Here is a 942323-nt window from a genome sequence, read left to right as displayed (position 1 = left end):
CCATTGTTCTCCTGCCATTAAATGATAGCAACAATGTTTCACAGGGTGCTTTCCATCTGACGCCTGCAATCCTTCCCTGGGGCACTTCTGAAAAAAGTCTTCATTTTATTGAACAGCGCAGCACTTTCTTTTTGATAGTGCTGCCAGTGGGACTAGCGCCTCTTGCACAAAATCCTTGATGATGGTGTTTTTGTTCTTTGGTTCTTTGGCCAGTGATATAGCTCCAGTCATCCTCTTTGAAGCCAGTCCCATGTGGCACCTAGAGTGAAATCTGAAACTCCAAATGTAACCCGGCGAGATGTGGCCCTGGGACTCTTAACCTCCAGGTTCTGGATCTCCTACTGCCTGAACAGGGCTGAGGTGGCATTCCTTTTCAGCAGCTGAGTCCCACCCATTCTCCCACATTGACCTGCAACCAGCTAAGACTGCTTATCATTGTGGTGAGAATTTCCTTTCTGACAGCTTCCCTCCTGCTGCTAGGCATGACCTTGTGTCTTTGTTAGGGTCCTCTAGCTGCATTCCAGACAGCCACCATCTTTCTGAATCCAGATCCTGACATTCACTGGTCCTTCCATGTTTGATCACCTGGTCTTCTGTCTTTCTCTCAGTCTTTGATACAGTTGTTGGGAAGAATGGAATCAGGAAGCAGACCCCATGGCTCAACTCCAGAGCCCCTTCTTTAGAGCAGGGATTCCCAAAGATCTCATCTGTAAACTATACTTTATTATGAAAACGTTTACATATACAAAAAAGTAGAAAAATAGCACAAAACTCCTGTGTATCCTCCCACCAGAGTCAAACTTCTCAATACATCACCCTGGTTCCTCCACCTGTATTGCTTTGCTAAATATTTTTTTTTTAAATAAAAGCATTCTGACATCTTATACTAAATAGTTAAATATATAGCTCCAAAAATACTTTAATAGATAATGCCATTATCTTCCCTAATAATAATAACAATTGTTTGTTATCACCATTCAGATTCCCCAACATGACTCTCATGACCAGCTTGTTCAAAGCCAAATCAAGTTAAAGTTGACACAGTGTATTTTTGCCTCCTTTATTCTAAAATTGTACCTCAACTTTCTTTGGCATTGACCAAGATAACTTCTGCAGAATGCCAAAGACCTCCTCACTTCGTGTTGTTAATTTTAAATATTGCTATCAAATAAGGGTCATTTGTCAAATAATTAATTTTCCTCTTGAATTATAAAGTCGTATGTAACTATTAATTAGAGCTTCTGATAAACAAGAGATTACACTATTACCACATTAGTTGACTCAATCACAGGGATAAAACCAAAATCACGATGCTTTACAACTGTAGCTTTGTTCCTGTTACTTAACCTTGAAGGGTCCTCATTTCCTGTACTCTCTAGTCCAACACTGTTAATCAATTCACACGCTGTCCTTATAATAACCCTACAAAATAGGTATCATCATTCCTATAATATGAGCCAGGACAGCAGATCTCCAAAAGGTTAAATACCTTTCCCAGGTTCACCCTGAGTTGGGAAGTGAACTTAGGTGCTTCTGAATATGTAGCTGGAGCTCCAACCACTACCTTACTCTGCCTCTCTGATTGCGAATAACCACTTCTTGGGAACAATACAATATCTAAGATTTTATATTGACCAATCACTTCATCCTTGTTGAAGTCCAAAGTAGCAGTTCCCACTTGGGGATCCTCTACTGTCTGAGGGATAAAGCTGGTCACAAACCAAAACTGAGATTCCTTGTGTTGGGTTTTCCCAGGCTGGGAAATACCACATGCTTGCTGCAGGCAAAGCCTCTGTTCTCTCAGCCTGTTAGCTACTCCTATTGGAATGTGTCATGTCTTTGCAATGAGAATTCAGGGAGGGGTTGGAGGAAGTGGAGAGTTGGCTTAATACTCACCATGAGGATAGACAAGGCTTGGGAGATGGGGTGGCAGGTTGGAAGGCAAGGCCAGTGATCATGTCTCATACCTCTCAGTTCTGGAGCTCTGGTAAGTACCTGAAGCCCAAACAATGTGGAGGAGCATAGGTGGAACAGGGGTACTTGGAAGCATCAAGGGCAGAAGTTCATCTTGGACATCTGGTAGACCATTAGACTAGAGTCAACAGGGCAACTTTATTAAGGACTAACAAGTTAGAAATAAGTTTGAAATCATTTTTAGAATCAGAAACAATTTAAAAATTCTATTTTTAGAAGAAGTTCATGATTAGCAAGAAGCTTTCAGCCAGACTGAACATTTGCTCTCATTCATTCATGCATTTGTGTATTTATTCATTCAATCAATATTTGAGCTTCTCATATATACCAGCTACTATGCTTTATGGTGAGATTACAAAGCTGAGTTCTACATAAAACTTTTTCACAGTCTAATGACAGAGACAAATAGTGCATTATACCACTATGCTATGATAAGTGTCATAGCAGAAGTATGTGCAAAATGTTTTGGGAACCCTCCCAAGTATGACAGAAACTGACTGTACAACAAGCGACTACCTCATGAAAGAGTTCACCTTCTAGCGTCCCAGGTAGGCACCAGTGGGATGCGGACTTCCCGGAAGAGGAGACAGATCACATAAGGTCCTCTTTTTATGTCAAGATCCAAGCACTGATCTAAAATGATGTATTCAGGGCAGAGGGCCTAGAAACTGACTCCATTTCTATGAGTTGCTTTCCAGTTAGGAAGTTCTGTAAAATATTTTTGTGGTATAAGAATCCCTTTGATAGCATTTTAAAAATGCATCTGTTCACGTGACCTGAAACCTCTCTGCTCACTTCACACTGGCTCTTTCCCTGCCTTCAGCAGGGCCACACCAGAGGCTGCAGTGACCCAGGAGGACTGAAGCGAAGGTTGCTTCCTGGCCCAGGGTGTTCCTCCAGGTTCCTTTCCTCTGCCTGACCAGTCCTCCTGACACATCAGCTCCCTCATTCCTGACCCACTTGGCTTCACCACTGAGATGGCTCTTACTTCTAGTGGCTCTGGAGCCTCAGACTGTTTTTTCTGGGCTTCATAATAGGATCACCTCAGCACTGCAAACTCAGGCCAGAGGCACACCTTCATGGCTGAGGCACTTCCCTGGGACCTGCTGCTTAGCATTCTCTGCTTTAAGTCAGGTATAGTTATAGGCACTGGAAGACATTGTGAAGGAGCCCAAAGTCCCTTTATGGAATTTACACATAGTAAGGGAGACAAAAAAAAAAAAAAAAAAAAAAAAAAGTGATGGGCAAGGACCCCAGATGCCCTCCTGTCCAGGGAAAGAGCAGGAAGCCACATCACTGAAGCTCAGTTGCATTTTATAAACTCCCAGAACCACCCACCTGGCAGTGTTTGGGGTTTTGATGTGTTACCCTAAGGTACAGGTCTTGCTAGTAATACCCCATCTTGTCTCCATTCAGACCCTAAATCTCCCTGCAACCTATAATAATTGGGATGTTTATCACTCAACTCAGGTCCTTATTCTTTTTTGACTGACTTGGATTTCACCTCTTTGTTTGCTTCCTGATCCCTTTTCAGTGGCTTTTCTCCCCTGCTGAGGCACCTGTTCCATCACCCCTAGCACTCCATGCCCGAGGCACCATGCTCTCCATTTGATCACCATGTATCCCTAATCTAACATGTCACCAAAAACATGTGCCATTATAGTATGAAGTAATGAAGAAAAGTGCCCAAGATGAGGAACTAGCAGGATGTCCTCACACAAAGCTAAGGCACCAGAGAGCTGCAGCCTTGCTGCAAAAGCAAACAAGAAATAAACCCACCACACAGAGAGGGACAGGAAAACAAAACAAAACAAAGTGCCTTGCAGGGCTCCTTGTGGCACCCGTGACGAGAGAAGGGAAAATGTTCCTTGGAGCTGGCATTCACAGGCTGAAGGTGTAGCTCAGTACTAGAGGTCATACCTAGCATGAGCAAGACCCTGAGTTCAATCCCTGGCACTGCAAAAAAGAAGAAATGCAGAAAATAAAAAAGGAAGCTGTCACTCACACAGACGGTCTAAGCTCATGCCATCAGTGTGGTGCAAATCTCTGCAACCTGAGAAGTTCATTTGAAATGATCTCAGGGTGACCAGCAGAAGCTAACATAAATCCTCAGAACAAAGGTCCACACTGCCCAAGCAATGTCCCCATACCCCAGCAATAATCAAACTCAGGCATTCCTAATAAAATCAGGAGACACTAGTTGTCTGCAGACTCCAGTGTGGAGGGAGGCTGACAATAGGCTCTTTTCTGTGGTTTTAAACTATCAGGGCAATATTGTGCATTGTGATTACTCCAAAGCTTCAGGTGGAGAAAGTAGGCTTATACTCAAGCAAACTCACCATAGACAGCCCTGGGATGCTCACCGAGTGCTCCCAGCAGCCGTTTCTTGTCCCTGGAAAGATCAGAACCTCTCTGTTTAGCATCTCATCTCAGGCTCATCCTTCCTGGACCGCAGCTTCATTGAGTGCCATGATGGTACTCCTAGATGCAGGTGTCGACTGCTACAGCCATCAGTCCTGAGTAATGACCTGACCTCCCTAGAGCTCCTAGACTGATTCTGAGTCCCCTAACTGGAAATTGCAGAAGCCGGTAAAGATCTCAAGAGGGACATAGGAGCTATAGTAAAATAGGAACTAGGTGGTGGGGAGGGTAGAATTCTAGGCTTTTCTATCTAGCAGTCTCAGTGGCTGTCATTGTTTAAAACAGCTCGAAACTATTAGTTAATTGTTAACTAGCTTTTCTCTGTCTTCACCCACAAGAAAACAGGGACTTTAACTCTGTAAACCCAGAACAGAGCAGGGCCTGACCCAAAACAGAAACTCAAAAATATTTGTTGAACAAGTAAACAGAGAATGAATCAATGAAAAAATAAGGCTGAGAGGCTCATTTCAATTTCAGACAAATGAAATCTCACAGTGAGTTTAGACTGGGCCTTCCCTGTGTGAGCCATCACCTCTGAGGCGTCAGCAGTGACGCTTCCGAGGCACGGCTCTGAGCACCAACCACAAGGCTCCGTTCACGACGCTCTCAGTGAATGCTGCTGGATAAGAGAAGGTACCTCCTCTATACACCCTTTCACAGTGAGCCTCTCCAGCACTCCAGAAAGTGATCAGGCTTACCTTGAGGGGACAATGACATACGCAATATTAAGAAAAAAACCCCAAAGCTTGAGAAATAGAAATAGATTTTAGATGATGTGAAATATAGAAAGAGATGGGAGGTAAAGATTTAAAACTTTTTTTACATGAAAAATGGAAAATCATCAAAACTAGGAAGAGCAAGCAGCAGGACTTCTAAGGAAGGAGAGATTCAAGATGTTATAATTTCCATATTTTTCTCCTCTTCTTTGGTAAGTAACCAAAGGAGGTTAGAAAATCTTGCAGAGGGCGTTAAGGACAAGAGCACTTTCTCCTTGGCTGCTGGAACTCTCTGGAATGAGGGGGTAAATCACATGGCCTTTCCAACGTCTGTTAGTCTCTGAAAAAACCACTCATTCATTGTTCTGTGAACATTTACTGGGAATAGTCAGAAATCCTTTGGGCGCCTACGACAGGAACACGATTCATACCTTAAGAAAACAACGAGCATGAGCTGGAAGGATGCACAAGAAGTGCGGGAGGCAGCAGGGCCCAGGAACCACTGGAGCCAGAAGGAGTCTGTCTCCATCTTTCCCGTCACTGCCTTTTACTTCTGTTTATTTATTTATTTGTTTTTCAGTATTTAGCTGGGCATTGAGCTCAGGGCCTTGAACGTGCTCACGGCAGGTACTCTACCACCAAGAAATGGCTCCAGCCCTTTTCTTACTTTACTTTGAGACATGGTCTTGGTGAATTGCCCAGGCTGGCCTGTGACTTGCGTTCCTTCTGCCCCAGCCCTGCCTCCTGAGTAGCTGGGATTACAGGCGTCCCCATGTGGTGCCCAGCATGGGTGTGTCTTTCATCTGTTGGTGATGCCCATTTCACATGGTAAAAAACCTGACACAGGCACCTTCCAAGCTTTAAGCCCTATGGTCTTTGGCCACTTTTGATTCCAGATCGAAAATCCAGGAGAAGGCATCTGACACGCTCTATCAATAAGCAACCAGTTATGACCATTCAGACAGTATAAATAAGGCCTTCATAATGGCGGGGCAGTGGCAGGGAGAGACACAGTTGTCAAAGTGGGCAGGCTGAGCAGGCAATGCCATCTATAGGCATTGAGACAGGGCCCCTGTTGGGCCTGGTGAGACGCCGATGACTAAACTTTCATCCTACAGAATCAAGGTGTCCGCATTCTGCCCTACATAAAAATGCCGTAAACATCAGTCTTGGAAAGTCTGGATGAGTTGTATGGAGGAGCAACTGAGAGTGGCAGCTCTCTTCGAAAAGGCTGCCCTTGTTTTCTTTGTAAAAGCCACAGGCACATCCTGTCTTTCCAGTCCAAGAGGCTGACTTGTCACTTGGGTTAGTAATGACTGTGGAGGTGAAGGTGACGTGCAACAACCGGTTTGTCAGCTCCTGGGAGCATGGAAAAGAGGTCAGTGTAACAGCACTGGAGGTGAGCAGGATGAGGTTAAGAAACGAGGAGCAGGTGGAGGAAGGGAGAGAAGAGAGGAGAGAGAGCAGAGCAGAGTTAGAGAAGTTCATGTAAACTTGAACTCCACCTAGAAATGAGAAACAGGGGTGCCCCTGACAAACACCAGAGGGACAAGGCTCTTGGCCCAGGTCTTTCTGGTCACAGTTGGATCCTTTCTTCAGTGGCCGTGTCTGCTCACCTCCCCCGCAACAGCAATGTCGAGTTGGAAGGGCGTCTTGCTCTGTCTCCAGGACAGCTGGTCCTCAAGCATTATTTGGGTTTCTACAACCTACACCATCCTAAGGCAGAACTAGGAGACTTGGAGAAGGGCTTGAGTTGGCTCATGGCCAAATAGATGGGCTTTTAAGAACTTCTCGAAAAAACTCACATTTCTTTTACATATATTTCTGTTTTCCATCCTTAGTGTAATAATGATTTTTTCCTGGTGTGAAATAAAAATTCCTCACTTTTTCACTTAGAAAATGGTCAGTTCAATAACTCCCCAATGAGCTTATTACAACACAGGCCAGAGGATGGCTCCTCGTTTGTTAGTCAAATGGGAAAGCAGGAGGAAGTGAGTCGAACTGGCTTGACCAAGCAGCCAGGTCAGAAGTCACCTCCTTTCCCTGAATCAGAGTGACTTTCCCAGACCTGAGAATTTCAGGGGGAAATAGAATTACCTATAAGCAGAGAGTCAGGGGGAAATAGAGACATCTAAAGAGATGACAATAAACACTTGTATTGAAAGAATATCAGTGGTGTTGAGCTCCTCCACTAGGCTTGAAGGGAGAAACTAAAACTTAATTCGTCTCTGTCACTAACTAGTATGGCATCTGGCACATAGCAGGTGTTCAGTTAATTTTAGTTGATTGAATAAAAGTGATAATTGATATTTGTGAGCATATCTCAGGAGCTATATACAATCTAGAGCTTCCTGAAGACGTAAGATTTGCTGTCTAAGGATGAAAGAAACCTTTAATTTTTTTAAAAGATCCTTCATTTAACTCAGATTTGATTTTTCTGAATTGTGTTTCCTGTTAACTGGGAATTTGATTCAAAACAACTATCTGTAAGTGAGGTAAAGTTATTTTACTGTCTCATAGTCCTTTGAAGGAGAAATAGCTCATTCCAGCATCTAAAAATTAGGGATTGCTGTAGACTACAAACAGAGGTCAGAACTGAAACAAAGGAAAATCCCTGGCAGTCATCTTCATTGAGGGACCACACAGCTGTCACATAAAGGCAAAAGCCAAATGCATATTCCAATGCATATGGAATTTTTTTTTTGCATTTTTATAGTTTATAAACCCCTAGGCCTTATTTAATCCTTATTTAATTGAAATCCAGAGTTTTCCACTAAGCCAGAGATCATCTGTGAGAACTGCCAGAGCACACTGATTTGAAATCGAAAATCAATAAAGAGCAGGGTGCAGTGGTGCACACCTGCACTCCCAGCAGCTAAGGAGGCTGAGGTAGGAGGATCACAAGCTCAAGGCCAGTCTCAGCAAATTAGTGAGACCCTGCCTCAAAATAAAAAAATAAAAAGGGCTAGGGATGTAGTTCAGTGGTAAAGCTCCCTGGGTTAATTTCTAATACCCCTTCTCCCCCCCCAAAAAAAGAAAGAAACTAATAAGGAAAAGATAAGCAACAAGAGTTAGTATTTACTACTGAGAAAGAACAATGTAAGATATGTTTATAGCTTAGTGACTGAGCACAAGTTCCCTAGTGGCAGCCTAATGGGGTTTTTACCCTGGCCCTATGACTTCCTATACCACATGGCTTTGGGGTGAGGCTATTGGGAGACCAAAACATGTTATATCAAGGAAAGTGCTAAAAACATGCCTGGTTTATAATAAGTGCTCAACAAATATTAACTCGTTTTACTATTTGTTTGTTTTGGGTACTGGGGATTGATTGGGTACAGGGTCACTGGACCACTGAGCGACATCCCCAGCTTCATCTTACTGCCTGTTGTGGTGTAGATATGAGTTGTCCCCCAGGAGCTCCGTGTTAAAGCGGGAATATTCCGAGGTGAAACGATTGGACGGAGAGCTGTAACCTAATCGGCCTGTCCTAGTTTGAATGGACTGTCTGGGTGGTAACTGCAAGCAGGTGGGGTGTGGCTGGAGGAAGTGGGTCACTGGAGGCTGTCCTGGAAGGCACGTCTCCCCTGATGCCTCACCCTCCCCGCCCCCTGTCCCCTGCATCTGGTCCCCATGAATGGAGCAGGCTCTTCGGTGTGCCCTTCTGCCATAATGTACTACCTCACTCTGGGCCCAGAACAATGGAGTTGGCCCACCATGGACTAAATCTCTGAAATCTTGAGCCAAAATAAACTTTTCTTCCTCTCAGCTCTTCTTGTCAGACATTTTGGTCATAGTGACAAAAAGCTGACTAACACACTATTACTATTATCTTAAATGTTATTGAAATCACAATTCTTTTTAAATTTTTTTAAAAATTTTTAGTTGTAGATGGACACAATACCTTCATTTAATTACTTATGTGGTGCTGAGGATCGAGCCCAGTGCCTCACATGCGAGGCAAGCGCTCTGCCACTGAGCTACAGCCCCAGCCCCAAATCACAGTTCTAATAAGTCCATCGCCTCCTCAAAATTCCTCCCTGGCTCCTGTTTCCCCAGTCCACTGGGCTACCTAGCCTGGCCCATAGGTCCATCCAGAGCTGGCCTCTTACTCCTCTCCTGTCAGTCCTCTCTGATGCGGCTCTACGTAGAGCTCTTGGAAGGGCCCCTTCTCTTCCATCTGTGCACGCTCACTTCCCTCTGCCGGAAATAACCCTTCCCCACTCAGCCACCTGGCTGTACCCATCTGTCCCTCAACCAGCCGCCATGCCCCCTCTCCCTGGAAGCTCCCGCTGATGGGTCGGCTTGGCTCTCACCTGTGGCCCACGTGCTGGGTTGGCTGTGACACATACTGATGTGCTTTCCTTCTCTGATCCCTCCTGGACAGCCACGCTTTTAGGGAGGAAGTCATTTTTTTCTCCAACATTTCCCCAGTGTTATCACAGAGCACATGTTTCAAAAATGCTTGGGACCTTTAAAAAGCTTTAAAAGACTTAGGAGGCTTAAGAATGAGGTGTCCTGTAAGGAGCAGCAGAGGTAGCCCACCGAAGCCCCAGGTGCAGAGGAACAGAGGATGCAGGGCGCCCCTGTCCCCTTCGCTCACGTTGAAGGACCAGAGTCCACTTCCTTTCCATTTTCCGATTCCAGGTTCCCTATAAGAGAACGTCAGGAGTCACACCCTCTGGTGGCCCAGGTCTTTGAGGCTGTTACCTGACCCTGCTTTCTTTCCTGTGAGCAACCACAGCACGCCCTGATCCTCAGCAGGAAACTGAGCAGGCACAGGCTCAGGCCCTCTAGAGCTGATTAGGATTCTTAAAGGTAAACGATCCAAGGCTTTCCATCCCCGAGACAATGCCGGGCCTGTTGGAGCAGCCCAGCCTGGGATTAATAATAACCGATTGTCCTGTCTTTTCTAAGTATCCTAGTGGGCCCCAGTTAATCCTCTGAGTGCCCTGTGGGTGGAAACAGCATCCTGCTACCCATTGATTAGGAAAGTGATAGCTCAAGGTCATTGAGCAGATCAGTGGCAGAGCAGGAGTTGACTCCGGCTCCCCGCAGCAGGGGCAGTGGGGCCATGTAACTTAGGCCCACCTCTCTGGCCTTTCTGTAGTTTCCATTCTGGGCACAGACAATGGACTCATGATACCCTGTGGGCAGACACAGACCTGACCCACAGGGTTCGGGTTGAGGGTTGCAGGACTGTGCCTGGGGCCTGGTTCCACACCAAGCATGTGGACCTCCTCAGCTGTGCCCTGTCCAGGGAGGGAGCCTTGCTGGGGGAGGGAAGTGGCCAGGCCGCCAGGGTTCTAGGGCGCACCCCTGCTCTGCCACAGAAGAGGCCTCAGGCGAGAGCAGGTCTCGGTGTTTCTCCAGTTGTAGGGTTAGTTCTATTCACTCCCCTCAACTGACTTTTGATGTCACTTGAGCTTCCGTTTAATTTCCCTGCCATTGACTTTGCCAGTTGTTCCCTGTCTTCTTTTCTAAACTCATTCTTTGGAATCACCCTACTGCGTTTCCCTGTCTTCCTCTAGATTGACTTCTTATAGTTCAGCAAGAGTTAACAGCAGCATCAGGGAAGTTGGTGGTCTGGGTCTGTGCCTTGAACCCTGACCGCCCTCCCCCACCGCCACTCGCTGGCTGCATGGCCTTAAGAAAGTGGTCAACCTCTCCAAACCTCAGCTTCCTCATCTGCAAAACGAGCTTGCTGAGCTCCTATTTTATGAATGCTGAGGTGAAAATAGAAGCACACGTGCCTTGTTCCTAGCAAATGTCTCTGTGGCAGGCACGTGCCATGTTAACTCTTCACAGCATCAGGTTGTCCTTGATACCCTTGTGGGCGTTGGCAGCAGAGGTACACCCTGGTGTACTCTTGTGTCAGGTACTTTGAGCGATGCCCATGATGCCAGTTCCAGCTGGCTTCACCTCCAGAGATACCCATGGCCAAGGTTCCTAAACTGAGCATTGAGAAGTGTTCCACATGTGACAAGATGCTTGAGAAACTGATGCTGAGCCTGCCCCAGCCTAGCACTGCATGGTCATCTGCCCCTTGAGATGTCCAGCAAGTCAGCCTTGGGTAAGAAAATCCTTAAGGCCTTTGTGATTCTGCTTGCTGTAGGCTTTGCTGTTACTGCTGATATGAAAATGTAGATCATTTCTTCAATTTATGTTTGATAACTATTGACTTCTTGGCCTTTAAAATGAACAAGGGCCATTGAAATGGTGATGGTAATGAAGTGGTTTTATTGTTTATTTTCCCTCTAAACAGCTGAACCAGAGATGGGCCTCTTGTACCTCTCATAACTAGATCAGCCTGGGCTCCTTCTTGAAAGCCCTGTGTTTTCACTCCCCTCCGTTTGTGCTGGGGAAGAATCATGCTCCTGAAATAGGGTGGACGCCACCAGGATTTGTCGGGTCTGGGTGCCCTTGAAGGCTGTGACCAAACTCATCTGGCAGGATAAGAGGCTTGAGCTTACCTTCAAGGTCAAAAGTACCCTTGAACGTTCCAGCATGGCATGGAAGGAGGCCCTGTCACACCGTCCGGTGTCACCCTGCACAGCAGGGGATGAACCATGCTTTTGGGCTCTTTGACAACAGACATTAGAAGCAATTGAGAAGCCTGAAGAAGGCGGAAGCAGCTGGGGATAAAGACCAGGAGGGGAGCTAGGGGTTCCCAGTGGGCGAGAAAGGCCAGAAGTGTCCAGAGCGACCACTGTCAGCACCTCCCTGCAGCCCCCAATTCGCCGTTGCATTCCACTTCATCCCTAGCCAGCCTCCCCCTGTCTCCCACCTCCTTCCCCAACTCTGGTCCCAGTCACTCTGCTTCTCTTCCCGTCTTTAGCTTCAGATGGGGAGGAGGACCCCTGTGGCAAAAGGTTCCCATGCACTTCCCATGGGGTCTGTTCTCCAGCTCCCTCCGGTATTCAGCCTGGGACTGTGGCAACCTGCCTGTGGCCACCAGGGCTGCTCAGAGCAACCTGAGATTTCCAGTCATGTTATCAGTCCTCAGCCCAATCCTTGAGCAGAAAATGTGCATTTTGTGATCAAAGTGGAAAGAAAAAATCCAGAGAATTATGACCTGCAAATTTAGAGGAGGAGAGAGAAGAGGGGGAGGGTCCTCATCAAGGACCTCTACTGTATTCCTCAGAGATGTTTGGTCTTTGATCAAATACCAGAAAACAAGGTCGTCTCTTCAGAAGAAAAAACAGTGTCAGGAACAAAAGGAAGGAGTGGGAAGGAGAGAAACTTTTCATAATATATCTTTGTGTTCTTTTTAAATATCATCCCTGAGCTGGGATTGTGGCTCAGTGGTAGAGGGCTCGCCTAGCACAGGTGAGGCACTGGGTTCGATCCTCAGCACCAGATAAAAATATTATAAAGGTATCAAAGGTATCATGTCCACCTAAACTAATATATATCATCCCCATGCATGTTATGATCTGTTTAAAAAGTAAGTTATAGCCGGGCATGGTGGTGCATGCCTGTAATCCCAGCAATTCCGGAGGCCAAGGCAGGAGGATTACAAGTTCAAAGTCAACCTCAGCAATTTAGTGAGGATATGTCTCAAAATTAAAAAAAAAAAAAAAAAAAAAAATTTTAAGGGTTGGGGATATGGCTCAGTGGTTGAGCACTCCTGGATTCACAGTACAAAAAAATAAATACATAAATACATATAGAGAAAAGAAAAATAAGTTACATATTCTGAAAATGCCTGCAGTGTGAGGAACTCACTAACCCCAAAAGCAGATCATTGGCTAGAACTGGTGGAAAGGTGCTTCCAACGTGGACGTGAAACCAGCCTCCATGGCCTCTGCTCTGCTGCCCCTCCCCAGGAGGAACAGGCAGCACCAGCCATCCTGTCCAATGTAAAAGTTTGTCATTTGTTCTTCGGTGACAACAATGTGATCTGCTTCGCGATGTCAGATCTCTAGCTAGAAAGTTAAAGGTAAACAAAGCTGATTTTAGTGTTTGCATTTAAAAAAGGAACTGGGCCTTGGAGTGAGATTCCCTTGTGCTGTCTTGCTCACTGAGGAGTAATGCTTGGAAGACCAAATTTAACTCCAAAATAATGAGGGAGCTCTGACCTTGCTTAACTCTGCAGTCTTTGGGAAGAGGAAGGAGAGAATTCCCAGCAGTCTTGGAAAGATTTTATGTGTTTCTACAGCAGATTGAACTCACTGCTGTTGTTCTAGCCATTTCTATATTACAGAGGTTTTGCACACATAGTCATTTAAAAGTTTAGTACATAAAATAAAAAGAGCAGGAGACTAAATTTAAAGGCACTGCTCCTAAATTTGGGTACAATGAATGGGCATGAATCTTTGTGCCCAGTTTCTTTCTTGAAGTTTGTATCATTTCAGCCAGCGTTTCTTCCCCTCTCCTTCACCCCAAGCCTCCAATTGTGCTAAAACAAAGCATGCTCCAGAGAACAGAGCCTACCCTGAAGGAGCACATCTCCACTGTAAGAAGACTATATCCGCACAGCAGCAGCCGTGAAGGGGGAACATGAAGCGACTGGATCAGACAGCACTGGTGGTCACCGGGAGTTCTGAGGTGACTGAGTCCTCTACCATAGGCACAGTAAGCACCCTCACCTCGGGGCAAATGACTCTGCTTTCCCGACCTAGAACATTATCTTCGTGGCCTGTCTGTTACAGAAAAAGGCCCCACTGACCTGTTGGAATAGGTCCTTTGAGGTGTTCGTCCATTTGCAAGGAAACATGCCCCTGTCCACCCAGAGAGTTCTTGATCCTCTTTCCCTTATGAATGTTATACATTTGGGGACCAATAAATGGGAGTACAAGAGAAAGACTGCAATTATGAGGACTGAGAAAAAGGTACAGAGAGGTTTTCTGCGGGAGGGTTCTAACCCAGATCTCTGAGGATCAGATTTGGACCAGAATGGCTCTCCCCTCTGGGCAGTGGCAAGTCCCTGGATGCACAGCCTAGCCAGCCCCGACGCTCCTAAAGGCGAAGCTCTCTGGAAAGCGGGTCTTCCAGAGCACCTGCTTATCTCATGGGAGTTGTTACTCTGGGAGGGATGAGGTGTCCTGTGTGGGGGATCAGGAAATGATACCCAAAGCGTGGCACTCTGGCATGCCAAGTACTTCAAACTGAAGGACGCTGGAAGGACCTCAGAAGCAAAGGCTCTTTCTGCCCTTTTCCTGCGCTTCTTCCTGCTGCTCCCCATTCTCCCCCAAGGCAGGGCATAGAAATAAGAATTCCCTTTTTCCCAAAGCAGACCATAGAAACTAGAAATCCTCTCCCCCAAAGCCATCCATAAAATGTGTAAATATTACTTGGATTTTTCCCTACATTTCTGTATGAGTTGACCATTAAAAAAATAAAACTCTTATTGACCAGATCTGATAGATTTAAGGTCCTTATTCCAGAAAAGTGGAATATGCCTGGAAGAAAGGAGGGTCACACTAAAAGACCAGGAAGACTCAGAGCAGACAGACTGTGCAGAGTTTCTCCCTAGTCTATGACCGTCCAATGACCACTTTTGTCTGATCCCTTGTCCACACAGCCATCCATTGTCCATCAAATCTAAGCATAAAAACAGGCGATTTTCTTGGGCTTTGGGTCTTTATTTCTGCAAGCTCTCATTTCACTTACGACTTTTGCTAGACAAATTTGTCAAGCCTTTCTCTTGTTAACCTGCCTTTATTATGGGAGATCAGCCGAGATCCTTGGGGTGGGTGAAGAAAGACCCCGCCCTTTCCTGCCTTGACTCTAGAAGGGCAGCTGGCCCTCTGGGTAAGCTGTGCTCTTCAGCTCTGGTCAGGCCCACCTCATTCATCTGCCCACTCTGGACCAGTTCGCGCTGCGTACACATCTCTTGTTTGCTCACTCAACTCACCCCTGCCTTAAGTTGGACCATGTCTAATATGCTTTCATCCCAGGGTTTACCACAGCTAAGCTGAAGGATGTGGTGAGTGTCTCCTGCCTTCCTCTGTTCCCTTTGGGTGTAGAAATCAGGTCTTGCGTGTGTGGAGGCCCAGAGCAGTCAACAGAAGGGAGAAGGTGGTGTGAGCATGCACAACATATCGATCAGGGACGAGGTAGTGATGGCCTGTGGGCAGCCTGCCACCATGCTTGCATTGAAAATCAAAGATGAGTAAGATGCTTATAACTTCTTGCTGGAGGGAGGAGGCAGACAGCTAAACAAGACATCCTGAAACAGTGTGGGAACTGGGCCATGAGGCTGGTTCTAGGACACCTAATCCAGCCTTGGTGAGGGGTGGAGTTGGGAGGGTAATCAAGGAACCATCAGCAAGGGAGGTTGCATAGCAGGGCTTGGACAGTGTTTGCCGATTCAAAGCTAGGGCAGGGTGTGGGACCACAGAGGCTCAGAGCCAGCGTGAGTGACGGAAAGCCTGGGTTGGAACTGGATGAAGATTCCTGCATCTCAAAATACTTTACTTATAGCCAGAAAGTTCTGAAGGTTTAATCATCAGCTTTTCACTCAGTTTAATGATGGTGATTAAATACTAATTAGTATCCACATTCAACCTACGTTTACCAACGCTCTGCTCTCATCTGTGAAAAGAAAGCTTAAAATATGTCAAGGTCAGAAAAAGCTGTGGCCTAGTCCCTATCCCTTACTTGCCAGCTCTGGTAGAAAAACAAAGGCTGTTGGCAAATGTCAATCATGCTGGAATGTGCTGGCACAGCTTGGGGGTTGGGGGCACTCTCTCAGCTCTCTCCTCTCCTCTTTTGGTCTGGTGAGCTTGCAAACTGCCTGCATTCTCTTGAGCTGCCCGTCAGGTCTCATACAGAATGCCTTGCTTAACCAAGCGCACGCATACCACAGCTATTGTACAATCTTCCCATGCTGCCCCCATCCTCACCTCTAGAACTTGTAGCAACTCTTTGGAGACAGAAAGTTTGCAAGAGAGGAGCCCATCTCTTGTAGGAGGGCTTTTCTTTTCTTTAAATACTGGGAATTGAACTCTACCTCTGAGTTATAGTCCCATTGATTTTATTTTCTATTTTGAGACAAGGTTTCACTAAGGTGCTAAGGCTGATCTTGAACTTGTGATCCTCCTGCCTCAGCCTACGCAATACCTGGGATCCTCCCATAGAACTCAGAAGAAAGCATGGCTCATCCTTTTAGGAACATCCTTCAAAGTCTCAACAGAAGGAAGAGGGCCTTCTTCAGGTCCTTGTTTTCACAAAAAAGCAAATGACAGATGCTTAAACTAATGTGTAGTGTGGATCATTTCATTTAATCCTCACAATAAGCTTATGAAGTATTTCCCATTATTATCTCCCTCTCTGCCTCACTTTCCTCATCTGTAAATTGGAGATAATAATACCTACCTCATAACCTTATGGGGACCAATGAGTAAGTAGTAAATACTTTGGAACCATGCCTACTACAGAGTAAGCTCTCAGAAATGTTAGTATTTGTCATGGTGGAAACTCTGAGCAGAGAGTTTAAGTAATTTGGCCAAGACCACATAGCTGTAAAATGAGGCCAAGAGTCAAATCCAGGCACTAACTCCAGATACCCCAGCAGCGCCTTCTCTGCCCAGCTGCTCTACTCCACAAAAGAATTGAGGAGGAACAAGGAACAGGGACTCTGGGGTTGCTTGAGAGAAGTTAGGGAACCCTCTGGCTTGGGTAAGCCGGCGGTTCTCTTAACGTGCTTCCTACCACAATACCCTCGGCATTTCTTAGGAACTTGTTAGTTGTACACATAGCTGGACACCATTGTGGACCTCCGAATTGGCAACTCTGGGGTGAGACCAGGTGACCCTGAGGCACACCTGTTGCCAGAAGCCCTGGTGTGGACTTTCAGCTCTCCTCTCCTGCAGTCCACCGAGGCCTCACATGAACCTGGCGCCCACGTGCTTCCACATGACATTCTTCACCCATCCCTCACTCACATTGGTGACAGAAGTTTGCCAAGGGCTTAGCACAAGGCTGGCTGCAGAAGCAGCCAGTAGAAACCTTGGCTGCTCTCGGTCTTGCTTTGGAAGACAGCACTGACTCTGAGGAGCCCTGGGTTTTTATGAGTTTTCCTATCCCTCACCAAGACTGGCAGTCCTGGTAAAAGGGACCATTGATTCCAGAGTCCTCTTCTGGGTGAGGAGAGTTTCCTCAGACCTTGGTCCAGGTAACAAGGGCCCCTTGTATCCTTACCAGTTTGTTTTTTTGTTGTTGTTGTTGGTTTTTTTTTTTTTTTTTTTTTTTTTTTTTTTTTTTTTTTACTAACAGGAAAAAGCATGATTTTGCTCTACACATTTATGTTTAAAATTGGCTTCAAACTGGAAGACAAAGCACGTGCTGCTGAGAGACATTGAAGTCTGAGCATTGCCTGGTGATGGAGTTGATCCATGGTTGGGTTCCCATTGTTCAGAAGCATCCACAGTACTCAAGGGTTGAGGGTCATGGGTCCTGTGCTCACCGCAAGCTCCCAGGTCCCTCCGACACTGGCAGAGTCATCTCAAGGAGTCAACTCCCCTGAAAGGGATGATCCAATTTTCCTACTCTGTAAAATAGGTGTGAGAGTCCATGCTTGCTCCCCATAGCCCACACCTGCAGAAGGAAGGAGACCTGACCTCACCTCAGAACACCTTGTGTTCCTTAAAACGAGGTCATTTGGTGCTTTCAGTCAGCACCACCCCTATCTTGATGATCTGTTGGTCACTTGTTAGAAGAGGTGAGCTGGCAGCTTCCTGGCAACTTTGGCACACGCCTGCAGTCTGTGAAGTCTGGGGGAAGCCTGTGGGCTTTTAATTTCCTTCTCCCATAGAGCCAGAAAGGTCCTCCCTCCCTTTGTGAAATGACCCGAAGGAGAGTTGGTGGCATCCTCCTGTAGTGTGCTAGAAAAGGGAGGAACAGGTGGGGACAACCAGTTACACCTGCCGACCTAGGCTCCTCAGTTGAAAAGGCAGTCAGGAAGCAAAACGTCCCTGCCTCAAGCCAGGGTGTCATGTGTTTGCCCATGTTCTCTTGGGAGGAGAGGCGTCCAGGGCCTGAGCCAAACTCCTCATGGCCAGGGACGCTCTTCAGGAACGGAGGGCCCCCTTGAGCTCTGATCTCCATCAGGGTTGGTGTGACACAGTGCTGGAAGCCTGGACTTTGGTACCTGTGTCAGGATGCTGACTGGCAAAGGCCTGAATGTATCATTGTCACCTGATGGGTGAGCAAGCAGGAGGTGCCAAACTCCAGTCCAGAAGACTGATGTGGCACTGCTTGGCTGAGGCAGAGCTGGGGAGTCACTCTGGCCCTGGAGTCATCTGAAGCCCTTGTGTTTTGATCATTTCTTCCTGCCACTCTCTCCTTTCCTGGGACACAAACTCTGCCAAAGGGGCAGAAATGCACTGTGCAGACTGCTTTAAAAAAAAACAATGTCTGGGTACTAACCGACTCCACCACTTGGTAGTTCTTTGTCCTTTAGCAAATTACTTACTTCTTTGCTTCAATTCCCTTCAATCGTCTATAATAGGAGGATGAAAATAAAGATTCCTGAGATCTATGAGAATTGAAAGAATTAATACGGGCAACTGAGTGGTGCCTCCACAGGTAATACTGGATAAATGGCAGCATTAGTAACAAAAATGCCCCTTACAGCTCTCTGGAAAGTTGCAGGCTGAGCCAGGGGGAAACATCATGGAATATTAAGTTGCTAAAGAAAGTCGTTAGCCAGTTTGGTTACACCATGGCGACCACGGCTTCCCCTTCCCTTTTCTTGAGGAAATTCTGTTACTTTTTAACTATCTTCATGAAACCACAGGATTGTTTGCTGACTTCGTTGCTATTTCCCCTCACCCTGTTCCTAAAGCTACAGTGGCCTTGGCCTACCTCAGCCTAACCCCACCCCAAACCCCCAAATGGGGCAGTCCACTTGGCCACTTTCTCCTTAGGTCTCTGTGTTCCTTAAACTATACTTTCAGCAGATGGAGGGAAAGGAGGGGAGTCAGTAACCATCCCCCAAAATCCAGGTACCAAATCTATGCTCTCCTCTGTGACACTGTCACAGAAAACCAAGGCCTCTGTAGAATGTGGTCATAAGGCCCAAACTTAGTTCACATGTCTTGATGCCTGTCTTTTCAGAGGACTGCTTCGTAAGTTACTGGAGGGAATGTCGGTGAGGATGGACCCCAGAAGGCCCCCTGACATCTTGGTGCTCCCCAACGCAAGAGCACTTGCATCTGTCCTTGATACAAAGTGGGCTGAGGGGACCCTTTCTTAGCATTTCTGGGTAATGGCTGCAGATTTCCTCTGAATGTGACAGGTGTGAGGCACCTTTCAGGAGGTGAACACAGATGCACAAGCTCCTTCTTTTGAAGGTGACTGAAACACGACCCACACAGCCCACCCCCAAACAGAGTCTAAGATCACCTCACCAGCCACGTTGAGCCCCAAAGGTTGGGGAGGAAGGGCAGGTGCAGATGATGAGACGCAGAAGCTTCACGGACATGTGGGCAAAGCCAAAGAGAGTTCCCACATCCTGGAGCCTGAACCAAATCACAAATCCCCAGAGGAATGGTGTGAGACAGGTCAGGAGGGCCTGGGCCCTGGAGGGTGCTGCTGGGGAAGCCACTCGCCATGGTGCAGCCTGTGTAGAGAGAAGGCTAGAAAATCTCCTAGAAATCGGGGGATTTTTTTCTTATAGGAAGTCAATGACTATTAACTGGAAAGCTAACTATAAGAAGAGAACAATAGAATAGAGCCTTTCATCCCGCTAATGTTAAATTCCTTTATTTCCCATAAATCCGAGTTGATATTTAATCATATTGAACTAAAACAGGTCCTTGCAGACTGCTTGAGATACTGTGAACCAGGGTATTGGCCAACTTCAGGAAAAAGGTGTTCCAGGCAACCTCTCCACTCTGAAGCAACTTTGACCCATATCCAAAAGATCAACCCTTCTTCTGAAGTCTGATGTTCCCAAAGTCACCCATCATGATTAAAATGATGCACTTGTTATGTGCAGTTTCAGTTCTGACTGTTACACAGAGATAGCAAGACAGGAAGTCATCCTCTATCAAAAGCAAGTTGAAGAGTGTATGGGTTATATTTCAGTTTGATCATCTTGGAAATGACCTGAAGCAAAGTCTAGCAGTTGCCAGTCAGATGAAGCCTGAATGGGATGCACTTGGAGGCCCTACCTCTCTTTTCTCAGGTGCTACATGAAACTAGCAATAAGTCACCATTTGATTGAGCTATTTAATCTTCATTTGCAAGCATCATCGTTCTCCAAACTAGCAAAATATACATATCAACTCTTTTCAAGGACTGTAGTGAGAGTCACTGGTATCGTGCTTGTTCAGGGCTCAGAGTTTCCGCTAAGTAGAGTAGGGAGCATGGAGAGTCTTCGTTATGTAAGCTGACCAACCCAACAGTCACATGTGAGGAGCCACGTCATGAGAACGAGGCTGAGCTGGAAGAGCTGTGAGCCATCGAGTCACAACGGGCAAAGGTGCTCCTCTGGCCCACAAGAGCAGTCACAGATGTAGATCCTGCCAGTCTGCTCTGACCATCCTGAATCAGCTATGTCATGTGCCCTCTTGCCATTTTTATTGGTGCACATTAATTATACGGAAGAGTGGGTTTCACTGTGGCATATCCACACATGCGTAAGACATAATTGGATCACTCTCACTTTCCAACACTTCCCCTTGCCTTCCCGTGCTCCCCTCCACTGGCCTCCTTCCTTTACTCTAGTGGCCTCCCTTTGACGTTTATGACACCCAGCCTTTTTTTTTTTTTTTTTTTTCTCTAGCTTCCATATATGAGGGAAAACATACAATGCTTCCCTTTGTGAGTCTGACTTTCAGCTTCACATGATGCTCAGTCCCATCCATTTTCCTGCAAATGACAAAATTGCATTATGACTGAAGAAGACTCCACTGTGGATAGGCCACATTTTCTTGATCCATTCACCTGTTGACAGACACCAACATAACTTGGTGACATAACTTGGCTATTGTGAATTATGCTGTGATAAACATCTTTCTCTAAAGTATGCTGGCTTTAATTATTTGGATACATCTGAGGAGGAGTATATAAACTATGCCATATTTAAGTTCAGATCATTAAGAGGTCTTATCACTAGCAGGCTTGGTCTTCAGTAGATATAAAAGAGGGGAAGAGGAGAAGGAAGGAAATTGAATCACTAGTAGAGAATAATTCATTTTAAGTCTCTGACTGTGGAGCTAACTTCTTTGTGTTAGTCAGCTCTCTATTACTACAACAAATACCTATGACAATCAACTTAAAAAGAGAAAAGGTTCATTTGAGTTCACAGTTTCAGAGGTTCCAGTTCATGATTGATTGGTCCCACAGCACATCATGGTGGGAGCACATGCCAAAACCAAAGTGTTCATCTAACTGCCAGGAAGCAAAAGATAGAGAGTGGGGGTGGGAAGCTGGGGTCCCACTCCCCTTCAAAAGCACAGCCTCCAGTAACTTAAAGACCTCTCCCTAGGCCCCGCCTCTTAAAGTTCCCAACACCTCCCAATGCCTCCAACTTTCGGTGGTTGTCACACGATAGCACTCTTTGTGTAGGACTCGCTGGTATTAGTTTTTCTCAAGCGTTGTTCTTTACCTACTTTCTTGAGCACAAACCCCTTGCCCTGGAATAATGATGTCAAAGGAGCTCCTGAAGCTTCTCCCCTGGCAGGACAGCTAGATATGGAATGATGTCTGCTGGAGAGGACCTGATCCTTCCCACCTACCAGGGTCACCAGGGAAGAACCACCACGGTAAAACAGGAAAATGACATATGCACATCTAGGATTTTATTACTGTTATTATATTTTAACACGGGCTTCTGGTTGAAAGGAAAACCTAGCCTATAACAGCACTGTTATCGTTTGGGTGATGGCCTTGAATGTGAGCCACCAGACCTCTGCAGGGAGCTGTTTTAATGGACAGCCCAGCTGCTGCCCTTGGGAGTCCCCATTGCACTTCCTACAGGCTGCTCCCGGGCGGAACCATGGAGGGGATATTAAGGCAGGGCGTTCCTGTAAGACGGGGCGTTTCCAACAGGCGACTTTGGTCTTGAGGACATCCTTCCAGTTCGTCAGCAGTGCTGCAGGCCGAGGCCCTTTCGACCCCTTTCTCCTTCCCCTCCTGGCCCTTCACAGCCATCCAGCCGCATCGTGGTCTGCGAGCTCTCCCTACCTCCCCCTCTTCCGGCCCCATTGTCCTTTGCAGACATCAACCCCATACATCTCTCACGTATCTGATCCTTTCCCATATCTGCTCCTCGGAGGACCTGAACTGGCACAATTATTGAGAGTTACATGTTTTTAATCATCAACAATAATATATTTATTTCATTCTCTGTGGCGGGCCCTGTATCAGAGTCAGAGAAAGGGTACGAAGTGATACAGGTCAGGGAGCCTTCACTGGCGAGGTAACCTGAGCCCCACAGATGCAGTGGTGGACAATGAAAGGAAGAACCGTATATGCTTCCAGCACAAAGGTGCGATGACTTATTTACAGGACTGTTCCCTGTCCATCTCAGCAAGACCAGTATTTTAAATTGTAAGGCAAGACTCAGTATGGATTGTGAAATCATAGCAGTGAGTCACACCAGCATTATTTACAATGAAGTGGAAAATATCATGAAACTTTTATGCACATGTAATTTTAAACAGGCACACACAAATGTATGTGTGTAATGGATGGTGACATAGAGTGTATTTCTTACTTTTTCACCTCCAAGAAATTATGAAAGCTACCGAACTAGGCCATGTTCTTCTCAAAACGGGGACAGTGTCCTTTTCCAGGACTGTATCCACAGTGCCTATCTCTATGTAGGATCTCAACAGATACTGTAGATGTGGTGTGTGCTTGGTAAGAAAGAGAGGCAGTCACTTCACAGGGCAGGGGAAGCCTGAGTTAGCCTTTACCAAAGGGTCAGATTTGGAGAAATGGGGAGGAAGGGAAAGAGCCAGATCAGAAAGGGGCATAACACGAGCAGAATCAAATGTCAGGGTGCTCAAGCTACGCTAGGGACAGAGAGTGACGCTAGGGACAGAGAGTGGATGGCGAGGTTGACTAACCTCTCCACATGGAAAGAGCTTGACCAGAAGTTAATATCAAAATGACCAGAAAACTTCTCTAAGCACAATTTTCCTGTAATGATTAGGTAGTAAGCCATCAATGATAATGATAAAATCGTGCTCAGCACTTACAGGCATCTTTCAAAGGTCTTTAAAAAAAAAAAAAAAACTTCTAGTTGTAGATGGACACAATACCTTTATTTTGTTTATTGAGTTTTTTTATGAGGAGCTGGGGGATGAAACACAGGGCCTCACACATGCTAGGCAAGTGGTCCACCACTGAGCCACAGCCCCAGCCCTCAAAGGTCTTGAAGCATGTTAAAATGTAGTTGTCATCTTCTCAGAAATTCTGTGAGGGGGTACATGAAGCAGCAGCATCTCCATTACAGAGCAGGCGTGGTTGGTCCCACATACCTGAAGTGAGGAGTGGGGCACTTGGTCTGAAGGGCGGCCGATCCACTGCGGCTTCCTCTCCTGGGCTAATCTCCTTGTTAATGTATACAGAGCGTCCAGTTCTCGGTCTGCAGAACTCTTAGATGCCTATTTCTTCCAGGCAACCAGCAATGACTGGGTTTAAAACCACTTTTCCACCTTATCTCTTGGTAAGGTGGACTATTCTTGTATATTCTTTCAGTGTTCAGAATATTGAATATTCTTTCAATATTCTTGTATATTCTTTCAGTGTTATAGATTTTTCTCACTGATGTCTAAAATGAAATCTTTGTGTGTAAAGGTAACAGAGTCAAATGAGACACGGATCTTAAAGTGAATTTTTCGGTTTGTTCTAGCCATCTATTGAAATCTTCTGATTTGCAATCTTACTAATTTTTCTCTGTGTCGTGTTCATCCCGTCCCCAACATCAGTATGACATGACACCTCATCTCAGGCACTGATTGGCTAATCTTGTGAAAGAAAAAACCAGATGGCCTGCAAACCCCTCAACTCCCAACTATCGCCTTTGACCCTTCTCGGCTGACTGCCTCGCCTTCCCAAGAGCTCCGGGAAGACCATCTCGCTTACCCTGAGGGCAGGTCGGGGGTTTTCCTGATATGCCCAGAGCGCAACCTTTGACCCCCTGGCATCGGCTGAGCTTGCCAAGCAACTCCTGGTCCTGTTTCCACGCTTTCAAGGACAGTCAGGATTCCTCCGCTGATAAGGTGAGGAGCTCTGTGTGAATTAAGTTCACAAGTGGAGTGACGTCATGCCCACCCGCGGCTTGTAGTCTTCTGAGTCAGACTGGCCAGGCGTGACACCAAAGGGCATGAATCAGAAAGAGCACGCACTCTGGAGTCCTTGGTTTTCAGTTGTTAATGCAAAATACGTGTTCAAAAAGTACCTACCAACTTAAATTTCTTTTTTTTTTAAACTGGGGATTCAATCTAGGGACTCTCTACCATTCTACCACTACTCCCAGTCCCCAGCCCTCCACCTTTTTTTTTTTTTTTTTTTTTTTGAGATAGGTTCTTGCTAACTTGCTGAGGCTGGCCTCAAACTTGTGATCCTCCTGCCTCAGCCTCCAAAGTCACTGGAATTACAGGTGTGTGCCACTGCATCTGTGCCACAGGGATGGATCCTGTAGTAGTTGAACACTAAAGGCTGCTTCCTTCCTCTTCTAACTCTTCTCCAAACCTCCTATGGACCACCTGTAGGAACACTCTGGAGTCGAATGAACTCACACACCGGCCTACTGGTGGAGGAGGGTCACATTTCCTGTGAGACTCCTGAGGGTGACCTCAGAGGCACGCGCCTCTCTTCACACATCTGCAGTGGCTGGCATGAGAAGAAACAGAGAACTGAAAGAAACGGCCGACTTCTCTAAAACCTAAGGTTGATCTTGGAGGTGGCCCCAAAGGGCCATGGGACCATCGTCTACTTAGACAGGGAAGACAGCAGGCAAGTGCAGCAGGACAGGGCCTCCGGCTCTCTCACGGCTTCCCCACAAGTGTCCCACGACCCAGACGTACTGAGCTACCTACAACTTTTCGGTGCTGTTGCTTCTCACCCCTGACTTTCGCACATGCGATTTCTCTCTTTATACAAGGCCTGCCCCAGCTCTGACTTCTGGCTGATTTCTTGGGCCAGTTTTGTATCCATCCCTCCTCCTGTAAGTCCTCCTTCTCCTCAGCACCCCAGACTGTGCTCTCATAATACCTTCTCCACCCTCACACGTCACATCTAACACTGTCACACCTGCTCACTCGGCTGTCCCTAGGATGATGACGACAACGGCAACAGATGCCCTCTGTCGAGCACTCACCCTGTCCCAGGCACCATGCCTCAGTCATTCCCACACCACAGTTGGGAAGTAGGACTATCATTTCCCTTTCGTAGGTGTGAGACATGAGGCTTAGCATTTGCACGTGTTTCGGGGGTGCAGGGGCAGGGTTGAAGTGTGTAGTCTGTGGGTCTCAGCACTGCAGACTCATCCTGCAGATTCCCATGAGCTGTACAGCTCCAAGGCAGGGCCACACCTTCAACTCTGCATCTTATGTCTACCATGGTGCCTAGCATGTGGGAGCTGCTGGTAGGTGCTCGACAATGTATTTGATAAATCAATAAATGCATGGCCATGAAGCCATCCCAACCAGCTTGAAACCAGACACAATAATCTCAGTATCTCTTTCTCAGGTCAAAATAGTCATCTGAGAAGATTAGTTCAGCCTGAAGTATAAAGACAATTCAAGGGCAACTGCAAGAGAATGTTTCATAACTTGGTTGTAAAAATATTAGGCATGATTAGACGAGGCTGAATTACTGGATGAAATAACTATATAAAGCAGGTCAAGCAAATATTGAAGAAATGGATGTAGATAAATTATATTTTCTCCCAGTAACAACCCCCCTGCCCTCCACCACCCAAGGGCTTAACAGAGTTGGCCATTCCACTAGGCTTGTTTGGACAAATAGCTTGGCCCTGTTTGCACCAGAAACAAGTGGTCCCAGTCTGAGCTAAGCCTCCCAGACAGGCAGGGATTGCAGGAAAGCAGGTCTGGACTCAGGACAAGTTGGAAGCAGTTTTTCTGCTGAGGTAAGAGGAAAGAACAGGATGCTTTTGATGAAAAGTTAAATCTGAGAAGAGGTTATTAACCCATCCCTGGCCCCAAGCTTATAGGGGCAGAATCTGAACTAGAGCTGCCAATTCAGAGTTCTCCTTGCCTCTCAAGCAGTGGTTCTCACATTAGAAGACAGTCTCCAAGGAACCAAAATCTTCTCTAAGCTTTCCACCTAATTATTTTCTGGAAGAAAAATACATAGCAATCTCAGAGGCTGCCAGTTGCTGTAGACCTGTCTTTTCTTTCATTTTTCCCTATCAATGGGCACATCCCTAGATTATTTTTGACTTTAGATGTATTTCATGGTATCTAGTCAAAGTTGGGCCTAAGGTATCTGTGGCCATGAGCTTTTGTTAGAGATTGAAATTTTCCTAGTGTTCTACTCTAGTACCCCCAAATTTGCCACTGATTCTCTCTTGGGCTTTTCTGTGGTAAATTATGATTATCTTATCTTTGGACTCCTGAATTATAGGCAGCAATAAAACTCCAAGCTTGGAGTTGATTAGGTAGATAGCAGGTGGATATATGGAGAACAGATCTCTGTAAAAGACTGAAATCATTCATTCTCTCATTCATTCATTCAACACATATTTAATATGCAACTTGTGCTGGGCAGAGTGCAAGGGAGCTAAGGATGTAGACACATAAGACATTTCTGTACCCACAAGGAATTGGGTATAGCCTACCAGCAAGGTCTATGTTGTTCAAGTGGGAATTCCAAACCAGAATACATTCAACCATGAGGTTACCTACTTGGGGAATCAAATTGCTACTGTGCAGTTTGGATGCAAATACATTATTAAAACAGGTTAACCTAAAATTTTAGGAAAACCATGAAGCAATTGTTGTGATGTGGAATAAATGCACCAGGTAAGCATTTCTACTTACCAGAAAGCTTGCTTCTTAGCAGTAGAGTTGGTGGTCTGGAATTTATTCCTGTTTTGAAAGTAGATAATATACACAAAAGTACCTTTACATTTGTGAAAGGAAAACACAGCTGTTGTTATTGTTACATCTAACATAGAGTAATACCCTAAAAATCTATGACAGTGGCAATTTCACATGATTTGATATGAATCTGGAGACTAACTGCCAACCAGTTTTCAACTACAGCCAAAAAAAATCTTTTTTTGGACTTTTGCTGAACTGTTTACATTTTCAATTTTGTTTTGTTATGGGGTTATATCTACTTTAACTGTCTTCCTGGGTGGTATAAGTGTTCAAATGAGATGAGAATTGAGAATGTACAGTGTCTTTATCTCATACCCCAACATTGCAAGTTCACTTTCCAAATCCCAGTGCACAGAGTGCACAGGCAGGGAGAGGAAGTGAGGAGAAGGAGGTGCTTTGCTCAGGTGAACTGCTGAACTGAAGAGGAAGAAGAGATTATTCAGGGTTTTTTTGGCTCACAATCCCCCTACACCTGACTCCCAGTGGACCATTAGCCTTTGTTACAATAGAAGCATTCTTTTGTCTTTTTGCTTCTACCTCTTCCAGAATCCCATAGAATGTTTTCCCTACTTCTGCCTAGAACATCAAACCTTTATTAAGAATCTACCTCATGAAAGACCTTGGGCTTCAAAAATGAAAACAGCATAGTTCTTGCTCTCAAGGAAGATTACAGAAGGCAGATGACTGACCCCTTAGGAGATTTTTCAGAAAGAAAGAGTTCACACAAAGGACCGTGGAGGATAGGCGATCTTTATCAGTTAACTGTATCAGGATCAAGATTAATTCAGAAACATCACAAGGCAAGTTTGAACAAAAGCTGAATAATTCATCACCCAGCAAGATGCTTCAGGCCTCATTCCTCCAGAGTCAAACTACAGACCACCCAGAAGAGTGGAGATCCTTGCCTGCTTTGGGTATACTCTCAGATGTGAGATTTTTTCATGTTCTGATTTCAAAGGATTTTAGGGAGATAATAATCAAGGTTGTGATAAAATATACATGAAAATAAAATTACAGAGAGAACTCTGGAAAATAACAGAAACAATGGGCAACAGAAGGGCAATTTGTAATGCAAGAAAGATGGCAGGTCATGGCACGGACTCAAGAAATAAGCTGTGTATCCAGTTTACAGCAATTATGTTACTAATTACTATAGCGTTAAAGTATAAAAGATTGTAAGAATCTAACACTTACGTGCATCTCAAGTCTTAATCAATGCATTATCAAATTGAAATCTTTATAGCATCTAATTGTAATTTGGCCCAAGAGTAATTCTGATAATATTGAATATTGAATGGGTGAAGACTTCTCCTTTTCTTCTTCTCCAACTCCATTTATCCCTTTACTCTGTGACATTGAGCACCAAGCAGAAGCTGGCTTCTTTGGTGAGGAGCTGTGACCCAGACCTTCCCCTGCCCAATACACACCGTCCACACTTGGGTTCTGATTCCTTTGCTTCATGCCCCTACTCTCCACCAAGGAAGAGAATTGAGTCAACTGCACTAAAGCCCCCCATGAAAGAAGAAAAAAGAAATAGTCAGTAGACAAGGAAGGATGCAGAGAGTTAGGAAGGGTGCCAGGAAAGTCAAAGGAAGAGGGAGATTCAAAATGAAGGTGGTGAACTACTAAGCCAAATGCTGAAGACAGCATCAGAGAACTGAGAAGAATCCGGTTAACTGGTTAGAACTGGTGAGTTGCAGAGTGAGATGAGAAGAGACGGAGTACAGTATGTTGAGGAAAGAGGTAGCCAGCAAGAAATGGAGATGGGGTTGTAATAACAATGATGAAAGATAGTAGATAATGCTCCTGAGGAAGTCAGCTGTGTATCTAATATTCTGCTAAACACGGGCATATATAATCGCCTCACTGGGACCATATTAAATAAGTGTATTGTTATTTCCATTTTACAGAGGAGCAAATTATAGCACAAACTGGATAGCAGATTACATACGTTAATTCACTGCATTGCATCACTGGAACGGATAAGTGCAGATCTGCTCTGTTCTTGGTGGCTATGTTATTGTGCCTCTCGTTCTTTTGAAAGGTTTATTTCAGAGGATGGAAATAGTTTTATCTTTGTTTCATGAGAACAATGAGGTTTGAGGGAGCTTTCCATTTGTGTGAGCAGAGGGAAGACAGCAGAGGAGATGGAGGTGGAAGACACAAAAAGATGAGTTATAATTGATGGGAACTTGCAGTTGATGGGATAAAATCTCCCGAGGAACAGAAAGGGCTCTCATTACAAACAAGGCAGGGGAAATTCACTTGCAACCTAAGAAAGGGAAGAAAATGGTCACTGGATTTGATGACTAGGAAATAATTGTGTTTGAAATAGCTTTAAAACTTAGATTTCGCATAGGAAGTCAGTTGCTAACAGAGTCAGTCATTCCTTTCATGAGATTATGCAGCCTGTCAAGTTGAGTCAACAACAGCATTGCTTGTCATTTCTAATTATTTTCTAGAAACTGATTAGATAATGGAAACAATTTATCCATCTCGATTATGTAAAATATCCATGGTGCTCCTTTCACGGAGGGATTCGTCATCTGTTGTAAATTGGAATTCTTTAATTTCAAGGGTCAGAATCTCAACTTGAACACATGTAGGTAAAAACTAAAAGCACAGACACACTTCAGGAAGGATGTGGGGTCACCCATCCTGGGAAAACTGGTGATAGACAGAAACAAATATTGAAAACCTACTTCAAACGCATCATCACTTGTACAAATGGGGAAGGGAAGTACAGAGCATTAGAAAACTGACTCGTATGTCTGGAATCAGAGCTGATGATAGACACGGATCCTTTGCCCAGTTTCAGTGCTAAATGATTCTAACTTTTGTGTTAAAAATTGGATTTGGGACTGGGGAGATAGCTCAGTTGGTAGAATGATTGCCTTGCAAGCACAAGGCCCTGGGTTCGATCCCCAGCACCACAAAAAAAAAAAAAAAAAAAAAAAATTGGATTTGACTTTCAGTGTGATTATTGCTGTTCTCCAGTTCCCTTCTTTGCAGACAAACAGAAGTGTGTGACGAGAAGCTCATGCTTCTGAGTGTATCTTCAAGAGAACTTCTGGGTGTATCTTCAAGATTCAGCTTCCACCTTCTTCACATGTGGAGAATACTCAGATGTGTCTTGGGCCAGCAAGACTCTGCTCGCCGCAGGCCTGTCTTCATCTGGGTGATTCATAGTGACCTCAGTGAGAACCCCACCTGCAGAGTCATAGCGAGTGGGCTGAGCAGGAGGGAACCTCAGCTTCACCTAGGCCCCGACCTGCCTCGCACTATCATCTCATCTCTCATGGTTGACATGAAGTGAGGGCTTGCTTCCTCTAGTGCCCCAGGGGAGAAGTTAGACACTTAAACATTCTAAAATACAGGTATCATAGGTTCAATTGGTATCTCTCATCGTTAAGTATTTTAAAGGTATGGCCAGAGTTGGCACAACTTAAGTACATTTTTCTCATCATTAATGGAATTCGGAAAGGTAATTACTGAATGCTTAGGAGTAAATCAGAATGTATATTATAGGGAGAGGTCTTAGACATGTGTACATGGAAGGAGGGAAATCTGGACTCAAAGCATAATATTTATGTCTAATGTTGTGTGTGGATCTCAGGAATATCCAAAACACTGATTGCTGAGAAAAACCTACAAGGGAACTTAACTACTAATCTCCAGACTAATAGGCACAAACACCAAACACGGTCTTCAATGAGCAGAACTGCTTTTAGGACTAAAAATAGTCCTCATGGATATTTTTCAAGTGTCCTCCTGTTCTCTTGCCCAGTGTTTTAGCTCCGGCTCGCTAGAGGCCTGCTTTGCATTCGGGCCTCTGCTCAGTACTGCTCTTCCCTCATTTGGGCCTCAGTTCATCTCCGGAGCGCTGGCAGACTCATTTTGCAGACTTGAGGGATTAAGAACCTTCCCCAGATCACACCAGAGGAGAGTGGAAGCTGGCTTTCTGGGATTCCAGTCCAGGTCTTTCTGACACCATGGTCTGTGTTCCTTCCACTGCATCCATTAATGAGCAGTGACATTTAGAGGTGGGGTTGAGGGTGGGAAGAAAAATATTCTTTGTTAATTCTAATTTTATAAACAAAAATTAAGTAACTTGCCTAGAAGTAATAGAGAATGAAGCAATCCTTAGTGTGAGTAGTCACGAAACCTGACACGAGTCTCCTGCTCCTTCCCACGTTGGTGTGTCCGTTCCCACGTGAAAGTTTGGGTTTTGCAGTATAAGCAAGATCACTGCATTACTGAAAGGTAAAAGGCAACAGGTTTGAATTGCAGGGTCTGTAGCTGTGGACTGGCTCCCTGCCCCAGGAATTTTATTTGCTCACTGAAAGCCCTAAATAGCATGTTTGAAGGCAGCTGTGTTTGGGAGAAGCTCTGTGTGCTGGTGATACCAGAGGTCCTGTAGCCAAGTGCAACCTAAAGATAAAGGTCTCTTCTGCAGAGCCTGTCCCTATCAGTAGGCTACTTGCCAGCTGCCTACAAAATATCCTTTCAACCAATGGAGAGGTTCTTTCAAGGATTGTCAAAGTAGGATGAAAACCTATTGGTATTTTTAAGCGAAAATGAAAACAGAAGTATCAAGTGATTAAAGAGCAAAAATTTTTAAAAATCAATGATCTCTAAACACATTGTCCAAATAATAAAGCTAAGTTCCCTTTTGTGTGTTCCCTTCCTGGGGACAGCAGCATCTTTAGAGTCCGTCCCTTAGATCAGTGCAGTCTGTAGGAGTTTTAGTGAGGACCTGGCCCTTTCTTTTGCAGACCGTAGCCTCCTGCAGCATAATTGCATGGTATGTTTGTCCTTTTACGCTCTCCAGGATGGTGCTGGGATGGTGAAACAAACACACAAAGAACGAGGCACTGTGCTAAGGAAGAAGTGTTTCTCTCTAGCTGTAGCTCTCCCCAGCCATTTCTGGTGCAAAAGGAAGAACCCAGGGTCGGCTTCCTGATGTGCATTTTCAGTTTCTGAAGCCACCTCAACGGGAAGGCCTGGGATTGGTCTTGTTTCCTATGATGCATTGTTTTTATCAGCCCTCTGCTTCCATTACAGTTCAGTTTCTAGCTTTTACATTTTAAATGAATCCTTTTCTTTAAAAAAAAAAAAAAAAAAAAAAAAGAATAAAAGGTTATACCAAAAACTACAACCATTTCTCCTCTAAAAGCAATGAAAATGGATAAAGATCTGCTCTCTCTTCCACTGTTCAGGCTTCCTTCCACTACTGGTGGGCCCTTCAGAGGTTGTTTTCCTTAGGACTGACCCGAAGACCAAGTGGCTTCAGGAGATACCAGGACACAGAGCTAGAATCTGGCCTCCGTCCTCGTTCAGTCCCCATGTTCCCCGCTCCCGGCCACCTCTCCTCCTTTTTTCTCTCTCCCCACCCCTGTTCACATTCTCCCTCCCTCCCTCTCAGCCCAGATCCTTTTATCTGGACAGGATTCTAATATTACAAGAATATTAAGATTAAAGAAATGACATCCAAGCGTTCTGACAACCTTAGAGGAAGCCTCCTTTAGTTTTCTGGCTCTCTGATGACTAATTTCTTCTCCAAGAGTGAACTGTTCAACCATCAGGCAAACCAGCTCTTCTCCAGTGCAGTCATCACCCATTAGGCTTCAGGAGGTGAGAAGTTAATTAGGTGTTTTTCTCAAGACTCAAGCTGAGAATCTGGACTGGTTCCTACTGGAGAAGGGGTGTCGTCCCAGCATAGGGAGGAGAGGGGTCCTAGTGTGGGTGGGGACGGGGACAGAGCCAGGGATCCTAACAGGACTTTGAAGGCCTTCTGTAAACCTGCCCCAGTTATTTTTTTCAGCCCCGCCCCTACAACCCCCGGATACTTGTGTAACCTCCTCTCCAGGCCAATGGATTTGCCGTCTATTCCCACCGTCAATGGGGCCTGCTTCACAGTGGTTTGGGAGCCCCACGGCCTTCAACTCAACAAGCACCGGGTGCTCCCTCTGGAGGGAAAACACCCTGTCCTTTAGGATCCAGTCCCTGGCCCACCTTGACTCTCCTGAAGCAGCTCAGCTTCTTCCACTCCTCCCTGTGTCTTCTGAACACCTGTAGCACTTGCCTTGTGTCAGACAAGAGTTCGTCTCCACCATGAAGACACACCAGCACTGAAATCAGGTGTGATGCTCTTGGTGAAGTTTAGCAGACTTTGAGGAAGTCTCATGTGTGCGTGCATGTCTTGGTAAAGAAGCCAAAGACAGCGTGGCTGAGAGGGGCTCAGAGGGGCTGAGTGGGGGGACAGATAGAGAGAGCACTGGAGAGAAGGGATGAAAATGAAGTGTCACCTTCCAGTCATGAGCATGTATCTTAGAGAGGCCCATTTTCATCGGTTTTCTTTTCTTTATACCTTTATTTTATTTATTCATTAGTATGTGGTGCTGAGGATCAAATCCAGTGCCTCACACGGCAAGGCAAGCGCTCCACCACTGAGCCACAACCCCAGCTGATTATCTCTCATCTGTTTGGTTTTTATCCTGCAGCCGTTAGTCTTGCTGAAACTTGCCAAGACCTCTCAAGCTCTAATTCACGATTGTAAGAACATTTCTTTCAATTTAGAGAAACCTCTACATACACACGCACACACACACACACATATACACCCTATGCTCAAAATGCTAAAATGTCCACTGTTGTCAGTCAACTTTCCATTACTATAACAAACCACCTCAGATAATCAACTTAAAAATTGAAAGGGTTTGTTTCGGCTCATGGTTCCCATCCACGGTTGGGAGGCCTTGTTTCTTTGGGCCTGTGGAAAGGCACAGAGTGTGTGATGGAGGCAAGCTGCTCACCTCCTGACAACTGGGAAGCAAAGAGAAAGGAAGAGGGGTTCCCAGGGTTCCAATATCCCCTTGGAGGGCCTCTGTGACTTAAGGTCTCCCAGGAGACTCTACTTCTTAAAGGTTTCCACTGCCTTCCAATAGTGCTAAGCTGAGGACCCAGCCTTTGATACACAGGCCTGGGGGACACATTTCAGATCCAAATGAGAGCACATGCTAAATTAATTTTGACCCCTTATGTGCTGCATATTGTACCCTCCTGACCAAAACAAAAGTGGAGTATCTCACACTCTTCTCCCATCCCACTTCACCTTTTACTAAAAGTTCAAAGTTCTTGATGTTAGATCTCCATGATGGAGCCCCGTCTCCTGCATTCTGCAAAACACCAAAGCCTTCAAAGAGCCAACACAACCCGAATAATAACAACACATTTCTTTTTCAACCTTGATTCTAATCATGTATATACATGTGCCTACAGTGTAGCCATAATATACTACAAATAAAATGTGAAAGAAAAATGAAAGAGCAAAGAAAAATGAAATTTTTCTTCTTTGTGACCATAGAAAATCTATAGGCCTTGCAATAAAAATTCTAAAGATATTAATATATTTATGCTTATATAGATTTATAACCCAAAACTATCAGTTTTGCGATAACCGTTAACTTGTGGTTTGGAGATTAAAGAACTTTCACGTAAACACTGTAAATATTAGAAATTAAAACTTCCTCTTCCTCCCTCCCTTCTCTCCTTCCTTTCTTCCCTTCTTTGTCTCCCAGTTTTCCTTTCTTTGAACAAATACTGGAATTGGCTACATATGTATTAGATGCTGTAGGGCCTGACGAGCGATAGGCTTTTAGGCCCAGAGCTACCTTGGATGGTAGAGAATGGTCCCTTGATGAGTAATCCCAAGTATCTGCAGCAGGTTGCTTCCCCACGAGAGAAAGAAAGGCCCCCCTTTACTATTGAAATGGTCCAGTTTAGAGCCTGCAAGCTGCTGTTCATTTCATGAATGTTCTGACCAAGACCAGAAAGTTCTGCTGAGAGAGTCTCTGCCTCGCTGAAGTTTACATTCTAGATTACCTATTATGAATATGGAAAAAAGCCATTAGTTGGGTGTGGAGGGGAAAAAACAGAGCCAACAGAGGGAACTTGGAAAAAGAACAAAGAAGAAATGTGAGTACAGAGGGAGAGAGGGTTGGTGGAAAGAGCTTTTGTAACTTCTTCCATTCATCTTTGCAAATGAGAAATACTGAGCGACAATAGCTGGGTCTTGGTAGACTAAAGATGGAACGACTGCCAAACAATAACAGAATGAAGGACTGTGCGCACGTAATTCTCATTAACCTTCGGCTTTGTCAGTAATTCAGTTTGATTTATTTCGATCAAATTATGTTTCATAATATATATTTTATACACATGATGCACCTGTTAAAGGTCTATGAGAAGCAGAGGCAAAATAAAAAGTGTGAATCTGACCTCAGAGAATGTACTTGACGAGGGATGGAGTCATAGCAGAATAACTGGATATTATCATCATTAAGAAACAATAAGTATACCAGTCGTGGTGACTCATGCCTGTTATTCCCAGAGGCTTGGGAGGCTGAGACAGGAGGATCACAAGTTCAAAGTCAGCCTCAGCAACTTAACGAGGCCCTAAGCAACTTAGTGAGACTTTGTCTCAAAATAAAAAATAAAAAGGACTGGGGATGTGGCTCAGTAGTTAGCACCCCTGCGTTCAAGTCCTGGTACCCCAAAAACAACAAACAAACAAACAAACAAAAAAAACCACAGTAGGTACAATAACATCTGATATGTCATTTTATGGCATCTATAATAGATATTCTAGTTGTTATAATATATCAGATGTTATAATTCCCAGAATGAAATCCATGATGTTTTACTTTTTCACTCTAAAATAGGAATATGAATTGTCAGTCAACCAAATTGGTGATAGAACTTAGAAATTAGAATAGAAATGCTATTTACCAAGTTTCTCTGCAGTCACACTTTTAATGCAGTACAACGGAAATGTTTTATTTCCTCTCGTAATATGAATGGGTTTAGGAGCTAGGAAAGAGTGTTGCAGAATAGTTTCTAAACTTATCCAATAAGAAAATCCACTGTTAATTAAGTACAGATTCCGGAGTCATTCTCCTGGAGATGCTGATTCTGTGGTTCTATAGGGAAGACTTAGAAAACTATGTTTTACAGGGAATTCTATTTTAAGGCAAATTTGGGAAAATGTAGGAGAATTTTCTATTGGCAAAGGAGGAATGAAAATACACAAATTACTTGTACAAGTAAAAGAAAAAAACAGTAAGCACAGCAAATTAGATGCATCATGTACCTCTCACACATTAAATCTACTTTGGCAACATTGTAGATAAATATGATAAAAAGTAAACTCATTCAAAATATTCTACCCATTTATCAAGATACTTCCAGCAAATGTGAACCTATGACTGAAAAGTGGATATATTAATTGCAATTATACAGACAAATGAATTGTATTACATTTTTCAGCCTATAATTAGGCTTTTTGTAAAGTTAAAATCAAAAACATGCAATGTTTACAATTAACCAAAATTATTTTAAAGATAATCTAGGATTCAAAGTTTAAATTCTGCTGAGATATTAAAAGTTGCTTTCTTCCCCTTCCCTATTCTTCAAAAGTAAGTATTTCATTTTTCTTCCAAACTAGAGTGCAATTTTTCTTTTCAATTTTAACTTGGAAAATGGAACTATAACTACTGACAGTCCTAATGAAGGCCAAAATGTTTCAAAAGTCAGATTTTAATGCTAGTATCTCACAAATAACATTATGAAGATTATATTGCTCATCTGTAGTATTTTTTAAACTTTGAACTGAAAGAATGCACGTAAAACCCGAACTCCATATACAGAAGAAGCTCAAGAAATTGAAACACGCTACTTCATAAATCATCACCATCACCAATACCCTCCTCACGGGTGGGCTTGATGCCCCTTTCATGCCAGGGACAATGCCAAGTGCTGTGTGGGATGAGGAAATGTTACAGACGTTCACAGAGTGGAGGGCTTGTGGGGAGCCTGTGCTGGAAGAAAAGACCCAGTGGAGAAAGTGGCTTTTGAGCTGACCTGCAAAACTTTCTATAAAATTGCTTTATTTTTAACAGTTAACAACCCACCTCCCAGGAGCACCATTGTTTCTCTTTTTAATTATTTGGTGATGTCAGATAATTAATGCTTAATGTTTTCCTGTGGAACAGACTTTCCCGAAGAGTTCAATTCTATTGTTTGAGTCATTTAGTATGCCTAAATGAAAGCTGTATAATGGAAGGCAACTGTAATGGCCTGTCATACCAGTTGACCTTGAATATCTACTCGCACAGATTCTTTAAAAATTTATAGAGTGACACCCTTGAATATCACATTATCTCCTGGGCAAAATGAAGAGAAGAAATTACTTGATCCATATAATGATCTTCACACCTCGGGCCTCAGGACAGGATAATGACTGATACACTAAGGTAAAGTACATTTTCCTCAATTATCCAGGTAAATGCTTAACTTTATAGAACCATTAGACAGTTCTGACGTAGACATATAAATAACAGAGGGAAGGAGGAATTTTTAGGCAATTTAACATTTTCAATGTTAAATAAATGGTTCTGAGTATAAGTACTGCAGGGAGCATCCTAATAACACTTTGATATTCTAAAATAGAAAATAATCTTCAGCAAAATGCTCTCCATTTGATTCACATCTCTACTTCTTTTTCAAAAGGCTGGATATTATTTTCTTACATTCTCTTCAGATTTCGAAGTCAAGGGACTGAATGGAAGAATTGCAAAATCTATACATCATAGCAGATAGTTTCCTTGCTCCACGTATTCACTATCAAGGTACAGAATGAAGCAGGGAAAACCATGAAAAGTATGAATCTATTATGCCGCGGATCAAAAGCATCTTGATAGGTATAACATTTTAAATGAAAAGTTAAAGTTTAAAGTTATAAGCACATATAAAAATCAAATGATTCTAACAAGTTTATGAAAAAGCTTTCTACCATTGTCCTTCCATTTCTCCCTGTTTAAAAAATGGCTGCTTCCACCTCTTACAGTCAGTTATTTTGATATTTACTTCTGTTCTAAAAGCAGGCATTATTGTTCCTGGTTTCACTTTTTCACATTTTAGGCATTGTTGACTTTCTGCAATGGAAACTAAGGAATTGCTCTTTTTCCTTTCCCCTGACCAATAACCTCCAATAGACACCTAGAATCCTTTCTATATCATATGAGGATTTATAAGAGTATATAAATGCTATTCACAGATGAACTTTTTCTGAATAGCTGTTTCCAAATTTTTTTTTTTTTCTAAGTGGTTTCTGCTATGGTCTGACTGCTTGTGTCTCCCCCAAATTTAAATTGAAATTTAATATACATTATATATTTTACTCCTACTTTTCAAGGAGGATGACATTTGGAGTTGGGTCACTGGGAGGTAATTAGACTGGGATTAGTGCCCTTATAAGAGGTCCAAGAGAGATAATTTCTTCCACCATGTGAAGACACAGCAAGAAGATGCTATTATATTCATAAGCCACCCAGCTTATGGTATTCTTGTGATGGGCTGACAGATCTGACTCCATGAGAATGTTCTAGGCCAGACTCTGAGGGAAATGACTAAACAGACTCCATTTTGCTCTGAGACTCCATGTTATGTAGGAAATAAGCTTCTCCCATGGGAACACCCCGCCTCTGTGCCCATCATCAGTTACTTGGTGTGACATGTTTAATAATGTACAATGGCAACTCCTATGTAGTAAAGAATTGCTCTCTTTTGATTCCTATTGCTCCTAAACAATGTACCATGTAAACAGTAATTGTGTGGATGTTAGCAACCATTCTTTAGTTTGTACCTAGGTAAGGGTCATTTTGACCCACTTCCCCCTCTGTCGATGATCTCATGATGTTAATGTGTAATTTCGAATCATAGCAACAGACACTTATGATTAATGTGACTTTTGGTATAAGAACCCCTACAACCCTGTGGTCGGGGCTGTTCTCTCAATAGCCATTTTTTGGGGCATTGTGTGAGACAGCAGCCGGCTTAATAAAGACTCTCAAATTTGGTCTTCTCAGTGGTGATCGGTCTGTTCTTAAGTTGCTCCCCATAACAATTCTGTTATAGCGGCCCAAACTAAGACAGTGCTTTTCAGTAGTTCTAACTTTTCACAATTCTCTAAATTACTCCTCAAGCTGGCTGGGACACAGCTGACCATGAGGTGTTCTCTTTACCTCTTTCCTGTGCTGGACTACCTGTTTCCTGTGTCACACAGCTTCCTCTTTTTTTGGTTTTCTCCCTTGCTTTGGTAGAGTAAAATATCCTTTCATGGGGAATGGTCCTCAGCAGGTAAAATTCTTGAGGTCTCGCCTGTCTGACAATGTCCTTCTTCTCCCTGACATTTGACTGATAGTTTGGTTGACCACAGAGTTCTTGGTTAGAAATCATCTTTCTTTAGGGTTTGTGAGATGTTGCTCTACTGTCCTTCAATTTCCTGGGTAAGTGTTGAGAAATCTGAAACCATTCGGATTCCTGATATTTGTGCATGTTCTAGTATTTCTCCTACCTCAAAAATGTGTGTGATCTTGTCTTTGCTTCCAGGGTTCTCAAATTTCATAGTGATGTACCTTAGTGTTGGTCATTTTTTTATCCACTGTGCTGGCATTTTAGGTGAGGACACTTTTAATTTAGGAACTTATATCCCTCACCTCTAGGAAGATGTCCTAAAAGATGTCCATTCCCTCACCTGTTTTCTCCCCTCTCTTTCTAGTGTAAGTACAGCAGGGTTCCTGGATTGGTCCTTTGACTTTTTATCTACTTTCTGGATAATTTCTTCCACTTTATATCCTAATTCTTCTATTGAGATTTTAAATTTCTGCTTCCATAGCTTTATAAGAGATCTTTTTTGTCATTGTTATTGTTCTTGACAGATTCATTTCTTATATCCTGCTTCAATTTTATGGTGACAGTATTGAGAAATCTCAGATTTAAAAAAAAAAAAAAGTGTTGTTGTTTTCTTCTTACTGTACAGCCTTTCCTTTCCCCACCACACCAAGGGTTTTTGGTTATTTTTTGTTGTTGTTTTTCATTTTCTCTCTCTCTCTCTTTTTTTTTTTTTTTTTTTTTTTTCGTCTTTTTAATGTAAGAACATTTTCTTCTGCCTGGTCTTCATTAGTTATCTGCTCCTTTTTAAGACTGGGGCATGAAAATGCTAAGTGGACGCTCTGAGTACATGGCGGGACTGAGTATGACCTTCCCTGTAGGATGAACTGGTTGGAAAAAGTTAAAACTCAGCATCTTTCATTTCTTTCTCTTGGAATGATCACATTTTCCAGAGGACACTTCCAAATCTCCTACCTAGACGCTGATGTAGGAAGATGGCTGAGCTCTCAGCATCACACACGTGTTCATTCATTTCCTCCCTTCAACCTACTATCAAAAAATTTCACACATACAGAAAAGTAGAAACATGAGTGCGATGGCTGCCTGTGTCCCTTCCATCTAGATTCAACAATAGTTAAACAGCAGTTTGCATGTTTGTTCTCTTTCTCTCTGAACCTTGGGGGTAAGGTAACGTTGAATCTTTCAGCATATAACTCCTCAAACTAAGGACATTTCCTACAGAGCCACGTGGGCTATTATTAAATATAAGAAAAATGACAATAATTTTCTCATTTGATACTCAGTCCTCATTCAAGTTTCCCTAAGTGTCATAAAAATGACGTTATTTTTGGTGGTACTCCTGCCTTAAACTTGTCAGGCGTCCTGTCCAGGCCTTATCTTCACCTTAATAATAAAGTTAGACTTCCACTGGGGTGGGAAAGGGGCAGTCACCTAACCATGCAGAGTGAGGGAGGGTACCTGGCTATTTCTCAATTTGCAATTACCTCCCACTACCATTAGCACCAAATACCCTTTAATCTGTACTGTGCTACATCCTGAATGAGCTTGGTGGGAATGCTGTTCCACGTTGGGTCAATGTTTGCCATTTCCTATTGCCAAACTAGTGTTCGGTTTTCTCACATCTGCTATGTTGAGCATGACATATCATTTATTGTGAAAACCAAGAGTCAAAGTTGGCACTATTATTGATTGTGTCAGGATTAATAATAGGGGTAAATCAGGATTGTCATTTTAGGGAGTCATTTCCTAGCTGCTTTCAGTTTCAAGGTTTTGTTCTTATAGTTCCACATCTGATCTTCCATCCTTTAAAAGAAAAAAAATGAGACTCTCCTGTTGATTTATGGGTTTTGTGAGTAAAAGTAATTGCACGTGTGAAACCAATGTATTATCATCATCCAAATTTAATTATTTTTAACTCACCGGGATTGCTTTGTGCTTGTGCATTTGTTATTTTGACGTCCTTGAGTGCCTTGCTTCACAGAGGATGGTATCTCTAAGACTTTCCAATCTTCTCATGACCTGAGGTGAAGTATTTTATGTGAGTACTCAAAAATACCTGCCTATTTGATTAGAGTACACCATCATTGCTTATTTCAAACACAGAATACTAGGGAGGTAACAGGCAAACCAAAATCAGAAGGTGTGTGGTGTGGATTGTTAAAATAGGTCTGAATTAGATCCTAGGGTGTACAGTTCCCTGTACCTAAGAAAGATTTTCCTCTTATCTCTGAAAATCCTGTTCATCTTTGAAAGACCACCTCAGATATATTTCCACCTTTAAATCTTTCCTGATAATTTTCTCAAAAAAAGTAATTTCCTTTTCCTCTAAAATTTTGTAACATCCACTATTTATATCATTGGTGACATTTATTCCATATGTCTGATGTATCTCATTTCTCCTAGTGTACTGCAACTCACATTGTGACAGATATTTTAAACTGCAACCCAGCTGCTTGTACATATATAATAGAGTACACACACACACACACACACACACACACTAAAAAAAAGAAAAGTACTTCTCCTTACTGACACATACTGAGGTTTATAATGATGGTCTTTACTTTTGATTAAGTTTTGGTACTGCAGATTTAACCCACGGGTGCCTTGCCACTTAGCTACACCCCTAGCGCTTTTTATTTTTTATTTTTTAGGGCCTTACTAAGTTGTTGGGGTTGCCCTGGAACTTGGGATTCTCCTGCCCCAGGCTCCTGAGTGGCTGGATCATGGGCATGTGAAACCGTGTCCGGAGCCTCTTACATTTTAAAAGTGCTGCTGGACTCCCTGAAAACTGATCTCTAGTGAATTGTGACCCACAGATTAAAAACCATTGCTCCAGTATGGAACTTCTTAATCTGGGATCTTGGAGATGATTTACTGGCCCATGAACTTGAGTGAAAAAATAGTTACATCTTTATTTTCATTAACTTCTTAATGGAATTTAGAGTTTCATTTTATTATGAATGTAGCTAACAAACTGGTAGTACTGGTAGTATCTATAACTTTCTTGCCAATAGAAATCGCAGATATTTTCATATAGCTTTAAACATATTGTCGATATCCTGAAATATACTTTATAAGCATCACTACTTTGGAATATTTGGAGCTATCAGACTTGATGCTAGATTCTGTTATTTATGCATTCATATAAAGCCCAATTACTATATCACAAATTTGCTTTGAAATGTTTTACTAAGTGTATTTCAGTATAATTCATTTCCTACTTTTAGAAACATTCTGGGAAGGAATCCTCAGGCTTCACTAGACTATCAAAAGGGTGCAGTCTGGGAGATCAAAACATTGAAAATTTCCTGAAGGGAAATATCTGACTCAGCACCTCACATACAAGAAAGGCTCAATAAATATTTGTTGAACAGTTTTATTTCTCCAAGTTACACAAGGGTAACGTGTAAAATCTGGTCAGACACAAATCACAAGAGTGTTGTGCTAAAAAGTGAAATTGGCAATTTGTAGACAAAGTGGTAGTTGGCTAGGGCTTGAAATTAATCAATGGCATGTACTTGCTGCATCTTGAGGGCTTGCTATTCCTAGAAATTTAAGTTACAAAGCAGATTCTAGTCCAAGACAAGTCAAATGAATAGTTGAGTAAAAAATCATTTCTTGGGTTCCTGAAATGAAAAGAAAGCACTGTTACATATAAAACACATGCCCTTTCTCATAAGGAATTTATACTCCACTTGGGGAATCAGAACATAAACCAATGAACATTAAGTGAAAATATCATCAGAAGGGCATAGCTATTTCAGGGCATGGCAAGTGATGTGTCATGCTGAGAAGGTTGAGTCATGAAAGGAAAAAACAGTGGCGAATGCTTGAGCCATCAGCTGGGTTGGAAGATGAAAGGCTATAAGTGCCAGCCCAAGGAGGCAGGACTTTTATTCAATAAATCCTTAAGGCCCCTAGGAGATTTCTGCATTGAAGCAAGGACAAGATACAGGTAACGTGTGAGGAAGCTTTGCCTGAGGTCACTATACAGAGGGTACTGAAGGATAAAAGGACATAACAGTTAGAAAATCCAATATATCGTCTTCAATCGCTACTTTTCTCTCTCCCTATTTGAAGTCTTATATTTGTCAATTCTTGCTAGGGACATCCACCAGAAACTTAATACTGTGTTTCTAAAATCAAACTAGTATTCTTCCCTGCAAACCCAGTGCTATATGGTTTAAGGTTCATGTGTTGGAAACATAATCCAGGGTGAAATGGTATTGAGGTTGAGGGATGGGACCTTTAAAAGGTGGTTGCAAAAGTGGGTTTCTGATGAGAGGATGAGTTTTCCCCCCACTTCATTCCTCCCTCCCTTCATGTAATTTCTTCTACCATGTTATGACATAGCAAAGGATTGTACCCCTCAGCCTCAGACTTCCGAACCCCTAGAACTGTAAAAAAGAAATCTCTTTAGTTTATAAAACACCCAGATTTGGTATTCTGCTATGGTATCACAAAGTGAACTAAAACACCTGCAACTCCTGCCTTTGCTATTCATGTAATGATACACGTCTGGAAATTGGACCATCTTTGATTTTTCCTTCTCCATCACCCTCAGGCAATCATTCCTTTCCTCTAGTTGGTTCCATTACAGGCTTACTAAATCCAGATATCTTCAAAATACTTGTATTCTAACCCCATGAGAGAAGATTAGATTTTGGATTACAAAATACATTGTTAAGCAGAAATCCTACCTCTTGTTATTTACAATATAAACAGAATTGTATAAGCCAGCATGGTGCTCTGTGAAGCCTCTGTCCCTAAGGGACTATGCTCATAGCCTGGCGAGGCAATTTAAGCTGCTTTAAGGAAGAGAGTGTCTATTCTATACACATATGTGTAAACTATTCTATGTTCATATTTACCTATCAATAGAGAAAAAATGAGGTGGGAAAAATAGAAAGTTCTGTTTATACTATATTTTTATGTAGTCAAAATTCTCAGTGCTGACTGCCACATTCCCTCTCTTCATCTGTTAGTCTCTTCTGTTTCATGATATCCCCACCCCCCACACACACTGATTTCCAGGGAATTTCTGTTCTAACTGGCTTTTGCTTTGGAAAAACTTCATGACACTGGGCAACAGCTATGTCTAAAATCCTTCTTAGATTTGTACTATCTCAGTATTTTGTAATTTTGAAAGGAGCAGATAATTTTTCAACTAAATCAAAATTTACCAAACCTTGCTTAATAAATGCCAACTTACCTAAGACAAAGAGTTTTTTTTATTGTTTTTTTTTTAAACTATAATTTGTATGTGAGATAAAGGATAAAGGAGATGGCCAGCAGGTGTTGGCTCCTTTTCTGAGATCTGTTTATTCTTTTTCACCGTCTGCAAAACTAGTTTCTGATCTTTATCAGGGAAGGGACTTGAGCTGCCCAGAGTTTCTGTACAGTTAACCTTTTAGGAATGGGAGGACTCACGTTCATTATAATTGAGTTCTTTGTGACTTCCAGAATAGCCCAAGGAAGGAACATGAATTATCATGTGTGTGGTCAGTGGTTGTAGATTTTATTGAATTGAGAGATTCCATTGTGGCAGAGTGTCTTGACCTTGACACTTTTGGCTTGTGGGGCCAAATGGTTTTTTGTCCTTGTGCATAACTGCCTTGTGCACCATACAATGTAGAATGACATCACTGATCTCTACCCACTAGATGCCAGAGACACTGCCCAGGTGAGACAACCAAACTGTCCAGATGTCCAGACATAGTAGTTACAGCCTGGAGGGACACACTGCCCTACATTGAGAATCACTATAGAACATTTAAGAGGTGGTAGATGGTGGTTATTTAGCCTCAGTCTTGAAGATTATGCACGTTTTGAGTTTTTTACATTCTTTCTTGCCATTCCTTGGTATATGTTTTACTTTTAAGTATGGTGGTATTTATCTATACTAAATTTGTACAATTCTTACAATATTTATCTATTGAATTATACCACAATTTTCCTTCTTAATTTTTCCCGTATTTTATCAGCCATGTGGAGAAAACAGATATTTTTCTACCAGTTTTGAAGGTCAGCTCAGTGGAACTTGTCTTATTCTCACTATGTGAAGTCTTAGAACAAGGAAGAATGAAGACAATAGAAAGCCAGGTGATGAAACTAATTTACAAGGGAGTTAAGTTTTATTTTATGCAGGTAAAGTTGCAAGTGTTAGTAGAATAAGTAAGAGATGTATTCAGGAACTACTTGAAAAGAGGTGGAATAGAGACCTGGGAACCAGCTGTAGAGTTGAGAACTGAAATTTTAAAGTACCCAAGAGAAAAATGAAAAAGTTTAGAGGACTGAAGGATTAAACCTTAACATGGAACCATAAATGTGAAACTAGCAAAAATAAAAAATAAATGATATTTACTGATTGAAACAGAGAAAGCTAAAATTGAATGGCAACTGTACCAGGGGGTGCTAATAAAGTTCCATCTATAAACAGCAACAAAACCCTCCAAATACAGAAAAAAAATCTAAGAAAGAAGGAAAATAAATAAATAAAATTTTATCTACTAGTTATATGATCCAAAAGACCATTTCAGGGACTTGGTTGAAGAGAATGGAGTAGGATATCAAAATGGGTCAAAGACCTGAAAGTACAGGAAAAAAATATAGGAGAAATGCTTCAGGTCATTGGTCTGAGCAAAGATTTCTTTTTAAAAAAGATATGACCTAGGGCTAGGGATATGGCACCGCAAAAAAAAAAAAAAAAAAAAAAAAAAAAAAAAAAAGATATGACCCTAAAGCACTGGCAACAAAAGCAAAAACTGACAAATAGAATTACATCAAACTAAATAGCTTCTATACAGCAAAGGAACCATCAACAGAGCTGACTGAGCCAAACTTCAGAATGGGAAAAAATATTTGCAAACTATTTATCTGACAAGGGATTAATTTCCAGAACCTACAAAGAGCTCAAACAGTGTAACAGTAAAAACAACAAAATCCCCAAATAACCCAATTAAAAATTGGCAAAAGACCTGAATAGACATTTCTCAAAAGAGAATATACAAATGTAAAACAAGTATACCAAAAATGCTCAACATCATTAATCATCAGGGAAATGCAAACCAAAACTACAATAATACACACTCTCACTCCAGGTAAAATGGCTGTTATCAAAACGATCAAGAAATAGGGGCTGGGGTTGTAGCTCACTTGTAGAGTACTTGCCTAGCCCGCATGAGGCACTGGGTTTGATCCTCAGCACCACATAAAAATAAATAAAACAAAGTATTGTGTCCATCTACAACTAAGAAAAAAAATTTAAAAAGGATCAAAGAACAAAAAATAAAAAATACTGGTGAGGATCTGGAGAAAGGGAACCTCATACACTGTTGGTGGGAATGTAGTTAATAGTTATTAAGGAAAACAGTGTATAGCTTCCTCAAAATAATAGAAATAAAACTACTATATGATCCAGCAATTCCCTACTGAGCATACATCCAAAGGAATTGAAATCGATACGTTGAAGAGAATCTGAATTTGTATGTTTATTGCAGCTGTATTCATGAGAGTCAAGATACAAAATCAATGTAGGTGTCCATCAGCAGATAAGTGGATAAAGAAAACATGGTATAGACACATAATGGAGCACCATTCAGTCACAAAAAAGAATGAAATTCTGTCATCTGCAGCAACATCAATGGAACTGGAAGAAATTATGTTAAGTGAAATAAATCAGGCACAAATACCACATGTTCTTCTCACTTACATGCGAAAGTTAAAAAGATCTCAAAGTTTTGAATAGTGGTTACCAGAGCCTGGGAAGGGTGTGATGGAAGGAGGGATAGAGGAGAAGAATGTGGCTGGATATGAGGAATCACTTGTGTTTCCATAGCACAGTAGGATAATCATGGTCAACGACAATTAATTGAACATTAAGAAAGAACTTTGAATGTTCCTAACACAAAGAAACAATGACAGATATGTTAGTTACCCCAATCTGATCATTACATGTTGTATGCTTGTATTGACATGCATACTGTATCCTGTAAATACGTAGAATTACTGTGTCGATCAAAAATAAAAATATATTTTTTAAAAAATTTGATGGGCTTGTGAGTTTGGGATGAGGTTAGGAGATGGGAGAGGAAACTTGACAACTTTTCAGGCTTGAGATGCACATGAATTCTAACAGAACTTCTTTGGCAGTGAACTGCTGAGGATTAGCTGGGACTCACCTGTTCCCTATCCTGAATAGCACAGTTCCTGGAAGACAAAGAAGAGGATACCCAACGTGATAGCAAATGTCTAGTAATTCTCATCCTTTCCTTACTCCTACCTGCTTTTTAACTTGCATATTAATCATTTGATACCGCTCTTGAGGTAAATACTTGCCTCCTACAGTGGGGAACAGAGATGGAAGTTTTTTGCTGTCACATGTTAAGAGTGGCATCAACAGATAATTGGAACTGTTATCTAATCATTGACAGAAAAAGTAGGTTAGGGTGAACTCCTCTCAAACCAAAATTACCATCCTTTGTAGAATTTCTCTAGCATCCAGTTGACTTACTTCCAAGAATTACAGAGTAGGTCAAACCCTTCAGTTCCCTGGAAATAAAAGTAAAAGGAAGTTCATGAAGAAATTCCGTGGCTCAAAATTGTGTTATGGCATTTCAATGAAGGGTTTTCCACCCCCCAACGAACAAGGACACCCTCGTTAGACATGTTTCACACTAAACATTATGGCACGTTCCAAGGCACAATAGCCGTGGCCTCTTCCTCCCAGCTTGTCTGGAGAAGTTCTAGCGCGGGTAGTTCTGAGTCTCCCAACAACAGAAACAAAAAGGGAAGCATCACAGAGCTATGCTTGTGAACTAGCTAATAAAAGGAACATATCGCAGGAACGACCGACTTTCCTCTTCTTGTCGGGGTCTGCGCCGAATGCCATCGCTTCTGCAGAAGCAGCACCCTAGCCGGAGGCCAAGCGGCGTCTCCCGAGTGGAAGGCAGAGCCCGGGGCTCTCCGGCAGCGACCTTCCGAGAGCAGGAAGGTACGTGGGAGGCGCCTGGGCAGAGCAGCGGTCCCACCGGAGTTTCGGACTCCAGGTCTAGCTTCGAGAGGCTCTGCAGGGACCCCCGCCGTACAGGACTGCGGTGGGCACGCAGCAGCCTACCAAGTACTGAGCAGCGCTCCCTCTTTGGGTGCACCCGACCGCTTTGGGTGAACCCCAGAACTGGAGCGTGTGAGGGCGCCTCGCTCCCTGGCAGGGACCGCCGCTGCCCTTGGCCCCACGGTAGCGAGCCCGGAGCTCGAAACCTGCAAAACGACGACCACCCCAGCAGCCCAATCGGCCTCAACCCGGGGGAGGCGAATTTTCACAGAGGCTCGGAGGAAAAGCCGGCCTCTCCGCCCCGGCCAATCAGATAAGAGGCGATCCCGCCACGCCCCCTTACATCTACCAATCAGCACTTGACTTGGGGGCCGACCCCTTGACACCGGGAAACCGCCTTTTAAATTTCATTAGTGCCGCGTTCTTCTGCCCCTCCCCGAGTCGTTCCAGTCCGATCCACGAAATGTGCCCAAAAAAGGAAAACCGAGTAGAGCGCTTCCAAAGCTGTGAGAAGCGAAACTGTAGATTCCCGTATCGAAGTCGTGGATTCCAGGAGGGACGGGGACCGGAGGGTTCTGGAAGGCAGACTACAACTCCCAGGAGGCCTTGCGCGGACAGGAGCGCGAGTGTGAGGGGGCGGGCGCCGCGAGGCAGCAGGCCGAGCGTCACGGGACTTCCTGAACGCGGGCCAGCGAGTGGGCGAGACCCGACGCGGGGAGGGGGGAGGAGGGGCGGGGGGCGGCGACTCAGCTTTGTGTCCTCGCCTTCGGGCGGCGCGGCCCGCCGGCGAGGGGGCGTGGCCCGCGCGGACGCTGGTGGGGGTGCGGGCTCCGCGGGACGTGGGTGACGCGTCTCCTTCCAGCTCAGCGGAGTGTGAGGTGTCGCGGCCCCGCCAGCGATTGGCTGTTGAGCGGCGACTACGCGGCGGCCGTTGGTCGCCGGCAGCACGGAGCGCCGGCCGGGGCGGGCGGGGGGGCTATGGGGCGGCGGTGGCGGCGGCGGCGGCTGGAGAGGGCGGGCGCGGGCGAGCCGACGGCCGCAGCAGCGGCAGCAGCGGCAGTCGCCGGAGTCCGCCTGTGAAGCACGCCACTTGGCGCCGCCGCGGGCCCCTCGGAGGGGACGCGAGCCGCCGCGCAGACGCTCCCCCGGCGCCGCGGCCCTTCGCGCTCTCTCGCCCGTGCTCGCGCTGCTGCTCCGGCTCCTCCATCTTGGCCTCGGCAGTGGCGGCTGCCGGGAGGATGTGCCGCCTTCTGGCCGGGGGAAGAAGGAGGAGAAGATGAAGAAGTACCAGCGGGCCCTGGCCCTGGCCTCCTGCCTCTCCCTGTGCTCCCTGGTCTGGTGAGGAGCCGCGGCCGCGCCGAGCTTCGTGGGAGGGGGCGGCCCGGTCACACCCCCGGGCCCCGGGGTGCGGGTCTCCGGAGCCCGCGGCCGGGGACAGGCCGAGCCCCGCGCCTGCCCCGCGCGGCGGGCAGCGCCGGGTGCCGAGCCTCGGTGGAGCCGGAGCGGGGAGGCCCGGTGGGCGGCGCGCGGCCGCGGAGGGCGTGAGCGCGTCAGGTGTGCGGGTGCGACGTGCGGTCCCCAGGCCCTAGGCGGACCCGGCCTCCCGCCTCGGCCGCCTCGCACGTGGGGCCGCGGCTCGGAAACTTTGGGGCGCTTCCTCAGTTGGCTCGGCGGCGCGGCTGCCTCGGCGGTAAGGGAAGGGAGCGCGCTTTGTCCCCGAGCTTTGCGGAGCTTCGGTGCCGCCCGGCAACACCTGGCATCCGGGGGAGTGCCGGGCTCCCAAGTCCGAGGGTGTTGCCCTCCGGGTGCTGGAGGAGACTCTCCCAGGGGGTTTTCATTTTCGAGGGAAGTGTGGCTTTTCGTGGCTGAAAAGGTGTTGTCTCAGTCTGGGAATCTGCTCTCTTACCGAAGTCCGCTTGGACTGGCGTGCTGTTCACTTCCTCTGCAGAGCGGCAGTGTTCTCATTGTGTCGGTGCCCGACGGAGCCCAGAGCACTGAGGCGGAGAGTTGTTGCTCTCCTGAGAACCCTGGTCTGCCCGAGTTTTGATTGGAAAGACGGTGCAAGTTTTAGAGAACAGTAAGGTTGGCCTCGTCTTTCGTATTACCCTTTAGTGAAACCAGTGCCATTCCCCTGGTTTTTCTCCTTTTTATGTTGGATACCAAGCGGTGTCTCTAAGAGATGAATCCCCTTTACAAATTTTAGATCTGTGGGTGAGATACTGAAACCTTGTGTTTATTTCCACCTCTTTCTGGGGATTGCTTGCTTGTTTCAGCAAACAACTTTGTCCTTGATCATGCCCGTGTTTAGACCATGTTTTACTTCACCAGCATTTCCTGAAATGACTGATAAAGTTAGAGGGTACACTTTTCTTTTGAAGTGTCCCTGATTTTTTAACAATTAGATGGTGGAAATGAAATCAGACATTAGAATGTAGTTCTTGAAATCATTTGTAAATTGAAATTAACTGTGCTTATTTTGTTGGGGACTTCCTTGATATCTTAATTTAATCTCATGCATTTCATCTTTATTCATTAGCAGTAGTGAGGAGGTCATGACCTACCTGTCAGGGGAAAAGATCAGTTAGCCTAGTATTCAGAGAGATCTGTAAAGTTTGTCAACTCCCAAAATGAAAAATGGATTTTGAGGGTTTAAGTAAAGAGTGTGAAAAGTTTAACAAACTTTAGCTGAAGAAACAGTTGGGTTAATATATTTTGGGATTTGTTTGGACTGCCAATAGAAAGACATTCTAATTTTTCCTTAGCAAAGCTGTTTAAAGGCATTGAAGTAGGATATTTAGGCTTGAGTTTTTTGTAAGGGTGATGATGAGATTGAGTAAGAGGGGTGTTGTATGGTGATGATTGGTAAGGGTCCATTTCATTCTTTTTAAACCCTTTTTCCTTGAAAAACTGAAATTATGCCACTGACTTAACCAGAGGTCTAACTTTTGCTACAGTCTTGGTCTGGTTTGTCATTTCCCAACATCCATATCCTTCCTAATGGAAATAGGTACCTTTGTAAGGTTAGAGAAAAGTTGATGAGCTCTTCTTCTTTTCTTTTAATTTTTTTTTTTTTTTTTTAGTTGTTCATGAACCTTTTTTTACTTATTTTTATGTGGTGCTGAGGATTGAACACAGTGCCTCACATATGCTAGGCAAGCTCTCTACCACTGAGCCAGTCCCCAGCCCTGATGAACTCTTCTTTGTAGCCATTTTTGTCATTCAGAAATTGTCCTGAAATCTTGTGTTTATACTACAATATTCTAGTTTCTAAGGTTTCTCCCTTATCTACCACTTTTACTGTATTTTGTTATTTTATGTCATAAGTATCTAGATTGTTTATGTCTCCCTTCTGCTTTTGTCTATCCATTTTAGATTGCCTTCACAGAAAAATCAGACTCCTCATTATTCATTCCAGTTGCTATTTTTTCTTTTGTATACTTGGTGTGATTCTTAATTTGTAATAGAGTATTCTAGATAAAAATGCACTACAGCTGCAGCATAGAGGAATGATAGCTGTCTCGGTCAGGCATGTGATGTGTTCTTTCACACATTTTAGCATCTTTAATCTTCACAACAACCCTATAAGGTAGGTTTTATTAACTTCATTTTGCATTTTGCAGATGAGCAAGTAGAGAAGTAACTTGGTTAGGGTTAAGTAGCCATTACATTTTGTAGCTTAGATTTGAATCTAAGCAACCTGACTCATTGTACAGGCTCCTGACTGCTGTGATCTTTTGACCATAGATCAGAAGGCCTGTGTTACAGATATGATGCCATTACTTACTATTAAGTGCTCTTGGACATGTTACATAACTCCTTCAAACTGTCGTTCTTAAATCCTCAGAATGCCATTGATGCTATACAGGGAAGGAAATGAGGTAACACATATAACAGATCTTTGTAAAACAGTGAAAATATGTTTATTTCAGTCATTCAACAAAGTTTTTTTCATGCTTACTGTGTATCAAATGTTAAGAGCATTGAAAACCTAAAGACAGAGTGACCAGATGATCTTGATTTAAATACAGAAAGTCCCATATTCCAGTAATCCTCCATTAGTTTTCTATTACTGCTGTAACAAATTACTTTAAATTTAGAGACTCAAAACAACACATATTATTTTATAGTTCTGGGATCAGAAGTCCAACTATTTTACCAGGCTAAAGTTAAGTTGTTGACAGAGCTGGCTCATTCTGGAAACTCTGAGGAGAGAATTATTCTGACTTTTTCAGCTTCTTGTCTCTTTCCTTACACAGCTTCATCCTCTTGCTTCAGTTCTCATGTCTACTGACTGATGATTTGCCTCTCCCTCTTATAAGGACTCTTGGGATTACATTGGCTCTCCCCATCTCAGAATCCTTATTTTAATGACATCTGCAAAGTCTCTTTTACTGTGTTATGTACTATATTTAGGGATTGGGATGCAGACATCTTTGGGGGCCATTATTCTGTATACTCCCATTCTTGGGCAGACTAGAAAGGTTGGTCATGACCATGAAGAGGAAAGACATGATCCATGCTTTAGTCAGCTGATATTCTGAGTGTGTCCTCTAGTTAGTAAAACCTATGTGTAACTTTAGTGTGCTTAATTGTTTATCTGTTACATACTTGTGCTAATATGACCATCCATTAGCATAATAAACTACACAGGTTAGATGTTTAAGAAAGATGAGAGAAAATAATACCTTCTGTTAAAGTCCTTTTGTTTTTGTTAAAGTCGTGACTTGTGTCTACGTGACTGGGGATTAAACAGGTGTCAGGTCAATGCTGTACCAGGGAGCTACACCCCTAAACCCAAAGTAGAAATAATTTTTAGTGAGTTCTTTGCGATTGACCTACAGTCATAAGGTAGATGAGGAATAACTTGTACAGGCTAGGTAGGCATCAAGCCTTGTTTTCTCCTTGGCTTATGCTTGTATTATTATATCTTTGCAACCATTGCAGGAAATTTATGAGGATCAGTTTGGTTAAAACTAAATAATCCCTAAATCCACTTGCATGGGCACACACAAACCATGATGAATCTGGCATGCTAGAAGTAAACCCATAGCTTGTGGAGCTTCTACTCTGCCTGGGGTTTCTTATTATAGTTCCTGCTGTTCCTGATGTGTGTGCAGCTGACCTTCAGACCAAGTATGAATCTTTATACTAATCTCAGTAAAGCTTAATTAATTTTTTTAGACTAAATGAATCTTGCACCCCAAAGGATCATCTTGGAGAAATTTATACTTACACTAATGCGAAGAGCTTGACTTTAAAACAGTTCACACTTGAAAATATAATAGAAGTACTTTTACAAGGACTTTAGGGACATCAAAGGAAGAATTTGTACTCTAACTATGGTTTTATCACTGTTTGTATGCCTTTGTACAAGGAATTTCTGTGAGCCTCAGTTCTCATCCATAAATGGTTTTCAGAGTGGACAGTTCAAAATGGTAGAATTTTGTTTCATGCAGAGGGAGTATTCCTGTTGTGATGTTATCTAGAGTATAGCAGCACTGTAGAGAGATGGAAGGGAGGCTAGAATTAGGTTTCAAAGGGATTTGTATCTCTTATAGATGAACTCTGATTTTAACCTGAGGAAGATGAACTCTGATTTTAACCTGATTTTAACAGAGGAAGAGAATGGGGGTCACAGTGATCATTTAATTAGATTACTGTGGAGGGTAGATTGGATTGGAAGGGACAGATTTTGAGGGCAGGGAACTCTAGGAGGCGGTCATACCAGGGTTGACAGATATTTCAAGGTGTTGACCTTTTTGACTTTAAAAGTATGTTTTCTTCTGACTGCTGACTAAAAGGTTTATTTCTTGGTTTGTGATTATAGTTCTGTACCCCTTTGTTTTGCTTTATCCTCTGATAATTTTGCTGGTCTCTTGTTTTGTTAATATGTATAAATGAGCAGAAAAATCAGAAATATATGTGAGTTTTCTTGATGAATAGAAAATTTTAAAATTCTTCTGTCATAAATCTGGAGAAATATTTTGCTTTTAAAAGACAAACCTATTTTCTGAATAAAATAATAACTATTCAAAAGAATAAAATAACCTTAAAATCATCTGATGACCTTTTTAATGTAAATGGTTCGTGGGCCTCTCTCTTTCTTTCTTTTTGGTGGAACTTAATGTTGAAAGACCTTGGGAAAAAGTTTACCAAGATATACATTCTAAAGAAAGCATTTGGTACTTGCAGGAGGTGGTGGGTCACAGAGAAGCATGTCAGATCCCTTCAGATAAGTTAGATGAAGTCAGCCTGCTTCATAGGAAACAGTCTGTGAAAGGCAGGGCATCTTCCTGTAAAACTTTTGCACTTGTGTCCAAAAAAGGGTGACAGTTTTTTATAATAACTTTTGAATTATTTTTAAAAGTGCTGGATGCAGTCCATATTACTCCTTTAGATTATTAAACATTTGAAGATATATTGGAATGAAAGCAGGTATAGGGTTGGCAGATAATGAAAAAGAAAAAAGATTCAGTTCATAACTTATTTTTGAGAATTGTTTTTTTCATTTTTGGGGGGTTCATGATATGTAAATTGTTCTTTCACTTTTCTCAATTTGGGTAGAGAAATGAGTTGATATTGTAACTAATATTCTTATCCTTAATGAAAAGAGGAGAAACTTGTCTTCTGGTAGAAACATTTATGTGTATCCTAAACTCTCTTTAGTGGTTTATATGTAACTGGGAAGAAACAAAATGCTATGTATTTGATATTTAATTGTTTACATCTGTTAGATTGTTCTTTAGTGCTGGTTGTGTGTTGCTTGTTTTGCTTTTCAAGATAATATTTTAAAGAATTTCAAAAAGTAAAATTACAATTGTCACAAGGGAATTGGAAGTTGTTTTGAGTGTTTGTAGTGTAAGAATGTTAATCCTATGGGATGTGCTTCTTAAAGACTTTTTTTTTTGAAAGGAGGTTTTGTTTTCTTTTAGGACTTGCCTTCCTTCTTTTCTCCTTCCTTCCTCCCTTCCCTTCCATTTACTGACAATTGAACCCAGGGCCTCCCACATTCTAGGCAAGTACTCTACCACTGAACTACATATACCTCCAGTCCCAGGACTTTATTTTTATAATGACTTGATAATTAAAATGATTTCCTATTTTATATAAAAGTGACACCCAGCTTTGTTAGAAAATGTTTTAAAGCATTAACATGGCTCATTGGTCCAAAGCTAACTTTTGTATTGTTATACAGTATTTGAAATTTATTGGGAGAAAATATATAAAGTGCTTAGAATGAAGCCTTGCTTAAGCAAAATGCTGTTTTATAAGGTCTTATTCATTCACTTTGGGTATTTTGGTAGTTTGTTGTAGAAGTAGGATGGCCTAGGTGTCAGAATTTAGAAATATGAATCCATAAATGTGTATATTATTAAATGAACTCAGACCTTTTTTATACAACATTCTGAAAGATTTAATTAGGATGTTAGGGAATGATACAAACAGCTGAATTGTATGGTAGGTATTTAAAGAAAGGAAAAATTAGGGCTGGACTTGTTTTTTAAGAGAAATGATATGGTTCATAAACTCTGCTTCTGTGAGAGCAAGTGCTTTGTAAGCTAAAATACGATGTACTGGTGCTGCTATTATGAATAACGGGTATTTGTGTGTGCACACATGCCTGCATGGGCAGATGGCCCTTAATGTCAATGAGAAAGAAAGGTCTGAATGAGAGATAAGTACTTGATCTGCATGGGAGTGGTAGTAAACAGACAAGCCTAAGGAGAAAGTAAGAGATGTATTTTGGACATTATGATGGATTCTGTAAGGTAATTCATAGAGCTGGGTGATCAAGATCCAGCAAGAGAAGTAGTGTTTTGACCTCATTGTGCAGGTGTATTTCAGAGGAGACTTCATAGGAATGATGTTTAAAAGCAGTTGGCATAATTTAAATTTGTTGTAACATGGACTTAACAGTAGGAATGAGGAAGGTGCATCAAGCAGAGATTTTAAGGAAGTAAATGATCTTGAATGTGGTGTACTTGATAGTAGCATTGGGCTAGAATTCAAAAGAACTGGGTTTTAGTTTGTCTCTAACCGGCTCTTATTCAGCATGTGCTGACATTCAGTTCAGTGTCAAGGGATTTTTACTGAAACTTCTGTGTGTCGCATCCTGTGCAGGATTCTGGTTGACAAAAGAAAGTGAAGCTGCTTTTTTGGAGTATACTGTAGTTGAGATACTAAATCCTAGGATCTAAAATCAGGAATTTGTGAAATAAGTTTAAAGAAGGAAGAAAAGCCTGTGTGTTTCTGACTTGTGTAACTAGAAGAATTTAGGTTGAGTTAAAAAAGAATTGGAAGAGTTGGCACAAAGGATTTGATACGGGAAGGTCTGTTAATTGGAGGTGAGGCATCATATAGACATTTACAAATCCTGGCCTGTGTCAGATAGGATTTGGGTTGGAGTTGTGTTAATAGAGGATGTCATTTTGAAATAGAATGTTTGACTTCCGAGACAGAACATTGAACTTCTGCAGATAATTGAAATAAAGTGCCAAGCGAAATAAAGCCCTGAAGGGAAGGCGGAAACTGAAAACTCAGATGGAAGGATTTTTTAGGAGGTCATTTAAATGTCATCAGTATAGAAATATCAATATAGAAACGTTAACTAAAGCCGAAGAGCTTGAAAACTGAGTAAAATAATCTTGTGTTCCGAAAAGGGAAGTTACTGATTGAGAGTGAAAATAAAAGATATTTGGAGAGCTGGTAGGCATGAGTTCTCACATATTTGTGTGGCAGTCAGGAGAGAGAAAGGATACTGGAATTTAAAAAAGGTGACTACAGTAGCCTCGTAGTTGTGTACTTCTTTATAGGATCACAAGATTTGTCTTAATAACACCCAACTTTAATTATGTCATTCCTTTGAGAAACATGTTTCAAAGACTCCCTTTTTCCTAAAGAATGAGAATGTAAACCCTGATGTTAAAGGCCTGCAGTCTGTATTTTCCACTTTTCCTTTTACAGATTTCCTGTGTTAGCCTGGTTAACCTATTAACCTGGTACTAATTTATTGGGGACTGTCTTTGTAGTTTTGAATTGAAAATTAACATAGCAAAAAAGTGTTTTGACTTGAGTTTTATGGAATAAATACACCTTGCATAATTTATTAAAATATAACATTTCAAGAAAATTTAGTCTGTGATTATTTCTAGCAGCTTTGGGGACAAATTGTATTGGCCAAAATTTTAATGATAGGGTAAGTTATAAAAACTGAGCATACTACATTGTTCAGTAAGTGCTTCTGCATCTTATGTTATTGAAATTATAGGCCAATTTAGTGATCAGTTCTCTCATTGAATTTGATACATAGAATATTTATTTATTTATTTTAAAATATTTTTAGTTGTGAATGGACACGATACCTTTATTTTATTCACTTATTTTTATGTGGTGGTGAGGATCAAACCCAGTGCCTCACACATGCTAGGCAAGCGCTCTACCATTGAGCTACAACCCCAGCCCAACATAGAATATTTAAACTAAGAGAATCCAAGACCAAGCCAAGTATGTCTTTGGAGGCTGAGGCAGAAGGATCCTAAGTTCAAAGCCAGCCTCAGCAACTCAGTGAGACCCTGTCTCAGAATAGAATATGAAAGAGAACTGAGGATGTGGCTCAGTGGTTGAGTGCCCCTGTGTTCAGTCCCTGGTACCAAAAAAATAAATAAAAATAAAAATCCAAGACCAGTCCCACATCAGAGTGAATATTAAGGAGTGAAATTCAAAGGTTTGATTAGAAGCAAGTATTAGAAGAGCTGTTTTTTAAGCTAAGCTGTACGTTCCATGTGATTTAACTCTATAGATTGCTGAGGCAGTGTAATAGAATAAAAGATAAAAGGAGAAAGAGACCCATAGTACTCTTACCTAGCTAGTGGCAGGTAGATAAGCAGAAGAGAAATAACTTTAAAAGAGTCCCTAAACTGCCAGGCATGGTGGCCCATGCTGGTAATCCCAGTGACTTGGGCGGCTGAGGCAAGAGAATCATAAGTTCAAGGCAGTCTTGGCCACTTAGCAAGACCCGGTCTCAAAATAAAAATTAAAAAGGGCTGGAAATACAGCTCAGTGGCAGAGCACCACCCCTAGGTTCAATCCTCGGTGCCAGGAGGGTGAGGCAGGAAAGTCATAGACTGTTACTGGGTTAAGAATATCTTCTTTTAAAAAAATCACGATTGAAAGAAAAAGCATGTTTATTAAGCAAAGGTACCAGAGGCCCAGTCATCTCTTGGTCTTGCTTTATTATCGATTTTTGACCAAAGTGGCTTCCATATTTTTCACCTGTTTCTCATAGGTCTCTCCGTATCTGTAGAATTACTGTGATTTTTTCAAGTTTGTAAGCAGTAATGTTCAAAAAACTGTAATTTTCTTTACACACACTTCCCTAATTGAATGGCTGACACTATGTTTCTGTACAGGGATTAGATCTGGATTTATGCTTAAGCAATTCTTCATTGCCCAGTTTAGTTCCTTTCCCATGAAGTCTTCTCTGATTACTGGGCTTTTCCTTTTCTAAGCTGTTAACAGAAGTTGTTCGAATCCATAGTCCAAAAACAGTGGATTACTGCTGAGAACAGGGCAGAAAATTCACTGCCTTAAAGATGCTCAGTCTTGTGTGAGAGACAAAAAGTTAATTTCGGTTCACAGTATGTAGTAAGTACTCAGATAAAGTTGAATAGCTGTGAAAATTTGAAGGGGGTGGGGTACCAAACCCCAACTTGTTGAAATCAGAAATGTCTCCTCATCCTTCACCAGTACCTGCCTTCAAAGAAAAGAAAAACGATAAGGATTTAATCAAGTTTTGAAGGGTGGAGACTGGAACAGGGGCAGAACATTCTTAGAAGAGGGAACAGCATGAACCAGAGATTTGGAAGCATAAGACGGTGGGGTTTGTGTTCAAGATGCAGCTACCAGTGGTTCTGCATCATTGATTCATTCAGTAAGGACACAGAGGGACAGGAAATACAAAGCCCCTAACATGGTTGCAGAAGTTTAGAGAGTTTTAAATATCACATGGAGAGAAGCTTCAATTTTGTCATGTAGATCATGGAGTGTATAAAAGTTCTGAAGCAGGGGAATGACAGTCTGGTTATTCAGTTAGACTTTTGGCAGTGGTGTGAAGAATTGATTTGAAGAGGTACAAGATAGGAATTAGAGAAGAAGTGAGGATTTGAGTTTAGGTGGTCATAATGAAGTTTGAGAAATTGATTAAATTTGAAATGAGTTGAAGGAAAAGGAGTAGTCAGAGATGTTTTTCAGGTTTCTAATTTGAAAACTGAATGAATAGCATGTGTTGGAGAGATTTGGAAAAAACGAGATTATTTGTTCAATTTTGGATTTGGTTGTCTTTGAGATTTTTGACGTGTCTTGAAACATGAAGAAAGAAATCCAACCTTTAAATGAAATTTATTCATTCTCTACATGAATATAGGCTTTCATCAAAGGGTTTGAAGAAATGGATTGTTCTAGAGAAGATAATAAGGGCTAAAGACAAAAGTTTTGATAGCCATCAGCTAAGAACTGTGAGAGCTGGATCCCTCGTATAGATTATAAAGACAAGACTTGGAACAGAACTCAGGAACCTTAGAATTTAAATAGTGAACAGAAGCAGCAGATCAAGAGAGAGCTATGAGAAGTAAAGGTATATTATTTGACATGCCAAAGAAAGACGTGATTTCAAGTGGAAGCAGTAGTCAGAGGTGCCACATGCAGCTGGGAAATAAAAAAAGGTAAATTTTTGCCTTACCATATACATTTCTTTATTATGATGAGGGCAGAAATCAGATTTCAGCAGGTTAAGCACTAAGTAGAAAATGAAGAAGTTGAGACTACAAGTATATACTGCTCTGAAATTTGGTAAATGATAGAAGGGGTCATGGCTGAAAACAACAAACACTGGAGTGCATATTCTGTGCCAGGCTAAGCAGAGCACTTGCATTTATTTAATTTCCTCACAGTAACTCCATTTTACATCATCTATATTGCAGCATATTGACATTATAACTTCTTAAAGATCATATAACTAGATCAAGACCATATAAATAATAAGAGGGGGACTCAAAAATGAAACTTGAGTCTTTTGACTCTGAAGTCCATACCCCTAGCCACAATACTATGCAGCCTTCATATTTATCCCTTCCACTGTCAAAGTCATAAAGCACTACTTCATGATTTTTGTACATCACCACTCTTCCTTTGTGAGATAGTTCTTGTAATTTTGTATTACACTGTAACTGGCCTTTACTAATATCATCAATTCTTGAGTGAATGGATTAGTGTTGTTTTCCTCGCTTTTATCTGTTGAAAAATTATTAAACTTGGATTAGAGCAATACGGAAAGATAGAGATCTAAGTGTGCAGTCAAAGATTGGGTGATTTTGGGCAAGTTACTTCTGAGCTTTAGTTTCTTTATTTGTAAAAGTGGACCATGGTGCCTTCTGTGTGGGTTCCCTTTTTTGCTGTTTTCTGTTAACCACTCTTATCTTCCTATCTTAAATCTTACTCTTCTATTCTCATCTTAGCCTTTTAGACTTGGTTATATATGGTGAGTGTTCTTCTAGTCACCTTCCATGCATTTATTCAGATGTATGTTTTCTTTGAAAATATGTTTTATGTTTTCAGTTTTACACAAATTTATAGTAGTCATCCCTTGTCTGTGGCAGTAAGTTCCAAGACTTCAGTAGAAGCCTAAAACTTCTGATACTGCTGAACCCTATAATTTAATGCTTTTTTCATCTTAACTAAGAACTTTTACTACATTATGGCTGTAATATTTGCAGTTTGACATGCAACAGCATAAGTAGCAAAAATTTCTTTCTGCTTCACAGTTTCATGGTTAGAAGATTTGTTCTTAACTATAGATGTTAGCAAATGCAAGTTAGTTTTTTTCTTTCCATTGGAGAACTTTCACTTCTTCACTTAAAGGCAGCACTTCACAGCTTCTCTTTGGCACTTGGGGCCATTGTTAAGTAAAACGAGTTATTTGAACAGGAGCCCTGAGCTCCTACCACATTGAAACCAATGACTCTTAGGGCGGTAGGGCTGAAGGAGTATATATTGTGCATACTCTGGACATGGAGTGATTCTTATCTGTCCAGAACAGAGAAGAGACAGTATTTGATTTCATCATGCTACCCAGAATGATGAACAACTTAAAATTTATGAATTGTTTATTTCTGGAATTTTTCATTTAATATTTTCAGACAATGGTTGACCTTGGGTAACTGAAGTTGTGGAAAGCAGAATGGTGCTTAAGGAGAGACTACTGCTGTTACTGTTAATTTCATCTTTTTTCCTTTCTTCCACTTACATTTTTTTTCTTTTAGTTTCTGAAATAATTATGTGATTATCAAAGTTAATTCTAAGCAGTCAGTGAACTGTCATATGCCTTCAGAAAGGCCTGATATCATTCATCCGTCCATTCATTTAGAAGGTATTTGCCGAGGCAGGTAGGCTGCCTCAAAGGAAAGTCTTTTTGCCAATTTTCAGTTGGAAATACTATGTTCCAGCTGTCTGTCTTGCTATCCTGTTATGATTGTCTAATTAGAATGGTTGTAATCTTAATTATCTGGCAAGGGTTGTATCACATGCCTTTGTTGTTGCTGTTGTTGTTGTTGTTCTCTTGTTCTGGAACCATTTTTTTTTTTTCATATAATATTTAGACCAGTAGGATGCTGCATATATTTTGATAGTTATATTTGATATCAACTTTGGTTTCCTATATCTTTAAATTAAGATAATGTGCATACAGTATAATGCTCTTTTCTTCACCAGAAGGTTGATCCATTTTGAAAATGCAGAGGAGTATAACCTACACTCCAAGATGTAGAACATCTTATCACCAAAGTATGTTCTCTTATGTCCCTTTTCTAACAAATTTGAAGGCAGCCAGTGATCTGATTTCTGTCACCATCGATTAATTTTGCCAGTTCTGGAACTACATCTAAATGAAATATGGTCTTTCCTCATGTGTTTGACAACTTCTGTTTATTGTAATGTTTCTGAGAATTTATTCTCATTTCCTTTGTCATTAGTTTCTTTTTATTACCAAACAGTGGTACATTCTAGAAATATACTGCAGTTTGTTTATATACTGCCTGCTCTCGTTTTTGGCTATTAGACTACAAATGTTTTGTGGACAGTTTTCATTTCTCTTGAGAAGTACCTTAAAGTGGAATTGCAGCTGCTGAGATGGATATCATATGGTTTTGGATATAATGACCTGAGAAAGACACATTACTTATGGAAGGACTCTGGCCCAAAGTAGATAACCTTAATCTAGTCATGGTGAAACATCCATCTGCATATTAGAACCATACTATTTAAGAAGAAAAGGGACTGTATCTTTGAAAAATGTGAGGATCACATAAAATAAGCACAAACTGTTCCAACTTAAAGGATGTTGAAGAGACACAAAAATCCAGGGTATGATCCTAAACTCAGTTCTGCACTGGAGGAAAGAGGATTCTGTAAAGAACATGATTGGGTTAATTGACAAAATCACAATAGAAAAGGTATAGTAAAATATTGTGACATTCTGACATTTACTAAAGTTGATAACAAATTGTAAGTGGTGTGTTTGATTTGTTAAGCTTTTTGTCACTGTGGCCAAAATACCTGACAAGAACAGCTTAGAGGAAGTTTATTTAGGTCTCATGGTTTTAAAAATTCAGTCCATGGTTGACCGGTCTCATTTCTCAGGGTCTAAGATGAAGCAGAAAATCATGGTGGAGGAGCAAGGGGAAGGAAAACATGCTTAGCTCCTAGTGGCCCGGAAGGAAGGAGAGGGGAGCGGGAGGGAGAAGAGAAAGAGCCAATTCCGTGTACAGGGTACTATTCTAACTACCCAGCTGAATTAAATTCTTTAGTGTATTTCTGTTCATGCCAAGACCAAAACCCAATATTCAGCAAAGATAATCAATTGATCTAGTAATAAAGTACAAATAGATAAAAATCATCCAAAAGGAAATTTTAAATGAACTGTTTGTTCAATGTTGTAGAAGTTTTAGGAAGGTAAAATCTGAGTATCAGAGACTTTTTACAATAATTTTATGTGGGTGAGAGGATGAGTGAATACTTCAAGGATAGTTTTGAAGTTAAACTTAATTTCAAAGTATATCAAACAATGGAATATTATTCAGTGCTAAATAGAAATGAGCTGTGTAGCCATGAAAAGACATGGAGGAAATGTAAACGCCTATTGCTAAGTGAAAGAATACAATTTGAGAATACTACACATATATGATTGTAACTCTTTAACAGTCTGGAAAAGGTAAAACTATGGAGACAGTAAAAAGATCAAGGTTGGAGCACAGAGGACTTTTAGGGCAGGTAAACTATTATGTGTGATATGGTAAATATATATCATTATCCATTCTTCAAAGTCATAGGAATGTACGCTAAGAGAGAACCCTGATCTAAACTATAGACACCTGGTGATGATGATGTATCCATGTATGTTCATCACTTGTAGCAGATAGACTACTCTGGTAGGGAATACTGATCATGGGGAAGGGATGATGATGTATCCATGTATGTTCATCACTTGTAGCAGATAGACTACTCTGGTAGGGAATACTGATCATGGGGAAGGCCGCATCTGAAAAGTGTCTTTACCTTGTGTACAGTTTTGCTGTGAACCTAAAAGTGCTGCAGAAAATAGTCTATTTTAACTCAAAGTAGTCTACTTAAGTTGATAATTCTCACTGTACTGTGTTCTCAGGAAAAAGTATCACCTGAGTTTTCTCTTCTCTTAACATCCAAAATGTTTTTCTTCTCAATAACCATTACAATGGCTAATGTTTTGTGTTTACTATGTGCTGTCCACAGTTCTAAGCAATTTTAAGCTGTCTCAGCAAATCCTCAGAACAGTTCCATGAAGTAGATAATATTATTGCTAGGAAATAGACACATAGAAACGTTTGTTTAATGAAGTTCACTAAGAATATACAGATTGTTTAACTCTAGTCCTCATTCTTTTAATTGTCTTGCTAGGCCACCTAGTAAATTGTCATGATTGAATGTATTGTAACGTCAGAACTCTTGAGGTCTTTGCCTTATCTCTGTAATCATGATCCTGATGGAAAGCGACTTGTTTCAACCAAAAAGTGTGAAAGTTTGGTATCCTAAATGGTATTCAGATGTAATTTTTAAAATAAGACATTTTGTTACAGATATTCTATAAGTTAACACCTTTCTGTATGAATGGTGAATCCGTGCCACATTTATGAGGAAGAGTTGATAAAAAGTATAAATATCCTCTTAGCTCCCAGATTCTTTTTCTTTTTAAATTTATTTGCATGTGGGAGGGTATGGTGGGGAGCCGGGGGAGTAGTAGTGGTAGTGGTGGTGATAATGATGGGAGAGGGAAAAGGATGGTTGAATTTCCTTCCTGGTGTGTGCTACAGGACAGTTCCCCACAGAAAACTGTTATTTATTTTATATTCCGCGTGGTATCATTGCAGGTTTCGATTTGTTTAGGGAGTGATACATTGGTTACAAATTGGTTCTCAAGGAATTTACTTTTTAAGTACAAGAAAGAATTTATATGCACAAATCAATTTAAGAATAGTAAGTCACATTGGAGTTGCCACTTATTTTGAATCAGAGGAAGATGTCAGGGGCTCACAGATTGTCATTATTTTGATATAATTTCTGGTGCTGAGTTGCTCACAGATCTGGAAAGGAACTCATTTCATTAGGCTTAGGATTTTCATACTGCTATTTTAGAAAGTTGATTAAATATCATGGAATCTGGCCTGTTTATTGTGGACTTGATGCAACAAAGTGCCATTAAGTCATTATACTGTAATCTTCTGGTTCTTAACCAGGAAGTGCATATCTGATTCCCTCAGGTGGACTTTTTAAAAGTAAGGAGCCCATTGATAGAGATTCATTCTTGATTGGGAGTGTTGGAGTGTGTTAGAGATATTTCATTTTACTTTTTTGAAGTTCTTTATTGTTATTAGTTGGTGAAAGATTTTTTTCTCTTTTGGGCTTTTTCTTAGGTGGAATGTTAGGATTCTCTTATAGATACCACTCAGGAGCCTAATCGATACCCTTGAGGACAATCTTATATAGCTTTAAATCTTCTGTGGAGATTTTTTTTTTAAACCTACTAAACAAATGAACAAAAACAAGCCACCCCCCCAAAAACAAACAAACAAACAAACCCACAGTGGTACTTGCTTTGATTAACATCTATCCTTAAATAGAAATTGGACAAAAATTTGATAAATATCAAGTTATTTTTCTCAGGGAAAATTGCTAAGTAGCCCTTTCCAGTGGGGATACCTCTTAAATACCTGGAGTAATGGCAATAATTAAATGTTTATTTCTAAAAACTCAGATTTTGCTTTTGAACTACATGTATAGTACTCCCTTCTTATACATAGGGGATATGGTCCAAAACTCTCCAGTGGATGCCTGAAACTGGATAGTTTTGAATAGAATAATTGTAACAGCATACTATGATAAAAGTTATGTAAATGTGATTTCTTTCAAAATATCTTACTGTACTTTCACCTGTTTGCTTAAAGGAAGCTTACAGCTTTTCTTGGGCATGTCCAGATTGTTGGCATCATTACTCTTGCATTTTGGGGCCATTATTAAATAAGATAAGCGTTCTTTGAACACAAGCACTGAATTCCCGTCACAGTGGATCTGATTGACTCAGAAGACTACTAAGTGACTGATGGGCAGGTAGAGTATATAGATGAGTACTATAGATGGAGGGATAATTCACATTCTGGGTGGACACACTGATATCAACTTATGCTACTCAGAATGTTGTGTAATTTAAAACTCATGAACTATTTCTGGAATTTTCCATTTGATATTTCTGGACTGCAGTTGACTGTGGGTAACATACTGCCAAAAGTGAAACAACAGATGAGGACTACTGTATTTTAAAATGATACTATGTGTACAAATCTTGTGTCCTATTAATATTGTAAATATTATAGTATAAAAATTTCAGTAAAAATTTAAAATTTTATTTCCCTTACCACACATTCACCAAGTTTTTTCCCTGGATGTAGGCAAGGTGGTACTTTAAAAAAAAAGATTCTTCCAGAGAAACTTATGTACATAACAAATGTACACATGGTAGCATTTCACTATATTCATGTGTGGCTTACTCTTTCCCTTTGTTATTTTTAGTTTTAATTTGTTCATAGTTTAAAAAGTTGTAGTTCTAAAAGTAAAAGGTCTGGTTCCGAGCCCTCTACATTTCTCTCTCATCTCAGTACCACATGCTGTAATTATTATTGTTTCTTGTAGGTTCTAGTTCCCTCATATTAGAATCTTCTTGACTATATCTGGTTTGCTTTTTATAACATTTCCCTTTTTATATCTTCAGTCTATGGTTTTTCATATTTTCCTTATATATTACCATTTTGAATTGTGTGACATTGACATTTTTTCTGAGTAAAACAACTTTCAAGTATTGGCAATTTCAAACAGTTTTTTGTAGTAGAAGATTTCTTGCTGTTTGTATCTTGATATTTTATTGTTCCTGTTGTAAATGGAGACTTATTACACTTTATAATTGATGGTAATGTTTGTACTGAGAGTTTGTTAGTGTATTAATTCTGTACATTTAGAACTTCCTTAAGTATGAGATTGTTTTGAATTTTCCACTTCTATAAACTCATTATCTGCAACTAATGCAGATAAACTCATTATTCGTAATTTATAATAATTTTACCCTATACCTTTCCATTTTACATCCTTTTTATTCTTGTACTATGTAATACTAGTGATGATGAATATTCTTGTCTTGTTTCAGAGCTGTATAGGTGTATTTTTAGGTTTCTTCACTAAATATTATATTGACTTTTAGGATTATGTATTATGCATATTTCCCATCTTAAATATATATTTATTATTGATTTAAAGACTTGATGGATATACAAGAGTGGATTTATCACAAGACATTTTTTATCACAAGACATTTTCCTTGATATACATGGCAAACTAAATAAACAGATTTTATTATATCAAACCAGTTTTGAATATCAGAGCTAAACTACTTGATCCAGCAGTGGTATACTCCTTCTTTGGTATATTCCCAGAGACTTTTTAATTGTTTTCTTTAGAAGTTTTGCATTTTATTTCATAGGTACTGTTAACGTGTAGTATTCTGTGTGCACTATTAAATTTCGATACACTGTTCTCTATGTAAAAATAATTTATAAGCCTTCCTTCTATGATTTGAAACAGTTTAGATAACTTTTAGAGTTATGCGTTCTTAAATATCTGGCAGAATTTAGAATATTATTGGCATCTGGTACTTTCTGAGTAGGTTAATTCTTTGATAACTCTCTGTTCCTTCCTTGATAGGATGATAATTTTCAGATATTGCTTCTGTAAAGTCTTCTTTTGTACCTTCATAGGATTCGTGGCATGTTACTTGGGATGTTGATAATACTATTCGTATTTTTCCTAGGGCATTAAATATCATTTCATCTTTAAATTGTTGAGTTCTTAAGGGTGTTGGGATAGGAACCTGTTTATTGCCTTAAATTTTACCCTACATAGGGACTATTGTTGACTTTATGTGGACTTTAATTTTTCCTTTTCTCTCTCTCTCTCTCTCTTTTTTTTTTGTTGTTGTTGTTGTTGATGTTGCTTTTGTTGAATGTTTTTCCAGGCTTCCCAGCTGGCATGTATGTTGTAAAGAGAGTTCTTCAGCTTCAGCGTCGTCATATTACTCTCAGGATGACAATTGTGCACTAGAAAATGAAGATGTACAATTCCAGAAAAAGGTACCTTAAGTAAAGTTGACATTATAATTTGTGTGTTCAGCTAAGACTGCCTCCAAACATTTTAAATTACGGTAGCTCAGAAATATTTATGTATACTTGTTGCTTGTATTTGGAATTTCATAAACATCCTTGGTCCTGTAGTAAGGAGAAAAAATAGTGCATGTTCAGAGAACTGAAAACTAGTGTTCTCTCTTTACTGCCCTAAATACTACTAAAAGGTTTTCTAAAGACACCCCAATCTTATAAATGAAAAACTGTCAGAAATAAATATAACAAGACAATTTGAAGTTGGTAACTTTGTAGTTTCTTTTCTGTAGTTAGGGGTACAGTGAATAGATAGAATAAAAAAAAATCCTTATGGTCTTATTGTTTCATTAAATGATAAAAGATGAATATTGACTATTTGACTTTTGCCTCCAACTTCAGTGTATTTATTTTAAACTTATACTGACTACAGAATATTCATGTTTACATATCATTCTTTTTCCCGAAGGAACTACAGTTGACTATTTCAGGTTTTTTTCTGTTATACAGATACATCTTTATATGTGCACAAAGCTAGTATTTTTATTTTCATTAAAGTGTCATGTAAATGTTCTGCAAATTGACTTGCATCCTCTTTCACATGTCACCTTTTCATGTTAACATGTTCTTCTGAATGACTGCATTTTCATTCTGTCACACAGGTAGACCATACTCTATTAATCATTTCCTTACTGATGGGTTTCTGCATTGTTGCCCAGCTATGTGTGCATGTGTGCACTCATGCACAGTGCTTGTGTCTTTCAACACACAGATTTGCAGTTACATTTACATGCCTAGGGCCTTTTTTGGCATGATATTTGAAACAATTAAGTTTTTGAATTATGTAGAATGTATTTCTGGATGAACATTTAAAATTTTGAAGACTTTCTAAGTACTTCTCAAAAGAAACTATAATTTTACTCTTTTTCCCACAGTCTTATCAGACTTAAGACTGATTTCTTCTATGATGGGATATTTATAGACAAAATATCATAAAAATGAATTTAATCACAGCACTGAGAGGGGGGGAAACATACTCTTACAGCAAACATTTGGATATTTGTGCCAAATTGACTCAGATAATCAGAGGTGAGTATGAGCTTTACCTTTATGAAATTTATACTGCAGAGAATACATTTAAAGACATAAAGGTATTGGAAGTCCTAACTTGAATGTGAGTAAAAAGAGAGACAAAAAGCTATAGGTGCATACATTTGTCAGGTATTTATTGAAGTGTTACTATGTGCCTAACCGCACTGGGTGGTAGGACTAAAGTGCTTATCAAGCAATCAAGTGAGGGTCTTCAACTCATGTATTGTACATTTTAAGTGTATTGGGGAGAAGGGGGATACAGGAATGTACACAGCAGTGTCAAATGCATACAAGGCAGTTCTTTTGGTTTTAGCATATAGAAAGGGATGGTCTTTGATATGCATTAGGGACTGTTGAATGAAGCAATCTTATCAGTCTGTTTTTCTTTGTTGTGTGATAGGATGAAAGAGAGGGACCTACAAATGCAGAATTATTGGGAAAATTGGGTTCAAATTTACCCATTCCTCCAGAAGAAAATAAATTCAAAGATGACTATATTGTGGATGTACAAGTAAGCCATGTTGCTTTGATTTTTAATAATATGCCTATTCAGAAGATAATGTACCTCTGGTCACCATATTTATAGTGTTATTTTTTTTAATTTCGAAGTACTGTGTAATGAAACTTAATGTTACTTAACTGCTAATAATACTGCTTTTGAGAAAATGAAGTTTACAGATTTAGTAAATGTGACTAGTCTTTTTGAAGTAGAAGTTTGAGTATAATTCCTCATTTCTTCTTAGGTTCCATATTTGTTCATTATAATATGTCTATAATGTCTTTTCAGATTTTCATATCAGATTTTTTTTTCCTAAACTGCTTCATTTACTACAAAAGAAAGTAATTGTGTATAGAACATAGTATTTTGACACCCACGTTTTCATTTATGTGGAATATGAACAAAATGTTTTAGATTGTGTTTTTCTCATTTTATCTCATGAGTAATCCATTCTAGTCCATTCAAACTTTATGAAAGATATTAAAAGCTGGAGTGAACACACTGTAGGCCTATCAGAATTTTGAGGCAGCTGGAAATTACTTAGTATCAGTAATGGTTGTAGGAACCAGGGCTGTTTCATCTGAAGGCGGAAGGACTGAGGAAAAACTCTCGTATTTAAAAAAGAAATACTTTCAGCTCAGAATGTGGGAAAATTCCTTTTTGTTAATATAACCAGGGCTCTTAAAATTTACTGGGTTATATAAAGGAGATAAGTGAGTTTCAATTTATTGGATTTTGGAAGACATTGACAAAGGTTTGTGAAAAGGAGTAAGAGAAGAAGTGTTACTTGTAGCCCTTCTAATTGTATGACTGTCCTCAACAGTCTTGCCATTATTGGTTTTCTGGAGTCTTTATCATGATGTGCTCTTGCCCAAGTACTTTGAAATCTTCTGTACCTGTTCTATTTAGGTACAATAGTTGTTACCCACATGTGACTTTTGTGCACTTGAAATGTAACTAGTTCATATTGAGATTTACTGAAGCTTAAAAAATACACATTGAATTTTGAAGGCTTAGGTTGGAAAAAAAGAATGTGAAATATCTCATTTTTTAAAATACTGAATGCATGTTGAAATGATAATGTTTGATATTAATGTAATAGTCCTTTTCTCAACTGTAAATAGCAAAACCATTTGTATTCTTTTGAATTTTTCCTTGTAATTACCCAAATGATTATACTTTATATTCTCCTGACTCTGTGTCTTGTGTTTTCCTCCTGTACTTTCCTTTTCTTAAAGACCAATATCTTCTAATCCTTTTTAGTTCATAGTTTTCTTTTCCTTGAATTGAGTATGCATTCCTCATTTGTTAATCACTTATCGACATTTGAAGCAAACTGTGCTAGATACTTTAATGCTAGATGCTGGGAATGTGAATATCAAGAGAGTATAGTCCTTACACAGGCATTTACGGTGTAGTTGAAGAAGAGGGAGAATAAATAATGGCACTTGAGATCTTGCAGATACTGTGGTAAAGACTCTACAGGAAACAGTGGTGATATGGAGCAAAGGAAAGGCTAATTCTTTTTAGGGTGGGGGTAGGAGAAGAAGTGCGTAGAGTTGGTTCAAATATGATCAGGTGGTGGGTATATTTCAGATTTTGTTTTGGACTGGTGGTTGACCTAAGGCATTTAGGACTGTGAAGGAACAGCAAGAATCATTTGTTGCTTTGTAGTGTTATTTGTATAGTCACATTGTTGTTTATTGATAAGACACTAGTTATTAAACTGCTTGGAGACAAGAACTTTTGTTTTAATGTTTTGGTATGTTTAAAATGATTTTTAGTTGTTGCTAGCATTCATTAATTACAGTTAAGAGGAAATATTTGTAGGTCCTAATGGAAATTGGAAGTAGGAACAGAGAAAGAGATAAGCTCTTTATACTCGTTTATGAAATGCCATGAAAATGTGTGGTGTTGAACCGTATTTTTAATATAAACTCTATTCCATAGTGTCGTAATAGTGGTAAGAATTATTTCTATAAAAGTACTTTTTTTAGTGAACACCTTCATGGTTATTTTTTTGCTTTTTGTTTCTGTACACTCTTAGTCCAGCCAAAAGAGATAATTTATTAATCTCACATTTAATGAACTGGCTTTTTAAATAGCATACAGAGTCAGGAAAGTTAAACCCACCTGTGGTTGAGACACTCCCTGCAGTTGATTTACATGAAGATACTTCCAGTTCAGTTGGGAACAGTGAAGACGCTGAAAATATTTCCAGCTCATCTACCTCAGAAATCACTCCAGTCTCAAAGCTTGAGTAAGTCATTGTAAAGAAGAAAAGAAAAATCTCCTTAGTTAATTTGGAAAGGTCATTTAATAGGATATGGCAACTTGATACTCCAGTTTGAAGTTTAGACTGTTTAGCAGAATGAATTTTTAATACCTGTGTTTTGTGTTTGACTATAACTATTTATAATGAATTTGTTTATTTGGTTGCTTAATGCAGTGAAGTAGATTAGATTCCAGCCATGAAACCTCCATGTAGTGTAGGCAAAGTGAGGTTATACTTAGGAAACACAGTGCTTATTAAATACTCAGAATATTTAAGCATAAGTGATCCTTAATTTAAACATCAGTTATATATTATATTCCTTCTAACTCCTTCCAGCAGTACTCCAAAGAACAATACACAATGCCCTTCTTTTTATACTACATTAAGCATTTTCTTTATCAAATCAATTGGTATTGAGGAATGTCTGAAACATAGTAAGAATAAACTTTTCAGATAATATTATGATCATCATCATCACTACTATTTTTTGTTGCAGGCACTTTAAAAATACCTGTCTTCTGACTGGGTGCAGTGGTGCTTGGGAGGCTGAGGCAGGAGGATCAAGAGTTTAAAGCCAGTAACTTAGTGAGGCACTTAGCAACTCAGCAAGACTCTGCCTCCACATTAAATACAAAAAGGGCTGGGGATGTGGCTCAGTGGTTGAGTGCCCCTGGGTTCAGTCCCTAGTACAAAAAAAAAAACCACCTGTCTTCCTCAGGAATGCAAGGGACAGGCCCAGGGAGTTGTACACAGAGAGATGTTACAGTTATTGTTTAGTGACTTTCCCCAGTAAGGCACAAGGGAACAGAAAACATGTTGAGAAATAGAACATTTACATATATTCTCAAATTAAGAAATTTAAATTCTTAATTCAGAAACAACTTTAGGCTAGATAGCGTGTGCCTGAATAGTGCATCCTCTTTTTCTGATGTATTGGGCATGACTCTAGTGAAATGGAGGTGGAGCAGGAGAAATATTAGGGTATATATTTTTAAAGTGAAATTCTAAAAATGCCTTAGAACTCTAGTGAACTATCTTGAGATAATAGATGATTTTGATAGTGTAGGCTAATGTTAGTAGAATTAATACAGGAAATATTAGTAGAAAATACATACTGAACAGGCAAATTTAACTTGAAAGAGAAAACATTTAGAGTAAATAATTTTAAAAATATTTTTGTTTGATGGCTGGAACTGGGAATTGAACTCAGGGGCACTTGACCACTAAGCCACATCCCCAGCCCATTTTGTGTTTTATTTAGAAGCAGGGTCTCACTGAGTTGCTTAATGCCTCACTTTTGCTGAGGCTGGGCTTTGAACTCACCATCCTCTGCTTTAACCTCCAAGCCCTGCTGGCATTACAGGTGTGAAAGTCTTATTTTTTATAACACCAAATACTAACCTGTAATGTTTTGCTTTAAAATTTGGTAACTAGTTTTTTAAGTTGGGAACATTTATTAGTAGTTGATGTTACATGACTTAAATCAATTCTTGGAAACATTCTGCAGAACTGTAAAGTTCTTTTTTCACATTAGATTATGTTTTGGGGTTCACTTGTAGCTTTTTTAACTTACTTTAGTTAGGTTCATTAAATTACTAAATTGTCCTGGTTGGTTGTTCTTATAGTGAAATAGACAAAGCTGGTACTAACCCTATAGCCAAGGCAAGTGAAACTGAACAGTCTGAAACCGACTGTGAAGTTGGTGAGGCCCTGGATGCAGATGCAACAGCGGAACAGCCTTCCTTTGTCAGCCCACCTGAAAGGTAGGCATGAACATTTGTTTCCCTTTGTGTGACTGTAATGATGACAGTGCTATGTCTGAAGGACTTTCGGTGCGTTTGTTTTTACTTTATTTTATGACTGAAAAGAGGTGATATCTTGTGTCTTTCTGGGTTGAATGCAGTAATTATAGCAATTTTGATTGTTTAAAATTGGTTATCCAGATATATATATATTTTTTTGTTTGTTTGTTTCAAATAGCCTTGTTGGCCAACACATAGAAAATGTGTCATCTTCACATGGCAAAGGAAAAATAACAAAATCGGAATTTGAATCAAAAGTTTCACCAAAAGAACAGGGTAGCGATGATCCAAAATCTCCATTAAGTGCTTCAGATAATTTAAAAAATGAGGTTGGTATATAACTTTCACTATCTCTTACTTTATTACAAAGTGTATTCTTGTTATTAGCCACTCTTGTAGTAATTTGCTAACCATAATTTGTTTCAAAATTAGGGAGATCAAGTAGTTAATGACAGTTGTGGAGCGGAACAGGAACTGTGCTCCCCTGAGAGCAAGTGGTTCATTCATGTTGTACTTCCAGTATAGTTGTTGTTTGTTTTGTTTTGTTTTGTTTTGTTTTTGCAGTTCTGGGAATTGAACCTAGGGGCACTAAACTACCAAACTACCAAACTATATCCCCAACCCTTCTTTTTTTTTTTTTTTTTTTTTTAAAGAAAGAGTTTTGCTAAGTTGCTCAGGCTGGCCTCAAACTTGGAATCCTCCTGTCCCAGCCTCCTGCATAGCTAAGATTGTAGGCTTGTGCCACCATGCCTGGCTCCAGTACAGTATTTATACATTAAGTTATTCTGTGTGTGGACTCTGGTTATGTATAATTAAATGATTTTTCTGCCACCATCAACTCTTTGTTGCCATGTACATAAAGACCTTATTTAACCAGTTTCTCAGAGAGCTATTATAAGTTATAACTATTGAATTTAAGAATCTTCAGCCAGGCGTGGTGGCATATACCTGTAATCCCAACCACTCAGGAGGCTGAGGCAGGAGGATTGCAAGATCCAGATCAGTTTCAACAACTTAGCAACTTGCCCTAAGAAATTTATCGAGATCCTGTCTCACAAATAAGAAAGGTTAGGGATGTGGCTCAGTGATAAAGCACCCCCAGGGTTCAATCCCTGGAACCAAAAAAAATTGAGAATCTTCAGAATGGTCAGTTAACACAATAACAAAAGGTTAAACAAACTATATTCTTCAACTAGAATTATTTTCAAGAGACATATTACTTTTTGTTATTTATATGCAAAATACAGTTAGACCAACTACGTTTCAGAATACTCTTCTTAGAATAAGAGGGTTTATAACAGTGGAGCCAGTTTTCTTTTTCCTTCTGAGATCTCCATGACTTCATGTACAGGCCAGTATAACATTTCTTGAAGAAGTGTAAAGATGAAGATCTCTTCATAAAAGAGAAGATTTCTTCATAAACTTAAAACAAATGCAGTTAAAGAGCAATTCAAACTGTTGCACACCCCATGTTTTTAATTTCAGGCATTCTTTTTTCCACCTTTTCATAAATTTTCAGTGAATTTGCATTTACAACTTACTATACTTCACCTGAAGACTTCCAGGTGTAAGACTGCTAATAAACACATTAAGCATAATCTTAGGAATATAAAAAGGATTGAATAACAAACAGCTATAATATCCATTGTTCAGTTTAAAAAAAAAAAAAAAAAGTCACAAATCATATGCCCTTTCCAGTTAAAATCCTTCTAGTCTGATGGAACCACTATCTTGAATTTGTTGGATTTTTGAAATTTTATTTTAGAGCTTTCTAATCAGCCATAAACGTACATATTATTTTTTGGCATATTTTGAAATAATATAGAACATCATTCTTGCCCTAAGTAGCATTTTATTTAACTCGATTTTTGAGATTCAATCTTTTATTGATTTGTGCACATTCTTAGGAGTTGGCAGTGACCCTTTATTGGCCGAATGTGTTGCACATACTTCTCTCAGTCTGTGGCTTATTGTTTTCATGTAATTTATGGTCTTAAGATGTTTTAAATTCTTAAATTTTTGATCGAGTCAAATGTGTCAGCTTTTAAAAAATGCATTCTGCATCATGTGAAATATTTTTACCAACCTGAATCAAAAGGATGTTTTTCTCTACTTTTAAATTGTGAAATCTTTTTTTTTTAATTTAGATTTTTGTCTTAAAATTTTTGAATAGAAGGTGCTTGTTACAAATTTTGTAGAAACTATATACTACATCTGAACGTAGCTTCCTTTAATGAGTGTTTTAGCTTGGATTTTAAGATATATGCACACAGGTATAAATTTATTTCTACAGTTTGTGTGTAATTGCTCAGGATATATTACAGTTTTTATAAAAGAAAAAACCTATGCTTATATCACTAACATGTGAAGGAATACATCTTATGGTACTTAGAAATAATTACAGTTCTCTCAAGAGAAATTCAGCTTTTAAATAAACGCAAACTTTTCTATTGGGGTATTCAATATAAAGTTAGGCCTGTGACAGAAACATTTGTTTTTTCTTTGTATTTATTAATCTAGTCTTTGAAGGTTGAAGTCTGTTTATTTTGTGGTATTTCTTATAGAGTTCTGATTATACAAAACCAGGAGAAACTGACCCTACATCTGTAGCAAATCCCAAAGATCCAGAAGATATACCAACATTTGATGAATGGAAGAAGAAAGTTATGGAAGTAGAAAAAGAAAAAAGTAAGGAATAACTGAAATTCTTTTGTTTAAATATGCTTTTTTCTTTTTAATTGGCAAAATAAAACATTTTTGAAAACATTTTAAAGGAGAAATTTACAAAATTGCTGCTACCATGTCATTTCCCTGCATACAACTATGAACAGTTTTAATCTTAATTAAAATCCATTCTTGTAAATTATTAACTGAGGATCAGATAAGGAACAGTGATTTTCATCTCAATTTTCAAGAGAAAAATCGAGACATAGGAAGTTCAGAGTGAGAAAACTTTAAACCATGTATGCAAAGTATTACTTTTACCTTTTTTCCCCTTGCTTTTGTAGATTAAATCTCAGTTAAAAATTGTTACATCCTCAGTAGAATAAAATATATATGCCAGAAGCTTTATTCTGATGGACATACTTCATTTTCTTTTTCTTTTTTTAAAATATTTTTATTAGTCATTGATGAACCTATAACGTATTTATTTGTATGTGGTTCTGAGAATTCAACCCAGTGCCTCATACATGCTAGGCAAGTGCTGTGTCACTGATGCACAATCCCAGCACATTTTCTGAGTTACATTATTTAGAGATAAATCAAGTAACACTCAGATTTTTGTAGTTAATTTGTTTACTGATGTTATTTTATAGCTATTGGGGTATTTTAAAGCTATTTTGAATTTCTTAAGGATTTTAAAAATATTCTTTTAAGCATTAAAACCTGTCCTCTAGAAGACAGTCTATTTCTTTTGAGATCATTGTATTGGCTGGGGGTGTTTTCATTCATAATCATCATATATATGTTTCTAATAAGGTTTGTCCATAGGTCAGTCATTGCATCCATCTTCCAATGGAGGGCCACATGCCACCAAAAAAGTCCAGAAAAATCGAAATAATTATGCCTCAGTAGAATGTGGTGCCAAAATTTTGGCAGCTAATCCAGAAGCCAAGGTACTTAAGTATAAATTTTCTTTTTTATAAATATAAAAGACTACTCACTTTATTAATAAAATAATAGGCATTAGTATTAGTATGCTGGGGACTACATTTTAGTGAGAGCTCTTTCCCTGATTCACTCATAAATGCAGGATTATGCCTTCTCTGAATTATTAGTTGTATTTTAACTTTATGAAATTTTAACTATGAAATTTTAAAAGAAAATAACTAATTTATTTTTCCTTTGTAGTAATAGACATTGAATTTTAAATGGTTTGTTATAAAGATAATGCTATGGCCTTAACTAGTAAATTTTAGTCACTTTTATGCTTTTCCTTCCCAAATGTGTGTTTCAGTCTTAGGTATATTGTGAGATCTAAAACTGTACAAACACCAGAACACTTTAGAGTTGAAATATTTTTTTGAAATGATTTTTCCTTCAGTAATATATTCCCTTTCCCTATTTTGAAATAGAGCACATCTGCTATTCTCATAGAAAATATGGACCTTTATATGTTGAATCCTTGCAGCACTAAAATTTGGTAAGGAATACAAAATTTTTGAAAGTACCTTCTATATATGTTAATCTTTTTTATCAAGGTTAAATCGACTTATAATCTTACTTTAATAAATATTTATGATTAGTGTTGATACTGTCAAAATTGAGGACAAAATGCCTTTCCTTTTAAGGAGGTGGGAAAAAAAGCAAACAGTGACAGATTTGGTTAAACAGTTATGAACTGGTATAAAATGTATTGCTGAAAGGGTATTAGAAGATGTGTAGCTGCAAGGGGGCTAGCTTCTTGGAAGAGGAAGGATTCATAGAAAATGGCAGATGAAAGAGTCACAGTGCTTTAAAAGAAGCATATTTCTTCTGAGTGACTACATAGAAGCAAAATATTATCTTCAGGATTTGAGAAGTGTCTCCTAAAATTAAATATATATATATACACACACATCATTCATTCATTCATCTTAGTAGATCAGAATTATGGTGGTTATTTTCCTCAAGTAGGAAAAGGAGCCAAAATCAGAAAGTCAAGGGTTGTAGTTTGTCTCACATGGAAGGTAGAGAGAAAAAAGCCAGGAAAAAACAAGTGGGGAGCTTGGTGGGGCTGACATTAAAATAGAAGGAAGATTAGTAGAAGAAGGGACGGGGGAGAGGAGAGAAAGGAGAGGGGGGAAGTACTGGGAAACAAAATTGACCAAATTAAATTTTTTGTGTGTGTGCTACAGATACGTCACAGGGAATCACACTATTATATAAAATTATAATGCATCAATTAAATCTTTTTTATGGTTTTACTGAGATTTAACTAGGCCCCATTTGTTGGATATTTGGGTTATGATCTTTTGCAAGCAGTATTAGTAAGCTTATGCATACACTGTCTTAATACTTGTTTGAAAATAATTGGGAAGATTTTTAAACTGATTTAAAAGAAATAAAGACTATTTGTTTTTTTCTTCTTGCTTTTTTTTTTTTTTTTTTTTTTTTTTTGGGTACCAGGGATTGAACTCAGGGGCACTCAACTACTGGGCTACATCCCCAGCCCTATTTTGTATTTTTATTTAGAGATAGTAGCTTGCTTTTGTTGAGGCTGACTTTGAACTTGGGATCCTCCTACCTCAGCCTCCCATGAGCCACTGGGATACAGGGATGGTCCACCGAGCCCTGCCTTAATTGTATCTTAAATTTTGATTCATGGTGTTTTATCAAGTTCTTGGTATAGTCAAATCTGTAAATTTAATGATCTTTTAAAATTCCTGATTCATAAATAGTTAAGTATATTGAAATTGTTTAACATTAATTTCATACAAAGTTCTACTGATTTCATACTGTGTTCTGTTTCTAAGAAAACATGTGAGATGAGGCAGAAAGATGTATTGAAAGGCATTTTAAAATCAGTTTTAAGGCAGAGTAATTTCTTTTATATTACCGTCTACATACTTTGAGGCTATTTATTGGTTGCATACAGATTTTAGAATTCTTTTGTGTTTCAAGTGAATCAAAATTGTACTTGGTCATGTGTTTATCTGAATGCTTATTTTTTATGTGTCTTCCTAAAAATGAGGAACATTGTATGTAAAAAATAAATAAGGAGCAGAAGACAATTCTTTTTGTTTTCTTCTCAGTATAGATTTATTTTACCCATTGTAAATAATAAAAGTCTGAATCTGATTTCCATTTGCTCTTCCTTCATCATATGATATTATGGTGCTGTGGAAAATGTTCCAGTTCTAGAGCCAAATACATGGTTTATTAAAGGAAAATAGAATACTAAATGTCACAAGTATTTCTCTTCCCCAAGTACCATGCTATGTGCAGTTTTATTTTATGCATATGGAGTCATATTTGTACTCTTTTCATTAGCAGCAATATTTATGGCATCTTTCCATGTCAGTCAGTCTCTAGCATCATTCAGTACTGGGAATTGAACCCTAGGGCTTTGCACATGCTAAGTACATGCTCTGTGACTAAGCTATACTAGCATCATTTTTAAAAACAGCATAATTGAGATTTAGTTGACATATAGTGCAACATCTCAAAGTGTGTATTTTGATGAATTTTTACATTTATACATCTGTGAAAGTATCACCACAGTAAAAATAATGAACACATTCATCACTCTCAAAAGTTTTCTCACATTTCTTATAATTTCTCCTTCTCAAACCATCTTTTCTCACAATTATAGGCCAGGCCTCTGTTACTATAAATTAGTTTACATTTTGTAGAAATGCATAATTTCTAACTGGTCTTAACGGATACTGGCTATTTCTTTGTCTGGGTAGACCATCATTTATGTTAATTTGTGTTAATCAATGAAACCATTCTGTGATATTGTGCTATGGAAAATGTTCAGGTTTGGGAGCCAGATACATTGACTTATCCCACCTGCCTCTGCTCTTACAAACCTAACTTTGATCAGTAAAATATATATACAAGGACAGACATCTGGAGCCTTGTGATCTTAACCTATTAGGTTCATCTTCCCAGATCTGGAACACACAAAAAACTCAAGTTGAGTATGAAATATACCACTTACGATAACTTTTTAAAGAATATTGGGTTTTTTTTTTTAATTCTATTCTTTTGATGTAATAGATAGAGCACCAGAAAATATATGTATTGTATTACATATATATATATATATATACAGAAAAATATGTAAAATGTATATAAGCTCTAGGTTATGATTTCCAACCTATTTTATTATACCTGTGTTGATTTTGTTGACATATTCACAGAATTGAAAACTCATTGAGTTAGGATTTTAAGAGGGTATTGCTAAATCAAAGGCTTTGATACCTTTCAGGCAGTGTATGTCAAATTATCCTCTAGACTAGTCAGTTTATGCAATCACTGACAGTTCTTAGAAGTCATTCCTTCTCCAAGAATGTGTTTTGTCATTAAAAAATTTCTTAAAAATATGATGGGGTAAAATCACTATCTTGTTTTTATGTTTTTTTTCCCTCTACTACTGCTTGATAAAAGAGGCATTCCCTTAAAGATAACTTGAATTATAAAACATCCTCCTTCATTATGTTATACTAACTTTTAATGGATATCTAGTTTATAAAAAATGTTATGCCATGTTTAATATGAACTAATATTTTAACTGTTTAAATAATTGTCTTGTGTTCTTTTTGAAGGTTTGTTATTGAACTTTGTGAGCCAATTCAAGTAAAACAGCTTGATATTGCAAATTATGAATTATTTTCTTCTACTCCTAAAGACTTTCTGGTTTCTATCAGTGACAGGTAAATTCTAGAGCTGGTTTCTATAGGGTCTGTGTTGGATCTCTGGAGTAAAAATTTTAAAATGGGTCACTTTTGACTCTAGTCATTTTGTTTTTAATGTCAGTTTGTAATAATAGTTGTAGCTCTTCTTAATCACATTCCTTTTATTAGCTCATACAATACTTACATCACAGCCAGATTATTCCCTTATAAGGTGAGGAAAAAGACTAGGGGAGTTTTAAGTAGCTCGCGCAGGCTGCATGGCTTGTTAATTGGAGAACCAAGACTCAAACCTAGGACTCTGTGACTTTAAAGTCTTTACTTTGAATCATTATGCTCCATTGCTTTCAAGAATTTCTTTAAATGTTTTTAGAGAGTATGTTTCTTTTATGTTTTTAAACCTTTTGTATATGGGGTTGGGGGTGAATACTGGGATTGAACCCAGGACCTTTTACATTCTAGGCAGGTGCTTTACACTCAACTATTTCTGCAATTCCTTTAAAAAAGGAAAGGAAAAAAATAATTGAGACATAGTCTCACTGTGTTTCCCAGGCTAGCCTTGGACTTTTGATCCTCTTGCCTCAACTTCTCAAGTAGCTGGAATTACAGGCATGTTACATTGCACCCAGCTAAAACCTTTTTTATGTTTGTGTGATTAAAAGATGTAACTTTATAAAAAATTTGGAAAATAGCAGCATTCTCTCACAAGCAAAGATAACTATTGTTAGCATTTTAACATATTCTTTTCAGTCTTTTCTATGCATTTATTTATTCTAAAAATATATTTACTTTTTACTTCTTACATCCCGAGAATCTTTTCTTTTAAACATACTATTTTTAATGAGTACTAGTATTTTCCCCTCAGTGAAGGTAGTAATTCCGTAAATACATTTGAGTGCCCATGATATGTAAGGTGCTATCATTTATTATTTATTCTTCTCTCATTGATCATTAAAGATTTTGCATGGCATTTCTTCCCTTACCTCACCCTCAGCATTGCATGTACACACTTTTTGAAATCAATCCTCAAAACCTTTTGGGAATTCTGTCTGTTGTTCTGCTCTTAAACTTGTTCACATCACTTCTTTTTCTCTAAACTGCAGTTTTATTGTATGTCAGATGGACATGTACAGCTCTTACAAAGTATGTTCTTTTTAAAGGGGAAAAGAGAGAAATTGAGCTGGGGATTCAGTTCAGTTGGTAGAGTGCTTGCTTTGCCTTGCACAAGGCCCTGGATTCAATCCCCAGTACCACACACACAAAAAATAAATAGAGAGAGAGAGAGAGAGAGAGAGAGAAATCATTATTTTGAGGATTCTAAATGCTGCAAACAAAAAATACTTTTATACTTTTTATATTAGATTTCCTTTTAAAAGGCTCACCTACTTAGGATGTCAGATTCAAATATTATACTAAGGGCTGGGTTGTAGTTCAATGGTAGAGTGCTTGCCTAGCATGTGTGAGGCACTGGGTTTGATTCTCAGCACCACATATAAATAAATGAATAAAATAAAATAAAGGTCTGCTAACATCTATGAAAAAAAATTTTTAAACATATATATATATTTTTTCTTTCCTGATTTGCTTTCTCTCATCAGTACTTCACATCATTACACAGTATGTGAAGAGTCATGCCTCCTTCTTCTAAGACAAACTCTTTGCTACTTTCTGTTTTAAAACCTCAGACAGCCCTCCCAAGCCCTAATAAGTGGTCATTGTCTGCTTTTTTCTTTCCTTGTCTTCCTTTCTATTTGTCAGTAGGGTGATTGATTTATGTATGTATGTATGTATGTTACTCTTTTCTACTAAAAAGGAACCCATTAATTGTGTTGGGGGGAAAGAGTATTTAAACTATATTATGTTTGTATATTCAGCTAGAGAGGAAGAAAAAGTACAGGATATATTTGTGTTTTCTAGATATCCCACAAATAAATGGATTAAGCTGGGTACTTTTCATGGTAGAGATGAGCGGAATGTCCAGAGTTTCCCTTTAGATGAACAGATGTATGCAAAATATGTGAAGGTAATGTTTATGCATATAAGGTTGTGTTCTATAATGAAAATATTTGTGCTAGTCATATTTTATTTACTGCTGTATACCATTTAATAAAATAGTTTTTACTTGGAAAATAGTATTGTTTTATGAGACAAATGCTACTACATTCCTTTTGTATTACTGGAAACCCAGACCAACTTTCTATCTGTGGTCCTTAAAATATTCTAAGTCATGACTCTTAATTTCTTTTGACTCTATATAAAATGTCATCTTCAGAGTATTCTATTTAGAAGTTCAAATCAATTGCTGTCACTAAAGTCTTTAAAGCAAATTTGATTTCTTTTTGGAATATGATTCTTAGATTATTTCAGTTTTAATAACCAATCATTTGACATCATTATGGCTTTTGCATTTTTGGTATATTCAAGTGAAACATTCTACGTGCAGACACCAGTTTCAAATAAAACTTGCTAACACAGTGTTCCCACTGCTTCTTCCAACAACTGATCAAGTAGAATCATCACTCTTAAACTGGATTGGGACAAAATAGGGGATATTTCTTTTCTTTTCCTTTCCTTCCTGCCCCCTTTTCCTTTAAAATGGCCATACCTTAAAATACCATTGTGTTAATAACATGACCTTTGAATGGCAGCAGTTCTAATTCCTATCCTTTCTTCTTTAAATATGAGAACTTACACCTACTTAATTTTGTCTTCTGGGATTTTACTGTCTCTTTTTAAAACCTGTATCAAGTTGATGTCTATAAAATGGGTAAACTTGTAGTATTCCTAGTTTCAGTATAAAAGTTGCTAAATTCTATTTTGAAAATACAGTTGATATTTTCAGTTAATAATTTAAGAGTTCAGAAAAATGAACACTTTCAATTCCTTTTAAAATGAGTACTGAAATGTTTAATGACCTTCTTATATAACACATTTTATGCTGTAAAAAAAAATGTGAAAAATCATTTGCCAGGTGATAGAATTATATTTAATTTTGGAAGTAAAGATGTTAAAAATGTTATCAGATTGTCTGAGAATCATTTATAACATCTATTTTGTTAATAATAGAAGAATAATTTATTGGTGGCATTAAAAGTACCACGTATAACTCCCTGCTTCATTCCCTGTATGACAGGAGACTACAGAGCATTTTGATGATTCATGTTATAAAAAACCTTTCATAGATATGTTTCAGGCAATCAAAATTTACTCTGATTCTCATTATATAGTTATACATGTTTATCTAATTTTCCTCTTATCCTAGAAAAACTAAACCCAATTCCACAAATTACTTTTTTAATAACTTATATTTTAAAAGTGAATTGATCTACATTGTGTACAACCATGGAAATGAAATGATGTACCCCATCTGTGTACAATGAATCAAAATGTAGTCTGTAAAAAAATTAAAAAATAAATAATAAAAGAAAAAAAGTGAATTGATACATATGTTCTACTTCTATAAGTTATACTTGAAATAACAGAATATCTAATGCTTTTTCCCTAAAATGTATTATATATGGTATTATATAAGTAAAAAATAACATTTCATGATGTACTAATCTATGTATCAATATGTAAATTCACCCATAGATATATACATGATACATAGCTTTAATATTTGAAGTGACATAAGACAATATTTGTAGTAATATAAGACTTTTAGAGTATTAATCGTTTTATAATACTTTTAACAAAATAGCAGCAATGGTTATTTAATTTGATCAGCTTAAAGTTAATTTTATTACTATGTTTCTAGTTGTGATGGTAAAAATTTAAATCATTGCTTTGATTTCTGCAAAGAATTAAGAGTACTACAATGTTATCCATCACAGTACATTGCTTTCTATACTTTAATTATACAGTATGATTTACGAATACTTGCAGTTGCTTATAGCATGTTATCTAGACTTTGGAACTGATTTCTTTTTCTTTTCCTTTCTCTTGCTTCAGATGTTCATCAAGTACATAAAGGTTAGCAACCTTCTCTTTTGCAATATTGAATAACAAGGCATGACATATTAATGCATTATAAAAAAATCAAAACTTTAAAAGTATTGATTTTGGGGAAATGAGGACTTTATATTTAGAAATGTTATAATGAAAAAACTGAGTGTATTGTTACTCTTAAAGGCACTCTGCTGGCTACCCATTTTATGTGCTTTTATATTTTAGGTCGAGTTGGTATCACATTTTGGGTCAGAGCACTTTTGTCCATTAAGCCTTATACGGTAAGGCAGAACAAAATACATTTACTAAGTGTTGTTTCTTTTTAAGTGATATATAAAAATCTTATTATATTTAAAGCGAAGAAATAATTTTCTCATGAAAGTTAACATAGAAATAAAAAGTTAACCTTTATCTTGAATGTGTTTTGGAAAAATGTCAAATTTGTTAAAAAATAAGCTTCATTTACATGCTTAATTTAGCTTGCTTGTTATTTTACCATGATGAAAAGCTTGAACACTGTGTTTCTAAGTACCTAAAATAGATCAGTTTTCATTTTAATGGAAGTAATTGATGACTGAAATGTAAGAAATAGCCATTATTTTGGAACCCAAAAGTGGACTGTAAAACATTACCTGAGTTGCTGTTTATCATAGATTGTGAAGAGATGAGTCTTATTAACTTGTTTTAATGAAAAATTTTAATGAAATTGTTATTAGGGTATTTGGCACTAGCATGGTGGAAGAATATGAAGAAATTGCTGATTCTCAGTATCAGTCAGAACGTCAAGAACTGTTTGATGAGGACTATGGTAGGTGGTTTTAAGTAGGTGACTATTAGGAATATCTTTTTACTTTTTATAATCTAACAGTAATGGGTGATGTTACTTAAATCAGTGACAGGTGTCACTAGTTTTTGTTTTAGCCCTAATAATTTTATCGTAAACCTGTCTTCTGTTATGATTGCTTTATAAATCATGTTCTTTTCCAAGTTTATCAGTCAGTTGTTCCCTTTCAGAACATCAGTGCTATAAATTATGATTATATCTTTTTGCCAGGCCCATAACATGTTAAAATCACCAGGTAATTTAAACAGTTCAAATGATCATTAAGTCCTTTGATTTGCCCTGATCCTAAAGACTGAGCCTTTAAGAAACACCTGAAGGTGTGAGAGTAGAGTGCTTTGACCCCTCCAGTTCTGCTTTATCAATTCCTTATTTTAAGGTGTCTTAAACCATAACTTGAATAATGCAAATCTTCTCTTCTATCATTTCCCCATAAAAGAAATTAGGGCATTGACTAAGGGTTGGTAAAATATATTGAAAACTCAAATGAAAGTCTTATAAAGAATGAAAATTTGGTAAGCATTACTACTATTTTCCTTGGCTTACATTGTTAATTGGCTTCTGAATCTCATTTTTGTTTTCTGAATGTTTAAGATATATAATCAGTATATTATGGAATGTTTTAAATGTCCATTTATTTTAACAGAACATAATACGAGTTTTTAAACATGTAGTAACTCGTTCTCAGCATAATTACTTTCATTTTCTCTTTAACAGATTACCCATTGGATTATAATACTGTGGAGGATAAATCTTCAAAAAATCTTCTTGGTTCTGCTACAAGTGAGTATTTTGGGGTTTCTTATTTATTCTGTTAAAGTATTTCTTAATTTTTTTTTTCATTCTGACATAGATCATTCTGTTCTGGTATAGTTTACGTTTTTTTCTACTCTGAATTCTGAACTTTTAAGTTGAAATCAAAGACTCTAGCTTTTGAAAAGTAGTTTAAAATAGGAGGAATGGACGAAAAGAAAGGAGATTTAAAAATGCAAGCATAGTAAAGGTATTTCTTCTACTCAAGCACTTATTTTTAGGAAGATTCCTTGCTGTGGAGAAAGGGCTGTGAATTTTTGGGGGGGGGGGGGAGAGTCATTAGAGGTAGTGCGTCAGTGAGGTTCTAGTGAATGAGGAGGATTTGTTGATCTATGGGTATGATTAGTTTCCTATTTAATTACAAAATATAATGGCTGTTCATATTCATTTTAATAATGAGTAACAATAATTATTATTTTTTGTAAATCAGAGAAATGACTAAGATAACTAGTGGTTTAGACTGTTTCATTCCAAAATAATATGTGGACCTAGTGATAGGCTGCCTAAGGAGATTACTGAAAGGCCTTTACCCAGATGGCATTTTATGTTATTGTTAGAATGTGGGTAGGTATAGTCTAATGTTAGTTTTGGTTATTCTTGAAGAGTATAAAACTAACTAGAAGGAGTTTTCTATTGGAGATTAATAATTGAATTTAATAAAAATAACTTTTAGTAAAATAGAGGACTAGCTCCTTTTTTACTCTTCAGCGAACTGAGTGGCTTAAATACTTAACTTGGTGTCAACACTGACTTTAAAACTCTTTAGATACTCAATCACCAGTGCATATGTGTGGGTAGATATTTTACACAGCCGTGTGTATGTAGTTAGGGTCATTTTTCTTTCTTTTCATCTTTTTTCCTTTTCTTCCCATCTCTTCCTTCTCTTCCATGGAGTATTGTGGATGTCATTGGAATTTGTTGAGGCATGGGGAAAGCCATGTTAAATACACTTAGAGGAGAAGGTTAAATATTACATATTAGGTTAACTTTGTTTCAGATCTCTTTAGTATACTTTATTGCTAGTGTTCTGACTTTATAGATCTTAGCAACTACTTTTAAATAGGATCCCTAGCTATCTGTTTGATGATATAAAAATAAGTATCTCTTTTATTGCTATGTAATGTTTTTAGGAATGAAAAATGCTATATTATCTATCTGTCTGGACATTAATATTGTTTTTTTGCATTCTTAAGTTTGTCATTATCATAACTGTCATTTTTCTGTTATGAGTAAATTAATGATGCTAAAGTCACTGAATAATTATCACTGTTTTAATGAGTTAGAAAATAGCACTAATCTAAAAGATCTTTAGCTTCTGGTGGTTACCAGAAAGGAGAAGAGTATCTTAGAATTATTTACCTCCCTAAGGTAGACTTGAGTCCCATCCCAAAAATATGTTGACATTCTGAGTTTTAATTTTCTTTCTTCCTATGAGATTAAATCCTGGATGTCATTAATACCTATCTATATGTCATTGGAAGACATTGCCCTATTTGTAATTACTTCTCTGACCAATGTATTATTTCAATTAATTAAACAGACTCTTATTTAGATCCTACTTTTCAAATCTTTCTCTTTGTTGGTGTGTTTCTTAGTAACACTTTTTTTTTTAAAATGGATCTCTGTAAAGTCAGTCCATTGATCTTCCTGTGCCCTATGGTTGAAAGCATTTGTGTAGTGAGACAGATGAGCAGTAGGTTGTTAGCTGAGCATAAGCATGAAAAATGGGATTTAAAAATGATCTCCATCTCTTGAAGGTTCAGAGCAAGAAGGAATGGGAACTTGAGTGTTAAGACTTTGTTTTTATGAAACTGTCACACTCTGACTTGCACTTCTGCCTTCTACACTTGTGTCTTTATAATCTCTGAAGAACTTGGGACTGTTCCAAGACTAAATTAACTACAGCCTTCTAGGTGGTATCACTTAATGGATAAATAATAAGCATGGACTCAGGCCAAAGAGCTGATCTCTGGCACTAAAATGTCCAAGTTCTGTATTGCTGTAGTAGCTTGAAATGGACCTGGTAGGTTTTTTGTTTTGCTTTGTTTTTTTGTTGTTTGGTGCCAGGGATTGAACCCAGAGATGCTTAACCATTGAGCCACATCCCCAGACCTTTTTATATTTTATTTAGAGGTAGGATCTCACTGAGTTTCTTAGGGCCTTGCTAAGTTGCTGAGGCTGGCTTTGAACTTGAGATCCTCCTGCCTCAGCCTCCCGAGTTGCTAGGATTACAGGTGTGCACCACCATGCCTGGTGAAATGGGCCCGTTTTGAAACTAATGTATTTCTCCTTGTTTTTAACATGTGTATGATTTCTACAAGTTAGAACTCTATAACTTTAATCTTAATAGAAACTCCTTTTTTAAAAAAATTCTTTTAAAGTTTACATGACAATAGAATGTATTTTTACATATTATACATACATGGAGTATAACTTCCCATTCTTGTGGTTGATGTGAAGTTATACTGGTCATGTATTCATATATGAACATAGAAAAGTTATGTCCAATTCATTGTCTTTCCTTTTCCCACCCATGCTCCCCTTCATTCCCTTTGTCTAATCCAGTGAACCTTTATCCCCTCCCTCCTTTGTGTTAGCATCCACCTGTCAGAGAGAACATTCAACCTTTGGTTTTTTGGATTGACTTATTTCACTTAGCATGATAGTCTCCAGTTCCATCTGTTTACTGGCAAATGCCATAATTTTATTCTTCCTTGTGGCTAATATTCCAGGTATATCTGTACCACATTTAGAAACTCCTTTTTTATTCTGTTGTGAGTTCAGGAGGTTGAGTATCCCTTTGTGGGGCTTAAAGTGTTTCAGAATATAGATTTGGAATATTTGCATGTGGATAATGAGATATCTTGGGGATGGGTTCCAAATTAAAGCCAAAATACATTTGTTTCCTATGTACCTTATACACATATTCTGAAGGTAATTATATTTAATATTTGTAGGGGACCCATATTTTGATTAAGACCCATCACATGAAGTTATGTGTGAAATTTGCTGTTTGTGGCATCCTGTCAGTACTCAAAAATTTTGTATTATTTTGGATTTCAGATTTTTGAGTTAGGAATGCTCAATCTGTAGTTAGTACTTTTAGGAAATATATGTCATTAGATATATATTTGCTTCTGATGAGATGTTATCAAAGAGCCTATCTACTGTATATTTAGATATTCTGGATATTATGTTATTAACTGCTAAAAATGGAGTAACTACTATCTTAGAGCAAGGATTCTTGCTTGTGTATATGCCAATTTTGTCACCTCCTCTGTCTGATTCTTTTGTTTACATTCTTGAACTAAAACTTTAAATCTTTTACATCAATAAGAATTCTCCATAATACTCTGCTTTCCTTGGTGCTTTGTCATGTGGTTTTGCCAGCTGACTTTTACTTTGATGAAAGTCTGCCTTTTCTCTTAGATATGTGGTCTGCATTTTGTTAAAATTGCCCTTTCTGCTAAAGATAGAAATTTCTAGGTATGCGGTTAAGACAAAATGTAGTTTTTGCTTTAAGTCAGAGAATTTTTTAATATATTTTTATGAATATATATATATATGGGGTTTTTTTCTAGGAATTCATACATATATATTCTAGAACTACATGTAGAGAATTCTATAAGGAAAAGAAAAAATGGAAGTAGGCTTTAGAGGGAGATGAGTACAAATAATAGCTACATGTATTAGTAGATTTTTTTGTTGGTTTGGCTTGTGTTGTAGCATAGATATAAACTCTTTAGCCTCAGCATCTTGGACAAGAGATTGTTTTCTTTATCAGAAAGAGTTTTTCTTTATATGCTGGAGACTGAGTAATAGTTAAGATACACACATCCCTACGAGAGTTTTATTCCTAGAGGAAAGAGAGAATTAATAAGTTGCCCAACAAAGTGGAGTTGACTATTCCAAGAGAAATTGGGGCTAGTTATGAAGTTTAACAGTCTGAAGTTTCTACTGTAGTCTACTCTAAAGACTTTGATGACAAGCTGTTGTGCATTTGGCTCCAAGTTGATAATAGAATAGAATATTCTCCAAGTCAGAATAGAATATTCCTAATGCTGCTTTCTGTCAAAAAAGACCAAAACAAAACAAACCAAAAAAAAAAGAATGTTAGGTAGTATTCTGTGAACATAGGTAAATTATTTGTTTAGGTTAAATATACTGAGAAAGTAAAAATTTCCCAAATTTTTCTTTTGTTTTGTGATCCCCTGAAATAATGATGATAGATAATATTCTGAAGGGTGGATAGTGTAAATATTCTTTATTATAGGACTGGTTTTAAAATTTAGATTAAAAAGAATACCCCAAAGCTAATTTCTTTACACAGATTAGACTAAAACCTATATTCTTTTATTACATTTTTAAATATGGGCCCCCAATTTGAAATCTTTGGGTAAGGTCTTACTTTGAAGCACAGGAGAGTGAGGATAGACTTATTCCAATATTTGGTTTTATGAAGCAGTTAGCTTTGACAGAACTTCAAGCAGCAGTGTGAGTAAGGGATCATATCTGGTAGTTTGATAGGCATTAAAAGTGAGTTTATACCAAAAGCTGAATGTTCTCTCTGATAGGCAGATGCTAACATAACAATAAGGGGTGAGGGGGCGTGGAGAGTAGAAGTTCTTTGGATTAGACAAAAGGGAATGAAGGGAAGGGAGGCGAGATGGGAATAGGAAAGAGACAGTAGAATGAATTGGGCATAATTTTCCTATATTCATATATTAATACACAATCAGTGTAACTGTAACTCCACATCAGGTACAACCATAAGAATAGGAAGTTATGTATATCTAAAGGGAGCAAATTTTTTTTAAAAAATGGGGGAAAAAAGTGGGTTTATAAGGGAAGGGAATAAGTTCTCATTTCTTACTCTCTTACTTTGTGAGGAGATATGGAGTTTTCATTCCCAGCATTATGTCATGCTGAGGCATTTCCTCAGCCCAAGTAAGAACTGGGACTATTTTCTGTTTACCATTTTGCCAGGTTGAAAGGCAAGACATTTAAAAATGGCAAATGTCAAACTTTTGTGTTATACTAATAATTGGAAATACATATCACTACTTTGTGGTCTTTTATATTATAGAATCACAGTCATTGTTAAGATCAAAATTATAATTGTCTACTAGTAATCATCTTCTAAAAAATTTTTTAGTTGCAGATGGACACAATACCTTTATTTCATTTATTTACTTTTATGTGGTGTTGAGGATCGAACCCAGGGCCTCACATGTGCTAGGCAAGCGCTCTGCCACTGAACTACAACCCCAGCTCTAGTAGTTATCTTTTATTAAATCTAAGATCTCTTACTACTTTTCTTTCACCCTATAGCTTATATTTAACAGAATCATCAGGTCCATGAGACAGTGTGTAGATTGCTCCCAGCCTTCTTCATGGGCTAGATTTTCTTCCCTTACATCTTTTCCTACTTTTCACATCTTTGGGTTATTTTAATTATTGTGGATGGTACTGGGGTTTGAACACAGGTGTGCTTTACTACTGAGCCACATCCCCAACCCTTTTTATTTTCTATTTTGAGACTGGGTCTTCTGAGTCACTGAGATGATTACAGGCGAGTGACATCTCTGGTTTCCTTTGAAAGTGTGATGAAAACCCTATGAATTTCTTTTAGGAAAGAAGACCAAATAAGATGGAAATAATTTAGAAGGCTTGATGTATAGACCCTGTCAGATTTTAGTATTTTAATATGAAAGAAATACCTGATACTGAAGAATTGACTTCTAATAGAATTTCAAAGATTAGATTGGGGTAGAAGTTAATTTTCCTTGAAATTAGGTCACATTACTTGAAGGAAGCCTCCCTGTTTACAGTACCACCTTGTTTTGGAGTTCTGCCATTTTGTGGTCCTCATGTTTAAATATGTCTAAATATATTGAGATGGAGGTTTGTGCCACTTTCTTTCATTATCTGAATGTCTGCCCTGGAAAAAAGCAGAATTACTGAATATATAACTTGGTTCACCTGCAACAGTCTTATGACTTTGACTTCTAATTAACTTGCCCCATTCTAATCACAAAATTTTTTTTTAAAAAGTGCTTTATTATACATAAATCATTGTTATTCTGGCCATTGGGTTTTTAAGTCATCAGAGAAATTTGATTCTATAAAGTGTCAATTTGGAATTTAACCATATTACCAATAGCCATTATATGCATAGCTAAAAATAATAAAAATGTCCCACTTTTCTTTGGATAATAATCTCCCCATTTCATTTTTACCTATGATAACCACCCATTCAGGAAAAGCCTTTGATTAAGTTTTTGTTTGTTTTTGTTCTTAAAGTATAGAACCCATTTAAAGAAAACAAATTTTGAATTTTGAAATATGAACTTTGATCGTTGCATTTCCTACCTGTCTCAGTGTAGACTTTATATTGAATCATACTCAAATTTTGTAATGTGCCAAAGAAGTGTTTTAAGTGTTTGGTAAAGGGTTTGAGGAGGCTCTATAATGATTTAAATTTTAAATTCTTCCTGAATATCAAAATTCAGATTTGTGCATATGCTTACGGCTGAAATTTATTTGGGTCCTACATTGGACCTAAACAGGTAAATAAAAGGTAACTAGTCAAGGAAAAAATAAAAAGCAAAAGACCATTTTAATGGTTCCTTAATTATCTGATACTGACTTACATGAGAATACATAGGTATATTGGTATTTTTTTCTGATTGAATTTTGTTTTAGATGCCATTCTAAATATGGTGAATATTGCCGCTAATATTCTGGGAGCAAAAACTGAAGACATGACAGAAGGTACCTAATCATTTTATGGATCTTTGAAATAGCTGGCACTTTGGGTTCCTTCTAGTTAGGAAAATCAAGTAATAAGCCAAGAAATTTTGAATTTTCCTATAGAAATACAGAAATGATCCTAAGAAACTTAAAAATCTTGTGTTATTATTCATTGTTTATTTGAATTTCACAAGGTCTTTTTTACAAAAGAATCTTGTCTGTACAGAATTCATTAATTGGTGGTGTTTTGATTTTGTTTTTTGACGTCCCAGCTGTGGTTTTATCCCATCTCTTCACTGAGATTTCGATGCCCTCTTAGCAGTTCAGGTTTGCTTCTCTTTTATGTATCATATGTAGAAAGTCATTTTTTCCTTATGGAATAGCAAGTAAGAATATTATTAACAAGCAGAAGATATCGTGCATTCCTGTTTTTTAAAACTGCTTAGCTCCAAATGCTAAAAATGGCCCATTTCTTTCTTTTCAGACACTTTAATAACTCTTTCAGATTAGATAAGGCATATTAATCAAGATCATATAAAATTCACAATTATCTGATTTGCTTTAATTACCTAAGTAAAGTTAAACAATATGCTTTTACTTACAGTTGTGATCTTACATGATCATTTCTAAAAGAAATTTTTATCAAAAAAAAAAAAAAAGTCTGCAATAGCAAACGTATTTGACTTTTTTCCCTTCTCTGAGAAACTCAAGTTCTTTATTTGTTAAAGTAAAATATTTTCTTGGTACAGCTTTTAAAAGTTGAACTCAACATGGGCATCTTTCTTAAAATAGGAAATAAAAGTATATCTGAGAATGCCACTGCCACAGCTGCACCTAAAATGCCTGGCTCAGCTCCTGTCTCAGCTCCTGTTCCGTCACCTGAGTAAGTCCTCCCGCGACATGGGTAGCGTCTGTTAAAATGGAGAGCTAAGTGAACTGTTATGGAGAACGCGGCTTGTGATTTGTGTGTGAAAGGGGCCGTAGAACAGATGTTCTGCAGCCACTTAGAACATGGCATGTTACATTCCTTCTTGTCATGTTGTTTGCGTGTACTAGGAATACACTTCATTCCAGACCATACACTTGTTGATTTGACATATTACTTTTGTTATTCACGTTGAGTCTTTTCTTTATTGAGAAAATGATACTTCCTTAGTGCAAATAACTATGCAAGTGTAGGCTTGAGGATACATTTTGAAGGCCTGTTTTTGTTAAAAGAATGATTATGTATATGTGGTGTCACTAGAAAGCTACAAAATACCTAGAGCAATGGTTCTTGAATTATGTATTTGTTGCACAAATTGAATTATACAGGTCTTTCCCCAGGTTGTGGTGGGACACTTTGGGCAGGGATGTATACGGAGGTAACAAAATATATTCAATTTTTAGTTTTTCTACTAGAGATTACATTTTTTGATACTTCTACTTATCCATAATAGGTAGTGAGATTTTATTGATTTGGATAATTTGGTGTGGTTATTGTAGATTTAATTTATGTGTATTTTTTAAAATAATACTCCCTATAAAACTTTGAAAATCCTTTTACTCTTTGCCTCTCTACTTAAGACAAGATTTGAACTTGAAATAGTTTAGGTAGTAGGTAATGAGAACTGCACTGAGTGTGCTTTGAAGTCTTAAGTACCACACTGATTCAGAAGTAAGATGATTGCACTTTAAAGAGCATAGTGAGAAATTTACTTTCTTCTGAGTTAATCCTGAAAGCAATTGAAGATGCTTATTGGGTGTTAGAAAGAAAATATAGCATATGTATTACTGATTCCTAGAAGGACCTAAGGCATCTTGATAAATTTCTTGTTTATTTCTAATTATGTCAAGCTGTGATTGCTGTTCTTGATTTTGTAACTAGCCTTCTTCAGTTAATAACATATGTATGTCCTATTTTTCAAAAGTAAATCATATTCCATTTATATATACACACAGAGAATATTTATTGAAAATGTAATTACATTGGGCTAGTATAGTGGTTGTTGTACTTTGTTACAGAGTTTTCTAGTAGATATCTTTGCCTAATATTTTTTAATATTTCCTCATGTATGTTTCTCTTAAATTATTTTTAATGATTATATAGCAATCCTTTGATGAAAATGAAAGATTCCATGATAAGATGTTACTATAAAGTCATTTTGAAAAACTGACTCATTTTCTGAGTTTAAGTTTTTTTTTTTTTTTTTAAGTATAACTCTAATAAGAGTATACAGTAGTATATAACAATACATTTTTACCAGATTTGCTCTGGTTTTCTTTCCCTTCAGAAATTCCTCTTTCTGTCACAATTTATTTTGGAGATAATAGGCAGTATGTCACGTGAATATGTAAGAAATCTTATTTATTAGTGACTTCGTGCGTGTGTGTTTGGCCATAAATATCTTTGTATTTAGAGAAGCCTAGCCTAATGATGTTTTAGTTTGCTCCATTTACTGTTTCACTGTCAGCAAAGTGGAAATTCACTCTTTAGCTATTTTAATGCCTATTTTAGTACCTTATTCTACCTTTGCTATTATGGCATTAGTCTTTATTTGGAGTTTGGTATGGTAATAATTTTTTAAAGTAGGAAAATTTGTGTGTGAAAGTAATTGTTTTTTTCTTTTTTTTTTTTTTTGGGGGGGGGGTTGTTCATATTACCTTATTCTTTTCAGAATGTGCCATTTGTACTGTGCTGCACCCAGAAAATGATTGTTTTTGTCTTGGAAGGAACCATAGGCATTATAGCTTATAACCCTGTTTTCACCAACTTTGTTTCCCTGCCCCCTACACCACAGACATACTCCAGAGCCCAATGATGAACATAAGTTAACAGTACTCTAGTGTTTATATTAGTTTATGATAAGCCAGTACTTTTATTAAGTGATTATTTGCCTTTGGCTTTTAATAATAGAAAATTTGTCCAGATGATATTATTTTGCCTGGGAGTATCTATTTCTTTTCCCTAAAACAGTAATCTTATATGTGAGTGGATTTCTTATATCATCTACAGAAAAAATATCTGTGAGAAATTTGACATCTTTTGAAGATAAACCTAAAGTGCATTTGTAAATATTAAGAATTCTGGATTATAGTTTTGGGTAGCTTAATTTCTCATCTGTAAAGAGTAGCGAGGTTTGTAAAGATTTTGTGAACTTTTATGGGAAGAAAGGTACACTGTACATTCAGGTAATGGAAGTGTTCACAGATAGTTGTTAAACAGATTTAAAAAGTCAAGTGTAATATGATGACTTGAGTCACCTGGCTGGTCACTTGATAAGTAGGCTATAACCATTTCTGAGTAATATTTTTTATAATGAAATTATTTAAAGGAAAAAGTTTAATCCAAATGTTTGAATTTTTTCCCTTTATATTACGTCTGTTACGTCTGTGTTCCTTAAATGTACTTTAGCTTTAGATTTCTAATTAAAGTGATTTGTAATCATTCTCTATTTCTAGGTATGTAATTACTGAAGTACATGTATATGACACGGAGACATCAACACCTGAAACTCCAAAAGAGAGTCCCATTGTACAACTAGTTCAAGAGGAAGAAGAGGAGACAAGTCCATCCACAGTGACCCTTCTGGGCAGTGGTGAACAAGAGGATGAATCATCACCCTGGTTTGAGTCAGAGACACAAATATTTTGTAGTGAACTTACCACAATTTGTTGTATTTCTAGTTTTTCGGAATATGTATATAAATGGTGTTCAGTTGGAATTGCGCTTTATCGGCAGCGCAGCAGAACTGCAGTCAGCAGAGGAAAAGATTATCTTGTGTCAGCCCCACCATCATTCCTGCTTCCTGAAGAATCAGTAGATGTTTCAGTATTGCAGCCCCCACCTGGAGACTTGGACACCAAGAGTGTGGAAAGGGAAGTTGAAGCTGCTGTTCTTGATGACTTAAGTAGTATACAGCAAGGGGATCTGGTGAATCACACTGTGGGTGTGATTGAACTTGAACCAAGCCATCCTCAAACTCTTTCTCAGTCTCTTCTCTTAGATATTACTCCAGAAATCAATCCATTATCTAAAATGGAAATATCTGAGTCTGTTAAACATGAGGCAGGGCACACACCATCACAAGTGATTCCACAAGAGAGTTCTGTTGAGGTTGATAATGAAACAGAAAAGAAGTCTGAGAGCTTTAGTAACATAGAAAAATCATCTATTAGCTATGAAGCAAACAAAGTTAATGAGGTAATGGATAATATTGTAAAAGAAGACATGGCTTCCTTGCAAATTATCACAAAGCTATCTGAAACAATAGTACCACCTATAAACACAGCCATTGTGCCTGACAGTGAAGATGGGGAAAACAAAGTGAACATAGCTGACACACCAAAGCAAACTTTGACTCCTGTTATAGATTCTTCTTCGTTGCCTGAAGTAAAAGAGGAAGAACAGTCTCCAGAAGATGCCCTTTTGAGAGGGTTACAGAGGACAGCTACAGATTTCTATGCTGAACTGCAAAATTCTACAGATCTAGGATATGCTAATGGAAATCTTGTACATGGGTCAAACCAAAAGGAATCAGTATTTATGAGACTTAATAATCGTATTAAAGCCTTAGAAGTTAACATGTCTCTCAGTGGTCGCTATCTGGAAGAGCTTAGCCAAAGGTAAGCTTTATTGTGAATTAGCGTGACCCATTTCACATGTTAAATTTAGTAGTAGAGTCTGCTCTGTGGTAACATGAGGGTCTTTAATTATCTCATGATTTAATAGTAGTAAACACAATTTTCGTTGGAGAGAGAAATCTGCTTGGATACTGATGAGTGACCTAATTGATTTTCTTAAGTTTTATAAGTAATAGTCAATGACAACAACACCTTTATTATTAGGCTGGTAACAAGTTTCTGTTGTCTGTATTCACTTTCTCCTTTATATATGTGTACTCTTCTTTTTTCTTTTTTATGAGAACAGAGTCTTACTATTTTGCCATGCTAATCTGGAACTCCTGAACTCAAATGATTCTTCAGCCTTAACCTCCTGAGTGGCTGGGACTACAGACACACATCACTACACCTAAGTTCACTTTCTCCTTTCTTTCACTGCTTAACTTCATCAACTTTTGATTTCCAAAGAGTACATGGAAAAAAATATGTAGGCCTTAAACCCCTTAGTGGAACTTGACCAGGTATAATTTAAGAGCTTACATAACACAAAAGTGGACTGAACTGGATGATTAGGCAACATTTGCAATTGGTACTCTTTTATACAGGTCATAGAATACCAGTTCTAATTATAATAATTTATGCCCCTGTACTTGTAAGGGTCAGAGGCAGTACCAATATACTTGTACAGTGATTAAGACTCAGGCACAGTTCTCCATGTTTTCAGACTGTTTCTCTTTTCTATCCCTTAAGTGTTTAATGTCCTCAGGGCTTCTCCTCTAACATTATACACTCACCTTGGCACCAAGGGTCCAGAGTTCTTGAAATACCACATTTTCTTGTTCCTATTAAATTGAAATGCTACTGATGAGAGTTGGTGAAGTGGTCCTTATATCCTAAAGGAGGATTCTCCCTAATTTATATATATATATAATCGATGACAAATTGTGTGTGTGTGTGTCGAGTTACTTCATGAGTGCTGCACCCCAAGGGAACCACAGAAATCATTAAATGTTACTTAGCAATGAGATTCATATGGATTATTTGATGTTTAGGGAGTCCGTCAGTACCTCGGAGAACCTCTTTATTATACCTTTGTAAGTTTTCCTGTACTGGACAGGAAAGAGTTGTTTTAAGAAAAATGGATTTATCTCATTTATCAAAATTAGAAGTGTCTTTCCAGTATTAAATAAAGAAGAAATTAAATTTAAACCAATTCTTACTCTGTAGATACCGAAAACAGATGGAAGAAATGCAGAAGGCTTTCAATAAAACCATAGTAAAACTTCAGAATACTTCAAGAATAGCAGAGGAACAGGTTGGTTTCTTCTTCATCTTATATTTACTTTTTATATAAACACCCTTTGAATTGTGTAGCCTATAACTGGTAAAAAGCATAAGTAGTGTTGGTTCACTTTCCCTATTAAGCCTGGATGTGATGTCGCATTTGGGGAGGTATCTGGGCGTTAGAATCATTATCTTCTGTGGAGAAAGTATCCTTGAGCATAGCATATTACATTTTGTGTTTCCAGTGAGCTGTTCTGCAACTTTGTTAAACTCTGTAAAATCGTTCATGGTTTTCCATGTAGATAATCTTATTGACTACAGAGAAAAACAGCTTTATTTCTTCTTTTAGTTCACGTACTGTTTTATGTTTTTCTTCTCTCGGCTGGAGCCAAGAGAGAGTAGAGTAGGACTCTACTACTAGAGTAGGACTGGTGATAGTGGTCACTTCCCTATAATGTTGATTTTTAAGGGGATACAGTGTCGTGCCTTCAAGTATGATGTGTGTGTTACCACAGTAAAGAAGTGTGATACTTAGAAAACTTCACTTCCAAGGGTATTGGGACTGAGGGATGGTGAGGCGAGGAGATTGCAGGCTGCAGTTTAGTCACTTGCTTTTTGCCCTCTCTTCACAGCATAGTGTAATTGTGGTCTTCCCTTATTGGTTTGTTTTCCCCTTATTGAGGTTTGAGCATTTTTACATCTGAATACAAGTTCTTTGTCAGAGATGTGCTTTGCAAATATCTTTCCAAGCCTGTTATTAGTTTTCTCATTCTCTTTACAGTGTGGTTTGAGGAGCAGAAGTTTTGATTTGTTGAAGCCTAATTTATCAGTTTTCAGGTTTCTCTATGAAATCTTTGCCTAAGGCAAAGTCACGATTTCTTTCCCATCTAGAAGTTTGATACTTTTAGTTTTACATTGTGTTTATGATTCATTTTGAGTTAATTTTTATGTGTTGCAAGTTCTTTTGGGAAAGGGGATGGAATAGAAAAACATGAATATCCATTTATTCCAGCAGCATTTGCTGAAATGCCTGTCCTTTCTACACTGAATTTTCTTTGTACTTTTGATAGAAATCAATTTACCATATATATGCAGGTTACTTTCTGGTTTTTGTTTCTGTTCCGTTGATCCGTTGTCCGTCTTTATGTTTATACCAATTTTTTTTTTTTCTCTTCTGAGATTGTGTTAACTGTTTCATTATTTTTTTATATTTCCATGTGGATAAAATCAAAACAAACTGGATTTTGACTGGAATTGTGTTGAATATATAGATTAACTTGGAGAATTACTTTTTTTTTTTTTTTCATTTACCACTAAGCTGTATCCCCAACCTTATTTATTTTTTGAGACATTCTCACTAAGTCTCACTAAAGGCCTTAGTGGGCCTCACTAAGTTGCTAAGGCTGACCTTGAACTTGCAATCCTCCTTTCTCATCACTGGGATTAGACATGTGCCACTGCACCCAGCTGGAGAATTGACATCATAACCTTAGGTCTCTGACCCATGAACACAGTATTTCCTTAGGTATTCATTAATTTTAATACGATGATTTCTCCTCCTCTGCCATTTTCTCTTTGCTTAATATGTAACATCTATATCTTGTAAGTACTTCTTAGTGATTTTAGTGTTATTGACACTGTTGGAATTAAGTCTTGCTTTGAACTGTTAATTACCTTATAAATTTGAAGTTTGACCTTTAAATATTTATAACTGTCTTGAACTTATGAGTGTCATATATGAGTCAGAATTCAAAAGAAATTATTTAAATGAATCAGTTTAGTATTTAAAAAAGAAAAAAGTAGGATAGAAAGTATCCCAGTGGATCACAGCAAAGAAACCAAAACCTGTAGTTTGATGTTCCTCTCCCCCACATATACAGCTAAGACTTAAAACCAATTTGAAAAACTTAGGTCTAGAATAATGTATGGTTATATAGATATATTAGGCATTAAATTAGAGTTTTAGATTTCCTTGATTTCTTCCTGCCTTCTTTTCCTCCTCTCCAAATTCTTAATAGCTTCAAATTTTGTATGTAGTCTACCTAGCAAAGGTTCATAACTATATGATACATAATTCCCTAAAATTTGCTTGCAGATAATGTTTTATTAAGGACATGCTTGTTAATAATAAAAGTTTTTTTAAATTTGGAACTGCCTGAAAAATGGAAAGTAGGTAATTTTGAGAATTTCTTTTCATTGGTGTGATTTAAGGAAATTTAAAAATCCTTTTGGTATTGAGTTTACTCTGTATCCAGAAACATTCTTCAGCCAGATGTGGTGGAGCACACCTGTAATCCCAGTGGCTCTGGAGGCTGAGGCAAGAGATTTTGAGTTCAAAGACAGCCTCAGCAAAAGGAAGGCACTAAGCAACTCAGCGAAACCCTTTCTCTACATAAAATACAAAAAAAGGCTGAGGATGTGGCTCAGTGGTTGAGTGCCCCTGAGTTCAATCCCTGGTACCACCCCCCCCCCAAAAAAAAAAAAAACATTCTTCAGAAAAATTTCAACATGTCTTTCTGCTACCTTTTTGCTAAAAAATACACTTGGCAGTGACAGTTTGTATTATGTGCTGCTTTTAAGGAACCCACATGGGTTGAAAAGTGATTGTTAATGTCTGTTACACAGTAGGCTACATTGCAGCAGTTAGTGACAAAAGGGGTTTTGAGGGGGATGGTCCAACAGTTTCAGATTCTTGAAGTGTTCTTTTTTAAATTTGTGGTTAAAGTTTATAATATTTATTAAGATATTCTTATTAATATGTTTTTTAAGAAACTTGGTGTTTTTTCCAGATTACAAGTTTTATTTGAATTTTTAATTAGTTAATTACAAACTAGGAAAAATAATACTTAATATTTTATCATAGGATCAGCGGCAAACTGAAGCCATCCAGTTGCTACAGGCACAGCTGACCAACATGACACAACTTGTTTCCAATTTATCAACAACAGTAGCAGAATTAAAACGGGAGGTAATTATTGTTGTTGGTCTTATAAGACACAGTGCACCATGTGAATGTTATAATAAAGACAGGCTTATAAACATGAACGTGATAACTAAAAACATGAAAACAAACTGTCATAGAGAGCTTTTTCAGAACATCAAAGTATAGCATTTAAAAGTTTTAGGAATACATAGTTATCATAATCTTGTAAAAACATCGCTTTGTGATTTAGATCTTACCAGTAACATAGGTGTAGTACTGTTCTAGCAGGCGGTTTGTAAAAAATGAGAGTCACAACACATACTTCAAAAGGTTTATGAAGTTGCTTAATATAAAGCAAAATCTTCATTGATTTAACAGGTATTTATTGAGTGATCAGTATACGTAAACAGCATGTGCTGCACAGTGTTGGGTTGGTGTAGTAGTTCCTGGCCTCACGGGGTTTGCTCTCTAGGAAAGGAATAGAATGAGTGTAGTCAGTATGTAAACAAGTGATGGATCTCTGTGACAAGTGCTGTGAAGCCAGTGAAATTTAGTAGGAGTGTGGGCTGGTGGTAGTCGGTAGTCACAGGGCGCTGCTTTAGCTGGGGTGTTCTTGGAAGTCTTATTCCAAGGAAGTGGCCTTTAGAACTGAGAGCTCAAGAGACTTAACAGTGTGTACTAGTAGAAGTAGGGTAAAGAACCCACCAATTAGAAACAGTGCGATGTATTCAAAGGCATAAAGAAAGCTGGTGTGGCTGGAGCAGAGTGACGGAGGAAAGCGAGGCTAAGAAATGGATTCAGGATGTTGGCAGGGAACCTGGTCATGCAAACTTTTTAGGTAAGTAGAGTTTAAATTTATTGTAATCATTACAGTTCATTGGAAGGTAGTGAGTAAAGAAATAGCAATGATCGTTACTTGACATGTCAAAGAGACTCTCCACTTGTTGCAGTGTGGGACAGTTGTCTGTGAAGGACAGCAGGGGCAGAACAGGGAGGAAACCAGTTAAAGAGCCAGTCTCAATAAGGGGAGAGGTGATGTTGGCTTGATGTAGAGAAGAATGTGTTGTTATTGAATTCAGGATATATTAGATGTATAAAAGTAATTAACCTGCTGAAATACTGGTATGTGGGGAAGAAGAATTCAGGATGATTTCTAGATTTTGAACTTAAATACCTGATTCCGTTTTATATGATGGAAAGACTGGATTAAACGTCTTTTTTCCTTCCTGAGAAAGAGATAATGCAGATGGATAAACCAAATGTAATAAAATGCTAATGATAATTGAACATAGATGGAAAGCGTACATACTTTTTTAAAAACTACACCACAGGTTTACATTTTCAGACAAAGAAGTGGGTGGGGAGAAAGCAGACAACGAACTGCCATTGTTGTAATAGTTCATTTTCAGATAACGTCCATCGTTTTGAAGCACATTGAAAAGAATGATTTCTTCTTTGAATTTTACACCATATTTTTCATAATATAGTTTATTATTGCAATTATTATTCTTTAACCCTCTTCTCATCTCAGGTTTCAGATCGACAAAGCTATCTTGTCATATCTTTGGTTCTCTGTGTTGTCTTGGGACTGATGCTTTGTATGCAACGCTGTCGAAATACTTCTCAATTTGATGGAGATTATATTTCAAAACTTCCTAAAAGTAATCAATATCCAAGCCCTAAAAGGTAACATCAGCATTATATTTCACAATTTTCTTTGCATTTTTTATTTTTTTGAGAAATTTTGAGCAAATGAAGGACCCCTGGTGTAATTCCTTTCCCCATATGATCATCTTGAAACCAAAATGTTGAAAATCTCATTGAGGGTATTGAGGTGGTCCTGTGCCTGAATATAATGGAGAAAAACACTAATAGTAAATGCATAAAACCCTTGAAATATTTTGGTTAAGAAGAATGTTCAGATGTGGAATTCAAATATTCAGATGTGGAATTCAGATATTTCAATATAACTTCTTTTTAAAACTTGTCTTTATTTCTTTTTAATATAATAACTTTTAAAAGACAAGAATTTTTAACCTGAATTAGCAATACTTGATATATTAATTTAGACTTAGTCCCATGTAGTATGTGTAGTTCTCAGTAACTTCCATTTAACCTCAACTACAGAGTAAATTATATGTATATAGTATACTCATTGAGCCCAATATTAATTTTTCTTAATGTATTAGGTGTTTTTCTTCCTATGATGATATGAATTTGAAAAGAAGAACTTCATTTCCACTCATCAGATCCAAGTCTCTACAGTTAACTGGCAAAGAAGGTAGATTTTTGTGGATCTGTACTATGTATATATAAACATGAGACTAGCTACTTCTGGCATAAATATAATGTCAGTGTGTCCATGACCACCTGCAACCAAAAATGAATATGAGTAACCTTTGTGTTTGTGCTGTGTCAAAACTACTTGATCACTTTCATGTGTCTTTTCGTTCCTTTAAAAGCCCAAAGGGTGGGGAGCGGGGGCTTAGTTTATTTAATTAGCGATTGGTAGTTTTGTTTGCACATGCTCCTGTTTAGAAGTATTTCTTTTTAGAAAGGGATGTTTGAGAAAGTTCAACAGATATGGAAACCAGAATGTGCTCCCATAGCATCCTGTGCTTATCTGCCTCTCTTCCTGTACAGGTAGGACCCCTTTTGTCACTAGTTTAGGACTGTGAGGCACTTTCTAAAAGAAAAGCTGATCTCTCTCTCTCTGTATAGCCTGAGTTTGTAATTGGTTCTAACATTCAGTACTTATATTTAAGAGAATGGATGTATACTCAGTGGCTGTTTTCCTATTTCATTAGCTTTATAATTAGTGCTTATTAAGAAACTTGTCTTCATACCAATATTAAATAACCAGTTAATTGTATATTTCAGTTAGGAGTGCTTTCTTAATCATTGGCTGTTATGACTTTCTTTAAGATTTTAGTGATTGAGCAGCATGTTTCAGTTGTTTGACTCATTCAAGTACTCCTTCATGAGCTTTACTAGTTTATTGTTTTGATAAAGCTTTCCAGGCTTAACCATTGTGTGTATTTTTATTTAGGGCTAGTAAATCTCTTCCTTCTTCATGCTTGCTCCCCCCACCCCCACCTTTTTTTTTTCTTTTTGTGGTTGATATGTCTTTTTTAAGTAAAAATTTTAGTTGAAATATTACATATAAGAAAGTATAATTATGTGTAAAGCTTAATGTATTTTCATAAATTCAACACACCTGTGTAAACCTTATGAGATTAAGAGGCAGAGCATTATCCAGCACCTCAAAGCCTTCTTTATGTTCTTCTGCCCCAGGTTGCCCGCATTTGACTTCTGACTATTATGAGCTTGACTGTGCCATTGAGTACAGTTGTTTATTCTCATTCCTGTGAGGTATTCCATTTTACAAATGGACCACACATTTTCATTTACATTTTGAGGCTGTTATATATCTTTTGGTGAACACATGTATGCATTTCTGCTGTGTATATACCTGGAAATGGGAGTGGTGGGTCGTGTAGTATGTGTGCCTTCAGCTTTAGTAAATACTTCCACACAGTCTTCCAGAGTGTTTTGTTAATTTTCCCTACCATCTCCCTTTCCCTACCATTTCCCTTTTCCCTTTGTTCATATTCTAGTAAATGTTTATTAATTTGTGTCTTGTAGCCATTCTGGTGGGAATTCATGCAAATTTGAGGTGTATTCATGCATTTAGGGAATACATTGTGCTATTTTCCTTTTTTGTCTTTTTAATAAACTCTTATTTTAAATTAAGTGAAAGTATGGCCATGTTTTTTCTCTATATCTAATTCTTTAAAGCCAAATAGAGGAGCCTTTGCTTCTGATACTAAAATTACTTCTGTTTTTAACAGTGATGTCATCTTGGCTTAAAAAAAGTCTAATTGAGTAGGTGGGAGACTGACTTTAATCCTGAATCTGCTATTGATTAATTACGTATTACTTGACCTGTTTGAATAAAACCTCTTAGGGTCCTTTTTTTTTTTGTTTTCCACAAATTTACGCTTTGATTTTTAACTGGTTCTTTTGTTGACCCCGCCTTAACAACTAAAGTTATTATTTCAAACCACATTTTTATTGGGAAATATGAGAAATACATAAAAGTTCATAAAAAACTAACATGCACAACTCATTGAGTAATTATAAAGTGAACATTATAAAGTGTAACTAATACTGATCAAGAAATAGCACATGGCTATCCTTGGTATTCCTTCTTCCAGAGGTAACAAGTATCTTGACTTTTGAAATACCTGTATTTTTTATTTTCTTAATAGCTTACCATCAGCATTTGGATTTCCTCAACAATTTGCTCTTTGCTGGCGTGAGGGTTTTTTTCTTTTTTTTTGTTTCGTCGTTCGTTTGTTTGTTTTTTTTTTTTTTTTTAAATATCTATCACCCATGGGATACAGTCAAGGCCTCCCATGGTCTAGGAAGCACCCTGACACAGAGCTATGTTTTGATAAATAGAGTTATATCAGTGTACTCTTTTATATTTTTTTGTCTCCTTCATTCTGCATTGTATTTCTCTACTGCATATGTTACAGTGCATTCCTTTTCTGGTATTATTTAGTGTTTCAGAACTGATTAAATCACAGGGTATCCATTGTGTGTGTGTTTGGACTGCTACAGATAATGCTGCTGTAAACCTTTCTTTGTTTGCGTACTGGAATGCAGTTGCTCGGGTTTCTCTAGGGAATACTACTTAGATGTAAATTGCTCGGTTGTAGTGTGTGTTTCTTGGTAAGTTAAGAGATAATGGCAGATTTTTCTAAAGTGATTCTGTTAGTTTATGCTTTTACAAGTACAGAGAGTTTTTGTTGTTTTACATTCTTGCTAACACTTGAAATTGTCAAGTTTTAAAGTGATTGTTAACTTCATTGCAGTTGTAATTTGCTTTTACCTGATCACTGAAGAAGTTGAGCCTTTTGAGCATTTGGTTTTCTTGGGCCTTTTAAAATTTTTACCTATTCTTTTACTGGATTATTATTTTTTTTTCCCCACAGGCTTTTATTTGTTTTTAGGATTTGGATCCTCTGTATTGGTCAGTCAGATAAGTAGTGTAGGTATCTTATTTTATTCTGAGACTTATCTTGTTCCTGCCCCAGTTTGTTTTGGATTTTGAGACAGAGTCTAAGTTGCCCAGCCTGGCCTCAAACTTTTGATCCTTTTGCCTCATCCTTCTAAGTAGCTGGATTACAGGTGTGTGCCACTTTTTTTTTTACTCTTGTTTATATGATATCTTTAAATATAGAGACAGGAAGCTCTTAAATTTTATTATAATCAAATCTCGTTTTTTTTTACCCTGTGGTAGTAACTTCTTTATCTCTTATTTGAACATTTTTTGACTTCATGTTTAGGATCATAGTCTAAGGTTCTAAATGTTTGTCTTTGATTTTTAGATCTTTAATTCACCTGAAAATAGTATTTTGTGTTTGGTGTAGTGGTACCAATTTAAAATTTTATGTGGATATTCATTTAGCTCTACAGATCACTTTGGGAACCAACAGTGCATCTCTGTTGATATCTGTGTGTGCATTGTAGGTAGATAGAAATAAAAGGTTTTGGTGCAGTTGAGTTCCATTATGTCCTTACAAAACTTATGTATGCCAAATCTGTTTCTGATAATGGTGTGTTAAAGTCTCTTACTATAATAGTGGATTTTTAAATTTCTCTTTGCATTTCTATCAGTTTGTCTCACATCTTTTGATACTTTGTCATTGAGTGTATTTGCACAAAGGATCTTTCTGTATGGACCTGTTTGTCATTATGTAATGTTCTTTATTCCTGGGAAAGGAAGGCATTACCTTTGTCTAAAGTCTGCTCTGTAAAATTCATACTCTTGCTTTCTTTTGATTTGTATTTAAAGTGAGCTTTTTGTAAGTGACATGTAGTTCATCTTGTTTTCTTATGCACTTTATTTTTTTAACAAGTGTATTTAAACTGTTGATTTTTAACATTATTATTGTTAAAATGAACTAATAAGTTACATTATTTGTTACTGCTTTCTAATTGTTACCCTTTCCATTCTTCCTATTTTGTCTTTTACACTGTTTCTGTCCTTTGTGGTTTTAATTGAGTATTTTATGATTCCACTTCTCTCCTCCTTGGTCTGGCTCTCTTAAAACAGATTAGGCTCCGGAAAACAAAACAACTTTCTCCTGGGCAGGCCTTGTAAGAAATACTGAATGTTCTGGTATATTTTAAATGGTGAGGACCTGGTAGTGTTTCTGGAGGTAAAATTCATAAACGTGTAAGAGCCCCTCCATAACTGGGACTTCCTAGACTTCTCAGCTCAGTTTTATCTGCAGCAGACCCTCAGCAGTTCATCAGTTACAGTTGAAGTTTTCATGCATAGCCCTGCAGTGATTCTCAGAGCTTTCTGCTCCCAGGCTCTTTTCTGGCTAGTTGTCTGTCTCTCCAGTTTGGAGGTACTGTTTGTTCCCTGACCTCAGACCACTGACAGATCTAAGAAGACTTGTTGGTTTTTCAATTTGTTCAACTTTTTACTTGTTAGGACAGAGTGGTGGCATCTGAGCTTCTTATATGCTAGACCAGAAACCAAAGTTCCCTAGATTTTTATATTGATTTTTTTTTCTCTCTCTCTCTCTTTTTGGTAACAGGGATTGAACTCAGGGCACTCAACCCACTGAGCCACATCCCCAACCCTATTTTGTATTTTATTTAGAGGCAGAGTCTCACTGAGTTGCTTAGCACCTCAAATTTGCTGAGACTGGCTTTGAACTCGCGATCTTCCTGCCTCAGCCTCCTGAGAAACTGGAATTACGGAGGTGTACCACCACACCTGGCTTTATATGTTGATTTTTGTATATGGCATTGTTGTTTTGCTAGAATAGTTCATCTGTAGGTTATTATAGGTTTTCTGGGAATATAGGTGCATCTTCTGGGAATAAGGACCATTATGTTTCCTCACACTGTCCTCCTGGCTTCACTTCCTTTGCTTCCCTGGCTAAGGAGCTGGCATTTGCAGCAGTGTTAAGTGAAAGTGGTTGGCAGGCATCTTTACCTGTTCCCAAGGAAAGCTTTCAGCATTTACTACTAAATATTACATTTATCATAGATGCTTTGTAGGTGCCCTTTATCTGAGGAAGTTCTTCTCTACTCCTGGTTGGCTAGTAGTTCCCCTCTCTATGAATTTCGGCTTACTTTTGCCAAGTATCTTTTTCTACCACCCTTTAAGATGATCCTTTTTTGATGGTTATGAAAATGACATTGCATTGATTATATTAATTGATTTTTCTAATGTTGAACTTACTTTTCTTTCTTAAACAACTTTGACCATGAATATAGGTATATGACTTTTGTAATGTTAATTTAGCATCATTTCATTTGAAACTTGGGATTTTGCACCGATTACTCATGAATAAGATGAACATGTAATTTCTTATTTTTCATGCTGGATTTTGGTATGTAAGGCTTATAAACATTAGATGGGTAAGGCTCTGTTCTCAGGATTTTAGGATTAAAAGTATTTCTTTTTGAATCAGTAAAGTTATGTGGTTCTAGAATTTTCTTTGTTAAGAATAGTTTGGGGCTTCAGCTCAGATTATAGGAATTAGGGTTTTATTGTCACTCTGAATTACAGATTTGGAGAATCTGTCCCATTTATTCTAAATATGAAAATGCATGAGCGTGGAGGTGTTCCCTCTTTTGCCTGTTACCTGTTCTTTTCGCTGCCCTTCTTCATTATGGCATCATGTTGAGGAGGAAGCAGACTGTGTCCCTTTTACTGCCATTAGAAATTGGAAATTGTACAGTTTTATTCTTTATTGGTTGCCCTAGTATTTACAAATACCATAGTCTGTAATTAACATCTTTAACTCATTCTGAACAGTACTAAGATTGTGAAACTTATTTATCTCCAACTTGATTTATGTTTATTTTTGAATATTTTAATTCCATTTTCCATTGCATTTTACATTTAATATTCATTTAAATTTACATACATATTTTCTAAGTTTTTTAAATTTCACTCCTTTTTGCCTAAGATCTTTCATTTATCATTATTTTCCCTTAAACCTCTGAAATATTATTCTCCATTTTTTTCCCTTTAATCCTGTTTGAGATTCAGTGGGCTCTTTGTTTCTCTGAACTGGTGTCCTTTATCAGTGTTGGAAAGTTCTCAGTCATTATTTTAATCCCCCCCTCAAATATTACCTCTACCCCATTCTTTTATTCTCAGATTTAATTAAATGTGTTAGGACTTCTCCCTGTACCTTCTGTCATGTAAATTTTCCATCTTTTTGCCTTTTTAGCTGTATTTTGATTGGGTTTTTTTCCTGAAGTGTCTTGCAGGCCACACAGTCTTAAGTTATATCTAATGTTATTAAATTCATCTATTGGGTTTTTAATTTCTGTGACTACATTTGCATTTTTCTAGTTCTTCTAGTGCTTTTGTTAAAAAAATGTCTTATTTTCTTGTTTTATATTTCCTGTGGATGTTTTCAAGCCCTTTTATTTAAATATAGTAAGCATAATCTTTATCATCTGTGTGTGCTAATTCTAATATTAACACTTTAGTAATCTGTTCATTAAGTTGTCTTTGTTGTAGGCTCTTGATCACGTATTTGGTTATTTTTGTGTGCTACTACTCCATTTTGAAAACTGATTTGTCAGGCTAATTTAAGGGGTAGCAGGTGTTTATGTTTGCTTTACATTCATGGCTTGAGGTTTGTTGGGCTACCAGGTATTGAGAACTTGCCATCCAAACTGCAAGTTCATTCTTTAACTGAAGATATGGTACTTTTTATTCCCAGCCTACTACTCAATGGAAGAGGGTACCTCATGACTACTACTTCCATTTGGTCCAGGAATCTTGATTTCATTTGTTTGTGATACCATGGGAACCAAAGTTTATGTATTTTTACATTGGCAAATGCCTCAGGACAAAAATGACTTGTATTCCACTTGGCTGTGGGCTCTTACTTTTCCTTGGATCAGTTTAGTGATCTGATAGCAATGGCTATTGCAAGGAATGTTTGGATATTTTTACATTTTCAATGACTGTCTCAAATCTCTAGGAAATAATATAGTAATTTGACCTGTGTTATTACTGCATGTTGTTAATATATTTCTGTTATGTGAAGATTTATAGTTATAAGTTTGCTACTTACAAACAGTTCTGCCTCTGTCAGATCCTAACATGGTTTAACAGGTTGAATAGGACTAACTTCTTATAATCCCTTTTCTAGATATGCTTATCACCATAGAGGTGGATTAGGAGTGTTTTGAATGTGCTTTGAGTAATTAAATTTTACAAACTTAAGTCTAAAACTTGGATCTAATTTTCTCACTATGCTAGAAGTGTTTATTCATTGCTTGGTGTTATATATTTTGCAAGCTGTTTTTAGAGTTTGGAGTTAGTAGTTGTGATCATAGTGATAATTAGAACAGTATTTCTTGACTCTTTTTGTGTATCAATTCTTCTGCATGTGGTCACAATTGCTTGTTGCACATTTTTAGCCCACCTGTGTAACACAGTAGTTTAGTCTTTTGAGGAAAGTTTAAAATGCCCTGTAGTCTTGGTGTTAGCTTACCCCTTAAGTTATATTTTTTATCAGGTAAGAGGGGCTGGCCCCAGAGAAGTATCCTTTCATTGCTGGTTGATAACAAATTATTAATTAAAAACTTAATATGAAGTCTGGTACCTTCAAATAACTTTGACCACATCCACAATAAGAATGGTACCTTCTCCTACCTTGCTTCTTGTGACTTACTGATTTTTAAATGCAGTGTAAATATAAATCCACTCGTTCTACTAGTAAAATAATCACTAAGGAATGATATACTTTTAGGGTTTAATCATGGGATAATCTACTTTTTAATTTTATAACTGCTTTTTTTTCTTACTTGTAGTGGACCCAAATGATTTGTACATTGTAGAGCCCCTCAAGTTCTCTCCAGAAAAAAAGGTAATATTGTTTCTTTTGAAGTTTATTGTTGATCTTTGTGATAGGAAATAAAGAAATAGAATGTAAGGTTTAACAGAACCTTTAGGTGATCCTTAACTTACTGTTTATTTTCATTTATGGTAATGGTGTAAATAAATGTTTACAGAGGACAGGCAAACTCTCTGTTTCCTTGAATGTACTTCAGACCATTGTGGCCTCTTTTGTGTAAGTGGGGAGCCAAGAAGCATTTTCTCATTTTTAAAGAACTATAAAATAAAACAAAGAAGAATATGCAAGAGAGGTGATGTGAGTCTTGCAAAGCTTAAAACTTTAAAGGAAAGGTTTTCCACTCCCTGTATGGTAGACATTGTTTCCTGAGCATTGAATGCGTGTCAGGCACAGTTGGTCCTCCATCCCCACAACACCGTGAAGATGGTAATATCACTGGGTTGTTTTGTTTTGTGTCGTTGGTGCTAGGGATGGAACCCAGGGCCTTGAGCATGCTAGGTAAGTACTACCAGTGAGCCGTATTCCCAGACCATTACCCCCATCTTCTAAGTGAGAAAGCAAATTGAAGAGGTTTTGTCTTTCTCAGATGCAAAACTCAGAATGCACTTAGAATTTTTTGGTTAGAAAGTCTTCTTTTCCGTTCTGTGTCTCAAATTAGGTTATACGCATTTTAATTGGCAGTATTGGCCCTGGGTAAAAGAACTTGGACTTTGGAATCAAATAGCTTAAGATTCAGTCTAACTTGGGCATTTACCACTGTGTAACTTGGGCAGGCGCCAAATCTCTGAGCAGGTTTTCTCTTTTAGGAACCCAAGGATAAACAAATAAATTAGGTATACATAAAATATCTGGCACATAGTATGTATTCAGATCTTAGTTGTCTACTCCCTAAATCTGTATTCACAGGTGACAGATAAGCAATTAAAAGTTTGAGTAGTATATATAGAATGGGAAGGTAATGATAGTATCTGTACACAACGTGTGTGTGTGCGTGTGTGTGTAAAATACTGTTTTACTTTTCACCAGGTGGTGGCACTTTCCCCCAGTAACTCAGCTCTTCTAGTGTTAATACAGTAACTGTTGGAGGTCTAATTCCTGTCCTTTCATTTGTGTTATAGAAGAAACGCTGCAAGTACAAAACTGAAAAAATTGAGACCATAAAGCCTGCAGATCCATTGCATCCTATAGCCAATGGAGACATAAAAGGAAGAAGGCCCTTTACGAACCAGAGAGATTTTTCTAATATGGGAGAAGTTTATCACTCTTCTTATAAGGGCCCTCCTTCTGAGGGAAGCTCAGAAACTTCATCACAGTCAGAAGAGTCCTATTTTTGTGGCATTTCAGCTTGTACAAGTCTGTGCAATGGACAGTCTCAAAAGACAAAAACTGAGAAGAGGGCTTTAAAACGAAGGCGGTCTAAAGTCCAAGACCAAGGGAAATTGATAAAAACTCTCATACAGACTAAGTCGGGATCATTGCCAAGCCTTCACGACATAATCAAAGGAAACAAGGAGCTCGCCGTGGGAACATTTGGGGTTACAGCAGTTTCGGGACATATCTAAATTAATCAAACTTTTCATACTGAAGACTTTTTTGTTGTTCTTTCAGGAACAGTCTGTGGTATTTGAAGGGTTGGGGGGAGGAAATATTCTTGGGAAAAGTATTCAGAAATTATGGTTTCTGCCTTTTTAAAAACTAGATGGGATTGTGTCAATCTTCGTTAGTGAGCTACAGTTTTACAAGGCTGATCACTTCCTACAAGGACAATGGTAGACATTTTATAAAGATGTTTTTCACAGACTAATTACTGGGACAAAATCAGTTTGGAGGCCCAGTTGGTTGGGTGGGATAGGAATGAAACCTAAGCCTCTTCCTCTAGCTTCGTTCCTATTTCTTGCACCTTCCCCATATTTATGTGCCTTTTGTCTATTTATGATGCCACTGGAAGAGGAGGGAGAACTTTTTCTGTCATTTGATTTCTTTTATAACTTTTTAGGTTTTTGAAGCTGCAAACACTACAAGGTTTTAAGGTGGTCTGTGCCTGAAGCTCAGCAGTGTGGGTCAGACAGTGTGAAGAGCCTAAAGACTTGCCAGCTAGGTCTGTTTAGCAAACTCACTGGAAATAAACACTTGCTGGAACTTTTAAGTCTGTTCTTTTAGGTAAATAGTGATGCTCTTGACGTTATTTTCATTTAACTTATTTGGACTGGATTATTTTTTCCTTAGTTACTAACTCAATGAGGGAAAAAAACAAGAAGTTCTTTTCATGCAAATGACTGGCATTTGCAAGTGTTTTTATAAATTTGCCTTTAAACACAACTACTTGTGAAGATTTCATTAGCTATATTACAGTAACACTAATCCTCCAAATTTTCACATCACTGTTTTCTACTTGTACAAACATATGAGAAATTACAGATTGGGCAGCTGAATTCAAGTGCATTAGGGCATGAAGTCACTGTGCGCACACCTATGCACACATGCAGAGCTGCCAGTGGGTTTGTCCCGCTGGGGCTGGCTGGTCAAGTCTGGGGGATTGTCATTCTTTGATGTTTGCTTTGTGTTGGCCACAGGTGCAGAGATACGTTTATGTTATGTCAAAATGTTTGTCTTCATTTGTGTTTTTTTCCTTTAAAAAATAATTGGCAGTGACTGTATTTGAATAAAGTGATTTCATAGTGTGTGATTGTATAGTAATGAGTGAAAGTGGAACACATTTCTTTTTGAAAGGGAGAGAATTGACCATTTGTGTTTTGAGATTTAAGTTATAACTTATTGAGCACTTTTAGTAACTGTTTTTAAACTCGTCTGATACCTTTCTTGGGGTATTGTTTGTAATGTGACTTATTTAAAGCCTTTTTTGTTTGTTTAAGTTGCTGCTTTATGTTATCAGTATGTTTTAGGAGATTATATTGTTTTTGTCCAGTCTGCACAAGTAGCCATTCAGAGCAAGAGGGCCAGATTGTGTAGAAGCCCTTGAAAAAAGGTCCAGATGAGAACAGAGGCAGAGTGGGAAGTCATACCGTCTGTGTTGTGGAAAGAGGACTTTTCAGTTTGTAACTACAGAGCTGTAGTGCCATTAGAAACTGTGAATTTCCAAATAAATCTGAACACTTGTCTTTATTAATTACTGGCTCTTCCATCCTTCAAAAGAAAATGCTCAAATTTATTACTAAGTTCTGAACATAGTTGTAGGTTTTTGACACTTTTAAAGTGAATTATAACAACATCCTTTAACTGTTGCTCACATGGCAGCCACTGCAGATCATTCTTCTCATGAGCATCTGTTCCCAGGCAACCCCAGTCTTACCTTTCAAACACTGAAATGACAGTTTTGAATCTTCAGTAGAATATATGTGTGTGCTTTTATTAGGTGCAGACTACTAGTTTTAACTTTCCTCTGTTGCAGAACGTTTTGCAATTTGGGGTTTATTTTTTTCCTCTCAGAATATAACTACATGAGGGGGGAATAAAACAACTTGAGAGAAAATTTATACCAATAGTAGATTTGTTTCTGGCAAGAAGCAAAACTATACAGGTTGAGTGTCTCTAAACCAAAATCTAGAATTTTGGAGCACAGCGCAGTTTTTGGAGCCTTTGGTTTTTGGGATTTTCAGGTTAGGGATGTCCGCTCAGTAAGCATGTAAATATTACAGAATCTGAAAATCTCTAAAATCTGAATAATTTCTGGTTGTGAGTTTTTTGGTAAGGGGTACTCAACCTGTGTGTGTGTGTGTGTGTGTGTAATGGGTTTTCAGTGTCCCCTGATGGCCAACCTCGTGTTTTTATTTCTTCAATGTTAGGTAAAGCTTTAAAACAACATTAAATTTCCCAAACTGAAGGATTAGAAAGGACAGGATGCAAAGTGAAACGGTTCTTTTAATTGGGGTTTTAGAGGATCTGCATGCATCCCAAAGAGGTTGTACAAGTCTTGTTCTGCAAAACAGCCCTTCTTCACTCTGTGCCCTTGCACATTACCCACGTCCCCCCACTGCCAGCCCCACCAAGGGTTCCTTGCTCCCTAGCAGCAGCCACTTTCAATTCTGCATCTCTTAATTCTGTGTTTACCTTTAATGCTGCTTACCAATTTTCCAGTTTTAGATGTGGGCCTAATTCCAATATATAGGCACAAACTTGAAATAGATACAAACTTGTATTTGCTAACCTACTTAAATAAATCTGCTTAAAATGAGTATATTCAGTAATAGGGCTTTTTAAACTATATTTCATAATGATAGTTATTAAAAACTTCACATACTTTTCTCCAATTTAAGAAATTTCAAATCCATAGACCATTTGAACTCATGTACCTTAACCCAGATTCACCAGTTAACTTTGTTTTCCATGTATGTATATGTATGTCTAAATGTGTGCCTGTGTCTGTATTTTACATAAATATGTATTTGTGTGTGTGTAGTGCACATTTTGGAGTGAACCAGTTGAAAGAAAACTGGGAGACAATCATGACCTAGCACCCTAAATACTTCAGTGTGTGTTTTCATATAGGAAAAGGATTTTCATCTACATGATGAAAATACCATAATACCAGTATCACACCTAAGAAAATTAATAATTACATAATATCTGATATGCAGTCTGTAATCAAATTTCCCCAGTTGCCCTTACATATAGTTTTTTTTTTTTGGTCCAGAGTCCAGTTAGAAAGCAGACTGCTTCATGACTACATTGTCTTCCCGTGAACCATTTGTCTTATCTGAACCATTTCAGTTTCACTGTGTGAGCTGCCAAAGTAAACTTTTCTAAGTGAGCTGTGATATCACTATAGATTTTATCCCAAACCACAAGTACTCATGTATACATTAAGACATTTAAAAATATCCTGTTGAGGCATATGTTCTTGGCCTGCATTATATTCTACTTAAAGCATTACTTTCAAAGTTAGTCTTCAGAATATTTGCAAGACGGTATCACTTGTGGTTTGAAGTCATATACTCTGGACTACCAAATCTTTCATTTTTCTTTTTTTGACAAGTAGATTAAATAGTAAAATTCAAACGTGCCATCTATGAAACCTTTTTGAGCAAACTTTTGTGATTTTTTAAAAATAAATAGGGGATAAAAAGAAAATTTTAGCCCCTGAATGGTTCAAAATAGCCATTACCTAGGAAGTGGTTGATGATGCCACTTAAGAGCATGTACTTAAAGTCAGACTGCCTACTTTCATTTTTGCTTTCTGCCTTTTGCTGGGTGTGGCATTGGACAAATCGAAATCCCATTGAGCTTCAGGTTTCTCACCTTCAGAGGGCTCTGAGGATGCAGTGTGCTAATAACTCATCCCTAGTATGCAGTGCCAGCTCATGTTCGGCATTACGTCTGGGTGCTCAGGATTCTCATCCCTGGCTTCCACAGGTCTGCCAGCTGCAGTCCTGACAGGAACTCGTTATGTGTGGTGGAAGACCTTGTCTCCAGTCTTAGTGGACACCCCCTGTGAAAGGTCAGCATGGAGCTATGAGCCCAATGTGCTCTGAGAAAGATCACCCTTTAATGTTTCCATCTCAAGAATAGGGCTTCTTAGAACTCTGTGGGGCTTCAGAAAGACCTTGCACACCTTTATTATGCTTCAAAATCCTGAAGGTGCATTTCATATGTATTCGATTCCTGTTTTATGTATTTAGCAGTGCTGGGGTTCAAACCCAGGGCCTTGTACATGCTAGGCAAGAGCTCTGCCTCTGAGCCAATTTTAAAGCTCTTAGGCTTGTAACATCTTCCTTTCTGGATTCATGTATCTTCTTCCCAACATTTCTCAAACATTTCCACTGTGCCCTCTGGAATTCAAAATTAATTTTAATCGGTAAAGTTCCTTGAAATCTTTAACTTCCCTTTCACCTTGTAATTGGAACTGCTTCCCTGACCGGCTTCCAGGAGGTCCCAATACGCTATTGCTGCCTCCCATCACCAACCCTTCTGACCCCACCTCTCTAGCTACCTATGTATGTGTCCACTTTAGAGCAAAACTCTGAAAGAGATGTCCACCCCGTCCATCTCCATTTTCTCGCCATGCTTTCTTGAACTCACTCCAGTCAGGCAATACTGAATATACGGAAACTTCCTGGGAAGGCCATCAAAACCGGTGAACAGTTCTCCATTCTCCCCTCACTTGACCCATCAGGAGTGCTGAAGTCAGCTGACTGTTTGCCTGGTGCAGCATAATTGACCTCTGAGCAACACTGGCTGGGGCACTGAACCTGCTCACAGTGGAAAGCCCACCTCTAGCTTTTGATTCCCCCAAAACTTAACTACTGATAGCCTACTGTTGACCAAAAGCCTTACTGATAACATAAACATTTTATACGTAATTGTAGTGAAATATATGTGAGGACTGTGAGAGATCACTATTTTATTGGTGCATAATAGTGACACAGTAGCAGGTTTCGTTGTGGCACATTCACATATGCACATAACATGATGTGACCAATTTCATTCCCCCACCTCCCTGCTCACACAGAGATCATTTTAGCATCTCGGCATTTTAATATAACCAGAGGTGGCTACAAAATTATTGCAGTAGCACAACAGGTCCTACAGTTCGTTTTATACCGTTAGGATTTAACGCTGCCTCTGTACACCTGTTTACATTTCACTTAGCTGCTGTTGGCAGCATGTACAGTTTGTAAGTGTCCGTGCATGTGTATGTTTTGATAAATTTTAACTTTTTATGATACTTGTATATTTTATGGCAATAAATGATAAAATAGACTACTGTCTGTATACATGTTTTGTACTTGTCACATACCTAAGTTTTGGGTTTTTTTTTTTTTTTTTTTTTTCAATATTTCCAGACTATGCAGTTCATCTGGGAGTTTTTTCAAAATTATGGCAAATGTCAAAAACAAATCCTCATGTAAGGGGGCCCACTTCAAACTCAGGTTGTTTAAGGGTCACCTGCACTGTCTGTACTTGGCTTCTGGGACACTGCAGTTACCTCGTTCAGTGGTGATTCCTTTTAGCTTTTAGTTTTGTTCTTATCTCCTCTTAATGTAGGAGTGCCCCAGGGCTCAATTGTAGGAACTCTGTTTCATGCTGATTGCTCCCATTTTTATAGCTCAGTTTCCAGGTTTTCTCTTCTATTCCATCTTTTTCTGAGCCAATGCTCACTCTTTAACGTCTACATTTGATTATCTCCTCAAAAATGGTGTTACTGAAGTTTTATGCCAGAGGCCTAATGACTCTTGGGGTCCCAACAGACTAGATTTGGCCACTTGCCCCATAAGAAAAGAGGACAGAAAAATTGATGGTAGGAAAGGAATTTATTCTCACTCTGGTACACCCTGATGTAAACAACTGATATTATTAATAGACCAAACAAATTTGTGTCTTTCCACAACGTCAGAGTTTATTGAATTCACAAGCTATACCACTTTCACTGCTCACTATTCACCAATTATTGATGGGTTAGCTGATAGTTGTAAACTGGAAAATCCCAAGTTCTTTTGTTCCATTGCAATCTTAAATTCTAACTTCTATAACACTCAAACCACACATCATACTTAACACAATGGCATATGTAGGCTGCAGAAAGTCTTAGAAAAGGGTTAAGGTGGCCTCAAGTTCACAAGATGCTGTGCCAAGGACAAAAGGCAGATAGATAAGGGTTTACACCCACCAGCTCTGCAGAGTTGCCATGGTGAAGGTCCAGACACGCAGCAGTGTCAGAGTGCCAACTTGACATGTCAGTTTGGAGTGGGCTATGCATGTCATCATGGATAGGAGGAACTGCCCAGAGCCGAAGCCAGGAGACAGGTCATCGGAGGCTCTTCCTTGTGATTTTCTTGGGCAAGGCTTGTGATGAGTGGCCAGACGATGGGATTAGGTGCTACTATGTCCATTCTTGGGGGTCTCATTTGTACGAATCTTAAGTGAGGGGTTTATTTCTGGGAGGTTGATAGACTCCTGTGTCTAGTGTTTCTGATATGGGATGGCCATGTGTCCAGGTGTTCCTAATTTAGTTTGATAAGTTGGCACAAGAAGTTATTTATCAATTTGTGTCTTATGGTTACGCTGGAAATACGGTGGCTGCTTACTTGAATGAACAAGGTATAGAGTCACTGTACTGTGTGGCATTTGTACTAAAAATGGAGTAACTCTTGCCAAACTAGTGCTTTACAAAATGCAGTAACTTGGGGATTGGCACAGCCTGAAACTCTTCTCAAAGCAGGGCCCAGCTTCCCAGTTCACAACTGGGAAGACAGAGCTAAGAACTGTCTTGGGTGGGCTCTGCAGTTTCCTTGATGTTACTCTTGGAAGGACAAGTTGAGAGTTGAAGGGGCTTGCATAGTCAGAGATCCCGGTCAGGTGATAATCAGGTTGGTCATTGTCCTGGTCACACAGTCTCAGAGACACAAGGAAATTTCTGCTGCTGGGGCATGGGTTTACAGAATGTTTATCTTTCAGACCTGTGATCCTCAAGTTAAAGATAAACTGAGGGAAAGATCAACTCAGAAAGGAACAGGTCAGAGAGAGACAAGATGGAATCAGGTATGTTAATAATTGGATCCTTCTTCAATGTAGTCTCTGTCAGTATGAATATATTGGGAATTATCTTGTCTAATTCCCCAGGCTTGCCTTTGGACTTTGCTTTTACCTTATACAAATCAGTATGTGGAGAAGTGTTTGTTACAATTTTGAATCTTTTTATCCAGGACTATGGTATGTCTCCACTTACCAAAGTCTTTTTTTTTTTTTCTTTTTTCTTTTTTCTTTTTTTTTTTTTTTTTTTTTGAGCACTCAGGGTTGAACCCAGGGGTGCCTCTCCCACTGAGTTACATCTTCAGGACCCCCCCTTTTTTTTTTTAATTTTGAGACAGGGTCTCACTCAGTTGCTGAGGCTGGCCTTGAACCTTGCTATCCTCCTGTCTGGGATTGCAGGTGTGTGCCACTGTCTGGCACTTTTTGAAGTTTTAAAAGCCTCTTCTCTGAGGGGCTGTCACTTGTGTTGTTTATCTCTCATGTTTATTGTTATTGTTATCCTCATTTCTGTACTCACACCCCTGGTTCCGTTCACTTTTCTTTTTATGTCTACTAGGGCTTCCGTCACAATGTCGAGTTTTAGTGGTATTAGCAAGCATCCTTTTCTTGTTGTGACTGTAAATATAGGAAATGTTACAATGGTTCATTATTGAGAGTAATAGCTATTTGTTTAAGATAGATATTTTAATTATTTTACTAAAATTTTTTTCCTTAGTCTGGAATCTGTTGGATTTTATCAAATACCTTTTGAGCATCTACCAAGTTAGCAATTTTCCTGTTATCTGTCTTGTGTAATGAATTACGTAAGAGTTATTGTTGCACAAGATAGATTGTCTAATATTCAGCCATCATCGATTGCATTCTTTGAATAAATCAATCGTTTTTCAAATCAGCTATTGTGTTTTGGTTTTGTATTAGTCAGCCTAGATCGGCTATGTTTCGATGAGGAATCAAATCTGAAGGCTTGGTAGAGTAACACGATGAAATCTATTTCTCACTTGCATGAAGTCTGATGTCAGCTGCTGGCCCTTCTCAGTAGTCTTAGGATGTATGCCATCTGGAAACCTGGGCTCACGACCCTCACGAAAAGGGAAGAGAGAGAAGGAAAGGCTCCCTTGTTTTAACTACCTCAAATATGGAAGGACACATGATTGATACTCACATTTCAATGCTAAAGTTAGTGACATTGTCCCAACAAAATGTAAGAGAATCTGGAAAACAGTCTCCCATCATGCCAGGGAGCATGATAAGCACGTCGTTGTCTCTACAGGTTCCTTGGGTCCTCCCTCGTCTTGGCCTGTCTTTCTATGTCAGCGGGGTGTTTCAATATGGAAACCAGGGTGTATTGTGCAATTTCCTGAGTCATTGTTTCCAGCCTGATTTCCACAGATGTATTTTATGTATCTTCATGATACTCTTTCCTTACCTTCCTCTGCAGAGCATTAGAAGCTCCGCTTAACTCTCGTTAAGTGAGAAGATAGACTCAGAATCAGTTATTTTAACATTTCGAGTGTCAATATTGTGTTAGGCCTTTCTTTTTGTCTATTAGTGTTGAATTCTTTTTTTACAATTACAGCTTGGCTTACCTCCCAGGCCTGTGCCTTTTCCCAGTACTCTTTCATCTGGTGCTTTCCTCTGAACAGGATCTTTCCTTATTCTGTTACCTAAGTCAACTGATTATTCTGAACCAATGGAGTATGAGAAAAATATCATTTCCACTACACGCTGTTTGCTGAGTTTTCCCGTCCCTGCTCTCTCCCTGTCTCTACCTCCCAGAATGGACTGTATCATGGGCTTCACGTCTAGTTGTTTTCTGTGCTCTAACCGATATGTAAAAGTCGTTGGCAATCTCAAAAAGCAGCCTGCATGACAAAGGTGCCTGTCCTATTGCCCAGAGAGTGTTGACTCTACCTGAGCCGGGCACACAAAATGAGTGAGTTATATTACAACCACTTCCTTTCCTCCATGTATCTGGGTTTCAATGATTCCTATCCATGCGGATGCTGGTAAGGGGACTCTGTGTATAGATAACGTACATTTGTTACTGAGATAGCAGATAAGCTGATGCCGGACTCCAGGGAGAGATACATGTGTGTACATATATATACACACGTGCACACACACACACATTTTCCTCTAACTTTATAGGTATTTTAGTAAAAGTTGGGAAATGCTACCTCTGGGACTATCCTCTGGAGGCCACTTACCTTCATAACTGTCAAGGAATTAAGTCCCAACTGTCACAAAGGGACCCCTTTTCTGGAAGTAGCAATGAACTGGCTTAAATTTAAGTGACTGAAGGAAGTTTTGAAAAGTTCTTAGCTGTCATCTCTTATGAAAATTGTGAATTCTTATGTTTAGATAGTATACTTAACAAGCAGAACTAAACGTGCAATCAGAACAGCAAATTTGTTTACTAGTCCCTCAGTGGGACTAGTTCTGCCCTTCTAGACTAAAAAAAAAAAACTTAGGCAGGCTTCTTATTGCTCTGCCTGCGGTAAGTTACAGACAGTCCCAAGCTACCATTTAGAATGCTCTGTCCCAGATAATAAGCAGAACCTCCCATTTCCTTTAAGTGCTGAGCTACTCTATTCCCAAGGGAGGCCTGAGGCAAGTTAGGAGCCTCGTGACTGGCAGTGGGCTGGCACCTCTCCTTCTCCAGTCCTGCTCCCTCACTTGCTAATTAAGCTTCAGACACCTCTGGAGCAGGACTAGGGGGAAAGAGACAAAGGACACAAAATTCTTCCTTGCCTGGTGCTGTCTTAAGAGGGCTTCAGGCTGAGTCTGGCAGACAGTTCAAGATGATTTGCGTTCCTTTTTCTCTAATGGATACTGTTGAGGGTCTTTGTAGGAAGCTCCTGCTGGGTGTTTCTCACCTGTCTTCCCTAAACAAAGTCCTGGCTAATCCCTTGTTCTTTCCCAGCTCCCTGGATCCAGCAAGGCCTCCAGCTTCTTGTGCAAGAGTCCTGACTGCTCCTGGAGAGTGCTGGAGCCAACCCCTGCAGAAGGTTCGCCTGTGTGGTCTGTTTCCAGAGAACATGTGTCTTTGGCCCACAAACCCTGGGAATGCGGCTCAGTCCTGACACGGTAACAACTCTGCTCGTGCCCTCAGAGTGATTAGCAGCCTTTCTCTCAACTTTCAAGTGTTCTGGGTAGTATTCAGAGTCCAGTCACCGCTTTCCTGAATTCCTCAGGGGGACCGTTTGCAGCACCTTTCTGGCATTAGGTCTAGAGGAACTTGTCCCATAAAGTCCTTAGTTTGTAGTCAAAATAAGAGCCCGGTGAGAGCTAGCACTCAGAAATGCACTAAACGTATATGCCATGCTTTCTTGTTATACTGAGCATTATTTTTTAAAAAATTAATTACCAGAAAAGTTCAAAAAGTATATTTCCTAGTCATGCGTTGGAGTGGGGGATGCTCTTTGAACAGATTATGAGAACCAAATTTCTTTTTTCTTTTTTTTTTTTTTTCCACATTTTTCATGGGTGTATTGTAGTTGTACATAACAATGGCCACACAATAAAGAACCAAATTTCTTCATGGAAAATTTTAAAAGAAGAAAAAGGTCTAGTGTGGGAAATTGGGAGTCTGAAGAAAGTTCTTAAGGAAAAGACATCCAATTTAGAAAAAAGTGCCAAGAGCATGTGGAGTGGGGAGTCCTTGGGTGAGGGTGGGCCCTCTTTTCAAACAGGAGTTTTGTCCAGTGAGGTAAACAGGTATTTCATGGACAGGATGGTGGGTCGGGGGCTGCCACCTCTCCTAACCTCAAGGGGCAGGAAGTCTGTACCAGCAGATTCTAGGAACCAGGCAGTAGCCAGAAGTGAGCAGTTTTTATATTAGCAGTGAAGTTGGCTCTCCCCAGAAGCAGGCAATCAGAATTCGTATTTATTGGGGTTTATGGAACTTTAAAAGAGGAAGTACAAAAATGACTCAGAATCCCCACATGAAAAAGAATATTGATTTGAGGGAGCATGAAATGCTAATATGCACCAGATCAAAGAGGCTGTACCCTAAAAAAACAACTAGCAGCACCGGCAGAAAACGGAAGCTGTGGCTCTTCTCCTCCTCTCTGATCTCCCCCCAAAGCCCCAAAGCACCATTCACAAGAGTCCCAGGAGCCCACTCAGGGTTCATTAAATCCGGCCTGCCTGTCTCAGTGCTCAGAGCGACTCAGCTTATCAAGTTACTAAGAAATAACTGAAAAATTGACCACACCCCCATATTCCCTACCCCAGGCTGGGCCTAGCACATTGTTGTCTCCCTGAGTACAGTCGTATCAAATAAAACTGGGCATTTTACAGTATTTATTTTCTTTAATTTGTGCAGATTCCTTTAGAGCCACTTCCGCTGGCTATTTGTGAACATTTAGTCTTTTCATGTTTCCAGAAGTAAGCCTGGTGCTAACTCAGCTACCTTTAGTGGATCTTATGGTGACTCTGTACAGTGATTCACAGATGGTTATTTCTGACAAAGAAATCACCCATTCTTTCATGTTTGAAAAGTGGCTCTGCATTTTTATTTCCATTTCTGCAATATTTATGGAAGAAGGCAAGTATAACTAAAAAAGTGTCCATCAAATGGAGCTTAACAAAATGATTTATTGTCTCCAGTATTTTCACCAAGGAACATCAATGGCTCACAACATTTCAAAACTCTCTAAGGAATTTCAGGTGCACAAACTTCCACTGCCAATTAGGTGAGTTAATTCTCCCCACATCTGTAATCTGGTGACTTTCACTATGTGTCATATAGGTCCCAGGGCTCTTTCTCTGTGGAATCAAATAATAATTGTCAACTGTTGGCAGCTGACTCATTGCCCCAAGTTCAAAAAAGGGCTCAAGAGAAAACCTTTTTTCGCCTGACCCATTGCAAAACTTTTCCACAGTCACTCAACCCCCCAGTCCTTTAAAATCTTCATAGGCCAATAGGACAGAGTCCTAATTGCCCTTGGGGTAAAGAGCGCTTGGGGGCCATGCTGGGTGTGTCAGGTCTCATCCATTTCCCTCAGGATGCAGCCTGAGATGAGCCACTCAAGCCCGCCTGCCACCCAGCCTTGGTCAGGCGGTTTCCACCCCCACACGCACTGCTCCCCAGTCCTTGCAGACACACGCCTATGCATGTGGGTGTGACTTGCAAGAAGGTAGCCCATGACTTTCAAAGACTGTCTAAATCACATTTAAGAAAAACGTTCCAATCCTCTGCACCACCCAAATGTGCCTCTATGGTCACATTTAATTGTACTGTTTTAATGACAACAGCTTGCTCAAAGGTCTGTCTCTTCCCCTCCCCACTAGTCCTGGGAGGGTCCTGAGAGAGTGAAGGCCGAGAGTTATGCCAAAAGATGTGCAGAGTTCAGCTAAAACTCCTGACCCATGAGTCCTGGTTAAGGTCTCTGTGGAAACCTCAGCATTTCCCCCAGACAGAGGCAGATGCTGCAGACAGAGCTGGTGAGTGTTAGGTTACAAGATTAAAGAGTCCCTAATCTTAGGACTCTCATAGCCTAGTGAGGGGGACTAAGACACGCAAATAAACAGCCACTAATATAGTATTGATTTACCGGTGCCGAGTTCTGCTCCTTCTAATGTTGAAGATTGAACACTAGAGAAGCAGCCAAGGCAAGCATATTAAGCAGGTTTTATTTAAAGGTAATAATACAGACTTCTCCCGGCAGGAAGAAGGGGGCCATGGCTGATGTTCTGAAGTCCCCAGAAGTGAGTGCACCCTACATCTTTTATAGGTTAAAGTCTCTTTTGTTCTCCAGTTTTCTCCCCCCTTATCTTTCCTTCCTGCCTAATTGACTAGGCCTGATTTTGCATTAAGTGAGAAACCATGGGCAGGGGGAGGGCCAGGGTGATTCAGGCAGATAAGGGCCCAGGGGCATTAATTAGCAGCCCCTTGTTTGCAGTCCTTGATAAAGGCAGGTAAATTTGGTAATCAATGGCCTCCAGAGATCCTTGACATTCCATTCTTCCAGGGGCAGTCTCCAACTTCCAGAGGCAGATGACTTTATGGCCTCCATTTCCTCGATTTGACCCGATCCCCTATTTCTACACTAACTACCTGTTCCCAATTCTGGCTTCAGTATCATGCTTAAGTGTTCTAGTGGTGGCCAGATTCAAGTCTAAGAAACAAGGAGGGTTTAATTCTCCTGGGAAGGGCAGATTCACAGAGGAATTGCCTTTTGAGCTGAGTCTTGAAGGATGAGTGAGTAGGAGTTCACCAGGCAGTCCATTACCTGTGGTGATGGATATTGTCAGGGAAGGGTAGGAGTTGGGAGGACATTTTATCTAGAAGGAGCCCAATGAAGGCCCGAGGTACCAAGTTCAGGGTGACAGCTGGCTGTTGACCAGATGGATTTCAGTTTCTTACCCAGGCAGAGGTCATCAGACTTTTCCTGTCCTCTTGGTTTCCCGTCATCATATGCTGCCCCTGCTGCTGAGCTGTCATCGTGAGCTCTTCTGCTCATAGAGGTTAGTAGGTGTGGGGTCTGCTATCTAGCTCCTTCCTCACAGGTGTAGGTGTGGGATGGCTCTTGGGCCACTGTTGTGGATTCTCTCCTGGGCTAATCTGCTGAATTCACTTCTGTTCCTAAAGTCTAAAGGCACCCAAGAAATTTCAGTCCCCTGTGGGCAAGGAATGCAGGAAAGTGGATCTCCACCTGACTGTCTGCACTGCTTTTCTCCATAGAGCATACAGAAAAAGATCCAAAGTTAATACAAGAACTCAGCTTTCAGTAAGACAGACATGGAGAAAACTAAAGACAGAAATGGCCAGAGTGTTTGGGTTCAGAAATCTGGATCACAAGATCAGTCTTGATAGGTATTCATCTTAAGAAAAGCCCCTCTTTTTTAATGACTCTCTCCTACAGAAAAAGAGGTTTCAGACCAAAGAGGTGCCACGCAGGGAAGTGAGCACACTTGGAACCCACTTCTTCCAGTCAGAAGTCTTCTCGGACGATGGTGCCTGGTGCTCACGTGGGAGGAGAACACCCAAGGATCTGCTGGGCCTCCCAGGGCCCCTTTGAGAATCACGAGTCCGGGATAGCAGGAAATACTGAGAAACTTGAAATAATATGCACAATTTTGAATTTATTCTTATTTTTCTTAGAGGCTTTTCTAAAAATCTTATGGTGGTCAGTCTTCCATCAATTTTGCCAAGCGCTTTGTCACTCCCAAACAGGTTTCAGACCTTCAGTTTAATGCACTGTGCTGTGAATCCTGGCTTCCTTCCGATGTGCTTCAAGAGGGATCTGCAGGGCAGGAAGAGAGCAGCCAAAGCCCTCTCATCTGACTGTTTTCAAAACTCTGGCAGTAAATCACAAATGGTCCAAAGGAGGAGGAAATGGGGAGACACCTCTAGAGGCCCACATTTCTACACTGACTCAGGTGCAAACAGAACCGCCCAGAGGCAGGAGCTTTCATCCCCAAAGGGAGTGCGTTAGAGGCCAGGGGCAGAGGAGCGAACAGGAGGCCAAGCTTGCCAGGATGTAGCTCTCACCTCAAGGGCCTCTTTCTCTCTAGAGCAACATGAACGAGTAAAGACAAGGACATTGAGGAAAGTCAAGACCCCATCTCAGGCTGGGAGGGAAGGAGGATGTCATTATCAGGGGAGGGGTGGCTCTCCAGCCCTCAGTGTCTGAATAATTTTATCAGCAGGAAAGATGATAAAAATCTAGGTCATGATGTCTGATTCAAACCTCCAGAGCCAAATGTGTTTCAGAATTTTAAAACATTTAGATCGTTTTCATTTCAGATAGGTTGTGAAAACGAAAGGAAAAATCATCATAAAAGCAGCATTAAAGAGCTTCTGAAAGTGGGGGTCACCAGGAAGCAGTCATCAGCTGCTGCCTGAAGGGGCGCTTTTACCACGGCCATCTGGAAAGACCAAAATGACCCAATTGCCTTGTGCCCAGAGGCCCTGGGGACGTGTCAGGAGGCTCTCGGACTCTCGTTTGGTTCCTGGATATTTCCATTTTGTTTATACATTCTTTTTCTTCTGTTAGTCACTAGAGATTGTTTTGTTTTGTTTTTGGTACCAGGGATTAAACCCAGAGGCACTTAACCACTGAGCCACGTCCCCAGCTTCCCCTTTTTTAACATTATTTATTTAGAGACAGGATCTCGCTGAGTTGCTTAGGGCCTTGCTAAATTGCTGAGGCTGGCTTTGAACTCACGATCCTCCTGCCTCCACCTCTCGAGGCACTGGAATTATAGGTGTGCCCCACAGCACCCAGTTAGACATGTTCTTCCTCAACATTGCAATAGAAGTTTCTTACAAAGGGATTTTTACCATAAATCACTTTCCTACCTAAGCTCCCACTTTCTCTGACTTCCTTGGAAAACCAATTCAGAATTCACTGAACCAGTGGCTTTCAAATTGCAATGCCCAAGACCCTGAATAAAGTCCTTTTTCTTTCTGCATTTGCTGGGTTTCAATTGATACACAAAGTGATGTCTTAGCCAAGACTTCTGTAACAAAATACCACAAAGTGGAGGGCTTACACAACAAATACCTACTTCCCAAGGTTCTGCCAGTCAGTTGACTAGCAGGGTTCGGTTCCCGGTTGTTGAAACGGATTCATTGCTGTGTTCTCACGTGGCAAGCAGGTGAACTAGCAGGTCTTTGATCCCTTTGTGAGGGCTCTGCTCTCATGATCTAAGAATGGCCTTCAAAATATGAATTTGGGTGGAAACACAAACATTCATTTTATTTTATCTGTCTTGCATATGGTATGATACCCCCCATCTGGATAAGCTATAATCAAACTGATATTCTATCAAAATTCCCATTTTTGACTGTTGTGTAAATATTTATGCTATTGGGAAAAAATACTCTAAATACCCCCATTTAAATACTGTACATAAATTTAGGTTTTGCTGTCAAATGAGTTATGAAAAACTCAGTTCTCAGATCTTTTTGAAAGAGAGATTGCAGGTCTGTAACATATATACATAATCTGAGTATGTACATATATAGATCTGTGTATTTATGTATAATGCAGATCTGCACAACTCACAAAAGTAAAACCATGCACACACCACCTGTTAAAAAAATCATTCAGGGCTTGGGTTATAAATCAGTAGTGTTTACCCAGCATGCATAATGCCCTGGGTTTAAGTCCCAGCTCTGTGAAACAAAAAAGCAAAAATTTAAAAAGTCATTCAGATGTTGATGTCCAGTTTGAATATCCAAAATCGATTCAATTGAACAACATTCAAAATTTTGAGGACATGTGTTTTTTTTTCAGATGTAACATATTCCCTTTAGTCTCTAGTTCTTGAAATTTAATCGTCGTCTCCACATTGAGCTGAAAGTTTTGGATACTCTAGAATGAAGGTAGCCTGAGAAAGGTAAGCGTGAGGTAATGAAATAAACATTTGATCTTTTCCTGCTCCGCGGCACACAACTCCTGAAGCCCTTTGGCATCTCCAGAGTGAGGAGTGTCTCTTGGGTGCTGATAAGATGACTGGTATCTGGGCCCAGGATGACTTCGGGGTGGGGTCTGTTTGCCAGGAGCACCAAGGCCCGACAGCAGGTGGATGCTTTCAGTCCCGCCCCTGACCTCTGGGGAGGGAGAGGAGCTGGAGGTGGTGGAGTTCATGGCCAATGGTGTAGTCAATGAGGCCTAAGTAGTGCAACACCCATCAGACCCCTAACGGACAAGGTGCCGACAGCATCCTCATGCCCCAGGGTGATGCGCTTCTACCGCATGGGACAGGAGCTTCTGCCCTGGGAACACTTTCAGTCCTCAGCTTTGGACCACTTCTGGCTGCTCACCAGTAATGTTACGATGCATCCTTTAGGATGTTATAATACATTAACTGGTAAATAAAAGTGCAATCGTTCCCCAGATCTGCATATGTTTCATTTTAGAACCCCCAAATCCTCAGATGCTCACACAATTTTTGTTTTCAAATACTTTTGACATATGGTTGTTTAAATGGAAAATTATATACTATGTCTAAGCCTCAGCTCATCTACTGATCTACCACCTACCGATTATCTGTCTTTCTGCAGCCAGTTTTCTATCATCTACTATTATCTATCATTTCTATTTATCCACCTGCCTCCTCATGGTGGACATCTACTTCCTTTTTCTTCCAGGGATGTGGGAGGATCACACACACCTGTTCAACCGATGAAATATGAGGAGAGATGGTGACTTGTGTCCCTTCCAGAAACATTTAAGAGCTGGTACCAACTTTCCCTCTTCCTCTTCCCTGCTTCAGTGACTGGCCGTGGGGGTGGGGAGGCCTCAGTCAGCCAGAGCCCCTGAGTCCTCGATGCTGCAGAGACCGGCCACCATGGACCCCAGGTCAACAACAGGTACAACCTCTCTAGGTTAAACAGGAGATGCTGGCACTGTTACTTCACATAGTTTAATTAATGTGTTGTCTTGCCTTGTTCTCGAAATAATTTAAAGTAGCTTTTAGAGAAATAGAGCACAGTAGGATAAAAAGGGGACTGAGCAAGTCACAGATACTGCACGACAGCATTTGCCTTAGAGAATCCCTGGAAGAAACATCCATCCCTCAGGGTGCTCTGGAGCCAGTACGTGCGCCTCACGATATACCCCCTTCCTTCCTGTTTGGGGTCTCCCCTGCACATTCTCAGTGATCCTTCCCCATGCAGGTGCCTCTTCCATTCTGCCAGGTCAGACAGAAATTCCTAGACCTACTTATAAATTGCAAACCAGTTTCCTCCACCCCACACTCGCCATCAGTCTTGCTTATTTTTTCTACCATTCTTATCACCATCCACCAGACTATATATTTTAATTATTTGTTTTCTCTTCCCCAGCACTAGAATGAAGCCACCTTGAGGGCAGGGGTCTTTATTTGCTGCTTCGTCTCTGGCACCTAGAACAATGTCTGCCATATGCAGTCTGTGTTCCATACCTATTTTGAGTGATTTATGAAATAAGAAATTGTGTCTTGGTAGGAACTTCCAGAATCCTTAGTGCAGAGCACTAAGATGGAGTAAACAGCCAGTGCCTGGCACCCCAAGTTGGGCTATTAAGACATTCACACCACACTGAGAACCTAATTCTCCATGTACACTTCCATTAAACCTGATCTGCTCCTCAGTACCTCTCCTGAATTTCTCTCCTCTTCTCCCTTTTCTGCATCTTAATTTTGAGACATGCACACATTGGACCAGCTTCAACCACAATCATGAGAACCAAAGCTAAATGATGATTAGCAATTATTGAGCACTTAGGATTTATCTGTAGTACTTGTTCCAGTTTCAAGATTATGTATATTCCATTCGGGATCCAATATTAATTTCAGTACTTTCTATGGTCAGTTCTATTGTTATCCTTATTTGAAAGGTGAGGAAATTGAGGCTTAAAGGTGCTACATAATGCGTCTTAAGTTTGTAGGTGTTTTGGTTATCTGCTGTTATTTAACAAGCCACCCAAAACTCTGTGTTTTAAAACAATTTATTACTATTTATCATAGTTCCGTGGGTTGAATTGCTCAGCTGAATAGGCCTCTCTTGGAATCTCTCCTACCATAACTGCATATGGCAGTAGTTAGATAGAAGCTGGCCTGTGTGTCCAAGATGGCCTCACATGCAGGACAACGATGAAATGGCCAGACACTTGGGAACTAGCGGGCATTGTTTTTTCTGTATGTGGCTGTCCACATGAGTAGCCTGGGCCTCACTACAGCATGGGCATCCCAGTCAGACTTCTTATGTGATAGTTGGCTTCTTGTGAGCTATCCTTGTCCCTTCCCTTGCAAGTGGGTGACCACAAAGAGCTCGGCTTCACACGGGAGGATATAAACATATGCTGAAGGCCTGGCTCATTGGGAGGGTGTTTTGGAGGCCACTCTCTTGGTGAGTTTTCAAGCCAGACATCCTGAATGCAGGTTTCAGGTTGCAAACTCATGTACATACCTGGAACAGGCAGGTGATATGAGTAAGAAAATCTAAGGCAGGACACCCCTGTGTTTGACCCGCGTGCTGCCGGTGTGTGAGCACCGTTCTAGATCTCTAAGGTGATGCCTTCTCTCCTTGGCACAGGACACAGGGCCCTCATGGCCAGCAGGGGCTCTCCTGCCTGACCACCCAGATTCGTTTCTCAGGCCTATCCACCATGCATACATTTGGCAAGTATTTGTTGATTTCTCCTATGTGCCATGAATGTTCTAGGTACCGGAGATATAGTAGAATGAAACAAAGTCTCCGATCTCAGGGGGCTTATATTCTAATTGAGAGACAACCCAAAAGCTGTAGAAAACGTCGAAGCAGGCTGAGCTCCAGAGTGGCAGGTGGCAGGCAATCCTTGCTGCCATGCTCTTCAGCCTACCTTGAGTGAATCTCTCCTTTCAGGGTTGCCATCTCCAACCGACCACTTAGGATTTGACTTTAGTGTCACAACCTCTGAAATATTGTCTTGCCCCGCCTCATCCTGCCAGTGTGGGATCTGTGACCCTCCTCTTGCTTTCCTGGTGTTTGTGCCTGCTGGTCTCACGTGGACATAACTGTTCTCCAAGTTCCTGTCACTAGACAGCGAGTGATTTAAGGGCCTCTGTTTTTCCTTGTTTTCTGTGAATCCTTGTTGATCAAAGGAAAATCCTCCTTGTGAAGATGTTCCGGGAGAGACCTGCTTGTGGGAGACAGTTTTCTGCTTTCTTTTCTGCAGTCAGAAAGGTTCTTTCCCTTTCTGTCAAAATTCAGAATTCTGCATGAGGTTATTTGGAAAACCAGGTTGAGGGCCATTGTGAGTGTCCTCCGCTTTGGGGGCATGTTCTTAACGAGTGTAAAATATTGTCATGTTGCCAAAGGAGCCCAGACCACATTTGCCTGGTGGTGAGACAGTGACATAGTCTCTCTAGACTATGCAGACACCTTGTGCACATGCTCACTGTGTCCCCTGTGACTATAGGTGGCAGGCAGGGTACAGGTTTATAACCGACAGGCAGCAGACGGGAAAGCTGCTCCCGGGGCGGCCCTATCTCTGCCCAGCATCTGACTTTCGTGTGCTGTGGTTCTTTCTGCATTTCCACTGGCTAAAACCTCCCCGTCTGATGTGCTGAGGACCCTGGTGGGTATGCCAAGAGCCTGGCAGGGTTTTCTAGAAGCCCTGGGGCTGGGCTTCATGGCCCGCGTGCCGCCACCCTGTGGAACAAGCTGAGGCCAACTTTCTGTTGCCTGCGGAGTGCACACATTTCCACTGCGCATGGAACGCCTGAGCGCTCAAGCCAGACCGCAGGGTGCTGTGGGCAGATCAGCCTCTGATCTGTCTCATCTCTGGAAACCCTGACTTTCAGGCTGTGTCAGAGCCTCCCTGAAAGAAAGTGACCAGGGTTTGAGGAGAGGAGCCGCTTCAGGCAAGAGTGAGTGCCTGGGAGGTGCCCTGGAAGGTGGCCCAGGAGAAATGGCGGCCAAGGGGCATGACCGTGTGGGCCTTACCTCCTGAGAGGGGGCCCGTCCAGCCAGCGGGCTAACCCAGACTGTCAGGAGTGTCCAGAGGTTCCGAGCAAATTTAGCAAGGAGAATCCAGGTCACTTTTCAGATTTACAACTTCTCTTGACTCGATTATTTGCTTCATATGACTTTTTTTTCTCAATGGAATGGGCCAAAGTCTTTCTCTTTATTTATTTAGACATGAAATTAAAATAAATGAAGATCATGATTCTTTAAGCCCCATCTCAAATTCCACCTATTCCATGAAATACTTCCCCAGCTCTCAATTCTGTCCATTCCTCATGCCTCAGTCCAAATATGTTTTCTCTTCAACCCAAGACTAATTTGGAGGCTTCTGAAGTATTTTTCACAGTTGGTCTCGTGGTGTAGTTGCTGTTACATTAGAACTTAGCTTCAGTGTCGTCAAAGAGAAGGAAGGACTCTGAGCCCCGGATGTCCATTACAGATGGAGGAAACTCAGATTTTAACAATAGAGAAATGTGGCTGAAGAACTCCCATTTGAGGCATTTTGGAGTGCCTCTAAATTAAGTTTTATTCTGGGGACCTGGAAAGCACTGTGGGAGTCAGAGAGACAAAACCTCATCAAAAGCAGTTTCATATTTTCCCACCGAAACTCAGTGGAATGTTGGGTGGGTGGGGACTGCACTTCAGCCCAGGTCAAGCTCTTCCTCCAGGGAGCTCTGCCTGCCTCTAGAGCACCCTGCCTAGGCCAGGACCCCCTTCGGGTGGGGTTGACTTTCCTCTTCTCTGGAGCCAGCAGAACTCATGACAGCTGCCCAAAATATTGTCACCGCTCTTTCACGGAAACCCTTGTTCTCTTTTGGCATCCGCTCAGTATCCCTGTGGTGGGTCTCTTGATTGCAGACAATGAAAACCCAACTTGAATGGGCTTACGCTGAAAAACTGAAAGAAAATAGTATGACTTGCACAATTTATAAAATTCAGGGGTGTATTTCCTAGATTAAAGCCCAGTCGGAATCAGATGCCCAGATGAGATCCACAGAGCCAGTCTTCGCCTGCCTCTCAGCTCTGCTACCTGCAGACACTCCCACATAGGTGAATGGACAGCAGTTCGGGGCTCCCCTCTGCTTTTATCAAGCCCAGCGGAACAAGAACACTTGTTTCCCAGTAGCTGCAGCAGAGGCCCCAGAGCTACTCGGTAATGGTCGCGCTTGGGGCGCTTGCCATCTGTAACTCTGTCACTGGGGCTAGTAAGGTTCATAGCATTAATGAATCACGTGGGCCTTTGCCCATGCCTGAGTAGGAGGGAGTCCATGTGGGGTTAGTTGTAACCCCACCTGGGCAGAGAGGGAGGACAAGTGGCTCTTCAAAGACAACTGAGCCATCATGACCCAAAACAATGAGCAGGCACAGAAACTCCGTGAGGCGTCTGAGAGTCCTCCGGCCGCACTCTTCTCTGCCTCAGTTTAAGGCTGGGTTCCTGAAACTGACTTTCCACCTCTCCATCCTGCATAGAAACAGTTCTGGTTTTGTTTTTTTGTTTTTTTTTTTAAACATTTTTTAGTTGGCAATGGACCTTTATTATTATTATTATTATTGTTAATTTATTTCCTTGTGGTGCTGAGAGTCGGACCCAGGGCCTTGTGCATGCGAGGCAAGCACTCTACCAACTAAGCTATATCCCCAGGCCCCAGTTCTGTTTTTAAAATAGAATATTCTCTTGTGGAGCCCTAGATGTCCATTACAGACGGAGGAAACTCAAAGTTTAGCAGTAGAGAAATGTGGCTGGTGAAGAAACCCAATTCAGGCACTTTGGGGTGCCTCTGACTTAAGTTTTTTCTGGGGACCTGGAAAGCATTGTGGGAGTCAGAGAGGTTAAACCTCATGAAAAACAGTTTCATAGTCTCACACTGAAGAGTCATCAGTGGAAATCATCAAGAGGACAAATGCCATTTAATTTTCCCCCCAGTCCAGAAAAATCAAGAAGCACAATCTCTGTTCCTCAGTTGAGGACAGAGGTAAAGTTTCCACAGCCAGTCAGCTGGGGACAAGACAAGGTACAGTCACTCGAAGGGAAGCCAACTTCCAGGTGGCTTGGGCCCCACCTCCGGATCATCAGGGTCCTCGGAGCTGCTGCTGGGCCCTGGGCCGAGCCAGTGCTGGGCACGGAGGTTTCACTGTGCCCCGCAGCACCACCTGCATCGCCTGCAGTGGTGATGGGGTGGGTGCTGAGGTGGCAGCACACAGGCAGGCAGGTGAGTCTCAGAAATCTACTTCTTCCCTCTGGGTCTCAGCTTCCCATCTTCAGTATTATGTTTTGGTCTCAATACTCTCTCCTCCGTGTAGTCCACGGTCTCTCTAAACAGCTTGATCTTTATCAGACACCCAAAACCCATACTCATCTGGGTTGCGTCTCAGCTCCACCGCATTCATAGGTGGGGGAGGCTTGGGTGACAAAGGATTAAGTAAAATGTAAAAAGAAAAAAAAAAAAACTTTCCACTTGACTCAGGGAGGAGATTATGAGACAATAACATTTAACCCTTTCTTCAGGACAAGAGATGTCACTGGGGGCTGGGGATATAACTCAGTTCTTAGAGTGCTTGCCTGTCAAGCACAAAGCCCTAGGTTCAATCTCCAGCACCGCAAAAAAAAAAAAAAAAGAGAGAGACATGTCACTGGGATGTTGTGATGTCTTCAGATCCAGTGTGGACCACACTCAGTTTCTGAGGCATTGTCCACCAGTTGTGAGTATCTGCTGACCTTGTGACATGAAGCTGCCCACCAGCCACCTGAATCCCGTCCCCCTGAATTCCGGGAGCACAGAGAACATGAGGTGGGTAGGAGACCTACCTGTGCACAGAAGCTCTACACCCGGCAGGTTTAACATTTCATCTTTTCCAGTTTGCTCCAGGAGAGCGTTGGAAGTGCCGGGCCGCCCGCCCGCCGTGGTGCTCAGTATGGTTTGGGAAGGCCATTGCCGCTCAGATTCCCTGGCAGGGAGAAAGTTAGAGCGGGTGACCAGGCTGCGCTGAGCAGCATCCATGGCCTGCCCAGGGGTGCCTGATGCCTGCAGAGAGAGGAAGCGAATGGAGGGCGGACACCTGCCTGAGTCCTGGGAGGACTTCCAGTTCTGAACACAGAAGGAACGCCGTCGCAGGGATAGAAAGGCAAGGAAAAGACAAGAGCACAGAAAAGGGGTGTCCATGAACCAGGAAAGGGGCATGTGCAGGAGAAGGGACTTTTCTACCAAGAGGCCATGACACTTGGCTTCTGCCCTCACAGGCTTCCGTGAAAGGCAGTGCCCCCTGCCCCCTCTGACCACTTCCTCAGACCCTCAGTACGGCCTGCTCATGGAGCTGGAGCAGACCCACCCGGAGGAGGCTCAGGGAAACTGGGTCCGCGGCGGGTCTTCCTTCTCCGCCTGCTGATCCTCTCCAACCCTCCACGGCCCGGCACACAGTGCGGGTCCACTGAGCCCAGGGAGACGGAGCAGGAGGACCACACAGGCACACGCGACACAGGTGTGAGAGAAGTGCTTGCCGTGCAGGAAAGAGTAAATGGCAGAGCCACCAGGAGGGCTGTTCAGGGACAGAGGGAGCCCTGCACTTCTGCTCCTTCTGGAGCTCCCTTCTTTGTGGTCCTGTGGCCTCATCGAGTGTGCCAGGAGAGGGATAGAGAGGGTGGACCAGACGCGAACAGTCGAGGCAAAGGCTCACTGCTGGGGGTGGGTTTCCAAGGGTGGCAATACCCAAGCGGGCTGCCTCTACCGGCAGGGCAGGTGACAGGACAGCCAGGAAGGTGTCTGGGAGGGGGACAGGGCATTCATCAGGGGGCTGCCTCAGGGAACTCGGGCAGCACGAGAAGGAGATTCTGGGGCGGAGGAGGACTCGGGAGGATTGCAGGGGAAGGCAGGTCCTGGCTCCGAGGGAAGGCAGGTGGAGCCAACCCAGCTGGACAGGGAACACGAGTCTACCCAGGGTGGCAGTGTGTTTGGGGCCCTGAGGCTGGACAGCCTGGGTTCAGATCTGGGCTGTCACTTGAAAGTTGTCTGTAATTTTGAACAAATTACTTCACCTCTCCGAACCAATCTTCTCTTCTGCTAAGAAGGTCACTTCCAGCACATGCCCCACTGGATTATTTTGAGCACTACCGTGATGATCCATATGAAGGCTACGATTCTGCATCTAGACATAGTGGCTGCACTGGAAACACCAGCACTCCCATGACCTTGTGAACATTCCCGGGGCACCAGGTGGTTGCCATTGATGAGGTTGGACCAGGACTGACAGCGAAGGTGGTCTCACCTCGGGGCTCCTGCTTCCCCTTCCTGGAGTTACACAGGTCCCAGTGCTGGGGTGCCCCCTGTAGTGTGTGGTGGGTTTGGGGGAAGGAGAGTTGGCTTTGTGGAGCTGGGTCACCGCAGAGGGGTGGGCTCCCCTTGAAGGTTTTGCTATTTGAAGCCTGAGGCTCTGGGGTGTTGACTCAGAACTGAGGAGGCTGCAGCACACGGAGAGGACCCAGGTGGGCAGGCCAGGGAGGGCTTGTCCTGGTTTTCCTGTGAGGAGTTGTTTTGTCATTTGGCTTTGATCCCAGCTTGGGTGGGATGGCATTAGGTCTCTTTCTGAATCAGGGGTGCTGAACATTTACTCTTGGGTTCTAGTTCTATGGAAGGTCTGCAAGGCCCAGAATGCTCAGCAAACTCCTACTGAGCACTTGCTGTGTGCAGGCCTTTGGGCTGGACATTGCAGTTTCCAGAATTAGTGAGAAATTGTCTGTGTTAAGGTGGTTGAGTTTAGGAAGCAGGAGAGATTTCCAGTGACTTGGAGTCTCTGAGCCCCAGACTCCTCCAGGAGCCGTGCCTGACGGGTTTGCATCCTCACATCCTCAGGGTGCCTTGTACACACCAGGTGCCAAAGACGCGTGTGGATGGACTTGAACAGAGCCAGAACCCATGGGTTTCTATTCCAGGTGCGTGGTAAGCAGGCGCTCTGAGGAGACAGGGAGCCTCCTTCAAGGGGAGGTAGCATCAGAGCTGAGTTAGAAAGAGAGAGTTTGCCTGGAAGAGGAAGAGACTTTTTGGTTTGAGGAGTCGTGGGGTCCAAACCAGGAAGGTAGAATAAAATAAAACAGGGGTCACTCTGAGCAGAGGGGATGAACCAAGGACTGGACTTGAACTGTGTTGGGACCCCGAGGAAATGGAAAGGACAAGGACAGGAAGGAAGCACTCAGTGTGGTGCAGTGAGGTCAGGGAGCGAGATTCCCAGGGTGGCCCTGTGGTCTCCTCTTGGGGTTCCTGCTGGGGGGCAGAGACTCCTGAGGAATCAGCTGTGCCGGGCTGTCTTGTTGCTGGGGAGGGGAGCTCAGTGCTTGGAATACAGTCAATGTGGAGCAGTAGATGTGGCTAGTGGTTGAGAGTGTGGCTCTGGGTTTTCTTTATCAAAATAAGCAGCAGACATGGAAGAGTGGGTAGGAACGGGGCGCCGAAGGTGGGAAAGAAACTTCAATTTGGAATTCACGTTCTCTGGAAGGGTAAGTAGGGATTCTGATGTTATGTGTTGGGGGAATCTTATTTGTCAAAAGCATCCCAAGGACACGTGAGAATCAGCAGGGAGGAGAGAGCAGCTGTGAGCAGAGGGGAAAATGTGAAGAGTGGCAGTGTGGCCTGGTGGAGAGACCCCATTCACATCCAGGCTTATCCAGCTCAGCCTCTTCACGGATTCCTCAACTTCTCTGGACCGCTTGTGAAGAGGGAATGATAATGAACAGCACTTAACCTTAGAAGGCTGCCTGGGAGCCAGATAAGATAACGGACGTAACATCTGTGCACAGTGCCTGGCACCCAGCAGGCGCTCAACAGATGCATCTTTCTGTCCCCCTTTCCTTCCCACCCATCCCAAAGGACAACTGAACTGGGTTTGATTATGAGGGACAGACAGTGTGAGTGGACTTGAGGGACTGTGAAGGCAACACGGACGGGACCCAGACTCCTGGCGTCGTGACTGACAGGTTCGCATCCTCGCATCCTCCAGGTGCCTGTGCACATTGGGTGCCAAAGACACGTGTGGATGGACTTGAACAGAGACAGAACCCATGGGTTTCAATTCCAGACACTTAGGACGCGGTGGGCAGCACTGGGAGCCAGGCCAGGCCTTCCTCCTAGCTCTTCCATTGGTGGTGCCGAAGGACCTGCTCACCTCTCGGAAGCTCAGTGCCTACAACCATGAAGTCGGGAGAGGGTTGGATGTGTCGGTACTGTGATCCCCCGTTATCTAAGGTCAGGATTCGAGAGCCATGTCAGCTTCCAGGTAGAGAGGGTGGCTGTGGACAGAACCGTCCCCTCCCAGGTTCGCATGTGGAAGCCTAAGTTTCAAGATGGTGATTAAATTAAGCAGTGAGGTCCTAAGGGTGGGGTCTGAGTCTGACGGGCCTGCTCCCCTCCAGCACGGGAGCACCCAGAGAGAGGACGGCAACTGCGAGATAGGAGGCGGGTCCTCAGCCGAACCCCGCCATGCTGACACCTGACCTCAGACCCCCAGCCTCCATGATTGCTTGAATAGCAGCAGAGCAGACGAAGATGGTGTGTTGTAGCTGGTTTGCAAATGAGGCTCTGGGGGGAGAGCTTCCTCACGAAATAACAAAGAAGCAAAGAGCTGTGGCTCTTCTCAGTCACTGACTGAGGTCATACTTTTCCTGTTGTCCCAAGACCTGTGACAAACCGCAAGCCACACCTCAGACTCAGACTGTGCCTAAAAGTACCTTCTCATGGAACCCTGGGATAGAAGTCTCCCGAGGCATCCAGCTGCATGCCCCTGACCAGCGCCTGCTAGGCACCAAAGGAACCAAAGGAAACAGTGGGTGACAAAAAGCAACGACTTTGACATTTAAGGCACCCGGGTGGATCTGCTTTCCCACACTCATCATGACATGTGTTTTTGCAGTGAAGCAGTTCAAGCATCAGAAAGGGCTGCCCACAAGAGCCAGGCACTCCAGCCCTGCTGATGGTGTCTGGGCTGTGCCTGACGTCCCACTGCCCTGCAGGCTGTGGGCCCTTCCTGTCTTTCCCCGGGGCTTCTGCTCACAGGCCAGTCTTGAGCATCCTGGTTTTATGATCATGCTCACATTTTGCACAGAGGTGTGCCCAACAGTGAATCTCAAGACAGGTAAATGATGGAATGCTAAATACAGGGAGCAATAACTGCACTTGGAAGCGTGAACACACTCATCCTAGAAACCGATGCCAAGCCACTCACAGCACGGAGGCCTGCTTCCCCTGGCGGGGACTGTGGAAGAGAGGGAGGCCATGACTACCTGGATCTCAACCTCAGGAGCATGCCCCATCACTTCTGCTGTTTCTTTTGGTTAGAAGCTGGTCAGTAGGTCCAGCCCCATGCAAGGAGACTGGGGGTGGATTGTGGGAGTTGTCTTGGAGAGGCCTGGCACAGAAAATAAGACACCACTTATAATCACGACAAAATTACAGGACATCAAGCATTGACTCTAGGAATGTATGAGATCACTCTGAAGAAAAAAATTAAAGATCACAAAACAGATATGAAGTAGATAGGGCCAAACATTGTAAGGACACTGCCCTCTAACAATTAAACGTTCAGCAGAATGTTTTAGGAATAGGTTAGCTTTTTGTTCTAATATATATTGGAGATTAAATATACCCACATAGCTAAGTGAATTTAAAAAGGAGAAGAGCAAAGATGGGAAGATTTTTGTCAAGCCAACTCAAGACGTTCTTTCAATCCATAACTACAAGGACTATGCTACCCTGGTACCAGAATAGAGAAAACAGGCATGAAACAGAAACAAGTGGAGCCGAAAAGTGGCTCAGCTCTAAGTGGAATCTGGGGAGAGGTGATAAATATGCCACTGGAATTCAGTGGAGGAGAGATGGGCTGTGTTGGAAAAACTGGTTCATACATGGGAAATAATAAAGCACTCCTGCTCATCACATGTGCTAGAGCTAACTCCAGAGGGACTAAGACCTAAACAGGGACTGTGCAGTGGTGCGGGAGAAGATATTTTCAATATCCAAAGTTGGCTATGGATTTATATCTAAAATACAAAGTATGAGGAGATTCCCCAAATCAGCACAAAGGAGAAATTTAAAAAGGGGTATGAGGTATGAACTGGAAATAGACAGGGAAGGAAAGCTCGAATGCCCAACTAGGATATGGCCAGATTTCCAAACTCACGACAACCACAGGAAAGATGTTTAGGAGACCTAGAGGTAGGGCTTTGCAGCCATGATGCTCAGCAAAATCTGGAAAGTTGGACAGTGGGAAGCCGATGAAGACCGGGCAGGAGAGGCCTCACGCGGCTGCTGGTGTCAAGGGGTCGACTACACAGATGAGCATCTCGGAAAGACTTGGTGAAATTGAATCTGCAGGTTCACATTTGCAAACAAACAGCAGCTCAGAGCGCACTGGGGCCTCTGCTCACTTCTGAGGCAACTGCAGGGCCTGGCCTTTCTGCTGACCTGGCAGCTGCCCTTGGGAGTCTTCTCAGGTCCACAGGGTTTGCAGCAGCTCTTTGGGGATGTACCACTCTGCTCCAGCCCAGCCACCCTGGGGCCTGGCCTACTGTCTGCTGAGTCAGCTTCCCTGCCAGGGCTGACAGACAGACAGAGCAGAGCAATCGCTTCTCTTCACTACTCTGACCTTCCGGCCTTCCTGTGACTCACGCACAAAACCATGGGAGCATGCTTCAACCCTGTTTCTAGAGGGTTAGGACAATTTCCGAAGGAAAAATTACAATGTTAGAGACCACAGTGAAAAATAATCTGAATTTTCCTCTAGCAAAAAGATACTTAAGAAGTCGTACCAACCTGTATCAGGAGGGCTCTCTGGTTTGGTCCTGCGCTAAAATTTGCTCCCTGAGACTCTCTGCAACTGGTAAGCCCTTGCTTTCCTTCCCCTGAAACAGATGGGCAGCTCTGAATCCTTTTCCTACCTTCCTCGGGAACTCTGATTCTGGAATCAGAGAAATAGAGAAAACAGGCATGAAACAGAAACAAGGGTCCGCAAAGTGCAGATAAGAGGGGAGAGGGGCTGGGAGAAGAACTCGATTTGAGCTTCCCAGGTGTGGGATGTGGTGGGGCAGTGCCAGCCTCTTGGTGCCTCGATTGATTGATTACTTGGCTTATCTATTAAGTGTCTCTTGAGGACAAATCTCTTAAACTCAGCAATCACAGAGCTGAGATGTATTTTGAACCATTATGTCTCCTAATAAGGTTTTGGTATCCCCAAAAGGGGATGGGCCCCTGTTAGTGTTCTTCGGGGTGTTCATTCCATGACTTTGCCAACATGATGTTTGTTGGCATTACCAAGCTCGAGGACAGTGTTTCAAGTTGCCCAGGTTGTCTCTATTTCAGTTCCGCTCCTCCATGGGAGGTAGGGGCTTCTGCTTCCTCGCTCACAGAATGAATCAGGAGGAAGCACAGGGCAGAGGAAGATGAGGAAATACAGCATCGTTCTCATTGGAGAGTACTAGAAGTTTCTGTGGAAGTTGCACATAGAAAACCAGGGAGGTATCAGCCTGAAGTAGAGGCAACAGCAGTTGGAAAAATGGGAGTGCGAGGTGCACGAAACGTGAAATCAGCAGACCTGGGAAGCCAGCCCCATGCTGAGGCAGAGGAAGAGAGAGGAGCTGGAGTTGTGCCCAGAGGGAGTGATCTCGGGAGAAGTGGGTTGTGGGGAGCGCAGGTGGGATGGGCAGAATGTGGCAGGGAAATAATATGCCCTGTGTTGGTTTGCTGCAGGTGAGAAAGCCAGAATGAACACCAGAGAAATCCTCAATCATATAAAAACTAATGAAATTTCAAAAGAAGAACTCTCCAATAAAGTAGAAAGTAAGAATTGATGGGAGCTTCATAGTTTCTATGGGAGACTGATTGGAACTGAGGTTGAATACTTGGGAGTTACTGGCATATAAGGTTATGTGAGGCCAGAGGAAAGGGCGAGGTTTACCCCAGTAGGATTGCCAGCTTTAGTCAAAAGCAAGAACTAGGACACGCAGTGAAGTTTGAATTTGTGATACACAATGAATAATTTTTAGTATATTCCATGCAATGCTTAGGACATTCTTGTCCTAAAAATTATTTATTGTTTATCTGAAATTCAGTTAACTGGGCACCATGAATTTCATCTGGCAGCTGTAACAGGGCTGTGAACAGAAATGCCTACAGGGACCTGGAAGGCCACTGCGTGAGGACGGTGGGGTGGTGGTATGGCTGAGGGCGACCCCGAGGACCTGTATCTCATTCCTGGGGCAGCTTCCTGGATTTGCAGGGATGGTCTTGAGATTGTCCAATATTCTCATACTTCAAAACAGGATAGAAAAATATATTTTAATGTGTACAGTGTCAGTTTTAAAAGTGGGTGACTCATGAAAGAAAAAAACTGTAGTGTAAGCAAAGCATTTCTGGAACTTCTCAAAGCCTGTGGGCAGCTGACCACCTGACCCTCTGACCACCTCTGACCTGGCCTCTGGAGTGGGCAGGACAGGTTTTAGCCTGTCAATTATGGTGACGTGCAGTGCCATGTGTGGGAAAGCAAAGATGGGGGGCGATGTCCTCGTGCTAAAGGTGCAGATGTGCAGGTAGCTTCTCCGGCTGTGACTCCATGGTCCCACCCCCCAGGGTCTGTTGGACCGAGCCCTGGAGCGAGGGAGCGAGCGAGCGAGCGTTGCCTCCCAGCCTCCTCAGGTGGTGATAGCAGCCGAGCTTTGATGGCTTTCATCAGAAACTTGTGGGCGGAAACTTCCAGGGGTTTACTCTGAGCTTCTTGAGGCTTTTCAGCTTCAGATGCAAAGCGAGTGGGTGTCTCTCAGAGAAGCAGAAAGAGAGAGAGAGAGAGAGAGAGAGAGAGAGAGAGAGAGAGAGAGAGGGGTGTTTCCCTCAGTTATGGAAACGCTATAAAGAGAGCTGGCTTCCCTTCTCCTGAGCAGTCAGCAACGAGAGTCCCGGCCTCAACACTTCAGCCTCCGCAGGATCGAGAGAAGCAAAACCCTTCCCTGGGGCTGGCTGCCATGCAGCAGCCCTTGAACTACCCATATCCCCAGATCTACTGGGTGGACAGCAGTGCCAGCTCTCCCTGGGCCCCTCCAGAGTCTGTGTTTGCCTGTCCATCCTCTGTGCCCAGAAGACCTGGTCAGCGGAGGCCCCCACCCCCACCTCCACTGCCACCTCCACCATTGCCACCGCTGCCCCCACTGCCGCCACCACCCCTCAAGAAGAGCAGGGACCACAACACAGGCTTGTGGCTCCTTGTGATATTTTTCATGGTGCTGGTGGCCCTGGTTGGACTGGGCCTAGGAATGTATCAGCTCTTCCACCTGCAGAAGGAGCTGGCGGAACTCCGCGAGGTAAGCCTGGATGTGGGCTGCCGTGTCCAGGAGTCACTGGGCGAGATGGCTCTGCTGCGGTGCGGGTGGCTGGCAGCTGTGCTCCACAGGGATGGGGCCCTGCGCCACCTGGGAGGTGCTTTTCAACCTTCCTCTCCTGTCTGCAAAAGGGATGCCATAGTCACTGTTCCATTGGCGAGGGGACGTTGGCTTCTACAAGTGAAGGGAATGTTTTCTTGTGGAGTCAGAGGCAGACAGTTCTTCCTTTCTCAGTTGTCAAGAGTTTGTTGAGCCATTTACTACCTCATACCTAGTGATCCAAGGAATTAAAGTCATTTTGAGTCTTACTTAGAAGTGAATTTACTCATAGACTAAACTAAATTTCCTTGAAAGATTTTTTACAATCTTGGTACCATTCCAAATCACAAAACTGAGGGACACAGAGGCACAATTGCTTGGCTGAAGTCTAAGTTAGGCAAGAATTTGAGTATCTGAATTCTCTTTCCAGGACCTGATTTATTTGACAACTCTGCCTCATTTGCTTCAATAACTTATTATACAACTTTTCTCTTTCTCTTTTGGTAGTCCACCAGTCAAAGAAATACCAAATCATCTTTGGAGAAGCAAATAGGTGAGTCCTTTTATAGAAGTACCTTGAGTTCCCAAAGATGATCCTCAAAACTGAATGAAGTTGGTGGCCTGTCTTGAATCTTGCCCCATTCTTAGGTTCATGAATACTGAGAGAGGAATTCTGGCTAATTTTGAAGCTCTGGTCAATATGGTTTCTTGAACTATTTTAAAATACTAAGTGAATTTAGTTGTTCAAAATCAGTGTAGCTGAGCACTGCACAGAATTCAAACTAACTTCCACTTTGCTTAGAAAAGAGAAATGGACCTGGACCTTTGCACCCAGCTCCAGACCACTGGCCCCAGGCCTGGCCCTTCCTCAGGTGTTCTGGTTCTGGCACAGGTGACAGCGGGTGTGACTCCTTGAGAGAGAAAGGGAGATGGGGGAGGTGCAGGGGTTTCTGGGAATGCCCTCCCCTCTTTTCAACCCTCTAGATGTGATTAGAGCTAGGCTTCGTTTAAAGTATTTTATAGGACATAACGAATATTTTAAAAAGAGGACAATCAGTTGCCAACACTAGTGGTTCTTTTGAAGTCACCGGGGGACCAAGGGTAGACTTCAGAGGACAGTTCAGCTTCACCCACAGAAGACTCATGAGCCACCTTTGACAATAAAGGAAAATTCTCTGCATGACCTTGAGGACAGGAAGAAGATGACACACTGACCTCATGAGATTTTAGGGCAGAGTTTAGGAAGCTGTGGATGGATGAAGTTTAGGATGTGCTTCATTTGTCATAAACACAGATTCACTGAAGTTTTAGATTTGGTTTGAGTTAGAAGAGAGCTTTTCCGTTCTAGATATCTTATTTTTCAGAGGAGAAGCAACAAATGAATTAGATAATGTGCCCAAGACTATTGACATGGAACTGGGCCTAGATGAAAATCTCCTGATGGCTTGTTACTCCCAGGATGTGATCTGGCTCCTCCTGAAATAGAGAAATTCCCTTGGAGTGGGGAAAAGATGCCAAGCAGGATTCCTCTGCAAAGATGATAGGTAGATCGTACCCTTAGAAACTTAGCAGGAAGAAGGCGACAGGGAACCTGGCCATCTTCGGTGCAGCTGGTGGAGACTCAGAATGTGCCCTCCGCACGTGACCCAGGTCAGCTCCCCATCATTGGGATGCTCTGGTCCCTAGTTTGGGTCCAAGTCCCTAAATGTCAGAGAGCCCAGATGCATACAGGGTGGAACCATCTGCTAGGAAAACGATGACTTTGGGAGATTTCTAAAGTACAGCCACTTTGAAAATCAGTGGAATGTGGCTTGTGAAATGAGTATCTAGTTATTCATCTCTCACCCACTTTATGGCGTTATTTTGGTGTTTCAAAGTCAAATGAAAAAATGAGTCAGGTCTGCCTACCCCAGTAAACAGTTATCTTCCCTAGATCAACCCAGATGGACCAGAAATCGGTGAATTATCACATGGAAATCAAATTAGTAACTACTAATAAGAGATGTAAAATATGCAAAGACAAGAGAGATTGAGAGCAGCTTAAATACTAGTTTCAGCCAGCATGCATGGAAGTTACTAGAACTTTGCTGAAGAACAGTTTGGAATATATAGATCACAGACCTGAAGCTATTAGTTTACCTTGTGATCCCATAACTGAAAATTTATCTTAGGAATAATCAAACTTAGACCCAAAAATTTGTTTCCAAGGTTATTCATCACCTTTTCTTAAGGCTCTTTATAAGAAACATTCAGAAGAAGCCTAAATGCCTCATAGGAGGTTAGTTAAAAACCTTGTGGTGTATTCAGATGAGAACATAGTCCACAGCAACGGATGACCGTGGGTCAGGGGGACACTTGATGTCCTGGGGATCGCAGATAGAGGAGGAGGGCATCTCTCTGTATTGTTAGGTGAAAAGACAAGATACGGAGGGTGTGTTTAGTTTAATACTGACTATTTAAGCTTCTGTGCATATTTTTACATTCTCAGAAAAGAACTAAACAGTTTTACACCCCCGTGTATTAACAGCGACTTTCTCTGGGGCTTCTGTAATGGATTATTTACGCTCCATTTACTTTTTCCATTTTTCCATTTTTCCCTCTGCTAGCTCACCCACAGAGGGTCTTGCTGTGCCTCCTGGGTGTCAGGCGGGGCACTGGGGTGGTGATCAAGGATAGGAGAGGAGAGCACGTCTGTCCCCCTGGCGCTTTTAGCATAGTGGGGGAGTAGACAAAAGCAAGCAAAAAACAGGCTTCCTTACTGAGCTAAGGATGACCCAAGGTGGAGGGCTCCGGAGAGACCCTGTGAGGGTGTTTTTTGCCAATGCCTGAGGGATGGGGAGCCCATCAAGTGCAGAGTTGTGCCTGTGTGTGGAATGAGGTGGGGGAGGGCCTTCCACCCTGGCAATGGCGTGTGCAAAGCCCTGGGCAGGGAGGAGTCACCACCAAGGTCGGGGGGCATTACTAAAATTTATCCAGCAGATATTTAGCGTGAGTACTTTTTATGAGAACAGTGTCATACCAGGCTCTGTGCGGATATAACGATGCGAACATGTGGTTTTCGGTTCCATTTCCTGTTAGTGCGTGGCCACGTGCCCGCAGAGCTGCACGGAGGCTGAGGTAAGGGGATGCAGAGGAGACTCGGTTTTGCCTTTCCTGCTCACTTGCGCCTCCTTCAGGTGGTTTGTCTTGGGGGCTAAGAGATCACAATTGCTCAGGTAATGTTTTCAGGGGACAGGGCTGTTTTCACACCTGGAGGGACCTTCATTGGTTAATCACAAGCCCGAGATGGAAAAGCATCTCTCCTGTGAGTTGTTCCTGAATGGCTTCCTTAGCTGAACCCGTTAGCTAAGCAGCAACTTTCTACCTGGGCTGAAGTACTTGAGGTCAGAGAAGTAGTGTCTAGTTGGGAAAATATAAATATTGTCCTTTGTTTTAATATGGTCAGCATTCCCAAAGGCATGCCTTCTGCTATAGACTGGGGGGCCTACTCTGGTGAGTTTAGCAGACAGTAAGGAACTTGCCATTTATCTGAGGGAGGGAGAAATAAGACAATCTTTACAGTTAAGCAAGGATCCCTAAGGTCTATTCAACTTTAGAATTCCTTGGATTTGGCTTTTCCTTTCAAGGAGGGACCACAGAGCTTAGCAGTGTTGCTTCTAGTTCTAAAGATCATAAAATCTTTGTTTCAGAGAGCTAAATTGTCTCAAAATTTTTCACTGCGATTGATCGGGGGTATCCCCTCAGAAAAGGGGATTCAGAACTGACAGGATAGGTAAAAATGGAGGGGTCTTGGGTTTCCAAAGAGAGAAAGATCATATCTGACTTTAAGTCTTGGAAGGTTTCCCAAAGAAGGAGGCGTTTTCGATAGAGCTTGGAGAATGGATTGGAGTTTGGCACAGAAATCTCCCCGGGATAGTGTCCAGGCAGATGGCATGAGCGAAGGCCCAGGCAGAGGATGAGGCTTAGTGTCCAGTGTGAGCGAGCAAAGGAGGTGAGGCCGAGACCACCTGAGGGGGAGCCACAGAGGTGTCTGTGGTCTTGGTGACCTGGGGTGACTGTTTGAGGACTTAGAATAATTAATGTGGGGGCAGATTGTAAAGCCATTAGGAAAATCTGGCAGCCAGGAGACACTTTAGCAGTCTTCTTCAGTTCCTGTTCTTGGGGCAGCACAACCAGAGTGGGCAGAGCCGTGGATTTAGGGCAGGAGACTGGAACATCTGTCCCACCTGTGACTCTGTGTGGCTAAGTCTTTTTGGACTAGCCACCCATTTTCCAAGCTCACTTTGTCAATGACAAATCAGGACAATGATCCCTACCTCAAACAGTTGTGGAAAGTTCTAAATGAAGGAACTGATACACCAGCTTTATGCAACAATTTAACATTATAATGAATATGTATGTCTGTCCCCATTTGGCTTGGTCTGAAATGCATACTGCTGCTGAGTCTTGCAGTTTGGACTGGCATGGTGACAACGCACCAGAATATCGCCACCTATGCTTTTGAAATCTGTTATTCAGAGGTGGGACTGCGTCCCACTGTAGTGGTAGCTGGCACCTCATTTTGACGTGTTTTTCTCTCTGTGATACAGGCCACCCCAGTTCACCCTCTGAGAAAAAGGCACCGAGGAGAGTGGCCCATTTAACAGGTCTGTACCTAGAAGCCACAGGCGGGGGCTGGGAAGGCCTTTGGCAAAACACAGACTGGTTTCCATGACCAGCTCTCAGGGACAAGCATTTTCCAGTGACGGTATTTGGAACCGAAGAACAACTTTCCCATCAGCTCCATCCCATCCCCTGCTCTGGGCGAGTCCTAAACTGGAGCTGGGGAGCAAAGGAGCCTGAAAGGAGCTCGCTCTCCAACCGTTTCAAACCCTGGAGGGATTCCTCCCCAGAGGAGAGTGAGGAGTGAGTGATGGATTCCTGCAGTGCTTCCCTGGTTTTTTCCTATTCGACTCTAGAAATTTAGAATTCCCTGAATTTGGCTTTTCTTTTCAGGGCAGGACCACAAAGCTTAGCAATGTCGCGTCTAGTTCTGAAGATCATACAATCTTTGTTTTAGAGAGATGAAATTATCTCAATAATTTCACTGCAGTTGATTGGGGACATTTGTTACTGTCCCTTTTGTGAGGATGATAAAATTGAGGCAGGCAATTTGACAAAGAGAATTCAGATGTGCTGAGTTCTGACCCCTCAGCCAATTCTGTGTGAGCTACACCACTCTGGATAGAACATTTGTTGAAGGAAAGGCCCATAGTTTTGCCTTGGAGTGAGCTTTTTGGATGCATGAGCTTTCCTTGCTGACAGCTGCTCTCTGATTGACTTCAGGTAAACCCAACTCAAGGTCCGGCCCGCTGGAATGGGAAGACACCTATGGAATTACCCTGATCTCTGGAGTGAAGTATCAGAAGGGTGGCCTTGTGATCAATGACACTGGAGTGTACTTTGTGTATTCCAAAATATACTTCCGGGGTCAATCCTGCAACAACCAGCCGCTGAGCCACAAGGTCTACATGAAGAACTCTAAGTATCCCCAGGACCTGGTGCTGATGGAGGGGAAGATGATGAACTACTGCACTACTGGCCAGATGTGGGCCCGCAGCAGCTACCTGGGGGCTGTGTTCAATTTCACCAGTAATGACCATTTATATGTCAACGTATCTGAGCTCTCCCTGGTCAATTTTGAAGAATCTAAGACATTTTTTGGCTTATATAAACTCTAAGAAATGCACTTCAGGATTCTTTCCATATAGCTCCTTGTTATAGGCACTGAGGACATTGTCTCGAATGAAGGTCTTCTTAAGCCTACTTGAGGTCAAGTGAGAAGACATGAACCACAATGACCTTGAGACCACAGGGTCCAGCAGGTCTGCAGTTCCTCATCTCACCCAAGGCCCATGAGCCGGAGAGGAAGAGGAACATGGCTGAAGAACACAGTGCTCTGGGCTGCCACACAAAGGTGCAGAGACATACAGAAGCTACCCTCTGGTGTTCCAGACCTATGTTAAGAGGTCAAGAGCAAGTTAACATATTGAGAAGGACACCTTTAACCACCTCCCAGTGTGGGTCTACTTGCTACCTCAGGGAGAGCTATCATCAGATACATGGATATAACATGGATGTACAAGGGATGGAGAAGAACGAGGCATGCATGATAAGCTACAGGGACCCACAGAGGCCAACACCCTGATGGTGGCATCTTTACTGCATATCCTGAGCTACCAAGTGATGCTGAGAAGCAAAAGGGGTGTTGGGGACTTAGTCCACTCCAACACACCAGGTGCATTTCCAGCGCAATTGTAAGGGTGTGTGTGTGTGTGTGTGTGTGTGTGTGAGAGAGAGAGAGAGAGAGAGTGTCTAAAGACTCCCATAAATAGAGCAAATGTGAGATCATGAAAAACATACTTAGGAAAAACTGAATTTTGAATGCTTCTTGGTGACCAAGTCTTTAAATTTTTTTGTCACCTACTGATATTCAGCTATTGATGCTCCTTTATTATAACAAATATTTATTTTTTGCATTTTTAATGAATGGAAGATATGTAATAAAAGCTCTACTTAAGCACACAGAGAAGTATTGTGAATGTAAATTTTTGAAATCACCATGATTGGGATTTTTTTGCTTGTTACTTTTGCTTTTTTATCTATGGTTTCTTCATTGTGACTTCAGATCACATTAAGAATTTCTTAAGGTGAGAAGAACTGTGTTGCAAATTCTTTTATCTGTACCAGGCTCTTCTCTCTTTTGCTAGTCTCTGTCCTCTACTGCTCCCATGAGCCAGAGTTTCCATTAACACAGTATTGCTGGTGCTCAGCTCGCCGGGTTTTCTATGTACTTGATGACAAGATGTCTTCCTGGGGGCAGAGCTATGGCATGGTGGAAAGGGCACAGACTTTGGACTAAAAACCCAGAATTTGAATCTTTGTTCTTCCACTTTCTGACTTCACAGGCTCTAGACAGATCACTAGAACTTTCTTGGGCCAAAAGAACTGATAAGTGCATGAAGTATCTGACATGCAGTAGGACATCAAGAAATGTCCCACGATTGCTCGGAAACCACTCTTTCTGAGGCACTTCCTTCTTGGGAAGAAGCCTCTGGTCAGGGCGGTGCCTCCAGACACCTGGTGGCTTGTGTTCTCGCACTTGTCACTCACGAGGACCTTTTCCCATCTTCTTCAGCTACTCACCATCGTGGCCTTTCCCTCAACTTTGCTATCATTGAAAGCTCCTCCACTGGAGTTTGACTTTAGATGTCTTGGGTTCACAACATCATCACCTATTGTTCTAGTTCAATTACTCCAACATTTTCTTTTCTAAAATATTCTTAAAATACTGAGACTGCTAATTAATAAACTCAGTCTTTTTTCTAAGGTGTTTATGAGGTCCTTCCCCAGCTTCACTTGCCTCTCTGCCCAGTTCCATCATCCTGTTGTTAAAATCAGTGCCTTGGAAAGACTATTAATTCCAAATGATCCCTTCTTCCAGTTCTGCTCACAAAGATCCATGTTCTTTCCTCAGATGCCAAAGGTTGCTGGAGAAAAATCACCCCAACAGGATGACTGATTGTTGTAAAATTTCTTATTTATCATGTATTTAAATCAGCCCATCCCCATCCATTATTGATTTGTTACTGACTTATTTCTTCTATCGTTTGATCGACTTGAAGAGGCAACATGTGTACCTGGTGCAAACTTTAAAGGAGAGGCGAGGATAGAGGATGAAAGTCCTCCTCCCACCCTGTCCTGCAGCCCGTTTCCGCTTTCATGGAGGATCACGGCTCCTTGTGTCGCCTTCCGGAGAGGGTCTGTACGTGAACCCGAGCTCGCTTTGTGTCAGGGTTCTCGGCCTCGGCCGTGCTGCGTTCCGGCGGGTAGCTCTTCCTGCCGAGGGCTGTCCTGGGAGCTGTGCAGGGCTCAGCAGCATGGCTGCCCACTGCCCACCACTTGCTAGAAACCAGTAGCATTGCCCACCCCCCTACCCAACATGTGACAACCAAAACTACCTCCAGACACTGTCCACGTCCCTGGGGGTGAGAGGAGGACCGTTACCTCAGTTGAAAGCGGCTGATTCGCACTCATGGTCACCAGTTGCAAATGGCCTGCAACGCGGCCGGACTTCTTCTTCGGTCCTTGGCGGCATGGGCTTTCATTCCTTGAGTCGTTTTCTGGTATCTTCCCTCTCATGTCGTCAGCGCCCACCACATAACCTTGCCTCCACACAGAACCTGTTCCATCTGCGTCTGCACCCTCTCTTCCTTTGACCAGTGGAGGAAGGGAACGATCCTTCTGTCCTCTAACTCTCATTTCCGCTTCCCTTCTTTGCCACTTAAAATACCTTCTTCTCTCCCCTAACTCCTCAAACTAGACCCCTCTAGGAAGTCATTTCCAACAGCAGGTGTGTGGGTTCAAGAAGCCCTTTCATGAAAAGCCAACCTGACCCAAACCAAACAAAATGAACCTGCACCCGCGCCTTCCTTTACCCTTGGTCTTCCTCCAGTTCTGCCTGCGTTTTCCATTTCCCAGGTAGACACAGACATCTGACAGGTAAGACCCCCACGGGGGCTCTGCTTCCTTCTCCAGGATGCTCTGCTCAGGATTTCCACATGGAGTTCAAATGTCACCTCCTCAGATCATCCTAACTAGAGTCCAATCTCTCTCCAATATTTCCTTGTTGGAATAAAAATTCCCAAAGCAGGACGTTTTCGTCCTTGTTTATCCCTCTATCTGCATCACTGCCTGGTATATTAAGCATTCAATAAATATTAGTTGAGTAATAACTTTAATTATAAGGCAAGTATCTCTTAGCCTTGGGTGGGTATGATTTTAGGAGTGGTGAATCTTTGTTTATGCAAACTCCTGAATGTGTGTTTGATGCAGCTTTGAGTAGATTCTCCAAAGGGAGTTTGAGGTCACAGATACTAATTCACAGCATTGGAAAATATGAAAGAAATAGCTGGTCCCTGGCAGTGCCAGGAGTGTAGTTAGAAGAGGGTTGGAGGAAATTACTATTACTTGAGTAAAGCTATCATTTAGAAGATAGTCACTAAATATTTGTTGAATAGATTAAAGAATAAAACCAAAGTTGCAGGTTAGAATGTGTCATCTGATCTTCCTAAACTCTTCATTCATCTGCTTTGGAGGTTCCTGATTGGGTACCTCATGGAGACAAAGAGGTCTTGCCCTTATGGTGGCTGCTGATCCAATATTTCCAGCCACTATGATGAAATCCTCCTCATCTTTTCCCTCCCGTTTTGACTTCAGCCATCAAGTGTGCCAGTTCCAAAGGTCATGGGAAGTTTTTCTGTATCTATGTATGTTTTTGGTCAGTGGTACTTTCTAGATAATCGTGCCTCCCTGGTACCACAGCAAGAGGAAGTGGGGCTGGAGCTGGGCCTCCTGAAATGACTAGGATGGACACCACTGGCCCATGATCTCTCCAAGCCTCATCTGCGCTAGGCTCCCTGGGGTCTCTGGAGATAGGATCGTAGCGTACCATGCTCTCAGCACCGGTTCTAGGGAGACACTAACTATTCACTTGAAACACTGAGCTGCTTTCCTTTAGCATAGAACCTACGGAATGCCCAAACCCAAGACCGTCGGGCGTCTTCCTTGAAGATGGGACCTGCCGTTGCCGCTGTGTGAAAAGCTAACCCCAAAGTAGAACACAGGTTTCACACAAAAAAGGCGGCTGCTCATTCAGTAGTTCGAGGTTTTTTTTCTTTCTTTTTTTTTTTGTGTGAAAACACACAAAACCCGTGTCTTTCCTTGGCCCCTCAGAGTGGTGACTGAGTGTTCTCTGAAGTAGGTTTTGACTTACCACAGCCGAACAGGAAAGCGCTCTGCTGTGGGCATCATGGCGAGAGTGACTCATCTGAAGCCATAGGGAGAAGCCAGGCCCTCAAGGCCAGAGTATGCGCTCTCCCTGGTGGGCTGAGTCCCAGACGTTCTCTGGTCCCTTTTGAAAGAAGCACGGGGGCCCTACGTTAAAGTCCATTCTTCATGGGGGTCTGAGTGAAATCTGGTGTTGGCAGAGATGGACTTTACTTTTTTTTTTTTTTTTTGTCCTTCCAATTTTCCAATTTTTTGTCCTTCCAATTTTCTGGATCTGATTCTGATCCAGAATCAGATTAAGGAGATTCTAGAAACGAGTCCTATTAGGACTAATAGGATCAATAGGACTTAGAAATGAGTCCTGTTCAGAAATAATACACCCACTGACAGCGTGGGGGACCTCTGGGACTCACTTGGAAAGCTGCCAGGCGGAGGCCCCGGTGGGTGCTGGGCCCCTGCAATCCACCAGGAGTGGGGGAGCACCTCCTCCATGGAGCAGTGCCCCCCTGTGCCCAGTCCTCCCCTCCTGCGAGACCTCACTCTGCGTTCCTGGAGAAGGGCAGTGTAGACGTCTGTCCTTGCCCCTTGGAGGCTCTCTGAGCCTTGGGGCACCCTTCCTTCTAATTCTCAGTGGGATGACCTGACCTTCGCCCCACCTTCTGTGGAAAGTGTACTCCTCTCTCCAGGTCTCTGGGACCTTCAGGGGAGACCTCCTTCTCTTGGGCGATCCACACGACAGCAGCTTTCCTGGCTCTGCTCTGGGTTCCGGTGTGGCTGCTCGCTCAGGGCTCCTGTCATGGGAGACATCTCTTGTCCCCAAGGCATTCCTGCCACAAGCTACTGTGTGTGGACAAACTTCAGTGAAGGTCTGGGGTGATGGAGCAAGGCTACCTCGGGTCACACGCATGTTAGCTGTCCGCCCCACACCGTTCCCCACAAGCATCTCCTTAAACACGCCACCCAAAATTCTAGTGCTTGAAGTAAGCACGGGCCCCGTATCCATTTGTTCATTCCTTCAACAAGTGCTTTCCAATGTCTGTCGGGCCCCAGAAACTGTCCTTGATACTGTGGAACAAGGAAAAACAAAATCCCTTGTAGAGAGAGGTTTTAAAGGAGAGGAGGTGAAGAGACAAGAAAAAAAGAAAGCAAATCAATATTCATGTGACGTGGTGGTAAGTGCAATGAAGAAAATTAAGCAAGGAAGGGCGGCAGAGTGCCAGGGAGGAAGGGTCCCTGGCTGATAGGAGGCAGCTGGGCCCTCGGCAGCCAGGGCAGGCACGCCAGGCAGAGAAGGCGCAGGGCCCAGCCTTGAGGCCCAAAGCTGTTTGGGGCATCTGAGGCCACAGTGGCTGGATAAGGTGAACTAGAGGGAAACGGGTAGGAAATAAAAGTGGAGAGGTAGCAGGAACGAGATGACTGGGGCCTGGAAAGCTGTGGAAAGGCCTGTGGACTCTGTTCTAATTATGACGGGAAGCCATCAGACAGCGGAGAGGGGACACCGTGTGTGATGTGACAGGAACTCTCCAGTTGTTCATGGAGAGCAGGCTGTGGCCGGTCCAGGCTCTGAGCTGGGAGACAGTAAGGGCGGCCCAGTGAGAGATGGTGGCGTGAGCAGGGTGTTGCTGACTGCCGTCGCGAGCTCTGGATGACACTAGAGTTGACCCATTTGTTCGCCGAGGTGGGAGTGAGACAAGGGGTCCTTCTCTGACAGCTGACCTCATCGCCTGGGGGAGGTGGGTGCTGTTTCTCTCATGGAGTGTCGCCGTCCTCAGTGGGAGGCTCGGTCTGGAACGGAGGCAGGAAACTGTTTCCTCCTACGTGTTGCCGAGCTGGTGCCCACGGGGCTGGCTCAGCACCGGCTGGTGGAAAGCAGAGGCCAGCCAGGCTTTGGGTTCTGGTACTGCGTGAGGTCTGCTCATGGACCTAACTTTGTAACAGCCTCCAGAAGGAAGGAAAGCGTCGTGTGTTGAGATTGCCGCAGGAAAACTGAAAACTGTCCCAGCTGCCAAATGCCACTCGTCACAGACCTTGGGTTCGAATGTGATCTCAGAAATGAGAATGGCCCCTCCCTTTTAAGCCGGGAGTGCGCTCTGCCAGGTTTCCAACCGGTGGCCACACATCCTTCACTCGAAGCTTCCTGCCAGGGGCCTCGCTGAGTGGAGGAGGCCCAGGTCTGCACTGGATGATATTGCATTTTAAAAAGTTCTTTCTTAGGTTTCTGAATCCTTTGTATCCTAAGTCCCACACCCTGGCCATAGTGTTCTACGGCTTCGTACCCCATGTACTGCCTGGCCCACGAAGCTCTCCCAGATACCTTATCTTGTTCAGATTCACTACAGCCCTGTGATGCAGTTTGTTACCCTTGTATCACACGTGAAAGCAACTGAAACAAAATATGGGTCTTGCTCAAGGTGACAGGAATTTATAGATGATGAAGCTGGGACTTGATCCTAGCCATCTCACTGTAAATTTTACCTTTAGGGTTTCCATATGCAAAGAGATTTCTAGAACCTTCATGACAGCACTCTCCATGAGCCTCATGCCATTAATTTCCAGTGACACTTCTTCTGAGAGGTGTATTTTATAATTGCATTGTGATTTTCAGTCTCACTTTGCCCAATATCCATACTCTGTATTATATACAAAAACATGAATATATATCATTATAAATAAATAAAGATATACATGGTCTCATGACTGCTATGGTTTGAGTGTGTCCCCCAAATTCTCCGGTTGGAGACCTGATCCTCCATGTGCTGCTTTTGGGAAGTGGGGCCTAACCAGAGATGGTTTTAGTCATGAGGACAGAGCCCTCGTGAACGATTAGTGTCACTGTCCCAGGATTGGGTGAATCACCACCAGAGCAGCTTGTTACGAAAGAAGATTCTTTGTGTGCTTTCTTTTCTCCATGTCACTTGCCCTTTCACCATCTGCCAAGTTACGACACAGCGCGATGGTCAGACACCACCACTGTGCCCCGGGACTCCCCAGCGCCAAAACTGCAAGCTACACAAGTTTTTTTTCCTTATTACCACCTCCTCCACCCTGGTCTGGTGCACTGTTGTTGCAGTAGAGAATGGACTCAGACAGTGACCCGTAGGGAGAGATCTGGTGTTTTGGCGTTGAGAGCGGCTCTTAGAGTCTCTTCTTTGATTTCTTCTGGAGAGGAACTGGTCTCTCTGTCTCTGTCTCTCTTGCTCGCTGTCCCTCTGAATCTCCTTGTTGCCCCTTGGCCACGATGGCCCCCTGCTTCTAGTAAGGTGAGAGGGAAGAGAATGAGCCTGGGGTCAGAAGGCCTGGGCCTGGGTCCGCCTCTGCAACTCATCTAGCTACGCAGTGGCCTCAGCAGCGCATGCGCATCTTGAGATTCAGTGTTCTCTGCTGTGAAGTGAGGAGGCGACTCCTGTTCTTATGACCTGGCAGGCACAACGTCAATGCCAAGCACGAGGAGAGCACTCTGGTGTGGAGGTCGTGCCTGCAGACAGGCCAGCAGGCCTGGGGATTCCTCATGACGCTCCTGGGAGGCACTGTCAGAAAAAATGCTGACGTTTAATTTTCCACGAAATTGATTATCCATAATCCTGCCATATATAAAGTCCCACCAGCCATTAAAATAGTAGGAATAACAGATAAATTTCATCCTCTGTGGTATAAAAATAAAACAATACTATTTTATATTAACATAGCCCTTTAACATTTCTCTCATCCTCTTGCCCTTATTGTTTTTCTAAATAGGAAACAATACACATAAAATCAGCTGACTTGTGTCCGATTCTCTATAAATGTGAGTTGAATGTATTGAATATGTTCTGTCCTGTTCACAGCCTAGTGTGGTTCACCATTTTGAGGACTATTTTAATTTTTGAAATACTATTAAGGGTGATGATATTAAAGCATTCGACTAGGGAAACAGCATTTGAACTAATGCTGTCCTTATTACAGGGAACCCAGGGTCACCCCAGAGGACAAGAAGTGCCGAGGGACCCCCTCCTCCAGCTCAGCTTGCTGCAGAGGGGACAGGACCTCTTGGTTCTCATGCGGCAACCCAGCTTTCTGCACATGAACCACTTCAAAGACATTGTGAGTTTAAGCAAGAGACGCACCAGAAGTGTCAGCTTTTTAAATGTTCACACATGTGACACCCTGTGTGCAAGACCAGAACCATTGCTAGTGAGCCCAGAGAGTTGGACGGCATCGGCGGCACCTTGGTGGCACCTCTGGACACGCTCTGTTAGGCTCCTTTGTTTCAGAGCTCACACGGCCTCCGGACACCTTCCCTTACCACTCCAGTCTGCGGAAGGGAACTCGGTACGTTTTCTGGAAGGAAGCGTTTTAGAGGTGGTTCTTGACTGGAGGAAGGGCTTCCTCTTTGGAGGATGATTCTGGAAGCTGCAGGCTTCCAGAGGAGGCTTGTCTCCGGCCTTCAGTAAAGGACCTAAGATTTCAGACCCTCCCAACAGAAACTAGGCTACGGACGGAAGAGACAGGGTTCCAGGACTGTGAACCGTGCGCTCTCCTCGCCCCAGCTTTCTGGAGGGACACCGCCCTGATGAGGTGGTGAGAGAGCAAGGTGTCAAACAGAACTCCGAGGTGTGAGTGCAGGGGACCCACCTCAACCTCAGCATCCTCTGCATCACTTGGGGGCTGTGTCCCAGCTTCTAAGAAACTGGAGGCCTCGCAGGGCTGAGGAAGTGGGCTGAGGGGCTCCTGCTTCCTTTATCCTCTGTGCTGGGGCTGATGGGCCACCAACTAGCTCTTCCTGCCTTTCCAAAGAGCATGAAGAGATTGCTTCCATTCTGAAGGCAGAGTGGTCGCTGGAGGAGGTGGCCAGGCGGCAAATGCCCTGTACCACCAAGTCACATTCCCAGACCTTTTTATTTTGAGACAGGGTCTCATTAAGTTGCTGAGGCTGGCCTTGAACTTGCGGTCCTCCTGTCTCAGCCTCTGGAGCCGCTGGGATGAGAAACGTGGCACCGTGCCTGGCTGGACTCATTTGTGAGTAGGGGGCTGCCTTTTCTGCCTTACAGCCACGTTTACGTTGGCACGTAGACGGACGTTGTTTTATATAACAACAATGCAACACTTCTTACCAGACTTAGTGTTGCCCTGAGTCTACACATGAAGTGTCTGAGTAGCAGCGATGGTCATCACTTGTCAACTTCCTACTTGTAAGGGTGATGCCAGGCACCCAGCATTTGTGCTTGCTAATCCTCCTAACACCCCCTAAGTCAGCTAGTACTCACTCCATTGTGTAAGTGAGAAAAACTGATGGAGGTTCAGAGAGTGAACATCCCAAGTGACTTTCCCAAGGTCACAGGAATAGAGCTAGGATTCAAGACCAGGTTCATCTAATCATATTGCCTCGTTCTGAAAAATCGCCATTCTTCGTTTATTCAACAAGTGTTTCCTAAGTGCCTATGAGGAATCAGTTACTTAGAATGAAGAAGAAAACAGATAATAAGTCACTACTCCCCTTACATTTCTATCCTAGTTGGGGCGAGGAGATGAGTGGAAAAGAATAGACAAACAAGCACATATGTACGTAAATTAGGAAATCACCAGATAATGATAAAGGCTATATAGATAATAAGATGGAAGGTAGATGGAGAGACGAGAGAACGACCTCAGAGGAAGGCCTCTGGGGAAGGGTCATTTAAAACGACAGTGCAGGCTGCAGCGCAGCTCAGCGGTAGAGCGCTTGCCGGCATGCCTGAGGTCCTGGGTCTGATCCCCAGCACCACAGTAATAAACAGATAAACAGGTCAAGCCACACTGTCATTCCAGGAAAGAGCGGTCTGGACAGAGGGAGCAGTTCTGTGGCCTGCTCTGGGTGTCTTGGATGGAACAATGCTCCACGGTGGGGACAGTCATGCCCTGGAAGGGCTTGGCCCTCCTAGGATCCAGATGACAGCGCGTCTCCCAGCACTGTGACAGCGGACACATCCCCTGCTCATTTCCAGACTCCCTCTGGGGCCGGATGATGGTTCTAAAACTGGGATGAGCTGGGCTGGAGCAGGAACAGGCTGAGTGTGATAGGGGCGGGGGCGACAGAGGTGGAGAAGCGGCCATGGGGCTTGGTCAGCTGGCTGAGGACTTCAGGTGTCATCGTTAATGCCAAGGGCGCTACTGAAGAGCATCACAGCGGGGACCTGAGGGGAAGTGGACACTTTTGATATGTATTTTGACAGTAGAGTTTTCAGGTCTGCCGGCCGGGAGTTGGGAAAGAGATGAATCGGGGATCCCGCCTCCTGTACTTCTGTTTCCTCCACAGAACCCGCTGCAGTTTCCTGGGCTGCTCTTTCCTATGTCTATTTATTTCTTCAGTGAGATCCACGTCTCCATTTATTCTGGGGTGAAATCGTGGGCTGAGTGCTGTGGCCTGGGACCACTGGGGACCCTCACTCACGCCCAGCGGCCGTGTCCTCATGGGCGTGTGCAGAGAGCATCGCGTGTTCTGCCTCCTTCCTACCAGGAGATATTTAGGTTGTTCTCCATTTTTATCTTCAGATAAGCACTGTGATCAGCATGCCGGTGTGCGTGGCTGTACCTTCCTGCTGCCACTTCTTAGGACAGAAGGTCGCATGGGAAGGACGAGGCACAGACCATGCACTATGACTTCTGAAGCACATCATCGAATTGCTCTCTAAAAACTGCACAAACTGACCCTCTCACCCGCACCATGTGAGGCTGTGGTTTCCTTGTGGTGGAGGTACTCTTTCATATCGTCACCTATAAAAAGTTTTGTCACACCAGAAGGTAAAAAGGATCTCTTATCTAAACTTGAATTTTAAAAAATACTTGGGAAGTTGAAATGTTCTTTTGTGTTTGTTGCCGGTCGTAATTCTTCTTCCGTGAATTACCTAATAGAATCTGTTTTTCAAAACTCAACGGTTGTCCTTCGAGTGGCTCCTGGCGGTTCTCTCCATGACATTAATCCGACTGTGACGTGCGTCTCACACGTTTCTTCCCAGGTGTCCTCTGTCAACGTTTTCCGTGGGAAGTGCTGTTTTCTAAAACAAGTTTATTGTTTCCTGTAGAGCCTCTTGTTCCTCGCAGACTCGCCTCACCACGATGATAAATATTTTCTTCTAATATGAAGTTTTTGCTGTGCTCCATGATGTCCTCGCAAACCCGTTTTTATGGCGAGCGAGGTAAGGAGTCAGCTTGAATTTTTGAAAATAGGTAACTGGTAACAGCAGCACCAGTTTTTAGTTTTTCATTCATTTGAAGTGACAGCACTGTAGACTAAACTTCCCTTTATGCTTGGGTTTGGTTCTTCTGTTCTTTTCATCTTTTTCTCTATTATTGGACTAATGACTCTATTTTAAATAGCTGTCTTTATGGACTTCTTTCTTCCAAGTGTTGTTGGCCATCTTTGCATAGTCGCTCTTCCTGTAGGCTTTATAACAAACCTGCCAAACGCCCCTCTCTCCTTTTGTTTCTCTGCTAAATCCTATTGAACTGTGCAGTAGGGATTTATTATTACTTAATTTGAAGAAATCTGACTGCTTCACGACCCTGGTGTCCACCTTTCAGGGAAAACATGGTGTGACTCAGTTTATTGAGGTCGCCTTTCACTCCAATTTCAGTCAGCTTTTGTGTTGCTGTGGCCAAAAGAGCTACCAAGCACAACTTCAAGGAGGAAAAGTTCATTGTGGCTCACGGTTCCAGAGGTCTCACTCCATGACGATTGGTCCACTCCATTGCTCCCGGCCCAAGACGAGGCAGCACATCATGGCGCAAGGGCCGGGAACAGCGAGGAGAACTGCTCAGAACATGGCGATCAGGAAGTGGAGAGAGAACTTGCTCACCAAGGACAAAAAAAACCCTTCAGAGTTAGGCCCCCCATGACCACCTCCTCCAGCTACCCCCACCTGCCTACCGTTGCCACCCAGTTAATCTGTATCAGTGGATTAAGCCACGGCTGAGGTTACGACTCTCATAATCTAATCATTTCGCCTCTGAATGTTGTTGTGTTGTGTTGTCTCACCCATGAGCTCTTGGGGGACCCCACATATCCAAACCATAATAATTCCTTTAGAAAACTAATAGTTTTCTTTACATTGGTTTTGTGTATTTCTTAATATTTCCCCTATATTCACTTTACTGAAACCTCTTATAAACATGCCGCATTTAAAATGCCTGGATTTTTTCCCCTCTCCCACACGCTGGTGCTTCCCATCTCTTTGACCTTCAACCTTCCAACCCCGCTTCCTTGGAGGGCCGTGCTTTCAGGTTTTCTGCACATGTGTGCCATAAAATATTAGCTGTGAGATCAGGTGTCGGCTGACCCCTGGCAGATTAGTTAACAACAATGCATTGCTTACTCCACCTGCCCTCAGCTCTGCCCTCAGCCCATAAGCTGCGCTTCCCAGGTTTCTAGAGGCAGCGAGAGTGTTGGGCGGGCAGAGGTGAGGGGTCCAGGTACGGTCTCCTTTGCTCCCTGGCTCACCCCCAGTGCCCAAGGCAGCTGCATCTTCTCCATGACCCACTACTGCCTGACAGGCAGCCAGGGTTTCTGCTTCTGCCAGAGGCCACTGGGCCTCAGGAACAGACCTTCCTTTGTCAACCCTGCAAATGGGGCTGTGCCCAACCATCTCCATTGCCTTCTCTGCTTGGGTAGCTTGGGTCAACCTTTGCATTTTAAGCGCTTGGAATGATGTCCTTTCTCCTGGTTAGACCTGATTGATACACATCTCTTCAAAAGTTTGTTGAATTCAGAAATTAGATGAATTTTAGAAAATTCTTCAAAGCATATGGCACAGTTAGGTCTACTGGGAGACTTCCGAGATGGCCCTTTAAGCTGCTTGGAACTTGGTCTGCTGGTGATCTGCAAAACAGGCATAGCAGACTTGACAGGGCATAGAATTTAGGTGCAAAATTTAAATTTCTCTGGAGTCCACTGACTTGTAATTGGGACCTGGGGCTGATTCACAGGTTATTTTGTTTGCCCTCCAGCTTTAGGAGGTGAAGCTCTGTCTCTGATACTGTCGAGGTGGGGGTGGGGTGTTCTACTTTCTCATCATCAGCACGATGGACTTTTGGGCTGAATAGTGTGGTGTGTGGGGTGTTTGTTTGACTGTGGGATGTTCAGCAGCTTCGCTAACTTCTGTGCACCAGCCAGCAGCACCCCACCCCTCAGTTGTATCAACCCCAAATGCCCCCAGACACTACCAGTCTTCCCAGAGGCAGAATCGTCCACCGTAGAGAACTGCTGAGTTTTGCAGCAGTTTGTCCTATCAATCAAAAGGTTGATATGACAGAGCAAGCAGACACCATGTGCCTTCACAACCCTGATGCAAGATGACCCTCCCTCAAAAAGATTGCCGAAGCCAGGCACAGTGGCACGTGCCTGCAATCCCAGCCACTCCGGAGGCTGAGGCAGGAGGATTGAGAATTCAAAGCCAGCCTCAGCAATTTAGTGAGGCCCTGTCTCAAAATTACAAAAATAAAAATGGGTTGGGGATGGAACTCAGTGGTTAAGCGCCCTGGGTTCAATCCCTGGAACCAGGAAAAAAAAAAAAAAAAAAAAAAAAAAAAAGGCATGAAGACGCTGAAGCTGGCTGTGTTCAAACAGCAGAGCACACAGACAGCTTCTGTGCAGAGGAGGACGGGGTGCGTTGCCGCCTCTCCCTGCAGGGCGAGGTGCTGGCTTCCTGGCTGCCGAGTGGTGGTCACTGAGGCTTCACAGCCCAGCTGCCTTGTGCAAGGTCACCGCCTGCCCTTAGGTTCTTGCATGCACTGCTGATGCCAAGAGAAGGTGCTGGCAGGTGCCCAGCATCCGGTATTTGAGACGTCCAAGGGACATGAACTCATAAGGGTAGTGGGTTTAGAGGGCGAGTGCTGTCAGTGCGTTGAAGAAAGGCAAGGCCGGTCTGAGGGTGGGGAGGCTGGCATCTTTGATCTCATGATTTTGGCCCCTGGCCATCTTTGCTTGACTCAGCTATTCATTAGGGTTTGTAACTTGCGTCGGTTCTTCCACATCTATTATTTAAAAGTCAGTGAAAACAAGTGCTTTTTCTCATCATCAGGGCTTACTTGATTAAGATTTTCATTTAGTGTCAGAAAAACTAGTTACCAAATGGATGGTAGGAAGGAGAGTCAGAAAACAATCACGATTTTTTCTGCGGGTCTAAAGCACAAATAATTGAAATGTAGAAATGAAAACCAATGGCGTTTGGTAGTAAAGGGTTGTTGAGGACAGACAGATGTTAGGATGGCTGTCTAAGTAGGTGAGTGATTTTTCCAGTCATCTAATTAAAATAAGATGGGGAGGATAAGGGGAAGGGAGACTGAGTTTAAGAACTGTGGTAGATTAAATTCTCCCTTAGCTGACATTCTCTTCCCCTTCCCAAGCCTCTGCGGGCTAACGTCCCTGAGCCTCTGTGCTCGACCATTGGGATGTGACTGAAATGACAGTATGCCTTTCCAAGTCCAGTCATCACGGGAGGCATCCAGCATTTCTGCTCAGGGGAGGAACATCCGCCTCCGCCACAGGTCCCAGGAGGTCGCGCCAGGCAGGTCTGCATCTCACCCGCAGCCAGGCTGGGTCAGTTGAGCTGCCGTCAGCCTGCAGACTCAGGAGCCTAGGAATCCATGTTTTCCACCGGTGGTTTGGGTAAGTTTGTTACATGTTAGGACGGAAATTTTTAAACCTGAGGGACACGTTCATGAAAATACACAGTAGGGAGTCGGATGTGCAGTTCTCAAAATTAGATAAGGACCACACAGTGAAATGAATCAACAAAAGAAGGCTCTAAGACGGAACCACCCGGAGCGTGGACATACAGACCTTTCCTCTTCAAACACACCCAATTCTGAATATTGAAGGTCTTCTTCGCTGACGGGACTAATAGTTTGAAAACACAAATTAGAACATGCATCACTGAAAGAATTCTCTCTATGGGCTTTCAAATCCTCGAGAGCTGCAGTATGCACACAAACTGTGGAATTACCAGGACGTGATTAAACAACGACCTGCAGTTTTTCCCAGTGAAAACGCTTTCTCTTCCAGGGGAGGATTTGATACTGTGACTGAAGGAAACCGGACCTTGCTTCTCTTGACTCTCCATTTCAGCTTCTTGCTGGGCTGGGTTCTGTCTCCACAACAAAACCTTTCCAGTCTTCTATGTCTATTTTTGTTAGAAACCATCCTTGTCAATTTCTGTCTATCGTTCCTCAATATTCAGTTGACAAAATTCAACTTTTTTTCCATTAAGGCACTGAAAAGTTATTTTATTCGGCAAAGGTTGGAGGTTCCTGTTTTGTGTTATATTGATGTTCTCTCTTTTCCTCTAGACCACCCTCCTTAGTCCTTCTTTTCTCCTTCTCTTCTTGACATCTTCTCTCCACGTTTCCATCTGTAAAGGTTTTCTTCTCTTTTTGCTAGTAATAAAATGATCACCTTCCTTTAAATGCCACATTTCCTGGAAGCTGTCAGATCATTGACCATGAAAATGCTTTAGTCCCGATGAGCTCTGGAGCCTCTGCTTCAAGTCTAGATGGAGACAGACGCAGAACTGACTTTACACCAAACCACAGCCGGGGCTTTCAGATGTTCTCCTTCCCGGTCCAGACTTCAGAGCGATTTCCTGTTCTCAAGAGGAACCAACTGAAATGAATTGCTTTATGCAGACCAGACAGACAGAAGAAAGGTAGTGTCATTTCCTATGCTGAGATGATGACTTGATTCTCAAACCTTTAGCAAGAAGGGGGAAGTCCTGGGAGACAGCTAATTATGCGGGAAGGTGATATGCTTAATTTGAGAAGTACCGAGTTTCAGTAACTAGTGAGGCCAATCACCGTCTGGGTGCCTGTGTAGCTAGTTTGGCTTCGTGCACACGGAGTTTGAGGTCCAGGCCGAGGCGTCCTCCAGGCAGGACTGACACAGCAGAGATGGCAGGGCTGGTACAGGTTCAGAGCCACCTGAGCCTTTGAAGCTTTGAGAGGTGACGGGGACGCACAGGGATGGACAAGAGCAGGAGGCTGCGGTTGGAGCCTTGGATCATGTGTGATTTGGCAGGTGGAAGAGGAAGTGAAGCTAATGAAAGAGAAAGATGAGCAAGGCGGAGGGGCCGACAGTAGGCCTCTTGCTCGCCAAGGCGGTGGGATTCTGAGAAGGAAGTGTGGTTGTGAGTGTCTGTGGCTAGAGATGAGGAGCGTGAGCACTGAGCGAAGGCCATCTGGCTGGGTGGCAGGGCCGCTGGGGACGTCTGAGGAGACGGTTTCTGTGCAGTGGTGTGGCTGGGGACTGCGTGCTGCAATTAGGAAGTGATCCTGTGGTGAGGACAGGCTTTCAAGAAATGTAGGCAGGAAGTGAAGGAAGCAAAGAACTCTAGAGTCAGCTATTGTATGCTGCCGAGAGGAGCTTCAGGGCTCCCCACTGCTCGTGGCCTTGGGGTTCCTTCTTTTTGTGATATTTGTGGTATGCACCGGCCTTTTAAAATGTCCAGTTGGTTATCATGTCTGGATTCATTCTGAAGAAATGTTTGCTTTTTTATCTAGTTTCACGTTTGTAACTTCATATTCTTTTTTCTGAAGTATGTCCCTGAAATCGTTTAAGCTTTAGGTGCCCAAGAGCAGGCACTTCCCAGAGAGACCATGCAGAAGCGATGAGTTCCAGCTCCTCCAGGGAGCAGGCCAGCAGCTGGTGGTGACCAAGCAGAGCCAGGGGTGAAGTCACCCCAACGTGGAACGGGTTCTTGCTTTTGACCCCTACTGGCGGCGGCCTTCCTTCCTCTCTCCATTATGCTCCCCTTAGCAGGTGGGTGGAACAGATTGCCATTGTCACTATTACCTTAATGGGTGAGACTGGAAGACAGGTTTTGTCAACTCGGATTCTGCACTTTTTACCAAGAGCGGGACTTTGGGGGCATCTGTGATTGGATGGGGCCAGGGGTGCTGGAGAGAGGGTGGCAACAGGGAGCAGGGGCCTCGTGGCTCCAAGGGAGACTCTGTAGATGAGGGGCTGGGCTGGGGTGCCTGGGTTTCCTGGGATTGATGTAGGACACAGGCTCAGCTGGAAGGAGGAGGACGAGGGCAACTGTACCTGAGAAGAGAGGGAAGCGTGGGGGGTGTCGGGGTGAAGATGCCCCCGTGCCCTGCTCACAGGAAGCCCTACGATCACTGACTCATCGTGCGGCCAGCTCTTCCTGTGCTGAAGTTTCCTTCTCTAAGATGAGAAGCACCACCCAGGGCTCTGGGCAGGAAAGACCAAGAGGAGTAGGCCCCACGCACTGGTGCTGTAGAAATTCTTCTGTGGTTTCCAAGGCAATGATTCTGGACTGGAATGAAAAAACAAAACCAGACACACAAAAACAATGTAAAGTGAGTGAAAACCCGTCTCCTTTGCTAGGAGAATGCGTCCTAAATAGAGGTCTTTCTCTTCTAGGGAATGATCACTAAAAGAAACAATTTCCAGAAGCTCCAAGTCTAGTGTCCCTAGTTTGCCCTTGACATGCAGAAGCTGAATCAGTCACAAACTGTTGGCAGTAGGGAAAGGAATGCCAGAGAAATAAGAGCTCTTCCATTCCAAATGACATTTACTGAGTACCGACCACATGTCCGCTGTGTAAGAGGGGCTGAGACCACAAAGCTGAGGGTCCATCTAGCTGTAAACCAATGCGCAGAGGAGACAGGAGTGCAGCTCAGTGCACCGCACGGGGCGGAGGCTCTCTCCCCATGAGGGCTATGCCAGCTGCCCTGAGAGCTCAGACCGCCAGGAACGCAGGGGACAGAAGCCAGCCCCAGCTGCACAAAGAAGCCCACATGTGACCAGGCTCTGGATGAGGACAGCCCCGTGGCACAGCAGAGGGAGGGAGGACATGGGAGGCCATACGCCTCCAGTTGCAGAGGCCAGGGTGGTTCCTCTCCACATACCCCAGGGACTTTCCCCAGACGTCTCCCTGGCGGAATCCCAACCAACACTTCTGTTTAATTCACTCCCTTAGCTAAAAGGATGCCATGGCTTCCGACGGATATGAATCTAAAGACATGTAGTCCAGCCCTACAAAGCCCAGGCCCTTCGTGGCTGTGCTCACCTTGAGCTGCCCTTCCTCTCACCTGCTTAACTTGCACTTGGTACGGGGCTGCTGCACTCCAGGTTTCTGGGTGCAAGTCCTCTGGTCTGGACCGACCAAGGTTATCTAAGTGGACTCTTTGTACTCCAACCTGGTTCTGTTATCGTATCTTATTACTACTTATTTGTCAGGTGAAGGAAGTGTTGATGGGATAGCCGAGGCATCACGGTATGCTCATTCCTTATAAACGTTTCCTCAGTCCTGGGAACAAAGCAAGTTCGATTACGGTTCCTATGGTCCAGAAGAGGAAACCGAAACTGAAGAGAAACCAAGTGAATTGGCACAGGAAACACAACTAGCAACAGTGACAAACTTAGAAATCAGAAGGTCTGATTATAGACTCTATCCTTAAGCATATCTGGCTGATTTAAAATGCTTCCTTTTGAATGTGTCTGACTGTACAAAAAGTTGGCAAATGATCATCTGGTATTTCTTTCAGATCAGTCTTGTGTTTTGTGAATTTTTAAATGATCAGGAACATTAATCTAGAATCTTTTACTGCATTTCCTATGTCATCTATGATATCAAATTATGCCCCTTGCTATTGACAAAAGGAAAGCATAAAATTCATTCTCTCCTTTCTACCCATCAATGTTTCCTTCTCCACAATTTATATGATACCAACGAGCTTGCATTTGGTGGCAAGTTCCAGGGAGGGCATCGTGGACATTTCTGTTCCTAAGAGTCACCTGGGGATCTTACTGAAATGCAGCTTCTGACTCAGGGGGGCACAGGATGAGACTCAGGGTCTGCATTTCTAGTGTTCTCCTGGGTGGGGCGGCTGCTGCTGGTTGGGGAGCACACTCCGAGTCACAAGTTCCTAAGGGACAGGTAATTTAGAACCTGAATTTTCCTTCTCCTCTCAACAAGAGAAATAAGACACTAGCAACTGGCCACTGGGGACAGGTCTTGACAAGGATGGGCATGAGCATCTGAAATGACACCAGACTTTCATCTCCAGGAGAGCAGGGTCTCTTTCTACCTGTTCACAGCATGTTTCCCATTTTTGACACAGAGTTGAACCTCAGAAATTATTGAAGAACGATGCCCGAAGAGCATTGCTTACAGAGTAGACAGTAGCTTGTAGCCTTACAGTTCCATGGTCAGATGGGTCCACACGGGCAGGTAAAATCCATTCTTGTAGAGTTGTTTGCATGAAGGTGACAGTCAAGGCCCAGACAGGAACACGAGAGAGAAAAGGAGATCCTAAGACTTGGAATTCTACTTTGATTAACAGTCAAGTCCTTCTTGGAACTGTTTTTTCTGGTTTGGGGCCATAATGGATGATCCCCTACTTTGAATTGAGTGTGTTTCTGAACACATTTATTCCTTCATCCAGCAGGTATGTGAAAGAACCATCCTAGGAGTTTGAGAAACACTGGTCATTCAGAAAAGACTTCTATCCTCACAGAGTCTGTTTTGCAGCCGATGGAGACAGAAATAATAACAAGTATGCTGTGCTGTGAGCAGTAGGGGCTAAGAAAACAGACGTGGAGCTGGGCGAGGAAGTGCGGGTGCGGGAGGGGAGGCAGGTGGAGCCAAAGAGCCAGAGCGGGTTTTCTTAAGAAGGTGACTCCGGCAAGGACCGGAGTTGGGGCTGTGTGAAGGAAGGAGTGTGCCTGACAGAGGCGACAGCTGGCGTCAGAACCCCAGGCAGGAGAGCCCTGGAAGGTCCCAGAGACAGCGAGGAGGTCCGTGTGTCTGAAGTGGGACACCGAATGAGGAGAGTGATGGGGAGTGAGGTCAGAGAAGCAAGGGCGTGGGAAGCATCGGTCAGGTGGGTCCTTGCTGGGCACCGTAAGGACTTTGGCTTTTACTCTGAGTAAAGTGTGTGATCTGACATGTCTTCAAGCTCCTGTGTTCTGAACACAGGATGAGCAAGAGCAAAGGCAAGGAGACTGAAGGAGTAGAGAGCAGAGAGCGATCTATCATGTCAGGGGACAAGTTTGGTGAGAGTTGGGAATTTCTGAGAACTGATCTCAGGAGCCCGCAAAATGGCGGTCATTGGTGACCTTGACAAGAGCAGGTTTAGTAGGGTCATGAGGACAAATGTCTGAAATGAGTCGAAGAAAGAGCAAGAGTTGAAAATTCGAAGATAGCAAACACATTTAATTGAGGACTTGAGTATTAAAATATAGTATGTTATCAACCTTGTGAAGAAATTTGAAAGAGAAATGGAAAAGAAATCCATGCAATGAAGTAAGATGAAGAGTAAAGGGGAGAATGGAAATGAAACATTTGTTTATTAGCAGAAAACTAATAGGTTGCCTGGGTGATAGTTGTATCTTTTTATTCTGCTTTCAGTGTGTAGTTCCAAACACCCAAATAAAAATTCCCTACCCACCCTTCTCCACATTTCTGCATACCTCTATGAAATTAAATGGGTCACTTGATCAAGAATGATGAAAAGCCATTCCTTTCTTGTAGATGAAAGAACGGTAGAAAGGACGCAGCCGACCAAGATGGCTGCTTCCAAGTGGTGGGAAGACCCTACATCTCGGCCCCTTTCCTAGAATGGGTTGGTTTTTCAGGATATGGTGCCTGTTCTTTCTCAAGTTCATTCAGAACTGATGGTCAGCTAGTGTGGTCGTTTACAGATCTGGAATTCTAAGTGCACTGAATCATGGCTTGCTTTATCCCTGCATCTGCGTTTGTCTTCTTTGCAGAGAAGTACAGAAACAGAAAAAGAGTCAATTCATCTCAGGTCAGAGACATGGATGGGGAGCGGGCCAGGTCTTCAGGTTAAGTTCTAGTGGACACCCTGGCCTGAGGTCAGTCACTTCACTTGCAGAACCAAGGTGGGCCTGGCCATGCTCAGTGCTGGTCTGAATTAAAGAAGGGGGACTCACTGGACAAGGTGGCAAATGCCATTGCTAGGGACTGTGTGGACCCACATCCCTGGAGAAAGGGATAAGTGCAGACCCCACAGAAGGATGTGGATGATGGCAGATGCTCTGGGTGTGCAAAGGTCAGTATGCTGATTCTCCTGTCAGTAAAGTTGAGTAGATACTTCACAGCTAGGTGAAGGTCAGGGTTACAAGAGAGGGCTGCAAATCCTTTGAAGATCTCATTTTAACCGATAGTGGTGACTCCTCACCTCAACGAAGCTTTAATTTGGAGTTGTTAAGAAGAAACTAAACTAAGAAATTGTTTTTCTATTTGAAGCTGGTCACCTCTTTGATGCCGTGGCGGGTACTTATGCAGAGGCGGCACCCAGAGACGGGCAGAAGACAGGTCAGCGAGAGGGTGGTCATTAGTTAAATAAAGGGTCACAGGGTCAACAGGAGGCATGGCCCTGGTCCTGGGCCATCTTGTTGGCTTCAACTGTGGGCAGAGGAAAAGAATGTTTGTAGGTGAGTCAAAAACATCAATGCTTCTACAAATGAAGATATCGACGCTCTATGTAACAGGTGCACCTTTGTTTTTCAATTTCTGTAACTTTTCTACCTTGGAAGGAGCAGGAGCGGGAGAGGAGCTTGCTGGATTTCTGAGCTCAGACCTAGCAGGCCATTCACAGGCACAATGAAGGCGATTTCAGGAACGAACCTGTGGCACTCTGAGGAAAAAGCAGGAGGAAGAATGCCAAGAGGGAGTCCTGAGCTCGCCTCACCTCTGCTGCCTCCCCAGCCTCCGCGGCACTTTGCCCCCTGTGGCGCCTTCCAAGCTGCTCTGTCACCCTCCAAGCTGCTCTGTCACCCTCCAGGACTCCCCTTCAGGAAAGCAGCCTCTGCTCGCCCAACGTTAGGATGAACCTGTAGTCAAAAGTCACCGCCGGGTTCTCATCCTAGGCTACCTTCAGAGCTCCAGGCTGCACAGCCAAATGCCCCTCTGCTGCCGGGACCAAAGCAGAGGAAAGGGCCACCACCTGAGCGCCTGTCATGGAGAGGGATTTCCTGGCAGCCTGCTGTGGGCTCTTCCGAAGGCAGGCTTCGCTGAGGTCAAAGACTTTACATGATGAACCCAGCGATCAGTAGGTGAGACTCAGGCCGGAAAGACTTCTGGGGAACAGACACCTGGGGCGACGGACGTTCATGGGAACATGTTCTGTGGCTGCTTTACAATGGTTTCAGGAGTTTGTACAAAAAGGAAAGGCAGCAAGGATTCTTGGAGAAATCAAATAGACAAATTTGCCCCTCTTCTAAGACCACAATTACAGCCATTGGACAGAAAGAGTGTTTTTTAAAAAATACTTTTAGTGATAGATGAACACAATACCTTTATTTTATTTATCGTTATGCCGTGCTGGGGATCAAACCCAGTGCCTCACACATGCTGGGCAAGTGGCCCACCACTGAGCCCCAGCCCCAACCCAAAGAGTGGTTTTTATTCAGCCATTCCACAATGTGTCCAGATTCAAAACTCATGGTGTGCCTGATCACTATACACCATTTGTGTTTGTCAGTTTAAAAACAATTTTGCTTGCTTTTAGTTTGATACATTTTTTCCCTGTGAAGTAAACTATTCACTGTCCCTCATCCAGTCCTAAAGGGAAAGATACAAACTGACCAATAACCCCTCCCCATTCCCAGAATCCAGCCCTCTCCCATCCCCACAACATTAAAATCCAACTGGATTCCAACCAAGGACGCTCCCTGGAACTTTGTACTATTTTAATGTGGTCCTTTTTTGTTGTTGTTTTGTTTTTTTGGTGCTGTTGATTGAACCCGGGGCCTCATGCCTGCTAGGCAAATGCTCTAGCCCTGAGCTACGCCCCCAGCCATGATGCTTGATGGTTGTTTTGAATCATTTCCTTCTCAAGGAAAATATAATTCAAATCATTTGCTTATTCTTTCATAGTTATTATATACATATGTATGTATCTATGTATCCCTGTGATATACGCATGACACACACACACACCTACGTAGTGGTGAACATAAGTGAACTGGGTCTCCCTGCCTGCAGTGTGAACATGTGATTTCACAGGCAGCGAGTCTGCCGGGGCCCAGTGGGAAGTGTCCACGTTACCGTCTGCAGCTGAGAACTGGTGAACTGCACACCAGGCGCGTGAACGGCCTTGGGCCTGAGGTGTCCCTGTGGAATTCAGAGAACCTGTCCGACACGGGAGGGCCCAGGCAGTGGACTGGACACTCTTACGTTCCGTTTTATTTTTTAACCCCACTGAAGATGATCTCTGGTTCAGAGATGGATCAGGCAGAATCTCCATATCGTGGTCATTTTTAGGATCCTGGTGAAAGAGGAGTTAAGTGCAGCATTTGAGCCTCCGTTCCAAGTGGGGTCTCAGGCGGCCGGGGCAGCTAGAGAGCGGCAGGGCTGGGAGGGGTGCGGCCATTCCAGAACCCAAGTCAGGGTCCTAAATAAGCTCCCCAGGTCTCTGAGCCTGCTTCAGACTAGGGTCAACCAGCGGGGAGGGGCCTTTGCTACTCCTAAGCATCTCAAAATAAAAATCCCTCAAACTGAATTTCCATCCCTCCTCCCTGTCCCTTCCACCTTGGTGGCCTTCCCTGCTCTGACTCTCAGGAAAAGGAACTGCCCTCTGCCCCTGGCCTGAGCCCCGGGGGTCGTTTCTGAAGTCCACCTCTCCTCCCCTGCTCCCATCCCATCCAGTCTGCTTCCGCTCACGTGCTGCCGCCCGCGCCTTCCCACCCTGGACTCCCGCTCCCGACGGCCACAGGCCACGCTCCATCCTGCTCCTGGACTCTCCTTTCATCTCCCACCCCAGTTTGCCGTTCAGTCCTTTGCTGAAAACTTTCCTTGGCTTCTCAGTGACTTGAGTTCAGCCCCAAATTGGCAACGTGGCTTACCCCCTGGTGGCTACCCTGCCTCCATTACCCCTCCAGAGTCACTCCGAGCCTCCCTCTCTGCCCAGCAGTACCCAAGGACTGTCGGTTTCTCGGCTGTGATGGTCTCTGCTGTCCTATGACCAGAAGGACCGTCCAGTCTCCAGCCCCCAGCCCTCTGCCCTGCAGTCACCCGTGCCTGTACCCTGTGCTTAAATACCCGCCCTTCACTATCAGGACTCAGTGTAAACATCACACCTTCAAGAAGACCTGCTCTGGATGGCGACGCTCTCACTATCCTGGGACAGTCCAGCACTCGGCGGGGAGGGGAGGGTGAGTGCCTCTCCCAGGAAGGCTCCAGGTTGGCCTGTGGCACCTTCCAGACTTAGGTCTGAAGGCACCCTGAGTGTCGAGTTGCTTCAGTGACTTAAAATACCTCCTCTTCTTTATTTTGGAGTAGCATGGAGATGTTTAGGTCGAATGTAAACACGCGGTACTTAGCATTCACTTCCACCTTCAGGTAACAGGCTGATTTCAACACTGAATTTAAACTGCCTGCTTCCATTAAGAGGACTCAGGATTCCCCTTTTCCATCTCCTCATTGCCGTGGGAACCATGGTAAACCTGCAGATTCTCTAAGGAAACCTTCCGATGGGGAGGGGCGGAGAGAGACAAGCAACCCCCACCAGGGGCTTCGGCGGTGGGAGCGGCCTGGGCTTCATTCAGGCTGCACGAACAATCGTGGGGCAGGACAGATTCACGGAAATGAAGGCCCTGGCTTGGTGACTTCGGAGGAAAAGGTTTCCTGGCCAGGGATGTGGGCATGAGGTTGCTGCTTGTAACCTGAGATCACCACCCAGATCAAGCCGTGGACCTTCTGCTCATGACAGGTCACGCCACGTCCCTTCCTTTCTTTATGTTATTGTTCAAACAATTCGTGCTACAAAGATGGGGGCACCGCCTCTGCTGAGGCCGCAGAGGGCACCGGCTCTGCTGGCCCCATCTGAGCGGAGGACACCTGCTTCAGCAGACGGTGAAAACATGCGTCAGCTGGTGGCCTTCTTTTGACCCCTCCCGCCGGGTATTCCCCCGCTCACGTTTGCTGAGCTTGGATTTCCACTCAGAGAAGACTCCGCGTGTGTCACGGTTTCCCCGCTTTGTCAACTTTTACTTTTTGTTTACTCAGGCAACCCCGCGGGGGTGGAATCTTACCTGTTCCAAGGAGCGCATCACAGACACTTGGGGATGTTTGCAGACCTGGGTGCAAACAAGCCCGGTCGGTCGGGACTCCTCTGCGCAGAAACCATGGGCCTCTTTCAAGTTCGCCTTGCAGGCTGAGCCACCTCCTCAGTGTGAGGCTGGGGAGGCAGAGGAGAAACGGGTCTGTCTTTCCTGCTGAGCTCAGCATTGCTTCTGCAAGCTGCTTGCGGAGCACCTGAGTGCTGGGCTTGGTCCTCTCCCACTGAGCCGCAAGGACGCAGCCCTTGAGGTAGGCTGGCCTGGACAACTGCCTATCTTTGCTCTGTGCCCCTCCAGAAGGTTCGGTTTCAACAGGAGAGGCTGCGTTCTGTTAATAAACAAGCTCCCTCCTGTAGTCAAGAGTGTTTGAGGCATTTTCTGTCCAGGTTGAAGAATAAAATAAAATGATGAGAAAAAGCCCACCCTACTTCAATGAGTCGAGAACGCCCTTCTTGCTCCTCTCACCCAAGACTTTAGGGTCCAAATGACAAAGTTGCTCATTGAAAAACTGAATTCAACTGAAAGCTTTTAAAGAGGAACTGGTTATAAAGCATATGGGCCCTCCAGTTCATTTCACAGAGGCCCAAGTGATCTCCCACTTTTTAGAAGAATGAAATTCAAACTCTTCACCGTGGTCTAGCTGGCCTTTCAGTCTGGCCCTGCCTACTTCCCCGGCCTCATCTTGTGCCAGATTCCCCCTTACTCACTGTACACCAGCCACACTGGCACCTTAGTTCCTAGAACCATCACACTACCTCAGGGCCTTTGCATGTGCCATTTCTTCTATTTGGAATGCTTCTTTATATTAATGGACTCTTTATATGACTTTATTCTCACCCTTTGGCCCTCAGATCATCTTCTCAGAAAGACCTTCCACAACCTCATTAATAAGAACTCCCCATTATTTTCTATAACTATACCTGTTCTATTACTTAATAATTTGATTATTAATTTGCTTATTTACCTGTGTATTATCAATCTCTCCCTATTGGCCCACAAAGACTATACTTAATGTTTTTTCTTCGTTTCTCTGTTCTCTTTTTCTTGAGGCGAGCAGATGATCTGAAAAAATACTTCTTTATAGGTTATTTAAAAAGTTATGGTATAATTTACATTCTCTAAAGAATGAAGATTGTTAATGCTGAGTAACCATCATTTATATGAATTTTGCATCATCTGAGACAGTTTCCTTGTGCTTCTCTCCTGCTAATTCTTCACTAGGGGTGAGTATTTTCTGACTTAAACATCACACATTAGTTTTACCTACTCTTGACTTCTCTCTTTCAATACAGCATCTGGGAGAATCACTCATTGCTGTATCAAAAGTTCATTCCCTTTTATTCCTGTATGAATATATCAGAATTGTATCTCCATTCTCTGTTGATGTCATGGGGTTGTTTCCAGTTTTTCACTATTATGGGTAAGGTATTTGTACAAATACTTTGATCGATATATGTGATTTTTCTCTCGAGCAAATATCTAGAAATGGAATGTCTGAGTTACGGGGTCATAAAAAATGACTCCAAAGTTGTCCATGTTCGTTCTATTCACTAAAATATGCTTGATTTCCATTTCGAGGCCTGATGGATAGTAGTCACTTACTGTCTACTGAAAGACTTAATGCTGTTTTAGTGTTCTGACTTCTGACTGGCATCAGTCAGTCGATTATTCAAGGATTGAATTATTTTTGAGAAATTATGACTCTAAGGCAAGATGCATTACCTTAGGTCATTATGATAAACAGACTTTGTGAGAAAAATGCGCCAGGTCGATTTGAACTCAGCCCACAACCTTAGCATTTGTTTTGCTTCGTTTTGCCTTTGCGTCCTTCCGTTTTTGCTCTTCAGTGACCATTGCTGCTCTCTGAGCGGATCGCCTTTCCTGCCATTTGGTAGCCCAAACTGAGCCCTGCGGGGGTTGTGCTTGGTTTTCCTGCCCAAGAGTACTTAGTGCTCGCCAGCAGCACGGGCTGGGCACTGAGTCTTCCAGGAGGTCAGGGATGGCTGCAGCTATGCTCCTGGGCCCTCCTTGTCTTCAGTAGGAACTATGAAAGCTCATGACTTCCTCTCCCAGCCTGTGAGTCACTCCGCACCCTCGGTGGGTGGAGACAGCGGGTGTCCACTCAGGCTGAAATCTCAAGGAGTCTCCTTCCTGATGAGAAGTGATCCACATGGGTTCACGGGCTCTTGGGTCCTTTTGATCCCTTCGATTCTCTCCGGGAATCTTCAGGGAGCTCAGGAGCCTCTGGGGGCTCCATTAGGTGAGTGAACCCCGACTTCAGGGAGATGGGAGTGAGGAGAGGAAGAGGCTAATGAGTGAGTGGCAACTGGATTTAAAAAATCAAGTCCTGCTATTGCAAGTAACTCCTTAAAAGGCAGAGTCCTCCTGGGGTTCATGCCTATTTGCATAACTGCTAATTAATACCTGGGAGGACTGAGTCATCGCATGCCCGGGGGGCTGGTTATTTCTATCCCTTGGTGGAGTCAGTTCTGTGGTGGGCCTGGTTTGCCGGGGCCCCTTCGTTTCTAGCCGTGTAGTGCCCACGCAAACACTCAGAAAGCTTCTAGAAGTTAGCTGGGGAAGGACTTCTAACAGTCAGATGGAGAAGGAAAGCCCCTTTGATTTTCATCTCCCAGGACGGGAGAGAACTTGGGCAGTTTCCAATTGGAAAGACTTATAGTATTGTTTAAAGCCATTAAAAGAATTATTTTCATAATTCTTGCCCTTCCTATTTCAAAAAATGTTTTCTGTCAAGCTATAATTTTAAAGAAAGTATAATATGAAGCAAGTAAAATAATATATCAGAAACTGCCTGCAGGGAGGGAAGACACTACACCCAAACTGGGATGATGTTGTCAATATAAGCAGATTCCACATTTAGTGCTGGTCTTTGTGGCAACGTCCGCAAAACAACAATAATCACTAACATATATACAAAAAGAGACATAATTCCTGTTATTTGGTTATAAAGGGAATCATAAAAATCCATCTGAAGTATATCTTGTTGGTATTGAATTTCTAAGAGAAATTACCTCACTGGGTTTCCTTGTAGGGGTAGAATAAAGAAATGAGCCACCTCTGAAGAGAAGGCCAGTGTGCAGGGTCCTTACACTCAGAACCATTTGAAATCCAAGGGCACAACGTTGCTTTGTTCTCACGGGATGCACTCAGCTTGGGAGCGAAGTTTAACAGGTTTTTGCTTAAAAATGATCTACTTTGATACAGTATTTGAGTTTTGTGAACTTACTGCGAGAGTCCTTCACTTTCTTAAGCTATGGGCCTCTTAAATACTCCGCATACATGAAAGAAAATACTTAGGATGACGTGGAAGGCAATCACACTGACATACAGTTGTCCTGTTTGAAAAAATGGTGATACATGAACATAATCGACACACTAAGTAGCAAGACCTATCAACTGATGTGTAAACCCGGCATTTAAAATAGAGATGACGTGAACACTGTTTAACACAGCTTCAGTGTGACAAGAGAAAGGTATCTGTGGTTTCCATCAACAGTCACAGATACTGCTAATACTACTAAATTCATTTCCCACATTGGTAAAAGAAGAAAATGTAAAAATATTAGGGTTAGTTAGCATGAAGATGGTCTTTCCCCATTTAAGTTTGTGGCCCCGCCGTGGTCTAGTTGCGGGCTCCGTGGAATCCAGGGACACCAGCAGTGGCTTAGAGAAAGTGACCCTTCTTCCTGTGTTCTTGTCAGAGTCCGTCCACTGTAGATGATCCTCAGCGTGTGACCGGGTTACCTCCTGAAAAACCCATAACGAGTTGAAAGTCAAACATCCGTGTGCTTCACCTAACCACTGAGCACCGTGGCTTAGCTACCTGCACTAGAGTACCTGTTATTGGCTCCTGTGACCGCAGGGCAGACGGGTAGCCGCAGCTCACTGCTGCCTCCCGCACTGCCAGAGGGTCTTGAACCACGTATTGCCAGCATGGGAGACTGAACTTCAGGGCTGGGATGTGGCTCTGTGGTGGAGAGCTTGCCTAATGGGGGGCAGGGGGGTGCTCTGGTTTCTATTACCAGCGCTTGAAGAAGAAAAAGTTCAGACTTCAAAATTTGAAGAATGGTTTCTACTGCCTGCATATTGCTTTCACACCATCAAGTAGAAAAATGGTTAAGTTGAGCCATTCGATGGTGGTGACTGACCATCTGTATCGACTGACTTATGTTAAGACTTTCTCATAAATGAATTGAGGTCTATCAGCTTTAGACAAAGCTGACATTTTCTTATGAAAACTTTTTTTTTCATTCTTTTGCTTTCCTTTGTTTTCTTGATTTTAAATTATTCCTTGAATAATACTTTAATAATAGCAATGAAATCTGTTTTAGTTCTTTTTATCTCATGCTTGGACAAAAAGATACAGTGTCAATGTTTGAATAAGTGAAAGGAGCGAATGAATTTGCTCCTGATATTCTTGTTCTCTAGCTTCAGTTCTTCCAAGAAACCTTTCTCAGATCTGCTAAGAAGCAAGAAATAAAATGGATTGATTTTCCTTTCCTTTTATCTCTCCAATCTATTGCACTGTGGAGATTTCAACACTTTTAGCAAAGGAAAAAGAAAGAAGACATGATTTTGCTTGATAAGGTTCTTCTGTCAGCACCAGGCTCACGCATGGACAGTTCTTTTATTTATTTTATTTATTTTTTGGAATTGCAGATTGAATCCAGGGGCGTTTAACCACTGAGCCACATCCTAACCCTTTTTATGTATTCATTTTTTATTCTGAAACAGTCTCACTAAATTGCTTAGGGCCTCACTAAGTTGCTGAGGCCGGCCTTGAACTTACCATCCTCCTGCCTCAGCCTCCGGAGCCGCTGAGATTACAGGTGTGTGTTAGCACTCCCAGCTCACGGGAGATTTTTGAATGAGAGAACGTGAACGATGACCATCTGCTGCTCAGAAAGTCAGGACCAGTGAGGCCTTTTCTCCAGCTGTCATTTTCCTTTTCCATGATTCACAGCTGCAAATGCAAAGACAGAGGCGGGGAGCAGCGGAAAGGCGGGAGGAGGGGAAGGGGAGGAGGAGGGGGAGGGTCGTGTGGGCGAGAAACCGTGAGAAGGGGAGGAGACTGCTACTGATGCTGCAGACTCACCGCCACTCCGTCCTCCGCAGGGGTCATCTGGAGCTGTTCCCTGTTCCGCAGGAGGTGGAACGGGGTACCTTAATGTGTGCACTGAGCCCACAGGTGGGGCTTGCTTCCCGGCCTCTCTCCCAACCTCCTGAGTCCACATCCCGGGACACAGGGCTGTGCATTCGAACCAGCTTTCCAAGTGTTCCAGGGCAGTCACTAAGTCCCACGTCTCCTCTCTACGCTGGTATTAGGCGAGGAAGAAGATGAGCCCTTTCACCCGCCGGTGCCAGCACGGCGCTGGGCTTCAGGGACTCTGGCATCTTGCCAAGCACCGGGTTAAGTGTCTGCTTGATTTTTAGCCAATTATCAGCAAGGGAAAATGATAGACAGCAGCCTCGACCTACTCACAGGCTTCGCATGATCCTCCTTGGCTGGTAAGAAAGACTGGGGTGGACAGCAGCTGTCCTGTCCGTCCCCAAATGTGACTGAGCAGAGCGCACGATTTTCACCCACAAGGATCTGCCATTCTTGGACAATAGGCTTAGAGGCAGAAATCTGTGTATTGAAATACACTTATATCATTCTTCAGAGAAAATGAACTATAAAACTAACCCCTGAATAAAATTGACTTTGAAAGGCATAGTCTATTATATACAGATATGTGCATATGTAATTTATATATATAAAATTTTATGTATAATATATGTAATTAAGATATTATATCACTTATATACATGCATATAATTTGTGTGCATATATATTTATTTAAGCATCAAGATTTGACTTAAGCCCCCTTGTTGTGAGGACCCCGCTAAGACGTCGAGCTAAGACATCTGAAATGATCTCACTATAGAAATGATTCCCAGCACTTTTCCATGCTATTTTGAGCCTACATTTCTATTAATTCCTAGGGGATACACCGAAAGGCTCTCTCCAGTCTTCTCTCCAGTCACATCCTGTACCCCAAGATCAGAAACAAATCTTCCTTGAATTTAAATATAAAAGTAAAATAAGATTAGAGGAAAATGACAACACGTGAACCTGCAAAGTCTCAGAGCAGAGTAAAGCACCACTCTCCTTCTAAGACCAGGATAGAATGTAAAAGATGACACTTGTTTCCAAGATGGCTGCTGTCTGTTTGGAAGCCAAAATAATGGGTGGCTGTGGAGTTTCTCTTTGGCTTTCCTTTCACCTAGAAGAGAACATCTGAAGCTACACGGGACTGGGCTTTTCCACCACCAGGCAATTTTTCATATTATTAGACAATTTGCTGTGGGTCTGTCACCTGAAAACCATATTCGCTGGCCTAAGTTCAAAACTAGCTACGCAGCACTAAACTCAGGCACTTGGCTTTCTTAGGACCACTGTGATTTAAAGGGAAGAGGCTTAATTCTTGGGGAAATAATTGATTCCAGAATGATGATAATACTGATTTCTATTTCTGAATGATCTACTTTTGTGTGTTTTTAGGGCACTCTTTATATTAAGAATTTGTTAACCTAAGTGTTCCTGCTAAACTTTTGTTGTTATGAAGGTTTCATGACAGAGCATCACTTCAAAGTCAGAACAACTTGAAGGCTGGCTTGCAGACTTAATGGTGAGCAGGCTGGAGGAGACTGCGAGAAGCCAACCCACCTCGTATCCACCACCTAACTGGCACTGCAAGATGGTACCTGTTCATATCTTAATAATCCCTACAAGTGGCTCACATCGCTCCTGATTTGCTTCTTTTTCTTGGTACATTCAAAGTTTGTTTGAATAATTACTTCATCTATCAACTGCTTAAGAGGATCCAGTTTTAACCAGTGTTTTAGGATTGAAGAGCATCTGTCTTTAACTGGCTCTTGACTGACTTCTACTTCTTTCTTATGGTCTCTGTATGCGCTGGACTGCCAGGTCTATTTGGTCATCTGGATTTGGTTGGTCTAGAATATTGCCTGGGATATTTGTCCAGTGAACTTAATGTTTATGAAATTTTACTTTTTTTTTTTTTTTCTGAGATGGGGAGAAGCCCATGGAATAAAGGTAGAAAGAGAAGTCGTAATTCCTGATCCAAATGAGCTCCATGGGGACTTGGTGGACTGGAGCAAGGGAATTGGTTCTCCCTCTCTTGTACTTGGAGTGCCTCGCTCAGTGAAGCCCTCACCGGAGCGTCCGGGACAAATTGCGGCATGTGCGATGGGAATGACCAGAACAGAGGGCAGTGGAGCCGGCGTGGGGTGCTTAAAGAGCGAGGCTGTGGACCCGGGAGACGAGAGTGAGGGGAGGTAGGGCAGACTCCTTCAAGTGGCTAGTGGGCTGCGGTAGGAGAAGAGTTTTCCTCCATGGGATCCCGAAGCAAAACTAGGGCCAAGGTATAAGTTAAAGAAAGTCAGGTCTCCCTTAAACACAGGGATTAGACCAAATGAGAATGCTCTGGGTACAGGATATTTTGCTTTGGGAAGTGACACATTCCCCGTCACTGAGAGTATTTTTTGAGTCCGAGCGCAGTGGCGCACACCTGTAATCCCAGCAACCTTGGAGGTTGAGGCAGGAGGATGTCAAGTTCAAGCCAAGCCTCGGCAATTGAGCGAGGGCCTAAGTAATTTGGCAAGACCCTGTCTCAAAGTATGGCTCAGTGGTTAAGCACCCCTGGATATTCAAGCCCCAGTACCATAGATAAAGAGGGGGAGAGAGAGAGAGAGAGTTGATTAGTTAACGTCTAAGTTCCTGTTCCGAACTTTGAGATTCTGTTTAAGGAATCCAACCTTGAACTGATTTCTGGAGTCTGCCCAAATGGGTTAAAGGAACAAGACGCGGTGGGGGGAAGTCGGTGAGGATTCTGTTCCTTGGTCTTTAATGGGGTTTTGGTCTGAGGCAGGTCTCTCCACCAGCGGGCTTCGCCTCCCTGGAAGGAAGGGAAGGGTTCTGCACCGCGCGACTCCCAAGGCTGCCAGGGCTCCAGCACGGCGCCCCCAAGAAGGCATCGCCCAGCCTCTCGCCCGCGGGCTTCTCTGTAGGCCCAGCCCCTGGCGGCCCAGCTGCAGTGGCCTCTCTGGGGGACAGCTGAGCAGCAGGTCTAAACTGCAGGTCCGTGGCGACTTCACAGGCCGGGGCTCGGGAGAGAGGGAGGTCAGGACTATCCAGAAGGTCTTCTGCCAGACGGCCCTGCCCGGGGTTGGCCACCCCTGTCATTCCACAGCCAGCCCCATGGCACGGCTTCTCCCTCTTATTAGCCATGGTGGCGTCATTTGGAGCTTTATCTGTCATCTTCCTCCACTTGGCCTCGGGGTTTCCTATCCTGCCTCCTCTCTGATCGGTCACGTGATGGAAAAGTGCAGGGGAGACGCACCTTGTTTTGCTGCCTCTCTGGGGAGACTGATGCCAATACAAACAGAAAACCAGACACAGTGACTGAAAAACATGACTGGAGATCATTCTGAAGAGTCAGTGAGAAAGCCTTGTCGCAAGACCCACATCAAAAGCCCAGCTGCTGGGGGGACACCTTTCCAGTTCCATCAACTAGGAGGCCACACGCAGGAGGTGGGGTGGTGGAGGCGCGTTTGAAGAAAGAAAAGGTCAGGGTGGTAATGAAAACAAAAACGTGGCCTCAGGGAGGGAGAGAGAACTTTGCTGTCACAGAGACTACGGAGTTGAGTTCCCAAGAAGCAGGAGCAATTTCTTATTTGTCATCTTGCTTTGTGAGAAGCTATTTTTGGCAAGTCTTTCTGGTGGATTTCACTGGAAAATATTTTGATGAGATTTTCTCCCCTATGAGTATTTTAAGCGTGACTTAAATCCTGCAGCTCTGTCTCGGAAGAGAGATTTTTAAGTCTGGAAAGGTGAAAGTGAGTGGGAGCAAGCTGGCCATAGTGGGGAGGGGGAACCGGGATCGGGTGGAATCTGGGAGTGGGGCTGGCGCAGATCCAAAATGGCACCCTGCCCCGTTTTGGACGGGACCCTGTTTGCTTTGTGACCCGCCTCTCACTCTCCAGGTGGGTGCACCCTAAGCCCTGTGTTTATGAGGCTTCTGCCACAGGGTTGCTTGGGCTCTGCTTGGCCCCGCAGTGTCAGTGACTAGATACATTTTCTGTGATGTCACCACAGATCGAAAAGCACAGGAAATAAATGCTGAAGACACCTGATCAGCTCCTAGGCTGGGGATCATTCTAATGTCTCACAGTTGAAACCAAATAGCCCATGTGCTCCCATGAACTCAAATGACTGGTCTAGTAATATTTTAGTCCTGTGGATCTGGGAGTGGGTGAAGTCATTTAAGGGAGCTCCCTTAGAAAACATGAGGATTAGGGGCAGGAGTTCCTCAAAAAAGCCAGAGGGAAAGAGGCATTGCCCTCCTTTTGGGATGTTTGAATATGAAGACAACAATTGGTGGTTGATAGTTATGGTTTTGGGGCCAGACGTCCCTGGATCAAATCTTGCCCTTTCAAATGGTATACCTTGGGAATTTCTAAGTCTGATTTTCTTATCAAAAATACATGGGAAAATGCTAGTGCTTATATGTAGTGGTTAAGATGCTTTTGATTCTGAGTAATAGAAAACCTAACTCAAGCTAATGTTGTGGAAATGGTTTAGCTTCAGGTCTGGCTTGATCTAGATGCTCACACTATTCTAAGGCCTCTAGCTTCATTTCTCTGCAATTCTCTTGGCTGTGCCTATCTTGTTTTAGCTATCCCCTCAGGCTGCCTTGCCTCAGGGCAGCAACTCTAGACCTCATACCCTCACACGCCTGAGGCAGTTCCTGCCTAGGTCTGATTCCTCACCTGTCCTTCAACATTGCCCTGTGGTGCTACCTCTCCTCTTTACCAAGGCAGGAGAGAACTGGGTTCCAGCCTTAGCTCTGTGCCCGAGCTGCTGGGTTGTCTGGGTCAAGGCACTGGCTTCCTGCTTTCTGCTTTAGTTTAGTGACAAAATCCTTTGAAATCGGGCAGATCTGGGTTTGAGTCCCGGGTCTGCTGGTGCTGTGACCGTGCAGAACCGGAACTCTCTGTGCCCCAGCGGGACACAACGGGAAGGTGGGAGATAATATCTGATGTCCCAGGCCGGCATAAATCAATGTGGAGTTGGGGAGGCTCAAGGTGAAGTTTATATGGTGGCAGACCCAATGGCGCAGTGGCTTGTGTTCAGGAGTGCATGTTGGTGGTTTGACCTGCTTTCATTTTAAGTGTCTTGTCATTTGTCCGATGACCACGTATTATTCCTCCTCAGGGATATTGAGACATTGGAAAGTTAAATTGGCAGGGTACGTTTGGATGTTATCCTGGGGTGAAACCCTGGGGAATGCACCCCCACTGGACCCCAGGCAGGCATACATCTTTCATTCACTGGCACCACCTAGTGGCAATTGTAGGTACTACTCAGGCTCAGTAGTGGCATCAGTCTTTGAAGGGGGAGTCGATCCCTGACGCTGGAACACAGTCTTGGAAATCGAGATTCTGCCTTATCCGGAATCAGGAGCATCTGGAGTGAGGCTCCCAGCTGGGGGAATCTCACAAGAAACCTGTACTGACAGTGAGCGCTTGAGTTCTGTCTCGTGGATGCTTCATGAGCAAAACCAGATTCCAGGGCTGGTACCGTGGGCAGTAATTTAGTCGTCCTTATCTAACGAGCTAAGATAAGCCGACCAAGATGAGGCTGAACGCGTAGGGAGTAGAGGTGGAGAGCAGGCCCGACGAGCCCGCGGAGAGATGGACACACTCATGAAGCTGTCCAGTCCAAGGCTGCACCAGAAGCAACCTTGTGTCCAAAGACACATCTCAGGACCCTGTGTTAATGTGAAAACTTGATAACGTGTCCATCTCCAAAGACTGAAATGCTGTTTATGACATTCTCACTGTTACAGGCTCCGTGGGTTCTTGTGCCGTCGTCTATCAGAAGAGTGGCAGCTCTCAGGACAAGGAGAGGGCGGGCTTGCTCATGGGAGGTGGTGGGGCTGGAGTCCAGGAAGGTCCATAGGCTTTAGGTGCCTGTGGAAGCTGCTACCCTTCCCCCACAAGTCAGGGGAGTCAGCCTGTCATCCTGGTGCCAGATGTTCCATTTCTCTTACCCCTACCACATCCTGCGCCCACATCTCTGCCTCCAACGGGAACGAGCTGTGGCCACAGCTAGGACGCATGGGTGGGGGTGGAGGAGGACACAGATCATGGAAGGAACGACTTGGGGGCCTGGGAACTTGCTGTCGCAGTGACTCCTGCTGTTCACCCTTGGAGAGCCCAGCGAGGGGGTCCTGGCTCTAGTGATGCACCTGGTTTCTGAGGCTGATGGGACTGAGCGAGTGGGGAAAGGCGCATTCGCCTGCGCTTATAGCTAACAGGCTAAGTGTTGAGCCCAGGAAGGCACTCGCCCTTTTCCCAGGGTGGGTTGGCGCTGTCTCAAAATCGCCCCTCCCCAAAGCTCTGGCTCCAAAACCCCAAAACAAACAAACAAACAAACAACAACAAAAAGTAGGACTGGGGGTGAAGCATATTCCTTCTCCAGCGCAGCCTGGATGTGGTCAGCTCCTGGCTTTTGTTCTTCTGTGGGGCAGAAGGCAGGTTAGCTGCTGTTCTAGTTTTGGCCCAAACTGCAATTTGATTTATTTTTCTATTGTTTTCCCTTATTTCTGATGTGGGCAATTTACTGAATTCAGTCAGTCAGGACCTCAGCCTCATCTGGTCTGGATAATAGAATGATTTCTTATTCTTATTAAAAGTACTGTAAGCAGTAGTCTTGGTAATAATAGCAATACTTATAAGTGATTTTAAAATAATTTTCCAGTGTAAAGATACCCCTGGAATTGGAATGCAAATTCAGGAAAATTTGCCTTTTGAAAAAGAAAATAATGAAAACCAACTGATAACTGTGCACTTTGCTACACCATCTATAAATATAGCCTATTCTCAGGAATAATTTCTAACTATGTTGCTGTTGAGAATTTAAGAAATATCCAAATACAAATAAGAAAAAAATCAATGTAACTGGTTTTTACTGATTAAAATGTGTATTTTAGTGACAGACAAAAAGAACATTTGGACAGGGAACACTTTTCTCTTTAGCTATCACTATTGCAGTCTGTCAATAGTAGTTAGATATAGCAGGTTAGAGCTTGAAGGAGACGTAAGGGACATTAGACCATGCCACTCGTTTAAAGATGTTTTAAAGATGAGGAACTGAGATCCCCAAATGAGACTTCTCCCAGATCAGATGCAAGTTATTCACAGAGTGCAGTGGAAGGCCCAGATGACTCCCCATCCCGTGCTCCCTCAGACAGATGGCATGGTGAGCGCTGCTCAGATTCCCTGGCAGTCCAGGGTGAAGAGCAGGGAAGGACTTTGTCAACAAGAACTTTACAGGCTAGTGGAGGAAACCAGGAACCAGCAGCTAGAGAGAACATATAAAGAATGTTTGAGGGCTGCAATAAAGATATAAGCAACACACACACACCTTGGGAAAAACATTTGAAAAGATAGTTCACTCTTCCTGAAGAGAGTTTAAAAGGTTATTAGAGAAAACCTTCTTATATATATAGTAATTGTTAGCACAAAAGGACTGGGCAGGAAGCAGACCTCACGAATCATCTCAACTGTTTATTCAGGAACAAAGTTCCACACAGGAACAGGGGATGCAGGGATGAGATGGCCACAGTGGACCCACTTCCCGAGTGGAAAATGAACCTCTGAACAAAGAAAGGAACTGGGCTTATGTGTCGTTGTGAGGAGATCAGTTTTTCTCAGGCACTCAGGATTTTGGGGTCTATTTTATCAATCAGTCAAAGTACCAGTTTGAGGGCTTAGGAATTCGACCTTCTGGGTTAGGGTCTGTAGACAGTGTCTGGAGAGGACCTATTTTTGAAGGGGACTAATGCCTCCTAGGGACTGTCACTTTAGGGGTGATAAGACACCTCCTCCCTGTCTGCAGTTGGCATTGTTGTGGGGCATGATTTAAGAACAGACCATCACCACTGAGAAGTCCAAATATGAGAGTCTTTATTAGCTGGTCGGCTGACTGTCTCACAGAACCCCCAAAATGGCTATTGGAAGAAGAGCCTGAGCATCGGGTGCAGGGGTTACCAAGGCAAAACCACAGGAACAACTGAGGCACACGTAGGTCAGAAAAGACCTTTTTGAGACAGATCTTTTGATTACATGAGAGAATAGTTTTGATTGTGCATTTCTGAGTCATTTTTATTATACATCAGGGCGTGGAAAGGTCCCACTGTACTGTCAACATAGATACAGCTTCAGGAGGCTGAAAGGAACAGATTACAAGCAAGCACACAATGGAGTCAGGTCAGAACAAAATGGCGTTACTCTGGTTGTTTTCTATTTCATCATCTGGAGAATCTTTGTCTTGGGAGATGAAGGCTTTCTTTTTCACTCCCTTCTCCCAGGCCACATTATCTTGGGGATTTTTCATTCTTTGTATCTAGTAGTAATAATCATTTTCATTAGTTTGAAATAAGGGGGGAAGCTCCCAGGAGTCTTCTAGAATGGTGACCCCAGGCCCCATGGGTAACAGAAGAGAATTAGCTCCTGGGGCTTTGGGACCGAAGTCTTCTGGAAGGTTGAACCTAAGCCTATCTATCTCTGTTGGGTTGTCGGGGTTTCCCTTGGCAACAAGAGAATCACCCAGGCTCCTTGAGAAGAAATATCTATTGTCTTGCAACACTTGTTACCTATTGGTGAGAAGAAGGGGCACGTGACTTGCCTTCAGCTCCAAAACCAAGAATTAAAAATCTTCCACATACTGAGTTATAAGAGCTGGAGACCAAAAAGAAGAAACTAGGAAAGAAACGGACACTTATTGAACTTCTAATTTGGCTAAACATTGTGCTGGAAACTTTATATATGTTACTTATTGCTCACAACTATGTTCGAGGTAGAATTAGCTCAGATTTTGTTAGAGTTTTTATTTTTTTAAAAATGTCTTAAATTTTCGCCTGCTAAAGTCGGTTAAATTTGGCCTAAACTTGTCTCCTTACTCGGGTGATGAAGTTTGGCCTAGGGCTGCCTCCGTACATCGTGAACCGTAACCTAACTTGATGCCTAAACGAGCTGTAGTCAAATATTAGAGCGCGCCCTTGTAACCGGGCAACGGCCTCCGCCAATCAGCGCAGCTGAGCCCTGGGCGGTCCGCGTGGAAGGCTGCGGAGGTCGCAGAGGGCGGGCTCAGCGCCTCAGGTGAGCTCGTCACTTCTCTGTCGCTTTTCCCCTTTCTTGTCATGTTTATGGCTCGGCGCCTCGTAGGTGCGCGTAGTCAGGACCACCTGAGTGGGGCCTGCTGCCTGGCTCTAGACCCTCTTCCTGCTCGGTTGGACTCGGCTAATCTGCTCCCTTTCCGGTGTCCCCACCTGGCCCGGCAGGCGGCGACCCGGGCGCTCCACCCCTGAGCTGCACCCCAGCGCTTGTCATCTTGTATTTTGTGACAGGGCCTCCCTAGGTTGCCGAGGCTGGCCTCAGACGTGGTATCCTCCTGCCTCAGCCTCCCGAGTCGCCGGGATTGCAGACCTGCCCCACCGTGCCCCGCACATTTTTTTTCCCCCTCTTGTTTGAAACTCACAGTTCGCGAGTGTCCTTTCAGGACAGAGCGTCTCTCTTCCGCCCGAGCTGGAACCTCATTAGTCGAAAGGAGCCTTTAGCTTCTCCTCCTTACTTGGAACTTCTAATTAGCACATTGAAAGTGAGTTATGTGTCTATTCACAGAGGAATGACTGAGGAAATTGTGAAGTTGTAGGGGCTGTTAAAAATAAATACGAGCTGAGCCCCAGTACATGCTTCTGTAATCCTAGAGACCCAGGAGGCTGAGGCAGGAGGAATTGGAGGCCAGCTTCAGCAATCTAGTAAGACCCTGCCTTAAAATTAAAAGGGCTGGGGATGTAGCTCAGTGGTAGAGTACCCTGTGTTCAATCCCTAGTTTCTCTATAAGCAAATACATAAATAAAACTAAGGAAGAAGAAAAGTAAATAAATACAGTATGGACTGGGGTGTGGCTCAGTGGTAGAAAGGTAGCCTAGCATTTATAAGACCCCGGTCCCATCCCTAGTTTCCAGCACTGTAAACAAACCAAATATAAAAGTAAATACTGCCGGCTGGTGGCCAAGCCGGTAATCGCAGCGGCTGGGGAGGCTGAGGCAGAAGGATCGCTACTTCAAAGGCAGCCTCAACAACTTATCCAACTCAGCGAGACCCTGTCTCTACATAAAATATTAAAAAAGGCCTGAGGATGTGGCTAGTGGTTAAGTTCCCCTGGGTTCAATCCCTGGTACCAATAAATAATAAAATACCTAAAAACATGACTATGTTTTTATCAATTTCAGTTCAATATGCATGGAAGGACCCATTTAAAAACTGTAAATGTGTGTGTAAGTACAGAAGTCCCTAAAGTGATAGGTGGACGTGCCATGGTTTCTTAGGAAGATGAGCTTGGGATGAATAGCGAGATAGGTAGGCAAAAGGGTGCTGGAAATGGGCAGGAAACTTCTAGATATTCGTATGATTTTTATGTGAGGAAATTATGAGTGGCTTTTATGGTGTATTTTTCATTTAACCCATTTTGTCCCATCATCCTAGAGGTGAAACACCTATAAAAACTTAAATATAGCATATACCATGTGAATGTGTAATCTATAATATTGTGATAATAAGAATATAATTATATTATCAATGTTAATTAGTATAATATATATGGTCTAGATTATGGTATTTCCAACCTACTTTAACGCACCTGTGTCAGTTTTGTTGAAATATTTGCAGAATTGAAAATTTGGGATTTAAGGAGTTAGGAAAAGGTCTAAAACAACTCTTCACCCCTGCTTTGTTCTTTAGGATACTTTGTACTCTTAATGCAATGGTACAGGGTGGAATGATTGATTTTCAACCCCACCTTCCTTGGAGTCCTCCTCCAAGGACTCTGGTATGACACATGGGACTTTTCACCCAACAGAGAGACAGCACCGTCTCTCCAGTCCCGTCCATGGACCGGGGTTAGGCATGTGCACTCTGAGTAACTCACTTCCTTTGAATAACTTCCTTCCTTTGTATTTGGGGTCACTTGGCGGATTCTCTAGATGTCTTCAGAGAGGATTAATTTTGGGGATGAATACAACTGAGGCTTAATCTGTGACCTCCGTGGACAGAAATGATCATTCTGTCATGTGGATGAGGCAGCCCAGAGAAACTGAAGAGCGTGCCCATCACGCAGAAATCAAAGCCGCTGGGAGCCAGGTCCGCCCGCCCAGGCCTTGCTCTCCTCTCCGGCTGCCTGGCTAATGTGATGTCTTGTGCTTTGAGCTGGGGTGTTGTCGTCTTCAGGTAGCAAAACTCGCCAGCAAGCAGGCCCAGGAGAGAAGCAGAGAAGACCTACTCTTCTTGAAGCCCAGGAAGACATGGTGGGGCTGCTGAGGTGCCTGGACCCTCAGGCCTGCCTGAGAGCTGGAGTGCCCTCAAGGAGGAGAGGCCTGGAGACTGCTCTCTTGACCGATTCCCTGTCCACCACTGATTTCTAAATCACATCGCCAAGAGTTCCCATTGTAGGTTTCTCCTGGATTCTATAAAAATTTGATTCAAATTTGTTTTTCAAATATATTTGATTATCTAGAAAATTATAAAAGATTCCTTTGTATAAAATATAGAATAAAATTTCTTTTGCCATCGCTGTGTATGTATGTGAATACCTTATGATAATTTTAAGGAAACTCTACACTAGCCTTGTTTTGAATTTAGACCTGACTATGTCTGCTGATATACCGAGTACAAATGAGCGCGCATGGTGGCCCATGCCTGTAAGCCAGTGACCTAGGAGGCAGAGGCAGGAAGGTCACAGCCTCCAGGCCAGCCTCAGCCACTTAGCGAGTCCCTCAGAGAAAACAGGGGTGGGCTTGGACTATAGCTCGGTGGCAAAGCATCCCTGGGTTCAATCCCCAGTACCCTTCCCCCAGAAATGTGCAAAGGGATACTTATACAGCCCCCAAATAAGTGTCAATCACTGAACACTTCTTCCCTGTAGTTCATGTAATACTAGGTATTTGTGCAATAACAAGCTGAAGTGAAAGAAGATGTGTAATATAATATTTCACTTGTGATTAATTTAGTGTTTAAGTTCTGGGTGGTTTTGTCTGATTATGATAAGAAATGGAATCAGTTAAAATATTATTTAGTGGATGGACTTTAAAAGCAAAAATTAAGGCTAATCATCTTTTTAAATGACTTGATCCACTTAATGAAGCTGTCCTAAGGTTTCAGTGTGAGCCATTAACCTTTGAAACTGCTTCTGTTTGAGGTGACTTCTGAAGGGCTGGCTCTCCTGTATGAGTCATGTGAACTTGACAAACCAGTTCATCTGCCTTCTCGGGATTTCAGTTTTCTGATCTATACACAAAAGCATCCGAACCCAAAGAGCATCTTGGACTACCTCCGCTGGGTGATTTCTCTGAGAGTTCTAAGTTCACAGTTCATCGCAAGGCTAGTGCAGTTTACTTTGGAAGCTCCTCTGCATGTCCTCTGAACACTAGCCTCAGAATTCATAAATACATTAAGTAATAAAGTAACAACTGCAAGTAGCTGAAATGCTTCCTTACATTTTATACTGGGTTCTTATCGAAGTTATAGTTTGGCAGGAATTATGTAAGAGAAAGCATGTGTTTGATATATTTTACTCTATATCCATTTTAAAAAAATATTAGCAGTAGTCTTGAATTTATAGAATGCGTCCTCAGAGAAATTGATACCTTTCTAAATTTTAGTTGTTCATATAAAAGAAGGAAACCCACTTAATAACTCTTGGGAAAATTCTGCAGAAATAACAAAACATGTGGAGGTGTATTTGCTATTTGTAATATTTGGCATGTAATTTCATAGGTTCTAATTCATAAACATAATGATGCTCCGAACAATGAAAATTTAATTCTATTAAGAAATGTTTCACATTTATTTTACCCAAACAGGGAACATGTCTTTTTATATTTTTATCATTATCAGTAATGAAAGAACGAACGGAGACTTGCTGCCAGGAGAGGGGATTTTTTATTAGAAAAGTTTGTTGCCTTATATACAGTCTCAGAAGGGAGCTAACTATGCTATCTGCATATTGCTGGGAGGCATTTGGTTGGATAGGGTCCAGGGTGGGGGGTGCTGATACCTAACTGGGTGGCTAAACGCCCTGCGGGAAGCAGACTTTCAGGAAGAGAAGCCTGTTGGACACCATTTTAAGAAATGGGGGAGGGGTAGGGGAAAAATAGAAAGGGAAATAATGAGGTAACTGGAGTCAATAAGTAAAGATAAAATTGTTGGTCTCTTTGATATGTCCTCTCACATGGGGCGTCTCTATGCCACATAAAATCAAAGAGTAATTGCATTTCAGAGATGGAACGGACTTTAGAGACCAGGTATGCACGCCATCTCATTGTGTTTCATAAAGGTGCCCAAATCCCCAAAATGGCTTTTAACCCTTGAAAAAACTCAATGATATAATTGTAGTCATTCACTTCTTCCCTATTTTATTTATCTTTACATAAATTAGAATTCACTCTAGTATGTGTAGTTTATGAATTTTGACACACGCATGGAGTCATATAATTACCACCACAATCAAGATACAGAATGGTCCCACTGACCCCCAAATTCCTTGAACTAATTTGCTGTCAACTCTTGCCTGCATCACCCACCAAATCTCTTTGTTGCCATAGGGTTGCCATTTCCAGGAAGTCACAGAAATAGAATCGACATTAGATGAACTTTCAGTCTGACTTCTTTCCCTTAGCATCATGTACGACTCTGAGATTGACCCATGTTGTCTACCTCAGTGATTTGCTCCTTTCTGTTGCGGTGGCATTCTCTTGTATAGATGCATCACAATCTGTCTATCCATTCACCAGTGAAGGATGTTTGTTTTTTCCCCCTGGTGTTTAGTGATTGTAAATAAAGCTGCGATAAACATTTGCAATCAGGTTTTAGTATGATTAGTTTATTCTTGAGCAAATGCGCAGTAGTGAGATTGCTGAGTCATGATACGTGTGTGTTTACTCACTTTAAGAAACAGTGTTTTCCCGAGTAGCTGTGCCATTTCGCTTCTCTACCAACAGTGTGTGGGAGTTCCAGCACTTGAGATTGTTACAGTTTTTTTAAGATGTAGAATTTTGCTGGGTGAGGGTGTAATAGGTGAGGCTGGGGAGGATATACCTTGCCACCTCTCATTGCAGCTGGGGTCTGTTTTACAGGGACTTGGGTTTGCAGGTGCTCGGGGTGACTAAAAGCAGGAGAAAGCTTGGCACCCCGCCTTCATTTCACACCTGTCTCCTTTATCACTTTAAGCTTTTTGACACTGATCCACTCTGCATGTCGGCTTGCTAACCATTTATGAGGTGTTCATCTAAAAACTAGTAATGTGTGGTTTTCGAGCCTAACCTATCTCATCTCCCTCCATGACAGACAAGACTTTAAGGGACGTTCCACTGTCAGCAGTTCAGGTCCCTCAGTGACACCCCAGAGGCCTCAGTCCCGGTAACAGCAGGAGGCAGGCACCTCACTCCAGCGTGAGTGGTAGTCCAGTCCTGTCCCTTAGGGGCAGTCATCTCATGGGAACTGAATTGCCCCTTCCAGGATCCCGGGTCTGAGAAAATCCTGAACACAAGTGGAAATTGCCCCCTCAGGTGATAAAGACTTTTCTGGGGCCATCTTGCCGAAGTGGAAATAATGATCAACCCGTCGCAGTGTGATCAAGACTGCTGCTTCCTTCCACACTTCCCACCCTGTCCTGCTTCCTCTGTTTGCTTAAGGTCAGGGCGAGGCGCAGGGTCTCCCTTTGCCATCTCAGGACACCACGTTGATTCAAGTTCCTGTCCTGCTTCTCTCCAGTACCTTTTCGGTTTGTTTTTTGGGGTGAGCAGTGGGATCTGGTTCGTTGGGACCCCTGGGGTCAGGCTTCTGGCCTAGAACTCTAACAATAGTGGTGTCTCATTTCTCTGGTGACTATGATATGGAATGTCTTTTCATGTTCTTTTTAAGTGTACTTGGGTTTGTTAGTATTTCATTGAGAATTTTGTGCCCATTTTCATAAGGATATTGTTTTTTGTTTCATTCTTTTACACCGTCTTGGTCTGGTTCTGGTGTCTGTGTAATGCTGACCTCATCAAATGCACGAGAAAGCATTCCTTCCTATCCTGTTCCTTCCTAAGCAAAACTGACATCACTTCTTCTTTAAATGCTTGGTTGGCTTTCGTAGTGAAGCGCTGTAGACTTGTGCTTTTCTCTGTTGGGAGGTTTCTTAAATAAATTGCTTTCTCCAATAGAAGTGAACAGAAGAATAGAAGTTTAAAATATTTTCTAAGTTTTCTTGAAATTTCCTTTTTGATCAATGAATTATTTCCAAATGTTACAAAGTTTAAGGAATTGTGAATTTTCAAATATTCTTGTTAATTTCTAATTCCTTTATGACTAGAGAACATGCCTTAGGTGCTTTTAAAAATTTTAAGAAATTGATTGGTTTGTTTTTCTATACAGGGTCAGATAATAGAACATTTTTGCTGGTTGGGCACATGGACTCTTGCAACTATTCATCTCTGCCTTTTTGGCACAGAAATCACCTGAAACAACATGCAGTCACGTGGACAGAGCTGTGTAAATGAGTAAACTTCATTTATAAGAACAGCTGGCTGAAGTTGGTCCTGTAGGGTATAGACTGCTGACCTCTAGTCTGCCTTGGTCAATGGTCCCTATGCACTTGGAGAGAATATGTGTTTCCCTGTTGGACAGAAGACTTTGTGAATATGAATTAGGTCAAGTAAGCTGGTAGTGGTGTTCTGTCTTCTCAGTTCTTATTGATATTCTACTTCTGTTCATGACCACGAGGTGCTATAATAATAAACACCTATTGTGGATTTATCTGTTTTTCCTTTTAGTTGTGTCAGTTTTTGCCCTATATATTTTGAAGCTCTGTTATCTCACACATACATATTTGATTATCATTTGTTCTTGGTGTATGGGTTTCCCTCCCTGATACCATTCATTGTTCTAAGGTCACTTTCATAGCAGTGACTCCTCCTCCTCCCACTTCCCCTCCTCTTCCTTCTCCTCCCCCTCCCTTTCTTCCTCTTTATAGTTTATCATTTTCCATCTTTTAAAAACTTATTTATATCATTATATCTAAAGTGAGTTGCTTGTAGACAATAAATAATGTTCCCAATCTGACAATTTCTATCCTTTAACTGGCATGTAGAGACTATTTCTATTTAATGGACTTACTGACGTGATTGGATTTATGTCTAAGCTTTTATTATTTTGGAATTTTCTCCTTCTGGTTTTTGTTCCTCTATCATTCTTGGTCATGTTTTGGATTATTTGAATATTTTTAACACTATATTTTAATTTATCTCTTGGCATTATGTCTTTGTGTAATATGAAACTTAAATTGTGAAACTGCTAGAAGAACACATGGGGAAAAGCTTCATGACATTGGTCTTGGCAATGACTTTTTTGGATATGGTGCTGATATTCAGGCAACAAAAGCAAGCAGGAGTCCAGTGGTGTGAAAATAGAAGTCAATGTCAGGAGAAAAACTGGAAAATTCACAAATATGTGGAAATTAAACAACACACTCTTGAGCAACCAGTGGTCAAAGAAGAAATCAAAAGGGAAATTTAAAGATATCTTGAGGGATGACAATGAAAACAACCTACCAAAACCTGTGGAAAGCAGCATTTCCGATTGGATGATCTCTTCATTGTTGAAAGTGGGGTATTGAAGGCCCCCATTACTACATTGCTGTCTCTCTCTCTCTCCCTGCAGATCTATTAATATTTTATCCATTTAGGTGCTCTGATGTTAGGTACAAGTATTTAAAACTGTTATATCCTCTTGTTGTGTTGGTCCTTCTATCATTATAAAATGGCCTTCTTGATCTCTTTTTACAATTTTGAATTACTGTCTTTTTTGTTTTACATAAGTGTAGCTACCCCTGCTTTCTTTTGGCTAATATTTGCATGCAGGGTCTTTTTCCATCCTTTTACTTTCAGTCTCTGTGTGTCCTTAAAGCTGAAGTGAGTGTCTTGAGGATAGCATATAGGTGGTTCTTGTTTTGTTTAGTTTCTTAAAATTCATTCAGCCACTCTGTCTTTTGGTTGGAAAATTTAATCCATTTACATTCAAGGTAATTATTAATAGGTAAGGACTTACTATTGCCATTTGTTAATTGTTTCTCAGCTATTTTAAACCTTCCTTTGTCATGTGATGATTCTCTGTATGATTTGATTTCTTTTTGTTTCTTTTGTGTATCTACTAAAGGTTTTTGTCTTGTGGCTTTCATAAGTATTACAGTCTGTTATAAACTGTTAACAAGTTGGCTTCAATTTCAAACAAAAATTCTATGCTTCTACTCCTGCTTCCCTCCATTTTGTTTTTGATGTCATAATTTACATCTTTGAAGTCATTCTATTTTCAAATAATTTTTCTGTGGCAATTCTTTCTCACCTTTTTCTGGGATTACAAAGACATGGATGTTAGTCCTTTTGATATTTCCCTCCAAGCCCAGGGGCCTCCACTTATTTATTTTTGCCTGATATTTTCCTCTGTGTTCTTCAGAATGAATAATTTATTATTGATCTACACTCATTTGCTGACTATTCTCTGTCATTGCTCTTCAGTCCGTCCATTGAGTTTTGCATTTCTGACATCTTTCAGTTCTAATGTTTTCATGTGATTGTTTTCATAGTTCCTATTTGTCTGCTGAGGACCTCTGTCTTTGTCTCTGTTCAAGTGTTGACTCTAGAAGCCTGGTTATAAGAGCTGCTCAGTTTTCATCTCATACCCATGTGCGGGCCACCTCTGGATGGACACCTATCTGTCGATCATGCTTTCCCTCAGGAGTGGTGAGATGTTCCTGGTTCTTTGCCAAATAAACTCCTTTTGTAGCTAGACATGATAAATACTGTATTGGGAGACTCAGAGTCACACTACAATCCTCCAACGAATGTTGATCACTATCGTTGTCATTTTATTTTTATATGTAATCAACCCTGTTAGGTTTGAATGCAAGTTTTATCTCTCCTTCTGACGGGTAGTTCTAATGTCAAGTTCTTGAGGACTTTGCTGTTCTGCTTGGGGTCTGTCCTATGCAAGTGCCATTCTGAGATGTGCCCAGTGCCTCTATCCCCAGAATTAGGAGATCTCCCTGTTTTTTTTCCTTCTTAGTATTTCCCCCAACACTGTGCTTCCAGACCTCCTTTCCTAGTAATGTGACTAGAAAGATAAGGTTTAATTTGAAGTTCTAGAGACCAAAGGACCCATAATTATCCATGACTGGGGTAGCTTCAGGGCAAAGTGACAGAGAAAAGAGGGAGAAAAGCAAGTGACCCCTTTACATTTCATGTACCACAAGCTTCCCTGTTTGGTTTCTCTGGTCAGAAATTTGGATTTTCTCTCAGATTTTAGGTGTTGGAAGCCCTGTGGCCACCACTTTGCAGGATCTCAACTGGAGGTGCTCTTAGTGCAGACCTGGAGAAGAAAGGGGTCAAAAAAGTCAGTGGGATCCCCACTCCCTCCCTTTTTTTTCAGTCTTCTTTTTTATGGAACCTCCTTTCCCAGTCCTTTGACCAGAAAGGTGATATTAGTCTCAGTGCTTCTGCGGCCTCTGCCTGCCACTTAATGCCCCACCCTTGGGTCAAAGTGGGAAGCAAAGGAACAAGAATCAAGGAGATTCACCTGTGTCTGATGAATGGATTTTGGTTCTGCTCCCTAATCTGCTTACGTTCTGTTCAGAGTTCTTGGGTGGTTGCTTTTTCTGATTTGCCCTCAATCTCTGGTTGTGAATAGTGGGAAATAAAGGCTGAAGTGGCTCATTCCACCCTACCAGCAATGGGGCTTCTCTGTGTCTTTTCACGTTTGTCTTAATTCTTAACTACTCAGTGTCTGTCACTTAGGAAATGATAAAAATATGAGTTGAGTGCAAGAATGAATAAACAAAGGAAAAGGATAACATGAAAAAAATCAAAGGAGAAAAATGAAGAAAGTAAAAATGAATGGTGAATTATTTCTTAGATTCAAACGGCTGTCTTTAGGCATAATTCTACTTTTTGGTCAGTAGATGGCAGTAGAAGCCAATGCAGACTCTGATCCTTCAAAATTATATCCAATGTGCTGGGTACAGTGGTACAAGTGACTCAGGAGGCTGAGGCAGGAGGAGTCCAAGTTTGAGGCCAGCCTCAACAATTTAGCAAAGCCCTAAGCAACTTAGCAAGACTGGGTCTCAAAAAATATAGGGCTGGGGGTGTAACTCAGTGGTTAGGGGTCCCTGGGTTCAATGGTTCAATACCCGGTTCAAACAAACAAACAAACAAACAAACAAACAAACAAAAGTGAGATCGAAGTAATCCTGTCATAGGTATATAAACTAATGCTGCAGGAAGACAGGAGGGAGGGATTAATTCCAACCACAGGATTGGATTGAGGAAGCTTTTGTAGAAGCAGAGTTTGAGTAAGGCCAGGAAAGGTGGAATAGGTTGAAGCATAGAGATGAGGAGCTGGAGGTAGAGAGGGGAGGCCTTCCACACCAGGGTGTAAATTTGAGGAGAATACTTAGAGAATAGTAAATATTCTCGCAACATGGTTGCAATGTAGAGTATGTGGAGGAAATGATGGGGAATTTGTGTCTAGATACGGAGTTCTCTACTGCTGTGAGGGGCCAGAGTCCTGTGCTTGCTGGTGGGTAGCCCTCTGCTGCTGGGGCAGCCACTGCTGGATCAGAAGCCAAACATGCAGGCGGTTCCCAGAGGGGAACTGAGTGATCGCCCTAGGTTGGTTGGCCATCGTCTGCAGCCTTGAAGCCTGTTGAGCTCTATTGTTACCACGTGGGGATGCAGGCCCAGCATTACCACACCTTCCCATTTTTCAAGAAATATCAGAAACACAAATATGAAATTCCCTGAGTTTTAAATGCTGGTGCTGATGCATAATTTATAAAGCAGAAAGTGAGCCTGTCAAAACACGTGCTCCTGACTCGCATCTCCTCTCCCGACTCGCTGGCTGGCCCGTCAGGGCAGGTGCCTGCTGCAGGCACTCTTCCCTAGCATCGGCCCTGGGCTGCAGGTGCAGGAGTGTGGCCTTCCCATGGCCCTGAGGCTTCAGTGGAGCACAGAAAACATCATTTAGGAGGTAGTTAGTATTAAAGGTCAATTTTCTTTTTACATTCATTTAAAAACTTCTTTAAGCTTTGGGTTATATTTAAAATATTTTTCTACATACTTACATGCAGATATTCATAATTGCTTATTTTTTAGTGGCTAGAAGTGCAAGACAATTTTGACTTTGCCTTTCTGTTGCTGATTCCTTCTTACAGTCACCCAGATTCAAGGAAAGGTGTGATTGGTATTCTGTTTTCCCAGAGACCCTAGGACAGGGAATCTGGTCTGAGGTTCTCTGGTGTCTGGAAACAGACAGAGGCACAGGCTGCAGGCTCAGGACAGACACTGGAGTTGTTCTCCCTTCTCCAGTGACCAGTGCTCTTGGTAGCAGAGGAAGAGTTGGAAAAATGCGGTAGTTAAGAGCACTGTTCCTCTCAGATCCGCCTCAGCCTTCCCCCGGTCTGCGAGGCACCTTTGGGCACATCGCTTAGCCTCCCTGTGCCTTCATTCCTCGTCCGTATTACCTTGTGAGGGACGGGGAGAGGGAAGATGTTGATCAGGGGCCACCAAGTTTCAGGTAGACGGCAGGAATAAGTTTTAGTGGCCTATTGCACTGCAGAGTGGCCATAGGAACAATGTATTGTGTTTCAAAATTGCTAAAAGAGTAGATTTTTAATGTTTTCACCACAAAAAATGACGTTAGTGAGGTGATGGATGTTAATTAACTTGAATGGATCTTTCTACAGTGTGTGCACAGAGCAATAGGGCGCTCTTGTGATCCAGGTGCACAGAGCCAGAACGGTAGGAAGCACAACTTCCAGAGACACTTTGGGGAATCTTTGTGCAGAGATGAGGGAGTTAGGAAAGGAGGCCACCTCAGAAGACCACTTAGGTCTCAGTCTCCACTACACCTTCTAAATATGCACAATATTTATATATATATGTGTGTGCACACACATAATCTTAGAGCTATTGTGAAGATAAAATGTGTGGAATAAAGGAAGCAGAAAAAAAGAGATGGATATTTTTGTTGACATTACATTCATTTAAGGCTAACTATAGATAAAATTATGATGACATAAAGATTTCCTCGGACTCTCAGCTTCACTTACCCTACAGGGCTGACTGGGGACCCTTCCAGCTCTAAACCCTTTTTATTCTGATTTCCTTTCCATTCTCAGTGGGGACTGAGGGAGACCATGGGCTTGGGAGAAGCAGAGATCAGGTGAGGGCTCATCTTGGAGATCCCAGCCACCAGCCCTTTCCTGCAAGTGCTGAACACTGTTGGGGCGTTTCTGAGCTGACGTCTGGGGTCTCTGGTGGATTCCTCACTTCACGTCCTGAAGTGAGGACGTGTAGAACTTTGAAGTCTGTGGCAACTCTAGTGTCCCGTTTGGCTGTGAATCATCACCCGGTGGCAGCAGAGCATCATGAAGAAAAGGGTGGCTTATTCAGAACAGTCACTATTCTGAAAATGACTCATTAGGGTTGGCACGTCAAGTGATTCCAATATGAATTCAGTATCAGCATCTCCACTTACAAAGAGCTAAGCATTCAGCCAGCTGAGAGGAGACTCCAGAGCTGTGGACAGCAGACCAGTCCCCAGCCTGGAGAAGTCCACAGTGGGGGAACATGTGAGCTGTGCTTGGGGGCCCACCCGGATGTCAGCTGTAAGTCCGCTGTGCAGGGCAGCTCCCTGGCCAGCACGGCTGAGCTGGGGAAAGCGGGCATGTGTGCTCTTCCACAGTGTACCTCAGCCTTGCCATGCTGGCCTCCCAGGTCACACTTGTTTCTAAAAGGATGCTTGCAATCCAGGTACAGGACAGCCCTCCAACTTAGGAACAGAATATTAACTTTGTCAGTGGAGATTAATATTCTTCAGATTAGTTTACTACTTGGGGTAAACTGGCCAGGAGGGAATGGAGAACAGGAACCTTTAAGTCCGAGGTGGGGGGAAGGTGAGAGTCTTTGCTGTGGGACTGGGATTTAAAATGAGGTGGCCCTGCTGGACAGGCATTGTTCTGGCTCTGTCACCGAGACCTTGGTGTTGCCAGGACCAGCCCTGATCTCATGGCTGGGCTTGGTGTTCTGTGAATAGAAACAGTTTCATAGGCCAACATCTGACAAGGCCTTTGGGTGACCATGATGGAGCAAGAAAACAATGCACTCTGTAGTCATGTCTGACCCAGGCAAAACCAGGAGTACGGCCTTGGTGACAAATGACCAAACATGTCCTTATTCTTGTTGGCGTGAGGGATTGCTACTGCTTTGCCAGTAAGAGCTTTAGCTTTATTTCATTCTTCACACTTTCTAGATAAAAATTATTAAGATACCAGACAATGTCCTATCCAGTTAAAGTCCCACTTTCTTAACCCCTTCCTCAAATCCCTGAACACAGAGTTAGCAAGAGAGCAGCAGGTGTTCACAGATAGGATCGAAACCAAGGAAGAAAGGGAAGGGGCAACGAAGTCAAAACCCACTGCTTCACAACCTGGCCTTGGAAGGACCCTCATTTCAATGTTTTCTGTACCCAGAAGCCAAGGACCCTGTCCACACTTGCTGCTGACATTTGTTCTTTGTTCCAAGTCTTTGTTCAGCAAGAGGCCTCTGGTCATCTGGAGCTGGGGATGAGTTTGTTGAGTCTACTCCCTCTTCTCCTCTGAGGAGCTGACTTATTCTAATGTGGTTTTGTGGTTACACAGTAAGAAGCACTGCCTGTGTGGACATGGTGCACTTTCAGTTTCTAAAGTGAGTCATGTTGACTTTCCTCTTAGGAGTAAAACTGACCCTTGTTCCAAGGGACTATATGACTAGAAAGAAGAAGCAGTGGAGGCCACCAGTACCAGAATGTTCACACTGTAGGCCAGCACTAGTTTCTGGGAGTGTGCGTGTCATTTCTTCAAACAAGGTAAATGAGGAAGAGTCTTGAATGTCTGCAAGTGTTGGAAGTATTTCTTTATTCTCACTCAATGCTTGGAAAGGTGATTTTGGCTAAAGCGCTTAGGATCTACACATGGACTCAAATTTTCATTGGATCAGCTGGTACATGATGGTGAAATTAATAAGAGGATTATTTGCTGTTATGTCTTTAATTCTCTTATCTATTAAAGGGCTCATATTTTGAACTATCCACCTGTGCCCTAAGAAATTTGACAGACCTATTGAGAATCAAAGATTCTCAGCTAAGAATTATAAAGCTTATAAAGAAACAGCCAATAGAAGAAGGGCTTTCCTGTAATCTTTAACTTCCTTTGTGGTTCCATTTAATTAATTTTTCATGAAACATGTAGAGCCAAGATGGACTCGTGTTACCACCTCTGTGCCCTTGACAAGCACTGTTAATTACTTATATTTTTTTCATGCTGAGCTGGAATGTCACCTTAAGGTACTTCTTATCACTGTGCTCTAGGCAATTACTCCCCCTGGGTCACAATCAGCATGTGAGATAAAGCCTGTTTGACATGAGTTTTCAAGGCAAGACAAATCTCCTTTCAACTTATTTTAGGTCCTACCTCAATGTTTAGGATCACTTACTTGCTATAAAGTAAGCAGTGGTATCTATTTGGACAGAATAGATTCAGTAAGGGGGCCTAACTCAACTGTTAACAGTTATGAAACTATCTTATGAAAGATAGTTATTAAAATCAGAATATCTCAAACATGCTATAGTAATAGATGTGCTTTATTAAAGCATTAAGTAATATGAATTCATGGGTCTGATTACTTATGTAATTTCAGTGGTAATAAACATAAGAGTCCGGTATCCACTTGCTCAGTAGCTTATAATATCTTCAATAACTACAAAAATGTGAAACTATAATTTCAATTGGTGACAAGGTCATAATTACTGCTAATAATATTGAAGTTAATTTATCGTCTATATCCGTAATTGAAGGAAATACTAAATATCAGTTTGCGTTTAGGAAAATAATGGTATATATTTTTTCCATGTGATTTCATAGATTCCCTCGAGTTCTACTTTTTATACTCCAGGTTAAGAACCCCCGTTTTAGACTGGCTTTCTTAAAGGTGGGATCTGTACCTTACTCAGCTTTGAGCTCATGTTGTCTCTTTCATGCATGTTCTGCAGGTTTTCTTCTAGAGGGTTAGCTTCTTTGACTATTAAGTGGCATACTCCTTTTTCTGAGAACTGTGGATAGAGCCCCAGCGTTTTGCAGATCACCACTTGGTATGATGATTTGGGGGTTTTCTTTGTATGGAGAAACCCACCCTCCTCATTCTGCCGTCATCGCACTGCACTCCCTTCCCTAGTAGCACTTGTGGGACTCTGAGCAAGAGTCGTGCTGGACTTCTCCACAGGACCCAGCTGCTCTCCTGTGCTATGTGGATGGGCTTCTTCCAGAAAGACATGGGCAGTCTGGATTGTGTGCCCAGCCCTCTTCCAGGAAAGCTGTGCAACTCCTTTCCAGGCAATGCGATTATTTTCTCATCTATTAGTTTCCTTGCTTAGTCAGAGTTTCTTCTTATTCACCATTGGCCTTCCAGTTGCTGATTATTTCTTGTTTTAAAATGCTTTTAAATTTGAATTGAGCAACTTGTTGTTAGCGTTAAGGAAAAGTTTATGGTGATAATATGTTGAAGAATTTTTTTTTTTATTTTGAAAAAGCTATTTACTTTTTTTTCAAATATGTGTCTTACAGACAAGTGGTAATATGAATCAAAATATTCTATGGATGAAAAAATTTTATAGATGTAGGGAATAATTTTAATAGAAGTAAAAGCTCACATTTATCTAGATGTGGCTATGTTCCATGGGAAAATTTCAGTATCCAAAGTGCAAAAGAAAAATGACTGTGGTTTTTCTGGTCACATGGAATATTGACGGTCTTCCCTACAGCTTCTTCTTAATTATTAGCTGGGATGACAAACAGCATACTAACCTTTAGAAATAGGAATCTACTGGAGAAGAGGTGGGAGGGTCAGGCATCAGAATGAATTCAACTTTAAAAGGACACACTGGTTATGACCCCAGTCAAACCCAAAGTCCAGCAAGTAGCCCATCAGAGATAAATAGAAGCACCACATTTACAAGGTTGTGTCATTTCACACTATTAAGACCTAATCAATCCAAATTAAAGTTATGCATATTCCCACAACTAGTTCTGTCCTTGACCTATCTTTTTTATAAAGGTACCATGCTATAGTTTAATTCATAATGAGAAAAGGGAAATCCCAGGTTCTGAGAAGGAACCATCCTAAATTCTTTGACTAATCTTTTCTTTATCCTGTCCCCCCAATTCCTACCCTTACCAAGGAGGTAAGGTTTCTATCATTGTCTCATGGAAATTAGTCAAATAACACTAGAGAAAAGTCACTCCATGAGCACCGTTTGGCTTTAGGTTAAAGTGATGCCCCCTGCCCCTGAAAGAATCATGACAATTCCATATTCCCTTTAGCAACGTAAGGATCCACTGTCTGAAAACTCCCAACAACCAGCACCAGGTCTGATAGTGTTACTGGAGGAGGAGAACAGGGAGATGTATATAGTTTTAATAAAACCCTCATGCACAATTAAACTTGATGAAAAGCCTGGAGAATGCTAAAAGTAGTAATGAGTATGGGAGGCTGCAGTGCAGAGAATACAGGTGTGCCCTTACCTGCAGTTGGTAAATACTGGGGAATAACAGGCAGATGTGACTTCACCTGAGCATTGGAGAAGCAAAAAAAGTTGCCTTGTCATCCTAGATTGGTGGCAGACTTGCTTTTGCTCCCAAACCTGGGAGTGTTCTTGGTGAGGGTGGAGCGGACTCTCTGGGGTAGGGAGCTGGATGAAGCAGTCTTGAGAAGCTGGTGCTCAGGCCCCAGTAAGCTCACTTTAATATCTGGTGTCTGTGGTGTTGAAAAGGCATTTGAGTTTTCAATCACACGCAGGGATCAGTGTTCTCGTGCTCCACCATCATGAACTGACTCCAGTATTCCAGGGGCAGTGAAAGCAGGCGCTCTACCACCTTGGGTTGACGCTTGATGTCCTGTAGCATTGTCACTGGGTCAGGATTGGGCACAGCATGGGCAGCAATTGTACGACCAAAGACTTTAGCCACATTGGCAACATCCATTTTAGTGTTTGGACTCTGAGCCACTCTCTGCAAATGAATCATGAGGAGGGCTAATGTGTCCCTGTTGGCCTGGGGTAGTTCACCAACAGCCTGGAACATGGCAGCTGTGTTGTTGTCTTCATCTGTGATTTCTACTGCTTCCATAAAGGCTTTGTTTAGCCTAAAGGTTAGAAGGGGTTCTTTGAGGTTTCGAAGGAAGTCTTTTAGAAGGCTACAGATGGCATGGATATCATCCACTTTTCTGCGAAGGGGTACAGTTTTCACTCTGAGGAATTTCTCTTTCAGCTCTTTTACTGTCCAATCACAGCCTGAGATCCTATACAAGCCTGTCTCAGACCTCTCTGCTCAATTTCATTTACACAGTGGACAATAATGGAGGGGATCATTGGAGAAGTTTGGGACACAAAATTAGCCAGCATTCCTTCTCCAAGCTTGACAGGTGTTCCTATCAGAGTAGGAATGCAGGGAAGGGGATAGCGGCCCCGACATTGTGGATGAGAAATCACACGACAGTCTCGACACTTTAGAGACAGCTTGCCAAATTTTATCCATTTCCCACACAGAACACAGGATTCAGGTTTACTAACTGTCTTAGAGACAAACTCACGCAGGCGCATCCCTCCATTACTCTGTGGTGTGCCTGAACTATCATTCTCAGTTCTTGGCTCCAGCGGTCTACTGTTCAGGGTGGAGTCACTGATCCAAGGTTGTAAAGTACCCGTTTTCCTTCACTCCTCGTCACATGTGGCACAGTTTCAATAGTGGACACAGCTTCAATGGGCCCACTGTCACTGGGAACAGTTACTGTAGTCTTTGCAACTATGGATTCATCCCCCTGGTCTACTGTGGGGCCAATGGAACGAGTTTTCTTTATAGGACTGGGGGTCCATCAACAAACTGTTAGCTATGGGGGCGCCTTTTCCCCTCTTCTTCAGTTTGAAATTCTTCACCATAGAAGAATCCCAATCCAGTGATTCATCAATCTTGTCAAAGCTGATATCTGATAACATGGAACCAGCTTCATCAATGGTTGACAGTCTTTTGTTCCCAGCATTGCCACTGGATGGTTGGCCTTTGAGAAAACCAAAGCTGATTTTGCTCCTCGCTTAGTTGAATGCTGCCAGATGTGTCACACATGAGCATCTCTCAAATCAGCTGAATCTGTCATTCCAGTTTTTCACAGTCAGCCTTAGCTCGCTGTCTCCGTTAATCTCTACATCCACTTGATTTCATGCATGCTTTAGCTTAACATCCAGAGCACTATGCTCAGTCTCTGCTTTTATCAAAAGATCCTTGTATTTCCCCAGCTCATGGTCTGTTCTCTGCCATTTTTTCTGGAAATCCTCAAAGTCCTTTGCCAGTTGGATGAATTGGAGTTCATTTCCTTCACTGAGACTATCCACCTGGTGCATAAGCTGCTCAAACAGATTCCACAAATTCAGCATTGTAGTATCCATCTCCGCTCCTCACCCAACGGCAGAGGGGCACCGCGCCACCAGCTTGGGTTTGAAATCGATTGAAGAATTTTTTGATGACAGTGTTAACTGTCTCTTTAATAACCCAACTCTGTTCCTTCCTGGGATCCTTATATCTGCAGCAGTGATACCTTTACCCCAGTACCCTATGGCAGCTTAGTGGCTTCTTTTCAGAGTCTGGAAGTGATTCATCTGTTGAAGCATTTCTTTTTTACCTCCTTTCTACCATCCTTATCTCACTGGGAAGTATAGAAAGTAAAGAAATACAATGTCGGATATCAAAATGCGTCATAGGAGAAACCTCCATAAAATACATTAAAAATAGTGTAAAATACCTAAAATACCTAAAATACATTAAAACACATTAAAAATAGTGAAACAACAAAAAGCTCTCACATTCGCCTGAACTTTGAAAAGTTATTGGGTATCACTGAATGAATACTATTAATCCCATTGATCAGAACATCTTCCTGAAAGAATAAGTTGTTTTTCTTTCCAAAAATTAAGCCAGGAAATTTATTCTGTCTCATTTTACTCCATTTATTCTACAAACATTCTTTTTCTATTGTCTAGGCATCAAGAACTGATGTTAGACAACTCTGAGAGTTGAAATCATTGAAATCACACATCTGTCTAAAATTGCAACCCTGAGGTAAATCAGGGATTAGTAGGGTAGGCCTCTTAAAGAGATAAGGACATGGAAGTCCAGAAAACCGGTCCAACTTGGTTAAAGTCAAGCATCAATTGATTGTCCACAGCAGCCTGACTTCTAAGTTTTTGAAATTATATCCAGTCGTCTCTCCAAAGAGCTGGCACAAGTCCATTTTCATGGTAAAGTAACTTTCACAGATCATTCCTTTTTGGTCTTCTTCTCAAAAGAGTTTTATTCAGTATTCAATAATTCTAAAACCAACTGTTTATTCTCCATGGATTTATTTCTTCCTAGAAAGAGCAGAGTCATCAGTTCTGTCTTGGCAAGCTGAGTTTGAGTGTTCTCTTTAGTCATTCTGGAGCAGTTGACACAGACTTTATTTCCCTCAAGAGGAAATATAGTTCACTTCAGCCTAAGTGTCTCTTTCCGCAAACATTTCTGTGTAGTTTTGCTAAGTATTTATTAAGCAGATGCCATCTGTAGAGCCTTGTACTTCTGTTCATTCAGAGGACTGGGACACATATCATTGGCTATTCCTAAGGACTTTTACAGTGGACAGATAGCCTGGTCTTTTTTCTGTGGAGGAACTGTAGAATTCCCAGACATTTCCAATACATTAACTACTTCTGAGATATGCCCTTACTGGTAGAAAAGTTGGCCTATTGTTTCCTCTGAGTCACATAAAAGTGTATTTTGGTTCATTACAGTAACTCTGTGTGCACAGGATGAACTGAATTCTTGTCCTTTAGAAGTAACTGAATATGAAATAAGTAATTTCCTTTTTCTTCCCTTTTTCTTCTTTTTTTTTTTTTTTTTTTTCTTTTCTCTTTTTGGCACTAGGGATAGAATCCAGAAGCACTTTACCCCTGAGCTATATCCTTATTCCATTTTCTTTTTTATTTTGAGATGGGGTCTTACTAAGTTGTTGAAGCTGGCCTCAAACTTGTGGACCTCCTACCTCAGCCTCCTGAGTCTCTGATGTGACAGATGCACGCCACCCTCTCAACCCTTTCTCTATTTCATTATTTTATTTTTTCCAAGGATGTTTATTGAGTCAGAACCAACCAAGGAAAATCGATATTATGTGAATTAAATATGGGTTTTGGTTGAAGGAGGAAGACATGACATAAATTACAGTGTAACATGTTTTCCTGAAACAAAGATATCTGTAAAATTCATTGGCAGCACAATGCACGAGTGCCTAACTACTACAGGTGGTTAAGTGTAGTTTTAGACTATGGTGAAATCTGAACAGGGTCTTGGAAAATGAGTAAAACTTTGACAGGTAGATTATTTCTACTTGTAAATTAAAAATTCTGTGTTCTCCAGTAGATAAATGACAGATGTCAAATAGATTAATCTGTTTTTCTGATTACCTTAGATATGGGGAAAAGAAAACCTAGGTTGAGAATTAGAAAATGTTAGAGGAAACCCAGCTCCAACTCTGTGGCCTTTAAGATACTGTCCAGAGATTTCGAGGTGCCAATCATTGTACCAGTGCACTTCCTGCTTTTGGGTCATCTGAGGATTCTCGGTGGGAGGTCTGCAAAGCTAGTGCCTTGCTTCTCTACCAAATGCCACTTTGTTAGTTCTTGGGTTGGGGGGGTTAGCCAACAACTCAAAACTGAAATTGTTAGTTAAACCACAGCTCTGACTACTCAGTCTCCCAAGTCTGTTGTCACACTTGTTAATTATCTCCACTCCCACACAAAATCTGCCCCCCTTTCACTGGGTGATGCCAGTAAACTCACCTCTGACTAGGATCAGGCTGTAAGGGAGGCTCAGAGCCCTCTGGGATTTTCAGAGTTTAATACAGTGTAAAAACATCTATGGAGGGGCAGATGGCTCATGTGCCAATGTGACCTATATCCATCCTCTTCTCATACGTGGTGGCTTTCTTTTAAAGTTCACTTGCAGTAAACGTGTATTTGTAAGTGCACGACTAACAAAATCTATTGCTTAATTTTTGGAGACACCTTGCCTTTAGAAGGAAGAGCCAGATGAGAAAACTTCCAGGGGCTCAATGCAGATTCAGCTGAATCTCTTCAGCTTTTAATTCCTGCATCTATGTTTCATATACGTGATTATGGGAGATCAGACTAAGGAAAATGTTTGTTGGTTGTTTTTCACTTTTGTAGGCCAGAAATATTAAAGCAATAAAAATTAAAACAAAAAGGAGGTACTTGTAAGTTAACCACACAATTACCTTGAAAATTCTTGTGTCTATGTGTTTGGGTTAAGGGTTTCTTATTATAAAATATGTATTTTCAAATTTTTATTTATCTAACTAAAAAAGAAGTTTTAAAGCACTGCTACATGTCAGAAAAGAAAGATTATTCAAGAAAAAGTGAACAGGAATCATTTTAATTTTAATTCATTGGCATTATTGATTGAATAACACTTATTTCATTATATATGAGTATTGCATGCCCATTATTACAAAATGAACACAAGAAAAGTCACAAATTTAAATGCTCCAGCTTAGTTACAGATTCTGTGTACATTTAACCAGTGACTTTAGACAGGATTGGGGTCCAAATCACTAAATGTTTTCAAAATTATAGACTTCCTTCCATGCCCTGCCAGTTTTATTCACTGGATCTGGGTCTTTTTGGATAAATGTATTTGGAGATACTTCCTAAGTGATTTTCTATTTTGAGAACTTCCTGTTTAGATTTTTCTCTCTTTTTCATTCTTCTTTTTGCCTCATCCCAATTTGCTGTTTAATATTTATTGAGCAATTTGTATTTCTTGGTATGTATCACTTCCTACCAACATACTACAAAAGGAACACAAGAATTCATAGGCCATGCCTAGCAATAGCTCGTCATCCAGTAGATGCCAGTCAGTTGTCTCTACTGCAGTGTAGAGAACCCTGTGGAAGCAGGGCCCTGAAATGGGAGGACAAGTGGAGAAGCCTTGGGTACTGAGACCTGGGAAAGAGCGAGGCAGAGCTGGGTCCCTCATGGGGACGGAAGGGCTTGTCAAGAGCATTGATGAAAGTCTAAGAAGGGCCAGTCGCTTTCCAGTCGTCCTCATTCTCAGAAACAAGGTAGAGAATTATGGTTTTTGTGGGTGGGGCTCTGGATGTCTTGCCTAGTTGGCTTCTAAGTTCCAAAGGAACTGGCCCTCCTGGAATGGATTTTAACTGTAGAAGGGATTGAGAGTCCCATTTCCAATGACGGCACAAAGCTTTACCTCTCCTTGGTATGTTGAGTTGTAATCTCTCTGTTCTTACCACTCTGCATACAACTAAGCCCTCCACTGTGATTCAGCAAGTATCACTGTCATTAGTGAGGAACTGTCCTAAGGAGTGAGTCAGTCAAAAAGAGAATGTTTGAACCCAAATATTTCATTCCTATACCAGCACTCTTTTCTGTTTCTAACTTAAACTTAGTTTGAATGTACTATAAGCCATGGATTTGAAATCTAATGTCATGTCAGCTATTTTTGCTTTCCAGGCCAGGAGGAATTTCCCCAATGTCCCAATGCCGGGCTGGGTTCACTCTGCTCTTGCTGTGTAGCTTTCCAGGAGTTCTGTTGCTTCCTCTTCTCTCTTCCCCATTTTTACAAACACTGTGACACAGTGACTGTCCCTCTCCTTTTATTAAACCACATAAAGTCATAACAAGGAAATAGTAATACTCTAGCATAGACAGTGCAGATATTTTCTTTCTTTGTGTCTTGGGGAAGGATGATGAAGAATTTGACTCAAATTTTCTACATTTCTGGTTGGAACCATGCAACCACTAAATCACGAGTCATTTTCTCATTTTCCTTTGGGTATTGGTACTACAAAGACAATCAGTTTCTGACCCTTAATAAGAGATTTTATGGAGAAGGATAAAAGGAGATGAAGATTTTAAAAAAAAGGGATTTCTCAAAAATTTTTTTCATTCTCTTTTAACATCTTTAGAAAAAGTCCTTTTTTCTCATGACTGTAAAACAATGTGATTTTGTTCTTAAAATGTTTGAAATACTGGAGTTAAATTTCCACTAACTTGGAGTTAGCAAAAAGGTTATTAGTAGATTTACTATATATGAAAAAGATACATTCATCATAAGTATCACTTTCAAATGACAAATAGCTTTAGGGTTTATTTCAAATGTAAAATGTGACCTCAAAGGACAAAGGAAAAATAAACTTTGCTAAAGCTTAGCAAAATGTCCATCAAGTACGTGCTAACCGTCTCAATTCTTGTATTATTAGCTATTGACCTTAGAGACAGACATATTTTAATACAGTACTTTTTTTTTAATTAGTAGACTTCATTTTTAGAGCCATTATAAGTTTACAGAAAAAAAAAACAGAAGTATATACATACTGCCCCCACATCCACAATTCCTGTTCTTAATATTTTGCATTAATGTAGTATATTTGTTGCATACTATTATTAATCTGACCTTGACTTTTTTTATTTATTTTTATTGTAAACAAATTGGATACATGTTGTTTCTGTTTGTACATGGAGTAACAGCATACCATTTGCATATTCATAAAATTACAGAGTAATGATGTTTGATTCATTCCATCATTTTTTTCCATCCCCCCCACCCCTCTCACCTCTCTTTTCCCTCTATACAGTCCCTCCTTCCTCCATTCTTGTCCCACTCCCAGCCCCCATTAAGTGTCATCATCCGCTTATCAGTGAGATCATTCCTCTTTTGGATTTTTGAGATTGGCTTATCTCACTTAGCATGATCTTCTCCAATTTCATCCATTTGCCTGCAAATGCCATAATTTTATTATTCTTTATAGCTGAGTAATATTCCATTGTATATATATACCACAGTTTCTTTATCCATTCATCAATTGAAGGGCATCTAGGTTGGTTCTATAGTCTGGCTATTGTGAATTGAGCCGCTATAAACATTGATGTGGCTGTATCTCTGTAGTGTGCTGATTTTAAGTCCTTTGGGTATAGGCCAAGGAGTGGGATAGCTGGATCAAATGGTAGGTCCATTCCAAGTTTTCTAAGGAATCTCCACACTGCTTTCCAGAGTGGCTGCACTAATTTGCAGCCCCACCAGCAATGTATGAGTGTACCTTTCTCCCCACATCCTCGCCAACACCTATTGTTGCTTGTGTTCTTGATAATTGCCATTCAAATTGGGGTGAGATGAAATCTTAGGGTAGTTTTGATTTGCATTTCTCTTATTACTAAAGATGTTGAACATTTTTTCATATATCTGTTGATTGCTTGTACATATTCTTCTGTGAAGTGTCTGTTCATTTCCTTAGCCCATTTGTTGATTGGGTTATTTGTATTCTTGGTGTAGAGTTTTTTGAGTTCTTTATAGATTCTGGAAATTAGCGCTCTATCTGAAGTATGAGAGGCAAAGATATTCTCCCACTCTGTAGGCTCTCTCTTCGCATTGCTGATAGTTTCCTTTACTGAGAGAAAGCTATGTAGTTTGAATCTATCCCAGTTATTGATTCTTGCTTTTATTTCTTGTGCTATGGGACTTCCTGTTAGGAAGTCTGATCCTAAGCCAACAAGGTGAAGGTTTGGACCTACTTTTTCTTCTATAAGATGCAGGGTCTCTGGTCTGATTTCAAGGTGCTTGATCCATTGTGAGTTGAGTTTTGTGCAGGGTGAGAGATAGGGGTTTAGTTTCATTCTGTTGCATATGGATTTCCAGTTTTCCCAGCACCATTTGTTGAAGAGGCTATCTTTTCTCCATTGCATATTTTTGGCACCTTTGTCTAGAATGAGAAAATTGTATTTATTTGGATTTGTGTCCATGTCCTCTATTCTGTACCATTGATCTACCTGTCTATTTTGGTGCCAATACCATGCTGTTTTTGTTACTATTGCTTTGTAGTATAGTTGAAGTTCTGGTGTTGCGATACCCCCTGTTTCATTCTTCCTGCTAAGGATTGCTTTAGCTATTCTGGGTTTCTTATTCTTCCAGATGAATTTCATGATTGCTTGCTCTATTTCTGTGAGGTACGTCATTGGGATTTTAATTGGAATTGCATTGAATCTGTATAGCACTTTAGGTAGTATGGCCATTTTGACAATATTAATTCTGCCTATCCAAGAACATGGGAGATCTTTCCATCTTCTAAGGTCTTCCTTAATTTCTTTCTTCAGTGTTTTGTAGTTTTCATTGTAGAGATCTTTTACTTCTTTGGTTAGATTGATACCCAAGTATTTTATTTTTTTTGAGGCTATTGCAAATGGAGTTGTTTTCCTCATTTCCCTTTCAGCTGTTTCATTGCTTGCGTATAAAAATGCTTGAGATTTATGCGTGTTGATTTTATAGCCTGCTATTTTGCTGAATTCATTGATGAGGTCTAGAAGTTTTCTGGAGGAGGTTTTTGGATCCTCTAAATATAGAATCATGTCATCAGCAAATAATGACAGCTTAAGTTCCTCTTTTCCTATTTGTATCCCTTTAATTTCTTTAGTCTGCCTAATTGCTCTGGCTAGAGTTTCGAGGACAATGTTGAATAGAAGTGGTGAAAGAGGACATCCCTGTCTTGTTCCCGTTTTTAAAGGGAATGGTTTCAGTTTTTCTACATTAAGAATGATGTTGGCCATGGGCTTAGCATAAATAGCCTTTACAATGTTCAGGTATGTTCCTACTATTCCTATTTTTTCTAGTGTTTTCAGCATGAAGGGTGTTGTATATTGTCAAATGCTTTTTCTGTGTCAATTGAAATAACCATATGATTCTTATCCTTAAGTCTATTGACATGTTGGATTACATTTATTGATTTACGGATGTTAAACCATCTTTGCATTCCAGGAATGAACCCCACTTGATCGTGGTGCACAATTTTCTTAATATGTTTTTGGATACGGTTTGCCAATATTTTGTTAAGGATCTTTGCATCTATATTCATCAAGGATATTGGTCTAAAATTTTCTTTCCTTAATGTGTCTTTTCCTGGTTTGGGTATGAGTGTGATATTAGCTTCATAGAATGAGTTTGGTAGGGTACCCTCGTTTTCTATTTCCTGGAATACTTTGAGAAGTATTGGAATGAGTTCTTCTTTGAAAGTCTTGTAGAACTCGGCCGAGAATCTGTCTGGTCCTGGGCTTTTCTTGGATGGTAGATTTTTAATGGCTTCTTCTATTTCATTGCTTGATATTGATCTGTTTAAATCGTGTATGTCCTCCTGATTCAGGGTGGGAGGAGCATATGTCTCTAGAAATTTGTCAATGTCTTCGGTACTTTCTATTTTGTTGGAATACAGATTTTCAAAGTAGCTTCTCATTATGTTCTGTATCTCAGTGGTGTCTGTTGTGATATTTCCTTTTGCATCACGTATTTTAGTAATTTGAGTCTTCTCTCTCCTTCTCTTTGTTAGTGTGGCTAAGGGTTTATCTATTTTGTTTACCTTCTCAAAGAACCAACTTTTTGTTATGTCAATTTTTTGAATAGTTTCTTTGTTTCAATTTCATTGATTTCAGCTCTCCCGTCTTCTACTACTTTTGCTGTTATTCTGTTCTTTTTCTAGGGCTTTGAGCTGTAATGTTAGGTCATTTAATTTTGACTTTTCATTCTTTTCTGGAATGCGCTCCATGCAATGAATTTTCCTCTTAGTACCGCTTTCATAGTGTCCCAGAGATTTTGATATGTTGTATCATCATTCTCATTGACCTCTAAGAATTTTTTAATCTCCTCCCTGATGTTTTTTGTTATCCATGTTTCATTCAATAGCATATTATTTAGTCTCCAAGTGTTGGAGTAATTTCCTTTTTTAACTTTGTCATTGATTTCTACTCTCAGTCCATTATAATCTGATAGAATACAAGGCGGTATCTCTATTTTTTTGCATTTCCTAAGGGCTGCTTTGTGGCATAACATATGGTCTATTTTCGAGAAGGTTCCATGTGCTGCTGAGAAGAAAGTGTATCCGCTCGTTGATGGATGGAATATTCTATATATGTCTATTAAGTCTAGGTTATTGATAGTGTTATTGAGTTCCATGGTTTCTTTGGTTGGATTTTGTTTGGAAGATCTATCTAGTGAGGTGACAGTGATGCGTTAAAGTCGCCCAGAATCATTGTGTTGTGGTCTATGTGATTCTTGAAATTGAGAAGGATTTGTTTGATGTACGGGAATCCACCATTGTTTGGGGCATAAATATTTACTATCGTTATGTCTTCCTGATTTATGGTTCCCTTAAGCAATATGAAATGTCCTTCTTTATCCCTTCTGACTAACTTTGGCTTGAAGTCCACTTAATCTGATATAAGGATGGAAACCCCCGCTTTTTTACTGGGTCCATGTGTGTGGTAGGTTTTTTCCCATCCTTTCACCTTTAGTCTGTGGATGTGTTTTTCTATGAGATGAGTCTCTTGCAGGCAGCATATTGTTGGGTCTTTCTTTTTAATCCATTCTGCCAGTCTATGTCTTTTGATTGAGGAGTTTAGGCCATTAACGTGCAGGGTTATTATTGAGAAATGATTTGTATTCCCAGTCATTTGACTTATTTTTGGTTTTTAAGTTGACTTGGTTTCTCCTTTGAGTGCTTTTTCTCTAAGGTAGTTCCTCCCTTTGCTGACCTCCATTGTTGTTTTTCATTTCCTCCTCATGGAATATTTTGTTGAGAACATTCTGTAGTGCAGGATTTCTATTTGTAAATTCTTTTAACTTTTGTTTATCATGGAAGGATTTTATTTCATCTTCAAATCTGAAGGTTAGTTTTGCTGGGTATAGGATTCTTGGTTGGAAACCATGTTCTTTCAGAGCTTGAAATATGTTGGTCCAGTTCCTTTTAGCTTTTAGAGTCTGGGTTGAGAAGTCTGCTGCTATCCGTATTGGTCTCCCCCTATATGTAATCTGATGCTTTTCTCTCGTGGCCTTCAAAATCCTATCTTTATTTTGAATGTTAGGCATTTTCATTACAATGTGCCTTGGTGTGGATCTGTTGTGATTCTGTGCATTTGGTGTTCTGTAAGCCTCTTGTATTTGATTTTCTATTTCATTCTTCAGGTTTGGGAAATTTTTTGACATTATTTCATTGAATAGGTTGTTCATTCCTTTGGTTTGTATCTCTGTGCCTTCCTCAACCCCAATAATTCTTAAATTTGGTCTTTTCATGATGTCCCATAGTTCTTGGAGATTCTGTTCATGATTTCTTACCATCTTCTCTGTTTGGGCGACTTTATTTTCAAGATTAAATATTTTGTCTTCATTGTCTGAGGTTCTGTCTTCCAAGTGGTCTAGTCTGTTGGTGATGATTTCCATTGAGTTTTTTATTTGGTTTATTGTTTCCTTCATTTCAAGGATTTCCATTTGTTTTTTTTTTTTTTTTTTGAGAATCTCTAGCTCTTTGTTGAAATGATCTTTTGCTTCCTGCAGGTGCTCTTTCAGCTTATTGGTATTATCATTCATTGCCTGCATTTGCTCTCTTATCTCATCCTTTGCTTCACGAATCATCTTAATCATGTATAATCTGAAGTCCTTTTCTGACATTTCTTCTAACATACTGTCATTGGATTCTATTACTATAGAATCTAGATTTGTTTGGATCATTTTCTTTCCTTGTTTTTTCATGTTGTTCATGTATCTTCCCCTCTAGTGCTGCAGATCTGGGGTATTGTAGATTTCCCCCTATAGGCTTATAGTGGCCCTATAGGTTTCCAAAACCCTTTCTTTAAGGGGAGATCAATATTAGCAGTGCCCAAATCAGACACTGTGAATCCTAGACCAAATAGCCCCTATGGGGACATAACAAAATTGTCATAGTAAACAGAATGAGTTCAAATATTATCTTCAGTAAAACAAACAGGTTTGCAATAAGGTCTGCAGTTTCTAATGGAGGACAAAGAGGATGCAGAGGGATGTAGAATGTGGCTGTTAATGGGATAAAGAAAAGAATATACAGAAGTTCTAGAAAATAGAAAGGCTGAAAGTGTAATAAAAAGAAATTGGATATTAGCATGCAAAAAAGGGAGAAAGAGACTCTAAGGGAATAGGTAAACAAAAGGAAAAGAGAGCAAGAAAAGTAAAGAAGTAAAAACTTAAATTTTTAAAAAGGAGAAAAAATAAAATCTACAGTATAACAGTCATATACTAATGAAACCTCCCAGTGTTCCGTAGCCTGATGCATGAGAGGTACCTGACCATGAGCTTCAAGTCTCCAGCAGGCATCTCAGGATGGGATTTGCCCCACCCAAAGATTGGAGGTATGGCTTCCAGGATTATCCAAGATGGCCACTCTGGCTTCGAAATGTGTTGGCAAATGGGGAGCTGCAGCTCAGGGGTGGACGTGGTCAGCTGGAGGTTCTAGAGACAGGATGCAGTTGGTCCGGCAGTGGTCCTGGAGGTCGGGTGTGTTTGGTGTGGTTGTGGGATCCAGGAGGCCAGGTGCAATCAGTTGGTGTGGGTTCCCAGTGATAGGGCACAGTCAGTTGGTCTGGGGGTCCTGGCAGCAGGGAGCAGTCAGTTGATGTGAGGGCCCCAGAGACAGGGAGTGATCGGTTGGGCTGAGGGTTCCTGGAGACGGGACTCAGTCAGTCCAGCCAGGGGTCCTACAGGGCCTGGCTGTTGTCTCAAAATGGCGGCAGCCACGTGTAATCAAACCTGCAGGTACTGTGACAGTGAACTTCCAGGCAACAGTAGACAGCTGGTGCTCCACTGGCGGTCTGCGGTCAATCGTGACCTTGACTTTTATAAGACCTTAATTGTAAGGAGGAAGGAGAACATTCACTGGTCAGAAACTAGTGTTCTCAATTTCCTTACATCAATATAATAAGATTTGTTTTCCTACTTGAATATACCCAAGATACATTAACCCTGTTAATGGCTAACAGGTTATATGGCTAATGGCTAATCTTGGGTATATGGCTAACAGGGTTAAGGAAGGGATCTAATGATATTAAGAAAGGGAATTTGAGATATTTTGATACTCAAGTTCAAAAATTTTTACTTACTCTTCTTAATCTTTTGTTATGGGCTATATTGTTCCCTCTCAAAATTCATGTGTTGAAGCTCTTACCCCAGTACCTCAGAATGAGACTGCACTTAGAGAGTGCTGTTAAAGAGGTTTTTAAGTTAAAATGAGCCGGCTAGGGTGGGCCCTAAATTAGGAAGGAAATGAAGGCACGAAGAGAGGCCCCAGGGAGAAGCACGTGAACATACAGCAACAAGAGGAACTGAGTGTGAGCCAAGGGCAGACATCAGGAGAAACCTACCCTGGTGCCATCTTAATCCTGGACTGGCAGACTTCAGAACTGTGAAAAAACCCTCTATTGTTGAAGCCACCTGGTCTGTGGTGTTTTGTTTGCTGATCCAACCAAACTAATACCCCTCAACTGGTCTTGCACACCACTGCAACGTCCCCCTTACTGGAGTTTCCTTTGATCATGTCAGTACTACCTTTACATTTCTTGTTCAAAAACCTGTCCTCTCTTTGCCTTTCCCCACATAAGTTTCTCTACACAAAACTCTAGCAAAATTGCTCAGTGCCTCACCTTTGTACTTTATATGTTCAACATGTCTTTGTTTATTCTAGCTGCAGTGTTTGCAGTTCCCATCCCATGAGACCTTCCACGTCCTTCAGTGTCCATCTCAAGCACACACTCATCTATGGTCTTGGATTTTCTTAACTAGCATATCTTCCTCTTCTGAAGCGTTCTAACATCTTGTCATTCATTTGCCTCTTATCCCTCCTGCTGAAGGTAAGATCCTAGAGTGCACGTCATATTTTTATACCCAGGTACAAGGCTTCTAGCACAATAGCTTCCAAAGAAAAGGTGATTGCTTCATTCATAAATTATCCCATATGCTGCTATTAGCCATATATTGTATTAACTTGTGGGAATACAACCCAGAACAAAAAGGATGTGGTGTCTGCTTTGTGAAGCCTCCATTCCAGTGAAGGTACAGATAAATGAATGAGCACGTTATTTGCATCTTAATGCTCAGTTAGGCCTTCTGAGGAGGTTCTGTTGAAGCCAAGACATGTTAAATAAGAAGAAACCAGCCCCATGAAGAGGGATAAATAAGTGCTAAGCTCTGAGTAGGGTTTAGTTTCATGTGCTGCAGTGCATCGAGCCTGTGAGCAAGAGAGGGTGACAGAGAAGTGAATTAGCCTGTGTGAAAAAGCAACAGAACTGACTAGAGGGGCAGCTTGGGAGGCAATTAGAAAATGAGACACGTGAAGGAGCGTCCAGAGAGCCAGCGGGGCCTGTGGCGAAGGTGGTCAGTGACTGCTGCCAGGTTCTCAGCCTTGTCATTGTCCTTCCAAAACTCCCGTCGGAATTCTGCCGCACAGCTATTTTAAGCTACTCGTGCTTGAAGGAGTGAAAGAAGAGTTGTACTCAGTGTGGGAAAGGCAGTGTAGGAAGGGATGTCAGGTCAAGGGCAGAAGGCCGGCTAGTTGTGGAGAATGGGCAAGGGAGGGAAGCAGACACCGCCCCTTTCCGTTCTGTGGGTCAGGCATTCCCTCAGTTTGGAGCTTGTGGTCTGGGTACTTGTATCACTTTAACCACTTGGAATTTAAAGTGTTTACTCCAGAAAGTTGGGTGTTTAAGGACATCCAGGCACTGAAATCTCTCTCTGTGTGCAGGCACACTATATATGAGCACGCACACGTATTTTTTAAAATTATTTGAGGGACTTCTCATGTATGTCCAGCCTACCTCAAACAGTAAAAGACTATATCTGTAGCTAAACACATTTCCAGAACATACCTTATTAGGTTTCTAGGCTTAGCATAAAATTCCTATGAGAAATCTCTAGGCCATGAGTCAGAGTTCTCTCATCATTTTAAACAATTCAGTATTCCTGGTAAGGTATGGCAATACTGGGAGGGGATAGGGAATTTCAAAACTTTCTGTTTGAGATGCCTATAAATAAGAATTGGCAAAATTATTACGTAGCTTTTAAATTTAGATTTTTCAACTATTGCAACTTCTGCATTTAATCTATATTTGAAAGGTCACTAGAAACCAAGAGTTTAGAAAAAATAGTGTTGAAACTGAGAAAAAAAAGTTTAATCAACTTCTATTCAAACCAAGATCCTTTCTTGCATTTTTTCTCTTTGAGGACGTTATGGGGTAGAATGAGGTTGTGGGGAACAAGGTGGTGGTTATTGTTTTTGTGAAACTATTTGGGTTTGACTTGACCTTTACCTTTTAGTGGAAGATAAAATGTTCTGTATTAAATGGAAGAAACTTGTGGTGAAGGAGTAGAGAAATTTTAATTGTGGAAGTTGTGATATGGCCTAAAAGATGGGTCAGGGAGAATCACTTAGCAGCAACATATAAGCTCTAAGTGGGCAACACAGTGACAAAGTTGTATTCCAAAGATCAATGTTCCAGGGGCATCTCATTAGCTTCAGAAATCTGATTTGTCTTTCCAGCCTTGATCAGTACCACCTCTTTTCCTCCTAGCTACTAACTCCTTTTGCATGACATTCTACTAGTTCAAGAAAACGTTGGTGTCTTCAGATGACTACAAAAACGAGGCAGGTTTCCTCAAGTGCATCCACTGCCACATTCTCCCAGACTTGCCTTTCCTATGAGCTCTACATCCTAAGAAGTTGGGAGGAATAATGGAAGATGCCTGAATGGTTTTAAGATCAAGTTCACCCTTTTTTATTCCCCAGGCTTATAATGTGTATAAATAACACCAATGGGGTTCTCTTCTTAGTTCTGTAGTTGACCTTGGTGTATTTCTGAAGAACTCAAGTTTCTTGTGTAATAACATACCCTCTAGCGTTGAGAGAACTAAATTACTTTGAAGCTTTTCTATAGTATTAAATTTATCCTTGTTGTTTTCAACCTTAGACATACTGTTCTGGGTGCTTTACTTGCATGCTGACACAATGCAATTATTTCAACTCATGTTTTGATTTTCATGGAAATTCTTGAGTTGTGGTTAGATTTGTCACTTGTTAGGGAGCTACACAGAAAGCACAGTTGCCTTAGGACAGCAAATTATTCATGACAATAATAATTCTGACATCATGTTGGAAAGGAAAACCAAATAACCAAATGAAAAATCTGTTTTTCCCTTTCCTTCAACCTCACTTTGTCTTTGTCCCACTGAATCAGAAAGAGCTGCCTCTGATCCCAGTTGGGGATTCTTGGTTCTTTCTATCAGTCATGGTTTACTAAGAATCGTTCTTACTTGTGCAATCTAGACCTTTCTAACACCATGCTTGCTTAAGAAGCTGGCTCATCTGCCTGCCAGATACAAAGCTACTTGGAGACTGGGATAGTGTCTTTCTTATTCATCTGTTCATCCCCAGCCTGTGTCAGTGTGAAGGAAGACTACATCATCACAATGTCTAGGAGTTTAATTTTCAGGCCTACCTTAGAAAATCTGCCATCCTAGGGCAGACCAGGCATGCTGTTTGCATTAGGATCTCCTGGGCTAACTGGAGAGAGACATATTGGAATAAATATTCCTGAATAGTTTAGATAAAAGGAATCACAACTTGTGGGAAGTAGGAAGAGAGATGTCCTGGGGGATGGACTGGTAGTGCCACTCACATTATGATGACTGGGTTGCTAGTTCCTAATCAGGAGGATCACATTTGGATTGATGGGGTGGTGTCACTCTAATGTATTATGGCCTAGAGTTTAGGAATGTCTCTGATTCCTTAATTTAAAAAACACTGTGAATTAAAATACAAAGCCTCCTTTGGAGATTAATTCAAAGCTGGGCAGAAAATTTGTAATGGCAGGAGTGGAGAAGTAGCCCTTATAATGGTGAGGCTTGCAGCTATTGTGGAGTGTCCCTTAGCTTTGATGTGAGCAGGAGCTCACAGCTTAGTGTCAAAATGGTGTTCAACAGAGCAAAACTCCAAGGATAGTGCTCACATGAAAGAGATCAGCATCCATTCCCAGGAACAGGAGACACTGGGATTCCAAGGAAGAGGTGAGACCTGGGGGAGTTGATCTGATGAACAGACGCAGAAGCAGATTTCTTAAGAAGTCCATGCTTCCTCCCTTTTAGTGAGAGAAAATAATTTAGTAGTTCCCAAGGGAAGACCATGCTCTTGGTCGAAGATGACACTTTCCCATGAAGGAGATGTGTTTGAGCCAGTTTGTTATCTGTGTAAGAGGCCTTTCCGTATAACATCAGATGTGTGCTTGGGGTTTGCGTAGGGGAACCCACAAGTGAGAAGCACCTCACTTGGGTTTGTGTTTGAGTGGGCAGCAAATGGGGAAGGTTGCAAGGAGCTCAGTAGGCTTTAGAACATCAGTTTCAGTCCCACTTGACTGATTGGCTGGCTCCCACCTGCTGCTCTGTCTCTAGAAAAGTTTCACATTCAACCTTTGAAAGTGTTCTCACATGTAGATTCTGTTTATGTAAGAAATTTAATGAGACGCCCACATGCACAGGAGTACTTTAATTACATACAGGAAGGGTATCCTCTGACCCCCACCCATGTCTTTTACTCAGAATAGAAATGTTGCTCTGTTGCCTACACCTTGAATTTCTAAGGTGGAATCACCTCACACAAAACTGTCCACCTCTCAGTGGGTGCTGCTATGGTCAGCTAAATTCTCTTGTTTGTATTACTACAGGACTGTGGGTTAATGATTGGAAATAAAATGAGGAAATATGAATTGTTGACTTTTCCAGTAGATTTCTTCCATTATGAGGCTTTCTTTCTCCTCTGTCCTCTGCCCCCATATAGTGTTCTTCTTCAGTTAACCAGATACATGATAAGACACAAGAAAAAGATCAGGATTGGGGGAAAATCTTTGGATTTATTGAGTGAGAGATATTTGGAATATATTAAGCAGAAAGTTTAAGAAGCTCTTTTAAAGATATTGCCTATAATGTAGTAGAAATATCATGGTCAAACATACAGATTTATGGATCATTAATTTATAGCAAGTAGTAAAATATGGATGATAGATGAGGTCATTCAAAAAGAACATGTATAGATTGATGCCTAAAAGAGAAGCAAGGAAAATGTTTGAGTGAAGAAAGGTTAGTTTCAGAAGTGGTAGGAGATAAGAGGAGAGGAAGAAGTACGGTCTCTCAGAATCAAAGGGGGAAAATACTGAAAGACATGATTCTGTGTCAAAGGACATGGAAAAGTGCTTCTCAAAGTCTGTTCCAACGAATAACCCTCCTGTGAATTGCTCTATGGGAAGGATGCAAATACGAAAATACTGAATCTATACATTTTTCTTGCAGAATCTCTCTTTCTCTCTCTGTCTCTCTCTCTCTCACACACACACACACACACACACACACACACACACACACTCACACATACATATTGACATACTAATGCCTCTGAGAAGCCTTTCTGTAAAGAAACCCATACATTTTAATTTTCAAATTACTTCCCAAAGATTACTTGGCTCTATTACTTCCCTTTCTTCCTACATGACTACTATTTTTTTAATTATTATTATTTTTTTTATTGTAAACAAATGGGATACATGTTGCTTCTCTGTTTGTATATGGCATAAAGGTATACCATTTGTGTAATCATAAATTTATATAGAGTAATGTTGTTTGATTCACTCTGTTATTTTTTCCCTTCCCCCCTCCCCTCCCACCCCTCTTTTCCCTCTATACAGTGCTTCCTTCCTCCATACTTGCCCCCCTCCATAACCCTAACTCTAACCCTAACACTAACCCTTCCCTCCCCCCATTATGTGTCATCATCCACTTATTAGCGATATCATTCGTCCTTTGGCTTTTTGAGATTGGCTTCTCTCACTTAGCATAATATTCTCCAATTTCATCCATTTCCCTGCAAATGCCATAATTTTATCATTCTTTATGGCTGAGTAATATTCCATTGTATATATATACCACAGTTTCTTTATCCACTCATCAATTGAAGGGCATCTAGGTTGGTTCCACAGTCTGGCTATTGTGAATTGAGCAGCTATGAACATTGATGTGGCTGTATCTCTGTAGTATGCTGATTTTAAGTCCTTTGGGTGTAGGCCAAGGAGTGGGATAGCTGGGTCAAATGGAGGGTCCATTCCAAGTTTTCTAAGGAATCTCCACACTGCTTTCCAGAGTGGCTGCACTAATTTGCAGCCCCACCAGCAATGTATGAGTGTACCTTTCTCCCCACATCCTCGCCAACACCTGTTGTTGCTCGTATTCTTGATAATCGCCATTCTAATTGGGGTGAGATGGAATCTTAGGGTGGTTTTGATTTGCATTTCTCTTCTTACTAGAGATGTTGAACATTTTCATGACTACTATTAATAGTAATAGAAAGGAATCCCAGTGAGCATTATTTGGGAAACACTGCTCTAGCATAGTCATTTAGATAAGCATCGAAAAGACTCCTTTGCATTTGAGAATTAGGAGTATTGTTGTCCTTGTCTGAGTGGTTTTTGCTGTTGTGGAACGTGACAGATGAATAGGGTGGGATGGAATTAAAGTAACAGGAATAATGAACTCCTCCTCTAAGCTTGATATAAAAGAAGAGGGAAAAGGTAGGGCTATGTTTCTTGAAGGATGTTGTATAAGGTCAATAATTATTTTTTAGATGAAGAAGATATGACTAAGTTTACAGACAACAGACTGAGGAATAGCAGCTATAGGAGTTGAACATAGCATTCCGTATCTGTAGGTTCCACATCTGGAGATCCAACTATTGATCAAAAATATTTAGAACAATATTTTATCCTAAAGAACATGTGCAGACATTTTTTCCTTGCCACTATTCTCTAAATGAAACAGCTGTTTACATGACATTTACATTACATTAGATATTATACATAATCCAGAAATTTTACATATATATATGTAATGGCTGTTATAATTCTATCTATATGGCTGCACATAGGTTATATACAAGTGCTATGACTTTTTGTAAGGGTCTTGAACATATGCAGATTTTTGGTATCTACAGGGGATCCTGGAACCAATCCCCAGTGGCTATCAAAGGGAAAACCAATCAGTAATTAGTAATGGAGCAAGGTCTACCAGGAGACAGAGAAACTAAGGTCAAGGGAGAGTTCTCCTCTCTTCTAGCGACTGGAGGAAAGGAAAGAAGAGAACGCAGTTGTAGAAGTAGGATAAGAGTTCGAACAATCCCATGACAACTTTCTCAGACAAGAAATGAGGCCAGAATTTATCTTTGGTACTGAAACAAAAGGTTCTCTCCCATTCTAAGAAACAAACAAACAAAAAGCAACTCATGTATGAACTTGCTCATGTAAAAATCCTTTTCAGATGGTACCACTGTTACTGCTGTGGTTAGAGCATCACCTCTATTTTAGACTCCGGTATAAACAACCTTGCCTATACCTTTAATCACCTAGTTTGATGCGTTTCTGTGTCTGCATTACCTTTCAGAGTGTGGTGCTATAAACATCATGGAATGATTAGTAAGTCACAGAAGCATCACAATCTGCCCATTGATGAGAATTCAGTGCGTCACATCACTATAGCCTGAGGAAGTCTAGCCCTAGGGAATAGTTACTCAAATCAGTTCTGTATGTTCTCAGTGTAAATTGTGCATCCAGATTTGTCCTGATCTGGATTCTCTGCATTCATTATGCTCCACTCACTTGATTTCATCCCAGGTTTGCTCTACGTGGTTGTCTCAAAAAGTATGTTGCCTTTGTATTTCTCCGAATAAAGCCTCTATCAGAGTGCATGACATAATAGCTCAATAAGTCAAAGTTATTATCTTTACAATAAATTAAATCCATATCATAAGAGCCACATTACCAAAGTTACAAAGTGTTATATCTCTCAGTTATCTAGGTACTGTTTTCATTCGCTCCTTTCTCTCCACATTTTTCTTTTCTTTTTTTTAGATTGTAATTACTTGATTTTATTTTACACTAGGTGGTGGGCACAAAGCAATCCTTCCTTAATAAAGTTGACAATTAGCTTCACTCAGAACATTTTTAATAATGCACATTAAAAAAAAGTATTCATCTTACAAATTGTTCTGCAATCCAAATATACAATAGCTTGGAAAACAACGTTTAGAAAACAAAAGCCAATGTAAAAAGACAGGATTAAAACAACCAGAACAGTACAGGTTTTATATGGCTCAGATTTTACAGTTTTCTTACTGCATCATCAGTGTCAGAAATCTGTTCCTTCAGCTGGCTCCATTGCTCAGGATTTAAAGAAATACCTTTTCCTGGTTTCATTTCACCTTCTGGATCCATCCAATATTCTCTCATATCAATTAGAACTTTCCCTTTAAAATCCCGAACACTGACGTACCTCATTTTCCCGATCTGAAACCTGTTACCATCTCTGCTGCTGCTGCTCTGCTTGGAAGATGGCAGAGCTCTTGAAGTTTCACCAGTCTTTTGCTTCTTTACAGGTTTTTCTGGAGCAACTTGCTTTTTCCTCTTTAACTTTTTCTCAACTTCACTGTCAGAATCACTGCCCGATGAGCTTGAGGAAACAAGTTCCTTTGATTTAGGCATTTCTCCGCTTCTGCAGTCGACAGCCTTCTGCTCTCGGCTCGCGACTGACAGAGAACCGGAAGTCACGTTTTTCTTCATTATTTCTCCCCCCCTTATAAACTAGTTAGTCCTTTGATGTACCTACCTTCTTAATTATTTTACCACCAATTTTTACATTTATATTTATTTAACATGCTTATTTACTTAATATTTTTGTTTAAACTTTGGCTTTTTTCCTTCTCCAGTGTTTCTCTTACCTTTTATTTTTCTCAATTCCAAGCACTCAAAAATATCATTCTTTTATTTCTTTTCCCTCCAATCATCAATTTCCAGCAAGAAGTCTGAAGATCATCATTTTTTTTTTCTCATGTACTCAACAACCATTTGTTTGTTGGGCACTTACTGTGTTCTAACTACTGTTCTTGCCACCAATCATATAAACATGGTAAATAAGCCATGAGGTTTATATTCTAGTGAAGGAGATAGATACTGAACAAGTAAATACTAGGTAATGAATACTTAGGTGGGTCATTGGACAGTAGGAAAATAACTTACAAGGAATCTGCGGCTTGGGCAGAGAGTAATCCAGGAGCAGAGACAACAGGCAAGCCACATCTGTCATCAGGTCACGTACAGAGCTAGTCTAGCAGGAGTCACAGGGAAGGACCCCAAAGTGGCTAACTAGGCAAGGTGTGGATAATAGGGGGTAGTTTTAAAGTTTTCAACCATATTAGTTAATTCCACACTACTGTCTGAAAGCAGTCCTACTTAAGAGTTGTTGCTGGTAACCTTTTCTAACTTTTTCTAGGGATCTGAGCCTATGCTTTGTTGGGGTATCCTCTGTAGTAAAAGTCAATTATGAAGCACTCTATTATTTGGATTTTTAAGCAGTCATTCTCATTATATAGATGAAAGCTGCTCACTCCTTAATGGATGCCAGAACCTCACTCTTTAAGAGAACAAATCTATTGAGAAAATAATTAGACTATGGAGCTTTTAAACTGTTGGTGTTTACAGAATCTTCAATAAGAAATAGCCAGTTAGCATTGTAATACACAGACCAAGAGTTTTAGAGGGGAATCTAGACCAGAGACAGAGTATTTGGTGTCATCTTAGTGGGAATGAATAAGATTATCTAGAAAGTGAACAGAATTTCTTAGTATTTAGAGCAGAGTGCCAGGTAGGGAAAGAAGTGACAGTGAGAGCAGAGAAAGTTCAGGGAGTCGTTGAACTGGCAGATCTGATTAAGATAAAGAGCAGGCCTAAGGAAAGTAGCTGAGTGAGAGAGGTGGTGGAGTAAGAGCCTGTGTTCAGCTAAAGAAAGAAATTGAGGAAGACCTTTAGAAGATGGAAAGATCTCCTATGTTCTTGGATAGGCAGAATTGATACTGTCAAAATGGCCATAGTACCAAAAGTGCTATACAGATTCAGTGCAATTCCAATTAAAATCCCAATGACATACCTCATAGAAATAGAGAAAGCAATCATGAAATTTATTTGGAAGAATATGAGATCCAGAATAGCTAAAGCCTGAGCAGGAAGAGTGAAGCAGGAGGTATCACAATATCAGAACTTCAACTATACTACAGAGCAATAGTAACCAAAACAGCATGGTATTGGCACCAAAATAGACATGTAGACCAGTTGTACAGAATAGAGGACACAGAGACAAACTCACATAAATACAGTTATTTCATACTAGACAAAGGTGCCCAAAACATAAAATGGAGAAAAGATAGCTTGTTTAACAAATGGTGCTGGGAAAAATGGAAATCCATATGCAGCAAAATGAAATTAAATCTGTATCTCTCACACTGCATAAAACTCAACTCAAAATGGATCAAGGACCTAGGAATTAGACCAGAGACCCTGCACCAAATCTTCATCATGTCAACTTAGGACCAGACTTCCTTAACAAGACTCCCAAAGCACAAGAAATAAAAGCAGGAATCAATAAATGGAATGGATTCAAACTAAAAAGCTTTTTCTCAGCAAAGGAAATAATAAACAATGTGAAGAGAGAGCCTACAGAGCAGGAGAAAATCTTTACTACATGTACTTCAGATAGAGCACTACTCTCCAGAATTTATAAAGAACTCAAAACACTTTACACCAAGAATGCAAATAATCCAATAAATGGGCTAAGGAACTGAGCAGACACTTCACAAAAGATTTACAAGCAATCAACAGATATATGAAAAAAATGTTCAACATCTCTAGTAAGAAGAGAAATGCATATCAAAACTACCCTAAGATTTCATCTCACCCCAATTAGAATGGTGATTATCAAGAATACAAGCAACAATAGGTGTTGGTGAGGATGTGGGGAAAAAGGTACACTCATACATTGCTGGTGGAATTGCAAATTGGTGCAGCCACTCTGGAAAGCAGTGTGGAGATTCCTCAGAAAACTTGGAATGGAACCACCATTTGACCCAGCTATCCCACTCCTCGGCCTATACCCAAAGGGCTTAAAATCAGCATACTACAGTGATACAGCCACATCAATGTTCATAGCTGCTCAATTCACAATAGCCAGATTGTGGAACCAACCTAGATGCCCTTCAATAGATGGATAGATAAAGAAACTGTGGTGTATATACACAATGGAATATTATTCAGCCATAAGGAAGAATAAAATTATGGCATTTGCAGGTAAATGGATGGAGTTGGAGAATATACTGCTAAGTGAGATAAACCAATTTCAAAAAACTAAAGGCTGAATGTTTTCTCTGATAAGTGGATGCTGACATATAATGTTGGGGGAGGGAATAAGGGAAGAATGGGGGAAGAATGAATTGTGTAGAGGGAAATGAGGGGTGGGGAGAGAGTGGGGGGAAGGAAAGATAATGGAATGAGACAAACATATTACCCTATGTGCATATATGATTACACAAACAGTATGACTTTACTTCATGTACAACCACAGAAACGAAAGTTGTAGCCCATTTGTGTACAGTGAATCAAAAAATGATAATTAAAAAAAGGAAAAAAAAGTCCGAGTTCAGAGATGACTTAATCTTTTAAATCTGGAACAATTCTGAGCAGCATAGTTATGAACATGCCTAGGAGGTGATCAAAGGGAAGGAAAGGTCCTGTGAAAAGATTGTTAGGAAAGACGCAAAGGAGAGGCGGCACAGAGCCGTGGTGGTGGTGAGTGCAGAGGAGACAAACTCTTCCAGGGCTTAGGTGTCAGGAGGTGAGTGAGCATGCCAGACATGTAATGCATGGTGGGCTGCCATGTGGAGAAGACTCCTGGCCTCCACTGGCCCCTGCAGAGGTGGCTAGTCAAGCCACCCGGGCTCTTCCAGGCCAAGTGATAGCCGAGATAGGTTGCATTTTTGTGGAAGTGCTAATTGTCAAGGATGTGGCAACTCCATCTCTGCAGGCCTCTGTTGCATTGGTTCTGGGTTGAAGTTGTTGGTGTTCTGGATGTGAAATCGTCGGCTTCAACTTTGTGTTAGGTGGAGGTTCTTGTTCTGTGGGATGTGGACTCCAGACATTGTAAATAGTACCACTTCTAGGAGTCTATATTAGCTGTCGGCCTTACCCCTTTCAGATGTGTTATCCTGTGGGCGTTTCTGCAGCCCATACCAGGGCAGAGGGAGTGGGTACCCTGTAGAACAAATGGATGGAGCATTTCAAACATCCTGTGTTGAGCTAAAGGATTTAGTGAGCATGAATGAATACCAGGGACAAGGTCAGAGCCAGAAGGGGATTTGAATCACTTCAGAAGTCATTAGACCAAGGAGGTAAAGTGAGAGGCTTAGCCGGGCAAATGTTTTGAAGATACAAGAGTGTGGGAAGCCATCCATGACTGATATGAGAACCGGGTAAAATTCAGAGCCATTAGCCAGGAATGCCTGGCCTCAGAACCCATAGCTGGATGTCCACTGTGTGAGATCGCCCGAGTCATGTGGTATCCTGCGTTAGCTCACTGCTTAGGTTTGGGTTCCAGTGTGAGCACTGGAGATGGAGTGACCCATGAGAGCCACGTGGCCTGCTCACCCTCACCCCTATCTTGTTTTTCTCAAAGAAGCTTCTACTGGTCCCTTTGGATCTGTGCTGATTTTGTTAGAGCCACACCCTTCTGAACAGCTCAACTGGCACACCCTGCTCTTAAGATATTCTTGGCTTTTGTCTTTATTTCTGATTTATAAATTTCATAGCTTTTGTTTTGCAGCCAGCCCATCCCTCTGACAGGAACCATTTCCTTACCCACGTGGGACATCAGCGAGACAAGAGAAGTGCTAGATATGAAGTATCTCCTTCTCTTCCTTCTACTAAGCTGCATTTGTTATGAGGTCAAAGTAAAGTGGAGTCTGGTTATATGGCATATGGGTGGTTGTTATTAATAGTATGCCTCCTTTATTGCAGAAGCTATACAATCAAAAAACAAAACACACACACACACCAAAAACAGCCCAGCCAAAACCTGGCTATATTGAACAGTTAACTCTTGGCAACTTCTGAACAGTAAAGTGATCTTGACCAATCTCTGCAAGTCCATGGTGTTCTGTCTCCTCATCTGCAAAAATTAAGCAGCTGGGTCAGGTGATCTCTGAAGTTTCTGATAGCTCTGTGATTCTGCACCATTTATTCTTCCCTCATTCTGATCCCCAGCATGTTCCCTATTCCCAAGAATTATGCTAGGGCTCAGAGCACACCTAAGAGTTCACTATATTGGGTAAGTCCAGTCCTGTATGCTTGTTTTCATTGTAGTGTTTTGATTTGGAGTAACTGAAGACATTTGGGGGAGAAATAACTCATATCCTGCTGGAAATCAGTGAACGATGTAATTTCTCTAGAATAGAGTATGATTTCCTTGTTTATATTTTGTTTCTTTGTTACCAGGCAATCAACATGAACCCTGTTGGAATGTTGTGTGTCAGTTGGGTGTTAGGCCCCACTGCATCTGCAGAAAAAAGAATGTAAAAGCTGCTTTGGGAAGTAGAGAAGACTGAGAGAAGTCGAGGAGTAAATGCAGAGAAAAAAGATGGCACTGGTGGAGAGAAAAAGGGAGGGGAGAGGGTCACAGTGGTGCTGAGAAGAAACAGAGACTTTTCTGCTTGTGAAGGGCGGAAGATGGCAGCTGATGTTCAGTTGATAGTGTCCAGGAACATCTGACTCCAGAAATACCAGATCATATGGCATCCCACTTCTTCAAAATGGTGAGCTTTATGAGCACTCTCAATATCTGGATTATTATATGAATGTGGTCTAGCTGGAAGATGTATTGCATAAGCAAGTCTTGGCAGGCATAGACCTAACCAAAGATCTAGTGGTCTCTGAGATGAGGACGTCGCTTACATGATGGCTATATACTGTTATTTGAGAAATGACGATGAGGGGATTTGAATGAGCTGTGAAAAGATAGATTTTTTGTTTCCCATTTAAAATGTGAGAGTTGACTTGGACTGTGCAAACGATTTTCATTTCCTTTTTACCACACATTTAACTTGTATAACAAGCGGCCTCTTTTTATTGAGTAGCTCAAGTACAGAAATAATATCCTGGAGAAAGGGGACACAAGACCAGAGCAGACTGAGACATCACTGATGCCATGCTGTTCCTCAGCGGCTGTCTTACGACAGTCGTTTCACTACACCACCCACTGCTCACACTCGGGCACGCGCACTCAGTACTTCAGAGAACTCACCACATGTAGGGAATGGTGGGTTTGCTACCTTCTCTTCCCTTTAGCTCCTTCACTTCCTTCTAATAAGCTGAATTTGGATAATCAGAGGGATGCCAGGTTGACCCCAATTTGCCATTCTTCTTAATTTAATTTTTTGGTATTGGGGACTATATTTCAAGTGTGCTTTACCACTATATCCCGGCCCTTTTTATTTTTATTTTGAGATAGGGTCTCACTAAGTTTCTTAGGGCCTTGCTAAACTGCTGAGTCTGGCCTCAAACTTGCAATCCTCCTGCCCCAGCGTCCCAAGTCATGGGATTACAGATGTGTGCCACTGTGCCTGGCTAATTCGTCATTCTTGAAGGATATCTGCAAATGCCAGCTTTCAAAATGTAGTAAAAAATAGATTTCACTGTAACTTTTATGACTCAGGGAGGCTATGTAATTTTCTCAGAGGCCTTTCTGTTTCTAAAATTCTTAGGTCTGATTCTTTTGTGATTTTTAAAGGAAACATTTTAGAGGTGAAGTGACTGAGAAGTGACATTAATCTACAAAAGTAGAGAAATCAGAAAAGATATGAGGTTAGCATAATAGTCTTTGGAAGATGAAAGATAATTAAATGAAGAGAATTGAGTTTAGAGTTTTAGAATTACAAGTTGGACTTTTCAGAATCTGGTGTGTCTTACTCTAAATTTATTATCCATTCATCATTAAATTTAATAAATTGTTAATATTTAGTGATGTTCTCTATTATTTAAAATAGTCCAATTTTTTTCATGTGCAAATAATTAAAGGAATGGAAGACCTTAGGGACAATCATATAAGAAATTAATTTTAGAGCTACTTTACAGCTATCAAAGAAGGCAATTCTTTGCATCATTGGAAAGGATTAATTAATTCCAGTTAAAATCAGAATAGTTCTACAACTGTGGTGTACAATTTTATGCTGAATAAATACTTTGTCATTTGAGAATTTGTTCCAGTTTCTTCATGCTTGCTACACTGGATTAAGAGTTAAAAGCTCTGAAACTTTTTTTTTTCCTAATTCAAAAGTTAATTTATGGAATGAAAAACACAGTAAACATTTTATTTTAGACACTCATAATGTCAGATTCTAAGTAATTGGTGAGAAAGGGAAGACTGAAGTGGTTTTCTGAAACTTGAGTACATAAGATGAAACTTGAGTACATAAGTGTCTGCAACTACCATGAAGAAACTAAAAACAATTGCTTATTACTTTTATTTCAACTATTATTGTAAAGAGGAATGATCTCTATGGGATTCTTCATGGATGGCAGGGAATCTCGGAAGGGTGGATGGGAGTTAAAGATATGGTGGGGACACAAGGATATGGCGACAGCTAGGGCCAGATCTGCCATTCATCAGGCACTGGAGTGGGTCCTGTGAAACGGCACTGGGGCATTTTCATGTCAGAATGTGACTTTCTTCAGTCAGTTAGCATTTCCTAAATTTCCTTCTTGACAGATCTTTTTTAAAAGAATCTGATAAGTTTTTCATAGTTCTTTATTCAGAAGAGATCTTGGGTAATTTACAGGTGAATTATGAGGTAATTTCTCCAACACTGAGGTGGAATAAGGCAAGGGTTAAATTTGAAGTCCTGAGCAGCAACACTTACTAGCTGTGTGACTTTAGGAAATGTTCCTCGTCTATACAATGGAGGTAATAAAAGTGTCCATCTCATAGAATATCGCAAGGGTTAAGTGAGTTGAAAGACAAAGTGCTTGGCAAGTAGCACTCAGTAGTTGTTTCCCATGGAAATAACGTGCAGACTGACCCCAGTCTGGGCTGCAGGGCCTAGTGAAGCAGCACATAGACTTTGGAGTTACACTAAGTTTGGGACCTGCCTTGTTATGTCTCCTGCTTCAAGTTATGAACATTTCTAAGAACCATTTTCTCCATCTGTAAGCTGAGTTAAAAGTAGTATTTACCTCCAAATTTGTTCTGAGGAATAAGTGATATGTAATACACAAAGTTCTCCATGTGTGTTTGGCACAGATTAAGTGTTACTTCTTACATGCCTGCTGATGTGCACATACACATACGCTTAATTCTTGCATCTTATGTGATTGACCCTTTTTCCCTTAAAAAGAAAAGCTGAAAAACTCTCATCTTTCCTTGGGAAGAACATAACCAAGGCTCTGAACTGATTACTAATGTACTTAGGAACTTCCCACTCTCCCTCACACTTTCCCTTCCTATCCTCTCTGTCATGAGCAGGAGAAGACCAGGGAAATCTGTTGCAAAATGTGGGAGGGACAGGAGAAGAGACCAAAGCTGCCTTAGCACACGCTCCCTCTTCTCACAGGTGACTCACACACTCCTCTCTCTCTTAGGTGGGTCCACCAGGACCCACTGCATGATTTTCTGAACTCAGAGCTGGATGAAAACGCAGGGCACCTAGCTCAAGATGGTGACAGCAGAGCATTAAACCAAGCATAGTGTTATTCCAGGCCCGCAGCCTCTGTGCCTGCCCAGGCCTCAGGGCCATAATGCTGGTCCTGCTACCAGCCCCAGGGCTGCAGAGGAGGGTGACAAACTGAAGCTTTTTCTGCTGTTGCTGTGCAGCCACCTTGCCCATTCCTTCCATGCCAGGGCGCAGTCCAGCCTGGCAGCTTCACTGCTGGGCCATAAGCAGCACTCTGCCCCTGGGAGCCTGGAACCTGGGAGTAGGAGGTGTCGGACAGCACCCACCCACTTCTGAGGGGACTGGAAAGGACCTGGTTTAGCGCTGTTCTGAACCAATCAGTTCTTAGGAAACCCCCCTCATTGTAGGAGGGAAGGTCAACCACTGGCAAGACATTTATAGTACAGGTGACCTGAGTACACAGGTGCAGGTGTGAGGTGTGATGATGCAGCGCTCAGCTCCACCATTTCTTCTGCTTAATGAAGATTGTTAGATGCTGTTTGCATATCTAACTTGTACTCGTGGGTGTGGGAAGAGGACACATGTGCAGGAAGCACCAGCACTGCAAGTGACCTGCACTTTTACCCATTATACATACTGCAGGAGGATTGGCGACGGGCTTCCAGCCTATCGTGTGGTCCAAGTTCCTAAAACTTCTCATTCTATGGCCAGAGTTGGAAAGGCGGCTCCCTGATGCATATGAGAGGTGCCTGGAGGGACTGTAAGGACAAGTCAGGGAGGGAAGAGGTTTTGGAAGGAAGCTGCTAGAGTCAGAGAAGGAGCTGGGACAGTAAAGGAGCAGAAGTAGAAGTTTGGGAAGGAAAGGAGACAGTAATGGGGAGGAGGGGGGCTGTGGAGAGAGGAAGAGAAGCCCAGGAAATAAGAGGTCTAAGAAGTAAAGTCAAGAATCAATAAATGGGATGGAATCAAACTAAAAAGCTTCCTCAGGGCAAAGGAGGCAATCAATTACATGAAGAGACAGCCTACAGAGTGGGTGAAAATCTTTACCACACGCACCGCAGACAGACCACTAATCTCCAAGATATATAAAGAACTCAAAAAACATAACACCAAAAAAAAAAAAAAAGTCACCCAGTCAATAAATGGGCTAAGGAACTGAACAGACACTTCACAGAAGAAGATACTCAGTCCATCAACAAATATATGAAAAAAATATTCAACATCTCTAGCAATTAGACAAATGCAAATCAAAACTACACTGAGATTCCATGTCCAGTCAGAATGGCAATTTTCAAGAATACAATTCACAGAAAATATTGGCAAGGATGTGGAGAAAAAGTTTCACTCATACATTGCTGGTGGGACTGCAAATTGGTGCAACCATTATGGAAAGCAGTATGGAGATTCCTCAGAAAACTTGGAATGAAACTACCATTTGACCCAGTTATCCCACTCCTCCATCTATACCCAAAAGACTTAAAATCAGCATTCTACAGTGATGCAGCCACATTGATGTTTACAGCAGTTCAATTAACAACGGCTAAACTATGAAACCAACTAGGTGCCCTTCAACAGATGAATGGATAAAGAAAATGTGGTATATATACACAATGGAATATTACTCAACCATAAAGAAGAATGAAATTATGGCATTTGCCAGTAAATGGCTGGAGAATATTCTGCTAAGTGAAATAAGTCAAACCCAAAACCCAAAGGCTGAATGTTGATAAGTAGATGCAAATCCATAATGGGGTTGGGGTGGGGAAGAATGAAGGAACTTTGGATTGTGCAGAGGAGAGTGAGGGGAGGGGAGGGAGTGTGGGGATAGAAAGGACAGTGGAATGAGAGGGACATTATTACCCTGTATACATGTATGATTACATTGCCAGTGTGACTGCACCATGTTCAGCCAGAGGAAGGAGAAGTTATGCTCCGTTTGTGTACAATGTTTCAAAATGCATTCTACTGTCCTGTATAATTAATTAGAACAAATTTTTAAAAAGTCTAGGTTGAAAGATCTAGAACTCAATCTGTGGGTAGGAAGAGTCAAGAAAAGAGGGTAGTTCCAGGAGTTTCCCAGATTCCACAGCAGGCCCTTTCCGTTCTCAGGCAAATAGGAAGCACTGAGGAGCCACAGAGAGAACATGGCTCATCACATGTCCCTGTCTCTATGGCTCCATAACTCAGTGGCCGTGGCTGGGTCGCCTCTCTGTGGATCGAGAGCCCTCACATGTAAAGGAAGCAGGTGCAGCAGTGGCCTTCATTATCCCCTTCTGAACCAGGCTGCAGATTTCAGAGCGTCTGCTTGAGTGTTGGAGGGGAAGGGTCAGAGAGCTGGAAGGAGGGCACATCCTGACCCCCGACTGAGGAAGGTGGGAGGAAGGGGCTCAAGGACAGAGAGGACTTGTAGGGGCAAACCGTGGTCATTTTTCTCCTGCTGTACTTTTCCTGATCTTATTTTCAGTAATAGCTTTAATGAGATGTTTACATACCATGAAATCCATTTTCTGAAAATGTACAATTCAGTGGGTTTTAGTATATTTATAGAGTTGTGCTCCATTATCACTAATTCCAGCACATTTTTATCATCTCAAAAAGAAATACCTCAAAGTATTCCATGAAACAGAAGAGGAGGGAACCCTCCCAAACTCATTCTATGAAGCCAATATCACCCTGATACCTAAACCACACAGAGACACTTCGAGGAAAGAAAATTTCAGACCAATATCCTTAATGAACATCGATGCAAAAATTCTCAACAAAATTTTAGCAAATCGCATACAAAAACATATTAAAAAGATAGTGCACCACGATCAAGTGGGTTTCATCCCAGGGATGCAAGGTTGGTTCAACATCAGGAAATCAATAAATGTAATTCACCATATCAATAGACTTAAAGTCAAGAATCACATGATTATTTCAATAGATGCAGAAAAAGCATTTGATAAAATACAGCACCCCTTCATGCTCAAAACACTAGAAAAAATCGGGGTAGTGTGAACATTCCTTAACATTGTAAAGGCCATCTACGCTAAGCCCATGGCCAATATCATTCTAAATGGTGAAAAACTGAAAGCATTCCCCCTAAAAACTGGAACAAGGCAGGGATGCCCTCTTTCACCACTTCTATTCAACATCATTCTTGAGACTCTAGCCAGAGCAATTAGACAGACCAAAGAAATTAAAGGGATATGAATTGGAAAAGAAGAACTCAAACTATCCCTGTTTGCTGATGACATGATTATATATTTAGAGGAACCTGGAAATTCCACCAGAAAACTTTTAGAACTCATAAGTGAATTCAGTAAAGTAGCAGGTTACAAGATCAATGCTCATAAATCCAGTGCATTTTTATACATAAGTGATGAATCTTCAGAAAGACAAATTAGGAAAACTACCCCATTCACAATAGCCTTGAAAAAAATAAAATACTTGGGAATCAATCTCACAAAAGAGGTGAAAGACCTTTACAATGAGAACTACAGAACACTAAAGAAAGAAATAAAAGAAAACCTTAGAAGATGGAAAGATCTCCCATGTCCTTGGATAGGCAGAATTAATATTGTCAAAATGGCCATACTACCAAAAGTGCTATACAGATTCAATGCAATTCCAATTAAAATCCCAATGACGTACCTTACAGAAATAGAGCAAGCAATCATGAAATTCATCTGGAAGAATAAGAAACCCAGAATAGCTAAAGCAATCCTTAGCAGGAAGAATGAAACATGGGGTATCGCAATACCAGAACTTCAACTATACTACAAAGCAATAGTAGCAAAAACAGCATGGTATTGGCACCAAAATAGACAGGTAGATCAATGGTACAGAATAGAGGATATGGACACAAACCCAAATAAATACAATTTTCTCATTCTAGACAAAGGTGCCAAAAATATGCAATGGAGAAAAGATAGCCTCTTCAACAAATGGTGCTGGGAAAACTGGAAAACCATATGCAACAGAATGAAATTAAATCCCTATCTCTCACCCTGCACAAAACCCAACTCACAATGGATCAAGCACCTTGAAATCAGACCAGAGACCCTGCATCTTATAGAAGAAAAAGTAGGTCCAAACCTTCAACTTGTTGGCTTAGGATCAGACTTCCTTAACAGGACTCCCATAGCACAAGAAATAAAAGCAAGAATCAACAACTGGGATAGATTCAAACTAAAAAGCTTTCTCTCAGCAAAGGAAACTATCAGTAATGTGAAGAGAGAGCCTACAGAGTGGGAGAATATCTTTGCCAATCACACTTCAGATAGAGCACTAATTTCCAGAATCTATAAAGAACTCAAAAAACTCTACACCAAGAATACAAATAACCCAATCAACAAATGGGCTAAGGAAATGAACAGACACTTCACAGAAGAATATGTACAAGCAATCAACAGATATATGAAAAAATGTTCAACATCTTTAGTAATAAGAGAAATGCAAATCAAAACTACCCTAAGATTTCATCTCACCCCAGTTAGAATGGCGATTATCAAGAACACAAGCAACAATAGGTGTTGGCGAGGATGTGGGGAAAAAGGTACACTCATACATTGCTGGTGGGGCTGCAAATTAGTGCAGCCACTCTGGAAAGCAGTATGGAGATTCCTCAGAAAACTTGGAATGGAACCACCATTTGACCCAGCTATCCCACTCCTTGGCCTATACCCAAAGGACTTAAAATCAGCATACTACAGAGAAACAGCCACATCAATGTTCATAGCTGCTCAATTCACAATAGCCAGACTGTGGAACCAACTTAGATGCCCTTCAGTTGATGAATGGATAAAGAAACTGTGGCATAGATATATACAATGGAATATTACTCTGCCATGAAGAATGATAAAATTATGGCATTTGCAGGCAAATGGATGAAATTGGAGAATATCATGCTAAGTGAGATAAGCTAATCTCAAAAAACTAAAGGATGAATGATCCCGCTGATAAGCGGATGAGGACATATAATGGGGGGTAGGAGGGGTTAGCATTAGGGTTAGGGTTAGGTTTAGGGTTAGGGATAAGGAGGGTGGTAAGAATGGAGGAAGGAAGGACTGTATAGAGGGAAAAGAGGGGTGGGAGGGGTGGGGGGGAAGGGAAAAAAATAACAGAATGAATCAAACAACATTGCCCTATGTAAATTTATGATTTTTAATTAAAAAAAAAAAAAGAATAAAGTGGTTGAAGCTAAAAAAGAAAAAAAAAAAAAAGAAATACCATGTCCATTAGCAGTCATTCCCCATTCCTGCCTCCCACCAGTTCCAAAAACCACACATTTGCTTTCTATCCCATGGATTTTCCTGTTCTGGACACTTCATGTAAGTAGAGACAATGTGTGCAGTGTGTGTGCTTTTGTGACTGGCTTCATTTAGCATTACATTTTCAGGATCATCCATGTTGTAGTATGTTCTAGGACATCACTTCTTTTTAAATGTTGAAGAATAGTCCATCGTGTAAATATACAAAAAAAGTTTATTCAGGCAGTGGTCATTTGGGTTATTTCCACTTTTTTTTTTTTTTTTTTTTTTTTGCTATAATGAATAATGATGCTGTGGACATTCTTTTAAAAGTTTTTGTCTGACATGTCCTTTCATTTCTCTTGGGTATGTACCTAGGGGTAGAATTGATGGGTTGTATCATACTTCTACGTTTAATATTTTGAGGAACTTTCAGGTTTCCAAAATGGCTGAACTATTTTACAACCTCCCTAGCAAAGTATAAGAGTTTCAATTTCTCTAGTCCCTGCCAACACTTGATATTTTCTGTCTTTTTGCTTTTAGTTGTCCTAGTGGGAATGAAATGGTATCTGGCTGTGGTTTTGATCTGCATTTTCTTGATGACTAATGTCATTGGGCAGTGTTTTATGTACTTATTGGCTATTTAGTATATCGTCTTTGGAGAAATAGCCACATCATTTTGATTGGGATATTTGCCTTTTTACTGTTGAGTTGTAAGAATTTTTTCTATATTTTAGATACATGTTCCTTTTCAGATAATGACTTGCAAATGTTTTCTCTCACTTTGTGTTGTCTTTTCACTTGCTTAGTGCCTTTTAAAGCACATACATTTTAAATTTTGATGAAGCCTTATTTATCTTTTTTTTTTTCTTTTATTGCTTAGGCTTTTAGAGTCATACCTAGGAATCCATTGCCAAATCCAAGATCATGGAGACTTATCCCTTTGTTTTTCTTCTGATAGTTGTATACTTTTAACTGGGTTAGAAGTATAGGTTAGGTTTAATTAAAGTCTGTGATCTATTTTCAATTAATTTTGTGAGGTAAGGATCCAACATAATTCTTTTGCAAGTAGAAAGTCAGTTGTCTCAGAACCTTTGTTTTAAAACACAGTTCTTTCTTGAATTGTCATGACTCTTGTCAAAAATCAACTGTCCATACATTTACAGCTGATTTATTTCTGGATCTTAATTCCATTGATCTACAATGTGTATGCTTATGCCACTAGCACATTGTCTTAATTATTACAGCTTTGTAGTAAATTTTGAAAGAGCAAAACATGAGTCCTACAAGTTTGTTCTTGTCCTGATGATTATTTTAGCTATTTTACTTCCCTCTCATAGCCACACAAATTTTTTAATCAGTTTGCCAATTTCTGCAAAAATAAAGCTGTTAATTGTTAGACATTGTGTTGAATCTGTAAATCAATCTGGAGAATATTCACTTTAAAACCATATCAAGTCTTTTGATTCATAAATGTCTTTTTGTTTATTCATACCTTTATAATATCTCTCCACAATGTTGAATCTATGGATTTCTTCTGTTAAATATATTCCTAACATTGTGTTGTTTTTCATAGAATTACAAATGAAATTTGTTTTCTTAATTTCTTTTTCAGAGTGTTTATTTCTGGCGTATAAAATGCAATTGATTTTTGTACATTTATCTTGAATTCTAAAATTTGATGAATTATTTATAAATTGAACCTCTTTTCAGAGATTCCTAATGATTTCTTATATATAAAATCATGTCATCTGCAAATAGAAATCAGTTCTTCCTTTCTGATCTGGATTCCTGTCATATTTGTTTTTCTTTTCTAATTGCCTTGACCGAGTTTCTAGTATGTTATGGAAGTAATGAGAACTCTTACCTGTTTTTTTCTTGATCCTGGAGGTAAAGTATTTAGCCTTCCACCATTATGCACTATCTCTGGTTTTTCATAGATACCTTTTTTTTTTAGGTTAAGAAAGTTTTCTTCTATTCATAGTTTGCTGAATGCTACAAATACTTTTTATGATCAGTTGAGATAATCTTATGGTTTTTGTCTTTCATTTCATTAAATGGTTTTTGTAGGTTAAATCAACCTTTTGTTTCTGGGGTAAATCCCGTTTTGTCCAATGTAACTCTTTACATGTTTCTAGATTTAGTTTTATTTTGGTTCTATATTATGGAAGGATATTGGTCTGTAGTTTTCTTGTGATATTTGTTTGTTTTTTGGTTAGGGTTAACACTGACTTCATAGAATGAATTGGAAAGTATTCCCTCTATTTTTCTATCTTTTGGAACAGTTTTCCAAATATATATTTATTTGGGAAAAATTGCATGTGTATTAACGTGTACAATTTGCTTATCATTATTCCTTAAGTAACACAGTATAGTAAATACTGTAAAAACTTTTTACATGGCGTTTACATTGTATTAGGCATTATAAGTAATTAAGAGATGATTTTAAATTTATGGGGGATGTTCATAGGTTATATGTGACTTCTACATCATTTCGTATGAGAGATTTGAAGATACTTGAATTTTTGTGTCTGCAGGGGGTCCTGGAATCAATCTTCCACAGATACTGAGGGACAATTGTATTCTCCTATTACACTTTTATTTTAGTAAAGTTGGTAATAAAGTTCTCTTACTCACAATTTTAGGAATTTAACTCTCTTTTGTCTTGGTCAGTCTAATTAAACGTCAATTTTGTTGATTTTTTTTATACAACTAATCTTTGTTTTTTTGATCTCTTTTCTTTTCTCTCTTCTTTCCAGTGCTGGGTTGAACTCAGAGGCTAGCATATACTAGGTAAGTGCTTTACCACTGAGCTTACCCCTCCCAATCCTTCTTATTTTATTTTGAGATAAGGTTTCATTAAGTTGCCCAGGCTGGCCTTGAACTGTAGCAAACCTCCTGCCTCTGCTTCTGGAGTAGCTGGGATAGGTGTGCACTGCACCTGACTTCAAGTTTTTACATGTTGTATTTCATTTTTATTCAATTTTGATGTGTTTTCTAATTACCTTTATGATTTTTTAACATATTTATTATTTAGGAAAATATTGTTTAATATCCACATATTTGTCATGTTATCAGATTTCCTTTGTCTTTGATTTCTAATTTCATTTCATATGTTCATTGTTATAATCGTCATATAGTGAAATATATAGTTGCTCTTTGTCCTTGGTTCATAGCACAGAGCTCCTAAAACCCTTACAATGTTCTGACTGGTAGGAGCGAGAGGCATGTCTTTTGTTATAATAAAGCCCTTTCAGCCTTATCTGAGTTATTGCTAATGAAGTGACTCTTGGAAACTGGAGACTGGTTGTGACAGGAACCGATTTTGTGATTAGAAGATCAGAACTTCCAGCCCACCCAGACCTTTGGGGAGGGGAGGGAGGCTAGATGATGAGTTTATGACGAACAGCCAAAGACCTAATCAGCCATTTAGACATAATTGAGCCTCCGTAAAACCCAGGAGGATGGGTTCAGAGAGCTTACAAGTTGGCAGACACGTGGCGGTGGGGAGGGCCTGTGTCTGCAGAGGGTGTGAAAGCATCACGTCCCTTCCCCCGTGTCTTTCTGGATGTGTCTTTTCTACTGTCTGTTCCTAAGTTGTATTCTTTTGTAATAAACAGGTACCCTGGTAAGTAAATTGTTTTCTGGAGAGTAAATTGTTTTCTTGAGTTCTGTGAGCCATTCCAGGAAATGATCAATCCCAAGGGAAGATTTTGGGAACCTCCAATTATAGCTAGTAGGTGGGAAGAACGGGAGTCCTAGATTTGTGATTGGTTGTGGGGAGATGCAGTCTCGTGGGACTGACCCCTTTAAATAGTGGGATCCAATGCTAGCGCCATGTAGGTAGTGTCAGAACTTAGTAATACTGTAGATCACCTAGTTTGTGTCCATAGAGCATTAGAGAATTGTTTACTGTGAAAAATCCATATTTTGGTGTCAGAAGTTTTGAGAATGTAGAAAAACAGCTTTTCCCTTTAGTCAGAAATTATATTTTGGATAATTTCAGCACTTAAAATTTACTGATTTGAGTTATAGACTGTCTTATGGCCTATCCTAGGGAATGTTCCATATGCATTTGAGAAGAAAATATATCTTGTTATTAATATTTGGAGATCCAGGAAAGAGGGAAGGCATGTTCTGTACATATCTGACAGGTCTAATTGGTTTACAGTGTTATCCAGGTCTTCCAATGGTTTGTTGTTCTTTTATTTAACTACTATATTTATTACTGAAAAGGTGGTATTTTGATCTTCAATTACTAGTACTGAGTTCTCTATTTCTCCTCTCAGTTGAGTTTCTACACAATGTATTTTGTTTAATGTACTATTGTTAGTTGCATCTATGTTTATAATTATTCTTTCTTCGGGGATGACATTCTTATTTTCATAAAAGTTACATCTTTGTCTCTAGTAATTTTTTTGCTTACTCTATTTTATCTGATTTATTATTTGATCATTCCAGCTCTCCCTTGGATTCCATTTACATGGTGTATTTATTCCATTCCTTTATTTTTTTCCATAGCTTTATTGAGGTAAAATTGAAGTACAATAAAATACACATATTTGAAGTATGCAATTTGATGAGTTTTGACATGTAAATAACTAGTACAATCAATATATAAAGCATTTACATTATTTTTTAAAAATTTGAAGTCATGCAGACTGTTTGCTACGTGATTTATTACATTAGAAATCAATCATCTTAAGATATATAGAACCCCACCCCCACATGTCAACTATTTAAAAATTAAATGGTGCACTTATAAATACCTCAGAGGTCAAGGAAGAAAGCATAAGAAAAGTAAATTAAAAGTGTTTTGAACTAAGTGATAATAAAAACTTCAAATAGCAGGATCTCTGGAATGCATCAGTACTGAGATGAACACTTATAACTTAAAGTACTTGTATCAGTGGCTGGGGATACTGCTCAGTGGCAGAGCACTTGCCTGGCACATGTGAGGCACTGGGTCTGATCCTTACTACCACATAAAAATAAATAAAATAAAGACATGCTGTGCATACAACTACATTTTTTTAATTAATAAAAAGTACTTGTATCAGAAAGAAGCTAGAATAACAATCAAATTATTTTCAAATTATGTAGTAGGAGGGAAAAAATAAGAGTAGGAGCAGAAATATGTACTAGAGAAGAAATAATACAGCTAAAATTTGACAAAAATCAAGTCTAATCAAGAAAAAAGCAAGAACATAAAAATTAATATCAATGGAAAGGGAGCTATCAAAATAACCCTACAGGTGCTAAAAATATATTCAGGTAGTATTACAATTGTATGCTAATACATGTGTTAGCTTACATAACATGGTCTGTATTAGAGAAGGATCCATGTGCTGCTGAGAAGAAAGTTCATTTAGTCATTGAAGGATGAAACATTCTATATATGTCTGGTAAGTCTAAATTATAAATCTTGTTTTTACTTCTATAGCTTCTTTATTTAGGTTTTGTTTGGAGGATCTATCCAGTGGTGACTGAAGGATGTTAAAGTTACCCAGTATTATTGTGTTGTAGTTTATTCAATTTTTGAAATCGAGAAGGGTTTGTTTGATGTGTATAGATGCTCCATTGTTTGGGGCATAAGTATTTACAATTATTATGTCTCATTGATGTATAATTACCTTAAGCAGTATGAAATGGTCTTCTTTGTCCCTTCTGATTAACTTTGGCTTAAAGTCCAATTTAATTGATAAGAGGTTAGAAGCCCCTGCTTATTTACGTGATCCATGTGAGTGATACATTTTTTCCCATCCTTTCACCCTCAGTCTGTGGATGTCTTTGCCTATGAGGTGAGTCTCTTGGAGACAGCATATTGTTGGGTCTTGTTTTTTAATCCAGTCTGCCAGTCTGTGTCCTTTGATTGATGAAGTTAGGCCATTAATGTATAAGGTAATTATTGAGATATGATTTGTATTCCTGGTCATGTGGGTTTATTTCTAGTTTTTAATTTGAATTAGTTTCTCCTTTGATTGACTAGTCCTTTAGTGTAGTTTCTCCCTTTGCTGGTTTCCACTTTTTTTTTTTTTTTTTCATTTCATCTTCTTGGAATATTTTGCTGAAACTGTTCTATAGTGCAGGCTCTCAAGTTGTGAATTTTTTAACTTTTGTTTATCATGGGGGATTTTTATTTCATCTTTATACCGTAAGCTTAATTTTGCTGGATATAGGATTCTTGGTTGGCATTCATTTTCCTTCAGAGCTTGGTATATGTTATTTGGGACCTCCTAGCTTTGAGGGTCTGGGCTGAGAAATCAGCTGATGTCCAAATTGGATTCCCCCTGTATGTAATCTGATATTTTTCTCTTGTAGCCTTTGAAATTCTATCCTTATTCTGTATGTTAGGCATTTTAATTATAATATGCCTTGGTGTGGATCTGTAGTAATTTTGTACATTCGGGATACTGTAAGTTTCTTGTATTTGATTTTCCACTTCATTCTTTAGGTTTGGGAAATTTTCTGATATTATTTCATTGAAAAGATTATGCATTCTTTGGTTTGTATCTTCATGCCTTTGGTTAGCCCAATAAATCTTAAATTTGGTCTTTTCATGTTATCCCATGATTCTTGGAATTTCTGTTCATGGTTTCTTAACATCTTCTCACTGTGGTCAATTCTATTTTCAAGATTATATATTTTGTCGTCATTGCCTGAGGTTCTGTGTTCCGAGTTGTCTAGTCTGTTGTTGATGCTCTCAGTTGAATTTTTAATTTGGTTTATTGATTTTTTCATTTTGAGGATTTCTCCTTGGTTTTTTTTTTTCTTTCTTTTTTCCCAGAACCTCTATCTCTTTATTGAAGTGAACTTTCACTTCCTTTATTTTCTCTCTGATTTCACTACTTCTACCATCCTTACTTTGCAGGTCAGTTTATGTGCATTCTAAACTCATTCTCTGACATTTCCTCCACTGTGGTGTTGATGGATTCTGTTATTGGAGTATCTTGGTTTTTGTGGGGTGATTTGTTCCCTTGCTTTCTCATGTTGTTTATGTGTTTTCCCATCTAAAAGTATGGATCTGGGGCAGTAGAGTTTCTACCCTGTCCATGAAGGTTTCTAGTACCTCTCTCTTTAGGGGGAGACAAATCATAACAGCAAACAATATACAATATACAGCATTAAACCAAATAGTTCCTACTATGATGTCTGTAATGTTAATATCACAATAAACAGAAATGATATGATTGGTCATTGCCTACAATAAAAACCACAAGTTTGCAAAAGGGTTTACAATTTCAGACAGTGGATAGGGAGAGAACAGAATTGATATAAGGTGTGATGATTATGAGGGAGGAGGAGAGAAGCTAGAAGCGAAAACTGAAAGCAAAAGAGAGAACAAGAGATTGACTGTTAGTAGGAGGGAAATAAGTGGGAAAAAATATATATAAAGTAAAAGATTTAGAAATTAAAAATAAAAACAGCAATAAAAAACAAAACTAAAATATATGAATCAAAAAAGTAATTCATGAAAAATATCTGGCTTCAAAAATACTAGAAATGAGAAAAAACAAATATGAATATGTATAAATGTCCATGTATCATTAAGGTCACAATTAAACAGAGAAAAAGAATAAAAAACAAAAGGTCTTGATGAAAAGTTAAGGAATTCTTTCCCTCGGAGTTCAAAATAGTCTGGGATTCTCTTCTCAGCAGTTTCAGGGGGTTCATCTGAGTGGGGTGCTCCACCTCTGGATTGCTGGAGTGAGAGAGGTGATCCCATGGTAGAATTCCTGGAGGCGGGTTTAGGCTTAGGTGGGCTCCAGGCTCGTGGCTGAATGCCAGTTGGTCTGGAGGTTTTGAATTCGGGCACCTTCAGTGCCCAGTACTTGCTTGTCCATGCTGGAAGACGGGACCCCAGGGATATCTCCTGGGTTCCACTTATGTGGTGGCGGAGCCCATTCTTAGTCCCATACATCACCATGAGACCTCACTTTTCCTGGTCTCAGGTTCAATCTCCAAACAATCTCTCCTGCCCCTGCTCGTCCAAGTTCCTGGCCAGATCCTGTAGATGTTCGGAGACGGGGGTCTGCTGAGGGTGAGGATGAATGAGGTCTGTCACCCCAGTGCACTCATTCAGACATGGGAGATCGAGCTCTGAAGGCACGGATCTAATTTTACTTAGGATTGTACAGGACATATATAGGCACATCATCCGATCAGGTTAACACGCTTGTTAAAGCATAACAGAGTCAGCCTATAGGTGAAGTATACGTCGAGGTAGTGTGAACAAACCAAGCATGCCTAAGTAATTCTGCCCAGCAACAGGCCTGAGACAAAGGACTTGGTGGACAGTAAGCTCCTGCACATAGCATGAGGCAAGGCAGCGCAGGTGAGCTCACATCACAGCTTGCTGGGATGCTTGAAAAGCGAGGCCTCCCCTCAGCTCCTAACTCAGCCTCAACAGCTGCAGAGACCTTCATTCCATGGCGAGTCTTTACCATCACCTCAGTTTCTCTGTCCAGACTCTTTGGCTTACTTAGACCAGGGTGTCAGCGACTGCTGTCAGATAAGCCTGAGGAATGCTCCTACATTTCCCCCTTCTTTACTAAATGAAGCAAGTAGGGTCTTGGCAAACACTTGTTGTGATTTGACATGGTAATCTAGTCACTTAGAAAGATGATTGAATATACAATGAAACCCACATATGCATAAGAGTACAACAAATATAATATGAGTGCAGTTACAAAAAGTTGCTTTAACCAAGACATGTCTGGTAACCAAGAAGTCAGCCAATCTAGCAGGCCTGTATCTCCAGGTTCTTGATGAATGTCATTAACGATATCTTTTAAATGACTTAACTCTTTGGAAATAGAATTACCATTATCAGTTAAGTTGAAACAACATGTATTTCTAAGCTCCCTACAGCCATTATGGTGTAACAGCAACAGATAATCAATGGCAGCTCTATTATCAAGAACAGCTTAACGATGCTGCTTTTGTTCCTCATTGAGCGTTGCAATAGCCCTAGAGGTATAATTAATGTTTTTTACCATGGCACAGGCTAATTTTATGACCCCTTTATATGCCCTTACAGACAAGTTTCAGAGGAATTAACAATTTCTGCCAAACAAACCCAAATATTATAATGAATACAATCGGTTAAAGTAGAAGATGATAGCACAGAGGCATGAGCGTTGGAATTACCAGTGATTGTAGCACACATTAATAAGAATAATGTCCCAGGTCCTGCATTGGCCTCCGGCGACATCTGCTCTGCTTGATGCATCAGATTCTTCATATCTCCTCATGTTATGGCATGATGTCCTCTGGAGCATGGGTGTCTTATCTTCGTATCAGTCCTGGTGTGGATCGAGCATTTTCACCCTCAATCTTCAATTGCTCCATCTGTCTTGTCAGCGGTGTCGTCTGCTTTTGTTGTTGTGTCTGGTCTGACATTTCTTGCCAGTACCCAGATGGGCGATGTTGCCGATTCTGGAAAGATACAAGCAAAACCTCGACCTTGGGTTAGAAGAGGATGAAGACCGTTCCATTCATTTGTCAAGGGATCTTTCCATCTAAGCAATGGTAATGGTGATGGAGATGATAGAAGTGATCCCCAGTGTTTATAGGCAGGAGATATTCCATGTGAATCGAAAGTTTAAAAACTTAAGGTAAATAGGGAAGATATTTTTATTTCTCCAGGGGAGGATGAATTCCCCCTTCCCTTTTGTATTTGAGTTTTTAAAGAACGATTTGCATGTTCTATGATTGCCTGTCCTTGCAGGTTATGAGGAATACCAGTAAGATGACGAATGTTCCATGATGTACAAAATTGTTTGAATTGAGAACTAACAAAACGTGGCCATCACCTGTCTTTAAGGAACAAGGTATTCCCATTATCAAGAATGCTTGCTTTAATGCCTGAATGGCATGTTTTGTTTTTTCACCGCTAAAGCAGTAGCCTAAGTGTAACTTGAATATGTATCTATAATTACATGAACAAATTTTAATTTTCCAAAAGAAGGTATATGAGTGACATCCATTTGCCATAACTTATTTGGTTGTAGACCTAAAGGCAATAAGGGTACATATTTAGTACATGTTCAGACCAAATGTTTGCATGAGGAAATAGTTAGATCTGGATACAAACGATGTAGAAACTGAGCAGACATGTGAAATCTAGCATGTAGCTCTTTTGCTTGTTAAATTGGAGAAGAATCTATGTACATTGTCAATTTATCAACAATCTCACTGCCTTTAGTTAGAGGTCCTGGTAAGTTAGTATGAGATCTTATATGCTGAATAAACCAAGGATTAGTTCGATTCTCTATTAGAAGCTTTAATGTGTCCATTGTTTGATCTAGCGGGCACAAAGAGGTCTAAAAGTAGAGTATGGGAGATTTTTTGCTACTTGAGTTGCATAAGTGCTGTCAGAAAAGAGATTAAAAGATTCTGGGCAAACCTCAAAAGCCTTAATTAGCTAATAACTCTCCTAATTGTGGCGATCCATTAAAGTTTTCCTTTATTATTCATTTTTTTGTAAGTGATATGATTAATATCCCCCAACAAGTTCTATTTGCATCTATAAAAATTACTGTGGCTTCTGGCAAAGGTTTAGACTGAGGAAAACCTTGTTGAGTATCAATCGGTAAAGTGTTCAAAGTTTGAAGAAGCTTGTCTTTAGGCAAATGATTATGTATTTCTCCGGTAAATCCTTCCATCAATATTTGACAATTTAAATTGTTATAGAGCCTCCTCATGTAAGGCACCGCCACAGCACCAGGTGTGCCACAGCCATGAGGTCATCAGAGACCCCCAATATTGTTCTCCACACTCTTTTTAAAATATTATAAAGTGTGTATACATCGCCTTTAGAGTCTATACAAATATTAGTTAATATAACATTATATCTAAAATACAAATTAAAGAAAGGCCAGGAGAAGAGCTTTTAACTTTCTTTTGTGTAGAAAAGTGGTAAAACGTTTTTGTTTTACCATATTAGCCTTTAAATAGATCAGGCTCTCAGCTTCCTTTAAAAATACTTTTTAAATTTTTTACCTCAGTGTAAAAAGTAATATAAAATTTTATATATATATATCTTATTGATAACAGGTCCTGTTATAACACATTAAATGATATAAATAAATCTCCAATAAAATATACTATTTTATAAGTTTAAAATTATCATTACAGTTTACTTTGGAGAACAGCATCTTGATAAAAACATTTTTTTTTCAAATTTTCTGCTTAAAAGACTTGTATACTTGGAAAATATGAACAACATTTAATATACAAATAATGACCATTCCAATGACCTTAAACCCTTATATTAACCAAATTTAGTTTTTAAAGAAAACTTCAGACTCTGTAACGTAGTACAGTACTCTTAACAGTTATTGTTTAACCATAATTGTATAAACTCCAAATTTTAAGACTAATTGCTCTAAAGAATAAAACTTAATAGACACAATGTTAAGACTAAATTAGTATTTTTAAAGAAATTCTTGCCATTTTAACATATAGATTAAATTCTGGTTTCTATCAGCCCTTTAACATTTGACCTTAGGGAAAAACCTTAAATGGCTTTAATCGACTGTCTCACATACATATAACCAACTTAGTTACACACAAACTTGTTGAAATTTGTCCTTTACTTACACATAGACTGTCTTAGCACTTGCTTAAACCCTCATGTATTTCATCACAGAAGCGCTTTTTTACCCAGAAACATTTTCTTTTCCCTTCTACTGAATATATTTCCATACCTAGAACTTTTTCTCTTTCCTATCTGTTGACCCCTTTTTTTCACATTTTGAAACAACTCTGATACAAACTTTTTTGAATTTAGATATATTATTTCATTTTAATAATATGAAATACTTTATGTTATGTGCAATATTCTAATTGAAACACAGTTGAAATTTTTAGAATCCTTTGTATATGGAATTGTACCTGTTAGGACTTAAGTCTTAGTTATCTTTGTGATGACACAAAGCAGTTTTTTAAGGAGTTAGCATTTTAACTTTTTAAATTAATCAGATGCCTCTAACAAACACATTTGAGTAATCTCATACATGTCAAATTTAATTTACTTATTCTTCTGTAAAAAAAAAAACAAGATATTAGACAAGTGTACTGAACAATATTTGCTGTCCCTTTCCTGTTGAAGAAATGAAGAAAAGTCCTAGAAACAATTGATATTAGACATTTATAAACATCAACCTTTTATTAGTTTGACCACCTAGAGACTTGTGAGTTAATTTTGAAGACATTTACTTTTTTTTTTTTGTTTACCCAATTTAAATTGAACCTTTTAAATCATATGAATTAAAGGTATTTGGATCCATTTTTTAAATTCTAATTTTATGCACAGTTATTATTCATGTCAATTTTGTTATTAGGTACACACAGAGACAATACGAAATACACATAGCACAAAAGCAAAGGCCTTGTAACATTTATCTCTATTGTAACAGATGTTCAAAAATAACTCGAGTTGAATAAAAATAGAACTAATCCAAAAATCATTAACCTAGGTATTTAGGATCAAAATTGTGAGCTCAAAAAATATAGCATTTAAGAAAAACAAAACCAAACAAGAACCCTTGAAGAAAAAATGACAATGATCATTAATTATAGCTTAAGAGTGAGGAAGAGGAAGGCAGAGAGAAGGGTGAGAGAGGCAGTGAGTTAGTTCTGTGTCTCAGCCCAGGAGAAGTTTAAAAGGGACACTTTTTTTTTTCTTCAGTCTCAGGTTGGTCCCCTGCTGAGACCAATGTAGGCTTCAGAAGGGCCAGGAGGGGGAAATTGCCGAGGGCTTTTTAACCCTTTTTCTTGTTTGGTAATTAGGTCAGAAAATCATGAAACATTATCTCCCACTACTTTTGAGGAATGAGGTTGCTATATCATACTCCTTTCTGCCACGGGCTGTCCGCCTGGTTAGGGTTATTTAGTGTGGGGGGAGCCATGAGGAATGTGACCAGACAGGTTTTCTCTGTGGAGATTAATTACTGAGGAGTGTCCTCTTCTCCAGTTACTTGCGGAGAACAAACAGTAGTAGCTGGAGAGGGCTATCTTTTGCTATCTCTGCTTGGTTCCCGCCTTTTTCCCCAGGTTGAACTAAGAGTTTTTTTTTTTTTTTTTTTTTTTTCTTCTTTTTTAACTTTATTCTATAGTCCAAGAGAGTAAACTTTCTGGATCTACATTCTCTGTCAGAACTCCCTTTAAACAGGCATAAATCGCTTTTATTATAGGATAAAATGTTGCTGGTGGGACTAAACCTTCTCTCACTTCTGCCTTCCAAGCAATATATAAAACTTTTCTCCAAATTTCAGTCTCCCAGTTCTGACCTGCAGAAACCCAAGGAGCTATTTTTTTAGAAATATTTTTTATTTTTACAGACACATTTTGATTTATTATACACAAATGGGGTACAACTTTTAATTTCTATGGTTGTACACAATGTAGGTTCACACCATTCATGTAATCATACATATACAGAGGATAATACTGTTTCATTCTACTGTTTTTCCATCCTGACCCCCTCTCACCCCCTTTTCCTCTACACTCTCTAAAGTTCCTTCATTCTTCTCTTGCCCCTGCTATCCACCATCGTTGTATATTGTCATGCACTTTTCAGAGAAAACATTCGGCCTTTGGTTTTTTGGGCTTGGCTTATTTCACTAAGCATGATATTTTCCAACTTCATCCATTTACCAGCGAATGCCATCATTTTATTCTTCTTTATGGCTGAGTAATATTCCATGTGTGTGTGTGTATATATATATATATAATATTCCATGTGTGTGTGTGTATATATATATATATATATATATATATATATATATATATCTCACAGTTTCTTTATCCATTCATCAATTGAAGGGCATCTAGGTTGGTTCTACAATCTATCTATTGTGGATTGAGCTGCTATGAACATTGTTGTGGCTGCATCAGTAGTATGCTGATTTTAAGTCCTTTGGGTATAAACCAAGGAGTGAGATAGCTGGGTCAAATGGTGGTTTCATGCCAAGCTTTCTGAGGAATCTCCACACTGCTTTCTAGAGTGGCTGTACCAATTTGCAACTCCACCAGCAATGTATGAGTGGGCCTTTTTCCCCATATCCATGCCAACACTTATTATTGCTTGTGTTCTTGATAATAGCCATTCTAATTGGAGTTAGATGAAATCTTAGGGTGGTTTTAATTTGCATTTCTCTAATTACCAGGGATGCTGAGCACTTTTCATTTGTTGATCACCTGTATATCTTCTTCTGTGAAGTGTCTGCCCATTTCCTTAGCCCATTTATTGATTGGGTTCTTTGTATTTTGGGTGTGAAGTTTTTGAAGTTCTTTATAAACTTTGGAGATGAGTGCTCTGTCTGAAGCATGTGTGGAAAAGATTTTCTCTCATCACTCCATTAAGAATGATGTTGACCATGGGCTTAGTATAAATAGCCTTTACAATGTTCAGGTATGTTCCTGCTATCCCCATTTTTTCTGTAGGCTCTCTTTTCACATTGTTGATTGTTTTCTGTGCTGAGAAAAAACTTCTTAGTTTGAATCTATCCATTTTAAAAGTTTTAAAAACTTTTAGTTTGAATCTATCTAAACTAATAGATTTTAGTTTGAATCTATTTATTGATTCTTGCTTTCATTTCTTGTGCTATGGGGGTCTTATTAAGGAAGTCTGATCCTAAGCCAACATGATGAAGATTTGGACCTACTGTTTCTTCTATTTGGTGAAGGGTCTCAGGTCTAATTCCTAGATCCTTGATCCTTTTTTAGTTGAGTTTTGTGCAGGGTGAGAGATAGGGGTTTAGTTTCATTTTACTGCATATGGATTTCCAGTTTTCCCAGCACTATTTGTTGAAGAGGCTATCTTTTCTCCATTATAAGTTTTTGGCACCCTTGTCTAGTATGAGGTTACTGTACTTATGTGGGTATGTCTCTGTGTCTTCTATCCTGTACCATTGGTCTACCTGTCTATTTTGGTGCCAATACCATGACATTTTTGTTACTATTGCCCTGTAGTAGAGTTTAAGATCTGGTATAGTGATACCTCCTGTATCACTCTTCCTGCCCAGGATTGCTTTGGCTATTCTGGGTCTTTTGTTCTTCCAGATGAATTTCATGATTGCTTTTTCTGTATCCATGAGAAATGTCATAGGGATTTTAATTGGAATTGCATTAAATCTGTATAGTGCCTTTGGAAGTATGGCCATTTCGATAATATTAATTCTGACTATCCAAGAACTTGGGAGATCTTTCCATCTTCTGAGGTCTTCCTCAATTTCTTTTTTCAATGTTTTGTAGTTTTCATTGTAGAGATCTTTTACCTCTTTGGTTAGATTGATTCCCAAGCATTTTATTTTATTTTTTGAGTCTATTGCAAATGGAGCTGTTTTCCTCATTTCCCTTTCAGATGTTTCATCGCTTGGGTATAAAAATGCTTTAGATTTATGAGTGCTGATTTTATAACCTGCTGTTTTGCTGAATTTATTGATGAGGTCTAGAAGTTTTCTGGAGGAGTTTTTTGGATCCTCTAAATGTAGAATCATGTCATCAGCAAATAGTGACAGCTTAAGTTCCTATTTTCCTATTCGTATCCCTTTAATTTCTTTAGTCTGTCCAATTTCTCTGGCTAGCATTTCAAGGACGATGTTGAATAGAAGTGGTGAAAGAGGACATCCCTGTCTTGTTTCCATTTTTAAAGGGAATGCTTTCAGTTTTTCTCCATTAAGAATGATGTTGGCTGTGGGCTTAGCATAAATAGCCTTTACAATGTTCAGGTATGTTCCTACTATCCCTATTTTTTCTAGTGTTTTCAGCATGAAGGGTGTTGTATATTGTCAAATGCTTTTTCTGTGTCAATTGAAATAACCATATGATTCTTATCCTTAAGTCTATTGACATGATGGATTACATTTATTGATTTACGGATGTTAAACCATCCTTGCATTCCAGGAATGAACCCCACTTGATCATGGTGCACAATTTTCTTAATATGTTTTTGGATACGGTTTGCCAATATTTTGTTAAGGATCTTTGCATCTATATTCATCAAGGATATTGGTCTAAAATTTTCTTTCCTTGATGTGTCTTTGCCTGGTTTGGGTATGAGGGTATAGGTAGGATTCTCTCCTTTTCTATTTCCTGGAATACTTTGAGAAGTATTGGAATGTGTTCTTCTTTGAAGGTCTCGTGGAACTTGGCTGAGAATCCATCTGGTCCTGGGCTTTTCTTGGATGGTAGGCTTTTGATGGTTTCTTCTATTTCATTGCTTGATATTAATCTGTTTAAATCGTGTATGTCCTCCTGGTTCAGTTTGTGAGGAGCACATGCCTCTAGAAATTTGTCAATGTCTTCGGTATTTTCTATTTTGTAGGAATATAGGTTTTCAAAGTAGCTTCTCATTATGTTATGTATCTCAGTGGTGTCTGTTGTGATATTTCCTTTTTCATTATGAATTTTAGTAATTCGAGTTTTCTCTTGCCTTCTCTTTGTTAGTGTGGCTAAGGGTTTGTCTATTTTGTTTACTTTTTCAAAGAACCAATTTTTTGGTCAATTTTTTGAATTATTTTGTTTCAAATTCATTGATTTTATCTCTGATTTTAATTATTTCCTGTCTTCTAGTACGTTTGCTGTTATTCTGTTCTTCTTTATCTAGGGCTTTGAGCTGTAATGTTAGGTCATTAAGTTGTTCTTTTCATTCTTTTTTTGACTGTGCTCCATGCAATGAATTTTCCTCTTAGTACTGCTTTCATAGTGTCCCAGAGATTTTGATATGTTGTATCATCGTTCTCATTGACCTCTAAGAATATTTTTTTATCTCCTCCCTATGTTTTCTGTTATCCATCCTTCATTTAATAGCATATTATTTAGTCTCCAGGTGTTGGAGTAATTTCTGTTTTTTATTTTGTCATTAATTTCTACTTTCATTTCATTATGATCTGACAGAACATAAGGCAGTATTTCTATTTTTTTGCATTTCCTAAGGGCTGCTTTATGGCATAACATATTTTTGAGAAGGTTCCATGTGCTGCTGAGAAAAAAGTAAATTCACTTGTTGATGGATGGAATATTCTATATATGTCTATTAAGTCTAAGATATTGATTGTGTTATTGAATTCTATGGTTTCTTTGTTTGGTTTTTTTTTTTTTGGAAGATCTATCCAGTGGTGACAGCGGTGCATTAAAGTCACCCAGAATTATTGTTTTGTGGTCCATTTGATTCCTGGAATCGAGAAGGATTTGTTTGATGTGCATGGATGCACTGTTGATTGGGGCATAAATATTTACGATCGTTATGACTTCCTGATTTATGGTTCCCTTAAGCAGTATGAAATGTCCTTCTTTATCCCTCTGACTAACTTTGACTTGATTTCCACTTTCTCTGAAATAAGGATGGAAACCCCAGCTTTTTTTACTGAGTCCGTGTGCATGGTAGGTTTTTCCCCATCCGTTCACCTTTAGTCTGTGGATGCCTTTTTCTATAAGATGAGTCTCTTGCAGGCAGCATATTGTTGGGTCTTTCTTTTTAATCCATCCTGCCAGTCTCTGTCTTTTGATTGATGAGTTTAGGCCATTAATGTTCAGGATTATTATTGAGATATGATTTGTATTCCCAGTCATTTGGGCTTATTATTATTATTTTTTTTTCTTTCTTTTTTTGGTGGTGCTGGGGATTGAACCCAGGGCCTTGTGCTTGGGAGGCAAGCACTCTACCAACTGAGCTATCTCCCCAGCCCTTATTTTTGGTTTTTAACTTGGCTGGGTTTCTCCTTTGAATGGATTTTTCTTTAAGGTAGTCCCTCCCTTTGCTGACCTACATTGTTGTTTTTCATTTCCTCCTCATGGAATATTTTGTTGAGAACATTCTGTAGTGCAGGCTTTCTATTTGTAAATTCTTTTAACTTTCGTTGATCATGGAAGGATTTTATTTCATCTTCAAATCTGAAGGTTAGTTTTGCTGGGTATAGGATTCTTGGTTGGAAACCATGTTCTTTCAGAGCTTGAAATGTGTTGTTCCAGGCCCTTCTAGATTTTAGAGTCTGGGTTGAGAAATCTGCTGATATCTGATTGATTTCCCCCTATATGTAATCTGATGCTTTTCTCTTGTGGCCTTCAAAATCCTATCTTTATTTTGAATGTTAGGCATTTTCATTATAATATGCCTTGGTGTGGATCTGTTGTGATATTGTGCATTTGGTGTTCTGTAAGCCTCTTGTAATTGATTTTCCATTTCATTCTTCAGGCTTGGGAAATTTTCTGATATTATTTCATTGAATAGGTTGTTCATTCCTTTGGTTTATATCTCTGTGCCTTCCTCAATCCCAATAATTCTTAAATTTGGTCTTTTCATGATGTCCCATAGTTCTTGGAGATTCTGTTCATGATTTCTTACCATCTTCTCTGTTTGGGCAACTTTATTTTCAAGATTAAATATTTTGTCTTCATTGTCTGAGGTTCTGTCTTCCAAGTGGTCTAGTCTTTTGGTGATGCTTTCCATTGAGGTTTTTATTTGGTTTATTGTTTCCTTCATTTCAAGGATTTCTGTGTTTTTTTTTTTTTTTTTTTTTTTTGGAGAATCTTTATCTCTTTGTTGAAATACTCTTTTGCTTCCTGCAGTTGCTCTTTCAACTGCTTATTGGTATTATCATTCATTGCCTGCATTTGCTCTCTTATCTCTTCCTTTGCTTCACTGATCATCTTAATCATGTATAATCTGAAGTCCTTTTCTGACATTTCTTCTACCATACTGTCATTGGATTCTACTAATATAGAATCTAGTTTTGTTTGGATCATTTTCTTCCCTTGTTTTTTCATGTTGTTCATGTATCTTCCCTCTAGCAGTGCAGATCTAGGGTATTGCATATTCCCCCTATAGGCTTATAGTGATCCTATAGGTTTCCAAAACCTTTTCTTTGAGGGGTAAATCAATATTAGCATAAATAAACAATTTATGCAGTTGTTTTAAATCAAATGGGAGAAAAAGAGAGTTGAAAAAAATGCATTTATACTATGCCGTGTATTGGAAAAACAGACTATTTTCTCTATATTTTTACTCATAGCTTTCAATATTTTCATACCTACATCATATGTTTGGTCCTCTTTTCCATAACAATGAACTCACTTCTGTTCTCCAGTGGACACTAACTGGGTATCCTGTAACCTAATTCAATTCTGACACTAGCTACCTAAAGTTAGCATCAGTTCCCACTAGTTAAAGATTCAGTCCCACAAAACTATACCCCCTTTCAGATGGCAATCATAAGTCCAGGTTGTCACCTGTGCTTCTGACCTGTCAGCTACAAATTGAAGGTTCCCCATTAAACCCTCTCTTAGGGAGTGGTGATTTGCTAAAGTGTCCATAGAATTCAAGAACACAATTTACTTACCAGATTACCATTACATAATAGGTTCTCCTGCATTTTAGTCAGCTTTTTCCTTGCTGTGACTGAAAGACCTGACAAAAACAATTGTAGGCGAGGAAAAGTTTGTGTGGGGGCTCATGGTTTCAGAGGTCTCAGTCCATAGACAGCTGGTTCCATTCTTTGGGGATCGAGGTGAGGCAGAACATCATGGTGGAATAATGTGGCAGAAGGAAACAGCTCACATGATTATCAGGCAGCAGAGAGAGACTCCACACACCAGGTACAATATATATATATATATATATATATATATATATATATATATATATATATATATATCTATCAATGGCACACCTCCCGTGACCCACCTCCTCCAGCCAGCCACACCCTACCTGCCTTCAGTTACTATGCAGTGAGGGTATTAACTCACAGGTTGGACTAAGGCTCTCATATGCCTTCTTATATTGTCTCACACATGAGCTTTTGGGGGACACCTCATATACAAACCATCACATCCTGGCAGCAACCTCCTGTTCTAAGGTTATTCAGGACCCCAGTCATTAGTGATCTTATCAAAATACAAAAAGATGTTTTTCACACTAAAGAATCCTGGGATTTTCAAGGGTTGTGTGCCAGGAAGCGGAGACAAAGACCAAATGTATGTTTATTAAAAAAATCACAGTGTCACTTTTTAAAAATTTTCCTATGTACTTTACTAATGCTCTTTCTTTCTTTCTGTGTTTTCAAGTTACTATCTAGTGTGCTTTAATTCAGCCTGAAGAATCCTTTTACTATTTATTGTAGGATAGGTCTGATAGCAATTAATCCTCTCAGGTTTATTTAAGAATGTATTAATTTCTCCTTATTTTTAAACGAATGTTTTGCTGGGTAGAATTTTTGTGTTGAGTCCTTTTCATTGAGCATTTTGAATATGTCATCCCTCTACTTTTTGGCCTCAATAGTTTTTGATCATAAGTCAGCTGTTCATTTCATTTAAGATTCCTTATATGTAATAAGTCATTTATTTTCTTGCTGCTTTTGAGACTCTCTTTTTATCTTTCAGCAGTTTGACTATTATGCATATAGGTGTCTACCTCTTTTAGTTTATTCCACTTGGAATTCTTGTATCCTTTTGATATATAAATTAATGTTAAATATATTCTTAACATATTTGGACATTTTCTGCCATTATTTCTTCAATAATCTTTATATCCTTTCTTCTTCAGGAACTCACATTATGTGTGTTGAGGTATGTTTGATGATGTCCCAAAAAACTCTTTAACTTTGTTTAATTTTATTCATGCTTTTTTTTTTTTCTTGCTGATCCTTAATCTGGACAATATCAGTCTCAATTAACCCACCCTAAATTCCAGATTCTTTCTTTTGTCAGATCAAATCTGCAACTGAGCCTCTCTAGTGAACTTTTCTCCCTCTTTTTTTAAAATTGATTTTTTATTTGTTCTAATCTGTGACACATGACAGTAGAATCCATTTATACATTTTGATAGATCATACATCTCTCGCTTTTCTGATTATATATATTATAGGATCACATAGGTCATGCAGTCATACATGTACATGATGTAATAATGTCTGTTTCACTCTACTATCATTTCTACCCCATACCCCCCCTCCCTCCCATCACTCCCCTCTATGTAATATAAAGCACCTCTATTCTTCCCTATAACCCATTTATTATGAATTAGCATCCGCATACCAGAGAAAACATTTGGTCTTTGGATTTTTGGGTTTGGCTTATTTCACTTAGCATGATATTCTTTAACTCCATCCATTTACAAAGCAAGTGTGGTGTATATATAGGATGGAATAGTGCTCAGCTTTAAAGAAGAATGAAATTATGGCATTTGTTGGTAAATGAATTTTTTATTTTATTGCTAAGTGCTTTTCAACTCTTGAATTCTTATGCTCTTTTGCATTTCTACCACTTAATAATTTCTAATTCTTTGTGATATTTTCATTTAGTTGAAAATCACTATCATAATCTCCTTTAATTCTTCAGATTTTTTTTCTACCAGTTCTTTGAACATATTTATAAAAGCTGATTTAAAAGCTTTATCTACTAAGTCCAATATCTGGATTTTTTTAGGTACATTGTGTGTGTGTGTGTGTGTGTGTGTGTGTGTGCGCGCGCGCGCGCGCGCGCACGCGCATTGCTAGTGGTCAAACCTAGGGTCTTGCACCTGCTGGGCAAGCACACTACCACTGAGATATATCCCCAACCCTTTAGGTACATTTTTTGTTGACTGCTTCCATGTGTATATAAGGAGGCATACCTTCCTGTTTTTTGTGTTTTGGGGTATGTGTGTTTTTGATTTTCAGTAAATAATGGAAATTTAAAATAATGTAATACAGCAATTCTGGAAATCCAACTCCCTTCTTCTGTATTTTATTTCTGTCTGTCCGTTATCATTGCTGCTGTTATTTACTAACATTCCTAGATTAATTCTGTGAAATCTGTATTATTCATGAAGTAAAGTCCCTGAAGTCTCTCCTTGTTTTGCTTAATTATCAACTAAGATTAGACAGAAATTGTCTTAAATGTCTTTTATCAACAAATTTCACACTCTGTACCTGGAGGTTCTGTGTATCTGTTGGGACAGGCTTTCCATACCCTGGAAGTTCACAACCCTGCCTCAGCTATTTCTTCCTGTGTGTGCAAATCTTTTAGTTGAACCAGAGTTGAGAGAATATAGCTTTTACAAATATCTTTCTTGGGGATGCTCATGGGCCCTAAATGCTAATATTCTTTTAATTCCCAGGAATATGTTGAAACTTTTCAAAGTCTACTATAGATACCTTATTCCCCAGATTTTCCCATTAGTTTCCTGACTAGCTTCTTATTTGCTCCAACTGGAATCCATGCCAAAGGCACTGTAGTGTTAAATAATCATCAGATCATTTCAACAGATGTCCTGAAGATATGGCCTTGCTCACTGTGTGAACTCTAAGTCAGGGCAAATAATGAATCGTACGAATAGGGCTTTTAAAGGGATCTGCCAGACAGATCAAATGGTGAGATTCTCTAGGGATGGGGCTTTTGGGGAAGGCCCTCCAGTGGCTGCTGTTTTGCTGGTTTCATAGCTCCTTGATTTCAAGATTTCAGAATTTCAAGATCACTGTGGTAAGGACCTTCTTGGCTGCCTCACAACAAGGCAAAGGAGTGGAAAGGGAAATGACCGTATACAGAAGAGGGCAGGTGCATGGAGTGGCCATGCTTTGTAATAACTTGCTCTTTTGGGAAGTAACTGGAGCCTTCTAATCCTTTCTGGGATAAATGCCCAGTAAGCTAATCACCTCCCCTTAGGCCCCACCTCTTAAGGGTTCTACCACCTCCCCAAAACACCATACTGGACACCAAACTCCCAACACAGGAACCTTTGGGGGACACACTCAAGCCATTTCCAAACTATAGAGAGGATACTTTGGCAGACTGCTTAGTATTTTCCCTGGATTCCCAAGAGAACATTTTACTTTCTTAGTTTTAGCTTCCTCCAGAGTCAATACCATGTTATCAGTGTTTTAAGATTTTTCCAAAATACTGGGACCAACAATTACATGAGTATATGTATGATTACATTATATGTGAAATAGAAATACAGGTAGTCATTAAGGAATATAGCCTTAATGACTGGGACAGGAGGTGGGAAGAAGTTGGAAAGAAGAAAGTAAGAAAAATATGGTCAATCTCATGAGGAAAGAAAATACAAAGGTCAAATTGAGTCAATAGGAATGAGTGTATGAAACAGAGATGAACAGACAGGGAATGGGGAATGTATAGGGTAGAGCAAAAGATGGAGACCTGAAAAAAGGACAAAGAAAGGAGAAAAGGGTAAGAATATTGGGTCTTAAAAGAATGGTTTAGAAAATAATAGAGGGTCAAATGATAAAAATGGATGAAGATTGGGGGAAAAAGAGTCGCTGGGTTATGGTGACCAGAAAGAGAAAAGATGAGGCTATACCCTTGACTCTGGGGCTGTGTTAAGGGAAGCTGTAAGTATGGATTTGTTCGGTTTTGAAGCGACTAAAGGCCTGTCCAGGGAAGGAGATGAGGGGTACCTGGTATTGATTTCTAGTGCAGTTCTTTTGAGATTCCTGTTTTTTTCAAGGATTCACTTTCTTGCTGCCTTGTTTTGTAATAGAGCATAATAAAGTGGCAGGGTATTCGTGGGAGAGAGTACCCCGTATGAGGAACATATAGAACCTATAGATCCCCGAGTCACAGCACCCAAGGAGAACTGAAGCACAAAAGCACAAGACAAACACCCTTCTTAACATGCTTTCTTGTGTTCTATCTCTTCACTCTTCACCTCACCCATGCACGTAAACGGGAAAAACCTGACCACGTTCTCAAGTGATCTGTCACCCATATTACCTACTAGAGGGAGACTACTGTATTTTCCTTCAACAACAATTTAACAACAATTTAAGTATTTCTTAAATACTTAAGAAAGTTACTTAATTGGATTGGGGTTGTGGCCCAGTGGTAGAGCACTTGCCTAGCACGTGTGAGGTACTGGGTGCAATCCTCAGCACCACATAAAAATAAAATAAATAAAATACAGTTGTTTTAAAAAGTCACTTAATTTACTATGTGTTAAATATGTACTCCAGGCCCTTGAATGCTGTGAGAAAATAATTCACCTCTTCTAACTGCTGCCTCTTTGTGTGCACTCATTTTGGGGTCAAGGAAGGGATCTTGGTGGTGCTGCCCCAGGGACAGCCTAATTATTCCCACATTATAATAAGGTGTGAGTTAAAAGACCTCTGAGCTGGCAAAATTCTACAAGGCAGCTACACCTTTGCTGTCAATGGGACCTGTGTGTGGTGGGGTGCCCAGTTCAGTGACGTGGAGCAGTAGCAGAAGGGGAATCACAGAAGGGGACGTGGGAATGACCCTCGAGGAGCCCAAATTGCTCATCTGTCCTCAGCACATTAACTCCCCTCTTCCACCTGTGCTCAGATCAGGCAGGTTTGCTTCAACTGACGACCTGCTCTAATGCTCCTCTGTATTTATAAAATAGTAGATTATGGACAGAGGGCATGTGTACATCCCCCTTTTCTCCCCTTTGACTTCCAATGCTTGCATATTAACTAGGCTGATTGTGGCTGTCCTTGATGTTCACTTAAATAAGATCAAATCTTTTAAAAAGAAACTTAGCACTTGGCACCAAGGATACTTAATTTGGTGCCTGTGTATACAGTACTAAAGGGCATATATGGTGTGACTTTTCATGACTTTTACGTTCTCAGCAGGCCTCCCCCCTCCCAAGCCTCAGCTGAGGCCCAAGGGTAAGATATTTGCTTTCTGTGACATTTGCTATTTGTTGCTGGCTCACTGTTTTGGTGGAGGAGGTGTCATGCTAGTCTGTAGGGCCAGTAGACCATGCACTTTTTGACACTATGACTCATCTCTCATGGAGAATGTCACCTAGTGTTACTTCCCCCATTTTATGGTGCTTTGGAACTGAACAAGTCCTTGTTGTCACTCATGCTGAAAGCAGTAGACTTCACAGCCTCAGAGACAGTGGGGAGAAGAGTCCTGCCTTCTCTCCTTTTAGTGCTTCTGTGTTGATGTGAGCCTTTCAGCTTCTGTGTCCCTTGAGGAGACTGACAGTTTGCCCCAAGTTTTATGATGGGAAACCTTTGCTTCTTTGAAATATTTGAGAATCTTGCAGGGTTAGAGGGGTCTAGAAGGGAAACTCATCACAGAAGTGTCTGTTGGTTTCAGTTTCTGCCCATCACCCTGTGAAACCAAGGCACAGGGTAAACTTTCTCAGTTTTGCTTTCTCGTGTTCCAAGGCCTTCATATCTTTCCCTCAACATTTTAATGCACAAGAGGACCTTCTAGCTGAACTTTGAGTTTAAATTTAAGCCAAATATTTTTGTTAGATTGAGAAGGACCTTGGATAAACCCTTGTGCTGGGGTGTGCCTCCTCATTGCAGACCCAATTTTCCTATAGGCTGGTTGACAAAAGGCACCTATGGTCAGTGTATCTGTGGAGCTCTGGGGAAACCACATTGCAGTTTCCTGTGGGAGTCACTGTATTGCAGAGTCTCTCTCCACATGCCAGGCGCTGTATGGGGACTACAGTTGTAAGTCCTGGCACATCTCCAAGAACACTGACCTCCTTTTATTGTGTAACATCCATTAGACTTGGGGTGCTGAGGAACACACTTTGGGAAAGGCTGTGTAGTGTGAAGAAGATCTAATCTATTAAAAAAAATCCCAGGAGGATTTTTCCCCACATTTCATGCACAGAAGCTTGTTTTCTAGAAGACTTCAGAGTCTTGCTACATAATGTGCAGGATGGGCTTGCTCAGCTATTGTCAAGTACAGATGTGAATACTTGGTTCTGACCCTGCCACTCCCTGCCTTTTTCTTCCATGTGATCCAGGTTTGCACTGGCCTCACTGAGAGGCAGAGCAACATGTTGGCCAAGAGTGCCAACCTCAGACATGCCCATTCAAAATTCTTGCTACCCTAATATACAGGCAGCTGTATGTCCCTGGAACAAATTACTTATCTCTCTCAGCCTCAGAGTTATTTGCAAGAATGAGAAGAAATAAAAATATTTTAAAAATTAACAGTATTCTTAACACATGGACAATGCTCAATAAATGGTAGTACTATTATGAAAGGGCATATGTTCATAAGAATAATCCAGATTTTATAGCCCATCACCCCATTCATCTGCTCATTGGGGACCTTGATCTCCTGCAAACTCTCTTCCTCCTTCCTCCTCCTCTTCCTCAACAAATGATAATTATTAAGCACTTACATCATGAGCAGTGGTTAGAGTATTTATTTACATTGTTCTGTAACCCTTCAGTCCTTTAAGTCTCTGTTCAATTGTTTTATTTGCAATGAAGCCTAATTTAATTGTATTATTTAAAATTGCAAATTGTTCCTCCTAAACTCCTAATCCCCCTTACCAAGCTCCTCCCACATGGGACTTACTTTCTAACATACAATATATTTACTGATTATGTTTATGTATTATCTAATTTTTGTTTACACTCCCCTTTTAGAGGATAAGTTCTACAAAAGCAAGTAATTAAAAAAAACAAAACATTTTTTTAAATGATGAAGCCCAAGTGTCAATACAGCATATAGCCAGAATTAGATGCTCATTATGTATCTGTTCAGCAAATGGGTGATTGTCATTTATTCATCAAAAATATGTGTGACTATAACAATGCTTATTTTACAATTAAGGAACATGAATTCTAATGTATAATAAAATTGCAAAGGGGATAGCTAGCAGGTATTGGAGTCTGAGCTTCACTTACCTGATTTGATTTACGTTCATCATTCTGTCACCTAATTCTGCTTGGGGTTTTTCAAGGGTTGTTTCCTATGTACTAACAAAAAATCCCACTTGTCAGGCAGCACAACTGATGCCCTGTGCACCCATGGATGGCAGAGCTGGGTGGTCAGGGTAGTGTGGAGGAGACAACCTCCTGTTGTCTTTGTGAACTCTTTTAGAAGAGCCTCAGAAAGGTGTTATGTCTTTATGTTTCTCAGAGTGTTACCTAAGTCTTCAGGGTTATGTTGAGCCCTGAGCACATAGACCAGGTGTGACTGGAGCATCGTTGCTTTTTATCTTCTACAACTGAGCTTTGTAGTTCAATGCTTTCGTGTGAATCCTTAAACAGTACATTGTGTTGCTTTTGGAAATCTCAGCAGTAAGCATAGATCTCACTGTGAATAGAATGTGCAATATTGTCCCTGTTATCTGACTGTTCCCAGGAGATGATAAGCTGAACAGTCTCTGGGCTGGAGTCTGGTTTTAATTTTTTTGAGAGTTGATAAGAGTCTCTTGTGGAAAGTCACTGGGCAAGATGGGGAGCAAGAAATGGGAGTCAGCACCATTGGCATATGTGAGAGGGCTCTGCTCGGGGAACAGACTGGTGTTTCATGTACATGCGATCAAAATTCCTGCTGCTTATCTCAACAGCACCTACCTGTAGCCCTTAGGTGTAGGGTTTTTGGTATGACAAAATGTCTTCAGCTGTCCTATGCTGAAAGGTATGGAGGAGATCCTAGAAACTTCTGTCAACCAGGAGCAGGACAAGCCAAGGACAGTTAAGAATCTGTACCTGGAGCATTAGCATATTCTGGACTCAAGTTAAAAAGATGCCTCAACAGAGGTGAGGGCCTTAGTAAGGGGAGCCACTGTCATCTGTCTTGAATCACATGCTTCAGTTCAACCGATGTCTAGACTCTAACTTCCTGTCTGGAGGGTAGGTGCCTGTCTGCCAACGTTGGAAGCAGAAACAGATGGCAAGGGTTGGATGCACTTAGCACTTCCTTATGTACAGTCCCTTCCTCTCAACGTTGGGTCAGGTACCTGTGCCCACAGTGTCCCTGCTGTTCCCCCAGATCCAGAAATCATCTGTGTTGCCCTTTTCTGAGAAAAATCTTTAGACTTTTGCCAAGATGGAGAAGGGAAATGTGGAGAAGATGAAGGAATCTAGTATTCACTCAATCCACCTTATTTCAGATAGCCTTTTTACTTCTAGTTCTAGCTGCTACTAGCTTCCAAGATGTGTTGCTGTGGTATCTTCTCCTAGTCTAACCATTTTTTGTGGGTTTGTGTCTTTTGAAAGCTCCCTTTACTGTAGTTTTGGTTTTTAGGAAAGAGTGAAAAGAGAAGCATGAATTAAATCTGTCACCTTAACTGAAACCTCTGAGGAAATATCTTTTTTGTCCAGTCAACTGGAACTTCTTCAGGAGGACTCATTTGTTGACTACCAGGGGGAATGAAAATCATAGTGTTCATCATGTTTTAAATTAGCTCAATCTGATAATTGATCAGTCACTTTAATAATGCTCAGTTTCTCTAGGGGAAAAAACTAGATTCTCTCTAATTGCTTTTTGTTCTTCCCATGTTTCTCCCAGAAAGGATAATTGGACCTCTGGGTAAAGAGGTGTGAGCAGAGGACTTTGGATGCATATTCTCTGGAACTCAGGTGATGTTTATATTTTCCTGGATGCTCTTGGTCTTGCTAGCATTTTATGTGAAGTTGACAGCTGATATTTTGTTCTGACTTGCTCAGAACCTGAGCCTGGCTGGCCTGGCTCTCACTGGCTGCAATCCCTGGGGTCTTCCCCTTGCCCTTCAGCTAATTATCTGGTCCACAGGTCCACCTCAGCCTCTGCAATAAGGCTACTGCCACTCTGGAACCAATGGTTGATCAGTGGGATCCAACAGGATTGCTGGTGGAAGCTAGACTTAAGAATCTCCTCCACACCGGGCTTCATAACTGATATGGTCATACCTAGTACCGATGTGATCATTCTGCACGTGCCTTGTAGGAAGCAGGCACTGGGAACCCCTCCTGCCCTCAATGTCACACTAATGTGCCTTAGCCGTATGGGCAGGGCCTGGAATGCAGACAGTTGGAACACACATGGCTAATAGTCTTTTCGCCTGTCTCCCAACTTTCTCTCTTATTAAAAGATGGAGAGGAATGGTCTTTGCTTTCACAGCCAGAGTCATGTCTGCCCTTATCTTTGAGCAGACAGTCTCACTGGGGTTTGCCCTAGGGCCCAGGGCTCTGTGTCTCCACACTGAAGGCCTTCTCTTGGAGTGGGCTGCTGGATGTGGGGTACAACAGCAAAGATCCTATTTCAGGACAATAGAATATTGTCTTCTGAATATTTCTATCTTGTATTTCAGAGGCCGAATGTTAGCTTATCTTCTCTCTTTGCATTCTTTTTGTAAAATATTCTAGTTTTTCCCTAAATGAAGTCCTTATGTTGACCTATTCAAAAAAGACAAAAGAGAGAAGCAGGTATAATTTTTCAAAATATTTTCCACTGCTGTTAGGATAAGTGCACAGGGATGCAGTTTGGAAAGACTAAGAAAGCCTGGGGCAAACTAAGCATTGAGCACCTGAAAAGTGTTTTGGACTATAGGATTCTGGTTACTGAGCTGACATAGTTCTAAGGTTTGGGCAGTTGTTCACTATCTACATATTAGCTGTATGAAGTAGGGTCATTATTTAACTACTGTTCATTTGTAAAGTAGAGTTGTTAAGATTAAATGAGAGTGATGTAAAACATGTAAGAGCTTCATAAATTTTAACCATCATATTATTATATTGTTACTTTTAATACAGCATTCAGGAGTCCATTGCCTCAATTGGAAACATGTAGAAGGCCTAGGTGCTCTGGTTTTCTGATTTAGAGTGCTCCCATTCAAATTATACAGAATTCAGTGGAAACATCCTTGGACTAGCAGATAAAAAGACGCAGGGAGAAGCCAGTGCACTAAGGAATTTAAGAAGTGATTAAAGACAAGTAATTGATAAACAAGTGAGTGGCCTGGCTGAAGATACCACCGTGGACAAAGGTTGCCCAAACCTTGTCAACTTTGCTCTGTTTTAACCATTGGACATTTATTTAAAGTTCCAGAGTTGGTGACTATTTTTGGCTAAGTAGGATTAAAATGTAGAGTAAAGTGATTTTTATAAATATGAGAAATATTCAGTACAATTAGTAAAATGACTAGTTAGTAATCTTTAACTTAAAGCTTTTAGTTTTGGAAACTAAATGTTTTGAAAGTGCAAAAATATTAAGAAAGATTACTCTTGATGTATTGGATTTGAGTGATGTTTTTGCCTATTATCCCCCATGAAACCTCTACTTTTTAAAAACTGACATGTTACTTTTATAATCAGAAAAAAGAAAATGTGATAAAGAGGAAAGCAAAAGGACAGAAAGATATTATAGAACTAATATTTATATCTTAAAACAATAAACATTCTAATTATTACCTTAGGTTTGACTCTTAGTTTCCTATTTCACCATTGCATTTGAACTTGCATACAAAATTTTTTTAAAAAGATTCATATGAAAATAAAACTTTATGTTAATCTCATGGTAGGATGGTGGCTGCTAAATATTAATTTGGGGACAATGATGTCTGTATATTGCTGCATTTCATCCATGTGATGGACTTATACCATTGTCTGACAGGGATGCTGCCTTTGGTTTTGAGTAAAAATGCGAAGTTTCTTTGCATTTGGTGTTGTTTCCTTTTTAGATATGTAACTACTCACACATGCCTAAGATATCCATGGTCAAGTTAAAATAAGAAGAGTTGAGTAGGCCACCTCTGTCTGTGACGCACGGAGAGCGTTTCTGAGGGCTCTAGCAGCAGACATCTTCTGTGGTCCATCATGGTAGCCAGCGAGGGCAAGCTGAGGAAAGTGCTGGTTTCCAGAGTGGCCACCTGGTGGTGCAGTGACTCCTCACAAGGGTGGTGCTCAGCCTCTCTCAAGCAATTGCATTATTCCAGGACTCCCGAGACAGCTGAGCCAAAGGAAGCAGCTCCCTGTGCTTTTGGCTCCCGGGAGAACAGAAACTTCCTATTTTTTCTCGATAAAAAAGTGTGGTTAGAACTCTACCAAAGGCAGTGCTTGAGACTTTCTCTTCTGCTCTTTTGTCTGAAAGAGATATTTGAATATTAACCTGTATACCTGTAGGCTTTCTCTTGTTCTCTTTAAATCAGTGTATTTAAATAAAGGCCACCAGGTCACAGTGTGACCACCACTCTGCTGGCCCGGAGGCCAAGTTGTACCTCATGACCATATTCTCTTCTCTTTAGCTCATCACATTTTGAGCCCACACTCGTTGGTGAGCGTTATAATGCCAAGTCCAGGATGCTTTCTCAGTCTTATCTCGTGCCCCATCTTAAAAGCTCCGGTTCCCTTGGTTGATTCTGATCTGCCCTGGCATTTCTTCCACTTCTTCAGTCACGCTTCCTGGTCTTCCTGGGTTCTTCCTTTTCTGTGTATCCATCAACCACCTGTGAACCTCAGGGTGTATCCCTGCCTTCACTTCTTTAACACACTTTACTTGGGGGTTCTTGTCACTAACATTTTCAAGGGGACAGAAAGTAGTGAGCAGGAAATAACAATGAAAACAGTTTTAGAAATGTTAAGTTTGAGATTTGTATGGAATATATGAAACTAAAAATCATATATGAGGTCAAGTTCAAAGATAAGTTTGACAATGATTGTCATCACTGGCATCACCGTCTAGTTGCCCAAACAAGACAGAGGAGTCATGTGAAACGTGTTTTTCTGAAACTCCCATGTCTACAAAATCAGCAAGATCTGATGGTCCTACTTCTAATGTATATTTCCAAATCTGCCTTCAGACCCATCTGTGATGGTGCTCCTGTGTAGGCCTGCACCCTCTCTTGCGTGGAGCATTGCAATATGCAGTCTCCTTTACCCTGCCTGGGTTCCCTTGTATATGGTCTCTACAATGTAAGAGACCCAATTATTTAACCTCCTCACTTCAACATTTTTTATAGTTCTTCATCATTACAGACCAGAGTACAAAGTTTTAAAATACGGTTTATAAAACCTTGCATGCTTGGCTTATTCCTTCTGGTCACGTCTCATCTCTCACCAGTTCTTGTTTTACAACATTAATTATCTAATGATACTCAGCTGCTTCTAGTCCCTCAGCTCCCCCACATCCATACTGTTTATGTTTCCAGTTTTACTTATTTCTTTTGTCTTAAATCCCTTTCCTCCTTTGTCTTGATAACTCTTACCTTTTAACATTCTCATAACATGATATCTCTTCTAAGAAGATTTCCTTGAACCCCTAATTGAACTTGGTGCCCTCTGAAATCACTTTCACAGCACTGTATTTAATTCCATCTTGGAACTTCCCATATTTAAATAAAATGATATGGTTATGTGTCATATTACATAGATGATTTTGTATGTATTATTCCAGAGTCCCTTGAAAGGAGAGATTGCATCCATTCATTTTCTGTGTCCCTAGTTTCTAGCACAGGGCTTAATGCATAATGAGTGTTCATAGCTTTTTGTGAACAGCATTTTAAATTTTTGAGGCTCAGAGTCCTTAAGGGTGCTCAGTGAGATCTACTGCACATCTGAGAAAAATAACCAAGATTTTAACTATGGTCAATTTCCTGGAAAAGAAGAGACTGGGGTTAACAGGGTTTGGACTAATAGAAAGAAGTGAGAGGTATAATCAAACAGAATTGCATCAGTGAAGGTAAGAAGTCTTGTGTGGAGGACCATGCAGAAGTGATGTAGTGATGTTGAGCATGAAATTTCTAAAGCAGAGTAGTGGATAAAAGTTGGATAGGTAAAATCCAGAGTATTAAAAACTTCTGATGAGGGACTGGTGGATTGGGGGCTCATTTCTATAGGCAGAAGGAACCATTTAGGGATTCTCAAACACAGGAATGATATGGAGACAGGAAATGGATGGGAATCAGTGAGGCTAATAGGAAGTGATGGCAGCTGAGACGTCAGATGATAAGTCCTGAGACCAAAATGGCAGCGGGGTGTGAAAAAGGAAAGTGTCGTTTTTCTAGTTGAGCCACTAGAAGGAAAATTAACAGAGCCTGATGGCATTTGGTCATAACAGAGAGAAGAGTCTTGAAATTTTAAGACAAACATCAGAAAGTTAAGGATTTTTTTTAAAAAGGGGAAATTAGAAATGGAGAAATGGCTTGTGGGGTAGCAGGTGACTTTGGTTTGAAACCTTTAAATTTGAGATGAAGCTTTACAAGACTTCATTTTTACCAGGTATGCTTAAGAGGCACCCTGCATTTGATGAATGAATGAAATCTGTCAGGCAAACAAAAGTGAGTTAGGGACAGTGACAAAAATGCAGATTGTAAGCTCAGAGGTGTGAAGACTGCAGGTGCATGAACTTCTGAAGAAAGGAGTGTAGGGTGCAAGCCTTAGTTATTGAAAGCTGGTCAGTGCTTAAGGCGAGGGGTACAGATCTGTTGCTCTGAAGCTAAGTAGACATAAATCAGTTGTTTGCCTCTCAAATAGATATGAGATGTTTAAACCAATTAGAAAGCAAATTTCCAATCACAAAAATATTTTAGCATATATGTTGTATAAATAGCCAGTATATATGAAAACTTTCTGTCTCAAAGAGAAAAATGGATATTCTAGTAGAAAATTGGCAGAGGGCATAAGTAGGAGTTTCTAAAACAAATGCTTAACCAATAAATATGCAAAAAGGTATTAAACTTCACTGGGAAAAAAAAACACAAAGTAATACAATTTTGTTGCTTAGCAAATTGGAAAATTTTAAACTGAAAAACAGTACTCACAGTTATGGTGTGGAAAACAGGTGTTTGGTACAAAAATAAACTCATACAAACCCTCTGGATAAAAATTTGGTGATATTTATCTTTGAATCAGGGCTTTGTGGTTTAGTAAGTTCTGGAAAAGTATCTTAAATAATTGCTTAGCACCAATATTTAAACATAAAGGTGTTTATTTCAGCTTTATTTATTAGTTATGTAAAGTATAACAAACTTTAACTGATCTTAATAGCTATTACAAAATGGTTTTGTGTAGGGATTGTGTTTACTTTGTTTCCTAAATATCTTGCATCACAGTTATCATAATTGTAATTCATTTCTTCTCTTGTACTCTTAGACATTGAATACTGTCATCTGGTATTTCTCTTGATTAATCTATGGCTTTCTTCATTTACAATTACTTTCCCTCTTCTGACATCTTGTCCAGAAGAGTCTCATTATGATGTGGTAGACTATCTGGTCTCCCCTCTGTTTTACCAACTTATTTTTCACAGAGAGTGAAACATTTTCCTCAGAGTGTCTTTCTATTGATTATACATATATCAGTCATCGTTATACTTCTTTAAACTCTAAACCTTTGAAAACATTAAACAGTGGTTCAAAAAACTGCATGGAATTCTTGAAGTAAATATACTGTCAGATATATACTCAATTTTTGTAAATGTTTTATGCTGCATATTGTTAAAATAGGCAACTTTTATTTTTAAAATTTTATTTGTTCTTTTTACATGTACATGGCAGTAGAATATATTTTGACATATCCTTATTCTAATTAGGATCCCATTCTTAACTATACAAGGTATAGAATTCTAAATCTAGCTTTTTATTTATTAAGTAAATGCATGCTCAGAGGCTTATACTACATCTGTATATAGAATATGAATTTATCAACTACCACAATTTGTAATCATAGATAGACTAGTTAACACTAGTCATATGACTCCAGCATTTTCACTTCTTGGGGGACCACATGCAAACTTCCTTCTGACCTTTGGGAAGTGGTCATAAATGTCTTCTAGATAATGATAGGTAGGTAGATAGGTAGATAGATGATAAATAGCAAATATTTGAAAACAATGGAAGATTGGTTAAATGTAGGATACAATATATTACTTTACTTTCCTGACAAGCATTGAATGGCAGCAGGGCGGCACTGGCCATAGCCTGTTTCATCATGCTTTCTTTGATATTGCCAAGAACAAGGAGGGAAATCAGTGTCGTCGTCAGTCATTAGACATGTTTGAGCTGGTTACGTGTTGAGGTTCAGTTTAAGTTTATATGAAGTGCTTCTTGTTTTCACTAAACCTGTTTTCTCTCCCTAGGGCAATGGCCTGGGTTTAGCGTATTACTAAATGTGTCTTAAAACAACTGAACAGCACAGCTTCATTATTTTGTACTTGGAAGGAGGGGAACATGTAGTTGTTCACCAGTCTTTTTGAACTATTCCCTTACAACTTATGGAAACATGTTGTATCTCACAAGTGTGCTGAGGCAGAGAAAAGATTGACAACAGTCATCTGATGTCACAAGGACAGTGCATTGGACAGTCCTAGTCATGTGTGGTAGAGGACTATAAGTGTTGTAGGAAACACCTTAAAGAACTTATCCCCGGGACTGTCCTGTCTCTCATAGAAATGGGGTAAAGATCTTCACCCCACAGTCAGTCACTTTCTTATCTGTAAATGACACATTAGGTCTGTTGTGTTTGTCAGGTAGATAATTCTGATATTTTGGCCAGAGATCAGAGTTAAAAATCCTTGAATTCTGGGATCCTTGAATTCTTTTGGGACCATCCCCACTTCCTGGGATGGTCCTAAAACAAATACACCTGTAGAGGTATGGGTAATACAAACCATATCCTATGTTCTACACAAATCTTGGTCCAAAGCCCTACAGAGTTATTTTTTGAGTCCATCAGACTTCTCTCGGCCTAAGTCCCAAAGCCAAAGTGAACTCTGATCTCCTGCATCTTTTCTGCCCTATCTAGCATTGGTTTCTGTCTCTTTTCATTATCAAGATCAGAGGAAGGAAGTCTAAGGAGGTACAAACTAGAGAATATCTTTTTAGAATCTAGCATGTCTGTGGTTTAATCTGAAAAACCCAGGAAAGGATCCTAAGCCACTTAGGGAAAAGTGTCTTACAGAGGATTGGAGCTTTAATCTCTTTATTATATCAAAAATTCTAGTTTCTGGTACTTTAGATCTATTAATGATTTTGAACTTAACCCCCAAAAGCTGAGTGGGGGAAATAGAAGGGAGGAGTCAATGCTTTGCAATCACTGAGTGACAAGATGGAGGCAATATGGTGTAGCAGTCAAGAGAACAGGCACTGGTGCCACACTGCCGGGGTCGGTGTTTTGTTTCTGTCACATCACACCTCAGTCAAGCTGCTGACTGTCTTTGTGCCTGTTTTCCATCTGTGCCACGAGGATAATACGACTCTCTAAGAAGTGCTTAATAGAGGTGAACTGCTGTCAGGACACACTGAGTGCTTAGAAAATGCTATTGTCCAGAGAGGCCGTGTGGCAGCTTTGTCAGAACCTCACAGAACAGTGCTTCTAGGAAGTGGCCAAGAATGTTTAAAAGGTTAATAAATAGTTTGTTGTTGTGTTCATAGTTTACTCAAGTAGATTTCTTCATCCTAACCACACTCGCCATCAACTGATTATGAGAATAACCAATATATTAAGTTATGACGGAAGGTACAATAGCCTTGTGAACTAGAATGTTTTGTTCTCATTGATTGATGAGTTCTCGCCATGTAGAAAAACATGAGATATGAAGTCGAGTTATCAGAAAATTAAGTGGAAACATAAAGTTCAGTTATGAGAAGATTATGTACACACTCCGTTTTCTTGATCAAATGTACCCTTTATGTTTAAGAGTAAATATGCAGATTGGTAGATCAAAGGGCATCTCGACTGAAATGAAGACATAAGGAAACAATGCTTTCTGGGTGTCTCTTTCCTAGACTCCAAGAAGTCTGTTTCTCTTTCTACTAATATATTTTACTTTCAAGGAGAGTCAGCTAAAGGGGTTAGGTTTTCAGATACGTAAGTTGCAATCATATCTAGTCTTATTTTCAGGAAATCTATATGTCAATATGGAAGTTCCCAAATCTCAGACACACAATTAGAGATAATCTTGTAGGGAAGTATTTCCCAAATGTTAATGTGTATTGGAAGCACCTGTATATCTTGTTGAACTATAGACTCTGACTCAGTGGGTCTGGGATGTGGCCTGACAGTTCACATTTCTAAGTTGGAATGATGTCAATCCTACCAGAGCATGCCTGCACTGAGTAGCAAATTTGTCAGTTACTGGTATGAATCCTAATGCCAGCCATTGCCTGCATTTTTTCTATGGTTTTACTTTTGGAGAAATATGTAGTCTCAGCTCTGCGAGAAGCATCTAGGAAGTAGGAATGGAAAGAGAAGTGGGAAGAGAGAGTAATTTGCTGTTGCATACAGGGAATTTACTTTTCTGTGTAATAAGGCAAATCACTGAGAGAGCTTTAGGTAGGATATTTATGAGGCCATATAAACTGTGAATAATTACCCCATCTAGGTGACCTGCTATGCACAAACTGCTTTATTTTATTTTTATGAAATAAAACATATCAAAACTGCTGGACATATCTTTTATATTTGATGAAAAACTGCTTTGCTATTTTCACCTGATGGAACAGTAAATAGTATTTGCTTAATTCACATATGTTAATTATATACCTTTACATATACTAATTTTTATTTATTTGTGGTCCTGGGGATTGAACCTAGGGGTGCTCTACCAAGCAGCTATCTCCAGCCCTTTTTATTTTTAGTCAGGAGGAACTAGGGATCCTCTTGCCTCTGTCTCCCAAGTAGCTGAATTTAAAGGCATGCACCACCATGCCCGATGCATTAATTGCTTCTTAATGAATAAATTCTCCTAGTTCCTTGCTACTTAGATCATGCATGTGCAAAGAAACTGGATAGCAAAGTGATGCTTTTAACTTAGGGCATCTGTGTTTGTCTTTTGATATGAACTTTTTTTCAACATCATATATAGTGGAGTATAATTTCTCATTCTTCTGATTATACATGATGTAGAATACCACCGGTCATATAGTTATATATGTACATGGGGTAACAATGTCTGATTCATTCTATTGTCCTTCCTGTCCCCATCCCCCCTCTCCTTCCTTCACTTCCGGAACTCACCAAATCTGAAGGAACTCTATTCTTCCCTAGCCACCCCCCACATTGTGAACTAGCATCCGAATATCAGAGGAACATTTGACTTTTGGCTTTTTGGGATTGGCTTATTTTGCTTAGCATGATATTCTCCAGCTCCATCCATTTACTGGCAAATGCCATAATTTCATTCTTCTTTAAGAATGAAATTACTTCTGCCATTCTATAATGATCTCCAAGTTATAAGAGTAAACTGTGGTTCCAGTTGGTTGTGATTTATCCCAAGTATTCATCTTGTAAATGACTGAGCAGGACTTGAAACCACATATTCCAAAGCCATCATCTTTCCATGTGTCACATGACATCTAAATGTAAGTTAATAATTCTGACCATGATAGATAAATGGGCTGACAGATCTTATTTTGCAGGTTTATAATTGAGAAGGAACTCTGGATTATCTTTAGTGTGAAGGCCAATAAGAACTAAGGAATCATCTGGGTTCCGGTTAGGTACAGACTAAGTTTGGACATTTGGAACATTGAGAATAAAGGAAAGTGCCTGACTTTTCAGTTGTGTTGTCAAATTTTAAAGGTAAAAAGTCAGGGAAATAAAATAAGATTGGAAAATAACAGTTAATAGAGGTTTTGAATTTTTGTCTAAAAAGAGGTATAAAAAGCACAATCTTACACACTAGTAGGTACTTTTTGGTGAAGTAGATTGGAAGGAGCCTGCTCTGCCACCCCAGGGTCACCACGCACAGTGCTGCCTTGATAACGTGTCTGGGGGAGTCATCGAGATAGCCGATGGTGAGACCAGGGAAGGTACACAGTGGTGTAGAAAGTCCCCAGTTGTCACCACAGCAGGTTCCTGGAAATTGTGTCATAAACAGACCATAATGAGGTGGCTAATATTTTGTCAAATAAACAAGGATACATGTTGAGTGCAGGTTGTGCTGCTAACTAAATACCAAGTCAGACATATGACAGTGATTTTTGATAATAAGGATATATAAACTATGAACTCCTATTATAATTTAAAAACAGTAGTACCAAATTCTCTATTTATATAATATTCATAAACATACAATTTGAATCTGGAGGGGATTTTAAAAAAGTATAACACGTAAATTACATCTCTATTGTTTCATAAACCTGACCCAAAACATAATCTGCTGCTTATAATGATTAATAATTTTACTTGCAACTTTAATGTAAAGTTTTATTAAGATTATCCAGTTGGTTCAAGTCTCTTTAGGAACTTGTCTGAGTAAGTCTAAGGTGTGTGTGTGTGTGTGTGTGTGTGTGTATGCACACATACATGTTTACCTTCTATGAAGTTCCCATGTTAAATATGCATTTTCAGAATCATCTCATGGATTTATTATTTATTGAGTTAAGGATAGAGACAGAGGTGTTCCAGGAAACTGTTCACCTCTCTACAATAGGGGAAATGTGCTCATCTACAGTATAGGCTTCTGTTTATAATAGGGGCTGTCCACAGTCGGGAAATGCAAGAATCGACCTTGGACTTAAAGGCAGTTCAACAAAATTGGTGAATTCTTGCCTTCATCCTGGCAGCGACATGTTTGAGACAGATCTTGTTTGAATCAGTATGTCCCATTTCCCTCATAATTGATAATAAATGTTCTACTGATTCAGATGTTTTCATGTGAAACTGCACTTGCTAATGATCCAGCATTTCTACTCCTAGATATATAACCAAGAGAAACGCAATGTTATATCCTCAAAACAGCATGTTTGTGAATATTCCTATTAGCATTCCTCATAATAGCCCAAAGTGAAGGCTACCTAAATGTTTATTAAGCTATAGCCATATAATGGAATGTTATTTTGCCGTCAAAAGGAATGAAGTATCGATTCATGTTATAACATGAATGAACCTTGAAAGCATCGTACTCAGTAAGGATAGCACAACAAGATCAGACACAAGGCCTGAGTATTGCAATGATCCCACTATGTGAAAAGTTCAGAATAGGCGAATCTGCAGGGACAGAAAGCAGGTAATGGTCGCCACAGGCTGGGGAGTGGGATGGATGGAGCTGGAGATAACCGTGAAGAGATGCGGGTTTTTTTTTTTTTTTTAAGTAATGAAAATATTCTGAAAATGTATTGAGGATGCCGGTTGCACAAATGGGTGAGCCACTGGCTTGTAAACTTTGAATTGTAGCGTGTATGAATAAAATCTAGATAAAGTTGTTAAAATAAGAGCAACAATTCCACCTGCCGGACGACTCACCACTCTAAGGAGCTGTACAAAAATCCTCTTTATATTATACATCCTGATTCAGGCACAAAAAGACGGCCTTCGTAACAGCATTCCTGACTCTGGTGTAGGGGAAGGAACACGGATCAATGAGATGGTCTCAGCGCAGAGCTGCTTGTTGAGGAGGCAAGACTTAAATCAAGGACTCTTTTTTGACTGTTGTTAGGTCAGAGAGTCAGTTTTATCTCTTTTATCCAAGGCAAAGCATTTTATGATGTATCCATTTCATAGATATTTATAAGAGTATGCTACATTCAAAATATTATAAAGGAGAACTCATTTTTCAACTTCAATTTTGCCCCAAAATATCATGATCCATGGGAGTAAGGGTTAAGAAGTTGAGACCATCACTTTCACTTGGAGATCCTGGCTGGTTTGGGTTTGGTATTCACTGACTTCGTTATCTTGGACCAATCATGTATCTTTGAACCATAGTTTGCTCTTCTGTAAAAAGAGGGGACTAAATTCTCTCTTGTCCCTTCCATACCTGCATCCTAGTTATGTTGCATAGAATGTTGATTTGGGTCAACATTTTAGGAAGCTTTTTTAGAAAGCTTTTTCTTTTTCATGCTACTTTTAAGGAAAGAAAATGAATGCATCTTGAAAGGGAAACTTACTTTATAACTTCTTACATGCATGGTATACATTTTCATGGGGATCTGAAATCCCAAGTTCTTATGGTGAACCTCTCCTCTCACTTTCATATGTGCAGCTGAGAAGTGAAGTTGGAAAGGCAGCTTCTCCCTATTCCCAGGAAGCATCCTTTGTCAACTGTTCTACATTTATTTACAATTTTAGGAAGAAAATCAATAATGAAACTTAAATAATCACCCAGAATGTTACTAGTTTCTGTACACCCCAAGACTCATTTATCTCTTGCCATCTGTTGGCATTTGATCAAAACCCAAAAAATGCAAAAATGAGTCATGGCTTGGTGAGTCTCACTCTCTCTCCATACCCTCTGTCTTCACAGCTGTGGGGAGAGAGAAGGTGTGGCATACCCAAGCCTGCTCATGTCACAGAGGGAAGCCAGGGAACTCTTAAAAGCCTGAGGCAGGAATGTGTGTATGTTATGGTCACCAGCTTGGAAAAGGAAAGCCTGAAGTTGCTTTTCTGTGATAAATATTTTGATTCTCCAATGTTATACTCCTAAGAGAGAAGGAAAAGCAATAAACAGAGGTGGTTTGTACCAGGCACTCCCTGAGAGAGGGAGAAGGCTGCGAGTTCCCCGTGTTCTTGTGAACACGGGCTTGTGGAGCCACTGGGCAGCGACCTGCTGTGAGAGGGAGTTCAGGGAACTTTTTCTCTCACATGAGTGACTCAGGACCTCTGCTAGGACTGGGACAAAATTGCTATTTTAAGTTAGACCCATTTCACAAAGTAGTGACACAAAACAGTTTCAAAAATTTTGAATCATAGATACCCAAATTTGGGATATAATCTTTGTATATATGAGAAGGCTGTCCAAAAGGTGAAGTGACATTTCTCCAGGGTCCCCAACCATTAACAGCAACATGTTCTGCATCTTGATCTCTTGAAGCTCAAGTTCATCTTGATTTTAGGGCATTACTTAGAAGAGATCAGATAATGGGTTCTTATATAAATATATATATATATATATTTTTTTTTTTAGATTTCCAGATACTTTTCGCATATGGAGCAAAAATTTTATTTTATTTTTTTGGATCAGGGATTGACCCTAGGGTCACGTAACCATTGAGCCACATCCCCAGAATCTTGCCAAGTTGCTCAGGGCCTCTCTAAGTTGCTGAGGCTGGCTTTGAACTTGTGATGCTCCTGCCTCAGCCTCCGAAACTGCTGGGATTACAGGTGTGCGCCACCACACCCAGCGACAAAAAACTTTTCTTAACCTTGCCTTTCCTCTTTTCATTGCTGAGCAGTGTATTATACATGACAGTTACGCAATAACGTTTGCTGTCTTACTTTGTAAAACAGAGTTAGAAAAAGAACAATCTCTGCTTGATTCATGTAGAAATTAAAACAGACTCGTCTGATTCTACTAACTCTGTTCTCAACTGAATCTGGAGATGGTAATACATTATCTCATAGGGTTATTAAGGCAGATTAAACGTGGCCACAAATTGGCACTTTTTCATCAAAAGGTGTTGTTTGTGTCTCCTCTCTGTGAATCTGTGCCGGGATGTGACTGCTTTGACCAACAGAGTCAAAGGGAAGTGATGGTGTTTCGCTCTGGATCTTGCTGTAAGAGGACCAGAAGTTTCTTCCTTGGTCTCAGACACTGGACTTTCCTGGGAGAAGTCCAGTTTCTCTCTGGTGACACCACCTGGAGATGAAGAGGAGGAAAAATCAGACTTGCAGTCATTGCTGCCAAAGCACATGGCATGGAGTGAGGACATCTGGGACATCCCAAGGGGCTAGACTCCCAGCTGGAGACCACCATGTTTGTCATACAGAAGAGATGAGTGGTCCAGCCCAGCTCTGCCCAGACTCTTAAACTATATAATTGTTAGATATGATAAAATGCCACCAAGACATTTAATTATTCTGCAGTAGACACCTTGAGGAGTTGCTACCGTGAGTCACACACAAGGCTTGGGAACAGAGCACTCATCAGTAGCAGCCTTCCCTTGCTCCCCCTCCCCCTTTCCTTCTCCTGCCTCTCCTCCCTCTTTCTCTTGTTCTTACTCTTTTCCACACCTTCTAAGGTAAGTCAGCCACTGAGAAGACCCTGAAGTTCCAGGTCTCCAACAGTGATGTTACCTTCCGTCCCATGATGCTATGCAGAACATTCTAGAAAGCACAACTCCCGACTTTTTAGTCATGGTAAGCCTGACACTTTGATACACATGAGGTCGCATTCCTAATTAGAATAAGACATACTCCACATTTATATAAATGTGTCAAAATAGACTCTACTGTCATGTATAACTAAAATGAACAAATTAAAAAGACTTCAAATTGGCATATTATTTGTGAAACAAACTTTTCACTTGTGTTTTCTCGATTTTTTTTTAGATTAGCTTGATCCTTGAACCCTTTGAGAAACAAAGAACACCTATTAGCATTTCCCAGAAGTATTGTTCACAAAGCAACCTCAGGAACATAGGACTGACACCCCTTGCCTAGCCACTTGTGCCGGTGACTCACACGTACAGCTGGACGAGGGGCCCCTGAGTGTTCGTGATTCTATCAATCACTTAAATGGAATTTCATTTTTATTTGTTTACTTATTTATTTATTGCGGTGCTGGGGATTGAATCCAGGGCCTTGTGCTCGACAGGCAAGCACTCTATGAACTGAGCTCTAACCGCAGCCCCTTATTTTTATTTTTAGTTTTTTCATTTGTTCTCATTAATTATACATGACAGTAGAATGCATTTTGACACATCATACATAAATGGAGTAAAGCTTCTTGTTCTTCTGGTTGTACGTGATGTAGAGTTACACTGGTCATGTAATCATATATGCATGTAGGGTAATAATGTCTGTTTCATTCTACTATCCCTCCTTCCCTCATACCCGCTTCCCTCCCCTCACTCTCCTCTGAACAATCTAAAGTTCCTTCATTCTTCCCCACCCCACCCCCACTATAGATTTGCATCTACTTATCAGAGAAAATATTCAGCCTTTGCTTTTTGGGTTTGACTTATTTCACTTAGCAGAATATTCTCCAGCTCCATTCATTTACTGGCAAATGCCATGATTTCATTCTTCTTTATGGTTGAGTAATATTCCATTGTGTGTATATACAACATTTTCTTTATCCATTCATCTGTTGAAGGGCACCGAGTTGGTTCCATAGTTTAGGTATTGTGAATTGAACTGCTATAAACATCAATGTGGCTGCATCACTGTAGAATGCTGATTTTAAATCTTTTGGATATAAACCGAGGAGTGGGATAACTGGGTCAAATGGTAGTTCCATTCCAAGTTTTCTGAGGAATCTCCATACTGCTTCCCATAATGGTTGCACCAATTTGCAGTCCCACCAGCAATGTATGAGTGAAACTTTTTCTCCACATCCTTGCCAACACTTACTGTGACTTGTATTCTTGAAAACTGCCATTCTGACTGGAGTGAGATGGAATCTCAGTGTAGTTTTGATTTGCATTTGTCTAGTTGCTAGAGATGTTGAACATTTTTTCATATATTTGTTGATCGATTGCATTTCTTCTTCTGTGAAGTGTCTGTTCAGTTCCTTAGCCTATTTATTGACTGGGTTATTTGTTTTTTTGGTGTTAAGTTTTTTGAGTTCTTTATATATCCTGGAGATTAGTGCTCTATTTGAGGTGGGTGTGGTAAAGATTTCTCCCATTCTGTAGGCTTGCTCTTCAAGTTATTGTTTCCTTTGCCTTGAAGAAGCTTTTTAGCTTTTTTCCATCCCATTTATTGATTCTTGATTTTACTTTTTGTGCTTTAGGAGTCTTGTTAAGGAAGTCAGTTCCTAAGCAGACATGGTGGACATTTGGGCCTACTTTTTCTTCTATTAGGTACAGGGTCTCTGTTCTAGTACCTAAGCCTTTGATCCACTTTGAGTTGATTTTTGTACAGGGTGAGAGATAGGGGTTTAATTTCACTTCGCTACAGTTTTCCCAGCACTATTTGTTGAAGAGGCTATCTTTTCTCCAATGTATATTTTTGGCACCTTTGTGTAGTATGAGATAACCGTATTTATGTGTCTTCTATTTGTATCAATGTCTCTGTGTCTTCTATTGTGTACCATTGGTCTACATATCTGTTTTGGTGCCAATACCATGTCACTTTTGTTATTATGGCTCTGTAGTATATTTAAGGTCTGGTATTGTGATGTTTCACTTTTCTTGCTAAGGATTGCTTTGGCTATTCTGGGCCTCTTACATTTCCAAATGAATTTCATGATTGCTTTTTCTAGTTCTATGAAGAATGTCATTGGAATTTCAATAGAAAGTGCATTAAATCTATATAATGCTTTTGGTAATATGGTGATCTTGACAATGTTAATTCTGCCTATCTAAGAGCATGGGAGATCTTTCCATCTTCTAAGTTCTCTTTCAATTTCTTTCTTAAGTTTACTCTAGTCTTCATTGTAGAGGTCTTTCATCTCTTTTGTTAGATTGATTGCCCAATTTTTTTGAGGATATTGTGAATGTAGTTTCCCTCATTTCTCTTTCAGTGGGTTCATCATTGATGCATAGAAATGTCTTTGATTTATGGGTGTTAATTTTATATCCTGCTAGTTTGCTGAATTCATTTATTAGTTCTAGAAGTTTTTTGGTGGAATTTTTTTGATCTTCCAAATTTAGAATCATGTCATTGGCGAATAGTGATAATTTGAGTTCTTTTCCTGTTCATATCCATTTAATTTCTTTCTTCTAATTGCTCTGGCTAGAGTTTCAAGAACAATGCTGAATAAAAGTGGTGAAAGAGGACATCCTATATTGTTATAGTTTTTAGGTGGAATAGTTTCAATTTTTCTCCACTTAAAATGACATTGGCCTTAGGTTAGCATAAATAACTTTTACAATGGTGAGGTATGATTCTTGTCTTTAAGTCTATTGATGTGATGAATTACATTTGCTGATTTCTGTATGTTGAACCAACTTTGCATTCCAGGGATAAACCCCACATAATCATGGTACACTATCTTTTAAATAAATTTTTGTATTCAGGTTGCCAGAATTTTATTGAGAGTTTTTGCATCTGTGTTCATCAGGGATATTGGTCCGAAGTTTTCTTTTCTTGATGTGTCTTTGTCTGGTTTTGGTATCAGAGTGATAATAGCTTCATTGAATGAGTTTGGAAGAGTTCCCTCTTTTTCTATTTCATGGAATAATTTGAGGCGTATTGGTGTTAATTCTTTTTTGAAGGTCTTGTAGAACTTGGCTGAGAATCTGTGTGGTCCTGGACTTTTCTTAATTGGTAGGCTTTTGATGGTATCTTCTATTTTATTGCTTAAAATTGATCTGTTTTTAATCATGCATTTCCTCCTGATTCCATTTGGGTAGGTCATATGTCTGTACAAATTTGTCAATGTCTTCAAGATTTTCTATTTCATTTTATTTTTAAAATTTTTGTAGTTATAGATGGATAGCATGCCTTTACTTTATTTGTTTATTTTTATGTGGTGCTAAGGATTGAACTCAGTGCCTCACACGGCCAGGCAAGGGATCTTCCACTGAGCTATAGCCCCAGACCCAAGATTTTCTATTTTATTGAGTATAAATTTTCAAAATAATGTCTGATTATCTTCTATATTTCAGTAGTATCCATTGTGATATTTCCTTTTTTCATCACAAATTTTAGTAATTTTATTTTCCTTTCTCTTTGTTATTAGCATAGCTAAGGGCTTATCAATGTTATTTATTTCTTCAAAGAATCAACTTTTTGTTTTGTCAATTATTGAATTATTTCTTCTGTTTCAATTTCATTGATTCCAACTCTGATTTTCATTATTTCCTGTCTCCTACTGCTTTTGGTGTTGATTTGTTTTCTTTTTCTAGGACTGTGAGATGTGAAGGTAGGTCTTTTATTGGTTGACTTTCTATTCCCTTAATGAATGAGCTAAATGGAATGAATTTGCCTCTAAGCATTGCCTTCATAGTGGCCCAGAGATTTTGATATGTTGTATCACTATTCTCGTTACCTCTAAGTATTTTTTAAAATTTCATTTCTGTATTCGTCTGCTATCCATTCATCATTCAATAGCATATTATTTAGTATTCAGATGTTAGAGTAGCTTCTATTTTTAATTCTATCATTGATTTCTAATTTCATTCCATTCTGATCTAAAGAATGCAGGGTATTATCTCTATTTTTTTATATTTGCTGAGAGTTGCCTAACGTACGGTTTATTTTAGAGAAAAATTCATGTGCTGCCAAGAAGAAAGTTTATTTAGTCATTGATGAATGAAATATTCTATATATGTCCGTTAAGTCTAAATTTTTTATTGTATTGTTTAGTTATATAGTTTCTTTGTTTAGTTTTTGTTTGAAGGATCTATCAGTAGTGAGAGAAGTATGTTAAAGTCATCCAATATTATTGTGTTGAGAAGGGTTTGTTTGATGTACATAGATGCTCCATTGTTTAGGGCATAAGTATTTACAATTGTTATGTCTCATTGATGTATAATTCCCTTAAGCAGTATGAAATGGCCTTCTTTGTCCCTTCTGATTGACTTTGGCTTGAAGTCCACTTTATATGATATGAGGAGAGAAGCCCCTGCTTATTTACGTGATCCATGTGAGTGATACATTTTTTCCCATCCTTTCACCCTCAGTCTGTGGATGTCTTTGCCTATGAGGTGAGTCTCTTGGAGACAGCATATTGTTGGGTGTTGTTTTTTAATCTAGTCTGCCAGTCTGTGTCTTTTGATTGATGAGGTTAGCCCATTAATGTAAGGTAATTATTGAGATATGATTTGCATTCCTGATCATTTGTGTTTATTTCTAGTCTTTAATTTGAATTATTTCTCCTTTGATTGCTATTCCTTTAGTGTAGTTCCTCCCTTTGCTGGTTTCCACTTATTTTGTTTTTCATTTCCTCTTTATGGAATGTTTTGTTGAGAATGTTCTGTAGTGCAGGCTCTCAAGATGTGAATTATTTAACTTTTGTTTATCATGGAAGGTTTTTATTTCATCTTCAAATCTGAAGCTTAATTTTGTTGGATATAGGAATCTTGGTTGGCATCCATTTTCCTTCAGAGCTTGGTATGTTATTCAAGGACCTCCTAGCTTTGCAGGTCTAGGCTGAGAAATCAGCTGATGTCCAAATTGGATTCCCCCTTATGTAATCTGATATTTTTCTCTTGCAGCCTTTAAAATTCTATCCTTATTCTATATGTTAAGCATTTTAATTATAATATGCCTTTTTGTGGGTCTGTTGTAATTTTGTACATTTGGGGTCCTGTAAGCCTCTTATATTTGATTTTCCATTTCTGATATTATTTCATTGAAAAGATTGTGCATTCCTTTGGTTTGTATTTCATGCCTTTGGTTAGCCCAATAAATCTTAAATTTGGTCTTTTCATGTTATCCCATGATTCTTGGAATTTCTGTTCATGGTTTATTTACATCTCTCTGTGGTCAACTCTATTTTCAAGATTATATATTTTGTCTTCGTTGCCTGAGGTTTTGTCTTCTGAGTAGTCTAGTCTGTTGTTGATACTCTCAATTGAATTTTTAATTTGGTTTATTGATTTCTTCATTTTGAGGATTTCTTCTTGGGTTTTTTTTTTTTTTTTTTTTTCTTTTTTCCCAGAACCTCTACCTCTTCATTGAAGTGAACTTTCACTTCCTTTATTTTCTCTCTGATTTCACTACTTCTACCATCCTTACTTTGCAGGTCAGTTTATGTACATTCTAAACTCATTCTCTGACATTTCCTCCACTGTGGTGTTGATGGATTCTGTTATTGGAGTATCTTGGTTTTTGTGGGGTGATTTGTTCCCTTGCTTTCTCATGTTGTTTATGTGTTTTCCCATCTAAAAGTATGGATCTGGGGCAGTAGAGTTTCTACCCTGTCCATGAAGGTTTCTAGTACCTCTCTCTTTAGGGGGAGACAAATCATAACAGCAAACAATATACAATATACAGCATTAAACCAAATAGTTCCTACTATGATGTCTATAATGTTAATATCACAATAAACAGAAATGATATGATTGGTCATTGCCTACAATAAAAACCACAAGTTTGCAAAAGGGTTTACAATTTCAGACAGTGGATAGGGAGAGAACAGAATTGATATAAGGTGTGATGATTATGAGGGAGGAGGAGAGAAGCTAGAAGCGAAAACTGAAAGCAAAAGAGAGAACAAGAGATTGACTGTTAGTAGGAGGGAAATAAGTGGGAAAAAATATATATAAAGTAAAAGATTTAGAAATTAAAAATAAAAACAGCAATAAAAAACAAAACTAAAATATATGAATCAAAAAAGTAATTCATGAAAAATATCTGGCTTCAAAAATGCTAGAAATGAGAAAAAACAAATATGAATATGTATAAATGTCCATGTATCATTAAGGTCACAATTAAACAGAGAAAAAGAATAAAAAACAAAAGGTCTTGATGAAAAGTTAAGGAATTCTTTCCCTCGGAGTTCAAAATAGTCTGGGATTCTCTTCTCAGCAGTTTCAGGGGGTTCATCTGAGTGGGGTGTTCCACCTCAGATTGGATTGCTGGAGTGAGAGAGGTGATCCCATGGCAGAATTCCTGGAGGTGGGTTTAGGCTTAGGTGGGCTCCAGGCTCGTGGCTGAATGCCAGTTGGTCTGGAGGTTTTGAATCCGGGCACCTTCAGTGCCCAGTACTTGCTTGTCCATGCTGGAAGACCGGACCCCAGGGATATCTCCTGGGTTCCACTTGTGTGGTGGCGGAGCCAATTCTTTCCTGGTTTTGGGTTCAATCTCTCTTCCCCCTGCCCTTCTGAATTCCTGGCCATATGTGTGTCTCCCAGCCAGTCCTGCAAGTAGCTGGACTGGGGTGGGTGGGGTAGAATGGGTGGGTTTCCATGACCAGTTGCCCCAGTGTAAACTTCTCTCCATGTGTGATTTTCTCCTGGTCACTTAAGCACACTCTGTGTCATGCAGTATGCGTTTCCTTTGGGCTAAACTTGGGTTTACCAGGAATTAGCCCCTCAGTGTGGCTACAGAATGGTTCCTTCCTTTGTCTTCCACACACCTCCTGCACAAGGGCATTGTGCAGCCTGCCTTTCAGGTTTGTGGGGTAATGTCCTTGATCTCTGGAGGCTCTGTGCCCAGACCTGCATTGGGCTTCCCAGCGGCTTCCTTTAATTCCCTTATGCTGCACTGTGCTCGTGGAAGGACCCTGTGCTGTGGCTTCTGGCCCAGCCAAGGCAGTGGCTGTGCAGCTGCCAGGGAATTTTCCTTATTTTGTTGTTTCCAGCCTCCTGTGCCCCCAGTCTGCTTTGAATGTCCAGTGTTAAATTCCAGTGATGCCCCCGACCCCGCTTGTTTGGCTCACACTTCTTTCAGAGAAGCTGCCTGTGCTTTCTTGGCTTCACACCATGGAGCAGCCAGGAAAGGGACCGGCTGTATTGTGCCATCTTGAAAACCCTATGAGTTTGATTTTTATATCTGATGATAATTCAGTGGGTGGTTCTGCAGACCCATTTCTGTTCCCAGACTCTCTATCAAATAATTGTTTTAAAATCCAGATTGCTAAGTGCTGGCGGAGATTTTGCATTTATGTGAATCAATGGGTCATTTATAAAGAGAGAATATTTTTGGCATGAAGACTGTCATCCCCTATTTTTACAGAATTTAAAAATAATTCTTTAACTGAATATATTTACTTTTATTGGATATTCTAATGGGAAAATTTGTCCTTGTCCAGAAGGCAAATTAGGAATGAAGAAAGTGAAGACTAGGTATTGCAAGGAGTCCTAGTCAATGCAGAAGGAGCTGTGGAAGTTGCTGCTCCTCTATGCTCTGCAGGTTTTGAAACTACTGCAAGCAGTGCTATTTCTAATTTTTCTCCTTTATTAAAAACCCCATTTGTGTATGATGAATCAAAATGCAGTCTGTAAAAATTTTAAAAAAATATATAAAAAAACTAAGATATATGGGCAAAAAGAGAGGACTAGATCATAGGGTGTGACAAATTCTATAGCTCTTCTACTGCCAGAGGGCTGTCCAAAGTGGCTGAAGTAATTCAATATTTTATGTACAATTATGTCAAGTAAATATTTTTAACTAATTCAATAAATATTGTGATAATGCTTCACACCTGTTTTAAATTGTATTTTATGTTTTAAATTTTTAATGGGTACATTGATTCTACAAAATTTTACAAAATACAATAACTCTACAAAATTTCTCATGTCATATTTGTACATATGTAGAAACATGCATTTTATTTCTTTAATTAGTACAGTCTGAATCTTTCCCACAGTTTTGTCACTACATTTGCTAGCTAATCTGTAAACTATTTGCATTATCTTAATGCTTGTTAAACTTAGCTGTGTTTATGGGAAATTATCTAATAAACTGAAAGGATAGAGATGAAAGCTGACAACAAATTGCTGAGCTTCTTGATTGAAAATAAATTATCTGGCTAGCCGAACCTGACCAAGGCAGCCTGGTTCTCCCCCGGACCCCACTCCGGCCTCCTACCTTTCACCATGGAGATAAGAATCATGCCAGTTATGTTCATGTACCGTGTGCTTGCCATACAGTTGATATTTAGTAAGTAAGCAGTGGAAAGAAGAAAGAAGGGAGGGAGGAAAGGAAGGGGGGGCCTTGTACTTCTTAGAAATGTTCTAATAATAAACAGCATCTTCAAAGTTTAGCATTTAACAACAGAGAATGTGTTGTGGTTCTTATTTTCAAGTCACATAAATTCACTTGTCCTATTTTATGAAGAACTGGAGGTTCTTTAAGATTCTCTCATCTTAAAACAATACTGTGATGTGGGAGATCGTCTCCGTGTAAAATATCAGACCAAAGAAGGCTAGAGAAAAAGAGTCTGTCTCCATCCTTGTCTCCTCTTTTTCCCCCATAGAGACAGGATCCTTATAGATCCTCCCTCCCCCTCACACGTGCTCACTTACCCAGTAGTTCCTGCCTTAGACCCTTCAGGGTGTTTCCCCTCCTAAAATGCCCTCATTTCCCCTCTCCTCTCATCTGCCTCATTCCAATCTTCAAGGCTTAAGTCAAATTTGAAGCCATAGAATCAGGAAGTTGCCTGCTGGGCAATCTTCTTTGCTTCCTAGATTTCCTATTCCTTCAACCTTTCAGGGAGCACCTCCAGATCCCCAAAGTTAAGACTGTGCTCTAGCCTCCTCCCGCCTGGGGATTCTGTCCCTGGCCACCTCAGATGAAACTGTGAAACCCTGGACAGGTCCCTGGCTGTCCCCTGGGGCAGTCCCCCTGGCCTGGAGCTGACGTGGTTTGAAACTCCCACGCAGAGTGATCTTCTGCCCTACTTCTGGATTTTACTGTAACTGAGCAGCTGGAGGTGCTGAAATTGCAGAAAGGCACTGTGGGTTTGCTTTTGATAATGTTCGAGCATTTCCTGCCCTTCCAGCTCCTTTCTGGCTATTGTCTCTCCCTTTCTCCATTCTCTTCTACCTTATTATCCTTTTGACAGAACCCTTTTCATTTCTTTGTCTCCCTTACCCCATGTACTCTTCCCCCCAAATCCGAATCTCCCCTGCCTTTCTTTCTTTTTTTCTTCACTGTCTTCCTTTGGCATCCAGCCATAGGTCTTGACACTTATTTCTATTACTTAATAGCTTCTTAGGGGAAAAAAGTTCTAAGGCATTTAGTGGAATTTTGAAATTTTGGACCAATAAATAATATTCTTCTTCCATTTCTATTTCCTACCTTCTCATGAATAATCCACTCCATTTCTGTGTTGTGAACTTTATACTCATTTATATGCTCAGTAAATATTTGAGCACTTGTGTGGCAGGCAATGAGGTAACTGGGGATACAGTGGTAAAATGCGCCAGATCGTGTCCCTGCTCTCACAGTCTACAGGCTAGTGGGAGTCTGTAGTCAGCGGAGATCGGCATCTCTGATAGGTTCCCAGGGGATGCACGTGCTGAAGCTGTAGGAGTTGAGAGGAGAGTGAAGTCAGAGTGCCCAAGTGGTCAAGAAACCAGAGTGGTAGGTCACTTTAGCTGCTCTTTTGAAAGTAGACTAAAGAAAGTCCAGAGAGGAAGAAGGAGGTTGTTACCATAAGCTGGATAAGATACCAAGGCACAGCTGGACTAGAGTAGTGGCTGTGGCGATGACAGGAAGTGGTCAGATCTTGATGCGTGCAGCCATTTGGATTAGATGGGACTTGATGGTTCATTGAATGTGGGGTATGACAGAGGTAGAAAGGGTAAGGATGACTGCAAGGAACCAGAAAAATTAAATTGCTATATTCTGAGATAGGGAAGACTTTTAAAAGAGGAGTAGGTTAGGCACAGGTGGGGGTAGCAGATGTTCAGATTCGGTCATGCTAGTTTGAAATAGCTCATGGATATCCAAATCCAAATAACAGCTAAGGAGCTGTATAGATAAGTGTAGAGTTTGGCAATCTATGGAAGGTGTAAATTTGTGTTTATGACTCATTAGTATAGGGTTGGTATTTAAAAGCGTATCACTGAATGAGGTCACCTAAGGCAGTGCTTATTGAACTTTTTGGACCACAAGCCACAGTAGGAAATTCATGTCACATTATGACATCGTAAACACATACATACACACATGCAAGCGCACATGTGTGTGCATACAAGTGATTAAAACATTTCAAGAACCAAAACTGATACCACATATTGTACTCACATTTTTCAATTTTATTTTATTTCACTAAAAATACTGGTCATATTCTTCTAAATTGACTTTACATTTCATCAGTGGGTTGCAGCCCACAGTTTGAAAAGCTCTGGTCCAGGAAATGACTATAAGTAGAGAAGAAAAGAGGTTTGAGGACTGAATTGTGGTACCAACCAATGTTGAGTTTAGAAACTGAGTTGGGTCCAGTACAGATGAGACCAAGAAGGTGTTGCCAGTGAAGTTGGAGAGAAGCAATTCTCTCTGACACCACCTGATCTGTGTTCTGGCCCCCGATCCCTGCTTTTGTCCCCTCTCATCTTGTTTCTCCTATTGTTCTCTCTCTCCCTACCACTCATTCCATGGATGGAAGTGGGTACATTCCCTTCACTGTTCAGAGGCCATTATGTTTGATTGATCTACATTGTAAGCGTGGGAACATCGTGGTGAGATTACAACACTCTGCAGAAACAACATACAATTCAACATTACGTGTATTCTTTCCTTAACATTCCTTACCAATCACAGCATAGCCAATTTCTCACTGGTCCCTCTTCTTGTTTAGGCCTCAGGTGATGTCAGATCACCTTTCTCAGACTGCCTGTACCCTTTGCTCAAGATCTTGTTTTCATCTTTTGTTCCTCATTCTCCTACTAGGAGACCCTGACAAAGTGTGTTTATTTATTGAACAGGAAAGTTTAGCTCATCCTTAAGCTCTCTTACTCTTTCAGATTAAACATGGGGTCTACTCTGACACAAGTAAGGACTTGGTGAAGTGTTCTCTCCTCCCGAATAACTCTGTGCTCCTCAGGAGGAAATCAGCCAGACTTAGAGCTTTCAAAAACACCACTTTTCCTGGTTTCCTACATGTCTGTTGAACTGTACCACATCATTGTTTCCAGTCACTGCACCCCAAGAATTAAGCTAAAAAAAGAAATTAAGAGTGCTGGTAATTGCAAAAGTTGGATAGATTGCCACAATTGGTGTTGATAATGCTACTTCTGTGGTACTTGGCAATTTTAATTTTGAAATTACTAATTATGCCATTTAGTTTATTATCAAAATGAGTGTAAAAAGAAAGTGTACTTATAACCAAGTATTGACATATATTCTAAAAAGCAAACCCACTTAGAACTTTAAAAATAGGCATATTTAAACAGGAAACCTGGCCTCCTGTCAATGTTACGTTAAGGAGACACCACTTGCTTTCAGAGCTCCTGCTCCCAGTAGTATAATAAAGAAGCTTCCTATACAAGAGTCTTGCTACAGGATCAGTACTTGCACATTAAATTATGAAATAAAGTCATGCCTTAGGTCTTCAGTTTGGACGTTAAACTGAATTTCATTTGGTTTGAATTTAAAGTTGTATCTACATTTTAAAAAAATGAAGTGATTATAGAAAATGCTCTTGTTTCAAACAGGGATTCATCTGACTTCTGCCTGTTTTGAAATAAAGGTTTATTGGAACATAGCCACACCTGTTTAATATTGTTTATGACATTTTAATACTATGACAGCTGAGTTGGGCAGTTGTGTCTGATGCCTGCTCACAGCTGGCTAAGGCTAAAATACCTAGTACCTGCCCCTTTCTAGGGGAGCTTGCTGACCTCTCTTCAGTGGGTCAAAAGTTGTTGCTATAAAGTTTTCTGAATTGCCATTATGATGTTTTCACCCAGGTTCAAACATGAAGCATAATTGCAATCTTAAGATATTTTGAAGTGGCCTACTTGATAAGTTACTTTGGCAATCCACAGAGGCACAAAATGTATGAATTCTATTAAACTTTTTTGTAAATTACTAGAAAACTAGCAGTAATTGCTAGCCCTGATTGAATGAGATATGCTACATTTTATTTTACATATTTTGGTAGTCTGTGTGACATGTAAATTATAACATATTAGTATTTATATTGTATGAGAGGAAACATAAAAATTATATAATGATTTGCCCAAGAGTAGATAAATAAATTTGTTCTATTCCAATATAAAATAATGAGGTTGATACCAGTTCTCAGAAGAATACTAATAAACTTAATGCATCACTATTTTCATAAGGTATCTTAGAAGCTCTTTTTGTTGTTTGGTGCTGGAGTCTAACCAGAGCCTAGCGCATGCAAACAGGTAGTCTACCACTGAGCTACACTCTAGGCCTGTGTTTTAGAAACTCTTAACTCAGAAATTGAATCTTTTTTTCCCCATATGATTTTGCCACTATTTTCTATGTTGCCCTTTCCATGGCTCATAAAAATATGTATGAGAACAAATATGATATTTACTTAGCATATACCATGAATCTATATTCTGGGAGATTTAGAGAAAAAGTCAGGACTCCTTCAACTTACTTTTCTTTCCCTTCAGACTTATACACAGGGACTTTTCCTCCTGCTTCAGGTAAAGTACCTTCTCTGAGGCTCACCATCCACTTGTGACTGTTCTCCTTCCCTCTTGCTTCTGCATAATTCTTGCTCATTCAAGTCCCTTTACCTTTGTCTTTTTGATCTGGGCATCTTTACTACTTTTTCCCTCTCAGGTACCAGTTTCTTAATTTCTGCCCTTCCCTGAAACAAATTTGTTCCTCAAAACTATCTGCCTTCCAATATAACTACATCTCCATTCTTTTACCCTTTGCCACCGGGACTTCTTGAACCAGTAGTTTCCACCAGCTGTTTACGTTATGGAAACCTATGGGTTGCACTCAGTCATCCTGCAGAAATTGCTTTTCCTTCAGTTACTAATATCCTGCTGATTGCCAGATCCAGAGCTCCATCTTTATCTTCAAACTGTCGGCCATTTTCTTCTTCATTTTCTTCTCTCATCTCTCTCTCACTCTCTCTCTGTGGGGTTCTGTGTCTGGCCAATCCTTGAATCTTAATGAGCCCCAGGAATTTCCATTTGTTCTTCACCATTTTGATTTTTCCTTCGTGACCCCCAACTTAAATTTTCATGTGTGTCTCTCCCTTCGTGCCTCTAACTTTAGTGTTCCCAGCATCTGGGCTGGAAGCCAACCCTCTTACCTAGTTCTACCTCCTTATCTATCTGCCAGGGTTCCACCAGCATGTTGGTTGTGCTCCTGGCAGAAACCTCATCCTCCTCCTTGCCTGCCCTTTTGCTACCTTTTCTTAGAATTTCGTGACATTGAAACTACCCAATGCACTGGGCTTTTTTGTTTGTTTGTTTGTTTGTTTTCTTGTTTTTTGCTTTGTCCATACTCTGGGATGTTGCCCAGCTGGAGAAAAGTTACAACTGTATAATCCTCAAACTCAGCTGAGCATTGCTTGGCAATCTTTTTCTGTGGACTTGATCTCCTCATTCTTATGTTGCTCTCAGCGATCATTTCATGACTTTTCCTTTTAAGCTTCTTCACACTTAGCTCATTACTCTTACAGCCAGTAGGAAACTTGCCTTCCTGTAGGAAGCTCATAATCTGATGTTTATTCGGTTTTCTTAATCTTGAGACTTCAATTTACCTATATACATCTTCAACTCCATTTCTGCTACTCTTGAATAGGGGGGAGTCTGCCTTAAGGATTTGCATAAGGATAATTTTGCTACCTATATTCCAAATTTTCTTTCTGTCTTCTCCAGGACTAGAATATTTTCTAACATCATTATTTCTTCCTTATTTAGTATTTTCAAGATATCCTCCTCTATTAGTTAAACCTTCAAAGCCTGCAAGTATGTTTAAATTCCCCTAATATTTAAGCAACAACTACAACTACACTCAATTCTTCTACATTGAAACATCCTCTTATAAATGGCTCTGACTGTTACCTTCCTGGAAGTCTATTTGACAATCTGTAAATATTCTTAAAATAGTTATTTTTTTAGGCCTACAACTTTTCTCTACTCATAAAAATAACTTAAAGAGAGAAAATCAGAAATTTCTACAGTTAAATAAAATTGCATGTCATCCTGAAGCCTAAATGTCAATGGGTGATTGTTTAGTGAATGATTATGACCTTGTTTGAAAAGATCCTTGGTCAGTGGGAAAAAGTAATACAGAGGGAAGCAACTTATCCAAGTCTCCCTAAGTCATTGATGTTAGGCTTTATTTTATTGTTTGAAGCAGAGAATCCAACTCAAACCTGCTTCCAATATTTAAAAGAATTTATTTATTCACGTAGCTAAAAATATCAAAACCATGGTTGTTTCAGCTGAGGCCTGACACCGGGGCTCGGATGCTGAGACTGTAGACCTTGCTTCTCTGTTTTCCTGCTGTACTTCCATGGCATCATTTTTATTCTCAGACCTCCCAGCAGCTTCCCGCCTCTCTTCCACATTGCATCCCTGTTTATTTTGGTGGAAATCTCTTCAGAGAGCTCTCTGATAAGGAGTACATAAAAGAAAAGTTATTGGAGACCTCACATGTCTAAAAAAGTTTTTATTCTTTCACATTCACCCAGTTGACATTTAGGTTGATGTGGCAGAAATGGCTGGCTGCCACAAGCAATTTATGCTTTTCCTGTCATTGAGAAGAGTTGTTGATAGAAACCTAATGGCCACGTGGGATCTATGATCTATCGTTTCCTGATTCTTTGCTTGTTGGAGATGGTACCAGTGGCATTGAAGGGAGGCAATGTCTGTTACTTTCAGGTCAATGAACTTAATAAGTCTACATTTCTCCTCCATTCTCTTTTTCCCATCTGCAAACCTGAAGGTCAAGGACCCCAAATTCTTAGAGAAGGGCAAAATCATAACATTTTAGGAGTCTGTCTCTGAATCAACAAGTGCAAGTCCACCCACCCAACAACAAGAACTGTCCTGTTGCATGAACAGGAAATAAACTTCTATTGTATTAAGCACCTACAGTTAATTGTTCTATTTGTTGTAATAACTAGTATTACCCTTATAATTTTATTTGTATTAGATATAAAATTCCAGGTTATAAATAATTTTTCTTTAAAAATTTGAAACATTGTTCTATTTCTATGTATTGTCCTCTAGATCTAGTTTTGCTTTTGAAAGATGTGGTGCTATTTTAATGGCTAATCACTGCTTGTAACCTATTTTTCCTCCTCTTTTAGAAGCTTTTTGAATGTTCTTCATATAGAGTTTGAAATTTTATAATGATGATTCTTAATTTGGAATGATTTCTCTGTAATATTTGCTGAGAACATCACAAGCCTGTTCAAATAAAAAACATGTCTCATTTTGTGTGGACTTCCCAAAATTCTATGGGCAGGAAACAGGTTGCTGAAACTCCTCAACAGCAAACACATGCTAGTTCATGATAAAGGACGGTGACTCCAGTGGCAGCGTTCGAAACCAAGGGCAGAGCCTCAAACTCAGAAATCAGAGCCACGAACCAAGACACTTTTCCCCAGCTAGATGAATCAGCCCAAGCCCACTCTAACTTGAAATAGAACACACAGGAAAGTCATGACAGCACTAAAAGGAAACTGCAAACCTACACGACTAGCACATGAAATATAGGAATTTTTTTCCATGTCACAAAATATTTATAAGGAGACACAACAAAATAAATGAACAAAAGACAGCAGAACAATTTCAACTTATTAAGCCAGTTGCCAATATTGTTTTCCTAAGTTCTAACATTAATTACTAAATACACAAGCTTGGTAAGCTCATTATCACAACATCAATTATTTTATATATATATATATATTTGTAAAAGATAATTTTTTTCTTCAAAAAGGACTTTTAAATAGTCAAAGAAAAATAACCCAGTGTAAAAGGTATTTTAAATATAGAAGCCTCTGTAGGGTTTATCAAAATTCAAAATGGCCATTAAAAAGAGATTTTGTGCCCGGATTCAAGATGGTGGACTAGAGGGTGGCTGCGTTTCGTGTTGCTCCAGGACACAGGACTCAAGAAGAGGAGATATAGAGAGACTTGGGACCAACTAAAAGCAGCCGGGGGAGCGTCTCCCACTGGGCAGGCGTCCTGGACGGGGCAGGAGTCCCGGACGGGGCGGTAGCCCCGAAAGCAGGGATCTTTGCGAAGTAGAGCTGCCAGCGAGGCGCCCCTCCCCCCGCCGGAGCAGTGATCGCAACAACTGTGAGCATTGGAGAGGTGGCTGTTCACCACAGCGCTTGGAGTCGGCACAACCCACCCGGGCTCTGGGAGGCTGCCCAAAGGAGAAGGTGCTCGGTGAGCTGTTTGGACTGAAAGCGACCATCCCTGAACACAGGGGGCTGCCCAGAGGAGAAGGAGAAATACGGGCTCGGCAGGTCGCTTGGAATTGGAGCAGCTGCGCCAGGGCTCTGGGCGGCTATCCGGTGGAACAGCGTGGTGAGTGGTTTGGTCCCAGAGCATCCGCTCCTGAACACAGGGGGGTTGTCTGGAGAAGGAGGAGGAGCGCGGCGGGGTGCTTGGGCTCGAAGTGACTGCACCAGGGCTATGGGTGGCAGTCGGGACAAGAAGGTGCACAGTGAGTTCTTGGGACTTGTGACGCACCAGATTTCTGGGTGACTGCCTGGTGGAGAAAGGGGTGCATGGTGGGTCACTTGGATTTAGAGCGACCGCACGGAACAACAGGTGGCTGCCGGAGGAAAAGGCGTGTGGCGGGTCACTGGGACTCGGAGCGATTGTAAGGGGCTCCAGGTGGCTGCTCAGAGGAGGGGCCGCATAGCCAGGCGAAAAGTGCAGAGCAGGGTCCTAGACGGCTTCTTGGTGGAAGAGCCCCACAGACAAACTGAGGGGCAGAGCGAAGGCTCCAGGACTGCAGGCAGCTTCTCTGAGGAGAGGCAGCCTAAGGAGATTCGTTTGCGAAGGGTGAGGCTTCCAGGCCCAGGAGGTAGGTCCGGGTCCCTGGGAACATTGCAGAAGAAGGCTGCCCAGCCCAGGCGGTAGTTGTGAATTGAACGGAACCTCTGGGAGGAAAACCGACCAGCGAGACCTCCCCACCAGGTGACTCCTCCCTGTCGGGTGAGGTCCTCCCAAAAGGACTGTAAAATCAGAGACACAGGCCCAAACTGGTCTTGCATCAGCCCACATCCTACTTCCCTTTTGGATGACCATTCATCAGCAAGTGAAGGTACCTCTGCCCACTAGCAGGGAATATACCCCACCGGAAGGCCACCACCCCTAGGGAGTCAGCTCCCTTGTGGAGCACTGCATTATTAACTTCCTCCAAGACTTCAGGCTACTGAAGACTAAGAGGGGATATAATAGAAATCTTCAGGGATATTATAAGACAATAGAGGAAATTTGCAATATCACAGCGGTCAACTGATACCTGAACAATATGAGAAAACAAGGAAAGAAAATGCAAACAAATCTAGATGTTACATCAATGAAACCCAATGACAGCATGGCAGAAGAAATGACAGAAAGGGAGTTCAGAATGTACATAATTAAAATGCTCAGGGAAGCAAATGACGAGATACAAGAACAAATGCAGGCACTGAATGATCGCACCAATCGACAGTTAAAAGAGCAAATACAGGAAGCAAAAGATCATTTCAATAAAGAGTTAGAGATATTGAAAAAAAACCAAACAGAAATCCTTGAAATGAAGGAAACAATAAACCAAATTAAGAACTCCATAGAAAGCATAACCAATAGAATAGAACACCTGGAAGACAGAACATCAGACATTGAAGATAAAATATTTAACCTTGAAAACAAAGTTGAACAAACAGAGAAGATGGTAAGAAATCATGAACAGAATCTCCAAGAACTATGGGATATCATGAAGAGGCCAAATTTAAGAATTATTGGAATTGAGGAAGGCTTAGAGAAACAGACCAAAGGAATGAATAATCTATTCAATGAAATACTATCAGAAAATTTCCCAAATCTGAAGAATGAAACGGAAGACCAAGTACAAGAGGCTTATAGGACTCCAAATATACAAAATTACAACAGACCCACACCAAGGCACATTATAATGAAAATGCCCAACATACAAAATAAAGACAATTTTAAAGGCTGCAAGAGAGAGGAATCAAATTACATTCAGGGGGAAACCAATACGGATATCAGCAGATTTTTCAATCCAGACCCTAAAAGCTAGAAGGGCCTGGAACAACATTTTTCAAGCCCTGAAAAAAAATGGATGCCAACCAAGAATCTTATACCCAGCAAAACTTACCTTCAAATTTGATGATGAAATAAAATCCTTCCATGATAAACAAAAGCTAAAAGAATTTACAAAAAGAAAACCAGCATTACAGAACATTCTCAGCAAAATATTCCATGAGGAAGAGATGAAAAACAAAGAAACAAATTAGCAATGGGAGGAACTATCCTAAAGGAATTGTCAAATAAAGGAAGAACCAAGTCGTCTCAAAATAAATAAATAAATAAATAAATAAATAAGTAAATAAAATGAACCAAATGACCGGGAATACTAATCATATCTCAATAATAACCCTGAATATTAATGGCCTGAACTCATCAATCAAAAGACATAGACTGGCAGATTGGATCAAAAAGAAAGATCCAACAATATGTTGCCTGCAAGAGACTCACCTCGTAGAAAGAGATACCCATAGACTAAAGGTGAAAGGATGGGGGAAAACATACCATGCACATGGACTCAGCAAAAAAGCTGGGGTATCCATCCTCATTTCAGATAATGTGGACTTCAAGTCAAAACTAGTCAGAAGGGATAAAGAAGGACATTACATACTGCTTAAGGGAACCATAAATCAGAAAGACATAACAATCATAAACATCTATGCCCCAAACAGTGGCTCATCCATGTATGTCAAACAAATCCTTCTCAATTTCAGAAACCAAATAGACCATAACACAATAATACTAGGTGATTTTAACACGCCTCTCTCACCACTGGACAGATCTTCCAAACAAAAATTGAACAAAGAAACCATAGATCTCAATAACACAATCAATAATTTAGACTTAACGGACATTTATAGAATATACCATCCAACCAAGAGCGAATACACTTTCTTCTCAGCAGCACATGGATCCTTCTCTAAAATAGACCATATATTATGCCACAAAGCTAATGTTAGCAAATACAAGAAGATAGAGACACTACCTTGTATTCTATCAGATCAAAATGGATTGAAGTTAGAAATAAATGAAAGAGTAAAAAACAGAAGCTACTCCAACACCTGGAGATTAAACAATATGCTATTACATGATGAATGGATAACAGAAGATATTAGGAAGGAAATTAAAAAATTCTTAGAGGTAAATGAGAACAAAGAAACATCATATCAAAAGCTTTGGGACACTATGAAAGCAGTACTTAGAGGAAAATTTATTTCATGGAGCGCATTCAATAAAAGAAGTAAAATTCAACAAATAAACAACCTAACACTACAGCTCAAAGCCCTAGAAAAAGAAGAACAGACCAACACCAAAAGTAGGAGAGGACAGGAAATAGTTAAACTCAGAGCTGAAATCAACGAAATTGAAACAAAAGAAACTATACAAAAAATTGACAAAATAAGTAGTTGGTTCTTTGAAAAAATAAACAAAATTGATAAACCCTTAGCCACTCTAACAAAGAGAAGACGAGAGAAAACCCAAATCACCAAAATTCAGAATGAACAAGGAAATATCACAACAGACACGATTGAAATACAAAACATAATTAGAAGCTATTTTGAAAATCTATATTCTAACCAAATAGAAAATTTCGAAGACATCAACAGGTTTCTAGAGACATATGAATTGCCTAAATTGAATGAGGAGGACATACACAATTTAAATAGAACAATTTCAAGTAATGAAGTAGAAGAGGTCATCAAAAGCCTACCAACAAAGAAAAGTCCAGGACCAGATGGGTTCTCAGCCGAGTTCTACAAAATCTTTAAAGAAGAGCTCATTCCAATACTTCTCAAAGTATTCCATGAAATAGAAGAGGAGGGTACCCTCCCAAACTCATTCTATGAAACCAATATTACCCTGATACCCAAGCCAGATAGAGATAAATCGAGGAAAGAAAATTTCAGACCGATATCATTAATGAACATTGACGCAAAAATTCTCAATAAAATTTTAGCAAATCGCATACAAAAATATATTAAAAAGATAGTGCACCACGATCAAGTGGGTTTTATCCCAGGGATGCAAGGTTGGTTCAACATCCGGAAATCAATAAATGTAATTCACCATATCAATAGACTTAAAGTCAAGAATCACATGATTATTTCAATAGATGCAGAAAAAGCATTTGATAAAATACAGCACCCCTTCATGCTCAAAACACTAGAAAAAATAGGGATAGTGGGAACATTCCTTAACATTGTAAAGGCCATCTATGCTAAGCCCATGGCTAATATCATTCTAAACGGTGAAAAACTGAAAGCATTCCCCCTAAAAACTGGAACAAGACAGGGATGCCCTCTTTCACCACTCCTATTCAATATTGTTCTTGAGACTCTAGCCAGAGCAATTAGACAGACCAAGGAAATTAAAGGAATACGAATAGGAAAAGAAGAACTCAAACTATCCCTATTTGCGGATGATATGATTATATACTTAGAGGAACCAGGAAGTTCCACCAGAAAACTGTTAGAACTCATAAGTGAATTCAGTAAAGTGGCAGGTTACAAGATCAATGCTCATAAATCCAATGCATTTTTATACATAAGTGATGAATCCTCAGAAAGAGAAATTATGAAAACTACCCCATTCACCATAGCATCGAAAAAAATAAAATACTTGGGAATCAATCTCACAAAAGAGGTGAAAGACCTCTACAATGAGAACTACAGAACACTAAAGAAAGATATTAAAGAAAATCTTAGAAGATGGAAAGATCTCCCATGTTCTTGGATAGGCCGAATTAATATTGTCAAAATGGCCATACTACCAAAAGTGCTATACAGATTCAATGCAATTCCAATTAAAATCCCAATGACGTACCTTACAGAAATAGAGCAAGCAATCATGCAATTCATCTGGAAGAATAAGAAACCCAGAATAGCTAAAGCAATCCTTCGCAGGAAAAATGAAGGAGGGGGTATCGCAATACCCGAACTTCAACTTTATTACAAAGCAATAGTAACAAAGACGGCATGGTACTGGTACCAAAATAGACAGGTAGATCAATGGTACAGAATAGAGGACACGGACACAAACCCAAATAAATACAACTTTCTAATACTAGACAAAGGCGCCAAAAATATGCAATGGAGAAAAGATAGCCTCTTCAACAAATGGTGCTGGGAGAATTGGAAATCCATATGCAACAGAATGAAACTAAACCCATATCTCTCACCCTGCACAAAACTCAACTCAAAATGGATTAAGGACCTTGGAATCAGACCAGATACTCTGCAGATTGTAGAAGAAAAAGTAGGTCCCGATCTTCAACATGTCGGGCTAGGACCAGACTTCCTCAACAGGACTCCCATAGCACAAGAAATAAAAGCAAGAATCAATAACTGGGATAGATTCAAACTAAAAAGTTTTCTCTCAGCAAAGGAAACTATCAGCAATGTGAAGAAAGAGCCTACAGAGTGGGAGAATATCTTTGCCAATCATACTTCAGATAGAGCACTAATCTCCAGAATCTATAAAGAACTCAAAAAACTCTACACCAAGAATACAAATAATCCAATCGACAAATGGGCTAAGAAAATGAACAGACACTTCACAGAAGAAGATGTACAAGCAATCAATAAACATATGAAAAAATGTTCAACATCTCTAGTAATAAGAGAAATGCAAATCAAAACCACCCTAAGATTCCATCTCACCCCAATTAGAATGGCGATTATCAAAAATACAAGCAACAGGTGTTGGCGAGGATGTGGGGAGAAAGGTACACTCATACATTGCTGGTGGGGCTGCAAATTAGTGCAGCCACTCTGGAAAGCAGTGTGGAGATTCCTTAGAAAACTTGGAATGGACCCTCCCTTTGACCCAGCTATCCCACTCCTTGGCCTATACCCAAAGGACTTAAAATCAGCATACTACAGAGATACAGCCACATCAATGTTCATAGCTGCTGAATTCACAATAGCCAGACTATGGAACCAACCTAGATGCCCTTCAATTGATGAGTGGATAAAGAAACTGTGGTATATATACACAATGGAATATTACTCAGCCATAAAGAATGATAAAATTATGGCATTTGCAGGCAAATGGATGAAATTGGAGAATATCATGCTAAGTGAGATAAGCCAATCTCAAAAAGCCAAAGGACGAATGATATCGCTAATAAGTGGAGGATGACACATAATGGGGGGAGGGAAGGGTTAGCGTTAGGGTTAGAGTTAGGATTAGGATAGGGGGGCAAGAATGGAGGAAGGAAGGACTGTATAGAGAGAAAAGAGGGGTGGGAGGGGTGGGGGAAGGGAAAAAATAACAGAATGAAACAACACAAATGGTATGCCTTTACGCCATGTACAAACAGAGAGGCAACATGTAATGTATCCCATTTGTTTACAATAAAAAAAAAAAAAGAGATTTTGTAATCAAAATATTGTCTTTTGTATATACATGATTATTTTTTTCTGTTACTATCACTGGAAAGCTGTCAAAATTAGACAATTTTGTTCATTTTTAAAGAACATACCTTTTGCTAGGTCAACTCACATCAAAGTTCTGGGTATTCTCAAAACAAACTAGTCATCTATAGACATCAGCCCAAACCTTAGTATTACACATGGGACTGTGTCACAAAAGGCCAACACCTTTGAATCTTGTTGCTTCAAGAGAAAATAGCTGGAGTTTCCATCTTCCATTTTCCCACTGTTCACGTAAAGGGATTGTGAGCTTACCAGTGCATAGGTGTAAAACTTAGGGACACCCCATATCTCAGAGGGTATCTGGATGTGCTACGGGAAGAAGAGTTGTGGCCCACTAGCTGTTTCAAAAGCAACGGACCCATTGGTGGCTGAGCCAGCTCACCCGGCATCTGCACTATCTCTGTCTTGGCTAACAAAACTGGTCTTCCTAAACTGGTTTTCCTCAGCTACTCCCTTAAATTGGAGTCCTGCCGGGTACTGGTCCCTAGGAGCCTCATAAAATCCACTGTTGCTAATTTTTCTGTTCCCAAATTTGCCACATCACCAGGAATCTCAAAGTCATGTAAATATGGCCCCTCCATCCTCACTCACCTTGATGAACTTCCTATCTTTCTTCTTTTAGTTTCTTTCTCACATTCTCATTGCAAATAGTTTCATAACTGTCCTTCTTAAGTCCTGTTTAACCTGTCTTTACTCCTAACTTTCCTAGTTCTGTCATTCAGCCACTATCCAGTTAGACAAACCCCAGGGAGGAGCTATGTCCAAGAGACCACGATGGAGCTGGGTGGAGTGTTACAAGAGCTTTGCCAAAATTGCACTGTATCATACTAATTGGTAAATGTTGATATTATGTCTAGAAGAGTAAAAGGCCTAAAATTTCAATGATGCAAGAGCAGAGATAAATAGTGTGACTCAGAACATGAAACATGGAATCAAATGAAGCAAAGGGTCACCATCTGGTGGAGGAGTTTTGAAGTATGTTGTAGGCATGGAAGGAGGAGTGAGTTGCAAGGTGGAGCATGTGTGCCCTGTGTGTGTGGTTTCCACAGGTAGGAAGGATCAGCTGGACGCCTTTAGAAGGCCAAATGGGCAGAGTTGCTAGGTGGGAATTCTATAAGGCAAATCAGATTGTGTTGATTTCCCACCTAAACTACCCCATTTTCTAAATGATGAAGTCCAAAATTCTTAGGGTGGTTCCTACGACTTACTGTGATTTGACCCTGACTCAACTGCCTGGCCTTCTCCTTTCCACTCCCTTATCATGTGAGCTGCTTAGTGAATGCATAGCCATTTGGTCCTTTAATGTGGGCTGTTTTCCTACCTGGACTGTCTATTTCCTGCCCACCCAGTCAATCTCCTTTTCTCTGGTTTATTCTTCGAGACCCAACTTAACTCCTCTTTGACTCTAAAAGCAGAGCCAGTCACCCCAATTTTGAGCCATCAATGTTCTTTGATTCCATTTCTACTTGAGAATTATAATTTTTTAATCCGCAAATTCTGAGCGAAGGGTGTTAATTGTCTGTGTAAACCCAATGACTTCCATATGGTAGATACTACATATATGTTTATTAAATGAATTAGTAAATGTAGAAAGAGAAGTTTTAAAAATGTCTGTAATCCTGGCTTGGGAGGCTGAGGCAGGAGGATTGCAAGTTCAAAATCAGCCTCAGCAACCCTGAGCAACTTAGTGAGATCCTGTCTCTAAATTTAAAAAATAAAATAAAAAGGGCTGGCAATGAGGCTCAGTGGTTAAGCACCTTCTGGTTCAATCCCTGGTGCTAGAAAACATAAATAAGAATAAATAAGCAGCTGGGTGTGGTGGCACATGCCTGTAATTCCAGCAACTCAGGAGACCGAGGCAGGAGGATTACAAGTTCAAGGTCAGTCTCAGTAATAGTGAGGCCCTAAGCAACTTAATGAGACACTGTCTCAAAATAAAAAAATAAAAATAAAAGGGTTGGGGATGTAATTCTGTGGTAAAGTGCCCCTGGGTTCAATCGCCATTACCAAAATTAAAAAAGAAAAAGAAAACAAAACAAAAGAATAAATAAATAAACCTAGTGTTAAGCAAGCAAAACTTTATAGGTGAAATGAGTACAAATCAGTTGTTTCCTCAGACAGGGACTTAATACATCATTGCTTCACTCTGAACTCTATCACAGGAACTTCTTGCCAGTCAAGGTGCCTCAGAGACTAGTCAGCAAATGAGAATCAAAAGATACAAGCCTGATTTGCTTCTTGTGCTTTTTCCCTTATGGCCAAGTTAGATATTTTTCATTCTCTCCTCTTAGTGATGGAGACCCACTACATGTTTTTAAGAAGGTCAGTGACATAGAAAGATAAATCTGTTACTGAAAAGAAAAGACAGGAAGGCAGAGAGACTGGTTATTCTTGGAACAAGCATGCAGTGAAGTAATGAGGCGGCGGCATGGGGACACATCTGCAAAACATAAACTGTAACAAAGGCCGTGATTTATGATTATGATTGCATCAGAGCAGTTGTTTTAAAATATCTGTCTGGTGTGTTTGTGTATTTATCCCCAACTCAGTAGCTAGTGACAAAGCCATTTTAAGATCTGTGACCGATCCTGGTATTCCTGCTTTTGGAGGTCCCACCTCCTGTCATGCCAAACACATTAAACTGCTATGGCATCCGACATTCAATATCACATAATGCTATAAAAATTGAATTTAGTTGTTGACTGTTGAAAAAGTCACATTTTGTTGATATTGACATTAAATAGTAAGTTACCTATGGAATAGTTTTTCTTTTTTCTCTGGGTGAAATGAAATGAGAAGTGAATAGACCAAAATCATCATGGCAAAACAAATAAAAAAACAAAAATCAAACCCACAAAAGCCTTAATGAAATATTAATTTTCGGCCACCAGGGAGTAGAATACTGTTAAAAAAAAAAAAAAAAACCAATGACTTCCAGGATTCCGGATAATGTTTTACAATAATAAAAACAGAAAATTTATGAATGCTAAATAGTAGTTCTCATTCTCCACTGGTTCAGGTTTTATTTACTTCCTTCCATTCATTTTCACCTTTCTCTAGTCCGCCATCTTGAATCCCCTTCACCTTTCTCAATGATGACATATACCAACACAGACTTTGAAAAAATGAAACAATATTTGGACTAATAGGAATTTTTAATAATAAATTGTCATTAATTTTTTTCCCTATATACCCTGATAGATCTGAGCCTATAGAACTTAATATAGGCTCTGGGGGCCCTGCCTATTTTTTTCAGCCTTGATGGTGGGAATAGTTTAAATGAATAATGAAGCTCTTAATATCCTACTGGAGCAATTTGACATAGACTTCTTAAAAAGCATGACTCATGAAGCAATTATGTAAAATGACTGCAGTTCCTTTTTTTCTTTAACTTCTGTTTTTTTTATGTTGATTGAGTCTTCAACTATGAGCACTATAAGGTCAAAGAAGATTTCCCTAGTGTTGTAAGAAAGAGAAAAATAAATATAACAACTTACTTTTATCTTTATGGAACCAAAGTATACGAGATAACCAGGGTTTCCTTTTTGTTTTTTTAAAGCCGAGAGAAAAGAATTTGCATTTCTTGTGGGAAGTTCTTAGAGACACCAGCACACTGTGGGCCACTTTCTGAAGTTGCAAACAACATCAAACAATATCCTGCAAAACACTGGTATAGTGAAAAAAAAAAAAGAAACCTCTTACTATCTCTCCAGGGAGATCCCCAGTCAGAAGGAGAAATCTGGCCGCCTATCTTACCTTTAAACCTATGAAGGGTGTCATTTGTAGAGGTACTTCAGTCTTTTAGCACCATTGGGAACCAAGTATCCTTTTGAAGTGAATTTTCCATCTAATTGAAACTTGCTCTTCTAAGTATCATAGTTTCTTTTATTTTTCCTACTATTAATGAAAAGATTTAAAAGCACATGCTTTTTTGCCTTATTTATTTTAAACAATTCACTGGATAGCAATTAATATTCTCTGAGTGACTGAGTCATCTAGGAATGACTAAACTACACTTACCTGAGAGGATTTTGAAATATGTGTGTAGTATATGGCTCACTGTGTGCTAAACCATCTTAGATACTCTAATTGCTCTTAAAATTCTGGCTTTTTTCTGTGTGGACCTTAACTGTCACTTATTGCTATTGTATCTTTAAGAAATACCTTATTTTCAGAGAAATTAAAGAAATCTAAGTAAGTGGAGAGATATATCCTGTTCATGAATCAGAAGACTCGATATTTTTAAGACATCAATTATCTAAAGATTGATCTGTCAATTCAGTGCTATATCAATCCAAATCTTAGCAAGTTTTTTTTTTACAGAAATTGACAAGCTAATTCTAAAATTTACATGTAAATACAAAAAAGCTAGAATAGCCAAGGCAATTTTTAAAAAGAAGAACAAAACTAGAGGACTCCTAATACCTGATTTTAAGAATTATATAGTTATAAAGCTACAGTAATGAAGATAGAAAAGAATTAATCTAAAGGGAGATATATATATTAATGGAACAAACATGAGAACGTAGAAAAATATAACTATTTGTATATAGCAAGTTGAATTTCAACAAAAGACACTAAGGCAATCAAAAAAGGAAAAGCTCATCTTTTAAAATATATAGTCTAAGAGCAATTGGTTATTCTTATGTAAAAAGTGAAGCTACCTCACACCAAACAGAAAAACTAACCTGAAATGGATCATAGACCTAAATGAAAGGGTTAAAATTTTTAAAATCTAAAGAAAATACTAGAGAAAACCTGCATGACCCTACATTTTGCAATAGCTTGTAGATGATACCAAAAGCACAATCCATAAATGAAAGAGTTAATGAATTAACTCTTGTTAATTTTGTTTTGTGAAAAATACTGGTAAACAAATGAAAAGACAAGCCATAGACCAGGAGAAATTATTCACAAATTAAGTATCTGATAAGTAACTAGACTACATAAAGAACTCCGAATTTGAATAATAAGAGAATAATCTAAAAAAGAAAATGGTCAAAATATTTGAACATGTACTTCACCAAAGAAGATGGTTACTAAACATAGAAAAAAGGTTCAATATCATTAGTTATTAGAGAATTGCAAATAAAAACAATAATGTGCTGCTACATACCTATTAAAATGTCTTTTAAAAAATTCATAATACGAGATGCTAACAAAGATGCAGAGCTGTAGGAACTCTCATTCATCACTGGTGGGAATACAAAACTATACAGTCACTTTGGAAATGTTTGGAGTTCCTTATAAAGTTAAACATATACTTGCTTTTTGAACTAGCAATTCTAATCTTAATTATTTGTCCACATAAATTGAAAAGGATATGCTTACACAAAAGCCTACATGTGAAATGTTTGTATTTTTGCTTTATTAATAATCTTTAAAATGGAAAATAATCAAGATGTCTTTTATCAGGTGAATGGGTAAACTGTGGTACATCCACAGAAGGGACTATTATTCAATTAAAATAAATGAACTGTTGATTCATGCAATAATCTGAGAAAATCTTAAATGAATTTTTCTAAGTGAAAGAAACCAGAGTCCAAAGACTGTATATTAGATGATTCCACTGAAATTTCATTTTTGAAAGTATAGAATCATAAACACAGAAAACAAATTGCTGTCACAGTTTTGAGGAAGTGGGAAGGTTGACCAGAGATGGGCTGTACAGGGGAAGAATAGGGGTGATCTGCATGGTACTGTGGTGGTAGATACTACACTGTGCTTTTACTAAAACCATACATCACAGAGTGAACTTCACTATGTGCAAATCAATCAAAAAACCGAGAGTATCCTGGGATGAATGTCATCCTGACTGGCTTATGGAAGAATAGGAGACATTAATAGGAAAAATATGTGGACTGAAAACCAAAATCCGAATAGTCTGAAATTTAGTCATAGTGATATGTCATTATTAAGTTCTTAGTTTTGGCAAATACACCATGGTAATGTAAGATGATAGCATTAAGAGAAACTGAAATTCTACAACTTTACTGCAAATTTAAAATTGTTTCTAGACAAAAAGTTTAATGTTAATAAATATCTATAAGTATATAGCATCTAGTTTTATATGTACTGATTTAATATATGCTGATATAAATGAATAAACAAAAGAGAGAGAATGGACAAATGGACACAGAAGATTTTTCAAATAATAAATATGGAAACAATGTGGGAAATACAAAATCATCACCAGAAAGCCAGAGTAATAATTGCTGCAGGCAGGTCCACTGAATACTAGCATTTATATGCAAGACTTTAAAGAGAAACCAAATATTTCAAACAGCTTCAGACTCCTCTAATTATGAATTGGTGGGGTAGATTTAACTTCTGTCCACACATTCTTTGATACTTCCTCCTCCAGGAGGTGTGGAGGTCAACTCCCAGACTTTGAGTGTGGAGTGGACTTAGGGACTTGCTAATAGAGTGTGGACAGGTGGGAATAGTAGCTTTACAATGGAGAAGGCTGGCAGTTATCATCTTAACCAGATGATCGAGTGAATGTCCCAGTACTAAATCATGCTGCTACCATGTACTGATATGATGTAATGTAAAGGGCATGTCCCCTCTGTCTGATTTTTCCCCCAAAATTCATAACTTTGGTATAATCATGACAATGCCCAACAAATTCAAATTAAGGGACTCTTAAATGTCTTCCTGTGAAGGAAGCCAGACCCTAAAGTCCACATGTTGTATGTTTTCACTTATATAATGTGTCAGGAAAAGGCAAAATTCTACAAAAAACCTGAGCAAGACTCTTCAAAACTGTCAAGGTCATGAAAAACAAAGGAAGTATGAGATTGTTGCAGACTGGACTGGATCTAGGAATCAGAAAAAGATATCAGTGGGAAAAAAGAGAAAACTGAATAAAGACTGTAGTTGATGGTGCTGAATTAATGTTAATTTCTAGTTTTGATAAAAAAAAATGTGGTTATGTAACATATGACATTAAGGGAAGTTGGTGGAATGCATGAGAACTCTTTGTCCTACCTGCAAAATAATCAACTTTTTACAAAATCAAGTTAAAAAAAAATCACAGTAATATTTTAAAAGCTATTGCTTTGGAGTACTATTGCACATTCTAATATCACATTATTAAAATTCACTTAATAAAATGGTGGCTTATGTATGATATGCCAAAATACACTCTATCATCACATATAACTAAAAAGAACAAAAAAAGTAAATAAAATAAAATGGTGGTTTAGAGTTCTAAATTTTGACCCTCTGAAAGAAAATTCCAGTTCTGTCTTTTACTAGCTATGCAACTTGGACAAGTTACTTAACTTTTCAAGACTCACTTTTCTTATCTGTAAAATTAGAATAATATTGTGTAGTCTGTAGGTTTTGTGAGGATTAGAGAATATAACACATAGCATCTAGAACATAATAAGTGCTCAATAGATTTAGCTATTATTAAAATTTGTGATTATCATTGTTTAGACTGAAGTAGTTACATTTTCATAGAAGTAGCTAAATAGTAATAAATGCCATTTTATGTACTGAGATTATTATCCACAGCCTACAACTCTAGGGAGAATGCATTTTGAGTTGCCAGTGCTCTTGGCAAAGGAGCCTGCCTCACGAGTGGCTTCACTTGGAGGAGGGCTGGTTTTTGTGGGGGACTGGGACAGCAAGCAAAGCACTGGTGGACCGTGCCTCAGAGGCTGAAGTGTCCTGCCAAATGTTTAGAGCGAGAGGGGCACGGGATACACTGGGGCTCCCAACCACGCTGTTTTTTATACACCGACTTCCCAGACCCGGCTGCCTGTTTCCGTCAGGAAGGAAAAACAACCAAGGAAACTGATGATCAGCTCCTTTCAGTTGTGCCCATCTTTCTCACCCAGGTGGAGACTCCCATGATTCTAAATAGACATGGTAACACGTAGGGGTAGCAAAACCAAACAGCCATAGTAGCAATTCTGAGAATGTTGATAAGCCAAGTTGACATCAGGATATGGTGCATGCAGTCCTATATTCTCCTGTCCCTTTCTCAGTCCTTGCTGGACAGTTCTGTGGGCATCTGTGCCCAAATGAGTAATTTCTAGTGCCCACATAATTAAAACCAGCAAAACCAGTGTTATTGCCCCAGTGTTAGCCCAAACCTCATTTTCCTGTTCCTTCAGTAAATACACTTAGATCCATACATCTTGCATGTGAATAGGTTTTGCCACGAGCAAAGCAATATATTTCACAGAGCATCAGGTTTTAAATTTGAGATCCTGTGGGCAGCAGAACACTTGGTATTTCCCCTTTTCCTCTTTCTCTAATGCATTCTCCTTTCCCTTGTCTTCTGTTTCTTCTCAGAGCAGGGTCATTTGCTCCCTAGCACTGCCTCATTTCCACAGCTTTGCAATTGTAGGACCTCACGTATCACTTACCAAGTACGAGGCACAGTTCTACGCAGCAACTCTTGATCCTCCAACAACTCCATGAGGCAGGGGTCATGAGGAAGCTGGGTGGTAGAGCTAGGAAGATTTGGTTTGAAAAGACACCCTTCTTACAGCATTTATCTTCCAGGTTCCCTTCCCAGCCTTGTACCATACTCCACCAAATGACCCCCATCTGTCACATAACTTAATAGCTCAAGTAGACATTTGTGCCTTGACACCAAAATATTGTCTCTGCACATATCCTCACTTAGAATGAAAATATTCACCCGGAGTATTAACAATTCAATTCTCATGCAAGCTTTTTGAAGGCAGTGAGTTTATCTCAGGTATCCTTTGAATTGCTCCTACAGACTTAGTGTGTGGTAAATGTGATGAAGCACACACTGTTCTCTGCTGATTGAGCAGTTAGAATTTAAAATACCCCTGCTGTGGGCTCCTGAGACACTGGACCAGAAGTAGGTTCAGAAGGCTACAGGAAGCAGGGAAAAGCGATCCATGTGTCATGAGGATGGACACTCTGACACCAGAGTTTACACAGCACCCACGTGGAGTTTTCTCACATCTCATTCGATGCTCATGGCGACCAGTGAGGTGAGAAGAAAGGATTCTCAAAGAGGTCAAGACCAAACCAGTTGCTACCTTTTCAAATCCAGGCTTGTTCCCCACTAGTAGAGCCTAACTCACATGAGAATGGGTTCAAGAAGGAAGAGCCGAAACAAAACTATTTATATTGAAACAATTAGACTCATTACTTTACCTGATGAATCAGAACCAGAAGGCGTTGCTCTGTACACACAAGACATCTCTGCTGTGAAGACACACAGACAGTCCATCTCCTCGTCTCTGGGTGGAGTGGTGTGTGCCAGGACATGGAGAGTGAGGACAACGGCTTCCATCTCATTCACACCAACATCTGGTGTCCTTTCCTACTGAGTCACCAGGCAGCCTCCACGTGAGACCTGTGTAATGAGACCCTTATCAATTCAGCACATGTGGTGAATGATCAACTTACCATTGATCATTATCTTTTACATTTTGAAATGATCTCAGACTTTACAGAAAAGTTGTAAGACTTATGTTTTTCTGAAACATCTGAAAGATGTTGACAGGACACCCCACTAATCTGAAAACTTTAGTGTGTATTCTTAACAAATAAGGACATTCTCCTACGTAACAACAAAACAATCATCAAAATCAAGAACTTAACGATGGCACATTGCTACATTCTGTCCTAATCCCCACTGAAGGTTTAGCAGTTGTCCCGGCGATGTCCTTTACAGGAAAAACGTTCAACTTGACTCGCAGATTGCATTTAGTCGTACCTATTTTCCATCTTCAGTCTTCTCTTCTTGGCCCTCATGACCTTGGCATGTTTGAAGATTGCTGGCTTGTTATTTTGCAGAGTCCCATCACATTGGTTTTCTCCAATGGTTCAGCTATTCTTTGGCAGGCACAGAGCAGGCACGGAAGTAATGCTGTGTTCATGTGGCATACAATTTTGATTTGTTGCATTACTGATTATGTTAATTTTATCATTTAATTAAGGTGGTATTGTCCAGGCTTGTTCACTATAATGTTTCTATTTTTCCCTTTGTAATTTACATGTAGTTAGGTGGAAAATGCTTTGAGACTATGTAAGTATCCCATTCCTTATCAAACTTCTTATTTTCACATATATTTATATCAACACGGACTCATGGATCTCCATTTAATTCTATAGAGTATAGTATATTACTATCATTTTTCTAGATGTTCAAATTATAAGTAATTTGGCTATCGGGAGCACTTCAGTCTTGCTTCTGTCCTTTTGACACATTTTCATATTTTTTTAGCATTTTCTTGCTTTTTGGTGTAACGGGATGTTCTAAATTTCTTTTATATTTGCCTACCCCATCTATGAAAGCTGCTATTTTTTCAAGGAATCCTGCCTCCTTTCAGTGAAGAATGATACTTAGAAACTACGGCCTGGGAGCTGGATGTGCTCATTGTTCGCAGGAGGTCATGGTGTCCAGGGACGGAGCTAGTGAGGAATATATGTATTTGCATACATAGGCTTGTTTTCACCACATTTATTTCTTCGTCTGTCTCTCTATATCTGATTTATATTTGCATGTCAATACCTCTAACTGCTACCCAACATCCCATACTTCATTCTGATTTTCTTTCTTTCCTATTTGCAACTCTTCTCTTTTCCAACAGCCAGAAGCCAGTCTCCTATTATCCTGACTATGATTCTTACTCCATCAGCCTCCCTGCTTGTAACCAGTCTCCTGGCGACACATCTCGGGGCCTGACACCGTCTGCGCCCTGATGGCCTGTGCTTGACTGCATCCTCAAGCTGAGGCCTCTGTGCCTGTCAGCTTTGAGTACTCGATGCTGGGATGCCCTGATCCATCCTGCTTGGGCACAGACTCACTTGGTAGGACTCGCACCTGTGGGTGAGCTTGCATCGACTGCTTAGACTCTAACAAGCACCACCTGGCTGTCCTCCCGTACAGACCCTCTCCTCATCCATCACATGGGCTCCCACCCACACTACACTACCTGATGGCCTCTGCACCTGCCACCATGCAGATGGGCCCTGGCACGTCGTGACCTCCCTCCCAGCTTCCTGAAAAGACTTCTAGTTTACAAACTCATGAGGGCAGCCTTCTCTTCTGGGCCACCTCAAGCCACCCTCCATTGCAGAAGCTCTGCGAACACTATTCAGGCCAGCACCTGCACCAGCTCACCCTTCTGAGATGTCCTCTCATCTTCTTGGGCTGTGACTCCTAGGTGAACAACGTCTTGCCCTCCTGGGCTCCAGTGCCCTGCGTCAAGACATTCCCTCTGTCCCGACCTGCCGATGCCCGACTCAGACCTACCTGATGACTTTTGGCCCACACTTCTCAGGAAGGAAGGAGAATTAGGAAGAGGACTATTTTCATTTGGGAATTTTAGTTTTACTATTTCTTATGTTAAGGATCCATTGCTCCAGAAAAATATCTAGACTCCATACTGAGAGGCAACAGAGCATAAAATCAAAGCAACTATATCATTACAGTTTTTAAATAATGGGAAAGGAAAGTAGAATTGAGTTAAAGGTTAAAGTAAATTGACCTTTTAAAAAATTCTTCAAAGATACCAGCTTTCCAGTATTTGTAAGAAGAACAAGATTCAATTTATTTAAAGTTCCTCTGATATGTTAACTCTGCTTGTTAAAATAGTTTACCTTTCCAAAACAAGTTTAGGTGTCATGTTCTCCAGAAAAACCTTCTTTATGTTTTCTGGCTCCTGAATCCTTTCATGTGACTACTCAAATCATGAGTTCTAAATTATTCAATTATAACTGAGCTTTGGTGATAAAATTTCCTGTTGTTTCCTAATTGTTTTCCATGTGTAATAACAGACTGCTGTCGCTGGCTCTTTGCGGTTCCAAAATCCATGGATATTTGTCACCGCTTGCAGCAACAACTTGCACGGGTCTTATGGGTGGTGGAGTGGAAGCTGAGGCACTTCTATCTTTCTCTTTAGTGCACTGCTTTCTTGCTTGTTTGTTTATAGAGGATAGAGGAAATGAGGTTTACTTGCTTTGAGAGGAGAGAGAGAGAGACTTTGCTTAAGAGGGACTTTGAGAGAAGGACAGACTTTGCTTAGAGCTTAGAGGAAGAGAGACTTGCTACGCCTTAAAGTCTACTGCTTCTTACTGGTGCGCCCTGCGTCCTGTGACCTAAGGGTGCGTCTGCCTAAGGTGGTTTAGTGATGCATCTCAGTTCTCCGTTCTGCGATCTGCCTTCCGCCACTGCCCCTACTCGCTGCTGCCGCGCGTGTTTTTCCTTTCTTCTGGCTGCTGTCGCGCATGCGTTTTTCCCTCTAGCTGCTGCCTGCGCATGTCCTACAAGCTGCTACTGCTGCCACGCGTGTGTCTTGCTGCTTCCATTCTGTCTCGTTCTGCTTACGCTTATATCACCTCCAGGACGCGGAGAGCAGGGCCACGCCTCTTACGCAAAGATTAGCAAGACGCTCCGAGCAGGCACAATTAGGAGTGCTTGAGAACACATGTGCATACATTGTGTGCGTGGACGATAAAGTCACCTGAGTGTGCTTATGTCAATTAACCTCCTCGCTGCCATGTGATCAACATGGCACAGCCCCCAACAGACTGCTCCACAGGTTTATGGAATTTTGTTTGAATCTCTTTAAGGGTCTAACAAAGGCTTAGTTTCACAAATAGTGCCCACTAAGCTGGACTCTATGCAAACTGATACCTCAAAGAAAAAAGCTGTCCCCAAAGTCAGGAAGGGGCTGTCATTCTTTCTCTTTCCCCACTTTACCCTCATGACCTTGCCAATACCCTCAGCCTCCACCTTCACCTACCTTTTTTCATATTGTTATTGTCAGAAGCATAAGCGAGGCGGTTACCCTTTCTTTACTGAGGTGTTGCATACTGAGTAATAGTTGGAGAGATGCAGGGTTCTGACACAGTCAACATGTTTGTCTTTGGTCAGTGACACAGGAGAATGTTGGAATTTCCCCATCCTTCTGACAGAAATGGAGAAAATTTAGGACCGGCTGAAAGGAAAGGAGTACATTTTAATGAATGTGTATTCAGGCTATTTTAAAATAACCAGAAATGTCAGCTTCATTTTTCCTGTTATATACTGTGGTATTTCATTGGCCTTGAATATATCAAAAAGATATTAATCTTTTCCTATATCACTGCCTGCTTTGGCCTCCATGACAATGTCTTGAAGCTTTGGTAGACATAACCTTAAATAGGCCTTATATGTTGACTGTTCCACAAAGCATGTGTTAAAGTCTTGGTCCCCAAATTTACACAATTGGGAGATGGTGGAACCTTTGGATGGGGGACTCATGGGAGATCCTTAGGGTACTTTGGGGAGGGGGTGTGCTCTTGAAGGGAATTTGAGATCCTTGTTTCTTCCTATTCCTGTCTTTTACTCCCTGGCTCAGGTAAGCAAACACTGTGCCATGCACTTCTGCCATGATATGCTATCCTTACCAGAGGCTTAAAAATAATGGAGTCATTCAGTCTTGAACTGCAACCTCCAGAACCATGAGAAAAACTAACTTTTTTTTCTCTTTATAAATTAATTATCCCAGGTATTTTGTTACAGTAATGTGAAGCTGACTAATATAAGCTTGACTCCTTTTTTGATCTCATATTTTCTAAAATCAATAAAGGAAATGCATAATCCACTGGAGTAGATGCTAACTTCACATAATACATGCTTTTCTTAACAGAAGGATAATAACAGTAATATTCTCATATATCCATTTTTATAAATTACATTGCACCTAGGTTTTGGCTAGTAATATTGTTATTAAGATAGTCAATGAAATTTTTGTGATTAAAATTTGCATTTGTATTTTCTAGAGTTTATTATATTTTAAACTATTTAGGTATGATTGCTATACAAAAAGCTGTGCATATTTAATATTACAATTTGGTGAGCTTGTAGATAGATATATACCTATGAAACAATTATCTCAGTCAATGCCATAAATATCCACCACTTCCAAGAGTTTCCCCAATCCTCTTTAACTATTATTTTGTTGTTATTTTGTGATAGGAATACTTAACAAAAATTTTAAATATACAATGACTATAGTTAACTATTGTCAGATCAGTGGATCCATACAGAAGATCTCCAGTACACGCTTATCTTGCTTCACTTTATACAAATATCTCCCTATCTTTCCTTTCTTCTAGCCCCCAGGAATCCCCATTCTACCCTCTGCTTCTATGAGTTTGGCTATTTTAGATTTCTAAAAAAAGTAGAATCATGTACTATTGCCCTTCTGTATCTGGCTTGTTTTGCTTAGCATAATGTTCTTTAATTTTATCCATTTTGTCCCAAATGGAAAATAATTCCTTTCTTCTTTAAGGTTGAATAATATTCCCTGGCATGTATATCACATTTTCTTTATCCACTAGTCTGTCAACAGATGTTTAGGTTACCTCAATGTCTGGGCTTCTGGGAGTGCGGATTTCTCTTTAGAGTGCTGAGGGTGTAGCTCAGTGCAATGCCTGCCTAGCATGTGCGAGGCCCTGACTTTGATCCCCAATACTGAAAAAAATAGTAATTCAGATGTCTCTTTAGGATCCCGATTTTTTCAATTCCTGTAAATATCTAAAACCAGAAGTGGGATTGCTGGATCATGTGGTGATCTTACTTTTATTCTTCGAGACACATCTACACTGTCTTCCTCGATAGTTGGATCAACTTACATTCATTCCTACCAGCAGTGTTGTGCCTTTTCTCCACATCTTCATTTACATTTGCTATTTTTTTTTTATAATAGCACTTCTCAATGTTGTGAGGTGATTGTCATGGCTTTGATTTTGCATTTTCCTGATGATTAGTGATATTAAGCACCTTTTCTTATATCTTTTGGCAAATTTTTTGTCTTCTTTGGAGAAGTGTTTGTTCAGTGCTTTTGACCACTCTTTAATCACACTCCTTTTTTTTTTTTTCTTTTTTGGCTACCGAGTTGTAGGAAAACTTACATATTTTGAGTATCAACTCTTTATCAGATATACAGTTTGCAAATTTTTCCCTGTATTTTCTTTTTCTTTTTCTTGATGTTTCAGTGCCTGAAGTAAAACACAAGGGAATAAAACATGGAACTTAACAATTTTGCTCTATGGAAAGCTCAAAATTTAAACTTATTTAAGAAATAAGGTGAAATTTCTGGTTAAGTAATTTAATTCAACAAATATTTACTGATTATCTGCTATGTTGCAAAGGACTACCTTGGGGTTGGGAAGAGAAAAAGGTGATTAGAGAGAAATGAGACAAACTCTTTTTCCCCAGGGACCTTGTAATTCATGGAGGAGGGAGCAATTAAATACAAAATATACTTGGCAATTAAATACAAATACACTTAGCACTAAGGAGAGGTAGGTTGTGTTGAAAGTAAATAGGAGAGAGAAATTATTTCTTCCTCAGTGGAACAAAGTTTCCCAAATGAAACTGACTCATGAGTTCTTTATTTTATTTTATTTTTTTTAGATGGGGCCTCATTACATTTCCCAGGTTGGTCTCAAACTCATGTGCTCAAGTGATCCTTCTGCCTCAGCCTCCCACATAGCTGGGAGTACAGGCATGTATCACCATGCCCAGCTACAAGTCCTTCTCCAGTAGACCAAAGTCAGAAAGATGGGAGTCTAAGAACTCAGGGAAGGATGAGGAGTATGGTTGCCCTATAGCACAGGGCTTGCAGCGGGGCATGTAGGAGATTCTGGAAGGGGAGTTTAGAACTAGATCATGGTGTCTTGGGCTCCTGATTAAAGGGTGTAGCCCTGAATAAGAGCATGAAAAAGACTTGTGAGGAAGTGAGTGACATGAACTGATTAGCAGTTTGGTGACTGAGTATTGGAATGGGTGTGGGTTTGTGTCAGAAAGTCAGTTTCACTATAGTCACAACCATGTGTCTATTTCTTGAGCATCCAGTAGGCACTGGTGGTATTCAGTCTAATGGAATGGCTTCTGCCATTGAGAAGCCTTCGCCTAGCTGAGGAGATAGTGCCATTTTGGTGGAAGCACAGGGTATACTTAGGCTGGTGGTGAGGGGTAAGGAAAAGAGAGCAGCGTGGGTAGGTGGTACTCTGAGTTTTGAAGGACAGGCGCATGTTAGCTAGATTTATGTCTGGTGTGTGATGATGGTGGTGAGCTATGAAACTGGGTACTTCGAGCAGAGACTCTCACGTATAAATGCATGGACATGAGACATGTTCAGAAGGAACAAACAACAAAATGTTTCACGTGGCTGAACTGAGCTGTATGCAGTAGGAATGACAGGAAGTAAGTCTAGAAAAGCAGGCAGGAACTAAACCATGAAGGGCCTTGGTTGGTGGATGAAGGTCTTTTACTTTCGTATTGAAAGCAATGGGAATATATGGTAGCAATTTAGCTAGGACGTGGCCTGATCACATTTGGGTCCCAGAAAGATCACTTAGGCACTTATAGAGGCTAGCCAAACTAGAGGCAAGAGTTAAGGGAGTGTTGTAATTGCCCATATGAGAGATGGTGAGGCCCTGAATTAAAATAATGAATGAACTGGATGGAACTGAAGGGATTTTAGGAGGTCAAAGCTATAGAATCCAAAGACAGGTTGTGTGTGTGGGATAGAGGAAGGAGAGTTCTAGCAGGATGCTTAGGACAAATATAAAATCAGGGTCTCTCACTGGGATATGAGATGGAGAAAAAAGAAAGGGATTTGGAGAGAAAAAGGTTGAATTTAGGATGATGAGTTTGGGGTGTGTGGGGCCATTGATTTGTAAGCATAAAGAAAGTTATGGGAACCTTGACATTTAAGAGAAGATGAAAGGCATGAAGGAGAAGAAGGAAGAAAATCACTAGCATGACATCACAGAAGTGAAGGACAGAGCTAAATGTCAGTGAGCAACAATCAGATATCATGAGGACAAAGAAGGAAAGCGCATCAAGTATACATGGAACTTGGAGACTAAAGAGAAGCATGGTAGGGTCAGAGCTCGATTTCTGTGAATTGAGAGATGATTGCATGTGTAAATGGAAGAAAGAGGAGGTGGCAATTATCAATTCTTTTAAGAAGCATATATTCATAGAACAGATCAGCATTGTTAATTTGGCATTGAAGGTTATGTTTAATGACAGTTTCTGTGCTCCTCAGTGCCTCCCCGCACTGAAGTTTGCTCTCTTCTCTGATCTTCAAATATAATGCAGCCAGGTGAGGAGGGCTTGAAGGGCATTTGAAGCTATGAGGCCAAATCCCAGGCACAAATTGAGCTTGGGAAGTTTCACATAGAAGAAAGAACATGAAATGGATAACTAGACATTGTTTGAGGAGTTTGTTTTCATCAAGGATCACAGGTAGATAGTGGGACACAGGAACAGGAAATATTTGCCGACTGAGACCGAGTAGGCAAAAAATGCTTAAAAGATTTTGAGATTAAATTCTAGCTCTTGTCTGAGTAAAGCAAAACCAACAGGCCATGACTTGGGAACCACAGGTATGGTTCTTATGTCAGAATTCTGGGGGAAATCCCAGAGGTCATCTCTCTGAGACTTCCTGCAGACATGCAAGTAACAATCGAGATGTTTGGTCATCTGCACAGCCACTGCCATTGAGCCTTCGGGAGGCCAGGGAACTCGGGAGAGCCATTTCCTCCCCCAAAGTAGCCACTGTCATTTTTTAAATAGTAGAAGACTTACTGGGGGAAAGAGTTTACCAGAATGTGTAGAAAGTGGCAGTTTCCCTTAATCGAGCACCCCCATAACCATTGTTAACCATTAAATATAAACAACTGTATTTTTCTAAAAATGAGATAGTGCTGTGTATGCTCTATAACTTTGTGTATTTGATGTCAGTACATAGAGATGATTTTTAGCCTTCATGGTTTTTTGTTGATGAAAGAACAAAAATCCACTTGTAAATTTTCATAATGTACAGATTCATAAAATTATTTCTTAATTTCTATTGATGGGTGTTTGGATTGTTTTGAACTTTTGCAGCTGTAGACAGTACAGTAATACACATTCTTCGTGTGAGGGGGCATGGGTATTTCTATTGGATAGGATTCACATCACTTCCATTTCTAAAAATATGTACATATGCTTCATAAATATATATATATATATATATATATATTTTTTTTTTTTTTTTTTCCCCAAACCACCCTGGGATAGCTATCAGAAGAACTGACAACAGCAGCTATAGCCAGGGTTCTTAACTTGGGTCCTGTGTACTGTGGATGTGATCAGAGCGCCTGTGAACTGCAACAAGAAAAATAAGTCCATTTTCACTTTCTCTAACTTCTAACTGAAACTGAGCTTTTCTTTCAATTACTGACAATACCAAAGTGATTTTGTCACTAATAGAGACCACAGATATTTTCATTGTCATTGCCAGTAACCTGAAATATTGTTTATGCTTGTCACTACCTTAAAATTATGGTATTGAAGTCCTATCAGTATTTCTTGTTATTGAATGTGTTATCAAGAAGACATATTACCATATCAAAGATTTAAAAGTATTTTGATATATTTCTGTATAATTTGTTTTCTTTGTCATCTTATGTAGTTTATTTTTAAACATATTGTTATGAGAAATGGCTATTAGTTTTCACCAGATTGTCGAAAATTTTGTAGCACAAAAATTCAAATTCCTGTGAATTACAGACTTAATATAAGAAATGAGGATTATAGTAGTAATAACAGAAAACATGTAAGCCGTGTTGGTCACTGTTCTTGTGAAGCATGTAACTTACATAATTCATTCAGTTCTCACACAGCCCAATTAGAGAGTAACCTGATATTTTTACTGTCACAGAAATGGAAGCACAGAGAGACTCATTTGCCCAGGGACACACCACTAAGCCAGTTTTGTAGGAAGGCTGTGAACTCAGCAGTGTACTTGAGTCTGTGTGCTCACCTACTAGGCTATGTGGTGTGCTGAAGTCGGTTGCTTCAGCTGGTCTTCCTGGCCTTACACCTGAGAAATATGACTTCACATATGTATTTCTACCTACAGTGTTTATGCAAAGTTGTGGGCAGGATACATAAAGCAGCAACCAAGAGACCAGGACCAGATTCTCCCTTGACCTGTCCTCGTTTATATCTCTACAATGACTCTCATTTACTCATCACTTCATTCATTCCATAAATATTTTGAGCCCCTACTGTATCAGGCACTTTGCCAGGTCCTGGGGACATACCAATGAATTAGAAGGATGCAATTCCTGCCTTTTCTGGACCTTACACTTTAGTGGGGAAAGAGAAACAAAACAAATGAAGACTCTCCCACAGAGAGGTGAGTAGGTGAGGGAGGACAGGGTCTTGGGGAAGTGTGGTTGGAAGGAGGGGCCTGCCTTCTGGGCAAGAGGTCTTTACTGTCCTACTAGCAAAGTCATGTGCTTCAAGTGTCCCTCCCTCACTCTCAGCAGCAATCTCAGCCCCAGGGCCAGTGCCTGAGAATCATTAGGAGTGCCTTGCTGCTCAAGTCACATGTCTTATCGTTGGCTCTCCGGTTTAACCACTTGACCCTTCTCCCCAGAACAAATATGCCTGTATATTTTTCAAGTTGTTTTTCTCTCCCCTGTGGACCCAGGAAGAAAATACTGGGAAGGAAGCAGGTTCTGCCCAGTACTAAGTACAGTGTTGACAACACACTGCAACTCTGAGCCGGCAGACTCAACTCCAGAAAAGTGAGTCTGTCCACAGCGTCAAGTTTCAGTTCTGTTGTTGTCTCACCACTGCCCAATTTTATTCCCATAGAGAATGCATTGAATTTAGTGAGACTTCTACTTGAAATGTGAGAAAAACAGAATAAAAAGTAAAGAAAAGAAGAGGTTCCGGTGCAGCACAGAGGAGGTAAATAAGGCTAGGGCGGGGTGTGAGCGTGAACTTGTGAACTGGCAGCTCACTTCCACCTCTGCAGAAGTGTGTAGGTGCTAAGGGAAGACCTGTGAGCAGGTCAAGGAGTGCGTCTTCCTGAGCAGGTTCTCACCATTTCTGGGAGTGCTGAAGTGAGCTGACGGGAGAGGCAGACTGTGGTTCTTAGAAGACCAAGCAGTTTCTGAAAGGGAAGGGAGTCCCTCTTGCATCTTCAACTAACCATCAGCACATAGTCTGCCTTCCTGACAAGTCAGACTCCCTTCTTCTTTTGCACAGACTTTCAAATAGTCATCTTTAGTGTCTTTGTGACTGTGCATGACCCCAGCCTGTTTTACAGTTGGCAGTGTTGTCCTCTTGGGGCGGAACACTGCTGGCTGTCTCCTCCAGCTCCAGAATTCCTGAAGATGCAGGAGGGACCTCACTGGAAACTCCTTTCCCATTCCCTGCCCCATCCACCTCAGATCACCTCTTTGCTGCTGCCTGGAGTTCTTTGGTGCTTAGGTTGAGAAGTGGAGAGAAGCTATCCTTCACAATTAGAAGTGAGGTGTAATGTACTAATAACTAATACTGCTGGAGTAGGAACCCTAACTTCAAGGATGTCAGTCCTAGCTTCAGAGATGTCAATGAACTATATTCCCCCCCCCCCTTTTTTTTTAATGGTGGATTGGCTTTGAGGGAAGAGGAAGAAGAGAGGGCAGAAGGACTCAAATAGTTCAATAGGCCCTACGAAGCAGAAGAGGGGTCAAGGAATCCTTGAGAAACTGAAGATCCAGTATATACTAACTCCCCATTTCAGAACTTCATCTGTTTTAAAGCCCCTGTATCTAGGAAGAAAGATCCTACTTAATCTACTTCACCTTCATTTTGTGCAGTCAAATCCCCCTCTCAAGAATTTAAGCCAGGATTGATGTCCTTGGAAAGCTTTTCATATGTAAGAGCACATCCCAAGTCATTGGATCAGATACTGAGCTTGCTTCTCATGCATAAGGACACCTAATAAGTTCTTGCTTACTAATGACTACCAAGGAAAAGATTTCATGTAGGCTAGTAAAAACTCTTCTAGGGTTTTGAGTTTGGTACTTAGCAGCCATTCTGCTGGTAATATGCCTATGCCCAACAGATATTTTGTTTGTATTTTGCATCATATTAGTTTGTTCTAGTAATAAACTTACACATACCACAACACTGATGAAAAGTAAAAGATATTCAACCTTTTTGAGCTTTAAATCAAATTAATGAGCATATGGTTAAGTAAAGTCAAGATGCTAGAAATTCTCAGATGCAATTCTTTCACAGTATCCGCTCTCAGCATGTTGTCTGATTTCTTCTCCCAGGAACATTTCTTCTCCATCAGTGGTGGTGCCAGCCCAACCTCCTTGGTCCTACCTTCTTAGGCCTCAGAAATTAACAAGATAGCTTATTAGCCTTCTTTGTCTTTCATTCCTGCTGACAAAAAGTAGTCATTGTTCTAAGTCCCTCTGGTTCTTCCTACTATATTTCAGGAAATAAAAACACAGCAGGATCAGAGGCATGGAAACCTTTCTATTGACCTAGAGAGTAACTACTGCCAAAGAGTGTTGTCAAATGTGAATTTTCTAGGATAGGTTAAGATCCCACACCTATAAAAACTATTACTTGGCACATAATCATTCATAATAGTACAAGTAGACATTTCATCTGGTATGAAGCCCATAGCCCACTCTTAAATTGACTAAAATACGAACATCTTTTGACAAAGTCTACGAAAAAAATAAAAGTTCAGGTGGTCACTTGAACTTCAAATAAAACTAGAGTGGAAAGTTTTATTCATTGATTTCTACAAGTAGCAAGTAGAATATTCAAATACATATGTAAGTGCCATTTAAAAAATAAGTATGGGTTAGAAATGAAACAAGGCAATAAAAAGTATTGGTTAGAAATGAAACAGTAACATGCTGAATCTATATTAAAATGGAGTGATTTTTAAAATTTACTCTTTTTATTTACCCATGATGGTAGAGTCTATTTTGACTTGTGCATAATTAGGATTCCAGTCTGGGCAGACGTACAGGATGTTCTGTCTTATCTGTGGATGCTATTGCAGGACAAGGCGGGTAGGAAAGAACAGAAGTTCAGTGGATTAGACAAAGGAGAATGAAGGGAAGGAAGGGGGACAGGAGCAGGAAACCCAGTGGGAAGAATCTGACATAACTTTCCTGTGTACATATATGGAGAAAGTGATGTACAGTAGAAATTATAATGGAGTAAGAATGGCCTAGAACTCTTGAGCTTATCAATTTAATTTTGTTTTACCATGTCCAGTTAGTAAAACATTTATGGTGTTAATTTTTTGAAAAGTGAAAATAATATATAGCAAAATAAAATTTCTATACATAGGTGATCATCACAAATAATTCATAAGTGATGCTATTTAGCAGACGAGAAGGCTGACTGTGCTCTTCTAAGAACATTTTAACTATAATTGTGATTTGAAGTTCAAGTCATAAAATAAATTACAGTCATTTAAGAACAGATGCTCTGATAAATGTGTTATCAATCCAGGTTTTTAAGCACTCCTTTATGTGTTTATCCACTACTGTATCTATCAGAATATCTAGTACATTCCATGTTCCCAGTGTATATTTTGTGAATTTATTTAAATTAAATTCTCTCAAAAGACTCTATCAGTAGCTAATAAGCTTAGGTTCTTGGAAAGTCACTTCAGTCCTTTGAACTTGGAGGTGGTGATGGTGAAAATATGTAGTTCTAAATTCTGAAAGTATGTTTTAAATGCATTGAATGCCTATTAGTTTTCAGTAAATAACACTTAAGATCAAACTAATGATTTGCATTTTGTTGTCTTTGACTCATTTATAAAGATATGATTTATACACTAAAAATTCACTCATTAAGGTTTACATTTTAATAGTTGTTAGCCTATTCACAGAATTATGCAATCATCATAATAGTTCAGGTTTAGAACATGTTTTCACTCCAAAAAGAAGCCCCATATCCATCAAGATTCACTGTCCTTTATCCTGACCTGGTGGTAGGCAACCACTGAATGGCTAGAGATTTGTTGTATTACATTGATTTTCTTACATTTAATCTATCTTGCATTCCTTGGATAATTCTTACCTGGTTATAGGATATAATTATTTTTAAATATTGCTGGATTAGCTTTGCTAGTATTTTTTTTGAGAATTTTTTTCATCCATATTATAGAAGGATACTGACCTACAGTTTTCTTTTTTTTAAAAAATGTTTTTTATTAGTACACTAGAATTATACATGATATTGGGAGTCATTTTGACATGATCATACATACGTGGAGTACGCAGTACTTCCTCTTTTCCTTGAATCTTCCTCCCTCCCCCTCTATCCTCTTCTGCACTGATCTTCCTTCTATTTTCATGGGATCTTTCTCCCCCCCTTATTTTGCTCTAGCTTCTACATATGAGAGAAAACATTTGACTCTTGACTTTCTGAGTCTGGTTTATTTCATTTAGCATAATGTTATCTGATTCCATCCATTTACCAGTAAATGCCATAATTTCATTCTTTATGGCTAAGTAAAACTCCATCGTGTATATATACCACATGTTCTTTATCCATTTTCATTTGTTGGCAGGTATCTGGTCTTGTTCTGCAACTTGGCTATTGTGAGTTGTGCTACTATAAACATTGATGTGCCTATATCACTATAATATGCTGATTCGGGTTCTTTTGGAAAAATACAAAGGAGTGGGATAACTGGGTCATATGGTGGTTCCATTCCTAGTCTTTTGAGGAATCTTCATACTGCTTTCCAAAGTGACTGTACTAATCTGTAGTCCCCAAAACAATGTTTGAGTGTACCTTTTCCCCCACATCTTCACCAGCATTATTGTTTGTATTTTTGATGATTTTCATTCCCACTGGAGTGAGATGCAGTCTCATTGTAGTTTTGATTTGCATTTTCTTGACTGCTAGGGATGTTGAATATTTTTTCTTGTATTTGTTGACCACTTGTTTTCCTTCTTTTTGAACAATGTCTGTTTAGTTCTTTTGCCTATTTATTGATTGGGGTATTTGGTTTTTTGATGTTAAGGTTTTTGAGTTTTTTTATACACTCTGGATATTGATCCCCTGTCAGAGGAGTAGCTGGCAAAGATCTTCTCCCATTCTGTAGGCTCTCTCTTCACATTCTTAATTGTTTCCTTTGCTGTGCAGAACATTTTTAAATTGATGTCATCCCAGTAATTGATTCTTGGTTTTATTTCTTGAGTTTTAGGGGTCTTGTTAAGGAGGTCAGTGCCTGTGCCAATATGTTTAGTGTTGAGCCTGTGGTTTCCTCTAGGATTTGAAGTATCTAGTCTAATTCCCAGGTCTTTGATCCACTTAGAGTTGACTTTTGTACAGAGTGAAAGATAGGGATCGAATTTCATTTGTCTACATATGGATAGTCAGTTTTCCCAGCACTGTTTGTTAAAAAAGATTTCATTTCTCCAACATGTTTTTGGCACCTTTGTTGAGTATCGTATAACTGTACCTATTTGGGTTTGTCTCTGTGTTTTCTATTACATTGGTCTTCATGTCTGTTTTGGTACCAACACCATCTGTTTTATTTTTTTGGATGTTGATAGACCTTTATTTTATTCATTTATTTATATGTGGTACTGAGAATCGAACCCCGCACCTCACACATGGGAGGCAAGTGCTCTACTCTGAGCCACAACCCCAGCCTGCCATCTGTTTTTGTTACTACAGCTCTGGATATAATTTGATACAATAGCTCAAATTATGCAATTTGAGAACAGGTGTTATGATGTTTTCAGCATCACTCTTTTTGCTCAGGATTGCTTTGGCCGTTCTGGGTCTCCTAATCTTCACAAGAGTTTTAGAATTGTTTTTTCTAGTTCTGTGAAGGGTATCTTTTATAGTTTCATGGGATTGCATTGAATTTATATAACACTGTTGGTAGTATGGTCATTTTGACGATATTAATTCTGTCTACCCAAGAACTCGGGAGATATTTCCATCCATCTTCTAAGGTTTTTTTCAATTTATTTATTCAATGTTATATAGTGTTCATTGTAGAAGTGTTTTACTGTTTCACCCTCTTAACTAGATGTACTCCCACGGTTTTTCTTATTCATTTCCTTCCTTTCTTCCTTCCTTCCTTCCTTCCTTCCCTCTTTACTTTTTTTTCTTTCTTTCCCTCCCAACCTCCCTTCCTTCTTTCTTCCCTCTTCACCCATCCCCCATCCCCCTCCTCTCCTCCTCCTTGTCCGCCTTCTCCACATCCTCCTCCTCTTCTCCTCCTTTTTTTTTTTTTTTAAGTTATTGCGAATGCAGTAGTTTTCCTGATTTCTTTCTCAGCAGATTCGTTTTTGGCGTATAGGGAATCAATTGATGCATGTATGTTGATCTTGTATCCTGCTACTTGGCTGAATTTATCTAGCTCTAAAAGTCTTCCGGTGGAGTTTTTTAGGTCTTCTAAATATAGGATCATGTCATCAGATGAGATAATTGTACTTCTTCATTTCCTATTTGTGTCCCTTTTATTTCCTTTCTTGCCTGATTGCTCTGGCTAGAGTTTCAAGAACTATGTTGAATAGGAGTGAGAGTGGACATCTTGTCTTGCTCCTGAATTTCAAGATTTTCTCCATTCAGTATGTTAGTCTTGAGTTTGTTGTATATAGCCTTCACAGTGTTGATGTAAGTTCCTTCTATCCCTAGTTTCTCTAATTTTTAACATGAATGGGTGCTGGATTTTGTCAAAGGTTGTTTCTGCATCGGTTGAGATAATTATGTGATTATTGTCACATTGTTGTGGCTGTATCTCTGTAGTAAGCTGATTTTACGTCCTTTGGGTATAGACCAAGGAGTGGGATAGCTGGGTCAAATGGTGGGTCCATTCCAAGTTTTCTGAGGAATCTCCACACTGCTTTCCAGAGTGGCTGCACTAATTTGCAGACCCACCAGCAATGTATGAGTGTACCTTTTTTCCCACATCCTCGCCAACACCTATTGTTGCTTGTATTCTTGATAATCGCCTTTCTAATTGGGGTGAGATGGAATCTTAGGGTAGTTTTGATTTGTATTTCTCTTATTACTAAATATGTTGAATATTTTTCATATGTTTGTTGATTGCTTGTAGATCTTCTCCTGTGAAGTGTCTGTTCATATCCTTAGCCCATTTGTTGATTAGGTTATTTGTATTCTTGGTGTAGAGTTTTTTGAGTTCTTTATATATTCTGGAAATTAGTGCTCTATCTGAAGTATGCGTGGCAAAGATTTTCTCCCACTCTGTAGGCAAGCTATCTTTGCATTGCTGATAGTTTCCTTTGCTGAGAGAAAGCTTTTTAGTTTGAATCTGCCCCAGTTATTGATTCTTTCTTTTATTTCTTGAGCTGTGGGAGTCCTGTTAAGGAAGTCTGATCCTAAGCCAACAAGTTGAACATTTGGACCTACTTTTTATTCTATAAGATGCAGGGTCTCTGGTCTGATTTCAAGGTCCTTGATCCATTGTGAGTTGATTTTTGTGCAGGGTGAGAGATAGGGGTTTAGTTTCATTCTGTTGCATATGGATTTCCAGTTTTCCCAGCACCATTTGTTGAAGAGGCTATCTTTTCTCCATTGTATATTTTTGGCACCTTTGTCTAGTATGAGAAAATTGTATTTATTTGGGTTTGTGTCCATGTCCTCTATTCTGTACCATTGATCTACCTGTCTGTTTTGGTACCAATACCATGCCGTTTTGTTACTATTGCTTTGTAATAGAGTTGAAGATCTGGTATTGCAATACCCCCTGCTTCACTCTTCCTACTAAGGATTGCTTTAGCTATTCTGGGTTTCTTATTCTTCCTGATGAATTTCATGATTGCTTGCTCTATTTCTGTAAGGTACGTCATTGGGATTTTAATTGGAATTGCATTGAATCTGTATAGCACTTTTGGTAGTATGGCCATTTTGACAATATTAATTCGGCCTATCCAAGAACATGGGAGATCTTTCCATCTTGTAAGGTTTTCTTTAATTTCTTTCTTTAGTGTTCTGTAGTTCTCATTGTAGAGGTCTTTCACCTCTTTTGTGAGATTGATTTCCAAGTATTTTATTTTTTTCAAGGCTATTGTGAATGGGGTAGTTTTCCTAACTTCTCTTTCTGAAGATTCATCACTTATGTATAAAAATGCATTGGACTTATGAGCATTGATCTTGTAACCTGCTACTTTACTGAATTCACTTATGAGTTCTAAAAGTTTTCTGATGGAATTTTCTGGTTCCTCTAAATATATAATCATGTCATCAGCAAATAGGGATAGTTTGAGTTCTGCTTTTCCTATTTGTATCCCTTTAATTTCCTTGGTCTGTCTAATTGCTCTGGCTAGAGTTTCGAGGACAATGTTGAATAGAAGTGGTGAAAGAGGGCATCCCTGCCTTGTTCCAGTTTTTAGGGGGAATGCTTTCAGTTTTCACCATTTAGAATGATATTAGCCATGGGCTTAGCATAAATGGCCTTTACAATGTTAAGGAATGTTCCCACTATCCCTATTTTTTCTAGTGTTTTGAGCATGAAGGGGTGCTGTATTTTATCAAATGCTTTTACTGCATCTATCGCAATAATCATGTGATTCTTGACTTTAAGTCTATTGATATGGTGAATTACATTTATTGATTTCTGGATGTTGAGCCAACCTTGCATTCCTGGGATAAAACCCACTTGATCGTGGTGCACTATCTTTTTAATATATTTTTGTATGCGATTTGCTAAGATTTTGTTGAGAATTTTTGCATCAATGTTCATTAAGGATATTGGTCTGAAATTTTCTTTCCTTGATGTGTCTCTGTCTGGTTTAGGTATCAGGGTGATATTGGCTTCATAAAATGAGTTTGGGAGGGTTCCCTCCTCTTCTATTTCATGAAATACTTTGAGAAGTATTGGAATGAGCTCCTCTTTAAAGGTTTTGTAGAACTCAGCTGAGAATCCATCTGGTCCCAGACTTTTCTTTGTTGGTAGGCTTTTGATGACTTCTTCTATTTCATTACTTGAAATTGATCTACTTAAATTGTGTATGTCCTCCTCATTCAGTTTAGGTAATTCATATGTCTCTAGAAACCTGTTGATGTCTTCGAGGTTTTCTGTTTTGTCGGAGTATAGATTTTCAAAATAGCTTCTAATCATGTTTTGTATTTCAATTGTGTCTGTTGTGATATTTCCTTGTTCATTCCGAATTTTAGTAATTTGGGTTTACTCTCTTCTTCTCTTTGTTAGTGTGGCTAAGGGTTTATCAATTTTGTTTATTTTTTCAAAGAACCAACTATTTATTTTGTCAACTTTTTCAATTGTTTCTTTTGTTTCAATTTCATTGCTTTCAGCTCTGATTTTAACTATTTCCTGTCCTCTCCTACTTTTGGTGTTGGTCTGTTCTTCTTTTTCTAGGGCTTTGAGCCGTAGTGTCAGGTCGTTTATTTGGTGATTTTTTCTTCTTTATTGAATGCACTCCATGTAATAAATTTTCCTCCAAGAACTGCTTTCATAGTGTCCCAGAGATTTTGTTATGTTGTTTCTTTGTTCTCATTTACCTCTAAGAATTTTTAAATTTCCTTTCTGATATCTTCTGTTATCCATTCATCATACAATAGCATATTATTTAATCTCCAGGTGTTGGAGTAGTTTCTTTTTTTTATTTTGTCATTTATTTCTAGTTTCAATCCATTATGATCTGACAGAATACAAGGTACTATCTCTATCTTCTTATATTTGCTAACAGTAGCTTTGTGGCATAATATATGGTCTATTTTAGAGAAGGATCCATGTGCTGCTGAGAAGAAAGTGTATTTGCTCTTTGTTGGAGGGTACATTCTATAAATGTCCACTAAGTCTAAATTATTGATTGTGTTTTTGAGATCTATGGTTTCTTTGTTCAATTTGTGTTTGGAGGATCTGTCCATTGTTGAGAGAGGTGTGTTAAAATCACCTAGTATTATTGTGTTGTGGTCTATTTGATTTCTGGCATTGAGAAGGATTTGTTTGACATATATGGATGAGCCACTGTTTGGGGCATAGATATTTATGATTGTTATGTCTTGCTGATTGATGCTTCCCTTAAGCAGTATGAAATATCCTTCTTTATCCCTCTTGACTAACTTTGGCTTGAAGTACACATTATCTGAAATGAGGATGGATACTCCAGCTTTTTTGCTGAGTCCATGTGCATGGTATGTTTTTCCCCATCCTTTCACCTTTAGTCTATGGGTATCTCTTTCTATGAGATGAGTCTCTTGCAGGCAGCAAATTGTTGGATCTTTCTTTTTAATCTAATCTGACAGTCTATGTCTTTTGATTGATGAGTTCAGGCCATTAATATTCAGGGTTATTATTGAGATATGATTTGTATTCCCGGTCATTTGGCTCATTTTTTTTTCTTTTGACACGACTTGATTTCTCCTTTATTTGGTTGTTCCTTTAGGGTAGTTCCTCCCTTTGCTGATTTACATCATTGTTTTTCATCTCTTCCTCATGGAATATTTTGCTGAGAATGTTCTGTAATGCCAGCTTTCTTTTTGTAAATTCTTTTAGCTTTTGTTTATCATGGAAGGATTTTATTTCATTGTCAAATCTGAAGGTAAGTTTTGCTGGGTATAAGATTCTTGGTTGGCACCCATTTTCTTTCAGAGCTTGAAAAATGTTGTTCCAGGTCCTTCTCACTTTTAGGGTCTGGATTGAAAAATCTGCTGATATCCATATTGGTTTCCCTGTGAATGTAATTTGATTCTTTACTCTCGCAGCCTTTAAAATTCTGTCTTTATTTTGTATGTTAGGTATTTTCATTATAATGTGCCTTGGTGTGGGTCTATTGTAATTTTGTGTATTTGGAGTCCTATAAGCCTCTTGTACTTGATTCTCCATTTCATTCTTCAGATTTGGGAAATTTTCTGATATTATTTCATTGAATAGATTGTTCATTCCTTTGGTTTGTTTCTCTAAGCCTTCCTCAATCCCGATAAGTCTTAAATTTGACCTTTTCATGCTATCCCATAGTTCTTGTAGATTCTGTTCATGATTTCTTACCATCTTCTCTGTTTGGTCAACTTTGTTTTCAAAATTAAATACTTTGTCTTCAATATCTGAGGTTCTGTCTTCCAGGTATTCTATCCTATTGGTTATGCTTTCTATGTAGTTTTTAATTTGGTTTATTGTTTCCTTCATTTCAAGGATTTCTGTTTTTTTTTTAATATCTCTCTTTTTTGAAATGATCTTTTCTTCCTGTATTTGCTCTTTTAACTGTTGATTGGTGTGATCATTCAATGCCAGCATTTCCTCTTTCATATCCTTGTTTGCTTCCCTGATCGTTTTGATTATGTACATTCTGAACTCCCTTTCTGACATTTCTTCTGCCATGCTGTCATTGGATTTTATTGCAATACCATCTAGGTTTGTTTGGGACATTTTCTTCCCTTGTTTTCTCATATTGTTCAGGTATTTACCCCTCTAATAGTGAAACTCTGGGATATTGCAGATTTCCTCTATTGACTAATATTGTCTTGTAGATTTCCAATAACTCACCTCTTAGCCTTCAGTAGCCTGAAGTCTTGGAGGAACTTGATAATGTGGTGCTCCACTAGGAAGCTGGCCTTCTAGGGGTGGTGGCCTTCAGCTGGGGTATGTTCCCCAGTGGCTCTGAGTTGGTCCTGAGTCTCTCAGTACCTCCTCTTCTTGGCTCCTGGGTCTTGTCAGAGGTCCTCTGGCCTCCTGTAGGTGTCTCAGGAAGGGAGTTGCCCTTCCGATGATGATGGCCACGCCCTCAGGAGTAATTCAAAATGCCTGCATCAACCTATAAAGAAGCCTCTGGTAACTCCGTGATGGCGACAAACATCGGAGTGGTGGTCGGGCTGGGTTGTTCAGTGGTGGCGTCTGTATTTGGCCTGGTGGTTGGGCGGGTTGGCTACCCGCCACCCAGCTCCGCAAGGCAGGTGGGTTGGGTGCCCGCCTACCTCTGCAATGCAAGCAGCCTGAGTTGCCCGCCAGCTCACTCCGAGACTGTGACCAACCAGGGATGGCACCACCTAGGTGCTGGGGTCAGGCGGGGTCGCTCAGTTATGAAGTCTGTCCTTGGCCTGTTGCCCGCTGCCTACCTCTGCTATGTAGGCGGCCTGGCTCAGCTGCCAGCTCACTCCTTGACTGCGACCAACCAGTGATGGCACCAACCTAGTCTATTTTTTGGTTGTTGATGAACCTTTATTTTATTTATTTTTTTATGTGGTGCTGAGAATCGAATCCAGTACCTCACACGTGCTAAGCAAGCGCTCTACCACTGGCTACAACCCCAGCCCCTCTTTTTGTTTTTCATATCCTTTGTTCTCCCCTCTTAGTTCCTCATTTGCTATCTTTTTATATTAGGAGGATATTTTCTAGTGTAACATTTAAAACCATCAATGAGTTTTAATAATATTTTAAAATATTTTAAAAATTATCTTCTTAGTGGTGGGAACACGAGGTTAGGGAATAATTTTATAAAATAGGCCCATTGTGCTGACTACCACAGGCTTTCTTTTCCATGAAGCAAGTTTCCTGCAGCCCCCACTTTACATTTTAGTAGTTACCTCTGTGAAACTTTCAGTTGCTCTGTCATTTGGCTTGTTGCTGTTAGTACAGTGGATATGTAGTGTCTGTTCAATTGATCCATCCAGTTGTTCTCTGACTTCGACAATGGCCTTAGAATAAAATCCTCTTCCAAACATTGTCAGTCCCCTCAGGTGGAGATAAGGGCTCTTTCCTGATGGCTCTCTTCTGTACGTGTGAACCAGAGCTGGGCTCCCCACCCTCCTCCCTGAGAGCAGGTACTGGCAGGACGCATTTGTACCCCTGGTCTTTCACCTTTCCCCTGCTAGTGACGCACCTCCATCCTGACGGTGAGCTACAGGAGTGATGGCCACTGTGTCTTTGACCCACCACGCTCAGAGCGGAGCTTGTGTCACGGGAGTAGGGGTGAGTGGGCAGGCAGCCCTACTCCTTTCAGATCTGCAGACAGGGGCTGCAACGCGGGCGGTGCGGGCTGGAAAACACAGGCAGCCTGCAGCTCCCAGAGCGAAACCAGAGCCCCAGACTGGGAGCTGTGGGAGCAGAGCGAGCCTTCTCACGTGCACCAGCCGAGATAGAACCGGAGTGAGGGGTGGGTGGTAAGAGGGGACGTGGCTCACATGCCATTCACTTATGCAGCTCTTACCAAGAGTTAGCAGATTTGAAAAAAAAAAAAAAGAATGTCTCTCCATTTTCTAGCTTCCCTGAAGACAGTTTCCAGAGATTTTTAATTATTGCCGGTTTTTGTGTACTTTTCTTTAGTTATATGCTTTTGTTTCCCCCTGGTATTTTCTGTATTTCACTATTCTGGATGTCAGTCGTTATAATTTTTTTTAATGGAATAAATATGATTTTAACCATTTGTTATTCAAAATAGTTCATGGTGAAGTGACTTCTCTGGTGAATTTAATTACACGTACAAAGTACCTGTATCACATAGGGAAAAAAACAAATGTGTCCTGATTCAAAATTAAGGGAGTAGCAACAAAGAAATGCTAAATTTTATAGAACTCAGAATTGTTATAGACTCAGACATTTGAATCAATGATCTCCTTTGTGTTCCTTGTCAAACCAGCAGCCTATTTGGTGTTCATTCAAGAGGGGATGATAACCCTCAGGTGCTCGAAATGTAGTTACATAGATAGACTAGTCATGGACTTCGTAAGGGTGGTTGGAAGATGGTGGGGTCCAATCAAAGTGACTTAGCTTAAAACCTGTGCTGTCACCAACTGTGAACATTTGCAAGTTTTTTGTCCTGTTTAGGACTCAGGAGTCAGTTTCCTTATATATAAAACGGGAGTAGGAATATCAGCTCGATCAATATTTGTGTTAAATAATTTATACAAGTATGTAGTACATTACTTCCTACAGAATAAAGATTTTAAAGTATTACTGTTTATTATTATTATTAGATAGTACTAAAGCTAGTATTAAGAAAAACAAGAAATCACAATGTCTATGGACTGAAAAGAAAATGTCTCTGGCTTTGGTTCCTTTTTAAGAACAAAAATAGCTCTCCCAAAATTCCCTGGGAGACTTCCTTTCAGTGCTCATTGACCACAGTTGTTTTGTGCGCCCTCTCTTAGTCTATCATTAATGAGGGGGCTGGGTGGGCTTAATGAGATTAGGAAAGACTTCCATCCCTGGCTGGGAAAAGGGCCAGCCTCCCTAAGCAGCTGGTGTTGGAGGTCTTGAACACACTCTGAAAGTCCCCTGGGCAAGAAAAGGGCAGGAGGGAGCTCGCTAGGGACTGGGGATCTCTGTGGTATTATGATTTCTTTTCAAGGAAATTATAGTTCATTAATAATATCATGATTAAAATTACCCATAATAGACAGTGAATTACCCTATCAATATCTTAAAAGTCATGGGTTTAAAAGAAAATGAGACATTAGCCAACCTCGTTAACTCTCACAGAAACCCCTCTCACTTCCTACACTGTGACTAGACATTGTTTAACCAGTTCTGCTGATCTAATCAGACACTAAACAACAAAAAGGGAAATTTGAAAAACATCCCTCATAGGGGAGGGTGTCACCCAATACCTAGAAAAGTTATGTTTATCTTATCTGTAAAGAAAATAATTCATGTTGACTTGAAGCATCATCAATTGATATTCTAGACCATTTTGAAGACACACTCCAGGATCTTCCTAATGGTTCCGACCTTCCAAGTTTCTACCCACAGAAGAACACACTCTGTCAGGTAGGCATTTAAAAGTTTTCAGAAAGGAATGATGTACCTCATTCTATTTTGCCTATTCTAAGGCCGTGTCAGACAAGAAGTATCAGAATATCCAAAGACTTCCCAGAATAGCCGTAAACAATGGCTGGGGCAATTTGGTGCATAAACCCTTCGCAGTTCCATTTCCATGTAGGAAGAGTCCTCTGAGGCCTGTTTCCCAGGCCATGTTTCAGGGTTTTCTCACAGGGGTGATCTTCGGCCTCTTCCTTGATAGCACATCCTTAATTGGCTGCTTCCCCTCCCATGACTCACTTCTTTATTCCCCAGTGACCTCCCCAATGAGCTACTGGCATGTGAATGCTTGTGTGAGTATCTGCTTTTAGAGAGATCCACACCAAGATGGAAAAGGATCGAACCAGGTACTAGAAAATCAGGGAGGAACGGGAATAAAAACATATCTCAAGAGACTCTAGCTGAAAAAATAGGATATCATACAGTTAGAACTAGCAGTAACTAACAAGCTAGCTCTTTCACCTATGCCATCCTGCCTGCTCTTAGGTTTTTGACTTCCAAGCCTGTGCAACATGATTGCAGAAGTTGCATTATCAGGTCTGCTGGGAAAATCTTGTATGGCAAATCTGCTGTGCTGACCTTTCCTTCCCAAGACTGATAACTTCTCTGCCTTCTTGATGGTTAATCAAGGAGGAGGTAGCCACCAGTGCTAACATGCGCTGTGATTCTGGGAACGAGGGTATTCCCAAGATATAGAGACATTGGTAACTGTCATTTTCAGAATTACTGTGGTGGTGCTGGTGATGAATGTGCCCCAGAATGGTTGCCTGTGTATATGGAGGATGGTGAGGTTTCTGGACCTACAGAGGTAGGCTCGAGCCAGGAAGGCTTTGCCCTGAGGCTGCTTGAGCTTTGTCAACAAAACCATGGAATTCTTGCAGCTATACCTGACCTTTATGTGAAAAGAGCAAGGCTGACTTTTGGCTCCTTACTTACTGTCTTGTGTTTCATGCTTCCATATCCTAACTGTCCTTCTTTGTGTTACAAGGCAGAAACTTAGTGGGGAAGCTATGCAGGAAGCAGACAGGAAGAAAGGGTGACTTTGGCAGATTCCCATGAAAAGATACTTTCTAAGTCTAGAGAACTGGAAGAATGAAACTGACTGATGTTCCAAAGGACCTCCAAGCATTGCAGGGAAACAGACATCCAAGATTCAGTGATGGTTTACAGTAGATTTCTCATGAGAGTTTCGCTAACATTGGCTTCATTGCCAAGTGACATAAAAAGCCTTTGTCATGCAGTAAATAACAAGACTACAGAAAGAATGTGAGAGATCATTTCCAAATGTTTTGAGGCTTGCAATGTGACTGTGTTTCGAAACTTGAATGACAAACTAATTGAAGGTAGATGATTTTCTATAAGTAAATTGGTTGAAAACAACTGTTGAAATCAGGGCGAATGATATGATGTTTATGATTATTGGAAAGCAAAATTAATAAAAATGATATAAAAAGTATTTATATCTCTTTTCATTTTAATGTTAAAACAAAGTTCTAAACTATGCTACTCTTTTCATAAATATTTGACAAGAAGAAAAAACAATCAGGCATTCATTTGTTTCTTTTGGAGGTTTCGCTCTCTTCTTTATAAAGAATGGTTTGTTGTAATTCCTTAAGTTACACAAAAAAAGTCAAGAAATATAGTTGTATATCATAGAAAGTGAACAAAATAGCTTCTAAATGTGTTTTTAAAAGTTTAAAAGTATGAGAAATTAGTAGTATGTGAGTATGTTAGTCAGCTTTCTATAGCTATGACAAAATACCTGAGATAGAAACTTAAAAGGAGGAAAGTTTCATATTGTTTCACAGTCTCAGAAGTTTCTTCCATGGTTGGATGATTCAATTGCTTTAGGTCTGAGGTGAGGCAGACCCTCATGCTGACCAGGAAGCACAGAGAAAGAGAGGAAGGGCCTATAGGGCCTCCATAGGTATACCCCAGAGACCTACATCCTTCAACTGGGCCCTCCCTCCTAATAGTCCATGTGGCTGTGAACTCATTCATTGAGGAAATTAGTGCCGTTGTTCCTATCTATCAACTTTCCTCAAGCTGACATCTGAACATGGTTGCACCAGGGACCAAGCCTACAACATGTGCGCTTTGGGAACATTCCACATCCAAACTGCCAAACACTCTGTGTACATTTGTACCTATTTACTTTGGATAATTTATACAAGGAATCAATTTTTTAAATTCCTGAAAATATTACTAATGAATTTTAAATGATCTTATAAGATTTGAAAAATGTCAAAGCTAAATTAACATTTGGAAAGAAATGTAATAAAACCATCCCTGAACCAAATAACTTCTGAAGAAGATTTAAAAGGAACTGTAATATAAGAAAAGTAAAATATATTCACAGTGCACAGAAATTACTTATACATTTAAAAAATACTATGACTGGAAAGATTTTTATTTTCGGTCAGCTAGTAGTTTTAGCAAATTTTCTTTTGAGAGTTCACTTGGATGGAGACATTTTGGTCATGGCAATCTTCCATTTTCCCAGATGTTGCTATAAGATCAAATGACTTTTATGTGCATGATTTCCAAAATGACTCAGTGAGGTCAGAAATAAAGACCTTGGGGTTGATGACTGGTAGATGGAAATCTTACTCTCTTCTCAGGTGCAGCATACCTTTGAATGTTCCTTTTTTAGGGCAGTATGTACAGCATGTTATTATGGCCATTGAGCAGGGAGAGCAACTGTGTGCTGCTTCTCAAAGGCCAGCTCTTGAGAATGAATTCCTGTAGAAAGTTCTGTTAGGCCTGAGTGTTCAGTGCAAGATGAGATCCTCTTAATGCTTCAGTACCAAATATTTTGGTACAGTAACATGTGCTGTGTTCACTGAAGGAGTAGTAAAGGAAGTCATAATAAAGCATCCAGTGAAAAAGTAGTGTCCACAGAGCAGGCTGCAGAACAAATCTTGGGTGTGTCATAAGCACTGTTACATAATATGTATTCCAAAGTCCTTTGGTTGAGATAGAGGTGAAAAGATAATGGGGTGGGGGGGAAGAATGGGCAAACTGAGACCATTATGATATCAGATTTATATAGATAATCATGATATTAGTTTCTCCAGGCTCAATAACACCCAAAGTAGGAAAGGATACCTGATCCAATTCTTTGCAAATTTTGGGTACTAGTCAAATTTTGATTAGTACTGTACATTTTATATTACTAAATTAGATCTCATAGGAGGATTTAAACAACTGGTTCTTGGTGAAAAGATCAGAGGATGTCCTTTCGTCTGTAAGTGCTAACTGTAAAAGCTATTGATCTGATACAAGCAAAGGCCAACAGGCTGAGAAGCGTATTTCCTGAAGGGTGGCTTTTGACATTTGAAAGTGAAACTCAGCATTAGAAGCCTAGATGTATCCGGTGAAAAACAATCTGTGAGCTGTGAAACTGCAAAACAATTTTGTGAATCATTCAGTGAAGTCACTTCTTGATCTGGTTTCCTTCTCTACTAGTGCTATGATACTGACAAAATTGCTCTATTGGTATGTTTTCTATTTTCTACTATTCTGAATGCTAATTAAGGGGTCTATAACAATTTTTGATGACAAAAATACATCATCATAGCTCTCAAGTTCACTAAATGCATGCTTGGTGTACATCAAATAGATAAAAGTGAATGAAATATTGTCTCCCTTGCTGGCCCTCTCCCTGAAGTGGACATTACCAGTTTTCTGTGTCTTCTTCCATACCTTATGTCTATAAGGTGCACACGTGTTGATTGGCAAATGTGGCAAAGCATTCTTCTCACGCCTGTGGGCACTCTTCCATTCAGGGTGACTTCACTGCTGCTCACATCAAGGAATGAAGTCTATTTCTCCATATGTGAAATTGACTCGACAGGGACAAATTCCTTTGGGTCATTGGTTATTATGGTTTAGACCTGGGATGTCCTACAAAGGCTCCTATGTTGGAAGGATTGGTCCTCAATATGGCAATGTTCAGAGGTGGTGCTTTTGGAATATGGGTAATGAAGGTTTCAATTTCATCAGTGGATTAATCCACTGATAGATTAATAACTGAATGGACTATCGGGAGGTGGTGAAACCATAGGAGATAAGGATTGTTGGAAGAAGTAGGCCACTGGGAATATGCTCTTAAAGAGCACGTATTGTCACTGGCTCCTTCCTGTCCCTCGTGTTCTCTTTCTCTTCACTTCCTGCCTGCCATGAGTTGAGCAACTTTGCTCAGCCACACCCTTCTGCCATGATATTCTGCCTCAACACAGACCCAGAAACAAAGAAGCTAGACAACCATGAATTGAACCTCTGAAACTGTGAGCCAAAATAAATCTTTCTTCCTTTAAGTTGTTTTCTCATGTATTTTGTCACAGTAACAGAAAGCTGACTAACACACTGTGACATGACAAATATAATAGATGTGACATTGGGACTGAAAACAATGAAAAGAATTTGCCTTTGGGACTTGTTCTAATTATCATGTAGGTTCCATCGTGTCATAGTTAGCCATAGTGCCCCTAAATTATGAAATAAATGTAGTGCGTAAAAAGGATTTCTGGTCTTTAGTTTAAAGGGCTAAGCCTTTTATAAAGTGTTGTGGGACCTTAGGATTTTATATGAAATAAAAGCTCCAAAATCTCTAGCAATGCATGCATGTGTAAAATATATGCTTTATTTTAAGAGGACAAACATTGTGATATGGACCATGTGAGAAGGCATGACCTCTTTTTTTAAACAAAAGCTTTTGAATATAGCTGAAAGATAAAAGTAGTATAGCTGTCACCTCTCACCCTTCTTACTCTACTTTCCATTCAGCCGGTGCTCTACTCCCGCAATGTTCCCATGTTTTCTTAGTCTTCCAATTCTTTAGGGACTATGTAGGAGAATGATCTGATAAATATATTCCAGAAATTTTAGCCCTCGAATATCTGATCTTGGAAGTTTATACACAACTCCTAACAGCTCAGCCAGCCATCCACAATAGCTTCTCAGGAAAACTCTACTTAGGTCAGCCAGAGTTTCATCACCATAACAGATGCCTGAGGTAAATTCTTATAACATGGAAAAGTTCATTCTGGCTCGGTTTTGGAGGCTGCGTCCACGCCTGGTGGGCTGCTGCTTTCAGGCCTGTGGTGTGGCGGCACGGTGGCAGCGTGTGCAGGGACGGAGTGCTCGTCTCATGGCCGGGACACAGAGAAGCAGAGGGGAGGGGACCCACGTCTGCCTCAAGGCTGTCCCCAGGGACCAGAAGACGTCCCAGCAGACCCCACCCCTGAGGTTCCACACCTCCTGGCCACACCACACTGGGGACTGACCCTCTAACACACAGGCCCTTGGGGGACGTTTTGGATCTACACTGTGGCATAGGACTGAAGTGTGTGTGGTCAGAGGTAGGACATTTCCCGTTTTACTAGAAGAGGCAATGAAAAGATAGAAAGATTTTTAGTAATATATTTATGATTAGAATTGGGTGTTGATCACTAATGTAGTCAAGAGGTTTTAGTTTTCATACCTGGCAGGGAAGGGAAAACAAAACGTGACTCAACTAAAATACTATACACAAATATTTTAGTATATGGAAACATTAGAACCAATCAGATCACTTTTCAAGATGTATGCAAAATTCCAATAGCATCAACTCATCAGTAGTGATATCCACAGGCTAGTTACTTCATACAAATCACATTAGTGTGACCATTATACACATATAAACACTTAGGGACCAATGTGGTATAGCTAGCTAGATAGAGAAGAGATGCATACATACATAGACACTGATAGAGATAGGTAGAAAGAGATATAAATTTGTTTTTGTAAGAAATATTGTTGTATAATTCAATTTAGTTTGGAATTGTTTGCTGTCTTTATTATTGCCTTCTTCTTATACCTGGCTCATAGTCTTCTTCTGTATAACTACCTTGCTCTCATCCTTGGTGAATTTGAAGTGTACAGATTTTAAATTCAAACTTCCTGCTCTCTGATCACAGACCCTGATGCTATACTTCTCCACTCTGTTACTATACTCTACCTCATGTCTCATCAAGACCTCCAGTCTCTTGATACCTCCTTGTCTCCAGGTATTCAGTCTTTTTCTATCTTTCTCTCCCTTTTCTCTTTAGCCTCAACTGCATGATCCCTCACTTCAAATATTCTCTTGCTAATATTGACCAACACTCTTGCCTTTTGACTTTCTATCTGCTAGCCTGGTAAGTCTCAAATATTTTCTAACATATATTGTTTCAATCCAACTTTTTTCTCTCTGTTTTTATGGCCAAGTTGCTGAGCATTAATTTAGCACCATGATAAAAACATGGTTTCCAACCTTAACTGGGACTCACTGCTGCTCAACAAATATTTCATCAGTTGTAGTTCTCATTGCTCATAAGGATTATTTCAGATCATTCACCTTCCTCAGGCCTCTTATCTGAAAACATTCTTCCAAAATCATAATGAATTGCCCCTCTCATCTACTTTTCTAACAAACAAAAATCAGTTCTCCTAGTTGACCTTGATGTTGTAGGATTTATATGGCTCTTTTTGAAATTGACTGCTTTGAAGAAAGAAGAAAAAAAAAAAAAAAAAAAACCAGAATGAATCAAAAACTATTACCCTAGGTAAATGTATGATTACAAAAATGGTATGCCTCTACTTCATGTACAGAGAAACAAGATGTATCCCATTTGTTTACAATAAATATGAATTTAAAAAAAAAAAAAACAATTCCAAGTCTCTTCTGAAATTCTCAGTAAGCAGAATAATCCTGAAGTTGTGACTGATAACCATAGTTCCTGGAGCCCTGTGGGTCTGTTTCTGTGCCTGTTGTTTTTGTTAGTTCTCGCCTATGTGACCTTATCTCCCCGTGTGTCTGATTAATTCCTACTGTGTGCTAGACTTTGTATTTGAAAAATTGTTCATGAACTGTATTTGAGGCCTAGGATAATTTTTCCATTTTCCAAAAAGGACTGATTCTTGTAAACCCCTGGAAAATTTGCAACCTGGCACCACTAAAATGCAATTTCAGGCATACATCTGAATGTGGGCTATAAGTTCTGTAAGGAAAGTTTTATATTACCCTTTCTTTTAGATCTTCCTGAGGAAAAGAAAGAAAAAGTAAATCTTATTGTAAAACCTCAGTTATTAAATGGATAATTGAAACTAGAAGGCAGGGCTTAGTACAGGGACTCATACCTCCTCAGCCTTTTCCTGGTTTCTATGATTGTTCCCAAAATACCTCTAAGGAATTCAGTTTTTTCTAGATCATCTTTTAAGACACATGGAATTTTAGAAATGAACATTTGGATCTATTTTTACAAAATTACGTTCGTTCAAGAACAGGCCTTTGCCATACCTATAAATCCCTTATATCTCATCAGATTTATTTACAGTTATACTCCTAAGTTGTATCCTTACACTCAGGCTCTCATATAAAATTTTGAGCCAAAGTGATAGAACCAGAGGATACAGTTAGCTTAATATAAACCAGGAGTAGTCAAGTGACCCAAAACCTTATTATTTTTGGAGATGAACAGAATATTTTGATTATTTATTTATTCACAAAACACCTTTGTGTGTTACCTATAATGCTATAGACTTTAAAGATACCATTATTTAAAAGGGCAAACAATGTGTTTTTTTGTCTTCTCGTCCTCTGCTTATGTAGAAAGGCTCCTTTTGCAATATGCTTTACTCTTATGTTTGAGCACTAAATTTTCAGTAAGTCTATATTCGTATCTCTTTAGTAACACCTTAACTTAAATTTCTATCCTTTCTGTTTCTCATATGTATTCTTATTCGCCTCTTTAATCAGTGACACCTCTTCTTTGAAACCCCCTTAATTCCAAGCACTTGTCCTGTGATGGCTCCCATAGCTTGGGAGGTTGGGCCTGAGTCCTTTGCCCAATCACAGCCTCTTCCTGACTGGAATCTGAGCTCTGCAGCCTCTATCCTCCTGACAGTCTGCAGACTGGCCATATAAACTACTAGTCTTTTCTCATCAACTTCCTGCAGCAGCAGTTTCATGCTTTGAGATGTAAGTAATATTTGCTTTTCAGCAACAGAATGTTCCCTGATTTCTCACTCTTTTTGTTGTTGTGTTCCCGAAGGCTACTCCTCAGCTGGTGCAGGCGCTGATGACCCTCCACAGGTGGTTCTCAACATCCCATCCTCATCCTTATCCTGAGGTTGCTTTGTCTTTCTTATACAATTATCCCTGCCTGTGCACTTCAGCAACACACTCACTTACATGCGTAGGTCTTGGCCTTGGTCAGTAGCTGGAAAAGTGTGACCTTTAAAGTCTTCAACTCCAGAATTTCCCTTTTGACCACAACCTATTATTCTTCTATATTTTTCTCTCCCTCACACCCACTACACCTCATTGTTGAAATCATTCTGAATTCTATCTCCTTTGATCTAGCTGATTAGGTTGGTTTCCCAGGACCCTCCCTGTCTTCACTTTCCTTCACTTTCAGATACACCACTTCCTTATCTCCTAAGTTTTCTCATCTTCTCATCACTTTGCCAAGTGAAAACTTCCAACTTATGATATGATATTCTGATTATTTTATTTCTGATTTAGGTTTCAAGCTGGAGAAAAAGTACATGTTGCTATTGATTAAATGAATTTCAGTTGTGCTACCCCATCTCCGTCAGCCTTCCTCAGCCCTCCTGCATCTGTTCCTGTCCCCCACAAAGAGTACCCCAAATTATTCTCCTCTGCTCCAAGTTCAACAGATGACTCAGTTCCTATTTCATAGAGAAAGAAACACTGTCAAGTAAAAACATTCTATCTTCAACTACTTTTATATCCTACTGAAGTGGAAGAACCAGTTCTTCTGAATTGGGAGGTTACTTCATCTGTGTGTTGTGGGTCTCATTTTCTCCTGAACCCTCAGGGATTTTGCTCTGTTAGTCAGCATTATTCTTTGTTTCTCCATTTCTTTTCCCTTTGCATGAGTTCCAAACACGCAGGCATAGTTGTGTTTATTATTTATTATTTTCCCTTTCTGAAAAGCCCTTTATCATTCAATTCTCTTTCTTTCCTTCATCACCAATTTATTTCCTTTTCCACTTAATTTATTAAGGGATGACTTGCCACCACTGCTTCTTTACCTTTCATATGATATCATCCATTAGATTTGACTTCTGCCTCTTTTGTTCTGACTGTCTCAAAGGTCACTAGTGAAAGAGTTCCATTTCCCAAATCCAATGGCTTCTTTGCTGTCTTCATTCTTTGAATCTCTCTATGGTATTTAATAAAACCGACCACTTCTTTCCTGAAACTCCCTCCTCTTCCAACTTCAAGATGGATCTCTTCCTTTCTTATTCTCTTTTGGTCTCCTTTACCCACTCTTCAGATCACTCTTCATCTTCCTCTAATTGTTCATCAGAATCCCAACTTCTGCTCTCTTCTTGCTTTGCACTCTTTTCCCGAATGTTTTCACCAGTTCTCTCTTCAGTTCTCATCTGGAGGGCCTAAAATCTTTTACCTTTGCCTGAACTTCCCTTGAGCTTCAGACCCATATTTATAACTGCATCTTAGGTACCTCTCCCTATTGTCCTGCCCCTTCAGATACACCCCAGTTCAAATTTAGAAAAAGTTATTTTTTCTTTTCTGCTTCCTCCCACAACTTAACTCCCAACAAAACCTGAAAAGTCCAGTTCTTCTTGAATTCTTTCTCTATTATTAATCTCCCAATTTCTTTTATCATCCAAGTTGGAAATTCTGGAATCCTGCTGAATCCTCCTCCTCCACCCCCAGTAAACCAGTTGGTCAAATTCTCTTGTTCTGTCTCCAAGAACCTTTTCATGTGACATAGCTTTCTACTTCCCCTCCCTCAAGGCATGGTGATGTTGTCCCCAGATATACCCTGCTCTCTCAGCCTCCTCGGTGGCCTTTGTGAGTCCTGACTCTCACCATACTAGAGTCCCCGCCCTGCTATCCTCAAGGTGTGCGTTTCCACGATGTGACCCAAATGATGCTTAGTTACCGTATGCTGGAAGAAGTTTTCAATCAAAGGAGGAGAGTTATTCCCTTCTGTTAATTAAATAAGTTCCTAAAGTTACTAATTTACTTTTATTGGAATTATCATCTTTCTGAATTGTTTTTAGATCTCTGGAATTAGTAGAGGGTTCACTAAGGACATTTTGATGTCTACGAGTTGTAGAATAAGGATGCTTTAATATGAGTAAAAGCAACTTTGAAATCATTTTCAATTCTAATTTATCAGTCTTCTCTTCCATCAGAATTTTCCCAGTCATTTAAAAATGAAGGAAAAACAAGACCATGCCAATAAAGCCAACTCTTCTCAATTGTCTCTGTTGGAAAGCTTTCGGATATCCCAGGCTTCTTTATTCTTTTCTTCCTGGCTTGGGATTTTTGGAATATGTCCTTAGTCATGAAAATCTTAGAGTGAAGTATAAAATGAATTCAAAAACATAAAACTTAGTCAACTTTGGTACTTTCAAAAAATTCTAATTAAAATGAAGTGTTGAGCACATGGCAAAATAAATAAATCAAAGGACTTAGGATTTTAAGTATATGCTAATTATACAAGATTCATTCATTATTGGTGTCAATGATTGAGAGTTGCCAGGTATGATTCTAATTGTTGGTTGTGATATATAGTCTGAGTAGATAAAATTGCATTAGAGTTGTAATGGTGGTGAATTTTCTACAAGCATATTTCATATGTCAAAAATCCCCTGAATGTTTAGCAATGCATGAATTAATTTTGGACTCAAAGAAAATTCAATTTTTTATACTTTGGATTCTTTGTTGAGTCATAGAACAGTGAACATTCTACATTACATGTCACCTTAGATCACAAAAGAATTAAGGCAAAGAACATAGTGAAAAGAAGGTTTTCTTTTAAATGAGGAAATCCAACATCTCATCCTGGAGTTGATTGTGACAGCTTGGTCACGTTTGTGTGGGGGGAGGGGAAACAACAAAGATGACACAAATTAATATGATTTTAAAATGATTTTAAAATGCAATTAGTGTTTTCATGATACTTTGAGGTTTTGAACTGGTTCTGTAAGATTATAATGTAGAAAGCTAATATCTTCTCTAAATTATATGTTTGATATTCTTCAAGCTAGAATTAGAGTAATTTTTGGACATTCCACTAATAGCAATACGTTGAGCTCAAAATCATGTCATTTAGTTCCTCTTTTAAAATTAAATGTCATGATGCAACATTGACCTTATAGACCACTTGAAAATATTGTCCCTGTGGTAAACTTAGTCCTCGATTGTTTCAGACAGCTTTCAAAATGTATCTAGTTTTACGATGCGGTGACTGTTATTAATACATGTCTACCAGTGACATTGTTAGTCACTGAGTCTTTGGATGTATAATGAAGAAATACATAAAGCAGCCGTAGGATTTTTATGAAACCAAGTGTGGTAATACCAGTATATGTAGCAAAAATCTTTTTTTACAGTTTAACATTTTGCCTGATTCTCCAAATTATTCAGCAGACTGAATGTTCCTAAGAAGTGAGAGTAGTTAAGGACAGGCAGGTCAGAGTGCACAACCCTCTTATTACAGAAGGCACCCTCTCTTCACCATCATTAAGCAAAAACATCATTTCCCCACCTGGAGTGCTATCATTTCTCTTTTGCATTTTTCATTTAAAAACAAATCAAGGATCATTATCTTCTTTCCCTAAGTTTGAATGCTTTAATCCTCAGGGAAAATTTATTTACTAATACTGAAATGGGGAGTAAGAAATCTAGTCACAACAAATGGGTCTAGGTAGAGAAAGATCTGGAGGAAAATTCACCATTAATTTTTAGTCAAGTCATAACTCCTGTGACCCAGGGAATTCCATTATTGCTCTTGAGATGTCTTTATCCAACCCAGTAATATCTGCATCCAAATTTGGTGGTGTAGTCCTTTGTGTTATCTCAAAGCATATTTGACCAGTTTTGTGTCCAACATGTATTCTCTGCCTTTGGATCCATTCATGTCACCTATTCACAAAATGCCTACAAATTGACTTGTCTATCCCTGAACACTAATGATTCCAAATGTTCTTCAAATAGAAGCAGGGGATGCCTAACCCATAATCACTGATAATGAGAAATGTGGAATAAAAAAAGAAAAATCAGGAACTGTGGAATGAAATTGACCAAACTAGTATCCTATGTGCATATATGAATATATCACAGTGAACTCCATTTTTATGTATAACTGTACACAGATTAAAAGACAACAAATAAATAGAAGGAAGACCAGAGGAGGAGAGAAAGGGGAAGTACTGGGGACTGATATGTGGCAGATTATGTTGTATGCATTTATGAATATAGCGTAATGAACCCCACTATTATATGTAAGTATAGTGTACTAATAAAAACATTTTAAAAATGAGATTTGAGGGTAATAGCCACATCATCAGTTCATTAGAAAAGAAAAAGTCAGAAGAAGATCCAGCTTCAAAACCAATGATCTAAGTGAAAGGGCCCAGCTGGGCCCCTGGGCCTCTTGCCTTCTGGTGATTGCCTCATGCTATGTTTACGGATGTGTCAAGCAGTTTGATTGGCATTTGAGGAAAGGCTTATTCTTTGTGTGTTTAAGTGGGTCTTGAGAGAGATAGGCTGAGAAATTTAGGAGTAATTAATGGCATGTGCTTAGTTGAATGGATAAGCCCTTTTGAATGTTATATTTGGCAGGGAAGAAAGCACACTGACAAAATTATGGGATCAAACCAGCCAAGCACATTAGCCTCCAAGCCCAGGAAATAGAGACCTTGGGGAATCTTGCAGGAAAGTGTCAAGTGTCAGGGTGCAGGTAGAAAGGTTGTTTCTAGAAAGGAAACTAATTAGAAAAATTGTTGGAAGTAGATGGGACAAATACAAAGAAATCTAAAGTTTTGATAGCATTTACCTTGGCTCAGCTAATCTTAATTACCATTGACAAAATTTCATTTTATAAATGTACATAAATTAGAAATGAAGGAAGTTCTAAAAATATGTGGAGGACTCTGCTTTCGTGACATTTTTATGAGGGATTGTTTTTGATCAGTGTGAAAGCAGATGGGGTGGCCTATTGCCTCCAGGCAATGGTAACGAGGTAATGAGGGCAGCTGATTCAGCAATGAGAAGACACTGGGGTGTTCTGTGGGATGGCATCTCCATTTGCACGCGCTGCCATGGTGGCACCAATCTCTTTCACACAGTTGTGCACTTCTGGCTCCTCAAGGCTCTGGTGAGCAGCTAATTTCTCCCCATTGGCAATATGACTCCAATGAAAGAGGTGAACGCTGTGCCCTTACGTGTTCAGAGCTCCTTTGCCTTTGCTTTCCTATCACTGCTGGCTCCACACCCCACTGTGCATGCAGTGGGAGGGCAGACATCGACTTTATGATGGTCCAGGTCCTGCCAAGGTTAAGGTCCACTTATTTATCATCAGAATGCAGAAGTGTCATTTCCCTTCACTACCTCCAGGGTCTAGCAATCACTTTGGAAGCCATTGCTTCCTTCATGTGCTCCCTAAACATCTTGCTCTGAGATGTGAAGGTGAAAGCTTGCTGAAAGCCTGCCTACAATTTTGCTGCTTTGACTTTCATTTTGGTAAATCCCTGAAAGAACTTGGCTGCACCCCTTGGTGGATAGACAAGGAACTAGGCACATGACTTACCTTTAATAAATCTTCAGACTTTCAGCTGTAATTTCATCCTTGAGAGAGAAAAATGCTCTCATAAATTTAACAAAGCTTCTTATGTCACTGAAGTTTTTTATATTTGCTGTAATCACTTTTCTTTAGATATCTACAAAAAGATCTCTGTTGTGGCTCAGCTGATCTCCAGAGTTTTCTTATGCAGTTTCTCATTTGGCTTTCAACTGGTAGGAATTGATTGCTACAGATGTACTTAGAGTTGGGAAATGGTGTTGGCACCATGCCAGAAGCAGAGGTTGGGAAGGGTGGAAAAGAGAGGGATTGCTACTCTTGGCTCATCACCTTAGTTGAAATGGATTCAGTGGGTTTAATTCCTCATGGTGTTAAATGTATTTTCTCTGATGGCAAAACACAACTGTATCTCCTGGAGGATTAGCAGAACTGTTCATTCAAGACTGGAGTGGTTCCTCATACAAATTTTGTGATTTGTTTTTGACTTGATTTAGTAAGTATTGGAAGGACCAACACTTGTTCAGATAATTATTTTGTGACAGAATAGGTTCAAACCCCTCATGTTTCAAGAGAGAGGGCAAGTGTGAAATAGAAGTGTTCATGAGCCCCTCTGGCCCTGTGGGGATAAAGGAAATAACTCACTCTGGCCCCTGCCCCAGGAGTCAAGAGAGATTCAAAGTGCAGGATGGTCCGCATCTGTCAGAGCTGCAAGCAAGGTTACCATAGTTTATGTCAAAACTTCAGTCACAGCATCTTCCTTCCTAAACTTCGTGGGAACTCCTTCCATTGCCCTCCGTCTTTGTTTTACTTACATGCTTATGTTGACAAATGCCTGAAGCGTGTGGAGGACAGAATCACTTCCTCACTCTTCATACTTTTGCTGGATGACTATGCTCTCCTTCAACGCCAGACAGAATGTTCATTCCAAAGCTGCCTGTGGTGTGGGATTGGATCCAGGACTGTCCCACCCACATCTGTGCAGAGTGCTCAGCTGGCCAACCTGCCAGGACCAGCCATTGCTTTCACAGGGAGACACAAAGTCACAGAGGTGCTTCAGGCAGCCAACCGTGAGCCCTGCTGCCTCCTGCCCCAGGCTGTCATCAGCCTGGACTGCATGCGAGCTGTGCTTGGAGCAGCAGCTGCCAGTGCGAATGCTCTCAGATTACATCCCTGTTGCTGTTCGGATTACTTAGCATGAAGTCTGTGGCTGCCTGACGGAGGTCACATGTTGTCTGCTCCCATCTCGGAATGAGCCTCCTCTGTTGTATCACAGTTAACTTCATCTGAAGCACAGGGTCACCAGACTGCTATGGGGAGCAGATGTGGTTTCTCAGCTGAAACAAAAATGAAGCAGCTAATGTCTGATATTGTCCACTTGCTTTCTGAGGCACAGCTTTGTGTTTTCTCACTCTTGCTTTCATGTCTTACACTTGATCATTTTATTAATCTCTTGATATTATTTATGTTGGCACAGCTTCTTTCCCGGACTGTCTTTCTCCCTCAGTTTCTGTTACAAATTAAACCAAATCCAGTTTATCTTCTAAGGCAGTCCTGTCTCTTAGTTTATGGTATGTTTGTTTGTTTATTTGTCTATTTTTGTTGACTTTTTAAAAGTCTTGAGTTTTAAGGTCAAACTTTCTGACCTCTCTTTTAGGTTTCTGGAGTTGGTAGCTTGTTAGAAAGTTCTATCCCTATGACAAAGTTTACGTTTATTTCCTTCTTCCTCTGCAATTTATTTTAATATAAGGGGTGAGGTAGCAACCTAGTGTCAGTGACTTTTTAAAAATTTGTTCAAAGAGCTAGGTAGTTATCCCAACATCACTTATTAAATAATTTATCTTTCTCTACTGAGTCAAATGTCAGATTAATCTTTTTAAAGTTTACCATGCACATTTGTGTTTGTCTCTAGATTCTCTCTGTTATTACATAGATCTATCTCTAATACCACCAACTAGTTTTCATTATTTATTGAATCTTAAATTCATTCTTTTATGCCTTTATCCAACGTATTTGTTGAGTGTCTACTGTGTAAGGGCATGCTTATGTGTTTTGGGAATGCAGTAATGAGCACAACACATTTTAATAACTAGTAATACTACTCATTTTTCTGTGGATAAGAATTTGTTGATCACTTTTTTGGTTTATTTTCATATGAATTTTAGTCTCAGTTTGTGATGTTAAAGAAAATTCTTTTAGCTTGTTTATTGGGCCAGCTGTAAAATGCTTCCTTAATTTAAAAAGAATTGGTATCATTTAAATATTATAAATTTCTATCCCCAAGGAATTATTTTCCATAGATTCAAGACTTCTTATATGTTCCTGTGCTCCTGTGGAGAATTTAAAACTTCCTTATGTAGGTCCTGGATAGTTTTTTTTTTATTAATTTGTTTCTATGTATTTCTCTTGTTTTTATCATAGATGGTATCTTTTTCCCATTATGTGAGTGTATATGTGTGTGTGTGTGTTTATATATATATATATAGAGAGAGAGAGAGAGAGAGAGACAGAGACAGAGAATATAAATACATATATTATTGAAAACTACTGATGGTTGTGAATTATTTAATCAGTCACTGCTGATTTATCTTGTTTTTACAATCAATTATAAGGTTTTTATGTGCTGATCTATATTATCAGTAAATAATTATAATTTTTCCTTTTTTCCTTACTATTTTTATATCTTTCTTTCTCTTATCTAATCACATAAGCTTGTAATTCCTGAATAGGCTTAAATATGATGCTGAGAATGGTTACCTTTATCTGGTTTCTAATTTTAATTAGCACTTCACCATGATGATGGCTCTACATTTGAGCTGTCAAACTTTTATCATGCAAGAAACTAACCCTTTCTATTCTGGATTTATTACTGTGAAGTTGATTCAATTATTTTTCTCCTTCGACTATGAATGTGGTGAATTGTATTCATATGTCTGTTATAGAAAACATTCTGCATTTCTGGAAACAAATCTTACTTTGCTGTAGTATGTTATTTTCCAATATGCAGCTGAATTTTACTTGTGTATATCTTAATTCAAATTTTGCATTAATATTCATGTATCAGCGCATCACAATGAATCAGAAGGGTTTCCTTTTTGTAAAGTTTGGTATCAGTGTTATCACGGTTTTCCAAAAAGGAAAGTTTCCCTTCTATTTTAAAGTTCCCGAATAGCATTAGAATTTCTCCTCCTGTTCCCATCATTTAATCATACACAGTCTTATACTTAAAAAAGAAGTAAAAAATTTGAGGCAACTCATATTTTAAGCCGTATTCTTAAATAAAATAATATTATTTATGGCTACTACAATGTATTGCAATAAAATATGATCTAAAATAGTCTTAAGTACTAAGGAATTGAATGGAGTTTATTAAATGTAAAGGAATTTAAGAATCCTCCTCTGTAGTGTAATAAGAGAGAGAGAGAGATGAATCTTATGTTCTTACTCTGACTGTTTGATTCTGGGACTTGGGAAAGGCACTTAATCTCCCTGGGTCTCCATATTTTCATCTGCGGCACAAATATTAGAACATCTCTAAATCTGTACACACCTGCAACATAGGTCTGATAGTGGCCCCCTTCCAGTCACAATGGTATTGAGGTTAGACCATCAGGACTGTTAGGGATGTTGTTGCCCTGAATCCTATTTAGGTTTTTAATAATCTGAGTCTGGGATGTTGGTCAGGTGGTCTAACTTCGCCTCATGTCCTTGGTTTCTCAGTTCCCAGGGTGGGAGGAAGAGAAGTGTGGAGAACAAGAAGCAGGTCTAAATGGGGACAGCCTGTACCTGTCTACCTAACAGTGAAGTCAAAGCCACAGTGAAGGATGTGCCATTACATAAACGTGGCCCTGAAACGTGCCACCGGAGAGGATTCCACAAACCATCTAGCTCAGCTATGACTCCTTGCTGACTAAGACTCAACAGCTGAGCATAGGAGTTTCAGATTTGCTTATCCTTCTTGAACTTTATTGAAAATAAGCCCTGCTTGAATAATTATTTAATCAGTGTAAAGTCAGACTGTCTGTCTTTCTGCCTTGTTTTCGAGTAACTGCAAGTATTACTCTCAAAGAATCATCATCCAGTTCCTAAAACCTTGAAAATCTCATGAAACCTCTCTGATGTCTAGAAGGCAGAAACAGAGGCTGTCTACACAGGACACCACACAGCAGCTCCCTGAAATCTTCTTTGGACCTCTCTTTGTATCCCCAGTTCACTCATGGGTGCAGCTGAAATCAGTCCTTCTCTCCAAATCCCTTCCCTTGGGTGTCTGCGGAGCCATCTGCTGCGGGACCCACAGGAACCACCCATCAGCCCCTCATTGACTTTCCCAACAGTCTGTGCCCCAGGGGAAGAGACTGCCCACCACCCTTGGAAAAGCCTGTCTCTCCCAAGAGGAGGAGGGCCAACCATAATTCTAGCAAATAAAGCCTTTTGTTGCTTTAAACTCATACTCCCATTATCACAGCTGAATTTCTCAGGGCTTATTGACGAACTAGAGAAGAATTTCCCTCTTATGGGAGGGAATTATCAAAGAGAAATACCCTAGCCCTTCTGATGAAGGGGGTTGCATTCGGATCTCACTGAGGGAAAGTCTGCGGAGGAGATGTGGCCATGGTTTTTTGTGTAGAACTTCCTGTGATCCCATAAGCATTGCTTTTAGAGGCTGCCAGGTAAAGTCTTAGACTGTAGCATTCTACCCTTTAATTTCTTTAATTCATTGATGAATCTCTTGCAAATCATTGCTACTTTAATTCGGGTCAGTATAAGATTGTCTTCACACATGCCCAGCCTATTTGGAAATTCTTAGTGGAGACCTCTGAATTCTAAATGATGTCGTTTGTGAGACCATATGGGAAATGGCGCTTAATTAACTGACTTATTTTCCTATCAGGCACTCACGACTGAAAATAGGAGAAACTACAGAAGAGAGCCAATTGGTGTTTTGGGGGGTCCTGTCACATCCCAGTGGGAACAGGGGAGAAAGTATTTTTCCCCAAACATCCTCAGATGGGGGTTTTCTACTGCAGAGTAGAAAGGATAACCCAGCTGGAAAGAATACAAGCTAATGGGGAGCAGGGCCGGAGGAGGTGATGTTGGAGCCCAGCTCTGAACTGCCTACTTTGGAGAAGCTGTTTCCCTTTTCTCTGGAGTTTGGTTTCAAAGAAAGGCTTTCTGAACAAGCAGCTCACTCACTGCGCGTGCGAGTGGAGTGACTAGTGGCAAGAGACGATTTCCATTTTCTCATGCCGAGGTTACCAGTTAAAGCAACAAGAAATCTTTTATTACTGCCAAATAACAGCAGAGGTATGCAGAGGCAGAGCAGGGGACTTCTGTCCCCATGAGGCTGTCCTCTCAGACCTTAGTTTACTCCCCAGAAGCGGGGCGTCTATTTCTGAAGCCCATAAAGGAAATGAGAGTCAAGGTTTATTCTAAATATTGTGTTCTTGCGTTGGCCATGTTTAAAAATAGTCACAGGAATTGAGAGAATTTCCAGGGCTTTTGTTTTGTTTTGGACATTCCCCTCTTTCACAGGTGGCCCTTCCTAAACCCATCCTCAAGTGCATCCTGTTTGCCAAGATCCTCAGGGACAGACACACGGCAATCTGCTTCAGAATCCAAAGTCAGGAAATTGCGCCACGCCAACCCCAGTACCTTGGGTCCAAGTCTGTGGTTTTCCACCTCCGTGGACAATACGAGTTAATAAGTTAATCTTTGATCACAAAATCTTAGTGTAGGATGAGGGCTTCAAGTGCCATCTAGGCCATTTACTCCCATCCAGAATCATACTGTGGACTGACAGAATAACAGATTCTTCTAGCATGGACCCTAGCATGTAGGAGAAGAAACTTTCTGTAGGAGAGGACAAGGTATGATAAGAAAAAAAAAATTTACCCAGTGGTCAGAAAACACACTTCTTCAGACCAGTGGTTCACGTGTACCAGACTGAGCCCCGGCCTGGCTGGCGTCCAGAGGATCAGAGCAGTTTGTTAAACGTCTGGATTACAGGGCTCCCTCCTCGTACCTCCCCTCAGTCCCCACCCGTCCCATTCAGGAGGTCTCTCTCACTAAGATGTTTAGGGTTCCAGACCTTTGCCACACGAGCGCTCTCCCCCTGGCCTGGAGGAAGACTTCCTGCACGTCTGCCCAGCCTCTTTTCAGTGCCTCCGCCGACCTGAGGGCAGGAGCAGGGAGGTCGCACACCTCACGAAGCATCACTGTCTTTTCTGGACCATTTCCATTATCACAGAATTCTTCTGTGTATCACGCTGAAATCCATCCCCTCTGATCTTATCCACTCCCTTAGTTCTCTGTTGTAGGACGGTGGAGGGCAAAGGTGTTATGTCACTCTCAGGGTACCTCATGTTTGACCATCAGACACATTTCCCCTCTAAAGAAACAACAAAACAAGAGTCGTGATTCTCTGAAATCCAGGAAAACTGCCTGAAAGCACTCGGCCAGGACTTTCCAGCCCCACACATTCACCCCTGCCCCGCTTTAGTAGTTCATGTTGAATTAATACTACCTTGCTCAAAATGACATTGAAAATGTTTTCTTTGTCCCCCGCCTTTCTGTGTGATGAAGATCTGTCAGGATGTCTCGGACAGTCTGTTTGACCCTATTCTATGTTGTGGTTTTCCACTTGTCAAATCTCTCTTTTAAAATCAAGGGGGAACTTCCCCTGCCTGTTAATGATGCAAAATCCACTTAGAAAATCAGGGCCATCCGAGACATCATAAGGAAACTCTGCTTAGGGTGAGAGCCTGCGGTGGTCAAGGACCAACCAACCCCCTTACATCCCTTAAAAGACTCTCATGCCATAGCTCCAAAACCTGGAGTGTGCTTTCCAGTGAAATTTGCGTTTTCACAATTATCTAATTCATGGTCAGAGAATGTTCTCAGGAGATTAGACATTGCTGAGCCAGAACTTTAAAATTTCATAAACTTGACTGAAATCACATGCGTCTAAGAGAGTACTGTCGCGTTAAAGAAGTCACCTTCGGTGGCCATGCGGTTAATTTAAGAAGATGTCATTCCTACGAGTATGTTAAAGACCCTGGTTTCTGTTCTGTTTCTGTTTCTTGGATGACCTTCATAGCCAGTTTATGAGGGGAATGTCGATCTTGCCATTTCATGAACCTTGTTTAGACTTGACATTCTTTCTGTCTATTTGATAGCTAGTTTATCAGTGTGGCTCCTAATGACTTTCAGCTACTTTGAACAGTCACTCTTGTAGACCAAGGCTTTGCCACTGTCAGAGATGCTCCGGATCCTTTCTCACATGTGTGCACCAGCCTGCTAGGTCTCGCTTCTCTCTCTGCCTGCTCCCCTCCACACCTTGCTGGGTCCTCCCCTGGGGTCTGAGCTGCCGCTCCCTCTGCCCTCGCACCTGGCATGTGCCCCCTCAGAATTCTCACCTCCATCCTCACACGCATCTAGCTTTATGACTCATTTAGTTCTAGCATAAATGCCACTCTTCAGAAGAAGAGACTTTATGGTAAACTTCACAACTTGGTTTTTATTCCATGTTATCTTCTGATGACACTCATGTCCCCACAGAATCCCTCAGGTCACCAGCCTCACTGCTTTGGGTCTGAGTAGACATTACACACTCAAGAGACCTCTGGCTCTTGCAGAGCTCACTGGTACCCAAGCTGACTTACAAGACCATGAGTTGTAGATTTTAAGAATGAACAGCACATACTCATTTTCTATTAATATTCTTCCTCTTCTCTCTCCTTTGCTCAATTCCTACTCTCTTCATATCACTTCCTTAAAGACACTCACCCTGACTCCCACCCTGGATGAAGTTCTCCCCCCGTCATGTATCCCTTTAGCCCCTTGCTAACTCTAGCAAAGCACAGCTTGATATCGCATTATACATTAGATCCTTGAGGGTAGAAGCTGTGTCTTATGGACTTGTGAACCTTACCAGATGCCTAGTAACTGCTTAGTTAACTGTTGCTTAAGAGTTAAATGGACAGACGAATGAATGGGTGGGTCTAAAGAGAAGCTTAAGAATTCGATGAACAGGATGCCTTGCCCTTATGGATTGTTTCTTACCCTTTTTCAAAATGGCTACAGTATCGGTCTCTAGTATTGTTCTGAGGTGGTGTTAATTGCCCTGGCTATATGCTGAATTGCATAAAAAATTTTAAATCAACAATAAAATTGTATTTATCATGTACATGTACACTTAACATGACATTTTGAGATAAATATACATTGTAGAATGGTCAAATTTAGCTAATTAACAAATATATATCCTCACATAATTATCATTTTTATGGTAAGACCTCTTAAGATCACTTTCTTTGCATTTTCCAGAGTATAATGCCTTGTCATTAACTACAGTCCCCATTCTATCTGATGGATTTTTGCACTTATTCTTCTCAGCTGTAATTATGAGTCTTGTGATCAAACCACTTTTGTTTTATCTTTGTATTTCCTCCTGACTGGGAGACTCCCAGGGATACTGACAAAAAGTTCCCACTCTGAGCTGGGAAGGAATCCCTTTGACATCTTACCCTTGAAACTGAAAACCATTTTCCTTTTGGTCAATAGCTTGGGAGTTTCTAAAGCTACCCAAACCTCGATGCAGGCACTTCTGGTCTTAAGGAAATGTTTCACAGCAGCTGTCTTGGGGAAAGGGAGTTCCTGGAAGCAAAGTCCCGATCCTGTAGTGGAGGTGGGCGCACAGTGTGCCCTCCATGCCTGCGTTGCTTTCTCCCAGGCTGCCCTGGATGATCTGGTAGTTTCTCCTTGGCCAGCACCACCCATTAGCTGTGCTCTCCCCACGGAGCTGCATTTCTCTCTTATGAGTTCACCATTCTTTCCCTCATGTTCTCTCAGTGAGTCACAGGGACCCACCACAGTAAAAGGGAGAGGTACAAAACTGAAGTTGAACGTGTTCTAGATACCTGCATTTACATTTGTGCTGTGACTAAACAGGTTCAGGGAGCATTCAGTAGAAGGTGCTTCTGCATTTTATTATTATGGGCAACTTTCCACTACCTCCACCCAGAAAAACGACATGGAGCTTGGGCTTTTCCCGCGTATTCACACCCGATATCTCTCTTTTAAAGCACTATTTGTGACATTTTCTCACACTTAAATGATGGTGCACAGTTGATTTTGTTTTAAAGTTGACTCAAGAGGTGGACTTCATGTTGACATGCATGGAGAGTGTGCTTATGAGGTCATGAGTAATTTCTTGGATGGCTTTTAGGAAATCGGTCTCATGATCATCTTACCTCCATCAGTCTTAGTAGTTAATTGAAAATAATCAAAATTTAACTTCCCTCTCCAGTTTTACTTCTTAGCCTTTTGGGACTAAGCAGCATAGTATACTCAAAAGCGTACAGGAGAACGAAATTCCATAAAGTACCTTGTAATATGACCTTAGTCCACCCTGTTGCTTGTCTCTATAGAGACACAGTTTGGCACAGGTACATGTTGTTTGTTTACTTTAAATATCTGACTCCCAAGAAACTGTGAAGTCTAGGTGAGCAGAGGCCCCGTTTGTTCACCAGGGTTCAAACAGTGCCCTCTCCATAAGTAATTGACTGGGCCCTCCCCAGGCTGCCAAGTTCTTGCTCTGTTCTCCTCTCCCACTCCCTGCACACTGCCTAGGGGCGAAATGTAAGAAGCACTGCAGGCAGAATGTGGTCCACCATCACCCAGGAGCCTTCAGGGCACTCCCGGCTGCCGCCTGCCCCTCTTCTCTCCACATTTCCTGCTCTGACTCTCCCATCTCTTCTCATTCAGATCCCCCAAACCCTCTCTCTGGTTTGTGTTCCCAGGCAGAAGCCTCAGCACAATGTCCTGTATAGGCAACTTCTTCCCATGACTGTCTTCAGTAGCTTGTCCTGACTGAAACCCACACCTCCTTCAAAGACACTGACCTCCCTCTGCTTTCAGATGAGGATGAGTTGACTTCTTTTTCTTGTTATAACCTTTTTACTTAGTACAGGAGGTAAGATATATGTCCTTGATTCTCGATTTTTCTCCTCCCAGATGTTGTTAAATCTCCCTTTAAAAAGTTAGTACAGTTCTCTCATGTTAGACAAGGGTGCCAAAAACTTACAATGGAGAAAAGATAGCCTGTTTAACAAATGATGCTGGCAAAACTGGAAATCCATATGCAGTGAAATGAAATTAAACCCCTACCTCTCACCCTGTACTAAACTTAACTCAAAATGGATCAAGGATCTAGGAATTAGATCTGAGACCCTGCACCAAATAGGAGAAAAAGTAGGCCTGAATCTCTATCACGTTGGCTTAGGACCAGACTTCCTTAACAATACCCCCAGAGTGCAAGAAATAAAAGTATGAATCAATAAAATGGTATAGATTCAAACTAAAAAGCTTTTTCTCAGCAAAAGAAACAATCAATAATGTGAGAGTGGGAGAAAATCTTTTCCACACACACACTTCAGAGAGAGCACTCATCTCCAAAGTTTATAAAGAACTTAGGAAACTTTACCCCCAAAATACAAAGAACTCATTCAATAAATAGGCTAAGGAACTGGGCAGATACTTCACAGAAGAAGATATACAGGTGATCAACAAATATATGAAAAAGTGCTGTCATCCCTAGTAATTAGAGAAATGCAAATTAAAACCACCCTAAGATTTCATCTAACTCCAATTAGAATGACTATTATCAAGAACGCAAGCAATAATAAGTGTTGGTGTGGATGTGGGGGAAAAGGCCCACTCCTTTTTGCTGGTGGAGTTGCAAATTGGTGCAGTCACTCTGGAAAGCAGTGTGGAGATTCCTCAGAAAACTTGGAATGGACCCACCATTTGACCCAGCTATCCCACTCCTTGATCTGCACCTAAAGGACTTAAAATCAGCATACTACAGTGATGCAGCCACAACAGTGTTCATAGCAGCTCAATTCACAGTAGCTAGATTGTGGAACCAGGCTAGGTGCCCTTCAATAGATGAATGGATAAAGAAACGGTGATATATATATACACAATGGAATATTACTCAGCCATAAAGAAGAATAAAATGATGGCATTTGCTGGTAAATGGATGAAGTTGGAAAATATGCTAAGTTAAATAGGTCAAGCCCAAAAAACCAAAGGACGAATGTTTTTTTCTGATAAGTGGATGATGATATATAACAAAAGCAGGGTGGCGGGGGGAAGAGAAGAATGAAGGAACTTTGGGTGGTGTAGAGGAAAATGGGGTCGGGGGGGGAAGGAAAGGTAGTAGAATGAAACAGACATTTTTACCCTGTGTATATGTATGATTACATGAATGGTGTGAGTCCACATTGTGTACAACCATAGAAATGAAAAGTTGTACCCCACTTGTGTACAATGAATCAAAATGCAGTCTGCAAAAATAAAAAAAATCTGAAGTTCTCTAAAAAACATCTGCCATTAATTTTATACTTTTTTAAAGTGAGAGATTAAATTGTATGTATTTATTTTGTACAACATGATGTACATTGTGGAATGACGATATTCATTTACTTGGTTCAGAAGCCCTAAATCTCCATTCTCTCTCTTTGCTTTTTGGGGGCTGATTTGGAATCCAGGGCCTCATCCATGGTAACCACTCATCATTGCCACAAAGCTGCACTTCAGGACAATGATGTGCCTTCCAGCATATCAGTGGCAGGAACCGGACCTCCCTCTAAGCTCTGATCCCCACTCAGGTCTCCAACTCGGCTCCTCTGGTAACTCTCCTCCACTTGCCATGGAATCTCCTCTCCCCTTTCCTCTTTGCTGCCCTTTGTTTTCTCTACAGCCTGTCTTCCTTTCTTATCCAGTGTAGCTCTTGGGTTCAGCCTCATCGTATTCCTTCAGATACACTTCAACTCCCTCGCCCATTTGGATGTTCATTACGTGTACCTTATTAAGTCTAATTCTTCATCCATTTTTGTTCGCACCTGAGCCGGTGAACAGGACTAGAGAACAAAAAAACATGGCGGCCTGGCCTGTGTGAAATCCATGTGTAGTGACTTCAGTGCCGTTAATGGCCCCGCACTTATTAGCAAGTCCTTCTCCCACTTAACTGGAGCTTTGATTCCCCTCTTTTCCTCTCCCTTCAAACCTGAAACCAGTTCTTCCTTCCTCTTAGCTGATTACTTTGCCTGGCATTTTGCTGAGTAAATACCAACAATCAGGAAAGAACCGTCTCATTCTTCCCTACCGACCTCCGGCCTACCTGCACCTGTGCCCACAGTCCCTCTCCTCCTGTTGAATTTCCTGTGTCCTATGTGAGGTCAACCCTGGATGACTCTGCTCTGCTCTGGATTCTGTTTTTTCCATTCACATTCTGTCAAACTGACTGATGCTTTGCTATCTTTAGAGGGAACAGCTTTCGTCATGACACCAGGACACTGGATCCTGAAGGTCTTAGCAGAGAAGAATTCTAGGAAGAGAAACGCCATAGAGTTTAAAGGGCGATCATTTAAGCAGAGCCGACTCTGACAGCCCAGGTTTCATCTTCTTGGGATTTTATGTTTATTCTTGCGTCCCCTGCTGTATTCTGTACTCAGAGACACAGCTCTCCTAAAACATTGATCCAAGTACTGCCACAATCAAAATCAACTTTGGTCTTTTCCTTGGCATAACTGAGGCACACTAGAATTTCCCAAAGGCATTTTACTAGAAACTAAAGAAAAACACTTTGTCATGTTGGGACTCATGTTTATTTATTATTCTACCATCATTGAGTGTCTCCTATTTTTATTATACTCAGTAAAAAGGGTAAAGTCAGGGGCCATAGGACACAGTCTAGGTTATCAGATGGTTCAGAAGTCAGAAGAGAATATAAAGAAATCCAATACTTGCATAGAACGCAACAGTATTCAGGTTAAGTGCAGGGTAGGACACACAGAAAAGTGGCTTTCCCTACTTGGGGAGGTTGGGAAAGCACACAGAGAAGAGGTTCTCTGAGTTTGGGGAAATGAAAGCAGCCCAGCATAGCTGGAGCGTTGATATGAGGGAGGAGGCAGGCAAGGAAGCCAAGCAGAAGGCAGAGAAGGGCCTTGGAAGATGTTAAATGTTGTGCTAAAGAATTCAGACTTTGTCTTGCATATGATAAGGAGATTTTGAAGTTCTTTTATGTATTAAAGTTCACATTTAGGCAGTGTTCTCTGGTAGGGACGTCTGAGAAAGGCAAGGTGAGAATGGAATGCAGAGGATACGGGGCTCTGTCTCTTCAAGCAGGTATAAGGAGAACGGATGCATCAGTAGGTCTTAAAGGCCTTGGTGGAGTTAGGGGATGGAGTCAAGAATGACTTGCTTCTACTTTGGCTGACTAGATGGATGGGGGAAAGCAGTGTGAAAGGAATAAATAATTTATAGTGAGAAGTGTTTTTACTGCATCCTTTTGGGGATTAACTTTAGAAATTAATTTTTGCCTGCAAAATAAAATTATCCTTTTGTGATCTTTTCCTTAAAAGTGTTAGTGATTAATTTGACCTAAGATTTGTTGTTATTGTGTGTCTTTATTATGATTTTTAAAAGTTAACAATAACTATTTGCAGAATGCCAAATCTATTTTCACTTCACCCCAGTGCTTAGTGGAGATGTTCTAAAAAATTTGTACAGTTCACACCCAGACAAATATGCTTTGAAAAGATTCCATTCAAATTCTTTCCTTCCACTGTTAGTTTAATAATATCATCTGTTTAACTCATTATTCCAGTAAAGACACCATAGCCAGATTTATGCAAAAGTGGTTGAAGAAGACATGTCCACAATTAGCCAGTTCTATGATCTCAGGATGACTGTTTCCAAGGGGGAAAATCAGATTATCCAGAGGACTTTAACTGTGTCTACCATAAGTGTGTGGACTGGGTTCAGGACATATGACTGGTCCTGTGACTACTGATCTTGAATCACATAATTTGAATCTGATACACAAGTATATGATATATATATATATATATAATACACAAGTATCTATATATATACACAAGTATGTATATATATATATGCACAGAAAGATATTTATGCCATTACTCTTCATTAGTAAGGTAGAAGGTAACATACAAAGGATATGAACTTGTTAGAGGCATGAATGAAATAATAAAATGAAGCAGTAACATAGAGGTCTGTCATTAGCAAGCTGCACGGCATACACACAGAAAAATAACATGATGGAGTTTCTTCTAGGAAATTTGGCACTTGTAAATCCTGCCCACTGGTTGTCCTAGAGTGATCACAGTAAACAAAAAGCCAGGATGCTTAAGTGTGATTGCCACCCACTCGGCTCACATAATCCCTGGAAGGACTTCTGTAAAATGATCTAAAGCTGTGCAGTGCCACTCACATTTTTAAGTTTTCACAGATAAAATTTTTTGTTACAATTTTATATAGTTACAAAATAAATAATTTCCAGCATACTGTAAATACTATTATCGAACTGTTAAATTGTTCTTTTAAATATATCTGATGGAATATAAATACTACATAGATTTGATACTGTCATCCATATTAAAATAGATGAACATGTTCTACAATATTTGAAAATTTTTACTACTCTTATCTTTGAATTAAAATTCCCTTCCATGCAGAACTTCATTCTAATATATCTAGTTTAGCCCTGGAAGTCTTATGTTGATTACCTCATAATTTTCTTTGTAGCAAACATATAGTAAGGAGATATGTTTGAAATTGAAATGTCAATATTTAAAAAAATTCCCAGAATGCATTACTATATAATTTATTAGTAAAAAAATGGGTTCAATAAAATATGTAGAATGTAATGTAAATGAGTAAAATTCTATGTTTGGAAAAATAATAGACTATTTTTCTTTATTCTAACATTTCAGGTATCTCTGAGGCAAGGTGCATCATCAATTTTATTCCCACTTTTAATTTTTATACATACAGGCACAGAGAAATTTTGTCCACATGATTCAGTAGCTGGGAGTGGGAATGTAATGATATAGACATGTTGCTTCATTAATCCTTCTCCTTCTGTGTTGAATGCCAACACTCATATCAGGAGATTGAGCAACAAAAAGTTTACTTAATGATTTGTCAACAGACAAATCAATTAGGTCCTCCTTCAGTTTTTTCAAAATCGAAGAGCTGGAAATCACCTGACTTGTAACGAATCTCCAGTTATTAGTCCTTCCCAACACCAACATCAGTAATTGAAACATTCCCTTTTCACCCGTTAGGTTTTTATATTCTGAGGGCAACTTTAGGATGGAGAGAAAGGCCCATTTACACAGTGAGAGAAAAGTCAATCCATGGCCCGTTGCATACCTCAGACGTTGCAGAGAAGCGGACAATCTGAAAATTTAGTCTCTTGTACTATCTATGTCTCCATTTCTCTCAGGACGTCGTCCCATTCCAATGGGCTATAGAGATCGTGAACGCCGCTGATTCAGTGTTCGTGCTGCTGTATGCGGGAATTACAGCATGTGGGTCATCTGGCATGTCTGTGTATTCCTGACTAATAGCTAAGTACCTGATCACTGTGATCTAAAGAGTCTCAGAATATCTTCCTGGATTCTGTATTTCTTCCAAAGCAGTGTTCTGAAAATTTTACTGTTATTCTGAAAGAGGCCTTTGAAGGGTTTTATTGGTAGGATTGCCTGGAAGAAATAATATCTGGTGTTTATTGAACATGGATTATGTGCCAGATCCTTTTAAAATACTTTACTTGAATTTAGTACCATCAACAACACTACAAAGTGGCTATTATCCCTACGTTACAGACAACAAAGGCACAGACATGTTAAGTAATTTACCTGTGGTTTCCCTTGTTGGTGGCAGAATTGGGCTTGGAACCCAGGTGGTTTGGCTCCAAAGGCTGGTGCTTAACGTCTAGGTTAACAAGCTATCTTAACACACCTGGATTTCTTAACAGCAGTTTTCCAGGAGCATCAGGCAAACGGTGTTTTGTGGAGGGTGGGAGGTGACGCTGTAGGATGCCAGCCTGAGGGGGGCGCCACAGCAGGACTGTGGACCCTGAGAGCGCAGCACCAGATGGGGAGACTCAGGAACATGCACCGCACACTTCAAAGAAGCTCTCTGCCTGGCCCCCTTAGGAATCTGGTGGGTAAGGCAGGGAATTTGTCCATTTTGGTCAGTGGCAGATGCTAGGTATCCTATGCATCCACGCATGTGGGGGAGACCTAGAGGGAGGCCTATGACAGCCACTTCTTTCACTGATCACATATTAGTTGACTGCATTCTCTGTGGGTGAACAGTGCCTTGCTGCAGATATGCAGAAGTGATCAGGTTATAAATGCCTTAGATAAGAGAGTGTGATAATCACAGTACATTCCTGAATCAGGAATGTTTCAGTCTTAGTTTCATATTATTTTCCATTCTACTTGCCAATGGCAAATCTAAAGTAAGTAAGGAAGGATTGTGATTAGATCATCTAATAGTTTGGGATGAATATTGATGAACACAAACTTTAGTGCATGCCTTGAAGGTCAGAAAGTCAGTGCCTGTTAAAACAAGAGAAGAAGGGAAGTCCCAAGGTCTTGGCAGAAGATACCCGTGGCCACCTGGAACTGCAATTCTGGGATTGGAGCCCACAGTGGGTTTATGTTTCATCGTGCATTAGAGCATGGATGTTGTTCAGAAGGAAAGAAAAAAGCAGATAAGCAGAATGGTTAGCATCCAGACCAGTGAGAGGTGTGAGTTCCTGTCTGGAACTGTATCTGGAGAGAAGCAGGAATCTTTGGAACTGCTCTTGGGGTTGCTTATGTTCGCTCCTGGATGCCTCTTCTGGGAGTCAGAACATTGTCAAGAGGATTTACTGATAAAGGACAGACAATGAAAATCAGAGACAGAGTGAGGCTTAAATAAGTAAGTCCTCCAGCCCACCTGCTTTGTTAACCATTCTGCAAACCTTAAAAATCTAGGAAATCCTAAATGGAACAGGTGCTACTTCATCCCTGTCATGATATACCCTCATGTAATATCTGGCAGAGGATTTGAGGCATCACTAAAGTGAGAGAATCTTGTTACCTATCTTCTAAATATGAGTCAGCTGTGACGGAGCTATCAAAATATTCAATCTGAGTCTGGGCACAGAACCAAAATAAAGGGAATCTTGGACATCCTGCACCATGAACAGTTGAGTGGCTTATTTATTGATGTGCTTGCCTCTGGGGTTTACATGGTAAGAGCTAAATTGAAGAAAATAAGCAGAATGATCATAGATTTGGAGACAATCATAAGAGACTAAACACAATTAGAAAGCTTGGCCTCAAAAGAGAAAAAGGAAAAAAGATAAGATTTTTGCATTTGAAGGACTGTCCTATGGGCAAAGGGAAAGACATATTGGTTCACAGGGCAGGCGAAGGGTGGCAGTTTTAGAGAGGCAGCGTTAAACCCATTACTGGAAAGAATTATCTTATAATTCAAAACTTTGGAAATGTGGAATGGGCTGTCCTATGAAGTAATGGACTGGAAATGATCAAGGAAATGTGATTATGTCGGGGGGTGGGTTTCTGCAGTGGTGGAAGTCTGGGCTAAGTAGCTTATGCAGTTCTATCTCTTAAATTATAGCATCTTTTTCATTAAGCCACTTAACTTTGGCACAGATTTTTTAAAATGAAAATTGTATTTGGAGACTCCCTTTGTTTTCCTCCCACACTTTGAAGATATGCCCAAGAAAATTCAATTACTTTTTGGGTCACATTTATTTATTAGAAAACATGAATGTGGTTTGTAAAATAACCTCCTGTGATGATCTTTCTGGAGCGTGTGGTGTGACTACAAATTGTGAACTACGCTGCAGGTCCAAACACTTCACCAGGAGCAAGAAGGAAGGGGCTGATGATTTCCCAATGTTTGATGGTTGCAGGGCATTCTTGCCCTGAGGAAAGAATGTGACCTGATCAATTTTTCATATCTCTTTGTATTCTAATACTCTACACTGAAAATATTTCTAGACATCATGCCTACTTCTCCCTAAGTAATTCCAATTTTGTTAGGCATTATATAATTATTCAAGTGTCTCTTTTTAGGATCTTACAAATGATTTAGAAAGGATTTTATGTGTGATTGATTATTCTTCAAAATGTTCTGTACTGCATATACATTAGTGAACTTATTTACTCAGAAAATATTTATTATCCTACGATATCTGGAATGCAGGAGTGAACAAAGTTCCTACTTCAATGGTACTTAGATTCTAGCTGAGAAAAGGCAGTCAAAAAACAAAGGACATAGAAAACACATCTAAAACAACACATAGAAGAGTGAATGACTAGATAAATTCATTTAGCCATTTATAGGAGAAAACGAGATATTCACCATGTAGGAACTGGCTGATCAAAGGGGGAGCAGACAGTGAATACAAGGGAGGATTCTTCCAGGTGAAGAGAACATCAAGTGTAGCACCACCGTAGTAAGAAGGAGACTTGCTGAGGAGCAGGAAGACCATGACGAGCAGAACCCAGAGACCACGAATGACAGGGGAAAGTGGTGGTCAAGGAGTAGGGCCAGATCACGAAGACTCTGAGACACTAGACACTGGAGAAATAAAGCGAGATTCTTGCAATTTGAAATCATTGGAGATTTTTAGAGAAGGAAATTGTGGAAAGGGATTTCTTTCTTAAAAGAAACTTTGGCTTTGGTGTAGCAAGTAGATTGTAAGGAGGGAGGTGCAAGCCAGGATACGGGTTACTATACTACAGCTGGACACCGACATATAAAAATAAACGAAAAGACTTGGATAAACATGTTAGGCCAGTTGTTAACAAGATCTGCCACAATATTTATTGAGCTCACAGAATAAATAAGTGTCTGAGACTGAAACCAAGCTCCTTGTTCTTTTCGTGAACTGTGTTCTTTATATTTGGCTCCTAGATGATGAAATTATAGATACCACGTACACATTCACATTTTAAAAGACTCGAGTTGCTATGGGAGGAGTAATGTTCAAATAGGGATGTGTACATCCCCAACAGGTGCCATCCACCTGAAAGAAAATCTGGGCACAGGGGAAGCAGCAGAGATTAGTGGGAAACACAGGAGAGGGAGACGAAAGAGTGAAGCCCTCCTTGTGCTGCCCAGGTCGCTGCAATTGTTTGATCTACAGGTGACCCCGTTCTGTGCCAGCATCAGCGTCAGATCCTTTGCTCTCTTTATAAGACTCTTGTACTCTTCAGTTGACTTTGAGCTTCACAAAGAGAGGCATAAACAGCTGGCTACTCATGGACACCCAGGTTGGGCTCTTCAGTTTTAGTGTGCATTAGAATCACTTGTTAACACACAGTGCTGGTCCTCATCCCCAAGTCTCTGACTCATCAGGTGGGACCCAAAAGTCTGCATTTCCTGGGATAATGATGCTGCAGGCCTGAGAACCATGCTTTGTGTATCGCTCAGTGATGGGAATGGTGATGGGAGGGATGGAAGAGGAGCGGTGGGGCTTGACGTGCCCCCTGCTTGCTACATGTGTTCGACCATCATGTACAGATGAAATCAAGTCTTGGGTGGGGAAACGTCAAAGGGTGACTTGCAGCTGGAAAACATGGAAGGAAGGGGCAGGCTGGAAGTCTGCTTGAAGATGAGGCAGGGGTAGGATCTTGGGAGTTCAGGGATAATTCCTGATACCAAATCTCATGTGACTGTGACTTCCAGGTGCTAGAGCATTTTCTCTTAACACGGGTCCACTATTTCTCAAACCTGGATGTTCCGTAGAACTAACTGAGGAGTTTTTTAAAAAATATTGATTCTTGTGTCCCATGCGCAGAGATTCTGATTTGTTGATTAGGGATGAGGCCTGGGCATCAGGATGCTTCTCAGGTCATGTGCAGCCAGTGCTGTGGCCTCTGCTTCATTTTTACTACAATCACTAGCTTTCTTTACCCCAAGGCCAGATCTTCAGTGCTGACTGTAGAGCACAGTGGGCTAGGGGAGGGGACAAAGGTGAGCTTCAACGACACTGGACAGCTGGACCACAAGTGGCTCCCACATAGCATTCTAGGAAGATAAATTTTTATATATTTGGAGGGTTTCTATATTCTAAGAAATTAGAGTCATTAATTAGATCTTGGTCCCGATGTAGGTTTATTTAAAACAAAACAAAGCCTTCTGTGCATTTAGAGGCCTGGTTTTGGGATTGGTTCTTCTCTTATTAAAACAGGGACAGCAGGCTTGTGACATCACTTTTCCCAGCCACTCATCTGGAACATTTACATTTCGTTAAGCTATACCTGCCAGATCTTAGGCTACCCAGGGGATGGAGGGTAGGGACAGAAGAGGAATTGTAAGGACTTTGCAACCCTCCTGGGCTTAGGCTATGGCGCATGCTAGAAGTACACCCGCTGTAGAGGGTGAGTCATCGCCCTGCTGAAACATGTTAGCCAGATAATCATCCAAAGGATTTCCTGTTTGTCTCTGAAGGACATAGACAAGAACTGTTTTCTCCTTTTATTTGACCAATTTGTGTTGCAAATGATTCGTAGTGGGTTATTCCTCTGGTCCTTCGTCAGAACTCACTTGGTCTGTTCTTCCATATATAGCAGAAAGATGAACCACAGGGTTCTTGAACAAGTTTTTGTCTGAATGGATGAGTTTGACACAGTAAGCTTCACCCCAAAGTGGACAGAATTATCAGGCCTCCCACATGGAGTTCACGTGATCTCATGATCATGGATCAGAATGAGGTGATTCTTGGAGGATGGAGGTTGGTTGCCAGAGGGACCAGTCATGTGACTAGAAGGTTGGAACTTCCAGCCCTACCACTCTCAACTCCAGGGATGGGAGGAGGGCTGGAGATTGATTGTCATCACCAACAGCTACTAATTTGATCAATCATACCTATGTAATACAATCTCCCTAAAAACCCTAAAAGTGGGGTTTGGAGAACTTCCAGGTTGGTGAACTTATTGAAATGCTAGGAGGAGTGACATGCCCAGAGAGGGCTTGGAATCGCCTTGCACCCTTCTCCCGTACCTTGCCCTATGCATCTCCTACATTTGACTGAGTTGTATCCTTTACAACAAAGTGCTATAGTAAGTAAATGCTTTTCTAAGTTGTATGAGCTATACTAGCAAACCAGTGAACATGACGAGAGGGTCATGGAAACCCTCTATAGCTGCTTGGAAGGAAGTATAGGAACCTGGCCCCATGATTGGCATCTGAACTGGAGGCAGTCTTGTGGGAATGAGTTCTTAACCTGTGGGATCTGTGTTAACTCTGGATCAGAATTAAAATAAACCATTGGACATCTAGTAGGCATCCAGATTATTGGATAATTGTTCATTGTGAAAAAACCCACACATTTGGTATCAGAAGTGTTGAGAGTCATTTTCCCTCTTTGAACATAAAAAGTTATGATCTAAAAACAATTCAGTGAGGTTAATGGGAGTGCAGTGTGTATAGGATCACTGATGGGAGGCAAGAGAACTCAGGAGAAGAATTCAGAAACAGAACAGGGAGAAGTAAGTGATGATGGGGAGGAAGGGAACAGAAGCAAGAGATAAAGACCAGCATATTTTTGGAGGTAGGATTTAAGTGGAAAAGCATTGCATTATCTTTGGTTGCCTGGTGAGAGCCAGGGAATGGGAAATAGAGTCACCCATTGTTTGGTCACCCATTTAGCAAGGTTGTCCTGGACCTGTTCATTGGCCAGGTTTCTCTTTCTTTTTGATCAAATCTTTCTCAGTACAATTACACGTTCTCTTACACAGGGCAGTCCTTATCTGTAGCCATCATATCTAGTATATGACTGACAATTAGAACATTCAAAAAGTCTCTTTGCTGAAGCATTTGTACTTTGAGTTGTTCTCAGCAGAATGGGTCTCGCTTCCGCCACTAGAGGAACATGTCAACATTATTTTCTTCCTAAGGAAAAATCCCTGCCCCCACCCCACTGCAGCCTGCTTCTCTGGCCAAGTCAGCCGGAATCACATTTTCACACTTCTTCTAGTGAGGCTTTCGAAGACATGAAGCAGCATCTTCATAGAGTATGAAATACCAAACAACTGACCACTCTGCGGTTGGTAGTCCTCATCTTCTTTCTTTAGTTCTTAGAAAGTAAATCATTACAGCTGTTCCCCCATGTGCGCACACCCACACACATACACCTGGCAAGAAAGCACCCTTCCTGTGAGTTTTCTTTTCCAAAAGCCAGGCTAGGAACTCTGAGGAAAAGTATGGACATATTCTTTCCCATCTGTTCTTACTAGAAGTGAATGAATTTTAAAATAGATTTTAAAATACATTAAATTTTGATAGCATGTTAGGGTTCTTCAGAAAAATACAACCAGTAGTAGTTTGGGGAACAGGGAGAAGAGAGAGAGAAAGGGGGAGGGGAGGGAAGGGAAGGGAAGGGAAAGGAATAAGAGAGAATGGGAATGAGCATTATGGAAGGTTTCAAGATCTGCAGCTGCAAGCTGGACCCCAAGTTCCAGTCTGAGTTTGAGTGCAAGGCCCTAACAGACTAACACCTTAGCTCAAAGCAGTCACACCGGGAGGGTCAGCCTTTGGTTCACATCAGGAAGGTGACGTTCTTTACCTAGCTTACCAATTCCAGTGTCAATCTCATCCAAAAGCATCCTTGCAGACACACCCATACTACTATGGACTAACTCTGCGCACTCCTTTGACCTGGTCAGGTTGCTGCATGAAATTAACCGTCATAGAGTTCAGTTCATCTGGACCCTGTCCAGATCTCTGGCATCATCAAGCCTCCCAGAGACAACAGTAGGCGGTCTCCATTCATTGTAATGGATCGTGCCCCAGGCAGAATTGTTGGGCAGTCAGATGCTTTGGGGCAAGGGACATTTGGAGTACTGATCTGCCAAGGAGCCCCAAGTAATGATTGTCTTGATGGCAATCTGCAAAGGACATCTCCCCACTTTGTGAAGTCTGTTTTATATTGAGGAACATTGAATGTTTACTGTTTGCTGTGTTCTGGTGTAAGTTATATGCATTATTTTAACTTTAGCAGCCACCCTATGAAAGATATTCCACAGTTATCCCTTGGGAACTGATGCACAAATATATTAAAGCAACTTAGGTAATATTTCACTTCTAAAAAATTGGAGGCCTCTACTCAATTTCCCTAACTCCAATAGCTACGTTCCTATTGCCATGGTACATGACCTTCTATTTACAAAGAAAACTTCTGGACCGAATGAAAAGGATCTCTGGCTGCACCACCCAAGTGCTCCCAGCTGAACCCCTTTGGAGAAGCATTCTCTTTATTTCAGTGGGTAGAATTGGAGCACAGGGAGGTCAGACTAGCATATTCGGTGTTGTTCTGCTCTGCAATTTTCCTGTCAAGCATTTGCTTATGATGGTGTCTAAGCAATCTGGTACTTCTCTGTCTGTTTCCCAATCCATAGAATAGGCTTAATGCCTACCAGAAATTGGATTGCTGCTAGGTGCAAATGAGAGTTTATGTAAAATTCCAGTGCAGTTCCTTTCTCTATTGACCTATATGACTCTCAGTACATCCTCAGTTAAATTCCATGAGGCAGCCTCCCACCAGGTTGTATGGAATTCCCATGGTGCTCAGTCCAGACCTCTGTTTCTGAGAACCCACTGAAGCTCAGGCTTTCTGGTTAGATACAGTTCTTCCCAGGCAAGGTCCACTTCAGTGAACAGTGTGCTTTCTGAAATTACAAGCTAGGGCAGAAACTCACTATCCCTTAAAGCTCTATTTTGTCCTTTCCTTCCTATCTTGCTTATTGTTGGATCTATTATCACAGCTATTAAGTTCCTCCACTTTGTTTTCTTTGGTGATTTTTAAAGACTATAGCTCACAAAAAAGAAATTCTCTATTTTTATGATGTCATTATATCCCATTATTGCTCATTTCATTTTGAAGTACTCTAAATCTTCACATGCAAATATTACTTTTAAAGATTTATATTTTTGAAATAAAAAGTTAAAATGTATGTTGTTTAAAAATGGAATCTTATAAAACCTTATGCCAACCTGCTCCAATTTCTGATCATTGAAAATACCCTAATATATTTTAATAGCACTTTGATCTTAGTCTAAGAATGTCTCTCACCATGTAATATTATAAAGTGATGGTTAACTTTTAATCAGCAAGGAAAATAGATGGAAACAAAGAATTATTAATTAGACTCAGATGCTGTAAATTGGATTGCTGATGTTCCAGATGAAGTACAAATTTATGGAGTAGGCTTTTCTTTAATAAATGATTATACAGTCTTCCAATTACTTTGGCCTTATTTTCATGGAAGTTTGTTCTGTCTCACTCTCTGTTTTTCTTATGCAATCCAAAGGTAAGACTTGGACTTTTAACCAGATTATTGCCTCCAAACTTATAAGAAAGTCTACATTTAATGGAGGTGGTAGTAGCAATATTTATTTATTTGACCTGAATGAGGTTGTTGTATCTTGCAGTTTTAGTCAGCTTTTTTTGCCACTGTGACCAAAAGACCTGACAAGAACAACACAGAGGAGGAAAAGTTTATTTGTGCCTCTTGGTTTGGGTCTCAGTCAACTGATGGTCGACTCTATTACTCTGGGTCCAAGATGAGGCAGATCATCATGGCAGAAGGGTGTCAGGAAGGAAGGCAGTTCAGGACCTATCAGTCCAGAAGCAGAGAGAGAGTTCCACTTCCAGCAACAAAATGTATACCCCACAGGCACATCCCTGGTAACCCACCTCTTTCAGCCATACCCTACCAGCCTACAGTTACCACCCAGTAAATCCATTCGAGGGATTAATGCACCGATAGGTTAAAGCTCTCATATCCCAATTATTTCACCTCTAAACTTTCTTATCATATTTCACACATGAGCTTTTGGGGTCTTTCTCACATCTGAACCATAACACTTGTTCTGAGGGTGCAGCTGTCAAGTCCACAGCAGAATAAATTTCTGATGGGAAGAGGGTACAAGTTAGGGGATGTCCTTAAACAGGGCCCAGAAATGGGGGTGTCAGAACAGCTGCCTTTTTCAAGTCGCAGTTGATTACAGTCACATGTTGCTTAGTGATGGAACTACGTTCTGAGAAAAGTATTGCTGGGCAATTTCACTGTTGTAGGAACCTGCAGAGTGTGTTTACACAAACCCAGATGTATAGCTGACTACAGTCCCTGCGGAGTAGCCTGTTGCTCCTAGGCTTCAAACATGTAGAGCATGTTACTATACTGAACATTGCAGGCGACTGAAACAACAGGAAATGCTTATTATGTAAACACGTCTAAACATGGAAAGGTACAGTAAAAACATAGTACACAAGTGAACCAACAAGTCCCCAAAGCTGCATCTGATTAGGTCACTCAGTGGGAATGGGGCTTGCAGGAGGGAAGGTGCCCCGGATGAGTCCTAGGTAAGTGGGCGTGAACGCGAAGGTGTAGGACAGCACCGCACGCTGCCAGGGACTTTGTAAGCTCTGTGCACTCAGGTTTATTTTAAAAGCATCATTCTTTAAAAATAAATCAATCTTAGATTATTATGCCCCAGGACACTGGTTTTCCTTTGGAGGTCTGAATGCTTGCTTGTAAGCTACTGAACTTGAAATTCCTGGAATACAAAGGACATCTCTCATTTATCTTTTTATCATACACAGAAGGGAGCCTTGTACTTAACAGATACTCAGCTAACATTTATTAAAATTATCTGTTGAAAACTTTTGGAGGTTATTAGCATTTGTCTTTGACCATACTTAAGATGTATAAGATGTATAAGATGTGGGGATTTATCTCGATTTATCTCTAGAGATCCAGAGATAAAAGAGCTTCCTCAACCTCAAGGAATTCACAGTGACTAGATAAACAGGCATGTGGAAGACTGATAGTTTATAGGGTTGGAAATCAAATGAAAAGTGAACAAGTTGAAGATCTGTGGAGAGGCAAGCCCACAAGAGTGCACCTGTTGATAGGGTAGATGGCCTGGCGTAGGTAACACGGGAACTGAGTTTCAAGGCTGTCAATAGGCATGGCGGGAGGAAGGGGGAGCTTTAAAAGCAAAGGAAGCCGTGTGCAAAGGCACGGGATTCCTAGAACAGTGAGGATGAAGGGATGCACACTGCCTGGCACCCAGGGCGAAGGATGAGTAGGAAGAGATGAGACCCTGTGTGGCAGGGCCCACGGCAGCAACACACGCCGCCTTTGCGTCACCGACACTTCAAGTCATCCCGGGTCCTTCCTGGGGCACTGGGTGTAACGGGTGTCATCCGTGAAGCCAGAGCATCCCTGGAGCTTGGCCCCTGAGTGAGCTGCACCTGCGCTTTTGGAGCAGGGAGGGAAAGGAACACCAGGAGGCTCTTTCAGCAGCCGGCTCTGGCAACCGGGCCTGCCCGGGGATGGCAGAGACCGTGACAGTGACCAGACTACTGGGGAGCGAAGCCAGCAGAAAAGCGCTCCTCTCGTAGAGCAGAGGTCTCTGGCCACTTCAGCAGCAAGCTGGTGGCTCAAGGGCAGATTGAATTGCCCACTGGAAAGCAATGTGTGAATGGAGTCAAGCAGAGGCAGTGCTGCTCATATTCTGAAGATGCAGCAGAGAATGTACAGGACAAATGTTGTGAAAAAGTAGAATTATTTGGGGTATCTTCTATTGCAGCTGGTGAGACTTTAATAATACCATCCCATTTTAGTGGGGTTGATCAATATTCTTCCATTACTATATTAACATTTTGAGGAGACATAGGAGACCCCAGAGTGATACAATCTTAGGAAATTGCTTCACTGTCAAGCTTAGAATGTTCTTTGGTCATTTATACACAAAAACTGCCTTAGGTTCTTTTAGGAAAAATGTGGAGGATAGATAGGTGGATGGATGGGGATAGGAAGGAGATGGATGGATAGCAGGAATGAATCTCAACCCACACTTAGATGTGCAGGATGTAACCATTGTTTATATTTTTATATCTCTACTTAATTCATATTTTGAGCTCACAACTCCACCCTAGAAGGGGAAACTTAAACTCAGTAAATTTAAGATTTTCTCCCCTTCCCTACAGGGCTCTGGCTCAGGTCTGAAGAGCTCACACAGAACCAGGCATTGGGTTGCAGGGGAATATCTGGTTCTCAAGTCACTTAGACCTTCAAGTCACTCAGACTCTAAGGTTCAGCCTGGGCTTCGGGCATTGGTTCGTTCAAGTCACAGCTGGACTGCCCAAGACTCTTCTGTCTGGTTGGTGGATCTCTTCAATGTTGGGCCTCATTTGAGTCATGGGGATCATTCTTTGCTGTCAATCATCCTCAGACATATTAAGCCTGTAGTTTGGTCATGGCTCTCCAGTCTTGTACCACTACCCAGCCAGTCCTTCTCCTGTGGGGTGGAGAGCCTCTCCTCCCCTGAGTCTCTCAGGAGTCTTATCACTCCTCTGGGACTCCTGCCAGAGAGCAGAGGATCAGGCCTCTTTTTTGGGAGTCCACTCACTGATCTGTAGTCATTTATGTCTGTTCTTTCTCTCCATCTTCCCCAGCCTGGAGAAACTTTCTCTAGTGTAGAAGGAATGCTCTCCATATACTCTCACACACCGTGCTTCATATACTTTGAATGAACCCAGACTGACTCTGTTCCACACAAACTGGGGATTTGAGAACTAAAGCAAATGCGTGGCTCTCAGGGCATTTCAGTTTTCCACCATGTCACGTTCTTCCCCTGAGGCAGTAAACACAGGGACAGTCATTGCTGAAAGAGAGTGCAGATGTGAGGAGATTAAAACAATAGCGTGTGGGGTGGCCGGGGGTGGAGGTAGGAAGAGACAGAGATTTATAGAGCAGAAGAAAGTTGAGGTTTACTGCTCCAGCACATGAAGCAGTAATATGGAGCAACTCAAAGGAAGGACTTGCCAAATGTCTAGAATGTTCCTGCTCCCTAGCCTTTTCTGGGATATCTGTACACCTAGCACTCAGCTTCCCCTATAGCGTTGTCACAGTTGAAAGTAAAAGGATGCAAACACCTCCTTGAAAACAAATTTCTCTGTAAGCTGGTAAGTGCTTTTCAATAGATTAGTAATTTAATTGCCAAGACACATTTCTCAACCTACCTGAAACGCCTCATAGAAATGAGCTCTTGACAGTGTTGATTTCCTTGTACTACCAGATTAACTTCCACTGCCAGGTTTGAGTTGCTTAACCATGGGGAGTTTGTGACTTCTCTTCATCCATTACCCGCCTACTCAACATTTGATGGGCATCCACTATGCTGGAAAAAGTAGAAATTCCAATAAGGACACAGGTGTGTCACTGCTTCCAAGCATTTAGTCTATTGAGGATGGGAGCTCTTTGCCTAGAAAGTTGCAATTCAACCTGATAAGGGCTTTGATAGAAATTGGAGCTTCGGGGAATCTTTGCAAAGTTATCCCTAACTTTGTCTTCCCCAGCTCAAAGATATCAGAAGAGTCACATAGTCAATAACTTCATCTCTAGCATCATTAGGGTGCCTATACACCATCTCCCAGGCAATCACAGCTATCCTAAAGATATTCCCTGTCAACTACCACCTATCTGTGTATCTATCCGTCTATCATCCATCTATCCATCTATTCATTTATCCATTCATCTATGTATCCACTTATCATCTATCATCTATCTATCCATCCATCTATCATCCATCCAATTTTGAACTTCAGATGCAGGAGATTGAGTTAATCATGCTCCTTTATTCATGCAGTTCATGCGATCAACTTCCTAGTCACTGGTGAGGCCAGGCCCAGCAAGCTAGCAGGGACCAGGGGAATACAGAAGTGGAAAAATCACTGTAAACGATTAATCGTTTCTATAGCATATTGATGGCTTACCTGCTCGATTGACTTACCACTTCATTCTAGAAAGGACTAGACAGGTACCTGAGACTAAGTTAGATGCTGCACTGACCAGAGTCAATAGCAATCCTGCCTGGACTGTCCATTCTCCTTGATTGGAAATATCTGGAAAAGCACATAACACACAAAGACCAAGGATAATAAACTTCTTTTGACAGAAGTTTGAAAATCTGAAGTGTTTCTTAGGACAAGCTTACTAGCTTAATTCAAACAATTTTGGAGCTAAGCAGCTCTGTTGTCTTTCCTCACTCTCTAGATCTCTATTCTCCCTATCATTTTTCTGTTGCTGGCATCTCTTCACCATCAGCTTGCTGCCAGCTCATGTTCTGGGTCATCTTCTGCTACCACGATTCCTTCTTTTGGGGAATAACCCTCCCATGTGAGTACATTTGGTGACACTAGTTTGAGAAATCAGTGTTTCCTCTAGAAAGCAAATTTGTTTCCTTATTTGACTTGTCATAGGTAGTATAATGAATGAAAACGAAAAGTAATGGAACAGTTTTAAATTCTCAGACATTTATTTCATCAGTTGTTTACATTTCTGTCTTCCTTGTGAACTTGTAAGACAGAGGGCCGCAGGGAAGGAATGTGGCTTTGATATCAAGTAGCTTTACTTTAATTCCAGTGTGGTAATTTGCTTAAACAAATTACTTAATTTATCTGAGCCTTGGGCTTCTCCTCTGCTAAAACCAGAGTACATGGAGTTTCCCTTTACCCAGCAAGCTCTTCCTCTCTCACACCTTACAATTTGATCTGAATTCCTTCCCATCCTGAAGATCAAATTCCAGGCACTATTTCTTCAATTGCCCCAACCCTTTTGAATTTGCTGCCCCTTTTGAATTCTTTATTGAGATTAGATATTCTTATACTGAATTATCACTTATCACTCACTACCTTTTGAAAACATTCTTGATAAGGAGAAGGAAAGAATGCCAAAGAGGCAGGTTGAGAACAAACTGTTGTTTTGCTGAATTTCTGGCTAGGTTTCCTTCAGATGCATCCATTCTTCATCCTTCAGCAGTGCCAAAGACTGTTCTGGCATTTCTTGGATAGGAATTTGTAAATTCTATATCCATTTACCTAATTCCAGTTTTAAAAAAAGCTGAACATGAGAGGGAAGGGGGTATGGAAAGATGATGGAATGATACAGACATCAGTACTGTATGCACATCTATGATTACATGAATGGTATGAATCTACATTGTGCACAACCATAGAAAGGAAATGATGTACCCAGTTTGTGTACAATGACTCAAAATGCAGTCTGTAAAAAATTAAAAGATAAATTTAAAAATTTTTTAAAAAGCTGAACACTGCTATTGAACTACAGCCACGAGCCTTCTGCCCCTTCCTGACCCTTTCTTCACTTCCTACTTGGTCAGCCATGAGCTTTTCCCCTGACAACCGGGACACTTTAGAACTTCTCACCAGCAGTTCGGACCACTTCACTAACACGAGCACAAGCTGGAACCTGCATCTTTTTATTTTCTCTCCTGCTCCCCTCCAGCTATGACCGTCTCTAAAATACTTCTAACACCGTGGACAAAGCTGCTTCTTGCTTCCAGCACTTTGACCAGTCCTGCAGTGATTCCAAATGGTCTTCCAGAAACTCAGCCTCCTTTCAAAGCCCTTATCAGACCATGAACGGCTCCATTGCTCTGGCTCCCTGCCCGGCTCTACTCCACTTCCACCCTGGAACTGTGCTGCACCATCAGCTGGGAAGACGGCATTCTCCGAATCAGGTGCCCCAGGACCTGCACACAGACAGTGCTCAACAAGTCGTATGTGCAGCTAGCTTCTGTTCTGCTCATCCTCAGCGAGCTCATCGTTTATTTATTTTTATTCTTGGCCATCATAGGGTGTCTCTTAAGTCATTTATATTTTTTTCATGGCACCTTCATAGCTTGGTGCTAACTTTTTCCCCCAGAAGTCTGCTGAGAACATAGCATTCTGCTATGTATATTTATCAATTGCTACAAATGCTGGATCATCCAGCATTTGGATGATATTCTGATATTTTGTCTAAGCTTTCTATACATAGTCTTACCTCTGGGTCCCGTTTTGAGGCTTGAAAAATATGGTTCTCAAAATCTGATTCCAGATGTCAAACAATCTTCCATTGTCTTGCAGAGGCAAAACCGCAAATCAGAATTTAGAGACCTGTAAATTTACAGTGCCAGGATAATGATACAGATAAGAGCACTGTGTCATTTTAGAATAATTTAGGATTGGGAAGACACAGAAGCCTTTCCATGCAGTGAAAGCACATGGCTTTATCAGAATATTCTACCTATTCCCACTTCTAAAGTAGTACACCTGTCAATGTCCTAAGGGATACGTTGTTTGGAGTTGGGGAGAATTGAAAGACTAGTAAACATAAGGTGCTCAATTTTTAAATTTTTATTTATTTTTACAGACTGCATTTTGATTCATTGTACACAAATGGGGTACAACTTTTTGTTTCTATGGTTGTGCATGATGTAGATTCAGACCATTTATGTATCATACATGTACATAGGGTAATGATGTCTGTCCCATTCCACCAAGTTTCATACGCTTGCCCCCTCCTCCCTCTCATTTCCCTCAATATAATCTAAAGTTCCTCCATTCTTCTCTTAGTTCCCACCCACAACCCCCATTATGTATCATCATCCACTTATCAGGGAAAACATTCGCACTTCAACAGATGAATGGATAAAGAAACTGTGGTATAAATATATACAATGGGATACTATTCAGCCATAAAGAAAAATAATATTATGGCATTTGCAGATAAATGAATGGACTTGGAGAATATCATGTTAAGTGAAATAAGCCAATCCCAAAAAACCAGAGATGCTCAATTTTATCAGAAATCAGAAAGAAACAATTAAAACAACAACCTGCTATAATCTGAGAGAAGATATTATCAAATATTTTTGGTGAAATTCTTCATTATCATCATCATCTAAAAGCCTGAGAGTATCAAGTGTTGGTAAAACCAAGAAGTAAATAATAATTGTCATATATTGCTGGTACCAGGAAGTATAAATTGAAAGGATTTATTTAGCAATATATTCCTTGACTAAGTATTTTCAATTCAAATTACCCTAGAGAAGCTCTTTCACTTATGCAAAAGCATATTGTCTCTGTCCATTTTGTGCTACTGTGGTAGGATACCTAAGACTGGGTAACTTGTAACAAATGGAAATTATTTGACTAATGGTTCTGGAGGCTGGGAAGTCCAAGACTGAAAGTCATCATCTGGGAGTGACATAAGGTAGAAGGGCAAGTGAGCATACATAGAGCAAGCAATCAACCCACGGCCGCCAGCCCTTTTATAATCTGCACCAAGTGCAGCGATCCATTCATGAAGGCGGAGTGCTCACGACCTAGACACCTCCCATAAGGCTCCATCTCCCTACACTGTTGCACTAGGGAATAAGTTTCTAACATATGCTTTTGGAGGAGCACATTCAAACCACAGCGTGCATGCGTGCGTTCACACAAATCTTCCTTGACAACATTTTTGGGATAGCGAAAAATTATAAACAATCCATAGGACCATGAAGAAGAAACTAAATAAATATAATAGTAGAGGAATAATATGATGTGATATTGTATAACAACTCAAATGAATGTCTGAGTTATACATATTAGTATGAATAAATCTCAAAAACATAAGTTAAGAAGCAAATTATGAAGGATGCATTCAGCATGATACTGTTAATATTACTTTGAAAACATATAAAAGTCTCTATATTTTGATGATTCTGGCTCTTCTACTTATGTGATCTTGGGCAAATTAGTAAACTTCTCTGTGCTTCAGTTGCCTCGGCACTGAAATAGAAATGACAATAATACCTACCTTGTAGAGGGATGAGATCAGAGTGAATGCTAGGAAATGCTTAGAATAGTGCAGGCACATTATAAGCTCTACATATGTTGTTACTGTTACTATTATTATTATCACTGATATAAAAAAAGTACACAGAAATGATAAAAGCTTATCAACCTGCCTCACCATTGTGATTACCATTGTGGATAAATCCATAATAGAGATTTCATCTCTATCTATACCATTTTATTTATTTAAAATTGACTCTACCAGGGTGAATCTCGGAGGACATGCATGGATGTTGTGGATGTGGGTACTCGTAGCTGTCCTTTTTAACACTTGTGACACTGTCCAGTGTCATGAAAGAGAACCAACCCCAGGACTTACTCCGTTCCCCTAAGAAACACCTGGAGAAAACTACATGTTTCCCTTTTTACTTTCTAGCAATTAGAGGAGCAATTATATAACATGTTTGACTGATCTGCATAAAAAAACAGAAATCATTTTGAATGAGTCTTCCAACTTAGTGGAAAGTGTAAAATTTATCTAAATCAAATAAAATATAAGCTTCCATATTAATAATAGAGACCCTGGTGACAGTTCTCCCTATTATTAAAGGGACATCTTCTAAGCCCCTTTTCTGGCCCTCGTCTTCAGGGACAGATGTTGAACCTCTTGGTGGTCAGCATACCATGTTCAGAGGATATTAGGAAATACCAAATTGAGACAGAGATGCTACCCCTAGCTGGAACATCTGCCAGAACATCTGTGGTACTCCTGTTATAATGAGAATTCTTTTAATTAAGAGTACTGAATCTCCTCTTAATCGTAATTGAAACATTTAAGAATGCACTTTCATGATTCGATGGGTCGGATTTGGCCAAATGCTGAGATTCAAACTCAGTTCCTCAGCTGCTGAGCCATTAACAGATGTCCTGTACTCCTCAGGGCCTTACAGGACCTGCCACAGTTGTAGAGCCAAGTCCTAGAATGAGGAGATGTATGCTTGGTCGTCAGGTGGGCCAGGGTGGTGACATTCCTAAGTCCTTTCCAAAAGGCCTTTAGCTGTCTCATTGTTGTCATGATCCTAGGGTAGGTCTTGAACCAAGAGAGAGAAGCAGAGAAAGTCATGGCGCAACCTGGAGAGCTTCCAACACCCTTGCCTTCCCAAGCCAGCCCCGCTCCTTGGGGGGCATGAGTCATTTCCACTGCCTCCCACCCAAGGGAGGGGAAGAGGCTCTCCTGTGCAGGTGTTGCCGCCTGAAGACATTCCTGCTTCATCTCAGCAAAAGCCAACCATCAGCTTCCCTGCAAGCCAAGGTGTGCTCTCCAGTCCTGGAGTTGGTTTTCTCCTGACCTGCATTTCACCCCTCCTGTTCTTACCATCCCCAAGGAATAGGGTAGAGTTGACCTGTTCTGGGTGCTTAAATGTGTGCTTTAAGTCACTTAAATCCTCACAATAAGCCTATGTGGTAGGTATTAGTATTATTTCCACCTAGAAATGGAGAATTAAGTCTTACAGAGAAAAAGCTTCTAAGTAACAATATATGGCAGAGTGAGTACTGGATTTGGAGTTGTGTTGATCTAATCCTGAAGCTTGCACTTTCAATGACTATATGACACAATTTGGATCCCTCCATCCTAGGAAGCTTTTCCTAATTTTGTGGAGGAGTGAACATTACAAAAAGAAGAATTGCTTGTGGCATTTCTCACAAGCGCATAATTAGGCACACTCCTTTTGATATCATGTGGAGAATCCATGAGAAAAGTTCCTATCAGAAATCTCTGTCTTGTCAGGGAGAAGTAAACAAGATCAGGGAAGAGAGAGTGGAACGTCCAGCTTCTGAGCGGAGCCCTTCTTTGTGCAAGCGACCAAAGAACGAAGAATTAAAAATGGGTGATGTTTAGAAAACAAGAAGACTTCAGTTCAGAAGTGTGCCCAGTGCCACACCCTGGCAAAGGGAGGCAGAACCAAGACTGGGCCGAATCTCCATGGACCATGTGGGCAGAAGACAGGTCTGGCTGCTCCAAGGCCAGCAAGAACAAAGGCATCACCCGGGGAGAGGACACACAGAGGGAGAATTTGCAGAACCCCAACTGGTACATCCCTGGGACAAAAGTGATCGTCGCTGGCATTGAGGAGAAGGGAGGAAGGCAGAGTTAAGAGCTTACCTCAGAAAAGCTACTGAAGAGTGATGGCTATTGCCTTATTTATTACCAAACAAATGTCTCATGGCTTTCTTATGTGCACCACAATTTAATTGATATGATACACCAGAATTCAGATTATGAATGACTGACAAAAGTATTTTTGTTGGACACTGCTGATTTAAGTAAAATTGACTTGTAGTTAAATTAACATTTTGGTTACACTCCCAATTCTATTTTTAAAGTTTTGTTGGACTTAATTAGTAATGTTCATTATTTCACAAAAATGGTGAATATCTTAAAACTGGTTTTATATTTAGGTTTATATAACTAATTATGTGAATATGTTTAAATGCGGCAGAAATCCCTTCACTCTCTCAGAACCAAGCATGATTCACATGTGTTTCAATTTGTGTTTGTTAGGCTATTAACAAACAATGGCAATGGTTGAAGATAAGGAAGCAGTGTCTATATTTTTGTTGACCATGCTAACTTAAATAGAATCTCCTTATGGAAAAGCATTTTAGTGTGGTTTATGTATAATATTACATAAGAATATTTATCATTTAAAAAAAAGATTACAGAAAAAATAAAGCTGCCTTACCTCCCCAGCATTTCTAAAATGCTTTTGTAATTGCTATTTTCAAATCATCCCCAAAATGTGCCCCCCTTGTGCTGCACTGTCTGTGATACCCGCAGGATGGGGCTTTCAAGCCATGACAGACACTGAGAATTCCTGAAAAGCACTGAGCTTCCTGTCTTCTACCTGCATTCAGAGCTATTGGCCTGAATTTTGATGTGAGAAACATTAGTAAATCCATTTCAGACCACAGATAAGCCCATAGGGTCCATTTTATGGTGTCCTTGGCCTTAAACACAAGGGTCCTTCTTTCCAGATATTCTTGTATGAAAACAAAATGAAGCAAGCAAAAAAGGTGATGAAAGTTATCTTAAGTTCACACTTGCTACCGAATTTCATAAAGCAAATCTGAAGCTCTAGGATTGCAAGCCCACCTGCTTTTGGCATATAGCTCTTGGTAGTCATTTCTAGGTCAAAATCAACTTGTAGCCAGCGGTGCTTGCCTTTAATCCTGGAGGCTGAGGCAAGTTCAAGGCCAGCTTCAGCAATGCCCTAAGCAATTTAGTGAAACCCTGTCTCAAAATAAAAAACACAAAAAAGGGCTGGGATGTAGCTCAGTAGTAAAGCACCCCTGGGTTCAATCAATCAAAACCAAAACAGCAACAACAAAACACATAATAGAGGAGTTGGCAGCTTCTAGGAACTGGTCCACCTGATTTTTGACACTGCTCTTCCAGAGTACTACAAGGGACCCAAGGTCAGGAAGGAAAGGGGAATGTAAAGACGGCCTGGTGAGCTGTCTAGGTACCCACTGTTTCAAACCTGTGTGGGGGGCACTTACCTTAATGGCCTGGTGGAGAACAAGAAGGGGTTGTACAAAGGAAGAGATGCCCGATGTCAGACAGTAAGGTATTTGGGACGTGTCCAACTGGCATCACTTTCTGTCCCTCATTTCAAACACAGACACACATCTGCCGAGTTTGGGCCAAGTGTTATCTTGTCTGGCAACAGAGCTCAACTGGTCTTCGCAACTCTGAGAGTCATTCCATGATTCTCTGCCAGGAAACCACAGTGTGCACATCCAGATCATTCTCTAGGCATTTGTGTGTGATAAGGCACTTACTTGAAGACAGGAATGATCAGTGGAATGGGATTTGAAGGTTGGTGTGCAACTGAAATATGAAGAGTTTCCCAGGAAAACTGCCTCGGCTCCCTAAGAGAAGAAAATCATTTGAAGAGTTTGCATTTTGAAATGCCTAAGGGGTGCACCCTGAAGCAGCAGGTTCGGGGTAATCAGGTTGAGTGGAACTCAGATCAGGTCAGGCTTCTCTAAATGAAGTAGAAAATGATGGGAACAGGGTTAGGAGTTAGTCTCCTGTCTTCCGAGGGTGAGCATGTCTCTGTTCCTCTCCTGCGGTGCACCTCGGCAGATCTGAGAGACACAATGATGGTGAGCCACTGGGGCCAAGAGAGCACATGGAAACCTGCTCTAACCTCCCAGCCCTGACTGACGGCCCTCGAAGCAGCAGCTCCACCAGAACCCATTTCCACACTGTTGACTGCCCCCTCCCCCTCCCTCCCTGTTCTCTCCAGCTTTCCTTACTGCAGCACATATTCAAACTATTCCTCTCAGGCCCACTTCCCTTTGAGTGTTTGGGATGTGACCTTTCATGGAACGGTGAGGAACATTTCCTTGCCAAGGAAATACCCCTTAACAAATGTTTATAGAAATGTCCGTTCAGGTTTTTTAAATTTTCAATTTAAAAAATTCAAACATGAAATAATATCACAGTAAATAAATTTTTCTCAATCAAGATAAGTAGCGTGAGTTTTCCTTTCTTCTATGCTAGGTTAAGGGTGTAAATCATTAGCAAGTCATATAAAGCTAGCAATGTTTGCAATTGTTTTATTGCATCAGTGGTTGCAGGTTTCCCTTGCCAACTCACCAGAGAGCTTGTGAGAAACAATAGCTGGCTGTTGACTTGCAGTGTATATAATTCTCAAGGCAGATTGGGAAAACTGTTGTGGTAAAAATCAATTGAAAGTAATTATGTAATTTCCTTCCAGGTAGGTGTGAATCCAAATGTTCCTGGGAATAAAGCCAGTAAGAAGCTACTGGAAGCATCTCCCAGTATCATTCTCACTTGGATATACAGGAGCCTCTTGACTCCGGATACATCATTCTCTCATCCTTGTACCCACTGACTCACTAAAGCTGGTAGAAGAAGACACAGTCTGATAAAGGTAAGTCTGTCTACACACTGGTTTCACCCTTACAGATATGATTATGAGATGGTTAAGATGGAAAATTTACCTTATGTGTATTTTAGAATAAACAGTTGATGTGATCATGAGGATACACAGATTAACTAGGGTTAACATGCAGATATGCAGACAAGCAATACAAATTAAATGGCCTCTGGAAAGCTTTGGTGTTTTGTTCCTGGAAGGAAAAGTATTCTCCATTTCTCTAAAATAAGTTCCAATTTTGGTTTTCCTTTGCTCTCTAAAGGTTTTACTTCTCAACACTTTTCTTTTTAATTTAAAAGACTGAAGAAAATAAGACAGCAAACACTTTTAACCAGGCCTTTCACTCATCAGGACTGAAGACCTCTGTGGTGTATGGAAGCAAGACCCAGTGAAATGTAGGTCACGTTAACACTGTCACCATCAGCACAGAGAACATGTCCTATCAGTGCCCACAACTCTGGTGACTGGCACTTAACAAATGCTTGTCAAAAGCAGTTTGAATGAGGGAAACCATACCAGTGGGTGAGGAGATGAGTGTTTTTGTGGTGGTGACCCACGGGTTCCCAGAAGCAGGCCTGCTGCTCTTGACAGCTGCATTTGTCCTCTCTCCCTTCCATATTTAAAGTGGGTTCATTAAAGACTATGTGTTAAATTTGTTTAGATATGAGTTTATTATGGGAAAAGGAAGTTGCTGGATGGAAAAGTACTATTAGATGCTTTGTCAGTTATAGGAAGCATGTTTTAAGATACTTCAACTCAGGTACTTGTAATATCATAAAAAAGGCAGAATTAAAACTTGGCTTATCAGGGGCCAGCTGAGAGCACAGAAGTGACTCCTGAGCACCATGCGGGCTCCAGAGTGAAGCCCTGGGTTCAAGTCCTGGCTCTAAATGTGCTGACCCCGTAACCACAGACGAGTTCTGTAACCTCTTTAAACCTTGATGTTCCCATCTTGAGAACTGAGCAATAGCAGTTCCCACCTCTTATGGTTGTTGTGAGTTTCACTACATATGTGAGCACTCAGAATGGGGCCTGGCAGAGTCCATGCTCACACTAACGACTCACACCCTTTCCTCAATTTCTGAAGAAATTCAAACAAGAGCCAGAGAGTTCCCTGAATTCTTTAGATGATTATGGCTACGCAGACACAGATGCCAAATATAGAAGAAAGGGAATTCACACAAAGAAGTAAGAAACTGGAGGGAACCCTATTTTTGGATCTCTCTTTTAGATTCTCCTTAACAGGAGATGAAGAGATTTAGAAACAACTCTTATAAGTCAAGGTAAAGGGCTTGCTTTGGGCTAGCTCTTCTTTTGGACCAGCTGTCCATCTTTTTAGTGAGAAGAGTTTCTGTAGTCAGAGCATTCCCTCGAGACCTGGAGAGGCTGAGAAGGGCGCTGACGGCAGAACCTCCAGAGCAGAGGAAAGGGAGACTTCTGTGAGGAAGCCACTCCTCTGCGGCCAGCAGACGCCACCTTCACAGCGCCTCTCAGACCACCGTTCTTTGAATTGCACTTCTCACCTACTTCTTTCTTCTGCTCCTTGCACGCTCAGCCCCTCCTTCTTTGCTGCATTTTCTTTTCTCCGTGGGACTTAGTGTCTTCTGAGATATTCTATGATTTCTTACCTGTGTGTTTACTATTTAAGGCAGTCTCTCTTTGCTTGAATTCATGTTGTATAAGAAGAGAGAAATGTTGTCTGCTGGTGAGTCTACCGCCTAGAACAGTGCCTAGCACATATTTGGTACTCTCCCAGTGTCTTGAAGTGATGGAAGACTACTAACTACCGTGAATGAGTTAGCGATTCACTCAATGAGTGGGACTGGGGGTGTGGAATGGTTCAACAGGACTTCACTACTGTAAGCACTTGAATTGCTTGTGCTTCCAGCTAAGAAACAGGAGTTACAGTCAGCTTTAAGTCTCATGTGAAAGCTATATATGACTTGGATTCCTTGGATTTAGGCATCCAAGTGATACCACTGTTTAACGGTGACGAGTTCTGCTCCTTCTAATGTTGAAGATTGAACACTAGAGAAGCAGCCAAGGCAAGCATATTAAGCAGGTTTTATTTAAAGGTAATAATACAGACTTCTCCCGGCAGGAAGAAGGGGGCCATGGCTGACGTTCTGAAGTCCCAAGAAGTGAGCGCACCCTACATCTTTCATAGGTTAAAGTCTCTTTTGGTCTCCAGTTCTCTCCCCCTTATCTCTCCTTCCTGCCTAGGAGACTAGGTCTGGTTTTGCATTAAGTGAGAAGCCATGGACAGGGGGAGGGCCAAGGTGATTCAGGCAGGTAAGGGCCCAAGGGGCATTAATTAGCAGCTCCTTGCCTGCAGTCCTTGATAAGGGCAGGTAAATTTGGTAATCAATGGGCTCCGGAGATCCTTGACATTCCATTCTTCCAGGGGCAGTCTCCAACTCAGAGGCAGATGGCTTCTTGGCTTCATTTCCTCGATTTGAGCCGATTCCCTATTTCTACACTAACTACCTGTCCTTAATTCTGGCTTCACAAGGAATTCCTGCATCCCTCCTTCTCCCTCCTCAGTTCCTGTACCAGGTGATGTGAAAAGGAGGTGACTGACCTCTGGTGACTGCCCTACTCCAGCACTGGGAGGTTGTGTGAGGGTCTGTAGGAAGCAGGCCTGAGGGCAAATTCCTCTCCAGCACACCTACGCCTCTGCTCTGGGTGTGGATTGGTGTGCCTGGTGCAAAGCTTCACACCTCATTGAACAGAGATGTGTAGAGTACAGGGCACTGTCTGGAGCTTCTCAGTCCTGTCTTAGCATGCTTTACACTTCGACTCTTCCATCCATCTGCCAGTGGGTGGTAAGAGGTAATGAGAAATCCTAGGATAATACAGCTTTTGTTTCCAGAAGATGAGGCCTACCCCCTCTGGCCAATGGAAAACGCCTAGCCAGGAAACAGTCCTGTGTAAGGTACGTGGCTTTAAAGCAGCCAACTGCTGACAGCCATCATTGGCCTAACTAGATAAAAACCAAGTAAACCACTTACAATAGCCAGAAACGACTCTTACTTATAACCTTAACTCAGGGCCGTATAGTCCCTGATTGTCTCTGCAACACTCCTTCCACAGCCCCTAGACCACAGCCAACACACACAGCAATTGCCTTTGCCTTCTACTGCTTTCGCATGCGCTTGGACGGCCGCCTTTGCCTTTCAGCCTATTTAATAACTCTTGGATCTTTGTGTGACTCAGCTAAATTCCTTCCTCATCTGCATGGTTTTGTTTTGGTAACTGGTTTCCCTCATCTCACCCTCTGCTGGACTGTGCTTAACCCCACATCCCATAATCATTAACTCAGGAGTCTTGCCCCACCCACATTTGTAGTTTGGATGTGGCTGCCCAGCACTGTGGCATTGTCAAGCCACTGGATCTTTCTCAATCGTTTTCTTCTTTGTTTCTCCTCCTTAATATTAGTTTCCTCCATCCCAGTCTGATACTAGAATAATCGTGTTAAAAGAATAAAAGTGATCGTATTATTTCTTTAAAAGCTTCTATTTCCCCCTCATCACCTATGGGATGGAATCCAAATGCTTTTAGCTTCATGGTCAAGACCCTTCAAAGTCTGATCCAACCTACATTCTCCCTGTGATAATTTGTCCCTTATATTTTGCCCATTTGATAGGTGACCGTGTTCTCTGAAACCTAGAGACCTTGTTACGTGCAGTTTCTCTCCTTTTGATGGCCTTTTCCCAGCTCCACCTATTCATCCTTTAAAACTCCAGCTCAAAAGTCACCTACTCAATTTTTCTACACCACCAGGCTCATATTTCCCTAATAAAAGTCAACATCTACAACTTCATTCATTTATCTGTCATTTATTGAACTTCTCTTATGTTTTAAGGATAAGTGTTGGGTGTTAAAGACACAAAGATGAAAATCCTCAAAGAACTCAAGGAACTCTCAAACTTATAAGGAAAAAAGTGCCAAGAATGAATCGTGACAGTGCCGGAGGACAAGCACGAAGCGGAGCTGCAGAGTACTACGGGGACCGAAGGAAGGCAGCACAGTCATTTTGACTGAAAAGGAGGAAGCGGGAAAGTTCTCGTGAAAGAAGTGATAGTAACCAATGCGTTTGTTTCCCAGTGCAACTCTGGACTCATCAAGGACAGAGACTGTATCTTAATTATTTTTCTATCTCTTGTAACTAGCAGTGTACCTGGAACACAGATTTATTGAACAAAATAATTAATTAATATGCAAGTCAAGGAGACTGGACTAAAGGAACTTTAAGTAACTTCCAAACCATATTCTTATTTTAGAAGATACAGCAGAATTAGGTAAGATGAAGTGTTGTGAGGAACTTACTTTCAGATGGGCTCTGGAGAAGAAGAGAATAGATAAGGAAACTTTCTAAAATATGAACAATATTGATAACTTGGTTGTATATCTAATACTATATCCTGAACTAGTCTTTCACCTTTTTGGTATACTTGGAAAAATTTAATAATTAAGAGATGACATTAAAGAAAAAGAATTAACGAAAAAAAATTTCTCAATGTGACAAACAGGTAGCCACATTGATCTGTGTGGAGTTTCAGGGCCCAGCCAAAGTTGGAGCACCAGGAAATCCTCCTGGCATAAATAGAAATGATAGTTTCACAGTGAGACTAGCTGAGCAAGTGCTGTAGAGTTTCACAGAACTAAACCATGAGTCCCAAATTACAAAAAAGCACCGGTCTCTGGTTTTGACCCACAAGAAGGTGAGGAGGTCTCGCAGGTATAGTTGCCCAGGAATGTATGAATATAGGATGTGCAGCTTTACACAAACTGTATGTTGAATATATGTGTTAAGAGTTTTTAAAATTAATTAATTAATTAATTAATTAAACTTTTAAATATAACTTTGGGAAGCAATGCTCATTCTAAAATTTAGGCATTCTTCGGAAAGAATAGGCCAGATATATAGGTCAGCAATATTCCCTGAAAATGGTTACCTTGTAAAAGAAATATGTTTGAATGCAACTAATTCTATACCTCTAGAACCTAAAATAAATTAAGCCCACTTGGTAGGAGCTTGGTACCTCAGAATTCCTTTTTTATACCCTTTAATTTAAATTTTTTAAATTATTATTTTATTATTTGATTTTCCTTAGGAGGGATGAATATTTGTGCTGTCAAAGACATTAGCAATTCCTTATCCTGGAAATTAAGAGTTATGAATATGGACTTTGTGTTACTTCCTGTTGGATGCTAGAATATGTTCTACTCAGGAACACCCCTCCATCTTATTATGGGACTAACTTTGCTGAAATGGGTATTGGAACAAATAATTCCACAGAAGTCATCCAGAATCACTACTAAGGGGTCTAGTCCTTTCTTGTTGGGTCAGCTCATTCAAGGCTCCATCAAGCCAGGGAATATGCACTCCATTTGGAAAGAAGAACCAGGGGAAGTTGAATGGAGGCTTGTCTTACACCAGAAATACCAAAACTGTCCCACAAAACCATTCTCTTGAGAAATTGGAAGATCAACATATCCCTTTGGGACTGGAATGTTCAGGGAAATGGCTTGATACTGAAGGACCTCCAAAAAGGAGACCCCGTCTCTATCCCTCGGACCGACGGCAACCCCAATCAACCACAGGAGGCGTCACTTGATGCAAACCGCAAGAGGTGTTTATTCCAGCGCGCTGGGACCCGACTCGTGACTCACGCAGGAGTGCAAGGGTCGAGTCCCTAGCAGAAAATCTTACAAGCTTATAAAGGCAGAAAACCACACATCGGGAGGGGTCGCACATGAAAGGGAGAAAAGGGAAAAGAAAAGAAAAATGGGGGAACAAAGCTGCCGGGAAATTCCAAAGGGGGTCTGAGTTGTCTGATAACATACAACATGTTTTACAATGTTTTACAACAGGGCGTAAGATTCTGGTCAATAGTTTCTGGTAATCCTACTGTTTGAGCACTATTTAGTTATCTAGCCCAATTTACTCTTTTACCCTCTGTTTGGGGCTATTTCCTGGAACAGCTTTTAGGGGCTTTTGCTCCCATCACTGGGAGGGTGACCTCAGGGAGTTAAGATAACCGGGAGGGTGACCTCAGGGAGTTAAGACAATGGGCAGGAGACATTAGGGAGTTGAGATAAAAAAATGTTCATTCTTTAGAACAGCTTACAGCTTAAAAATGTTCACTCTTTAAAACAGCTTAAAAAAATGTTCATTCTTTCAATACCTACACAAGCTTATCCTTCCCACATAAGCAACCCTCCTTTGATTTTTAATTTATTACCAAGGTTAAGTGTTTTGGGTTCTGCATATACTGAAGTGTCAAAAACATAGCTTTTTGTGCTCAAGAATTGTTTGTATCTTAGGGATTTTTGACCCAGCATTCTGTAATTAATTAACAATTATGACTGCTGCACATTGCAAATAATTTGTTTATACTCGTTGGGTAGAATAGGAAACAGATCCCATGGAGCGATGGTAGGTCGAGCACAGTTATGCCAGGGTTGGGAGGGTTCTTAGCCTGGCCTGCCATTTTTTTCTGACATCCAGTTTCCTAACTTGAAATTTGAATGTTGAACAGTGTTGCAAGCAGTGAGTAAGAGAGGAATCAAGTTTCATTCCAACAGGTGGATTTTACTCATGCAGTGCACACTCAACTTAACAGTGCACACTCAACTTAACATTCCTAGTAATAGCAAGTCACAAATACATTGAAGATTCACTCCCTTGTTCACCTACAGTCCAGTCCCCATGGACTTACTCAATGCAACGTCTCTTAGCCAAGAAGCCGGTCAACAAGACCCAGGGGATTCTTCTCAGCTGTAGCTTCTCTCAGCTCCTCAGATGTCTTTGGATGTCCTCGGGTGTCTGATAAGCCAGAGGCTGGATGGCAGTCGTTGCTGTGGGAGAGGTGGTCAGTCCTCTGGCCTTGGTGACAATGGTCGGTCAGCAATCAGTGAAGGAGTGGACAGCAGCCGGGGCAGTCAAGAGACAGAGCGATGTGGAGTCCTCTGGACACGGTGCTGCTGACGGTTCGTTCCAAAAGTCCAGGGATTTAAGTAGCGATTTTCAGCCCAGTCATTGATAAAGACCAGAACACGACTAGATAGGAGCCACAACTGAAATCATAGATAAAGGTTCATGATTGTTCAGGAGTGTTATCCTGCCACACAGCAAGTTTGTCACCAGGCGCCTTTTATGATTTTAGTTTTACAAGTCCAGGCAAATACCAAATACAGCTTATTATTACTACAAAACACACAACTATAGCAATTCCTATTATTTCCTTGTCTCATTGCAAACAGACTTCCAAGAACTTGCGTGGGGCCCAGGGCAGAGAAACAAAGCCCCTGCTTTCCAATAGCTTCCTTTGATCACCCAGTGGTTAAGGGAAAACAATAGCCCTGGTGGAGGCTTCTCAGTCTTGCCGATCAGAAAAGAGACTGAATAGCTGGGGTAAGGTCACTGGGGGTTTGTCCTCTAAAGCACAATGTCTTTAATTTGGCTCTTCCCCAGCTTCTGCCAGATCCCTATCTACCTGCCTTCAGCAACCCAAGTTAGTCTTCATTCACTTTTCATAGCTTCCTCTAATTCTCTTATTCTCCTTTCCTACTTTTCAAAGGATAGATTGAACGTTCTACTATTTTAAAAGCTTAATATTTGTTTTTTTCATAAGATCCATACCCAGGTTCATATGTACCTATTGGTAACTTCATGTGTCAATACTTTTATCTTCATTAAAAATTATTTAATATGTTTTATCTTTAAATTCATGTATTCATGCTAAACATTAGTTCTGAATTAAAAATTTCCCTTTTACTTTTCTTTGTTTCTAGATTTTTTTGAAAAGAGAATAATAAACTTAACCATGATACTTGATCACCCTTGTTCCTCATCTCTTATAGCAGCTCCTGGATATGTTTCTCTTATTTAGAAATTTCCCCATAGGACATTCATACGCAGTATGTTTATGAGGCAAACCTAAGGCTATGTATGCCTAGAATCTTTTAAAGTCTTATTTTTAAATGAAAATGTATTCAGAGTTATCTTCCTTCAATACTTTAAAAATGTAATTCATTTTCTTTTTGCAACCACTATTGTTGACAAAGCTAACCACTCCCTGAGTGGTCCTCTTCCCTTGAGCATGGTACATCTGGAGGCCCCTGTCCTCTCAACCAGATTGGGCTGATAGTGCAGCTGATGTTATTAGGTACTTTGGCCAAAGCTTTGCTTTCATATGAATGCCTCTGGACTGTTCAAGGGCCTATTGGATTTCAGCTAGGGACTGTCTGAGGATCTTGGTATGTGAAAGTTCTAAGCTTGTCAGAATAAGCTCAGGTGGAAGAAGCTGATGGGCAGGGACTACCAACATGGTGCCAGAAAGTAGCATAAGGTTTGTAAGGGATCCCACGGAAACCACGCCGGACATGGGAAATCACATAAGGGAGTTTATTAAGCAAACAGAGTGTCTCCCTGCAGGGTAAGAGAGAAAATGAGAGGAAAAGAAAGAGACGTGCTAGAGAGAGTGGAAAGCCAGGAGGATAGAGAAAAGTGAGGAGGAGAGACAGAAGAATAAGAAAAGATGGCAGGGTAGCTACAGTAAAATAATTGAATTCCGCCGGGCTAACAGGGGACCAATATCGGAGAAGGATACTTGCAAGCTGACTGATGAACCAATAGCTAGCTAGGATGTTCACAGATTGACAAGTGGTTGGGAGGCGGGGAAAATGGCTGCAACGGAAAGGGCGGGGGAGCAGCTTTATACATTACAAGGTGCACAACCAAGCCTCTGTGGCAAGACTAGTGTGCACATGCTATCAGAGACAATCATAGCCAAGACAAGCATCTGCTTTCTAGTTCAGTTTTCTCCCACAAACCAATCTCAGTACTCAGGCTGGGGTGATACACAAGAGACACAAGTATTTTTCAGAGTGTCTTAGTTCCTTTCCTATGAGACTATTTGGACCTTAAAGAAGGGAGCGTGGATGGAGTGATGAAAGTCAATGACTACTGTCAAAACGTAGTAGTAGGAAGTCCTATTAGTATAGCCAAACTGCCACCCTCATCCATTCATCGTGCATTAGAGTCATTCTTCAGCCCTTGTTACACGTCACGTCCTGCACTGAGTGTGCCCCAGGGATGTGAAGGAGAGCTCGCCCAGGAGGAGCTGACTGAGTGGTGGGGAAGTTGTTACCAGAGCCTCATGCCCAGGGCGAGTGCTCAGAGGAGAGTGTTCTGAGGCTTCATGGCTGATCACTTCTCTGCAGACCTAGGAAAGGGGTGTGATCTGTTTGGGGGTGGAGGAAGGGTTCCGGGAAGGATACCTTGTTGGCGGAACGAGTGAACTGAGATTTAAGGATGAGCAGGAACCAAATAGAGAAGACAAAGAAGGGAAGTGTTCTGGGCCAAGAGTGGAGCATAGGAAGAGCCTGTGGCAGGAGAGATGGCTGGGAGCTTATGGGATGGAAAGAAACCCAATGTGGCCAGAGCACAGAGCTCACCAGGGAGCATCATGTGAGCCAGGGATGGAGAAGTAGGATGGGCAGAAGCATGGGGCCTTCTGGGCCATGTTGGGGATTTTGATCTTCAGCCTGTAGGCATGGAAGTTCTTGAGGGTTTTTAAGTCCATGTGTAGAGATGGTGTGATGCTGCTGATTGTGGAGAATTTCCCTTGGCTGTGGCATCTGTGGCATGAGGGGTATCGCTATGGGCAGGCCTGCCCGTGGAAGCAGCTGTGTGACTTTTCCAGGAACTAGAAACAGGTTAGCCGTGTGTTTGAGCGGAAGCTAAGCTTTCTAACACACGCCAGCGCAGCCTGCTCTGAGATGTCGGCTGTCTGCCCGTGCACACCAGCAGCATAAAGAACATTTCCTTCCTTACTCAAGTCTCTGAATGTCACGACTATGCTGACATCTAGAATGACCACCCAACCTAGTTGCAGGTACAGTTCTGAGGCTTCTGTGGCTGATCACCTGCAGGCTCTGTCCCTGACGATCCCTTATGCGGTGCCGCTCCCTGTGAGCTCGCTGGCAGTGCCTCTTGACTCTGTACCACTCTAAGTGCTGGAACACAGGCGGCCAGGCCCCACTCCCAGAGTGATTCATTGGTCTAGCGAGCGGCACAGCACTCTGACCCCCACAGGTCATGGTGGTGCTGCCCTTGAGGGAGGCAGGCTTTGAGAACCACTGCCCCGGAGGCATTGATTCTAATTGTGGCTGCACATTAAAACCATCCTGAAAGCTTTAGTAAGACCAGAACTGGGGTCTCCAAACTGTAGAAATCAGATCATCCCAGGAGGCCCTGACATCTGTGTACATGGACAGTATAAATGTCTTTGGCATTTACATTAAGCCTCTTTTCCCATTTATTTCCAGTTGCCTCATCAAGCCCTAGCCATAAGTAAATTTGTAGCTCTTCAACAGAAGTAGTTTTGATTTTCATATTGCTTTCTAAAACACCTGCGTTCACCTTTAAAAGGCCTGCTGGCCAATGTGCACTCACTTCCCAGCCATGTGGGTAATGGAAGCCTGTGGGGGTGCTGCACATGCTCTCCTCAAGCTCCAGCAGTGCCAGCTTTGTGCACATGCTGTGGAGAGGTCACGTTCTTGTTGCTACCGTCCTTCCTCCTGCTCCTTCTCCTCCTTTTTCTGTGCCGTGGCTCCATCCCTGGGCCTCATACATGCTAGGCAAGTGCTCTTCTACTGGACTACATCTTTAGCCCATCCCTCCATCTTTTAATATCAGAACGAATGTCTTGAAACTCATGTTCTAAGAATGTATCATCATCTACGATTTGTTTTTCAAGTTAAGACTCGTGTCCTAGGAGGTCAATAAGCAGGGTGCTGATGAAACCTGTGCTACATTATTTTCTGTAGCACAGAATGCAGTCAGCAGGGAAGGGTTTCCCTGCTCTCCATTCCACTCCCTGCCCCACCCTTTTCTTTTTTTTTTTTTTTTTTTTTTTTTTCTTTTTTTTTTTTTATTGTAAACAAATGGGATACATGTTGTTTCTCTGTTTGTACATGGCGTAAAGGCATACCATTTGTGTAATCATAAATTTACATAGAGAAATGTTGTTTGATTCATTCTGTTATTTTTTTCCCTTCCCCCCACCCCTCCCACCCCTCTTTACCCTCTATACAGTAGTTCCTTCCTCCATACTTGCCCCCCTCCCTAACCCTAACTCTAACCCTTCCCTCCCCCCCATTATGTGTCAACCTCCACTTATTAGCGATATCATTCGTCCTTTGGCTTTTTGAGATTGGCTTATCTCACTTAGCATGATATTCTCCAATTTCATCCATTTGCCTGCAAATGTCATAATTTTATCATTCTTTATGGCTGAGTAATATTCCATAGTATATATATACCACAGTTTCTTTATCCACTCATCAATTGAAGGGCATCTAGGTTGGTTCCACAGTCTGGCTATTGTGAATTGAGCAGCTATGAACATTGATGTGGCTGTATTTCTGTAGTATGCAGATTTTAAGTCCTTTGGGTATAGGCCAAGGAGTGGGATAGCTGGGTCAAATGGTGGTTCCATTCCAAGTTTTCTAAGGAATCTCCACACTGCTTTCCATAGCGGCTGCACTAATTTGCAGCCCCACCAGCAGTGTATGAGTGTACCTTTCTCCCCACATCCTCGCCAACACCTGTTGTTGCTCGTATTCTTGATAATCGCCATTCTAATTGGGGTGAGATGGAACCTTAGGGTGGTTTGGATTTGCATTTCTCTTATTACTAGAGATGTTGAACATTTTTCCATATGTTTGTTGATTGCTTGTAGATCTTCTTCTGTGAAGTGTCTATTCATTTCCTTAGCCCATTTGTTGACTGGACTGTTTGAATTCTTGGAGTAGAGTTTTTTGAGTTCTTTATAGATTCTGGAGATTAGTGCTCTATCTGAAGTATGATTGGCAAAGATATTCTCCCACTCTGTAGGCTCTTTCTTCGCATTGCTGATAGTTTCCTTTGCTGAGAGAAAGCTTTTTAGTTTGAATCTATCCCAGTGGTTGATTCTAGCTTTTATTTCTTGTGCTATGGGAGTCCTGTTAAGGAAGTCTGGTCCTAGACCAACAAGATGAAGATTTGGACCTACTTTTTCTTCTATAATCTGCAGGGTCTCTGGTCTGATTCCAAGGTCCTTAATCCATTTTGAGTTTAGTTTCGTGCATGGTGAGAGATATGGGTTTAGTTTCATTCTGTTGCATATGGATTTCCAATTCTCCCAGCACCATTTGTTGAAGAGGCTATCTTTTCTCCATTGCATATTTTTGGCCCCTTTGTCTAGTATGAGAAAATTGTATTTATTTGGGTTTGTGTCCGTGTCCTCTATTTTGTACCATTGATCTACCTTTCTATTTTGGTACCAATACCATGCCGTTTTTGTTACTATTGCTTTGTAGTAGAGTTGAAGATCTGGTATTGCAATACCCCCTGTTTCACTCTTCCTGCTAAGGATTGCTTTAGCTATTCTGGGTTTCTTATTCTTCCAGATGAATTTCATAATTGCCTGCTCTATTTCTGTAAGGTACGTCATTGGGATTTTAATTGGAATTGCATTGAATTTGTATAGCACTTTAGGTAGTATGGCCATTTTGACAATATTAATTCTTCCTATCCAAGAACATGGAAGATCTTTCTATCTTCTAAGGTGTTCTTTAATTTCTTTCTTTAGTGTTGTATAGTTCTCATTGTAGAGGTCTTTCACCTCTTTTGTGAGATTGATTCCCAAGTATTTTATTTTTTTCGAGGCTATTGTGAATGGGGTAGTTTTCCTAATTTCTCTTTCTGAAGATTCATCACTTATGTATAAAAATGCGTTGGATTTATGGGCATTGATCTTGTAACCTGCTACTTTACTGAAATCACTTATGAGTTCTAAGAGTTTTCTGGTGGAATTTCCAGGTTCCTCTAAATATATAATCATGTCATCAGCGAACAGGGATAGTTTGAGTTCTTCTTTTCCAATTCGTATCCCTTTAATTTCTTTGGTTTGTCTAATTGCTCTGGCCAGAGTCTCAAGAACGATGTTGAATAGAAGTGGTGAAAGAGGGCATCCCTGCCTTGTTCCAGTTTTTAGGGGGAATGCTTTCAGTTTTTCACCATTTAGAATGATATTAGCCATGGGCTTAGCATAAATGGCCTTTACAATATTAAGGAATGTTCCCACTATCCCTATTTTTTCTAGTGTTTTGAGCATGAAGGGGTGCTGTATTTTATCAAATGCTTTTTCTGCATCTATTGAAATAATCATGTGATTCTTGACTTTAAGTCTATTAATATGGTGAATTACGTTTATTGATTTCCTGATGTTGAACCAACCTTGCATCCCTGGGATGAAACCCACTTGATCATGGTGCACTATCTTTTTAATATGTTTTTGTATGCGATTTGCTAAAATTTTGTTGAGAATTTTTGCGTCGATGTTCATTAAGGATATTGGTCTGAAATTTTCTTTCCTTGATGAGTCTCTGTCTGGTTTAGGTATCAGTGTGATATTGGCTTCATAGAATGAGTTTGGGAGGGTTCCCTCCTCTTCTATTTTATGGAATACTTTGAGAAGTATTGGAATGAGCTGTTCCTTAAAGGTTTTGTAGAACTCGGCTGAGAACCCATCTGGTCCCGGACTTTTCTTTGTTGGTAGGCTTTTGATGACTTCTTCTATTTCAGTACTTGAAATTGGTCTATTTAAATTGTTTATGTCCTCCTCATTCAGTTTAGGCAATTCATATGTCTCTAGAAACCTGTTGATGTCTTCGAAATTTTCTATTTTGTTGGAGTATAGATTTTCAAAATAGCTTCTAATTATGTTTTGTATTTCCATCCTGTCTTGTGATATTTCCTTGTTCATTCCGAATTTTAGTGATTTGGGTTTTCTCTCGTCTTCTCTTTGTTAGTGTGGCTAAAGGTTTATCAATTTTGTTTATTTTTTCGAAGAACCAACTATTTATTTTGTCAATTTTTTGTATTGTTTCTTTTGTTTCAATTTCATTGATTTCAGCTCTGAGTTTAACAATTTCCTGTCTTCTACTACTTTTGGTGCTGTTCTGTTCTTCTTTTTCTAAGGCTTTGAGCTGTAGTGTTAGGTTGTTTATTTGTTGAGTTTTACTTCTTTTATTAAATGCGCTCCATGAAATAAATTTCCCTCTAAGTACTGCTTTCATAGTGTCCCAGAGGTTTTGATATGATGTTTCTTTGTTCTCATTTACCTCTAAGAATTTTTTAATTTCCTTCCTAATATCTTCTGTTATCCATTCATCATATAATAGCATATTGTTTAATCTCCAGATGTTGGAATAGTTTCTGTGTTTTACTCTTTCATTTATTTCTAACTTCAATCCATTATGATCTGATAGAATACATGCTAGTGTCTCTATCTTCTTGTATTTGCTAACATTAGCTTTGTGGCATAATATATGGTCTATTTTAGAGAAGGATCCATGTGCTGCTGAGAAGAAAGTGTATTCACTCTTGGTTGGATGGAATATTCTATAAATGTCCGTTAAGTCTAAATTATTGATTGTGTTGTTGAGATCTATGGTTTCTTTGCTCAATTTTTGTCTGGAAGATCTGTCCAGTGGTGAGAGCGGCGTGTTAAAATCACCTAGTATTATTGTGTTGTGGTCTATTTGGTTTCTGAAATTGAGAAGGATTTGTTTGACATACATAGATGAGCCACTGTTTGGGGCATAGATGTTTATGATTGTTATATCTTGCTGATTTATGCTTCCCTTAAGCAGTATGAAATGACCTTCTTTATCCCTTCTGACTAACTTTGGCTTGAAGTCCACATTATCGGAAATGAGGATGGATACTCCAGCTTTTTTGCTGAGTCCATGTGCATGGTATGTTTTTCCTCATCCTTTCACCTTTAATCTATGGGTATCTTTTTCTATGAGGTGAGTCTCTTGCAGGCAACATATTGTTGGATCTTTCTTTTTAATCCAGTCTGCCAGTCTATGTCTTTTGATTGATGAATTCAGGCCATTAACGTTCAGGGTTATTATAGAGAAATGATTTGGTTTCCCGGTCATTTGGTTCATTTTTAAAATTTTGTTTATTTATTTGTTTGACACAACTTGTTTCCTCCTTTATTTGACAATTCCTTTAGGATAATTCCTCCCTTTGCTGATTTGCTTCTTTGTTTTTCATCTCTTCCTCATGGAATATTTTGTTGAGAATGTTCTGTAATGCTGGTTTTCTTTTTGTAAATTCTTTTAGCTTTTGTTTATCATGGAAGGATTTTATTTCATCGTCAAATTTGAAGGTAAGTTTTGCTGGGTATAAGATTCTTGGTTGGCATCCATTTTCTTTCAGGGCTTGAAAAATGTTGTTCCAGGACCTTCTAGCTTTTAGGGTCTGGATTGAAAAATCTGCTGATATGCGTATTGGTTTCCCCCTGAATGTAATTTGGTTCTTTTCTCTCACAGCCTTTAAAATTCTGTCTTTATTTTGTATGTTAGGTATTTTCATTATAATGTGCCTTGGTGTGGGTCTGTTGTAATTTTGTGTATTTGGAGTCCTGTAAGCCTCTTGAACTTGATTTTCCATTTCATTCTTCAGATTTGGGAAATTTTCTGATATTATTTCATTGAATAGGTTGTTCATTCCTTTGGCTTGTTTCTCTAGGCCTTCCTCAATCCCAATAATTCTTAAATTTGGCCTTTTCATGATATCCCATAGTTCTTGTAGATTCTGTTCATGATTTCTTACCATCTTCTCTGTTTGTTCAGCTTTGTTTTCAAGGTTAAATATTTTGTCTTCAATGTCTGAGGTTCTGTCTTCCAGGTGTTCTATCCTATTGGATATGCTTTCTATGGAGTTCTTAATTTGGTTTATTGTTTCCTTCATGTCAAGGATTTCTGTTTGGTTTTTTTTCAATATCTCTAACTCTTTATTGAAATGATCTTTTGCTTCCTGTATTTGCTCTTTTAACTGTCGATTGGTGCAATCAATCAATGCTTGCATTTGCTCTTTCATCTCATCATTCAATGCTTGCATTTGCTCTTTCATCTCCTCGTTTGCTTCTCTGATCATTTTAATTATGTACATTCTGAACTCCTTTTCTGTCATTTCTTCTGCCATGCTGTCATTGGGTTTTATTGATGTAACATCTAGATTTGTTTGCAGCATTTTCTTTCCTTGTTTTCTCATGTTGTTCAGATATCAGTGTACCGCTGAGATATTGCAGATTTCCTCTGTTGATTTACAATGACCCTGAAGATTTCTATATATATCCCCTCTTAGCCTTCAGTAGGCTGAAGTCTTGGAGGAGGTTGATAATGCGGTGCTCCACAAGGAAGCTGCCTCTCTAGGAGTGGTGGCCTTCAGGTGGGGTATATTCCCTGCTAGTGGGCAGAGGTGCCTCCACTTGTTGACCAATGGTCATCCAAAGGGGACCTAGGCTGTGGGCTGAGGCAAGGCCTGTTTGGGCCTGAGCCTCTGGTTTTACCGTCCTTGTGGGAAACCTCACCCAGCAGGGAAGACTCACCCGGTGGGGAGGTCTCGCTGGTCAGTTTCCTCCTAGAGGTTCCCCTCAATTTACAGCTACTGCCTGGGCTGGGCTGCCTTCCTCTGCAAAGTTTCCAGGGGCCCGGCCCTACCTCCTGGGCCTGGGAGCCTCACCCTTCGCAGATGAATCTCCTTAGGCTGCCCCTCCTCAGAGAATTTGCCCATAGGCCTGGAACCTTCGCTCCGCCCTAAGCCTGTCTCTGTGCGGCTCTTCCACCCAGAAGCCTCCTAGATCCTGGGACCCTGTTCTGCACCTAATCGCCTGGCTGCGTGGCCCCTCCTCTGAGCAGCCACCTGTGGCCCCGAACAATCGCTCTGAGTCCCAGAGACCCGCCACAGGCCTCTTCCTCCAGACAGCCGCCCAGTATGCCGGTGCGGTCACTAGGAGTCCAAGAAACTCACTTCGTGCCTCCTCCTCCCACCAACCACCCGTAGCCCGGGGCAATCAATCACTCCGAGTCGAAGTGACCCTGCCCGTTCCTCCTCCTTCTCCAGATAACCCCCCGGGTGTTCAGGAGCCGTCCCTCTGAGTGGCTCTGAATCCACGTGACCCGCTGCACGGGTCCTCTGGGCAACTGCCCGGAGCTCTGGTGTGGTCCCTCAAGACCAAGCGTCCCACCACGCTTCTCCTCCAGGCAGCCCCCCTGTGTTCAGGAGCTGTCACTTTAAGACCAAACAACTCACCACTTGCCTTCTCCTCTGAGCAGCCGCCTGGAGCGCTAATGCAGTCACTGCGAGTCCAAAGGACCCGCCGCGCTCCTTCTCCTCCTTCTCCTACTCCTCCGGGCAGGCCCCGGGGTTCAGAAGTGGTCAGGGTCCAAACAGCTCACCACGCAGCCCCTTCTCTGGCAACCGCCTGTAGTTCCCGTATAGTCACCCGAATCCAAGCGGCCGCTCCTCTTCCTCCTTGTCCTCAGGGCAGGCCCCGGGGTTCAGAAGCGTCGTTCTGATTCCAAACAGCTCGCCGCGCGGCTTCTCCTCTGGCAACCGTCTGCAGCTCTGGCGCAGTCTCTCCGAATCCAAGTGGCCACGCTCCTCTCCTCCTCCTCAGGGCAGGCCCCGGTGTCCTGAGTCCACACAGTTCTCCCCGCCACTCCTCCCCCGGGCAGCCGCAGGAGCCCCAGTGGCTGCTCCGAGTCCCAGCGCTGTGCCGAGCGGCCTCCTCTATGGCGCTCCAGCGGGGGGAGGGGCGTCTCGCCGGCAGTTCTACTTCACAAAGTTTCCTGCGTTCCGGGACCCCCGTCCCATCCGGGATGCCCCCCCAGGGGGTGAGAGTCACCCGGCTACTTTGAGTTGGTCCCAAGCGTCTCAATATCTCCTCTCTTGAATCCTGAGTTCTGGAGCAACACGTAATGCAGCCACCCTCTAGGCCGCCATCTTGAAAACCCCCCCAACCTCTTTCAAAGTAAACAGCTTGTTCCCTGTCGTGCCAGCAGCTCCCACAACCAGTTTCTGCCCTCTCTCAATTTGTACTTGCTTCAGGGCAGAGGCTTCCCTTCCTACATGGCCTTGACCTGCCCAAGACAAAAAGAGGAGGAAGATTATCTTCGACCCCGCAAACTTCTCCTCCTAGTTCATGAGCCCTGCTGATACTTTTTGTAGCCACATCATGCTCTTAAACTGGGAGAAAGATCCATGTGGCTCAGGTGTGTTCTTCAGTAAGGAAAAGTGCACCCCTCCAGGGAGGGGTGGCCCTGATTATGCTGTGTCATTAGCTACTTCCAAGCCAACATCCAGGGAAAGGACTTCAGTAGGACCAGCCGACGTGAGCCTCAGCACAAGTTGAGTGGAGGCATCTCGTGTGTGTTGTCTTTATGGCGGCTTGCCTAAAAAGGGTTAAAATAAGATCTTCAAGCCTAATGGCTTTTATATTTCTTTTCTGTGGAAAAACCCAAGTTGGAATAATCTAGGTTTTGCAGTGGCACACCCTGTCCTGCTACTGAAAACATGATTTTTCAGATCATTTTTTAAAACACCAAGGAGAAGTTGGTCACATTTGCCAAGCTCTGCATGGAATACGAGTTTCATGGTCTTTAATCCTTGAGGACTTCTGCCTTAAATTTACCCTAAATCTCTTTTGCTGTTCTTTATCTCTTGACTTCCATACCACTCTCAATGAAAGTCAGTCAAGATAATGCATAGACATTAAGAAAAATGATCAACACACTCAAAATGCCACATACTCAGACTCTGCACACAGGAAGGCAGCTTGACACTTAGACTATTGTGTAGAGGGTTTGGATGGCTGGCCTTTCAGTCCTTTCCCACTCTAAGATTCTGTGTGCTTAGAGCTTCATTTGAGCATTGGAGGAAGAAGTGAAGGAGTTTTTCCATGTCCCTGACTCTACTTGTACCATCTTTCCACAGAGGCATGACTTAGTGCAATGGAGCATAAGGGTCTTTAGGATACAGCACTTATACACCACCCTGATCAAGACTGCAACAGTACTCCTGAATCAAGATGGTAGAGCAGAGGGAGGCTGCAGATCTCAGGGCCTCTGCAATTTGGAACCAAAGCAGTGAGAAGAGCTGATAGGCGAGGTGTGACAGAAGGAAGACACTGAGATGCAATACTAGACTGTCAGAGACTTGAAGTTCTGGTTAGTGGAACAGAAATCGGGGAAGAACCTTTAGCCCTGAATCTGCATTTGCAGCATCCAGATAAGTCTGGGGAAGAAAGGGAGCAAGACAGAAAGGCACAGCTGACAAGCTTACTTCAGAAACAGGAGAAGAGAAGTGACTGAGGTCATTTGGGTCAGGAGTTGCAAAGCTGGTGCCTGGGAAGTGACCTACTTCTCTCAATTGGTGGGTGGAGAACTGTGTTAGGCAGTCATTTTGCAAAGACCAGGCTTAAAGTAGCAGCTCTGGAAAAGGTTAAGTTATCACACTTCATCCCACCTGGAGACACCAGCAGATATCACTATAGGGAATGCCTTTGAACTGGCCATCTCAGTGGGGTTGCTGTGAGCAGAAACCTGCAGAGTCCTGGTGTGGATCCTAGCTCATCCCCATACCCCAACAGCAAGTGGGGGGTGTCCCAGACTGGGAGCATCGTCCCACCTCCCGTTGCACTGCCTCTGCCTACTATGAACAGAACCCTAAACTCCTGGGCCATCCCACAGGCAGGGGTGTCATGGCCTGGGTGGCTGTGGAGCATCACAGTCACTTTAGCCTCACAGAACACATACCATAGGCAGGCGCCACCTGGGACAGATCCATGTCAGGTGCCGTTTCCTCTGAGCTCCAGAGCTGTGAGGTGCCCTGCCAGGCCAAGGAGCTTCAGGAACCACCTCCACTCACCAGAGGTGGGTGGCATGAGGCCCATGTGGAAAGATGCCAGGGCCCAGGTTCTGCCCAGTTTTTGAAGCAGAAAGTTGAGCAAGATGAGAAAATCTAAAAGAAAACAAACAAAAAACTGCTCCCAACACAGCGGAGATGTCCGGTGGAGTCATTGCCACTGCACCCAGAGACTCAGAGGATATGCTGCTGCTGGTGCTCGGGCATCCTCATGCCTCCCAGTGCCTGGAAGAATCCTAGTCTGTCTGGAAGACCCAGGAAATGCTCTACCCCAAATAGCTCAGCAACAAGAAGTTTCAGACTCTTTGATATTAGTTTTAGATCTCATTGGTATTGTCTTCTGTGAATTTTATAGCTTGTCCCTCACTGGTTTATATTACATACTTTGGTCCAATATTATGTATTTAAAAAATGTTTTAGTGTGTTAATTGCATTTCTTCTTTATCTTTCTCATCTTTATACTCTCCTTTTTCTTCTCTTTCTCTGATTGCATTTTCTGATTCTGTTTTCCATCCCAGCCATTTTTCTTTTCATGCCCTATATAGTTTAATAGTAACTTCATTTTCTTTAATGCCCAATTTTTCAGTATATTCTAGAATATTACTCCCTATTTATGCTTTTGGACTTGTGGAGGAATGAAGAACATTTTCACTAAGTTTTTATGGTTTATTATTATATATTAGTATATATATTTTTTGCTCTCAGTTACTTATGATTATTATCTCCTCCCAAAGGAGTATAAGGTTTGATCATAGCACTGTGATCACACTGAGTGGGGGCTTTGATACTGAGATGTAACCTCCCAACCTGGGACACAGTATAAAGCGGAAACATCTACCCACAAAGACCCTCACACAATTGAAGAGACATCTATCCCAGAAGATGCATAAATCTCAACACAGAGATACAGAAAACATGGGAAAACAAGGTAATAAGATGCCTACAAAATTCATAGCACTTCAATAACTGAACATAAAGATATTGAAGTAGAAGAAATGCAAGATAAAGAATTTTTAAAGTTGAAATTTAAAATGAACAATGAATTAAGATATGAAGAATTAACCAACGGTGAACATACAGGATGTGAAATAGCATTTCAATAAAGAGGTAGTGATTCTGGAAAGGAATCAAACATAAATCTTGGAAATGAAAAACTCAGTGGAGAGTCTGAGCAACAGATTAGATCAAGAAAAAAAAGACTCGATCCCCAGCACCCAAAAAAAAAAAAAAAAAACAAAAGAAAGAAAGAAAATACAAGGTGGAGGAATTAGAACACTCAATAATAGACAAAAACAATAAGAGAAAAAAATCAATAAATTATGAACAGAATATACAAGCGCTCTGAAACAACACTAGAAGACCAAATTTAAGACCAACTGGTCTTTAGGAAGAAGAGGAAATACAGACTAATTGGTATCGAAAACTTACTCAGTGAAATAATGGCAGAAGATTTCCCTAATCAATTGGATGGACTTGCACAACATTTAGAACTCCAAATAGGACCAGAAAGACCATATGCATGACACATTATAGTTAAAATAGTTAAAATGCTAAAAATAATAAAAAAGAATTTTTTTAAAGAAAGAATTTTTTTTTCTTTTTTTTTTATTGTAAACAAATGGGATACATGTTGTTTCTGTTTGTACATGGCGTAAAGGCATACCATTTGTGTAATCATAAATTTACATACAGTAATGTTGTTTGATTCATTCTGTTATTTTTTCCCTTCCCCCCACCCCTCCCACCCCTCTTTTCCCTCTATACAGTACTTTCTTCCTCCATACTTGCCCCCCTCCCTAACCCTAACTCTAACCCTAACATTAACCCTTCCCTCCCCCCCTTTATGTGTCATCCTCCACTTATTAGTGATATCATTCGTCCTTTGGCTTTTTGAGATTGGCTTATCTCACTTAGCATGATATTCTCCAATTTCATCCATTTGCCTGCAAATGCCATAATTTGGTCATTCTTTATGGCTGAGTAATATTCCATTGTGTATATATGCCACAGTTTCTTTTATCCACTCATCAATTGAAGGGCATCTAGGTTGGTTCCATAGTCTGGCTATTGTGAATTGAGCAGCTATGAACATTGATGTGGCTGTATCTCTGTAGTATGCTGATTTTAAGTCCTTTGGGTATAGGCCAAGGAGTGGGATAGCTGGGTCAAATGGTAAAGAAAGAATTTTAAAAACTACAGTAGAGAAGCGCTGAGTCAGTTATAAAGGCAAACTCATTAAAATAATAGCAGATTTCTTAGAAGAAACTCTAAAAGCCAGGAGGAAATGAAATAATGTATATCAAGCCCTGAAAGTAAACAGATACTAGCCTAGATTACTATCAATACAATTATCCTTCAGAATGGAACAAGAAATAAAAACCTTCCAAGATAAGCATAAACTAAAGGAATTCATGACACTAAACCAACACTGTAGAAGATACTTAAAGGAATCCTATAACAAAAGCAGCAGAAAAACAAATAATCAAGAGAGCATAGACAATAATAATTAGCCTTAAAAAATGAGAATTAGGAATGATTCAAACATTAGAAATAAAGCAAAATGACAGTAACACATACCTCTATAATGACACAATGTAAATTGTTGTAATTTTTCAATTAAAAGACATAGGTTAGAAGATTGGACTTAAAAATAGAACCCTGCATGTCTCTCCAAGAAATATACTTCACCAGCAAAGACATACACAAAGTGAAGGGATAGAAAATTAAATTCCATGCAAATGGAATCCATAAGCAAGCAGCAGTAGATACTCTCATAACAGACAAAGTTTCCAGTCAAAGTTAGAAGAGACAATGAGGGTCATAAAACAAACATTATTTGAACTAAAAGAACTACTAAATCCTAATACTATAATGGGGGGAAGAGTTCTAGACAAAATCAATGAAGAAACATCAAATTGAAACTATACAATGGATCATATGGACTTGACAGACATCTACAGAATATTTTTATCTGACAACAGCTGAGAATACTTTCTTTCAGCTACTCATGGCCTTTCTCCAAAATTGATCATATGTTAAACCATATAGCAAAAGAACTGACTCTCTTGCATCTTTTCAAATCATAATGGAATGAAATTAAAAATAAGCAGCAAGAAAAACTCAAACTATACAAATACATAGAAATTGAATGGTACATTTTTTTAATGATAATAGGCTATTGAGTAAATCAGAAAATTTTAAATGAAAATGGAAACACTACACACCAGAATGTGACACAATGAAGGCAATTCTAAGAGAGAAGTTTATAGCTATGAGTGTCCATTTAAGTTGGGGGAGGATCTCAAAGTCTTAGAATAATAGGAATTAACTAATCCTGAAACTAGTAGGAGGAAAGAACTAATGAAATCAGATCTAAAATGAATGAAATAGAGTCTTAAAAAATACAAAGGATTAATAAAACAGAGTTGGTTCTTTGAAAAGAGAAACAAGATTTATAACCCTTAGATAAAGTAACTGAGAAAGCAAAGACATAAATTAATAAAATTAGAAATTAAAATGTAAATATTACACCATAAATGACAGATATTTAAAGGATCATCAGTGACTGTTTTGAAAACTTATATTCCAATAAATTGGAAACTTAAGAAGAAATAGGTAAGTTTCTAGACACGTATCACCTACCAGAAAGGACTAACAGGATATAGAAAACCTAAACAGATCAATACAAATCAATGAAATTAAAGCAGTAATAAAAATCTTCCAACAGAGAAAGCCAGGACAAATGAGTTCTATCAGAAATTTAAAGAACTAAAATTTGCTCCTCAAATTATTCCATGAACTAGAAAGGGAGGAAACTCTTCCAGCATTCTATAAAGCCAGTATCACACTTATATGGAAACAAGATAAAGACTCTTTAAGGGAAGAAAAATACAGACCAATATCCTCGATGAACATAACTGAAAAAATCCTTAATATATAATGAAATGGGTCTGGGGTTGTGGCTTAGTGGTAGAGCACTTGCCTAGCACGTGTGAGGCACTAGGTTAATTTCTCAACACCACATATAAATAAATGAATAAAATAATGGTCCATCAACAACTAATAATATTTTTTAAAATATGATGAAATAATATTTAAAATACATTAAGAAGATTTTACATCATGATCATGGTTTTATTTCAGGGATGGAAGGATGGTTTAATGTGCAAATCGATAAATGTAATTCATCACATAAGTAGAATTAAGAACAAAAAACATGATCATCTCAATATATGCAGAAAAAAACTCCAACAAGATTTAGCATTCATTCATAACAACAGGAGAGAAACTAGGCATAGAGGATTTTTATTAGTGTATTATAATTATACATAATATTGGGGTTCATTTTGACATAATCATACAAGCATGGAAGATAATTTGCTCCAATTCAGTTTTCAGTACTTCCCTTCCCCTACTCCTCTCTCTCCCCCTATTTCCCTGTCTTTACCCTATTGACCTTCCTTCTGTTCCTTTTTAGTTTTAAAAATTATCAATATAACAAAGGTGAAACTGTGGTATATTTATATGTGTATATAGCATAGTTGCGTCAATTTTATTCCAATTTTTTTCCTTCCTCTCTTCCCTCACCCTGAATCCTTTTCCTCTGCTGCACTATTCTCCCTTCCATTTTCATTGGCTTCCTCCCCACCACCTATTTTTCCCCCTTACTTTGGTCTAGTTTCCACATATGAGAAAACATTCAATTCTTTTTTTCTTTCTTTCTTTTTTTTCTTTTCTTTTCTTTTCTTTTTTTTTTTTCTCCTGGGGATTGAACCCAGGGCCTTGTGCTTGTGAGACAAGCACTCCACCAACTGAGCTATATCCTCAGCTCCTCCATTCTTGACTTTCTGAGTCTGGCTCATTTCTTAGTCTTAGCCTGATATTCTCAAGTTCCATATATTTACCAGCAAATTTCATTTTTCTTTATGGCTGAGTAAAACTCCAGTGTGTATATATGCCACATTTTATTTATCCATTCATCTGTTGATGGGCACCTGGCCTTGTTCCATAACTTGGCTAAAGTAAATTACACTGCTATAAACATCAATGTGGCTGTATAACTATAACATGCTGATGTTAGTTCTTCTGGATAAATACTAAGATGGAATAGCTAGGTCATATGGTGGGGCTATCTTTATTTTTGAGGAATCTCCATATTGCTTTCCAGAGTGATTGTACTAATTTTCAGTCCCACCAACAATATTTGAGTATACCTCTTTCTCCACATCCTCACCAGCATATATTATTATTTGCATTCTTGATAACTGCCATTCTGACTTTAATGAGATGAAATCCCAATGTAGTTTTGATTTGTATTTTCCTGCTTCTTAGGGATGTTGAACATTTTTTTTCTTATTTGTTGGCCATTTATATTTCTTCTTTGAGAAGTGTCTGTTTAGTTCTTTTGCCCATTTATTAATGGATTATTTGTAGGTTTTGGTGCTAAGATTTTTGAATTCTTTATATATTCTGAATATTATTCCCTTGTCAAGGGAACAGCTGGCAAAAATCTCTATTCACACTGAGAAGATGTTTCATTTGATGCCATCCCACTAAATGCTATCTTTTCTCCAATATATGTTTTTGGAACTTTTGTTAAGTATCAGATGACTGTATCTATGTGGTTTTGCTTCTGTGACTTCTATTCTCTTCCACTGGTCTTCATGTCTGTTCTGGTGCCAAATCCATCTATTTTTGTTACTGTAACCTGTAGTATAATTTGAGATCAGGTATTGTGATGCCTTCAGAATCACTCTCCTTGTCTAGAATTACCTTAGCTATACTGGATATTTCATTCTTTCAAATGAGTTTTAGGACTGTTTTTTCTAGTTCTGCAAAGAATGTCATTTTTATTTATTTTGATGGGGGTTGCATTGAATCTATATATTATTTTTGGGGTATGACCATTTTAACAATATTAATTCAGCCTATGCATGAACATAGGAGGTCTTTTTATCTTCTTGTATCTTCTTCAATTTTTATCTTCACTCTCCTATAGATTTCATTGTAGATATATTTCACCTCCTTGGTTAGATTTATTCCTAGGATTTTTTTTTTAAGGCTATTAAATTAAATACCCCATTGTGAATGGGGTATTTTTTTCTGATTCCTTTCTTTCTCAGCAGATTCATTATTGGATTATAGGAAAGTGACTTACGTTTGTTGACCTCATATCCTGCTACTTTGCTGAATTTGTTTATTGACCCTAAAGTCTTTTGGTGGAGGTTTCTTGGTCTTCTAAATGTAGAATCATGTCATCAGCAAACAGATAACTTGATTTCTTCTTTTCCTAGTAATATCCTTTTAATATTCTTTTCTTTTCTGCCTGATTGCTATGGCTAGAGTTTTAAGAACTATGTTGAATAGGAGTGGTGAGAGTACACATCTTGTCTTGTTCCTGATTTTAGAGAAAATACTTTCAATTTTCTCATTTGGTATGATGTTGGCCTTGCCTTACAATGTTGAGGTAAGTTAACATGAATGGGTGCTAGATTTTTTTCATATGTTCTTATCTGCATTAATTAATATAATCATGTGATTCTTGTCCTTAACTCTATGCATGTGGTGAATTACATTTATTGATTTGCATATGTTGAACCAATCTTGCATCTCTGGGATTAAATGCACTTGATCATGGTGTACTATCTTCTTAATGTACTTTTAAATGTGGTTTGCCAATATTTTATTCAGGATTTTTTTCTATGTTCATCAGGGATATTGGTTTGAAGCTTTCTTTACATGATGTGTCTTTGGTTTTTGTACCAGGGTAATACTGGCTTCATGGAATTAATTTGGTAGTGACACCTACCTTTCTATTTCATGGAATAATTTGGGAAGGACTGTCATTAGTTATTCTTCAAAGGTCTGATATAATTCAGCTGAGAATCCATGTGATACTAGGTTTTCCTTGTTGGAAAGCTTTTAATTACTACTTTAATATCATTACATGATATTGGTCCAAGTTTTCTATATTCTTTTGGTTTGATTTGGGTAGGTCATGTGTGTCTAAAATTTGTCAATATCTTCTAGATGTTCAAGTTTAATGGAGTAAAAATTTTCAAAATAGTTTCTCATGATCCTTTGGATTTCAGAAGTGTCTCTGGTGATGTCTCCTTTTTCATCTCTAATTTTGTTGATATGGGACGTCTCTTGTTTTGTTTGGTTAAGGATTTATTGACTTTATTGTTTCAAAGAACTAAATCTTTGTTGCATTGATCCTTTGTATTTTTTTTTTGTTCTCAGTTTCTTATATTTCAACTTTAATCTTAATTATTTCCTGTCTTCACTGATTTTTATAAATTTGCTTTTTTCCCCCTAGGGCATGAAGGGTAATGTTAGATTATTTTTTGGTATCCTTCATTTTCTTAATGTAGGAACCTATTGCTATAAACTTTCCTCTTAGAACTTTCTTCATAGTTCCCAGAGATTTTGGTATGTTGTGTTTCTATTGTTATTTGTTTCTAAGATCTTTAAAAAATTTCTCCCCTGATTTCTTCTATGATATATTCTTTATCCAAAAGTGTGTTATTTAATCTACAGGTATTAAAATGACTTCTGATTTTTATCTTATGGTTTATTTCTTATTTTAATTCTATTATGATCTGTTGGGATGCAAGGAATTATCTCTATTCTTTTAATATTTGTAAGATTTGCTTTGTGCCCTAAAACATTATCTATTTTAAAGAAAGGTCCACTGAGAAGAAAATGTATTCGAGTTGTCAATAGATGAAATAATCTGTATATATCTATTAGGTACATTTAATAGAATTTTTTAGTTCTGAATAGTCTTTACTTAGTGTATGTCTGCATGACATATCTAATGGTGACAAAGCTGTATTGAAATCACTCAATGTTATTCTGTTTTATTCTTTACATTGTGAAGAGTTTGATTTATGTGTGTGGGTGCACCTGCATTTGGGTCATAAATATTTATATTTATAGTTATAGTTATTATATATTATAATATATAATATGCATTTATAGTTATTATAAATATTTAGTTATTATGTATTATTGTTGGATGAATCCCTTACTCACTATGAAGTGGGCTTCTTTGTCTCTTCTGATTAATTTTTACTTGAAGTCTGCTTTGTCTGATATGAGAATAGCAGCCCTTGCTTGCTTTTGGTTTCCATTTGCATTGTATATATATTTTTCTCTTCTTTTACCTTCAGTCTATGGATGTTTTTGCCTGTAATGTGAGTCTCTTGTAAACAACTGGTTGTGTATTGTTTTTAAATCTAATCTGCCAATCTGTGCCTTGTCATTGGAAAGTTAAGACCATTTACAGTGCTATTTTAGAGAGATGATTTATATTTTCTGTCATTTTATTTGTTTCTAATGCTTAATTCAGACTTGATTATTCTTGAATTGACTATTCTAATGAGATTCATTCCTCTGCTTGTTCTCATTTTTATTCTTCATTTCTTCTGCATGAAATATTGCATTAAGTATGTTTTATAGTGTCACCTTAGTGGTTATGAATTCTTATAATTTCTTCTTATTGTGAAAGGTTTTTATTTTATATTTAATTCTGAAGTATAGTTTTGCTGGATAATAATTTTGTTTGGCATTATTTTCTTTCATGGCTTTGTGTATATTATTCTAAGCCCTCTGGTCTTAGTCTGGGTTGAGAAATTATTTGAAATCCTAATTGGCTTACCTCTAAATATGACCTCTTGTTTTTCTCTGATGACCTTTAAAATGCTACCCTTATTCTGTATATTAGGCATTTTAGTTTTGAGCTGTGTTGTAGCAAGTCTTTTTGTTCTTGCCTTTTGGGTGTTCTGAATGTGTCTTGTGTTTGAATTTCCATCTCATTTCTAAGGTTTGGAAATTTTTCTGATATTAGTTCATTGAAAATGTTGTACATTCCTTTAGTTTGTATTTTGGTGCCTCATCTATACCAACAATTTGTATATTTGATCTCTTAATGTTATTTCAGATTCCTTGAATATTCTGGCAATGGTCTCTTAACATCTTTTCTTTATTATTGACTTTATTTTTAATGTTACATACTTTGTCTTCAAGGCCTGAGAATCTGTCTTCAAAGTGGTCCAATCTATTGGTGATGCATTCCACTGAACTTTTAATTTGATTTATTGAGGATTTCATTTCCAGAATGTTTGTTTCTTTTTCCAAATCTCTACCTCTTTATTGAAATGCTCTTTCACCTCCCATATTTTCTAATTTTATCCTTACATATTCTTTTAGTTCATTGAACATTTTAACTATGAACTTTCTAAATTATTTCTCCACAATTTCTTCCACTGTGGTGTCAATAAAAAAGATGGTTGAAGTGTTGTGGGTTGTTCAAGAGTGGTTTGTTCTTTTGCTTTTTCATGCTGCTCATTTGTCTATTCATCTTTTGGAATGATTATCACTTCTACTTTTATGCAAGAGACTATTTACTGAGCTTCCTTTTCTTAAGTGCCCTGGCTGGGTGAATATCCAGGTATTAATACTTTCACTCAACATGTGTCTCTCTGCACCTAGTACAGGCACTACTTTGATAGAAGACACTAAACCCTATTTACTAAAATCACTTTAGAGAAAAGTCAGGTACTAATTAAACTTAGGAAAAATAAAAAAGTTATTGAAAATGTTCTCTGCAGTCCTCTAATCCAGGTATAAAATTGTCGTAATTTTCTGATGGCATGTGTTGAGAAATTAATTATTAAAGATTACTAATTACTATTACATTACATAAGAGCCAAAAAGAAGAGGAGAGGGAAAATGGGCAAAGACAAAAAAAAAAGAAAGAAAGAAAATATAGAAAAGATTAATACAAACCAAGGAAAAAAGAAGAAAAAGATGCATGGGGGCAGATTTGAGGCAGTAGCCCTAACGCAAGAGGGAACAGAGGGGCTAAGAGCAGGTGTAAACCTGAGCTAGAAAACTATAAAGACAGAATGATTTCAGTTAATGCTTTAAAAAATTAGAAGAAATACAATCAAATGAAAGCACAATATCAAATACTAGGGGAACAATTATTGATTCAAAATGAAGAGTAATATGGATAAGATCAAAATTAGTATTAGAGATATTTATAATAGTCCATGTCAAGGTGGAGAAATTTCTTATTAAGTCTTCCTGGTTTGGATTTCATGAGGTTTGGGGGTCTTTAGAAGATGTCTATAACTTCAGCTTTAGATATCCCTACAGGACCTACTGTAGGTACACAGGAGCTACTTCTCTGATTGATATGAATCTCTCACTAGTTGGTTCTTGTTTGTCAACCCAGAAGCCTCAGCCTGCATATTTGAAGGATATTTTGCTGCATCTGCTGGCTGCAGAATGCAGTTCTCAGAGCTGTGTGCTGCCCGCTGCAGTATGCTGTGTACCTGCTCTCTTCCACAAGGAGAGCCTGGCGACTGTCTTCTAGTGTGAGTCTTGTGATTGGGGGTGCCCTGGGGGTGGTCCATGGTGCAGAAGCCTCTGCTCAGGCTGATGTAGATCACTGGGGTACCATCCCTGTGATTGGAATAAAGAGTCACTTGGCCTGCCTGTTTCTGAGCTCTTACTGCGTATGGTTGTGAATCACAGCACTCATTTCTTTCTGTGGGGATTTCTTTGAGGTGGTGCTAAGCACTTGGCGGCCACCTGCAAATGTGGGGCCTGGTAATGGAAGCTCTTTGTGAGTCATCTGCGACAGAGAAGCTTCCATCCTGGCTGGTGCAGCCCACCATGATTTTAGCAGTCATCGTGTTGTGGGTAGGGTATCAGTTGGCCCATCTTTGCCTTAGCTCCTGTGGAGGCTGTGTGGAGTGCTGGGTCAGGGCAAGCATTCCTGGGAGTGATTAGCTCTCAGGCCTGCTCACACCACTCCTCTTATGAGGGAGACGGGGGGTTTCAGTAACTTTCAGCTAGCAGAAATCCTCCTACAAGTTTCTTCTAGATGAATTACCAAGATGACCCATTGCAGAGGTATTCCCTCTGGTTTTATTTGTTGCTATCTGAAGGTGGGGAGAATCTGTGCTGATTTATTTTCTTCTATGAAGGCTGGCTAGTTGTGGACTCCACAAAATAGCTGTCAAGCCCAGCATAGCTTTTAGTTCATAATTCAGGCTTAGCTGCTTGATATCCTTCACTGTCATTGCTTTCCTGTTGTATTTTAACTTGGTCTACTTTTCTTTCCAGCTGTTGTTAAAGAAGTAAACTTATGTGCTTTTCCTCTCCCTTTTTCTCTCTTTGTTACCCCTCTCCTCTAACCTCACCCTGCTCCAGTGTTCAGGGTCAAGGAATTCTGTCCTTATTTTCTACTCTAGTAATCAAATTCCAAATCTCAAACTGCCCAATATTGAATTTTAGAGTATTTACTCTGTCACCCACCTTCTGGTCAGCAGTACTTTAACTGCTTCTTTCTGAGCTATCAAGGGGTTGAGGGTTACTGCCTAGATTACTCCACCATCTTCAGTCTTTCTAATTTTCTTCAAGTCCTAAAATATGTCATTTCCTGGCTTTCAAGTTTTCCAGTGTTCTAATAGATCTTCCAGCACCTGCATGGTAGAACAAACTGGGCCTCCTGGGTATAGGAGAAGGAAACAGATCTCAAGAACCTAAAAGGAGCCTACTGAACATAATAAAGGCTACATATGAAAAGCCCATAGCCAACATCAGACTAAATGGGGAAAAACTGAAATAATTTCCCCTAAGATCAGAAACAAGGCCCTGGGTTTGACCGTTAGCACCACATATAAGTAAATAAATTAAATAAAGGTATTGTGTCTATGTACAATTAACAAATATTAAAAAAAAGAAATTATATGATTCTATAGTTAGAAAACCCTAAATATTCCACCAGAATTCTTCTATAGGTAATAAATTGTGCAAGGTGGCAGGATACAAAATAAACATATGAAAGTTAATAGCTTTTCTTTAACCAATAATCATTGAAAAAGAAATCAGAAAATCAGTCCCATTCACAGTAGGAATAAACCTAGAATAAACCTAACCTAGGAGGTGAAGGACCTCTACATAGAAAAATCACAGAACGATGAAAAGAGAGATTGAGAATTGAAGAAGACACCAGAAGATGGAAAGACCTCCAATGCTCATGGACCAACAGAACTATATTAAAATGACCATATTACCAAAAGTGATCTATAGATTCAGTGTAATCCCCATCAGAAATGATTTATAGATTCAATGGCATTCTTTGCAGAAGTAGAAAAAACAGTCCTAAAATTCATGTGGTAGAACGAAGGACCTAGAATAGCCAGAGCAATCCTGAGAAAAAAGGGCAATGGTGGCAATACCACAATATCCAACTTCAAATGACAAAATCAGGATTGTACTGGCATAAAAACAAGCAAATGGAAATGAACAGAATACATGACAGACTCGCACAGCTGTAGTCATCTGATTCTTGGCAAAAGTGCCAAAAATGTAGAGTGGACAAAAAACTACCTCTTTAACAAATGATGCTGTGAAAACCAGATGCCATACGCAGAAGGTGGGACTAGATCCTGTCTCCTGCCCTGTTCAGAAGTCCATCCAAAAAGGACCAAAGATCTGGTTTAATACCAGAAACTTCATAATTGGTAGGAAACAACAAAGGGGAACCCTTTAACCTGTTGGCAGAGGCAGCAACTTCCCAAATAGGACTCCAGGAGCCTAGGAAATAGCAGCAAGAATCACAAATGGCATTGCATAAAATCAAAATGCTCCTATACAGCAAATGAAACAATTAAAAAAGTGAAGAGAGCCTACAGAACAGAAGAAAATCTTTGCCAACTACTAGTCTGACAGAGGATTAATATAAAAAATATATAAAGAGCTCAAAAACCTTAATACCAAAAGTCCCAAATAACTCATTCAATAAATGGGCAAATAAACTGAACAGACACTTCTCAAAAGACAAAATACAAATGGTCAATAATTATATGAAAACAATTTCAACATCTTTAGCCATCAGGTAAATCCAAATCAAAACTACACTGAGATTCCATCTCACTCTAATCAGAATGGCAATCATCAGGAAGACAAGTCAAGAATGCTGGCAAGGTTCTTGTGGGGAAAGGAGCTCATATACACTGTTGGTAGGAATATAAATTAGTACAGTCCCTGTGGAAATCAGTATGTAGGTTCCTCATAAAACGAAAAATAGAATTACCAAAGAGCTATACCAAAAAAATTAAAGTCAGGGGCTGGGGCTATAGCCCAGTGGTAGAGCATTTGCCTGGCACATGTGAGGCACTGGGTTCAATCCTCAGCACCACATAAGAATAAATAAACAAAGGTGTTGTGTCCATCTGCAACTAAAAATTAAAAAAAAAAAAAAGGAAAAGTCAGCAAACTTCAGATACACATGCCTACCCGTGTTTATCACAGTATAATTCACAGTAACCAGATTATGGAATCAACCTAGGTGCCTGTCAACAGATAAATAAAGAATATGTGCCATCTATACACAGTGGAGTTTTATTCAACATAAGAAAGAATCAAATTATGTCATTTTTCAGGAAAACGTGGAGCTGGAGAACATCATGTTATGCAAAATGAGCCAGACTCAGAAAGAGAAGTGCCATGTTCTCTGAGGCAGCTGGAGGGGGAAAAGGACTCACACAGCAGAAGGAAGATCAACGGGAGAGCAGAAAGGGAGCGGGTGAGGGAGGAGGGGAGGCACGGGGGCGAGCGGTTGATCCCATTGTGTTCTGAGCATGCGCAACAGGCCAGGATGGAGCCGCCACTCTGTATGATTAATACGCACCAATAAAAAAAGCAACCTTGGATCTCGCTGCGTCCTGCACAGCGAGGGAGCAGGTAACCGCATGGAGGTTGGGCCGGCTGAGAAGATAAAGGTCTGAAATAATCATACGAAATAAAGACAAAAGACATGAAAGCTTAACAGTGGGGGCCCTGTGGGTGGATGAGACCCGATGGGCCTGATCCCGACCAAAGAGAAAGCCTGCCAACCTTTCTTACATACCCAAACACACCAAGGGATGTAGTGTACGAAAAGGTTCTCCCAGAGAAAGCAGAAGCAAGCGGCCCTGGGAAATGGGCCTGATCGCAGCCTCACTGCGCCCTCGTTCTTCTTCCTCCAGGCAGCTGGAGCCTCGGGGCACTGGGCCACTGGTCTCTCTCTCCACCTCCGGGCTGCGTGTGAACCCAGGGCTGGTGAACCGAGGGTCGTCTGCACCAATAAATTCCGTGGCATCAGAGAATTCTCCTTGACAGGGTTGCCAAGGCAGCTGAGCAGTCTCAGCCTCTCACAAGGGCACCACCTCTGCCTAGAGATGGCTCAGACAAGCCCACAGTTCATTCGCTGCCCAACACCTCCATTTGAACTGCTTCTTTTTTTATTTATCTTTTAATTTTTTACAGACTGCATTTTGATTCATTGTACACAAATCGGGTACATCATTTTGTTTCTATGGTTGTACACCATGTAGATTCATAGCTTTCTTTACCAACACAATGAGAGCTGTTAATCATGTTCTACTAAGAAGATATGTATTAGTTTAGACAAAACACAGTGTTAAGCCCTTCTTTTACTGAAGCCGCCTTTTGATAATGTATTATCTGAATTCTTAAGTTTTTGTTGTTTTGGGTGGGGGCTACTGGGAATTGAACTCAGGGGCACAAGACCACTGAGTCACATCCTCGGCCTATTTTTGTATTTTATTTAGAGACAGGGTCTCACTGAGTTGCTTAATGCCTCACTTTTGCTGAGGCGGGCTTTGAACTTGCCATCCTCCTACCTCAGCCTCCCCAGCTGCTGGGATGACAGGCGTGCAGCACTCCACCCCAAGTTGTTTTTAGTGTCTACTTTGAGCATATGAGAAAGCAATTCCAAAATTCCTGTGTGTCATCTTGTTTTCCTTTGACTGAAAGGAATGATGAAAATGGTCCATTATCTTTCTATTTACAGATGGTAACTCTTTTACATTATGCTGTGATGTTAATGAACAGCACATATAAGAGTTCATTTCTGTTAGTTACAGAGACGGAAGTGGCAGTTATTGGACCAGAGTCATGTGTAACCTGACGGTTTTCCAAAGTGCAATTCATGCACTTATATGGCCACCGGCATGCAAATCTCCATATCCTTACCAATACCTCGTTTGATGTTGTTTTAACTACTCTGGTCTGGTGGAATGTACTGGTATCTCATTATGAGGTTAATTCGTATTTTCAACTAATGATGTTGAGCTTCTTCCTATTCTTCTCATATTTCTTTAATAACTCCAATCCAGCTTTCATGTCTGTGCCTCTAGTGAAACCATGTTTGTCCAGAAAATGTTGTTAGATCAGTTCTCAGTTCTCATTCTCTTGACCTCCAAAACCACACACCTCTTGTTTTCCTCCTACCTCACCGGCTCTTCTTTCTCGATCTTCTTCTTACCAGTCCTTCCTAATTCCAAGCATTTTTGACATTGATTTGCCCTATTGCACTTCCCCTCTTTCCAGCCCCAACCTCTTAATCCCCTTTACCTGCCTTTTTCCTTTGTATAGCAATGTGACTATTTTTAATAATATAAAATCTGTTTTTCACCACGCTGCTATTACAAGAAGTAGAAGCCCCATGAAGGCAGAACATTCTGTCTCTTTTATTCCTTGATATATTATCTGTACTAGAACAGTCTCTGGCACACAGCAAGTACTTGATAAATAGTTAATGAATCGGTGTTTGAATGAGTGAATGCAACAGTGGGGGGGTCATGGTGTTTTAGTCAGCTTTTCTGCTGCTGTGACTAAAGGACCCAACCAGAACAATTGTAGAAAAAAAGTTTATTTGAGGGCTCACAGTTTCAGAGGTCTTAATTCATAAAAGGCCGGCTCCATTCCTCGGAGCTCAAGGTGAGGCAGGACATCATGGTGGAAGAGTGTGGCAGAGGGAAGCAGCTCACATAGTGATCAGGAAACAGAGAGAAACTCCCCTTGCCAGATACAAGTATATACCTCATGGTATATATGCCCCCAATGACCCACCTCCTCCAGCCACACCCCACCTGCCTCCAGTTACTACTCAGTTAATCCCAACAGGGATTAATGTACTGATTAGGTCAAGGCTATAACCCAATCACTTCTCCTCTGAACCTTCTTGAATTGTCTCACATGTGAGCTTTTGGGGGACACCTCACATCCAAACCATAACACGTGGTAAGAGGCACTGGAAAGCTATATATTCCAAGAAATCTTGTATTTCCCCAGTACAGACATAGCCATCTTTGGACTGGAACACTGGTTTTTATATGACTTGCATCATGAAAGTTCAAGTTTCAGAGGCAGATTTAGCCTTTGGACAGAGGTGAATGAAGAGGAATAAAATCCTGACAAACATCTGTTTTGGGTTTATGTGGAAAGTGTCCAGGGTCCCTCAAAAAAGAAGCACACAAAATGACTTTATAATCCGTTCACACTGAGACGTAAACTGAGAAAGTGGGCAGTGTGGCAACACTGACGCTGCATAGCTTCTGTTGCTACCAGAGGATTCCAGGGAACACAGCAGCTGTTGAATGAGTAGCTAGAGAACAGCTGGAGCCAGCTCCCAAACTGGCCTGAACCCTGGGTGATATCATAAAAGTCGTTAGTAACCCAGATCCAAATGTCTGTGACCAGAGCAGTCAAACAGAACTGTTGGAAAAAACTGAAGTTCGGTTTGAACCGTAAAACTGAAAACCAGCACAAGGAAAGGCCAAAGTCAGCACAAGCTTGGGAGTGTCTGTTAAACAAACAAATAAATAAAAATAAAACCCACACAGAAACCTGCACAGAGCGCCTGGCTTTGGCCTCATGCAGGCCAAGGGAGTGGATAGGCAGGAGGCGCAGGTCTACGTCAGATCCAGAGCAAGCTGGATGGCACACAGGGTGTTTGGCGACATTTTCCAATTTTGGGGGGCTCTGAGTTCCTGCAGGGCAGGGCTGCAGTTGGATCTCTGAAAGACATGTGCAGTGTCAGGTGCCATGCCAGCCAGATGCCACCCACAGAGGCAGGTTTCTAGGGTCTTACTGGAGCCCTAACTCTCTAAGACAAAGAACAGAATAAAGTGGCACGGTGCTTTGCTCTCAGAGCTGGAGACTGTTTCCAAAGCCAGATGAGTTAGTTTCCAAGATTTTGGGCCACTGGAAAAATTTTTCAAAGGTGATAGATGCTGGCTCCTCAGCCCTCTTCCTCTGGAAGTATTAAGAGACATTTTGGTCAATAAACTATAACACGACTGTCTCTACTCTTGAGTTATTGAATATATTTTGTCTTGTGTGATGTACTGCTTTTATTCTTCCTTCTATAACTACATGGAGTTATGGAGACCATGGTTTACCCATCTCCAAATGTTCCCATACGTCCTCCGCCACCACCACTACCTCCACATAGTCAAGTGCCTTGAATGTGATAGGAACACCGTAAGCACTTTTGGAACTAAGTGGAACTTCCTCAAATGTTTGAGGAATCTTACTATCCTCAGGGCTTGTCTAAGCTGTGCCTAGGTGGGGTTTCCTCTGCCACACCAGTACAGCTGCACCAGGCTGGTTTGCTCACACTTCCTGCCTGGGCAACTAGAGCGACCCTTTTGCTGACCTTCACATGTGTGTCACACTCTCTTAAAATAAGATCCTTGCATTTCCCATGGGACAAATAAATTGGGCTTATTGATCACTGGGCTTGGAAATATTTGTGTAGTAAACACAGCCGGAACATGTTCCATGAGCCTCAAGCACCCCTCTGCAATCATTAAAAAATTACTCTGTGCGAAAGTAAGCGAACGTGAGCCTCACTCTGGTGTTCAGCAATAAATCATTTATTACATTGGTTTAGATCACTTATTGCTTCAAGTGATCATAAACTATAAGCTGCTGCCAAGGGCTGAGCGGGAACCCTCCGTCCCCGCCCTTCGTCAGCCATGAGTCAGGTTCATGGCCTGTTTGAGGAGAAGCACTGGGCTGAGCGTGGACAGGGTTTTAGCTGCTCTCCCCTCCGGGGTGACCGCCCACACGTGAGGGCAGGCTGGTCTACTGGAACGTGAGCTCCTTCCTGCCTATCGTGTTCTCTTGAAGACGCTCGCCTTTTTAAACACTTACACTGTATCTCACGGGGGAATTTGATAAGACAGCAGTGGAGGAGAAAGGAGAGGAGGCAGGAAGAAAGCCTGGAATATTAACAAAACTCCTTAAGATCACAGAACGTCTCCTCAGCAGGAAATATCAGACATTGAAGATGAGGAAATGATTGAAGACATGATATGAAACTCACTTGTCCTATTTTGGAATTTTAAAAATTGAGGCTTTCTTTCACATGGATTGCTGGGGCCTTTCCTTTTTTTCCCTGTTGTGTATAATAAAAAGTGCCATCTATGTTGAACTCCAAGGATGAACATTTTGATGGTTAATTTTCTGTGTCAACTTGACCGTGCTGCATCATCATATATCTGGTTAATCGTTTAACATTTAAGTCAGTGGATTTTGATTAAAGCAGATTAGCCTCCATATGTGTTGGCCTCATCCATTCAGTTGAAGGCCTTAAGAGAAATGTCTGAGGTCCCCTTAAAGAAGAACTGCACCCAGATTTCCTTTGGACTTGAGCAGCAACCTCAACTTTTGCCTCCAGTCTGCCTGCCTTCCCTGCAGATTTTGGACTTGTCAGCCTTACATTCGCATGAGTCAATTACTCAAAATCTCTGTCTCTCTGTCTCTCTCACACACACATACACACCCACAAATCTCTTTCTTTCTCTCTCTACCCATACACACACGCACACACACATACTGCACTAACATACCATATACCCCCAGATATACTCATACACATGCCACACCATACACAGTACATACCACAACACCTAAGTGCATTTTCCTGTGCACACACATTTTATTGCTTCTCTTCTCTGAAGAACTCCAATACAATATATTTTTTAGGGTTAGTATTGGACTTCTTGGGGCCAATAACACAGGTGTTAAAGATGAGTTGGCAGATTGCTTAGAGCCATTTGTCTTGACTCTGAAAGGAAATGCTAGCTAGCCTATTGAGTATTATTTTCTGAAATGTCATTTTGATTGAGGAAGTTTTGTTTGGAGCACTTTCATTTCAGAGAAATAATTATTTATATTGTCTTATAGTTAGATTCACACTGACCAGAATTCAATCTATAATCATAATTAGTACACATCGATACCTGTTATGCATCGGGTATTTCCCCTACATTTATTTTAATTCTTAAAACAATCCTGTAAGAGAATATTGATATACTCATTTCATAATGAAGAAAATGCTCTAGTAAGCACTTTGCCTAAAGATTAGAGAATATCAGTATGATATGATGAACTACTAATCAATCAGTGAGCACGCATCAAAGACTTATATGTCCACTGACTACGTACTACATTTGATTATGAAGGTCTAAGACAGGTTGCAAGAAATATATTTTACAAAAGATGTCTGGTCAACTCTTGAGTCTTCAGAAAAATCAATACAGCAGAGCACCTCACTCTCCCGGCATTCCAGGTAAGAGATTGATATTTTTCCAGCTCATGCATCATCAGAGGCCTCCAGTCTCTTACCTCCAGCTATCTGCTTGACTTCTACACTTGACAGTATGACACACTAAATCTCAGATTTGTACACTACCTCCCACCCATCAGCCAGCCCTCCTCCAAAAGTGCCTCAATTAAACCACAACTCACAGTTTCTATTGATCGGATTTCAACACACACCACCATTACCATTCTCAAGGACGGCCATAAAAACAAAAGCTTCCTCACTTTCTTCTTGCTTCTGCTCTTCTTCCTCACCCCCAGAAGCCAGAATGTCTTTGAAAGTGTGAATTGGGTCATGTTTCCACCCTCCTGGTCCACAGCCTTCCTCTCCCTTGAACGCTTTGCCCATCTCAGCCCATCCCTTCATCATCTGGCTGCACCTACAAGGCCCAGTCTGCACATGGGCCTCTGTAATCACTGTCAAGAGCAGCACCTCTGTCAAAACATGGGCTCCCTTTCCTTCCTCTCCCTCCAATTATTACTTCTATTTTTAAATGCTGCGTAATGTTATGTGATGTTCATTATGTTAATAATCTGCTTGTTTACCCATTCTTGTCTATATGATCCCATTTGAATATAAGGGGCTTTGCTGGTCTTTGTTTATGGTTCTGAGAACGGGCCTGGAGAATGAGTCACTCCTTGATATATTTTGAATGAATGAATGAAAGCCCTAGAATGTTCTCTAATCACTAATTGCTTCACTTGCATTGGGAAGTCACTTGACTCCAGTCCCCTTTTTGGTAAATGGGCCCTAATTTTTCATCAAATGCTTGTAATATATTTTTTCTTAGATTTGGGCATACTGTTTCATGTGATCACAGTTTGGATCAAGATATTAAACAAATGTCAAAGGAAAAAATTTTAAAAATTCGTGTGGGAAGGGTGCTTGTATTTTATTGCTGATAGCATTTCCCAAAAGAAACCAATCCATCTGCTTGAGAATCAGTGTCTGTTCTCCAATATCAGTCATTACTTTCTCGTAAGATTCATTGGGGAACAATTTATCTTCCCTTCCTAGGATTTTAAACTATCAAAAAGCCAGCTTTACTTGGGTACCAAAAATGGGGAAACCAGTGCAATTTGCATTCAGCAGAGCTAAGATTACATTCTACTACTTCTCAAACTTTCTCCAAATGCTGTATGAACCAGGAGAACACCACAGCACCACAGATTGTTCCTGACTGACAACAAAGCATTATGTGAATTCAGTTAAATTTTGTCTGTCTGGCTAGGTTTAGCATCTATGATGATTAACAAGGAGTATTACTGGGACCAAAATAACTGATTTTCCTAGAAGTTTTGTTATTTGTGGATGTGGAAAATATTTTTCTTAAATCCGCACTTTACTTTTCCTTTCACAACTAAGGTATTCTTACTTGATTTTAATTCCATCAATAATACTTAAATAATGATTCTTTGAGCCCCCTTGTCTGTATTCCTTCCTTTCTTCTTTTTTCTTTTCTTTTTGGTTTGACATGTACTCTCTGTTAAGTAACCAGAGTTTGAGGGAAACTCTCCTTAGAAGGTGAGAATATATAACAGAATATGTAAAACTGAACCTTGAGCAACACCTCCCAGCAAGGATATTCTTTGATTCCATTCTGTGCTCTTATTTTGAGGCAGAAATTTCCCTTTCTTTCTTCCAATCTCTCTGTCTCGCTCACAATATATTGTTAAATATATGTTCACACAGTATATAACTATACCATACTATAACATGCTTCATGTCATATAATTACATATTTATGTATTACTATATATTTTCACTCTTTTTGGTCCCATATACAAAACAGTGTAGCATGTGCATATAACCTACACACGTCCCCTCCTGTTCTAAGTCATCTCTACATTACGTATAACACCAGCACAAATAAACGCTATGTAAATAGTTGTTACGCTGTGTTGTTTAGGGTATAATGACAAAGTCTGTAAGTGTTCCACATAGATGCAGTTGAAATTTTTAAAAAACATTTTTCACCTACGGTTGATTGAGTCTGTGGATGCAGCATGGAGAGCTGGCTGAACTGATTTTTAAAACATTCTTTATAACTGATAGGGAAAATCTTCCATTTATAATATTTTTTTCTGAGTTGTTAGAATAACTTTTTAAAGGTTCTTCAAAGATCAAAATTAAAGTTTTATTTGATTTGCATTGAATTTGTAGATATATATGAAGTGAACCGGTGTCTTTGTGATAGTAAGTTATCAAATCCAACACTTAAAATACCTCTCCAGTTGCCCAGGTCATCTTCTAGACATCCTGCATATGCTTGAATAAGTTAACTTTGATAACATTTTTTGTTGTTAAAGAGGTAGTTTTAAAATTAGTTTTATTTGATCACTACTGATGAAGACACAAGCTCTTTATTTTTTCAAAATAATCTTGAATCCAGCAAGCACACTGAGCTATTTTTAGTTTTTTGAGTTGGTATGTACTTCCATTGGTTTTTTTCCTAGGTTAATAATTGAATCATTTGCAAATCATTACTTTCATCCCCTTTCTTCTAATTCTTGAATTTTTTTGATTTTTTCTTTCCTGTTAACATTCACCAGTATGACTAGGACTGTATAAAATAAGAATGTTGGAAGTCAACATTTTCTTATTCCCAGTCTTTAATGGAATGCATCTAAGTTTTACTCATTATTCACAAATGTTTGCTCTAAATTTTTGGTATATAACTTTTATCAAGCTAAGGAATTTTTATCAAGCTAAGGAATTTCCTGGATATTTCTAGTTTCCTAAGTGTTTTTTAAAAAATTACAAATCCTTTAGGTTCATAAAACGAGTTCAGCAATACTACTCCTTTCTTATAATATGGAACAACAGATACACAACTTAAATGGAAACTGGGATCCTTTTCAATATAAGGAGTTTGGGCTCTCAGGGGAGACACAGAATGTTTTACTATTCCAATCTTAAGACTTGTTTAAGTTCGCTACTCTCTGGTACTGTCTGGAGTCTTCTCCTTTGGGAGGATGGTGCTTGGTCTTTTCAGCCTCCCCCCCCCCCCCCCATAAACCAAGAGGATGCATACTTAAAGAAGAACCCACTACTATTGTTGCACAAGACAAGGTTGAATTTTCAAGGAGTAGACAGGAATTCTAAAGCCATGTCTTGCTAAGTTCATTTTTTTGTTGTTGTTTTTGTTTTGTTGTTACATGTAATTAATTACTGGAGGGTCAATAGTAAGAAGTAGAGGTGAGCATATAAGAAGGAGGAATGTGGTATAAGTTTTAACAGTCAAAATACTGTCAGGGAAATGACAAAGATGACTTTAATGCTTCTCCCACTTGACTAAACTCATGACAGGCCTACTTCCGACTCTAGCTACCGTCTCCCTTTTCTTAGAACAAGTACTTTAGAAAGCTTGTCATTTCTTTCTCTAACCCTGTGAGACACAAATGTTTGTAAAAGCCTCTTGCCAGTTTAAAAGCCCAAATATGTCTTTCTCAAGACCTTGGAAGCTGCCCTTCTGATATATGACCATCAAGGAAGATAGCAGCACTGTTCCCAGCTTCTGTTGGGGTTTAGGGGCCTAACTTCAGGGCTACCATGCTCTAGCTTGCAAAACTACCTCCTGTCATGAAGATACGATAATTTTTTTTCCTTTGGATAAAACCAATTAGCAAACACAGCCTATGACTTCCCTCAGATTTCTCAATGTTTTTCTACTAGCTCACTCACCACTTAGAAGTCCTCCCGCCTTTCATTTCAGCAGAACTGAGCTTATATTGAATTCTAGTCTCTTTCCTGTATCGTAAGAGTCTTCAATAAAGTCTTCTTCGCCTGTTTAATTTGGTTGCAATTTTTGCTCTGACAGAAACAAAGATGGTTAAATAAAAATGTTTAGATGGAAAGTGTGTTAGTCGAACATTCTGAATTTCCCAGGAGGTCACAGTGGTGTCTCATGAAGAGCAAAAGATATTTAAATGGCCTTGATGAAATGAAAGAGAGGGAGAGAGAGGGAGAGAGAGAGAGAGAGAGAGAGGAAGGGAGGGAGGGAGGGAGGAAGGAAAGGAGGAAGGAAGGAAGGAAGGAAGGAAGGGAGGAAGGAAGGAAGGAAGGAAGGAAGGAAGGAAGGGAGGGAGGGAGGGAGGGAGGGAGGGAGGGAAGGAAGGAAGGAAGGAAGGAAATGGCAAACTCCTTTCCTCTGCCATCCCAAGTTGGTCTGGGACAGAAGTACGAAGAACTTTGAGAGAGGACTGAGGTTGCAGCTCACAGGTAGAGCATGCTCACTTGTCTAGCATGCACAAGGCTTCAGGTTTAAACCCTGCACTATGAAAACTAAACAAAGCAAACCTTCAAGAATTGCAAATGTGCTAGGATAATAAAATAGCAGCCCTCGACTTTTCTCTGACAAATGTATTGGCTCTGAAAAGATGTTTATGGTTTATTTTCTTTGCCCTCGTTTTCCTGGCAACAAGCAAGATATTCTGTAAAAGAGGATGCATATGGAAGAGCATGGGAAATGAAAATGGAGGTGTCCCTAACCTTCCCTAGACCTAGAATATTCTCACCCATCCCCATTTGCCCCACCGCATGATCACCAGGCGAATCCCTACTTACCTTTCCAAAATCAGCTCAAGTATTTTCCCTTCTGTAAAGTTTTTCTAGAAACCTTACACCTGACTATAAGCTGCCCTTTATCTCCATCACTGTAGAGGTATTGCCCATGACAATTAGCACCTTGTATGTCTGTCTCCATGAAGTCCGGGACTACGGTATTTATATCTGCAGCCTGACACACAACAGATTCTCGGAAAGTGTTTTTGAGTGATAGGTTGATTTATCATCCTTGTCTTCAACCTAAAGAGCAAGGTTTGGGGCATGCTCTCAGGATTTCATAGTTGAACTTATGTTATAATGTTATTTCCTATTAATGTTGCTTTGTCCAGGAAAAGGTACATCACACAATTTAACATTCTGTGGAGAACTCTACCTCTACCTCACCTTAAGATCCTGTATGGCACCATCCAGAACTTCTGTGCAGCACTTATTGGAAGCTGAGATGATGAGTTCTTCAGAGCTCTCAAGATACTGAAAGATAAAAGGATATGATCAACCTTTTTCACTAAAGTAACATGTTTTGAGTTGTTTCACCATTGCTGAGATGAGTTTAACATAATTGAAAAAATTTATGGAGTAATGGTCTGGAAGAAGGCAGAAGTTAAAAGGCAAAGATATTTTACTTGTTAGGTGATATTCTCTTTCCCCCATTGTTTCTCACAGATAAAACCAAGAACTAGCTGGCTTACATGCATTTTAGCATGATGCATTAATAAGGTCAAAATTAAGATTTAGGACATCCTTAAAATGTTTTTTCTTCCCTGTTTCTTGTTTGCTGCCAGTCAATTGCCAGTCAATACATCAGGAATTTTCATCAACAAGCATTTACTAAGTCAGCATCTAAATAACCCAGGCATTGGTAACACAGAGTATTTGACCCTGTCAAAGCTGAGAAATTTATTTGAAAAAAAAAAAAAAAAGACCAAGGAATGAATATACTCCATTGCTGTCTAATTCTGAAAATATAGATCTTCCAGATTTATTCTTTTAATAATATTCAATATCCAATTTTCAATAATCTCTGTAAGAAATCCCACAAAAATCACACCGGACATGGAAATCACATAAGGGAGTTTATTAAGCAAACAGAGTATCTTCCTGCGGGGTAAGAGAGAAAATGAGAGGAAAAGAGAGAGAGGGTGCACTAGAGAGAGTGGGAAAATGAGGAGAAAGAAAGTGAGTTGGGGGAGAGAAAGCATGAGAAAAGATGACGGGATAGCTATCCTTAAGCAGTTGAATTCCTCCAGGCTAACAGGGGACCAATAATGGAGAAGGATACTTGCAAGCTGACTGATGCACCAATAGCTGGCTAGGATGTTCACAGACTGACAAGTAGTTGGGAGGTGGGGAAAATGGCTGCAGCAGAAAGGGTGGGGAGAGCAGCTTTCAGACTGACAAGCTAGGTTGTGATGCAAAGGGCGGGGGAGCAGCTTTGTATTACATTCTCCCGTTTGTTTTTATAAGAAAATTTCTTGTTCTCCAGTTCTTTCCCGCCTTATCTCTCCTTCCTGCCTAAGTGACTGGGTCTGGTTTTGCAGGTGAGATGTAAAAAGTCCATTCTCCAGGGCAGTCTTCAACCTCCAGACTTCCAGAGGCAGATGGCTTTCATGGACTTCATTTCCTCGATTTGACTGATCCCCTATTTCTACACTAACTGCCTGTCCCCAATTCTGGCTTCATTCACCCCTCTAATTTTAGGAACTCCTTCACTGCTGTAGGGAAAGGGGGTGATTGACCGATCTGGCTTATTCGAGCTGGAAGGGGGCAGCGTGGGGCAAGCAGTTTGGAGTTCCCTTTTTAGAAATCAGATTAATCAAGGGGTCCATGGTAGAAGTCTGGTTGGGGAAGAGCAGGTTATAAAGGCATCTGGGGGTGGGTGATTCTATGAGAGAAGAACAAAAAGACATGAGTACTGAAATGAGATTAATACAATATAAATGTTGCAGAATCTGGAACATGCCAATGAATATCATGAAGGTGACAGAAGTCAATAATCCCTCACCAGGGGGTAGATGAACTGAGAAGTTGTTCCCATAACAAGGCCTAGCAAAGGCTGGAGAGGACAAGGCCTTTATTTGGGAACTTTAACATTGTCCAGGTTATCAGGAATGTAAACACAACATTTAAATCTTAAAGTCATTGATGTCCCCAGAAAATATAGTTAAGCTACTTAATGTCATCTGTGTGTTCCCACAGGGGTCACTTGTAGAGAACTTGAGAGCCTTAGTTTTAGTGCCATCCATTAGGCAGGGTCTCCTCAATGAGGTGACTTCCCTTGAAAGCACCAGGGATGTCTCCCTTTTTCCTTTACCCTCCTCTGCAGCAGGTGCACTGTTTGGCTTTTCATCCTCTAGTGGCCTCATCAATCTCCCTGATCGGGAGGTTGTGTGACCCAGAGATTCAAAGCTCCTTAGAGAAGTCCTCTTGTTCCCTGGACTCAGGCTGACTGAGGGCAAGACCCAAATACTGGCTTTTCGTGGCCTCTGTATTTAATCTCAATCTCTAAGTCTGATCTTAACCATCAAGCAAGTCAGTCTCACCAGTCATAAAGTAAGAGTACTGGGCTTTAATGTCTATAACTTTACAGTTATTTACCCCCTTTTATCTAATTGGGGTCTACATTATCTGTCCTATAGGTGATGGCTTACTATTTATTTCAAGTTAATCTACGGTGTACTTCTGCAAAATATTAATCAGGCAACAGAGTTTACAAGGAAAATACAAAATGGAATCATCAATAGTAAAACATTCAGTTTGTGCAAGAGCTATCTTGAATTTTGGCTGAGTTATTCATTATATTCCCTGTTTGAGATCACAGTAATCTTTACAACAAACATCAAACTTTTGAACACAACTTTAAATGAGTTAAAGTCTGGCTTACTTTGGAGTCATTCTAACATGCACCAGGGTGAGGCAGAGCCTTCAGGTAAGGCAGGGCTCTTTACAAATCTTAGGTAAAATGTTCTAATCCTGAAGCTAATTTTTTCCTCTTTTGCCATGACCAGCATGACCAAATTCTCAAGTTCAGTGAGGGGCAAAGGAGTATTAGAAAATAACTCTGTTCTCTGATGGAAATGCAGATCTAAAGAGTTATGTCAGCAATCTTTATATATGTATGTATTCTTTGTTTTCAGGAAAGTTAGAGACGAGAACATCCATGTAACTTTTTCACAGCTGCAAAGTGCAATGTCAGGAGCTCTGCGTAGCTCTCAAGGAAGTCCACTGTCCAGAGTTACTGTAAGGTGGGCAGGAACCAGAGAAGGAAGCTGATGAAACACTGGTTATCTAGCAAAAGAATTCCTTCCTGCCCAAGAGCTGTGTGCCTGAGATCAATATCAGAGCTGACAGGACTCCTGTACAGAGCCTCCCCAGGGAGGGTACTGCCAGAGCAGTTAGGCATCTTGTGCCCCTGCACAGAAACACTCCCAGGCACCAGGCATGCCACAGCCATGAGGTCAGAGACCCCAATCTCAGTCACTGTTGTCCTATTTTTGCTACTGCGCATTACACTCTTTCTTAAATGTCATTTTAAGAAGTTTACATATATTGACTCCTGAGTCTATATGAACATTAGTTAACACAATTTAACATTATATCTAAAACATGAATTAAAGAAAGGCTGAGAGAGCTTTTAACTTTCCTTTTGTGTGGCCAAATGGCAAAATGCTTTCACAATATTAACCTTTAAACAAATCAGGCTCTCGCTAACATTTAGAAATACATTTACACTTAATTTTTTTATATCAGTGTAAAAAGTAACAAATTTTACATATATCGTATTGATGACAGGTCCTATAATAGAACATTAAATGATAAGTTTAAAATCACCATTACAGACCAGTTTAATTTGGAGAATAGCAGCTTGATAAATTTTCTGCTTTAAAGGCTTGTATACCTGGAAAATATGAACACATTTAATATACAAAGAATAATGTTTAAGTATGTTACTCCATGAATAACTTTGTAAATTAGTCAGATGTCTCTAACAAACAAATTTGAGTAATCCCATACATGTCAACTTTAATTCACTTATCTTATTATAAAAAATCCAAGATATCAGACAAGCGTAAAAAAAACAAGATATCAGACAAGTGTACCAACAGTATTTGCCGTCTCTTTCCTGTTGAAGAAAAGTCCTAGAAAAATTGATGTTAGACATTTTATAAACATCAACATTGTATTAATTTGACCACCTAGAGACTTGTGAGTTAATTTTAAAGACATGTTACTCCTATTTCCATTTTTTTAAATTTTAATTTTTATGCACGCTTATATTTAACACAAAATCAAAGGCCTTGTAATATTTGTCTCAATTGCAATGTAATAGATATTCAAAAATAACTCTAGAGTTGGATAAAAAGAACTCATCAAAAATCATTAACCTAGGTATGTAGGATCAAAATTGTGAACTCAAAAATATAGCATTTAATAAAAACAAAAGTCCTAGAAGAAAAATGATAATGGCCATTAATTATAGCATGAGAAAATGAGAAAGAAAAGGGCAGAGAGAAGAGGTAAAAGGGAGAGATAAAGTGTTTTGTGTAGCAGCCCAGGAGAAATTTGAAATGGACACTTTTTTCCCTTGGGTTTGAGACTGGTCTCCCACTGAGCATTCTGGCTTCCTCCATTTACATTTCAATGTAAGCCTTGACTGAGATCTGAAAGGGGCTAACAGGTTCTAGCAGAAACTTGATGCCTAAGGCATTTTAACCATTTTTCCTGGTTAGTAATCAATTCAGGTTTCGATGCAGAAAATTGTGAAACAATATCCCACTACTTGTGGAGAATGGGGCTGCTATGTCATACTCCTTACTGGGACGTGCCACTGATGGTTGGGCTGGTTACTCCCTCCACACCAGCATATGTGGGACCTCGTGGCAGGAGGACTAGGTGGGCTGGGCAGCAGAAGGGAAGCAGGAACAGAATGGGGTAAAGGAGATGGAGAAGCAGGGGAAGACGGAGAAGCAGGGGCTAGAGGCACCTGAGCCTGCAGAAAGAGCCAAGAAGCAAGAAAGAAGAGACTTGAAGATAAGGAATCCCTTTCCATCTGCCGGCTCGCTACACAAACGAATTTTGATGGCTTTAAGCCAGGGGTCAGGTGAAGGGTTCCCAGGGTTGAATCTGCTGGAATGGAGGACCCAGGTCCCATGGTGGAGACTGATACAGCCGTCTCGGCCAGGGCGTCCCAAGGCCAGAGTAGTCGGCTGGAGATAAGGAGGCAGCACATTGATTGTGTTGTCACATAAGCACCAATGTGTGCCAGGCAAAAGCCGAGGAGGGTTTAGGACCTGAGGTCAGGGTTTTCGAGTGTGAGTGCAAGTGCGAGCGTGAGATGAGCCTCAACCCTGAGAGAATCTCCACCATAAAATCAGGAATCTACCAGGCAGATAAGACCGACTATAGGGGCCAGCCGTAACTATAAAAGTTGTGGCTGGGGTACCCCCACCCCTCAGCCGCCTCGAGGGTCCTGGATAAACTGGCCTAGGGGAACCAGCCTAGGGTACTCACCAATCTAAAGTCTGGTGATAGATGCAGAGCAGAGCAGAAACTCCGGACAAAATGGAAGGTGAGGCTGTGTCCGGGGGTCACTGGGGCGTCAGATGGGTTTCCACTCGCTTAAGAGACAGTGGAAGAGCCCACCCAAGTCACAGCACCAATGTAAGAAAACCCATGAAAACCACACAGGACATGGGAAATCACATAAGGGAGTTTATTAAGGAAACAGAGTGTCTCCCTGCAGGGTAAGAGAGAAAATGAGAGGAAAAGAGAAAGGAAAGAGAAAGGGCGTGCTAGAGAGAGTGGAAAGCGAGGAGGAGATAGAAAGTGAGGAGGACAGACAGAAGGATGGGAAAAGATGGCGGGATGGCTACCCTAAGCGGTTGAATTCCACCAGGCTAACAGGGGACCAATAACGGAGAAGGATACTTGCAGGCTGACTGATGAACCAGGAGCTAGCTAGGATATTCACAGACTGACAAGTAGTTGGGAGGCGGGGGAAATGGCTGCAACAGAAAAGGCGGGGCAGCAGATTTCAGACTGACAAGCTAGGTTGTGATGCAACGTAAAGGGTGGAGGAGCAGCTTTGTATTACAGTCTCCATATTCCTCTTTATGATACTGAGGTTGCAGAAATAATACCAATGATAGATAGCATTCCACTGGCTCTGAAGGTAAACCTCAACATCTAGGTTCTAGTTCCTAAAGATCAGGGTAAGCCATGTTAAATTCCTGACCTCACCTGAATCTGAACCCCCTATACATGAAGAAATGAAGTAAAATCTTCTTTCCCAAGAGTGTTTGTGAATTAAGTCTCACTCTCAATCTGAAGCTAAATGAGAGATGTATATTGATTGACAGTGGTGTTGAGGTGATACTTTCTCTGCTTACATTTATCTCCACTCCCTCCCTTTATTCTTACTCTATAAATAATGCCATTTACAACACACCGGAAGTGTAAAAGGGAGGGGCAAGACTGAAGAAAGAGTTTCTTTAGGTCATTGCCAGACCTGCTGACTCAGTAAGTCTAGGGTAGGTTTCTCAATCCCCAAAGAACCTGATCATGCCAGTCGCCCACACTTGTCTCAGGTGGCTAAACTTGCAGATGGAACTGCACATCATTCCTTTACATTTCACCATTGATGAGATGGGTTTAACCAAATGGAAAGAATGGTACTCCCTGAGCATGAGAGATACAGGGGTAGGGTAGAGGACATCAACGTTATCGACTTGAGGGTGAACGACCAAGTGTATTTGTTTCAACATTGTGCCTATGAATTTCTCTTAGCCCTTATTTCAATGAGTTCTAATAAGAGGGTGTACAGAAGTACTTCAGGCCACACTGAGCATACCTACGGAAGGTCAGCGTCCATGTTCATTGCTGCTGCCCTAACAAAGCTCCTAACCCTGGAAGGTCTACTCCGGTGAGGTTTATTCTCTGCTTCCAGAATGGGGCCAGACTGCTGCACCCTCACACGGAAAAAAAAAAAAAAAAAAAATAGAAGGGCAAGAGGGTCTAATACCCAGTGAAACCTCTTTTACAAAGACTTTGTTCCATTTGCTAAGGCTCCACCCTCAGGACTTTATTAGCACTTAATGGTCTCAATTCTTAAAACTATCCCCTTGTAATGAAGTTTCAACACATAAATTTAAGAGGGGGCATAAACTTTCAGAGCATAGCAGTAAGGTTATTTTTATCTTGCAGTCCTCCTTTGTCATTAATTCTCAGTATCAAACACAGCTCCACACCACAGGTGGGAAAACAGAAAAGCTAAGCTTGGCAACAGGTTAAGGTCCCGTGTCTGATGATTCCTCCACTTTGCCTATCTCTGTCTCCCACGCTCATTTGCAACTTACTCCACAAACACTTAGCAATCCCCAATTCTGTACAAACCGCTGATACCTTGTCAATAGTATGATATTTATCCACTGACTCTGATCATGTCACCGCATGGTATTATTTTTGCTTTGCTTTTCCCACTGCTGATCCTCTGGGGTACTGCCACATGGAAGGCTGAGGAGTGTTTTCCCATAGTCACAAGAGTCAGAAACAGACTTGGAGTTTGATCACCACCCCCACCTCTGCTCTCTACAGCTGCTGGTCATGCTGCTGCTAATTGTGATGTAGATCATCAAAACTCTTCAGTTCTGACAAGTGCAGGCACATTAACTAATCTGACTACAGTTTTGCTGTTTCCTTTTATTTCTTCTTCCATCTCTTTGTTGTTAAGTAAAAAAGATTTGTATATTGTCTGTCAAATTATGATAAAACCTCATAAAAAGCAGTCAGTCCAATTCACAAGTTCACTGGAATGTAGTTCATATCCCTATTACTATACCTCAAAAACCCAATTGCTGAAAATTAATGTAAAGCAAAACATTATAATAGAACTTCAAAAGGTGACTATGTGCATTTACCTTATATCATTCTATGGAATAGATGTGACTATCCTCTAACATCAATGACTCACCATTGTATACATCGTACTTAACGCATTACCAAGTACTTTCATACACATCTCCCTTGAGAACCTTACACAGCCTTATGTGGATGAAAGTCAGAACCCGATTAATATTCTCTCTCTCTTTTTTTTTTTTGACAAGAGATTAAAATAGATGTAGAGAGCTTATTAACTCAAGAACTAAGATAACACAAGTTCCATTTGACAAATCCTGGTCTTATGCTACTAATTCATCTTTCAAGAATAGCCTTCTTTAACAGGAATTTGGTTCTATGAGGAAGAACGAGATTAGCTTATATATCCCACAAAGAAGAGCATGTGTTACAAGCACAACTCATAGAGGAATCTGATGCAACATTTTCTCATTATTAAAGCAACCACAAGTAAAAGTGAAATGCCAAGGTTCATCCTTGGGGATCCTCTTGTTCTCCTTCATCCTTCCTGTCTGGACTTCTTGTCTCCCTTTGAGATGCCCTTTGGCCTTCTGCTTATTGCACACTATTATAATTATCAAAAAAGAACAAAAAAAATTCAAAGACCAACTTATTATCTTCTGACTGTGTAAAAAGCATAAAGGAATTGCCATGAAGGACAACCCATGACGACCACCTCTGAGGCACATGGGGCTTTTTCCCTTTCAAGGAGTTTTACACGTACGTATCTGTGTGTGCATGTGCTGAAGGGTGAGCTGAGGGACGATCCTCACCTCCAGGCAAAGTTAAATCTTTAGATATTATTTCTATCCCGGAAAACTTGAGTAGTTCATTTATTCAACAATTATTAATGCAATAATTTGTTGAATACCCACTCTGCACCTGTCCTATGATTTAGGAATCCAGTAATACTCCCCAAGCCATAGAGCTTAACAGACATATAAATGAATAATCGCAACACAGAGTGATGGAAGCACAATAACGCAGGTAAATGCCGTGTCTCATAGTGGCCCAGAGGAGGAGGCAGTAGAAGTGAGATGGAGATCGGCAAAAGTTCCTCGGAGATATTCTAGCTGAACTTTTAAGAAAGAATAAAACCTAAACAACCAGACATTTCAGGCAGAGAGAACAGCACTAACAAAGGCACAAAGACCTGAAACAAACTGGCACATCGACTATGATCAGTCCAGTGGGTAGAGTGGAGCACTGATGGGAAGACAGAGTAGTAGACCTCGTGGTGAGATGTGTAAGCCAAGGGGAGTGAAATTCATGTTGCTTTGTCTGCCCTACATCTTCCCCCTTCAGGTGATAATTTTCTTTGGATAACCCTATTTGCCTGCTCTTTATGGTCTCAGTTGGACTGTATTTCATGGCAACCTCCTAGGGGTAGACAGTGCCCAAGCTGCCCAGCCTGGGGCTATATCCCCATTCCCACAGTGATTAGTTCAAGGCACACGGGCCAAACTAGGCCAGTCAGAGTCTTTCTTAAGATTCGATGTGTGGGGCACCGCATGATGGTGCACGCCTGTAATGCCAGCAGTTCAGGAGGCTGAGGCAGGATGATCAGGAGTTCAAAGCCAGCCTCAGCAACAGTGAGGCACTAAGCAACTCAGCGAGACCCTGTTTCTAAATAAAACACAAAATAGGGCTGGGGATGTGGCTCAGTGGTCGAGGGCCCCTGAGTTCAATCCCTGGTACCCACCTCCAAACAATAAATAAATAAATAAAGATTTAATATATGAAAACTGGGATGAATGAATGATTTTAGTTCCTTTGAATCTTGAACTTCATGAGTCATGAAGTTGTAGTTACCTTCTCTGGCTGTGAGGCAAACACACAGAAGAAAGTGTAATCCAGAGCTCTGCTGATATTACTTGAGACCTGCATTCAAAAGTTTCTGGGCAATCCATCCCTGGGCACTCAAGTTTTTCTACTTCAGTCACTTGGAATTGAATTCCTATTACTGCAACCAAAAACATCACATGAATGTTAAACGGTGTTGAGTATTTTGGACTCTGTTATTGGGACAATGAATGAGTATTTGACAAGTTTAAAGCAATGAATCAATTCACGTTTTAGGAAGCACATCCAGGAAACAGTATGAAGAATGCACAGGAGAAAGGCAGGGTCTTTTAGTGAGCCCAGTTATAAAGCCAGTATAATAACCCAGAAGAGATTAGGCCCGAACTAGGGCAATGGTATTGGGCATGAATAAAAAATTTTAAGAGACAACTGGTAAGAAGTATGAAGGGCAGAAGGATTGAGGGAGAATTCTTCCATAGATTTTTTTAGATTAAGTGTTTGTTTTTTTTTTTAATTTTTAAATTTTATTTGTTTGAATTAGTTGTACATGACAGTAGACTGCATTTATATATTTTGACAGATCATACATAAATGGAGTGTAATCTCTCATTTTTCTGATTATACATATTGCAGGATCACATCAGTCATGCAGTCACACATGCACATGAGGTAATAATGTCTGTTTCACTCTACCATCACTCCTTCCCCCCTTCACTCCCCTCTACCTGATATAAAGTAACTCTATTCTTCCCTATCCCCCGCCTCTTTATTGCAAATGCCAGAAGTGTGAGTGTGTGTGTGTGTTTTGAATTAGCCAAAAGAGGGAATCAAAGAGAGAAATATTGGGGTGGGAAGTAAGTTCCTTCAGGGAACTTAAAGATCTTTGTGCTGAGAAATCCAGGTAGCTGTTAGATTTTTAGTTTCAATGCTTAGGCTGAGATCTGAGAGGTCCAGATTTGGAAATCAGCACTCGAGAGGATGACACCAGAAGCTTTCGGCATGGAAAAGATCACACAGGGAGTGAGAAGAACAGAGCCGAATCTGGGGAACGACAGCCTTTGAGGGGTGGCCTGTGATGGGAACTGGAAAGGGAACGTGGGAGAGGAGTGAGAGGGATACTGAAAGACGGTGTCCCAGAAGCCGAAGTGCTCAGTGACAGAGCTACCACAGGAGGTCGAGCAGTGTGAAGACTATGAATGCACTTTGTCTGACTATGTGAAAGACTTGGGGACCTGGAACCTGAGCACATTTAAGAGAGTCCTGGAGCCAAGAGGGAAATTTTTAAAACAGTGTAAATCAGAGGAAGTGTGTCCATCCAACCGTACCTTTTAGAACTTTCAGGTACGATGTTGAGACCTGAACACTGCAGGTTATATTGCATGGAGGCCATAACAGCATTTCACAATGTTCTGTTCTTTTATTATGAGCTCTGTATTCTAACATGGGAAATACCTTGTATATGTAGATCTAAGCCATGGGTAATCTCAGAAACTCAGAAGACACATCCTCCAGAATTTTCCAGTTGTCTTATTTGTGTATAACTAGATTGCTCTTCCTGCCTTTCATTCAGGGTCAGTGCTTGAATTCTGGTCAGATAACAATTTACAAGCCAGAGAGGTTTGTAAATGCCGATTTTCTAGGCGTGGCTCCGCCTGAGTTCATTGGGGCTAGGAGTTAGGATGGGATTTGTTGGTATGTGACTTGACTTCCCCCTGGAGATCTTGTGTGTGTGGATCACACAGCCCCTGAATTAGACTGCTGGCTAAAAAGATGTCATCATGAAAACATTTTCAGTACACTCTAAATAACTCTGGCTATTACAAAATGCATGGAAAGTGAAGAGAAGAGAAAGGATAAGAGAAAAGAATAGAAGAAGTAGAAAAGGAGAGAAGGAAAGGACAAAAAAGTAAAACTCAAAAATGTGTCCTCGGAGATCCAAGATGGCAGAATAGAGGGAGGCTGCATTCCTTGTCGCTCCATAACTCCGGTTTCAAGCAGAGGATGTCTGTTTCTCAGTGAGGCAGTTTTTGCTGCTTATCGATCCCCTGCTCTTTACCCCATTTGTCTGCTGTGATGACCTACAGTCTGCCAGCATATTGACGCCTTTTTTGAGTGCAGATTGCTCACTGTCAGGTGTCTATCATCCACCATTTGCCTGCCTCTCGCCTGTCCATCGCCTGCCTTACACCTATCCATCACCCAACGCAAAAGGTTCACCTACTGATCGTCCGACAACAGTCAGCAAACTGATCGCCGACCGCCAGAGGAGCACCAGCTGCCTGCTGCTGCCTGGAAGTTCACTGTTACAGTACCTGCAGGTTTGATTACACGTGGCTGCCGCCATTTTGAGACAACAGCCAGGCCCTGTAGGACCCCTGGCCAGACTGACTGAGTCCCATCTCTAGGACACTTCAGCCCGACCGATCACTCCCTACCTCTGGGACCCTCACATCGACTGACTGCTCCCTGCTACCAGGACCCCCAGACCAACTGACTGTGCCCTATCACCGGGACCCCAGACCGAATGATTGCACCCGGCATCCAGGATCCCACAACCACACCAAACACATCAGACCTCTAGGACCCCTGCCTGACCAACCGCATCCTGACTCCAGGACCTGCAACTGACCACATCCACCCATGAGCTGCAGCTCCCCATTTGCCAACACATTTTGAAGCCAGAGCGGCCATCTTGGATAATCCTGGAAGCCATAGCTCCAATCTTTGGGTGGGGCAAATCCCATCCTGAGACGCCTGCTGGAGGCTTGAAGCTCATGGTCAGGTACCTCTCATGCATCAGGCTACTGAACACTGGGAGGTTTCATTAGTATATGACTGTTATACTGCAGATTTTCTTTTTTCTCCTTAAAAAATTTAAGTTTTTATTTCTTTACTTTTCTTGCTCTCTTTTCCTTTTGTTTACCTATTCCCTTAGAGTCTATTTCTCCCTTTTTTGCATGCTAATATCCAATTTCTTTTGATTACACTCTCACCCTTTCTATTTTCTAGAACTTCTGTATATTCTTTTCTTATCCCATTAACAGCCACATTCTACATCCCTCTGCATCCTCTTAGTCCTCCATTAGAAACTGCAGACCTTATTGCAAACCTGTTTGTTTTACCGAAGATAATATTTGAACTCATTCTGTTTACTGTGACAATTTTGTTATGTCCCCATAGGGGCTATTTGGTCTAGGATTGCATAGTGTCTGATTTGGGCACTGCTAATATTGATCTCCCCTTAAAGAAAGGGTTTTGGAAACCTATAGGGCCACTATAAGCCTATAGGGGGAAATTTGCAATACCCGAGATCTGTACTGCTAGAGGGGAAGATACATGAACAACATGAAAAAACAAGGAAAGAAAATGATCCAAACAAATCTAGATTCTATAGTAATAGAATCCAATGACAGTATGTTAGAAGAAATGTCAGAAAAGGACTTCAGATTATACATGATTAAGATGATTCATGAGGCAAAGTATGAGATAAGAGAGCAAATGCAGGCAATGAATGATAATACCAATAAGCTGAAAGAGCACCTGCAGGAAGCAAAAGATCATTTCAACAAAGAAACAAAGAGATAGAGATTCTCAAAACAAACAAACAAAAAACGGAAATCCTTGAAATGAAGGAAACAAAAAACCAAATAAAAAACTCAATGGAAAGCATCACCAACAGACTAGACCACTTGGAAGACAGAACCTCAGACAATGAAGACAAAATATTTAATTTTGAAAATAAAGTGTCCCAAACAGAGAAGATGGTAAGAAATCATGAACAGAATCTCCAAGAAATGTGGGACATCACGAAAAGACCAAATTGAAGAATTATTGGGATTGAGGAAGGCACAGAGATACAAACCAAAGGAATGAACAACCTATTCAACGAAATAATATCAGAAAAATTTTCAAACCTGAAGAATGAAATGGAAAATCAAATACAAGAGGCTTACAGAACACCAAATGCACAAAATCACAACAGATCCACACCAAGGCACATTATAATGAAAATGCCTAACATTCAAAATAAAGATAGGATTTTGAAGGTCGCAAGAGAAAATCATCAGGTTACATATAGGGGAAGAAGAATACAGATAGCAGCTGACTTCTCAACCCAGACTCTAAAAGCTAGAACGGCCTAAAACAGAATATTTCAAGCTCTGAAAGAACATGGTTACTAACCAAAAATGCTATTCCCAGCAAAACTAACCTTCAGATTTGAAGATGAAATAAAATCCTTCCATGATAAACAAAAGGTAAAAGAATTTACAAATAGAAAACCTGCACTACAGAATGTTCTCAACAAAATATTCCATGAGGAGGAAATGAAAAACAACAATGTAGGTCAGCAAAGGGAGGAACTACCTTAGAGAAAAACCACTCAAAGGAGAAACCAAGCCAACTTAAAAACCAAAAATAAGCCAAATGACTGGGAATACAAATCATATCTCAATAATAACCCTGAACGTTAATGGCCTAAACTCATCAATCAAAAGACATAGACTGCTGAAGAAATAGCTCCATTTGGAGAGAGCTCACCTAGCATGCGCAAGGACCCTGGTTCAAATCCCTGGTCTCTCAAATAGGAAAAAAAAAAAAATACAAAAAAAAAAAGACATGGACTGGCAGAATGGATTAAAAGCAAAGACCCAACAATATACTGCCTGCAAGAGACTCATCTCATAGAAAAAGACATCCACAGACTAAAGGGGAAAGGATGGGAAAAAACCTACCACATACATGGACTCAGTAAAAAAGCGGGGGTTTTCAACTTTATATCAGATAAAGTGGACTTCAAGCCAAAGTTAGTCAGAAGGGATAAAGAAGGACATTTCATACTGCTTAAGGGAACCATAAATCAGGAAGACATAATGATAGTAAATATTTATGCCCCAAACAATGGTCCATCCCTGTACATCAAACAAATCCTTCTCAATTTCAAGAATCACATAGACCACAACACAATAATTCTGGGTGACTTTAACGCACCGCTATCACCATTAGATAGATCTTCCAAACAAAATCCAACCAAAGAAACCATAGAACTCAATAACACAATCAATAACCTAGACTTAATAGACATATATAGAATATTCCATCCATCAATGAGCGGATTCACTTTCTTCTCAGCAGCACATGGAACCTTCTTGAAAATAGACCATATGTTATGCCACAAAACAGCCCTTAGGAAATACAAAAAAATAGAGATACTGCCTTGTGTTCCATCAGATCATAATGGACTGAGAGTAGAAATCAATGACAAAATAAAAAAGAGAAATTACTCCAACACCTGGAGACTAAACAATACGCTATTGAATGAAACATGAATAACAAAAAACATCAGGAGGAGATTAAAAAATTCTTAGAGGTCAATGAGAATGACGATACAACATATCAAAATCTCTGGAACACTATGAAAGTGGTACTAAGAGGAAAATTCATTGCATGGAGCGCATTCCAGAAAAGAATGAAAAATCAACAACTAAATGACCTAACATTACAGCTCAAAGCCCTAGAAAAAGAACAGAATAATAGCAAAAGTAGTAGAAGACAGGAAATAATTAAAATCGGAGCTGAAATCAATGAAATTGAAACAAAAGAAACTATTCAAAAAATTGACATAACAAAAAGTTAGTTCTTTGAGAAAGTAAACAAAATAGACAACCTTTAGCCACACTAACAAAGAGAAGGAGAGAGAAGACTCAAATTACTAAAATACGTGATGCAAAAGGAAATATCACAACAGACACCACTGAGATACAGAACATAATGAGAAGCTACTTTGAAAATCTGTATTCCAACAAAATAGAAACTACCAAAGACATTGACAAATTTCTAGAGATATATGCTCCTCCCACCCTGAACCAGGAGGACATACACAATTTAAACAGATCAATATCAAGCAATGAAATAGAAGAAGCCATTAAAAATCTACCATCCAAGAAAAGCCCAGACGGATTGTCAGCCGAGTTCTTTAAGACCTTCAAAGAAGAACTCATTCCAATACTTCTCAAAGTATTCCAGGAAACAGAAAAGAAGGTTACCCTACCAAACTCATTCTATGAAGCTAATTTCACCCTCATAACCAAACCAGGCAAAGACACATCAAAGAAAGAAAATTTTAGACCAATATCCTTGATGAATATAGATGCAAAGATCCTTAACAAAATATTGTCAAACCGTATCCAAAAACATATTAAGAAAATTGTGCACCACGATCAAGTAGGGTTCATCCCTGGAATGCAAGGATGGTTCAACATTCGTAAATCAATAAACGTAATCCATCATGTCAATAGACTTAAGAATAAGAATCATATGGTTATTTCAATTCATGCAGAAAAAGCATTCAACAAAATACAACACCCCTTCATGCTGAAAACACTAGAAAAAATAGGGATAGTAGGAACATACCTGAACATTGTAAAGGGTATTTATGCTAAGCCCATGGCCAACATCATTCTTAATGGAGAAAAACTGAAACCATTCCCTGTAAAAACAGGAACAAGACAGGGTTGTCCTCTTTCACCACTTCTATTCAACATTGTCCTCGAAACTCTAACCAGAGCAATTAGGCAGACCAAAGAAATTAAAGGGATACGAATAGGGAAAGAGGAACTTAAGCTGTCACTATTTGTGGATGACATGATTCTATATTTAGAGGATCCAAAAACCTCCTCCAGAAAACTTCTAGACCTCATCAATGAATTCAGCAAAATAGCAGGCTATAAAATCAACATGCATAAATCTCAAGCATTTTTATATGCAAGCAACAAAACAGCTGAAAGGGAAATGAGGAAAACAACCCCATTTGCAATAGCCTCAAAAAACATAAAATACTTGGGAATCAATCTAACCAAAGAGGTAAAAGATCTCTACAATGAAAACTACAAAACATTGAAGAAAGAAATTGAGGAAGACCTTAGAAGATGGAAAGATCTCCCATGTTCTTGGATAGGCAGAATTAATATTGTCAAAATGGCCATACTACCAAAAGTGCTATACAGATTCAATGCAATTCCAATTAAAATCCCAATGACATACCTCACAGAAATAGAGCAAGCAATCATGAAATTCATCTGGAAGAATAAGAAACCCAGAATAACTAAAGCAATCCTTAGCAGAAAGAATGAAACAGGGGGTATTGCAATAGCAGAACTTCAACTATACTACAAAACAATAGTAACAAAAACAACATGGTATTGGCACCAAAATAAACAGGTAGATCAATTGTACAGAACCAGAGGACACGGACACAAACCCAAATAAATACAACTTTCTAATACTAGACAAAGGGGCCAAAAATATGCAATGGAGAAAAGATAGCCTCTTCAACAAATGGTGCTGGGAAAACTGGAAATCCATATGCAACAGAATGAAACTAAACCCCTATCTCTCACCCTGCACAAAAATCAACTCACAATGGATCAAGGACCTTGAAATCAGACCAGAGACCCTGCATCTTATAGAAGAAAAAGTAGACCCAAATCTTCACCTTGTTGGCTTAGGATCAGACTTCCTTAACAGGACTCCCATAGCTCAAGAAATAAAAGCAAGAATCAATAACTGGGATAGATTTAAACTAAATAGCTTTCTCTCAGCGAAGGAAACTATCAGTAACGCGAAGAGAGAGCCTACAGAATGGGAGAATATCTTTGCCACTCATACTTCAGATAGAGCACTAATTTCCAGACTATATAAAGAACTCAAAAAAAAACTCTACACGAAGACTACAAATAACCCAATCAACAAATGGGCTAAGGATATGAACAGACACTTCACAGAAGAAGATCTACAAGCAATCAACAAACATATGAAAAAATGTTTACCATCTTTAATAATAAGAGAAATGCAGATCAAAACTACACTAAGATTCCATCTCACCCCAATTAGAATGGAGATTATCAAGAATACAAGCAACAATAGGTGTTAAGCTACACTCATACATTGCTGGTGGGGTTGCAAATTAGTGCAGCCCCTCTGGAAAGCAGTATGGAAATTCCTCAGAAAGCTTGGAATGGACCCACCATTTGACCCAGCTATCCCACTCCTTGGCCTGTACCCAAAGGACTTAAAATCAGCATACTACAGAGATATAGCCACATCAATGTTCATAGCTACTCGATTCAGAATAGCCAGACTGTGGAACCAACCTAGATGCCCTTCAATTGATGAATGGATAAAGAAACTGTGGTATATATATACAATGGAATATTACTCAGCTATAAAGAATAATAAAATTATGGCATTTGCAGGCAAATGGATGAAATTGGAGAATATCATGCTAAATGAGATAAGCTAATCTTCAAAAATCCAAAAGACAAATGATCTCACTGATAAGCGGATGATGACACATAATGGGGGGTTAGAGGAGGGCAAGAATGGAGGAAGGAGGGACTCTGTAGAGGGAAAAGAGAGGTGGGAGGGGTGGGGGGGAGGAAAAAATAACAGAATGAATCAAACATCATTACCCTATGTAAATGTATGATTACACAAATGGAATGCTGTTACTCCATGTACAAACAGAAACAACATGTATCCCATTTGTTTACAATAAAAATAAATCTTAAAAAAAATTCTGAAAAAAAAAAGTGTCCTCACTTCAGAGTGCCTTCTTGGGATCACATATGGAAAAGCCTCTGAAACGAAGGCCTTTACAAGAGAAAACTTGCTTTAATTTGGCCTGATTACATAGTTCCCTGCCCCTCTCGACTTAGCAAAGGAGATGCAGAGAAGGAAGTAAAGGCCTTGCTGCCCTTTGAAGTCACCTAGTGGCCTCATGTCATGGGATCCTAAACTTCCGACCATCCTAAGTATACTGACCACTGTACCATTTGCTTACTGGTTCAACCAACCAGCCATGAGACTTGTATTTATTAAACTGCTTTAGGCCAAGTACTGTACAATACTGTATGGATAAAGGCTTCGATTTCATCCTATAGAAGTTCAGGACCTTTCTTTACATTTTACTTACTCGAGCAGACTTTGGAGGTTATAGCTTCCCTGTTTTGCTGAGCAAGCTAAGTGGCCTTAGACAAGTTCCTTACCCGCTCTGTGCTTCCATTTACTTGTCTGTAGAATGGGGGTGATACTGCTGGCTTTCTTGAAGAGCCGTTGTGAAGACTAAATGAACAAGAGGTGTGAAACACAAAAGCCAGCACCTAGCACATACTAACCTCTTAACTGCTTGCTATCATTTTCACCATTCTAAGGGACTTTTTCTTGGAATTTTTGCCTGAGACTAGGATTTTATTTAGTCTGACTGAATGAAACTGCTTTCAGCTGCTGTAACAGAAAGCCCCACACCAGGTCACAGGTTCTCGAGAAATCCTCATCCTGACCATGCCTGGGCAAGCATCACCTCTTGTATCTCGACCTTTGCACTCCCTGTGGCTGGTTAGGAAATAAGAACTTTGTAGAGTGTCCCTCCTGTCGTTGCCAGTGATGAGTTTCTTTCTTGTTTCAACAATGTTTTCCCACATGTCACATCCTCAACTTTGATGTGCTTCTCAAGATAGATCACAACAGCAGCTCATGTTCTCCAGATGTGAGCTCCTGTTTGGGTGGCATGTTTCTGATCATTGAGGCAAAAGAGTCTCATGATCAAAAACAATATTGTGGGACACTAATGACCCTAAAACCCTCATTTCCTGCCTCAGACGGGTCCAGGGAATTCCAGTAAATTCACAAGTATATGATAAACTTTTAAGCTAGAAAAATGCTCCATTCCTTTGTGAAGGTTACCAGTCTCCATGCAGGTGAAGCGCACTGACCTTTCTCATGCTTTCACACAGACTATGATAGACACTAGAACTGGTAAAGGAAAGGATGGAACAGGCCAGCCGAGAACTGGGCGGGGTGGTCCCAGCAGCGTGCTTTGATGTCCAGCCGGCCTCTTATTAGGAACCTTGAAGATCATCCTTGTTCATTCATCTGACTCTCCGAGCAGGACTTCTTTCCCTTAGCGATCTCATAAAAATGAGAATTTCAACAAGACACATGTGAGCAAGCTGTGACACGCACTCGTAGTTAGCAAGTGACTCTCTGGGCTTGTACCCCTCATCCTCCCGACCCGGGATAGCTCTGCATCTTTCCGCAGACATGTGGCTCTACCTCTCCACCGATTCTAGGTGTCTGATGGTGCAGCCGCTACAGAGTCAATCAAGGAAGCAGTTGCAGCCCTAGTATTATGCAACTTATATAATGGACATAAAGGAATTCTGGGACTTAGTCCTTTCTGTGCAGTTTGAAAAAACAAAGTAAATATACCCAAAGCAATTTAAGAACTGAGGATTCTAAAAAAAAAAAGGTAATGCAAACTTTCCTGGTGGGAGTCTGAAGTAAAGGAGTTCAAGGTGAACCTCGGTGACGTGGTGGAGAGGATACAGAGAAGAACTGCAGCTGAGCTTTGGAAGAGGAAGGGTTTTAGAGGGAGGGAGGGAGAAGAGGGTGTTCCAAATAGTGGAACTCAAAAGTCAAAGTGCAGAGTGGCCTGTGGGGCTGGGGGAGGGGGAAAAGAAAGGAGGGAGGCCTCGTGCTGAGAGTGGAAAGTTATAGGAAATTAGATTGCCTTCCCTCAGATTCTAGCCATCCTTCACTGTGCGTTGGAATCTGTGAATTCCAAGGACCTCTTTTGGAAGAGGCAACTGAGAGTCCTGTTCAGCGGGGTGCGTAAGGCCAGACACTATGTCTTCCTCCTTTTTGGGGGTTAGGGGACGCCTCACCTTCTTACGCTCTTTCTCTCACTGCCCCCACCCACCCCCACTACTCATTATCATGAGAAGTTGCCCACACCAAGGAGGACGAGGGCAGACGAGCGTGTGTGGAGCCAGGAACCAGGACCGCGGCTCTCAACCCTCGTGTGTCAGGGCAAGGTCTCTGTCACACATCCTGCGGGATGAGGTCATTCTGCCAGAGAGAATGGAGGTTGCATGACGTTCTAGAGAGAGCCCTCACCCTGCAGGATGTTTCTTAGGAATGTGGACGTGAGAGGCTCTATGTGCCGGTGGGACAGGGACGAACTCAGATTGGGGGCACCGGGCCGAGGAAGGAGATGAAAGAATTCAAAAGGCTAGAGTTCACCACCTGCAGAATTTTGCCACATTCAAGGAAGAGATGCTGTTTTTATCTTAAGAAAAGCTGTCCTGCTGGGCATGGTGGCGCACACCTGTAATCCCAGCAGCTCGGGAGGCTGAGGCAGGAGGATCGCGAGTTCAAAGCCAGCCTCAGCAACAGTGAGGTACTAAGCAACTCAGTGAGACCCTGTCTTTAAATAAAATACAAAATAGGGCTGGGGATGTGGCTCAGTGATTGAGTGCCCCTGAGTTCAATCCCCACCTCCCCCTCAAAAAGAAAAGCACTCCCTCCGTCTGAATATAGAATGTGATGATTTTCCCAGGAGATGAACACAGTTGGGTAAATTCTCTCCCCTGTCCAACAAAACACTTGCTGTGGAGAAGAGAGGAGTGAGCATTCTCAAACCAGATGGGGAACGAGAGGGAAAAAACCGGAGATACTACACAGGTTCATTAAGAAAATATGTGTCCTCAAACAAGTTGTCAAGAAATTGTATAGTCTTAAAGGAAAATTCCAGAACAAATTTGACAAGCCAGTGGCCTTCCTTCAAGGCTCTGGTAAAAACATCAAGAAAATACCCCAAGGAAATTGGACACCTCTCTCCAACAGGGCCGTAACCGTATTTTTCTTTCTTTTTTACTTTGAACTTTAGTACTTGTATAACCAACTCAGGAGCTTACTCATATGAATCTACCTTATCCAAACTGTTCCAGTGTTTAAGGAGGACACACCCCCCTGCAACAATATACTTGGACCAATTGACAATTCTGTCAAGGAAAGAAGAGAGGTGGACTGGTGTAGCCCTGCCACTGGTAAAGGAGATTCCCGAAGCCGAAGTCCACAGAGGTCTGCCTTGACACCACAGGAGAACCCTGAGCCCATTTGCTTCCTAGTGCCCACTCTCCCACCATTCACCCCCAACACACACACACACACAGAGCACACGCACCCTCTTCTTTGCCCCCTCCCAGAGCTTGTTCTGGCTACTAGCTCTCCCTCTCCTCTCCTCTCTGTAAACATCTGTCGATGGAAAAGCCCACTTTGCCTTTTATAATCAGAGGGCTCTAGATGTTTCATACAAGTACTTTCTGTCCCTTTAACCAAACTTCAAGTTCTGGACCCTTCTCTTGGAACAGTCACATGGAGGTTGTGTTGTGTTGAGCTTGTCCTAAGCACTTAGCAAGTAATGGTTGAGAAATTGTTCTAGATGGAGACCCTCATCCTGCAGTTCTATTTTGCATTTCTGTCTTGAGATCTTTTCTAACACAATGTCTTCTGAAATTCCTAAAACAAAAGAGAGAGTAGATTTTACCATCAATTTCCCTAATTCAGCCAAGGAAAAAGTGGCAAAACAAATTATTTTCCCTAGTTGTCATCTGGTTTTATTTTCCTTGACGAGAATACATCTCCTGTGTCCTGGAAAGAGCGTGTCATTAAGACTCAAAAGGCCAACAAGACATCCAGAGACGTCAGAAAGAAAACAGATATTTCTCACATATTCTAGTGTTAACCCTGGGGGGAGGTCTTGATGTCTGCACTGAATGGGAATTTCATTACTTGGTGGTCACAGACCCTGGCACTGGCAGACTCCCTGAGAATATTCCTGCCTCCTCGCTATCCCTCCTAGGGCCTTTGATTACCAGCTGCTTCAGGCCAAATCCCAATTCCCATCCCCTCAATCTCGTGGGTTTTTTGTTTGTTTGTTTGTTTTGTTTTTGCTTTTGGTTATAAGGTCAATTTTATCAATGAAAAAATAATTAAATGGATTTAAAAATTGCAAGACCCTTTCATTTTTCCTGTCATTCAACACATATTTATTGACACTATAAAACACTGATTATTTTTCTGTGTGCTTGGGATATACCTTAAGGACAGAGTCCCCATGACTCAATCACTTTCATTTGACATCAGAAAAATTTGCAAACAATATGTATTCCCTATATGCTTTTTAAAATATCACATAGTTATCATTTGTTTATGGTGAGAACATTTAAAATCTGTTTTATCCATTTTTGAGTATATATTAAGTGGTAACTAGTTGTCACATTGTACAGTGGATGTCTTGGACTTACTCCTCATAGCTGGTGTTCTGTATCCTCTGACCCACGTCTTCCTAACCCTGCCCCATAAGCCCCTCGTAGCCGTCATTTAGTCACTACTTCTAGAAGTTCAGCCTTTTGGATTCCACATATAAGTGAGAGCATGCAGTATTTGTTCACACACACGTTTTCTTCTTCCATTCATCTGTTGAAGGACATTTAGGTTAATTCCATATTTTCTCTACTGTGAATAGTGCTGCAATGAATGTGAAGTTCAGATATCTCATAAACATACTGATTTCATTTTCTTTGGCTACAAACCCATCATTAGGATTGCTTCACTGTATGGTAGTCAGATTTTCAGTATTTTGACTAACCTCCATACTGCTTTCCATAATGGCTGTACAAACATATCCCCACCCAGCGTGCAAGAGTTGCCTTTCCTCCACATCCTTGCCAATACTGTTATCACCAATCTTTTAAATAATACCCTTTCTAACAGGAGGCACAATCAGATGTATGGTTTGCAGATATTTTCTCCAATGTCAGAGATTCTCTCTTTGTTCTTTGTTTCATTTGCTGTCAGAAATGTCTTAGTTTGATACAGTCCCATTTGCCTCTTTTTGCTGTCGTTGCTCATACTTTTGTTGCCAGGATGGTGGTAATAATAATAGTAATAATAATAATTTTTCCTCCCATATTTTCTTGTAGTGGTTTTAGAGCTTCAAGCATTATACTTAAGTCTAATACATTTTGCATTCATTTTCTAATACATTGTAAAATAAGGGTCTACATTCATTCTTCTGAACATAGATGTTCAGTTTCTCCAATGTCATTTATTAAAGAGTCTGATATTTTCCTAATGTGTGTTCTTGGCAACTTTGTTGAAAATCACACAACCACGGTTGCATGGATTTATTTCTGGGATGTCTATATTTGTTACCCTGGTCTATGTGTCTACAGCATGATTATTAGAGCTTTGTAGTATAATTTGAGATCAGGTAGTTTGGTGCCTCCTTCTTTGTTCTTTTTGCTCAGGATTACTTTGACTATGCTGGGTCTTTTATGCTTACATATAAAATTTAGGATTGTTTTTGCTATTTCTGTGAAAAATGTTATTGGGATTTTCATGGGGAGTGCACTGAATTTATTGAATTTTTTATTGGGTAGAATGGACATTTTAACAATATTTATTCTTCCAATCCAAGAATATAGTATGTCTTTCTATTTAATTGTGTCTCTTTAAATTTCTTTCATCAGTGTTTTATAGTGTACAGTGTGCGATTTTCATCTCCTTGCTTAAATTTATTACTAAGCATTTTTTTCTCTTATAAATAGGATTGTTTTCTTGATTTCTGTTTTAGATAGTTCATTGTTCATGTACAGAAAAGTTATTGATTGTTATATCTGGAAATTTTACTGAATTCACCTATTAGTTCTAATAATTTTAAGTTAGTCTTTAAGGTTTTATACATATACAATCATGTTATGGAAAACAGAGTCAATTTAAGTTTTCCCTTTCTTATTTGAATGTCTTGTGCTGTTTTCTCTTACCAAAGTACTCTGGCTACAATTTCTAATACTATGTTGAATAGAAGTGGCAAGAGGGCAAATGTGGGTATTCTTTTCTTATTTATGATCTTAGAGAAAAAGTTTCAACTTTTCACCATTGAGTATGGTGTTAGCCATGGGTTTGCCATACATAGTATTTTTTTTATGTTGGGATGCATTTCTTCTTTAATCTGCTAGGAATATAGTTGATCACATTAATTCTGCAAAGAAATAAAAAAAAAATAAGAGAACTGAGAATAGCCCACATGAGCTGTCATAGATAAACTTGACATTTTCAGTTTAGTGGTAGAGGTTCAACATGAGCTCCACGTGAGATTAAAAGGTAACTGGAAACAAAGGGTATGTAGAACATGATCGAAAAAGTCCAGCATGCCTATTGTTAGAGTTGGTAGCAGGATTAAATAAAGATTTTTCAAGACAGAAAAATCTAAACATGTTTGAAGGCCCAGGGAAAAGGTTGAATATAGAGGGAAGTTAAAATGTCACAAAGGTGGAAGGAGAGTAGAGTGAAACCGACATGATGACCTCATGTACATGTATGACTGCATGACTGATGTGATCCTGCAATATGTACATTAGAATAATGAGAAATTACACTCCGTTTATGCATGATCTATCAAATGTATAAATGCATTCTACTGTCATGTACAGTTAATTAGAACAAATTTTTTTTTAATTAAAAAAAAGATGTCACAAAATCATTGAAGATTAAGGAAATGAGACATCTGGGAAGAGTCAGCATGAATGCTCAGGTAAGCAAGAAGAAGCAGTCCTACTCAGTGTCACACCCCCACCCCCACCAACTATTTAGTCTACAAAAACTCTAGGGAAGCTTTGTATTTATATTATGTGGTCTGTCTCTAGTAAGACAGTTTCATGATGGATCAATATTTAGACTTTTAGTCCCTAAGTTTATAAATCAAAGGGCAATATCTAGAGCTATATTTGTTTCCATAACATAACACCTTTTAGGGAAAAACTAATCTAGGCAATTTATCAACCTATCAAACTTCCAAGCATTGAAACCCTCTGTTTTGGGATGAAGAAAATGAAATCCTGAAGTGATAGTCTCTTCTTGCCATTGAAATGTTTAGTCTACACACAGTTAGATATCAGTCTCCAAGTTGGAGAGATGTGGTTAGTCACTGTTTCAGAAGGCAGGATGGGAATAAGTTAAGTGCTGTCTTCTATTATTGGATGTGGAAAGATAACTACTTCAGTCTGGAAGTATCCTCCAGTGCAAGTGTTGGGAGGTGGGCCTTTTGGGGATGTTCAGGTCATGAAAACTCTGTCCAAAGAGACCTGTTAGGGTGGGTTCATTCCCATGCCCTTCCGCCTTCTGCCATGGGGATCCAGCAAGGCCCACCACAGGTACCAGCACTTTAATCGTAGTCTTCCCAAACCCAAGACCATGAGAAAATTCTGTTTTTTTTTTTTTTTTAATTACCCACTCTGTGGTATTTAATTATGGCAGTGCAAACAGACCAAGGCAACAGTCTAGGAAATAAATTCTGGCAAGTGTAAATGCTCTTCATTCCTGTGAAAAGAGGAAGTACTCACATGCAATAATGGGTATGGAAAGGTCTTCAGATTCTGAATTTAAATCAGCTTTTTCCTTTCATCATTTGCAACAAACAAAATGGAAAGTTCTCAGGCCATCATCTTCCACTAAGTCATTATCAATTTTCCTTCAGGATCTCTCATAAGCATTGTCAAGGAAAGTAAGCCACTTAGTTCTTCTTCCTTGTACTACCTACTGAACATCAACAAAGCCTGCAACAGGACTTTTTCTTTTTAGACCCTTAAAGAGATTATCGAGAACTAAATACCCTGGAAGATCCCATTCCAAACTTTTTCAGGACCTCCTGTAAGTACAGATTCTTCCAATCCTGCAATGGAAAAGTAGAGAACAAACCTATGCCCTATGTAGGTCTTGTGGGTCATAGGCAAAGGAAATTGGAAAGGAAACATATTTGGAGATGCTGGAAAGTAAAACTCACCTTGAAGATCCACTCAATATCCTCAACAAACTCACACATTGAAGTAAGACCAACAGTGTGAAATTTAGCATAAAGATACATCCCTTTATCTACAGTAAATATCATGGTTACATATGAATAAAATAGGGATGGCCTGAGAAAAAGAACTGAATGTTTTAGTTGACCACAAGTTTAAGATGAACTATCACAGCTACTAACAACATCAACCGTCACTTTAGGCATACTGAGGAAGAATAGTGTTTTCATCAAAGAATAATTTATCTCCCTGAATGCGTTATAGATCAACCCCATTCTGAAATGTTTTATCCCAGTTTGAGTATAACCAGACTGTGAACAGGAGCAGGGCAGCCATGATTGCATTTACATACCAGATTTATAGTATGTAATCTCTTACATTTGATATTGATTCTGATCCCTATAATCATCTATGATATAAATATCTTATGCTCTTTTTTATGAATGACAATGTGAAATTGAGAGGCATAAAGTACTTGGAGCAAGTGGCATGGTTAATAAGTGCAAAACCAGATCATTGACCCTCCACCTCTGCTCTTTCATTGGTACTGTATTGTAATACCTGTTGTATTCCAGCTGTGAAGAGAACACTTAGTGATTCATGCTACCACTCTTCAAACACGGAAGGATTGTTACATGAGAAAGGACTTAGACTTACTCTGATTGTGTAGATCACTGTTAAGAGAAGCAAATATCTCAAAGACTGAATGACTATCATTGAATTAGTAGGAAGGTAAAGGAAAGTAAGAAAAAATCAAAAGCTTAGAAGTCTCAGTAGACCAAAATGTATTTCCTAATAAATCTTGGATTCTTCTTAAAGCTCCAGAAAAAATTCTTTTTTAAAATTTATTTTTTTAAATTTTGATTCATTGTACATAAATGGGGTACAACTTTCATTTCTCTGGTTGTACAAGAAGTAGTCACACCATTTGCATAATTATACATGTACATAGGGCAATGATGTCTGTCTCATTCTATTATTTTTCCCTCCCCCTCACCCCCTCCCCACCCATCATTTTTCTCTATACTATCCACCCGTCCTCCACTCTTACTTCCCCTCACCCCCCATTATATATTATCATCCACTTATCAGAGAAATCATTTGGCCTTTGGTTTTTTGGGATTGGCTTATTTCACTTAGCATGATATTCTCCAACTCCATCCATTTACCTGCAAATGTCATAATTTTATTCTTCTTTATGGCTGAATAATATTCCATTGTGTATATATACCAGAGTTTCTTTATCCATTCATCTCTTGAAGGGCATCTAGTTTGGTTCCACAATCTAACTATTGTGAATTGAGCTACTATGAACATTGATGTGACTGCATCACTGTAGTATGCTAATTTTAAGTCCTTTAGGTGTAGACCAAGGAGTGGGATAGCTGGGTCAAATGATGTGTCCACTTCAAGTTTTCTGAGGAATCTCCATACTGCTTTCCAGAGTGGCTGCACCAATTTGTAATCCCACCAGCAATGTATGAATGTACCTTTTTCCCCACATCCTCACCAACACCTATTATTGCTTGTATTCTTGATAATAGACATTCTAATGGGGTGAGATGAAATCTTAGGGTAGTTTTGATTTGCATTTCACTTATTACGAGAAATGTTGAACATTTTTTCATCTATCTGTTGATTGCTTGTAGATCTTCTGTGAAATGTCTGCTCATTTCCTTAGCCCATTTATTGATTGGGTTCTTTGTATTTTGGTGTAAAGTTTTTTTGAGTTCTTTATAGGTTCTGAAGATTAGTGCTCTATCTGAAGTGTATGTGGCAAAGATTTTCTCCCACTCTGTAGGTTCTCTTTACATTATTGATTGTTTCCTTTGCTGAGAAAATGCTTTTTACTTTGAATCTATCCCAATTATTGATCCCTGCTTTTATTTCTTGTGCTTTGGGAGTCATGTTAAGTACGTCTGGTCTTAAGCCGACATGATGAAGATTTGAACTTACTTTTTATTCTATTAGGTGCAGGGTCTCTTGTCTAATTCCAAGGTCCTTGATCCATTTTGAGCTGAGTTTTGTGCAGGTTGAGAGATAGGGATCAGTTTCATGTTGCTGCATATGGATTTCCAGTTTTCCTAGCACTATCTGTTGAAGAGGCTATCTTTTCTCCATTGTATGTTTTTGGCAACTTTGTCTAGTATGAGAAAACTGTATTTATGTGGGTTTGTCTCTGTGTCCTCTATTGTGTACTATTGGTCTACTTGTCTATTTTGGTGCAAACACCATGCCATTTTTGTTACTATTGCTCCTTGAAACTCTAGCCAGAGCAACTAGACAGACCAAAGAAATTAAAGGGATATGAATAGGAAAAGAAGAACTCAAACTATCATTATTTGCTGATGACATTATTTTATATTTAGAAGATCCAAAATATTCCACCAGAAAACTTCTAAAACTCATAAACTCATCAACACTCGTAAATCTAATGCATTTTTATTAATAAGTGATAGTCCTCTGAAAGAGAAAGTAGGGAAACTACCCCATTCACAATAGCCTCAAAAAAAAAAAAAATACTTGGGAATCAATCTAACAAAAGAGGTGAAAGATCTCTACAATGAAAACTACAGAACACTAAATAAAGAAATTAAAGAAACCCTTAGAAGATGGAAAGATCTCCCATGTTCTTGGATAGGCAGAATCAATATTGTCCAATGGCCATACTACCAAAAGTGCAATACAAATTCAATGCAATTCCAATTAAAATCCTAATGACATACCTCATAGAAATGGAGAAATCAATCATGAAATTCATTTGGAAGAATAAGAGACCCAGAATAGTTAAAGCAATCCTGTTCAGGAAGAGTGAAGCAGGTAGTATCACAAGATCAGAACTTCAACTGTACTACAGAGAAAATTCTTAATAATAATTTGCACAAAGATTTTCCTTTACTCAGTTTTTCTGTAACCCTCTCTATTTTCATTGTGAAAGCAGAAGTGGAAAAATGAGAGGGAGGATGCATTAACTACTGTGGAAAGGGAACCGCTGATAATGCCATCTGTCCAAAAACTTTAGGACTGCCTCATCAAAACCTTTCACAGAACTTATCAATTGTTCTCACTCCATGCGAAGGAAGGCAGGAAATAAAGGATGAGAGACCAATGTTTTTCTAAGACAATGTTTGGATATGGTGATGCCATATCCCTCCACACTTCTAAAGCTCATTCTGATCCTTCAAAATGTCATATAAAATATGGGGCCAAAGTTTGCTTTCTCAACCTTATCCCAATAGTGGAGAATGTCAAGACACAGAGAAATCACTGAACTAGCAGTCAGAAACTTTTCTTCTAATTTCAGCTCTACTAAGTACCATGTTGGGTAAACTGGTACTAAGGTTTACCTTGGTCACTGGGGCTCTGGAAGCCTGCTACACCATACATAGAAGTTATAGGCCGGCATTGTGTAACCCACACTAAATACACGAGTTTTAGCACCAGAGAGAGATGGTTTTGAGCAATTCCCTGCCACTTGGAAGATCTCTTACCTCGAGTACTTTTTAAATTCCTCTAACTTCAGTTTCTTCATGTGCTAGCTAAAGTTGTGGATTTGAAGATGCACATAAGATTATTACATAAATTACTAATAAAACAAGTCACTGTTCACAATATCTGTATTTTGGAGAAGGCAGATTTCAGAAACTTCGGAGTCAGATGGAGTTCAATATATTACAATTGGAAGAGTGAGAGGGAGTGGGCCAGAGGTGAGCAACTATCAAGAAGAAATCCTGACACTGCAAGTGGCCAGGTCGGTGAACACAGCAGGCATGAGAAGGATGCCTGTGGCTGGACAAGTAGCTTTCCTAATGGGCCCAGACTCAGAGCACATAAAGAGAGAAACTGGGCACATAACCACGCCAACCTTAAAACAGGGCACAAACCTCCTAAAACAGAGCCAGAAAAGCTGGAGGCCAGAGTGAATCAAAGTTTCTAAGAGAAGAAACTATCTGAAGCAAAAGAAGGGACTGCTTATTTGTGTTTGTGTCTTTTGTTACTGGTTCTCTTTAGTTATACATGATAGTACAATCTGTTTTGATATGTATATAAGCATGCAATATATCTTGCTCTAATTTAGACCTCCATTCTTATGGATACACACGATGGTGGGATTCGCTGTGGTGTCCATATATATATATATATACATATATATGTATATATATATATATATATATATATATGTGTGTGTGTGTGTGTGTAGGAAGTTACATCAGATTCATTCCACTGTCTTTCCTTTCCCTATCCTTCCCTCCATTCCCCTTTGTCTGATCTACTGAACTTCTGTTCTTGCCCCCACAACCCCTTATTGTGGGATATCTTCCACATATCATTGAAAACATTTGAACTTTGGTATTCTTGGGATTGTTCTATTTCACTTAGCATAATAGTCTCCAGATTCATTCATTTACTGGCAAAAGTCATAATGTCGTTCATCTTAATGGCCGAGCACCTAGGTTGCCTCTGTAGATTAGCTACTGTGAATTGAGCTGCTATAAACATTGATGTAGCTGCATCTCTGTAGTATGCTGATTTAAAATTCTTTGGATATAGTAGTGGGATAGCTGGGTCAAATGGTGGTTCCATTCCTAGTTTTTTGAGGAATCTCCATACTGCTTTCCAGAATGGTTACACAAATTTGCAGTCCCACCAACAATATATGAATGTACCATTTTCCCCACATCCTCACCAAAAATTTATTACTACTTGTCTTCTTTTTAATAAAAATAACTTTATTTTATTTATTTATTTTTTAATGTGGTGCTGAGGATCAAACCCAGTGCCTCACATGTGCTAGGCAAGTGCTCTACCACTGAGCCATAATCCCAACTAGTTACTTGTATTCTTCATACTGTTTATAGCAACTTTATTTGAAATAACTTCAAATTAGAACACCAGATTTCTCAAAAGCTAAGTGTTTTTGTTTTTTGCTGATTTATTTAAAGAAGACTAAGTTGGAAAGAACAAGAATCTGATTTCTTGGGGATAATAAATCAAGTCAACTTTTATAATAGAGAAAACCTAAATTCCTCGGTACATTATTGCTATCCTACAATTTATATCAATAATATTTATTCGGCTCCTGTTCTGTCTCAAATGTCATACAAATACAGATACTAATAATGAGAAGGAATCATCTCTTCTACTGAGAAATTTATAGTCAAATAAGAATATAGACATGCAAATAAACAGAGTATATAATAAAACATAAAAATAATTACAGTAATAGAAGTTAAGTACAAAACCCAGGGGAAACATAACTACCTAGAGATCTGGAGAAGAATTCATAGAAAGAAAGGTATTTGAATTCAGACATCTGAGTTCATGAAATGCTAGAGACTGGAAAGCGTAGCTTAGATAAGAGATAAGTGTCTACTAGGCTCCCTGTGATGTGTATGGACGTTGCTCTTTTCACCTGGCTGAATTCTTTTTCAGTTTGCTGAAAATTTCACCAAGATTTCATAATGCCTAGCGAATGTTAGAGACAAAAGAGAGTCAGACAAATTCCAGAAGATTAAGAGTTGATAAATACCATTTATATTTTCAATTTTAAGGGAAAGAATTCAATGAAATAAAATTTTCTGCACCAATCATAATTTAACTTTGCTATTTGTATTCCTTTCTTTCTTTCTCTTACCTAATTGTCTGGTTAAATTTCAAGTATTATATTAAATAGGAGTGGGGAGAGTGGATATTCCTGATTTTAGATGCAATGCTTTCAGTTTTTAACTATGATGTTGGCTATGGCTGGTCATATATAGTCTTTATAGTCTTTGGGATGTTGAGATAAGATCCTTGAATACCTAGTTTCCTCATTGTTTTTTTTTATCATGAATGGAGCTGAATTTTGTTAGTTTTTCTGCATCTATTGGGATGTTTATAATTTTTGTCTTGATTCTATTTATTGATTTGCATGTATTAAATCACCCTTGCATACCTGTAATGAAACTAACTTTATCATAGTATATTATCTTTGTAGTATGTTGTAGAATTTTGTTTTCAATAATTTTATTAAGGATTTTTGCATCTATTGCAAAAGGATATTGGTCTTTTATTTTCTCTTTTTTGTTTGTGTAACCTTATCTGGTTTTGGTCTCAGAATGATACTGGCTTCAGAGAATGAATTTGAAGGTATTACATTCCTTTATACTTCATGGATTACTTTGAGAAGCATTGGTATTGCTTCTTTTAAAGTCTGGTAAATTTAGCAGTGAATCCACGTGGTCCTGGGCTTTTCTTTGTGGAGATTAAAGCCATAATAAATGGCTTTAATCTCAATGCTTATTATTGATCTGTTTAGGTTTCTTATTCTCTTGGTTCAATTTTGGTAGGTCATCTGTGTCTAGAAGTTAATTCATTTCTTCTAGATTTTCCAACTATTTGGAATATAAATTTTCAAAATAGTTGCTAATGATCCTTTGGAATTCAGGGGTATCTGTTGTAATATCCCCTTTTCATGTTAAATTTTATTATTTGGATCTTCTCCTTCTTTTGGTGAGTTTATCTAAGGGATTTTCAATCTTGTTTATCTTTTCAAAGAATCAAATCTTTGTTTCATTAATTCTTTCTATTTTTATATATTCTATTTCATTAATTTCAGTTCTGATTATTATTATTTCTTCCTTTCTACTAGTTTTAGTATTTGTTCTGTTTCTCGAAGACTTTGAGATGCATCATTTGATTATTTGAGATCTATCTCTTTCTTTTTTAATGTTATCACTTATAACTATTGACTTCCCCCTTAGAACTTCCTTCATTGTATCCTACAGATTCTGATGTGTTGTGTTTACATTTTAATTTTTTATTGTCTGTTCTATTTAGTTATATATGACAGCAGAATGCATTTTGCTTCATTGCACACAAATGGGGTACGACATCTCATTTCTATGGTTGTACGCGATGTAGAGACACACCGTTCGTGTAATCATACATGTACATAGGGTAGTGATGTGTGTCTCATTCCACTCTCTTTCCTTCTCCCCACCCCCTCCCCTCACTTCCCTCTACACAATCCAGTGTTCCTCCGTTCTTGCCTTACTCCCTCCCCTTCCCCCGGTTATGTATCATCATCTACTTATCAGAGAAATCATTTGGCCTTTGGTTTTTTTGGGATTGGCTTATTTCACTTAGCATGATATTCTCCAACTCCATTCATTTACCTGCAAATGCTATAATTTTATTTTTTTCTTTATGGCTGAGTAATATTCCATTGCATATATTTATCAGAGTTTCTTTATCCATTCATCTATTGAAGGGCATCTAGGTTGGTTCCACAATTTAGCTATTGTGGATTGAGCTGCTATGAACATTGATGTGGCTGCTTTACTGTAATATGCTGATTTTAGGCCAAGGAGTAGGATAACTGGGTCAAATGGTGGGTCCATTCCAAGTTCTCTGAGGAATCTCCATACTGCTTTCCAGAGTGGTTGCACCAATTTGCAACTCCACCAGCAATGTATGCAGGCACCTTTTCCCCACATCCATGTCAACATTTATTGTTGCTTATATTCTTGATTATAGCCATTCTAATTGGAGTGAGATGAAATCTTAGTTTTGATTTGCATTTCTCTAATTGCTAGAGTTGTTAAACATTTTTTAAACATGTCTATTGATCACTTATAGATTTTGTTGTATGATAGCTCCTACCAACATGCTGGCAGTATGTTGATATTTACAGGATGCCATGAAACACCCACCACCCCTACTTTGACATCCACTGTTACAGTGGACAAGCTGGTGGTTCTTCCATGACCATACTGGTTCCTCTTCCTCCCAGGCCCTTGCCAACTCTTCCTGACATTGCCATGTTGAACTGTCCTGGGCCTATAGACTTGGTTGCTCCAGTGCTCTCAGCTGCCCCTGCTACTGCCCCTTTAGCAGGCCCTGTATATTCTGTGACTACATTAAAAATATGCTTGAGTTGGATTCAGTGAACCATTCACAAAGAGTATGTGTGACAGGTACATTGGATTCTCTCTCCTATAGCATATTCAGAGGAGTTGGCTCAGATAGCTCAGAGAATGCTGAGTTGTCAACTCACCTGAATGCTGACCATATCCTGACGTTCTCCAGAGAGCTCCTATGCTGAGAGAGAGAGAAGTGAGAGATAGAAACTGAGAACAAAAGGATCTGCTCCTTTCTCTTGCTACAAATGAGCAAACCAGGGGTTATCAATAGACAAACTTTTGGAGGTCATCAGGTTCCCGTTTGATGCAGAAATTCCTTCTGCAGAGGCCCCTCCAGATGGTCTGATCAGTTTTGTTTGAACCATTTCAGAGCTAGGGAGAGCACTATTGCAATGGCCCAGTGCACATCTTCCCATATCTTTTTTTTATTAAAATTTTTTAAAAATTTTTACAGACTGCATTTTGATTCATTGTACACACATGAGGCACAACTTCTCATTTCTATGGTTGTACACAGTGTAGAGTCACACCTTTCATGTAATCATAAATATACATGAGGTAATACTATTTCTTTTTTTTATTTTTTTATACTGTATTTTTTTATTGTAAACAAATGGGATACATGTTGTTTCTCTGTTTGTACATGGCATACAGGCATACAATTTGTGTAATCATAAATTTACATAGAGTAATGTTTGATTCATTCTGTTATTTTTTCCCTTCCCCCCACCCCTCTTTTCCCTCTATACAGTCCTTCCTTCCTCCATACTTGCCCCCCTCCCTAACCCTAACTCTAACCCTAACACTAACCCTTCCCTCCCCCCATTATGTGTCATCATCCACTTATTAGCAATATCATTCGTCCTTTGGCTTTTTGAGATTGGCTTATCTCACTTAGCATGATATTCTCCAATTTCATCCATTTGCCTGCAAATGCCATAATTTTATCATTCTTTATGGCTGAGTAATATTCCATTGTGTATATATACCACAGTTTTTTTATCCATTCATCAATTGAAGGACATCTAGGTTGGTTCCACAGTCTGGCTATTGTGAATTGAGCAGCTATGAACATTGATGTGGCTGTATCTCTGTAGTATGCTGATTTTAAGTCCTTTGGGTATAGGCCAAGGAGTGGGATAGCTGGGTCAAATGGAGGGTCCATTCCAAGTTTTCTAACAAATCTCCACACTGCTTTCCAGAGTGGCTGCACTAATTTGCAGCCCCACCAGCAATGTATGAGTGTACCTTTCTCCCCACATCCTCGCCAACACCTGTTGTTGCTCGTATTCTTGATAATCGCCATTCTAATTGGGGTGAGATGGAATCTTAGGGTGGTTTTGATTTGCATTTCTCTTATTACTAGAGATGTTGAACATTTTTCCATATGTTTGTTGATTGCTTGTAGATCTTCTTCTGTGAAGTGTCTATTCATTTCCTTAGCCCATTTGTCGACTGGATTATTTGAATTCTTGGTGTAGAGTTTTTTGAGTTCTTTATAGATTCTGGAGATTAGCGCTCTATCTGAAGTATGATTGGCAAAGATATTCTCCCACTCTGTAGGCTCTTTCTTCGCATTGCTGATAGTTTCCGTTGCTGAGAGAAAGCTTTTTAGTTTGAATCTATCCCAGTGGTTGATTCTTGCTTTTATTTCTTGTGCTATGGGAGTCCTGTTAAGGAAGTCTGGTCCTAAGCCAACATGTTGAAGATTTGGACCTACTTTTTCTTCTATAATCTGCAGGGTCTCTGGTCTGATTCCAAGGTCCTTAATCCATTTTGAGTTTAGTTTCGTGCATGGTGAGAGATATGGGTTTAGTTTCATTCTGTTGCATATGGATTTCCAATTCTCCCAGCACCATTTGTTGAAGAGGCTATCTTTTCTCCATTGCATATTTTTGGCCCCTTTGTCTAGTATGAGAAAATTGTATTTATTTGGGTTTGTGTCCGTGTCCTCTATTCTGTACCATTGATCTACCTTTCTATTTTGGTACCAATACCATGCCGTTTTTGTTACTATTGCTTTGTAGCAGAGTTGAAGATCCGGTATTGCAATACCCCCTGTTTCACTCTTCCTGCTAAGGATTGCTTTAGCTATTCTTGGTTTCTTATTCTTCCAGATGAATTTCATAATTGCTTGCTCTATTTCTGTAAGGTACGTCATTGGGATTTTAATTGGAATTGCATTGAATTTGTATAGCACTTTTGGTAGTATGGCCATTTTGACAATATTAATTCTGCCTATCCAAGAACATGGAAGATCTTTCCATCTTTTAAGGTGTTCTTTAATTTCTTTCTTTAGTGTTCTGTAGTTCTCATTGTAGAGGTCTTTCACCTCTTTTGTGAGATTGATTCCCAAGTATTTTATTTTTTTCGATGCTATTGTGAATGGGGTAGTTTTCCTAATTTCTCTTTCTGAAGATTCATCACTTATGTATAAAAATGCATTGGATTTATGGCCATTGATCTTGTAACCTGCTACTTTACTGAATTCACTTATGAGTTCTAAGAGTTTTCTGGTGGAATTTCCAGGTTCCTCTAATATATAATCATGTCATCAGCGAACAGGGATAGTTTGAGTTCTTCTTTTCCAATTCGTATCCCTTTAATTTCTTTGGTTTGTCTAATTGCTCTGGCTAGAGTCTCAAGAACGATGTTGAATAGAAGTGGTGAAAGAGTGGTGGCCTCCAGGTGGGGTATATTCCCTGCTAGTGGGCAGAGGTGCCTCCACTTGTTGACCAATGGTCATCCAAAGGGGACCTAGGCTGTGGGCTGAGGCAAGGCCTGTTTGGGCCTGTGTCTCTAGTTTTACCATCCTTTTGGGGAAACCTCACCCGGCAGGGAAGACTCACGCGGTGGGGAGGTCTCGCTGCTCAGTTCCCCTCCTAGAGGTTCCCCTCAATTTACAGCTACCACCAGGGCTGGGCTGCCTTCCTCTGCAAAGTTCCCAGGGGCCCGGCCCTACCTCCTGGGCCTGGGAGCCTCACCCTTCGCAGATGAATCTCCTTAGGCTGCCCCTCCACAGAGAATCTGCCCCCAGTCCTGGAACCTTCACTCCGCCCCTAAGCGTGTCTCTGTGCGGCTCTTCCACCAAGAAGCCTCCTAGATCCTGGGACCCTGCTCTGCACCTAATCGCCTGGCTATGTGGCCCCTCCTGTGAGCAGCCACCTGGAGCCCCGTACAATCGCTCTGAGTCCCAGAGACCCGCCGCATGCCTCTTCCTCCAGACAGCTACCTGGTGTTCCAATGCGGTCACTAGGAGTCCAAGCAACTCACTGCGTGCCTCCTCCTCCCACCAACCGCTCGTAGCCCTGGGCAATCACTCCGAGTCGAAGTGACCCGCCCCGTTCCTCCTCCTCCTCCAGGTAACCCCCCCGGGTGTTCAGGAGCGGTCGCTTTGAGTGGCTCTGAATCCAGGTGACCCACTGCACGCCACCCCTGGGCAGCCACCCTGGTGCGGCCACTCAAGACCAAGCGACCCACCACGCTCCTCCTCCAGGCAGCCCCCCTGTGTTCAGGAGCGATCGCTTTAATTCCAAACAACTCACCAATCGCCTCCTCCTCTGAGCAGCCGCCTGGAGCTCTGATGCAGTCACTGCGAGTCCAAACGACCCGCCGCGCTCCTCCTCCTCCTCCTCAGGGCAGGCCCAGTGTTCAGAAGTGGTCTGAGTCCAAACAGCTCGCTGCGCAGCTCCTCCTCTGGCAACCGCCTGTAGCTCTGGTATAGCCACTCCGAATCCAAGCGGCCACGCTCCTCTTCCTCCTCCTCAGGGCAGACCCGTTGTTCTGAGTCCACTCAGCTCTCCTCGCCGCTCCTGCCCTGGGCAGCCACCAGAGCCCCAGTGGTTGCTCCGAGTCCCAGCGCTGTGCTGAGCAGCCTCCTCTACGACGCTCCCAGTTGTCCGAGTTCACTGCTCCAGAGGGGGGAGGGGTGTCTCACCGGCAGCTCTACTTCACAAAGTTCCCTGCCTTCCAGGACTTCTGCCCCATCCGGGACGCCTCCCCTACAGGAGAGACTCACCCGGCTGCTTTGAGTTGGTCTCAAGTCTCTCAATATCTCCTCTTTTGAATCCTGAGTCCTGGAGCAACATGAAATGCAGCCACCCTCTAGGCCACCATCTTGAAACGCCCCGGTAATACTATTTCATTCTACTATCTTTCCGTCCTCCACCCCCTCCCACCCCTATTGAGTTTTTAATTTGGTTTATTGTTTCTTTCATTTCAAGTATTTCTATTTGTTTTTTTTTTCAGAATCTATTTTTTTTTTTCAGAATATCTCTTTATTGAAATGTTCTTTTGCTTCCTGCATTTGCTCTTTTAACTGTTTATTGGAGTGATCATGCATTGCCTGCATTTGCTCTCTTATCTCATCTTTTGCTTCATGGATCATTTTAATTATGCAGATTCTAAACTCTTTTTCTGTCATTTCTACTGCCATGTTGTCATTGGATTCTATCACAATAGCATCTTGGTTTGTTAGGGACACTTTCTTCCCCTGTTTTTTTATATTGTTTCTATATATCCCCCTTTAGCAGTGAAGATCAGAGATACTGAAGTTCCCCCCTTGCAGGCTTATTATGACCCTGCAGTTTTCCACTACCTCTCCTTTGAAGGGCAGATCAATACCAGTAGCACCCAATACAGAGAAAATGCATCCTTGAACCAGATAGCCCCTATAAAGACTATAACATTTTAAAAATAAACAGGATCAGTTCAATTACTATTTACAGTATTTCTAGTTGTGAACAAGAGGATGGGGATGGGTGTAGGATGTAAGTAAGTAAGTAGAGGTACCTGTCAAAGGGCCTCCAGTCTCCTGTAGTGTCTCAGGAAGGGAGCTACCCTTCCAATGATGGTGGCCACGCCCTCAGGAATAATTCAAAATGTCTGCACCAGCCTCCAAAGAAGCTGGGGAACCCCAGTGGGGGTGCACCAATTTAGCCCAGGGTAGGGGCAAGCAGGTGTGGTGTCCTTAGTCCATCTGCAGTGGGGAGGCAGGTGGGCTCAGTGTTTGGCGTCTGTCTGTGGTGGGGCAGGCGGGTTCAGAATCTGGCTTCCATCTCCCTTTAATTTCTTTGGTCTGTCTAATTGCTCTGGCTAGCGTTTCAAGGATGAAGTTGAATAGAAGTGGTGAGAGAGGGTAACCCTGTCTTGTTCCAGTTTTTAGACGGCATGCTTTTGGTTTTTTCTCTATTTAGAATGATATTGTCCCAGGGCTTAGCATAGATAGCTTACTATTCCTAGTTTTTCCAGTGTTTTGAACATGAAGAGGTGCTGTTTTTTAACAAATGTTTTCTCTGCATCCATTGAGATAATCATATGATCAATATTAGCAGCCCACAATACAAACAAACCTTAAACCTTTGGTTTAAGGTTTGGGCCTTAAACCAAATAACCCCTATTAACAGTATTGTCATAATCAACAGAGATGATGAGTTCCATTATTATCTACAGCATAAACAACAGGTTTGCAATAAGGTCTACAAGAGAACAGGGAAGGGTGTAGAATGTAATGTTAACGAGAAAAGATGGCAGCATTGGCGTTGGGGATAATCCATGATGGTGGCAGAGGCATCCAAATGCGTTGGTAGATGAGGAGCCACAGGTGGCTCATGGCCCAGCACTGAGTTCCCATGGGGCGGGCAGTACTAGAGATCCGCAGAGGGCTGGGCCTGGGCAGGCCAGCCTCGTTTTAATTTGATTCTAGGACTTTTTAATTTCCCCTGACTTATTCAGTGACCCACTCATCATTCAGAAGCATATTGTCTGATCTCCATGTGCTCATGCAGTTTCTTTTGCTGTTGATTTCTAGTTTTATTCCATTTTGATCTGATAAGGTGCAGTATGTACTTGGTTGCTGGAAGTACTCACTGAAGCTAAAAGTGGAGATAGAAATTTCAAATAAATAGAGAAGAAAACTACCTGACATGCCTAGTTATAAACTGATATAATACAAATAAATAATTGGCACCTATTGAGTTCTATGTGCTAGACATGGAGATGAGCATTTTTAATGCCTCTTTTTACTTTAATCTTTATTATATGTGATAGAAATAATCATCCTCACTTTGTAGGTGGAACCACCTAGCCCCAGAGAATATGCAGAAGTTACTCAAAGTCACATAAAGCATAAATAGCAGAGTCAAGATTCAAATTCAGACCTACCTAGCTCTAAATCCATCCTCCTAACCACAACAGTTAATTGCCTCCTCAGAGGTGGTATTGCCTGGAAAATGAATTTTAAACATCTGAAAAGACATCTTAGAGAATCAAAAATAGTTGTTTTAGTGAAACAATTTAGTAGAAAATATATGGATCCCAATACTAAGTCAAGAAAAAGCATAGTGTGGTAAAAGAATTTACAAGGCCTGGAACAGAAACTGAAATTGTGTCAGAAACTGAAACAACTCTGGATGCTGATGTCTTCATTCTTTTTTTCTTTCAAACAAGCTCGATGGACTCTCCCTTCCTCCTGCTCACGGCAGCCCTTGCTTTCTCCCCTTGCATAGACTCTCTTTCCCACCTACCAACAACTCCGGAATGTCATCAAACTTTTTATCTAAGGGCGAATGGTATTCTCCAGTCCTAGGGAAGATGAGAGTGCTGACATCAACCCACAGGTGAAGGATTTCAATGAGGAAGCCGTTTGGAGCTTGGAAGAAGCCCCAGTGATATCTACTTTGGTCATTTAGCTCTGATGATTCTTTGTCATGAATTTCCCTCTCAAATGTCCCTTCCCTCCATCACCAATCACACTATCTTTGTTCAGCTTCTCCATCTTTTCCTGGACTAATTCGTTTCTATTAGAATAGTATATTAACAGTCCTCTTTTCATTTGTTTACATGCAACAGGTATCTCTGCTAACCTCTAAAATTCTTCGTGACAACTTCATATCTTTACATTTTTGTATCTCCTCTGGTACCTACCATATCTAGAATATAATTGGTCCCAGAAAATATTTTAATTAATAAAAGAAGCTTTTGGTATCTTAGGTCTTTTTCAGGTCCTCTACCTAACCACCCTGACTTGGACTTTCTGCCTGCCCAATAACCTTTGGTTATAATTTGAGTTCTCATATAACGCTCCTTCAGGAAGAATATGCACTAACCTATGAACTGCCACTTAGTTTATATCTCACTATTCAGTTCATAGTTATTTATAAACTCTGTGGCTGGCAAAATTCAGTTTCTGGACCTATAAAACTGAAGACTGCCTCTCAGACATAGTAATTTGGCCATTCTGAAATAAGGATCCTAAAAAGCCTTACTAAGGAAAAAATCCATCACCTAAGGCAGCATTTCAGCATCAGTGCTCAAAACCACAGTGTGCTTCCAAAAGGCTCGCTGGGAGTGAGTTTGCCAAGACTTACAATGCCTTTGCAGAGGGGAAAATGCAACCAAATCCCACGTCTTATTGACCTCATGAGTACAGTGTACAACTGTGTGACAAAAAATTCCCAAAGAGATATGGTTTCAAGTTCACGAGACACCAGGTTTTCCGAATGTGTTTTCCTTAAAGAATGAAAAGTAACATTGAAAATCATGCTCTAAGAACCATTTTCCCAAAGATACACATGACTTTTCCTCATGTAAGTATTCAAGAAAAGTCAAAGGCAAAGTTTAACTTAAAATCTGGTGAAAGCATTTCTGTGATAGAGCAAGGCGACGTGTGCCAGGACACCACCTCCTGGGGAAGCAGAGATAATGACACGCTGACCGCGGTGACAATGAGGGGGCGTCCATGCACCTTTGAGAGCAGCCAGCGGTTAGAGGACCCTGTGATGCCTGAGCTTAGGATTTTCAGTGCAGTGTCTTCCTTAGGGTTTAAAATCCCCGTGGGAAGGGCAGTAAGCGCACCATTTTGAGAAGCTGTCTGCGACCCGGATGTCTTATGGCTTACTCTTCATTCTAACCAACAACAAGGCACCATCATTTTCTTCCTTCGTTCCAATATTTTTTGAACTCCTCCAATATTCCAGGCACTGTTCTAGGTGTTGGTGATACAGCATTGAATAAAAAAAAAATGCTTTTATTTTGAGATTTATTTTTTCCTGGGAAAGGCAGGGAATGAGAGGTAGATGTTACATAAATATTTCTTAACTTAAAATGACAAAGCTCAAAAACTTGAAAATGAACCCAGGTCTTTAGTAAACTTAAAAAGAATGGCAGCCATCTACTTAGTGTCTACCATATATCAGGAACTTTATACATATTAGCCAGTATTTTTAGCACATTTTAAACATATTCCTCAATTTGATGTACATTTATTTAACCCCAACTTATCCAGTGTCAGACACTGGGTAAACAACAGTCAACAAAACAAACCTGAGAATGAATCTCAGAAAGGGAAAAACGTTTGTCCAAGATCCAACACCCAACGTCCACGATCCATTGCAAAACTGGGATTCAAAGTAAGTTTGCTGAGCTACAAAGGTAGAGGCAGAATAACCAGTTATGATGCTATTGAAATAATTTTTGGGAAAAGAGCTGTAGCAGAAAGGAGGTCAGATTCTCTTTAAAGGTCAAAACAGTATGATTTCCTAACAGATTAGATAGACATAAGGCGAAACCCAAGAATGAATCCATGATCCAGAGATCCCGGGTGCAAGCAATACAACGGAAATGAGGAGAGCTTCATTTGAGCCACATTAAGAGATCCATTTTGGACATATTAAGCTTGAGGTTAAGTAGCCAGTTGGATTTACCACTCTGAAGCAAAAACAAGCAACTTGGGTTAGAGATCCATATTGGGGAGTTAACAGCATATAGGCAGCTAATGTGGTGCTGATTGTGGTGAGGCTCACATGCTGTAGATTGTCAGTGTTCAAGTGGCCAATTTGCCATTAGGTTATGAAAATCGAAGCACCTGATTTTTACTCAGACACACAGAGAAGCTAGAAGTCTATTTGCTTCTGTGATAGAAATGGGTAATTGAAGTGTTAGGGCCAGTACCAGCTGGGCTTTTTGTTATGCTTTGCTTACTTCTTTAGAAGCTCTGACTCTTTAAATACTCGGGAAAATGTTTAGCTAGGGTTCAGTTGAATCCATAAAGCTGTGTCTCTTAAATTGTGGTGTTCATAAAAATAATCTATGGGTCAGAGTTGTTAAAAATTTGGTGTCTATGCTTCCCTACTAGAAATATTTATTAAGTAGACTGTAGACTGTGGATGAATCCTAGGAATTGTCTCTTTTTTTTTTTTTATCAGAATCCATGGACTTCACTTTGAAAAACTCTGCCATTGATCATTGAATAAATTGTTTGCCTTAGGATATCATAAAGACAGTTGCTTCTTTGTACACCTGTCCAACAAGCTTAAAAACAGATAGGATTTGTCATGTTTTAGTAAGGTAAGACAGGGTAGCCTCTTTCCATTAGTGCAAGGAGCTTGCAAGTTTTCTTTCATTAATTACATTAAAAATGTCCTTGGGAACAGGTTTTTGGTGAAGAAAGAGGAGATCAATTGAGAATTGTAAGTGATGGGATAGGAAATAGTGAGGAAAATTGTAGCTCAGGGCTTTGCCCATTGGATTCTGTTAACCCAAGTGCACAAGATAACACCATTTTAGCACCAACACTCAAATTTATGATTCTTTATTTTTTCACTCAACAAATCATAGGACTCTGGGCCAGGCACTGCTAGACCCTGGATTCTACAATACCAGATTCCTTTTATGATATCTTCATACCAAAGTGAGATTAAGACAATACCCCAGAATATGCAGAATTATAAGTAATCTCCCTCCAATTGTCTACTTGTAGACACTCCTTCTGCCAGCGTGGAGAAGCAGAGCTTGATGACACATTTGTAGATAACTGTGGTCATGCTGTGAATCATCACAGGAAGGACGGGAGCAAGGAAACTTCCTAAGTTTACACTTCCTAAGGACACCAGGGAGCCTCTAGAGAGCTTTGAAATGTTTCTTGATTAGGATATCCGAAAAACTGGTGCCAGACTCCTACCCTGAGAAAGCAGAACCTGACGGTGGGCTAGAATCGGACCTTTCCCCAGAAATCTGTTTCTCTGGAGGAGAAAGGCCAGCTGTCAGTAGTGGAGACTGGAGGCTCTTTCTACATGGAGTTGGGCTTCTGCTCTTTGAGCTTGTGTGGCCAGAGCATGTTTGCCAGTCTCCCGTGAGGAGACATGTGACGCACAGGAGACTCCCAGAGTTATAGAACGTGCATCCTTTCAGAGCAGGGAACGGTATGTGCCAGCCATCATTTACAGCTTCTGCATGAAAAGGAATTCTCAAACTGCTGGCCTATCAGTCATGTTTGCTTCTTTTCTCTAATAAAAACAGAATGTGCTCCCATTGATTTCCCAAAGGAAATTGCCTTAGTGGGACAGAGCAAGGCAGCAATTTCATTTCCAAGATACAGATAGACTTCCTTTATTAGTTTGCTATAACAAATGCACAAGATTACCACGTTTAGTCCACCGCCATTCTCAGAAGCAGAGGCTTAGTCCACAGTAACTATAACACACCCTGGGCCAGCTTTGATGAGGCAAGGTAGAAAGTAAAAAAGCAGTTAGTGTGAGATGGGTCAGCACTGGCTCCCGTGGTAAGGAGGGTGGAGTGGCTGAGGTGGGAGGAAGTCAGAGGATGGAGATACCTGACTAACTCATCAGCAATGGGAGCAAGCTATAACCAAAATCTAATTACACCCAGCTTTCACTTTTGCCTGTCACTTGCCAAGAAGTCTTACATAGGCAAGGATTTCCCTGATGTAACCTTGTGTTCTTTAGATCACTAACTCTAATTATCCAAGTATCAATCAGCTACAGTACAGCTACTATTATGTATTTCATTATAGTTTTAAAGTGCAGATGAGGAAACAGAGGATATTGAAAACCAAGGCTGAAATTATAACACCAAGAAAATCAAGAAATCATCTGTTAGTAGTCATTCCTCTGCCTGCAGTGAGAAATCACTTTTGTGTTGGGTTTTTGCTGAAGGTGCAACAATTTCACTCTCTCCTTGCCTTCCTGGATAGCTCCAGGGATGAGGCATAGGCAGAGAAGAGTTTTAGGGAAGGGAAATGTTATGAACAGTGGGGTGCTGGTGAACCAGCTGTCCAAATGGAAAGCTCTGATTTTCAATGGTTGCCAATTCCTGCATTGTAAATACTCCCACCGTAACCAATTTCAGTAATGGTCATGCTTAGTAACCAGAGTGCAGAATTCCTGAAAATTTAAAAATCAACTCTGATGAGCTGGTGTCAGCCCACTCCAGTACATTACTGGTTATAACACAACAAAAATTGATAATTGATACCAAGTTTATACAAATATATGTGATAAAACTTTAATTTCCTGAGAAAACATGCAAAAACAAAGGTCTTTATATCCAAGTCTTTGGTCTCACAGCAACTCAGCAGATATTAATTTAAAATAAGAAGAAATAGCTTAGCCTGCCCCAAGCAAATTTTGTGGCACACAATAACAAATATACTTAAATTAGCTTTACATGTAATAACATTAATTAACATAATTTAGCATTTCACAAATATCCATAAATATTTAAATTGTTTTAAAATGCAATGTTACATATCTTTCAACAAGAAACTATAAGCAGCAAACTTATAATAGAGTCTAAAATTTTAAATCAAGTGCTATTTATTATTTTTAGAAGTTAGCACATTTGACCAACACGGGCTCTTTGACGGAAGGAAGAACCCTGAGCAGTACCATGAAATTCCCTGCTCCAGGCTAGGAAAGAGGAATCAGTTTGCTGGTAAAGGAGAGATCTGTTGCAAACTTCACTATATCCTGTGCTGAAGGGGGAAACATCTTTCAAAAATTGAATTTACTAATTTTTATAGATATATAATGTGATAGCAGAATTTAGCTTTTCACAAATATCCATAAGTATCTAAATTGTTTTAAAATAGTGTTACATATCTTTCAACAAGCACCTATAAGCAGCAAACTTTAATAGAATCTAAAAAAATTTTTTAGAAAGTTTTTTTTTTCAGCTTTATAAGTGAAACAGTATGATATGGTAGAAATCCCAAATAATTCATAACTAGTTGAGTTGAGGCAAGATACCTATACTGCATCTGCTTCCATATTCTCACTGTTAAAAATTTCCCCAAAATATCTGCTGTATTAACTTCATAGAGTTACCATATGATACATGAAAGCTTTTTGCAGGCTGAGGAAAACCAGCTCAAAATATGAAATCATCAGAGGAAGGAGAAGTTATGCTCCATTTGTGTACAATGTATCAAAATGCATTCTACTGTCAGGTGTGACCAATTAGAACAAATTTAAAAACCGAAAAAAAAATGTGAAATCACTACATAACATAATACAGCAACAGTAATACCAATTTCTGGTATTAAGTCTACTGATTACTAGTGGCGAGTCTTAATTTACAATTGACATTGTTTAGACACACACACAAACAATGAAGCTTTAGCTGAAGGTTCATAAAGACTCCCTTGACCAGTGGCTTTTGTAAAACACCCTGTATTCTGAGTATGATGAAACCAAGGGACATGCCCACACACAGTACTTTCCATTTTATGCCCTACCTGGAGTCCCAGGAGTCTCAGTGAGTTCTCTCTTCTTGAACACTGTACCTAAAGTAGGCTGTTTTTGGCATCACTGTTGCCATCCCACCAGCCTGCCTACTTTTTATTGAGAGACTCTCAGAGATAGAATTAGGGAAAGAATGATAAAGCAGCTCAAGAAAATGAGAACAGGCCATGGCCCCAAGCCCTTTCAGCAAGCCAGGTAAGACTCCCTTGGAAACAGGACCTCATTTTTCTACCCAGGGATTCATGGATTGAAAAAAAAGTCTCTTTCAGGGTTTCTGTCCTATGCCACCTACATTCATTGTGTCATGGATTATTGAAGTATCTTTGAAGACCCAAACATCAGGCATAACCAAAAACCTATGGCCCTGTCTTTGAATCACTTTCAGATGAGCATGAGAGAGAAAATCTCACATGCAGAAGAATTCATATTGATTTGTATACCCTGACAAACCACAGGCACTGAAGATCTGTCCCCTCTACCCACTCAGCATCTCTGCATATGGTGGACAGGATGAGGAAACCAAATCAGATTTCTAGGAGGTGAACTGAAGATTGGCCACTAAAACTATCCCCCAATAGGTGTTATTTTTTAGAATCTGGTCTTCACTGTTAAATATCAAACCCATTGTGTCTCCAGCGTGCAGTTCATAAGTCCCTCCTATAGTCTGGATTTTAAAGTTGTTTTTTAGAGTCTGTATGGCATCCTTGTTTTTACGTAGCTGCACCTCCAAAGGAGCAACTCCGTTGTAAGTTGTATCAAAAACCACTTGGCCATAAATTAAATACAAGCCATTCTGAAGAACTGTCAGCTTCCAGTCAGATGTCTTATTCATGCAAGAAGGTTCAGGAGGTACCGTTTGCCATTTTGAGGGTAATGGTCCTGTAAGAAGGGAGAAAAAAATGGAAGTATATTTATTTTATTATGTTTTCCTTGTCTTCATAAATTATTTAACACCCACAGGTTTTTTTCTTTATCCTCTATCTTCCAACACTATTTTAATATTTTAAATTTCCAACTACTCCTTGTTTTAAATAAGTTGCAATCTCTCGCTCAGAGAGCTCTAAGGAAATGTATTTGGCATAGGAAAAAAGTTAAGAAACTCTGCCTTTTTGGTCAATTAATATTCATGGAAAGAAAGGTGGAAGGAGGGAGGAAGAGAGAACTACACACCAGGATCGGGGCAACTTGAGTTAGCAATTCATGCTTTCCCATTCTTTTTCCATATAAATACTGTTTACTGTGCATCTCTCTACCAGTGACACCTTCCTTAAGTAATCCATATAAAATAATGCTCTTCTGCCACTCTCTCCCTTTACCCTACTTTGTTTTCTTCATAGAAGCTGTTGGCATGTTGCATATTGAAAATTAAGTTAATTGGTGTATTTTCTGTCTCATATACTTGAATATAACATCTTTGAGAACAAGTACCTCTCTATTTTTCTCATTGCTGTATTCTTAACACCCAATTTTTTTTTTTTTTTTTTTTTTTTTTTTTTTTCTGAGTCAGGGTCTTACCATCTTGCCTAGGTTGGGCTCAGACTTCTGAACTCGAGTGATTAATATTATGGCTTTTCTCATCAGTGTGTAGGGATATGGCATTCAAGACCTACTTGGGCTATCACTGTCTAAGCTCCCACACCCCCAGCTACTGGTAAATCCATGAGTTTGTAGAAATTACTTAACTGTTTACATAAAGGTATTCCTTGTTTGATACTATCACCAAGGGACAAAAAAGGGATCCAGACCCTGTCATTCATTTTCATAGGTACATATGAAATTTAAACTTTTCCCTGTATTAATTGGTTTTGAACAGTCATGTGATTTCAGGGTCCTAAGAGGCTCCTTTTCAACCCCAAATGCTTACCTGACCTGTCCTCTCAGTCTCTATGATTTTGGCTGTAGAGGACAGAGCCCTGGAGGAGGTAACATTCTACTTACACTCTCACACATAAATGACTAACAAGACATGAAGACAGGCTCTGGAGGAGAGGAAGGAGAGGTGATTAGAGCAAGGGCAGCCTCCCTGAGGCTCCAACAAGCTCTTGCTCCTTGACCCCTAAAGGCGGAAGTGGTGTCGCTGTTTCTCCTGTTCATTCAGGACGCAGTCACTGAAGAACATCCTTAGCCTCGCTGGAGTTCTCTACCTTTACCACACGGAGGAGGAATTCCATACCTTTAAGTGGCAAAACAAAACAAGGCAGGCAGGGACAAAGAAGAAGACGTTTCCTAATCCCTGCAAGCCAAAGAAACCTGGAGATTTGAGGGGTTTGGGAATAAGGGGGTTACAGAGTTAGTAGTTAATTCTCACGTTCTGCTTGCAAAGGAAATGGTGTTTGTTTGATCTGAAACCTGTAAACAACCAAAAATGTATTTACTTGAAGTTTTGTATGTATTCTAAGAAATATTCTAATGCTCTATGTAATTGTTAACTTTAGTGTGTTTTCTAACAAATATCAGGTGACGGTAAGGGAGAGTGACTGAGAAACTAAATGAAGAAGGGAAAAGATCAGAGAAAGTGGCCACTGCCTTAACTCGTTCCTCTTCTACACACTGGACATGGGCGACAGCAACATGTGAAACGTGAGCAGTGCTTTGGGGAACGGTTGTAAAAATCCGGAACATATTGTCCTTAGTAAACAATTAAAAGTTGAGCCCCATATCTGAGAGAACACAGGCCTTCTTGAGAGCATCTGTCTTCTTGTATCAAAAACTAAGGCCAGTCCAAGGGAGGATGCAAGGAAGGCTACTCACCAAACTTGGCCTGACAGGAATCTGCAGCAGCCTGCTGTGGAAGGAAAAGAAGAATCAGTCAGGATGACAACATATCACTGTTTTCTTGACTGGCTGATTTAAAGCTTCAGAATTCTTAAGCAAATCACTTTACTATAGCCATTAAAAAATAAATAAATAAATAAATAAGAATGCCTCCCTCCTCCACTGCGTCCCAGCTCTCGCAGGTGACTGCTCCATCCTTGACCTCTCATTACCTAGCTCTCCTCTGGGTCCTGCACACAAGGCCAAGGTCCCTTTCCACCCACACGATGTCTACCCACAGGACCGCTACTGGATCTCAGCCCTTTCCCTCTGGCTCTAAGAGTTTCTTACAAACACAATCTGGACACCCCAGAGACTACACATGGAGGAAAATAATGGAGTTTCTATTTATATTCATCTTGATTTAAAATAATAGAAAGTTAAGCTCTAGAAATATTTAAAACTGACTGATAAAGCCATGCAGCTCGCTATTCAGATAACCACACCTCATACCAGCAACTGCCATAACCTCAGAAAGGGCCCCACAGTGTCCAACTGCTGCCATGTGCTGAAGTTTACATTCTAGAAGAAGTCAGTGGTGTGACATTACGAATACAAATATTTAAATTCTAAATGCTCTAAAACACTTTGTTCTAAGATGATGTTACCACAGCTAAACCAGGCACCTCCCTGTTCAGACTTGGCCACTCACTGACAGAAGAAATAAGCAAAAAATGTAAAAAGTTAAAATGATTTTTGTGCAGTTTGATCAAACTGGGGAGAAACAACTAAATTGTTTCTTCACTGGTCCCACAGAAGCAGCTCCCACTTATAGAAACAAAAACTAGTGAATACATGTGCTTAGCCAGAGAATATGTCATCTTAGCTCCCTTGGCCTGGTCCTCAGCGTGAGGAGTTTTTATTCTTAGCATGAGGAAGTTTGGGAACTCTCTGTTTCAATTAGGCATAAACACAATTTTTTTTTTTTTTTAATACTCAAAGTTCTTTGGTTTCCTTATGATAAAAAAAAAAAAAAAAACTTGTGACTTGTTTGAGCTTAAAGATCCATACATGTTCCCTCTTTAGGATTTCTCTGGCTACTGTGCTAGGAATGAATTAAAGGGAGGCAGGGTCAAGAGTAGCAAGAGCAGACAGGAAATGGTTGCATTCATCTCAGCAAGGAGCAAGGTGCCCCTGACTAAGGAACCAGGGGAAGAGAGGAGAGTGAGCAGAGGCAAGTGGGATGCCAAGGTGACGCCAAGGTTCTGGGCAGAAGTGGCTGGAAAGCTAGTCGCTGAAATGGGCAAGGTGTAAGAGGTACAGCTTTAGAAGAGGCAAAGGCAAGGGCTGGTTGGGGGCTGGGGTTGTGGCTCAGTGGTAGAGTGTTTACCTGGCATGTTTGAGGCACTGGGTTCCATCCTCAGCACCATATTAAATAAATAAATAAAAAATTTAAAAAAATGGAGGTATTGTGTCCATCTACAATTGAAAAAGTATATTTTAAAAAAAGTTGGTTTGGGAGATAGTGCATTTGTGATGATTAGTAGGTATCCAGGTAAAGGTATTGAGTAGTCAGCAGGACATATGAGGCTGGAATTTAAGGAGTTCTGGTGATATAAACTTAGGTATCTTCAGCTTACTGCTTTGAGACGTGAAGCTGTAGAGACCATCAAGCCAGGGAGTGGAGATGGAGATGAATAACAGGGCACTGCGATGTGTAAAGGTCAGCTGAGGAACTAGCAAAGCAAGCTTTGAAGGGAGGCCAGTGGGCCTGGAGAGAAGCCAGCAGAGCATAAGGGCTGGAAAACAACCCAAGGGAGTGTTTTAGGGAGAGGAATGATCAACTCCTACCACATTCTGCTGATGGATAAGAAAGGAAAAGGCAGAGAATTAATTGGTGGCTTTAGTAACCTGGCAGCCATTAGAGTTCTTGACAAAAGTGGTTTCTGTGATGTGATTAGGGAAGAAGCTTAATTCAAATGGATTAAATGAGAAAAGAGAAACTAGAAAAGTATTGCTATACAGGAAAGTAGAAAAATTGAGTGGAACCTGGCTGGGGTCAGAAGTCAGAGGTAGGTTTCTGTTTGTTTTTGTTTGGGGTTTGGTTTTGTTTGCTTTAATAGGAGAGAAATGAGAGCATGTTTGCCTGTGGCCATCTGAAGGGAAGATTCCAGGAAAGCAAAGAAGGGGTAATACACAAGAGCTGGAAGAGAACTGTAGATGGGTGTCTCCGAGGAGGTGCGAGAGGACGGCACCTGCTCCACAAGTGTCCTCAGTAGGTGCATGGCAGTTCATGCATAGCGGCAACACAGAAGCAGAATACAGGGACACAAAGTTGTACATGTGGTGGCTTTGAACCTTCTTTCCTCCATATTCCTATTTTCTCCTGAAACCTCAAGGCAAAGTTATCAGCTCAGTGTGAGAATGGGGAAGAGATATTCGAGGTTTGAAGAGAACCAAGGGTATGGAATAGTCCAGCAGGGGACAGTGGATGGACTGAGAAATGTAGGCTGCTCCCAGAGCAAGACTGAAGTCCCCGTTAGCATACGTATGTTGGAAATTATAGTGAAGACATTTTATTGATAAGGAAGTGTAATCAAAAAGTCCGGAAGCCACAGTTCTAAGAAATAAATCACAGGATTCCCTGCAACTGGTTTTTTTTTTTTTTTTTTTTTTTTGGGGGGGGGGGGGGGAGGGTGGTGCTGGGGATCGAACCCAGGACCTTGTGCTTACAAGGCAAGCACTCTACTGACTGAGCTATCTCCCCAGCCCCCCTGCATCTGGTTTTGTTCTTGCAATTTTTTTCTCCTCCTTTTGGAGGGCCTTAGGAGAGAAGATGAAATTCAGTTTAGTTCAACCCCTAATAGGCATGTAACACAGCTTCCCTGAACCCCAATTTCCTCATCTTTAAAATGAGGGAAATGATAGCACAAAGCTTGTTGAAGTCATCATTAGTCACACTAAATGAGGTAATTCTTATGAAGGGCTCCCATACATCCCACCTGAACCATTTTGGTAATGATGCTAATTATAAGAATTGACAAAAATTTAAGTACTAGATTCCCAACATCATCATAGCTTACAATAATATTGTAAGCTAAAGTGACAAATTTATTGTTCTTAAGAAGTTTATAGTCTTTTCAGCTGGGCATGGTGGCACATGCCCATAATCCTAGTGTCTCAGGAGGCTGAGGCAGGAGGATCACAAGTTCAAAGCTAACCTCAGTAACTTAGAGAGGCCCTGAGCAACTCAGTGAGACCCTGTCTCTAAATAAAATATTAAAAAGGACTAGGGATGTGGCTCAGTGGTTAAGTGCTCCTGGGTTCAATTCCTAGTACCAAAAAAAAAAAAAAAAAAAAAAAGTTTATAGTCTTTCTAGAAAGACATGATTATACATACAAAGCAATTAGGTAACAATGTAAGTATGAATTAATGCCAAGATACACTCCATAGATCTCATGCCAGGTACCACAGTATATAAAACGTATACAGAGAAATATAAGACCATAGACAGATGAATTGCCAGAGCCAGAAACTACACATTCTGTATTGCAACTGCTTTAATATCTATTTACAGTTATAGAAATTGCTACTGTTGTTTTATGTAATTATTGCCATAAGTGAAAGCCTAATTGAAAAATGATCAATTTGACTGAAAGGTGTGGCCTTTGAAGAAGGAATAAATTGGGAAAGAATATCCGTATTGTTAAACAGACTTTGTGAGGTTTACATTCATGTCACTAATCGTGGTGGTGCCCACACCAACCGTCTCCATCTGTTGAGAGCCTAGCACTTGTCAAGCTTGTCAGGCACTCTCCCACCTCATTAATCCTCACTCTGTAAGGATTACATGATCCTTTACAAATGAGGTAATGAGGAGAAGCCTAATTAAGTAACTAGCCCAAGGTCAGGTGACTGTTAAGAGGCAAGGCTGAGATCCAAACCCAGCTTGTCTTGCTCCAAACTCACCCCTACTACCAGTGGGGCAGTTTCTATTTATCATTTTGATGATGTTTGAAAGCAGTAAGTACCCACTTATAAAGAAGTGAATGGGACTTCCAGTTTCATTTATTTCTGCTTAGAAGGATCAGTTGCTTTCATATCCTTACTTTAGTTTAAGCCTAGACTTAAATAGTGGAGCTCAAAATGGCAAAAACCTAACAACTCTTTTTTTGAAGCAATCCTAAGTAGATCATCACTTGGAAATACAATCTACTGTGCTTTTGAGTGCAAGTACAGCTACCCCTTCTGGAAGTGTCCTTTATGTCACTGGAGCAGGGGATTTTACTGAACATTTAGGTTCTTAGAGACAACTTACTTATGTGAGGTCATTTTCACTGAAGATTGACCAAATTCCTTGAGCCCACAGCCTGTCCTGTTAGTTAACCATTTAGTTCACTATGAATTTGCAATAGGGGGAAGGATTTTTTTCTCCCGAGGAAAAATCTGTGGGTGTAAAAGGAGCCACGCTTCCCATCTAACACTTGTCACATTATTGGTTAAAGAATTTGGAAGAGTGGGGCTTTGTATGTAAAAACGGAGTGGAGAACAAAATGAAATGAAACTTCCGGGTCCATGAGAAGGGCAGTGGCTGTCTCATGATGACTCACCATCTGCCAGCCACTCAGATCTCCTCTCCAAAGATACTTATCAGTGGCCAGAGGGAAAGGGAAGTGCAGGCCAGTGGAAGTGGAGGGCCTGAGCTAGCATCATTGCACTGCCACCTGGGTCATTGGCTCCCCAGAAGCTAGCCTTCTAAGCATCCTGTCATATGCCCCTAAATTTGGAACAAACTCTGGACTGTCTTTTCATTGAGAAGTTCCATGTTCTTCAGGAGAGAGACTCCAGAATCACAGCTCAAAAACATGGATTAGCCAAGTTCGATTCTGGCAAGAGGTGTCCTTTGAGAAAGGTATTTCTTCCCCTTCGAGTCATGCTGACACCTACAGTCAATGTTCTTCAGAGCCATCTGCCTAATGAACCTGGAAGTTTCAGAAGGAAAAAGTACTTTCAAATGGAAATCATTGCTATTCTCATCATTCCTCTTCTGCAGAAACCTAAATGCTCAAAAATTCTGGCAATTCTTTTCTTTCTGCTCAAACCTCACTGCTCTAGAATGTTCACGCTTCTGTTTGATAAATTCCTTGAGAGAGTAGGTCTGTGATTAGAAGTGTCTCTGATGCAGTAGAACCACATCTTTGAAATCTTCTTGGTCGGTACCCTTAGAAAAATGATTCTGCAGTCACACCCCCACTCTTCCTTAAGAGGGGCATATACCACCCTAGTCTCCCCAAGGTGCAGTCTTCAAATGTACCCCAAAAGGGGCTCACTCCTGAATGATGTAATATGTTTCCTATTTTATTTTTGGTAGCAGTCAACAGAGAAAATCTTCGAGTTAGGTTCTAAGAACCTAACTTATCTCCATTCCCACAAACAATCCCATTCTCTGGTCCCACATCCTGCACTGCAGCTCAGTGGGAAATTCCTGATAGGCATCAGGGGCTTCCCAAATAGACACTTCCTTCCTTCTTCTTCCATGAAGCCTTCCTGGACCTACCCCAGCCCAAAGTCAGCACCCATTTTTAAATTCCTAAAGCATTGTGTTCATACAAATCTTAAATTATTGATCATTCTATTTTATAGCAAGCAGAAACATCATGATAAACAAACCCATTCCCATACCACCATTTCTCAGATGAAAAAGCAGAGAACCAGAGAGATTAAATCACTTTCTCAAATTTGAACAGCTGGTAATTGAGAGACCTGGAACCAGAATCCAGATTTTCTTACTCCTGGTTCAGTGCCATTTCCTCTCTGAAAGACACGCTAACCACCTGTCGTCTATTTTCTTCTGGACTCTGTTCCCTCCACAAGACTGTAACTCACCTGCAATTCCCTGAGGACAAGCACCATGTTTATGCCATTGTTTGTCCTATCAAGAAGGTATAGCAGAGTTCCAGAAAGTCAAAATATATTCCACAGGCATTTGCCAATCAGTTGATTTAATCAAGTATCTTTTCCATCTAGCTCAGTTCTGAAGCTAACATTTAGCATTCCCTGGTATTTTTTGTCTCAAAACATTCAGATAAGATTCAAAAGCCATGCCATTATAAGATTGAGATAATATTTACTCTATTTGTAAAAAAAAAAAAGTACAGGATCTTACTAAAAGTCATGTCAGGTTCTGTGCCCTCCTTACCTTGAGAGGGAGAGAAGAAAGGACTAGTGCACTGACGGAGCAGACCACCAGGACTACTGCTGTGATGAGCCACCGCTTATAGGACCCCCTCTGTGCTCCCTGGGAACCTGGGTGGCTTAGAGGCATGTTCTCCACGTGGCTCAAAACCCTTTTCTGGAGAAATGAGAGCTGTGGAAAGCAGACATTCACAGTGAAGGGCGAAGGATGGTTTTGTAGCATTATGATAATCAGCAGTGGGTGTGGGAGGCGGAGTTTTTCTCTGGCAGCCTTGGAAAATGATACTTCCAGGCTAAGTGCTGACTCTCATTGGGCACCAGGCCAGACGCACGCAGGGAAGAGAGGCCTGCAGCCAACACAAACAACTGAGGCAACACGAGAAAGGGAACAAGCAGGGAGTGCAGAGGGGAAACGACTTTCCCCAAGCACGAGGAAGTGGCGCTAGCTCCGGCCAGCTGGGGAGAACAGGAAGGCTGTGCCCATCTGGGGAAGCCTCCCAAATCACTTCCACAGAAGAAAATCACTTTTATAAGAAGAAATAAAGCTGGGAATAAAGGCTTATAATATGACAGACACCACGGACATTGAGGCAGGGCGTTGGGGGACTGGAGAGGTGGAGATGCACCATTTAGAAAAACAATCTTAATGACGTCACCACGTTGCATACCTTTTATATGTACAATTTTTATTGTCAGTTGGACCTCAATAAAGTTGGAAAAACACCAAATGTATTACTAGAATTTAATTTAAAAAATCTATGAATACAACAAACTCAGTTTTCTCGTATTTCATAAAATCTCTGAAGTGCCAATGCTGGAATCCAATAGAAATAAAATTATCATATAAAAGGCTGTTTTCCTGCACCTTGCCCCCAGCCTGAACTTACACTCTATTCTATAAACAAGTGGGACTTTCCGGTCATCAAAAATGCTGATTTACTACAAAATTGAGGAAGTTTCCTGTCCTCGGTACCTCAGTCTCTCCATCTGTTGAAGTGGGGTACCTGCCTTCTGCACCTCAGAAGGTACACCTGGCATGGGCCCCAGAGAGAACCTGAGCTCTTCATTCAGGTGGGCCTCAGAGCCATGCCTGGTACCACCCAGCCCCTACCTGCTCTGTGGCTTTTCGCTTATTACTAGACTTCTCTAAGCCACAACTTCCTTAACTATAAGGTGGAGAACATTTCTACTTCCTAAGACTTTACAAGAATGAAATAAATGTGAAAAGTTTAGCTTCTAAGGAATGTTTCTTTCATAAATATTAGTTTATCTTTTCTCCACCCTCTTTAGAAATGTGTTGAAGGTTAATTCCATTATGAAATCTCAGAGAAGAATGAGAATTCGTTATATTTCCCATGGGAAATAATTCAACTGACATTCACTTAGATGAAAGGAGATAAGATGATTTTAAAGAAAAAAGAGGGAAACAAATATTTTTAAAATTAGAAAAAAGAGATTCAACATCCTCATTTCTGAGAGAGGAGGGTGAGGGTAATGGAGGCGTGGGGTGGTGCCTCAAACCACTATCCTGGTTACCGACGGGGCACAGGTCCAAGCCCAGGATACTATGTGGTAACTTAACCATCCTGCTTTAACTCGGCCCTATTTTAGCTTGATCAGTAAACCACCCCTGAAGAGGATGATCACACAAGAGGAGTTTCCAGAGCAGCAGATGTTCTGAGGCTCTGTGCTGGATGCAGAGCGGGGCTGAGTAAGAGGCTGGCTTCCAGTGAGGGTGGTGCCTGACCCTGGCTCCTGTGCCACGCCTGCAGTTGGAGTGCAGATTCTTAGCCTTGAACTTAGAACTGATCCCTGGAAAGGAGAGCCATTTCCTCCTGCTTTTCTGCTCTGTCTCTTCTTTTGTCCCTTCTCCAAGTTTAGGTGGACTGTCCTGCTTACTCACTTCAGTAAACATTTATTCACATGAGGAACCGACCCAGACAAAATCTAACTTCTGTCCTTGGTCAAGGTCAGGCTTGGTATAGCCTGATGAATTATTTTAACTGTATGACAGCTTCCTAGGAAAAATGACACCCATATCTCATGAAGACCATTCCAGACCTCTCTCCACGGATCAGTGTTCAGAAGTGAAGACTCTTCAAGTTAGGACAGGTGACAGTAGGGAAGACTTTGAAATTCTACAGTAATGAGTCAGAGTTGGTACCTTTTTTTATAACCTATGAGGTTTGTATGTGACCAACAGACTCAAACTTTTGTATCAATGGCCTGTCCTGGCTCAGCTCTCCAAGGATGAGATTTTTAAAAGTTAAGTCCAACTAGCAAATTAGTTTGAACATTTACTATCTGCCCATTATTGCGCTAAAAGCTTTGGGGGATATGAATTTAAAAATCACAACTGCTGAGGAATTTGCCAAACAACTATGTTAAAACCTTACAAACAGAGAGACAAATGCTCAAATTAATACTACAAATAGGAAGGACAGTGCCTCAGAAAATAGAAAGATCTAAAAAATCTAAAATCATTGAGAAAAGAGGATACTCTTTCTTGAAAGAGTGATAAAACTTGAGAAATAAATATTCAGAGGTATAAGCTTCTGCAAATGTTAGAGTTTAAAATTAGAATTTATAAAGTAACTAATCTCACAATCTGTGTGTGTGTGTGTGCAAATATAATGCCTGCCAAATACTCTATCACTGAGCTATACCCCTGAACCTAGTAATTTTCACTCAAAAGCTGCAAAATGAGGAATTTCAGAACAAAACGGTAAAAGAAATTCTTTCTATATTTTTCAGAGTGAAAAAAAAAAAAAAAAGAATCCCAAACTGTGCTTAAGAAATTTGGGGCTGAATATATAGCTCCATTGATAGAGTGCTTGCCTTGCAAGCACAAAGCTCTGGGTTCAACCCCCAGCAAAAAAAAAAAAGGCAAGAAATGACTGCTTCGAAATCTGAATGAATCAATTATATAGTAACTTGACTGTAGTTCAGGTATTGACTAAATCACACTAAAGTGCATTGGGCACTACTACTACTATATGGCAGCCCTGTACTGAACTCTCCTTCTATAAAAATGATGGAACTGATACGCAGGAGGACGAGGAGGATGAATCGTTTGCCCATGGAGGTAGAAGAGGGACGGAGTCCTCATCTGTTGGCCTCACTTAACATTTCTTCTGCCTCTTCTGCTGAAGGGTGTCCAGTAGATCCCGTCTGGGGTACATGGAGTGCGGAGTGTAATAGGGTCTGTGGAAAACTGATAGACGCACTTTCCTCCCAGATCCTGCCTTGCTCTCCTCTCTCCCCTTGCCACATTTTCCTTATGCAACTGTTAATCATGATTTTGTTCTTGTGTTTGGTATCGCATGTTCAGTCATATCCAGTACGTCAGAATTCTGTAAAAAACAGTACCTGTGTGACTTTGTCTGTTCTGAGTATTGAAGTATTCATGGCAAATAGGCTCATCTGGCTTGAGGAGACATGGATGGATATAGATAAACAGATAAGAGAGGGATGGAGAAAATAGACACAATAGCGTAAAGAGGGTTTAAACTTGGAACTTTATGAAGGCAACCGCAGGGTCTATTAAAATTAGTAAATGCCTATTCTGTAAGAAGTGTATGCACAGCTCGGTATGCATAAGTAAATATGAGCGCATCTGCATATAGACATGCATGTGCAAATGTGCATATGACATGTATGATGAATACATATCTACAGAGAGGTTCTCATAGCAATCTCCAGGTCATTCATCTCTAGTAATGACCCTGATCAAGATGGCCTAGGGAATATTTTTAAGTTTATGTTTTGATCTCACATCCTGGGGACTCACTTTTCTGCCCCACATTGTTTTGCTTTGTGCTGTTTTTGCAAGTCTACATTGTGGAACTCTTACCAAATTCTTCATTGTCTGTTTTACTAGTTCAAGTATAGTGGAAAACTCACAAGTCTACTGGCCAGTTTACACTTGTGACTTTCTTTGTCAGCCATCTGCCTTCCTGCCAGTCTTTGGCTGCGGGTATTGCAGGTCCCTATCTCTCCACCCTGAGTCCTCTATGTCAGTGGCAAGATATTTTGGAGGTGCGTAGGTGTACATCCTCTTTAGACTAATCAGCACTGTGTCAGTATCCTGGCCGTAGGAGGAGCATCTTAAACACCTTTTAATGGGAAATGTGGCTTCCTTCTTGGAATCTGTACTGAAAATAGATTTTCCATTATGTAATGTGAAATGACGCTCCCTATTTGAAATCATCAAACATCACCTGGGAAGCTGTAATGAATGGACATTGTTGTTAAATCACACCTTGTCCAATATCACCTAGACAGAGAATTATATATTTTACCTATCAACTCTTTGAATAAGAAGGTCTTAGGAGTCCTGAGACAAAGTATTCTCCCCAGATCTGCTGGTTTCCTTAGGCAGGCCTGCAAAAGGGGGTTGGGAAGTATTTTCCCTTGACGCTTCTCTTTGGCTTCCCCATTTGGCAAGTCTTAAAATAACTCCTCCAACCTACTACACAATTGCTCCACTGGAGAACACTCAGCACATTGACTAATTTCAACACCCAACTATGACATTTGTTCATATGGAAATCCATGAGACACTTTCTCATCTGCTTTCAATTTTTAGCATTGATTCTGCACCATTCAAATTTAGGCACTGATGTTCAATGCTAGATTTTTTTATTTGGGCAATGAACAAAAAAATTAGACTTTTCTATACAAAAATAACCATAAATACAGAGAAAATGTTATCCCCTTTCGTTAGGGAACATTATTGAATACCTTCTCTGTAGTAAGTATAGTTTTAGGAACTTAAATACGATAGACAAGGACCAGTCTCTATCCTCACATTTGTTGTTGTTTGATTTTTTTCTTACCAGTAGCTAGGGAAAGGGAAAAAATGTACAAGACATATACAGGAAGAAGTGTAGTAATGGGGTGAGCACTAAATCCCTGACCTTGCTAAAAGGCAGGGGAAATTTTATAAAAGAAGTATGTCCAGGCTGAGGTGTAATTCTGAAGAGAGGTTAGGGCCAGTGAAAAAGTCTCATAGTATTATGTTCTCCTAGGCCAATCTATTATGACATATATTAATGAATTTGCTGAATAGTATGACATATAAATATATGGTAAATAGCATAACATATAGGTATATATTTAATATCAATGCAAATGTGCACATGTGTGCATGTGTAGTACTACAGTGTTTCAGGCCATTACACTTGGAAATGTAGAAGTGAAGAGGAATAAGTGAATGTCTCTGATCTTAAGGAATCCATCACCTAGTCACAGTTGGTTCTTATACAGGTGAGCCTTCCAAAATGACATTGAAAATATAAGGTTGCTCTCACAGATCTTTGTATGATCTTATGTAACTTCCTCAGAGTTACAGGGTAATTCTATTCAGCTGAGAATCCACCAAGCATCTAGTGATTCAGGCTAAGCTATCTGTCTATCCAGTTTGGTGGCTCAAGCCATGCGTACAGTAGCATGTTCCTCTGTAAAGAAGAAGAAATTTCAGGCTGCGATGCCAGTGGAAAAACACTGAGTCACAATCAACAGTGTGGAATGCTGCTTTGTTGAAATGGGGCCAAGTGAAAGCAGCAGGCTCTTTCCATTTGCTAAATACAGAACAAACGCCCCTGAAATGTTACAGTTAAAGATTAGGCACAAATAAGGCACAAATTATTTCCATCCTTTCTTTGCCCAACAAGCCTAAGGGAAGTCTGTGGCTGACAGTAAGGACGTTCCCCCTCCTCACACGTACACAGCTTCCTACCCGTAGGTCTCTTGCCCCGCTGAATTCCTAGCATATGTCAGGTGCCAGCCTCTCTGGTTGCAACACCACCAAGTAATGATTTCAAATGTCAACCACAAAAAAAGGGAAGAGAGAAAATGAAAGACTAACAACAGGGCATACATATGTGCTGAGGCCTCGTTCTCTTCTAGGCACCCTGTTTAAATTCATGGACTTATTCATTTAATATTCACAACATTATAAAGCAGACCTGATTAACCCCATTTTACAGATCACAAAATTAAGAGATGTTTATAACAATTTACCAAAATTATGCAAACTAGTAAAGTTCAAATCCAGACAAATTTAACTCCAAAATTTATTCTTTCCATTGTGCCTTGATACATAAATGGGTATCTGAACTTGACTTCAGTAGAGGAAGGATTTTAAAATGATAAATAATTAGTATATTAAGGATCCCCATTTGCCCCACTTCTTAATATGGCGCACCAATAATCTCCTTTGAAAGAAAATGCATTAGTAAATAAATGCATTTTTAAGCAGGAATGATTTTTTGCTCTGGGATCAATTTCATATTATTTCTCTCTTTCCTCCTTAATCACAAAATGACTCAGGTTTCCAGATGGAGCCATATTTTAAATAAAGATTTAAATTAGAATAAAGATATTAAATGCATGGTAACCACAAAAGTATTCTCAGCTGTGGAAATTTTCCCATGGTACTCAATTTTTCTTAAAAGAAAATGATGCTACCTGAGGAAATACTCCAATACTATTTATATAGCCACCATTTATTTTAGCTCTTATCCTTCCTGTTTAAGGACAACAGTAACAATAGTCAAATTTGTGGGAAAACACTGAGTCTAAGGAAGTGTTAATTAAAAAGGAAATCTAGACCCAAGTGGGTTGTGGAAATCAGGTGGAGGGGTTGTGTCAGTTTCAATTGTAGAAGAAAATTGGGCTTAAAGGGAGGGGAGCTAGGACAGTAATTTGGTAGGGGACACAGATGATTTCAACAACCAATGAAGTCACTTATAAAATTGTTAAAAAGCAATTTTAAAAGACTGCTGTGAATAGTCTATAGGTAATAACAATATCAGCAGCAATTACAGCAGCAGAAACATAATATTGACTGAGCCTCCTCCTCAGAACAAGCAGGAAACATCAACCCAAAATAAAGACTTGACTGTGATGATCTAAGTCAACCAATGTGCAAGACCCTTTTATGGTCAAAGTGGGAAATTTACATTTACTGTGAGTGGGCGGCATGTGGTGTTCAGGGAATGGAGGGTCAAGAAGATTAAATGGCTCAGGCTTCTAAAAGGAGTGAGCTAAGGAAAGGGAAAAATGGGCCCTAATCCAGCCTGCCTTTGTCTACCTCAGTCTCACTAGTGACTCAGAGCTAGTGGATGTGGAGAGGCCAGGCCTTCTCTGCTTCTGGAGTTCCTCAGCATTGGAGAGAACCTCAGGGCAACAAGTTATTGAGGTGGAAAGAGCCCAGACAAGGGGCCAAAATTTCATATAACAAGGTGTTGTTGTTCTGGAAAATTGTGTATGTGGAGGGGTGATGGTAGAGGATATAAACTATAATCTCAAAAATGTGCAAACCATTAAAGGGAAACAAAAATTGAATTCTTTCATTAAATATACATCTTTAAAATAAGTTTGAGTGTATAACTGCAGAAATTTGGGGGAAACATGGAAAAAAGCACAGTGAATAATTAAAATCCATGCATAATTATGCAATCCAGGTATAACCACTGTCAGCATGCAGATTTTATTTTGTACTTATTTATTACAGGGATTGAACCCAGGGACCCTTAATCACTCAGCCACATCTCCCACCCCTTGTTATATTTTTTTAGAGACTGGGTCTCACTGAGTTGGATAGGGCCTTACTAAGTTGTTGAGGCTGGTTTTGAACTCACCTTCCTCCTGCCTCAGCCTCCTGAGTTGCTGGGATTACAGGCGTGCAAAAATGTGATGTAAAGTACCAAACTCAGAAATTTGTTTTTCCACTAACTGATGCCAGACATTGCCCTTTTTGAATCACCCTGACCCCACCGTATACCTATGAGCTTGTAATAGTTGAGGAGGAGGTAATATGGATATGACCCACTTTCTCTCCCTCTCATATTACCTATACCTTGGGTGACTTGTTCAACATAAGCAGCCGGTAAGGTATATGTGCATTTGGAGGTAGAAAAGGGAGACTGCTCAGGCCAGTGAAGACCATTAGTTGAGTTTTGAATTTATTTTACTGAGCCATGATCCCTTTGGATGGCCCATTAAGTGGCCCTAGGATGTGCTCCAATTGGTCAGGGGTGTGTATTCATTTCTTATTGCTGCCATAACAAATCACCACACATTCAGTTGTTTGTAGGACAGAAGTCTGGCGAGTTCAACTGAGTACTCTGTTTAGGGTCTCATGAGGCTGAAATCAACATGATGACAGCTCGCCTCTTATCTGAAGGCTCTTGAGAAGAATCTGCTTCTAGACCCCTTCCAACAGTTGATGGGATTTAGTTCCCCACCTCCAAGCCAGCAGTAGTAGATCAAGTCCTTCTTATGCTTTGAATCTCTCTGACTCCAGTCAGAAAGTTCTCTGCTTTTGAGGAGCCTTGTGATTACATCAGACCCACTAGATAATTCCTGATTATCTCTTACTTTAAGGTGCATAATCTCATTAAATCTGCAAAGTCCCTTTGGCTATATAAGGTAATACAGTCATAGGTTCACAAAGTTAGGGTATGGGCATCTTTGGGTGGTCTTTCTGCCTACCGCAGGAAGCTGGCTGTCCCATTGCCGCCTTCTGACAGGGAGTTCTCAGAACACTGCTGCATTTTCTCTCCATTCCCAGGGGTTATTTCCAGAGCTCCAGTGCAGGTTCGCCTTTCCTCCAGGGGGTCTTGTGGGGTAGGCAGCTCCCTGCACACTACTCCCCCAACGATGGGCCCACACTCACATTAGATCCATGTCACACCTGCCTTGTTCTGGAGATGGGAAGCAGGGGTGGGATGTGGAGAGGAGCTGTCCCCTGGCTCACACACCGCAGGCAGCTCATGAGAAGGTTTTTTCTCACAGATGTTCTTCTAGTACTTTCTCTTGTTGCCATGACCCCTTCTTCATACATAGGAAAAGGAAAGTTTCCAGAATATTTGTTAGAATGCCCTTCTTTCTAAAATATGGAACAGGATGTTTTCTGACTTGTACGTTGAGCCTTAAAACATAACATCCCTTTGTGCACTCTTGCCTATGAGGTCTCTTTGTACTAATCTCTCTACTGTCCACCAAGGTGTAAGGTATTAAAGAGGAAGAGAATGAATACAAATTTTTATATAAAAAACTGTATTTTTCATACAGTTCGATAGCCTGGTTTCAGTTAGTGTAGCATAACTGTTGTTCTGTTTAAATAATTCACAAATTGATAAATTAATAAATGCATAGATCCGTATTAAGTGTATACAGTGACATACAATTGTTAGAATTTCTTTAAAGAATTTTAAAAAATATTAAGGAACATAAAGAATAACATATCATCAAGGGGTTTCATATGTATATGTCTCTCTCTTATTTGATGCTAACAATATTTTTAAATCCATAGGCTGTAACCCCTAGAAAAGTTATTGAAATTGTTGTCTATGTCCTCAACCTTATAATCTGAGCTCAAAAATGGACACAACAGTGATCAAAGTGTAAGATGAGGGTTTGGATAGAGTAGAGGCCTAAGTTCTACCTAGAATTCCATAAATCCCTTCAGTTAAAGGTTCGAGATTGCCTACATTCATGGTGAGGAGACACAGTATTGTTTTAATCTGAAGGAGTCTAACCATTACAAATTGAAGTTTTTGTTTGTATTTGAAGAGGATTCTCAGTATGCTTCTTTCCTGACTTCCTGCTCAAGGAAAATGCTTATTCCAAATTAGGATAATAAGGGTCCTGCCTCATGGCTAGAATCTACTTTCTAGAAATACCAATGTCAGAGAGACTAGTATTAAACAAAACAACCTTCAGTCTTTCCCTTTCTTAACCTTATGCTGGCTATCTGTTGGCACACTCTAAAATTCAGTCAGGCACTGCCTCCTAGAGAAACCGCCTCCTGATCTAGGTGCTTCTTCCACTCTACCCATAGCATATAGCACTTAGCACAACACAATATAATCATACGCTCACTTATCTATCTTCTCTATTGCAAATAAATACAAACGTATAAATCCCTTAACACTCAGAACGCTTGGCTCACAGAGGATATTCATGAATGGACAGGTGGTTTTACTAACATTGAGCCCTCACAGAGCAGCGACCAGACCAGATGCAGCGTCCAAGGCTTGCATCTCTAAGTACTGTGCTCACTGGCATGAGCACTACCTGCACTGATTGGCTATGATCAAGGCTAAGTCTGTGTTGAGTCTTTTGCTTCATGTTCGTTGAACACCAGGGTTGTTTATCCCATGGACATCGTGACATAGATAACAACATTTTATATTGTGCAGCCAAGGTCTGGTAGTCTTCTCTGACTGTAACCCTCCACTTTTTCTCTCCTGTGATATTCTGGCTGCTGAGGTTATACTGAGGAAAGGAGGTGAAGTCATGTGTGTACTCATCGTGTTGCCTAAGCCTGCTTATAAACAGCATGACTCACACTGGTCTTGTCCATACTAGAAGCCCAGTAGCACCCTGCTCGTGGTTTATAGTTAGCAGGATCTTACGAGACACCCTGTAGGCTTTGAGTTACTCAAGATTGCTCTGTATATCTGTTTCCTGATGTATATCAAACCATGCTGTAATGTAAACCTTGCCACAAAACCACATCCTTGTCAAGAAGTAAATATAGTCATGCATTCTTACTAAGAGGATGACAGGGACCAGCCCGTCTCAGATGGACTGAACAGCTGACATGCCTTTGAGCTGCTCTGGAGTCCGTCAGCAGGGAGTTGCTGCGTTGCTCACTCCTTTCACCTACAAGTGCATTGCACGTGTCCTCCAACAGTATCTCTGTCTCTGTGTTGACCTGCAAACCTCTGAGGGTGGAACTGTGCCTTAACTCTATACACCCAGTATCACAATGCCGGCACCACGTGGGAGCCCAGCAAATGTTTGTGGGAGGAGTGAGTGAAAGACTGAGTAAAGGAATACCTTGACTGTCTAGGTCCATTTTCTGCTGCTAGAACAGAATAAATACCACAGACTGGGTAATTTATAAATAGTAGAAGTTTATTTGGCTCATAGTTCTTAAGTCTAGAAGTCCAAGACTGAAGGGTCACATCTGGAGAACGTCTTTCTGCATCATAACATAACCAAAGTGCAAGCAAACACATACGAAACAAGAGATAAAAGTGGGTGGGCCAAACTCCCACTGTCTGCCATAATGACATTAATCCACCCATGGGGGCAGAGTCCCAATGGCCTATCACCTCCTAAAGGTGCTGCCTCTCCATCCTGTTACAATGGCAATTAAATTTCACCATGAATTTTGGAGGGGACATTTAATCCATAGCATCAATCTTCTTTAAGTCAAATATTACATATAATTTGAATTATTTTTCCCAGTAGAAATGGGCTTGTTCAAGACCTTCTACACATTGTGTTTTATATTCCTTTATGACATACACTGATAGGGCTACATCTAGGTTATTCATTCTGATTTGCATCAAAACAAAATTGCCTGATTCCTACTAAAATCAGACCTAAAATGTTGGCTTCTTGAGGCCACTTCTTTGTTTCTCTTAACTCTGAAAGATTAGATGTGTAAAGATAAAGTTAATTCACTTGAATTTAGAGAATATGAAAATATGATACTAACAAGGGAGAAATCTCTATCAGCCCTGGGGGGCAGGATGAGATGCAAAAGAGAGTTTATTCAAGAAAGGTAGTTAAGTGGGATTCATAAGGAGAAAGGGGAACCCTGGCCTTCAGTTTCTTAGTCACAAAAACATCATTTGAAATAGCAGCAAAGGAGAGGTAACACGATCGGAAGACACATGTGTCCCAGATGGGGAAGATCAAACAGGAAGACGACATTTGGGGGAATTGTTCGGGTTAGCCATTTCTGATCAGTTGTGCAAACCTGGGTTCACCAGACCCAGGCATCTGGTCACTTTGCTGAACACCCTTCGGTGATGTAGATTTCAAGTTACAGTGTTTTAAGAACCTTGGTGTTTATGCTGTGCAGCTTCAAATTCAGGTGGCTGCCCTCCACAGCCATGCACAATACTGCTTCCGCCCCCGCTTCTGAGGACCCATGTCCCATTGCCTTAGTCCTCACCTCATTTGACATCTTTGTAGGTTTTAGCACTATTAACCAAACATTTTTGAGAATGCTTTTCATCTTGGTTTCTCATCCTTAAGCATCCTTGTTAATTTCTTCCTTAGTTCCCTTTAATTCTAGGATTCATCAGCTTCTGTCCCTTACTATCTTTTCGGATTACTAAATGTCTCTGGAGAGGATGAGGTCAGCAGATGACAGACTTGAAAGCATCAGACCCTTGTTTCACTACAGAAAAGAAAAAAAGAAACCCACAAAATAACTGGAAAAGTTTTAGAAACCAGTCAAGAATCTTCTGCAGTTAAAAAAAAAAAAGCCCGTTCAAGAAAAAGCCACACTCAAAGCAGCAGGAAATTTCATGGAATTTTTTTAACGTCTATGGTTTGGATATGGTTTGAGCGTGTCCCCCTGGGGTTCATGCATTGGAGATTTGGGCCCCAGAGCAGTGATGGAAGAAGTGAAAGGACCTTTAAGAAGTGGGACCTAGGTAGGGGTCCTGATGTCATCGGGGGAGCTGCGCTCAGAGGAAGTAAGGCATGCTAGGGAATTCCTAGTTATTTCAGATGGCAGCATCACTATAAGAGAGCAGGCCGGGCCCACCCAGCTCTCTGGCTTCTAGCTTGTGAAGTGACTGATCGCTTGCCTCCCACGCCCGCTCCTACCGTGACACCACCACCTGCAGACCCCACCAGAGGGTGAACCCATAGGGCTGCATAATCTTAGTCTCCAAAATTGTAGCCCAACAAACCTCTCCTCTTCACTTTACCTAGAAGCCGGCTTCCTCTTCTGTGTACTGGACCTGGGAGGTGGGGCAAGCTACTTGCTCACACACACTCCAGCACCATTGTTCCTTGGGAAGCCGCTCAGACGAGCAGTAAGCAAGCTAATGATGTTGCTGTTTCTGCAACCTGACATATAAAACCCCTCAGCACTTAGGGCACTATGGAGTAGATACACGTCACTGGTCCAGCTGGCTGCCACTGAGGGGCAAGGGAGTCACCGATCTCTTGTAAGCTCTTCCCAGTAGATAATCTGTCTTTCATGCCACCTCCAAACACTTTCTTTGGTCTTTCAACAACCTACCTCACTGTCCTGACACAAATGGGTTTAGACATGATATCCTGTCTACAATAAAATAAGAGGACGCAGCTCAGTGGTAGACCACTTGCCCAGCATACATGAGGTCCTGGGTTCAATCCCCAGTACTGAAAAAAAAAGTCTGTTTTAAAGGAACAGTCCACACTTCTCCTTATGGTAATAGACCTTAAGATCTATTGCCAGGAAAATCTCGCTGCCTCATCCACATCCCTCCTGCTGTGCATGTGATTCTTCTACCTTTTTATTTTTTAAGGACAGTGCTGTACACTTACATTTCTAATACATTCTCCTGCCATGTTCTAGTCACTGTATGGGGTCATTTAAGTGAGTTAGCACTGTCCCTCACAATTCCATGAAGCATTGAATTTATTCTTCAGACAGCCAAAATTGACCGATTCAAACCTCCACAACCAGCAAGTGATAGTCAAAATTCAGCCTCTCTGCCAACACTCTTGCCTGGACACTCCTCACCATAAACTGACCTATGTTTTTATTTAGTTCACAAATACTTAGAAGAACCCATTTGCTGGGCGTGGTGGTGCATGCCTGTAATCTCAGGAATCACAAGTTCAAAGCCAGCCTTAGCAATTTATCAAGGCCCTAAGCAATTGAGCGAGACCCTGTATCTAAATAAAATATAAAAAAGGGCTGGGGATGTGGCTCAGAGATTAAGAGCCCCTGGGTTCAATCCCTGGTACCAAAACCAAAAAAACACATTGCACATGAGGCCCTGTTCAAAGTGCTTTGCAAGTATTAAATTATTATATGCTTACAACAATCTTATATCATTGCTGTGCACTTCTTATAGATGAAGAAAGTGAGGCATAGAGAACCTAAGTCCTCACTTCACAGGTAAGTAAACTGAGGCCCAGAGAAATTAAGTAGTGGTCCTAAGTGAGACCACTAATTAGCAACGAAGCAGAATTCAGAGCCCAAAAGTCTGAATTCAGGGTCTGTGATTTTAACCTCTACACCAAACCACCTCTATTTGTAATTTTATCTATTTAAAAAACAGTTGAGTTCACTGGTGAACTAGACTATACTTTGTACTTATGCACCAAGAGATTGATAACAAAATTTGTCCCATGGCCACAGACCATTTTGATTTCTCCAGCAGCCACTTTGAAAATGACTTTTATTATAGTGTAAGTCAGGTGAAAGAGTGTAGAAGAAATCATATGAACTTCTGACTTGGTCTAGAAGGGAAATTCATAAAGACACGACAAAATTTTAAATGGCAACACAAGAATGCCAAATGAATTAGCTTTCTCACGTCAGCGTCAATCAGTTGGCAGTGACTCCCTGGAGCTCTGCATGAAGCAGGTTACTGAAGCCATGTTATAATTCTAATGATGCAGGAAACTATAAACACCTTTCGGGCTTCTCACAGACTTTTTTCTTCCTCTGAAAGGATTTTCATACTGCTAGAGAGATGTACGGTATTTGCTCTTTCTAGTCAGTTCCATCGTTGACAGATTTAAACTCAATAAGGCATTAAAGAATAAAACTCAAGGTGGTTCATCTTAAAGTAATTTACCTTTCTGTAATTAAATAAGCTAAACCTGAGCACCTACTGGGGGCCATAGAACTGGTTTGCATTTAATGCTCACGTATACCCTTATGAGACAAGTTTATCCATGTTACCCCTTAGGACGCGTGGCAGTCAGTGGGTGGCCAAACTCACATGAGTGGCTGGAGGCAGAGCTGGGATCTGAACCCTGGCTGACTGTGGACACATGCCATGCTGTTGCGAGTACGAGAACACAGTGATAACATGCAGAAAGCCGGCGTGGCCAGACAAGGGGCCAACTAGCATAGGGTGTTTGACTGAGTCCTTCGGTGGCCTGGCAGAGGGGAGCACATAGTCTAAGTGACGAAGGTATCATAAAAAGGAAGCATTCCTACAACTATGAACTTCTGTGAGTGACAGGTAGAGAATGCCCAATAACATCTAACTTCTACTATGACTGTTCTTAAGACTCACAATGCCGTCCACAGACTGGGCACCGTGCTGCACGCCTCTAATCTCAGTGGCTTGGGAGGCTGAGGCAGGAGAATCAAGTTCAAAGCAAGTCTCAGCAACTTAGTGAGACCCTAAGCAACTTAGCTAGACCCTGACTCAAAATAAAAAATGGAAAGTGTGTGCCTCAATGGTTAAGTGCCTCTGGGTCCAATCCCCGGTACCAAAAAAAAAAAAAAAAAAAAAAAAAAAAATGCTGTCCACATTTACCAAATAGTTATGTAAGAAGAAGAAGAATGTATAAAATGTCAAATGAAAACCATTTCTGTAAAAGCTGATGATTACGGGCCCAGACACTTTAATTCTTGGGAAGAAATGAAGACAGAAAATTAGAAGACATCCTCTATGTTAAAAAATTATTTCAGGTGTTTTTGTAGTCAATGCTGTGGTTGGATAAATGTCCCCCAAAGGCTCAAGGGCTAATGGCTTAGTTCCCAGAGTGGTACTACTTGTAGATAGTGGAGCATTTGAGAGGTGGAGCCTAGCAGGAGGTCTTCATCTTTGAGGCATGCCCTTGAAGAGGATATTGGAAACCCAGCCCTTTCCTTTCCCTCTCTCCCTCCCTCCTCCCTTCCTCTTCCCCTCTCTTTTTGCAATCAGATCATGAGTTTAATTTTTTTTTTTTGCCATAGCCTCCCATAGTGCCTTGCCTCAGGCCCGAAAGCAAAGGGACCAACTGGCCATGGACTGAAACCTCCAAAACTGTGAGCCAAAATAAACCTCTCTTTTTAAATTGATTATCTCAAGTATTTTGTTATAGTAACATAAAACTGACACAATAGATATAACCTTATGGTGAGTGAGAAATATGGTGAGGAAGAATTAGTTAGGCTTTATCCATTTTCTAGACATGGAAAACAATGAATTGAGAAAAAAAATTTGTAATATAATCTAGTAATCATTTCTAACTCTTATTCAAGGTTGAATTTCTCAGCACATCTTGAAAGTGAACGCACTGTATCCTTTGGAGGCTAGCCTTGCACTAATTCAATTCTGTGTAACAGCTGTCACCCTCTGGAGAACCCAACTAGCTGGGCTCTCTTTCCTCTTTGGTGAGGTGTAAGTATGGCTGCCAAAGCTGCAGACTGTCTAATGGGCTTCTAATTTTCTGTGATCAAAATCAGTTCAAATGGGAAAAAAAGAAGCAGACAATTTCCAGGCACTCACAATCCTGAGAATGTAAAATTCATACTGATTAAAGGAAGTGAAATCTTGTTTATTCCTCTTTGTAACTCTAAGAAATATTTTTTCCAAACTTGTTTTTCTTTTCTCTCGGTGGTTGATGTGATACCTAGTTTCCAGAACTGTGACCAGTTTTGTTTAAGTCAGCTGATTTGAAGTCTATGGAGTCCAAGTGGAGACTGCTCCAAAAGCCATAAAATCAAGCTGTCAAGAGCCTTAGTACCAGGCCAGCACTAGTACACTAGCCACTCTGTAATGTATAATCTAAGACGTCTGCATCTTACAATCTAAGTCATCAACATCTTACACACACAGAGTCCCATTTCCTATACTTATTAACAAAAAATAAATTATTCAAATGTTTAGTTGCCTTAGGGAATAAAATGTTCACCTAGAAAACCTCTGTAGGGAGTAGCCAGCAAAACAGAAAGTTAGGGGAAAAGTCCTCTTTCTAAAACACATGGTGTTTGCCATGTAATGCCAAGAGGCTAATTGCTGCCATATTTATCTGTACAGAGAACACTCAGCCTTAGACGTTCTGATGCTTTTATTAAGAGAGTGCCGAGTTTCTCCTCATAAAGGAAACAATGTCTGGGCTCCCAGAAGAGCATGACCCAGATATCTGAGAGTGGGAAAGGATGTGTGCTGTCCATCAAGACACCACCAACTCATACTCAACAAAGCCACAAGAAGTCCTTCAAACCGGGAAACATAACTCACAGGAGTACCATTTCCAGAATGTATTTCTGAGCTTTGATATGAATGACTACTCTTTCCTTCTTGAAGTGCTCTTGAGCTTGGTTTCTCAGTACTTTCTGCCTCTCTGTTTCACCATTTTTAGTCTTTATGATGGGACCCTCTTTCCTTGTTCATCCCTAAAATGTTGATATTAATGGACATTTGGTCCATGATCTCCTTCTCTTCACATGTGGCTACTCAGGGTAGGTAATGTTATCCCCTCCAATGTCATCAATTACCCCATTTGATGAAAAATGTGAATTCTGTATCTCAAGACAGAAATCATTTGGGCTCCAGATGCTCATATCTACCTTCCCACCAATGACCTCCACTTGGAAATCCCATTACTCAGCATGTTCAAACTGAATTCATTAGATGCTCCTTCAACTAATTCCTTCCTCTGGATTCCCTATGCAAGTGAATCCATTGCTGTACCCCCAGACCATCCAGTAGCCCATTCTTTATGCCTACTTCCTTCTCACTATCTCTCCCTTTCTCCATCAAAACCTTGAGTAACTCTTGAATCCATCTACTTTTCTCTGCTCAACTGACAATACCCAAATTGCTACAGCAAAAACTTCCACTTTTGCTTTCTCCAACTTATTTTCCATATTCTGTAGCCACCATGATCTTTTTGAGAGAGAGAGAGGAGGAAAAAAGAGGGCAATAGATAGAAGAAGAGAGGAATGAAAGGAGGAAAGGAAGAAGGAAGGAAGGAAACTTGGATTAAAATAGTCCCTCCATAACCATTTCATATGAATTTTCACTGTTCTCAGATAAACTCTGATTCCTTAGTCTGTCTACCAATATTCTGCCCACTTTTCCTCCTCCCTTGCCACTCACTTTATTAGTCTTTCATTTCTAACACAGTGAGCACGGTTCCGTCCCTGGGCTGTGGATCAGATCGTGGACTTGAACTCTTCCAGCATTCCCTCCATCCCTTCACTGCTCCTTGCCTGTACTTCTGTGTGGAGCCATCACCTCTGCAGGCCTCCCCTCCACTATCCCTGCAGTCTAGGTTGGAGGCCATCCTGTGAGCTCCCACTTCACTTCACAGTGTAGAGAGAAACACTGCCCATTACAAGGGGCACCGACTGTGTCCCCCTCAATGCACTAGGATGATGGCAGGATGCACATGTGAGAGGCCTCTGTCCAGGAAATGTCTTGAAGTCTCTTGTACATGGCACCTGTCCTCTTCTCATGTCTACTACCCCAGATCACTAGGATAAACAGGGGAGAAGAGAGTTAACTCAGGGAACCAAGTTGCTCTTTGTAGGAAATCCAACAGGAATTCAGGGTTTGGAGACATGCCACTGTGCAGAAAGAATATTTGGAAAGAGCAGAAGACCACAACACACAACATCTGGCAGCAAGCTGGAACTCACTCTTCGTGGGGACTTTTAAAGCAACAATGTCAAACATTCAGTTTAGTTTGTACCTATACTGGGCTGCTCTGCAGACTTCTCCTCCCATGAACTCCCCATACCTTTGTAAAGGTTGAGAGGGGAGTGAAGGAGATGACAGGAACAAAAGAGGTGATATTTCACGCAAACATTGATATGAACACAGAGAAGAGAAACAAACACATGACCAGGGCTGGGTTCAGAGAAGGCACACTGGCAGCACTTGACCAGGAGAATGCAGATTTGTGTACTCCCCTCACCCCTAAGACTTACTAGTCATGGGAAGTATGTCAGATTCCCTACAGTTTTGGGGACTGGAGATTGAACCAGTCCATTGAGGGTGAATGGCCAGAGCTGGAGAACTTAAGAGATTTGAACTAGAGGATTACTCATCTGTATGCTACGGTTACAAATGTGGGCAAGTGTGCTCCAGAGTGACACTGCTGGTATCCAAGTCCTGCCTCTGCCACCAGTGCTTGTGTGTCCTGTGCCTTAACTTCTATGTTATTGACTCTGTCATTATCTAAGATGGGGATGGTATTACCACCTGTCTCTTTCTCAGGGTTGAGGGCCATAGTACACATGTCCTGTGCTTGCCTGACAGGTTCAAAGTTGACATCTGCCTTGTTTATTGTCATGCCTTAATGACTGAGCACTGTGCTGGACACATAGTAGATGATCTGTGGATATAAGCTGAGTTGATTCATAAGTGAATAAATATGTGGGTCATTCCTTTGTGTTTTCTCCCCTCTTAAGAAAGGGTTTCTCATCTTTTGTCATGTTTTAGGTCACAGGTTATCATCATTGATCCCAGAAAACTCTCTTTCTCTCTTTTTATTTGACCTCTATTTCCCATTCTTATCTCCCTTATCCCCACAAAGACTCACTGTAATATGTCCAATATTTCTGTGTTTATGTTTCAAAGACATATATCTAAATTTTATGTTTATATTATATATAAATAAAATATATACATATATGAAAAATATAGTATTGCTTTCAGTATTTGTGTGTTTTTAATGTACTTACATAAATCTCCATCTGAGTTTGTCAATACCCAGAGAAAAATACACAGCACCTCCCCAGATGGACAAATTTGTAAGACTATGACACAACATCAAATTTTCAAATAGGAAGGCAAGAAGAAGTGTGTAAGTTGTTTGGAGGACATAGATGGTGTGGCCACTGTCCTATCCTGGTGGGAGCACAAGGCATGGAGGGATGCTAATTAATGGGCCTGAAGTGCTAGTTAAAATGTGTGCTGGGGCAGGGGCTGGGAAGCTGGAGATAAAGCTCAGTGGAGAATGCTTGCCCTGTTGTGCATGGCCATGGGTTAGATCCATAGCACTACAGGAAAACAAGTATATGGATTTATACTTTGACCCTGTTCAATGAAACTATCCAACATTGCCCTCAGATATTTGGTGCTTTCAAAGGGGGAACAGACATGAGGGGCAGGGTTGCTGAGAAAACAAATGTCATGACCCTGAACATTGCACTGAGACTCAGCAAGCCTCAAACTAAGACCTGAGCAGGACTACCACTCCACGTAAATGGTATGTTCTTGGCAGAATAATAACTGTGAAGTCCCCATTATTATTGCCTGGGGTTCTGTGTTCTTATAACCCAGAATTACTTCAATTATATAGAATCTTCTTGGAGTAGGATCAGCCCAGGAACATTGCTTCCATATTCTCCTACTCCCACAAAAGACTTTCAGACCCCACTCCACTGCTTGCTATTTTATTTATCAAGAACTCATAAGTCATGGTGCCATTCATTCCTAAAGTTGAACTTGCCTCTTTGGAATGTTCACTCCAGCTCATAAAGGTGCCATATTTATTCAGAGCCCAAGAGTGAGCCCCGCACCATGCAGAGAGACAAGTGTCACATGTGTAGCACCTTTCCCCACCTTCTCTTCCTGCCTGAACATCAAAACTTCTGCCAATTCTTTCCATCCAAATGGATTTTGAAGTTTTAAGCTAGTGGTTTTGCTTCCATCCAAGCAGATGATGGCAGGCTCTAAGCCCAGAAGGATCATTTGAAAGCCCCAATGTCTAGGGTTGGAATATCATCACCTCCAAATCTGGCTTTATTAATTTTACTAGTCCCTCTTTAGAGAAGTATCAACCACTAGTTCGGGATTTAAAATGTATTGCCTTTGGATTCCTTATTTAACATTTGGGTGAAAATGAATTAATGATATTGTGGGGCTCTATCCTTTCATAAAAGAAAACCAACTTCCCAAGAGATTCATTGAAGGAAATCCCAGACAAGGGATAGACCCTTGTGTATCAAAATTGAAATGAGTTATTTGTCTTTTTGGTGTTAAGGTTTTTGAGTTCTTTCTATATCCTGGAGATTAGTGTTCTGTCTCAGGTGCATGTGGTAAGGATTTTCTCCCATTCTGTAGGCTCTCTCTTCGCATTATTGATTGTTTTCTTTGCTGAGCAGAAGCTCTTCAGTTTGAAACCATCCTGTTTATTTATTCTTGCCTTTACTTCTTGCACTTTAGGAGTCTGGTTAAGGAAGTCAGGTCTTAAGCCAACATGATGAACATTTGGGCCTACTTTTTCTTCTATTAGGCACAGGTTCTCTGTTCTAGTGCCTGAGTCTTTGATCCACTTTGACTTGAGTTTTGTGCAGGGTGAGAGAGAGAGGTTTAATTCCATTTTGTTACATATGGATTTCCAGTTTTCCCAGAACCATTTGTTGAAGAGGCTATCTTTTCTCCTATGTATGTTTTTGGCACCTTTGTCTAGTATGAGATGACCATATTTATGTGGGTTTGTTTCTGTGTCTTCTATTCTGTACCATTGACCTGCATGTCTATTTTGGTGCCAATACTATGCTGGTTTTGTTACTATTGCTCTGATATTGTGATGCCTCTTGCTTCACTGTTCCTGCTAAGAATATCTTTGGCTATTCTGCGTCTCTTATTTTTCCAAATGAATTTCATGATTGCTTTTTCTAGTTCTATGAAGAATGTCATTGGAATTTTAATAGAAATTGCATTAAATCTGCATAACACTTTTGGATGTATGGCCATTTTGACAATATTAATTCTGCCTATTCAAAAGCGTGGGAGGTCTTTTCTTCAGTTTGTTTCTTTAGTGTTCTGTAATTTTCATTGTAGTGGTCTTTCACCTCTTTTTTTTTTTTTTTTTTTTTTTTAATTGATTCCCAAGTTTTTTTTTTTGTTTTGTTTTTTTTTTTTTTTAGTATATTGTGAATGGGGTAGTTTTCCTAATTTCTCTTTCAGTAGATTCATCACTAATGTGTATGAAAAAGTGCTCAGCATCTCTAGTAATTAGAGAAATGCAAAACAAAACACTCTAAGATTTCATCTTACTCCAGTCAGAATGGCAATTATCAAGAACACAAGCAATAATAAGTGTTGGCAAGGATGTGAGGGAAAAGGTACACTCATACATTGCTGGTGGGATTACAAATTGGTGCAACCACTGTGGAAAACAGTATGGAGATTCCTCAGAAAACTTGGAATGGAACCACCATTTGACCCAGCTATGCCACTCCTTGGTTTATACCCAAAGGACTGAAAATCGGCATTCTACAGTGAGGCAGCCCCGTCAATGTTTATAGCAGCTCCATCCAGAAAAGCAAAACTATGGAACCAACCTAGATGCCCTTCAACAGATGAGTGGATAAAGAAACTGTGGTACATATACACAATGGAATATTACTCAGCTTTAAAGAAGATAGAAATTATGACATTTGCCAGTAAATGGATGGAATTGGAGAATATCATGCTAAGTGAAATAAGCCAATCCCAAAAAAACCAAATGCCAAATGTTTTCTCTGATAAGCGGATGCTGATCCATAATGGGGTGGGGGAAATAGGGAAGAATGGAGGAAATCTGGATTGGGCAATGGGGAGTGAGGGGAGGGAGTGTAGGGGTGGGCAGGATGGTGGAATGAGATGGACATTATTACCCTATATATATGTATGATTACATGGCCAGTGTGACTCAGCACCACGTACAGCCAGAGGGATGAGAAGTTCTGCTCCATTTCTATACAATGTGTCAAAATGCATTCTGTCATGTATAACTAATTAGAACATATTTTTTTAAATTTTTAAAAACCAAAATGGGGAATAGTTAGTATTATAAAATAAGTTAATATAACTGTGAATCTCTGAAATGAAATATGACTAACAGATGAACCAGGCAAGAACAGCTCCGGGGCAGTGCTGTGCCTAGGTGAGGGGCGTTTCAGAACTAGGCTTCGTGCTGAAGGGAAGCATGATAGAGGAACAGGAGCTAACTGAGAGCAGAGAGGCGGAGGGAAGAGGCTGCTAGCAGGTCCAGGACACTCAGGGAAGGAGGGAAAACACGAGGTCCCAATGACAGGGCCGAGTCAGCTGAGTCCTATGAGCCTGGGCTGAGACTTGGCATCTTGGGCCACAACTTGGCCTGTAGATCCTGTTATGCGGCTGAGAATCTGCAGACTGTGTTTCTTAGAAGGTGGAGGGAGGAGAATGAGGTTGTTGAGGAAGAATGGGAAATAGTCATGTCCCTTTTTACTTTCAGCTCAGGTGGTACCTGTGAACAGTGATCAAAAGCTGAGGCAAGGAAAGAGGTCCAGTCAAAGGAACTGTCATGCCTCTAGAGCAGGAGGCTGTGTGGGGCGAGGCCACATGCCCTTGTCTGAGAGAAGGAAAGAAGGCAGCAGAAGAAAAGAAAGCCTCCTGCTCAGTCTTTCCTTCCCAAGACATTCTCCAGAAGATGAAGGAACGGGGAGAGGAAGAGAAATTCTCCTATTGATTATCAAGTAGTTTTGCTGTGATCCAGAATTTTACTTTCCGTTTGGTGCCCTCTTAGGCAGGGCTCCTTCTCTGAAAGACGCTTCCACAGGACCTGTGTGCATTGTCACCCTTCTGCTGGCTAGGTACCGAGTGCAGGGCAGAGACTGCTGGGGCCACGTCCGCTCTAAGTCTGCAGTCTAGGGAGGAGCTACTTGAAGAAGGTCAGCGAGGAGAACAATCTGGTTTTGTCTTCTTGGGTGCTGACACTGTGGGAGCTCCCTGCATAGCCCTCTCCAGGAACCCTGATCTGACTGATGGACCCAGGGTTACCCATAATAGAGTGTCAGTCACAGGTATTTTTATTTTTGGCAGTGCTACAGGTCATTGCAATGTTGTTAGCTAATATTCCCAAGATCTGGGGCCTAGAAGCAAGTTATAAATCCACTCAAACAGGCTTTTGATATGACTGTGAAAATAATCCTCCCTCTACCCCTGGGCTTTTGGCCACTTTGATGTTATGATTATTATTGTTACAATTTTTTAATGAGTGGAAAGGAGTCACCTCACACAGCAGTTGTGGCTTTGTCTTATTAAGGGGCCAACTAAAGAGAGATGTAAACTCACACAAAGATTTTCTTAAAAAAAGGATTTTCAAGATTACAAAGAAACTCGTGGGCATAAAAGTGAGTCTGATAAGTTCACACTCCCTGTGGTTTCCTTGGTTGTTTGCACTGGAGTTCCCAAAGGTCAAACGCAGGCAAGGAGCACTGTCGCCAACTTTAGGACTTGAATGAGTTTGTGCTTCTGTCCCCAGAGAATGTAACAAAAGTTTAATTTTGTGTGTGTGAGATGAATGGATGAATGGCAGCATTTTACTTAGGAACAATATTTGCATCTTTATTTACATAACAGACATCTGGGTGGTATTTTTATTTCTAGTTATACATGACAGTAGAATGTATTTTAGCAGGATATACATACACCGGGTCTAACTTATTCTATTTAGGTTCCACTCTGTCACACATGATGTGGCGTCACCCTGGTGGTGTATGCGAATACAAGGCAGGACAGTTATGACCAATGAATTCTGTCTTTCCTAGTCCCCTCCCCACTCCCTTCCCTTCAGTCCCCTTTGTCTAATCCAGTGGATTTCTATCACTCCCCTCTAGGAACGGGGGAATTCCTCCCTTGTTGTGGGTTAGCATCCACAAATCAGAGGACATTCAGCCCTGGGTGTTTGGGATTGGTATTTCACTTAGCGTGATATTCTCCAGGTCCGGGGCGGTAATGCAAGAGGCTTGCTTTCCAGAGTCCACCTTCTTTCAGTTCTCATCATGTATAAGGGAGGGCAGGTGCTACCGCCACCCCTGTTTTCAGATGAAAGTTCTGGAAGCAGATGGTGGTGACAGAGTGGCTGCACAGCACTGTGAGCGACTCCGTGCCATGCCACCCGACGTCAGCTTCATGTCGTACCTGTCTCACATGGTGGAAAAGACACAGAAAGCCCGTCCTCGTCTTTAAGGAGTGGCATGTGATGGGCCTGATGATACATGAGGAGGGAAAGGGGACAGCAAGAGAAAGCGGTCTCGAGGCAGGGTGCTGACCGGGCTCCTCAGACAGGAGACGTCCATTCACCTGTGGCAGAGGGCGGGGGTGAAGGGAGCCATCGTCCAGTTCACTGGACGTTATTAGAGAAGCAAGTGGGTATAAACAGGAGTTCTTTGTTTGAGTTTAATGGAAAACTCATGACCTTTGATACTGCCTTTGAGAATTCCTTGGTTTATTTTAGCATTGCTCTGGCCATATTTGATGCAGCCCAACCCACCTGTGTGCCTGAATTCCAGTAGTTTACTATCACTTAAAACATTTTTTTAAAGCAAGAACTTATAATTCTATATTTTACTATGTTAAAAGAGGAATTTACAATTCCTTACACTTAGATTTCCCAAAAGGCATCTTACTTTGAGAAACGTGTCCTCGCTCCTCTAAAGGACCCTAATTAATTGCATTTGGCTTTTGTCACCCTACTTTTGATTGCAAAGATCAAGAAGACTGAGGCACCTCCCTGGGGCCTCACCTGTGTTGACTGCTCATCCCTGTGTTTCCTCCCCATCCTCTCTTTCCAGCAGGGCCGTTGCTGCTCCTTAAAGACAAAAGGTTCAATTTCCATTGCTCTGTGATCAACACTAATGAATAAAAGTGCAGTGTGGGGGGGATTCAGGGCAGCCACACGCTGCTTTGTTGCCTGGTGTATCTTTTAGCATTTGCATTAGAAGGTTGGTATAATACATGCAGACGTATTCCACAAGCATATTCTGCAGAATGGTAGTGGTGTCCTCTTGAAAAAACGTTGTTCTGGGATCAAATAAGGTTTTTTCTGAAAGGTCTTCTAAGTGAATTATTTGAACCTCTTGCTATAAACTCTTTTGTAAAATACTATGAGGAAGAAGAAATTTAAAATATACTGGGCCATTAATAAAATTTGTCTTTCTGGTCAAATGCCCAGTGGTAAAAGTATTTTGGCATGTATGAATATTACTAATAGCTTGTGTGATTTTAGCTTAAAACTTAAAGTAGTGCTTAGAAATATAAAGGTCTTTTGAAATCTGTATTTTAAATTAGATGTTAGAGGGAAACACAGTTTTGTAGTCATATTAAAACACTAGTTAACAGAACCATGCTCTCTGAGATGAGGGGCACTGTTTAGGAAAATTATAGATCTCATGCCTTCCACCTCCAAACTTCTCTTTTTATCAACTTCATTTGATATATAAGTCCATGTACCATAAAATTCATTCATTTAAGTATACAGTTACAGTTTTTACCTTTTATTCACAGAATTGTACAACCATTTACAATTTCAGAACACTTTTATTCCACTAAGCAGAAACTCCACAGCCACTGGCCCTCATGCCCCCACCCACAGTCCCTGACAACCACTAATGGACTTCTGTCACTGTGGATTTGCCCATTCTGGATATTTCACATAAGTGCTATATATAATATTGGCATTCTGTGATTGGGCTTCTTATCACTTATGTATCCAAAGTTCATCCACCTTGTAACCTGTATTCATATTTTCATTCCTTTTAATGACTGAATAATATTACATTGTATGAATACACGACATGTTTATCCCTTCATCAGTTGATGGATATTGGGTTGTTTCTGCTCTTGGGCTATTAAGAACAATGCCACTATGAACATTCCTACACAAGTTTTGCATGGACAGGTGGTTTTGATTCTCTTGGGTATGTAAGGTGAGCTGATGATTACCATACGTTGTGAGGAACCCCCTAGCTGTTTTCCAAAGTGCCTGCACTTTTCACTTTCCCATTAGTGATGCACGTGTCCTGATATCTCTTCACCCTTGCCAATACTTGCCATTATCTGTTTTTTTTTAATTATATGATCCCAGTGGGTGTGAAGGGATTATTGATTTGATTTATACTTCCCTAATGACTAATTATGTTGATCACATTTCTTCCGTGCTTACTGGTTTATTTGTGTATCTTTATTGAAGAAACGTTTATCCAAATCCTTTGCCTGTATTCAACTGGCCTATTTAAACTTTTATTGTTGAATTTTAAGAGCTTTTATATATACTCTGGATACAGGTCTTTCATCAAGTACATGATTACCAAATATTTTCTTCCAGTCTGTGAATTGTCTTCATTTTATTGATAGTGTCCTTCAAAATACAAACGTATTTTAATTTTGATAACATTCAGATTGTTTCTTAATTAAAAAAAAAATGTCACATTCCAGCAGTAGTCAATCCATTTTGGCTGAGGCTGCCACTGTGAGGGGAGGAGACACCGAGATCAGTTGGAACCACAGACACTGCCTTCTTAGAGAAATTAAGTAGCTCCTCTTCTATGGGAAACTTTCCATTTGTTTTGCAGTTTTACTTTCCATACTTCTTAAAATGGTCAATTTTAGTTGTTTCACCAGTAATTTGTCTTTTTAAGAAATGGGTTTGCTAAAGGCCTTGCTTACCATTCCAGAATACTTCTCTCTTCTAAATGTTGCTTTACCATGGCTGTACTCTGCAATTGAATGTGTGTGGAATATTAAACTAGTTTATCATTGTCCTTTATTGAGAGCAGAGCTGGGCAACTCTTCCCTTAAGCATTCTTCTCAGATCACAGTTTATCCCATAATAGTGAAACAGTAGTCCTTCCCATAAGTAAGAGAGGATGTGAATGTGAAAAGAGGAAGGTGTGGTGCCAGGAGGGATGAAGTGGAACAGCTGCCCCTTTTGTCCTAATTGACTTGGGAAAGAAAGGGAGCTAAGTCCTTTAGAGAGACCTTTCATGTCTTTGTTTCCCCTAGCACAAGATGAACCCCAAAGAGGGGTGAACCAGTGTAAACATCCAGACACATATGCCTGTTATCCTGGTGGAGGATGCTAAGAACGAGGGACTACAGTTATCTTGCCCTCTTCCCCAAGTCTGTACCATGTGACCAGAACTGAGGTATTGACAAGTGCATCAGACCTTGCTGAGACCCTGAGTATGAATGAATTGGTGGCCACTAGGCCATATGCTTGCACTAGACATTCCAGCACATGTCTTCAAAAAGACCAAGAGAAACCACCTAGAAGGCCACCTGTCCAGTTAGCACATCTAACTGGTTGCCCCATGGAAAGCCCAGAGGGAAACCAGTAAAGTTTCAGAGAAACACTACAGAGTCCTGTCATTTGTCTTCCATTTCCATGAAGCTACCCTTAGAAGAAAGCAATGGTAGGGCACAAGAGGAAGGGTGAGGAGAAGAAATCTGAAACTCAGAACACTTTCCCAACAGAAACTGAGTCACTCAGGAGTACAATACTCAAACCTGAAAGAGCCTGTGATGTAAGAAATGGGAAAGTAGAAAGTCTCCAACTCCTCTCTCAAAGAGGGCCGTGGGGGCATGTAAGGAAGATCAGACATATAATAGAGAATAAGGAAAAGGATTCTCTTTGTGCATTTAAGTGCAATGTGAGTCAATTAAGTGAATCCAACTGCTTTCTCTTCTTTTCTTCCTAGTCAGATGGAAATGTGCTAATCTCCTTTCGATTGATGCGTGAATTTATGCCCTCTCCAGCTATTGTTCTCTTGTCTTCCTCCTTTCTCTTTTTCTATCTGGCACAATCTGTAAAAGTGATCAGGCCACTGCTCTCTTTGTACTTGTTCTTACCACCAGATCTCTGCATCAGCCTTTATGACCATACTCATCAAGACAGACCCTCTGTGTGGACGTCAAGCTTCTTTTCCCTATCTGGTTTGAATACCCTCACCTCCTTTCCCTTCTTCTCCACCTGGCCAACTCTTCCTTGTCCTTAAGGAATCCTTTGACACTGTCCCATATCCACAGCCTAGGGAGAGACCATCCCTCGGGGCTCCCAAGGCCTACCACCCAGGTCCTTTCCCCCTTCTAAGCAATATCTCCTATGTTACCCACTTCCTTGTCTCCCTGCTGGACTGTGAGCTCCTACATGCTCTGTTTTGTGTTTCATTTGACTTTTTCTCAGCAGTCTAATCTAATGCCTGGTAAGCAGAAGAAGATCACTGTGGCACATGGAGTTTATAATATTTCACTACTTTATATTTTCATTCTTTTTTGTAATATATATATATAATACCTACCATGGGTCCTGGTACTAAAGTAAACTCTGGTTTTAAAGTTGAGGAGCTATAAATTCTGTGGGGCAGATACAACTAGCTGAGGCACAGTGGGTTGAGTAAGGAAAACTGTTGTGGGAGCACAACCAACCACACCCCAGCTTTCCTGATGGATCAGCATCCGTTTTATGTGAATCTCAAAGAGTGAGTCCAATTCTGCAACGAAGCAAGGGTTGAGGTGGTGAGATCATCGTGCAGTATATGAAAAGCAAGGAAAGATAATTAAAGTGGACATGGTCAACACGTATTATTCCATCTGAGTTGAGAGGATGGACCATAGGTTGATTAAAAGTTCTACGGTACTTCCTAGCTAAAATCCATAGGATGCTTGAGTTACAACTCCATGTTGTAGACCTGTAGTAAACTTGATTTCTAAGTAGAACCACAAAATCATTTTTAGATTTCCTAGTAGCTTTCACTTACCAGTGTCAACATAGAGTCAGAAAGGATTTTCAGTGTCATCTCTTCCAATTTTCCTGGCAATGTCAAATCCTTCCTAGAGCATACATGTCAGGAGATCATTCCACAGTCTGTCCCATATTCCTGACTATGGTTGTTTTCAATATGAATGCTTGAGAGAAGAACAATCTACTAGCTTGTTTCCCAACTGCTTTCTTCCATCCTAACCAGTGTATTGAACCATAAGAAGGTTATGTCAGAAAACCTAATCTAGGTTTCCTAATAGCCTCTCTGGTTTGAGGAGTGAATACTAGGGGAGAGGGAAGAATAGTGATTGTCAAGTGTGAAACTCTTGAATGTTTCATGTGCATTACATGCAGAACATATCTGCTTGCTCTCTGTCTCTCTCTTGACCTCTGTGTGTGTAGACCTATCTTGTGTTTATTCTTCCTGATTGAGTGGATTCCTGCATCTTTTATGCTTTAATATAACTACCATTCATTCATATCATTCATTCATTCATCCAATAAGTATTCATTGAGTGATCTCTAATGAGATCTTAAAATATAAAAGCAAAACATAGACTATAACAATATAGAGAAATAAACATTTAAAAACCTACTGAAATGGGATGTTCTACAGATAAAGGCAAAAGATATAAGCAATATGAAGAATATCATAAATGTAAATTTATAATTTAATTTTTTGAGATGTTAACTGATGCAAAGGGAAATAAGTGCTTTAAAGATAAAGACAGAGAGACTCTTCTGAGGCTCTTGGGGGTCCTGGAAAATCTCAGAGGTGAGGAAGGGGGGCTGAGAACAGACTAGTAGTTGGGGAGACTGGTGACATTGAACAGAAGGGAAGGGGCATCTGAATAGGAAGAAGCACAGAGGGCTTCTGGGGACCAACAGTGTCCCCAATTTTTCAGTTAGGAGGTCAATTACATGAAAATATTCTTTTTATGGAATCTCGTTAACTGTTCCTTGTCTTATTAAATTTTTATATGAGTAAAATTTCACAATAAAATCTTTTTGAGAAAAAACTGGTGGGGTGGAAAAAGTTCTATTCATTAAAATGTAATGAGCTTTATGCCCCACTATGATACTGAAAATCAAAGATGAGTAAGACAGTCATGGCTGTCAGGAAGCTCCTCCTCTCACACAGAAGGACGGGACCCCATGGCTGGAGTCCACCAGAGACACGGAGCAGGACTCAGTCAAAAGAAGACCACAGTGCCAAGGTGCTTCAGCTTTCCCCAGTCAATAACAGAGGGCAGCAGAGGATCTAAAGCAAATCTGTGTGATGAGCTTCTCAGCTTAGAAAGATGACTCTGGTCAGAACATAAATATGTATTAAGGAAATGAAGTCAGAAAACCTGAAGTACAACACCTGATAAATCTAGTGTTCTAACTTTCTCATAACATAATTTCCTTCCCAATGGGTTTTGATAGTCTGAATAACTGTTACAACCAAGTAGTATACAAAATCCTTATCATATAAAATAAACCCAATATTAAATTTAGTTTGCTTTAGTACTTACAGTAAGAAGAGCAAAACAGAAGTATCCACTGAATGGATAAAAGGACTAATGTGCTATCTTAATGTCTTTTGAGCCTTCTAAAAATTGGGTGAGTTGAGCCCAGCTTTATCAACATCATAAAGTCAGCTCCTAAATTTGATTTTATTCTGATTGCACTTGTCTCAATCCCTTTCACCATACAAGAAATTTAAAGTGCTATTTATGGCAATTAACCCCCCCAACTCTATAGATCACTATAAAATAAAACTGCAAGTTTACAAGCTGTCGTAGCTCTAGGATTCTCTTGTAGGTGTCTGTTCCCTTTCTGCAAGGTCACATTCAGGAGTCACTGCTCAGAACCTGGTTTTGAGAAAACACTGATGGGAAAGAGGAGGAAGAGCACAGGACCAGAAGTTATGCTGTGGGTGTCAGCAGTTCCTGAACTTGACAGTGCTGTTACTGCGTCTGAAGGAGATGTGAAGAGACCAACTATTTTTAGAACGTTGTTTTCCATGTTCTGACAAGAACCCTTCCCTTTTTTTATTTTTTTAAGGATTTTTTTTTTTTTTCCTTTTAAGTCATTGATTTTGAGCAGAAAATGCCCCATAGCAACAGACAGGGAAAATAACTCCAGAAAACCTTAGTGGTGAGAAGATGGGTTCCAGGTTTTATAGGAATCTTGTAAAATCTGTGTTCTATGTGTGCATGTGTTTTGAGGCTAGAGCATAGAAAGGGGGAGGGAATACAGAGAACTTTAGCTTTTCTAATTTTGAATAAATCCAGGACAGAGGAGGACTCCGGGAGCACCTAGGGGAACCTGAGAGGGTCAGGTACAAATTAAGGTCAAATTTGTGCTTGTGGCCTCCAGCCAAGAAGAAAACAAGAGGCATCCACCAGTGGCCGCTCTTCTTCTATCTCAGATGGCTGAGTTCATGCTGGGAACCTCAGTAAGAAGGAATCCTCCAGGCAGTTCTACCCCCCCAGTCCTCTCATGTCTAGATGTGAAAAATAATAAGTGGAGACACCATATTCTAATATTTTAAAGTTATAAATGATCTAAGAGGCTGTTAAATCAAATAGGTTTTATTCTCTTATATTGATCATAATTGTTTGGAAGACCTGGTTCCAAATTTGCAGACCCCACTCCAGAGTTCTGTGCTTGCATGTGTTAGCATGAGAGAGCTAGTCCTCAGATCCACGGTCCACAGCCTGGGCACCCCTTTCCACCTCTGGCTATCTTCAGAAATGTGACAGGCCATGAACACCTCTGTGGGCCCTCCATCCTGCCATCAAAGCTCCATCTTTATCCATGCAAACAGCAGCCCTGCAATTTACCCTTTAGGCCTGCAGGCAAGTCTTCCCTTCAGGAAGATAAACAGTGGAAAGAAGACCCCTGCCGGCGCTAGAAGAGGACCTAGGTACCAATTTGGGCAAGGAATCCCTGTATTATTCGATGGGGAGTGGGGAGCCCAGGCTCTGGAGGAGCATGAGTTACATTGCCTCTTGTACTCTCACCTCATGAGTATCTATCTGTCTGCCTACTTTTCTACCTATCTGTCTACTTAGCTATCCATTTCTTTCGAAGAACTTAAGTAAATCCTGTTCTGAGTTTGGCCTAGATTCACCTAGTGTTTGTGATGATGTAATGTTTTCAGTTCCTAAATGTGCGGGAGCTTATCCAGGAGCTGCATACCAATTTGAAAGGCCCTGTTACGGTGGTGGATCTGGAGTGTCCCCCAAAGCTCATGTGTGAAAGCATGGTCCCCAGTGCAGCAAGGTTCAGAGGTGGGGCTTTAAGGCAATAGTCAGATAAATCCAATGGATTAATTCTGGGAGTGAAACCTAGTTGGAGGAAGTAGGTCACTTAGGGTGTGCCACGAAAGGTTTAGGGTTTATCTTCTCTCCCTCCCTCCCTCCCTCTCCTTCCTGGCTGCCATAAAGTGAGCAGTTTTCCTCTGCCACACCTTTTCATCATGATGTGCTGCCTCACCTTAGACCTAGAGCAATGGAGCTGGCCAACCATGGACTGAGTTCCCCAAAGCCATGAACCAAAATAAGTCTTTACCTCTCTAAGTAGTTCTCGTAAGGTATTTTGGTCACAGCAATAAAAATCTGACTAACATAGGCACTTACCTTCATTTGAATCTCCAAAGCTTCTTTGAGACCTAGATTGGTGAATAGTGTATGATCCATTGGATTTTCCTACTCTCACCCTTTGCGAAGAGTAGTATATTAGTCAGGATATAATACCTTATGCCTCACTAACAAACAAAATCCCAATAACTTAACATTAGAGAAACTTAGTGCTCACTCATGCCAACTCCACTGCAAGTGTAAACAACTCCATTCTGCCATTCGATAATCCAGGTCACATCCTTCTCATTCTGCCATCTCAGTAGGAAGCCTCTATCTTTGTCATGGCAAAGGAAGACCAGGAGGAGGAATCAGACTGGTAACTAAATGTTTTAGCCTGGATCCTATCTGTCATTTCTGTTGCTGCTCTAACAGATTTTCACAAATTTGGTGGCTCAGAAATAAGAATTTATTCTCTCACAGTTTGGGAGATTAAAAGTAATAAACCAAGGTGTCAGCAGGACCGTGCTTTTTCTGTAGGCTCTTGGAAAGGTTTTTTCTTGCCGCTTCCTACTTTATGGTGGCTTCTGCAATCCTTGGCCTTCCTTGGTCCAAATGTCCCTCTCTAGTCTGCCCCATCTTCACGTTGCCCTTTCCTGTGTCCTCCACTCCTCCTACAAGGACACTAGTCATTGGATGTAGGGTGCATCTCAATCTTAAGACCTCATCCTGACTAATGGCATCTGCAAAGACCTTATTTCCAAGTATTGTCACAAATTTCTGGGTGGCATGAATTTTAGGGCGATGATATTCAACTCGCTGCAAACACCAATGACCAGAGCAAATCATATAGCCCTTTCTAATGTACGGTGACTTGGAAATAAAGAGAAGCACATTATACTGAGTGTTGTGGAGTATTTGTGTCCCCCCAAGTTTTATGTATTAAAGTCCTACCCCTTAATGTGATGGTATTTTGAGGTAGGGCCCTTGGGAGGTAATTAAGTTTATATGAGGCCATGAGAGTAGGGGTCCCTTGAAGGGATTAGTGTTCTTATAAGAAGAGGGAGAGAAAAAGTTCTGTCTTGTTCAAGTGAGAGGGTAAGGAAGAAAGTCCTCACTAGAAACCAAATCTAATGGCACATTGATCTTCTCAGCCTTCCTAACTGTGAGAAATAAATGTACCATGTGTAAGTCAACACAGTCTATGGTTTTCTGTGGTAGCAGCCCAAGCAAAGGTAGGGAGTGATGCTATTTCTTCCATAAATACATATTTCAGTATTTACCGAAAAAGGGGGGAAAACATCTTAATCTTTACCTCCTTTTATTTATTTATTTATTTGTTTATTTATTTATTTTCTGTAATCTGAGCTGTAAATAATTTACCTGATTTTCTAACTCTGAAGTGAGCATGAACTTCTCATCATTCCTGAACATGCAGCCCCTGGATGAATGTCTCTCCAGGGAAGCCATCAACTCCACTCAGGATACCATCCCACTTTTAACAGCCTTGGAGAATGTTCCTGATGGTAAGTGAAGTCTGCCTTCCTAGGATTTCCACATATTGATGCTGCCTTTCAGAGCCAAATAAGGCCCTCCCTCTGCCACAGGATATCCCTACCATGCTCAAGTGTGGTACTGTAGCCTTTCCCCAAAACTTGTCTCTTCTCTGGGTAAGCATTCCTAATTCCCCAAGCGTATCTCTGTGGCTGGGTGTCATCTCCTCACTTTTACAGTCATCTTCTAGAAGAACCACGACCTGCTGATGTCCTTCTCAAGTCTTCTCAGGAATGAAAACATACCACGGAGAGTATGGGCAGCATTGAGCAGAGTGATTTTCTCCCTTTATTAGGACATTATACTGAGCTCAATTATTGATATCAACTCAGTTATTAATATTGTTTCTATGTGCCCCTACTAAGCCACAGTGTCTCCATTCAGTGAATTAATTTTATTTTTGTTTTCTGTCTAAATCTTTCAATGTGCATTGATCACTGTCATCCAACTTGCTTGTCCTGTCTGTGACTTTAGCAATTAGAGACCTTTTCAGGTCTTGATTCAGTCATCCAGTTTACCCTGAACTTTGAGTCAGGTTCATGTTTGATCAGCTTCCATTCCTGCCCTCCTCCAAGTTCTTGGTGCTTGTGATTAAACTGGAACCTAAGTCAAAGTTTCTGCCACTTGTATATTTAGTACTTTACTTTCTTCTTGGTTGCAAACTCTTTCAAACGCTTTAATAGAACCCTTTTCCAAATGAACTATATATGAAAGCATGACGTGCAAAGCAGATAAAAGGGAAATTAGGAGTTCACCCACTCATCTTCCTCCTCCTTCTGGGAATTGCTTCTAACATCTCTGCAAAATCCTAAAATCCCTTTGAAACAGTTTTAAATTTACTCCTATTAAACTAAGTGTTCCACAGACTGATGTGGTAAAGCACTTTGTGCAGAAGCTAGGTTCATATGTCATAGAAGCGAGCACTAGGTAAGTTGTCCCTCCTGTGAGAAGCAGTATACATCAAGGTAAAGCAAAACGCCTCTAGAACAGATTATCTGGGTGCCAGTCCTTGTCCCCCACTAGTAAGATGTGTGATCTTATGCAAGCTGCATAACTTCCCTGTGCCCTGGTCTCCTAAAAGGATAAAAAAGAAGAAATGCCTTTTCTTTCCATCTTTGGTTCATAGATGAGACCCCTATGGCAAAAGGTAGAGTATCAAGAAAAGGCAGAGGGATTAGTTTGTTTTCTATTGTTATAACAAAAGACATAAAGCTGAGTAACTTACAAAGTGGTTTATTTGGTCTATGGGATGTTTATAATTTTGTCTGATTCTATTTTGATTTGCATGTATTAAATCACCCTTGCATACCTGTAATGAAACTAACTTTATCATAGTATATTATCTTTGTAGTATGTTGTAGAATTTTGTTTTCAATAATTTTATTAAGGATTTTTGCATCTATTGCAAAAGGATATTGGTCTTTTATTTTCTCTTTTTTGTTTGTGTAACCTTATCTGGTTTTGGTCTCAGAATGATACTGGCTTCAGGAATGAATTTGAAGGTATTACATTCCTTTATACTTCATGGATTACTTGAGAAGCATTGGTATTGCTTCTTTTAAAGTCTGGTAAATTTAGCAGTGAATCCACGTGGTCCTGGGCTTTTCTTTGTGGAGATTAAAGCCATAATAAATGGCTTTAATCTCAATGCTTATTATTGATCTGTTTAGGTTTCTTATTCTCTTGGTTCAATTTTGGTAGGTCATCTGTGTCTAGAAGTTAATTCATTTCTTCTAGATTTCCAACTATTTGGAATATAAATTTTCAAAATAGTTGCTAATGATCCTTTGGAATTCAGGGGTATCTGTTGTAATATCCCCTTTTCATGTTAAATTTTATTATTTGGATTCTCCTTCTTTTGGTGAGTTTATCTAAGGGATTTTCAATCTTGTTTATCTTTCAAAGAATCAAATCTTTGTTTCATTAATTCTTTCTATTTTTATATATTCTTTCATTAATTTCAGTTCTGATTATTATTATTTCTTCCTTTCTACTAGTTTTAGTATTTGTTCTGTTTCTCGAAGACTTTGAGATGCATCATTTGATTATTGAGATCTATCTCTTTCTTTTTTAATGTTATCACTTATAACTATTGACTTCCCCTTAGAACTTCCTTCATTGTATCCTACAGATTCTGATGTGTTGTGTTTACATTTTAATTTTTATTGTCTGTTCTATTTAGTTATATGACAGCAGAATGCATTTTGCTTCATTGCACACAAATGGGGTACGACATCTCATTTCTATGGTTGTACGCGATGTAGAGACACACCGTTCGTGTAATCATACATGTACATAGGGTAGTGATGTGTGTCTCATTCCACTCTCTTTCCTTCTCCCCACCCCCTCCCCTCACTTCCCTCTACACAATCCAGTGTTCCTCCGTTTGCCTTACTCCCTCCCCTTCCCCGGTTATGTATCATCATCTATATCAGAGAATCATTTGGCCTTTGGTTTTTTTGGGATTGGCTTATTTCACTTAGCATGATATTCTCCAACTCCATTCATTTACCTGCAAATGCTATAATTTTATTTTTTTCTTTATGGCTGAGTAATATTCCATTGCATATATTTATCAGAGTTTCTTTATCCATTCATCTATTGAAGGGCATCTAGGTTGGTTCCACAATTTAGCTATTGTGGATTGAGCTGCTATGAACATTGATGTGGCTGCTTTACTGTAATATGCTGATTTTAGGCCAAGGAGTAGGATAACTGGGTCAAATGGTGGGTCCATTCCAAGTTCTCTGAGGAATCTCCATACTGCTTTCCAGAGTGGTTGCACCAATTTGCAACTCCACCAGCAATGTATGCAGGCACCTTTTCCCCACATCCATGTCAACATTTATCGTTGCTTATATTCTTGATTATAGCCATTCTAATTGGAGTGAGATGAAATCTTAGTTTTGATTTGCATTTCTCTAATTGCTAGAGTTGTTAAACATTTTTTAAACATGTCTATTGATCACTTATAGATTTTGTTGTATGATAGCTCCTACCAACATGCTGGCAGTATGTTGATATTTACAGGATGCCATGAAACACCCACCACCCCTACTTTGACATCCACTGTTACAGTGGACAAGCTGGTGGTTCTTCCATGACCATACTGGTTCCTCTTCCTCCCAGGCCCTTGCCAACTCTTCCTGACATTGCCATGTTGAACTGTCCTGGGCCTATAGACTTGGTTGCTCCAGTGCTCTCAGCTGCCCCTGCTACTGCCCCTTAGCAGGCCCTGTATATTCTGTGACTACATTAAAAATATGCTTGAGTTGGATTCAGTGAACCATTCACAAAGAGTATGTGTGACAGGTACATTGGATTCTCTCTCCTATAGCATATTCAGAGGAGTTGGCTCAGATAGCTCAGAGAATGCTGAGTTGTCAACTCACCTGAATGCTGACCATATCCTGACGTTCTCCAGAGAGCTCCTATGCTGAGAGAGAGAGAAGTGAGAGATAGAAACTGAGAACAAAAGGATCTGCTCCTTTCTCTTGCTACAAATGAGCAAACCAGGGGTTATCAATAGACAAACTTTGGAGGTCATCAGGTTCCCGTTTGATGCAGAAATTCCTTCTGCAGAGGCCCCTCCAGATGGTCTGATCAGTTTTGTTTGAACCATTTCAGAGCTAGGGAGAGCACTATTGCAATGGCCCAGTGCACATCTTCCCATATCTTTTTTTTTATTAAAATTTTTTAAAAATTTTTACAGACTGCATTTTGATTCATTGTACACACATGAGGCACAACTTCTCATTTCTATGGTTGTACACAGTGTAGAGTCACACCTTTCATGTAATCATAAATATACATCAGGTAATACTTTTTTTTTTATTTTTTTATACTGTATTTTTTTATTGTAAACAAATGGGATACATGTTGTTTCTCTGTTTGTACATGGCATACAGGCATACAATTTGTGTAATCATAAATTTACATAGAGTAATGTTTGATTCATTCTGTTATTTTTCCCTTCCCCCCACCCCTCTTTTCCCTCTATACAGTCCTTCCTTCCTCCATACTTGCCCCCCTCCCTAACCCTAACTCTAACCCTAACACTAACCCTTCCCTCCCCCCATTATGTGTCATCATCCACTTATTAGCAATATCATTCGTCCTTTGGCTTTTTGAGATGGCTTATCTCACTTAGCATGATATTCTCCAATTTCATCCATTTGCCTGCAAATGCCATAATTTTATCATTCTTTATGGCTGAGTAATATTCCATTGTGTATATATACCACTTTTTTTATCCATTCATCAATTGAAGGACATCTAGGTTGGTTCCACAGTCTGGCTATTGTGAATTGAGCAGCTATGAACATTGATGTGGCTGTATCTCTGTAGTATGCTGATTTTAAGTCCTTTGGGTATAGGCCAAGGAGTGGGATAGCTGGGTCAAATGGAGGGTCCATTCCAAGTTTTCTAAAAATCTCCACAATGCTTTCCAGAGTGGCTGCACTAATTTGCAGCCCCACCAGCAATGTATGAGTGTACCTTTCTCCCCACATCCTCGCCAACACCTGTTGTTGCTCGTATTCTTGATAATCGCCATTCTAATTGGGGTGAGATGGAACCTTAGGGTGTTTTGATTTGCATTTCTCTTATTACTAGAGATGTTGAACATTTTTCCATATGTTTGTTGATTGCTTGTAGATCTTCTTCTGTGAAGTGTCTATTCATTTCCTTAGCCCATTTGTCGACTGGATTATTTGAATTCTTGGTGTAGAGTTTTTTGAGTTCTTTATAGATTCTGGAGATTAGCGCTCTATCTGAAGTATGATTGGCAAAGATATTCTCCCACTCTGTAGGCTCTTTCTTCGCATTGCTGATAGTTTCCGTTGCTGAGAGAAAGCTTTTAGTTTGAATCTATCCCAGTGGTTGATTCTTGCTTTTATTTCTTGTGCTATGGGAGTCCTGTTAAGGAAGTCTGGTCCTAAGCCAACATGTTGAAGATTTGGACCTACTTTTTCTTCTATAATCTGCAGGGTCTCTGGTCTGATTCCAAGGTCCTTAATCCATTTTGAGTTTAGTTTCGTGCATGGTGAGAGATATGGGTTTAGTTTCATTCTGTTGCATATGGATTTCCAATTCTCCCAGCACCATTTGTTGAAGAGGCTATCTTTTCTCCATTGCATTTTTGGCCCCTTTGTCTAGTATGAGAAAATTGTATTTATTTGGGTTTGTGTCCGTGTCCTCTATTCTGTACCATTGATCTACCTTTCTATTTTGGTACCAATACCATGCCGTTTTTGTTACTATTGCTTTGTAGCAGAGTTGAAGATCCGGTATTGCAATACCCCCTGTTTCACTCTTCCTGCTAAGGATTGCTTTAGCTATTCTTGGTTTCTTATTCTTCCAGATGAATTTCATAATTGCTTGCTCTATTTCTGTAAGGTACGTCATTGGGATTTTAATTGGAATTGCATTGAATTTGTATAGCACTTTTGGTAGTATGGCCATTTTGACAATATTAATTCTGCCTATCCAAGAACATGGAAGATCTTTCCATCTTTTAAGGTGTTCTTTAATTTCTTTCTTTAGTGTTCTGTAGTTCTCATTGTAGAGGTCTTTCACCTCTTTTGTGAGATTGATTCCCAAGTATTTTATTTTTTTCGATGCTATTGTGAATGGGGTAGTTTTCCTAATTTCTCTTTCTGAAGTTCATCACTTATGTATAAAAATGCATTGGATTTATGGCCATTGATCTTGTAACCTGCTACTTTACTGAATTCACTTATGAGTTCTAAGAGTTTTCTGGTGGAATTTCCAGGTTCCTCTAATATATAATCATGTCATCAGCGAACAGGGATAGTTTGAGTTCTTCTTTTCCAATTCGTATCCCTTTAATTTCTTTGGTTTGTCTAATTGCTCTGGCTAGAGTCTCAAGAACGATGTTGAATAGAAGTGGTGAAAGAGTGGTGGCCTCCAGGTGGGGTATATTCCCTGCTAGTGGGCAGAGGTGCCTCCACTTGTTGACCAATGGTCATCCAAAGGGGACCTAGGCTGTGGGCTGAGGCAAGGCCTGTTTGGGCCTGTGTCTCTAGTTTACCATCCTTTTGGGGAAACCTCACCCGGCAGGGAAGACTCACGCGGTGGGGAGGTCTCGCTGCTCAGTTCCCCTCCTAGAGGTTCCCCTCAATTTACAGCTACCACCTGGGCTGGGCTGCCTTCCTCTGCAAAGTTCCCAGGGGCCCGGCCCTACCTCCTGGGCCTGGGAGCCTCACCCTTCGCAGATGAATCTCCTTAGGCTGCCCCTCCACAGAGAATCTGCCCCCAGTCCTGGAACCTTCACTCCGCCCCTAAGCGTGTCTCTGTGCGGCTCTTCCACCAAGAAGCCTCCTAGATCCTGGGACCCTGCTCTGCACCTAATCGCCTGGCTATGCCCCTCCTGTGAGCAGCCACCTGGAGCCCCGTACAATCGCTCTGAGTCCCAGAGACCCGCCGCATGCCTCTTCCTCCAGACAGCTACCTGGTGTTCCAATGCGGTCACTAGGAGTCCAAGCAACTCACTGCGTGCCTCCTCCTCCCACCAACCACTCGTAGCCCTGGGCAATCACTCCGAGTCGAAGTGACCCGCCCCGTTCCTCCTCCTCCTCCAGGTAACCCCCCCGGGTGTTCAGGAGCGGTCGCTTTGAGTGGCTCTGAATCCAGGTGACCCACTGCACGCCACCCCTGGGCAGCCGCCCTGGTGCGGCCACTCAAGACCAAGCGACCCACCACGCTCCTCCTCCAGGCAGCCCCCCTGTGTTCAGGAGCGATCGCTTTAATTCCAAACAACTCACCAATCGCCTCCTCCTCTGAGCAGCCGCCTGGAGCTCTGATGCAGTCACTGCGAGTCCAAACGACCCGCCGCGCTCCTCCTCCTCCTCCTCAGGGCAGGCCCAGTGTTCAGAAGTGGTCTGAGTCCAAACAGCTCGCTGCGCAGCTCCTCCTCTGGCAACCGCCTGTAGCTCTGGTATAGCCACTCCGAATCCAAGCGGCCACGCTCCTCTTCCTCCTCCTCAGGGCAGGCCCGTTGTTCTGAGTCCACTCAGCTCTCCTCGCCGCTCCTGCCCTGGGCAGCCACCAGAGCCCCAGTGGTTGCTCCGAGTCCCAGCGCTGTGCTGAGAGCAGCCTCCTCTACGACGCTCCCAGTTGTCCGAGTTCACTGCTCCAGAGGGGGGAGGGGTGTCTCACCGGCAGCTCTACTTCACAAAGTTCCCTGCCTTCCAGGACTTCTGCCCCATCCGGGACGCCTCCCCTACAGGAGAGACTCACCCGGCTGCTTTGAGTTGGTCTCAAGTCTCTCAATATCTCCTCTTTTGAATCCTGAGTCCTGGAGCAACATGAAATGCAGCCACCCTCTAGGCCACCATCTTGAAACGCCCCGGTAATACTATTTCATTCTACTATCTTTCCGTCCTCCACCCCCTCCCACCCCTATTGAGTTTTTAATTTGGTTTATTGTTTCTTTCATTTCAAGTATTTCTATTTGTTTTTTTTTTCAGAATCTATTTTTTTTTTCAGAATATCTCTTTATTGAAATGTTCTTTTGCTTCCTGCATTTGCTCTTTTAACTGTTTATTGGAGTGATCATGCATTGCCTGCATTTGCTCTCTTATCTCATCTTTTGCTTCATGGATTATTTTAATTCCAAACTTTTTTCTGTCATTTCTGCTACCATGCTGTCATTGGATTTATCAAAATAGCATCTTGGTTTGTTAGGGACATTTTCTTCTCCTGTTTTTTAATATTGTTTCTATATATCCCCCTTTAGCAGTGAAGATCAGAGATACTGAAGTTCCCCCCTTGCAGGCTTATTATGACCCTGCAGTTTTCCACTACCTCTCCTTTGAAGGGCAGATCAATACCAGTAGCACCCAATACAGAGAAAATGCATCCTTGAACCAGATAGCCCCTATAAAGACTATAACATTTTAAAAATAAACAGGATCAGTTCAATTACTATTTACAGTATTTCTAGTTGTGAACAAGAGGATGGGGATGGGTGTAGGATGTAAGTAAGTAAGTAGAGGTACCTGTCAAAGGGCCTCCAGTCTCCTGTAGTGTCTCAGGAAGGGAGCTACCCTTCCAATGATGGTGGCCACGCCCTCAGGAATAATTCAAAATGTCTGCACCAGCCTCCAAAGAAGCTGGGGAACCCCAGTGGGGGTGCACCAATTTAGCCCAGGGTAGGGGCAAGCAGGTGTGGTGTCCTTAGTCCATCTGCAGTGGGGAGGCAGGTGGGCTCAGTGTTTGGCGTCTGTCTGTGGTGGGGCAGGCGGGTTCAGAATCTGGCTTCCATCTCCCTTTAATTTCTTTGGTCTGTCTAATTGCTCTGGCTAGCGTTTCAAGGATGAAGTTGAATAGAAGTGGTGAGAGAGGGTAACCCTGTCTTGTTCCAGTTTTTAGACGGCATGCTTTTGGTTTTTTCTCTATTTAGAATGATATTGTCCCAGGGCTTAGCATAGATAGCTTACTATTCCTAGTTTTTCCAGTGTTTTGAACATGAAGAGGCTGTTTTTTAACAAATGTTTTCTCTGCATCCATTGAGATAATCATATGATCAATATTAGCAGCCCACAATACAAACAAACCTTAAACCTTTGGTTTAAGGTTTGGGCCTTAAACCAAATAACCCCTATTAACAGTATTGTCATAATCAACAGAGATGATGAGTTCCATTATTATCTACAGCATAAAAACAGGTTTGCAATAAGGTCTACAAGAGAACAGGGAAGGGTGTAGTGTAGAATGTAATGTTAACGAGAAAAGATGGCAGCATTGGCTTTGGGGATAATCCATGATGGTGGCAGAGGCATCCAAATGCGTTGGTAGATGAGGAGCCACAGGTGGCTCATGGCCCAGCACTGAGTTCCCATGGGGCGGGCAGTACTAGAGATCCGCAGAGGGCTGGGCCTGGGCAGGCCAGCCTCGTTTTAATTTGATTCTAGGACTTTTTAATTTCCCCTGACTTATTCAGTGACCCACTCATCATTCAGAAGCATATTGTCTGATCTCCATGTGCTCATGCAGTTTCTTTTGCTGTTGATTTCTAGTTTTATTCCATTTTGATCTGATAAGGTGCAGTATGTACTTGGTTGCTGGAAGTACTCACTGAAGCTAAAAGTGGAGATAGAAATTTCAATAAATAGAGAAGAAAACTACCTGACATGCCTAGTTATAAACTGATATAATACAAATAAATAATTGGCACCTATTGAGTTCTATGTGCTAGACATGGAGATGAGCATTTTTAATGCCTCTTTTTACTTTAATCTTTATTATATGTGATAGAAATAATCATCCTCACTTTGTAGGTGGAACCACCTAGCCCCAGAGAATATGCAGAAGTTACTCAAAGTCACATAAAGCATAAATAGCAGAGTCAAGATTCAAATTCAGACCTACCTAGCTCTAAATCCATCCTCCTAACCACAACAGTTAATTGCCTCCTCAGAGGTGGTATTGCCTGGAAAATGAATTTTAAACATCTGAAAAGACATCTTAGAGAATCAAAAATAGTTGTTTTAGTGAAACAATTTAGTAGAAAATATATGGATCCCAATACTAAGTCAAGAAAAAGCATAGTGTGGTAAAAGAATTTACAAGGCCTGGAACAGAAACTGAAATTGTGTCAGAAACTGAAACAACTCTGGATGCTGATGTCTTCATTCTTTTTTCTTTCAAACAAGCTCGATGGACTCTCCCTTCCTCCTGCTCACGGCAGCCCTTGCTTTCTCCCCTTGCATAGACTCTCTTTCCCACCTACCAACAACTCCGGAATGTCATCAAACTTTTTATCTAAGGGCGAATGGTATTCTCCAGTCCTAGGGAAGATGAGAGTGCTGACATCAACCCACAGGTGAAGGATTTCAATGAGGAAGCCGTTTGGAGCTTGGAAGAAGCCCCAGTGATATCTACTTTGGTCATTTAGCTCTGATGATTCTTTGTCATGAATTTTCCTCTCAAATGTCCCTTCCCTCCATCACCAATCACACTATCTTTGTTCAGCTTCTCCATCTTTTCCTGGACTAATTCGTTTCTATTAGAATAGTATATTAACAGTCCTCTTTTCATTTGTTTACATGCAACAGGTATCTCTGCTAACCTCTAAAATTCTTCGTGACAACTTCATATCTTTACATTTTTGTATCTCCTCTGGTACCTACCATATCTAGAATATAATTGGTCCCAGAAATATTTTAATTAATAAAAGAAGCTTTTGGTATCTTAGGTCTTTTTCAGGTCCTCTACCTAACCACCCTGACTTGGACTTTCTGCCTGCCCAATAACCTTTGGTTATAATTTGAGTTCTCATATAACGCTCCTTCAGGAAGAATATGCACTAACCTATGAACTGCCACTTAGTTTATATCTCACTATTCAGTTCATAGTTATTTATAAACTCTGTGGCTGGCAAAATTCAGTTTCTGGACCTATAAAACTGAAGACTGCCTCTCAGACATAGTAATTTGGCCATTCTGAAATAAGGATCCTAAAAAGCCTTACTAAGGAAAAAATCCATCACCTAAGGCAGCATTTCAGCATCAGTGCTCAAAACCACAGTGTGCTTCCAAAAGGCTCGCTGGGAGTGAGTTTGTCAAGACTTACAATGCCTTTGCAGAGGGGAAAATGCAACCAAATCCCACGTCTTATTGACCTCATGAGTACAGTGTACAACTGTGTGACAAAAAATTCCCAAAGAGATATGGTTTCAAGTTCACGAGACACCAGGTTTTCCGAATGTGTTTTCCTTAAAGAATGAAAAGTAACATTGAAAATCATGCTCTAAGAACCATTTTCCCAAAGATACACATGACTTTTCCTCATGTAAGTATTCAAGAAAAGTCAAAGGCAAAGTTTAACTTAAAATCTGGTGAAAGCATTTCTGTGATAGAGCAAGGCGACGTGTGCCAGGACACCACCTCCTGGGGAAGCAGAGATAATGACACGCTGACCGCGGTGACAATGAGGGGGCGTCCATGCACCTTTGAGAGCAGCCAGCGGTTAGAGGACCCTGTGATGCCTGAGCTTAGGATTTTCAGTGCAGTGTCTTCCTTAGGGTTTAAAATCCCCGTGGGAAGGGCAGTAAGCGCACCATTTTGAGAAGCTGTCTGCGACCCGGATGTCTTATGGCTTACTCTTCATTCTAACCAACAACAAGGCACCATCATTTCTCTTCGTTCCAATATTTTTTGAACTCCTCCAATATTCCAGGCACTGTTCTAGGTGTTGGTGATACAGCATTGAATAAAAAAAAAATGCTTTTATTTTGAGATTTATTTTTTCCTGGGAAAGGCAGGGAATGAGAGGTAGATGTTACATAAATATTTCTTAACTTAAAATGACAAAGCTCAAAAACTTGAAAATGAACCCAGGTCTTTAGTAAACTTAAAAAGAATGGCAGCCATCTACTTAGTGTCTACCATATATCAGGAACTTTATACATATTAGCCAGTATTTTTAGCACATTTTAAACATATTCCTCAATTTGATGTACATTTATTTAACCCCAACTTATCCAGTGTCAGACACTGGGTAAACAACAGTCAACAAAACAAACCTGAGAATGAATCTCAGAAAGGGAAAAACGTTTGTCCAAGATCCAACACCCAACGTCCACGATCCATTGCAAAACTGGGATTCAAAAGTAAGTTTGCTGAGCTACAAAGGTAGAGGCAGAATAACCAGTTATGATGCTATTGAAATAATTTTTGGGAAAAGAGCTGTAGCAGAAAGGAGGTCAGATTCTCTTTAAAGGTCAAAACAGTATGATTTCCTAACAGATTAGATAGACATAAGGCGAAACCCAAGAATGAATCCATGATCCAGAGATCCCGGGTGCAAGCAATACAACGGAAATGAGGAGAGCTTCATTTGAGCCACATTAAGAGATCCATTTTGGACATATTAAGCTTGAGGTTAAGTAGCCAGTTGGATTTACCACTCTGAAGCAAAAACAAGCAACTTGGGTTAGAGATCCATATTGGGGAGTTAATAGCATATAGGCAGCTAATGTGGTGCTGATTGTGGTGAGGCTCACATGCTGTAGATTGTCAGTGTTCAAGTGGCCAATTTGCCATTAGGTTATGAAAATCGAAGCACCTGATTTTTACTCAGACACACAGAGAAGCTAGAAGTCTATTTGCTTCTGTGATAGAAATGGGTAATTGAAGTGTTAGGGCCAGTACCAGCTGGGCTTTTTGTTATGCTTTGCTTACTTCTTTAGAAGCTCTGACTCTTTAAATACTCGGGAAAATGTTTAGCTAGGGTTCAGTTGAATCCATAAAGCTGTGTCTCTTAAATTGTGGTGTTCATAAAAATAATCTATGGGTCAGAGTTGTTAAAAATTTGGTGTCTATGCTTCCCTACTAGAAATATTATTAAGTAGACTGTAGACTGTGGATGAATCCTAGGAATTGTCTCTTTTTTTTTTTTTTATCAGAATCCATGGACTTCACTTTGAAAAACTCTGCCATTGATCATTGAATAAATTGTTTGCCTTAGGATATCATAAAGACAGTTGCTTCTTTGTACACCTGTCCAACAAGCTTAAAACAGATAGGATTTGTCATGTTTTAGTAAGGTAAGACAGGGTAGCCTCTTTCCATTAGTGCAAGGAGCTTGCAAGTTTTCTTTCATTAATTACATTAAAAATGTCCTTGGGAACAGGTTTTTGGTGAAGAAAGAGGAGATCAATTGAGAATTGTAAGTGATGGGATAGGAAATAGTGAGGAAAATTGTAGCTCAGGGCTTTGCCCATTGGATTCTGTTAACCCAAGTGCACAAGATAACACCATTTTAGCACCAACACTCAAATTTATGATTCTTTATTTTTTCACTCAACAAATCATAGGACTCTGGGCCAGGCACTGCTAGACCCTGGATTCTACAATACCAGATTCCTTTTATGATATCTTCATACCAAAGTGAGATTAAGACAATACCCCAGAATATGCAGAATTTATAAGTAATCTCCCTCCAATTGTCTACTTGTAGACACTCCTTCTGCCAGCGTGGAGAAGCAGAGCTTGATGACACATTTGTAGATAACTGTGGTCATGCTGTGAATCATCACAGGAAGGACGGGAGCAAGGAAACTTCCTAAGTTTACACTTCCTAAGGACACCAGGGAGCCTCTAGAGAGCTTTGAAATGTTTCTTGATTAGGATATCCGAAAAACTGGTGCCAGACTCCTACCTGAGAAAGCAGAACCTGACGGTGGGCTAGAATCGGACCTTTCCCCAGAAATCTGTTTCTCTGGAGGAGAAAGGCCAGCTGTCAGTAGTGGAGACTGGAGGCTCTTTCTACATGGAGTTGGGCTTCTGCTCTTTGAGCTTGTGTGGCCAGAGCATGTTTGCCAGTCTCCCGTGAGGAGACATGTGACGCACAGGAGACTCCCAGAGTTATAGAACGTGCATCCTTTCAGAGCAGGGAACGGTATGTGCCAGCCATCATTTACAGCTTCTGCATGAAAAGGAATTCTCAAACTGCTGGCCTATCAGTCATGTTTGCTTCTTTTCTCTAATAAAAACAGAATGTGCTCCCATTGATTTCCCAAAGGAAATTGCCTTAGTGGGACAGAGCAAGGCAGCAATTTCATTTCCAAGATACAGATAGACTTCCTTTATTAGTTTGCTATAACAAATGCACAAGATTACCACGTTTTAGTCCACCGCCATTCTCAGAAGCAGAGGCTTAGTCCACAGTACTATAACACACCCTGGGCCAGCTTTGATGAGGCAAGGTAGAAAGTAAAAAAGCAGTTAGTGTGAGATGGGTCAGCACTGGCTCCCGTGGTAAGGAGGGTGGAGTGGCTGAGGTGGGAGGAAGTCAGAGGATGGAGATACCTGACTAACTCATCAGCAATGGGAGCAAGCTATAACCAAAATCTAATTACACCCAGCTTTCACTTTTGCCTGTCACTTGCCAAGAAGTCTTACATAGGCAAGGATTTCCCTGATGTAACCTTGTGTTCTTTAGATCACTAACTCTAATTATCCAAGTATCAATCAGCTACAGTACAGCTACTATTATGTATTTCATTATAGTTTTAAAGTGCAGATGAGGAAACAGAGGATATTGAAAACCAAGGCTGAAATTATAACACCAAGAAAATCAGAAATCATCTGTTAGTAGTCATTCCTCTGCCTGCAGTGAGAAATCACTTTTGTGTTGGGTTTTTGCTGAAGGTGCAACAATTTCACTCTCTCCTTGCCTTCCTGGATTGCTCCAGGGATGAGGCATAGGCAGAGAAGAGTTTTAGGGAAGGGAAATGTTATGAACAGTGGGGTGCTGGTGAACCAGCTGTCCAAATGGAAAGCTCTGATTTTCAATGGTTGCCAATTCCTGCATTGTAAATACTCCCACCGTAACCAATTTCAGTAATGGTCATGCTTAGTAACCAGAGTGCAGAATTCCTGAAAATTTAAAAATCAACTCTGATGAGCTGGTGTCAGCCCACTCCAGTACATTACTGGTTATAACACAACAAAAATTGATAATTGATACCAAGTTTATACAAATATATGTGATAAAACTTTAATTTCCTGAGAAAACATGCAAAACAAAGGTCTTTATATCCAAGTCTTTGGTCTCACAGCAACTCAGCAGATATTAATTTAAAATAAGAAGAAATAGCTTAGCCTGCCCCAAGCAAATTTTGTGGCACACAATAACAAATATACTTAAATTAGCTTTACATGTAATAACATTAATTAACATAATTTAGCATTTCACAAATATCCATAAATATTTAAATTGTTTTAAAATGCAATGTTACATATCTTTCAACAAGAAACTATAAGCAGCAAACTTATAATAGAGTCTAAAATTTTAAATCAAGTGCTATTTATTATTTTAGAAGTTAGCACATTTGACCAACACGGGCTCTTTGACGGAAGGAAGAACCCTGAGCAGTACCATGAAATTCCCTGCTCCAGGCTAGGAAAGAGGAATCAGTTTGCTGGTAAAGGAGAGATCTGTTGCAAACTTCACTATATCCTGTGCTGAAGGGGGAAACATCTTTCAAAAATTGAATTTACTAATTTTTATAGATATATAATGTGATAGCAGAATTTAGCTTTTCACAAATATCCATAAGTATCTAAATTGTTTTAAAATAGTGTTACATATCTTTCAACAAGCACCTATAAGCAGCAAACTTTAATAGAATCTAAAAAAATTTTTTAGAAAGTTTTTTTTTTCAGCTTTATAAGTGAAACAGTATGATACTGTAGAAATCCCAAATAATTCATAACTAGTTGAGTTGAGGCAAGATACCTATACTGCATCTGCTTCCATATTCTCACTGTTAAAAATTTCCCCAAAATAGCTGCTGTATTAACTTCATAGAGTTACCATATGATACATGAAAGCTTTTTGCAGGCTGAGGAAAACCAGCTCAAAATATGAAATCATCAGAGGAAGGAGAAGTTATGCTCCATTTGTGTACAATGTATCAAAATGCATTCTACTGTCAGGTGTGACCAATTAGAACAAATTTAAAAACCGAAAAAAAAATGTGAAATCACTACATAACATAATACAGCAACAGTAATACCAATTTCTGGTATTAAGTCTACTGATTACTAGTGGCGAGTCTTAATTTACAATTGACATTGTTTAGACACACACACAAACAATGAAGCTTTAGCTGAAGGTTCATAAAGACTCCCTTGACCAGTGGCTTTTGTAAAACACCCTGTATTCTGAGTATGATGAAACCAAGGGACATGCCCACACACAGTACTTTCCATTTTATGCCCTACCTGGAGTCCCAGGAGTCTCAGTGAGTTCTCTCTTCTTGAACACTGTACCTAAAGTAGGCTGTTTTTGGCATCACTGTTGCCATCCCACCAGCCTGCCTACTTTTTATTGAGAGACTCTCAGAGATAGAATTAGGGAAAGAATGATAAAGCAGCTCAAGAAAATGAGAACAGGCCATGGCCCTAAGCCCTTTCAGCAAGCCAGGTAAGACTCCCTTGGAAACAGGACCTCATTTTTCTACCCAGGGATTCATGGATTGAAAAAAAAGTCTCTTTCAGGGTTTCTGTCCTATGCCACCTACATTCATTGTGTCATGGATTATTGAAGTATCTTTGAAGACCCAAACATCAGGCATAACCAAAAACCTATGGCCCTGTCTTTGAATCACTTTCAGATGAGCATGAGAGAGAAAATCTCACATGCAGAAGAATTCATATTGATTTGTATACCCTGACAAACCACAGGCACTGAAGATCTGTCCCCTCTACCCACTCAGCATCTCTGCATATGGCGGACAGGATGAGGAAACCAAATCAGATTTCTAGGAGGTGAACTGAAGATTGGCCACTAAAACTATCCCCCAATAGGTGTTATTTTTTAGAATCTGGTCTTCACTGTTAAATATCAAACCCATTGTGTCTCCAGCGTGCAGTTCATAAGTCCCTCCTATAGTCTGGATTTTAAAGTTGTTGTTTAGAGTCTGTATGGCATCCTTGTTTTTACGTAGCTGCACCTCCAAAGGAGCAACTCCGTTGTAAGTTGTATCAAAAACCACTTGGCCATAAATTAAATACAAGCCATTCTGAAGAACTGTCAGCTTCCAGTCAGATGTCTTATTCATGCAAGAAGGTTCAGGAGGTACCGTTTGCCATTTTGAGGGTAATGGTCCTGTAAGAAGGGAGAAAAAAATGGAAGTATATTTATTTTATTATGTTTTCCTTGTCTTCATAAATTATTTAACACCCACAGGTTTTTTTCTTTATCCTCTATCTTCCAACACTATTTTAATATTTTAAATTTCCAACTACTCCTTGTTTTAAATAAGTTGCAATCTCTCGCTCAGAGAGCTCTAAGGAAATGTATTTGGCATAGGAAAAAAGTTAAGAAACTCTGCCTTTTTGGTCAATTAATATTCATGGAAAGAAAGGTGGAAGGAGGGAGGAAGAGAGAACTACACACCAGGATCGGGGCAACTTGAGTTAGCAATTCATGCTTTCCCATTTTTTTCCATATAAATACTGTTTACTGTGCATCTCTCTACCAGTGACACCTTCCTTAAGTAATCCATATAAAATAATGCTCTTCTGCCACTCTCTCCCTTTACCCTACTTTGTTTTCTTCATAGAAGCTGTTGGCATGTTGCATATTGAAAATTAAGTTAATTGGTGTATTTCTGTCTCATATACTTGAATATAACATCTTTGAGAACAAGTACCTCTCTATTTTTCTCATTGCTGTATTCTTAACACCCAATTTTTTTTTTTTTTTTCTGAGTCAGGGTCTTACCATCTTGCCTAGGTTGGGCTCAGACTTCTGAACTCGAGTGATTAATATTATGGCTTTTCTCATCAGTGTGTAGGGATATGGCATTCAAGACCTACTTGGGCTATCACTGTCTAAGCTCCCACACCCCCAGCTACTGGTAAATCCATGAGTTTGTAGAAATTACTTAACTGTTTACATAAAGGTATTCCTTGTTTGATACTATCACCAAGGGACAAAAAAGGGATCCAGACCCTGTCATTCATTTTCATAGGTACATATGAAATTTAAACTTTTCCCTGTATTAATTGGTTTTGAACAGTCATGTGATTTCAGGGTCCTAAGAGGCTCCTTTTCAACCCCAAATGCTTACCTGACCTGTCCTCTCAGTCTCTATGATTTTGGCTGTAGAGGACAGAGCCCTGGAGGAGGTAACATTCTACTTACACTCTCACACATAAATGACTAACAAGACATGAAGACAGGCTCTGGAGGAGAGGAAGGAGAGGTGATTAGAGCAAGGGCAGCCTCCCTGAGGCTCCAACAAGCTCTTGCTCCTTGACCCCTAAAGGCGGAAGTGGTGTCGCTGTTTCTCCTGTTCATTCAGGACGCAGTCACTGAAGAACATCCTTAGCCTCGCTGGAGTTCTCTACCTTTACCACACGGAGGAGGAATTCCATACCTTTAAGTGGCAAAACAAAACAAGGCAGGCAGGGACAAAGAAGAAGAAGTTTCCTAATCCCTGCAAGCCAAAGAAACCTGGAGATTTGAGGGGTTTGGGAATAAGGGGGTTACAGAGTTAGTAGTTAATTCTCACGTTCTGCTTGCAAAGGAAATGGTGTTTGTTTGATCCGAAACCTGTAAACAACCAAAAATGTGTTTACTTGAAGTTTTGTATGTATTCTAAGAAATCTTCTAATGCTCTATGTAATTGTTAACTTTAGTGTGTTTTCTAACAAATATCAGGTGACGGTAAGGGAGAGTGACTGAGAAACTAAATGAAGAAGGGAAAAGATCAGAGAAAGTGGCCACTGCCTTAACTTGTTCCTCTTCTACACACTGGACATGGGCGACAGCAACATGTGAAACGTGAGCAGTGCTTTGGGGAACGGTTGTAAAAATCCAGAACTTATTGTCCTTAGTAAACAATTAAAAGTTGAGCCCCATATCTGAGAGAACACAGGCCTTCTTGAGAGCATCTGTCTTCTTGTATCAAAAACTAAGGCCAGTCCAAGGGAGGATGCAAGGAAGGCTACTCACCGAACTTGGCCTGACAGGAATCTGCAGCAGCCTGCTGTGGAAGGAAAAGAAGAATCAGTCAGGATGACAACATATCACTGTTTTCTTGACTGGCTGATTTAAAGCTTCAGAATTCTTAAGCAAATCACTTTACTATAGCCATTAAAAAATAAATAAATAAATAAATAAATAAATAAGGATGCCTCCCTCCTCCACTGCGTCCTGACTCTCGCAGGTGACTGCTCCGTCCTTGACCTCTCATTACCTAGCTCTCCTCTGGGTCCTGCACACAAGGCCAAGGTCCCTTTCCACCCACACGATGTCTACCCACAGGACCGCTACTGGATCTCAGCCCTTTCCCTCTGGCTCTAAGAGTTTCTTACAAACACAATCTGGACACCCCAGAGACTACACATGGAGGAAAATAATGGAGTTTCTATTTATATTCATCTTGATTTAAAATAATAGAAAGTTAAGCTCCAGAAATATTTAAAACTGACTGATAAAGCCATGCAGCTCGCTATTCAGATAACCACACCTCATACCAGCAACTGCCATAACCTCAGAAAGGGCCCCACAGTGTCCAACTGCTGCCATGTGCTGAAGTTTACATTCTAGAAGAAGTCAGTGGTGTGACATTACGAATACAAATATTTAAATTCTAAATGCTCTAAAACACTTTGTTCTAAGATGATGTTACCACAGCTAAACCAGGCACCTCCCTGTTCAGACTTGGCCACTCACTGACAGAAGAAATAAGCAAAAAATGTAAAAAGTTAAAATGATTTTTGTGCAGTTTGATCAAACTGGGGAGAAACAACTAAATTGTTTCTTCACTGGTCCCACAGAAGCAGCTCCCACTTATAGAAACAAAAACTAGTGAATACATGTGCTTAGCCAGAGAATATGTCATCTTAGCTCCCTTGGCCTGGTCCTCAGCGTGAGGAGTTTTTATTCTCAGCATGAGGAAGTTTGGGAACTCTCTGTTTCAATTAGGCATAAACACAATTTTTTTTTTTTTTAATACTCAAAGTTCTTTGGTTTCCTTATGATAAAAAAAAAAAACAAAAAAAAAACTTGTGACTTGTTTGAGCTTAAAGATCCATACATGTTCCCTCTTTAGGATTTCTCTGGCTACTGTGCTAGGAATGAATTAAAGGGAGGCAGGGTCAAGAGTAGCAAGAGCAGACAGGAAATGGTTGCATTCATCTCAGCAAGGAGCAAGGTGCCCCTGACTAAGGAACCAGGGGAAGAGAGGAGAGTGAGCAGAGGCAAGTGGGATGCCAAGGTGACGCCAAGGTTCTGGGCAGAAGTGGCTGGAAAGCTAGTCGCTGAAATGGGCAAGGTGTAAGAGGTACAGCTTTAGAAGAGGCAAAGGCAAGGGCTGGTTGGGGGCTGGGGTTGTGGCTCAGTGGTAGAGTGTTTACCTGGCATGTTTGAGGCACTGGGTTCCATCCTCAGCACCATATTAAATAAATAAATAAAAAATTTAAAAAATGGAGGTATTGTGTCCATCTACAATTGAAAAAGTATATTTTAAAAAAGTTGGTTTGGGAGATAGTGCATTTGTGATGATTAGTAGGTATCCAGGTAAAGGTATTGAGTAGTCAGCAGGACATATGAGGCTGGAATTTAAGGAGTTCTGGTGATATAAACTTAGGTATCTTCAGCTTACTGCTTTGAGACGTGAAGCTGTAGAGACCATCAAGCCAGGGAGTGGAGATGGAGATGAATAACAGGGCACTGCGATGTGTAAAGGTCAGCTGAGGAACTAGCAAAGCAAGCTTTGAAGGGAGGCCAGTGGGCCTGGAGAGAAGCCAGCAGAGCATAAGGGCTGGAAAACAACCCAAGGGAGTGTTTTAGGGAGAGGAATGATCAACTCCTACCACATTCTGCTGATGGATAAGAAAGGAAAAGGCAGAGAATTAATTGGTGGCTTTAGTAACCTGGCAGCCATTAGAGTTCTTGACAAAAGTGGTTTCTGTGATGTGATTAGGGAAGAAGCTTAATTCAAATGGATTAAATGAGAAAAGAGAAACTAGAAAAGTATTGCTATACAGGAAAGTACAAAAATTGAGTGGAACCTGGCTGGGGTCAGAAGTCAGAGGTAGGTTTCTGTTTGTTTTTGTTTGGGGTTTGGTTTTGTTTGCTTTAATAGGAGAGAAATGAGAGCATGTTTGCCTGTGGCCATCTGAAGGGAAGATTCCAGGAAAGCAAAGAAGGGGTAATACACAAGAGCTGGAAGAGAACTGTAGATGGGTGTCTCCGAGGAGGTGAGAGGACGGCACCTGCTCCACAAGTGTCCTCAGTAGGTGCATGGCAGTTCATGCATAGCGGCAACACAGAAGCAGAATACAGGGACACAAAGTTGTACATGTGGTGGCTTTGAACCTTCTTTCCTCCATATTCCTATTTTCTCCTGAAACCTCAAGGCAAAGTTATCAGCTCAGTGTGAGAATGGGGAAGAGATATTCGAGGTTTGAAGAGAACCAAGGGTATGGAATAGTCCAGCAGGGGACAGTGGATGGACTGAGAAATGTAGGCTGCTCCCAGAGCAAGACTGAAGTCCCCGTTAGCATACGTATGTTGGAAATTATAGTGAAGACATTTTATTGATAAGGAAGTGTAATCAAAAAGTCCGGAAGCCACAGTTCTAAGAAATAAATCACAGGATTCCCTGCAACTGGTTTTTTTTTTTTTTTTTTGGGGGGGGGGAGGGTGGTGCTGGGGATCGAACCCAGGACCTTGTGCTTACAAGGCAAGCACTCTACTGACTGAGCTATCTCCCCAGCCCCTCTGTATCTGGTTTTGTTCTTGCAATTTTTTTCTCCTCCTTTTGGAGGGCTTTAGGAGAGAAGATGAAATTCAGTTTAGTTCAACCCCTAATAGGCATGTAACACAGCTTCCCTGAACCCCAATTTCCTCATCTTTAAAATGAGGGAAATGATAGCACAAAGCTTGTTGAAGTCATCATTAGTCATACTAAATGAGGTAATTCTTATGAAGGGCTCCCATACATCCCACCTGAACCATTTTGGTAATGATGCTAATTATAAGAATTGACAAAAATTTAAGTACTAGATTCCCAACATCATCATAGCTTACAATAATATTGTAAGCTAAAGTGACAAATTTATTGTTCTTAAGAAATTTATAGTCTTTTCAGCTGGGCATGGTGGCACATGCCCATAATCCTAGTGGCTCAGGAGGCTGAGGCAGGAGGATCACAAGTTCAAAGCTAACCTCAGTAACTTAGAGAGGCCCTGAGCAACTCAGTGAGACCCTGTCTCTAAATAAAATATTAAAAAGGACTAGGGATGTGGCTCAGTGGTTAAGTGCTCCTGGGTTCAATTCCTAGTACCAAAAAAAAAAAAAAAAGTTTATAGTCTTTCTAGAAAGACATGATTATACATACAAAGCAATTAGGTAACAATGTAAGTATGAATTAATGCCAAGATACACTCCATAGATCTCATGCCAGGTACCACAGTATATAAAACGTATACAGAGAAATATAAGACCATAGACAGATGAATTGCCAGAGCCAGAAACTACACATTCTGTATTGCAACTGCTTTAATATCTATTTACAGTTATAGAAATTGCTACTGTTGTTTCCTATAATTATTGCCATAAGTGAAAGCCTAATTGAAAAATGATCAATTTGACTGAAAGGTGTGGCCTTTGAAGAAGGAATAAATTGGGAAAGAATATCCGTATTGTTAAACAGACTTTGTGAGGTTTACATTCATGTCACTAATCGTGGTGGTGCCCACACCAACCGTCTCCATCTGTTGAGAGCCTAGCACTTGTCAAGCTTGTCAGGCACTCTCCCACCTCATTAATCCTCACTCTGTAAGGATTACATGATCCTTTACAAATGAGGTAATGAGGAGAAGCCTAATTAAGTAACTAGCGCAAGGTCAGGTGACTGGTAAGAGGCAAGGCTGAGATCCAAACCCAGCTTGTCTTGCTCCAAACTCACCCCTACTACCAGTGGGGCAGTTTCTATTTATCATTTTGATGATGTTTGAAAGCAGTAAGTACCCACTTATAAAGAAGTGAATGGGACTTCCAGTTTCATTTATTTCTGCTTAGAAGGATCAGTTGCTTTCATAACCTTACTTTAGTTTAAGCCTAGACTTAAATAGTGGAGCTCAAAATGACAAAAACCTAACAACTCTTTTTTTGAAGCAATCCTAAGTAGATCATCACTTGGAAATACAATCTACTGTGCTTTTGAGTGCAAGTACAGCTACCCCTTCTGAAAGTGTCCTTTATGTCACTGGAGCAGGGGACTTTACTGAACATTTAGGTTCTTAGAGACATCTTACTTATGTGAGGTCATTTTCACTGAAGATTGACCAAATTCCTTGAGCCCACAGCCTGTCCTGTTAGTTAACCATTTAGTTCACTATGAATTTGCAATAGGGGGAAGGATTTTTTTCTCCCAAGGAAAAATCTGTGGGTGTAAAAGGAGCCACGCTTCCCATCTAACACTTGTCACATTATTGGTTAAAGAATTTGGAAGAGTGGGGCTTTGTATGTAAAAACAGAGTGGAGAACAAAATGAAATGAAACTTCCGGGTCCATGAGAAGGGCAGTGGCTGTCTCATGATGACTCACCATCTGCCAGCCACTCAGATCTCCTCTCCAAAGATACTTATCAGTGGCCAGAGGGAAAGGGAAGTGCAGGCCAGTGGAAGTGGAGGGCCTGAGCTAGCATCATTGCACTGCCACCTGGGTCATTGGCTCCCCAGAAGCTAGCCTTCTAAGCATCCTGTCATATGCCCCTAAATTTGGAACAAACTCTGGACTGTCTTTTCATTGAGAAGCTCCATGTTCTTCAGGAGAGAGACTCCAGAATCACAGCTCAAAAACATGGATTAGCCAAGTTCGATTCTGGCAAGAGGTGTCCTTTGAGAAAGGTATTTCTTCCCCTTCGAGTCATGCTGACACCTACGGTCAATGTTCTTCAGAGCCATCTGCCTAATGAAACTGGAAGTTTCAGAAGGAAAAAGTACTTTCAAATGGAAATCATTGCTATTCTCATCATTCCTCTTCTGCAGAAACCTAAATGCTCAAAAATTCTGGCAATTCTTTTCTTTCTGCTCAAACCTCACTGCTCTAGAATGTTCACGCTTCTGTTTGATAAATTCCTTGAGAGAGTAGGTCTGTGATTAGAAGTGTCTCTGATGCAGTAGAACCACATCTTTGAAATCTTCTTGGTCGGTACCCTTAGAAAAATGATTCTGCAGTCACACTCCCACTCTTCCTTAAGAGGGGCATATACTACCCTAGTCTCCCCAAGGTGCAGTCTTCAAATGTACCCCAAAAGGGGCTCACTCCTGAATTATGTAATATGTTTCCTATTTTATTTTTGGTAGCAGTCAACAGAGAAAATCTTCGAGTTAGGTTCTAAGAACCTAACTTATCTCCATTCCCACAAACAATCCCATTCTCTGGTCCCACATCCTGCACTGCAGCTCAGGGAAATTCCTGATAGGCATCAGGGGCTTCCCAAATAGACACTTCCTTCTTCTTCCATGAAGCCTTCCTGGACCTACCCCAGCCCAAAGTCAGCACCCATTTTTAAATTCCTAAAGCATTGTGTTCATACAAATCTTAAATTATTGATCATTCTATTTTATAGCAAGCAGAAACATCATGATAAACAAACCCATTCCCATACCACCATTTCTCAGATGAAAAAGCAGAGAACCAGAGAGATTAAATCACTTTCTCAAATTTGAACAGCTGATAATTGAGAGACCTGGAACCAGAATCCAGATTTTCTTACTCCTGGTTCAGTGCCATTTCCTCTCTGAAAGACACGCTAACCACCTGTCGTCTATTTTCTTCTGGACTCTGTTCCCTCCACAAGACTGTAACTCACCTGCAATTCCCTGAGGACAAGCACCATGTTTTATGCCATTGTTTGTCCTATCAAGAAGGTATAGCAGAGTTCCAGAAAGTCAAAATATATTCCACAGGCATTTGCCAATCAGTTGATTTAATCAAGTATCTTTTCCATCTAGCTCAGTTCTGAAGCTAACATTTAGCATTCCCTGGTATTTTTTGTCTCAAAACATTCAGATAAGATTCAAAAGCCATGCCATTATAAGATTGAGATAATATTTACTCTATTTGTAAAAAAAAAAAAGTACAGGATCTTACTAAAAGTCATGTCAGGTTCTGTGCCCTCCTTACCTTGAGAGGGAGAGAAGAAAGGACTAGTGCACTGACGGAGCAGACCACCAGGACTACTGCTGTGATGAGCCACCGCTTATAGGACCCCCTCTGTGCTCCCTGGGAACCTGGGTGGCTTAGAGGCATGTTCTCCACGTGGCTCAAAACCCTTTTCTGGAGAAATGAGAGCTGTGGAAAGCAGACATTCACAGTGAAGGGCGAAGGATGGTTTTGTAGCATTATGATAATCAGCAGTGGGTGTGGGAGGCGGAGTTTTTCTCTGGCAGCCTTGGAAAATGATACTTCCAGGCTAAGTGCTGACTCTCATTGGGCACCAGGCCAGACGCACGCAGGGAAGAGAGGCCTGCAGCCAACACAAACAACTGAGGCAACACGAGAAAGGGAACAAGCAGGGAGTGCAGAGGGGAAACGACTTTCCCCAAGCACGAGGAAGTGGCGCTAGCTCCGGCCAGCTGGGGAGAACAGGAAGGCTGTGCCCATCTGGGGAAGCCTCCCAAATCACTTCCACAGAAGAAAATCACTTTTATAAGAAGAAATAAAGCTGGGAATAAAGGCTTATAATATGACAGACACCACGGACATTGAGGCAGGGCGTTGGGGGACTGGAGAGGTGGAGATGCACCATTTAGAAAAACAATCTTAATGACGTCACCACGTTGCATACCTTTTATATGTACAATTTTTATTGTCAGTTGGACCTCAATAAAGTTGGAAAAACACCAAATGTATTACTAGAATTTAATTTAAAAAATCTATGAATACAACAAACTCAGTTTTCTCGTATTTCATAAAATCTCTGAAGTGCCAATGCTGGAATCCAATAGAAATAAAATTATCATATAAAAGGCTGTTTTCCTGCACCTTGCCCCCAGCCTGAACTTACACTCTATTCTATAAACAAGTGGGACTTTCCGGTCATCAAAAATGCTGATTTACTACAAAATTGAGGAAGTTTCCTGTCCTCGGTACCTCAGTCTCTCCATCTGTTGAAGTGGGGTACCTGCCTTCTGCACCTCAGAAGGTACACCTGGCATGGGCCCCAGAGAGAACCTGAGCTCTTCATTCAGGTGGGCCTCAGAGCCATGCCTGGTACCACCCAGCCCTACCTGCTCTGTGGCTTTTCGCTTATTACTAGACTTCTCTAAGCCACAACTTCCTTAACTATAAGGTGGAGAACATTTCTACTTCCTAAGACTTTACAAGAATGAAATAAATGTGAAAAGTTTAGCTTCTAAGGAATGTTTCTTTCATAAATATTAGTTATCTTTTCTCCACCCTCTTTAGAAATGTGTTGAAGGTTAATTCCATTATGAAATCTCAGAGAAGAATGAGAATTCGTTATATTTCCCATGGGAAATAATTCAACTGACATTCACTTAGATGAAAGGAGATAAGATGATTTTAAAGAAAAAAGAGGGAAACAAATATTTTTAAAATTAGAAAAAAGAGATTCAACATCCTCATTTCTGAGAGAGGAGGGTGAGGGTAATGGAGGCGTGGGGTGGTGCCTCAAACCACTAATCCTGGTTACCGACGGGGCACAGGTCCAAGCCCAGGATACTATGTGGTAACTTAACCATCCTGCTTTAACTCGGCCCTATTTTAGCTTGATCAGTAAACCACCCCTGAAGAGGATGATCACACAAGAGGAGTTTCCAGAGCAGCAGATGTTCTGAGGCTCTGTGCTGGATGCAGAGCGGGGCTGAGTAAGAGGCTGGCTTCCAGTGAGGGTGGTGCCTGACCCTGGCTCCTGTGCCACGCCTGCAGTTGGAGTGCAGATTCTTAGCCTTGAACTTAGAACTGATCCCTGGAAAGGAGAGCCATTTCCTCCTGCTTTTCTGCTCTGTCTCTTCTTTTGTCCCTTCTCCAAGTTTTAGGTGGACTGTCCTGCTTACTCACTTCAGTAAACATTTATTCACATGAGGAACCGACCCAGACAAAATCTAACTTCTGTCCTTGGTCAAGGTCAGGCTTGGTATAGCCTGATGAATTATTTAACTGTATGACAGCTTCCTAGGAAAAATGACACCCATATCTCATGAAGACCATTCCAGACCTCTCTCCACGGATCAGTGTTCAGAAGTGAAGACTCTTCAAGTTAGGACAGGTGACAGTAGGGAAGACTTTGAAATTCTACAGTAATGAGTCAGAGTTGGTACCTTTTTTTATAACCTATGAGGTTTGTATGTGACCAACAGACTCAAACTTTTGTATCAATGGCCTGTCCTGGCTCAGCTCTCCAAGGATGAGATTTTTAAAAGTTAAGTCAACTAGCAAATTAGTTTGAACATTTACTATCTGCCCATTATTGCGCTAAAAGCTTTGGGGGATATGAATTTAAAAATCACAACTGCTGAGGAATTTGCCAAACAACTATGTTAAAACCTTACAAACAGAGAGACAAATGCTCAAATTAATACTACAAATAGGAAGGACAGTGCCTCAGAAAATAGAAAGATCTAAAAAAATCTAAAATCATTGAGAAAAGAGGATACTCTTTCTTGAAAGAGTGATAAAACTTGAGAAATAAATATTCAGAGGTATAAGCTTCTGCAAATGTTAGAGTTTAAAATTAGAATTTATAAAGTAACTAATCTCACAATCTGTGTGTGTGTGTGTGCAAATATAATGCCTGCCAAATACTCTATCACTGAGCTATACCCCTGAACCTAGTAATTTTCACTCAAAAGCTGCAAAATGAGGAATTTCAGAACAAAACGGTAAAAGAAATTCTTTCTATATTTTTCAGAGTGAAAAAAAAAAAAAAAAGAATCCCAAACTGTGCTTAAGAAATTTGGGGCTGAATATATAGCTCCATTGATAGAGTGCTTGCCTTGCAAGCACAAAGCTCTGGGTTCAACCCCCAGCAAAAAAAAAAAAGGCAAGAAATGACTGCTTCGAAATCTGAATGAATCAATTATATAGTAACTTGACTGTAGTTCAGGTATTGACTAAATCACACTAAAGTGCATTGGGCACTACTACTACTATATGGCAGCCCTGTACTGAACTCTCCTTCTATAAAAATGATGGAACTGATACGCAGGAGGACGAGGAGGATGAATCGTTTGCCCATGGAGGTAGAAGAGGGACGGAGTCCTCATCTGTTGGCCTCACTTAACATTTCTTCTGCCTCTTCTGCTGAAGGGTGTCCAGTAGATCCCGTCTGGGGTACATGGAGTGCGGAGTGTAATAGGGTCTGTGGAAAACTGATAGACGCACTTTCCTCCCAGATCCTGCCTTGCTCTCCTCTCTCCCCTTGCCACATTTTCCTTATGCAACTGTTAATCATGATTTGTTCTTGTGTTTGGTATCGCATGTTCAGTCATATCCAGTACGTCAGAATTCTGTAAAAAACAGTACCTGTGTGACTTTGTCTGTTCTGAGTATTGAAGTATTCATGGCAAATAGGCTCATCTGGCTTGAGGAGACATGGATGGATATAGATAAACAGATAAGAGAGGGATGGAGAAAATAGACACAATAGCGTAAAGAGGGTTTAAACTTGGAACTTTATGAAGGCAACCGCAGGGTCTATTAAAATTAGTAAATGCCTATTCTGTAAGAAGTGTATGCACAGCTCGGTATGCATAAGTAAATATGAGCGCATCTGCATATAGACATGCATGTGCAAATGTGCATATGACATGTATGATGAATACATATCTACAGAGAGGTTCTCATAGCAATCTCCAGGTCATTCATCTCTAGTAATGACCCTGATCAAGATGGCCTAGGGAATATTTTTAAGTTTATGTTTTGATCTCACATCCTGGGGACTCACTTTTCTGCCCCACATTGTTTTGCTTTGTGCTGTTTTTGCAAGTCTACATTGTGGAACTCTTACCAAATTCTTCATTGTCTGTTTACTAGTTCAAGTATAGTGGAAAACTCACAAGTCTACTGGCCAGTTTACACTTGTGACTTTCTTTGTCAGCCATCTGCCTTCCTGCCAGTCTTTGGCTGCGGGTATTGCAGGTCCCTATCTCTCCACCCTGAGTCCTCTATGTCAGTGGCAAGATATTTTGGAGGTGCGTAGGTGTACATCCTCTTTAGACTAATCAGCACTGTGTCAGTATCCTGGCCGTAGGAGGAGCATCTTAAACACCTTTTAATGGGAAATGTGGCTTCCTTCTTGGAATCTGTACTGAAAATAGATTTTCCATTATGTAATGTGAAATGACGCTCCCTATTTGAAATCATCAAACATCACCTGGGAAGCTGTAATGAATGGACATTGTTGTTAAATCACACCTTGTCCAATATCACCTAGACAGAGAATTATATATTTTACCTATCAACTCTTTGAATAAGAAGGTCTTAGGAGTCCTGAGACAAAGTATTCTCCCCAGATCTGCTGGTTTCCTTAGGCAGGCCTGCAAAAGGGGGTTGGGAAGTATTTTCCCTTGACGCTTCTCTTTGGCTTCCCCATTTGGCAAGTCTTAAAATAACTCCTCCAACCTACTACACAATTGCTCCACTGGAGAACACTCAGCACATTGACTAATTTCAACACCCAACTATGACATTTGTTCATATGGAAATCCATGAGACACTTTCTCATCTGCTTTTCAATTTTTAGCATTGATTCTGCACCATTCAAATTTAGGCACTGATGTTCAATGCTAGATTTTTTTATTTGGGCAATGAACAAAAAAATTAGACTTTTCTATACAAAAATAACCATAAATACAGAGAAAATGTTATCCCCTTTCGTTTAGGGAACATTATTGAATACCTTCTCTGTAGTAAGTATAGTTTTAGGAACTTAAATACGATAGACAAGGACCAGTCTCTATCCTCACATTTGTTGTTGTTTTGATTTTTTTCTTACCAGTAGCTAGGGAAAGGGAAAAAATGTACAAGACATATACAGGAAGAAGTGTAGTAATGGGGTGAGCACTAAATCCCTGACCTTGCTAAAAGGCAGGGGAAATTTTATAAAAGAAGTAATGTCCAGGCTGAGGTGTAATTCTGAAGAGAGGTTAGGCCAGTGAAAAAGTCTCATAGTATTATGTTCTCCTAGGCCAATCTATTATGACATATATTAATGAATTTGCTGAATAGTATGACATATAAATATATGGTAAATAGCATAACATATAGGTATATATTTAATATCAATGCAAATGTGCACATGTGTGCATGTGTAGTACTACAGTGTTTCAGGCATTACACTTGGAAATGTAGAAGTGAAGAGGAATAAGTGAATGTCTCTGATCTTAAGGAATCCATCACCTAGTCACAGTTGGTTCTTATACAGGTGAGCCTTCCAAAATGACATTGAAAATATAAGGTTGCTCTCACAGATCTTTGTATGATCTTATGTAACTTCCTCAGAGTTACAGGGTAATTCTATTCAGCTGAGAATCCACCAAGCATCTAGTGATTCAGGCTAAGCTATCTGTCTATCCAGTTTGGTGGCTCAAGCCATGCGTACAGTAGCATGTTCCTCTGTAAAGAAGAAGAAATTTCAGGCTGCGATGCCAGTGGAAAAAACACTGAGTCACAATCAACAGTGTGGAATGCTGCTTTGTTGAAATGGGGCCAAGTGAAAGCAGCAGGCTCTTTCCATTTGCTAAATAAAGAACAAACGCCCCTGAAATGTTACAGTTAAAGATTAGGCACAAATAAGGCACAAATTATTTCCATCCTTTCTTTGCCCAACAAGCCTAAGGGAAGTCTGTGGCTGACAGTAAGGACGTTCCCCCTCCTCACACGTACACAGCTCCTACCCGTAGGTCTCTTGCCCGCTGAATTCCTAGCATATGTCAGGTGCCAGCCTCTCTGGTTGCAACACCACCAAGTAATGATTTCAAATGTCAACCACAAAAAAAGGGAAGAGAGAAAATGAAAGACTAACAACAGGGCATACATATGTGCTGAGGCCTCGTTCTCTTCTAGGCACCCTGTTTAAATTCATGGACTTATTCATTTAATATTCACAACATTATAAAGCAGACCTGATTAACCCCATTTTACAGATCACAAAATTAAGAGATGTTTTAACAATTTACCAAAATTATGCAACTAGTAAAGTTCAAATCCAGACAAATTTAACTCCAAAATTTATTCTTTCCATTGTGCCTTGATACATAAATGGGTATCTGAACTTGACTTCAGTAGAGGAAGGATTTTAAAATGATAAATAATTAGTATATTAAGGATCCCCATTTGCCCCACTTCTTAATATGGCGCACCAATAATCTCCTTTGAAAGAAAAATGCATTAGTAAATAAATGCATTTTTTAAGCAGGAATGATTTTTTGCTCTGGGATCAATTTCATATTATTTCTCTCTTTCCTCCTTAATCACAAAATGACTCAGGTTTCCAGATGGAGCCATATTTTAAATAAAGATTTAAATTAGAATAAAGATATTAAATGCATGGTAACCACAAAAGTATTCTCAGCTGTGGAAATTTTCCCATGGTACTCAATTTTTCTTAAAAGAAAATGATGCTACCTGAGGAAATACTCCAATACTATTTATATAGCACCATTTATTTTAGCTCTTATCCTTCCTGTTTAAGGACAACAGTAACAATAGTCAAATTTGTGGGAAAACACTGAGTCTAAGGAAGTGTTAATTAAAAAGGAAATCTAGACCCAAGTGGGTTGTGGAAATCAGGTGGAGGGGTTGTGTCAGTTTCATTGTAGAAGAAAATTGGGCTTAAAGGGAGGGGAGCTAGGACAGTAATTTGGTAGGGGACACAGATGATTTCAACAACCAATGAAGTCACTTATAAAATTGTTAAAAAGCAATTTTAAAAGACTGCTGTGAATAGTCTATAGGTAATAACAATATCAGCAGCAATTACAGCAGCAGAAACATAATATTGACTGAGCTCCTCCTCAGAACAAGCAGGAAACATCAACCCAAAATAAAGACTTGACTGTGATGATCTAAGTCAACCAATGTGCAAGACCCTTTTATGGTCAAAGTGGGAAATTTACATTTACTGTGAGTGGGCGGCATGTGGTGTTCAGGGAATGGAGGGTCAAGAAGATTAAATGGCTCAGGCTTCTAAAGGAGTGAGCTAAGGAAAGGGAAAATGGGCCCTAATCCAGCCTGCCTTTGTCTACCTCAGTCTCACTAGTGACTCAGAGCTAGTGGATGTGGAGAGGCCAGGCCTTCTCTGCTTCTGGAGTTCCTCAGCATTGGAGAGAACCTCAGGGCAACAAGTTATTGAGGTGGAAAGAGCCCAGACAAGGGGCCAAAATTTCATATAACAAGGTGTTGTTGTTCTGGAAAATTGTGTATGTGGAGGGGTGATGGTAGAGGATATAAACTATAATCTCAAAAATGTGCAAACCATTAAAGGGAAACAAAAATTGAATTCTTTCATTAAATATACATCTTTAAAATAAGTTTGAGTGTATAACTGCAGAATTTGGGGGAAACATGAAAAAAGCACAGTGAATAATTAAAATCCATGCATAATTATGCAATCCAGGTATAACCACTGTCAGCATGCAGATTTTATTTTGTACTTATTTATTACAGGGATTGAACCCAGGGACCCTTAATCACTCAGCCACATCTCCCACCCCTTGTTATATTTTTTTAGAGACTGGGTCTCACTGAGTTGGATAGGGCCTTACTAAGTTGTTGAGGCTGGTTTTGAACTCACCTTCCTCCTGCCTCAGCCTCCTGAGTTGCTGGGATTACAGGCGTGCAAAAATGTGATGTAAAGTACCAAACTCAGAAATTTGTTTTTCCACTAACTGATGCCAGACATTGCCCTTTTTGAATCACCCTGACCCCACCGTATACCTATGAGCTTGTAATAGTTGAGGAGGAGGTAATATGGATATGACCCACTTTCTCTCCCTCTCATATTACCTATACCTTGGGTGACTTGTTCAACATAAGCAGCCGGTAAGGTATATGTGCATTGGAGGTAGAAAAGGGAGACTGCTCAGGCCAGTGAAGACCATTAGTTGAGTTTTGAATTTATTTTACTGAGCCATGATCCCTTTGGATGGCCCATTAAGTGGCCCTAGGATGTGCTCCAATTGGTCAGGGGTGTGTATTCATTTCTTATTGCTGCCATAACAAATCACCACACATTCAGTTGTTTGTAGGACAGAAGTCTGGCGAGTTCAACTGAGTACTCTGTTTAGGGTCTCATGAGGCTGAAATCAACATGATGACAGCTCGCCTCTTATCTGAAGGCTCTTGAGAAGAATCTGCTTCTAGACCCCTTCCAACAGTTGATGGGATTTAGTTCCCCACCTCCAAGCCAGCAGTAGTAGATCAAGTCCTTCTTATGCTTTGAATCTCTCTGACTCCAGTCAGAAAGTTCTCTGCTTTTGAGGAGCCTTGTGATTACATCAGACCCACTAGATAATTCCTGATTATCTCTTACTTTAAGGTGCATAATCTCATTAAATCTGCAAAGTCCCTTTGGCTATATAAGGTAATACAGTCATAGGTTCACAAAGTTAGGGTATGGGCATCTTTGGGTGGTCTTTCTGCCTACCGCAGGAAGCTGGCTGTCCCATTGCCGCCTTCTGACAGGGAGTTCTCAGAACACTGCTGCATTTTCTCTCCATTCCCAGGGGTTATTTCCAGAGCTCCAGTGCAGGTTCGCCTTTCCTCCAGGGGGTCTTGTGGGGTAGGCAGCTCCCTGCACACTACTCCCCCAACGATGGGCCCACACTCACATTAGATCCATGTCACACCTGCCTTGTTCTGGAGATGGGAAGCAGGGGTGGGATGTGGAGAGGAGCTGTCCCCTGGCTCACACACCGCAGGCAGCTCATGAGAAGGTTTTTTCTCACAGATGTTCTTCTAGTACTTTCTCTTGTTGCCATGACCCCTTCTTCATACATAGGAAAAGGAAAGTTTCCAGAATATTTGTTAGAATGCCCTTCTTTCTAAAATATGGAACAGGATGTTTTCTGACTTGTACGTTGAGCCTTAAAACATAACATCCCTTTGTGCACTCTTGCCTATGAGGTCTCTTTGTACTAATCTCTCTACTGTCCACCAAGGTGTAAGGTATTAAAGAGGAAGAGAATGAATACAAATTTTTATATAAAAAACTGTATTTTTCATACAGTTCGATAGCCTGGTTTCAGTTAGTGTAGCATAACTGTTGTTCTGTTTAAATAATTCACAAATTGATAAATTAATAAATGCATAGATCCGTATTAAGTGTATACAGTGACATACAATTGTTAGAATTTCTTTAAAGAATTTTAAAAAATATTAAGGAACATAAAGAATAACATATCATCAAGGGGTTTCATATGTATATGTCTCTCTCTTATTTGATGCTAACAATATTTTTAAAATCCATAGGCTGTAACCCCTAGAAAAGTTATTGAAATTGTTGTCTATGTCCTCAACCTTATAATCTGAGCTCAAAAATGGACACAACAGTGATCAAAGTGTAAGATGAGGGTTTGGATAGAGTAGAGGCCTAAGTTCTACCTAGAATTCCATAAATCCCTTCAGTTAAAGGTTCGAGATTGCCTACATTCATGGTGAGGAGACACAGTATTGTTTTAATCTGAAGGAGTCTAACCATTACAAATTGAAGTTTTTGTTTGTATTTGAAGAGGATTCTCAGTATGCTTCTTTCCTGACTTCCTGCTCAAGGAAAATGCTTATTCCAAATTAGGATAATAAGGGTCCTGCCTCATGGCTAGAATCTACTTTCTAGAAATACCAATGTCAGAGAGACTAGTATTAAACAAAACAACCTTCAGTCTTTCCCTTTCTTAACCTTATGCTGGCTATCTGTTGGCACACTCTAAAATTCAGTCAGGCACTGCCTCCTAGAGAAACCGCCTCCTGATCTAGGTGCTTCTTCCACTCTACCCCATAGCATATAGCACTTAGCACAACACAATATAATCATACGCTCACTTATCTATCTTCTCTATTGCAAATAAATACAAACGTATAAATCCCTTAACACTCAGAACGCTTGGCTCACAGAGGATATTCATGAATGGACAGGTGGTTTTACTAACATTGAGCCCTCACAGAGCAGCGACCAGACCAGATGCAGCGTCCAAGGCTTGCATCTCTAAGTACTGTGCTCACTGGCATGAGCACTACCTGCACTGATTGGCTATGATCAAGGCTAAGTCTGTGTTGAGTCTTTTGCTTCATGTTCGTTGAACACCAGGGTTGTTTATCCCATGGACATCGTGACATAGATAACAACATTTTATATTGTGCAGCCAAGGTCTGGTAGTCTTCTCTGACTGTAACCCTCCACTTTTTCTCTCCTGTGATATTCTGGCTGCTGAGGTTATACTGAGGAAAGGAGGTGAAGTCATGTGTGTACTCATCGTGTTGCCTAAGCCTGCCTTATAAACAGCATGACTCACACTGGTCTTGTCCATACTAGAAGCCCAGTAGCACCCTGCTCGTGGTTTATAGTTAGCAGGATCTTACGAGACACCCTGTAGGCTTTGAGTTACTCAAGATTGCTCTGTATATCTGTTTCCTGATGTATATCAAACCATGCTGTAATGTAAACCTTGCCACAAAACCACATCCTTGTCAAAGAAGTAAATATAGTCATGCATTCTTACTAAGAGGATGACAGGGACCAGCCCGTCTCAGATGGACTGAACAGCTGACATGCCTTTGAGCTGCTCTGGAGTCCGTCAGCAGGGAGTTGCTGCGTTGCTCACTCCTTTCACCTACAAGTGCATTGCACGTGTCCTCCAACAGTATCTCTGTCTCTGTGTTGACCTGCAAACCTCTGAGGGTGGAACTGTGCCTTAACTCTATACACCCAGTATCACAATGCCGGCACCACGTGGGAGCCCAGCAAATGTTTGTGGGAGGAGTGAGTGAAAGACTGAGTAAAGGAATACCTTGACTGTCTAGGTCCATTTTCTGCTGCTAGAACAGAATAAATACCACAGACTGGGTAATTTATAAATAGTAGAAGTTTATTTGGCTCATAGTTCTTAAGTCTAGAAGTCCAAGACTGAAGGGTCACATCTGGAGAACGTCTTTCTGCATCATAACATAACCAAAGTGCAAGCAAACACATACGAAACAAGAGATAAAAGTGGGTGGGCCAAACTCCCACTGTCTGCCATAATGACATTAATCCACCCATGGGGGCAGAGTCCCAATGGCCTATCACCTCCTAAAGGTGCTGCCTCTCCATCCTGTTACAATGGCAATTAAATTTCACCATGAATTTGGAGGGGACATTTAATCCATAGCATCAATCTTCTTTAAGTCAAATATTACATATAATTTGAATTATTTTTCCCAGTAGAAATGGGCTTGTTCAAGACCTTCTACACATTGTGTTTTATATTCCTTTATGACATACACTGATAGGGCTACATCTAGGTTATTCATTCTGATTTGCATCAAAACAAAATTGCCTGATTCCTACTAAAATCAGACCTAAAATGTTGGCTTCTTGAGGCCACTTCTTTGTTTCTCTTAACTCTGAAAGATTAGATGTGTAAAGATAAAGTTAATTCACTTGAATTTAGAGAATATGAAAATATGATACTAACAAGGGAGAAATCTCTATCAGCCCTGGGGGGCAGGATGAGATGCAAAAGAGAGTTTATTCAAGAAAGGTAGTTAAGTGGGATTCATAAGGAGAAAGGGGAACCCTGGCCTTCAGTTTCTTAGTCACAAAAACATCATTTGAAATAGCAGCAAAGGAGAGGTAACACGATCGGAAGACACATGTGTCCCAGATGGGGAAGATCAAACAGGAAGACGACATTTGGGGGAATTGTTCGGGTTAGCCATTTCTGATCAGTTGTGCAAACCTGGGTTCACCAGACCCAGGCATCTGGTCACTTTGCTGAACACCCTTCGGTGATGTAGATTTCAAGTTACAGTGTTTTAAGAACCTTGGTGTTTATGCTGTGCAGCTTCAAATTCAGGTGCTGCCCTCCACAGCCATGCACAATACTGCTTCCGCCCCGCTTCTGAGGACCCATGTCCCATTGCCTTAGTCCTCACCTCATTTGACATCTTTGTAGGTTTTAGCACTATTAACCAAACATTTTTGAGAATGCTTTTCATCTTGGTTTCTCATCCTTAAGCATCCTTGTTAATTTCTTCCCTTAGTTCCCTTTAATTCTAGGATTCATCAGCTTCTGTCCCTTACTATCTTTTCGGATTACTAAATGTCTCTGGAGAGGATGAGGTCAGCAGATGACAGACTTGAAAGCATCAGACCCTTGTTTCACTACAGAAAAAAAAAAAAGAAACCCACAAAATAACTGGAAAAGTTTTAGAAACCAGTCAAGAATCTTCTGCAGTTAAAAAAAAAAAAGCCCGTTCAAGAAAAAGCCACACTCAAAGCAGCAGGAAATTTCATGGAATTTTTTTAACGTCTATGGTTTGGATATGGTTTGAGCGTGTCCCCCCTGGGGTTCATGCATTGGAGATTTGGCCCCAGAGCAGTGATGGAAGAAGTGAAAGGACCTTTAAGAAGTGGGACCTAGGTAGGGGTCCTGATGTCATCGGGGGAGCTGCGCTCAGAGGAACGTAAGGCATGCTAGGGAATTCCTAGTTATTTCAGATGGCAGCATCACTATAAGAGAGCAGGCCGGGCCCACCCAGCTCTCTGGCTTCTAGCTTGTGAAGTGACTGATCGCTTGCCTCCCACGCCCGCTCCTACCGTGACACCACCACCTGCAGACCCCACCAGAGGGTGAACCCATAGGGCTGCATAATCTTAGTCTCCAAAATTGTAGCCCAACAAACCTCTCCTCTTCACTTTACCTAGAAGCCGGCTTCCTCTTCTGTGTACTGGACCTGGGAGGTGGGGCAAGCTACTTGCTCACACACACTCCAGCACCATTGTTCCTTGGGAAGCCGCTCAGACGAGCAGTAAGCAAGCTAATGATGTTGCTGTTTCTGCAACCTGACATATAAAACCCCTCAGCACTTAGGGCACTATGGAGTAGATACACGTCACTGGTCCAGCTGGCTGCCACTGAGGGGCAAGGGAGTCACCGATCTCTTGTAAGCTCTTCCCAGTAGATAATCTGTCTTTCATGCCACCTCCAAACACTTTCTTGGTCTTTCAACAACCTACCTCACTGTCCTGACACAAATGGGTTTAGACATGATATCCTGTCTACAATAAAATAAGAGGACGCAGCTCAGTGGTAGACCACTTGCCCAGCATACATGAGGTCCTGGGTTCAATCCCCAGTACTGAAAAAAAAGTCTGTTTTAAAGGAACAGTCCACACTTCTCCTTATGGTAATAGACCTTAAGATCTATTGCCAGGAAAATCTCGCTGCCTCATCCACATCCCTCCTGCTGTGCATGTGATTCTTCTACCTTTTTATTTTTTAAGGACAGTGCTGTACACTTACATTTCTAATACATTCTCCTGCCATGTTCTAGTCACTGTATGGGGTCATTTAAGTGAGTTAGCACTGTCCCTCACAATTCCATGAAGCATTGAATTTATTCTTCAGACAGCCAAAATTGACCGATTCAAACCTCCACAACCAGCAAGTGATAGTCAAAATTCAGCCTCTCTGCCAACACTCTTGCCTGGACACTCCTCACCATAAACTGACCTATGTTTTATTTAGTTCACAAATACTTAGAAGAACCCATTTGCTGGGCGTGGTGGTGCATGCCTGTAATCTCAGGAATCACAAGTTCAAAGCCAGCCTTAGCAATTTATCAAGGCCCTAAGCAATTGAGCGAGACCCTGTATCTAAATAAAATATAAAAAAGGGCTGGGGATGTGGCTCAGAGATTAAGAGCCCCTGGGTCAATCCCTGGTACCAAACCAAAAAACACATTGCACATGAGGCCCTGTTCAAAGTGCTTTGCAAGTATTAAATTATTATATGCTTACAACAATCTTATATCATTGCTGTGCACTTCTTATAGATGAAGAAAGTGAGGCATAGAGAACCTAAGTCCTCACTTCACAGGTAAGTAAACTGAGGCCCAGAGAAATTAAGTAGTGGTCCTAAGTGAGACCACTAATTAGCAACGAAGCAGAATTCAGAGCCCAAAGTCTGAATTCAGGGTCTGTGATTTTAACTCTACCACCAAACCACCTCTATTTGTAATTTTATCTATTTAAAAAACAGTTGAGTTCACTGGTGAACTAGACTATACTTTGTACTTATGCACCAAGAGATGATAACAAAATTTTGTCCCATGGCACAGACCATTTTGATTTCTCCAGCAGCCACTTTGAAAATGACTTTTATTATAGTGTAAGTCAGGTGAAAGAGTGTAGAAGAAATCATATGAACTTCTGACTTGGTCTAGAAGGGAAATTCATAAAGGACACGACAAAATTTTAAATGGCAACACAAGAATGCCCAAATGAATTAGCTTTCTCACGTCAGCGTCAATCAGTTGGCAGTGACTCCCGGAGCTCTGCATGAAGCAGGTTACTGAAGCCATGTTATAATTCTAATTGATGCAGGAAACTATAAACACCTTTCGGGCTTCTCACAGACTTTTTTTCTTCCTCTGAAAGGATTTTCATACTGCTAGAGAGATGTACGGTATTTGCTCTTTCTAGTCAGTTCCATCGTGACAGATTTAAACTCAATAAGGCATTAAAGAATAAAACTCAAGGTGGTTCATCTTAAAGTAATTTACCTTTCTGTAATTAAATAAGCTAAACCTGAGCACCTACTGGGGGCCATAGAACTGGTTTGCATTTAATGCTCACGTATACCCTTATGAGACAAGTTTATCCATGTTTACCCCTTAGGACGCGTGGCAGTCAGTGGGTGGCCAAACTCACTGAGTGGCTGGAGGCAGAGCTGGGATCTGAACCCTGGCTGACTGTGGACACATGCCATGCTGTTGCGAGTACGAGAACACAGTGATAACATGCAGAAAGCCGGCGTGGCCAGACAGGGGCCAACTAGCATAGGGTGTTTGACTGAGTCCTTCGGTGGCCTGGCAGAGGGGAGCACTAGTCTAAGTGACGAAGGTATCATAAAAAGGAAGCATTCCTACAACTATGGAACTTCTTGAGTGACAGGTAGAGAATGCCCAATAAACATCTAACTTATACTATGACTGTTCTTAAGACTCACAATGCCGTCCACAGACTGGGCACCGTGCTGCACGCCTCTAATCTCAGTGGCTTGGGAGGCTGAGGCAGGAGAATCAAGTCAAAGCAAGTCTCAGCAACTTAGTGAGACCCTAAGCAACTTAGCTAGACCCTGACTCAAAATAAAAAATGGAAAGTGTGTGCCTCAATGGTTAAGTGCCTCTGGTCCAATCCCCGGTACCAAAAAAAAAAAAAAAAAAAAAAAAAAAAAAATGCTGTCCACATTTACCAAATAGTTAGGTAAGAAGAAGAAGAATGTATAAATGTCAAATGAAAAACCATTTCTGTAAAAGCTGATGATTACGGGCCCAGACACTTTAATTCTGGGAATAAATGAAGACAGAAAATTAGAAGACATCCTCTATGTTAAAAAATTATTTCAGGTGTTTTTGTAGTCAATGCTGTGGTTGGATAAATGTCCCCAAAGGCTCAAGGGCTAATGGCTTAGTTCCCAGAGTGGTACTACTTGTAGATAGTGGAGCATTTGAGAGGTGGAGCCTAGCAGGAGGTCTTCATCTTTGAGGCATGCCCTTGAAGAGGATATTGGAAACCCCAGCCCTTTCCTTTTCCCTCTCTCCCTCCCTCCTCCCTTCCTCTTCCCCTCTCTTTTTGCAATCAGATCATGAGTTTAATTTTTTTTTTTTTTGCCATAGCCTCCCATAGTGCCCTTGCCTCAGGCCCGAAAGCCAAAGGGACCAACTGGCCATGGACTGAAACCTCCAAAACTGTGAGCCAAAATAAACCTCTCTTTTTAAATTGATTATCTCAAGTATTTTGTTATAGTAACATAAAACTGACACAATAGATATAACCTCTATGGTGAGTGAGAAATATGGTGAGGAAGAATTAGTTAGGCTTTATCCATTTTCTAGACATGGAAAACAATGAATTGAGAAAAAAATTGTAATATAATCTAGTAATCATTTCTAACTCTTATTCAAGGTGAATTTCTCAGCACATCTGAAAGTGAACGCACTGTATCCTTTGGAGGCTAGCCTTGCACTAATTCAATTCTGTGTAACAGCTGTCACCCTCTGGAGAACCCAACTAGCTGGGCTTCTCTTTCCTCTTTGGTGAGGTGTAAGTATGGCTGCCAAAGCTGCAGACTGTCTAATGGGCTTCTAATTTTTCTGTGATCAAAATCAGTTCAAATGGGGAAAAAAGAAGCAGACAATTTCCAGGCATCACAATCCTGAGAATGTAAAATTCATACTGATAAAGAAGTGAAATCTTGTTATCCTCTTTGTAACTCTAAGAAATATTTTTTCCAAACTTGTTTTTCTTTTCTCTACGGTGGTTGATGTGATACCTAGTTTCCAGAACTGTGACAGTTTTGTTTAAGTCAGCTGATTTGAAGTCTATGGAGTCCAAGTGGAGACTGCTCCAAAGCCATAAATCAAGCTGTCAAGAGCCTTAGTACCAGGCCAGCACTAGTACACTAGCCACTCTGTAATGTATAATCTAAGACGTCTGCATCTTTACAATCTAAGTCATCAACATCTTACACACCACAGAGTCCCATTTTCCTATACTTATTAACAAAAATAAATTATTCAAATGTTTAGTTGCCCTTAGGGAATAAAATGTGTCACCCTAGAAAACCTCTGTAGGGAGTAGCCAGCAAAACAGAAAGTTAGGGGAAAAGTCCTCTTCTAAAACACATGGTGTTTGCCATGTAATGCCAAGAGGCTAATTGCTGCCATATTTATCTGTACAGAGAACACTCAGCCTTAGACGTTCTGATGCTTTTATTAAGAGTAGTGCCGAGTTTCTCCTCATAAAGGAAACAATGTCTGGGCTCCCAGAAGAGCATGACCCAGATATCTGAGAGTGGGAAAGGATGTGTGCTGATCCATCAAGACACCACCAACTCATACTCAACAAAGCCACAAGAAGTCTTCAAACCGGGAAACATAACTCACAGGAGTACCATTTCCAGAATGTATTTCTGAGCTTTGATATGAATGACTACTCTTTCCTTCTTGAAGTGCTCTTGAGCTTGGTTTCTCAGTACTTTCTGCCTCTCTGTTTCATTACCATTTTTAGTCTTATGATGGGCCCTCTTTCCTTGTATCATCCCTAAAAGTTGATATTAATGGACATTTGGTCCATGATCTCCCTTCTCTTCACATGTGGCTACTCAGGGTAGGTAATGTTATCCCCTCCAATGTCATCAATTACCCCATTTGATGAAAAATGTGAATTCTGTATCTCAAGACAGAAATCATTTGGGCTCCAGATGCTCATATCTACCTTCCCACCAATGACCCTCCACTTGGAAATCCCATTACTCAGCATGTTCAAACTGAATCATTAGATGCTCCTTCAACTAATTCCTTCCTCTGGGATTCCCTATGCAAGTGAATCCATTGCCTGTACCCCAGACCATCCAGTAGCCCCATTCTTTATGCCTACTTCCTTCTCACTATCTCTCCCTTTCTCCATCAAACCTTGAGTAACTCTTGAATCCATCTACTTTTTCTCTGCTCAACTGACAATACCCAAATTGCTACAGCAAAAACTTCCACTTTTGCTTTCTCCAACTTATTTTCCATATTCTGTAGCCACCATGATCTTTTTGAGAGAGAGGAGAGGAGGAAAAAAGAGGGCAATAGATAGAAGAAGAGAGGAATGAAAGGAGGAAAGGAAGAAGGAAGGAAGGAAACTTGGATTAAATAGTCCCTCATAACCATTTCATATGAATTTTCACTGTTCTCAGATAACACTCTGATTCCTTAGTCTGTCTACCCAATATTCTGCCCACTTTTCCTCCTCCCTTGCCACTCACTTTATTAGTCTTTCATTTCTAACACAGTGAGCACGGTTCCGTCCCTGGGCTGTGGATCAGATCGTGGACTGAACTCTTCCCAGCATTCCCTCACATCCTTCACTGCTACCTTGCCTGTACTTCTGTGTGGAGCCATCACCTCTGCAGGCCTCCCATCCACTATCCCTGCAGTCTAGGTTGAGGCCATCCTGTGAGCTCCCACTTCACTTCACAGTGTAGAGAGAAACACTGCCCATTACAAGGGGCACCGACTGTGTCCCCCTCCATGCACTAGGATGATGGCAGGATGCACATGTGAGAGGCCTCTGTCCAGAAATGTCTTGAAGTCTCTGTACATGGCACCTGTCCTCTTCTCATGTCTACTACCCCCAGATCACTAGGATAAACAGGGGAGAAGAGAGTTAACTCAGGGAACCAAGTTGCTCTTTGTAGGAAATCCAACAGGAATTCAGGGTTTGAGAGACATGCCACTGTGCAGAAAGAATATTTGGAAAGAGCAGAAGACCAACAACACACAACATCTGGCAGCAAGCTGGAACTCACTCTTCGTGGGGACTTTTAAAGCAACAATGTCAAACATTCAGTTTAGTTTGTACCTATCTGGGCTGCTCTGCAGACTTCTCCCCATGAACATCCCCCATACCTTGTAAGTTGAGAGGGTAGTGAAGGAGATGACAGGAACAAAAGAGGTGATATTTCACGCAAACATGATAATGAACACAGAGAAGAGAAACAAACCACTAGCCAGGGCTGGGTTTCAGAGAAGGCACACTGGCAGCACTTGACCAGGAGAATGCAGATTTGTGTACTCCCCTCACCCCTAAGACTTACTAGTCATGGGAAGTATGTCAGATTCCCTACAGTTTTGGGGACTGGAGATTGAACCAGTCCATTGATGGTGAATGGCCAGAGCCTGGAGAACTTAAGAGATTTGAACTAGAGGATTACTCATCTGTATGCTACGGTTAACAATTGTGGGCAAGTGTGCTCCAGAGTGACACTGCTGGTATCCAATCCTGCCTCTGCCACCAGTGCTTGTGGTCCCTGTGCCTTAACTTCTATGTTATTGACTCTGTCATTATCTAAGATGGGGATGGTATTACCACCTGTCTCTTTCTCAGGGTTGAGGGCCATAGTACACATGTCTTATGCTTGCCTGACAGGTTCAAAGTTGACATCTGCCTTGTTTATTGTCATGCCTTAATGACTGAGCACTGTGCTGGACACATAGTAGATGATCTGTGGATATAAGCTGAGTTGATTCATAAGTGAATAATATATGGGTCATTCCTTTGTGTTTTCTCCCCTCTTAAGAAAGGGTTTCTCATCTTTTGTCATGTTTTAGGTCACAGGTTATCATCATTGATCCCAGAAAACTCTCTTTCTCTCTTTTATTTGACCTCTATTTCCCATTCTTATCTCCTTATCCCCACAAAGACTCACTGTAATATGTCCAATATTTCTGTGTTTATGTTTCAAAGACATATATCCTAAATTTTATGTTTATATTATATATAAATAAAATATAACATATATGAAAAATATAGTATTGCTTTCAGTATTTGTGTGTTTAATGTACTTACATAAATCTCCATCTGAGTTTGTCAATACCCAGAGAAAATACACAGCACCCTCCCCAGATGGACAAATTTGTAAGACTATGACACAACATCAAATTTTCAAATAGGAAGGCAAGAGAAGTGTGTAAGTTGTTTGGAGGACATAGATGGTGTGGCACTGTCCTATCCTGGTGGGAGCACCAGGCATGGAGGGATGTCTAATTAATGGGCCTGAAGTGCTAGTTAAAATGTGTGCTGGGGCAGGGGCTGGGAAGCTGGAGATAAGCTCAGTGGAGAATGCTTGCCTGTTGTGCATGGCCATGGGGTAGATCCATAGCACTACAGGAAAACAAGTATCATGGATTTATACTTTGACCCTGTTCACATGAAACTATCCAACATTGCCCTCAGATATTTGGTGCTTTCCAAAGGGGGAACAGACATGAGGGCAGGGTTGCTGAGAAACAAATGTCATGACCATGAACATTGCACTGAGACTCAGCAAGCCTCAAACTAAGACCTGAGCAGGACTACCACTCCACGTAAATGGTATGTTCTTGGCAGAATAATAACTGTGAAGTCCCCATTATTATTGCCTGGGGTTCTGTGTTCTTATACCCAGAATTACTTCAATTATATAGAATCTTCTTGGAGTAGGATCAGCCCAGGAACATTGCTTCCATATTCTCCTACTCCCACAAAAGACTTTCAGACCCCACTCCGCTGCTTGCTATTTTATTTATCAAGAACTCATAAGTCATGGCGCCATTCATTCCTAAAGTTGAACTTGCCTCTTTGGAATGTTCACTCCAGCTCATAAAGGTGCCATATTTATTCAGAGCCCAAGAGTGAGCCCCGCACCATGCAGAGAGACAAGTGTCAATGTGTAGCACCTTTCCCCACCTTCTCTTCCTGCCTGAACATCAAAACTTCTGCCAATTCTTTCCATCCAAATGGATTTTGAGTTTTAAGCTAGTGGTTTTGCTTCCATCCAAGCAGATGATGGCAGGCTCTAAGCCCAGAAGGATCATTTGAAAGCCCCAATGTCTAGGGTTGGAATATCATCACCTCCAAATCTGGCTTTATTAATTTTACTAGTCCCTCTTTAGAGAAGTATCAACCACTAGTTCGGGATTTAAAATGTATTGCCTTTGGATTCCTTATTTAACATTTGGGTGAAAATGAATTAATGATATTGTGGGGCTCTATCCTTTCATAAAGAAAACCAACTTCCCAAGAGATTCATTGAAGGAAATCCCAGACAAGGGATAGACCCTTGTGTATCAAAATTTGAATGAGTTATTTGTCTTTTTGGTGTTAAGGTTTTTGAGTTCTTTCTATATCCTGGAGATTAGTGTTCTGTCTCAGGTGCATGTGGTAAGGATTTTCTCCCATTCTGTAGGCTCTCTCTTCGCATTATTGATTGTTTTCTTTGCTGAGCAGAAGCTCTTCAGTTTGAAACATCCTGTTTATTTATTCTTGCCTTTACTTCTTGCACTTTAGGAGTCTGGTTAAGGAAGTCAGGTCTTAAGCCAACATGATGAACATTTGGGCTACTTTTTCTTCTATTAGGCACAGGTTCTCTGTTCTAGTGCCTGAGTCTTTGATCCACTTTGACTTGAGTTTTGTGCAGGGTGAGAGAGAGAGGTTTAATTCCATTTTGTACATATGGATTCCAGTTTTCCCAGAACCATTTGTTGAAGAGGCTATCTTTTCTCCTATGTATGTTTTTGGCACCTTTGTCTAGTATGAGATGACCATATTTATGTGGGTTTGTTTCTGTGTCTTCTATTCTGTACCATTGACCTGCATGTCCTATTTTGGTGCCAATTACTATGCTGGTTTTGTTACTATTGCTCTGATATTGTGATGCCTCTTGCTTCACTGTTCCTGCTAAGAATATCTTTGGCTATTCTGCGTCTCTTATTTTTCCAAATGAATTTCATGATTGCTTTTTCTAGTTCTATGAAGAATGTCATTGGAATTTTAATAGAAATTGCATTAAATCTGCATAACACTTTGGATGTATGGCCCTTTTGACAATATTAATTCTGCCTATTCAAAGCGTGGGAGGTCTTTTCTTCAGTTTGTTTCTTTAGTGTTCTGTAATTTTCATTGTAGTGGTCTTTCACCTCTTTTTTTTTTTTTTTTTTTTTTTTTATTTGTTTCCCTGTTTTTTTTTTTTTTTTTTTTTTTTTTTTTTTTTAGTATATTGTGAATGGGGTAGTTTTCCTAATTTCTCTTCAGTAGATTCATCACTAATGTGTATGAAAAAGTGCTCAGCATCTCTAGTAATTAGAGAAATGCAAACACAAACACTCTAAGATTTCATCTTACTCCAGTCAGAATGGCAATTATCAAGAACACAAGCAATAATAAGTGTTGGCAAGGATGTGAGGGAAAAGGTACACTCATACATTGCTGGTGGGATTACAAATTGGTGCAACCACTGTGGAAAACAGTATGGAGATTCCTCAGAAAACTTGGAATGGAACCACCATTTGACCCAGCTATGCCACTCCTTGGTTATACCCAAAGGACTGAAAATCGGCATTCTACAGTGAGGCAGCCCCGTCAATGTTTATAGCAGCTCCATCCAGAAAAGCAAAACTATGGAACCAACCTAGATGCCCTTCAACAGATGAGTGGATAAAGAAACTGTGGTACATATACACAATGGAATATTACTCAGCTTTAAAGAAGATAGAAATTATGACATTTGCCAGTAAATGGATGGAATTGGAGAATATCATGCTAAGTGAAATAAGCCAATCCCAAAAAACCAAATGCCAAATGTTTTCTCTGATAAGCGGATGCTGATCCATAATGGGGTGGGGGAAATAGGGAAGAATGGAGGAAATCTGGATTGGGCAATGGGGAGTGAGGGGAGGGAGTGTAGGGGTGGGCAGGATGGTGGAATGAGATGGACATTATTACCCTATATATATGTATGATTACATGGCCAGTGTGGACTCAGCACCACGTACAGCCAGAGGGATGAGAAGTTCTGCTCCATTTCTATACAATGTGTCAAAATGCCATTCTGTCATGTATAACTAATTAGAACATATTTTTTTAAATTTTTAAAAACCAAAATGGGGAATAGTTAGTATTATAAAATAAGTTAATATAACTGTGAATCTCTGAAATGAAATATGACTAACAGATGAACAGGCAAGAAACAGCTCCGGGGCAGTGCTGTGCCTAGGTGAGGGGCGTTTTCAGAACTAGGCTTCGTGCTGAAGGGAAGCATGATAGAGGAACAGGAGCTAACTGAGAGCAGAGAGGCGGAGGGAAGAGGCTGCTAGCAGGTCCAGGACACTCAGGGAAGGAGGAAACACGAGGTCCCAATGACAGGGCCGAGTCAGCTGAGTCCTATGAGCCTGGGCTGAGACTTGGCATCTTGGGCCACAACTTGGCCTGTAGATCCTGTTATGCGGCTGAGAATCTGCAGACTGTGTTTCTTAGAAGGTGGAGGGAGGAGAATGAGGTTGTTGAGGAAGAATGGGAAATAGTCATGTCCCTTTTTACTTTCAGCTCAGGTGGTACCTGTGAACAGTGATCAAAAGCTGAGGCAAGGAAAGAGGTCCAGTCAAAGGAACTGTCATGCCTCTAGAGCAGGAGGCTGTGTGGGGCGAGGCCACATGCCCTTGTCTGAGAGAAGGAAAGAAGGCAGCAGAAGAAAAGAAAGCCTCCTGCTCAGTCTTTCCTTCCCAAGACATTCTCCAGAAGATGAAGGAACGGGGAGAGGAAGAGAAATTCTCCTATTGATTATCAAGTAGTTTTGCTGTGATCCAGAATTTTACTTTCCGTTTGGTGCCCTCTTAGGCAGGGCTCCTTCTCTGAAAGACGCTTCCACAGGACCTGTGTGCATTGTCACCCTTCTGCTGGCTAGGTACCGAGTGCAGGGCAGAGACTGCTGGGGCCACGTCCGCTCTAAGTCTGCAGTCTAGGGAGGAGCTACTTGAAGAAGGTCAGCGAGGAGAACAATCTGGTTTTGTCTTCTTGGGTGCTGACACTGTGGGAGCTCCCTGCATAGCCCTCTCCAGGAACCCTGATCTGACTGATGGACCCAGGGTTACCCATAATAGAGTGTCAGTCACAGGTATTTTTATTTTTGGCAGTGCTACAGGTCATTGCAATGTTGTTAGCTAATATTCCCAAGATCTGGGGCCTAGAAGCAAGTTATAAATCCACTCAAACAGGCTTTTGATATGACTGTGAAAATAATCCTCCCTCTACCCCTGGGCTTTTGGCCACTTTGATGTTATGATTATTATTGTTACAATTTTTTAATGAGTGGAAAGGAGTCACCTCACACAGCAGTTGTGGCTTTGTCTTATTAAGGGGCCAACTAAAGAGAGATGTAAACTCACACAAAGATTTTCTTAAAAAAGGATTTTCAAGATTACAAAGAAACTCGTGGGCATAAAAGTGAGTCTGATAAGTTCACACTCCCTGTGGTTTCCTTGGTTGTTTGCACTGGAGTTCCCAAAGGTCAAACGCAGGCAAGGAGCACTGTCGCCAACTTTAGGACTTGAATGAGTTTGTGCTTCTGTCCCCAGAGAATGTAACAAAAGTTTAATTTTGTGTGTGTGAGATGAATGGATGAATGGCAGCATTTTACTTAGGAACAATATTTTGCATCTTTATTTACAATAACAGACATCTGGGTGGTATTTTTATTTCTAGTTATACATGACAGTAGAATGTATTTTAGCAGGATATACATACACCGGGTCTAACTTATTCTATTTAGGTTCCACTCTTGTCACACATGATGTGGCGTCACCCTGGTGGTGTATGCGAATACAAGGCAGGACAGTTATGACCAATGAATTCTGTCTTTCCTAGTCCCCTCCCCACTCCCTTCCCTTCAGTCCCCTTTGTCTAATCCAGTGGATTTCTATCACTCCCCTCTAGGAACGGGGGAATTCCTCCCTTGTTGTGGGTTAGCATCCACAAATCAGAGGACATTCAGCCCTGGGTGTTTGGGATTGGTATTTCACTTAGCGTGATATTCTCCAGGTCCGGGGCGGTAATGCAAGAGGCTGCTTTCCAGAGTCCACCTTCTTTCAGTTCTCATCATGTATAAGGGAGGGCAGGTGCTACCGCCACCCCTGTTTTCAGATGAAAGTTCTGGAAGCAGATGGTGGTGACAGAGTGGCTGCACAGCACTGTGAGCGACTCCGTGCCATGCCACCCGACGTCAGCTTCATGTCGTACCTGTCTCACATGGTGGAAAAGACACAGAAAGCCCGTCCTCGTCTTTAAGGAGTGGCATGTGATGGCCTGATGATACATGAGGAGGGAAAGGGGACAGCAAGAGAAAGCGGTCTCGAGGCAGGGTGCTGACCGGGCTCCTCAGACAGGAGACGTCCATTCACCTGTGGCAGAGGGCGGGGGTGAAGGGAGCCATCGTCCAGTTCACTGGACGTTATTAGAGAAGCAAGTGGGTATAAACAGGAGTTCTTTGTTTGAGTTTAATGGAAAACTCATGACCTTTGATACTGCCTTTGAGAATTCTTGGTTTATTTTAGCATTTGCTCTGGCCATTATTTGATGCAGCCCAACCCACCTGTGTGCCTGAATTCCAGTAGTTTACTATCACTTAAAACATTTTTTTAAAGCAAGAACTTATAATTCTATATTTTACTATGTTAAAAGAGGAATTTACAATTCCTTACACTTAGATTTCCCAAAAGGCATCTTACTTTGAGAAACGTGTCCTCGCTCCTCTAAAGGACCCTAATTAATTGCATTTGGCTTTTGTCACCTACTTTTTGATTGCAAAGATCAAGAAGACTGAGGCACCTCCCTGGGGCTCACCTGTGTTGACTGCTCATCCCTGTGTTTCCTCCCCATCCTCTCTTTCCAGCAGGCCGTTGCTGCTCCTTAAAGACAAAGGTTCAATTTCCATTGCTCTGTGATCAACACGAATGAATAAAAGTGCAGTGTGGGGGGGATTCAGGGCAGCCACACGCTGCTTTGTTGCCTGGTGTATCTTTTAGCATTTGCATTAGAAGGTTGGTATAAATACATGCAGACGTATTCCACAAAGCATATTCTGCAGAATGGTAGTGGTGTCTCTTGAAAACGTTGTTCTGGGATCAAATAAGGTTTTTTTCTGAAAGGTCTTCTAAGTGAATTATTTGAACCTCTTGCTATAACTCTTTTGTAAAATACTATGAGGAAGAAGAAATTTAAAATATACTGGGCCATTAATAAAATTTGTCTTTCTGGTCAAATGCCCAGTGTAAAAGTATTTTGGCATGTATGAAATATTACTAATAGCTTGTGTGATTTAGCTTAAAACTTAAAAGTAGTGCTTAGAAATATAAAGGTCTTTTGAAATCTGTATTTTAAATTAGATGTTAGAGGGAAACACAGTTTTGTAGCATATTAAAACACTAGTTAACAGAACCATGCTCTCTGAGATGAGGGGCACTGTTTAGGAAATTATAGATCTCATGCCTTCCACCTCCAAACTTCTCTTTTTATCAACTTCATTTGATATATAAGTCATGTACCATAAAATTCATTCATTTAAGTATACAGTTTAACAGTTTTTACCTTTTATTCACAGAATTGTACAACCATTTACAATTTCAGAACACTTTTATTCCACTAAGCAGAAACTCCACAGCCACTGGCCCTCATGCCCCCACCCACAGTCCCTGACAACCACTAATGGACTTCTGTCACTGTGGATTTGCCCATTCTGGATATTTCACATAATTGCTATAATATAATATGTGGCATTCTGTGATTGGCTTCTTTCACTTATGTATCCAAAGTTCATCCACCTTGTAACATGTATTCATATTTTCATTCCTTTTAATGACTGAATAATATTACATTGTATGAATACACGACATGTTTATCCCTTCATCAGTTGATGGATATTGGGTTGTTTCTGCTCTTTGGCTATTAAGAACAATGCCACTATGAACATTCCTACACAAGTTTTGCATGGACAGGTGGTTTTGATTCTCTTGGGTATGTAAGGTGAGCTGATGATTACCATACGTGTGAGGAACCCCCTAGCTGTTTTCCAAAGTGCCTGCACTTTTCACTTTCCCATTAGTGATGCACGTGTCCTGATATCTCTTCACCCTTGCCAATACTTGCCATTATCTGTTTTTTTTTTAATTATATGATCCCAGTGGGTGTGAAGGGATTATTGATTTGATTTATACTTCCCTAATGACTAATTATGTTGATCACATTTCTTCCGTGCTTACTGGTTATTTGTGTATCTTTATTGAAGAAACGTTTATCCAAATCCTTTGCCTGTATTCAACTGGCCTATTTAAACTTTTATTGTTGAATTTTAAGAGCTTTTATATATACTCTGGATACAGGTCTTTCATCAAGTACATGATTACCAAATATTTTCTTCCAGTCTGTGAATTGTCTTCATTTTATTGATAGTGTCCTTCAAAATACAAACGTATTTAATTTTGATAACATTCAGATTGTTTCTTAATTAAAAAAAAAATGTCACATTCCAGCAGTAGTCAATCCATTTTGGCTGAGGCTGCCACTGTGAGGGAGGAGACACCGAGATCAGTTGGAACCACAGACACTGCCTTCTTAGAGAAATTAAGTAGCTCCTCTTCTATGGGAAACTTTCCATTTGTTTTGCAGTTTTACTTTCCATACTTCTAAAATGGTCAATTTTAGTTGTTTCACCAGTAATTTGTCTTTTTAAGAAAATGGGTTTGCTAAAGGCCTTGCTTTACCATTCCAGAATACTTCTCTCTTCTAAATGTTGCTTTACCATGGCTGTACTCTTGCAATTGAATGTGTGTGGAATATTAAACTAGTTTATCCTTGTCCTTTATTGAGAGCAGAGCTGGGCAACTCTTCCCTTAGCATTTCTTCTCAGATCACAGTTTATCCCATAATAGTGAAACAGTAGTCCTTCCCATAAGTAAGAGAGGATGTGAATGTGAAAAGAGGAAGGTGTGTGCCAGGAGGGATGAAGTGGAACAGCTGCCCCTTTTGTCCTAATTGACTTTGGGAAAGAAAAGGGAGCTAAGTCCTTTAGAGAGACCTTTCATGTCTTTGTTTCCCCTACACAAGATGAACCCCAAAAGGAGGTGAACCAGTGTAAACATCCAGACACATATGCCTGTGTATCCTGGGGGAGGATGCTAAGAACGAGGGACCTACAGTATCTTGCCCTCTTCCCCAAGTCTGTACCATGTGACCAGAAACTGAGGTATTGACAAGTGCATCAGACCTGCTGAGACCCTGAGTATGAATGAATTGGTGGCCACTAGGCCATATGCTTGCACTAGACATTCCAGCACATGTCTTCAAAAAGACCAAGAGAAACCACCTAGAAGGCCACCTGTCCAGTTAGCACATCTAACTGGTTGCCCCATGGAAGAGCCCAGAGGAAACCAGTAAAGTTTCAGAGAACACTACAGAGTCCTGTCATTTGTCTTCCATTTCCATGAAGCTACCCTTAGAAGAAAGCAATGGTAGGGCACAAGAGGAAGGGTGAGGAGAAGAAATCTGAAACTCAGAACACTTTCCCAACAGAAACTGAGTCACTCAGAGTACAATACTCAACCTGAAAGAGCCTGTGATGTAAGAAATGGGAAGTAGAAAGTCTCCAACTCCTCTCTCAAAGAGGCGTGGGGGCATGGTAAGGAAGATCAGACATATAATAGAGAATAAGGAAAAGGATTCTCTTTGTGCATTTAAGTGCAATGTGAGTCAATTAGTGATCCAACTGCTTTCTCTTCTTTTCTTCCTAGTCAGATGGAAATGTGCTAATCTCCTTTCTGATTGAGCGTGAATTTATGCCCTCTCCAGCTATTGTCTCTTGTTCTCTCCTTTCTCTTTTTCTATCTGGCACAATCTGTAAAAGTGATCAGGCCACTGCTCTCTTTGTACTTGTTCTTACCACAGATCTCTGCATCAGCCTTTATGACCATACTCATCAAGACAGACCCTCTGTGTGGACGTCAAAGCTTCTTTTCCCTCTGGTTTGAATACCCTCCACCTCCTTCCCTTCTCCACCTGGCCAACTCTTCCTTGTCCTTAAGGAATCCCTTTGAACACATGTCCCATATCCACAGCCTAGGGAGAGACCATCCCTCGGGGCTCCCAAGGCCCTCCACCCAGGTCCTTTCCCCCTTCTAACAATATCTCCTATGTTTACCCACTTCCTTGTCTCCCCTGCTGGACTGTGAGCTCCTACATGCCTGTTTTGTGTTTCATTTGACTTTTTCTCAGCATCTAATCTAATGCCTGGTAAGCAGAAGAAGATCACTGTGGCACATGGAGTTTATAATTTCACTACTTTATATTTTTCATTCATTTTTTGTAAATATATATATATAATACCTACCATGGGTCTGGTACTAAAGTAAACCTGGTTTTAAAGTTGAGGAGCTTAGAATTCTGTGGGGCAGATACAACTAGCTGAGGCACAGTGGGTTGAGTAAGGAAAACTGTTGTGGGAGCACAACCAACCACACCCCAGCTTTCCTGATGGATCAGCATCCGTTTTATGTGAATCTCAAAGAGTGAGTCCAATTCTGCAACGAAGCAAGGGTGAGGTGGGAGATCATCGTGCAGTATATGAAAAGCAAGGAAAGATAATTAAAGTGGACATGGTCAACACGTATTATTCCATCTGAGTTGAGAGGATGGACATAGGTTGATTAAAAGTTCTACGGTACTTCCTAGCTAAAATCCATAGGATGCTTGAGTTACAACTCCATGTTGTAGACCTGAGTAAACTTGATTTCTAAGTAGAACCACAAAATCATTTTTAGATTTCCAGTAGCTTTCACTTACCAGTGTCAACATAGAGTCAGAAAGGATTTTCAGTGTCATCTCTTCCAATTTTCCTGGCAATGTCAAATCCTTCCTAGAGCATACATGTCAGGAGATCATTCCACAGTCTGTCCCATATTCTGACTATGGTTGTTTTCAAATGAATGCTGAGGAAGAACATCTACTGCTTGTTCCCAACTGCTTTCTTCCATCCTAACCAGTGATATTGAACCATAAGAAGGTTATGTCAGAAACCTATCTAGGTTTCCTAATACCTCTCTGGTTTGAGGAAGTGAATACTAGGGGAGAGGGAAATAGTGATTGTCAGAGTGTGAAACTCTTGAATGTTCATGTGCATTACATCAGAACAATATCTTGCTTCTCTCTGTCTCTCTCTTGACCTCTGTGTGTGTAGACCTATCTCTGTTGTTTATTCTTCCTGATTGAGTGGATTCCTGCATCTTTTATGCTTTAATATAACTACCATTCATTCATTCATTCATTCATTCATCCAATAAGTATTCATTGAGTATCTCTAATGAGATCTTAAATATAAAAGCAAAACATAGACTATAACAATATAGAGAATAAACATTTAAAAACCTACTGAAATGGGATGTCTACAGTAAAGGCAAAAGATATAAGCAATATGAAAAGAATATCATAAATGTAAATTTATAAATTTAATTTTTTGAGATGTTAAATGAATGCAAAGGGACATAAGTGCTTTAAAGATCAAAGACAGAGAGACTTCTGAGGCCTCTTTGGGGTCCTGGGAAAAATCTCAGAGGTGAGGAGAGGGGGGCTGAGAACAGACTAGTAGTTGGGGAGACTGGTGACATTGAACAGAAGGGAAGGGCATCTGAATAGGAAGAAGCACAGAGGGCTTCTGGGGACCAACAGTGTCCCCAATTTTTCAGTTAGGAGGTAATTACATGAAAATTCTTTTTATGGAATCTCGTTAAACTGTTCCTTGTCTTATTAAATTTTTATATGAGTAAAATTTCACAATAAAATCTTTTTGAGAAAAAACTGGTGGGTGGAAAAAGTTCTATTCATTAAAAATGTAATGATCTTTATGCCTCCACTATGATACTGAAAATCAAAGATGAGTAAGACAGTCATGGCTGTCAGGAAGCTCCTCCTCTCACACAGAAGGACGGGCCCTGGCTGGAGTCACCCAGAGACACGGAGCAGGACTCAGTCAAAAGAAGACCACAGTGCCAAGGTGCTTCAGCTTTCCCCAGTCAATAACAGAGGGCAGCAGAGGATCTAAAGCAAATCTGTGTGATGAGCTTCTCAGCTTAGAAAGATGACTCTGGTCAGAACATAAATATGTATTAAGGAAATGAAGTCAGAAAACCTGAAGTACAACACCTGATAAATCTAGTGTTCTAACTTTCTCATAACATAATTTCCTTCCCCAATGGGTTTTGATAGTCTGAATAACTGTTACAACCAAGTAGTATACAAAATCCTTATCATATAAAATAAACCCAATATTAAATTTAGTTGCTTTAGTACTTTACAGTAAGAAGAGCAAAACAGAAGTATCCACTGAATGGATAAAAGGACTAATGTGCTATCTTAATGTCTTTTGAGCCTTCTAAAATTGGGTGAGTTGAGCCCAGCTTTATCAACATCATAAAGTCAGCTCCTAAATTTTGATTTTATTCTGATTGCACTTGTCTCAATCCCTTTCACCATACCAAGAAAATTTAAAGTGCTATTTATGGCAATTAACCCCCCAACTCTATAGATCACTATAAAAATAAAACTGCAAGTTTACAAGCTGTCGTAGCTCTAGGATTCTCTTGTAGGTGTCTGTTCCCTTTCTGCAAGGTCACATTCAGGAGTCACTGCTCAGAACCTGGGTTTGAGAAAACACTGATGGGAAAGAGGAGGAAGAGCACAGGACCAGAAGTTATGCTGTGGGTGTCAGCAGTTCCTGAACTTGACAGTGCTGTACTGCGTCTGAAGGAGATGTGAAGAGACCAACTATTTTTAGAACGTTGTTTTCCATGTTCTGACAAGAACCCTTCCCTTTTTTTATTTTTTTAAGGATTTTTTTTTTTTTTTCCTTTTAAGTCATTGATTTTGAGCAGAAAATGCCCCATAGCAACAGACAGGGAAAATAACTCCAGAAAACCTTAGTGGTGAGAAGATGGGTTCCAGGTTTTATAGGAATCTTGTAAAATCTGTGTTCATATGTGTGCATGTGTTTTTGAGGCTAGAGCATAGAAAGGGGGAGGGAATACAGAGAACTTTAGCTTTTCTAATTTTGAATAAATCCAGGACAGAGGAGGACTCCGGGGAGCACCTAGGGGAACCTGAGAGGGTCAGGTACAAATTAAGGTCAAATTTGTGCTTGTGCCTCCAGCCAAGAAGAAAACAAGAGGCATCCACCAGTGGCCGCTCTTCTTCTATCTCAGATGGCTGAGTTCATGCTGGGAACCTCAGTAAGAAGGAATTCCTTCCAGGCAGTTCTACCCCCAGTCCTCTCATGTCTAGATGTGAAAATAATAAGTGGAGACCCATATTCTAAATATTTTAAAGTTATAAATGATCTAAGAGGCTGTTAAATCAAATAGGTTTTATTCTCTTATATTGATCATAATTGTTTGGAAGACCTGGTTCCAAATTTGCAGACCCCACTCAGAGTTCTGTGCTTGCATGTGTTAGCATGAGAGAGCTAGTCCTCAGATCCACGGTCCACAGCCTGGCACCCCTTTCCACCTCTGGCTATCTTCAGAAATGTGACAGGCCATGAACACCTCTGTGGGCCCTCCATCCTGCCCATCAAAGCTCCATCTGTATCCATGCAAACAGCAGCCCTGCAGTTACCCTTTAGGCCTGCAGGCAAGTCTTCCTTCAGGAAGATAAACATGGAAAGAAGACCCTGCCGGCTCTAGAAGAGGACTAGGTACCATTTGGGCAAGGAATCCTGTATATTCATGGGGAGTGGGGAGCCCAGGCTCTGGAGAGCATGAGTACATTGCCTCTTGTACTCTCACCTCATGAGTATCTATCTGTCTGCCTACTTTTCTACCTATCTGTCTACTTAGCTATCCATTTCTTTCGAAGAACTTAAGTAAATCATGTTCTGAGTCTGGACCTAGATTCACCTAGTGTTTGTGATGATGTAATGTTTTCAGTTCCTAAATGGCAGCGTATCCAGGAGCTGCCCTACCAATTTGAAAGGCCCTGTTACGGTGTGGATCTGGAGTGTCCCCCAAAGCTCATGTGTGAAAGCATGGTCCCCAGTGCAGCAAGGTTCAGAGGTGGGGCTTTAAGGCAATAGTCAGATAAATCCAATGGATTAATTCTGGGAGTGAAACCTAGTTGGAGGAAGTAGGTCACTTAGGGTGTGCCACGAAAGGTTTAGGGTTTATCTTCTCTCCCTCCCTCCCTCCCTCTCCTTCCTGGCTGCCATAAAGTGAGCAGTTTTCCTCTGCCACACCTTTTCATCATGATGTGCTGCCTCACCTTAGACCTAGAGCAATGGAGCTGGCCAACCATGGACTGAGTTCCCCAAAGCCATGAACCAAAATAAGTCTTTACCTCTCTAAGTAGTTCTCGTAAGGTATTTTGGTCACAGCAATAAAAATCTGACTAACATAGGCACTTACCTTCATTTGAATCTCCAAAGCTTCTTTGAGACCTAGATTGGTGAATAGTGTATGATCCATTGGATTTTCCTACTCTCACCCTTTGCGAAGAGTAGTATATTAGTCAGGATATAATACCTTATGCCTCACTAACAAACAAAATCCCAATAACTTAACATTAGAGAAACTTAGTGCTCACTCATGCCAACTCCACTGCAAGTGTAAACAACTCCATTCTGCCATTCGATAATCCAGGTCACATCCTTCTCATTCTGCCATCTCAGTAGGAAGCCTCTATCTTTGTCATGGCAAAGGAAGACCAGGAGGAGGAATCAGACTGGTAACTAAATGTTTTAGCCTGGATGTCCTATCTGTCATTTCTGTTGCTGCTCTAACAGATTTTCACAAATTTGGTGGCTCAGAAATAAGAATTTATTCTCTCACAGTTTGGGAGATTAAAAGTAATAAACCAAGGTGTCAGCAGGACCGTGCTTTTTCTGTAGGCTCTTGGAAAGGTTTTTTCTTTGCCGCTTCCTACTTTATGGTGGCTTCTGCAATCCTTGGCCTTCCTTGGTCCAAATGTCCCTCTCTAGTCTGCCCCATCTTCACGTTGCCCTTTCCTGTGTCCTCCACTCCTCCTACAAGGACACTAGTCATTGGATGTAGGGTGCATCTCAATCTTAAGACCTCATCCTGACTAATGGCATCTGCAAAGACCTTATTTCCAAGTATTGTCACAAATTTCTGGGTGGCATGAATTTTAGGGCGATGATATTCAACTCGCTGCAAACACCAATGACCAGAGCAAATCATATAGCCCTTTCTAATGTACGGTGACTTGGAAATAAAGAGAAGCACATTATACTGAGTGTTGTGGAGTATTTGTGTCCCCCCAAGTTTTATGTATTAAAGTCCTACCCCTTAATGTGATGGTATTTTGAGGTAGGGCCCTTGGGAGGTAATTAAGTTTATATGAGGCCATGAGAGTAGGGGTCCCTTGAAGGGATTAGTGTTCTTATAAGAAGAGGGAGAGAAAAAGTTCTGTCTTGTTCAAGTGAGAGGGTAAGGAAGAAAGTCCTCACTAGAAACCAAATCTAATGGCACATTGATCTTCTCAGCCTTCCTAACTGTGAGAAATAAATGTACCATGTGTAAGTCAACACAGTCTATGGTTTTCTGTGGTAGCAGCCCAAGCAAAGGTAGGGAGTGATGCTATTTCTTCCATAAATACATATTTCAGTATTTACCGAAAAAGGGGGGAAAACATCTTAATCTTTACCTCCTTTTATTTATTTATTTATTTGTTTATTTATTTATTTTCTGTAATCTGAGCTGTAAATAATTTACCTGATTTTCTAACTCTGAAGTGAGCATGAACTTCTCATCATTCCTGAACATGCAGCCCCTGGATGAATGTCTCTCCAGGGAAGCCATCAACTCCACTCAGGATACCATCCCACTTTTAACAGCCTTGGAGAATGTTCCTGATGGTAAGTGAAGTCTGCCTTCCTAGGATTTCCACATATTGATGCTGCCTTTCAGAGCCAAATAAGGCCCTCCCTCTGCCACAGGATATCCCTACCCATGCTCAAGTGTGGTACTGTAGCCTTTCCCCAAAACTTGTCTCTTCTCTGGGTAAGCATTCCTAATTCCCCAAGCGTATCTCTGTGGCTGGGTGTCATCTCCTCACTTTTACAGTCATCTTCTAGAAGAACCACGACCTGCTGATGTCCTTCTCAAGTCTTCTCAGGAATGAAAACAATACCACGGAGAGTATGGGCAGCATTGAGCAGAGTGATTTTCTCCCTTTATTAGGACATTATACTGAGCTCAATTATTGATATCAACTCAGTTATTAATATTGTTTCTATGTGCCCCTACTAAGCCACAGTGTCTCCATTCAGTGAATTAATTTTATTTTTGTTTTCTGTCTAAATCTTTCAATGTGCATTGATCACTGTCATCCAACTTGCTTGTCCTGTCTGTGACTTTAGCAATTAGAGACCTTTTCAGGTCTTGATTCAGTCATCCAGTTTACCCTGAACTTTGAGTCAGGTTCATGTTTGATCAGCTTCCATTCCTGCCCTCCTCCAAGTTCTTGGTGCTTGTGATTAAACTGGAACCTAAGTCAAAGTTTCTGCCACTTGTATATTTAGTACTTTACTTTCTTCTTGGTTGCAAACTCTTTCAAACGCTTAATAATAGAACCCTTTTCCAAATGAACTATATATGAAAGCATGACGTGCAAAGCAGATAAAAGGGAAATTAGGAGTTCACCCACTCATCTTCCTCCTCCTTCTGGGAATTGCTTCTAACATCTCTGCAAAATCCTAAAATCCCTTTGAAACAGTTTTAAATTTACTCCTATTAAACTAAGTGTTCCACAGACTGATGTGGTAAAGCACTTTGTGCAGAAGCTAGGTTCATATGTCATAGAAGCGAGCACTAGGTAAGTTGTCCCTCCTGTGAGAAGCAGTATACATCAAGGTAAAGCAAAACGCCTCTAGAACAGATTATCTGGGTGCCAGTCCTTGTCCCCCACTAGTAAGATGTGTGATCTTATGCAAGCTGCATAACTTCCCTGTGCCCTGGTCTCCTAAAAGGATAAAAAAGAAGAAATGCCTTTTCTTTCCATCTTTGGTTCATAGATGAGACCCCTATGGCAAAAGGTAGAGTATCAAGAAAAGGCAGAGGGATTAGTTTGTTTTCTATTGTTATAACAAAAGACATAAAGCTGAGTAACTTACAAAGTGGTTTATTTGGCTCATGATTCTGGTGACAGAAGGGTCCGAACAGCATGGTACTAACATCCTGGTGATGACCCCCTGGCTGCATCACAACATCATTGAGAAGCAGAAGGGAAAAAGCAGTAGGATACAGAAGAGGCCAAGCACTTGAGATGGCAGCCAGCTTCACAAGAGCTCACTGGGTCCTGGGAGAGCTACGTCAGTCCCTTACAAGGGCAGTTCCTGCAGTGCCCCCATCACCTGCCACTACACCCCACCTCTTAGAGGTTCTTCCACTTCCCTACACTACCACACTGAGGACCAAGCTATCAACCCATGAATTTTTGGGAAACACACTGAAGACCTGTGCAAACCATAGCAGCATACAAACCTACTTGAGATAATTTTTACATGACATGGAGCCTCATCAATGAAGACCCAGGGAATCAAGGAGAGCTATGTATTTATATGTTGTATAATGGAGTAAAGAAGTATGATTGGACAAAGGGAGGATGATCTAATATTAATAACTTGGGGAGACCTTAACAGAGATAAGGGAGGTCTGTTCAGATCTCCTCTGTATCTTCAGAGATAAGGATATTCATTTGATCCAGATATAGTGAAGGCATCTCTGGAATGAAGGTCTTATGACCTACTAAAGGGAAGGGTAGCGGGAAGGCAGAGGCACCTTCCTACTTCTGCTGTTTTCTCAGATGGCAAGGTGCCATGTTTGGTGATAACATATCCTGAGCTCCATCAGAGGACAACCAGCAATACCAACTTAAGGTGGCTAATAATAATGGCAACTTTGTAGAGTTGCTTTGAGGACTGTATAGAATACTTAGATTAGTGCTGGCAAATAGTAAGAGCTACTGAAGTACTGGTTATTCTTATTAGAGATCTGTTGCTCTGATTCATGGAGTGGGATATGATCCCTCAAAACCCCAATACCTGCTCAGGCTAATGTCCTATATAAAGAAAAAGGTTATAGATATAAATATCCCTGAAAGTGATTATTGTTGAGATAAACTCACTACTAAGGTAACAGGTATCATGAATAGACGGGGTGAGGGGTAAGAGAGAAAGAATAAGAGAGCAAGCTCTTGGACCCTGGCACAAGTTACAGGTATCTGGGATTGGAAAGGTCAGATAAGCCTGAGTGCCTACAAGAAACCGTATTTTAAACCTTAGCTTAGAGTGAGCGTACTTTCTCTAACTCAGCCTCAAATTCCATACCTACCAGCAGAGTAAAACCAGAAAAGATATGAGAGAAACAGTTGTTTTTTAATAAAGGTGAGTCAGGTTTATCACAAGAGTGGAAAGAACTTTGGGACAGGAGCTCAGAATACATTCTGAATCATAGGCTCAGATCTGTCACTCACCAACAAGCCCACTCCCAAAATTTATGGAGCCAATGGTAAGAGTACAAAGTGAGGATCTCATGCCATACATCTAAATAGGAACATGTTAAAATAAGCACCCAACTGTTAAGTAACATATAGTTCCACCACCTCTGCCTCATACTTTGACAAATATGCCTTCATAATGATTAGAACCCACTTAGTTCTTGGCCTCCTTGAAGTTGGCATGGAAATGCTATTGCTGAGCACCTGCCTTTGTCATCTTCCCCCATCCACTCTCAATCCTTGGCTTCTCCCTGAACACTGAGGGATGTCCATGCATGTGTTGATGTTAACCCAACCTACACATCTAAGCTCTGCCCACAGCCCTTCCCACCCAATGCCATCCCCTCCCCGATGGAAATGGCTGCTGCTTGGCTACTTCAAGTCCTGTGGGTGCATATGACACAACTGTGGTTTACCCTTTAAAGGATAGACCAGGAGAGAGGCCTTGGAAACCCTGGTCCAGGGCTCCACAAGCTCTAGATAGGTATGCCAACTTGGCTCTGTGAGTCCTCAGCAGGAAAAAATGCATCCAAGGAAGGGGTCACATGGGAGCTTAGCTGGCCATATTGGTCCTGGTGCCTTAGGTGGGGCCCATGAATTGCCAGCACCACCTACACATGTACTTTGTCCCCAGGAGCAAAATGCTCTTGGTGGACCTCATCAGGCTTCAGAACCTTAGTTTTTACCCCAGGAAAAGAATCTAATGAGATATTGCTTTGAGGGTCACTATGACTCAGTTTTTATGGACTCCTCACACCCTACAGATGAGCCCAGTGGGGATAGGAAACTGGGAGCTGAAAGCCTACCCAATTAGGACCAATTGCTGAGGCAGTCACTATCAGCTATTGAGGGACCATGTCCTAGATCTCAAGACTGGAGTTCTCTGAAGCTCTATCCTCAGGCAACAAGTTATAGCTGTGACATTTTATAATATATGCTAAAGATGAAATAAATTTATCCAGTTGTCATTAATAAAGAACAAATTTTGATCAGTTATACTAGATGGATGATTGGATCATCTTTCAATTCTCCCTATCGAGGGCATTTAAATGCATTTCCATAGTAAAAACTGATCAAAAAATTTGCAGCCAGACATGTACTTTATTATGTAATTATGTAAGGAAGTACAGTACACTATTTAAATCTATATTTAAGAACTATCTGGGAAGAAAAAATATAAAACCACAAATGGGTGCCCCATCCATTCCTAGTTTTTGTAAAATAATTATGAATAGTTTTAAGCATGTACCATATTCCAGATACTATTCTAGTTGCCTTATATAGATTATCTTATGTAATCTTCTTTATTCTCCTTTGAGAGATGGAGCATGGAGTGGTGCTAGAGTGTTCCAGAAGGCACACAGCTAGTACTTGATGGAGCCAGGACTTGAACCCAGGCATCCGATTCTCCAGAATTCACATCCTATTCACAGGGATCATCTGGATCCTCACCATGCATAGAAAGAAAAAGCTACATCCCAGTCTTAGTTACTAGTCCTGTAAGCTTGGGTTGATGTGCTTACTCTCTGTCCTCACTTATAAAATAGGGACAATAATACCTCCTTCATAGGGCTGCTCTAAGACTAGAGGAAAGAGGCTGTGTGAAATGACTGGCATATGATAATATAACACCAGGAATTCAGTACACGTCAGTCCCTCCCTTTCCTCTTTCCTTCCTTCTTTCTTCCTCTGGCTACTTGGCTACTTGGCTGCTTTCTTTTAGATGCTTGTTCATGTTGATTTTCCTTTTGGCATATTTACCAACCAAACACTTGCCTTTCCTAAGAGCTTTCATTTCTACTGTGATCACTAGCTGCTCATTCTGTTTGTTTTTCTAAGCCGTCACACATGCTTCTCTCAGCAGTAGGCAGAGTGTAACTTATACATTATGTAAATGAAAGTACGATGCTTTGTGGGTCACCATGACTCTGTCATCACTCCTGGAAATGACTTTGTAAAGCACATGTCCTTTGCCCAAGTCAGCAGTTCTGTTTGGATGCAGAGGGAGTCCTTTCTGAAGTCTATTCTTCAATTCCTGCCCTTGCAGTTGAAGCCGGCTTTTACTTGGTCTAAGCCGCCTTCTCGTTTCTGCAACTACAAGCCTCCTAATTTTGTAGACGGGTCAGAAATACACTGTGAGAAGTAAAGGTGCTAGGCCAGATCTGGAGGATCAGTTCCTTTCCTTGAGAACGAGACATTTCTTCTTTGCTAACAAGATGGCCAAGACCAAGACCCTTCCACAGCATGGGGGGCAATGCACGGTACTTCTTATAATCCCACCAGCAGAGTGAACGGAAGCATGAATTTCACCCCTGAAGCTGTGTCTCCAATCATCTGCAAAACTCTTGAGCTGCTTACCATTCCCTCTAGGCACGGATGCCAGTTTTTTCTCATAACTGAAAAAAATCCCCTCTGACTCTTCCACCCACCAGAGATTCCTCCTGGGCTGGCCCAAGATATCTGCATCACAGCTGCTGGTTCCCAGCCCCAGTTGCATCACAGAGAAGAGGAAGCCCTGCAGCAATCTTATCTAGGCCAGATTCTCTACCAACACTAGTTATGACTTTCAAAAGTGAAACCAACCATCTGTTTCCCTCACATAGCAAATTCCTGAGGAGTTGCAGCTACTTGTTGGATTAACCAAGCAAAGAAGGGAGCTTTGGGTTCAGAACTGAGACAACATCCTCCTTTGGGGATTCAGCTTCAAACCTTTGTTAACACATCTTTGAGTCCCCCAATTTCATGAATCTTTAGTGGTCAGATGAGGTCCCACCTCTCTAGTTACCCAAAGAAAGAGATCAAGTCTGTTTCCTCCTTCTGGAGAGACTAAAGGGCCTGGAGCAGACGACCTGAGTGAGGTTAAGTGTCCACATAACCCTGACAACTGCAGATTGAGAACTGACATGGCCCAGCTGGAGGATGATGGCCAAGCCCTGAAAGACTGCGATCACTCTGAACCTATAAACTGAGCATCTGTGGCTGTGAGCAACATTTAAAACCATCGGAGACGGGCTTTTGGTCTCGCTTCTCCTCACCTTCTCAGAGCTCAGAGCCCCCCTAGAAAACTTGCTGCTCCTGTGTATAGAGGATTCCCACTCCCTCCTCTTCCCTGCCTCTCTGGGTGCCATTCCTAGGAATAATCCTGATTTCTTTCATTGTGCTGTTGCTTCTAGGAGAAAGTGTCTCCTATTGATGGCTGCAGTTCCCTGTGCCTCCCCACTGTGAATTGGCTGGAATCTAAATTCCTCTTGGCTTCCTGGGCTTCCCACTCCTTCCCAATGTTCTACATTTCTTCTTCTACACTATGCGGCCTCAATGTGGATGCCCTCCTTGGGAGGAAAGCAGACATTTTTTACTACGTGCTGCATTGCCAACTGACTCACAACAACCAGGCTCGTTTCCTCACTGTGCCCCCCGCGTGGAGTCACTCTTAACTCTGGCCTTAGCTTCTCCCCACTTCTTTCTACTGAGTTAACTAAAGTTCAGCCTGTCCTTCACAGTGGCTCCTGTGTTTATGTGAAATAACATCATCCTCTTCTATTCTGAAGTAGAATGATTTTGTTTCTTGCTGATGGGTAACCCATACCACTAGATTTTTTTTTTTAACAAAATAGTGTGCCAAACCACCCCCAGAGACTTGACTTCTGCCCAGACTCCAACGCTAAGTAACCACATGAGATAGAGCAAATCTTACCTTCCTCGTTATAAAATGAGAGGATTTAAATGAAGCCGAGATAGAAATTTAGGAATACCGAGAAAATACCGAGTCTAGAGGGAAAATATGCCACTAAAACAGAGAACAAACAACTCATAAACATCTCATGAACCAGGCAAAGGCGCCTAAGGGACAGAAAAGGGTCAGGATGTAAGGACATACTAAACATCCCATAAATTATTTTGTCACTTTCCAGTTCCCTGAAAGTTTTCTGGAATGTACTGAAACAGGAACAGGACCTTAACAGAAAGACACTGTTAACCTCATGAGGCTAGGGGCTGACATTTAATTGGATGATGACCCTCTGGCCCCACCACCCATTCAACGAACCAACTGCCAGAGACATTACAGTTAGCTAAAATCTGTACTCTAGACCAGACTCTAATAAGGAGAATCTTGTTTGATATTTTCCAGTCCCAAGGGAAGTCCAGCCCCTTTGGATCATACATATTCCAGTAATTATGCACCCCAATACAATTTGACCCCAATCTCTTCAGGGTCTCACTCGAGATTGCCTGCACTCTGCTCTGAGAGTGTGTGCTTTCCCTTTGTAATAAATCTGTCCCTCTGATGCTCATACCTGATGTATCCTTAAATTCTTCTCTGAGGTAAGGTGAACAACCTGAAAGTTTCTAGTAGAATTCTCCTCTGCCTCTCTAGAGACCACCTTCAATGCCCATACCATAACAAAAGCTTTACAAGTCAAGCATTCCTGTGACCAACCCAGACTAACTCTTCAGTCCCCTTCTGCTCCAAAACCCTGAGTGCTTTTTGTTATTCACTGTTTGCCTTGTCTGTACAATAAGATTTACACTTTGAAAGGGTTCCTGGTTTTTACTGTACCCTGTACCATAATGCACAGCACAAGTGCAAGCACTGGATAAAGCTCTTCAAGAAATGTCCATCATCAAGGTTGTCTATCAAGTTTGCTTTCCCCGTTGAACAGTGGTCTTCAAACATTTTACTTGATTGCCCTTTAAAAAAATTGGAGAAAGCCTGTACAAGAAATAGCTAGCCGTGGGAGTATTAATGCTGTTATCTTCCAAGCGCTTCTAGATTAGATGTGTAGTCCAGCCAGAGGAACTTAGTAAAGGCAAATTATGGACAGCAATGGGAAAAGCGGTTGTGACAAAGGGAATCCCAGAGGAAATGATGCTGGCAAAAGAGCTCCACATGGAAAGAACTCTTGGAGATGATTCACAGTGTTGAAGGCACAACAGTACCAACGCTGGCCGTGGACCCAGGTGCCTGCAGGAGCGTGACAGTCTGTCTACCCAGAGAGACAGCGCTGTTTGCCCGTGTCTTAAGTTACACCACTAGAAGGCGAGAACTGTCCAGGCCGCTCTTGCTGAATCTCTATTGCTCCGTGTTTTAAATTATTAATGCTCCCAGTGTTTTAAGTCACAGTGTTCTTAGTATTAATTTGTGTTTTTTTAATTTCTCTGTACATTTATAACTAACAGTAAAATAGTGTTTACTATTTTGAGAAAAATCTCCAAAGATTACCTAATGCCATGACTCCTTCCTTTCAGACTGCATGGTTTCGGCTTGGGATTTAGTGTTGGTACCACGCTGCCAAGCAAGAAAGGCCTGCCTGCAGGGCTTTGCATGTTCACAATCTAACGTTTTCATCATGAATTTAAATAGTTGCAGGGGATATAACTTCCAGCATACTTCTCCTTGAAGTGGTACAAAATGTGCAAGTAAAACATTAACCAGTGTTGTAAGAGAAAGAAAAATTTTCTACCTTCTGAAGTTTTGGTAATTGAGTCTATGAATTAAGGAAGCATATTGGTAGGAGAAAAGTCATTTCGATCATGTACATAAGCATTGGAGTCCCACAAAGTACCCCATGCGGCTCCAAGAAGGGGCAGCACTTTGAAGTTTTTAAGCATCTCGACTATAGAAAAGAATAGTCATTGGGGCTTTTAGGGGGAGGTGGAAAGAAGTGATGAAAGAGGAACCGGAGGAAATCGATGGTGAATAAAGACTGCCTTGTTAGGCAGGTAAAGTGTGTCACAGGCAACAAGAGTCTTCTTGGAGGAGTCCCTCAGGAGAATGGGTGACAGACTGTGACAAAGTCTGTCTGGGCATGGCGTCTCCTCCCCTGTGAACTTCTCTCCCCTGGTGGGTGAGATTCCCAGGGAAGGGCTTTGAACAATCGACTTCCTTTTTGGAGCGCTTCTCTGTAGGCAGGTAGTGGAGGTGCAGAGAAATCCTCTCCCCATACTGCGTGGAGAAGGGAAAGCACAGCACAGGAGAGCAGAAGGCTCAGGAGACCTCCTTCCAAGCGCCCAGCACACCAGAGCGCCACACTTAGTGGTATTTTCTGAGTCCCCAGAGTATCTAGTTGAAGGAGGCTGTGCCAGTGCCAGCATTTCGATCACTCCTCACCCTCTCCACCTTCTTCTCTTTGTAGTGACTTCTCAAGTGTACTGGGAGGATTTTTTTTTTTTTTTTTTTTTAAAGCAAAGGTTGGAAAGGACAACCCAATGTGTTCTTTGGGAGGGTTTTATGGAAATATGGATCTGGAATTTGATTTCCCTAAAACTACCCTGGGCCACATATGCCTTAATCCTTGGTATACCTTCAGGTAAGAGGCACCCCAGTTAGAAGATGTTGGCTGCTAAGATCCTATTGGTACTGTCATTTGTGGGCAACGAGTTCTGCTTCCTCAGGTTGAAGTGTAACATCAGAGAAGGACGCCAAGGTGAGCGTATGAAGCAGGTTTTGTTTAAAGGTGATGATACAGACTTCTCCCAGGAGGGAGAAGGGGGCCATGGCTGATGTTCTAGAGTCCCAGGAAGTGAGCATCCCCCCACATCTTTTATAGGTTAGGGTCTCTTTTGTTCTGTTCTCTCCCCCCTTATCTCTCCTTCCTGCCTACGTGACTAGACCCAGGAATTGCCGGTGACAGCAAAAAAGGTGAGTAGCTGATGGTAGGGGGAGGGTCAAAGTGATTCAGGCAGGTCAGGGCCCAGGGGTATTAATTAGCAGCTCCCTGCCTGCAGTCTTGACAAGGGCAGGTAAATTTGGTAATCAGTGGGCTCCTGAGCTCCTTGCCCTTCCATCCTCCCAGGGGCAGTCTCCAACTTCCAGAGGCAGATGGCTTTCATGGCCTCCATTTCCTGGATTTGACGGGATCCCCTATTTCTACACTGACTGTCTCCAATTCTGGCTTCAGCAGGAAGGGTTCACTGAAGAATTTTAAGCAGGTGAATTGCAGGATCAGATGCATTTTAACAGGCACATTGTCAATGAAAGCAACAACTTGGAGGGGGCTTGCATCAGCCGGGAAACTAGAATGTTCCCTTGGGCACATCTGTGCCTCACAGAAGATTAAGGCCCAGAGTAGCAAGGACGAGGGCCCCAGCCTTGTCTTGGGCCACATCAAGAGTCATGAATCCAGCTGCTTTTCATCACATGGGCAGAATCTAGTGGGACACGCTTGTGAAGTCAGAATTGGGGACAGGCACTTAGTGTAGAGATAGGGGAGCCCGTCAAAGCCAGGAAATGGAGGCCATGAAAGCCATCTGCCTCTGGAAGTTGGAGACTGCCCCTGGGAGGATGGAAGGGCAAGGATCTTGGAGCCCACTGATACCAAATTTACCTGCCCTTGTCAAGACTGCAGGCAGGGAGCTGCTAATTAATACCCCTGGGCCCTGACCTGCCTGAATCACTTTGACCCTCCCCCTACCATTAGCTACTCACCTTTTTTGCTATGTCACCAGCAACTCCTGGGCCTAGTCACGTAGGCAGGAAGGAGAGATAAGGGGGGAGAGAACAGAACAAAAGAGACCCTAACCTGTAAAAGATGTGGGGGGGTGCTCACTTCCTGGGACTCTAGAACATCAGTCATGGCCCCCTTCTCCCTCCTGGGAGAAGTCTGTATCATCACCTTTAAACAAAACCTGCTTCATATGCTTGCCTCGGTGTGCTTCTCTGATGTCACACTTCAACCTGAGGAAGCAGAACTCGTCGCCTGTAAATGGCGACATCAGTGCCACATGAGAGCATTGGGGATTGTGAATACTGGCTACTCCTGGTCATGGCCTGGGTCTCGCATCGGATCAATGACTCCTCTGTCCAAGGACTTCTGAGTGTGAGGAGACATGCACACACCAGTCAGTCAGTCCCATCTCTGAGCGAAGAAGTTGTAAGAGGTCAAACTCAAGAACTGCTGGGGCCCATGGTTTATTCAAATACAGAAAGAACTTCTTAGCAATGAGAGAGGATGACTGCTCATAGGTACAGAAACAAAACAGACTGAAAGTCCTGGCAGCATCGAGCCTCCATTTGAGCTGGGTTTCATTATACTGTTGACCTGGCTATCTCTGCATCCTTAAGAGATGAATGTGAGACATTACACAGAAATAAGAAAATGAGCGCCTGGTCTCGTGCCACAGAGACCACTGTATGGGCCCCCCCTTCTGGGTGGTCTGTCCTCACAAGTGACCAGAGGCTGATGATTTCCATTTACTTCCAGCTTTGTGCCTGACTCATGAAAATTCTAAAACAGTCTTTAAATTCTTTTTTTTTTTTTAACTTTTTCTGCTTTTTGCAGCTAAATCTTTCCAGCAATATGAGATGATCCTGACCTTTTTGAAAATACCTGATGATTTGATTTTGAAAGATGTAATACATTTGGAACATTCAGTGGAAACACATACAGGTTGTTACATATTCATTCTCCTTCTGAAAACTGTCTTTAGGTGCTAATGTAGGTTAGCCACGTTTGGAATGCAGGAAAGAATCTCAGGAATTAAGTTAGAACACAGATTATCTGTAAAGCATCCCATTTAGGCTTCAAGATTGAGCAAGCTTGTGCTGTTTGAAGTTGGTGTGTGGAAACTCACGCTAAGAAATTTCCCTTTCATTGTTAGCACAAGTCAATACCTGGGAAGATGCTTGGGGAAAGACACAGTGGGGTGTGTCTCCGATAGTCCTTCCTTCTCATTCATGAGAACCTGGTGCAGCTCACAGCAGTGCTCTGCAGTGGCCGAGGAATCCAAGCAGAGCCAGAAAGCCTGGGGCTAGGGTGTTATCTGCCGTACAACTGCACAGGAGCAAGGCTTTCCCTCTTATGCTCCAGCACGAGGGAGGCAGAAGGCCGGGGCAGAGTTCCAGGCTGGCTCAAACAAGAAGCGAGAAGCACAAAGTTTTTTTTATTTTTTTTATTTTTTGCTTCTAAGGTGAGGAGGGTCCCATCTCTTGATGTCATCTCATGTAGAGGGTGCTTTCCATTATGTGACCACAGGCAAAGCTTATCTCATTAGCATCTTAGGTCTTCTCCTTGGGTATGGTTTTTACTATGCTAAGAAGGCAAAGGTCATTGTAAGTTACTTTAGTGTCTAATATGAGCTTGTGTTTGTCCCCAACTCCCAACTCAGAAAAGCCCCGAAGGTCAGTCTTAAGTCAACAAATACCTGGGGAAGTCAAGCTAGCATGGGTCCTTGTTCTTCAGATTAAGAATCAACTTGATAACTGTTGTTTTTAATTCCTTATTTTGTGGTGTATTTGCTGACCCTATTAACCCTGTAAGATTGTTCTGGTTGCTCAGTTCCATGGAATGCAGATGAGAAAGATGCCACTAGTTAGTGGCAAAAGAGAGAAGGGTATAGAAGTAGAGGAGAGGAGCTGGGCTCTGGAGAGGTGTCATAGTGAAGCCAGAATCGGGGACAGGCAGTTAGTGTAGAAATAGGGGATCCCGTCAAAGCCAGGAAATGGAGGCCATGAAAGCCATCTGCCTCTGGAAGTTGGAGACTGCCCCTGGGAGGATGGAAGGGCAAGGAGCTCAGGAGCCCACTGATTACCAAATTTACCTGCCCTTGTCAAGACTGCAGGCAGGGAGCTGCTACTTAATACCCCTGGGCCCTGACCTGCCTGAATCACTTTGACCCTCCCCTGCCATCTGCCGCTCACCTTTTTTGCTATGTCACCAGCAACTCCTGGGCCTAGTCACGTAGGCAGGAAGGAGAGATAAGGGGGGAGAGAACAGAACAAAAGAGACCCTAACCTATAAAAGATGTGGGGGGGGTGCTCACTTCCTGGGACTCTAGAACATCAGCCATGGCCCTCTTCTCCCTCCTGGGAGAAGTCTGTATCATCACCTTTAAATAAAACCTGCTTCATATGCTTGCCTCGGCATGCTTCTCTGATTTTATACTTTGACACCAGAGGAAGCAGAACTCATCACTGGTAAACGCCAATGACGACCCCCAGGGGAAAGAGATCCGCTGTGAGTTCTGCTCCCAAGAAGACCCTTCACTGCCATCTCTACTCCTGGCTGTATGTGAGAAGCTGTGTGAGGGTTTCGGGTCAGACGAGCTTCCTTCTGAGAGTGAGCAAAGCAGGATTTTCACTTGCACATGGGAATTGCTGCAGGGGTGTCTGGACTTAAAAGACTTCTGTTGGAAACCGCTTGTGCACCGCTTTCCAAATTGGCTGCTTGAGAACTAAAACCTTTTGTGTGGCTTTGTGTAAATGCTGCGTGCACTTTTCTCGCTACTTCCTTCTCAGATGTTGCTGGTTGTTTCTTACCAATGGCTCATGCCTTGCACCCCTAAGGAAGAGGACTCTGAATCATCTGTGTGCTTGCCAACCCAGGCAGGCCTCTTTGCTCCCTGTCACTGAGAACTGACATTCCATCATGGGCTGCGACTTTCCTCCTTAATGAACAATCAACTTGGCAACTTTTAACCTCTTAGTTAGCTACATGCTGTGAAGCATGGATCTGATGTAGACCTCTACAAAAACCACAGACAGCTGCCATGTAAGCTCATGGTGCCTAGGCTTCTGGCTTTTGTCCTTTAACAAACTCCCATTTCTGAAGGGAGGAAAAACACTAAGAATACAATAAAATTACAACACTTTATCTCAGGACCATTTTTATTACTTATATCACTTGGTAGAGTCCCACTGAAAAGTTAAAAAATAACATTTGAATGACATGCCCCCCAAAATCTCTTTTAGTGAGTCAACGGAGAAAAATAGAATGATGAATTTTCAGAGACCAAAAGCCAAGAGAAAGGGAGAACTCAGGGAACATTTGAGTGGACAATGGCTGAGATCCAGAATTGATAAAAGACATCTACTCTCAGATTCAAGAAGCCCAAGTAAATAAAAGGAAATCTCTATGTCTAGCACACTATATTGAATATGGCCATCGCACTTGGCAGTTATTTCCAGCCCCTTCTATGTTTTTGATTTTTTGTTTGTTTGTTCTTCCCGTTGTTGATCTGGAATGCTATAGACTTCACTTCCCAGACTGTTTCTCAGCCCCGGTACTGGATGCAACATAGGTCCTTCCGGGGCTCTCTCTTGACACTCGGAGGTCATCTTCCTGTTGCAGTTTCATTTGAGCAGTAAGGTCCTGAGATGTGATGTTTCAAGGTAGTGGTGGCAACTGGACTCAGTGACCCAAGGCCTGGCCAGCACCAGCATGTGAAACGACTGGCCTGGGGGGTTTTGCCTGCTGGACTTAGCAATCCTGTCAAGTTGCCCACCTCGTGGAGCTTCCTAACTTAGGAAGCACGACAGCAGCGAGTCCTGCACCGAGCAGCGATGACGGCCGCTGACCGCCGCTGGGCGACGTCTCTCCCGTGCCCCTGCTCAGCGCCTCTCCTCTCTCCCCGAGAAGGGGGATGTGGATGTCCCGGATCCAGATTCAGAGCTGCCAGAGACGACGGGGACAAGCTGCAGGCCCAGCCCGGAATGCCCGGCTCCCTCCGGGGAGCGGCAGCCCACCGCTTCTCCGCCTCTGTCCCACGGGGGCGCTGCACTCTGGGCACCTTCCTGGGAAGGCAGCCGCGCTGGGCAAGAAGTCCAGCTCTGCGATGCGGAGCTCGGAATGCTGTCTCCTGCCTCCGGACCCGGGAGGTTTCCTTCATCTTTGTTCCAGGAACCTTGCTAACAATCAGCCCCTTAGACCTTGTTTTCCCTGCTTTTAATTTCAACTTTTTTCTTCATGAGACTCCCAGAATCTTGTAAGTGCAACTGTGGTTCTTGGGTTTGTTTTTCGCTTAACCATTTTTCTGGGGGGGCTTTTGCTTTACTTCATTTCTGATAGTACTCTTAAGACTTTTAACAGGTTTGTTTTTCATCTTAAAAGAAGTTAAATGTTTCATCTTATTATTATTTTTAATAGTAAAAGCATTGAAAACTATGAATTGACCTCTGAGAATCTCTGACTTCGTCCCCAAAGCTTTCTCTATTATGAGTTCTAATTTTTGGGTTTTTTTTCACCAAAATCTGTTATTAACTAATAGACTTATGTGTTATTTTAATGGTTGCATTGTAGTCTTTAACATTTTCCATAAAATTTTGTTGTTACTTATTTGTTTTTGTTATTACTTTTCAACAATAGTAAGAAAAATAAAATAGTTCCAATAACAAATGTATTGCACTAACCTGGGGAATTTATTCTTTGGTTTATTCGTATTTTCTTTTGCATATAATTTTTGTATATATTTTACAGTTCTCTGAAAGAAAATGAATTATATGCTTTTAAGGTAGCTACTTCTATGTGCTACTACAATTTCTACCTTTTTAAAGCTACTACTATGTGTTGAGCATAAACTCATAACAGCTATTGTCTTTGGCTCCTTACCTGTGCTTCCTCACACTTGAAAGTAACTCTATCAATCCTAATATATTTGATAGCAAATATCAAGCCCATTTTACAGATAAGAAAACCAAGGCTCAGAAGTTTTTAATGACTTCTATGTCGTAGATTGCTTGTGATGTCAGTTTCTTTCTGTCTATAAACTGCCAGCATAGTCTGAATTTCTGATAAAATTTCTCTTACATATTTTGTTCATATATTAATTTTGTTCATACTTTAAACCATATATTTGTCTTCAATGCTAGTTTTGCCTTTTAGCAATATAAAATTACCCTCTTCATTCTACTTGGCACTGAAACAATGACTACAGGAGAGGAGGAGGTTTGCATATATCGTCTAGTTCACATGGTATTTATTTTAAGGTCTCTTGCAGATGTTCTGGACTTCGGAGGCAAGAACTTTAAAAACTTTACTGTTGACTCATAAGTAAATTTTTTTTTTTAAAGTAATCCTGTTCTTTACCTATCTTTCAGGCATGTTGTATGGAGAAGATGAAATAAAAAGTGTCTTTTAATTAGTTTAAAGAGCTATGTAAATTGAACTTAGCATTATTTCTTCACAGGACTTCTTACTGTCCTTACTTCTGGAGTCTCCCTGCAAGTCCACTCTCCCACAGAGGTTAATAATGAAGACTGTGATCTAACTAGGGTTAATACAACTTTTAAATCTCCTGCTCTCCAGTCTCAGGATTCTGAGACTCTGATCCAAGGACAATAACTTTATCCATTAAAGAATTCCTAGTATTTAGCTTTTGTGTCCCCTGAGATAATTTAGAGGAGCAAAAGCCTTGTCAGTCTTCACTGATGTTCACCATCTCTGTAGACACCAGAAACCAAACAGAACATGCAGCGTTTGAAGCCAGCCAAAAGACTTCCGGAAGTCACTGAAGGTTCACCCTCAGGCAGGACCTCCCAATCAGAAACAGATACAAAGGAAACCACCTCCTCAGGAAGCCAAATTCCTGGCATAGTCTTTTCTCTCGATTTCAAAATTTCCCATATTTTCCTGTCAGTATCATACATCCAGACATTTTCCATTGAACTAATGTGATTTACTTTCTCTTAATAATATCATAGCACATTCTTTAAGAAGCTACTCTTCTGACAAGATCATTTCCAGCAGTGATTTGTCACCAGTTCTCCCTGGCACATGCTCCTACCTGCTGCATATAGGTGTGCTGGTTTTAGTTTGTTGAATTTTCAAAACATCTTATTTTAAAACATACACCTGTCCTTTATTTCCATATCGACATTTTAGTCAAGTGTCTTGTCTTCTCGTAGGAGAGGTGTTGACTTCCGGGTGCTAACCTATAAGGGCTTAATAAGAACCACTGTAGTTGAAGGACAGGAGTTCAAATTCTGATAAGAATCTTGATTCAAAATATAGGCTCACTGCTCTGGTGGCAGGAACAGGGCAAGGCCAGTGTATTGAGAGGACAACACTACTGGAGTTGGGTTAGGGGAAGGGACGGGAATGGAAATGTGTGGGAAAGACCAGAGTAGGGTCACCTGGGGTGCTTGTCTGATATGACTGCCAAAGAGGCAGCCAGACATCAGCAGCAAAATCTAGAGATGAATGCTGGATTCCCATAAAGGTTATGCGACCGTCTAGATTAGAGAAGTATCTGCTCAGGATGAGGAAACTGAATGAAGTCCAAGAGGCCAGATCATGGCCCCCAAAGAGCCATAAAAGTACTTCATGAAAGTTTCTGCTTTGAAACATCTACTGTGTTTAAACAGATTTTATTTGGTCAGTTCAATTAGCTTTTTAAATCCATTTTCTACTCCTTGTCCAACAAATCCTGGAGAGAAGAAGAGAAGACAGGGAGACAGAGAAGTAGACAATTTCATCCCCTTCCCCATCAGAGTTTCCAGGGGGAACAGGCTGATCCAGGGGTGGGAGAAGGAGTGCTCTTATGTCACTAAGTCACATTTTGAAATCTGTAATAATAATTAACAGACTGCTCAATACTTAAAGTGACCATCACTCCATAAGAGAAAAGTCTTGGAATCCACCAGTGTTCATCTGGGAGTGGGGAAGGATATCACCTCTGAACGAACAGTGAAGGAGGAGAACGTGGCAGTGGGCCTACCTGGCTTTTAATGTGAGTTATGCACAATCTCTCTACGGCTTAGACTTCACGTGATCCCTCTTGAGAACTAGTGAGGGATGAAGAGCAGTGTAAAGCCAAGACCTACGAAGGTTACCCAGAGCCACAGAAGGTCAGCTAGGCCTCTTAGCTGCAAACAGAGAAGTCACTCTGGCTAGTTGAAGCAGACAGGAATCATTACTGAATATTAGGTGGCTCAGAGGGCAAGAGAAATAAGCTTATGGCCGAGTTTGCCAAAACTACTCCTAGAATCTCACCACATAACTGCGGTTCTTCCACTGACCTCAGACCTGAACTCAGATCTGAACTCAGACTGTTTCCTCACATACTTCAAAGTTGTGTCTGGGACTGATTAGTGATATCTACATTACATACCAGCAACATCTACCCAGGAAAGGCGGGTTTTAGTCTGTTACTAAACAAATACTTGGAAAAGGTCTACTTTGGCGCACAGTCCTGGAGACTTCTGTTGACAGTCAGCGGCCCCACTGTACATCATGGGGGCAGCGCAAGGAGCAGCAAAGCAGCTCACCCCAAGCTCAGCAGCAGGTAGGAGTCCTAACAGAGGAACCGTCAAAATGCAGAGTCTATGTGAAGCTGTTTGATAGCCACAGAGGGCAGACGTCCTTGATTCGAGCTGTGTAAGCTCTTAGCATGGCGCTGGCTGGGCTTCCTCCCCTGTCCTCTGTACTGTGGGCTGTTTCTTGATGTGTTCCCAAAGTCTGAGAAGGAGATCTGGAGTCAGCGGCTCTTCTTAACCACTGGAGCCATACTCCTGTTCAGAGTCCAGACAGCCTGTAAGTCGCAGGCCTGGCCACCATGTTTTCCTTTTTCTGCTACTCAGTCAGAACTCTTAAAGGTCACCTGCGGTTCACCACATCCAGGAAGATTTCCCAGGAAAAAATTTCAGTGCACAATGACTCCTCCTTCTCCTAATGCCGTCGCAGCCCTGTCGAGCCATTCTTCAGCATCGTCCTACCGTTCACTGTGGCTATTTAACCGTTATGCGATTTGTGAAGGACGCTGAAGTACTGGAGCAAAAGTGCACCTGCGACGATTTCCCACAGACTCTCACGCGTGCACCTCCGTGCTCCACGCCTGTGAAGCGTCCAGGTAAGGTGTGCACGTGGCACACTTAGGAGTTAGCCTCTAAAACACTACCCAAACTCACGTGGCCCAAGTCTGCCACCTTCTCAGCATGCACCCACCCTACCTAGTGCTTTCTCAGGAGATGCCCCCAGAATGCACAAGCTCAGTGCGTACCTGCCACCCCCACTCGGCAGCAGTGTCTGTCCCAGAAGCACCACCGAAAGCCAAGCTCTTTCACAACTCTCGCTTGAAAGATTCCATAACACCAAAGTGGAAGTGCTGGGGACACATTAGGAGTAAGGTGTGCAGATACGGGGCAGTAGTAGCTCCGTAGCTCTGCAAGCACCTCGGGGGCTTCGGCAAACCTCACCTGAGCCTAGATTAGCATCAAATGCCGTCCTTCTCCGAGATTCGTCCTTTCCTCCACAAACAAGTTTCTTCTAACTACTGTTTTCTAACCAGGGGAAAGAGTTCTGCTCCTGGGCTGTGGGGCCTCTTTGTCATGGTGAGTTTCCCTTGAGTGTTTGCTCATCTCTGTATTCGGGGATTGATTTGGGCCTGTCTCTGGTTTCCCTCACCTGCCTCTGATCTTTGAGGGAGATGAGCAAGGCAGGCGCAGGACATCGGACGTGCCTCTGCTTCCACTGCCCCTCACACCACCCCTGCTGCCCCCTGCTCAGCACCCTGCTGAAGGCTCCAGGGTCCCCTTGGGATTCTCTAGGCTTCGAGGTCCCCCAACCACTCCTGCCTGCATTGTTATTTTCTCCTACTTGTGATTAGGTCTATAATTTTGGAGGGCTGATTATGCTGAAAACTGACTTTAGTATGCTTTTTATCCTTCCAGTATATCTCAAAATTTCATATCCACTTTTGAAGTAACTTTCTCAGTGTTTGTTACAAATCAATTGTCTCTTGATCTTAAGTTTCCATAACAATTTATAATTTGCAAAACTCTTTTGATTATCCTATTTAACTCCCACACAACTTTGTCAGGATTTTTACAAATAAGGATAAAGAAATTCAGATAACTATAGTGACTTGTGTGAAGTCACAGAGCCCTACATGACAGATGTGAGATCTGTGAGCTTCATTCCATACAGAGAAGGATGGGATGCTCAGTGTTCCAGCATAGGGTCCAAGCCCCCTCCAGACCCGCCCTGAAACGATCCTCCCCCTAGAGGATCCACCTTCCAACTCAGTCCACAATCCTGTTGTTTGGAGCTGGTAGCTTACACCCATTTCCATGATTAGATTTTTCACTGATTTTTAAATATTACCAACACTTCCATATTTAAGACTGAAGTAACCAAGAAGTCTTTGTCTTATTAATGCCAGTTAAATTGAACATCTACCTGAAGCACTGTGTCAACAAGATCTCTGAAGCAACATCAGGCAAAACAAAACAGATTTCCTTTCAGACAGGAAAGGCGATGGTCTCTGCCACGCTGAGACCTACCCTTCCCTGCTGGCCCTGCCTCCCCTGCTCATCACCATCTTTCCTGCTGGCTAAAGTTCCATAGGTGGGTGTAGGTCTAAAGTATGCTAGCTAGTTCTTTTTTTATTTTTTTTTTTAATTTTTTACAGACTGCATTTTGACTCACTGTACACAAATGGGGTACATCATCTCGTTTCTGTGGTTGTACACGATGTAGGTTCACACCATTCATGCAATCATACATGTACATCAATCGGGTCATGACGTCTGATTTTGAAAAAAGTAAAGCATCTTGCATTTCTAGAGTCTCTACTTATTCGTTTCACACCAGCTTTTTAAAAATTTGGCAGACTTTGACAAAATTTGCTACAGCTCTAAAAGAAACCAAGATACACCATGAATTTTACTTGTACTTTCATTTATTATGACATTGACTAGGGAGGTAGAAGTAATGACTATTGGGAAATTTTTTTAATATGACTATCTTCTGAATTTTTAAACAAGCACAACACAAGTAAAGGTCAGTACATAAATCTCAGAAATGCAGCTTCTCTGATCCATAGTCTCAAAATTTCTTTTTAGAATTTGATCTGAATACCTTAAAAGAAGAAAATTTAGGAAGTATTTCATTATATAGTGACAAAATATAAAGTAAGGAAAATAACTGATTCTTCAAACTCTTCAATTCTTCAAACTTATTTACTTTATTTGGTCAACCTGTGAGGGTGGGCATTTCATTCCCTGGCCGAATCACAAGGATTAATGCAAGAAAACTGTGTGAGGTGATGGATATGTTAATTATTATGATTGTGATAATCATTTCACAATCAAAACATGTTGTACAGCTTAAATGTACACAATTTTTGTCAGTTATAGATTTTTTAAAAAGCTGGAAGGAGATGCCGATTAAAGAAATATTTCCTGAATATTCTTCTTTTAAGATATTCAGAGGGAATTATGAAATTCTGAAAAGGAATTTTGAGACTATGGACCAGAGAAGCTGCACTTCTGAGGTTTGTGTACCAACATTTACAAGGTTGGTACAAATTCACACCGTACACATATTAAAAATTTTTCCCAAATCATCTACTTCTACCTCCTTCAGCCATGTCACAGTTTATCCTTATAAAATCAAGCCAACGGTCACCTAGAAAAATAAAATTGAATACATTTGTGTGCACATGTGGATATACACACACAATATGTGTGTGTACATGCATGGAATGTGCACAGCACCCCTCCCCCATCCATGGGGAATACATTCCCCCAGTGGGTGCCTAAGACCTTAGACACCATCAGACCCTAAACACACAAGGTTTTTTCCTATACACGCATACCTATGATACGGTTTAGTTTATAAATTCAGCACAGTGAGCAATAACATCCAGAGCTGATAATAAAATAGAACAATTACGACGATACACTTCAATAAAAGTCATGTAAATGTGAACTCTGTCTCTCAAACTGTCTCTTGTTCTCATGGATGATCTGACTCGATGCCTTGCCTACAGGATGAGACAAAGGGAGGTGAATGGCAGCCATCGTGACCCCTGTCAGGCGACCACCTGAGGGTTCCTTCAGCACAAGCACTGAGGTGGCCACGGTCAACCTGAGAAGCCAGGCAGCTTAAGCGAGTAGCAGAGGAGTGATGGATGGGCGCAGGCAGCATGGCCAGAGGGATGGTTCTTGGCCCAAGTGGGACCGAGGGGGTCGGTGTGCGAGTTCATCATGTGACTGAGAATGGCGTATGATTTAAAACTTATAAGTTGTTTACTTCTCTAATTCTCTATTTAATACTTTCAGACCACAGTTGACCATGGGTAATTGAAATGATGGAAACTGAAACAGTGGATGAAGGGGGACTCTTATATAATTGTGTGTGCATGTTTGTGTTGTGTATTAGGTCAAAACATCTATTTTTAAAATGGTAACTGAGCTCTTACAATGAGAGGCTTGAAACCGGAGAGGCATTAGAATTTTGAAATTATTTTGAATTTTCCTAAATTATGCTTTAAGGTTTGAATATTATATTTTACAAAATATAAGAACATCCTTATAAGTTGTACAACTTTTTCATATGTACCTAATTTTAAAATGCTGCCAATTTTTTTACAAAAAGAACTACTGAAAATCTCACGTAGGTTCTCTACTTAACAATTTTTTGTTGGTTTACTTAAAGTCACAGAATTATCCAAGTAAATCGGAAGTACTACACTTCACTCTGAACCACAAGTATTTCCACCCAGGTTTCAGCCTGTGCTAGAACCAGACCCCAGGCAAGATCACTTTAGGCAAATTATTATTTCTTCAGAAGGTAAAAAGGATCATGAAAGGTGTGAGCAACCACACAAGCTGGGGGCGAGTCAGGCACACGCAGAGCTGCTGGCATCGGCGCGGCGTCTGGCCCACGGCTGCACCTCTTCTAACCATTACTCAACCTCGGACAGCCAGTCGGACTCCTTGACATTGGTTGGATTTAAATTAGAGGTGATGTGTTCCTGGAGAAGTGCTCATCTGTGAACGGATCTTCCTCTCAGCCGGGTGTGTGGGACGGGGTAGGAGGAGGAAGGTTGAGAACTGCCCTTTGGCAAAGGTAAGTCATAGACGAAAGTGGAAACCCGCCACCCTCCCTCACTTCTGCGGAACAGGAGGCCTGCGTGACATCAGGAGACTTGGAAGCTCTTCCACTGGAGCCATGCCCTGACCTCCTCTTATTGGAAAATAATCCAGTTACGGATAAATCCGTCACTTGCCCTCTGGTGTGAATGTATCCATCCATTCACTTATTCCATTTTCTAGTCACCATATACATACAGATTAACTCTAAGGTGCCAGGATTCCTGCCGAACATTAGGGATAAAACTTTAGACATGACACGGTCCTTGCCCTCTTTGGACCTATGACCTAATGAAGGAAGCAGACCCGTGATTTAGTAATTACAGTCAACACCAGACAATATGGAAGGCGCAACATGTTTTAGGGGAGGGAATACATAGAAAAGAACTGCCCAGACCTGGAGTGAAAAGGACACCTTCCCGGAATAAATGGCACGTAGAAAGAGAGGACGTGTTTCAAGCAGAGAGAACACAGCAAGAAGTTTGGGGAACTGAAAATAATTCTGCTTAAGATGTGGGTCTTTGAGGGTTAAGGCAAAGTGTGTAGAAGTTGTGGGCAAAGAGACAGGCAGAACCCAGGCCATAAAACCACAGGTGTAGTGTGGAAATCAGCACAACTGTGAGAAATCACCACAATAATGATTTAGGGAAGATAAAGTTTTTATCTGTGTAAAACAGTTTTAGGAGGAGGCAGTCAAAACCGCCCACATGATTTATGATTTACAACTTAAAGAATTAGGATGAAAAATCATAGATCTAAGGCAAGGAACCCAAAGGTCTTAAGTACATGGCTCATCCTAGTACACCAGACTAGTTAGGTCTCAAAAAACACCTTAACTTCTGACTTCCAAATAAAGCAAATGCAACAAATTTTACCAGACAAGTCAGTGGCAAATTTTTCATTTCTTTTCTGGATCACTACTACATGGAGATCTAGAGAACTGGGTATTTGTAAAAGCTCCAGCAAGTCATGTTAAATCTATCGGTAGAGATGTGGAGTCCCAGATCCCTGGAGTAGTTGCTAGATAAGGCACCTAACACAGTGCCTAGCATCCTAAAAGGCTCTTGAAACTTAGTCACTGTCGTCATAACCTCATGCTATAATTTCAGAGTAGATAAAGGCCCTGGGGAAATAATTGATTTGAAGCTTCTACTGCTGTTTCAATGCAAAACCTTATTTCAATTGTTTCTTGGACTATTTAGAGTCCTGAGGAGCACTGTTTTTAGTGCTGCTGTATTGCTTGACTTAATGTACGATGGCATCAGATGACAGATCACAGCCTTGAGGTGATGCTTATTCATGACCCGTCATATTTTTACTACCGATGTGAGTACTGGTAGGTATCAATATTGTACAAATGGGAACCAGACCAAAAGTCACATCTAAAGATGCAGCAGGTATAGAAAAGGAAAGGAGGGGTCTGTGGTCTGATTCCCTGATGCCCTGAAATTATAAACTTCGCTCCATGAATGACTCCATAGGTTACTGTCCGGGGTGCTGTGTTTGTTGTCTCCATTCAGCAAATAATTGAAGTACAGGACACAAGGAGAGCAAACTTGCAGCAGGTTTATTGCAAAACCGACAGAGATGGAGACCCCTCCAAAGAGAAGGGGCCCAGAGCTGGGAATCTGGTGGGGGAGTTTGGGCCTGCTCTTTTTAGGGTCTCTGAAAGTTCCTCCTTATCTCCTCCCCGTCCACACGCTCCTCACTATTGCTGAGTGGTGCCCCTCTGTCCACGCGTCTGTTTTAGTTTTTCTATTGGATCCCCTGCTTAGGAGCACTAGTACGGAAGCATCTGCCCGATTGGGTCCCCACTGTGTCCGCGAGCGCTTGCACCAAGCAGGAAGTCACCCTCATCAGAGGACTCTCTCCGTGCTCTGTTGCTCTGGCCCTGCCCCACTCCTCCCGGGCTGCCTCTGCCCTTCTACGTCTCCCTCTTTCGTAAGGCCAATCTCATGTTCTCACAAAGTATGAGTTAAGCAATAAAAAAAGAAAACCCACAGGATTTCAGAGACTTAAAATATTGAAAATTTCCTGCTTATGTAGACCAAACAGGTATTTCTGATTGGTGACAAGTTGGGGAAAGGTCTATTCCATGCCATCCATTAAGGAAACAGGCTGATGAAGATGTCCAAGTTGCCCTGCATGTCAGATCCAGCCAGCAGAGACGAGAGGAGCTTATAGGAGTGCGAAGGAGATGAGCCACGAATCACCAGTGGTTCACGGGTGAGAAGCCAGTCGCTCGACCACCCTCGACTGCAAGAAACGCCAGGGCTTCCAGAAAAAAAAGAAAGTTAGTAGCTCGTAGCCTTTACTCTTGCAAACGTTATTCCTCCCATTATGAAGCAGTTAATTCTGCCTTTTTTTTTTTTTAAATTAAACTTGCTCGTCTCTAGACATTTCTTTTTCTTTTTTTCAGCATTATTGAGGTATAATTGACAAAAGTTAAACATCTTCAAGATCTATAGCATGGTATTTTGACATACAATGTGAAATGATTACAAAAATCAAGTTAATCAACTTATCCATCACCTCATGGTTTACTTTGTGTGCTTGTAGTGAGAATGCTTCACATCTACTCTCATAGTGAATTTCAAATATGTAGCATATTATTGCTGACTCTACTCATTATGTTGCACATTTGGTCTCCAGATCTGATTCATCTTATCACTGAAAGTTCATGTCTTTAACCAAAATCTTTTCATTTCCCCTACTATTCCCCATCCCTACCTCTGGTAACCCTTCTATTCTCTATTCCTATAGGTTTGATGTTTTTAAAGTCCATACGTAAGTGAGATCATAGAGTATTTACTTTCTATGTCTGGCTTATTTTGTTTAACATAATTTCTTCCAGGTGCAACCATATTGTCACAACGTGAGATGATTTTCTCCTGTTTTTAAGGCTAAATAATATTCTATTATTCATATATGCCAAATTTCTTTCTCCAGTCTGCCAAGAGACACTGAGCTTGCTTCCATATTTTGGCAATTTTGAAAAGTGTTGCAAAAAACACAGAGAATAAGGCTAAATTATCTCCTTGAGATGATGATTTTATTCACATGGATATACAGTTGGCCCTTTTTATTCCTAGATTCCATATGTGTGTAGTCAATGCAAATAGGCTTTTTTCCTCACCATTATTCTTTATACAATAACAGTACACGTGACAATGATTTACATAGCATTTGCTTTGTATTAGGTATTATTTTAAGTAATCTAGAGATAAAGGGATACAGGGATACAAAGAGCCAACTATATTCATGTAAATAATATATAAACCCATATAAATAAAATAACTATCTCAAAGAGATATCTGTCTTCCATGTTTATTGCAGCATTTTTCACAATAACCAAAATGCAGAAGCAAGCTCAGTGTCTGTTGGCAGATGAATGGAGAATGTGCAAGAGACTGACTTCAGCTTTAAGGAGATAAAGGGAGAATTCAACTAATTTACCCTCAAAATAATTAATCATGGACAGGATTAGGTCCAATTTAACTATTGCCACTTTGTTCACTGTTTCCTGGCTATTTTGTAGACCTTTGTTTCTTCCTCTTTTGTCTTCCTCAATGATTTGATGATTTCCTGTACTGATATGCTTGGATTTCTTTCTTTCCATCTTTGTGTACCTCCTCTAGTTTTTTACTTTGTGGTTACTGTAAATCTTGCTTATAACATAGTTGTAATAGTTAATTTTAAGCTGATAACAGTTTAATTGCATAAAAACTACACTTTTACTCTACCACACACACATTTTTTAAGTTGCAATTCACACCTTTTTTATTATGTATCCATTAGCAAATTATTACAGCTATAGTTATCTTTAATAGGCTTTTCAAGTTTATACAAGATAAGTAATTTATACACAACTCTAGTAATACTAGATTCTGAATTTAACTATATATTACTTTTGCCAGTTATACTTTATACTTTCAGATGTTTTCATGTTGCTAATTTGTGTAGTTCTTTTGCAGCTCAAAGAACTCCCTATAGCATTTACAATAAGGCATATGTAACATTGATGAACTACCATAGCTTTTGTGTATATGGAAGCCATTCTCTCTCCTTCATTTCTGAAGACTAGATTTCTATGTAAAGCATTCATGAGTGACAGGGTTTTTTTGTTTTGTTTTGTTTTGTTGCTGTTGTTGTTGTTGTTTTCACTTCAAAAATATCCCATTCTTTTCTTTGACTGCAAAATTTCTCCTGAAAACTACTTACAGCCTTTAGGGGGGGTTCCTTGTATATGAGGCAACTCTTTCTGCTTTCAAGATCTTTTCTTTGTCTTTGGTTTTTGATGGTTCAATTATAATATGTCTTAGTTTAGTCTTCTTTGAACTGAACCTGATTGAAGATCTTTCAGCTTCATGTACCTGGACATTTACATCTTTCCCCAGATTTGGGAAGTGTTCAGCTATTATTTCTTTAAATAAGTTTACTTTCTATCTGCATTCACTGTCTATAATTTCTATAATGTGAAAGTTAGCTCTCTTGATGATGTCTCATAAATTCCATAGGCATTTTTCCTTCTTTTCTCCATGAACTGTATATTTTCAAGTGCTCTGTCTTCCATTATACAGATTGTTACTTCTACTTAGTAAATCTACTCTTGGTGCTTCCTATTATATTTCTCATTTCATTCATTGTAGTTTTCACCTCCAGAATTTCTGTTCAATTCTTTTATTCATTATTTCTATCTCTCTATTGAGCTTCTAATTTTGTTCATTGCTTTCCTGCTTTTGCTAACTATGTTCTTTTGGAGTTCCCTGAGCTTCCTTGAAACGCCTATTTTGAATTCTTTGTCAGGTAATTTATAGATCTCCATTTCTTTGGCATTGGTTACTAGAAATGTATGAAGTCACAGGTTCTGACATTTTCTTGATTCTTTGTGTTCCTTGTTGCTTTTCACATATGTCTGTACATTTGATGGAGCAGTCCAGTCACCTCTTCTAGAACTCACAAACTAGTATGTGTGGGGAAAAACCTTCACCTATGGATGGATGTGAGGTCCCTGGCTGGGTGGGATGTGGCTCTTTTGAGGGCACAATTATATAGTCCCTATGCAGTTCTGTTGGTGGGATGACATCACCAAAGGGTCCTCAACAGCCAACGCAGTGGGTGTCTGTAATGGCATCAAACACTTCTGGGGCTCTCCCAATTTATTTTACTCCAACAAGGGTAGTCATGACTAAGTCTCTTTGGACTGGGTCCCACTTGTGGGACTGCTAGCCACGGTTGTGGAACTCTGGTTGATGTATGGCCGTCATGGAGCAGTCATGGAGCCGGAGTCTGGAGCACAGCCATTCGCACACAGGCTGTGGGTCTGAGGTGTTAGTGGTACCAGCACCCAGGTTGCAGGTTTCTCCTCTGCCACATTCATAGCACTGCGTAAGGTCTAGGCGATTCTCAGAGTGGCCACCAGAGTCCGTGTGCAAGCATATGCAGGGCTACCACTGATCTAGGGACCAGGGACCACTGAAGTTGTAGTTTCGATGGTAGAGCGTCCATAGAGCCAAGGTCTGAAACATGGTCATGGACAGAGTGACAGTAGCTTCGGGGTCTGGAGTGTGGGCTAGCTTGCGGTGGCTCTGGTGTCTCAGATGCAGTCATACATGATGTGGCTGCAGTGCCAGGGCCTGGAGCTCATGAAGGATCATGAAGAGGGAGGTGGTGGCAGCACCTCAGTGGCTACTTGGAATGGAATGGCACAGCACCACCTCCCTCTCCGGGGTCACAGAGGTGGTGGCCGTTGATTACCTCAGGGACAAAATCTGCCAGTGTCCTCTGCGAGCAGGCCACTGGGCAATAATAGTGGCGTGGCTGTGTGGTTGATACTGGTACCCTCACCCTTGTTCTTTGCTCCTGGCCATTTCCACATCAGCATGCTGTTCTCCTCGACAGTCCTCATTGTGTAGTCATCCTCCATTTCTCCTCTACTGCATTGTTGCAGACTCTTCATTGGACCCTTACGCCCTCCCAAGACTTTTTCTTTGTGGATAGGTGTCTAATTGTTGTATTTTGGGGAGGGGTGGAGGATGAAAGTAATATCTCCTACCCTTCCATCTGGATAACACCACTCCCCTAGAATTTTTAATAGTAAAACAAAATCTACAGGTCTACCTCTTCATACAGGTAAAAACACTTTGTACTATTTGGTAATAGTGCAATATATACCATCTATTTTATTCATTTTTCTTGAAAACCCATAAATTTTTAACTTTCTGTGCTTGTTTTTCATAGATGTCTTTGGCATCTGTGATAAAATCCTACAAGAGAAGAGACTGTGGTTTCTACAATTAGTAAATAAAAATTATTAAACACCTTGCAAATGTCATGAACCAGAAACTGTGCTTGATGTTTCATTTAATCATCACAATAATCCTATGAGGTAAGTTTTATTATTACCATTTACATGATGGCAAGAGCACGGGAGCAATTAAAAACTACAATTAAGTAATTGTAGAAAACCTACAATTAAATAGTTAACCAAAGAAAAAAGTTTATAAGAGCTAATAAAGTACCATCTTGAACACAAGCTTCCATCAATTCCAAGTCTTGGGTACTTTATACCCACAATATTATTCTGACTGCCTTTCTACCTAACTCAGATTCCCCAGAACATCTAGCAGTAGTATCAGGCACCTAGTGAAAGAAACGGAACAAATGTTTGTTCAAATAAACTTAGTTGAACATCACAGACTGCATTAGTCCCCTTTCCTCACTATAACACATACTTTAGATATAAAGGTATAAAGAGAAGAGGCTCATTTTGGCTCGGAGTTTTGAAGGCTTCGGTTCATGATGGGCTGTACTGCCTGGGGCCTGGCAAGGCAGCATGGCATAGCAGAAACACACCACAGTGCAGGGCGAAGGCATCCACCCCATGATTGGGAAGAAAAGAGGAGAGGAAAAGGGGGCTGAGGTCGTCAGTGACTGAAGACCTCCCACTGACATCAACTCAAAGTTCCACCACCTCCCAACCAGGGGAATGAGCACTTAATCCTTGGACCTTTGGGGACATTTCAGATCCAGACTGTGCCATATGCCCTTAAGTTTAATAAGTCCCTAGTCCGAATCCTCCTTATTTAAGGTCAACTATATTATCCCTTCCTTTATTCCTTTTCTTCTCCAAGTCTGCTTAATTTCTGCTTCTCCTCCATTTGCTTCCCCGCTTCCCTTCCTAAAGATCCCAAGGGCCTTCTCAGACCCCCAGAAAAGGAACACTTTATTTAGTAAGTTTTAGTGCACATTGGGCTGCCACTTCACCACTTGAGAACTTCTGGCAAAAGTTTTAAAAGAGCACAACTTATTGTAATTTGAGAGAGGGTTCTGTCTTAATTATTTTTATGGGAACAACAATTGGTTCACCCCAGAACTTCTTGTGAAACATGGGTCTGGACCCTACTATCTCCACGTCTTGACTTAGTTGGGAATACTGTCTTTTCTCCAGCCCCTCAGCCTTCTCTTCCAGAAAGACTCCTGGTGAGTAGTATGTGACTTTACTTCCCCACACTGACAGGGAAGTTCGCCAAGTCAGCAGGAATTCATGCTTTTCCTGGTCCGAGACCAGCTGGCTGGAACCTCCTCTCACAACTGTCCTACTGTAATTACATGACTTGTGTGCTGACTCAGAATGAACATGCCAGGTCCCTTGAGTTCTCTATAAACTGTTTTATTCTGTGTACAAGGAATTTGCAGCAGGTAATTAGTTCAGAAGGTTTTCCTTATCTTATAAATCCAATACCCCAAGTAAGGAAATGCATAAATGAAATTATTTTGGACTTTCAAAAAGTACTATGTGTTTGGCTACTAATAAAATGAGAGCTGATTATGAATAAAATGAGAATTGTGTATTACTCATCTAGAAGTATGATCATGACTTAAGGGGATAAAAATAATACTATTTCTGTTCATAAAAAATATGAAAATAATTCAGTGGAGTATTATTAAAGTGCATCTGCACAATGCAAGTGTGTTGAGCATGATGGGCAACAGCAGCAAGTCCCTGGCTGTGAGATAAACGAATTTCAAGAACAACAGCTAAATTTCATTTCCCTCGGAAAATACAGTATCCCTGAGTGCTTGGCGCAAGGCCCAGCACGCGGAGTAGAACAAACTTACGTCCACTGCCTAGGGTCTGATAGATGTGAAATGGTAAATGAGATTTTCATGAATTGAAAAGTTTAAGGAATAGTTACAGATTATAGAATGTTATGTAAGTGTAGCCTATAGATTGTTATGTCATAAAAAGCTACTAACATGATAATTAAGGTGGTCACTTATTAATAAATAGTTCATCCCAAAAAAGTTGTGTACTGAACTGAAAGGAACTTTAGATAATATTTCTTGCCAACATTTCTATAATTTTTGTTGATTACTGTTAAATTTTATTATTATTATTCTAACTTCAGTAACCCAAGAAGGAAAAGATTGTCTGAATCAGGAGGAAAATGAAAGGTATGGTCTATCCATCAATAAAAATACTGTTTATGAAATAAAAGAACTTTCTCAGTCTTGACAGGACTCTAGGAAAACCTGCAGGCTAAGAGTCGGTCAGTGTTCTGGCTTCTAACATCTCTCTGTCCCCTTCTGCAGACAGGTACAGAAGATGAACAAAGTCCATCAGTTCCATTAACCAAAACATCAATGCAGACCCAGGTTTAACCATACCCCATGGGACGGTGGCTCCAGATTTTTCCAGGGCTGTGACATCAGTGATAGAATACCCAGCCTCTTCTTCCTCAGGCAACTCTCCTAAATCAAATGATACCTGAGCTGTCACCAGACCTGTCAGTCAGAACTCAAGGGCCTTACATCCCATACCTCATGATCAGAATGGAGCATCTGACAGGGAGACACTGAGGGGATCTGGGGACACTAAGCATGAATAGGCTTCCTACGCTGGCTCTCCATAGTAGCATTTACACTTTGTTCCATGGAGCCAATAAGTGGCTTTAATAGCTACCCTGACTCGTTCCTTGGGATGCTCTTGAGGAAGGCTCAGTCTCCCGCAGACTGTGTGGGAGGCTACTGTAAGAAGAGGTTCCAAAGCGCTGCCCAGAGCTTAATTTTAGGAACACACATATTAAGTAATAAGTAATGCTTGTATGGAGTTGTTGAAATCCTCAGGGATTGTTTTTAATACTCATAACTGACTGTTTGACAAATTGCTACTGAAAACCACCTGGTATGGTCTTTATTAAACATTCACTCTGAATTTAATAAGAAGCTTTATGTATATCTTTTGCCAAAATATTGTATTTCTTATTCTCTTCCAGTAAAATAATTCAAACCTTTTGTTCAATTGACATAAAATAAATTATTTATTTGAATTGGATCAAAATGAAAAATAACAGTAGCAAGAATTTACACTTTTTCCCCCAATCATAATAAATTAACTCTATTAAAATTTTCAGTGTCCTCCTTTGCAAGATATGGTCCCACTTTCTTAGTTAGATTTTTAATGCCTCCAATATTTCATGCTCAAATTACCCACTGATTCTACCTCTGACTGTGACTAAACACAAATATCCATCTAAGAAAACAGTCTGTTCAAATAAAGAACTGAGTGAATAAATGCACTACCCACAGCGGAAGTCCTTTGTCTCCAGAATACACCGTGAAAATTTCTACCTCTGGACATTTGCACACACCGTTCTTCCCCTGTTATGGTCTCTGTCCTTCTTCTCCAGTGTAGATCCTGAAGGGCTCCCTTTAACTTTAGTGATCTCTCCATCCTTAAATCCCCAAAAATGTTTTGTGCATTTAACATTTTTTTCTGCCTTGTAGAATAGATGGCTTTTGTTAATTATTATCTACTGAGACCATTTCCAGGCAATATACTGGGTATTCTACAGGAATGATCTCTTGTGTTCACAATAACCCCAAAGATATATATTAATATTTCTACGTAACAGATAAGGAACATAAGATTTGAATGGTTCTTTTTTTTTTTTTTTTTTTCTTTTGCTAATGTCTCTAGGCTAATGAACAGCTGCATCAGGATTTAAAACTAGTCTCCCAGCACCAGGTTCTTTCCACCATGGTACCCTGTCTCATTTTTATTTTTTCTTATAGATGTACATAGTGGCAGGATTTGTTACATATCCATAAATGCACATAATATCATTCCCCAGTATTTTCCCTTTACCCTACTTTCTCCCAATGGTCCCTTTCTCTACTGATTTTGATTTTCATGAGAGCCCCCCCAACACACACACACCCCTTTGTTTTCCACATGAGAGAAAAACACATAACCCTTGACCTTCTGTGTTTGGCTTATTTCTTTCAACACGGTGGTTCCATCCATTTTCCAGCAAATGACATAATTTCACTTTTCTTTATGGCTGAATAAAACTCTATCATCACTATAGTAAGCTCACTTTAATTCTTTAAGATAAATACCAAGGAGTGATATAGCTGGGTCATGGTGATTCCATTCCTAGTCTTTTAAGGAACCTCCATATTGATTTCCATAGTAATTGTACTAATTTACAATTCCACCAACAGGGTTAAAGTGCTTTTTCTCAACATTCTCTCCAGCATTTATAATTGTTTGTTTCTTTCTTTTGTATTCTCTCTCTCTCTCTCTCTCTCTCTCTCTCTCTCTCTCTCTCTCTCTCTCTCTCTCTCTCTCATACTGGGAATTTAACCCAGGTGTGTTTTACCACTGAGCTACATCCCCAGCCTTTTTAAAATTTTGACACAGGGCCTCACTAAGTGGCTGAGGCTGACCTCAAACTTGGGATCCTCCTGTCTCAGCCTGCCAAGTCACTGGGATTACAGGCATTTGCCACTGTGCCTGGCTCTTGTTTGTATTCTTGATGACTACTCTTATGACTGGTGTCTGATGAAATCTCAGTGTAGTTTTGATTGACATTTCCCTAATTGCTGATGATGTTGAACATGTTTTCATATATTTGTTGGTCATTTGTATTTCTTCTTTTGAAAAGCATCTGTTTTATTCATTTGCCCATTTATTAATTGGTTTTTTGAGGGGGGTTTTTGGTGGTAAGTTTTTCGAGTTTTTTATATAGTCTGGATATTAATCCTCTGACAGAAGAGTAGCTAGCAAAGATTTTCTCCCATTTTGTAGGTTCTCTCTTCACATTCTTAACCATTTCTTTTGCTGTGCAGCTTTTTAACTTAGTGCCATCCCATTTGTTACCTCTGGGCATTATTTCCTGAGCTTTAGGGGTTCATTGAGAAAATCATTGCATACACTTATATGTTGGAGTGTTGACACTCCGCTTTCTTCTAGGAGTTCCATAGTTTCTGGTCTAATTCCTAGATCTTGGATCCATTTTGAGTTTATTTTTTGAAGAGTGAAAGAGAAGGGTCTAGTCTCATTCTTCTACATAGGGATAATCATTTTTTCCAGAATTATTTGTTTAAAAGGACTTATTTGGTCCAGTGTAAATTTTTAGCACCTTTGTCAAAGATCAGATGATTGTATTTGAGTTGGTTTTTCTCTGTATTTTTTATTATGTACTTTTGGTCTATGTACCTATTTTTCTTCCATTACCATGAAGTTTTTGTTACTATAGCTCTGTAGTGTTTAAAGTCTGGTTTTGTGGTGCCTCCAGCATTGCTTTTTCGGCTTAAAATTGCTTTGACTATTTTGGGCCTTTTATTTTCCAATTGAATTTTAGGACTGTTTTTCTCATTCTGTAAAGAATGTCACTACTTTTGGTATCTTGATGGGGATCACATTGAACCTGTATATTACTTTTACTAGCATGGTCATTTTAACAATATGATTCTGTGCATCCATGAACGTGGAAGGTCTTTCCATATTCTTGTGTCTTCTTCAACTATTTTCTTCAATATTCTTTAGTTTTCATTACGGAGGTCTTTCATCTCCTTGGTCATGTTTATTCCTAGGTTTATTGGGTTTTTGTTTTGTTTTACTTTGAGACTATTGTGAAAGGGATTGTTTTCCTGATTTCTTTATCAGTAGATTCACTATTGGTGTATAGGAAAGCTATTGATTTTTGTACGTTGACTTTGCTGATTTTGTGTATTACACCTAGCAGTTTTTTGGTGAGGCATTTTGCATCTTCTGAACATAAGATCATATCATCTGCAAACAGTGATAATTTGACTTCTTTCCTATTCCTATCCCTGTTATTTCCTTCTCCTTTCTAATTGTTCTAGCTAGACTTTCTAGTACTCTATTAAATAGGAGTGGTCAGAGTAGACATCCTTGTCTTGTTCCAGATTTTAAAGAAAATGCTATGAGTTTTTTCCCACTATGATTTTGGCTTTATGATTTTACATTTAATGTTTATGATGTTGACGTGTATTTCTTCTATACCTAGTTTCTTTGGTGTTGCTATCATGAATGGGTGCTGAATTTTGGCTTTCTCTGAATCTATCAAGATTACTAAGTGATTTGGTCCTTAATTCTATTTATGCGATGAATTACATTTATTCATATGCATCTGTTAAACAATCTTTGCATCCCAGGGATAAGTCAACTTTGTCATGATGTACAAGCTTCTTGATAAGCTATTGAATATTTAATATGATTTGCTAATATTTTATGAAGTATTTTTGCATCTAAGTTCATCAGGGATATTGGTCCGTAGTTTTCTTTTCTTGACATGTCCTTATCTGGTTTTGGTATGAGAGGGATATTAACATCATAGAATGGATTTGGAAGTGTCCTATCCCTTTCTGTTTTGTGGAATAATTTACAAAGCATTGGCATTAGTTCTTTAAAGGTCTGATAGATTTAAGTTGAGAATCCATCTGGTGCTGGGCTTTTCTTTTTTGGAAAACTTTTACCTCATTGCTAGTTATTGGTCTGTTTAGGTGTTCTGTTTCCTCTTAATTCAATTTTTGCAGGTTCTATGTGTCTAGAAATGTATTCATTTCTTCTAGTCATTCCTATTTATTGGAGTGTAAGTTTTCAACACAGTCCCTAATGATCCTCTGGAATTCTGTGATGTCTGTGGTGATTCCTCCTTTTTCATCTCTAATTCTATTAATATGAGTCCCCCCACACTTTTTTTTTTTTTATTTTTTATTTTTGGCTAGTTTGGCTAAGAGCTTATCAATCTGTTTTTCTTTTCAAAGAACCAAATTTTTGTTCAATTGATCCTTTGTATTTTTTTCTCAATTCCATTGATTTTGGCTCTGACCTTAATTATTTCCTTCTTTCTACTGATTTTGGAATTGTTTTATTCTTCTTCAATAATCTTGAAATCCATCATTAGGTGTTTATTTGGGATCTTTCTGATTTTCTTATGTAGGCTCTCATAGCTATAATGTTCCTCTTAGAACTACCTTCGTACTGTCCCAGAGATTTTGGTATATTGCATCACTATTCTTGTTTGATTTTAAGAATTACTTCTATTCCCCATTCATCATTAAAAAGTTGTATTGTTGAACTTCCATGTTTTCATTTATTTTCTGTAGGGTTTTGGGTGTTGGTTTCTAATTTCATTCCATTACAATCTGATAAGATGCAAGGAATTGTATAAATGCTATTGTATTTGCTATGAATTGCTTTTTGTGGCCTAAAATGTGGTACGTTTTGGAGAAAGTTACATGAACCACTGAGGAAAAAAAAGTGTATTCAGCTGTTTTTGGATTAAATATTCTATAGATGTCTGTTAAGTTCATTCTATTCATAATATTTTTCAGGTCCAAAGAGTCTTTACTGAATTCATATCTGGATGTCCTATCTATTGGCGATAAAAGTGTGATGGAATCATCCAGTATTATTGCACGAGGGTGTATCTGAACCTTTAATTCAAGTAGTATCTGTTTTATGTAATTAGGTGCACCAACATTTGAGTCATTAATATTTACTAAATTATATCTTATTGTTGGATTTTTCCCTTTACCAGTATGAAGTGACCTTCTTTGTCTCTTCTCATTTATTTTGTCTTGAAATCTGGTCAGGTATGAGAGTCCCTATTCCTGCTTGTTTTCAGGTTCCATGTATATGGTATATAAATTTCCACCCTTTCACTCTCCGTCTGTGTCTCTCTTTGTCTGTAAGGTAAGTCTCTTGCAAACAACATATAGTTGGGTCTTATTTTTAAATCCTATGTCTTTTTAAAGCCTGTGTGTTTTAATTTAAAGAGTTGAGGCCATTTACATTTGATGTTGTTATAGGGAGATGTTTATTAACTCCTGTCATTTTGATTTATTTCTAATATTTAATTTGGTGCTATTTCTCATTCACTTAGCTACTCAAATGAGAGTAGTGAGGAATTCTTTTAGTTTCTGCTTATCTTGGAAGGTTTTATTTCTTCTTAGATTTTGAAGGATAGCTTTTCTGGATATAGAAATATTGATTGACAGTTATTCTCTTTCAGGATTTGGAACACATCCTTCCAAGCTCTCCTGGATTTTAAAGTGTCTTAAGAAATTGGAATTTATTTTCACTGGCTAGCCTCTAAAATTTTTTCCCTTGAGGCATTTAAAATTATATCCTTAATCTCTGTATTAGGCATTTTAATTATATTGTGTTGCAGAGAAGTTCTTTTTTGATCTTGTCTCCTGTATCTGAATGTCCATCTCATTAGCAAGGTTTAGGATTTTTTCTGTTATTATTTTTCCTGAAAAGATAATCCATTCTATTAGCCTACATCTCACAATCCTCTTCAATTCTAGTGATTTTTAAATTTGGTTTTTTAACATTGTTCTAGTTCTTGTATAGTCTGGTCATAGTTACTTATTTTCTTTTCTTTAACAGTCTCTGAATGTTCAAGGCCAGCCACTGTGTCTTCCAATCCTGAGTTTCTGCCTTCAGCAAGGTCTACTCTACTAAAGAAACTTTCAACTGAACATTTCATTTGATTTATTGTGTTTTTCATTTCCAAGATTTCTGTCTAGGTCTTTTCAACATCTCCATCTCCTTACTGAATTTCTCACTCATATACTGTACTGACTTTCTTAATTCATTCATTTATTTTTCTGTGTTCTCTTGGAATTTATTGATCATTTTTACTATCATTCTTTTGAATTCTTTATCTGGTATTTCATCCACATCAATATCTTTGGGGTCTATTGCTGGTGAATTATGAACTTTAGGAGTCATTGCATTATCTTGTTTTTTCACATTTCTTATATTCCTGTGTTGGGTTTTATATATATGTTGAGATGGATTTCTCTTCTACTCTTATGTGTGGACATTTTTTATGGAACAGCCTTCTCTTGCCAAAGTGTCCTAGAGTTATATAGGTTAAGATCCCCTCATAGGTGTGATATTTATAGCCTTTGCACTAATTCTGTTTTGTTGTAGGAATGAATGTCTGTGAGTGGGAACTGAGTGTCAAACTCTAGCCACTCCTACTTGTGACCTGGTTATTAATTTGGGTTTTGGTGTCTTCTATACTTTGTATTAAAGTATAGGTGAAGTTTGAGTGTTGTTAATTTGTGTGTGTAGCAAATCGTGCTTTCTTTTAGCTGTGTTTAGTTCAGCAGCAGAATCTCTACCCTGTAGAGAACCTGTAGTGTCCCTGTAGTTCCCAGCATCTTACAGAAAAGAGGGAAGCAAACAGTAGCAACAACCAATGTAAACAACATACAGCACTGAAATAAATCCCAGTGCCTACTCTGACATCAACGACACTGATTCTCACAAAAACGGGAATGGTGGGATCAGTGATTGCCAAAACCAATAAACAACCATGAACTAGATCAGGCATTAAAGTAAACAGCAGGTGTCAACTATGTAATCCAGAGCAGTAATAATTGCAGCAACATGAAACATGGTGGCAGGAGTTATATAAACCAAATAATTCTAAAAGATGGTAAAAATACAGTACATGAAGAGAAAAGAAATGTGATAGGAAGGTAGAAGGGAGTTCAGAATGTTCAAAATGTAAACAGAGAATATAGAAGAGATGTAGCAAGTGATGGTTTTAAAGAGGAGAAAAAAAATAGGAAAAGCAAAGTAATAGAAGAGAGAACAAGAGAGTTTGGCTAGTAGTGGGAAAGAAAGGTGAGAAATAGAAACAAATAAAAGCAAAACAAAAACAAAGTAAACAAACCAAAAACCCTAAAAAGAAAGATTCTTAACAGAAAATGAAAGAGTCATCTCCACCGAGGTGTTCAAAACAGTCCACAAGAGTAGACAGTCACTTCCTATGCCCAGCTGCCCTTTCTGTTTCTTCTTGGGCTATGTACTGAGAGGAAGGGAGTGGAGGCAGGGAGGGAAAGAGAAAAAGAAAGAGAAAGGAATTCAGCAAGGACTTGGGGTTGTTAACTCTTTCCTCTTTTTGTTTTGGTCATTGAGCTGCAAATTGGAGTGACCTAAAACAGAGGCTGGTTGAAATAGCTCTCAGCTTCCTTTCTCACCAGTATAAGGAGGAATGGAATTGAAAGTACTATTGATTGGAGTTTTGCCTGGATAGACCAAAATGATGCACTCCCAGGGTGGGGCTGCTGCAGAGTTCTACAAGGGAAGTTCCAGTGGTTGTGGCTTGGGTCTAATTAAGCCTTAGGGACTTTGTTGGGTGATATCTGCTCTACAAAAATCAGATCAACACACTCCTAGGGCCCAGAAAATGAGACTCCTAAGAATTCTACTTATGGGACAGAGGAGCCAATCCTCCACACACTTTGCTGCCCGGGAACACAGTCTTTCCAAACTAAGTGCCTGAGTGTTTTCACACCTATCTGTTCAAATTCCTGACCTTCTTCAGCTGATCACATGAGCTGCCAGACTCAAAGGGAAAGCAATTTGAACTCCCCTTCATTTTTCTGACTTGAGTCCTCTTGGGTACAATCTCTGTGCCTGTTACACTCACATTCTGCTAGCTACACCCTAGGTCACATGTTGGGCACTTGCCAGGACAGTATGGCAATGTGTCCTGTGACCTCCCATATCCTACAGCAGCCGCTGCAGCATGGCCTCCTCAAGATGGCGCCCACCTCAGCTCTCTGCCAGCCAGTTGAGAAGTGCAGAGTACTAGTTTGCTGTGCAGCCTATGGATCAACTAAGTTCAGGCTACTTTTCTGATCTACAGATTTTTCCATGCCAAATCTTTCCATTTTGTTTCTCTCTCTGTATTATCCCTCCCCTCTGTGGTGAACCAGCTGAGTTCTAATATAATATACTCTTTCTGGTTGTTTGTTCAATGCACGCAAATTCCTGAGCATCAAATTATTGAATTTTAGTGAAATCCCTCTTTCACCCACCTTGCTGAGGAGTATTCATACTACTTAATCCTGAGCCACAGAATTTCAGCCTTCCTCTATTCCACCATCTTGAATCTCCACCCTGCCTTATTATGTTTGTTCATTTCATTTATCCATTCAGCTAATGTGTATCCTCTTCAGCAGACAGAACTAACTGAGGCAAGTAAGCCAGGTGGGAGTTCCTTACAGGAGGATGAGGGAGAGTAAATGAAGAAAGTCAGGGAAACCGTAAGCCATAAGCCACAGGCCTGTGGGTAAAGACTGGATGGAGGAATGTAGGCAGATACTGGGGCTTCTGGATTCAGGAGTAATTGCAATGCCTTTAACCAAAATCACGACTCAGGAGCAGAGGCTGGGCAAGGCAGACAGCATGCTTACTGTCAACATGCTGAGTACAGGTACCTATTACATTCATATGGAGCTGCCCAGAGACAGGGTAGCAGTGGTTAAGATCCTGGTCTCCAGTGCCAAGGGTCTTTGGTCTTGAATTTGAATCCCAGTATTTAGGTCACAACTCAGATGCCTCAAGCCAGGCAACAAGTGAGTGGAGTGAGTAGATATTAGCACATTTGTAAATTGTGTGTATGGTGGGGACCCTGGAAATTGAAAATGCAGAATATCCCTGAAGATGAAGCTTAAGATGCATGGTTACCATTGTGCCAAAATTGGGGTCTGTTTTGTTTGGGGTTTTGTTCTCCAAAGAAGCCAGAAATTTCTCAATGTTTAAATTCAGCTTAACAAACAAATAAAACACTTACATGACCAGACTGTGGCTTATTGGTTGCTCCATCAATGTAGTCAGTCACAAGTCAGTAGAGAAGAAGACTGAGAGTGGGGTTCTGAAGAACTCCAGCACAGAAGGGGTGGACAGAGAAGAAGGAAGGGCCGTGAAGACCAGGAAAGGCAGAGAACAGAAAGGAAGAAGATCTGAAGAAGTGAGGTCGAAGAAGTCACGGAAGAGGAGCCCTGGAGGGAGGAGCCATCAACACTATTCAGGGCAGCACAGAGGTCAGTGTGGCCAGACTGTGCCACACAAGCCCATTATAATTGTGACCTCTTCCTGAGACAGTAGATGTGACTGCTGTTAGGGAGAGGGGACAAAATGCCCAAAGAAATCCCAAGTTTATAAATGGGGTGGGAGGTCCCAAGGGGAGGAGGAACCATGTAGAACTCTCTGATCACTCTCGTGGACTCTGACTCTGGGGACATCCAGAGATCATCTTTTCAAAAACAAAAATGAACTTCAGCTCAACCATCCATGGACTTACTTCTGATGGCTTAAAATTAGAGGCAGGTAGGAAACCAGAACACTCATCCCATCTTCCCCTCACCAGGAGGCTAGTTAACCAGGACATGGAGAGAGAAGGGAAAATAATAACTCCAACACTCTAACCAGTACTGAATTCTGAGATCTTTTATTTGTTTGCATGTAAATATCAATACTTTTATTATCTATATTATTAATATCAATATTTATATCCTTTGAGAACCAGGAATGCACAAATACAAAAATATGGCTTAATATGGGACCTGCCCAGTATACTTAAGAACAAAGTATGGTCTTACATAGGATTAGAATCTCGTAAGCATTCTCTAGATAGAAAGTCACTAGGCAACAATTGGTAACTGCTCTTGAAGGAATTACCTAGAAGGCAAAAGGAAGATGTTTAGTTTGTCCAGGGCGAGCCAGAGAGGGGGCAAAAATATATTCCATACAGTAAAAGAGAAAGCTACCCCTCTTGACTTGAGCAACTAGTACAGCCAGCACATTTAACATATGTCTTCTCAGCTAACAAGAGCATAAGATTCTAAACTGTTAGACATTTGCCTTTCCTGTCATTTAACAAGGGGAAAGCAGGACGCAGAAATGAGGAATTATTTATCCAAGGTCACTTAGCTAGTTAGTAACTAAGTCAAATTTAGAAGTCCTACCTCCTGACTTCTCAGTTCTCTTTCCACAGATCTCTTCAACATAGTGAGTACAGGGTTACTTATCTCTTTGACTTGGAGGGACTGGCACACAGAACAGATTTCAATGGGTGCTAGGTTGGGGGTGAAGCTGGTGCACAGCAGTAGTATCCCTCCTCCTTATCCCTGAAGGAGACCAGCATGGAAAGATCAGCATGTGTGCCAGGGGTCCCCACAGGGAGAGGCCCTGGCATCCAAGACAACCAGCCACAGGACAACAATGCTCAGGCCTGTACACTGCATGTTTATGAGAAGTATGGACAGAATTTCCAAACTTAAAAAAGTAAATGTGCATTTTCTTAAATATTACTTGTAGCCATAAACATTACTTTTTAAAATATCACTTAATTTTGCATAACATAGTTAATGACAAAAAGTAAACTATACACAAAAGACACATACATAAATCTTCTGAGTAGGCAAAGACAGCACAGAATATCTTGCTCAGCTTTATTCATGTAGCAATTGGCCCAGTTCCCGGGCTACAGTGGGCCCTCCGTAAGTGTTTAGCTATGACTGACTCCATGCGTACCCTGGCAACCACTCAGAACCTGATTGTTCTTACCTTTTGCACAGTTGTGTAGAATTTTTATTTAGCTTCTTTCCATACTAGCTTGAAATAGTGGGGAATATAGTTGGAGACAGACATTTAAGAGAAAAAAGAAAAGTATCAGACAGGAAGAAGCCCAAATGGAACTGAGACCACTTAGTGTAGGGACAACAGCCTTCTGTCTTCCTGGAGGTCCTAGAAGTAACCACTGTACTTCACACAGTACAGTTCCTGCAATGACACAGAATCATCCAGAAAGACATCAGGGTACATTGTATCCCCTATTTAAAACAGCAGAGAAACATTCACCACAATTTTTAAAATTTCCAAAATTTACATCAACAAAAATTTTGGCACAGAAGACTTGCAAATAATCTGGATATTTGACATAAAAATCACAATGCCATATGCAGTTTCATTATTCCAAGTTCAATGGGGATATGAAGATTTGGTATTGGCTGATGATAGATCCTTCTGGTTTCAATGTGAGATCATATGTGGCATTTGGTAATTCTGGACAGAGATCATTGTTTTTCATAAGGTATAATTGCTTCTTAGTGCCATTTGACATAAAAACTGTATTTGACTGTAGCATTGCTTCATTTTTTTTGGAAACCTAGCAATGTAGTTTCTGGGTACACAGAGGAGTGCTGAGGAGGGATCTCAGCATGTGCTGCTTTGCTTGTCTGTGGCAAAGAGTGGGGTTTCCTCCTCAGGCCATCCGAATCCTTACTGACTTTTACCCTGAGGTCCCGTTCATTGCTCTCCTATGAGATGAAAGTAATTCTCACATTATCACATACTCCCTGTAGAGAAAAATCTCTCTTGGTTTTTCTTAATCCTTGATTAAATTTTTCACAGCATCATATTCTCAGGATGGATCTTTGAAGGGAGATTTCTATTACATATGTTTGGAAGCTGGAAAAGCCAAGAGGTAATGAAAAAAGTCCCAGAGCACATGGTATTTCTTAGACAGTTGACTTCAAGTCCTGATTTTCACAAGACAATTTCCTTCTTGAACTCCTCCAAGAAAAAGAGGAATGTTGGTAATATGCAAATGACCATCAATTTGGATAGTTCATTTGGACTCCCGGGGGTTAGTGGAAACCACTTTTTGCAGACTCATAACCCTGCTCTTGGCTCCTCTTCATTTTGACAATGCCACATGCATGTCAAATTTCCAGCAAATGGTAGCCAAGTGCCTTTTTCAATGACTAAAGTTGATTAAAACAATTGCCTGACCAATGTGTCTTTAAGAGACATTTGGTTTTTCACTCTCACGAAGGTTCCTAGTGGGCTAAAGGCAGTCGTGGGGGATGAGTTGGGTGATTTGAAGATGTAGGATAAATACAGTTAATAAGGAATGCAAGATGCATTTTAAATATCCCTGAGTGAGGGGATGGGGCAGGATCTCATTCCAAGTGGCTGAGCATAAAGGACTCTGCTCACAAGGAAGAATCCGTGTCCTGTCCACCCACAGCTTGGTGTTCACACTGGTGCCTGGTTTGGGGGATGGCCATCGACTCCTCAGTGGGCACAGAATCCACCAGGATTTTGATGAACGAGAATCAGTTCCCCACCATTCACTGGCAAGCAGGAGGTGTCGTGAGCACTCATATTCAGATACACTTTGTCTTTGAAAGCCAAAGAGACCACCGTGATGAAGTTGACCACCTTGTTGGTGCTCTGGATGGAGATTGGATTGTAACCCTTCCGGAAGTAGAGGCTGACGTTGACCTCCTGGGAGAAGTAGCCCTTCAGGGAGATGAGATAAAACCCATCACAGCTGATGATGATTGAGTCGTTTTCCACCTTCATGGTCTCAGCCTTGTCTGGAGATGCAATGCGGAAAAATTTCTTCTCGCACCCTGAAAAGGGTAGGGCTAGAATAAAAAATAAAGATCTCTGAGCACTACGTTAGGCAACGACCTGCCAACACAACTAAAATCAAGTGAAGAGGGAGTGATAGGGAGGGTGGAAGCAAGCACTGTGTTTCTACCCAGGGGTTGGACTCTCCCTTTCCTGAGGGATGGGAGACGGGCAGAGCTAATCCCAGTTGCCAAGAGAGTCTCCGATCCGGCTGGGATTCCTGAGTTGAGGGATTATATAAATTGTCACTGCTGACCTACTGCAGAAAAGGTAGCTTCGAGGTTTCCCAAATTTTTCAAAACTGCGTGGAGTTGGCAGCTTCAGTCCCTCCTAGCTCGCTCAGTGGACAGAGTACAGCACAGGGGGCAGTGATGCCCCCTGCCTCGGTCCTCTCACTACTTCACTCAAACAATTGCGTTTACGTTTCCCAGCCTGTCCCTGCTGACTGTGGGCCTCAGACCTACTGACGGCCTTCACCAGCAGTCAGTGAGTTTCTGCAGCTAAGCCCAGGATGCCAGTGCCATCCAGATGGACTCGTCAGATGCAGGTTGGACTCTGACTTGCTTCTCCCTTCCACATCCTATGGCTAATTTTTCCTGGAAGGGGACTTGGGAAGAGTTGCTGTCACAGGAGAAAGAAAAGGAGGAGGAGGGGAAGGAAGAGGAGCAGGAGAAGCTTCGGTTGCTTGTGTATGGGGCAATTCTAAGTGCAAACCAAAAAGCCTAAACTTCTTTAATTTCCATATTAGCCCCAATAACATGATGAATGACCAAGCAACCACATCTTGGACACCTATTCTGGACCACGTCCCTTGGTGATGGGAAAAAACATGTCTCCACTGCAGGCCACAGTTGGGTGGTTCTTGCCTTGTATCAGGCTCAAGGGGCATACTTTGAATTAAAAATAACACCACTTATGGACAGCAAAAGGTATTTCCCTTCAGTCTCAGAGAACTTAACAAACAAATGAATATTCATATAGAAACAACTGGGGGTTGGCTGTAATCATGGACCCAAACGATGTTCTCATGGTAGTCAAAATATCACTTTTTCTTCATATCAGGGCCTTCCCCAACTCTCATTAAGGCAAAATCGTGTCCCAGAATAGAACGAGCAGATGATGTGTCCTAAAGTCAGACGGACTTGAGAAAGGTACAGCCTTTGCCTCCTTAGTGAACATGAGGATCGTTCCTACTCAAGGGTCCCTGGAGGATAAAGTGAGGCATGTGAAGGACAGAGACAAGTATGGATTTGGTAACCAGCCACCCCCCTCTGCTTCTTATGCACATTCTTTGTCCCCAATGAAAATAATATTCAGGTTCCAATAATCCTGAGATGTCATAGTTTGCCAAGGAAAAGGACAGATCTTGTGAGGAAATTAAGAGGCTAAAGGGAAGATCCTTTAAAAAATATGAATCAATTAAACTTTTGACAATACTTACCAGTAAATTGTATTCTAATACTTTGAATTGAAGGATACTGCACCTAAGGGCAGAAAAAGGATATATTTTTAGGGGGCAAAACAAATGGAATTGTCAAATCAGAGCCAATGAAACAGAAACCCAAAGACGCAGCTTCTTCTGTGAGGGTCAGTTGGCCTTCCCGCTGCCCTCTTGCTTTTCTGTGGCATCTCGCGGTTACTCTGCTCTTCCATGCAGGCATTTGAGGTCTGTTCTCATTTCTGCCAAGCTCCTCTTGGATGCACTGTTTAAGCTTGCCCCAATTTCCCCTTTTAGATAATGGTACACTTACTAGTTCTCTTGTTAAGAAACCCATTCATAGAGAGTCCCTCATGGAGTAGTCTGTGACCAACCAATCCATCTTGACCACAGAACCCACTGGGAGCAAGTTCTGGAAGCTTCTTGTATGCTTGTTCTTTCACCATAACACAAGAATCAGCACATCATATTTTTGGGATGCAGGCAATAACATCTATTCTAATCCTTTAGAGTTCAATCGAACTGAAGATAGCTTTCATTTTTTAAACACTGGATCTTCCTTTTCTTCAACCGAGTGAAAAAACTAACCTGAATCATATCCACACACAGTAGCAGGAAAAGAAGTGAAACCGTGAAGAGAGGAAGCTTGGTAGATGAAATAAGTGTCCGTAGTAATCTGGTGGTTAACAAACCAAAAGCTCCATGCAGAGCAAACTCAAAGCTCTGTGAAGTGAACATATCTAAGGACAGGCTCAAACATGAAGCATGCTGCCACGTGTGACGGGAGAGTCATAACACTCCTATGGGCATCAAATGTACCTGGAAAAGTGCCCCAGACACTGGTGGCCAGTGTTCCCTCTGTTGAAGGACCTGGAAGCCTGAGGCCAGGGGCAGCAGGGACCCTTGCTCTTCCGGGTCTACTTTTTTCCTTCCTGAATTTTGTACCATATGGATGTGTTCCCTACTGAGAAAGGAAGAGGAAGGCCCCTTGTGCCTGCCGGGACAGCAGCTCTTCCCACAGGTTCTTTCTGGCAGGATGTCCGACGGAAGGTTTGGGAGACGTTTGTTTTCATTCCCTGGGCAGTGGAATCCCTGCTTCCCACTCTCCTGGCAAACTACGGCCCAGTCGAGAGGATTCCGCCGGGGACTCCCCACACAGCTGAGGAACTTCCCTAAGTGCAATCACATGCCTGACCCCGCTGAAACCAGCAGGCAGCACAGCAAGAAGGGAGAGCTGTCTTGAGCCCCCAGTGGCTGGGCCTCAGTACCTTATGAGTTCAGCATGTGGAGCTGCGGAGCCAGGCTGATGTGGTGCAAGTGGGAGTCTGGGGCTCCCTCCCGTCATGTGCTCTTTGTGGCTGCTGCCTTGGGGTGCGTTGTGGTGCAGTGCTCTGGAAGATGACTGCTCCCCCAGTAAATAAATGCCCCTGCTGCTCCCTGGCTAGTGTGCGACAGCTGAATTGCCACCTGCTAGGGTCAGAAGTGGCCTGTGGAGTGGTACAGGGAACATGAGGCTCAGCACGGCATGCAGCACCTGGGCCCAGGGCAGGTGCTGGGTCACTCTGGGCTGGTTAGGTAGTGCTTGGAGGTGTCAGTTTGTCATCTTTAAAGATCACTAGAAGATTGTGGGCCCGTCTTTCAGCACTGAACTTACAGGATGTCAATTTTAAAAGTTGCAATTCTAAGTCAATTTTAATTTCAAAAAAGAACCATGAAACTTCCTCATTCACAAATTTGCTTCGAGCTCTCTGATCTCAAAGCCCTTGTGATTTTTTTTTATTTAATTGACATTGCAAAAGTCTCCCAAAGGTTCCTGAAAATCAAAGACATTTCCCAGTTTTTTGAAGTGCCCTAATGTTACAGGGGTGCCAGTGACTAAGAGGACATCCTCTGGGTCTGAGATGCTGAAGAGGGAGCAAGGAAAGCCCATGTGACTTCCCCCCGTGGGCTGATCTACGAGAACTCCAGACTCACATCCTGTTCCCTCTCTGGAGAGAAGGCACCAAGGGGTAGCCATTTGCAAATTCTCAGAAGTCTCTAAGGAGCATCAAAAACAACAGTTCAGACAAGTTGTGAAGTAGAAAAAGGAGGCCCCTCCTCTTGCTCCCTGCACATCCTCCTTCTCTCTCTGTGACCTGCACACACTGAGGGTCCCACTACCCATAGTCACCACACGCTGCCCAAGTCAGGGCCCCCACGGCCTGGCTCCAGTCTCCTCATCAGCTTTCTGTGTCTTGTGATCAAGCCACTTATTCACTCTGATCTCCTTGCCCTTGGACAGAGAGCCCGGTTGAATAGGACGGAGTGAGGGCAGAGGAGGCAAATTCACTTCAACTGTGACTTCTCCAGCTTTGTGAATTTGGAAAAGATATAAACCATTTATTAGCATTAGCTTTCACATGGGAAAATAAGTCAAAATGCCATTACTGGAATGTTCTGAGATCACTGTGAGGTTTAATAGGATGACTTAAACCCAGCAGCTTGGCTGGCTCATGATAAACATTAAAACACACTCGCTTTCTGTGATCTCTCTTCCAAGACAATCCTTTCACCTATTTCTGTAACACCTGCAGGCCTACATGAAATCCTTGATTTTTGGTATCCATTTTCCTATACCAGGTATTTAAAATCACCTTATTCATACAGGTGTTCATAGAAGCTTTGTTCATAATTGTCAAAACTTGGATATAACCAAGATGTCCTTCAATAAGTGAATGGGTAAATTGGTATGGTCAAACAAAGGAATGATATTTTCAGTCCTAGAAAGAAGTGAGCTTTCAGGTCATGAAAGACATGGAGGACTCTTGAATTTGTATCACTGTGTGAAAGAAGCCCATCTGAGAAGGCTGTATACTGGATGATCCCAGGGTATGCCATTCTGGAAAACAGAACCATGGCATCTAAAAGATCAGCAGTTGCCCAGGGTTAGAAGCTAGGGAGGGATGAATGGGTCGAGCATAGGGGATTTTCAGGGCAGTGAAACCATTCTGTACGATACTGTACCGAAGGGCACATGTCACGTGCATTTGTCTAAACTCACAAAATACAGAAAGCACAACCCCAAGAGTGGACCCTAATGTTAATGAAAATAATCACTCCATTGACTTAAAGTATCACCACCAGATAAAAATTTCATCTCTTCTTAGCATATTTAGCTCTGTGACTTGGAGAGAACTGTATTTACCTTACTGATTTTTAGTTTCTTCATCTGTAAAATGGAAACAGTAAAGATCCATTATCTCAGAAGGTTGTCGGGAAGATTAAATGAGATTAAAACAGGTGAATGCCCAGCACCTGGCATGGAATATTGTGAGGAGTTGAGAAACATCACCTGTTATTTCAGAATACCCAGAAGTTTTCCTCAAGCAATCCCAAAGTTTTCTGTATAGTGGAAGTTAGCAAAATCATGACTTGGGCTCTGAGTAGGTACTACTGTCCAGGCAAGGGACAGCAGGCCCATGGAAAGTACAAAAAGACTGAAAGCAGGTGAGAGAAGACTCACAATGAGATATTTCCTTGCCTTCCAGTGCTGTGTGCTGGGCTGACCAGGAAGCTGGATGGAAGAGTCTGGCAATCTGGCAGCCTCTACTGCATTCACAAGAAAGTGACAATTGCTTCAAGAACTCATCTCTGAGAGTGTGAGCCTCTGCGTCTGACTCACTAGGATGTGGCATGGGGCTGTCCATCTTATTTGTCATTTGTCTGGTAGAAGGGTGCCATCAAATATGAAACCAGGAAGTGGGCTCCGCTTCACCCTGTGGGCCTTGCTGTTCTTCCCTTGCTACCAAGCCTCCATGTCAAGACCCTGGGGGAGAGGCTGAGAAGTGAGTCAGCTGAGGACAGTGGGGACACAGTGGCCCCTCCGCCCACCTGACACCTCCACTGGGAGGGACCAGCTCTGCCCCCTCCTTGGGCTTTGTGCTCAACCAGAGGAGATGCGAGCGATCATAAAAGCACAACCCACAAGCTTGCAGATGTGTCCTAAGGACGCTCGAAAGAGGAAAGTGGAACTCTCCACTCTCGCCAAGACGAGAGGGTGGACTTCCATCCTGGTGGACTTAGTGTGCATTCCATGAAAACAGCCTGGAACAACGGGATGGGCCCCTTCTGAGGGAGGAAGTTCAGAACCCCACCCAGAGAAAGGAATGGAAGACGGTCAAAAACGTTCTCTGGTCAAGGAGTCCTCCTTGTTCAAGAAAAACCATCCCCAAACTTACATTCTTAGAGACACAGACGCATGGCTTTGAAAACCTTGCTGAACAAAGTGTGTATTGGACCAGGTGTAATGGACCAGGGAAGCCATTGTAATTGCCTTCCAGAGCCTTCTCTGTCTTCACACCTACCCTGACCATCACTGTCGGCGCCGTCTCCCTGCAGCTTCTCCTTTAACCTCCACCATTGCCCCCGCCCCCCACATAGCCTGGGTGACACTGATAACCTGCTCCCACCATTTCCCTCTTTCTGCCAAGTCTTCTTAGTAATGGCTGCATGCTTCTCCCCTCAGAGAGACATTCCTCCTCTCAGAGAACATGAACCACGATTTCACTGTCCCTGATACTGAGCAACTGATAGTTCCTAAGAGTGAGCTCAGATATTCAAATAAACAACAAAGTCAACCAGAAATATCCTGTGACACAAACATACCCGCAAAGTTATGTGGTGGACCCAACGCACCAACTCTTTATGTCCTCCAAGGGAAGATTTTCTTAAACCTGAGATTCCCATGCCACATTAACTGGGGGATTCCCTGAAGTTCACTGACAGAGAGACGGACCAAAACATTTCTGAGCCTCCCTTCCTCACCTTATCGATCAAGGCTCACACCCACCTAGTGTCTAAGCAAATGAAGGGCAGGTTTCCCACAGGCCCACTGCATTACCAACCTCCTACCGCATGGCAAACACGATGGCACTCCGTAAATCAACGTTTGCTGAACACAGCGGAATTTAGCCAGTGGCCACATGATCATGTAATATCTGACGAGGTTTTTGAAATCATCCTATTTATCTTCAAGTACAAGGGGAGTAGCAGAGTTATCACAGCCAATATCTTTCTATTTGAAACCACTCACTTCCTGTCCCATTTGCATGGTGAAAAGGAGAAATTATCTCCTTAAGGAGTCAAGCCGTGAGGGCATCCAAGGCACGGGGCTGACAGGAGGGGGTCCCGGGTTGTGGGTGACCTAGAACAAGTCCTTTCCCTTGCAGCCTTCCAACATCCCCAATGTTCACTCTCAAATAAAGTATCTAAGGACATTTCCAACTCAGAAATTAGACAAATCCCATATTCAAAAGATAAGTCTCAAGGAAGTGGGTGGTAAGACGCCCTTCTGAACAGAGCTCTTCATGACAAGAACCGCAGGGCAGGCCCCTCCTCCCCAGGTGACTCCTGGGACAGCTGCAGAACAGTCGAGGTCATGCCTAGCGTGTGCAGTGAAGCGCGGGGCCCCGCATGTGCTCTGGGATAGATCAAGACCTTGGCAGGCAGATTTATCACAGTCCAGCCGTGGGATGAGAGGGGGGTGGTGACAAGGACAGCCTGACATCTCAAGCTAAAGTTTTCCTGTTAGTTAATGGAAGAGAAGCCAAATGCAAGGCCAGAGGAAGTGTGCTCACAGACCCACAGTCGAGAAACCAGGCGTTGAAGCTGGATGGAGCTTTCTATGAAGCTTGTCACCGAAGACTGGTACCCTCCTGCCTTCCTACTTATCCCACTCTTCCCGCTGCTTGTTTAACCCCATTCTTTTCCCACAAGGGTACAAACTCTGGCAGGACGAGAGGACCTTGTCTAGCTTGCTACCCTCTCATCCTCAGGGCCCACTGGTAACTGGTGACCCATAACTTTGCTGAAGAAGTACATGAATGAATGACTTTCAGAGGGCCAGTGGCCCAGAGTTCATGCTGAGCTAGAGCTCGGAACGTGACCTTACTTGAACATAGAATCTTTATGGATATAATTAGTCAAAGTCATGGTTTAGGAATTAGGTATACCCCAAAAGCTCATGGGTGAGACAAGGCAAGAAGGTTTGGAGGGGAAATGACTGGGTTTTGAGAGCCTAACCTGATCTGTGCATTAGTCCCCTGATGGGGATTAACTGAGTGCACAGGTAGGGAAATGGCTAGAGCAGGTCTGGGAGCATGGCTTTGGGGTATATATTTGGTCCCTGGTGAATGGAACTCATTACCACATCCCGAGCTGCTTTCCTTCACCACACTCTTCTGCAGTGATGTTCTGCCTCACCTCAGGCCAAGAGCAATGGAGTTTGCCACTTACCGACTGAGGCCTTTAAAACCCTAAGTCCCAAAATAAACTCTTCCTCTGCTAACTGTTCTTGTCATGTCTTTTGGTCACAGCAGTGAAAAAACTGATTAAAACATGAAATCAATGGGAGTAGGGTGGATCCTAAGTCCAACCTGACTAGTATCCCTAAGAGAGGAGGAGAGGCCACACAGAAGTCCTCACAGGGGCGAAATCTGTGGAAGATGGAGGTAGAACCTGGGGTGATGCAGCTCCAAGCCAAAGAACGGCGTCTAGAAATAAGCAGCCCAGATTCTTCCCCAGGGCCCTCTGAGGGAGTTCGGCCCTGCCAACACCTTGATTTTGAATTTCTAGCCTCCTGTGCTGTGAGAGCTATTGTTTTAAGTCATACAGACGGTGATAATTCTTAGAGAAGCCATTGGAAATTACTGCATGGTTGAGGAAGGTATTTGAATACAGCGTAATAATCATACTACCCCATTGAAGTAAGTCTTTAATCAGAGTCAGAAGAAAGCTTAGGAGACTGTGTAGTGCAATCTCCTTACTGTTCAAAAAAGAAAGAAAGAAAGAAAAAGATGAATATCCCGCTCTGTGACTATATTACAAGTCACACTTCAATCATTTTATAAAAATGCATTACAAAGTATATATAATTGTTAAAGTTTCATTAATCATGTTACTGACATTTGTGTAAGTAGATTTAAATCCCTATTTTAAAAGTCCTTCTTCCCTCTGAGATATTGCATAAATCCTCTAATTTTTCTTCAAAAGTAACTGATGTCAGAAAAAAAATGGATTTTTACTCATTTTAAGAAAATGAATTTTTAAAACAGCCATCCTTAAAGCTCAGAGTGTGGAGTCATGACAAAGGGTAACAGAAAAAGACGAGAGTTTAGACCTGGCCTTGTTTTCTAACCCTGACCAGCCTGTGCAAACCTAGTCAAGTCTCTATGCCTCGAACTTTCCCCGCATAAAACAGCACACAAATATCTGTCCTGTCTTCCTCCGGGGTCAAAATAAGGACGAGAGGACAGAAGTGGGAAAAGCTCTGCCAACTTGAGGAACCGTCACTGTGAGGAGAGCCTGTTGTAATGCTGCCCGCCCACCGGTCCCCACTAGGCCAGAACAAGGGCCGTTAATGCCAATAGGGGCCTTGGAAGCTAAAATCATTAAGCACTCAACACACATAATTCAAAGTACATTTTATATTACTAAACAGAAAAAGACACTTTTATAATTTATCTTACAACTCAACAAGGAGTTTTAAATTTATTTAGTGACTGTTTCGATGTCTCTTCACAATTTTTTGTAACATAATTGTCATTTCCATCCTGATCTTTATCTGCTTCATTGACTTTCAAGGCTCTGATTCTGGCTGCCTGAGCATACGTCACTTAAGCTCCCTGTAGTATAATCTGCACCTACATGTCACAGTATTTAAGGACTGAAGAAGGTTTCCTATCCTCAAGTTATTAAGTAAGCATGGGAAGAATTAAAGATGGAGTCTGGCTTCCCGACAGCCAGCCTGTTTTCTGAAACTATGCTTGTATGTCATCAAAGCTAGATAAATCTATACAAATCAACACCAACACACCTACTGTGCATTGCAGGGTGAAAGTTCTACTGAAAAAAAAAAGTTTTAGTTATGCCAGCCATGTCCCCAGTGTTTCTAGTACTGTGAGCCAGATCACATGTCTCTTGTGAATACAATTTCCTGCTGTATTTGTCAGCCAAGTCCTTGGAGGATGGCAGGAAATAATAAAATGAAGGGAAACAGAATCTGCCAGGTCCACGGGCTCCAAGTGTGTAATTTTAGATCTCTGGACCCCTTTCAACCAGTCACTGACCTCAGGACACTTCACAACCTCATAAATTCACTCTTCCTCCTCCTTTTGTTCTCTAATAAGCTCTTAATTAGAAATCTTTATTCACAAATAATATAACTATTCCAAAGTGGATTTTTTAAAAAATCCTAAACATTGCAGTAGAGAAATCCAGTCCATGAGGCTGTCTCAACGGCGACAAGCTCTCTGAGATGTGAGTGCCCACACACCACTAGGCAGACGTTCCAGGGCAGAACCCGTGGAGCACCCCCACGGGGGCAGTGACACGCCGTGGCATTCACAAAGCTGGCAGAACCACCTTCCGGGTCTGGACATCGTCACACAGGCTGGTGTTCAGGGACTTTACCCAGGGACTCACGCGAAGAGCCCGGAATGAACCAGAGCCTTCTGGTTCCTGGTCCTGGGTACCCAGTTACACCTCAGTGATTCTCCCTAAAATCTGAGAAGATGTTTTGTATTTTTCCATGAGTGCTTTATTCCCTTTGTGTGAAAAGACGCTGCCAGGCCATCGAAAGCCTGGGGACTACGGAGCAGGAGCCTGTGTGCTGGCAAGGCGGCAGCCTCAGGCCAGCGCTGCCTCTCCCCAGCTCAGGTTCTTGTCCTCCTTGTTTCCTGTCTCTCATGAAAGAGTAGTAACAACACGGTAACCGCGGGACACCAGGGGAGTGGCCATTCCCCATGAATGAAGAATCCCCCGCTGCAGGCCTGCAGGCCTGCTGGGAGGGAAGGGCAGAGGGCAGTCGCTGCCAACAGAAACAGAACTGGAAGGACAGGGGCCAGCCCCGGGCAGGGCGGGTCTGCTGGGCACCCGCAGCCAGGGGCCCGGGCCGAAGCGGAGAAGAGGAAGATGACATTCCGAGCTCAAAACCAAGAGCCCCGCTGCCCACTTCCCAGTTCTCCTCTGTGCTGTGTGTCTGTGCGTGTGTCCCCGGGTGACACTTTCCGGCATGATTCCTAGCCAAGTGATTCCATCCTGTTTTGAGTACTTGGGTCAGAATATACCCGTAGTCAAATTTTAGAAAATATCGTCTCGGTGCAGACAGTGAGCACTGTTGGTCCCCTGGCGTTCACCCTCCTCCGCACAGATGAGCCCTTGACTTCCTAAGAAACCTCTTCGCCTCCTCTCCAAGAGAGGGCTTAACATGCGGATGGTTCATTTTACTGGTGTGCCCCCTAGTGCCCGAAGACTTCACACTCACCTTCTGTATTTGCCAATAAGTGGACCACACGAAAGAAGCAAGATTCCGAGAGGCAAGGATTTTAGTAATTGTCCCTGTATTTTCTTCAGCATAGAAGAGAATGAAGTGTGTTCACTTAGCGTGACTCACAAGATTCAGGATGGGTGGGCCATTCTGAGCAGCTTGCTGTTCCTGCCTGGAAAGCCTGCTGCCTCCCGCCTGCCCACCCCTGTCCCTCTCCCCTGTGGACTTCCGCCACTCCTTCTAACATCAGCTGAAGCGTCCTCTTCCCCCAGTGTTCCTGGCTGGGTCCCTCCTCCCTCCTCTGTTCTTCCCACTGTCCTTTGGGCATGTCTTCACATGCCTGACACCATTGGCCCCACCTTCAATCTTGACCGTTGAGCCAAAGAGTTCAAAAACCTTCTCTAATGAGTTTGTCTCCAAGCCTCAAACAGTACCTGATGCAAGTGCACACTTGGTGGAAGGAGTCTGAAAAAGGATGCCTTAAATAAAAATAGGAGAAACCCTAGAAAAGGAGTGGGGAGTTGGGGTTAATTGACTAGTTTGGTTATGGCAAGCAATTCACCCACCCTCTCTGGTTTTCTGTTTTCTTATCCGTAAACAGACTACATCTAAGACCTGCTCAAGGATCTAATGATTCTGTGCCTTTTCATTAATACCTCCCTCAGGAATCTCAAAATACTTTATGGTGAATCAGCTTGCCACTTGTTTCTTTTTAATTCTCAAAGAGCTGCTTATGAAGGGCAAATTCAATTTACATTCAAAGTTATTTCATTTGCATGTCTGTCCTAAAAATAGAATTTCTAAAAAAAAAAAGTTAGATTACATGCAGCTATTTAAACTGAACTAATCTGAGACAAGGTTTTTAAGGGAAATTCTTCTTTCTCTTCTTAAATGATACACAGAAAGGTGGAAGTTATAGCCTGAAACTTCATTCAGAAACTGTGAATTTTAATTCTGACTCTGACTGACACAGAACTGTCTGACTTACTTTTCAAGAACCTCTACTTCTGTTTCTCCCAGCAGAAACAAATGATAAGAGTGTCAACCTTTGACAGAGGGCTCGGCTGAGAAATTGTAACTGAATGCCTGCACCTGCCATGGGCTATGATAAAAGTGTCAGATCTTGGAAGAGTCAGGCTACCATCAGACCTGGAAGGCAAGGGCGAAGTTCACCAAAGCTTCTCACAGGCCAGCTTTTCGTCTGCCACCGATACCCAGCTGAAGCTCCAGGAAGACGGGAAGCCTGGCCTTTAAGTGACAGCCCCAGTAGGTTCTCCAATGCATGATCATTTTGGTGACAGAAGCATTCAATTTTATAACTTGTGGGTCTTATTCTAGGGCCTTCACTTCTTTCCTCTTTCTAAACAAGGTGTTTTGCTAACTCAGAGTAGGCTATGTAGATAAGTACAGGGAATATAAATCAAGTGTAGAAAAGTGTATTCATGCTAATTTTGTTTTCCCCAGTCCCTTTCTAAGAGCCAGGAAATCTCTAAACTCAGACACAGAAATCTGCTAACTCAAGCTTTGTATTTTTTCAAATTCTCACACCCATTCTAAGGATACCATCAGCATACTCAGGATATTGAGCCGTCGCAGGTCCTACTGATCTTCGAGCCCAACTTCCTCTGTTACAGGTGAGATCAAGGCCCAAAAGGGAAGTGAGCTGTGTGAGGAGTGGGTACGGCAAGAGGGAGCTTTGTTGCTGGTGTCTCAAAAACATCTTCTGCTTTTCATGTGTGTCAATAAAAGTTAGCCAGTAGGTGAGAAACGGATGGCTGAATGACTCCATCGAAGGGAAAGTGACTGCCAAGTGGAGCTGGAAGCTCTGTCTGCATTTCTACAGAGCCCCCACGTAGGTGATGATTTTCTGAGGCTAAAAGTTGAACCTGAGAAGTAAGGGGGAAAGCACGATCGTTTTCCACAGACCTTTCTCCTTCGATTGAAGGATGGGGGAACGATGAGCATCTCCGCCTGGCTTTGCCTCCAATGCACATGGCGCATGGCTGGAGCAGCCTATCTCAGGAAGGAGAGGGGTGTCTGCATCCCACCACCACCCATGCCGCCCCCAGCCAGAGTGCCCGGCGTTCTTGTGGAGTTTAAAAGATACAGTCTGTGACACTTTTCTAAGGGCTACTCTACAACCTTCTATCTGTCTCTCTCTCTCTCTCTCTCTCTCTCTCTCTCTCTCTCTCTCTCTCACACACACACACACACACACACACACACACAGCCACTGCTGCTGCCACCAACACTATTCCAGCAGGTCCCAGGTGACACCCACACCACCTGTCCTGGCTGTCCTTCCCATGCTCAAGTGTAGAGAGCAAATGTGAAAGCCACTGTGCTGCTCCAGCTCCTCGAACAGTACTAAAAGATCATAAAATAAAACAAAAATAGATCACATTAGCAAAAACAGTCTAGCTGGAAAACTGAAAAAAAAATTAAAGTCCATGTTAAGTGAACAATTCCAAATATCTGAGCAAAGAAAGAAAAAAATCTATATCCAGAATACATGGGCTCCTGTTTCTTGAACAAATGACACAAATACGCCACCTATGTTCTTGCTTCCGTTTCTACACCAGAACCACAGAAAGCTAATTCTCTCTCAGGAACTGCTCACCACAAGTCCTGGGGCCCTGGAAGTCAGCTCTGGGCCCCGCGTCCCAGTCCCGCCACAGAGCCGCTAAGTGGCTTGTAGAACGGGCCTCTCTTTTTCTGGGGTTCCCAGGGCACTGAAAGCGCCAGGCGGCCCCAGACCCAGCAGGCCGGAGAGTGTGCTTCTGCTCCTGTGTCTCCTGCCCCGAGCCCTGATGCAATCAGCCAGCGTGCCTGGGCCACAGACCACAGGTCCCGGCGTCTTCGGCATGTCACAGAGCAGGGAGCGCAGTTCTGCGGCCGTTTGAAGAGCACTCCGGCTCCCAGACCCGGCAAGGCACGCAGCTGTGCTATTTTTGGTTACTCTGTTTGCTTTCTTCCCAGAAGAGCCTAATTCCGGTGTGTCTCGGGTACCCTGCCATGGACACACTCTGCCCCACACTCTCCCCAAGTCACCTACTTTAATTTCACTCAAAGGACTGTGCACGGACAAGTGACAGTGTGGGGCGGCAAGGGGAGAGCAGGTGTGTGGCGCTAACCGGTCTGCTGGCTGTGTGTCACCCCGGCCACGATTCTCAAACTCAAAGTCACGAGCCCTTTCCGTGGTTGGGCAGTCACAAGCTCCCGCTCCCCCTGACCACCCTGCACCAAAAACCCCCATTTCCTGTAGGCAGAGACAAGCCCCGGCATTTACCAGGACTGCTCATCCTGGTTTGCTCTGGCCAGCTGGTCTGATGTGGCCATCAAAATTAAGGCTCCTCAACCCAAAGCAAACGTCCAGGGAAATAAGAATTATCAGACTAGCCCCCAAAAAGGAAGCTGGGGAGACAGGCTTCACACCTGTGATGAATAAATAAATAAATAAATAAATAAATAAATAAGAAAAACGACGTGATCTAAGGGGAGCGTGGAATGAGAGGAAAGAGCTGGGGAAATGGGGGATGTGTGAGGTGGGGCGTGCCAGACCACCCCACTCCACGATGTGTTGGACCAAGTGGGAAAGACGAAGCCATGTCTCTGTACAACATAAAGGAGTTGTGATGGCAGAGAGAGACTGGGAGAAAGAACCCGGGATCCAATCGGGGGGAAATGTGCGCACACAGGCAACACACGCGTGCATGCTCTGCTGCCCTTAAAATGCAAGGTCAGCTCTTTAGAAGAGCTCAGCGTCGACGCCTTCAGCATTGTTACAAAAGCAAAGCTCCTCGAGTGCCTGTGGAATTTATGAATGTCATAGAAAAGCAGAACTGGCCTCTGTCTTCTTTCCTTTTTGTACAAATTCCCTCATCAGACACATTTTTACAGAATGGGTAGACCAGGTGTGGATATCAGTGACTTGAAGCTTCAGAGTGGCAGCTCGTGCAGGAAAAGAAAAATCTAGAAGTAGTGCCTCTGCTCTACCTCCGATATGCCCTGCACTGCCACCGCTAAAAGGAAGGAAGGAAAGGAGAGACATAGGGTGTTTGACCACACTCTACAACCATTTGGTAGTGAGGGGACATGGCAATTTTGGCATCCGATTATTTCCAGGTAACGTTTACAGCTACTGCAGCTGCCACCAGCAGAGCCGAAGGGGAGAAGGTGCCAGTGGTGCATCTTACCTGAGGAGCAGAGCGGTACAGGCAGAAGAAGGTGAGGCACAGGAACAGCCCCAGTCCCTGAGCCACAGAAGCCACCAGCAATAGCTTGTTCCTCTGGCATCTTGACCGTGGTGTGTTTCCCACATTCTCATCCAGGGGTTGAGCCCCTTCCATCTCCACAATCTGGAAGCAGGGAAGATGCAGATGTGGCAAAGAGGAACTGGGGGAAGACGGAGCCTTCCCCACAGAGAAGGAGAGGAGCCCAAATAAAGCTCTCAATCAGAAGATAGACCAGGTCCCAGTGCCAGAGAGAAGAGGCGATTGAAAGAGCAGAGCGGACTCACTCAGCTTTAGCTTTGCAACTTTTGCAAGCAGGCGGGGGAACTCTTTGTGACTAATCTGAATTTCCCCTTTACTTTCTTTCTTTTTTTTTTTTCCTCAGGGCTAACAGGGAGTTGTTTTTGTGGCATTCCAGTTCTGATTTGAGTGACTGTGAAATGACAGTCATAGGAGTGTGCTATTTTCTTAATTTCTCATTGCATCAGTTACCACTTTGTGGGTCACTTGATAAAGATCATCATCCGTTGATGCGGGAGCTCACAGATCCCTTCCTCAAGGTATCTTCAACCACAGGAGACACTTAAGGAAAACGTTGGGCTGAGAGCCTTCTCTCTTGATGTCACTGAACACTGAGCCCATTTTAGGGATTCAGAACAAAAGCACATTTTTGAAATGAAAAACACACACACAAAAAAATAGGAAAGTGGATCATGTGGAAATAAGGAGTAAGAGCCTCCAGTTCGATGGACCATTACATTAAACTAGTATTTATTGAGCTTCCACGTGGTGCAGACACAGTGTTGGATGACCCTGCTGTTTTGTTGTTGTTGTTTTTTTTTTTTTTTTTTTTTTTTTTTTTTCTACTAAATCCTTTCAGGCAAATGCAGGAGACACATAGTTAATTTTTTGCATACCAGAAAAGAAGCAGAAATATATCCTGGGTTTTCTCCCTTCCCTCCACTTATATCTCCCTATGTGTAATTTTTGCCCAAGTGGACAAAAGCATAGATTCAGGTTATTCCTTTATTTGGGCTGTGGCTGGACTCAGAACTTGGAAAGTAAAAATATCCTAGCAATAGACTCACTTAGCCTTTATCACTGAAATAAACAGTGAAATGAAATAAGTGATGAAATCTGAACATCAAGTTCATATTGGTAAATATTTGTTGAGTATGTAATATGGGTCCAGAACTGTACTGGAAAACTCAGGGGTGTTGGGCAGGGCTTGTTTACGACAGACTTTTGTCTTTCTTCTGTAGGGAAATATTTCCCTCTGAGCTCCCTACAGAGCATTCAGCAGATATTTAAAGGAAGAAAGGGAGAGAGGAATATTTTGGATATTGGCAATATGTTATATGTAACTTTGCTTCACCAAAAATGGATATGAGGCAAATTCAAAAGAGAAACAGTTTGCAAGAAATGCAAAGTAATTTAGCGTGGTATGAATCAATTAAAATAACTAAATACCTTCACTACAATAATTATGCCTTGCAATTGGAGAACATATCAGTCTTCAGAAGCTCAAGGTTTCATCCAAAAGATAAGGTAACTAAGTCACTGTATCAAGACTCCAAGCCAAAACTAGAAACTAACTTCCATCTAAGCTGCCTTGTAACAGTTATTCCCATGAACAAAGTACGTGCAAAATACAGGTGACAAAGACCAGAGTCAAAAGGAAAACCAGTGTGCAAAGCCCACTTCTTGTGTTGTAGCTAACACTTACATACAAGCATTAGAATCAGTAACCATTTACTCATTTATTTTCAAAAAACGATTAAAAGACGCAATAGCAAAATAGCCTGAAATACCAATAGAAACTAGAGAGCAAAAGAAGTAGTAAAAGCTACTGAGCTGAAAATCAGAGAGCATGTTTTCCACTGACTGCCAAAATGCTGAGCAAACATTTACAGGACCCAGTCTGTGCCGCACACAGGGTCCCTCACTGTCAGCATCACAGTTTCTAGAAGAAAAACAGACAAATGCTGTTAGTCTTTGCAAACAGTAATGACTGTGCAGCAAAATGAATTTCCTCATCCCAAGAAAGCAGTCAACTGAAGCAACAGGTGGACGTGGTCTCTCCCTTGCCTTGGCCTCCGCCTGCTGGGTTCCTCCCAGTGTAGGCTTTGCCAAGTTTCTGATACTCTACATTTAACTGTGTCTTTCTTTTCCTCTCTCGCTCTCTTTTTTAATCCCACTCTCTCCACTTTTTTACATTCTTGTGAGAAAGGAAAAAGAAAATGCAAACACTTCAAAAACTTAGAAACAGGGCTGGAAATTCCAGGAACAACCTCTGCACAAACTATGTGAGCGTTCCAGAATTCACCAGGGAGCTGTCCTAGCATTTGAACACAGTCATGAAACCCCCACCAGAGACATTATTGACAGGTTCTCAGCCTGGGGTGGATGGGCAGAGTCTTCCTCCTTGAAAATGGTATTTTCTTTCTTTTTTTTTTTTTAAAGCAAAGTTGAAATGTTTTTAAAGGGGTAAAGTATGTTACTGAATCTCTGGGTAAATATTTTAAAGCATCTCAAAAAGATCAAATGCATACACCAGAACAAACTAGCCCTGGGACTGAAGCCTCAGGAGGTCAAATAAGCCAAAGTGATCATTTGTTCGTTGACTGTCTAAGGAAAAAGTGATTTCAAGCCTATAGAAAAGTATGGACAATTTAAAAAAAGAAAAAGAAAAGAAAAAACTTTGACAACTGACAAAATACCACACGTTCAAAAGACAGCAAAAACTTTTGGGGTTGCTTTGGGGGACTTTGTTTTGCTTTTTTTTGTTGTTGTTTTATTTTGCTGCCTTTGGTATTTGGGGGTTTTTTGTCGGTTGGTAAAATCTGCACCACATCGTCATTTGTCCATTAAACAAGACTGAGCCTGGTGCCCACATCCCAATGTTGGGAAAAAGGCATGAAGACAACACATCTCCATCCTCGAGGTCACAGACAGGATCCACAGCCCGGAGAGCAGAGCACAGGCGCAGGTGCTGATCTAGACTGGAATTAAGGCCAGGCAGCTCCCTTGAGGTGAGTCAGGTAAATTTTGGGAACACCAGGCCCAGTCTGGTCCCACAGGGGCTGGGAGGGCAGCGGGAAGTCTGGGCAGGCCTTGCCGTGTGCGGAGCTGCCGGGAACTGCTGCTGGAGAGGAGGGTGGCACCGGAGTTGGCTGCCCCGAGGAGCCGTCCTGAAGGGACTTCGTTATCAGTGAAGCACTTTGGACTTCCTCTGAAGGAGCTGGGGAAGCGCAGAAGGCGTGAAGTAGCATATGGTAGGCTTGCATTTTCGGGGGGCGGTCCTCTACGTGCAACGGAAATGGCAGGGTTGGATGGAGGCAGCCAGCAGGGAGATTGCCAGGGCTCACTGTGCCAGCTGAGGGAATGACCAGACCTAAAATCCCACCATGAGCCCCACCAACCCCTCATCCTGCAGGAGAGGCTTCCTCCTGCCAGAAGCCGCACCTTTCTCTTCCCACAAAGGTGTGCTCTGCCTCCAAGCCTGAAGCAAAGGGTCACATCCTTGTCGATAATGCCTGCTTTTCTAATTCACAGGCCCGGGGGGCACTTTGCTCCAATTCACACAAAATCCAAGTATGAGCTGGGGCTGTCCCTGGGCTTGGCAGTAAGTGAGAATCAATGAGGTTCTAAATAGCAGGGAGGATGATGAGCGACGACATTTACAGTGGCTTTCCACTCAGCCAACATTTCTCTGGTCTTCGGGCCACCTCTGAGCACATCCAGGGAGTTAGATGTTAGCTTTGCCCCGGGACAGGGGACGGGCTGATGTGGGAAGTTACAGAAACAAACACTTCAAATGTCAAAAGCCTCATTTGCCCTCGGCCTCCTCAATCTGCTCTTGATCTTCATGTCACTGTCCTGGTTAATGGTTTTGCCACTCAGGGGCCTCAGAACCCCAGAATCAACTCTGGCTCTTCTTTGTCCCTGGTCAGTCACTTTGCAGAGCCAGCCCGGGGAAGCCCTCCGCACTCCTTCTCTTTGCCGTTCCTCTCATCTGAGTTCTTATTCCTCTCACTTGAGCTCCTGAATGAAGCTGCTTAGGAAGCCTTTCTTCCCACTCTGCCTCTCAATGGTCTCCAAGCTATTCTGCTCTGGCAGGCTTCTTACACTCAGCGAGGTCATGCTCCTATCAAGGGCTTCCACCACATAAGGGACAGCATGGAAACTATTCCTTCTATTCCAGGTTCCTTTGCTATTAATGAGCCTCAGATACCCTTCCCCTCTATTTCTGCCCGTCAAAGCCCTACAATCCACACACTTCTTCGTGAAGGGCTGCTTGTGAGCTAGTGAGTTTGCACAAGAACACTGTCAGGGGACTCTGCTCTTGGGTGCAGAGTTGATGGCATCCATGGATCCCAAAGTCTAGTTCAGCTTCAGATGCACCTGAAGGATCTGGAAAGATTCACACATTCCTAATCCCTCCTCTCTACACAATCTAATTCCTTAGGTTTGAAGTGAGGTCTTGGAAGCTGTATTACTAAAAGATTCCATAAGAACCAAATCTGTGGTCCCAAATGACCACTGAAGGTCTCCCTCATTGTTACACTTCTATGGTGGGAAGCCTCCCAGGGTTCCCCCAAGAACTCAGCTTTTTTCACCCTTGTGTTGAAAACATTTGTTAAGCTAAGTTATGTCTTCTGTAACTGTTAGAATCTCTGACAGTCTCCCACAGGATGCTGTAGGCTCCCGGGGCGAGGAGTGCTACACTGTATCCTCACAGGGACAGAAGCAGCTTTCTCCATTTGCCAGAGCAGGTTGAAGGGCACAATCGACGGGAGGAAAGAATGAGAGACTGAATGATACCGAGAGTGGCATTATTAAACCCAGAGCTTTCTGAGTTGCTGGACTTTGATCTTAGATTTGAAAGATTAGTGAATCTGAAATGTGTGCTCTTCATTGAAACCAGACATACACAATTAGTTCGAATGCAAATGTGAACGCTATAACAACATTCCACTGGGGTTTCAGAATCATCAGCCCCTTACTTGTCAACTCCTTTTCTCCCAGTGCTGATTTTCCCTTTCATTCTTCATGCCGCTTGGTACTTTTTTTTAATAGCTTGCATTGACCACAAGCAGTTATTTTAGGGCATGATGATAGATTCTAAAACCCAGTGGGACAAAACAACCACAGATAATTTTCTCTGTGCCCATGAAGTACCCTACCATCAGGGAAAGCAAGCGTTATGGTCAGGATATGAGGATATGGGGTGCCACTAGTTTCTGGTGGGTAGAGGCTGGGGGTGCTAAACACCCCACTCCTGTGCTCATGCGGAGGGTGAAATGATTAGATTCCAAGGGCTGCAACCTAATCGGTGGATTAATCCACCTGACAGATTCATTAATTTTAATTACTGGGTGGTAACGGTAGGCAGGTGGGGGAGGCTGGAGGAGGTGCATCGCTGGGGGAGGGGTGCAGTCTTGGAAAACTATATATGTCGCCCCTGCTCTTGCAGCTCTCTCTCTGCTTCCTGGCTGCCGTACACTGAGCAGCTCTTCACCGCCTGCCCTTCCGCTGTGAGGTTCTGCCTCACCTCAGGCCCATGGCAGTGGAGCCAGCTGACCATGAACTGACCCTCTGAGACTGGGAGCCAAAACAAACTTTCCCTCCTCTAAGTTGCTCTCATCAGGACTTTTGATCACAGCGACAAAAAGCTGACTGACAGAGCAAGTATTTACAAAGGCCCTCATGAGTTTTAAATTGTGTACTTAAAATATGTATGCAAGGCCAAGAACACATAAAAATATGCCAGTACATTTTTTCAACTCAAACTAGAATATAGACTATTTTCTTTTGTAAAAAATCAATTTCATCATAATGAAATATAATTACATCCAACAAACTGCATCTATTGAAAGTGCACAATAGACGAGTTTTAACATTTGTATAGCTCGTGAGACACTAATACAGTGAATCTTTACGCATCTTCAAAAGGCGATTACTTGAAATATTAGTGATCGTAACAGCAGATCTACACTGAGTACACAAGACATGCATCTTCCCTTGTTTCCAAACTATATTAAATTGAGTACAAGTTGGACTTAGTACACACTGGTAGTTGTCATCCAAGGGTAGATTTGTCCCCCAGGGGTCATCTGACAATATCTAGGGACATTTTTGGCTGTCTGGACTGAGGGTGGGGTGTTACTAGTTTCTGGTGGGTAGAGGCTGGGGTGCTACACGCCCCACACAGGACAACCCCACCCCCACACACAAAGGACAACCAGCCTCAAACGGCATTAGTGCTGAGGTTGAGAACCCTGTGGTGGATGTACCCACGTCCAGAAACAAGGTGAACCAATAATGTCCACTCTCTGCTGATTGGCCTGTCTGAAACTTCTCTCCAGTGCCCCACAGCCACTCAGAGGCTTTCCTCGTTTTGCAGTTGAGAGAATTTGAGGCTTAGAGAGATGAACTAATACAGCCAAGGTCACAGGACCAGTACACGGCCAAGCCGAGATCCGAATCCAGGTCCCTTCACTCTGGAGCCTGTTTTAAACGTGTGACATTACTGGTCTTTTAAAATGAAAATAAAAGCTCTGTGTCTGACCTGGGCACCCAGCAAGCAGTCAATACATCTAAGAAGGTCTTAGCAGGCCAAATACACACAGTCACTAATCCAGTAAGACATAACAATGTTTTCCTATCTTCTAGATCCTTTCTCCCACTCAAATTTTCAGTGAGTGAAAATGTTTATCTCGTGCAGTGTCTTTCACTCAGTTCTCCAGGGACTGCTGCAGGTTTGTTAAAACCACTTCAATAACACTGGGAACTAGAGTCATGAGCAACTTAATCACGACAGTGCTCGGATTCACACCAACAGCCTCTGGGTTTGTCTGTACTAAACCCCTCACCCACTAGTGCTACGCAGTGGACATTTGAGCCCCCAAAGTTTATGTTGAAACCCTAACCTTTAATGGAGTCTTTTGAAGTAATTAGGTCATGAGGGTAAGGCTCTAATCTTGTGGGATTTGGTGTCTTTCTAAGAAGAGACACCCCAAGAACTCATTCTGTCTGTCTGTCTATCTATCTATCTGTCTGTCTGTCTGTCTATCTATCTATCTATCTATCTATCCATCTGTCTATCTATCTATCTATCTGTCTGTCTGTCTGTCTATCTATCTACCTATCTATCTGTCTGTCTGTCTGTCTGTCTATCTATCTATCTATCTATCTATCTATCTATCTATCCATCTGTCTATCTATCATCTATCTATCTATCTATCTATCTATCTATCTATCTATCTATCTATCCATCTCTGCCAAGTGAGGACACAGTAAGAAAAGGGTTGTCTGTGTGCCAAGAAGACAGCCTCACAGAATCCCATCACCCTCGGTCCCTGACCTCAGTCACAGTTTTGAGACTGTGAGAAAATAAATTGCATCCCCCTGACACTGTGCAAGCAGGCCAAGACATCTGGAAATCGTAAAGTTGTACCAAAAGAGCATCGTTTCTTGATCTCTCTCTGTTCCTACATTCAGATAGATCCGCTCTGTGATAAGAAGACTTTTTACCTTGTTATCTTCAACGCCCTCGTAAGGAACCATTTTCTTATATGCCCTTCCTCCGTGACAGCTAGAATGAAATAACCTGTATAACACGCTCTGCAACATGCCTAGACAGGATGGCTACGAAGCAAATGTCATTGTATATCTATGATTTTTTTAAAGCCTGTAAAGATGTTTCCATGTGAATTCCTGTACCAATCATCTCTTGAAGATGTCTTCAGGTCCATCTAGCAACATCCGGTCTGCCCAACAGCCACTCTGAGAGTGTGGCTTCCCTCATTTTGCAGTTGAGAGAATTTGATGTGTAAAGGTGTAAACTTTTACCCAAATCACTGAATAGACCTGGAGCCTTGATCAACTTCAGTTTCCTTAATTTCAAAATGGGACAATGGGACTCACCTCGTGGGGCGCTGCAGGGCTCACACGAGAGCTTCCGCAGGGCGAGGTCTTGCTCGTGAAAGGCACACGGTATTTCTGAGGACAGCAGCACCAGCTCACCCGGGCTCCTTAGAAATGCAAAACCCCCACCTCACTCCAGGCCTACCAAATCTGAATCTGTACTTTAAAGAGATTTGCATCTACACGAAATTTAAAAAGCACTGAGCTAAAGCATTGGCAGAAGGGTCAAGTGGTTGGTGGAGACTGAGGGTGGGTCCCTGACACACTAGAAACTTCCTTCCCTACCTGGAGTATGGCTGAACCCCCCACCCCAGGCTTCGGCAGGGACCGGGCTCCGGTTGCACAGACCCACCTGCCTCTATGCACCCAGCTCACTCCTTTGTCCCCTTTTCCCCAGGCCAGGGGATCTTTGGGTTATCTGAGTGGCACGAAAGCCTCCACTTACTCATCACGTTTCCTGCTTCCCTCTGGGCCTCAGATTTTGAAACTCGAAGGTCGGGAGAATACTTTTATCTGTTTAGTGTTCACCCTTTCCTTCTCCCAAGTTAATGAGCATAGTCAAGTTGGGAGTGACGGGAAATAGCCAGAGGGGAACATATTACCAATTCTGAAATACTCTCCTACCACTGAAAGAGCCACAGAAATTTGTTCCTGATGATCAGAGATTGAGTGGGATGAAGAGAAAAAGAGCAATGGGTCTTGACTCTCTCTCTCTCTCTTTCTCTCTCTCTCTCTCTCTCTCTCTCTCTCTCTCTCTCTCTCTCTCTCTCTCTCTCTCTCTCTCCTAGTTCCTATCTTCCCACTCAGTACCACTATACACTGTTGGTTCTCACATTCCCACCACCCTAAACTGTGCTTGGAAGTCTTTGGGGGCATGTCTTTTCTGCAAAAATCACACACACACACACACACACACACACACACACACTGGCAAACACCCTGCCACTATATGCAAATTGGCTCTCAGAGTTGCTCTGGGCCTTCTCTCCGTACTCTCTGCCTGCTTCCTGCAGTTCCTCAGAGTTCCCAACTCATCCTGAAACAGATCTACACTCCCTGCCTCATTAGTGACCCAGAAGCTCAACGGGCGCCCTGCTGGGAATAGCCAAGACTCCAGGTCCCCATCCCTTTTCCCGGGGATCAAGCCTATTCTTCTCAACTTCACTTCCTGCTGCTCTGGGCTCAGTCCGGAGAAGGTAGATCAGTGTGACCTGTTCGGGAGTGATGTCGCAGGGACGACTTCTTGGTGGAGAGGCTCCAGCCTGGCCATCTCCACATCCTCTGCACACGCCCAGCACCGACCCCAGGCTGAGCTCAGTGGGTGCGCAGAATTAGAGCAGACAGTGGGCTCTGCCTGTCTCCCGCCCTTCCCGCCTCCCTTCCAGCTCCTTGGCTCCTGCCTTCCTCCAGTCCCACCTTGCTTTCATTCTTGGCACTTGGTAAAGTCTGAAGATCTATATGGAAATTGAAGTTTTGCTAATTCTCACTTAACCTTCCAGCCTTCATTTAGTCGTCTACTATAGGAGTAAGGTAGATAGAAACGTGCTTGTAAATACAAATATTAACATACGAGGGGTTGAGAGTCTGATACAAGTCAGCAGTGATTGTGAGTCGTCATTATTATTGCTTGAAATAGAACATTGAAAGAGCATTTTACCCCACAGACACTGTGAAACTCTGCAAAAAAGAGAATTTTTTTTTTCATAGAGCTGTTTCACAGCACATGAGTAGGTTAGTCCCACACATTGAGATGTTAATAGTTTGGGCCCATTAAGGTAAAAAATACTAAAATTATTTTCACTTGTTTCTTTTTGCTGTTTCTTCATATGACTGAATTTTTTTTGAATTGCACTGTGATATTTGTACTGGCGAGAGCTGGCTGGGCCGCGCTGGCCCGCCCGCCGCAGGGATGCTCCCTCACTCCCAGGGTGGTCCTCAGGGACCTGGCACATACGCGGGCTCAGGCTGATGCTGCCACTGCTGCCCATCCTCCCCAGGCCACCACTCCTCCTGAGTCTCCAGGCCCCTGGCCTGCTGCGGTCACTTTGGCATTCCTGACTGGCTACTTCCCTCTTCCTGTGTGCTGTGGGGCAGGTCCCCTTCTCAACTACTAGAAATGCTACTCGCAGCTCCCAAGCGCCCAGCACCCCATTTCAAAAGCCGTCGTGGGCTTTCCCACCATCTCCAGGTGCCAGTGGAAGGGCCGACGCAGGCCCACAGTGTGGGGCAGGGAGCCCGGCTCCTTTCACTCAGAATCCCCTCTTGTTTTGCATTCTCTCGACGCTGGTGAGGACCCAGTCTTCTATCTCTGTCCCAGACATGAGGGACAAAATCCCAACATACAAAATAGTGACCCCTATGATGTCTCCCAGCTGCCCGTACCTCCAGCCTTGCACGATGTTAAAGCTCATCCATTACACAGAAAATGGGGGTTCTGTCATTACAAGGTACAAAAAGAAAATATTTTTTTTTTATTTCCAACAATACTTTACTCTTTTACTTCCTGCTTAGAAAAAGAAAAGGTAAAAGCATTTTCTTTATTTGTATAGGGGATAGATTAATACTAAAAATTCACATCAGAAATAAGAATCATGCCACAGACCTAACAGAACACAGATGTGACAGGCCACAGACTGAAGAGCAAAGTACCAAGTAACCACAAAGTGGACACTGTCTTCCTCCCCTAGTCCCCACTCCCTTCCTGTTGGGAGGACCAGCTAGGCAGAGGATGGGAGCCAATGTCAAGTACAGTGGATTCAAATCCTCTTCACTTCCCAAAGGTGATAGGGTTTTTACTGATGTAAAGAGAATCCTCAAGAGCCCAGTAAGAAGTATTTGCTTTTAGACCATCTCACAACACCTGAATTTCCCCCAAGGAAATGGGTGCTTATTTACCTTTAAAGGTCATATGGCCAAACTTTTCTAAACAAAGGGGTTTGGTTCAAACAGACTCTGCTAGAGAAATCTCCAATGACTTTTACATATCTCTTGGGGATTAAAAAGTTAAAATAACAAATGAATTTCCTTCTAGTACACTCCCCACCCAGATAAAATTCTTTTGCCCAGACCCCAGACCTTAGAATATTTCTTCAAAAACTTGATAGGCCTGTTTTAGATATAAGATAGGTGCTACCTATAAGCTTTGAATTTTGTTTGCTTTGTTCTTTTATTTATTCATTCTTAAAAGCAATTTTATTTAGTTCCTACTAAAGAGTAGATATGGTTTCTGGTCTCTTAGAGTTTATATTACTGTTGGAGAAAACAGACAATAGACTTGTGCACAAATAATCTTAGTGCTAAATGTTTGGACTAAATGTTTGTGTCCCTCCAAAATTCTCGTTTGTTGAATCCCTAATCCCCAATGTGATGGAACTTTGAGATGGGACCTTTGGAAGGTGATCAGATCACCAGGGTGGACTCACAGTGAGATTAGTGTCCCATAGAGAAATAAGAAAGAGAATCTCTCAGCTATGGAAGAATATAGCAAGAAGGTGTCCATCCGTAAACCAGGAAGAGGGCCTTCACCAGACAACAAGTCTGCTGACAACTTGATCTTGTGCTTCCCAGTCTCCAGAACTGTGGCCCATAAATGTTAGTTGTTTAAGCCACTGTCTACATAATTCTGCTATAGCAGTCCAAGCCAAGATTTTTTAGGTAGTGATTCTCCCTCTCTCTCTCTCTCTCTCTCTCTCTCTCACACACACACACACACACACACACACACACACACACACACACACCTCACACACACACACACACACACCTACAGGGTAACTCTGGACAGGGACAGGAAGCATCATCCTTTGGTGATTTTGTCACCTAAGGCCTTGCTGAGGTGGTGATAGGGGAGCAAAGCGTCAATGGGTCAGCCATGGAAAGTGCTGGAAGAACTACATTCTAGGTTGCAGTACCAGTGAGCCGAAGAGCCCTAAGGTAAAAATAAGTTTGGCATCTTGAAGAAAAGAAAGTGCCTCTGGCACGATTGGATGGGAAAGGGGCAAGCGAGTGGACAGGCACAGCATTGGCAGGTAGCCAGGGCTCACGGAGTGCAGCCTGGTATGGTGGGCTTTAAGGAAAGTCATTGGAAGGTTTCAAATAGGGAGAGATTTTAAAAAGAGAAGTTATACCTGATTTGCTTTTGAAAAGCCAGCAGACTCTGTGTGGCAAAGAGACTTCCATGGGACAGGAGTAAGGCAGAGAGGCGACCTGCGAGTCTACTTCAGCTGTCCAGGGAGAGTGCCGTGCCCTGACTTGCGGGGTGTGGGGGCAGAGACGGAGACGAATCCTCAGATTCAAGAAGTACAGTGGAGGTAGAGCAATGAGACTCACTGGATCAGACACAGTAAGCAGAGGACTCCAGGGACAGCTTCTGGTCATCCGGCCGAGGTGGTGCCATTCACCAAGCACCTGGGAGCAGAGAAGTAGTTTGCAAATCAAGAGCTCTGTGTTGCTTCGCTCCTTGTTTAAACACCAAAATTATTTTCCAGGCAGACAGTGTGTGTAACTTAGCTGAGGTCCCCTGGGTAACTCATTCTACGTGTGTTTTCCTTTACGCAACAGATCAGAGGCTAGGACTGCTGAATTCTAATCCCAGGGCCACCATCGATTAGCTGCATGACCCTTTGTCAAGGCACTTAACCTCTCTAAGCCCTGATTCCTGGCCTCTTGTTCGGAGTTTATGTAAGGGTTAAGTAGATAGGTGGGCAATGTGTATGACATAGTTTTTATGAACGTCCAATAAAGGTGATCAGGTCATCTCCAAAGCCAGGACTATAAGAGCTGTAGGTCTCAGACTCACTTCAGTTGAAAGAACCCACCAGGAGGCATATTCTCTCTGTGCCCCTGGACTTCTTCCTCACTGTTGTGACTGCCACCAGTGAGAACCCACAGGTCTGTGGTGGTACTCTCCACAGTGGGTGGACAGGAGCTACTGACTGAAACCTGAAAGGAGCAAGGGAAGGAAATACAGGCAAGATCTGCAAACTCCACCAGGGGGTTCTGAAAGGACCAAAGCAGAAAAGCCCAACCTTAATCAGGAAGAGTGAGTCCCATCAGTAAAAATAATAAATACGTAAATAAATAGCCATGCACGCCACAACCAGGCGGCAGAAACCTTAACACTGAACAGCCAAAGGTGAGGCCTGCTCAGGAGCATTTCCCCCAGACCAAACTCGTAGGAAGGACTGGTCCGCAGCAGTGAGGCTGAGAGGTTTCAGCTGAGCGCCTGGACAGCTTCCTCCGAGCCCACGTGGGTCAGCGGTCTTCCCCACCACACCACGGTCCAGCCCTCGTAAGAATGCTGTGGTAACCTCTGGCTCTGCGAGAATGGACAACAGTGAAAAATCAACGCCAAGCAAGGTTGCAGGGAGGATGAGCCTCCTCACCAGCCATCAGAGTGATTTTTAAAGGTAAAATGAGAATATGATCATCAAAATTAGTATGGAAAGCTAGTACGAAGCCACATAAAGGCAAGACCATAGTAAGACAACTAGAAGTGACAAATCAAATTGCCATGCTTCCTTTTAGAAAGGGAGCCCACTGTACCCAAATTCAGTGCCATCCCTAGCACGCTTTCTCCTGGTTCCACCCCCAGATTCCCCTGGGTTAAGACCCCAGTCTCTGCTCTCTGGGGAGACAGACTCTGTGGGTTTGGCTTGAAGCTGGTCTTAAGTTTCTGAACCATAACTGAAGAATCACTGAAGTAAGGAGTAAAGTACTTAATTGATGAATGTGGAAGAGAGTACAACAGCTCTCTCTCTCTCTCTCTCTCTCTCTCTCTCTCTCTCTCTCTCACTCACTCTTTCTCTCTTTCTCTCTCTGCACATGCAGAGGAGAAGCTATGTGAAGTCACAGCAGGAAGGCACTCACAAGGCAGGCAGAGAGGCCCCACCAGAAACTGGCCATGCCGGCACCTTGCTCTGGGGCCCCATCCACAGCGCTGTGGGATAATGAAGTTCTGTTGGTTAAGCTGAGAGACAGTGAGTCTAATGACTACCTAGTACCTAACCTCACTGTTGCTAGTAGATGACAAGGAGATAATGCATGTAAAGTACCTGGCATGCAGCTCTTGAAAAGTATTACAGCCGTTATATTATTATCTAGAGTTTCATTCTGGCTGGACCAGGGTTTCTTTCTTAGTGAGAATGAACCTAAAAAAAAAATTTTTTTTTTAAACCCTCCTCTTAGAACTCTGAACTCTGGTCCCCCTTCAACCATCCCAATCCATTTCTGCTGCTTACTGCCAATCTAGAAAAGAATATTTCTTGAATATTGAGCATTCAACTTAAAAAGAAAAACTAAAGAAAATGATGAAGAAAGCCATTGCATAAAGCAAGAATAGAGAGGAAGATTAGACAAAAGTGGATTTCAGAGATTCACTGGAAAAAATGATTAATAAAGAGGCGAAAACAGACCAACGACCAACCCTAATTCTGTTGGAATTCCTCAGAACGTTAGGATCACTTCTAACATGTCTAACAAGTCTGACTTCCCTTGTGCGTGATTATGTCCCCCGTTCTTCCTTTTCCAAGATGTATTCTCAAATCTTGGACAATCAGAAAAACAGTACTCTGGCTGAAAGCAAGGAGGAGAGGAGAGGGCCTGGGAGGGGATGGGGGGGAGGGGAGGGAAAGGGAGGAGAGGGAGGAAAGCTCTAGACAAGGAGAAGCCCCCAGGGGGACAGGTGTGGCCAAGGCAGAGAGCAGGCCATGAATCCTGGGGCCCCCAGCCAGGCCAGAAGACCCACAGAAGGAGCTGCGTGCAGGGTGCCCTCAGCTGGGCAAGGACTCTGCAATGATCTGCCCCAGCCCAAGCCCCCAGGGGATTTCCTCCTCAGAACAGGGGACCCAGGACCACTCAATGCTGCCAGATGGCCAGGCGTCCCGAGTGAGAGAGCATAAAAATGCCGGATCAACAGGGGAACCGTCCAACGCCCTGCTCAGCGTCCTTGCCCTTCTGGGCACACAGACACAAGACCAGAAGACGTGACACAGGCTGGGGCCAGTAACAAGGCCAGGGGTGGGCGAGCGGAAGGCACCAAGGTGTCTTGACTACCACGCCGCGGCTGCGGCGGAGCAGGGGTGCTGGCTCGCATTAACCCCTGCGGAGTGGGAGTCAGAGGGAAGTGGCGCGGGGACGTGGCACCGCCGGGGGCGAGAGCCCTGTCCTTGTTGGTCCGCGGCCGCCACCCTGTTCCCGGCCATCCGCCAGGGTCGGCCATGAGGACAGGGCTGCGCTGAGTGAAGACGCCGTAGAAATCGGAACCTGCAAGGCAATCAGGAAACAGGGTCCGAGTCGCTAAGTGACTTAAAGTGACTTCAGAGGCCACGCGCTGGGGCGCACGGGGGGTGTCCAGCTGCAGAGCTGGGGTCTCCGCCCCAGGCCGCGGTGGGAAGCGACGCGGGCTGCCACGGGGAGCAGCAGGAGCCGGAGAGCCTGGCCAGGGCTCCCACCCAGCCCTCGGGCCAGCCGGGCTGCCCGGGTCCCTGGCCACACCTGCGCTTAGCGAGCACCTACTCCCGCCCCTCGAGAACCGGCTTCCTCCAGGGCTGCAGCGCTCGATCAGCAGGTGCCCTTCCCGTGGGCACCCTGGGCAGCTTCCTGAAGGGCAACGGGCAGTGAAGGCCCGGTGCTGAGAGGCTGGAGGCCACTGCCAGCTGTGTTGGAAGGCCACAGTGACCCTCCACCCCGCCTGCGCATGGAGAAAGGAGCTCACAGGAGAAACAGACCCCACCCTCTCTCACACACACCTAGCTCCTTCTCAACGTCTCCTCTGACTTCTACATACACCAACTCTCAATTTTCATAGGTTTTGGTGGAATGGAAACTTCATCGAAAATAGAAAATCATAAAGTATCCCCAAATTTCCATAAACTGTTTCCACGTGGCAAAGGAAACTGCTTGTCAAGGGAGAAAATGTTGTGAACTCTACATCTGACAAGCAGTGAATATCCAGAGCATAGAAGGAACTCAAACAACTCAGTAGCAAGAAAACAAACAACCCAGCTTTAAAATGGGCAAAGGACCTGAATGGACATTTCCTCCAACGAAGACAGAAATGGCCAACAGGTGTATATTTAAAAGATGTGAACTCAAAGAGTCAAAGTATCATCAAATTGGTTTTTGATACTTCATGAAGACATTCTTAAGACTATTTTTTTTTTTTTTACTGTGGATGTGTGGTGCTTGAAGAATATAGTGCAGATGACAGTGTGGCCCCCCCACCTTGACTCAGGCCAAAGTGACAGCAACCTCTGGTATCGCAGTCATCGCGTAGTGCTATAACTAGATACCAAAGACTAGGTAATCTGTAAACTATAGAAACTTAGGTCTCAGGTGATAAGAGTTGAGAATCCTAAGTGCCAACAGGTTGGTTTGGTGTCTGCTTCTAAGATGGCGCCTACAGCATCATCCTGTGGTGCGGGTGGGCAGAAACACTGTGTTCTCACACGGTGAAGGCGATGGGAGGGCAAAAGGGGGACCGCAAAGGGATCACAGGTTCCTTTATTACGCATCAGAGTCCATCAGTCAGGCACTGAGGAGGCTCATTTTCTGGGTAGTTACGGGAGGAGGCTGAGTTTTATAGTTTACAAGGAGGGTGACTTGATCATTGGAATCTGAGGCAGAATGTTGGGTTTGGGCAGTCAGGAAAAAAGTCGTAGGAAGCTCGAAGCTCATTGCCCCTGGGAAGAGCTCAGAACTCGGCGTTTGGTGCTCATCTTCTCCCTCTGGGGCCGTTGTTACCTAGAGCTTCACTCTTTGCTTTTCTCCTTCCAGGACTCATCAGCAATGAAAAAGGTCAAAGTCCAGGGCCCAGCGGTGCAGAATGGGTCTCTTCCCTTTAGGACCCATTGTGGTTGGAAAGGAATGAAGGTTTGCTTTGGTGGAGAGGCTGGGGATGAACCCCGGAAGGGGTGAAAGTTTGTTTTCTTCCCTCGGGGGCCCACTGTGCCTGGAAAGGATTGACTGGGAGAGGGTTAACGATTGCCCTCCTCCTCCTCTTCCTCCAGGTCAGACAGTTTTGAGGGTTGTCATTCCCCTGCCCTGGAGGATTGGCATTTTCCATATCCTTCCCAGTGGCCTGCGGCTTGCCTTGGCTGCCTGCTTCTGCTTCCTGTGTTTCTCTGAGACCAGCAGAAGAGCTTCCTTCTCCTGGCAAAGACAGAGGTGCAGGAGGGCAAAGGCTACTGAAGCACCTGAGAGGGTAACGCACAAACAGCATAAAGCCATCCCTCACAGTTCTGGGGACTGGGACACTCTGATCAAGGCGCCGCCCAACACCGTGTCCAGTAAAGGCCAAGTCCCTCTTCCAGGAGGGTTCCTCGAACCCTGCTTCCTCCAGAGTGGATGTGCGCTGTCCTCCCAAGGCAGAAGGGAGGGAACGGCCAGCTGGTTCATCCAAGCCTCTTACAACCACCCAGGAGGGCTCCTTCATGATTTACTCACCTCTTAAAAGCCCCACCTCTTCATGCTCTCAGACCACCTACAAATGTGCTGGGTCCACTTGCAGGCCAAGCAAGCCCCTAGGTCCCCAAGCTTACAACTGGCATCTGATCGCCCCATTCTCTTGGCCAAAACAAAGTCAAAGAGTGAGGGAATATGTCGCACCTTTTCAGGGAGGAGAACTTCACAGTCACGTGGCAAAGAATGGGGGTTGCAGGGCCAGCACAGGACTGTGAACACCATATGTAAACAGCCCCTGAACTTACAATAGTTCAGTTTAAAATTGTTCAACTTTATGATGGCATGAATGCTGTACATATTCAGTAGAAACTCTTCTTCAAATTTTGGATTCTGACCTTTTCTTGGACTACTGATATGTGGTACAATATTCTGGAGATGCTGAGCAGTGTCACTGAGCTCAGCTCCCACTCAGCCACAAACCCAAGGGTAAACAGCCAACACTCTGCCAAGCTGTGGTGTTCAGCAGGTAATGCGTGTTGACTGATTTTTCTTACTTTATATTTTCTCTTTATGATTGGCTTATCGGGATATAACCCTGTCCTAAGTTTAGGGGCATCTGTGTGACAAACTATATCTAAGATCACTTCCATTTCTAATCAAAACGATAGCATATTTTAAATTAAAAAGATTACTATATGGCTTTCTAAGACATTAACAGCCTTATTTATTTATATGACTTTTTTTCAAATTCACTTGGGCCAACAAAAAGGAAGAGAGAGGGACGGGGAGAGGCGGTGGGAGAAACATAGGACTGGAAGGCAGAGTGGCTGGGTGGAGGAGGGGCTGGAGGGCGGATGGAGAGATAGGAGAAGGGCAGACGCTGAGAGAGAAGGGAAGAGCAGGGACACGCGGAAAGGAGGGAAAGGAGGGAAGGAGTGGCTTCGCTTTTCCTTTGAGAATACCTGAACCAGCAAAGTTAGTAGAAGCCATTTGACAAAACTTTAGCTCATTCTTAGGAACTAGTTTTTAAAAAATGTCTATTATGATTCCACCTAGAATGAGATGGATGGGAACTGTAGCTTAATAAACACATTATTTTTAATTTTTCTATAAAACTGACAGCAAAAAATATTCTAATTTTAAACCTTATAAAACCTTTATTATAGAAAGAACCAAATTTCTTAGATTACCTGTGTCTAAGAATGGAAAGTGAGACTTTAAATCACATTTTTTAAATGGCTGGACTTGTTTTCTACCACACTTTCAAGTCCCGTTTATCGCTGCACCTCACCTTTCACACGTACTGATTGGTGGAGACTTTCAGACTATCAGTCTCTGATTTGATGCTGCATTTGATAAGTGTCCCACAGAGTTTCCAGTATTTTGTTCTGTTATTTTCATTTGCATATTTTCCCCTTATTATGCCTTCTTTTTAAATTGTTTTCTACAACATAAGTTTGGGCCTAGAAACAAAAAATGTTTGAAGAGATCATATAATTGAGTAAGGAAGAAAAAAATGTCTTCAAGCGTCTCTGTCTTTGATGAAGTGCTAATACGACCAAAGTCAAGGTGTTTATACCGGAGTGTTAGAAAACGACCTCACCTCCAGAGCACAGCCAGGAACCTGAAACCAGAGCGAGTCATGTTTCCACCCCGTGAGCCTCTAGATTCTGAAACTGGTTAGAACCAACTGTGTTTGGAGGCAAGTGCTGTGTGGGAGGTCGGAGCGCAAGCGGGGACACGCACATCTGGGGTCCGGCCGGGCTCTGCGGCCAGTTACCTGGAAAGTGACATCTCCCGGTGTCGGTAACCGGAGGCCATGTGAACGCCAGGGACCTCGGAGCTTCTCCCATCCACCCTGCCTTACCAAACGTCTCCGACTTGACACTAAGATTGACAAGGACCCTAACGTGTCTCCAGCATGTGTGTCTATTATTTTATTTTGCATGTTTTTCTTGTTTTTTATGCCTCCTTTTTAAACTTTTTCCTGCAATATAATTTTAGTCCTAAAGACAATTTTTCATCAAGTCTTTTTATTCCTATTGCCACATAAAAGTAAGTATTGAGATTTTATTTGATTTATTTGTTAGATGAACAGTGTAAAGAAATCCTTTCTCAGCAGGAAAAGAAAAACAAGAAGTCCAGGCACTGGGCTAGGATGTGCAGATAGTGTGTCATCTAATCTTCACTGAAACGCTTCAAGGGAGATTTAATCATCTTTTTTAATAAAAAAATAAAAAATAAACAACCTTGGTAAAACTGACTAAGTTGCCCAAAGTTGCCATTTCATTCATTTACTCACCAGTTTACTAAATATTTATTAAGTGCCTGGCCTACGCCGGGTATCATGCTAATGGGGAACACACAGGAAGAGAGTTCTCAAAAGCCAACCAGATGCTGTAACAGGTGGTTACTATGAAGAACACTAAGAGGGATAGAAGCAATAGGAAGGGAAGATTCTGGAAAAGACTTGGACAGGAGAAACAGCAAGCATGACAATCCTAAGCAGAAACAGGCAGCATGCTGCGGAGTGAGGATTTGAAATCAGGTCTATGGTGCGCAAGCTTGGGTCATACCAAACCAGGTGCCGTCACCTGAGTGGGTGACGGGAGAAAGCACTCATTAACTGACGACCTCCGTTTTCTCATCTGAAATGCAGGGGTGAGTGCTGGAGGAGGAGAGGGCCACGAGGTGACCTCCTCGATCCCTGGAGGCGTAGGACAGAATGACAGGTGCTGGCGTCCATCAGATTCAAACCGCAGCTCTGCCACTTTGTGTGTAGGACACTGATGGTCACCAAGAACACTTTCAGTCTCCCCGAGCCTGTCACCTCATCTCTGAGGTAGGGACAGTGGTCACGGCTGAGCTGGACTATTGCTTAATGACACGAGGTCGCCTATCCATTCCTGGCACCCAAGAATGTAACTTCCCCTTCCCTCCCTTCAGTGGTGCCTGCCTTCATCCCAGAACGGAAGAGAAACCGCTCGGCCGAGGACCTGTTGACAACATGAAGAGCAAGTCTTGAACGTCAGAGGGAAACAGATGGGCGGGGATGGGAGGGCCGTCAAGAGGGACTCCATGGATTTTGGTTTTGTTCTCTGTCTTTCGGGGAACAGGACCAGATCGGTTCAGGGGCCTAGGAAACTTGGTCTGCCTCCTCTCTACCAGAATCCAGACGCCCTCGGTGTCACCCTGTCATCCTCATCTGACTTTTACAAAAAGCTTTCAACTTTTTCCATCACATGTTCTTCTTCTCAGAAGCCCTGCAGGGCGGGCAGAGCAGATGCCATTATCCCTGTCTAAGAGAGGACATGTCCTGCACGCTAACAAAGATCATCCAGCCTGCTTGCAGCACAACTGTCGCGGGGCGCGTGTCTCTCCCACTCCAAGCCCTTCTGCTAGGCCAGGAGGCCTTCGGGGCCTGAGGCTCTGTCCTCACTAGGAGAGGAGCCCAAAGAGGCTGCGAGAGAATCGACTCAGAGTTTGGAAACCACCCTCTGTCAGTCAGACTTCTGTAACCTGGCCCCACTTGCCACTCCTCCCCGCTCCTCCTTCCTCCCTCCCTCTCCTCCTCACCTCCTCCTCCCCTCCTTCTTCGCCCCTTTGGAATCAGGCACGCAGAACCAAGTTCTCCGTAACCCCCATGTTGGAGCACACTGTCACTATCGGTCAAGGTTGGACCCCTCGTTTGTTACACCTTCCTTTATTAATTTTTTATCTTCACCTCCACCCACAGCCTTTTCCCATTAGTAGGCAAATATTCTCTTTCCACTTCACCTTTCATACATTTCCCTAGAGATATGTGCATTTTAAATATGACATGTTTCATGTTTGAATTTTCACCTAAATAAAAGGGATTATCTCCAAGTGTCACCTTGTCTCCTAACTTAGTTTTTATTCCATATCATGTAAGATTCAGCCATATTGTTAAATATGTATCTAGATTATATTTTGACTAAGTGGATAATCCAATCGTCTCATTGCATTTTGTCTGTTGCCTGGGCGATCAGTCATCATGTAGTTTGCTTCCCATTCCTCATGACATAAATACCACTGAGCTGGGGTGTCGCTCAGCATTAGAGCACTTGCCCGGCATGCACAAGGCCCTGGGTCCAACCTCAGCACCACACAAAAAACAGAAACAAAAATACACTTGGCTGAACGCCCTCCTAAACACCTCTGTGAGGACTTCCCAGGAACCACAGCATGAGTCACAGAGCACAGGCAGGCTGCCATCACTCATTAGGTGGGACTGTACCCCAGGTGACCGCAGCCATCCAGACCGTCCCCACAGCACACAGTGTCCCCGTTTCCACACATCTCACCAGTATTACGTGATATTCTGATTTTCTCATGTTTGCCAAATAATGAGTAAGGCACATGGTTACGTTGATCTGCATTGCCTTGACTACTGGTGCATTTCTTCAAACATTTATTAGCCATCATTGAATTTCTGCCAATTGCCTAGTCATACCCTTTGTCTGCGTCCTGCTATTAAATTTCCTGTCTTTTCCTAGTGGATTCATATGAATTCCTTTTATATTCTAGACATCAATCCCTTCTCATTTCTTTAAAAGTCAAGACAAAGACACCATCGCAAAGTGAAATGGAATGGGGCTTCGTCTCGCCAAGTTCCTCTCCCTCCCCACACATTCCGTGTCTATTAACTTAGTGTCAGAAGGTCACACTATACCCAGGAAGCTAACGGATTTCCTGTAAAACCCGTGTCCTTATGGTGTGTCCCCCGCCACATTTCAGCAGTGTTCCTGGAACCCTCTACTAAAATCCTCAGAGCCCCTGATCTAATCACGCATCCCTCTTTTCCTTTTGCCTGGGGAAGGCTGTGCCCACCACTGGCGGGGAGGACTAGGAGAGGAGTGTCTCTCTTTCCAAAGGACGTGCTAGATACTTGGCAACAAGACACTTGGCACGTGGGAGCTGGTGGGCCGGGCAGCCTGCAGACGCCAGGACAGGACAAAGAAGCAGTCTCCAGAAGGGACGTGCCCTGTGGCACCCCGGTTTTAGCTCAGCGAGGAGACTTAGGTCCAAGTTCCCTCCAGAAGGACTTTAATAAATGTGTATCGTCGGAAGCCACTGGGTGTGTGGCAATTTGTTTCCACAGCCATAGAAAACAAAGACACAGCCCTAATTTGGGCAGTTCTGAAAATAAATGGGCAACTAGCCTGCCCAGAGCAAAACGTGGAAGAGCCAGTCCCAGCGTCCTCCTGACGATGTCCTTCCGTCCCCGCAGGGTCCCCTCTCACCACCCCTGCCTCTGCCGCCTCACCCCCAGCTCACGGCAGGGGCCCTGTCTCTTCTCTCCCGGCTCCCGGGGCTGGGGCTCCAGGACCTACGGCCTCCCCAGTCACTGCGGCCTCCCCAGTCACTGCGGCCTCCCCAGTCACTGCGCAGTCTCGCCCTGGTGGCTCTGCTCTTGGTTTTGCGCCCTCTGCTCCACAGCCATTCTGACCATGTCACTGTGTCCCAGAGTAGCTCAGCCAAGGGAGTCTCCACGTGCCATTTCCACAGGACACCAGTGTGCCAGCGTGATTGGGGGCAGGGTGGCTGGAGAGCACGATTGCTCTTAGCAGACCTGGGCAAGTGGCTCTCTCTCCCGGATCTCCTAGATGTCTTCATGTTGGAGGGCGAAGATGAGACATTTGAATCACAGAGCTCAGGTAGGCCACGAAAACAGTGCATTTGGCGGAACAAACTTTCTGTCAATTCAGCACCAAGCCAAACCCATCCATTCCAAAAAAAAATGGATTATTTATTATGACTTAGGGCCTGGTCCCACATCCAGCGCGACAGGGTCAGAAGGAGGGAGAGTGCTAGCTAGGCTGCAGCTGTTCACAGGTACAGCTGATTCTGTGAAGCACCAGCTTTGAGCCAGAAACGACCAAGGGCACTTAAGGTCTGGAGTTAGTAAAATGATTGGGGAGCACCTAGAGATTTCCAGAGGGTCAAGGTGACCCCGCTGCCCAAAGGATGTTTGGATATGTGGACACAACAACACCTCGGTTCTTTGTACTGTGTAACAGCACAAGCTGAATACCTTTGCACAGGGTATTTCTCTCCCTCCCTCCCTCCCTCCTGCGCTCTCTCTCTCTCTCTCTCTCTCTCTCTCTCTCTCTCTCTCTCTCTCTCTGTGGGGGGGGGGCAGTAACACACACTTGCAGAACATGTTTCTTCGAGGTTCTGTAATCGGTCCTGTCCTTGCCTGTTGCTTGAGATGGGCATCAACATACAACAGGTATGATTTCGGTTTCAAATGACTAGCATGGGCTCTATTACATTCATTGTGTTCAAACTAAGTTTTGATCTGAAATATTTTGATCCACTTATGGACACACATATTGAAGTAAAAGATCCAAAAATCTTTTTTCTCTCAGGCCATTTAAGATAAAGTATGTGGAAAAACGAGAGACTCCTCAGCAACCCCTGTTCCTCCTGCCTTCCCCGCACATACAGCCACCATCGACCACGGCCGGTGCTGCTCTCTCTGGGTCTCCTATTCTCCGAGCTTCCTCTCTCTCTCTTGTCAAGCATTCCCAAGTCTGGAACAAGAGCTTGGCAGCCTGGGATGGCTCTGCCTTGCCTGCCGGGGCCAGATCTCCATTTCTATACCCTTCCCCATCTCTCCCGTGCCTTCTGACCTCTTCCCAGGGAAACTAATGCCCTAAATGTTATCTCCCCTCGTTTCTCACCAAGCCTGGTCTCAGAAAAAGATGCATAAACTCCCCCAGAATTGGCATTGGCAATAGGGCCAAATGCATCCTCCCTTGCAGAGATGAGTGTCCTTTTAATCAACTAGAACCTTCTGCGTGGGTGTCTCTGGAAGTAGGGAACTCCCTTTCACGGAGAATCTTGGCATCTGGTGCTGGATAACCCTTAATATGAAAACGAAAGGAAGAAGTGAAAGTCTAGGGCAGTAAGTTAGACCCGGCGTAAGGCGTCTTCCAAACCTGTGACCCAGTGGTCCATACGATGCAGAACACAGGTATGTTCTGGAGAAATGGGGGATACAGCTGGGATGGGCTTCACTGAGATGTTGTTAAAGACTAATAGGAAAGGTTGCAAATTCTAGGAGGAACTGGGCCTACCCAGATTCTCAGCTGGGAGCACTAGACAGAGGGACAGAAAACTGAACCCTAGCCACTCGGCAACAGCGGCCACTGAACTAAACAGAGGGACCGAAAACTGAACCCCAGACATCCGACAACAGTGACCACGGAATTTTTTTTTTTCCATTTCAGTTTTATCTGGAGCTAACCCAAGGTTTCAGACACGCCAGCCCAGCTCGTTTGATTGTTTTTCCTCATAAAAGCAAGAATGGGATGTAGAGGTGAAGTGCCACCTGTGTGTTCCAGGAGTAGTAAGGGCTGGACAAGATGCGACGCTGCTTGGGGTTGTTCACCAGAGTACCTAATAAGCAGCTATTTATTCTCCCCCTTCCCTGTGGTACGTTCAAAGCGCCTGGTTATGGCCTCTACCACCTCAGCTTACAGGTTATCAGGGAAGACAGTGGATGGGTATTACATCAGAGAAATTCAATAGCCTAGTTAATTCAGAAAAGTTCCCTGGAGACAGGAATATTTAGGCCGAGGAGGGGGAATTGAGGAAAGGGTGTGCCCATAAACAGAAGAGCATCTGAAAAGGTTCAGACAGGAAAGAGCAGGAGGCCCTTTTAAGAAGCAAAACCCAGGGCTGGGGAGATAGCTCAGTTGGTAGAGTGCATGCCTCGCAAGCACAAGGCCCTGGGTTCAATCCCAGCACTGCAAAAAAAAAAAAGAAGAAGAAGCAAAACCCAGGTCATGGTGGGGGAGTGGGAGAGGTCAGAGATGGGACAGGAGAGGCAGCGTGGGCCAGTCGTGGAGTGTCCTGTTGCCGTGTTACAAAACAGGAGCTTGGGCCGAGGGGGTGGAAAGCTGTTAGAAGGTTACAGCAAGAACGTGACATGACAACCCAGTGTTAGAGGGATCACTTTGACATCATGAAATCCAGACGAGAGAGTAGCAAATGAGGAGGAAACCAGGCAGAAAGGAGGAGACAGCCATTGGGCGAAGAGTGATGATCCTCGAGGAAGCAGAGTTAACAAAATGATTCATTAGACGGTTGAAGGAGAGGGAGGAAAATAGAGTCAAGGACGAGCGTCTGGCTTGGACGTCTGCGGGCATGACAGGGACCTTCTTCAGGGTTGAGAACGCTGAGGGTGATCATGTTTGCAGGGGCAGGAGAACAGCAGGCTCGGTTTGGGGCGTATTAATTAATAACTGAGATGCACTTCAAAGCAACAAGGGCACTGGAGCTTGTGGAATGCTGCCAAGCTGATCTAGATGTCAAGAAAAAGGTCTTTGCTAATCTCCAAGGACGTCTCTCACCTGACCCAAGATAAGGTTGAGGGAAATAGCCAAAGCTAAAATTGTCCATCGAACATTTCGGAAATACCCTAGCAAGGGAGGCGTACTCTGGTGTCTTTGATGGACTACACACTGTTCCTTGTGATGTCGCTCTTGTGGTGTGCCACATCCCGCACACCATCAGTGGGAGGATACAAGGAAGGGGCAAAGTTCAGTGGGGCTTTGAAGTCAGTGGGAGGATGCAGGCAGAGCAGTAACTGCTAGGATGCAGCAGCCTGAGTCCACCTACTCGTTTTAGGGTGCACCGCTTCCCCAAAGCAGAAGCTGGACACGGAAGCCTCCGGCCCTGAGCAACAGCACCAGTACTGACTGCCAGCGCACAGTGTTCGAGCCTTCTAAAGCCTCAGTGAAACGGAGACAAGACTTTGAGAGGACTAAGACGCATGCTTAGCACTGGCCTTGGTGCCTGCCCGAGGTACGCGCTCAGCACACAGTGGGTGTGGGTGTCAGCAAAGTTTGCGCTGATAGCTTGTGATCCAAGAGCTGAGACCCTCGAGTCGTCACACACTCCTGTATCTTTCAAGAAACTTGAGTACCAAGCGCACTGCATCACGTTTGAACACTGAAAATTTGATCATCCGTTTATCCACATATGGCCACTCCCAGTTCATCGGTGCAGCTGATAAGCTATGCAACATGCTGTATGTTTGGCATCCAGGGCAAAACTGAGATTTTATTTTGGTTTGCACAGCTGCTTTTTTATTTCTTTGCTCGGTGACGACTTCTAAAGGATTTAACTATGTTTATTTTGGCACATTAATAAAATGAGACGAATTTTCAGTTTAATTTATAATTGAGCGCATCATCTTGAAACAAACTTGTAGCATTAGACAGAATATGCCCATTTAAGAATCCCAACACCAAGTATATCCACAAGACATTATTTTAAACAAAACTATAAATAAATTGCAGAAAGATGAATGGAATAGAGGGAGGGGCGGGGAAGGAGCAGGGAAGGAAGTGCTGGGGACTGAATCAGAGCATATTATATTCCACGTCTTTGTGATTATGCCAAAGTGTATCCTAATGTTATCTATAGCTAGGAACGAACCAGCGAAAACAAAATAACAATGCTACTATAGTTAATGTGAAATGGAGATTAAGAGACAGAGGTTCGTATTTTATATACACACAACTCCCAGGCACGAGTCTTACCCACTTGAGTACCCAGTTTCTAAACACAGATCCCAATCCACATTCTGTCCAAAAAACAGGAGGGAAAGAAGTAGAGTGAAATCTGAGCCTCTAAGATGGAATATCTGTACCGAGACCAAACTCATGAGGGATCGCACCAGGAGGAGTCACTTCGTGTATCACCCGGAAGGCAGCCAAGACACACAGAGGCCTGGAAGGGCAGAAGAGTGGTCCCACCAGCACGGTCACCACCTGGAAACTCGTTGGCTGTAAGACAGGCTGAGCTGGAAGCTCCGGCCGGGGCTGGCTCTGTCTCAGGCTCCACGGTGACTGATGCGCGCTCAGGTTTGAAAGCCTTATAAGAGGAAACCGCCAAGTGGGTGTCCGAGCTGCAGAGAGGCGAGGGACTAGAATTTGGTTCCAAACAAGCTGGCTTTACTTGATACACTCGGGATAACACAAACCTTAATATTCCTAATATCACACTTCAATCAAATCGAATGGCAAATAAACACACCTCAATCAAATAGTCCGAAGTCCTCTCTGCCTTGTCGGTTCCCACGACCCCGAATGCGACGTACCTTAGTCGGAGAGAAGACGACAGCTGGTCTCAGAACTCCCTCTGGCCGATGGTCCAAGGATCGAGGACGGGCAGGCCCACTGGCCGTGAAGCCGTCAGAGCAGCGGAGTCTTGGCGGTCTAGACGGATGATCGGTGGGGCTCGCCGACCTGGCTGACGAGGATTCCTCAGGAGATCTGGGCTGAGCCGAGGAGCTGTCTGAGGGGTGCGTTTATACACCCTTCTTCTTGGCTTGTTTCCAATTCTGGTCCAGATGGCGTCTCAGCTCCCTGGTGAAGCGCTCTCTGACACTTCTGTCTTTTTGGCTTGCCGTCCACTAGGGGCTTGCCATTCATTCGTCAGACATCCAAGTCTGCTCCTTTCAGTCCACCTCCAGGTCTCCAGGGTGCCCCTGCGTAATGCTTGGAGTTCCATGGAGGCCTAAAATTAAATCTATGCATAATCTACACACAAATGTAAAGGCACACGCACACATAAAATATCACAGCAATCAATATAATTACATCAGCGAATCTTCATAGCATAATTGTTTCAAAATCACACTTAGTCAACATAGGATGGGAATAAATAGAGTAATGGGAGAAATTCCAATGTATTAGGCGTAAAGTTGGTGAGTCCAAAAAGTCTATTGTACCATTTAGATATTACAATTCTGTAGAGGGTATTTTGAGGAATTACAGACTGTAATGTGTATTGTTCCGGTTGTCCAATTGGAAGTATACACGAAGTTTTGTAAATATTGCTAAAAAGAGAGAGAGAAGTTATATGTTAGTAAACCAATGTTCAATTTCTGGCAGGGTCTCATCATCATAAGATCCTGCCGTACAAATGTCAATCTCTGGAGAGGCACATCAGTAAGTCCAGGGGTAGTAAAATGGATACACTTAAGCTTCCATGATTATGTAACATAAGGCCATATTAGGTTTCTGGTAGCACATTCAATGATGGGCTATTTTTTAACGCAGTGTTTTCATTTGTTTCCCAAGGTAATCGAAAATCGTTGCGTGATTGTAACTTCCATAATATTGGTCTTAGATCATAAAACTTATCCATTCTTGGCCATTGTTCTCCCATGCATCTATCAGCATATTCAAACCAAATCAAGGCACCTGAAGCCACGAATGTACTACTAAGTGTACCTAAATAAAAAGGGATAGTAAAGTTAATTTTATGTCTTCCCAACATGATAATATCATCAGCAGATATCATGTTGGCAGAATGGTTCCATATATGGTTAATAATAATGTGTGTTGGTAACAGTGCTTGGATTGATAATGGTGAGTATCCTTGATCACATAGTGGGCAACCAGTCTCCCAGGGTGAAGTGATGGAAATCAGTTTCCTAATCAGGGGGAAATTGTGTGAGTAGTATTTCTGGGCTGCTATCACAAAAAATTAACTAACATGGAATTCATAGCAGAGAGCGCAATGGTTGTGAGGTCTTAACTGGTTCCTGTTGATGGTCCTAATAATACGATGCGATGGAACTCGGCGCATGAAAGATGATCTCCTTTTCCTGCTTCATTCATTGCTTATAAATCGTCTGCAACAAAAGAGTGTTGATTTTGAAGGTTAACAGTACAATGATCAAGAAGGCAAGGACGTATATTGCTTCCTTGATCCAGTGCCAAGGTTCCATCGTGTGATACATGCCATGTCTCCTGTAAAGGTTCTCCTAAAGAAGTCGAGGAAAGAGTAGTTCCTATGAATGTTCCATTGTATGTGATCTCTGGTGAGTATATTCTGTTGGACGATCATTTTCACATTGTCAGCTGTGTGTTGAAGTGTTTTTATCTCATGCACTATGTCCTTGTATATCTGTTGTAAGGGCTTTTCATTTTGTTGGAATATCCAATTCAGTTTATTGATGTATTTTCGTACTGTATTGTATGTTTCTGATTCAGTGGTGGGTGTTTTGAAATAATGGTTAATTCCAAACGTGAGGTTAGATATGTATGTTAATTGAGTTACTACTCCTTTCTGGAGACTATGGTGGAATACTTTCATGGCGTTCTGCGTGATGTGGCAGCCTTCTGATAATGAGTAGTTGAACGTGCCTGCCTTTGTGACATTTTGCCATACTGTGATGACATATGGTTTGTAGTGGCAAGTAAGTATTCTGTAATTCCCAAGGTCCTCTATTTTCATAGAAATTCTATTAACATAGAAATTCTGGAATATAATGGTATGGAATTCAAGATATTAAAGGCGATGTAGGTATTCTTTCCTATAGGATATAAATCCGAAGTAGGTATAAACCAAATTTTCTTGTTTAACTCTGCCCAAATGAAGGTATCATAAGGGATAATCCATTGTCCTTCAATGTATTGTGGAGTGTTGTGAGTAAAGCACCCTACTATGGCTGTTGAAGTAGACATGTCCTGTAGGTGTATTTCGTAGTGTCCATTTTCACAAAAGGATTCCTTAGATGGGTCTAAAATAGATACAGAGTATGGTGTTTCAAGTCCTTTTCCTGTCAGAAATAGGAAATTGGTAATTTCCTGGTTTGCTTGTTGGAAGAGTGCCTGTATATGTTGGCATTCTTGAGTTGTTTGTAAGTTTTTAACAACTTCATTGAGTGCGTTCAAAGCATCTCTTGTTGTGTTGTGATATGCCATTAATTCTTTCCTGAGTATCTCCTTTCCAGATGTAATCTTTGTATTAAGGCAGAAGCTGAATATAGTCCCTTGGAGACAGAGGCTAATGCTCTAGTTTGTTGTTCCGACAGTGTCTTCAATGTAGTAATCTGTACTCGAAAATCCGCGACCATGGCACCTGCAATTGCAGCTCCAATGGCTGCTCCAGCAACGAAGGCGCCTACTACTGCAAATTGCAATGGTCTTCTGAGGTTTCTTGCTCCATGTAGGTTGTAATATAGGTTGGGTGCCAGTGTCGGAGTATGAGCACACAATTGAGAATCTTGCTGTGGCATATGTCCTAGATCCAGTTTCAGGAAAATGGGTGTTATCATGGGTTTAACCAGCAATCTAACTGGTTTATATAAAGTGGGTTGAAATGCAGGGGCACGGGTTACCTCAGGAGTTTGTCATGGGGGATTCAAGACAGCTCTTTTATAGTGTGTGGTGATCCATGAGTGTGTTTCATTAAAGCCACCACAGTGTATCAGGCAAGGTTTTACCCGTCTGGTTTCCGATAGCAGTCTTCGTGTGTCATCTTGTATGTATATACTGCATCCTGAGTTGGTCTCAAATGGTATTTAGAATCAGTTTGATTATGTAAGATAGAGTGTGACAGCATATCACAGACATACCACCGATTATTCAGTCCTGGTGAAGCATGTAAAAGTAGTAAGGGAGTTTTCCAATCGGAGTTTTATATGACCATCCACTGAAGTCCATGCCTGTGGTCATCCACCATTTTAGGGTCCTGTTATCAGCTTCTTTTTTTTTTTTTTTTTTTTTTTTTTTATTTTATTGTAAACAAATGGGATACATGTTGCCTCTCTGTACATGGCTCAAAGGCATACCATTTGTGTAATCATAAATCCACATACAGTAATGTTGTTTGATTCATTCTGTTATTTTTTCCCCTTCCCCCCACCCCTCCCACCCCTCTTTACCCTCTATACAGTACTTTCTTCCCCCATACTTGCCCCCCTCCCTAACCCTAACTCTAACCCTAACACTAACCCTTCCCTCCCCCCCATTATGTGTCATCCTCCACTTATTAGCGATATCATTCGTCCCTTGTCTTTTTGAGATTGGCTTATCTCACTTAGCATGATATTCTTCAATTTCATCCATTTGCCTGCAAATGCCATAATTTTGTCATTCTTTATGGCTGAGTAATATTCCATTGTGTATATATACCACAGTTTCTTTATCCACTCGTCAATTGAAGGGCATCTAGGTTGGTTCCACAGTCTGGCTATTGTGAATTGAGCAGCTATGAACATTGATGTGGCTGTATCTCTGTAGTATGCTGATTTTAGATCCTTTGGGTATAGGCCAAGGAGTGGGATAGCTGGGTCAAATGGAGGGTCCATTCCAAGTTTTCTAAGGAATCTCCACACTGCTTTCCAGAGTGGCTGCACTAATTTGCAGCCCCACCAGCAATGTATGAGTGTACCTTTCTCCCCACATCCTCGCCAACACCTGTTGCTTGTATTTTTGATAATCGCCATTCGAATTGGGGTGAGATGGAATCTTAGGGTGGTTTTGATTTGCATTTCTCTTATTACTAGAGATGTTGAACATTTTTTCATATGTTTATTGATTGCTTGTACATCTTCTTCTGTGAAGTGTCTGTTCATATCCTTAGCCCATTTGTCGATTGGATTATTTGTATTCTTGGTGTAGAGTTTTTTGAGTTCTTTATAGATTCTGGAGATTAGTGCTCTATCTGAAGTATGATTGGCAAAGATATTCTCCCACTCTGTAGGCTCTTTCTTCACATTACTGATAGTTTCCTTTGCTGAGAGAAAGCTTTTTAGTTTGAATCTATCCCAGTTATTGATTCTTGCTTTTATTTCTTGTGCTATGGGAGTCCTGTTGAGGAAGTCTGGTCCTAGGCCGACATGTTGAAGATCGGGACCTACTTTTTCTTCTATAATCTGCAGAGTCTCTGGTCTGATTCCAAGGTCCTTAATCCATTTTGAGTTGAGTTTTGTGCAGGGTGAGAGATATGGGTTTAGTTTCATTCTGTTGCATATGGATTTCCAATTCTCCCAGCACCATTTGTTGAAGAGGCTATCTTTTCTCCATTGCGTATTTTTGGCGCCTTTGTCTAGTATTAGAAAGTTGTATTTATTTGGGTTTGTGTCCGTGTCCTCTATTCTGTACCATTGATCTACCTGTCTATTTTGGTACCAGTACCATGCCGTCTTTGTTACTATTGCTTTGTAATAAAGTTGAAGTTCGGGTATTGCGATACCCCCTGCTTCATTTTTCCTGGAAGGATTGCTTTAGCTATTCTGGGTTTCTTATTCTTCCAGATGAATTTCATGATTGCTTGCTCTATTTCTGTAAGGTACGTCATTGGGATTTTAATTGGGATTGCATTGAATCTGTATAGCACTTTTGGTAGTATGGCCATTTTGACAATATTAATTCGGCCTATCCAGGAACATGGGAGATCTTTCCATCTTCTAAGGTTTTCTTCGATTTCTTTCTTTAGTGTTCTGTAGTTCTCATTGTAGAGGTCTTTTACCTCTTTTGTGAGATTGATTCCCAAGTATTTTATTTTTTTCGATGCTATGGTGAATGGGGTAGTTTTCATAATTTCTCTTTCTGAGGATTCCTCACTTATGTATAAAAATGCATTGGATTTATGAGCATTGATCTTGTAACCTGCCACTTTACTGAATTCACTTATGAGTTCTAACAGTTTTCTGGTGGAATTTCCTGGTTCCTCTAAGTATATAATCATATCATCCGCAAATAGGGATAGTTTGAGTTCTTCTTTTCCTATTCGTATTCCTTTAATTTCCTTGGTCTGTCTAATTGCTCTGGCTAGAGTCTCAAGAACGATATTGAATAGGAGTGGTGAAAGAGGGCATCCCTGTCTTGTTCCAGTTTTTAGGGGGAATGCTTTCAGTTTTTCACCGTTTAGAATGATATTAGCCATGGGCTTAGCATAGATGGCCTTTACAATGTTAAGGAATGTTCCCACTATCCCTATTTTTTCTAGTGTTTTGAGCATGAAGGGGTGCTGTATTTTATCAAATGCTTTTTCTGCATCTATTGAAATAATCATGTGGTTCTTGACTTTAAGTCTATTGATATGGTGAATTACATTTATTGATTTCCGGATGTTGAACCAACCTTGCATCCCTGGGATAAAACCCACTTGATCGTGGTGCACTATCTTTTTAATATATTTTTGTATGCGATTTGCTAAAATTTATTGAGAATTTTTGCATCAATGTTCATTAATGATATCGGTCTGAAATTTTCTTTCCTCGATTTATCTCTGTCTGGCTTGGGTATCAGGGTAATATTGGTTTCATAGAATGAGTTTGGGAGGGTACCTTCCTCTTCTATTTCATGGAATACTTTGAGAAGTATTGGAATGAGCTCTTCTTTAAAGATTTTGTAGAACTTGGCTGAGAACCCATCTGGTCCTGGACTTTTCTTTGTTGGTAGGCTTTTGATGACCTCTTCTACTTCATTACTTGAAATTGATCTATTTAAATTTTGTATGTCCTCCTCGTTCAATTTAGGCAATTCATATGTCTCTAGAAACCTGTTGATGTCTTCGAAATTTTCTATTTGGTTAGAATATAGATTTTCAAAATAGCTTCTAATTATGTTTTGTATTTCAATCGTGTCTGTTGTGATATTTCCTTGTTCATTCCGAATTTTGGTGATTTGGGTTTTCTCTCGTCTTCTCTTTGTTAGAGTGGCTAAGGGTTTATCAATTTTGTTTATTTTTTCAAAGAACCAACTATTTATTTTGTCAATTTTTTGTATAGTTTCTTTTGTTTCAATTTCGTTGATTTCAGCTCTGAGTTTAACTATTTCCTGTCTTCTACTACTTTTGGTGTTGGTCTGTTCTTCTTTTTCTAGGGCTTTGAGCTGAAGTGTTAGGTTGTTTATTTGTTGATTTTTACTTCTTTTATTGAATGCGCTCCATGAAATAAATTTTCCTCTAAGTACTGCTTTCATAGTGTCCCAAAGATTTTGATATGATGTTTCTTTGTTCTCATTTACCTCTAGGAATTTTTTAATTTCCTTCCTAATATCTTCTGTTATCCATTCATCATGTAATAGCATATTGTTTAATCTCCAGGTTTGGAGTAGCTTCTGTTTTTTACTCTTTCATTTATTTCTAACTTCAATCCATTATGATCTGATAGAATACAAGGTAGTGTCTCTATCTTCTTGTATTTGCTTACATTAGCTTTGTGGCATGATATATGGTCTATTTTAGAGAAGGATCCATGTGCTGCTGAGAAGAAAGTGTATTCGCTCTTGGTTGGATGGTATATTCTATAAATGTCCGTTAAGTCTAAATTATTGATTGTGTTATTGAGATCTATGGTTTCTTTGTTCAATTTTTGTTTGGAAGATCTGTCCAGTGGTGAGAGAGGCGTGTTAAAATCACCTAGTATTATTGTGTTATGGTCTATTTGGTTTCTGAAATTGAGAAGGATTTGTTTGACATACATGGATGAGCCACTGTTTGGGGCATAGATGTTTATGATTGTTATGTCTTGCTGATTTATGGTTCCCTTAAGCAGTATGTAATGTCCTTCTTTATCCCTTTTGACTAGTTTTGACTTGACGTCCACCTTATCTGAAATGAGGATGGATACCCCAGCTTTTTTGCTGAGTCCATGTGCATGGTATGTTTTCCTCCATCCTTTCACCTTTAGTCTATGGGTATCTCTTTCTACGAGGTGAGTCTTTTGCAGGCAACATATTGTTGGATCTTTCTTTTTGATCCAATCTGCCAGTCTATATCTTTTGATTGATGAGTTCAGGCCATGAATATTCAGGGTTATTATTGAGATATGATTAGTATTCCCGGTCATTTGGTTCATTTTATTTATTTATTTATTTATTTATTTATTTATTTATTTATTTTGAGACGACTTGGTTCTTCCTTTATTTGACAATTCCTTTAGGATGGTTCCTCCCATTGCTGATTTGTTTCTTTGCTTTTCATCTCTTCCTCATGGAATATTTTGCTGAGAATGTTCTGTAATGCTGGCTTTCTTTTTGTAAATTCTTTAAGCTTTTGTTTATCATGGAAGGATTTTATTTCATCATCAAATTTGAAGGTAAGTTTTGCTGGGTATAAGATTCTTGGTTGGCATCCATTTTCTTTCAGGGCTTGAAAAATGTTGTTCCAGGCCCTTCTAGCTTTTAGGGTCTGGATTGAAAAATCTGCTGATATCCGTATTGGTTTCCCCCTGAATGTAATTTGATTCCTCTCTCTTGCGGCCTTTAAAATTCTGTCTTTATTTTGTATGTTGGGCATTTTCATTATAATGTGCCTTGGTGTGGGTCTGTTGTAATTTTGTATATTTGGAGTCCTATAAGCCTCTTGTACTTGATCTTCCATTTCATTCTTCAGATTTGGGAAATTTTCTGATAGTATTTCATTGAATAGATTGTTCATTCCTTTGGTCTGTTTCTCTAAGCCTTCCTCAATTCCAATAATTCTCAAATTTGGCCTCTTCATGATATCCCATAGTTCTTGGAGATTCTGTTCATGATTTCTTACCATCTTCTCTGTTTGTTCAACTTTGTTTTCAAGGTTAAATATTTTATCTTCAATGTCTGATGTTCTGTCTTCCAGGTGTTCTATTCTATTGGTTATGCTTTCTATGGAGCTCTTAATTTGGTTTATTGTTTCCTTCATTTCAAGGATTTCTGTTTGGTTTTTTTTCAATATCTCTAACTCTTTATTGAAGTGATCTTTTGCTTCCTGTATTTGCTCTTTTAACTGTCGATTGGTGCGATCATTCAGTGCCTGCATTTGCTCTTGCATCTCGTCATTTGCTTCCCTGAGCATTTTAATTATGTACATTCTGAACTCCCTTTCTGTCATTTCTTCTGCCATGCTGTCGTTGGGTTTCATTGATGTAACATCTAGATTTGTTTGCAGCATTTTCTTTCCTTGTTTTCTCATATTGTTCAGGTATCAGTTGACCGCTGTGATATTGCAGATTTCCTCTATTGTCTTATAATATCCCTGAAGATTTCTATTATATCCCCTCTTAGTCTTCAGTAGCCTGAAATCTTGGAGGAAGTTGATAATGCAGTGCTCCACAAGGGAGCTGACTCCCTAGGGGTGGTGGCCTTCCGGTGGGGTATATTCCCTGCTAGTGGGCAGAGGTACCTTCACTTGCTGATGAATGGTCATCCAGAAGGGAAGTAGGTTGTGGGCTGATGCAAGACCAGTTTGGGCCTGTGTCTCTGATTTTACGGTCCTTTTGGGAGAACCTCACCCAACAGGGAGGAGTCACCCGGTGGGGAGGTTTCACTGGTCGGTTTTCCTCCCAGAGGTTCCGTTCAATTCACAACTACCGCCTGGGCTGGGCAGCCTTCTTCTGCAATGATCCCAGCGACCCGGACCTACCTCCTGGGCCTGGAAGCCTCACCCTTCGCAAACGAATCTCCTTAGGCTGCCTCTCCTCAGAGAAGCTGCCTGCAGTCCTGGAGCCTTCGCTCTGCCCCTCAGTTTGTCTGTGGGGCCCTTCCACCAAGAAGCCGTCTAGGACCCTGCTCTGCACTTTTCGCCTGGCTATGCGGCCCCTCCTCTGAGCAGCCACCTGGAGCCCCTTACAATCGCTCCGAGTCCCAGTGACCTGCCACACGCCTTTTCCTCCGGCAGCCACCTGTTGTTCCGTGCGGTCGCTCTAAGACCAAGTGACCCACCACACACCACTTTCTCCACCAGGCAGTCACCCAGAGATCTGGTGCGTCACGAGTCCCAAGAACTCACTGTGCACCTTCTTGTCCCGACTGCCTCCCGTAGCCCTGGTGCAGTCACTTCGAGCCCAAGCACCCCGCCGCGCTCCTCCTCCTTCTCCAGACAACCCCCCTATGTTCAGGAGCGGATGCTCTGGGACCAAACCACTCACCACACTGTTGCACCGGATAGCCGCCCAGAGCCCTGGCGCAGCTGCTCCAACTCCAAGCGACGTGCCGAGCCCGTATTTCTCCTTCTCCTCTGGGCAGCCCCCTCTTCAATGCTCCCAGCTGTCTGCGATCACTGCTCCGGCGGGGGGAGGGGCGCCTCGCCGGCCGTTCTACTTTGCAAAGATCCCTGCTTTTGGGGCTACCGCCCCGTCCAGGACTCCTGGGACGCCTGCCCAGTGGGAGACTCTCGCCCGGCTGCTTTGAGTTGGTCCCAAGACTCTCTATATCTCCTCTTCTTGAGTCCTGAGTCCTGGAGCAACACGAAACGCAGCCACCCTCTAGTCCGCCATCTTGAATCCCCTATTATCAGCTTCTTGTATGGCGTAATGAGGTATTATGGTGTGTAATAAATCACAATCCATATCCGTCCTTAATATTGTTTCCTCTAATCTAGGTGGTTGATATCCAAGAAGAGTGACGGGAGGTGTAAGTGGTCTTCGTGTTCCATCAATTCTGAAAGTGTGGTTAATGAGAGATGAATTATAAATGTCCAGTGGAATGTCAGATAGTAGCAATTCTGGGTGTTGCAATTCTCGATGCATAAATTTCAAGCGTATATGATCTGGAATTGGTTTCATGCATGTCAGAGTAGGGCAAGATATATTATGCAATTTCTTCTGTAGGTTTAAGGCATAAGTGTTAGAAAGATTAAAAATTGCTGTGTAGTCATAGAGGAAGTCTGGTTGTAGATTGTGTCTGACTAATCGTGAATAAAGTTTTGGTCCGCTGGCAAATCCAATCAAGATTAAGAATGGGAATTTGGGTGTTAATCCATTGGTAAGATTCAAAGGCCAAAAATGAAGGTTAATATTGGAAGGGTTGGAGGCATTGGATCTGTTGTGAAAAACAAAATAGTTTATATTCCAAGAGAAGTTACCTTTCAAATGTTCTGATGTATTGGCAAATGTTGACCAATACCACCAGGAGATATATGTATTTTTAAATGAAGTTCTGTTTGTGTCCAGCATCTCTTCTTCCCTAAAAGTAAGGTCTTCAAGGTCAGTGTCCGTCATTAATAATGACATAGTTGACAGCTCCAAAGAAGACTTTTGCATGTAATCCTTATCTGAAAAGTTGGAGAAGGCTGCATGGAAGGTAACATTGAAATAACTAGGAAATGCGCCAGTTATGATGTTCCAAAATAGTCTTCATTGGTTAATCTACATCTTGCATGCCTTGCTGTGTCAGAACATTTAAAGGGCTGGATCTGTGGTATGCGTATTAATCCTTGGGTTGCAAAGGTTGCTGTCGCATTTTCCGAATGATGATTGGTGATATCTGCAAAAATGGATCTTAGACAAACATATGGTTGAAGATCAATGGGTGTATATTGAAAGTGACTGCCTCTCAAGAGTGTCGGATATGGTTGCAGAATAGGGTAAGTACAATCAGACATTTCCATGTTTGTGTGCCCAAAGTCATTATGTTCCACCAGTCTGGGATTGGTAAGAAGGATTCATTTTTGATTGTTAGGTCTGGTCGATAGGCATTTAACAATTCAAATCTTCCAAATATTGATAAGTTAGAAAAATCTGCAATACAAGTTACTTTGGCCAATTTTCCCTTTAAGGCATCCACAACGTTGGATGGATTAAAGTTTAGATTTAACTTTTCAAATAACACAGTTATGTTTTCTGGGCAAAAATGTGAGCCAAATGGTTCACTGATCCATGGTGGCCATCTGAAGATTGGTTCTAAGAAGTTAATCCTTGTTCCAGCATGTGTCCAATTATACGGTTTGATGGTCGGTGAGTTGGGGCTGGTAGTTGTTGAGCTAGTAGAACTAGATGATGTGGAACTAAGTGTAGTGTCCTCCTCATCTTCCTCATCATAGCCAGCTTCAAAATCATAATCCTTATAATCATCATAGAAATAGTTGAAACCTTGTGGGCCTTCATTTTCCCATAACTGGAACATCTGATTTGGAAGAGCAGACCTCATAGCCTCTTGGCATGTGAAGTCTGTGTCATTCTCTTCCCGTACCAGCACCATTGTCATATTTGTATAATTTTTTAAATATGATATTGACTGGACCCAATACTGAGGTGTAAACTGTCTGTAGTGGAAGACATGTATCAGATGAGACCCCCAATTTTCTTGTACTATTTCCATATTATGACATCGTAGTGGGTTACTTTCCAGAAGATTGGTGTTAATAGGGTCATCATCTATGGAATGGAATACTGGTGAGTATTGTCCAGTGACGTTTGCTTGATGGTATGGTAAACATTTCATGGAGTATATAAAACTACGCTTCTGCACACAAAATTGATATCTATTCCAAAATGCTTGGGTATATGCTGTATGGTTAGAAAGCCATGGATTACTTCTCCAGAAGTGTGGTATGTGTCCTCTGGGAACAATGTGTTTAACAAATGTATGGAGGTATGATGTGTGATTAAATGAGGGATTTTTAGGGTTTTGTTGCAGTATATTTGTAGTAGGGTTAGGTGTTATAGGAGGTGTTGTAGTAGTTGTAGAAGTAGAATCAGCATTAACGTGGCTGAGAAAAGGCAGAAGTAAGTATACTAATAAAAAATGCTTTCTAGGGGGCATACGGTATAGTTTGTAAATTGGCCGCACACATGTTTTGTGTCATTGTGGCAATTTCTGACTGTTCAGCACCATGTGTAATGCATTGTAAGTAAAAATGCTGCATACATCAGAGCTATGGGTATGATGGTGTCTATAAGTGCTCGTATGCATGTCTGAAGTTGAAAACAGCTTGGCATTATTGAGGGGTGCAATCTTTAAGTTTAGTGAGTTGTAGTTCTCCTTTTGCATTGGTAGTCCATATGGTATTACCTGGACCGTTGGCAAGGATATCAGCCAGTGAGATTGTTTTATCATCTCTTCTTGATCATCGGATGCACTTATCTGGTAAAATTCTTGGAGACTCTTTGACTTCAGGTATTTCTGGGCACCTAGGAGGGAATGCTTCGTCAAACAGTGAGTGTCTATGCAGGCGTTGTCTGTTATTCAACTCATATACAGATATAAGGATTGCTTTGTCTAATAGTGTGTCCTTAAGATTAGTAAGTTTGTTTTTTAATAATCCATTGAAACATTCCACGTAACCTGCTGCAGTAGGCTTGTAAGATAGGTGAAAATCCCACTGTATATCCATGTCTTTAGCAAGCTTTTGTACAGAGCTTCCGGTAAAGTGTGATCCTTGATCTGAACTTATTATTCTTGGTGTACCATATGCCGATATCCATGACCATAGTGTGAATATAGTGGCTATCTGGTTTGGTTTAGTTGAAGATCTAGCCAGGCCTAGGCCTGTATTGGTGTCTACCATAGTGCAGACATATTTCTTGTTGGGTAGAGGTCCAATGAAGTCTATTTGGACATGAAAGTTGAACGCTCTTGGGGAAGTCATAACTGCTGGTGGTGTAGTCTGGAATCTTAATTGTAATCCAGGGCAATCTGGGAAAGTTCTGATTGCCTCTTTAATGGATTGCCATGTGGCGCCTAAGATTCTTTCAGCATACCACTGAAATAGGCCATGAGTGCCTAAATGTCCTAAAGCTTTATGTATGCTCTGGAGTTCGTTAACAGATATTTTAGCATAGGGTTGATTATTAATTTTCCATTCTAGTTTCCTGGAAAGTTTAATTTTAGTGGACCCCAATGCAGTAGCCTTCCATGGGGCTTTATTGGTAAGTCTAATAGTGTATGTTCTGGCCAACTGATCAACTATATCATTCTGTTTGGATTTATAGTCTGTCTTGCCCATGTGAGCATCAACATGTTCAACATATATTTTTAGATTGCTATTAGCTATCGTTTTCCAAATTTCTTGTCCCCACACTGGTTTACCATTAATAAAAAATCAGTTTTACGCCATTTGGCAGACCATATGGCTATACCATTGCAAACACACCATGAGTCTGAGAAGATATGAATAGTTGTTAATTTGTTGGAAACGGAATGTTGAATTGCTAAGTTTGTGGCTATCCGTTCTGCTATTTGTGCCGACTTGTCCACCCCCTGGTCCGAAAGGCTAGTTTTAGTATGAGGGTTGTATGCTACGGCTTTCCAGTGTACTTGGTCATTACGTACCATAGATGAGCCATCCGTAAACCATGCGTTATAATGCTCGGCATTTGCTCCCCATTGTCCTACAGGTGATGTGATTTCTTCTTTAATCGGTACCGGGGATGGTACAAGGGGTAGTACACATATTTCTTCTGTCAGGTGTCCCACAGTTTTGGAGGAACTAAGGACAATATCCTGCAATGTTTGTTGTAGGAACCATTTCCACTGCAGTACTTTGGGTTCCATGGGTACTGATGCTAAGTCTTTCTCATTCATCTTTATCCATTCCAGCAGTGGTATTGGTGTACATATTATTATTTTGTAATTTTTTTAGTGAAAGTCCTAATGTTTGTATGGCAGTACATAAGGTCCATGCTAGCTTTTCAAATAGAGAGTATCTGTTGGGATATATGAAAAAATGTTCAACATCTCTAGTAATAAGAGAAATGCAAATCAAAACTACCCTAAGATTTCATCTCACCCCAATTAGAATGGCGATTATCAAGAACATAAGCAACAATAGGTGTTGGCGAGGATGTGGGGAAAAAGGTACACTCATACATTGCTGGTGGGGTTGCAAATTAGTGCAGGCACTCTGTAAAGCAGTGTGGAGATTCCTCAGAAAGCTTGGAATGGAACCACCATTTGACCCAGCTATCCCACTCCTTGGCCTATACCCAAAGGACTTAAAATCAGCATACTGCAGAGATACAGCCACATCAATGTTCATAGCTGCTCAATTCACTATAGCCAGATTGTGGAACCAACCTAGATGCCCTTCAGTTGATGAATGGATAAAGAAACTGTGGCATATATATACAATGTTATATTACTCCGCCATGAAGAATGACAAAATTATGGCATTTGCAGGCAAATGGATGAAATTGGAGAATATCATGCTAAGTGAGATAAGCCAATCTCAAAAAAACTAAAGGACGAATGATCTCGCTGATAAGCGGATGAGGACATATAAGGGGGGGGTAGGAGGGGTTAGTGTTAGGGTTAGGGTTAGGTTTAGGGTTAGGGATAAGGAGGGTGGTAAGAATGGAGGAAGAAAGGACTGTATAGAGGGAAAAGAGGGGTGGGAGGGGAGGGGGGAAGGGAAAAAATAACAGAATGAATCAAACAATATTGCCCTATGTAAATTTATGATTTTTAATTAAAATAAAATTAAAAAATTAAATTAAAAAAAAAAGAGAGTATCTGTTGGGTGCATAAGGAAAGCGTTTGCAATAGAAGCCAAAGGGTCTCACATTGCAAGGGTTTTTTTAATATATTCCCCATGTACCATGTCCATCTACAAATAATATGTCTATGATAATATCATCACCAGGTTGTGGGATATAAAGTTGGGAGTATAATTGTAAATATTCTTTAGCTTGAGCAAATGCAATCTGTTGGGGTTCTGACCATTCAAAATCTGCCGCTTTCCTAGTGATTTTGTATATGGGTTTCAATATAATTTGTAAAAAGGGTAAATGCAATCTCCAATATCCAAACAATCCTATTAAATGTTGAGCTTCAGTTTTGTTAGTAGGGTGTTTTAGGTTGCTAATTTTATTAATTACATTTTCTGGTACCTTGGGTCCTAAGGCAGTCCAATGGACGCCCAGGAATTTGACTGATTGGGGTGGACCCTGTACTTTATCTGGATTAATTGTCCATCCTGCTTCTGTCAATGTCCTAATTACTATTTCTTTGACCCTTTTCAAATCCTTTTCATTGTGTCCTATAATTAATATATCATGCACATATGAGAATAATTTAACTTCGGCTGGTATTTTATCCCATGGTAAGGTTCGTTGTGTGGTTGTGTGGGCAAGGAGGGGACTATTTTTATATCCCCGAGGCAGTCTCTTAAGTCTATATTGCTGGGCATTCCATGTAAATGTGGTTATTTCTCTGGATTCAGGTGCCAAGGGTATTCCAAAAAACATATCTGATAAATCTATGGCTACAAACCATTTTGGTGAAAAGATTTTTATATCGCAAATATGCCTTCAATATCAGGTAATGAGCCAGGCATAGCAGGAGTTAATTGGTTGATATTTCTGTAATCAACAGTGAATCTCCAAGTTCCATTGGGTTTCTTCACTGGCCAAATGGGGCTATTATAATTGAACGATTGCGTTCGCTCAATTATATCTTTCTGTAAGAGTTCGTGTAAGGTTTTTGTAATGTCCTCATGACCTCCTTTTAAGGGATACTGTTTAGTAAAACAGGGTGGGATTGTAGGAAATACTACTGGTTCAATATTTACAGCTGCCAAGGTTACATTGGCGCAATGTTCTATCTTAGGAAATTTCCCGCAGGATCTCAAGGGTATCATTTCTCCAAAAATGTTTAACATATTGTCCATCCCTAGGACACACATCGATGTTTCAGCAGTCACAGTTTTACCCTTCACCTGGGCTCTGTTGTAGATCAGAAATATTATATCTACCATTACGGCCCTTAGGTATTGCCTGTTACCCCCATTATTGCACAGGGGCTCCCTTTAGGTCTATGCCATAGCAGGGAGGGTTGTACAATACTTACTTCACTCCCAGTATCTATTAGGAAGCGTAAGTGTAATTCTTGTTTTCCGATAATACAACAGAGATTTACAAAGGGTCTATTATCTATTTCCTGCGGAATGGTTGTACACGGCGGATAGGTTTCTGTGGTCAGGTTGGAAATGGGTTTGTATTTGTTGTTCTCTGATAGTTCCTTCTGTTCTGTCCTGAAGGATTCTGTCTGTTTCCCCTGTCTGGTCTCATAACAGACCTTCTGGGTTTCTGACATTCTGCCAAGTTTGACCGGGTGATCTGCTTATCAAGGGCCTTCCATTCAGTCCCCTCGTCACCTGCCCATAAGCAGCGGGGGAACGTGACCCATTTTTTGGCAAGATATTATTATATCAACCATACGGAATTGGCACAGGTCTGGATTCTCTCCTGATAGGGAATGAGAATCTAGACCATGGGGTCGGGGTGGTGGTTTTCATTGTAGAAAATGTCACCTGGGGTTTTTCTTTGATATCTCTAGTCTGTTTGAGGTGCTCTACTACTTCCCTTAGGTGGTGCATGCCTGCTAGGGCTGCAGCCAGAGGACACTGCATACTGTCGGGTGCCTCTCATCAGCACTCGCCGTATAGCAGGCATCAGTGGGGTCCTTAAGGGTGTCATATTTGGGTCTGGATCATATATTTTGCATATTACTGCTAGTTTTCTGACAGCTTTTTTTTTTTTTTTTTATTGTAAACAAATGGGATACATGTTGTTTCTCTGTACATGGCGTAAAGGCAGACCATTTGTGTAATCATAAATTTACATAGAGTAATGTTGTTTGATTCATTCTGTTATTTTTTCCCTTCCCCCCACCCCTCCCACCCCTCTTTACCCTCTATACAGTCCTTCCTTCCTCCATACTTGCCCCCCTCCCTAACCCTAACTCTAACCCTAACACTAACCCTTCCCTCCCCCCCATTATGTGTCATCCTCCACTTATTAGCGATATCATTCGTCCCTTGGCTTTTTGAGATTGGCTTATCTCACTTAGCATGATATTCTCCAATTTCATCCATTTGCCGGCAAATGCCATAATTTTATCATTCTTTATGGCTGAGTAATATTCCATTGTATATATATACCACAGTTTCTTTATCCACTCATCAATTGAAGGGCATCTAGGTTGGTTCCACAGTCTGGCTATTGTGAATTGAGCAGCTATGAACATTGATGTGGCTGTATCTCTGTAGTATGCTGATTTTAAGTCCTTTGGGTATAGGCCAAGGAGTGGGATAGCTGGGTCAAATGGAGGGTCCATTCCGAGTTTTCTAAGGAATCTCCACACTGCTTTCCAGAGTGGCTGCACTAATTTGCAGCCCCACCAGCAATGTAAGAGTGTACCTTTCTCCCCACATCCTCGCCAACACCTGTTGTTGCTTGTATTCTTGATAATCGCCATTCTAATTGGGGTGAGATGGAATCTTAGGGTAGTTTTGATTTGCATTTCTCTTATTACTAGAGATGTTGAACATTTTTCCATATGTTTGTTGATTGCCTGTAGATCTTCTTCTGTGAAGTGTCTATTCATTTCCTTAGCCCATTTGTTGATTGGGTTATTTGTATTCTTCGTGTAGAGTTTTTTGAGTTCTTTATAGATTCTGGAGATTAGCGCTCTATCTGAAGTATGATTGGCAAAGATATTCTCCCACTCTGTAGGCTCTTTCTTCGCATTGCTGATAGTTTCCTTTGCTGAGAGAAAGCTTTTAGTTTGAATCTATCCCAGTGGTTGATTCTAGCTTTTATTTCTTGTGCTATGGGAGTCCTGTTAAGGAAGTCTGATCCTAGACCAATAAGGTGAAGATTTGGACCTACTTTTTCTTCTATAAGATGCAGGGTCTCTGGTCTGATTCCGAGGTCCTTAATCCATTTTGAGTTTAGTTTCGTGCATGGTGAGAGATATGGGTTTAGTTTCATTCTGTTGCATATGGATTTCCAATTCTCCCAGCACCATTTGTTGAAGAGGCTATCTTTTCTCCATTGCATATTTTTGGCACCTTTGTCTAGTATGAGAAAATTGTATTTATTTGGGTTTGTGTCCGTGTCCTCTATTCTGTACCATTGATCTACCTTTCTATTTTGGTACCAATACCATGCCGTTTTTGTTACTATTGCTTTGTAGTAGAGTTGAAGATCTGGTATTGCAATACCCCCTGTTTCACTCTTCCTGCTAAGGATTGCTTTAGCTATTCTGGGTTTCTTATTCTTCCAGATGAATTTCATGATTGCTTGCTCTATTTCTGTAAGGTACGTCATTGGGATTTTAATTGGAATTGCATTGAATTTGTATAGCACTTTAGGTAGTATGGCCATTTTGACAATATTAATTCTTCCTATCCAAGAACATGGAAGATCTTTCCATCTTCTAAGGTGTTCTTTAATTTCTTTCTTTAGTGTTGTATAGTTCTCATTGTAGAGGTCTTTCACCTCTTTTGTGAGATTGATTCCCAAGTATTTTATTTTTTTCGAGGCTACAGTGAATGGGGTTCTGACAGCTTTAATGCCATCTTCTGGTGTTCTCCATCTACATTTATCTTCAAAGTCCCCTAGATCTAAACTGGGGAAAGCTATTACCCACGCTTGGGCCACCCAGTTGAATAAAGACATAACAATGTCTGGGCTAGCGTCTAAGAGTCCGATCAGGGCTTCCTGTACCCGTGGGTGCTCTCCTATAGTTACCACGTTGGTCATTTCTTTGGCACTTAGTTGGACTGCAGTTCCTCCCTTGTGCCACAGCTTCGCCAGGAACTCCCCATCTGTCATTTCTCTCTGTGCAAAGTCCATTCTAAACTGGTGCAACTCTGCACGGGTGAGGTCGAGAGTCTCAACCGTGTGTTCCTCTCTTCCTGGAGTTCCCATTATGGGTTGGGGGGGTTACGGCCGTTTTTATCGTGCATACGGGGTTCGCATCGCATATATCCTTAAGGAAAGGGTCATTTGATCTCTGTAAGGCCTCTCTGACTAGTCTTTTACCTCTAAGTCTGTCATTATCTACATCATCTATAATTTTGCATAATATTCCTGGAACTTCCCGTTTTTCGGCCCTAGCCAATATGGGAGCGACCACTTCAGGATTGCTTAGTGGAATTTCAATGGAGGTTCCTTTTTTATATTTAGGCGTCTTTCCTTGTACCAGTTTCTCACACTGTCTCCATGGAGACTGAGGCTTTAATTCCCTAGCATCCTTGCCTAATTTCATATTTTTAAACAACTTACAAAGTTTGTTCATTCCCGTTTTTCCTTCACAAGCCATTTTGCTGTCCTATAGAGCACTCTTAATTTTCCAATTTGCGCGTTCCACTTTATGTGGGAATAATTATCAATATTGTAAGCCAATTTGTTCAGTTCTCTATCATACCAATCAATCATATAATTTAGGGTCCAGGTTCTCCCGACCTCCGTCCCTTGACTAAGTCCTCGTTCCACCGTACAGCCCATGCACCATGTGGAGTTCCGCTACCACTGCAGCTGGCCTCCAGCGCCCGCTACCCAGGCAGCGCCCACGGTTGCGGCTCCCGCTGCTTCGCGCACCTAGTCGCACCTTAGCCTGACCGATCTTAGACCAGGTTTCCCGGTGGTGGCTTTCGGAGTTTCACCCGCAGATGGTGGACCAGAGTACTTGAGGCTTATTCTCAGTAGGTTATGGCTGGATTTGGACCTATTACCAATTTGGAGCCTGCCGACTTCGCCAACTGTCACGAGCAGCAGAGAGGCGAGGGACTAGAATTTGGTTCCAAACAAGCTGGCTTTACTTGATACACTCGGGATAACACAAACCTTAATATTCCTAATATCACACTTCAATCAAATCGAATGGCAAATAAACACACCTCAATCAAATAGTCCGAAGTCCTCTCTGCCTTGTCGGTTCCCACGACCCCGAATGCGACGTACCTTAGTCGGAGAGAAGGCGACAGCTGGTCTCAGAAGTCCCTCTGGCCGATGGTCCGAGGACCTGCAGGCCCCGCTGGCCGTGAAGCCGGCAGAGCAGCAGAGTCTCCGCGGTCTGGAGGGATGGTCGGTGGGGCTCGCGGGCCTGGCTGACGTGGGTTCGTCAGGAGATCTGGGCTGAGCCGAGGAGCTGTCTGAGGGGTGCGTTTATACACCCTTCTTCTTGGCTTGTTTCCAGTTCTGGTCCAGATGGCGTCTCAGCTCCCTGGTGCAGCGCTCTCGTGACACTTCTGTCTTTTTGGCTTGCTGTCCACTAGGGGCTTGCCATTTATTCGTCAGACATCCAAGTCTGCTCCTTTCAGTGGGTCCGCAGCTTTTATAGCCTCACTGGATGTTTCCAAAGCAAAAAGTAGGCAGGCGTGTGGAAGTGGCCAAATGACAGTCAGCTTTGCTCCTAGACTCACCTGGGCAGCCTCCCTGGAGGGTCAGCGACTGCCCAAGGAGCTCGGAAGAGGAGTTTTGCTGTGGAGCAGAGCAGGAGGAAACTGAATTCGTCTACAGATTCCTTGAGGGCAGAGACTGGCCTTCCTCATCCAACCCCCGTTTTCTGTAGTGCCTGGCATATGGCTGGCACTCAAAACCTACCTGTTGAACGATTGGGGATACTCAGGGTTTGGTTCCAAACTGTCCCTGAGACCATGTCTAAAGGCTCAGCCATCAGCCTGTGGTGCTCGTGGGGGAAGCTCTGGAGGGAAGGCCCGGTCGTGGGGAGCAGGTCGCGGGCTGTGCAATCGAAGGGCATGTTCTGTTCCTGGCCCTTTCCTCTCCTCTCCTCTCTCCATTCTGGCCACTGGGCAGGGAGTGGCTGTGCTCACCACACCCTCCCTGCTATGATGTCCTGGTCACCAGAGGCCACAGACGTGGGCCAAGCAGCCACGGGCTGGAAACTCTGAAACCATGAGCCAAGGCAAGTCTTTCCTCCTTTAAGTTGTTCTCCTCAGACACTATGTCACGAGGATTCCTCTCATGGGAAGGGCCCTCCCAGCAGGTCCCTCGAGATGGTCTGAGTAGGAGTGGATGAAAGACCTGGGTGAGTCCAGTTCCAGCCCTCGCAGGGTCTGACCTTGCACTAACTGATCTCTCCATATTTCATTTTCTTTAAATGTACAATGGAGATGATCACTGTTTCTATCCCGCAGAATTACTCTGAGAATTCAAAGAGAGAATATGTGTGTGGGGCACAGCAGACAGCCGGAGACACACCGTTTCCATTGTCGTAGGACAGCACCACTCTGGAGTTCAGGAATAAGGCCCAGTGTTGCTCAACCTAAGTAGAAGGACTAAAATCTACCCTACTAGCAACCCATTTTCCCTAAAAAAAAAAAAAAACATAAGAGCTGCCTTCCCTGAATTCCTTTCCTGAGACAGAGTTGTGATCAGAGAACAAACGAAGCTGCTGCTGTCAAATCCCTTGGCTTAAGGCAGGTGGAGTTGGCTCACAGGTCAGACGCTTCACACTTCTAGAGATGGCTCTGCAGAAGTACAGGTTCTTCTACTTTGTCACAGTGCCAGTCCTCAACTCTCCTAATAGGACAATAGGAAGGAAGAGGGGGAAAGTAAAATCTTCCTGAAATTCTATCTTAAAAGGTTTGATCCAATTTTTAAAATTTTTATTTTACAGGCTGCATTTTGATTCATTGTACACAAACGGGGTACAACTTTTCATTTCTATGGTTGTACACATGTACTTTCATACAGTTCGTGTAATCATACATGTACATAGGGTAATACTATCTCAGTCTACTGTCTTTCCTCCCTCACCCTTCCCCCTCCATTTCACTCTATACAATCCAGAGTTCCTCCATTCTTCTCTTGCCCACCCCTGCCACCTGCCCCCCTCATTATGTATCATCATTCACTTATCAGAGAAAATATTCAGCCTTTGGTTTTTTGGAATTGGCTTATTTTACTTGGCATGATATTCTCTAACTCCATCCATTTACCAGCAAATGGCATAATTTTATTATTTTTATGGCTGAGTAATATTCCATTGTATATATCTACCAGAGTTTCTTTATCCACTCATCTATTAAAGGGAATTTAGGTTGGTTCCACAATCTAGCTATTGTGAATTGAGCAGCTATAAACATTGATGTGGCTACATTAATATAGTATGCTGATTTTTAGTCTTTTGGGTGTAAGTTGAGGAACGGGACAGCTGGGTCAAATGGTGGATCCATTCCAAGTTTTCTGAGGAATCTCCACACTGCTTTCCAGAGTGGCTACACCAATTTGCAACTTCACCAGCAATGTGTGAGTGTACCTTTTTCCCCACATCCACGCCAATACTTAAACTTGCTTGTGTTCTTGATAATAGCCATTCTAATTGGAGTTAGATGAAATCCTAGGGTGGTTTTAATTTGCATTTCTCTAATTACTAGAGATGATGAGCACTTTTTCATATATTTGTTGATCACCTGTATATCTTCTGTGAAGTGTCTGTACAGTTCCTTAACCCATTTATTGATTGGGTTCTTTATATTTTCGGTGTAAAGTTTTGTAAGCTCCTTGTAAATTTTGGAGATTAGTGCTCTGTCTGAAGCATGTGTGGACAGATTTTCTCCCACTCTGTAGGCTCTCTTTTCACAGTATTGATTGTATTCTTTGCTGAGAAAATGCTTTTTTTAGTTTGAATCCATCCCATTTATTGATTCTAGCTTTGATTTCTTACACTCTGGAGGTCTGCCCCTAAGTCAACATGATGAAGACTTGGGCCTATTTTTTCTTCTATTTGGTACAGGGTCTCAGGTCTAATTCCTAGATACTTGATTCATTTTGAGTTGAGTTTTGTGCAGGGTGAGAGATAGGGTTTTATTTTCATTTTGTTGCATATGAATTTCCAGTTCTTCCCGCACCATTTGTTGAACAGACTATCTTTTCTCCATTGTATGTTTTTGGCACCTTTGTCTAGTATGATATAACTGAACTTATGTGGGTTTGTCTCTGTGTCTTCTGTCTCTGTGTCTACCTGTCTATTTTGATTCCAATACCATGCTGTTTTTGTTACTATCACTCTATTGTAGAGTTTAAGTTCTGGTATTGTGATACCTCCTGCATCACTCCTCCTGCCCAGGATTTCTTTGGTTATTCTGGATTTTTTGTTCTTCCAGATGAATTTCATCATTACTTTCTCTATTTCTATGAGAAATATGTCATTGGGATTTTAATTGGAATTGTGTTAAATCTGTATAGCACCTTGGAAGTGTGGCCATTTTGACAATATTAATTCTTCCTATCCAAGAACATGGGAGATCTTTCCATCTTCTAAGGTCTTCTTTAATTTCTTTCTTTAGTGTTCTGTAGTTTTCATTGTAGAGGTCTTTCACCTCTTTTGTTAGATTCATTCCCAAGTATTTTTTTTCCCCCTGAGGCTATTGTGAATGGAGTGGTTTTCCTGATTTCTCTTTCAGAGGATTCATCACTTATGAATAGAAATGCATTAGATTTATGCATGTTGATTTTTTTTTTGGTTTTAACATTTTATTAGGTAAATGATTTTCAAGGTAATAACAATAGTGTCAAAATTAGTACAATATCTTTCCACAGCCATACCTTATAAACCTTGTATTTTTTCCTTTTGCTCATTTTTTATATTTTAAAGCCTTACTTGTCATATAAAATGCCCATTTCCAATAGTTTCTTCAAACTATTAAGCAATTAAATGTGGAAGGAAGGAGAATCTAGTTATACTGGAAGGGGTTTCAGGTACTCTGTGATGTCTTACTGTAATCCAGAAACAGGTTACTAAGAAAGAAGGAAAAGAAGAGCTACTCCAGGTTGCTTTTTTTGCTCGTTCCAAGTCTCACCATTGCATTACCAAGAACTCTTTATGCTGGTGACCAATTCAAAGTAATTTGGGGAACATATAAAACACTAAAATAACTTAGAAACTAGATCCAAATATTTCAAAAGTAATCAACTTTGATATACGAAAGCAGTCAGAGGTGGTTACATAAGTTTATTTTCTCAGTCGTCTGTGTACTAGTGCAGTTACGGGGTCCAGAGCAAAATAAAAGGCTCATTTTCTTCTGAAACAGTAATAAAAAAAAAAGGAAAACATATCTTTGTATATAAAGGATCAATTCTGGTCTTAAGAATAATGTAATCAGAAACCCCTAAAATTGAGAAGCACACAAAGGGTTTCTGGTTTTTAAAAGCAAAGGAAAGTCACCAGTTTATTTAAATGGAGGAGGTGCTCACACCTCTCAAATAAACTTGATTCAGTTTAACATCACTAGCAAAAATCACTTAGAAACTGTACAAAAATAAAAAAGTCAACACACTTAATCCTGCAAGGTTTTTGTAAGGACTGGAAGGCAGGCTTTTGGAGCAGCATTTGCGCATGGCTGGGGCTTCTTTGGTTTGATCTAGCACGCATAAGAGATGGAACCTATTTCAGATGACAGTTTCAAATTTCCTGCACAAGACAAGAAAAGAAGCCAGTATACAAACTTTCGGTGTGCCGGGCATTGGGACTGTATGCACTGGACCGAAAATCTTAAACTGCTTTAAGCAGGGTGGGGGACAGAGAGCAAGCCTTGCACTTCCTCCATCAATTCCACCATCCAGTCACAGTAGGGGCGCCTTGAGAGGGGAGTAGCACATTCTTGTGCAGTCAGAAGGCCACCTGAGGGGGTGGGGGGACTGTAAAGATAGAAAAAGTCCACACCTGTGTAAATACAAATACGAGGCTCTTCCCAAATTGCCCTCAACCCCTCATAAAAGCTGCAAAGAATTTTCGTCTCTTATCTTATCTGTAAAGGCTAGGTGGCTGACCCAAAAGCAAACTTTGCTGGCACAAAAGCAAACTTAAAGATAACCCTCCTCTCGGAGGTCAGGGTGACCCAGAACTTAAAATAACATTGTATACAATTTTATATGTTAGCCAATCAAAAAGAACACTATAAAACCGTTTGCCTTTCATTATAAAAAGCCTGCTAAACAAGGGCTCAGGGCCTCTTAGCGTCACCAGTTACCGAGCGCGTGGAGGACCAGGCTCAAGCTTGCTAATAAATGACTCTTTGTTGCTTGCATTGATCGTGGTCTCTGGTGGTCTTTGTGGGGTCTCGAGCCACTGGACACAACATATGGGGGCTTGCCCGGGGTACCCCAAGCCTACCCAGACACCTGATCATAAAGTCATAAGTGACATCATGGCCGGTGAGTAAGGCATTGCCGCATTTCTGTCTGGATTGCCTGCAGGTTCTGGTTCTGGGCTGGTAAAGTCCTGGCGGACGTGCTATAGGACCCCAGCAGAGTCTCAGGAGACGTCCCCTCGACCCATCTGGGCAGCCTTTGTGCTACATCTGGGCAACCTTTGTGTTGCATCTTAGGGACACTCATTGCAGGGTACTTTACAGTCCTTCTCCTTGATCCTAAGAGATTTGTTTACTCCAATCCCCCTAGGCAGAGAGCTCAGCAGCTCCATTCCTCAAAAGTAGTGGGAAATAATGTTTTGTGATTTTCTGCATTCAAACCTAACCTGATTTCTCAACCAGGAAAAAAAAAAAAGAGTTTAAAAAATCCTGGGCAATCCCTCCCTCCCCTCTGCCTGGCCTTGCTGAAGCCTGCATTGGAATGTAAATGGTAGCAGTCTCAGCAGGAGAGCGGGGAGTAACCTGAGAGAAAAAAAAAAAAAAAAAAAGAGAGGTGCCTGGGCTGCTACACAGAACTAAATCATTCTCTAGGATTCTTGTTTTGTTTTGTTTTTCTTTAATGCTGTATTTCTGAGCTCATAATTTTGATCCTACGTACCTAGGTTAATGATTTTTTTTATCAGTTCTATTTTTATCCAACTCTAGAGTTATTTTTAAACATCTGTTACATTGCAATGGAGATAAACATTACAAGGCCTTTGCTTTTGTGTTATGTGTATATGTTATTGTTTAAGATCGTATTGTCTATGTATGTACCTGACAAAGTTGACATAAATAATAAGCGCGCATAAAATTAAAATTTAAAAATGGATCCAAATACTTTTATTCACGTGATTTAAAAGGGTTCAATTTAAATTGGGTAAACTAATAAAAGTGAAATGTCTTTAGGAATAATTCGCAAGTCTTTAGGTGGTCAAACTAATGAAATGTTGATGTTAAACAATGTCTAATATCAATTGTTTCCAGGACTTTTCTTCAACAGGAAAGAGATGGCAAATACTGTTCAGGACACTTGTCTGATGTCTTGTTTTTTTCAAAATAAGTAAATTAAATTTAACATGTATGGGACTACTCAAATGTGTTTGTTAGCGACATCTGATTAATTTGCAAAGTTAAAATGCTAATTGTTAAATAACATTAAGTACTCTTAAGTCCTTAAATTCCCTGGAGTAACATACTTACATTATTGGTGTTTTCATAGGCTGGTAAATTAAAAAGTGTTTAAAATTGCTTTGTGTCATTACTAAAAACCAGGTTATTAAGAGTTATGTCCTAACAGGTAAAACCCCAACCCGGAGGGTGAGCGTTCCATCTGCTCCCTTACCACTGCCCCCTGCTCCCCCTCCAGTTCTGCAAAGCTCCAAGGAGCTCTTAGGTTTGGATTTAGAGTTACCATCTCCCCTCTCACTGTGTTTCAGTGAGAGTACTATAAACAACAAAGTATTTTATCTTGCTAAAATGGAGTAATTTATCTAAATTCAGAAATTTCATGAGAGTTGTTTCAGAATGTGAACAAAAAGATGTCAACAGAAAGGAAAGATAAAATAAAAGGTTCTGGGTATGGAAATATATTTAGTAAAAGGGAAAAGGAAATGTTTATGGGTAAAAAAGTGTTTATGTGATGAAATACATGAAGGTCTAAGTAAGTGCCAAGAAAGTCTGTGTGTAAGTAAAGAGCAAATGTCAACAAGTTTGCATGAAACTAAGTTGGTTACAAGTATGTGAGACAATCAGTTAAAGCTGTTTAAGGTTTTTCTTAAAGTTAAATACTACTGTACTGACATAAACCGAAGTTTAATCTATATGGTAAAATGACAAGGATTTGAAACACTAATTTACTCTTAACTTTGTGTCTATTAAGTTTTATTCTTTAGAACAATTACTCTTAAAAATTAGGGGTTTATACAATTATGGTTAAACAACTGTTAAGAGTATTGTACTATGTTACGGAGTCTAAATTTTTCTTTAAAAACTAAATTTGGTAAGATATAAAGGTATCAAGGTAATTGTAAAATGGTCACTCTTTGTATATTAAATGTGTTCATATTTTCCAGGTATACAAGTTTTTAAAGCAGGGAATTTATCAAGTGCTGCTATTCTTCAGAATAAACTTGTCTGTAATGGTAATCTTAAACTTGAGTACATTTTATTGGGGATTTATTTTTATCATTTAATGTTCTATTATGGGACCTTTTATCAATAAGATATATGTAAAATTGGTTACTTATTTCACTGAGATAAAAATTTAAATGTAAATGTATATCTAAGAGTTAGTGACAGCCTAATTTGTTCATATCGTAGAAGGTGAAAGCATTTTGCCACACAAAAGGAAAGTTAAAAGCTCTCTCAGCCTTTCTTTGATTCATGTTTTAGATATAATGTTAAATTGTGTTAATTATAAAGTTTATATAGACTCAGGAAACAGTGTATGTAAACTTCTTAATGATATTTAAGGAAGAAGCAAAGATCAACATCAAAATTAGAACACTTAAGATCTGTAAAGAGCCCTGCCTTACCTGAGATAAGGCTCTGCCTCCCACCTTACTGCATGTTAGAGTGACTCTGAAATAAGTCAGACTTCAGCTTATTTAAAGTTATAGTCAGAAGATTGGTTTTTATTGTAATATTACTTTGATCTCAAATAGGGGATATAATGTGGTTTTCAGTCAAAATTCAAGATAGCTATTATACAAGCTGAATATGGTTTTACTCTTGCTAATTTCATTTTGTAAAACTGTTGCCTGTTACTGTTTTGCAGAAGTAGCTGCTTCTAGAACATACAACCTAGGTAACTTGTGATAATAAGCCATCACCTATAGAACAGATAGTGGTAACTTCCAGTACTAATACAGACTCCAATTAGATAAAAGGGTAAATAACTGTAAAGTTATGGAATTAAATTAAAGCCCAGTACTCTTACCTTATGACTGGTGAGACTGGCTTGTTGGATGATTAAGATCAAACTTAGAAATTGGAATTAAATACAGAGGCCAAGAAAAAAAAAAAAAAAACAGTATCTTGCCCTCAAAGTCAGCCTGAACCCAGGGAATAAGAGGACTTCTCTAAGGAGCGTTGCAACTCTGGGTCACACAACCTCCTGATCAAGGAGATTGTTGAGACTAGAGGATGAAAAATCACTCAGTGCATCTGCTGCAGAGGAGGGTCATGGAAAAAGGGAGACAACCCTGACGCTTTCAAGGAAAGCCACATCATCGAGAAGGCACTGGTGGAGCTAAGAAGCTGCTCTTAAGTTCTCTACAAGTGGCCCCTGTGGGAACTCAGCTGACTCTTTAACAAAACAGGAACCAGGTCAATTTGACCAGATTGATCTTAGACACCCAGCAAAACAGTTAAAACCAAAATACAGCCATTCTTGGGCATTTAAAAGAAATAATAGTTAAATGTAACTTAAGATGTACACTTGTATTAACCCACTAGAATAAAGACTGGAAGCTACAAATGAAAGAAAGATTCTTCAGCAAATGTGCCTGATAACTATCAAGAGAAACTGCCAGAGTCAGAAGTTTTAAGTCAGTTTAAGACCTTCCTAAGCTACACAGGTAGACTTAATCTATGTTTGCTAGTATGATTACCTAGCCCTAAGTAACAGAATTATAGAGATCTCTACTAAACACAGGTTATTTTACAAGGTTATTTTACAAGGGATATTTTACAAGAATCAGATGACATTAAGTAGCTTAACTGTATTTTCTGGGGACATCAATGACATTAAGAGTTAAATGTTGTGTTTACATTCCTGATAACCTGGACAATGTTAAAGTCCCCAAATAAAGGCCTTGTTCTCTCCAGCCTTTGCTAGGCCTAGTTATGGGAACAATTTCTCAGTTCTTCCATCTCCTGGTGAGAGATTGACTTCTGTCATTTTCTTGATACTCAGTGGCATGTTTCAGATGCTGCAACATTTACTATGTACTAATCTCCTTTCAGTACTCATGTCTTTTTGTTCTTCTCTCATAGAAGCACCCACCCCCAGATGACTTTACAACCTGCTCTTCCCCAGCCAGACTTCTACCTTGGACTCCTCGATTGACCCAATTTTTAAAAAAGGAAACTCCAAACTGCTTGCCCCACGCTGCCCCCTTTTAGCTTCGAAGCAGTCAGAATGATCGGCGCCCCCTTTCTTTTTCACAGCAGTTAGGAGTTCCTATAGCAAAAGTGGGGGGATGAAGCCAGAATTAGGAACAGGTAGTTAGTGTAGAAAGAAGGGATCGGGTCAAATCGAGGAAATGAAGGCCATGAAACCCATCTGCCTCTGGAAGTTGGAGACTGCCCCTGGGAGAATAAAATGTTAAGGATCTCCAAAGCTCATTGATTATCAAATTTACCTGCCTTTAAAGACTGTAAGCAAGGAGGTCTATGTGCAGCCCTGGGAGAAGAATGCTGGTTTTATGCTAATCATTCTGGAGTAGTGAGGGAATCTATGGCAAAAGTCAGAGAAGGACTAACAAACAGAAAGAAAGAATGGGAAGCTAGTCAGAGCTGGTAGGATCCTGGTTCAATTTTTCCCCTTGGTTAACTACTCCAGTGTCCGCTATAGTGGGACTCCTAATATTGTTGCTACTAGCTTTAACTATAGGACCTTGTATAATCAATAAGTTAATTGCTTTTGTTAAAGATAGAATAAATATGGTACAGCTAATGGTGCTAAGGGCCCAATATTAGCCCATGAAGCAGCAAGGGTTAAAACTATAGAGACCCAAGATTGGCTCTCTAAATGTTCTTGGAAAGGGGGAAATGTAAAGATAGAAAAAGCCCGCACCTGTGTAAATACAAATACGAGGCTCTTCCCAAATTGCCCTCAATCCCTCATAAAAGCTGCAAAGAATTTTCGTCTCTTATCTTATCTGTAAAGGCTAGGTGGCTGACCCAAAAGCAAACTTTGCTGGCACAAAAGCAAACTTAAAGATAACCCTCCTCTCGGAGGTCAGGGTGACTCAGAACTTAAAATAACATTGTATACAATTTTATATGTTAGCCAATCAAAAAGAACACTGTAAAACCGTTTGCCTTTCATTATAAAAAGCCTGCTAAACAAGGGCTCAGGGCCTCTTAGCGTCGCCAGTTACCGAGTGCGTGGAGGACCAGGCTCGAGCTTGCTAATAAATGACTCTTTGTTGCTTGCATTGATCGTGGTCTCTGGTGGTCTTTGTGGGGTCTCGAGCCGCTGGGCACAACAGGGACAAGTGTTCTTTTTGAATCTGGTACCGGGCTGACCCTGTTTAAGAACAAGAAAACCCTTCCAGAAATGGAAGCCATTTACTACATACCAAAGTAAAATACATGCTGTTTTTCCAAGAGGAACCCCCCCCCCATGTGTTTGAAAACAGAAAACTTAAATTGAACTAATTAACATTTAAAAGGGGCTATGTAAACTCTGTGCTACTCAAATGAAGTTCAAGTATTGCTTCAGAGCTGTTTAAAGATCACTGAACTTGTACGGTATTCTGGTGATAAGAGTGCAGTTCTCATTTGTGTTTCTGAACAAATAAACCACAACTGGCTAGAACACAACCTGTGCAATTAGAATCTTCGTCTGAGTTAAAGACACATGCTACATATTCGGCAAGTTCAAAGCTAATTCAAGCCACATATTTAACAGCGTGGTGATATTAATGACAGGGGTAAAAGGGTCTAGTGTTTGTTTCTTTGAAGCACACCATTAAAGTTTGATAACACCCTTTATACTACAAAATCTTTTAGTCAACAGCTACCCAGGAGAGAAGAATGCACTGTTCACCAACTTGAATACAAAAGGAGACAAAACTATCCTTTTCCCCCAAGCCATGGTGGGAAATATTGCTGACCTCGTCCTTTGAAGCCTGCAGGATGGTTATTTCTTCAGTATAACATTATTACACTGGTAAGAAAATCTGTATAACATCTGCATATATCAAGGATTTTTAAAAATCTGATATGATTTTAGAGTCTGCATGACCAGTCGCGTGACCTGCTCAAGATTGATTAGCACCATTAAATACATAAGCACACATATGTATGCATGTATAAGTATGTGTGCACACACACACGTACATGTGTGTGATAGATTTTTTTCTTTAAAAAAAACTTCTAACCATAAGCTCCACCCAGGATGAGAAGCCTGTTGAACTGATGAGAATGGATAAGGAAGGATTTCACAACAGTATTGGTCTATTCTGTCTCTCTTCAGTTTGTTTCATTTACCTTTATTTTTTATTTTTATTTTTATTTTTTTATTTTTGCAGCAGACAATATCATTCAACTTGTGCTCAGTTTCCCTATAAGGGTAAAAAAGTTTCCATCAGGTAGTCATGTGATGAGAGATTTTTTATAATGAGAGACTAATCTACTCCAAAATGCTTCCAAGTACAAATGACAGGATTCCAAATCCCTTTCTAAATCCCAACAGCTAACTTTTTCTGAGTAACCTCTGAGTTCTATAGAACTGGCTACCAAGATTGCATTTCAGGCTAACAATTGGCTTCTGAGTTTAAGGCATCACACCTGAAAATGGTTATTTCAACAATGGATGCTGTGGACGAAGGAATACCAACAAATTTCTAAGAACTCTCATTGAAACTATAGTGGTGTGTTTTGCTCAAGTGGCAAGAAGAAGGAATTCAGCCAATTACAGAGTTTTCACAAACTAGAAAAGAATTTTAGAATTCTGAACTAGCAGTCCATCACTTGTCATGAGCCAGTACATGTATAAGCTATATCCTTTTGCTATTCAGTGACATTTCTCATAGTTTTAGAATATATATTCAGCCGCATATTTTTATTCATCACGATATATTGATTTACTGTTTGAAAAAATTATATTTTTCCCCAATATATAGACTTACCTATATATCTATAAATACTACCATCAAATGAAGGTCATCTTTCTCCAGAATCATGTGTAATTTTTCCTGGGGATATATGTATGAACCTCCTATTGACATCCATAAGTTCTCTTTGTACGAATCAGGGGAAGTCTGACCCTGCAAATGAGCCAGTCTCTAACTACAGCCTATCTGAATCCAACTCCATCTTTGTATGTATAACATAGCATCTTAGCAACATATTAAACGTGTTTCTATCAAAAGTATGTAGTGCAGAAAGAGATTCAGCTATTTTATAATATCTTCAGTATTGTCTCCAGGACAGACAAACCATATGTGAAATGGCATATATGAACTTTTCTTTCACTAGATTATCTTTACCATATCTTCAGATGTAGCTAAAATTGTCTCTGGCCGATTATGACTTATTGAAACCTAAAGCTAACAAATTTAAATTAATACCAAATAGACAAATGTCTTTTTTGGTTATTTGCTCAAAATAAATTTTTTTTTCAGCTAAAAAAAATACTCCCAGAGTAAGGAATTTGTCTAATCTGTTGTTTCACATATAGAAACAATAAAATTTTATAAGACCATTTCTCTAAATTGCCTTTTTTTCTAACCCCTCTTGATACCACTTAATTATATTCTTCTCAAAGGCACTAAATTCTGCATCTGTTCTCTTCCTAATATTTGCTGCTCTTCAAAATGATTTCTGTAGCCCATTTGAAAGATAGTTTGTACTTTCTTAAAACAGTGTTTTAGTTTGTAAATTGGTTCTATTAAAAGTGATGAGTCAGTCTCTCCTAAGTATGAATAGCAAGCACAGTAGGCAAAAATGGTTTGTCTTTGTGGCAAGCCCTATCATGGACCCGTGAATGTTCACTATTAGAATTAAAGTTTATCTATTTTAACCATGGGAAAAACATATTCTATTGAAGACTCAAATTCTAAGCTCTCATAGCAAAGTGAGATTTAGGCAAATCCAACAGTAATATATGAATATCTGAATTTGACATGAATTACTGCCAAACTCAGCTATCAGAATTAGCTATCTTATTGAGGAAAATTAAAGACAAGTCTAAATAAAACCCTTACAAACTGCACAATTTCTTCCATCCACAGCTGAAAGAAGGAAGGAAGGAAGGAAGGAAGGAAGGAAGGAAGGAAGGAAGGAAGGAAGGAAGGAAGGAAGGAAGGAAGGAAGGAAGGAGGAAGGAAGGAAGGAAGGAAGGAAGGAAGGAAGGAAGGAAGGAAGGAAGGAAGGAAGGAAGGAAGGAAGGAAGGAAGGAAGGAAGGAAGGAAGGAGGGAAGGAAGGAAAAGAAAAGGCAGAAGGAACACAGGAAGAACAGAAACCTGATTGAGAAAGCAAAGCAAAGTTCTATCTAATATTGTAAGAAAAGAAAACCCCAAAAGTCATATATGCTGCAAACAAATCAATGATCTAAAATAATAAAACGGGATCTTCTTAACAAATGCCACTTTCCTATCCGTTACCATGATGATCTTAATTGACGATGTGGAAGCTTCACCATGGCAACAGAAACTATCATCATAAAATGGTACAGTAAAAGAGATGGCTAGACCAAGAAGGTGTAGGAGTAGGTGTAGGTGTAGAAGAGAGCTAGACCAAGAAGTCTGCAGAGAAGCCCAGTGTCTGGTTGTGCAGCTCAGTGTCAGGAATAAAGGTCGTATGGTGGCAGGGGATGCCCAATGCCATTTTGGAAGTGATGATGAGCTGGCGATGAGCAAGGTATTCAGTGTAACTCAAGGTCATCTTTTCACTACGGTACCTGGTCAGTTTTATGGTTTTCTTGAATGCGTTAGTAATCGGAGCTTTGTACCCTGCTTTCCTCAGTACGGAGTCTATGGTCTGAATATGGTCCCACCCTTGCTCCTTTGCAACCTCCGGCTGGTAGGTGGCGCTGGGTTTTGATCCTTTTTCATTGATGAATTCTATTCTAATGCCATGTACACCCACCTCCAAGTCCAAATAATCAGACATCTTCAAAGTTAGTGAGCAGAGACACTGAGCAGAGAAGCCGTGGTGGCTCATCCCTTGTCACTGGGGGAAAACGGCTATCTTTAAGGGCACTGGCAAGTGTGTACTCCCTGGGTCCTGAATGCAAATTCCCGGCAGAAAAAGCATCTCTGCATCCACGCAACCTTTTGTCCCGACCAATCTTCTATGTTACAAACAGTGGGTAGGGCTCGTTGGTGAACTGGGCTCCGGGGCTGCTGGTATCCATACAGGTGACAGTGCAGCACATGGAAGCAAAAGCAGCACATCTCCGCTGACACCACCATCTTCCGGGAGCCCGGCAATGAGGACCAGGCAGCGGACAATGAGGAGGGCGAGGAAGTGGTGGCAGCGGCAGGGGTAGAAAGTAGGGTCCCTACTCCGCAGCTCAGATGTGGCGACAGGGAGATCCCCTGCCCGCCTCAGCTCTGCAGGGAGAGAGGGGCCAGCTGCTGCCGCTGCCTCCTTGGCTTAGACCTCCCAGCTCGGCCAGCTGCAAACCAGCACCTGCTAGTCCTGTGTGTTGATTTCATATCCTATTATTTTTGCTGAATTCATTTATGAGTTTTCTGGTGGAGTTTTTTGGATCCTCTAAAGATAGAATTATGTCATCAGCATATAGTGACAGCTTGAGTTCTTCTTTTCCTATTTGTATCCCTTTAATTTCTTTGGTCTGTCTAATTGATCTGGCTAGTATTTCAAGTATGATGTTGAATAGAAGTGGTGAAAGAGGGCATCCCTGCCTTGTTCCAGTTTTTAGGGGGAATGCTTTCAGTTTTTCTCCATTAAGAATGATGTTGACCCTGGGCTTAGCATAAATAGCCTTTACAATGTTGAGGTATGTCCCTACTATCCCTATTTTTTCTAGTGTTTTGAGCATGAAGGGGCATTGTATTTTGTCAAATGATTTCTCTGCATCTATTGAAATACCCATATGATTCTTAACCTTAAGTCTACGGATGTGATGAATTACATTTTTTGATTTCTGGATGTTGAACCAATCTTACATTCCCAGGATGAACCTCACTTGATCATGGTGCACATCTTCTTAATATGTTTTTGTATGCGATTTGACAGAATTTCGTTCAGGATTTTTGCATCTATGTTCATCAGAGATATGGGTCTAAAGTTTTCTTTCCTTGATGCATCTTTGTCTGGTTTTGGTATCAGAGTGATAATAGCTGCATAGAATGAATTTGGAAGGATTCCCTCCTTTTCTATTTCCTGTAATAGTTTGAGGAGTATTGGTATAAGTTCTTCTTTGAAGGTCTTGTAGAACTCAGCTGAGAATCCACCTGGTCCTGGGCTTTTCTTGTTTAGTAGGCTTTTGATGCCTTCTTTTTCGTTGCTTGAAATTGATCTGTTTAAATTGTGTATGTCTTCCTGATTCTGTTTGAGAGGATCATATGCCTCTAGAAATTTGTGGATGTCTTCAAGATTTTCTATTTTGTTGGAGTATAGATTTTCAAAGTAGCTTCTAATTATGTTATGTATTTCAGTGGTGTGTGTCGTGATATTTCCTTTTTCATCACGAATTTTAGTAATTTGATTTTTCTCTCTCCTTCTCTTTGTTAGTGTAGCTAAGGGTTTTTCTATTTTATTTACTTTTTCAGAGAACCAACCTTTGGTCAATTTTTTGAATTGTTTCAATTTTATTGATTTCAGCTCAAGATTTAATTATTTCTTGTCTATTACTATTTTTGGTGTTGTTCTGGTCTTCTTTTTCTAGGACTTTGAGATGTAATGTTAGGTCACTTCGTTGTTGACTTTTTATTCTTTTCTTGAATGTGCTCCGGCAATGAATTTTCCTCTTAGTACTGCTTTCATAGTGTCCCAGATATTTTGATATGTTGTATCGTCATTCTCCTTTCCTCTAAGAATTTTTTTTAATCTCTTCCCTGATTTCTGTTATCCATGCTTCATTCAATAGCATATTATTTAGTCTCCAGGTGTTGGAGCAGTTTCTGTTTTTTATTTTATCTTTGATTTCTAATTTCATTCCACTATGATCTGATAGAATACAAGGCAGTATCTCTATTTTTTTTTTTTTTTTTATTTACCAAGGGCAGCTTTGTGGCATAACATATGGTCTATTTTAGAGGATTCATGCGCTGCTGCAAAAAAGTGTATTCACTCATTGATGGATGGAATATTCTATATATGTCTGTTAAGTATAAGTTATTGATTGTGTTATGGAGTTCTATGGTTTCTTTGTTTAGTTTTTGCTTGGAAGATCCATCCAGTGGTGACAGTGGTGTGTTAATGTCACACAGAATTATTGTGTTGTGGTCTATTTGATTCCTGAAATTGAGAAGGATTTGTTTGATGTACATAGATGCACCCTTGTTTGCAGCATAAATATTTACAATCATTATGTCTTCCTGATTTATGGTTCCATTAAGCAGTATGAAATGTTCTTCTTTATCCCTTCCGACTAACTTTGGCTTGAAGTTCTCTTTATCTGACATAAGGATGGAAACCCCCACTTTTTTACTGAGTCCATGTGCGTGGTAGGTTTTTTCCCATCCTTTCACCTTTAGTCTGTGGATGTCTTTTTCTATGAGATGAGTCTCTTGCAGGCAGCATATTGTTGGGTCTTTCTTTTTAATCCAATCTGCCAGTCTATGTCTTTTGATTGATTAGTTTAGATCATTAACATTCAGGGTTATTATTGAGATATGATTTGTATTCCCAGTCATTTTGGCTTATTTTTGGTTTTTAACTTGACTTGGTTTCTCCTTTGATTGACTTTTCATTAGGGTAGTTCCCTCCTTTGCATACCTACATTGTTGTTTTTCATTTCCTCCTCATGGAATATTTTGTGAGAACATTCTGTAGCACAGACTTTCTATTTGTAAATTCTTTTAACTTTTGTTTATCATGGAAGGATTCTATTTCATCTTCAAATCTGAAGGTTAGTTTTGCTGGGTATAGGATTCTTGGTTGGTAACCATGTTCTTTCAGAGCTTGAAATATGTTGTTCCAGGCCCTTCTAGCTTTTAGGATCTGGGCTGAGAAATCTGCTGATATTTGTAGTGGTTTCCCCCTATATGTAATCTGATGCTTTTCTCTTACAACCTTCAAAATCCTATCTTTATCTTATATGTTAGGCATTTTCATTATAATGTGCCTTGGTATGGATCTGTTGTAATTTTGTGTATTTGGTGTTCTGTAAGACTCTTGTAGTTGATTTTCCCTTTCAGGTTTGGGAAATTTCTTGATATTATTTCATTGAATAGGTTGTTCATTCCTTTGGTTTGTATCTCTGTGACTTCCTGAATCCTGATAATTCTTAAATTTGGTCTTTTCTTAATATCCCATAGTTCTTGGAGGTTTCGTTGATGATTTCTTACCATCTCCTCTGGTCAAGTTTATTTTCAAGATTAAATATTTTGTCTTCATTGTCTGAGGTTCTGTCTTCCAAGTGATCTAATTTGTTGGTGATGCTTTCCATTGAGTTTTTTATTTGGTTTATTGTTTCCTCCATTTCAAGGATTTCTGTTTGTTTGGGTTTTTTTTTTTTTTTTTTTTTTTTCAGAATCTCTATCTCTTTATTGAAATGATCTTTTGCTTCCTGCAGTTGTCCTTTTAACTGTTTATTGGAGTGATCATTCATTGCCTGCATTTGCTATTCTTATCTCATTCTTTGCTTCACAAATCATTTTATTTACATATATTCTGAACTCCTTTTCTGAAATTTCTTCTACCATACTGCCATTGGATTCTATTAATGTAGTATCTTGGTTTGTTTGGAACACTTTCCTCCCTTGTTTATTCATGTTGTTCGTGTATCTTCCCCTCTTGCAGTACAGATCTGGGGTACTGCAGTTTCCTGCTTGTAGGGTTATAGGGGCCCTATAGGTTTCCAAAACCTCTTCTTTTGGGGGGAGATCAATATTAGCAGCACCTAGTACAGACAATCTGCAGCCTTAAACAAAATACCCCCTATGAAGATGTTAACAATATTGTCATAATAAACAGAGAGGATGAGTTCATTTTATCTATAGTATAACAAATAGAGTTGCAATGAGGTCTAAAATTTCTAATGGTGGACAAAGAGGATGGGGAGGGGTGTAGAATGTAACTGTTAATGGGACAAGAAAAGAGTATATAGAAGCGCTAGATTGTAGGAAGTGTGAAAGCGGATCAAAAGAAGTCGGTTGTTAGCATGAGAAAAGGGAGAAAGTGTTGTGCCCAGATTGTGAATCCCCAAAGACCACCAGGGAGCCGTCTCCGATGCAAAAGCAAAAGGGTCTTTACTGCAAGCTCGAGCTCGGACTCACAGCGTTCACTGACGCAGCAGGTACTGGCTGAGAGTCTCGATCCGGTGGGATTTTTATGAGCTCCACAGTAGAGCGGGAAATTTGAACAAAGCAAAGTACACAGTTGGCTGATCTTCCAACATGTGTGGTTTGGCATGTTTCCATTGGCTTAGGGTACCCAAGTCTTCACATATTGACATTATGGTTTGGAATGCTAGGCATTGGCTTGTTAGCTCCTGATTGGTTTTTTGCCAAAGGCCAGTCCTAATCTAGTAGGCTTCCTGGAATCGGCTATCTAGGCCTGAAATCTTTCATGCCCTAAATGCAGCCTGTCATGGCCACGGTTTAGCTCCCTTTTCAAAAGACTGTGAGGAAATATGTAAATGAAAGGAAAACAAAGCAATAAAAATAAAGAAATAAAAACTTAAAATTTTTCAAAAAGGAGAAAAAAAGCCTACACTGTAACAGTCATACACTATTCAAACCTCCCAGTCTTCAGTGTCCTGATGCATGAGAGGTACCTGACAATGGGCTTCCAGTCTCCAGCAGGCCTCTTAGGATGGGAGTAGCCCCACCTAAAGATGGCAGCTTCCACTTCCAGAATAATCCAAGATGGCTGCAATGGCTTCCAAATGTGTTAGCAAATGGGGAGCTGCAGTACGGGGCGCAGGTGCTGAGTGTGTGTGGGGCATAGTCGATCAGGCCAGGGGTCCTACAGGTCCTGGCTATTGTCCCAAAAAATGGCAGCAGCCACGTGTAACCAAACATGAGGGTGCTGTGATAATGGACTTCCAGGCAACAGTAGGCAGCTGGTCGGCAGGTGGCCCTCGGGCGGTGGGTGATGGGTAGGTGAAAGGCAGGTGATGGGCAGGCAAGATGCAGGCAAACAGGCGAATGCCAGATGATAGGTGGCAGTCAGGGAGCGATCTGCACTCAAAAAGTAAGTGATATGCTGGCAGATGACCAGTGATTGCAGTGGACAAATGGAGTAAACATCAGGGCACCGATGAGCAGCAAAGAATGCCTCACAGAGAAAAAGAATTTCCTCTGCTTAAAATCCCAGTTACAGAGCGACAAGGAATGCAGCCTCCCTCTAGTCCGCCATCTTGGATCTCCTTAAGTCCAATTTTTTTTTTATACTTTTATATATATATTTTATTCAGATAATATACTTTATTCAGAAAGTATACATGAAAGTACACTTTCCTATAGAAAACTCAAAATATGAACTTAAAACTGTATTACCTAAAGATGGATCCATTTTTTTTTATTGTAAACAAATGGGATACATTTTGATTCTCTGTACATGGAGTAAAGGCATACCATTCGTGTAATCATAAATTTACACAGGGCAATGTTGTTTGGTTCATTCTGCCATTTTCCCCCTTCCCCCCCACCCCACCCACCCCTCTTTTCCCTCTATAAAGTCCTTCCTTCCTCCATTCTTGCCCCCCTCCCTAACCCTAACCCTAAACCTAACGCTAACCCTAAAGCTAACCCCTCCCACCCCCCATTATATGTCATCATCCGCTTATCAGAGAGATCATTCGTCCTTAGGTTTTTTGAGATTGGCTTATCTCACTTAACATGATATTCTCCAATTTCATCCATTTGCCTGCAAATGCCATCTTATCATTCTTTATGGCAGAGTAATATTCCACCATATATATATGCCACAGTTTCTTTATCCATTCATCAATTGAGGGGCATCTAGGTTGATTCCACAATTTGGCTATGGTGAATTGAGCAGCTATGAACATTGTTGTGGCTATATCTCTGTAGTATGCTGATTTAAAGTCCTTTGGGTATAGGCCAAGGAGTGGGATAGCTGGGTCAAATGGTAGTTCCATTCCAAGCTTTCTGAGGAATCTCTTTCCAGAGTGGTTGCACTAATTTGCAACCCCACCAGCAATGTATGAGTGTACCTTCTTCCCCACATCCTCGCCAACAAATATTGTTGCTTGTGTTCTTGATAATAGCCATTCTAATAGGGGTGAGATGGAATCTTAGGGTAGTTTTGATTTGCATTTCTCTTATTACTAGAGATATTGAACATTTTTTCATATATCTGTTGATTCCTTGTACATCTTCTTCTGTGAAGTGTCTGTTCATATCCTTAGCCCATTTGTTGATTGGATTATTTGTATTCTTGGTGTAGAGTTTTTTGAGTTCTTTATAGATTCTGGAAATTAGCGCTCTATCTGAAGTATGAGTGGCAAAGATTTTCTCCCACTCTGTAGACTCTCTCTTCACATTACTGATAGTTTCCTTTGCTGAGAGAAAGCTTTTTAGTTTGAATCTATCCCAGTTATTGATTCTTGCTTTTATTTCTTGTGCTATGGGAGTCCTGTTAAGGAAGACTGATCCTAAGCCTACAAGTTGAAGATTTGGACCTACTTTTTCTTCTGTAAGATGCAGGGTCTCTGGTCTGATTTCAAGGTCCTTGATCCATTGTGAGTTGATTTTTGTGCAGGGTGAGAGATAGGGGTTTAATTTCATTCTGTTGCATATGGTTTTCCAGTTTTCCCAGCACCATTTGTTGAAGAGGCTATCTTTTCTCCATTGCATATTTTTGGCACCTTTGTCTAGTATGAGAAAATTGTATTTATTTGTATTTAATTGTGTCCATGTCCTCTATTCTGTACCATTGAGCTACCTGTCTATTTTGGTGCCAATACCATGCCGTTTTAGTTACTATTGCTCTGTAGTAGAGTTGAAGATCTGGTATTGTGATACCCCCTGCTTCACTCTTCCTGCTGAGGATTGCTTTAGCTATTCTGGGTTTCTTATTCTTCCAGATGAATTTCATGATTGCTTGCTCTATTTCTGTAAGGTACGTCATTGGGATTTTAATTGGAATTGCATTAAATCTGTATAGCACTTTTGGTAGTATGGCCATTTTGACAATATTAATTCTGCCTATCCAAGAACATGGGAGAATCTTTCCATCTTCTCAGGTTTTCTTTAATTTCTTTCTTTAGTGTTCTGTAGTTCTCATTGTAGAGGTCTTTCACCTCTTTTGTGATATTGATTCCCAAGTATTTTATTTTTTTCGAGGCTATTGTGAATGGGGTAGTTTTCCTAACTTCTCTTTCTGAAGATTCATCATTTATGTGTAAAAATGCATTGGATTTATGAGCATTGATCTTGTAACCTGCTACTTTACTGAATTCACTTATGAGTTCTAAAAGTTTCCTGGTGGAATTTCCAGGTGCCTCTAAATATATAATCATGTCATCAGCGAACAGGGATAGTTTGAGTTCTTCTTTTCCTATTCGTATTCCTTTAATTTCTTTGGTTTGTCTAATTGCTCTGGCTAGAGTTTCAAGGACAATGTTGAATAGAAGTGGTGAAAGAGGGCATCCCTGCCTTGTTCCAGTTTTTAAGGGGAATGCTTTCAGTTTTTCACCATTTAGAATGATATTAGCCATGGGCTTAGCATAGATAGCCTTTATGATGTTAATGAATGTTCCCACTATCCCTATTTTTTCTAGTGTTTTGAGCATGAAGGGGTGCTGTATTTTATCAAATGCTTTTTCTGCATCTATTGAAATAATTATGTGATTCTTAACTTTTAGTCTGTTAATATGGTGAATGACATTTATTGATTTCCGGATGTTGAACCAAACTTGCATCCCTGGGATAAAACCCACCTGATCGTGGTGCACTATATTTTTAATATATTTTTGTATGCGATTTGCTAACATTTTGTTGAGAATTTTTGCGTCGATGTTCATTAAGGATATTGGTCTGAAATTTTCTTTCCTCAATGTGTCTCTGTCTGGTTTAGGTATCAGGGTGATATTGGCTTCATAGAATGAGTTTGGGAGGGTTCCCTCCTCTTCTATTTTATGGAATACTTTGAGAAGTACTGGAATGAGCTCTTCTTTAAAGGTTTTGTAGAACTCGGCTGAGAACCCATCTGGTCCCGGACTTTTCTTTGTTGGTAGGCTTTTGATGACTTCTTCTATTTCAGTACTTGAAATTGGTCTATTTAAATTGTGTATGTCCTCCTCATTCAGTTTAGGTAATTCATATGTCTATAGAAACTTGTTGATGTCTTCAAGGTTTTCTGTTTTGTTGGAGTATAGATTTTCAAAATAGCTTCTAATTATGTTTTGTATTTCACTTGAGTCTGTTGTGATATTTCCTTGTTCATTCTGAATTTTAGTAATTTGAGTTTTCTCCCTCTTTCTCTCTGTTAGTGTGACTAAGGGTTTATCAATTTTGTTTATTTTTTCAAAGAACCAACTATTTATTTTGTTAATTTTTCTGATTGTTTCTTTTGTTTCAGTTTCATTGATTTCGGCTCTGATTTTAACTATTTCCTGTCTTCTACTACTTTTTGGTGTTGGTCTGCTCTTCTTTTTCTAGGGCTTTGAGCTGTAGTGTTAAATCATTTATTTGTTGATTTTTACTTCTTTTGTTGAATGTGCCCCATGAAATAAATCTTCCTCTAAGTACTGCTTTCATAGTGTCCCAGAGATTTTTGATATGATGTGTCTTTGTTCTCGTTTACTTCTAAGAATTTTTTTATTTCCCTCCTGATGTCTTCTGTTATCCATTCATCATATAATAGCATATTATTTAATCTCCAGGTATTGGAGAAGTTTCTGTTTTTTATTCTGTCATTTATTTCTAATTTCAATCCATTATGATATGATAGAGTACAAGGTAGTATCTCTATCTTCTTGTATTTGCTAACAGTAGCTTTGTGGCATAAAACATGGTCTATTTTAGAGAAGGATCCATGTGCTGCTGAGAAGAAAGTGTATTCATTCTTTGTTGGATGGTATATTCTATATATGTCCTTTAAGTCTAAATTGTTGATTGTGTTATTGACATCTATGATTTCTTTATTCAATTTTCATTTGGATGATCTATCCAGCGGTGAGAGAGGTGTGTTAAAATCACCTAGTATTATTGTGTTGTGGTATATTTGATTTCTGGAATTGAGAAGGATTTGTTTGACATATATGGATGAGCCAATGTTCGGGGCATAGATATTTATGATTGTTATGTCTTGCTGATTTATGCTTCCCTTAAGCAGTATGAAATGTCCTTCTTTATCCCTTCTGACTAGTTTTGGCTTGACGTCCACATTATCTGAAATGAGGATGGATACTCCAGCTTTTTTGCTGTGTCCATGTGCATGGTATGTTTTTTCCCATCCTTTCACCTTTAGTCTATGGGTATCGCTTTCTATGAGATGAGTCTCTTGCAGGCAGCATATTGTTGGATTTTTCTTTTTAATCCAGTCTGACAGTCTATGTCTTTTGATTGATGAGTTCAAGCCATTAACATTCAGGGTTATTATTGTGATATGATTTGTATTCCCAGTCATTTGACTCATTTTTGTTTTTTGACATGATTTGGTTTCTCCTTTATTTGGCTATTCCTTTAGGCTAGTTCCTCCTGTTGCTGATTTACATCATTGTTTTTCATCTCTTCCTCATGGAATATTTTGCTGAGAATGTTCTGTAATGCTGGCTTTCTATTTGTAAATTCTTTTAGCTTTTGTTTATCACAGAAGGATCTTATTTCATCATCAAATCTGAATATAAGTTTTGCTGGGTATAAGATTCTTGGTTAGTATCCATTTTCTTTCAGGGCTTGGTAAATGTTGTTCCAGGCCCTTCTAGCTTTTAGGGTCTGGATTGAAAAATCTGCTAATATTCTTATTGGTTTCCCCCTGAATGTAATTTGATTCTTTTCTCTCATGGCCTTTAAAATTCCGTCTTTATTTTGTATGTTAGGTATTTTCATAATAATGTGCCTTGGTGTGGGTCTGTTGTAATTTTGTATATTTGGAGTCCTATAAGCCTCTTGTATCTGGTTTTCCATTTCATTGTTCAGATTTGGGAAATTTTCTGGTATTATTTCATTGAATACATTTTTCATTCCTTTGGTTTGTTTCTCTAAGCCTTCCTCAATCCCAATAATTCTTAAATTTGGCCTTTTCATGATATCCCATAATTCTTGTAGATTCTGTTCATGATTTCTTACCATCTTCTCTGTTTGGTCAACTTTGTTTTCAAGATTAAATATTTTGTCTTCAATGTCTAAGGTTCTGACTTCCAGATGTTCTATCCTATTGGTTATGCTTTCTATGGAGTTTTTAACTTGGTTTATTGTTTCCTTCATTTCAAGGATTTCTGTTTGTTTTTTCAGTATCTCTGACTCTTTATCTCTTTATTGAAATGATCTCTTGCTTCCCGTATTTGCTCTTTTAACTGTTGATTGGTGTGATCATTTAACACCTGCATTTGCTCTTTCATCTCCTCCTTCAATGCCTGCATTTGCTCTTTCATCTCCTCATTTGCTTCCCTGATTGTTTTAATTATGTACGTTCTGAACTCCCTTTCTGACATTTCTTCTGCTGTGCTGTCATTGGGTTTTATTGATATAGTATCTAGGTTTGTTTGGGACATTTTTTTCCCTTGTTTTCTCATATTGGTCAGATATCAGTGGGACTCTGAGATATTGCAGATTTCCTCTATTGGCTTATAGTGTCCCTGTAGATTTCCAGTGTATCACCTCCCAGCCTTCAGTAGCCTGAAGTCTTGGAGGAACTTGATAATGCAGTGCTTCCAAAGAAAGCTGCCCCTAGCCCGCTACTGGTTCCAGGGCTGGGGGCTGGCTCTGTGCGGAAAGGCTCTCACTGGGCAGCCTGCTCCGTGAAGCTGCCTGTGGAAGGAGCCTGCCACTGGAGGGAGCTGGGCTTCTTGGGGAAGACTCTAGCTGCCCTGCCCTGCTCCAAGCTGCCCCTGTCCAGGCCTGCCACCCGGGCCAAGCTTCACCTGGTGGGAGGACTCACCCTGTGGCTCTATTTTAGTCCAAGTCTCTCAATGCCTCCCCTTCTTGAATCCTGGGTTCTGGAGCAATGGGAGATGCAGTCACCCTCTAGTCCACCATCTTGGATCGATCTCCAATTTTTAATAATAATGTTAAATTAAGATTTTTAACAGCTTAACTTTGAATTTCTTGATACATAGTCATATAATCTTTAGGAAAATCTAACCAGAAATTTGAAGCTGTGATTGTAATATTTAAATACCTAATTATTCATTAAAATTAAATATAGGTGATTTCCTTAGGAGTGCTTCCACCATGGAGCTTCTTGTTTTTCTCTTCCTCTGGGATAATTATCCATGCAATATCCGGTATTAAAGGTTAAACGTTCACTGCCCCCTGTCCTGAGTTAGGTGGGAAGAATGATTATTGACTTTGCTTCTCTCCTTCTGTCTGCTGAGTAATGGCTTGGACTCTAACGAGGAAGTCATCTTCTGATCAGACAGCACACACACTTCGCCACTGAGAGCTACCCACACTGCACACGGCAGAAGGCAGCAGCACGGTCATCCAGGGGAGAACTGATCAGCGGTGAGACCGAGAAAGATTTCACCGCAAGGACGAATGGCAGCAGGTTGTGACTGGGAGGGTAGCTCGGGGGTAAAGCAATTGTCTGGCACGCACAGGCCCCATGCTTGATCCCAGCATTGCAGGGGAAGAAAAGGGGCTGCCGCAGGGGAAGAAAAGGGGCTGCCGCAGGCATTTCCCAGACCCTCCTGGAGATGGCAAACTTCCACGGAGATCATTGACCAAAATCCTTCTTACAGTTTATTGTAGAAGTTATAAATGAAATGACTGAGAATGTCCAGCAGGATCCATTTCAGAACTTCCTCAAAATCTTTATTCCTTCTTTCCATGGCTCAGCATGTGCGACTGTAAAAGACTCCCATTCCCTGTGCTTTCTTGCATTTAGGAATAGTTCCAGACTTTTTCTTTGAACCCATTTTCTCTGCCTTGCCAGGTCTGGGGGATTTTGTCTCTTTGTCATTTTTAATGACCCTTCGGTTTTGGTCCCTGTCTTACGCGTCCGCTGTTCTATTGGACTTTATAGTTCAGATCTTCCCTTGCAGCTGGATCAGCTGGCAGGCTTTCTTTTTCCCCCAAGTCCTGCATCTGTGTGCCAGTCGCATCCATTCCAAGCACGGGAGCTCAGTTCTGGGATCCCTGTCATTTAAGAAGGAGGTCAGTGGGGAAAAAGGTACACTCATACATTGCTGGTGGGGCTGCAAATTAGTGCAGCCACTCTGGAAGGCAGTGTGGAGATTCCTTAGAAAACTTGGAATGGAACCACCATTTGACCCAGCTATCCCACTCCTTGGCCTATACCCAAAGGACTTAAAATCAGCATACTACAGGGATGCAGCCACATCAATGTTCATAGCTGCTCAATTCACAATAGCCAGATTGTGGAACCAACCTAGATGTCCTTCAATTGATGAATGGATAAAGAAACTGTGGTATATATATACAATGGAATATTACTCAGCCATAAAGAATGATAAAATTATGGCATTTGCAGGCAAATGGATGAAATTGGAGAATATCATGCTAAGTGAGATAAGCCAATCTCAAAAAACCAAAGGTCAAATGAGATCGCTAATAAGTGGATGAGGACACATAAAGGGGGGAGGAAAGGGTTAGTGTTAGGGTTAGTGTTAGGGTTAGGGAGGGGGGCAAGAATGGAGGAAGGAAGGACTGTATAGAGGGAAAAGGGGGGTGGGGGGAAGGGAAAAAATAACAGAATGAATCAAACAACATCACTCTATGTAAATTTATGATTACACAAATGGTATGCCTTTACGCCATGTACAGAGAAGCAACATGTATCCCATCTGTTTACAATAAAAAAAAAAAAAGAAGAAGAAGGAGGTCAAGAGCAAGGACCCTGCAATATAAGCAAATGAGTTCACTCAGAAAGAATGGAGTTAGCAAGGCCTAGCTGGCAGGAGCCAGGAGGACAGAGGTCCACAGTAGAACAGAGACTGCACTTTGTCCTGCCGGCAGAGTTCCTGCTGGACACTTAATGAGCATCCACAGAATTAAAGCAGGAAGAAGAGGAGTTAGGGTGAAGACCAGCCTTGGTCGCACAAGTGCCGCGAAACAGGAGGTCCTTGCCTGGTGAGAAAGAAGAACTGCGCCACGGGCAAGAGGGAGCCGAGCTGCCGGCCTGGCCCTGCGTGCGGTGGTGTCTGCTGGGGACTCCAGGCGACGCTGGGAAGGCGGGGGACAGCTCCGCTGCATCAGGGGAAACCGAACCAAGCGCAGGAACGAGAGCCCGCTGAGTCTTTCCTGTCAACAGGCTGAGTAGCTCTGTGACTCCTCCGTTCCCAGGAAGGTGGGTGTGACCAGAGAGGGCATCGTGCGACGGGCAGCCTGGCTTCCCGGCTCTCCTGCAAGCACCCGACCCTGGCAGAGCTCGAGGGTGGGGCTCTGGGCAGGAATTAGGGTCATGGCTGGTTGACTTTCTGCTTAGGTTCTTCAGCGTTGACGTGGTCTTGAATGGATTCTGAATGAAACCCTGTTAACAAACCAACGCACCGTAAAGCAGCCCTGGGACTGTGTGGCGAATGCAGGGACGTCAGTAAGCTCGATTCTCCACAGGAGGCCGGTGCCTCCACAGGAGGCTGGATAGAGAGCCTCCACTCGCCAGAAGACCTAGAGAGGGAATGGCCTGTAGAGTAATCCACCAGCCAGGACAGCCTCCATTCCAAGATAGGACGAGAACCCCCGGCCCCAGGAACGCAAAGCAGCGGCTTTTATAAGGTGGATGGAAAATGAAAAGTGAGCTGCAGTTGACATCAGTTTACTTCAGGAGTTTTGGTTGGTTGGTCTTAGGTGAGGTTAAAGTGGAGGCGACTTCCTTATTAGGCAGACTCGGGTGAGAGTCCGTCTGGGAATCTACCTGCTTCCTCAGAGTTCCTGTTTGTTTCTAGGGCATTCGGCCCAGGTCACTCCGTTTGGATTGGTCTGGTCTGCTGGACAAGCAGGAGCCAGAACAGTGGTCTCTCCAGAATTTTGTTTCACAGCTTATTTCTAATCAACAAAGCCAGGTGCTAGAGGAGGAGGTATTACCAAACCAAGAGTGACGGGCAGGCCCGGAACATCTCAGATCTACCAAGCACAGCTCAGAGCCTCCTCCAACAGAGGTTGAAACAGAGAAACCGGATAGGCAAAATTAAAATGTTAAAGAGAGCAAAGAGGAACCACCTGTAAAAAATGATGGAATGATAGAAAATGGAATCATAAAATATAAAAAGAAAATCATGGGCCTTAGAAGAATAAAAAACTAGATTTGAAAAAAAAGCACAGCTTTGCCCTAGTGCACTGATTTTGAAGTTGGCTACAGATCTAAGTCACCTGTGAAGTTTCAATAATACTTATGCCTGCACAATACCTTAGTTCAAATTATACTAGAGAGCCATAGTAACAAAAACTACATGGCATTGGCATAAAAACCCACACGCAGACCAACGGCACAGAATGGAAGACAGAGACAAATGCACGCATCTCCAGTCGTCTCATCTTGTACGCACCACAAACACACACCAGAGAAAAGACAGCTTCTTAACAAGAGGTGCTGGACAACCAGTTATGCACATGGAGAAAAATAAAACTAGGTCTTTATCTCTCACCCTGCACAAAAATCAACTCAAAACAGATCAAAGACCAGAAACTATCCAACTCCTAGAAGAAAACCTAGGGTCAACACGCTAGCTATTAAGCACAGGCAACAACTTTCTCCATAGGGCCCTTAAAGCTCAGAAAATAATGCCAAGAGTTAACAAATGGGACAGCATCAAATTAAACGGCTTCCGCACAGCAAAGGAAACAATTGGGAATGTGAAGAGCCCACAGAATGGGAGAGTGAGGATTAATATCTAGAATATATAAAGAGTTCAAAAAATTTTACACCCCAAACCCAAATAACCCAATTAATAACTAGGCAAATAAATTAAACAGACACTTCTCAAGAGAATAAATACAAATAACCAACAAATACCTGAAAAAGATGTCCAACATCATTAGCAATTAGGGAAATACAAATCAAAACTACACTGAGATTTCATCTCACACCAGTCAGAATAGCAGTTATCAAGAATACAAATGATAATAAATGCTGGAGAGGATGTGGAGAAAAAGGAACACTTCTACACTGTTGCTGGGACTGTAAGTTAGTACAACCACTGTGGAAATCAGTCTGCAGTTTCCTCAGAAGACGAGGCATGGAACCACCATGTATCCCAGCTACACCACTTCTCGGTATTTACCCTGAAGAATTAAAGTCATCTTACTCCAGCAATAGACGCATAACCATGTTTACAGCCGCACAGTTCACAATAACCAAACCACGGAACCAATCTAGGTGTCCCTCAATGGATGAGCAGATAAAGAAAATGTAGCAAATGTACATAAAGGAGTTTAGTCAGAGAGGAGAAAAGAAAATGAAGGTGGGGTGGGTCTCCTAAAATCCAAAGGGAGATCAGAAGGAAAAGGACCAAGCGGTGGGAGGAAGGAGGGAGGGGAAGTGCCGGGAAGTGCCATTGGCCAAATTTTATTGTTATCTCATGTGCATTTGCAAATGTGTAAGAACAAGTCCCACCATCATATACTACTATAATGTACCAAAAAATAAATGCAGAAAAAATTTTTGAAAAAATTCCCTGGGCCCCTCCCCTAGAGATTTAGATTTGATTGGTCTGAGAAGCGGGAAAAGTGCATAAGACTCGTTTTTCTCTTTTTATGCAACCTGTGTGGTCACGCCTGAATGAAGTTGCTGATCAAGATCAGCGGGACCTGTACACTTAGGTCCCCCAGGATGCTTTCAGTAAGGGTCAAAATAATGGGTATAATTACAGTGTGTCTTCATGCTCTATGCTTTAAGCCCTGTGCTTTATTTACAGTTTCTTTATTTATAGTTTCTTTTTTTCTTTTTTATTACTTTAATGGTCCCCAAAGTTGTAAATAGACTTTAGCAGGATAATTGTTGCAGGAAGTTTTATACAAGAAAACAAAAGTCAGTTTATAAAACTATTTAGGAAATGTTATGGCTGACCTCTAAGGGGGGCTCAAGGCTCCTCTCTGCCTCCCTTCTTCCTAGTACCCCTTGGAGAAGCATTGTTTAGGTTTAAATGTAGGGCTTATTGGTTAGTCCACGCTAGACAGCACCACAGTGCCAGTTTAACAGTTGTATTAATGTGGATGTGCCCTCTTTTAGATTCCCTTCTTCAGAAGGAAAAGAATAGGGCCAGGCACACCTGTGATCCCAGCAACTCAGGAGGCTGAGGCAGGAGGACCCCAAGTTCAAGGACACCCTCATCAATGTAGTAAGACCCTCAGCAACTCAGCAAGACCCTGTCTCAAAATAAAATTTGAGGCTGTAGCTCAGGGATAAAATGCCCCTGGGTACTATCCCCAGTATAGAAAGAAGGAAGAAAAGAAGGAAGGACGGAAGGAGAAAAAAGAAAAGAGAGTAAGATCTGTGGGACTGATACAGGTCAGGATTCGTGCCATGTCTACAAAACGTGGTTGTAATAACATCATCATTTTTACTTGTGGTTACAAGAGAGAGAGAGAGATGGGAGCGGGAAAGGAGGCTACTTTTTGTAATTCAACCTCAAAAAGATAAAAGAAGTCGAGCCCAAAACACCACAGCTGAACTTCCCAACTAGAGTAAAAGTCAGCAGTGCTCATCAACACACCTGTGATGACCAAAGAAGTCACTCGCCTCGGGCAGAAAGAGGGTGACCCATTGCCTGCCACTCATGGTAAGGCATGACTGACATCCCACAACAAAAGGCAGGTTAATAAGAGAAAAGCATAACAAATTTTTATCATCGTTTTGTTTGACACAGGGTCCTTCAGGTGGAAGACCCAAAGAACTGTCCATTTTTGAGCTTAGGTCCAATGAAGCATGCACGGGCAGCCACGGAGAAATGTGATCCATGGTAACAGACACAAGTGGGAAACCCAGCAGGGCCTGACTGTCAGATCCTTCTTGTCCCCTGCAGCAGCCCTTCCTTCCAGTGTGGGCAGGGCCCTTTCTGGAATGGGGGTCTTATGACCTATATCAAAAAAGATAGGTCATGAAAATATGTAAGTGCATTCTACTGTCATGTACAACTAATTAAAAATTTTAAAAAAGAAAAAAATAAATGATTAAGCTAATAAAAAAATAAGATAGGTCAGATAATGTCTCTATGACTAGCTCTTATGCAGACAGGTGGGAGAAATCGGAGTACTATTTTTAGGTTTTGTGACCAACTTTGGGGAAAAGGGGTTCTGGTTTCTATTTCTTGCCTTAGATAACAATAATTATAGGTTCCATGGCTTTCCTAGAGGGAGAATGAGAGGTGAGAGACAAAAAGGCAGAAGAAGGTGAGAGGGAAACTTTGCTTCTGAGACTGTTTTTGAGTTCTTCATTTTGGGGGTATCATTTTCTGGACCCCAACATCACAAACAAAAGTAGCAAAGTAAAAAGTTAGTTAAATATTCATCAGATCCTGAGCAAAATTAGCTTATCATTGCCTTAATCTGCTTGAGTTCCTATAGTGAAATACCATGGACTGAGTAGCTTAAACAACAGAAATTTGTTCTCATAGCTCAGGAGACTGGAAAGTCCAAGATTAAGGTACCAATCAATTTGGTTCCCCAGCCTCCTTCATGACTTTCAGGTGACTGACTTCTTGCTGTGTCCTAACAGGGCAGAGAAGAGATCTGATGTCTCTTACGAGAGCACTAATCCCATCAATAGGACCACATCCTCATGACTTCTTCTAAGTCAAACAATCTGAACTCAAAATACTCAAAGTCCCCATCTCACTGGGTTCAGGGGCTCAACACATCCACCTGGCAGAGGAGTAGGGAGACACAATTCCTTCCATTTCATTCAGAGTGTCAAACTGAGAAACTCTCATAGCTTGATCTAAATTTTGATGTTAGAAACAAGAGTAATCTTGGATAGACAGAAGACAGGATGAGTCTCCACCATCTCTTACCGTATTATCTTATTTCCCTACTTTGTAAGCGTGAGTTGCTACAACCAGGAAAGCAGATGCTTCCCCTAGCTATTCAGGAAGGCCTTTGGAGGTGGCCAGGCCACCCCTCCTGCTCTGTCTTTAGACACGCACTGACTTTTAAAGGGCACTCAGATATTTGAACAAATCACCTGGTCTTGAGTTCATAACCCTCCAAAGGAGCATTTCAATGTGGTTTAAATATAAATGAAATCCAAAGATAAAACTGGGTCACACTGAGGTTCTTGATGAATGAGCAAAGAAATTAAAATGTTCTTGAATGTCTGTTACCCTTTAAATCACGTCTCCCCTGTTAAACTCTTTGTCTGTATGGCTGATATAATTAGAGGAGCTCAAATCTTCCTCTGACCTGGGAGGAGATGCCATTCAAAACCTCTACTTTTAAACCTCAGGAAGAAACTTTCCATCTCTCAAGAGTTAATCTAGTCTGACTCCTTCAAATAATACACTGATGTCTCTCCACTTTACCTTCAGCATACTTAATTTCACAAGACTCCAAATGCTATATGGCGGGGATTCTGATGTCAATTTAGTCCTACTCTACTAACTCAGCATCATTGTGGCTTTAGATAGACAACATTGGCATAGAAAGGAATAAAAAAATTAGACAGCACTCTATTAACATGCTTAAATGGAATTAATCAGAGGAGAGTGAGCACAGCAATGATCTCTGACTCCAACTACCCAGACTTGAGCCAGACTTCATGAGCTAAGGGCACAGTCCTTCACAAGACCTCCTTCACCTCAGACAGTAGCTGCAAGAGTGGGGATCCCCAGGCTATCCTCGCCTCTGGCCCGCATTAAAATTTGGGGGCTTCCTATTATCCCTTCAAATTTGGTAATTTACTAGACTAATTCACATAATTCCAAAAAGCACTCTATTTATTATAACAGTTTTATTTCATCAAAAAGATAGAAATCAGAACCAACCAAAGGGAGAGATGCAGAGGGCGAGGTCTGGGAGAGTTCTAGGTTTGAAGATTCTTTTGTCCTGTCCCCATGGAGTCAGGACACTAACCTGCCACATCCTCTGTGACAGTTTGCAGAAGGTCACCAATCAGCCTGGCATGCTTGGTGTCTGAAGATGTACAGGGGCCTCACTCACAGGCACCATGAAGAAGCACTATCCCCAGGGGTGAACTCAATTTCCAGCACCGCCCTCCACAGTTCTGGCTGCTGTCTCTGTGGTTCAAAGCCCAACACTCTAATCACATGGTGTATCTTTCTGGTGATCAGCATCATATCCAGAGTCATTTCACTAGTAGAAATTATCAAATGCCCCACCATGACTCAGCCTGTTATCTATCAGGACCCACCATGAATAACAAAATTACACTCCTCGGGAAATTCCAAGGGCTTAGAGGCTACTTCCCGGTAAAGACCAGACAAATCCTTTGTTACACAGTATACCCCCTGGCCTTTTCCATGGTTCTTTTCATATGCCTAATACATGGGCTAGGAATTGGAGGCTTTTGACTCAATATTCTAATATATTTGACTATCAATATAAATATTAAAATCTTACCAAAAATGTGCTATGCCACATTGCAGTGTGATAGATACCTGAACACTAAGGACAAACACTAAGGATACCTGAACAAAAGATACTGGCACATTGCTGGCAGCTAGTAATAAAGGCCAACCCGTCATCATTGACTATGGACACAGTGTTTCTTTGGACAAGGCTGAGATCAAGCAAGAGCTTGCTCTTCCTCAAGCATAGAAGCTAATGCTTTTTGCCAAAAGGAAAAGCTTCATTACATGGTCATTGAGCTTTTTCTGAAAAACGACTTTTTATTTAAGGAATTTATGTACAGGTGTGTCCAGATCTTAGCCAATTTCATATTGTAACCCCCAAATCACAGTAGTAATCTCCATAGAAATCTCTTAAGAGTGTAGTTTTTGTTGGCTTTCTGCCCGAATAAATGGAAAGGTCATTGTCCACTTCCCATAAATCAGTAAAAACCTGAACATAGGGTCTTATGCAAACCCCTGGGTAAAGTTGTTCCAGCCTCTGAGTATTGTGACTTAGAAGGTGTTGTAACTGAGATGGTAACAGTCTTCCAAAGACCATCGCACAGTTCTACCAACCACTTACATCAGAATGTTGGAAACAGGCCCACGCGGAACTCCAGGCCACGCCAGGCCATGCTGCGGCTCCCCAGCTGCCAGCACACAGGGACAGGACGCCTCTACCCACCACCATGGATTATCCCCGACCCGGACACCACCATCTTCAGGTGGGGCAGTGCCCATCCTGGGACACCTGCTGGAGACTGGAAGCTCATTATCAAGTACCCTTCATGCATCAGGCTACTGAAGACTGGGAGGCTTGAATAGTATATTGCAGTTTTGTTGTAGATTTTTTATTATTATTATTCCTATTTTTCTATTTTTTAATTATTCTTCTCACTGTTTTCCTCTTATCTGTTTCCTTGGAATCTCTTTCTCTCTTTCCTCATGCTAACAACCAACTTTCACTCCACTTTCACTCTTTCTAGGATCTAGTACCTCTATATACTCACTTCTTATCTCATTTACATCACATCCTACACCCTTCCCCATCCTCTTTGTCCACCATTAGAAACTGTTGACCTTATTGCAAACCTATTGTTTATACTCTAGATAATAATTGAACCCATCATCTCTGTTGATTACGACAATTATGTTAACGCCTTAATAGGGGTTATTTGGTTTAAGGCTGCATATTGTTTGTATTGTGTGCTGTTAATATTGATCTCCCCCTTAAGGTGAAGTATTAGAAACCTGCAGGGACACTATAAACCTATGGTGGAGAAATTGTAATACCTCAGATCTGCACTGCTAAAAGGGAAGATACACAAACAACATGAAAAAACAAGGGAAGAAAGTGTTCCAAACAAACCAAGATGCTATATTAATAGAATCCATTGACAGCATGGTAGAAGAAATGTCAGAAAAGGAGTTCAAAATATACATTATTAAAATGATCTGCAAAGCAAAGGCTGAGATAAGAGAGCAAATATCGGCAATGAATGATCACTCTAATAAACAGTTAAAAGAACAACTGCAGGAAGCAAAAGATCATTTCAATAAAGAGATAGAGATTCTGAAGAAGAAAAAAAAAAAAACAAACAGAAATCCTTGAAATGAAGGAAACAATAAACCAAATAAAAAACTCAATAGAAAGCATCCCAGGATCAGACTTCCCTAACAGGACTCCCATAGCACAAGAATTAAAAGCAAGAATCAATAACTGGGATAAATTCATACTAAAAGCTTTCTCTCAGCAAAGGAAACTATCAGCAATGTGAAGAGAGAGCCTACAGAGTGGGAGAATATCTTTGCCACTCATACTTCAGATAGAGCACTAATCTCCAGAATCTATAAAGAACTCAAAAAACTCTACACCAAGAATACAAATAACCCAATCAACAAATGGGCTAAGGAAATGAACAGACACTTCACAGAAGAAGATCTACAAGCAATCAACAGACATATGAAAAAACGTTCAACTTCTCTAGTAATAAGAGAAATACAAATCAAAACTACCCTAAGATCCCATCTCACCCCAATTAGAATGGCGATTATCAAGAACACAAGCAACAATAGGTGTTGGCGAGGATGTGGGGAGAAAGGTACACTCATACATTGCTGATGGGGATGTAAATTAGTGCAGCCACTCTGGAAAGCAGTGAGGAGATTCCTCAGAAAGCTTGGAATGGAACCACCATTTGACCCAGCTATCCCACTCCTTGGCCTATACCCAAAGGACTTAAAATCAGCATACTACAGAGATACAGCCACATCAATGTTCATAGCTGCTCGATTCACAATAGCTAGATTGTGGAACCAACTAGATGCCCCTCAATTGATGAATGGATAAAGAAACTGTGGTATATATATACAATGGAATATTACTCAGCCATAAAGAATAATAAAATTATGGCATTTGCAGGCAAATGGATGAAATTGGAGAATATCATGCTAACTGAGATAAGCCAATCTCAAAAAACCAAAGGAAGAATGATCTCGCTGGTAAGCGGATGATGACACATAATGGGGGGGGGGGCAAGAATGGAGGAAGGAGGGACTGTATAGAGGGGAAAGAGGGGTGGGAGGGGTGGGAAGGAAGAAAAAAATAACAGAATGAATCAAACACCATTACCCTATGTAAATGTATGATTACACAAATGGTATGCCTTTAGTCCATGTACAAACAGAGAAACAACAAGTATCCCATTTGTTTACAATACAAATAAATTAAAAAAAAAAAAAAGAAAGTATCACCAACAGGCTAGATTACTTGGATGACAGGACCTCAGACAATGAAGACAAAATATTTAATCTTGAAAATAAAGTTGACCAAACAGAGAAGATGGTAAGAAATCATGAACAGAACCTTCCAGGAATTATGAGATATCATGAAAAGACCAAATTTAGGAATTATCAGGATTGAGGAAGGCACAGAGATGAACTAAAGGAATGAACAATCTATCCAATGAAATAATATCAGAGAATTTCCCAAACCTGACTGTGGGAAGTGTGGCAAAACTAGCAATTTCTACACGTGCGAGTCACTTGACGCTTTTTACTTGCTGTGCTCTTGCTTTAAATCATATTTCCACTCCGTTTCCCCAACAAGATGTTATCCATTTTTTAAAAACATTTGAGACACTTTTGATTACTACCCTATCACATCTGCCTTCAAAAATATATTGATTGAAATATCTTTTTAATTTTATTTCATGTGACTGTAGGACTCTGATTTTAAAAATCTGGATTAAATTGTAATTAAAATTGTTAGTGGAATACAATTCATTGAACAGTACATAGAAATACAATTTTATTGAATGTACATCTCAGGTGGATGGAACTTTCTAAAAACAGAATTTTCTCTTGGATGAATAATAATTCACACTAAATTGAGACAAGATTCACCATAAGTTTCATTCTTATTAATTCTGTAAACAAAACTGATAAGCCTTGTTCACATAAATAATACAGGCAGTAGAAGAACTGTAGTGACTGTAAATTACATCTATTTACTCAATTGGGATTCTTTCTGAGTTATATTTAAAAATCAGATAATAAGCTATCAGAAATTATTTTTAATATCCATTCTCTGATAACTGTTTGATCCCCCTGCAATTTTTGTTGAAAGAAGAAATTTGGAAACCACCTAACTCATTAAAAAAATACTTTACCCAGCAATTACAGTTATTCATCTTCTCAGTTTCTGGGAAATAACTCAAAATGCTTTCACCAAGGCTTAGCAAATGATTATTATTTGTAGCTGCTATTCTTTCATGGAGAGTCACTTCCTTTCTTTTGAGACTGAGAGCTGGCATGACCCTTCAGAGATGTTTCAATGGGGGAAGGGGTGGGACCTTTAGGCCCCTACTTGGAACTAGTCACTGAATGCAGCCTGACCCCAGGGAGGGCTGTGGTCTTGGGAAGAACATCTCCCTTCAGAGGAGAATAACTCACAGACAGGACAGGGCTACGAGCACCTCCCTCCCAGACAATGGGGAAATCAGTACTTGTGCCCTGAAGGAAGGATGTAGGTGACACACCATAGCAACAACTGCATTTCTTTTGTATTCTGATATTTAAATATAAACATTTAGAGCAATAGATCCAAATGGAAATTTCTCAACAGAGGACATTCGAATGGCGTTCACCATTTGATAGGTGAAGAAATGCCCAATGTCACTAATCATCAGGGAAATGCAAATCAAAACCATAATGAGTTATCACCTTACTACAGTATGGATGGTTATTATCAAAAAAATAAAAGATAACAAGTGCTGGCTAGGACAGGGAGTAAAAGGAACTTTTATACACCGTTGGTAGGAATGTAAATTAGCATAGCCATTATGGAAAACTGTAGGGAAGTTCCTCAAAAAGTTAAAAAGAGAACCACCATCTGATCCAGCAAAGCCACCAAGAGGTCTACGTCCAAAGGAAAGGAAATCAGAATATCAAGGAGACATCTGCGCTCCCTCATCATTCCCTGAAGCACTGTGCACAGCAGCCACAAGTCGGAGACCAGCTGAGTCCATCAAGCGACGGAGGACAGAGAAAGCACGGCACGCACACCTTGCAGTGCTACTAGAAAGGATGGAACGCTGTCACTCATAGCAGCAGGAGTGGAACTGGAGGTCACTAAGCGAAACGAGCCGGGCACGAAAAGCCTGTGGAACCCAGAACAGTTGACCTTACAGATATTAAGAGACTGGGGAGCAGTGTGGGATGTGGAGAGAGGATGGATGGATGGGGAGAGGATGGATGGATGGGGAGAGACGATGGATGGATGGGGAGAGACGATGGATGGATGGGGAGAGACGATGGATGGATGGTTGCGAAGTTAAAATCAGGAGGAAAACCTTCTGGGGTTCTGTTGCAAGCAAGGGTGAATACAGATAATGATAAGGTACAGTGTTTCAAAAAAGCTGGAAGAAAGGATTTTGAATATATTCACCACAAAGAAATTATAAATGTTTGAGGAGATAAAAATGTTTACCCTGATTCGAACACGATACAACGTCCACATGTATCAAAGCATCATGTTACCTCATAAATATGTGTGATTCTTAGGTGCCAATTAAAAATAAAAGTTGAATGGAGTTTTTTTAAATAGGCAAACACTTAATCTTGTGTAAATACTTAAATCTAACACTCAAATATATTTTCTTCCAAATATCAAAGCTGCAAATTTAGCAGAGACTATATAAACTATCTGCCATACAATCTAGTGAACAAAGCCAATCTTCATTGTTAAACCAACCAGTCAAATGAGACATACTTTCTGGCATTATTTTTCCATTTAGAAAAGCCTGTGAATACTCATCCCTGTAACAACTAGCTCACTTCTGAATGATACTTCTGAGAAAGAGAGAGACAGGAGGCAGGCGAACTGAAACTTCCCATAAATTTGCTGCTAAATGCAGTAAGGCCAACCTCCGTCTGATTCCCTCTAAAACTCGACTCTAGGGCATGACTTTCTCCAGTCACTGCACTCAGTCACATTAGCCGGGGGAGGGAAGAGGGCCAAGGGCACTGAATGAAATTTGTCATTGTTCCGCCCACAGCAAATTCGAGTTGAGAACATCACAACACAAAGTGAGAATTCCTCATTTCGCTGGCGTGTTTTGCTCTGTGTGTGAAGCAGAGGAAGTAAACGCAAAGAAACAAAAACCACGCTGCCTTCCCCAAGACCTCCCCCTGCCAACACTGCATACGGTTCTCTCACGTGCAGCCCTCAGAAGTTCCTTTTCCCTGGGGCAAACGTGGGGTGGCATAAGAGAATCCAGGATGGGTGAGAGGTGTGACTTCCTTCTGTAGAAGAGGGCAGTTGTGCAAGAGGTCTGAGAAAAAGTCTAGAATATTCCTAGAGCCAGGTTGGTGGAAGGCCACAGGCTAATTCCAAGAAAAAACACCTTTGTAAGTTGAGGACCCAGAAAAGCCTATCCTTAAACGTCCCCGTGACTCTCCCCCTGAGGTGTGTGTGCCCTGTTTAGGTTGCTGGCATGGAGGGAAGGGAAGCCGACCTGCCAGATCAACAGGAAGGAGCCAGGTGAAGCAACCAGGGAAGTCCTGACAGGCCCCGTCTCCTCAGATCTGGGACAGCGGCCGAGGACCCACTTGGTCCAGGTGGCGTCATGGCCAGGAGCTCGAGAACACAGCTGTGGTGTGGTTTCTTCAGCCACCATTCCACGCATGAGAGCCCGCCGGCTTCTTCCTGCTGACTGACTGCCCACTGTTCTGTACACCCAAGTCCTTCTCCCAAGAACAGCTGAAATCCAGCCACGTGACTTCCTTCTTCAGCTGTCTTCTCATTTCCCCTCAGTTGGAAATGAGATTCTTTCCCACTGCATTTCCTAGCTGGCTTTGCTCATTCCCATTCACTGTTTTAACTGTCCCTGTGCTAAGAACTGCCCAGCAGTCCTTTCCACCTCTGATACTGTCTGCTCCCCTGCATCCTCCTGTCACAAAAGCTGTTTTTCCAAGATAGCAAATCTAATCATGAAACTTCCCTCTTCAAAACTAACTCTTCCGTGCCTGTGGGATGATCTAAAAGCTGCTTGGCCTGGTACACAAGGTCCTTCCCTGCTAACCATCCAGCTCATCTCTCCTGGATTCTCTTCCCTCCCCACTTCTCCATTGATATGCTGAACTAATACTGCTTTCCCTACACCTGAATGGCTATCGGTGCCTCTGGACCTTTGCATATAAGTTTTGCTTCAGGTGAACTCTCCTCACCATCTTTGTTTCTCCAACAAACTCTTAATCCTTCAGAAAACCATTCAAGAGTTACTTCCTACTTAAAGCCTCTTATGGACCCCAGATTATTGATTAGATTCTTCCTTGTACTACTACAAAACTCAGTTATAGTTCTTGTATGATGTACTAAAATATACTGTACACTTTTTAGTCCTGTTTAACTACAGGCTTTTAAGGACAGTTACCTTACTTAATTGTTTTTGTATGTTTACGGACTGGTTTGTGTTAGTCAGCTTTCTGTGGCTGTAAGGAAATATCTGAGGCCATCAACTTATAAGGAGGAAGGGTTATTTTGCCTCATGGTTTCAGAGCTTTCAGTTCATGATCAATCGGCTCTGTCGCTGGGCCTGTGGGAAGGCAGCATATCAGGGTGGGAACACGTAGCAGAGGAAAATGCTCACCACTCAGCAGTGGGAGGTAAAAAGAGAGGAAGAGAGGAGGGTCCAGTGGCCAGTATCCTCTTAAAGGGCACGTCCCCTGAGACCTAACTTCCTCCCAGAAGACTCCACTCTGTAAAGGTTCCACTGCTTCCCAGTAGTGTCCCTGGGTGGAGGCCAAGGCTTCTACACAAGGACCTTTGGGGAGGATAATCAAGATCCAAATTATGGCAGCTTTAATGACGGTCAAATTAATAAAATAGAATAATAATAAACGCACACAAACCTGCCTTCCAAAAGCTAGCACCGTGCTGAAGCACAGGCACAAAGAGCACCATCGCCGGACGTGGAGAGAATCCGGGAGCCCGGGGCCACAGAGGGATGGCACCCAGGCCAGCAGGGGCCTGGGAAGCACGGGAAGGTGGACGCACAGGGTCCGCGATGCGTTCAGTGCCGCCTGCTTTCTGACCTCAGCCTCCTTGAGAGCCACGCCACGTTTATATTCCTAGTGTCCGTCGGAGTGTGCGACACTGGGAAGGGACACTGGACACGCCGGTTAAAAACACATCGTGAGAGCTGCCCTTGCTGCCTTCGGGCGCCAGGTGAGTATTACTGAGACCCGGGGAGCCCAGGAACTACTTCAGGGAAGTTCAGACTGAAGGGAAATCAAAGTCACTACTGTCACTCTCAGGACCTGAGCCTCCTTTAACTCAGTCCTTGTGTTGAAATCGCACGCGAGCACCTTTCACCTTCACACCTAGAGTTCTCGGCAGAGAAAAGGACAGTGGCAGTCACAAGCTACCCTTTCTTTACCCAGCACTGAACGATCCACAGTGGGAGACCGTTTTCTAATTGTAGCCGCCATTTCCACTGTTTCCTAAGCAAAAGTTAAGACCAAGAGGCAGGTCACTGATCACCATGTGTCGCGGAAAACTGAGGAATAGGATGGAATTTGAGCTGAACTTCCCTTTACTCATTCTTGCCAAACACATTGGACTTCGTGGAATCACGTTTCCCAATGAGCCTTGCCAGGCTACTTCAAAGCTCATCAGAGCCTCAGAAACTCAACACAATGCATCTTCTCCCATAACATGGATCTGAACAATGAGCAAGAAAAGGCCTCTGTGCACTTCCTTCGAGTACGTGCAGCACATGTGACAAATGTTGACGCCTACCTGCAAACCAGGAGGTCCACCCAATTACTTAAGGACCAACTGCTGTCCTACGTGGTTAATAGTGATCACATTGCTGCACACTGACCTATTAGTAGATTTTGTGTTAGTCACCCATTGCTGTGTAATTAATCACCTCAGAACTTCGTAGTTTCAAACAACAAAAAATGGCTAGTTTGTGCGTTCTGAGGGCCAGGAGTTAGCCAGATGCTCTAGCTCAGGAAGCTACAGGCAAGCTCTCAGTGGGCCCTGGTCACTTGAGGGCTGGACTGAGGATGGAGGATGGACTTCCAGGATGACTTACCACTCGGTCCTCTGCCAGGTTGCCAGTACAATAAAACCTGATTTCCAAAGAGGAGGCAGAGGGCGATAGGAAAGGAGGGGAGAATGATAAAGAGAAGAAAGGGAGTACTTCTATATGGGGAGATTGTTTTCATGACAACAGACTTCTTGCATAAAACTATGAAGGCCAGAAAAAAAGTGAGAGAACGTTTTGTTAAAATATTTAAGGGAAAGAATTGTTAACTCTGAACCCTTATCCAACAAAACTATCCTTCAGGAATGAGTCAGATGTCCTCAGATTAAGGAAAACTAAGGTAATTTGTTTGTAGCAGACCCTCTGTTGAAGAATGGCTTAAAAACTATCTCTCATCCTGCAACTCCACTCAGAGTGGACAAAGGTCCTGGGTATGAGATCAGAAACCCTGCACATACTAGAAGAAAAGGTAGCCCAGCCCTTCAACATATCAGCTCAGGAACTAACTTCCTAAGTAGGACTCCTAAAGAGCAAGAAGTAAAATCAGTAATCAATAAATGGAATCGTACCAAACTAAAAAGCTCCTTCACTGCAAAGGAAGCAATCAAGAGTGTGAGCAGAGAGCCTACAGAATGGGAGAAAATCTTGGCCACTTGAACCCCAGATAGAGCATTAATTTCCAGGATATATAAATAACTCAACAAACTTAGCACCCAAAAATAATAATAATAATAATAACCCAATCAATAAATGGGGAAAGGAACTGAACAGACCCTTCACAGAATCACAGAATAAGAAATATGGTCAACAAATATATGAAAAAAGGTTCAACATAACTAGGAATTAGAGAAATGCAAATTAAAACGACACTGAGATTTCATCTCACTCCAGTCAGAATGGCAATTATCAAGAATACAAGTAACAATAATGTTGATGAGAATGTGGAAGGAAAGTGATACGTGGCTGTTGGAACTGAAAATTGGTGCAACCACTCTGGAAAGCAGTATGACAATTCCTTAAAATTTGGAAGGGAACCACCATTTGACCCAGCTATCCCACTCCTCGGTATGTACCTAAAGGACTTAAAATCAGCAGACTACAGTGACTCAACCACATAAATGTTTATAGCACTTCAATTCACAGTAGCTAAGCTATAGAACCAACCTAGGTCCCCTTCAATAGATGAATGAATAAAGAAAACATGGTATATATACACACTGGAGTATTATTCAGCTATCAAGAAGAATGACATTTGCCAGCAAATCGATCTGAAGACTATCGGGCTCATGAGGTAAGCCAGTCCCCCAAAATCAAAAGTTGAATGTTTTCTGTGATATATGGAAGCTAACCCACAATAAGGGGAGGTGGGGTGAAGGGAAGAATAGAAGTGGTAGACAATGGGGAATGGAGGGAAGAGAAGGGGGGATAGGAAAAGGAAAGACGGTGGAATTAATCTGACATAATTTTCACATGTATGTGTATGAAAACAACACAATGAATCCACCATCATGTACATTCATAAGAATTGGACTCTAATCAGAATAAGATATATTCCATGTTAGTATGATTGTATCAAAATGGATTCTGCTGTCCTGTATAACTAAAAAGAACCAATTAAAAAAACAACAAAAATAAAACTCTGCAAACCAAAAGAAAATCATGACAGAAGATGGTAGGGTTCTTCAGACAGAAAAAAAGAGCCACTGAAGGAGCAAAAATAACAGCAAACATAAAGTACCATCTTTCACTTCATGAGGTTCTTTAATAATATTCTATGGTTGATGCAAAAGTTATAATACTGTCTGATGTGATGCTCAATGTATGTAGGGGAAATATTTATGGCAGTTGCCTTAGAAGATAGAGTCTAAAGAGACTGAAAATCTACACTTAGATTACTACCAGACACAGTGAACCATCGACACCAGTCAGTTGCGATAAGTTACAGTTCTACATGAAAATCCCTACTACAATCACTAAGAAGATCACACAAAGTGATATAATCACAAACGTTATAAATAAATCAAAATGAAACTCTAAGAAAAGATGCACATAACCCACAAGAAGCGAGAAATGAAGAGGAAGAAGAAACAGGAGGAATGAACAGAAAATAATAAAATGACAAACTAAAAGAAAGAAAGATTGGCAACATAGATTTTAAAGACACAACCCACCTGTATACTGTCTACAAGAAACTCACTTCAAACATGATGACATCAGTTGGTGGAAAGTAAAGAAGCAAAGAAATACGGCATGTTAGATAAGCAGCGGTGGCTGTATTCACGTGAGATAAAGTGGACTCAGAGCAGAAAGGACCTAACATAATGACATTATTAAGCTGCTAAAAACTCAAGTGGTAATGATAAAGACAAGTTGTAAACATACAAGCTCAAATAATATGAGAAGTCGTTTTTCATGTCCTCGATTATAAGGCCTTCAGAGCAGATATTTAGAATATAATGTTTACTCTTCAGATGATAAAAATCTATCTTTATTCATCAAAAGATAATATGTAAATCCAGCTTCCAATGGTGCATAAATTAATATAAATGTGTTTACTATGTTCTGTATAAAAAGAATTTCCAAAAGCAATAATGAAAATACTAATAGCCAAAGGGGTCTAGGCAGCAAAAGGGGTAGATGAAGTGAGAAGGGCAGAATGTTGGGGCTTAAAGAAAGGGTCACATGAGCTGTCAGCAGCATCGCAGTGACTGCTTGCTGAGGACAGACTGGAGGGTTATCAAGGGCAGAAGTAGGGAGAGCAGCAATACCCAGCTAAGACGAGCTCTGCCTTGCCCTGCATAGCGAGGAGCACACCTGTAACCCCAGCTCCCTGGGAGGCTGAGGCAGGGGGATCTCAAGTTAGAGGTTGACCTGGACAACTTAGTGAGACCTGGTCTCAAAATAAAAAAGCCTGGGGTGCAGCTCAGTGGTAGAGCACCCCTGGGTTCAATATCCCGAACTGTAATCACAAAAATGCCTCAAACCCGGATGGTGAAGGTCCCCAGTGGTCTGACTGTGGGCAGACCTTGAGGGTGACTGGGGCCACACTTGCTGACAGAACACCTGTGTAGTGTGCAAAAGAGAAGTCAAGAATGCTTCTAATGTTTTGATTTGAGCCACTGAAGAAAACAGAGTTGTCATATACAAGGGGACACCAGGTGAGAGGCAGAGAGAAATACGAAGAGTTCCTCTTAGGGCTTTTGAATATCTGTACTACCTCAAAGTCAAGAGGCTGTAATCCCAGCCATTCAGGAGGCTGAGGCAGGAGGATCCCACGTTCAAAGCTGGCCTCAGCTAAAGCAAGACCCTAAGCAACTCAGGGAGACCCTGTCTCTAAATAAAATACAAAATAGGGCTGGGGGTGTGGCTCAGTGGTCGAGGGCCCCTGAGTTCAATTCCCAGCACCGAAAAAAAAAAAAAAAATGTACAGTAGCTGCCAGAGTCTCAGCTTCAGGGAGAGGACAAGGCAGGCGGGGCTGTAACTTTAAGAATCAGTAGCGTCAGATGCCACTTAAGTCATGAATCTGGATAAGCCCACCGAGGCCATGACTATACTTAGAAAAGGAGAGAGGTCGAAGCCCCAGTCCTGTGTCTCTCAGATGCTTAGAAATCAGGGAGTCGAGGAGGAAGCAGAGTCTACAGCCAAGAATGAGAATGGAGGAGGAGAGACTCAAAGAAGAGGTGGTTCAAAATAACCGTGGCGCATGGGACAATAAATAGGCTAGGAAAATAGAGGCTGAATTTGGCAGCATCATTCTTAAAATAAGTGATATAAATTTAAGTTGCAACCATCCAGCAGTTGCACAGTTTTTTCCATCTACACTGAGCTGTGCAGGGGCAAAAATCGATACGGAGCTGTGGTTAAACCAAGCCAGTGAGGAAGCAGCTGGCGCCGGGTGTGAAGGGAATAGGAGACAAAGAAACCCAGCCACAAAGGAAATCATGTTATAAAACTACAGTGCGCTTTTAAAAGAACATGACCAACGTTACAGAGGAGCAGAACTGAATTTTCAGAAAAGCATCTGTAAGAAGTTAGCACGCAGTAAAAGTGAGGACAGCTAGCTATAAACTTCATCGGGACAAACCAGTTGGGAAACACAGATGATCAGAACCTCAGTTAGCACTGCACTCCACATTCCCAAAGGATTCATTGTGTTTAAATTAGATGATAATGACCCTGGATGAGAATGGTATGAATATGTATACCATGTTAGGATGATGTATTAGGGTTCTCCGGAGACGGAGCTCGTGGAATCAGTATTAACTGTAGATAAGATACCTGAGAGAGAATGTGTAGAGGAATCGGCTCATGTGACCATGGAGGCCAAGTCCCAGGGCAGGCAAGGCCCAACCCAAGTCTGAAAGCTCAGGGCCAAGGAAGTCCAAGACCCACTGGGGCAAGTCCTGGAGGGCAAAGGCTGGAGGGACTGGAGTTCTAATTTGCAAGAGCAGGAGGTGTCCCAATTCCAGGAGAGAGAGCAGGGAGAGTGCCCTCTTCCCTGTTTCTGTGGGGGTGGTTGGTCCCCTCGGGCCCTCCTCCATCAGATAGTGCCTGCCTCTACTGAGAGCAGACCTTCCCTACTCTGTCCACTGACTCACACCCCATGCTCCTCTGGAAATACCCTCACACATGCACCCAGAAATAACGCTTTATCAATTCTCTAGGTATCCCTTAATTCAGTGAACTTGACATCTAGAATTAACTGTCACCGATAAGGGATGGACTTTCATCTATGGTATTCTCAGATGAAAAAGATCAAGTTTTAAAGTAATTTTTGCATGATGAATCTTTTGGATGTATGTGCATAGAATATAGCAAACCACCAAAAGGAAATAGGTCTAAATATTTGCCTTGAGAGCAATTGTATTTGCTTCTCCAAGCTCTACTATATTTTTGCAAATTTTCTACAAGAGATGTAGACTTTTTATACTATTTGTCATTTTTAATTATGGATTTCTTTATAATTACCAGTGAAATAATGTATAGATAATATATAAAGTTAAAGTTGTTAATATTCTGCCCATCCACCACCCTTCTAACTCTTTCCATCCAGTTAACAGCTTGGTACTTATTCAGCTAACAACTTGATATCCCTTCTTTTACACACATAGTTTTTGTATTATACTTTTCAAAACAGAATCATATTAAATGCACATCACTTAACACCGACTTGATTTTCTCACTATTTAAGTCAATAGATAAATATTTAAGTCATTCATAAAAATGCTATGGATAGACCATAATTCATTCAAGCATTCTCCCCTTGATGGAGAAGGACAGTTTCCAAGTGGGTCATTACAAACAAGGCAGAAAATACCTTTGCACTTTATCATATGTCAGTGGGAGTTCTAAAAGTACAATTGCAGAGCCAAAGGTATCTAGATGCTTAATTGCAAAAGATATTGCCAATTACTCTCCCAAGTTAGAACTGCTGGGTGGAAGAATTCTAAGGTGGCCCCGACTCCCCTGCATGCACATACCCTGTGTAACTTCTAGTGCTGTATGTGACACAGCGTGATGTAGGGAGATTATCCTCATCACACGAACCTGCTAAAAACTGAGAGCTTTTCCCAGCTGATCTCAGAAAAGGAAATCAGAGATTCAAGGCAAGAAAAGACTTTAACAAGACAGTTTGGGCTGGAAGATTGAAGGCCATGTGATAAGACTCTGAATCCCTGCAGAGGCTGAGAGGGACCTGCACCTGACAACCAGCACGGAAATGGGAACCTCAGGCCACTCGTCAGTCCGAGGAAATAGATTCCACAACAACCAGTACACTCAGGGGATCCACAGATGAGCACCTCAGCCCCAGGAAACACTGATTTCAACCCATTAAGATCCTGAGCAGAGACTGTATCTGGTCTTTTTCCAGACTTCTGACCTACGAAAATGCAAATAAAAAAACACTTGTGTTACTTGGAGATGCAAAAATCTGTGCTAATGTTGTACAGCAATAGAAAACTAATACAGTAAGAATTCACCCTGTCAACAGCCAAGTGCACGGTACCTGGGTTCTTCATGTTCTCACCAGCTCCAAACGCTAGCTATGTTTTTTTAATTAAGTCAACCTGATAAGTTAGAATTATATATATATATATATATATATATATATGTATGTATGTATGTATTTCTAAAGAGTATCTTAATTTCGTATTTCTGAGTTAATAGTAAAACTGAGCACTTTTCCCCATTTGGGGATTTCCCCTCCTGTGGCATGTCTATTCAAATACTTTGGCCATTGTGCTAGTGAGTCATTTAATTCTTGTCAAGGACTTACGCAAGCCTTGAACCACAGCATAGGCACTATGCGACTTGCTGTCCTTTCAAAATTTAGTTGGTAAGGAAACAAGATGCTTGAGTGGATAGACAGTCTTACTCATGGCAGAGCAGGCCACCCATGGTCCCCGTCCCAGGCAGGGAGCAAGCCCTGCAGAGCAGACCTGTGCAGACTCTGCATACTCCAGCCCACGTCCCATCCCAGCCAGGGAAACTTCCAGTCTTTTAACAGACTGCAAGCAAACCTGGCCACGCTTGTCCTCAAAGACATGTGGTCTGCCCTGTATGGAGCCAGGACCATCCTGTTCTCCATCGAGAGCCTTCCAGCATTGATAACCCTCTGAACACCCGTGCCGAGCTCCAGAAACACCCCTCAGCTTTTCAGAAGTTCTGCAAGAACCTACCAAAGCAGGTCCTCAGCCAAGAGCCGTGACTCGGCTCTCCAGCCTCTCCTGGGGTCATCTTTTCTTTTCTTTTCTTTTCTTTTCTTTTCTTTTTTTTTTCCCCCTTAAATAGTCTATCCTTTTCTTGATTTTTGCATAGGACTCTGTATTTTGAGCTGTGGTATTATTTTTGTTTGTTTCTGTCTTTTAAATTGTTTTTTCTTTTTTTAACAAAAAGGAAACAAATAGAACTTCAAGAACTAAAAACTGCAATAACTGCATCAAACATTTCACTGAATAACGTTAACAACAAATTAAACAGTGTGGCAAAATAGATCAGTAAGCTTGAAAATATGCCATTAAAACCATCCAAACTGAAATAGAGTAAAACAGATGGGAAAAAAAAAAACCTCAACAGTCTGTAAGACAATATCAAGCATTCTAACTAAAGTGTAATCGGAGTTCCAGAGAAGATTTGAGGTTGAAAAAATAGTTGAAGAAATAATGGTTCAATACTTTCCAACTTTGATGAAAATTTTTAGTCCACAGACCAAAGAACTTAATGAATGGGCTTATTTTTAAAACAAATAACCTTCCCACACAGACAACTCTAAGCATGGATGGTTTCACTGATGAATTTTACCAAATAATTTAAAGAAAAAAAATTCCAGTTTTAAATCCTTAAAAAAAATAGAGAACATTTCCAACTACTTTCATGAAGCCAGCATGACCCTAATACCAGAATCAGACAAATGCATAGTCACCACAAAATACACACATGCACGCACACACACAAACACTCACATAATATTCTTTGTGACCATAAATGCAAAAATAATTAACAAAGTTAAAAATCTAGCCTTAAATAAAAAGAAAGGACAATACACCATAATCAAGTGGAGTTTATCTAGAAATGCAAGGTTTGTTTAATATTCAAATATTAATTAATGTAATTAACCATATGAACAGATCAAGAAAAAAGAACCTAGGATCATCTCAAATGATGCAGAAAAAAAAAAAAAAAAAACATTTAAGAAAATCCAGCACACATTCTTCATAAAACCTCTCAGCAATCTTGAAATACAACTCCTCAACCTAACAAAGAGTATGAGAAACTTGCAGCTAGTACCAGTTAATGTTGAAAGACCGAATATTTTCTCCTGACATTGAGAAGCCATGTTATTAGTTCTCATAATTTCTATCCAATGCTCTGTTAGAGGTTCCTAGCCCATGAAACAATGCAAGAAAAACACAAGTTTAAAATGGGGTAAAATTGTCTTTATTCTCAGAAAAATTGTTTATGAATATGAAATATCCTAAGAACTTTACAAAAAAAAATTCTTCCAGAACCAATAAATAAATTTAGTAGCATCAGGTCTACAAAAAGCAATATATTGTATTTCTAAATAACAATTTAAAACTAAAACTAAGAAAAAATATTTACATTAGAATAAAATAATGTGAAATGGTTTGAAATATATTTCATGAAATATCTGCAAGACCTATACACAGAAAACTATTAAACACTCTTGAGAGAAATTCTAAAATATCTAAATAAAAAAGAGAAATAGACCAAGTTATTATAGCTAGTTTTTCGTCACTGTGACCAAAATACCTGAGAACAACTTAGAAGAAGAAAAATTTATTTGGGGCTCACGGTTTTAGAGTTTTCAGAGGTTCAGTTTTAGATGGCTGACCCCAAGGGTCTGGGCCCAAGGTGAAGCAGCACATCAGGGGGAGGGCCCAGTGGAGGAAAGCTGCTCAGCTCATGACGGGGTCACAAACAGGGACAGCCAGGGGCAGGGCCGCAGGGGAGACGCACCCTTCCAGAGAACACCCGTGTGGCCCCCTGCTCCAGTCACATCCCGCCTGCCTACGGTTATTACTCAGTCATTCAAACCAGGATGGACTGATTAGGACACATACAAAAAAAAAATTGTATTCAGAATATATTAAGAACTTTTACAAATGAATACATACAGCTTGTGATCTAATCCTTTCATGTTCCTGCAGTAATACAGCTTTTCTCAGTGCCTCATATCCATGGATAGAAGTCTCTGTTAAAATGTCAGACCTCCCCAAATTACCTATAGACTCAAGAAGTTCCAGTGAAATGTAGCTCACTTTTTGTAGAAAATATTAAAATAAAACTGACCCTAAAATTTACATAGAAATGTAAAGAACCTGGAATAACCAGATTTTGATAAAAGAACAATAATGAATGGTTTACACTATATGACTTCAAGACAATTCAAAATTACAATAATCTAGACAAGGAGGTACTGGCATAGGGTCCACATACAGATAAATGGAACACAATAATACAGAGATAAATCTATTATATTACCCACAGCATGTGTTCAATTTATTGTCAACAAAGATGACAATAATTCTTTGAGGCAGAAAAATCCAACAAATGATCCTGGAATACTGGATATACATTTGTGAAAAAATAAACTTTGACTCCTTCATGTCTTACATAAAAACTATCTCAAAATGGATCATTGTCTTAGACATAAATGCTAAATTATAAAACTTCTAGAGGAAAACATAGGAAAAAATATCCTTGTGACCTTAGAGTAGACAGAGATTGTACAGAGAAACTATAAATTATACAGAAATTATAAACCATTAAAGACAAAAGGTAGTAACAATTAAAATGAAAATCTTCAGCTCTTCAAAAGAGCAAATTAGGAGGAAAGCCACAAACAGAAAACTATTTGCAATATATGACCGAAACAAATTTATATTCAGAATATATGAAGAACTTTTACAAATGAATACTAAGATGATTGACCTAACTTTTAAATTGGAAAAATATTTAAATTCTCAAATCACAAAAGTTATACAAATGTCGAAAGAGCACATAAAAAAAAGTTCAACATCAATTAGTCATTGGGGAACTGCAACATAAAACCACAATTAGATATCACTATACACCCACTAGAATAGCTAAGACTTAAAAGATTGACAATAGCAAGTACAGATAAGCAACTTAAATCTATATAGATATAAACATTGCTGGTGGAAATTAAAGATATAACCACTTTTTAAATAACTGGAACACTTCTTATAAAGTTATACATTCATCACATAACCAAACAATTCCACACCTAAATAATTAACCAAGAGAGTTAAAAATATTTCTCCCCACATAAACCTATATGTATATATTTATAGCAGTTTGTTCATAATAGCCAAAAGCTTATAACAATCCAAATTCATAATGGAAGAAATGGGTAAGCAAATTGTAAACTGTCCATCCCATGGAATACTAATGGGTAGTAAAAAGAAATTAATTATTGTTAAACACAACAACATGCATGACCTTCAAAAACACTACACTAAAATAATGAAATGAGCAAAAAGGATACATGATGTTTGTTTTCATTTATCCGAAATTTTACAAAAGGCAAAATAAATCTACGGTGACAGCAGATTAACAGGGATAGGAAATAACTACAAAGGAATAAATAAAAGAGTATATGTTGGGTGATGGAAGTTGTCTATATTTTAATTGAATAATGGTTAAATAGGTGTACATATTCACCAAGCTCATCTAACCGTATTGCTCTAGGCAGTTTTGGTACTGAGGACTGAACCCAGGGGTGCTTTACCACTGAGCCACATCCCAGCACCCTGCCCCCTTTAGCTTTTAATTTGAGACAGATCCTCAGTAAATTGCTTAGGATCTCAATAAGCTGCCGAGGCCAGTCTTGAACTTGCAATCCTCCTGCCTCGGCCTCCCAAACCACTGGGATTACAGGCAAACGCAACTGTACCAGGCCACCTAACTGTATTCTTAAGAGTGTATTTTAATGTGTATGTAAATAAAATTACAATCAGGTTGATTAAACACACCACAGATTAAAAATCTGTATAATATAATTGTTGGGAGAAATCCTACTTCTTGGCCCACAGCAGTTAATGTCTCAAGTGTGTAAACTTGCAGAGAGGAGCACTCTGCTCTGAACACCTAGGAATGTAAACAATCGCCCCAAAATTTACCTAGTGTTAGCAAGGGAACCTGTATAGGGGCCTGGTGGTCTGCCCCCGTGGCACATTGTGATTGGGTTAAAAGTCTATAAAATGTATGGTTTCTCCTGTAATAAATGAGTTTGCAGGTTGCTCACCACAAGTCTACTTTTACTTTTACCCAACTCCAGGGGCCCGGGTTATGGCTCCGTTGGCTCTTACCTGCACCTGAGCTAGCCTGGCACACCCTACAATAATAAAGCAGAAGTTTGAGGGAAATTTACCACTTAGAATGCATACATTAGAAAGAGGAAATGTTGAAAATGGAGATAAGCTTTTAAGCTAAGAAGTTAGAAAAAGAATGAGAGGGAATAAAAAAATAAATAAAAGGAAATAATAAATGTTAGGGCAGAAATCCTCAAAACAGAAAAAGAAGAATTCAAAAACAGAAATTCAATAAAGCCAAAAGTGTGTTCTCTGGAAAGAATAGTAGAAGTAGACAAACTTTAGACAGGCACGGTGGTGCATATCTGTAATCCCAGCTAGTTGGAGGTGTGAGGCAGGAGAATTACAAATCCAAGGCCAGCCTGGACAATTTAGCACGACTCTGTTTCAAAATAAGTTTTTTCTAAAAAATGGCAGGGGATGTTCAGTGGTAGAGTACCCTTGAGTTCAATCCCTAGTACCACAAAAAGAAAGAAGAGACAAGAAACAAACTTTGGATGTGAGGAAGATGGTGGATTAGAGGCACTTAGCATTAACCTGCTGTTTCTTGAGACTGAACTGAAACAACAGTCTATTCTGTATAATTACTGCCCCCCCCCTTTTTTCTCTACTATTGGTGGTGTTACAGATACTTTTAGTAGGTTTTTATTGTAGCTGTATATCCGGTTTACTTCTAAGTTTTGTTACTAGTGGCTGTTTCTCTCCCCTTAAAGTGGTATTGGGTATTAAACTGAGCACATGGAGCATATTGGGTGGGTGCTTTCCTGCTGAGCTATACACCCAGCTCAGCTCAGAGAAATTGCACCTTACTCTATGCATGACCTAGTCTTGCTCCTACTTTGACAGATACTTCAACTTAAAGAATAGAGGAAAGATAATGGCCCAACCCTAAGTAGGCAGAGGAGAGGGTGATGAAGATGCGCTTCTGGACATTCACTTCCTTACCAACTAAAGACAGAAATAATAACTGTTGGGGCCACCCCCTCCACAAGGGACCCTGGCATGGATTGCTCCCAAGTCCTCTCACACTGCACAGTGCTGGCAAATGTAGAGGTGAAATCACAGAGAATACACCTCATCTACTCTGCTGTCTATATCATACCTGCCCGAACTAGCAGAGGAACCCCATTCAAGTAAGTCCTACAGAGAAAGTGGATCCCTCAGGTTCCAACACAGTAGACTGAGTCAAAATCCACCAAGCACAGCCTAAGAAGCTATAGTAAAATTATAATATGAAGTCCATTTAGAATTAAACTCAATGTTATAGAACAAACTAGTATCTCAGGGCACATCATCAAGCCTACTCACTGAGATCCACACATTAGAGTGAAAAAGATTAACATCCCAACAATACTTATACCAATCTCAACACATAAACATAAGAAATATGTAAAAACTAGGCAACACAACTCCTCCAAAAGTTCATAATTCCCCGATAACTGAATCCAAAGATATTTTTATCTTTGGATGAAATCCTGGACAAATAATTCAAAAGATTGAATGTTAAAATGACCAATGATTTCAAAGAAGACACAAATAAACAACTGAATGAGTTAAGGAAGACAATGCAGGATATAAGAAAGAAATTAAATAAAGAAACAGATTTTTGAAAAAGAATCAAATGGAAATCTTGGAAATAAAAACACTCAATAAGTCAAATTTAAAACTCAGTTGAAAGCCTCAGCAAGAGACTAGATCAAGCAGAGGTAAGAATATCACAACTTAAAGATTAGGTGGATTAACTAGCACACTCAGGCAACAATAAAGAAAAAAGCAAAAACTATGAGCAGACTATATAAGACTTCTGGGACAACCTGAAAAGACCAAACTTAAGACTCATAGGTTTTGAGGAAGGAGTAGAGCTATAGGATAATGGCACAGGAAAACTACCCAGAGAAATAATAGCAAAAAACTTCCAAATCTTGGAAATGAGGTAGATATTCAGGTACTAGATGCATTTAGAAGCCCCAGTAGGCATGACCAGAAAGAACTTCTCCACAACATATCATATTAAACTGACAAAAGTACAAAACAAAGAACAGATATAAAAAGCTGTAAGAGAGAAGTGTCAAGGCTGTTATAAAGGCAAATCCATCAGAATAATAGTGATTTCTTAGTAGAAATTCTGAGGGTCAAGATGGCATGAAATAATATATTTCAAGCCCTTGAAGAAAAGAGCTGCCAACCTAGATTAATATATCTAGCAAAGTTGTTCTTTGGATTCAAAGAAATAAAGTCCCTCCAAGATAATCATAAACTAAAAGAATTCATGACCACCAAACAAGATTTACAGAGAACACTCAAATGAATCCTACACCCATACAAGGAAGCAAGATAAACACAACCAAGAGGGCCCAAGAAAGAATAAATCTCACTAGAAGAGTAGTTAAGTAAATGAGAAGAAGGAACCAACATGCTTATTTCAATAAATTATCAAACCCCTCAGATGAATAAGAGAGAAATAGATGAACATAGAATTCTCAAAAAAAATGAAAGAAAAATAACAAAATGACAGGAACTAGCACATTTCTTTCAAGAACAATCCTGAATGTAAATGGCCTGAATTCCCCTAAATTAAAGATACAAATGAGCTAATTGGATTAAAAACCAAGATCCAACTATTTGCTGTCTGCAAGAAACTTACCTCTCTAGCAAAGGCATACATAGACAGACAGACTGAAAATGAAAGAATGAGTAATGATATTCCAATCAATGGAATCCAAAAGCAAGCAGTAATAGCTATAGTCATATCTGACAAAATAAACTTCAAGTCAAAAAATCAGAAGAAACAAAAATCACCACATATTGATAAAGGGAACAATCTATCAAGAAGACCTAATGATTATTAAATATATATTCGCTAAATAGTGGACCACCAAATTTTGTAAAACAAACACTAAAGGACATAAAGGAAGAGACAGAATTCAATACAATGATAACAAATGACTTTAATATCCCACTCTTAGCAATAGATCGTCTAGACAAAAAAAAAAAAAAAATCAACAAGGAAACTTCAGAGTTAAATTATATTATAGATCACATGAATCCAACAGACATCTACAAATTGCTCCAACCAACAGCTGCAGACCCACATTTTTTTCCATCAGCACATAGAACTTTCTCCAAAATGGATCACATTTAGACCATAAAACAAGTCTTAGCAAAGATTCTTTAAGTTAAAATAATTTATTTTATCTTACCAGACCATGGGAAGATGAAAATAAAAATCAACAACAAGAGAAATTATACAAACACATGGAGATGAAAGAATATACTTTTGAATAAACAGTGGGTCATTGAAGAAATCAGGGAGAGATTTAAAAATTCCTTGAATCGAGTGAAAATAAAAACCAAACCTACCAGAACCAAAGATACGTAATAAAAGCATTCATAAGAGGGAAGTATATACTACAAGTGACCACATTAGAAAAATGTAAAAATCTCAAATAAATAACCTAACAATGTATCTCCAGGCCTTAGGAAAATAGTGACAAGCAAAATCCAATGAGTAGAGGGAAATGATAAAGATCAAAGTAGAAATAAATAAAATATGGACTATAAAAACACACAAAGGATCAGTGAAACAAAAAGTTCTTTGAGAAAAGATAAATAAAATTGACAAACTGTTAGCCAAACTAATCAAAGAAAGAGAAAGAAGACACAAATAAATAAAATTAGACGTGTGTTATTACAACAGATACCATTGAAATCCAGATTCTTAGGGAATATTTTGAAAAATTATATGCCAAGAAATTAGAAACTCTGGAAGAAATGGACAAATTTCTAGATACATGACTTACTAAAATTGAACCAAGGGGATATAAAAAGTTTGAATAGATCAATAACAAGCAAAAAGATTGGAACAGTAATAAGTTTCTGAACAAAGAAAAGTTCAAGACAAGATGAATTCACAATTTAATTTTACCAGACATTTAAAGAATGCACCACCTCAAACTATTCTATAAAATAAAAATGGAAGAAACTCTTTCAAACTCATTCTGTGAAGCTAGTATTACCCTGCTACCAAAACCTGATAAAGACACAACAAAAAGAGAAAACTATAGACCAGTAATATGGTGAACATAAATGTGAAAATTCTCAACAAAATACTTGGAAGATGAGTTTGATGACAAATTAAAAAATCATACACCATGATCAAGTTGTTCCATTCCAGGGATGCAAGATTGGTTCAATGTATAAAAATCAATCAATGCAATACACCACATAAATGGAATCAAGAATAAGAATTAAACTTTAGATTATATAGAAGGAAATGGGTGGGGTATAAAAATCATGGAATGAGACAGACATCATTACCCTATGTCCATGTATAATTACACGAATGGTATGAATCTACATCATGCACAAGCATAGAAACAAAATGATGTACCCCATTTGTGTACAATGAATCAAAATGCAGTCTACAAAATAAAAACTAAATAATTTTAAAAAACAAATAACAAATACCTATATAAAAAATTAAAGCAATTGTGAAAAATGAATAAGCAAAAATCGCCCAATGTTCTCCAACCAAGAGGTCATCACAATATATAATTTGATGAATATTACTTTGGATCTCTGTGCAGACTCACAGGTTTGTAATTTTATGTAAATGTGACATTCTTATCCATGCTATTTGATAATTTCTTTAATTTTTCAGTTTAACAAAAATTATAGAAATTATAATAATCAGAAATTGATAAGTTCTTTCTATATAAAATCCAACTTAATGTTCAAAATAAATTTTAAAGATCTGAATTACCAAAAGAAAAATAGTTAACACTATTTCTGAAGAAAAGTAGATCCAAAGATTCCAGAATTTTTGAAACTGATTTGAAAATATCTTTAATTTAATTTTCTATTGAATTTCAATAGTGAGATTTTCTTTCCTTTGTGTTTTTGAAATGTGAAGGAAGGAGCACATTGTCATCAGTATATGACAAATTGTCCCCCAACATCTTTTTCTTTCTTGTGTAACACTGAAACCATTGATCAAATAAAAGAAAATCCTATTTAAAAAAATAAAATAAAAATTACATGATTTTCTCAGTAGATGCAGAAGTCTGATGTAATTCAACATGCTTTCAAGATTAAAAAATAAACACTGAATAAACAAGGTAGAGAAAGATCATACCTCAACATAATAAAAGCTATACAAAAAACTCAAAGCCAACATCATACTGAATTAGGAAAAGCTGAAAGCATTTCCTCTAAAATCAGGAATGAAATAAGGATGTCCATTCTCACCACTCTTATTAAATGCAATGTTGGAAACTTTAGCAGAGCAGTCAGGCAAGAGAAAACAATAAAAGCTTAAAATATAGGAAAGAAGAAAGTCAAATTATCCCTGTTTGCATATAATATGATTCTATGTCTTGAATACCCTAAAGAATCCACCAGAAGATTTTAATATCTGATAAAACAAATTCAACAAGTACTAGGATACAAACTTAGCACACAAAAATCGGTAGCTTTCCTATATACTAATAATGATCTCACTAAGAAAGAAATCGGGAAAACAATTTCATTCACAATAGCCTCAAAAATAATAAAATACCTGCAGTAAGCCTAATCAAGGAGAGGAAAACCTCTATGAGGAAAATTATAAAACACTGAAGAAAGAAATTGAAACAAGAGGCTAGAAGATGGAAAGATCTCCTTCGTTCATGAATTGGGAGGGTTAATATTGTTAAAATGGCCAAGTTACCAAAAGTGATCCAGAGATTCAATGCAATCCCAATGACATTCTTAACAGAACTAGGAAAAGCAATACTAAATTCATATGGAAGCACAAAAGACCCCAGGTGCCAAAGCCTGAGTAACTAGAGCAATGCTGGAAGAATCACAATACCCAATTTCAAATATACTGTACAACTGTTGTAATAAAAAGAGCATGATATTGGCATAAAAATAAATATGTAGACCAAAGGAATAAAATCAATAACCCAGGAAGAAACCCACACATCTACACCACCTGACTCCACAAACGAACCAAAAAAATACGTTGGAGAAAAGACAGCCTCTTCAAAAAGGTGCTAGGAAAAGTGGACTTTCACCTGCAAAGATTGAAATTAGATCCCTATCCCTTACTCGAAAAAAAAAAAAAAAAAAAAAGAATCAAAGTAGATCTGAAACTTTGAAAGTACTAGAAAACACTTCAAGACAGGCATAAGCAATGAACCCAATCAATAAATGGGCCAAGGAACTGGACAGACACTACAGAAGAAGACATACAGGTGAGTAATAAATATATGAGAACGCTTCAACGTCTCTGGTAATTAGGGAAATGCAAATTAAAACAACTCTAAGATTTCAACTTACTCCAATTAGAATGGCTATTATCAAGAACACAAACAATAGCAGGTGTCGGCGTGGGTGTGGGGAAAGGCACACTCATGCATTGCTGGTGGAGTTGCAGATTGGTGCAGCCTCTCTGGAAAGCAGTGTGGGGAATCCTCAGAAAACTTGGAATGGACCCACCTTTTGACCCAGCTATCCCACTCCTCGGCCTATACCCAAAGGACTTGAAATCAGCATACTGCAGTAATCATAATTTTTAAAGGAGCAAATGTCTAATAATTGCTGTTCAATGCTGTGACAACTAGCCAGATGTGGCTATTTAAATTTAAATGTAGAGCAGGTAAAGTTAACTATGATTGAAGTTGTTCCTCAGTCACGCCAGCTACATTTCAACTGTCCAGCAGCCACGCCCGGCTAGTGACCGCCTCTCGAGACGCTCCGCAGTGCCTGTCCGTCCTGACAGGAGGCCTCAGACAGCACCCCTCCAACAGGCCACCTGAGCCTCATCGCGGAGGAGCAAGAGGGAGGCCGGCCGCGCGGCTCCTGGTGGGGCGCTTGCCGGGTTCAGTCCTCAGCGCCACGTCAAAATGAACTAAAACGAAGGTCTAAAACAGGAGGCGCCCTGAGGTCCCTGCCTCAGGAGATCGCCGGGCGAACTGCAGGCTGGACTCCAGCGTGACAACCTTAGATCTGGCTCCCGAGGCTCGGGAAGCAAGGGCGCTTTGGAGCCAGAGGGCAAGCGCCGTCCCGTCTGCCCGGCCCCAGGGGCCTCCGGGGGCAGCGGGCCTTTAAGACCAGCTGGCCGGACTGAGAGCAGGAAGAGAGCTGCTTGACTGGACACCTGACCCTCGAGCCTCGGTGACGCGCCCAGCAGACACTGCCCCCGGGCGCCACCACCCGGGTTTAAGTATGGAGGTCCTGCTTGCCGAGGTCGGTCAGGGAAAGAGCGGGAGCCCTGCCTTCCGGGAGCCCGAGCGCAGGGACGGCGGGGTCCAGCCATCTGCAGCAGCTCCGAAAGCCACAGCTGGCAGTCACTTACTCCAAGTGATACGGGTGTGGCGGCTTTCCCAACCGCAGGAGAGAAGGCAGGAAGGGCCTGGGGGAGGCCGGGAGGCAGGGCGGGGATCGAGGTAGGAGAGGGTCTCCACCGCCAAGCACACACCTCCTGGCTGTGCAGCGGGCACTTCTCTCTCCTCCTGGTCACCTCTCGCCATGGCCCACCAGGCTTCCCCTGAGAGGAGACTGTGCCTGACACGTTCTGGGCACAGCGAGGAGAAGGGTATGAACAGAGAGGTAATGCAGAGGCCGGTCACAGGTCGGAGCCCAGCAGACAGCCTACCCTCAGCCCCACCTCTCAGCGGGTCAGAGCCCAGCAGCTGGTGCCCAGAAAAGCAGATATGGCTACTTCCCTCTCCTCCTAGGAAACTGGAAGACAGGCCACACATTCTAAAGTTGAGATAAGTCACAAACGAGTCCGCATTAAAAACTCTGTGCTCCAGATTCAGGAGATACAAGGACAAGCCAGAAATGTTCTGTCCTTGTGGTGTTTAGTAGGAAGATACAGAAGGTACTAGAAGGGAGCAAATGGCCCCACTGGAGAACACAGAGATGCCACCCTCAGGGAGTCAGGGCAGGCTTCCAGGAGAATAACGCCTCACCTCACCTATTGGTAGGTTGTGCCTCGTTTCCCTTAAGAAACTCGGAGGGCAGGCAGGGGAGTTATCTGACTATACAGAAAAAAATCCTCGTTGATGTAGAGGCAGACCTGCTTCGGCTCCCGAGCACTCGGGTTGTCTGGGTCTCGTGCACCCGAGGACACAAGTAAGCTGTTGGCAAGGGCACACCACCCAAAAATAACAAGCGCGAGCAGCTAACCGTCACCTGCCAGCTGCTCGGTTGAAATCACCCTGGCCAGTCACCAGCACGGAGATGGAGGCCCAACCAGGAAGAGCCATTGAGGCTGAAGGTGGGGAGCATCCACACCTGCCCAGGTGCGTCACAGGCCAGAAGGCAGAGCCCACGCCATCCAGGGCGGCTGCTTCACCAGAAGGGAGGGACAGGGATGATGGCTGAACCACAGGGTGGACAGGGGAGTTGTTGGGAGGGAGAACAAAGGGGGTGGACAGAGAGGAAACGACAGGCCTCTGGGGACGAGGGGGAAACAGCCCCCAACCAGGAGATCATCCCACTCCGCTTTCCAGAAGTGGCAGCAGCATGTTTTCCTCGATTTAAAATCAAAACCAAGCTACCCAGCGGCCCGGGGAGAGCCGGAGAAGCCGAGCATTCAAGGGTGCGTCAGGTCTGGGGAAGTCCAGGCTCACTCCCCCTGACCTCAAGGATGATCGCGTGCTTTCAGGACAGGGACCGAGGCAGGACTGCCACGGGGAAAGATGAAGGCTGAGACCAAAGCAACCACGACCACAACAAAAAGAGAGCAATAAAGAGAGGCTGAGAAACGAACTCCCACTACCACCCGCTTTCAGATGAGAAGGTCCAGTCAAAGTGCAGAAGGAGGCGACGGATCCCGGCGAGTGGCTGAGAGGTAGATCTGCTCTCCTCCTGGCGGAAGGGTGAGGGAGGACGCGCGCAGGTGAGGAGCCACGTCCTTGCGCACGCAATCCGGCTCCCCGGCTTGTCACTTCTGCCGTCTGTTTGGTTTCGTTCTGAATTTGCTTCAGCTGAGCGGGGCGGCGGGAAGCGACGGTCTCCGCACCCAGGGAAAGCCCACCCTTCTTCCTGTCTCCACCTTGGCCACATCTGCCCTTCCTCTCCACCTGTGCACCCACATCCCTCGAGGCCCCGAATCCCAGGGGCTCCTCACGCTGAGACTCTTGAGCCGATCGAGGCTTCCAGCCTCCTCCCAACCGTTCACAGACGTTTTGACGACGTCCTGTCTGTCCCCGTGCAGGGCAGCCCAGTGAAAGTCACTCAGGGGCACCCAAGACAGCAGTAAAGGGACGCATCCCGACGGGGACACGGGGCTTTTAACTCCAGTCTCAGCGATCCTCTCAACAGACCACGCTGGATGAGCCAGAGCGCATGTGGAGGACAGTGGGTGTAGGAGTCCCTGACGTCCAGTGACGACCAGCACCAACACCGTGCATGACAGGGTCTGGTGCTAACGTCGTCCACTCACACGTGTGAAGTCAAAAATACCTCTCGCGGTGACCGGACTCGGATGTCGTTTCTTAAACGGCAATTTTAGAGGATCAGAGTGGACGCTGAGGGATGCCCCCAGACCCCCGCATTCGGGATTGGAGAGCCAGCGTTCTCTTTCCCCAGCTCTTGGGAGTCTTGGCAGCAGCCCCAACTCTCCACTGACAGGGGCTGGAAGCGTCCCTCGGCACAGGACAGCGGCCTCGTCCAGAGGCTTTCCAGGGCCAACCTCCACGCTGCGGGAGGGAGAGGAGTGGAGACCGGTCCCTTGCCTCCAGGGGAGGCTCAGAGAGCCATCTGCATTTGTCCAGGGAGCAGCGTTTCAGCTTTTCCCTCTGCCCAGTCCTCCTGCCCACGAATCTCCACTTCATGTTGTGTTTCCAGGGAAATCCTAAGAGGAGCCCAGAGAGGCGGCACCCAGAGAGGCAGCTCCCAGGAGGGCTGCGGAGAAGCAAGGGCGATCGCAGAGTAAGTCATGACGCCGAGAATACAGCAGGTTCCCAATGCCCTTTAGTTTTAAATGCAGATGGCTTAGGCCTCCTCTCATTACAGGGGATTGAGGGCCAGGAAGGTCATAGTGATCCATCTGGGGAACTCGAGGTCACACACACTTGAGGAGGACAGGCCAAAGGACTGGCTCAGTGGGAGCTTGGACCCTACCCGACTTCAGAGAACTTGTGGTTTTTTTCCTGCTGCTCTAGCACAGTTAATTCATAAATTAATGACATACATTTTACCAAAAGCTCCATAGCGGCTAACTCATCTGTGCTTTTTTGAATTTTATTTTATTTTTTCATTTGTTCTAATTAGTTATATGTGACAGTGGACTACATTTTGATACATCACGCATAAATGGAGTACAACTCCTCATTCTTCTGGTTGGACGTGATGTAGAGCTACACTGGTCATGTAATCATATATGCACACAGGGTGACAACATCCGATTCATCCTACTATCCTTCCTATTCCCGTGTCCCCTTCCCTCCTTTCACTCCCCTCTCTCTAATGCAAAATACCTCTGTTGTTCCCTAGCCACCCCCTTATTGGAAATCAGCATCCCCATATCAGAGAAAACATTCAGCCTTTGGTTCTTTGGGATTGGCTTTTTTTCACTTAACATGATATTCTCCAGCTCCATCTATTTACTGGCAAATACCATAATTTCATTCCTCTTTATGGCTAAGTAATATTCCATTGTATATACCACATTTTCTTTATCCATTCATCCACTGAAGGGCACCTAGGTTGGTTCCATAGTTTAGCTATTGTGAATTGAGCTGCTATAAACATTGGCATGACTGTGTCACTGTAGTATGCTGATTTTAGGTCCTTTGGGTATAAACTGAGGAGTGGGATAACTGGGTCCAATAGTGGTTCCATTCCAAGTTTTCTGAGGAATCTCCACACTGCTTTCCAGAGTGATTGCACCAATTTGCAGCCCCACCAGCAAGGTATGATGAGTGGGCCTTTTTCCCCACATCCTCACCAACATTTTCATGTGTGCTCTTTGAATTAACTGATTTAGGCTTTCCCTGAGATGAGGCATCACAGTGATTTTTCAGACACCATCTTAATTCATAATCATAAATGCCCAGTTCATCTGTTTCTCACACTGTGATGACTAAATAAGTTAGGGTTCCAGTATGCTCCAAATTGTGGGGCTGGAAGAGGGTGTGTAGGGTAGGAAATGGGGGAAGACATTGCAATGTCAGGGGGAGGCTGAGGGACTCCTCAACTGCAAGGGGCAAGTGGTGTTTAAACACGTCCTCAGGTGACCAGTTGTTCTTATGCAGTTTTATCCCGATCTCTGAAAGATGTTTTATTGGTATTGTGAGCTTCATAAGTCCCTGGACTATATTGGTTATTTGGTGACTGCTCATTAAATTCCCCACCTCCTCCAAAATAGACAGTAGGTACATAGATGGTAGGTAGGTAGGAAGGTAGAAGATTGATAGAGAGACAGATAGACAGATGGATACACACACACACACACACACACACAAACATCCATAGATAAAAACTTAAGTTGGTTTTTAAAACCCCTGGTGAAGACCCAGCAGCTCCAGAATACTTTATCATTAGCCCACACACTTTGGGGTTCCTCCTGCCGGTAACTTCCTTTGAGAAAGAGAAGAATATCGGGCAGAAATTCTCATTCAGAGAAGAAACGAAAGATATTATCTGCCAGCGATGTTGCACTTTATCAGTCCTCAGTGGACTCTCAACGGTCCCTGGGGCACTCTGTTGTCACAGAGGGATTTCCTCAGGTGAGGGATTTCCCCAGGAGTCTCTGTCAAATTTCATCTCTGTAGTGGTCCACAGTCAACTGTCTCTGTCCACATTAAACTGACGGTGTTGATCGATGGATGCACGATGCTGTCGGCATTAGTGGAAACAACAGAATGGAATTTTTTCTACCCTTGACTTTCAGGTGGAGGGCTTATGCCCATACCCACCATGAGCACAATCGGCAGAATTCCTAGTGTATGCAGTGAATAAACGCTCCTGCAAACTTCCGGAGTGTGTGTGCTGGATCTGACAACCCTTCGCTGTGTACAGATGCTATTGGACAGGGACCGCCTGGTCGCTGGAGGAGGTGTCAGAATCTGAATCCCGGCTCCCTTTGCTGTCAGTGTGACCTTGAGCAGGTTGTGTCGGCCTCCGAGTCTCGTGGCTCTCGAGGGAAGTGGGGTCACGACCCGTCATGGTGACATTGATCAAGACGCGACCTGCGTGCTCGGCAAATGACCGCTCTGGCTGTGTTCCCCTCAATGCTCACGGCAACTACTCGCTCGGTAGGAGAACGCTCGCTTCGTTTCTTGATGCCTTTCTCTTTATGAAATAGTCCCGTTGGACTACGTGAATTCCCAGTCCACTTTCAACTCAGACTTTCTATGATTCGATTATAACAAGCACATTTATAACCAGCACGTGCAGAATTTTAACAAATACACTCTGATAGAAAATTAGGTGAATAGGGGCTGGGGAGATAGCTCAGTTGGTAGAGTGCTTGCCTTGTAAGCACAAGGCCCTGGGTTCCATCCCCAGCACCCAAAAAAACAAAAAAAGAAAAAGAAAATTAGGTGAATAAGAACACCACCTTTCAGAGCATTTTGAGTACTTAATATAGAACTAAATGCACCTTCACAACACTTAAAGAAGTGAGAGTAAAGAGAATGATAAGAACATTGATTTTTTTTAAATACAAAGTTCCATTCATTTTACCACAAATGTCAATACAGCCTTTATCTATTTAATGGTGTCATAACAGAGTTCGTTCTTTGAGTTGTTCTGAGATTCGCTGTTGGGTAAATGTAAGTCATCAGGTGGAGCACCGGGCAGTAACAGGAGCAGTGTGGGTATCAACTTCTGAGCAAGAGCATTTCCGGCCCGCTCTGTCCCAGGTCCCCCCAGCCTGGCACCAACGCTCCTTCTAATAGCCGCATGCTGATCGCGTGCTCTCTGCTGGCACTGGTCTAGCGCAGGGCTGGGAATCCAGCCAGGGGACAGTCCCTGCCCTCCTCCATGCCTCAGTGCCTCTGATCACTTAGCCCGGGTCACTCCACCACGCATCACGAGGCTCTGTTTAATTCTAAAAACGCTTTCCACTGCCTAAAATTGTCTTGCTCATTCACTTGCTCGCTTGGAGTTTCTGCTGACCAGCCACTGGCCACCTGGGACACAGCACCATGGGGCAGGGACCATGTCCTCCTGCACAGTGCCTGGCCCGTCCACATCAGCACCCACATGGCCCCATCCACTGCCCCATGGCAGAATTCCAGGCAAGGGACCGACCTGGACAGTCCACCTGCCTTTCGCCCTTGGTTGTGTTGGTTGGTATGTGGGATTCATGAACAAATGCTTTGAAAATTAGGGTCATTTATTCAAGGAAGATAAACTGACTTTTTAAGTGGCCTTCAATTGTCCAGAAGCCTGGATTCCAGGACCGAGCGACCTTGTGTGAGTCGCAGCACCTTAGGTGTCCTGACCTGTGAGACTGGAAGGGTGCCGTGCTCAGTGACAGCCTGGCTCACGGTACCGAGCCGGTTCCTTACTCCCCGCCCTGCTGCTTCCCCTCCCTCTCTCTACAGACCTTTCTGCTCTGCTCTTAGTGTCTCGTGGACGCGCGTGACGGTGAGACCCAGTGTCTCCTGGACGCGCGTGACCGTGAGACCCAGTGTCTCCTGGACGCGCGTGACGGTGAGACCCAGTGTCTCCTGGACGCGCGTGACGGTGAGACCCAGTGTCTCCTGGACGCGCGTGACCGTGAGACCCAGTGTCTCCTGGACGCGCGTGACCGTGAGACCCAGTGTCTCCTGGACGCGCGTGACGGTGAGACCCAGTGTCTCCTGGACGCGCGTGACCGTGAGACCCAGTGTCTCCTGGACGCGCGTGACCGTGAGACCCAGTGTCTCCTGGACGCGCGTGACCGTGAGACCCAGTGCGCTGGGTTCGTGCGTGTGCGCAGGAACGCGAGGCCGGACACATTCCACCGTCTTTCCCTCCCCGACCCTCCCCTCCCTCATTCCCCTTTGCCGACTCCACTGATCTTTCTTCTTCTCTTTTTAACCGCCTCCCTTTATTTTCGACTACATTCTGCATAGCAAACATTTGGCCCTTGGCCTCCTGGGACTGGCTATTTCACTTAGCATGATGGTCTTCAGTTCCGCTCATTACCTGCAAATGCCATGAAGTCGCTGTTCCTTACAGCTGAGGCCCTTCCTCCGTGAACATATGCCACGTCTTCTCCCACTCATCTCCGAAGGGCACCTCGGTTGTAGAGCCCTGTTCTTTCAAACATGCTTTAACACGGATTTGCCGACACGTCCTCCAGAGGCTGGCCTCGGAAGGACGAGAGACGGGCTATTTCCATTGTTTTACAGAAGAGGATACTGACAGTAGAGGCTCTTGCGTCTCCTGAAGAAAAGCAGCAAGGCCAAGAGAGAGGCAGGGGAAGGAGCAGGGACCACCGTGTGTGCCAAGGGTGGCAGCTCGCATTGGGCCCCCTGTGGGCCTCTCCTGCCCCATTGCACAGGGGGTTCAGAGAGGCCAGGGATGACTGCCAGGGCAGACTGCGGCCAGGCCAGGAGGCAGGCGCGAGGCCGGCTCCCCAGCCCCCCCTTCGTACCTACCGTGGGGCTTCCAAGACCAAGGCATGATGGGCAGACAAAAATAAACGTGCTATGAAAAGAAAATTAAAGGTCACATCGTCATTCTTAAACAAGGAGAATTACCAACTCTTCTTTTCCCCAGTTTTACCTGAGCTCTGGGAGCAAATCAAGTGGAGTAACAAAGAATTCCTTTGGAAAATGGTTTCAAAATGCAACTAAACCCTGACATTAAATCTACCATTTCAGGAGGATTTGGAGCAGAGTCTGTGTGAAGACAGACAGACAGATATCGACTTAAGGTTCCTGGCTTATGCAATCCATCATCTTTATTAAATGAGACTTTCTTGTTAAGTTACAGGAGAATATGTTTTTATAGATTTTTAAAAATTCATCAATGAATAATGTAGAAAGTGTCCCCCAAACTCCCCTCATAAGCCCTTCCTCAGGGACAGTCACCACTAACATTTACAAAGAGCCTTCTACGCGGTTTTCATCTGCATGTATAAACCCTTACCTAAATGTGCTCCTTCTCCACATCTGGTCCTCAACCATTTCTTCACCCTATGTGACAGACAATGTTCCAGGCCCATAACAGAAAGCAATCTTTCTCTGTTCAATAACTATGTAGTAGATAAATCACTATTTTCCTTTTTTAATATTTTTTTATTGTAAACAAATGGGGTACAACTTGTTTCTCTGGTTGTATATGAAGTAGAGGCATACCATTTCTGTAATCGTACATTTACATAGGGTAATGATGTCTGATTCATTGTTATTTTTCCTTCCCCTCACCCCTCCCACCCCTCTTTTTCCTCTATAAAGTCCCTCCTTCCTCCATTCTTGCCTCAAGAATCTATTATAGAAACATTTTCAGAAGGAAGGAATAATGCTCTACCAATATCCTTTTACTCTTCTGTCCAGTTTCAACAATCCACGGAGTTTTAATTGTTCCTGCTCTATAGATGTGAAAACAGTCATTTCTTCCCCAGAGGCTTTGGTCACTTAGTCCACTAATTGTGCATGTAAGAACCATTGGCACAAAATACATAATCATTTCTAAAACAAAGTCTCCAGGTAAAGGTTATAATATCTTTGATTCTATAGAACTCATGATAAATAAAACCTTTAATGCATGAAATTTAAAATAAACATCCTTTAGACAGAAATGTGACCACAAGCTGTGTCTTATAATGCCAAGAGTTCTTGTAAACCAGGTATCTTTGCTTTGCATTGTTATAACGAAATATCTGAGGCTAGGTACTTTATAAAGAAAAGAGGTTTATGTAGTTTACAATTCTGGAGGCCAGAAAGTTCAAATATAATGGTATCTGGTGAGGATCCCCCGGCTCGAGGGTACATGGCAGAGAAGCTGAAAGGGAACAACCACGTGCAGTTCCTAACCACCCACTTGCCCCCAGTCTTTCCATGAGGGTAGAGCTCTTGTGAGCGGATTACCTTCCCCCGCCCCACCCCTTGGAGGCTCCACCGCCTCAAGGCCGCCCCGCTGGAAGCCCAGACCCCGGCTCAGGAACCTGTGGGAGACACACTCAGACCCCATGCAAAGCCCAGCACCACGGAAGAGTCTGGATGGCACCTGAGGGTAATGGAAGTGGGTGGGCCGTGCCTCATCAGATAATGACACAGGGACGGGTCACCGGCTACAGAGGGTTAGAAGCGGGGATTCTGAGCCGAGGACACGCTGCCCACGAGGGACAGGCCCTGGGCGCGCCTCCGCCTGAGCAGACTCTGGCCTGCCTTCCCGGCTTCCTCGCCTCAGAACGCGGCCAAAGAAGCACACCTCGCTCGGCCATCAGGACGCCGGCCTCGCGGCTGCCACGAAGGCCTGGCCTCTCTCCAGGGCACTCCCCGCCCGAGGGCTGCGGGACACCCAGCCGGCCTCCTCCGGCGGGCCACGTGCGAGCGCACGAGAGGCCGGCCTCGAGCCCGCCCTTCCCACGGCCGCGCTCTCGCTCCCGGTTCGCAGGCCCCACCCTCGAGGCCGCGCAGACGCGGACCGGCCGGCACATTGAAAGGCGCCCAGCTCGCGGTTCAGATCCGGGGGCCGAGCCCAGGGACCCGCCGACCAGTCGCCTGGCGCCCACGAAAGCACGGGGCGTCGTCCAGCTGCCTGGGCAATGGGACCCGAGGATCTAGCGGGACCGTCTAGCCGCGGGCCAGGAGGCAGCAGGATCTGAGTGGCGCGGCCGCGTCACACGTCATCGCGTCGCCACGTCATGGGACGTGCTGCCGGAACCTGACAGCCGGGTCTTCGGGTCAGCCTGATCTTAGAGACTTCTTTCTTCTGAGTCCTCGGAACGTTCGAGAACCTCCGGGCATGTCAGTATTTCCATGTAGCCCTGTTTTCGGTTTTTTTGTTTGTTTTTATTGTAAACAAATGGGATACATCTTGTTTCTGTTTGTACATGGAGTAGAGGCGTCCCATCTGTGTGGCCATACGTTTACATAGGGTGACAGTTTTTGATTCATTGTTTTTTTTTTCTCCCCCCACCCCTCCCACCCCTCTTATCCCTTTATACAGTCCCTCCTTCCTCCATTCCTGCCCCCTTCCCACCCTCTATATGTGCCATCATCCGCTCAGTGAGATCATTCATCCTTTGGTTTTTTGAGATTGGCTTACTTAGCATGATATTCTCCAATTTCACCCATTTGCCTGCAAATGCCATAATTTTATTATTCTTTATGGCTGAGTAATATTCCATGGTATATATATATACCACAGTTTCTTTATCCACTCATCAATTGAAGGGCATCTAGGTTGGTTCCACAGTCTGGCTATTGTGAATTGAGCAGCTATGAACATTGATGTGGCTGTATCTCTGTAGTAAGCTGATTTTAAGTCCTTTGGGTATAGGCCAAGGAGTGGGATAGCTGGGGCAAATGGTAGGTCCATTCCAAGTTTTCTAAGGAATCTCCACACTGCCTTCCAGAGTGGCTGCACTAATTTGCAGCCCCACCAGCAATGTAGGAGTGCACCTTTTTCCCCACATCCTCGCCAACACCTATTGTTGCTTGTGTTCTTGATAATCGCCATTCTAATTGGGGTGAGATGGAATCTTAGTGTAGTTTTGATTTGCATTTCCCTTATTACTAAAGATATTGAACATTTTTTCATATATCTGTTGATTGCTTGTAGATCTTCTGTGAAGTGTCTGTTCATATCCTTAGCCCATTTGCTGTTTGAGTTATTTGTATTCTTCATGTAGAATTTTTTGAGTTCTTTATATATTCTGGAAATTAGTGTGTATCCCTGTTTTTAATTCAATTCCAAGAAAATCTGGCACCTAAAATAGTAATCAGGTAGGTTTTCAACCTTTCTGAACGGGACTATACAGGTATAGGGTGGAGAAGGCAAACCTTCAAATCATCTCCCAGGCACCTGGATCCCCTTTCCTGTTCAAGCGTGAGTGATGAGCAGGTTAGGTTGGTGCGCACCTATTTGTTTGAAGTGAGACCGGGAAATCACATTGTTTAACCAGGGGACACTGTCGGGTTCGATTCTACTTTTAATCACACCACTGTGACCCTTGTATATTAATTCACTTACTCTCCGCTGGAGGACATCTCAGGAAGGTCTCATGGCTTTTCCAACGACCCTCAGAAAAGAGAGAATATGTTCATCTTCTCTAAGATATTTTTCAATTTTAACATTTACTTTCTGAAATCTAAATCTCAATTGCATCTTATGATCATAATTGGAAGGGGATTTTTTTCTTTTCTCAGTGATACATGAAAATATGATGCAGTATCTTTTTAAAACATAGCATCTTAGACTCAATGAAATTTAGTCATCTCTTTTTCCAGGTATTAAAAAAAATCTAGTCAAGTATAGTGTTTAAAACTCTTTTCTCATCAAATTGAAAACATCCCTTCTTTGAGCTCCAGCCTACCTCAGGCTCCGGGGAGGGACTGAAATGAGAGGAGCTGGCGACAAGATTCACGCTCAGGTCTTCTCCACCTTCTCTTGCACTGCCTGGCTGAGGTGTCGGGACCTGTCAGGCTCTGGAGTGAAGTGAAGGCAAAGGGTTCTTTCACAGGACAGGCGTGCTCTGGCGTGGCCTCTGCTCTGTGAAGTTGTTCTAGATGTCAGTTCTTTCTTTTCTGGAGGGGTTTTTGGGGCTTTTTCCGAGATGGCCTCCATCTCGGGAGCTCTCCTGCCTACAGTTCCTTCAACGCAATCTGCGCCTCCTCCAGAGGGTCATTCGAAACTTCCCCTTCGGTCACTGGTTTCTTGGAGGCCAGCCTCTGTTGGGTTTCGCCTCCTCACTGGAGTCCCAATTTGGTTTCCTCCTGTGGGGCCCTCGTGTGCTCATGGGAAACCGAAACATCCATTGTCATGTCATATGCTAGTAGTTGAGACGGACTCTGACAGAGCCCCCCTCCCTCTCTGTTCTGTCCCTAGAGCCCAGGCCACCGACTCTCACCTTTGTACTTTGCAGGTGTGAGCCCAGCCCCTGCAGCCCTCTGACTCCAAGAATGCTCCAGGTGATTCTCCTAATAATTAATAATTATTAATTAATGATTAATTGCTTCTTGGAATGGCTGCTCTTCAGCAACCTCACTTCTAGTTCAGGCTGTATCAGCTTTAAGACTGAGGGACGCCCACATAAAATGGGTTTTTAAAGCATCTTTTAGGCTAGCCAATTCTTCTACATGTGCTTTTTCAAAACTTGCGCAATCGTTTTTCTTCGTTTGTCTGCTTGCTGTTGCAGTCATTAGGAGAACTGAGAGACGTTCTCCAAAGAAGACTGAGGAAGTTTTGTTAGTTGTGTTTTATAGCTTAGTATTTCTGTTATCAGTTATATACAGATTTATCTATTCGTGGTAAATTGAAACTGTCATGGGCGTGACCCTTTTTATCTCTAGTAATGTCCTTTAAAAGTCCACTTTTCCTAATATACCTACATGAGGCTTCTTATGATGGTTTACATGGTACATCTTTTCCATCATTTCATTTTCAATATTTCTGTCTCCTGATATTGTATATCTTATTTTCACATTCTATATTTTCTTATGTAAACATGTCTTTGGAGACATCCACTCAGGTCCCACTGATCAAACTGGAAATCCCCTCTGCAAAGCAAGCTGCTAGGAGTGGCTCCCGGCCCAGGAACTCACTGGGAAGTAGAAGTGGTACCCCAGAAAACAGGCTCTGGGATGGCAGGGCCTGGTGGCCAGGAGGAAGGGCACAGGACCCAGGTGGGGCGCTCCAGAACCCAAGAGGCCTTCAGCGCCCTCTACAGGTGAAGCTTAGCATTGTTCCTGATGAAAAGAATCAGTCCTGCAGCAGGGCAATGAAATCGCAATCAGCAGAGAAGCAACAAATCAGGAATGGACACTCTCCTGATAGCTTTTTACCATTTTACGTGTTTTTGTAAGTTACCCTGAAAATCTCAACAGGAATCCTGAGTTATCAAAGTCTAATAGTACTTGCTACTTTTTCCATAGTCTAGCAGAGCAAGAACATTAAAATAGTTTAATTCCATTTATCCGATTCTGACTTATGAGCTGTTTTTCACGTATTCTAATTCTCTGATAAACACATGCTTATGAATATCCATGATGATTTTCTTTTTTTTTTCTTTTGTTTTATTTATTTTTTTATTGTAAACAAATGGGATATATGTTGTTTCTCTGTACATGGCGTAAAGGCATACCATTTGTGTAATCATAAATTTACATAGAACAATTGCCGGGGACCAGCCCAAGCAGCAGAGTCCAGGGGTCCTTGATGGGCTGAAATATAAAAGCCCCGAGTGATTAGACGGCACAGCGTCGGCGATGGACAGCAACCACACAGACTCAGGTCAGTGTTAGGTTGCTGACAAGTTTATTGAATTCACCAGCAATTTTTATACCCTTTACAAACTTACTAAGAATAAAGGAGGAAGTTTCAAGGGCATAGATAACAGAAGAAGGTTTTGGGCATTTAGCCAACAGGCGCCATCTGGTAATATCTTATCTTTATTAACTAACATATTTCTGCTAACCTAAGTAACATTAAACAAATATAATGAATTTATTTTGACCCGACACCTTCAGAACATAGCTTAGACGTGGAAATATTATTCAAAGTCTAACTTTTCCTTGACCTATATTTGACACTGCCACTTAAGTTATAGACTAGCTGATACTCAGTCTTTGTAGTCTGATATTGGTTTTTGTGATTCTCTAGGCCAGTGTCTTCTTAGATATGTATTATATCAAGTCACCTGGTGGAAGATAAGGGGAGATCAAAGTGTATGTTTTTAGTAGGTTTTCTTTCTGGGAAAACTGAGGCCTGCCTTTGATCTGAAAAGTTTATCCTTATTTAGTTCCTACTGTGGGAGGCAGCTGATGTTCTACAGGACTAGACGTAACTAACGAGCTAAAGGAGTTTTTATTTTTGCCTTAGAAGCCTGGGAAAAATCTGTAATAGAAATTATCCTAAGGGAGTCAAAACACTGTTCCCAAGAAAAAGACACAGGACACGGTTGCTCAAGAATGTTTTTCACCCTAAGACCCATAGAGTTTTGTTTTGCACAAGTCTCATAGGTATCATTTGTCTGGAACCTGAATAAATCATTTAATAAAGTTGTGTTCCCTTTATCCCCCAATGCATTTATTCCATGAGAGAGACTCTGCAATGAATAATATGTCAGTAAAAACAGCAGGCACAGAAAACCCCAGAATATGCAGATGGCTTCCTGGCAGGACCCAGCTTTCTGATGAGACCTTGCAAGCATCTTCCAGAGGAACCTTGTCATGCTCTGGTAAGGGTCTTATTTGCCAAGTGCCCCCGCAAACAATGTTGTTTGATTCATTGTTATTTTTTCCCTTCCCCTCACCCCTCCCACCCCTCTTTTCCCTCTATACAGTGCTTCCTTCCTCCATACTTGCCCCCCTCCCTAACCCTAACTCTAACCCTAACACTAACCCTTCCCTCCCCCCATTATGTGTCATCATCCACTTATTAGCGATATCATTCATCCTTTGGCTTTTTGAGATTGGCTTATCTCACTTAGCATGATATTCTCCAATTTCATCCATTTGCCTGCAAATGCCATAATTTTATCATTCTTTATGGCTGAGTAATATTCCATTGTATATATATACCACAGCTTCTTTATCCACTCATCAATTGAAGGGCATCTAGGTTGGTTCCACAGTCTGGCTATTGTGAATTGAGCAGCTATGAACATTGATGTGGCTGTATCTCTGTAGTATGCTGATTTTAAGTCCTTTGGGTATAGGCCAAGGAGTGGGATAGCTGGGTCAAATGGAGGGTCCATTCCAAGTTTTCTAAGGAATCTCCACACTGCTTTCCAGAGTGGCTGCACTAATTTGCAGCCCCACCAGCAATGTATGAGTGTACCTTTCTCCCCACATCCTCGCCAACACCTGTTGTTGCTCGTATTCTTGATAATCGCCATTCTGATTGGGGTGAGATGGAATCTTAGGGTGGTTTTGATTTGCATTTCTCTTATTACTAGAGATGTTGAACATTTTTCCATATGTTTGTTGATTGCTTGTAGATCTTCTTCTGTGAAGTGTCTATTCATTTCCTTAGCCCATTTGTTGACTGGATTATTTGACTTCTTGGAGTAGAGTTTTTTGAGTTCTTTATAGATTCTGGAAATTAGTGCTCTATCTGAAGTATGATTGGCAAAGATATTCTCCCACTCTGTAGGCTCTTTCTTCGCATTGCTGATAGTTTCCTTTGCTGAGAGAAAGCTTTTTAGTTTGAATCTATCCCAGTAGTTGATTCTAGCTTTTATTTCTTGTGCTATGGGAGTCCTGTTAAGGAAATATGATCCTAGACCAAAAAGGTGAAGATTTGGACCTACTTTTTCTTCTATAATCTGCAGGGTCTCTGGTCTGATTCCGAGGTCCTTAATCCATTTTGAGTTTAGTTTCGTGCATGGTGAGAGATATGGGTTTAGTTTCATTCTGTTGCATATGGATTTCCAATTCTCCCAGCACCATTTGTTGAAGAGGCTATCTTTTCTCCATTGCATATTTTTGGCCCCTTTGTCTAGTATGAGAAAATTGTATTTATTTGGGTTTGTGTCCGTGTCCTCTATTCTGTACCATTGATCTACCTTTCTATTTTGGTACCAATACCATGCCGTTTTTGTTACTATTGCTTTGTAGTAGAGTTGAAGATCTGGTATTGCAATACCCCCTGTTTCACTCTTCCTGCTAAGGATTGCTTTAGCTATTCTGGGTTTCTTATTCTTCCAGATGAATTTCATAATTGCTTGCTCTATTTCTGTAAGGTACATCATTGGGATTTTAATTGGAATTGCATTGAATTTGTATAGCACTTTAGGTAGTATGGCCATTTTGACAATATTAATTCTTCCTATCCAAGAACATGGAAGATCTTTCCATCTTCTAAGGTGTTCTTTAATTTCTTTCTTTAGTGTTGTATAGTTCTCATTGTAGAGGTCTTTCACCTCTTTTGTGAGATTGATTTCCAAGTATTTTATTTTTTTCGAGGCTATTGTGAATGGGGTAGTTTTCCTAATTTCTCTTTCTGAAGGTTCATCACTTATGTATAAAAATGTGTTGGATTTATGGGCATTGATCTTGTAACCTGCTACTTTACTGAATTCACTTATGAGTTCTAAGAGTTTTCTGGTGGAATTCCCAGGTTCCTCTAAATATATAATCATGTCATCAGCAAACAGGGATAGTTTGAGTTCTTCTTTTCCAATTCGTATCCCTTTAATTTCTTTGGTTTGTCTAATTGCTCTGGCCAGAGTCTCAAGAACAATGTTGAATAGAAGTGGTGAAAGAGGGCATCCCTGCCTTGTTCCAGTTTTTAGGGAGAATGCTTTCAGTTTTTCACCATTTAGAATGATATTAGCCATGGGCTTAGCATAAATGGCCTTTACAATGTTAAGGAATGTTCCCACTATCCCTATTTTTTCTAGTGTTTTGAGCATGAAGGGGTGCTGTATTTTATCAAATGCTTTTTCTGCATCTATTGAAATAATCATGTGATTCTTGACTTTAAGTCTATTAATATGGTGAATTACGTTTATTGATTTCCTGATGTTGAACCAACCTTGCATCCCTGGGATGAAACCCACTTGATCATGGTGCACTATCTTTTTAATATGTTTTTGTATGCGATTTGCTAAAATTTTGTTGAGAATTCCATGATGATTTTCTTAGAATAAGTCTTAGAAGTAAAATTGCCGTGTTAAAGTGTATTTTTAAAATCCCAAGGCTAGAGCAAGACAGACGTACGGTGAAGTTGTCTTTCTTTTTTCCTCTAAACGGTTCAAAATTCTATTTTGGCCAGGAAGGAAATTGGTCCCCCCCAATCCCTGTCAACAGAAGAGATCTTTCTATTCTAAAGATATCAATTCATTGCCCATTATTCAGGTTTTTTTCTTATGGTTTATCATTTTCCTTCCAGTTTGTATGATTTTATGCAGATATTTTATTTTTTCAACATTTAAAAATAATTAACTGAAGGGCTGGGGATATAGCTCAGTTTGTGGGTGCCTGCCTCGCATGCACATGGTTCAATCCCCAGCACCATAAAAAAATAATAATAATAATAATAATTAACTGATACATAAAAAAATCATATGTATTAATGGGCATGATGTTTCAGTAATGTGTACATTATGTATTGTTTAAATCAGGTTTAACATAGCTATACCCTCAAACATTTCTCATTTCTTTATTGTGAAAACATTCAAAATCCTTTCTTCTAGCTTTTTGAAATATACAGTACATAACTGTTATCTATAATCACCCTACTGTGCAACAGCACCCCAGAACACCTTTTCTCCTATCTAACTATAACTTAGTAGCCGTAGACCAACCTCCCCGCTTCTGTACTTTACCCCTAGACAGACAATTCAGATACCTAGCATTTTTTAAAAGATATTGACAGACCTTTATTTTATTCATTTATTTTATGTGGTGCTGAGAATCGAACCCAGTGCCTCACACATGGCTAGGCAAGCGCTCTACCACCAAGCCACAACCCCAGTCCCAGATACCTAGCATATTAATAGAAATTCAGAAACAAGAAAGATCTCACTAGAAACATAAAGTAAAACATTAAAATTTTAGTTTAACAAGGCAGCTCGGTTTTGGTGTAATCTATATGCTTCCTGACCACTTTTCTTCAGAGTTCTGTTGGAATATCAGCTTTCCTCTGCCACATCCTAAACAGCAACACATTTAATTATAACTGTTATTAACTCTCGTATATTAGTGCAGCTTTATAGCTCCGTTTTCCAAGAAAGCACAAGATTCACCTTACCAAAGAAAAATCCCTCAATGCTTTTGATATTCTCTGGGTTTTTCCTCTCTTTAACAGGAAGGTATTTCTTTTAAATACTTACTGTACTTCTTTTTACATTATGCATTTTGTCTTCTAGGAAATATTGTTCACATTTCATTGTTTTATAACCATGGTTACAACTCTAAAATTTACTAGCTTCTCTGCTTTTTTATTTTTATTTTATACCATTTTTCCCCTTTCTCCAGCTCTTAATTTTTTTTCATTGTTCAGACTACTGAACCATGAGAATACTTGCTATCTACATTACTCAGCTTTTTATAACAAATACCTGAAGCAATCTCTTATAAAAAGAAAGTTCATTTGGCTCCATTTTAGAAAATAATTCTTTCCCTCAGAAGAAATTCAAGACTGGGTACACCTGTAATCCCAGCTACTCCAGAGGCTGAGGCAGGAGGATTAAAAGTTTGAGGCCAGCCTTAGCAGCTTAGCAAGAACCTGTCTCAAAATAAAAAATTAAAAGGGTTGAGGATGTAGCTCAGTGTTAAATCCCTTGGTTTAATCTCCAGCACGGAAAAAAATAATTTTTGCAAAATCTCTCTCCTGGTGGCATAACCATGCAAGTTGTAGAAAGGAACACACACACACACATAGAGAGCTGGAGTAGACAACACAGCCAGATTTGTTTCATGCATTATAAGCAGCACAGACTTGGGGCAAAACCTTCAAGCTTTACAGAGGCTTATGAAAATAAGTGAGAGCTAAAAAAATATTTATTGGTTCCAAAAAATAAAATGAACAAGTGTGACATTAAAGTTTACAAAATATTTTCTTGCATTAATGACTGTTAATAAATTAGTTCATTAGTTATTCAACCTATTATTGACCTAAAAATTCTTATACTTGAAAACAGTTTATGTTTATTTTATCACTTCCCAATATTGACAGAAATCATAGCCAGTGGTTACTTGCCACTAAATTATTTGGAAAGCAAAAGCATCCTTTCGAAAAGTTTTATTGAATATGAAATTTCAGTTAGACCGGAGAAATAAATTCAAAAGATCTACTGCATAATGTGGTGACTATATTAATATATTGTATTCTTAAGACATGCTAGGATAGTAAATTTTAATCCTTTCTCACCACAAAAAGAATGATAACTATATAATGTAATGCATGTGCTAATTAGCTTAATTAAGCCATTTCCCAAAGTCTTTATTTCAGAACATCATGGTGCATACAATAAACGTCTACTATTCTATTTGTCAGGTTTTTTTATAAAGTTAAAAATGTTTACAGCCAAAACAAAAAGATAGAAGAAAAATGCTACATGGTTTCTGAAAATATTTTACCAAGTCTGAAATGATAGGGCTTCCAAAGCTTTAAAGGGCCCTGTGCACTAGGGGTGAACACCTCGCCTTTATCAAGAGAATGAGTGAATTCAGAGAGGCCTTCGGAGCAGCTACAGAAGACGGCTGCGTCCAGGTTGACCCGTAATGCAGACAGCTGCATGGGGCAGAGCTTGTTGGAAGGAGTGACATTAATAAGCCAAAAGGGAGAACGTAAGAAAATAGACATCGGAAACAGTCGCAGCAGGAACAGAAAACACATAACAGAAAAAGGAATCGGCCGAATCCAAACCAGGCACAGAAGGACTGTAGGTTAGACCAGGCTGGCGCCAGTTCCCCTCCCCAGTCCCGAGGGAGTTCTTCCTGACCTTCAGAGGGGGGAATTGGGAGTTTACATCAAATTTCATGGGAAAAAAACCCTACATTATTGTTATGTTTATTTATGATCAAGGTACTATGAAACATAAGCAGTTTTAGTTCATATTGTAGATCCAGTTTTTTCAAGCAAATTCTTTTCCATTTTCATAAAATATGAAGCTAATGGGCCTCTCCAAGTATGTTGTAGATAGATACAGAAACAAGCTGTAGTAACATCCTGTGTCTTAGAATATTGGTAAAGCTTTGTTTCCTTCCCCTTTTATGTGAAGTTAAGTATGACTTTTACTTGAATTTTTTTTTATTGAGGTATGTGCAGAAAAGTACACAAATTTTAATTGTATAGCTCATACATGAATAGTCACTATGCAGGAAATAACCTAGAATAATTGCATGCCACCCCAGAGGGCTCCCCGCTAGTCAGTTTACCCAGAGAGTGAACCCTGTTCTGATTTCTATCACCATTGGTTGATTTTGTCTTTACTGAGCTTATCAGGAATGGAACCTTACAATGTAGACTAGGTTGTTCCTGTCTCCTTTCACTCAACTTGATAATATTCATCTATCTTATCTTGTGTGGTAGCTATAGTTTGTCCTTTTTATGTTAGTTTACAATAGTATTATTGTGCTAATATGCCAAAATTATATCATTCATTCTGCTGATGGGTGTTTGGGTTGTTTACCAATTTGAGGCCATTTTTAATAAAGCTAGTATTGACATTGTTATAAATGCTTTTTGCAAGTATATGGATTTTTGTTGCTAAGATATCTCTGGGAGAAGGCTTTCTAGGATATGAATATATTTATGTGGATGTGCATTTTTTTATTTATTTTTATTGTAAACAAATTGGATACATCTTTTTTCTCTGAACATGAAATAGAGGCATACCATTTGTGTGATCATACATTCACATAGGGTAATGTGTTTGATTCGTTCTGTTATTTTTTCCTCCCCCCCACCCCTCCTACCCCTCTTTTCCCTCTATACAGTTCTTCCTTCCTCCATTCTTGCCTCCCTCCCACCCCCCATTATGTGTCATCATCTGCTTATCAGCGAGATCATTCATCCTTTGGTTTTTTGAGATTAGCTTATCTCACTTAGCATGATATTCTCCAATTTCATCCATTTGCCTGCAAATGCCATAATTTTATCATTATTTATGGCTGAGTAATATTCCATGGTATATATATATACCACAGTTTCTTTATTCATTCATCAATTGAGGGGCATCTAGGTTGGTTCCACAGTCTGGCTATTGTGAATTGAGCAGCTATGAACATTGACGTGGCTGCATCACTGTAGTATGCATTTTTTTTAAAGTGAATGTACCAGTCAACAATCTAATCAACAGTGCAAGAATTCTAATTGTTCCACATCCTTGCCAACACTTAGAATTGTTCATCCTTTTAATTTTGCCATTCTGGTGGTTGCATCTATGTAATGACTAATATACTGAGCATATTTTGATATGCTAATCAGCCATTGGCACTTTTAAACAATTTTTTGTTGAATTATCTATGCTATTGATTGAGCAGTTCTTTTATGTTCTGGATATGTTGTGATATATACAGTTTGTATTTTAACTCTCTAAAAAGTGGCAATTAAATTAATCTTTATATTAATTAAACAAAATTCACCCAATTTTTTTCTTTTATGGTAGATGCTTCATGTCCTATTTAAGGAATTCTATCTACTCCTAAGGTCATAGAGATTTTTCTCCCCATATATCCTTCCAAAAGTTTTGCTTACCTTTCGCATTTAGGATTAAGATCTACCTAGAATAACAAACACAGCCCAGATTCTTTGCTGTACCTCTCATCCAGAGTCCCAGCCTATGAACCAGGTCTAGCATCAGCAACTGAATAACCAGTGAGAATGTGGCCTGAGTGCCATTTTTGGAATTCTGAGGCTAAATCGTAAGCAGTGTGGCAGCTCCTGTCTGGCTTCGTAGAACACTCTCTGGGAGTTTTTCACTCTCATTTTAGAGGTCACACTCCCTGCGGCCACCATGCTGGGGAAACTACGTGCTTTGATTAGTCCACCAAATCTAGATTTCCAGTCATCCCAAGGGAGCCGGAGGTGTGAGTGGAGCCAGGACGGCCCTCGTCCCATCTCATCCGCCCGACGAATGCTGCCAGCATCAACATCACGCTAGCCACATCCCTCAACGCACACGCAACTCGTGCCCACAGGAAAGGCGTGATGTATGACGATCTACATGGCCATTTGATTACCCCGCATCCCTCTGGCGAAGATGCTGGGACTCGGGATGGTGGGAGAGGCATAGCCTTTTTCGAATTAGCTTTTTTTGCAGCTGTGACTTAAAGACCTGACAAGAACAATTGTAGAGGAGGAAAAGTTCACTTGGGGGCTCACAGTTTCAGAGGTCTCAGTCCATAGGCAGCTGGCTCCATCCCTCGGGGCTCAAGAAGAGGCAGGACATCATGGCAGAAGAGTGTGGCAGAGGGAGGCAGCTCACATGATGCTCAGGAAGCAGAGAGACAAAATACACGCCCCCAGGGACCTCCTCCTCCAGACACACCCCACCTGCCTGCAGTTACCACTCAGTTAATCCCTATCATAGGATTAATTCTCTGATTGGGTTAAGGCTCCCATAACCGGAAGTTTCACCCCTAAACCTTCTTGCATAATCTTATGCATGAGCTTTTGGATGAACACATCTAAACCATAACACATCTTCGGTGTAACAATGCTTTTTATTCCCCAAGGGGTGTCATTAATTTGTATGTGTGAAATTAAAATATACAACTTAAACTAGATTGAAATAAAGGATTCTATCCATAAAGGCAACAAAAGAGTCAAAGTACCTAAGATTTACCTTGAATGAAAAATTGGTGTAAAAGTATTATAAAACTGTAAACCCCACACACACACAAGTAATTGCAAAGAATAGGAAGAGGCATCTTATTCTTGAATAGAAGATCAAATTCATGAAAAGTTTAATTTTGATACTAATTACAGGTTTCAACAAAATCCCAAAGAGCCAACAGGATTTGGGGGAAAGAGTGCAATTGAAAGTAATTATTCTAATGTCCCTGAAAGGAATTAATAGGCAAGTTTAGTACTGGGAAAAGTTTTCTTTGAAAAAGAATAAATATAATCTAGACCTACCATCAGTACAAATTATAAACACTATAACAATTAAGAATAGTGGTAAACATCACTGAAATAGAACAGATGGCTTGAAAATACACACCCATACAAACTATAAAAGAAAGATCAAAAAGCACAGGAAAAGAAGCATAAGAATCCAGTACATGGTTCCTGGACAACTGGTTGGGTGTTGTAAACACAATGCATGAATTTCCAGTCTTCATATCAGACCAGTAAAAAATATACTAGTTATTTGAAGAGTCATGATAAAAAAGTATCAACACTTTAGACGGAAGGACAAATTTATATATCTAAGTGGCATTGATTTGTCATTTTTTAAAGCAATGAGAAGCTCATTCTCTTCTTCCTCACGTTCCTTCCTCCATAAGTGACTCAATCCTAAAGTCATTAGGACACTAATGGAGCAGAGCAAGGTAGGTGTACTTAAGGTCAAGGAGATGGGGAGTAAAGTGGAAAGTTCACATCAAAATTCAAACAACTAACTAAATATATTTTTCAAATTTCAGCATCATTAATGTCTAATAATTATGAATATTAAAATACTGAAAAAACATTAATGAGAATACCCAATTCTGGCAAGGGTAAGGAAGCAAGGTTTATACATAGCTGTGAAAACCTTTTAGAAGGCAATTTGGCCACATGTATCAAAAGACTTAAAAAATGTTTTGTGCTGTTTGATACAGTAATTGCACACACAGAAAGCCATTTTAAGGCAGAATCACAAAATACCAAAGAAAACTGCTTTGTATATAAAAATGGTCACTGTAACATTTTTATAGGATTAAAATATTGGAGAGTAGTAATAACAGGTAAATGGTTGTAGAAATTCTAGGTTGTCCACTAAGTAAACTATGATACATCTTCTTTAAGTTATGCATGAAAGAACAACAAAAGTGTTTCTGTTGTAATATTAAAGTACAAGAGCAGAGTGAAACAATATAATAAGGGCAAACCTCCTCCAGTCAGCAGGTGAGTATCAAGAACTAATAAATGCCACACATGGATAGGTTCCAAGATTTACAGACAACTCTGTGTTACTGCGAAGAAATCGCAAAAAGAAACGTGTGTTTTAACCACAAGATAATTGAGTCTTGACCACAAAAAAAAAAAAAAAAAATTTTTAAAAACAGGAACATTTTTCTGAGATATCCCAGGCTTACAATCTAGTTCTGTGCTCCCTCAAAAACATCAGCAGCATGCCCTCAACCCAGAGGGTCATCCTGACGTAAACACAGTCATGCACAAAGCATTCACCACTGCCCCCAGGGACACATTCATAGCACAGATCGGCTCCTGTCCATGAGATTTGTCGAGGCCACAAGAGAGCGAACGCTGACATTTTCAAAAGCAAAACCAGAAAAACTGAAAATATAAAAATGATTAACTAATTTAAAAATTAAAAATAAGTAAACCTAATTTGTAGTATAATATAGAAATCCCCAAATACCAACATACTTTATCAGGGGTGTCCATAACAGTTCAAAAGCAATTCAACATACTCAAAAATAATGATTACCAGTGATATTAATTATGCTACTAACAATGCTCTCACATCACCTAATATTAATACTAGGTGTTGATTAATAATCATATTAATCTTTTAGAATTTATTTGATCACTCTATTATTATATGGTTTATTATTATTATATGGTTTATATATATAACAATATGGTTTCACAAAACTTTTTCATTTAGTCTTCACACCATAAGGTTGGTATAACTACTGAATTTTACAAATGAGAACACTGAGGCTTGAAGAGGCTACACAATTGCAGAAAGTCCAATATCTAGAAAAATCCCAGGCGTTTCCAACACGTGGAAGAGAGCTCTCACCAGCTCTCCAAGTCCTGCCCCATGCTTCAGCTTGGAGCCTCCCTGCAGAAGGGAACCTTCTGGGGTGTGGTAGCAAGCAGTAGACCCTCACTTAATATTAAGTATCATTCGTTCTAATCAACAATGTGGCTCCAAAATTGTGAACTTAAAATCTGGTATCTGTGCTTAGCTGGGTAGAATTTCAAGCTGGAGCATATCTTAACAGGAAAAATGTGTTTTCATCTCATTAAAATCTCAAGTTTAAGTAAATTGTTAGCTCTGCTTAGAAAATTTGAGTTCTTTACTTTCAGGTACTAATTTAAAATAATTCTTTTCCTTTCTTCTTTTTTAAAATATAGAAAGTAATTATTTATAGTCTCAGAAAAGTTGCCTTCCAGCTCATTTCAGTACTTCCAGTTTTCTGATCTAAACTCAATAACAATTACTGCAAACTTCTGTTTTTAAAGGCAATATTGTATTTTGGTTTTCTTGGAAAACACCACTGGGAAGATTGCATACACCCTGTTATCACCATGACGCATCTTCAAGAGGAACTGAACAACTTTCATTAGGACCTTCCCCCATCTTAAAGGTTTGGAAGGTTTGGAAACATTTACTGTTAAAAATGAAACTGGGCACTTAAGAACGGAAACAAAAAAGCTACATGAAAGTTCATCAAACTAAAATTAAGAGAAATCTGAAAAGAGCAAAGTTGTTAATAGATTTTTGTTCTTTAACTCAAACTGGTGTCTCTTGCAACATAGGGTCACATTGCTCTCTCTGTTTTTACTTATCCCCAGGAGTCTTAAGAGAAAGTACAAATTTGCAATCAGATGTTAATTCTAGTTGAGTGTAGTGGCATGCTCCTATAATCCCAGCTACTCAGGAGGTGAAGGCAGCAAGTCACAGGTGCAAGATGAGTCTGGGCACCTTAGCAAGCCACTGTCTCAAAATAAAATTTTAAAAGGGTTGGGGTATAGCTTGCAGGTAAAGCACTTGCCTAGCATGTGCAGGGCCCTGGGTGGTATCCCAGTACTGAAAAAGAATTAAAAAATACACACACACATACACACATACACACACTTATATATGTATATGTATGCATATATATTCTGTATATATGTATACATATATACATACATATGCATATATTACATGTCTATACATCTATGCATATATGTGGGCATATACATGTGTATATATATGTACGCACATATATATGTATGAATCCTATTCTTTTCCTGCCATTTGAGTAATTGTGTAAGACAGAGAAAAGAACAGGTGCCTACCTGATTCACAGGTCTATGACTCTCAGATGTGAGAACATAGGGGAAACTGCTTTACACAGAACGAAGCCTGCGGTCAGTGTCTCTCAAATATCTGAAGACATCTGAGAATATGACAACCGGGGTGCAAGCATTTCCTGTCATCCTGCAGGTCTAGACCAGGGATGCTGCTAAAGATCCTGCAATCTGAAGAACAAACTCCCCACAGCAAAGAACTACCCAGCCCAAATGCCAGTACTGACAAGGTCGAGAAGGCTTCTCTGGGCTCTCCAACCAATGTCTTGGGCCCAGAGAAATCTCCTAGGGGTCCAGAATGACTGCAACCCTGAAATGGAGCGTCCTCAAAGGCACGCTCCTCACCCAGCAAGAGTGGGCGAGGAAAGCGGTTTTCCCTTTCTGCCCCAGCCCAGGGCCCCAGGAGTGAGCTGCTGCACAGAGCTGGGGGAGAGAGTAAGAAACCTTTAGCTGCTTTTCTGGAAACCAACTAATCAAACCTTCCTTTCCAACTGGATTGAATGTGCAGCATTAAACAGTAAGTTTTTACTGAGCACTCCAGCTTGCCAGTGAGGAGAATGTAGAAAACACACTTACACATCCCTTGTGGAGTAAATAAAATCCCTCCCATCGCCACCTTAAGTTTGGAGTCGCATGGAAGACACAGCACAAATAACCAGTAGAGAACCCCAGCCAACTTTCCTTTAAAATGACATGTGATGTCATGGAGTGGGCGGGATGAACACATGAACCGGACAGGATGGAGAGGCCTCTGGGACACAACGGGAAACCAAAGGAGGATGGCCAGGGTTGGCAGAGTTCATTTTCTCTGTCTGGACAGGGTGTCCTGACAGCTGGTCAGGCATCGTCCTGTGTGTGTGTCCGCCTTCCATCACTGTGAGGAAAACAAAAGGAGGAAAGTGCATTTTGGCTCATGGCTTCCGGGGTTTCAGTTCATGGTCACTGGAACCCATTGCTTTGGACCTGTGTCAACACAGAACATCACAGCGGGGAGCACTCAGTAGAGCAAAGATGCTCACCTCATGGAGGCCAGGAAACAGAGAGCTCCCTTTTATAATGAAGCCCCCCAAAATACCCATGGGGAAAAAGCAATGAGTCCATCAATGAGTTAATCCATTCGCAAGGTCAGAGCCCCTCAATCCAGGCACCTCCCAAGGGCCCCGCCTCTGAAGACTGCTGCACTGGGGACCAAGCCTTCAACTCGAGATATGTGGGGGGACATACAACCTACAGTGCATATGCGAAAATGTTTTTGGATAAGGTTAACATTTAGGGGCTGCGTTGTGGCTCAGTGGTAAAGCTTAGCACGTGTGAGGCCCTGGATTCGATCTTCAGCACAACATAAAAATAAATAAAATAAAGGTATTGTGACCACCTACAACAAAAAAATATTTTTTAAAAAAAGATTAACATTTAAATTGATAGACTGAACATATTGCCCTCCCTAATATGAGTAAGTCCCCTCCAATCAAATGAAGACCTAAATAGAAGAAAGAGGAGGATCTTAATAATCAACTGAACAGGCTGATCCAGTCAGCCTCTTTTCCAGGCCACCCAAAGAGACCAGGGTGACAGGGGTGGACTCAGGAGCATGAGCTTCTGCTCTCAAAAGCCTACCCTGAAGCCACTGCTGAGTTCCCAATCTGCCAGCAGTAGAGGCTAAAACTGAATCTCCTGTATGGCACCATGCCCTAGAGGGATCTGACAGCTACCCAGTGGTCACTACTGTGGATCACTTTCAACAGGAAAGGACAGAACTTTGTCCTTACTTACTCTAGATATGGATTTTTCCTTCCCACATACAGTTCACCAAAACTAGCATTTGTAGACTTACAGAACACCTTATCCGCCATCCTGGTATTCCACATGGAACTCACTTCACAGAAAACGGAGTGTAGCAACGGGCCCATGCTCATGGAGTTCACTGTTCTTACCAAGTTCCCCCCCTTATGAAACAACTGGCCTGACACAATAGTGGATCGGCCTTTCAAAAACTCAGTTACAGCTCCCGCCAAGTGGCAATGCCTTGTCGGGCTAGGACAAGGTTCTCCAGAAAACTGCAGAAGCTCTAACTCAGTTCACAATAAATGGTACTATTTCTCCCGAATCCAGAGTCTGGGAGTCACAGGCTCACCTCAGGGGTGCACACCGCAGTGGCAGCACTCATCATTACCCCTGAAGATTTTCCATGAGCCTGGAAATCTTCATCCCAAGGGAGACACAACAATGGTTCCATTGAATCTAAAGTAAAAACAGTGTCCAGCTACTTTGGGGTCTTGTGCCATAGGCAAAGAAGGAGCTAGAGTGTGAGATGGGGTGAATGATCATGACTGACAAAAGGTAAGTAGACTAGTACTCCACAATTAGACTCAAAAGGCGTGTATCTGGAATACAGGATACCCCTGAAGATGTGCCTTAGTATCACCATGCCCAATGGCTTAGGTCAATGGAGCATTACAACAACCAATCCAGGCAGGACTACTAATGGGCCAGGAATGAAGGTTTGGGTCACCCCACTAGGTAAAAATCACAACCAGCTGAGGTTCTCACCAAAGGCAAAGAACAGTGAAAGCTACAACCATGTAACCAGTTAAATGAGAATTATTGCTATCATGAGTTTGAGTATCTCCTCCTTATTTTGCTATGGGACTCAAATGGAAACAACAGCTGTTCCCAGGTCTTGAGTCCATTGCCCTCTGGAGTGGAACTATACTGTCAGCTTGCTGAGTGCAGATCTTGGGACTTGTCAGCCTCTATAGTTACATGAGCCAATTTCTCATATATAACCTTTACACACACACACACACACACACACACACACACACACACACAAGTTTCATTCCTCCAGTGAGCCCTGATCCATACAGTAGGGAAGGGGAGAGGGCTCACTGGAGCAAAGTGCAGGAAGTGATATGAAGTGGCCCATTGAGATGAGGATCTGACCCTACAAGAGGTCAAACGATCGAATGAATAGTAAGTGTCTTTTTAGAAGTTAGAGCCCATGTAGGTCCCAGCGCAGGTAAGCCTTAGGGGAAAATGAGAGGGGATTGGAGCGGACCTGAGACACCTGCCCTCTTCAGGTAACAAAGAGGAAGCAGACGCAGGAGAAAGCCGTGGTTTCTCTGGAGCTCCTCTCCCCAGCCAAGGGCTGAGAGTGGCAAAGAAGGCTTGTGAATGAGGACAGGAGGAAAGAGACAGAACAGACGGCCGGGTGCTCCTTCACCCCTCCCCGTTTTGCATCCTCCATCTTCTCCATCAGTGAGATCGCAGGACTGTTGGTGCTGCACAGCCTTGAAAAACAGAGGGAAGAGCTTTCCTTCTTACTGCAGAGGGCACAGACAGCCCACTGTGGTGGAAAAGAGCACCATGGGGCAGAGCCCAGTGAAAGAAGAGACGGGCTCAGAGTGATGAGAGGCGGTTCAGTCAGTGTTCGTCACTGTGACCAAAGTATGGGACAAGGACAACTAAGAGGAGGAAACGCTTGTTTGAACTCATGGTTTCAGAGGTTCAGTCCAGGGTCAGCCAACTTCATGGCTCCGGGCCCGAGGTGAGGCAGAACATCATGGCAGAAAGACAAGGTAGAGGAAAGCAGCTCAGGACATGACAGCCAGGAGCAGTCAGAGAGCTGGGCTCACCAGGGACAAAATAAGAACCGCAAAGAAACATCCTCCAGTGGCACACCCTACCTGCCTATAGTTACCACCCAGTTAATCCATTCAAGTGGATTAATCCACTGATTGGTTTACAGTTTCACCATCTAATCATTTGCCTCTGAACTTAACCTGCATTGTCTCACAGAAGATTTTGGGGAACACCACATATCCAAACCATAACAAGAAGAATCCTGAAATGTAAAAACAGGTAGTAGATTTCTGCATTCATTTGTCAGCATTTTTAGCAAGTGTCTTGACGGAATATGACTGAAGTCTAGCCACCCAGAGGCTTGGCTGCCACTACCTCCTACCCAAGTGGGATAAGCTAATAAAACTCTGGACATGGAGTCAGGAGACTGAAGGTACATCTCAGCTTGGCCACTTACTAGTTTTGCTCCTGAGCAAGATCCTTAGTTTTTCCAGGCCTGTTTTGTCACTTGTGGACAACAGATGATATTATACTTCCTCAGAACTGTAATAAGACATAAATGACATGTATTACAGCATGTGATAGTCATTAGACCAAAGCAGTTGAACAGCAAGTGCCCTGTAAATGTTATTTTCCTTCCTTTCCTGCTGAGATGAGCTCTGGATTGTCTCTCCTGGATAATATTTGTCTATGCTCCATTGAAGAAGTGCCCTCCCACTCTCCACCACAACACTCCTGACCCAGACCCCAAGCCATGGCTCCTCAGGGTGTTTGCTCAAGCCCCTCTGGAGGTCTCTTTGGCTCTCAGTCCACCCCTAGATTCCCACTCCCCCACTGACCCAACGCCCATTCTCTTCCTTTTCTGCTTCTCTGGAGCATGATCACAGCGCACCATTGGATGTTCTGGTATGTGCCAGTGTTTGATCTGAAAACCGAACCTCAATACTGAAATTTGGGGTAATCAGATGAAAGCAAGAGCCAAGGCATTTGGTCACCAATGACCTCTCCTGCTTGGGGAGGAGACATATATGATCCTGATTGTGGATATTCCTCTATCAGGCTGTGCCTGGTGATAGGCACAATTCTCACAAGGAACCCTTGGCAAGTCACAGCCTCAGTGTGAAGATTCAGTCTCCCTGGGACGAAGAAAGGCCCGGGGTCCCTACAAAGCTGCTCCTTCCCCATATACCTACTAGGCATCTGATCATTTGATGTGTGTTGATGACTAGCCTGTCTCATGGGCTTCCCAGATGACACAGCTCCTGTCATTTGAAGACAATAAGGATCTCCAACAAGCAAAACAACAGGTTACTTTTTGCTTATTACTTTCCCAACAGTGGGGCTGAAACTCTATTTCAATTCATTTGAAACTCTCCCTCTTAATAAAACAACGATACTAACAAGGTATTATGCAAAGGACATACAAATATCTTAAAAGCATACGATCTATTTCCTAAACCCTTCATTCTGCTCAACATATCTGTTTGCTCTTATCAGATGCCTTTCGCAGCCCCATCAGCGATAGTTCCAAGTTTCATCATCCCTACCCCACCTTCCAATAGATGATCTCACCTCCCACACCCCAAGGAAATCGGAGTCATTAACCAAAAACTCCTACTTTCCTGTCCTCCAGCTCTTAATGTCTACAATGCAAGAGTGAACAGTAAGTAGGAAACCCATTCCTCTGCAGAAGAATTTGGTGTCTTAGTCAGAGGGAAAGGCCCTTCTGAGAAAACTAGAAGTGATCCTTTTGTAATGGAGAAGGCTCAGTAATGTGGAAGGGAGAGAGAAAGTCAGTCATTACCACTGACCAAAACATAACGTTTCCTTCCCCTTATCAAAGGCACACTCAGCAAGAGACCAGGACGGGGTGCCGCTACCCTGCCCACAACCCCCAGTGGTGTCGTAAGGGCTCACAGGAGGATCAGGCCAAAATTAGCGCTGGAGAATTGCTTACATTCCTCGTATCCTTGGCTTTGTATTCACTGTTGTCCAGGCTTTCGGTCATTTGACCCGCGTGCACTGAGACTTTCTATGAGCCAGCACTTCCCTAGGCAGTGATCCAAAGTAGAAGTCCCTGTTCTCATGAAGTTTGTGTTTTCTTTAGAGAAGTAAATCAATCAATCAATATCTCTCTCTCTCTCTCTCTCTCTCTCTCTCTCTCTCTCTCTCTCTCTCTCTTTCTCTCTCTCTCTCTCTCACACACACACACACACTGCTAGAAAACAACATTCACTAGCCCAGAAAAGGAGATGGAGAATTCTAAGAGAGAAAGGAGAAGAGTTGGTGCAACTGTACGTGGGAGAGTCAGGGAAGCCCCCACCCCATGACGTGGAGGAGATGAGAAGTGAGCCGTGCAGACCTGCGGGGGCCACTACTGCCACCTCTGAGAAGATCATTGCAAGCAGAGGAGAAAGAACCACGAGGGCCCTGAAGCAGGAGGTCTGATCTTCAAGACTCAACTCAGATGGTATTTATTCCACAAAGCCTTCTTTGACTCTCTCTCTCCCCCAACTGGACAAGAGTGGCCCTTTTCTGTGCTCCTACGGCACTCAACAGTCTTTTCTTACTGAATTTATCACTGTGTTTTGATAATGCATTTGTCATGTCTTGAGTGAGTGCTCACAAAATTTTGTTGAAGAAATAAAAAAAGAGTGACTGGATGGATGATGGGTGGATGACTGATGGATGGATGGATGATGGGTGGATGGTGGATGGATGGGTGATGGGTGGATGGTGGATGGATGGATGAATGATGGGTGGATGATTGATGGATGGATGGATGATGGGTGGATGGTGGATGTATGGGTGATGGGTGGATGGTGGATGGATGGATGAATGATGGGTGGATGATTGATGGATGAATGGATGATGGGTGGATGGGTGGATGGTGGATGGATGGATGGATGATGTATGGGTATGATGGGTGGATGATGAATGAGTGGATGGGTAGATGATGGGTGGATGACTGATGGATGGATGGTTGATGGGTGGATGGTGGATGGATGGGTGATGGGTAGATGGTGAATGGATGAATGGATGATGGGTGGATGATTGATGGATGGATGGGTGATGGGTAGATGGTGAATGGATGAATGGATGATGGGTGGATGATTGATGGATGGATGGATGATGGGTGGATGGTGGATGGATGGGTGATGGGTGGATGGTGGATGGATGGATGAATGATGGGTGGATGATTGATGGATGGATGGATGACGGGTGGATGGTGGATGGATGGGTAAATGGAGGGATAGGATGGATAGGGTGGAGTGAAATGGAGAGTGAATGGAAGCGGTGAAGACAGTCCCTGGGATAGCTGGAATAAGGATGGCGGTAATGGAAAGGAAAAGGATCCAACAGGTGTCAGGGACATTTAACAGTAAAAGGACAGCATCCGACCACTTTAACTTTATGGAGGTCGATTTTATGAATGTTAAAGTGACTGAGAAGAAAAGGAATACAAGACTGGAAGTCTTAAGAGAAATAGAAACTCTTAAAGGAGGAGCTCCTTTCAAAGATTTGTTTTTAGGATAACTATATCTGATTCATTCATCTACCTTATTGAGCTTTATTGAGCTTCTGAACTTCATTCCCTGTGCTAAGTACTGGTAAGGCAAAGCTAGATAAGTCATGGTCCCCGCCCTCAAAGCATGTCCACAGGACCATTGTTCTAAAGTAACGTGAAAGTCACTGTTGTTCGGCTGATCCTGTGGACTTCCAACTCCTACACTGGAAGTATGGCATGGGGAAAGTGCAGGACTTAACGTCAATGACCTTAGGCTCCGGCTCTGCATCTAAATATCTAAGGCCCTGAGAAAACTTTCTAACTCTCTAACCTTGACTCTCTCCATTTGAAAAGAGAGAGAGAGAGAGAGACAGAGAGAGAGAGAGAGAGAGAGAGAGAATCATAGTTTGCAAGGTATTGAGAAAATACAGTAGGATAACATGGGACAATGCCTGAAATGATGGTTTGGAATACTAGGAGTGTTAGAAATGCCATTGGCCCTTCTCTCTTGCTCTAAATGTCACATGTGGTAAGTTGCATCATGGGCCCCAGGGATTGCTTTGGTTTCACTTTCCAACATGTATTCAGCATCGTTCATACATTTGGCATCCTCCCTGCTATAGTCTGCACTGACATTTTAATTTTCTGAAGCAAGCATCCCTTAACTCAACATCTGAAGACCAAATATATCATAAGAGGGCAGGAGGGAGAAAGGCCCCATCCCACCAAGTATTTCAGAAGAAAACCTAGCCTCAGCCTTGCCAAGGTCAAAGGAAACCAAAGCTGGACAGAAGCTCAAGCAGGAAGGCAAATTTATTTCAGAAACTATTGCAGAAGAAGAGAGATCTCAGTAACAGACTGCGGCTCAAGTCTACACACAAGAAGGATGAGTGGGAATTCAGACTCAGGAGCTTTGGGTAGAGAGGAATTAAGGAGATGATTGAGGAGAAAACATGGTAGCACTGGAAGATGAAGAAAATAAAGAAATGAGAGAAATGTAGGTGCGGCTCACCTTCTCAAAGACCTCAGACGAGGCCCACTCACCTCCAGGAGTGAGCTGGCTCCAACACTGATAATGCCCTCCGTCTGCCTCTGACACAGCACAGCCACCGTGCACTTGCACTAGATCTGCAGCCAAGCAGTTGCTTACACATCATCAGAGTTGTGCATCTACCCAAAAGAGAAAGGTGAGTCTTCAGAAAGGAGCAGGTGGCAGGAAAAGCACTGTGCACTCCAGTGCGGAAGTGAGCGCACCGCTCAACCAGCCGTGACCACGCGGCCTAAACCCTTTTAGTTCCTGATTTTTCTGTCCACTCCCACGTGGTCTAAAACAAAGCCCCCGAGGAGTAAAGGAGGGTGCGTTCATGTACGGTCCTCGTTCCCCACCTGAAGCTGAGGTCTCTGCTTTAGGTGCATTTGGAAAAGTGTTCTTGAAAATGTGAGGGAAACAGGCCGAGGGGACTCTGGATCTAGCGCCAGGGCACCCAAAAATCTACCAAGAAACAGGTGCTGGCTGTGACAAGAAAAGACACACGGAGCATCTTCTACACTGTGAGCCCACTGGATGGCCAGAGGGCGTAGCTGGGGAAATGTGATTAAAAGAAACTCTCCCGCCAACCAAGAAAACTTCTCGAAAGTCAAAGAGAAGGTAAGCAGTTCTGATATTGGTGAAGCATCACAGGTATTCCACTAAAAAGTCAAAGACAGAAAAAAAAAAAAAACTCATCCTTTTACACAACCAAGCAGACGTGATCCATTTCACAGATGGTCTCAAGATAAATAAAAACTAGTTCTCAAGTGAGAGAACTTGACGGCACCCTTCGTCATACACGGTTCCTCCTAAACTCACCTGACAACTGTGCAGCCACATGTCTACTGATTTCCTTTCTCCAAAAGAAAAATTCATTTTCCACATGCTTATGATAGGAAATAGGTGAGCCACTAGGAGTCGGGTGCCACAGAATCTGGAGGTGGGAGCACCAGCTTCCTGCACACTTGCATTTCAGAGAGATGCTCCCACGCTCTTCTGGGCTGTAAAGCTGGTAAGAAGTTTCTTTAGCTTTTAAAGATGTTTACAGACATCTCAAAGAGCCAGAGAGAGCACTTGCAGTTTTAATTTTTTAAGATAAATGTTCTAAGGAAACAAGGGAGTCTCTCTCCCTTCTCCCACCAGGAAATTGTCTTCTTTTCTGTGTTTGTATTAATTCTAACACCCCATCTGTCTTACAACTGTGTGAGCACACTAGGAATGAAACACTCACTCCCATGTGACAATGAATCATGCAATAAGTACTACCTCATTCAACTACACCATACTGTTCCAGCTACTTGGAAAGAATAGTATCAAAATAGACAAAGTCTAGCAGGGTTTCTATTTTACCAGAGGAAGGGGAAGCAAACAAAAATAAGAAAACATTAGATATACATATGTGTGTAACATGTATAACATGATGTGTTATGAAGTGGAGGTCATGCGGGCTTGTGCCCAGCCACATGCACAGGGCCGTCAGGAATAGCATCTCGGGAACCTAAAAGCAGCAAGGGAACAAGCGGTGGTCCATTTTATCTTGCTATTAACACAAGACCACATACCGGGTAAGTTACAAAGAAGAGATGTTTGTTTGGCTCATAGTTCTGGTCCAAGGCCAAGCGGTTGACCCTGCCAATGGCTTTCTTGCTGGCCAACTCCAAAGGCAACTCAGGGCAACACAGGGTGTGTTAGTCGGCTTTGCGTTGCTGTGACCAAAATACCTGACAAGAACAACTCAAGAGGGGAGAGACTTTATTTAGGGCTCACGGTTTCAGAGGTCTCAGTCCCTAGACAGCCACCTCCATGGCTCCAGGCTCAAGATGAAGCCGAACGTCATGGTGGTGGGGTGTGGCAGAGGGAAGCAGTCAGCTCATGGCAGCCTGGAGCCGCGGGGAAGGGGTTGCAGAGAAGAATGACCCTTTCAGGACACACCCCGGTGGCCCACCTCCTCCAGTCACACCCCTCCTGCCTACAGTTACCACCTAGTCCATCCACTCAAATAGGATGACTGACAAGGTCTCAGCTCTCACGACCCAATCACTTCCCCGCGGGTATTCCTGCATCCGCGTAGGGGCTTCTCAGGTACCTCATACCCAAACCACAGCACCAGGCCAGAGACAGGCCTGTGCATCCTGTTCTCTCCCACTCTCCTTCCTGAGAGGCAGGGTTCAGTCATGGGGGACCACCCTGATGACCTATTCTGATCCTAATTCCTTTATTAAAGCTCCACCTCTAAACATCATAGTTGGACTGAGTTTCCACCATCTCATGACCTCATCAAACCACAGCAGCAAGGGTGGCATTGGGGAGAGGTGCATCTGCTGCTAATAAGTCGGTCCAGGCCCACAGAGTTACTCACACTCAGCTCTATTGACATTTCGAGCCAGATAATTCCTTCTGTAAGAAGTCGTCCTGTGCATTGTAGGATTTTTAAAAGCATTTCTAGCATCTTCTCATAGAAAACAGATGCTCTCTTCCCCCATTAGGACAACCCAAAGTGTCTCCAGACACTGCCGATTGTTCCTGGGGTGGGGGTGCAAAACCACCCCTGGGTGAGAATCACTGGCTAAGATACAACCTCAGAAGTGAGTCTCAGGCATGGATTCTCTAATTCACTGAACACATCTAACTGAGCACACAGGACACATAGCTTTAAAAGTCCAAAAAAAGAAACATAAAAGATCAAAAATCTTAAGATATATCTGAAAAAGCTATAAAAACAAAAGCCTTGGGTTCCATTCCTAGCACCATTAAAAAAAGAAAAAAAATCAAAGTTTATTAAATCTGAACCAAGTATAAGAAAGAAAATAGTGAAGATAAAAGCAAAACTTGATAATGTATAAAATAAACACATTATAAAGAAAAACCAAGAAAATCAAAAGCTAGTCTTCTGAATAACTAATAAGATGTATATACTCCTAGCAAGAATGATCAAGAGGAAAGGCACAAATTATTAGTATCGAGCATGAAAAAGAAACCACACTGTGAAAGCTATCAACATCAACATCATAAGGAGAGATTATGAATTTCATGCCAATGTGTTTGAAATTCTGGATAAAAAAAATGGACAATCATAACAAACTGCAAAATGTCCAAATTAAAGTAAGATGAGTTAGGAAATCTGAAAGTATCATATATTTAAATAAATTAAATCTATAATTTAAAACCTCACCACAAAGAAATCTTCAGATCTATCTGTATCCAATTATCTTCTTTTTCCAGGAATCCAGAAAAATTATACTTGCCCCCTGTGTGCCATTAGGCAAGGTCATGAGTCCAGTTTCTGCTCATGGTTTGTGAGTGGGAGCGATGTGTAGCCTTCCCAGGCCAGAGCACTTAACTGCCAGTGTGATACCCTCAGGTACCTTCTTCCCAGTTGCAATGGTGAAGAGGGTGTTCCAGATGGTGCCACAGCAAGAGGGTGGAGCTTCTGCTGGTTCAGGTACCTGGTTGCCCAGATCCGCTGACCTGCTTCAGACACATACTGTGAGTGATAAGTAAACCTGGGTTTGGGTAAGCCACTGAGGTTTTTAAAGTTTGTTAATGTAGCACAACCTAGCTTATCCTGACTAAACAGTCAGGGATCTGAACAAAGGTGAGTAATGAAAAATCTTCCCAAAGTTTCATCCTGGGAGCCGTCCATCTGTTATTGATCAGTGTTGTACTGCAGGACTCTGCCCCACATTCAACTGGAAATCCACAGAAGCCCTCCGTAGACTTTCTGAACTCGACTATGAACATACCGTGAATATCCCCTAACTGTATCACAGTCTTTTCAGGTGCGATGGACCTGGAGCACAGCTCTAGGAGAACCTGTCAGAGATGGGCTGTGGTACCAGCTCCATCTCTAATTAACAAAGTGGCCTTCACCAGGCACCTGAATTATCCAGCATTACTTTTTTCACTTTTGTGAAGGAACATTGGCTAAACTTGAAAGAAGATCTAGGTCACAATTATATACCTGGGGGACAAATTAAAAATAAAAAACCCTAAGTATATGATAATTCAAAATAAACTTACTTCTTTATAAGTGTTTAAATAAATAAACCCAGGGAATAAAAAGTTCTCAAGTGTTCAATCTCTAAATTACTGTGCTGGTAACCCCCTCCTCAGTAAGACAAAGTTTTGGAGGAAAATGTTTATATTCCAGATCCTCAGGAACATAAGAAACTGACAGTAGACCAATGGGGAAAACTCTTTCAAGTTTTTAAGTTAGAACAACCTAATTCTATACAGGCATGCAATAATTTGCATGCAAGCAGCAATGCTGGCTAAGAAAAAGCAAGACACTAAACAAGGTTTTCAAGAGCTCCCTACTCCTTCCTAGAATATAAAGACCTTGTGTAAACTTCCCTTGAAATGTAATCTTCAGCCTAGAAACAGGAAATAGGAAATGTCGCCTTTCTTTCTTTTTCAAATAACATATGATGTACACAAGGCAGGCCACACATTGCTCGTAATCCTGGCCAATGGCAGCACAGCAGAATCAGCGCCTCCTGCATATGAACCACACCAACACCTTCCATGGCTCTTCCGGGGGCCCATATGGGAGCAGGGCAGGCAACATCCAAGATCCCCTGTTTAAACTGTCCCTCAGCTTCAATCTGAGGGTCAAGAAGCCACTATCCTGAATGAATGAATGAATCGGGAAAAACTCGGTTGTGCAGTGGCCCACCAGAACGTCATGAGTTTAACCCAACGGAGGCTATTTTCTGGCACTTTTCGGCCGGTCCAGGAGGCTTCGGGGCGACCTCTCCACAGAGCGGCTCGGCAGTCCAGATTCCTCATGCCTCCACCAACGCGTGGCTGCAGCCTCCCTGCTTGACACAACTGGAAGACAGAACGCTGGGCCTTCATGCCGCAACTGAACGTGACAACCTACAAATAATCTTACTGAAACCTAGAGGTGAGGACTTTTTCACTCATGGCTGGGAGTTTGGCATTCGATCGGTAAATCACAAGAGGGCTGGGCAGCCACCCCCAACCCGCCACCTGTGAGATGTCACTCAACAAGAGGAATAGTCCAAGGAAATGATGACCTTTGTGAGATTTGCCGAAACTGAAAACGTCTCGTGACTAGGCAACAAGGCCAGAGGTGCATCATCAGGCTCAGAGAAGACATCCCTCCGCCTGGGACACCCGTCCTCTGCCTACGAACACATCCTGAAATCAGCTTCCTATCAAGAAGAGCTATGTGGCAAGAGGCCCACCCCTCTTGTCCTCTCATGAGCTTTTGTAATAAAGCCGCCTTCCTTGCCTCAATAGCCTGTCTATCCATGGAGTTGGGCTACTGTGCAACAAGCAGCCAGAATGATCCAGAAACATCACATCTGCTCACAACAGAAGTAGCCACCTGGCCCCGCTTACCTGCAAAGAGGTGGAGCAGGGCAGCGCCCTCCTGTTCCTGGAAGGCAGGCGGAGAAGCGGTGATGGATGAGCTCTAAACACCTCTAGCAACATGACTCTCCATCTGCCTAAAGATGAGAGGAAAATCCAGCTGTCACTCTGCAGCCCATGGGAAAACACGCTCCGGGTGCTTCCTGTGGCTTTAGAAAACCAGCTCCAAGATCCTGGTGTGACCATCCCCATCTAGACCGCCTACCCCTCGCCTCATGGCCTTCCTCCTCCCCACGTCCTCCACACGCCTGTTCCCCTGGGTTTTCTTCCTCCCTGTTGTGTTCGCTGACTTCACCATCCTGGTGCCTCTGCCTGGGACACTCTTGTGGTCCCTTCTCAGAGCTAATAGCCACCCACCACTTGGATCTCAGCCTGCACACCCCTTTCCAGTCACCCCCGTCTAGGCCCATAGCTCCCTAAATTTCTCTGCCTCACTTCTCACGCTTCTAATTGTTCAACTACTGTTTATAAGTTCGACATTCATCTTTCCTGAAGAATTACATTTAAGGACCGCGGCTGTCTTTATTTTGAAATAATAGCACAGTCCCTGGCTCAAAAGAGGTGCTCAGTAACTGTTGACCTGTGCTGTTTCCAACGTCGGCTACAAACTTGATGTCCTAGAACGACGTGGACGTGTCAGCCTGTGATTCTCGAAGTCAGAAGCCCAACACAGGTCTCACTGGGCGGAAGCCCAGGGGACGGCAGACCGGGGGAGCATCTCCTCGCCTTCCCCACTCCTGGAAGACACGGCATCCCTGGCTGCCCCTCCTCCATGCGACAGCCGTGCTCTGACCCCTGTTCCTGTGGGCCCATGACCTTCTCCGACTCTAGCCATCCTGCCTCCCGCTTTCCATTCTAAGATCCTTGTGGTTACGTGAGTCCACCTGGACACATAATGCAGGATGACCTTAACTCACCCAGGCCCGTGAAGTCCCTTCTCTATAGTAACGTGTCGCAGGTTTGGGGATTTAAGCGTGGACTTATTTAGAGATAAGGGAGCAAGGCTCTCCCTGTCAAGCGACTGGCCCTCCATTTCCTCCTCTCTCACCAGAGAGGAAGCTCAGCAACTATGAGACGCGTAAACCTTCGCTCCTTGTCTAGGGAATCTGCTCCACTCTCTGCGGAAGCCCACGGAGAAGGAAGGCCCTCAAGGTCTGGAGAGTGTCGTGGGGTATTCCAAAAGGATCTTTTTTGTAATTTTTTTAAATTTGTAAATGGACCTCTATTTTATTTATATGTGGTGCTGAGGATCGAACCCAGTGCCTCACACATGCTAGGCAAGTGCTCTACCACTGAACTACAATCCCAGCCCCCAAAAGGAACCTAATGAGGTCTCCACCTGTTTCCCCTCTCAGCTCCATATACATCGCACCCCTCCATCCTCCTGCAGGTGAGAAAGTGAATTGTGAAAGGGTCAAAAAACTCCCTGTTGCCTACGACAGGTTAGAAGAAGCCAGAAACAAACCCTCTCGCTTCAGATCTCGGTGAACACAGGCTCACTTGATGCCTACGTGACAGGACCTGGGGCACCTTGAGGCTCCACTCTTGAGGAGTTGTGCACCCGTGCCAGACTCCCAATGGGAAGAAGCCTCAGTTCCCGTCTGCAAATGGGCCCCATCAGGTGACCGCGTCAGGTGCCAGGCCACCAAAGTGGTGGTGACCTTGAGCTGGAGCTTCTGCTTGCCTGGGGGCATTCCAATTCAAAGTGTCTCATTGTGCTGCCCAAAGAAAACAAGCCTGGGACTTCCACCAGCACCCCATCAGCACGAGGTTGCCATCCCCATGGAAAGCAAACGGGAAGTAACTTCAGACACCAGTAGTTTTGTGAGGAAAGCGAGGTAGATGTAGGTGATGGCAAACACCTGACAGGGAGAGGGGTGTTCCCGCCTTTCAGGGAAGGTGACCCCTCCAGAGCACCTCACTTGAGCATCTTTACCAAGAATTTCCAGTAAGGACCTCACATCGCAGAAGAGGCATCTTCTCTGGCCTGTGGTTATGATATGAAGCAACCCAAGTTCCGCTCTGATGAGAAAGGCTATAAGAAAGAGCAGAAAGATCGTCTCTTCTATGGAAAATCTTGCAAACCAAAAATAGAGTTGAGAGTCGGGTTCAGCAAATCTAGGCAGAAGCCAATAGGTACATCTGTTTTAATAGAAAATTGCTCTTTCATTTTTCATAATTCCTTCCAGAAATCACATACCATAAACGGTGTGACTGATTGACTCTTCTTAGGCCTTTTGGTCCAGTACCTGACTTTGATCCTTGTCAGCAACTTAAATCCAGCTGTGCATTTTTGACACTACACTCCTTCCAGTAGAAGGAAGTTCACACCCTGCCTCATCGATTTTTCCACGGCCTGAGCCACATGTCTTTAATGTGTCACACCCGCCCTCGGAGAGATGTTTCACAGTTTTGGTCACGTCTGGCTGCCGATTACTTTTGAGAGTTTTTCTAACTTATGGGCCTGTCAATGAGCAATACGATTGGTCACTGTGCTCTCTGGGTATTAGGAAGAGGTGAACGTTGTCTGGAAATGGCCGTTGGAAGGGAGGACATGAGCTTTCAAGTGTAAGTATAGGCAGAAGGATAAACATAAGACAGGTGCTCACAAGGTCTGTGTTGGTGGCAGGGTGGGACTTCTGTGTGGGCAATTCTCATTGATACCTGGTTGGGAAGGCAGTTAGGGACCTTCTCCATCTATCTATCCTCTCCCCATTCTCTCTTGGAATCAGGGATAAATAAAACACTGATTGATCACATTAATTGGTCTAGATAAAATTCCAGGGGAAGAAAGGAAATGAAAAGAAAGTCAAATGACTTTGGACATTCAGTGACCCACAATGAAGTCAGCTGAGTTTTAGTTGTGTGTGTGTTTCAATGGCTTAATTCTCAGGCCTTGAGGTGATTTATTCAGAGAGAGAAGACAGATGTCATCTCAGTAATATCCTGGCCTCAGTGGTGGCCATTGGAAAGGCTGGGCTAGGCCACGTCTTCAGGAGAGAAGGGTCCTGAACAAGCAGTGCCCAGTGCCACAGGCCAGAGCGGGAAGGGCTGACAGATGTTTAACGGGTATCACACTCCCTGATCCAATCCAATGTCCTCGTTCTCACAAACCAGTAGGTAGACCCAGGAGAACGTAAATGATTGCTCCAAGGCCTCTCAGCTACTCAGAAGCAGCTCTGGGCCCCCAGGTGTGCTGACTCCACACCGTATCCCTTCTATCACACGGTTCCCTCTTGCGACTGACTCCCACACGTAATAACTCACATTAGACCTAAGAGGAGGCTGTGACATGAGTGCCAGGCAGAGAAAGGGCCCCCAAAGATGCCGTGTCCTAATTCCTGGACCTGTAACTGTGTTTTGAGATGGGCAGTTCTCCTGGAATCTCCAGGCGGGCCAGGTGTCACCACAAGGGCCCTAGTAAACAGAAACGGGGAGGCAGATGTGATGGTGGAAGCGAAGGTTAGAGGGCCCAAGGACCAGGGATGCAAACAGCCTCTAAAAGTCAGAGAGGACCAGGGGATGATCCCCCAGAGCCACCCGAAGAAGCACAGGCCAGCCAGCACCTTGATATTATCCCAGTGGAAGTGGTTCTGGACGTCTGCCTTCCAGAACTGGAAGATAATAAATTTGTGTTGTTTTAAGGCATGAGGTTTCTTATAATAATAGAATATATATTATTTCTTACAGCAGCAATAAAAAACTAATACACTGGACCTCTTGTGTTGGTTTGGGCCACAATCCATTTCCACAAGGGCACATCTGCAGGGTCCGTCGGACCCCATGCAGACCCTGTGCCTACCACACATTACGTACTGAGCGTTCACGCCCTTACTTGCTGTGCACTGGTTTCCAGGCAGAGCCTGCCTCTCCCTAAGGTAATCATTAGTTAATATTAGATTGGACTACACATAACCAGGAAGACAGAAGAGAGAAAAAAGGGAATCCTGGCTTAAACACGACAGAGCTATATTTCTCTCTTGTGGAATAGGAAGCCCGGAGATGGGCAGCCCAGGCTGCTAAGGTGGCTCCATCAAGTCGGGCCCTGGGCACCTTTTGACATCCTCGCATGTGACTTCCTCCTGTTCAGTGTGACCGGTCAGGTTTCTGCCCTCCAGAAGGCGGGTGGAGATGGGAGGGTGTGTCTTCTCCCTGTAAGGATGGACAATATTTATGCTTATATTGCATTTAGCAAGAATCTATCTATAAGGAGACTTGGAAATATAGTCTTTAACTCCCTCCAGCGTGAAATTGGAGGTTCTGTCACTAAAACAACAGAAAGAGCAACCCATGTGATAGGCAAAGCAAGTCAGCATAAGTAGAAGACACGGCCACACAATTAAGGTCCACGGCAGATGCTAAATGCCCCCGGAGGGACTGTGGGGACATCACTCCATCCTGTAGGTGGGTCCCCTTTTTATCACTGTTATCAGTCTGTCCACCTGTACTAAGCACTAGTGCCACTAGAGCCCCAGGGCCTTACTTTTGAGGTGCCATCGTTCATTCCTTTCAGGGTGGAAGCTTGCGACGGTGGCTGACTCTTCGCTGACGCGAGAGGCATTGCTCTAAAGCCCAGTCCACTGCAGACCTACTGTAAAGCTCTACCTCACACAGCATTCTGGGGACCCGGCACTTGTGCCTTTGACTTGCCTGTGGTTCACCTGACTTGTGGAACTTCACGTCCGAGTCATGGTGATTTGGGTTTGTCACATTTGCTCAGCTGTATCCTACCAGACAGGTGCTCCCAGACTCACAGCAGGGCTGTGCCCTGACAAACCTGCTAGAAGTTGAAAATGCGATCAACACACCTACCCTGCTGAACACGGCACTTGGCCACACAGGATATTGAGATACAGGTGGCCCCTCGTGATCTCATGGCTGCGTGGCGCTGTGGCTCACTGCCGCTGCCCAGGACCATGAGGGTTATCATACTGCACGTGATATGATATCATACTGCACGTGGGAGAGATCGAATTCAAAATCCAAACTACGATTTCTACTCAGAGTATATTGCTTTTGCACCACAGAGTCCAAAGCTATAAGTCAAACCACGGTAAGTCAGGACCATCCGTACGTGTGTATTACACTTCAATCAACCTATAAAAGTAAACTCTGTTGAAGCATCATCTCTGGCTCCCTGACTACTCCCAGGAGAAGATGGACCATGCCCTTCGAGGTGTTACACTGAAGTTGTGCAGCCTCTGGTAACGTGTTATCAGTTGGTCTCATCTTCTGAGCCGGGGAGTCCTCGGGAACTATGGCATCTCTAATTCCTCTGAATGTCCAGACCCCAGCACATGATTGTGCTTCTAAAATGTTTGTGGAGCTGAAGGCATGAATAGATTTCTTCTTGTGCAATTCCTTCATATCCAATCCTTTTAATAAACATTTATTCAATAGATATCGATACATGATAGGCACTTTGTTAGATGTATAGGATAAAAATTTTTTAAAAAGTCCCTTTTCTCAAGAAGTCCAAAGTCTAGAGGAAATGACAAACAAGTGTCAGTCAGATTCTTAGAGTTATTTTTAAAAAAGTAAAAGGAAAATTCAAGGACTTTATTTCCCCCTGTTAATATATGTGTGTGTATACACAGAGATAGAGGTTAGACACCTCTCGCTGTCTGCTGTCCTCTGCCATCGACGGCATTCTCTCTCCTCACTCTTACACATTTGCATATTGCATTACACTGTTCTGGTCTCATTCACCTTCGTTTCTCCTTTTACTCTGTATTTGCCATCCATCCTTAACCCTATACATTCGTAACTACCAGCCTTTAAGGCCCTCTGGTCTGCTTCCAATCTTTCCACTTCAGGACACCTGGAGAAAATTGTGCTATTTGCACAACACACTGGAGTAAACAGAAGAGGCTCCCTATGGCCAGAGGTGAGAGACCTGGTGCTCCCTGGTGCTCCAGGCCTTGCCTGGCTCAGAGGGTTAGGGGTTGACATCTCAGCATCTTCATAACTCACTCTGTGCACATTGATATTCCACACAAGCCCGGATGGGAAGCTTGTCCATCTAAGGACGTGGGTCAGCCCATTCGACCACAGTCAATGATACATGCATCACACTGTCCACCCATGCTCTGATGACCCACACAGGCTGTCCCACAGCCATTAACCTGGGCCTCTTCCCAGTCCAACTAGCCTGGCTGATGATAGTCTGTTCCGTTTCCACCCTTGGGAAGAGGCATGTATCTACATTCTGTGTTTGGAGGTCTTTTTTTTAAAAAAATGTCTGTTGACAGGTGAAGCCCATACGTTCATGAAGTTGACACCTTTTCTCAAAAGTCTCCTGGATTCCCATTTCAACGCCCACAGCCTACTAAATGAGTGCTGTCAGGATCAAAGTTGCACCTCAGAAGTTGTTTGCCTGACAAGCCACTGCTGACTCTGGCAGAAAAACCTTTCAGCCACTCAAAACTTAGACATTTCCTTCCACTACACGTGGGCTGCAATCGCTAACCATGTTGATAAAATAAATATGACAATTTTGAAGGTCAAAGAATGCCTTCAAAGAGGATACAGTTAATTCCCCTTCCCATACTTGATCTACATTTATCAAAGAGAGCTAGAAATCCTGAGGTTGTCTGTGTAGATCCAACCAGCTGTTTATACCTTGGTTTTTACTGTTGAATTACAAAAAGTGAATAGCTGGGAAATACAGACCTAGCTATGGTACTGCAGGTGACAGAAACAGGAAGAGGTCCAAGGGCACAGAAAAGAACTTAAACAAGAAGCTAGGTTGAGGGGGCCCTTCGTGGAAAGAAACTTCAGAGCAGGACTCACTGGGCAGGCATGGAACCCAGTTGTGAGAAATTAGGGGGTGGAAAGGAAGTAATAACCCACATAAATTATTAAAGCCATCACACGAACAAGAACAAACTACCAGGAAAGCGGCTGTAGTCTACCTGATGATAGAGCGAAGGCTTAGCACACCCCAATGGTAGGTGGGCAGAAAAGATGGACGGGTCCGTCAAGCTGGCCACAGGCCCACAGTCCTGTAGATGAGGAGAGGAGGAGGTTGTGTGTATTAGAACTCACCTCAGCATGTTGACCAAAAGTGGTTACAAGAAATAGTTTGATAACCCCTTGCAAAGGAGGAAATGAGAGGTGAAATTCCTGCAAGAGCATGCAAGAATGACAGCAGGTGGTTGCTAAACCCCTTGTGAGATGGTAGGTCCAGCCACCTGGAGGGTTCTGATCTGCTCAGGAGGTCTGCAACTTTGGACCAGAACACCACTGCTGAGGAGAGGAGGAAGCAGACTCTGTGGCAAGGACTCTGCCTCTCTGCCCTTTCCCCGCCCTCACGGAGCCCCCGCACCCATGAATTTGGCCCGCAGCTCTGAGAATGCAGAGGTCCCACAGACATTGCCGGCTGGGCACAACCTCGGATCTCAGGCTGGCCAGATCCACAGTAAGAGTTCTAACCATGTGGAAGCTAACCTTCTCTGAAGGATGATTTGGTAATAAGCAATGGAAATGTTGAAGCCCATTGTCTTTGCTCCAGAAACTTCATTTGGGAGACTCTGACCTCTGGAAATACTCACAAACATATATATATACAAAGACAGTGAAGCACTGTTTATAATGGAAAGAATAAAAATATCCTAAATGTCCTTCTATAGGAGGTTGATTCAAATTATACAAGATCTATATTTTGCTTCTCTTAGAAACAGGATAGATATATATTGATTCTGTATTGATACAGAATGGACTCATTGTTCAAAGATTAAAAGACAAAAGATATATTTTATAATTTCATTTTTGTCATGTAAATCTTAAATAGGTTTATGTGTGTACATATTTTGGGGTATATGAATACACACACACACACACACACACACACACACACACACATACAAACACAAATATATGTCTCCACAAGTACATATATTGAAATAGTGTGGGAAAAATCTCACACCAAATAGTCACCTCTGAGTAGCTGGAATAGGGAAAAAAGAACCTTGATTTATTTATCTATTTATTTTTGCTCAATTGCAAAAATAAATTATTGTAATCTTAAAAAAATATTTTGTTTTACTTTATTAATTTTAAAAGTCAATAAAGATACTTTTTAAATTAAAATGATGTTTCATGTTGCTATTCAATTGGGGTTGCATTAGAATTAGACTAACCACATTACTTTAATACATAATAAAATTGTGTAAGGTATTTTCTGTTCTCTCTCAAACTTCAACAAATATAGGGAAATGGAACCATCACATCACAAACTGACCAGGGGTCATATCAGGTGGGCAGGGCAGGAGCCAGATCTTGTGGGACCTAAAGTTGACCACGTAGGATATCCATGACAAATACCCCTCTATTTATTATGGGATTAGGGCCTGACAGACCAATTGCACATCATAAATACCTCAGGCTAAAAATGCATTGCACACACCTGACCTGCACAGCACCTGTGTAGGGTGTTGCTGCCCTTGGGATCCTGCGGCTGACTGTGGCTATCTCTCTGCCATTGCCCAGCATCTCAGGAATACTCTGCATTACTGGCCCAGGAAAAGAATAAAATTCAAAATTAGGTGCATGGTTTCTATGAATGCATATTGCTTTCACACCGTCTTAAAGTAAAAAAAAAATCACAAGGCAAACCATTATAAATCAGGAACCATTTTATATAATTTTAAGAAAAATACAAAACTAGGAGTATAAATCAGATGAGAGTGAATGTTTATTTAGAAAAAGAAAGAACATCTCTAAAAACGCTTTAAGAAAGCTGAAAATCACACAACAATCACACAATCCAGAAAAACAGCATAATTTTATTAGCTAATACCTTTCTTTAATACTACTTACCTAAATTTTTCTGCCTGAATATTCTTTAATAATGATTTTTAATGTCATTTTCTTTGAACGGAGCAGACTAGTTTTTTCTATAACACAGTTGATGGAAATTTGTATTATCAATTGATAATTTAAAAGTTTCTTTTTGTTTCACAATTCATTATTGGTCATGGCATTCAAAACATTTAGCATTATTTTCATTTAGAGAGAAATTTCTATCAAGTTTATTTCATATGTGAACTGTAAAATTTCAGGGCATATAACATTTTCTTGTAGAAAGTGATTCATCTTAAATGATGTTTCATTAGAATTATAAATCTGTCATCAGTGTCCAATGGTAGTGACATATTTAAGTTTTAGGTTATTCTTTGTTTGTTAATAATTAACAAGAGATATTAATTATTTTCAAGTTGTTTTCATATGAATATGACTAACTCCTCTTCATTAATTAAATTATCAAATAAGCTAAAAAATCAATGATTACCTCTGCTGAAATTTATCTCTTCTTCCTAATGAAAAAGGTTTTGGGAGTATGATCTGCCTAATGTTTCTCATGGCGTCACCAAATTTTATCAGGACAAGATCATCAAACACACACATGCAACATAACATGAAAACATACAATTTTACACATAAATATACTCCAAATGTGTAATACTGCTTATATGTCCTATAAACCAAGAATTCTGACCAACTCAGTTTCACACAATTTTCTCTAAAAACTATGTGATGCCTCATAGTTATATATTCTGCCTTAAAAATAAATGCATTGCTGACATGAGAGAATTCTCACTTTGAGGATTTCTGAATTCTGGGCCCCTCACTTTCACAGCCTACTTAAGGCCCAGGAAAGGGCCTTATCAATGAGCACATGTGATTATATGTTCATCAGATTTGGAAAGTAAGATCCTCTTGGCACCGATGGTTAAGAACACTGTGTCCTTCCACACCGATTTCCCCTCCATCACGTTGGGCAGCATTAGTAGCAATCAGTTTTCAGATCTGGACTGAATCATTTAATGGGAATCCAACTCTTTGCAATTCTGCAATCTCATAACCAGAAGAACTTTCTGGCTTTCATCCCCACTTGGAGACTCCAAACCCTGCCTCCCTTCCATGAGTCGACATCTGTATGTGTCACCATGGCACACACTCATCTGACAACTCCATCTCCCCTCCCATCGTCCTGCTCCAGCACCAGAGGAGTCCACACATTAGAGGATTGAATTAGGGTTCTCTAGAGGAACATAATCAACAGGAAGGATGATATAAAAGGGGGACTTATTAGCTTGGCTTATGTGACCAGAAGCTGAAGAGTCCACAATGGCTGTCTGCAGGCTAGAGAGCTGGAAGAACCAGTAGCTGCGCAGCCCAAGAGGCTGAAGCCTCAGAACAAGAGGAATCAACGGTGCTACCCTAGTCCGAGACAGAAGGCTTCTGGAAACTCCCTGGAGATCACTGGCAGAGTCTATTTTGGAAAAATGAAGAAGGGAGAGTCTGATATCCTCAGGTGATGTCAGCACCAATCAAGAACCCACTGGAGAAGACACAAGCTTGCATCTGCATCTGCTTCCTTGTTCTTCCAATTTTTATTCCATCCAAGCCACCATCCTATTGGGTGGTGCTGCCCACACTTAGGGAGGGGATCCACTTTAGTTCACTATCCCACATGCCAATCATTCCTAGACACACCCTCATTAACACACAGAAATCTCTTAATCATCGGTATCTCTTAATCCAAGCAAATCGACGATTCAATTTAAACATTACAAGAATCCAGTACTCCTGGAAGCCGTTCCAGTGCGGGAATGTCTAGCAATGTTCCAGAAATGACAACAAACATGTAAACACATCCCACTAAACCTAAAATAAACAAATACTCAACTTCTCAAAAATGCTCACTGCCAACACTACTGACATACAGGATGTTTGACAGAGGAGATGTTGGAGGATTGAGAAAAAAGGATCTTATCTTACCATGTAAAAGTATCTGCATTTTACAAATTTTGCTAAAACAAACATCATGTGAACCCATGGCTGATATCCTTCTAAGGAGCCCGTGTCCTGAGGGACCCTGAGGCTTAAGTTTCTTTAGCTTCATGAAAAGTCTTTCTTTGAACAGAAGACACTGCTGAGGAGGAAACTCTAAGGGGAAATGATCATCAGCACAGTCCAATAATTCACCAATGGACCAGATAAAGACCCTTTCTATGGCCGACAAGACCTGCCAGGTGACCTCCCCCTGCCTCTCCAGCCTCGTTTCCAAATTGGAAGCCAGGTCTCCACACCCTCCCTCTCTGGCTTCCTTCTGTTACTCCTTTGTGTCACTCCTCCCTTAAGTGTTTTGCCTACAAATGTGGTTCTCAGACCTGGTGGTGCATAAGAACCTTCCAGGAGAATGTATAAATGTCAATGCCTGGACCCCATCCTAGGGTAATTAAATCAAAATATCTAGGACTGGACCCCAGCATGAGTGCTGAAAATTCTCCCCAGGTGATTCCAGCGCAGCTAGGATAAGGAGCCTCCCTATTGGGCTTCTCTTCAAACACCTATTGACTCCTATTCTTCCTTCACATCCCAAATGAGACAGATATTTCCCTGCCCACCTGGACCACGTCACATCCACCATATTGCCCACCCTCATCAATCCTGTATGATAATGGCAATAGCTAACATTTATCAAGTTTTATTGTGTGTTAGCCACCCTTCTAAGGACTTTGCTATTGTCAAAAGCAAAGAAAGTATCTGAAAACTTAGAAGTGAGCAGCTTCTGTATCACAAATATTTAAGTTCAGATCCTTATCATACATTGTATGCATGATTTTAATTTCACATTATCTTATTTAACAAACGAAGAGAAGAGCAAAAGATAAAAAAAATGATTTGTCTCTGTGGTTTGTGTAGCGTGGATTTCTCCATTTATGCATAGTAGGTAGAATATCATCACTAAGTGTGTGCTGGTTCATCTTCTAGGCAAATGTAACTGGAAAGTGACCCAAAGAGATATGTCAATTTAAAGAAAAATCCTTTGTCAGCCATCTCTGGCACATTCTTGGTTATTTCTACATTTTTAACTGATTCTCTCTACATCTGCATCTAATGTGTTATCTAACCCTTTCATTGAGTTTCTAATGTTAATTACTACATGTTGTTCTAGTTCTACTTTATTCTTTTTTCAGATCTACTTAGTTACTCCTGTCTGTAAGATCTTGTTTCTTTCTTGCTTCTTTTTCCTTCATTGATTTCTTTATTCATTTTGAACAAATTTACTTTTAAGTATTTGAGTAATCCCAATAACTAAAGTTTCTAAGGATTGATTCTATGGTTTGCATTTTGGGCCCTGGGTTGAGGATATGTTCTTCCAGAGAGAGTTTATATTTGCTTCTACCAGATGTCCAATGATTCACTTTTATGATAGGGTCTTGGTTTGGTTGTTATTATACCATATGAACAATATAAATTTGAACCCAAACTATGTGAGAATAGTAGTATAGTTACTTATACATCAGGAAACTTTTTTTCAGTCAGTCCTGAGCCAGAAGTATTCTCCAGTCCACCCTGATCACTGTTCTTGCTGCCTTTGATGATGCTACTTTATGCATAGGGATCTCAATTTCATTTCCAGTTGGTCTAAACCTTTATTTTCTGCCCTTGTGAAGTCATTAAAACACAAACTCAGTGATTACTAAGACCTACAACTCTTCTAGACTTCAGTTTTACTATAAAGTTTTACCCTGGGAATTTTCCTATCTTTATTTTAAATTCAGTTGTACATTGGAAAGAATGCTTGTACTTTATCCAGAACTTCTAGTATAGTATATACATAGGCCAGTAATATAGTCTTTTTTAATATTTTTTAGTTGTTGATAGACCTTTATTTTTATTTATTTGTATGCAGTGCTGAGAATTGAACCGGGTGCCTCACACATGCTAGGTGAGTGCTCTACAACCCCAGCCCTAACACAGTCTCGTATTATCATGACCAAGTGTTATGTACTACGCATAGTTACACAACTAGCAGGGCAGTGGGTTTGCTTACACCTGCATCTCCACAGACATGAGTAGAGTGCTGCACTGTGATACTCTCCTGGCTACTCTGTCAATAAGAAATGGGAATTTTTCAACTCTGTTGTAATTTTATGGAACCCCTGTTCTACAGGTGGACCGCTGTGGACCAAAACATCATTATGCAGTGCCACATTGGTTCTATTGCTTTGGGGAACCCAGACTGGTATAGCCATAGGTCTAAGCAAGGTTTATCATTAATATTAAATCTATTTTTTTCAAAAAATATTGATAATGTCCTATCTTGTGGCCAGGTGCTTGAGAGGCCCAATTAGATCATCCTTGTTTTGGTCTTGTAATGAGGTTGACTTGGTCTGATGAGAGCACTCGCCACTTTTTATTATTTGTTTGTACTTGCATCGTTAATATTGTCTTCAAAACCCATGGTTTCTTTATAAGGATTTTAAAACCATTTGTCTCTAAGCTTCATTTTCTATTTTCGAATATTTTATATTAAGGAGAGACATCAGCAAGATGGCTGACTAGAAATGCGGGGCATGCTTCACTACATAGAGAGGGAGAAGGAGAGGGAAAGAGAGGGGAAGAGGAAGAGGGGGTGGGAGGGAGACAGACACACCAAAACAAACAAAAGCAACAGCTCTTCCCCTGGAGCATTGGAAACAGGGCCAGAGTGAAGTGGGGCTAGGACAGAGACCTCACAGAGCATGAAGCACATCACGGTCTTGCAAAGAAGAGAACTAAGCACACAGCATCTACTATCCTGTGTCCTGAGTGAAGTAAAGAGGCCTTAGCAGTTCTAAACATCGTTATGCAGCTCATGACTGTGCTTACCTGTGCGTGTGTGTGTGTGTGTGTGTGTGTGTGTGTGTGTGTGTGTAAAATCTTCTATTGGTTCCATTTCTCTGGAGAACTCAGATCCATCTAACTGTATATTTGGGCAAGACTCTTCATTAACAATAAATTCATTTTTTAAAAAAATGGCTGATAACTTCTGATCACCACCCATGCCACAGACACCTGAACTATTTACTGCTGCAGAAGCCTGCAGCCCTCATAGAACCTAAGCCCAGTGTGGGAAGCTGCCAGGTTACCCACCACTGCATTGCCCCAGAGAAAGAGCCCAGACCACAGTACACCCTCGCCCCACCACATCCCACTACACAGCATGATCTTGAGATGAAGCAGCCAGGGAGCAGACCTTAGCAGCTTAACCAAACCAGCTTTGCAAGCCAGATGATGTCTACCCTCTTTCTAGGTACCCTTGGAAAGCCCCTGAGCAGCCTGTCCTAAGGAGGCTTGGCCCACCAAGGCCCCTGGGAAGGAGCCAGACAGCCCCATCCATCATTCTGTAGCCCCAAGAAGCAGTGAGGCAGGCTTTCCTGAGAAACTTTGTCAGTCAAGGCTCCAAAAAGTATCCAGGAAACCCCATCCACCCATGACCCTGGGAAGTGACCAAACAGCCTGCTCTGAGAGACTCAGCCCACTGACACCTTGGGCAGCAACTGGATGACGCTGCCCACCCCTTACACCTCCAATAAACAGCCAAGCAGCCTGTTCTGAGTGACTGATCCACTCTTGGTCCTTGAGAAGCAATGGCACAGCCCACCCTGAGCAGGTTCTCCCCCAGAGATGCCATGAAGTCAGCCCTCCTACCCCCCAGGGCACATTAATTCAACCCGGCCTCCATGCAACCCTCAAAACACTGTGCCCTTCTCTGCTACCATGCACCCTGTGCCACACCCACCTAGGCCCACTAGAGGAGCCCCACATCCATATGGCCCTTTCCTCCATTGCTGTACTGACTGAGTCTCACCTGCACCAGAGTGGCCCCACCTCCACCTAAACCATGGAGACTGATAGGTGTCCCACACCTCTCCCATGTCACCCTAAGCACACAGCAACCAGAGCTTCTGAAACTCACCCTACCTAAGAGAACCACATCCCAGTTGGTGATAAAAACCCACAACCCCTCCAGCCTAGGCCACTGAGATAGCCAGAGGCATCACCAATGTTGATTGCAACTCCAAAAGCTCAGACGCTTCACTAGAGCACCCACCTGGAACCAAAGCAAGGTGGTCTATCCAACCAATAACCTCGAGCACATCACCAGGAAAAAGTCTTTTACTACAAAAGCCACCCTATATTAATATAGACAAGCAATTCACCGGATGCACAAATAGCAACATAGGTACACAGAAGCATGAAAAACAAGGTAACATGATGCTTCCAAAAGAACACAATAACTCCATAGGAACAGACTCCAAAGGAAAAAATATCAACAAATTTCCTGAAAATAATTCAAAGTAATGATTTTAAGGAAACTCAATGAGATACAAGAGCATACCAAAAGACAATGCAATGACATTAAAAAGGCAATTCACGATCTGAATGAAAAATTAACAGAGACAGAGATTATAATAATAAAGGACCAAACCAGGCATGGTGGCACACACCTGTAATCCCAGTGGCTTGGAAGGCTGAGGCAGGAGGATCACAAGTTCAAGGCCAACCTCAGCAACTTAGTGAGACCCTGTCTCAAAATAAAAAATAAAAAATGGGCTGGAGATGTGGCTCAGGGTTAAGCGCCCCTGGTTTCAATTCCTGATACGAAGAAAAAAAAAAAAAAAAAAAAAAAGAACCAAACTGAAAGTTCAGAGTTAAAGAATTCAATAAATAAAATTTTAACTACAGCTAAAAGTCTCAACAGCAGGCCATATTAAGTAGAAGAAAGAATTTCTGAGCTTAAAGACAAGTCTTTTGAAGTAACCCAATCAGACAAAAAGAAAAAAGAAAGCCTATAAGACTTAGGGGACACCATTAAGCTAACAAACACTTGAGTTATGGGTATTCCAGGAGGGAAGAGAAGAAAAGCACAGAACACCTATTCAATGAAATAATAGCTGAAAACTTTCCAAATCTTGGGACATATATTGACATCCAGACCCAGGAAGCTCAAAGGACGCCAAAACAGGACTTCTCCAAAGCATATTAGAGTCAAACTGTCAGATACAAGACAAACTGTGAATTCTAAAATTAGTGAGAAAAAAGTATCAAGTCACACAAAAGGAAATACCTATTAGACTAACAGCATATTTCTCAGCCGAGTCCTTACAGGCCAGGAGAGAATGGAATGATACAGTCATAGTTCTGAAAGAAAAAAAATTGCCAACAAAGAATACTATCCCTAGCAAAGCTATAAAATAAGAATAAAAAATAAGAATACACTTAAAAAAAAGTTTCCAAGACAAGCAAAAACTGAGGGAATTCATTGCCACTGGGGCAGCCCAACAAGAAAACTTAAGGGAACTCATACTAGAAGCAAAAGGACAAGAGCTACCATTATGAAAACATGCAGAAGTTCAGAACTCATTAGTAGTTCTCATGGGAGAGAAGAAAACCAAATCTGACCCTACAAATAACCACCCAGCCACAACCATGAATGCGAGAGGAAGAGAAGAACAGATCACATACAAAACAAGCCAGAAAAAATTAACAGTATGACAGTAGAATGTTCCTACTCATCAGTAATAACCTTGCATGTAAATAGATTAAATTTGCCAGTTAAAAGATTTACATGAGCTAATTGGATAAAAAAATAAGACCTGATGATATTGTGCTCAAAAGCAAAAGAAACTAACTTCACCAGTAAAGATGCACATGGGCTGAAAGTAAAGAGATGAAAAAAAATATAGACCTCAAACGGAAACCAAAAACAAGGAGAAGTAGCTATATTTATATCAGATAAAATAGACTTTAAGTCAAACACTTTAAAAAGGTGACAAAGAAGGTCACTATATAGTGATAAATGGATCACTAAACAAAAGAAAATAACAATTATAAATTGATGAAATAACCAATCATATAAAGCAAACATTATTAGACCGAAAGAAAAGATAGATTTCAATATCGTAATAGTGAACTTCAATGCCCACTTTCATCAATGGATAGATTATTCAGACAAAAAAATTAACAAAGAAACATCAGAGTCAAACTATACTATACAACCAAAAGGACCTAACACAAATTTACAGAAAATTTCATCCAACAGATGCAAAATACATGTTCTTCTCATTGGTACATGGGATAGTCTCCAAAATAGGTCATTAGGCCACAAACAAGTCTCAAAAGTTTTTGTTTTTTTTTTTAATTTGAGCATATGTCTTGTATCTTCTCTGACCACAATAAAATAAATTAGAAATCAATAAGAGGAACCCTGTAAAGTTACACAAACACATGGAAATTAAACAACACTCTCTTGAATGACCAATAAGTTTATGAAAAACTTGATATTCATGTGCAGGAAGAAGAAACAGACAAACACAGGGAAATGCTACAGGATATAAATATAAACAAAAAAAAATTATATGAGACCCAAAAAAAGGCAGACAATAAAAGCAAAATTTGACAAATGGGCCTGCATAAAACTAAAAGCTTCTGTACAGCAAAAGACATAATCATCAGAGTGAAGAGAGAAACTACAGAAAGGGAGAAAGTATTTGAAAACTATTTATCCCAGAAGAGATTAACACCCAGAATATATAAAGAACTCAACAACAACAACACTAAATCTGATTTTAAAATGAGCAAACAATATAAACAGACATTCCTCGAAAGAAAATATGCAAATAACCAATGAGTATGTGAAAAACACTCAGCATCACTAATCATAAGGGAAATGGAAATCAAAACCACAATAAAATATCACCTCACCCTAGATAGAAGGGCTATCAACAAAAAGACAAAAAGTAACAAATGTTGAGAATGTAGAGAAAGGAAAATTCTCATACACCATTTGTGGGAATGTAAATGGGCACAGTTATTATAAAACACAATATGGATGGTCCTCAATAAACTAGAAACAGATCTACTATATAGTCCCACATCCCACTACTGGGTACATATCCAAAGGAGATGAAATCAGAATATCAAAAGGAAACCGGCATTCCCGTACATATCACAACACTCTTCATAATAGTCAAGACATGCCATCAAGCCAGGTGTCCATGGGCAGATGAATAGATGAAGAAAATGAGGCTTATATACACAGTGGAATATTATTCAGTCATACGAAAGGATGCAATCCTGACAGTCACACGTGGGTGAAACTGGAGGACATTGTGCCACATGAAATAAGCCTGGTACAGAAAGACAAGGACTGCGTGTTCTCACTCACACGTGGGAGATGTGATCTCTTACAAGTGGAGAACAGAACAGTGGTTCCCAGAGTCTGGGAAGCGGGTTGGGAGGGCAGATATAGAGAGGAAGGTTAACAGGCATGAGGTGCAGCTGGATAGGAGAAAGGACTTCCCGTGGTAGCACAGTAGGGGAGCTACAGCCAAAAACAATTAATTGTATATTTCAAAATAGCTGGTAGAGAGGATGTTGAATGTTCTCAACACAACAAAATGATAAATTTCAGGATTGATGGGCATTCCAATAACCCTGATCTGATCATTACACACTGTGTACGTGAATTGAAACATCAGACTGTACCCCATAAATATGCACAATTGTTATAAAAATAAAAAGTACATTTTTACAAAAAAGGAAAACAGTATTAGTAACATTAAAGGTCTATTTTAAAGCCAAAAACTTAATTTTGTGGGTGCCAGGAGGCAGGTAAAGTTGCAATTCTTTCACCCTCGGTCAAAGATACACTCTTAGTTGTTCTTCCCATACCTCAGCCAAAAGGCCAGCATGTCCACAAGCCTGAGAGCATGGAATAATCAATGCCTGCATTGACTTTGAGCCAATTTGCCACAGAACGCTGGAGAATCACTTTGCCTACTACCAATTGGCCTTCTGTGCTTTGCAAGAGGAATTTCCAGCCCAGACCACAGCAGAGCTTCTGTGACTACACTCTGTTAAAGTGAAAGTCCAGCTGGTGTGAACTTCCAGTCACCACAAAAGCCCAACTACTGTAAGATTTTTTTATTTCGTTACCTAACCTGATTTTGTAATGCCCTGGGCAATTCTTCACACCAAAGTGTGTCTCAGATGCAATGCACAAAGGGCAACTAGAGAAGTGTGCCAATTCCAGGTTTCCCCCAAAGAGTTGGTCATCCATCCTGCCTAGAGGTCGTTACCATGTTTGGCAGATGAAGCTCCTGGCTTGCCCATCAGACAGCTTAGGACCTTAGCAGGCAAGGGCAAGTCCTGGCCACAAAGCTATAGGTCAGAAGAGTGGCTGGTGGCTTTCAAACAATCCCCTAGAAGGCTTTCTTTGACACAGATCTCGGAGCCCCACACCCAGAGTTTCTGATTCAGGGAGTCCGAAATGAAGGCTGAGAATTTGCAGTTCTAACAAGGTTTCGGGTGATGTTGATGCTGCTGACCCGAAAACCACACTTAGAAGGGGACCCTAGACTAGACCAAATGATAAATCAGCATTTGTCCAGCATCTTCCGCCCAGTATTTTGTAACATAAAGAAGTTCAAAAAATAGGTTTGGGTCTCTTCCTGGGAACTCCCTAGTTTGTAGGACCATTTGATTCCCTGTGTTTTGTACAAGCCCAGAGAACAAAGGACAATCAATTCCATATTGCACTTTCTCACGGATATGCGTACATAACAGTTAGGATTTGAAAAAGTATCATCAAACAGATTAAGGTAGTAAATGATCTTCCATCAGTTTTTGTGTTCTGTCTGTTCCTTTGCTTGCTTACTTGCTTATTTGTTTGTGCTCATTACCAAGCCTGGAATGCAACCCAGGAAGCAAGAGACAGACTCCATGGGTGTTAGCTGTCCATGGCCGTTACAAAACAGCCGAGAAAACCAACTTAGGGGAGGAAGGATTTGTTCTGACTCAGAGTTTCAGAGCTTCCAGTCCATAGTCCCTTGGCTCTGCTGCTTCTGGGCCTGTGGTGAGGCAGCACGTCATGGTTGAAGGACAAGGCTAAAGAAAGGGCTCACCACATAGTGGTCAGGGAGCAAGGAAGGCAAGAGAAGGGGCCAGGGACAAGAGAGAGCTTTCAAGGGCACATCTCAAGGTCCACTACCTCCACTGAGGCCCCATTTTGTAAGTTTCACCAGCTCCCAAAAGCTCATTCAATAAGAAGTCTTTGACGTTAATTAAGTGACGAGGTGAGAGTCCTCGTGACCCCCATCACCTCCTCAAGGTCCCACCTCTGAACATTGCTGCATGGGGGTCAACATGTGAGCTCTGGGGGACACCTCCAGCCATAACACACACCCACCGAAGTTCTCCTGTGGACTGACTGTGTGGTGTTGGGTATGTCCCTGGGCCTGTGTGTGGTGACAAACTCAGACCTATCTGACCTCACAGACATAATACCTCCTAGGGGCAATTCTCCAGGCACAGCTCTGCCCTGGCCATGAAGATGCTCTAGGGATGAGCTCATCCTAGGACACACAGAGGTATCAGGACCCACCTGACCCCCACAGAAAGCAACAGAGCTGCAGCCCACCACAGAGGGGAGGGCACTAGCAGGCACCAACACAAAGACCCGTGCTTGGAGAACAGGCCATCTTGGATTCTATACTGAGTTAAAAGGTTCAAGTCATTTAACCCATGTGACAACCCTATGAAGAGTTACCATTATCCCTGTGTTGGGATCACTTTTCCCAGTCATTCCCCACCTGGGTTCATCCCTCATCTCCTTCAAGTCTCTGCTCCAGTGTCACCTGCCCAGAGAGGCCAGTCCTGACCACCTCATTAAACAGCAATGTACTCTGACAGCCACGAAAGTCCCCCGTGTTGGCCTGCTCTACTGTCCCCGTCACAGCACCACATCCTGACATCCTGTCTGAATCCACTCAGGTTGAGTGTTTCCTGTCGCCCCCCCATAAAGGCAAGTTTCCTAAGATGGGGGATCACTGTCCGTCTTTCTCGCTCAGGTATCCCAAGTACCCAGCAGGGGAAGGCAAACTTTCCACGGACGGACAGGTTGCAAAGATCTCTGGCCTTGTGAGCATATGGCTTCCTTCAGGACTGCTCAGCTCTGCCTCGGCCAGTGTGGCTGAGGTCCAGTGAAGCTTCGTGAGCACTGAAACTCCAACAGAAGATGGTCTTCACACATTGCAGCAGATTTTTTCTTTGTATTCTTTTCAACCACTTTAAAAAAATCCATCAGCCATTCTTAGCTCACGGCCTTACTAACAGGCAGCAGGCTGGGTTTGGCCCACAGGCCCCAGACCGCGACCCCTGACTTAGACCCTAGGGTTCAAGCGGAAGCTGTGCGCCAACATACTCAGGGCACTTGAACCTGTGGTGCCATTTTAAGTGCCTCACACGCGTCGTGTGCGTGCTGCCACGTGTCTGCCAAGGGCCTTGGGCTTGGTCCACCGTGCAGTGTGGCCCATCTGAGTCAGTGAGATTGGCAGGACGAGAGCTGCTCAGCTTCCACAGAGGGTGGACCATGCTGACCCCGCGCTCCTCGCCCATCTCACGCTGCTCCTCCTCGTACTACAACCGTGCCTTTGGCGTGAGCCACGGGCTGAGCTTATGACAGTCTTTGAAACAACCCACAGAGAGAGGACACCAGGTTACAGGAGGTATGACTCACGCTGGGAAGAGGCGAGTTAGCTCATCCCGCCGCACAGCAGGGTGTTACAGGACCTGGAGGGTCCCTGCGCATCATCTCACCCGCGCCGCTGACCAGAGTGCTGGGGGACAGAGGCCAGGGCCTTAGGGGGCCCCAAGCGGACCAGTACCTCAGGGCTGAGGTTCCTAGACACACTCCACTGGCCAAGACTGCACTAGACAGTCCATAACCCACGCTGGCACACACAAAGGAAGCAGGCCCCTGCTACAGTAAGTGCTCCATAAATACTTGAATGAAGGAACACCCGGGTGGCTCCAGACTACATGGGAGGAACGCCATCCAGGTGAGCAGGCTGGGCAGCTGCTTACCCTCCCACTTGTATCCACCAGGGCAGAATCAGGACTGACGCCCCAGGGCCTGACCACTCTTCTTTTTTTTTTTTTTTTTTTTTTAGCAGAGCTCCTAGTTATTTAGACAGAAGGTGTGGGTCACACCCAAGTCCAGGAGAATGACCAAGTCATGTTGCTTTCCATCTGTCACCTCCACCAGGGACCCCAGGCAGAAGATCCTCCAGGCAGCTGAAAGCCTGACTCTGGACGGAGATAAAACCTGAGGGAGAGACAGTTGTCAAGAGTGAATGCCTTGGAAGTGGACGGGTCACCGAGGGTGACGGGGCAGGAGGGAGCAGGAACACAGAGTGCATTGTGTTTACATGTGAGCTTTGTGCAGTTAACACGCGCTGGAGACTGGAGAGTACCAGGAGCCACGCGCCCCTGGAGCAGGGCCAGCCAGGGCGGAGTCCCAGGGAGGGAGGCAGGGAGGCAGGGAGAAGGGTGTGCCCACTCTCCCTTGCCCCGTGTGCACAGCACCCACACTGCTCGTTCACTCGCCACAGACATGTCCTGAGAGTTCCTGCTGTGCTCCAGGGACCCTACCAGGAGCTTGGCCTACAGAGCCGATGGGGACACACAGGCTGCGTGATAAGTTTCATGGGTTCCTTCCTCCATTAAAAAAGAATCTTGATTTTTTATTTTACATTGGCATACAGGTAAATATGATTCAGGCTGAATTCACTGTTGCAGTTTTATTGTTGTATTCATTATTTCTTCTGAATTTAAAGGGAATTATTAATGTTAAAATATTGCTGTGAGCTGCGCGTCTGCTGTGCCCAACGGAGAGGTCTCCCTGTGACAGCCTGTCTTCCTGCCTTCCAGCATCTTGTCCTGAATGATTCAGGGCCAAGGAAGGGAGGTGGGGTGGGGGGAATTCCAGCTGGAAATACCACGGCTTCCGAGCAGAGCCTCCGACCTGGGGTGAGGAGGGACCGTGAGAGCAGCAGCCAGCAGACAGGTGTGGGGTGAGGGAGGGGTCCAGCTGAGGGTCAGTGGGCAGAAAGGCAAGGCAGACATCACAGCAGGAGGCAGGGGAGAGGACCATGTGGTGAGGCCAGCTGCTGCCGCCCCAGTCGGGTAAGGAGGACGTCCACATGGGGAGCAAGGTGGCCATGGGGGCCCCCTGTGGGACTACCATGGGGAGAAAGGGGCTCGAGAGAGAGGGGGGACAAGACACAGCTCACCCCGACAGTCTGGCCCACGCAGGAGGGTGAGGACATTGTCAGTTAGTGGGGGTCCGAGCCTGAGGAGGATGAACTACAGGAGCTTTGCCCAGAACTTCTCACGGTCAGGAAAAGGACATACGAACCTGGAAAGGGAAAAACGGAAGCCACTCTGCTGCTCGACTGGGCTGCTCAGCCTGTGTGGGCTCGTGCTTCTCGGTGCGCATGAACACACCTGAAATTCAGACGGATACAGGCTCACAGGGATGCCTGCGCTCCCTGCTCTGCTCACACGGAGGGCTGGGCCGCGACTCCACAAGGGTGCTAGACAAACCTGGCGTCCACATTGTGATCTGCTCTGCACTGGATGCTTGTGTCTCCTCAACGTTCATACAGTGAAATCCTAACCCCAAAGGGATGGCATGTGGAGGCCGAGCCTGCAGGAAGGAGACGGGGTCATGAGGATGGGGCCCCAGGAGTGGCCGAGGTGCCTTTGTCAGCAAGGCCCCTTGGGCCAAGTGAGGGCACAGCCTCAAGCCAGCTGACAGGCACTGAAGAGGGCCCTCTCCCAAAGTCAACCACGCTGGCAACCTCATCTTGGACATCCCTGTCTGAGAAGTAAATTTCTGTTATTTATGATCCATTCGGCCTATGGTATTTGTTACAGCAGCCCGAACAGACTCATACAATTCCCAAATACTATTCTGTACTAAAAGGGAGCATAGATCCCCAGAGAAATGTAGAGAAACTTGTAAGAGCAGTTTAAAATTCCTTGTTCTAGAAAGCAAGGAAGTCTGCAGAGAATGATAGGAACCCTGGCAAAATCAGGGACAATTTGATGAAAACAAATTCGAACTCAATGAATAAAATCAGACTCCATGAGTCCACACTGATATAAATCAAGGAGTTAATCAATTTATCAAATAGGGAAAAAAGAAATATTTTCCTCACAAGAGAATGGCAAATAACAAAAACACAATGAATGATTGAATTAGAAAATTTTTAGTGAACATCATGACAATATTGGTTCAGACAAGAATGAATGGTTACTAATGGGAGAGTGTTTGGTGCAGACTGCACTGTTCAAATAGTCGCGATGGATTCCCACAAAAAATTTACTGATTATAAAGGAGACAAAATAAGAAGGCAAAATCAAATGGAAAATCTTTACATGTTCACAGGTAAAGCCAAAGACAACAGAATTTATTACTGAGCTGTGGGATTTCCTGATGGATGTTTGCTTTCAGTGACTTGACATATTTTTAAGAAGGGTGTTTTTTCTGACATACAATGTGGCTCCCATGTGCAGACGTGATGGGCACGGCCAGACGTGAGGATGTGGGTTGCCCTGGTGGAAGAACAAGGGGAAGTAGCAGTTGGAGGTCACCCAGGAGCTCCCGCAGTTCCGAGTCCACCTGTGTCCAGATGCCGGTACCAGGTGTGCATCCTCGGGCCCATGTGCACCCTCGCTCGAGCTGCACATGTAGGATTTGTGCTCTTTTCTGTACACATGGTATATTTCAATAGAATTTAAATTTAAAATAAAAAAGTCAGTGTTTGGTCCTTTGAAAATCCACAATCCACCATAAATACATGATGATAACTCTCACAGTTCCTTATCTTTCACCCACAAATCAACAGTGAATCATCAAACTAACCTTCTGTGAAACTCTGAGTCTGAGGCTGAACAGGAATTCAAGGGAGAAGGTCATTGGGGCCGGGAAGAGTCAAAACACACGCTCAGCTCACCAACTCTCTCTGTCTTCTTCTCAAGCAAAAGTGGTAAGTGGATGTCAAGATCAGATTGTGCGGCTTCATTATGACACCCTTTATAATGCGAGGGAATATTTAGAAGCTGGTTATTATGAAAGCTCTGGGCTAGTATCAAGGCCCCCCCACGATGCTTTAACCGCTAGGTCCTTGCCCAGGCGGGCCCCGTGGTCTGGGACTTACACAATGCTGGTCACCAGCCTTCCAAAGGATGTTGGTAAAACAAGAAGCGCACCCCGGTTCCTGCGTGTGCAGGGAGAGGTCGCGGGGATGCGCTTCCCGTGGGAACAAGGGTGATTCCCACCTAGAAATGCAGCCCCCTGGATCTGGAAAGCACCGCCAGCACGTGGACCCACTCCCTGGACGGGCTCCTCATGCTCCGCAGTGGCTCTGCGTCCTCCAAGTCCTTCTCAGACGTGAACCCGGGGGTCGTGCTAGAACTCCCAGCGGGGTCGGGGAAAGATTCTGCTTTCTTACGTGCTGTGTCAGAGCAGTTGGCCGTTGGCCTCACCTTATGAACCAGGAATTAAAGCCTGGCCTCTGCCCACGAGTAAAGCTTTGGGCAGATGAACCTGCTGAGCTTCCTGAAGGTTATGCAGTTGGTTTCTCACTCTGTGTAATTAACTAGTTTATGTCATTTATTTACTCCCTGTTCTGCCAGCCTGAATGGAAGGAGGTCCTCTGCCCTCCTCAGCCTCAGAAGCTCCCAGTCAGGCCGTTAGACCCTGGCTCTCGCTCTTCCAACCATGCGTCTTCAAGGCAAATCGCTTAACTTCTTTGAACCTCTTTCCTCGTTATAAAGTCTAAATGATAATATTTACTCTACGCTGCTTGTATTCAGTACAGTACCGTCTAGGAGGCTGACAGAACTCAGAAATGTTCCCTCACAGGGTGTGGAAAGAAGGCAGAGCCATGGCGGTGAAGGACATCGACAGGTGTCACGTTAGCCGTCACAGTAAGGCCCTGGCCTTTGGTGAGTAGGGCTGATAAACACAGGAGAGGGCAGGGCAGAAAGAGAAGCAGGAGAGAGAGAGACGGTGATGCCGACAGAAGCAGAGTAGCCAGTGGCTGGCCTTCCCATTCCTGGTTCTCACTTCTGTGAGTGAAGCCCCACTTTCTATTTAGGGTTCTGTAAGATCCCCGTATCTTTGGGGGAACTTGTCCTTCTCGGCCACCTGGCACTGTGAACCTCCCATCAGTTGTGTGGGGAAGTCCCCGCCTTATGGATCGTGGTGAGAGGCAGAGTCGCCTCCCACTCTCATGCCCAGCTCTTCTCGCAGCAGGGATGCTGATGGGCGCTCTACCCTGCCCTGCCCGGGAGCCGGCCAGTCATCCTGCAGGACCAAGGAGCAGAAGAATCCAGTCCACCTGAGCTGGCACCAGCCAGAGCTCATGGTGAGAGGAGCAAGCAGCGGGCATGGGGACCAGCACCATGGCCCCGTGGTCCTCGTGAACCAGGCTACGGCAGGTGACCCTTTTGCCCAGCCATGAGGCCCGAACCTGACCCTCAAGGCTCCTGACCATCCTGGGCCCTGTTCTGTGTATCTGATCAGTTCTTGTAAAGCCTAGATCAGCCAGTCCGTTGACGCTGCTGGAAACCAGTAGCCCTGCCTGGCACTAGCAGCGCTGGAGTGTGGATCTGAACTGTGCCCGGAGGCCCGTGCGTTGCAGGCTTATCTCCAGCCTGGCTCGTCTGGGAGTGGGGCGCCTTCAGAGGTGGGGCCTGGCGGGAGGCCGCAGGTCCTTGGGGCAGTCCCTGATGGCAACGGTCCCACAGTGCACGGGGGAAACAGTGGAGCCCGCCCCTTCCTTTTCCTCGTCCCCTTTTTGTCGTGCTTCTCAGCCACCACCCACCGGTGGCCTGCTTCACCTCACGCTCCCACACAAAGCGCTGCCTCGCCACAGGCCCAAGGCCAGCGGGTCTGCCCAGCCATGGCCAGAAACCTCGGAAACTGCAGGCCAAAACACACCCTTTCCCTCTTCAAGTCGATGGTCTCAGGAAAGCAGAGCTACTGACTCAAGCAGGCTTCCAGAAAGTCCCCCTCCCTTTACTCCATACCAGACTGCGAGGATTCTGTTTCTCCCAGTATGAAAAACGAAGCCTGAAGCCGGCAGCATGAGTCTACTGTCTGAACTTCTCACACCACCAGGGTCACGAGGAAGATGTCTGGTGGCAAAGCCTCCTTGAACCCCACACGTCACAGGACAGGAGGAGAGGGGAATTGGGGAACCAGTGTGTGTGAATTGGTGTTAGGACCCCCAAAAGACAGGAGCCCCCTTTCCTCAGATGGGGTATGTTCTAAGACCCCCAGCAATGCCTGAAACTGCAGATCATTCTGAACCCTATGCACGCTGGGCTTTTCCTGGACATACATACCTACAGTAGTTTTATTTATAAATTAGGCACCGCAAGATTAACAGCAACCAATAAGAAAACAGAACAATTTTAACCGTGTACTGAAAAGAAGGTTATGTGAATAGGGTCTCCATAGCATTTATAGTTTGCTGGGTGACAGGAAAACTAGCCTGGATTTCTTTTTCCTTCTTCACAATCTTCCAGAGAGAAGAACCGTTCTTACCACAGCTCTCAGCAACTTCAGCATGCAATTTTTTTCTTTCATCATTAAGCCAAGAACTCTCAGCTTTTCACCCAAGGAAGCACCCTCAGGCTCATCTTTGTCACTGCTCTTGTGCTTTAGGGCCAAGATTAAATAACATCAGTTGCGTAAACACAAGCGCTGTGAACTAAGACAGCTACTGCGGTCTGAGTGACTAACGGGCAAGGAGCAGACAGTGCCGAGACACTGGGCAGAAGGATGGAGCGTGTCCTGCAGGATTTCTAGAGATTTCATCTTGCTACTCAGAGCAGCACGCAATTTAAAATAGGTTGTTCATTCCTGGAATTTCCCACTTAATACTTGTAAAGTTTACAGGTCACTGAAACCAGAAATCAAAACCACGAACAAGCAAGGACTGCTGTATGCTATGCTTAACTTTCATATTAAAGCTACAACACAGGAATCGCATGAGTCTGCGTGGGCCATCTTAAAAACAGTGTCCCACTCTAGAGGACTTGAACACTAGGAGTTTATTTTCTCGGAATTTAGAGGCAAGACATCTAGGATCAACAGGCAGGAAAGTTCAGTCACCAGGAGGCCTGCCTTCCTGGCTTACAGGTGGTCACAGTGTTGCAGAAGAGAAGAATGAGGTCAGATCCTTGTTCAAGGTCTAAATAAAGCCTTTATATTTCTCTCTCTTTCTTGCATCAGAAAGAATCAAAACCCTAGAAATTCAAGCTTACAAAGCACTAGAAGAAAAGCATGTGGAATTCATGGTTTACAAGAAATGAAGGAATGTGAGATGAAGCCAGTATGCCTGTGCAAAGGCTAGTCCTGAGCCAGAGGCTGGAGCAGCCCAGGCAAGCCCCTGCTGTGTCCATGGCTGGCACACTACCACTTCTCTGGGTCCTGAGTTCAGGTCCTGACTCTCACAGATTCCATGTGTGCTGGCAGACTTCCTTCCTGACCAAACTTAAGTCAGTCCCCTTTGACACTCTCCTCAAGGAGGCCTCACCCTTGGTCTGCTGAGCCCAGTTTTAGCAATGAATCCTGCAGGTTCAGCCCGTTTATTGAGAATCCCCACCCACCATATCCAGCCAAGTTCCTCTTCCTCCACGCCTGATCTAAGCACTTTCCTCTTAGTGATTTTCCATCTGTTCCCTCATCCTGAGCACTGGCCGTAAATTCCTGCTCATTCCAGTTGTGTTTGGAGTTGAGTTTAACCTCTCTTACCTATTGCAATAATCTTGGCCTCTCTGCAACAATCCTAAATAAAGTCCTTCTTGCTGTTTTTAACAGGTGTCAGAATAAATGTTTTTCTAACAGTTTATTAGGGGCAAGAGTGCACCTCACATCTCTCTTTAGGTGTCTCCACAAAACTTAGCATGTGGCTTAACTTGTTCTGTCAAGGGGCCAGTTCATGGGTGGACAGCTAGGTGAGCTGGAGTGTTACAGAGAAAAGTCGAAAGCATCTGGAGGCCTATGAGGAGTTGCAGGTGGATCCAAGTTAGGAGCAGAAGGACGAGGGGGGTAAAGGGAGGGAGACAGGGAGGGCTGAGGCATGGGTCAGTCCCATGCTCAATCTGTCACTTTGTGCTGCTCTAGGGCCAAGGAGTCCCAATCTTGGTAGTCCATGGGCCCAGGTCCCCAGGACAGCATGTGACAGAAGGACAAAAGTTGGCTGATTGTTCTGGTCTGGCTTTGCTACTCTTCATTGTGGGAGGTTAGGCCTCTCTGACCTCAGCCTTCCCGCGTGTGAAACCAGAGTAACAACCCCCGACAGGTCATGGCAAGGACGTAGGGAGAGAATTCTCCTTTGCTTTTTAGGAGTGCTTGCTATGTATTGAAAAGAAGGCTAATGTTCTTTCTAGGCGGTATTGTGGAGCTGGGTTGGTGCCTGATTTTGTCTGTTTTGCTTAGAGCGTGCATTATCTGAATGTACACATCTGTGGAACTAAGAGAAAAACGGTAGCTGGGCATTGCTGGAGCTTGGGAGCAAAGGAATGTCACTCTTCAGCTGCAGGTGCACCGAGCCCCAGCAGCACCCGGTGGGGCAGGGGCAGATCCTGGAAGAGGGTTGGGAACGAACCGGGCTGAGAGATTGGCCCCTTTGGCGGCTGATGGACTGTCCAAATCAATGTCCAAGAAGGTGCAGCCAACTCAGGCCTCCCTCGGTCGGGCCTCATCTCCAAAGGCAGTGGTCTACTGGAGAGGGTGGGTGGGCGGCAGGGTAGATCTCTGGGCAGCGGTAGGCCTGCACCAGGTGGGACAGCAGGGGAGCTCTGGGTGGCCTGCTCTATTTGTAGCAAGGACCTGGCCTGCATTTGGAGCTCAGGAGCAGTCCAAATCCCAAGGAAGGGGCCCTGGGGCTGCTGAGCAGGCAGCAGCAGGCTACATGAGGCCCTGCCCAGTGGCAGGAAACTGGCGCTCTCTTCAGAACACAGAGGAGCCCTCCCAGGAGAGGCTGCGAGGGCAGGGGCGGGTGGGGCCAGAGGTGACGGGGGTGGGAGGCAGCGTGGAGACCCTCCCACGGTTCTCCTGGCCCATCAGCCCATCAGCCCAAAACACTGCTCCATTTCATTAAGGCCGTGACGAACATTATCTCTAAGTGCACACGTTGCACACTTGGTGGAAGGGAAATGTCTGACACCCATCTTCCAAGTCTTCTTTGAATCATGGCAACCCTGAGATGACATCATTCTCTCTAGTTTTTAAGCAAGACATGTATTTTCTCAGGGTCAGCGTTTCCAAGTGTGTTCCATGAAATGCTAATAACAGTACTGAGCGATAAGGGGTGACCGATTTTAAAATGTTCCTGTCACCAAATGTGTTTGAGAAATAACGCAAAAGGGTAGTACATTCATGATCCCAGAGAGAAACCCCACTAATCAAGCTTTCTTATGTTTGTTGTAAAGTTTAAATTATTTGCATTGAGATGTATTGCCTCTTTTGGTGCTGGATGTGTGTGTGTGTGTGGTACCGGGGATCGAACCCGGGGTCCTCTACCTCTGAGCTGCATTCCAGTCCTTTTTATTTTGAGACACCATCTTGCTACAGTGCTCAGGCTGAGCTGGAATTAGGATCCTCTCCTCAGCCTCCAGAGTAGCTGGGACTACAGGCAGGTGCCACAGGGTGGTGTTGAGGTGCCTTTTTAACTGGAGTGCAGGAGACACTTTTCAAGAAAATGTTAAAGACTCTGCGTGGCCACGCTGAGCTCCAGGTAGACTTTCCTGGCACCCCTGAGCTAGGCACCCCTCTTCTGAGCTCACAGAGCACCTGCTTCCCACCTGTGCTGCGGAATGCACAGCCAAGAACGGAAATTCCCCAAGAGCTTGTGCTCGCTGCTTCCCTGGGCATCCGGCTGCAGATGCTCAGGGGCCCTGATTCTCCACCTGGGCACCCCAGCCCCTCCAGGAGTGGGCAGGTGGCACGGCCACTGCTCCCTGCCTCCAGTGAATCTACGTCTGCAACTGGACATCTTCCTCCACTTGCAGGGAGGAGTGGGGTCCAGATGACCCCCGCCCCCTACAGATGGGCACTCCCCCATGCACCTTCCAAGGCTCAGAGCAGCATTCTCATTAACCTCCAGAAATCCCCTGGTCAGGGGCTTTTGGGGTGACATCTCTACGTGAATGCCCAGGGTAAGTTGCTGCTGCCGGGCAGCAGTGGTGCCACATGAGAGCTGCAGAAGTTCCCTGGCAGCACAGCTCTCTTCCATTAGTCATTTCAATGCGCAGCTGAAAGGAACAGGGCAGAGTTTGATTTGGGGTGGTGAGTAGGGAGTGCATTTTCCACGTGTAGGCGTCACAAAAGCTTTCACTATTTAAAAAAAAAAAAAAAAAAAAAAAAAAAAAGGCCAGAAAATCACTGGAGTCCAAAATGAGAAGCCAGAGAGTGAAGGCCAAGAACTAGGCCAGCAAACATGAAGGGAGCACGCAGGTCTCCAAGTCAAAGGCCCAGGCTCCCACCAGCCTGCCTCCTCTTCAGAGGTGTGGAGGCCTGGGAAAGTCAGCCCCTGCTCCAGGTCCTTGCTCGCTAACAGAGCTCCTAGCTGGTCTGAGGCAGTGGCTGGGAAGGCCTGGACAGGCTGCCCGGCACCTCTCAAAGGTTAGCATGATTTGAGCTATAGAGGAGGGAAACAGAGAGGTCAGAGAATAACAGGTATGGATGGATCCTGCCCACAGGCCTTGCAGGGCTTGGAAAGACCACTGAGAGAGAAGACAGGACAAAAGGAAGCAACCCTTCTTAGGTCAGGGTCAGGAGGCCCAAGCTGGACTCCAGTTACATCCCTACAACAATTAACTTAGAAATTTGTTACAATTTTTTTTAAATAGAGGGGATTTGCTAGAATCCTAGAGCTGACTCTACTGATAATTTTACCCTGGATGCTCCCTGATTTCCACCTCGTTTGTTCCTGTGTGAGAAAAGAAGCCAAGATCCAACCACTATTTGGTTTACCTGTTCGACTTCAGCACCTCGGAGCTAAGCTTCCCTACACAATGTTTGATCTTGTGATACAGCTAGGCATTTAAAGCCTGCTGATGGAGCCAGCCGCGCGCTATAGGATGTGAGCAAAAAGCTTTCTCTCTTTTTTTTTTTTTTTTTCTTTTTCTTTGTCCCTTCAGCCCCACTGTCTGGCTGTGCCCTCTCCTAGCATGGGATGAAAGCCAAGCAATACCATAGATTTTTCTAGTGTCTTGGCATTTAAGGGCACCATCCCGGTAGGACTTGGACTCTCTACCCAGAGCTTCTCCTTCAGCCTCTTTGCTTCAGAGACCTGCAGCACCCAGGAATGGGGAAGGACCTCACCATTTTCCCTGCTCCACCTCTCGTAGCCAGGTGCTTGAAAAATGGAATCGGTGGAAAGGACACAGTCATTGGTGACACTTCCTGTCAGGACAGCTTGGTGCCCTCTGGATTTGGTGCAGTTCAAACATGACCCTAGGGCTGCTCTTGCAGTTAGAGTACGTGACCGCCAGGGGGCAGTAGAAACCTTTCTTCCCTCACCCGAAGACCCACCATCATCAGGTTTAACATGGTGGCCTATTTTCTTTAAGATACAGTTAATTATGTTTTCTTTCAGTTTCCGAATAAAACCAAGAAAATAAATACCTAAAACCATAGCGTAAAGTGAAATAAGCCAATCCCAAAAAAACCAAAGGTCAAATATGTTCTCTGATATGTGGATACTGGTTCATAATGGGGGATGGGGGAAGGATGAATGGAGGGACTTTGGATTGGGCAGAGGGGAGTGAGGGGAGGGATGGGGGCAGAGGAGTGGGAAAGATGAGATGGACATCATTACCCTAGGTACTTACATGATCGCAGGAATGGTATGCCTCTACATCATGTACAACCAGACTAATGAATAGTTGTGCTCCATTGGTATACAATGAATCAAAATGCATTCTGCTGTCATGTAAAACTAACTACAACAAATAAAAATAAATAATAATTAAAAAATAAAACCATAGCACAAGTTAAATGTAATTGAATACCCCAGGGAACAAACTCTTAAAAGAAAACCTAAGTAGTTAATTATGTAATCACTAATTTTCTTCCTTCCCCAAATTATTACTGCTTAATTATAAGTCTTATTCCCAGACTTTGATTATAACTCATCTTTCCCTAGTTTAAAGTCAGAACTTTACCCCAAGCTCCCATATGGTAAGATGCCATTTAGAGACATTTATTAAATATTACACTAAATAATGTCCATTGGCTTTTGACTATATCCTTGTTAAAAACTTTACCAGTGGTAAGACTTAAATGTAGTATTATTTTATCTTCACAACACCCCTACAAGATATTCGTATCAACCCACACACACACTTATGGTAACCAGGAAAAAAAAAATGCAAAGTTATTTGAATTTCAGATATATAGAAGTAATAGCTTAGTATACATCCCACATAACATTTGGGACATAGTTATTGCATGGGACATAAATATTTCATGGAGCATATTTACACTAAAAATAAGTATTATTTATCTGAAATTCAAACTTAACTGATCTTCCTGTACTTTTATTTGCTAAATTTGACAACTCGACCTACAATTTAGAGATAAGGAAACAACCTGCAGGAAGGCAAGTGACTTGATCAGGCTGTCAGCTGGTGGCCAGTGTCCCTGAGCTCTGGATCCCAGGCCTTCCATGGCTGCTGCCTCCTTGCTGCCTAGGGACATATCACTTGACAGCTTCTCCACCCAGGTAAACTCACCCTTGTCTCAGTTCCCAACCAGCCAGAAAAACAGCTCTGCTTCCTGGTTGAGGGTTCACTGAAAGATGAATTCCCATGACTCCTTTTTTCCTTGCTAGTCTATCATTTTTGGAAAAACAATGAAAACGTCCCTTATTTTTGTTTTTGTTTTGTTTTATTTGTTTATTTGTGGGATTTTTTCATTTGGTCTTTCTTGCTTTGTTTTTATGCACTGACATTCATGTCTCTGTAACTCTTTCAAGGCTACCTCTTGGGAACTGACCTTTAAATACAACAGCCCATCCCAACTTGACCTTCTGTCTTAAATTACATGAAACACAATACAGTAATCTAAACCTAACATAAAGGGAGGAGGCACTATCATGCCATTGCACTATAAGGAAATCGAATATTCACTACTCTTTATGTAGCCATATCTTCAACTTTTATTTCACTGCAGGATTTATTTTCCTAAGGTGAAACCAGAACAGGATAGTACCTCCCACCCCGAGGTCAAGGTTAGTCCTTAGCAGGAAAAAATGGTAACAAAGGAACTTTTAAAGGAGTTTACAAAAGTAAAGTGCTGAGCAAATATCTCAAGATCTAATGTTACCATTATCATTAACACCTGAGAACGTTATTGATGGTCAGAGTAGGAAGTGTCTGCCATGAAAAGCCATTAACAATGCTGAACAAGAGAAAGAAATGGTGGCCTCTTGGGGGGAGGGGTGTGGATAAAAAGATAGGCCTGGAGGAGACAGGAGAGCGGCTCTCATTCATTCACCAGGCACAAAATGGGTAAGTGCTGTGTGCCAGTCTCCAAGGACCAGGGAGCCTGGCGTCTGCGCAACAGGGTATGTGCCAGGAGAAAGCAGGCCCTTAGGCAAGGTGAACTAAGCCAGTCTAGGAGGCCAAGGGGTCTAGAGAGGCATTCGGCTGGCTCTTACTGGGCCAGGAATTGCTGAGCAGGCTAAGAAGGTGCCCATCCCAGAAGAAAGGACACCAACAAGCAAAGGTGCAGACTTAAAATGACAAAGTGGCTTGCGCTCTGACCGCACGGCGGTGTCGCTTCGCTTGCCCCCAACTCTTGTCTTCTCAAAGTATTTTTTTAATCCCTTTTGCTTCTCTTTTTTATTCTATTCCCTTGGTTCAGTGGACACTGGAATTAGACTGGGAGGGTTATTGCTCTGAATATCCACGCTGCTGTCATAGGTAGCAATAAACACAAGTACCCTCTTCGTTGCTCAGGCCAAGTTTTAGGTCCAAGACCTCTAGCATATTAAGAGGGAAAACTTTAAAGGTAAGTAGGGGACTATAATTAGTAAGTTATCCCAGACACCTATCATTATTTTATGTTGCTTCTTGCTAGACTCAAAGAAACTAATGAAAGTGTTTTGTTTTGTTTTGTTTTTTTAAGATGTTGATGGACCTTTATTTTATTCATTTATTTTTGTGTAGTGCTGAGAATTGAACCCAGTACCACACATGTTAGGCAAGCACTCTACCACCAAACCACAATCCCAGCCCCTTGGATTTTTTTTTTTTTTTTTTTTTTTTTTTGAACAGGATCCTGTCTCAAATTTCCAATGGGGAAAAGCCCAGGGGAGGTAAATTCCCTAAGCCCCAAAGTGATGCAAAAATTTGGCTGAGTACCTAGGAATTCACACAAAGGAAAATAGCCAGCTAAGAGCAACTAATTAAGAACTTGAAAAGAGTGACAATGACTCCTGTGAATCTTATTGCTTAATTAGGGCTTTATGAGCAGCTCTAGTTAATGGACCTGTCAATATACACTTGGAAAACAATTTCACTGAATTAACAAATTAATTGTAATACTTAAAATTTCTGCTTAGCAACATCTTTCTCCTATTTTTTAGGAATATATATGACAACTGCCTGGGTTATATATTTGTCAATGCAGTAGCCTAAGGCCTGGTTCAAAGGAACCCTGTTTATTTGGCTTTCCTTGTTCTCCAGAAAGCCCCATTGAGGTTTGAGAATGTTCTGTGCTGCATGATGTCCTGAGTAAGAGAGGAATCAAATTTGGTTCCAACAAGTGGATTTTATTCATGCAATGCACACTCAACATTCCTAGTAATAGCAAGTCACAAATACATTGAAGATTCACTCCCTTGTTCACCTAGAGTCCAGTCGCCATGGACTTACTGAATGCAACTTCTCTTAGCCAAGAAGTCAGTCAGCAAGACCGAGGGGATTCTTCTCAGCCGTAGCCTCTCCCATCTCTTCGGATATCTTTGGATGTCCTGGGGTGTCCGATAAGCCGGATGCTGGGTGGCAGTCGTCTGGCCACAGTGACAACGGTCCACCAGCAATCAGTGATGGAGTGGACAGCAACTGGGGCAGTCAAGAGAGAGCAATGTGGAATTCTCGAGTCACGGTGCTGCTGACAGTTTGCTCCAAAAGTCCAGGGGTTTAAGTAATTTTCAGCCCAGTCATGCTCTGGTCTTCTCTGACAGAACACGACTATACTAGGAGCCACCACTCAAATCATAAAGGTTCATATCAGCATTGTTCAGGAGTGTCATCCTGCCACACTGCAAGTTTGTCACCAGGCACCTTTATTTTAGTTTTAGAAGTCCAGGCAAATACCAAATACCGCTCATTATTACTATATAACACACAACTATAGCAATTCCTATTATTTCCTTGTCTCATTACACATGATAAGGATGACTTCACCACCCCTGAGGAAAGGGGTGATAGGGACATGGAATGGAATATATTATTTCATTTTAGGATACTTTGAGATATATAGGCAACTTGGGAAAATTATACAAAAATTTTCAGTGAAGCTTATATCCATTTTCCCCTAACTGACATCTTACATTAGTGTACTATGATTGTCACAATGAATAGGCTAATATTGATTCATTAGTATGTAAGTTTATTTTGTTTAGGTTTTCTTAGTTTTTTTGTTTTGTGGTGCCAGACATCAAACCCAGAACCTTGAGCAGGTCTAGCACATGTTCTTCCACTGAGCTATACCCATAGCTTCTCCTAAGTTTTTTTTGTACCTAAAGTCCTTTATTTCAGGATCCCATTAAGGATGTCATATTATAGGGCTGGGGTTGTGGCCCAGTGGTAGAGTGCTTGCCTAGCATGTGTGAGGCACTGAGTTAGATCCTTAGCACTGCATAAAAATAAATAAATAAAGGTATTGTGTCTGTCTATGACTAAAAATTTTTGAAAAAAGATTACATTTAGGTTGTCATGCCTTAGGCTTCTCTTGGCAGTACCATGGGTATCATCTGAAAATATTTTAATCAGGGTAGTAAATAATCACTTTGAAGGTAAATTATAACTAAATTACAGCTTAGAATAATTTAAGAACACATAAGATGTGAAGGAGACATTAAAATATAGACACAAAAGATACAGATGATCATATCCAAGCAATCTCTAAGTGTTCAGTTCTAATGAAATGGCAAGTTTATAACACTTCTTATAAAAATTAAAGCCATTTTATTCTAACATTCATATGGAAAAATAATCTGTAAAATTAGTCACAACAATTGTTAAAACATTACAAGCAGAATAAAACAGGATAGTACTGGCACCGAAATAGATGTACTTATGAATGGAGCAGGTAAGGAAGTCCAGAAATAGACCTTAAGACACTGGGAATTTTTTTTTTTTTTTAAAGATGGCCTTCCAGATAAATGTACAAAATATTTATGACAATATTGGGACAACTTGATAGCTATGTGGGAAAAAAATTCCCACTGAAACTGTTGCATGAATTTATGTATAAAAAATTTGTAAAGAACAAAAAAAAAAAAATGACAAAGTGCATGCAGAGAAACAATTCAGTTCCCCCTCCCTTAAAAACACCAGTCAACCTATAGTTCTAGAGTGACGGAACACTGCCTATCTAGGGAGCCCTGCAGAAGGAAGAAAACTTCCATCTTCAGCAAGCAAGAGGTTAGGCATCTCACGGAGAGAGCATTGGTGACGTGGAGAAAGGAGGTCTGTCACTTCAGTACTGACCGTGGAAGATGCCGTTACCTGTTGTGTCTTAATTAACTTTTTTCATACCACTTGCAACCAGAAGCCTTCTAACCAATTTGGGGCTTTCACATCAATCTTACAATCACCCCAGAACATAGATCTTATCATTTCCATGTTACATATGAGGAAACTGATCTCCAAAGCAATTATAAGATTTTTCTTTTCTTTTTTTTTTTTTTTTCAAGATTACATAGCCAATGGATTAAGGACCTCGGAATCAGACCAGAGACCCTGCAGATTATAGAAGAAAAAGTAGGTCCAGATCTTCAACATGTCGGCTTAGGACCAGACTTCCTTAACATGACTCCCATAGCAATAAAAGCAAGAATCAATAACTGGGATAGATTCAAACTAAAAAGCTTTCTCTCGGCAAAGGAAACTATCAGCAATGTGAAGAAAGAGCCGACAGAGTGGGAGAAAATCTTTGCCAATCATACTTCAGATAGAGCACTAATCTCCAGAATCTATAAAGAACTCAAAAAACTCTACTCCAAGAAGTCAAATAATCCAGTCGACAAATGGGCTAAGGAAATGAATAGACACTTCACAGAAGATCTACAAGCAATCAACAAACATATGGAAAAATGTTCAACATCTCTAGTAATAAGAGAAATGGAAATCAAAACCACCCTAAGATTCCATCTCACCCCAATTAGAATGGCGATTATCAAGAATACGAGCAACAATAGGTGTTGGCGAGGATGTGGGGAGAAAGGTACACTCATACATTGCTGGTGGGGCTGCAAATTAGTGCAGCCACTCTGGAAAGCAGTGAGGAGATTCCTCAGAAAGCTTGGAATGGAACCACCATTTGACCCAGCTATCCCACTCCTTGGCCTATACCCAAAGGACTTAAAATCAGCATACTACAGAGATACAGCCACATCAATGTTCATAGCGGCTCAATTCACAATAGCCAGACTGTGGAACCAACCTAGATGCCCTTCAATTGATGAGTGGATAAAGAAGCTGTGGTATATATATACAATGGAATATTACTCAGCCATAAAGAATGATAAAATTATGGCATTTGCAGGCAAATGGATGAAATTGGAGAATATCATGCTAAGTGAGATAAGCCAATCTCAAAAAGCCAAAGGACGAATGATATCGCTAATAAGTGGAGGATGACACATAATGGGGGGGGAGGGAAGGGTTAGTGTTAGGGTTAGAGTTAGGGTTAGGGAGGGGGGCAAGTATGGAGGAAGGAAGTACTGTATAGAGGGAAAAGAGGGGTGGGAGGGGTGGGGGCAAGGGAAAAAATAACAGAATGAATCAAACAACATTGTTCTGTGTAAATTTATGATTACACAAATGGTATGCCTTTATGCCATGTACAAACAGAGAAACAATATGTATCCCATTTGTTTACAATAAAAAAAATGAAAAAAAAAAAAAAAAAGATTACATAGCCAGTAACAAGAAGAGGAGGCGCTGAACTTCACTGTTGGGCGCTGCTTTAACCCCTCCCCCTTTCTACCTCTTCAGTCTGACACAGCCTTCGAGATCCTGAATCCCACTTTCTCTGCAGAGCCTTGCCTGTCCCCCACAGCACATGACCCAGAGCCTTTCAGGTGGCAGGTGCTCAGTAACAGCTTGGTAATCCGTGATGATGATGGGCAGCTGTCAAGCTGTGTGGCTGGCCTCAGGAACAGTCCTCTAGGAAGGGCTATGCACCAGAATCAGGAGGGAGGCTCCCCCTGAGATGAAGAAGAAACCACCTGTGGAAGGCCATAGAAGTGAAGTCCAGCAAAACTACCCGCTTCCAAGTCCTCAGCCTTAACAGTGGCGTGCCTCTTAAGGACAGGAAACATGCTGAGAACTGTGTCTTTGGCAATTCTGCCATCGTGCACTTACACAAACCTCAGTGGCACAGCTCCATCGCTCTGATAGGGCCACTGGATGCCATCAGGATGTGGTGGGTACAGGCATGTGATGCTGCTAAAGTGGCACAGGGTTTCACAGCAAACTAGCAAAATAAGTCAAGGGTGTGCACGTCCTGGAACAAGTACGATGCAGCAAGTGTGCCAACCAGGAGCACAGTAGGGATCATCGAGTATCATGAACCACGCGCGGTTGCACGTGACTTTCACATGACTGGCCGCACAGTAGGTTGGTTAACGCCGGCATCACCACCACACAGGAGAAACGTGTCTCCCTCTGATGTTGGGAGGTCTGCCACCTCGAGGAGATGGGACTTTTCAGCACGGTTATAATTTTGTGGGACCACTGTCACGTGCGTTGAAGTAGCTCAGGCCACTTGTGCTGCTGTAACAAAACGTCTGAGACTGGGTAATTTATAAGCAATAGAAATTTCATTCTCACTGTTCTGGAGGCTGATGAGGACCCGAGATCAAGACACCGTCGGTCGGGTAGCTAGGGAGGGCCTGGTCTCTGCTGCAAGAACGCCCCCCTGCGTGACCTCGGATGGCAGGGAAGCAGGGGTGAGTGACTGGTCCCTCCAAGCCCTTTCATGAGGGCTCCGACCTCAGGACCCAGTCGCCTCCTGCAGGCCCCACCTCCGAGTCCTAGCAGGCTGGTGATCAGGCTTCCACAGATGAATTTGGGGGGCTTCGGACCGCGGCAGTGAGAGGCGGACGATTTGGCAGGAGCCGTCCTGGTTCTGCCTCTTTACGCCACACCTGTGCTTCGCGTGACTCCCGATGGCCGGCTCTGGGGGAGACAGGTGAATCAGGCCGGCCTCGCCCTCAGGCGATCTTACCTGGGAGAGGAAGACCCCGCGAGCATCTGCGATGGAGGTGCAGCCGGGCAGGGCGCTCCGCGCTCCTCAGACTCAGCAGCGCTTCCCGGCTTCCCGCGCCAGTGGTGCTGCTTCAGGGCTTCCACGGATGGAGATGGGTTCCAGGCCTTTCCAGGCAGCGGGAACCACAGAGGAAAAGACACTAAGGAAGGCAAGTTCAAGGTCCAACAGGAGGAGCGAGGAGTTTGGCTTTATTGCCACGGTGAGACTCAAAAGAGTGAGAAAAACTAGGCTGTGAACCTGGATGGAGACAAACCATGGAGAGGAAAGAACGTGGAACTTTGGGGCCCTGAAACAGCTCCCGTTCTGCCGCCTCGCCTTGTGACTTTGGGTGATTTACCTGCGTCCTCTGAACCTCATCTGTACCATGGGATCCTAAAGTGGATTTCCAGGCCTGCAATAATGTGATGGCCCTTCCATCAGGGTTCCTTCAAATGCTTATTCAGTTTCTTTAAAAGGAGAAGCTGAACACCGTCAGGTAACAATTCCCAGGCTTTCCAAGCAGTTTCGCTATTCCACCCAGCAAACGTCACCCCGTTCTTAATCTGAGGCCTCTCCTCTCTTTGAACTGGGCAAGCAAACCTGAACAGGAGCTCATGGCGAATTGCACTCCTCTGGTGCCTTGTTATTTCTTATGGGCTGTGGCTTTGAACCTCTGCCCTGGCTCCACCCAGCTCACAGTGGTCCTGAGGATTAATGGGATTATGTATGCAGGGTTCCATTAAAATGACCATTATTGCCCCTGACAGAGAGGTAGAAACCGGAGCCAAGGAGACAGGGTGGGGTAGCTTAGGAAGACTAGTTCATAATCCCAGAAAAGAATATGAAGTTCTGAAGCGAGAAAATGGCTCTGGGAATAGGGAAAAGGGGATAGGTGTTAAGGTTCTCAGGGAAATGGGATCCCTAGGGCTCAGCAAATAATCGCCATGTGAGATGCAGGGGAGCAAGACTGAGGTCTGGCCGGCAGCACCAGCGAAGAGGAGACAGTGGGTCTGCCCAGGGAGCCAAAGGCTCTGCTGGGGACACGGTCCATTCAAGGAGCCAGAAGAGGGCACAGGCATTCGGTCCCGTGAGAGACAGAAATGAGAGAGGGCAGGTGTATCCCAGGTGCATCTGCGAACCAGCTGCAAGGAAGCCAGGCCTGGGACTGCGCCAAATCACAGGCCGTGCTCACGTTCCACACGGGCTGGTCTCTTAAAATCAGGCCTTCTCATTCTGCTACGCGCCTACTGCAGGCAGAACAATAACCCCAAAGATGCCCATATCCTGATCCCTAGAACTTGGGGCCACTCTGCTCACTCGTCCTGGCTCTTGGGAACGAGTCCAGAGAGGAGCCGATCCTCAGGACTCAGCCCCAGTCCTGAGCACAGGCTGCCCACAGCTTCCACCCGCTGAGAGCAAGGCCAGCGCTCCTTCACCCCAGAACCTGGCATCGCCTGCACCCAGCACCATGCCAGGCATGGTGGGCACTCTGAACATGGGGCAGGGAGAGAAAGAGTCGATTTGGTGGGCTTAGTTTTTAAGTGGGGGTGAATAAAATGCTCTATGGGATTTTTAAAATACCCTCAATCCCCCCACCATCTGTCCTGGCTGCAGAAAAACTTCCCCTCGGGAGAGAATGTAACCACCCTGACCCTCCAGTGGCAGGGCCGCAGCAGACACAGGGTCACTGTGTTGGCAAGAACCTTCTGGGGAGGAGCTGGGCTGCGCTGTCAGCTGCTGCTTTGCAAAGCGAGCCCCATAATTGAACAGCGGCTCCTCCCAAAGCCCACCCAAAAGCTACGCTCCCGTCTTAACCTTTGTTGCAGTCCTCCAGAGGAGGCTGGACGGCCTGGCCCGGCTGCTCCTCCTGACAGCTGCCCCGCTTCCTGCTCTGCCCTTCCTGCCAGCCACTCTCCTCTTGAGAAGGGAGCAGAGCCCGCAGTCCGCAGGGTCAGTCGCAAGTTCCCAGGACACTCGCGGGCACTTGCCCAGGAGTCTAATACACAGCACCAAGGAAGCCAGCTCTGCCAGGTTGCATGGTCTTTATTTAGCCAGCCAGGCACCTAGAGTTTGCAAACACCGGCACTTACCTCACAAAGGTGCAGAATTCACAGCTGCTTTCCTAGCTCGTCCATTGTTCACGGATCCTTGTTAAAATGTGCACGTTCGTGACCATAGGATTCATTCTGATACAATCATGCAAGCATGGAATACATCCTGTTCTAATTGGGACCCCATTCTTGTGGGTGGGCACGATGGTGGGATTCACTTAGGTAATTCCATATGTGTACATAGGAAAAACTCGTGAGATTCATTCTACTGTCTTTCCTATCCCCACCCCTCTCCCTTCCTTTCATTCCCCTTTGTCTAATCTACTGGACTTCTCTTCCCTCCCCACACCTTATTGTGGGTTAGCATCCACATATCAGAGAGAACATTTGACCTTTGGTTTTTAGGGGATGCTTGGTTTATTCCACTTAGCATGATGGTCTCCAAATCCATCCATTTACTGGCAAATGTCATAAAGTCATTCTTCTTTATGGCTGAGTAATACTCAATTGTGTATATATACCACAATTTCTTTATCCATTTTATCTATTGATGGGCATTTAGGTTGGTTCCGTAGCTTAGCTATTTGAATTGTGCTGCTATAAACATTGATGTGGCTGTGTCACTGTAGTATGCCGATTTTTACCTCCTCTGGATATATGCCGAGGAGTAGGATAACTGGGTCAAATGGTGGTTCCAGTCCTAGTTTTTTGAGGAATCTCCATACTGCTTTCCAGAGTGATTGCACCAATTTGCAGTCCCACCAATAATGTATGAGTGTTCCCATTTCCTTGTCCTATGACTAAGAAGAACCAATAGAAAAATAAGAAACAAAAATAATGAAGAATTATGTATATTTTCAAGTTAAAATAATTAAGTCTGATTTTTCAAATTATACATAACAGTAGAACAACAAAGATCATGGTAGCTCGACATCAGGCAAAAAGCTTATGACTGAAAAACATTTCATCGTCAGTCATTCTTACAGCAGGTGGAGGCAAAATAAATTCTTAGAGGTAAATGAGAACAAAGAAACATCATATCAAAATCTCTGGGACACTATGAAAGCAGTACTTAGAGGAAAATTTATTTCATGGAGTGCATTCAATAAAAGAAGAAAAAAATCAACAAATAAATGACCTAACACTACAGCTTAAAACCCTAGAAAAAGAAGAACAGAGCAACACCAAAAGTAGTAGAAGACAGGAAATAGTTAAAATCAGAGCTGAAATAAATGAAATTGAAACAAAAAAAAATCGAAAAAATTGACAAAATAAATAGTTGGTTCTTTGAAAAAATAAACAAAATTGATAAACCCTTAGCCACACTAACAAAGAGGAGAGAGAAAACCCAAATTACAAATTTGGAATGAACAAGGAAATATCACAACAGACACAATTGAAATACAAAACACAATTAGAAGCTATTTTGAAAATGTATACTGCAACAAAATAGAAAATCTCAAAGACATCAACAGGTTTCTAGAGACATATGAATTACCTAAACTGAACCAGGAGGACATACACAATTTAAATAGACCAATTTCAAGTAATGAAATAGAAGAAAGAAGTCATCAAAAGCCTACCAACAAAGAAAAGTCCGGGACCAGATGGGTTCTCAGCCGAGTTCTACAAAACCTTTAAGGAAGAGCTCATTCCAATACTCCTCAAAGTATTTCATGAAATAGAAGAGGGGGGAACCCTCCCAAACTCATTCTATGAAGCCAATATCACCCTGATACCTAAGCCACACAGAGACACATCAAGGAAAGAAAATATCCTTAATGAACATTGATACAAAAATTCTCAACAAAATCTTAGCAAATCGCATACAAAAATATATTAAAAAGATAGTGCACCATGAACAAGTGGATTTTATCCCAGGAATGCAAGGTTGGTTCAACATTCGGAAATCAATAAATGTAATTCACCATATCAACAGACTTAAATACTGAAAGCCGCGCTTCCCACTGGGGCTGCTTCAAGCGGCTCGCGCAGCTTTACGGAAAACCGCGGCTTCTTGCGTTTACGGCCTGACCAGCAGGACAGAAGACATGTACACTTCAGAGGTTCATGAAGCAGCTTCCCCTTTATTCAAATAACACCCTCAATATATATAAGCAGTCTCATGCATAAGCAATTGTAACCAGATATGTCCATCCAATCCTGTTAAAGGTCAAGCGATCACTCGCTCGAGCATATATGTAAAGTATATCTGTCCACGCGCTAGGCAGCTGAACTGATTATAATACAGCCAATTGTAAACACGTCCTGCCGTTCTCCAGGCATAATTAGGACGCTGTTTGCTCTCTGCCAGTCACCATCTTTGGATGCACGTGGCATAACTCTGGGCCCCAGGTTTCGCCCACCACACTTAAAGTCAAGAATCACATGATTATTTCAATAGATGCAGAAAAAACATTTGATAAAATACAGCATCCCTTCATGCTCAAAACCCTAGAAAAAATAGGGATAGTGGGAACATTCCTTAACATTGTAAAGGCCATCTACGCTAAGCCCATGGCCAATATCATTCTAAAAGGTGACAAACTGAAAGCATTCCCCCTAAAAACTGGAACAAGGCAGGGATGCCCTCTTTCACCACTTCTATTCAACATTGTCCTCGAAACTCTAGCCAGAGCAATTAGACAGACCAAGGAAATTAAAGGGATATGAATAGGAAAAGAAGAACTCAAACTATAACATGATTATATATTTAGAGGAACCAGAAAATTCCACCAGAAAACTTCTAGAACTCATAAGTGAATTCAGTAAAGTAGCAGGATATAAGATCAATGCTCATAAATCCAATGCATTTTTATACATAATTGATGAATCCTCAGAAAGAGAATTTAGGAAAACTATCCCATTCACAATAGCTTCAAAAAAAAATAAAACACTTGGGAATCAATATCACAAAAGAGGTGAAAGACCTCTACAATGAGAACTACAGAATACTAAAGAAAGAAATTAAAGAAAACCTTAGAAGATAGAAAGATCTCCCGTGTTCTTGGATAGGCAGAACTAATATTGTCAAAATGGCCATACTACCAAAAGTGCTATACAGATTCAATGCAATTCCAATTAAAATCCCAATGACATACCTTACAGAAATAGAGCAAGCAATCACGAAATTCATCTGGAAGAATAAGAAACCAAAATAGCTAAAGCAATCCCTAGCAGGAAGAGTGAAGCAGGGGGTAATGCAATATCAGATCTTCAACTCTACTACAAAGCAAAGTAACAAAAACGGCATGGTATTGGCACCAAAATAGACAGGTAGCTCAATGGTACAGAATAGAGGACATGGACACAAACCCAAATAAATACAATTTTCTCATACTAGACAAAGGTGCCAAAAATATGCAATGGAGAAAAGATAGCCTCTTCAACAAATGGTGCTGGGAAAACTGGAAATCCACATGCAGCAGAATGAAACTAAACCCCTATCTCACCCTGCACAAAAATCAACTCACAATGGATCAAGGACCTTGAAATCAGACCAGAGACCCTGCATCTTACAGAAGAAAAAGTAGGTCCAAATCTTCAACTTGTAGGCTTAGGATCAGTCTTCCTTAACAGGACTCCCATAGCACAAGAAATAAAAGTAAGAATCAATAACTGGGATAGATTAAACTAAATAGCTTTCTCTCAGCAAAGGAAACTATCAGCAATGCGAAGAGAGAGCCTACAGAGTGGGAGAAAATCTTTGCCAATCATACTTCAGATAGAGCACTAATTTCCAGAATATATAAAGAACTCAAAAAACTCTACACCTAGAATACAAATAACCCAATCAACAAATGGGCTAAGGAAATGAACAGACACTTCACAGAAGAAGATGTACAAGCAATCAACAAACATGAAAAAATATTCACCATCTTTAGTAATTAGAGAAATGCAAACTAAAACCACCCTAAGATTCCATCTCACCCCAACTAGAATGGCGATTATCAAGAATACTAGCAACAATAGGTGTTGGCGAGGATGTACACTCATAAATTGCTGGTGGGGCTGCAAATTAGTGCAGGTGCTCTGGAAAGCAGTGTGGAGATTCCTTAGAAAACTTGGAATGGAACCACCATTTGACCCAGCTATCCCACTCCTTGGCCTATACCCAAAGGACTTAAAATCAGCATACTACAGAGATACAGCCACAACAATGTTCATAACTACTCAGTTCACAATAGCCAGATTGTGGAACCAACCTAGATGCCCTTCGATGGATGAATGGATAAAGAAACTGTGGTATATATATACAATGGAATATTACTCGGCCATAAAAAATAATAAACTTATGGCATTTGCCGGCAAATGGATGAAACTGGAGAATATCATGCTAAGTGAGATAAGGCAGTCTCAAAAAACTAAAGGACGAATGATCTCGCTGATAAGCGGATGATGACACATAATGGGGAGGTGGGAGGGGGACAAGAATGGAGGAAGGAGGGGTAAAGAGGGGTGAGAGCGGTGGGGGGGGGAGAAAAAAAATAACAGAGTGAATCAAAAACTATTACCCTAGGTAAATGTATGATTACAAAAACAGTATGCCTCTACTTCATGTACCGAGAAACAAGATGCATCCCATTTGTTTACAATAAAATGAATTTTTTAAAAAATGTACATGTTCAGTGTCAATAACTTTCACAAGTCTTCCACTCTTTTTGTGCCGAATGAAGACGTCAGGAACCTGTCAGCCTGGTCGAGACCACAAACGTGTTGGGTTAGGAGGCGGAAGCCAGAGGAACGCCAAGGCAGTGGAAGGCCCGGAAAACCTTATGGGGAAGTGATAGGGTGGCTTTCTTGAAGTGATAGGGTGGCTTTCTTTGTGGTTTTTTGCTTTTTTCTTGTTGGTGGGTATGAGGATTCACTGGCGTTGCCATGATGTGCTGCCTGGCCACAGGAATCAACCAACCATGGCCTGAAACCTCCAAACCTGAGCCAAAATAGACCTCTCCCTTCCTGGGTTCATTATCCCAGCTATTCGCTACAGTGACAGAAGGTGGACAAACACAAAGACCAGGCAGAGTCTAAGTCAGCTTGATAAGTATCTCCAAAGTCCCCACCAAAAGCACTGAGGTGGTTCACACTCCACACAGGAGCCATCAAGAAGGTCTCCTTCCACACGTCCCTGCCACCCCTGAATCTCCGTATCAATTGTATTCTCTGTTTTGCTGTCTCCCAAAGCAGACCTGAAGACAAGGAGTCAGTGCAAGACGTTTATCTGAGTAACAGGGACTATAACAGGGGAATGGATAACCGGCATCCAAAGGCAAAGGTGGCCCACAGGTCGTGGGTCAGTGGGCAACCCAAGCCCAGTCTCGCAGGGAGACTCTGGAAGAGGGTGCAGAGTGCCTCAGGCTGTGCCCCCTGGGGCGGCAGATACTGACATGCCAACTGCCAGAGCCACTGAGGAGGGCCGCTTGAGTGGGTAGCAGGTTGCAGGTGGGGCGGGCAGAGGTCTTCTGCAGTTAAAAAATAAAAATAGAAAGTCCTCGGGATGCAGGTGGAGGTCCACTGGAGCGTGTTGAGATGTCCAGGGTTGGTCCTGACCGTGACACGGCTTGGGGGACTTGGCAGGCACCACATGCTGAGTTTCTGTTTAGTGAGGAGCTGACCTCTGGCTTTGGCCCTTGGTGGCTGGGAGGTGACCACTGGGTCCCTGGAACACCCTGCGTTGAGTGTGGCCCCAGCCAATGCTGAGAGTTGACTTGGGTTGGGGCTCCAACCCTCTGCTCACCGAAGGCCCTGGTGCGTCTCCTCGGTGGCAATCCCCTATGTATCCCATTGTGGCCGGGAGGCAAAGTTGGGAAAGACCAAACCCTGCACCTGGACCCCTCGGATGCTGCCCCATGGGCGTCTTCCCTCAGCTGACCTTAATCTCCTTCCTTTCCTATGATAAAATCTGGTGTTTCCTGAGCCGAGTCATTCTCCAAGATCTTCCACCCCGAGGGTGGTCCCAGCCAAGGTCGCCTGACTTTTTCTACATTAAGGAATTTAACTCCTTCTCCTTCTTTGGGGGCAGGGGTTGTAACGAGTTTATCATTAATTTAGTTTTTGGTCGTTTTAAGTTATTGTACAATCAGTGCTAATAGCCTTGTCCTGGATGGCTTTTGTTGACGTGAAAAGGCCATTGTTACTATAAAATTATAAGCATTCACTTTTGTTTTCTCATGTCTTATGCTGCCACTGTCCCCCATTTAACTAATTTCATTGGAATTTGTTTTGTTGTGCGCTTTTAGGTGAAAATCTATTCTTATTTTCCCAATTGGCCTAGCATCATCTTTTGAATACTCTTTCCTTCATTTTTATCATGTTGAATTCCCACGCGTACCAGGGTTTGCATGTGGCCCCTCCCTTTCCACCCGTATATTCCATCTTGCGTCACCCTGGTCTTTCATTTCTGTGAAATACATTTTAATATCCCAACTTTCCTTCTTATTTGCCTATTTAAATCTTCATGGCTTTATTTACTACTTATCATTCCATTATAAAATGTCCTACATCCCCAAAATATGTTTAACTCAGAACATTTAAAAATCACTTGGTCAAGTCCCATCACCCCTCAATAAAATTCGACCAGACTTTTTAATTGAATGGCATTAAATAAACATTTGATATATTTGTATCTACAAAACTAAATCTTCCCATGCAAGAACATGGTATATCCCACAATAAAAATAATAATAATGTTTTATAAAACTTTTAAAGTTCATATTCTTCATGAAATCACAGTACACTTTTCACTAACTTCAAGGAAATAAGCATTTTTGTGGCTCTTAATGCACATAGCTACATCACATCCAGATCTTCACCTCCACCAGTCCCATCTGAGACTGAATGTGGCCCCTGGCCAATCTGAGCAGATGAGGAGCACCTCTGTGGATTTACTGTGCACTTTGTTGGGTGAGGCTGAACTTCCACATGCATTTCTCAGCTAGTTCTATTCCTTTCTTGTGTGAGGATTTACACAAGGAAACTTGCCAATGCCAGAGGCAGTACTTCCTCAGCAGCCCCCCAGGTGAGTGCACAGGCTGGAAGACCCGGCAGCCCAGCAGACAGGGTGTCGGGCTGATCCAGGTTGCAGCAGTGGGGGCGAAGGAGCGAAGGGATTTGCGAAGGCTACATCTGGAGATGTAATTGGTAGGATCTGCCGAGTGATTGCCAATGAGGCGGGTGGTTGGCAGAGGGCAGAGAGGAGCACATCTCCCTCGTTTCCATGAGTCTGTACCTGTGAAATCTTTTGAGGCAACAGTTTGAGTTTGGCTTTGAGACTAAGATTGCCCTGGGCTCAGGCAGTGAGGCCATCTGAAACCACACAGGCCAGTTTTCAGTCATGCAGGACCTAGCCTCACCCCAGGACTTACCGGGACCATTCTCCTCCTCGGCCCCACCTGCCACCCTTCAGTTTTCCACGAGAAGACTCCTCAGCCTCAGGGCCTTCCCACAGCCATTCTCTGCCCAGAATGTTCTTAACCCAGCTTTCTGCGTGGTTGGCTTGTTTTCTCCAAGTCCGGCTAATAGAGGGCTCTAATAGCTCAGACTATGTCTCCAGCCAAGCTTACCCACCAGAGCGGTGCCTAATTTACTTCCTCCTGGAGTTTATCACAACTTATAATCTTGTATGATCTGTCTACCTGTTTGAGTTCTGTCTGCCTCACTGGACTATATGACTTTAAAAAAAAAATCTTCAATTTCCTAGCATCTAGGACAATTCGCTGAATAATAAGCAAGAGGAGAAATGAGGGATCTTGTACCACCTCTGCAGGGTAGCTCTCTGAACACCCGTAAAGACATCTGTCTTTAGGACAATGGTCAAGACTCCAAGTAGCTCATCCGCAGAACAGGGTGTTGACAGGCAGGCAGGGGCTAGTCCAGGCTCGCGGCCACCCTAGCCGCCTGGTCTCCAGCACCTCCCCAAGTCCAGATCCAGCTGAGGAACTGGGACGTTCTCACTGCCTAGGTTATGAGTGAAGAAAGACCCAAAGAACGTGTGTGTGAGGTTTCTGTAGCAACCACAGCTCACAGAAGAGACTGACATTTTCCATGAATTCTTACATTAACCCAGTAAAGTGGGAGAGACGGGAGCTGAAAGGCCAGCATCTTGGAGCTGCAAGTATAAAGCTGGTTTAAAGCCCAGGCCACCGGCCTCTGAACTCAGAGCCCTGTGCACTGTTTCCATTCAGCGTGTATTTTCACGCACCTCCAATGTGACAAACAGGGACTCAAGGAAAACATAAAGCACAATCCTGGCCTCATGGAGCTAAAAGCTGCACCCCTAACAACTCAAGGCTGCCCCACCCACCAACACAAGCCGAGCTGAGGGGCTCAGAGGAGAAACAGGAGGCCGGGTGAGGGGCTCAGAGGAGAAACAGGAGGCCGGGAGAGCCAGCAGGCAGGAGTGGCGGAGGAGAGCCTGAGCCCTCAGGGAGGGGGAGACTGCGCTGCGCCCCAGCCCAGCTCCTCTCCTCGACCTTCACCCCAAGGTCAAAAGCCTCTCCTCTAATCAACAGCAAGAGGTGGGCAAGGTTTCACATGGTTACCCCCAGCTCTCCAGTCCTGCTAGTGCCTGACCCGCCCTGTGCTCCCTGTCCTTCTGTTCTGAAGGTTCCTCACGACTCGGTGGCACACACTGTTCTTTTCTGAAGTCCCTACATTGGAATCCGCATCACTCATCACAGCTGCCTTGCTCTGAGCACCACGCCAGCAGCCGGCCTCTGACAGCCGCTGCCAATGCCCCCGCTGGCCTCTGTCTACTGACTTCTCCTCAGAGGTGGTTCCGACCCTGGCGTCACTCCTGATGGTGGCCTGTGGCCACAACTCTGCCATCCCTCACAGAAGTCAGGAGGGGAGGAACCACAGAAGGCAAGAGGAAAGCATGTGACAGTCATGAAAGACACCAGGCACCGCGCAGGTGCCCCAGTCAGGGCCCTGGACCCAGTGGGCAGCGCCGTCTGTCCCTGCCACACCACCAGCGCATGGCTCATGCCCTGTGAGTGAAATCGACCCTGGGGGAGGGGGGCTCAGATCTGTCCCATTTTGACTCCACCTTGCTTGAAGGTGACATTGCGCTTCCAGGCGACGGAGTCGGCCCCGTGGCCGCAGGAGCTTCCCACACTACAGCATCCCATCCTGTGAAAAAGCTTGGTGACACTGGGGATTGGACCCAGGGGTACTTGTCCAATGAGCTATATTGCTAATCCTTTTTTAACTTTTATGCTGACACAGTGTCTTACGAAGTTGCTGAGCCTTCAAACCTGTAATTCTCCTGTCTCAGCCTCTCGGTCACTGGGATGACAGGTGTGCACCGCCACACCTGGCCCAGATTTCTTTTTAAATGAACATTGTCTTCAGATGCAATCTACAGAGCTTGTGAAATGTGGCATTCTAAATCTCCCTTCAAAACAATTAATGCAGCGGGAATGGGGGTGAATGCCTGGCATTCCAGCACTGTGGGAGGCCAAGGTGAGAGACCACAAACTGGAGACCAGGATGGGCAACTCAGTGAGACCCTGTTTCAAGATAAAAAATAAAAAGTGCCGGGAATGTAGTTCAGTGGCAGAACACCCTGGGCTCAATCCCCAGTGTTACAGATAATAATAATAATAAATAATGATGATGATGATGATGATGATGATGATAAATGCAATCCATCAGGCTTAAAATCCATCAAAGCATAATACAGTTTTTAAATATAATCTAATATTAATGCCTAAATTACTAATCCAATAGCATGACTAACTTTTTAAGTAATTTTGTCACAAAAAATCCCATGATAAAACACCCTGAGAATAAATGACAAAGATGGGAAATAAAAACAAAAGCTACTCCTGAGCAGGGATTGCAGCTCACTCCCAGGCACTGGTCAGGGTGAGGTAACCTCCTCTCCTGCCCTTCACCCAAGCAAACCAAAGCGGTGGAATTCCAACCAGCACAGAGCCCTGAGCCCGGGCTGCTCACCTGGCCGGCTCCGCCTCCCCCACCCGCCTTCTCCAGCGCTTTCCCTCCGCCTGCTGCCTTGGGTCTCAGCCTTTTTCTGGCTTCATCCCTTTTCTTCTCCCCTCTCTTCTCTTTCCCCATTCTTTGCCCATTCTCATTTCCTCCCCCTCTCTTGCCATTAAAAGGCTATAAAATTAAGTCCAAAGATAATTTATTACTTGTTTAGAGAACACTCGATTTTCATCTAAGCTTGGGTGCATTGAACGTCTTCTACTTTTTAGTGTGTGGGCGGAGGAGGATGTGAGTGTGTGCCTGCTTGTTCCTGACGCTCTTCCAGAGATTACGCAGCCTCTGAAGCAGATCCCTGCTCCAGGGTTGTATTGCTTTGAACAAACCCCCTCGAATGCACTTGAACTGAATTTGTGCATAAAGATTCCGCTAAGGTGAGGCTGAACATCATGGCGGAAGAGTGTGGCCAAGGGAAGCAGCTCACATGGTGATCCCGAAGCAGAGGAGAGACTCCACTCTCCAGATAGAAAACACACACCCCATGGCCTCACCCCCGATAAGCCACTTCCTTCAGCCACACCCCACCTGCCTCCATTTACCACTCAGTTAACTCCATCAGGGATTACTTCACTGGTTAGGTTAAGGCTATATCCCAGTTATTTCTCCTCCAAACCTTCTTGCATTGTCTCACATGTGAGCTTTTGAGGGACACCATATCTAAACCATAACGTCCCCATCTAGAGTTTTAGGGTTTCCGGCCTTCCTGGATCAATGGCCCTAACATTTCACAAGAGAAACTTGGCAAGGCTGTGAATTCAACAGATGTTCTTAATCTGCCACCACTACAATCAAACTTTGATTTTAACAGTAGCAACCCTGTGGCTACAAGAACTCAAAGGTTATTTTAGGGCTGCCATGGAAGCTCAAGATGTGGACCAAGAGGGTAAGGATTGGAGCCTCTCATCCTCCATCTGTAAGCTCTCCACCGCATTCGGCAAGATCCTCCCTGCATGATCCCCGCTGCCCCAGAGGCAGGCTGCAGCTGGCATTTCAGCACAATCAACCAACTGTGATAATTTGATTGTGAGCCAGTGAATGTCAGGGATGATGCGCTGTACTGCTCATCAGCAAGGGCTCAGCCCAAACCAACCCAAAAAACAACATTTGAGAGTCTCCTCCTAGGACGAGTCCTGGTACCAATTTCTCTGTCAGTCAGGGTCCAATCAAGAGACAGAAACCACACACTAACTGAAACGATGACACTAGGACTGTGAACTTGGTTAAAAAAAAAAAAAAAGTTAACTTGGTTAAAAAAAAAAAGTGGTCAACTACTAGAAAAGTGAAATGGTAGGTGTAAAAAAGTGGAAACCAGTCCACAGCTCTCACTCCTAGGACTGAGGGGAAGATAAACAAGGAGGACATTTAGAAGTGCAGAGAAGAGACAGCAGGCCAAGATTCAGGCCTCTGAGGAGATGGTCAGCTGCTCCAGAAACATGCCACCCCCACTGCAGTGAAGGGGGACCTCTGAAGACTCCTGTCACCAACCCTCCGCCAGGGCCAGCTGTGTGCAGATCCATTCCATCACGTGGCGGGGAAAACACAACCGGAAGAAGATAAGGTCCTCCTTCCTCTCCAGCCCCGAGAATCCCTTCAACACACCTTCCACTCCAGCCAACCTCACGTAAAGCCATCCGTCAGACAGAAGATGCAGCTTGCAGGGTGCAGCTCAGCATCACAACGTGGCGCAGAGACAGGCAAATTTGGAGCTAAGAGGAAACCAGTTAATAGCCGGTAACACCTGGGCACAGGGACCAGGAGTAAAGATGGACATGGGCACAGCTGAGACACGCTTTGCAGGCGGATCCACCTGAGCGTGGCGTTAAGGCTCCTGGGGGGCTAGTGAAAGGAGAGGTCAGGATGACGCTTTTTCTAAAGAGAAAGGGGAAACTGCCTAGGTCAAGAGAACTTGGAGGTGGTTAAGAATTACATTTTGGACATATTTCAAATGTTTGTGGCACATTCGGGTCAAGGAGTCAAATGGGCAGATGGCCATACAGATCTTGAGCTTGTCTGAAGATAGAAATCAGCATCCTCAGCATAGAGGTGTACCGTAAAGTCACAGGATGAGATGACATGGATAGAGAAGAGAGAAGCGAGGCCAGGAAGGTGCCCTGAGAAGAACCACGTCTGGAAGTGAGAGAAGGGTGGGACAGAGCAGCCATGAGCGAGGAATCGAGAGCTCGGTCTCCTGGAAGCAGAGGAAGCGTTTAAACAAAAAAAGTAGTCAGCTCTGTCACGGGCATTGAAAGTGAAAAAATGCTCCCATTGGGTTTAGCAAGATGAGTTTGAGAGTCTGAAGAGACGAGAGCTGAATAGAGAAGTGAGCGGCTCAAGCAGAACTCTAACCAGGAAAAAAATTAACACTGAGCTGCCCAGCATGGTAGCCACTGGCCACAGCTGGCTGTTGACAGGTGAAATCCAGGACATCCCCTGCCCGAGCTCCCTGTCACCCTCTCCACACCACCCAGGGCCGCCCACACCCCCAACGGGGACTTCTCCCAGCTGAGCTCAGGGGCAGCTCCTTTGTACTTTATGGAAGAGACCAAACAGCATGTCCTCTTCTTTGTCTCCCTTTTTTTTATTCAACATTATTTGTGAGATTTGGCTACATTGTTGTACAGGGTTGTAGCTGCGTCACTCACATGCTGCTTAATAGTTCATCATGTGACACCGGTTTATTTCCTTTTCAATGTAAATGGGTGATTTTTAGCTTTTGGTTATTATAAATATGATAATTACTATGAATATTTTAGTACTTCATGCAAACACACATACGTGTGTGTGTGTGTGTTATACCTGTGAGAAGAAATTATTGAACTTTTAGGGGTGTTTTTAAATATTGTCATTGGGAATGTTGCAGATATTCAACTTGTTTTGATTGGATGGTCTATACTGTGTGATCAGCATCGAATATGATCATTTGGATTCTCATGCTAGCTGTAGACAATTTGGAAGATCACTCTTGAATAGACCTAATTTATTATTCAAAAGAAAGTTGATTTATTTTAAATATTTCTTTAGATGTCAATGGACTTTTATTTTATTCATGTATTTACGTGCGGTGCTGAGGATCGAACCCAGGGCTTCACACATGCCAGGCAAGCGCTCTACACTGAGCCACAATCCCAGCCTCAAGAAAGTTGATTTTTTTTTTTAGTTCTCAGGAAAATGTGCCTGTGTTCACAGTGTCCTGTTCTATAGAAACACAGCACATGCGGGGCCCCACCGTCCTCCGCACCTTTTCTATATAACTATTATTTTCAGCATTAATTGCAAAACAAAGAAATAATAACAATAGCCAGAAAAGCAAAAAGACAGAAGCTTGTCTTATTGAACTTTTTTGTTGATGGTGGTAGTGGTGCTGGGGATTGAACCCAGAGCCTCATTCATGCTAGGCAAGCGTTCTACCACGGAGCTCTTTTTAAGTTTTATTTTGAGACAGGGTCTTGCTAAGTTGTCCAGGCAGGCCTTCAACTTGGGATCCTCCTGCCTCAGCCTCCTGAGTAGGTGGGATTATAGGTGTGCAACATGGTGTCTGGTTCTTTTGATGAATTTTGTGTACACATAATCATGCCAGGATTTTTAATGTTTAAATTTAAAATAATATGAATTTTACATTATAAGAAAGAAAAAAGACAGCAACTATTGATTCAATACTTTTATATATACCTAACAATTTTATTTATTTATTTATTTTTTTTAAGAAATTTTAACTGGGCATCTTATTTTCTGACGACAATATGTGTAGGGAAATTGTCATTTCACACAATTGGGCCCCTTTTAATTCCCTACCTGGAGACATGTTCCTCTACTGGGAAAGTTTCATGGAACAAACATGGTCTCAGAAAGGAAAACTCAAGAGATATTAGGGAAGAATGGGACTCCTCCTTGTCAGGCAAATCAGCTCTCCCATCCCAGGCAGCCAACTGAGTGAAGGTAGAATCCTCTCCTCCATTCACTGTTCAATTTGTGAAAGCTAGCTACATAAAAATGTGTACTGCTTTATGCCATAGATGAGTTCTGGAATGGAATAGAAATGAAATCACATCTTAACTGGAATAGAACATCATCATTTGAAACAACCCTTGAAATAAACCCACACACATTCAAAACCCTACCTCTCTTGCTGTAAAAGACCACTCTCTAATTAAAACTATGTTGCATTTCCATCATAGTTTTTCTGAAACTGATATACGCATACACATACACATTCCCACACACGTATACGCACAATCTTAATCACAGCCTGGCACAAGAGACCACAAATATTTTTAACTGTTTTCAATGAAAAAAACCTGCATTCCCTGCTCACAGCTCACTTCCACTAAGCATCCCAATGTCACCACCTGCTTCTGTTTAAGTAAAAAGTTGCCCAATTTTTCCCCCAAACTGGGTTCAATTTAGTTATGACTTTTGTTTTAACCCACACCAGTTGGTGATTAAGACAACAACAGAAACCAAAAGAACCCTAGATTAAAAGTTTTTTGGAAACATTTTAAGAAGTTTCTTCATTTCCGTGTATCATTTGTCCCTGCAATCTAGCCAACTGTGACATTAAAGTCTCTCCAGGGAAAATATCTCTGTTATGACCACTTAGAGATAAGTTAGTATTGTATTTTCCCTTTGGAAACTTGAAAGAATTCTCCAAGGTCTCTAGACACTTCAATCAGAGTCTGGCTCTTCCTGATTCCTTCTGAATTACATCAGAATCATCTAAAATTCCATGGCAAAGATTCAGTGGAAATGCCTTTATGCATGCAGCTGGTTAATGTTCATGGATTATTCATGAAGCACCACCATCCCAAATTGGTCTAAAGGAAACAACAGGACAAAGGGCTCAGCAACCAGCCTGACTAACTGGAAATCTGATCGGATGAAGTTAGTGTAGTCATCAGAACTAAGGCCCCCATCCGATCTGATTTCCGATGAGTTTCAGCTGAATCTGAGCAGTAAATACAAAGCAGCTGTCATTGCTGGTGCTACAATGGTAGTAGCCAAGGCCACTCAAAGACCCGTTCCTCTCAGATCTGCAACTCGTGAATGGTAAAGGACCACTCATGACATGCCTTGAAAATTTCATGGATATGAGCTCAGCCACATGTCCTTTTTAATGAGTAGCTGGCTCCTTTTTAGAAGGAATAAAGACTGGGAACAAGACAGCATAAGCACACATAAGGACAGATTCCCAAAATCACCTTGAAAGTCGTAAGAGCTGTCTCAAGGCAAGTGGCAAACCTAAGCATCAAAGACAGAATTTGATTCCTGGGTTCTGCCTTCTTCCAAATCCAAGATTGTTTTTCATGTTTTCTTTTTATAGAAGGAGGCTGAAGTTTGTAGAAAGGGGGATGGTCTTTATCAGAAGCATTACTGCAGTGTATACCCCTGGGGCCATAAAAAAAAAAAAAAAAAAAGAGTATAGAGGTTTGGATCAGTACCCAAAAAATAACTCTTAAACCAGGGTCCAACATGGAAAAAGTCACTGAACACTAATACAGATGATAACAGTTCCGAGTTCTCCTTAGCTAGAAGGCAGAGATGGAGAATTACCTGGGGAAGAAGACAGAACTAAGATAACCTAGAGAAGATAAGGACAAAAGAGGTATTCTCAGAGTAGGGAATGATTAAAAATCACTCCCATGTTTCTCTCAGGAGTGTTTTCGGCACATGGTCAACATAAAGATAACTCCCACCAGGCCCCCTTCACTGAAGTACTCTTGTCTCAGACACTGGAAGGGCCATTAGCATAAAGTCTTCACTGCCGCCCCTTTGGAGACTGCCTTGTCACCTTGTCCAAGGCTATGCCCTTCCTGGGCAGTCATATCCGATCACTGATTCATCTCAGCCAAATTCAAGCAAATTACAAAGCACTAACCTATATCTAGAGTTCATGTGAGGTTGTCATGGGCCTTCATTCTGCCACATCTGATTCCTATTCCTCTCTTATGACACTCCCTTTCCTAAGGGCACTCCTTAATTAAGATCCCACGGACCATCCTCCATTGCAGGATCTACCTACCAGGAAACCCGACCCATGACACCATATATATCTTGGATTTCCTTAACAACTTCCTAGTGTAAACTTGCTAAATCTCTAGCTGAACCAGTGGGTGACACTCAGACAATTGATTTCTCATGACTGAAAATAATACACAGGAAACTTGGATCATCAATTTGTTGAGGCATTTGACAAAAGAACATGTGTGAGCTATTGGCACTAGGATAAACAATTGCCAAATAAAGAGGATCAGTGTGGAATATTTGATGAAGGAGACTTAGATTTTTTTGTTGTTGTTGTTTGACTGTGTGAATCATGTGGTTGAAGCAACATGCTTAATAATGGCAATTCATCATAGATCTCTTTAATTAAAAGTCAAAATGAAGAATAGTAATGTACTATTTAAATTTTGTTCACCATGCGTCACTCTTTAGCTGCACTTGGGGAGAAGTCTGTGAACACAAACAAGGGCAGAACCTTCTCCCCTTTGATTTCCTTGTCCTTTCTTAGAAGTATTAATTTCAGAGTCAGCCCTGAATTCTGAGAAGCTCAGAAGCTGAGAAGCTCGCCCCCATCTACTTGGATCTCTTTAGCAGACTCCAGCTTCCTTGACCACCAAGCAATAGCCACAGCCACAGAAGAGGCAACACTCCATCTGTAAGCTTGAACCTGCTCTTGTCTCTTGGTCAGAACCTAGGCACAGGACCCTGTTTTCAAAGCAACAGGGACTCCTGAAGACTACTGGCAAACAAGCTTAGCACCCCTCAAAGCAGAACAAACCTAGAATCTGAAGTGCTGCCTATGTTCAGATACTGGGATTATCAAAAGGAGACTGAGAAACTAGGATCAGCAAAAATGTGACACTTGTTCTTGGACCATTCAGGCATCTCTGGACTCAGCCCAGTCACCACCTGTCATTTTCACAAGGAAGCCTTTAGGACAAGATATACTTTGAGCATTTTGTTTTAGGGATCATGTTTCTTCATTGTCTTTTCAACAAAGATGGTCTTCTTGACCATCCCAGAAGGACCAATATCAACCTGAGATGACACAACAGAACAGTTGCTCACAGCCACAGTCCTTTCTGTCAAAGGAGGGAGTGCAGAGTGGGGACTAGGGGGACCGTGAAAGAAGGTTATGGAGAACAGAAGTCAGAGCAGGAAATGCCAGATCAGATTTCTCTTCTGCTCCAGCTGGAACAACTGTGACCTCTGAACATCCAAGGTAACAAAGGAGCCAGAGTAACAAAGAAGCCTGTCTACCAGGAAGATCACTGAAGAATGAGTCAAACATGGTATAGGCATTTGGATGCCAGAGGCCAATTGTGGGCACTCTCTGGAAGGAGGTACTTCTGAATGATAGAAGCTCCTTCCCCCTGCTTCTCAACTTCAGGATATATGAGCATTACTGAGAGTACTTATTTAAAAAGCTGATCATGAACACTGCTTCTAGAAATTCTGAGTATGGAATGAGAGCCAGGAATCTACTTTATTAGTTTAAACAATTTTAACTTTTACTTTGGTCAGTAATTTTTTTTTTTTTTTTTTTTTTTTTAGTTTTTCCTTTAATTCTACAATCACAGCTAATAACTGAATAGGGAGAATCAATGTCAGTATTAAAGATATTCAAATCCAACAAAATTTTTCATATATGAACTAAAACTTGCACCTACCAAACAAAATATTACTGCATTCTTGTCTCGGCATTTTACATTTGTGTGTGTGTATGTGGTTTGATTTTTTTTTTTTTTTATTGTAAACAAATGGAATACATGTTGTTGGCATTTTACATTTTTAAAACAATTTTTTTAAATAATGGTTAAAAAAAGACAAATTTACTATCTCAACCATCTGTGAGTGTACAGTTAATAGTGTTATGTACAGTCACATCATTGTACCAGCAGATTGCCTGAACTTTTGTTATCTTGCAAAACTGAAATTCTACATCCATTAGATGATTCCCAATTCCCGCTCCTGGCACCCAACTTTCTAGTCTCTACATTCACATAAGTGGAATCTCATGTATTGGTCATTGGGTAACTAGCTTACTTCATGCAGCATCATGTCCTCTGAGCTCACCCAGGTCTCAGTAGGTGTCAGACTTTCCTTCCTTTTTAGCTGAATAAAATTCCATTCTGTGTACATACCACACTGCTTATCCTCCTGTCCACTGATGGGCATTTGGGTTGCTTCCACCCTTGAGCTCTTGTAAACAGTGCTGCCATGAACACACTTGGCACAAATCCTGCTTCTACCTCTTTGGGACACAGACCCGGAAGTGGGAAGTGGGATTCATTTCAATTGCCGTCTGTTTTCCTGGGCGTCTGCACCATCCTGACTTCCCCACAGTACACAGGAACTCTGATCTCCCTGCATGCCCACCAATGTTTGTTATTTTGTTGGATAGCAGTCATCCTAATAAGTGTGAGGTGGTATGTGGTTTTAATTCACAGTTCCCCAATGGTGAATAATGTTTGATCATTAGTTAATCATGCGTATTGGCCATTTATACCTCATCTTTGGAGAAACGTCTAGCCAAGTCCTTTGCCCTTATTTTAAATGCGATTATTTGTTGTAGGGTTCTTTTTGTACCTTAACCTCTTGTCAGATGCATGAGTTCCAAACACCGTTTCCCTGGTTCACTCTGTTGATTGTGTCTTCAGACAGAATCTCATTTGTTGTCTCTGCTTGGTCATCTGTGCATTTGGTGTCATATCCAAGAAATCATTGCCAAATTCAGTGACATGAAGCTTAGGTCTTTAATTTGAGTTAATTTTTATACAGAAGGGTCCAGCTTCCTTCTTCTGTATGGAGAGAACCACTTTTCACACACACTTTGTCTAAGAGACCGCTTCCAATTGAGTGGTCTCGTCAAAGATTATTTAGCCCTCTGTATGAAGGGTTTACTTGTGGGATGTCAATTCCACTGGCCTAGGTCTATCTTTTTGATAGTACAACACTGTTTTGAATACTGTAGCTTTTTAATATGTTTGAAAATCAGAAAGTAGGAAACCTCCAATTCTGTTCTTTTTTCAAGATTGTTTTAGCTAATCAGAGTGCCTTGGAATTCTACATGACTATTAGTATGGATTTTTCTATTTCTGCAAAAGAAAAATGTACTTGAGATTTTGATAGGTATTGTTTTCAATTGCTTTGGGTAGTACTGACATCTCAGTAACATTGCCACCCAATTCATGAACATGAAATGTCTTTTTTTTTTTTTTTTTTTTTTTTTGAGGTGCTGGGGATTTGAACCCACGGCCTTGTGCAAGGCAAGCACTCTATCAACTGAGCAATATCCCCAGCCCCCTGAAATGTCTTTTTATTTATTGTGTCTGACTTAATTTCATGTAGCAATGTTTTTTAAAAAGCACAAAATTTTCATGCTCTCACTCACAATAAAATAACTTTTGTTGCTTTAACCTTACAATCACTGAGCTATTGTTTATTTGAAACCAATGTTTTAACTGTAGGAATTACTGATTCAAGTGTTGGAAACAGAAACTGCACTGAAAGAAAGCTCAAACCAATTTATTGTTAAAATGGATAAGGTTAAAAGACTGACCGTGTAACATAAGTCTCCAAATTAATTTCTAGGTAGAATATGTTAGCTTATTAAAGGATAAACAAGTAAAATGTGCTAATCTGGAGTTTAATATTAATAAGTATGCATTATTAAAACTCAACAATAAATGCAGCAATTTGGACCAAAATTCAGAATTCAGACCAAAAGAAAGATTTTTTTCTGAGAGGAGTACTTTATCACTAACATTACACTGAAGCACCAGATCTTGGTGATAGGAACAAGCGACTGGTCTTTCCATCTTTGAAGTTCTCAGCAATGCCCAGCTTGATTGTCCGCACCTGGGGCACACCTCCGCATTGCCTGGTTTGGTTCACCCCAGCACCAGGCCTCAGAGCTGGCATTTGGAAGCAAGCAGGCCATTAGTATCCAATGACTGGGTGGGTCTCTTGCGCCCTTCACCAAGAGCCATCCCATGATCTCATGAACATCTCATGAGCAGGTTCTCCTTCCAGAGTTCCTACCCATCCCCACTCTATTCCCTGGCTGTGTCAGGACTTCTGCTTACTGTCTTATCTGGCCATCTTTCAGCTTCTGACCCTGTGCCCAAGCGGCCTTACTTATTTATTTTTTCCAAGAAAAAAAGCAAATCTAACAAGAAAGTTTATCAAAATGCTTTTTAAAACATAATCCCACCATTCTAACATGAATTTTGAGTTTTATGTGTCTCCTACCACATGCATAAGAATTTTTACCTAATTATAACACAAACTTTTAGTCCCTGCTGTAAGAGTTAAGAAAATTGGCTGTGTGGTTGCAGGAAGGTAACCTGCTGTGTCTAATAGGTCACAAATATTTATGAATAAAACACAGTGAAGCCTTTGAGGTTCACAACCTAGTAAGAAAGAGAGACCCTATTGCAGTGTTGTTCTTCAAAAGGCCAGGGCCGATCCCTTCTCCTTTTCCTCAATCTATTCAAAGCAGTAAGGTCCAAAGAGAACGTGAATTATCCAAGAGTCACAGCTTCTGAAGATCCCAGCATCCCCTTCCTTCTTGTCCCTTGGGATATAATTCTAAGGACTTGAATGTTCTCTCCAACTCCTTGAGAGGCTTGAGAACTTTTTTTTCTGATATCAGAGTTTTCACCTCCTCTTCAAATTAAACTCTTCCCTCAGTCTAGCTCTCCCTTTCCCACATTCTGGTCTCCCCTCGGAATGCCTCTCCACCTCCCTTCCTGTCCTTCTTCCCCACTGTACTCGTCACTGACCCTTTACAGAGTACTTACTGTGGGTTACAGGTCAGAGGTTAAATGAATTACCTACAGGGACCAAGCAGAACAGTGCTGTTCCAATGTTGTTTACATATTAAATATTTAAGAACACTTTTATTTATTTATTTATTTTCAGTACCAGGGATTGAATTTAGGGGCACTCAACTACTGAGCTACATTACCAGCCCTATTTTGTATTTTATTTAGAGACAGGGCCTCACTCAGTTGCTTAGCACCTCGCGGTGGCTGAGGCTAGCTTTGAACTTGTGATCCTCCTGTCTCGGCCTCTGGAGCCGCTGGGATTACAGGCGTGCACCATTACGACCAGTGAGAATATTACTTTCACAAAGAAATGTGCTAACTTAGTTTTCCTTGAAACATAGGCTTTCATTTGCAGAATTGTGACAGACAAAGGGAGGCCAGAACTATTTCATTTTCCTAATTCTACTCTGATGTGCGTAGGTGGTAGAGGACCTTCATCATAATAGAGAATGCCGAACTCTAAGAAGCTACTCTCCAGCACTGTTTGCCAAGTGGAGCATGGGCCTGGTGTTGCTAGATCTTCTGACTTTTTAGGAGGCAGAAATCCAAGCATTTTTGTGAAAAATCATGTTGTTAAAATGTTAAAAGCTAATTTAAAAGAATTTTAAATGCTGCAAAGGGTAAAGCAACCAAGTTCACAGAATGGAGAAGCATCGCCAGTATGCAGCTTCTGGTGCTATAAATTCTAACAAGCATTTATCTTATTATATTTGCTTACTTTACAACACACAGTTATATAATTATGCCTTTGACAGAGATCAATCATTTACTTCCATATTCATCTGTCCATCTTTATGGCATGTCCTGCAGTTTTTGGCCCATCTCCACATCACGGCATTAATAGTGCCCTAAGGTCAAACTACCCTTCTCTCCCAGTGCTTCGTTCTCCCCTACAAAAGGAGTTGAAATGTAGTGCTTTTAAAATCAAAGCTTGGAGACATTTTAGAGATAGTGCATTAGTTTTAAAGGGCCTAGCACATAGTAGGGCAAGTAAGAGGTGTTGCGTGAACCATTATCATCATCCAAATAACAGCCACCAGTTCTTCACTATGGTGCTTACCTATATTATCCTGGAGGTTTTCCCAGACCAGACCACAAAATCCAAAGCAGCCCTCCACTCACCCTCTAACGCGCAACCTTATCTTAGTTCTCGGAATAGACTTAAGGCTTTCTAAGACATTCCCTTTAATTATAAGCGTGTTTTCTGACACCTGTAGAACGAAAGCTCTAAGAGCACAAACTTATCTACGTTGTGAAGACGAGCTTGGCACATACAAAGGAAACAACGGATCTAAACCTCTCACCTCCCCAGGCGAGAGGTGACTTGGCCACTGGTCTTAATTATGTTCAAAATTTTATATTTAGATTTCAGGATAACTGTGTTGAATCTTTTATAATTTCATAAAGAACCGGGGATTGGGGAAGTCAAAACAAGTTTGGTTCCATTACCTGAGCACTGACACTGGCCCGGCATTTTTGCTGCAACAAGAAAGCCACTTCCTATGACACAGGGTCCCCCACAGGCCTGGGCCTTGCCACATCCTGAGATGTCAGGCTCATCAGGGCTAGGCTGGCCAGGGAGTCAGAACGCCCCACGATCACACGACAAGAGAGGTGCGATGGGGCAGGGGTGTCACCCGGCCCCCGATGGGGAGCAGCCGCGAGAGGGTGTGCAACGGAGTGTGCACGAGGGCCTCCGCGGAACCGTGCGGCTCCCGGCGCCGCGGCTCCCTTTACTGCGCTCCGCTTCCTCTCACCCCCTGCAGAGTCAAACCCCGCGCAACCCAGACCCTGCGGGATCCGCGTCCCTGGGCCCCGCGTCCCGCCTGGAGAGGCGGCCTCGCTGACCTCCGGCTCCGGCCAAGTGGGAGGCCCGGCAGCCGCGGGACGCCGCGGCGCCCGAAGCCCCGCCCCGGCCCCGCCCCGGCTGCGGGCCCGCCCCCGGCCCCGCCCACTCCCCGCGAGCCTGCACCTCTCGGTCCCTGGCTGGCCGCTGATTCTGCTGCGGCTGCGCCTGCTCACCGCTCGTCACAGCTGCCGCCATGCCCGGAGGGCTCCTTCTCGGGGACGAAGCTCCCAACTTCGAGGCCAATACCACGATCGGGCGCATCCGTTTCCACGACTTCCTGGGAGACTCGTAAGTGGCCACCCGGCCCTGCCCGGCCTCCGTGCCGCCCCAGCAACGAGGCGCCCTCCGGGCTTCCCCTCTGCGTCCTGCGCCGCGCGGCCCCTGCGCGCCACCCGCCGCCCTCCGCACCGGTCCCCGCAAGTGTCTGCCGCGCCGTGGCCCCTGCGCCGCTCCGGCCATCGCTGCTGCGGCCCCGGCCCTGCGCGGTCCCTCGGCCCCTGCGCGCCACCCGCCGCCCTCCGCACCGGTCCCCGCACGTGCCTGCCGCGCCGTGGCCCCTGCGCCGCTCCCGCCAGCGCTGCTGCGGCCCCGGCCCTGCGCGGTCCCTCGGCCCCTGCTCGCCGGGGAGGGCGCGTCGGGGCCCTGGAGGGCGCGCGGGACGGGACCGGCGGCGCTGGCCGTCACTTCCCGGGACTCGTGGCCGGTCGCACCGCCCGCCCCGCTCCGTTCTGGAATTTGCTTCCTGGGGAAGGTGGGTGCCCAAGGCCAAAGTCGGAGGACGCGGCGCGTTGTCTGAGGGTGCAGCTGCCGCAGTTGTCTGGGCAGATTTCGGGACACAAAGTGTAAAATTTAAAGCCACCGGCTGGCTGAAAGACCTGGTTCAGGGCCTCCTCCAGCGGCCAGGATGTGATTTGGTAACAGCTTTCGGAGGAACCAAGAACATCCTGCGTGTACGTGCGTCCTTCATTCCAGAACTTGCAACACTTTGGGGGAAGTGGCCAGTGTGGGCCGGGACGCTGTAACTCCTACCCTGATGCCCTTTTGTTTCCCGATGTCCCCTCCCCCTTCGGCCAGCACGCGGCCCCGCTGGTGATAGCCAGGTTGGTGACCGATGATCTGGCCTGGCCTGCAGTCTGTCACCATAATAACTTAGAATAAATTGATGCCACCCTTTTTACAGCGTCTGAATCAGCAAAGTGGGAGTTGTTCTGTTTCAATCAGAAACATTCCAGACATGTCTAGTTCTATTTGGTTTTGGAGTTTTATTGGCCCCCTTACACTGCTGCTCCCAGGCTGGAGAATTTCTCCTGGGTTTGTATTCTTTTTTATCCAGTATCCAGGCATATATGTGGAGAGTGAGAGAGTAGCTTATGAAATCGATCAATAATTGGAGAGGCCTGTACAGAGAACCTGGGAAAGCTGCTTACACTTCAGGCCCACCCAACTGCTTTCACCTCTTAAGTGCACTCTCCACCTCCTGATTAGACTAGGAAATACTAGGCGAGCCTAGGAAAAGGGTGACAAGTGGGACTTTCAGACCTTGCAGCAGAAGAAAACTTTAAAAATAGACTATGGCCAGTCTGATACTCAGAGTCCAGGTTTCATCTCTTTCCAGTATATTCCTTCCCACACCCCATGAAACATACAATCTCACCAGAACTCTTAATCTTGTATGGATTAGGGATATATGTTAAAGCATATTTACCATACCAACTGTTACAAATGTCACTTGCTTAAACCTCCCATACTTTTCTGATTCTTTGTGATCATTTAATGGCCTCTGCATCTATCAGGTTTTGATTAAAGGGGTTATCTTTTCAGGGAACCGCAAATCAGAAAATTTGTTTGCATCTGCAAACAAATACACAAGTCTGCCTAGGGTCAGGCCAGGCATTCCTGACCTTGCCTGGTAAAGAAGTATTAAGCCTTTGTATCATTATAATATATGGATTTTCATCCAGTTTTCCCAAACTCCTTTCTGTATTTTGTCTCAGGTCATTCTGCCAATTTCTGATCCAGATGTTTTTCGGAGGAAAAGAGTAAATTAACCCACCCCTGACAATCAAGACAAGGGGCTTTCAGTACTGCATTCTGGGAGTTTACTAAGCCTTATCACTGTGTGTGCGGGAGGCAGCTTCTCCACAGCACATCTTCACGGAACAAAACATCTTGACCACGGCTTTCTGGGGCCTTCTCTTAAAAGGACGAAACATTTTGTCTTTTGAAAATGAGGGATAATGTAATTGAATTATTCTTTTTAAGAGCAGCAGCAGGGCTGGGAAGATAGCTCAGTTGGTAGAATGCTTGCCTTGCAAGCACAAGGCCCTGGGTTCAGTCCCCAGTACCGCAAAAAAAAAAGCAGCAGCAGGGCAGTCAGGAAAGTTCCAGGGGAAACCAGGCCGAGGTAGGACATTTCTTAGAACAGCCTATGGCACACCTGATCGCGTGTATCTTCTAAAGGAGGGGAGAATATGAAGTGGCTTAAAACCAGTTCCCCAGCATGACTCAGCAAAACCATCCCTTGACTCACGATGGAAAAAGACTTCTATTTTCTAACTCATCACCCCTTTGACAGTACAGGAAGAATTGCCCTATTCCAGTTTTTCACAACTTCTGAGTCTTGCTTATGTCTCAATCTGACCCTTCCTTAGGTCCATGTCCATAAAATCTTAAGGCCTGGTAATTACTCATTGCTAGATCATTTAAAAAGTGTGTGTCCCTCTTATTGCCTGTTATTAAAAACTAAACATGCCACACCCCTCTACAGTCTTGAAAATTACTGTTCCTTCCCCATCTTCCTTCGTTCTGCTTTGAGGTCTTTTCCTCTCCTGAAGCTTTGGGAGTTGAGTGGCATGTGTAGGTGGGAAGGAGGTGCCCTTGTCAGTTTTGTTCTCTGTGCTCAGGAAACTTGTCAAGCTTTGGGGAGGTCAGCTTGGATTGTCAAGTAGCTTTACAAGAGTTTCTATCCACTCTTTGATGAAACCAAGTGTCAACCTTAATTTTACTTATAAATACAGGATAGAAGCCTATTTGTTTTAGATTACATAATCTTGTTCATTATTGCAGTCAGGCATCTGCTTGTATTTGGGACATTTGGGGAGCTGAATGTCAAGGTCTGTGCAAGGGGGAAAAAAAAAGTAGCCACTTGGCCTAAGTAGCATATATTTTATTAGCCGAAAAGAGTCAGAGTGGCTCCGTAGTTATTAAAGAAGACAACACCCTGAATATTTGATTGAACTGAGCTGTCAACAGTCTTTTTCTGGAGATTAGATTGGAAAGTGTTTCTCAACCAAAAGATTTAAAAGCAAATGTCTTCATAAGCATTCTTTTAAAAAAGAAAGGAGGAGCCTGCTTTCAATCCAGATGCTGTGACTTTTCTCTGGGCACATTGTTGGTGACGCTTCACTCAGTGGTGACCTCTTCTTCCTTTCAGATGGGGCATTCTCTTCTCCCACCCCCGGGACTTCACCCCCGTGTGTACCACCGAGCTCGGCAGAGCTGCAAAGCTGGCACCAGAGTTTGCCAAGAAGAATGTTAAGCTGATCGCCCTTTCAATAGACAGTGTTGAGGACCATCTTGCCTGGAGCAAGGTACAGTTCTGTGATGTCTGAAACATCTGGCCCTTTTTTTCCTCCTAAAATCTGTGGAGTCTTCCAATTGAGAAGAGTCTTTTTGTATGCTCAAGAGTCGGCAGAAGGCTAGCAGGCCCCTTGGTAGCTTCAAAATAGGCGCTGATCTTTGGAAAGAGGCAGGCAGGAATAGAGGGTTGGGACTTTCTGCCCCACCTCCCAGACTCTAGAGAGGAGAAGGTCGGCACTCGTGGCCTGTGATTGAACCAGTCCTGCCTCTGTAATGAAGCTTGCCTAGGATGCCAGAGTGGCTGGGTTCCAGGAGCTCCAGAATAGCTAACACATGGATGTTCCTGGAGGTGGTGTGCCTGGGGACAGTGAGGACACTCCATTCCTCACCCTCTGCAGCTCTTCATCTGTGACCTTTACAATAGCCTCTTTAGTAAGTCAGTAAATGTGAATGTGTCCCCAAGTTCTGTAAGCTACTCTAGCAAATTAAACCCAAAGATTGGGTCATAGGAGCCACAGTTTATAGCCCACAAGTCACAAGCACAGGTGAAGCAGCCTGGAGCTTGCAATTGGCATTGGAAGAGGGGGCCAATCTTGTAGGACTGAGTCTCAAACTGTGGTATCTGACACCATCTCCAGGTATATATAGCTTCAAAATTGAGTTGAGTTAGAGGTCACTCAGCAGGTGTCGGAGGCAGAATTGATTGTTTGTTGGGGAGAAAGCCTCGCATGCTTCCTGGCAGAGGTCACAAAAGTCTTGTGTTGATTGTTCAGTGAGAGAATAAAATACGTCATCAGAAGTGTCCATTGGCCTGTGCCTCGAGCCTGTGGCTGTGTGTCAAGTAAATTCTTAGTGAGTAACTTGGTTTTGAGATAAATGTACAAGTGAATTTCAGGTTCAAACTGGTTATTTGAAAATCTGGCTTGGACATCACAGTGACCTCCACATTGCTAAATCCAGTGGTTGTGTCTCAGCCGGTGGTGACTACCAGCAACATCCAGCCCAGCAGATCATTCTGTGTCCTGAGGCGTGTTTCCTCCTGGCTGGTGGGATGCCACATCGTTGCTGTGCCCCTCAGAATTAGACTCATTCTTCATTCAGCCCTAACGTCTGCTGAAGTTGCCCTGAGCTTATTCCTGGACTCAGTACAGCTTAGGCAGTGTTTGTTGAGTGAACAAACTGAGTAAATTATCTACTTGCAGCATAAGGGTATTTTGGACATAAAATTTAGTAGTCTGGATGGAACTTGAAGGCATTTTAAGGACTTTGCTATAATGCGCTGCTAAGTAACAGCAGCTCCCTTTGAGGAATGCTTTCCTGTGTACTAGGCCCTGTCAAGCTCGTGGGACAAGTGAAGTATGCGCTGCTGAGTTGAGTGCTGACCAGCACTGTATCCTGTGGCCAAATCATATCAGTCAATCTGAAAAGTCTCAGATCAGAAGAAACATGTTCAGGAGGAAAGGAGGGCAATTGTCTTCTGTAGGTGGTTTTTCATTTTTGTTTGTTTCATTCTTTGTAACACTTGGCACTGAATAACCAGTGTTTCTTTAGCTTTCTCACAGGCAGTTTTGGGGAAATTTGCTCAAGACTGCCTAGCTAGAAAATGGTGACAGTGCTATTTGAACTTCAAACTGATGTTCTCTTTGTTACTAAATGGCAAAGAGTGGAATTGGCCAGACCTTGCATAGGACAAAGCCAAAGCTTGTGGTTCTTCAGTGTCCATGCTGTGATGTGCTGTCTTTTATGCAAGAGGCAGGGTAGAGATTCATGGATAACAATAATTAAGCAACAGACGATGAAGAGGTTTTATAGCCCAAACCTTGTAAAGTATAGGAGCATACCCAAGTGCATTTCTTCTGATGAACTCCACAGTTGTAATTGAATAGGAACCAAGCCCAAACCGCCAAACTTTGGCATAGAACTGGTTATGTAGGAAGCCTCAAGGTGCCTCCTGCATGAAGCCACACTGGTTATTACTTAGTTGTGACTTGATCGGCATCCAGTGATGACACGAGGAAAGTTCAGGTAGTAAAATTAAGGAATACATTAAAATCTGTTTGTTGTCCCCGTTTCAGAGTTTATGAGTTTTTTCTTGTCTCTGTTGAGAAATGCAGAAGGTTTCGTACTGTCCTACTTTCAAGGCTCCACACACATGATTGTCAATAGACTCTTTCTTTTTCTTTCTGGTGCTGGGTTTCGAGCCAGGGCCTGCGTCCTGCCAGGCAGTCCTCGGCTGAGGTGTGCTCCCAGTCTGTTTCATCATTTTATTTTTATTTCTAGTTCACTTAGTTGCCCAGGCTGGTCCCAAGTTTTCACTCCCCTTGCCTCAGCTGGGGTTGCAGATGGGCAGTCTTTCTCCAGTTTCCAGCCCTCTTTCCCATTACTTCCTAAAACTGCCCAGCTGCTCTTCACTGTCCTGCTCTGGCTCATGCTTGAAGCTGCCCCAGGCCTAGAATGCCTGCGTTTACCTGTGGGGAATCTGACTCCTCCTCCAAGGGCCTGGGAAGGAGCCTGCCCCTTCCCTGAAGCCTTTTCCAGCTCTCCATGCTGTGAGGGAGGATGCTAGTGTGCTGCGCCTTCACGCAGGACGCAGGACTGGTCTAACCCGATCCGAGGTTCCTGTGCAGGCAGAGCCATGGCGCTTACCTGGATCCCTCCTCTGGTGCTGTGCTGCTCAGCCCACTCCGAGCCGCAGGGCTCCCTCAAGCACTGAAGCTGGACTTTCCTCCAGAAGCCTGAGGGATGGAGAAGAAGAGGCGCGTGCATGAGTGAAGCTTTCCTAGGGGAGATGGAGGTGCATCTGTCTCTCTTCCGGTTCAGACTTGAGAGCCTTTAGCTTCACTTGTCCTCTGTCCTTAGGGTGTACATTCAGCTCTGCATTCTTGTGTTTCTTTTAAGCTTTGTGACACACTCACACACGTACACCCATCTCTCAGTGTCTGTCTTGTAGCCTGATATCTAAGTCACTGTGCTTTTAGGTGGGGACCAGGTCCATAGAATTTCCTTTACATGTACATCATTTATGGATGTTTGGTATAAATGATTCCATTGTTTCTGGTGTTTTTATACAGTATTTGGATACCTAAGCCTTTTAAGGGTGCACTGCCTTCTCAAAGCATAAAAAGTATGCAGAATTTAAGAGAATTGGGTGTGCAAAGGGCTTTGGTCCATAAATACTATACTCTGCTGTTATTCCTGTCTGAATAATTGGAACCCTTTATTCATTCATACCTTATTAAACTTGCTTCTCTTCCCTGTCTTGCAAGTTGATGGCCATTAGCTCGTGAAATTCAGTGTCAGGTTTAGAATTCTCTTCCCCTTTCCTCCTCATTCCAGGATATCAACGCTTACAATGGTGAGGAGCCCACAGAAAAGTTACCCTTTCCCATCATTGATGATAAGAATCGGGACCTTGCCATCCAGCTGGGCATGCTGGACCCAGCGGAGAAGGACGAGAAGGGCATGCCTGTGACGGCTCGTGTGGTGAGTCTCATGAACCAAGACGCATCCACCAGACATCCACGTCCGTGCTCCAGACACGACAGAATCACCGTGTGTCAGTGACAGTGTCGATCATCTGAAACGCTGATGCAAGGTGGCCAAAATAGTCACCTAAATTTTTAAACTGCCCATTTCCCAGCTCTTGGAAATCCACAGAATAATAAATAGTTTTTCCTAAGATGTCATCTAGAATTAAGAAATGTCTTTTATAGACCTCCTGACAGCTCTGTCTTAAGTGGGGGGCCGTATTCTCCTTCATAAGACAACTCAGTTTTTTTGATCCTTATTTGTCCTCTACCCACTGGGGAACAAGCCCAATCCCTCATCTGCATAAATGTACAGCCATTAGTATTATTTCATGTTATTCATCTCTAATTTTGGCATAGACCTCCCAAGGCCTTTTCTGGGTTAAATTTGCAAATCAGTTCTTCCAGGATAGCCAGAGCCAAATACAATTCCCTTCTAAATTTTGAACAGTAACATGGAAAAGAAAAAAGATGGCAGTTTGGTGTGTCCTTGTAGAAGCTTTTGTTTCTGCTTTTGTTTTTATGCCCTTGAACATTTTTAAGGACTGCAGAACTTTCTAGGTGACTTTAATAATCAGAAGCACTGACAGCTTCCTATTCATGTGCCTTTGTGTGCTTTGCAGGTGTTTGTTTTTGGTCCTGATAAGAAACTGAAGCTCTCTATCCTCTACCCAGCGACCACCGGCAGGAACTTTGACGAGATCCTCCGAGTAGTCACCTCTCTCCAGCTGACGGCTGAAAAGAGGGTCGCCACCCCAGTCGACTGGAAGGTAGAGCTGTTCAAGGGGAGACCCCATCCTGCCCGGAAGGCCTGAGCGGGACCAGGGTCTGAGTTCCCGGGCCGTTTCTAGTTCCGTGCACTCTCGAGGGTTTTTCCTCAGGGCTGAGTTTAAGATTTGCCATGAGGTCTTTCCACTTTTCATAGGTAATACATAAACTCCCTCGTCGCCTTCTAATTTTTAGATAATTTGGACAAATTAATTGGTTATAGCAATTTCTTTTTTTTCTTTTTAACAAGGTGAGTGTCCCCAGTCCAAAAATCCAAAATGCCCCCATTTTGGAACTTCTTAAGGGCATAATACATTTCAGATTTCAAATTTTTGACTTAGGAATCATCAGCCAGTAAAGTCCATACAAATATTCCAAAATCTGGCATTTCAGATTGGGGAGACCTATATAAGATTTGGGCGGGGGGGTGAGGGGTGGTGGAGGGAATAAACAAAAAAGCTATTATCTAACCACCGCCTGATGACAATATTTTTAACAAAATCCTGATTGGTTGTTTTTCTCAAGTCCTGGCTATAAAACTGTTGGTGTATTAATGTAAGCATTTCATTTCCTGTAAGCTTCTGTCTTTTCAACCTATGTTGAAGGCTCTGAAACCTACTCATAAAACTTTTATCTTAATGTCACAGCAGTTTGTAAAACATGCTAACCTGGATGCCAGGTTTTGTTTTTCTGACAGGCAGGCCATTTAAATTCCGTACCCATTAGTGAAGCACGTTTATTAGGCCCCAGCTGGGGCACCGATAGCGAGCGGGGAGCAGACAGCGTGCAGTCTGGCCCCGGGGAACTTGCCTTCCAGTGGGCAGACGCAGGAGCAGACAAGTCTGTGACCTGTGAGCCGTGACAGCAGGTGCTTCGGGGTGGGGAGGAGAGTTGGCTGCCAAGGCCTTCCTTGTTCATCGGGGACCTTTGGGGAGGACAGGAAGCAGGTGGGTGACGGGCGTCCAGAGCGAGGGAGAGCAGTGCAGGCGGCAGCGGCAACTGTACCTAGGAGCAGGGTTGGAGGGCCAGCAGGAAGCGGCGGGCCTGGGAAAGGAGAGGCAGGAGCGGGCGGGGAGAGCAGCAGCAGGCCGAGCCCCGCTGTGGCACGAGGCAGGCCACCAGTGGGTTTAAGGCAGGACTGCCGTGTGGATGGGAAGTGCTTCCCTAATGGACAGGACTCCTCTGGGGAGTGGAGCCCGAGGGGAGGACGCGGCATGACTGTCAGGCTGCTCTTCACCATTTCCACCGTCTCTCGACAGGATGGGGACAGTGTGATGGTCCTTCCCACCATCCCTGAAGAGGAGGCCAAAAAGCTTTTCCCGAAAGGCGTCTTCACCAAAGAGCTCCCTTCTGGCAAGAAGTACCTCCGCTACACTCCCCAGCCTTGAGCAGGGGCGGGCGGCGGCCCTCCTGCCGCAGCTCCCTGGAGTCAGCCGGTGTGGTCACGGTGCGGTTGTGGGTCACTCTGCTACTGGCTTGCTCAGTGGCGTGGCACTAACACTTCTCGGGACTCTACTCTGTGCCTTCACCAGCAGTGTGTTCTGCTCACAAGCCTCAGCTCTCTGAAGTAGGTACCATGTTTGAGACTCGGATCTCGTTGGATCTCCGCAGGGTTGTGTTCAGCGAGGTATTACCGGTGGATGGTGGAGGACGCTTGCTTCACGCCATCACAGGATGACTGTAACTCACGCAGCCCTCCTGATCTAATCCTCTCATTACCCATTTTGGGGAGCATTAGAACTTGAGGCTCAACTTCCTCTGTAAACGTCTTAAGTGTGTGGCCCAGGAACATAAAGTAACCCAGATAGTCTTTAATAGTCAGTGTTTTGATCACAACCAGGGGGCAAAACTTTTCAATTCTATACTTTTCTAGTAGATCATTGAAGTGGGAAGATAAGGAGAGGCATCTTTATTTTGCTGTCAATTTTTTTTTTTTTTTTTTTTTTTGCAAGAAACTTCTTTCAAAAGGGGGAGACTGCAGAGAAGATTTTGTTTGCCTGCCAGGGAGGTGCCCGAAGGTGTGAGCAAGACAAGCCCCAGAGCGTTGCTGACATCAGTCTGCCCTTGGTTGATGTGTGCGTGGGAGGCACGCTCTGAAGGGAGGTGGAATGAGCATGTTGTTATGGAACTGTTCTTGCAGTGGGTTGCAGTTTTCTAAATTTTGCTTTTTGGGGATCAGCAAATAAAATCCTTTGTTGAAATTGGATGAAAGAATTCTGTGGTCACATTTTGGAGTGTTACTTTGGACTCAACCCCTGAAGGGCAAAGGCCTTGCAAGATTGGCATGAGTATGTCTCACCAAAGACAGAACAGAGGAGCAGCTGAGGGGCACGTGGATTCCCTACGTACCGTGGCCCACATCGCCCCTTCTCGTTTCCCACTGGATCCCAGAATTCCGTGACTGTGATCCCTGGTACAAGGATCACAACCTCCCGGCCTAAATGAATGGCTTATAGTCCACCGTGAGGATCATGGTGCATCCATGTTCCCTCATGTATCAGACTGTGCCAGTTATACCATTCATGGGTCTTAGTCTGATTGGGCTGTTATAACAAAAATACCTTAGGTTGGGTGGCTTGAACAGTGAAGATTCATTTCTCACCATTCCACAGACTGGGAAGTCCAGGATCAGATACTGGCAGGTCCTGTTGGTGAGGGTATGACCAAGAGAGAGATGATCTCTCCTGCAGTCCCAGTGATTAAGGGCTCCACCCTCGAGACCCAACTACCTCTCCAATATCCAGATATTGTCATTGGGGAATAGGCTTCAGCCTGAATTTTGAGAGGACATATTCAATCCACAGCACCAGATACTGACTTTCCTTTGTCATTGGGGAATAGGCTTCAGCCTGAATTTTGAGAGGACATATTCAATCCACAGCACCAGATACTGACTTCCTTCCAGTCATGAGGTTTGGTGTCCTTTATTTCTCTGCATGTAAAGCTTGAGTGACACTAGAAGATGCAGGTGGAGATCCCCAGTTGCACAGCGTTCTGGGGAGTGCTGGTCTGAAAGACAAAGGGACTGGCCTATTCCCAAGGGCCTTTACAGACTGATGGTGCTCCCCAGCCTCACATCTGACTGTGCCCTGGCTCCTGCTCCTGTCATGTCTCTGGCAATCAGGCTCCTCGTTGCTCTCTTCCCTTTAGCGTCTGCCTTCTTCAGTCCTTGCCTCATGGAGAATCTGGCTTCAGCTTTCTTTTATGACAGTTCAGAGTCTGAATCTCTATTCTTCAAACTTAAGCCTTAAAGTTTATTGTCTGGTATTCATTTGCCATTAAATAAGCAAACAATCACATCCTTCAGCTTCCCCCCCTGCCTCGACAAACCTGTTGCTCCTCACTCTGCACTCAGGCACCCAAACCTTATTCCATTTGGTTGTATCTTCTACGCACTTTGATACTGTATAAAAATGCTGGAAGAACTCAAGGAAAAGGGTCATGTACCCTCAAATCAAGTGCTGGTACTTTTACTAAACAGCTTGAAACCATAGAACTTTGTGCAAGTAAGCCTTTGCAAATAGAAAATACTCCATAATGAATACGCATTTCCAGGGTAGAAGTGATCCCAAGTACATTTTTAAATACACTATCAGAAAAGTAAAGTTCCCTTATTGAAAATAGAATAAATTCTATTGTGTATGCAAAGACTTATTTGTTGAAAGTGAATCAATACATGATCATCACGGCTGTGTTAGAAACATAAGAAATTTGAGAGGCAGTTCATGTGACTTCTCAAGAATCATGAAATGTTTGGGCTAGAACAACCTTCTTCGAAGGACGAAGATCTGCAGAGAAGCTCAAAGGCGGTATACTATCAACAATGACCATGTCTGGCCACTCAAGATGCCAATTCTTGGGGACAGTGGACTGTCAGTCATTTACCCCCTCAAATGTCCACTGATGCCACCTCTTTGAAGTCATGCAAATTGCCAAAACAACTTCAATTCTGGTTTGAAGGACAAGGATGTATTAGCTGGTTAAAAGATCATAACCACCCTTTGGTCACTGGTTGGGTCAGAGATGGGCATGTAATTCAGCCCTTACCTGAGACACAATGTGCCCCCATAGTGGAGAGAACATGTTCCCCACGCAGAACTGGACAGCAGGTGTCTGTTTTCCACCCCGGTGCCGCCCTAGGCGCCTGAGGAGCCCATCAAGATGCTGAGCCCAGTGCGCGCTCCCCAAGATGGACACCACAGATGGCCACAGCTCCGTCATTTCTGACAGCCCAGGTGGGGTGGTGGTGAGGGCAGCAGGGCGGGTACTTGAGCTGGGTGGTATCTGCTGCCGGCTTAGACCTAAGAGGAGCACCCCATGGTGTTAAGAGGAGCAAAGCCAGGTGTCAGTTCGCCTCAGGATGAGCCTGAGACAGCCGTGGGCGCGAGGTAGTCTGGCCTGGATGGCGCCCCTCCCTGACTGGAAAGGCAGAGCCTGACAAGGAGAAAACTCTACCCTCTTTCCTGAAAAGCAATGGGAGGCCTGGTGTTATGGGTGCTCTGTGCCCTGAGAAGAAGAGGCCAGGGATGGAGGAGGAGACTGTTCAGGAGCCTCCATAGGATGCTTCAGGCAACAGCAACAGCCACACCCGGCACTGTTTCCAGGGCCTCCTGGGCGAGTTTCCTTCCAGTCTCACCTCTGCTGCATCCCTAAGGCACCATGTATTCAGAGTCTCATTGAGATGCAAATGATAATGGATTCTAAAACATGAACAGTCAACCCTAACATGCAACTTTATTTAACTTTTAAAAATAAAATGAAAAGTGACATCAAACAGGACTAGGAACGTAAGAATGTTAACCTCTCCTCAACTGCTTTTTGTAACCAATTGGAACAGGGTCCACTTTTCCATGTTTCCTAAACTGGGGAGGGGAGAGTAACTGTACTTTGAAAAATATCAGGAGGCCTCTTGCATTTTTGCATGACTTAGAAACGGAAGCCCTAGCTGCTGTTCGTTCTGGTCTCCCTTCTCAAGGATGGTTACAGAGCAGACATCCCTGAAATAGATAGTATATTACTTTGGTACAAACACAGGTTTGGATTTTTAAACAAAAACATGCAGAGTAAAAGAGACAAAGCTTCCGTGTACCCGTGGAGGAAAGTTCATGTGGAGATACCTGCATAAACCTTACTAGATAAAGTTTTAAACTAACTTTAGAAGCAAGCACAATAATACTTAAAGGAAGATCTGAATTGCAAGAAAAAAAATGTTTTGCATTGGATGCTGCTATATATGTGTATATATGTCTCCAATATAAAATAAAGATAAAATGTTTCCCTGAAAAAAAAAAATCAGGAGGCATTAATTATAGTAATTGCACAAATAAAAATTGCAGGTCCTAATGCCTTGGACAGTAATACATTAATTGTACAACACATTTGATAACTCACTCTCAGCTAGAAGGGTATCATTTGGTAGGCCATAAGTTGGTAGACCATAAGTTGGAAGGTATTTTACATTATCCCAAAGAATTCTGAACAACTCAAGTATACTGTACAACTACCGGGAATCCGGGAATCGTTTTTTACAGCAGTCCATCGGCTACTTACAGAAGAAATCTAGCGTTGAATTGTTTCAGCAGTTTCTAAGAAAATCCTTGCCAGGTAATTCTTCAGCACTTGAACCAGGATATGAGCGCGGTCTTTAACCTGACTCCACACATCACAGCTGTATCAATGCCCTTTTCGAAATTGGTACCTGGCATCCTGCTATAAAAGAAAGTCAAAAGTAAGATATTAGTCTATGCACATTTTGAGAAAAACTTCTTACCGGCTGAATGGAACCAGAAAACTTACTGAACAGTTCCCTTCTTAATATCTGGAACATTCTCCTTAGAAGACGTTACATGTTAGGGGCTTTGAGTAATGCATTATAATTAATTACATGTGCATCCCTACACTGGAAGGAGAGTCTACATTAATTCTAGCAGTCTGTCCAAAGATGTGCTGCAGGAAAAGAGACATGTTCTATTTCACTTTATGACTGCAGAGCAACTGGAAACTTCTTTCATATGTTGGTGGAATGAGAGGCTTTTGTTGTTTTTGTTTTAAATAATTGGGCCCAGAAAAGAGAGTAACAGATGACTCCCAATTAGATTCCACCTATGAAATAGGGTCCCTTTAAGAGAAAGGAGAGGATGACCCTAGGAGGGGGCCCTAGAGAGACCAAGTTGCTCTGTTCAAAGGAACGATTGACCATGACTCTGGCCAATGCAACCTGCCCTCCCCCAGTGAGTATACTGCAGACCACCTTAAGGATCTAAAGGACAATTCGTAGAACCAAAATTTCTCTTGGAAGGGTCTTAGGGCGGCGATCTGGTGGGGATGGGGTGGGCCAAGGGACTGCTCTTAAACCCGCAGTTACCTGGAAATCCTTTTTCCCTGGAAGCATGTTTACTTGGGGTGACTGGACATCTGGCTTAGAGAGTGGCAGGAGGCAGGGTGCTGAAGGCCCCTGAAGCCCACCCTCCATTTGCCCAGCATCTACTGCCCTGTCAGAGCCACTGAGCCTCCACTCTGCCCAAAGTGGGCAAGTGAGCTCTGTGGGGGGGCGAGTGGAGACCCCCATAGTCACCACACCACCCACCCCTTGTCTCTGCTCGGTCCTGGTCCATGGTGACAGCCCTTTCCTTTCCCAACCCCAGGCCTGGCATCCAGCGCTTCTCAGACTTTTCTATACCAGCCACAATGGCTGAGGAAAGCAGAAAAAGATCGGGGACAAGAACTTCCAGGACTTTCCATTTTAAAAATACGTTTTGTTTTTTTCTTAAAAGGTTCATGCAAGTTGGCCATCCTACTCCACAATGCCCACTTTAGTATAAGTCGGTTTAAATGACCTAAGAGTTAAAAGATCTTTCAGCAAAACCCAGGCTCAGGCAGACGCACAAGGTCAGTCTGTGGCCACACAGCCCAGCCCAGCACTGGTACGTGCCAGGGAGGGCAAAGTCCAGAGTGCAGAGGTGGACACCTGACACTACAGGTGATCCCACAGAGGGAGCCTCACTTTTTAACTAAATGCCAAGGGAAGAGATCAAGGGAGGGGGAAGTTGGGTGGGGAAAAATTACATATTTCATAAATACTCTAGAACTTTAATCTTCAGGTAATCCAGATGAGCTTTTTCTCAGTTTGTCCAAATTAATGAGCTGCAGCAAGGAGCGTCTTTCCCTCACTACCTGCCCTTTGCTCCTTGACCCACAATTGACCCTTGCCCTGCTGTTTAACACAAAAAGAATCATCTATTCAGAGTGTCAAGTTTCTTACCATATCTTTTCTCTTCCAGTTGTATTCTTTCTTGGTCATTCGAAGACCAGTCTTGACTAAGGCAAACCAAATACATGCATTGAACAGAAAAAATACACGTTAGGAATTTATGAGCAAAGGCAGCAGGAGAATATTCTGAGGCACAGACCTGCTCTCTCCCTACAGGTCCGCCCTCACCCCTTCCCTCCTCCCTGCCAAATGAACTCTCTCTCCGCTTTCTTCCCTCAGAGGATTGTCGTGGGCTCACAAAAGCCCAATACAGGGCAGACGAAAACCCAGTGATCCTCCGATCACACAAACGCTGGAAGTGGGCTGGGTAAGGGCAGGAGGGAGCGGTGAGGACTGCAGCAGCCCAGAGCTTCTGTCCCCTCTAGAGACCCGTGATGCGCTTGCTAATCGACTCGTGTACTGCACGAAAAAATGCAAAATCTGCATTTTTAAAAGGTGAGACTGCTCTGTTTCCATGTGGCAACTAATGTTAGAATGTTTAAGAAAACAGGAGTGCGGGTCTGCCATGCGGGACCTCACTAAAGCCCGCTGAGAACAGAGTGTGTGTTTCCTCGGATAAAAATGATTCCCCAGGGCCTGGTGGAGGCAGGAGGCCTCAGGCCCAAGAACAGTGGGGCCTGGGGCGGGCTTCCTGGCAGCGTGTGTGATGTGACTCAGTCGTCCTCAGGGGCCCCACGATAGCAGGCCCTGACCTTGCCATAGCCCCGTGTTCCCAAGTGACTCAGAAGCAGCAGGGTCCAAACCTCAAGGGACTGTGGGATGGGGTAATGGTCATCGACCCAGATGCAGACCGGGTTCCCCAAATCATAGTGCTCCCCCTGACCCCAGAACAAGGATGGAATGGGAGCCGTAAGAGTGCCTGAGGTCGGCACTGTTGCTGAGGAAAAATGGCAGTGACTTCTTTAATGCCCGTCTCTCCTTCTCCCCAGCCAGCACTTGGCTTAGTGCCCAGCACACAGTGGGGTTGCTTCCTACAAGAATTATGCAAGTGAGAAATGGTGACCTCTACGCATTCTAATAAAACCTCACTTTCTGCACACAATTGGAAGTCAGGTAAATCCTTCAGATGGACAGTTAGCTAAGAATTGCGTCATGTTAAGTGAGCAGGTCTCATAAGTCGCACACCCTGGGACGGTGCAGACTGGAGCCATAGACCAAGGATGACTGCGAACAGAAAGAGCTGCAGAGCCCAGGCCAGGGAACGGAGCGGGAGCGGGAGGTGCTGGGGCCCGACTGGGAGCAAATCCTGTTCCGTGTGTGATCAGGCACAGTGGATCCCAGTGTGAACGGACACGAGAGGAGCGTGTGCTGGCGCTGGGGCAGCGGGAGAGCACGTCAGGGGTCAGGGCGTGCCAAGGCAGGGCTGAGGCTGGCGCGCCTCCAGGGCATCTCTGGGAACAGGCCTGCCCGGCTGGTCTTGGGACAACGCCCAGCAGCAGGGTCCGCAGGCTCGTGCCGACCGACTCCTAGTGACCGAGCGCACGGTGACTGTGGCCGTGCACCTCCATGGTCTGATCTGGAGGAGTGGATGGCTGGGTGGGGGCGCACGCTGCCTGCGGCTCTAGAGCACCCCCACTCCCCACCTGGCCTCCCGTCCCCGCACCACCCACGCAGCACCAGGGCAGGCCCAGAGCACAGCAGGAGCTGCCCTCCTGTCCAGGGCATGGAGGGAGCCGCCCGAGGAGGGGAGCCAGGTGGTCACAGCGTCTCCCCGAAACCACATGGCGACCCGTGTTGCCGGGGGCAGCCTGCCCCCAGTCGCCTCCTCAGGATGATGAGTGGTAAATGCTCCTTCACAGTGACTTTCTGCCGCAGCCAAGTCCTCCTTACCCATGACGTTGGTGCTGCCCTCACTTTTGGTAGGCTCCGCCGCGTGGATTATCAGCAGCTTGCTCACATCTGCAGTTCCCTGGATCTAAAGAAGGGGAAGGAAAAGGCCAATGGTGCAGAAGCGCATTCTTTGCTGCCGAGGTTAGCTGCTTCCCGACTTGGCCCCAAAATGGAAGAACAGGCCAGACCTGGAGCCGGGTCTCGGACCTAAGCTCTGTCTCTTCACCTTGAAATCTCCTTGGATGATGTTTCAAGAGGTCGTAGACAAGCTAATTGTCTTCTGTGTATAAAAACCAGAGAGGAACTTCCACAGCTTCCTTGTAGCTAGTCTGGGAATCCCCAGCTAACAGTGGGCCACTTTCTCTGCCCCGTGAGGATCAAGGCTCAAGCCAGCCCTCCCAGGGTGCAGGGCTGCCTTCCTCTCTCTCTGGTCTGCCTCCTGACGCCACAAAATCTGCCTCCCAGAACGCAAGCCACAGGCAAGCAATAACTGCAGCTCTGTTTGCAAACGCTGCATGCTGTCTCAGCTCTTAGCCCTCACGCCACCCCAGGGAGATGGCTGCCACCATCACCCTGAGGAGGACACCCAAGGTCGGAGGGTTACGAAGCTTCCTGCGCTCACACCTCTGGTTGGACAGGCACCAGGTTAAGATTTAAATCCCTGGCAGGCAGGCCTGCATCCTCACTCCTCAGTTTAACCCCTAAGGACTTAAAATCAGCATACTATGGTAACACAGCCACATCAATGTTCATAGCAGCTCAATTCACAATAGCTAGATTGTGGAACCAACCTAGATGCCCTTCAATTGATGAATGGATAAAGAAACTGTGATATATATACACAATGGAATATTATTCAGCCATAAAGAAGAATAAAATTTTGGCATTTGCAGGTAAATGGATGGAGTTGGAGAATATGTTAAGTGAAATAAGCCAATCCTAAAAAACTGAAGACCTAATGTTTTCTCTGATAAGTGGATGCTGACACATAAAAGAAGTGGCAAGAGAAGAATGGAGGAACTTTGGATTATGTAGAGGGAAATGAGGGGAGGGGTGGGGGAAGGAAAGATGGTGGAATAAGACAGACATTACTACCCTATGTACATGTATGATTACACAAATGGTGTGACTCTACATTATGCACAACCATAGAAATGAAAAGTTGTAGTCCATTTGTGTACAATGAATCAAAATGCAGTCTGTAAAAATAAAAATAAACAAAATTTTAAAAACACAATAAGATACTACTACACACTTTTAGAACATCTGAGATTTAAAAGCCTGAAAATACCAAGTATTGGAGAGGATGTGGAGGAACTGAAACTCTCATACCCTGCTGGTGGGAATGTAGAAAGGCACTTCTTTGGGAAATTGGAAGTTTCTCTGCGTTAAGTAGACGCCTGCTTTGTATTCCAGCCATTGCACTCCTACATATTTACCAGAGATGTAAAAGCATATGTCCACACAGAAGCATGAACACAGACCCTGACAGCAGCTGTATCTGTAGCAGCCATATCTGTACAGCCCCCTGAACAGCCCCCTGAGAGCCAACAGCAGGTGCACGGGAGATCTGTGCTCATCTGTACATCGGGCTACCACTCAGCATAAAAACCAAATGAACCGTGAGTACATTTTAAAAAAATAAAATAAAATCCAAGTTTTCCTGACTCCAAACTTTGGTCTCTCAAGCAACAAGATGGCAGGCAGGTGGCCCTTGCCTCTTATTCCCGCCTTGTGGCAAAGCTGAGGAGATCTCCATTTCCTTGCACAAGCGTTCAAGCCAGGCCCAGGGGGGCACACCTTGCTGCTCCCCCTCAGGAGGCTGAAGCAGGATTGCGAGTTTGCTGCCAGCCTGGGCAACATAGCGGGACCCTGGCTCAAAATTAAGTCAACAGGGAGGGGGCCGAGACAGAAGCTGAGCGACAGAGCACTTGCCTAGCCTGTGAGAGGCCCTGTGTGCCCCTCCCCAGTGCTGAAAAAATATATGTATATAAAATATCGTTAACTACTTTAATCCTCTGAATTACTGAAATTGCTAATCACCTTCCATCGTCTCAACAGGCAGAAACGTTCTCTCCCAAAGAGAAGAGGCTTACCACCAGATGAAAACAACGTCAGCTCCGACCGCCTCCTGGGCCTCCTGGGCCTCCTCCTTCTGGGTCCTACCCCGCCATCCCCCAGGGGTCCTGCAGCAGGTGGCGTGGACCTTTCCTGTCCCTCTTACGCCAGGGGTTCACACTTCCCCACCCTTAGCTACACGGGCACGGAGTGACGAGGCAACCGGAGCCTGCTCTCAAGGTGCACCTACGGCCCAGGCAGGACAGCACATGGGGCAGCCCCTTCTCCAGCACCCCCACCACAGGGAGGATCCGCGGAGCAGGCGCCATTGCTGCACGACACCCAGCCTTCCCAGGCACAGTGAGCCAGCAGAGAGCAGGCAGATTCCAGCCTTGGCCCGGCCTCACACCCTGTGGCAGAACAGGCCACGGAGGACACAGGCCCTGGAGACATGTTCACTGTTGGGCTAAGGCCAGGGGAGCGCTGCAGGGTCTCTCCAGGATGGACTTCTTTTTGAGGTTGGTTGAGTTTATGTTGTTTGTTCTTATTTTATTTATTGAATTTATTTTCTTTCAGTATCTGTTTAAAAAGTTTTATATATCTTTTAATTTTTAATCAACACATAATAATCATGCACATTTGTGGGGTTACCGTGTGACATTTCGATACATGCTTACATGGTGTAATGGTCAGACTGGGTAACTGGCGTATCCATGACCTCAACTGTCATTGCTCGATGTTGGAAGCATTTGAAACTCTCGCTACCTGCTATTTTGAACCATGCAATTAATTGTCACGTGAGCCACCCAGCACCATGAACAGCTACTGGCTCTGTAGGAATGGCACTCCTCACCTGCTCACAGGTTTTAGGAATAATGCAAGGTGCCAAATACGGTTCCTCCGTCTTGCTATTAATCACACTGCCGTACACGATGATGACGAATTTCATGGTCACGTTATCAATAGTCATTTCATTGTAGCTTGATAAAGTCTCCACATAAGCATGATTGAGCATCACACACTTCTGAAACGTTAAGTCCTACGATAAAATTACATTTTTTCCATAAATCATATGAACTGATGCATGGTATCAAGAAGAAAATGAATTCATGGATCTGAGTTCTTCAAGGGCGTCAGAAGGCCTGCGGACCCTGGTAGCAACAGACAGATTAATTCAGCCTTCAGAATGGTCTCCGACACTTCCAGCTGTTGTCCTATGTCCCTGGATGTGGTTGCCCCACCCTGATCCAGGACTCTCCATCAGCTGGAGCCGGGTGGGCAACCATGCCTCGTGGGATTTCTATTTGCACAAAAACCAGTCTTTGTGATTCATGGGTTTTACCTAGCCGGGAGCAAACATCTCACCTGAGAGCAGAGCAAGCAACAAAAGTCAAGACCAAATACAGCAGGACAGAGTCTGAGTCCCATTTCAGACCCAGAATCCCACACATCAGAGCTGGAAGGAAGCTGGTGGGGTGAGCTGAGCCCCACAGAGCTCTTATGTTGAAGCCCAGCCCCCAGGACCTCCTAATGCATCCTATGTGGATACAGGAGTGGGGTGGAACCCTAGTTCTAAATGACTGCTGTCCTCATCAAAAGGAAAAGTCTGGAACAGGAGAGAGTGCATGTGAAGATGAAAGCCTAGATGTTGAAAATCTCTAGCAATTAGAGAAATGCACATTAAAACTACACTGAGATTCCATCTCGCTCCAGTCAGAATGGCAATTATCAAGAATGCAAGTAACAATTAACGTTGGCAAGGATGTGGGCAAAAAGGTTCACTCACACATTGCTGGTGGGACTGCAAATTAGTGCAGCCACTCTGGAAGGCAGTGTGGAGATTCCTCAGAAAACTTGGAATGGACCCACCATTTGACCCAGTTATCCCACTCCTTGGCCTATACCCAAAAGACTTAAAATCAGCATACTACAGAGATACAGCCACATCAATGTTTATAGCAGCTCAGTTCACAATAGCTAAGCTATGGAACCAACCTAGGTGCCCTTCAACAGATGAATGAATAAAATGTGTTATATGTACACAGTGGAATATTACTCAGTCTTAAAGAATGAAATCATGGCATTTGCAGGTAAATGGATGGAACTACCATCATGCTAAGTGAAATAAGCCAGTCCCCCCAACCAAAGGCTGAATGCTCTCTCTGATGTGCAGATGCTAACACACAATGGGGGGTGGGGTGAGGAGAGAAAAATAGGCGTTCACTGGATTAGACAAAGGGGAATGAAGGGAAGGGAGGGGAATGGCAGTAGGAAAGACAGCAGAATGAACAGGACATAACTTCCCATGTCCATATATGACTACACCACAGTGGAAGTCCACACCATGCAGAACCACAAAAATAGGATACTAATTAGAATAATATAGAGTCGTCCACGTATGTATAACATGTCAAAATACACTTTACCATGTGTATCTAAAAAGAATAAATATTTTAAAAATCAATTTTAAAAAAGGTGGGGGGGGGGGGGTGAGATGAAGGCCTGAAGCAGAGTCTCCCTCACAACTGAATGGGAACCAGCTTTGGGGTTGGATTTCTAGCCTCCAGAGCTGGGAGACAATACATTTCTGTTCGTGCCTCCCAGTCTGACACTTTGTCCCAGCACCACTAACAACCTCATACCGGAGCCTGGACACGTCTGCCTGACGGGGCAGTCACTCCATGGGAACATCTCCAGCCCAAGGAGCCCCAGCTCTCTGAGCTGGCCTAGGTGCCAGTCACTGTCAGACGAACCAGACGCTTCCTTGCTAAGGGTACCAGCAAGACTGGGGCACCAAAACAAGAAAATTGGCAAAATTGCACCTAAACTTCTACAACCAGCAAAAAAATCTTAAAAATAAGCTCTTTAGGTTTGAAAATGCATGTATATTTTGAATTCTGCGAGTGAGAAGAAAGTGAGGGGAGAATACAATCTTCTCAGTGCCCAGAGGTTCTAAGAAGTCCTAAGTGGCTAGAGGTTTCATAGAAAGAAAGAAAACACAGTATTAAATAGATTCTCTGGGGAGTGAGATGGACAGTAAACGGTTATTGTTATTTCTAATGCTTTATGTATGTCGTTTCTCATTTATTGAATGAATTTGCATTGCTTGTGGAGTTTTAAAAATCATGAAGAACATTCACCTTATTAGTAAGTCATGTCTGTATTCATTGGTCCTAATTCTCCCCTCCAGAGTCTCAAATCAGACTCTAAAATTTGTCCAGGGAAGCAGAAGGGTCCCAATCTCCCTGCTCTTCCGCTATGGTTATTCTGACTGGCCCATAGGACATGCTAACTTCTTAACCCAATGTCAGGATCCCAGTTCTCAGTTCAGTGACATGGCTGAGCTCTGGTCTGTCACTCTCTGTCACTCCCCAGACCCTGACTCCGGTGGGGGTGAGGATAATTATCCAGTAGGGCACAAACACAGGATTGCAAAGTGTGCCTCTCCAGGGACAGACCGGAACCACCCCTCTTGGGAAGAAGACTTCAACAAACCCTTGAAAGGTCAGGAGGTCCATGTTCACACACTGAAAAATACGGCCGGAGTGCTCGTTAGCTCAGTCCAGTCATGGGGCGCTGGGCGCGGGGATCTACCTATTTCACATCTTCTGAACCTGCTGTCCTTCCACCAGCAACGACTGCAGGTGGCCTGGGAGAACTTGGCGGGGACAGGAGGATTGAGGAAGAGGGCGGTTACCGTCCTAGCAATCCCTCTTTGGAAGATCAGACACAGGCTTCCCTTCCGTCTTTGGAGAACATGAAACACATTTGGTGAAAGCTGCTGTAGTCCCTAGAAACTGGTCCCCAGGATCGTGCCCCTTACCTCATCAGCAAGGCTGGATTCAAAGTACTGACAGGCGGTGCTGAGAGCCAGCTTCAGCCAGATCTTGTACTCCAGGGATGGCCAGAAGACATCGAAGCCTTCGTACAGGTCCTCCAGGGAGATGAAGAAGGCCTGAAAGGACAGGGACTCACAGCTAAGCGGCAGGCGTGTGGCCAGCCTGATGCCCACAGACTCCCTCTCCACCTGGTCGGGAACGGTCACCCCAGCACCACTGTGGCACGCTGCCCTTGAAAGGTGTCTGTGTCGTGAACAGTCGTTGGCCGTGTACAATGACAAATCGTGTGGCTGAATTAAAGACCTAGACCTCATCACAGACCATAAACGGACACGTGGAAGAATATGGTTCAAGAGTCCAAGATCTGGGAACTAAGGTCCCTAGAACTTATTCGAGTGTCACAGAAGGTCAGTTCAAGAGCCGGTTTCCAGAGGCAAACTGCTCACTCTCTTTCAGAATTCAAGTCAAAGGGAGGGAAAGAAATCACTCAGCTAGTGACTCAATCCATGCCTTCTGCCCTTCCAGAAGTGAGGGGGTGTCAAGTTTATAAGGCAAGTTCCCTTCTGCTCCTCCACCCCTAAGACCTGGTTCCTCTCTGCTGCTCCTAGCAGCCCTGGCAGGTGGGGGACTCTGTCCGAACAGAGGGTCAGACTGCCCATTTGTTCAACCAATCACCTCTGACGGCCAGTGAAAAATGGCAGGAAGGAAATTTGAAAGCAAAGTAAAAATTCTTTAGAAACACTGCTCTCAGAATGGTGATCATTTATTAAGCACCTATATGTGGCGGCTCAGTGTGCATATTCTAACCCTCATGACATCAAAAGGCAGGCGTTCCCTCTACTGAATGAATAGGGACAGGGAGACCTCGGGGGAGGTCAGAGCGCACAGCCAGGCCAGGCCAGGCAAAGCCCGGCAGGGGAGGCCGGAGTCCGCGGGCCTCGGAGAAGGGCTTCCTCACCTGCAAGGCGGTTTCGCAGATGGCGGTGTACTTGACCTCCCGCTTCAGCAGGCAGCTCAGCTCCCCGATCACGTCCCCGCTGGTGCAGTACTCGGTGAACAGGGTCCTGTCCTCCTTACCAGGCCTCAGACTACTGTCTATTCCGAAGGTGGGGGACGAGCTGTGCAGCTGCGAGGGGACAGAACCCCACTTCAAGCAGAGCGGTCAGGCCCTGGAGGGTCCCAGGGAAGGGACTGAACCCTGGCCGTCCAGGCCAAGGGAAGGAGGGGTCGCCTTCACGGAGGCTGGGCTTCCTGCCCGGTCTCCACCCCAGAGCAGAGACTGAAATCTCTGCTAAAAGAGAAACAAAATAGGACCCTCCCGAGGGTGAATGGCAGACCCGGCCCTTTCCTGGCCGCCCCTTCTAACTGCAGGAACCTCTCCATTTCTCCAGCACCGCGTGCGAACTCCGCCCCGGGGGGGGGGGCCTCCCCAGCCTCCGCCTGGGAAACTCCTCTGGGCGCACTGCCGGGACCCCACGGCGGAAGTCCCACGCCTGACCTCCAGCGAGGGCCCACGGTCAAAGGCAGGTGCGCTGACAGGCCCGTCTGAACCACCTGTGGCCCGTGCGCACCAGGCGTCTGCAAAACATGACTGACGCCACGTCTGGACGCGGGTCCCACCTCCGAGCTAGCCATTGTACAGAACGAGGCTTCCCAACGCTCCGGGACCCAGAAAAGCCCCAACTCCAAGCCACTTCCCGTCCTGAGCACCTTGGGTTAGGAGCGCTCCGCCTGCACAATTTATTTGGTCCTGGTCTGTCACCTTCTATTTCAGCACTACAGAAAAGCTCGGCCAAGGCAGAGGCCCAGAATGAAGGGTGCCTGCGCCAGGGTCCGAGCGAAGTAAGTATCTGTTGAACAAATGACCCGCACTGCTGAGGAGGAGGCCAGGTACTTGAACCTGCACCCCAACGGGGTGTGAAATTTAAGTCCCCACCAGACCCCCTCTTCCCAGGACTGCCGAGGAAGGAGGGCTGTCCACCAGGTCACACTCTCAGGCAGGGACTGTGACATCAGCTCAGTCGCAGACATCGTCCAACAACAAGGTTCATTTGGAAAAGAGATTTTGACAGAAACTTGGACTTTCTTAGTTCCTAAATTTCTCCTTATGTTACAATTATATATTTCAAAATATGTCTTAAGAATCAGTAGCTCCTTACACTTGCCATTCCTGAAATAATCAAGTAGATTCCTTGTGGCATTTCCCCTTCTCTACAAATGACATCTCCATAGTCAAAATAAGCAAGTTTGGTTCTTTCCTGAATGGAAAGAAAAAAGGACAGAGAGAGAAAGAGAAAGAGAGAGACAAGGGGGAGAGAGAGAGAGTCAATACGAAATCTTCATAGTCTACTTTTCTAGATAGAAGTAAGATTTTAAACCTAAAAATTGTTCTCAAGTAGCATAAAAACACAAACTCTATTCTTGGATTCTTAACTTTAACATAAATAACCATGTCTTTATTTTAGAAATAAAGAGACAAGCGAACAAATTATAAATTTTGTGATTAGTACCTAATACAATATATGATATAAGCACCCTATAAAAGCTTTATGGGATTGATTAGTAAATTACTGAATGAAAACATTTTTAGCCCTCATTTTGGGCTTGGGCTATAACGGTAACCTAAACATATTCCTTGCCTCCAGAAGATCTTTGGTTAGGTTGGGTAGACACCAACAGAGTGTAGTGACAATGTCAAAGGAGACAGAGGCAGAGTACCACGGAACAGTGCAGAAAAGGCCACAGGACCTTGCCTTGGTTGTTCTGAGACCTTTACAGATGAAGGGAAGCATACTAGATGAACAGTCTCTGGTATATATATAGGATATTCAGTAGCTGTTTATTGAAAAGGTCCAGATTCCTATAGTAAGAAGATGAACTCCAGAAAGTGCCGCAGTCCTCACTGCTCCCTATTGCACTACACCACTTGGTTCTGCTTTTATCTTATCTGCCTGGCCCTACAGGAACTTAAATTTGACTTCCTTGGTAAAAAAATGTGTTTCTTCCAGAGTACACACCTGGAAGTCTAGCACTCCATAACAAAATAGAACACCGTTGGTAATCATCAGCAAACACAGATGGCTCATCTTGGGAACATGAACCATGGTGAAAAACTGTCTTTGCCCTTCAGTATCATAAGGTAATACTCTGCCTCTGGCTTTGCTGGGCCTCTGTTTTGTTTTTCCTTGAACTGGCCAGTATAGGATTTCCCTTTGGATGTGCTTCTGTACATTAGATAATGCAAAAAAGTGAGGGAACGTATTTAATATTTACATCAAGCCCGAGCCAGGCAGAAGCGATACCTTGAAGAACTCGATGAGAACATCTTTATTTTCCATCCAGATGATATTAGGAAGGTACTTGTCAGGAGTAGGGGGTGGGATTGCCATTGGAAAATTATTCAGTGCTTTTATTTTCGTAAGAAGTACCTAAAAACAACCAACCAACATAATGGTGATCAGGCTCCATCAGAGAAAATGGGCTCTAGGTAGACCAACACCCTCAGGAACACTAAATAAACTGCAGGTTTGACCTTGAGTCTGCTCAGCTCCTCCCATCCAAGCTGCCATTCACTGGCTGTGGGCTCCCCACGATCTTCACAGATTCTGAACCCAATGGACCTGCCATCTGCATGACCCACAGCTTGGCGCCTAGCTCATCTTAAGCTCAGATGTCCTGATCTTGCGTGGATTGCCCCACCACCCACTGTGGCCGCCTCTCCATTCTTGTTCCTGTATACGGCTCGCTTCTCTAAGGCTTTCTAACTTGGGGGGATACAGTCCTAGCCCGTGGCCTCTGAGAAACCTCTTTTCCCGCAAGAGAAAAATCACGCTGTCCCCCTGATTCCTGTGGCACCGGCACGTGGAACCCACCACACTGTAGTGTTGCTCTTTCTCCTTTTCTCTTACCCCTCCTATTGCTTGGCTGTTGTTGGTTGGATGACTAAATGACTAACTGAAAAACAACCGTGGACCCTAAGGGTCAGTGTTGCATTCAGTAAGTATCCCAATCGCAGGAGTCCAGAGCACTTAGTAGGTCTCCAGCATGTATTCCTCAATTGCATTGAATAAACTTCCCCATGTCCTGTGACCTGGGAGAGCCAATAGGCAGGCATTCAAGAGGTGCCTGTTGAGTGATCGACTTCCAACACACCTGGAGGAACAGTAAGTCTCTGCTCATAAGAGGTATTGCTATTTATGTTAATTAATGGGCACCGAGCATCCAGTTGTCTTGTACAAACTTCAGAAGGGTTCATTTAAAAAGAAGAAACAAAACAGAAGGTGAGAGTGTCACCTGAGGAATACTACAAAGTATTCCTTTCTTTCCTCAGGCAGCATGAAGGAGAAAAGTGTCCCTTTGGTCCCTCCCTGTGACATTCACTCCCTGCCCCCCATTCACTCTTCTCTGAGGCCACCAAGAGGGGACTGAGTCCAGCGGGTGACCACGCACAGCACAGGTGTCCGTGGCTGGACGCTGTCGTGTCCCCAGGGCCAGGCTCAGGGATCTACATGTGCAGGCACGGGGCAGAGCTCCGCTTGCTTGGTGTGTGCGGGGACGCAGACCTGCCCGTGGGAGGAGAAGCAGCTCTCAGGAGGCGCAGATGCAGTCTGGGCGTTAGATGGACAGAGAGGCAGGACCAAGCATGGCTTTTTTCCCTGAGTCTCGCATTTCTAATTTTTTTGCAAGTACATTTACAATTTCTCAAAAGTCCATTTTCTCCAGCTACCTGGTTAGGCAGTCCTCCTGCTCCTCTCCGGGGAGCCGCGTCCTCCCTGACCCCCAGCAGCACACACACACACAGGTCGGTCCCCCCCACCACGCAATCACATGGCTGCCACCTCCAGTGCCACCATCAGTGGGACCCGACAAACACACTCCACCTCTCCATGGAGGAGCAGAGAAACCTCGTGGGTCTAGAGCGTGAGTCAGAGGAAGGGGCCTCAGAGGGCAACCCTGAAAGGAAACGGAGCATCCGGAAAGCCTTCAGGCGTTAATCAGGTCTTTCCAGAAGCCTGGCCACACGGCCTGGCTCCCTGGGATGCTCCTCGTCCTCTAAATAAACCCACCAGCCCTGTTTCCCTACTAAGCTTAACTCGGGTTGGTTTCTGTTACTTGCATCCAAGCAGCTTTGACTGATGGGGTGCGCCAGGTAGAACTGGCATTGGTTGCACCAGAATTAAGCAAGTCTCCAGGCAATCGCAGGGGCCAAAGCCGCCGGTGAACACTCTTTTCCAATCCACCTCACTCATTACTTCCTGTTAAAGAAATCACGCAGGCTGGGGTCCCGGGCAGGTGGAGCCAAGCAACAGGGAACTGCTTCCTTACCTTATTCATCTCGATGCCCTCGTGCTCATCAATAATGCCCCTCGACCTAAGGAAGGTGAGATTTTTCAGAGCTTTAGCGATCACGTTCCGGATGGCCTGCTTGGTCTTCAACGCAGTGACCACATCACGACCTTCGTGTTCTATGAGTCCTGAGGAGATTAAACTCGGTAAGCAAGCTAGTCCATAAGCGCCGTGACAACTGATGCCGGGACAGTGATTTACAATTTCCAAAGTATTTCCACAAGATCCTCCCGTTCCATGTCACACAGAACTCGCACAGCCCCCAGCAGCTGTGAGGACACCACTCTGCCTTACTCTGGGGTGTCTCCACGGCCCCCTTACGACACACCTCAGGGTCCAGTGTTATTTTCACTGACCTCTCTCGACCTCCAGACTGTCATTTCTGTTGGCCGGGTGAATACATGAAAAAATGGAAGAATGAAAGAGGCCCAGGACTTTGGCCGCTGGGTCTTTCCGCTTTAGTAAGTGTGAGGAGTCCTGGGCTAGAATGTGAGTCAGGGTCAGCTGTCCCCTGCTGTTTCCTTGTCATTCTGTCACTGAGCACAGGCCTTACACATAGAAGGTTCTCACACCTCTTTTCACTGAAATGAGCTGACCAATAAAACGAAGTTAGGCTTGAGTGCCAGGTGCCCTGGCTGGAGCGCTACCTCACCACCTCTGGGCCTCAGTCGCCTCATCTGTAAAATGGTGAGAACTGTGTTCGCCTCAGGGAGTAACTGTGAGGACTGAGTGAGGCATGGCACAGAAAGTGCTTCAGAGTTGGTGACCTAGTGAGCCTTCAGTAAACAGCTGCAATAACCATATGGAAACAGACACCCCCTTTTAAGGGACTGAGTCAAGAAAACTGTAATTTCCATACTGATCTAAAACCTAACATGACGCAGCCATTCCTAAGCCTCTATTCTTTAAAAGCACAGAAATCAAAATCTGCTGATACATAAATGGCATCAGTGGGTGCTGGGTTTTCTGAGACGGTGCCAAGATATTTTGACCTATCGTCTCCAGACTCACCCTTTCATTTATTCAACCGTGTGCTTCCTGTTTGAATTGGAAAGCACCCATGCAGCATTTCACAATGTGGTCATGCATACAATGTCGTCTTTACTGACAACTTCCAGGCACTAAGGGCCCCCCTGTGCCAGGCCCTCACCAGGTGACTCTGCACCTCCCAAGAGCCCGGCGTGGCCCACACGAGGAAAACAGACCCAAGATGCTCAGCATGAGGTCCGTGAGCTCCACTGTCTGCTTCCGAAAGTGGAGTCACTGAAGATGCTCAGAAATACTCTCCTTGCAAGCCACCCTCCTGGTGTAACAGGTAACTAACCCAAGCCTGAACGCAGAATAGGCCGAGGACACTGAAATTCTCAACTGGTGCCTGGGAAAGTTCCCCTCCCTTTCTAGTCAGCTGGTCTTGGGGAATTTGGTGAGCACCTTAGCACCGTCCACTCCTGCCTTTTGAATTGTAAATGAGTTTCCCTAGGATCTAACTACTTCCCTTTGAAGTGTAAATGCTCCATGCATGCTCTAGGCCCAAGGCTAGAGATTTTTTGAAGGCTTTGTAAAAGGAGCCAGTTCTTTCCCTTATCACACTCTGTGCTTCCTGCCTGAAACCCCAGGCACAACTATGTACCCTTTAGACTAGAACATGTCTAACACTAGTTATAGCCTCTGAATGTCGTGGAAAATTGGTGATGGGCGCTCAGAATTTGGAGTGTGATGTCCTCTGGGCCCGCAGGCGTAAAACAAAGTTTGGCGTTCTCCTTCCCAAAGTGCTGCTTGCTGTTTCTCGACCAGTCTATTTCCCATGATACTGGCGCATCCTTGCAAAACCAAAATAATACAGCGATCTTGGGTCCAGGGAAACGTCTTTTTCTTCAGGATTCTGACCTTGCCACTCAAGTACACTGCCACTCTTCCCTTCTTTCTTCTACACCCCCACAGCAGGGCCACTGTCTACTGGCATGTGCAGACACACCACCAGACTCTGCCCTTTCCCAAGGATCATGGTCTACCCGTCTTTGCTTTCCTACCCTCGGCCCATTACATGTGCTCAGTAAACCCTGGTTGCCTGACTAAATGAAGGAGTGAGCGAGTGAATGAAGCAAGAACTCAAATTATTTGGTTAAATGATAGGATCATAAGGTCTGATTTCTCAGATACTTCAACTACTTACTAGTTCTTTGATAGCTTCTTGTTGTTTGTTTCCAAAATTTCATATAATTTCTATAAGAAATTAAGAAAATCATTCATTTCTTGGTACACCAAGTGCATTTCCGGATTTAAATTCTGATAAGAAGTATGGGTAAGGAAATCTGTTTCCTGATCAATTCTGCTACTTTCCTTGGGTTGAGATTAAAATTGCAATGGATGTTGTGTAGCCAGGACTTTGCATAGCTATTGTGCCTAAGAGATTTCAAAATGGGTCCCTGTGCACCAAGGAGAATTCTTACCAGCAGAGCCCAATTTGGAGATGCACTGAGTGAGAAGCTATTCAGGGAGCCAGTCTTTCGGCAGCACAAAAACAAGTGTAATAATGGAAAGAAACAGTGTCAATTAGATCATGTTTCCTACAGGAAACTCCTCAAGTAACTAGAGAAGTAGCTGCACTCAGAGGCTAACCAATCTCTGAAGTAGGAGTCTGCTGGAGGCACTGTTCCCCACAAAGCCTACTCTAGCTTTGAGTCCTTCCAGAGCGTACAGTTGGCCACACCAGCAGCCTGGCACAGTACCACTGAGAGTTCCTTGGAGTTCTCAGGTAGCAGCCTCTGAAACTCGGCACTCAGATAACGCACGACAACTGACCTGTTATCTAAAGTTCAGGTAAGGTCAAGTTTTGTTGTTTTGTTTGTCTGGGTTTAGAAAAACTCACATGTAATAAATTCATTTTGAATTTTAAGACTGCAGTATAGAATTTCTTTCAACTGTTTCCTCTTGATAACAATGAAGCAATATTGGGAAGGTGCCAGATTATTCAACTGCCAGTGGTACCAACACACCAAGGTCCAGGCCTGCTTGCAAGGGTGCAGAGACAGCAGCTGGCCCCCTGCAGGACAGGACACATAAGGCCTGCTGGAATGAGACCACACAGGAGGCCCTGCCTGCAAGAGGACCTGAAGCAAGGACATGCTGCCACAGCTTCTGAGGAGTCACTTTCAGAATAAGCACCAGTTTCATAACTAAGCACGTTTCAAAAGTCACCTAAATTTTTGCTGACGTCTCCTCTGTAAAGGTCAAAGGGGATTCCTTTCTTGTCTTGTTTGTCACGGTAACTGCCCCCAAACCTCCCCAAAACATTCCTGACACCCTCACTGGCTCTGGTTTCCTTTCTCTCCTCTTCCTGCTTCTCAAGTCTTTTGCCTGCGAATTGCTCTCTGTTCTTTTTGTTGACTTATCTTTTATTAGTGCATTTTGATCATACAGAGTAATGGGTTCCACTGTGCCCTGGACAGCCATGCAAATGACACGGTGTGATCTTGTCGCTCCCGTTCTCCTCCCTCATCCTCCTTGTGCTCTTTCTAATACAGATCAATCTGGCTTTTCAGTAGCACTTTTAATTTTCTTCTCCATTCTACAGCGTAAATCCACAGCACAGAATTCTGTTGCTCCTTAATGTTTGACCCAGTAAACGCAGGTAACTTCTGGGCCTGTTTCCCTCTGCTGACTTCAGTGAGGAAAGAACCTCGCTTTCCTGGGCTGAGAGCCAGAGGCAACCAACCTCAGCACCTCCACAGATAACCGACCTCCAGGCCACACACAGTCACCGCGTCTAGGACTTTAGTAATGGGGCTTTAAATTCATTGTTGCGTTTAAAACCAGGAGTTTCAGGCCCTGGGTTCGATCCCCAGCACCACATAAAAATAAAATAAAGGTATTGTGTCCACCTACAACTAAAATAAAATTTCAAAAAAAATTTTTTTTTTAAATCAGGAGTTTCGTGTGGGCTGAAAAAACTACTGATACCATTCAGCTAGGGACACTGTTGGACACTGGAGGAAAAAACCAGGATGAAAGACAGGAACCAAAAACCACACACAGGAGAATGAACACCAAGAAGCAGAATTAACAGGAAACAAACATTTTAAATAAAGGAGTTCAAGAAAATATCAGGTTAATTTTTTAAAAATGAAACAAGAGAAGCCCAGATGGCAGAATAGAGCTGTTCCAGCTTCCCGGTGGCTCAGAATGGAAGAACAGCCCCACCGGAGATCTCAGCAAACATTGCCAGGCTGTCCTGGCCTGTGCTGACCATGGGGCCCAGGTGGCCCCAGGAGAGCGCCATCCAAAGAGCACGAGGAAGTCGAATGCAGCGAGGTGAGGCGGGCGATCTGGAGGGGAGGGGCATGCGTTTCCCTTTGCGTCTGGCGGCTCAGGTGACCAGCTGAGTTGGGAAACTGAACAGGTGCGGTGAGCACCTCTGGGGCCCAGGTCTTGGGAGGCCTCGCTCACCCTCGGGGGTAAGGGTCACCATCTCGGTGCCCAGGGAGGCTTGGCAGCAGCCTCCCAGGGTGCCCTCCACACTGGCCGGAGGGATCGCCAGCTGCTGGAACACCCGTTTGGGGCCTGGTGTCAGCCACCAGAACTGCCTTTAGAACCCCGGGTCAGCTCCACCAGGAAGGAATGCCCACTGTGTCCAGCTCCAGCCACTCAGCAGAGCTGGTCTTCCCGTCTTCATCTGGCTTTTTCTATTTGTTGATGAGTCCATATGTTTGTTGTCGGGTTTTTTTTTTTTTTTTTTTTTTCTAAATCCTTGTTCTGTTTTGTTTGAATTTGGGGGTGCTTTTGTTTTTTTCCATTTGTTCGGACAGTTGGGGGTTTGGGTTACTCCTTGTCTTCTCCTTCAAATTCTCTTGATTTCTTTTATTTTGTTTCGGTTTTTATTTCGTCTTCTCTGTCACTGTGGCCTTTACTTTCTGCCTTTCTCTCTTTTGCCTTTTGAATACTCCCCCTTTCTTTTGCCTTCCTCTTCTCATCTTCTGCTCTCTGAATGAACTGTATCTTACCATCCCTTAAACAGCTCAGTCTAGGTAACTTCTGTCCCCACCACTCCCGTGGTGGTCGTTAGTGCTGTGGGGGCCACAGCCGGTGCCGGGGTTTGCTGCCTACCTGGTTCACTGCTGCTTGCTGTTACTGCTGTGGCTCATTTCGCCTCTTCTGTGATGACCTCAGGGGCTGGGGATCCAGCTCCGCACTTACAGTTCTGCTGCAGAGCTACACTCCAGGCCCAGCTTAGAGACTACCCACAACCGACCCACCTGAACCTCCACGAGTACTTCAACACAGATCATGGGAGAGAAAAGACCCCTAGCCCACAACAAAGCCCCAAGTAGGCATGGCTGGGGGGCCGGAAAACCCGCTCCTGGACAACCGTCCCTACAAGACGCAGAGAGAAACAAGCAAAGATCAAGGAGGCCGCGCAGGGGCGGGGCCTCATGCCAGTCATTCCCAAACCCTCTAGAACACAGAAGAGTAACCACATAGGACGTGCCTCGTGTACTCTTCTATCCACAACACAACTGCCTGATCCTCTGGAAGGACCCCACTCTTGCGAGACCTACAGAGAAAGTGGGATCCTCAGGCTCAGGCGCAACATATACTGTGTCGAAGCAACTACTCTCTACTCCCCCAAAAACAAGTAGCAGAGAAACTATGCTCTGAAACCAACCTGGAGATACCCTCAACACTTCACAACAATCCAAGATGCCAGGACACATCATCAAGAGAAAGCTGTGCCCTAAACAACGCTCACTCAAAGGTGGAAGAGAACTCTAATCCAACAGATGTGCAAATCTAAACATAGAAGTGCAAGAAATATGAAAGAACAGGGCAGCATGACATCGTGAGGTTCGCGGTTCACTAACAGCTGACTCCAAAGAGAAGATTAAATTCTGGTCAAAGAATTATTTGTATATTCTGGATATTAATGCCCAATCTGAGGAGCCCTGGCAAAGATTTTCTCCCATTCTGTAGGCTCTCTCCACACTCTGGTTCCTTTGCTTGAAGAAGCTCTTTAATTTGATGCTATCCCACTTGTTTTTTATTTTACTTCTTGCAGAGTCCTGTTGAGGAAGTCAGTTCCTGTGCCAACGTGATAGTGTTGGGCCATTTCTTCTAGCAGTTGCAGGGTCTCTGGTCTAATGCCTAGGTCTTTGATTGACTTTGAGTTGACTTTGTGCAGGCCAAGAAGGGTAAACTTTTCATTCTACTACACATGGATTTCCGGTTTTCTCAGCACTGTTGGTTAAAAAGCCTATCTTTTCTACAACCTAGTTTTCAGCACCTTTGTCTAGTATCAGATAACTGTATGTATGTGGGTTTGTCTCTGTGTCTTCTCTATTCCATTCCATTGGTCTTCATGCCTGTTTTGGTGCTAGTACCATTCTGTTTTGTTACTATAGCTCTGTAGTGAATTTGATGTGTGGTATGTGATGCCTCCAGCTTTGCTTTTCTCACTAAGGATACTTTGGCTCTTTTGGGTCTCTTATTATTCCAAATGAATTTCATAAGAGTTTTTTCTAGTTCATAATACACACTTGCACAAAAACGAATAACCAAATCAATAAATGGACAAAAGTAGAAGACGCTTCTCAAAGGAAGAAATACAAATGGTCAACAAATATATTTTAAAAAGTAGTTTTAAACTACTTTTACACATCTCTACAATTAGGGGAAATGTTAATTAAAACTACATTGAGATTTCATCTCATTCCAGTCAGAATGGCAATTATTAAGAATATAAATAACAGTAAATGTTGGTGAGGATGTGGAGGAAAAAGTACACTCTTACATTGCTGGTGGGAATGCAAATTCCAACCATTGAAAGCAGCAAGGAGATTCCTCAAAAATTACTAATGAACCACCATATGACCCAGTTACCCACTCCTCAGTATATAACTAAAAGAGTTGAAATCATCATATTACAGTGATGCTAAGCTATAAAGCCAATCTAGGTGCCCTTCAACAGATGAATGGACAAAGAAAATCTGGTATATATAACACAAGGGAGTACTTGATCATCCATAAAAGAAGAATGAAATTATGGCATTTGCCAGTAAATGAATGGATCTAGAGACTATCATGCTTAGTGTAAATAAGCTGGTCCCAAAAAGTCAAAGGTCAATGTTTTCTCTGATATTTGGAAGCTAATCTAAAATGGAGGGGGGATTAAAAAAAATAGAAGAAAGAACCAGTAGGGTAGACAAAGTGGGGTGAAGGGATGGGATGGGGAAGACAGTAAGAATGAATCTGACCTAACATTCCTATGTACATATATGAATTACCAAAGGTGATTCTCACCGTCATATATATCCATGGACACTAATTTTAAAAAACTATAAGTAAACAGTAGAAAAATCAGTAAAGTAGACAGAGGTGGAACAGAGGAAGGGAGGGTGGGAGGGAAAGGGGGAAATACTATCAAGGACTGAATTGGAACAAATTATATCCATGCTTTTATAATTATGTCAAATGATCTTAATATTATGTATAGCTAAAATAACCAATAAAAAATAAAAGAGAAAAAGTATTCAAAGAATGATTGTAAAAGACATCAATGAATTCCCAGAGAACCCAGAAAAACAACTGAATGAACTAAGGAAGACAGTACAGGACATGAATAAGAAAATTTAATGAACAGATAGAGATTTTGAAAAAGAACCAGACAGAAATCTTGGAATATGAAAAGCTCCAATAAGTCAAATTTTAAAACTCAGTATAAAAAGCTAACCAATAGTCTAAATCAAGTAAAAGACAAAGTTTCAGAGGTTGAAGAAAAGGGCATTCAGACAATAATAAAAAGAAAATAACAAACTATGAATAGGAGAATATATAAGATCTCTGGGACAACATTAAAAGGCCTAACTTAAGTCTCACAGATCTTGGGGAAGAAATAGAGATACGAGCTAATTTTATGGAGAATCTATCAGTGAAATAATAGCAGAAAATTTTCCAAATCTTGGGAATAAGATGAACACTCAAGTACTGGGGGCATTTAGAACCTCAAATAGACATGGCCAGACTTCTCCACAACATATTATAGTTAAAATTTCAAAGATTCAGAAGAAAAGAGAATATTAAAAGCCACTAAAGAGAAACACCAAGTTATGTATGAAGGTAAGCCCATTAGAATAACAAGAAATTCTAAACGCCAGGAGCACATGGATGTATTTTGATGTTTTTTGTTGTTGTTGTTGTTGTTGTTCTTTTTAGTCATATGTGACAATAGATATATTTTTGACATATTATACATTCATGGGTTATAACTTTGTAATGATATATATTCAAATCCTGGAATACTATCAACCTTGACTGCTATATCCAGCAAGCTTTCCAAAATAATCAAAGAAGATAATAAGAACTTCCAAAATAGCATAAACTAAATGAATTCATAAACACTGAGTCAACATTGCAGGAGTGACTTAAGGGAATCCTATGCACAGAAAAGGAAAGTAGATACACCACAAGAACAAAGAAGAATTAATTTCACTATTAGAGATGCAAATGAGAAATAGGAAAGAATCAAATATTAGAAATATACCAAAAATGACATGAATTAGTATATAACTGTCATAAAAAACCCTGAATGTAAATGGTCTTTAATTCCCAACTAAAAGCACAGACTGTAGTAACTGGTTTAAAAAACAAGACCCAACTGTTTGCTGCCAGCAAGAAACACATCTCCTGGCAAGACATACACAGACTGAAAGCATAAGGAAGAAAAATAATATTTAATGCAAATGGTATCTGAAATCAAGTAGGAGCAGCTACACTCATATCCAACAAAGAGGACTTCAAACAAAATTAGTCAGAAGGGACAAAGAAGGTCACTACATATTGTAAAGAGAACCATCCACCAGAAGAGATAATTATTATAAATGCATATGCACCAATTTCACAAAACAAATACTACTCAACTAAAGGATAGAGAGGCCCAATACATAATAGTGGGTGACTTCAATATCCCATTCTCAGAAATAGATCGGTAATCCAGACAAAATATCAACAAAGATACATAAGGATTAAATTAGACTATAGATCAAATGGACTTAACAGACATCTACAAAATATTCCATCCAACACCAGCAGAATACATTCCTGTAGTAGCTCATGGAATTTTATCCAAGATAGATGATATCTTAGGCTACAAAGCAAGTCTTAACAAATAAAAAAGTTCAAAACTATTCTTGCATTTTGTCAGATCATGATAGAATAAAACTAGAATCAACAAGAATAGCTACAGAAACTATAAAGAGACTTAGAGATTGAATAATGCATTTTAAATGATCAGTACATCACTGAAGAAATTGTGTGTGTGTGGAAGAAACTTCTAAGAGGGAAGTTTATAGCTGTATGTGCTATAAACTCATTGCTATAAATTATTAATTTGAAAATTAGATTTCAAATAAATAACTTAATGAAGCATCTCAAGTTCTTAGGGGAGACAAGAATAAGCCAAATCCAAACCGAGTAGAAATAAAGAAATAATAAAGATCAGAACTGAAAATAATGAATAGAAACGAAAAGAATGGTGTGGAGTATTGATGGAACCAAGAGCTTACTCTTTGAAAGATAAGATTTGAAAAACCCTCAGTTAAACTAATCAAAAGAAAGAAAGAAAGAGGCCCAAATTAATAAAATAGAGGGGAAAAGGGGGGTATTATAATCACAAGGATTATTAGGGAATAGGTATGAAAATTTATGTTCCAATAAGTTGGAATATCTAGAAGAGAAGTGGACAAATTTTAGAAACAGTCTACAAAATCGAACAAAGCGAAATATATAAAAACCAAATATCTCAACCACAAGACTGAAGCAGTAATAAAAAGTCTCCCACCACAAAAGCCCAAGACCAGATGGATTCACTGCTGAATTTTATCAGACCTTTAAAGAATAACTAACATCAATGCTTCTCTAATCCATGAAGTGGAAAGGGAAAGAATGCTTCCAACTCATCCTATGAAGCCAGTATTACCCATACCAAAACCAGAAAGGGACACAACAACAGCAAAAACAAAGAAAAAAAATTATAGACCAACAGCCTTCATGAACATAGATGCAAAATCCTCAAGAAAACACTTGCAAACCAAAGTTCAACAACGACAAAAGATCAGATACCTGATTCACAAGTGATTTCATGTCCATGGATACAAGGATGTTTCAATATATACAAATCAATAAACATAATGTGTCCACACCAGCAGAATTAAGGATAAAAAGTCATATCATCTCAATAGATGCAGAAAAGCCTTTGGCAAAATTCAACACCTCTTCATGATAAAAACCCGTAAAGAACTAGATATAGAAATATCTTACTTCAAACAACAGGGCTAATATATGAAAAACCCATAGCCAACATCAGTACTGATGAGGGAAAACTAAAAGCATTTTCTCCTATAATCAGAAACAAGACAAGGATAGTTCATTCCTCACCACTCCTATTCAAGGACAGTACTCGGAAATGTTTAAGCCAGAGCTATTAAGAAAGATAAGGAATTTAGAAGTACAAATAAGAAAGGGAAGAAGTCGAATAATTCTTTATTATCCTGTACTTTTAAGACTCTAAACACTTCCACCAGATGACTTTAGAGCTGATAAACAAATTCACACAATAACAGGATACAAAATCAACATGCAAAACTCAGGGGGCTTTTTTTACACACCAATAAGGAACCCCGCTGAGAAAGAAATTAGGGAGAAATCCGTTTACCACAGTTCAAAAAAAAATTAGGAATAAAACCAACCAAGGAGTGAAAGACCTCTATAGTGAAAATTATACACACTGAAGAAAGAACAGAAGATACTAGAAGATGGAAAGACCAACTATGCTGATGGATTGGCAAATTATATTGTTTAAATGGCCATATTGCCAAAAGCAATCTACACATGCAAGGCAATCCCCATTCAAATAGTAATGACATTCTTCACAAACTAGAAAAAATCCTAATATTTATATGGAAGAATAAAAGATCCAAAATAGTCAAGCAATTGTTATGGTTGGACCTTTACTATCCCCTGAAAAGCCCATGTTCTGAAAGTATGGACCCCAATACAGCAAGGTTCAGAGGTGGGCTTTTAAGAATGGTTAGATCATGGGGGTTGTAATTTCTCAGTGGATTAATCCATCTGATGGATTACTAATTTGATTGGACTATGAGTGGTAATCCTAGGCAGGCAAGGCATGGCCAGAGGATGTAGGTCACTGGGGCATGCCTTCTGGCTGTATCTTGCCCTGACCCTTCTCTTGATCTCTGCTTCCTGGCTGCCATGAGCTGAGCAGCTTTCCTCTGCCACACTCTTCTGCCATGTTCTGCCCCACCTCAGTCCCAGAGCAATGAGCTGGCTAACCATCAGCTATGATTTCTGAAACCGTGAGCCCAAAATAAACTCTTCCTCTTCTCAATTGTTCTTATCTGGTATTTGGGCCACGGTTGGTGGGTGGGTGGAGTACATACTAACACAGCAATTCTAACCAAAAAGACAATGCTGGAAGACATTACAGTACCTGAGTTCAAATTATTACTACAGAGTCATACGTCAACAAAAAAATATGGTACTGGCATAAGATAACACCTGGATCAAATAGATAGATTGGAATAGACGACACGAGACAGGTAGTCATCTGATTTTTGACAAAGGAGACAAAAACACTATTGAAGGACACGCATTTTTAACATAATGGTGACCGAACAAAACTGGATATTCATATGTAGAAGAATGAAACTAGATCCCTATCTTACCCTGCACAAAAGAACTCAAAGTGGATCAAAGACCCACTAATTAGACCAGAAACTTTGAAACTGCTACAAGAAAACATAGGAGCAACACTCCAACATACAGGCACAGGCAATGACTTCCTCAAAAGGACAACTAAACCTCAGAAAATAATACCAAGGATTAATAAATGGGATGGCATCAAATTAAAAAGCTTCTGCACAGCAAGAATGTGACAGGAGAGAACACAGAATGGGAGACGATCTATGCCAGCTACTCTTGCAACAGAGGCTTACTATCCAGAATATATTAAGAACGTGAAAAAGTTAACACCGAAAATATGAATAACCTAATCAACACATGGGCAAATGAACTAAATAGACATTTCCCAAAAGAAGAAATGCAAATGGCCAACAAATATATGAAAAAATGTTCAACATCTTTAGCAATCAGGGAAATCAAAACTACCCTAAGATTTCATCTCACTCCAGTTAGAATGGCAAACCACAAGAATCCAAGTAATAATAAATGCTGGCAAGGGTAAGGGTAAAAACTCTTCTATACTGTTGGTAGGATTGTAAATTAGTACCACCACTCTGAAATCAGCATAGAGGTTCCTCAAAAGACTGTAATGGCCCAGCTATATCACTTCTCAAGGAATTTTTCCAAAAGAATTCAGTCAGGCATACCATACTGATGTGTGCGTACCCATGTTACAGCAGGACTATTCACAATAGCCCAAATTACGGAACCCGCCTAGGTGTCCAGATAAAGAATACATGGCATATATACACAATGGGGCCTTATTCAGCCATAAAGAAGAATAAAATTGTGTCACTTGCAGGGAAAATGACGGATCAGGAGGGAATCCTGTTGAGCAAAATAAGCCCAGACTCAGAAAGACAAGGGAGGTATCTTCTCTCTCATATGTGGAAGCCAGAGAGAAAAGATTAAAACATAGGACTCTCATGAATATAAGAGGAAAACAGTAGAGTTGAGGAAGAGAGGGAGGGAAAGAAGGGAAAGGGAGGTGCCAGGAAATTAAACAGACCAATTATGTTATGTGCATGTGCAAACATGTCACAACGAATCCCACTGTTACTTATAATTCACAATAAAAATTACAATAAGTAGAAGGGATACTATCCAGGGAAGAGGAAGGGGTTGGGGAGGGGAGTGTAGAAGGTGGGTGGATAGGACTAACGTAGGTCATGTGCATGAACATACGCCACAATGAAACCCCTGTTCGTTATGGGGAAATCCTCTAATACAGTAATGAAACGGTTGCTGTGAAAAAGAAGCAATCGCAGTTTGTGAAGATCAAACAGTGACCTACAAATTTTACAGATGGTTGAACAGGTGTGCTAAACAGCAGAACAAGCACTACCGAAGACTGACTTAGTCACCTACAAAAGCAAAAGCCAAGGCAGACTTAGGCCAGCAGTTCCGAAGACACGTTCAATGCTTTCAAGTTCTGAGAAAAGAATATGCCTTTCGAGAATCAAACTATTGATTCTGTAGGCAAAATAAAAATAATTTTGGAAATATAAGTCCAAAATCCTATGAAAAAATTATAGGCATAATCTAGCATAAAAATATGCAAAGTAGTTTTTTTTTTAAAAAGGCTCACATGGAATTTAAGAAAGAATCGTTGTGAGCTCTTATAAAATTAAAATCAATTTACAAGTATCCTATATATAAAGATGCAGAGTAAACATTTCTACTCACAAAAATAAGGTCATGGAAAAAAGGGATGGGACCAAAGCAAGACTGAAATCCTGCTGTGCAAACAAATCCTATAGTTCTGTACTTGGCACCTGGAGCACATGGCATAATGTCTTCTCCAAAGAGCTTGTGTATCTCCACCCCTGTGGCCTTGTTGGTTGCAGCCCAAGTGACCTTTCTGTTGGCATGTCTTTGTTCAATTCCTGCAGCTTTCCTAGGATGATACCCCATGTTACTGGCATTTCTTAATCTCAGAGGTCCCTAGTGCAGCTTCAGCTTCCTCCTCAAATCTCCACATCTTGCTCGCGGAATGCCTCAGGGACTCTGACCCTGCTGCACTTGGCCTGGCTTCCAAGGCCTTCCCTTGAAATCTTGGTAGAAGCCTCCATGACCATCTGATTCCAGCATCCTGCATTCCTGCAGAACCAGCACCACATGGTTGATGTCAAGATCTGCCACCATCTTGAGCAATAGCCAAACCTCCGGGGACCCTGGCTGCAGCAGCCTTTGAGTGTCTGGGTGGCTAAGCACATTGAAAAAACTTCCTAGGCCCCCTGCGCAAGAAGGATTCCCCACTGGTCTCTTCTCAAGAGAATTTTCACTTTTACTTTCTTGAGTCTGAGATGGGTATGGTCTTGCCAGCTTCTGAGATGCCCTCAAGTCATCTTTCTTATTGTCTCTGGTCAAAGTCTTTAGTATTTCTTTAGTGGCAGTAACAATTGCAACTTCCTTAGCTCCAGTTTTACTCCCAACTTTCAAGATTTTCAAATATTTCTGCTCTTCTTTCTGCTCCTGAATATCACAATAAACTTGGCTAAAAGCCACCAGCAATTCCCATGCCACTTCCTGAATGCTAAGCTACCTAGCTATTTCTTCCACCAAATTAAGAAGTCCATCACTTTTAAAATTTGCCTCACAGAAAGCCTCAGGACACAGGCATAATGCAGATAACTTCTCAGAAATGGCCTCTACTCCAAATACAAATACAAATATTGTTCTCCTTTTCCTCTAAACCCTCTTAACCTGTCTTCACTGTCCATGAACCCACTGGCATTCCGATACTTTTAGTTCCAACCAGAATCAGTCATCGAGCTCCGCTTACAACAACCTGAAGCATTTCCAGCTTACACTGCTAAACATCTCAAAATTCCTCCCACCGATTCCAAAAAGCTCCAAATGCTTAAGAACCACATGGTTGGGTTACTCACAGCAAGGAGCCTACTTCTGTTTTAGTCAGTTTTTTCACCACTGTGACTAAAGGATCCAACTAGAACAATTTTCAATGAGGAAAAGTTTATTTGAGGGCTCACAGTTTCAGAGGTCTTAATTCATAGGAGACTGGTTCCATTCCTTGGAGCTCAAGGTGAGGCAGAACATCATGGCGGAAGAGTTTAGCAGAGAAAAGCGGCTCACATGATGATCAGAAAGCAGAGAGCGAGGTCTCCACTTGCCAGATACAAATATATAACCCAAAGCCACACCCCCAGTTCCCACCTCCTCCAGCTATACCTACCACTCCAGTTACCACTCAGTTAATCCCCATTAGGGGATTAATCACTGATTGGGTTAAGACTCACAACCCAATCATTTCTCCTTTGAACCTTCTTACATTGTCTCACATGTAAGCATTTGGTGGACACCACATCTAAACCATAACACATGCATTAGTTCTTTTTAGCTCCTGTTTCCTCTCCAGAACTGCTACCTTCACCGTGAAGCTCCATGTGAGTTCCTGGTTCAAGCTTGGGCTTCTTCAGCATTTCCTCCTTTTTAATGAAGATACCATGAAGAAGATGAGTAACCTGGCGAGCCTTTTTCGGTACTGTCTGAATTCAATTATTAACCACTTCTTTGAAGTCCTTTATCTGTATACCTCTGGGCATAGTTTCCATCTTCTTCTTGTAGATTCCACAGACCTGTTGGTGCTGAGCAGGAAAGGTCTCTCATATCTAATTTTTGTGTTTAGTAGTCAAAACCAACACAAGCAGGTAAAGCAAATAATACCAGTCATCTCAGCATCTGAGAGCACTCCGACTGTGGGCTGCCATTTTTTGACCATGGAGGACATTTTGTCACATGCCATGGAAGTGAGTCAATTATTGTCCTGGACATCCTCAGCAATTAGCATGAATTTTCAAAATACGACTTTGTCATTCCACAGACGAGCAAGGCTGCCGAGTCTACGGGGTATGTTTTTGGTTCCTGGCATCCCCCCATGAGTGCCTTATGAAATTTCTGGCACTGAGCACAGCAGGTGCTCTCACATCACACCAACCTGCCTTAGAAAATGGATCCACCACGCCCTTCTCGGATCCCTCTTTGCCACCTGTCACAAGGTGCTTGTTCTTGCCTACCCCCATGGTGCTGCTCAGAGAGCCAAAAGACAGGCAAGAGATACTTTTACTTCCATTTTTATAATATTTTCAACCCGTACAATGACAAGTTATTGTTTTCCACTCTCTTGGCTGTGTTTCCTCCTCTATACACATTCAAAGACCTTACTCTTTAGGCCAGGAGGAACCTCTGAATATTCTTAGGCACAAAGTGCATATGAAATTTAAAACGGCCCTTTTAGGGTCATGACCCTCTTAAACTTCAAAGAATGCCCTGGAAGGACGTGCTGGCGTGAGCCTGGTGAAGAGGCGATCCGCCATCTCCAAGCCTGTTGGTACTAATGCACAACACCAGGAAGGAGGAGGGTCCTGAATGGTGAAGAGAGAGGCCACTATTCACCCGCTCCAGGACACCAGGACGCCAAGACACCAGGTCTCCCCTGTCAGAGGTCTTCTGCTGTGGAGGTAACAAAGGAGTCTGACAAGAGGAGCAAGAATGTAAAGATCAGAGATTGCTTTCTTCCTGTGGCTCCTTGTAGAACATGGAGAACAACAAGATCCCTTCCACTTTTGGTGTTTGTCTGTTTGGTCAAATATACATAGAAATGATCTTAAAGGAAATTAATACATCCAAGTGGTTTTTACCTCCTCCCCCACCTAAAAAAAATGACCAGCGCTTGTTTCTCACCTGGTATATTGATTCACGGCCAGAAATTTGTTTTATTAAAAGTCTGGCATCTTCTTGACTTTTGACATAGCCTTTTGTGATGTTGTACATCAAGCTGAGGTGTTTTTTGACCTGCACATCTGCAACATTTATCAGCACGGGAATTGCTATCTGGAATATGCAGAGAGAGAGAGAGAGAGAGACCCTGTAAATGTTGTGAAATTTAAAATGGTCTTTTGAGGGCCATAAAACAGAAGTTCTCAAAATGTTGTCTCCAAACCAATAAGTGTAATACTCAGACACTTGTTGGAGGTGTGAATTCTGGGCCCCATCCCAGACGTCGCGGCCTGAATCCCAGCACTGTTTTCGCAAGTCCTCAGGGTGACTGTGTGTACTGTACTCGAGTTCGGACTCCACTCCCTGAAAAGCTATGGGATAATGGACTCTGCAGCTCTTCAATGTGCCCCCTCTCCTCGTCTCTGGACCCTCAGGTGTGCAGTGGTGAGCCCGTGACCTGGCAGTAGTGGAAGGAGATGCAGAAGGCCCCAGGCAGCCAGGCAAGGCAGCCATGGGGAGGTCTGGGCAGGGCCAGAACAAAGGGGCTGGAGAGGGCCCTCTGATGAGGTCCACTTGGTGCTTCACGAAAGCGCTTGGGGACACAGTGGGGACCCAACCAGACAGATACTTCTGTACCTAAGTAGTGCTCCTAAGCAGGGGATCCAACAGAAAAACTAAAACAGATGCATGGACAGAGGGCACCACTCAGCAATAGTGAGGAGCGTGTGGACGGGGAGGAGATAAGGAGGAACTTCCAGAGACCCTAAAAAGAGCAGGTCCAAACTCCCCCACCAGATTCCCGGCTCTGGGCCCCCTCTCTTTGGAGAATTCTGTCTCGGTCACTTCTGCGATAACCCTGCTGCTTGCCTGCTATCTCTTGTCCTGTTCTTGGGTTCTTTGCTGAGTGGAGGCGAGGAACACCGCACCCCTAGACAGTAACATAGTTACTGACTAAAGAACTCCCCCCTGCACCAGTCTCTTCACTTGTGAGCTAAGGAACCTGGGGAACTAAGATCCTTCTCAGCTCTCAACTTCTCTGATCATAGATGGAGGCAGGCTAGTGCAGTGACTTCAGGTTTTTAAACAGACACCCATCTAGCTTCGAATACCAGTGTTCACCAGCTCTGTGACCTGGAGCAAGTTACTTAGTGACTTGGAGGACTCTGTGTCTTCATGTATAAAACCAGAATAAGGTGTGAGTACCAGAATTCCAACGGCGACACCCCTCAAAAGCAAGTGCAGTCACTCACACAGCCAGGGGGCTTACCACAGGCATACAGCTGTGTCAAAGCACAGGGGCAGATGGCAAGGGACTGGGTGACAGGGAGGAGAAAGAACAGGAGAAGAGTATCACAGTGCAGGAATTACTGGAGCAGAAAAAAGGAGACCTTTCTTAGCTGCCATCTGGTTGTGAAACTTGGGGTACAGAGAGAGTTGTTTAAAGAGGACTTTTCCAAAGCTTTCCTCCATGACACGCTGACACCCTAAGCTGTCCCTCACAGCACAGAGTCAAAACTCTAATATTCTTCCAAGCTTCCCCATGCAGATTTGTTTCTTTTCAGAGCTACATGGTGCTGTTAGGGTACCTAACAGCATAGTGGTGACACCTACTATTACAATATTTAACTGAATAACATATGTACTTTACACAGTTCCTAGCAAATAGTAAGTGCTCAATTTAAAAAAATGACCATAATAATATTGAGTCCTTAAGGATGCTTCACTGAGCTTTGTCTGGAGTATGCTAGGAAGAAAGGCAACTGGTTCAGAATATTGCTGGTCATCTCTACATGGCTCTGGCTTCCACAATAATACATCTTTAAATCTGGATTCCATTTTATTTTCCACAAAGTATTACATGTAAAATAATTGTCTTACATTCATCTGCACAAGATAACTATACAAAAACTGATTGCCCAAAGAAAATTCTGTCCTCTATTTTAAGACCTAGCCTCAGTATGTGACTCTAGATCTCTGGAGTCATTTGTTTCCGGTAGAGTGAAACCTACGTGAATGCTCCACTCTAAACCCAGCCCAGACGGCACAGCTCAGAGGCATAACCAACCCTAACGCAGGTTTCGCGTACACAGCACTGCCGAGCAATCCTCGTGACATTAACATAAAATAAAGGAAGGAACAAAAAGAGTCTATGAGCACACGCTGTCCAGCACACAATTCTACCTTTAAAAAAAATAACCACTACATCTCTCCAAGGATGGCACTAGGTGGAGGGTACTAATGCATGAATTTGGCCCTTGGTGTTTACAGCAAGATTTCAAAATGCAAAACCTCTATCATTTCAATACATGCTAATAGGCTTTTTTGATGTGATAAGAATGAATGAGAAACAACGGACCAGCAGGTGCATCTCTCTCAACTCCCAGGTTGAATGCTGATGTGGTGCACCTCCACTGGAAAGAGAGCAAGCAGGTGGAAATGTTGAGACTGGAAATAGGAAAATCCACCTTCAGAATTCGAACCAGGGCCACAGAGAGAAGGATAAAAGTTGCTGGGGAACCTGAAGGCCACGGGAAGATTGGCCTCCATGGCAGCGTGTTGTGTGAGTGGGGGACAGGAAAGAGGGAAAATTTGTTGTTGTTGCTTCTACATAGTTTGGGTGGTATGAACAAACTTTACTGAAATGTGAAGAACTTGTTTCTAGACCACCTGCTTCTAGAGGTCTCTGCATTTTCGCCCATTCAGTCCACACAGATATTTCCTAAGGGCTTAACTACATGGTGGGCACCCTGGAGAGCTGTGGGTTACACCAATGACCAAAAGCCTGCCCGTCTTGGGGGCGGTACAAAGTACAGAGAGAAGAAAGCGTTAAGCCAGCTGAGGGGGGTCCAGAGGAGGGAGCGCAAGGCTGGGGGTGTACACAGGTGGCCATTTCACAGGGGGCAGCTGGGGATGGAGCTTCAGAGACGGGAGTTCAGAGACACACCAGGAGGGTACATCCTGAGGGTGAAGCAGAAGAGACAGCCCCTTCCCACATTGCTCTCAAAACAGTGAGGTTTCTGAAATCATTTAATAAGTGATGTAGGAAAAAACCCAGTGTTTTAAAATATGAAGTCTTACCTTGAAGATAGGAAGAAACCTAATTACTCTTAAATATCCCAGCACCACTGTGAACTGGATGAGGAATAAGTTGCCTGTTCTCAGTCTGACAAAGTATATACAAAAGATATCCACGAGTCCAATAAGCACAATTAAAAATTCCAAAGTATTCCAATGCTGTTTAAAATAGGTCCTTTTTAGGATCATTAACTGTGTAGAAAACAAGTAGAATCTATGTCATTTCATAGTACCTGTACGTTGACGTCAGGAGAAAAATCCTCACAGTGTTGACAACTAAGCCCTCGGCTATAAATGAGCTAGAGTCCCAAAGTTAGGGTTTAAGTTATTCATTTGTAATTCCCCCAAGTTGTTTTTGATCTCCAACATCAAAAATTTTAGTGTGAGTCAAAATACATAATAATCTATAATGAAATTGGAATGCCAAAACCAAGAATTTTAAAAATAGCAATAAGCAGATTCATTGTAATACCATTAATAACAAAATCTCAAAGACAGACTAGCTTTAAAGCACAGCGTCATGTTACGACAAGGACCAAGCAAACCACTGTTGTCTTTATTTGCTAATTTATTCCTGGCATCATTACCAAAGGTATGTGAAAGAACTTGGTCTGGATTTTCAGCTTTCTGTTACCTGATCCTATGGTTCTCTTTACTTTTATATTTAGCTAATGTCCAAGACTGTGACTATTCTACTGATTTCATTATTAAGCTCAGAAAATACAAGCAAGTCACTAAAATTCCAAGATCCCATCAACCATAATAACAAAGAGCTTCTACTATCAAGTTATTTCAATAATATGACAAAAATATTCAAAACATCTGCATTATTCTTTTCATGAACTATATTTCTATTTTAAACAGTACCTTCAATGTTGCTTCTAATGCACATAAAAATACAAAATAGTGGTTCATTGATATCAGTGCTGATACATTTAACTGTCTTGCCATTGGCCATAGATGTATTATCATGGGATAAATATATAATAATGTTTTAATATGTCCTGCATATTCAAATTCTTCTGAAAATACAATGTGATATACAAAAATCAAAATTCTATTACTCCTGGAAAAAAAAGATCAAATAAAATGTCAGATCACTTCCAAGTATAACAATTAAGAGCTGAAGTTCAACATTTGTTTAAATAAATCATTAAAATTAATTTGAAGATGTGTGGAAGATTAATTTGAAGACTATACATAAAATAAAACAATATATAGAAAAAAATAAAAGCATACTTTCTGCACATAAAAACATAATGGAGAAAGATAAAAATATGATTTTTAGTTCAGCCTCAGCAAAAGCAAGGTGCTAAGCAATTCAGTAAGACTGTATCTCTAAATAAAACACAAAATAGGGCTGGGGATTTGGCTCAGTGGTCGAGTGCCACTGCATTCAACTGTTAGTACCCAAAAACAAACAAAAAAAAATGTATGTTATGCATATATATTTTTTAAGCCTAATTTTTAAATTGTATTTGTTCTAACTAGTTTTACATGACAATAGAATGCATTTATACATTTTGATAGATCATACATAAATGGAGTGTAATCTCTTATTTTTCTGATTACACATATTGCAAGATCTCTGATATATGTCAAGATCCTTGATGTTTGATTTTTCTCATTCTCTTTAAATTAATGAAATGGAAGAAAACAAAACAATGTCCAATTTTGTTACAAAAGAATAACACCCACTTAAAATTCAGCAGCTTCAGCAGTGAAAGGTATTATTAAAGTGAGGTTGTGTTTCTCCTAAAGATAGACTTCAACAGGACTATCCTGTAGCACAGATGACATTAAACTGAGCTAGATCTAATGCACCAGCTGGGTATTTCTCACCCCTGCACTACACTATTCCTAGAAGAAGATGCAAGCATCCCAGTACACAATATGACCCCAGAATGTCACCCCTCTCTTCTTCCTGTCCTCACTTCCGTAGAGGTATCAGTGAAGGGGCCAAAACAGAATGAAGGGAAGCAAGCACTCTGTGCCTTCACCACTCAGTCAATGAGAGTTGACCATAATATTAGTTTCATTTTAATAAGGAAAATTAAAGTCATTTATTCCAAAAATACAGAAATTATATTACTTTCAAGGATATTGCTAAAAGTTAGCAATTAAAAGTTCATAATACTTGTGAGCATGTGTGAATATGTCACAATAAATCCCATTATTAGGTACAACTACAATGCACCGATTAAAAAAGGTGGATGGGTTGGGGATATAGCTGAGTTGGTGGGTTGGGGATGTAGCTGAGTTGGCAGAGTGCTTGCCTCGCATGCACAAGGCCCTGGGTTCAATCCCAGCACCACAAAAGAAAAAAAAGAAAAGGTGGGAAAAAAAGTCCACAATACTTACCCAGGTAGAATAAAACGTCCCCTTTCTTTATGATATTCCAAGTAAGTTAACACATTTTTAAACTTTATAAGCCAACTTCTAGCTCTTACATAAGTTGAAACATCATGAATACTCATGAATCTAATAAAAACACAACATATGTTATAATAAGCACAAGTGCCAATAATAGAGTAATATAAAAGGGGAAGTTACACTAAATATAAGTTTAATAAGATCTACTAAATAAGTTTGCTGAGTCCCAAGCCCCTGCATCTGTCCACCTGTCCACGTGTGGTCATGGTACACGAGACTCCTGTGCCCCATTCCCAGAACCATTCCTGACCTGAGGTAGAGTGTAATGGAAGGAATCCAGCTTCCTTTTGTCATTCCCTGCCTAGCCCAAGCCTCTCCAAGGCCCCAATGCCCTGCTTTTCATAACCCCAGGGACCAAGGACAGCTCTCCCACAGAGATGGCAGGATGCTGCCTGCTCACTCTCACCCCGCGGGCTCTCCTGCCTCTGCCCCAGAGCTTTGTCGTGAATCACCCATGCCAGGACCGTGACCAGATATGCACGTATCGCTAAGACACTGGGTGTTCCCCACCAGATTTCATCACTTCTGTGAAAACCAGCAGTCGAGCCAGTTTCTGCAGAGACTGCTCTTCCCCCAGAACAGCTTAATTGCAGTCTCCGGGCCTCTGCTCCACTGTCTAGCAATTTAGTGAATATGATATGAAGACAAAACAAGCATAATAACAATGGAAGTCATAGGGTTCTCATTCTTATAGTAGTAGGTCCTTCCTCCAGAATCCCCTAATGTCACCAAGCTCATGAGACCACATGGGAAAATAAGCAAACAAGAAAAATAGAAAACACATGGATGAATGGATGGACAGATGAACAATGGACAGATAGATGGATGCAGATAGATGAAATAGATAATAAATTGATCTGTCTAGACGTTTAATTCTCCATGTGTTCATTCTTACTCACATACCAACTCAATTTTGAAAATATCACATTTATAATTAATCATTTAACTGAAGTAATTAAAGAAGTATTACACTTACTTTCCCTGGATGGGGCAATAGCTTTTGGTGGCACCAATTAATATCCGGGCTGCCTCTACTCCAAGGATGCCATCGTTACACTGCTTTTCAAAGCTACTCTAAACATACAATTTTAAATAAAAGTTACAAAAGATCAAACCATAAATGTAACTTACTCTGCTTAATCCTTACATAGTCCTTGCTATTATTACTGAACTCAATACAATTGACTCTCTGTATCCATGGTTTCTGCCTCTGTGAATTCAATCAACAACTGATTGAAAGTATTCAGGAAAAAAAAACTGATCTATAATGAAAATATATGGACTTTTATCATTATTCTTCAAAGAATATAGTGTAACAACTATTTACATAGCATTTACTCTGTATCATGCATGATTCAGAGATGATTAAAGAATACAGGAGGAAAAGCGTAGGGAAGTCACAGGCAAACTCTATACCAGTTTACATAAGCAACAAAAATCTGCAGATGTGGGTGTCCACTGCGCAGCTGGGGACCCTAGAACCAAACCCCATGGATGCTGAAGTAGGCCCACATATGAAAACACACTATTACAGAAAATCCTCAGGAGGAAATAAATGTCATTTGATTCAAATATATACTCAGTGTTCGTTTGTTACTAAATACAGTCCTAAATGTTATAAGAGCTACAAAGGAGCTCAGAATCTACACAATTCAGACTTCATTTCAGTAATATAACCCACACCAGTAGCACCATCCTTCTAGAGCAGAAGGGAGTGCAAAGTATTAATTCAAAGTGCGACTAGTATCTCAGCCCCACAAGAAACTAGCAAAAAGGAAAGCTATTCCCGGGTCAACTCTTCCCTCTAAACAGGAGCCATACAGGATTCCCAAATAGACCTAATTAAATAAGAAGCTCACCAAGACATATCATAATCAAAATAACTAACACAGAAAATAAAGAAGGAATATTAAAAGCCCCAATAGAGAAAAGACCAGGTCATGTTTAAAGGCAAACCAATAAGGTTCACTTCTGATTTCTCAGCTCAGACCCTAAAATCAAGGAGGGCCTGGAGGGATAGTCCAAACCCTAAAAGAAAACAACTGCCATCCAAGATTACTATACCCAACAAAGTTCAGTTTCAAATTTAAGGAGGTATTTAAATCTCTCCATGGCAAGAATAAGCCAAAAGAATTCATGAGCACCAAGCTAACACTACAAAGAATACACAAAGAAAAGCTGCACACAGAAGAACTAAGACACAATTCCCAAAACCCCCAAACAGAAAATATGGCAAAAACAAAACGGCAGGAAACCACAAACACATATCCATACTAACACTGAATGCTAATGATCTCGACTCAATTAAAAGACACAGATCAGCAAATGGATCAAAACACAAGATTCAACAATATGCTGTTTACAAGTATATCTTATAGGTGAAGATATCCACAGATTGAAAATTAATTAATTGGCAAAAATATTCCATGTATATGGTCCAAGAAAACAAATAAGTCACTACTAATCTCATATGTGACAAAGAAGATTTCAAGCAACAATTAATCAGAAGAGACAAAGAAGTTCACGATATCCTAGTAAAGGGAACAATCCAACGAGACAATATAACGATAGTGAACACTTATGCCCCAAATGTCAATGCACCCAATTATATAGAAAAAATACTCCATGATATTAAATTCTACATAGACCCCAACACAATAATATTAAGTGATTTCAACATACCTTTATCACCAATCGATGGGCCATCCAAACCTAAAATCAATAACGATATCTCTAGGGGTCTGGGGTTGTGGCTCAGTGGTAGAGTTCCTGCCTAGCTTGTGTGAGGCACTGGGTTCATAAATAAGTAAATAAAATAAAGGTCCATCAACAATAATAAAAATCTTTTTTTTTTTAAAGTTATCTCTCTTGGGCTGGAGTTATGGCTCAGTGGTATAGCTCTTGCGTGGCATGTGTGAGGTACTGGATTCGAGCCTTAGCACCATGTAAATAAATAAAAATATTCTGTCCATCTGCAACAACAACAAAAAAATCTTTAAAAAAAAAGGTATCTCTAAACTAAACAGCCTAAACAACATTATAAATTAAATGGACATAATGAACATCTATAGAATATCCCACCCCAAAGCAGTTGAATTTACCTTCTTCTCAGCTGCACATGGAACTTTTTTCAAAATAGAACATATTTTAGGCCACTAAGCAACTCTTAGAAAATGCAAACAAATTGGGCTGGGGAGATAGCTCAGTCGGTAGAGTGCTTGCCTCTCAAGCATAAGGCCCTGAGTTCGATCCCCAGCACCTCAAAAAAAACAAAAAAGAAAGAAAAGAAAGAAAGAAAATGCAAACAAATTGATCTAATCCTATCAGATCATAATGGAATGAAGCTAGAATTCAACGGCAAGAAAGCACATAAACACATGAGATCAAATAATACTCTCTTGAATGAATGATGGATCAAGGAAAAATTAGAATAGAAATCAAGAAATTCTCAGAAATGAATTAGAACAGAAATACAATATATCAAAATCTCTGGTACAGTATGACAGAAGTTCTAAGAGGACAATTTAAAGCACTGAGTGCCTACATTAAAAAAAATTAGAGATATCCTAAATAAATAAGCAGAAAAAACTAACCCCCAAATCAGTAGAAGACAGGTTAATTAAGATCAGAACTGAAATCAATGAAATTGAGAATAAAAAAAATACACAGGATAAATGCAATGAAAAATTCTCTCCTTGAAAAGATAAATAAGATTGACAAACTCAGCCAAACCAACCAAAACAAAGAGCGAGAAGAAGCAAATCAAAAAGATCAGAGAAGAAAAGGAGATATCACCATAGGCCCTTCTGAAATCCAGAGGATTATCAGAATCTATTTTGAAAATTTATACTCCAATAAACTGAAAACTTTGGAAGACATTGACAAATTTCAGACACATATGACCTGCCCAGATTGAATCAGGAAGATAGAGAAAACCTAAATAGACCAATGTAAACTAATGAAATTGAAACAACAATTAAAATCCTTCCAAAAAGGAAAAGCCCAGGATCTGATGGATTCTCAGCTGAGTTCTACCTGACATTTACAGAAGAACTAACACCAGTCATTCTCAAATTATTCCATGAAACTGTAAGGGAGAGAATATTCCCAAATACATTTTATGAAGTCAATATAACCCTGATACCAAACACAGACAAAGATGCATCAAGAAACCTACAGACCAATATCCCTGATGAACACAGATGCAAAAATCCTTAATAAAATATTAGCAAATTGCATTCAAAAACACATCAAAGAATACATCCTGATCAAGTGGGTTTAATTCCAGGGATGTAAGGTTGGTTCAATATATGTAAACCAATAAATGTCATTCATCACTTAAACAGAATTAAGGACAAAAATCATATGATCATCTCAATAGATACAGAAAATCCAACACCCATTCATATTAAAAATGTTGGGGAGACTAGGGATAGAAGGAACTTATATCATAAAGGCCATTTGTAACAAACCTAAAGCCAAAATCATACTAAATGGAGAAAAACTAAAATCATTTCCTCTAAAATCAGAAGTCAGATAAGGCTGTCCACTTTCACCACTTCTGTTCAATATAGTCCTTGAAACGTTAGACAGAGTAATTAGACAAGAAAAGGAAATCAAAATGATACAAATAGGAAAAGAAAAAGTGAAACTATCCTGTTTGTTGATGATATGATCCTACAATCTAGAAGGCCCAAAAAACTCCACCAGAAAACTTCTAGAGCTTTATAAATGAATTTAGCAAAGTAGCAGGATACAAAATCAACACCCATAAATGAACAGTTTTCTTATACTCCAACAGTGATTCAGCTGAGGAAGAAATCAGAAAGGTTATTTCTAGGTTATTTGCAACAACCTAAACACCCACACACACACACACATACACACACACACACACACACACACACACACACACCTTGGGAATTAATCTGACCAAAGAGATGAAATTTGTACAATGAAAATTATAGAATACTGAGGAAGAACTTAGAAAATGAAACAACATCCCATATTCTTGGATAGGCAGAATCAATATTGTTGAAGTGGCCATATTGCCAAAAGTATAAATTCAATGTAATCCCCATCAAAATACCAATGACATTCTTCACAGAACTAGAAAAAAACAATTCTTAAATCCAGTTGGAAGAACAAGAGACCCAGAATACCAAAACAATACCAAGCAAGAAAAGTGAAGCAGGAGGCATCACACACAATACCTGATCTGAAATTATATACAGAGCTGTAGTAATAAAAACAGCATAGTAGTGATATCAAAAGAGACATGAAGACCAATGGAACAAAATAGAAGACACAAAGACAAATCCACATACCTATAGCTGCCTCCTATTTGACAGAGGTGTCTTGAGAAAAGACAGCCTTTTTAACAAATGGTGCTGGGAAAACTGGATAGCTATTAGAAAAATGAAATTAGACCCCTCTCTCACCCTGCAAAAACTCAAATCAAAATGGATCAACAACTTAAGAATTAGACCAGAAACTTTACAACTACTAGAAGAAAACATAGGGCCAACACTCTATCATATAGGTGCTTGCATGAACTTCCTTAGCAAGGTCCTCAAAGGGCAAGAAAGAAAACCAAGAACCAATAAGTGGAATGCCAACAAACTAAAAAGTTTCTGCACAGCAAAGGAAGTGATTAAGAGTGTGAAAGGAGAGCCTATGGAATGGGAGAAGAGCTTGGCCAGCTACCTCTCCAACGGAATTAAAGTCAGAATATATAAAGAACTTAAAAAACTTAACACCTAAAAAACAGATAACCCAGTTAATAAACATGCAGAAGAACTAAGCAGAAACTTCTTAAAAAAAATTTAAAAAGCATGAAAAATTGTGTTAATATTGGTTTAGTTTTAATGAAGTAGAACAAAGGACTATAAAATATATCTTGTACATTTTATCTATTAATATATCAAAGTAAGTTCCCTCTATTAAAAACCTGGCTAAATTTAGCATTATTCTTTTTTTTTTTTTAAGATGGAACTATAGAAATACAGGAATGTTTTATTTTCAAATCTGTTGTTAAATTTCCAAACATTTTGCTGTTTTTTTATATCTTTTTTTTTTATTGTAAACAAATGGGATACATGTTGTTTCTCTATTTGTACATGGAGTCAAGGCATACCATTTGTGTAATCATAAATTTACATAGGGTAATGTTGTTTGATTCATTTTGTTATTTTTTTCCCTTCCTCCCCACCCCTCCCACCCCTCTTTTCCCTCTATACAGTCCTTCCTCCCTCCATTCTTACCACCCTCCTTATCCCTAACCCTAAACCTAACCCTAACCCTAACATTAACCCCTCCCACCCCCCATTATATGTCCTCATCAGCTTGAACCTACATAAGTATTATTCATTACACTTCCAGATCCACAACCACCCAAATAGTTTCCTAGCACATTTTACTTTATAAGACTTCATTAAATACTTGCTCAAGAAGTCTTAGTGTTAAAAAAAAAAAAAGCACAAATTACCAACAAATATATGAAAACAATGTTCAACATCTCTAGCAATCAGGGGAATGAAAATCTCATTCCAGGCAGAATGGCATGATCAAGAACACAAATAATAGTAAATGCTGGAAAGGTTGTGGGGAAGAAAGTACACCTGTTGGTGTACTTTTTTGTTGTGGGACTCCAAACTAGTATAACCACTCTGGAAAGAAGAATAGATTCTTCAAAAAACTAGGAATAGAACCACCATATGACCCAACAATCCCACTCTTCAGTATATAACTAAAAGATTTAAAATCTGCATACTACAGTAGTCATGCCACATCAATGTTTATAGCAGCACAATTCACAATTCAATAATATATATATATATTCTTCACCAGAAAATTAAAGAAGGCTTTATAGATTATAAGAGACTTGAGAGATATTGGTTAATTGCAGTGTGTAGACTTCATTGAAACCCAATTTGAAAGTATAAACTATAAAATAAGCACTAATCACATTTCTAAGACAATTGAAAATGTTATTGATTTAATATCTAATGTTATTAAGTAATTTTAAGAACAATATTAGCATTTTACTATTTTTTAAAAGACTTTAAAAATTAAATTAAAAAATTAAAGATGCATTTTGAAATATTTACAGATCAAGTGATATGACACCCAGGATTTGTTTCAAAATAATATGGAAGGTGGGGGAGTGATTGAGGAGGCAGAGGGGCAGCACTGGTTGTGTGTGGGAGTTGTTAAGGCTGGACACGGGCACATGGTGACTTATTACACCCTCTTTGTGTATGTTAGGAGTTTTCATGACAATGAGTTTTTAAAAGAAAGTAAAAAAGAATTGTGAACACAGTAAGTATAATAGATACCTGCTATATTCAATAAAATGTGTTCTATTTAAATAGAAACCTAATTTAAAATGTGTAATCTGATACAATTAACTCAAACTTGATTTTACCTAGCAATATTCCTATGTGTATGTTAGAATTTATAAATTATTACCTACAAAATTTTAGGAGAATTTTTGGTTTGCCAGATTTATTTTAGCTTATATTTCTAAAAAAAAAATAAGAGAATTTTGTATAAGAGGAACTTATGTCAAACTTATAAGAAGCAGTTTCAAATATTTAAAGTTGCTTATCTAAGTATGTAAATGACATTAATCATTACTCTAAAGACCCTCAAAAATAGCTACTAGATACAAAATCAGTATACAGAAATCAATGACTTTTCTGTACACCAATAATGAACCTATTGAGAAAGAAATCAGGAAGTCTTTCCATTCACAATAGCTTCAAAAAAATAAAACAGCTAAGAATAAACCTAGTTGAGGAGGTAAAGGAACTCTATAAGGAAAACCACAGAACACCCGACCGAAAGGAAACTAAAAAAGGCATTAGGAGTTGGAAAGATCTCCCATGCTCATGGAGATCTATGTTAAAATAGCCATATAACCAAAGTAATCTACACATTCCATGCAGTCCCCATCCAAGAACAAATGATTTTCTTCGCATGACTGGACAAAACAATTCTAAAATTCATATGGGAGAACAAAAGACCCAGAATAGCCAAAGTAACTCTGAGCAAGAAAAAGCAATACACAAGGAATCACAATACCCAACTTCAAATTATACTGCAGAGCCCTAGTAACAACGACTACACGGTAGGGGGGAAAAACACAGACACGCAGACCAATGGAATAGAGCGGAGACACAGAGACAAATCCACACAGCTACAGAGCTGGGCATGGTGGTGCACACCTAGAATCCCCGTGGCTTGGGAGGCTGAGGCGGGGACTGTAAGTTCAAAGCCGGCCTCAGCAACTTTTAGCAAGGACCAAAGTGAGGGCCCAGGATGTAGCTCACTGAGTTCAATCCTCAGTGAATAAGGAAAAGAGTCATTTGGTGGAAGAGGAGCGAGAGGAAGAGATGTAGGAGGAGGGGGTGGAGGAGGAGGAGGAAGAGGGGGCAACCAGGACGATACCAACCATTTGTATTATAGCCACATGCAATCTGGCTTCTTCTATTAAAACTTCATCTGTTGGGGACTGCTCTGCTTCATCATCAAGTACAACACGGGTATTCGACTAAGTTGTGGCACACAGAGAGATAAAGTTAAACATTGGTAAGAATAGTTAGAAGGTGTCAAAGGCTGTGCTCGACAAAGATCTCAATAACTCGGAGTTGCTAAGATAAGGGGCTGTGGATGAGCTGGTCAGTGCTTCGCCATAGGAGAAGCGTGTTGCGACTGGCGAAATATTCCTTTGGGTAGCCTTAGCCGAACTGTTCTCTGAACCTCTGCATGCTGGAGTGCTCTCGGGATCATCCTGCTCTGTGCGTCTTGGGATACTTGCACAGGGAGAGATCTCTCGGTATCTCTGCCCAGTGGAAGCATCATCTCTACTGATGCCCAGCCAGCCAGTTTGGCTAACCACCAAGACCTCCTCTTTAGAGAAAGAATTCAAAGTCATTTCACCAAGCTGGCAAAACTCCTGAGTTTCCTGACATTTGGTTAGCAGAATCTTTTTTTTTTTTTTTTTTTCCCATAGACTATAAGGCAAGACAGACAGACCAAAGTCCAAGGGAAGGAAAAGAGGACTGTTTTTGGCCAGGCATCAACTCACAGGAAGGGTGTACTCGATCTTCGCTTTTTCTTCCACTAACGTCCAGTTGACGTTCGTCAGCATTTTTTCTGTTCTGTGTAAAGTCATGGTGTTCTGTATGACCTCCTGTATGTGCTGGATGACAGTCTGCATGGCCATTTGTCTCGGGAGGGAGAGAGCACAGAAACCTGAGGCAAAGAAAAGCAAGGGCCTGAGCAGCCCAGGGAGGACTGCAAGCGAAGACCACCCGCACAGCCGCCCCAGAGCACTGGGCAGGACAAACGCCATCCTCGGTTTTCCACGAAGTGACCCTAGCATCCATTTCCTCTGGCCATAAACTCAACTGTAGCTGGCTCGGTTGCTGAAGACATGACTTAATATCTCAAGGCCCCCACCAGTATTCCTGAGAATGTGGGAGACTACCTGTGTCTCCAGAGGTAGAAGGGCTGCTTATTAAACTCTGCAGATTCCTGGGCTCTCTCCAAGCCCTCAGAATCAGACTGGCCTGAGAATGTGCATTTTTAACAAGTCCTTCAACTGTTTCTTATCCATAATGAAATGTGAAAGCCCACAGAGCCCCCTCAGATTTAACCTCCGTCTCCTGGCCAGCAAATCTGCATGTGCAAGTCTTGTACCTCTTTGTATCTGCTTGAGATAGGAATTTGAAATCATACCTACGAGGAGGATGTAAATAGGGAGTGAGCTCCGCCTACTCACTCACAATTCCTCCTCAAGAAAGCTGTTCTGTCTCTGCAATTGCATGTGAAATGTCTCATGAAGAGTGCAAATGCTTTCCAGATGTGTCAGTTTAACTTCATTGCATTCCCTATTGGACACTGTGCAACACTGCTATTCGAAATTTGGGAGATTCAGAGAGGCCAGGAGGCATTTCCCTCTCAGGTAGCAGGGTGGGTTCACTATGACCCACAGCAGAGATGCGTTTGACTGTAAGCTGAAGTTAGCAATCAGCACCTTTGCACTTAAAATCCCCAGAGCCAGGACCACTTAAGGAGAAAATTTATTCATTTGCCGAATTAAATCCTCCTCATATGATAGGGCAAGTTAATTTCCAGTTTTTCTGGAGAAACATGAGAGCTCAGGGGCCACCTGAATGCATCTGAATGAACACACAGGTCCGAGAGTCTCCCCCCAGAGCTTGAGGAAGCCATCTCTCAAAGCTTCAGACAGACGCGAGAGCGCGTGATGAAACTCTTCCTGAGAAAACTCGGTACTGTCAGCACCCACAAACTGTGTGCCTCCTGGTATTTCTGAGAAGGAGGAGCACTGATTCTTGAGAGGAGTAAGTACTCACCATATGATCTTCATTCAACTAATTTTTTTTTTTTTTTAATTCTGAAATTTAGTTAAAACAGCCACAAATTTGTAGTGTGGGAAACAAAGAAAAAAGCATTATCATGATAGTGAAACTCACCGTTGAGCGTCTGAGTGGGGGGGCACCACAGAAAGCAAGCCTGGGGAAACCCGCCATGATGTCCCAAGGAAGGGAGCAGAGGGCCTGATCCCTGGAAGGCAGAGCTGAGCAAGCCTTGGGGGTCCTTGGCCCTGCCCTCAGGCAAGCTTTGCTGACCCCAGCACACATCCAAACAGCAAACAAGAACAAACCCTGACTTGGGAACAGGGAGAGTGGCCAAAAAATCCTTCCCACTCACCAGCCCCATTTGCACGCAGGAGCCCATGGCTTCAAGGGACCGAGACAGAGCTCTGATGGCGTTTATGGGACGCAGTCTAGGAAGGGGCAGGACCTCCTGAAGAGACACAGGTGACGGGCTGTGTCTCCTGTGGGTGGGCCAGGCTGCTTCCTGTCTAGCAGAACCCCCTGCAGGGATGTCCCTCCTGTGCTCTCGCTGGCCTGAGCTCTCCCAGAGTTACCAATGTGGTTTACCAACGAAATTCGCATTCAGAGGAGACTACTCTGAGAAGGATCCCAAGTATCTCAGACAAGGAAGGAAATCATCCCTCTTCAAACTAGCAAGTTGATCGGGTTTATTGGTAAATAAGTGAGAATAGGTGAATTTCTAGTAGTCTGATCAATTCTAGATTCTCTGATGAAATCAGGTCTCTGCACAGCAGCGCTGAGGAGAGGGCCCGACTATAATTCTGCCTAATCCCACCCCAGCACCCCCAACCCCCTCCGTCCCTTGAACCTCTGCTGCCAACCATCTGATCTTGGATTTCTCTACTGGATGTGTCTACTTATAATTTTATTGTATTTATGCATCTTATTATAAACAGTTTTAAATACCTTGTAGATAATAGAAAATGTTCCCGTTTGTGATTTGATTGTACCTAGACACATTACTATTATCAGGCCCAAATTCCTTTTAGAAACAGGCAACAGAGGCAGAGCCTGGGGATTGTCTCCCAATGTCCATTCTCTCCTTCTTCCTGTCACCAATACAGTATCTGAGTTTGGGCTGAACACACAGCCAGTCAGAAAAAGATAATGTTTCCCATCTTCCCTTATGAACATGTGCCTCGTGATTAAGTTCTGGATACACAGATATTAAGTTCTGGACTGTACCTTAAAAGGAAGCTGCTTACATCCACCCGTCCACCCCCATTTCCCTCTTCCCTCTTTCCTTCGCCTATTGAATAATAGGTGTGTGGCAATGTGTAGTTTTCCACCCTGCAGACTAGAGAAACACCCTACGGAACAGAGGAACCTGGACCCCTGGTCCACCTGGTACAGCAGAACCAGCCACTCTTTTGGATTTTACAGTGGAGGGGGAAGGAGCTTCCACTGTCCTATTTAAGCCTCTGTTCTCTTGGCTTCTGCAAAACTAGATGAACCAATATTGCAATTAATAGAGCATCCATCTTTACATAATGAGTAAATGAAATAACTGGTTTCTAAGCCAGTTCCTTGAGCACCATAAGAAATGTCAGCATTACCCCAACGATGACTTGTTTGCATTTTTCTCCCCAGTTAGTAAATGATTATCACACACTTTACCTAATGTCCTCGCCGAGAAAGTCATCATGTATGAATTGATTGCCATTGTCAGTAACGATATTACTTGTACATAGAAAATAAACTAAAAACAAAGGATACAAATGATTAGAATGAGCATATTACATCAGTTTTCAAAAGGCAAGCATTGTTCATTCAACCACCAACAAAATTCCACTTTAATCTCTAATCTTAATCCTTAATACTGTCTCTGATACATAAGCTGAGGCAAAAGTCCAGTTTTGTGGACACTGTTTGAAGTAGGGCAGAAATTCATTTTCAACCTGAACAAAGGAAAAACCATAGGCTGTGTGGGAAAAGGACACGGAGAGAAGAGCTTTCAGCCTTCACAGACATGACTGCAGAACATGGAGGGCGGGGGACACCCACCACCCAGGCAGGATGGGACATACACCTGAAATCAGCATTTACGATGGCAATTCAAGAGGCCCTGAAGGGCAGGCAGGAGCTGGTGGGGTCTGGAGAGGCACCGTGCACAAACAAAAGGACCAGCACATCTAATCCCGGCTTTGGCATTTATCCACCATGTGGTTTGGGGCCAGGTAGCCCCTCTGAGCCACAGTGTCCTTCACTGCAGAACAGAGTGAATCTCTCCAGGGTGTTTCCCAGCCTGACCCATAACAGTCCCCAGATGTGCCTGTTGGACGTACTGATTTCCACTCCTCTTCCCTGCAGATTGTGAATCAAGACTACAGGAGCAGAGGGAATTCTTAACATCAGACAGAATTAGGAAACCCTATAAAATGATACCCAAATGTTAGTTAACGTCTGGCCAACTTGGTTTTAAGCCAATTCATTGCGTTTAAGAGAACTGAAGGAGCTGAAGTGTTGATTATTATAATTTTCCTTTGGAGTTGGGAAGGACCCAAAGTCTTTGCGAAACCACAGGTTTACTGGAACTCCAACCTGGTTCCCAGATTAAGCCCAGGTATATAAATCTTCAGGAACAATATGGTGAGGAATATGATATTCCATCAAGAAAGCACTTCCTCTTGGGAGCTAGGGTGCCTGAGTTCCTTCCCTGTCATGCTGTGTGCGGAAGGACATTCTCTTTGCTTTGATTTTCCCAAATGCAAGATGAAAGCATTGAAAGTTGCTCAGAGAAAGAAGATATTTGAAAAATGATGTGCTGCTGGGGCCTCTGGGACAGAAGCAAAATAGCAAAGAAAAAAAAAATCCTAGAGTGGAAATCAGATAATAATGGGAAACTCTGCACATCTACCTCCAGGTTCCTCAACAGGGACAAGGTGGCCTTGAGGTCATGTCATCCAGGTGGTTTTCTCGCTCAGGCCTGGGGATATTGGTCCTGGAGGTTTCTAACGACATCTCTAACTAATCATGCAGTACCATCACAGATGCTGAGGCACCCTAACAGGGCTGGCAGGGGCGCTGGGCCTTGCCTGAGCGCCAGGACCACAGATGCTGCGCCACCAGAAACCCACCAGCTCCGAAACCCGCCAGCTAGCCCTGCTGGGAAAGGTGTGGAGAAAGAGCAGGAGGGAAACCAAGCATCGTTCTTTACCATAGATAATGGAGTCTGCCGCCAGAATTTTTAAGCGAGCCCTAAGACCTAAATATAACTAGGTCATAAATGCAACAGTGTTTGAAATCTTTCTCCCCTTAGTATACTTAACTAGCACTTCAGGTCTTATTCTGACAGATGTAGGGATTGGAACGCTCTCCATAAGGGCACTATTTTTTTCATGCTTCCTGACATCTATTGAAAAAGAGCATTTGTATGCTTAAAAATGGAGCATTTATAAAGAGTCAGGTGTTTTACTAAGCTTCATCTCCGTCCTCAACTGGAAATCTGAGGCTCCACAATGCTGGGAACTTCCCTCAAGGTCACCCAGACCATGACTGGGAGAGTCAGGACTGGAACCCTGTCCTAAACACATGACCACAGGTCCCTCTCACAATGTCAACACGAAAGAACTTTCCTCTGAGTTCCCTTCCACTTAAAAGGATGCATTTTAAAAATCTAATTCAAAACCAGTTAACTTTATGATTTGAGTATAGTAAGTGCTACAAAATAAGAAAAAGTGCATAAATACGAGTAATCATGAGACCTGATTATTTTTTCCCTACCAGTTGTGGTGCCTCTACTTTTTGTTCAGTCAGATTATAAACATCCGGAGCCAAGAGTAAGCTAAAAACTCCTTTAATTCCAGACCACGTGATAACAATTCCCCATCGCCAACTATACTCATAACTTGAATGCATCAAAATCGGGGTCAGTAAAATAACAGTAAGCAACCTGCGGACAGAAAAACAAATAAATCGCAACTGACATATGAATCTTACTTACAATTGAAACCATGTACTCAAGTCTAAATTTTTCAAGAAAGAGATGATGCAGTTTATTGGTAAGTCATTCAAACTTTCTAGGACTAAACAAATCTAAATTTTCTGCATAATACTCAAGTCTTGAAAAATAATGTGTGGAGTTCCATACATAAACAGTGATTTATCATTAACACTATTGTGTACTATTTGCATTTTAGTGGTAAGTGCCTGCATGGAAACCTCTTCGAAGAGTGTTGACAAGATCATCTATTCCCTGCAAGGTCATAAAATGACTGAATTCAGAAACCAGAATGGGAAGACATATTGTAGGCACATTAATAAGGTTAATCCAACCAAAATTTTCCTGAGTTTCCATAGAATCATCCACTAAATGTCACACAAATCATTTCAACTTGTGTCTTCCTGCTCTCTGGGTCATTTCTCTATAGGATCCCAAGGGGATATGTACCAAGAGAATATCAGCACTGTAGTTCAGATGAAGAGTGAGTATAATAATCAAACCATGTCCAAGGGTGGTGAAAATTACATGAGGTATTGCAAGTCCAAGAGTTTGGTCCCAAGACTGGCACATAATAAATGCTCAGTAAAGTTAGTTGCTGTTGCTGCTATTGTTGTTATTGTTATTATTATTATTAGGCTATCCTTATTTTCTCAGAATGAGAAAGAACTTATGCTTCAAAGCAATGGAAGGATTTTCAACAGCAATCATCAGCAGATTTTCCATCCAGACTCCAGTCTTCACCTCATGTTGCCCCAGAAAGCTTACCCACTTGGAAGGTTTTCGAGTCCCTGACTCTAGACCTATAAGAATTCTCCAGGCTTTGGGGAAATGGCATGCCAGTTCCTCTGCTTACAGTTAGGGTTTGTCTGCTCATATCTTCTCTCTCCCTTTCTCCTCCCCAGTCCCACAAACTCAGGGTGGCATACAGATCCCGTCTCCTTCCAACACTATGGTCTGAAGTTGGTGGATACTGGTTCAACCAGTTCTACCGTAAGGCCTCTGGTTGCAGAGCTATGCAAACTTGCCTTAAGAAATAAGTTGTCTTTCAACTTAGAAGCCAACAAATATAGTGCTTCAGATAAGTACACTGAAACTTAAACAAGTGATTGCTCAAAGTTGCATAGGGACAAGCTAACAAGAATGAGAGATGGGATTTGCACCCAGAAATAAACATAAACACACAAATTATTCTAGAAAGCAATGACTAACTAAAAAAATTTTTTTAAGTTGTCCAAATATAAAAGCAGAGAAAAGATAATGTTAGATAGCTACTGATTGAACAGCCACATAGGTCCAACAGGAGGGCACCAATACCAAGCCCCAAATGGATGGGGCAGAGGGTGGAGGTGGTGTGTAGGACTATGTGAGAGAAGAACCTGGTCCACATGCAGTGCTTTTGGAGGCCGTAGAAGCAAGAATCCAGGGGAACATCTTACAAACTAAGCTCTCTTGGCCATGGTCTTGTGTGAAAATGACACTACTGTGGATTCTCATGGAAAACACAGCTATCGTGAGCAGGCAGCGGCATTCTGGAAGCATGCCTCACGAACTAGACTTAAACCCCAACCCCAGACTACGTCCTACAAGTGAAATGACGCTGGGCTAGATCTTGAGCTCTCTGGGCTGCATTTGTGCTCTGGTGAGAAACGCCCATCTTATGGGTTCTGTTTGTACCAATGGCGTGTAGGACATGGGAGGTGTGCGATCAATGACTTCACCCTAACCACGGATCACAATAACATGGTGAAAGTCGACACAAGGTTAAGAACCATTGATCTAGCCCAGCAGCGCTTAGACTTGAACCTCGTGAACCCTGAGGGCATGTTAAAACCATTCCTGGATCTCACTCCAGAGCCTCAACTCAGGAAAACCAGTTGAAATGGGCCCATGAATCTACATGCCTGGCCAGCTTAGGGGTGAGGCTGGTGCTACTGATGACCCTCTCGGTTCACAAGTGAAACACTCCCCACGTTGCCCAGCAGGCCGCGTGTGGCCTCAGCAACAAAGCAGGCTTCCTCACTTCACAACCACAACTGGATTTTTCTATATTCCACTGCTTCCCAATTCTAACTCTGGCTTGAGAATTAAGCTCATGATGGGACTGCAAATTGGTGCGAGCACTATGGAAACCAGTATGGAGATTCCCCAGAAAACTTAAAATGGAACCACCATTTGACCCAGTTATCCCACTCCTCAGTCTCTACCCAAAGGACTTAAAATCAGAATAACACAATAACATAGTCACATCAATGTATGTAGCAGCTCAATTCTCAATAGCTAGGCTATGGAACCAACCGAGGTGCCCTTCAACAGATGATATATAAAGAAAATGTGGTACATATACACAATGGAATGTAACTCAGCCATAAGGAAGAATGAAATTATGGCACTTGCCAGTAAATGGATGAAACTGGAGGATATGATGCTAAGTGAAATAAGCCAATCCCAAAAAACCAAAGGCTGAATATTCTCTCTGATATGCAGATGCTTACACACAAAAAGGGTGTGGGGGAGAGGGAAGAATAGAAGTTCATTGGATTAGACAAAGGGGAATGGAGGGAAGGGAGTGGGGATGGAAATAGGAAAGACAGTGGAATGAATCAGACATCACTTTCCTATATGAATACCGGGCCCGTGTAACTCCACATTACATACAACCGAAAGAACGGAAAGTTACACTCCATGTGTGTATAACACGTCAAAATACATTCTACTGTCATGTAGAACTCAAAAACAAATTAAAAGAAGAATCTAAGTTCAGTGAAACAAGCTTTAAAATATGAGTATTACCTGACGAAATTCATTGTCACAAATAAGATGAAAACAAAAACTACGGTGCCGAATCTAAGATACTTGATTTCTCCACACCCCACCACGATGCCGAAGAAGGTGTAGATCAGGTGGTGGTAAATGGTCGAGAACATGATCAAGAACCTAGAGTGAAGGGAAAGAATGGCGTTTTAAGCAATGCCTTTAGAAACTATGTTCCTTTTATGTCAACTCCTCTGTCTTGTACCCGTCTTCCTCAGCTGAGTGACGGTGGCTTTCATCACTGCTACAGACAACATTTTAAAGCACTTTGTTGCCGGGTGTGGTGGCACCCACCTGTGACACCAGTTGATTCAGAACTACAGGGAGGTTAGTTAGTTAAGCATGGAACTTCTGTGATATCTCTGCCAAGTGCATAGTAAGAAACTTACTTAGTGATTATGAACTCCATCCTGGGCTTAAAGCTTAAGGAATCTAAATTCAGTCCTATAGTGGCCAAAGCAACAATGCCTGACATTCCAAAGTATTCCACTGGGGAGAGAAAAAATTAAATAAAATTAAATGCATTTAAATCTACACACTGAGGTACTTCATCTTGGGTGATGAATTGGTGGGAAATTTGAGAGTGGCATTTTTTTCCTTAGAAAACTGCTTCAGAGGATTGGCCTGGTAGATTGGAAGCTAGCAAACTTTTTCCGTAAAGGGCCACATAGTAAACGTCTAGTCTTTGGGGGCCACTTGGACACCTGTTACAACAACTCGACTCAGTCACCATGATGTGACCGCAGTCACAGGTAATAAGCAAACAAGTGAATGTCCAATAAAACTTTGGCTAGAGACTGAGATTTGAACTTCACAGAATCTTCACGTGCCATAACATCTTTTTCTTTCTTTAAACCACCCTACAGTGTAAAAACAATTCTCAGTGAGCAGGTGGTCCAAAACCGAGCAGATCTGGCCGGGTTTGCCCATTCCAGACAGTCGCTGAGGGTGCTGAGTAGGCAAAGGCAAGCTTGGCGATCTCTGCCGAGCGCTGCCCGTGCTGGGCTGCAGGCCCATCTCGGGGCCGCCCTGGCCACGGTCCCCCGGAAGCCTGCTCTGCTTTGCCTCCCCAACGACAATGTAATTCCCTGGGCTCCCAACAAACGTGTAAATCTAGTCTGAGGCACAAAACACCAACCATGAAGAAGGTTTGAATACCCAAAAAACCAACAGCCCCAGCTCAAAAAGCCTTCAAATAGTATATATTAAACATCAGACGTGAAGGAAGAAAAGGAGCGTGGAAGTGATTTTGGCACTTATTTTTGCCTTACCAATGTAGAACGTCATATACACCATTGAAAAGCAGAGGATGACATTGGTCAGTGTGTTGCTAAAAATGTCGGTCAGTATGAACTGAATGACTCTTGCACACCAGTAGCCACATATGATGCTTCCAAAAATGTCCAGGCTGAGTCCCACGACGATATGTAACTCTAAAGTAAAAAGAAGAACATGCTGAGCTGTGTGTAACTGGTGTCTTTTTTTGGTGGCGCTTTGATTTGCTCTCGAGACTTCCCGTGGGAATCGTGTTCTTCGGCAGGAGGGAGTGTCCCAGGAAAGTCAACAAAAGAGGCCCTGTGGGGGTGTCCTTCCTGTACAGTCTGCAGCGCGGGTTCACTCACCCAGGGACAGAAGACTCACGTGTCCTCAGGGTCAGGCCGAGAGCGTAACTGTGAAAAACCCGGACAGTGCGAATCTCTGAACAAAAGACAGCCAGGGCTGGGGCTGCATCTTGGCGCTGGAGCTCTCGCCTAGTGGTGGGAGGGCCTAGATCCGTTCCCAGCATCGGAGGAAAAAAGAGACATCCGATTCCAATTTTTAAAAAACTATGTCAGGGCCAAACGAACCACACCCAGGGTCCTGCCAAACTGCAGCCGGTTTGAGACCCTGCTCCCAGCCCAGGGAACTTTTGAGAAATGGGGAGGTGAAATTTTCATTGTCACAATAACTGGAGCACTAGTGGCAGTGAGTGGGTGAGTGTCAGGTGGTCCTGGACAAAGTCCTAAACCATAACAATGGCCCTCCGCCAATGCCTGCAGTGCCTTCATGGGGACAGCACTGCTGCCCACCACCATTGAGAACTGCCTTCGCTTGCAGCAATCACAAACACAGATGAGGAGGACACCCTTTTCCCCTTCTTCATGCTTCCTTTCACCCCTTTCTTCTTTACTAGCACCACATCCAGAAACTAGCAAGGTAGCATGCTCCACTCCTCGGTGATCATGAGCCACACAAATCTGGCTACTGTCACCTCTATCACCTGACTCCCTGGAACCACTGAACTACTTTGCTTTTACCCTCCAGCCCAAATCCAGGACCAAGCTAGTGCTTAACATCCACTCAGTGAGATGCAGATTGATCCAGGAAAGAAGCAAATCTGCACCAAATGATGCAATTGTGTATGTGTGCACACTTGTGTGTGTGTGTATGTGCATGTGCACATGCAAACACAGTGCTGGAAATCAAGCCCAGGGCCTTGCACATGTGAGGCAAGTACTCTACCACTGAGCCGCACCCTCCACCCCACGCACGCTCATGCGTATATATCAAGGGACATAAAATAATTTTTTCAATTTCTTTGCCCTTTACTGTCCAAGAAAACACATAAATGGTCATTGTTTTCTTGTTAACCCATGCATCATGTTAACTGGTTCAAGAGTAAAGGATAGGGAGAGCAGTAAAGACGTATTGGATGCATTTTAATTTCAGTAAGAATAATTTTAGAAGTTGTACAGACAGAAAAAAAAATGCTCTTACCTGTAAACATGGTAAGCTGCTCCACACTGACCCGAAAAATTCCAAAAAAAATGCAGGCAACGCTACAAATGATCAGCGATTCTCCTCTAATCATGTCAATATACATTTTAGAAAGGCCTGGAAAAGGGAATGAAGAATATAAATCACTGAGGTACATGAAAATGATGTCCTTATACAGGAAACAAAGAGAAGGACGAGGATAGAGAGAAAGAAAAGGAACAGAAGCAGAAAAACTAGCACACCTGAGACGGGTCTCTCAGGCTTCCAAATTTCCAGGGACAGAGGAACGTGGGGACAGCACGCCTTTGTCGGCCATTGCCTCGACCATGCTCCAGCTCCAAGATGAGACAGATCTTAGGACCACATTTCACTTGAATGAATACGGATCAGACCCCAAAAGGAGGTCACTGCAGAGTGCACAGTATGATTCAGCAACTCCACTCCAGGGTGGATGCCCAAGAGAATTTAAAAAGGCACACGCACACGAAGATGTGTGTGTGAACACTTATAACAGCGTTATTCATTGTAGCCGGAAAAGAGAATCTGTTCAGAGTTCCTCGGCTGATGGGCAGGGGACGCATGTGGAATCTCCAGGGAAAGCAGTGGGGTACAGGTGCAACAACAGGGAGGAAGCCTGCCGCCTCGAGCCGAGCGAAGGAAGCCGGACGCAGGGCCTCCCACAGCAGTGCCAGCCACTGTGGCTTTGCTTTACTCACCCGAGGGCAATTATGGCCCAAAAATATTAAGTGGAAAATTCCAGAAATAAATAATTCCTATATTTGAAATCTATATTGTTACAATTTTTCTAGTCATTATTAGTTATTATTAATCTCGTACCTAATTTATAAATTTACAAAGTAAACTCTGTCGTAGACATTTCTGTTTGAGGCAAGAAAGCAACGCATTTATAGGTTTCAGTATTGTGCATGGTTTCAGGAGTCCACTGAAGGTTTTGGAAACTGTCCTTGATGGATAGGGATGGATGACTGGATTGTATGGTCTGATTTATATGAATCGTCCAGAGCAGACAGATAGATACACATCAGAAATGGATTAGAGGTTGCCAGGGGCTTGAATAGAAAATTCCAAACCACATGGCCATCTTTTACCATTTCCTTTCTGCCTGAAGGACTTCCTGTAACACTTTCAGGGTGCAGAGCTGCTGCCCAGAGATTCCTTCAGCCACCATACATTTGAGGAAGTATTTTGCCCTCACTGTGAGGTGTCGCCAAATGTAGAGTTTTAACCTGGCAGTGTTGTTTTGGTACTCTAAAAAGGTTGTGCACCACCCTTGGGTTTGCTTTGATTCTGGAGAGGTTGTTGTTATCTTTCTTACAATTGTTCTTCTGTATGTAATTATCTTTTTCTCTGGCTGCTTTAAACTTTTTCCCTTTATCACTGGCTTTAAGGGATTTTTTTTTTTTTTAATGTGCCTTGGTGTGGTATTGTGTGTGTGTGTGGGTGTGTGTGTGTTTCTTGGACTTGGGATTTGTTGAAACTATTCAATTTATGACTTTAGTTTTCATCAACTTAGAATTTTTTTATTCATCATTTATTCAAATATTTTTGTTTCTCCCTTTATCTCTCTCCCCTCTTTTGAGACACATATACTAGGTCACTGGTAGTTGTCCCACATCCACTAATACTCAGTTCTTTTTTCCAGTCTTTTTCTCTCTGAGCTTCATTTTGAGTAGTTTCTATTGCTTTGTCCTCAAGTTCACTAATCCTGTCTTCTTCAGTGTCTAATCGACTATCTACAATATGGTTTTCATCTCTAGAAGCTTGATTTAGGTCTCTTTTATGTATACCATATCCACTGGTATGCTAATAAACCAGCTATCCAAATTTATAAAGGCCCAATTGGCAGTGCTTGCCAATTCTGTGAATAAACACTTCCAACACAGCCAATTCCAAGCTACCAATGGTTTAATAATGTGCTTAAAAATTCATGATTATTTAACAATTGGCTCTTATAATCTGGTATGAGTGGGTTCTATACTATACTCACTTTATTTTTGAATACATGGATTATGTCTGTAATAACTTTTTTTTTTTTTTTTTGAGAGACAGGTCCTTGCTCTGCTTACCAAGTTGGCTTTGAAACCCTGGGCTCAGGTGATCCTCCTGCCTAGGAGTTCCAGTTAGCTGGGACAGGAGAGCAACCACATGTCCAGCTTAGGATAACTGTTCTAATGCTGTTCTGTACTAACTCCATCCTCTGTATCCTGGGTCTTCTTGTACTTCCTCCCGATTTTTTGCATGCTGGGTAATTTCTTACTAGATTTTAGACTTGTACATTTTCTATTATTAGGTACTGTATATTTCTGTATTCCGATAATTTTTCCTGAACTTCGTTCCAGAATATAATTAAGTTACTTGGAAACAATTTTGAGCCCTTGCTTTTAAGTTTTGTTAGGTAGCACCAGAGCATCCTTTAGTCTAAGACCAATTGTCCCCACTACGAGGTAACAACCTTCTCTGTCCTCTCGCCGATGACCCATGAATCATGAGGGTTCTTCCATCATGTAGGAATCCTGACGGGAGTTATTCCCTTCTCTCCCCGCAGTGTTGGTGCTTGCCTGTTGCCTACCCAAAGACTCAAGGGGAGCCCTACAGCTCTCGGCTGCCCTCCTTCAAGGCAGCTCTCAACTGTGTGAACTCGAGCTGCCTTGGACTCCTGCCCTCCCAGCCCCAGAACTGCTCAGCTTATAGAAACCGCCAGTCTCCGACTAAGTGAGTCTTCCTCCCACAGAGACCTGAAAACTCTTGCCAGGTGATAAACTGAGGCGGGCGCCATTAAGAGTACATCTCCTTCCCTTTTTCTCCCCCGCTCAGGAATCCCTGTCCTACATTGTCCAGAGTCCAATATCTGAGAACTATCTTTTTCATACATGTTGTCCACTTTTCTCGTTGCTTCAAACAGGAAGGTAAATTCTACCTGAGCCATGGGTATAAAAACAGAGGGCCCTCACGTCTCTGGTGGTTTAGGGAACTGTGTGCCAGCCCGGGACTCCTCTTACTTAAGAGCATAAGCCTCAAACTTAAGGACAAGTGACCCAGGGTGGCACAGTATGCAGCCTAACGCAAGGACAAGTTGATAGAAAAAGAAGAGCACAACGGTATATAGTTGAAAAGCAGCTGTTTAATACAATCCCTTGTATGAAGACCTGAGCTGGTCACACTAGGTGACATTATTATTTTTTTTTTATCAAAACAAGACCTAATTAACATTCTAATTTTTTTCCTTTGAGGTTTTGAAGTGTAATTGAGTAAATGTAGAAGGGTCATTGTGTTATTATTATTATTTCTAAGGATATTATATCTAGTTTAAAAGAAAGGAAATCTCTGCTTTCCCATGTTCCATCTGGATGTAAAACACCAGAATATTCAAAAGCTATCTAACTGCTAATGTCTCCTGAATGACAGGGTGAATGTCAGGGTCACTTGGGTCTGATTGCCGAATAATGTTCGGCTAGCTGTTTCTACTCTTCCTGCTGACAAAGAAGGCAAGCTGAGCCACCCTCTCTGTGACCAAGGCACAAAACCACTGCTTCCACAGGTCTGGAGTCTGCACAGGGATTTATCCAGTGAGGAAATCCTTTAATTCTTCTCTCAGATTCAGTGAGTTGGAATGAGGGGTGAGTAGAGGTTTGGCAAATGAAGTTGCATGTTTAATTTACAGTTGTTTTTAACAGTAAAACACAATAGTAATTACTCTTCACTGTCTTTAATGGTTTATTATGGAATTAACATATTGGCATATTGCAAAAATTAGAAAAGGGAAAGAATAAAACAACACCCATCTGAGTCCACAACCCATATACAGCTATTTTAACTTCAGAATCCTTTTCTAAGCATTTGACTTTGACTCAATTGAAATTGTGATAAAACTTTGTATTTTGTACCCTTAAGATCCTCTTTCAGATTTGTTTTAAAATAAATATATTTAATTCCTGTGCCCTCTTTTAAAACAGGTGATGGATGAATCAGCGCCTGTCAATCTGCATAGGAACACCCACCCCTTTTTCCAGGGGGCCAGTCCCCCTGGGTTTCAGTCATACATTTCACAGTGCAGAGGGTACCTCACCTAATGAAGCACATTAACTTTGTAGAAATTGCAGTTTTATGTATTATGATAATTTTAGGCATAGAGCAAAAAAGAAAAAAAGGTTTTCCTCCAAAATGAATGTATTATGACAATTAGATAGAAGCAAACTGAACAGTTTATTTAATTGGGCATGAAAGAACTATGTGATAACCCTGCTGATACCAAAAATAAGTGAGAGTGATTTTCTCCATAAAAATGAGTCAAATGGATCTTACTGAGAAAAATGCTGCTGAATACAGAACTCATATATCATCTAAGGATTAGTGCATCAAGAAAGTAAGAGCCAGTCAGAAAAAAAAAAAATCCAGCCAAAAACCTTCACTGATTTTGTTTGAAAGCAACAGAAGACTTTCTACTGTGCTTCTTTTTTGGGGGAAAAAAAATCAAATACGGAAGCCACATTCAATAGCATTTACAGTATATTAACCATTTATAGTCAAGAGACTGCACAAATGGAAGCAGAGAGAGAATGAGGTAATAAAACAAGTAGCAGATGCAAATAGCTGAATAAAAATAAAGGACAGGGAAAAACTGTACTTAGGCATACAAAGACAAAAAAGAGCACAGGATCCAACTCAAAGAAATAAAACTATCTTGTAGCAGTTTAGAACCTCTCCACCAAGAGTGTCTAAAACCCTCCTCTGCTTTCCCAGGTCAAATGGGAACATCACCTGCTGGGAAACTGGGGGTTTCCCCCTCCAGTCATAGGTAATCTGTTTCCTCTAAATACAACCAGTGCTTTGAAGTTAGTTAGGAAAACATTTCTGAGTCAAAACCAGAAGTCATTGCCTCTAACTATTTCATGTTTTTACTGCTGTGTTAATAAAACATGGCAATAGGAGGATATTTCAGGGTGAATTCACCTTTGACCTCACCAAGTAATATGAGAAATAATACAAGAGCTCAGACCCTTTTGGAAATAAGCACACTGAAGCGCCAAACTAAATCTCTACCTCTCCTCTTCAACTGCCCAATCTTGGCTTTTTCAAAAGGGAACCAGTTCTAATGAAAGGTAGCAAGGCCTTGGGAAAGTGGTATATTCTCTCTGAATTGGTAAACAAATTCGCCAATGTAAAATCTTTACCTTGTGGCTGAGAATTCAGTGGCGTAGAACAATAATGCCAATTTTTGCCACCTCCTAGGAAGGTTACCTCTCCATCGTGAAGCCTTCTTGGAGGTTACACCTGATACTGCTTATCTGGGATCCTCAGGGAACAGCCTTATCTGCACTGCCTCCTTCAAGTCCTTCATTGCTCTGCCCTTCAGGATAAGAGCACAGATTCCTGCTCTGCCCTCAAAGATAAGAGCACAGATTCCTGCTCTGCTGGATGCACAATTTATGCAGAGAAAATATAATCGAGAAAATGAAGTATACTCATATCTCTAAGGGTAAGAAAAAGAAATAAATCTAACATACCAAGAGTTTTTAGTGAGCTCACAGAATGAAGAGGATCTGTAATGCTGAGAGTGATGCTCAAGAGTAAGCAAGACTGAAAATTCCATGACTCTCCATTGAACTTCAGAATCACATATCCAATTATGATGAATGACGCCGAAAAGCTAATCAATCCAGTTAACAAAACCTGTGAACCGATTCATAACATATTAGATTTAACATCCAAAGATGGTGTGACTGCATTTATTTATGTCCTAAGAATCAAATCTTGGCTTTTACACACATATTTTTCTCATTTTGCTATTTTTGGTTGACACATAATAATTGTACATATTAATAGGATACATCATACATTGTATGATGATCAGATCCAGGTAATCAGCACATCCAACCCTCAATTCATTATTTTTTTATATTAGGAACACACAAATTCCTCCGTACTCTTCTTTTTTGAAATAGATAATAAATTAGTGTTAATTAAAGTCATCCTACTGTGCTGGAACTTAACCGTCCCATCTAAGTGTGCTTCTGCACCAACTAACCAATCTCCTCTCCCCTCCTCTCTACTCTCTACTCATTGTTAAACCTGAAGCTCTGCAGCAGGGGCAGGATACCATGGGCTTGAGAAGAAATGTATTTATGCAATTTTCTATTTCTGTAAACACAAGAAAAAGAAAGTACTTATTTTCAAAAATTATCCCTCAGGAAAAAATTATTCCCTCAGTTGCATTATTCAGTCCTTTGGTTTTCTGCCTCTGTCTTTTATTTTCTGTGAGTTTCTGCAACTCTCCCTTTAATCTCTTTCATTGAATTAGTTTAGTCGACTCTCATATTTTCAACTTTCAAGATTTCTTTGGTTCTTGGTTTCTATTTATGGCAGGATTGTCTTATTCCTTATTGTTTCTCCAAGGTTATTAGTTATACATATTTGGAAGCTTTCTATTCCTTATTTTTATCATAAAGCATGCTAATTTTGTCAAATGTCCTCTTTATATTTATGGTGATATCATATGACTTTTGTTCATAAATCTCTTGAGAACATGAATTACCTTGAGAGTTTTTTAAATGTTAAATTAACCTTAGAGTTTTAAATAAGCACAACATGATCATTCCGTTTGATTGTTTGGTGGCTGTTCTTGTTTGCGGTGCTGGGTCTGAACCCAGAGTCGCTAGTATGCCAGGCAAACACTGAGCCTCATCCCCACCTTTGAACATGCTTTTATTATTGTGCCAAAAAAAATAGTGTAGGCTCTCTCAGCCTTTGAGCCATCTTTCTGGAAAACTCTGCACCATGAGAGCCAAGTGGAGGAAGAGGCAAATGTGCAGGCTGAGGGGCAAAAGAAGAAAGATGAGGCAGAGGTTCAAGTAAACTAGCTTGTGCACCGTAGAGGCCAAGGGAGTAGAAGTCAGGAATGCCAGAGGCCGGGGACGTTGTACTAGTTGTTGGACTGCCTGCTACTGTCCAGATTTAGAACCTGCATCGCCATCCCATTGCCAAGACCACCACTGAGAGAAGACCCACCTTGCTCATAACAGCTCCTGCTGGTCCTTAACCCGGGACCTTGGCATTCAGGACTAATTCATTTCTCAATTGTAGCCAGTGTAATGTGTGTACAATAAATCATCCCTCTGCTGTTTTAGCCGAAGAATCAAAAAAAAAAAAAAAAAAAATAGTGTAGAATTTTTCTAACTAAGTTTGTGTGAGATTGGCCCATGAAGTTTCTCTTATCATTCTTCTCTGATTTTGGTGTTCAGACTAGCCAGGCTTTAAAATATAACATAAGATTGGAGTTATCTTTTATACTGGGTGCCAGATCTTGCATTTAAAATAGTCTGGGTCTCATATTTTCCTTTACAGAGAGTCACATCTACTATTTCAACTCTAATGGTTACGGGGCTATCAAGGTCTTTGAAATTCTTGAGTAAGCTTGGCAAGTTGTACATTTTAGCAATTTTCCATTTCTCTAAAGTTTTAAAATATTTTTGCTGAATCATGAAGAAAATAAAACATCAGAACTGGAGGGATGTGGTTAAAGTCATTCTTAAAGGGAGTTTGTGATTTTAACTGCATGTATCAGAAAATAAAGAAAAGCATAAGGACTGAAAACATCACTAAGATTAACCAGTAGATTAAACAGTGCTGACAGTGGTAAACGGGAAGCTGCATTTGAGGAAACTGCAGGTGTACCTTGATTGTGCTTCACAGATGCTGGTGCTTTGTTGTTGTCACCAACTGAAGGTCCCTAGCAACCCTGCATTGAGCAAGTCTATTTTTCCAATACCATGTGGTGCTCACCTTATGTCTCTGTGTCACATTTTGGTAATTCTCAAAACATTTCAAAGTTTTTCATTACTACTGGTCTGTTATGGTTATCTAAAAATGGTGAACTTTGATATTACTATTGTAATTGTTTGGGACTGCTACAAACCCTGTCCAAACAAGACAGCAAACTTAATCATTAAGCCACGTGTATGTTCCGGCTCTTCCTCTGGCCAGCCATCCCCCTATCTCTCGTCCCTGGGCCTTCTTATTCCCTCCAATGGGACAATACTGAAATTAGGACCTCACACATCTCTTCTCACTTTAAACCAAAGGCTAGAAAATGATGTGGCTTTGTGAAGAAGGCCTGTGAAAGGCCAAGATAGCTGGAACCTGGGCCTCTTAGTGCAAAATGGTCAAATCGAGAATGCCGAGGAAATGTTCTTGGAGGAGGTAAAAAGCCCTGCTGCATTGAACTGTGAAGGACAAGGAGGCAGGCAGCCTCTTCCTGACAAGGAGATCGTGTTGGTGGTCTGTATAGATCCAGCAGCACAGCGTTCCTTTTAGCCAAAGCCCAATCCAGAGCAAGGCTGTGAGAGGTGAGGAAGAGGGAACTTTGACGACCACAGAGTTGGTGGTTCATGAGATTTAAGGAAAGGAGCCCTCTTCCTAACTGCTGCTGCTGGTGAAGCCCCAAGGCTGGTGCAGAAGCTGCAGCTGGTTACCCAGGAGACCTGGCCAAGGTCATTACTGAGGATGGCCTGGCCAAGCAAGATATTCTCAGGTTAGGTGAAACAGCTTTCCATTGGAGAAGATGCCATTTAGGACTTTCGTAGCTAGAGAACAGCAGTCTATGCCTAGATTCAAATCTTTAAAGGACAGGCTGACTTTCCTAATGCAGCTGGTGACTTGCAGAGAAAGCCAAGGCACCTTGACCATTCTGAGAATCCTCATCCCCTTAAGAATTATACTAAATCAATTCTGTGCTCTAAAACAAAACAACAAAGCCCGATGACAGCACATCTCTTTACAACATGATTTACTTAATATCTTAAGCCCATTATGGAGACCTATTGCTCAGAAAAAAAGATGGCTCTCAAAACATTATTACTCATTGACAATATACCTGGTCACCCAGGTGCCCTAATGGAGACGACACTGAGACTAATGCTGTCTATTCTCACAACATCTCTTCTGCAGCCCATGGATCCAGGGACAATTTCTACCCTCAAGTCTCATTATCTAAGAAATACATTTCATAAAGCTATAGCTGCCATAGCAATTGACTCTGATGGCTCAGGGCAGAATAAAGTGGAGACATTTTGGAAAGGATTCCTCATCTAGACACCATTAAGAACATTTGTGATTTGTGGGAGAAGGTCAAATGTCAACCATCAGGAATTTGGAAGAAGCTGATTCCAACTCTCATGGATGACTGAAGGGTTCAAGAGTACAGAAGTGGTAGAAATAGCAAGAAAGCTGGAATTAGCAGTGGTGAGCTTGCAGATGTGACGCATTGCTACAATATCAGAAGAAACCGAGACTGGAAAGGACCTGCCACTTACAGAAAAGCAAAGAAAGTGATTTCTTCAAAAGGAATCCACTCCTAGTGAAGCTGCTGTGCACATGGATGAAATGACAAAGATGTATTTAAAATATTACATAAACTTAATTGGCAGAGCCGTGGCTGGGTTTGAGAGGACCGACTACAGAAAAAGCTCTACAGTGGATATAATGATTAATTGTCAACTTGACTGGATTAAGAGATGTCAATGATTAAGAGGCTTCTGGTATGTCAATGAGGGTGTGTCTAGGAATGATTGGCATGTGGGATAATTAACTGAAGTGGAGCCCCTCCCTAAGCATGGGCAGCACCATCCAATAGGATGGTGGCTTGGATGAAATAAAAGTTGGAAGAAGAAGGAAGCAGCGGCAGATGCACGCTCCATTCTTCTCCAATGGGTTCTTGATTGTTGCTACAATCGCCCGAGGATATCAGACTCCTGCTTCTTCACTCTTCCAAGCAGATTCTGCCAGTGATGACTTCTGAACCAGTTTGCTTGTGTACAAAATGGAGATGACATCTACCTAGTGCCTTGTCATGGGGGTCACTAAGCAAATACTAATTCTTCTCCCTCAATTCTCTTTAATTAGCAGTTCTACACAATGAAGAGGGTAAAACAACTCAAAGGCAAAATTCATTAATTCATTAATGACCAATCTGTGATTAAAACAATATTTTTGATCAACATGAATAAGAACAGACTGCTTATTTGTTTCAAAATGTGTTCTTACCTGCCAGAACACGTTCTTGACTATATAAAAGTCCACATCCAAAGCAGCCACAAATACAATTAAAGGCAAAAAATAAGAATAAAGTGAAAAACTTGGTGTTATTAGGAGAGGGTAGACAACTGGGTACACCTAAAGGAACAAAGGCAAACGATAAGTTAGTTTGCTGCCATTCTCAAATATTAGAAACTAGGTCAGTTCTATGTCCTTTCATACAGACCTTAGAATATTTCCACTCACAACTAGTGAGAGATGATCTACACAGTCAGTCTCAAGAGTCTATAGTAGATTTCTTGAACTAACTGTCCAAGTGGGACAGATAGACACAGGAGTGTAGAGATAGATCCGTTGAAATAGATACATGGGCATTGTGTGGGGTTTTTTTGACTATATGAACACTGCCTATGGAGGGTAGCCAGTTTTGTTTTGTTTTTTTTAAAAGTGATGCACCCACCATGGGTAATAACTGAGAAAATTTTAGGTGACTCTCAGATAAGTATTTTTTATTTGACTATTAGATATTTATTTTAATTGACTTTAAGCAGGGACAGCAATACTGCAAGGTACCTGTGGTTTCACAGAAATTTGCAATTACAGATTTATCTGGAGTTTCCCTAAGTATACATCCTTGGTTATATGTTTTTTTTTTTTCAATTTGCCAAATGTTGTGAAGTTTTTTGAATAGCTATTCACATTTTTAAAAAATCATGGGTGAGGAGGGAATGGACCTTGTATTTGATATTTGTCCTTTCATTTATTCTCTCATTTATTATACATACAGTACCTCAATAAAATGATAAGCCAGTTGTCCTATAATAAATCCTGATAGAGAAAGAATTGCCAAGACAATGACTTCAGAATTCTTGAAAAACATCCTCAAGAACCCTTAAAAGAAAAAAAAAACAAGTATACCATTTAAACATAACTTTTACAGTTTAAAAATGCTAATTACCCTCATTTGATCATTACATATGCATCAAATTGTACCACACCCCATAAAGTGTCAATTTTTAAAAAAAATCATTGAGAGAGAAAATAATTTATAGTTTTGAAATGATTTAAAGTTCACTCTAGTTACTTGTTTTCACCCTTTCTGAGTGTTACATCATTGTGGACGAATAGCTGATGGCTGTTACAGATGCTGTCCATCATGTATAAGACACACAGACTGCAGCATCTCTCACAGGTAAATTTGGAGCATACCATCGGCCAACCCAGTGACATATTAGGAACACCATATTGGTGTCTTACCAATGGATCTGAGGAAATAACAACAAACCAACCTTAATTCCTACATCATTCATCATATTAATCATTACTCATGCTAAGCTACCACAACGTATGTTCTACAATTTTCCTAAAAGCCAGAAATACTTTTAACTGACTCTAACATAAAGAAAATTGTCTTCACCAGATAAGGAAAAAAAATGCCTTTTTTTCCTCTCTAAGTGCATTTTTTTTTTTTTTTTTTAGTACCAGGAATGAACTTGGGGTCTCTCAACCACTGAGCCACATCCCCAGCTCTATTTTGCATTTTATTTAGAGGCAGGATCTCACTGAGTTGCTGAGGCTATCTTTGAAAGCACAATCCTCCTGCCTCAGCCACTGGGATTACAGGTGTGCACCACCACGCCCGACTTCTAACTGCATTTTTGAGCAACTGATATTTTTCTCATTTTTCTCAATTGTTTGTAGTGGTCTACAAACTTTTCTCTAATTGGGAGTTGAATTGTGATTCGAGATGAAGCACTTGCGCCACTGAGAGTCACTGTATCTGCCTGAAGGCCATCTGCTTCGCCTGTGAAATTCTTCACTGGGGTTTAAAGTCCCTTATTCATGAGGCCTTTCCTAATTTCCTCCTGGGGAGTTGGGTAGGAGTGGAGAAAAAAAAAAAATCACATCGAGTGCTGTAATCAAGCGGGCACGGTCAACGACATCAGCTATGCGAACTGTACTGCTGGGCTTTGTTCGCGTGAGGCCCTCTCCTCCGTGCCAGAGACCTCGGGTAGCACCTCTGTGGCTATACTGACCATGTCGCACTGTGATCATTTGCTCGCCTGCCCCTGCCCTGAGAGGGCTCCGTGAGGTTAAGGACTGTCTCCCTCTCCTTGTGTGAGGCAGTGCCTGCCACGCTCAGCCAGTGTCCCTGAATGAAGGAACACAGTAGGTGCTACTGAAATCTGAATGTCACTAACCTGACAGCGTTTGCTCACAAGTTTTGTGGGCCTCTTCTTTCGGTGTGGTTGAGTTCACTCTCTGCACTGAGAAAAGTCTCAGAGGACAGAGGAAAGCGGAGTCTCACAAACCACCGCCCAGGGCCAGGGTGAAGCTCAACGGCACTGTGCTCACCTGGCATGTGCCAGGCCAGGGGTTCCATCCTCAGTACCACAGGGTGGGCCGGGGTGGGGAACCTACCTCCCAAAACAATAGTGCCACATATAAGCATCATGAAACGGTCCTTCATGATGAGGAACCCGGGTGGCCTCCCGCAGAGTAAGTCAGGCTTGGTACCTTCTTTTGGTGACCAAAAGGAGGAATTCAGCACCATTGTGCCTCCAGCCCTAACTTGACAGCTGCATGCGCCTTGTGGAACTTCCACCACTGCAGACTAGCCTGTGATGAAGCGTAAAAAGGGGAGCATGAGCAGCCAGGCCTCCACTCACCCCCACTCCTTCCTCCGAGGTTGCCCTACGCTCAGACCGGGCGCTGCTCTCCCGTCCTGGCACACGTTAACTCCTCCCGTTCACCTCTTGCTCTGAGGACATTTGGCGCATTGGCCTTTCTTCCTCTCACTGCTACCTGGGCGTGGGAGAGGAGCCTTATTGATTCCGGCACTTGCTGTTGTGACCAGAGGGTGATGCCTCCGTCCTCCCCACCCCCCGGTGAGCTCAAGGCCCAGGCTGAACACTGGCTGTCACTAAGGATCTGCACGCAGTATGTGACTCCAGGCAGGTTCTCCACGAACGTGAGATGGCCGAGCCCTTCGCACGGTAAGCAGCCAGGGCAGGCGTGCTCCTCCTTCTCCGTGGGTGAAACCCCTTGGAGAATTCCATTTTTCTACTCCAACCCCAATACCTCTTTGCCTCTCCCAGCCTCATCCAAATCCAAAATAGCAAACAGGAAACAAGGTCAGAGTTGAGTGACTTCCCATTAAGGCTGGGGGTGAGGATGGAAGTGAATAATGTGGAAACAAAGGAAGAGACTGGGGGCGACGTCTGATCGCACTGTGCCGCCACCGAACTAGGGACAGAGCCTCTTCCTCAGAGAGGTCTGATGACAGGCCCGTGGCTCACACATGATAACAGACTGATTTTGCTCCCAAGGCCCCGCCTCAGCTGGTGCCCTCGGGTAGGACTTAGCTGACACAAACCCATGTGGTGTAAAGGACTGGCTCTGTTTATCTGTCCCCGCAGTGAGCCTTGACCTACAAACTCCGAGAGGTCCCTACAGTAGCCCAAATCATACTTAAAGCTTATCTTTGGTCCCTTGTTTGGTACACAGGTCACAATGTGTAGCCGGGAGTGAGCCAGAAGGAGACTTGAAACACTGCACCTCCAAGGCAGTCACCTGTCCTCAAGTGGCTCTTCAGGTTTGTGGCATCCTCAAATCCCACATGTCAATAATCCTAAATCCAGCTCTTCTCCAAACTACCAAGACCAAAGGTAATGCTCTTCCAAGCCCAAGCTGGTTCAGAGCTGAGATCAGGAGGCAGGCTCTCAAAATCCCAAAGCAAGCCCTGCATCTGTTTGCCGGGGACACCACCGCCAACGGATAGCGCAGGAAGTCATTTCCATGCCCACTTCCCATTGGTTTCTTGCCAACCTGCTCTTGTTCTGATTGGCCACCTGATTATCCCCACCCCCAATCCAAAAGAAGCTCAATCCTCTGGTCCCAGGAAGCCTGCAGTCCTTGAGCTCTTGTCTACACCACAACTGTTATAACTGATTCCCTTGGCCTGACCAGATGGCTCAAAAGGTCAAGGACGGAGTGTTTTCCTCCTGCCAACTCCCTCCCGTACGGCCCTGTTTCATCAGCTTTTTCTGGTGCTGTGACTAAAAAGACCCAACCAGAACAACTATAGAGGAGGAAAAGTTTATTCGAGGGCTCATGGTTTCAGAGACAGCTGGCTCCATTCCTCAGGGCTTGTGGTGAGGTTGGACATCATGGCAGAAGAGTGTGGCAGAGGGAAACAGTGCACAGGGTGATCAGGAAGCAGAGAGTCCACTCTCCAGATACCAAATATATACCCCATGGCCACACCCCCAATGCCCACCTCCTCCAGCCACACCCCACCTGCCTCCAGTTACTACTAGGTCAATCCCACCAGGGATTAACTCACTGATTGGGTTCAGGCTATAGCTCAATCTCTCCTCCAGACCTTCTTGCACTGTCTCACTTGTGGATTATGGGGAATCACATCTAAACCATTACAAGCCCTAACCCTCTTCAAGGCTGCTCCATCTCCTCTCTGACTCATTTTGAATAACCTTTTCCATTTTCTTTTATCTTTCTTTCCCTTTCAATATTTCTCATTTCCATTTTCCTCCCTCCTATTCCTCATTTGCTTGTGGTCCTTAAAGAAACAATGTCACCCATACTCTGGGAGGACAAATGCATCCCCCAATTCTGTGATGTCTACCCTATTTTTTGCCTCTAATCACTAAAAACAAATACACTATCAATATTTTGTTGTTGTTTGTTTGGGGGATTTTGTTTGTTTTGGTTAAGTTTGGTTTTTTTGATACCAGGGATTGAACCCAGGGGTGCTTAACTACTAAGCCCTTTTTATACTTTGAGACAGTATCTCACTAAGTTGCTGAGGCTGGCTTTGAACTGGTGATCCTCCTGCCTCAGCAGTCCTGAGCTGCTGGAATTACAGGCATGAGCCACCGCACCTGGCTAGTATAAATGTTTTTTAAATGAACATTAATCCTCAGTTTACCGGTTACTTTCAAGAAGAGCTGAACTTGGCAGCTAGCAAAGTCCACGTTCATGCCTGGGCCTCCAGTCAAGTTTGCTGCGAATCCTCTCCTGGGGTGCCAAGGAGAACATCACAGCAGGGAACTCAGGAAGTCTGCCCTCCAGTTTCTCCAGCACTTAGGTACCAAGCGTAATATAAAGCCCATACTCTGCCTCCCAACCACTTGTCAATCTGCGCTCTGCCCACCTCCTATGTTTCAGGAATTTCCGGCTTAGGCTGCCGCCATTTTCCTGCTTCCCACATTACGTCCTAACATGCTAGCTAGCTATTGGTTCATCAGTCAGCTTGCAAGTGTTCTCCTCCACTACTGGTTCCTTCCAGCCCGGGAGATTCCAATATCTGGGAGAAGCACACACGCCATCTACCTTTTTTTCCTTTCTTTTCACCCTGGAGGGGATGTGTTAGTCGTCCGAATAATAAAGTCTCTTGCGTGAGACCTCGTGTCGGCGGTGCATTTTTCTGGGAGCTATTGGCGAGCTGCAACTGAGAGGAGTGACTGGGCGGCAGTTCAGCGGAGCGCGCAGTGGCGGCTAGAATCGCCGCAGGTCCCAAGCTGCCTTACACCAAGGAAAGTGACACAAGTCCCAGTTCCTGGAGACTAAACAGAATTTCAGTCGACAACTCTGTACCTGTCCCTGAACATAACAACCACTTTGGCATCTGTACAGCCACC

At 41.6% G+C, this 942323-nt stretch overlaps 8 protein-coding genes, 1 long non-coding RNA gene and 2 pseudogenes across 26 annotated transcripts; 4 read left to right on the top strand and 7 right to left on the bottom strand.

Moving 5' to 3' along the window:
• Nucleotides 1-49437: 49437 nt before the first annotated feature.
• On the top strand, nt 49438-115007 carry SUCO (SUN domain containing ossification factor). Of its 5 annotated transcripts, XR_013758114.1 has the most exons (25): nt 49590-49787; nt 68092-68206; nt 69723-69833; nt 71927-72081; nt 73722-73859; nt 74077-74227; nt 76463-76586; nt 77379-77515; nt 77975-78042; nt 81152-81259; nt 83156-83261; nt 85190-85210; nt 85412-85467; nt 85903-85994; nt 86745-86810; nt 93546-93614; nt 94386-94476; nt 97035-98198; nt 99423-99510; nt 102343-102447; nt 103934-104088; nt 104592-104683; nt 104957-105045; nt 112273-112328; nt 113435-113517. XR_013758114.1 is itself a non-coding variant. In XM_079106380.1 (24 exons), exons 1-24 carry the CDS (start codon nt 49726-49728, stop codon nt 113876-113878), a joined length of 3774 nt encoding a protein of 1257 aa, XP_078962506.1. In that variant the 5' UTR covers nt 49438-49725; the 3' UTR covers nt 113879-115007. The 5 variants fall into 5 exon arrangements, 4 of the variants coding, with proteins under 4 accessions (XP_078962506.1, XP_078962503.1, XP_078962505.1 ...); XM_079106380.1 differs by lacking the exon at nt 104957-105045 and having other exon boundaries at nt 49438-49787; nt 113435-115007; XM_079106377.1 differs by lacking the exon at nt 104957-105045 and having other exon boundaries at nt 77391-77515; nt 113435-115007.
• A 30069-nt stretch (nt 115008-145076) lies between these two features.
• On the top strand, nt 145077-152204 carry FASLG (Fas ligand; the record flags this gene model as incomplete). 2 transcript variants are annotated; one of them, XM_079107012.1, is made up of 4 exons in its annotated part: nt 145077-145576; nt 146141-146186; nt 150223-150279; nt 150959-152204. In XM_079107012.1, the coding sequence occupies exons 1-4, from the start codon at nt 145241-145243 to the stop codon at nt 151351-151353; spliced, it is 834 nt and encodes a 277-aa protein (XP_078963138.1). In that variant the 5' UTR covers nt 145077-145240. The 2 variants fall into 2 exon arrangements, with proteins under 2 accessions (XP_078963138.1, XP_078963139.1); XM_079107013.1 differs by lacking the exons at nt 146141-146186; nt 150959-152204 and having other exon boundaries at nt 150223-150276.
• A 26322-nt stretch (nt 152205-178526) lies between these two features.
• On the top strand, nt 178527-617527 carry LOC306641323. Of its 9 annotated transcripts, XR_013758133.1 has the most exons (9): nt 178527-178779; nt 183149-183283; nt 234093-234409; nt 270742-270812; nt 339569-339661; nt 341524-341606; nt 392585-392761; nt 614241-614388; nt 616596-617527. It is a non-coding gene; the product is annotated as an uncharacterized lncRNA (long non-coding RNA). The 9 variants fall into 9 exon arrangements; XR_013758134.1 differs by lacking the exons at nt 614241-614388; nt 616596-617527 and adding an exon at nt 436917-437498 and having other exon boundaries at nt 178534-178779; XR_013758135.1 differs by lacking the exons at nt 614241-614388; nt 616596-617527 and adding an exon at nt 411615-413004 and having other exon boundaries at nt 178534-178779.
• LOC306641782 (rac GTPase-activating protein 1-like) lies at nt 206376-209543 on the bottom strand (annotated as a pseudogene). The gene has a single exon. The product of its transcript is annotated as a rac GTPase-activating protein 1-like (transcript).
• Nucleotides 228631-229319, bottom strand: LOC306642073 (activated RNA polymerase II transcriptional coactivator p15-like). The gene has a single exon (XM_079107487.1). The coding sequence runs from the start codon at nt 229257-229259 to the stop codon at nt 228879-228881; it is 381 nt and encodes a 126-aa protein (XP_078963613.1). The 5' UTR covers nt 229260-229319; the 3' UTR covers nt 228631-228878.
• Nucleotides 483246-493790, bottom strand: TNFSF18 (TNF superfamily member 18). 2 transcript variants are annotated; one of them, XM_079108076.1, is made up of 3 exons: nt 492378-493790; nt 486175-486208; nt 483246-484302 (listed from the first exon to the last, which is right to left on the bottom strand). In XM_079108076.1, exons 1-3 carry the CDS (start codon nt 492594-492596, stop codon nt 483956-483958), a joined length of 600 nt encoding a protein of 199 aa, XP_078964202.1. In that variant the 5' UTR covers nt 492597-493790; the 3' UTR covers nt 483246-483955. The 2 variants fall into 2 exon arrangements, with proteins under 2 accessions (XP_078964202.1, XP_078964203.1); XM_079108077.1 differs by having other exon boundaries at nt 486175-486205.
• LOC306642188 (tumor necrosis factor ligand superfamily member 18-like) lies at nt 540918-552560 on the bottom strand. The gene is made up of 3 exons (XM_079107758.1): nt 551464-552560; nt 545275-545308; nt 540918-543420 (listed from the first exon to the last, which is right to left on the bottom strand). The coding sequence occupies exons 1-3, from the start codon at nt 551680-551682 to the stop codon at nt 543074-543076; spliced, it is 600 nt and encodes a 199-aa protein (XP_078963884.1). The 5' UTR covers nt 551683-552560; the 3' UTR covers nt 540918-543073.
• Nucleotides 617528-628399: 10872 nt separating the features above from the next.
• On the bottom strand, nt 628400-656923 carry TNFSF4 (TNF superfamily member 4). Of its 2 annotated transcripts, none has more exons than XM_079106421.1 (4): nt 656780-656923; nt 644486-644647; nt 630989-631031; nt 628400-629561 (listed from the first exon to the last, which is right to left on the bottom strand). In XM_079106421.1, the coding sequence occupies exons 1-4, from the start codon at nt 656825-656827 to the stop codon at nt 629206-629208; spliced, it is 609 nt and encodes a 202-aa protein (XP_078962547.1). In that variant the 5' UTR covers nt 656828-656923; the 3' UTR covers nt 628400-629205. The 2 variants fall into 2 exon arrangements, with proteins under 2 accessions (XP_078962547.1, XP_078962548.1); XM_079106422.1 differs by having other exon boundaries at nt 656578-656881.
• A 48866-nt stretch (nt 656924-705789) lies between these two features.
• LOC306641124 (nuclear protein AMMECR1-like) lies at nt 705790-706420 on the bottom strand (annotated as a pseudogene). The gene has a single exon. The product of its transcript is annotated as a nuclear protein AMMECR1-like (transcript).
• Nucleotides 706421-856572: 150152 nt separating this feature from the next.
• Nucleotides 856573-866283, top strand: PRDX6 (peroxiredoxin 6). Its single transcript, XM_079106418.1, has 5 exons — nt 856573-856750; nt 859896-860052; nt 863378-863524; nt 864192-864338; nt 865596-866283. Exons 1-5 carry the CDS (start codon nt 856656-856658, stop codon nt 865722-865724), a joined length of 675 nt encoding a protein of 224 aa, XP_078962544.1. The 5' UTR covers nt 856573-856655; the 3' UTR covers nt 865725-866283.
• A 1811-nt stretch (nt 866284-868094) lies between these two features.
• On the bottom strand, nt 868095-941772 carry SLC9C2 (solute carrier family 9 member C2 (putative); the record flags this gene model as incomplete). The annotated part of the gene is given in 32 exon segments (XM_079107309.1): nt 868095-868124; nt 868384-868637; nt 870923-871027; nt 871510-871549; nt 871598-871653; nt 873437-873521; nt 876348-876533; nt 879318-879449; nt 880292-880459; nt 881493-881591; nt 882636-882761; nt 884659-884807; nt 886849-886875; nt 886878-886902; nt 901132-901281; nt 904246-904434; nt 905110-905308; nt 906604-906723; nt 907652-907749; nt 915131-915229; nt 915767-915933; nt 918720-918801; nt 920826-920994; nt 923836-923979; nt 924246-924345; nt 925128-925289; nt 926614-926730; nt 932139-932304; nt 936673-936801; nt 937454-937554; nt 939085-939282; nt 941612-941772. Coding segments are annotated over 31 exon segments (3807 nt in total). The 5' UTR covers nt 939218-939282; nt 941612-941772.
• Nucleotides 941773-942323: the final 551 nt, after the last annotated feature.

Source organism: Sciurus vulgaris (assembly GCF_902686455.1).
Source record: "Sciurus vulgaris genome assembly, chromosome: 12".
NCBI lineage: Eukaryota > Metazoa > Chordata > Mammalia > Rodentia > Sciuridae > Sciurus > Sciurus vulgaris.
Note: the sequence above shows the minus strand (reverse complement) of the source record. Positions and strands in the feature narration are given on the sequence as shown.

Excerpts from the sequence above, each read along its gene's own strand:
- PRDX6 (XM_079106418.1), top strand. The coding sequence starts at position 856,656 with ATGCCCGGAGGGCTCCTTCTCGGGGACGAAGCTCCCAACTTCGAGGCC. Across the intron at positions 860,053-863,377 it reads ACCATCTTGCCTGGAGCAAG|GATATCAACGCTTACAATGG; the intron begins GTACAGTTCTGT and ends TCCTCATTCCAG. Across the intron at positions 863,525-864,191 it reads TGCCTGTGACGGCTCGTGTG|GTGTTTGTTTTTGGTCCTGA; the intron begins GTGAGTCTCATG and ends TGTGCTTTGCAG.
- LOC306642073 (XM_079107487.1), bottom strand. The coding sequence starts at position 229,259 with ATGCCTAAATCAAAGGAACTTGTTTCCTCAAGCTCATCGGGCAGTGAT.
- SUCO (XM_079106380.1), top strand. The coding sequence starts at position 49,726 with ATGAAGAAGTACCAGCGGGCCCTGGCCCTGGCCTCCTGCCTCTCCCTG. Across the intron at positions 49,788-68,091 it reads TCCCTGTGCTCCCTGGTCTG|GCTTCCCAGCTGGCATGTAT; the intron begins GTGAGGAGCCGC and ends ATGTTTTTCCAG. Across the intron at positions 94,477-97,034 it reads GCTCCTGTTCCGTCACCTGA|GTATGTAATTACTGAAGTAC; the intron begins GTAAGTCCTCCC and ends CTCTATTTCTAG.
- LOC306642188 (XM_079107758.1), bottom strand. The coding sequence starts at position 551,682 with ATGCTACAAAACCATCCTTCGCCCTTCACTGTGAATGTCTGCTTTCCA. Across the intron at positions 545,309-551,463 it reads TTTCTTCTCTCCCTCTCAAG|CAGGCTGCTGCAGATTCCTG; the intron begins GTAAGGAGGGCA and ends TTCCTTCCACAG. Across the intron at positions 543,421-545,274 it reads TTCCTGTCAGGCCAAGTTCG|GACCATTACCCTCAAAATGG; the intron begins GTGAGTAGCCTT and ends CCCTTCTTACAG.
- TNFSF18 (XM_079108076.1), bottom strand. The coding sequence starts at position 492,596 with ATGCTACAAAACCATCCTTCGCCCTTCACTGTGAATGTCTGCTTTCCA. Across the intron at positions 486,209-492,377 it reads TTTCTTCTCTCCCTCTCAAG|CAGGCTGCTGCAGATTCCTG; the intron begins GTAAGGAGGGCA and ends TTCCTTCCACAG. Across the intron at positions 484,303-486,174 it reads TTCCTGTCAGGCCAAGTTTG|GACCATTACCCTCAAAATGG; the intron begins GTGAGTAGCCTT and ends CCCTTCTTACAG.
- TNFSF4 (XM_079106421.1), bottom strand. The coding sequence starts at position 656,827 with ATGACCAGAAGCTGTCCCTGGAGTCCTCTGCTTACTGTGTCTGATCCA. Across the intron at positions 631,032-644,485 it reads TGTACCGCTCTGCTCCTCAG|GTGCAGTATCCTTCAATTCA; the intron begins GTAAGATGCACC and ends TTCTGCCCTTAG. Across the intron at positions 629,562-630,988 it reads TATTAGAATACAATTTACTG|CCCTACCCTTTTCAGGGTGC; the intron begins GTAAGTATTGTC and ends TTTTTATTCTAG.